This window comes from Bombus vancouverensis, chromosome 10 (genome assembly GCF_051014615.1).
Source record: "Bombus vancouverensis nearcticus chromosome 10, iyBomVanc1_principal, whole genome shotgun sequence".
NCBI lineage: Eukaryota > Metazoa > Arthropoda > Insecta > Hymenoptera > Apidae > Bombus > Bombus vancouverensis.
In genome coordinates, this window is record NC_134920.1 from 10,948,562 (window position 1) to 12,075,703 (window position 1,127,142).

The following is a 1,127,142-nucleotide window of genomic DNA, read 5'->3' on the forward strand; positions in this document are numbered from 1 at the left end:
CTGCATCTTTCGTTCGTTTAGACAGACGACATAGATACAAGTCAAAAAACAATCAACCAACGTTTATTGGAACCTACATTTTTTTTCTATAGAGGCGATGTTACCATTTTCTGGCATTGTTAATAACTATTTATAAAGGGAAGTGGCATGTTAGTATTATTCCACGATATTATCATCAGTATGTACGATAGAACATTTAGCAATAAAAAAAATCGACGTTTTTCGATTTTGCCATTTGCAGCGTATCCTACAAATACCCTTCGAACGTGTTACTGAAAATTCTCAATGCGAGAATTGATTGTAAATTTTAATAAATAAAAAATAAATAAAAACAAAAACGTGTATAGCGACTTTATTGAAATTTCGGGCACCGTACGGTAACAACGAAATTTTGTATTTTGAGCCAACTGTAATCGACTAATAAACAAACGATATACGTCTTTTCAAAGATTTTACCACATGGAATCTTTGCTTTTACGACGATCGCGCGACCGAAAGAATTTTCAGCGAACAGTCGTTAGAATGTTAGTCGAACGAGTCTTAATAACCGAACACTACGAGCCCTTAGTTAACCTTCGTTGTCGATCGGAATCGCGTTCTTTCCTCGAGCCTAAGTGTCGCATTCTCTCTGGAATGTTTTACTAAATCGAGTAGAACGCCCGACAATTATTCGTACGTCGTTCGTTTCGTCTTTGTTCTCGCGTAATTGCTTTTCTACGATACTGCGAACGCCGTAAATTTTCTCACGATTAAATTCATGGGAAAAAATTAAATCGGATATCCGACAGGCGCGCCGTCTGGTGGGAAAAACATTTCGTGATATTTGTTGGTAATTTAGTGGGAAAAATTCGAAAGAGATTAATCGCGTGGCAAAAGAAAATGGCGGTAAGGAAAGCGCGATTCGCAAACTTCGCGAACTGCAGATGGCGCCACTGAATGGGACGTGGAAATACGAACAACGAAATTCGCAATTGCACGTTTCGCACGAATACTTGACAAATATATCGATATATATCAGCTTTCATGGCGCGTATTTAATTTTACGTCGTATACGCACGAAAAAACCGATGCTATTCGATCGATGCAATTTTTCGTACGACGATATACAATTTTAATTATATAAAGTTTACTTCTAGCTGCTGTTTGTCGATCTTATTTTTGTAAATTGTCCTTTAGGTTTCTAACCATATTATATTTACGTTGCTATACGTTAAACTCGTTTATCGTATTATAAATTTTTGCGCGACTAGTCTGCAACGAAGGAAAGATTCATCGACAATTTTGCTCGATAGATCCAGTTAGAATTTCGTTCGAGATAAAGCAAGATTATAACGTTACCGATAAGAAAACACTGTAAAAGTGGGTGATAATAGTAAATCGAATCTTCGTATTACGTAAGCGACCTGCTACAAAATATTCGTATAATAGCGAAGAATAGTTAGATAAGCGTGTCTGAAAATAGGAAGATAAGTATTTCGTCAGAAACCGGATCGTTTATTTCGTGATTTCGCTAAAAATCATATTCTTTCCATTTCTACTCGTAATTCCTTAAAAAAAGGTGGCAATTTTCTTTTTCTTTAATACTAGAAACAGGCTAAGGCGACGATCTGTAACGACCAACGCATATATTTCGAAAGTACCACAAATTTCGTATCCACTGGTGTTTCGTTTCATGGAAGACCGAGAGACGTTGAATACGTCGATGGTTGAGTCAAAATTCGAACAGATACGATCGTAAAGCTATGCGCGAAAAGTTGTAAAATAATATAAGCGAGGAGCGCGAAAAACGAGAGAGAAGACGACGATGAAACTTTGAATTTCTTCCTAACCGATGGAAATCTATTTACCAAAGTTTTATCGTACGCCTCGGCTAAAGATTCTGCCAAACAGGGTGACGTATCGTTAAACGAAATATTACGACTTGTAAGGATGATTTGCAAACGTAGAAAACGATTGACTGGCGACGCAGGCGCGACGATCGTAGTTTGGACTTGGAATCGGCGTTAAACACAGTTTCGCCGCTCTCGCAAATTTTGATTACGAATAGAATTAATCGAACGTTACGAAAGATATGGTGGAAAATATTCTGGAAAGCCGAGAATTTTCATCGTGTCCCTTTGGTCCTTTGATTTACAAAATGGCGCGGCTTTGCCTGGGCGGCATTATGGTTTCCCCATCCTATAGGGTGAAACTCCATTCCACAAAGCTACCCTTCACGTGGGGTGAACTCTCGATCCCTCGCATACTGAATTCGAAACTAACGTAAGGGAGGGGATAAAGGGAGAAAGGGTGTCCAAAAGACACTCCCGGGAAATTCCCGGAAAATGGTGTCGGTGCAGCTGGGTTCGCTGGTACCGCCATCTCAGAATCCTTGTTCATAGTCGTTTAATGAAAATGAACATTGATCGTTGGTAATGTAGGTTTCCTATTTCGAGAACGCGAATCCCGTATTTGGTCAATAGCCGAACACCGCGTCCTGGTTCACGAGATTACAATCGTGATCATCGAAATTATTTTTTTTTTTATTTGGATGAATTTTAAGATCGATTCTCATTGAGAATTATAAGTAAATTTTTCTAGCGTGGTACTATGTCGTGTTTAATAAGTGTTTATCGTTATTCGATTCTAGTAGAATCTAGTGCTTAAATCTAAAGGGTAATGTCTTTTTAGCCCGCGGATCTGATTCGATGTGTCAAAAAATTGAGTAACCAGTGAGTTGTGGCGATTGTTAACTCTTACGTTATATCTATTACTGAATTTGGATATTTCTTCTTTGATCGTTGGTATCTTGAGGTCGCGATGTATTCGTTGGTAACATATCAAGGTGCATCTATTAAGGATCTTGGAGTTTTCGATTGGAATCGTTGAAGAATTTCTATGTTGGAATTAATTGCTGTTCCCCATGGATGACGGTCGAAATGGAAACTAAATTTGACCAGAAAATTAGGAAGAAAACATGGCTACGAAATACGAACGAAATAATCTCCTTTACATTTTTCCATTGAAACAACGATTTTCTTTTGCGAATGAACGTCCATTCTTAATCGTTTATACGTACACGAGTCTACTTTTACGTTAGAATTTTGCTTCAGCAAGTACGATAACAATTCTACTTGCAGCCAAGCGAGTTTCTTTGTTTCGACGTTGTATCGACGGACGATACCTCGCCTTCTTTCGAATCCTCCGATTCTTCTTCCGGCGCTATCAACTTGCCCATCATAGCGGCCGAGTAATTTCCCCTTCCTGGATCGTCGAAGACGATTCGATCGTCGAGAATCCATAAACTGTAACGGATCTCGGAAAGAAGTTGGAAGCCCACGCTGCGCGCCCATGCTTGACTGGCACCGCACGTGAAAAGGCCACCGATCGCCCGTATTCTCAAAGACACCGCAACTTGCACGCAAGCGTTCAGCAACGCGATCTCCACGCCTTTCTCTCGATAAGACGGATGTACACAGAGAACGTATACGCAGTAATACTCCTGCTGACCGAACGTTTTGTGCGCGTTCGTTTGCTTGATCAACGTATTCAGCAGATGCATGATCTTGCGCAGACTCTCTCCTTGCAGGATCTACGCGATAGAAACGCATCCCCGTTAGAATCCTTAGACTAAAATTTCTTCTTGCAATATAAAAAAAATCGCGTGGAATCTTTGACAGGAATTTTCGAGTTTTGCAAAATTTCTTTCGCTCTTTCCACAATTTCCGCAGCTACCGCGTTGCGTTTCGTCGTTGATCGCGGCGTGGCACTCGTTAAAAACGCGTTAAGTAAGAGGATTCGTTCTCGAGGTTTTTGCCCCGTCGAAGCTTCGCTGGAAGGCTATCGCCAACGCGTTCGCCTTTCGCGGCGCAAATCGCGATCGTACCTGCACACGATGGTAAGTGTCGGTTTTCTCAGGGTCGCTGTTAATTCGCGCGACAACCGCTCCAACCACACGCCCAGATTTCATACTGGTAGCGATCAGGCTTGTCGTGTCCTTCATCCACGTTCTTACGAGCTCCAGGTAACCGTTCACCGACGTTTCATCTCGGAGCAACGAGGACGCCTTGCACATAGGCTCGTCGCGAAAGAAGTGGCGCTGTGGAAATCGGACGACGCTACAACCTCTCAGACCAGACACTTACGACCGGATACGAAGGTGGTAAAAAAGGTTGCGCGACAAATCTGCACGGCTTCGTACGCTGCATGATTTCGTTTCGTAGCTAAACTTTGATCAGACGCAGAGCTTCGTCGTACTGCGACTCCCTCAAGTCCGATATTCTACATTCGGCCGACGAGTGCCATTCGAGAGGAGCTTTCATCCGAGTCTCCACTGCCAACGCGAATTCGTCTTTTTCCTCGATCGCGTCCATTTCCATAGGTAGCCGATATCCTGCAGATTCGGTACACGACGAGCGTACTACGGTTAACTTAAACTCGCATTTCGCAGAGAAAAGAAACGAAGATCGCGTAACCCGTTAATATAGAAATTCCGAATGTGTCTACGAACGAATGCGTCGAGCCGAGGATTCGATAAGGGAACAACTTCAAAGTCGAGAATCGTCGGGAAGTTTGAAAGCAGCGTTAGGTGAAATTCGTGCGTGCGAAACGGTTGAAAATTTCCAATTGAAATTCCTTTATCAGAGATATCCTTCGGACAGTTTCTTTCAGTTTCATCGTAATATGTTTGCCAAGAGACAAAGCGCGAGAGACAATTCGATCGAGTCTCGCAGGCGCAGCTCGATCAAGGAAAGCGATTTCTTTTCGCTGAATCTTCGTATCCTGGCGATCAGAAAGTTACAGGAGAAGGACGATCCGTACACGGCGGACGCGTCTATGGTGTGGCAGAGACTGTCGGCGGGCTATCGGATCGTCGACCTTCGGTTAAACAGATTCATGCAAACGCTCCACTTTGTACTAGTACATCGCCGCCCGAAGTACAGTTTATTACGCTTAAAAGATCACCCTATGCTATGTCGTACGCTCGTTATTCCAAATGGAAATAATTTCCTTTGCTCTTGTGCACCTTAAAACACCGATATTTCAAAGAAATTGCACGAATATGACGAATGCTTCGGATTAGAGCGAATCAGATTAGAATTACGCGTGTTTCAGGCCTATTTCTGTCGAGCGGAACCGCTGCTTAAGGCCGTCGGTTTGTTCGACGACGCCGTCTCCATGAAAATGTTCATGACCGGGGTGTTCAAGCATATGGAAAGTATGATTAGCTTCTGTGCAATTAAAGAGGGAACCAACGATCTCGTAGGTGTACTCGTCGCCTCGATGTTCGAAAAATCTCAATGGTACATCAAGAAGGAACTGTACAGCATCGTGAAACATGTCTTAGTAAGCATAGAAATCGTCGATGAACGATTAACCGTAATTAACGTCGCGTTTCAGCAAACCTACGAATATCGTCGTTCGAGCTTACCAAAGAACCGATGGGTTCGATCTCGGTTTAAACAGAGATTTAACATTTACCAATTTATCGTTTAGCTGTTAGATTTACCATGTTCTTTTTTTTTTTTTTTTTTTTTTTGTAGAAAACGTAGCGATAAATAGTTTTCCGTTTGTAGCTAGGAGAGACGTTGCGTCAGGTAATGACGTTGAAAGGCTACGTCACTACCAAGGCTCGGACGCACGAAATAATGAACGTGGACGGACTCGTATGGATCGACATCCTCTGTGTAAAACCCGAGCATCAGAATAATGGCATCGGTACCGCGTTGGTACGTTCTTGCATGGCTCGAGCGAGTTACCTCGCGACCGCTTGCGCCGGACAATTCACTTCCGGAGCTGCCCAGACCATCGGTACGTTTCGTTTCGTCGGCCGTTTCGCGACGACGACCAAGCGGTTCGCGTCGTCTTTCAGATAACGCGTCAACGCGATCCGATACTTTCAGCCAGGAGGTTAAATTTCCAAACGCTCTATGAAATACCGTACGAACATTTACACAAGGAGAAGAGCAAATTCAAAGTTTTCGGACACTGTCATCCGGAAAATTATTCTATAGCTTGTATGGCTGTTCGAGTGTCACGACCAAAGTTGCAATTACCAATGGCGCTTAGTCCCACGTACGAGGAGAAACGAGCAAACGATCGAGCCAAGGCCAACAAGAAGCGAAAGAAAGCGAAAAAGAAAGAGTAGGACATATACCGCTACGCGTCCAGTGTATTTTCCTTCCAACGAGCCACGTTTCTAACGTTGACTCTCGCCGTTTGCTTTTCTCGTTGTTTCACTCCGCTGAAAATCTTCCAACTCGAACGCGATTATATTTATTTTCTAAAATGGAAAACACTGGTCCGCAGATAGAACGTCGACGGACGAAACGTCGTAGCGGAGATGCAACGTAGCTGCGGAGTTACGTATTAAAAAAGTGTATAGCGATAGCAATCACGAATGTTTCTACGATCATGTACGTATACTTTTTTGTACAACCATGAATATTAAAAGCATATATTGTACGTAAAATCGTTGGTTGTATGCTGAAGCAAGATCGTTCCCGATGGTAGAGTATCGACCATCGACAATTTTGCGTGACTCCGATGCAAATACGATCGTGCGATACGATCGCGCCCGTGATTTTTAAAAGTACCTGAGAACAGAAATACAATTTACGTCGTACTGCATCCGGTGGGGCGTTCAACTTTACGATTCTTCGCGACACGTACTTTTTTCTTTTACAATTCGTCTTTCCATTGACGTTGGGTGTCAAAATCCGCTCGTACCGGTAAAGTTTGCCAGAAGTCTATTCTCTCCCGCAGAAGATTCTCCGACATCCGAATGTCGTCTTGTCCTATGTGAAGATACTCGAGATTCTGCGTTCTAACCGGCTTCCATTTGATCGGTATCTGCTCCGACACTTCCGGCGTAGGATTGCTGCAATATTAATTAGTCTCTCAGCGCTCGATATCGCATCTTCCAAACAACGATCTAACGGATAGCCGACAAATTATTTCTATCGCGCGATCGTATCGGAAATACTTACCCGGAGTTCGCAAAGTTGTACCAAAGGCTCGTGAGAACGTCCACCATCTCGAGGTCCTTCTCGCTCAGCGGTATATCCTTGAATAATTGTTCTCCGACTGGAAACAGGTACTGAAGTTCGTCCGCGTGAGATACTCCGTAATTATTGTTAGCATCGCCAAATATCCTGCTGAAGGACGCGCTTCCTCTGTACGACAGATAGTAATAATACACGGGAGAAGACTGCTTCTCCAGATAGTTGCGCACCGAAGTGCGAGCCGCGTGAGTGAACCAAGCGTCGCTGAACATCTGTTAAAAATATTCGAACGATTACGACGAGCAGGAACGACTTATCGCTTGCCCCGAAATTAATCGCAGGACGTTACAAACGTATCGGTCGAAAGATTTGCTAAATCTACTTTGACTCGAACAAAGATCGTAGCTGGCACGATATCTGCATCTTCGTACCACGACGTATCCAGCGGTCTTCGTTGCGGCAGTAAAAAATTCGCTGCAACGTAGCTGTATACGTCGATGATTTCGGAGCAGCGAATATATCAAAAGACGAGTTAATTGCCAGAACCGATGGAAAAATAGCAACTTCGATAGAGTTGGCGAATAACGTCGAATAACATCGGTCGCCGAATTCTGAACAACTTTTTCTACTTTATACAAAGTCGAAGATTAAATGTTGCGATTCGTCTGCGTGCGCGCGTGTGTGCGTCAAAATTGTAGGTACGTCGATGTAGTCGTATCGTCATCGACGAGTATTTACGCGAGTCACTACCTACTTCTTCGTATTTGAAATTCAATGACTGAACTTTTTATCGCCTTTTTTCATAATTTATACAGATGCAAATATTTAAAAGAACGTTGTCAAAATTCACGAGTACACAACACGTTGACAGCTGCGCACGGCCGCTATGATATCCAACACGTTCGTTCTCGTGTAACTTTGAAAGTAAAATCGACCACTCGTTATACGTCTAGGAAAAACTTGTTCAGAACGACGACGCGTTTGTTCGACGACCTTCGTCGCAAATTCTACTTTATTCGAACGCGTAAGCTTCGCGGCGAACTCACGTTGATCAGCTGGAATCGCGTGGAATTGTCAATGGCAGCCTGATCGAAATAGAACTTGCGGATTTCGGCGGCCACGCGTTTCTCTTCGCCTTTACGACACGTTTCGTCGAACACCAACGTCATCGGAGCGAGATCCAAGAAATTCTCGTCCAGCTTCTTAACCAATTCTCCGTTGTCTCGTCCGTACAATCCTAATGAAAAAAGAAAAAGAAAAGAGAAAGAGCAATTATATCGGTCGTAAAGTTTCACGAAGAGAGATAACGTTAAAGATCTAACGTGGAACGAGAGAAAACGAGTCGTGCGCTTAGCCCGAAAGTACCTGGTACTATGAGCGATCCCTCCTCGGACATAATTCCTGTCATCCACGGAATGTCTGATAAGCGGCCGTTCCTCGACGTAACTGCGGGATCTTCCGTTAAGAATGCACCAGGGTGAACAGGTTCGATCGCAGGTTTGAAGTATATCACCGGACAGTAAGAAAATTCCTAACAGAGAAATAGAAACAGTCGACTTTTACAATGTCCGTATATCGATTCCCGAAATTCGGTTCCCAAAATTCTCTTACAACGTTATTCTAGATTTCGTGACACGGATGCTATACATAGATTTTGTTGGATCCTCGCTTTCACCGTTCTCCGTATAACTCGATATCGCCGCGATAACTCGAGCGGAGCTGTAGAAACGCCGCCTATCCCTTGATTTCCATGATTTTTGGGTAATCGTAGAATATCTTGAACTTTCTCGTCTACGTTTTCTTGTACGCAACCGGTGGATTCGTTTGGTTTGCGAGATACGCGCGAGAACCTCGCCGCACTATACATTGAATTCCACTTATATCGAGTTGGCAACTAAGCGATCGCGGATTTTGTCATTAGGTGGTATTGACAAAATCTGCAATCGCTTAGTCGCCAACTCGATAGAAGCGGGCATGCGTCGATATTGGCTGCCGGTCGTTTATCTTCTGTTTACGAGCAACGTTTGCGTGAAATAGTAACGAATTAATCAGAAATATAATGGAACGACTGACCGATACTATTTTACGAAATAGAGCGATCGCTGTTATTTCGCACAAGACGCCTCGCAGCGTCCGCATCGAAAAATCTGAAAAATCGATGATATTCGTTCGTGTTACAAGTTACGACACGCGTTTTTTTGCAACCTCGCGTACACACGCTGTGCATAGAGTCTTTAAACTCGCCCGCGGCTCTCGTTTACAAACAGAGAAGACAAGCGGCCGGCTATCAAACCTGACGCATCCGCTGTCGTAAAAGTACGCTGTGTGATATCCCCAGTTTTTTCATCGATATCTTGAAAATTAAACGAAATCTGCTGTTATACGTCGTGGAGTGATTTGAAATGTTAATTTCTAGAATGTATGCAAAAGTCAGGGAGAACGGAATGTTCGTACGAGTTCATCGAAGTTTCAAGCGAAGCTCGAGCGTTGTTCGAATCCCCGAGAAACCCGTTTAGACGTTTCCTCAAGATAGAAACTTTCTTCTGCTCTTCCGAGAAGGTAAAACAACGCAGTCGATTTGTCGCTTCGTTCCGAATCGCCTTTCTCTTCCTGTCGTGTCATAGCGCGTATTTTCCGACTTATATTTGATATTCTCAGATGTTTTCGATCCAAGTTTTCCTGCTACCTTTCGTATTTACTCAACGCGAGTAAACATATCGACCAAGAATTTACACGGGATATTGATTTTCGTTGCTATTCTGAAATGTTGCCGCGAGTGGTTACGTTAGCAAACGCAGGAACTGGTTTTCCAGAAGTTAAAACTGTCACGTTCAATATGTAATACGACGTACGTTTCTTTTCTATCTCGCAGCATATTTCTCAATTTCCCGACGTAACCAGTTCTCGTCGTGTTGCTCGATTTCGTAACCGATTTACATCGATAACGACGAAAACAAATTTCAAATGGAAGAATTCGTTCGAGATTTGCAAACATAAACGCGATTGTATTCAGAAGATTGATTTGCGGCGCATAAACATCTAGCTGGAAGCACGGTAGCGCGATGTATCGTATCGCAAAGGTACCGGTACACGCTATGAAATCACGCGGTTGCCTTTTTACCTTGTTTCGCTTAGCTAGCTGCAAATATTAATTGCGCGAATAACGTAAACTTATATAATGGAAGTCAATCTACGAACATGTTTCTCTTTGTATAGAATTTTAAACGCTCGATGTTAAATTCCAGCGTTAAGACTTCGTTTCTCGTGCGATGGTCTCGTTAATCGTAGAAAAAAAGTGATTGGTCACGAAACGTAATCTATAATTTACGAAATTATATATCAGACGTATTTCCCTTTGTTGCTTTCTTCGTCTTATGACTCGACATTCCTACTGAATCGTCCTACGTTGCTACTTCGTCGAAAACCTCAACTCGAAACGATCGTCCAAACGATCTCCACTATATTAACCCCTTAACCTACAACTACGGGCACAGCCCGTAGTACGATGATCGGACCAAACGTAGATCGGCCGAAAATTCTCGAATTTAAATCGTATGTTAAGTGGTTAAATGACCTGCAGTTTTACTATTTTCTCGAAAGTCGATAGCGAACCGTAATCGTCTCCAATATTTCAGCTTCGCGTAATCTCGTTTCTAGAATTTTATTATTCTACGCAATCTATGGCTTTACCGGTTATACGCGTCTGATATTAACGAACATCGTCGTATAGTCCTTCTTTCTCTCCTCCTAGAAAGACGGAATGTCCCAAAGTAGCGGGGAACAAGATAATATTACTTACTTGAAAAGATCGATCGGTTGCAATAAGCTCAGTGGCTTCTTTCGTACGCAGGCAATCGACGAGCTGCTTCGAATCTTTCGAAGGACAAGCCAGAAGTTTGGCCAGCTTCGTGGCCTTCTTTCTCGCCGAACCGGGTTTTGCCACGGCCCAGCGACAGTCGGCGGTACCACTTTGCGAGATAGCACGATGGAAAAGTCCTGTTTTACGAATAAATCAAATTACACAATCTTCATCGTTAACCGAGAACGTGACGTTGAATGAATAATAGGATTACTTTACAGCGTGTAAATAATCCGATACCTTTTTCTATCGATTCTCTGTCCTTGAGCATTGTTCCTAGGATATCTGTTCTTCTTTATAAAGTAATGTGATATTCAAGATGACATTTGACTTTTAATTATTAAGGTTTAAAGAATTTTGACTTTTAATTATGCGCGACGGCCGCTACTTTTTTTTATGAAACTTCGTATTCGCTACTTGTTCGAACGAGAGAATTACATACGACGAACAACGCATCAGAGATCAGAACGCTTTGCACGCGTTACTTCTTTTCAGCTTGTCGTGCATCATTCGTTGCGCAATTTCGGAACTTGTCGTGAGTTTTACTACTGTCGCGTGGTAATGGTATGTTTCAATCGTTCGTCACCTTTACGCAGCCTAACTCGCGACTTGCAATAGGTCACGGTAGTACCCCGTACGTACACTTCTTCCTTTCCTACCAGTTTCATCCGTATATTTTACAATTTATCGAAGGACGATATAATCTCTCTGAGGACTAAAACGTACGTAACCGCTAAATTGGCGAAAGGGCGAATGTATCGAATTCGAAATGTACCTATACCGAGCAAGGCAGAATGAAGGATATAGGCTCACCTTTCGACAAATCGCTCATCATGTGGTAATGGGCACTTGCACCACCCGCGCTTTCCCCGAAAATGGTCACGCGATTTGGATCACCACCGAAGACGGCTATATTCTCGTGTACCCAACGAATGGACATTGCCTGATCCTTTAATCCGTTATTTCCAGGACATACTAGATCCTCCGTGCTCAGGAATCCTATTGGCCCGAGCCTATAGCAGATTTTCATAAGTTTAACGAACGTTGACAAACACGTTGGCATCGTTCAACACCGACGAATCGATTCACCTGTAATTTACGGCGACGAGAATCACGTCGTGATCCAATAAGAATTTAGGATGATAATAGTCGGAATGACCGGCGCCACAGACCCATCCGCCACCATGCAGCCAAATCATAACCGGATATCCTCCCTTTAATTTGTCATCCGCAGTGGGCACTTTCGGTGTGTAGACATTCAGATAAAGACAATCCTCGTCACCGACGATCGCATCGTCGTAGGTGAAGATATTTCTTTGAACACATATGTTGGCATCGTCTTTAGCCGATCGTACTCCATCCCAGGCAGCTGCCGGTTTCGGAGCCTACAGACCAAACAAACAAACGCACGTTGTTGTTACAGTACGCTACCCCTAGCTGTTATAGTTATCCTTCTTTACTACAAGAGATGAAAAAATTCTCAACTTGTCGAGCTTTATTATCGTTGATAACGTCTATTGATAGTTTAACGGTAGCGTATCTACGTGTATAACAATAGAAGTTGTTTTCTAAATAAATTACGACGTAAACCTTAACCGTTTCAGGCGTGATGTAAATCCGTGAATTTGATTTGCATAAATAAATATTGAACTTAGGTGCCGAAAGTTCGTAAAAACTAGCGGAAATGTTTTATTTAAATTAAATTGCCTATTTAAATATATAATTACAAGGTTGGATATATAAATAGAAATAGATTTGTAGTTTATGGATAACGAAAAAAAAAGAAACTATATCTTTGCTCGACACGTTACAGTCGAATGTCGAGAATTCTTTGAATTTCCGCTCCAACGCTTGGCTCTGACGAGCAGAATTCTCGTATTATTATTTATCGCAGACACATTTCATCGAATTATGCTATCAAGGAAAATATCGCGGTATTAGGAAATCCTTTATATAATTCGATGGTACGTGCGGCTACACGTACCGGGAAAATCTTTTCAAGTTCATGACTAATTTGTGGATTCGCGTTTGAGAGGTAAAGCATAAGATACTAAAATGTATAGCACGATTTTCTACAATACGTGGTTCTTCTAATTGAAAAACCGTAATAATCGTCGAACTAAATTCGCTAACAAGACTCTCAAATAAGATTCAAGATCATCGTGAGAAGATCTGACGGAAAGTTTCGCCTTTAGAGATATAGCAACTTACCTCGAATCTGAGTTCTCGAACAGGTGGAAGCGCATACGGTATGCCCCGAAATCCGGCGAATTCCCTGCCCTTCCTTGTTCTCATAAACAGACCCGACAACGTTCCATTCTTTACTTTTACCAGCGGTGCGTTGGCTGCGATAAACTCGAACAAGCAAACGCACACCAAACAGAATTTCAACAGGTTTCTCAGATGTCTCGTCATCTCAAAACTGACCGAAAGAATCGCGCGAACACCGTGTGTGCCACCGCTTTTGTATCAAACTCTTCCTATCGGTGTGCTGTAAAAAAAAAAAAAGAAAAAAAAGGAGAAGGGGAAAGTAGAAGCAATTACGAATCAGCGATTATACGTATAGATGATAATAACCGTGATGAATATAATGACTTCTGTAATAGTCGGCAATTTTTACTTCTAATTATACCCTGGAAAATACTGGATCAAACGTAGCGAAAGCAACTGTCCCATGGATATAGTCGCTGCGAGAAGGCTACTCGATTAATCTAATTAATAATTAACGATACGACGGACGGCTAATGACTCGAGCGAAGCAATGACACACGATAATTGGCGCGAAGCGAATATGCCGAACGAATCGCTCTATCATTAGTCGAACAGATTTCTTATTAACGAGTCGCGTTGTTCTTTTATTTCGAAAATGCTTCTAAATACTGGACAAAAAATTGTATACGTACGATCGTAAATAGGTGATTTTTCGTTCGTTGTGTAAGCAACGGAATAAATTTTAACGTTACATACGATCGGAGTGAAACGCGTGTACGATTCACGGAGGCAAAATTACGACTGTTTCAGGTGAGAGTCGTTCCTCTGCTCGTTAGTTCGATCATGTTGGGACGCACTCTTCAACACTCACACGGTCACACGTATCTTAGTCATTATAGGTATTTCCGGTTGTTTCGCTGGAATCGGTAATAGTTGTTTCTTGAACAGTTACAGTTACTGCGCGGTACGACCTTTTCGTTAAGATACGGTACTAACATCGGAGGTAATATATACGGACTATCTACAAAACCATAACGTGAAAATGATAAACGGGATGGCACAGAGGCAAGAGGACGCCTCCCCTCCTTTACGCCTTGCATAACACTTTCAGACGATATCTGCGTTTATTTGCACGATTGCATTGGGTCTATCGAAAAGTAACAATAAGTATATTCAAATTGTTCAGTATTTTACTTTTTAATTACTAGTTGTATCTTTCTCAAAGTTAATTATCCTCTTTCGTTAAGGTTTGTACGTAACTGTGCGTACAAGGAAAGAACGGACGAAAAAAATCCTAAAGAAACAAGAAGCTATAAATTATAGCTTGGTATTAACGACGATAAATATAACGCAGCTAAAGAAGCGTTGCATATTAACATCGAATAAAAATCGTAAGGACGTTATTTAGAGAATCGTTTTATAATTGTATGTACAAAGTATTACATAGAAACAGGGATTTAACAATAGTCCCATTTTGTAACATATTTGTTTATAGCTTTGTATTTGTAATATTAAAAATAAAAAGTTTCTAATACAGAACATCGGCTTTTATGGGATTAATCTATCGATACGTAACACGCGTATAATCGATCTAGTGGGAATAGCTTATCCTACAGAAGAAATAATTAACTCGGCAACGTCTGCATCTTGACACAATACGGTAAGTTGCATTGTTACTTGACTGTCCGATATCGCTAATCTTGCTCGAGCAAGGACTTCTTTCCCTCCTCTGAAAATGCCATTCAGTAGTAAATTATGCGTGGCAGCACCAGATTGTACTCGATTGGTTCGCTCTACGGCATCCAAGCCCAAAAATCCCGTGAGACTTTGAATCGCTCCTTCCAAACTGTTCACCGATGAGCCTAAAGCAAACGTTTCTTCCAACTTGGTGAATCCTCCCGCAGCCGCTGCTTCCCACGCAGCACCGAAATCTAATCCTCTGTTTCCGATTCCTCGAATTTGATCAGCCAACGTCACCTCCAAATCCTCTAACTAGAAATCGCAATTGTTTTTCTTTAATAAATAAGTATAAGCCAGACTTATCGTATAAAGAGCAAATAGAATTTAATACAACGTTAATAAGAATGCCCTTGGTTTTGCCGTATTAATTGTAATTATAGATAAAGAGAAACTATGCACCATGTATTCATCGTTGTATCCTTGATCGGCATCTGGAACACCCGTCGCAGGGTCGCAATCACGAGCTACGAATCGCAGGGTTGTTGGAATAGTAGCAACAGTGGCGTAAATGTCTTCTGGATATTTTAATACTGTATATGTTGTACCAAGCTCGTTGTAAGGTAGACGAGGGCATGGAACTTCGCTCACGATCGTATAGCTAAAAGCAGAGAAAATATCGTCCTTCGGAAAATGAGATATCTCAAAAAAGAATATACTCCGATATAATTACCCTTCGGGTGCTTCGACAGCTACTCTTACATCCTCGAGTAATTGATCGGAAAGAGTATTTACGCAATCGAATTGCAAAATAAGGAATTCCGTGAACGTGTGCTTAATGCACTTAACGTTATATTCCGTTTCCGACTCTGTTAATTCAGAGACAGGCGAAGACTTAAGCAACGAAGAGTCGCGAATAATGTTAGCCAAATGTGGTATTTGTGACAATTTTTCCATGAAGCTCTCCTCACGCGTTAATCGAGATTGTTGTTTCACAGTAGTATGTAGTTCTACTTGTGCTGGTTCTTCGACAGTTTGCGCTGGTGGAATCTGTAACGCAAATATCGACCGATTAGACTAGAAAGCTTCTGAATTTCGGAAATTTCAAAGTTTGGATTAATTACCTGCGAGATGTCGAATGGTTCGTCCATCGATGTTTGCATATAATTTCGCAAAGCTCTCTCCAAACTGGGTACGGAGAGAAGAGGAGGCTGTATCAAAGGCAAAATAGTTGGTTCGTTTTGTTCCTGTAGAATAGCGCAATAATAAGCTGCACGATCGCGAACTTCGTCGTCCGAATCCAATTGACAGCGGGACAGAAGAACTAGCACGTTTGGTAGTAACGGAGGACATGCTGCTGCAAAACGTGCCAACGCGGTAACTGCGGCTGCGCGAACGCTGGCACTTTCCAGAATCACACGATTGTAAATGAAGCGAATATATCGGGATGGTTGTTTCGAAGTTGGCCCTTCCTGACCAAGTAAGTGAAGAATGCGAACGGCGAGCGAGTTATGCTCGCAATCTTCGATAAATTCGCAGAGATGAGCTAAACCGGCTTCCTTCGCCTCGGCATTTACTTCCATAACAGCTATTATCGTATCTGCAATTGCTGCTTTGTATTCCAGTCCTCCCTCGTCTCTTAGCATAGCAGAGAGAAAGTTCATCAAAACTGTGTGTTTCCTAGGGAATTTTTGACATAGAGCTCTATCGAAAGAATGAAACAACTATGTAATATAATATTTGTCTATACAGGTGAAACTAATGGAAACCTATAACGTTACCTTATTGCTTGTACAACTACAACCTTAAATTCATCTGAAATTTCAGATACGAAGGTAGCAATTTGTTTCATCAATCGATCAACCGAACTTTCCGCCCCAGTTTTTAATAAGGTGGTGATTGCCAACGTAGCGATAGATCTGTTCGAATCGGTAATTAAGTTCTCTAAATCTAAGTTGCACGCGGTAACTGCCGTTGGATGAGACATGGCAACTTTATTCAAGGTTCTAACAGCGGCGAATCTCAATGCTGGTTTCTGAGATCCGCAGAATAATTGGAGGACGCTAATAGCAGGCGCTATCTCTTTCGTGCAACTTCTTCCAAGATTGATCAAGGCATGCGCCGCTTCGTATACCACCATCTCTGACTTATGACGTAAACAAGATTCTATAAATCCCAATAGTTCTTCTCCTTTGTCGACTTCGTCCAATAATTTACACGCCATTCTAATCAACATACAGGCTGCGTAAGGGCTTTTTGGACTTGTTCTCATAAGCTTGGCGACAAGCTTAATCACAGCATGTTTATCTGCTTTACGTGCTTGATACAAGACACCAAGGGCATGGTACTGAACCATCACGTTATTAGAATTTAATGCTTCCTGAGCTTCGTTCGCCCATCTACGTGCTACGTCTCCAGAGACGTTGGTCAAGTGTAAAGAGGAAACTAAAGCCGCGCTGGAAACAGCAGGAGAACGATCTACTATAGCTTGTTTCATATAACGTTCGATAGCTGCTATCATTCCACTGTCAGTGATGGTACATAACGCTCTTATAGCGGCAGCTCTGTACAAATCTTCTTTCCCGGTCATATCCTTGGTTAAACTCGAAGTAACTATAATTACATCTTCTGCCAGAGAACTCAGTTCCTTGATACCTAGATAGACCAATCTTCTCAGGACAACGTCCCTGGACTGAAATAACTTGGTCATGGCAAAAAATGCTTCTGTCGCTTCCATCGTACCCAACTGTTCTCCTTGATTCAGTAGGTATAAGATTTTGGTTAGAATGTGCGCGCATTTTCTTGGGTTAACTGGAGTGTCGTTGAAGGTACGAGCCTCTTGAAGAACGGTTGTCTTTTCTAGGTTTTGGAAAGGATTTCCCCCACCTATTAACACAAGAATCGCATAAGCAGGTATACAGACACGTTTATCGTACATGCATTACTCGTTCGAAAAGTACGTATAAACGTCTATTTCAAAAGAATAAAAATCACGTTACGTGAAACAAAAGGATTCATCGAAGGAAAATTATCTTCCACGACGAGCGGTAGTCTAAATCTGTTTACAAGGAAATGTCACAAGAATGAGACCGATCCGTTTAATTTCGCATAGAAACTTAAACTTATAATAGTACGAAGGGAACGATGTTTATTTATGATTACCATCTTCTTCCTCCTTCTTATCGCGTTTAAAAGCGTTCATTTTGTAAAGCCACTGTCAGGAAATTGGAAAATAGAAGACACGTCAGCTCGGTTCTTTCACATGGGAGCCATAAGAATGACCTCCGCCATATTGCAACGTCGAAAAGTCGAAGCTAGACGTGTAATTTAGACGTCGCAGTTACACGGTAAGTAATATCTACCGTCGATAAGATCGTACTCCCTCAAGATAAAACAGGCGGAAATCGCTGTACAAAATCAAGAACCAAGCGAATTATACGACGCGTTCAAAAATGTAAAACGAATCTGTTACCATAAGATTCGATTTGCAAAAAATAAAGTTAAGAAGATAAATTGAAACAAAAGCTCTCGAAGGAGGTCAAGAAGCAGCGATCGAATCGATTTTAAAGGAAAGAAATAAAATAACTCAAAACGCAAATAGTATTTCACTCTGTTTTTTAACACAATTTCATAGAGCGGTATACAAATAACGATTTCGTATATAAAATCTTATTCTCTATGCAACAACCACAACTTAAAATTTCGTCGAATCGGCGCAAGACCGAACGCATAGAAGGCGTTACCCGTAGCCATATTCTTATTTGTACAGCAAAGTCGCGTCCCGTCGGTATTTCTATATTACCACATCATTCGTCGGAAGAACAAAAACTTCTACGGTTTAACACGCTTTCCCTACAACTGATAATAGCAAGTCCAATGTTCTTTGGCACGTTAAAAACCATATTCTTCAATTTAGTCCTCTTCCCCGCATCATTACTTTCACCGTATATATATATATATATATATAGCTAACGAACGATCTATCTACAAAATCCACGACGAACGTACCTTACTAACGATTAACGTATTACGATTAGGTAATTCTCTTCTCTATCTCCGTATCACTCTGCGATTTGTACAATTCTTTCAAGTCGGAAATCGTATTTCTCTTGTCATTCGATTGCGAACTTTGTCTTATCCTTTGTACGGTTTGAATTTTCGCGGGCGTCGACACGTTCTTCTCAACCGAAACGTCTCCCGTAGACGATCGATCCTCTGACGACTTGCCCATATCCTTGCTCCACTTGGTCAGCCATTCGCTGGCGACAGTCTGATAGAAACGAAAAAAAAAAAAAAAACGGTCGTTACATTTTATTTTCATATTTCTGCGAAAGATAACGACCGAGTTGCATCGCGGTCGACAAGAACAAGCAATTAGCTAAAATTACGTTTTTGTCGTCGTTTGCTGGCGTAGCCACTGCATTCGACTTCTTCTCCGTCTTCTTCAATCTATCCAATTCCTTCTGTAATTTGCGCTCCAACTGGTACTTGGCCACTGCCTGAGCCAGCGATCCGAGCTCTCCTCTCATCGCCGCGCTGAACATCGCCTGTTTAGAACGCATCAACATCATCGCGACGCACGTTCGGCAAAGAAAACGCCGACTACGCGATTAGAAGATCGTTTCTACCAAGATACTCACGTCTCGACGTCTCTTCGAGTCGGCATTGCTAATGGGCTCGGTTTCCGTTTGCGGTCCCAACTCAAACAGCATCTGGAAGTCCGCGTGTTCGCCAAGCCGGAAACCAACGCCTATCCTCGAGTCGGTACCTGTCGCGAGAATCGACACAAGAAGAACAATTCCGGTTAATCGGGCGTACGATTCGGTTCGAACCGGTCGCGCACAGGCGCGTCTCGAAAAGGCGAGACACGCGCGACCAGTGAAAGTACCTCGCGCGTTCGCGTCACGCGACAAAACTTTTATTTTTTCATGCGTATCGAAGCATTGGATTTTGCCGTGGTATTTCGGTAAACTCTGACACGGACAATTACACGTTTACCGTTTTTACGCAATCACCGGTTGATTACCTTTCTTTATCGGTGGGATGTTGGAGTAGATGAGCGAAAGTATGGTGGGCAATTCCTCCGGAATAACGAGGCACGTTGCGTCTGAAAAGCAGTAACAACCGCGTTATCGCACAATTTCTTCCTTTACCCCAGCCTCGCAATCCAATTATTCTATAAGAATCCTTTCATAGCCGACCGTCTCGCTCGTAAAGACGTTTTTGCGCCAGTCAAGCGGACTATGATCGAGGATGTTTGCGACATTCGGGGCAATTGGACGTAAGTAGGCGAAGGACGCGGTACGTACGACACGCGTATACGTAGGAATCGACACTTACGTTCGCAAAGAAACAGCAGGATGCACAGCTTCGCTAGGATGTCCTTCGTACTCCACATCGTTTACATCAAAAAACAGATCTTCCTCTCGTATACTCGCAGTGCGCGCGTAATCCTTGTTCGAGGGTGCGGATATCGATCGACTTTGCTGCCGCCGATCTTCTGTAATTAAAATCGTCGATCACGAACCATCCTGCCGATCTTCTTCGTCGCGCTTTGTATTCTTTAGGCGACGAGACAAAACGCCAACAGCGCGCGAACAAACGTTAAACGTCGAGCGACGACGTTGCACGGATCTTCCCAGGCAAATCGAACGAGTTCGATATTCTTGTCGGAATCGAAGCAGCGGGGAAGAACGCGAAGACGTTGGCCGATTCAACGGTTCTCGAAGACCGCGAAAACGTTGTCCGACTAGACGCGCGATCGATGGTACTTACATGAAAGTGAAATCTAAACGTCGGTCTGGCAGGTAACACGACGTCGAGCCTGCGTACTCCAGCGAACGCGATAGAATGCAATCGCGTTCCTTGGCAGCGCCGGTGCGAGAAAGAGCTCTCGAAAGAAGTGCTCGAGTGAAAGGAGACGTCGGATCGAGGATCGAGGTCACCGTGTCCGAACGACCGTCGATCGATCGGGGATGAACTCTCTCTCCGTTTCCTCGTTGTTTGCCCCTTCCTCCACGGGAGCGCGCCCGTTTGACTTTTCGGCGCGACGCGTCTCGTTTATACCGAATTTTCTTACTCTTTTCGAGCACCGACCGATTCAACGAACGCCATTTTCCCAACTCGAACTTCGCTTTACGGAAATACGATGGATTTTTCAAGTTCGTTCGAACGGAAGGTAAAGTATGGAGTTCTCGAAACGGGTGCCTTTTTATTCAAATACCACGTTGCTCGGCCTTTTGCGCTACTCGCACGAGCTTCGTTACCGAGTAGCGACTATTCGCTTCTCCGATTCGCGAAACCTCCACCGACTCCGCGTGGCGTTAAGCAAAATTATGTGAAAGATTCTCGCGAAATTGTCGTATCGCGTTAAACGGTAATTTTCGACGCGAAACGACGACGCGATAGATTCTCCAGAGGCAGGCGAAAGCCCGCAGCGACTCGAGATTCCCCATCGTTCGAGAATTTAGCCGGAAAAGCATGGAAATTATATATTCGCTGGAAAGTGAAACTACCTGGTGGATCGGTGTCATTTTCAATGGCAGCTATAGAAACGACCATCCTGTTCCTCGTATTCGCTCGACCACCTTTTCGTCGAATACCATCCGAAATAGCGAACCACCGTCCCCCTACCTTTTTCACCTTATCCGTCGTGTCACACGGTCCGGCATTCTCTCGTCGAGCGAGATATCGATGAATTTTACGCAATCCGATTGCGCAATGCACCAGCGGTACGTTTCATCGAAGAACAGCGACATTGAGACTGGCGCGCAATAATCTCGTAATATCGATCCGTACGTACGATTATCGTACGTTTTTGGTTTTCTCGAAATCGACAGCGTATAGACGAAAGACTTGGACAAAGGCAGACCGTAAACAGCAGACAGGCGACGTTGGCTTCGGGGTTTTCAGTTATAGGGTAACACTGCTAGCGCGCGGATCTGCACCAGCTCGAACTATATTCCTACTCGTACTTACACTTCTGTATTAAAATATATTTTCTACCTTACGATTTATCCACGCGTTTCTCTCTTTATACATCCAATAACCTCGACAATACGAATATCCGTGTGCGCGGGAAAAAGCATCGCTTCGGTGTAGCGACGCAACCGGTTGAATTTTACTCGACGATCGTATACACGGAACAAGAGTAAAGAATCGTTTGGAAAAACTTTGAGAAAAGAAGAATCTTCGTCTCTTCGGGCGACGTTGCTCTCGACGATTTGTCGTATTTCGATGGTCGGCGAGGTAAACGAGCGATCGTTGCGCAGCCCGTAACGATCGAGCGACGTACCTGTGAAACTTTCTGTTCCACTATATACAGGTGTTTTAAGTCGCTCGTACCATTACCACGAGCCACTCGTTATCACGGAGAACAGTTTGTCAAACAGCGGATAATTTGTTGTCAGAAGGGAACGCGCGTGCGAGAACGATCTATCAACGTTCCTTCCGTCGCAATTTACGTGGCGCGTAAATCGATTTATTCGACGCGGCGTTCGAATCAGTGGATCGAGTTCTAATTTTTCAGGAGACCGTGAACGCTCGTTCGAGCTTACCGTACAATGCAAACGCGTACGTACGACGTAATACGTACGTAACGGACGACGTTCTGTTGAAAAATATGCACGATGGCATTGTCTATGGGCGCGCTCTATCATCGGTCCTGTTGATAGGCAAGGCGAACACAGGCGCGATAGCGCGCGCGTTATCAGTCGTAACCCACAGTTTCCTCGTTGAGCGTTCAGGTTTGCCCGCGCATAACGGCGTGTTACGGTAAAATGCCAACCAAGAATCGAATTCTTTCCGTGCTTTTCGCACGATCGAGTCTTATTTAGAAAACTGTGGCGAGAAAATCTGGACAGGACGGTTCGTATAGTGTTCGTAAATTCATTGGTTCCGAGCGATTCGTAAGGACACGTAACGATTACGTAAATCGTGTATTTAAACGAAAAATTAGCCGGTGAGTCCGTGAAATCGTCTTGGTGACTCGGACGTTGGCGCGTTTAAAATCGTTCGACTTGGAGGAACTCGCACGAGGATCGCGTACAGCGCCGAGAGTCGACCAGCGATCGACTGGTCGATCGAATCGAGATCGAATCGATCGTTTTCCCATTGCTCGTACATTTTGTATGCGTTAACGTAAGTCGCGCACCGGCGGCTACCGGCCGCGGTCGCGGCGGAGGTAGGTAGAGTAGAGTCGTCGAAGCTGGGGAGAGGGGCGCGTAGATAGCGCGTTACTCGTTCTTCCTTCTATGCAGCCGCGTACTTACGTTCGTCGTTCACCGGTAGTTGACGATCGCGCACCAAGTCACCGCGATCGATCCGTTCTTTCGGTCTGTTTCGTCGTCGTTTCGTCGACGACTCGCGAATGCCGTCCGATCGCGCGAAACCGCGAAACATCCTCTCGTCGTGGCACGCTGTCTTGGCCGAGTGAGTATCGTCTCGAGGAATTTGTCGAGAAACTCGGCGATTTTAACTTTTATCGCGATGACGCGCGAACGTTCGGCTTCGCTTCGATCGAGCGTCTTACGTTCGACGGGAAGGATACGTAATATCCGGGAGGAAGGAGAACATGGAACCGCCGATAACGTTCCTCGCGACGTTGCTCGGCTGAAACGTCGACTCGAGACAAACGCTCAATTCGCCCGGTATACGCCATGTACCTGTACGCGGTTTTCTCGCACGGTGCGCTCGATGTGCGTGAGTTTCCTCCGACCGGCGCTTTATCCCGGCACGCGAGTGCAACTCGAATAAAGAGGAAAAAGATCGAAGCGACGGTGGCTGCATTCGGCTCGACGTGCTCCTCCACGTCGGAAGCTTCCTCTCGTTTTTCTGCAGCGGTTAGAAACGAGCGCGAAAAGCACAAGTGTTCTCTGCGCGCATTTAACGCGACTTCTTTCTCCTCTTTCCACCGACGCGAGAATTGCGCGACAGATGTACGCAACGTGACGCGACACGCGAGTAATTTTCCTGCTCTCCGCGTCCACCGCCAGAAACACACCGTCTCGGATAAACGTTTGGGAATAATTTCGGTAACGTAGTGAACCGCATCGGGACCAAGTAAACCGTAAAACGGTGAAACTAGAAAGCCGACCAACCGGCGTTTCCGATCGATCGTCGATCGTTTCCTTTTGACATCGATCCGTAGTAATCTTGCAACGTTTCTAGTGAATGGTGCACGGTGACCTTTTTGGCCCATGGGGCCGAATTCTTATCGTCGTAGTGGCAGCGCTGGCCATCGTCCTTCTCTTGCTCGTGATCGCCTGTTTTCTCACGCCAGGATGCCTTGGATACGAATGCGTGAAAAGAAGTAAGCCCTGCCGTTTACGGCCACACACGTATCGCGTTATCATCACAAGCATTGCCATTCGTACGAGCTTTTGAGAACGTTCGCTCGATCCATACGCTCGAGTATCGCGTTCCCGATTAAAGCGACGAGTCGCAAAGTTTCTTAAATTCCACTTAAGGGCTGCTCGTTTGGAAGTTGCGACGAAAAGTTTGCGTCGACGATTGCTCGCTTCGTCGCTGCGGTGGAGCTACTCGAATACCGACCACTATACCGAATATTCGTTCGTCGAAATTTATCAGTTTATTAGAGCGTATTTTATTTTCGCCACGCGTTCCATCTGCGATCGGAACGTCGATCTACGGAAGCGACGTGGCCGTCCGTGGCCGGCTGATCGTTTACTTTGTCGCACGAATACGCCGAGTTTACGAAACGAGGATGTAGCGCGACACAGCGCGTCGTTTCGTCGGCTGTCCGAACTCGCGGCCAGGCAATTGGTGTCGGTGCTTAGCGTTGATTAAACGTCTGGCGACTAAGCCAAGCCACCGGTATTTCATTTTCTCGGCACGTCCGCGAGCTCTGCTTCCGCGCACACGTGCTTGTACATGAAACGCGTGCCGGGAAAAATAATCGCGCGTACGCCTCGCTTTTGATACCTTTCGAGCCAAAGGGCCTTCGAGCCTCGGCTCGACGATACGCCGACGATCGCTCGGTTTACCGGATGCTCGCGTTTGTCCACTCGCGGAACGCTGCTCGACGCGTTTCAATTGCTATGTGGAACGGAGATTCTTCGCACGCGTTTACGTAAAAACTAAAATGACAAGAACGCACGGATCGGTCGCGAAACTTGTCGTAGATCGTTTCTCCTGCGTTCGTTTATTTATTATAGCGTTCGCTTCAGCTCGTACGTGTCGCCACGCCGATTATAAAATTATTCGTCTGTATGCGGAGCGCGATTCCTTTATTCCAAGCGACATTTGTCCAACGAAGAACAGGCTATTTGGCTGAAAGGAAGGAAGCTTAAATTCCTGCATGGTGAATCGCGAATCTTGTGTGTACGCGGCGGTTGATACATTACGCCATTGTTCGCACAGTTATATTTATACACACATGCAAACGACGACGTTTCCTTCGTTTCCTCCGCGACGTTACGTAATTAGGTATGTCATCCTGCAAACTAACTGCACACGGGTCTTCGATAGCGCCGCTACGAAAACGCCCATCCGCCAGGCAACGCAAGAATTCGATAAATTCCGTTATCGGACGTGTATCTTTTTTTCCTCCGACAAAGAGTGTCGCGTCACCTAAATCGTGGTTACAAGTTCGATGAACTTGCCAATTAAAAATGTCGATTACTCCGCTTTTTAATCGCAAAATTAACCAGCTTTTACCTTTCACACGCGTTTATTCACCATGTTAAACGTTTCGAATCCTAGAATGCCGGTTGTTCAAACGTTTTAGAAATCGGCACTCGGCTCGCTACGTGTACCAAAGCGCAATTAGCGGCGAGCAATCGCGGCTGTTTACAAATTGCATAATCAAAGCCGAGAATAATTCTTTTCAGAGAGAGAAGCAAAAAGTGTGCCGTTGCGTGTCAAGAGCAAACAGAATGAAAACGTCAAGTTGAACGACGTCAGCTACAGGTCATGGAGATTGGGTAGCCTGTACGAAGGCAGCAGCAACGGTACCTTTCGATCGCTTTTCTTATCCGTTTCCTCCATCAGTCTGTTGTGTCCGATTCTTGCCTCCTCTTCGTCTTCTTTTTCCTTCAAACTGGCTAACAACGAGTTGATCGATTTTCGCGCAGGTACGATCGACGAGAACGCCAGCCCGATCGAGGGCAATTCCTGGAATTCCAACAACGCTCAATTCGGTTGCACCGATACCTCGTCCACCCTGGTGAGCTCCGTTAACCGTGCCGATTTTCATTTTAATTGGCCGAGATCGTGCTGCCTTGTTGATCCATTGGCGCGTGTTACGTTGCAGAATTTGGTGCAAAAGGACAAGCAGAAAGCCGAGAGGAAGCAAAAGGAATTCCCGACGGAACTGACGATAAGCCTGCAGTACTTGCCGCCCTGCGACGAAACTATCACCGGGAAACTCGTTATTGGTATCGAGGTATTAAACGCTTTCCTTTCATCCGATCCTCCTTTGTGCCTACTTTCTCGTCAGAATGGAAATCGAGTTATGAATCTCTAAGGACTCGCGACGTTCAACGGCCTCGGGTTCGTTTCGTTTCACTTCGCCAACGTTGCTCGATATTTCGTCAGCTGTGCCTATACGTACAGTTCTCAAGGCCGTGTTAACAACGAACCACGTAACGAATTTCTAGCGCGACAGACAAAACGCACGGTAGCTCGATTCGTATGGAAAGAAAGGCGGGTAATCGCGAGATCGATCGACTCGCAACATCTTCTCGAACGAAAGAAGAAATTATTTAAGCGTTGCACTGCGTGCAGGCGTTATCCGGCCTTCCTCCGAAGCAATACAACTGCACCTTGGAACCGTACGTGGCTCTGAACATAACGAAACAATCGTGGAATCACAGGAACCGACAGAAATTACACAGTTTCCGCACGAGGGGTGTCAGGCACACGGCGAGCCCCGTTTTCAAGGAAACGTTCGTCGTGGCGAACGTAAAGCCTCACGAAGTTAAGGTACGTACGTTTTTATCGCGCCAATCCTATCGTTGTTTTAACTCAAGGTTAAAAAACACGTCACTCGTCAAACGCATCTACCGTGAAACTCGCTCGAACAAAGTATATTTTACATAACGAACGAACGTTTAAACAAACGTATCGACGTCGAATACGTAATTTTGCGCGAAGAAAACGGACTACGAAGATCGAACGCGTTTCTCTATTTCTCTGGAAGTGTTCGCTGAGTTCGCCGCGTAACACGATCGTTTTTTCCTTTTTAGGAATGGATTCTCGATTTTGCGGCGTACGATCGCGACAGATACGCCAACGACACGGAGCTGAGCACGCTGAGGGTGTCGCTGAAGGAGGCGAAGCACGTTCTACAGAGTCCAGAGATTCACATGTTCAACTTCAGAATGAAGCAGTCCAATTTGGTACTGGCGTAAAATATATCAAACGTTACGATTCTACCTCCTTCGATTCCTCTTCGCTTACACCACGTTCTTTGTTACATGTTGCAGGCGCTTGGGAACATTTTATTAGCTATTAGTTATTTACCCACAGCGCAGAGACTGACTATAAACGTAATGAAAGTACGCGACGTGAAGTTTACGCCACCGGTGTCGTGTTTAAACGACTTTAGTAAGCGCCGCACGTAAACTTACTCGCATCTTCGTTTTTCTTCGTGCTTTGTTATCGCTGCTCGTTGTTTCCAGGTTTTTACGTCAGGATATTGATGCTCAATGGAAGGACAGGCCAACGAATGAAAAAGAAGAAGACCCGATTCGTCGTTGCGAATTCGCACTCGGAGTTCAACGAAACACTGACGTTCGACGTATCGTACAATCAATTGGACATAGTGCAGTTTCTCGTGGTATTGCGCGGCAAAGTGCGTATCAATTTTGATACATTTTACGAATGAAATGTCGCGTGACTGGGAAATATTTTAGGCTGCGCCTGCCGAACCTGTTGCCAGCACCGTAGAGCATCCGAGCGACAGCGAGGATTCGATAACGTCGGTTCAAAAGTCGAAGGACACTTCCATCGGTAAAGTTGCGCTTGGAAAGGGAGTCAGAGGGTCGACAGAAAGGCTACACTGGTTCTCCGTGCTTCAAAATCCTAGAAAGCTAGTTACCGTATGGCACGTATTGAAATAACGACCGAGGGACAACAACGGTAATACGGAAAGTGGATAATCCAACGTTATTGCTCAAACTGTCTATAAACGTGCATACTGCTGTTACTATTTCAAGAAATTTGATAACGCGATACGAAAGTATATTTGCACGACCGTTCTATGCGTTTACCTTCAAGTGACGCAAAGGGACGATGTTCTGATATCGTATCTTCCCCCAAGTCAGAGACAAAGACGCTTGCGTTAAATAGTTAAACGGTTAAGCAGTGCCATAGTCGGTAGACGACTAAAGTTTGCAGATTTATGTCGAAAACAAGAATCACGTAGAGATACTTTGTTCAATCAGTTTATTCGAAACTACCTGAATTTTCGATCTTTTATTATCTCCTTTTTGTTTTTCGGAGATGTAAATTCTTAGCGCTCGAGTAATATTCATCGGTTTCCGTAGATATAGTATATTTTGGGCAATAACGTTATATCGTACGTTATACGTATACACGTAAACGCGTAAAACATACTTCTATATTTATTTTGCAATTTCTTAATATATACGATAAATACATATACGTTTTAAAAGTGCAACCAAAGATCGCGAAAATTGTAAATGTTATAAATATTTGTTAATATATCGAATCTTATTTAAAATGTAACGAAATAAATAGTACTAGATATGTTCATAACCGTTACACGTTTTCCGTGATTATCGGTTAAACCGTCTTTTTCGATTTCCACTTAATCGCGTAAGAAAATAGAAAAAGAAAAGAACGCGTTTGAAATATGGCGGGTTTGGAGAGCGAGCGTTGCAAAGTTCCGGTGTCGCCGACAGAGGGCGGTAGCGTCGCTTCGGTCTCGTAGCAACGTCGAAGAGAGGGGTGCCCGGCCAGTCAGCTTCAGTCTGTTTCGTGACTTGTGAGTGTGTTGTGTTCGTCCTCGTCGTATTCACATTATTCGGTTATCCCTTTATACGTCGCGAGTTTAGTTACATTACCTGAGAGAAGTGTGTCGTGTACGAGGAGACGGACGTTCGCCGAACGGTGAGTAACCGATTTGTTCTATCGACATCCTGCTCGATTTCCTGCGAGTCAGAGAGCGTTACGTTGGAAATGTAACCTCCAAAGGCGCTCCCGGGGTCCTTCCACGTAGAACGATATTTAACGCGGCTATCTTTCTCGGATCGTATTGTACGCGTCGCTATCGTACGAAATACGGTATCGACGATTTAACGCCGCGATTGGAAAACGAACAGCCGGCTTCGCCAGTCGCGAAATCCATGTTTGAAAAGAACGAAGTATCGAAACCGCTTCTCGCGGTAATGTCAACCGTTTTTGAATATCGTCCAATAGCAACGCTCGGATTCTCCGTTCGAGATGCTTGAAAACTCCTCGAAGGCCACCGATTTCCCGAAAGCCGAAGCCTCTCGCGATCGAGTCGTCGACGCAACATTTTGATAACATCGTTTGCGAGTAAATTGCGCAAAGATTTCCATAGTTCCGTTGAAATCATCCGGTGTTGGAATTCTCCGTTCACGTGCTCTGCTGTCAAGCTACACAGAAAAAACGAACATGTCGACTACCTGTGCACTTCGATCCCCAACGAATCGAGTTTGTTCCGAGCGTCCGTTGGCCACGTCGCCACCCCTCTCTGTCCGTTTCGCTCCGACCAAAATGATTTTAACGACTCGCCCCGAGCTTAAGGTATCTCCGTTCAGTTCTCTTCGAAATCTGTCCTCTCTTACCTACCTGCTGCTCGCCATTACGTTAGGTTAAGTCGCGATTCTCCCTTCTTTTGAAAAGAGGTTTCATGGCGCAGCCTTTCGCATCGCGATATCCCGTATACTTTCGCGGTAATCTCGATCAAGCATCTAAGATCGCTGTCGGTAATGAGACAATACAGTGGCAAGGAAAGTTACAAAATAATCGGATGCCGTTATCGAGAATGCGTGGGCAATTAACGCGTTCCCGAACGGTTAGTACGTAACGTGCGCCAGGTTGTCGCAACGGTTCACGCGTATGGTGTCGCAGATGCGTTATACGTTCGATTACGCGGGAGGTCCGTCAGCCGATCACCGCTTCCAAATTATGCGTCTACGCACATACGTGTATATCTGTAAGTAAATAGCCACGAGCGTTCTCTCATATATCCTGTCATCGGCGAATAGAACATCGTACGTTGTTTTTTCGAGCGCACCACGATACGGCTGAAAGTATTATCGATCATCGAGAGGAAAATTCAGTTGAAAAACAAAAGACGCGCACGCACCCGTGCCTTGATTGCTCGTAAATTTCGATCGCCGGTATAGCGAGATTGGAATTTAATTCGATTCCGTTTCTTTCTGTATTTTTTTCCCCCTCCGAGACGAACAGAACGTTGGTTTTTGCGTTCTGCTCTTGTTTATTTACCTCGGGACGCTATCTGCCGCCGGCTTCGGTTCGTTTCTTCGGAAGCAAATTCGAGACGACGGCGATCGCGTGCGATCGGTCATTTCGTATCGTGCCTTTCGGTTACGTTACGCGAAAACGACGTAAACGCGTCGCATGGCAACGGTACGCGGGACACTTTTGACAGGTTAGCGGTTCTTCCATCTCCTCGAAAGACCGTCGTTGGCTTTGTTGACGTATCACGCGAAGGACGTCCCGCGGCTGTAGCAAAAAAAGAGCAGAAGGAAAAAAAGGTAGCGTGTAGCTTCCCGTGCATCCTGCAAATACGTACGTATCGGTAGGAGTCGCGGTGTCCGACGAGGATCGTCTATGATTCGATTTAACGACGCGACGCTGGTGTACCGGCTATTATCGGCGCCGAGGAATGTCGACTAGGTAACTCGATCTTGCGCTTATTATCGATATCCCAACGTGGTACATGTTCGAACGACTATACCTACATCGTGCACCGTTTGACGACACCGCGGCAAATTTGTACTCGTCGCGGGTGCCACACATGCAACCTGTAAATTGCAGGAAGCAAGTATGTACATTTAGCGCGGCGAGTAAGCGCGAAGAAATATCGTATCAACGCGCGTTTCGCTAACGTTGCCGTCGGTATACCGGTTTACCCGTCGCATTTAGAAGCTCCTGCGGAACAATATATTTATCATCGTGCTTTCGTCAACGCGCGTCTCCTAATCAATTCTCGCACCTAACGACATTGTATAACAAGTAAACGAATGCGCAGCTGTTAGCGTTAATAACGAAGCTGTTCTCGTCAAATTTATTCGAAACACTCGCCACCCGCAATAAGCACGCTTCGCGGTTAAACGTACGTACGATATATGTAGAGATATCGTTCCTGTACTTCGTTTGCCGCGCTTGCCATGTTTTTATCATCGAACCGTCCATTTCTAAGTCGGATTTCCGTCCATTTTCTGTACAGTTTAAAACACGAAACCAGTTCGTTAGCAAGCTTTTTTTTTACGCAACCATCGACGAATTAACGGTAACGAACTTTCTAAGAAATTGCCGAGCTGACTGCAGCTTGTTCCAGAAACAAAACCAAACGAAACGAAACTTTGTTACTGGAAGAAGGGGGTCGGGAAAAAACTGGTCGGCGGGCAGTTTGATAGAGCGAACCGTAGCGAGAGACGCGCGTTGCCCGGCGGTGCGCGCTGCTCGATTTCCCACAGGTTTTTTTTAGAGTCGATGCGCATTTTTTTTTCGACCGACGAGCTACGCCATGCGACACGCGGCCCTGGCTCATTGTCATGCAAATGATTTTTGCGCAACGACGAAAGAGGCTAGCGACGTGGACGTGCTCGATCTACGTACACGTGCATGGGAAAAAGATTCCGGAACGTCCACGCGTCTCTCCCAACCCTTTCTCCGCGTATTTGGGTTCTTGTCTTCTCGCCTGTTCCTCGCCGCTTTCCTTTTCCTATCGCCGCTCGTATCCCGACTCTTCCTCGTCTCTTCTCTCGCGTCGCTGTCTCGATATTTTAGTTGGTATTTTTTAGTAATTTCCACGAGTCAAACGTCCTCGTCTTTTACAATAGTATCACGGAAAACTGCGATATAAAGAAAACTCTCTTTCCACGCGAAAAGCTTTCGCAGGATATTTCAAGCGGCATCGGGTAATTGTCGCGTTTACTCGATCGATGGTGTATTTTCGATCAGTCGCGGAGGGGACGCGATCGCGAGGAAGCTCGTCAACGGGAGTCGTAAATTTCAGTTACGATTATAACAATCGACACCACGAACAGATCGATCCCCTTATTTCTTTTGGGATAATTGGGGTGATTGATGTGGTAGAACACTGCGATTAACAGGTTGTAAATTCTACAGGGGGGTTGATACAAGCGGAAAGGGAAGTGGAAAATATAGAATAAAAATTTGTCGTTCGAGGCTTTGTTTTCGAGAAAATCGACTTTGAATTTTCGCTCGGTACGCGTGCACTTGATCGCGTCTCGTTATAACGGATCTCACTGTAGATCGTTTTTATTCTATATTTTCGACTTCTTTTTTCGCGTAGAATCACCCCCTTTCCGCTTGTACCACCAGTTACCGACCACCCTGTATATTTCCAACAACTTAATACAACGATGAGTTTCGCCGTTACGTGTGATACAAATATCGCAGACGATTGTTTGACGGACGAAGACCCGATAGAATACGTTGACTGATCTGTAGGCGAGATCAAGCACGAGTAGATACGTCGATGACTTGGCAGTTGTCGACTCGATGCCAGAGTATTGACTGAACTAATCTCGTAGAAACAGTCGAGTAAACTCTCCTTGTGTCGTAGAAGAAGAAGTTGACTTTCCTAGCGTAGTAGAAGAAGAAGTTGGCTCTCCTGGTGTAATAGAAGAAGCGAAGTCCGTTATTACGGAGGAAAACTCGGTGTGGCTGTGCCTTTTCAACTAAGAACGCGTCAGGAAAGTGAGGGTAACGATCCGCGATGGCCATTGGTTATGACCCACGCTATCGACGTGGCTCGTGGATGACCTTGTTCATGGGAAAAACCTGCTTTTCCTTTAGACAAATATCCGCTTTCTCCGTAATTTCTAAGAACGTGCGATAAACCCAAGGGCTATTTTAAGGACCATCCGAAAATACTCGCAGGATTGGAGTTTAAGTTAAAAGGATTCTGTTTATGGTGGTTCCTTAGGTTTATCGAGGGTCTGCGTAACGACACGCGGACCCTTGACGGCCAAGGACGTCGCATGGATCGTCTCACGCGACGTAACAGATGGTGTTACGATCTATCGGCTTGGCAACTAAGTGATTGCGAATTTTGTCATTAGGTGGTATTGGCAAAATCCGCAATCACTTAGTTGCCAACGCGATATTTTACCATTCGATTATAGTCACGCGTTATCGAAATATCGCGAGTCTCGTTTATACCTGCGACCGTGGAAACGCGTATCTTAAACTCGTAGCCAATTGCGCGGCAATTACTCGCGACGAATAAATCGATGCAAAGTGCAACGACGCTTATAGCGGAGCTCGAAGGAAGAGAAGAGAAAGACGAGAAACGAAATCGAGTCGCCTCGCTACTACGATTCCTTGATTCGACAGACGAGGTGGAAGTTGGAAAATCGGGAAGGAAAAGTTTCCAACGTGGACGAAAATCCGTCGAATCGAAAAGTTCGACTCGAAGCGAAGCGTAACTTTTCAATTTCTATGTGAAAGTTGCCGGATCCTCCGCCGCTGCCGCAACAAAGTCGCAGCTTGTTGAATTAAAAAAGTTGTCGCTTGCCATTATCCTACGCGTTGTCTCGAACGTTTATCGAACGCGTGCCACGAAGAAACTCGAACGCAGAGAACGCAGCTTCCACGAGGATATCGTTCGTTTCCTCTTTTCGTACGCGAACGTCGTCGGATTGCTCGCGATTTTTCGATCGACCTCGCTTACGTTCGAGTCTGATCGTATCGTAGATCCGTCGCCATGTTTCGGAATAGCTCGAGAACCGCGTACACGTTTTTAAACAATAGTAACCGGCGCGATACCGTTGTTCGCACGCACGGCCATACCCGAAAACCCGTAAACAAATAAGCGTACGAGCCGTGTCCGTAAACTCGGCAATTATTCGTAATTTCTAGTGGAGAATGCAGCAGCTGGTCCGTGCTCGTTAATTAAACGCAGATTCCATAGAAAATCGAACTCGTTGCCGGGCCGACCCTGACGCTGATCGATCTAGCCCTTGCCAGCTGCGAGTATCTCTGCGATATCTGGATACGGCGACGCGCAGAACCGAAACGGCGCTGGAAAATTAATAACTGCGAGCTTTCGAACGATAAATGGAATAATGGGTCGTTTGATCGTACGTACACATATACGTGTATGGTTTAGAATGGCGTCCCGATTAGGAAAGCGGATAGTAAGGTGCTAGAGTCGCGTGACTGTTCGGTGATGCATCGGGATTCGCGTGTGCCTGCGGTTGGCAGAGGTTTGCAAACGTCGCGAAAGCCATTTAAAACAAAAATAGTGGTCTGAAAATAGGCGGTCTCCTAAATACCATCGAACAATGATTGGCGCGATCGTCGTTCACGGATCAAGAGCGTCATCGTTACTATTTCGGTGGACGTTCGGTGGCACGAAAAAAATAATGTTTATTTGGGTTACTTAAAGGAAGAACAAAAAGCGGGGCTCTGGTCCACGGTCCGGCTCGATCGTCGGTGTGTCAACCGCATCCGGTACATCGATGTAATTCGTTTCTCCGGTTAAACGCTGCTTGCCCGGGGAAAAAGTAACGCGAGTCCGGTGCAAGCGGTTTCATCGCGGCTACAAAATCCAGCGGGACTGCGTCTATTATGCTACAAATATTCGATGCGAGAAATACGCCAGTTTTTCTTCTCGCGATCGTTTCGATTCGATTCGCTCGCCAACGAAAAAAGCCGGGTAAACTCGCGATCGTTACGTTCGTATACAGGTTTTCTCCCATTTAAATTCGAATTCCAAGCACAGACGTATTTTATGTCGCTTAGTTACCGATCGTCGTTTACGCGTTACAAGAACAAAGATACGTTGGACGCAACGGGACGGTCGCTACCGCGCGTTCGTCTTTCGAGTGGCACGTCCGTTCGAGCAACGACGATGACGCGTTGGCGATCGTAACAGCCAACGGTCAACGTGTTACGTACGCTGTTCCCTCGTAAAAGCCCCGTAAAATTACGAAGCAGCTGTGTCGTTTCGTTCCGCCAAAAAACGGTGCATCGGAACGCGGTGGTTGGTCGCTTGGCTCGCGCGGGGGGTGAAACTTTGGAAAGGCTGGCTGGAAGCCCACGAGGTTCTTTGCATTCGCGGCGTCTGATGACGGTTCCCGTTGCACGAGCAGCAACGCGCACGAACACGCGCGTTGACCATTTTACCGTACTTTCCGCTCGAGGATAATTCTCGCGCCCGGTTCCCAGGCCATTAAGCTAAATCCACGCTCGTCTCGCGTCTCTCGTCCCTGGAATCGTAACGAACGCTGGCTCGTCGCGAGGAACAGGGCACCTCGCGTTTACCAGGGCATCGGCGGAACGAGAATCCACTCGAAGAAAAAATTTGGGTCGCGGAAGTTGAACGTCGCGAGTCTCGTAATCTCCGATTTAAAGCGATTTAAGTTTTCCAGACCGAGCGTATCGAATTTCAGCACGTAAAAACGCTTTCACGCATTGCTTGGTTTACGCGATTCCAATCGTTTCGCACGCGATACGCGACACTCGAGAGGAGAAGCACGCGCATAGGGGGTCGCTTGTGTCTGGAATACCGAGAAATCGTTCCAACCGACGATCCGTCGCGTTTACGAGCGTTTCGGAGTTCGTCGTTTCATCGATACGCGGACAGCGTACGACGACGGACGTCTCGAAGTGGAAATTCGAGAACGCCGATGCATAACTGGGTCGCCGTCGGCGGGCAGGTTGGCTAGAATGCAGTTTTCGATGTAGGCAGTCATTCCGCATTCTGTGCATCTATAAATATACACGTTCGATGGTATTACCCCGTAACAACGGTTTCATCGAACAACCGTCTTGCGTTTTGCCGCGCTGACAAAAAATCCGTCTTGCGAAATTATTTCCAGCGGACGAGACGTTGCGTCGTTTCCAACGCGGCCTTTGTCTCTCGTTCGGAGAACGACGAAGTTTCGGTTTCGTTTGGGAATCGCGCGTGTTCCTTCGATACGTGGTATCTTTGTTGTGTTTTCGTTCGTTACGCGTAAGCGGCGAAGACATTAATTAAGTCGCGATTGACGTTGACGTCGGTAAGGTGACGTACGTCGTCGCCGAGAACTTGCGTTCTTGCGCGTAATCGATTCGATGGGAACGTAAGACCAACGAGAAAACTCGTTTCCTCCGAAGAGTTACTCGAGCGCGGCTAACTTTTCGATCCCACGAGACCTGCCGCGGCCGCGAAGTCCTTGAATTTTCTTCGCGTTGTTAAAACACTCTCGATGGAAGGAGCCAGTAATAGTAGAGCGGTTGAAAGTTGGGAGAACGGTCGGGAAATATCTGGCCGCGGTAATTCCGTATCTACTGGCTCGGGGCTAAAGTCGATAGCGAGACTTCTTTCTCCTTCTTCCTTTCTTTCTGTTCGAATTTCACGGCAGTTCCCACTTCGTACGCGGCTCGTTCCGTTTTAACGAGAAAACGCGTTCGCTGTATCGGCGCGGGTCTATCGGTAGACGCTCGCCTGGAAATTTCTGTACGCGCCCGCTGTTTCGCTTTTTACGCAAATGCGCCGACGTCTCCGCGAGGTTGGTTCGGTTTAAGAATAGCGGACAATCGATACAAAGATGGAAGACGCAAAGTCCACGCGTTTAACTCGTTTCGTATCTGTAGAGAATTGGATCGCGCGTAGATAAACAGTGATTTCCCGAGACAATTAGTCGATCGATGGCTCAATGTCGCGCGATAACGATAAGTTAACGAGCTGGACGCAACGATGAATCACGCGACGCTTCTTGGTTCGTCAGAGCGGAGAGAAGCGCGGTGTTCTCGAGTTGTGCACGCGTGCTAAAATTCCAGTTACTTCGTTTCCATCGAGTATAAACGCGCGTCCGTGTTACCGGCGGAGATAACGCGAGTCGGTGTCTTCAAAGCGGTCCGATCCAACGGCAACAATTGCCTCTGTTTAAATTTGCCTAGCGATTATCGGCGCCCGTTGTCGATCGTCGAACGCGCGCGCCTTCTTACCTAACCCGTATTGCGGATTTATCAATCGTATCGCGATTCCAGACGATCGCGAAGTAGCCAAAGTACACGCGCGTATCTCGACGCGAGTGTGTACGCGCGTTACCTCGCGTTAGAAAGAGCGCTCCCTAAGAGAAGCTAACGATCGGAACGTCGGCTAACGTAAGTGAAAGGAGAGCAAACAGAGACGATTCGTCGCTGCTGGCAAATAAATCTCAGCTGTGATATCGACGTGGATTCCGGGACAAAGGAGACCGAATTCTAGGGCAGAAGAAACGGCTGGCTTTCTTCTCGGACGCCAGTCGATCGATCGTCTTTTCTGCAATTAGAAATCCCGTGCTAATCCTTATAGAGCGAACCGCGCGAGCGTGATCGCGTTCGCGTTTCTCGGTGCATTTGTGCAGACGCGCAGCCATATGCGACAATGCGGGAAACCGCGCGCATCCACGCGGCTCTCGCGGTGTTAATGAAAAAGCCGAGGAAAAAGACACGAAGACCAGTTAGTTCCTTATATCGAGATCGAGCGACCGCGCGGTCGATTCGCGTCCAACTCTTTTACGAATACTCGCTTTATCGCCGTAAAAGGCGAATCTCTAGCCGGCCATGTTTCAGCCTTTTTCTCCGACTCGTCTTCGTCTTTTGCGTTTATTCGGTCGATCCTCGTTCTTAGCGCGAATCTTCGCTCCGTAGCGCGATTCGTTGGCGCGGCCCGCAGACTTACGGAACCGCGGTACGCTCCATCGGTCGCGGATCGATCCGATTAAACTGCACGCGGTATATTCCGACAACGTAACAATCCTGTGGAGTAACGTTACGTTCGTCGGTAGAACGCGACGAAAGTCGTTTACGTCGATTTCACAGTCGTAAGAAACGTTTTGTTCGCGAGCGGGGCGCTGCAAAGGAATAAAAGAGCGAGGTAAATCTTGGCAAAGCGCGTTTCGCCGAAGAAACAACGAGCGACCGTCAACCGGAAGAAACGGGAAAGCCCGAGAATTCTTTTATTGCGCGATGACTCGTCCATGCGTGAAGCGACATGCAAAAATTTCTGCGCCGATCGTTCGCTCCGCCGCTCTTCCCGTGCATCAACTCGCGGTTTCTTCGCACCACGAACACTCGTCTTCTCGCGAACGAGACTGACGCCAGAGTACTTTTCTCGTTTCAGCGAAATTAATCGTAACATCGAAGCGGAGCAACTCGAAGGACGTTCCAGACCGGCGGCCGATCGTAGATCGTTTCGATTTCTCGCGATATATCGTCGGGAAGCTGCAAAGTCGACGCGGTTAAAATCCGTTGTTCGTTTTCGTTAGAATCGTGCACGCTTCGCCGATAGATCTTCGCTGGCGAAATTATTTCATTTCTCCGTGAAAGTTTTCGTCGTCCCTTTTTCCTCGACGTCCTTGCTATTTGTTCGTACGTCTCGTCTCCGCTCCGCGCGACAGCAGCACCGAAATCGCTCGAGTAGTCGTCGAGGCGATAAATCCGCTGCGTCCTTGTTCGTTCTTCGTTTTTGCGCCAATAAATCGCTCTTCGTCGTACGCACTGTGCACAGCGGACAGCGCGAGTATTTCGATTTTGAGTTACGATTTGATCCTTTCCCCGGTGGAATCGAACTCCACCTCCGACGCTTCGAAATACTCGTACGCAATCTTTTCTCTTTGCTTTGCCAGCGACGAACGAATCGCTCCCCTCTACTGACAGCTTTTCTAGCGGCGTGCACATTCCGCTGACTCGCGGATCGTCCCATCGGCATCGTCGACGGGCGAGCGAAACGGCCAGACGATTTTTCACGCAGCTCGTACGTTTTCCGCGGGACGTTTAAAGCTTGGGGTGCATTATTTTTAATCCGGCGACTGGCAGAAAGCGGCGTATAGCGCGTCGCCGAGAAGCGTCGCGCGAAGAAACAGCAGGTTGCGTTCGATATTTCGCGAAACTCGGTGATCCGCGACGGCCGCGAGGCGAAGCTATCGGTTCGTCGAGGTGAATAACCGTGAACACACGCGTGCTCGTCGTAAAACGTTCGCCGCTGCGTCGCAGCGTGCCGGCCGTAAAAACGCAGCGGGTTGACGCGTAACGTTAACGCGCGTTTCTCCGTGCGACCTGCAACGAAAGGGATGGGAGACGAAACGCGACGAGAGGCACAGGACGAGGAAAACAGAAAACGGGGAATCGCGGAATCGTGAAACGACCCGCGTTGCAGCAGCGCTTCCAGGTTCACCGTGCGTGCGCCGCATAGGTGTGTACACACGCTCCCGTATAAACAGGCCGCGTATTTTTAGCGTGGGTCCGTGTCAGATTTCTCGACACTCGCGATACGCTGTAAACTGGATGGCTCGAGCGTACGCTCGCCAGGGGGATGGATGGATGGATGGATGGATGGTTGGCTGGTTGGTTGGTGATGTGGTTGCCATGCCTACGTCTCCCTCGACCCTCGTTTCTTCTCTCTCGATCCATTCACCCTTTCTATTCGCCCGTCTGTCCGTCGATACCGTCCGTCCACGTCGTTCGATATCCGGTCACCTCTTCGCTTCCTTCGCGCGCGCTCTTATCGTCATTTATGGTTTCTCGGTTATGCTGAGTCGGTGAACCCGACGATCTTGTCAAAGTCGAGTCGATCCCCCTCCTCCTCGAGCCGCTCGATGGGATTCAGCGTTTAAGACGCCAGCGGGCCGAAACGGTGACACGACCGCCTCGCTTTGTACCGTCGCTCGAAGCGCTGAATTTTTTTACGTTTAGCGATTCGTCCTCCGGGACCAACGAGCGAAACCTTTCGCGTTTCCTACTCTCGCTGCTAAACGCCTCGTCCGCTGTACGACACGTGACACTACTACACAGTCGCTCCAACACGGTGCGAGACGTGGCGTCGCAAGACCTCGGCCTGTCGTTGTTTCGTCTAAAGTCTAAAGTTACGCGTCAGCGTCCAGAAAACGGAAACTTTAGTCGGCCGATACGTTTCGTTTGGGCAGTCGGCCCATAAAAATCGTGTTTCACGCGCCGCAGAACTTACTTAGCGAGGGGTCGCGCGATTACGCGCGTCGAAAGAATACGAAAGCTTTTTAACGGTTTTCGACCTATCGAGCGCGACGTATCGACGAACGACGAGGAACGCTCGACACGCACGTCTCGATTTTCTGCGTACTCTTCGGCGACGCGTCCTGGCTAAGCAATGCTGGCCCTAACGCACACTTTTTACGCGCGTCCAGCAACAACCGCGCGACGTACGCAGCGCAGGAAAACGTAAATCGGGACGAAACGATCGACACGAAAGAGGACGTCCGAAATATCCGCGCTTCCATCGATAGGTCGTACGTTTCTCGATAAATGGGCGCATTTTACGGATACGAGCATCTTCGTACGTATCTTCGCGCGAGAGACGAGTACCTCGTTACTCTGGCAGCGGTAAATGTTATTGGTCAGATTTTTGCGGAATGGTTAGTTTCGAACCGCGTAAACCGTCCCGTCGACTCGTTTATACGTTCAAAGTCTGGCGTAATCCCGCTCCTTGCTCCCCACTGTTTGTAGATTTATTCCGTAAGACGCGGGTTCGCGTGGACTCTGATCGAAAATAGCTGGCATCGCGCGTCGAGGAAAAACTCGCGCTCGTTTCCACTCCGTTTTTCTTTCGTTTCGATAATTGGAACGCGATCGAGCGCGACTAATCGCTGTTTCGTCGCGTATGCGCGTGTCTCGTTCCGACACCTTCGTCCTGAATGCACGCGAGCCACGTTTCCACGAGCGATTTCACTCCGATATTTCTTTGTCGTTGCGATAACTCTTTGTTGTTCGTAATAGGAAAGACGCACGGTCGCAGCGAGATCGTCCGCTGAGATACACGCGTGCATTTACGTTTACGCGGAAACGATCGTCGATCAAGGATTTCCGAACCATTTCCAACGTTTCTACGTTTGCGTTGCACGTTCGATGGTTGGAGGCACGCGATTTACGCGACCAACGTTAATTAACGCAGATGCAGGCGATAAAGCTGTAAGTCGTAACTTAGACGTTGGACGAAACGTCGATGGAATCGAAAACAGAGATGGAAATTCGTAAACAAATTTGGTCGGTTTAACCGGGGCTGTCGTCCCCCGGGGAACACAGACGGCCCAGGTTGCTGTGCTATTTCGAGGAAACAGCAACGGGTTGATGGCGTGTAAAAAAAAAGGGTGACGTTAATTAAAGGCTCGACGTAAATCACGGCGAACGTTTAAACGTCTTTCTCCCTTTACGCCTGTCGTCGTTTCGACGCTGCGTTTTCGGTTCCGATGCAAGCCAGGACACCTTTTCGAGACGACCAGGACCTTCGTTTGCGTACGAACGAATACGACCCGCTTATCGATTAACGGACGAACGAATAACAAACGTATAATCTTGTATGGATGTCGGCATTCGTTCGAGCGAGAATCTCGGACAAAGCGGCATTTTCGAATCTGTCAGCGACGCGATACCGAGCGGCAATATCGCATAACGTTGAAGGAATTTTGTATCTCGCGAGCGAAACAAAGGATTGCATTCTATATTTGGCGAGATTTGCACAACGAACCAGACGCTTCGAATCGTCGAGATCCGAGCGCGACCGGTCTTGGGCACAACGGAATCGTCTTCGGTCGCTGGAAACGGGTCAGCTAATTCCACTACTATGCACTATTTATGTACTATGTAGTTGTATCTTACCGTCGTACTGTTTTCTTCTGTCTCGCGAGAAAGAACGAAAGGACGTACGAAGAGGAGAGAGGCGGCTGGAAAATAGACGACGAACCTGTCGAAGCGAAAAGATCGTATCGGAAATAAAATGGAAAGAAAAGGAGAAGCGGCCGAGATCGGATGGTTGGGTCAGGACGTTGGAGACAACGTGTGCGTACGGGCACGTGTAGCGAGCAAACGGTGTTATTTAACGCTGCAGCTATTTCCAGGTGCGTACGTCGCCGGTGTCGAGTGCTACTCACCGCCACGAACTACGACGGCACTCGTGCCAGCCTTTATACCGCTTAATCTCCTTTCACCCAGCCCGTCGAAACGAGTCATTTTTAGTGGCACTCCTTTTACTGCCATTTTCGACGTCCGTTTAGCGCAGTCACGCAGAATTTTCAGTTTAATCCCGGTGCTGCATCTAGAGCGAAACCGGTTCACGACGCGCCGATAGTCAAACGTTTCGCAATATCAAAGGATGCGAGCGAGGTTTTGCTTTTCCCCTGGCGACCTCGGCCTCGCCGTAACGCAAACTCCCGGCACACGTATCGTGATCGTCGACCGTTGGCGCTGTCGCGGAGTTTAGTAGCATTTACCGTGAAACGAAGGATACCGGAGCAGAGTCGACGCAGACCAGCTCGAGACGGTTCTCGGGATTTACCTTCGTCGAATCCTCTACCGTGTTACGCTAGACGCGGTAGTAGCAGCAGCGTGGCCGCGTCGGAGATTCCATTAGAAGCTAAAAACTTCGTTTGCAAGGGACGGGGCGCTAACTCGACGCGCGAGACGAGCAAAACGAAGAAACGAAGGGCAAAAAAGGGAACACGGCCAAGATCGTAATCTCGCGCGGCAAGAAATCGCGAGCGAGTTAATGGCAGTGGGAACACGACAGTGGCCGTTAAACGGCGCGTGCAATCTCTTCGGGCGAATCGTTGCTTGTTTTCTTAGCGTTCGGCTTACCGTAAGCGACGTTGTCGGAAAGAAAAAATCCCGACGAGATCGCGCGATTCGATAAAAACCGTCTCATCATCGCGTAACGCGCCATCCTTCCTCTATAATCCTTCGTGAACTTGGCTCGGCCGTTTAGTCGCGTAATTCGCTCGGATACCTAGTTCTCTTCGCCGCTTTTTTAATAGCCGATTCTCCGGTCGTCGATCCATCCACCGCCGGAGTTTCCGTTTCATTCACGTTTCTCACGCACGCTCGAACCAGTACACGCACGAGCGAACGAAAAAGGAACGTAACGAGATAATTCAGCGTATCGTCGATCTCCGGTTACCTAACAGGACGAACACTTGCAGCAAAGTTGCGGATCGAACGTCGATCGGTCGTACGATACGCCGCCCGTTACATCGCGCAGATCGCTACCAGCGAGACGCGTCGTTGTATTTACAAATTGCCGGCCAACGATCGCGTCGAACTTTCCTTAGCCGCGGCACGAAACGTGACCGAACGTTACGCGATAATTGCGCGACGTTCGTTCGGCCTGAAACCGGTATATCCGTTCTTTATCTAAAGTAGAGCGAACGTTTACGTCGATAAGTCCGCTCTTTTGTTCCATTTCGAGCCGCGCGTGTTCCTTCTGGTCGTTTCTTGCCGCAGGTAAAAGGATAGAGAGCGTCGTGTAGAATGGCTCCGACGCGTAGAGAAAGACGAAACGACCGCGATCGGAAGAAAAAGTCACGTTTTTTCGTCCCGTGGAAGATTTTGCAACGCCAACGCGACGCGGCTCGTAGGCTCGCGTCCGATACGCCAAGAGGAAACAGCACAACGAAACCATTCTCTGGACGAGCAAGGTCGACCGAATACGCGCGTTTCACCGTATACGTTTCTTCGCGATTCCCTGAAAGGCTTGCCGCGCGCGATATCTCGATAAAACTTTGATAACTCGTCCCGCGGTCTCCTGCCGTGCAACTCGATAGCAGATTTCTATATCCGCAAGTTTCTCCTACCTCGCGGCTCGTCCGTTAAAATCCAAAGCTTTATCAACGTTGAGATTCCGCTTTAGGCCAGTCCTGACCTGCTTCTCTAACGGATTAATTCAACGCCGCTTGGATTTTAAACCGTGTGTGGCTTACGACTATATATACGTTTGGCTGGATAACCTTTGCGTTCTCGTTGGTCTGTCACGCGAATTACAGCTGCATCAACTCGTATTCACGACGTACGAACGACCTCGTAAACTGCTCGGAAGTTGGGCTGCGACAAGACGGTGTTCCCGATGACGTTTAACCGCTAGAGGCGCGAACGATTCATCGATGTGGTCACTCGTTTCTCGCTCGTTTTCGAGTCATCGATTCCGAAAATCTCGATCGTCGAGCGATTAATACGAATTCGGATTCGTAATCGGTGGTACGCGAGAGATTTCGTCTGTCGCGAGTCCTTCCTTCCGAGAAGCTCGCCGTCAGTTTTCAAGAATGCGCCGCTGCTCTAAGTATTTCTTGCAAGGTGAACAGGAAATCCGAATCCGCGACACGTTACGCGCGTCGATCTCGATACACCGGGTTCCTCGCGGATTCGCGACTTCTCGCCAACGATTGTCCCGTCGTCTCGAAGTTTTCTCCTTCGACCAGTTAAATGGAGCGTGCCCGCGAGGCAATCGAAAGAGCTCATTTCGCGATAATAATTTTTCTTTGTAACTAACTGCAGGGAGAATTCTTCTGTACGCGTGATGGACACGTATTACGAGAGAGTACCGTAAAAGCCGGAGTTGGAAAAGAAAACGGAAATTACGATATTAGATAACAAGTGGTATTAGATAGTTGGGAAAGGAGAAAGAGAAAATCGTAAGATGATATTTACGACTGGCGTTTAACGCTTTGACTGTCACGCCAAAATTACATGTTTCGCTCGGCACGCCACAGGAGTATTTTTATCATTCAAAGCGTATAATTTTTTCTTTTTATTTGGAAGTAGTTTACAATCGATTCTCATTGAGAATTACAAGTAAATTTATCGAGAATTTTGGATCTCAATAGCCGAAATAACGGTATAGGAAGGCTAAATTTACGCTTGGGATTTATATTAGAATGGTTATATATTTATTTGATAAACGATTTCAAAGATATTCATCGATACACACTTGCACGCGTCTCGGCACTTTCTTCCATAGCCGACTGTTAACCGACCGAACAGTTTACGTTCGTTCGTTTTCGAGACACCGCGCACACGCATACTTCCACACACTGACCTGGTCTAGCACATAAAATTATACATATCTCAATAAAATTATTCTGGCGTGGTACTATACCGTGAATAATAAATGATCATCGTATGTTTGGTGCTAGCTGAATCTAATGTTTAAATCTACAGGATAATGTCTTTTTAGCCTGCGGATCTGATCCGTCGTGTCAAGTAATCGAGTAACTGGTCGTTTTGGTGGTTGTTAATTCTTATGTCGTATCTACTGCTGAATTTGAATATTTTTTCTTTAACTGTAGGTATCTTGAGGTCGCGATTTATCGTTTCGTTGGTAACATACCAAGGTGCATCTATTAAGGATCTTGGAGTTTTCGATTGGAATCGTTGAAGAATTTCTATGTTGGAATTACTCGCTGTTCCCCATAGTTGGATCCCGTAGCAGGTTTTAATATGGCTTTATGTAGCATCATTTTACTCTGCACGCTCAAGTTGAAACGTCTGCCAATGAGCAAAATAATAATAAATCGACGATGTAAGACGACATTTTTCTCCAATGGACCGTTTATTTTATTGATGGTCACGGGTGACCACCGTGGCGCCTTGGTAGCAGTTGATAGCGACATATTATAACAAGGCGTCGTTTATTTCAACAAACCATACGCATTCGGTATTTTGTCGCAAGCAAAACGTGCACAATATATTGCTGTAACGTGTAGAAGATATTAGCGAACGGTATTTGCTCGTTCTATATATAACAGTAAGGTATGTGCACACTTCTAACTTCAATTATACAGGGTGGTTGGTAACAGGTGGTACAAGCGGAAAGGGGGTGATTCTACGCGAAAAAAGAAGTCGAAAATATAGAATAAAAATTTGTCGTTCGAGGCTTTGTTTGCGAGAAAATCGACTTTGAATTTTCGGTCGGTACGCGTGCACTTTATCGCGTCTCGTTGTAACGGATCTCACTGTAGATCGTTGTCTCGATTGACGTTATTTTTAAAATTTTTAAAATTTTTTAAATTTTTAAATTTTTAAATTTTTAAATTTTTAAAGTTTCAAATTTTTATTCCATATTTTCGACTTCTTCTTTCGCGTAGAATCACCCCCTTTACGCTTGTACCACCAGTTACCAACCACCCTGTATAACAGCAAGGTATGTGCACATTTCTAACTTCAATTATATGATTATAAAGCGGCATTCACGATTATTTTCTAAGCTGTGTTTATAATAATATTCGTAGATTATTCCTCAAAGGTAGCTGCAAGATTTGTTCTCATTTCTTTTTTTTTGTCGATGTTCTAATAAAAATATTTAATTGCTCAATGGAGCACTTTTTGTTTCAAAGTATCTTTTATTTATCGGTTATATTCGAAATCCCCTAATCGTTAATTTTCATAAAATTTTTGCAATTGCAAGAAGTTCAAGCGCTCCGGTCACCAATGACCAAACCTGGCAGTCAAAGTTTGGATAAACGAGAAAGGAGAAAAAGAATATCGCAAGATGACTGACGTTTAACGATTGCGGATCGTGTTGCAAGTCGATAGTTTGAACGAAGCTAAACATTTAGAGAAGAAGTCGGTTGATAGTACGAAACTGCTTATCAGTTGTTAACATTACAACCTACAAAGACAATTGGTTGGATGATAGTCGGGTTTAAAGAGAGTAGAATTTCTAGGAAGACGAGTAACGATGTAAAAATCGAATTTGCGTAGGATATTAAACGAGTCTGTCAGCCGATCGATAGCCTTACATTTAAGAGATAGATGATAGATTCGTTATACCGGGACGATGTTCAGGAGTCGATAATTATATTTGCAAGGGAATCGCGTTTTCGTGTCGACCGCGCGAAGGTCTATCGAATTAATCGAAAAACCGATGTTATCGTTCGACGTGTCTCGTTGGAACGAAAGTCTGGCAAGGTTCGTGCGTCTCGTTTCTCTCGAGATGAATTTTCTAAAACGATGCCCCGAGCTACAGATCGGTATCGACGATTCTATCTGTTCGTGCTTATCTCACTATCTTTAAGATCGATTAAGATTATCGCGATTCCTTATCTCGCGACTCGTGACTCATTGCATCCCTTATCTAAATTTCGTAACGACCTGTTGTTTTGCATGGGATTTGTCATCCCCGGATTTGTCATCCCCGGATTTGTTTGACGAGAGCGAGTCATACGGAATAGGAGGATCGATATCTGGGCATTTTATGCGCGTCGCGTTAACGAGACCTTTTAAAACGCCCATTAAAAACGTATTTCTACGCGCGCATTGACGATAAGGTTGAACGAAAGACCAGGAGGAGGCCGTTAAGTAAAGGTCGCGCGCGAAGTTAATAGGCGAGAAAACGTAAAGTTTAAAGATCGGACTGTCGCCTGTAAACGTTGTTCCGGTGCGGTTTAATTAAAAAAAGAAAATACGATCGATCCGCGAACGACCTCGCTTCGGAGACAACGTAACGGATGGCGTAAGGAGATGGGACGGTTGAAAGGCCGAGCCGGGGCGGCGGAAAGAGGAGAGAGAGGGGTACGAGGAAGCGAGGAAAATGCAGGAAGGAAAGATGGAAGGGTCGGAGAAAACTGGTCGATAATTCGTTGGTTTATATTCCTCCGCAGTGGCTGGTCGCGTCCGCTCGTGAAAAATTTATTTGTCTGCTCAGGCTCGTAACATTTTTACAGCAGGACCAAATAATTCGTCTCGCGTTTAAATAATATATCGCGATTCCAGCTTCGCCCTTTCGTTGCTGCGCGCCTATCTTTTCGCAGACGGCAACCCCCAGACATCGTAAAGTGCCAATTTTCTTATGGTTTTCCCCAGACGATCGAGTACTCCCGGAGATCATTTTTTTATGAACGAATATACGCGCGTACATCTTCTCCTGGATATTCAACTTGTATTACGAACTATTTACTTATCTATTTATTTGTTAGTTTCACGGGAAAAGAGAAATTCTTTTAGAGACGAATAAAAGATAGAACGTAAGGGAAAGATGGTAAAAATAGAAAAAGAAATAACAGTAGCAACTTGGGAAAGGAAGCCAAGGTATGAAATTATGAGTCAGAATAGAAAAGTTATGAAAATCTGCTTTTAAAGAGAATCCGTGGATGTTCCGTAAGTTGACTAAATGTATCAGCTTGCGATGGGCGGAGTTGGCGAAATTTATCGCCCTATTAAAACAGCTGTGATAGCCATAAGCCGTTTGCTTATGTTGCTCGGCGTTTAACAGCAAGTAATTTCGCATTCTTCTCGAGGGCACGATTTATGGGGACTAAATGCACGATCGACGTGCAAGTTACGAAAGCTCTAAGAATTTTATGTACCAACGCGATGTCGCGCGTGATTCGTCCATGCAGTATGATATCCTAATGATATCGTCGTAAGCGCGGGAATTAAACCTAACTACGATATCTACCGTGGCTGCCACTATTAGAAATTCCTGCCGAATATCCTCGACGTCTGTAACGAGAGATTTACAGAAATAGAACCAGCTAATATCACCATAATTATCTTACTCGTTGTCTGCCGAAAATTTATCGCACCTCGTCCCTTCCTCTTATTATCCTTCGTCCTTCGCGCGAATACAAATTAGGCGATTCTCGCGTCGCGTATCGATAGGATCGTTGGAACGTTTGTTCAGGCCGTGCCGCCCTCTAATTTACTTATCGTCGTCAGCGACGAGGCAGAGCGCTATCGCGTTTAACTCGTTAGCCGAGAACTGAAAAGAAGCGCGCTGGTTCGGTGCAACGGGGCAACGTCAACATTTTACCGAGTTGCTTCAACTCCGTCGGCTTTATCGTAATCTTTGCTCAGCAAACACTTCTCGGCGAGATACGAAAGATCGCGTCTCCGCTCGATGAAAAGGAAGACCGAGTTTGGTCGGCAAGCACAGTTTTTTTGAAAGCTGTCTTTAGACGGACTCGCGCGATTCACCGGCACTGGCTCGGAGATCCGACCCAGGTTCCCCCTACTCTGTTTGGTTTTCCATCAACGGGAAGTTTGAACGCGCCTCGTGAAAATTAACTCTTTCTCCCCCTATATATATATATATGTTGGCGTTTCCGACTGGTTTATTTGAACGGTAGAATTTTAAGCGGTTCCCAAGCAGATGGTAAAATTCCAATTTCTCGTTCGGTCAAAGCGTGGCAGAGGTTCGACGCTGACCTCGTTCGAGACGAAGCGATCGTGGAAATTCGGCCGATCGGGAATATCCGTGGCGTGTGTGTAATCGTAGTTTGGATCAGAAGCAGCGTAGGAACAGCTACGTGGACGCGCTGCGCTGAAGCGTTAAGCATTTCTACGTGACTTTTGTTCTAGATGGAAGCACGTTTTCTTGTATTCTCTTGTTTCTCTCCTTATTAGGTCTTAGAGGTTGTGCCTTATCTTTCCAACTACGTTATTGCAGCCGTGTACGTCCTTGATTCTTTAACGACACGCGTCATTATTATTAGTCAGAATTATCGATATCGCGATGAAAAATATCTTGGTGGAATCTGCTCGCGGAACGGTCGTCGAGCGATTCGTCGAACGTCGTTGAAACGCCAGGCTAGTCGAGAAAAAAAGAAAAAAAGAAGACAGAAAATATAGCAAACACCCTGGAAGAGGAATCGAAAGGAAGGTGATCGTTTCGGAACGAAGCAAAAGCCGTCTATCATTTTCCTATTAATCAGAGCGTTAACCGATTGTACGCGCCAAGGTAAAGGAAGTATGCTAATGAGCGCGAATCGTTGAAAAGCATATTTTCACTGAAAGCTACGTTACATTCTAGGAATATACATACGTATGTACTTACACGTACATGTACGTACGTACTGGTGTAATTGATGCAGACCATAGAAATTAATCGTTTCTTTAAAAGACGGCACGCAGAGGAGATTGCTACGGTAATGCGTCTTCAATTAGAAATTTAATTTACTTTTTAATCTAATTTAATTTATTCGAAAAAACGGGGAAATCCGTTTAACGCTGAGAATATACGAAAACATAAGCAGACAAATAGCCTCGCGGAAATGTTTTAAAACGCGATACGAGATAATACAAAAAAAAAAAAAAAAGAAACGCTAAGAAGATCCAACAGTCGAGATCGCGATTTTTCCATGCGTAAAGTACAGCTTTTTAGGTCAAAGACCTAAATCCTTGGATAGCAGAGGACCAAAGAAAAAAGTCTCTACCTCATTGTCATTGCTTACTTCGCCTATCCTATTTATTATATCGATGTGGTCGAAACTGAAAAGGAGAGTGTTTCGTAAAAGAGTTTCGATGATCTGTAAAAAAAAGAAAAAAAAAGCGGTGAAATACGGAATATAAAAATTCACGGGATTCGAGAGCTTAGTGCAGTTCAAGTAACTATTTAAAACTTCGTATGAAAATTTGATGAAATTTTATAATCCTGACCTTTTACATTTAACGGTCGCCCAATCGTGTAAGTTAATTATCGTAGAAATCGATGTGTTGGAGTTGACCGCGATGCTTGACCAAACGAGATTGCCAACGATTATCGTCGATTATCGTCGTATTTATCAAGCTTTAGCCGAACAACGTACAACGAAGCAATTGGTTCTTAAAATATCCGAGCGAGATCAAATCGATATAGATCGTCGTAATAGCGAGCAATAAAGCCGATCGAAAGGTCGTTGCGTCTCGAGGATAGGACGCAGAGAGCGTAGTCTGGAGTGACGGCTGCCTGCGAATGCCTACTCGTCGCTCGCATAATGATCGAAACGCGACCTCTCGATCGTCGAGCTGTTCGCTCGTATCTCTGGCGCACTCGTCGATGAAACCGCGGTGCGAACCGCTTAGCGTACGGATCGCCGTTTTCTTCAAGATTCCTCCTCCGTGTAAACGTATTCGCTGTTTCTCGACCGTCGTCGTCCTCCGTGACTCAACCGGTCGAGTCTGTCACGGTACGCGGAACGATAACAGAGAGCTCGGTCGAGGTCGCAGCAGCCGCGCGATGAAATCGCGCGTAGGATTCTATCGGTGGACGATCCGTACTCGTCGAAGCTGTTCGCTACTTTTCACCTCGCGGTTATTTTAACCGCGAGATGGTCGAGACGAAGAGGTAGGCGCAGAGTGGCACAGCGGATGGTTGGCTCGCGGGTCACGTTCCTCGTCTCGTCCCGCCTCTGACAATGCGGCCGCTCGGCGCAACACCGACCGGTCATCGTCGAGGCAGCGACGAGCGGGTGCGCTTGGTCGGCTAACCGGATAGCTTGTGCTACCGTCGCTACCGCCACCGCTTCGCTCGCCGTGCATCCTGCGGGACCTTGGCAGTGACAAACTGTGCGACCGTCGTACGCATCTACGTCTCGTTTTTCCGAAGCTCGAGCCATCGCGCCCGCCACTCTCCCGCGATTCTTTGTTCCGCGTTCACTCGCATTCACTCGCGTCCGCGCGCGCTCCTCTCGTCGCACGGGTCAACGAACCGGCCGAGCAAAACCGTCCGTGTTTGCTCGCAGATAGTGGTATCGATCATCGTCGACGGTAGCGGAACGCGCGATTACCTTCGCACCTTTGCTGCCGCGTTATCGCCGCGTTTATTCTTCGAACGATACCACCGAGGCGTCCAAGTATACTCGATGCATCTCGAACGTTCGGAATCTTTTTGAAAGACCACGACGACGACGACGCAAGTAGGTAGATCCGTTTCGACGATTCTCTTCCGATTAGTTTACTTCTATTTCTCGAGGTACAAATTACGCGGCTGCGTAGGAACGCTGGAATTTTCACTAGCGAATAAACGCACGGACGTCGTACAAATTAGAGCAGAGTAGAGTGGCGGATCAAAGGCCCGAGTTAACCGAGTAGTTTAGCCACTGGACTGGCAATCGGTCTCCCCTATGAGACCTTGGCAGTGACAGTCAGCCATGCGAATGACTACCTTTTTGTAGCACGGTAGTTTCTTCGCCAATGCCGCGTTCGCTAATTTGTTACGTATTACGCGGCGGACCTTTAAACAAACCCAGTTTCCGAATCGACGGCAAAAACGTTACTCCAACGCGTAAAATTGGTAGCAAAGAAAGAAGAAGAAAAAAGACGACCGTGGAAGCGTGGAAAATGTCGCGTCAGGCGATTAGTCCGCGGGAGCAAAGAACGCAGTGAAACGCAGAAAAGGGAGAGGACGTTGGATATCGCACGTGCGCGATCACGCGTGTATTTAATATTTATCGCCGGTGACAATGCGTGACAGAAAGATACATCGACTTGGCCGGATAAACGGACAGCCGAGAAATACCTCGAATCTTTTTCTCGTGCCAGTTTTTCGCCAATTTCGATCCTCTTCTTCGCTTCGAGCGGAAAACCGCGTGGCCCGCCGGGCCGTCTGACCGAAAATAAAACGTCGCGAAACGACTTCTCGTCGACGAACGGAATCGTCCGGGTGTTCCGTAGTTCAGCCCAAGCGCAAAATCGCTATCGTTTTCCCCTAAATGTTCTCCGTTGCGAAACCGTAGTCCGTAAAAGGTCGCTGGAAACGGCTTATCGATTATGGAATCGGCCCAGGATACGATGCTTGATCGATGGGAAACATTATCCAATTAATTATACGATGGATCAACGGGCAACAAATTAATTCAACGCGCGACGTAATTTATTTCGCATTGTCCCGTAATTGGTGGGCTGAATGAAAGTGAAAGCTTTCCGTGAATCGCTGCTCGGCGAAAAGGGAATGCAGATTATTCTCGGATCCTTCGCCTTATTCGTCACGTTGCCGATAGATTCGGCCTCGGACACGGATCTAAATATTCCGAATAACAACCATCGGCAACGCCGATCGTACGACCATCGAATGTTACGTTACGCGCGTTCCTCTACGTGTTTCTCGTGGGAAATAGAAAAGCGGTCGTTTCTCGGGCAATGGCTGGCTCGCGTTTCGGGCAAATGTCGTGGAACGAAGTGGAATCGGGCGAGTAGACGCGCCGCTCGGCCGTTCAAGAGCACCGACGATTAAAGTTTAACCAAACGTGGGTGTTCACTGGGTTGCAGTCGCGTCGTAAATTGCCACGACGGATTACCAGCTCGTAAAATTTCCAGTTCAAGGCCGGACGAAGGATGCTCGCTCGACGCAACGTGGTAGCGAGATCGAATCACGATTTTCTCACGAATCGCGCTAAACCAGCGCGCGTCTTCGGTGTCGTACGACGTTTTTCTCTTTCTCTGTTCTCCATCGACGCGCGACTTCCTCTATGGGAAAAGCATACTCGCGTAAAAGTACACGGAAACGGTTGTCGCGAACGAGCAAGAGCCCTACTTGGACTCTCCGCTCCGTCGTACGTGACACGAGCTCGTAAAGTGACTCGAACAGGTTGTCGACGGATTAAAACGTTTCTTATCTTATTGTCAGGTACAACGAACGAAAGATAGACGGCACGTTATCTCAGACGTGCCAGCGGTGATAGCGCGTCGCTCGATATCTCGGAATTGTTATGTAAAGCACGTTTTTCGTGCTTCTGTCGGCAGGGCGCGGGCGAGACGCGCTCGATTTCAGCGCGATATCTTCAACGCGCGTAATAAAACGCGGTTAAATCGTTGAAAAGTCGCTGGATTCCGTTTCGTCCGGATTCTTTGGCGGCGCGGCTAAGTCGATTTCCGATTCGTTTACCCGTTTTTCGTTTACTCTTTTCTCCTGGTGCTTCGCGAAGTCTTTTCCAGCCAACGCCGAAAAGATACACCGCGATCGAACGACGGTGGACCTACCTTCCGGCTGTGACCTATTTCCCGTGAACTCTTCATTTCCTCGAATTTTTCCCCCGGACGAAAGATAGACCGGTAAATGGGCAGCCCATTCCGATTGCCCCGTTCCTTCTCTCGAGTTCGAAAAGCAACTGGAAACTTCTCGAAGAGATCTGGAAGCCGACCTCCACGGCAAACACTTCGATTATATCGAGAGTCGCGTAGGTTGGGTAATTTTCCTAGTCATCGACGACTCGACTCGATACCACGCACGTACGCGAGACGACCTGGCATTCCGTAATTCATCGTACCTTCCCTGGCTCTAGGTCATTACGATTCCCACGCTTGCATCGCGACGTTCAACCGTACGTACGTACCGCTGACAGCAGAAGAGCTGGATAGTGAGTTTAGTGAGTTTGCGACGTTGCACGAAATCCACGATGCGATGGTAAATCGCGCTCGACCGAGATTCACGCTTCGTTTCTCTACGGTTTATCCGCTCGAAAACCATCCACAGAGATATCGTAAATCGAACCGAAACGAGAGGGAGGTCGCTCGAAATACGACGTTACTGCCGCGCGATACCAAAGTGGTTGGACGCGTGACATCGAAAACGATCCGCGGGGGAGACACGGACGTCGGTTTGAACGCTAGACGAGACTCGGAGACGAGCCAGGTTCGTTCTACTCGGATTGACCGCGTTTAGACGATGTTTCGTCGCTCACGCAACCGATAAGAAGAAGACCCGCGCGCGGGCGAATTAGGTTAGCTGCTTCCGGTTCCGGAGAACGGTGAAAGCCTCCACGAGTGATCTCCCGCACCCATGCACCGCAGCATTCGCAGCAGTTCCTCTGCCGCCAGTACCTCGGCGTTCTTCGAAACTCGTTCCGTGAAAATACGCTCGTCGCCGGGACGCGGAAGATCGGAGCCGAGACGAAGCTGGCTCGTCGTCGATCGTTAACCATTCAGCGGGAGCGAAGGCGACGAGATACCACGGTTACCGCACGCTGCCCCTTCGCCGTCTCGTTCGTGTGCCGTCTTTCTTACGTAAATGCACGCAAGAAATACTCCGTGCGCTCGCCGCGTTACCTCTATATTTAGCTAAAGTTATGTCACGTTATCGTACGCGCGACGAGTAACTTTCTTTTTCGATAAAACTCATTCAAAGTGCGTGCTCGCGTCGGCTATTTTTGCACCCGTGGAATCTCGCGCGGCTTCTGCTTATCCGCAGCGAGAATCTTTTAAAGCAGATCCCTTTGAATACGCGCGTAGGGGTTTGGAAATAGGCGGACGGACCTCGGCCGGTTGCGCGAAATATCTGGCCGAGGGTGAAGAACGTTTCGAGCGACGAAACTTTTCTCCCTCGGGTCGCAGCTTTTCTCCGCGGACACGATTTTTCCGGTTTTACGTCTCCATCGAAGCAACTTCTCGTCGACGTTCCCGTTTCTCGAAAGAGTCTCCTCTTGTTCCCGAGGAGCGATGCTCCAGCGACGAAATCTTTCCCCAAGTTGCTGTTCGTTGGGCATATCTTTTCGCGAACACGCAGCAACCGGAGGTGACGAAAAGAACGGAGCCTCGAAGAGCGTGGAGTACGTCGATCTACCGACGACGCGTACGACGTCCTCTTCGGGAAAAGCGACTCGAGGCAATCTCGCGACGCTATGAATGGGATTAACGGGCCGGAAAAATGTATCTCGTGTTGCCTACGTTCGTTTCTTCGCGTACAATGGCGAACATCATTGTACGCAACGTTTAACGCGAAATTAATGCGTGCAGCGGTTAATTACCATTTGACGTTCCGATATCTTTACATGGCATCGCGTTTCGAGTTTCGCTCGCGATTCGATTTACATCTCGATGCAACGGAAATCGGCAAGCGATTGCCAGACAATTTCGCCGGATCGAGAGTTCGATTCCGCGTAAGACGAATGTTTCTTCGTCGTTGGTCGTGTAACGGTGCTGGTTCGAAAGGCTTCGCAAAGCGGTCGACCGACTAGCCGTAGCGCTAATGGAAACTTGCCAAAACCCGTGCTAATGCGGGACCGATTGGCGAATTAGGCCGACGAACATTGTCTTTGGTAATTAAAATCGCCGCAATACTACGCTCTTCTCGTCCTACGTTTCGAAGAGGTCGACGATCAAGTCGAGTCGCGGTACAAATTTTTACCGCTTTATTTCGCGCAAAACGAGAAAAATCGTTAATCACCTCCGTGAAAAAGAAAAATCTCTTCGATCCGCGACGACGTCGTTGGATTTGCTTGGTCCTATGCCGGCGGAGGAACGCGATTTCTCGCCGGTGAAAACGCAAACGAAACGTAACCACTTTCCTGAGATATCTACGGTTCCGGATCGTGAAGTAATCTTACCAGTTGTGCGTCTGCCGCGTTAACTAAGCGTCGTGGGACTCGTAACGAGGAGTCGCGCGGACTCCTTCATTGCGAAATAATCTCTGGGCTCGTGGAACCGGGGCGCGTCCGTTTCTCGTTTCGAATCTGTTGGTCGTTCCACGCTGTTGCGCGCGTCTGTTCGCCACGGTCGCCTACTATTTTACATAATTCGCCACGTACGAACGGCTAGAAACGGGTTTCGCCGATCTTTTTCGTTATCGATGATAGCGCGTAATCGATAGAAGAAGGCGGATGGATGACGGTGAAACGGAAGTGGCATCGTCCTTCTCGCGCGCTAAACGTTATGCGTGCCGCTACCATCGAAATTAATAGACCGCCATTACTTGAGCTAGTGAATCGAGTAAGTATTAGGTTCGTTCGTATCTAGTACAAGAGCCTGTCTTGCGAACGAAAAGAATAGATACTCGGGTGATGCACCATTTACCACGTGGAACGCATTTCAATGACGGCGGATTTCGATGACGTTAGAAGACGAGGGTCGCGTCGGTGCTTCCTCGTTAGCTGCTCCACCCTGAATTCGTGGACAACAAGGGCAACCGGAAGCCATCCGTTTACGTTATTGCTTATGATTGGAACGTTGGCATTTTAAGAGGCAATGAGAAACGAAGCGTGAAACGTTTCAGCGACTCGCCGTATCTTCCCTATTACGTTCTAGTTTCGTAACGCGCGTTTCGTGCTGCTTTGCAGCATACGGGGCGTGCAATTTGTATACCGTGAGACGAGCGCGTGTCTCGTATATCCTCGCGCGGGTCGCGATAGAAGCCGCCCAGTCTCCTCTCGGCTTTTCGCTCGTCCGGCAAACGGAGATTTTTTGACTCGCTGCCAAACGTACGAATAAAATAGCGGGTTCGTAACTCGTTATCTCTGGGATATACAGCCGCGCCAAGTCTTACCCTTGGACCGTGGACTCGCGAGAAAGAGAGAGAGAAAAAAAGATCGTGCGATGGGGCATCGAGGGGAAAAAGGGAACACAGCTAGGACGATCGAATGGGGAAAAATCGGCGATTCTTGGAGGAAGCGGTGGTTTCGTGGAGTGTGCGCGCGAGTAACGGAGTGGAGAGTTTGACGGGGCGTGACTTTCATCGAACCGACGATACCCGATCCCGGCGAAATACCGCAGGCTCCTCGTCTCCTCGATTTTCGAATATTTGGCCGCGGGCCAAGTCCTTCTCATCGGTCGAGCAGCATCCCCAGTCACGACATCGGATACGTATTAATGGACAAACCTCATCAGCGGTCTGTTAAAGACGCGTTTAACGATGCCCGGACCCGACATCGGCTCCCGTCTTCTCGCAGCCTGCCTTTGCAGCTCATAAATCCTTGCGACAACGAAGCCGGCTACGCGTACCTCGGGACACCGCCGGTAATTGCCTCGGTACGAGCCGACACGTTATCACGCGCTTTTTATTACCTTCTTCTACTCTTTCCATCTCGTATTTCGGCCATCGTACGTCTCCCATCTTATATTCGCTCCGCCAACCTTCTTTTCGCTGATTCGTCCAGTTCTACTTAATTTTTTCCGATCGCGTTACCGCACGTTCAAACGAAATTTAAGCGACCCGCTTTGCGAATCCACGCGAACGGACGATTCGCGTTCGGAGAATTCTCGGTCGGTCGGTGATCGCCGGGTAAACCTGGCGACGCTGCTCCGAGAAAAGGCGGATTAGTATCGCGCTTTATCGATTTCGTGTCACGATAAACTGCTTTCTGTCGTCGGTGGAAGCCATACTCGCGTGCCTTCTGCCAATCTCTGTACGCTGGAACGTTCCTTGCGGTTCACGGTCGACGCTATCGCGCCGGAAAAATCGATCGATCGGATCGACGGGCCTGGAGATCGGAAGGCCGTGTCGTCGTCGTCGTCGTCGTAGACGAACGTCGGAGAGCCGTGCGTGGCAAGGCGATCGCCGACTCGGCGGAGGCGTTACCGAGGGAAATGGAGAGAGGCGAGGTCGATATTCGAGGAATCCCTCCGACTAGCTAGCTCCTTATACCTGCTTGTGCATTATCTTCCGTTAACTGCGGCGCATACCGTTATCCATTCCTCGCGTTTGCAACCACCAGCTGTACCGGTCGAGCTGGAATTCGCGTAGGTCTCGATCTGCCACGATCGAGAGACGCGAGCGCGCGTCGTCCACCTTTACTCTTACTTTCGCCCAACGACCGGCCGTTTATCGCCGATCGACTAGCAGATGGTGACACCGATTTTTCACGCGACGCAAATTCCTATCTTTGCATCGGCGTTTGGCAATCTTCCATCGCGTGTCTCTCTCTCTTGCTTGCAGAACATGGAATGAGAGAATCGAGCTTCCTTCAGGGATGAACTCCTGACGAGAGAGCAACGCCTGCCACCATGATGGAACCACCAGTTACGAGCAAGGTCCTGCGGGCTCCTAACCTGAAGAGAGGTCAGGAAAACGTCAGGATTCAGGACAGGGTGAGTAGAAGGAAAATTCGTTCGTCCCACTCGTGTTGGGTTGGCAACCAAATGATCGCGGATTTTGTCGTTAGGCGTGATATTGACAAAAACCGCGATCGCTTAGTTGCCAACCCAATAGAATACGCGCATGTTGCGAACAACTTCCGGCGTTCGTCAGAGTTAGCGCGAACTAGCTTTTACTCTCTTGTCGCCTACTTTGACTTGCATCAGATCGTCCGAAAAGTGTCTTTCGTTTACAGACGCGTCTTTTACAACGATGCATCTTTATACGAAACCTAATCTGTCGAACGTTGTGATCTGTATTTTGATAGAACAAAATGGATCGTACGTAATTCGATGAAACGGAAAATGTGCGTCCATTATTTCCTTATGAAACGAAAGAAACTTTTCGGACGACCTACTAACATCTTCTCCAGGTAACCCTGCAAAGACGATCGCCTTTTCTCTGTTCGTTTCTGCGCGAATCTACTAGCAAGCTACTCGCAACGCATTTACGAAAACGCTGCTCCGTAATCGCACGATCTGGAAAATTAGAACCGCGTTGCGTTAAAGAGGAAAGCGTGCTTTGATTAATCGGCGTATCTAACGCCTGTACAGAGCAGTAAGCGGTTAAACGAGCGATGGCTCAGTCGATGTCACCGGTTTTTGCCGCGCTTTGCACGTTCGCGCAGCTTAACAAGCTTCCCCCTGCTTCGATCGTCCGTCGGTAGCGTTCGTCGGATTTCGCGTGGCATATTTAGAAATTTGGGAAAAATTCGCCACCCTTGCAGCGCGGATTTTTATCGGAAATTCGAAAGTGCAAAAATCCATGGAACGCGTATGTCGTTCTATTTTCTACGAACGTTGTCCCGATAGCGATGCAACGCTATTTCGAACGTAAAGTTCGAGCAGCCCTCGTTCAACGTTTCATCCGTCGAGATGGAAAACGCGAACGATTGGCGCGACGAACTTACCGCGACGAACTTGCCGCGATAGAAGCGGCTTCCACACAAAGCGGCGTGACGTACGACTGACACCGGCCAAGACAATAGTCGCAGTCCAACCGTGTGGATTTCTCGATACGCGCCGGATGCGCATTATTATTATGCATCCCTGTCCATGCAGCAGCCCCGGATTGACGTCACCGCGATTCTCCATTTTTCGAGAGCTCGCCTCGCCTCGTCTCGGAGCCGCGGCTGCGGCCACGCCGCGCCGGTGTGTCAAGTATGCGCGAACGTGGGCGACGCGCTGCCGTGCACAACGCGCGTTGCACTTGCAGCTCGCATTCCGTGGCCGGTCGTTCCTCGAGGCCTCGGAGTCTTCCGCGACGAGTCGCCGCTCTCTGCGGAAAATCTCAGCGCTCGTTTCCATGCCACTTTCCCTCTCGAACGAGTGGATCGGATTACACGACTCTCGAGACGCGACGCGACGCGTGCGCCTGCACACGCTGCCTTCGTTACATCAACCGTCGCGTAACACTCTGTTATTTTGTTGTCTCGCCACCGAGCGTCGCGTTATCGCGATCAACGTGGATGTCTTCGTCTTGCGGCTGTAGCATCGTACGAATCGAACAGAGGCTATCGGTAGTCCTCTATCGACGTGTCGAACGACAAACGATACGACCCTGTTCGGGAAGAAAAATCTTTGGCAATGGAATTGAAAGCTCGAGGCGTCTCGAAGCGGCGTGAGTCGCTGGCTCGGCGCTCGTTCGAACAAGTGGTCGTCGATAACCGGATAATCTTCTTTACCCTGTGAACCGTGCTTCGAAGCGATTACGACGATAGGCGCCTCCTGTCACTAGAGTCGCGTACTAGAAGATGTACGAACGTTCGATCGACGTTCGCGTCGTGGTCGAAACGACCGAACTTTTAAACCATTTTCACGTTTGTTCTTAACTTTGGAAGTTAAACTTACTGCTGTAGAGAGAGCGATCGATGGTTTGAAGAAAAAACGTGTCCGTTCGTTCGCTCGGCTGTTTAACGCGATCTTTCGACGTTTGCTCTGCGACTCAGCGAAACCGATCGTCGACGTTTCCAGATCGCAGAATGTTTAGATTATCGACGCTCGGTTCGCCGCGAACGCCGATGACTGACGCGGTTTCCACGTTTCATCGCCCACGTTTCTCTCACTTCGCCCGCTTGGTCCCTTTTTCCGACCAGTCGAACTTTCGCCGATCGCGCACATTGCGTTTGCGATTTTTCCGTTAAAAGGGACGTGTAGATTTCTCTTTGAAATTTCAACTTCGAAGCTTTGCTCGCGAACGAAAAACGTCGTACGCCCGCGCGAGCTCCGAAATCGCGATTGTATGTAAACGAACGCGTGGGTGGGCGGCGGAGAATCGGTTCTACGCTCTGCCCTCGCCAGTTTTTCGCAGCGACAGCGCTGCTTCGTCGCTGCCGCCTGTCCCAGCGATCGAGCTTAAAATTTTAATTGCTCGCGTTTGGCAAAGACCTTCGGAATCTTCAATCGGTTTTCTCCGACGATTTTGCAAATATCGCGATTTCGTCGTTGCCATTGACTTCCAAATGATCGCGGTCCAGAAGTGCGAATCTGGTCTTGAATTCGGAACTCGTTTCCGTCTGACCAAGACCTCGACAAATTCGTCGGGGATGCAGTCGCGAAACAGGTGTATGCCGTTCGCAGCTGGTGCGGATCGTTGACCTAGTCGACACACTTTACCCGGCGAACCGCCTGCTTTTACTTTTTCTTCGAAGGACCAATGTCGTGCGTTTCGTCATTCGTAAATCCGTGTGCCCCTCCACTAATCGCCAACAACTCGGTCCACGGTTGTACCACGCGACGTAAACTTCCAAAATTTCCGATCCGGCGAATTCCGTTGAAAGTTACGTCAACTTTGGCGTCGAAGAAATTTCAAACGTAATTCCCCATCGATTCTTCTCCCTCTTCTTCTCTCGAAACACCGATCAGACAGGTGTGACAGGTGGAAAGTCACATGCCCGTGGCTGGATGCGATTTCCTGTTTCGTCTAACGGTGCGACACAACGCCGGTTCTTCCTCTGCGTTCTCAGCGACCGATCTTTTCATTTACACGCCGACTTTGAATCGATCGATCCGATATCTCTGAATTTCCAAGGAATTTTCTCCGTTTCCTCTCGCTCTTTCGACTTTCGTCGACGATGCGCCAGCTAAAAGAATACAGGAATTAATATACGAGGTGAAGATGAAACGCGCGTTCTGCGACCTGGGTGTCTAACGCTTTGACCGCCACGTTGGTCGTATATGACCCACCACCGTTTCTCCTGCCACGCCACGGTGGTCATTGTCGATGACTCCAACTTCTTACAATTGTAAAAATTGAACGAAAAATCGACAGTTAGGGAATTTTGAATGTAACCGATAAATAGAAGATACTTTGAAGTAAAAATTGCCCCATTGAGCAATTAAACATTTTTACTAGAAAATCGATAAAAAAAAACGAGGACAAATCTTGCACTGTGTTAACACTAGAATTACCACACCAGTCAAATTGACCGGGTTTACAATTTATTTTAAAATTCCTACTTCGTGTTATATTTTGCATCTAAGGGTGCACCGTGTTAAAACAGTGTGGCTTCCTGAGCGAAACATGTGGTCTCGTGCCAACGACCTGGGAAAACCTTTTACACTTTATTATATCGGATGTTAATGTCCAATAAGGGACACACCTTTGTCTGCCATCACAGCCCTTTCGCCACCATTTTCATCCTCTCGCGTGTCACGGGCTTTTATCACTCGCTTGTAGTCGGCTTTTAATAAAATTGCTTCTTATCACGCGACCAGCTCCTCCTCCTTTCTTTGCTTTTTACCTACGGACTTTACTTTTCGGACGTTACCCGAACGCTTATAATTCTCGATTCCAAGCAAAAGCGAATTCGTGTACTACGCGAATGGTTAAAAGTGGCACGGTCGAACTTGCACGAACCGGGACAAAGCGAGCTGGAACATTTCCGAGCGAGAAATGCGACCAAGCGATCTTCTTTAATTGTACCGTTTCAGGTTTTTGCTCTTCGCGTTTAGCAAACAAAACAGTTTACGGCAACCTGGGTTCTTCGTCAACGTCCGGCTTTTTATTACGAAGCGCGTAAAAGGAAGAAACGTGGTCGACTGCGCAAGAATCCCGGCGAACTGCCATTACGTTCTCTTTTTTTTTTTTTTTTGCCGAGTCTTAATCAACGAGCTTTCGCGTCGCATTAACACGTGGCATTGGTCGTTAAAGCGTGCCATTAGATAATTCGCGCCGGCCGTTCGATCGTTTCGATAGAAACTTCCATTGGGAAAGGGGAGAAACGTATCGAGCGAATTTCGACCGATAGCGAATCTCCGAGGAATGAATTTCTCATGGCGGAAGCGGAAGGGACGTTGCCTCCGCACGACGGATACGGAGATCAGCGTTTGAATTAATTATTCGGTCGTTCCATTCTAGTCGCGCGAGTTCCATCCTCGATTTGCACGAGTTCGTCCCCTTTCGCGTTTCAAGTTCGTTGCCCGGCCGAATACGCGTTCACGCGAACGAAAATAGATGGCCGATTCTTCCGTTCTCCGTAAAAGAAATAGCGTAACGTATCGAGATTTTTATCTTCGAATAACTTCGTTCCGAAAGCTAAGAGACCGCGTTCGGTTGCTTCCTTTCCAACGACGAGACGCGCGATTCCCTTGCAAAACGTCGACCGTATGACGCGCGCTAATACGACGTTCTCGTGTCGCCGATTAATAACGTACGTCGATCGACCGTCGATTCTCTGGCGGCTTACCGAGTTCCTATGTAAATTTCGACGAACGTACGAAGTACACGGTTTTGGCGGTTCATCGAATCGACGAGCAGCTCGATTACATCATCGGGCTAAATAACTCGACGTCGTTTCTCTGCGATTACGTGTGTGCATATGCGTATTTGCGTTGCTCGATGTCCGACTGTTCGCCGATTGAATTTATCAACGATACCGGCAACTCCCACATTTCCCTACGACCTCGATGGAGCTTGGTCCGAATTACTTGGCGCAACTTTCCTAAAGTAGCGTTTATTCCGTCGATCGTATAACAGGTACTTGCGAAGTTAAATTGCAACGGTGGTTCCCGTTTGGCTTTCTCTTCCACTTCCGAAAGAAGTTTTCCACTTCTCTTTTCCATTGCTTAAACTTTACTTAAATGGTTCTCGAGTAACAAACCACGTCCGTTTCACGCGTACAAGCTATGGCCGGGTAACGCATATCCAGTAGCACACAGCATGCGATTCCCTGTGGAAGAATAAGAGGCGAACACGGCAATGATATTTTCTCTACGCTTCGTTTTCGAGTAAATCGAGTTTCGAAGATTTATCAAGTATGCTGGAACGTGGCTACACGTGCCACGTATATCGAACGTATAGGATACGTTTGCACGATACCACTGGGACTACCACACCAGTCGAATTCGCTGGTTTTACAATTTTATTTTACAATTCCTACTTCGTGTTATATTTTTCCCCGCAATGATGTAATGACTTTCGCAACGATAACTGAAAGACTAATATAATGAATTTTATTTTCTTCTTTATGTATTCAAGCTGAAAATAATTTTATATCGAGGCTACTTATATCAATACCAGTGAAAATGACCGACACCTTTCAAAGTGTAAAAGGATCCTGCAATCTGTTTATCGAATCCTAATTAACCAGTTTCCTCGTTTTCTACGACTTCCCACACGGTTTTCAAACTTTTACCGAGTATCGTTCGATATGACGATATCAGTTATCAGGAAAATTCCTAGATGCCAACACTAGAAACACCACAGCAGTCAAAATGACTGGCTCTACAATTTCATAAACGTGTCAACCCTCGTTTAGGGATCCCAGATGGATTAATGATACAAAGAATCTGCTATGTAACATGGAATTGCTTCTGTAAGAAAGTAATAAATCGATAAATATACAAATATTCTATTATTAGGTGCTTTTTAAAGACCAGTGATTTTCACTGGTTTTGGTAGAAATAGCTTCGTGTTTTGTCTATCGGTAGTCGTAGCGATAACGCGCGCTGTGGCTGTGTCCCGTGTAGTCGAAAGTAAACGCTACGCGACCAGCTCGTGGCGCACGTAGCCGCCTACTTTCGGCGCCAGAAATCCAGAAATTGCAGATTCGCTTTCGTCCGGCGGGAGAAGATTTTTCGGGCATACATATTCAGCGTTCCGGTTTTCGTTCGCGATCCGCTGGTTGCATAGACCGTTTCAATCTAAAGCCGCGATCTCGCTTTCGGAGTTTTACTTTCTTCCTTTGAATCGATAGCCTACAATTGCACGGCAATAACCAGGCCAAATTCGAGTTACGCGGTCGGTCAATTCCAGCCGACGTTTCCACGCCGCGATTTTAGTCCGCGACTCGTCAACGCCGGTTCAATACCGATCGAACTTTCCCTTTCGATGCTTGGTCGCGTTACAAAACGCCAGACGCGGAGGTGGAGGTGTGAGAGCAGAATTACGCTTCGCAGCGACTGTGGGAGGCCGAAAATCGTTTCACTAACGTGGGTGGAAATTTCGTATTCGCCGTCCTTAACGAGCGAGGACAGACAAGCCAAGTGCCCACGTAGGATCCTAGAGTAAACACGATTTCAGAAACACGATTTCGTTACGTGGACCGTCTCGAAAGCCTGAAAGGACGCGAGAAAGCACGTTTCGATAAGAGCGAGCATGCACTTGCGTACTTCGGTCTGGTTCCTCACTCGCGAGAATGGTTGACCGAAGATCGTCGCATGTCGCGATGAAACATCGTCGTTGAATTGCAAGCAGCAAGGACGAAGAAGAAGAAAGCACGATCGAGTAGCGAAGCTCTTCGTCGAGGATTGTCGTCTAGGCGCGAATTTCAAGACGCACGAAACGCGCAACTCGATCTTTGACTCTGCTATTCTCATCTTCCGTGGAAGCGTCCTCGTCGGTTTTTCGCATCGGTCGACTATCGGAAACGACCATGTACGTCAAAATAGGAGAAAAATGTGGCGAGAGGGAAAAGTAGGGAGAGAGAGAGAGGGAGGGAGGGAGGGAAAATCGAACGGACATCGTCGGGTAAAGGCTTGGCAAGTGGCAGATATACGTTACAGTCGCGGTCTCGGGAGTGGGGTTACACGATCGTCGGTCGGAGCGGTAGCCTGGAGAACACCTCAGTTCGGAGTCGGACGTCCTCCGTCGCTCTTCTTCCTCCTGCTTTTCCTTCCATCTCCGGTCGCCCCGTTCGTTTTCCTCTTTCTCTGTGCGACCGGCTCGTTAGCGGTCACGCGATCGCCGCTGCGAGCAATTACCAGCGATTATAAATCGACTCGTTGCGCAACTAACCCGGTCCTCTGAAACGCCACGTCGCGTTCGATTTTTCGTTCGGCCGGTGTTTTCCTCTGTTCGATGCGACCAGTGATCGTGGAAGTCTGGCGCAGGCCAGTGTCGTGAATTCGTGAAACGATTTCCTTGGCCAGTGAGAAGGTCGCTGAAACCGAAGAAGGTGGAGATGCGCGAGCGGAAGGAAACGGCTCTCCCGACACCTCTAGCATCGAAGATGCTTTGAGCGACGTTCGTGCTGTTTACGGCGACGCTGCGAGTCTCGGAAGCACGCCAGTGCGTCGACACGTCTCGGTTAATTTACACGCGTGCGAAGCACCGCGCCGACGCTTCCAAGCTACGATCGTTCGCCGTGTCTGGCAAACGCACGCGATCTACACGCTGATAAACGTACAGACGAACATAGAGGGAGTAGCAAATTGAATGGGAGGAAGATGGAATGAGATTTAAGATGCGTGCGCTGGCAAGCCACCGGAGGATCGTTGCCCGAACCTCTCGATCCGAAACGAAGGTCAAAGTCGCGTCGTAGCGACGATTCGCGGCGAAACGAGAGAAACGACTTCGCGTGCCACTTCGCCAGCAAGGATACGGATAATTTTGATGTTCCATCGCGGTGCCGCGACTCGACGGGGAAAGCCAGGCTCGTCGAGGGAAAACGGCGAGAGATGCGAGAAACCGGGGACACGCGGTGACCGAGAAACACGACACGCGAACACACCCTGCACGGACCCGTGGAGGAAAATTGCACGGGAGAAATGGCTCTGATAGCTCCGAGGAACAGCTCGCCCGTGGTACGGGACAAGGAGAGCATACCAGCCTACGACGTACGTACGCACGCACTCGCGATTATCTTCTTTTAACGCCTGCCGATCTCCTGCTACGTCTGCTCGGTGTTCTGCGATCGTTCGTTCTTTCCCGGTGCCTTGCGTCCTTCTCGGACGTCGAGGAGCTCGTCGCGTTGTTCGACAGACGCGCGAGGACAGCGTATGCGCATAACGATAATTTCTCGTCATTCCAGCGATCGTTCATCGAGTAAAGTTTACTCGAATGTCGACGATTCCGCCGTAATTGCACTTCCGTGGTAGATGCCGTTAGTCGGATGGATGTCGCGTGGAAGGATAAATACGGGACGAATAGAACGATAGTTTGGGAAATTTTGGAGAAGCAGCTGCGATGTAACTCGCAGCAGAAGTCGAGAAAGATCAGAAAATTCATCGCGGCGATGTTATCGATTCGCTGAAATATCAACGACCGTGATATTGAAAAATAATACGGTTGCAACACGGTGTTGCGATCTCGTTATATCACGAACGCGTATCGAAATAGCCGCATTTTCACGTGGAAACATCGCGGCATTACGTAAACGCGTTAACTTCCGATATCGTTCCGGCCTCGTGTCCATTCATACGTCTGAAAGAACGCGCTTTCCTCGCGTTAACCGACTCTCGGAGGAAACGATTCGCTTTGCTTTTCCTCGCGGACGTCGTCTAGTCTGTGTCAGCTGGCGGTCGTAACGTATAGTCGACGGTGGAAAGTGGTATCGTCGATTAGCGAAATCGAATCGCGGTTAACGCTCTGCAAGCGAATTAATCGATCTTTTTCTCCTTCCATAATTCGTATATATTTACATACTTGGCGCCACGCGTTATTACCTTATTTCGTCCAACGTGAATGGAGTTATTACGCGGTCGTTGATCTCCGATGTACGTTTTCGTATTACGTTTCGATAAATTACCGTTGCTTCTACCTCGATGTCGTAATGTTGGCGGAACAGTCCGGCTGGCTGGATGCAAAACTGACTTGGTCGACGAGTTTGTTCAAGAGAGTGTCGAAAGTACCATAATATCGTCGTTAAATCTTATTTCCGTGATTCGACCCGTCGCATCTCGGATTCTTTTACCGCAAGCCGGTTCTTCCTTTTTTCGAGATATCGACGAGTTACCGAATCCGGCGAGAATTACCGGCGACAACTTGCAGTCGCCCGAAATATCGAAGCAAGTAAAACGAAAATAAACGCCCGCCACTGTGCAGAAAGATGAGTTCGTTTTACGACGTTGCAGTTTACTACCGCGCAATAATCCACGGGTTTAATTATTCCGCGAGATTGATAAGAAAAGACCGGTTTCGAAGCGTAAAGGCGAACCGTGTACCTGCGCGTACGTTGCCTTCTGCGTTAACTGCTACATTGTTACCGCGAACAATCGCGTTACAGCGCTCGCTCGAGCAACGCGATTTCGTTTGTACGCGGATGTTTTTTTTTCCACAAATTTTCGTTATATAATTTTCTTTGTCACGGCGAATAAAAAGGACGAGGCGAAGTTAACCGCACGAGCTACAGTTAGTCGACGGTTTGAATTCCACGCTGCTGCTCGATGCGCGCACGACACAGTGATTTCACAGAGACAGTTCGCATCGAATCGTCTTCTAGCGAAGAATCTAACGAGTGAATATAACAAGCGTAAATTCTGAATAGAAAATGTTACGATGCACGTGCACTGGAAAAATATAAATGCGTGTACGTATGCATATGTACGAGTACGTTCTTCAATTTCTGTGGGAGAAAGGGGGCTTCGCAATTACGCCGATTTCACTGAACACGGTCAATCGGTATCCTTAGGGATATCCTCAGGTTACTAATATATCGTCGATATTTCAAGGTGCTCAAAGGGATCAATCAAGGGATTGTATCGTCGGTACGATATCGTCCACATTTATCGACAGACCGCATTTTCGTTGAGAAAGTATTGACGATATTATTGATAGACCTCGTTGTACGAAATTCTCGATTTTGAACAGCCGTATTTTACCGTTTTTGTCCCCTAACTTTAATCGACCCACCGTCGAACCATCGAGTTGTTTCGTTCGAAGACCGATGGCAAAAGTTTCGCCGTAAAAGCTGGCGAGGAAAATCGTCGCCGCGATAAACGTTGCCCTCTGTGCACGCCGAAGCGATATTGCCGTTTGATCTAACGTTAAAAGCGCGCCCATTGAAAAGCCTGGCGATAGCGCGTTAATAACAGCCAAGCTTCGATGATTCGCATTCATTCGCACGCGGTGAAAAATACCAAATCGCGCCAACCGATTCACCGATGCGATCGTTGCTTCCACCTTGGGAAAACAGAGCCATTCACGCGTCTCTCCCGCGGCCAGTTTATCGAAACCGAATTGAAATCGACGTGGAATAAGTACAAAGCCGCGTCGGTTCGTTGCACATCGGTGTTCGCGTCGATTCGTCGATCGATCGTTCAACGTCGGATCTCTTTTCGCGATTTCCTTGCAACTTTCGAGCGCGAATCGCGAGTCTAATTCTGCACATGATTTTCACCCGACCGGTAGAGAGCAGGCAGCCAGCCCGTCAAAAATGCACGGAAAGGCAGCGCGTGGCACACTTTCCGCGATAGTCCTTTTCCCCGGCATGCGAGAACGCTGCATCAGACTCGGCAACCACCTGCCTTCTTTCTACTCGCAGTTTATCTTCGGTACCGTTGCCACGCACCAGCATCGTTTCCAACTTTATCTCTGTCCTAGCTCGCCCGGTGCTACCGACCAATCGAGCGTTGCTCGGCCCGACGAATTACGCTTTTAATATGCCACCGTTTGCAAATCGAAAGAAGATACGCGACGTAACTCCTGTTTCTTCTCATTTTTCTTTTTTTGTTTGATCTTAACAATTTACCGACCGCTAGCGGTTCGACAGCATCGACAGCGTCCGACCGCCAGCTCAGGCACAGATTCTCCCTGGCGCCGGCTCTGTTTCGGTTTAAACTCTCCAATAGCGTTCTTTCGTTCGTTGAAAATGGTAAGTTTTTCAAACTGTGGGAGCTTACGAAGCAACGCAACTGAGCAAGGTACCTTGGTACTAAGTAACAAATTACTGCTCAACAAATGAGAAAGATTCTTGGCGACAAAGATCGATTAACTGGCTATTGGTCGGTAAGCGTCGGCGACAGAAAACCGAATATTAGGCTATCGGTCGATAGTGTCGAGCTGTGATTGACTGCCCTGTCCGTTGCTCGACGCGATCAATTTCCACGTACCTTTTAAGAACACGAGGAGAAATAATATGTTTTACGTCGATGTATCTGAAAGGTAGGCTGTCGTTAACTGTACTGCGTTGCTAATGTCCTCCGCTGTCGGAGCAACGTTAAACATATTTATATACAGGGTGGTTGGTAACTGGTGGTACAAGCGGAAAGGGGATGATTCTACGCGAAAAAAGAAGTCGAAAATATAGAATAAAAATTTGTCGTTCGAGGCTTTGTTCGCGAGAAAATCGACTTTGAATTTTCGGTCGGTACGCGTGCACTTTATCGCGTCTCGTTGTAACGGATCTCACTGTAGATCGTTGTTAAATTTTTAAATTTTTATTCCATATTTTCGACTTCTTCTTTCGCGTAGAATCACCCCCTTTCCGCTTGTACCACCAGTTACCAACCACCCTGTATATATAAATGTACGTTTAAGGTACGGTTGTTGGACTCGTCGTACCGTATCTTTAATTGTGCCAATCGCTACGCCGACCGCCTCGACCTTTTTGCTGCGAATACCGCTTCGTTGAAACGCAAGCCTTGTATAGGCTTGTGGATGACGATTCGATATTGCGTATGTCTTTTTCGTCTGTCTGATATTCGTGTGTCTCTGTACCGCGAGATATTTACCTTTTGGATTGAACATTTCCCCCGCTATTTTTCAGAGAATACTTGCGAACATTCTTAGAAGGAACGGACTGGCAGAGTCTTGCGTAAACTACATTGACGACGTTTTAGTTTTCTCCGAAACATTCGATCAACGTATCAGGCATACAGAGATGTTGACGAGAGCTGTTAAGAAAGAAGGCTTCCGATTGAAACTGGCCGAATGTAATTTTGCAAAAAGTTCAGTAAAATATCTTGGTCACATCATGGAAAAAAACGGAAGAAATAATCTCAGAGCAATACGCGAATTTGAAAGCTCAAAGAACAAAAAAAAAAATGTAAGACAATTACCGGGGAAAATGAATTTTTATTATAAATTTATAGAAGATGTCTGCAAACTCCTGCAACCACTTCGTAACTTATTGAAAAAAAAATGTCCTATGGCCAAATACGTTCCTTTAATAAATGGTACGGTACGATACGATTGAGCGAACCTGAAACAAGTTCCTTCGAACCACTTTCAGCGAAGAACGTTCGGAGTCCCTTCGATAGGGCGCGTGTCGCGTTCAGTTATCATCGCCTCGTAAAATGCGTCGTTTCCACCTAAACCATTAGCGTTAACATTTAGCCTTCTAACCCGGCTCATAAACATACATTTCCAACGCGAAATGGCTAGCTCGACCTCGCTGTAAACAATGCACGATTACAGATTACAACTACGATATCCATTGGAGGGTCTTTAACGGAGTTATTTAGCGAATAAGAAGCGCGCGAGTGGCGTGGTGGCCGAGCGAACGAATTCGGGAAGTGAAAGAAAATACGTGTTTGCCAGGCAACCGACTTTTTGTCGCGGTCGGCGAGACTACCGCGTCGTATAGGGTTCCTTAGCGTAAATTAAAGCCATTGCTGCACCAACGCGGCCATTATCCTCAGCCGGGGCATGCGTTTCACAGCAAAGTAGATGTACGTTCCCTTTTTTACCGCTGAATTTCGTTGTTTCGCGAGACGCTTTTCCCCGAGGTCGGAACGAAGCTTCGAGCCATGGCGAAACGAAGGAGAGTAGTGATACGCGTCCATTTGATGGTGGAAGTTTCGCGAGCTACCCTCGAGAGTATTTCTCGCGAGTGGACACCGCATCGAGAGTGGCTGTCTTGTTTGATCGATTGAGTCGCATAGTCGCTATGAACGCCCACCTGCGAGAAATACTCGGCAGAATGAGTCAGGAATAGCTTTATTCTCGGGTGGACACGCGGCTTAAATCACGAGGTCCATGGCGCTGATCGGCAAACCGGTCGATAAATAGACGAATAAATAGGTACGTAGAATACATGGCGGAAGCGAGCTAGTCGATGGGTCCCGATTAGATCTGTTCTCACGACTGCGTCGATGCATAATACGTAAACGTATAGGAACACGTCGTGGAAAGTTCATCGAAGGAGTTTCGACTCTCGAATGCTAATTATAGTTCAAATGGCACACGACTTTTCCCTACGCGAACAGAATCGTACGCGCTCTATCGGTCAACCGGTTGATAACCGATCCAACGCGTTCTCCTCGACTCTGTTTTCTCCGCGAGGATGATGCGGGCTGTACGGGCGATTAATCGCCTGGCGGTGGTCGGGAAACGTCGCGGACATTAACGCGGTAATCAGCGAGATCGAAAGATGGGAAGAATCGCCGGTGCACGTGCCCGAGTTCCATTCGATCGGCCCGGTTAGCGGTCGAATAAATCGATCGATACGGCGCGATAAGCCGCGTTTATCGTCGAAGCACGCGTAAATTTCCGTGTCTGGCGTTCGCTTAACAACCGTTGTACGCGCTTGTCGGCCGTGTCTGCCGTAGTAGCCTTCTCACTCGCGTACGAGCTTATTCTTATTCTTCGCCGATGCGGTATAACTGTACCAGGGTGTGGCTTACACGCCGCGACTCGACGCGCCGCACGCGGGGAAAAACGGTCTTGCACGAAACTCCTAATGGCCCGTTAGATCGATCTGCTATGGTAACGCGAATACGTATACGTGCATGCGACTTTCCTCCAGCCCTCGTGCGAGTCGCACCCTCCGCCATCCGGTTCGCTTTCACCCACGTCGTTTTTGTCGTACTTTTTAGAAGGAGAGAAATCTCGCTCGATGATTTTGTACGCGATCGATCGTAGCACGTGGCAACGAACGGAAGCCCATCTTGTTGCAAACAAATTTCTTCGGTCGATTCTATTCCACGACACGAAGTTATCGTACTTGGCTTGTTAGCGACGATCGTTCACGGCCGAGATTCGTTCCATCGCGAGAAAACGACACGATGAAAAAGGCGGAAAAAATGCGGTGAACAGGCACGGCACATTCGCGGAAAGAACGCGATGCGATAGATGCGACGGCGAGGTAAAATATCCGACGGCGATCGGTTCCCTCAGTTTTCCAGACGCTTTGGTGTGAACTTAGCTTTATCCGTCGACGATCTTCCCGCGTTTGCCGATTCCTCTCCAAGTTTTACCTCTTTCATCCGACAGATATCGCGTTCATCGCACGCGTTCGACGGATCTGTCGGCTGGGATATTCCTGACGAAGGCTGGAGAAAAATTCCGCTCGATACCGATCAAGCACGCGTTTCAGCGAGTACCGTTTTACACGCTCCCGTTGGCAAAGGGCGTGCGAACGTTGCTCAGTTTTTCCTACAAGAACAGCGACTGCCGGTCGGACCTCGCAGACGCTACGAAAGAAGAAATGGACGCGTCATTGACCCGTGAAGCAATCGCGTTAAGCTCGAAGGCATCGTTTTCTTCCTTTTGTGTTCGCTAAAATATGCTACTCGAACGTCGTGGAACGCATCGCGCAATTTCGAAGCGCCAAGGAGATGAATTATTTGAAGCGCTGTCTCGTGGAGTTGGCTACGCACGTAGCAGTTTAATTAGCCTTCTCTGCCTCGGCCGTTGCAAACGAGTTTAGCGATAAATATTTATCGCGAATAAAGCTACGCTCTTGAAACCGTTCTTCGTCGCGTATTCCTCCGCGAGAACACGCTGCACGCCCCCTGTACTTTTCACACCTCGCGACACCCGCTTCGAAGATTTACGAATTTCTCGCCAAAGTTGAACTTTGCGCGCATTTCCTCGGTTTTGGTCGAAACAACGGAGTTTGTATCTTTTTTCGCGAACTATCCGTTCAATCGTACTTCTCACCTTCGTCTTTCCCTTTCTGCTCGATGAAGTAAGATGCGGCGCGATTCCGCTCGCAGCTAAATATTTATCGTCGGCTGCGATTAGCTACGTCCTTCGAAAGATTCATCGTCGCGAGTTGTGTTTTGCGTATGCACAGGCATTATCCCTTCCACGATGCTGCGTGTTCCGTGCAAAATTACGCATGCCGAGTCACGCGTCGTCGTGGAAAACGTTCCTCGAATACTCGACTGGAATATCGTGGAATCGTTAAATATGTTTTTCTATTAAAACGTCTTCTGGCTGGACGGCGTTCTCGCTGGCAGAAGAAAACAAAAAATAGGATTTCCGTTAGCGGAGAATTCTTTCCGAATGCCCCGTTGCAATCTCCGTCGAAGTCGGCCAGCCGACCGGTGCAATTTGCATTACGAGCGACTATTCCGGCGCACCGTAGATGGAAATTGCGATCGTCGAGACCGAAATTTGCATTATGCCACGGCGAAACTGTTTCCGTATCTCGAGTACCGGCACAACTAGAAGCAGTTTGCAAAGTAAACTGTACCATTAACGAACTTTGCGCAAACGAAATCGCAACCGTTGAGAAGCTCGGGGCGTTCGTTTCTCGGAGCCGCGGCTCGTCGTCGACCATCGACTTGGAGAGGAGAGTGCACGACGCGTGCACGGCATCGTTGATCGAGGCGCGAATTTGTCGGCTCTTTTCATTGAGTCGCGTCGAACCCTGGCTCGTGTTGCGTAATGTTTCGTATTATACGAAGGAGACCTTGTCTTCCGTCGGTCGTAGATTACGTCACCGTACGGTGTATCGCGATGCAGCGACTATAGCCGCTTTCAGCGCATTAGTCTCGCAGATTACGTCTTGTCCGTACGTGCGTTCTTTTCTTCTCAGTCAGTTGGTCCCTCGGTGCTTCTGCGATTGGTCGCGTCTCCCGATGGAACCTCCCGTGAACTGAGGACGCTTCGTCGATTCGAAGAAAGTTTCGTGGGAACGCGAATCATGCTGAGTCGTGTAAGAGACGTTTTTCTTTTTTTGGCTATTGATTGCGTCACGTAGAATTAAGACCGGGGAGCGCAGCAGAGAAAATTACGGTGATTGGGTGTTAATCGGGCGGCGGCGATCGGACGAAAGTACGTGATTTGGCGTTGATAACGACCGCCTTCGTCGACCATGCTGCTTAGTGGATCGATCTCCGGCACTGGCGATACCGGCGTTTCACATCGGAAGCAACAGAGCGAAAGACGAAGAAGAGGCTACTAGAACACGTCGCGTAACGCGTAGCAACGTGCACGGTGATTCGCGATAACGTCGGAATCGGTCACACGATCGCAGCAGATTTTTCATTGGAAACGGATCTGGGTCGGTCTCGTTATCTCGATCGGTGTACGCCGGAACAGACTTCCCCTACAACTTTTCCATTCGAATCGACGATTCCTGCGAATTTTCGGCTATCGATCGCGTAAAGCCAATTTTCTTGCCAACCATACGATTTCCGGATCAACGAGCTGGCATCCGGCCTCGACTCTTTCCTGGACGAACTTCAAAAGAAATTTAAGAGAGAAATGAACGCGGTTTCTCGATCGTTTCGGCATCGACGGCCAACGAACGCCGTCTCCACGCTGTTCGACGTTTTCGCGGATGGAACGAAGCCCGATTAAGCAAAAAGAAAATTAAACGAAGACTGTCGTCGTCCGCTTAGCGACGAAAACCTTTCGTCGACGATTTCGTTGGTACTTGGTGTCGACGAAAGGAGCACACGAATTTACGACGAGTTTGCGAAACGAGTGGAATCGGTACGGTTCTCGAGCTTGGAACGCGATCGCGCCGATATCGGTCGCGTCAAGTGGGCGACACCTTTACGCAGCAACGACGCTCATTTGCATACACAGCCGCGGTCCGCGAACCAGTCGTTTATTCGTCGTCCTTGCGTGGAGCGTGCACAAATACCGCGTTTTGCAACGGACTTTAACGCAACCTACATACGAACAAAGCCGCGCGCTTAACCAAACAGGAAATCTCCAACTCGCTTATTTACTTTGCGGGACGCGCTCGCTCGTTCGTTCGGAGGATCGAGCCTTTCGGCTAATCGCGATCCGCCGCCATGAAAAAATTAACGACGCGGATCTCCTGCGCGAGTTTCCCTTTCGTTTGGACGTTACGAGGCGTTACAAGCGTGCAGTCGCGACCCCGAGAAGTGGAGGCACGCGACGAAAGACGACTGTACGAGGAAACGCGCAAAAAAAGTCGGCTAATGTGTACGTTAACGTGTCGGTAGCTCTCGCGCAAGGACGCCGACTGGATCATCGCTAAAAGCGTCGCAACCGGTTCCACCAGAAGCGCGCGTTATTCGATCGTTAATCGACCGGTCGAGATAACGAGCCTCATGCATCGAACCCGTCGCGATATCGTCGACCTCGATATCCGGTCAGCGAGCGATCAATCACCGGCGGACGCTGTTTTTGCGTGTTTTTCGTTCGCAGCGGGAAACTGGTTCTGGTTTCGCGACAAGTTACGCGTTCGCGCCGATGATACCGCGCTTCTGAAACGACTTTCGTCGTTCGAGGAAATTGCCCGAACGATCGCTTCGATCGGCCGACGAGGATCCATCGCGCGCTGATGCGAAGTCGTCGCGACTCCGGAAATCAGATAACCGTCTCGCGACGGCCGATGACAAACGACGAAGGTGAAATTTATAGCCAGTGCCTGGCGGCTGTTTCATGGCATTCGTATGCACAGCCGGTCTCTCGCGCACCTTGCGACTTACGACACCGGTACATTTTCCAACGCGTGTTCCGCGAAACAACGACGACCACGGCAACTGCTACGGTGGTCGTTGCGAAACCTTCCGTCCAACGACCATAGATGTACATAGACAGAAGTCCGTGGCACGCGCGTTCTCGTGCCCACATCCGCCGCGTTACGATTTCCATGGTCCCGTGCTGGTGCTGAACGCAATCGGTGTACGTCGCCAGCGAACCTCTCGATCGACGAGCGTAGGTCGACACCACTAGCGCGTTCGTTTCCGAACGAAACCACCGTATTTCTATCCCAATAAGCCAACTCTCGGCCTTGTTCGCCGACTTTTCGTTCAAGGTCTCCCTCCGAGCTGCCCAACGGAGATTTCGTCGTCTCGTCTTCGTAGGTTGGTCGCGGATTGTCGAAGAATTTAGTGTAGCTTCGATACGCCGCTACCGATCGAACGCGTTCGACCGAGAGAAAGTTGGGACTCGTGGTAGATGGACGAGGACCAAATAGACGTTGTACGGTGTAGGTTGGCGATCGGTCTCGAAATCGACGATTCAAGCTCGAGTTTTCTAGCCGTGAAAAAATCCATCGAGAGAATCTCTACGTTCGAGAGAGATGCTATCGTCCGAGTCGAGCTATCCGTGAACGCGACCGTTAAAATCGTTAGACTGGCAGTAACGATTGGAGAGTTTGTTAAATTACGGAGAACACGCGGCCAGATATTCGTACGCCACGCGCGACACAGTTCTTCGTTTAATCGCACACAACGATGCTCCGATCTTCCCTTTCTACCTGTCGTGGTTTTCTCTGGTCATTGCGGCGATCGATCAGCTGCTCGCTCATAGATGGAAGGTTTCACCCCGCGAGAAATTACTTATACTTTCTCCGAAGCTCGAATCGTTTCGCGTGTCGCGCTCCCCTCCTCCGACACTCGTTTCCTTTAACGAGGCGAATTAATTCCTCGAGATTCTCGGATCACTCTACTTACCCGCGACGCGAACGAGTCTACTCGCCGGGACACGAACGAATACCGAACGAGAAACTTTGGTCGCATTCGAATCGGATTACTGCCAGCTGTAAGAATTCATTTTTCCTCATTTTTACGTAGTCCGTCGGAAAGAACTTTTCTCTGCGTTTGTTGTTGTTATTAACCCATGTTTGCATCCAAGCGCGGATTATTACGCAATCGGACGACTGTGTTCTATCACGAAGCGCGGATTATTACGCGCGCTGCCACTGCTTTTTATTTCAGTCGGTAAGTATTCTTCAGATGTGAGAGATCACGTTTGACCCGTTTGTCAGCATCTCGTTTATATCAATTTATTATTTTCCAAACGAGTCTTACTTTTGTTGTGAAATTCTTTTTAACTGCCACTATGAGTAAGTGTACCGTCGATCTTGATTAAATTTGACAAATTCAAATTGAAAAAATATTCCAATTTTATAATGTAAACTACAATTTAGTTGCCCCAATGGATCTTGATGATTCGGATCAAAGTATACAAATAGGACATACTCGAAAACGTATCCGTAGGATCTCATCGAGCGAAGTTGATCAGTGCGGCAGTTTTAAATTCTAAATAATTTATTTTTTAATCGTTTTGAGCAGTAAATTTTCGGTAAACTCTGTGAACAAGTGATGGGACCAGTCGTCAGTTGAACGCCGCTGATGCCTTCAACTGTCCTCTTAACGGGATAGACCCTTTCGTACAAAGATACGACGCGAGAAGAAGTAAATTACACGCGCAAATATACGCAAAAGAGGGAAAAGAGTAGGAGAAAGGCGTACGAACGGAGGTTTGAAAATCGCGATGAATATAACAACTACAGTGTACGTTGCAAAAAGCTTCTCGAGGACGATGCGATTGTCGAAAAAGATGGGCGTCACGGTATACAGAGTCAACGAGATGGACAGTTCCATTAATACTAGAACTATAGTTAACACGAAGCTATTTCTACCAAAACCAGTGAAAATGACTGGTCTTTAAAAAACACCTAATAAAAGAATATTTGTATATTTATCGATTTATTACTTTCTTACAGAAGTAACACCATGTTACGTAGTAGATTTTTGCTATTATTAATCCATCTGGGATCCCTAAACGAGGGTTGACACGTTTATAAAATTGTAGATCCAGTCATTTTGACTGCTGTGGTATTTCTAGTGTTGGCATCTAGGAATTTTCCTGATAACTGATATCGTCATATCGAACGATACGCGGTAAAAATTTGAAAAACGTGTGGGAAGTTGTAGAAAACGAGGAAGCTGGTTAATCAGGGTTCGATAAACAGATTACAGCACTTTTACACTTTGAAAAGTACCAGTCATTTTGGCTGAACAAAATAAAATTCATTATATTATTCTTTTAGTTATCGTTGCGAAAGTCATTACATCATTACGGAAAAAATATAACACGAGGTAGGAATTTAAAAATAAAATTGTAAAACCAATCAATTTGACTGGCGTGATAGTTCTAGTGTTAGTACGGTGAAAATGGTTATGGGTAGTGCAGGTTATCCTTTATCATTGCATCCGCGATTTTTTCCACCGAACATTTGCGAATAATATCGTTCGGCCTCCCACGCGAACCGAGCTAGTCATTCGCGTGACGAACCAATGTCGCGGTAGCGTTCTCCTCTCTGCCTACGCCGATCTCGATCGTCCACGGAGCGGAGTATGAGACAAACGTAAGTGTCCCTGGGTATCGCGTAACCTGCGCCGACTTCGTTCGATGGAATTCTTCGACGAACCTGCGGATATCGCGCGGAGATCGCATCGAACCGCTATAACGCGATCGCCGCTTCTAGAACGTCGATTTGCTCGTTCAGCCGTTCGATTTACGATCGTTGGACGCGCTGGTCGTTCATCGTGAAAGTCGACGGAAAAGGGAGCAGGTTTTTGCCTGCAAAGAAACATAAAACGCGGACGGAGCGTTCTCGAATCGCGGAAGTTGTTACGCGTAACCACCCTTAATTATACCGTTACGAGTCATCTTCGACGAGGACTTTGCGATTACGCAACGATCGCGCAACCGCGACGAATCGCCCTGTCGTTTGGCGCGTATCCCGACGGCTCGGGCGATCTCTGCGTTGGCAATTTTATTCTCTTCGATAGATCGTCGATGATTCGTTAAGTGGTAAGCGGTAAGACGTTTGTCGGTTTCTCGAGTTCCGATTCGCGCCAGTCGCCCGACTTTACGTAGAACGTGAACAACAACGACCAATTGAGAATCGTTCGAGTATCGACTGTTAGTCCCAGATACTTTTCGCGAGATTAGAACACTCGTTAGGACGAACTCGTCGCTAGGTTTCCTAAGTTAACGACGACACGGTACGATGGTTGGCGAAAAATTTGACTCGATGGAACTTAATTGCGACGATCGATCGACAGATGGATGGCCGTTAGAGAGAGAAGGCGCGAGTAGCTTTTCGTCGGAGCCCGAAGGAAAGTCGCGAACCATCTACCAAGTTGTTGCGGCTAAGACGCGCTGCTGCTTTCTAAAACCTCGATTACTATGTTCAGCCACTTTTCGTCCATCGATTTTAAATTGTTCGAATTTGCCCGTGTAGACACCCGGGGTCGGTCGAGTTGAAACGACTCGTAGTCGTTCGACCAGAAATAGCCCGTTCTTCTATCTTTGAACTGATCGCTTCGACCGAGACCTAGTCGCTTCGAGTATAGTTGCGCGATGCAAATGGGACTTAATCGATGAATATTTTCGCTGAAACAGCGGACCTTTTCGGAGTCGAAGATACGATCGAGTCCGTCGACGTAGCTGGTTAAACGCCGCGATGATTCGCCAGAGTCGGCACGCGCTGGCAACCGAAAGTCACGAAACGAGTCTTACGACGAAACAATTTCATGGTCTAAAGTTCCAGTGTGCTTCTCCTTTCAAACGTCGTTTCGCGCGATGCGTTCGTTCGTCGCCGACGAAATCGCGCGATGCTAAGAAGCCAACCATGACAGGCTGGCGTTTTCCTAGCGAAAAAAGACCAGCGGCCTGACGAATGAAACGCGCCACGTATTCGTTAAGACGATGAAAGGGGGCGGCGTTTGTCTCCCGGGGACGACTTGGACGGCGCTAGTCCGAAGTGTAGAAGTCTAGAGAAACCGGCCACACGCGGTGAATCTCGGCTTCGAACGAGATTCCCGATGGGGAACGTGGAACGTAAGATTCTCGTTACGCCGCGGTACAGCGGGTTGCTGATATCGATCGGACGAGTTTCTCTGAACTTTTGCCGACAGCCGTGAAAAAAACGGAAGTACGCTGTATTAACAAACTCCGCCTTCGCGAGCCATTCCAGATCAATGCCCCAGTGGCGTATCGAGCGAATTTTCCACGCTGGCGTCGCGTATCCACTTGCCCTGGCTTTTCTCTTCCCCTGCCATTCTCTGTCTTCCGGATAACTTCCTCCATAAATAACACGGTGTCTGTCTCTTTGTCGCAGTATCTTCGCGCAACTCGATGATCAGCCGCTCGAAAGGCTCGACGAGAGAGCCTCGAGGCCGGTCAGAGGCAATGACAGAGTCCTCGGTTATCGATTATGCAGCCGGTCGAAAATAGCAGCTGCCGTTTACGATTCTCGGATCGCGGATCATAGAGAAACAATTAGACGACACTGAGACGACGTGGAAAATCGCCGACGGTGATTTATTATCGCAGTGATGGCAGAGTCACGATCGCGATAGCGACGTAACCTTATTCGCGACCGTGACACTTTTTTTATTCGCGAGTGAATTCGCTCGCTGTGATCGTAATTCTTTTATTTTGCTCTGAATTATTTCGCCTGCAATATTTCGAGATACAGCGTGCAGAAAGGCATCCGCGTATAACCTTAGTTTACCTTATTTAATGTTAAAAATGAAGAACAGTTGAATTTTCTTTTCCTTGTCTTATATCGGTATCTTAACACCTTACCGACCGCTACAGATTCAACAGAATACGCACGTCCGACCGGCAGCTCAGGCGCAGATTCTCCCTGGCCACGGCTCTGTTTCGGTTTAGACTCTCCAATACCCCATTCTCTTCGTCCATCGCGAACGGTACGTTTTTCAAACTGGTGTAAAATTGTGGGGGCTTACAAAGCGACGCAACTGACGCAACTGAACGAGGTACCTTACTACTAAATAACAAATTACTGCTCAAATAACGAGAAAGATTGTCGGTGGCGAAAAGCCGATTAATAGGCTATCGATCGGCGAAGTGTTAAAAATGAAAAACAGTTGAATTTCCTTTTCTTTATCTTACATCGGCATCTTAAAGACATTCCGTCTCGAAGATATTCGTTGTTCCTGTCGATTTCAAGACCGTAATGTATTAATTTGATATCGTCGATGTAAAGGTGATAAGGTTACGCGATGTACAGTTATATCTTTTCTCCGGTCAGAAGCGATCAGGAAAAATCGCAAATCATCGCGAGGTATCACCGTGATTGAGAACGAACGTGATCGTAATTCACAAATAGCAGTTTGCGCTGTCTCTAATTAGATACATCGTACGTCATTCGCGCAGATGCATGCGAACGAACACACTCGCGTAAGTAAATAAGTGGTAAATTCGTTACGTATGACGTTAATCCTTTGCTGCAAGGTACTTACGCGTTAACCAGCAGCACACAGAGAGTTTAATCGTCGCGCATCGAGCGATTCATCGGTGACGTAACGCGCCTTTCGAGATTAAAATTAATTCCTTTAGAAAGACGAGCAGCAGGAGGCGAGGAGAATCTACGATTTTGCAGTTTCGTCATGAAAGCTTGTTATTACTTTCACGGGCGAAAGAAAAATCCATTCGGCGGGAAAGACGGTAAAACGCGAGACGATAGAAATAGAAAAGAAATAATAAGCGAGAATTTGGAAAAAGTAGCTGAGGTATAGAATAAAAAATCATTGAAAAATCTGTCTTAAAACGTTGACTGCTGCGACAACTTATTGTCCAAATTGTCCCGACCAACCTCAGCTTTGTATACAATGCTTTAAAGTTTTACATCCTAAATGATTTTCTTAATAAACCATTTTCCTATTATTTTTGTAACCATACAATAGTTCTATTACTTACTGTGGAATATCTTTTCAAATGCCTACGACGATTCTTCGCAAATAGTCAAATAAGCGTCTCCCGAATACCGATCAGAAACTTTGCTGTCGCCCGAATATGGGTGACGCGGCAGTAAACGCGTTAAGGGGGAGAATCTCAGAGATTCCATAGGTTCACCGAGTATATCAACCTTGTGATAGACGCTGTTAGCGAAATTCATCGTCCTATTGAGACAGTTACGGTAGTCGTGCTTACGTTATGCATAAACGCTGCGACGTCGTGTAATTTCGCGTTATTCCGGATAGGCATATTACATGAAATGCACGAGTGACGTACGAGTTACGAGACCTCTAAGAACGTGCAGGATTCAAACTCCTAACAACACCGTCGCAATTGTGGGAATTAAACTACACTTAAACTGTATAGGGGCACTGTACAGCTGCTGTCCAAGTAATTCTTAAAAATTAGCGTCGAACGTCCCCGATATCCTCGATGTGAGATTTATATAATAAAGAGTCCGGATAACGTTGTCATGTTCTGAGATAGGTTTGATCGATCGACTGTAGCGGCGTAAGCGTCTTAGGACGTTTCGATACGAAGATTCCTCACATAGTTGTTTTGCCACAGATGATTGACACTGTACGACGCGCATAACGTAGTAAACTAACTCTGGAGAAAGCAATTTCGCTGCTACGTGCAACCTACAACCTGCGACAAGTTCAAACCTTTCGGTACCTCCCCTTGACAAGTATAAATAGACGACCATGTTCTTCAGAAGTCAGTCAGTCGAGCGAATAAGTATAACGAATCGGTTTAGCGAATCAGCGTAACAATTAGTATCAGCACCGCAGTATCGCGCAGTCTTATAACGAATATCATCGATTGCGATTAACTTTGTATTCTACATTTCAAAATATCTGTGGCGGCACTCGACAACAAATACCGCCACTCGACACTAACTTCTACCGGACGACGGTAGCGCAGTGGTTAGCACCTTGGGTTACGAACGTTCGGGACCCGGTGCCCGTAGTCCTATTTTTCTTCCACGCATCTAAGTTAGAAGAAAAATAGCAGTACCCCAGCAGCCGATATCTACAGCCAGCATCTCAAGTATCACGGACAACACTCACACCTCATATCTGTAAATATAGCTAATTAAATTAACTCGTCCCATAATTAATTTAAACGACTACACGTCACACCGTGCATCACACGACAATAGGAAATGTCCGAGGGCGAATCGCGTCTCTTACGAGTTTAGATACCCTACGAATTTGACGTGCAGATTTATAGCGACGAGAAATAATATTTCTGTAGTATGTCGCAAAGTGGCAGGAAAAGGTAACGTCAACATCTTTAACGCAAAGGTAACCTGGTATTTAATTTGTTTCAGATCAAGCTAGAACGCGTTCTCGGAGTAACCGTATCGAGCAATGCAGCCCTGGATTGCGACGCGACCAGCGAGTTGGTCGCTTATCCTGCCGGGTAAGTTCGAGTCCGGTCTCTTGCTTTTCTTCCATCGATTCCTCTTCCATTGTATGGTACGTCGATGCAACTCTGTTACGCGTACCATCCGCACCCGTGTCCTCTTTCCGAACCCTATTCTAATCTCGCGATTCCTCCTACGACCCTATTTATCGCCGATTTTCAGCCTGGTTTCCTATATCGGTAGAGAAAGTGGCGATTCGGGCCCGACCTTTTCAATCTTGTAGCCACTCGTAGCGTTTACTCGGTTTGGCGATTAGAATTCCGGACGCCGCGGTACTTTGGAGGCTACGTGGTTGCGCTGATACTCTCGTTGGAGACGCGACGCTTGGAAACATCGTGGTCGATCGGCTCGGTCGCGACGTTAGTAGTCTGGTCGTTGCAGCCTCGAAATTATTGCCATCGTCCGTCGAGCTCTAAATCGTTCGCCGATAATAGCCGGTATCGATTGCGGAATTAAAGTAATTGGTGGGTTAAGGGGCCGCAAGAACCGGGCAAAAGGGAGAGTGGCGCTCGTCGACGATCGCGCTCGCATCGCGTATCGCCTTGAACGAGATCGAAACTTTTGCTACGGTTTATTTCTACGCGAAGGAAATTGCTCGCGTGAACGGGAGCGGTGAACTCCGTGGCTATTTAACCGTAATCGGAAAGTAGAAGTAGCAAGGTCGACTTTTAAAAATCGTTTCGCTTTTCGCAACTTTCGACAGACCCAATGAACGACGATCGACGGAGAACTTGGTCGACTCCGGGTCGTGATCGGAATGAAAGAGGAAGGAGGTCGTATTACAAATCCGACAAGTTGTTAGAAGTCGGTCGATATTCGTGGGAACGAGCATGCAGAAGAAAGAAGAGATCCTTTGCACAACGCGCGGCACACGGAAGCGCGGCTTTATCTCGATCGGCGATATCGGATCGCGATATTTCGATAAAGATGCTCGCTGGTCGGTGGAAGCTTGCGAAACGTCGATAGGCTTGGTCGCGCGCGTGTCCCAGATCCGTTGTTTCTCGCCGTTCGACTTTTCGCTTTTTCGACCGCGATATCCTTCGCCTCAACATCCTCTCAACGATCGATCGAGTCGTCGGGCTAAAAGTCGAAGACGAACCGCTGCTGGTTGGCTACGTCGTTCCGATTCGCCGATCGAGGCGACTCTTTCTCCCTGAAACTCGCACGGAACACGTTTTGAACATCGTCGCACTCGCCTGTGCGATATTTCGAACTCGCGTTCCGAACTTTTGTCAGACGCCGGCCGTGAAGGAAGAAGGCGACCGTGAAAGAAAGTTCATCTTCGTTAGCGCTTTGTTCGGCGCTGTAAAAAAGTGCACGTGCGATTCTACCGGTCACGGATAAACGCGGACGGTAGAAAAGAAGGCTCGCGCCATGAATGGAAGAATGGCGAAAGTGCGATCGGAAGATTGTGGACTAAGACACTGAGGTATCGCGTGTCAAGAAACAAGCATTTCGACCGCGCTACGTGGTGCCGCTCCTCTGCGGTTCTCCCAGGCTTTTTCCTCGAAATTCGCTTCGTAGCTGGATCTCGCCTGCGATGGACGTTCGCTTCTTCGCTTTTCCATTTGTTTCGCGTTTTCTCCGCGATCGATCGACGATCGGGACTGAGTTATCGCGTGCAGTACGCGACTGTACGTAACGGATACGCAACTCGTCGTCTCGCGGAACTTGGGAAAAGACAGTTGACTCGACGAAAAGAAACGTTTCGGTTCGACGACGTTAATGCAACAACGGAACTTTTTTATTCTCAATGCTCGTTGAATAAAAGTTTCGGCAAAGTAATTCCTCTATCGAATATACGCGTGAAAGTGCGCGTCAATTAAATCGCGTTTGGTCTCGTTTAAAGAAGGCTAATTAAAAAGATATCAGAACTAAAAAAGTTTCGTTCGTTTCATTCTCGTGGACAATTTAGCGTCGCTTCGTGGACACATTTGGCTTCCGATCGGGTTACGCTAGTCAGCCGTCGAACTTCGCGGTGTGTCATAAGGAATATTAGGGTGTCCTTGGGGGAGACTCCCTTCTGTAGCGCGGGGATGACGACCGATCAATTAGAAGGAACACGATGGAACAAGATGGCCTGCTCGCTTAGAGAGAAAAACCGTATTCGCCGAGCGACGCGCGCTCGTTAGCCCATTGTATCGCTAATTACGATCGCGATAGAGAAAAACGGCGGAGTAGGATGACGCGTTAACTCGGCGCGTAATCAAGCGTCGCTTGACAGAAAGCACGGCGACGAGCGAGAACTCGTGATTTTCGCACGTGCTACTTGAGTCGCCTAAATCCGCGGCGCCATCGAGCCGGACGTCGAGAACGTACATGTCGCGGATACGTCGGGTGCAAGCGAACGAGCAAACAGCTATGTACGGTACTCGGAAATCGGGTCAAGAGAGCGGTGAATGGACCAAAAGATTCTGTGTCGGAGATCCGCCTCGAACGATAAGCGTCGGCGACAATTAAATCGTTCGATCGACCTGGCAACCTCTGCACCCGTTGGCTGTTGTGTACGCGTTTTTTGCCGCGTCAAGCCACGCCGATTCTTTCCTCTCGTTTCGTCGACGACTCGATCGGCCTGGTTTACAGGCCGATACGAGACGTTCGTTAGCATCGATGCCGCGATGTTACCAGCTCGAGCGGAATTATGATTCTTCGGTCACGTAATGTAGCGTAATTACGAGCACGAGCATGGTAACGAGCTCGGCGAGATTCCTCGCGCATACGCGTGTTTACGCGTGCGTGAACAAAGCTTCCCCGAGTCGAAAGTAGCTGTTAGCATGCGAGTACTTGCCAGCACCGCGCTCGATTTTCCTCGATGCATCTGGCTACCGTTCGAGTCGCTGCTCCGGCCGATCTCGTTATGTCATCGCGGTTAGTAGCAGTTAGAATTCGCCGCTTCCTCGTCAAATTCTCCTTCTGGTAATAAATCCAGCGTTGGAGATATCAAAGCGCGTTAACGTATCTCGCCAACCATCGATTTTCGTCCTGTTTTAATCGCGTAGGAAACGCCAGATCGGTTACGCGATGATACCGGTTGTACGCGCTAAAGACAACCGTAATAGCGGCTACTCGATACGTTATCCGATAGCGTGCCGCTACTTTCACGAACACGTTGATACAAAGTCGATGGCGTTACACCAATTACGACCAGCAGCTGTCCGGCGATCGTAGCTCGGCTCGCTGTTGCTTGCGATTTAACAAACCGCCTCGAACGATCACGCGAAACCTTTTAAATTTGACGACGTTTGCCGCTTGTCGATTTTTCGCGTTCGATCGAACGGAACGGCCACGCGTCCTTGAACGTATCGAGGTCTGTTCGTCGGTGACGAGAGACGACGGTTGGACGTATTGGAGCGGTGGATCGCGTATCTGGCAACGACATCGTCGAGAGCTCGACTTCAAGGTTAGAAAGTGCTTGACATTGCGTGTATCGTGTTACGAAGGAAAGTTCCGCTTTCCCGGTTTCTCGATCTACTCTGTTTCCCAGTTTCGAGGTTCCAGATGCGCTGCGAGTTTAATCGACAGAGCCGATAGAGGAATAAACGCGCTAGTCCATTAATTGCCGGAGAAAATCGTGCGCAAAGAAAAGTAATTGCTCCTCTCGTAAATTTCACCTACGGAGAACGCAAGACACGAACTGCGGTTTGCTTAGCGTCGGCTATAGACAACGCGAGACCCATATTCCTCGCGCGATCGTGATCGCCTCGGGACTTTCCAAATTCGATAGCATCGAGAGCCGTTCCGTTCCTAGAAAACGAAAACTCGACCGGACTGTGTTTTCCAACGTCGACATCGGCGAGGCAAAGATAGCGCGCCACCGGTATTTCGAGACGCGATCGCGTACAAGGTAAGTAGATCTTCGAGGTGAGGAAAGTTGGTTCGCATGCCTGGAGAAGGCTGGAAACGAAGAAAGTCCCTTATTAATAATTAGGCGGAGCAGCCGAGCGCTGCCGTCTTGTGTTCCGACGACACACTGCCGGAATTAGTCACTGTGGGACAATCTTTTCCGGCTAGCGAGCAAACGTGTTACGCGTTCGAACGGCACGAGCAAGAAAACGAGAGTTTCTTTCTTTCTACGAATACGGTTGCGTACGAAACGCGAAACACGGTCCTTAAAATCGTACCGCGTTTCCTACCTCTGCACTGAGTCGTCGATTACGTTTCGTGCTCGTTCCCTTTTCATATCGTCTCCTACGATCGCTCTTATCCGATACGAAAAAGTCCTGTGCCGATTAAATAAATAAATAAATAAGTAAATCCGTTCCAGAATATAAAGAAAGTAAGTCGTTCGACGAAGCGATTTCGAAAATCTCTAAAGCGGTAAAGAGCGGTAAAGCAAAGAGCGTAATCGCTCGCCGAATCGGATTTACCATCCCGACGTCGTAAACGAGTTTCGGTTCGTCACGGGACTCGTATCGTGACCTGTCGTTCCGTCATCGAGATGCAAAGGAACGTCGCGATCGGTCGTTTTAAATCAGCCAGTTCCATCGACTAAGTTATTAGAACGCCGTCGACCGGTTTCCATGCTCGATAATCGACCTAGTGACCTTTATACCAGCGACCTTACGTGTTTCTCCGCACGCAACCCGTGGCTAGAAATTACAGTTACAGGCTTCCTGGTGCATCGCACGGGCTCTCGCGAGACTTTCGTGCGAAGCTTTTGCCATGACGGTAACGTTGCCTTAACGGTACGCTTCTGCACTCGCAGCGCTCGACCACGCGACAGGCGACGAGACTTTTTTCCTTCCGATGGAGTAGCTTGTTCGAAGAAGACTCGAACGTTCGCGGCGGATGTCGCTTTGCTGGCATATGAACTAGAAAAATAACGGTGGAGCAGATAGAAAGGTGGTTAGAAAAAGTTGCAACGGGCAAACGCACGGCATTCGATTACGAGGCAAGCAATATCGCTGGAACATCCAGCTACGTTTCTTTCGATTTGAGGCATCTTCTGACTTTAGCTGTCGAGGTGCGGCAATCGTTGATATCCTACATCGCCCAGCGTGTGTCAGCTTTTGGTAGGTCGTAGATACAGCGATCTTGTTGCGTCGTCAGGGAAATCTTGGATCGTTGTCAGGGAAATTTCGCGCGCACAGGAGACGCAAGAAAAGTCCATGACACGTTTACAGTCTCGTCCGAAGTTTATTTGGTCGCGATCTCACCCCTTCTCGTTCGACCCTAATCTTCTTGATCGATTCGCCTCTGATTTGGAAACGGTCGAGCGCTCTAGAAACGCGCGTCAACGATTCTTCTCTGGAATCGAGTAAAAAGAGTGCGACGCAACCGTTGGAATTTCCTTCTCGAAACAATCTTCGAAAACGAAGGTCCGAGGAAGGTAGACGGTTTGCGCGGGAAAAGTAGATTTTCAGGTTAATCAAATGAGAAGTTCGTATCGGCCCCGAGCCCGGCTTTACGCGCCGCTTGTTTCTCTCTCGCGTCCGACGAGGAAGAAGAACTAGCATCCAGCTACGATTTCTCTACGGTTTCCACGTGTTCCTTTCAGACGCGTCTGACGCGATTCCAGTGCGACTCGAATACAGCTGGAGTCGCGTTCCCACGCCAACCTTTCAGCAACGTTAAAGTAGACCACGCGGCGATTCGATCGACCTACGATCAACGAGGAACGTAGCGGTCGCGAGATTTTCATTTCGATGAAAACCATCCAGACGATACGGGTCAAGCCCGAGCCGAGCCGCTTCCTCCTCGTAAATGGCCCTTCTTCCTGTCCCACGCTCGTCGTTTCACAGTCGCTGTATCGATCGCCACGCGCGATTTTCCCCGCATTCCACCACGTTATAGCCAGCTTCGTAGTTAGCCAATTCCTTCTGCGCTAAAATTCTGCAAGGAAAAATGCTCGACCATTCCGACAGACGTTTATCCGGCCGTCGATTTGGAAGATCACGTTCATTCGTTACGGTAACGAACTCAGCGAGCGGAAAGTGTTTTAATCGGAGGCTAGCAGCCGTATACTCGTTTTGGCGAACCGAAAGCGAAGCGACCGGAAACGCGGCGGACGTGCATGGCGGCTAGCTCGACGAACGCCGTTCGCAAACGGAAACGAACCGTATGCTCGAACGAAAGAGACACGCTTAGTCGATCCGCGATGCAAACTGCTCGCGATTATCGACCGGAGAGAACCGCGCAACTATCTATCCTTGCTTCCACCTTGCCATCCTGCGATCTTCTCTCTCCTCTGACGGAGAATCCTTGGCGCAGTTGCTTCTCGGCGCCGATCTTCTCGTCCTGAGAAGATATCTCGTATGGACGAGCAGCGATAAACGTGAAAATAAGTCAACCCTTTGCGCTGGAGAACCTTTTCGTAGCAGCTACTTTGGATGATTTAGCGTATACCTGACGCGCGTCTTACAGCTAGTAAAATGTTTCATATACAAATGAACATTATATTCTAATAATTTCTCTATATTTGCATCTTCGAAAATATGATTTTGTAATATTAATTTCTGTATTCTTTCGTATGATAATTTATAAAGCATTAGACGTAGCGTCGATGAAAAGTATAAGAAGCATAAGATGAAGGTGAGAACCTGGAGGAACGTAACCTTGACCTCGCTTGAGAATGTGTTACTAAAACGGAATATTTGCTTTCTGTCGGATAGAAAGTTGGTTAACCACGAGAGCACACACCGCCGTTCGTTTCAAGAGACTTCAACTCGCCGATCAAAACAGAACGACCGATAGTATCGAAAGCTTTACGAAAATCCGTATATATATATATATATATAGCTTCAGCCTGAAACCCATTTTCGATACAATCGGAAAGATAGAGACGGAATTTCATAAGATCAGTTGCAGCAGAGCGTCCAGCGGATAAAACCGTGTCGTTCCAACGACGATGTTAGTAAAAAGAAAGGATCTTCGCGTATCTAAAGAGCACGAAACGTAATTGCGATATAACCGCGTCCCGGTTAGATCTTCCGACGATCGGTTCGCCAAACGATCGGATCACGATCCACCTGGTTGTCCGGACCAATTTCGACGAGAAACACCGTTCGTGTTCGTTCCATAGAGCGTCGCCGTCGGTCTAAACGCGTTCGTCAACCAGACCGAGTCCGATCGACGGCGTCGAGAGTCTGTTCGCTTCTGCCGCGTCTCGACTTGACCGGTCCAACCCTCTCGCCTTCCGTCGGTGTCGAGCGATCAAGAACGACGATCGTTAACCAATGGAGAGCGCACAGAGACATCGGCGCTAGAACGCGCCGGTATAGACGGTGACTTTTTGCAAGACTGTAAACAGTTATAGACGACGGACGACGAGAAAGTAGCACATATTTTTAGCAGCGTAATCGTAGCTTAGGTCAGCAGCGGTGCAACGACCTGCGACAACTTGACTTTTCACCGTTGGTGCTGCGCGCTTTGCTAATTTGTCGCTTCGCCGTCGGGAAATTATTCGGCAAGCTTTTTCGTCTAACGTCACCACGTGCAATCGCCACGCGTCCACGACGACAACGAACACTACGTCAGCGAAGAAGTTTTCCAGTGCGGTCGGTTTGGCGAAAGAGAGTGGACGGAGCAGAGTTGCGGCGAGATTACGTTACGTCGGTGCTTTGCTAACGTAATGTCGGGACAAACGGTAGCGCGTAAAAGAAACGGCCGGTTGACATCGAGTTTATTGACACGTTGCGGTTTAGGTTGGTAGGCGAAATAAATCGCCTCGGTGGACGACGAGATTCAACGAGTCGCACGAGTCGCGTTTCGTGTTACCGCGAACGACCGCGTGCCTCGCAGCTTTACACTTGCCCAGTGGTGCTCGTTGACGCTTTCGGAGACCGCGGTCACGCGATCCGTTTTTGGTTCGTCGTTCGCACTTTCCGGGTTGTTTTTCGTCTCGCCTCTGGTCGTTTGGCGCCGGCCTCTGGAATCCGGAAGTGGAACGTCAACCGCAGCTGCTTTAAGAGCACTCGTATCCTTTTACTCGCTTTAAATTCTTCTCTTTCCATCTCTTTTATCCTCCGATCGATCGACCATCTCACGATGTACATTCAAATTTCCTTCGCTTCCAGTTTTGGTCCAGTAAATCGATATCAACTTGACTAAACGTTACACCAGCAGGTTCGCTCGTGCTAGAAACCGTGTGTACTGCAAGTATTCTAATGTTGCCGCGGTTAGCAGGGTGAGAGACCTCCGTGTGATCGTAATTATCGACTTCAACTCCTAATTTATAGACCACTTGGCACGCGTCGCCTCTGCTTCTTCTAGAATACCAGATTTTATTAAGCGTAGCCGTGACCATTTCAACAGCCCTTGTACCTTAATCGGACTTTACTGCTTCCTTATACTCCTTTGTCTCGATTATGGGTCGATCGTACGGCAACCTCGTGTTCAACCTGATAAAAAAGTCAGCAATTTTTTCCAAGGTTTCTCGGTTGTAAATCTGGCCGGCCGATGAATGTGCCCGTGACCATGATTACGCTTCTATCTTGATAGAATATATATTCTGTTCGCTGGTAACCAGGCCACTGGCTGATGAGAGGCTATTTTTCTTTTAAAAGCCTTAAATAGGTTTAATCTGTTCATAACAATTCAGCCTTATCAATTTTCACACACGAACCTATCTTTTCAGGTCTCCCTTCTTATTCTACCCTCCGTCCTTTTCATCCTGACTTGCTCGCATAAACGCTATTGCCCGCATATGTGAGTGACGCAACGCTTTAAGCGATAGTATCAATTCTTCTTCCACGTCAACCAAGAATTTCAGACAGAAGGTCTTACACAGTCTATGTTTCTCTTATTTTCTCTCACGTCGGCGATAGCACTTTCGACGTTCGTCCTTCTCTTATCGCGTAGCACCTTTTCGTAAACGGCATAGTTTCCCGTTTAACGCGTTTAGAATAAAACAGTAGGAATAATATTCAGACTAAGTAACAATATTCGAAGAGTCGTTTATGGAATTCTTGCAAACGTATGAGAATAGCTGACAAAACTGAGTGTCACTGAGTCGAAACTGCCGCGCCCATGCGTCTGCAGCGCGTTATCAAATGGACCAAGAAACGCGTAACACGTGCCGCAGCATTTGCAAGCGAGCGTGACTAACTGTCGCGATATGCACATTCATCCGTGTAACCCGTGCGAGTAAACCCGTTACGAATCATCGATCGAGTCCGCGGAGAGTCATCGAATCGTATCGATTTCGCAGGAAACGACGACCCGGACAAAGTGGCAAAAATTCGGTGCAATCGCAGGCGTCGTATCGCTGCGGCGAATTTGCCAGCAACCTCTTGCTCGTAATCGTTCGCGTCGCTTTCTCCGGCTGCCGGCCAGCGGCAGATCGAAGACGAAGTTATCGTTCGTTCACCCGACAATTCTCCAATTTCGCGTGTCACGGAGCTTGCCTTCGCTGCTCGTAATGAACGTGTTTCGCGCGAATCGCTCGGTTGTTCGTCTGTTTTTCGCTAATTACGATGGCAGATACATATGTATGTTGCGGTCACGATTCAGGCAACGTTTCGTGAGACGCGTTACGACCACGGAATCGACATAAAGGTAGAAGCAACGGACCTAACGGTCGAATTTCTGTCGAATGCCAAGGCAGTTGCGCTTACAGAGAATAACGATTCGAAGCTTCGGATGTCGTTCCGTGGTCCGTCGAAGTCGATTGCCTCTGGCATTCGTGAAAATACTCCGTCGATAAACATTTACAGTACAATGCATTAGCGTTAGACGACTACGGTTGAAACGACGAGAAAGAATAGCCAAAAATAGAAGAAAAAATAGGGCTGTTTCTGGTCGGAACGACTCCCAAGTCGTTTCAACTTGATCGACACTGTGTTTACAGCGACGAATTGGAGCAACCAGTGCCGGTGGTCGACTCGATCGTTCGATCTGGAAGTTGCCTAACGCGAGCTAGGTTCAAATATTTGTTCCGTCTTCTCGTTTCCTCGACCCGATTCGTCGGAACGACAAAGTACCCGTTACAAAACGGTGTCGCAGCTCGCGTCTGGTATATCGAGCTCGAGCAACCGTGACGAAAGCCCGTGGTCCAATCGCGGTTTATCTTATCGCGAACGATTTTGAAAAAAGAAACTTCTTTTTCTACGGTGTTTGCACAAGAACCGCTACTTGAAATCGATCTTCGATGGAGCGGAGGATAGCGAAATTCAACGATCGATCCTTCCTTTGTGTTTCAGCTGTACCGTCGTTTTGTTCAACCCACGAAAGAACACGCAGGCCCACGTGTTGAACGCTTGTCGCAAAACGGTAACTTCTTTGGCCCTCGCTGGCGATGGAAGGTTCCTGGCCACCGGAGAATGCGGCCACATGCCGAACGTTCGAGTTTGGGACATCTCCGATCCGTACAATGCCGTGCAGTTCGCCGAATTTTCCGGGCACAAGTACGGCATCAACTGCGTGGTGAGTAGCAAGCGGGGAAAATCTGCAACCTGTTCGCAAAAATCGATCGCAATCGATTACGCCCGAATCGTGAAAACGAAACCGGAGAAGCTTCGGAGTGGCGAATACAGCGAACGCATCGACGAGTCGTTTTTCCTTTTAATAGATCGTTTAATTAACCATATCTGCATTAGCTTCGCGATATCACTGACGGTATCCGCCAGCGCGTATTCGATTGTCAATCAGATTCTCTCTCTCTCTCTTTCTGCCACGACAATTCTACGGCAGAAATTACGCCGAACATCGTTGGAAACTTTTGTTTCTCTGATCGATACGTCGGGTCTGGCAGTGCAAGCTGCCTGTCGGTCACTCGAATCTGCATCACGCGCCAAGGAAATAAAGCGCTTAATTCGAGGGTACGTTTTGTTTCGCCGAGAGGAATTTAATTTCGAGGGTCTTTGTCGCGCCGCTTTTGTTCGCGTTTACCTCGGCGCGAACCGCCGCTTTCCACGTGAAATTACTTTCCGCAAGCAGAGAAACCAGCTTTTCGAGTCCTATTACGACGAACACCGAAAGTACCGCGATGAATGCTCGCGACGAAGAAAGGGTCGCCGCCGCGTCGAACGCGCCTTTACGAACTCACGACTTTACCTCTGTTACGTCACCGCTCGCATGTTAATTAAGATCCACGGCTTTTATCTCGGCACCCGCTTACCAAAGACTCCGTTTCAAGCTGCTTCCGCGGCCGTGCGGTCGCCCCTAACACAACTACGTGTCGTTGCAGATATATAGAGTTGTAATCATCAAGATCGCGCGCTATCTCTTTCTTCGTTTCGTCGCTCTGCGGATGAAACGCCGTCGTGTAAAAGTATAATTTCCATGATCGTTCGACCTCGAATAAATATAATTGAAATATTCTCGGGTCAACGACGATTCCGTCTCGCTGGAGACAATTTTCGCGATAGACTGCTAACGAGAAACAAGCAAGCGGTTGCAGGAGCGACGCGCGTCTCATCGAAGAACGTTGCATTCGCGCCACATACACGCGAGACGCGTCGACGTCGGACAAAGTGCGTGAATACGAGATCGCATTCTCAGCGAATGGACAACGGTATCCTTTCCTTTTTTCTCTTTTTCCTCTTTTTTCTTTTTTTTTTTTTTTTTTTGTTATCGCTAGCCGTTGCATTCTCTCGACATCCGCCGAGTACGATGATCTTTGGTCGAAAACGTGCAAGGCTCGGATTCTCTCGTTTCTTTTCCTGCTTCGGTCGATCGTAATCGAGACGACAAACTAGAGAACGTTTTTACACGCGTGTTCGTACGATGGTTTTTTTCTCAAGGCATTTTCACCGAGCAACAAGTACGTGGTATCCGTGGGCTCTCAACACGATATGATCGTCAACGTCTGGGACTGGAGGAACAATGTTAAAGTGGCGTCGAACAAAGTGTCGAGCAAAGTGAAGGCCGTCTGCTTCGCGGAAAACGGCAATTACTTCGTTACCGTCGGCAACAGACACGTCAAGTTTTGGTATCTCGAATACTCGCGCAGTGCCAAGGTAAGTCAGACGTTAACGTGCCGTCTTTGTCCGAAACGAACGCGGTCTCTCTTTTCTACCGTACCCTGATCGATCGAAAAGTAATTTTGCACGGACGAGTCGTAAGGGAAGTAGAAAAGAAAGAAAAGAGGATGATCGGAGGAGGAGGAGGCAGGTGGTGAGGTAGAAGAACGGTAACGCGAAGGTGGTGATAGTGGGAACTTTGTTGCGCAGTATAAGGAACCTGTGCCTTTGATGGGTCGGTCTGCCATATTAGGAGAACAGAGAAACAACGATTTCGTGGACGTAGCCTGCGGCCGAGGGGATATGGCGGATTCGACGTACGCGATCACCAAAACGGGGCTTCTATGCGAATTTAATAACAGGAGGCTGTTGGACAAATGGGTGGAGCTTCGTGTAAGTAACGACTTTGCTCGTAATGGCTTTGCCGGATGCTGTGTTTTTAAGGATATTACGTGACCATGAACCGACGAGGCTCGTCACGACACGCTGCTCTCGTCGAGGAATTTGTTTTAACGCGATTTGCATGGAAACGCGGTGCCAACTTGTCTCTTGGAATCGTCGAGCGTATACGCGGCACCGTGCAACGCACGATGTACCTTGTCCGTAGCTCGTTTCAAGGAGCGGCTGTTTTCAGACGAGCAGTGCCAATTGCATGGCCGTTGGAGACAAATACATCTTCATCGGCTGCGCGGAGGGAATCGTGAGGTGTTTCAGTCCCAACACGCTTCAGTTCATCACCACGTTACCGAGAACCCATTACTTAGGCGTGGACGTCGCTCAGGGATTGTCCATTAGGTGCGAGAATCTAAACGTCTCCTTAGATAAATTTAATCCGACGACGATCCATCGGTGTGTCCCTTCGTCAAGCCTATCGTCTGTCAATTGCAGTCACATGTCTCAGCATCCGACGAACGCGAGGTATCCGGACGCGATCGCGCTGGCGTTCGACGAACGGAACAACAAGCTGACCTGCGTCTACAACGACCACAGCATCTACGTGTGGGACGTGCGGGACATCAGGCGGGTCGGCAAGTCCCATTCGTTTCTCTACCACTCGGCGTGTATCTGGGGCGTCGAGATGTATCCCACAGGATCGGATTCCATGACCAGTATGCCGGCTGGCAGTTTCATCACCTGTTCCAGCGACGACACCATCCGCGTGTGGAACCTCGAGAAGGACATCTCTCCGGACGACACGCTCTACAAGCGAAACATCTATAGCAACGAGTTGCTCAAAGTGCTCTACATAGATCCGGAGCTGACTTACTTGAAAGATCTGGATCTGGCCGCTGCCGGGTCGAGCGAAAAGAGCGACGCATCGTACGACGGACGAAACGGAGTCAGATCGATTCGAGTGAGCCCGGACGGGAAACATTTGGCGTCCGGTGATCGATCTGGCAATATTCGAATTCACGATCTCTCCTCGTTGGAGGAACTGTGCTTGATCGAGGCGCACGACGCCGAAGTACTCTGCCTGGAGTATTCCAAGTTCTCCCGATACTCGGCGGAGCCACCGAGGCTGCTTGCCAGTGCCTCCAGGGATAGGCTGATCCACGTGTTCAGCGTCGATCAAGGATACAACTTTTTGCAAACGCTCGACGATCATAGTTCGTCCATCACTGCCGTTAGGTTCTTCAATCAGAGTAATCAGAGCAATCAGATACAAATGGTCTCCTGCGGTGCCGACAAGAGTATTATCTTCAGGCAGCTGCAATCGGTAAGTCGGTCACCGTTGCCTCGTAGCGTCGTTTCGCGAGCGTAGTCGAAGATTTCGATCGTTTCAGACACCGGGAGGAATGCCGCAATTCGCCAGGGGTCACAACGCCCAGGGCAAGACCACTCTGTACGATATGGAGGTCGATTCTGGACAGAAACACGTCTTGACCGCCTGCCAGGACAGGAACATAAGGGTTTACAACGTAGCCACGGGTAAACACAGTAAAACGTTCAAGGGGTCTGTCGGCGAAGACGGATCGCTCATCAAAGTGGTTCTAGGTAAGGCAAAGTATAACGGCAATGCAAACATTTACGCTTGGTCGGAGCTACTCTGGTGGAACGATCGATAGACGGTGGTAAACCGTGTAACTTGCACGTTTCAGACGCATCGGGAATCTACGTAGCTACCTCGTGTACGGATAAGACGTTGTGCGTGTACGATTACTATAGCGGCGAATGCATGGCCACTATGCTCGGTCACTCGGAGTTGGTGACAGGGCTGCGCTTCAGTCCCGACTGTCGCAACCTCGTGTCCGCTAGCGGAGACGGTTGTATATTCGTGTGGCGCGTTCCACGCGACATGGTCGTCACTATGCAGGCGCGTCTCGCTCAGCAAGCGATGCGAGCTGGAAAGTAAGAGAACCTTACGTTGTTTGCCTCTTATAGTTTCGAACGAAGGAAAAACGCGATCGATGGCACGATATGGATGGAAATGCGATGTTACAGAAGGCCGTCACAAGTGAACGGCACGGGGATCGACATACAGCTGGACAACGAAACTTTCGGCTCGCCACCGCCGGAATTCCTCGATCCGAACGCGAACCCAACGTCGCAGAACGTAGGCGTGGACTACAGATTCAGCGTGGGCCAGCTACCCCTCTGGGCGAAGAAGCAGATAAACACGACGAACGCGGACGAAGGTGCTGTCCTCGGTTCGAACGTGAGACCCCTCGGCGTGGACCTGCCGAAGGGCAGATGGGCGCAAAGGGTTCAGCAAGGAGACGGTATAACGGTCAAGTCCGTGTACGACAGCGACGAAGTTATACCGTTTCCTCCGCCTCGTGGCGCTATCGATTCCGATGGCGGTGGCGGAGGCGGCGGTTCGAAAGATAGTTCGATCGACAGCGGAACCGAGACCAAGTGCAGCAGCGATTATCGCAGGGAAACGATCGTCATCAAAAGGGTAAGGTCGCTTTCTGAAACGCGTTACCCGTGGGCAAAGATCGCGCGCTAATCTCTTATCGTTTCCGAGATCATCCTCGGCATCGATCCGCGCTAAAACGAACCTCCTAATGGGATCAATGAATCGTTCCTTTTCTTTTCTTTTTCTTCGAATGGTGCTCACGATACGCTAACGATCGATAACTGGTTCTAGGAAGAGGACGAAACTGTATTTCAACCTTGCCCAGATAGTTACAGAGAATTAGCAGATGAAACGAAACAGGTACTAACTGATTCCCAGTAACACAATAATTGTAATAATTTCTCCGTATCCAGTGAGTGTTATCAGTGTGCATTTGCGAATCGCGGGCAGCTCGCGAGAGAAACGGACCAACCATACTTGCGTTTGTCGTTTACTTTGTCCAGTCAGCTTTCACACTGCTCGATTTCTTTTATTTTATTTTGTTTCTTCCATCGTAACGTCAAATTATCTGTTCGCGATTGTTTTGTGTTCATTCTATTTTGTTTCAACCGATGACATATAGGTGATCGGTGGTAACGTGACTGTAACTAGAGGTAGCAATATCACGGAATTGACACGACAATCAAGGAGTCGTCATCATACCGACGATAGCAGTCTTGGCAGCTTTAAATTTGAGGTATAATCTCACTAACGCCTCCGACACACTTATAGCAAAGTATCGTCAATCAGTAACGCAGTCAAACAAAAAAAAAAAAACATCCAAAATACGTATATCGAGTTTAAGAACGATCATTGTACATGTCTTCCTATACTTGTAGCTTTTCAGTTACTCGTGTTGGTTGCTTTAATTTCTCGTAATAAGTACATATATATATATATACCTAACCTTAGAGTCTCGAAACAGCCGAAACTCACGCTTCATCAAGTAACAATAGCTCGTAGGTGAAACGACGTTTGGAAAGAGGAACGTTCGCGTCTAAAATATTTTAATTATGTATCGTATAGGATCACGAGAGTACCGAGCACGACGGAGACGTGGAAGATTATTCAGAGGGAGAGAATGGTACAACCGGTTCGGAGAAATCTCATCACAGGTTGATGTATTATCCTGCTCCGGAAGATACGGTGTCGAATCAATTCACCGTAAACGCGATGGACGTCGAAGAACTTCGAAGGTTGGAGACGTCGCCTTCTCGCGTTTATCGTTCTACGAATTTTCTACAGCCAAGTTATCCGAAAAAGTAATTACCGAAAATGTTTCACAGGTCTCAGAGGAGACAGAAGAAGCCTAGAAACGGAGAGAGCGGTCGAACGAGCGAATTAACCGCTTCTGGTAGTCAAGACGACTCGGACTCCGAGGGCGGCGCTTCAACGCCCAGTGCCGAGCGAAATCCTCTGTCTATGTTGTCGGAAGCTAGTTCAGAGGGATTCGACCAACTAGCCAAGCAGAGTCACCGTGAAAAGTTCCTTAAGAACGCTTTTGAATCTCTCAGCGGTGCCGAAGAGCCTACGAATAGAAGCGTTAAAACGACTAGCATCAGTTCCCAGTTTCACGGAAGGTAATTGCCTATCGTTTATCGTTGCGAATAGATTTCTTCGAGAGTCGACGAAATGAACGCGCGCGATTGCAGACTCAGCGGTAACGGCGATAACGGCGGCAACAACAAGATTCGCAACGCAGCGGTAGTGAACGCAACGAAGCAAGCGAGAGGTGACTCGGACGTCGTGAAGAAGCGCGAAGAGTTGCAAAGGAGAATAGAGGAAACTAGAAGAAAATTGCAAAGCGTAAGTACCGCGAAACGAAACGTTATCGGCACCGCGTGATTCATAGGCGATATTGCAGTTTGATCGTTGGTTTTTCAGGTTGGCTATAAATCGTCGTTAAAAACCAGTCAAAGCATATCCGACTTAAGCAGCCATATACCGGAGAAACATCATCGTTCGAATAGATTAAGCACAGGTAACAAATCCGGTCAGCAAACCCAATACTCGAAACCGATCAATCCCTGCAAACCTATACCGAATCCAAAGCCCCCGTTAAAACCTCAACAACTCGTTAACAAAATATCGGTTGTGGGTAATGCGCCACTTAAGCTAGATATTCCGAACGATAACTGCTTATCCAAAAGTCCGACTACGTCGTGCGTAAATGACAAGACAAAACCGTCTCTTAGTCGACCGTTAACGTTAACCTTAAAGAAAACTGAAAAGTATAAGCTATCGCTGAATAAACCGAATCAATCTTTGCCGGAATCGCCCGTCTGTGAAGAGCTAAAGCTCTTAAAGGAACAGTGTAAAAAGAACGTTAGCCGATTCGCGAGATTCGCTCAGAAAAGGAGATCGTGTAGTTACTTTATCGGACTCGATGACAACGAGGAAGACATGGAAAATATAGCCAAGTCTTTCGAGAGTTTGCCCGCGATGAACGAGCGCAATATAGAAAACTTGAACGACCCGATGGACGACGGGGACGAAGGGAACGGAAACTTCAGCGACGACTCCCTGGAAGGTGACTTTAAGAATCCACCTCGACGATGCGTCAGCGATTATCAGATAAACATGCATATCGACCATCAACAAGGCACTCAGAGAAACTATTCCACGTATCAGACTTTCTCGAAACGAATTCTAACCGGCTCTCAAGAAAGCATCCTTTCGGACGCCTCGGTCGAGTCTTTCTCGAAAGGAAGCGCTGAAATTCTGGATTATAGCCACTACGACAACGACAGGCATTCGAGCGCGAGCTTCTTCTTGTCCCGCCGAAAGATGCAAGCTGGTCGAAGTCACGAAAGCATTCTCACGGATGAATCCGATTATCAGATGTTTCCGTTGCACGAGAACATCGATCACCGAAGCACCGAAAGCGTGTTGACCGACGACTCGGACTCTTTAGTGAAATCCGCGCCGTTGGAGATGCTGTTCGATTCCCACTATAAACGAAAAAGGCAAAATTCGGAAACGTACAGCGGTAATCCCAACAACGCCGTGATACCATCGAGTAATACCGAAAATTCTGCTAACGATCCAACGTCTTGTCGGGCTGTATTCAGATCGAAATCGCTGCAGGACACGCGAATAAGCCAAGCCAGGAACGAGAATAGCTATTCGGAGGATAACGCGCAGCCGGCAACCTGCATCTACTACGAATTCAATTTCAACGATCAGAACGACACGAACGTCGAAATGAGAATCGGAACTAAATCGGACACGATGTCGCGAAGCAATAGCCTGAAAGTTGCAAAGGAGCCGCAATCGATGTTGATCCTGAACGATTTCGTGGCTCACAAACCACCGAAACCTAAACGCAACTCGGCTCGAACGCAGAGCATGCGGAACAGAGCACGCCCCGCCTGGAACAAGTACGTAGACTCGGCGTCTCAGTCTTCCTGCGTGAAGCCCGCCGATTCCGACAACTATCCGAACAAGTCTCACGGGGAGGAACGAGCAGCCAGAAACGGTGCCGAAGCGAAGTCCGATACGAACGAGTCTTTGCACGCTTCCAAGAGGATGGAGCAGTTGTTGCAACCCTCCAGCTATTCTTTGCAGCCAAGCGACGATAAAGATTCGAAGACCAAGTTTTACAGCCTGCAGACTCGTCGGGCCGACAAAGGTATCGCGTACGACGCGGGTGGACCGATGGACAACTTTGCCTTCGATCCAAACGATTCCTCTTGTCAAACGAAGAGCTATGGAGCCCACGACGTGGACGAGGATCAAATAGATTCTTCCCACGCGGAGAGAAATCGACATCGTTGCTTCGAGAATCAGATACCAACGAAAGACACGCAGGAGACCTACGACTCTCTGGAACCTCCCACAGCCGTCTCCTGCGACTTGCAAGCGACCGGCATGCAAAACGCTTCGAATCTGTTGACGACGAACGAACGCATCGACAATTTGGACGCTAGCGTCGATCTCAGAATCACTCGAGCCATCGAAGGGACCGTTAAGTTGCTTTCCAAGGAATTCGAAAACTTGGTGAGAAGGGAGCAATACCTTATGAAGGAGAAGTGTCTGCGAATGTCGCATTGTCAGGAGACGAGCGAGAACTTCGCCAAGCTGGAGGCGGAAAGGGACGGCAGATTTTGTTCGCTGAGGCGAGACATAAGATTCCATTCCGGGGGCGAAGATAGCGATTGCGCGGACACGTCTGCGATGGACAAGTCGATGATGGAAAGCGGTTCCTCCACGTCCGCTTCGAGCTGCACGAACTCGCCAAAGCGAATGTGGCCGCCAGCCTCGCGCTGCCAAAGTCACACGAAGTGGACTAAAACGTTGCCCACCATTAATCAAGCAATTCTACCATCCAAGCATCTGTACGCAGGTACTTCGCCTGAAAGAAAATTGTCCTATCATTCTGTTCGTTTCGTTCGCTGCAGTAGTAGTACAGTTTTTCTTATCTGGATGCCGAGAAACCGTGCCATTCTGTCGTGATCATTTTCGCTGCTCGATTATCGATCTCGATCGATGCCCACGGGGCAACGTAGCCGCCGCAACACGAGAAAACAAGGGTTTTCTCAACGAAAAACATGAGAAATCGCGGAAAGGAGAAAACCAATAGCGACGTTCTCGGATAGTCGAGCGTGTCGGGCAAGAAAATCGAGGAACGAGTCGTTAAATGTTTGCCCGAGTGTGTAACGACAACCGCAAATCGTGTAAATACCGTCGTTCGACACTCGGCACAGCACGATCACAAAAGTTTCTCATCGTTTATTGCGTCTAAGATAATTTTCTTTTCCGCATCCTAAATGTGAATGTGTTATTCTTTATAGTTTTGTTATATCTGTCGATATAGTATCACTACCATCCGACCGAAAATATATTTCGCTTCTTTCATTTTAGTTAGCGACGATAGCGATCGCGTACTTTTCAGTTTGAACTTTTCAGTACTTTTCAGTTTTCGAATTTTTCGTTTGGCATGACACGTGATCGACAGCATGTTTTGTCTTCACGATGTAGTTTAATCCCGCTTCCTTGTCCCACTATCGATCATTTTTATCTTATTTTATTAATTATACTCGTGTGCCAAAGTCGATCGCGTTGACCGCGTGCACGCACTACCAAGCGTCTACACTATTTCTCATAGTTTGCATTCGCGGAGTGCGAAGTTACGTCGATCGGCTTTGGACTGGAATTTCTCTTTTTTATTTATCTCACGCACTCCACATACATTTTGCATCTTTGTTTTCCTACGAAAGTCATGATTTTTCGAATTTTTATATTTGCTATAATTCATTAACCAGACGGTCAATCGTACGTTGATCTACCGTCTCGCGATTAATTCGTCGCTTCCGCGATGTGCATGAATGAGAGAGAAAGCAGCTTGCCTTTCAACGTTCTGAAAATTCCTAAACCGTACGTTTCGTTGTTTGAAATTTAAAAGACGTAAAGCCCAGCTAAAACAAAAAAAAGAAAAAAAAAAGAAAAGAAAGAGAAAGAACAGTCAGAGGTAAGTGTAACTCTATAGAAAAGAGACACGATCATTATAAATACACATTAAACATCTTTGAGCTAAGGGAAAAAGTAGCTTAGTGCATGTGTGTGCGTGTTGTTGTCGACAGTTGGCAGTAGTGGGGGGCGAATCTCGTCAAAAGTTTTTGACAGCGAAGAAGAGGGGGGTGGCATGCGACGTGCCTGCTCGCTGAGTGATCTTTCCGTCAGCCCGCCAAATAGGTTACTGCATGGCCCGATACAAGGTACCCTTTCATTGTGTGCCACGTCTATGAGGGTCTTTCCAACGACAATTATCTAAATTGCACCGGGAGAACGTCGACGGGCAACTTGGTCTTGCCCTTTCAAAGTTGTTCCTCGTTTTTGCCATTCTTCTTCATCATACGTTCGATACAGCCCTCTACTAGTTGTCAAAGTCACGGTACAAGGTCGTATGATTTTACTAGAAGTTACTTTGGAACGACCCCCTTTTATAATATAGAAACTTTGAATCGATGGTTCGATATTTTGTCTACGCCGATGTCGATGGCATCGTAAACCTCCGCGGTGATTAAATTTCAGATCGTTTGAATTGGAAAAGCGTTAACGTTGCCGGATATGATCATCGATATCGCAGTTTTATACAAAGTATCGAACAGTTTCGCTCTTACTTCTCTCTAAGATAGAAATTTGCTCTGTGCAGTGTTGCATTTTATCGCTAAAGATAGATAGACGATGGCTTTACGTAAGGCGAATTTGTTGCTAATTGGTGCTAATAGTTTCAGGAAAAGTAGGTAATAAGAACGCGAACGCTTCGGCGAGAAGTGGACTAGGAAGTGCAAATAGCGGGAATCAGTCGCGGCACGGTTCCACGAAGAATCATTCTTCTCACATGACAAGGAGCAGCAGCGTTGGCGTCCTAAATCAGGTATGCATCAATTTTAGTAAATTGTCAAAGCGCGTCAAATTGTAGGAAATGCGTTCTCTGTTTTAACGATATTGTTGCAGAGTGACTCGGAATCGGACGTTGGAGCTGGAAACAACAGGGGTTGGAACAATCAGACAGGCAGCAACAGAATCAGCGGCTTAATGAGGCCGACGATCAGCTCGCAAAACAAAATCAATCATCAGGCGAAGTCGAACTCCTCTTCTAACAGCAATTTGCCTTCCGTTCTCAGAAGAAGAGGGATGCAGGGAGCATATTCAAGTGGTAATTATCGTCACAGATATTAACGAAAGCTTGAGCAACCGAGTTACCTGCCGATACATTGGCTTCAACCATGTTACGCGTATTCTTTTGCAGTAAATCTAAGTCAAGTGGGTAATCAGGAAGATTCAAGTTCGGAAGATACCTCCTCTAATGGAAACGGTGGAAAACCGGCGCTTCCACCGAGACCTCGAAGCATCAGTATCGACCACTCCACGACTAGGTACGTTAAATAAAATTGAAACCTATTTTTCTGTTTTTTTATACGCGTTAATCGGAATTCCATCATCGATGTATCTCGCTTCCTTTTACAGCTTAAGTCTACCCGGTACAACGGTAAGAAGATCGGGATCGACGACGATTATAACTAACGGTCGTAACGGAAATAACACGATGGGACAGAATGCAAGTCGGATGTCGACAACAAATCGCAATCAATTAGATCCCAGCCCACAGGAACTTCCAGTTAAAGATACCGATCGTGCCATCGATGTAGCCAGTGCCGAATGTAAGTGCCGCGATTATCTTCATTTTCCTTTATTTGGTCTATGTGCGTGTCCTTTACACGCACGCGTATTTCTCACAACTCACGATCATCTTGTCGTTTTTCAAAGTGTAAGCATGCAAGATTGCAAGAAGCTGTAATACGATATACGATTATAGATAAACGTACTCGAACGTTCTATCGATTGGGATATTAAGTTTTTATTATTTAATTTTCGTCTGAGAAAATATAATCTAACAAGGATTTTACTCTTGCAGTAGGCACGGACAAAACATTAGGTAAACTAAAGACACCTATTGAGAATGCTGTCCTGTGAAAATAATAAATCTTTCAGTCTGTTAAAAATTTGTAAGTGATCATGCTATGACAAGGCGAAAACCATTCAAACAGAATCGTTTCACGCGAATCTTAGTACAGACTAGGACATAATAGTCTGTAGGTCGCTGTATATAATATATGTGCTATACATGTGACGTTCGGAGTTTTCAGAGAGAACGCGTAGCATCGTTTTCGTCGTGAAACGAAAATAATGCAGCTTTTAGTTGAGACTATAAAACGCGTCAAACTGTCATTGCATCTTCGAGTCCAAGATATCGCATTATTTTCCACGTTCCTTCTGCTTTGTATGTGTTTAATTAATCGTGGAGAAAATTCCCTTCGCCTTCGGTGATTCGATCGCTTTTCCAATTCAACTCTATCCAATTTAACTCGTCTATAAGTTCTACAAGTATGTAAATACTGCACATAAATGTTGTACATAAATATTCACGGAAGAAGTTCGGGACATTTCGCGTCATGTCAATCATAAGAAAATCACTCGAGGAAGCCAGCCACGAAGATATTGTTATTTAGCTCATTGCATAGACCTGGAAAATTTAGCTCTCATCGTTAGAATTCTACCCGAGTCTCTAGGTCTCGATCACAATAGCATGGTCTCATTACGGATTTTAGAACTGATGTAACCTGCACGCTGCACGATTTCATTCAACCTTTTTTCATGTTGCGAAGCGGGTACTACATGCTGTACATTGAAAATATAAATCATGTAACATCCGCTTGTGTCTGACGTGCATCGTTAAAAATGTAAATGTTCGGTCGAATCGAACCTCTGTTTCTTCACGCGTACCGGAACGTTTGCATTTTTAAGCACGTATTCTTAACGGTAAATCTTTGCGAGCAGCGTATTAAAGAAACTGTCGCTTTTTGCAGTGTCAACGCAACTGTGCAATACAATCGCAGACGAATTAACACGAACAGCAGACAATGTCGTGCAACTGTACAAACGTTTAACGATAGATAACGAGGATGATCCGTCTCGAGCGAGCATCGACAGGGACACGATGTTGCGCGGCCTCGAATCGTCCGTAAACGAGACGATGCGCACATTGCGACTGGTGGTTTCAGGTGGCGAGGGCCACGAAGGTTCCGCCAATCCCGAAAACGTTACAATGAACGAAGCCACCGCCAAATTCCAAGAACTGCTTGCTGGCCAAGACCAAGGAAAAGTGGTTAACATGATGCAGCAATACTCCGAGTTGCTACTAAACATGATGCAACAGAGAATGGGAGGGACGCAATCAAGCCATACGTAAAATCCGTCCATTCGCTAGTTCTCTAAGAAGAAAACGAACGATCAGGACACCAGCTACTACGCCACACGGTCCTCAGGTACCGTATACACGAGCACATAAAGCTACGCCTCTCAATCTCTGTAAACTCTTCCTAAAAGCGTATCGAGACACGGTAGATAGTATTTAAGATCCAGGTTCTGAATTCTTATCCTCGATCTCTCGTTGTTTCTGAGAGTGGTTTTACGAGTGCGCAGGATCAAAAGTTTAAGCATGAACTGTTTTTTTTTTTTTTTTAATACGCGGTACGGTTGTTTCATTGTAAACGTTGCTGTTAGAAGGTTGGCGATTCAACGAAAAGAATTGGTCGTTTGAAAGTCAATATCGGCTTCTGTTTTTTTTTTCTTCTTTTTTTTTTGAAAGTAAAGGATCTTTATGTTTTCGATTGAACGAGTTTGAATGAATTTTGTCCTTGATCGTAAGTCGTGTCGTGCACTGAATGGTGTTTCTAGCCAAAGTTAATAGAATATTTATCAACGATTTCGTGCGACCAAATATACAAGATTCGCGAAAGTTTGAACGGGCTAATTTAGAAACAACTAGAAATGTGACGCGACAATTTTCAAGTTTCTAGAAATGTTGCGTCTGGAGATCTTTCCTGTCCAATTTGGAAGGGAAAGCGGGAAATGAAAAATTACTCGTATCTTGAGGCCATACGCCGATAAATGCCAATTAACTAAAGACTCTTAGATTAGTTTTCAAACAAATATATATATATATATATATATTATATATATATATATTTATCGATCATTGCGCGATATATTATAATATTAGTCCTCTCGTTATGTAACCAAAGGTTGTTTGTACCTATGGTCTAAAAAGCAGTCTCCCTTCCTTCCCCCGATATTTGCAAAAGCTTCGAAAATCTGTAATGAACGTATGCAGTGAGCGATGTAAACTTGCCAGTTCGAGTAAAAGAAAAAAAAAAGAAAGAGTAACTAGTTTCTAATTAACGCATTTAGATGAAAGAAGAATGTGTATCGGCTTTGTAGACTTACCCGTGTGTCTGTCAGGGATAGGAGACGGATATGTGATTTTATATCTTTAAAACGAATATAATCGCCGAATAGAACGGAAGTATCGCCTACTAATTTTACTTCGCAAAGAAAAGATAAACAAGTAATTGTCGAGATAAGCGAAAACAGTAACAGCGAGAAGTTTCATTTTTCGTGGACGAATTGATTTGAACCGAGCCTACGATGGATACACGGAAACTGTGCTACGTTAGTAACTGCATATTTTGTCATAGAAATTATAAATATTTTTACACGCGAATAACGTCGAGAGACAAACAAAGCAAAAGTTCCACAAAGTACCGTAAACTTTCGTTGAAAGGTTATACTGGAATTCGAGGGCTAAACGGGCTTTACAAGTTTCAAAGGAAGGAATTGCATCGAGGAATCAAAGTATTACGAACACGTATTATTAACGATTTTAACGTTTATTACAAAATACGCGCGATTCGTTTCTCCGTTTAATAAATTGTAATTACATTTGTCCTCTGTGTAAAGTTTCCATATTGTATGTAATGTATAAAACGTGCCATTTAGGTTAACCAGTATCACTCGCTTGTACTCTCTACGAGAACGTTTTATTGCTTCTTTAGGCGTGTATCATTAATCTCTTTGTTGATAAACGTGTAACATATCTTTAGTATCATTCACGGGGACATAGGCCTAAAGTTGTTTTCATTCGATTACATAATTTATCAGATACTGGGTTAAGAAAGACGATCCTTACAACAAATTGCAATTCAGTATTGCTTTACTTTATATAATATCGCCTCTTTTTCTTTTCATCGATGACTCGATTGGGAAAATATTATTTTTCATTGTTTAATCGTGTAATTTTTGCTAGTGAAAAAAGCGACTTTTTACGGTGGTGACTATTATTCTTGAATGATACGGATCAATACCTTCGCTATTCGTTGGTTCCATATTTTCCAGCGAACGTGTCTCGACACAGGTAACGTTGGAATTAACCCGCGTATCATTTGCGGACAGAAGTCGATTCGCTGAAAATCAAAAGTACCTTTTGTCGCTTATAGCGGTTAGAATCTGAAATATCTCTACTATCATGTATCACAACTGCCTATCGTGGTAGATCTTATCGTTTTAGAAAATCGATGTAAATCACTGATTTCGGCGGTGAAGGTGTTGATTTCGTTTAAATATATCATTATGTATTATAGAAACTAGGAATATTTTATATTCAATGTCAGCATTTTTGTAATACATGAACGTTAGCGTATAAAATCATGGAAGCGGACGTGAAAGGTGGAAAATGTGTCGAATCTCGTCTCATACATCTCCTCGTATATTTACCCAGCTTTATGTGGTAATGAACCATTCCAAAATTTCACTCTCTCAGTGTAATAATCATCAAAGACATTTAAATACTTTTAATTGATCGCAAAGATGATTAACGGCTTTGTATATTGTTGTATTTGTTATATTAAGACGTATTGTTATGTAATATGTTACTACTCGTTTCTTTAATGTGTACATATTTATTTCAAAGTTTTTGCAGGAAACAAGACAGTTTGGTAATCGCGAATGCCAAATGTAATAATTTCGTCGTGAAAGAATGTAACTTTTTAGCACTTTGTTTTGTATATTATGTTGATAATTAATAATATAATAATTCTTACAAACTGGAGAAATTTTAGCACTCTTGCCAAAAAATAGAAAACCGATTAAAATATACGTCCAAAGCTTTATTTTCAGAAAACATTGTATTAACAAGAACGAACATCACAGGATGATGGAAAATATTGCTCATCCTGGCGACTCGATGACTAAAAATGTTAAAGAACTTTTATTCTTGTTCTAATTCTCATAAAAATATATAACCGTCTCTATACAATAGGAACACACTCGCTAAATATACGGATATACTTAACATTAAATATAATTTTTAAAAGATAACAATCTCATCGATAGATCAGTGGAACATTACGTGCGAATAAGATTCGTGGAAGACTTGTTTCTGATGATTTTGCATGTCGTGTAATGTAAATACTGTTGTAATATACTGTTATGTTGTCATGATCATATTTCTTATACGGTGTGAAAGGAGTAAGAGTATATGATGAGTAATTGTAAAAGTAAAAAGTATGATGAACCGTCTTATATAATTTAATAATTCTCTTCATGGGAGACTATATTAAACAAATTATTGGTACTACTATCGTAAAGTCTCCACGTATTCATCTAATATACACAATTATTCGCCACTAATTTTTCCATATCTTTTTACCATTTATGTGCCAGTTGTTTGGCGTAATTCCGCTAGCTGTAATAAAGCGTAATAGTTTCAATCAGAGGTTTTAAATTTAAAAATTCGAAGTAGGAGATTGATAGAACATTACAAACCTCCTTCTCTTCGTCTACTTCGTCTTCTTCGTCGGATCCGTGAACCGACGCAGCAGGAGTAGTGTGTCTCGAAGAGGAAGGCGACGGTGGTTCACTAATAGGTCTAGGATAACTGAAACGTCCTACTCCACTTTCAGCATATTCAGAAGCGAGTTCTGGATAAACGATTGTCAAAGCTTTGATTCTGGCCTGGCGGTAGTACTATTAAAACAATCGTGTATTTAGTCGATTTACTTAGAAAGCTGGAAACGTGAAAATAGTAAATGAAAATTTAAGTAATAAATACACTTACGATGCCAAGGTTTCTCCAGTCAAGGAGATCACTAAGACGCTCGGTGCGATTTCTTTGAATAATACGTTGTCGACGACTCAGTCGTGCAAAATCAAACATATAATGAGCAAGCTGTTGAACAGTGTTCTCCAGGCCAATGAATCGTCTGTCCACGATATAAATACCATAACTCATTGGATCAGCTATGTGTTCTTGCATGAAACATCCGAAACCAGATAGATTTGTGGTTATACTGGGAATACCCATAACTGTACATTCTGCAGGCGTGTACCCCCAAGGTTCATAATACGACGGAAAGACACCTAAGTGACATCCTCTGACAAATTCTTCGTAATCAAGCCCAAATAATGGATTCGTCGATGATAAAAATTCTGGATGAAATACTATCTAGGATATGAAATTAATACCAGTTACGTATAATTATAGTGGGGATAATAACGTTTTAATCACATTGCCGCATAATTACCACGAATCATAATCGATTACCTTCACTCGATCATTGACTGTATTGAAAAGATTGCATCTTCTGATGGCGTTTAATACCGGATCGTTCCAGTCGTCTACGACATTGTGCGTGGTAACCGGAGGCAATCCATTTCTCTGTAGGGCATATAAACACCTGAAACGATAGAAATAATTTTAACATGTTTTTTTTTAACTCTAATTGAAATCATTGTAATATTACCGTTTAATTTTGATGGTATCTTCTTTCTGTAAAAGATCTTGCGTGTCAGGCATACGACCAGAAAGACACAATTCGTACATTCGCTTTCCTATTTTCTGTTGTATGTCGTTAATTGCATCTCTTAAAGATTTGGTAACCTTCAACGAAAAAGCAAATTCTCATATTGACAATCGATATAGTTCTTCGTTGATTTAAGATTATTTCACTTACAGCATGACCACGCAACGACTCTACATTAAAATTATTAGTTCGCGCTGGAAAAATAAGGAAAGCCACGACGGTCATATCAGGTCTAGATGTTTTTAAGTAATGATTCAATCTAGCTAAAGCCTCGATAAATATATCGGCGCCCTTGTTTCCAAACTCGTAACGTCCAGCAATAAAAAAGTATAAGGTTTTATCCAGATCGAAATCATAGTGCCTGAAATGGTGATTTAATGCAGATATTTTATGACACAGAAAACGAATGTTACGTGAATCTTGTATTACAATTTACATACCCGTAAAAGTGACCCCTCACAAATTCGTGTATTTTTTCTTTACTAACGGCATGTAAATTTTGAAATTCATGAATTGCTGCAAATTTCTTCACGTTGAGCCCATTTGGTGTGATTATATCAGGTTTTCGTCTCAGTAAATGCTCCGCTTCGAAACCTGTTATGTCCGAAACAGTTGTGAATATATGCGCTAAATGCGTAGCCGCACGTTCCATACAGTATCTATGATAAATTTGACGCTTTCCTGCTTCTTCGTCCACGTTGAACTACAGATAAATTAAAGAAATTAATACGTCCAAATAATATTGACAAAAGAGATTAAATTCAAGTAGGCAGCCACGATACCTTATCTAAATTATTATAGAAATCAATCTTTCCCGCGCATAAGTATCTTCCTAGAAGAGTGGCATGAGTAGTAAAAACTGTAGCAACGTCTACGTGTCTGGTTCTTAACGCGATTATACCAACACCGGCTTGCCATTCGTGACAATGAACCACGATTCGAGGAGGAACATCGCAATACCCTTCGGCAGCTTGTCTAAGATATAAAAATTTATTTTTAAGGGAGTAATGAATCAGACAAAATTGATTTTTGTGTTATGTAAAATTCACCTGAATTCAGAAATAAATTGACACACAAGATAACCAAGAATAACTGCATCATTAGCTTCTATATCCAAATGAGGAATACCAAGATTACAAGTATTCCATAATTCCTGCTTATATTCATCCAACTTCCATGCTGCACTTCCAATATCGAACAGAATGATCTGTGGGTTTCCATCCACTAGCCAGGTCCCTGTTATCACCTCAATAAGAACTCTTTACTTTATGGCAAAGTAGATCTCATTTGCTTTTAATTTTCATAGGTTTTATTGAAAATAAGGAAAAACAGGGAGTAACCACATCATTTACTTGCAGGGGCAACTGACCTTGAATTAATTTTGGCTTTGTACCTGGACTTTAGCCAAATTGCTATTTTTAGTATATAATGAAATATTACAGTAACTGCAAGTGTATATTTGTGTCAAAACAACAAACTTTTGTCTGATTAATCTGTTCATGCTCCATTACATACTCTCTTCTAGCACTTTATCTTTACACAATTGAAGTTTTAATTAAATACAGTACTCAGAGTACTTTATAGAGAATGTTATTTAAACTTACTTTAAATCCTTGATCACGCAAAGCTTGTACAGCTAAATGCAGTGGATTATTATGTGGAAAATCAGCTTCCTCTACTTCAGTACGTGCTGAGGTTTCTTTGTATGGGCCAATAAGACAATATTGATCTCCCATTTCTTCTGTTGATACAAAAGCTTTGGAACGTATTACAGTGTATATACCACCAACTAAAAATGCAATAGTGAAGAGTAATCAATACAAATTAATAAATTAACGTTTTGCTTTAGTATATTATGCATACCCTTATTGGCAGCCTCCCATGCAACTTCAAAATTCCATCGATTTTCATGCTGTGCTGAATATCCACGATCCATAAATTCTAATAAGTCATTACTGCTGTCCATACGGTAAAATCTTCTAGATACACGTTCTCTTGACATTTTGTTGGCTCCTTTGCACCCTTAAATTTGTACAAATTTAAACCTTTAATTCAGGATGATAGAATATTATCTTTAGAGGAATTATGATGTACAAAAGGATTTGAATCATTTAATAACAATATATTAGACTTTAATAGTAAAATTATTTCAATGGTCTTTTTTTCACCTGCTTTTTGTGGAATTTTTTAAATGTATTTTACAATTTTTGTGACATTTTTAATTTAATAACAATTATACAAGTAATATTTTATATTTTATTTCTGAAAACGTATTAAAAAAAATAAGATACAAAATCGACTAAAAAACTAAGGATATAGCAATAAAGATAACTCAATATTAATGTAAAAAACGAATACTTCATTCCATTCTAAAATGAATCGAATTATTGAAATAACTTCCCGAAAATCAAGATCTACGCGAGCAAGTGGAATTTTACGAGCGTTAAGTATTTTCCTACGTATTTAACTGGCCAACGTTGTAGTTATATTATACTCGAAAGAAACACGTTGCCCCTTGAAAGAATCTATCGAAGGTCAATGACAGCACTAACGTAAGTATTGCCAGATTGCTACTACTGTAAGGGTTTGCCGGTTCCATTAAACCATGTGGAGTTTATTGTTCCTTAAGAATAGTAAACGAAAACAAGATATAAAAAGTAATGTTTAAATTCGAACAACTCACTTACTTCCGCTCGAAACGATGTACCACAACAGGAAAGGAAATAGATGAAGAACAAGTAGATTGTGGACGGACGAATAGTTCCACGGGCAACCTCCCGTGAAGGTCACCACAAACTACGAAAGGTCACAAGGACTTAACGGGGCTCGAGTCAGCCCCAGTATCTCGGTCTACTTTAAACACGACGAACCTTGCTCGATTCACTGATAACCACATTGCCTCGTGTTTCTTTCGTAACAACAGATGGCACGAGATATCTCGAAGAAACCGTCCTTGGCTTATGATCAACCTCGTCAATTCCTTTTGCCGATATATATGTACCTAAATATGCCCCATTCAAGTGCATACTCGCAAAGTGCATACATACATCCCTATGCAACTGTTGATATTATATTACTTTTGGTTACAACATATACATATATACAAATTGACAAATTCTTACATTTACAAGGAAATTTATCTGAATCACCAGACAAGATTTGTACTCTTGGATTACTCAATACTCTTGGATTACATTTATAATTTATGTTACAGATTTTTCTCTCTTTGACATTCCTTTTACATGTAAATAAAACACATTATGAACATACGTATAAATCAGAGAACGATTATTCACACTAGAAAGGAAACGTGACATATATTGTTCTTAATTTGTAATTATTTATCAAAGTTTTAATTTATTTTTTTCATGTCGAGAAATAGAACATAAAACGCAATTAAAATTTCATGTACCACGAAGATTATATTAAATAATTAGTACAATTCAATGTTTGAAAGTAATTCTCTCAATTTCAACTAGATTTATTCGAAACGACTAAAAATAATAAGCAACAAAGATTTATCGATTTACGTTTCTTTGCTTCGTTTAAATTAAATTTTTACCGTTTAGTTTCCATAACAACCGTCATTTTTACATCGAATTTATTAGTTCAAGACGTATTATACAGATGGCGGTTTTAACCACTATATCGTATGTAACTACAAGTTTCCTTCCTAGTACGTTTACATAGTTATGAAATTATAAATAGCATTATTTTTTGGAGCCACAGTCATGTAAACGGATTTGAACTGAACAATAGTATTGTTGTTATTGACGTAATATATACTCCTATGAGACATTTCTTCCTATGTCCATGAGACATTTTTACACGTGAATGCATTAAGGAAACTATCCCGTCCATTGAGTCGAAAAAGATCAAGATGGAAAGCAATGGAAGTTCTTGTTCCGCGCATGCGTTATACATATACATGTATACTATGAATGTTGAGACAGAGCAGAACATGCTATTCATCTCTGTGTACCCCGTAGAACAAGACCTTTTTTGTTCTCCATCTTAGTTCTTTTCGACTCAAAAGACGGATCATTACCCCTAGCGAATATCTAGACCTATTTATATAACCATTGCCGTCACAGATTGCACCAATTAACGCATTCTTTCGGGCTACGTCACTGGTGACGAATGCGCATACGCACGCTTTTGGGATTTTTGTGGTAGCGCCGCTATTGGCAATCCTCGCATGCAGGACTGTTTAAAAAGGTTCTGTTTTATTGTTAAGGAATAAACACGTGGAAAATCTGCAAACATGGCGGTAAATATTCATTATGAATTAATATTATAATTAGCTAATTTTTGTACTTTTTACGTTATATTCGACAAACATATTCATATTACCATGTTTTTGTCTTGTTTAGTCAATTAACCTATTTGGAATACATTTATTTTTCTAAGCGCTTGAAAATATAAAGAACGTTTTTGTTTATCGTATTATTTTTACGGTAGGATGTATCGTATCAATTTTGAATAGTATAATGCTTTATATTTCTATATTTCATCTTTAATGGAATTGAAGGAAAACAAGTTGGCATAGCAACTGTTGTTTGATCGATATGCTTTTGTAATATTTGGAGAGATATAAAGATAGAAAGATAGAAAGAGCGATATAAGAATAGAAAGAGAATGTTGCATAGAGACCCTTTATGTTTTGATCTTATAATGCGTGTACATCGATGTAATAAATATGTAAACATAAAATTCATCAAGCATCAGTGTAAACAATGGATTAAATAAGGACAGGAGAGGTCTTTATACAGCTTTCTGTTTCTATTCCCACTCTTGTATTATATCTCTCTGTCTCTATGTAGGATACTGTATGTAGGATATATTAGCACTATATTAATACAATTACTTCCTTTATTTTAGGCTGTCGCAGCTGCAAAAGTTCAAGAAGTTCGTGAAATCACAAGGATAGAGAGAATTGGTGCACATTCTCATATTAGAGGTTTAGGCTTGGATGATAGTTTAGAACCTCGCCATGTAATATATATTAGTCTTTTGTACATTGCGACTTCAATACCTACTTTTATTAACTTTGTGTATGATTATTTAGGTGTCGCAAGGCATGGTTGGTCAGCTTATGGCACGAAGAGCCGCAGGTGTTGTGCTTGAAATGATTAAGGATGGTAAAATAGCAGGCAGAGCTATACTGTTGGCAGGCCAGCCTGGAACTGGAAAAACTGCCATTGCCATGGGAATGGCGCAAGCTCTAGGAATGGATACTCCATTTACTTCAATGGCAGGTTCCGAAATATATTCTTTGGAAATGAGTAAAACAGAAGCTCTTACTCAAGCTATTAGAAAATCTATCGGTGTCAGAATCAAAGAGGAAACAGAAATTATAGAAGGTGAAGTAGTCGAAATACAAGTGGATAGACCTGCTACAGGTATAGGTGCTAAAGTTGGTAAACTAACACTGAAAACAACGGAGATGGAAACGATCTACGATCTAGGAAACAAAATGATCGACAGTTTGATGAAAGAAAAAGTTAGTAAAGACAAGCAATGAACATTTATTCTTTCGTAACATTGTTTATCGGGTTCCTTACAATTATGATTCGCTTAAGGTACAAGCTGGAGACGTGATTACAATCGACAAAGCCACAGGAAAAATAAATAGACTGGGAAGGTCATTTACTAGAGCTCGTGACTATGATGCAACTGGTTCTCAAACTCGCTTCGTACAATGTCCCGAGGGTGAATTACAAAAACGCAAAGAGGTCGTACACACAGTAACTTTACACGAAGTCGATGTTATTAACAGCAGAACCCACGGATTTTTGGCGCTGTTCTCTGGCGATACAGGAGAAATTAAATCAGAAGTACGAGACCAAATAAATGCGAAAGTCGCTGAATGGCGCGAAGAAGGAAAAGCAGAAATCGTTCCAGGCGTTTTGTTCATCGACGAGGTTCACATGCTCGACATCGAATGCTTCTCGTTTCTTAATCGAGCACTTGAAAATGAAATGGCACCGGTCGTTATTATGGCTACAAATAGAGGTGCCTTATACTCGTGCATATATGTTGTTTTAATTGATAAAAAATTAATCGTTGAATCTTACAGGTATTACTAGGATTAGAGGAACGAATTACAAAAGTCCGCATGGTATTCCAATAGATCTATTGGATCGTATGATTATCGTTCCAACGAGTCCGTATCAAGAAAAGGAATTGAAAGAAATTCTAAAGATAAGGTGCGAAGAAGAAGATTGCGAAATGGCGGATGATGCTCTAACCGTCCTTACCAGAATCGCATTAGAAACTTCATTGAGATACGCGATTCAATTGATTACTACTGCTTCTCTCGTTAGCAGGCGAAGGAAGAGTACGGAAGTAAGTATCGTATTATACGTGCTGTTAGTCGTATACGTACTTCTTATATTGTTACAAGAACATAAAGATAATATGTAAATACAGGTCAATATCGATGACGTGAAGCGTGTTTACCAGCTATTCCTCGATGAAAGTAGATCTACACAGTTTCTCAAAGAATATCAAGATGATTTTATGTTCAATGAAATGCGTAAGTAAATTCTGTAGAGAAGAATGAAAGAATTAGTAGAATCTTTACGTTTCTCAAATTTCATTCGTGTAATTGTTTCTGTTACAGCGGAAGAACCGATGGAAATATCGTAACGATAGGTAAATAAATAAATTTAAACGCGAATGTTGTTCAATAAAAGTTTATAATTTTCTACTTATTAATTCCTTTCAATATTTCATCAAAATGTTGGGCAGATATACATAAACGTAATGTATAAACATTATAATAGCAGAAACGACGTACTATAGCTCAAATTAAATATAAAAACTTAACAGATTCTCTCTTCATACTCGCTACAGTTTGGTTTTACAGCGTTTGATTTTTCTTACGATTATTAATAAATTCATAACGACAGAGTTAATTAACTCTAACATTAATCGTCGAGGTAAATTAGTTTTTGGCGTAAACTCTCTGTTAATTTTGAAATCTGTCGTACATTTCAAATAAATCTGAGATTTGCTTACAATCTATAACTTTGATATATATATATATACATCACCGTACGATGTTATTGAGTATATACCGCTTCATCGATGACAGACTACGATACGAATAAAGTCAATCTGCAACTAGTACGTATATTTTGTACCTTTACGTTTTCTTCTCTTGGCTCTTCTTAACTGTAAGAAACGATATTTATTGTTCCTTTCATCGGATATACATGTATACAAATACATACATAGTTTCGCATAAATTTTGCTTACTCGTTATCAATTTTATTCCACCCTCCGGTTTCAAGGACGACTGAGCCTTCTTATCTTTCGATATGAATCCCAAACCATATTCCATTTTGTAGACGGGGAGAGGAATCACCGTAGACGAGACTGGTATCATCACTGAAACAATCGATAGCGAAATTTCGCATTAAATATCACCAGGTTTCGTTCAAGAGTTGCGCTTTAAAGTTTACGCGCCTTAAGGATACAGAAGATAAGTTCATTACGTCTCAGAGCATCGCAATTTCTCTCGCATTTCGCTCTACGAATACTCGTAGGCAGAATCGTTTCTCATCAAGTAGGGAAAGGAACGTAGGTAACGTGGCGAGGCGCTAAACATTTATTCGCAGTATCCTTAACGAGGAATATTTGCTTATCGGTTTTAATCGAATATCGATTCGGTAAGTAGGCGACTGTCAGCGTCGACGTCGACGTCCATTCGACGAGTTGCAGCCGAGATAGCGAGCTACTCGTGCAAATCTTTGCTATTACGATTGCTGTTGTCCATCGCCGCGAAATTTTGATTAAATTCTCACTGACGAATTCGCTACTGAATTATCTTATTATTTCTTTGGAATATTTCGTTAAATCGAATCAAGGTACTTCGTCCACGTTAAAGCAAAGTGAAAGGAGAAATTTCACGGGGATCGTATTTGAAAATTAGTAGCTTTCGAGTAACGATAAATTTTCGTAGCGAAAGTAAAAGAATATTCCATTTACGTAACTCGAGAGAGATTCTTTGCGAAGCGATACTCGAGAAGCGTGAATTTTCGCTACGAATCACGTGAACGGTGAACGCATTGAAACGTTTCAAATCACGCGACTACACGGCCAATCTGCGTGCCATACTCCACTGCAGTTGACATTTACGCCGATTAATTATCATATTTAACATTCTCCCTCTCTGTTTCTCTCTAATAGTCCAACGAAGGTCGAGTCGTACAGGTTCTACTATCGTTTTGCGCGACACGCGTCTCCTTGCTGTACAGGGTGTCAGAACGAGCGCAATTAGGTGTGTTCGGACGACTCTTAGTAGCTGCGGCTGCGAGCTCTTCAGTTTCCTAACAGAATCTTAATTGCATATTAATCGTTGGCTCGTACTTTCGTATTAATAGCGATCGAACTGTTCGGTGTTATTAAGAAGCCGATAACTCGATAACGCTAATAACCCAATAAACTCGACGTTACTAATGAACCGATAACTCAATTTTCCTAACAGCCTAACTAATTCAATGGTATTAGCTTTTCCGCTCGCCCATTCCCGCTATAACTCTATCTGGTCTTTCGATCTTCGATCAATTGCCCAGTTTCTTTGCATCATGCGTTCCGAGCCAAAGTTCTCTTAGGCTGAAAGGGACGACGAGAAGCAGCTTCGACGTTGCAAACGACGACGAACAGATAAAGATCGGTACGCAACTTGGCGAGCAGAAACGGGCACGCCGGCGCACCTTTCAATCGTCACGATTCTTCCAACGAAAGGAAACGCGGATCAACAGCGGTGGTGCGCGTACTCGTCCAGCGAGTATCCTGCTATCCTAGAAACCAGCCGACAACACGAAACAGCAGACACAACGCTACTCTCCGCTCCAACAGTTGCACCGGGGATACGATCTACTCGAGATATCGCGGCCTCGCTATAATCGAAGCCTACGCTGAACGTGGACTGACGTCATCGGCCCGTTATTCCCACCTGTCAAACGTGGCCCGAAGGAAATTCGGGCTCGAAGAAATCGCTCTTTATTTGGCCAACAATCGTTCCGGACACAGACGTCGGCGGATACCGACCGATCGTCGGTTTTGTCCTCGCCTTGTTGATGCGCTCATTGACTGTAATTTATGCTACTCTCCGGTCTCTCGCGGTTAGGCAACGAGAAGACAGATAACGAGCAATAGCGACGGTGTAGCGGAGTTTGATCGAGTTGTCCGAAGTTCCATCGATACCGGCTCGGTCCTATCGAGACGTCGATAAAACGCCACGCCAAATGACGATGCATTTGTCAAGCTGTGGTTTGTCGTCGCCGTTTACCATGTACGATCAACAAGGTAAACAAGCCTCGAGAATCGATCGTCGATCCAAAGACCTGCACGAATTAGTCATCGCTAGTTAGATCACAGTTTATATCTGTTTGGCGAGGTTCGCGTAAGCGCTTACATATAAAGCAGGAAACGGGACGTCACGCGACTCGATGCTTTCCAAATTGTCGGAAGAATGAAACGAAGCGAGTAGAGGCGGCGGAGGCGCGACGCGATAGAAAAGCGAAGAAAAGAAGATTCGGTCGTAAGGAGAGAGAGGTCAAGGCGCGTCTTCGTATCGATATGGCACGAGCGGCAACAATTAAGGTGAAAGCTTTTCCGCGGTCAGACGTTCCCGCGCGACCAAGACCTCCAAGATCCAAGTTAGGATCTCCGTGCAGATCGGAGAAAGAAGCATCGAAACTTTCGATTCTTTAAGAAGCGCCACGAACGCCTCGTTACCTCGCTCATCTCGCGCTTCGATATTCATCCAGGCAAACGATAAAGACATCAGTTTCGCGAAACAAAGGAAGTCTCGTTGCGGAGTCGATCGAGGTTTCTTCGACGTGTTACGCAGCCAGCGAAGACGAGTTCGAATCGCGTAAAACTCGTTGCACGGGCAAAATCCCGAACGATTTTTCGTCCCGTTTGACTGGAAGATGTACGAGAAAGTGAAAAGAAAGCGAGTCACTTTTTCACGGCGCAGCATGGACACAGCTGAGGGAAAACGGAAAAGACACCATTCGCTTGGTCGCGCACTAGCGTTACAAATTTGTTCCTAATCGAACGTTAAGCGGCAACAGTAGCGTAGGTATTATCGCGGATTATCGTCGCTTAGATTTCAATTTCTTGTTAATTTATTTCGTGTTAATTAATCAGAGACACGTCTTACCTGGCTCGAACACGTTGTCGTGGTTCCTTTTGTAGATGGTCGGTTTCGCGTACGTCGTCGCGATCGTCACGAGGAAACAAACGAAAAGGAAGGTCGGAAGAAACGACATGGTTCGCGGGAGGAAGGATCGTATTTCCGGTGCGATCGTGGGCCGATCGAAGAGAACGAAGTCGCGAGGTTGCTACTCTTGGCGATGTTTGGGCCGGCACTACGCGGAGCAAAGACTAAAGAGGTGAAAACACTTGCCACGAGTGGGGAAAGCTGCGAATAAACAACAGAATTGCCACTCTCCGGCAACTCGCAGCTTCGGATTTCTAGCGCAGCCAAGTACCGCGACACAGTCAAATTTCTTCAACCGCGAAAGGAAAGTAGATTTTCTGTTTCGAGTCCTTCGTTCGAGTTTCGCACGAGAAAAGGTTCCCACGATCGATTCCGGTTTCGTTCCGATTCAAAAATTTCCATTTCTACGTTCCACTGGTTCGACGTTCTCTATTTCTAAATGTCACGCGTGGAACGCGACGCATATAGTTTTACATCGCCTCTTTCCCAACCGGCTGGGACATGGAAATATCCAAAGGCTAGCAGAATTTTCATATTTCTCGTCGATGCTCGGCGAAAGATATCGCACAGGCGAGAAAAAGAGTCGCAAGACGAATCGTATGAGTCGATGACGAGTCGCGTCGATGATGGAACGGCAAAGGGAAGGAGACAAGAAAGAGGAGGAAAACGTTTCAGACGAACAACGAAGGAGCGTCAAGGATTCGTATTAATCACTGACGATATTCGTCATTCGTCGATTTATCTCACGCGTTCTCGTTTAACGACTAAAGAGCACGACGAGCGGCGGCAGACTCGCGGCTCGTGTCGCGCTGGGAAACACGACGCAGAGATGGCCAACGCGGTATTTCACGCATTTAACGCGCGTTTAATCGCCTAGCATTTTCCTTTCTGGTTTGTTCGCGATCGCGCAACCGTGTTCAAGTTGCGCAACGCGTAACCACGCTGCGTAAAAAAGATGCCAGGGAAAGCGAGAGATTTCGCGAGGAAACGAATCGTCGGACGCGTTTCCGCAAAGGGATGACAGCAGCGAGGAAGAAAGCGACGGAACAGTTGAATATTGCGGTAGTTAATTATACGGTGGATCGGATCGGTCTAGTTGGGTCCGGTAGTCGAGTCGGGTGTGACAGCAACGACCTGCCGCTGGCCTAACAATGGAAACTGGGTTAAAAAGTGAAAGGATCCAGAGATCGAAGAAGGAACGACCGTGGCTCCTATTCGGCTCGCTATTCGCTATTCTGTATTCGCGTGGCGATAGAGCTAGTCGCACTGTTCCGGTCCGTATAATCGGCTTTCCGGGTTCAGTGGTTTCCAAATTGGCAGAAATTTCGCTCGGTCGGTTTCGTGTCTAAAGCAACTCCGCTTTTTATCTTTTCAAAAATCTCGAATTACCTCGAGAATAACTGTCTTTCTATACTACGAGCTATATGTATAAATAGCGAGCAACGAAGCAGAGTTTTCTGTTTTGTCCTATTTTTTTTTTCCACCTCTCCGACGGAGAAATCCCTCCTTTCTCTGCTTGTTCCCTCGCTGTTCTTTCGCGTTAATCACCCCATTAATTGCCCGCTGTTTGTTCATTCTTTCAGCCGTTCGTCGATCGGCAAACGGAAACACGCAAGTCGGCGAAAGTCGTCGCGACTCTCGTTTCATCGTTTCGCGTTCACGTGCGCGCGTTTCTCGTTCTCGAAATTTGCTCACCTCGGCCGATTAACTTTATTCGCAACGACGCAAAGCTATCTGTGTTTCTACCCTCGAAAGACCCGTTATCGCTAAAACACCGTTTACCGAACGTATAAAGCTTCTTCGTTTTGTCTCGCAGCACATTTTGCGCAGTCTAGATGTTATTCGGAAACCTTGTTAAACCTCCTATTTGCGAAAGATGCCGTTCCGACGCCTGTAGGTAGCTGTTATCGCGTAACCGGGCCAAGTACGATAGATTTACATAGTCGTTAGCGTTTAAGAATAGTCAGCCTGGTGATCTAACTTGCAGCGTAAACTACCGAAAGGATACAAAATCGCGATACAGAAATTGGAAAATACGTTGGACGTATCGAGCTCACGTTCGAAGCGCCATACGTAGGGATCATCGGTAATCGGTAGATCGGTCGGTAGATGGAAAACCAAAACGACGGCAGCTTGAATCGATTAGAAGGAGTTGCACGAAACGAGCAAAGGCATGCACGGCTGACACATCCGGGTCTTGCCGCGCATAATCTAGCCATTCTGTCGTGGCAGTCTGTTCTTGTATCGGTCGGGATACACGAGCCGAAATTATTTCATCCACCCCCGCGGCTTTATGGAGATGTCAGCGACGGATCGGAGGAGTGCGCGCGACAGGAACGTCACCAACGACCAGGCAAATGGTCTGTAAAAACGTGACGTCATGTTCTCTTTTAGATAGACACCTGCCTCGAAATAGAAAAGATACAGGCATTATGATTTTCAATCAGGGAGGCTACTTACTTTGCGCCCGATTTGACACGAGTCGTACGAGCGTTCTACGTAACGCTCGAAAACCTTGATTTCTCGGCACTCGAGGTATTTTTAAAACGAAAGTTGTTTCAAGTGTCAAGCGTAACCGGGGCGTCCTTAGACGTTGATAATTAATAGCATTAGGGATCGTCGATGCACCGACCCTTGATCGAGAAAAACGTATCGCCTCGAATAGAAATTCGATAGGGAAGCACACATAAGCGTACGGTTTGGGCAAACAGACGTTCCATTTCGGACAGCGTCGTCCCCTGAATCTCCGCTTTCCCCCATTAAGGAGAAAACGAGGGGAATCAAGCGGAATCGAGAGGAGTGACTCATTCGGTAAGTGCATCAACGTACGAACGATGCGCGCGTTAAACGACACAAATCCCCTGTTTTCGGCTGAAAATACCCGCCACTGTCGAGAAATTCGACGGAGATAAATTTTTTTGAAAAAGAAAGAAACCTCCGTTTGACGGGGGAATTTCGCGTGCCACCTCCCAATTTTGACCCGAAGATTTCCACCGGTTCCCGAGAAATATGGATCTCAAAAATTGTTTGAAAAAGCGTCATTCCTCTCGAGTAGGTTTCTTCCTTTCGCGAGTATCGTCCGACAGAGTTTGCGAATTGGAAGCCTCGTGTCGTTTATGGAAGACAGAGCGTTTCCTGTTTGCGTTATAAGCGCGGTCTCTGCTACTGGCAGTTTTCGTGCAATGTCTCTGCTATAAAGCGATCGGTCGTAAAGAGAGCACGATAGCGAACTCCGGACGAGATTTATTACTATTTTTACGATCTTGAAGGCAATCGTGCATTTTATCGCGTATCCTCGGTGCGCGCACTTGCAACGAACTGCGATAAGTCGAGGCGGAAGTAGAAACAACGTAGATAAGAGAGTCGGATCGCTTCGACTCTTATCGACGATGATCCTCCGTGGAACCTTGGAAATCGCCGTTTGCCCGCGAAACGGCCAATCGATCTGAACCGACGAAGAAAGCATCGAAGAAACGCCAGGCATCGGAAGAGCCTTCGGCAGACTCGTTCGGCTTCTCGTTTCTCCTCTTTTTCACTTTCCACGGCTGTACTCTTTTTTATTAACTCCGCAGTCCAGGCCGTGGTTGACTCGACAGATACGAGGAGAACAGGAGTAGAGAATGGAAGAAGAAGGCTCGTCCGAGTTTTTACTAATTACCAATTATAAAAACTGCTAATCGTTACTTGCATGCTTGGTATCTCCTCTTTGTTTCCCCTTGGTCTTTTTACTCCTTTTCTTTGTACGATTTTCCACGCGATCATGTTTGTCCCAGCAAAGGCTACTCACCAGCCGTTTGATAATAAATTAAATTAAACTAGGTCAAATACAACTGACATAATCGTTTCGCCAGGTGCGGTTGATCGGTCGAATAAGCGGGAAATTTCGTTACAGATATTTTTCAAGGTAAGTAGAATCGGAGTAGAATCGTAGCTATCAGTACGTTTCTACCTCTGTCAAGCAACGATCCTGATATCTCTGTATCGTCTTTTGGTCTACCGAAGTATCTTAAAGAGTCGTGAAAGAAAGAAAAGACAGTAGCGATGGAAGAGAACGATACGCGGAACGTACGCTGCGAGCCAGCCTTTCCACCGAAACTGTTAATCGATCGAAAACCACAGTCCCACCAAGCAAGCTTCGTATCGCGATTCATACAAACCGGATGTCGCACCGTATATCGCAATCGAAGATAATTCCGTTTCCTTAATTCGAAACGAGAACACGCAAACCTCGTCGTCTCGGACATAGACACCACAGCTATTCGGAATATCGAGCTTCAGGAGACAGAATTTGGCCGGAACGTCGCTCGTTCTCGAGATTTCGCCGACGTTCGTCTTTTTTCCTCCAGCGTTCCGCGAACTGACTCTTTCAGCCGACGGACTGTATCCCGAAACGTTCATCCCTTATCGATGGTTGCGCAGAAAATCGAGCCAAATAGCCCAGAGACGGCGTACATTTCGCTCGGGTTTTCAAATTTTCTGGTAACGAGCGCCGGGAATTCGCGAAACACGGCAAGCTGCCGGCTGCTGGCTAAACCCGGCAACTTGGCCGCTCGTGGGAGATATAAAACATCTCGATATTGATTTTAGGCAGTCGCGCGAGACTTCGGAGTTCGGTAGCGACGACGTCTAGCCGCGTTTGGCTAGAGTCGCGAATCACGCGACCGACTACAGAAATTCACGGTGGACCGAGCGAGCCTGATATTCGGGAAAAATCGGCTGACACCCGTCAAACCGTATTGACGGCTGTGCGGTCTCCGCCCCGATAGGAAAAGAGCAGTGGCACGCGAAGCGACCTTTCACGGGACGATGGTTCTAAACCGATGGATAAAACCGACGCACTCCGTCGTTCGCCACGAATACTAATTACGAAAAATTGCTCGATACTCGACAGACAGCAGATTCCGTCCTTCCGCAAGGAATTAACGAACGCGAATCGGCGAACTGCGGAGGGACGCCGACTCCGACCCATCGATCGCTAGATTGTCGCGCGATTACTTTCGAATCGATAATCATAGCCGCGTAACTCGTGACCGAGATAGCGCAAACAATCGCTGGTAACTGGCGCGAGATTCATTCGACGTTCAGGTTTGCTCGTAAGGTCCCTTCTTTATTAATCGCGTTCGTCCGATAGTGTCTTTCGGTTTCGTCGGTTCCGCGAGTCGTTCGACAGCGACTTTGTAAGTAAAGCGATCGTTTATCGACTATTTCGATGGATTTCACGAAGCCGGGCTATCGGTCGATATCGTTTGCACCGGACAACGGCAGATAAAATATACATAAAGCGAAACGCTTGGCACTGTCACGTTTTAAACACGGCTAAGAAGATTCGATGGCCGGTATCTTTGATCGTAAAGAATCGATGGATGGATTAGCAGAGCAACTGAAACCGCGGTTTATGACGCGGGGAGAACGCGTGTCCGTTGTGGTGCGACGTACGCGAATCAATCGAAACGACGTTTACGGGTCGTGCACCTTTGAAACCTACCTACGAATAACGACTTGGCGCGACACGTCCAGCCACGAGGTATCTAGACTCGGTACGACAGTTCCTTATGGATTTTACACGACTGTGCACTCGGCGAGGCACAATAGCCGCCCCGGTGACTAAGCCGCATTTCCGGGATACGAGAGAGATCTCTTATTTTCCCCATCGGTTCGGCTGCTACTTTCGCGTTGCCACTCCGTTTTCTCGACAACCGCGTGATTAACGAACCTCGGTAAAAATCCTCCGGGTCCTTGCAATCTACTAGTTCCAGGTAGAATGCAGCAATCGACGAGTTCTTAGCCGATATTCTTCCCCTATTCTTCGCTTCCCTGGGCTTTCTCGGTGAAGCACGTTTCGACTGGAACTTCGAAACTCGGATGTCTCGATGTGCTCGATTTAACATCCTCGGTATTACAGCGAAGTACTAAATAGAAGGAATACGATGCCTTTCGAAGCGAGCGAACCCTCGCGTCTGCAAATTACGTTACACGCGATCCTGTGACAAATGCAGAGACGACGTTGTCTTTTCATCCGTGAATATGGCAATACAGCGGGTTATACAGTAGACTATTTAGCTTTACGCTGGCACGCTGGCAACAGTCGTTTCGCGCAAATCTCTCGCATTCGGATTACGAGCGCACAATGGAGAGCCGTTATCGCGTACGCCATCGGTCTTGCATGCATGCATAATTTTCCGCAGATAAGCCTGGAAACGAGTTAAAATCGAAATCCGTGAACGAGATGCTTCGCTCGAGCGATCTCCACCCGCAGCTTGAGACTTACGAATTTGTTCTATTCTCCGCTGTAATTTCTCGCCACTCTTTTTCTTCGCGTTGCAGCCGATACGTTTCGCTACACGCGTTTGCGTTTATCAAAAAACGTACGACTTTTTCCGTCGAATTTTTTCCTCCCCAACGTCTGTCGACGCGTAAAGCAGCCGATTGCGTTAACGTTATATGCTCAGGAAGCTGTTACTCGCGTGACGCACGGTCACGCGTGGCCGTCAAACGGAAAATCAATCGCCCCAGTCCGCTGGTTTGCGTAATCATCCGGACGAAAACCTGACCGAAATCGATCGGTGATCGCCAATGGGAAAACGAAAGTCGCCAACGCGCCCGTCCGACGATTAGATCGTTCCAAATTACCCGATTTCCAGTTTATATTCGACTCGATATATGGTCGTACGTAGGGTCGATAACTCGCCTAATCGCAATCTGTTGCATCGGGAGGCGCGTGAGTCTGGAGGAAAGGTCGGAACCGTCGGAAGGGTGGTTAAAAAAGAAGGAACGCGCGTATCGTGGCGAGGCAAATTCATGAAGAGGATGAGAGAGAGAGAGAGAGTGAGAGAGAATGAGAGAGAGGGAGCAAGGCGTGGAGATTTTCACGAGGCTAGAAGCACGCGTGCGCGCGATTACGCGTATCCCTGACAAATAACCGAACACAGCCATTCTGGCGTCCCCTATGAGTACGAGCGCTCGAGAAGCTCGTAGGGAATGGTTTGACGGAGATGGACGCAGAGGAGCCGCGTACTCCACCACCGGGCGAACGAGCGAAAAAGAGAGAAAATGTATGGTGTGTGTGTGTGTGTATGTGTGTGTGTGTGGGAGAGAGAGAAAGAGAAAGAGGGGCGAAGGGCAGCATGCGATAGGTGTACAAACGAAGAGAACAGAGAATCGAGGAGAAACGAGGAGCGAACGAGCAGGGACGAAGGGTGGTTACCGGTAAGAAGGGTGTACTACCCCTCGCTAGAGCCGAGTCTTACCGCGTTAATTGCAAGTACTTCCCTCGGGGTACCGCAACGGGTATACAGTTCCACCCACCTTGCAGGTTCCACCCCATCCAGTAGGGTTTAAGGGTACGCAGGGATGATTCGTGCACCCCTTTTTCCCTTTTCATGCTCACCCGGGTCCTTTCATTCCTCGCCAGTGGTTAAAATATTAGGATTTCCTCGAGGTCTTGTGCGTTCGTGTTGGGGCTATCGCACTATCCCTCTCCTCCACCCTCTTTCCTCGCGTTTTCTCTCGCTCTCGCCGAGATTCCCTCTCTTCTCTTCCACCGCTGACTCGTCAACGGCTCGACGCGACGCTGCTCCAGCCGATTCTACTCTCGAAAACTCTTCTTACTGCTTGACACCCTCGTTCGAAGCAACGGGCCAAGATTCGAATCAAAGGCGAGCTGCCGTTTCCACCGCTGTCGGTCCCAATATGCCCTTACGCGTGTATTTCTTTCGCCGTAGCAAATTGTTTTTCGGAATATCCGATTTCCTTTGGATGCCTCGAACGATTTCGAAACGGGAACAACCGTTTCCGTGTTTCGGAATACGACGTTCGTTCTACCGTCGTATCTGGTCGAATAAGTGGTTTTCGCGGGAGAGACAGTCTCGAAAACAAATTTCCGTCCTCTTCGTCTGCGAGTATTCCTTTTCTTCTTGACAAAGCACGAGCCGATATAAAGCAGAAGAGGAAAAGAAGGGTAGTTACGCGATGGTAGATACCGGAATGTAAAACGTACTGAATCGCGTACTTTCATCTCGAGTACTCGCGGTCTTCTTCCTTGCATTCCCGCTCGCTTGTTACGCTCGCACGCCTCTAATTATCGAGTCATCGCACAACGAGCGTAATTGCCGCTGTCAAAGAGCATAGCGTTTCGCTCGTCGCCTTTGTCGTCGTTCCTTCGAGTTGCCAACACCGCCTCGCTACCACGAAATAAGACTTACGCGGACTACGCGGAGAGAGCTACAATGGTTTCTACTTCTTTTCTCGGTTTGAGGAAGCTCGGCGCTTCAGTTTGTCAAGATCGTGGAGCTTTTGTCGTTCATCGTGGAGAAATTCGCCGAGACGCGGAGAAAAAAGAGTTATCTCGCTCCTTACATTTTGAGTTAACGAGCAGATCGGAGGATTAAACGCTTCCAACTCTTTTCTCTTGCTAATTCACCGGCCCGGCTCCCTTTGACCGTCTCCTATAAAACGAGCAGCGATAAAATTTATCTGGAAAATTTAGGAACGCGTCGCGTAGGCAAAGCGTCCCGCTTTCCTTTAGATCCTTAGAGTAAAAAACGTTGCGTGGTAACTTTAGCAGAGGTTCCTGCCGTGTTTTTATTTCCGTATGCCGTAAAAACTTCTCGTTCGTCCGTGGGTTACGTGGATTTCAATTTCGGTAGACCCTGAAAAGCTGCAGGCTTACGATGAATTTCTCGAACCACGTTTTTCTTTTATCTTCTACCTCTTATTAAATCTCTCGAGCAGTCGTCGCGACCACTGAACGACTTAACGAAAGTTTTCGTACTTCTCCAAAGAAAGTTCGGAGTATTTGCGTCCGAAAACCAACTACCTCGATCGAACGAGTTGACGTAGCTGCACTTTTGTGAAAAACGATGGCGAACCAACGTCCCTTCCTTCGGCAAACTAAGGTCTTTGTCTAGAACGCTTACCAGGTGCTTTAATTCGAATAATCCTTCGTATCTCGAAGTATAAGAGAACTTTTCTCCGAGCCACGAGCCACGTAATTCGAGCCGAATAATCGCTGATCTCAGCGTTAATCCGCGGAAGAAAAAAGTTGGCTGAAGGCATCGTTTCGCAAAAGGTAGGTAGCTTTCATTGTCGCAAGCAGAATCACGGCGGTAATTTATACGTAAACTTCTGATACGGCAACGTGCCGCGTTACGAACCAGAGGTAGCACTCGAAGAAGCTTGTATCGCGCCTCGTGGGAGCAGACCACCCGACCCTCGTCGTTTACCATCCATCTTCCGAACGTCCATGTGTGGAATACATGTTTAATAGAGATCGTATTTACAGCGACGTAAATCAAACTACGGTGTGGACATCGAACGTATGCAAGCCACGCACGAATGTCACCGTCGCCTTGCCTCGCCTCGCTACGTGTCGCATCGCTTCGTGTCGCGTACCATCGTCGTTGTATCGCATTTGACCACTACGTATTATGTATATTCACGCGTCCACGTGCGACAACGCTACGTTCTGCCATTCTGTGTCGCGACTACCAATCGAGTCCCTCGGCCTTTTCTGCTTTTCGACCAATTTGCTCGGCCTCTCCGACCTCGTTTCTGTTCGTCCCGGCAAATCGGTTACTTCTCGACGTTTCAAGACGTTACGGTTGCCAAATCGTCCAATTCTTTCAACGGCGAAGAGAGACAAAGAAAGAGAAGGTAATTTTGCACAACGTTTCGGGCAAATGAACGCACCCTCGCAGATGCGCGGATCTTCGTCTTGCTTTGACGAAGATTCCTCTTAAAGGAGATGGCAGGGACGGCTGATCTTTGAGGAAGCTTCGTTTCCTCAAGAGAAAGAGATACATTAGAAAAGGTACGAAGCGACGGTTTGGGAAACGGTGGAAAAATGGATGGACAAGCAAAAACTGACGAGGACGAAGCGTCAAAGAGTTTGAAGGTAACGATGGTGGAGAGGGCGAAAGCAGGCAGGGAAAAAGGAAGACCGGCAGCAGAGGATAGGAAGAGGGGTGTTTCGAGTGTCTGCTGCTGTTCTGGCCTGTGTTAACACTTTACGCCTCCCTTTTACGTATTACCGTCTCCACTTAAACGCTTTCGTACGAACTTGGACGGTCTGACTCGTAAAATACAGCCGTAACTACTTTCATGCGATACGCCGTGCACACCGAGCGAAAACAGCTCGAGACTCTGCACCCGCTTGAAATTTCTGCATCGCGAATCGAATCGCTCTTTCGCGAAAAATTGTTTTCTACGACGATTTACCGACCGACGTAATCGACCTACCATCGAGTAATCGAGTTTCGTGATTTTACAAATAGGAAATGTACGAAAGAAACAGATTCACCGAAGCGAGTTCTCGGAACGATGTACGAAACAAATTTCCAAAGTTTGCTGGCGAAAAGTGGTCGGATATTCGGTAATCATCGCCGAGAGAAAATCGTTGCCGAGGAACGAGCGGTCTGTCGAGAGGAATTTGTCGAAACTTCGCCACTTTGATTGCCTCTATATCTTTACACGACTGATCGACGCGTCGACGGTCTTCTGCACTGCGGACGTTTCTATGGATCATTCGCGAACTTCGAAAAAGCTGGTTGGGGTCGTTGCGCAACACACGGCAATCGCGTCAACGAAAAAACTTTGAGATCGGATCTGCGTGATCCAAAAATCTACGAAAGAAAAGGACGAAGATCTTCGATTACGTCGAAATGGCTGAAAGTAGCTAGAAGCAGAGGCGTGACAGCTACCCGAAGAACGTAAATTGAAAACGTCGACGACTGGCTTAGGCAGGTAACGATCGAGCTAATTCGAACGATCGAAAGTCGTTGAAAGAATCGATTCGTGTTATTAAATCGGCAGAGACGGCAGCCTGTACATTTCACCGGGTAAACAATGTGCGTTCCGAGAAGTTGGTAGGTTGCAGAATGCTTCAGACTGCATTCGGTTTCCGGCGTCCGGGAGTGGAGCAGGGGCGAGCGCGGTATGCGAGCGACCGTGTCGTCTGCGGTGCGGTGAATAGGCGAAGTGCCAGCTTCGAACTTTGTTGACTCGTTCCACCGCGTAACTTGCATCGTGCTCGATAGAGACAAGTACACAAGTACGACCTACGAGTGGACCGGATTCTAGCTTTTCCCTCTCGGTGCAACACGTTGCATCCCGTACACTCCGATTTACATCCGAGAAAACCTCACGAAAAAAATACATTTTTCGCGTTATTTTCTTCGGTGTTGATCGATCAGATGTACAGTCCCGTGTATTCCTGTCAACTTGGCAAGATCAAGAAATAAATATATATATCGGAGGAAAGCTCTGACGGGAATTGAAAAGTGGCGATACGGATGGTCGGAGTGACGTAGGATTGTCGATGGGACGGACGAGCGTACTTATCTATCGAATGGATAGGAACGAATAACGCGGCTAGCGATTTCAATGAGCAAACCCTACCGGAATAGTGTAAACACGAACGAGAGACGGACACTATCTAGGTAGGAACGAATATGTGTGACTTGTCTGTAGAGATATGCGTAAATCAGCGGTGCATCGACCTTTAACAGGTTGACTGTCGCGCGAATTTTATATCTTTTGTCCGAAATATATTACGCCATAACGTTCAATTTTTCCAGAATAATTATATGGTATTTGATAATTAGACAGCGATTTTGTATGCATTTACAGGAGAAATTTAAAGTCGAATAATTACACAGAATGTGTACATGATATGAAAACGTATATGAAAGTATAATGCGTTCTATGATACGTCGTAGCTACAACAATTGCTGTTTTTTTACTTCTATTAAACTCTGCAGTTTAGCGATAATATTATCTCAAGTTCATTCGCATCGTTGAACATTTTTTCAACGATATTTATCTTATTTTCATCGCTCTAAAATATTTATAGCGAGGCGTGGGCCACCGATGGCCACAGCGGCAATTAACGCGTTAACGACAATCGCTCGTATTTTTTATCGGAAAGATCGTATTTTCTTCTCGCTGTAATGGATAGAAATTCGTTTCGCGATCCTCCGAGGATCGTTAATACGTCAAAAAGAAGGTCGCGCGATTTAAAAGACTATTTGCGGCAATTTCTATCGTTCGGTGATTTAGCGATTGCGCCAACGGCACCGAGAACTTTCCCGTATTTATGGCAATTACGTAGATCTATGCTGCAGAGGACAGGGCAGAGATTACCAAGAGCCAATTAATCGTATGCGGTTGAACAGTCCGAACCCGAAGGGAAGTCTCCTATTTGTTAGTCTCAAATCCCACTCCACCCACGCTCCTAACGCTGCCAAATAGGAACACGAGCGATCCTAGAACCGGACAACGTTAAAACACCGATAAGTACACCAAGAGGAGCGGAGCAGTCGCGTATCTCCATAAAGGAAACTCGGATCGCTGTTCTCTCCCTTCCTCGAGGGATTCGCGAAAAGATCAAAGGCAAAGGTCGTTAATTTACGTACGATTAATCTAACTGCCGCATATTTTAGATACACGTACGTCGACAAATTTTCTATTCCATTTTCCGAACGATCGTTGATCGTCCCGCGTGTGTTGCAAAGACCGCGGATAGCGTCGAACAAACATTGGACCGCCGTAGACGCGATTCCGTAGATTTTGACGTTGTTTTATTTAAGAACCAAGGGTTTTATCGAATTTACGACACGACAAGTGGCAGGCAGTTGGTTTGGTAAAATCGCTCGCTTTCTTTTCCTTCTATGCTAAATTCGCGCAAAATTGTCAAAAATTCCAACGGTTCGATCGGCGTTCGTCGATGACTCGCGTTTGCCTATTAGCAAAAGCTAATTTCGGATTTGATTTTACGAATCGTATACGGAACTATCCTCACTTTAGATATTTCTATCGTTACGGACTTAAACAGGTCATCATTCGAGTTGCGCTGTTGTCTACTCGTTGTCCCTAGATGCGATGTCGGCATGCGATGCGATTTACGGCGACCTGGCGTCGGTATAAAAGTTTTTACGATCGCGTGAAAGAAACGTCGTTTCGATTCATCGTTCCTCGATGGCAAATTTAGCGTCGAACGGATAAAAATAAAGCCGGAGTCGGCCAACGAGTAGGACGAAGATGGTAAAAATATGAAGAAGGGAGGCGGAGAAGGAAGAAAGACGGGAAGAAACAGTAGAAAACGGGTTGTCAGTCGGTCAGAACTAGCTCGTAAGAAGCCATCCCCCAGGAGCTTTCCGGTGTCAGACGCTTCCTGTGTTCCTATCTGCCTCTATATACCTATCGATCCTCGACCTGCACCCTCCTCTTTGTGCCATCCGACTGTCGTCCCTCTCTTTTCCACCGCCCTTTCGACCTCCTCGTCCCTCCAGGCTCGATCTATATCGTATTCGTACCCCTCTCTACACGAGGTGTCCTCGCTCGTAGCTCGCGCCATAACGCTCAGGGTAATTTACCTTGCATATTTATACGCACGTCTCATCGAGAAAAGTGCCTCCGTTAAATGCTGCTCTTCTTTTCTCTTCCATTCTTTCTTCTCCTCTCTTCTTCTCTTTTCTCCTCTTCGCCCTTCTACTTCTTCACCATTCTTCATCTCTGCTCCTTCACCCCGTGTATCTGTCGTTTTCTCTCTTTACTCGGGGTTAACAACGTTTAATAGATTCTCGCTAGCGGAGCTTCGATATTCTAGAATCGCGATTTTCTTCAACCGCGAGCGATCAAGGGTGAGTCGATGTCGTCTCGTATAGAAATCTCGCGACTCGTCTTTCCAGGTTCGCTCGTCTCTTCGTAGTCAATATCATTTTTCAATCGAAGGAAGCGTTTCGTCTCTTGCAAAGAGAATTCAAGCTGAAATGGAATCGCCTCGAGCGCCGTTTCTATTCCGCACAGGGGCGTTTTCAGAACCTTTTCTCGTTTTCTACGCCCGCGACTCGAACGAATCGATCATTTAACGCGAATACCTCGCCGAACGGTTCTCGACTCGATCGTTTAGCAGCATGTACGGCTACGATTAGCCGGATGCGATCGCCAGGCGAAAATATGTTCAGTGACGATTAGAACGCACGAACGTAGACACCGGTTGAATATGTAAGCAGACAAGGGCCGGGACGACGATACCGGCTTTCGTTAATAATTAATCCGTTAAATGATTAACCGGTGTTCGGTCGGCAAAACCGTCTGACTTAACCTGTCTAATTCCATCGTAAATCATTCATCGTGTCGATGTCACTTCGAAGTTTATTTCGATCGTAATAGTCGACACTGTCCTATAAAATAAAGTTTTCTCGCTTTTATGGAATTTACGCGTTAAAATTGGTATCCGTTACATCTAGCGAACGAGATCGAAGGCTGCCGGCAATCAATTTGCAATTACGCGACCCGATTTTCCGTGATCCCTTTCGAACAATTTCTTTTCAGAGACGATCGCTACCAAACGGCGAGTTCTTCTTCGTAAATTGATTCTCCATTTCTATCGGAAGAAAAGACGGTACGCTCTGTTCGATCTCTCGCGAGTCCAATTTATACTCGCTGTTTCGGCTCATCCGATGGAAATCTGTTTCGAGGCAAACGCTTATGTAAATAAATTCTCGACACGGTGAGAAATACTTTGAAATTCTATAAGAGCGCTTCGGTTCGCGGAAATTCAGCAAACGTCGTAATCCTACAAATAATATAGAAGAATTTCACGTTGATCGGAATTTGTGGAAGGTATACGCGATGCCCGAGGTAAAAATCATTCGACACCGATCGTGTCGGATGGTCTACGCCTATCTTTTAAACCGAAGGAAACTGGCCGAGACAACGAGAATCGCATTTGCGCGTAAAAGTTCGAAAACTAGGGATTTTCGCTGTCGCACGCTACAAATCGCACGTCTTTCAATGGAAAAACGTGGATGCAACGATTACCGGTCGAAGGACGCGAGATCGATCGAAAATCTCGCTTGTTTCTTACCTCGGACACAAACCACGAGTAGTTAGCCTGGTACCGACGAGAACACACCGAGCCATGCCCCACCGTGCACGCTAAAACGAGAGAATCAAAGTCTCCCTAGCTCCGACTCCCTCGCTTTCAGCGATGGCTCCGATCGTTCTCTGTCGCGTTCGCCCGCGCTCTGTAAGAAACAACTACGTGTCCTGAAATAATCACGAAATGACCACGTCGACTCCTCTAAGCTCACCGCAAAAACATATCTGACTGACGTGACTCGAGTTTGCCTTGGCAGATCGGCGTATCGTAGAAGCGGCGTGTGAAATCGAGGAGATAAAGCGCGAGAATTCGCTCGAAGAGTGTGGACGATGTCGACGCTCCGTGAACGTCGTCTGCTCGATTCGAATCGAAAGTGGAATCGGAGAGACGAAGTTGGAACGAGAACGTATCCGAAACGACTTGTTCATCGGACGGGACAGTTTCGAAGAGACTCGAAGCGGTCGCTACGCACCACCGATTCAGCCAGAGTGAAGGAAGGGGTGGCCGCAGGGGTGGCGACGAGTTTGGAAGTGCGCGCGCAACTTACCCCCTCTGTTGGTGCCCGTGTAACACGTAATCGAACTAGGAGCGCCGCGGTTCGTCGTCAGCTCCGTCATCCGCGAACGACAGGGGCCAAATCGTTGACCACACACGGCTGGATAAATCGACTATCCGTCGAAACGAAAAGAAAATCCAAGCCTGACGGATGTTTCGTTGGAATCGATCCGGTCCTCGGACAAGTTTCTAGCGAATCTAGTGAAATATCGGTGGCGGTGGCAGTGGCGGTGATGGTGACGGTGGTGGTGGTGGTGGTGGTGCATGAGTCCGCGTAGGGTGGAGGTACTGGGGGAGTAAAGGGACAGTCGGTGAGCTTCGTAGTCTCCTCCCGTGTTGGCTGGACGTGGATTCGAAAAGGGCGATCCGAAGGTCGAAAACGATCGGAAAAAGGAAAATCGTTTCGATTGGTGCGGAGCGAAGGTTCGGTGGTTGCGAGCGAACGGCGAAGGGCGAGAAAGCACTGTCGTAGGTAGAAGAGGGTACACCGCGAGCGTTTCGCGAACCGAAACAGCGGATCGTCGCGGTGACTCGCGAACGGTCAAACCGTAAGTCGGAGTGCGTCGGTTACGTCGCAATGGCGCCGAACGCGGCTCCGTCGAGGAGCGACTCGGTTTCCGACGGAGCCGCCGGTGATGGAGCGACCGTGAGCCGTTCACGTGAGTCCACCCCATGTTACTAGAACCGCCGCCGTGGCCCGTGCTCGTGCCACCTCGTGATCCAACCGATTCCGGACTCGTACGAGTTCCCCGTTTCCTCATTTGCCCCCGTTCGGTGAACGCGAATCGGCCAACCACCATGAAAAGGATCCGCAAGAGGCAGCCGCGCAAGATGAAAGGCCGGTCGCGCGAGTGACAGTGCGTGTGCATGTGTCAGAGCCGAGTGGTGGGCAAGTTTTCGGGTGATCGTTCGTTTCGTCGATTTTTCGATTTGTCGTGGCCGTCGCCACCCGTGTCCTCTCGCTCGTCGTCGAAAGGAACGGGGGTATCTCCCTTCGACGATCCGGCAGAACGATCTGCCAGCGGTCGTCGTCTACTGGCCGATCGCCATGCCGTGGATTATCGCGAACACGAAACACCGCTCCGTCACGGAGTGATCCTGCGAGGACGGGCAGCACGCGAAACAGAGAGGACCAATCGTAGGAAGAAAAACCGGAGGAGAGTCTAGCGGAGAAAGGAGGAACGGAGCGAAAGGAGGAAGCGAAAGAGGGAAAGAAAGGAGCGGAAGAGGCCGGTACGCTGGCTGGGTGGGTGGTAAAAGGAAGTTTGCAGGAGGTTCGTTACCGGCAAGCCAGGGTTTCTAGGATAATCTAGCCAACCTGGCGGACCAGGAGGAAGGTGGCTCGACGATGCAGGGCAAGGAGAGCCCCGTCGGGTCCAACACCCAGGAGACCCATCAGTACGTTGGTCCTTATCGACTGGAGAAGACCTTGGGAAAAGGCCAGACAGGTAAGTGCAGCGGATCCCTCGCGCATTTTCTACCTCAAAGATCTCACGACTCGTACGATACGTTGTTTGCGAAGCTTCCACGCTCGTCCGATCGAGACTCTTTTCGATCTTTGACGCCAAGAATCCGCATCGACGAGTTTACGGGAAGAACAATGTCTCGAGACGAGACGAACGACTTTTCCTCTTAAGCTACTCGTCTTGGAACGAGAGACAATCTTTGGACGAATAAATTCGAATTAACCGTTATGTCGGAATCTATAGGTTGTTACTTTAGTAAACCGCATGGCTACGGTATAAATAGAGCTCGATGCGTGTTTCGGTTTGCACATTGTTGTATCACCCCCAACGTGATGCAACGTCGGTCACGCGAGATATCATAGCACGCAGTCGCATCGAGCCTTCGACGAAATTCGTACGACCCCTCTCGTTCTATTTACGTTACGAAATATAGCTAACGCGCGCTATTAACTTTTCACGAAACGATAATTTACCGGCTGATTACGTGACTTCCATTGACGATCTCGTAGCTTTCCTTTTCGGTCGGTACATCGATCGATTCGAAGGAGAAAGGATCTTCGGGGCTGCTTGTTACGCTTCGTTCGATCGTCCACGGTCCAAGGACGTGCCTCTGGTTTTCCACAGAGTATCCAGCGGCATAATCGCGTTCCGTGGAAAATATAACCGGGTTGCATAGGAAACGAATTTCGTTACACGGTTATAGAACGATTCTGGATCGGAAAGAGAGAAGAGGATGGAGCTACCCCACCTCTTGGACGGGTTGCCGCGAGCGCTTTTAACGTGGCGTCTTTTAACGCGTTGCGTTACCCCCAAAGCGACCAGAATCGCGAAGAAACGGGTTCCCTGAGGAAGAAGAATGCGCTTTTCATTCGCCGCGTATACAGTTTTCCGTGCTACGAGCCGGCGACTGTTTCTGTGAACTCGGCCGCGTAAACAAAAGCCCGTCGAGACAATCGTTGAAACAATCGTCGTGCTACACAGTAATCAGGTTGACCGATTAACCCTCGGACGACCGCGACCAGATTATCCTGACTCAGTGCGATATTTTCCAACGTGGCATACGTAAAAATCACTGTATTCGTTTCAAGCGAGACTATGTTACAACTGTGCGATTTATTCCTATCCGTGATCTATCGAGAAATAACGTAAAACAATGTCCATCTCTATTTCTATATATTTTCTCAAGAAAGTGATTGCTAGAATTGAAAATATTGGATTACTCGGCTAGAGAATCACGTACGAAAGTGCTGCAAAAACGGGCAAACTGAATTGAGAACGAGATCCAATACGGAATTCCGCGTCGGTAGTTGGTGAGTTAAACGAAGATTCAGCTTTGAAACGGACGTCGTCTTTTCTTCTCTCGCGTAATTTTGCTTATGGAAACCTTGTATCGACCTGTACGGAACGAAGACAAAGCCAGGACTTTGAGAAAACGCGAACTCGTCATGTTTTGCCGATTAAAGCCGATTACGTTTCGTGACGAAGTTACAAAGGAGCTAAGGTAGTGGTTTCGCGAGAAACGCAACCGTTCAACGTGATTCTTTGCGGCTACGTCGTACAACGAACAGAGGAGAGGACAACCAGGAACAGGTTTCGATGGAGAAGCGTGCGTCACCCCCGCGAGAGTGAACGATAATGTTACAAAGCGCGCTTCAGACTCTGTTCTTGCTCCGACTTCGTCTCTACTCGACTCGACTTCGCGTCGAACGACGATTTCTATTGCGACCAAACGCACGAGCACGAAGTTCGTTCGAGTAGAAAATCGTGCTGTTTCGCGGGGATTTACATCACGCGACACGGCACACTCCCACGCTGCCAACTAACGCTAGAAGCTATATCTACCAAAAGCAGCGAAAACGACCGGTCTTTGAAAAATACTCTATCGAATATTTGTACATTTATTACTCTCTTACAAAAGAAATTCCACGCTGTGCAGTACATTTTTGATATTATCAACCGATCCGGGACCATAATCCCTAAACGAAGGCTTGGCACGTTTATAAAATCGTAAAACCAGTTATTTTCACTGGTGTGGTAGTTCCAGCGTCGGCATCGTGATCGATCCGGAACTTTCCTCGTAATTGACAGCGTCGTATTGAACGGTACGCGGCAGAAATTTGAAAAACGCGTGGGAAGTCGTAGGAAACGGGGCAACTGGTTAATTCGGCTTCGGTAAACAGATTGAAGGACCCTCTTACACTTTGACAAGTGCCAGTCATTTTCACTGGCATTGGTATAAGTAACCACAAAATTGCTTTGATTTTGAATAGAAGCAAAGAGAAAAAGGGAAAATAAAATTCGTTATATCGTTTCTTCGGTTATCGTTGCAAAAGTCATTACATCATGACGGGAAAAAACGTAACACGAAGTAGAAATTTTCAAATAAAATTGTAAAACCAGTCGTTCTGAACGGAGTGGTAGTTCCAGTGCTGATATCCCGGCGGATTCTGTATCCAGGAACGGAATTCCACGAGAGACGAAGTAAAGTGGAATCTAATGAAATTGCGAGTCGCGTACCGAATGGCAATTTTCGTTTGTGGTCGAAGCACAGGTACGCGTGCACGCGATACACCGCGACAATCGATGAAGACGTCCCGCGAGCGAAGGTTACCGTTGTCGTTATTGCTATAGTTAGCCCGTGTCGTGTAAGAAACTTTCGAGTCCAGAGACCGCGCTTCAAGATGAACGAGTTCGAGAGCTCGCAGGGCGTGACGCGACAAATCGATGCGATCGAACGTTATGCGGCAAAACAAATTCTTCCTCGTACTCGTGTCAACTTTCATCGTCTTCTTTTTACGATCGGGCCGGCCACTCTCGTCGATTTATTGGTCCGAATTAAACGAAATTCGAATAGCAAACGGTTGAAAATAAAAATTATTCGGCGGTTAGAACAGACGGGAAAAGCGTCCGTTTCGCGGTCGACGCAGGAGAATTAGACGAGCGAGGGCGACCGAATATCACGCGGTTAAAATTATAAAACTGTAGCAAACGGTGCTTCTTTCAAAGTTGCAAAGTGTTGGCTGCTATTAAACGAATTGCAAAGGCGAATTCGTATCGCGCAAAGAGGAAATGAGAAAGGAACGTTATTAAATCTGCCAAGCAGCCAACTGCTTCCCATAGGGACGATTTAACCTGATTTGCTTGCCAAATATCCTTGAGAGATCGCGCGTTTCGATCATCAAATAGCCACGTCACGTCGCGTTGGAACAAGGTAAACCGGAAAATTGGACTACTGCGGAATCCGCTTGTCTTTCTTCCTCGCGAAATCGTCCCACGCGATAATTTACCTACGCGTTGCACTTATACGCGCAAACCTTGAACTATTCGGACAACAACGACAAGCCGGAATGATGCCAAGGCGAAAGGAACAGAGTAGAGATTTGACGATCAGCTTCCATCGAATGCGAAATTCGTCCTCGAGCAAAGGATCGCGCGCTCTTGTTCGTCGTGTCGCGGATTCTCGTTCATCGAACGCGTTATTTCGCAGAAGGGAAGTAACGAAGAAGTCCTTTGGAATTAATATACGCCTGGATTGATAATAATTTGCCGATAAAGCCGTGACAGACGCACGGCGGACGTTCGTGCATTGGCGAACTCAAGAGAATTCGATGAAGCGTGCAATCCGTGAAACATCGAGATATAATTCGATTTGGTTGGCGAACGCGGTCCTGTCGAATACGAAAAGGGGATGCCGGTAAATACATTTGCGTGTTGCGTCGTGGGTCATCGGCCGAGCGAATCGTCGACGATAGCGTTTAAAATAAATTCTTCCGTTCTCGTTTCGAGAATCTCGCGACCATATTTGACGCTTCGTAGACGCTTTGTCTTTCGCTCGTGCATATCGTCCGCGTATCCGCCAGCTTTATTTATTTCGTTTATACCTTTGAACCATCGAAAGGAAAACTCGCCGCGCGTTTTGTTCCTCATTTTGAATCGACGTTGATTGACAACTCTGTGGATCAGATTAGAGATTTGACGCCACGCTAGATTTGCAATTTTCGTTGCATCGAAACGAGAAAAGACTCGATGATAAGCAGCGATACAAGATTACCAGACTGATAACCAGCATGGAAAGTGGACACGGATGGTCTGACACAGATTCGACGAATTAGTCGCGAACAGTACCTTGACGGATGTAGGCTCGGATCGACACGTCGTCGTCCCCGACGTATCCTCGGCACGAGCAGGGCTTCTCTGCTCTATACCATAAAACGGCCGATTATACGTACTTAGCTTCGTGTACGCGCGCATTTGCCTACGCGAGGACTATATTTAAAATATCGTAGCGCAATTACTAGCCGATATTTAAATATTCCATCAGCTACTAGACACTCGATAATGAAGCGGCTAGAAAATAGAACGACCTTGAGGTGAAAACGCGCTGGTATCGCAGCCTCCCGTTTATCGCGTTTTATCGCGAGAGCAACGTAACGATCGGAGAACGAGAGATCGACGATGCGTACATAGAACGTGTTCCCATCGTCATCGCGTTATCGAATTATCGTCGACGCAACGTACACTCGTGCACCGTAAGAATATCGAGGAAACAGCGACGCGTTATCGACAGTTGCGTGTCGTAGGTACGGCACCAATTGCGTTACAAAACGGTCGAAATGTAAATTTCGGAGAGATTGATTTCCACGAGGGAAAATGGCTGGCATCGATGTCGGTAAATCGTGCGTGATGCAAGTCGTTAGGGAAAGTGCACTTTAACGCCCTATAGCGACGCTAATGCAATTCTCGTCGATTTGTTGGCGAGCGCGACCAGTCCACGTCCCTCGCCAAATTTTCATCCGATTTACCGGCACGTGGATCGCGGTTGCGATCGCTTAAACGCGCTGTTCGAAACGTACCGGCGACCTTCTTCCGTTGTCCGTTCGCAACGAAACGCGATACGAAACGATGGTTGATTGGAGCGCGTCGATCGCCAACGATTTTTCCGTCATCCGGTTCGATACAAAATTCCGATTCGTTAGCGTCGAATGTGAGGCCGTAACGAGGATAGGTCGTGTTTAATAGGGACAAAGAAAAATCGTCTGGAGCGTTATGAAATGCTCGATAAATTGGAAGAGGAATTATAATCAGCAGGAAAATCGTAAAAGCGGACTCGCAGAAAGGCCATTCGATTAATTAATTGACGAAGGTCGTTCGATTCTTCTAAGCCGTCGCCGACGCTTCTTTGCATCGTTTTCTTTCTTTTCTTTTTTTCTTTTTTTTTTTTTGCCCTTCTACTTAAAGAACAAAAGGAGGGAGGAGCCTACAGCCGGCTGCTTTTAAACGGATAAAGACATCGCGTCGCTGTGGTCTTCGGAGACGGTTTAAGCCAATTTAGCTGGTCCTATAAATCTTCCTTTCCGCGTTATTCCCTCCTATCTGTTCCATCATATTTTCCCTTTCTCCGTCTATCTTTCATTTTCCTTGTCGTCGCAAATACCTAAGCCCTAGAGCCGTAATTCTTGGCCGTACGAACAGCTCGTTTCCACGTATTCAGCTTCCCAATAATTTCCCAATAAATCATAGCTGATTTGCAATTCGATTTCGCCAACGTCAAAGTTGCCTTCCGTTCTAAAACGTTGGAACGATTCGTTGACGTTAACGGCAGTCGAATAATCCGACGCTCTCCTTCTTACAGACTCTCCGCGTAATCGTGGAACGCTCGTAAACGCTTTTGACCAGTGGAGCGCGCGCGGATACAACGAAGAACAGAGATCAAGTTTGGAAAACGTGTGCTTCACTCCGCTGACGAGTGTCTGTATCGGTATCTTTAGGCTGAAAAGTAATTTCACGAACGAGGGTGCATTCGCGAATTAATTACGAGCCCCGTAAACCGGTCCATGGGCTGTCGTTTGATATTTGGAGTAGGGTTGCGGTGGTCGAAACGTTTCAAACGTTTAGCTACCCGGCCAGATTTCCGCTCCAAACGTCTCGTCGTCGTCCGTGTACATCTTTGGCGTAGCTTTCGCGATTACTCGATTCGAAACTGCCGTTCACCGTACAACCCTTCGCCCGCAGTCGACTACTTATCGTGGCGAAATAATTGGACGAGAGGGTCTCACGGAAACAACGAAGCAAAAGACGGCAGAATTGCAATCGTAGAAGGAAAAGTAACCGCTTCAACGACGTTATCGTTGCACGATGACAGAGCAGTGGCGCGGCACGACACGATGTTGCACGCTTGGAACGATAAGCACGAGTCGATCATCCGTTGGCGGCAGAACGGAAATATTCCAGAATTTACCCTAAATACGTCGAATCGTTTAAGTTTGCGCGTTTCCGCGCGGAGAATGCTCGCGATCCAATTTAAACTTGTCATTCGATTTACTCGAAGCACAAAATGTATGTTTTCGATTAAAGTTGACAACGACAAAAGCGTATCCTATTCCGTTCTTCTTTGTCACGATTTTAACTACTTTTTCCCCCTGCCGCTCTTAAACTCCGTAATTCAACTTCCAGCAAAGAATCACAGTCGTTGCGTTGCTCTACGATTTCCAATCTCGTGGTCGCGTTTCTCGCGTTCAAAGCGCTTGGCTGGCGTGCGTGTGAAATTAGCGAAATTACCAATCGAATTATGGCGCGTAACGTAAGCCAGGCTCGACGCAAAGTCCTCGCTGGAAAACTTTCCGTGATTTAGCAAATGGAAGCAACTGGAAACCACTCGGCTGAAACCTCTCTGTTTGCTTACCGAGGTAGAAAAGTGTGCACACATAGGATCATGCAGAAGGTTCTCGAACACTGACTCGAATCTCGAAAAAAATACGTCACGCGTCGTACATCGTATCCATTTTTCCACTGTTATTGTCGTACGGAACGTGTTTTACGAACTTGCTCGTAGCTTTAAAAGAGCAGTAGACTCAATGGCGACACAACGTCACCGGTATGAATTGCCTTTTGCCCTGGCGATACAACGCGGATCGAGAGAAAGCCGCGCTCAACGGCGACTAAAACGAACAAAGTAGATGCGACTAACGGAACAAACGGTTTTTACGGCTAACATCGAGCCGTTCGTTCTTTTCGCTTCCCAAAAGATTCGTCGAGCAAGAAAAAAAAGGCGAAACGGACAAAGAAGGACGATCGCGCTGATCCAGGCCGAATACAACGAGCCACTCTTTGCACAAGGAGCTCTACTTGCCGCGACCCTACTCAGCAGCTTTTCAGATTTTCTCTCGCGAGATTGTCCGACTAAAAACGACTGTACCACTCGAGCCGGGCTACTTCGTTCGCAGTGATACGACGTTCCGAAGCAACGACGCAACGCGACGCGGCGTCGCGCCATCCGAGACAGAATCCGAAACAGAATTCAAGTTTTAGTTTCTTCCGAAAACGATCGTCGACGAAAGCGTATCGGTCGAATTAAGGAAACAGCTAATCGCGAACACGTTTGCTTCAGGATTGGTCAAACTCGGGGTCCACTGTGTGTTGGGCAAGAAGGTGGCGATCAAGATCATCAACAGGGAAAAATTGTCAGAGTCGGTGCTGATGAAGGTGGAAAGGGAGATCGCGATTATGAAACTGATCGATCATCCGCACGTGCTCGGCCTCTCTGACGTATACGAGAACAAGAAATATCTGTGAGTACCTAGAAAGAGACTGAATTTTTCCGCGAATTTTCCCGCTTTGAGCGAGTCGAGGAAAAACCGAGACCCGCCCGAGATTCATCAAGCTGCACAAGTCGTTGAACTTTAATTCGGCCGTTTGAAAAAGAGAGTATTCGGTGACTCGGACAAACTCAGACAGCGAGAGAGAGAGAGAGAGAGAGAGAGAGAGTGAGTGAGTGGGAAAACAGGAAAATCTACGGACTAGACAAAAGTGTTTTACTCACGGGACCTATTACTCACGGTGGCAGAGAAGAGAATACACGCTCGGAAAAGTCGGAGTGTACCAGCACTGAAATTGCGCTTGTTCGTTTCAGATATCTTGTTCTGGAACACGTTTCGGGCGGGGAGCTTTTCGACTATTTAGTGAAAAAGGGTAGACTAACGCCGAAGGAAGCGAGGAGATTTTTTCGACAAATCATTTCTGCTTTAGATTTTTGTCATAGTCATAGTATTTGGTGAGTAATGTGAAATTCTCTTCTATTCGAATATATAAAAACGTTGCTTTGAAAAGAATCGGGTCGAAGAGAGATATTTCGTGGAAATACGCAAGCGAAAAACACTTGGTAAATCTGTCGCCAAAGCGTATCCAAAGAAATCTCGGTCAGTTGGTTCGACGCAAAAACCATATCGTTCGAAGGACGATGCGAAATTTCTCTCCATTAATTTCGTATGTAACGACGACTCGATAACAGAGTTTTATTCAGACTAGAAGGGTCCCCCAAGTTCTAGATAACATCGGGGATACCTACCACGATCGAATAAATCTAGAAACGGACCTAATTTCTCGCAGGAACACCGTATAACATCGGTTTCGATCGATCGGACATTTAAATTACGTGACCCTAAACCGGGCCACCATTTAGGGTAAGGGCGGCCACGGACGGCTTCATCGGCTAGAAATTCTAGTAAGTCGCTGTACGTGAACGGAAAAATTGACTCGACTAGTCGACTCGACCGACTGTAGTCGAGTTATTTGGGAAGATCCGTGTCTGTAGCCGCCCTAACGCTGTAGTATTAGCTTGTCCGAAAAGTTTCCTTCGTTTTATGAGGAAATAATAGACGCACGTTTATTGGTTTATATCATTTCGTCGAATTACATACTATACTATACTATCGAGATAAACACCGCGATATTTCACAGACTTGGTTTCACGTTTGTAAGAGGCTGCACTGTTGTAAAAAACATGTTTGAAAGAAAGACACTTTCCGGACAACCTAATAATTGGTATCGCGTGGAGCGTACCACTCGATATAACCGGGTCGCGGGTTTCTCCTTTTCAGTCACAGAGACTTGAAGCCTGAAAATTTGTTGTTGGACGAGAAGAATAATATCAAGATAGCGGATTTCGGAATGGCGTCGTTGCAACCTGCCGGCTCCATGCTGGAAACCAGCTGCGGTTCTCCTCATTACGCCTGTCCCGAAGTGATTCGAGTAAGTTTCGTCTCTAGCCTGCGCGAGTATTCGCTTCGCCTGCCTAACTTTAATAATTCTGTCGTTAGCCGTAGAAAAGGAGGAAAAGATTGATAACGAAACGGTAATCACGGTCTTTTAAAATACACATTCTGCTTTCTTGCGTTTCCCTTTTGCCGCCCGCCGACAAAACCATCGAGACGAGTTACTACTATTTTATCGTTAGCCGAGTTCCCGTTTGTCGGGAATTTAATTAAAAGGGGGGAAAAACACGGAATAATTGCGCGTTTGCAGGGTGAGAAATACGACGGAAGGAAGGCAGACGTTTGGTCGTGCGGGGTGATACTTTACGCGCTTCTGGTAGGTGCGTTGCCCTTCGACGACGACAACTTAAGAAAATTATTAGAAAAAGTGAAACGAGGCGTGTTCTACATACCGCACTTCGTGCCGCCCGAATGTCAGAATCTGCTGAAGGGGATGATCGAAGTCGATCCGGACAAGAGACTAACGGTAAGTTAGTTTCGCTTTAATATCTCGTTGTTGGTCCGTTAAACGGTTGGTCTGATTGGTCGAAAAGGATTCCAAGTGGAAAGAAGGGTCCATCGGTTGCATCGATCATGCAACTGTCACAAAACAAGCCGACTACTCGGCGCCCACGTTTAACGGGCTAAATTCGAGAGAAATGGTGCGGCAGGCAACGGATCCTAATTTCGAATTTCCTCAGCTGGCGGAGATAAACAGGCACGTGTGGGTGACGGCGGCGGGCAAAGGCGAGTTAGAATTAGAGCTGTCGATGATGGACGTGGTGCAGACGCACGTTATTCCGTCCGTGGAGGCGATCGACCCGGACGTATTGCAAGCGATCGCGAGCTTAGGTTGCTTCAAGGAACGGGACAAACTGATTCAAGAACTCCTCAGCCCGAAGTAAGCCTGGTGGCATGAACGAAAAGACAAAGTTAGCAATTTGCCTCGAGATTAGTTGTCCCCATTCGATTTCTTGGTCCCATTGCCGCGCGTTTCTCTAAAAATCAAAGGAGATATCTTCCTATTGAGCGTTGACAAATAAAAAGTTGTCAATCGCTAAAGAATTTGAATCTCAATTTTCTGTACGTATTCTCCGAACAGTTTCAGTCGTTTTTAACGTTCTACGGTTTTCTCGGTGCAGCCATAACACGGAGAAGGTGATCTATTTTCTACTGTTGGAGCGAAAACGGAGAAGACCAGCGTGCGAGGACGAGTTGGAAGTAATGAGAGGAGGCATGAGAGGATCCGCCGGACAATTGGAAGCTGATCCACCGAGAAAGCGAGTGGACACGTGTCGAGTAAACGGTAGCACGGCCCTGAATCTCGGCGAAATCAGTCACGGTTCTCCTTTAACGCCTCGAAGGCAGTCGAGGTAAGTAGAATAGAAAACGATCGTTCCTGTCGCGTATCACGAATCGGATCGACCACTGTGTGAAAAGCTGCTAGGCTAGGCGACACGCTCGATCGTTTCGCGAATTACTATCTCCGGGCTTCGTCGAAGTTCACGATCGCGTGACCACCGCGATTGGTCTCCCGACGCGAATGCATCGCGTGTACGATTTCACGTGTATTCCCTTTAGGTACATTTCTTCCGTTCTCTTTGCTTTCTCCCCTCGTGACGTGTCACGTGCGAGCTTCGTTCGCACGATTAGCTTTCGTTCGATTAGAATCGTGTCTCGAGCATCCTGCGACGAACCGATTTCGTGAACGAATCGATGGAACGCCAAACTCGCGAAACAACGCACAATCTGGTCCGAGTCGCGGCTTCCAAATATCCCGAATATCGTTCTCTAAAGTCTAGACGCTTGCGCCAGATCGTTCAAGGGCGGATCAGGACCGACGCTAATACCACTTGTCGCTATAATCCCGTCTAATGCCAACGTTGTTCGCAACAAATACCCTTTAGCGGTCGCTCGAGTCATCTGTCTATCTCTGGTCACGATCTTTGTCTCAAACGTGCTCAAACCTGTCGCGAATTAGACTGACGAAACGTTCTTTTCTTTTTTTCCAGCACTAGGCATCATGCGCGTCGTTCGCCAAGTACGGGATGCCACACACACGCGTCGCATTCGCACGCATCGACGCCAGGTAGTTCGCCGTTGCACGGCTCGAACGCTGTCGCAGGATTGCTAAGTCCTCACAGGGCACCACCGACCTCGCATCTAGGCCAGACGATGAGTCCTCATCGGCTGTCGGCGGTAACAACTGCAGCGGGCAACGGAAACACCAGCACACCGCCTGTCGTGGCCCCTGTTCCGGTTCTACCCAACGTGGGAATAGAAATAAACGACGTCCAGCAGGGTGAGCGTTCACATTATTTTCTCCCTTGTTCTCTTTCTGGTTTTACTCGGCGTTATAAAAATCGATCGGGTCGTTTTACGAGACTTTGCCTAAAGGAACCTCCTCGTTGTCATTCGCGATAGTCCAACGCGAAGAAACGGATGATCGTTTGCCTAGAAAACGCTAATAATCGAATTTCTTGTTCGGGGCAAACCCCGATTATTCTACGGGTCTTTGGTCCCGTTGCTCGACGAGGATTCGATCGAGCAAGACGCGCGGAAACAAAGGATAAGTGAAATTACCGCTTTACGGTATGTAACACCACAGCTTGACCGATTCGAGGATCTAATAGCAGTTTACGAAACACTTTGCAGAAATAACGTCGAGATTTTAATGGCGTTATCTAACCAAGCGTTAGATCGCTGAACAAGAAACTATCCGATGTCCTTCTACACAATCGATACACCTCGCCAGGTTACGTTATTTCGATGAATAATCCATTCTTCCGAAGTGCCCTGCAGATTGTGTTTCGCGAATTAATCGACTGTAAATCCTCGTAAAACTAGTTAGCTGGCTCAAAGCTCGAAGATGCATTTATACGTTACGAAGCGTACCAAAATACATTAGGTCGTCCGAAAAGCGTCTTTCTTTTACAAACGTGTCTTTTACAACGATGCATCTTTATACGAACGTGAAACCTAATCTGTCAAATGTCGTGGTCTTCGTCTTCATAGAACGAAATGGATCATACGTAATTCAATAAAATAATAGAAATGTTGCGCATCTATTGTTTCCTTATAAAACGAAAGAAACTTTTGGAGCTACCTGATGTATCTGCTAAAAAACGCGATCCACCAACGACGGTATATAGGAATTCGTTTGCTTTCTCGTAAACTTCGATCGGAGATGTGGCGGCACTCGACAACAAATACCGCCACTCCACACTAACTACCACGGGACGACGGCAGCGCAGTGGTTAGCGCGCGCCTTAGGTTACGAACGTTCGGGACCCGAGTTCAAATCCCGGCGACCGTAGACCCGAAGGAAGGGCCGTTCCGTGTTCGTCGTAGCCGTAGATCCAGATTGCCACAGTCTTAGATTCGCGATGATCGAAGTCTCGGTAGCCCTATCACGGTCACACCTCTTTTCGCTATCGATCATGTCGGGGTCACCAGTTTGAGGTGATATGTCGTGATAGGTACTGAAGATACACTCGAATATATTTAACAATAAATATTAATTAACAATATATTCTATGTGTACACGTGGCGTAAAACTCGCGGTTACTAATTTCGGTTCGCGGTTCGCGATTACAAGTTCGAACTCGGGTCGATGCGTTTCGATATGCGATACAAGTTCGGACAATGATTGCCTAAGATGTCGAGCAACTCGGATCAGCGATTGCTGCCAACTACCAACTATCAATTCGCACAGGCGTCCAACGACTAACTTTCCGTCACGATGATGCTGCATAGGAAAACTATCATGGCGTGTGTTCGGAAAGTGCAGGAAATGGACGTCGCTGTTAATTGGCTAACTTTGTGTTGGTGGTTGAAAAAGGATGCTAACCGCCCCTGAGAGAAAATTGCTAGCGGCAAGCGTCGTACGTGAGAAAAGCAGATTTCCAGCATCTTCCCGTAGTGGGTATAGGGACTGTTAAGACAAAGACTATTTGTCCCTTTGGAGGACCTCAAGTTAAATAAATCCTAAGGTCTATAGCGGGTCCTTAGGCTAGCTGAAAATATTCTGTAAGAATGTATCGACATCTGGCAATCGTCTTGTCCGAAGGATAGGGTCTTTGTGTAGCGAGCCACGGGACAGAACCGTTGGAAAGTTTACTGTCGAGTGTCGCTACAGAGAGTAGAGTCATTGGCATAAATAAACATCCAATTAGAGAAGAACGTTTGATCTGCAACCTGGTAAAACGGGTAAAAGTAGCTGAAACGAGGCGCAGGTGTCCAGAGTGTTTGTACGGGGCAAATGGCGAAAGCCTTGTCTGAGTGCGCGTGTTTTATCTTGCCAGAAAGAGCTAATAGCTGGAACGATTTTAAAAAATGCAAGTGACCGTGCTTACGCCGCATAACGAGCACACACCGCGTACGACGTATCATTGTTAAAGACTGGATACGCGTGCATTCATCGTCGACGAGCCTCTATGTGGCTCACTCGCTTCTTCTTTTTCTTTTCTCCCTCTTTTCAACACCGTGATCGGCCGAAACACGGAAGAAGCATCCTTTCTTCCAGACGATGCTACGCGTTCTTTTGCTCTTTAACCGCTTTCGCGTACAACGCAAACATCCGATTCTGCGTTTATCGCGCGCAATTAAAAATACACGTAATATTCGATTAAACCCTGTCCGACAAAATAATTTGTTATCGTCGTGGCGAAGATCATGGCCGCTCGTTGTAACTTGGCGTTCGCTTCGAAACGCAAAAGATACGCGATGGTACAGGTAAAGAATAGTCCGTTTCGCAGTAGTCGCGGTCGGCGTTACACCGCCAGGCTCGCCGCACACCGGCGCCGGATCTAGCGCTCATCACTGGCGATCGAGGTTGACGACCATCAAGAACTCGTTCCTTGGCAGTCCCCGATTTCATCGACGCAAGTTGCTCACAAGCGCCGAGGAGGTAGGCTCTCTTGATTTTTCACCTTTTTCAACGAAACGGAGAAAGCAAAGAATAGAAATTAAACGTGCTTCGCTTTGTTCCGCGAAGGTACATCTCACGCCGGATTCCTCCCCGGAACTTACGAAGAAATCATGGTTCGGTAGTCTGATGACCACGGAGAAAGACGAAACGTTCACCATTCTGGTAAAAGGGAAGGCTCTAGCCAGCGTCAAAGCCGACCTGATTCACGCCTTTTTATCGGTAAGTTTACATCGAAACGTCGTACGCTCGTGTACGCTGTTTACACGGGCCCACGTTAATGGCAAGTTTCGTTCAACAGATAGCGGAGTTGTCTCACAGCGTAAGCTCGCCGATGTCCTTCAAAGTGGAATACAAAAGGGGAAGTACGGCGCCGGCAATGTTCCAAAGACAAGTCCGTTTTCAAGTGGACATTAGCGCCATATCGAAACAGCCGAGCGAACCATTGTTCGCTATTACTTTTACTCTGCTAAGCGGTAAGTGAATTCTCTGATTTTCCATCGCAACGCCAACCTTCTTCATTTCCGATAGTAAAGAGCTTTCGCGTTTTTTCGCCTCCTGGATAATTGCAGAATTTCGCGCGCGACTTTAATTTGCGAAATATCGAGTTGGCGATACGAAAGGACGGCCGAGGGTACGAAGCACCCTCGGAAACAAACCACGGACAAGGGTAGATCGGTAAGGTGGTGGCGTTTGGCAATCGTCCAAGCGCAACTAGATCGATGTTACCTTGGCCAGTGGAATTTTGCCGTCTTGTCGACGTATGTGCGCGTGTATAATTACAAGTCACAAGTCGCAGTGCTCTCGGGTTTTTCTCTTACGGTTTGTCGCTCGTTCGCGCGCCGCTTGATTTACACCGCGCGCGTCTACTCGACGAGGTAATCCCGTTGCATCCCGATTTCGACGACTCAATTTTCCATCGATGTTTTATCTTTCAGGAAACATCCGAAGATTTCGAAGGGTCTGCGAGCACATTCAGTCGCAGGTCTGCTCGAGAAGCGTAGGAATAAATTTGGGAGGGCAAAGCCGCGCGGCACCGCCTAGTCCGCGAGCATCTCGAAAATTTACCACGGAGATGAGCGAAAGTTCCAGCTGCGGTAGCGACACCAGCGAACGGTTATTTCTCAGCCCGCACCCAGCTACCAGACAGGTAGTCTGTTTCAACAAGGTAGTGCATCGTCATCTTCCTCCTCCCTCGCATCATTGTCGCGATAATTCTTTCCTTATCTCGCAAAAATCATTCTTCGTGGAAAGCAATTACGACAGGTGATAGCCTTCCATTTAATTTTGAACGTCGAGCCAATTTTCGATGTACTCGTCGTATCGATATCGACAAATTCCTGCTCGTGCGATTCACGACCTTCGTAGTCCCTTCTCGTAGTATATGGCACGCGTAGAAAATAACGCGTCTGTTGTTCGCGCTGTGCACCGGAAACTACGTTAGATGCAAATAGCCAAGTAGCCGCTGGCACGCTAGCAAACCCATTGACGAGACAAGCCATTAGACGAAACGAAATGATTTTTCTCGTTAAAAAGTAACCGTGTTCCGCTGTCATTATCAGTCGTATAGTAGCCAATTACGCATTAGTCGTAGCTAGTCCCACGCAATAACAATATCGAGATTTGGGAAACATGGTGAATCGAGAACTACTGTTTTCAGATCGACTCGGACATCGAATCGGACACCTCCGTGTTTGACGTGAAATCGCCGACCCGCGAGAACGGTCGCAGGAGTTCCACGTCAACGAACAACAACAACCCGTTACCAGGCGACGCGACGCCGACTCCTGGAAGTCCGACAAAGGCGGTGCGTAGTAATTCGGAGAGTCAAAACACGCCGGAGAAAAAATGCGTAACAACGATGAGCGGCAATAACATAGCGTGATACTACCAGAACTTCCGTTTCGAGTTTCGATCAAGCTTGAAGAACTTGTGGGACAGTGCCCAGAGATTCTGGTGACCCTCGTACGAGCAGCTCGCTCTATCTCCGATCGAGAAACGATCCAACGCCGGGGAGGCAGCAACGATCCTGAGACGAAGCTTCGGCCGAGGACGAAATAGACTTCAAGGAGGCATTACCGATCCGAAAGGAGAGATCGACATTTAACCGAAAAACCGAATAAAAATACCTCGACACGACTTCCTTACGTCGCGAGCAAACGAACGAGAGATTGTAACGGATAAATTCGGAGCGTCGAAAGCGATCGAGGAGAGACGATCCTGAGGAAAAGTTCGACGATAGTCGTCGTTCTGAGAGACGAAGACCAGAGAAACGAGACATCCGTGTGAAAGGAGAGTAAAACAGATTCGGATGAAAAATATGAAGGAAATGCTCGACGTCCAACTCTCGGATCGTTCGGCGACGCATCTCGTGCACAAAGCATATTCGACTGGCAAAAACGACGGAGGAAATTTGTGCCGCAACGCGAATCCTTCTCTTTTGATGTTTCGTTTGCATAGTGATCGTGTGATCGTGTGATCGTTTTGTCAAATCGTAGCACGGTTTTACCTGAAAGTGAAGTGCAATAGTGACATCGTACCGGTATACGTCGGATCGTGCCGTTGTAAGAATGGTTTACCGGTACGTATATCTTGTTGTGTATCGTCAATTAGCGATTTCGTTTTACCTTTTCGTTTGTTTCGAAGAAAAAGCTGGAGAAGTTAAGCGAAAATCGACTGTCGTACGGACAGGTTTCAAGTTACACGAACTTCTCGTCGAGTCGAACTCAATGGAAATCGATTTTCTGTTAACCTCTCCGGCTTTTTCCATTTTAAACATCGTTGAGACGGTTGCGTTCATCGTAGACGCTAATTAGTTGCATCTTTAGGCGATTCTTTAAACGACTTTGTTGCATATTGCTATTGCGTCGACCATTAGATACGACGAAGCTATTCGATTTTCTTATTGTTCGACAAGTCGAAACATTATACAACGTCGATTATCCGAAAGTCGAGTTTCGAAACTTTCGCCCAAACGTTCTACGCGCTTCTCGCCATAAGTATGCGCTATTCTCTTTCTTCCTTTGTTTCCAACAGTCGTTAGTTTTTCTCGAGCAATCTAACGGATCAACTACTCGTGAATTCGCGGACACCGAGTCTTTCTTACTCGCTTCAGGCAATCGATGTTTTATCGGAAACAACAAAGAGTCGGATATATGCCTTATACGCAAAAATACCCTAATATTGATTCCAAGCCGCCTTAATCAAATATAAAGTAATGCAACTAATGTTCCACTAATGGGAGTAAATATTAAAGTTTTGTGAAACGAAACCTCTCGAGTTAAGTGGGAAAATGGAAACTCTGGAGAAGAGACGCTTGTTCGGTCGACGTTTCACATTAACGCTATTTTTACATTGCGCGATAAAGACGATACTTTCTAATTTGTTTAGTGCTTCGAAGAATCTAGTGTAAACTGATAGGCGTATTTTTGCGCGGAGATAAAGACGAAAAACAGGAAGATTCTGACGTTCGTCGGCATTTTCCATCTTCGCTCTCGTGAAATTTTCGAACAGCGGACAAGCCACGTTTTCGATCGCGCATCGTTTCGCATGCTGACAATTTCGAATCTGGAATTTTTGAATCCTCGATCGTCTTATCAGCGACTCGCCGTTACAGCCAGCTCCTATTTCTCGGTACACGATCGCGAACCAGCAAACTTTACGAACGAGTCGCTGAAATTGTCTCGCGATATTTCTATAACTTTTACGGGACGCGCGTAGTAGAGAGAAAAAGAGAAACGCAGGATCAACGGGGAAAGTAGGAAAAAGAAACGCGTTAAGGGAGAAAGAAAAGAAGAAAATCCACTCGCGACGCAACGATCGCGTCGAGAGATTTATTTTTTGCACGCACGAGAAAACATTTCAAAAAGACTAATATATAAATATATAAATACGAATATAAATATATAAATAAATGAATAAATAAATAAATATACATATATATATATATAAATATCAACAATTTATATATATATATAAATACACACACACACACACGTACATATATGTATAAGTAGATTTCACTTACGAGCGACGCGTTGCAACGCGTACGGCTTCTTGTCTGCTACTTATGCGAAAATAGACGACGAAAATGAGAAACGGAGGGAAAGAGAAGGGACGAGAGAACGCAGCAAGATGAAATCTAGTGTTTCTAATCATAGACTAATAGAGATAAGTGATTTCAAAAGAAAAGAAAAAAAATGTTATAATTAAATATCGTACACGTTTTTCTCAATACACAGAAACATATCTCGAAAATAATCCTGGCTTCTTAGTGGAACGACGAATGCATCGTGAACGTGATTATAGAAAGAAAAGATGAGCACCGTTTTTAATCGAAGGCTCGCTATAGACGTAACCAAAGTCGAATCCTGCCGAACGTAGAAGTCTCGACGAACCGAACGAAACGCCCGTGTACCCCTGGTCGACGCGACCCACGTGGTTACAAACGGATCGACTCTAGAATGTTAAACGGTCATATCGAATCGTGCAAAATCGCCTAGCGTTTATATTTTTGTTAAATATTTCGAGGAAAACAACTGCGCGTTCGCGAACCACTACGCTCCGTGCGTTAAAATCGATCGGACGGGAGATTAGCCAGAGTATGTTGTAACGTAATTTTCGACGAGAAGCAAGACACGTTCGAGACGATCGGAGTGGTAGTACTCGACAACGAAAGAAGCGTTGCAAGTGTCGTCGGAAAGGAGGGAATGGTTTTCAGTTTCCGTAATTCGATCGTCGGTCGATACACGGCGCAGCAATCGGAGATGGATCCCGTGAAAGTTTGCCATTCTAGTAGATGCTCGATCGATAAATCTTAACGGCAGACGAGTCGAGACGAGGCGTTAGTGATATTAAAGTTTTCGCGATTAGATAGACATAGGCAAGAGAATTCGAACCTTAGATGTTCGCTCGAATCAAAAATATTGCAATGTCGAAGCCCTTAACGATCCCCGATAGCTCTCTCGCTTTAGATATTTAAATTGTACATTGTACGGCGTACGACGACTCGTTCCTACATAAACAGCTACGTACGAATTATATCGAGAGAAAGGAGTATGCGGATCGTTGTTCCGACCAACGCTTCGAAAACGGAGAAATTCTTTTTGCCAAGAAAAACGACATAGTCGTAGTCTTCACTAGGTAAAAATTCGTTGCGATCCTATGGACGACGCAACGACGTTTTGTTATATCACGGGACGCGGATCAAAATTATAGGGTAACGTTTGCTCGTAAGAGATTCGAATTATTTTCTCTCCGTATCATCGCTGCGTTTTTCCCTCGTGAAAATCGACTGCAACAAAAGGAAACGTTTCGGGTTTTCTTCTCGAGGTATGACACCCGGTTTCGACGATGGCGAGATGGACGAACAAAGAGAGTCGTAACAACAGAAAAGCGAAAAATAGTCGGACGTAAGCCTGGTTTAATTGATAGGCGATTAGATTACTCGTTCTTACCGATTCCCCTATTTGTACCACAACATTCCATTAAGAAGCTTGCAGATAGAAAATAAAAAGATGCTGTAATCGTTTGACGTACGGCACCTTCTATGCTTCTGATCCAGAGGGAGAATGGAAGCAGCAAAGAAACAGAGAGGAAGAATGCGTACGAGCGTGAACGACGGATCGTTTGTTGCGTGTCGAGGAAATAAAACGGGCTTTGCAATACGCGAAATCGCAAGTAAACTAATAAAATGGTAAAGAGAGAAAGGGAGGGGAAGCAAGAGAGCGTGTATGTGTGTGAGTATGTTATGCGTGAGCGAGGTGAGATTGCTGTTGGATAGCTGAAGCGACTCGTTGATATTTTATGCGTCATACAACATAACACACACCACTAATTCGTAAATTCAACTTAGACGTAAGCTTGCGGTTATCTATTTACTAATTGCGGATTAATGTAAAACCATTCGTAAGACGTAAGTAACATAGACGTAACTAAAGAAAGGGGGAAAACTCGTAGGATGATTACGGGAATGGGAAAAAGAGACAGATGCGAGGCAGGGGGTGTGAGAGGGAGGGAGACGAGGAAACAAGGAGAAACAAATTACCGGCCATACTAAGCTAGGATTTTATATCGTGCGAATTTAAGAATGGAGAAAAATACTAAAGTACTTCGGTGAATACTCGAGTGAATGGATTAGGTGTCGAGCATGAAATAGCTCGGCATCATTTTCTGTCTGCTGCTTTTTCTTTGCAATTGGGCGTGCCGCGTGGCGCACGCGCTTGCCTCACCTGTCACGCGTATCGCACGACGGACAATTAATAATACTCGCTATCCCTCATGTGTCTCCGATTTATTTTTCGATTCGCTTTTGCCTCACGTGACTCTGTGCCGACGCGCGGCGATTCCTTTCGATCACCTGTCTCGATCCGATAAAAACGCTGCCACCGTTCTCTGATGTACGTTTCTACTCGTTTCGTTTATCGAATCTGCACACCTTTTCGATCAACTCTGTTAAAATAATACTCGAATCGTTCTAACGTGTATCTCGTAAACGATCAGGATCATCATCGATCGTCGTCGCTCTGTCTACTTTCTGTTACCGTTCTCTTACCTCTATTTTATTCGTTTCCCGAAATACACAACCGTAAATCGTTCGCGTATCTACGTTTATCACATATACTTTGAATACCAAAATCCACTTTCCGTTATGTACGTACGTATAGGATACTACTGTTCGGATGTATTTGCAAAAGTCTGGCGACTCGTTTGATGGAAGAAGAAGTCTGAATGAGATTCACCGTGCTTGTCGCTCAGCGCACAGAGGGCATGCGTGCTTTTCCTGGTATATAGAGACGAGATTGCCGAGCAGAAATAATAAATGCAACAGCGTCTCTTCGACTGGACATAAACCTGTAGGAATTATACAAATTCCCAATACCGTATCCTTAAGGCATTAAGCTAGGCAAATAGAGATTTTTATACAATTTATAAGGCGATTTGCAATCGATTGATTTATCGCACGTTTACTTGTTGACGTTTTGTTATATACACACGGGCGCACTATGCTTTCGAACCTGCATCGTGGCAGCCTTGTTTAAGGAATCCGATTAAACGGATTATAGCGTTGTATCATTGAAATACCGTTGTCAGATCGTACGGAAATCCAATCAACCAATTTGTTTTTTCATAGAAATCCGTACGAACAAGAATCATCCTCGTGTTACTTGCTTCTTTTTTGAATAAAAAAAAAAAAAAAAAAAGAAAAGGAAGAGACGACTAACTCGCGTTCGTAGCTTCTTTCAGCCTCGTGAACCGATCCGATCACTTTCGCTGTACTTTTTCGGAGATATAAAGTTCCGTAGAAATAATGGAAAATAAACGATTGATAATAAAAAAAAAAAACCATTGAAAACACTCTATCCACTGTTTGCGTTGGATTTGTCGAGCGAATGGTACGGTAGGAAGGTTGCTGCGATGCACGCATCGTAGCGCCTAGATGAACGCATTACCTATTGTAAGATATTCTCTCTCGTCGCTCGAGGTTTAAAACTAATCGATTATTATCGTGCTTCTGACACATTCGTATAATTATCGTGTGTATTTACGAATCTCTGTACGGGCGTGATGTGGTGCACAACGGATAGATGAGCAAGAGAGATAAAACGAAGAACGAAGCTCGAAGGTTGCCCACGTACGTTGACCATCAACGATTCCGTTTACGAACAATGTTCGCTTTGACGCGCAAATCAGATTCTTTCCGCTGGAACGAGGCTGATTGCCGCACGGGAACGTCGGTAACGTCGTTCCGTTACTCTCTGCACGAAACTGAAACCTCCGCCAACCTCTCGAGCTCGCCAACCGCTCCAATTAGCTTATCGACTAGAACGAAACACTTCGTTCCCCTATCATTACCAGCTTCGTCTTCGAATTCACCTTCGGATTTACTTACTCACGCGTTTCCAAGCGAAAGCGTTTATCGCGAACACGACACCGTAACTCGATTCCTCTCGCAGAACGAATGCCAAATCTTATCGAACCGTCGCCTCTTTTTTCATATACCACGAATCATGCTCTATCGTTCTCACAGATTGTCTCTTCGTTTAGGTTTCATTGATCGTAACCGGTCGCAAAAAAAAAAAGAGAATATGTTGGCAATGCGTCAAATTTTCATCGTTCAAATGCGAATGACTGGGTTCACACCGAGGAAGCCTTCAAAGATTCGTCTCAAACGGTTCCATCTATAGAGGGAGAAGCGTGAAATTTTGAAACGAACGGTAAACTCGTAAAGAGGCAGAAGCGGAAAAGAGGAAAGGGAGCATTGTCCTAAGATAGAAGCGTTGCCTGGCACGGTAGGTCGGCGCACCTTCGGCCAATTCGATCTTGCACGGTCGCGAATTAACGCCGCGACCAACGACGTCCGACTAGTTAGTAAAGTTTAGTAAAGGCGTGAATCTGTAGTTCCACTGTGTTGATCGCTGTATTGTAAGCAAAATCGACTAGAAACACACCCGGAGACGCTTCTTTTCACGCTATACTGTTCGCTGGGTTACCGACTTCTTCACCGTTTACGCGTAGACGCCACCGTGCACCGATTTTTAGTATTTCAATGCTTTTCACGTTAACACGCAACACGCGTTTAGTTTTCTTCCTATGGTTGGCAACAACTTTCTACCCTTTGCACTTGTACCGGTATTATTCTTCGTGCCGTACCGTGTTCACGAAACTTGGATACAATCGATGCTAAATAATCTGGTACTTTTATAAATATGGCTACGCCATTACGTATTTTAATTGAAAAAATGGGAAAGTATGTTTGATAGAAAGTTTGACGCGATAGCGCGTTACGTCAAAATTTACGCAAAGTGCAAAGGGACGAACGATAATTTTCTTATACAGCCGATTCGACGAAAACAACTGACGAAGATATTGTTATGTCGTAGGAACGCAAAAAAAAATGGTACGAACGCGAAATAACGTTGCTCAGGGCTGTCGGAAAATTATTGGCCAAGATTACTATGCGATCGTTGCTACTAAAAAGAAAGAAAAAATCAAAACGCCTTTTCAATAGGGAAACCCTTAGTGCTGAATTATCCATATTCATAGCCGTAGCAACGAAGATATTGCTTTCACGATTGATTTAGCAATCTCACGACACACCTTTAATACAGGCATATCTCAACGATAAAAAGTTTCAAAATCGAAATGTCGTACACGAGGGATCCACGAGTCGTATCTCGTGCAAACGAGCTTCGATTTCTATTGTGAGTATCGATTATATGTATTTCGTGTGAAGTCTTTCACTATTGTAGCAGTATACTAATCTGTTAAACGATAAAGAAAATCATATTGACGTACGAAGTGGATGGTAGTGATAAGTTACGGGCGCTTTCAAACGTTATTCAAAGTTCAAATTGTCTAGAAATTTAAAATTCTCGAATAACGGCCATCTGTAAATGATCGTTTGAATAAAAATTTTGACGTTTCGAACTAACGAATTCCTAATTTCAATTTATCGAATACCGATTGGATAACTGAGTAACTTCCGACGTTTGTTACGATAAGATTTTGTATAAAGTTCCAAAAATGAAATAGCACGTTTATTATCGATTGTTATGCGTGTATCGAAACAAAACGATTGTTACCTGAGAATTTCGTGTGAAACAGTTCATATCAAAGATACATAATCAATATTCTATTTAGAGGATCCCAGAGGTACAGCGATTCGATTTGCCAATTACGCGTTGTATGTACCGAGTATTTAGTAACGTCCATGACAACTGACAATAACGGCTGTGAGTCCGAAGATGTGTTTTCTGAAAAGTATTCCTTATTGTAAACCATTTCGCTTGACTTGCCTGCGTGAATTTAAACTTCCGTCGAAATTCTAGTGGGAACCGATCGTACAACGCTATATTCACACAATAGAAACAATTCGATAGACAGGCTTCGATTATACATTCGGTTATTCGATGTGTACCGAATAACATAAAAAGTAACTATGGTTCGTAACTTTAACAATAGCATTACCTTGCTATGCTATTATTTCAAGAAGATGAAAGCTCGAAATTTGTTCATTTCTAATAGAGCGTTAGAGCAGGTGCAAATATGTTTGAGTATTAAACTTTTGGTCGGTTTTCACAAAAGAAATTTCAAAAAACGGGACGACGATCTATCTAATCGATGCATGAGTACAACAATGATATACATACATACATACATAGGTACTCACCATATGCAGCCGATTACGACGAAGTTACAAAATACTTGTCGCTTATTTTGCAAATAAAGAGCACTCCTAACAAAAAGTGGTTACATCGATTTGAGAGTTGTTAATCTGCATCACAGAATTAATCAATGACCGCGTCACACAAACGGTCGCAGGAGATATACAAACAATGGATCTTTAGGCCGGTTTCAACGATATATGAAACACCGATGAAATATATTGACAATTTTGAGTATGTGATAAAATAAAATCGTTCGAAATTTTGAAAAAGTACAACTTTATGAAAGAAGACACAAACGTGTTCGAAGACTCGAAAACTTCCACGCCGGAAACACGAGAAAGGAATATGGCTTCGAGTTGCTTTACAAGTTGATGCAATTATCGATCGTGAAATCGATTAACCACTTTTGAAATGCCCGCGTTTAGCGGCAAACTGACTCTATAAAATTTGAACGATCGTGTTCAGAGGGATTAGGGATTTGCGCTAAATTCGATGCACTTGCAGTAAACTATTTTTTTACGAAGAGAAAAGAAACAATCCTGCCCTGAAACCCTTGTTCCGCATAACGAAGAACTAGTTTCTTTTTTTAAACGTTCAATTCCTGAAACCACGGCAACGGTGTACGCATATTGTGATTCGAGTGTCTCACGGTCCCACGAATCGATTAAATAGTTTCTTTCTTGTCGACCTTAAATGGGTATGTATATATCACCTTGTTTTGGAGAAAAAAAAACGATCATTACACCACCAGATGTAACCAACATTGATATCACAATTGTTTTATTTTATTTCACTTTATCGAATAACAATTCATTCGATTATTCAATTACTTTTTTTATAGTTTACTTGTGAAGCAAACTACAAATACAGTGTACAGTTATTGTACTAACGAATACTACTGGTACTTGTCACGCAATGACTATGAATTATTATGTATTATTATAAAATAATATCGTTAGTTTTCAAGCAAACGAATAAACACGAGAATGTGGGGAGATAAAAATTGTAACATATTTGTTGATGGCCAATATCAAATATGTATAAAAGTAATAATAATGCAACATTACTAATAAACAAATATTACTAATTCCGTTGTAAACTTAATTCCTAAATTATAATATAAATATCACCTCTATACACTTTATATATGCAACACAATATAGCAAATAGTTAAACTCTAATGGTTAAATATGTATTTATTTTTTATTGCATCCATTTATATACATATACACACACATATGCTTGTTAAGAGATCTATGTACATAGTAATCTCCTATTTATATGTATAAGAAAATTCTTTACGTTATGAAAACAATTATAAAAACAACTTAAATAATTGCAAGTAATTTCATATTAAAAACTTTATAATCTAACGACAGATGTATTTAACTTTGTTTTTGTTTTGAATTTGTAATTTAAGCATAAGGTAGAAAGGTGGAAAGAGTGCGACACTACATCAAACTACGCGACTACATATATATAAACTTCTGTATGAGCTATATGGTTGGTTGCTCTGTCGAGTCAACTTTTCCGTGGTACGATATTATGAAAATTTTAATCTGCATTTGTTTATTGAACTGCTGTTAATTAAGTTAAATTAAGTTAAAGAATGCCGAAACGTCCATGTCCTTTTGAAGATAATTTACTACCCCAATTAAAAGTACACGTAGGACAGAAGCAAATAGACAACGGCGTCTGTCAAGAGGAACGAATGAAGAATGTTTATGGTACGGAGGTTATAATATACGAATATCAACCGATATTATAATAATATACACTCTGTTTATTCTATTTCATATAGACAAAACAATGGATTTATTGAAAGAAGGTGTAAAAGTACTGTCGCGAAGATTAAATACTTCTATAGAATTGAGTTCTATCGATGTACCATCATCGAAAACTCCTTCTTCGTGCAAATCCAAAAATGAACGTATCTCAAAACAAATGGTGTTGAATAGTAAACTAGAATTATTAGGAGCGGATAAAGTTATAAAGGTAAGTTATTTACACTTATTAACAATAGTAAAATCTATCTATCATAAATTTATTGTTACTATCGATATTACAAAGATTTATCATTAATCCAATATAATCCAACCTATATGTATAGAGATTTTAAAATATGATAAAATTAACACCTTTCTCTTTTCCTTTATATCCTGTAAGGATGTTCGACCAAAGTATGATCTTTGTGAATGCAGTCGAGTGATAGATCAAAGCATGTTCAGCAAATGTTCATATTGTGATCAAATTTTATGTAATTCTTGTCTCTTTGAGTGTATTAGTTGCTCAGAACTATTTTGTCAAAACTGTTCCCTGCCTACGTAAGTTAGCTTAATCTTGGAATATATATATATATATATAAATATTTGGAGGATTTCATTTTTCTTTATTTTCTTTTTTTTTTTGCAGATATGATTACGAAGAACAAATTAAATGCCTTAATTGCTATAAATAGGGCTTAAATATATGTATATTTTTTATACTCATTTTGTAAGTTACATATTTCTACTCACATTGACTAATATAAAGGATCTTAAATTAATTAAAAAAATTAATTATAATACAATATATACAATGTAGTATTAAGTGTATTAAATGAAAGAATTACCTGTTATCCTTCCCGCATCCTATTCTTGTCATTCAAAAAAATATGTACTATTTGATGTGAACTTACTTTTGTATATGTAATAAATGTTATGTTTGTTGTTCATCACGAAAAAAATTGGGCAGAAATTCATTACAATTATGACATTGCTTCATTGGAAGTTAGAAATGTACAAATTAAAACTAATAGGGAAAAACAAAAGACTATCATTCAGATAATACCCCATAAAAAAGAGAAATTCACTAAAATACGTATGATAAAACGTTACTATAATTTCGACGAATTCAGAATGATTTAAGAAATCAGTAATCGTTGATTTATAATACATGATATATTGCAAATGATCAGTTGTATTGAATAATTTAAATTTCGTAAATGAATAAGAAAATTAACAAAACATTTCAAATAAAATAAATACTTAGAGCGGGAACGTATTTGTATTTCTGTATACATATATACGTACCGTTATCGCATATTCACGTGGGTTCTCTAAGAAATCTGAGTGACAGTAAGTAAGCCGCCTTTCAAACGAAAGATTTTAAATTTAGTCCAGCAACGGTAGGAGATATTAATATCTACATTACTTTCAGTTATTATATTGCATTTACATGTATCACAAAATTACATTTCCATATAATATGTATTTATATCGTTCATTTTAATATAAAAATTATTTTCAGAATACAATTCTAATAATTAGTGTGAGATGGATTTCTCATTTTATTTTTAAGTCGACGTGATAAAGTTAGATTAATTATTATATTATAAATTTCTTTTTATATCTTTATATAATATATATATATATTTTAGATACTGATATGATTAAAAGAAGGAAATCATCAAAGTTACCGGTACAAATCAATGAAGATGGAGATACTAATAACATATCAAAAAACAATATTTTGGTAAGATATTTACATTATCTTAAAATTTTATTACTAGCGATAGAAATTAAAACTAACAGTAGATCGTGTACTTATAGAATGTTAAAGAGAAAACAGAATACGATTTATCCCAAAAAATGAATATGAAACAAAAGGTAAAACAGAAGGGCACAAAAAAGTGTCAGAAAGTTAGTAAACAAATAAGTGTTTCAAACATGATTCTCAAATATAATGCGAAAGCATATAAATATCAAATTCAGCAGTTAAATCTATTGTTCAAAAAATCTTTAAAATATTCAATGCTTACACAAGATGAATTATATATGTTATTTGCAAAATATAAATCCGATGGACATTATAAAATTAATAAGAACTTACCACCATTTACGAGCCTTCTTGTTAATACACGTGATATGTTTAAAGAAAATCATTGTTATGATCAGTTTTCTGATACACAAAAAGCAAAGCCTGAAAACAGTGGGGAAACAATTGCAAATTCATATTCTAACACCTTTGATAAAAATCAACATGTAGAAGAAAATCCAAAGGTGTATGAAATTCTGCAATCAAATGTAAAACAGGATGTACTGAAATGTACAGAAACCCCTCAAGTAAATAATATAGACAGCAGAATACAAAATAAATATCTTTATAATGATCAGAACTTTTTACACAGTAGCAATTATAATCATTTATATATGAACCATAATATGCAATCACATAATAACTTAGATATATTAAATGATATACAACATTGTGCTCAATCCAAAGTAGATGCTAAGAAAGTTTCTGATGCAGAAAAGAAACAGTTTTCATGCAATTTAATAAAGTCACAAGATATTACCTCTGAACAACATCAAAATTGCAGATATATGAATAAGAATTTACTTTGTAACATACCTGATACACAATATGAAAATTTAACCAACAATGAAATTCCACAACAAAATGATATACACCATTCGTTGCAGTATAACAATTTTTCGTTGAATCCAAACTTTTACAATGATTGCTATTTAAATAAATGCAATAATGTGGTTCCTATCAATAATAACAATAATTATCAATCCAAAAATGTACAATCAATTTGTATTCCTCACATCAATAATTTAGAATCATGTCTTGATATGAAAAATTTGGTTGCTCCTCATCAGTTGACAAGAAATCATTTAGAAGAACAAGGTAATTTAAACTTACCTATTCGTACAGAGACATATTCTGTGTTGAGCAACAAAAATTTGCCATATGTTTCCAACGAGGATGTCAGTAATATTCAGGGAGATTCTAATGCTTACAATACAAATTCAACTGTGATCTCGGATGATATTCTGTCACAAACAAATGCATTTATTCCATTGCATACTAATATGGCCAATCAGTACAACTAAAATATTATAATATTTAAATATTACTCTTTAAATTTATACAAGATTTTATATATTTTTTTACTATAAATATTTGAAGATATATATATATATATATACATACTTAACAATATATAGTATAAATCTCGAAAATGTATTTAATATACATAGTTTAGTTTTAAATACAGAGAAAACATAATATATTAACGTACAAGTTATACTACACAATTATTTCTCGTTTCATTTTCTAGAGATATATCAATTTGAGTTTTTATAAATAAACATATTTAAAAATTTATAATAGGTAAAAAACACAACTGCGCGTGAATATAATTATATAAGTTGAGGTATTATAGTTTATTAAGCAATATTCGAGTTGAGAATTTTAATTACAATTTATATAATCTATAAGTTGTAAAAATTCATTATGTTTTTGTAACAAATAAAACATATACTATGATAAAATTTAAAGCGTTTTAAGTTTGTACTTAATTAAATTAAAACATGGTCCCAATAAACCTTTTAAGTATCACTTTCATAATACTCAGTATTGAAATATATTGATGATTTTCATACAAAACCTCTTTTGATTTCTTACAAGCAAATGATTGCATCTTTTTATATAAAAAATGTTAAGTACAAAATACATATAATGCAATACAAAAAGTTATTAATAATTTCATTTGAAATAAAAAACGTAAAAATGATGATACTATTCATGAACTTAATGTAAAAGAAGACAATGAATTTATGAAAGCACTATTAAGGTTCTTCGCATTTTGCTTGCTTTCGTTTCCTTTTGTAAAACCTATTAAAAATTTAACAGTTAATTACAAAATATATTCTGAAACTGAAAACTTCGTGATTATATTGAGAATAAGATATTATGACAAAAATTTGATTAAATGTCAGTTTATTATATTATTGGCAAAAAAATGTCCGTGCGCGCGCGCACACACACACATGCACAGAATAAGAAATAATATGAATTATATAAAAAAGATCCTTACAAGTCATAAGGGTGTTATGTTTGTATGGTCCTTTATATTTTTTCGATATCCAGAAAAATCTGTTACCAAATCAATTTCATCAATATCTTCACCTAGGAGACGACCCTCTACATTGTCCTTAGATCTCCTAAATAGCCTGCAATTGAACAAGCAATTTGTTTGAACAAGGCAAACAAATTATTAAATTTATTCCAGAAACGTTGAAATATCAATGTATAAATTAAAACTTGTATTACCTTATCTTATACTTAAAGATGAGACTGTATCTTATAACTATTTGTCACATTTTTCTATGTTAAGCTACAGATACAGTAAAATATTATACAAGCGATCTAAATGTCATATTGTTAATGAATAATTTTGCAGTAATATAAGCATTTGAAGAAAGTTAAATTTTCAAGTATTATATGAAATATAAATTCAATAACCAAATTAGTTACAACATACTTTATACGTCACTGCTATTTGCTGTAAGCAAATTAACTGGATACACAGCCAAATTAGCCCAAGAAAAAAGGTGCTATAATTTATTCCTCTTGCAATCAATCAAAAATATTGTTGCAATATTATAAACCTTCAACACAGTTTCCAATTAATATGCAGATCATAAAAAGTAATTACGGTAAAAGCGTGCAGAAGAATATATGTACAAAAATTGAAAACCAATCCTGAGGATCAAATAATATTATTATTATTATTATTATTATTATTATTTAATAGATAACATATACATGTTCAAAAGATATGAATATTTATTTACAAATATATATATATATATATATGTATTTTTTTTCTTACAATAACTGGAATCGATGTACAGTAAGAAATAGCTTATTTAGTATCAGTTATTTACGTTTAATACAATATTTACAGTTTAGTATAGCAAAATTGCTCCTGTATCAATTGTTGTTTTAGCACATTATTTACAACAGGAAGCGACATGTTTCACCAAGTTTTTGTTTGATAAAGTTCCTTTTCAGTCAGTCTTATATTGTTTTAAATGTAGTTAACAGTAAGTCTCCATTTGATTAGAAAGATAATTTCATAAGTTTAATTTAAAGTTCACAGCCTGTTTTACTCATTCACAATGCAATTAAAATGTTGAGATATCAATAGAAAATTTGCTACTTAAGTTATGAAACATATTACAACTAGGATAGTAGTTTTACTATAATCACTAGTTAGTTAAATTAAATATTTTTAATATCTTTGTTAATTTAATATATTAACAATATAAATGATAAATAACAAGCACATAAAATTTAATAGAACTACCACCTTGATATTAGTATGATACAATTAAGAAGGCAACACGAATGTATGATGTCAGTTTTGCCGTAATTCTATTAGGCAGTAGGATTATTAAAGTTCTGCACAAATTTCGAGAGCGTAGAAGGGGTTTGGGCATACCTGGACAATGTCGATGTTGATCTATGCATAATAGGCATTACAGTATCATCTAAACCACGATGAAGAGATATTGTATCTAAATCAATCATTCTTGCAGTAGAATGAGCATGCATCGCTGATAAATATTCTGATGTTTCTAAAGTGGTCTTCGTCGGTTTACGATACCTGTGAAAATAAAATAAACAACATTGAAATTTACAAATACTGTATTCCTTGAATGCAAAACTATTTCTTTTTTATGTGGTACTTACAATTTTAGTAACAAAGAACTACCAACTACAGATGCTGAGCTTAAAGCCATCGCCGCTGACGACATCCAAGGTTGAAGGAAGAATCCGAAAGAACTAAATATTCCAGCAGCAATAGGAATACCCAACAAATTATAGATACTAGCAAATAAAAAATTCAACCTTATTCGACGAACTGTTTTTCTCGATAGATCCAGACACGCGATAACATCTAGAAGATCATTCTAAAAAATTATTATTAATAGAGTATTTGTTGTATAAATATAAAATATCGAAATTTTTTCATTTAATTTTTAACTCACTCGCATGAGGACTACATCGGCAGCTTCCACAGCAACATCCGTACCAGAAGATATTGCAATGCCAACATCTGATTGTGCAAGGGCAGGACTATCATTAACACCATCTCCTACCATTGCAACTCTTAAGCCTTGATCTTGTAAACGCTGAATTTTAGCAACTTTGTGCGAAGGTAACACTTCTGCAAATACTCTAGTAATACCAACCTACATGAATAATACATATTATGAATCGATAAAAAGTCATAAGCGAACTCATCGAGTGAAAGAAAGCTTACTTGTCTAGCGATAGAAACAGCAGTCTTTCTATTATCTCCTGTTAAAAGAATGACTTCTAAACCCATCTTTTTCAAAGTATAGATTGCCAGATGGGCTTCTGGTTTAACCGTATCTGCTACGCTGATCATAGCCACCAGTACATTATTCACTGCTGCTAAAACAGCAGTATGTCCTAGATCTTCTTCAATAACCATTTTCAACTCTACTTCTTGTGGTATATTAATAGCATTTCTTCGCATCCACTCTCTGTTACCAACGCAAATTTCATATACATCGTCAGGATTAGTCTGGTCACCATGGGAATCCGGACTTAGCAACAATTCCAAATTTTGTCTCGTGCTCGAAATTGGCGTAACATCGATCGACACATTATTTAAGTTATGCGTTCCAGAAGGTAATCTTTTTACCTCGTTAATATAGTTAAGAATCTTATCAGATTTTAATGCATCGGCCAACGTAGTTGAAATATGTGATACTTTACATTTAAGTCCACAACCAGCAACTGCTTGAAAATTCATGCACTGTCCAGTTGTTTCAGAGCCTATTGTTTCCTTCACGTACCGCACAATTGCTTAAGAAAAAAAGCAGTTTATTGAAAATTGTACGCTAGACATAATATATAAAAATATAAGTATTTTCAATGTTTTACCTGATGCGATCGGATGTTCGCTATTTGTTTCAGCTGTACAGATAATGACTAAGAACTTTGCTAGTGAATAAGCTGTTTCATTTACAAAGAGATTTATCTTTGTTACCATTGGTATACCATGTGTTATTGTTCCGGTCTTATCAAATACAATACATTTAACTTTGTGCGCATTTTCCAAAGGTTCAGCACCTTTTATTAAGATACCATTTAATGCTCCGACTCCGGTACCAACCATAACAGCAGTTGGCGTAGCCAATCCTAACGCGCATGGACAAGCTATCGCTAATACGCAAAGCGCGCTTCGAAAAGCATATTGAAATATAATTTCTTCTCTATTCAATCCGTGTTTTTTGATTTGATCGTTGTGCGAGATTGGTAAACTGTTTACATTTACATATCCCACTATTATCCAAACGAATAAAGTTACTATAGAAACAACTATAACAAGAGGTATGAAATAACCAGCTATCTTATCGGCTAAATGTTGGATAGGTGCCTTATTCGTTTGTGCCTCTTCTACTAATCGTACAATTTGTGCCAATGTCGTGTGTTCTCCTGTATGCGTGGCAGTAATTAGAAGCGGACCATTTTGATTTATCGAGCCACCTATTACAACCGATCCTTTCTTTTTCGGTACCGGCATACTTTCCCCGGTAATTAGGCTCTCGTCGCAAGTAGAATTGCCTGATAAAACTCTACCATCGACGGGAACTTTGGCACCTTGCACTACTTTTAGGACATCGCCCCGTTGTACTAAATCTATACTGATCAAACGTTCAGATAGTAGTTCATTGTTAGGGCCCAAAGTAACCAGGACCGCGTCCGTTGCTTTCAAAGACAATAATTTCGATAACGCCTCCGATGTTTTACCCTGAAAAAATTAATTGCTTTTTATTAATTTTTGTGACAGTTATATCAACGTAAGCACAGTGTTTGATAAAAGATTGAAAACCTTTGCGACATGTTCTAACCATCTTCCTAAACTGATGAACACTAACAACATGGGAGGAGTATCAAAAAATGTCTGAGGACTAACGTGTTCCTGCATTATCATAGCTGCTGCAAGTACGGCGACTGAGTACAAATAAGATATCGTAGTAGTCATAGAAATTAAAACATCCATATTAGTTGTACCATGTTTCAAAGCTTTGTACGCTTGAACGTAAAAATGCCAGCCACCAAAAAACTATAAATATCAGTTTGTCAAGATTTCTACTTAATTTCTTAATTTATAAAGAAATATTCGGAATTACCTGGACTGGTGTAGAAAATATGAAAAGGATTAAATTTTCCCAGGAAAGACCAGGAACTACGCAACACATATCTTCGTGCGTTTTTTCACCAATAGACATGATTACCATGAAGTATGTCATGGCTAACATACACGGTATGCCAAAAATTAAGGACACTAAAAACGCTGTCCGCCACTTGTTTATTTCTTCCCTACATAAAAACGAAAGATATACTTATTTCTATTTATTTGGAAACTCGTGAAATAAATTTACCTCTGATCCAAGTAGTCTCTGTTCTCTTTATCTTTATTACTAAATAACATTGCGGTGAAACCTAATTTGTTAATGCATTCGATAATGTCCCTGACGCCAATTTTTTCTACATCGTATTTGAATTTGCCACGTTGAGTTGCCAACGCAACAGCGGCAGAACGGACGCCCGGTAATTTCCTCACAGTCGATTCTATCTTATTCACGCAAGATGCACATGTCATACCTGTGATCTATAAAATCAATATTCAGAACGATGTTGTGTCAACTTCGTGTCGCCGACTTGGGAAGTTAATAACCAGCTTACTTTTAATTCGATATCTCCCTCTCCAGTGCCAGGTTCCTCGATCAAAGTAGTAGGGAAGCCCAATTCCGATATGCTAGAAGCGATGTCAATCGCCCTTATCTTATTCGGATCAAAGGCAACTTCTGCCTTGGCCGCCATCAATGCTACCAAGATATTATTTACACCGTATAATTTTTTGCAATGTTTTTCTATGGCAGCGACGCAGGAAGCACAGGTCATCCCCTTTGAGGAATACACCGATTCATAACGTCAAAGCAGTAACGCGAAGACGAATCAGGATTATTTTCACGCGTAATATTTACCGTTATATGTAAAAAGCATTTTGCTGTTTCGTTTTGAGTCTTTACATCACCTCCCCCATTCATTTGCAACGGAAGTTCCTCTTGAGCAGAATTGTTTTTTAACGATAAATTCATTGGTGTTTCCTCTCCTAGAACTTTACCGTTTACTTCTTTAACAAACGAATTAAAACCCATTTCCTCGACGAACCCTGATATTTGTTCAGCCGTTAGGTCCTTGTCGTTGTAAGAAACCGTAGCTTCCTTCTTCTCTAAACTAACGTTCGCCTGTTTTATTCCTGCTTTCTGCGATAAACTGTCTGCAACAGAAATAGCAAAGAAACGCGATAACTTGACTATACGAACAAGAATCGGTTTAACAAAATTCGGTACTCACCAATGATAGTTTTAACACAAGACGCGCAAGTCATTCCATCGATATGTACGGTACAAGTACTGATAGTTAATTGTAACGAATCACTTCTTTGTATCTTTTCGGTAGAGCTACTTTCGTCGCTGCATAGGGAAGCGGTGAAACCCATATCCTCTATCGCTTCGACCAATTCGTTCGGCGTAATTTCTTCCGCTTTAAATTCGATGTAGCCGAGCTTCTCTTCTAGGATTACTTTAACGCTTAAAACCTCCGGTCGGCTTCCTATGGTTCTCTCGATGTTCTTCACACAGCTCTGGCATCTCATACCGTCGATATTAACCTTCATAGTAGAAATATTCGTGGAATCTTTCATTTTCTGCGACCGAGGAACGTACACCATCTGTACCGTGCCTTCGTAATCGGTATCGCCCTCCCCATCGCTAAACAGTCAGAAAGAATCGATCATTTCAGTTTCACCCGCCTTTGAAAGACGTCCAACTGCACGAAGATAATACGCAATACAGATTGCGTCCAGTCATTAGAATTAATTATAGCGATAAGCATTTGTAACATTAAAGTACATCAATAAATAACAAGGAACGTCATCGAAATATCGTAGCAGTTATCGTGGTCACATTAGTGTACCTACTTGCATTATGCAACCGAAGCAGTTTAGCTATCGTTCATTTTATAAACAATAAAAGAAAGTAATCGTTATCGGTCGACTTCGAAGCGAGTTATTCGTTTAAATGTTAGAATACGATCGAGGGCACGTATTTCTTTCCGATTACACTGATTTTCCTCCAAATCGAACGTTAATGATCAAAACGACGAGTAGCGTGACCTTCTCGTCATCGATTCGAATTTCAAACGAGTAATTAGCAAAATTACTCTTATTAAAAACGCGATATTATCGTTAACGACCCGAAACGTAAATAAGCTACGTTCCTCCCTCTTATCTTAAGGAAATATTTTCTGTTTTATGTAACTTGCACGTTTGTCCGTTGATGTGAGAATTGTAAAGAAAAATAACGCGCTCGATTCAGAATCTCTCGTGATACGACTGTTTCCATTGTTCGGTAATCTCTTCTTTGTTCTTTAAAGCAGATTATACCGAGATCTGAATATCGCTATCGATTAACGCGGAAGCTACGAAAGAACTTGTTGTAAGCGCGACGAAACTGGCGATCGCTATTATGTATTCGAAAGATAACGAGATACGTAACGAAAATACGATCTTGCGTTTACAGGATTCGAAAAATCTTACCAAAACGAGCTCGTTGAGTCATATCTTTTTCGAATTAACGGCTGCCTATCGTCGTCCATCTTTCTAATTGCAAGTATGATCACGTTTCCGTTTCTGCGGTTTTACAGATCTTTCAAGAACGAACGACCGTTATAGCCGTGGAATTACTCGCGTAATCACGATCCCATTGCGTCAAGATATTAGACGGAACCATTCTAACGAGCTCTTAGAAGCCGATAAGCATTGCTCGCGAGACGATAAAACTGAGCCGAGTCTCGCGACAAGTCCGCACTTTCTCGAAAAGGGGGAGAAGAATAAGAAGGAAAAAGGAAAAAAGTAGACGAAAGCTGGGATGATCGAAATTTTTGACCGCGTTAAAAATATTCATCAAAGCAAAGTGGATATTCGTAATGAAAAATGTCCTGACTTGGGTCGATTGAAATTTTGCGGAAGAGCGCGGTAACAAGAGTAGGCAGTTTAGCGAAGTTAAATATTTCAAAAGAAATTGAAAAAAAAAAAAAAAGAAAAAGAAACGTAGATTGGAAAAATTGACCGGACGACGAACACTAAAGTATCAACGAGATAATCTATCGGATCGCTCACAAAGACGCGATCATTGGCTCCTTTGTCGTGTAGCCGTGATCGTTTTATAAGATCAGCCCAAGGATTTCCGGAATTGTACGTGCAATGGATACAATTAGCCAGTGTTGTGGCCAGATCGAGATCACACATTCCTTGAAAGCGAACACGTCCCAGTAACGACGAGTGGGGCGCGAACCAAACGCGTTCGTGTGTTTGACTGGAATTGATATCACAGACCGACTGATAACTCCTCTAATCGCCATGCTACGCGATCCCGTCTTTTTGCTCACGGCACTTATTCGATCGCTCGTTACTCCTCTCTACAAGGACAGTTGCGCACGACCTTTTCTCACTTCGTTCGTACGATACTCGAGTTTAGAAATTCCCTTCTACTCGTGTTCCAACGATACTGTAACAGTAGCCGCATTGAAATTGTTCGGAATAGACGCGATACAGACGCTCGCTTTGGATGCATACCGATATATACACGCCGAAAGGAAGAAAGGAAAGAGATGAAACATCGAAAGAGAAATGTCTCGTCACACTTTCTGCGCGCGGTTTTCTAACCTTCGTCAAATATCCATAGATCAAACGAATGTTGCCAACGTCGTCTCTCAATTTAAATTAAGTTCGTACTATTACACCGTAGCAACGAATTACCTATTAAGCTATGGTTACAGCGTGCTCTCTCTCTCTCTCTCTCTCTCTCTCTCTCTCTCACTGACTAACGAAACGTGAAGACCGAAATGCATAAACATACTAATAAACTCGTAAGAATCTATTCGTCGTTTGATTCGTCGGAACACGCATCCGCTGTAAGCATAGCCTTAATTGCATTGTACGCAATATACATTTTGCAAACAAATTAGCAAAAGAAGGAGGAAAACCTTCTGTCGCTCTATCGCGTTTCAAGCGTTGAGTTTTTTGAAACAATTTACGAAACAAGTAAGAGAAAAGGTACTGACCCAAGTAGTTTCGTATTGTCATCGATCATATTGTCGTCGTAAAACTGCAAGCAAGGAAACGACTGATAGTGGAAATTTGACCGATTCGCTACTAATTTCTTGTGTACCTTGCACAAAGGTAAAGGATATTTCATCATCCTAGATGGAATTTCAGCTTCCCCAAGATCATATACATATGTGTATATATATATATCCTATAACGATCTTGTTCGTCATGTATCGAACAAATCCACTTCGTAAGAAAATGACCGTAACGGAAATGACCGTAACGAATGGAAATACCGATGATGTATTCTTCGTTATCAGTTCTTTTATATAGAGTATCGAAACAAGGAAATCAGCTGCAGTGTTTGCTTCGCTGCTCTTTATTTGAATTTAAGCTTTATTTACAAGACTCTATAGAAACTATAGAAGACTCTGGTAAAGCACGTTTCGTCTAACGTTGCCCTTTCTTCCACTTTCTCTATGCTATTTTAATTTCCTATTCGATAGTTGTACAGCAGCTGATACTGATAACGACGCACTCTTCCTACTTTCCCCGATTTATACATTAATAAACGCTTCGTTCTATCGTTCTTCGTTAATTCAGTTTCAACGCTCAAACGATTCGTTTAGTGTTGTCTAACTGTAAAAGACGTTCGTTCGTCTTTGAGCCGCAATGTGTACTTATACGAAGCAAAGCATGGTATCTAAACCGATGTCGCTTTTCCGCGTCGTTATCCTCGTCGCACAAGTAAATATATAAGTATACGCATCGGATCGTTTCTCTTCTTTTTAACTTCACGGTTCTATTACTTGTCGCTGCTGAACTATTTTTCGATGCTTGATGGCTTTACGACCGTGGTATAATTGCGGGGAACACGTAAAACCGCAAGCCTTTATCTTGTTTCCTTTTCTTCGACTGCTTCGTAAAAGCACTGTCTTTCAAAATAAAACTCGTGTCGAAAACTCGGTGACAACTAAACTGACCGGAGAATAGATCGAAGGAAGTCGAAGAACGCGTTTAATTATTTTCAGTGAATCTACGTTTGAACGATGCCACGTTCTCGATGATATTTATACGCAAACAGACGAACGACGGAGTCATGAAAAATTCGAAACTATGTTGAAAAGAGTTCGATGAAAAACGAAATTAATTCGATCGAATGAAAGAGCGAATATGGTACACTGGCCAAAGAACGGAACGCGTTGAACAGTTGGAAGCGAATGCATGATTTCGTTGTGACTAGGTGTACATATACCTGAAAATGGATCGAATAAGAATGGCATGAACAAGAGAGAAAGTGGTGTTCCAGATCCACGTAGCGAAAGATGGAATGGACAGATCTCTCGGCTGTATAATTGCCTTGTACGTCTATTTTTTTCATTTATCGAATCGTATCATATTTAATATTATATTTCGATTGTTGGTAAAAAGATAAGTCTTTATCGCTTCTTTGATAAGTGAAATACGGATTAAAAGACCAGAAATAGATATGCTATTCATAATATTGATTGATTTAACGAATGACTTACCCCAAGTATTTTGTAGAATTCAGTAATTTATACCGCCACGTTTTTGCGAACTTCCGCATTACGATACGATTGCATAAAATAAATCGAAATAGTAATCGTTAAAATGTAAAGAACGTCACGATAGCATAATGTTTTACGAATTGACTGGCGATAAAATTGGAGTTATTCGATAGGCAAAGCGAAGGAAATACGTTCGTTACACACTTATAGGTTTGAACGATCAACAGATCACGATCAAATTTCGAATCCATCTATCCCTCTGTGTCGATTAGAAAATAAAACTACTGCGAGTCACCAAGTGCTTTTTGAAATACGAGCACTCAATAACATTCTTCTGTTCTTCGCGTTTCGTCATCAAAGCATTGTCGTTTAATTTTCAAAACTATCGCGCGTTATTTTCGTCTTCGATACGACCAACTTATATGTATTACTTTTTTAACAAAGTTACGTTTCCTTTATATACGCGTTTCCTCTTACCAATTACCAATACGAGTTTAACAGAACGAAAAATAATTTGCCCTTGGACAATTGGCAATATTTAAATAATTAAAGTTAAGCGATAATACTATCAACAATAATTATCCATGCCACATATTTACTCTGTACAAAGCAACCATTTTTGTTCTATTCTTCTCTGCTAATTAACCTGTTTGATTAGCATTATAAAAGATACGCAAACGTATGTATAAAATTAAATACAAAATTAATCGTAAAATAATAAAATATTTCATAATCTTTAATATAAAAATATGTTATATTTTGTGTAAATATTCATAGTACGAACAAATCACTTACTCTTTTTTTGTTACTGTCAGCTCTGCATTTGCCGCATCTTCCCTGTCAGCCTGTTCTGTAAAGTCAATGATTAAACATTGATTTCAAATATGATACAATTATTTAATGCAAATGCATTGTGAAAATTATGTCAAGCAATAACTTGTAACAGATACATAATATTACCTGTACTGATTTTATTAAGCTGATGATTGTCATCTATTAATGTCTTTGTATTAATTTCTGATTCCATTTCTTCTGTAAAATAACATTCCAAATAAATAAATATATAAGAGTATAATTAAAATGATTGATCAATACCATTTTCAAATATATCCAAATTCAAAAACACCAAAATCAAAATAATTGATAACAATTGATAAGAATAAATAAGTAACTACGATATTTTTTAGTCGTTACGAGAAAAATCTAAGAAAAGAGTTAAAAATGAATAAATACTGTTGTTAAATGGAATAGTCGATAAAATGAATGAAATCATCAGCTAATATTTATTCGCTCTATTATTCACCACTATGCATATGTAACTGTCATATCCGATAAATAAGATTACTATATACATTTTTAACATTATTACGCATGATTAAGAAAATATGAAAAAATAGAATACATACCAATAATATCAAATTTGAAAATAAAATGTTTTCATCAAAGTGAACAGTTTAATTTATGATTCACTTTTTTCACTATCTTACACACATAATGCACCATCAGAGAGGAATACATTACTGGCAAAATCTTATTTACCGATTACAATTGTGAACATACACTTTACTTTTGATAAATTAATAAAAAAAACAAAAAAATATATATATAAACATGCGATCTAAAATAAGTTTACAAAACTTATTAGGTTAAACGGATTCTTGTTCTATACACTGTTCTAACTGGATACTATCAGAATTGCTTAATAAATGTAATCTAACCTATAAAAAATTCATAGTTAAACCGAAATTAATGGATTCGATTAGTAATAAACTATGTAAATATCAGCACAGGCAATAGATAGACAATAGGTTTCTATTCACATTTATCACACTGAATTGTTAGTACTTCGGCATCAGCAGCAGCAGCAGCAGCAACACCTTTCCTATTAGATTATAGCGCTCTATGGCTAGCGGCCGATTTGTAAAGCACACCTTACGACTTTACAACCTTATCCCCACCACGGGAGTTATCAGATCTGTGTAATTAAGTTAGTATATGACTGTGGCCGGCATACGGGTAGTATGTCGAAATTAAAATGTTTGTCAATTTTGACATTTCAAATGTTTTTAGTAAAAGGTATAGATGGTTCGATAGGTGATAGATCTCAGTTTTACAATTTGTGCCTTGAAAAATGTCATAATGATAATTGCGATAATGGTACGTATTTTCAATAATGTATCAGGGAAAAACTGAGTGACATAGTAAATTGTGACAAAAGCTTAAAAAAATTATGATTAATAATGTTATTACAAATTTAGTATTTTCCAACTAGAAAGTTAAGATAACAATAAAGAAAATATTTTTTTAGTGGTTTATCATGTATTATTATATGTACAGTATGTATATGTATATACCGATGTTAACTGATCATTTTACAGATCATAGATTTAAGGTACTACCTTCCTTATCATTAAGGTTATTATTTTGGTCTTGTAAGGAAGATTGTAGTTACAACTGTACTTGGAAGACAGTGGATCATTTTACATCTCATGGTTTAGAAGTTCCTCAATTTCATGGGAAGGTATATGACATTTAATAATAATAACATACATAAATATAGAGTAAAATATAAATTTTATAAACAACTGATTTTTATTTTAGTGGCCATTTATTCGTATTTTTGGCTGTCAAGAACCTGCTTCTGTCGTATTTTCCATATTAAATTTTTATGCTCATATTACTATGTATTGGAAATTTAAAAGAAAATATGGATGTACTTATCCTATGTTTTACATATGGACTTATTTTAGTCTGGTATATATCTGTTATTTATATAAATATAATTCCCTTATTATATAATTTATATAAATATAAATATTTCTTATGTAAATTTTAAAAAATTTAATTCCAGGTATGCATGCACGGGTGGTTTTGGTCATCTATTTTTCATGCAAGAGATACTCCATTCACAGAAGTAATGGATTATTCCTGTGCATTTATTATGGTGCTTACATTACTGTATTGTATGCTACTAAGGTAATTTATACTGTTGTTAGATAGAATAGAATATTAATAAAAACATTTTAAAGATATCTCTTTATACATTTTAGAATAACTTATAAAAATAAGAGGTTATTTACTGTGATTACATGTGGATACCTTAGCACACTATATTCACATTTATCCCATTTATGGTCTGGTTACATTAACTATGACTATAATATGAAATTTAATATAGTTATAGGTAATTTAATGAAGTATTTGTATTTCTTTCAATAATCAGACGTTTTTTAATTAAAAATTATGACTAATCATCGTAATGTTACAGGTTTTTTAACATTTGTTATAACAATGATATGGTGGCACCGTAATCGCAAGAAATTATCTTATATTTATCTAATTGGTTGGTTTAATATATTAACAGTTTTTGTTACTATATTAGAAGTAGCAGATTTTGCACCAATCTTTTGGATACTTGATGCTCATTCTTTGTGGCATGCCAGCACAGTTCCTCTTACAATTTTGTTGTATAGGTTAGTATAATTTATTTAGTACAATGTTAATACATTCTAAATATATTTTTATATAAAATTTTTAGGTTCATGATGGCAGATTGTTCTTATTTGAGTAAATGTTATAGTAAATTAATATTAAATATTAATCATCATATACATTAGTAATGTCATTACTAGTCATATATTTCTTTTGAGGTACTAAAGTGTTATTTCATTGTTACTTTACATAATAGTAAATATTATTCCGTATTTTTTTGTTAATTATAAAATACTATTTTTTATTAACATTAAATGAAATTTACAAAACAGAAATATATCTCTTTCATGTACTACTTAATATATCAGTAGTATATATATTTTATTACTTTTTTTGAAGATATTGTTTATACACACACATACATATATATATATATATATCCAAGTTATATATATACATATCCAAGTTATAATTTATAATAAAGTGAAATTTAAAATATAATGATAAATACAATGAATTTGTAATACACATTTTTTTTAAATTGATATGAATGATTATCTGTTAAAAGATCATTGAACACATTTCTTCAATCTACTTCTTGTTTTTGTAAATATTAATGTGTAACATGGCAGGATTAGCTGTCATTGGCAATGTAATTAATACTACATATTAGACATTTTAGTGTTAACATATGAATTTAGAGCAAGGTATTAGTTCTGACTTAATACAGCCAGAGCTCATTGCATTTATTACTTAATACAGGAAAACATATAAATACTTTGGGGAATGTATTGTAATATGAAGATATAATTGCATAATGTTTATATTAATTAAACCATTGACCGATTGATAGAACAATAGGTTTTAAGTACCCGGTATACATTTAAATTATTCGTATACCTTAATATGTAACAAGTAGTATACATATAATATAACAATCAATAAGATGTATACAATATTTTAAAGGCACGTTACATTAAACATTCTTTAGCTTTAATAGTACATATGCATATGTATATTGCTGACATTTAATATAAAAATGTAATAATGTACCTAATAATTTTGTACACTACTTCTAAAGAAATAAGTTCCCATTATGGGTACAAATTAAAACCTCTAAAAATTGTTATATTATTAATTAAAGATTAAAGAATTTAATCCTTCTTATGTAAATGTAATATAATTAAATATATTACTCATATATTTTAAGTCACAGTGTAAAGACAATGTGAGTCTGTTTTTTTCATTAGCATTGAACTCTAGAGTTAAGTATCTTTGTTCTAATAATCTTATGTTACAAAATTAATGGCAAGTTTGCATTTATTATGACTTTTTTAGTTTGCAATTGTCAATTTTTTAATAAAAAAGAAATTGTACAAATTTTGCAAAACAAAAAGTGCATTTTATATAAAGTCAGTCTTATTATAAAATGTATCAAATGATTCCTGTATAGCTTACAGAAATATTTAATATTAAATAAATGCATCTTTCATATCTAAAACTGAAAGTAATTTTATACCATGTTTCTATTTAGTTGTAATAGATATTGTTTCATTATATGAATGTAAAATTGTATAAAATTTAGAATTAAATTGTATAGTTTTCCTTACATATTTTTTTCTTCTATACTTCAATTGTGCGCTTGTATAAATGTGCAAATTAAATAACATTATTGTCGCAAAGTAACCTTTATATTTTTTAATGTTCTTACGATTAATATTTTGAATAATTTCATAAAGATTTTTGATAATAGTATATAGTTAAAAAAAGATTTATAAAAAGTCAATGGCCTAAATATTATTGAAAAATATAACTACTGATGTAGTTATTAAATAGATAGTAAGTACATATAAAACATTATAAATTTTTGTGCTTTTCTAAAAAAATTATATGGATAAATACGTCAATATATCACAATATGGATACCAAATGTTTTGCATTAATCTACTTTTTCTTCTCCTTCTTTTTTAAAGAATTAATTTTTGCTGTAATTTTCATTGTAAGTACTTTATATGTAAGTATATAAGATAGTATATATCAATCAATAATCTGTAATGTTTCTGTTATAAATGTTTAGCGCTTAAATAATGCCTCACTTTCTGGATTATCTTCTCTATGTTTCTCGAGATTTCCTGACAAAGTAGGATCTGGCCGCCGTCTTTTAAAGAACCCGAGTTTTCGGAGAAGCAAAGTAATTAAGACAAATAATAACAAACCTGTTGCAACCGCTATTATGATTATCCATGTTGGTACTGGTTCACCATCTTGGTGATCAAGAAGATTCGGATATACAATTATTTCAGCCTAGATATTAAAATATAATTATGAAGTTAAAAATGCCAAATACATGACATTAAAGTATAATTACAATTATACTCACAATTGCATAATCATCTTTTAAATTTTCTTGTTGTATTACAACATTTGGTGGTATAACAATTTTTGCATTAGAACCAATTTTTACTTCGTCTACTTTTGGATAATCTTCTACAAGAGTAGAATTCCACAATCTAAACATATGAAAAAGTTCATTTAGCAAATAAAGAATTCATTTAAAAAACATGTTTGTATAACTAAAAAATATTAAACATTACCTTGCTTTAACAGTAATAATTGCCTCCTGTTTTCGTTGCAAATTGTATATAAAGCATGTAATATCAAAGCATTTTGCAGTCCCAGCCTTACAATTCTATAATATTTAATGATAGTTTTTAAATGTTTATTATATTTCCAAGATAAGATATCTTTTAAATTGATAAATTACTCACCATTGAAACTACTTGACGTCTGTGACCATCTTTATCAATGATCGTTCGTGTATTAACAACTTTTTCTGTATCTCGTCTAGTCCTCATGTGGTTAGTATGATTGTGTGGCAAGGGAGGAGGAGTAGATTGGAATACATCAATATCATCGTAGCTTATACTATCTTGCAATTTTAGTGGATTAACTACTTGCCCTGATGGTAATATACATTCACCATCACCTAAAGCTACAAAGTTATAGAGTAAGTAAATATACTGCATATATTTCAATATTAAATAAGATATAAAAACACGTTAAATTAGTATAGAAAGAAATTTTACCTTGTACAGTTGGTAGCTCTTCTAAATACAAAAGCCATTTACCATGGGCTTTGTCATTCGCAACCTCATAAGGCCACGAAATGTGAACTTCTAAACTACTTACTCTCCATGGACCCTCGTTGAACACTTCGTACACATGCGATACTTTCGGTCCTACTTCATTTAAATGTTTTATGGCAGATTCACCTATAACTGGACCACCATAAAAAGCCCACTGAATTTTCGCACTCCTATAATTTTAATCATTTGTTTATAATTAATGTGTGATTTGATTTTGTATTACATTATCATTCTTTCTTGATATATAATTGTAAATAAATGTTACCCTTTAATTGATAATTCTGCTTGTTTCAATACTGTAGCTTGTAATCTTATAGGTTCTTTTTCTTTTATTTCTTTTGAAGTGGAATTTGCAAATATTACAAATTCCAATTGTGATTTATTATCTTCTAGTTCTTTTGGATCAAATCTTACTTGTATATTTACTAGTTTGTCTTTTTTAAAAGGATTTCCAATAGAACAGCCTACTATAGTCGCATTATATAAATTACAGATTGCAGAATCATTGCTTTTACTAGCGATATAATTTAAACTTTGAGAATGAACAATAAATAATTGTGCTTCATATGCAGATTCCCCAATATTAGACACGTTCACATCAACCACAACTTCGTCTCTTTCACCAAGGAGAAGTTCGTAGAAATTTGGTTTCACCGAAGAAGCTAATAATTGAGCACATTAATAATTTCCATAAATGTTTTTTAATTTAATATTTCAGTAATTTTAGTTATTCAGAAATATACCTGATAGATTTAATCGAGCCTTTACTTGCAGATCACTTTCACAAATATCATTATTACCACAATCTTTTTGAAAGGTGGCTTCAAATACACGAGCAGCTTCTTGTTGGTTTAATATAGGGTAATTCTTTATATCAGGTAAAGGTTCTCCTTCAGCTGGCATAATTGGTTCTTCTTGTATTAATGAGTAATTTAAACGGAATTTAATAGGTGATTGAATATCACGTGTATTTTCCTAAAGATTATTAATAAACATATTTATAATGAAGACATTGAGTCTCTGGTAAAAATATTATTTATAATATATAAAATATACCTTCAAATAAACTATTTCTTTTTGACAATGCTTCAATTTTGTTGTATCTAAATGAACAGTACGATTAACGTAATGTAAATGAGAATACCCAGTTCCAAACCAAACTCTAGAAAATTTTTTAACTCCAGTATAAGTTTCAGCTTCAATATAATAATTTAATTTTAGATTTTGCATATCTTCTTCTTTTACTAAAGATTTTGTCTCACAACAAGCTTCAAATGAGAAACTGTAACAAATTAATTACAATTTTATATGAAAATAATCTTACTTCTAAATTTTATTAAATTATACTTACCAGGTATGGTTTGAATCTGGATCTTCTGGACACCCAACTTTATTAGGATCTATAGGCTCAATTTTTTCTTGAAATGTACCATCTTTTTTTAAATAATGAATAGAAGTCGTAATATCAATGATTTTTTTCGAACGAAGAAGTGCTACAGCGTCGTTTTCATAAGCTCCTACTAATAAATCGAAATATCCATTTTGATCCATATCAATTCCACCACTTAGTGAATAGCCAAATGTTTGTAATGGTTCTGGCATATCTTCTGCATGTATAACCTAAAGTTAACAAATCTCCGCAATATAAAAAAGTATATTACATAAATATAGAAAATTAGTTTATTTCCATAATATTGTAGATAATAATGTAACAGTACCTGTGATGGTACTGTGATTATTCCATTCTTTGAACCAAGATATATGTATACTGTTCCTTTTTTTTCATATGGGGCTCCAATAGCAATGTCGTCATATCCATCTTTATTTAAATCTTTCAGATTTGTCAGAGCAAATCCAAATCTATAATTAAATTATATTTATTTAATGTTGTATATTCAATTCTATGGAGTGTTCCGGTCTTATCCAGTCATACGTAGTCGGCATATTTTATACATCAAAATAAAACAAAAGTGTCATATAAACATATGTTATCAAAAGTATTATGATATTTTCTGACTGCTACTAAACGTAAATATTCCTAAGCTACGAATACTTTGAGCCATAGTAATTCATGTTCGTTACCGCTCATTTCGTATACTGTTTTTCTTTTGTTATAACTATTTAACAATGCATACAATGTCATATGTTTATATGACATTCTTTCCTTATCTATTTTGAGTTATAAAATATACTGGGACATCTTATATATGCGAAGTTAAAAGGAAATAAAACCTTGATTCTTCACGCCCAACAAGTTTAATAGGTTTACTTTTTTCACGTTTCTTGTAAGTTTTCTGTAATTCAGTATACACATATACTGCACCCCCTTCTGCCTTATTGAAGTAAAAAGGTGCAGCTACAATAAGATCATCAACTCTAAGAGCAAAAAAGTGAAAAAGTGTAATTATGCAATTAAAAAAGATATATGCTTATTATGTGCTTAGAAACAATATATAAAGAATTATACTTGTCTCCATTAACATCTGCAGAAGTAATTTCGTATCCAAAACTTGAAGCAAATTGTTCACCATCCAAAATAAGAGCAACATCCATATCTGGCTTAAAATCGCGTCGCGTAAGTAGAACAACTTGACCTGTACCATTTGAACGCGGAGCTCCAGCAGCATAAGCTAATCCAGTACCAAAGAAATCACCCACAGTAACAGACATCCCTGTAAATTGATTTGTTCTGTTTTTCTTACTTGTACAATAACTTAATAAACTAACTTTATTATCATCAAATACCATACTACCATATGAAATATTTACCTAAATAACTATATTTGTTAACAGGAGAAGAATCTTGCATTGGAGCATTATAAACTGTATTATCCCTAGTTAAAAATTCATCTGAAACGGTAAAGAGATATAAAGTCCCTCTCCAAGTATGTGGGCCGGGAGTACCAATAACGACACGATTTTCCGAAGTAAGGACACCACTGGTTCCTGCTTGACAATATCCAAACTGTTCATGTGCTCTGAAATAGAATCATAACTTTTGATTGATTCCTTCAAAAACGTTAATTGTAAAAATTATTAAATGAATTTACTTGTTGGTAGGTTTTCCAGAGCAAGGTTTTTTTAAATCTTGATATTTCAAATCTTGTGTCAATATATAACATTGCCCTTGACCCCATTGAGAATCTGCTGTTTTTACAATATGTCTATGAGCACAAACCTAGAAATTTATTATACTAAATTATATTCAATTTAATAGTATTAATAGGTAAAATATGATGAAATTTATACCATTACTTTGCCACCAGAGCCTTGACTGCGTACTGTTACTCCTAACCATTGATTATCTTTAATTTCATCATTACCTGGTGGTATTAGATCATCAGATTCAAGATCTAAAATGCAGAAAACAATTTATTAAACGATTGGTAATGATAATAAATAATTGTATAATATACATGGTATTCCTTTTAGAACATAAATGTTTCCTGTCAGAAACTTCATACAGTAAAGTTATTGTCATTTATGTCTTCAAATTACCTAGTAATCTTTTCTTGTTTCATATTATATAATAACTTTGTGTCATTGTGAAAGAAGTAAAGGAAAGGAAGATGGGTAAATATTTGAATGTATTATAAAATAAAAATATTCTGCCTAATTTGGAAAGAAAATAAAATAAAAATAAAAGCTGAATAATATAAACAATTATCTATGAAATTTCATGCTATAGCAAAAAAAGAATAGATATCAGAAAGATTATTAAGAAGCAACAATAATTAAATATATTATTCGTAAAACACATGAGAACATACATAATTTTATTCTTTTGTGTTATCTATAAATTGTGTACTTCTAAAATGCAGATGTGTAGTTAGTAAGAATATAGTTGCAAATATCAGAAAATGTTAATAGTGCATTTGGTAGAAAATATTCTTTGAATCACAAAATACAAATAATGCAATAAAATAATTTTTATATCATAACTTAAAATGCCATGCTGACATAAAAATGAGCATATCAATATAAATATATATATATACAAAATCACAATAAAATAATTCATAATAATAAATTAAATGACTGCTCATTCAAATAACACCATTCAATAACTTACTTGTGTCATACAGACTCCCTTCTGCTGCTCGTTAACCAACACATAATTTAACAAAAAAATAATCTTATTATATGTATAACATAAAATAAAGCACAATAACTTAATGACTTTATGAAATAATAACATAAAAAAATGACATGCACAATGACTACACCAAAATCATATATAAACATAAGATGACACTTAGACAATACTATAGCATTGAAATAAAAAATATGTGTATAATTTTACTGATAAAATATAAATTAGCTTAGATAACAATACGTTATTTAGTTAAATTTTGACTTGTTTCAAATATAACAAGTTTTAACATACTTCTATTAATGTAACATTAGTATAGTAAATACAATATGCTTATGAAAATTAAATGTTTTAATACAATGTAGAATTAAATTTTATAACCAATAAATAAGATGTTTATATCAGTATTTCTGAAGAACTTTTTTAAATTAAAAAACATACTTAATCGTCCATCTGTAATCACTTGAGTGCAATCTGTTTTATATGTTGTTAAAGGACATTGCCACAATGCACCGGATCTATTAGTTTCTGGTTGCCTATTTTGATCTAAAGGAGCTCCAATTAACATCCTGTAACAGATATTATCCTTAAAGCTTTCTTAATGCATGCTTCTTGTTTATCTAAGCCTTATCTTACCATCATATATTATATCAGTGATGTAATTAGTAGATAAAAGTATAAATTAATAAAATATTAACAATACAATATTTTGTACATAATACATATAAGTATGTATTGTTATCTATATTATACATATATATGTATACATTCTCTTGATTATTTTAATTACAACAAAGTATTATAAGTAGCACATACCAGCTTTTTGATATTGTTCCATCGTCGGAAGTTTCTTGATGTTCGGCTACAGAGTAACCGAAATAAGATCCATTTAATCCTTTTTTGATAACAGGTATTCTTGGTTCTAAATTAAATGTGTGCACTAAGCATACGTTCAAAACGATCAGAACCAGTTGATAACATTTCATTTTGTGGTTAACTTTAATCGTTCTTGCACATATAATATGATAAAGGTAAAAAGGTATAAATAATATCTGACCTCGTACAAGCTCTTATCGTTACAACTATTTTTATATACTTTTCCTGATTTTATTACTATAACATTCATCTGCACCTTTTAAACACGCATAGGATCTAGCAGATCCACCCACGCAATCTATACACAAGCTTTTTCGATGGCAGTGACAACTATATTTTATAATTTTATAGAAGGCAATATTTAATGGAAAAATATTACCAATTATATTTTATTAAAATTTTTATTGTTTAAAATTCTATGAAATGTCTATATGTATAAATATATGCTAAAAGTTTCTTATTTATGCATAGATAATTAAGCAAGATTAGTATAAAATAGTTTACTTTCTTAAGTACATTTCTGTTGTATTTTATTTTTATCATTGTAATTAATATTAAAAAATCATTAAAAATGCTTTGAATGTACATACATTTATGTGATTTAATTAATTAATATATATATTTATGTGATTTAAAGACCGATTAATAGTAGAACGATTCAGATTAGATTCGATTATAAAATATCGATAACTAACGATATCAAATAGCAGAATTGCACTATAGTTGCGTGTTGCATTACGAGTTACGAATTGTTTGTCAAATCAAGCGTATTTACTTATATGTTAAAAGGATGAAGTAATATTTATGACAGACAGATTTTTAATATTTAGTAAAAATGTATTATTTTAGACATAAAAAATTGGTTATGACCTTCAATATAGTAAGAAATATGGGTAAAGATACATCTTTCTAAATTATAAAGCCTTCTGCATTTTTTAACCTATTTTGACATATCGGTATCATAAGCTCCTAAACATGAAAGGGAGAATAATTTTATGAATGAAATTAAATAATGTGCGTTTATAAAATATTTTAGCCACCCTTAGAAGATTTTATCGAAAAACAAATATATTATTGTGTGATGGAAAATTTGAAATTACACTTGATCAAAGGAAGCTCAAAACACCACAAGGAAAGATATTACAAGTGGAAAGCAAACCTTTAGCTTTAGCTATAGCAACAGAATGGGATATGCAGAAAAACATTATTGATAGAAGTAGTATGCATCTAGTAAGTTTATCTTCAAAATTATAAGTATAAGTATAGTACATAATTTAATAAACAAGATCTAATATATTTATACATTCGATTTTACAGACAGCCCTATGTAATACTGTAATAGATAATCCTAACAATCATACAAAGCAAGATATGGCAAATTACATTGTGAATTGTTTGGAAATGGATACAGTACTATTTCACTCATACGTAAATATGTTATATTGTGTAATGTTGTTTCTATGATGTAAGACATTTATTAAACAGAGAATAATTATAGGAAAATGAAGAATTATACAAAATACAAACTGAAAATTGGGATCCACTAGTACAATGGTTTTGTGACAAATATGGGGTGAATTTGGTTAAAACTCAGAGTATAGAAGCTCCTACTGTATCTTCAGAAACTAAAACAATATTGACAAGACACTTAATGTCCTACAATTATAGTGCAGTTTATGGTAAATGATTTTCTTATTAATATATACAAATATGCAATCAATGTTACCAAACTATTATATTTGTAGGTTTTATGTATGGAGTCGATGCTCTCAAATCTGTAATCCTTACTCTAGCTGCAGCAGAAAGAGTAATTAGTATAGAGGAAGCAGTAAGGCAATCACGCTTGGAGGAAAATTATCAAGTGTGTATAACAATTTGTATACTAAAAAGTTTACAGCCAACATATGTTTCTCTGCTGAATGCTACTTTACTTTTTATTGTAGATTTCTCATTGGGGTTCTGTAGAATGGTTCCATGATCAAAATAAATATGACTTACAAGCTCGTTTAGCTGCAGCTATCTTATTTGTGCATTTGAACTCTTATTCTGTGTCATGTCAACCAAAAATAGATAACAAGAATGTTGATTAATTTATAAAAATTAATTGAATAAATTTTGTACAAAACTCGTACATATGGCGTATTGGAATGAAATGAAACAGTAACAATATTTTCACTAGTTTGAAGTACGACAAGAAGATGGGTCAACAGAAGATAATGCCTCTACTGGTATGGAACAGTCAGATCCCATCCATTCTTTTGTACAAATACAACTGAAATAATTAATTGATATTTTATGTAGATATTAAAGATTATATACTAGCTATAAGTTAACTTACCTGTATGTAGCTCCATGATTTAAACATACTGCACCATTTTTGCATAAATGACGAATGCATTCATTTCTATGACATTCACCAACACCACGACCTGTTGCAGGACTTGAATTGGTTATTGGATAAATAGCAGTTTCTGTGCGTAATTCAATGTCAAATATACAACCAGAAAATCCAGTATGAAGGGGCAAATCGTGAGGTAAAGACTCAAAATTTTTTGATTTGTGTCCACCTGAACAGGAATAATTTTTACAAATAATGTTGCATCTATCTTCTAATATAAACTTTTTAAACAAAATTATCAAATAATAAAAAGCGAACCGATATAAAGTATTGGTGATACATCGAGTCGTGTCATGGTTCCAACCACTCGCCCAGTTATATTGCCTATACCATCCACTGCAAGCCATGCATCCCTACCCTTTCTTCCAATTCTAATCGTATATGCTATATGACTTTTACTTGCTGTTGCTGCCATTGTTGCAGCACTCAAGGGAACGTTTGTAAATATTCTACGAACGCCTAGAGAATATTTTCACGAAATTCAACAGGGCTAAAAAATCTGTAAATATCTAAGATATTAAGATGTATTACCTGCTCCTAAATCCCAGGTTAACATAATATAACCACGAACATATGTTATGGAAAGATGATCGGATAGATCTTGGCGTGATCCACTTTGTCCTAAATAAGCTATCAAAGATATTTGTTCGTAAGTACGCGGTATGACCTTCAATTTCAATTCCATTGCATCTTTTATAGAATTTGAAATGCCGTAAGCAATGTATGATGAGAATCCAGGTACAAGTACAGAAAATGATGGTCGCATTATAACAGTATCTAGAAGTGTAGGATAAAAAATAATTATATTTTATTTTCGAGATACATATGTATATTTATAACAATATTACCTTCTTCGCATAAGAGCCCATGAGTTCCAAGTGGGCAAACGCAAACGAAACCCGTACCCGGTGAACTAATACAAGTTGCACCCAAAGCACAAGGATTTTCATCGCACGTTGAACGTTCACAAAATGGGCCTGTATATCTATTCAATTAAATAATATCCTATTTGACGATATTTTTTAATACCAAATTTTGTTGAATAAATTGCAAATTATCTTACCCAGCTATGCATCTACAACGTATTGCACCATTTATTTCTTCGCACGCACCGAAATTTTGACATGGATTTGATAAGCACAGAAACGATGTGCAATCTTCAATTTGAAACGTTTCTGTGGAATCACGGATGAAATGACGTGGTATATCGTTTATCTATATTAATAAAACATGCTTTTTAATTTTCCGAATGCTTTCAAATATACATATACATATGTAAGAAAGACGAACTTTCAATGAGTTCATACAGCCAGTAAATCCCATAGAGACATGAGCGAAATAGTGAGAAAATACCAATGGTATACCACCTAAATGTAGATTGGCATGTCGTGGAAGACTTCCACGTAATGGTAAAGTTTGTTCTCCACTGACTGCCGTTGTTCCATTTACTAGCAAACGAGCCGAACATTTGTTAGTTTCATTTTTCATGAAATATTGAAACCTGCATATATGAAGTAAGCGAATACAATGCATGGATATAATAAGCAATATATTATCGTCTTTGTATTATTTTACCTCGTATCAATATCCGCTTCATACCCGTTATCGATAGGCGAATCTATTTCACCTAATAACATAGTTTCAAGTCCGCAGGAGAATTGAAACTTTAAAGAACCATATTCCAAATATACCAACGCGTATTTTTCATCGTCGAAATAAACATGTAATATAATGCCATCCTTATAACGTGTTCGAAGCCTGACAAAAATTTTTAACGTTGCGTTATTGTCGTTTGAAATTTCTACATCAACGTGTTGTCTCGCGTAAGATTTTCCATTAAACGCCGCCCGTATTATACTTGGTCCAGGTTTACAATCTTCACGACGTGAACAGTTACACTAGAAAAAGATAATGTCTCTATTGTAAACATCGTAACAAAAAATGTATTTCTAAGTAAGAAAGAAAAAAATGTAATACTCGCATCGCTATCATTGCGCGTAGGTGATATTGTGGAACTTGGACACAAAATTCCATGGCATTCAGGAATTATGGTACTTTTTGAAGTTGTTGGTGATTCAGTTTTAGTTGAAAATTGTTCATGGTCGCTATCGGTAGTATTCTCATCGTATATCGGTTTTACAGAGCTACTAGTTGTTACAGATGAAGAGATATTGTTAGCGAAGGCGGACGTAGAACTTTCCACTTCTGTACTTGAAGATTTTGTTAATTCTGTAGAGGTCCACTTATCCGTAAATGTCTGAGGTATAGTTCTTGGCACTTCTATTATTGGCGTACTCGAGTCAGAGCTTTTATTTTGCCAAAACTCTGTAAAATTGGAGGAGGATGCAACGGTAGGGAATGAACCATTATTTCTTTCACTTTCTGTCGTCGTAAATTCCTCTGTCGTTCTTCCAACAGATGCAGTTACATCTGGATAATTCCTAATTGACATAAAATAGAATAGATCGTTCATTTTAGCATACTATTATTTTTATACAATTACTCGTGATTTATGGATTATTGTTACCCTGTACTTGGAACATATCTCGTCGTGCTACTAGTTTCAGGAGTCGTATTGCCAGTGGACGTGAACAACCTGTCACCGTTCTCTTGATAAATAATTTCAGTCGTAGTCGTTTCATTGTGAATCGATTTCTGTGTCAAATATTCCGTCTCAACTTTTATCGGCGACGTTACCGAATAGACTTCACTTGAAACACTGGGAAATGTTCGAGGTTCTAACGAGACTGTTTCAGTTTGAGATATCTCCTTACTTGTAACAGAATACACAGCCGAGACATCGGTAACAAACGGAGTACTTTCTGTGGTACTATCACCAATGTTGCTACTAATGGTGGTACCGCTACTGCTACTAAGAAAGTTGAAACTGTTATCAGTCGAAGACGTTGTTTCTATAAAAGGGTACCATATTGTGTAGAGACGACTAGTGCTTTTAAGAGAAGTCGAAGACTGTACTGTCGTGGAAGCAGTAATTGACGATGATGTCTCGATTTCTGGCAGTGTCGATGATTTTGGTGTAAAAGAAGTAAGAGTAATACTCCTTTGATCGTTATCAGTCTCGAGTGTTTCTTCGATAGTAGAGAAAGTCGATGGAAGATCGTAGACATTGCAAAATGGTCCACTGTAGAACGTTGGGCAAGCACAAGTGAAGCTATTGATACCGTCGATACAAGTGCCTCCGTTCTCACAATTTGCAAATTTCGACTCACAGTCGTCGTATTTTAGTTCGCATAACGCACCATGATAATCTGGTACACAGTAACAGACTGGTCGCTCGTCTTCAAATAAGCATACTGCATCATTTTCGCAAGGATTCTCTTCGCACGGTACGATGGCTTTATCGCAATCTTTACCAGTATATCCTTGTGAAGAAGGTTTAATATTAACATTTTACAATACGACAAAGTTAACTCTTTATAAATTATGAATTCAGTTTCTACATCATCACTGATAATAAATAATTACAACTTACCAAATAAACAAGCACAAGTGTACGAAGCAGGAATGTTAATGCAAAGACCACCGTTCTTACACGGTGATGTGATGCATTCATCAATATCTTCGTCGCACAATCGACCTGTCCAACCTTCGCAATAAAAAGAATTAATCTTCGGTATATTTAAATACTCGAATTAAAATGTAAATTGCCTAGATTATTCAATAAAATATTACACCTTCCGAACAGCGACAAAAAAAAGAGAATCCAGGTCCTTCCACGCATTCACCTCCATTTTTACATATTGTATCGTTGCAAACCGAAGCATCGATTTCGCAATAGTCTCCTTAAAAAGAAACAAATTGTAAGATCGAATAGAACAACTTTTGGCGTACCAATTTTTACGCTTCTATACCTGAATATCCATCAGGACATTGACAGGTAATACCATCGTAATCTAGGCAAGTCCCGTTATTCAGGCATGGTTGATTCGAACATTCGCTATATCTTTGTTCACAATTTATACCTAAAAATGCACACCGTAATATAATGTACAATAGTAAAATATTTGATTATCTGTGTGATCATACGAACATAAAAAATTGATTTCAATTTTACAATTTTTCTGTAAGGAAATCGAAGCACGAACATCATTTAATTTCACCCTCTGTGCTAACACGTCAACGCGTCGTTTTCGAAACATGCCATGAAAAGTAAACGAAGGAATCATGAATTACCTACAAACCCTTCAGTACAGGTGCAATTATAAGCTGCAACAGCATCGTTGCATGTCCCTCCGTTGAGGCAAGGATTCGACCAACAATCATTCCAATTGATCTCGCAATTGATTCCAGTGTAACCGTCGATACAGTAGCAAGAATAAGTGCTGTATTATATGCACGGGACGAATGACTAATATATTAATTTTAAAAACTTATACAGAGTCGCCTTTTATTTATAATCTTTTTTTTTTGTTTTTTTGTTTTTTTAAATTAAATATAAAGAGTGAGAAGTATTTATTTTATTTTGAATTATTTATGTACCTGTTCGCGTCTTCTAAACAAATTCCGTACATGCAGGGATCACCACTGCAATTTATACCTCGTGAAAAACCAATCGTTAAGAGAAAAAATGTTGCCAGAAGAAGAATCTTCTCTTTCGTAAACCTTTCAGTAAGCACCCTTCTATAATGCATTCTGAATAAAAATAGCGTAACTTTCACATAGATGTTTGCTATAGGTCATTCCAAACTTTTTATGTGATACGAAAACTCGTAAAAGATTTAGATTTATGAAATTATATGTATACAATTATTTTAATATAGATGGCAAAATCAATTAATTTCTTGTATCTCAACGCTTTAATTAATTTATCAAAAGGATCAAAGAAACGTGAATCGCAAATGATGCGCCACTTCCATCGGTTTACACTTTCTCAATGATATAACTATCCGAATGCGATATAGATATGCTTTATACTTTAACTAGTATTTGTAGCAGGTAGTTGACCACTTGGTAGTCTTAGCAACGCTTAGGACTATACAAACGATAATACCTATCGGATACGCTTGCGTGAAAATTTGATTCATCAATAATAACTTTTATTCAATTTTGAAACATGTAATAACTAATTTATCTAATGATTGATCGAAAAAATCTCAGTTCATTAACGAAAGATTAATTTTATTTCTATTTCATTATACTCATATTTATATGAAATATATGGCAAACGAAAATATTATTACTTTACATCGTGACTTTTATTTCTTCCTTTCTGATTGACGATTAAACATGATACGTACGAAGTAATGGATATCGAAATACGAGCGTTACTTACAAAATTCCAACTCTATTTTGGACCGAAACTGGATACACTGGCGAGAAATGCGATAGCACTACATGCTTGCATAATAATAATACAACCAACCATGTGAAACGCCGATCTTTCATATATACATAAGCGAGTATGTTCTACAGTAACTTTTCCTTTTAGACGTAGGGAAAAATCAGAAGCTGTCTGGCGATCGAGGGGTTTAATCGAATCTCGAATTTCTGGAAATTAAATTCTGCAAATGAAATTATAATTTCGGCTCGTCGAATAACGTTCTAACCTACCGTAATGAATATCCTAGGTGTACTTCAAAAGTTCCGAGAAGATAAACAAGAAAAAATTAAATTGAAAAATGTTGTGGATATATATTTCCAATCCTTCCGCAACTTTTTGCCCAGCCTGTATGAATGCATTACATAATGAACGTATTCTTGAACGTATATATACTCTGAAGTATATGTGAAGTATATGTGAAGTATATGAAGTACTGGTTACAGTACCACCACCCTCTGGGATCAGTCGTCAGAATCTTTCAAGCGAGTCACTCTAGAGTATCATTATTTAACATGAGTTTTCAGGATATTATAGAACCAGAGAAAGTAGAGGAGGTGTTATTGTCTCATTTAAAGGAAAATAAGATCTTCCTGAAAGGACCAAAACCGTGGACTATTCGTTCTTCACTATTGGGTGGTCGTGGCGTGTTCGCCACCCGAGACATCAAACAAAATGAATTAATATTCATTGATTCGCCTCTATTAGTCGGACCTAAATACATAGGCAAATATTTTGAAATGTGCGTATCATGTTACAAGAACGAATGCGCATTATTTCCGTGCGATAGAGGTTGTGGCTTGCCAGTTTGCTCGACTCAATGTGAAAATTCGCCAAAGCATGTGAATTATGAATGTGAATATCTTAAATCATTGGTACCGACTTGCGGCACCGATTGGTCCCCAAACTTATTACTGGCTGTGGTACCCATCCGTGCGCTCTTTCTAACGGAACAACAGCGTAAATGCTTGGCAACGCTTCAGTCTGATAAAAATCTGACTTGTTATCCCGAGGTACGACTTCGTTATATTATTAGCTTTTTGAAGATTTCTCTAATGATGAGAAAGATACTTTTTTAAAGAAATTTTCTTGCGTAGGTGGGATGTATAAATATGTCTGTTTCAGTGCTTAAAGAATAAGCAATGAGCTTATGACTAAATTTAAGTACTACTAAACTTCATTATATACTTATATTTCTATAATAATGAATATTATCAGATTTAATGAAGAGTATTAGGGAAATAAAGTATGAAAAATTGCGTATCGTATTTTAAATCTTAATACGCATAAAACAGTTTCTAAAAATATTAATGTTACTAACATGATAATTATTATTGGTATTAATATTTGCTTAGTAATCAAAATTACGTAAAATATTTATGATATTTTTCATTTTTATCTCCTGTTATTATAAAAATAATTTCTGTGAAAAGATCGAACAATTGAAAAAGAATGTGACCAATTCTCCAAGCGAGGAAGATATGGAATTGATGAAGCATGTGTGCAGAATACTTAATACGAATTCGTTTGAAACGATTATGGTCCACGACAAGGAGCATTCTGTGAGTTTACGAGGACTTTATTCTATCGCCTCGTTCCAAAATCACTGTTGCGTACCGAATACAAGACATCACTTCGATGGAGAATTTCGGATGTATGTTAGCGCTGCCCTTCCGATTGCTGCTGGAGAGGAGATCACTAGCACTTATACGAGTTTATTTTGGGATACAACATTACGGCGGAAATTTTTAAGTATAACTAAACACTTCTCCTGCATGTGCAAAAGATGCAGTGATCCTACGGCAAGTTTACATCTAATGATTACTTTTAAATGTATAAACATATGCATTAAAGATTAAAATATAAAAATGTATGATTTTAAACGGTACATATTAGGAATTTAAATCTAGGCTAGGTGCACTGTTATGCGCATCTGACAAATGTTCCGGAGAGTTATTACCCCTAGATCCTCTTAATATGACTACTCCTTGGATTTGTAATAAATGTGCCATAACCCTAAATCATCGGCAGGTATTTATATAAATTATTTAAAATTTAATAATTTCAAAAATATTCCATAGATATGGTTAATAACCATATTTATTTATTTCACTTGTTGTATGATTAATAATTTGTTCTAGTCTTCCTAGATAATTTTTTAATGTATTTTCGTCTTTACGAATTTTTCTAATTTCCAGATTAGAATTAAATAACGTTAATAACAAGTTTTGTATTTGTAATTTTTTCATTTAAGCGCATTGATTTAATTTTATTATTAACTATTAATTACTAACTTTAATTAATAACTAAAATGTTTTCGACCTCGGTAACTTTCTGTCAATTCTAGGTAAATACTTCATTTTTTTCCTTTTTACTAGATATGTTCGATTCGTTCGGGTATAGCGGGAATCATAAAGGAAGTTTTATGCAAAACACCACGTGAGATCTATAAATTTTTGCAGAAGGAGCTTTCACTTTTGACTCCATGGAGTAATTACTGTATTGTAGATATGAAGTTTCGAATTGTTTCGTATTATGGCCGGAGTGATGGCGCCAAATGGGAAGGTGCGAATAATATACAAATATATTTTGTTAAAAATATATTACTTTGTATATTATATGATATTTTTTCAAACATTATGTTAGATTTAAGTGATACTGAGCTGAATCTAAAAGCGAAATTCTGCAATGATTTACTTTCTGTACTGGATGATTTAAATTGTGGTGATTGTAGGAAAAGAGGTAAATTCATTTAAAACGAGGTCTAGAATTTTGCTATCTTTCTATTAATATTAATATTATATATAAAATATTAAATGTATCCTGATTTAATATTTCAGGTCTTATTTTATATGAACTATATTGCACAAATCTTGAGAAAATAAAACGATTTAAACAACAACCAAATATTGAGGAAGTATGTCTAAATTTCGTTGTTATACTTGTATTGTTCATTTATTGATGTTGTCTTGATATGTTTTATCTTTACATTGAATATCTTTTTTAGGTTGATGAAAATCAACGTATATTAGAAAAGGCAATCACTATACTACAAAACGATATTATTTCAGCTGTTACATTTGAACATGATAAAAACTATTTTAAACAACCAATTGCTGTATAAAAGATATCGACGAATAGAACATAAAATATACTTATAACCGTGTAACAAAATAACTTACAGAACAATAAGAAAAACGTGTAATTCTTTTAAAATAAAATTGTATCGTTTAGAAAATTGTCATATTTTTTAAAAATAATGTCCAATTTTAGTAACTACAATTTCCATAAAGGAGACATAAAGATTGAATAATATACAAAAAGACATTTAGTTATGGAAAATTAAAGAACTAGATATTAAGAAAAACGTATCAATTTAATCTCTTTTTACATTGCACCCCAGATGGCTAAATTGACAGCAAGAAATAGCTAAATAGCTGTATCAGACTAGCAGGTAATAAAGTGATGCACTTGTACCCTATGCTTTATCGTATATGGTATAATAGCAAAGTGCAATTTTGTTGTTTTATACTGCCTGTTGTAATAAACATTTTGCTTCTTCATATAAAGCTGTACAAGGTCTTAAAACTTCTAAATCGTAATCCACGTCCTCATCAATATTTACATTACCATTCCTATAACATAATAATATTATGCATTGTTATTCTGTTAAAGCTATGTCATTCTACTAAAAAAATAAAATATTTACCTGTACAGAAAATCATCCACTGTAGGTAGCATATCATTGTTTAAGTCATGTAGCAAACGATTTCGTGCAAGTGCTGTATGCATAAATGCAACATTATGGAAAAACAATTCTGAATGATCTGAAAATAATCATTTAGTTAAATAAATACGATTAAAGTAACTGTTACTAAATAAAAATTAATCGGATAACAAACCGTCTTTTCCATATTTTTTTGTCAGTTTCTTCATTACATCTTCGCCTGCGTATTTCGCAGAGACGCCAACTCTATGCAGAATTGCTTTGCACTGCCAGCGATTTTCTGAATTCTGATTGCATGATATAGATTTGCGAGGTTGTGTTTCTTTAACAAGACTTTCCCAGTCAACTCCTAAAGCATCGCCTAAACCTTTACCACTCGTTTTAATGTCCTCTTCTAATTCACCGTCAGAAATTTCTTCAAAGTCCATAGTTTCCATATTTTCGTCTTCCATATTTCTGTGAACAATTTTAGTTATTAACCCACCGATTATTGTATATTACATATAGTAATAGTAAATGAACTTTAGAAATTAAAAATATTACCTAAAGGACATTGCATCGGTATTATCTTTCCCTTTTGTGTTAAAGACTGTTTCCTCTATAGTTTCTTTTGGAGATGAGAGGTCTGCTTCTTGAGTTGTTAACTGACCATCTCGTTGTATAGTATCAGGAGTTTTCTTTGTTACTCGTGTTTTATTTGCATCCATATCCTGTAGATGTTAATATTAAATAATAATGTAAGCTTACAAAGCAATAATCACCTAGCTTAGTTATACATAAATAAATGGAACATACTGTGATATCTTCCATATTTAATATGTCATCTGGATCATCACTAATATCACTGAGATCGCTTTCAGTATGAAGTATCTGCAAAGACTCATCAATGCAAGTACGTTTTGATTCAGAGGTAATAGTTTCTTTCGTTTCGGATTTTTCTTTTGATACAGCCTTCTTTTGAAAAGTATCTGTAGATTTCTCTCGAGTTGTAGATAATTTACCTTCTGCAAGCTCCATTAACTTTTTATTAATAGGTTCTTCTTTCATACTACCATATAAAGATGCTTGTTTAGAACTATGAACTGTACATTCATCTCTAGTTTCAGAACTGTTATAAGTTCGTCTTTTACTAAAAAGGGAACAAATTAACTTGTTATAAAAGTAATTAAATAAACAAGAGTTACATCTCATGGCATACTTATGTGATGTGGATTCTGCTATTTCTAATTCCTTAGATCGATCGTTTCTATAATGGCCTCGAATATGCACTGATTGATTATCCCATTTTCGAGAATCACTTGATTTCCAATCTGACACAGAATTATCATATCGAGAATTCCAATCATCATCATGCACTTCTGACCGAGGAAGGCTATCTCTGCTGTCCCATAATCCTCTTACTCGCCATTCTCTTTCTTCCCAATCAACAGGTCCGTAAGCTCGTTCTCTGCCATGTTCTACATCACGATGATGACTATCCCAATCATCGTTAGGAACATTTTCATCCCTAGTATAAACATACAAATTTAAATACTTTCGTTACTAGTCATAAGGATAAATAACTACAGCTATCAACATACCGTATGGAGGTGTTACTCCTTAACTTTTCTCCAGGATAAAGCGGATGCCTGTGATGATGATGATGATGTCGATGATCATCAAATGAAGTTCTATCAGTAGTTTGAACGACATATCTAGATTCCCGGGATCTTTCTTCACGAATTCCGCGTCTTTCATCAAACGGACTATCATATCTCCTTCCGTCAACAGTTTTTCTTCTATCATCTTCATGAATATGGTGATCACGATAATCTAAATGTGAAGACGCTTCGTCCTGTTCGTCCCAATGTTCTGATAAACGCCCGTAGTTTCTATTATAGTTTCTGTCTATTTCAATTGTTCGTCGTGGACTAGTCTCGCGTCTTTCGATTAAACGATCAACTTTGGTTGGTGTAACGCGTGATTGATCGTGTTCAGATGTATGATTTCGATCATATCTTGTACTAAATCGTCTGTGTCTTTCGCGATCATAGTGCCCGATATCTATTCTGTCAATTAAATTATCTCGCGAACTTGACAACGTAGGCGGTGCGGATGAAGACGATGAAGATGCTATAGAAGACTGAACGGCTGGTAAAGAAGGAGCTTGTGACAATGGTGGAGCATTGTGCACACCTTTATCGAGCAACGATGTTCTATCCAAAGATCTTTCTCGCGGAAAGCGATCAACACGATCCCTAGGTGAATTTACGCCAGCTTTACGAGCTGGTGTATCTTTATCTACAGTATTTCTATCGTATCTATTATCAATACGCTGAGATGTTCTATCCCTATCAGAAAGAGCTTTCGTTTCGGATCGTTCTCTTTCTCTATCGCTTCTACGTTCTCGAGTTCCATTTTTCTCAAAGGCATTATCCTTCACCACTATTCGTTCTTTATCCCGACTATAACGTGAACTTTTATCCGTTGTTAAACTTAACGACGTTGTAACTAAAGGTGGTACATCTCTATCTCTTGCTTTTATTGGTTCTTTTTCTCTGTCACGGTCTCGATCTCGATCGCGATCGCGATCCCTATCACGATCCCGATCTCTATCACGATCGCGATCTCTATCTCTATCTCTCTCTCGCTCACGATCACGTTCTCGATCTCTATCTCGATCACGATCTCTTTCCCGTGGTCGTTCACGACAACGTTCTTGTAGATCTTCTTTGTCTTTATCACGAGCATCTCGTTGATCTCGAGCAAGCCTCGAATGCCCACGTTCATCCCTCGTATGCTCTTTATCACGCCGTTCTCTGCTCTTTTGGCGGGTCTTTTCTCCTAAATAAGTTTTATCATCAAACTCTTTGCCAATCCTTCTATGGCTTTCTTCTTGATTCGATACTTGTCTAGTTTTATTATTTTGTTCATTTTTTCTTATGTCCTCCCTGTCTTTAGTTTTATCACTTTTATGTGATTCGCGATCTTTTTTTTCCGTATCTCGAGATCTGTTTGTAGAAAGCTGTCTATCTTGAGCTTTTGGCGGCGTGAGTTCTCTTTTGGATCTAGATGACTTTTCAGGTGTACGACTACGGCGAGTTTTCGTTGAAATCGTTTCTTTTGAATGTTGATGTTTCGATCTTTCGGATGTCGGAGGTGTTCTAGAACGTATATCTTTATCCTTACATTTCGTCTTTAATCTTTCGTTTGTTTTTATTTTTTCGTCTATTGCACGACTTTTTTCTTTGTCCTGTTCTTTGACTTTATCAAAAGGTTTATTCTTAGCATTATCTTTAGATAATTCATCTACATCTCTCACTTTTTTGTAATGTCTGTCTTCTTTATCCATATCTCTAGCTTTTACTGCTTTGGGGGATTCGCTTCTATTTCTCTCTCTAACTTTACTAGATGTTCCATGATGAGGCACAGATACAGAGGAACCTAATACTGCAGTTGTCGTTGATGTTACTGCTGTAGAAGCTTGTATTGCTGGTGACCTTGTACGAGGTGTGGAAGAATGTTTCTTTGATGTTGTAGATGAATTGTATTTCTTCGCAGATCTAGCACTAATCTCCTTTTTTGTGGAACTATTTTCAAACTTACGTTTTTTCTTCACTGATGGTTTTTCATTTTTTGTTCCAAGCCTTTTCAATTTTAATCTGTCAAGGTTATTAAATTATAATAGATATTAAAAGGTTGATATATTTAAATCAAATATATTAATTATTAGCTTGTCATTTTGTAACGCTTATACTATAAATAATACATTTATAAGAAAATTGACTATTGATTTATAAAAAAAACATTATCTTAATCTAGTGTTTTATTTCAAAAACGAAAAAGCATGGTAACATATATATTATGACTTACTTCCTTCTTCTTTCTTTATCTTCATCATAGTCAGTAGATCCACTATGATGCCGTTTAGATTTAATCTTTTTAATTTTTTTACGTGAATCAGATGTTGAACTAGAAGATGAATCTTCACTGCTAGAACTACTACTACTGCTAGATGTACTTGAAGTATGAGAACTAGAAGAAGAAGTCATAGCCTTTTTTTTTTGTCTCACTTTATCTTTCCCATGAACCTCTTTATCTTTCTTCATTTGTAGCTCTAGTTCACGCTGTAACAACTGTCTACGTCTTTCTAAGACTTTTTCGTCCTCGTATTCCAAATCTGTTTGATTCCACTCTTCCAAATTTAAATCAGGGCTATGAGATGGCTTTTTTATGATCTTAGAAGTAAGCCTTTTAAACGGATCCTCAATAAGCTATATATTATAAACATATATGTAAATATCCATCTTCAAATAAGATAATATGCTTGTAATTTTTCTAAATAAACTTTCTATACTAAAAGTATTATAATACAGATTATGCACTTACTCCTGCTGTACTTGCAATAGCATTATCCTTTTTGGCACGCTTGGACGGACTTATTAATGTGTGAGTATTTGCATATCTAGTTGCAATATCAAGAAAAGAAAATGGTGATCATCTTAAATAAAATGAGAGTGATAATTCTTACTGTATTATTTAAATAATAACTTTAACAATTTCACTGTTTATTACTATAAAAGATAGATGCATATTTAATTTACTATGCAAAAGTAAATCAACTTCAAAATTATACTTGCTTGCAATTCTTTCCATACGAACAGCTGCCGTTTAGTGCCCAGTTTCTACAATAATCCGACGAATTTTGGCCGGCAGTAACTGCTGGTTTGGTCCCCAACCTCTCAAATACACTTGGTCGACGAGAGTCTGTATTACATTTCGTAGGGTCAACCGTTATCTTCCTTATGTTTGATTTTGACATATTATCACCATAAAACAATTATGTTTTCACAATGGAAGCACATAACTGCAGCATGCAAATATTCATTTGCTATGGAATCACCATTAATCAATTAAGCATTCACGAATACAGTAATGGTTTTCGAAGAATTGGTAAAGCATTTATAAGCTAAGAAACATAAGCAGCTCTTTACGTTTTGTATAATAATTCTTTTTATGAACGGTAATATCTCAATATTTACATATATAATTCGTTTTTACATATTTTTAAAGGCTAACTCCAGATACGTAATCTACTGCATACGACTGAAGTACCGAACTGTACAGAAAACAATAGTGCTAACTCAATGAAGTTGTGTATAAAATGTGGTTCAATATTGCCAACCGATAGCGATAAATATTATAAGTAGATTTAAATATTTTTAATCTATAATATTTTATTAAATGTAAAAAAAAGGAGAAATTAAGAAATTGCTATGTGTATATAAAATTATTTATATACATTTTAATAGTATTTCTCGCGTTATATATAATGCATTTATTAGCACAGTAGGAAAGATATATTATTAATTGAATACATTTATTGCTATAACGGAAATAAAATTTTTAGAACATATATAAACAGTTCAAATGTATTAAAAATCAATTCAGAATGAATAACCAGAATGTGAAATGTTGAACTCCAAAAATATTTATCACGATGTTTATTTCAAAATAGAATTATTCATATAAAAATATAATAATTTTTTTAGATTATCTTGTGATACGAATCTAAAATTGAAACGAAACTATAATTCCTTACCTAATTTTATTTTTAATCTATCATTAATAATATCAATTGTAACATACAAATAATTGTAGTTATCTATAATTTATTTCCATATTTCTAATAAATAGTAATATATGTATATAAAAGCTTTGTATTTAAACTTTAAAATTTATGCGTAACTCCGACTATTACTTCCAGTACCATAAACGTTTTATGACGTTGAAGACTGAGGGAGTTAGTTTTCATTGATATATTATTTATTCCTTCTCTTTAAGGTTAAAATATCGTTATATTCTACTTTTGTTTATTGGATAACAATTTTGTTTACTGGATAACAATTTTGTTTACTTTAATTATTTATATAGTTCATATTAAATGTTAATACAAATGTTTTACAGATTGTTTTACAATGCCTCACCAATGTAATTGTGGTGTTACACACAATGATGCAGAATTAGGTGTACAATATAATTTATATCAAAAAATTGATGTAGAAAATATAGAATGTTTAAATGAATTTGAAGAAGCTACCGGAGCTACTGTATTTAAACCATGGGAAAATAGACTGGACAGAAATAAAGTAATTATTTGTTTATATATTTAAACATTTAATACAAATATTTTTCAAAATATAATTATAATTTTATATTAAAATTTACCTTTCTTTTTCAGTATGTTGAAAGTGATATGGATAATGAACTTCTATTTAACATTCCGTATGTTTTTTATTTGAACGTACTATTTGTAAGGATACATAGATATTGTCATCTTTTTTCAGGTTTACAGGAAATATAAAATTAAAAGGCCTCATTATTATTGGAGGAGAAGATGATTTGCATCCAAATAAAGTAAAATTGTAAATACCCCTGAGTTTGAATGTCTAGAAACAAAGTTTAACCTATACAAATATAAAATATGTTTTATTAATATTGAAAAAAAATATTTTATTCTTTTAGGTATAAAAATAGACCACATATGACATTTGATGATGTAGCTACAGAACCTGAACAAGAATTTGAATTATGTGTAGACACAATGGGAGTACATGAATATTCTCTTAAGTATGTATGTTTTATTATGTTACTAAGCATTATATAAAGCATTATAATAATATAAAAATATAATACAATTTTTACTGTAGGGTGGTTAAATTCTCATCTGTACATCATTTAAGTTTGTACTTTACTGGTACTGAAAGAACAGATAAAATAAAACTTTATTATATCGGATTAAAAGGTGAATGGACACCTTCACATCATCATGGTGTTACAATTTGTACCTATGAATTACGTCCTCAAATGAGTGATCACCCAAAAGGACATAACGAAGATATTAATAGAACAGTTAGTTGATTTTATAACAGAAAATTGATAGAAGATGTACTCTGCATTAATAAAGAAACCAATTTCAAAATCTAATAAATGTTTATATTCAATTCATGTTTTACTTGTTAATCTTATTTTGAAATTCAATTAAATTTTTGTATATTAAATATTATTATTTTTAATCAACAAAGAACTCTATCGCACGAAGCTGTATGTATACTTTCCCGACAAAGACTGTGATATTCGGTAAATATATTCGGAAACAAATTAAGTCAAAAATTAGTATGTACTAGTAACGTCGCAATCAGTTATTAATTAGACATTTTTTAGTATTAAATTCGTTTCTTCTAACATTTTGTAGAATAATAAAAAGAAAAATAATTTAAAAAATTCGTAACATGATTATTCGTTAAATCGCTTTCTAAATTCGTTTAATCGTTTTAAATCGCTATATTTAATGATATATTTGAGAAACAGAACAATTATACTGCGTTGTTCCGTGACAAAAATAATTCTTCGTTTCATTCATGAAATTTTCTGTACTATCAAAAGTAACGCGTTCCTCGAGGTTTGCTTTGATCACCCCTTCTCTTCTCTGTTCCCTTCCACTATATGAGCACCAACTTAAAACTTTGATACATACATACATATGTACTTGATATCGCGAGAAACAACGTTCACTAAGTTCAACAATAGCAGCTCATGGCACACGCGACTGCCAGCTCCTCCGCTGAGGCAAATAGGCAAGATAAAAAAAATGCAAGTGAAAATATCGCCTGTACCTCAATGGATTATTCAGTGCCATCAGCTACGAAGCAACCCTTACCACCGGACGGAGGATGGGGCTACATCGTAGTTCTAGCATCCTTTTTAATCCATGTAATTGGTAAGCTACCGATTTTTCCTCGTTTCATTATACTTTCTTAAAACTTCATTTTAAGTTTAGTTTAAAATTTATATCGAAGAAACATGCCAAGTTCCTTTTTTCATTTTTAATTTCAAATTTTATGTTGCCGTTAAACGTATATGTATTTAAAATATTATAAAATTAATATGAATACCGTAAAGTAGATTTTATCTTTATCTAAAATATAATTATTATACTCCTACTTATAATAAGCATTTCAATGAAAGTATACTTATTCCTCTTTTTCGAGAGATTTATCGTTTACACTGTTACCATTACGGCCACGTTTTAGATATATTAATCGAATAAATGATATCTTTATTAATTTAGAATAAAAAAAAAACATTCTGAGATAAAGCAATAAAAAGAAAAGACTTCACGGAATTGTAAAATTTTCGTTTAGATTCCGCTTCGTATTTACACTATATCAAAAACAATTTTTAATCTTTATGAGAAACTCATTTAAGTTAATTTACGATTTATACATTAACAAATCGATTTTTTTAATCTCATAAAAATGTCATAAAAAGAAGTTTTATTCTCTTTACTTTGTTAATTCTATATTATCATTCCTTTTATTCAATAGGTATTACGTTAATTGAATAAAATAACGAAGAGAAGCAAAACAAGTTAAAACCATTCTCAATTTCTTAAATCTCCTATCTCGTGTTCAAAGCATGACTTATGAAAGAGCGATACTTAAGAACGTTGACACATTTTCTCTTGTACGGGAACAGATTTGTAACATGTGTTTATTATTATGTACTTATTACAAAACAGAATATTACCAAACACAGTAAATTGAGCGTGCTCTACATTATACACAAATCATGCACATGTACCATTATGTGCGTGATGGTTCGAAAAAAGGAAAATGACCTTGCAAGCATGTTTACTGGTGCATCCTCGATTTCTTGCTGGTTTTAACTTTCCCAAGGATGCACATATCTTGACGAAATCGATAAAAGATAATCATTGTGTCCTTTCTTTTATAAGTACATATACTTATATAATTCGGAAAAAATTTATAGATATCTATATTTGCTTAATATAGCTGTTTATAATGAAACGATCAATTTTTAGATCAATCAGATTTATAACAGATTTTAATTGATAATTAGCACATTATAAGATGACACAAAATTTTCACGCATCCCAAAAATAGAAAAGACAGATTAAAAAAAGCGCTGGCCTTGGCATTATAGAAACATTAAAATGATATATTACATATATCTATGCGTCTTTTTAACTTCTTATCTTGACACATAAAAATATTTCTATTAGATGTTTTCTTACATTATTAGCTTGTTTTCTCCTCGCTGTAAGCATCGTATTGGATGTATTAAAATTTAAAGGCGATGATTGTATCTATGACGAAAAAGTTATGATGGTAACAAGGTTATCGATACCAATACATATAAGAGGAGGATTAGAACGACCTTTGAAATTATTTCCATTTGAAAAATGACAAATATCAATACGCTATGCGATGAGAGAATTTTAACGAAGATTATTTCGTTACAAAGACAATGCCAGCGATCGAACTGTATTATTGTTGAGTTATTGCACTTTGTTCGTCACTTACCATATGTATGGAAATATACTCATACAGAGAAACTTTGATTACGCATAACAGTAATTTCACGATACGTGAAATCAGAATATGATACGAAAAACATATTTTTTGTATGGTAGTGACTAAGAATTGCGTTATACCACCTTTGAGGTGATACTGAATATGCGTCTGTTGAAAAATATTAAATTCATGTTATACCATTCGTTTAATATTACGTTAAATACCATGATTGCTCTTAAATATCGTAATAGTTGATTACATTTATTGTAACTACGATTGAAAATAAAATAAAATAAAACAAGAACAGTTTCACAAGAAGGAAAGTAATAATGAAGCGATAACTTAAAGATGAATAGTATAATGCTACTTCCTATTGACGAATTAGGTTAAATAGATTACTCATTTTGTTATCAATTAATTCCTTTATTTCTCGTAACACTGACGTTAATTTCATTAACAAAAATAAAAGTTATTAGAATAACAAGTATAAGGTATCGTTCGTTTATTTCTCTTCCCAAAGAAGAGGTTACTTACTATGTATATTATTTAGTTCTTTAACCATCATCTACTAAACATTATTTTACATCAAAAACTCTATATGAAAGAACAATATATTTTTGTTGCAGCGGATGGAGTGACATATTCGTTCGGTGTTTTTTATTTAGAACTTCTGTATTATTTCGAGGAGGGAAAAGGTGCAACTGCATGGATTGCGTCGATATTAGTCGGTGTTACTTTGTGCTCAGGTAAACTTTTCATCCACGATAATTTCGATTTCTCAAAAACATAACGGAAGATTGATTAAAGGTCCGATATCAAGTTTATTCGTAAATAAATTTGGATGCCGGGCTGTAACTATAGCTGGTTCGATATTGGCCAGTGCATGTTTATTGGCGAGTATGTGGGCTCGAAATATTATAACATTATACTTTACGATCGGCATTGGAACAGGTGAAAATATTTGTATTACTTTATATAGAAACTTTTAATGCCAGCGTATAAGTTCATAAACAATTTGTTCTTATTGCAGGACTAGGTTTTGGATTGATCTATTTACCTGCGATTGTCAGCGTGACATGCTACTTTGAAAAGTATCGGTCCTTTGCAACGGGAATCGCAGTATGCGGTTCTGGTTTAGGCACATTAATTTTTGCACCTTGCTTAGATTACTTTATAGCGACATACGGATGGCGAGGAGCGATTTTAATTTGTTCTGGAATCGTTCTAAACTGCACCGTTCTTGGAGCGCTTTTTAGGCCCCTTAAAATGGATAAACGAAAAAAGAGAAGTTCTACAGAGGTACAGGATTCTTGTATGTATTATTATAAGAATTTAATAACAGCATTTACATCGCATAATAAATAGTATCAAACTATACATGAAATCGAATTATAAAAGATAAAGAAGAACGAAAGCGCAATTTATACGAACGCGTATATTATATATATGTATATTATATGTATGTGAGATCAGATGCGTTGAATAAGATATATAAACATTTCATGTTTTTAAACCAACGGTACCGTATCGTCATAGATCTAGGTTTCAATTTTCAGAAATCTTCACGGAACATGAAAAATAATCCTGAAGAATATTCGAATAATTTATCTAATGAGGAACAAAGTAAAAAGATATACAGTGTGAGTTTTCGAAAGGAAAATAATCATGCTGGTTTAAAGTCCCTGAGTCAACCTGTTTTGATCTCAAATAATGTGATACAAGACAGTTTAGAGAATATTCATAAAGAGCAGTCAGTATTTATTCTATATATATATATATATATATATATATATATATATATCTATTCGATATTAATATTTTAAGCATTAACATCTATTACCATTATTATTATTGTAAAAGTGCAGAGAGATAAACACAGACATCTTTTTCAATATATAAAATATAAAATTTTGTAATTTTCTAATACAATTATTATTAACACGTAGTTTTTATTTACAGCCCTAATTTAATGCAAGGATATAGCGAAGAAACCTTTCATATTCATAAGTCCTCTACAAGTTTACCTAATAAAATAGATTATATAAAAGCTGGTAATAAAGAATTTAAAATTAGTATTGACAGAAAGCTCAATGCCTTTCAAGAAGATGTAACCATTTCTCTGTTAAAAGATCCAGTATTTATATTATTTACTTTCTCTAATTTCTGCACCAGTATTGGATTTTATGTACCATATATCTATGTATTGGTATATATACTTGCTTTTATTAAAAATGTTCTTAATTTTTTGATAACAGAAACTATTTAATTTGTTTATAAACGACTTTTGTTTAACATATTTTTACAAAAACTGTGTATTGTAAAAGTTATAATTCTTAATATATTTATGATTATGCTATATTTCATGAAAATATTGATTATAGCCTCAAGCTGAAGAACGAGGGATTAATAAAAAGGATGCAAGTTATCTTCTTGCAATAATCGGAATTGCTAATACAGTTGGTCGTATAATCTTAGGATATGTTTCAGACAAGCCATGGGTTAATCGACTATTAATATATAATTTATGTCTTACTATATGTGGCATTTGTAAGTATTACTTTTGTTATTATTTATAAAATTTAATCAAACCTCTTAAATTATATTAAGAGATTAATATCTAATTGAAAATCGTGCATGATGTTTAATCTTTGTGTATTTTTCCAGCTACAACTCTTAGTGCATTCTGCACATCTTTTGCCTCATTCACACTTTATTCCTCTATATTTGGATTCACGTCTGGCGCTTATGTTGGTCTTACATCTGTGATTTTAGTAGATTTATTGGGTTTAAATCGTCTCACCAATGCTTTTGGACAGCTTTTACTATTTCAAGGTTTCGCATCACTTTTAGGACCACCCATTGCAGGTGTGTCTACAATGTTTTAAGTCATAAGTTTTATTTTCTTAACCTTTTTATAATTCATAATTTTAGGATGGTTATATGATGTACTTCAATCTTATGATCCTGGATTTTTCACTGCTGGTGGTATGATAACTATTAGTGGATTAATTTTATTTTTTATACCTACAATTCAACAAAAAATTCATAAAAATGTAAATACTCAAAGAACTAAAAATATAATAAATAATTAATTTGTCCAAAATAATTATTGCTTTCTTATAATTATTAATAAATGTTTTGCCATTTAATTTATCTATACTTCTAACTACAGAATGAATACTATGATGCAAATATATGATCTAATAAACTTGAAATTTATTAAATATAAAATTGCTGGGTAATTTCACATCACTTTATTTTGTTAAACTTTGAAGAACTTGCAGTACATCATCTGTTATTTGTGCATGTAAAAATTCACGTATTTTTCCTACTGTTTCAGTTTTTAAGCTAACATTGTTATCTACCAGCTGATTTATTACCTAAAAAGATAATACAACAAAATTGTAATTATTAAGTTATTACTTATGTTTTTTATTACATATATTCCACTACTGTAATTATGCAATTATAAAAAATACATTTCAAACAACATAATATATGTAACTTTTATTCTAACTTATTAAAAATAACTCAAAAAAAAAGATTTGTGACATAATAATCTGTATAAAATTTGTAATTTATAAAATTAAAATTACATACCCTTATCAACCACATTTTATGAGATGGAAAATCAATCATAAAATCATGTAACTGTTTGTCCATAGGCACAAATGTTACATTATTTGATTTGTTATTTAACATCAATATTGAATCTGAATCAGTGCTTTCTATTAGGTTCTTACTGATGTTTACAAAATTATATGTATCTCTTTTAAGTACTGCAGCTAGTCTGAGATCAGAAGCAATAATTTTATAAAAATATTCACCTTTGAAATATCGCACTATAAAAAAAATGTAAGTATTGTTAGTCTAAATATATTTATTCTATATATGTCTTAAAGTTTTGGACTTACTATATATAGCAGCTTCTATTATCTTTTTTTTCCTCAATAGTAATAATACATAAGCATTATCAATCATTGTTTCACTTATATTATGTTTTATTAATAAATTTCTTGTGTGAGATACTTTTCCAAAAGTAAATGGTAAAACGTAATCAGTAACTGTATCAATGCAAGGTAATATATTAAAGTCATTGATCATAATTTTAAGAATATCTAAAATACCTAAAAGCATATACTTATTGACACAACCAATATTAATGAAATATTGACAGTATTAATAAATTTTATTAATACTTTAAAAATTAATAAGTTATATACCTTGTAAATCATACTTAGTTGCCTGTCTCAGTAAAAGTGGCCAAAAATAATGTGGCTTTATCAGATAATGACTTTTAAATATTCTAAGCAAAGGAATAGATAAATGGTCATTTTTCATTAACGAATAATGTAATAATATTAAAAAACATTTCTTGAACACTGTTTCGTCTTCAGAAATCGTACATAGCTTAATAATATCATTAATTAACTAAAATAAATATATTAGAAGTAACTATTAAAATATAAAAAAAGTGACAACAAAAAAGGATATTGTTCTTACCATTCTGTTATTAACTACATGTTTTAAAATTAATCTCAGAATATTTTCAAATTGAGGGTGTTTATCATGTAAACCTATACATGATAGTGCCTTTATAGCTAAGTGTATGTGATCAATACTTATTAACTTCAATATAATTTCTATTTCAGTATTTAGAATGGTGTTCCTTTTTTTTAAATATTGATACATCTAAAACAAAATATTCCATTATTAACTTTCATGGTACACATTAATGGTACTTTATCAGAAAGTTTTTAGAAATTCTTACAATATGAACATCATTGATGTTATTATTCCCTATTAATATATAAATCACATTTAAAATATTTTTGTTAGAGAAGTATATGTTGTTTAAATTGCACTGCTGAATTATTTCTTTGATTTTAGCAACATTATTCAATTTAGCATAAGTATATATAAGAGCAGCATATGTTTCACTTGTTAATTTTAATTTCTGTTGTCCCATATAGTTTAGCATTCTATTTGCATTCTCTATATCTCTGAAAAATATACACTCATGTTAATTATTAAAAAATTAAATATCGTACTAATTATTAAAATATTGTAATGTTTATTAAATAAATCTTGTATATTTACCCAGATTGAGAATATCCCAGTATTAATGAATTAAAGACAGATTCCGATATAGGAAACTGTAACTTCCGTATATTTTCAACAAACATTAATGCCATGTCAATATTTCCCTTCATACAACAATATTCAATACATATCTTATACGTGATATCATTTGGATAAATTTGTTTACATTTCATGTGCATTAGTAATTCCATAATTGAAAAATCATATTCATTTCTTGTATATAATTTTAAAAGCTCATTATAATGGGCTGTGGACATCTTAAAATCTTCAAATTCAATGTAAAAAAAATACGTTAAATTATGTTGTTTTTATTACTTTTAAGTTATAGAATAAATATGTAATACTGAGAACATACTGCAGGTATCCAAAATCAACCATAAAGATCTTCCAAATTTTACTTTGTCTACTGGTAAACAGTCGATTAAATTATTACACCAGGAAAGTAACAAGAGTATCTTATCAGTATCTATAACATCTGCAATATGTATACCATCTTTTTAAAGAAAAAAGTTTTCTATAAATATATATATCTCTATATGCATATATATATATATATATATATATAATAATATTGCAATAATACGTGTTTGTTTATACTTACGCACTGAATTTATAAGATGTATAATACTTGCCATTTGTGTTCTCTGTACACATTTGTGTATTTGCATGTGTTTATGTATGCTATTAAATTTTTCATTTATTAGCTGTTTTCTATAATTCTCAGCAGTACCCAATATCGGCATTGTATCCCTATTAATATAAAACTGCTTATAAACTACATTAATAAATATATAATACATTTAAAAAACTAACCTTTCTAACATTTCGAATGTTTTATTACGTAGACGAGGTACAAAATGTATCATTTTCTTGTTTTCGTTTAGTATCGTAATTTTTAAGTGATTTTGAAAATGATTTACACATTTTAATAAAATATTTACCATGATAAGTTGATACTCGTTAATAAAATTGATGCAGCGTTTTTCACATGAAATACTTGAATTACCTAACCCTATAACCTACAATGATAAATTCTTCCCAATAAAACAATATACACAACGTATTAAAAATATAATTATTCGTTTGTTTCATTAATGAGTTGGCAATAACTAATTTAACATCAATTATTTATTAGAGACTTATAATATAAACGGATTATAAAAAACAGTACTGTCAACATTCGCCACTAATTTTATGTAGTCGTCTTAAGATTCAATAGATTAATATACTCATATCAGAGGTAAAATATTATTACATTTTATTGTATATATGTGCAATATTTCTGTATATATAACTGTTTGTATAAATTTGTATATACTAAAATATTTGAATTATTAGATATATCCAAAAATATATTTTCAAATTAGATCTTGCACTTCTAACAATTTTGTACAAGAATTATCAAAATTTTGTTACAGTTATAAGTAAAATATCCACACATTGAACAGTTTACATGTTGTTTTATATGCAAAAATGTAAAAAATAGTTTAAAAGGTATATCGGTATCAGAAAATAAATAAGATGTAATGAAAAATTAACATTATTACATAAAATAATGTATCTTACTATTATCTAGTATAAACATTAAATAAGATTACAAACTTCCATATCATGTTACATTTATGTCAAACTTTAAAGTACCTTTGAAGATATTTGTTTTCATTATACTATAGTAAGTTTATCTAAAATTATCTTGAAGTCACGAAAATGAAACAGTTTTTACATTTTGCATTACAATATTACAATACATACTTTGCTATATTAAAAATCTCATTTTTGTAATATCAACATTAAATTTTATAATTATCTTACAAAAATTCTTCACACCAGTCAGAGAGGCATTGATAACAATCGCTAGATTGTTTTGCATTAGCAGAACACAAATCTTTCATCCATTCTTGGAACAGTTCTCTGTTCTTTTTTAAAACCAAATATTGTCCAAGTACTACATATGCCTGTAAGTATATTAATAAGTATTAATATATTAATATTAAATTAAATGAATGTTTCAATCCTTTACCAAGTTATTGGTACATATAAAAAGTATTATTTACTCAATATTACTCAATATTACTTAAATTTTAACATTGTTTATATTTGCCTTAGTTATTCTTAGATACTTCTAATAATTCGCTCTTTCATTTCATTATAAAGAAATATTAATAAAATACAAATTATTAATTAGATTCAGATAAAAGTATGTTATACTTTGTCAAAACCAGCTGCTTCCAATCTACGACCTAGAACTTCTCCAACTCCAGCAAGATCTGTAACAGGTTTATCACCCATTGGTTCAGCAACAAAGTTTTTGTGTTTCTGTGATGTGCTCGACATGTTTCTGAAAATGAAAATAAATCTTTGTTCTGTACGACAAGCACAATAATTAAACACAGTACTCTTTTATTGTTATATTAAATGAAAGGTCAAGACAAAACATAACTAACATAAAATAAATATGATTTAATTATTTTATTAAAATTTACTTTTATATACCTTTAGATACAATAACTAAATAATATACCTATTTTTATAAAATACATACCTTAAATAACTTTTTATGAACTAAGTTTAAATTATTTCTATTAATTACTGTGTTTATATAGTTATTTTTTTTTTATTGCAAATTTATGGCAGTCTGAATATTAAATTTGTAACTAATTGTTCACTTTAGGATTACAATATCTTCTTCTTTAATAAAATATACGCCTTTAAAAAAATTAAACACAACACTATCAAAGCAACTTACATTTATATAAATTTATATAAAATTGTAGAACGGAAATCTATGTAAAATTTTATGCACATGATAGCTGATTTCTATGTAACTAAATAAGTGTATTTTTACTACTATATTTCACGGTATTAAACTTAATTACCATTAAACTAAAGTTATTATTAACTATAAGACGCTAAAATGTGTTTCAAAATATAATTTTTTAAGTATTTATAAATATATATACGACTTTAAGTTTAAAAACGTACATATACAATATATAAAAAAATTCTTCTAAAAAATCTTATTTCTTAGCATTAAAAGGAAAACAATAAAGTTATTAAAACATAAATCATATAAGTACATATGCACGTATATATTCCGCTATAGAAAAATTAATTAATAAATAAAGATACTACAAATAGGTTTCATACAGTGTACTTTAATAAATATTTTTAAAGTACATTCAAAAAACAATGCGATTATTTTATTATATAAAATAATATAGAATAATCTTGTAAAACGTACATAAATTAAATTCAATAAATTATGACTTCTTATATTTAATAAATTCAATGTGTCATAAAGTAAAGTGTCGACACCATCGGTGTGTTTGTAAGCAGAAAACGTTTCGTTTCTTGTCTATTCGTTTACGAAATTGGGTTATCGTCGAAAAGATGAAGCGGTCAATATGTGAAATATAAATAGAAATATATAATGTTGTTAAAACATTTTAAATTTCATTTTAATTTGTTACAGTGATGTTGTAAAGTTCGAATTTATGTGATTACTTATAAAACTGTTAAAAACACTAGAATTTCTGACATATATTGCGCTCCAATCACGGAAGAACCATTATGTTGTGTCAACGTAATCGACGGCAGCACTGACGCCTCTTCAGTAATTAACCAAACAAAATGGACACCAAGATAACGATTAAGCGAACAATCGTGCAGTAGATTTACATGGAATGTCCAGGAGAATGGGATTAACGTGTACACTACAGTGAGTCTTATTTAATTATTGCAAAATCCTGGTTTTTCATAATAATAACTCGTAAGTTTGTATAAATTGCTTATATATTTCTTAATTTTAACAATATTGAAACTTAATTTTGACACTTCAAACCAGAATAAAACTGTATAATGTTATATTACATTCATAGATGTTTAGTATGCGAAATAAAAATATAACGTTTCTATAATATTTCAATATTTTTCATTGATCTCTTATAGTTTTGCGTTATAGTTTTTCTATGCTGTGAGTACTCTGTTTTATTTCTGTTATGGAAAAATATAAATTCTCAATATTTTTAGTTTGTATCCCACTTTTCATAATAATTCATGGTTTGATTGTAGATTGCGTAGGGATGTGTAAGACCATTGTTAGTTTGACTATGTTTCACGTGATAGGTATTTAATTTTTGTCCTTTTGTGTTTTTCTTTTTTTGTCAATCGATTATAAAAATGTATTTAGCAAAATTACCCACTATTATGTAGTATAATAAAATTCATAATCACTGAATGTTACTGAAATTACATAAAGTCTATTCTTTTTAATATACTTGTATAAATCTATTGAATTATATTACGTGACGATGTTTCATTGATATAGCTGTGAAACATTTACAAATTTAAAATGAAATAAGTATTTCTTTCAAAATAGTAATCTTGAAACTACGAAAATTGATTTATTAACTATATATTTATTTTAAGGTCTATATCTTTAAGGTCTTTATTATCTATCTTAAATCTTCAATAATTGCTAATACTTTTAATTTATACATTATAGTAAAACTATTAAAGGTAGATTCTCTTCTCTCTCTCTCTCTCTCTCTCTCTCTCTCTCTCTCTCTCTCTCTCACTTCAAAACAATAAGCTTTCTGTACATTTTCCTATTAAATAAAAAATGTTTATTTTTTACTTTTTGATAGTAAATAAATCAATAATTGTAACATTTACAACTTCGTCATTTAAAATTGAAAAATAATTGATAGAATTATTAGAATTAGAATTAGAATTGATAGAATTGGTTTGTGTATAACTAGTCATAAAAAACAAAATCTTGTCACAAATTTTTTAAAATTTGTATTTCTCTAGTCATTAGCGATTCATTATTCGACGGATTATGTGATTTGATTTCTTTATTACAATAAGTATGTGTGTGCGCGCGCGCGCGTGTGTATGCATTCAATCAAATAAAATGAAATATAATGTTAAATACACTCGTGATTCATTAAAGATGTTGTATATACTTACACATTCAAGCTGATACCTAAAGGACAGGATTGGTTAATCGAATATCCTGCCCTGGTATCCTACTTTATAAGGTAAAATCTGATTGGTTCTCTTTGTGGTATAATTCGGACTCCGCCTTACTACCGCCAATTGCGTTGTGTGTTTTTACCATGATGCCAAATACTTTATGTGCTAGGAGTGTAATTCTTGGAAGGTTGCAGCGTCCAATCTCTTTTCTTCTTCCCGTTGTTTTCTGTTTTCATTCAGTGAATGTACTATATTCACGCATTAAACTTATGCATTTACACATATGTTGATACATATGCATATATATATGCATTTATATACGCAATACGCAAATTTTATTATACATCATATTTGAAAAGTATTTAAAATATACTTACTTTCTCAGATGTAAATAAAAATGTAATATTTAATTGGTTGAAATGCATATACAAACATATGATCCACAATTTTCACTGATTTTTTTGTTTTTATAGTAAATCACGTTCCTATTTTACTTTCGATCTTAAATAACTATGTTCCTATTGTACATTTTACAAATTAATTTTGTTCATTTATATATCACAATCATCGCACGTTGTGTATCATAATGTCATTTATCGAAATCTAAGTATTTATATCCATATTCATATCCAAAATATTCATATTTACATGGTGATTTGATTAATTTCTTTCTGGCAAAAGATTAAATAGATTTTCTAATAGTAATTTTCGATAGAAAATACACTGAAATATATGTATATAGGTTTATATAACTATTTAAATATTAATTCAGTTTTATATAAAATCGATTATATAAAATTATTTAAATGTAATTGATAAGTAATTCGAATTCATTCCAGTATTTCAATCGTATTTTGAGCTCTATGTTTCGTGTTTCAATTGTATGATCATGATTAAAGTAGATTCCAAGTTTTTATTCTTTTAATCGATAATATGAATTTGTTCATAGTTTTAGATGTCTACGGAACAATATACATGCAAATAAATTTATTTTTTATTTGCATTAGTTTCTATTGATTCAAGTAATGACTCTATGAAGAAATAAAAGATTTGGGAAAAAAGATACAAACATTTCGGAAATTAAAAAAAATTGTGATTTCTTATTCTTTAGAGAAAAAGATTAATCAAATTAACATTCGTTCAATTGAATATAAATATCCGATTAGTACAGGAGTTATGGAATAAATATATCTAGTCATTTAAATGCTTTATTTTCTAACATAAATATTTTTCCGTTTTTATTTCATTAATGATCTTTTTTTCAAATTACTAACAGCCATTAAAGATGTTAAGATATACAATGGCTACAAAAAGTACTTGCAAGTACATACCCTTATTTTTCGATGAAGCGTTTTTTTTGGCAGGTATCACGTTTCATTTTCATAGTATTAAATTTTTGCAGTTATATGAATATAACAGCAATATGATATGAAAATTAACAGTTGAACTTAATTAATTAGTATGTAATTGCTATAATAAACATTTCTTGTAGTCATTGTGTAAATACAATAAATTTGATAATTTCTTGATATTTCGATTTTTTCAGTTGCATATGAACCAAATAAATAGTTGTTTTTACAATGATAAATTGAAAAAATCCGTGACTAATTCAAATGCATTATTTCTTTTTTTTTTCATGTTCATTACATACGCGTGTCTATACATGCACAGAGGTTTTTAAGTGGCAAAGAGAGATGCGCGCGCCACCAGGTGGTGCAGTGAGTGAGTGTGCGCGCATGACGTGAAAGGTAGCTGTATAAGTTTCTACAGATGTTACGATTTCTAACTAGTGTGTGTAACGGCCTCCGTTGTATAGGAGGACAGGATAGGATAGGGTAGGGTAAGAGAGAAGAGTAGTCCTTCGTTGTGAACTGTACTAAAGGAGGAAAGCGGCGCGGGGAAGACAGGGGCTGGGTGAGAGAGAGAGAGAGAGAGAGGGGCGGGAGGGGGGGGGGGGTGAGAGAGGGCAGAGAGATGTGTAGAATGATTCGGGCCTATGGACACGCTTGCACCTCGACGGTTCGCGCCGCAGCCGCAGCCGCAGCCACCGTCGATGAAAATCTTGTATACGCGCGCGCAAACAAGGGTGGTTTTTCGATAAAACATTAACATATAACTACATCCATCAAGTAATATATGTTTCGAGACGCGTTTTCTACGAAATATAGAAAGAAATAGTGAATTGTGCGAAGTGAAGTGACGCTTTGGTGCTTGAATATCGAGCGTCGCGGTGGCCGCTACGAGAGTTCTCTTGGAAGCCCAAACGGAAATCTCTCACGATAATGGCGTACTTTCCGACGATCCGTGCTTTTTTTTCACCGAGTCGCTTCGATTCCCCCTGATATTATTACTATACTCGTATTTAACTCGGCGTGCGTTCAAATTCCACGAATTTGAAAGAGAAATTTTGTCGATAATAAAATTACGCTCGCAATAAAGTGTGAGAACTTTCTATACCTATCTTAACAGTTTCTTCTTGTTCACCCTTGTAATATACTTAATGTGTGCGTTTTTAGTTCGTATCCTAATAAGAGCAAGAATTTCCTTTCGTATATTATAGTGCCGCTGTCAGTGCATCAGGTTTGTAAGGTGTTTTCTCTTCTTTTTTTTTCGAGTTTCTTTTTCGCTTTGTATTCATGTGCATGTATCAATATTTGAAGATTTTTACATATCGGTTTTGCAATTTTACCAGCGTGTCAGCAATGTGCAATAATACCATATTGTTACTTAAAAAAAAAATGTTCCTTTTATTGTCTGTACTGGTTAACAGCATGCTTGAATCTTTTATTATTCGTTTTAAATGAAAAAAGTACCAGATCTATAACTTTTTAATAAACAATAATATACATTATTTTTTTGCAATTTATATCCATTTTTTATATTTTTTAAATGGTTTTAAGTAGCCCTATTATATATTTTCGATATGCTGACAGATTTCATCATTTTAACATAAAATAATTATTTTCTATTGGTTTTAGCAAATCTGTAAAATTATCTTGAAATTACTTTTAATTTTTGTATGTATAATTTATATACATTTTGTTATGCTCATATTGTAATTATCATATCTCTTTTTAGTGTTAGGTTATGTTAATTTGATCATATTAATGAATATATACAAGCATATATAAGTAGGTATGTCCAATGTGTAATATAACAATTTAAATCTAGGTTGATAAAAAGTGTACAAATGAAACTGTATATAATGTAATGCTTGTATTTTTAGAAAAAATAAATACAGTAATTATTAAATTATAGCAATTATGACTTTTATATTAATTATTATAAATAAAAATATTATTTTTGTGGTAAATTTAAATCAACAAGAGATTACAAGTTCTATAAAAATATATATTGCAAATACTAATCAATATATTGATTATTAAAATGTAATAATTATAAATGTAAAACTAGTTAAAATTATTAAATCATACTTTTATTGTGATTGACATAAAATGATATTCTATATAGTTTTGTGTTATTTTTTTGTAAGTGACTAAAATTTGTAATTAAGTATATAATATATAATATATAATATTTTAATATTACATAAGTATCAACATGAAGATGTTTATAAATAATAATTTTTATATATATCTATATTCTACAAAAATGTGGACTTTATTTGTGTTTCTATTTCCTGTATCTGGAAATCATATTAGGACATATTCCAAGGGGAAAAGGTTATAGCGATTATGAGAAATTAAGCCATAAGCGTATAGCTTTTTCCCTTTGGCATTTGTCAATGTCATCATATAATATCTAATACTGAAAATTATAAAAATAATCTAAATATTGTAGAAATGAATTATAACATTAAATTTTATATACATAAAAATAAAATAAATATTTAATGCAATTTTAATAAACATTGTTTCAGGCAAAAAAAACGTGGATTAACAATGGGCACGTTAATGTCTGAAAGAGAGACTATAAGATATTCTCTTGAGCCTGAAATAGAGGCGAAGAGTCCTGCAGCATAGACATGGACTCGTACGATTTGTTTGGTGAAGATGTTAGTGGCTCGATGCTTGATGCTCTTCCTGACCTCGGGGGGAACGATCATTTTGACCCTGCAGGCACAACTAATTCTGTGGTAGTATCTAGAGATGGTCCAAACACTGGTGTTAATGGAGGAGGGAGTTATATTAGTCAATCTTATATATCTCAAGAATCTCCACTTCAAAAATTAACTTCGTTTGGTGGATCTGATTTTGGAAGTGCTAATCAATTGCAAAATCCATCGCAACGCAACATGTTTAATCAAAATCTTGGTACGTTTGACAATGGTGCACCACAGCGTGCTATGGTGCCTGGAGCATTTCAAAATCAAGCTCGAAATATGGCACCACAACATAGAGGGCCTCATCCTGGTAGTGGAGGACAATATCCTAATTATAATGATAACATGTATTCAATGGAGCAACAGCATTCAATGACTAGAGCGAATATGTCTATAGATCCAAGTATGCAAGGTTGGCCAGGTAGTGGAGGCGCTTATCCACAAATGCAGAGACATTATAATCAGATGGCACCACAACCTGGTACTTTCCGACAACATATACCTCCACAGTATTCTCATCAACAAGATCAAAGTGGAGTGATGAATCAAAAATTACAGCAACAACAACATTTTAGTAATCAGCAAAGTATGATAGGAAATATGGGTGTGCCACATCAAGCAATGCAAGCTGGTGGAACAGGTGGTGTTTATCAACATATGGTTGGACAACAGCAGCATTACCAGCAAGGAAGTTCTGTTACAATGTATCAAACATCTCCTGGGTATCCAGGCTTTGCCTCAGCTATTCATCAGCAGCAACAACAGCAGCAGCAGCAGCAACAACAAACTCAACAACCACCACAAAGGATGCCACATCATCATCCGTCTCATCCAACTCATCAAACACATCCTTCACATCCTCAACAGTATCCTCAACATTCACAACATCCTAATACACAACAGCAACAACCAATAGACTCTCAATATTCTCATCATGCAACTTCAATGTTCAATCAGCCTCAACATTCTGGACCTACAACGCAATTTGGCACAGCCAAACATGCCACAAGTCCCCAATATCGTGCAGCTTTTCCACAGTTGTCACCTCAAATGTCACCTAGACCTCAGATGTCGCCGCGACCACCTGCAGTACAACAGCAAATGTCTCCTAGACCTATTATGTCACCAGCTAAACCTAATACATTATCTCCACATCCACATGTTCAACTTCCACATCAACAGTCAAACCAACCTGGTACAATGTCTGTGTCACCTTGTCCTCCAACTTCAATGCAGATGAATCCAACATCGCAACAAACTACTCTCCAAGCACTGGAGCAGATGGTGATTCCAGGTGCTTCTGTAACAAATTCGAACGTTTCAAGTCAAGATTATAATCAGTTTCAGACACGTCCATCAATGTCGCAAACACCAAATGTTTTATCTCAGTCTACCGCACAAAATTCTATGTCACCAATAACAGGTCCTAGAATGCCAATGCCAACTCAGTGGTCACATCCACAACAACAGCAGCAACAAATAAGGCCAAATGTGAATGAAGATAGAAGTATAGTAGAAACTCAACCTCCAGTATCTGAACAAAGCCCATCAATGTTTCCAGTAACTGGAACAGAAACTATTCATAATGTTGCAGAAACTACAGTTAGAGATCCTACGGATTCTGTTCATAACACAATAGAACCTTCAAAGTCAGAGACTGAAACATTACATCAAAATGTTCAAGAACAACAAGATGTGCTTAACCAACAAGCTGATACTTTGATGCAAAATAGTTCACAAAATAATTCGCCTTTAGAGCATACATCTGGGAAAATATCTCAGGAAACTGTACAATCATTACCAGCTTCTAGTACAAATGGAAATGTTGATTGTTCAAGTATTTCAACAATATCTCAACAACAATTGACACAAAATCAAGTTCAGACTCCTGTTTCTACTATTGAGAATCAGAATACATGTGATAAGAAACCAAATGATCAACATTTAGAGCTGACTCCAGTAAATTGTCCAACCAATAGTAATGCAACTGCACACCCTCAACAACCTGCAGTTAGCAATCAAGCAGTGCAGCAGCAGCAGCAGCAGCACAATCAACAGCAACCTATCAATTGTCCACAACAACCAGTACAACTTCATATGAATCAGCCACAAGTAGTATCAGCACAACAATCTCCAGTACAGCCTCAACAGTCACTGCAATCTTCACAACAGCCACAAATAAGCCAAGTACAACAACCTCAAACAGCTCAACAATCATCTCCCCAACAACAATTGCAACAAATAAATACTTCTCAACAGCAACCATCGATTACTCAGTCTCAACAATCTTCAATATCACAGCCACAAATTTCACAACCTCAATTGGTACAGCCACCACCACCACCTCAACCAGCTTCAAGTTGTATAAGTCAGGTTCAATCAACACAGCAACCTCAACCACATATAACTTCGCAAGTCGGTATAATTCCTCAGAATGCATCAGTAGTTTCATCTCAGTTGTCACAGGTACAGGCACCTTTACAAAATTCAGCTCCTCAAATACAAAACCAGCCTAATCAAGTTCAACCTACACACCAACAACAAATTCCTACAGTTAATCAAAGCAATAATATAGTATTACCATCTCATCAAACTGCAGTATCAGTGCCAAATTCACAAACTCCTCACCAAGTGCAACAAAATTTCACAGAATACACAAATATTCAAAAAAATAACATTTATTCAAATGAAATGCTAGTGGGTTCTGGTCAACAGTATCCCTCTGGTGGTGATATTGTTAGTGGTAGCACTATGCCAAATATGTATAACATGCCACAAAATCCAACATCAACAGCAGTTACATCTGCTGGTTTTGGTAATTCATGTGCTCCAGTTACACATCACCAAGAAAAAGCTGCACTGCAACAGCAACTGCAAGAATTATATTGTATGCCCCCAGCAAGTGAGAATCAAGAAAAAATTGTTTCTATACAAGAAAAATTGCAAGCTCTGCAACAACATGAGACTAACGATCAGTGTAATGGTGGACCACAATGCATATTGCAAACCCCAATGTTTACAGCAACAGCTGTTGTTGATAGTCCACAGGTAAATTATTATATTTTATTTTTGTTATATATAAACAATATATTATTATAAATAAGGGGAATCTTTTTAATGAATTTGCTTTAATCCTTTTATAAATAGGTTTCAAGTACTACTGGTCGTGGTCGTAGTAAAGGCACACCTAGGGCTAAAAAGAGTAGGAAAAAGGCTGATAAAGAAGCAATTACTCCAGCAGCAGTTACTCAGCAACAGCCAGAACAACCATTATCGGATAATCAAGTAACTCCTGGAGACAGTAGCAATATTGTTGATAGTGCAGCAGATTCTGAGGATATTAAACCATCTTCTGGCGATATAGAAGAAGAATGGAGTAAAGGCAGGAAGTCGCGGCCGCCTACCAGAAAACCGCGTAAGCCAAAGGAGCCAAAGGAGCCAAAAGAACCAAAAGAGCCAAAAGAGCCGAAAGTTAAGAAAGAACCAAAACCACCAAAGGAAGCAAAATCCCCAAAAGTACCAAGAAAGAGAAATAAAGACAAAGATTCAACAAAACGTAATAGAAAGTAAGTTATTTTGTAAATATTACCTCTTAATTTTCATGTGTTAGAACAGTAATTATTTCTTTGAATACTTTCTATCTTTACAGAAAAACTAATCATTCTGAATCAGCTGATGATGAAGTTATTCAAGAAAATGAAGAAACTGCAGTCTCTGATTCAAGTGCGATTAAAGAGTCAGATACAAAACCACCTGAACCATCCATCCAAAGTGATCAGGAACAAGTACACTCTTCAACTACTGAGCCATTAGTAACTGAAACAAAAGATCAAAATAAACAAAAAGGAGACTCAGAGGATAGTCCAGCAGATGAAAAGAAAGAAGAAAATTCAGATGTCGGCACAGTTACAGAAACTGCTACACCTAATAAGAAAAAGGCTGCTGCTCGTAAAAGATCGGTTGGGAAGGTTTCGTTAGGGAAATCACCTAGAAGTTCGAAGTATGTTATTTTAAAATATTGAATATTGATAAGTAATTGTATTTCTTATTTGTAATTTCTTTTTTAATACATTCTTCTTTATTTCATTAATTTGCCAAATTTTATTAGAAAACGAAAAAGTCGAATTGCGCCCGATTCTGACGGTGAAGAATTAGCTGCAACGCCTCCGCCATCACCAGAAGCTGGAGATGATAATAAAAGGCGTTCAGCAAGAAATACGCATCGTAAGAAATATGTGGACGATGTAATGCTTAGATTTTCAGATGATGATGTACCTCTTCAGGATGCTCAGCTTTCTAAAAAAGTAGAGAGTACAAATACCGCAAAACCTGTTTCTGTCAAAAAAGATAATGAAGGTGGTGAAGTTGGGCCCAATAAACCTAACTTTGTGTATATTGTATGTATTATGTTAATATCATATTCTTCATATATTAAAATTGTATTCGCAAAAATTTTAAAGTAGTAATTTTTATGCATTATAGAATACAACAGATGAAGATTCCATGGTTGTGCAACATATATTGTGTTCTCGCATAGGTAAAAGAGAAGTCAAACCTACTGTTCCAGAAGTGAAAACTGAGACATCTGCTGAAAAAAATGATAATAGTGCTCCTGATACAAAAAATAAAGAAGGGGAAAATGAGTCAAAAGAAGAAACATCTGAAAAAGAATCAGTCTCAGAAACGAGTAATAAGGATGAAGATGATACTGAGACTTCCGAAGACAAAAGTATCAATGATGTAAAAGATAAAAGTAAAAGTGAAGGAACAATTACAGAATCTAAACAAGAAAATGCAGTAGCAGATGTGAAGCCTCAAATAGTAGAAGTTGAGGAGTATTTTGTTAAATATAGAAATTTTTCTTATTTGCATTGTGAATGGAGGACTGAAGAAGAATTATACAAGGGCGATAAAAGAATTCAAGCCAAGCTGAAAAGATTCAAGCAAAAACAACAACAAAACACTAATATCTTCGAAAATGTAATTATTTTGTACCTGTATATTTTACAACAGTTTTGATATTTTATTTCTTAATATTAGATAGGTAGATATGAATAATCAAAGTTATGGTTCTTTTTTTAGACCGAGGATGATCCATTTAATCCAGATTTTGTAGAAGTAGATAGAGTGCTTGATGAAGCAACACATACTGATCCAACAACTGGAGAAACTTTAAAACACTATTTAGTCAAATGGCGATCTCTTCAATATGAAGATTCCACATGGGAATTAGAAGAAGATGTTGATCCAGAAAAAATAGCTCAATTTATAAAGTTTAATAAAGTACCTCCTAAGGATCAATGGAAGGTAATATGTTATTATATTAGTATATTATAATATTATAATTATATAATATAATGTTTAACATCAAAATAATTATTAATATCTATTTAGCCCAAAAAGAAACCAAATGCGTCAGCGTGGGTAAAATTAGAGGAATCACCAATTTATAAAAATAATAACAGTTTGCGACCGTATCAATTAGAAGGCCTTAATTGGTTGCTTTTCTCGTGGTATAATGGACATAATTGCATTCTTGCCGATGAAATGGGTTTAGGAAAAACAATTCAGTCTTTGACATTTGTGGATGCAGTATACAAATATGGTATTCGTGGACCATTTTTAATAATAGCTCCACTCTCAACCATTCCAAATTGGCAACGTGAATTTGAAAGTTGGACGGACATGAATGTTGTAGTATATCACGGATCGTAAGTACAATTTTTTTGCAGTTTCATATTTGAAAATAAAATACATTTTACTATGAAGTCTTTTACTTACAGTGCAGCAAGTCGAACTATGCTTCAAGAATATGAAGTTTATTATAAAAATGAAAAAGGACAGCAAATTAAAGATTTAATCAAATTTAATGTACTGATAACTACGTTTGAAATAATTATAACAGATTTTAACGAATTACGGGGCTATAATTGGAGACTCTGTGTTATAGACGAAGCTCATAGGCTAAAAAATAGAAATTGCAAATTACTTGAAGGTCTTAGACAATTAAATTTAGAACATAGAGTCCTTTTATCTGGTACACCTTTACAAAATAATGTCAATGAGCTTTTTTCATTATTGAATTTTCTCGAACCAGTGCAGTTTTCTAGTAGTGAAGCATTCCTTAAAGAATTTGGTAATTTGAGTAGTGAAAGTGAAGTCCATAAGCTACAACTTCTCTTGAAGCCAATGATGCTACGTCGACTTAAGGAAGATGTAGAGAAATCGTTAGCTCCAAAGGAAGAAACAGTAGTTGAGGTGACTAATATTATTAACACAAGTTTGTTTATGTATATTTGAAAATTAATAAATAATTTATAATAAATTATGCCCTTTCATCGTTCAGGTGGAATTAACAAATATACAAAAAAAATATTATCGTGGCATTCTTGAAAGGAATTTCTCTTTCCTCGCAAAAGGAACCACATCAGCTAACATTCCGAATCTCATGAATACAATGATGGAATTAAGAAAGTGCTGTATCCATCCATTCCTACTTAATGGTGCAGAAGATCAAATACAATTGGATTACAAAACTGGTGAAAAGGAAGATTCAGAAGCTTATTACCATGCACTAGTAAATAGCTCTGGAAAAATGGTATTAATCGATAAGTTACTGCCAAAACTCAAAGCCAGTGGTCATAGAGTGTTAATATTTAGTCAGATGGTGAAATGTTTAGATCTATTGGAAGATTATTTATTATATAAAAAGTAAGAATTATTGATTTTTACTTTATTGTAAATATTCTTTTACGATATTTATACCTTTATCAAAAATATTTGTTTAGGTATCCGTATGAAAGAATTGATGGTCGAATTCGGGGAAATTTAAGACAAGCTGCAATTGATCGTTATAGTAAACCTGACTCCGACAGATTCGTTTTTCTTCTTTGTACTAAAGCAGGAGGTCTTGGAATTAATCTTACAGCAGCAGATACTGTTATTATATATGATAGTGATTGGAATCCACAAAATGATTTACAGGTTTTAATTGAATTTACTCTATTTTAGTAAAACTATTGAATTTTTGTACTTATACGTGAAACAATAACTAGAATATTGTATGCGTTGTTAAATTACAAATACATATATTAAATTTGTATGCAGGCTCAAGCTCGATGTCATAGAATTGGTCAACAAAAAATGGTGAAAGTATATCGATTACTTTGCCGAAATACTTATGAAAGGGAAATGTTTGATAAAGCTTCTTTGAAACTTGGATTAGATAAAGCAATTTTGCAATCTATGAATACAAGTCAAGGGGGTAAAGATCCAAGTAATAAACAGTTGACTAAAAAGGAGATAGAAGATTTATTAAAAAAGGGTGCTTATGGTGCTATTATGGATGACGATAATGCAGGAGATAAATTTTGTGAGGAAGATATAGAACAAATACTTGAACGAAGAACACAAGTAAGTGAACTATTGTTTCGTTAGCTAAAAGTTCTTCATTTTTATGTGTGTTTACTAATTTAGAAAAATTCAATTATATAGATTATTACGATAGAAGCAGAGAAAGGATCGACATTTTCAAAAGCTAGTTTTGCATGCTCATCTAATAGATCGGATATAAATATTGATGACCCAGATTTTTGGAAGAAATGGGCAAAGAAAGCTGAGATTGATACAACAGAGAAAAAAGAAGAAGACGAATTAGTGATATCAGAACCAAGGCGAAGAACACAAATCAAACGATATGGCCATGACGAATCTGTCGTTATGTCAGATCTTGATAGTTCTGATGATAATAGCGACGATGAAACAAGTAGTGGGTTAACAGGTAGAGGTATGTTCATTCTTAGTGCATGTTAAAAGACAATACCGTTCTTAACTTCATCAAATTAACGTGATACCTGGAATGGAATTATCCTACGATAATTACAAAGGTATTGGGTCACATTTAAATATCCTGTTTCAAATATTTCATGCCTTTTATCCTTATAAAACTAGCAAAACAGTTATTCGTTTTAATATCTTTTTATTTGTAAAAGTTCCTTAATTTTTGTATAGTAGAACATATTAAAATATTGGTATAAATATTGAATTATCAAACTTTGTAGATACTAACTTCACTGTGTTGTGTTCAACATATAATTGTAAATATATAATTTATTTTTAGTAGCAGAATATATATATATATATATTTATATTCATCAAGTGATATTTTGTTGTATTAAGATCCTTTTTCTATTTACGTTCATGTTTATGAGAAACTCGGGATTTATTAAAGGATTTTAGAATAGTTTTAAAAAGTGAAATAATCTCAGTTTTTTTTAGTTTTCCAACAAAACAAATTAACAACATAACACAAAAATTTTATGGTATACATTCTCAATTAATTTCTTTGCTTTTGAAGTTTTCACAAATAAATTTCCATAAAAACGTTAAATACGCTAGATATATGTACATACTTTTCTATTATTTTTATTCAGTGAATGTCACATACACATATAAGCATAATCACGTGCATGTATGCCTACACCATTAATATTATCATAATAATGTTTAAAATATGTTATTCCTGTTCTATAAGCTGTTTTTATTGGTGTGTTTGCCAAAAATTAAAATGTTTAAATATATTTCATTCTTACATATTATAAAAAAATCCTTGTTGTAACATAAGTTTAGGACATTGTATTTGTGTAATGCATGGCAAATTGAATAGGTGTTTCTTTACATAATTTATACAACATTCATGAACATAGATTATTCACTAGATACAAGTAACATAAACTATCATGATAAGAATCTAATGCAGTTAATTTTATTATTTAATTAATGTAGATATTGTTTTATTGTTTAATAATTGTTTATTAATATTTTTAATACATCTTTTAGCATATTAATTAAGTAAAAGTTTCTTAATGTTTATTCAATATTTTATCCTCCATTTCTTAATTTACTAATTCAATTTATTTCTCATTTTTCAAAATAAGTAATTGTTTCTACATATGTATATTTGTAAATTTCGAAAGAATATCAACTTCTGTCTCGTGAACTCACAACATAAATACTATCTTCCTTCGAGCTATATTTGTAATGTTGCTTGCCATTACTACAGAATTATTTATATTTACATTATAAAGAATTGAACTTCCACACATCTATATTTTATCTTAATATTAAGTTTATAATAAGGTATGTAGTAATATGTTTTTTTATCATTATAAGGTAAAAAGCGAAGAGATAAATTTGGTAAGAAGACACGGAAATTCTGCGATGAATATGTTCCTCGGGAAGGTGAGGTGGTATATGGAAGTTGGGCACGAAGCGAATGTTTTAAGGTCGAACGAGGCTTACTAACGTTTGGATGGGGTCGATGGGAAGAGATTCTTCAACACAGTCAGTTTCGTCGAGGATGGCGTGAAGTTGATGTTGAAGATTGTGCACGAGTCATTTTACTCTATTGTCTCCGTTACTATCGCGGCGATGAAAAAATTCGTAACTTCATCTGTGATCTTATTACGCCTGTAGAAAATGGAGAAAAGATCAAGACTGTGTGTGTTAATACTAGTGGACGAAATAATAGACAAAAGAAAAAAGGGCGAGTTAGAGAAGGTAGAGAAACACGGGGATCAATGATCAATGGAGGTCCAAATGATCCTAATCATTGGAGTAACGCTGAAAAGTATGACGGAGACATATTTCTTGAAAGTAATTACAGGAAACACTTGAGTCGTCATGCAAATAAGTACGTACATCAAACACAACAATCTTTTTTATGATAAAATTTGTTAAAAAATATTTTTAGTTGAAAGTACTGCTTAATTTTATTAAAATTTTGTAAATAATTTTTGTATTGTGTACAGAGTACTGTTACGCGTGCGAATGCTTTACTATATCAAACATGAGATTATTGGAGACTTAGTCCAGCATATATCTGATGGCGTCCATGTCAGGTTAGTGATTTTATATGTATATATTATATATATGTATATATATATAAACACGCGCGCGCGCGCGTATACACATACACTTATAAACTTATATATATTTACTTACTTTTAAATCTCCATTATTCTACGCTCTACTGACTATCATAGAATATCATGCACTTACTTACACGCTTATACGGAGCTTCATAGTTGCATGCGCAATGTATTTGTTTATCCTGGGAGCTGTAATTGTATGAGGAATGCTCATAGAGCTAAACCATGTTTATTTTGTAGCTCTATAAATAGCTATTAATCGCTGATCCTATATTACTAATATAAAAATTTTCCCATCCTATTTTATAAACATGTATATGAATATATACACGATTTTTAAATTACTGTAAACACTTTGTACGGCTTACTATGGTCAAAGATGGTCAACTCAGCAACATCATGGTAAGAGACAGCTATAAAGCAGTGCACTGTATTAAAGGGGCAAACAGAATAGGAAGTTTGAAAAGTTTACTTACGTTTATACTTAATTGAGAGCGAAAGGGACGAGAAAAATAAATAACGATTCCTTAAATATTATCTAATATAATATGCCTCTTTTCTATGTTTATTTAACAACAAACATTGTAATTTACGATTCTATTAAAATTCATGAAAATATAAATCTTTTATAATCTAAACGATTGGCATACATAAATTGGCAAATTGTAAATGAAACCGCCCTACAGTGCGTTGCGGATAAACCCTCCACAGTTGACGGAACGGCCAGCGAAGTGGTGGGACTCCCAAGCAGACAAATCCTTAATAGTTGGCTGCTACAAACACGGCTACGAGAATTACGACCAGATGAGGATTGATCCCGCGCTTTCTTTCATTACAAGCTGCCCTCCCCCTTCCCAGTCTCAGACCACACAAAATAAGTAAGTAACTATTCTTTTTACGTTGTTTTATATATATATATATATATATATCTATGTGCCACTGCTGTTTCATTCTAACATATATGGCTTGCATGCTGTTTAAATTTGCTTAAGATAATGCCTCTGCTAGAATTAGTGTATAAATTTTCCTTTTCATTTTATTCATACTTTTATTCGTACCTTAACAGTGAAGGAATTTCGTATTTTTACCTGTTTTAAGATATTACTTTCTACTAGCTTTTATTTACAGTGGAGACGGATGATGCATATAATATACCAATATACAATGATTATTTAAGTGTTTCTTATAAACAGTCAATACATTATTGTTATATATACTTAATAACTTCTGTTTATAACGTAAATTTTTAGTATCCGCAGCATTTTAAAGTGGTAATCATGAAAATCTTTTTAGTTTTGATATTATACACTTTTAAATTATAGTTTCAAAATAACTGTTACATTTATAATTGGTTAAGTATATGTATGTTTTCACAATTAAATACGTACTAGAAAGATTTGTTTAGTAAAAATTAAAAAGATTAAAGATATACTATGTAAAATATGTGATGTAAAATTAAGTTTTAACTTAAAATATTTAAAAATTTCAGCAGCAGCAGCAGAGACGATACTAGTTTAGAGAATGACATTGAAGATGTTGAATCTCTTGGAATGATAAAAGATTCAAAAGATTCTGATAAATTTAATCGAGAAACACCTACTGATTCACCTGCTTTACCTAATAAGGCAGATACACCTGGACCTGAACCTAGTAGTAGCCATGAAGGAAATGATGGCTTATTAGACGACGAAAAGACTTGGCCGTCCGTGGTCGATCTTAATACTCGTTTACGTCGAGTAATTTCTTCCTATCAGCGAAGTGTGAAAAAGGAAGATGTAAAAGTATTACAAAAATCAAAGACAGGGTTGGAAAATGATACAACTGTAAATCATGCTACTTCAATGAACGAGCCACCTTTAAATATGCAAGGATGGGACTTACAACAACTTGCTATGTATCTTTTGGTAAGTTATTATATTCAAAATATTTAATGTAAAAAACAAAAGTGTTATCTAGAACATATCAACTCTTTTATTTTACATAGAAAATGGAAAGAAGAGAAAAGATGGAGGCTATGATAAAGGAAAGAGAACGAACTCGTATTGAAGAACAAAAGACAAAATGGTCCCGTCGTGAAGAAAGTGAATTTTTAAGAGTTGTATCGACATACGGTGTTAATTATGATAGAAAGAAAGCACAGTATGATTGGACAAAATTTAAAAGTATAGCTAGATTTGATAAGAAAACAGATAATGATCTCACAGATTATTATATGTCTTTTAGAGCAATGTGTAAAAAAGTATGTAACGCTAAATTGAATGACGAAGATGGTATGTTTATAATTATATTTATATACAATTAAAAACTGTAATATTATGACTCAATCATTGATATTATATATACAATATTATTCAGCATATTTTATGCTTTAATCTGAAAATATAAAATTTGTTTACGTATTTGATATTTATTATAAATATCAAAGTACTAAATACGATATATATATCTCAGATTTTTCAGACGTTCCTGTTGATCATCTCAGTCCAGCAAAAGCGAGACAAATATTAGATCGCGTAGATCTTTTGAGCAAAATACGCGAAGAAATTTTATCTCATCCTCATTTGGAGGAACGACTTTCATTATGTCAACCATCAGGTGATACACCTGATTGGTGGCAACCTGGAAAACACGATAAAGAATTATTACTTGGTGCGGCAAAACATGGTTTGGGAAGAACTGATATAACTATTTTGAATGACCCTGATTTTTCATTTCATAAACTTCTAAATAAAAATATGTATGGTAATATCCAAACGTCTAAAGTCTCAGATAAATCTGAGAAAGCAATCAAAATTGAAAACAGAGAAGACATATTAAAATTCGATAAAGATGAAATACTTGTAAAATTGGAAAAAGGTGAAGGTACTTTGAAAATTGAAAAAGTGGGTGCAAAAAAAGATAAGGATATAAATATCGTGGAAAAGCGAACAGAACATACGGATCTGGAGAAAAGCCAAGTAGAATTAACTATTATAAAGGCTGAAAATAAAACTGAAGAAAAACCTATCAGTAATGCATTAACTATTACAACTGTTGCAAGAAATATATCATCAGACAAGGAGTACGCTACGAAAATAAAAACTGAAGAAAAGAATGAAGTAGTGATAGAATCAGTAAAAAATGAAATTTTTAAAACTGATCAAATATCAGGAATTAACAAAACAGATGAAACAAAAACGAGTAATGTCACGACGAATATCGAAGAAGCGACACCTATAAAAATAGAGAAAGAAAATCAAAGCAAGGAAAAAGAAATACCAGCAGAGACTGACAAAGAAGTTCAAGAAGAAAAACCAAAAGAGTCTCAAACTCAAGAAATAAATGAAAAAAATTCATTGGAACAAAAAGAGTCTGTAGAAATAGTAGAAAAATCAACGGAAAATAATGAAAATATAACGGCGGAAAGTGATAAAGTAAGTGTGAAAATAGATGCCCCAGTTGTTAAAGAGGAGTTAGAAGTACCAGAAAGTAAACCAGGGGATACAAGCAAAGATAAAGCAAAGGTGTGCAAAATCGAGGATAAGTGTAATGTTCAAGCAGCAGAACTTAAAGCAATGTTTCCCGATTTGGAAGTTATTCAACCGTTGTCACGATTAACGCAAATTGATACATTTGTTCTCCGTGACAAAACAGTAGATTATAACGAACCAACAGTTGTGCAACTTCTATCGCACAATAGTAACAGTACTATCAAATGGCCAAAGGTAAATTGAATCCTATATTTTTATGTACATTTAGAATTGACTTGGGGAATTTTTTTAGGAACATGCAATTGAAGCTCGTTTGATGCATATCGTACATGCAATTGAACACAAAGAATGGCCTGTATCTATAAATTTTAGTGCTGGTGATGAATCAGATGTACCTTCAAATGAAAAAGAATGTTCAGAGGTGATAACTATAACTACAGATCATGGAATATCACGCAATACAACAACTGGGAACAATATCTCACTATCTAAAAAACGAAAAAGGCATATTGCTATTGATGTAGAAACTGAAAGGGGTAAAATTAATAAAAATTGAACTAATGATCTCTTTTAATTTTCTTTAAAAGGATTAATAACTATATAGTTTTTGTATTTTTAGCAAAACTTCATGCATTATTAAATAGTAGTAGCCACACGGTTACTCAGTCTCCTGCGACTTTAAGTAAACCTACTGTATTATCTGGATCTAATACATGGGAAATAAATGATGAATCACAATCGGAAGAATCGAGGCGTTCAACACCGGTTCAACCACCTCCAGCGCATCAGCAAACACGAACACAAAATATACCCTTTGATTTAAAATATACAGTTCCTGGAAAACCAACTGTAATTCCTGGGACTTCGAGTACTTTGACTCCTATAGATTTATCTGCTGGGTATAATTTTTCATAAATATAATATTTATAATTTTAATATAAAACATGTTTTTAATTAAATATTTATACAATGTTTACATTTTAGATATCCAAAAACAAGTACAGATAATAATAAAGATATTATGAACGAGGTTCAAGACTTTTCAATGCCAAATAAAAACAAACAAATTAGTAGTAATAAAGGGAAATTAGATAGTATGTTAGACAAATTGATGAAGAGAAAGAACTGTGTATGTATAAATATATGAACTATTTATTCAATTATTTATATAAACATCTAAAACATAAATATGAATAATAACCAAAAATTTATTATATTTTTATGAAGCCAACAGATGAACCTATAATTGGAAAGGAGAAAAAACGGAGAAAACTTGACGAAATAGTACTAGGATTAAGTGCAGCAAAAGAACAACAAAGTAGTCACTATCCTGAACATAGTAAAAAGAGTACAATTACACCAAATGTAACTGTTACTCCAACTTCAGCGCCGATTGGGCTTCCAAATCCTCCAACAAGTACTCAGAAACCGTTTTCCATTACTGTTACCTCGATCCCGTCTTCACGAGCATCAAATTCTACTTCTGGCTTACCGCCTCCATCATTACATTCACATAAAGATAGTTTTTCTGCCTTACTTGTTCAAGCAGAGCAACAAAATCGCGAATTTAAAAAGCAGCAGCAGCATCAACAACAAACTCAACAGCAACAACAACAGCAGCAACAGCAACAACCAAATTTCAATTCAACGCATTCGTCATCAGCAAGCGGACACAAAAAGAGTTATGAAGCGATGATTGCAGACATTAATAAAGTCGCTGAATATTCCTCTAAAATCGGATCCTATTCTCATGAGGCTAAAGTGAATAAATGGTTAGCTGAGCAAACTGCTATGTCTGAACAATTAGGTGCAGAATATTTAAACGCACCAAGACGACGGCGACCGCGTGTTGATCCTTCTTTATTAGATTGGAAAAAATTGACTGGAGAAGAGAATGTCGCTGTAATTAATAGATTAACAGGCAAAAAGGTTTGAATACAAAATTTTATTTTTTCCTATGTTATATATGTATTTATATTAATTATGTAAGTGCAATTAATTATGTATATTTTTATTTACTTATCACTGACTACATACCTTATTTTGTATATATGTTAATTTACGTACATCTATTTTAGGTTACAGGCAGTAAAGCACCACAATTAAAGCGCTTAGGTCAATGGTTGATCGAGAACCCAATGTTTGATGTTGACCCAAAATGGGCCGAACTTGTGAAAGAACGAGGAAATCTTCCACACGATTTACAAAAAAGATTGTCAGGAAATGATAGAAGTTATGTTAATAAGGGTAAAAGCCCAGGAAGACCTCCCATGATGCCAAGTCCTACTAGTCAGCAATCCGCAAATCAAGCTAATTTAGCAGCTACATCAATGGCTTCAGGTTTAAACTTTCCTTCGCTGGGTAATTTGAATAACTCTCTTCTATCAGGCCTCTCTCTTGGCAATTTTGATCCAAAGAACAATCCTCTTTTAATGCCATTTGGTGGTTTACCCAATCTGGGTGCATTGAGTGGACTGGGCAATTTGAGTAACCTGAGTAATATGAGTTTGACGAATTCTTTATTTGCGAACCTTGCTGGTCTTGGTTTACCATCTTTAGCAGGTATGGAAGCTGCTTTAGGTGCGACAGCAACTAGTACAGCAGCTGAGACCAATCCTGTTGTCAGTTCTGTCAGCAGCAAAAATACAGGTTCTGCTAATATTAGCAATGTTAATAAGTCATCTCGTAATAAATTGGAGCCTCCTACAAGTAAATCTTCGGTGCCTTCAACTTCATCAGCATCGTCTACGATATCAACAACGACACCATTCCCCTTCTTTTTCCCAAACCCCAGTCTTTTATACACACCGTTGGGTTTGGGTGGTTTGAATCCATTCTCAATGCAACCTGGTGGAGTATCGTCGGCCTACGAAAGTCTTGCCCAATGTGGGCTTCTAAATCCATCCACTTCGAGTGCCTCAGCAGTGCGTAAACCAGCGTCTTCAGCAAGTAACTCGAGGCAACGTGATACAATTACCGAATCAACGACTAAACGAAAGGATACAGAGAAGAAATCCAGATATTCTATCGATCCTACGATAACATTACAACAGTACACCGATATGACGTTACATAATGAAGAAAGACGTAGAATAGAACCAGAAAAACGAGAAACCTTGGAACAAAATGATGCGGCAGATCTTTCGGAAAGACGAACCGACAGGAAAAACAAAGAACAAGAAATGAAAGAAGCCCTGGAGCATTTAAGTAGAACTAGTGCAGAACTTTTAACAAGAAATCTAGAAGATCAACGACTGAGTGACAAAAGGAATCATAATCAAAGTTCAGAGCAACAAACTCCAAGTATGCTTGAAGTAACTCTTGAACCTGTCAATAAGAAGACAAGAATTGAAATTGAAGTTAGCACACGACCTGTGACAACTGCTGTAACAACTACTGTAACTTCAGCAGATGTAACAACAGTTGATGTAGAACAGGGAACACGACCATCAAGTACAACAACTAAACAAAGTTCCGTAGAAGAGAATAATGTATTCAGTGAAACATCTTTAAGTACTAATAATAAAAAGGAAATTGATGAAACAGCTGCTACAGTAACAACAAGTATCTCGACTACAGTTACAGTTACAGTTGCATCTACTGTTACGCCTACATCAACACCCACACGTACACCAACGCCCACACTTACGCCTACATCTACGCCTACATCTACGCCTACATCTACACCCACACCTACACCTACACCTACATCCATAACTGCACCTACATCTACAACATCAATAACAACAGCCCTGGAAGATGCAACTACATCACAACAAAGTACTACAAATACTAAGAGCGATGCGTCGAAACTTCCATCAGAAATAGAAGAAGATAACAAAGGTACTAAAGGCAAGAAAGTACGAAGTGGAAAACGATTAAGTGTAGAACCTCCTCCAGAAAGAAAAAATCTTCGTTCTAGTGCAGGAAGACAAGCGAGAGCAGCAGCAGAACGGCAAGCAAGAATGGAAGGTGAATTGCAATCAGATCAACAAGACACTCACACAACGAGCGAGTGAAGTGAATTTTTTTAAGTGGGTTTTAAATAATACTAGTGTTGTTAATGATCTTACGTTGTTGCGATTATTTTTGTTGCAAACTTCTGCAGTGTATTCGCACAACGATTCACAAAAAATCATCGATTCATAAACATTTATATACATGAATGAATCAATGAAACGACAATTCTTAATTAAACAGAGCACAAGTGCATTCAAAGAACTTGAAAGAACGAAAAGAAAATTTGATTTTTCCTTCCAATTTATATGGAAATAATGGGAGAAATACAAGTAAACCACGTACACATTACCATTGCTATCATTGTGAATGTATAACATTGAAGCTGTTAAGTACGAAGGCTGGCAATAGTATTTTATCATTCGATATATTGTGTGGTAATTAACTTTTAATTATATAACATTACAATAACAAATTATAATTTTGTTAAATTTATTATTCTTTACAATCTTTATTGGTTTTGACGAGGGACTGTTATACAATAACTGCTATCTCATTATTGCGTAAACGCGCAACGGATCATTCAAATATAAGATATAATCATACTGTAGTAAAGTAAAGTTAGTAATAACTTAATAAAAAAAAACAATGTAAATATTATATAATTATGCCTAGAGACTATAAGTGATTGTGTACTTGGAAAAATGTATATAACACAGTGTACTTTTAATTACATTAGGTGATACAATAAACAGCTTTTTTTGTTGTTTGCAAATGCCAACATTAGAATCTTTGTTTTGATAATTATGTACACCTTTAATGATGAACATATAAAAAATAAGTTATGTATTGTATTAATAGAATCAGTGAAGAATGTGCATGGATAATAATATGACCAATGAAAGCCTAAAAGTACATAAAACTTTTTTAAGTATATTTTAGCGAATTGTTTCTAATTATTTTTATCGTGAATTATTAATAAGAAATTTTAAATAAAAATTGTTCGTTTCTATTAGATTTTCTTTGGAATCATAAACTGTCATATACCGATATTATGGCACTAAAGGGATACGCTTATTTATAAACTGTATTTCAAGGAATGACATAATATTGAACAGAATTTAATATATATATTATCAAATATGTGTATTTTAATTTTTACAAACATACATTTTGATCATTTAAAAGAATACATTGTAAAATAATAGTTTCTCATCTTGCAAAGTATTATTTTTTACAGCGGTTGCGACACAACGCGCACGTAAGGTTTGCCCGATGGTAATGGTACGATTTTAATATTGTTGTACAATGTTTTCGCTTCTTCGTCGGAAACAGTAGGCTGAATCATTACTTGATCACCTGCCTAAAGATCATTATACAAAATTAATAATTTTTTTAATAGATGTAGTGATGTTTTAATTAATAAATAAGATCATAGATAAAAACCTTCCAATCAACTGGAGTTGCTACTTTATGCTTCTCAGTTAATTGTAGCGATTCGATAACTCTCAAAATTTCACTGTGTTCAAAAGTTATGTTAATGAATAATATATTAATAAAAATAAATTTTAACCATTAAAGATATAAGAATAATGTTACTCGAAATTTCTTCCAGTTGTTGCAGGGTATAAAATTGATAATCGCATGTTTTTAGCAGGATCAATAATAAATACTGCTCTAGCAGTCATCGGTATGCCACGATCATCAACTTCTGCAGGATCTAACATTCCCAATAACGTTGCGAGTTTTCGCGTTTCATCTTCTATTATTGGGTATGGGAATTCTTTATCAGTCATTTCAGCATAGGCCTTTATATCCTGAAAAATAATTGTGCTTTGTAAACTTGTAATAATTTCGTTTCCATTTTTTCTATTAACAATTACTTTTATTTCTAATGAAAAAACTATAATAAAAGCACTTACTTCTATCCATTTCCGGTGAGAATCTACCGAATTACACGATAATGCAATAACTTTAACTCCTAGCTTTTCAAATTCGGGCATCAATTTTAATACCCGAGCCAACTCTGTTGTACATACTGGTGTAAAATCATTTGGATGAGAAAACAAAATTCCCCACCTGTGTGAAACATAAATTAATTTTTCTAAGTTTAATATAATCTTAGATGTCAAGAAAATCATATTTATGCATGATTTTGTATCACTGAATGATTTGAAATTATATGAATAGTAAATAATACATTCAAATATAAATATAAAGACTAGTTATATAAATTTACAATAAAAAATATACAATAAACATTTACATATATATATACATTAAATATATACATTACAAACATATATATATATACATTACAAACATATATATATACATTAAAAAATGTAACAGAAAATATTAAAGGTTATGTTTCTTAAAGAAAATATTGTCTCACGAATCATCAAGCCATTCATGCAAGTTAATTGAGCCCATTTGAGTGTCCGCTACAAAATTTGGAAACGTTTCACCTAACAAGACCATTTTTACATGTAAAAAGTACTTTCAAAATTAACTACTATTACGATTTTGATATAGAACACAGTAAGTTGGTATCCAGGTACACAGATTTAGAAATATGACTATCTCCGATGATAAAAGCGTTGTTAAGGTGACCATACAACTATATAAATTCAAACACAATTAGAAGATACACGATATTTCAACATAATATTTTTTTTAATTAATTCATGTAATATAAAAATAAATATTTGTAATGTATAAATATTTATTATAATATCTAATATCTAATAAATATTTATTATAAAAAATAATATAATATTTAGTATAATAAAAAAATTTAAGTATTATATTTCATTCGAATCTTAAATTTAAATTTGTACTATTACGAGATTATTTATGTACATCAAATACAAGATTTATAAAATTTAAAAATTCCCGTTAAACAAATATTACGATGCATGTATTACATAAAACCGTAGAGGGCATAATGAAACCTCAGTACATACATTATAATATTTAGTTGGCGGAGGTTTTTAAATTTTAAAGTAGCGAAGAAGTGTAATAAGTTCAAATATCGATTAAACCAAATATAAAAATATATCATACCGTACTATTATATTAAGAATTAAATACAGATAGTGTATTACTATAAAATTTTACATTATGTTTACGATTATAAAATACTACTTCCTCTCTGGTATTACTAATATTGTCTACTCATATTAAATTGATATCCTAGCATGATCGTATTAGATTATATCACGATTGTAGTCGTATACTTAGGCCTGGCAATTCCCGTCGTGGTAGGCTTTATAAATTTTATAAATCAGTTTTATAAATCAGCCCCTAGCCGTACATCGCTGCGATCGCTGGATACGTGAAACAAATGTGTGTTTATATACGTACAGTAAGACATATATGTATGTACATTTCCGTAGTACGTACAGTGTGTTTTATGCAAAGTGATAATTCAGTTACACAATTTTCAAAAATGTGTCGTCGACTCCCTTCAAAGTTTATTACTATCGTAAATAAATTTTATTCCATCGTTTTTATTCAACCGAGTCATAAATTTACGGTCTTGCAACCTAAGTATCCTGTACGAACGCATGTATTAATAACACGGAGTTGTAGTACGCAAAACCCATCTGAAAAAGTAAGTCAACATTATAGAAAACTGTACGCAGAAGAATTAGACTCTCTCCTAAAAGATCCGAAATACAAAGCTTTGTATGATAAATACGAGTTAGAAATACAGTACACGAAATATGAGACAAACAGAGTACCTAAAAATTTAACCGCATATAATTGGTTATTTTTACTACGAACAACAACAAGAAATGAAAGAAGGTTGTGCTTAATATCTATTTTAATATAAAAATGATCTTAATGTTTAAAAGGTTCATTCATATATTAATTTTTGTCCTTTATCATAAATATTTAGATCATATATAGAATTTCTTTGGAAATTGGACATGAAAAACAAAAACGAAAAGGAGAAAAAGTTATTAAAGAAGAAAGAAAAAGCAAAGAATTTGAAGAAAGATAGTATATATGGATTAAATAAAAATACAATGTTTCACAGGATACGTGCACAAACAATAAATGATTTTTATAATGGCAGATTAATAAGTGCTATGTTACATGAACCAATAATGGTATTTGACATTGGATATGAACAATATATGACACCAAAAGAGATATCGCATTGTGCAAAACAACTATCATATTCATTCGCAATGAATCGATTCCACGATAGTCCCTTTAATCTATATTTTTGTAATGTTGACAAGGATAGTATTGTTATGAAGAGGTTACATTCAATAATGCCGACTTTGTACGATCTAGAATTTCCATTAAATATCACATCAAAATGCTATTTAGAAACATTTGATAAAGATAAATTAGTATATCTTACCCCTCATACTGACACAGTTTTAGAAAGCTATGATGATAACTTAATATATATAATTGGTGCAATGGTAGATAAGGTAATTAATATTATATTTTTATATAGTTTATGCTACAAATGAAATATTAGTTATAAATATTTATTGAACATTAATCCATAAAATTGACGTGAACAAAAAGATTTATTAAAAAAGTTAATAATATTTTCAGAAATGTAGTAAACCAATTTCATATCATAAAGCTAAGAAACAAGGTATTAAAATGATGAAGTTGCCTTTAAGTGAAAGATTAGAATGGGGTTCAGGATCTTCAAAAAGTCTTCCTCTCAATCAAGTTCTTTCCATCATGTTAGATTTGAAACATACTAAGGATTGGAACGTGGCAATGGAAAATATACCTAAACGAAAATTACAAAAAAATAGGGTACTTTTCCAGGAATTAAAAAAAGCAAGAATGTTGCAATGCTTTTATGGAAATGAAACTTCAAACTTAGCAGATAAAGAGTAATGTTTCCTACATGTTTGAAACCAAATAAAGTTATAAATATAAATTATTGTATATAATTATCAATTTTAACCTATACTTTAGTTTTTAATATAATTTCTTTAGTCGATCTTTAAATTGCATGTATTAGTTTTATATCAGAAGCAAATAATATTTTATGATTGAAATTTATGCTTCTGTTTCACAAAAATAAGACTTTTAAATGTAATACGAATAATGTATATGGAAATGTATATATAATTAATGATATATTACTCTATGGCATACATACATACATACAATATGTATATGGATAATACAGATGTACATATGTACGTTATCTATGTACATCCTCAATACTAATAATATAATAAAAGAAATTTGTTATTATTAATAACCATATTATTATAATGTAATATTATTTACTGGTATTAAAATTATGAGATAAACATTTTAATGTCACCTATTCTATATTGAAAGTAATATTATAAAAACATATTATTTTATATATAACAATGCACTCATAAAAAATAATTATGTTCTTGAATAATACATTTGCGTTTTTAATATTTCTAGCTTTTTAATCGATTGACTGGGATTTATTTAGTATAATTTATTTATACAGTTCATTATGTTAAATATAATTAAATATGTATAATGATCACTTTTATAAAGATCTTATAAAGATCTAAATCTAAAATTTATTGATAGTTAATCTTTATTTTGCACTTTTTGATTTCAGTGTTTACGAATAAATTTTTTTAATTCAATAATTACGAGATTAATTTATGGAAGGTATTCATATGTAGTAATTTTTTACTGTCTTTTTAATGCGAGTAATACTGACATTACTGACGCATGAATGGTTAGTGTGTTCAAAAAATGGAGATTAAAAGTAAGACATGTATCATACATTTTTTGTACTAAAACGAGGGTAAAAGACATAAAAAATTACCTTTTCTTGTATGTGATTATGTATTAAAACCTCTAATGTCTACAAGATTTGTTATGCAGATAATATGTATAAATTATAACAATAACAAACCTTAAAGCGATTAACCTATATTAATTGAACTTTGAAGTTAAAACTTTCTGATTAATTGTAAATGACATGATATCTCATGACGAGATAAAAGTTGAAGTAGTTCCGATAAATGGAGAAAAAATTGGAGGAAAAGAAGAAACTGTTGTTTTTGTTGAACAGTTTGTTAAAGACGTGTGTGATTTTAGTTCCCAGTATGGAAGTAATATTAGTATTTCCTATACAGCCTATAATATTGCTGGGAATCCAAGTAAATTTCCTGATTATGGAGATTTTCCACAAGCTTTTGTTATGGTATGTTAATTTTGTAAAAAATCAAAACTGTTAAATAAACAATTGTAAACAATGCATGAAAGTAAAAGAATCAAACAGTTTTTCGTGGACTAGAATAAGCCATTTGGATTGGTTTTGTACATTATCAAAATGTTAATGACATTTTAGTTTTAATCAATGCTTTAATATTTTATTGTATAATAGCCGGCCAAGAGTATATGGTGTCGACTTTAATAATATTGTATTTTGTGCCTGAAAATTTTGGAAACTATTAATTATATATTCTTAGAACCCTAGAGTTAAAATTCTATGAAAAAATGATTTGTAAAGTATTATTTCGGCTGTATGAAATTAATGACAAAAATGTTTTATGCCTTTTTATTCATGCTACATCATATCTAATAGATTATAATTTTAGAGAACATATGGACGTTGGTGGGATAAAGCACCTTCAAGATTAATGGATTATATGCCACAGAATAACATAGACGTTACAAGTCAGGATTATATAGGTATATAGCTCTTAATTTAAAAATTAAATACTTTCTAGCATTTAATGTTTATATTGCAATATTTCAATTATTTGTAGTAATATTTTATGTTTTTATTCTTAAAGATATTTTTAACTTATTGGAATATTATACTGATACCATTAATGCTTATGATATATGAAAAACGGAAATAAATTACAATATTTTTTATATTATCAAGATCTAGAATATTATCAAGAGGTATATCCAATTAGAGTATCAATATATGAAACTTACAATCCTGGAAGTGTAATTGGAATTTGGGCACAAAACTCTGAGGGCAAATGGTATCAATTATGGAATGGATTTCCTCAAGTCGTGCCGCACAAGCCAAGAATATTTTCTCCATACTTGCAGCTATGTAATTTTAAGACAAAAATGATAAGACTGGAATTTAATCATAGTTTATTAGACTATTATACAGAGTTAGATGCTGTATTACTTATTGGTACATCAGAATTAATTGTACCTAATAATTTGCATAATCAAAATCTGAATGACCTTTCTAAAGAATTGGGTTACCTTAAACAAAGTGATGATGATATATATAATTTAACACCAGATTATTTAAAGGCAAATCAGGATTTAACAGTTCTTAAAAAGACACTTTCTGAACACTGTAAGCTTTTTAAAAGGTATGTTGATATACAACCATTGATATTTTAAATTTATATTTATTTCTAATAAATCAATGAATATTGCCTGCACGTTATTACAGCAAAGGAATAGATAATATATCCAAGGGAAAATTAGTATCTAAGATAGGACAACATTATCAGTCTGTTCCTCCTATAGAGGAAGCATTCAAAAGTTTACAACAATTTTTACAAGAAGATTTTCCAAAACTTATTAGAGATATTCATCATTCGATACCAAATACCATAAATGAACAAGACAATTCTCTTCAAGAAAGATTTTCAGTAGCTTCAACTGATTTTGAAAATCAACCATGTGGCACTTTCTCAGCACTTCCAGTAAAATATGATATCATGATTTGTTATATCTTATTATATCTATTATTAACAATGCATTTTTACAGGATGAGACGGTACTAAAAATTTTGAAGAATTTAGATTTAAGATCATTATGCTGTTTATGCAGAGTAAATAAACACTTTAACAATATTGCAAGAGATGCTTTGTTATATACAAGTCTCAATTTAAAACCTTACTGGCATTGTTTAGACACATCTGCATTAAATAGTTTAGCACCTAGGTGTCATTATTTACAACAATTAGATCTTTCATGGTGTGGAAATTATAATATGATTAAGTATCAAGATTTTATAAATTTTCTTCACATATCTGGCAGTGTTCTGACTCATTTAAGACTAAACTGTTGTCAATTTGTAAATGATGCTATTATCTTTGAAATTTCAAAAGTATGTAAGAATTTGAAAGGTAAATATTATTGAAATATTTTTTATTAAACATTTAAAAGTTGTCTGTTGAAAATGTAATATATTATTTTTAGAACTATGTTTATGTAACTGTATGGGTGTAACAAACGAAGGATTTTCGAAACTCGAAAACTTGAAGTTCCTTGAACGTTTGGAGCTTTACAGAACAACTATCGAAACTTCTACATTATGTTCTATTTTAAAGAAGAATACTCAAATGCGACATTTAAATTTGGCAGGAATGCATGATCGTTTAAATATAGACGAAGTTGCTGTTGAATTAGGAAGTTCTTGTCCATATTTGGAAAGTGTAGACTTTTGGAAAGCACAAACTTTAACTCCATATGGAGTTAGAGCTTTGTCTCACTGTACTAAACTTCGAGAAGTGGATTTTGGATGGTGGTATGTTCTCGGAAAAATATTGTATCATTTATATAATTAACGAATTTCAATGTATTTATCATTCGTTTTATCATTTTCTTCATAGCGGTGGAATGGGCGCTCCTGGTGACTCTCTACGAGCATTATTGTTTTCCTGTCGTTATTTAGAAAAAGTATTTTTAGCAGCACTTAGAGGATTAACAGATCGCGACTTGGAGCCACTTTTATTATGTCAACGACTGCAACAACTAGACCTATTAGGGGCTCGTTCTCTTACTCCTGATATATGTTATGGAATTTTATTGTTTTGTCCAAAATTAGAAATGATTGATCTTAGTTTCTGTGAAGGTATTAATGATTTTATAGTGCAGGAATGGCGTCAGCAATATCCTCATGTTTCTATTAAAAGAAGTTTTCAAGTAACCAACTCTAATATGATATAACAAACATTCCATGATATTTATTACATCGATTGTAATTTAAAGTATCTTAAGTATAAATAGGTTTGTTAAATTTTATAACTTTGATTAATACTATAAAGGATGTAATATTGTTGTATATAATTACATAAAAAATGTTATTACTAAAGTATCTGTACATATGTATCCATTTTTTCATAAGAATATACATATGTGTACTTGTATATTTGAAATTGCAGTTTAATATATGTATAGTATAACAAAATATCCATACGTGTAAAAGCAATAGTACGATTAAAAATATCCAAGTTGCATAATATATATTATATTTAATACGAAATGAATAATTTGATATGATAAGTTGTGAATTTCTATAAAAATTTATATATAACAATTCTTATAATTAAAACTTTTATAATCTTTGCATTTGTTTAATTGATATTTTAATTTAAAATAATATTTTCATAATTTAAAATCATTTACAACACATGATGTAATGATTGATTTAAAAAGATACAGCCGTGTGTGAGATAAAATAGTGATTTGTTATAACAGGTCATAACAGGTTATGACGTAGTAATAATACTAATAATAAGTGGAGAGGGACGAATGCTTAATGTATATATACGTACGCACGTGGTTTCTTTTTGGTATAGGTTATATAAATTATTTAGTGAAAGAATCACGTTTCAGACAATGAAAAATGTAAAAAATGTGATTTTTTAAAATCAAGGTACATACATATATATATATATATATATATATATGTATTTAATTTGATATATTGAAAATAATGAATACCGATTTCCAAAGTAAGAAATCATATAATACCAGAAGTGATATCAAAGAAAAGGAGAGAGGAGGTAGGAAATGTTATTTTCTAAGTTTTTCTGTGAAATTTTATCGTGTAGTAGTATTTCTATATTTCCACATTACTATATTATGTTTATTTTTATAATATTACAATTTTTATTTAATAAATTTCATTCACAATTTGACAAAATTATTAATTGCAGAAGGCAATTATGTAGATGTTGAACATATTAATGATAATATGCAAATAGTTGATAAATACGATGATACAAATATGTTGAAAAGGAAGCTGGTTTGTGATGAAACTAAACTAGGCAAAAAACAGAAAAAGAGAAATATCATAGATTCATCTATAAATGATACGAGTTATGAAGAATATGTAGCAAAACATAAGGAAACATTCCAAGAATTTCAAGGTGATATATAGATCGAATATTTAAATATAATTAATGATTTTATATATGTTTTTCTACATTATATATATTTGTATAAACATATTTTCTTACAAATGTAGAAACTAACAACAGAAGCGAAGAAAATAAGGAAGATGAAAGAGATATAGATACAGAAACAGAATATTTGGATGGAAAATATTTTAGAAGAAGTTTCAACTCTACAAATGGTTTGGATATGCTAAAAAAATTTGTAAAAATTTGCAATGAAAACAAAGAGAGGGATTTGGCTGCAGAATATTTAAATGCAGGTGGCAATATTTTGGAAATATTAAAATTTTTAGCTGCAGAAAAGAAAGGAATTAGTAATGCTATCACCGTATTTTCTGCATTAAGGATATTATTAATAAAGTAAGTATTCTATAAGTTTAAATGTTTCTTAATAAACTGCAGTTTCTCAATTTAACTATTAATTTCTTTTATATTTAGAATATTAGCGCAGTATCCACAATATCAATCTAGTGCAGAAAGTGCATGTCGCCATTTGATTAATTCGCATTTATCAATAATTCACTCGATGTTGTCTATACAAAGTAATACAAAACAACAAAAAGTAGTTTTACAATTATTTGCTGCAATAGTCTCATTAGGTGGAAATATTCCACGTGAATTACTTACCCACTTGTCTTTACCAATGGGAGTTGTTAAATCTCTTGTGCAACATACAAAACCTACAGATAATCAAAATATAAGGAGCTGTTTTATTCATTTTATCCTGGCTTTCTTAGTAGAAGGAAATGTATCAATTATTAGAACTCTTCTAGATAAACGTGATTTGTTTTATAGTATATTTCCTGATTTAATATATGATTCTAAAGACATTGTTGCTTTGGTTTTAACTACTCTTAAAACTTATATTCTTCAAAATCCAAAAATTAGTAAAACAATGAAGTTACAGTTATTTTCAACATCAATTATTCAAAATCTTGTGTGTCTTTATAACTGGAAAGGTCCAAATAATTGCCCAAAACTAAAAAATCGGAGTTCTATTTCACATTCGCAATATTTTGAAGAAAAAGAGGTATTATTAAACAACTAAATAACAAGTTAATAATATATTGTATGTATACATATTAATAATTATAAAATATATTTTGATTTAGGTAGTTACAGGAATTATACATGATTTTTTAATTTTATTGTTAACGTCACATCGGTATGGTATTGTTTTTCATGATTATATGCTTGGTGCTTCACATATAAAACATAATCATGTGATAAATACAGTACTTCAGAGTTTAGACCGACCTTGGGAACATGAAAAACCATTAGATCTAGTAGTTAAGATACTGACAGCGTGTCCTGATTTAATTAAATCACAACTTACTCTTCTGGAACCATATATTGAACCAAGGGTTTCATTGAAGTGGATTACAGCAATAAAATTTGTAAGAGAGGTAAACAGTTTAGTTTATTCCTTATTTTAGATATTGACATTAATGAATGTTCATATTAACCATATTAAAGGTTTCTTAAATGTTCGTATTAATCAATCTTATTGCAGATAATACAGTCAGTGGATATGAGTATCTGTGTAAAGACATGTTCATTAGAATTAAATATATTACAATTAGCGAGTGCAGTAGTATCTTTAATCTTACCAGGAGTAATTTTGAAGCAAGCAATTATGCCATCCTTATCCCATTCTAATGTAATAATACGGCATGAGGCAGTACTTACACTTACATCTATGTTTCATCAGACACAGAAGTGTTTATCAATATCAAAAGCAGTTTATAAGGAAGATAATGATTACTGTACTTTTAAGGATTATATAACAGAATATATGGTGAAGGTAAACGTATATTTTGGTAAAGCACAAATTAAAGATTTAAAAATTAATCCCTGAGTAAATTATAAAATGCAACAAAATAATAACTTTCTCTTTAGAATGTACCAAATTTAAATATGATATTGAATGTGTGGAGTGGTGCTTTCACATCAAATCAAATTGAAGATAACGGTAATGACATGGAATACATTGTAGAACCAAAGAAATATGAACACCTGACAGCTGTTCTACATTTATTGCATGTGTATATTGAAGTGTGTCCGAAATTGTTAGATACATTATGTGATATGTCATCCGATACATTTTTAAATACATTGAACAAATTGGAAGATATCAGTGTCGTGGAATTTAATGTTATAAAAGTAAAAGCTATTCAATTTCTTGTTATAGTGCAGCCTTATGAATTTTCACCAGACAAGGTGTGTAAAATATTATAATTCGTGTTAAATAATTAATAACGAATATTTTGTATTTTTTGTATTGATAAATAAACGTTTCTTTTCAGAAAATATTTAACGATGCACTATCATTTCTAATATCTGCTTTAAATGAAGAAACATCTTCAGTTACATTATGTACAAAAGCAACAATAAGAACTTTATTAAATGCTACTGGAATGTTTGAGGGATGTAATGATCATTTGGATATTTGGATTAATGGTTTCATAAATTTAGATGATAGAAAGAAAGTAATAAAATGGTTTGTTCGTATTGTAAAAAAAGCTGCTGAAGATATAGAAAAATATGTAAATGAAATAATTAAAGCTGAAGAAATTATTAATCATGAAGTAATACATATTGGCAAATTACAGGACATATTTGACGGTAAACTTTAATTTTATTCTTAAACGCATTGATATAATATGCGATGTCATCTTTTTTTGCACTTTGCAGAACTGACAGAAAAATCTGCTATTCATAAAAATTTGGAAAATAATATTTTACATATGCAACATCTGACCTCAATATCACCTCTCTTATGTTGCATGTTACATAAAACAAAGGAAGATTCACATCCTTCGATTTTATCTTATTTGTCTTACGTTTTAATACATACGTTGCATTATCAAGTAATACCTCAATGTTTAATATATTTAACTAAAGATATGCCAATATTACCAGTAAAGGAGTATTTATTGAGTTGGCTAGAAGGCAATCAACTCGTTTATATTAAAAATATAATTCCCACAATGACTTTATTATGTAAATTAAATTTAGTGCTTTTGTCTGATACTAAATTACAGATGGATCAAATGTTTAATGGTAGCAATATAATTACTTTTCAGTACAATGAGGAAAGTATAACAATTCATCATTCCTTGTCTACATATGAAGTTGTATATTTGTTTAAAATGACTACATTCTATTTAGTACAACATACCAAAAAGAGTGTTTTAACAAAAGTGCAATATGACAATTATAGATGTTTATTAATGTCGCTATTGTATATTGCAAAGGATAGTGTAGATAGCGTTATTTTTTTGGAAGAATGTGCAAAATCGATCTTTACTCATCCTATTATTCTCCATTATTTTTCTCCAATTTATCAAAAGAATAAAAATATTGTAAGAAGTATGATAACTCTTACAGTTACCGACGTTTGTATTATGTTAAACAATTTGCATAAAAAATGTAATACTAGAAATTTATTTATTCATTTCAAAAATAAGTTACTTACGCAACTATGTAAAATGATAGACAAAAGACAAAAAGATGAAAAGATAAATAATCCTGATAAGATTATCACCTTGTTAGAGGTATTGCAACCAACACCAAAAGATGTTGTATATTTATTAAAGAGGCTAGTGAAATTAGAGGATACTATGTTTATTTCAAACGATAAGAAAAGTTTATCAGTACACGGGCATTTAATTTCTAAACTTTTAGAAATTATTAATGCTAATGAGATAAAATCTGAGCGAAATGTATTTTTTGAGCTTGATACAGAATTTGTTAGAGATTTGTGTTTACACTTACTTTTCTTAAAATCGAACTCAATTACCAATTTTGAAATATGGGAAACAGTTTTACATGGATATCTTTCAAATTTTTCATTCAATATTGGTGGCATTGATGCAAGTAAGTTGTTTTCACAAAATTTTACGTTAATGCGTTATTTCATAACCACATTATTACGTTTTATTATATTTGTGTAATTGCAGATATTTTTACGTCATTATTATCAACAGAAATTACGGATACGACTGTAAATTTAATTTCATTTTTAATTAGAAAAAATATAAGATTTATACCTATTTTTGTGGAATGTGTAAAAAAGTCGAAAAATATGGAAAAGGGTAACATTATATTGCCAATAGTTGCAAGTAATTTAAATTTTAATTGGGATCAGGACTTTCTGCAAGATTTGAAGAAACATTATGAAACTGAAATTACATGTTATCTATGTGATCCTAAAGATGTAAAACCTTGGATAGAAGAAAATGTTATTGCAATTTCTTATTTAATTAAAACTACATTTAATCTTAAAATATGTAATGATATATGTAATATGATTTTACAAACTGGTGATAAATTGGATATGGTATCTATACATTACATAAAAATTCTTCAAAGTATGTACAATAAATTTGCTGCCTTAGAAACAGAGAGTGAAAAGCTTATCATGAATTTGATACAAATTTTTCTTTACATCGTTACTGTAACTTTAAAGAAAGAGTCCAAGAATGTACAAAAACTTCATATCCTTTGTGAAATATTGAGCGATGCTGTTAAACATTTAAGAGAAAAAGGGAAAGTTTTTGAATTTGAGGCCTTAAGTACCAATCATTCGTGGTTACAATTTACACGATTTTCTTTAAAATTTGGTCTTAAAGGATTAAAAAGTAATAAGAAAGAATTGCCAATATTAAGAACTTTAAGCATTTTATGTGATATTGCATATAAAAATGGTAGTAACAATGAATATGTCAAAACTTTGTTTGAAATGGCAACTTCTCATTCTGAATTTATTAATATTATGCTAGGCTCATCAGAGACTAAAAGTACGTATATAATAATAATAGCGGGTAATTATAATAGCTGTAATGTATTTAATTATTTTATTTTTTAGGAGATTTAGTAGAGTTATTATGGATTCTTATGCGAAAAAATAAAGAAGTTATGGGATCAACACACATACCTGTTTATTTAGCGGCGTACAATGCTACTTTAAACGAAGCCGATCAATATATTTTATTCGTAAGAATAAATAAAATTAATACCAGCAAAATTTATACTAGTTTTTAGAAAAATATTAATGTATAGATTTATTTCAGATTTTGCAGTATTATGAAAATAATAATGTTAATATTTATGAATATCGGCCATATGTGTGGGGTAATGTGGCCACAACATATTATAGCGTGAAAGGTGAAATACACACGACTTTGTGGAGGCAACCATCTGTTACGCAAGTCCTTAACTTATTCGAAGAAGATATTGTAAACAATACTATAAAAGAATACCCTGTGGATAGATCTCTGAAGGTGGTTTACATTGACTTTCATCAAATATTAAAAAATGTATTGAACTTTATTGAACTTTAATTTAAACCATTTGTTTTTTTAAATTTTATACTTTATAGGATAGTGAATTATATAGAGCAAATAATATATACGATCCAGCATTTTATTTACCGTTATTATATTTTTTACTATCAGAAAATAATGTTGTATCATGTCATAAAGTTGCTCAAAGTGGTGCACTAGCATTAACATTTGCTGCATGTAGCAGCAAGCATTCTGACGTTCGAATGATAGCTTATACTATTATTACAAGATATTATACTCATTTGGAAGCTTCTAGGTATATTTTATAAAAAAATAATAATTTAATTATATATATTGTCATATGTGATGGTGTAATATATATATATAAATTTTTTCCTATTTATAGCTCCAAAACAAAGTTATTATGGATGCGATTAATAGATGCATTGCGTTACGGTATTATATCACAGCAATTAGAACTGAATAATATACGTATAAACTGTTTAGTTTCCACGTTTTTAGCAAGAACGTCTTTGATCGCTACACAACCATTGCACCCCCTTTATTCAGTCTTACAAATATTTCTGGTAGCTAAACCAGCATTAGATATAAACACAATACCCGAGTTGTTACAGCTTTTGCACAGTTCTGATGTGGAATATAAAGCACACAGATGTTGGATTTTGGAGAATATTCGTGATAGTATGAAAACAGAGGTTGAATTGGACATAGCCTTTAAATGTGTTTTGTTTAAAATGCTCCTAGACTTTTATATTTCTAATTTATCAGACTCAAATACGAAGGTATGATTTAAAAACATTGAATCACTAATTTCTTTCTTTAAACTGATCTAATGTATTTTTATTTCAGAAACTTATATTAGAAATCATTGATGCTACATTAAAAATAACGAAAGCTTCTATACTTTTTATAGAATGTTATGGAATACTTCCCTGGTTATTAGAAGTTGCAAGGAGTTTGCCTAAACGCGAAATACAACATTTCGAGCTCGTAGTGAAAATGACGGACAAACTTCTAAATACCGTATTGAATATGAAAGGGGACATTGTTCACTACAAATTAATGGTTTTAAGTATTGCATTATCTTTGAAATCACATTTAACTAAAGATATCAGGATTGAGATTTTTACATTATATATCAACATTTTGCAAAAATTACTACTCTCGAAGCATATGAAAATAATTGTTACTAAAGAACAGATATTAGAAATTCTTGAATTTTCGACAAAAATATTAGATAATACAGGGGAATGCGACGATATGTTACGTTTCGGTTGTGAATACGTAACCAAAATAGATTGTTTAGAAGATGACGATGAAGTTCAGATAGCGAGAAATAGTTTGAGAACATTAGTGTGGACATGGTGTATCCATGAAACAAATTGATTTTTAATTTTTGTATACTCTATAAATACTATAATTATATTATAATTGTATTAATAATAAGGAATTTTTCAGTATATCTTTATGGTATATCTATCTAGTATATTTCAAATTTGTTCTATATTGTAGCAAGTATCAACAATAATGTTTTGGATAAAATGTATGTACAAAAACGTCTGCATCGGGATCTCTATATTTTCCTATATGATGTCTCAGTACTATTATAACACAATTAGTGTTTAATTCCTCGGAATCCGCCGTACCATTGTAGAATTCCTTCATTCGAGGTAGAATAAAATGATTTGTTTGTAAATCTCTACGCGACAACTCTACCGCTATGGATGTCGCGCCAGTATTTAATTCCTCCATTGCTCGCCTCGCTTTTGCATGACTTAAGACGAGATGGGCGACATTGTTTTGATCCGTTCTACTCAAAAAACCAGATTTCCTTGAATGCGTCGTTCGAGAATAGTTCTCGACGCTATCCTCTGGGCCTGTAGCGAATCTGTCGGATGCGTGCCCTCTTGGATGACCAAGTGCTCTACAATCGTGACACAAAACATTTTGCGACCTGTCGAGAATAATACCCGCTGCTCTAGGTGATGTACCGATATATCGAGCACCGCCGATCATTAGCTGTTTTGCATTATTATTCGAAGATAAAAATTTATCGATTTGATCGATTAAACGTTTGGAATTATTTGTTAAAAAATCAATAGTATTGTTTCTTAAATCGTCAGTGCTTTCTCCACTTTGAGCAGCTATTACTGCAAATAGACACGCGTTTAAATCCAGCTCGACATTAATAGGATCTATATTATTTAATAGCGTCCAATGTCCTGTTAAATTTGACTGTTTGTGATATTCTACGTCGATGAAATCCTTGGTCGATCTTTGATTCGTTGGATCATCTATCGTTTCACATAAGCTATCTTTCGATCTCCATATTCGAATAGATTTCCCTGTTATAGTACTTAGCGCGTATACGTGAAGCAAATTACCCGGCCCGTAATTTTTTAGATCATTAACAATGTATTTAGCTAATTTGATTTTGCATAATTGTTTGTTTTTTATGTTCTGGTATTTATCGTTCGATCTTTTGCGATTTTCGCGCATTTTTCTGTCCCGCTGTATTTGATTTTGTGAATCATCGTTATCCGAAAAACTTTTGATTTTCCTAATATTAGGCATTACGTTTTGTTTCTACTATCGTTATGCTCTTTTAAATTTTTAATGCATTTTGCTTGCTTTTTACGTGTACATCCATCCCTTTTCTTATTTCACTGTATTATCTTTATTTTATAAGTTGGCACGAGTAATTTACATTTTCTAATGAAACAACGATTAATAACATTAATTACAGTGTTAAATAATCGAAGGGGAGAGAAAGATACGCGTCGTTAGAAAAATATTTGCCATTTATTGATAAGGATGATTATCGAAGGAAATTTAATGTGAAATCAAATATGTAAGAGGATTGATTATTGGAACGATAACATATGCAAAAGTACCTTAATACAAAGATAATACATCTCGAAGGTTCACATTTCCCATAATTTCGTTAATTAAATACCAAAATTTCGAATATCCTGCCAAATGTTTGTGGTTGCAGTTACATTTTAAATTTTCAGTTCAATCTTCATCTTTAACATTTTATACAGACGTTTCCGTTACGTTCATTTTTTTTTTTTTTTTTTCTTTATATTTTGCATATTTCATTCGACAAACGAAATTCATCGTCCAAGCATATCGAACAACGACGCGAAACTGATAAAAGAAAATATCACGAGTCAATATTTATCGACTTTTTGATTTTGATATCAGTTAGCGGCTAAGACAGTACAATTTCTGAAAGTTTCGTAGAGATATAACTTTCTTAAAAATAGGTGACGTATCTACGAAACCTTATAACAGACTAACAGCTAAGAATACAATTTAAGGATCGACATTTTTTAAACATTTACTAGAAATCAAAACATCCAATGATATGTATAATATGGAGTTTACGGAGCCGTATGGAACCGATCGCGAAATCCCGCAATCGCTTGCTTTCCCTCGTGTTTCTCGTTTCTATCCTAAGCGAAATTACATCAACCGTTGATCCAGCGAAATATAACACGTGCCTTTTTTTTTTTCTTACTCAATTTTTCTCCATCTGCAAGACGATCTAGCGGTCGGACGATCTCCATCGCGATGATAAACGCGAGTTTTTCAAGTCGGAAACTCGAGTGGAAGCTTGCCGTAAGCATGGCCGTAAAGCACGATGGCAGAAGCGGAAAGTACGAGAGGATCGGTTCCCGGTTTGCATTTATTGCGGCGAACGTCTCGCTCGGTAGGCGTGCTCGAGAGAGAGATCGTTCGCTGGCCGAAGAGAAAAAGAGGGTTTAAGGGCCAGGAGAAAAAGGGAAGCGTTCGTGGCGGTTGGAAATGAGCGGGGAATCGAAAGGCAGAAGGGGGTGAACCACGAAGAGACATGGTGGGGATCCTCTGGATGCTCGCTCGATCCACGGCTTTCGTTGCTCCGTGCCACGATCCATGGATCAGTCTTGGTGCAACCGTCCCTTCGAACTGGTTGCCGCCAACGCGATTTAACGCGTCGTCTTCCATCGATTTAAATGTTTCGTGCGAGTACCTGTCCGTCTCCACCTTCGAACGAAACGGTATGAGCTGGTTTTTGCTCGAGTGCTCGTGTTTTTCCGTCGCTCCGCCGGAGGAGACTGCGTTTACGCGCACAAACCTTTTGGTAACGGTTCTTGTCGTAAATAGCGCACCACACGAGAAATTTATCCGTTGCTGAAGCAACGACGAAATGCTCGATCGAGAGCGATGCGTGTTCGAGCGTCTGTTGCGCCTTATTCCGTTCGGACGTTCGGTGATTTGAACGCTCGGGCGAGCGATGTTCTTGTTCGGCCTGTAGAACCTGTAAGAGTTTCGCAGCAGTGAGACGTTTGACGTTAGTTCTGTACGAGTATCCTTTGATCTGCAGATTGGATACGACAGAAAAAGTATAAATTAATCAGGATTATTTATCAGGATTATAATCAGATAAATTAATCAGCAACAAGGATATTTTTAATAGCCCTTTGTAGCGAGTAATTGATTTTAAATTCGCGAGTTGTTCGCCACGAACGCGCCTTTGTAAGTATATCGGAGAATTTGAAGCACAAGTTCTACTCGAATTAATTTCATTACGGACCGTATACATTCCGTTTTATCATTTTAAAAGATTAGTCGGATTTTATGTTTCTTTGAAACTCAGATATCGTTAAATTCGCGAATTCCGCTCGGAAGATGAAATGAATTCTGATTTCGGTGTTCGAGTTTTGTTAGCTTCTATCGCGCAAGTATATTCGTGCCATTTCGCTTGTCGTTTCGAGCCAATATACGGCGGCATTGATGCCGCGAAGAACGTGTTCGATGGTGATATCAACGCCCGCATGAGAAAGTCGTGCGACCATCGATTCGCGATTACTTTACTTTAAACGGACTTCTGGTCTCTTCGCCTTTGTATCTCGAGCATTTTCACACGATGCGTATAATATACGTAAATCGTTGGATCGATTGACTCGAACGTAGATCGCGTGACGCGTTAAAATCCATTGGAAGATTTGTATTATCACGTGCGAAGAAAAAGGAAAAAGTGACGTGTCTGTATGTGGAGTACCTGAAACGAGCGTCGTTTTGTGAAATATTCGTTTGGAAATCGGTGTCTGTGACGACAAAGAGTGAAGAAGAGGAAGAAAAGGAAGAAGAAGAAGAGGAAAGAAGAGGCAAAGCGATCGATACAATCGTCGAGAGCAAAATAAATATTTCTCTCAGTGTGGCTAGAGTGGTTCTATCGACGAGTGATCGTGATGTGTTTTCCAATCTATATAATTGACGCAGTTTGTTAGTAATATGGTGTGAAACAGGTGATCGCGTTTGGATTACGAGTATCTGGAAACTCACTTTCGACCAATCATGTATGGCTGGTGAGTAAACATTATTACGTCTATTAACAATATTTCCCTGAAACCTTTTCAACTCGCCTTTCCTCCCACGTACTTACGATGGCTACAACAAGTATTCGACGAAGCATCTTTTGTCTGTTTCTACGTTTCATTCGCGTCGTATCGAGCTTTTCCTAGTCGTACGAAGCTAGTTTTAACGAGATTCAATATACTTGAACTTCGATCAACTAGCGTGCCAATGTCACCGATGAAAATACTTTCCTTAGCCATTGCGTGCGATGGATCCACTAGAAAAAAAAAAAAAGAAAAAGAAAAAGAAAAATGCAGAAAAAATGACGTAGACTTTAACGTTCGGTGGTTCTCCGAACCGTTCTATTCCATTTTGACTGCATAATATAATAGTCGAACAAAATTCAAGCGTTCTTTTCGTCGAAGCACCTATCAACGAAACACAGGACGTTGTTCCGAACGAAAGGCGGCGTGGTTTCGTGGAAGTCGTGAGTTTAACGTTCGCGTTCATGCTGAAAGGGACTGACGAGCCGCGAAACGTGCACGCACCGCCTAACGAACGTATGCCTTGAATGTCCAGTGGAGTCCGCGTACGCATAAACCCGGCACGTGTATATATTTATTGTGTTCTTTATTCAGTATGCATCCGGTGGGCTGCGTGGCACAGGTAATAATGCGTTCGTCGTTGGTAACGCAACAGCGACTACCTGTTAAACTTTTCCGGCGACGATCCCTAGGTTCGTGGTATCCGTGGCGTGACGCCCTCGTCACGCGTCTGACGCATCGCGTTGACAAATCCGCCCTCTTTCGCGTTACGTTACCGCGTTTCGCGTTCTAGAAACGATGAAGATCGCCTGTTATCGGTATCGTTAACGATGATCGGTGTTATCGGACCAATTAGTAAAATCTTCGCCAAAGATCGTAGAATTCGGCGGCGACCGTCGACGCCACCTCTTTCTTCTCTTGCTTGCTTCTCGTAATTCGTAAAATCTTGCGAATTTGGCTGGCAGAACGTCTGCAAAGAAGAAGCAAGAGAGACAACGTGCCGCGAAAGGTTGGCCATTGCGACGAGTATCACGTGAGAAAGGTAAACCGTCCGCGCGTATAGCAGGAAATGCAGTGGAAAGATAGCGAACGAGCACCTGCTGCGGCGAGCTGTTCGATGCATAGGTAATATAAACGCAATAATTCCGTATTGGACAGCGACGAGGCTTTAACTTGGCAGAAAATACGAATTCTACGTTGGTAAGTCGACTCCGTTCGGTTAAAAAACGTTCGAGAGCAACGAAACGTTCTTCCTCGAGGATCTAAGTTACAGCGTTTCCGAACGAGATGGCTGTATAAATATCGATAGTAAAATTAATTGAGTTCTGTTAGCACAGATGATATCGCATACCGGTTTTCCAGGAATGTAACGCGGTTCATTCATGTTTTACATCGTACGCGAATACATTATGGCGTTCTTTGCGCGTTATTTCCACCGATTCAATGGCGGATCGGCATCGCAGATAGAAGCCGACTCGAACATTTTTCCCCATTAAGCGCGAAAAATAAAAAGGATCTTCTTCCTTTGGAAATCTTCGCTCCACCGTTTTTCTTATCTTCGTTTCTTAGAAGCTTTCGTCGTTTCCTTTATTTTACATCATTCGCGTTTCCACGATTCCAATCGTACACATCCGACGTGGAGATGACGATCTTCGCGCAAACGGAGATTTATTTGCAGAAGAAGAAAAAGAAGGAGAAAGTGTGGAAGAAGATAGGAGCGACAAATCGCTGTATTAGGATCGAATTTATGACGTTCGATACGTAAATTATTCTATTCGCCCAGACTGTCTTGCAGGATAAATAAATTCTAGCAAATTCCACACGGTTAGCATCGTAAGCCGCAACGGAGCGTAACGTTCGCTACGTACAAAGATATATTAACGCGATTGTATCGGTGAATACGACGCAGGGGTCTTACAAATTTCACTGCAATTCGTCGGAAGCGGTGTGCGAGTAACTAGTTTGCGATTTTTCTTATTCCTCTCACGCTGTAGCCGATAATTCGCGTTAATTGAGTTAGCGATCAACGTTACTAAGAGGCAATTTCTTTCAGATTATCGTAATCGTAAATATTCTAAGTATACTTTATCCTTTCGACGATCAGACGTATCTCGAAAGGCGTTTGATCGAAATTTTCATCGAATACCGGATACTACGACGAGACTGCGGATTCGTTCGCAAATTCCGAGTAATTCGCCTGAATTTCACATTCGATGGAAGAAAAGGATAAATTATTATCGAAGTTAATGGTGCAGCGTTTACGGAAGGTATCGTTAACTCGTATTATCTTTGAAAACAACGTGTATTGTTAATACGAAGGTAAGGCACGTAGTTCTTTTTTAACACGGCCAAACTACCACAATCTTTGAAAGTACAGTGTGTAACAGGGTTAATTAAGCGTTGCCGATGACTCAATTTCCAAGTTGATCGGTCACTTCGATCCGGACGGGCCGTAGGACAGACCGTAAGAGATTTCAGTGAAATGTGACTCCTCCGACGAAAACCTGTCATTAACGGCACCCTTTTTACACGCGCAAGTAAAAGACCTACACCATCAAAAGTCTGTCCCAGTTGAGTTTCAGCGACCAAAATATCGTACGAGTACGATTTCACCGACACATTCTGTCGAACAGTTTCTCATTTTTATTCGACATGCCGCGTTTATTCGCTTCGTTCGAACATCCCATTTGCTGTTTCCGAGCTTTCGAAAGCTATCGATCAATTTATTTCACGAGATCTTTTTTCGCTATATTCCGAAATAGTTTTGGCTCTCCCCTGAGGAAGCAGACCGCGGTGTCTACGAATCGTCGGGTCAAAATGCAAGTGCCAAGTGCGATTGCGAAATCAAAATTCTTCGCTCGTCGTTCAAATATCGCAGACGTTCGTACGGTTGACAGAAATCTTGAGTCCGAAGATCTCGGAAGGAGTTTCAGCTTCAAAATCGAACAAGTTTCGATAAGAACGTGATTGGAGATTTTTACGCAGTTCTATGCGTATTCTCGCGCAAGTGCCAAGTGCAATTGCGAAATAAAAATTCTTCGCTCGTCGTTCAAATATCGTCGACGTTCGTACGGTTGACAGAAATCTTGAGTTTGAAGATCTCGGAAGGAGTTTCAGCTTCAAAATCGAACAAGATTCGATAAGAACGTGATTGGAGATTTTTACGCAGTTCTATGCGTATTCTCGCGCAAGTGCCAAGTGCAATTGCGAAATAAAAATTCTTCACTCGTCGTTCAAATATCGTCGATGTTTGTACGGTTGACAGAAATCTTGAGTTTGAAGATCTCGGAAGGAGTTTCAGCTTCAAAATCGAACAAGATTCGATAAGAACGTGATTGGAGATTTTTACGCAGTTCTATGCGTATTCTCGCGCAAGTGCCAAGTGCAATTGCGAAATAAAAATTCTTCACTCGTCGTTCAAATATCGCAGATGTTCGTACGGTTGACAGAAATCTTGAGTCCGAAGATCTCGGAAGGAGTTTCAGCTTCAAAACTGAACAAGATTCGATAAGAACGTGATTGGAGATTTTTACGCAGTTCTATGCGTATTCTCGCGCAAGTGCCAAGTGCAATTGCGAAATAAAAATTCTTCGCTCGTCGTTCAAATATCGTCGACGTTCGTACGGTTGACAGAAATCTTGAGTTTGAAGATCTCGGAAGGAGTTTCAGCTTCAAAATCGAACAAGTTTCGATAAGAACGTGATTGGAGATTTTTACGCAGTTCTATGCGATTTCTCGTGCAAGTGCCAAGTGCAATTGCGAAATAAAAATTCTTCGCTCGTCGTTCAAATATCGCAGACGTTCGTACGGTTGACAGAAATCTTGAGTTTGAAGATCTCGGAAGGAGTTTCAGCTTCAAAATCGAACAAGTTTCGATAAGAACGTGATTGGAGATTTTTACGCAGTTCTATGCGTATTCTCGCGCAAGTGCCAAGTGCAATTGCGAAATTCTTCGCTCGTCGTTCAAATATCGCTGATGTTCGTACGATTGACAGAAATCTTGAGTTTGAAGATCTCGGAAGGAGTTTCAGCTTCAAAATCGAACAAGATTCGATAAGAACGTGATTGGAGATTTTTACGCAGTTCTATGCGTATTCTCGCGCAAGGCAGAATATTATTAGCGTTCGGCAAAGGGACAACCGGTAATTAAACTTTGCTCTTTCATTATCTGCTTGCCTCTGGGATGAACGTGATAACGATGAAGGTTCGTGGTATCTCTGAGTTATTGCCATCGCAACGATAATTCGGTATTGCAAAACACGATGAAGGACATGCAAAGTTCGTGCGTGCGGATTGATAAACAGTTTATTACCGAGCCGCTGTGCCGTATTTTATGCGTCTGCAAATATGTTTAACGTTATCGACGGTCTGTAATCGACGTAACGTGGTACTTGGTACTTGCGTCGTTTCAAGTTCCCTTTGAAACGCGTCTGCGAAATGGACTTTGTCTGCTTCTTCCCGGTGGTTTTTCGACGGAGATTAAAGAATTAATAAATCTGGAATTAATCGACGTAAGCATAAATATTTGTCGAAATTATGTACGTATGTTGGTCTGCTTGACACGCGCGATATAATTTACGATCGCGATTCCCAGTTTCCGTATTTGGCTCTCAACGAGTTACGGACGAGATTGTGGATTCCTTTAAACCGATTCACAGAATCAAATCAACCGAACGATGGAAATACGTGAAATCCACATTGAAATTCGCTTCCTCGTACGAACCTAAGCATCGCCAAGGAACGATCATCGTCACTGTTATTCGCGAAATTGTCCGATCGAATTTCCAACGAGACAAATAGACGCGATTATTCCCTAACGACGATTGGCTCTTAATGGATTAACCATAACCATAATTCAAAGTACGATGTAACACGAGAGAGAACGTAGATCATGGCGTTGCTACCGATATCTACGATAACAAACTGCTGGTAATTACGCTGCGTCTATAAATAATAAGAACGTTAACATTATATTCGACACTTGGATCTAACTCGGAAGAACGTAGATCATATGCAGGCAAAATTTATTCCCCAGTTAATAACTGACACACGCGTCATGTTTTCTTTATTCGGAATTAATCTCACCACCATGTGCATAAATGAATTCGTCGTCGATCAAACGATATAAACTAGTCGCGATATAAAAGCCGTGTAAATTATTCCGCGCGCCGTACTAATAAATTATTTACAAGTGATAATAGGCGTTCGCTTTAACGCCACGTAGCCTCGCATCGAGGTAACAAGACTCGCTCTTACGACCACACGCTTTCTCTGTTCGACGTTTTCGAATCGACGTTTTTCCACGACCGATCTTGCTCGATCCCTCTCGATCTTTCGTATCTACGTTAGAAAATCGTGGATCGGTCGAACGCCTGGAAAGGTACTCGAGCGTAAAATTTCCTGGTAGCGGAACCCGATCCATTTATCTAATATCTCGTCACGCGTGCGTATACATTCTTGTCCTATGCATTAATTAGCCTAATCGTGGCGGCACAATCGTTCCACCGAGATGCGCTTGTTCGCAGAATCCCGGAATAGACGGTATAAGCGACGCGGTGCCGCATAATTAGACAGGATACGAGAGCCGTAGATGTAATCGTCGCAGGCTGCATCAAAAGCGAGATCGTTGTATCGCTGTTTGCTGGAATATCGTCGCTTTTGAAACGAGTTTCAAAACCTACGACGCGACTACCAAGTTCAATGAATATCGCTGTCGATTGCATCTTGTTACGTATTATGCGTTTTTAGCGGCGCAGCGAGTTGCTCGGATAAGCTTGTGGACAGGTTCGTGAAACTTGGATTCGCGCGATATTCACCGACTCCACGAGGCGAACCAAGAGAATCTGTTTCCAAGTGTTTCGTTCTCCGTGGAAGGCTGTATCGTATTTGAAAGTATTTGGTTGTTCGCGATTTTGCCGCGATTCCAGAGGATTAGGCGTTCGGTGTTTAAAATGCTGCAGCGAGTTTAGTTCGCGAGAGCGTTTAACCGTCGAAGTGACTCCCACTTCAAGGAAAACTCCACGTCTTTTCTAGAGTTTAATTTTCCTAGTGCTCGAAGCCATCGAGTATCGTTTAGCACTAAATCAATTTAAAGGACCTCTCATAGTTTTCTAGGAACATGCCTCGCACGGATGATGCAACGCGGTACAGACAGGCCAGTTTTCCGTAATTATATAAATACCCATAGACCCATGGCTTCCTCTCCGTCTATGACGAGATAAAACCTTAACATCAACCCTCGGTGCTTCTATGGCAGACTCCACCCTTACTCTGCCATATTTTGCCAATTTTATCGTAGGAGATATCGTAGTTTCGTTTGACGTAAATTCGTCGATAGTCGATAGGGAAATTATAATAATACGAATAAATTACGAAGCGCCATCGAACGAACCGAGACACTGCGCATCGATCGGTGTAAAACGCGACAAATAACGGGCGAGGTTTTCGTTTTCGAGAGCAACGTCTCGAGTTCTCGGGACTTTCAGCGGACCGGTCTGCCCACTACGATCGCAAGAGGATCAACGAACGAAAAAAAAGAGTGGAAAAAGAAAGAGCAAGGTAAGAAAAAGGAAGAATTCTACCGTAGGAAACGGCGCATTACACGTCTTGGTGAACAGCGTAGTCTTTGCGAGTCGATAGCAGGACCTTAAATCCTCGTTGCGGTCTCTCGTATCTACGATACACGGTGACATTGGACGTTTCTTTGGCGTGTTCGGTATCACCGACTTCTTAATCTCGGACGTGACAAATTACTTCGTCGTGTCGAGGAACGCGTATGCTTCTTCCCCGCCTCTTTGCCGCTGTTCCGTTTTATTTGCACCTTTATGCCAGCCGGCGCAGCCCGTGATCCGAAAAGCGTATTCGGAGAGAGAAGTTGAAAAATATGTCGGATATATCGGCCCGCAACGACAACTCTGTCCGCGTTCTCAAATACGAACGCTCTCAGTCGAGAATCGATTATTTGTTGCCTCGCTCCTTTTTCCCATCGGATCCTATCTCGTACGAGTCGAGTGATTAATTCAGGAATCGACGAATAACCGTATGGAAGCGAAAATTATAAGGCGATTAGGACCTCGTGGAAGGACCAACGAAGAAATATCTCGCGTTTTGTCATTCGCATCTCGAGAAGAATAGATAGGCGAGCGACGATAAGCGAGAAGTTATTTTTTAAATGAATTATACGTCGACACGGATACCAAGTGGAGTTCTATTTTCGTGACACGAGTTCTCTCGAAATATTTAGGCAGAATTTATTGGATTGAAATTCACGTTTGCTGGAGCTACAAAAATCGTAAAAACGTCATAACATAACATAAATTTCATAATGGAAAGGAAAAGACACGAGCTCTTATTATTTGAAAATTTATCGGTTGGTTATTATTCGCCGCAACAATTTTATCGTGGCGATTCTTCCTTTTCCTTTTGCTAGCAAAAATAATTATTACCCCACAGTTGTATCGATTTTCTTCGCCGGTTCGTAAAAATCAAAATTCAATTACCCCGTACATTACGCCAGACCGCGTTTCAAGCACGAACGATATTCGCATAAAGCCAATTAATCCAATCACGGGGAACAAGAAACTTCCTCTTATCCCGATCGAACATCGAAATCCGACGAGTCAACGAGGAGGGTGGATTATCCTTTGTCGAACTTTACGATTCGTCGTTCGTTACTTTGCTACGTTGTACGGGCAGGGTTGTAAGCGTTATATCTACGCGCATGTAGCGCGGTGAATTTCGAAGGAACGCACGAAACCGACGATAATTTATTCCGCGGCCGTAAACTTCGCGGCGGACAGCCTTCCTACGCTTGTTTCCTCTCGAGCCAAAAGTGCTAAGCAAACACGTATACAGGGGGTCTGTTCTCCCGGTGCGAGTATACGTTTTCTCCTTTTTTCCCTTTCTCTCTCTCCATCTTCGCCGCGTGATTTTTTCCTTTCCCTTTTCCCTTTCCGTTTCCCTTTCACCTACGCTTCTCTATCTCCGTATCTCCGCGTTTTACCTCAGCTTTTGCACGCGCATGTACGCGGAGTTTCCTCCTTTTCTCCACAAACTTCGTTCTCCTCGGCACACAAAGATTTTATACGACGTTTCTCGATGCAAATGTTTGATTAAGCGGTTGTAGGCGAACGTCGAACGTGCTTTGAAATACGTATGCACGTACGATCTTATTGAAAAGCGTAAGAGCACATATTTAAAGTTTTCAGGAATTTTGTCACTTTGTCGCCAAGTCATAGATCGCGTTCCGTATCTTCTTGTCATTTTTGCAAAGGGATATTCGCAGAAAAATTTGACGCAATATCTCTCGTCTCGTTCGTTTCGACGAGAAAAGTAGGAAACAGCCTGCGTATACTTTGGCCTCTCGCCCGTTGCCTTCCCGTACGCGTATTTCCGCGTGAAATCGAAATGAATATTCCTGCGCCGTGGTTTTTACGCCACAGACCCGCGGCTGTCGTGTTCCTTTGACAAGAATTCGCCGATCGTCGCTTCTCCGTTCGGGGAATTTAACACGGTGGCCATTGTGCTTTCGGTATCGCCGCTCCTTAGGACAAAAGAATTTCGAAATGTATTTTTCTTGCTTTTAACACGGTGACAAGGGACAAAAGTCGAGTTGCGAATTTCAACTTTTCAAGCGGTTCACGTGGTTTCATCGCGTACGCGCAATAAAGATCACTGGGCTGCGAACAAGTACACACTTTGCGACGCTCCTGGTGCAACAACTGCACGCACGCTTCTCCAGAACGTTCTCAAAGACGCCCCTGTTCTCCTGCGAGAGGCAGAATCGTTGTAAGGACGACCTCGAGCAACGATTATCTTCGTTGCTCGAGTTAATCAGGGGTCGCGATCTAAGCGAAAATTCAAATTACTCTAATCGCCGGCAGAGATTGTAGCGGTTGTCCCGTGTACGAAGAAACCACGATCCCGTTGCTGTAATTAATAGAACACGGAGAGTGCAGATTTATCGTGCTCGCCCTGTTGTGCCAGCCGAGGGATCGGACCTTCGAATTATCGAATTATCTAATCGCGCTTGTTAACGCCGTGTTTCCATGCTAAGAGGTAGGACAGATTTATTGGAGCGAGGATCGATGGACGCGTTCGTCGACGATCTGCAGCTTTTCCATTGGCATTCTCGATGAAATTGCTGGCAAAGGGTATGTGCTATGCCGCAGGATCGCGCGGACACGCGAGATCGTCGGCCGCGCAAAACGCCAAAGGCGCTAATCGAACCGCAGATCGTAAGGGTTTCTCCTGGTTGCTGCAACGCTTCCACGTTCTCAACGCGATAAACCGAACGATGCGTGATAACGACGCGTCTCTGCTATTTGTTCGACACGCGGATCATACGGAACACGGATGTTTTCTTTAGCGAATAACGATGAGAATGCGAGAAGCGTGAGTTCCGACTCGTAGATTTTATCGTAGGATGCTGCGGATACGTATTTTCAGGATTGGCTATTGTCTTATTTTTGCTTTATAAACCGGCGGAAAGTTACTATCCGCATGTACGTACGTTCTTTAAACGTTGTACCATCCACGCGCCATTTACTCGATTCACTTTTCTCGCCAATAAATAACAACATCCGTATAAATCAAACTGCAGATCGCGTGTACCGCGTTCTCCCATAAATAAGCTGTTGCATAACGCGATCCCGTTGTCTCGGTATCAGAACCACATTCCGCAGCGACAAAAAAAAAAAAAAAAAAAAAAAAAAGAGAAGAACGCGATCGAATCCACCATTCTGGCGCTTCGCAAACGAGTTTTACATATTGGCCGATTCGTAGGAAACGCGCATCGATTTGCATACGAGATCCTGCTTAATTCACGCGGCCACGTTAACGAGCCTGGTTAAACCAGTAGATAAATTCGAGATCGAGGCGTTTCTACACGCGTAATGGTAAATCCTGAGATCGATCTTAAACATCGCGAATCGACGAAGAGATTCTGCAAACGCGAATAATAAGGATATTGTTTTTTTTTCCTCGGTCGTTCGTGTTTTCACGAGGCTCGTTCCTTTGCCTGTTTACCGCCAGACTTGGCGTGCATCTTCGCTGAAGCTTCTTGCCATTTCTGTTTGCGAGTAAAGAACAGCATGATCCAAAAATTCCATCGTTGAAAGAAAGGTGTAATCAAGACGAAGATATCGTCCGTTATCCTGGAAAAACGAAATACGCAGCGACATTCGTATTGCCTCGAGCAATCGTTGTTACATCGCTGATTCTTGTATTCGAAGCTAATACGAGATTTTCTTGTACAACGACACGCTACTTCTGCCTTCATTCTTATCTTTGATAAAAACGCGTGCTATAGGGAAAAAGAGGATAACGACGGATGATCGAGAGCGAAGCATCGTCAGATTTAAAGCGATTATTTAAAGCGATTATTTAAGGCGATTCGCATGGTATAAATATCCAATTTAAATTATACAGGGTGGTTGGTAACTGGTGGTACGAGCGGAAAGGGGGTGATTCTACGCGAAAAAAGAAGTCGAAAGTATGGAATAAAAATGTTTCGTTCGAGGCTTTGTTTTCGAGAAAATCGACTTTGAATTACGCGTGCGGTACGTTACAACGGATCTCACTGTTGATCGTTGTCTCGATGGAAAAAAGAAAATTAAAAAAAATTTTTATTCTATATTTTCGACTTCTTTCTTCGCGTAGAATCACCCCTTTTCTGCTTGTTCCACCAGTTACCAGTAACCACCCTGTATTATATCGAACAAACACATTATTTTTCTCGGTGAACAGCTACGTCTGAATACGTTTCTTATTTGTTCGTTTATTCTCTCCGATATCTCCTTATATTCTTTCTTCGTTTACCTTCTCAGCTTGTTTACATTTCTGGCTTATTTATATTCCCCATTCGTCTGTTTACATTCTCATAAAAGCGTATACACGTCGAAGTGGGTATTAACTTGTAGTAGAATGAAATCGCTTCTTACGGTACAAGCGTAACGTTGCGTATCACGGTTGATACAGTCGTCGGGCCTGATACTTTCTTCGTTTTGATACGATCAAACGTTACATGGAGCACGATCGCAGGTATAAAACAGCGTGAGTTTCCTCGCCGCAGCTCCTGTGCCGTTAATCGTCGCGCGTTACGATAATACGAGCTCCGACGATCGGCGTACCATTAAACCTAATAACAGCTAGGTTTGTACAAATAAACAAAAGACGTGGAAACATCGCGGAATCCTGTACGCTCGTTTGCTCAACCAAATACGTTCACCTTCGTCCTAAATCGTCCCTATAATTCATACCAGTTTCGTTTATCGAGAAATCTACTGCAACGATTTCACTTCTTAATATGTCGTTTCCATCACGATAGATATTATCGCTACCGGATATAAATGAATAATATTACGTCCTATCCTTTTCAAAACTACGATTCTCTTATTTTTTTTTTACAAGAATAAAGTTCCTCCTCGCGTATTCGTTATCCGTTGGTTAATCGTAACGTAGAAGGTGCTGCTAAAGAGCAACCGGTCAGGTCAACCCGATCTGTCGATATCGCGTACCTCGAATGACTCAACGCTCAAGGTGGAGGAGGTTTAATAGATCGAGCGTTAGGGTAATCTAGCACTGAATTTGCGCTTGTTGTATGAACACGGTGGTGGTAAGATCTCGTTGGGAGTGAAGTATTCAACCCGCACGGTACGATGTCTGACGACGAAGTGTCCTAGTACGTTGCTGGTTCTCTTCTCCAGCCGTTGGGTCTCGTTCGTCCTTCCCGACCGGGGTTTCTCCCTGACCTTTGAGTCCTTAGGTTTATAGTTCGGGGAGGACAGGTAATTCGGAATTTCTCAAAGAAGGGAATGGGCTTGTCCGTGCCATAAACGGACGGCCACTGAAAATTCCGAGCAGAAGGAGAAACAAATTCTTTTTGCGAGTTGTGAATGATCGAGGAGAGGCAGGCGGTCGTAACGATCGACGGTGAATCTCGATGGTGAAGAGAGCGAAAAACAAAAGCAGACTTAAAACGTTACCAAAGATAGCAATATCCTGCCTTGTTCGCCGATGCTCATTAGGATCTGTCAGTACTTTCACGCCGATCGCATTCTCGATCGATCGGCTGGTCTGGTGTGTGAGAATCGTGTTGTTCGATTACTCGTCCGGCAACGACAATTATACAGCGCCGCGGCTGCCTTTCTATCACGACTCGCGTGTTTTCCGCGCGCTCGTAAGGGCGGATCCGATTCCTTTAACAAGAACCATCCGTCGAATCGTTTATTCCCCTTTCGAACGTACGTGATTCTCTCAGTTGGAAGAAATATCACGAGGAAATGGGAATTTAATGAAGCGGCCATAGAGGCTACTCGCGCCGGCTAAGGATTCATTAATAATTCGCCGCGGCGCGGCGGTTCAGCTAACAAATGCGAAACTGCAATTCCATTACTCGTATTTCAGTTATAGATCTGGTAAGAGATAGTCGTTATTGGCATTATTGAATTATTTCGTATCGATTATTTCAATTGCACTGGTTAAGCGAACCGGTCTCAGGGTAATCAGATCAATGGACAGTCCATGTTCTTCGCTTGTTTCTTCTCTTTGCGGAAAAATACACGCTAATAGGTCCAGCTAAAGGGCCGAGTATCAGTCGTGGCTAAGTCAGTCAATCGCTATCTTTATCTTCCAGAAGATGGTCTTCCAGCTCTGTGGCTACAAAACATTCGTCATACTTTTCCAAACGATGAGTCGCAGTAAGGAATAAAATTGTGAGACTCAAGGGACGATGTTTTCAAAAGTTGGAATGTGCGATCAAATCGAAACTCTGAAAACCAGAACTCGCGTCACTGCGGTTTTTAACTCGTCGAACGAGATGTGTCACCGAAACGCGAATGGACCCGTGGCGTCAGCTTCGGAAGTTTCGATCGCAACGAAAGCACATTTTCTGATAGAAACGGCAACGACACCGCGTCCAGATCGTCGCTGTTGCTGGCTGCGGCTAGCGGATTCTACGTACGAGACTGGCTTAGGTACGATATCGATTCAGTGCTGAGAAAAACTCGTCGAGCGTCTGGTCTTGCAGGATTTTCAAGAAAGCTACGGCTCGGTCGCGTATCTGCTCGTAGGTTGGATCTTCCAAGACGAGTCCGTTGCTTTCTCGATATTATTCCACGCTGGTGACGCACACGCTTTACGGAAACAGCGTCGTTTAATAAAACTGCAGGAGATTCTCCGTGGAATGAAGTTTGCAGGACGCGTGATCGGAATCGTATCTGGTCGAACTATTCCCGAGGCGTTTTGTTTTTGACCTTCTGGTCTGAATAGATGCGAGATGTTCGGTAACGAGCGGATCGGTAACACGAATGGCAGGGGAGTCGTGTGCGTTTTCTTGGAGATAATCCTGTAGAATACGGTTGAAAGTGTCGTATAAACGGACGGTATACGGAGACAGGAATTAGAAGCGTCGAATAAGATTGTGTCATTGAAAGATCCGCAGAAATGGAAATATTTACATTCTCGGGATTTCTTAATTTTTAAAACGACTTAATAAATAGTAGTTAACTATATAAACTATATTTACATAATCCCGACGTTTGTCCTGATATTTACGTGATATTTATAATATAATACTTTAAGATTTAAACCGAACGAATCGATAATATCCTGATTGAAAACGTAGATATTATGCTAATAGCGATTCAGAGTTCAGAGATCCGGTACCGTTACGTCCGATCGAACGGATTAAATCGCGGATCGATCGACTGCGTACTTATTACCGATTATTTATTATTAATTGAATTATAATTTATCCGAAACCAAGCGAAATTATTCGATTCTGCGACGAATACGTATCGGACCTGCTTTATGTAAAATTTCCATTCGTTTGTTGCCTTCGTCCGAACTTTTATTTTCACCATGTTGCGAGCATACTTCCACCGTGGCACATCTTCTCGTAAACAATCTCCAATTAAAATTTCTTTTCTCGCGTTCCCTCGTTTCCACCACATTTCCATATTTCGCTGGAGGATGTATACGCGCGCATAAATATCGTCGGCGACTCTGTATCGCTTTGCGGAATCGCTCGCGCGGTTCAAAGAACGAACCGGATAAGCGTGCGATTAATGGATGGGTCGTAGAATTCATAAATGTTGAGGGCTTAGAGAAATTCGCCGTGATTCACAGCTGGATACATGGTCGTGATAAATCTGCTATAATTTGCCATGTGCCGACAGCACGGTAATTGAATTAATTCTAGTTGAAATCGAACACCGTGGACGTCGATAGCTTTTTCCTGGGGCGATTAGAAGCCGAGCAACAGTAGTGTCGAGACACGTTGCGGCTCGTGACCGACGTTTACATTGGGCAACTCTCGATCCATCGGCCGATCGACTTTAAAAATTCAAAATCGACCGTGTAAATAAAATTTCAATCGCGTAGAAAGGACTTGCGATCGTTCAACTACGTGTTATCTATCTTTGCTTTGGATTAAGTCCTTCTGCACTGTAATTTGCTAACTGGTAATATCGGTAAATGATAAGTTACATAATCGTATCGATCATGCGCTCGTTTCTTTGTGATTTTCCAATTTTAATAAACGAATCGCGTAGACTCGTAATCTGTATATATTCGCTACTGGAATTTTATTTCTTCTGCTATATCCCTGGCGTATTTTCTGATTATACGTATAGTAGCCTTCACAAGCGGTAGTCAGAGAAACCTGTAGGTTTTCTTTTTTCTCGAAAGCAAACTCCGATCGTTACGATTTCGTTGTTGACAGCCGTAGGCGGACTGCACGCATTTCCTTGATAATTACACCGATACGTACTACAAGCGACGTTAACCAAGACTTTTTGCTTCGTGTTCTCCTAGCAGGAAGTACTCGCGGAACGGCAGCGATACGATCCATAATTTGCCGCAATTATGTCAATTTAGACTTTCACTGGACTCGCGCGATCTTTATTCCATTGAATTTCTGCTCGGAATTAATAAACTTGTAGTCGAGGCGATATTTGTGCCGGTACTGTAATTGTTGTGCAATTATTGGCACAGAAATGAAGATAGATAACGATATAACGTACCTGTATGCATCGTTTTGCTATCAGTAATTCGTCGAGTAATTTCCTCGAACGACAGATAAGAAATTACGTTAACAATTTCAAGCCGACTAACTTCATCCTTGAACGCGTGATATAACGCAGAGAATCTATCATGCCTGTATCCGTAGTAATATATAATTATTTAAACATCGAATCTCTGCAATTATCTTCCCCTGTTTATCGTACTTGCAGAAGTCAGCAACACGTTGTTCGCCAAAAACGGTAACATTCTTGCTACCATCTAACTGGCGCATGAAATTAACGTTTCTTCTTTCTAACTCGAACTCTAACGCGCGTCCGCGAGAATGAAATTCCTCGACTATGTTCCTCGAAAACGTTCCCTCAACCAAATTGTTGTTCCATCAATGCCAAAGTGGTAAATTCGTTAAGATAGCTCCGTGGCAGCCTTTCCAGTCGAACGATCGCGCAATCCAATTTACTCTCATTATTCGTAATTGGTCGCGAGGGAAACGATGTTACGGCCGTACTGGACAACCGGCAATTCTTGCACGGCCATTGTTGCTTGGCATCTGGTTGCATGCGGAATACGCCATAGAGGAGGAGGAAGCGTAGTTACCGTGCCTAGCTACCATGGCCCGGCATCGTTAGAATTTCAAAAATCATTGCCCTCATGACCATAACGCGTACCGTTAGAAAAACTGTTAATAACGCTCGGTTCCGACCATTACAGTGTTCAATGACTGTTGCGAGTATAATAATGACGTAACGCGGCCAACGGGTCTGGTTAACGCACCCGCAGCCGCGTCAATTTTTTACCATCGAAAGTCTCCGGCCAAAGCAAGACGATTCGCTACGTTATCGGCTACTGATCGTTCCGTGTTTTCTTTGATCACGGAATTATTCAACGGAGTTGCTCGCACGGTTTCTGCGCTTTTTCCAGATAGAGGAAGCCGAGGTTGCGTTTTTTAAAGGAAATTCATCTCGATAGCGAATCGCGGCGATTTATTTCCCGTAATTTGCGCAAACGAGGATGTCGAATCGCAGAAGCAGATAATTCGACGAACGCTTGCCATAGAGATATTCGTTCGCTGAGAAGGAAATCGAAGAAGTTGCAACGAAAAGAGATTCGAAAGGCCGGCATCTTTGATCTTCGTTCGATCGCGTACCAATTTTTCCGCGCGAAGTATTTATTTATCGTATCGTACTAATTGCTATCTCCAATCCATCAGACGCTACAACGTCTTTTTATTTATGCGAAGTAGGGGACGTCTCGTTTCCGGCACCCCTTTGCAAATGCTAATGGCGACAAGGTGGTTTGTTTTCGCGAAACTACATTAGCCCATCGCGGCGATAAAATATCTGAATGTTCGCAACTGCGAAGAACGAGATAACCGACGTTCCGTGTAATACATTACGTCTCACCTTCTAAAGTACCACGTCGTATGTACAATACGCTTATAAGTGCATGTTGCCTTTAACTATACGCTTTGTACACCTTGTACCGATCGTGATGCGTGCGTGTTATATCTTTCCCAGTACACCTTGCTGTCGATGTAGAAATTTACGCATTTCTCACTCGCGCCTACGCGAATGGATCGTGGACACCGTGTAACGAACTGTGTATTTGCGTTTGCTAGCAGATACGCTCATAGATCTAGACACTCGTCGTTCGTTCTTCGGGCAGACTTAATGGCAAATTGACCATGAGATTTTCCTTGTAATCTTCTCTCAACTTTCTTCCAGTAATTTACGTTTTTTTATCACTTTCGTTTATTTTTCAATCGTACGGTTCGTGTCTTAATTTCGCGTGTCTTCTGCGTAGCTACGTAACGAAATACGCATAAAGGTAACGAGTCAACAGAAGATTCGGATCGGAAGAGTCTCATATTGTTGTGCCTTGGAGCGTCAACGTTGTTTTGGTTTGCTAGGTTCAAAGTGAACGAACTGCGAACAAAATATTATCGCTGTTATTCGTAATCGTCAACCGGAGTTACATTCGAACACTTTTTATAACAACAACTGTAGTTGTAAACAGACGAACGTGCTCTCTAGGACAGTCGTTGTAGCGAGTCATCGAGTCGAATAGCGAGCGACGATTACGACCGGCGTACGATATCTCTGTACTTGTATTTAAAGTGATTTTAATATACACCGACTATTGCAATTTTATCGCTCGTCTCTTTGATAAACTAACACGTTTAATAAACCATCTCGGTAATTTTATAGAATAGTCCGCGATGATATTGGCGATCGTCTAAGCTTGCAGAGTGCGTTCAGCGTTTCTCCCGAGATAAAAATATTTTTATAGACGGTGTGTTTATTCCGTTCGCTACGAAGTATTGTTCACATCATTTTTTTTATTTTATGGCCTTCCTCAATGGTTTATGGTCTGTGTCGGTTTATTGTTCATTGTTAGGATACCGAAGAAGGGTGCGCGTTTGACTAAAAGATTCGAATGTTTCTTATTTTGTAAGTAAATAAAGAATTTTTTTACGAATCTACGTTTCTTCCTGTAACTTTTTATAAGAACCACGTATCCTATCGCTTACAAATATCAAAGAGGAATTAATCGAAAGGAAATGTTCGCGATATTAGGAACGCCGTGCTTTTTTACCTTTCCCTTTTTCGACGTTCAGAATCGTATTCCTTCGGGAGAGTCGTTGCCCTCGATCGGATACCTCGACCAAATAATCCAACAAAACGTGCCTGATGAGTTTTTCTAGTGGCGGTCGTAACGTAAGGTGGTCGTTTCGAGGATCGTCGTACGATTTCCATTCATCATTTTAAACGAGCACGGTTTTAACTGGCCTTGCTGCGTGTAAGCTACCCGTAACATCGCGATAAGATTGGCCGATCGAAAAGAAAAACAGTAACGCGTTCGTTATTTATTTCCAGCTTTCTTTATCGTCTTTAGGTTCCTCTCTTACCTCGTAATCTCGCGTTAGACTCAACGATATATCGTAATTCGAGTCCACGAGAATTGCCATGCTAAGACGAACTGTTCACGTTCTATGCTAATCTTGTACTAAATATATGTTGCACGGCAATTATCTTGTAACTTCTATGTACCTATGTACGCTACGTATGTATTGTAACGTCTATACAACTATAACTGCTACAGTGTCGACGAAGTTTGAAAATCTGTTGCTTGTGAAAAACTTTGAAAAGCTTTCTATTGCAAGCGTTCGAATACTTTCGTCAGCCGCTGTAGCTTACGTTGCCAGAATCGGTTCCCCAACTGGTAGTTGGAATGAAAGACGCTGCTCCATGTACGGATCGGGCTCGTCGTCTTACCCTTGGGACCGACCTCGAACGAATCATTAGCAGTACCGTGCATTAACGTGGGCGTAACCGTAGACCCGATCTTTAGATCGAGTCATCGCCATCGTCAAAACGATAACGGTCTGCGGCGAATTAATAGTATCGGAGATAAATGGCCGGTGTTGGAGCTAGGCCGAATTATTGCATGGTGAAAAAACGGAGCAGCTGTCGGAAGGCGAAACGCCACGAATACTCAACTACCGGCCTTGCGTTGGAAACAGTTTTTTTTAGGTCGATCGAGCATTTCGCTTGGAAGCAAAGCGACCGCGTGTTGCGATTAGCGGATTATAACGGCGCGGCTGCCTGAAAGCTTCGTTCGCGATAACGTGCCAGTTGGGATTAAGTTGTTCGCGTTTGTTGGAATTAAGCGTCTAGCGCTCGGTTATGAGAGAACAGTCGAAAGAAACGCGTAAACGAACGTAAATTGGATGATACGTGGATTTGTTAAGATTAACGAGATACGCTAATTAGCAGCGACCGATTTAACGAACGTTTCAAGTTCGAGGGATTTGAATTTTTCACGCCTGTTATCTCGATAACTTAGAGTTATCTCGAATTTGGCAAAATCGATGGCGCAGGTTTTATTTAGATCTACGCTGTTCACGTAGCGAGTTAGCTTAGAAATTTCTATGAATTTAGGAGAGTCGATGGAATAAATCAGTTACCAAGAGTTTCTTATGTAACGAATCTTTGAAACTAAAATTACGTTTCTTTTTCAATATTCTTTTAAAATAACTTTAACTTACTCGAAAGCTTCTCTTCAAACCAGTTCGCGTTTTTCCAATTGCGAAAAGTTTTTGCTTTCGTCCGAGCGAGCTTGACCGCGCAAAAGATCAGTAGCATTTCCCGGAATTCATGTAAAATTACGCTCGTATTCCTTCGTTATTATTGTCCCTTGAACTGAGAAAGAACTGGCGTAAATGGCACTACCGTCTGATTTATAAAGTGTTTCTGTTTAAAGGTGGAACATGTTTATTTCCATCTTCGTTTCTCTCGATACGGTTCTGCAGAAGTAACGTTCATGAATCGCAATTGAAACAATAACGAGCAGAGGCATCGGATACAAAAAACGAGAATGTGGTAACAAACCAGCGATTAGCAGCTCGGCAACTGCACTTTCCCTCTAATATGATCGCTCGGTGCAGTTTCATCGAGATCCATGATAAAAAGGGGCTCGGGGCGGGCTGTTATCGTCCCTCTGGTGAATCGTAAGAAACGCGACGAAAAAAAAAAAATACTCTTGTTCTGTCTGGTTCTTCGTAGCGTGCATATCGACGGTTGTCGGACACGATACCGGTTTTACGAAGCGACGTTGATCTCGTTCCGCCGTATCTTCGGAGAATTACGCAATGCGTTCTCGCAAGATGAGGCGAGTCTCGCGTACATCGTCGTTCGTCATAGATCTTCGATCATTTTGTCTGAAGATTTGACGGGGAATGACTGGAACTTTGATACGAATTCTCGACGAAAATAAATATTTAAGTACACTCTTAATCACGATCGGTATCTACGTGATTTTATCACCCACCGGGCGGTCTCCCTTTCTCTCTCTCTCTCTCTTTCTACCTGAAATACTTTACTGGATATTAAGGACATTTCCGAGCTATCAGCGCAAACTTAACCGGTTAAAAACAACTGGTTAGAAGAATGGAAAAACTCTTAATACGTGTACACAGGCTCGTTTCCACCTATATTTAGTTTTTTAGTTGGCGACTTAATGGTGTAGAGGATTGATCTTATTAAGTATCACGAATAACAGACTATTTGTTTGTGAGTAATTTATTAAAGATATTAATTCGACACAAAGCACAAGTCCAGGTATAATAACTTTCGCGAAATAAATACGCGCAGTCTCAAGAAACTCCGTATACACGTCTGATGCGTCTGTATGCTTATACTACGATCGCTGAACTACCTCGCTCGTCATTTCGTTTGTTTATTTATACTGGTCGGGGGATAGTCGGAAAGTTTGAACTCGACTGCGTTTGACGGTTGCAAGTAGCGGTGACATTGTTTTGCTCGGAGTTCATTACTCCTCTTCATACTCCGAAACAAAACAACAACAGGATTTGAATTTGTCCTGCTCGTTGAATTTGTTCGTTAGTGTGACTCGTACTTTATAGCGTGGAAATTCGTCTACTTTTGTTTCCTCACGACTGAAGTTAAACATAGGACATTTAGTATTCTTTACATGTTCGATAATAGTAGATAAAGTTGTATTATACAGGCTGTTATGGAATAATGACTAAATATATTAAGTCGAAGGAAGCGAAGCGAGGATAAAAGGAACGACAAAAGTCGATCTTGAACGAGAAACGACTTGTATACGACTGTACAAGAAACGAAATAAAATAGACAACACGATCGTATCGCATACGTTTCTTTCAAAGAAACCGATCCAATAGTCTTGTATATTGTACGTTCCATTCTTTCGAACTCGAGCGATCATAACAGTTTCGATAATTGGTTTCGATTATCACCGATTATTAGCAGATACCAACTCGAAGACGAATGGCCAAGAAAGAGCCATTACTATCGACCATTCTAATCGGGATATCGATGATCTTAACGAAGGTGAATCCGCTAATTACACGAGTCACGATCGTTCAACGATTTACGATCGCAACGAAAAGTAGAACTCGAGAGATCGATCGCGATGTTTCGCGCCGGTTGCCACCGGATCGCCACTCCTTTTTATTCGATCGGCATCTTTACTCAACCTTGGTAATTTGTACGCATTATCGTAACGCGATACAAAATTGTCGGCCAACTTTTGCTTATCGCTGGAACAGCTCGCGCGAACGTGGGACGATCGGTTTACGGATAACAGAGCGACACCGAAGTGCGCTTTAATCGGATTTTTTGGAAACGTTTAATCAACCAGCGTTGAACGCGTAGCAAGACTAACGATGAACTTGTACCGTAGACATTCCACAATTATCGCGTTTATATCGAACTAACGACACGATTGGTTACTCGAATATTTTAAAGTTCAAAGACGCTTGAAATTTCTCAGTATATTTCAATTTCGCTCTCGTTTTAGCAAGTTGAAAGTTCTTTCATTTGTTACTTCTTAAGAGAATGCTCGACGCGCAATGAGATCTTTTTTCATATTTCGTTGAAACCGAAGATATTATTTAACGTTAGAAAAATATGATCGAATCGAAGATGACGAAGAGAACGTGACCGGAGCGTCTCGTGTCACTCAGTGACCAGCAACGTTTCTCAATGTTCTTAATGTACTACAACGTTTTATTGAAATTCTAAACGATTGGTACTCGCCGAACCAGTAGCTGCGAAAGTTCGTGCGACGAACGAACGAAAAAGAGTCGAGGCATAACGAAGACGTGGCCGTATAAGAAATGCGTGCCAGGAATCCAATTAAACCGCTTTAATTCCCTTGCTATCTTAATCGTCGACTATTAAATTTAGCCCGCTACCTCGATAAAATGGCAAACGATGCCGCGATCATAACGAACCGGTCCAGGCTTCTAACACGGAAACCACGAGCGTCGAAAGAAGGAACGCTCGTGCGCTGGATCATCGACAACTTTCGAGTGGAACGTGTACGTCATAATGCAACTTACAATCGAAAATTAAGCAATAATCGCGTGGACGTGGCCGCCGTGAAACCAAGAGCTGATTGATGGAATTGGCGATGTCGTCTGTAATTAAGTGCCGCGAAAACGGTATAAGTGAGACGTATATCAGCGGACAGGAGTAAGTTAATGAGGCGTATGCATACATATAAGTGAAGTAAATGGGGAGAGACGCGTATTCAATCAACGTTCACGTTAAATTGCAAACGAACGCGAAATGTCCGCTTGGCCAAAGCGATCGCGGTTAATTGGTAATTACCTGGATAGAGATCTGCGAGATTATCTCGCTATTATGCCAGAAATGCTTTGGTCTGTTCTTTTTATTGAAATTTAAGATTAAGATCGGAGATGGGATTGCTGATTAGAATGGAAAGTAATTGGTATTAAAGATAAAATAAAATAAAATAAAATGAAACGAAATAAAATAAAATAAAACGAAATAAAGTAAAATGAAGAAAAAAAGAGAATGAAATATAGATAGTCGAATCGACCAAACCGTTATCAATCTGTAAGTAGTATAGTCATTTTACTACACAGACGGATAGTTTCAACGCTCGTTTTCCATCGCAAAAATAAAAATTCTTAGGGTTTCGTCGATTCCTATCGGTTGTAGGTTAAGAAAAGAAAATACGATACAAGTACATTTGCACAAAAGCAAGTACATTTATACTTCTCTGTAACCGAAGCATGAACGTTATCGCGAACAAGTATCCCTGAACGTACGGCATTCGTCAACGATCAATGACCATACACGTTACGTTAATGTTTCAGAAGAACAAAGAGTAATTAAATTCTACCAGCTCTAAGAAATTTTTCTCCGAAGAAGGGAAACGTAACGAGAACATTGAAAGCGAGAAGAGCAATTTTTCTCCGCCATAAAGACATCATCGAACACCGCGTTCCTCGAGTTGGCCTGGCGGTTTTTCCGCGTCGAAAGGGAAAATGGTTTGTTCCGCGGCCATTCTGCCGTTAATTGGGAAAATGATTTTATCCGGAGGTCTTTACGCGAGCGCATAAGAGCGGATTGAAAGCGCGCGGAATCTGCGCGGCGTTGATCTTGCCACAGCCGAAAGAAATAGCGGACAATTATCTACTCATCCCTTTTACTACCGCGGGAACGAAACACGCTGGTTCACTCTGCTACGCATTCCTTTGCACTCCTGCAGTTAGCATCGCGCCGAGAATCGCCGATTCCCATGATACCCGATTCCCCGGTGGTGAGGTTTATTCGGTGAATTAAGCGGGCAAATTACGGCCGATCCTCCTCGTAAAACATATCACGCTTTCTAATATATCGGCCGGGATATTAATATGTTTACCGAACGGTTCGAAGAATCCTTCTCGGCTTAATCGAAAGGATTTACAAGTTGGTAGAAGCCAGGAGTTACCTCTTTTTATCTACAGGTTAAGCGAAATGATCCATACGGTTAATCGAGTCCGGTGTAACCGGCACGGAACGGCGTTACTCTGGGATTTCGATCACTCGATAAGTAGAAGCAACTATATTAGTCAGACCGGCGTGTAATTTCTGTATCTAATCTGCCTTAATGTAGAAACGATTAGTTTCCTTTCGAATAGTCGATTTATTTCAGCCATAGATTCATCGAGGACAGTAAAATAACGTTGCTGAGTAACCAATACAACTTCTATCTTGCTTCTTTAAAGCGTCTTGTCTGACGTTTGTTCGTTTTTCAAGATATGTCGAGGTATATTTGAAATTGCTCGTGTTCTCGAAGCAAACTTATACCACGCAGTCTACCGTCGTTAAATGTTTCAAACGAAACGAAGAGAAAGAAATGGCAGGAAGAAACAATTTCGTTTGGAAACGACAGATAGGACGTTTCAATCTCCGCGATATAAAACGTAGACTAAAATCGAGCAACCGAATTCAAATGTAACTCGAACTATCCCAGCCACGGCGACCATTCGACGACGCTCAGTTCGAAAGTCAATTCCTCTTTCCTCTTCTTTATCCCTTACTGCGAAGCCAGACTCGTTACCACTTCGAAGTAACCTCGAACTCGTCCCCAGGTATATACGAAACTGTTTCCATTAGCACTAAACCATCGGATTTAATGCGAGCTTGGTCGTGTTCGTGTGGTGCGTTCCAGTTCTAAGAACTCCGTGTCCATTCTTACGACGCGGTGGCGAGAGAGAGAAGCAGAGATTCCGTTTGCCTTGCTTTTGTTCTCCGTTTTGTACGTATGGTACACACGTGATAACGTGGCTATCAATATATTTTACCAGCGCACGTGCGTTGCTCTAGTGTTTGCCACGTGTTCCCATATACGGTCGTCCGGAGGAACCACTCCCATAGGAGGCGCAATTAAACTATCCATCGAAGGTATCGGCGGCACAAAGACACACGGAGAAATCCGCAGTCTTCGTCGCGAGAAAAATCGTAAAATTAATCGCTAATCGGTCAACCGTGTGCATGATAATTCGAATCGAACGCTTAATAATAATTGGACGCTTATTAAAAATGACGCGAGGCGATGGAACACGATTCGAATTTGTCCGTTTTCTGGTTTCAACGGTTAATACGACGATCGGTGATTCAACGAACAGCACGATGATTAATGAACGAGTTATCAGTCGTATGGATTATCAACGTATCATAGCAGCCGCCTGATCGATGATTTTGACAGGTGAATTTATTAAATATAGGAATTTAGCGTGAAATTGGATATCAACTTCTTAGAGATTAGAATATTACGCGGGAAAATATTTGATAATTTACATTTATCAATTTCTAGGTGCGATAGTCGTCTACGACGTCGATCATTTCTGTCTTCAGAAGACTTTAAAAAAATTCTCGGTTCTAAAAAAAGACAAGATTATATCATCGCTGGAAACAAATTTTCTTACACGTTTTTGTAGAATGACAGGAGTGGAACTCACGGAACGTGGACAGCAGCGTTTAAGATCGCGTATATCCAATTTAACTGTTCAATTTCAATGTGAGCACGCGAGATTCGTCTTTCCTACGTGATATCTCTCTAAATAAATACCGTACGAGGTTTATACCGATTTTTCTTGTTGAAGCAGAGATAGCATCGCGATTTTTCATTTCGTTTTTCCTACGTCGACGACCCTGGTAGATGGTGGACATCGATCACCGTCAATTCATCGCCAGCGTACAATTTATCCTCCTGCGAGCCCAGAGATTATAGGAGTTGGGCGCCGCGTGCAGATTCTTCATCAGGATCGTTCTTTGACGTATAGTTAGGCTTGGCCGTGCGAGTTCCCTCCGCTTTTAATGACAGTCGAAAACAATATGGCTTTACGACCGATAAAATTCGCCTCGGCGAAATGTTCCGCGCGGTTTTTCCATTTCTCCCTTAACCCGCGTATTTCCGTGTACCTTTCGTCTCCGGTTATCGCAAGCCATTAATTCCGAAGAAAAGATTGTAATTTCAAGCGAAAAATAAGCGAAATAAGATAAATAAGTGAAATATCTTTTCGTTTGTGAAATAAACCTTCTTTCAAATAAATTAATTCTTTCCCATTTTTATTCTGTTAGATGTACCTTTTATGTCGATTCTCTCGTTCTATTATACCAGAAATAACGTGAATATCTATCTAGTTGTAGTTTTATAATTAGAGAAATGAAGATATTCTTAGAGAAAATTCTAGAAGAAGGAGTAGATCTAGCCTTTTACTTTGCAAAGAAGCGACACAGTAGGCAACGTTTTACGTCTAAAAGCAGCGTTTAAAATCAACTCTTCTCATGTATCATGATTCGTGCGTACGTATAGTCTATTTGCTGCATTCGCATCCTTTGCATTCAGCATCTCTGGTATTACAAACGTGGTTATACACGAATCACGACGTAAGCGCGCCTTCTTGCCAGCTGTGATGACCTGTTTTGAGGTTTCGAATGGTTAACAATGGTTCCGCGAGGGATCGATATTGCGATCTCACCGAGTCATGAAGCATACGCTGGTAAGATGACACGAAAAGATCAGCTTAAAGGATGCTTTTAGCCGGTTCGTTATTCAGTTTGTAATCAGATTTGATCGAACGTGTCCGCCTTGCTTAGCATTGAAAACGTATAACGAAGGTATCGGAAGCATCGACTGACATTCTCACAGGAGTATAAAACGTGAAAAGTCAGATCCAGTTTCTTTTACGTTCGTTTAACGGTTCCTTAACTCTTCGAGGAATATTCGTGAAATAATTGCTGTTGAATTTCATCGTACTTCTTCGTTATAGACAAGGCGGTCGTATAAAAAATAAGAAAACAATGGATACGATCGGATAAGATTTGAAATGTTACATAAATTAGAATTGCAAAACGGCGAGATAAGTGGTAGGATAAATTCGTTCGTTAATTAAATGCTTCGACGCGTTAGTCGGTGGGTGTACGTAATGCGATCAAATATTCGTGCCAGTCATCGTTCGAATACAATGGATTTTCATGGCCGATGAACTTGAACATAAAACGATTACGCGCGCTAAATTTTTCTCTTCTCCTACCTTACACGAACATACTTTTCCTATTTTTTCTACGTCGCCACATATTTATGAAGATTTTTTTCGAGACACGGAACGTTTTTCTCCATTTCTTATTTCCAAAAGAATAATTGCAAATATTGGGCAAATTGATATTAAAAATATCAATTTCACCTAATGACAAATCCGCAGTCACTTGGTTGCCAAGCCGATAGTTCCATCGATCCGGCTTTCGGAAGTCTCCAACGTTAAGAATCACGTGGAATCGATATTTTTGTAGAACCGTCGGGGACTGTCGCGCGATTTTAAAGAAAGCACAAAGACAATACCGTTCTCGAACAATAAGATCGATACTGGTTCCGCGTGTCCACCGATGCTACGCGAATCCTATGCCAGGCCCTTTCTTTTTCTTCCGTGTCTCTGGCAGCGTATCGCCACTTGTTATCTGCCTGTACACCTCTTGCAGTCTCATCGTTCTCGACGTTGTACAATTGGCATACAATAGTGCGTATAGAATTAGAATCGCCGATATGCCGCTTTGTACTCGTTAGGAATCGACTTACGAGCCCGACGATGCAGCCCGGTTCTATATTGATGTACCTTGTACAGAACGATCGCGATGTCTATCGTAACTTTCGATGTTCGATGCTTATTCTCTATCTGCTTCGACTTCCACTCACCGTCGCTTTTTTCTTAGTTCGTACCAAAATTTTTCCAATTCCCCAGATCACGATTTATCGTCTGCAGCGTAGAATTCCTATGACCATTCGTGTACGTCGCATTGTTCCGTGTTATACCGTTCCACCCTCGCACGAATCACGTTTCAAAGCTCAAGGGTAATGTTTCCAGCCAAAACATTACAGGCGGTAGAGCCTATAGCATTCAAAACGAACTTGAAGAACATAGCGAAGAAGAGATTGCATTTTACTCGGATCTAAAGATAAGCTTGATCTTCCAAATTTATTTCGTTAGCGTTTGAAAATTGTACACGGTATAAATCGCGTAATATCCCTACGAATGGCTTGGCAAGATAGAACTCGTCGAAATAATCGACGATAAGGTTAAAAACATACGACGATACAGAAATCCAGAAGCAGTGGATCGAAAATCAATTACGAATTAATATTACCCAATATGGTTCACCGTCCTGTCTTTACGTCTATCAATAGGCCATTGGAAACAAGTTTTCCAGCGATTACTCGCCGAAATACATCCATCGAGGGCTGATTTACCCGGCATTGGTCAATTACGGAGAAGAATCCGGCGAGTTGGCCGCGATCTTGCCTCCGATAACGCGTGACAGAGTTGTTCGTTTCTCCGCCGGGGTATATTATGCCGGACCGTGGCTAATAATTAATAAAGACCTTCATATGGGCCAGCGTGGCATTAAGTCGTTAGAACCGGTGAAATCGATTGGAAAATACTTACAACGGCAATTTTGTTAAGCTGGTGCCGATAACGTTTGATGGCGAGGCAAAACCTGAATGTAACCGATCATATTGCAGCTGGTATCGATCGCCAACCACTATGATCCGTTCTCCACTGTGGTTTGCGATCATCGATATCGCGGTTAAAATAAATAGACTGGAATCCTGAGCCGCGGCTCGATCCTCTACGGACAACCACGAGAACACGAAACGTGTAGGACAGTGTCGGCCCAAGGATCGTTGTTTGTTTCGTGACGTCGCGTCAAATATTGGCTCGTGTCGCTTCAACGTATCGTTGGATAGCGTCGTTTTTTATCGTCTCGGCAAATGCCTGACACACTCGTCGAACGTTACAATTAAATATCGATCTATTCGCCAACGTGCAGACGAGAAGTTGGAAATCGGAATGGTCGAGTCTTCTTTCGAACTGGAATTACCGTTGCCGAGATCTCGCGTGATCTCGAGCGATGCTGATCTATCGATGGTAACGATTCTGCGAATAACGTAATCTTCAATAACAATAATAATACTCTTGTGACTATAATATAATAAACGACGACGGTTATGGTCCGCATCGCATTCATGGTCAGCACGCACGATGGTGATCCAGACACTAATTAAGAAACCGGTAATGCCGGGTTACCACGGCTATTTAATAACTCAATATATGTAATTATCGATGGATTATTTAATTTCAGTCGCAATTGCCTGCAGATGGTACCACGTCGCCACGAGCCTCTGCATTGTTCTTGCCTCGCGATGCGTTCATGCGTGCACGCGTTTTCGCGACGTTACCTAGGCGTGGCTGCTTCCTTTTAATTGCGTTTCATGACGCGTTACTCGATCCACAAGATTAATATAGCCATCCATATAGTCGAAGATTTATAGCCGTTATAAATAGATATTCAAAATCAGTCGTTGTAAGACAGTTATCAGATGTTGTAAAATCATGCTATTGGCGTTTCTGTTAGACAGACAGCACCGCGCAACACTGGTCGTAGCGTCATTCGGTAACAGAAAAGAAACCTGCATCCAGACAAGCCGCAGTCTCGTATGGCTGGCGTATAAACGTGGACTCGATAAAGGGATGCTAGGTAACCGCGGATAATTCAGGTAGCGAGGGAGAGAGAGTCCATTGAAGCGTCTCGCTTGTATTCAAATTCGACGTTCACGAGCGTGACCGTGTCACGTAATCGATAGGTGAGCACCGACACGCCGGATGGGGTGCGTCGTCCTTTTAAAGGCAGGACGTAATCTCGCCTGGCCACGTCAGTCATTGCCTGTGCGTTATCTCGGCCGCATCTCGTTGACTCTATTTCCCATCGCCGTTTAACCCTGCGGCATCGCGATAGACGCGTGTTTTAAACGCGTGCTTCGATGCACACCTGCCTATAAATCCGCTACCCGGTTACTACAAGCACCGTGTGTTCCCTCGATTCACCTGTTGATTCCACGAACGACCATGTTTTGCGCGTTACGTGTGTATGAAGTTACACGGTGAAGCGACTGAAGTGCAACCATCGAGTTTTCATGGGATGTGGGACGATTGAGGCGTACACGTGGTCGAATATCCGTGGAATCGTGGAAGGAAAGTTTCTTTCAGGTGAAAGTCATCGCGAAGACGATCTTCTCCCGTTACACGTATAATTTGAATCGTAAATCATCTAATTACCGATCGTATTAATTTTACTTCTGAGATTCGTATCTCCAAGGTTGTAATAACGGACGTAATTAGTGCGTGTTTATAAATTTCAGCAAGTAATACAGCAAGTAATTTATTCTTTCGAGAAATCGTTCAACAATTCGTTCGACACACGTATTCGCGATGGAAGTATAATAATACTTTATCCATCTTCTTTTTGGCTATTTAATCGCATCTCTTTAATACGGAGTTCAATGCGAAACGCAAGGCCATCGTGACACGATTGAACGCTCCTACTACGGTAACCCAGTTTTATGGAACTTGCAGAAGAAATTATATCTCGTTACATATTCCTCGTTCCTTCTCAATCCCATTCCTGTCGTTCCCGTTTAATTACGATGTCTTTCTTTCTGTTTTTCGTATTTCCATTTAATGAGTATTACGTGGCAAAATTTCTCCTTCGTGTCGAACTTGATCCACTTTTTATCGAAACTAATTAAGATTTCTTTTTGCTCGCTTGAAATTTCATCTCTTTTTAAGTAACCGCTATACCGTTATAAGCTTCGTCTCTCCTATTTCTTAACTTCCCTCAGCCAACGAATAGACAGACGAACCCTGTTACTTTCAATTGACAAATTATAGTTAAAACGAACAAACGTGATAAACTTCAACGCCATCCATAGATCGAATATATCAATATGTTTAGAGGCTGAAGTTCGTTCAACTAATAACGAAGCATCTTATGCAATCACAAGGAACGCGGGAGCTGAAAGTATAAAAAATGCGAAAGCATCTACAAAGACTTCCGCGTTTCCATGAATATTCATTAATCAACGGCGATCATCAATTCTCCGCACGAAAAATTTACATACTTAGATCTTCCATCGACCTTGCAGAGAAATTACAAAACTGTGAAAAAGAAACGTATAAACCGCAACGTTTAACTAGTCGACTCGCTGTTATCGTTACTCGACAAATCATTACGCAACAGGACCAAGCTGTTGTCTTAAAACTTACGATCGTACGATGTACAACCATAGAATTTGTAGAATTTCGAAGGAATCCACGAGACGATAAGGACGAACAAATCGTTTCAATTTTCCCCGTTGAATGTCCCCTGGTTTACAAGCTCGCTCGAACGTCGAACGAATCGACATGATCGGCGACGGGTTGGCGTCGATACGCGGAAAGAACGAGACGCCTGTGCATAGTGTGCACGCGGCTGCTATGCAAATATGTTACAAATAGTACCGGGAACAGCGTATTTGAAATGCCAGCCGGTATCTGGGCTCGTGGATCGGTTTTGACTGAATACCTCATTAGAGCGGGACACCGGTTCTCGGTAAAACGTCGTTAGGCGTATCCTACGTTCGGTTCGTTGGCGAACTTCGCTTTCCCTCCGTTGAAATTCCGTCACGGCCGTTTTTGCTATGCTGCCGTTTAAGGTAAATAAATTAAGCACGGTTGTCCGATCGTGTAAAAACGCGTCGAGTTCGTTTCTTCGTATTACCCTTGCCGCTATAACGGCTGCATAATGGATTGGTCACGAATTTTTAACGCCAGAAGTAAACCATTTGTTGGACGCGATGGAAGCTTAAAGTTGTTGATTTTAGTAATTATTAGGTTACGTGAAATAATTGATGGAGTAATCGTGAAATAATTGATGGAAACTAACGAATATCGATTCGACAATGGAATATCCTTTTGCTTTAGCGAAGAAAAACAGACACAAATAAGGGTAATTTTCGTTGGAAACTCGTGTTATCTATCGTGGTGGAAGATATTTCGTTTTCATCTACACCTTTAGAACCTCGGTAGAACCGAACGTGATATTCGAGCAATCTCATCGAAGACTTTACGGCGCACCGGTAAAGCTATTCGAACCATAATGGTTTTCTGTTTCGTTCGAATAGGGAAACGATCGTAAAACCGTCCCGTTTGCATGGCATTCGTGTATATCTTCATTTTCATTCGTTTCCATTGGAAGTTCAATCGCGATTTCAGTCGTATCGCGGAGGTTTTCACGGTAATACTTAAAGGCGCCTAACGATACCGAACATGGTTGTAAATAAATATTGCGATTATAACGAACGCGACCCAGGGTATTGCTCCTTTTGGTTACAATAGCGAGCTGATAGCCCTTTTCTTGGCGATGGAGCGAGAAGAACCGGTTTGCGTACGCGTCGACAACCTTGGGAGTAGAACAATCGAAATTACTTGCAGCCTGCCATTAACGTCTCGCGAACAGATCAATTTTTTCTTAATCCAATATTTTTGCCACTCTAAAAGACTCGTTATTTCCTTATGTTCGTAGGTAATAACAATTTACGTTAGGTTTAACCTACGGCGCTGTGCACAAGGTTCTGGTCAGATAGGTCGTTCGCTTCGTAGTCAAAAAAGAATTTTCACTCGTACTGGCTACAAGGACGTGGAAGATGAACGAAAATACAATATTTAACTACGTAATATTAATAAGATTCTCTTAAATATCGTTTCTTGCCAGTTCTTCTACGTAAACTGACAAGATCCATCTGTCTATCGACACGAACGAAATCGAACAGCGTCTAAAATTAAGAAACCTAACTCCTATCGACTCCTATCAATTGCCTACGATCTAGCGATACTAATCGAACGTCGAGACTTACAAGGCTCGGCAACCGTTCGCAATTTCTACCACCCTGGCCGTCTTCTACGCGATTGAAACTAAACACGCAGCCGTAGCACGCGTTCCACCAAAAAGCGCGATTCTCCAAACAACGCTGACCGCGAGAATACACGGCGTCCCGAAGAATTCAATTTCACGAACAATTCGAAACATTCAGAAAATCACGGGTGGAACACGCTCGAAACAACTTGGCTTGTTTCTTGCCAGCGGCTTGGTTGATCCCGTGGTCGTGGATCGGCGTCAAGTTGATTTCTCAGTCGTAGCCTGGCCAGTCGAGGATGAGCATTTAATTGAACGCTTTGTTCTCGATGGTTTTTGCCGCTGTAGCCTCCGCCTGATTGGTCCACCCTGATCACGGAAGGAATGTTCTCCTCGTTCGAGTTTCTGTCTTGGTAGACGGATAACGCAGGGTAGACATTCTTATCTCGCGGGATCTCTAATTAAAAGATTTCTCATTGCCGCCTTCGCCTTCGGGTAGACAACGAGAAACGGGGCGTTCGATCGTCGGGATGCCGACGACGGATGCCGATGCCAGCCGTTAATCGACGCCGATTCCGGTTAATCGGTAATTAGCGATGCGGATGCGGTATCCAATCGCCGCTCGAATGATTGAAAACGATGGATCGTTGCTTGTTCGGTTGGAATAGACGAGGGTGCCTCGCATCCGCGATTCGACATTGTTAATTGAAATCTGATAGAGATTGACTGGTAGCTTCGTCTGCATCGGTAATTTTGTCGTTTGCGATTTCACCGCCTGGTTTAACTCTTCGCATTCGATATTTTATACTATGTAATCTGCGTCGAATTTTCTGAACGCAGATATTAAGTTCTATAGCTCGGCAGTATATAGGAGAAGAATCTGAAATAATAAGAAAAAGTCCAGTTTGAGATATTACGTAACTTTTAATAAAGAACGCTAGTCAAAGAAGAGGTGGCAAACGATGGTTAAACGTACGTCGTTAAAGACTTGCATTGAGAGAAATCGCCACTGGATTTCACTGTTTCAAAGGAACCTCTTGAAGTAAAGTCAAGATAAATTGAAGGTTCAGCTTGTAAATTTCATACTTAGCTCTTTTATTGCGATATCAGGATCCTAAAGGGCAACTCGTTTGCAACCGAAACGATCGCGCATTTCGCGCGCATTCTTCGCTTTATTCGACCACTTGGCAAATTAATTACGACCTGGTCGGGCAACAGGGCGGTATTATCTAAATCATAATTTGCCACCACCATTGATATCACGTCGATTAATAACATTACCGCGTTTAATCATTTCGCGAGTTATAACCGAAAGAAACAAGCTTCGTTCCCGTTTTGCATATTCCACGGTGTTCGGAGTATTTTAATTAGCGTAATGTATGGCTGACGATTTCTTTCGGCTACGCGGTGTTTTACCTGTGGAAACAGGGTCAGAGATGCCGCGAACGAGGGCCGAGGTCCTGTTGGATATGTACGGACACGCAGAAGGAGGGATTTCTCGTGCGTACGTGATGTAAGTCCACTGTAATTAAGAATTCCATTTTACTTGGTAAACGAGAAGAGAAATCGGCTACGTGTACGGTCGCCAGAAAACGTTCGAGTGTAGGAAACTAGTGACTTTGATACGTGGAAGATAGTCTCGTCTATCAAAAATATATTTTAATATGTATAACTTTGTCAATTTCCAGAGTTTACACGTATATTTCTATAAGATTCTGCGCGTATACTTTTGAAACTATATTTTTGAAGAAATTGCAAAGGATCAGTTTTATTAAGATCCGTAACGGAATATTTTCTCAAACGATCTGTGATCTTTGTCGCAACTCTATTCTACGATCTATCAGTTAGAATCTCGTGCACATGGCATGCAAATAAATGACGGAGAAATGTTCCACGATGAAATTAGACCATTTGGAACTTTCCTCGATGTAACAGGTGCTGCGAGGTCCCTACAGAGACGATAATTTTCTGTGCGTTCCACGACCGTTCCCCGTGTAATTATTAACCAAAGACAAGCGAGCCAAGAAAGTATGCTTTATGACCCTGTCTTTCGAGCAACTGCCGCTGATTACGGGTACATCGGTTGATCGTTTGCGGTCGTGATTCAAGGCTTCTTGCGTCGATTTCTAGCAAACCGTCGCTTTTCCGTTATTCCTCGCGTCGATCCACCGTTGATTGAATGTTTATCCGGTTTACGGCCATTGCGATTAAATTTTGTTACCTTACCTGGCGATTTTTTTCTTAACTCGGTCGATGTCTTTGCTCAAAGTTGTTCTTTAATTGCGAAATGTTCGAAATTATCAAAGTCGAATAGTAACATAGTTTCCGTAGAAAAGTTACTTTCTATCGATCATCGTAAAATATTTTTATTCGTTTAGAAGCGAATTGTTGGCATAATTTACTTAAAAAAAAAAAGAACGAAAGACGCTATTTGACTAATCTTACGATAATGGACCGTGTCAATTGTAATTTTTAGTTACGATTACAATTCATTTATTAACGCAGGTTTGCCATAAACATCCATTTTTACTTTTTACTTCAAACTCTGGAAACATTTTCCTTCCTCGATGAGTTTCTTATTTTCATTTAAGCTATGGAATGCGCACGTTAATAAAAACGTTGGTAGTTAGACAAAAGAGAATGTTCTGCGAAGGAAGATAAGCTGTAATTAGATTCTTCGAAAAGCTAATTGGAAGAAAGGATGATTTATGAGGTTGTTTTCGACGAAGTTCCTTATTGATAGCATTCTTGATTTAGATCGTTGCTCGATATTCACGTCGTTTTTCCGATGAAACGATAGCGTAATCGAATAAAGTCAGGCATAGAAGACGTCTATTTATATCGATCGTATCATCGTTTGAATTTCCTTCGTCTTAATTCCGTCTCGAATTTAGCGCCACATCGCTGTTTAGTTTACCTCGTTTCTCCTCGCTTCTTTTTCGTGTTTGTATCTCTTCGGATATCTTCTTTTTAAAATACTTTGTTCGTAAGATGTGTGAAAGGCGTGAAAAATGTTAACATCATATTGAATACCAAAACCAATGATTTAAAAATAGTATGGTTAATTTAAAGTTAAATTACAGTCTAGACAAAATTATTGCATCAGGTGTTTATATGAACAATTGGAAACAGCGTAGTGGAAATAGCACATTTGCGTTTTGGAAACACAAACACACACGTTTGGAAACACAGACACGAACACATCTTCTGTTTTGGAAAGATTACTGGACATTTCGTTTTGATTTTCGCGCCCTGTTACCTCAGATCGCAGCGCCACGCGCGGTATAACATTGCACAAGTTTACAACGCGCGTTTCGACACATGTGAGGTACAATAACGTTAAGATTAACAAATATTATATTCTCAATTCGCTTTCTAACAAGAATAGTGCTAGGATATTCGTCACGATTGTTAGTGCTGTCGGAAGTTTGGTAAGTTACTGTTTAAATGACGAGTTATTGCTTTTCCACCGTATTTTGGTACAGTTGATAACGAGCTCGAAAGGTTGTGTTATATATTACGTTCTTTTTTGTTCTCAAGTTATTAAGCTATGTTGCCGGATACGGTGGTTGGTTCGATGAAAGACGCTTCTCCTTTACTGATCACGATGACGAAGGATGGATACGCGATAATTAAATCGCCGCTGGATCGGGAGAATAAGGTGGACTCGTTGATTGCACAGGTCGCTTGATTTATATTCGATCGAAAGAAAAATTAAACGGGCGGTTTCGCGATAAGTGGAGTATGGAGGATACAAGTTACTTTATGGTAAGTGTTCAAATTCTTTCGCGAATCGCTATAAATATTTGAGTAAAGAGAACAGATTGAATGGTCATTTGAATTGTTCACTTGTTGGATATTAATATAATTCAATTTAATTTAACCGTCATTTTTCCAGCATAGTAATTTGTCCCGTGGTGTTACATTGACATAACTCTTCGTACATTGATAAATGACCCAATCAACAGGTTAATATTTAAGCTTAACTTCACGATGCCGATATAATTAAGGGAAATATTATATACTATATATTATCTTGAATTTTTTACGTACGTAGTTTTAATCGAAAGTAGCCGGAAGCAAAAAGAGCAAGATTCGTTTCGTAAGTAGAGTCTGATGTGGGAGAATTATCATCGATTTCTCAAATATCGTTTAACGAGGTGTGATTGATCGATCGTCGATATCGGGTTACGATACGTTTCGTATAAATTGCGTACAGGAAATTTAATTATTCCGATGAATGCGTGATCGTCTAAACGAATCGAGTATCCGCCTATTAATTTACTATAATTTTAGAACACAGTTGTATACACGTTCGGAGAGCAGATACTATTCTTTGCCTAGTATTGTAGATCTCCACTTAGCGTGGTCGGGTCGTCGAGAGAAACCGCGGTATCATTAATCAACGTCGCCCCTTGAAAGTTTCGTATTATATCGATGCACTTGCTCGCAACTGTATATACGTGTGTCTACGAGACGTTTCACTTCGATTCACGATGAACGGTACTGAGAATTTAATAGATTATGGCATGGATTGTCATTGCGAAATAATCTATCACGACGCAAGAAGGTTCATTGTGAATATACAGCGAGTCAAGCGAATTAAGTAAGAGTATGTTCGACGGGTTAATATACGAAAATTCTAAAGAATATTATAGCAGAGGAAAGGGTGGAATCTAAGGTTATTACCACCAAGTATCTTAAGACTAATTAAACTTCCGAAGCAAGCCTTCATCTACATCGTTAATTTTACAAAGATCGTTTACGACGTTAATGAACCGAAGCACATACATGCAAATATAACCGTATTCCCTATCCGAATTACACGACTGGTATACCGAATAAACGTGTTTGCATCGCTTTCAACGCCATTCGCCACTTTCTGATAGGCTAATGATTTTCGCTTATCGTAGGAAAACCGAATATTATATAATTTTGCGTTTTACGAGATGGCTCGCTCGATAATAAGAAAATGAGAGTAGGGGAAAAAGCGCGTAATCTGTTGTATCAATCAGTTTGTTTAATATCCTATTTTCTTTTTCTATCATTTCTTTCTCCTAGGTTCTTCGAAGGACGTGTGGTCGAGGGGCGGAGGTCTTAATAAATACCGTTCAACTCGACATCTCTTTATTAAAGAAAAACGAGAAAATTGTAACGCACTTGCGTCGAGGATACTCGCATTTAATGTTCCAGGTGGTCGTTTAATATTATATGTTAATCATCCTTTTCATTTTAATGGAATAGCGTGGCAGCGAACTATAACTTGCGCAACGAAGGTAAAGCAAACGCTTATTTCGTCAGATCATCTCATCGTACGAAGGCCGGAAGCTTAAATATTTTACAAGATAAAGCTAAATTAACGTAACAATTAAATTAATATTATTTCTTATAAAACATCGTGACTATTTCACATTGAAATACTTTCTCTTAGCTAGCACGGGACGTAGAAATTAGAAAATCAACAAAAGTGGACTGTTATGTTTTCCACAGCGATTTTTATAAATGCGTCTGATTTGAGTTTGGAAAATTAGTTGGGAAAAATTAAAAGATACGTCTACGAGCCATTTAATATCGTTATAACGAGTGACTCAGAAACACAGGGATCATTCAGCAAGTATTTTTCCTCTCGACTCACGAATCCATCGCGTCCATTGTCTCCGAAAACAATGGTGGCCTGTATCATTGTTCCCTTTATAGAGGATGCGCGTCGTTTTCTTCGTTGTCACGCCCTTTCCTTCCTTCTAATGAAGATCTGACCGCCTGGATTATGAATGCGATTCTATGTGTAATATTAATTTGATCAGAGGCGTGCATATCTTCCAACCGTGTCGAAAATAATGTGCTTGGAATGCATTAATGCAGGGCTTTTGTTATTTATTATACAATGTGTTTGTTTTATCCGAACTATATGTATGATGGAATATCTCATAATTGTTATTAATAATGGAACGTGTTGAGCTAGGGCTTTTGTTATTTAACATACAATGTGTTTATTTTATCCGAATTATATTTATGATGGAATATTTCACAAGAGGCTGAAAGTATCGATAAAATATTTATTTATACATCTTCTACTACAATTCACAATCAGTAGGTTGTTGAGAGTTTCGGTGTAGTATGTTTCATCGCGAATTATTACCTTCTCAAGATGTAAATTGCTATCATAGCTGGGTTTATAAGATTTATTTTGAGTCTGTGGATGATTCCAGACATTCGACTTCCTGTTGCTTAATTGCCGCAATGAATATGCTATGGATTTTTGCATCCGTAAATACGGAGAGCCTCGAATTCGCAGAAATTCACCTGTTGGTTTTGTTCCCTTTCTATATAGCATGTGCGTAATGTCCTTAACCGGTTGACATCCGGCGGAAACCTGAATTCCCAGCTTTATCTGTTACAAGTTTCGAATCGTGCATAGTGATAAAACCTCGTAAGGAAAAGGTTACTAAGAAATCATCCATGAATGTTACGAATGTAATGTAGCGATAATTGACTTCGGATGCCAATTCATTAACTAACAGACTACTTCATTATGTTAACGATGTTTCCAATAGCTCACGATAGTATTTGAAGAACACTCGTCACAGAAAGCTGTTACGCGTACGCCGCGTTTCGAGTAAATATCTTGTAGCTTTTGTGTACATTTTCAGATTTATTTCAAAATTCACGAATGCAACGACAACAGTGGCCAGCTTATTCCAACGCTAATAAAATTTCAAAATCTTTCGTATAACACGCATAGTATATTTATCTATGAAAGATTTCCACGAGCGTTGGAATGCCTTGGCGAGCTATTTTATAATTTCTGTCAATTTCTTTGCTCGAGAAAAATGTAAAAATCGTCGTTGAAAGGTAGTAAAAGTTGCTCTTTAAATATCTATCTCTCGTTTCCTTTTTTGTCGTATCGTCGCTGTCGTTGACTCTAGAGGAAAAGGGAATCGTTTCGAAGGAATCCGATTCGATGAAACATAGAAAAACCGAGATCGTTCGCCGATTCGATGATCTTGTTCCGAAAGAAACTCGCGATACCGGCGTATTTGACGTAATAATCTGCACTGGTTGCACGAAAAGCAGCCGTTTTAGATCGAATTCCTCTAATGACAGTCCATTTCCTTTTCTTTTGCAGATGCGTGGCTGGAATGGCAGAAAAGTTACGCGAGGCGGCCGCACGTGGCGACGTAGCGCGAGTTGCGCGACTCCTCGACGAAGATATTAAACCACTGCCGGACGAAGTGAGTCTCCTTCTCCGTTTTTTCCTTTATCACCGACCAGATCTTATTTTTTTATCGTGTTGTCGCGACGAAGCTGTTGCGGTAAATGACTTAGAAGCCACATTGATCGAACTCCATAATATGAAAGATACAGAGAATCGACCATGTTACGAACGCTGTTGCTTAAATTTATCTGAGAATTTACTATCATCTTCTTGCGATAAATGAACTTGTGGAAGTAAGCAACTTCTTTCTCGCGTGTTTCTCATTATAAAATTCAACACGAACAATCAAAATTATGTAAAGGTTGGATAACGATAGATCAAACTAACGAAATTATTTGGAATCGATAGATTTGGCATCTGAGCAGCTCGTCTCGTGCGAAAGGATCCTCAAAAGGAGAAGTTGATCGTTTGCAAGAGAGATTTCTAGAGATGCGAGTTTGGATGACCGTTCGGCCCACTTCTAATTATAGCACGCCAAGTCATAGATTGATCGAGCCTGAGTTTCATTAGAGGTATACGGGCCTGAGAATGTAGTATATTAATTACATTACATATTTACATCTGGGGTTGTGACAGTCGCCGTCGGTGGGAATGTAGATAAGCGTGTTCGGTGTGCATTTGTCAAAAGATTGTCTGGAAGCCTGCGGGGAAACGTTGCCCGATTATCCACGCATTCATTACAATTACTTCTTCCTTAATTGCGCCGATGAAATTAATCGTCGTGCGGTTTTTTTCCACTTTAGCCAGCGGCTAACTTCGAGCTAAAGTGCTTTATTATGCGAGAAGCCGACACGTTCATCGCGATTCATCGTCGTCGGCCAATGCACCGAATAATTGAAATTATATCGATCGATGTTTCAGATCGAACTCGCAGCAAAATGGCTTTCCTTCCTGATAAAATCACATTCGTTGGATTCTTCGAATCTTTTTTCCCGATAATCCATTTTATTCTTTATCGTACGTGGAGAGAACGAGGGAATTTAAAAATAAGGATATTTATCTTGAAAAATTCCTTATTTTTTTATCCAAAGAATACTCTGTTTATTTTTTTCTCCTCGATAATATACATATGCTCTCTATGTGTGTTTCGTGTTAGTAATTCTTCTTTCTCAACGATATATTCCATTTTTCAAATTCTTATTTTCTATATCAATTCTATACCGTTTTGCTCGTTTCTCTCCTTATCTATCAGAATAATTCCGTTTTCTAAATATTCCATTCATTTCTCTAATCTCTATATCATATTGGTTTTATCTACATGTAATATTTTCTACTAAACTTGTAAAGAACGCTCTAACTTCAAACTTTATGGCTTTACTTACCATCTCACACGTGGCAAGCGTTTCTCCAGTGATTCTTAGTCGAGACGAACGAATCGTACGGTTTCATAGGATCGCGATATTGGTTGAAACAGAATTTATGGTGGCTACACGTCCACCGCCGTTGATTCATATACGCAACTATTTACTATTTGATATATTACACTTTCTGCATCTAAGGTTGCATGGATAAGATATACTTCTTCATTAACACACGGAGTTAGTGCGCTCTTATTACCCGAGGCAACGAGCCACAACCTTACAGGAAATCTGAACATACATAGGTTACTCGCCGTGTCAAAATGATGTATACTCTCATTTGTTAAATTTGCGTAACCTATGTCTTTAACATCGGACAGGAAGAGGCGTATAGTAGTACTAATGTGTCTAGTATTTAAGTCTAGCATTAAACAGTATTTAGTATCTAACAGAGATTAAAATTCCAATTTCGATCTAATTCTTCTACGCCGCCTTACGTTGCATCGTCTCTGTTCAAAGAAAAATTGACTTCGCTCTGGTTTTCCAATCTTTCTCTCGTCCGACGAGTGGGAAGGCTTCGAACGTTCTAAGAAAATCTGCCATAAAATGGTAAGGAGAAATTACGCGTGTCAGTAACGTTTCCTTCATATTTTTCGCAAATTTAAGAAATCTTTCAAGGATAGAAAAGTACTATTCGATCAAATGTGAATGGAAAAATGCGAAGATTGACGAGAAATTTATGTAAATAATGAGATCAGGGGGGACTCGGCTATGTTAGTTGCAAAGATGCATCGGGTAGCGTTGCTTGAGCCCCTGTTCGGCTAATTAAGCCTGCGTCCTGTCTGATCGCAGCGGCTAATTCGACACGAGAAATGCGTGTGTTACAAACTGAAATGCGGGTACCTATTAATTACGTTGCTAATTGATCCTCTCGTGAATCACGAGCGTCGAGCAATGCTTAGGGAAACTTAATTCGCCGATAAAGTTCGCACTTTCCTTCTCCGTTCTTCTCTCGAGATAGTCTTTTAATTTTGTCTATAAATTTGAAAGCTTCGCTGATCCTCGATTTCTCAGGTCCCTTAGTTCGTTGATTTCTTCGTTTCTTCGTTCATCGACTCGTCGTTGGACGTTCGATTCTTTAAATAATTATTTTTAACTATTTTATCTTGTAATATTTATCAGAGTATCGGACTTTGTATTAACGATTAAAATCTAATTCGAGTATTTTATATTTCGAGTATGTTTATCCACGATATTCATCGAAAATATATTTTCATTTACAGAATGGCAGAAGTCCTCTTTTATTGGCTGCGGCAGGCGGCCACGTGGATGTCTGCGAAACGTTACTTCTTCGTGAAATCGACGTCAACGCTGCGGACAATGTGAGTGAATATTTATTAACTCGTTTACTTGCGCAAAGTTGTATGACAAATTTCGTTTTATGGAAGCTTCGTTCGTACTGTAGTATCGTAAATAATTATAATTAGTTTATTAATGATAAATGGATTAAACAGATGATAATTAAACAGAAAACAATGGTTATTAAACATGAAATAATTGCAACAAACAAAATAATAATTAAAACAACTAGATAATTAATTAACAATTCTCGTCAACGTAAATTTAACTCTCTCTTAACAACGCTAACAACACTATCTCGACAACGCAATCCGCGCTCTCTGACTTCTCAACTCATGCTGCTGTTAATTCGTTTATCGTCCCCTAGCAACCCCTTGTCTTTTGTCTTAGCCTCGTATCTCTTGTCTTAGCCCCACTACGCACATGCTCAGCAACCGCTTGTTTACAATCCGCGCGACACCCCCAATACGTCCACGATACTACAATACAGATAGATACAGTCTCGTAAATTCTAATAACTTTCTATTAAAGATAATTTTAAGAGACTGCTCTATTTAAGTCCGGTTCCGAGTTAAAAGTAAAATAGAAAGAGATTTTATAGAAAGAGGGTATATAATTCGCATCTCAGCAACCGCTTGTTTACAATCCGCACGACACCCCCAGGCCCCTCGTCCACGATACTACAATACAGACAGATACAGTCGTAAATTCCAATAACTTTCTATTAAAGATAATTTTAAGAGACTGTTCTATTTAAGTCCGGTTAAAAGTGAAATAGAAAGAGATAGAAAAATATTGTGAAAAATCATGGCGTGTAATTCGAGGGATAAAGGGCCTAAATTCCGAGCTGCGGGCAACTCGGGCTTCGCTAATAATTCACTAGCTTAGGTGGGTTGGTCCACGCGTCAGTCGCCCAATATATCAATACACCGTCTAATGAAGGGTGTAGGGATAATTACGCTTGTAATTGCTGGTTTACGTACTTGTCTTGCAGCTCATGCTCGTATCGCGTAAGTAGAAAGTCGTCGATGATATTTAATCGAATCCTTAATTCGATTTACAAAGAATAATTATCTATCGATTCTGTACAACCCACGGGCAACCATAAAACATTGCCGCGACACGGATATTAAACAGAAAATTACATGCGTGGACTGTAATACGCAGAAAATTGAGCGATGCTTACAGAATCGATTCCAGACACGAAGAGGATAAAAATGTAATACTAAAAGAATATTCCTAAATAAATTCCTATATATTACAAATCAAATCGACAGAAATGTACCATCCGCCTCTTAACCGTTTGAGTCGCAGAGATCGTTGAAAAAACAGAGTCGAAAAATCCTGAACAGCGCGAACAGCGACTTCATGAAATACATCTATTATTATTAGTTAATAAATATTTCAAGCTTTGTTCGATAAAAATTATTGGGAAGACAACGATGAAATACAAAATACCGTCAGTCGTCCAAATGTACTTGGACTTTTCGACACAGAAATTGAACAGCGCGATCGCGCTGCTTGGGACTCAAACAGTTAAGAAAGAAAACAAAAAGAGAAAGGAGAGAAGAAGAAAAGGATAAAAAGAAAAGAGCTTAACGAGCCGAAAAATCTTATCGCTAACATGATCGAATTCCGTTGCTCTTAAAAAAGAGCACAGCATCCCTTCTCTCGACATATTATACCACTTTCTAAGCGATCTTAAGACACTTCGTATATAGAACGCTAGGGTATCAAGCGAAGACAATGATTCATTTGAAAGAACGGAAAAAGCAATCGGGATCGTCTGGAGTCTCGGTTATCGCGCAAGAAGATCCGGCTGGCTTCCAGATCGGCCACAATGCTTCCATTGCCGCGTTGACTGACGGCCAATCTTCTCTCGCCATTGGCCGCAGAACACGTTTGGCTAGATCCTACCAGCAAGGGGTATTGCGAGGTGGCTGTATTTAGAATCGGTGTGCACACCGCTGGTGGCCACCAGATATTCGCACTAAATTCCCGTGAATATCTTCTTGCATCTCGTACTAACACGGTATTGCTCGCTTTCTCTTCGCTTTTTCATTATTTTCCGTTTATCACGAATTTCTAGTCGTACGCCGGTACAAGAGTTAATCGACAAAGCTGGAACGTGCGTGCTGAAAGATCGTATCTCGTGGGATTTAAATCGAACCGCGAACGTTCAACCCCTTAAACGATGTCGCTTTAATCAGGACGAACGCGTTGATTAATTTCGACTGCAGCGGATTCGAGGAATTTATTTTTATGGCTTTCGATTAATTTTCCAGTTGCTTCCCGCCGTTACGGTAGCTGTCTTGACGACTAAATTTTTGTAGCGTGCGCAGTAAAATGATGAGAATCGTGATACGAAATTCTATGTTTGTCATACGCGGTTAAACCTGAATGGCAAACATCTTCCGGATCCTCTTCGATATTCTTCCTTCTCAATTCTTCGCTTCTTCCATCCCAAACACATCTCCGAAGCCACGACCTTTAAAAAATATATATATAATATTTTCTAAAAAACAGAAAAAAGAAAAAAAGACTCGTAATTTCTCTGTACTCGCACCTCTTACTCCAATCTTCGCGTCTCTCCTCGCCCTTCCATTGTGCTCACGAAAATATGAAACAACGATATGCAAACGCGAATAACATCGATCGAAAGGTTAATTGGTTTCATGGTTAAACGGCTCAAAGAGGGGATCTTTCCGGCATCGAACCACGACTTTGGCCGTTTTTTCGCAACTGGCTATGGCGGATGGTAGCTACGGGGCCGTTATGTACACGTATCTTTTGTCTGCATAAGGCAATCCGGTAAGGAACGTTGCTACGGAGAGGACGTTGTCCGTGTATCTGCAAATGAAAGATCGATATTTATTGGTGTCCGATCGTAGAAATCTACAGCGGCCCCCTATCTATGCCCTTTTCCAATCGATTGCCTATCGAGGCTTATGGAAACGCGCGCGGGCAATTATGCGCGCTTTCAAAGAAGCTCGAGCAAGTTTTTCTACCGATGGATTTCCACTTGGAAAGACGAAATGCGAACTTTCTTTCGAACGGTCGATCGAGAGTCGTGGAACTGTTCTTCCAATCGAGTAAATTAGCGTATTTTCTCTGACATATAATCGATAAGTTGACATTTTTACGTTCTTTAGATATTCAATTCTCAATAAAATTCTCTTTCTATTCTCTAACTTTTTGATTGTATTTTCCTCTGCTTCCGAATAAAAATGATCAACGTTGAATAATTGAGCGAACAAATGTGAATTGTGAGAAATTCCTCGAGAAATATTACATCGTAGAATTTTTTAATATATTCACGGAGATGGAAGATTTGGCGAATATAAACATTAGAGATTCAAGAGTACGTTATGTTTCGAGAATGTTCGATTCTGTTACAATTGATCGAAGGTGGAATTATAAAACGTTTAGAAGCACATCACGATGCAGTATCGTGACGAAAGAATTCTGTAAGTTATTGACGTGCACCGCATGCAAAAGGCGCACCGAAGGAAGTATAAAAGGAGATGCTTGAATGGCATTTACAACCATGAAATTTACGACGATTTACCGACATTCTCGTGCTGCTTTTATTTGTACCGCATAGTTGCGTTGCTACCTCGCTCGGATACGACGAATCGCGTCGAGTATTCTAAATCGCACGTTAGATTTACCGCGCAACTGTAAGCGCGGCAATTTGAAGGATCACGTTCGAGTCGTGCGCCAAACTCGAAAGAATCAGAAGTTACGTAAAACAGTTGATCGAATATTCTAAAAAAAAAAAAAAAAAAAATTCACGAGGCTTTCGAAACATCCTATCGATCCACTTCGTTATTTTTACTCAAAACTTCACGGCATCTTTTTTGCAAATGTATATTTCATTTCCATTTCCAATTTCTACTTACGGTGACTGTAAAAACTACTCGACAGACAAATTGTTAGTTACCATAGAAAAGTATATGCTTGCGATGTCATTTTTTATTACAACGTTGGCGAGGCTTCAGAATGTTTTCTACGACACACATACACGAACACGCACGATATGTTCCTAAATATTTTCTAAAAACTTTTACAAGTAGCTATAAATAGCGAAATTTCCCGAGCTTCTTGCCTCTGTGTATAATATTTTTATTTATTCGTCCGTGAATCACCGAACAAGCCAACATTTTCCAATTATAAAACGATGAGTTGAACTGAGAACGAGCCTGCTTTATCGTGGCATCGAACAAGCATACCACCGTTATCGTTAAAAACATCTAATCCAACAATTTACTGTAACCTTAATAGCGTAATATAATGGTTATTGGGACAGGCAAGAAAGCTGTCGGTTGGTAACGTCGTTTAAAAACGAGTCTAAAGCCGGATTCACAGTTAACCGTGTCCTACGGGGTTGGTGTTTGCATTCGTTTAGACTCGTAACTCTTCTAAAATATCGAGGAAGGTGAATGGAAAGAAATCTCCGACACTCTCCGACGAATAAATCCGATAAATTTCGATGCTATAGCGTTCCAAAAGCTACAGCCTGTTAGATAAACTCCAGCTGCGTTCGTGTTTCAAAAGATTTCTATGGAGCTGTTCCTCCCTCTTTCCGTCATTCTTTTTCTTCTTCCGATAAGATTTATACGGCGTTGGGTTTACGGGTCGTGCGTTTTTTCCCGAGATTCTGCCGCGAGGAATTTGGCACACATTCTTCTTGCCTCGCTATGGCCGAAGATGCACAAGGTCTATAATTATGGTAGGTCTGAAAATAGCGTTTTAGAGGAACATAGGCGGTGTTGGAGCGATTGCTCCTTTTTCAAACCGGATTTCGACCATGATCCGTCTGTCGGACGTCTTTGGGCTATCTTTTGGTCTCAGACTCGATTATCATACGTCCTTGAGGGGATTTTTCTTCCTTTCGTGTTCTTCTATCTTTTCTTTTTTTCTCGTTTCTTTTTCTTCCTTTTCGACGTCGGTGCTTTGGATCGATGAATCGCCGAGACTTGCAGATCGCCGTACAGCTTCGAGGCGCAAGCGGAGCTAACCGAAGGCGGTTTCGAATAGTTCACGGGCGATTCTAATCGAGAAAGAAGTTTGGAATGTGTTACGTGCGCCAAGGTCTCAGATTGTTTCTAGGAATTTTTCCACAGACATTGACCCTTAATTGGCGATAAATTGGCGATAAATGAATAATTTATAGATCGTAATTTACGATACTGTATCCTGAATTCTAAAAGGTATTTCTGTTCGGCGTGCATTTCCTCTCACGGTGATTACATACAGTTTTTGCGCGTACCCTCGTTTTTCCATTTAATCGCGTTCCACGAATTGTATCTTTACTCAGATTTTTATAATCGCAAGAAAACTATGTACCGCTAAATGATACGAAATTCGATTTAATCGAGTCCGATCGATCGGTATATAAATAAATGCAGGCGAGCACATGGAAAGTAGAAACTACGAAAATCCTATTTCCGGTATCGTGCTCTGGCTTCCTTCGATCGTTGCCACGTTGGTTGCAATTCGAACGGGTCAAACCGTAGCACCGTTTAACGAGACTCGATTCAATTACAACGTAATTCGAGCGATTCGTCTTGGCGGTGCGTGGACGTGCTGACTAATGGATTTCCATGTTCATTCATCTAAACGGAAAAGTATATTTTACCGCATTAAGCATACACGATGTCGTGCGTTCATCCATCTAGCAGGCCATAAAATCAAGCTGCATGGTCGCGGAGTTGCGCAATACGAGGATGCGTTGCACGATGAGCCGACAGAGATCGACCGTGCGTCCTGTACTTTCTCCGTAATTATACGTAAGCAACGATCAGACGAATAATCTGGGAAACACGATGGCAGACCGGTAGCCGCCATTGCAACGTCATCCTCGTAGAACCGGTGTTGGCCAGCCGTTATCGCGAAGGTTGATTCGCGTATTTGTACTTGTAAATCTCTCTGTACCGTATCAATCATCGAACCACTGGTCTAAGGTCTAATTACCAGCCGCGTTGCCGATCATTTATAACGAATACGATGTTATTAACTAATCACGAGGCCTGGTGATGTATGATTTCGTATTACATCTGCCTGTACGTGTTTTGCAAGTGTCTACCGGTCCTTTTTCACGATTTTTTTTTTTTTTTTACGACGTCCTAATAATCTGCGAGGAACACGACACGACGCGATACTGGAGAAGTGAAAATATCGGCTGTAAGCCCGTGACTCTCTTCTGCTTTCACTTTTCCATTCTGAGAATGCTCTGGACCGTCTTCGTGGTTTTTGCGGTCTTTGAGATTTATGGAGTTATGGTTGGTCGAATTCTGAGATTGCATTCGTGTTGATGAGCGCGATCGAGTTCGAAGGTTCGCACGTTGAACGAGGATCTGTGGATTTTTCATTTACGTGCCTGCTACTGTCTATATATTTGCCGCACTTGGTGCAATTCCGTAAAAAAAAAAAAAAAAATTCTCGTGCAATCGACGTCTACGGTCGTTTAACCGTAGCGTAGCATCGATTTGCATCAAATCTCAAATATTACTTCTTCGTGCGTACCAATTAATATCTACTATCGTTCTGGTTGATATCTACCAGCTGTATCTTATTATCGTTTGACTGCTGACGATATCGTTTCGTTGAGCGAACATTACGAGTGCGTATTTATCGAGATTTATTGGTACAGTTGTATCGCAACGGTCGTACGAATGGATTTTCACGAGGGACCATTTATTCGCGGCGAATTTAAACACGTTATCGGGCTGTTTTATGGCCTCGTTATCTCTAGCTTTTTAAATTCACCGAGCTCTGGCCACTTTTGCTGCGGCAAGGGCGTCGTTTACCATTTTCCAGGTGCCATTCGTTGCGGAACGAGGCAAAATTAGTCAATCCAGTCCTAAGTGGAACGAACACTTAAGGGTAAACAGGAGTTCTTACGCCGAGATTTACGTTGCCTGGAAGCTGCTGAAGCCTCTGATTAAGATTCTATCGTTATTTAATACCGGTTGCTGTACTACGAAGTCAACATACGGTGATCTTCTCGGTTCTCTCTTTAGTGGCGAAGTAATAATCTACTAACAAATTTAAGTTCGAAAGCAACTTCGGACACACACGGATTAATTGCATCTTGAAAGAGAGAGCAGATTAATCTCTCGTTCTTATTTGCATAATAATGTATTTACAGTGGGTCTCGGAGAGCTTCCGATCAGACTGGCCTTTTAAATTATTAAAAATAGTTTTTTTGAAAATCGAATGACGTTATAATCTGCAAGACACAGCGAGTATACGTATTTTACACGCGCAACAGCTTTGTATCTTTTAAAGATTGTTTATTTTCGAGAACTTTTAGCAGCCATCGTGATCGAATATTAATTACGGACGAACATTCATCGAAAATTCCTTTTTCTTTCACGAAAGAATATATTATTTTAAATTATCGAACGAAAACGAGCAATAATTACTCCGCGCGGTCACACGGTAATAATTACTCTGTCGCTGGAATTAACAGCGATAATTACTAGAAGATGAAAAGTGGCTGTGTCGACAACAAGATATACAAAATTGTTCACTGTGGTGCGTTTGGTGCACTCGAACATGCAACCTGGAACTGTTTGACCGTTGCATCGGTTCCAGCCCTATGCGTCGTTGCGCGCCAGGAACAATGATACCAGTTTGACTGGTGTGCTTCTCCCACTCTGTGAAACCAGCATACGCTGTATGTATCGCGATCCGATGGCCCTGCTTCGTTTTATGCAACGCTCTCGAGGACGATATCGCGATCGTTCGACGTTACGACGCTGAAGAAATTGATAAGGACCTCGTGACAGCAGTGGCCTCGTGACAGCCTTCGATAGACTCCACCTTCCAAATAAACGATTCGAAAGAAAGCCAAGTGAAAGCCGAGCAACTGTGTCGATATCTCGCGTCAACAATGGCCATATCGAGGATATAGAGATGCGAGTGGTATTCGTCGATAATTGAACAGAATATCGCGCGAATCGACCACCACGCACGTACTGGCAGCTGGTTTTTCCTTTGTATTCGTTGGCTTTTACGATTCTATCGGCTCCAGCGAACCTGAAAATTAATTCACCTCGTAGCAACGAATGTGACGTTTATGCGCTGTTCGCGCTTCTATTTAATCCTTCGACGAATGAAGAAGTTACGATTCGATGGCTACGTAAAATCGAGAATACAAATTCATAGCTCTCCATTTTATTCGATTTTATGCGTTGCTATTTTTTTTTTTTTTTTTTTTTACGAAGGATTCTAGAAAAAGCGAAGTATTTTTGTTATTTTTCTGCAAGTGGGTTTTTATGGCTAACAAAGTTGCCACACTATGTCGTAAAGCTGTCACGCTTTCGATTTTCGTGGATCGAACGACGGCGTGAAGGATATGGATGTTTTAATTAGGAGAAAGTGCAAAGGCCTCGCGAAATAGGTCTCTCGGGCATCGACTTCCATTTTAACGCGCTCTAAGACACTTTGTGCAACGAAAAATCGAAGCAATAATTTCTTTAAAAGATATACACCGACTTTCTGCTTTCCCGGTAACAAGACTGAAGAAATGGAAGTCGAGTAGAGATTTTTGTCGCCTTCTAAACACTCCGATAAATAGTACCGTATCTTCGCTATTTTATATATTTTCCCATGTTTCTCTTTAAGTTTCTCATAAAAATCCCACCGTCGATACCAACGATACGACGAAACATCTCGTTGGAATCAACGTCGGGCCACACGAAACGCTCAAGACGAGCAACTTGAAATCGCCAGATATCTCGTTCGAAGAATCCCCTAAATAAATAAAAATCAGATTCGCGAGATCGTGGCCCGTAGATGCAACAGGTTTAAACAATTTCACGCTACATCAGGCGCGGCATACGCGCGTTCTGGACAAAAAACCTTGCTTTACAAACGCGTTGAATCGTCGTTGAAAATTACAGCTATCTCGAACCTCAGGCATACATTCTCCGGTATATCGCACGTAAGTAGTTGCCTAAGAACGGCACGAGAGATCGATCGTTCTTTATGTGGAGCATCGTTGCAACGATCTTCGTGCGCCATCGCGTCGGTCGCCTATTGTGCATCGAACCGATGTAATGGCGGATAAGACCACGGCCAGAGAAAACTCGCGTAAAAACGGCACGCTATGTGCGATTCGTAATTGAAGATTGGATACGGAGTAGCAGGTTAATCGCGGCTCTATATCTTCGTATTGTTGCCGTGTTCTTGCATTAATTTCTTTGACAATTCGCGTGGAAGTTCCGCGACGCGGACTCCTCGGGACTTGCCACTACGGCGTTCACTTTTTGGCCGTACTTTCTCCCCTCGACGTTATTCTTAAAGAGCCTGGAAAAGAAAAGAGAAGAAAAGAAAACGATTCGTTCGTGTCATATACTTTCCGGTCTATCGGAACGGAAAGTTCGTACTAAATTGTCGCATAAATCGAAAGGGAAACGAGCCGTTGCCCGATCATTTCTCATTAACAACGTCTTCAAGGTGTACGTAATAAATAACGCGTTATGCCGTGTTATTGGTGGTTTTTGGTGCGACGGTTGTTTGGCCCGGTTGCTTGTTACTTGTCAGTGGGGACGGTAAAAAAGTGCCACGTTGTTCGCAAAATTTATTCCTTGCCTGTTGCACCGAAGGAAGGTAGCGCGATGGTTGTCGGTGGAGAGAGGTTGGAACTCGTTATGTTTCGGCCACGTCGAGGGGATTTCAAGTCGAAAGACCGTGTACGTCTGCTAAGGGAATCAACACGGGCTGGCCGTGCGTCGAGAAAGGTAGACACCTGTACACTTTGCTGCGAAACCAAAAAAGAAAAGAGAAAAGAGGAAGAGGAAAGAGAGGAAAAAGAATACAGCGAAGACGACGTTAATTAACAACTGGCCTTTACGTCTTTCAGGCGGTCGTCTGATCATTAAATACGGAACCTCTAGTTCGCGTCCCGAACCACTGTAATAATTATAAACCGTGATTCATATCATAATAGATGGAAAAATTCAGTTTCACTCGTCGGCTGATTTCTACCGCTTTTTCTTCAAGCAGGACTTATTAGGTTTTAGCGGAGTTGGCACGAGGATGGTAGCTTGTTCGAAACTTGTATTACATATTTTTTTTACCAGTTAGTCGTATTTTACGTAGTCGCGAATCTCTATACTTTAGAATTTCTTTTCTTTAACGTGTTTCGAGATTTTTACATCGTTCGAATCGCGATCGTTCTACGAACCTGAATAAATTTTCCTACGCTATGAAAATTGTTAAGGTATAGTAAATTAATAACTTTATTTGCACACAACATCCATACATATATATTACACTCTGAAGACCTCGATAACCTTCTTACACGCACGCTTGTTGTCAAACAGACTATTCTAGAAGCTTCTAACATCTAACAACAGTCTTTTGTCTCAACTAAGACCTGCACGTCCTCTGACGCTTACACACACACTCCCATGTACAGTGTAAATGTATCATCTACATAAACAAAAATAATAACTTCGCCACGTTTTCAATTATCTTATTTCAGGCGTTGTGTCGCTTGTATCGTACGACTTGCTCGTATTATACAACATGTAAAGAACTCTCAGGATCTTAACAATAAAAACATCCCTAAAAATAATTCCTTCCTCGACCAAATGAAACGTACCGTTATATAATTACAGCCTGTCTGTTTAACGAATTTATTCGTTAAATTGGGAAGGATATGCGACGCGTAAGATCCATAAGACGAAGAAAGAAACACAAAGAGGCGGTAGAGCTTGGAAAAAAATCTCCATTCGCTTCTCGTACCGCGCAAGAATTTTCTAATCATCGTCGTTCGATGGTATTCGGCGGAACGGTGAAAGTTTCGTTGGCGATTTAACGTAAATACGCGCACGTGATTATCCGCGAATGCAACGTGTCGATATTCTCGTTATGAATTTCAAGATCTACCATTGGTACCGGTTGATGATTGGAAAAAGTAGTCGCGAGCTGGTCGATTGGCATGCTGGTTTTTACTTGGCCGGTACGCGGTGCATCCCGATCCAGGCTGTTGCTTTTCCTTTACATCGACAGCCTTGTTTTATGGTAGAAATTGTTCGGGTAATCGTGGAATCGATGGCTACTCGACTGCCGTGCAACGTAGACAAGTGGATACTTTGAAGATGGAAGTTTTTTCTTCGTCCCTTAACAACCTTCGATTTAACATAAAAAATGTAGGAAAATTGGTCGTCCGCATTGAGAAATTATCAAGGATGATGTTATTTTCGGAAAGTCGATACTTTATCAGGCAATTTGCTAACATTATCCCGGCGATGATGGAAACTGAGAAAGAAATTAATTAACAAATTGAAAATACGAAAAGGATAATATCGCGATAATAAAGGAAAATAACATTTATCATTTTATTTTAATGCCAGGTAAATTACACGCCGGTTAACGGCAGGGAGAGAATTAATCATTTCTCAAATTACGATAGAAGTGGAATAAAAACGAACGAGGCCTGGTGCTTCTCGGTCTACCAGTTGCCGGTTAATTCGCTTTCAAACTTAATTAATCTGAAATCGTTTGTCCGTTTATATACAGAAATTTGATTCCAATGGAAATTTTTATTCAAGACCAGCCTTATTCCCAATCGATCGAACCTACGCGAGAATCTACGTTGTTTCTCTCGTTTCCTTCGAAAATTCTATAGTCGAAACTATAGTCTAAACGTTGGTCGATGTAAATGGAGAAGCCCTGACTTACTTTAATCGCGACTTAACGGCGGTTTAATAATCCTGAAACAGGGAGGCCCCGTTTCTTCGCGGAGGCTTCCTCTGCATCAGCTGCCGGCATAATGCGAATACTTAACGCGCTTGCATCGAAAATAAGGATCGTTAAAGCGTCCAAGAAAATGAGCTTCGCAGGGTAATTACGTTTTCCACGGCCCGATGTGTACAAGGAAGCGACGCTTAATTATACAACGTTACGCGTATCGTTTCGTTTTATTCGGATGCGTTGTCGGGTTAAAAAAAGGATCGATATCTGTCGAGTTTCTCTGGCCGATCGAATCGTTTCGTACGATAAAACGATTATTAAACCAGATTCAAAGGGGAAAGGAGAAACGCGGAATAACAGGAAGCACGTGTAATCGACGGGCTAACGAAAAAGATAGCGATAACTGTGAAGAGGATATTTAGGTGCGTTATTAAATCGCGGACTGCATCTCAGAAAACGAATGATTTATTTTTATTACCTTGATAATACGCGTTATACTACGGTTAATTACGAGAGAAACTAAACAATCCTTGTTTGGTAATTTCAAAATCACCAGCAGTGACTTTTAAAGTCCTTTTTTCACAACTTAATGTACTTAATGTACTTAATGAGAATTGTGCATCTTAATTTGCCGAAATAAAAGTAAAGGAACACTAAGGTTACACTTAGAATTCGTATTAAAATAATTTTAGATTTTTTTAATAAACGATTTCCAGGATCATCGTCGATATACATTTGCACATGTCTCAGCACTCTCTTTGTCTCACAATCTTCCATACCACACTGCCAACGTAACAGTTACATTCGTCTGTTTTTCGAGACGTCGCGCACGCATATACTTGCACACATTCGTATTCACATACGTGTGTTACTACTACGCGGCCAATCTAGTCTAGCACAGAAAACTATACATATCTCAATAGTACTAAATATGCTTATCGTTCGAGGAAGATACCCGTTGCAAATTCATCCGTGGAAATGTCAAAGAAGTATCAACGTACGTCGGCATTTGCAATTTCGTTCTACGATTCAACCTACAAATTGTCTTATCTCCCGTCTTTTATCCTTCTTCGTTCGATCGATCGGCAAAATTCATTCGCGAAAGTTCAACGCGTTATTACTTGCTCCTCGAACGAGTTTCTTACGAAATAGAAGACGTGTTAAGGTTTCGTTTCTCCCGTATCGTCGATGTTTACCACGATGCACGACGTTCTCGATGTCCTGTAGGAATTTTTATTCTCGCAAGAAAGAAAACCGAGAAAAGACAGAAAACACGACGTTGTATCTTTTCAACTATGTTTCTAAAAGCGTCCTTATAAACACGATATTACGCACACAGAAGTAAGAACTTTTACAAATATCGTCGCACACGTAAAAGGCGTGTACGAGTGTTGCAAAGTAACGAGCAAGTAATCCACGTGATCAGAGAGCCGTTCTATCGGCCATTTACCATTCAAGAGCAAAACGAAGCGGTTCACAGCATTGACTCGTCGTAGACTTTGAAGTTCACTCGGTTCTCATTGCCCATTCTTGCTGTGCTTTAACGCGCCGCGTTTCCGGCCCGCTCCAAATGCCAGTTGAGATTTCATAACGCACGGTAACGACAGAGCTGCACGTTGACGGGTTCTCGGTTAGCTGCAGCAGTCAAATACGAGCACGTCGGTCTTTTCGCGCGTCTATTATGCGCTTGATGAGATCGCAGCGTGAGACGCAACGACGAAGATACTCGCGGCCGTAGCATCGTCGCGGTGGAAGACGCGCGAAACGGTAACTGCGTGGATGGTACGAGCTGGTTGCAGCCGTTTAAGGGAACGCCAGCACGATGCTATCGTGGTAAAAATGATAATGGTCCGTGCCGCGTTGACAAAGTGCGACTAGTTGTACGGAACGGCGGAATGTTGAAAAATCGAGAAGGGGGAAGCTTGGAATACGAGTAAATGCCACGTATTGCGCGTGTGTACTCGCGAGCTATGCTATTTCGCGACAAACCGTGTGCCTGAATTATTCTCAGACCGCATCGTTGTCTGGGAGATTGCGTTTATTTTTTGTAAATTACAGTTACTCCCCTTGTTGCGAGTGAAAAGCGCGTTGAATGATCGTTTGGAAGGTTTTGTTCGTTTTCCGTGAATTACGGTTGTTACCTCGTAACAAACGGGAGAGTTCGTCAAATCGATCGAAAGTTAATCGGATTTTGCATCGCGAAACGAAAGTGCGCTCCAGCTTCCGTCGCTGTGAACGCTCCTTTAAATTCCATGCAATTCTTCACGGAGGATGAATTTTGTTTTCGTAACGCACCAACCGTAAGCTACGTTCCATTAAGGATCCCTCGCAGATGACAGAATATTAGCGTGCATAATGCTGGAAGAAACGTATCCAGATTGTAAACCTGTTTAGTTAACGCGTACCTGTTACTCGAGAATGACTTTCCTTCCTTCGGTCTTACCATGGGCCGCGCGTCAAATTTTTCTTCTTCCTTTCTTCCCACACATCTTGGAATATTACCGAAACGTTATAAAATTATTACAGTCTTTAGAATCGTCAAATTTATTAAGGTAATTTGCAATCGATAAGCTTGACGATTAATCGTACGAACAAAATTCTACGAGCAACAAGTAGAAATCAAGCTGTTCGGATTCCCCACTGAGACACTCTTGGCTCGTAGCTCGCCGAAGCAGTCGGGTTACTCTTACCCAATATCATCCACCATCTACGTCTTAATGAAACGCGTGTTTGGATTCTAGAACGGATTTCTCCGGATAATTCACTCTAATGCTCGAAAAAAAAGAAGAAGAAGAAGAAACAAAAAAAAAAAAAGAGAAATTTACAGACAGAGTTTCGTACGACTGAGAGAATTACTCGAGAGATCGTAGATCAACATCAAATGTTTTCGTTATACAGCCACGTGTATTCACGAGTACGACGCTTCACGCTGTAGCCATTAATTTACAACAAATTCTTAATATCCGACCTTTGTGCTTCTTGGAATTTTCAGGAGACTCGTATTTCCTTCTACTTTATTTAATTATCCATCCTTAAAAATTCACTCTCCGCTTCTCGCGTTTCTCTGATATACAGCGACGCACAACGGAAAGAAGCTTAAAATTCAAACTTGCGTGCGTACGAGCGCAACTTGCGTTACAACGTTTCCAGTAACGTTGCGTTAAACGCTTTTGTTCTACCACGTTGATAACGATTTTAATCCTAAACGAAATTTAATCCTGTTAATTCGATTACCATCCAATTAGAATCTATTCTCGCAAAATGGATCTGTTTTCTGGAATCGACTTGCCTCTTCTGTCGCCCCATTCTTTAAGCTTCCTTTCGTCCACCGCTACGCAAACGTAGTTGAGTCCACCTACACGTGGTCACTGTCAGCGAGAAACTTCGATTCTCCACGGCGCCCTGGTTGCCAAACACGATTTCACGTGTTGTCGAGCGGTCGATCGAACGTGTCTTTTGTCGACAGAGGTATTCCTCGGGGCGACAGCAACTGCCGCTAACGTCCGAGTTAATCGGCCCGCCAAACGCTCCTATAACGCGTCGATGGCGGATGACTTATCGCGGAAATAAAGACTGGCCGCGCGCCGATCGAACCTCAGATTACGCGTACGGTTACCTGTCTACCTTTCGATGTTTTATTTATCTCGATTCGCGCACAGACAGCCAGCCCCGCTCTGTACGAACCGTCCTTCGATCACGATCGATTTCTTGCTTCGTCTCGCCGTGTGTACGCGATGTTGAGTTAGTCGCAGACAAAGCTGCGGAATGGAAAATTCAACGATACGTCTCGTAAGTTTATTGCCCGTGGGTCTGTTGGGAATTTTACGACCAAAGGAGTTTCTATATCCACCAGGTAGGTTTATTTGATTTTTGTCGCTTCAATCGTACGTGGAATGATACCTTTTAATTATCGCACGACGAAGGAATTTACGATAAAATCACGTAACAGCGGATAAACGTGAGTTGGCGATAAACGCGAGGGAAAGCGCTTAGTCGAGGTTCTGTAATGGCCGCTACTTGGTTTGCGGTGGTTTGATGAAAGGGCGAGAGTCCGTGGCATTATTTGCGGCTTTTCACTCGCGGCTGCGGGTTAAAGGTGCGACTTTGACTGTCGTGCAATTGCCCTGGCGTCGATTGTAGCCTCGAACGTGTAATGTTCTCGCCGGAACACTATCGTTAGCGTGTCTAGGATAACGCGTGAGAATCGTTGCAGTAGGCCTTTCGAGCGTTGGCATCGTGTCGCGCGTCGAACAGCTTTTCTCCCGATTTATTACGATTCTTAAATCGCTCGCTGAAAGGTCGCTTCTCTGATCGTAGCTCGGCTACGATTCGTGCTGCGATCATCGTGATTTTTAAGAAACTTGGGACGTAGAATGTTACGTAACGCGCGAGCAAGCGTTGAACGATTTCGGATCCAAATCATCCGAAATCACGCGAGTTCTCCGTAAATTTCTTTATCCATTTCGCGGCAACCTTCTGCTCGGATATTTTTCTTTTAGATTTTGTCAGGTATATGATACATTTACACCGTACATGGGAGTGTGTATGTAAGCGTCAGAGGACGTGCAGGTCTTAGTTGAGACAAAAGACTGTTGTTAGATGTTAGAAGCTTCTAGAATAGTCTGTTTGACAACAAGCGTGCGTGTAAGAAGGTTATCGAGGTGTTCAGAGTGTAATATATATGTATCGATGCTGTGTGCTAATAAAGTTATTCATTTATTATACCTTAACAGACTTACAGTTAGTTCGTCTATTATCTCGAGATTCTGACAAGAAAAAGTACATAGCAATACAAAAAGGGTATAAGTCGAAGTTGCGTAAATTGTGAGAGCTTGGAACTCGTAAAACCAGTCCATTAAGGGCGAAGGCTACACGTCGAAGAATCTTCCCTTGGGAAGATAGAGCATCGAATAAAGCTGCCTATCAACGGTATGTCGGTCAAGCTGGAACAAGCGTCGAAACACGGCCCTCGAAGCGACGCGTAACAGTTAAACGATAAATCAGCTCGTCTTTATCGCGAGCAGGCTGTCGGTAATATATTCCGGTTAGGAGCGGGAAAAATCGTTTTGGAGGCGGTTGCTTCGTCTAGGAAACTCTGCTAAATTTTCTATTCCACCGTCGTAAATAATAATTATTTACAGACCGATTACGCCATAGAGTACGTGGTCTGTTCGTTAAAGCAGCCTAACCCAATACTTGACAACCTACTAGGTTTTCAATAGCAACACTATTATTAATAAAATTAATAGACTAGTTTTAAATAGCGAGATTAATTATTTTCCAAGCTCCGCGACGCTAGATGATCGACGTTAGTAAATCTTCTACACGAACGTTCGTTCCTATAAATAAATTCGTAAGGTACGGAAGAACGTTTTTCACAGATCGGAGTTGATCGAGCTATTGAGATAAATGTCAGGTTGGTATGATCACTAGTGTTCCTACACGCAGATTTGGCACGACTAGTTACGATTTTCTTCTGTTTTCCCGTTCGCCGTGTGTTTTTTATCCGAGTATGCGTCGTGTTGTAAATGGCTGTGGTGAAATACAGAGCATACAAAACTGATCTGTGTGAATCAATTAAATATAAAACCCCAAACCTATTTAATAACACGAGCATCGACTCGAAGCCTGATTATCTGAAAATTAACTGAATCTTCGTGCAAATAAATAGATAAGTTGCGTTCCATTGTACGTGAAACTAATTAACCAGGAAGTCGCGCGTTTCTTCGAGCCAAGGAGAATCGTTTCGTCGAAGGATAGAACGCATTTCGAACGCGCGCCTCGCTCGCGATAGCGTCGCCTTAAACGAGAATCGCTAATCCGCTTGGTTCGCGGACGAACAGAGACTATTCTTTCATCGACGCGGTGCAATTTCGATCTACGTACTCGTACACTATGCGGCTATGCGATTTCCGTATAGTCACGAACGCGGCTTTCGTATTATCCTGATACCGCGCAACCCTCTGCTCACCTCGAAGCCTTCGTCGTCGTTCGACCCGCATCGATTCCAGGATTTCGAAGGTTTTCAAACGCGCGATCTCGAGAGTAAATTGTCCGTAATTTAGGGCTGTAGCGGCACGCGAGCAGGACAAATTCAAATCCTGTTGTTGTTTTATTTCGGAGTATCATGACCGTTAGGAGGTCACAGGTATTGCAAGGAGTAATGAATTCCGAGCAAAACAATGTCGCCGCTACTTTCAATCGTCAAACGCAGTCGAGTTCAAACTTTCCGACTGTCCCCCGACCAGTATAAATAAACAAACGAAATGACGAGCATGGAAGTTCAGCGATGGTAGTATAAGCATACAGACGCATCAGACGTGTATACGGAGTTTCTTGAGACTGCGCGTATTTATTTCGCGAAAGTTATTATATCTGGACTTGTGCTTAGTGTGTCAAATCAATTTTATAGACAATATATTTATCTCAAATAAATTGCTCACAAACAGTAATCTGTATTTCGTGATATCTGATAAGATCAATCTTCTACAGGGCTGATAAACGATTCGATGTGTCGGAGAAGGTTTTTTTTTAAGTATTTTTAATGTACCATCGATGACACTGGAAACTGTAGTTGATATGACGCGAAAAATGTCTCGTTCGAACAATCAATACCGCCATTTCGAACATCGATATCGTACGGAAGAATCCTTTTATTCTTTGACGGTTCTTCGACCCGAAGCGATTCAGAAAAATTCGGAATCATCGTTTCGACACGGCATTCGTTCGCGAGGCTGCGAACAATGGCATCTTAACTCGCCACGCTGTTTCAAGCGGCCAGCTCGACCAATTAGTTGCTATTGTAGCAGCGAATGCGAGTAAAGCTCGTAGAAGAATCGCGTGGTTGCATCGTGTATGCGTCGAGGATACTCGGCGCTCGACCACGTGCGTTCTCCGGACGCATCAGAGGCGTTAAGAATACCTCGAGTTATTCTAATGATAAATCAGCATAGGTATGAACGTCTTCGTTAACAAATGGCTGTGCTACCTACGTCGTCCTTGTTAATCGGAATCGATTATCGTAGGCTCAGGCAGCGATTACAATATCGTTGGTTCGTTAGGGTCGTTTGATGCAATCGCGGTAGGAAAAGTGACATTTTCAGGAAATCACGACGTTACGCGAAACAGAATTCGTAATTCTGATAAGATAACGTAAATTGTTTTGAAAAAAAGAAGCTACAAACGAGGTGTGTCTCGCGTTAACGCGACCTTGGTCTTTAATGGATTAACGTCGATCTTTTCGTGCAATTTGCCATTTCAATTCGAAATGGTAGAACGCTCGTGTGCATAATTGTGTATAGCTATGTGTAAATGTGCGATATAAATCCTCGTTGAGAAATACGCAAGCGACTTTTAATAAGCAACCGGTTCTAACAAAGTTCGTTTAATAAAACGTAACCGCTCGTTATCGGCTATTTAACGACTGTTTTGAACGCGCTATGCCGATTAGAAGTATCCATAAGATAAACGACATTAATTTACTAAGTACTCGAGCGAGGATAATTAAACGTTCTCGCATCAACGAGTAGAAGATAAGAAGATTGTAGCGAGACCTTGGCCGGGGTGAGAAAACGACGATGGATCGGATGTTTTTTCGTGGATTCTCGCGTTCGGCCGTGTCGAACGAAATGAGTTTCGTACACGGAAACCGCTTGGTTCGATCTTAGTACCTTATCCAATGGTGAAATACAGGCATTGGCGTAATGAAATTGCATCGTTTACGCTGGAACGCGGCGATCTCGCGCTGTGAAATGCTATAGCTTAATTAAGGTTCGTCTAGATGCCGACGCTCGGCTGAAATATCGCGATCGTTGCTTTATTTTTCTAATAACCGTCCCTAATTGCACCTTGATCCTAGTATCGCGACACGCCCCTGGCTGAATCGCGGCACGAGTAATTGTTTTCTTACAAAAACCGACTTTAAACCGCGAACCAGTAACTTTCGCAACGTCCTTCCATTCAGAAGCTTCGACGCTTAACGTTTTCCCGAATTCTTCTTGAGATCGTCGCGATCTCTGTTCTCACGATTACGGAAATTGATCCATTCGTTTTGTTATCAAACTTGCATCGAATTACTCTTTCGTAATCTACGTTCTTACCACGCTTCCTACTATTACTGGAATTTTATTTGCTTATAAGAGGGCTTTTTACTACGATTTAGAACGTAGCACTTGATTGCTGTAGAAAAAGGTAGTTTGGCCGCAGCATGGATAATGATACACTAATAAAGTACAATAAATCGGTAAGGAGTGAAATAAAATTGCAGGGACATAGATACGAGGCTACGTAATTCACAAGTCACGTGGCGCATACAGAAGATTATATTAACAGCCTTACCGTAGCGAGCTGCAAAAACTCCAAGCAATCGTTCAATTTCACGAAAGTCTTGCTGAGAAATTATACTCGAGGAATAACCCCTCTTTATTTCATACATCGCTCGACAGCGTTCTTAATCCTCGTTAGATCTGCCTACTTTCGTAGTTCCGCTCCGATACTCGTCGTTAAAACATCGGACAACCTTTTAACGTAAACTGTAGGCTTAGTACGTATTAATTTTGCGGCTAAACGGAAAAAAGTCCATCACTTTCTCTGGATTCTCGTGTTTTCAGAAACACACGGGCGTCACGCGAGGCCGCGCGTGCACTCTTCGACACGAAGGGCCTGCGAGCATAAATTGGTTGGTGAAAAATACGCGTGTCGCGCGATAAATCCCTGCTTCCTTCTGCCTTTTTTTTATTTTCCCGTGGCGCCATCGGCATGCACCCCGGACGACCGTTAATTTGCACGTAAATAAGCGTCGGACGCTAGATGGGCCGAGCTCGTAAAATTATTCATCTCTCTGTAATTTATAAATACCCTTGACCCAAGCGTTCGCGTTACTTTTCTTATAGCGGTGTAAATATCGTAAGAGTTTCTCCGGAGCTCTCCGTTTCGCTTATACGCGTAATATATTCGCATCTGCTTGTAATCCAGGTTTTACGGTCGCCCCGTGGCTCGTGAAATCAATAATTTTCAATTTAATTGCGATCAACACCGGTTCCTGCGGACAGTCGATTTTTCTGATCGTCGCGACGGGTCCAATTAACGATCCTTCGTGAATGATTATGCATTTCGGAAGTAGCTGCTTATCCCCGTATCAATTTGTATAACTTGGATGTTTATCATTTTGTGTTTTTAATTGCACGACTCGTACGCTGTCCCACGTAGATTCGTAGCATTCTCATTCTTTTTTCTCTGTTTTCTTTTTTTCTATCAAATTAAATAAATTTTCTATTTTATCCTGCTACTCACGAGGATTGACCTACTTATTGTACTTACGGTCGGCAATATTTTTCGATCTTCCATAGTGTTATTCTTCCATCTATCCAAAAGATCCCATGTTCAGATGTAAATCTACGTTAGCTGGAATACAAGGTATTTCTAGGTATCGACCTCGTTAACCGGACGCTGGGTGGTTTTAATAAGCAATTATAAGCGCGACCTGTTGACCCACGGAAACGAAATCATGAGTTCCGAGAAGAACTCGTGCCGATCCCTTGCAGGATCTCTCAGACAACATCTCCGAAGTCACGACTTGGTACATTTTGTACCGGTATCTTTCCAGGAAGGTAATCCTCGGGCGAATTGCTCTTTCTTTCGGCCGAAAGATCTATGCGAGCTACGTATACGAGGTCAGGATCAAAGATTACTTTGAAAACACCGAGCCGATTTTCAACGTTCCCTTTTCAGCCTAAGTTCTCTGCTTTTCAAAAGCGGATGCTTTTAGGCGCTAGAACCTGCAAGGTTACTCGACACGTTCCCCGTGCAATGGGTAACAAGCGGTTAAACGATGTCTGAAGAATTTTTCCGATTAGAAATCAGTCGTCCATACGACTGTACTTGATACGATGTCGATATCCACCTAAAAAGAAGAGACAACATGACGTACGAATGTGGAATGCTGTACTTAAAACGTAATAATAATAATAATACTAATAATAATAATAATAATAATAATAATAATAATAATAATAATAAATACTCGCTATTAGTTAGACAATAATAAGCTATTAGAGTAGGATGATTTTCTTAATCTCTTAACTACCAGTTGCAACAAATAACTTTAATCGGCCAACACGAGCGACGAGAAATATGCATAAGCTACTTTTGCATAAACGAACGAGAAGGATGCGTCGGACGTGCAGGTATAATTGATCCACGCGAAGAATTATGAATTACTATTGCAGACGATCGCGGAAACCGCCATCTAATAGAATAGTAATTACAAGAGTGTTAGGATCTTTTAGATCGTCACGGTAATGGATTGAAGCTCTGATTAGATGTATCAAGATGATCGTAATGAGGAATCGTGTACGTTAATTGATGCGAAACGGCAAGCAATCGTTGCGAGATTACGTTGCATGCGATGAAAATAAACGCGAAAGAGAATTTGAAAAAAGGAAAAGGGAAAAAGGTCGAGTCGCTTGGACGTTTCTGCTTCTTTTTCTCTTTCCTGCGAATTTCTTATTATTTACACGTGCACACGTGCAAGGTGAGCAGAGCCGAGGTATTAATCGCCAGGGGGACAGTGATTTATGTCGGCTGCATCAGGAACTCATTAGGCCAAGTAGCGGATGACGTGTAACGGCGCGAAATTTAATTTCATCTTTTCCGAGCTACCGCCATTTTGCCTATTTCTCGCCGCCGCGAAATTAATGGAAATTTTAGAAACGCGTACGTTGTCCATCGGCGTTTCCAATACCTGCTTTTTCACATCGATTCTTCTAATTTCGCAGGTATTCACGGAAACGCCAATAACGCGCTAGGAACTGGCGAATTCTTGAAACCTTGACACGTTAAGTTACGATATTTTGTTATATTTTATTGTATTTATATCTTTTTATTATAAAATATCGAACAGATAGTTTAATCGCCTCTTAACCTTCGTTTAATTTTTAATTCCAACGAAATCACAAAGAGGAATCGGTCTCGTTGTTTTCGAACGATCAATGGAAAAACATCGCCATTGTTAGCTAGGAAAAAGTACTTCCCAAGAACGACGATGAATTGAAAAGAAAAAGCAGCTCGTTCGGAATAATATTTCATGAATCTACTTCGCCCCTTTGAGAAACTTACATTTCTTCTCGAGGAATTTAAATTAAAGGAAACGCGCGTTCCGTTATAAACGTACGCCGGTAATTTATCGAAATTGCCATGAAACGATTCGATCATCATCACGGCAGCACGATAATCGCGTTTTCCAAAAACGTTCGTACCTCGATGGTTTACCGCGTGTTCCGCTGATGAAGATCGATGTAAATTAGAGCGTAGGACGTTTTAGTCGTGCCTTTTTTACTTTGTACTAACGACTGTGCTCTAATGGCACGTTAATCGAACAGAGGGGTCCCGCTAAATGGCCATCGTAGCACCGCGGTGCGAAATTGTCGTGCAGTGATCGACGGCGATCAAATTCGTAGATCCTTTCGGTCGTAAACTGAAACGGGACAACCAGGTGAAACGCAGGAAGCGGAGATAGTGGAGGCTGCAGGTACGCATTTTATTAGCAGCTATTAATCTTTCGCCGACAGAGTATTACTGCACACGGGTATTTAACACCGCGGGTTATGAAAATTCACTCTTCTCTGAAAAAAAAGGTACATCATCTAGTTACCGCTGATATCATCGGCACAGATATCTCACGTTTTATGCTCGTCGTTTCTTACTAGGCTCGTACTCGTTTTACGTAATTCATACTACTTTTTCCGTCTCTTTTTCATCTGGCTATACCTGCTATTTATTATTTCCAACTTCGAACACCGTACGTTCCTGCGAGAAGAGATACAGCCGAGAATCGAGTTTCGTTGAACCGAATCGTATAGCGCTTAACGTCCATTGGAAATAACGAACGTTCTTTTCTTTCGAACAAGGAAATTCTATCGGGTTGGCAACTAAATGATCGCGGGTTTTGCCATTAGGTGGTAATGACAAAGACCGCGATCGCTTAGTCGCCAACCCAATACATCTTCGTCGTCGATTCACCTAACCGACTAACAATATGAAATCTTCCTTCCAAGGCGATTACAAAATATCACGTCATTTACTTATCCGTCCAAATATAACGTAACCTGTTCCATTATCTTGCATTGCGAAACGCAACCAATTATTATACTTTGTGGAAAAAAGGATTAGAAACCCATCCGAGTGAAGAGTGGCTGCAGGCGTCTCGTTTCCTCGTTGTTATTATTATTTCTATCGCGTTATTATTCATCGCCTCCATTAATCTTCCATTAAGTCGACAAAAAGCGCGGTAATTCGAAAAGAGCCTAAGGAAATCGACGAGACTCGTAGTTTCCGTAGATTTCGTGTTCGTTGATCGTCGAATTTTCCGCAGGCGAATATTTTCACGACGCGAAATGTCTCATTTCGCGTACAAAATCGTTCGCCACGCGAATAAAGAGACATCGGCGAAAGAAACGACAGAAACTGGGCGTAATTTGTCGAGATGATCGTAATTTGTAAGAAGGACAGGCTGGATGGGTGTTCTCTAGTGTTCAACTAAATGCTCCTCATCGGGATAATGAGAGGATTTGCTCGTCCCGGCTGCATTAGAGCAAATGATCCGGTAGATGCGCTCCATCACTTCTCGCGCGTTCCTCGTTCCGACGATACACGTCCTTGTTCGTTCCTTGACTGTACAGTTACGCGGATGGGAAACTCGGCCAATGACTCCGAGGAACAGCAGCGAAATAGCAGCCGAACAGGTGACGCTAGTTTTGGATACGTTAGGCTCGTTGATTTTACCTTCGACCTACGATAAACGCGCGATTGAAAAGCTCGGTTGAAAAGTGACAGAAGCGCGATTTCTTCCACGAAGCGGATCGGCATAGAAACGACGCGCAACGTTCGTACGTATTTACCTAGAAAAATGGTACGAACGTTCTCTAACGCTAGGTTGATACAGTTATACGGAATGAAATGGGAAACTCGGCCGATGACTCCGTGAAACAGCAATGACATAGTGGCGGAAGTGTCGACCTTGGTTTTAGACGCGACACGCAAGTTTCAAGCTTAAATCGATGATTTGCTCGTTAAGCTAACGAGGTTTTATCGTAAATCTCTCGAAACTTGTACCAGCTTCTTTCATCCCACTTTCACTTACAAGCTTGTTGTACGAAACCGCGTGAAAAAACAGTCGATCCATTCATTAAATCTTACGAACGAGTTGACGTTAAACCTGTTTCGACAACCCCGATACCCGCGAACCCGTTAACGAATACGCTTCTCTACGGTTCCGTGTGTGCAATAATTGCCATTATCGGGAATTAAGCAAAGAAGAGAAAACGCGTGGTGGAAAAGCCAGTCGCGCGGAATTATTATTCGTCGCTGGCAACGCAAGAAACGTTCGAAGGATTCTTGAATTAATCTTATTGCGATTCGAATATAATTGGGTTTGCAATAAATTCACTTCTCTCCGATACTTTCTAAGTGAAATGAAATACACGTGATACGCGTCTCTATATCACAGTCATAGTTTCACAGTTTCACAGTTTTGGAATTTTATTACGGGATTTTAGCGATCGTGGAGTCTGCGCGATATTTTGATCGAAGGAGTTGACCCATTGTCCAAGATATTGACGAGATCTCTGTCGTCTTTAACGACGACGACAGGGCTCAACTTCGCTTCTAGATATTTCGCAGAGGCGGCACGGCGGTGAGAACCTGTGGGATTCTTTATCGATGCCTGTCACTTCTTACCATTCCTGATGAAACGTATTTATTAAGAGCTCGACGTGCCTGCGTATGTTTCTTCAGGCGTCGTACGGTCGCGTTACAGTTATCGAAGAACACCGTAAAAACCGCTAAGAAACCTGGCGAACTTTCAAGATAGGATCGCGCGTTCGACTATCTCTGAAAACGATTATGCGCTATATATGTACGTTGAACCACGAACGAACTTCCTTTAACGTAACGCTTTTTCTCAGTTACGAATTCATAGTAAAATTGAAAGATCCACGAGCCATAAATTATCGCGTGGATCTCGTGTGATTCTCGTGTGATGCACGATCGAAATTAAACTATGTCTAAGATCTATAGCCGTATACTTTCCAATTTTATCTTATTTCTCTACGTCATCCGTCTATCTATCCCTCGGTGCAGCTCGTTAATATTCAACCTTCCATCGAACAACCTGATCGATCTTAGTTTCTCATAAAACCGCACACTGGCCTGTCCGATGTATCTGAATATCGTAACGGGCGAAGATAAGAAAGGGGAGAAGGGAAAGATAAGAAATACTGGAAAAGATCGTAGAACCGTTGGATTCGCGATAGAAAGTGGCAGCGGCGATTTACGGAAAATCAAAAAATTGCTGGAAGGCGTGCAGCCGCAAACGAGGAAGTCCATATTCACCGGGTGAAGAAGCTCGAACGTGATCTGAAGAGGAAATGGGACCACTGGGTGGGAGTGAGCCAAAGAGACGCTCGCAGACGATGAGTTGGCGGAAAAAACTCGCGAGACTCGCCGCGACTCGTTTCGTCTCTCATCTACCAACGAGGAAATGCTTGATGATGGACGAAGCGTCTTGATTACGTCTCCGAGTCATCTGGTCGCGCGATAATTACGACGTGAAGCTATTCGCTTCTGTATATGTACGTGTCATTCTACGTATTATATATGTCTTGTACTTGGTACTTGGTATAGATGTACCTTATTTTTAATGCATAATACGTATTTCCATACGATATTACCGAAGCCGTAAGTATCGCGCGGAGATGAGACGAGGTTGTTTGGTGTTAGTGGAGCTTTTATTTTGGCGAGGAGGGGAAAATGCAATTACGCATACCCAGTGACCCGTGTCACAGGGTCCTGTGGGACTCGGCAGGTGGTACGCCACTATAAACCCCTCCTCTATCCGCGCCACCCCCGGAACCGCAAACGGTGTTAGTGGACCTAAGTCGAACAATGTCTACCTTTGCGATTAAAGTCGATTTTGTGTCCTCGAAGCGCCTCAAATACGTCACAATATACGTAAATCAATACATAACGTCAGAAAATATTACGTATATAACGAATTCGATTTATACGTGATTCTGGAAAAAAACCATCACTGACAGGATTATGAAACGAGCGTCTAATCATGTAAATAATATTCGAACACCTTAGAATCGTAATATGTGTTTGTTTGGAAGAGAAATAAAAGAGCTTCTCTAAAGATATAGAAATATACGGGTGTATAATAATGTTGTTAACGGCGAAGTTATTAATCGTTGGGGGGGGGCGAGGCTGATATATCGACTGTCATGGATGCGACAACCGATCATTCTAATCTACGACACGAAAGCGGCTGGGAAAAGCAAAAGCCTTTTACACGGTAAATCAATTCGTAATCGTGGCCTTCCAGTACGATCTTACTAACCCAACGGACACGAGGCAACACGAGGCGATCTGTACGCCGATGATTCTTCGACGTTGAATGATTTAACTCCGCGAATAGATCGGGCGATTAAACGTTAAATACATTAAAATGAGAGAAAATGTACATCAGCCATCTGCCATTCAAACCATCGGCCAGATAAACGTTTTCATATTAACCTTCGGGTAATACGACAACTGGTACACGAATTTAGTTCACTTTCGAGTTTCCTGCCTTTCCGTTTCGTTTATTCGGCCATGCACCTTTTTCTACAACATCGACACCACCGTTCTCTTTCGTCTCTTTCTTCCCTTTGTCCCTATATCTTCCTTCGTCATGCACGTGCATCGAACCGCCTACCTAACGCGAATAATTTTATTTTCTCGCCAGCCGGCGAGCGTGGCCAGTCGTGAAAGCAACAAATTAACCGACGACGCTATCGTAGGTCGATACCGGCTATGTAAGCACAGTGAGTTATAGAGTGTTCGCTGCAACCTTTGCCGTGCACGACCCGCTACCTAACGCCAGTCCCGTTTCCACGTGTAACAAACGTAATTACGCGTGGTAATTGCCTCGCTTTGTCGTTCTCGACGATCGTACATAGCGTTATTGTCGAACGTTAGAAAAATTCCGCAATTGCTTGCTTACTTTTACAGATGACTCTATTCGAACGATAGGTCCAGTGCTACTTTTCACGAAATGATATTTTGCGTACGTCGCTACATCAGATACGATACATTCTTTTAAACGGTAAAAACGTATCGAGGCAGGGAATAAGGTAGAACTTCAATTAATTTTGGAACTAACGGGATAATGCAAGGATTTTAAAAACCAAAGGTGATTGTCGTTTGCGCGAAGCTTTTCGATGATTGTTATCTTTTCAGCGGAAGATCGGAGGATACGAAGATCGGTGGATGTTTTAATTCGTAGCTGAAGCGTGTACATGATGTAATAATCACGCGGATCAGGGATAAAGTAAATGGAGATTAGAAATTTTTCCATAATTTCACGCTCTTTTTATGATTGCAATGATTTTATGATGTTAATTACATCAGTCACGATAAAACTTCTGAAAGACCGGACGGAAACGTTTCTCTTATCACCTACAACTTAATTCGTTGTAACTGAGATTAGTAGACCGAAATAAAGTCTATTTCATTAGATAAGGTAACTATCAACCTCATTCGTTGTAATGAAATAACATGCACAGAAAAATATTATCGCAAACAGTCTGCGAGTCTCTTGAAACGATTTGGTATCGATTAAAGCGTAAGAAAAATTGACGAATAAATAGGTATTAATTTATGGATAATTAACACAAATTTACGATTCGTATTGCGTTTAGAAATATTCATTAAATAAAATAAATAATTAAAGACAGAGGTGTAAGAAGAAGAAGAAGAAGAATATTTCGCGTAAATAAAATTTTGACGATCTTAGTTTATTCGAATGTTTCCTACGATGCGATAAGAGTATTTTTTTGTGGAAAAAAAAAGAAAAAGTGACGTCGACCGTGACAGGATTCGAACCTGCAATCTTCGGATCCGAAGTCCGACGCCTTATCCGTTAGGCCACACGGTCATCTAGGGGTGGTTACCCCGTTCATGAAAACCTTCATCCTATCCGACTTTGAATTTCATTAAAAACCTATAAATAAACTTCGATTTTACATATTACATATCTTACATTGATTTTCGAGATCTATTACTACCATAGAATTAATAAAATACGAAATTTATGCTAATTATATAATATGCCTACTGAGCGGTATAATTGAGTCATTTCGCCTGTTTTGGTGGAATACGATGTTCACGTGCTAACAAAAAGTATGATTAACAGACATAAATATATATATTCAATTTTATACTTGAATTTATATCTTTAAATGTCTATATTTCTTAAATTCTAGGTAACATAGTATATGTATTTTCAATACGTATTTCTAATAGAGATAAAATATCTCGATAAGATTGCTAAAAGCATAGTTCGACATTTTACTTGATTTTTATCAGTTTTCGCTCAATTGATCGTTCTAATAATAACAAAGTGGCAAACTTTATTACAAATAAAATTCAGTTGTAATATCCTTCCAATTATAACAATATGTTCCACCCTAGGACTTCTATCGGTACTTCTTTGAGCAATATAATGCTCAAAAGAATCCCCAATCTGCAAGAAAAAAAGAACGGAAGCAGAAAAAATACCAAACACGCATCTACTGTAAAATTCGCCACTAAATCTCACCCTACGCCCCAACGTCCGATTCCCACTCGTTCGACGCTGTGCACGATACTCTCAACGTTCGAAATAAAAATCGCAAAAATCAAAAATCAAAGGAAGAGCAGAAACCTATTTTATCTACAGCGAGGCCCCATTGTTCCCCTTGTTATTACATACATACATACACGTACAGACACGCAGACACGTCGAAGAGGGAACTGGGACGTGCGAGATAGGGTTTTCCGTGCTTCGCCATAAATTCTCTACCCAAACGCCATCACGCTCCGCTCGGTTCGAGGCCGAACAGGCTTAATGAAACCGACGATGAGGCGGTAGACACGCGGCAATTATCGAGCCGAGTGTTCGAGACTGTTCGGTGCTCGGGGCGACCGTACCTTCGGAAATACAATCGTGGAAAAACAATTTTGCATAAAGGGAAGATAACAGCGAGGGTTTTGATCGACGATAAACATGGAGGCCCCACGGCTCGTCGCGATTTCTTTTCGTTGCCGATCCACGCGAAACATAGAGGATCCTCTTCTTCTTCGTTTCCTTTTTATTCGTCGTCGTCTTCTTCTTCATCCTCTTCTTCATCTCCTCATTCTTTTTCTTCATCTTCATGGATGCAAGCGAGATAAATCAAGGCCGTGCAATAAATTCAAAAGACTCGGACGTTTTATCCTTCGGTAAATACGCTGATACAGAGGATGATTTAACAGTTCCCGCCTCGCGGTGTAGCTTGTTAGTTAGACAAATGTAGCGTTGTCGTTGTGACTCTCTTCCTCTCCCTCTCTCTCTCTCTCTCTTTCTCTGTTTGTCTCTGTCTCTGTCTCTCTCTCTGTTTCGCATGCGAAGCTTGGTGATGGTGTAGCGGCTCTTGGGAACTTGGCTTTATTTGGACGATAAAAGCCGAGGCCGGTTTCATTCGAACAAATGCCAGCGTGTCCTTCGAATTTCGCTTCGTATGGCTCCTCGTTGCCCATTGCAACGTGTTTCATGCTTCATGCTGTTCCATCGTGGAGACGGGTGTTAAGGTTCCATAGCTACTGCTACCTTTTACGAATAAAGGTTTGATAGTGCTAGTTTACGAAAATTGCATCTGAACATAAAGACTTGTTTAAACGTATCACTGTGAGAGTTTGAGATAGTAAGAGACAAAAGTCTCTATTTACTTGCTGATTATTCTTTTTTAAATATTCGTTGAATCTTCCACGGCGCAAGGCCTACTTGCTCCTTGTTCCATGCAAAGCTCCAGTTAAATGGTAATACCGTTTCATTGATCGCGTTGTGCGACGCGACATTGCGTCATGGTGAAATTTCGAATATTTCGCTGTCTTCGCCGTAGAAGATTCATAATTCGTTTATGTACCCCGCGCTTCGCCATTTAATACGTGATACCGTTTAATGCACAACTTTAATAAACTTTGAATAGTAAAAAAGCTTATTGCTAATTACGTTTGTGTATCTTATGAGATAAAAATATTTCTGCGGAAAATTAAACGGTAATAATAAAAAGATGAGCAGACGTGGCAATGGCGGACAGCTGAAATCGAACGAAATTATTCTTGATGTAAGGTGGAACGTGCCCAGAGAATCGCATGCCAACATGGTATCCCACTATTGTCCAAAAGGCAATTAGCATGCCTCTGCTGACTCTTCTAGAAAAGAGGGGTGAATACATTAAACACTCCTCCGGATACTCGTCGATCGTGCGTGGGAGAACGTATTTCTGTGAACGTGGTACACGTAACGTGCAACATATTTATTTCATAGACACCCGTTACCTAAAAGTTCCCGGATATACAGCAACTAGCAACCACTTTCGTCACTTACCAAAAAATTACCAAGGACTATCGTCCGAAGATTTTCATGTACGCAACCGATGAATATTTTCGAAAACTTACTTCAACGTTCTGCCTTTTACTTTCGTTACGTTAATATTAATTTGTCGTGTTTGTAGTTTAAAAGTTTCATTAGATATTAAAAAGTATTCCACTTGAAGAATTCACGTTTCAATTACGATATTGCGAGCTTCTAAGTTTAAGACGAACTTCCAACATTTAAGCATTCCAAACCACAAGCCAGCGTCTAAACGGGGGAAAATAGAAGAAAAATGAACGCGGACGTAACTGACAATGGACGGTAGACTAAAGTATATTAAGCGTTGTGGAGACGAGGGCCTGAGTAAAGCGGGCTGAATGGCCGAGTTAATTTAGATTCCTCGGTGTACCTCTTGCGGCGTAAAAGACGTCGAAACGTCCGGGCGCGTTTCAATGTTACGTGATGGAAGCCCGGAGCCCGTTCTACGGACTAAAGCGCGTAATTGACGTAACAACGTACATCATGAACTTTCGCATAGCCGCTGCCCGTTCCCATTTATGGCGTTAACTAACGACGGGTGGCCATAACGCGACCACGAAGGGCTACCATAGCGATATACCGGCACGATTGCCCCGGTGAAAGCCTGACCATTGTCTCTGTTCGCGGTCGTTTCGACCGAACAAGTGTTTCCGCGGCTCCCTGCCATGCATCCGCTCTTTTTCTGATTTATCTGCGCTTTGTACAGAAGCTACTCTCCTCTGACGTACATCTTCCAACCTGTTAGCTTGTCTATGCGAATCTATGGTACCCAGTTTTAACAGTAAAATGTCACGTTTCAAAGGTTGAAGCAGGAAGCACTATATACATCCTCGCTTAAGATTTTTTAAACGATTTTTATTTGTGCGTTAGCGCAATCCTACGCTACGTATGTTTTCCAGTTCTTGATCCGCTGAACCGTATATGTACCGCTGCGAATTCGTTCAGCACAGCTTTGGACTTTTTCGTATGCAACGCTGGTCATTTAGAGATTCCGTTGTGCAATTTCTTCGAGTTCTATAACACGCGTGTAGTATCTAAATAGTCTAGAGTAAGGACAAGAAAGGATGTGCTATTTGAAGCGAAGTTTAGTTTTATTTTAACAAGCAATACCCAATGCAAAAACTGATTACAGTATCTTCGTACGTCTTATTCTAACACTCGGCTCACGACTTCTGTCTTCCCAGGTCAAAAGATGCTGACCCTCGACCCTCGCACCCTTCTCCCACTCCTTTACTCATTTAGCTTTAACGTCACCAAGGCATGTACTCTTAATTAACACTCTTTCTCTCTCTGTCTTTCTCTCTTCCCCAGCACACTTTCGATTCTTAGTTTATACCTTAAATTTACAACTTATACTATCCCGAGAGCACTCGAACTTAAATATATGATAGACCAAGCGTATACCCCCCCTCCCCTTTTTTATATTACACGCGTTTCCTCTGCTTGCTACTGATTCTTGTAGTTTACTCGCATCCTAGTAATTATCATAGATAAACGAAACGTTTACTCGATATACGTGTAATTTATGTACATAGCTGCTGAGTAATTTATTACGCGATTTTGTAAAACTTCCTTTTGACAAAAACCATCGACACATCTTATATACGTTGATTTTTATTTTTCGTTGTTCCGCGATTCTCAGGATCTTGAGGCAATAAATATTGTCATTGGGTTTGGCATCGTTACGACCAGTTGTTTGGTCGTTTTTCGGGCCTGCAGGATTTATACGCTTCCTCGAACATCGAACAACCTTTAATCATTCATGGATAGAACAACGTGCAATGTTAATTATCGGTGGAAGCGCTGCAAGTTTCGTTCTGCTTGTCAATAGCGATTAAAGTATTATAAACACGCAGGAGAACAGCGGCTTTCAAACATGGATTACGGGATCATGGGCCGGTTTGGCCGACTAAAGGGCGTGTTACATCGCATACCAACGTGCCTCGTATTGGGCCTCTGCGCGGTGCGTGCGCAAAATTCATGGAACGGTCCAAAAAAAATCCCCGTTGCCGTTCTTGCATCTTCCCTTGCGCCTATAATTTTCCAAGACCGTTCACAGGAACAGAATTTCTCATCAAACATAGCTCCATTTCGATTTCCGAAGCATTCGTCTAACAATCTCATCAATTTCATGACCTTTCGCTGGATTTTAAAGTCTAACGATGTCTATATTTGTTGGAATATTAACTGGAAGAAAATTCGAATGAAATTTAGAAAATTGTAAGTTAATTGCAGTAATAATTTTCCGTCACAAAAACAGAAATTTAAGCGAACTATGACGCTACGAGTACATGGAAAGAGAAGGTAATAATAGGAAGTTACGACAAGATTACGATAATAATGAATCAAGTTACGCCCTTGTTACGAGATTAAACAGATCACGCTTGTACTCCATCATCTAGCTCGTATCTTTTATTTTTCAACATTAGCAAATTCATCTATTATAGAACAAATCCCTATAATGAAATAACTATCATAAGAACTGTTATACAAGCTTGAAGAAGTCCAAGCATCGCTGACATCAATTTTACGGTCGTCATACGAGACTAATCTGGCTGATTAAAATTAACACACTCGATGCGTATCGTTTAATTATGTCTCCTGCTTTACCGACGCAATAATTTACTTAGCCTTGTAAATGTTGTTCGATGCGTAAAAAAACGAGCATATTCTTCATCCGTGTACGTGGTGTTAGGTACTTAAAGATTATTCGATCGGTAATAGCTCTTCGTCGTTAAGTAACTTAATTAGCGATTAACAGGAATGGTCGACGCGCACTGTGGTTAGTCTAATCCCTGGATTATAGGTTGAACGAAGTACAGCTGACACGAGAAGACCACGAGTACTTCCGGTAAAAGGGGAGGGACAAGGTATAGCGTATCATTATCGAATATACGGTTCGTGTATTTCCTGCAGGTGGACGATGATCTTCGAAACGTTACATTCGTGTAAAAAACCAAGGTCTTTAATTTAAATTTTTTACTACGAAATTTGTCTTTATGTTGCGATACGTTCGTTAAGAATCTTCGAACGAAGTTGATTTCTAGACCAAGAAATACGACAAGAATATAAATACAATGGCAATGTATATCTCGTAAGAATGGAATAATTTCTCTCTTACAACGATCGTTTCAAAACGAATGCATATAATGCAACCGATTTCTCACTAGCACCGCGGTTTCCCTTCTCACGATAAATTCTTTACAATATAATAATATTAATTGCAATTATAGTAATTCTTCTTCAGTTAGTCATAACAGTCTAGGAATAAGTTCCCTTGTTTGTTTCCAATTTAGCCAGTCAAACGAGACGCGTTCGTATTTCAAATGCTCGATGAGATAAGAAATGTACATTAAATGTTTGCAAGGCCCCTACATGCATGAGAAAGACTATGATTAACTGCATCATGGTTGTGTACGGAATACATTGTTCTCGGTTGACGAGGCAGCGAGAAAACACAAGTTTCTGTTAACACTAAACAACGACGTTATGAAAAACTTGGCAGTAGTCAGGTAATTAAGACAGGATTGTTAGTCCGGGTTGTCTCGCGGAAGGTAAAGGGTCGCTGTAAGTGTTTCAGCAGATACATTAACACGGTTTTCATTCGACGATCGCACCTTGTTAGGCTGTTACTCGCTTTAACGTGCCGTGAAATCGACGTCCACGCGAAATTATTTTGGTTTCTTTCTGTTAACGAGATTACGTGCCGTAGGAAATGGAAAAGAATTGCCTGAAAAAGGTACCAGCGGCTCGACTATTTCGTTCTTGAAAAATTGCTAACGTTAAAAATTGCTAAGACGTTAGTTCGTTTTCCATTGGTTCGTTGAAATTTGTCGCTTTTTCCGCCTCGATAAAATTACTGCGAACATCGAGACACGGACGATGAAACTAAAAAGAGAAGAATTAGAAAGTCTTCGTTCTACGTGTCTCAACTTCTCAAGTTTCTAAAATAATCTCTGCAATTAAATCTTCGTAAAAGCACGCGTAAAGCTATAAAAGCAGAACTTCCATTCGCCCGTTTTAGTAAACGTTGACTTTTAAATAATTGAAATCCAACACCTGGTTTCGTATTAACATTAACGAAACTTGAAAGCAATAAACCTGATCCTCGAGATATTATAATATATTCCTAGCTACCCTATAAATTGAATCAAAATTACGATCGAACCGTCGATCATATAGTATCGGATAACAAAAATTAGATAACAAGCTGCTACGATAAATAAGCGAACAAGCTCGTCTGGAATGGAAGAACGATCGTATTTCATGCACGAGCCTGTTAAAATTAAGGAATGGCGCGAAAGCTGGTTGATTTCTTTGTACAGAAAAGGAAAGGGCGCGAGTTTTCTCGGTTGTCGAAGAAAGACGACCGCTCTCAAGCTGCAGTTCCATCACTCACAAGCAATTTGAATGATTCATGAGTGCACGCGTCCGTCGTCCGCATGAGAAGGGGGAAAAAATAACTAACTTTCCCGTTTACAACCGTAGGAGATTTTCATGTAGGACTCGTCGATGATCCCTAGTCGCTCGTTGAAAATCTTGCAGCCACACCGCGAAGGGGGTGAAGTTTCGCTCGGAGGGATAGCTTCATGATTTATGGAAGATGCGTCGAGTACCTACCGCGTTGGAATTATTGGCAAGATCCTGATATGTCTTCGTCGCAATTGTCATCCTGATTGTAGGACGGTAGTATCTTGCCACGTCAAATGGCCACGTTGGTCATTTGTCCATTTGCGATCTCGTCCGGACACGGTTTTCAGCGGACAATTTCAGCCTATTGATTTCCATTTGAAGAGGATACGTATTTCGTTTGGCGAGTGCGCTGAAAATTAGTAGCACGCGTGAGAACGGGTCTTTGGAGTTTCGATTTTTAAAGACTAATTTAGCAACGTTAAACGATGTTTAATCGGTCTTTATCTCACGTCTCGGGACTTTGCAATTTCCAATGTTCAAACAGTCCGTCGAATAGTCGAATTTTCAAATTGCAGGATTTTAATGTTTCCAATTACGTCGCTAATGGCAGTAATCGTTGTAATCGTAAAGTAGATGTAAAATAGGTTTAATTTCGTTAATCGCTTTAGAGGTGTCGTTCACGTTTGAGTTAAGCTACGGATAGATATAAAAATAATATTCGTGGATGTATGTGTCAAAGATCTTGACCTGGGCTAATAGATTAAGAGATGCATCTCGGAAGGCCAATATTATTCGATAAAAAGAAAACACCCAGTTTCCACACTTGTACCATACTATATAGGTATCTATGTGCGAATTTACGTTTAAATTCAAGCATTATTAACGCGCCGAGGCAGCGAACCCTAACGAGAATAGAACCTCTTTTATTATAATCGATTGACCAGCGAATAATGTGGATTCATCGATGGACACATCGATAGATTTGATAATACGTTCGCGGTATCTGTTGAGAAATCTAACAGGAGGTACTCGTGTTTCGCATCTACGAATTTTTCCAGCATGTAATTGCGTACTGAAACGATCGTGCATCACGTGTGCGATAAGTTAATCGCGATATTCGATCGTACGATAAGAGGGTTAACGCGTTTCGAGCAACAGATGCAGGAAACATGTTTTCTCTGCTGTTGGCGTTTATACGTGCTTTTTGAAATCTTAATTTCTGTACTACAATAAAACTTCTGTAGAAAATAGAACAAGTTATTGATCAGCTCTCTGCGCTTTCTTACGTATAGAAATAGATTCTCTGTACGGCAAAATACGTTCGTTCGAACTTTCGTTCATCTTTTGCGAAGGATAACGTTTATACGTGTAGAGCTGGTTCGACTAAATAAAAAGGAAAATTCCGTTGAAATAATCGTTTGCCCCAAGACAAACAATTATCGGTTTAACGCTTCACACCTTTCTAAATGTATTTAGCATAGATATCGTTTTCTACGCCCACGACAAAGTGACTTTTTCTTCCATTTTCTACTTAACGGTACCAAGTTACGTGGAACGCCTTGAGCTCGAGCCACCTTTAAAAATTTATACGTGACAGTTTCTCGGAGGTAGACAGTTGGTCTGTGAACTACTTAGGGATTTCTCTATCTTTTTAGTGAGCCATTCCCTCGTCCAGTCGTACATGTACGATCGTCCAGACCCTTTCGACTACCAGCACGAGATAAGACGATCGTTCGACCGTGGAATTTTTTAATTTATGACCACACGAAAACTCCGTGGACAACGAGTTTTTGACTCTATTAGCTTTTAACAAGATTGAAACGTTTACGTCAAACACTTTATTACTTTCTCTCCTTTTTACGTCTTCTTCTTGTTAAAGCAACGGAGTTCGGTTACGCGTCTATGAGTAGATCGATCGTCGACAAGATCGTATTCGTTCGTTGCTCTGCGTGCTTATTTATACCGAAATTCTATTCGATTTTATTCGAATAAGGAAAAATTTGAGTTTACGTTAATTTAGATTCTTTATAGTTCGTATCGTATTACAGTCTGTCACTTCCATCTGGAAAATAAATGCTCGTACAAGGCCATATTTTTGTAAACCGAAGAAACGATATACGATGGTATAGAGAGTTAAGGATCTATTTGATGTACGGACGCTTCTAAAGTCGTTTCATATTTATAGCGGAATGAATCAGAAGGCAAAAAGAATTTCTGATACAGAGAATTTTTAATGTATTTTCTAGCGGACGTTGGCAAAACACGGAATGCCATCCATCATAATCATCTTGGTAAAAGTGTATCATGGAATGAACGACGTTGCTCGATGCCAGCGAAAACTGGAATGAAACGAATCTCGAGTTTAGGCACGTTCCACCAGGGATACAAGATTTCAAAGGCAAACATAATATATTAACGTTTGCAAACGTTACAAGCGAAAGAAAACGCGCTGATAAATCTTTCATAACTTATAATGTCACTGGAACGCTTTAGAATTCCGCTACAAGACATTCGCGTGTATCAAATCTGAAATTAGTAAAAACGTTCGTTAAAACGTATCTGTTGAACGTTAATAATTTTTTATTTTCATTTGCTTTCAGACTGGTGTCACGGCACTGCAGAGGACTGCTACCGAGGGTCATTTGGAGGTAGTGGAATTATTGCTGAAACACGGCGGCGACGTTGCTCGTCAGGATAACGTGGTGAGTCAGAATTTTGTTTCATCGTATACTCTTTTCCTATTGTGTTTTTACTACGACGACAGATCGTTACATCGCGACCGGGAAACTACGTTACTTGGAAATCTACGCACTCGTTTACGAAAATTTCCTTCCATTTGCTTCTCAAAATAATTTCACCGTACATAGACTTCGGTGACTTTAACGCACGGTTAGACAAGAAGCGCTACCTTTTGCGCAATCTTCCTTCCCCTATCCTACAGTATATTACAGTATAAACGTAAGTAACTATATATACACACATATTTCCATTTTCCAAAATTCCGATGTTTTATCGGACTTTTTCGTTCGACTTTTAAACTTCATTTTATTCGCCGCTGTAAATCGTTGCAATCGGTCGAGCTATGCAAAATCTGAGTCAGCGTACGGCTAACTCCAAACCGTATATAAACCACGATTATTTCTGTCTATTTCCAAAGAAGATACAAAATACAAAGAGAAAGCGAGGGAAGATGCATTCACGAGGAAAACTCGTTTGGCGCGTCAGAAACGCATAAACGTATGTTTCTTTAGTTATTTACCAGCCCTTTGGGCGAACAAATCCAAGAGCTGTGCAGTATACTCTTACGTTGATACGCGTATGTTGGTTGGGCGAGCCTTTGGGCGCACAGCACCCGGTCCACGAGCAGAAAAACGAGAGGAAAAAGCCGGCGCGGAGAAATCGCTACCGGGAAGAGCGACACGGAGGATCGCGATAATTTCGTGTTTTTTCTTTTTCGTTCTTCTTTCTTTAGAAGAAACAATTTACGGGGATTTTTGTTGCTACGCATTGGCAGCGGTCTTTTATCACTTTCTCGAAGTCGATCCCTCGAGGCGTGGATTTTTATCGTTTTGCCACGGCAGTTTCGTAACGCCCCGGCGGAACGTGTCCCCCTTTACCGTGGTTAACGAGAACGCGACACTCGCCATGGATAATAAATCCACGGCTGTACCGTGTCCATGTCGCTTGATAGATGCGATTACAGCCGAGAGGATATGGTATATCGCCGAAGCGACTCCGTTGTAAATCGGCGAAAGTAAATTGGGAAATGGCGACGATGCGGAGATTTCTGTTTTCTGCGGAGGAACATCGCGAATTCTTGGGATCGCGAGCGTACGTACTCGGGCAGATAAATTTACGGCGAAATTGCGTACAAAGAGGAACGCAATGTACGTATCGTGGAATATCGTCGGCGAAGGTGGCATTATTTCGGGGTCACTAAAAATTTTTCGTTTGAGGCTTTGTTTTCGAGAAAATCGACTTTGAATTTTTGCTCGGTACATGTGCACTTTATCGCGTCTCGTTATAACGGATCTCACTGTTGGAAAAATCTCTCGATGGAAAAAATTAAAAAAAAAATTTCATTCTATATTTTCGACTTCTTTTTTCGCGTAGAATCACCCCCTTTCCGCTTGTACCACCAGTTACCAAACACCCTATATATTATATTTGGCCCGATCATCGTACTACGGGCTATGCTCGTAATATTTACGTTTGGTCCCGTCATACACTACAGGATATGTCCGTGACATTTACGTTCGGCCTGATCATCGTACTACGGGCCATGCTCGTAGTTGTAGGTTAAGGGGTTAAAGCAGGAAATAGTTACACCGCCGGTATTAAGAAACTCGTTGACGTTTTGCACGAATTACCCGCTGTTCCCTGGCTTGGAAAAGTACTTAAGTGATTTCTGTCATTGAGCACGATGGTAGTAATTATCGAAGGAAGAAAAACGCATCTGCGAACGTTCGATCAACATTCGGCTACCGAAAGTCTCGTTAATATCGTATGCAAATCGAATGCAGCATGTTGCTGGCGACTGTTCGCAGGTGCGAACGTAGCACGAAACTCTTGATCGATGATTATCTCGTCGGCCACGACGATACACGCTGCTGTCATCAAAGGTCAGAGTATGATAGGATCGATATCGACGCCGTCATTAAGTCGTAAACCGTTTAATGGCTGTCATTACCGATATCGTATCGCGTTTATCCTGGTTTCGCGTTAAAGAGCCGCGTTCTCGCCGACCGGGGATAGCGATTTCGACATTTTTACAAGGCAGCAATTTCGCGGATGGTACCAGAGCCGCTTCGCGAAACCAACGACAAGAAAATCACGGTAGGCGTGTATATTTTACGTCTTAATGATGGCCTCTTATTGATCCCCGAATCTTGCCACGATCGGCCACGAAACACCACGGAAGGCTCCTTAAATGATATTTATAATATCGTCAGAGAAACGTGGTGCGGTAAAGTGATGCGTTTAAACAACGTAATCGCGCGTACTTTGCTACTGAGACACGATCGCGTCTACGTTATTTTTGTTGAGAATTTTGGATCTTAATAGACAAAATAATGGTATAGGAACGCTAAATTTACACTTGGAATTTATGTTAGAATAGTTATATATTTATTTGATAAACGATTTCAAAGATATTCATCGATGCACACTTACACGCGTCTCACCTTCTTCCAGATCAGACTGTTAACTGACTGAACAGTTTACATTTCTTTATTTTCTAGACGCCGCGCACACACATGCTTCCACACACTGATATTTACACACAAGTATCGCTACTACGCAGCTAACCTGGTCTAGCACATAAAATTATACATATGTCAATAATTTTCATTTCTGATTTGAACCGTTCAGAAGCCAGATTCTTCGACTATATTATCCTTCGTCGTAAACTTATTTATTGCAAGAAGATCACGTAAATAACAATAGATTGCGAGGTAAATTTCAAAAATGCTATTTATAACATCGCCGCTCTTCTCTGAATTTTAATTTACGTAATTGCACGTTTCTTGATGTACGGCCAGGAGTTCGCGAACGTCGTTTATTTCAACGAAACTCTACCTAGCGTTCGATTAAATAAACTTCAGCCGAATGAATTCACGTAACTCGTACGCGCCCGAGATCTCTTCGTTACTCCGTACTTCCTGCACTGTTAAATTTCATAAAACGTCGAATAAAGAATTAAGCTTGCCTTACCCGTGCCGCGTTTGATCGAAGTGAAATTCGAGCGATACCTCGAAGAGAAATAGCATTACGGTTACTATAAGCGACTTAACGTTTGACGTATTACGATCTGCCCTGAGTAGAAGCGATTGGAAAACGATTAATCCGTGGCGCGGCGCGCGGCCAAACATTTTCGATTGATTATTATCGCGCCGATAATCGTGGTTGGTACCGATGGGATCGTTTAATGAGCAACAGACACGTACTTAAGTCGGGAGGAGCGGCCATGCTGGCCCCGTAATGCGTGGTATTAAGCGCGCAGAAAATATTTATCTTCTGCGTTGTTCGAGTAGTTTCGCGGAATTCCACGCTGCTCGGATGTACGGGGCTGTTCCTTAAACTCGCTTGCCGGCCAAGAAGATACGAATATATTATTTCTATGGGAGTCGGTGAGACTTCATCGACGATCGTTTGATGAAATTATGGAAATTTATGTATCAAGAAATTGTAAATTCCTGCTGCTGGCCACAATTATCGCTGGATCTACGTATGCTACCTTTTCGCCATATTTCGCGTGGAAACATCGCTATATGGATATGATGAACGTAACGCTTTTAATTAATTATTGCTTCTATACCTGTTTTTTTATGCGAATCGATATGATTCTAGCTTTCATCAGAATATGGTCAACGAGATTAGGTACATACAGCTTATCGATCTGTTGACGCTGGAGAGTCGTTTACTAGATGGTTTATACGAGGATAAATGGATAATTTGACGCAGACAAATAATATGCAGATTACGATTATTTTTATTTTATTTTACATAACCTTTCGCTCGACGATAAATTTTCCTATTGAGAAACTCGCTTCTCTCTTAACTGTGTGCCAATCTTTTACCAAGACTTTAAGCCACTTAACACTTCGACTGCCACGATGGTCATATGTGACGGGCCACGGTTTCTCCTGTGACGCCATCATCCGGGGTCATTGGCGACCGGAGCGCTTGAACTTCTTACAATTGTAAAAATTGAATGAAAATCGACAGTTAGGGCATTTTGAATACAACCGATAAATAGAAGATACTTTGAGATAAAAAGTGCCCCATTGAACAATTCAACATTTTTACTAAAAAATTGATAAAAAAAAATGGGGACAAATCTTGCACTGTGTTAACACTAGAACTAATTGCTTCTGTAAGAAAGTAATAAATCGATAAATATACAAATATTCTATTATTACGTATTTTTTAAAGACCAGTCATTTTCACTGGTTTTGGTCGAAATATCTTCGTGTTAACTATCTGTAGTTCTAGTGTTAAAACACTGTGGCGTCCTGAGCTTAACACGTGATTTCAGCGTGGCAGTTAAACTGTCAAGCTACCATTTCCTTTCTACTTCGAACGTAAAATTTCTTCGATCTTCGTTCAGACGTTACCATTCAGCTCGACGAAACAACGAACCATCTTCCACGAATTCTTCCATCGTACGATATATACAGAACAGGATTTTAACAAGGTTCGTGGTAGAATTTTGCACGGCGGGGAGTCCCCGAAGCGCATTCCCCTTTTTCAATCGGCGCGATTCGCAATTCCCGATGTTATCCGGGTTCGAGTGACAGCTCGGCGATATCTCGCCGCGTATATTCGCGGCAACCAGGATGCAAATGTCGAAAGACTCGAGATCGGCCAAGAACAAAACGGTGAACGAGTCGCGGAGGGCTATCGACGCTCGTGAATCGATTCTCGATAGGAAAGAGAAAGAAACGCGTTGGTGCGAAAGAATGCGCTACCACGGGCGTCTCTTTCTCGCGAAATTCCATTCTTTGTATCTTGCATTCTCTGGATACGCCACGTATGTTAAGTCCCTGCTTTCGTTCTTGGCTGTTAACGATTTTTAGTTGGCCGAATATTTATACAGGTACGACATAATCGACGAGTTTCGTCGATAAGATACACGTCCGAACGTTGTTTTCATCGAACTCACGATATCCTCAACTTTGGCTGATCTTCGCTCAGTATTTAGAAAATTCGAAAATTATAGCACCGCTTATCGATAATATTATTAGGTTGTCCGAAAAGTTTCTTCTGTTCTATAAGGAAATAATAGACGCACAATGTTTCTTGTTTTATATTAGTTTATCGAATTGCGCACGAACATAATGATAGAAATAGAACGAAACGGACGATACCTAATTCAATAAAATAATACAAAACAGAAATTGTTGTTCATCTATTATCGCTTTATGAAACGAAAGTAACTTTTCGGGCATGCTAATAATTTTAGACAGTCTTCTCCTCGAACTATCGCCTCCTCGCATCTCCCACGACCTTTTTACATCGCTTTTATGCGCGCGTTTCACGAAACGTCGAACGAGACGCGGAACGAAAGAGCGGATTTTTCGACGTCAATAGGAAGAAAAGAGGATCGAATACGCATTGGAAGATTCGAAGAAGCGATACATGGATCCTCGAAGCGTCGATCGACAGTTGGTTGTGCGGTGTTCGTGCTTCTTTTTCACCGATTTTCACGTCCGACATGGTTGCTCGTTTTCTACCTTTGCCGTTGTGCTGCATCGCAATCGAGAATCGCGATCTATTCCCTCGAGGCGATTCTGCTACGTCGATAATTGCTTCATTTGGATACGAGGCCGCGGATAGGTTAATTGTAAGTTTCAAGTGGATGTGATTGAAGAAGCGATTACGAGCGTTACTTTGTAACATGGCCGCACACTGATGGATATAACGTTGTTTTTCAATGAAATTAATAACAGGGTATGTTCCGATATTAAATATTAAATTACCGGGCTATTGGATACTTTCAATAAGAAAAAAGCGAACAAATAACATCAACTTTACCGTATCGTTACAGGGATTATGGGAAATAAAAAAGCTTCGTAAAAATTCGAACAGCTTCCTCGCCATACCTTTAACATGCTTTTAGCGTTTAATATTTCTTCATCGCGGTTGATTAATTGTTACGTAATTATTTCTCTTTCGCGCTGTGGACACGATCGTTTCTTATTTTTACTACTCGTTTTGCGATATAGTCGAATACAGAAGATCGACAAATCCAAAGGAATCCACGTATTTCCCCAATTTTAGTTCTGACTAGTAACAATATTAATAATATTAACCGAAAAGTAATAATAAATTTATACCTATGTTATACGTGCTGTGTACTGTAGCATCGTGGACGAGGGGCCTGGGGGTGTCGTGCGAATTATAAACAAACGATTGCGGAACATGTGCGTGGTGAGGCTAAGACAAAAGACATTAAGAATTAACAGACAAGACGAAAGACAAAGACAAAACGAATTAACAGTCATTGCGAGTTGTGACGTCAGACAGTGCGAATTGCGTTATCGAGAGTTGCAAATTAACTATCTAATTATCTTGATCATAATACGTTACCGTGATTAGTTCACGTTAAACGACCATCGTTTCCTGTTTCATCAACATCGGTTTAATCCATTTATTCTAAATAAACTAATTGTAGTAAAGATCCTACAATAATATTAACTAAAGAGTAATAATGAATTTCTACTTGTGTTATACGTGTTGTGTACGTTCCTTACGTGTATTAATTGCTCTTTTCTTTTACTCGCTAAAATCACAGGAGGATACCTTAACGTAGCGAATTCTTCGAATATTCGAATATCATAAACGTTTCGTACCGCGAATAGCATTCGAACAAATCGCATTTCCATAAGGATAAATCAGTTTCTGGAGTACAAGAGAAAGTACTCTAAGCTAATCGTTGGGTCGTGCTCGTTAGAGGCACGCTAACCGCTTCGATGCGACCCCGTGGAAGGATTCGGTAATTGCTATTAAACCGGACTAACTATAATTCCCTTTCTTATTTCGTCGAAGAATTTACGCGTACGATCGTCTCGGTGACACCGGCCTTTTGTCACGTTCTCTCGCGGCAATTTCTTTCGCCTCGCCAGAGTTTCCTGAATGCATCCGGATAGGATTCTCCTTCTAGATATTTTATTTGCCCCGGCAGCCGCATTCCACCGGTCAAAACCTGGCAGATGCTCGTTTCTCTTCGCGTAAGGCCAGAGCAAACGGAAAAATAAAAATAAAGACGAGTTCCTAGCTTCTTTCGTTATTTGAAAAAAACAAATTTTCGGTAAACTGGAAGAATACAGTGTTACGTCCGGTGACTCTTTACGTTCGAGGCGACCACCAGCTGTGCACGTAGAATTAAGCGAACCGCAATAATCCTACGGAACTGTCGTAAAACGAGGCTTTTCGATCTACCGTTAAGGCCGTCAATTGGCATAAAGCGTCTTTGAGTCAAGAGGTTCCTTATGGTTATTGCTCCATCGGATAGAAATTGGGGTTTTTCCAATGCTCCCCGGGATTCCACCCACACGCGAGCAGTGGTGGAGCGATCACCATCGAGTAAGAGTTTTCCTTTGTAACAGCATCGTCACCGGACTTCACCGGTTCATCATCTTTGCAACAGTCAACATCTCTTTATCGGGTTTCCATCCTTCAATTATTCACCTACTTAGCTTATACCTTACGCACCAGCGTAACTATATTTTCTACAAAGTTGTTGGAAATATATACTATGTGTTAATCGAGCATTCTACTCATTAAACTACCTTTATTATCCTAATCGAAATAGGGGATCGATCGGTTTCGTGGCGTCGATCGTCTAATCGTAACGGGAATTTCGACTCCCGTTGACGCGCTTCCTCGCGATCGCGTCTCTCCGCGAAAAAACATAGAGTTTTGCAACTCCGTCGACGGTGTCGCACGCCGAAGAAGACCACCCGCTCGGAAACAGTAATAGGATAGGCTAGACACCCTGCATACCACAGCCATCGAAACAATAACCAAATGGTAACGAAATAGGCACCTCTGAGATACACCAGACAACCCCTCCAGAGGGACTAAAACCTCGGTATAAAAACCCTGCAAAATAAGCGCTCGCCCCAGTCTGTTCAAACATTTTGACCCTGTCTCTTCGATTCAAGTTCAATTTCTTCAGCGTATTCGTGAAACGTTCGAAGTGCGACGCGAGCAGATCACCGGCGATCTATCGGTTTCGTGATTTCTTGTGTCTCCGACGTGACAACAACCTCGTCGAAGTTCGAATCTCGCACCATACGACGATGGGCGAGGGTTCTGCGTAGCTCGTTTCCTCTCGTCGAAATTCGTTAAACCGAGCTCCGATAAACACGCTAAAGCCAGATCGATTATCGAATGAAATTTGCAACTAGAAAGCGAGCACCAGGATGCATCTTGGTTCGTCGCGTTCCCATATCTTCGTTGCCATATACACGCGAACCGGGTGCACCGTGGACGCCGATTATGGCAAGGAAACGCCACGTCGAACAGATCGTGCCTCTTGGACTTGCACTTTCGCTACTATGTGAAAACGATCGAGCGCACGCTAGATACAACAATTTCTCCGAACCCCTATTTACAGAGGCAATTTATGAGGGTAGACCTACGATCAATAAAGAATTCACGATGCTGCGAGAGCCAGTCGCGTGTTCGCGTACAGACCTCGCGATTTATATGGTATCGGCACCGTTTCGTTTCGCATTAGTTAACGATTACACATCGTTTAGATCGTGTTTCTTATCGGTCCGTGGTTTCGTGTTCTTCAAGCCGGAACCAACCTGTTATACGCTTATTCTTCTTCGTCTTTTTATCCTCTCTTTCGTTCGCAACGAAGGAGAAGCCAGCAGTCGAATCAGGTTTTTAGTTATACACGTCCGTGTTCGTTTGTCATCTCGTACGTGCATCTTTTTGGATGTTTGTTTACAAACGAGGATCGCGAGAGAAAAAACATAATAAGTTATCTAACCAACCGTTGAGAATTTTGCATCTTAATGGCCGAAATAATGGTATAGGAACGCTAAATTTACACTTGGAATTTATATTAGAATAGTTATATATTTATTTGATGAACGATTTCAAAGATATTCATCGATACACACTTGCACGCGTCTCACCTTCTTCCATACCAGACTGTTAACTCAACAGTCTACATTTCTTTATTTTCTGGACGCCGCGCACACACACACACACTTCCACGCACTGATATTCACATACATGTATCGCTACTACGCAGCTAATCTAGTCTAGCACATAAAATCATACATATCTCAATGCTAACAAGTATCTTTCATGTTTCGCGAAGGAATCATTTCCTAATCTCATTCTGTTTCATTAATTTTCCTATTACATGTTTCTATACGCAGTCTTCGTCGGTTTCCTGAATGTTGTTTTCATTGGGAAATATTCGAACACGAAGTTGCGTATTTTAGGCCACAGAATGTCTACGAAAGATATTCTCAAGAGTTCGACGTTTTCTCAGATGGTTAAATTTAAAGAAAATTGCGTTACACAGATACGTAGCAAGGTATTCGCGGTGTTAGAAGATAAGAGCTGCAGATTTTGCAGCCACGTTCGCCATACGAACGAAGAAGAAACTTTCCATCTGCCATCGAGGTATCGGCGCAAAAAAGCGGATGGTTCGTAAGCATGCGCTTGCACGGGCACAATGTAACCGTTCGTCTAAGTGAATTTAGAGCGTCCCGGAGCTTGTAGCAAGCGTAGTGCCACATAACTTTTACGATCTAGTAATTTCAGTCCGCGGCACGGATCGCCAATTTCCCAGTTACCGTGCTACGTGTCGTGACGAACGATCGCGTGCTCCTCCGTTCTCGCTTTACATGCGTGGCTCACGTGTCGCGAGGCGTGTCGACTTCTGCACGAGATGGTCGCGGATATATTCAATCCATGGAACAGGTTTAAGGGAAAACGCGCAAGAAGAAGACGTTAAAGCCTCCCCATGCCGGAATAGAACCGCAGGATACGCGTTTTACGCGATCAACTGTTTTTTGTCATGACGGATCGTTTGCTAGGAGGCTCGATTGCCAACATCGTGCAAGCTTCTACAAGCGGACACCTCTCTGCTACTGTTCGCCTGCTTCGATAATAGTCTAACGCGGTGAGCTTGGAATTTAACGTAGCGGCGATGCGATCGTTTGATTAATCGCAGGTTGACTGTTGAAAGTGAAGCAGGTTAAAAGCGGAATATTCAGAAGTAGTCGGGAATTTCAAACGATTACGCGCGTAATTTTCGTCGTGTAATTTCAGCTGCGATCATTTCACTTTCTCTTCTGTTGAAAAAAATCTCCATTCTAATTTTTCCGACGATCTTCATCCAGCTACATAGTTGGTCGGGAATTCTTATCAACGAGAGAAAGTTAAAAGCGCCGCGCATCTCGATTCCTCCATCAAAGAAGATTATCTTTATTAGCATATTGCGTGTTTAAATTTTACCGTCGATGCATATATATTTATATACTTATACACGGTGTTTCGATCTTGAAAGTCGGAACGTATTTCGTAGAAGGTTTAGGAATCTCGATGATACAGAGTGGAAAAAAAAGTGCCGAGCCCTGTACCGTAGCCTTTCGGCTCGTTTCCACGGGCGTGTCGGAAAAACAACGACAGAGGCGATCCTTTTAATTAGACAGCGCCGCGCGAGTCCTGTGAACCGGCGTCGTTATAAGTGGCACCGAGAGAACACGGACACAGCAAGAACTAAAGTGGATCATGCGGCGTATCCTACAAAGAAAATCTCTGTCGCGAACATGGAAACCCGGCATCGACGTGGACCGCGCCGATCGACTTTCACGGTCAAGTATACGCCGCCATATGAGATTGTAAATGTGACAAATGAGTGGAACGGGACCTCTAAACGTTCCACGCGATCGAGAAATCGCGATTCACGCGGCATTCGGCTAATACAGATAAACCAAAACACTTGTATTAGGTCGTCCAAGAAGTTTCTTTCGTTTTATGAGGAAATAATGGGCGCATAATGTTTTTCGTTTTATATTATTTTATCGAATTACGTATGATCGATTTTGTTCTATCAAGATAAACGTCACAACGTTTGACAGATTAGATTTCGTGTTTGTACAAAGATGCGTCGTTGTAAAAGACGTGTCTGTAAAAGGAATACACTTTTCGGACGACCTAATAGATCGAAATACGTTAAATACGATGGCTCGTTTCTAGACAAATTTTATCGAGATTTCGTACTATCAGGATTTTACCATAACGCGTGATCGAATTGTTACGACGTAGACTATTTCGCATAATAGTGGCGATACAGCTAATGTCGTTAGTTAATAAACTTGTGTGCAGGAAGATAATATCAAACGACGATATTTCTCGAATTAAATTAATTAACTTTAGATTTTTAAGCGGCCGTTACGCGTTATTAAACCCTTTTGCGTTAAAAACATGGAATAAAAATACTAAACGTATTTTAATTCCATTCTTCCTCAAACTCGAAACAAGCGATCATCTCGAAGCGATTATTATAATTTGGGGCCCTTGTACGAGCAATTTTTCAGTATTTTTTTAATTCACCAAGGAGAAGGTATTTTCGAAGCGAGTTAATTGAGCCATCAGACAAGCGAAATGGACTTTTAATTTTGATTTCATTGTGAAGGGTGCCGAGGAAAGTCGTAAAGAACCTTTAATGTCGGTAGATTAATAAGTACGGTGGCAAAAAGGGTTATTTAATTGCGGCCCATTGGTGCGAAATTATTGGATTATTACGGTTCTAAAATTGAATGCAATACAATCACGGCAATTAATCCGTCGTTGATTGCAAAGATGTTTAAAATCTGAAGCAAATGGCTGATGGCACAAAAGCGAGTACGAAAGTTTCTTTCGTTTCCCCTTTGTTTCCTGTGATTTCCAATTACTCGACTTTATTATTAAAGAACGTTATTATAAAAAAAAAAACTCAAAGTTATCGCTGTTTAAATTGTAAAATATCTTTATTTTCGCTTAATCGCGTTTTATACGAAACCCTATCGTACAATACGAAACGTACTAAACGATATTCTAACGAGAAGGAAGTTCCTCGTAGTTCCGTGTTTTAATTACGATTTTCCAAAGATACGAGGAAGCGATCTTTTCTAAAATAATAGCTCGATCTTTCTCATGTAATTTACTGTCAGTTATCGAGCAATTATCGTTGGAATATGCAGCGCATACGTAACCTTATCTTAATCATCGATCGTACAACGATGGGATTCCGCGGATGATCGGTTTTCACGCGAAAAGAGTATTCCATTAGCATAACCTAATTAATCGATAATGCGCTGAATGGGCGAGAAAATCGAGGATAGAAGACGCACGAGTCGTTTAATTAACGCTACCATGGAAACGCGGCTACCCCATTACGCGAATTATTTCGTATCTTTATATGGAACGAATTAACTATTCTGTATTGCACGTTCACGCCGTTGTGAAAGCTTCCTTTTAACCAACGATCATCGCGAAACACGATGCAACATTCGCCAGCTGAAACGTCTTACCATAATTTATGCAATTAAAATACCATAGAATCTTTATGGTAAGTTGGGCGGTGAAATGACGCGTTTCCTGCAAAATATTCATTCGCTATCCATTTACGCGACAGCAAAGCAAGTGAGTTTCCAGTCTTTCATAATTCGGAATAAAATTGGTGAAAAATGCAGTTCTCAAGTGGGAAGAACGTTTAGATGGAAAGTGGGCACGTTAAAAAGCTATGGAAAAAAGTGGTCTTTATTCTATGACCGTTTTGACGCTTTGTTTTGGCGAACCAGTTTCCCTTAATTTCGTTTGCTCGATTTACCGCAATCTTCTGTCTACATCGGCAGCGATTTCAATTGTGGTTTCGCAGAAATCGCTCGCATTTATGGTTCGGCAAACAAACGTGTTCCTTCGAGCATTAGAAACGATTATACGTTAGTTTCCACGATAGGTATCCTGTAGTGGAAATATTATTTAAAACACAAATATTTTCTATATATTATATCAACTAAGAACATCGACTGACAACTTATAATTAATAACTTGACACGTTCGTTTATCCGTGTATAAGAAAAATTTCAATTTCCTCCGTTTAATTAACAACTCGATCGTAATATTTTCCTAAACAAAAGTGAAGAAACGAGATCGAAATAAAATGCTCGTTCAGCCTTTAAATATTACAACGAGCGAGTAGTGGAGCTTCAATTTCGCGCGCAAATCATCTCGGCCTATATAGTTATTAGCCACGGTTCTTGCGAACAAAACCTCGCCATCCCCCTTTAGCTCGTCCAGCAATTCCAATTAAGCGAGTGCTCAATTAGTCGAACGGGCGCCCATGATCTCGCACACCGTAGGACGCAACAAACGATGCTAACAGTATCAGTGTCGGGCCAGAAACTGGTCTCTAACAACGAGGTGTCGCCGAAAAGCAAAAACCGCCTGAACTCGTACGCGGTTGTAACTCTTCCCCTAATGATACGTTGTCCGTCTAATTACCAGAGCCAAGGAATTAGAAGGGAAAGGTAAATGGCACCGGGTGATGCTGGTTTCGCGAGGATAGGCCATTGCCTGTAGCTCTCTGGCTATCGTTGCTCTTTTCAGTAAACGTCGATCCGGCATCAATCAAAAGCAGCATGGTGCTCGTTAGTCGTGAACGCATGCCACGTGAAACAAAGTCCAGGAAAGTCGAGTCATAAGTCACTGGGCCGAATGACGTTTCGCTTTTAATCTAGGTCGATAACGTGACCATAAGATCGGCCTCTTTCTCTATCTTTCTGTCTGCTGTTCAAGATGTATCGATTAGGCGACTCTGTTCCGTTTCTTCTTCTCGTCCCGGTCAATGGATGATGGACGAGCTTGCTTTGACTTAGAACGTAGGAGTGGCACGGTTGATCGGCATAGTCCGTGGACGTCGATATCTGATACGAGTCGGTTAAGTTGCTTTTTTCAGACCGTCGTCGACGTAGGTAGTTTTGCAAGATTTAACGATGGTCGCTGAAACATCCGTTGATTCGGTCGAAGAAAGGTTAACGATTTTGAGTTAGCAGTCGAGGACCCAAGGAAATCTGATTAATAGCTTTGGATAATGGTATCCAGAAATAATCATTCTAGCGAACAATACCTGAACGATCGGCCCTAACGAGGTTGTATATGTGTGACTTGTGTATAAGTAATAATGAAAATTTAACGATCGACCTAGCATCGTACATTCGAAAGTCTAATAATTACTGCGTTGAATTCTTGTAGCGATTTTGAAGGATACTAAAATAGCACACATCCCACTTCCTACGTACGTGTAATTGGAAATCCAGTGTTTGCGCGTTTCACGGTTCTATCTAGAATGGGACAAGGAACGGTACATCGGCAAGGAAATCGATTGCATCGATAGTAAATTTCATTAAGTGACAGGAGACAGATAACGCGGCCCATATGCCAATTCGTTTCGCGTATTCGAAATGCCACTCTTGCCTCTGTTTAAGGGCATTATTACAGGATAACCGTATGTTCGCGAACTCATTGTGCAGGTCGTGGCTATTGTGTCACGGTGCTCGTACGTAACTACACGATGGCAATCCGGTGTGGGAAACAACGGAAAAAATAGACTCGCCTAAAATAGACTGAACGGTAAAACGACAGAGAACACACTGGATCTGCACTCGTGATGTTAATCGTTGCATTATCTTGGAAACAGGAGAGATTTCGTAAGAAAGATCGTGAATCGAGCATTACGTAACACGAACTACCTACCAAGATAGCGGTTAAATACGTGTAGTTAAGTCGTTACATAATAAAAATGTGGTTTTGATTCTTGACACGATTTAATTTAAGAAATAGAGCTCGTTCTTCGTATTGTAGTCATTTGTTCGTATAATTATACATACGTATACACTGTAATACGAGATAATATTCCAGATAATTTTAGTAATCGCAATATATTTTCGTTAACAAGAAATCGTTTAATGCTTATCAATTTACAAAGTAAAAGCGATTATACCTGGGCGTATGAGATAAAAATAGAAATTAAAAAAAAAAAAAAAAGAAAGTTTGGCAGCAGTAGGATTCGAACTCGCGACGAACTGGTCGCGCGAATATCGCCGTGTTTGAGTATAACGTAGTCTAAAATAATCGATAATTATAACGATGTAATTGCATTCGAATGTTTGTTATTGCATTTAAAAAATGCAAAAGAATTTGTCAGAAGTGGGATTCGAACCCACGCCCTCAGAGAGGACCAGAACGCCCAGAACTCAGTTTTGAACTGAGAAGGTGAGAACCTTGAGTCTGGCGCCTTAGACCGCTCGGCCATCCTGACATGTACGAGCATTCGTTCGCTTTATGGATTATACTGACTTGAAATGAATCGATCGCTATGGTTATACGAATAATTATTTTACGAAATCTACGCAATATTAATTTACTCTAAATGCAAATCTTAATTGAATAAATTTTTTAGTCGATGTAATCTTATACAGCATGAATAACCTCGGATCGTTCGATTTTCAGTGTCGACTGCGTAGTCGGTGTAGGTAGTCGCTTGTTCCACGTACTTCGTACAATTATTCGACGCATCAAAAAACGAATAAAGCAAAAGAATAATTTTTACAAATAATTACTTACAAATAAACGTTGGGATTTTACACGCTATTTTTTATTCGTTATTCGAAATAAAATTTGCCCAACTCTGGCCTAAACCCATCACTACCAGTACTGTACATATAACATAAAGCATTAATAATATTATATTGACGTATACAATACGATATGAATAACGTTAAATCATACAATCGTCAGTCTCGATCCATCGCTACCAATATCATATGATAATAGTAAAAAAGAAAATAATATATCCGTCTGTACAATATAAGTGCATTAATTCGAGACCGCTGAATCGTCAGCTTCAACCCATCGCTACCGATACCACTCGTTCTCATTCGTTCTTATCTGAGTGCAAAGACCCAAACGCGGTGCCTCTTCCGTCCCAAAAAAGAGAAGAAGCCGAACGTTACAGACGAAGCGAAACGATACAGGAGGAGGGCACACGGTGGTTACGATTCATCGTGCACGTTCCTGCGGATCTCTGGCGGCCGAACCACCCACAACTCCGACAATGGCGTGGGAGCAAAGGAGGTGTCAGTGGCCGTGGCATATCTCGAGTTTATTATACGGGCCGACCCATCTCGCTGGTTAGAATGGCCGTATCGAAGACGCGCTCGTCATTACGACCTCGCAAGAGAAGGGTTTCTCGGATGGAGCCTATTTTACGAGCCACGAAGAATCGTCGCCTGGAAGAAGTTTCGTTGGTATCCGGCCGTATTACTCAACGCCTTATGGGATCGTACGGGGGGCTCGTAAATCTCGCCGAATGATTGAGCGAACTACTAATCCGATATACCTAATCCAACGAAAAAAAAAAAAATATGGTAACTCGTAGAAAGTTAAGGAAAGATATAACGCGATAGATGATGCTGCGAGTGGAATTCAAAGGAGAGATGGATGTAGACTCTTGAGACGGTAGCTTCTGGATTTTTTAATTCTTGGGTTTTTCAAATTATGCTACTTGGAATTTCGGAAATTTTGTGATACATTCGGTCGAAATTTCTTTACGAGTATCGATGCTTCGTTTACGAATTTTAATGATTCAATCGCGGTGTTTACGATTCCTAAAGAAAACGATCGCCATACGCTCTCATACGTAAGAGGCAATTGAAAATAAATTCATATCTACAGAAGGAAATTGAGGGAATTAATCGTCGTTTGTTTTTATCACTGCGAAAAACAGGTTTTATGAAACGATCGAATCAATTGGAATTTAATTAGGGACGCTTTAGAGACAAGCGACGATAGTCTCGAGTGAAAGTGCGACGACAGAAAAGAAAAACCGTCGCCCTGGCGTACATGGAATTACAAGCGCGATAATTAATCGTGAAAGTGTACCGGTAAAAAGTGTCTCATAAGAGAGGAATGTCTTTTCGCGCAATTATTCTCGGAAGATAAGAAAGGACGAAAGAAGAAGGACGTCGGTGAATATTTCCTCGTTTATTCTTCATCATAATCATGTTATCAATCTTCTGACTGCTATACGATCGGGAGAAATCGCTGTGACATGAACGCTGGAAAAACTGTGTCTAACCGCGTCGATACTCGATACGTACCGTAAACTCGCGTCGCACTTTTATCCAATTAACTTGACGCGTATCTCACGTTGTCTCCGAGGCACCGGTGTTATTTTACACCAGCCACTGGCCCAGATTTCTCTGCGTTCTATACGGACACACTTTAAAACCCTATTCCGTAGGGTTAAAACCACCAAACCGTGCCACGTGTATTTCTATGCTCAAAACAATTCTGATCTCTGTCCATATCTGTCGTACCAAAAAAAAAAAAAAAAAAAAAAAAAGAAAAAAGAGAAAAAAGAAAAGAAACATAAATCGTGCCATGAGATTTCCATCGAAGCAGCCAGTAGTTGCCTTCTCCGTTATTTCATCGCACGGGTCCTGCTCTTCAGTTTCGACTTTTCGCCACGGTTCCCTTGAAAGCGAAAGAGGAACGCGTGGATTTATACCAGCGGGAAACACGGAAAAAAATATCTGTTCCTATAGCGTGACCGACGTGGAATGCCGAGATCTGGCTGGTTCGCGATCAAACGGATGAGAGAATCTGCAGCCTGGAGCTGCGACTAGACGCAACGTATGCAAAGATTTTATGCATCAGGCTATATCCAGCTGGCTACTTGCGCGTTGCGAGGTGAACAAACTCTCGCTGCTTTTATTCCTCTTCTTTCCATATACCTGTCTCTTTTAATATTGCAATACTTATATTCATCTGTAGCGAGCTACGCTTATTTTATCACAAATAAACGGCAAACTAATAGAGTTTGCCTTCTTCTTTCTCCCGTGTTCTCCCAGTTAGATTGTAAAAACTGAATGAGGGAATACGCTTGGAAATTGTTGTCGTGCTCCGTGTAGCTATATGAGCTGTCATTTTCATTTACGGAATTAAATTGCAGATGCTAGGTACACAGGGCTGAGAGATCGATCGTGGGAAAGGTTGCGAGGGTAATTTGGGTTTGTATATTATGCGATAGAAGGTTGATAGAAAGATTGTGAAATTAGTAAAAAAGATATAATGTAATCATTTTTTACAGCTGGAGTAGAAGTATTTTCTATATGAAATAATACAAAAGATCTTTTTTTATTTAATATGATTTTCCACGTTTATTTGTTATAATTTAATTTTCTCTCTAATAGACGGAAGCATAGAAACCCGAAGAAAGAATAAATCATAACTCTTGCGTAGACTTGCACGTAGAAGTCCACGTAAATAACAATATAACGCTATTCGTGAAAATAATCAGACACGCCAAAGTAGAATACGTATAAACCTCTCTCTCGAAAAAACAGCTTGTGCAACAAGAGCTTTGTATTCGATTTCACGGGACGACTATCTTTCGTAGAAGCTACACTAGTTAACTATTCATAGATACAATTATTAATCCAACTGGAACGTTTATTCAAGCTCTCTAAATATATCGTCGATATTATATTATGCTATAGAGGACGCGTACACGTTCGCGTACACGTAGGTATATTCAAAGCAGGATCATTTTCAAAGACGATAACCACTTATCAGGCTGGAAGTCCTGCGGGGTGGACGTGGCCATCTTACGGCGTGTACGTGAGATAATGGCGAAGCTGCTGGCAACTTCTGACGTTGATTCTCTTTTTGGCCGTAAATCGGCGGCCCCTTAGAAGCCGCGATAAATTACTTTACGCCTGAATCAGGGCTAACGCCATGGAATCCCGTGGAAATGCGCGGCGTACAGAGTTCCTGTATAGCGTTCGTTTTGTTCGCGGGTATCGTTCCAAGTGGCTTAATGACTGTGGCACAGGGATCGGTAACGAGACCCAAGTTATGGTTGATAACGCGATTCTTCGAAAATTTTACGAGCCATCTTACGTTTCTACGAGGTTTCTACAAGTGTTCGAATACATTCGTGAACAACCGTGCCTAATACGATCTAACTACCTGTCAATTACATTGTTATCAGGATAGAAATACTCGAGGGAATGATGAGAATCGAACGAATGTGCATTACGGTGTTGCTAGATCCGTCTAAACGGATACGCGTTGGAACTGGTTTCAACCTCGCACGGAACGTTTCGTACGCGGTTCCTCGAGCCCTTAATCCGACATGCAGATGCGTTATCCGGTAAAAGGGATCTTTATACCACTAGGGGTTCGTCGCATTATGCGCTGCGTATTCGCTACCGTAAATCTGCCAACAAGGCTCACCGGTTGTCAATTATTTCGTTATCAGCGTGATAAATCGACACTGTTCGCCGGGACAATTGTCGATTGGCTGGTTATCGCGCTGGCTCCATCTGCCACTTGTCAGTTGTTCGCTCGACTTCGTTATCAGGTTAACCCATATTGATAACGAGCAGCGAAGAAGAAGAAGAACGCGTCGACACGTACACTTTCGCTGCTACAGAAATTATTAGACTTTTGATTATCGATTAATTAAATTCCTCAACGAAACTTCGTTACTCATCGTCGATCATGAACACGTCATATTCGATTTGATGCTCTTCGAATCTTCGCTAGCGATGTTCCGGTAAACATGCTTCGAACATAACTTGCATTCTGATTGCAATTGTGAAACAAACGCGGACGTACGAACGTACGATCACTCGACGGAATGCTTGCCACGCGTGAAACGATTTCGCGAATTCGAAAGGACACGATGGCAGTGTGCCAGGACCCCCTCGATTCTAATCTCCGGTACCAAGCAATCGCCAATTACCTCGTTATCAGACCGAGTGTCAGCCACGTAATACGAATAATAGTAGAAGCATCGGCCGAGATAAATCTGTATCAGTTTACCCCGGCAATGCCGTGCATTCGAACGGATGCGGTGGAACTGGTTTTCTTCGCGGCGATAAAAGTTCCTCCGCGGATCCGTTGAACGGAAGAGGGACTGTTGTTTTGGTCGAGGTGCAACCGCTATGAAAAGCCTTCAACACTTTTATAAGAACGCTAAGCGTTTAAATACCGTGGAACGCTATTGAAGCCCGACACGAAACGAACAGACTTTAGAGACGACTTGCGTTTCACGGTGTCCATTTATTTCGCGATGACAGACGATTAAAGGATTTGACGAGGGGCGTGGATATGTGGAACGATCTTTCTGCGTATAACGTACGTTTTCGTTAATAACGATCAGAAAGTACAGAGTAGGAATAACAATGGAGACGCGTATGACATTCGAGACGGAGATTATCGTAAGATAATTTCAATTTATCTCGGAAATAAATCTTTCGGCTTTTATTTTTTAACTCTTCCTTCTCTCGTTCCCTCTAATAAATTATATTAACTTGAAGCGTCCTCTGTGTAATCCTGTTCCCAAGATTTTAATCGGACTTCCTCAAGTTTCCTCGTTGATGAGTCTAAACGATAGTAAAAAAAAATGAAAAAGTGAATTTTTGAATTTTTTTAGCGGTCAACTAATTACACCTTGTTCTACGAATTCTTGAAATTACTTTTCCACGAGCGTTTCAAAATGTTTAATTGATTATTGTTTGAATTAATGTTTAATCATAATGTTCAATTCAACGTGGTTGAAAAATTCATCCGATCAATGGCCAAACAAATGCTTCGTACACGATGAATTTTATTGGGCAATGGTCTGATTTAAGGGGGAACGATACGAGGAATAAACAACGTCGCGAGTAAAGGTAGTAGCTCGATAATGTCTTCACGGTGAAGCATGACGGTGCCAGGGATGTTAATGTAACCACGAAGACCAAGAACGACGAGGACGCCGACTAACTTGTGATCCCTGGTCGGGTCGTCGTGACCCGGCTTACATTAACTTCTGACTCCTTCTCTGCTTCTTCGCGTCTCTGTTCTCCTCTTAAAGTCAGTTCACACTGCTCTGATAAGATCGACGCGCCAGAATGTCACGCGTCATAAATATTCCAATAAAACGTCGCAGCTGCGAAGAGACCAAGCGAAGCAATTTGGTCGTATGCATTCGAGAAAATTGAATTTCGACGCGAGATAAATGGAACTGCATGAACGTTCAACCGTGGAATAGAAACAGTGAAATAATCGTAATGAATGTTGCTCGAGGAATATCGATTCGAGCGAATAATAGATTAAGTCGAATCGAAGAAAGATTAGAAACTTAAAAAATTAGATTAATGGGCTGATTTATCAGCATCGGGGCTTCCGGGTGTGTGCAATGTCTTTACCGGTGTTCCGCGAGCATTCCGATTGGATAAAAATATTCTTCGAGGCAATGGGGTAATTTTTCTTCCGCTGTCTTTTCAAATCGATTGCTTTGATTCTGTTAAGAAGATAATGCGCACAGATCTAGTGATTTATCCAGTAATTTCCTAGGATTTTTGAACAAGGTCGCCTAGCATGGTAGACGACTGCCATTCTCCATTCGAAATCTTTCTCCGCCTTCTCCGTGGTAAGACGGTTTCTCCGTTATTCTATCAGCGCATAAATTCTTTCCATTTAAACAAAACAAGGAAACTATCTATAAAATATATGAATAGACGAAGGAAAGGAAGGAATTGGTATTTAATATTCCTAGCAACCTGCAACTTATCTCAAAGCGTACTCGCGCGTGAGTAGATTGAATATAAACTAAACTTGTTTCTTGAACATACATATTTATATTTTGCATAATAAAAAGTCGAACCCCTCGTATGGCAAACATGGCGAATATGGAAGATTGAATTTTTCAATATGCAAAATAATAAATCTTACGACGATACGAATGTGTTTCTATTCCTTTCACGTGTGGGTAGAACTTTAGGATCTATAAAAGGGTTCTGTTGCTCCGTTGGCATGAAACGCACGCATGCATCAGCGGACACTCGACGCGAGTTCACGTGCGTGTCTTCACTTCCTTGATCTCCATCGAGTCTCTTGCTACGCTCCTTGCTTAGGGCTGACAGTTATTATACGCTTAATCATTGTTTATCATTCCATGGTGTTTACAGTGCACATAATCCTGCCGTAAGAACCGTGATACGAATCGCGTTAATGGTGTTTCTAACGGGAAGACGATCTTCATTCATATTTTTATATCTTTTATGATTAGAATGACAATGCCTCTCTTCTCTTCCATTATATTTATCGTAGTATTTTTACGGACGAAAAATCCTACTCGTTGTCCTGTTTGTCGACGCAAGTTCAAGTTCTCTATGGAAAAAGACACCTTTCGATGTTCTTTTTTATTTTTTTTTTTCATATCTTCATATTTCAGTGCTTCCTATTTTCTCGGAAAATAAACGAACACGTACTATCCATACCATCTAAAACAATCTGCGATCAAATTCTTACACCAGTCGCAAACATCCCAAATATTAAACGTCTCTGTGACTCGTTGCCAATCAGCAGATAGGATAAAGTCACTGTCGGGCATCAACGACCTGGACAAGAATCCTGTTCAAATTAAATTCCGCATAAAAAGTCTCTCCGCCAGTCCGAAACATTCCAGATCGTAATATAAACGCGTGAAACATAAAACGTCGAGGGGCGATTCTCAAATGAAATTCTCGGTTGGTTCGCGGATAAATTCCTTACGCCACGCTGCCGCACCGTACTTCGGCGTGAACACCGTCTTAATCCCCCGTGAGATTGGCCAGCCGGTGAGACGAGAGTAAATCGTTGACATCGCGATTGACCTTTGGCAATCAACCGGGTGACCATTGCGCAGCCGACGATACTCGCGGTTGTTTCATTATAAAGACACCGCTAATCAAGTACGTCCGATCGCGAGATGAGATGCAAGCTGGTCTTCTATTAGCTGTGCCAGAGCCAGGGTGGAGATACGTCGTAAATTGAATGCTCGTTCGCGAGGAAAAAATTCAATCTGGTAATCGAGGGTAATATTCTGGGTAATTGGATACAGAGTAGGTATTTAATTGACTGCCTGTTCCATACGAGGATTTGGTATCGGCGTGTTACGTGCTTCTTCCATAATTAACAATTTTTCTCTTTGTTTTTCTATCTTTTTCTTTTCTTTTTTTTTTTTTTTGAAATTACGGTGACCAGTTTCTCGTCAATTTCGACTCAACGATAATTCGAGACATCGGAGCGAATAATTTAAGCGAAAGAGTAGAATTTTCTAGGGTTAACCGGTGAACGTGGAAATTGCGTAGACTTTAAGAAAAACATGGAATTGCTGTAAAGGACTAACGACTTCATTAGTAGAGTTCTTCGAAATATTTACTCTTATTCGCTTTGTATTCCTTAAACGACGTCGTGCGAAATTTTGCTGCTCCTTTTCCACCAGAAGGTTTCCAATTTATCGCATTCGCTTACTTCGAAGACTACTCGTTAGCGTGTAAGTTACCGGGACAGAATTTTTTTATGACGATAGAGACGTTGCCCTAAAGCATTCCATAACCACATGTTGCAGTGCTTAATTTTTAATTCTTTAGCACGAGGCGAAGCGAAACGCGATCGTCTGCATCGAACAGCTAGCATCTTCTAACGGTAACGGCACCCGTTAAGCTGCGGTTACGGTTGACGGTCCCCAAGACCGGCATCGAGTTATGGTAATGCTCGCCGCGTAATCAACATGCGAAAAGGCTACTTACAGTGGCCAGACTGATGTACAGGCGGCTTCCTGCAGAATCTACGACTACTTTCAATAATTGAAGCAAAGTGAATTCAGGAATTTGGAGAATATTAAGCCGTTGCATAGGTCCTAATCGTTGTTTCGAAGAGAAACGATATTATTATTTCAAAACGAAAATTTTAATAACAATAAAAGCCGTAAAAATCAGTCCAGTGAAAGTAAGGATTCTCGTTTTTTTTTCTATGATTATTCAATTTAGATTGTAATTTTTAACGATTCGTAAATCGCTGAATCTGAGAAAGAACGGTAAATGTTAAAAAAAAGAAGACACGTGGGTGTTGTTGGAAAGATTTTCGTGACCTGACGACGAATCGAATGGAGTCCAGTGCGATATAAAATAGCCAGAGGAGATACGCGAACCAGTGAAATTGCTGTTTCATGGATTTTAGGTTCTTCTCTACGTGGGTGTTTGTTTAGAACCGCGTGGATAATAGAATTGGATGTCGGATGTGAGTCAGCAAAAGAGCACTGAGAATAGGAATGGGCTATAAAGATCCTTAGATTGTTTTTTTCTTTTTTTTACGACTTTTAGGTTTCGTAAATGTCAATAAGACGAGGGTAACCATTTGGGTGGCTACGTACAAGGTGGTCTATGAACCTGCCTGTATAATACGAGTATTTGACTTAAGTGTCAAATGCGTACCAAATGAGAAATTTCTCCATAAAAGTCTCTGATCGTCTTGCGTTTCTCAAATAAGTAGTATACCTTTCCATTTTCATATTTCTTTTACCACTTTTACGGCAACTATCTGAATACTTTTACGCGTCGCGTATTATTATTAAGTTGTCCGAAAGGCGTTTCTCTTTTATAGACTTTTACAACAACGCATCGTTATACAAACACGAAACCTAATCCGTCGAACGTTGTAATCTTTATCTCGATAGAACAAAATCCATCGTACGTAATTCGATAAAATAATATAAAACGGGAAATGTTTCCATTATTTCCTTACAAAACGAAAGAAACTTTTCGGACGACCTAATACATAGGATCTATGCGAAGAATCGGACACAATCGTAATATTTCGTATTTAATTCCACAAAATTATTTCACGAAACTGACGATTAACGAGCATTGGAAACACACAAAATCTTCTATGTATTAGATTAAATTGCCTGGGAACGTTATTGGAGCGAGATTTCAGTGAGAAGATTGTTTGCCTCGTGTATTAACGACGGGCGCAGCTGGTTGCAATTACTTCGGTTTCAGGGCAACGCGTTTCATTACCGCAAGATTGATCGAAACGAAGCTCCGTTTATTATTATAAACGTAGCTTATGTAGCTACGTAGGCATCGTGTAATTTGCATCGAGCGTACACATTTTCTTGGCCTCTGCGTGTAACAACCCGTGGATTTCGCGAAAGTGTGTCAATAATGAATGCGGCGTGAAGAATTACGAGAAGGATGAGACCGGTCCACGCTGAATAAATTAACCGGCTCGTAGCAGTTTCGATATAGTAAATGTTTTTTCATGATACCGGAATTAATTGCACCGGTTGTAAGAACATGGATCTTTGGCTTTCTTTAACGCGAGCCAGCGGCGTCGATTAAATCTCGACTTTGGTCGTTCCACCGCTCGGATTACAAAATCTTCATTGTAATCGCCTATATTTCCATGAAAATTTTCGTTCACCCCGCCTTTTCGACAGGCGATGAAACGATCATAACTTTTGCAATATTTTCAGGTCGACTTTCCACTTGATTACAATGTAACGTGCAACGGAGAATGTAAAATGCTGATAGGAAATAATAACGAATCGATCAATAACCGATAGATGCCATTAGTTTTTTTTATCTTTCGTAGTCTCTTCGAGGTGTTCCTCGGCTAATCCAATTGTAATTGCATATTTTTCAACTGCACTAGGTATTTCGTATTTGTTACATATGGCACCCACTTTAGACATACCTTGTGTCATACCTTTTTTACAGTCGATTTTTATACTTTATACAACTGTTTACCTGTACGAGAAATGCTCGAACTAGAGTCAACTTCGACCTGGATGCATGGTCGTAAAGTTTCTGAATTTTTCAAACGATTGAAAATCAGTTATACCATCGCTACTTGGGCATAATAAGAAAGAAGGATTGCTTACCATTTATCATTACAGCTTTCTCAGTGTTGAAATTCCTTCAGCTTGTACCAACTTATAGGCTGTACGTCAATTACGTTTGATGCTCGATTAGATCAAACAGATAAACGAACGAAGTTATTCGAGAGACGTAACATCTCGTATCATCTCTCGTTGTGTCATTTCAGGTGGCAGTTGTTCTTACTGATCATGCGAATGATATCTTCGACTTTTTATCGAAAAATCAAATCCTCACACCTCGTTTCATTTTATTAGGTTGACAAGTTTATTTACGTTTCACTAACGTAGACATTTCCAGGCACGTTCTAAAAGTTATTTCAAGAACAAGAAGATACGTATGTGTATCTGAATGCTTGAACGAAAGACAGCCATATATTTTACAAGTTACTTGTTAATTACATAACTTTTATACAAAAAGTAATAACACTATCAAATTTATTGCTCGATCTATGAAATATCCGTGCAAGAAGAATTTCTTCCACAAAATGAGATTCCGAATTATATGCTAATCGCATCAACCACAGAGATGATTATTATTAATACGTAAAAATTCTCGATGTATATTTATCTCGTGATATATTTCACTGGTTCTGCCGATCTAACGTGGGTAACGTGAAAAATCGTGGCTACGTTTGTCACGTTTGAAATACACCGGGTGATATTCGAGTTAATCGATTCCAAAATACACGTTAATTGCTCTGGAAACCAGTTTGGAATTTTTAATGAAACCGCTGCTAGGTACATACCGTTAGATTAATCGGTCGTTCGTTTCTCAAATAAGTTTAATTCCAACCCTTGAACATCGTCCTGCCGGTTTTTACCGCGTCGATGAGAGGCTGGTGTCCGGCGGCGAGCGACAAATTTAATTGTAAAATCGACGGAAAACTCGTGCGAAACCGTGTCCAGTTCGAAGATGATTAATCATCGTAATGGTCGCGTGAAGTAGATTGAAGTTTCTACCTCGTTTTATCTCGTTCAGCGATGTTGCACGTCGTTGGAGAAAATATAGCGCGATGGCCGTGCGTCGTCGAGCTATGGGACAGAAAACGCGTTGCTCGTTAGAAATGCAAAATGATGGATGAGAAGCTCGAGATCGGTGACGATTGATACAAAATTACTTTCGTTCCATATGCAATGTCCCTCGAGATTTATTATTTTTCTTTTTACGTACACATCCTCGAGACACTGTTCTGTAATTCCTTAAAGAATTATAGGTACGAATTAATGTGACAGTTTCGAATGTAAAAGGAAAAATAAATTAACTGGATGGGAATTGAATGTAGGGACATACGTGTTAAATTGACAGCTGTGATTACGGCGCGTCTCTTCGTTATTAATAACGTCTCGATATTTAATCAATAAGCATAATCGAATTCATCGACTTCTTGTTTCTATTCATTCCACGGTAGTTTCTCTCTTCCTTAAGACGTGTCTTAATTTTGCTTCGAAAGCCATGCGACTCGAGAAACGTTTCATTAATGAAATTTATTAGCCGTGAAAAATAATTCGTATTCGCAAGACAGAATTAAGTTTTGTCGGTTTCGATTTATAACACTAAAAACACGTTAAAGAAGTTCCTTAAAAAATGGAACTAAAGAACAGATAATAAAAAATCGCTTTCATATTCGGAATACTATGTACCGGCATAAGCAATTCATATAAATTATACTACCCTAATAATTCATTCTGAGACTATAAAATTGTCTCATAATCGTATAAAACAGCATTTTCACTAACTCTCCTCTATTCGTTCCTCGGCGTATCGTCAAACCGTGCGACTGGTCATCATCATCTCTGGAAATAAAAATCGACAAATCGAAATAGAAATCGAAATTCTTGAAATCCTATAAGAAGTACAAAATATCCTGGGACAAGTTGGCTTATTCCAGACGCAGACACGCGTGTACGATTGAAATCTTGGTGGTGATAGTTAATGATAGAAGATAGGCGTGCGAGTGCACGAGTCACGTTTATTCGCTGAGGAACCAGTGTGGAAGTCGGCATGTAATCGCGATGCTCGACGAGCTAAATACGTCGACAACGGCAGGCAAATAAAACGCGTCGACAACCAGGTGACTCGTACAGGAATGTGGATCGACCGATTAGAAAATTGAAAGGAGCGGAAGCGTCGTGGGAAGTGTCTCGTTTCAGACAGATCTTCCACCGTGACAGGAATAAATTTCATTTAAATAGATCGAAAACGACATCAACTTCGTTAATTAATAATTAAGTCTCGCTTTTTGACAGGCGTTTCACCAGCAAAATGCTGTACGTGCTTTCGCATAGGAAAGTGTATTTTAATCAGTCGACGGCCGTGAAACCGAGATTTTTACCGGCAGCCGTAAATTATTGTGTAAAAAACTGCAGTTGAATGATTTGTAGTTAGAACTGTAGTATCGATGTAACGGGAGACAGATACTTCGTGAAGTATAATTGGTATCTGTGATACAGGATGTTAGATGTAAACGATACGTACAATTAGCGTGGTAATAAGCGGTAGGTTGTATGTTGAATTAACTGACTTTTATTGTTACAAAAAGCGTTCGTTGCCTTGCAAGCGGCATAATCTTTTCACCATTATTGAAAAACTACATTAGCTGAAGCTGAAAAACAACAGCCATGCCGTTTCCGTTAAAGAATCAACTCGAAATAATTTCACTTTCGTCTATCTCGTGAAGTTGAAGAGTATCCAAGGAAATCTCAAACGTTTCTTTCAGGCTATTTCAAGAACATTTAACATTTCGTTAACATCTATTAATGTCCATTACGGCGATGAAAGTGGCCAGCCACAGTCGTAATGGCGAACGACGTCCAGAAGAGACTTTCGTGTCAGTTCTTGAAAAAGAAACGAAGGAGAGAAACCACAGCATGACTAGAAGGACGTTGTACAACGTGAACGTCCGCCGTTCAGGATGGAGTGTCGTTACGTCGTTTATTAAAATGTTTTTCCCAAAATGTTGCTGCGGGAAGGAAGGAAGGAAGGAAATGAGCGTGGAAGATTGTACTTTGGGGAATCAAAGCGGATTTTAAAAGCGTCATTTCGTAATTTATCTCGAGGTTCTCCGTGGTCACTCGTTTCGTAGCTGTTACTCACAGGAAAAGCTCGGAAGCTAATCTAAATCTTTTTCCTTAAACCTTCAAAAGTTAATCGCAAATAATAACTGTAACTCTATTCGTATTTGTTGAGATGCTAATATCTTGTCGTAATTCTATACGAGTACTAAAATTACCGTAAAAAGCCTACTATCAAATTCTTATTGCTGCTAAATTGCTATTAAAAGCGTCGCTATTAAAGTCACGTATCGATTCAAGCCAACGTCGTTAAAAGGTTAATTAAATCTCTTAGGAATTACACAATTCCGCGCAAGTACTTCCTACGAGCGAATTTTCCAACGTAACAACCACGATAGGGATCTCTTTGTACTTTCGTAATAAGGGTCGCATTATCAAGATTACAAAAGATCTTGGACGATGGGCAGTTTGAAAATCAACGGTGGGTCGACGCCATCGCTGCCCGCAGCGAGAATAGACGCTGATGGCGTTAGCCTTGATAATCTCGACTATCTCGGACAAAGTGTCTTGCATGGTGCCCCTGCGTTCATGCAGTATCATTACTATAGTAGATCAACGGAAGTGTAGTCGCCAGTCTTCTCCAAGCTGTCACGTAACAAGTATAACCCGACACTTGGCGTCGTTCTACGGTACGTCAGACTTTTTTGCCCTTCGATATTAGCATTCAGCGACCGGACGTCGAAGCGCCAACCGCGTTCAGAATTTCATTTATTTACGTCCGATGAATCGTTACCATGTTCATTCAGTGGGAAACATTTAAAAGCTGGAATTTGTATCTTTCTTTCGTTAATCCGCTATCGTGCGATGTCGCGTGCCCTTCCATTCTCACTGAATTTTTCTTCTTCCTTTCTTAAACCCTGCCATCTCTTCGCCACTACCGAGCCAATCAACTATTTTATCTACTCGATTTAATTTCCACTATTCGCCGAACGGGATTTCTTTGCTGGCGAAGCTTTTTCGGAGAATGTTTGCAGCTGCGCGATGATTCGTTCGACCAGTTTAAAACTACACTTTCTTGCGTGTACTCGTTTACTCGGCTGATGCAAGTGGGCGGGCGTATTCTGAAACGCGTGTAACAACAAGAAACCAGCTACAACATAATGCAACTATTTTCCATCATTACGGAATCGCAGCGCGTACGCTGTGCCCGAGCTGCGTGGCCGTTTTATGCCATTTTTAGAACGTATCGTCTGCCACGTCTCGAAAGAGAGAGTATACCATCCGATAGCTTCTTGTCTACGTCGCGCGGCGTGCCTCAACTCGCGCTTCGATTCTTCTTCGCGGAATACAACCTCTCGTTATCCGAAGCTTTTACGACCTCTACACGCCTGCATTGAGTTATTTCTTCTTTATATGGCGTCGTTTTAAGATTTATCGAAACTTGCACGAATTAACGGAGTAATTGATACGGAGTATCAACGAATAGAGAAATCACTATGTTTCCGATGCTATCGAGCTTGATTATTGTTTCAGATTCTCCAACGAGCCCTGACAGCATAAATATTAGTCGCGATGAAAGGTCAGGCGACTTCGAGTCAGCACAGTCAACGCGTTTAAAGTTCAACTGTTCTGTTCTTTATAGTTTCCTCGCATTAAACGTCTTCTCGTTTATAGCAGCTTGAAATTAAAATTAGACTGGCAGATGCGGTCTTAATTAACTCCTCCGCAGAGGCAACGATTGGAAACATCGAAGACCGAATGAAACTACATCGATTTCAATTTCGATGAATCGAACCGTGTAAACGGCTCTTACAAGAAGCGTAACGAACCGGATACTCGATGTTACTGCTAACAGCAGACGGTCAATTCCCTCGTGCAACGCGCCATGCAAACGTTTCTTGTACAATTCTCGATAACTTGCAATAATTGTCGCGGTAAATTGTTGCATCCACGGTATCGGTTTTCTTTAACTCGCACCAGGCCACGAGGCAAACATAGTCGGACAAATTTACATTTCTTGCCGGGTCGTTGGAAGGTTCTACGACGGTGCGTGTCGTACGCGTATTTCGCTCGTAATAGTGGCGTGAAAGAGCGACGAAAGAGGAGGGAAAAGGCTGCTCCAAATAAAATGGCAACGCTAAGGGAAAATAACACGTAAGTTGCACGCAACGAACGTATCGCGCACGATGTCCCGGAGGAGCACGGGCATAGCCGTGGAATCGAAGCTGGAAAATCGTGCGTGAAATTTATAACTAGCGAACACCTTTTTCTTTTACGTGGTCGGTTCGTTGCGTACGGTCCACAGGTGTTCGTTAAGGGAGGAAGCGAAGGCAGCGTGTAACTGATTCTTGATTTCAGACCGGTCGTTTCATTCCCCGCGTTCGCCTCTCTTTCCAAGGGGAATTCTAATTCGTGACTAGATTCAAGATAGAGCAAATGATCTTTCATGGGAAACTGTCACGTCGATACGTGTCATTCTTTCTCTTATACGAACGAGTCGGTAACATTTGCTATTTGAGGGAAGATTTCGTTCGGAAATAGTAACTCTTAACTTGTTCTACGTTCGAAACGTATCTTTGGAGAGCAACCGACCGCTCCATATTATTTCTGCATAAACGTAATTAGTTAGAAATGACACTTTGGTACTTCGTGTTTCTTATCCGTAAATCTTTTTACTAACCCTAGGCCAACCATAATTTCACCACTGGTAAGCAATACGCTCGATCGCCAATTAACCCAAGCACAATCTCGGCAAACCCGTTCGTCCTCGAAAACCCTCATCAAGAGAAGCGAACCCCCAAACCCAGGAACCTAACCACTTAGATCTCTCACGAAGTCCATAAAAGCCTCAAAAATCGAGCTCGTAATCGCAAATCGGTTGGTCGATCGCACGGTCGCCGGTCGGTTTCATGTTTCATAATCAAACCGTAAAACGGAGAGCGAGTATATACCGGCGGATCACGCCGGCTGAAAAGGCTCTGGCGGCGTGCAACCATGTTCCCGAATACAATAAAGCATCCGCTTTACGACGATGCTACATAGGATTTTATTATAATGCCAGATCTCCCATGCTCATGGCATGTAAAGATCAAATCCTCCATTAATACTCGTAGCAGTTAACTAATTCTTTGATCGTCTTCTTTTTCATACGATACTTCTCTCTCGTCGATAGCCGCTACTCTTCTGATATTTGTACATTTTTCCGTACACGTACAGGGTGTTACAGATTTCTGTCGACAAATTTGTCCAACACGTTTGGCAGGCTACTTGGAGCGAAAGATGTAGCAAAAACCATGGGCCTATTCGTCTTCGTTCTCGAGATACGATAGGGAAAGTAGTATAAACAAGCTGCTTAACTTCCAACGCGACTGACTATTTTTACTGCCTGTTTCCCTCTTGTAATGTTCTAACTCGACAACGATCGTACCTCGGAAACGAGGACAGACCAAACCACGACGCGTGTAACGTTTCTTGTCCGAAACGACCTCCCGAGCCAACACGTTGGCAAAAATCTCGTGGATTGAGATCTAGAACACCCTGTAGACGTTACTAGGATATTTCACCGTTTCGAAGTTGCCGACGGCGAGTCGGTATCGTGATACTCGATTCGCCTCGCGCGAGACCCGGACTGTGCAGACACTCTTCGAGATAGGTCTCGTCGTGTAGCTGCCGTTTAACGTACGAGACGAGCGGCAACGAAAGCAGAGAACCCTTCGATCCTTCGCTTCCTGCATCTGGCTATGCCAGATAACCGGCCACAATTGACTCGTAATTCATTTGCGTTGCCGCGTATCCTGTGTAATCGATGCAGCGCAGCCAGCCTCTCGTCGTTCAACCTCCACCGACAATGAGTCGCGCTGTGTCGAACGAGGAAGAAGGGCGAAGCATTTGCATGGCGGGACGATTATATCGTGCGTAGCCGGGGAACAGGGATAGAAGAACAGGGAAGAAAAAAGAACACGGACGAACGAGGACGCGAAATCGATTAAGACCCTCTTAATGCTCCCTTCCACCTCGATCCGGCGCGGTCATTTTTCATCCAGGCCGTCCTTCCAGCTTCTTCCTCTCTTCTTCCAGCCTCTGTTTACCTTGCACTCCGCCGGGATGGATCGATCTCGGCGAGTTCGACGTGCGCACGATCAAATGAGTTGAAAATCACCGCCCCGGACCGTTATAGTTCCACATGCGCTGGACAACGTGCTTGGTACCGCGCGATCCGAGTGCAAGGCGTTCTCCGCGTACATAGTTGCGCGCAATTGCATTCGCAGAAGGCTCACGGATTAGTAGGAAGTTCGTTACGAGGATTATCATTTAGTGTTTCGCGTTTGTGAGTGTTGATAGCAACGAAGGAACGTTCGGCGAGTGATGTGTTGAAGTTTGTGGTGTTGGACAGGTTTCAGTATCGCGGAACAGGTAATTAATCCATTAAGGATCGAGATGGTCTATGGTAAAGTTTCATAAAGTTGTGGAATTTGAATGGAGGGAACAGCGACGAACAAGATATTAAACGAATTCTTGCAATTTCTTCTAATTCCTTTTCATAGCCACGGCGTTGAAAAGCGGAATTGGAGAACGTAAATTGAACGATAAAATTAGGAACGTTGACGCAACTTAATAGGAAATTCATAACCATCGAATCGATAATTGTGGAAAAATGTAGAGAAAATAAAATGAAGATTTAAGAGGAAAGATCTGCATCAGCCTGGCACGGCTTCCGTACAGAACGGTGCTTGGGATAAAAAGGGCGATAGAATAAAGTAAGGAATGCGCTTGACCTTGAACCTTTAGGTCTTGGGGTTATAACCGAGTCCCTCGCGTCCTGTTTACACGGTAAAACGTTTCCTTCAGGAAGATATCTTCTTTGATAATAACGTAACAACATCCCCTGCTTTCCATACTAAACTCTCATTGCGCAACCATTATATCGCTAATTAATAGTCGCTCGTGTTTTTCCATAACATCAATTTCCAATTTCTTCGTAATTGATCTCAAATTTAAATTTGTTCTACCCTATTGTGAAATCAATGAATATTCCTCATTAAGGGAATATGGGATACAGACGAAAATAATTTACCACGTGAAATCTCACTCATAATTAAAACCGAGAGAAATTTCACAAAATCGTACAGTGCCAAGAAACGAACCGACGATTCTATCGAGCCACAAATTTTTTTCCATTCGTCGTATTACACGTTTGAAATAACAATAAAATTATTTTATCCCGCAACGATAGAACTAATTCTGCGAGAAAAACAAATTGCTGGATCAAGGAACACTCGGTCAGAAATGGACCGAACCTTTAACCAAAAGCTTTGATCGAAAACTTGACGATTCTTGGGGAAAAAAGAATGCGAGGATGTGGCTGCAGCAAGCGGTTGATCTCATCCGAGGAAGCAGATCGCGGCAGCTGCGTCTGGCCCGCTGAGCGCGTATATGGAAATATAGCGTGTACCAGCCATACCGAGCAGGTGATCCGGCTCTTCTTGCCGGCCACGATTAATGCGGGGCATTTTTCCCTCGGCTCCTGTGAATAATACCGGCGAATTCTCCGCGGTATTTCGCATTCTTTCCGCCGGACAAACACCGATTTCTGTGCGCGTCCGCCTCACAGAGGAAAAGAAACGGCCGAGCGGATGCCTGGCGCGTGTAATGTATCTTCCTGAGAGAAAGGAACATCTACATACCGCGAATTCAACGAATGTGCCAGAGACTACTTCCAGGGAGTAGCTAATGGTCGCCGGTTGTTTCGACCGATCGTTCGAAATCGAAGAAAATTCTTTCTTCGAAGAAGTTTCTTTCTTCGTCTAAAACGAATGGAAAACAAAGCACGCGTAATTGGAATATCTTAGTTTTCAGAGAAAATAGGAGACGCGTGACGGTTGGAACAATACTCCTCACTGAGAAGTTGATCGCATTTCTTCCTCTTTCTGGTTAAACGTAACGAGCGTTTTATATTTGGAAGAAAAGCGGAAGATGAAAGACGAAAGTCTGCCTTAAGCGGATAATGACCACGCGTTTCCAACGATCATCGAGCATTCAGACAAACTCAGGATCTGTTCGTTTGTTCGGTGAAAATTACAGGTTACCTTACGAAAGTAACAGCCTATATTTATATATAGAGTGATCATTAAAAAAGTCGAAAGCTCTCCTAGTATATTCTTTGCTTCGTCAAATACGAATAACTGAATTCTTTGATTGCAAAAGGAGGAGGGAAACTCTATTAAATATACGTTCTATTAAACTGCATGAACAATCTTATTTCTTAGTAAAGCGAGTATATTATTACGTAGAGATAAGAAGCAGTTTCGTCGCGTTTCCTTCATCTCGCTCGTTATTCCTACGAAATAAACGTTCAACGGTCATAATAAAAATGAACCGATTGCCACGGAACGATGGTTACAAGCAGAAACGCGAGATTTAGAGCGTCATTTCGATTTCTACGATCGAAAGATCGAACGCTCCGATCTAGCTGACTGTCCACGCGATCGTCATCGTTATACCGGTGACTGGAACGACGTGTAGGTCGTGTAGCGAGTGTCGCGGCGACGCGACACCGAGGCAAAGCACACGGTTTCCGCGAACAGATCTGGATGCCGATTAAAGCCTCGGTCTTTGATATAGACTGCGCTGTCCGTTGTCGTCCTCCGCCTCGTCTCGCGAGAGATCGTCGGCCGCGCACCTCTCCCGTCTTACTTTTCTTTTCACCTCGTTAGAAGCTTTCTCGCGAAATCGTTAGGCCTGGAGAGTCGTACAGCGCCGTTTCCGGATCAGAATTTATAGTTTAATTAGCGTGGCGGCTGCAACGCGTATTTCAGACGTTTAACGCGGCGACAGGGGTAAGGTACCGAACAACGGTACACCAAAGCCTCGTCTGGAAACGCGAAACGCGAAGGAAGAAGATGGCTTCCGTGAAACTTCCGTCAGGATTATCTGCCTGTCCTTTACCAAACTCTCTCGCACGATAATTTGCTTACCAATAACGTTAATAAGCGCGTAAGTAGACCGCGGATCTTTTTGCGTTCATGGAGAATTTCAGAATATAAAGATCCTCGTATAGATCACAGAAATATGAAAAATATTTCAAGCAAAGTACTAGCGAATTTAAATGAAATTCGCGGGGAAAGAGAAAGTTGGGGGAAATAAAATTTCGTGGAGCAATCTGACTGGCAGAATGAGAAACGTTTAAAATAATTAGTAGAAGGTGTACTGTGACTCGAGGGTACGAACATAGACGTTCGTACGATTTAACGGTTCGCATAATTAACGGCGATTGAATGGCGAGACTGGCGGAGAAAGTTGCAGTATCGAGAGTAATAATAATTAATAACGGTGATCTTACGGAAGGTGAAAGTTTGCTACTTGTTTCTAGGAAGTAGTTTAAATAAATTGTAGAATACTCGAACGAGAGTCAATACGAAAATGGATATCGTAATTTTACGATATGCTTGAACGTTAAGTAATATGTGTATCTAGTATTACGTTACGCTTTTATTTTGTTATTATCGACGAAACGATAATATTATAATTCGAGAGTCGTACAGGAATCGACCGATGGGAAACATCGGTTCGGAGGTGCGGATTAGTCGTGCCTAACCGCATCATAGCGTAACGCGAGTCTAATTTACGTACAATAGGAAGGAAAAACCGGGACAATGGTTTATCAAGATGTCTATCTATCGACACGCAACGGGTGGAACCGGTATTTCTGCGATTATTGTCCTGACGTGAATGAATGAATCTAATTGCGATGCAGCAGGTTGAAAAAAGGATGTTGCGAAGTTTTCTGTGGTCGCACTACTGTGTTCGAGTAGTAACAATGAATTAGCGGAGATCGTAGATAGCCGATAAATTATTCCTTTTAATTCCCTGAAAATATTCATTTTTCTACTTTGCATGACAAACTGTTCCGTCTTTACGTATCGAATATTGTTGAAGTAATCGCTTCGAGAAAAACTCTACATCTTTTCCTTTGTAAAGGAAAGAAAAGAATGAAATTTAGTGAACAAAATGCAAAATAAGGAGAGGTCCATAATGTTATGCTCTTGAATATAAATTTTGCTTTGGATTACAAGGTGTAAAAACAAAAGAGTATAAGTAGATTTCTATCGCTGTTTCTTGCAGCCTTCGGCTAGGGCTACACACCAAGGTTAACTTTTTGGTAACGTCCTTTGCTATAAATATATAAACATGCTCCCTATCATATTCTTATCGTATCGTAACACTGAAAGAGCGAGGATCTGCATCGGCATACACTACCTGTACTTATTTCGATATATTTTTCTATTACGAATTCATCCACTCGTCCCTCTATCGGTCATCCTCGACAAATATCAAAGAGTTTCTATCGGATTGGAATTCCATGCACGAAGGTAATTAAAGTAAATGAAATACCTTCATCGCTTCAACGTTTTCGATTGAAATAAAACCCTAACCTGCATCCGACCGCATTGTTGTCAGCTACGATGATGAAGAGTAACGCACAAAGATACCAATGTGTGTGATCAAAGTAATTAAAACAACGTTCGATAAATAGCTCGTAGCGTCATTGGTTTTAAAACGAAGCGATCGGATCTCGATAAACGACGTGGCCCGATCTCGACGTAATTATACGAACGAGAGATTTGATTTCAACGGTTGGAGGTTTTCTTTGTCGATAGAGGTTCGAATGGTGGCGCGTTTTCAGCCTTCGATCCTGGCATATCTCTCTTTTTCCCCTCTGATTTGACTTACGCAAGAAGAGAAAAAGGAAGAAGGCGGAGGCAGCGATGTGAGAACGTAATGATCCTTCGCAGAGGAGAGACGATCGCGGCCGCCTCGACTCCTCTAATGACTCGGGACTGATAGATAGCCTCTGCGACGATCGACAACTTCGACTCGGTACCGTGGACCTTGAATAATAAGTTACATAAATTACTCGCTTACCCTGCCCAGGTCTCGACGACACGAGAGAGGGATAATGGCGGACCTCTCGGGGTAAGAACGTTACGAGTATCGAGAATCCAGGGTGATCTTATTAATTCTAAACAACCCAGAGAATCTTGGAATCCTGACAATTTCGAATTTTCGATGTCTCGAAGAATTTCAAACATTACAATTTTGAAACTTTCAAGCCTAATGTCCGCGTTTCTAAGGAATTTCTGCGAATCTTCTCACAGCATCCACTATTCTCATCACTACCACCACCACCTTCGCATTTCCAATCCTCTTCCTGCCACTATTTCCACGCAAACTCCGGTAACCACAGTTCCCGAGAACGGTGTACAAAAACCACAAAACAATGCTTCGTAAAGTTCCATCTTTCCCCAATGGCCATCATGTTCATCTGAGAAACTCGTTCTTCGATAATCATTCCGAAGTAGTTTCGTCTCTCCTCTCTTCTCTCTCTCTCTCTCTCTCTCTCTCTCTCTTACTCTCGGCTCTCATTTCGAAACACCTTGCAGTACTAGCAGCTGTCGCCTGGTAGTAGCCGACGCAACGTTTCCACGGCTAAACGGCCAGAAAACGGCGTTCGTGCATTTTGCGTAAACAGATAACTCGTGTCGGCTGATGCATTGCGACCAGTGGAAATGTCAGAAGTTAACAATGCCAGCTTTTACTGGTGATTTAGAACCGCGTGGCTGCCGCTTCGTGGGCGTGCGCGCATTTGTCCTTACTCGCGTGCACGTCTCTTCCAAGCTGATACAAAGCAGCCACGTACAGATGGAGAACAAGACCGTCACAGATTTTTCTCTTCGGGCAACTCTCTTGCTTCCTTTTATTTTCCTTTCTTCTTTCTCTGGTTAAAGAATTCCACCGAACATCCTCTTTCTTCTCTGTTTCGAAACGCATGTCGCTTGAATGATAATGCACGAGCTTCGTTACGCTTCGAGTTTCGTTGCGTGCACAGAAACGTTATGGCGCTACGTATGTGTATTTCCGAGCAGATGGGAGTCCTCGAAGGAAATATTATTTATATATATTTATATATCAGCGCGTAAAAGTCACAGGGCAGCTACTGTAATTATTTGGAATTAACAATTCATCGGGCTTACTGGTTTAGTTAGTTTCGCTATTGGCAAAAAGAATCTTCGAAAATAATCTTCCATTTACCGTCGCTTTTTAAACCACCCAAGTGATTTTGTTTCTATTTAATAAGTCGACGATACTTTCCACTTAATTGTATCCATTTATATGATAAATAACGTTACGTCAACCAACGACGTAACTATCAATTAGGTAAAAAGAAAGGAACATAAGGGAGGTCTGGTAAACCTTGGTAATTTTGTACTTAGTGTTTTGCGCGCAGTATCCTTTTACAGACGGACAAACAAAAAGAAGAAGAAAAGAGAAGAAACGGAGACGAAGAAAAAGAAGAGTACAGCTATGATCTCGGTAGGAGAACGGCGTGCTCGGTTTTTCGCGATTCTTGCCGCGGAGAAGATACGAGATGCGCGCTTAGAAACCGGAATCGGTTTCCGTAATTTTCAGCGTGCCTGGACGGACAGCGATGATCAATCTTACGGTGATTCGACGCAGCTGCCTCGGAAAGAAGCGGTCTCGGACGTCCTTCGAAAGGAAATGCAAGTAAAAGGGAATCGATTATGTCCGATCGGCCACTAAATCAAACTCTTTCGTTGAGAAACGTCTCAAAAATGTCTTAAATGTGTTATAGATCTGTTGCAGCAATAACAATTTTCTTCCACAGACTTTTAACGTCTTTTCTCTAATACGAGAACGCAATTACAATTCTGTTGTTTTTAATTCAATTTTCAATCTTCCGGATAAGATAATTCTTCGTATTTCCATGTGTCAACGTCGCATCGATCAAATCTTCTTCCGTGTGTTCGTCGATTTGATCAATTTCACGAGGTTTTCTCCACTTTCTTCCGAACTAAATACTCCCTTGAGTTCCCTAGGGATTTGGAACGCGTCGCGAGGTTCGTCCAATTTTCTGCAAAAGTAGGACGCTTTTTCCACCAAAAATTACCTCTTGCAAAAAGTTATGTAAGTTCTTAAAATAGCTGTTTACCAGTACAGTTACAAGCAATAACCGTCCTTCTGTCGTTGTGGTCACATCGAGGACCATTGTTCCAGTTTAGCTCGAACAAACAGAGGCGAAGCGTCTTGTAGTAAAGCTTGTCAGATCGGCGAGGCGTTGTTCTTGGATCATTGAAGGAGAACCAAACGACGAATAAACATCGACGTTGAAAACGATCTCTGAATTCCCTCGGTGGATGTAAAACCGCGAACGAGTTGCGGTTGCGAAAACACAGCGTGTACTTTAAATCTTGCCACCGATCAGATATCGCACCTACTGGATTCAGCGACTTCGCATTCTTCATTATTCTTTCTGCTCCTTTAAATTCTTTCTTTTTCTCTTCTTTTAAGTGGTGTTGAATCTCCACACGTTCATCTATAAACCAATAACACAGTCACGATATTGTACGTAATATGTACAGTGGTGGTGCATCTAAGAATCACTTTGCTCTTTTCTGTTCTTTCTTTTCTTCGACGTTGCTGAAATTTTGGAAGAAGCAAGAGCAAAGGTAAATTTATATCGATTACGTTATGATATATTTTAGAATCGTTTCTTTCCTCCCTTTTCTTCCTTCTGTTCCCTTATAATTCTTCTCCATCCCCTTTTCCTGTTCGCTTCTTGCCTATTCTTTGTCTTTCCAAAACAACTAAACAACAGAATGAGAGAAATTTTGACGAGAATCTCCGATCGAAATTTATGACTGTAAGAGGGAAGTTTTCAATTCGCGACGGAAATTTTTGATCAAAAATGACACTTTGTGTCTGAAGAAAATGATTCGCGAACAGGTGGCGCACAAAATTTTAGGTACAGCTCTTTAAACTTCAACTTCTTCGATACCAACGCGGTGCCAAAGTATCCTTAAACAACTAACGAATCAACGATCAACGTAACACGGATGATTCGTCGAAGTTTCGCTTAGTTGCAATATTTTTGGTTACTTTCGTTCGAACTGCTTTATAAAAAGCCGCGTGACTTGTATAACAGAAAATATTTAAAAAAGAAAACTATTATTAATAATACATTTCACAAAGCCACGCAAAAGTTGAATTCAATTTATACTCAAAGGACTCATATATGCACATATATGTACAAATAGCGTAAAATACTACTTGTATAAAAAATAACATTATTACGGAAATACAAATCGTAAACGCGATACAGACGGTTATTAAGCAACCGTGGCTCTCCAATAATAATCGAAGAAAAATGCTTTGGTACGCGAAGCGAAAAGAAATGCGACTTGCGGCGCGAGTTGGTATAATGGCCGACGTATATTATGCACATGCAACAATGCCTGGAGCAAGCATCTTCTTTACAAAGCCACCGATCGGCTTTCCAAGTGGTACGTGTCAGGGACGCATCAAGAAATCTGCCCTTTGCATTCGTCAGATCCTGTTCCTGCGTCTCAATGTCGATGAACGGAAACCACCGGTCATTGTGACATCCTATTGATCTCGCTGCACTTACGCTTACAATTTCTACTTAATCCTTTCGACATTATATACCAGATTCAGCTTTTCACTTTGTATAATAAGACGTGTTCGCTTCGGAGTGGTTTAATGGAATAGTTCGATCTGCGAGAGAAACGAAGCCAGAGGAAAGGAGATGAAGCGATAGGTGCGTGGATTTGTCGCGAAGGGACGATATTTTGCTTTTCTCCGCGTTTTCGATAAACGTGGATGTTAAACGTAAACGTAGACTTGTATGGTGAAATGTGGAACGTAAATTAAATCACATGTAGGTGTGAAAATATGAAAGTTGAAATAGAATCTCTTTGGTGGAACACGGAGGACCATTATTAAGCAAGCATAAATTAAGCAACAATTTTCACCGGCTCGATCTGATCACGAAACGCAGGATTTCCAGGTGACTGTTTATACATGTCAGATGCTTATCGGACAGCGTCCGTTAGCCACCTATTCTTACGATGAATTAAACCTACAACCTGCTCGTTTGCTCCTATAAATTTTCCACCCGTATCTTCCCTTGACACAGCTGCCATTTCTTCCAACTTACTGATCGGATTCTTCTTTTCTTCGCTGAAACAAGTTATATTACAACTTTATATCGCGACGACTACACGATATCGTTGATACATACGTGAGTCGAAAATATAGAACAAAATTTTGTCGCGTCGTACAATTTGAGAGGCTGAAATTACCGAACTAAGGTGTGAAAAACGAGATATGGCAGGTAGAAAACGAAGCGTGTCGAACGAGCGAAGGAAGAAAGCAGCGATACGAGGCGAGGAGTCGGCTCAACGCGCGTTTCTTTAATTCGCTTCTTTAAAATATCTATCCTCGACATCGGAGGCTACATTCACAGCAACTTGCAAACGATTCGAGTAAATATCGTTTAGGAAGACAAACAGATGTAACGGTACCGCTAAACTTCGGAAGCTATAAAAAGTGACGTCGACAGCTTCGACTTTCAAGCGTCTGAAACAACCGAAGCAACCAACCTGTAACCGGTTCGCTGCGAGCCAAAAGATCCTGCACTTCCTTCGTTTGACGAAAGAGGACGACGAAAGGGGTGCGCGTTAAAATTAGAAGAATGTCAGCTCTGCGGAGCGATGATTTCGCGCCTTGTCCGCCCCTGGCCCGCTACATTGTGGTTTATTCTGTCGGGCAAACCGCACACACGCTCGTTTTACCTGAGAAAGACTCCTGCTTACCCGAGAGTGTGTTCCCTCGGTTGCGCGCGCAACAAAGGGGAAAAAAGCTGGAACCGTGGTGGAAGGAAGAAGAAGAAGAAGAAGAAGAAGAAGAAGAAGAAGAAGAAGAAGACGAAGAAGAAGAAGCCGGCATTCGATGCGAGCTCAGAGCTAGGGAGAAGAGGAACCTGGCCGTAGGAACCTTCGCCGTAGCTGGCGAACGCCTCGATGGTCAATGAACCATGGCACACGCGACTCTCGCGCGCGCAACACGCTCGTCGTAGCGCGAACACACGCGTCCTCCGCTGCTATCTCGTCTCGTTATTACGCACGATACGACCCACTGATGGATCGATCGAATCGATGCGCGGCCGGAATAAAGGCGTGATCGCCGGACTTCTTTTTCTTCGCCTTGATTTTCCTTGACCAACCATGGGTAGACGGTTTGTGCGCCGTTTCTTCTCGTCCGCGCGTGAACCGCAAAGCATATAGGTAGAGAAAGACGAACAGGAAATGGGACCAGAAGAGCGTTTCAGAGATGGGATGGGCATCTGCCTCGTGGCGATTGCTCGCAACTTGTTTTTCTTTTGCCGGCCAACCATGGGATTAGAATGTGTGAACGGTGGTAGTCGGACGAGGATGATGTCGGTGATCGAAGTTGATGACGCCGGCCGTGAATGGGCAGGATGCAGGTTCGTTTCGATTTCGAGAAACGAGAAGAAACGGGAGAATCTGATTGTGAGAAAATTTGGGAAACGGGGAAAGTCTCGCAGCGGCTGTAAATTCGCGTGCCATTGTATTCGCTGTAATATACTTATACGCTGGTTAATTTGATCGACAGATACGTATGTATATATAGTTTTTGTTTAATGGTACTCTCGCACGACTACGAGTATTTGATGCGAATGAAACGTGCAAGTGTGACGACCACGCGCGAGACAAATTGCATCTAAGATTTTAATTACGTTAAGTCGTTATCACGCGCAGTGAGTTCTACCGAATAGATGGAATCGACGTAGCATAACGCGCAACACGGAGTCTCATGGCAATTTATACGTTCTTTTAAATAGATACTTTTACCTCGAAGGTCGAACCAGTGATTAGTCTTCTTTGAGTTTCATTCAAGCGTGGTATAAATGAAACGCGATTCCTTACGGTAATCTGTTAACTTTTTTAAACGAGTACGCTTCTAGTTTTATAATATAAACGGCGATTACTTTTCATACTGCCGAAAGCTATCAAACCAACTTATCGATTAACTTGATTAATCTACGAATATTTATCAAATTCTGAACAACCGAGATTAAAAGAAATCTGATAAGTATCATTTATAAAAATGACTAAAGTTATTAAAATTCTCTCTCTCTCCCTCTACTTGTTGGTGCTTAGCAATGAAAATTGGTTCGCCACTTCTCCCTAAAGCAAAAAAAGGCATTACATAATTGGTCCACTTTCTCTTGCCATCTTATACGTACAATTCCCTGTTGTTAGTGATCGATAATTTCGAGGATAAAATATAAAATTTAGCATTTGAAACATATTCTCTGACCGATACGCCTAACACGATCGATAGAATCGATAAAATCGACGAGCCTCCTGATCGACGCCATAACGTCCCAACAAGAACACCGACGATCTAACAAGCAGGAAACGAGAACTGGCTTGAAACTGTTTAGTCGATGGCACTGAAGGCCTCGTGGCGATTGTTAAGGATTTTCCAGGCGGACATGCACGCTTCGAGGACCTCACTTTGGCGATTAGTCTTCTTGAAGTTTCTTAATCGTTCGGCGGGGAAGCCTGCAGCGAGTCGATCAGAGATTTTGATGAAGTTCGCTGGTTGTTACGCATAACATGTCCTGATAGATGGATGGTCTTGACGGAATAAAGGTGTAATGTTCTAAGGAACATAGGAACTGACGAGCAGGTAATAGGATACTGCTCGAGACCGTTGATGACACCAGCCCGGTAATAGATGCCGATGCCTTTTGAATTCATCTTCTTTCTAAAAAAAAATGCGCGCCAATCTCGAAGAAAAATGAAACGTAATCAATGATCACGACGTCGATTAATTACGCCGACCGTTGAAAAATACTTTCTATTCCGGTCTTTGAGAAAGATACCAAATCCTATTCCACGAATCTCTCATATACAGGTATGTTCCTGATGGAAAAGATACCGAAGAGTCGCGTGAAAGAGTCTGCTTGGAAGAATCATAGATAAATGTACGAGATAATTCTATGAACGATGTCCTAGTATTCAGACGATATGGATACGCTTTCGAGGGTGCAGCATAAAATTCGAGAGAAACTCGAGCGAGATTCGTTGTTACGTAGGTGTTGGCGAAATTCTCTTCGCTTACATCAACGTGAACACGCTCCTCGATAATCATCGCCAACGGTACAGGAAATTCTTACAGGTTACATTCCGACACGATCTGGATGCTCTGGATGCAGTCACCATGACAATACATTATGCATGTGTTCCTCGGAGCTGTTCCACTCGTATGACGCGAAAATGACAATGGTCTTACAAACTGCTCTACGCAACGTCTATCAGCTTGTCGTATTGCAAACAATTTTTCGTCGGACGACTCGACGCTTTACGGAGAATCGTTCAAATTCCAAAGGACGCGTCGTTGCAGATCCACGAAATTTCTCTAAAAAAAAAAAAAAAAAACTGTTTCTGAAGAAACAGTTGCGGTAATCTAATTAGTCCGAATCTACAAGAGCCGCCCAACTAACAAAATCCACCTACTTCTCTCTCTGACGAGAAACTCGCCGATCCACCCCGAACTAACGAACCCTCGATTCTCCCGGAGAACCACCCTGACGCGAAGAGAAGACAATGCACGAGGTAGGATCCGCGAGAGGAAAAAATAGGATGATGCATGGCGGTTCTGGCGGCGACTTCCGAGTCCTCCGGAGGTCCGTGAGCGTGCACGTACGTCCACGCGCTTCGACGAACAACGTTCTCTTCCTCCGGTTGAGCGATAGCATCGTGATGACCCTTGGAGCAGTCGCCTCGAAAGGCCACGCTTGACCCATCCTACTCGCGTCGTTGTCCACCAGGTATATAGCTATCGACGTTGGCTTGGCCGACGAGACGCGTCGTGATCGCGCCTTTCAGGGTCAACGAAGGCCTAGAACAGCGAAAGCAAGAAGAAGACACCGGGCTAGCTAGGGAGCGCGGAGAAATCGTCTGCGAGAGGGTTCAACAGCCTGGATAAATATATAATAAATCATACGAAGCTATGGAGCCAACCATCGGCTATTATTATCACGTAGCTCGGTGCTGTTTCTTCCGATGAAAACAGGAGGAAATTCATTTTCTTCGAGTATCGTTCGCTGTGTACGATTGAATACGATTGTGAGATGACGTGAATGAGGAAGCCGCGCTAAGTGTACATATCCATCGGTGAACAGAGACGTTCGCTTACGCGCTGTCTTCTGTCGTAGTGATTTAGAACCTGATGCGTTTAACGAACTCCTGTCCGTAGTTGGAATTAGCTGTACGGTTATTGGCGGATTCTCGTCGGTGTTTCACGGTAGCGAGCTGTCTCGCTACCGTGTTTTAGCTTCGTGTTTCGTACGAGTAGCGTTGCTTTTCTTTCTTTTTCGTAATTGTATTTTTCCAACTCGTTTCCAATCGGCTGTACGATTCAATTTGTTTGGAAGAAAGAGCAACGCGTATTTGTGTTTAAATTCCGATGGCTGAAATCTCGAAATTACCAAGTGCTATTTATATTTGCCAATCGCTACGTCTGTACCTGTCGTGGGAGTATCCCTTAATCATTTAACAAGTTAATTCCAATATTTTTACGATAATAGCCGCGTACAGTTACCTGTCGATTAACGCGCCATCGTTCTCTTTGCGACTTTTACCCGCAGCCTGCTGCATTTCTCTAAATCGTTTACCGCGCAGTACACGCGAACGCATCGCGTGTGAGCCAGTCATCGGTAAATATGGTATCAGAAGGTTCAACTTTAACCCAGCGAGGGGCGAACAAGCACGAGAAACGGTCGTTGGTCGACGCGTGAGATTCATCCTCGAAGACCTCGCGGAAATTTCTTTCTCTTGTATTCGTGGAAACGCGGAGAAAAACGCGATGGCGAGACGGCGGTGTTACGATCATTGACGTCACTGCGTGAAACCGATACGTGGGCTGGGTGTTTCGCCGCGGGACACCAGCGGCAAATTGTCCGTGCAAAAGCAGAAAATCGAGGCCGGCGATACCGCGAGGTGTGCACGCCGCACGAGTTTCGCGCAAAGAATTTAACAACGTAGTTATAGGCCATTTCGTTTCTACATACGTACGTACATGATAATTAGAAGCAAATTACATATACATAGGTTTTCTGATAAAAAACACCGTCCACAGCAAGATTATTTACGTTAATGTTTTCCTCGAAACGGTAAAGATATTTTTATTTCGCGGGATAACCGTTAAGGTTGCGTAGTTTTTGCAGATTTTTCCTCTTTTCGCGTGGAAGAAAAAGAACGACTGGAGTTTTTTCTACGTCGATCCGATGTACGTATCTTCAACCCTGCCTAACAAGATTTTGCTTGGCTAATGAGAAAAAAAGTTACGATAGATTGCAGTTTTTCATTCTAATGAAGGTACCAAGGGCTAATGACTGCTATAAATTGATCGCACGATGGCGAAGCAACGGAACAATGATAAAACGAGAAGTAGTGGGAAACGGGTACGGTAACTGGCGAGTCGCGTGCTATCGCAAAGGGTCGCAAGAGAGACATTTAGCGTTTATATCAAAATTATCCAGCGTAAATGATTAAATATACAGCGACGAGAGAGTATCTCGATAAAAAACGATATAATTTTCGCATCGCGCCGATGAAATTAAATTCGTTATCTCGTTTTAACGAACCAGAAGGACAGACAACAAATCTAGATCCTCAGATTCGTACGAATTAATGTTCCTTGCGGAGAAAAGAAAGCCCTTGAAAGTTCCAATTTTTTCGCTCTTACTCTTCGTCCAGACCATCCTGTTTGTTTTATAGATTTCAATCTTCTCGTTTCAGATGAAAGTAGAATTAAAGCCGAGCTATAACGTCTACCATTAAATCGAGGAAGACAGCCGCGTTTAACTTTCTCATCAACCACTAACGGTATTCGTTCGCGTCTTTGCCATAATATCGAGCCACTCGTAACACGGATTATGACACTCGATTCGACGAAATCTAATTTGAACTCGAATTCCAATCTCGATCCCTCGGTCCAAAGATTACCAAATATAAAATACGCTCGAGGATTACCAAAAACGTATGGAAAGTAAGTACATCTCGTTCTTCATGCAACGATTTTAACAGCGGTAAATGCCTAATCTCGGCCGAAACTGCTACTAAAAAGATTGTAAAACGCAGGATCAAAAGACTGTAAAATACGATTACGCGATTAAAATACGATTACGTGACCTTCTTGTCGCGAGATAATTCTTTTTTTTTTTACAATATTCTTCGTTATAGATTTTAATACATCGTTTAAGAACGGGGGAAACGATGCGACACGGCGTCGTTTCGATACGCGAATTCGCAAAATGGCATATCTTGGACGTTTATCCGAACGAGTGGCGAACGGAACGTAGCGCGTACAGAGCTGATCTAAATTGAATAGGCATTTTGTGACGCAGCGCGCGACACTACCCACCCTGAAGGGAACCGCCCACGATAAACTTGGCCGGATTGCTCGAGCCACGCTCGAGATTTCACGTCTCCATTTAGCTGGTTTTCCCTTCTGCGCGTTTACGTGTTCCTACGCGCTTTAACTCGGCGATTGACATGTTTACCAGCTTGCAAATATAGTTTTATCGCGCAGAATAGAGTGAAACGGCGAAGGGAAATGACCAGGTTGTAAAGTATGTGCCGATCCTTCGAAGCTTGTAAGGAAATAACTGGACCTGTAAATCGAGTCGTTAGTTTAAAGCATTCACAGTCAACGCGATATTTTATACGCGATCTTTTCCATTCAATTGCGTTATCGAATTCTGTCTCGTCTAAAAACGAAACAGTTTCCATCGATACTGGTTTTCCTACGCTTTCGTGTAATTGATCGTTAAGATTCGATGGAGCATCGCGTTAAGGCAAATCGATCGGTTCGTAAATTCATCGTTGTCCGTAAACTTCTGTTCGCGATACTCCTAAAAATCGACGCGCTTAAATCGCTGGCAGATGCTGATTCACCGAACCAGTCGCGCATTATCGATACGTCGAAAACAGAGCTAAACGACTGCGAATAAATTATGCCGGGATATATCTCTGTAGAATAAATAAGAAGAAGATACGATGTACGCGTTGCACCCGAGCTTCGTCAAGCTCTCTGACCGTCGGTTCCAGCGTTTCTCGGCAAAGTAAATCAATTAATCGTCATTACCAGTGGTCGGACAGATAGCTACGAATCGCTGAGGAACACAGTTGGAACGGTGATTAACGATCTGTCGTCGTTTTGCCCGATTTCGTATCCGATACGACGAAGAGACCGCCGCGCCTGTCTATATCAACAGTAAGTAATCCTTTGCTTCTTTTTTCCCCTTTTCCCGGCTCGTATCCCCTCGTCCTGTTGATCCAGTCCGACCGACAAGCGCGGACAAGCTTTGATCGATCGGTATCATCTTCGAGCCACGTTTGTACTTCGTTCGACTTCGTCAATCGATCGGCGCGTGTTTCAGCATGGAAATTCAGCGTTGCACGAGGCGTCGTGGCGCGGATACAGCAGGACGGTTGCCGCCCTGGCGAAGGCCCTTGGCACCCAACGAGCGCCTCTACACGCGAGAAATCTGGCTGGATTCGCGCCGCTCCACCTCGCCTGCCAAAATGGCCACAACCAAAGCTGCCGCGAACTCCTGCTGGCCGGATGCAATCCCGACCTTCAAAACAACGTGAGTAACAGCTTCGATCTCTTCCCTTTGTCTCCTCTTCGTCGCTTTCTTCCGTACGTACCTCCTCCTTTCGGCCTTTCGAAGTTTGCTAACTTTAACGCGCCTTCAAATACGCTCGATGCGCTTTCGTCGTGCTTCGTTTCGCGCGTGTACGGAAATTAATTGGTGAGGTGGTTGATTCAAAAAGGGTTCGAATTGAATTGAATATGAGATAGTTAGGTTTTTAGCCGGTTGAGGCTTGTCTGAAAAACGCGTGCCTAAAACGTGTCGCGGAGAGTAAGCTACGACGAGTGTACTCGTGGGAACCAGCTAAAACCACACCGTACGTGTTTGTTGAAAACGTTGCTCGATTCTGGAATTCTGTTAGAGCGAGTGTAGCGAAACTTGCAGGTGATTTTAACAGGCTTGCGATTTTTCAGTACGGAGACACACCGTTGCATACGTCTGCCAGGTACGGACACGCCGGAGTGACGAGGATTTTGATCTCTGCGCTTTGTCGAGTATCGGATCAGAATAAAGTAAGTAACAATTTGAAACACTTGCCACGTCGTCGTAAGTTCCTCTTTTCTCGCGTAGCCTAAAGCGAGGAGGTTGTACGTGTGGTCGTACTTTCCTCCCGTACTCCTCCATTGTTCCCAGAATTTTCTTTAATTTTATAAATACCCAAGGTCAAGCTTTCGCGCAATACCCTTCTTATCCCATAGATTTCTATCTGCCCCTTCCCACTTGGATATTCCGCGATCAAAGTCCATCCAAGAAACATGAACAAGAAAAGTCTGTGTCGAACGATCATCCTCGTATCTGCGCGCATCGATCGTGCGAGTCTCTGGTATCTGAGAGAACCGTCCGCCGATAAAGCGGCTAGAACACGAGTAAAAACCCCATGCTCGTGGTAAAGGACGGCTTGTGCGAGGACTAACGATCGTTTCTAAACGCAGAACGGCGACACGGCGCTGCACATCGCGGCGGCCATGGGACGTCGGAAGCTGACGAGGATCCTGCTGGAGGCTGGCTGCGACCGTAGCCTGCGGAACAAGCAGGGGGAGACCGCGAAGGACATCGCCAGGCGCAAGAACCTGCAAGAGATATTGGAGATAATCGGTAAAGCGCGAAGCAAGAGCAGAACGCGGAGCAAGAGTCGCGAGGAGGAGAGTACGCCGGCGACTCTGGACAAGGTCGACGGGAAGAGCAGCAGCAAGAACGAGAAGAAGCGAGAGAAGACCGGTAGTGGGACCAGCGGCAGCAGGGATAGTTGCACGAAGAAGGAGAAAAAGAAGCACAAATCGTCCGCCAAGCAGAACAAGGTGCACTTCGAGAAGGCCGTGATGGGCAGACAGTGGTCACCGTACGGTTGCCACTACTATCCCGATCCGGAAGCGTTTCCTCAGCCGCGTTTGGATTCCCTGCCACCGGATCCACTAGGCCGTGGCGAACAGTACTATTTGGACCTGGCTGGAAACATCAGGAAGGGTCCGGTGGGAGTGGGATACACGTGCTACTGTGCCCCGTTCTTCAGGCACATGGAGGCCAAGTTGGAGAGGGACAAGGCTGAGTTGAAGGCTCACATAGATCAAGCGCACGAGAGATTGGACTTGAAAGTGGCCAATCTGGAGAGGAGGACCAGAGGGCAAATCTCGGAATTGACGAGATGCGTGGCGGCGGAAAGGTCTAGGTGCGACGAGAGGCACATGCATCTTCAGCAACGTCTTTCCAGAGGTGGGAAGGGAAGACACAGCGAAAGACCGGCTAAAGCCACGTTCAACAACGATCAACAGTTCCCACCTGCTCGTGCCAGGTCTCTGGAGGATCTGCTGGACGACAGACCTCACGATAGAAGCTTCGAGATCCCCGGAGAGACACCGATTCATCGAGGTAGCCTCGACGATCTTGATATTCCTGCTATACCGCGACTCAGCAAGTCCATGAGGGACCTACCGTCCGGTTCTGGTGTCTCGAGGTCAACGCTGAGGGTACTCGACGTGCCTGCCAGATTGAACGAAACCTTCGACGGCGTAATCAAACAGGATCGTAGCTCGCCGCTAGGCGCCGCCTCTTCGCCGTCGATCGGATCCAGGCAACAGGTCCATCAGCAACGCGTGAGTGTGTAACCGGTGGTTCTTTTTATTAACTACGTTAAGCGTTCACGAAGGTGTTGATTAAGCTGCAAGACACTAATGACACGTTGCGGATGGTACATGGGTCCCGTTTACGATCAGAAGATAGGATCGAACCCTCTGGTGTTTAGATTCCTTCTGAGAGTTTTAACGGCGCGATGTATGTATTACAGGCAGAGCTAATTGTTTTATCTACCTTCTTTTTTCATCGAGTCGTTCAGATTACGAACGTGGTAAGATGGAAGATAAAATGGTAATAAAGCGGATTGGTGATGTAACGTAACCAATGCCTTTATGTAACGTTTGATCGAGGGCTGCGAAAAATATTGGCACACGCGCGCTTATTTCCCAACCAAGTGGTTTTTATCAGATTCTACGCTTCGTCTTCGTGGTATGAAATGTTTGTATTCGATACGGAAGTGCTGTTACGTACAAATATTGTGCAAATATTTTTTGTAATCTCTGTAAGCGATATCTTCGTATTTATACGCTTGTTTTAAACTAAGAAACTGTCAGCAGGATCTTTCGTCTCGAGATCATGGCATAAATTCGTGCCAGGACGAAAGTAGCGCGACGCGAAAGAACGAGGACACGTCGAACGAGTGGAAATCTTCAGGGCGACGCAGCGTGCACGAGATGATTAAGCGATTTCAACAAGTACCTGGCATGCATAACGGTTGGAGGGGCCCGCGTTCCGGAAGCAGCGAACCCACCAGTCCAGAGCACAGTCAGTGTTCTCAAAATCAAAGAGTCCAACCACAAGGTGGTGTAGGAAACAGCTGGCGTGGCGAAGGTAAAGCTACTTTACATGCACTTTGAATCGATAGCAGACACTTCAACGAATTTTTTGTAAGGTCCTTAAGAAACTAGTTAAACTCAATTTTTGTTACCTTTGTCTATAACATTTCTATGTATGTGACCGATTTGACGAATAAACTTGTCGACAAGAAGTTAGTCGACGATAGAGGTAAATTGTTTTTACAGTAATTTACCATGTTAAAATGTAGGCAATGACAGCGAGAGTAGCGAGGGAGACGAGGACGAGCAACCGGAAGCATTAAGCGGCGGAATTTCTGGAAAAGGAGTGATATCAGAGCACGTGCATTACGACAGTATCGCCAGAATGCCATATAGGTCCCGTAATGCGGTTTATAGCCCAACACCGCCTTTGCATGACGCACATAATGATTCTGGATATAGCACTCGCATGTACGGTTCTAGCAAAGGTGCTTCACCTTCGTTATCAGGTAAAGATATATTAACCATCGTGTGATTTTAACATATTACATATCTTGTTATACTTTTTTACATTTTATTTTGTACTCCATTTCTTAGAACTTCTTCCGTTATTTGCTCTTTTAGGTCAATTAGAGTGCGATGTAATTCTTCCGACAACACCAAACGCATTCTCCAGTGGTGAACAACTGGCTGCACTGTTAGAACAACCGAGGAACCATGATCTTACGGTCTACGAGCGCGGTGCCGATAATTGCGTTATTAATATCGGAACAGCCAGTCTTGTTTAACATGTATCATTTCGGTCAACGTATTATTTGGAAACGAATTCTGTACTTCCAAAGACATCGATATTTTGTATAAGTTGATGATACCTACTCAGGTGTTAATATAATTTTTTTTTTTTTAAAGATACGTGTAAATTTAAATTGGTTATTTTGTTAATAGATTCTTTTGTACAAAATGATTCTTGTTTCAAAGAATAGAATATTGTCGTTATGTAAATAATTTATAAACCTACTTTGAACGGTAACGCGTTGAAACTTACCGAATCTCCGTCTAGATTTATTGTCGCAAATCGAACGTATTTATTGTCGCGAAAAGTTTTATCAAGTGCTGTTGAAATTATGAAAAGATGAGAGAAAATAAAGTATTAAAGAATTCTCTACAAACGGAGTAGAATAAGCATAGATAAATCTTTTTTAATCAGTATGTAACGTTCTGTTAAAAATTATTAATATCATCCTCGTAAGAGGAAAGATTACGTACCTATAAACCGCCATGTGTGTACCATAATAATAGATTGAACTATATCTATTTATTATGTAAATGCTTTTTTCTTCATTCACAATACTGTTATATCACTAGTAAATACGTCGATTTAATTTTGTACGATTGTAATTAAAGACTACGTGTCTCGTTCAAAAATTGAATGTATTATGGAACAATAAGCGTGATTAAATAACAAATGAAATCTCCGAATATTATATTCTACATTTATTTATAACACAGACGGAAATGCATATTCTGTTATCGACGAATGATACAGAGGCGTGCCTGTTAATGAATGCGAATTAGCAGTCTCAATTTTTACAACAACGTAATCGCCAATTTTTATTGATCTCGTGTCATTTGAATATTTTCCAGTAGGTATAGTCATGGAGGGAATTATTACTCGCGTGTTACCATCGTTCCTTGCTTGAAAATTTTCATCTGACCGCTTACTGGGCTAAAATTAATTATTACATATTTTACTGATATATCATCATTCTACAACATAGTTGAATTACAATAAATTGTAAAATCTTACTTGCTCTACAAGCACAAGCTGTAATTGTCCGATCTGTAATTTATTTACATTTACTATCTCCGTTCTATATGTTGAAATCATTCTTTCGAGCCTGCTTTGTTTAACACTCGGTGGTACGTCATCCTTGTAACGACGATGTGCAGTCGTTTTCTACGATTAATAATAAAAGGTTTCCATTTTTCAAATATAATATACTATATGAATTTTATAAAATGTGTATTACCTCCCGCATGCTGTAAGAGAAAAGAAAGGCTTTATTATATTTCACTAGTTCTATCAATGATAATGTATCTTGAAATTCCTCTTCCGTTTCTCCACAAAATCCGGTAATAAAGTCACTAGAAAAACACATGTTCGGAATAGTCTCACGTATATGATGCACCAAATCTATATATGCTTCGCGCGTGTATCCTCTTCTCATTCTTTCCAAAACCGCGGAATTACCGCTTTGAGCAGGTAAATGAATTTGTTTACAAATATTCGGCCTTTCCGCTATCAATTGTAAAACTTCATCTGGGAAATCTTTCGGATGAGGCGATGTGAATCTGAAAATGATTTATAATGATATTCAATAATAATAGCTATTTTCAAACGTGAAAATATTTTTAGTACCTGATCCTCATTTCTGGATTGATACGAGACACTTCATCTAGTAACTCAACGAAACGACGTCCTCCTTTTTTGTTTTTATATACTGTTTTGAAACCTTTTGCTAAATGTGTTTCTATATTATTATTAACATAGAATTCCGATTGAGATGTATCTCTATAACTATTTACATTCTGCCCAAGAAGTATCACTTCCTTTACACCTTCATCAGATAAAGATTGAACCTCTTTCACTATGCTGTCGATTGGTCTTGATCTTTCCCTTCCTCTTGTGAACGGTACGATACAGTATGTGCACATATTATCGCATCCACGCATTATTGTGCTAACAAAATATGAAGAAAACACATATAAAGATAGTTATAATAATTATAAATTATACAACAATGACAAGGATAACAGATTACACATATGCACTGGTGGAACTTGGATCTAATCGCACTGGTGTAACATCTGCATATGTTTCATCAAATGACAAAACAACATTAATAGCAGTTTCATTGTCTGGTACAGACAATAGCCTCGGTAAATCCTTGTAACTGTCTGGTCCAGCTATGACGTCAACAAGTTTGCCCTTTTCTAATATTTTATCCTTTAATCGTTCTGCCATACATCCTATTACAATAAGATAGTATATATAGTATCGTAATATTAATATATTATAAATCTATTACCTATGCATATGAAATTATAGTTATACCTAACAAACCGATTTTCACAGGAAATCTTTTATTCTTTTTCCTTACATTATTTAAATCAGTTAACTTGTTCCATACTTTCTGTTCTGCATTATCTCTAATAGAACATGTGATTAGTAGAATTATATTAGCTTCTATTATATCATTCACTTTTCTGTAACCATGAGATTTTAGAATAGACCAGATTACCTCTGTGTCATTTACATTCATTTGACAGCCATAAACTTCAAAGTAAACTAAAAGGAATATAATTTGTTGAATACAAAAATTAACGCCATACGTGAGATTTACAGTTTCTTTTAATATTACTAACTTAAAACATTTTGTCTTTATTTACCCTTTTGATCAGAGCCATCAATATTTTGTATATAAGGAATATTTGGTACGCTAATAGTTTCACTAGAAACTTCAATTTTTGGTGTCAAGAAATCTTTGAGCGATGGTCCAGTTTTTGACAAATCTCTAAAGTGTTTCAAATCAGAAGATTTTCTTTCAATTTCTTTATTTCTTTCAATTTCCAATCGAGTAAAAGTCGTATACACTGTTTGACATTGTTGAAGATTATAAATTGCTACATTGTTATATCGTGCGAATTTTTGAATAAACCTCTTCATTGTTAGTATACAATTTGTTTCAGAAGCTTTAATTTGTTTTAATGAACTTAACATAACTGTACCAATCATTTTTAATATGGGATGACACTGAACTAATAACGTAAATACTGTACATATATAACCTACTTAGAAATAGGTTATGTAACATAAAACTCTTATGGAATCATCATGGAAAATAATTATTTTATAGTTTGTTAAGTTTTTTGAACATTAATTACAAAAGCAACGTTAACTAGATACTTTTCACATCACTTTGATTTCTCTGAATTATTATAGTAACTACATTTGAATCATATTGACAATAAGACACCCTAAACATGTCTGAATATCAGTGGCTCCCAACTTAAATTGTTACGCTTTTATTTAACTTACAACATTAAATTAGTCTAGTAAATTTAAGAATGTAGAGGGAATATGAAATATAAAGTAATAATTTTTCATATACATATATTTTTATGGATTTATTATACAAATTTAATGCATTATTTAATGATGTGCAGCTGCTTTCCTCATCTGGACAAGTATGTTTCCAAGTTCTTCGCGCTTCCTCTTAGCTCTGATGTGTGTGCCCAACTATAAAATATAAGAATAGAATATAATATTCATTTGGAATATATAACACTTCAAGTGACAAAATTTATTGACATCCTTACCCTCCTCTTCAAGAATTTTAAGGCACGCTTATCCTTAGAAACTTTCAACAATTCCATAGCACGTTTCTCATATGGTGCATGTCCAGTTACCTCACGGATTAAATCTCTAACAAACTTACTGTGTTTAGTTTGTCTCTAGAATTAAAAGATTTATGAGCACATAATACTAATCTTTATAATTAATGAATTATTTTTACTTTGTATTGTTCTTTGTTTTATAAATGGTTTAATTATGAAATGTAAACAGAAATAATATAGTACAGAAGTATCATCATAAAACAGGAATGTTTATCACTGTTGCGTACTAACCCCTTTTAGTCTTGCGGGCAAAATGCATACTGTCTTTTTCCGTTCATTTTTATTCTTTGCCACACGAATCTTAGTCGTTTTATGGCCCCTGTTAAGACCAACTGCCAATTCGTATTTCAGAGCCATCCTACAATATTAAAACGCCGTGACTTTTATAGGTTAGATCATCAAACGTAACAATACAACATTACTTAATAATATTATACTTATTACACTGCAATTACTTATGAAAGTACTTATTATTATACAAACGTAATTGATTTCACAAGATTATATAGATATTTTGAGATTCAATTTAACACAAACCTTCACGTCAGAAATACAATGGTAAAAAGGAATACAATCTTGTTTTCAATGAAAGATATTTTATGATTTTTTGTGCGCATGCGCTATGAAATCATCTTGTCTGATTTTCAAGTATGCGACAGAATTTTTTATACTTCAAAAATTTCATATATCTAGATAAATTTTTAAATGTGTTAATTATATGTGTGTTCAATTCAACTGCAAATACATAATAAAATTTTAAATTTTGTAATATACATTTATTATGTAATTGATATAAATTCCCTATGAAATATTTTGTTCTTTTTGAAATACTATCTTTTTTAAAATGATATAATAAGAATATTTATGTTTTGTATGTTTTAGTCTATAATAATAATTTAATAACACATATGTATATATATATATGTCTGTTTTAAAACTTTTGATCCTGTAATATAGATTTTAATATTTCATACAGTGGACATCTTGCGCCATAGTCGATAAATCTTTATCAACTTCACGATTGTGATTCGTGATTGCTGCGGTGTCAGATTTTTGAAGGGAATTTTTTAATTTATATTACAGAACGGTATGAGCGTCATATACGCGACCATACCGCTTTTCTTAAAAACGTCTACCTCGTAACATTTATTTTCACTGACAAGAAACCATGTCGAAGATGAAAAACATTCCAAATAACTTAACCAAGTGGGATCTGTCAGAGGATTCTCTGGCACCGTTAACCGATTACCAAAAAGAATGTTTATTGAATTTAGAAGAAGAATTGTTCCCTGACAGCAATTTGAAAACTGAGGAGACAGGTGATACCGTATGCGCAAGCGAAGAAACTAAGAAATCAGTACAAATAGAACGATGCCAAGATCTATTAGAACATTATGCCAAGTTAGAGAAAGAGTGTATGGACAGGAAAGATATGAAATATGTGTTGTACCTTAATGAACTACAATCTCGACGACAAGAGTGTCATGAACTTTGTCTCCAAATAGAAGAAGCATTAGAAGATTTTACTCTGTTATATAAACAATTTTCAGAGGTTTCTGATAAAACGATATCACTTTATGATGCTAGCGAACAGCTTGATTCAGATCAAAGAAAATTAAATTCTACCATAGAAAACATCACAGAATATGTGAAATATTTTAAAGATATTGATATGATGATGGAAAAACTAGAAGCACCTACGTTATCAGTGAATAGTGAAATGTTTTTTAATATTCTAGATAAAATTGATACTAACATAGACTTTGTGCAGAATAATCTTTCGTTTAAGGAAAGCAATACTTATTTAATCAAATATAAACACTGTCAATCTAAGGCAATATCGATGATGCAAAATTATATTTTTAATCTATTTAGCAAGACCACGGAAAGTATATTGAATTTAAAAGATAATGATGATTCCCAAGATAATGCAGACGCAGCTTTAGCTCTTTTCTATGGAAGATTTCAAACTATTTTGTCAAAAGCTAGACCAGTTATAGAACAAATTGAAGCAAAATCTTATAAGAGACAAGAATATGACAGCTTATTGTCGGAGTGCCATCAATGTTATTGGAGTCAAAGAGGATTAGTATTAGGCAGTAGTGTACAAAAGTCTCTAATGTCTGTAAAGGAGAAATACAATGGTGATCATTGTAGCCTGGTACGAAATTCATGCGCATTACTGTTACATGCATCGATGGATGAGTATAAATTATTTTATGAATTTTTTTCTAAACCATCCAGTGGATTAACAGCATATCTTGAAAGCTTATGTACATCTTTGTATGATACACTTAGACCATTCATAATTCATATTAATCATTTGGAGACATTAGCTGAAATTTGTTGCATTTTGAGGATTGAAATGTTAGATGAACATGTTCAAAACAATTTTGAACCATTAGAAGGTTTTGGTAACATTTGTCTGCAATTATTGCATGATGTACAGGAGAGACTGGTTTTCCGTGCACATCTCTACTTGCAGTCTGATGTTTTGAATTATAACCCATCACCAGGTGATTTGGCATATCCAGAAAAGTTAAAGATGATGGAAGATATAGCAGAATCAATAAGAGAAGAATCCAGACAGACAAAAATGAAAAAAATATCTATTTCATCTAATGATGATAATAATCTAGAACCAATATCTAGGAATCATATAGAAATAGATTCTATCTACCAAAAGACACATATGGGGAATTCACCAGCAGATCTTCATGGAATGTGGTATCCTACTGTTCGTAGGACATTGGTATGTTTATCAAGATTATATAGATGCGTGGACAGATCTGTATTCCAATCTTTGAGTCAGGAAGCAATATCTCTTTGTGTACAGAGTATAGAAAATGCAAGGCATGAAATAGAGAAAAGAGCATCATCCTTAGATGCAGAACTTTTTCAAATAAAACATTTGCTTATTTTAAGAGAACAAATTGCACCATTTCAAGTAGACTTCACCATAAAAGAATATAGCCTGGATTTTTCTAAAGTTAAGACAGCAGCATTTGGTTTATTAGAAAAGAGTTCAAGATTTTTTACTTTGTCAAATAATGCATTACTAGAATTTTTATTGGAGGGAGCACCTCAAATGAAGGAGCAACTAATAGACTCAAGGAAGCATGTGGATAATAAATTGAAATACACTTGTCAATGTCTCATACAGCATGCAACATTTTTATTGATACATCCAATTTTGAAACTGTTAGAAAGGGAGAAGTTATATACCAATACTCCAGATGCATCTCCAGAACATGCTCTTGGAAGTCCTCAAGATGTTGCGGCAGCAATTAGCGAGGTATTACGGATAATTAAGTTTAAATGTCCTGAAATTCAACAACTGATGCAACTATATCTCTCTAATAAGGAAACAGAGTTTATTTTGTTTAGACCGGTAAAAAATAATGTCTGTGCTGCATTTACACAACTATATCAAATACTGAGTAAATATTATAATTCAGAAGAACTTTTATTAATTGCATGTCCATTACCAGAACAAATCTCTGTTATGCTAAGCTCATCCAGTCTTACTCATGGAAAAAATACACAAAGCACTGCAAAAAAAACGTAGCAAAAATGAATTAGCAAGCTTTTATAATTAGATACTGTATATTAACGCTATCTGCGATCCGTAATCAAATTACGAATTTATTTTAATATTTCTTTTGAAAAAATAAATATTAATATATAATGAATATTTTATATTTTTAAGTAAATTATGTAAAATCTGTATAAATAATTCATAATTCCATATACAATAGCTCAGATATTCAAGTAAAATTACAAAAGCTATTGCAATTTATAACGCCCTGTATTAAAGAATATTACACGATATTTTAATTCTTTGTAATGTACTTTAAGAACACGTAATTTTTATATTACGAACATGTACATATTTAAAATCTTAAATTAAATTAACACACCACGAAATTTGTACATCCCCTTAAGTGGGATTTATGGTCTTAAATAAATTTTTACAGAAATTGTTATGAGTTTAAAACAAGAAAAGGTGTATATTTTTGTAGCAAACAGTACTATAGTGTGTCATATTGCGATGATACTAGGGATTTAATTTTTCCAATTGTACTTGAAAACATGATTAATTGCTAATATATATAAGTGATAATGATATACATTACATATTGTCTATTTATTTTGATCTTACAAAACTACTTTCCTATACCCTTTTCTCTTACAGAAAAGAACACAATAATCAATAAGCAATTAATTGCATTGGATAAACACCAGAACAAAATAACTTACTTGCTTACGATTTTAATTTATAAATTTATTTATTATTCTTAATACGTGGATTTCCATATATTTAAATAAGTACTAGTATCAAAACTTTGTGCTACAGCTTGTTGTAAAGTATATAAAATTATGGCGTTATTATAACTTATATCTTTCAGACAATTCACACACGCTGTACCACAGGATGTAATATATTAGAAATTGGACTATATTCCTCTTCAGATTTACTTTCGTGTGATTTCAGGGGAAAATGTTTAATGAATTCTTCAATAATATTCGTTGTTGGTGGATGTAAATAATCTTGTACAGAGACGTATTTCGGGCCGCCAAATGTATCTAATACTACCACTGAAATTATTTTCAATTTTGCGAAATAGAAATGATGATCTGTAACAATTAACACAATATTTTTAAACGTATATTTCATAGTAATATTTTTGATTAATTGACTTCATTTATTAAAAAAATTCTTACCTGCTGGCATATTAATTAGACCTGGATGACGCGTGAAAACTGCTTTTTTAGCTACTTCGATTTCCGCACTTTCATTTTTTAACTGTAAAAGATATAATAATACTTGTTAATTATGCCATTAATTTAAATATTCTGTAAATAAAAAATCTACTAACTGGTTTGATCTTGCCGGTTAGAAGAACCCTGGCACAACGTGGATCCATAGGATCCCACCGCTTGTTTCTACAGTATTCCCCTTGGGCTAATGACATCATCATCGAGGCCCGATTATCTTTCTGTAATTAAATCGAAATTGATTTTCAATAAAATAGGTAATAAAGATAAGAAAATAAAAAAAAGTTATAGTGATTAGGGTTTTAATAAAAATAATCGAATATTTAATATAATACGTATTGATATTGCTCACTATCTTATCAGACGATGGTAATATTAAACATACGACGTATTTTTGCGACTGCGATACATATTAATAATAGTGTTACGAAAATGCTTACTGCAAGATCTTTAGCTGGAAAATCCAGGGTAGTAAGGTAAAGATATGGAATCCCTGATCCATTCCCTAAAAGCCCATCGCTGTAGGAAACTAAATTTACAGCCGGAAACGATTCGATATCCTTTCTTGCGCTGATTGTCGCCACGGATACCCAATCTGTATATGTACATAAAATTATTGGTAATTACATTTACATTATAATTAGTTGTTATTATATGATAAAAAAGCTAATTAACATAGTGAAGAATACTACTTACATATTTACTTGTTAACATAGTTACCATTAACAACGATATTAATAATAAATAAGATATTTAAGCAACTAAAGTTATATACGCGATTACAGCGTATACAATGAAAATGATGTCATACATATGTATACAATATACATATATATTCCCAGATTATTAAAAAACAATAAATTTACATAATGAAACAAATAAACAAATAATTTTACTTCGAAGGTAATTGAATTTAATAAGAGTAAGTACGTAAATAATTCGTATGTTAAATATGTTATTTGTTTGAATAAACAACTTTTCAATGGCTAGATTAGACAAAATATCTTCCGTGATAATAATTATTTGACTAGTCACGACTTGACTCATCGTGACTTCTTCGATATTGAATTTTGAATGATTTCGTATTACCAAAAGTAATATTTATTCAACTTAGGCAATATTCATCTATAATATTCATTTATAATAGTTCATCGAAAAACTGGAAAGCCGCCAAGACAAAGCGTTGAAAGTCCTAATATTAACTTTTACCTAACTCGGTACGGATAACCGCATATCTACATTATGTATGCAGATATTCATTCTACTCGTTTTATTAATTTCCGAATGATTCGTAATTTTGCACTGAAATGTGACGCTTTTGTTTGAGAAGTAGCTATTTACGCAATTTGAATGTCAAAATAAAGAAGAACCGTAATAACGTTTTATTAGCTTTAAAAACGTTGTTACTATGAAAAAAAAATGTATCTTTTTACCAGCTTGATTGACAATGTATCTTGCCATTAAAGCTGCCTGATCGATAGGTGGTGGATTATTGACAGGAAGTTGTCGATCTCTTTCAGACGATTTGTACATATTATGATGATCTTCGTGATGATGTTTTTCATATTTAATTTCTCCCGGACCATTCTCACTCATTTCCTTCGCTTTCTTCCATTTCAAAAACTCCTCGAATTCTTGCCAATGTTCAGCCTCCGAAAAATGTGAATACTTCTTCGCTTCGATCGTGAAGATCAAAAAAGATAAGAAGACTGCGAATCGAAAAATCATGGTTTATGTCCACGACTGTTTCACTCTGATGGTAAACGTTTACTAAAACGGAACAAAAGTACACTATCGTTTTGCAATCCTCTTTTAGATTTCTCACTTATATAGCTTGCTACAAGTATGAGAGCGATGAGCATGAGCTCCAATGACTGTTTAGCACATTCGTACTGACACTGCTGACTCAAGGTCAATATATTAAATGTTAAAGTTGTACATCATGCTATGTGAGAATTAGTGAAACTGATAAACATAACCTAAAGTTTGGAAAACTTCAAGTGTTTCGTTTGCATCTGTTTTATTAATTAATTGACAGGCAAAGTTTTAAATTAGTGAATCATTATTACATCGATGATAAATAGTGGTGTTCTAGATTTAAATGGAGCTCCGAAAATTTTTTAATTTTAATTTTTGGAGATAACGAATTGATTATTTTTCATAAAGGTGATTTTATAGCTAATTTCAGTTTATATCTTAAATGAGCGTTTTAAAAAGCATCGACAATTAGTATAGTGAAGTATAAGGAAAGTAATTTCATGAGAAAGAGGTTATTATTAACCTTACTATTAACCTCTTTATTAACCTTATAAGGTAGCCACTGAACATTGTCGAGTAACGTAATTTATCATTTTATTTTCTTTATTTCTAGGTTCTGCGACCTTTCTCTTATAATGAAAAGTATGATTATTATAATATAAAACGACAAAAATATGTAATTGTTATTCAATATAGTATGTCGGTTGCTCCATTTTTGGTAAAAGTAATTTTTAAAATTTTATGTTTTAAAATATCATTCTTTTCAGCATAATAAGTAACATTTGATTTGGGCATTAAAGACAGGAAGCTAAAATTTATTAGAATTTGAATGAAAACTGATAGCTTTCATAATAATTTATGTCAATCCGCTGTAACTTTATCTTTAAATTATATCATGAATTTCTAAATGAGGAATAATATAAATACCTAGAGATATTTATATCAATTTAATTCGAAGCTAACCATTATCTCAACAATAAAATAGAACAAGTAAATTTACTATTAGTCTTGTAATTCTTATGTATGATTTTAGTTTCTTATACATTTTTGAAGAATAATTTAACTTAAGGGATGTTTTTGTATGTACTGCATTTGTGTATTCATAGACTTTGGCAATTAATGTAAGTATTTTCTCTATACAAAATGCTTTCGCACATATTTAATTTTTTGGCATTTACATGTGCAACATCGGTATTTGGTGGAAGCTGATTTACATCCAATTTTAAGTAGTTCTTATCTCTCTGGTAGATGGATGTTAATAGATATTATGCCTTATTTAAGTATTAGAATTTGTTGATAAGATTTCAAACATACGTAGATTAATCTGAATTAGTCAGGTAAATATTAATTATAAAGGATAAAATGAAATTTACAAATAATACAATAATAATAAAATAATATAACTTATATGTATTTCAAACTTAAATTGTGAATAAAAATAGAAACAAGAAATGTTTATAATTTGTTGTGTATTGTATTCCGATGAAAGATGTGGAGTGATAAATTTGTTTAATTTTGTAAAGCATTAAAAAGCACAATATTGTAAATTTGCTAATCGTGAGTGGAGATATTATTTTTTGAAGAATATTGTAGAATTATGACGAAAAGAAAATTCAATCTTTCATCATTTTAAAATTATATTATAATTTTTTAATCCCAAGGGTGAAAGCTGTACTGAATCACAAGTTTTTGTTTTACCAAGATGGAGACGTTATGCATATATTTTAATGCTTAAGTCACTGCCTTACAATTTTCTTTCAACGAAAATAAATTCCGTAGAAATATTCCGAAAAATTATGAATAGAAATATTCAACAGGTGGATCTTACAGCACATAAAATTGTATTTACATGTGTACTCGTCAAAAAACAATTCATCAATTTACAACAAAACATAATAATCTCTTTGAAAGAATTCGCTACCTCTAGCAACATGTATGTCCATGCTTAGTAACTTTTACTTCGACAAAAAAGATTCGTTGCACATTCGCATAGCTTTTTTTTTAAAGGTAAGCGCCTTTTACATTTATATATCCATATGCAATTGGTAAGGCAGTGATTTATCGTTATCGGACAAATCGATATGTATTAACGTTTACGTTGTCAAGATTCGAACAATCAAATTTAATACGTGACTTTTGTTGACAACGATTAATAAATGTAACTGATAGATTGATAAAATTGATAGAACGTTAAAATAATTTTCTATATTAATAGAGATAGCGATTTCCTTCGTAGTGTTACATACTCTCTTTCTTTCTTTCTATCACACTCACACTCTCTCCTTTCTCTCGCACAGAAACAACGCTTCTTTTCATTTATAAGCAAAAAGGTAAACATTATTCTTCTCTATCCGATCCTCTTAAATTAACGCTAAAAAACGTGTAACGATTGCACTGTTGACTTTACTAAAGTCATCGTATTTACGCAACAAAATGTTACAAGTATAAAAAATTTACGACAAGTACGGCTTCTCGAGTAAATTTATCGCTAACAACCACGCCAGCGTTTCTTCTTTTTCTCTCTTTTTCTTTTTTTTACAGCAATAACGCTGGTAAATCTCTGTCTTCGTTCCTCCGTTGTTCCTTCTTTCATGCGTTATTCTCGTGTTCACGTGGGACTATATTAAATTAATTGGTCACCGCGTTTCGAGATTCACCGTTTTGCCCCTTGAGCGTCGCATCAAAACATATTCTTCTCCTCTGTGTTTCAAATTTATTCCTTCCCTTTTTTGTGTTTCTCTTTCTTTTTCTTTTTTTTTTTTTTTAAGAAACTCCTATCCTCCGTTTTGCTTTCGCGAATATCTCCGAAAATGTCAACATACATAATAATTTATTTCTATTATATTACAATAAGTCGTTCTACATAGTCAAGAATAGAGAGCAGCGATTTTTTACAGTTCAATTGGCACATTGTATGCGCGCGTATGATCGCTTGGGTGATGGGAAAAGACGCGGGGATAAAAAATGAAAACTAGCTTAGGGGAAGACAGAAACGATGAGCTTGTGGCGAAAGTGAATAATAGATAAAGCGAAAATAGGAGACAACCGAAAGGGAAAGATGAACAAATGTATGGAAGGAGAGAGGGGAAACGAGAGGGAAATCGGTGTACAGAGATGCCGAGGTGAATATGATATCACTGATATGCATGTGGGGACTTTGGGCTCAGAATTTTCAGTTACTTAAGTACACGTCTCTCGCGTGCCGGCGCACGCCACTAGGATGTCGAACTGTACCAACCGTTCGTCGTCGACTTGTTCGTCGGATGGTAAATGTGGAAACCAGCTCCGGCAGCCGGGTGATGATAAAATTGCGCTTGCTCGCTTAAACCGGCCGAGGCATACGCTGCAGCAGCGTCCAACGCGCTCGGATGAACAGCAGCCGAATACACTTGTGGTTTTAAAGGCAATGGTTGCGCTGGCTCGTATTGGTGTCGTAACACGGGATCGCTATAAGCCGACGAGCCTTCGTAGCTGCTTATCACGTTTACCGGATGCAGCTGTTGCTGTTGTTGTTGTTGTTGCTTGTCTCTCGGTGAAACGGATGACGGCGGAGTCATCGCCGAGTGATAATCGACCGTGTAACCGCTGGCGGTAGAATACGAGGAAACCAGGCTGGTAAACGCATCGGCGCAACTTGTTCCGGTGGAATTTTTCTGATTGTGTGTTGCCAACACAAATTGATGTTCGCCGTAGGTGCTGGATCCTTCGGAGCCAGGTGGAGTGGGTAGAGGACCACTGGGTGTCGTGTCCCCGGCGTAATAGGTTCCACCGGAAGAAGAGGTTCTTGTAGTACTACTGGACGTGATTCCGTGAACGTTAGCTCGTATCACGCTCTCTCTGTTGGCGTATAATTGTCGTAGAAGAGCGGACGCTGGCAATGGCGCGGTAGTCGACTGTTGCGGACTTAGGTGTCCCAGATGATGATGAGCTCCGATCCATTGTATCGTACTCCTTTGCTGTTGCTGCTTGAGCAACGCGTCCGTGCTGAAATCCGTAGGCTGATGCAGCGTCGGTGAATGAGATTTATTGAGATTCTGAACTGGCAGATGCTTGGACATCGCCTGCTCTAGATCTTTCACGGAGGTGCCGGTACTGTCGGCGTTGCTCGTTCTATCTTCCACGCGTCTCGATTTAGGACTGGCCGAGCACAGTACTTGCTCACCTCCTGAAATGGAATGGTTTGATGGAGCTGGACTTAGAGCGTGGCTTCTCTCGTTATTCGTGACTTTCACCGTTGAGTCGTCCTCCTCGTCCTCCTCCTCGATCGAGCTGCTATCGTCCTCGTGCAGCTTTCGCTTGTGTCCACGTAATTTCACTACGAGCGTGTTAATGTTTCCTACCGCTGTCTGCGGCTCTTGCTGTAACTGAGCTATGTTGTCGTGATGCCGGCTGCCTCGTTTCTCGCTCTCCGACCCGCGAGTATCTTCGCGATCTTCAGGCGGCGACCTGTGAGGATGTTCTTGATGCTGGTTCGGTGGTCCACCGTGATTTCTTCCTTCTGAAACGCGTTACGATGCTATCTTAGCGATTAGAAAGTTTCGGACTATCGACGAAGATCAAGTAGCTATATTCGGTCATTTTTTTGGGAAGAATAGCGGAAAGAAAGAAGTCGCAATTTATACCTCCTCTATCGATTTATACCTCCTCTATCGGCATCCGGTGATCCATTTTCTGGATCGTTTCCAGCTGCGTCCTCGCGTTTAACGCCCATCACGCCTTCTTCCAGTTGACAACAGTCCATGATTAAATTTTCGAACTCTCGACCACTGAAACAATTTGTTCGATCCGAGAAATTTCAACGTAATGTTATGCTTGATCTCAGACGAATATCTTACACCATGAAATTTACCTTATAACATAATTGACACAGATGATATTTTGCTCTTCCGCGTTTTTTGAATTGCACACTACCGTGGCGCACGTCTGTAACCATGTGTATCCTCCGCTTTTATTCATTAATCTATAATAATGTGTTAGCACTTGCCCCTTGTGAATCACTGAAACAAACGAGATCATTCTGATGTAACTAACCGGCTAAAATAACGAGCAAAGAGTCAAGTGAAGTAGCTGATTCAATTTGTATTCCATAATGATTCGACAAAGCACGGATTAAGTGGATAAACGAGGTAAACGAAGATCTATGGAAATACTTACAGTCGATGTGAGATTTTCGAAGACGATTCGCATCTTCCCCATGGCACAACGTATAAAGATTCTTCCCCGTTAATTCGTCGGCTGTATAATCTAATAATTCGGACACCCTATAGATCAACATAAAAACGGGACATTACGTTGTTCGTAATCACAGAAGCTAATTATCTAATTATAGCTAATTAGCTAATTATTATAATAAAATGAGATAAACTTATCGAGAATTAATTACAACGAGATACGTGGAAAATAGAGAAAGACAGAGGAATGGAATTTTCCAGAAAATTTCCTATAACGCTCACCTTGGTTCACAATGCGCTATCCGAAAGTCGAAACTGATCCGCGTGACGAACATGTCGGCTTCCAGGCGAATTTCGTGCACACTTGGCGGAGGAAGTGCGATCGCCAGGCCAACCATGCCTATCAATGGTGGTGCAGACTTTCTTGAATGGCCAAACGTATACTGCGGTCTCAAACGGCACAGTAATAACACGACCTGAATTCGTAATTGCTTATTAACATCCATGGTTTCGTTAACTAAACGCAATTGATTCGCGATTCGTTAAATCGATTAAATCAGGAATTCACAGAATCCGATCGATGGTAAATTACGATAGATCGACGATAGATAAGTAAATCATGATTGCTATCAATTAGAATATTTTATTTCGTCATGTTTAGTGGAAAGTTACGGTTCGAAGAATCCTTGGAACACAGAATGAAAATGTTTAAGCATCGGAACGAAAGAAGATGGGAGGGTGATCTTTGAAAATATAGGATTTCTGAGGAAACAGTGTACTCACCCTATAACCAGACGACTTAAAATGGCACCCCCTTTTCGTCAAAGTGGATTTCATCCTCACGCAGAACGCACGATCGTATCCCTTGTAAAGATTATTTGCCGATAACGACATCACCGACGACACTATAATTAGATTAAAAACAACGCATAAATATTCGTTACTTACATGTGCGTGTACAGAAGAATACCGATTTTCTTCTTCGAATTATACTTCAAACCATCAATATTCAATTGGAAACTTCAAAAATTCAGAAGGAAACAAGATCTTGGTTCATAAATTACGACAAAGTCCCACAAGCAATGAATAAAAAATGAGACATTTTTCGACATGGATAAAAAGCGAAACAAAAATCGGATCAAACGAACGAATATTTCTTAGATGGAACGATAAAACTACGTTCAAGCAAAGAGAAAAAGTTAGTCGCTGCTTCGTCGAGATTTATCAACGACGCATCTATTCACGATCCTTTAGCGGCTACTGAAAGTTTATCAACTTCGTAATCTCGACGCGAATGATGTCATCACGGCTCGTTCAGTCGACGAGAGACGAGTCGTTCAAAAAAAATACACGTCACGGCAGAAACTTACCGTCGGGATTCGCGGTGGAAGATGAACCGTGTTCTTCGGACGCCGCGCTACTCGGCGACGCTAAACCGGAGCTCGACGAGTGTGGACCGGAAGAGGTGCTCGATGTCAGTCCCAGGCCTAATTGTTCCGCGACTTCCGCGTGGTCTTGCTGATGAACGTAATCGAAAACGCTTGATCCCGTCATCTCTACCTAAAATTCACAAAAATGTCGTCCTCTCTCGTGTCTTTCGATATTTTCTCAGTTTTGGAATTTTGAAATTTTATCGTAAGTCCTAATAAGTAAATTAGTCCAATAAGAACTTTCGATCAGAGACAAGCTATTATGTTGACTTTTCCTTCAAGAATTCGAAGTATGAGACAAATGCGAGTCTAGTGGAAGAACACGTGTTTAAACATCGTAATTTCCTTGACAAGTCGCAGAAAGGTGACTTAATTAGAGGAAAAACTGCAGTCGAGGACAGCTTTCTCGAGGTGGTCTGATTACAGGGAAACTCTGCGGGCCTTAATACGATAGTTTCCACGAAAAACTGCTTCGACGTGACCGACGGCTTCCTCTCGTTCGATGGCAATGGCTATCTGTTTTTGCGTAAAAGAATTTACGAAAACCCGTGTTTCGGAGGGCGAAATATTTTTTAAAGGATCCCTTCCACCAACAAATGCGAGTAATTCCATTGTTCGTCAAAGTGGTATTTTTCAAGCGAATCCTAAAACGTAGTAAAAACACGGGACACGTTTGAAACCGAAATTTTATTATTAAAACTTTGCGGAACGGCGTGAGGGTGGAATATCGATAAATACCGACAACAACGGAAAGCAAAACAATTTGTATTTTTCGCTGGAATAACACGCCCGTTATTTAATTACAAGTATCTCTACCAATAAAAGGACTTCGTTCGATAGATATCCGAAGGAAAAACGATTCGGTATCGTCTATCTATGGATAAAGTCGGTGTTTTAATTATTCAATGGTTAATAAATTCTCTGAATATTCTCAGCCACGTAATTATTATCATTTTTAATATACCTTTAATATACCTTCTTGATCTGGCGCAATTACTTAAACACTCAGGCAACCCTAACACGTCGATTTACCCTTCGATCCGAAGATTCCGGGAACTTGCTCAAAGACAAAGCACGTAAGAGTATGTAAATCCCGCGAAGTAGATTACTAGCTCAGAGGGGTACGGTTTCCCATCGGGGGAGGCTTCGACGATCGACGGAGGAAGAGACCGAGAAAGAGAGAGAGAGAGAGAGAGAGAGAGAGAGAGAGCGGGAGGCAGTCAATTTCATCGGGCACGGAAACTTTAATTTCAATCGAACTTGCCGACAGAATAATAATAATACTAAAACCAGTACCCTCGTAACCCACCAAACAGCGAAGGGAGAACCATTAAAAATCAACCACGCCAACGAGACTTGGAAATCGTTAACGTACCGGAACGCCATGGAACTATATCGCGTTCCTCGCTAGAGGGTGCAGACTCCGAATGGAGGAAAGAAGTAGGAGCCTTGAGGAACGATACGATTGCAATACGGGGCGAGCGAAAGAACAGCTTCCACTCGACTCGATTTCCATGTCTGCGCTGGAACATCTACCTACGGCCACGCATTCCGTTGGCCGGTTCACTCTCGCAAAGAAGAAATACCTCCGGAACACAGGGGCTGCCGGCGGCCATGTTTGTGGCAACGTCGGCGCCGGTTTCCCGAATCCCCGAAACACCCTATTGATTGCTCCACGAGTCTCGCAGAACCGAGCTGGTACACCGGTCACCTCCCGTTCACCTCCTGTTCCTCCCGCTATAGCGCTCTATCCGTCTCTGTTCCTCCGTTTCTCCGTTCCACGCTCCCTTCCCAGTCTAGCTGTTCCTCTCTGTCTGTCTGTCTGTCTGTCTCTCTCTGTCTCTCTCTCTCTTTTCTCCATCTACCTTCACGGGCGGCATTAGGAATGGCGAACACGCCGCCGTGCAGAGGCTACGTGAGCCGCATGCGACCACCCCCGCCCCCAACCACCACCCATCCTTCCCTCGTCTATGTCATGCTTGGTGCCAGCCAGTATGGCCGCCAACTCGTACAACCTTCTCCTCTTTTCCTCCCTTGACCTCTCTCTCTCTCTCTTCTTCCCTCTCTTTCGTCCTTATCCACCTCCTCTTTTTCCCGAGCCATGCTACCTCGCGTCGTTGCTTCTTTTCCCTCTTCTCCTCGTCTCTTCCCTTCTTTTTCATCGTTCGCCGTGGCCACCTCCGCCACCGCCTTCGTCTCTTACCCTTCGTTCCTCTTCATCGAGCTTCTCCTTTTTCCACGGGCCGTGTTCCCTCGGTGTGCTGCTATCTTTGCCCTTCCGGCTCGCGCATACGTGCCAGCCTCACGTGCATGCCTGTGTCTTATATGTCTTCCGCTTCATTTCACCCACCCCGCCGCCACCACCTATCTCTTCTACGCCCTGGCTTCGTTCGTTCGTTCGTTCGTCTTTTACTTCCTCCCCCCTTCGTGCTCAAACCCTCTCTTTCTCTCTCTCTCTCTCTCTCTCTCTCTCTTTCTTTCTCTGTTTAGCTTCATCCCTATACTATACTCGTTTAGTCTAGGTTCCATCAACATCCCCGCGAACAAGTCACGCTTACAACGACGATTCGTAAGGGAATGGACAAGCTAGCTACACACTCACCTGTGAGAGTCCAAGGTAAATTGAGACGGTCTCGGATATGTACAGGAACCGTCCATCAGCGGCGACCGCCATCGCGAACCCGTCCAACGACTGAAACGGAAAATATGAGTGCAATCGCTCTTCAGCCTCTTTCTATCTCCTTTTTCTTTCGTTTGCCCTTTCACTTATTTTCTTTTTTCTACCGGTACCAACGTGGCATCCCGGTTATCTCGCGATCACTCCCAGCCCCCTTCTGTCAGCTCCTGGGATACCGGCGTCCGAATCTTTGTCGCAATTTTCGCTTACGATTATTTCGTTAGTATCTCTTTTCCATTTTAATTTTGTCACGTTACTCGTTACTCCAGACCGCGGATTTTTACGCGATCATAAGAATTTCCAGGGTGCAGAAATACACATAACGATTCACATAACGTACCAAGATACGTGAAATATTCAGAGGCAAGAAAAAATATTTATATACAAGCGAAACAAATCTTCGATTCGATGAAAATCTATGAAAATACGAACTCGTATGAAAATCCGCAGTTGATTAAGTCGAGTAAATAATTTACGGTAACTTTATTATTCACAGGATATTGAAAGGGGTTGGAAGTAATTTTCCGAGCTTCGTTTTCACTATTTTTTCTATACTGAAACGGTGAACAAATTTCTTTCGAACAAACGATTTCTTCAAAGTCGTTTCGAAACCGATTGCTTTGCATCGATGTAAGATTCGTTGTTATTAGAGGTATTTTTTAACTTCGATGCGTGCTTCGAATGCAAGGAAAAATGCAGAATTACGCTTACTTGAAGTATGTGGGTACCCTGATGTACATCGAAGTGCTCCATCGTAGCGGATGCTGATGACCTCACACGATTCGCACCTGGAATCAGAAACATTCGCGGCGTGTACGTGGATTCTGCGTTATTGAACGCGATGATGAATGTCCGAGTTTCCATTTGAATCGGCACGGTTCAAAGCAATTTAGCATTCCTCTGTTTTTCCTACAGTCAAGTTTAGACGCTTCCGTAAAGAATATGACGGATCCATAGTGATCGTGTAACGATATGTATGTTAAAGATAAATTTGTATTCGACAGCTAGCATCAAATTGCATATTGCCGTGCATATAGCCAACGATGAATAATAATGAACAAACGGAACTCGATAAATCAACATTCCGCGGTTGTTTCTCTCGATCATCAATTTCTGACATAAATCTCGTTTAAAAAAGAAGATCACGGTTTATAATAAACAATTGTCTCACTCGGAACATTCTACGAAGATTCTATTATTCTACAGCTTCTTTAACGACTCTAGAATATCACGAATCCCGCCAATGCAATTAACTTCCACGATCTTTTCTACAGTTTTTTACAGTTCAGTTTGACAAACTCTCCGTCACTGATTATTTTCCTTCGTATAGATTAGAGATTTGTTCCTTTCGGGATTAAGAAATTCTCCGAGCAAACGAAAAGCTCAACCCTAGAACTAACAGCAACTAAACCTATTAAATTTCCCGTATAATAAATTACGAGTTATTTGTTTTCCAATACCATTCCGGTATTTCCACCGTTAAACACGGCGGAGCATGGAAATTTCCATATTATGTTAATCTCGTGCCCAAAGCACTGTGATTCTAACCACCCAAAATCTCTTTCAACATCCCCAACGTAGAGTCCCAGTGGACGGGTCAGCAAAGAGTTAATAAAGACGTTTGCTCGATCGAATTGATTGACGTCTACCGAACCTACGCTACCTCCACTTTATTCCGACCATTGTGACTCACTGCCGAGTTCAACCCCCGAAGATAGCATCCTAACCACGCGGTGACCCCTTTGCGTCTTCTTCTCTCCCCTCGTTTAACAAACAAGACGTTCCTGCTTCTTGCCCGTAATAATAAACTCCACCCACGCTCTCGGGGACGTCGTAATGAAAGACTTAGAAGACTCGATCAAACTCGACGCGAACCGCTTAATCTGTTAAGCTCCACGGAGCAGGAACGAGTCGAAGTGGCTGGCTAACTGGTCGAATTGATCAGCGTCTGGCTTTCGCTATCCGGTCGACAAGTTCGTTCTGATATTTCGGACCCGGATCCCCGAATAATCCAACCGGACTTTCGCCCATCCGACCAACGCGTTTCCTACAGCCACGACAACCGTTCGTTTCGTTTCGTTTCGTTTCGACGACGATTCGTGAATACCGATTAAACTTTTACCGATCGAGGTCTCTTTCGCGCAGGATCGTTCATTGTACGTTCGTTTACACGGAATAGTGGAGCTGGTAATTCTTTGAGAGGTTCGATCGCTTGATGAGAAGCGAATGGATCGTTGCAGCGAAACGTTGTTGTGCGATCGATAGTTGGTTCGTCGATGAAAGAAATAGAGCGGATTTTTATCGTAGTTCTAAGTAAATGTAGAGTGTAATTAAACAGAGAATTTTAATTCTTGACCGATTGATGCTTTTGGAGTTTTGTTATTTCAATTTGAATTATATGTTATATATTGTGTTGTAACAATACACGTAAAAATTACTTTTCGAATTAAACTGTATGTAGAATATGTAAAATACAAAATAAAATTACGTAATGTAATCTTCAAACAGGTTGCGATTATTTATGATTCGTCGAGACGAAGCGAAAGAATATTTTCCAATTGTGAAGTTACCTATTAAAGTAGATTATTATTTTGGTTAAAAGGAGCTGTATAAAATATAGAAGCTGTAAATAATAATCGTACCATAAATACGACGTTAGATGGAGAAAACTTAATTTAGACCTGTAGTGGAAGCTACCTGGCCGTCATAATATTTTGACAAGTATCTAAGGGAACGTTTTGCTCGTCTGTCCGGTGGCTCGCAGATATTTCCTTGGGGATGATGGAAAAATATCCGTGCTGCCGGCGTGATCAATTTAGCAAAGATCGAGCTTGGTAATAGGTTATTTTTTCGCGACGAGTGTTGAAGGAATAATGTGCAGATCGACGTTTGTTATTACAGAAATTCTGTTCCTTCGGTACAAGGTCTGACGAAGTGGAGGATAAGAGAATTTCCATGTAATACGGTTTATGAGAACAAAAAAACACGGGAAAGCTGAACAGGATTGAAAGATAAGGAACGTAAAAGAATCAATTTAAAACTGCATCAGACACTCTGTACTATCTGAACACCGTAAAACGCACGCTGTTTGGAATGCACTCCGCCAATTTAGATTGCTTTGCCAACTTCTGGGTGCTTTTACGGGAAACGATGGACTCGTTTCAAGTTTGTTAAGTGAAATTACCATCCACAGGTTTTCTCTTGTTTCCGTATTATCGCTCAAAATTGCCGGAGACATCGAATTTTGAAGTAAAGTACGAAAAAGCAGTTTCACATTATCCCGAGCAACTTTGCATCGAGGCAATGAAAGAAATCCTACAATTGTCCAGACATTTTCATAAAATTACCATTAATTTCTACAAAAACAGATTTCCCATCGTCGCAGTTCAACGACGAATCTTCGACAACGAACGTCCAATCTCTAAAACTAAACGCTCTTCGATTTTCTGAATCAATCTCGCGTTTCAAGCTCGCGTTTGCTGGAAAACGTAGCTGCGCGCATCGAAACCAGCCTTTTCACCTTCGAGCGATACACGAAAAGGAAAAAGAGGGACTAACCTGACGATAAAAAGATAAAAAAACAACCGAAGCAAAAATAAAACCAAGACTACACCCACGGAAGAGGAAGACGCGGTAGGCAGAGAAGAAAGAAAATAAATCAACCGACGTGTCTGGAAATCTTTAACGCATTTTACTTCGTTAAGTCGAGAGGTCTCTTGTTCCAGTTGTGGCAGTGACATGCGGCGAGGGTGAACCGGCCGCGGTGGATTTAGTTTGACGAGGAGCTGTGGCTGCGATGTGCGGACGGTGCCTAACTCAATTTCGTTAGTTTAGTTACATTGGCGGTTGGTAACGCGAGGCCCATGCAGGGGTTGCCGTGATTAGATTTCCATGTAGGTAGTGGTGCAGCTACCTAAGCCTTTATACGTACCGCTTTACATGTACGCGCAGACAGCCTCTGTCCCACCCTCTCTCCTTCCTTTCGTCTCTGTCTTTCCACGACCACACGACAAATATTAACTCAACTCAAAGCCATCAGCCCTTCGATTCACGAAAGTAACGCCGATGAATAAGCGAATTCTCTCGACGACCTTATTTCCTGTGTTCTGCCTCGTTGCAGCGTGGATTCTTTCGAGTAGGTGGAACCTTCCGGAGAACCGAGGGCGCGCGTAACGAGTAGACGACAGGGTTGATAGAAAGGGGATGCATGTTTTTGTGGAAGATCGTGGATTACGATCGACGACCAGGTTTTTTGGGGGAGAATTGTGGAATTGGACGATTGTTGGGCCGATCGAAAGGGAAAAGGGGTGAATTGATGGAATATTAGGCTAGTTGTTATCGTTGGTTATTGTTTCTTTCAAAAACGTATCCTTTGAAGAAATTGGAAAGGATTAAATAAGATATACGTTTATATAATTGTCTAGATGTTTCATTAACCTGCTGATTTATAATATTTGTATGAGTCACGCTTGTGGTAAGTTACGTTCGTAACAGGGCTCAGGTTGATCTCTAACTTCAATCTCTATTCGTCTTAGATCGAAAATGAAATTCCAATTACATATAATATATATCGGATAAATGATCGAACTTCATCCCTTGTTCCTACTACGTTCTTTACGTAAAACACACAATAAATTTCTCGAATCTATCAAGTATCAGAAAACGATCGTGATAAATTTCTTTGTGTTTGAAGCCTGCTTGACCCATGCAACTTCACTGACAGGGATGAACAACGGTCCTTTGGCATTTCAATGTTTCTCGAACCAAGGCGAAGAGATGTCCACGGCTTTCCTATTTCCGTTAAATGAACCACGAAAATGAAGAAGGCCAATGGCGATGGTATCGCTCGATTATACCCGACAATTCTCTATTACTATGTATCTGCGAATCTTGTGCCGGTTGCTTGGTCACTCTCCAGTTATAAACGATATCGCGAGGTTCGATCTATTGCCGGTTCGCTTGCGCGAATTCTTAAGAAGACCTTTGTCCGGTTAATTCGATACCGGTGTACCGTGAATTTCCATCGAAATTCAACGCTCTAACCCTCACCCCTTTATCGCGATCGACCAACGATACCGCTCGATTCGAGCAACGCGATACCATTGCAATTAATTTGCGACGATGCGAAGCCAAGATTCCCCCATTTCTCTGATTAGACGCGTAAATTTTGGGAAAATTGTTCTATTCGTTTGTTCGCGATCTTATTTTACAGACGAACAATTGCGCGACGTTCACTCTTTAGGTAAAAATTCTGCCTCGATTCTCTGAGAAGATAATTCTTTTATCCATCGAACGATCGATCTTTAAGATAACGTATCTGCATTTTCGATTCGTCGTCTTAACGATTGCCTGATTTTGCAACGAGTTTCACTTTCTCCCGTGCTTTCACCCTGAAAGACACGTTTTGCCGCGCGACTACACGCTCGTCGATCTTCAACAGCGAAACGACTCCCCTACCGGGGTTAAATACTGATCCATCAACAGATATCACCAGCAGATACACTTTCTAATAAGCGGGGGTTCCAATCATCTGTGTTGTTTCCACTTCGAAGCTACGATAGCTCTTTCACCAAAGAGGGTTGAGAGAATATCTCTTTTCTCGGACAGAACGACCGCGTTCTTCCTGTTCGTTGAACAGTCGATAATATTTAATCAAACGTTGGTTTCGTGACGTGAATTTTCAACTATTTATCATATGATATCATAAATATAATTTATCATGTATGGCCAATAAAATACTCAAATTATAATATCTACTGGTTATTTAACGAGTTTAGTTTTCATCTCTTTAGTAGCGTCGATGTAAGTACGAATCTGCATGAACGTCCGCAGTCCAACAATAGCATTTAGCGTAACAATTCGTTAGCAAGTTACATCCACTGGATTTGTCTTTCTCGCGTTGATATTTTTCTAATATCGACGATTATGAACAATAGGTGCAGTATCAATAGGTTTAATAACGAGGTCCTTACCTTTGCCAGATTTATTTGGCGGTGGCCCATCCCGATTCCATGGCGGGTCTCCGTGACCCGAGAACTCCCGAAGTTTGAGGTACGAGATGGTTAGCCTTATTATAGAGGCTTTGTCCAACTGGGAGGTAATAGCCGCCGGTAATGGCAGCATTTTCGCTAACTCGTAGAACTCGAAGTTCTCCTTCCCCCTTCGAGACCTGGCAGCGTCTCTGCTTTTTTCCTTGCGCAGCTCGAGGATGCTGTAACAGACAGAAAAGAGAAACGGGAGAAGGTTAGACGAGCAGGAATATCGTGGCACGGATAAATCAAATTCTTTTTGCTTCCTTCGTCTTTTTTCTCTCGCAACTTCGATCATGTCAAAATGTTCCCTTTCATACGACGTAGAACGGAAGGGATCTATTTTAATTTCGTAACGAGATATTCGTGACAGTCGCCGAGCATGGTTCATCGTTAGATGAATTTTATTTTCCAGATATTTCGATGTTTAACGAAGTATATTTGCGTTGTTCGGAATATTTAATTAATTGTTTGAAAAAATATAGGAAATGTATCGCACAATATGTAAAGCTTCTAAAATAATTTATCAATTTCATTCGACATTAATAAGTTACACTTTTATAAATTTGATACCAAAGTGTCGGCGACAGGTTCGTATTTAGGTAACTATTTTATATTTTACTCTCATGGTGGTTTTACTCTCTTGTTTAATAAAACATCTTTCCGTTTATTCAGCTTTCGTTTTCTTTTATAGCTGATCAACGATGCCATAAGATTCGCTATATTCCAGACAATGTTGGCGCGGATGTTTTTACAAGTTTACGACAAATCGAAGCGCGTGTAACCGTTCACGCATCCAGAATAGAAAGAATGTCCGATTCCTGTCCGAAATTCAATTACATATTTGCTGATATCATAAGGTATTCGTTTCGCGTAGTCCTTCCGCAAGGACTCTCGTACTTGATATGCTGACAACGAATTAACCATCTCTATTGGAATCGCGTTACAGCTATTGACCTAGAGTGCGTAGTACCCCAGGGTGACTGTTTCTTTAACGATCCATTACGGTCATACGTTGGAAATCTGGACTTAGTTCCAAAGATAATTAATTATATTCTAATAAATTATAGTACGATCGTCTAAGAATCATAATGGTTTAAGTCACTTCACACACGTTGATCATAAAATAACGTTAATCTCTACGTCCATTACGTAGTAGCAGGTTTAAAACGTACCATGAAAAGGGGCAAAGTTACGACTGAATTAACGATGAAGCTAAAGCAACCATAGAAAGATCGAAATACGAGATCGTGAATTTAAACACTTCAAAGTTTCGATTCACGCCACTACCACGTTCTGCTCGATTTTAATCGAACTCGCGAAATAACGTTCGTCAACCCTTTCGCAAAACTACCCCATTCTTCCTCCGCTAGAATTAAAAGGCATGCACACGTCGATTTATCGAATCGTGCGGACGAAACGTCCTATATTAGCTAATTTTAAACGAAACAACCGATCGAACTAATACCGTGGACGATGTATCGACAATTTGCAGACGGATAGGAGAGTATAGGCGTGGCGGCGCGAGCGGCTACGATCGTAGAGCAAACGCGCGGCAAAGGCGGCCACCCGCTCGGCCAGCATACATTATTCAAACGCTATCATGCCTGTGTTTGCTGACATGCCAGCCGAATGTATCTGGGTGAATGTCGACGTAACATTAACCACGCCCCGTGGACGGCCCCTCGATTCCGGTTTTGCATTTAAACATTAAACGCTGACCAATGGGAACGTAATCCGCATTATTCGAAACCCGTTCCTCCCTCTACTCGTCACGGTCATTAACCTTTTGTTAACCAGGGAGCAATCGGTCCCCATGTTCCCGGACGATCCACTCGTTCTATCCAAATGTTCGATTATCGTGGGCCTACGCCTATGATGACCAGCGACGTATATTTTCGCGCGGTAGTGAAAAAGGGTGAAAATAAGTTCCGGTCCAACGGGCGTGAAATTATGGCCGAAACGAGAAATTATTGCTCGGGTTCATCCATTTGATCGCGGCTTTTGGAATTTTTATAGCGTTTTAACCTGTTCAGGGATGGATCTTCTACAGGCAAGATAGTGACATCTTTTTTTTCTTTTTTGCTATAGTTTTATTTTATATTATACGTTCGACGAACAATTGATACCGATGATTAGAATCGTGGTTAATAACGTGGTAGAAATTACATGAAAGACTTGTATCGTATATTTTGATATTGAAGAGTTGTCGCAGCTAAATTATAGATTCATAATTTTATGAGGTGCTGGGGCGGTTAAATGAATTAAACATGGGGCGTTAATCCAGTTCCAGCCTTGAATGATCCTTAACAAACACCTTGACACACATAAAACTGAATATTTTCACGCGTATTATCAATTTCTATTACGTAATCGATCGGGTCTATACAAACTCCCGGAATTCCATGTGCATTGATACAAGAAACGTCTCAAAAATTTGGAACAACCTAAAGCCGTGTCGTGTACGTTTCCATGAAATTTTTGACGAGACGTAAGACGATTTCTCTCCAAATTGAACGGCCCTTAATTGCAAATATTCTCAACTCGCGAAAGAAACGAATATCACCAAGATTTATCCCTGGCGATTAACGAAGAACGCGGCATCGACAGTTTGAAAAAAAAAAAAGAAAAAAAAGAAGAAAACTCGCAGCAATTAAACGCGCCATTTAGCCAGGGCGGAAGGGTTACGAACAAGATGGGATTTTTATTAGGCTGCTATCGCGCTTAACGGCTGTAAAACGAGGATCCCATGGTCGCCCCTTTTCGTTGATCGCGCGAACGCCATCCGGAACACGACGTTGCCTCATTACAATGGTCTCTCCGCGTCGCTGAAAAGTCGTAAAGACTGAAAGAAGGGGGTGGAAAGACCAGGCCGCCATTCGGTCACCGTCTTGTTTCCGCATTTTACAAGCGTCCCGCTACTTTCCATCGTCTCTCCGCACCCCCGAGACAAACGCGGCAAGAAGCTCCTTCTATTCTTGCTCCCACAGGGACAATCACCGGCACCATCCCCATTTCCTTTTCTCTGTCTTAGCGTTCGGTCGTAGCACGCGACGGATGAGAACACGAATTCGAAAACACGGTCGCGGTAGAAATTTCATTTGCCAACGATGCCACCGACGCAATTCTTTCTGCCCGTTAAAGGAACCTCCATTGGTAATTTAAAGTTTCACCGGGGGGTGGAAGTTTCTTTTCGACGTTCTTTCGAGAATGCGGCTGTAATTTGTAGTTGGAGCATCGAAGGATTGGGCTCGGTAAAGTACGGCGAAATGACAGTTAAAGAGCGTTAAAGTGGTTCTTTATGCGAGAACCGATTGGATTTGTTTGGATTGGCTGAAAGGAGGTGGTTGATTTTTACCGGTGGTTTGCGGTCGCGTAGAGAAGAATTGTGAAAGCTCGTGGAGGCTGGGATCGAGTTACGCAATTTGCGATCGTTGGCGTCGAGAGGAAGATAGAGAAAACGGAGAAGATGCGTGCTTTTCAATTTCGTGCAGTTGATTATTGAGTTATCAGTTGAATGTGGTTCCGGATGCTTGTTCGATTATTGTTCGCGTCTATGTAGCGGAATAATATAGCGAAATGACATAATACAATTTTAGGACTTCGATGAATTTTTAACGAGATCGACGTTTGGCCAGCATTTTAACGCGAATACGTGGGCGAGTGGTGCACCGTATCATTCGTTAATGCGGAATCCCATCGTTTTACCGTTGAACCAGCCTGTCGGACGAGCAATAAGCGAACGCAAAATTTTTTTACCGCTCGTATCGGTTCAAGGGTTCCGTTGGAATTTGGGATAGGAACACGGTCGCGCGCACTGACTTTTTACGACGGCGAATGCAGAAACGAGCGTGCTACGTGCATCGCATACGGGACCGTATGCAACGATGCTTACTAAAATGCGGGCACTCTGTCGTGAGTTACGTCAAACAGTCGCTCCTCCACGGGTCTGATCGCTTTCTTCTTGAATTTCGACCTGAGAAAAAAATCGTTCACCTATGTTTTCCACGTGTAAATTTCGACGAATGTCGAATAAATGCTTCCGATTTTTACTCTTATTTTCGACGAAATTTTAGTTACGCTTAGAGACGTTGAATTGCGCGAGTATCTATTTATCGAGAGAATTTTGGTGTCTTCTCGTTCGTAAAACGATAATTCTAGATCAATGAAAGGATCGTGAACGTTTCTGAAATACTAGACACGTTAATGACAAACACGAAGAAATTACATTAACGATATCGTGTCTTAATCTACGACACAAAATTCTTGAATGGAAGAGATGAATTGTCGTGGGTCTATAAATAAAAATATAGGGTACTTTTCCATCGTTTCTAGGTGAAACCGCTATAATATATCATCGGACGTTTGTATCGTAGACAGCTGCACGCGTTGCATAGCAATCGTGTAGTAGTCGCATAGTAATTGTACGCCTAATTGCGTATAGAGGAGAAATTCCGTATAATTTTAATAAGCAATTGGAAAGTGGAAATGAGAAAGGCTGGTAGTCCTATGCGGGCTATTTCTTTTTTCTTCGTTGTCGAATCTGTAACGGTTTTAGGGAACAAAAAAACGGTCGAACTGAAACGATAGCGTTAAAAGTACCATAATATTCGTACGATATAACGATAAAATAAATTGGCAAGTGAAATTTGTTAAAAAACTTTCACGGTACGTCTATTGGATCTTCGAGCAGTCTCTTAATGCTTTCGATAAAACATTATTTTTGATAAATGTTTTCAACGATTCTATTCGTCATGCAAATCGCGATATCAATTGCGATGCGTTTGTTGTTGTTCGTGAGAATGCCGCGTCAGTGTTAACCGTGAATCATCTTTGAAAACTGCGTACTTATTTTATTTGAAACTCATCTTAAACGTAGTTTATTTCTAACACCTTGCAAGGCAAGACTGTTGCCTGCATTCGAATTGCAAAAAAATCTGCAGCCTTAATCGCTGCTCGTTGTATGTTAATGCAACGAAATGAACGATACCTTTTCAGAACGAGACGCCTCAGGCTTTGATCGATACCTACATACCGAGAAAACATAAACGGAAAAATATTTTTCTCCTCCCATCTAGGATCTTACATTCCTTCGTGTTGCAATCGACATTGAAATTTAACGCGGAACATATTAGAATCGAAGATTAAACTAAATTCAAGTAATAACCTGTTATTTATCTTATCGACTTGTAAAACATCTTCGCGATCTTATATCAAAGTGTGTGATCAACTCTGGAAAAAATCAAACGCTACGCGACAAGTTTAAATTATCAACTAGCTTAGATCTAACTCTTGGAAAAACTATATTATTTGTAGAATGTTCCGATATAACACTTTCCCTAAAACAATGTGACTGTTATAAAAGATCAATAACCTTTGAAAATCCAAGAGATCAAATCCCACTGCTCGCTATCGCGCATTTTTATCCTATCCCATTCTAAGTTAGCCCGGGATCAAGAATTAACTTCGATATTATCAGGAAGAATTCCGCTGAAATTCCGAGAATCAAAGAGGTCGAAGAACACGAATAACGCTGCCAACGTGGAAGAGGAATTCCGACGCGATCGTCGAAGAGCTTGGTCACGGAACGCGGGCCAAAGTGCGATTAGAGGCGGCTTCCGCTGCTGATTGTGCAAAGATAAAGGAAAGGGAGGCGCGAAGGATGGGTGGCTAAGGTTGCTGCGTCCGTTTTTCCCCAGAGGTATTCCCTAGAAGCTGGCCAGCCTCGAACGAGAAGCACCGACGTGTCTGCAGAAGTGCGAAAATAAAATTACGCGGAACTTTCGGTCAAATTTGTTGAAATTGGGCGGCAGACTGGTCGAACGGGCCAAGGCAAGGGCTCCTCGCGGTTCCCATGGGACACGGGATAGAACGCTGGCGTGTTTCACCCCCGTGAGCCACGGCATAGCTATATCCGTAGCCATATCGTTGAAGGGTGGCAAACGCGCCTTGGACACATAAGGATCCTCGTGTTCTCGGCCGTGCTAAGTGCCGGCCATCAATAATTCAGCAGAGGATCCTGACGAGGTTATCGAGACGATCCTTTCGATCGAGGTGCCGCGCCGTTGGATTTTTCATCCGCCGATTTCTAGTTGCCCCAGAATTATTGATGATAGCCTCGAGAAGGTGGGGGCTAATTCTTCTTAATCCCGACGTTCTCCCTCGGTCTGCATAAACCGAAATGGATGTCGCATCTCGATAGATATTATTTAAACAACGTTTGAAACGTTCGAGTATTTTGCGTTTGGAACGGTTAAAAATATTCGCTATATAACGAGATTAAACATAAACGGGTGCTTGCATATGCATTTCACAGCTAACGCAGGCGACAGTTGCGAGTACGCTTGCTTTAAGTAGAATAGGACATCTTTGGTCAGACGCCAAATATGCGAAAACTGAATGGCTTATGGAAGTTTGACGCACCGAAGAATCATTCGTTTGATCGAATGTCGATAGTATGTTAAACCATTGTACGTTTCTGTAGTACGTCGATGATCGTTCTATCTAATAAAATTTCAAGAATCAACGAAGCTTGTTCTAGCAGAAACGCTATCATCATTTGTGAAGATTGTTCGATCTCGAATCTAGAAAATTTATAGATTCGTCGATATCACTCCGAGTGATCGTTTTGCCTAACGAAATTTTCAGAATCTACGAAACTACGACGTGTCCTATTACAGGTGAATCTGTTGTCCGTGAAAAGCGTTTCGCCTCAAATCTAACAAATTTATACATCCACCAAACTCACTCTCGACGGTTTTTCTTCTCGATAGAGTTTCAAAAACCAATAAAACTAAAGCGCAGAATGATTCCATACGTAATAATTTTAATTTTATTTTATTCACGGGTTTGTGCCCTTTACGTGTTCAAAAAGCTACAGTACAAAATAACACTGATGTTGAGAATAATACTAAATACCGCTATACAAAGTTTAGACAAGTGTACGCACAAACATATTATACATATAGTCTATTCGTTATAATTAAATCATATTCAATGAGATTTTCGTACATAGCAGCAGAGAATCGAAGAATAAGTCTACTTGGATCGCGTATTTCTTCGCAGCACTACAAATTCTGGCATCCGTATCGGTGTGACCGAATCTCGACCTAGAAGCCGGCGTATAAAACAAGGGCACGTGCTTGGTGAAATGGAAATGCACATTCGAAGTTAACCGAGCCTAACAAACGAAGGCTATTGGTTTTATTATTTATAGTATCGTGCAGCAAGAAAACGGGGAAAAGAGCGGGCAATTAGCAAGCATCGAGGGAATTATGATGGCCGGGCGCGGTAGGCCGACTACTCGGGCTAATTCAATTAAACAATTCATTTGCCGGTCCGAAGCACCACCTGAGGGCACGTCCCATTCCCGTCGACGCTTCTCTCCGCGTCCGCGTCCGTGTGTTCCGGTCCAAGTGTGCGCCGATATGGAGGAGCGAACGTGAGCTGGAGAAGGACCAAACCTCCCTACCCGTTCCCGTGGGAGTCGTAGCCTCGCGCTACAATACAATGCTCCTAATGTTACGGCTCCAGTTTCGACATAATTTTCTTTCGCGGCCCTTTTGGCTATCGGATGCCCGGCCTTTTGTACCACTTCGACAAAGAAAATGTCATTTCCGGTGGCCGGCTCGATAACGAGGGAAAATTCGCAGGTCTCCAACGTTGCTGTGAACGTTAGCCGTTTCTTACGCTCCCAGGAACCTTTGATACATCGTCTTGTTGATAGACGAAATCTTTTTAATCGAAAGATTCCCGCGTTGTTTCCGAACAGAGAACTGTATAATCGTATTTGCTCTAAATTAACGTTTGAATATTTAGCAGCAAATGGTGGGAAATAATCCAATCGTATCGCTACGTGCGATGCAGACTGCATCCAGAGTTCTCGAATCTTATCAAACTCAAAGAGAAACCATTCTAGAACGCAGTCTAAAGCACGCAAAACCATGCGCAACGTTTGCAAAGCATCCTTTAGCCGCTTCTAACGTATCTACCTGGCAAAATCAGCGACGAGCCGAATTCGAGCCTATTCGAGTGAAACGTGGACGCAAAAGGGCCCGCTGTTGGAAAAATATTTCGTCCACGGCTTGGCGGTGTCTCAATGAAATCCCATCCAGCATGGACACGAAGAAAACGAGCGAGTCGCGGCGAGTGGTGGAAAAAGAGATGGTGGAAGCAAGGAGGAGGGAAAAAGAGACAATACGATAACCACTAAATTATCCCAGCACATCCGGCGATGTAAATCACGAGGTAGTCGCGCGCATCAGCGTACGCTGCACCGACTAGGGGAAAGGAGGAGAAGAAATGAAAAAAAAGAAGAAAAAGAAAAGAAAAAAGAATTAGGAAAAGGAGAAACAAACGGAGATGAAGAAAGAAATCGGGAAGACGGTATGAAAGACAGAAAAAGCGTGGACCTCCGAGGTATACGCGTATAAAGGCACGTATATAGAGAGGTACACGCGTATATATAGACACAGGGAAGAGGGAAACGGAGGGAAAAAGAGACAGAGAGAGGCCGGATAGAGAGACAGAGGGAAGTTGGTTCTTGATGACGCGCAGATAAGGGAGGGCTTAAAGTCTACGTGATGTGGTTCCCGATGCGTCCGGGCGGAGGTCGAGCCTGAGAACTTTCGGTAAACGTACTCGGAGACTCGGACGAAACGTAGCTTCTCCCTCTGCCGGAAGAACCCCTTTTGCATTTTCGATAGTGGCCACGTTACGACCCGACACACGCTCGATATACTTGATCGTGCTCCCCGGTACTGACCTCCGAAAACTAGACGCCGAGGTGACGCGCTTGATTCATCCCCTTTCACTCGGGACATCTATCGGTCTTTGGGGTTGTTACTTGGGGGTTTTTGCTACATGCGTTGATTCCACCGATGGTGGTGTCTTGAATTTTCGAACGAGACACGACAGTGAATGAGCAAGAGGGAAACTCTGAATCGCGGTTCAGCTGTAATTTTAGGGATCTTTTTAAATGTTCAAAGTCTTTCTTTAAAGACGTTTTTCGTCCCGAATTTCGCAGCTAGGGATAAGAGTAAATGATCGTAAGAAAATTTTAATATGCAGTCGAGTTGTAAGAATCGTAAGAATTCTTGTTTCGAGTAATTTTATGTTACGTCAACGATTTCAACGCGTGAAATCTGGCGTAAATTTAGAAACGATTCAAAGTGTCGTACTGCATACGAAAAAAAATCCTGTTTGACTTCCTGTCTCGAATAATCATCGACAGTTTGACGCATGAGGAAAGCTGGAGTCTAGTCTCCTAGGGGTCTCACGTTCACAACTTGCATCCGGACATTCTCATGTCCCTACTTCCGGGAACGTGAGGCCCGTAACGGCAACACCCTCGCCAAACTCAGGCAGAACTTGCGGTCACTGCTCTTTGTCCTAGTATGCTTTTATTTGATAACGATAAGCATGTCGGTAAGATGTTACCTTGAGATCGAGCAATATTTGAAAAATAGCAGAACGAAATATTAGATAGCTGCGTTTAACGAAAAAGCACAAGGAAACATACTATACAGTGATTAATCGTAATTATACACCGAGCATTCTGGAAACGTCGAGTATGAAAGTGAAACGTGACTGTACGTAGTCAGACGAAATATTAAGCTTGATATTATCAATCTAGTCATTAACTCGCTGAGCTATAATTATAGCAACATATTACTCGAAAATTTCTGTCATCCACTTACTCCATTAGTCGAATAACAACTTTTAACTTATCGTTTCTACCTATCTTTAATTTAGTCGGACAATTTCAATCCTATTCTACTTTCAATATACCTACCACGTGTCAGAGTAAATTTTCCCACGATATTTTCCATAAATTATTCAATTATTCTCGTTAGACGAACGCAGTGGAATTCTTATAAAACACAACTAAGGAAGATTGGATCAAACACTACAACCGGTCAAATTTGTAAAACAAATCAATTACTCTGCGAACAATCATAAAATTCAGTCAATGAAGCCAACTGATACAGTTATTAATAAGCTGTTACAGTGGTTGACATGACTGTAAACGATCAACCGAACGATCAAGCAAAGAGTTGAAATAAACCGATCTTCTAGATTCCAAACAGATCTTCAAGAATTCTGCCTATGTAGAACTGAAATTGTCAACAACTTCTCCAAACGTGACTGATGCTACCTTCCAAACGAACAGTTTGAAAGAAATTCGACCGTATGTATCTGCGTCAAGCACAAAAATCAAAAATCAAAAGAAAGCTCGTCGGAGCTGCAACCTCGGTTCCAATCAACCACCGTCGGTTTCTCGGCATCTCAAGGACCGATCCTGCGATTCGTCCTGCATTAAGGCACTTTCATCCCTCCTATGGCTACCACGGTATGTCTAACTATGAGCGCAATAACGGGGCTGAAGTCGAGAGTGGTGATCGGATCCGTAGAACGAACAGCGAGGAATAATGGAAAGAGGGCGGGGTTGAAAATACGAAGGTAGTGTTGACGGCTCCCCGGGATGCCCCGTCAGCATCAGCGTTCCTCTCTAATCGTATCGGGTTTACTGCCGTGGCGTGACGTACTCATCTGTACCATCGGTTTACCAGCCTTCAGCCCTCTGTACCCACCAACGCCACCCATCACAATTCCCATTATCCACTCGCTGTGACAGAGCTCTCTTGGGACCAGCTACCGGCGACGCTATTTCACCGAGGGATCCGACGAATTCTTCTACGGCAGCGTAGATACCTGACCGACCACCCTGTCCACTTTGACGAGGATGCGTCAAAATAGAGACTCCTCGTCTGCTTTCGACGTCCAAGTGATTCAACGGTTTACGGAGTAAAACTAATCCGAATCGAAGCGGTAGAATCGTAAAAACTCGAGCGAGAAGCGAGATACAGAGATTTTCGTTTGAAAGATGATTGTTTAAGGGACGGTTTTTGCAAGATTGGAAGTTTCGTCGTAGAAAGTATCCGATCGCCTCTAATGTAGGTAGAATTTTGCCAAGCGTTGTTTCTCAGCAACAACGCTGTTTTACTACGATCATTATCGACAGTGTGTCCTCCATGGATATTATAGTGGTCTTGATATATCGTTCGCTATACGGTTTGGTATAAGATTCGATAGTCATATATTCAATAGAACAGATGTTCGCATTTTATGGACGAAGAACGAGTTCGTGTCTTTTGTGTTTTATCGATGCGGATGAAGAAAGAATCCAGACAAACGAAGAACGTAATTTTTCCAAATTCCAGACCAGGAAGAAACGGATGAATAACGGGACGAATGGAAATACCGTATCAATCATTATTCAGTCTTAAATGGATTCGAGCTGAGAAAAACAATTAAACGCATATACAGCGAGCGAGGTTTGTAGTTCGTTAAAATTCTACAAATGAACGAGCCTTTCGGGAAACTAGGCGCAAACGGAAACGGCTTTTTTCCGCTTGTCAGAGGTTGAATTATTAGGTTGATAATAGCAGCGCGGAAAGAACACAAGGGGAACGATATTACCCTATAAAATCATATCTCGACCGGCAAAAAACTCGGGTGGATGATATTTTCGGCCACTTTACAGGCTCGTAAAGCTTCATTACAATCGTTCGTACGCACGAAACATAATCGAGATCTTCTCTTTTGCCAAGCTGAAATTCGCGCTATTCGCTATATGAAAGAGAAAAAGGAATAAAAGAAATAAACAGGAGCAGAGGATTCTCTCTACCGTTTGATTTTAATTAATCATCGCCATTCCTTTAATAGCTCGTGACCTGTAATTTACGGATATTTGAACATCGTGTTTCACAGTGCAAAAGAATGTCGAGGAAGCAAGAAACACGTTATTTCCACGCGTAAAAGATATCATTACGCCATTTATACGGAGATCGTGCCAATTATCAGGGAAAAAGAATGGCTGGTCCTGCTCCTAATAACTGGCCAATTACGTAACTGCGTTTGTATCGGTAATCGTGCGCCACTTTTATATATTGCCGAAATTGTTAACTCTCGTAACACGACCACTTTCCTTCCGGATCCTCGTTGAATTTTATTTTTGTCTTCTTTTTTTTGGGGGGGGGGGATCACGCGGTTGAATTTGACAATTTGAAAATTGGACGAATTCACAGACAACGTTAGTACAACGTTACGGAAAATGAGGATTACTCGCGTGGCAAATAAAATGAAAATTACACTAGAATAATAAGTAACAGAATCAGTGCTATTCTGTGTAAGGAGGATGCGTGTTCTGAAGAACTGGACCGACAAACGAAACACGTGAAAACCGAAATACATACTGTCATAAGAATCTACGTATATACGAAACTACCTACATATTTAATCGTTTTGATGTTCGAATCCGTCAGAACACGTATCCGCTATAACTATAAATTTTCGAATCAAAATGATCTGCGATTGTCGTTTCATCGATTTCAACCGAATCTACACGAAATTAGTTTCACATCAGGGAACGAAGATCAAGCTCTCGCGGATCGATGATCCACGGGAAGATCGAATCCATGGGATACATCGTGGACGTCCAGAACCATTTGGACGCAGTCGTTCGTTTGCGGCGCGACGAACGAATGGCAGAGCCGCGTTATACTATTTCGTTTATAAATCGAAGTGAAAACTGGATTTACTGGTACTCCTTTGTTCCGTGGGTTTCGCGCGACCGCCATTAAAAACTCGTGGTTCACGTATGTCAGTGAAAAAAAGAGGAAGCAGAGGATACGTATGCAAATTGATGGATGAAGCAACGAAACCGCGGATATTCGATTCTCGTTGCAAAATTCACCTTCGTTACCATTTTTTTTTCCCTCCGCAGTTCTACGTCGTTTCATTATTCAATCAGTGTTCGACTGATTTCTTTTCTCGATTTCTCCTTCGACGAGAATAAAGAATAGAAGAAAGATAGATGGAAGGTTCGATCGAAGTAGGAAAAAAATAAAGGAATATTCGAACGCTATCACACCGTTGGTGCGAGCTCTCCAACGAAGACGGTGATTGATAGCCTGATAAAAATTCGACATCCTGCGCGCGAGGAATGATTTACAGTTAGAACATCAACTTTATAGCGCACTATTTACAGCATAGCCTCAAGTGACGTCATTGTCGCTCTACGTATGTCACATATTAATGTCTATCGTTGTCTGAATCGTAACGTCGAGACGACGGACGAAGACGACGTTGGTTGAATCGACGGGGAAATCGATTGCTCGAAGAAGACATTACTCGCGCGCTGGCTGGACACCAGTGGAAATTTGTTCGACCTGATTCTTGATGCACACAGTGTTTCTAGCTTGGATATTTAGAATGCTTAAAAATGTACGAGAACGAAGAAAATCAAAAGAAAGAAACAGAGAAGGATGAAGCATAGGAGGAAATATAAATTATACAGTTATTAGACAGTTTTTCCAACGAATCGATACGATGGATATTATTAATTCAGGTTTTCAGAAGTCGCATATAAACTGGCAATTTCATTGCTTGGATACACGATTCGAATCCAATTTCTCAAGAAATAAATTATTTACATACGTAAGATTACTTGTTACAGAGAAACGGCATAAATGATCGTTTCAAGGTTGATCGGTATAGGTTTTGAGCGATTGGATTATCAGACGATTGAGAAAAATTTCCAGTTTGAACGAAATACTCAGAAATACTCTGTGCATCGATTGAAGTTTGATACTTTTTAATAAGAAAGTTCTGTATATGTAAAAATGTATCGATTGGGAACTATCGTGTCTTTCCTTAACAGATAAAAGTCGTGTTGAAGTATTTTATGGTTTATGGTTAAGTGATCGAGTAAATCGTCGCGATCTACCTCGAGAGAGCAGTTTGCTACGCATCTCTAGCCCTTTCGCTGCTAGAAACCGATAAGTGGCACAATTTATTGATGAATTAATGAAATGTCATCTTAGTCCAACCTGTTTTCTCATACGAGCGTAAAATGCGATAAAATATGACCTTGTATAATGTACGCTGTACCCGATCATCCGTCATACGACTTTCACGAAATCATTTGTTAAACGCATCGTTATAGAAAGCTCTAGAAACTTTGTTTCATGTGACATACTGCACTTGATTTCACGATACCAACATCCTTGAAAAATATCCAATAATATAATAATTTATCGCATACTTCCACAATGATTGCTATATTACGAACCAATGCTACTTTAGATTTGACAAATATCTTGGTAATCGTGTATTAACTACACAAAGAATCGAAGAATCCCGATTGGCAGTTCTATTAAAAAATTAACTATCAAACCATACACGGCAACCATTTATCCTTCTCTTAAATAAAAGTAATTAGACAAAGATATATAGGCGTATGTGATAATCGAAGTTTCCTTGATTATTTCTATGAAATCTTGACAAAATCCTCTCGCAACCCTTTACGAAATTCAAGGACCAGTATTCATAAGACGAGTGACAAATTACCGCGAACATCTTCGTCGACGGCGGGAAAGGGTTGGACCTGTGTGAAAAGGGTCGCGCCTCCTCCACGAACGCAGACACGCGTTTCACCCCTCTCGCGATTAACGCTCTCGTCAGTTGCGAGGCGACAAATCGAAAACAACGTTTCCCCTCTTGTTCGCCAAAGCTACCAACCGTTCGTCGATGGATCCTGTCGTCGCGACCCTTTCGTTTGCCCGGAAAACAATGGCGATTACGGGATCTAAACGACGACCCCGTCACCCGTTTGAAGTATCGTTTTCCAAAGGGTCGTCAACCGGCAGGAATTCAACCCCTGTTGGTTTGTTCGATCCCACCCCTACCGTCGCATCGAAAGGGCTAGGTAGATCGTAACGTCGGAATAAGATTATTAACGTTAACTACCAATAATTGTAAGACGTCTATTAAAATATACGATAGTAAGAAAAATAAGTATAAGAGAAACAACATGCCCTGGCTCGAGGAGAGGACCCTGACTCTGTTTGTACGGGACACAGAGGTCCGCCGGTACGAACCAGGAGTGCGTGAACGCGGGGTTGATGTTGAGCGCCCCAGCGGCCCCTTGATGGGGTCCGCCGACATCGACGCCGACACCGACACCGACCCCGACCGGGCTTTGTCGTTGAAAGCCCCCATAATCCATGGCCATCTGATACGGCAACATTTTTCTTTCTTTTTCTATCCTCTCTTTTTCCTTGGTGCGTTTCTCTTTTCCTTCCTATCCCTCTTTCTTTCCTTCTCTTTCCCTCTTCCTTCTTTCGTTTCTTCCTTCTTCTCTTCTCTTCGAGATTATCGTAGGTCACTGTTTGTCACACTGCCGCGCGTCGTCTGTCGAGTACACCACCAGGCAGACAACAACAAGTTCGCGTTTCAAACGCAACAACACCAAACAACAAGCGGTCACACCAAACGAAACGATAGTCACATTCTATCGCGCATCATCGTCCATCGCGTGTCCCGTCCTCTTCCCGCGTCATCGTCGTCGAACCACCGGAACGTCGTCGGCATCGAGGGTTGTTGGCACGCGGTTGTTCGAGCCCCGAAAACCGATATACCGTATAGAAGAGAAACGAAAGGAACACCACCGGGTCGAATACGCGAGTACGTGTATCGTTGTCCGTGTCTATATGTGATACGACGTGAGAGCTCACGCGCGCGCACGTGCGTGTCAACAACTCTAAGCTCTCGGACTCTCGCGTCGTGGACCAGCTGTTACGGGTCCTCGTCGACGGGACGGTCCCTTCGATCGCTCGAATCACGCGCCCGATGTACGCCACGGACGTGGGGGTCGCAGACAGCTAAACGGCTGCTTCGTGACCGAACGACAGACTAGACCGGACTGTACCGGCTGTGTAACGTGAGCCGTGTCGCGAGCCCTGTCGGGGCAAGCGAGACAGACCTCGTTGGCGAGAAAAAGAGCGAGAAAGAGGGCGCGAGAGCGTGCGCCGAGTGGCGGGCGGTTCGACTCCGCCCACGACAGGGTGGTTCGACAAATCGCGTGCCGCGGTCACGCTCTGTTACCACGCCTACCACCGCCGCCGCCGCCGCGACACCGACACGGCGCACTCTCTCTCGACCTGCTTGCGTCACTGCACCCTTTGTTGACAGACAGAGCGGCCGTGCGGCGAGCGCCGCACACAGTCGCGGTCGCGGTTACCTCGGTCGCCGCGTAGGCCCCGCCCACCGCCACTAATGACATTTGCCGGATGGTTAAGAGGTCGGCTCGTATACCTACGAACCTGGGAGAGACTACCTTGTCGCGAGCCAAGGGCGACGTTCCCCGGAAGTGGCCCGTAAGCGAGCCACGTGCGCGCCTGCCGATTCTTAACCCTTGCCGTGTCATGCAGTTTTCACCGCTTTCGCCGACGAGCTATCGTCCGTTGCTGCCCGGTTTTTCCGTTTTTTCCTCTTTTTCTCCTCTCCGTCCTGCTTTAGTTCAGAAAGTGCTTCGAATCGACGAGAATAATCGAATTCGCGTTATTCGGCAGCGGCATAGTGCGCTTCGTATCGATCTTCCGAGGAATGAATGGACGCGTTACGATACCTGTTTTCGTTCTTTTCTCTCCTTTTTTCAGCCGCTTGTTGTGACGCTGTCTTTCTTTTTTGCCTTTTACCAAAATCACGTGTTTTTTAGAGCACGCTAGTTCCTTCTCCCTTTTTCTTTTTTCGTCGCAGTCTTTAGCTGCCATTGCTAAAACGGTCACGTGGGAGTTGTTCGACGCTCAAATTGCATCACGGACGGGCTTTCTTTTTGTTTTCGAAGCGTCCGCCGATATTGATGCGTCGAATTCCTTCTATCACAGAGATCGTGGATCTAGTTATATCGCGTTGATTTTTAAGAAAATAAGCGAGATCATTTTCTTCCATATCTGCGATCGAAGCTGATCATAATGTAAATTACGTTTAAAACGTAAATCGTGATTTTAGTACATGCAACAGTTTAAAGTCACTTCGCTCTCTATAAATAGCATTTCTATAACATCGTATTGGATAAATTTTCAAACACCATACACGCTCGTTCCACTGAATAGAAATCGCAAGGTTGCGCTAATAGAAAATAGGAAGCGTATTCGATACGGCAGAAATAACGTGCGTTGTTATTTCCGTTTAACTTGGGAGCAACGGCGAAACGACACAAGACACGGCGAATCGGCCCTGTCTCATGGTTATTCATAAACCGCGACTTTTTCTGTTACTCAATCGCCGATTCGATCGTCGATTTATCTCACGCAACGTCTTTATGCAATTATGCCGGAGAATGCACGACACGTAATAAAATAGCCGAGAAATCGATACGAAATGCGACACGAACGGCGAGCAAAATCGCCTCGTCAGACACCGGTGAAAATAACCACTACGCTGCGTTATTTCGCGTTTCTGCCCGCAAGGTGGGAGTCTCGCTACACGTGTAATTGACTGCGGCACCCACACCCTTCCTTGACGCCATCCTTCATTTTCATTAGTTGCGTAGTGCTATATGCTGTTCGATACGCTTCTTCCGTAACTTAATGGTAGAATTATACTATAAATACGTAGTATAGTATACGTAGTACAGTAGTTCACGAGAAAATATATTTATCTAAAGTGTTAAAAATTATTCAAGTGCCTAGCAGAGTTTAGGTGATCGAGGAACAAAGCAGAACAGTAAAACAGACTAGGGGTGTTTATGCAGACACGATTAAAAAGATTAAATCAATTGAATACACTATAACGTGTGCATACACCGATCACATCCGCAGTCTAATCATAATGCTTACAGACGACATTTACATACCGTGATTGGCCTTTGTCCATCACTAAGGCTACGATGACTAAGACAAATTTTAAACCGTTGATAAATAATACACTTGGTAGATTTTTCTAGTTCTACACTGCGGAATGCCAACTTCTCCATACACGTTCATTAGTGCCTTACAATTATCTATCCTCAAACTTTCGAACGGATTTTTCTACCACCCTGCACGTATCTACCTATAATCTCCCAAGAAACACAAATTCGTATCTACGATCCTCGACAGCCGCTTCCCCTTCGCGATATCCAAGATACGGGCGAGTTAATCCGACAAGGGTCAACGTTGCGTTAACAGCAATATTTGCTTTTAACATCGTGACTATGAGTTGCACGAAAATTCGCTCGATATTCTTCTGGTCGCAATCCTTTCTACCTAGATTGCTGTAATTTTATGAAATTTCAAAATCTCGAAGCACCTGTAACACCTCGATAAATGATCGCTTGACTCGTAACGGGTTAACGATCAGGCAAACAACGAAATACCTTTCAGCTGTAGTTTTTCCCTGAAAGTGGAATTCGTGGACAAGAAGATTCGCGACGTGTCGAAGTTAATTCGTCGAATATCTAGTCAGGTTTCTGTCGATCCTACACCCGAAGCTAAGCGACAAAAGATTTCTCAACTGCTATTTTTCTCTCGAAGCGGAATTCAATCGTGAGCAACAAGCGTCGCGTCGTTAAGGGACTCGAGCCGGCCGGGAATTAATTCATCGAACATCCAATCAGGCTTTTCCCGGGAACGCGAGGCGCGACGATCGCGGCCTGTGCACGAGAAAGAATCGTGCGGCTGAGGATCCGTCCGTGGCTGGGTGCAACGAGCGACCGGTACTTAGCATGCATCCCCCGATACGAAGGATTCCTTATTGTATCGTTGCACGTGAGCGTAATGCACAAATATGAACTTAGCTGCGGGCTCGTTCCTCGTTCGAGTCTCTCTCCTCCGCGTTCGGTGATAACTCCCGTCCTCATAATCATACATATGGATGTCCCGTGTACGTTGGCTGTTCGTCTCTCTCGTCTGACCAACGCGCCGTGTGTCTGTTTACGCGACGAACAATACGAACGAGGCATTGTTCCTGGCCGGTCGAGTCTAGGCGATCGGTAACGAGGCAAAACGGGGCGATTTCTAAGCATCGTAGACGCGATCGTTAATCGGTATGCGAGAAAGAAAGAGATAAGCGGGAGCTGTTCCGACGAAGTTCGGGAAGAACGGCTTCCAGGAAAACGTTTTCTAAATTGTCTATCGTCTACGTGGCTTATTGTGTTTCAGAGGTAGCGTTCATCGTTATGGACGAGACAATGGTGTTTTCTCTAGCTTTTCCTATTCTTTGCGCAGGTATGAGTAAGTATGATTCGAAGTTGAGGTTCGTAAGCGTAGTTCGATGGCTGATTGATTTCACGATTTTACTATGCATTTACTGTAATTCCACGTATTTTATAACGACTTGCTTGCAGAAGTATCGAGACGGATCCTTATCTTCCAACGAACCGCTTTTCTATCGAACTCCACGTTTCGCGTTTTCCGCTCTGCTAAAAATCTAAAGATCTATACGAAATAAACTAGCTCTAAAAATCGATAGGAAGCGCGAAAGCGAAGCGAAACGACGAAATAACTAACGCGACGCGTAACTCGAACCACCCACGTACCGTACGTCTATTCGTCTAACTTGGATCCGTTTTACGGGAACGATGGCTAGCCGCGACCTGGAACAGTCGCTTCTTGAATCTCGGATAATATCACTTTTATGCGCGTAGCGATCGGTATCTAACCCTTTCGAGGGCCATGCATCAGCGCGAGCATAAACGTCGGCCGGGGGGTAAAGAAGGGCCCATAAAATCCGCCCTCGCGGACGCGATAAGAGTTATCTCCGTCCTCTAATTGAAAGTTAATTGGTCCGGCGGTTTAGTCGGCCGCGATGGAAGCCGACCGTTTGCCAACTAGAGACGCTCGAACCCCAAAGCCTAGGGGCGGCAATTTAGCGAATTGCGCCGCAGCTACAATAATGAGACCCTATCTTATGGTGTTCCACGGCCACACAGCAGCCCGGGACCATACACCACGCGTTCAACCACGCCATACACACCGCCGACGAGCAACTCCGGGGCGGCACTCTCCAGCCACGAGTAACACGTATTACCTACCGCGTTACGTGCCGCGCCGAGTCCTCCCACGTGCTCGTAATAAACCGGCCCTCTTCCTTCGCGTAATCGAGAATTTCCGACAAACACGTACCGCGAACCTGGCCTGGTACGCCGCCACGGTAGGTAGGTACATCGCATCATCGCTGAGATTGCGATCGGCCCATCGGAGCAAATGCTCCGCTTCCTCGCACGTGTCCTCCGGGTTCGATATGAAAATTCGGCTTTCGCTAGCTGGCGAAGAGGTTCCAGGTGAACGTGCTTTTGTATCTTTTCTTCTTTATTCGGAGAGTTTCGGCGTGTTTGTTGTTTTGGGTTTTGGGATTGGCTAAACGAAGATGGGAGCTCATGTAGTTTTGCAACGAAGGCATTAGGTTTGAGTGAAATTTTCGTGTGTCTTTTTTTGTTTTGCGAGAATGTTAGTAGGGCTTGCGTTTGGAGATTTGGAATTGGTTAAAAAGAGGCGAAAGTTTTTGTAGCTTTGTGGCGGAAGGCTTTGGTTCGAGTTAGACGACGTCGAAGAATGAGGTGAGTGGGAGTATTTGGTCTTTGCTGTTCATCCATTTGGTGGATATTTGATAATATTCGAGTAATGGTAGAATCGCAAGCAGAAACAAGCAGAGAGCGTTTTGTATAAAAAACCTCGCTTTCAGTGGTTTCGTTGGTTGTAATAGAAATTCGTCCTGTTCTTCCTTATAAAAGGAGGAACGAGATTAATCGTTTCAGTAAAGATCCACCTGTTTAGCATTAAATTTACGTTAAACGAAACGTTTTATTACACGTAAGAGAATTATGATCGAGAAATGATAGAAAATAGAAGTATCTGGTTGAAAGAAATATTATATTTGTTGGTAGAGAAAGATTTTATCGGAATATTTCGAATCGGTATAAATTAAACTGATTAATCGACGATGTTTCCTAACACGAGTTCCAGAAACCAGTTTTTCACGATTCTTTTAGGAAAGTTGCTTCTGTACGGAAAACCGCACAAATTTATGGCGTGTTTCCATGAAGACTGGAGTAAAAGTTTCGTGGTAGAGTATGATATAGTCTTGTTGCTCGGGCAAGATCGGACAGAAGATAATAATTGCTACGAAATGTCAAGTGTATCAACGAGAATCTTGCTTGTATCTACCTTAGGCTAACAGATGAAAAGATCCTTTCGAATCTTTTTAACGAGAATCAGTAAATTTATTAACGTATAGAAAATTTCATCGAAGTATAAATTTTGACGTTCGTATTTGGATAGTTAAATAAATCTCATCTATTCGGAAATAATATTTCTGGCTATTTTCTAAAAAGAGTATTCATCTTTTTATCGTTAACACGAATAATCTTAAAGTTTCGTTAAACAAAAATTCGGTATTTAAAAATTTACGTTTCGGTAATGGAAAAATGTATTTATTTCGTATGCAGAAATTTCATACGTCGTCTGGAATGTCGATTTTCAAATGATGAAAGTATAATGTAGGCGTACGTAAGCCAAACGCATTAAGAAATGTATCCGTAGACATTTTACGAGGGTCGCCAGGGATATTCAAATAAAGTTATCGACAAAACAAACAAGAATCAGAGACAAGCGATCTCGGGAAAATAACCGGATCGTCGCGTCTTATTCGACTAACAAATTAATCCGATTAAACGGATTGATTATACGAGGGTTGCGTGGCGTGTTGAGTTGATCGGGGATTGCCCGTAAAATTACGGTTGGGGTACAACGCTCGACACGGTTCCGTCACTGGAGAATACCATCGACACCTGTAGTAAAATAAGCAACACGCGATCGAATGAATTAATTTAACTAATTTCATTGCAGCAGTCACCGGATTTTATCTTTTCTGGTCGATCTTTCACGCTCCATAAAAGAAACACAAATAATCGTACGTTTTAAAATATACATGTTCGTAACGTTTTTCTTTTACTCTATTTTGTACGGTTTACGTAGTTGATCACTAAACTGCGAATATTTATACATTCAGATCTAACGCTTCAAAAGTGCACATAACGAGAAAAAATATATAGAACGTCAGAAGCGTAGTACTCGTCGTACATATTTAACGCGTCAATAAAAATATCAATTTGCGTAAACGTTCGCAGTCTGTTAATTCCCGTGACTTCTAACCTTATGACTAAATTCTAAAAACTTGGACCAACTTGCACGATTCGCACGAACCTGTGAATCATCATAGATCGTCAGATTAGCTTTCATTTTTCGCAACGTTCGCCTGCAGGCGACGAAAAATGCAAAAGATCGGGGAATGTGTGGGCGAGTTGGCAGGGTGGTGGTTGGTCGGTGGCTGTAATTTTTCAAATTGCAACGCAGTCGTTCACCCCCGACTTCTGCCCCGCGGACGGAAACGGCGATCCCCCACTTCACCCTCGCCACCCCCTTCCCGCCCACGGATCCTCCCTACGTTTCCACTGGTACAAGGGGTGGCAGCCGGCTACTAACGAGAAACGAAGTTATTTGAGGGTTCTGCAGAAAGGAGTCGAACAATCATAATAATCAAGTGCGATTCGCGTTTATTGTCGGCGATTATTGCTTGCCACCCTCTTGGAAATTAAGCGCGTCGCTCTTCTTTAGCCGGAGGGTAGCTGGCGCTCGCGGATCCGTAGATAAATAATAACAACGAAGCGAAAGGAACAGAGTTAAAGAGATACGAGGTGGTGAGAGAGTTTGGAGGAGGAATTTTTAATTGGGCTGAGTACTTGTTCTCGACGAGGTCTAAATTTCCAGAGATGGTTGGTTCAACTCATTAAGAATCGACGTTGCATTAATGTAACATTCTGTTCGCAATTGTTTCAATTCTCAGACTCGGCGAGTCTTCCGGATTTGCTTAATATTTTTTCCACTTACGATGATATTACTTTTTCCCCAATTATTTATGAATTACAAAATCTTCCTATATTTTCGATCGAACGAATATTTAAGGGATGTTTAAATAAAGGAGAAACAATGGCGTGAACGAGGCAGGAAGCTAGAAATACAAGAATAGATATGCCTTTACGTAGGGGAATGTAAGGTAGATTTAATGCTGGACTATCGCGCAGATAGGTCACGTTATTAGCATACTTGCCCCCGCATCCCTTTCGCATTTACATTTTCCAGGCATCATTTGATGTAATTGTACAAAGTAAATTCGCAGCGGCAAAGGAGTACCCGCCTGTTTCCGAGTTTACGCTAAACGAAATCAAGCTACAGTCTTGACAGCCTTTCCTTTACACTCGGCTAATTCGGAAAACTAATTTGTCAAGCCAGACTCGTCGAACTTTACTCACAGAAAGAATTTACGTTACAACTATCCCCTCAAAATTGTCACCAATTGAGACTATTCAACGATAAAAGTTACAATTTTTACCATTTCAAAGTTGTCTAGTGGCGAAGATTAACGACGAAGATAGATCGATTCAAACGAGAAAATAATAAAAAAGATTATCTTATCTACATAAATGTACGCGTACTTGCTCTCTCCTCTCTCATACAGTCTTTTTCTCCCACAAAAACACACGAATCACGTGACAAATCACGCGTCGATATTACATCATCTAACAAATTATAATGTCGAAACTTGTACAAGAAGATCCATCGGTGCATGCGGATGTGACACGATCTTCGATCACCGCAACGATCTTCCTCCGACCGCAACAACCATACTTTGTCCCTCGTGCTCTCTTTCCAATTACGCTTGTCGCCGAAACAGATTAGCAAGATGAATTCTTCGTCCCCTTCCGTTCTCGCCGCGATATACATATCGTGTAATATTTTTTCCGCGTCGTCGGTGGAAAGAGAAGAAAGAAAAAAGCTTGGAGAAGACGGGGGCGTCTCGTGGTCGCGTCTCTACGAGAGCTACCCCCCAACGAGCCACCCTTCTGCGTTACTTAATTATCCTTCGCCGGGTCTGTTCACCCCGCAAGAAGCCGATCGGTCTAACTTCGTTTCGCGACGACCCCAACGTCGAAATTATCGTCGGCCCGGTATTTGTCTAGGACCCTGGATTTTGTTAACGTCGTCGACGACTCTAGAAAAAGCTGACGGCCGAATTTTGGTCGATATTGTTGTAGCTTTTTTCGTTTTTACTCCGCTGCATTTTTCTCTAATCGTTTCATTGAACGTGCATCGTTTTAAGATTAGAAAATTACTTTAGACAGTTTTCTATTGTTTTCGACTTGCTTGGAAATTATTTTGAAAAATCGCCTCGAAGGATACACGTACTTTGCGAATTGTTCTTTACAAAGTGCTTTCTTTTTAACAAATATTAAACCTACCCAATTCTTACTTTTTCATACTCGTCTCTTTCTTCGTTTCTTTCTCTTAGCTTGTCTTTCGTGATCGGCTATTCTCTAAGTATTTCCAAAAGGATTATTAATCTCACGCTATATCGATCCCTCGTCTCGAGAAGTATGCAAACTATCCTTAACTTCTCGTTCAATTGACTCGGCAATTAATAGCTTTTAATAACAAGATACGAACTGTTAATGCTCGATATATTTGCACCCATTTCTTCTTTTTTCGTCTTTGAAACGTGCCCGATAAGAAGTGGCAAGTTCTAGAGGAAAGAGAAAGTTGCGCAGTGCCGTTATTTAACAAAGTAGGCGAAGCAGTGGAAATAGGAGCGCGTGGAGTGTACGAATGCGGTACAATGGGGCCATTTTAGGTTGAAATCTGGTCGATCGGCCAAGGCCCGCAGTTGATTAGACTCTATTTACAGGAGGCGAGTTTAGCGGCTCAACCCCTCTTCCCTTTAGTCTATTTCGTCCCCTTTGCGGCAAATCAACCGGCATACAGAAGCACGGCCTTCTTCCAGCGGATTTTCCTAGCACAACGCTAATTTCGACCGAAATACGGCTACGTTCGATCGACCGAAATACCCTTTGATGAGAAAAAGGAAACGAAAGGGGAAAGACTAACGAGTCACGAAACAAACAACTGTTTTCTACAGATTCTTTCCGAGATAAATAATATAAATTCTGTTTTTGCGACACGAATAAAATATAGAAAAACGTACAAAGATTTGATACTCGTCCTTTGTAAAGTTTCAAAGATATTTCAGACACTTGTGAAAAATGTCAAGGGACACGAGTTCTTTCGTTACAGCTAAGATCAAATAGATTTACAGCAGTCATCATCAGACGTATGGTCACTTTAGGGTTGACAACTTTTAGATTTTGGAAAGCAGGTAAAATACGTATTGTAACATTGCAACGGAAAATATATAACTAAAGGAATATATAATATATTATCGTAATATGTAAGCAAATGTGTGTACGAAAAATCTTGATGATTTTTAAGTTGTGCAATTAAAAACGAGTTCATATTCGCTTCTACTCTTTCCCACGCTAAATTTTGTCTAGAAGTTATATAATTCTCGGTATTGAGTTTTCATAGTAGACTCTGTCACGTAATATCTGATAGGTTTGTCTCCTTTCTTTGACGAGTTCAGCGTCTCTAATTAGTTTACCTGAATGTTTCTTTTCCCTATACTTTTTCCTTTTAAATACCACGCTTTGACAATGAAATGTTTCCGCGAAACGATAAAGTCATCTTCAAACAGAATTTGGTTCTCTTTCTTCCAACGAACGAATTACTTGTTTTAGTTTCTCCTAAGAAATTAATAAAAATTGAAAGTGATCGGTTTGGCTTCTCGGGAGATCGAACTAATCAAACATACGAATCTGATATCTGATCGTATTCTGACAACGGCGCACTTCCAAACAGAATTCCATCGCACTTTCCATCCACATGAACTAATTTCAATTTCACAGCCGACAATTTATTTTTCACTTTGAAAGCCGAACGAAACGCACGAAGCTAGGTCGCTTCGTAAGGAACGATTCGGACGAAAGTCCCTCCTCGATGGAGAGGCATCGACGTTCCTTCCGGCGGGATAAAAGAAAAGTAGCCGTTTCAGAATGTGCGAACGCGTCGTCCGTACGAGGCCCCGTCGCTGTCACGAAATAGGGATTGGAGAACGAAAATAATAGGGTTCGACCCTTATCGGCGAAGCAATCAAATCCCCCTTCAGCAACACACTGGCATTCACTGAACTTTAAAATCAAATAATGCCTATTAAAATAACAATACGCATCCTACGTCGACCAGGTTAAACATTCTCTCGCCTACGTTAACCCGGTTTTCGTAGCGCGCCGAATACGCATTACCATACGGGATCGGGTTACGAAAATCGAGTTACGAATGCCGACGCGACTTTCATGCGTATCCAGCGCCGTTCCCGAGCTCGAAACCCTTTAATACACGAATCCGAGACGGCCGCTAATACAATTATTTGCGTTGCCAGAGTAATGTCTCGTCGGTTCTCGTTCGCGGCCAATTCCAACATTTGCAGCTTGGATTTTTCGACGATCCGATCGGAAAATGTTCTTTAGCCCTCTGCGATCACGACATTTTTTATTTATTTAGAAATATCCTGCTATTCGCATTTATGAAATTTCTCTAACAATCCTGAACAGCTTGATCGCACTCTTTTCCTAATTAGGAAAGAACGAGACAGATCGTGGAGATTTTTAGAAACGTTGTCAACGCAGATATCGCGAACTTGCGTTTATCGAATTTCTATAAAAATTCTACGAGTTAAACGTTTCGGTTCAATTTCATTTTCTTTTCTCTTTTGCTATCAAATTTTTGCCGCGACGAGATTCGATCGCCTTTTTTTTCAAAAAGCCTCGAAAATTACGAACGCTTACCAGATTTCCGTAATACGCTTCGAACGGTGGAGATTCAATTCTTTTTTCTTCTTTCGATTAAATCTCCGAAGCATAGAAATTTTCCGAAGGGGCGAGCTTCGCACGTTCTGCTCGCGCAATAAATCGGATAAAAAGGCGCGAGGATGATCGCAGAAAATTACAGATTGCGTTGGAGAAGTGCGGATTGACATACGGCGGTATGGCAGTTTTCCGCTTTATTTAAACGTTTGCAATATTTAGAAGAGAACGAGCCTCGTAGAATGTTCCCTTGAGACGGGGGAGGCCTGGTTTATCTGTGCCGTTCGCTCGGGGAGGATTCACAACGGCTATTAGGACAACAGCTGATCGTACCGATCGATGCTTATTACCATATACATTCTTTATTGGCACGTTAACCATTCTCACGATTTCTGTAATTTCTAAACGTGCGTTACATTTATGTTTTCCACGAAGCAACTCCTTCAAATCCACTTAATTCCAGTTAATTACAAGATTTTTCCAATTTCTTTGTTTAGGTATGGATCCTTTTCGCCTGTCGCATTTCTGATAACAATAGACAAAATGAGGGACGATCACGTTAATTCATTCACCGTCACTGACGTATACGTTGCATCGATTCGATTATTTAACACATTCGAGGTCGACGACTTTTGAACAGAACTCTCGCAGATGACCAGAAACCTTATTGCATTTATAATAAAAAATAGGTGAAATTACTCGATGTAGGAACAGAAAAAACACGACATCCAACATCATAATTACACAATACATTCCTAATCAAAATTTTAAGAAGATAAACAAGCAAAAAGTAATGATATTTATTTCAAGAGCGAGAAAATGATATAATATGTATATAATAGGTATAGTAAATGTTATTTATACTTGTAATTGTCTGAGAATTGCCTGAAAATACTGACGACATACACGCGTTGTTTGTCATTGCGGCGAGATACCGCTCGGTATATACGCTATGCTATCGGTCTCGAATATGTTAAGTAACGTCAACGACACAATTCTGGTATTTTACTTTCCTTGCGTTTGGACGAAATAGAGCAACGGCCTGTGTATTCGAATAAGCATTATTACTTAACCAGTTAGCTGTTTCGACGAGTATACTCGTCACGAAGAAACGGCAATATCTTGCGTTACGACGAGCCCTGTCAGTAATAAAATTAAAAAATAAAACAGTCGTTTCGTTACAACTCAATTCCATATTATAACAGCCACGCGTACTCTATGTTCGACGAGTATACTCGTCGTCGCTTTTGCGACACATTCTAGGTACACGCTTTCCGAAGCTTTCAAAGATATCGCAACAGCTAACTGGTTAATATAAAGACGTCTTCACCGAAAATAGCATGCAACTATGGCAATCGTTAGTCGTATAATGTTAGCAACAACAAACGTGTTCACAGATTATACGATACCCATCACCCACCAATAATGATCAAAAAAAAAAAAAAAATATTCTGTAATCAGACTTTGAAACGTATCCGGAGTAGAATAGAAAATGTCGATCTAATCATGTTACATATAAAACAACATCGAAATATACGTATACACATACGTCTGTCTGACTCTCTCGAAGCGGACGCTTACTTTCACCCCTTCCCCCGTCTTTCCACGTTTCCCACGAGGTCCGACGGTACTTTTCCACGCGACGTTCGTCGGTCGAAACGCGGGAGATTTTCGAAATCGACACGGTTTCGATCGGAAGTGGGTCGGTCGCGTTCGGTACCGTCCGATTTCCGTCGCCCTCAGCTCGTTGCCAATCACGGAAAAGGGAAGGTCCGCGAAGCCGAAGGCAAAGAGCTAAACATAGAATGGAAAGGTGATGTTCGTATCGAGTCGCCGCGCCGGTGGCGCCGGTGATCTAACGACCGGTGCTGACAACCGGATGCGAGAACAGAGACCGATACACGGCCTAGCCGGCCTCCCCGCCCTCCGGCCATTAACATGCAGCCCGCGACCGTACATATTTTGGGGAGTCCCCGCGAAGAATACCAATATTCCTGCTTTGACATTCCAATAAAACGCGGCCGTTTTGTTTATGAGCTTGTACGGCCGCGTCGGTGTGCGCGACGTGCGCTACGCTTATTTGCATGTGGCGCGAGTGCGCGCGCGCACAGACGCGTACCAACCCTTTTCACCCTTCCTCTGCTCGCCATCCCTTTCGAATTTTCCATTTTTCCCTGGATTTTTTCTTTAGCTCTGTAATTGCTTCATTTGCAATCGCGTCGATCGACGCACGAGTACGATGCCTCGTTATTTGTCGATTTTTCGAATTTTTTTTCCCGATCTGGGAGATTCCGACGCGTTATTTTGTAGCGGCGATTCCGTTGGTTCTATTTTGGATTATTCTTTATTCGTCCGGTAGATTTTAGTTTCGATTTCAACAATTTTCGACGAGTCTTTTTCGATAATCTAGGAGATTTTGATTAATTTTCAGGCGTTATTTCGTAGTTGCGTTTTCGCGGGATATATCGAAAGTACGCGACTCCGGATCTTTACGATCCCGTTTTATCGTAGATTTTAAACGATCGTTTTGTTTATTCGGTGGGTTTTAGTTTCGGTTCGGATGCTTGTTTAACGAAGCTTTCCTTCTTCGAGTTGTTGTTCCTTTTTTATGCCCGATGCTCGTCACGTCTTTCTCCGTTCTTCTTCCTCCTCCACGTATCCCCCTCTCTTCTGTTTCTCCTCGTCGCTTTTTTATATTCTCCGATTCGTTGATCCCGCTCGTAGAAATTATCTTCGGGCACCGGGAGCGAATTCAGACGTGGCTAAACGAATGACAATCCACGCTGACGGTACAAACGAAGACAAATGGATCTATGCGCGGTAAAAAGAGGAAATTCATAGAACTCATCGGGGGAATCAGAACGAATCGTGTAAAGGGTATCTAGTTATCGCGGAAAATCCAATTTTTGTTCGTTCTTTGTACGCGTTGATGTGCTATTTGCCATGGCGTCGTTTGTTCATTCACCGATTCGATGAAAAAATGGCAGAAAATATAAGTTACTGTTACAACTGTTATTAAACGAAAGTTATGCAGTTCTCTTTCACTGTTTAATCGTATTTGCCGGTACCTAATGTTAACCGCTGCACATCGAATATTTTACATATTTTGATATGTTACACCGTCCGAAGAACTTATCGTTGCTTGTGGAATACGTGCGCTAAATTCAATACGTCAAGGATTTAGTCACTCGCACCTACCACTTTCCCTTCAGACCTTTCATTCGTGATTTCATTTGCATTCATCGATTATTACGATTACGCTGGAGAAGAAAGAAGAGCTAAATAGAAACACGTGCAAATGGAAATGTCAGAGAGCGTAATTAACGTGCCGACGATCGAAATTCATTTCGTGTCGGCCCCCTGCGCCACCCTCGAACAGTTTACCGCCTAATGGCGAACCGCGATACTTTCAGCGTTCTTAAATTACGACGTTTTATCGTTCGTGTACAAGGAAGTTATCTGCGAGACCCGGTGCATATTTCTTTCGCTTGAAAATAACGGAATGCCAGGGAAACGGCGGAGAGATCGCAGATAATCGTTAAATTATTATTTTCGCGGAGTTGGCGGGGATGAGACTGGTCGTGACTAATCTGCCGACGGAAGAAAACCGCCCTGGAACGTGGTCGAAGAGCCAGCAACGGATTCGTGCGATTTTACGATCTGTATTCTTGCTCTTCGCTAAGTTTCTTCGTCGTGCGACAGAATACGGTTTACTATCGACGATAAAGATCTTTCTAATTTACTCAACGATCGGTTCTATCAACGAGAACGTCGTATTTGGTGTTCGTGGCAACTTTTATGCAAAGACGTTGACGCGACTTTAGAGATTCGATGACTTTTTTCGAGGAGAAGAGAGTCGATAACGAAGAAATAGTTATGGGAGAACTTTTAGCGGTGACGGTAGCTCGAGAGATTTATGGACGTTGATTTTTTTTATGGAAATTCTATCGTGCATCGGTGTTGTACGTTAAATAATTCGCGGCAGCAGACGCGTTTTAATATATTATTTAAATTTATGATAGTTATCGTAATTGCTTGTTGTATTTGTTACTAATCTGAATTACTGGTTTCGTTTTATATGAAAATTATTTCATCGGTTTCCTCCTGAAATAAAAATTGCCGATTTATTAGCTGTAATATGTATTCATCTCGAAAATAGAAGGGATATACGTTACGATCTAGTAAAGCTGTATTTTTTCTTTCAAAAAATAATAATAATAAATAATAAAAAAGATTAATTCACTGCCAATGGACGGTACAATGTACAAGAATCTAAGCAATAACGTTATATCTTTTTAACATCATCTTTGCGTTTTTCAACCCTTCGTTACCTTCGTCTTTTCATGCTGTAGATATATACTACGACATACAAAAAAAAAAAAAGGAAAAAAAAAGAAAAGCGAAGAGAAAAATATCTTTTCTATGCACCATAGAATACCAAAATCAAGGAACAATAAATCCTAGAAGAAACATTATCGCGTACTATCAAATCCATCTCTCTCCCTCCCTCCCATGTTCCTGCACTTTAACGTAACACGTCTCAACCACTGAAACCCACTCAAAGGCCACACAACGAATCGCGTGACACGAGCGACAAACAACGTTCGAGAAATTTTCAATCGCGGTATGAAAAAAGGTTTGGTGGAAAAAAAGTGACAAGGGGATCGTATCGGCGGCGAAGACGGCGATAATAGGTCGAAGAGGGTCGATTCCAGGAGCGCGAGCATTCAACGGCAGGAAATGGAGAATTACAAAGCACACTAGAATATACATGGCCTCGCATCGGTGTCCGGCTCGCGGTCGCCGCTACTCGCGCGTTATTCTCGTTGGTATGTGGCTTCAAATTACGGCCGCTCCCTCGTTACATCGCTCATCGGACCATCCAGCCGCAAACCGCACAGTGGTGCTTTGCGCCACGGCCTCGCATCTATATATTAAGATTATTGCTGACCGCCTCTATTTACCACTCGTATTCATTCTTTATCCATCGCTTGTCTCCATCAAATATCAACTATCAAGTGACAAGGGTAACCTTTGCGTGAAATCTCTCGAAACCCGGAGAAATCCTGCTGATTATTCCTTTTTTTTTTTTTTTTACATTATCGGTGAAACTATCTGTCGTCCTCGGTTCCTCGAGCTTACCATCTCGTCGCGCTCGTAAGAGTGCCGAGATCCTACTATTCCTCGCATATATTGGGTTGTTAGAGAAGTAGTATTTTTATTACGAAGTAGAAGCACCGAATCGAGTTTCAAAGTTTTATATATGAAACGAATGGTAAAAACTGGAGCGCAGATGTTTCTCGGTGATATTTTTATCGATACGATTAAAAAAATGAAAGCCAAATAGAGATTCGTGGCATCTACTGAAAATATTATAAGTTGTGCTTTTGATATATTTCACATATTCTTACGTATTGTCCTAAATTTTCCCATAAATGCAATCTGATAACAAACGCCGAAAATACTCCTCAACCCCCGACGATAAACCGACCTATGCAGCGATTACGATCGAGTCGAATCGATCGACGCGTGGACGAGTGTTCGAAATGAAACGATTCAACTTCTGGTTGGCATTCGAGTCGTGGGACAAGTTTCTTCTGCACAGATTTCCGGTATGCAAATCGAGCCGTGGGTCTTGGAAAAATGTCGCGGAATCTAAGATGCACGACGGGTTCTTGTGGGTGGTGCGCGATTGTCGTTCTTTCGTTCGCGCCTCTGCGTATTGTAAATAACGACGTTAGCGGTTCGATTCGTCTTGCCGAGTTTTTCGATTCACCGCTGCCAGTATCGTCGTGGTTAATTGAAACGGTGGTCGAGGGAACGACTGCGTGTAATTGCAGCTTCCGAGAAACCAAAGTTCTCCCTTGTTTTTGCGGACGATGACGGGAACCGTGGTTTTCGGTCACTTCGATCGCCAACGTTTTTTTTTTTTATTCCCAATCGTTTCTTAGTTCGTTGCACCGATGTTTGACGTCGATTGTGTTTATCGAAATTTGATGACGGTCTCTTTTTCTGCAATACGTGGATGATTGATCGAGAGTACTTTTTGTCGTGTGATAATCTTTCTATGATAGAATAAAGCGGTTTTATAAGAAGAAGAGGGAGATTTATTTCAAACATTCTATCATTCTCATTGTCCCAGTTATTGGCTGACTACGGATTTTTATTTTTTTAGGCAAATTTATATTTTTACAATTTATACCTACATATTATATAGATATATATATAAACGAAGTAAATTACACGTGGTAAATAAACTTCTTCGAATGAAGAGATCCACGAAAGCGTCGCCACTGAACGACTGTAAACACGAATTGGCGGATGAAGACGCACCTGTGACGCTTCCGTGATCGTGCGTCGAAACGTGCACATGCTCGGTGTTGTTGGAAGGATAAGGGCTTTCCGAAGGAGTTGCCATCGAAGGATAGGAAGAATCAGAGAATTCAGGAAGCTGCCGCCGGGGTAACAGGTTGAAGTGGCAGAGGGTACCGTTATGCGGACATAGAAGGGGTGGGAGGGTGAATCTCTGTCCCGATCTTCGGTCGCGCCTAACAGAGACGTTAGGTTCATCGCGCGGAGTCACCGGTGTAATATATTGCCGGACACGGGTTACCGTTAGTTCGCCCTGCACCGGCTGCCCGAAAAATCCAGATCGAGCCATAGATTTCGCTGGAACCGTCCGACCAGGCGACGCTCGATTTCCAAGATATCCTCTCTCCCACCTTCGACTGCACGAGTCAAGAAAAAGACATACAGTGTCCGGTGTTGCTGTCGTGGCTCTCTTTACACGGTTAGCTCGATGAAAGATAGGGGGCGAGAAATGGTGAATCGCTTATCGAAGGCAGTCCCGAGAATTTGCGACGCGTGACGACAGCGCTTTTAACGGGACTCGAGCTGGTGCCGTTCCTGTTTCGGGGCTTGTCGTGCGGAGAATATTTTTCGATCACGAGTCTCGTTTAGGGGTGTTGAATGGGGATGAGACAGGTAGACGGGCGCACCAGCTGTAGCGTGGATGGTTTATAGTCGAAAGATCCGATGTCTGGTTCTAGCGATATACCGTTTTCTGCTTGATTTTGAAATCTTTTATTTGTACAGGGTATTGCGGTGGCTGTTGGTTTCTTGTTTGATTTTTAAATCGTTGATTTATCTCGGTGTGTCTCTTGTCGCGGGCTACTTCTTACGGTAGCAAGAAGATGCAATTTGCTTGATTTTTAGCGCGCAAACAGCCTATTGCGGGGTTGTTTGTTCTTTATGATTGGAAAACCGATCGATTTATTGGCTGCGATATCGAAACGGTTGATTCTATTTGATTTTATTGGATGACGTTATGTAATATACCTTTGACTTGGAAGGAGAAGAAAATATTCAAGGACTCTCCATTTGACCTTCTTACGATCCACCTCTGATAGATCGTGTGCTCGATGCGAAGATATTTGGTCGGAGTTGCCACTGGCAGGGCAGCGGTCCCCGTTTAGAAGGAAGCTACAGACCGGCGGCAACATACGTATCTCGCGCCAGCAATATGCACGCGGACCAACAGAATATTTATCATGTAAGCAAGCAATTTAGGGGCGATCATTTTTCACGGGTCGCCGTCGACTTTGGATCCCGGGGGTTCCGGCTACCGAGAAGCAGAGGGGGGAAAAACGACGCTGGCGTTATTGGCCGGCGGCCGAAGACCAAACGGACATCACCCTCCCGAAGACCTTCGACCTGACTAATGGTTCTTGCTTTTTGCTCCATACGAACTCTTCTCTATCTTTCTTTTGCTAGATGTATGCTGATGAACCGTCGATACGATAGCTATTCTTCCTCCCTGACGCGTTATTTCGATAGGTAAACGCATCTAAATACATAGTGGGTTGGCTGTCAATTCGACACGGATCCGATGTGTGTCGTTCGGTTTTGAAATTTGGACCAATAAATAAGCTAGAGAAAAGTGGAAGCGATCGAATTCGCGATCAAACGACACAGATAATATAACTTTCTTCCCACAAAGTTTTCATTTCTCTCGCAAGAATATTGGATTTTTCGTTAGCTACCTTTCATATCCTTACGCACCTTCGCTAATTATAATCTTCTACTTTCTAGCTGTACGCATAGTATAGAAACAAGCAATTTTGAAATATAATTTTAGGGAGGAATAGATGGGATGAATAATTTAGTAGGATATCGCGGGTGATCCCGTTTGAAGTTGCTAGAACGACAATCTAGATTGCGCGAAGCTTCGAACGTCGAACGCCGGGCAACTAATTTCACCTCTATGCGATTTCGCCTTGCTTATAATCCTATATTTCACGTTCCGTAATCAAACTTCGCTTCTTCCAAGAAGGAAATCGTGATAAAACTTCGAACGAAACATTGTTCTACCGGGGTATTAGTGAAAATTCACTACCACCACATTTTAATCGCTTTAATTCCAGAAACTCGTTTCCTCGCTATTACAGCGCTAATTCGCAACTCCAATCGTATCGGAACTATAAATCTACGTTAACGAATGGTTTGTTCGAAAAATTATCCCATACGACGTACGACATTTGCGTTTCGTTCTTTGCAAAAATATTTCTCCTCCGACGTCTCTTGCCTGAATGAAAGAGATCGGTCTCTCGTACAGTAGAAAACATAGAGAAGAATTCTTCGGCGATAACAAGCACACCTTGCATACGTCCATCTCTGCGAATATCCCAAAATGATTTTCCATTTCTCTTAACCTCCATGAAATTGAAAATTATCTAGAAATTACCCGTGGCTCGTGAGATAATATTCTTCCGTGGAAAAAGTAACGGGTTTCCAGCTCTACTCTGACAGATGAAAAAAAAAGAAAAAAAAAAGAGGAAAGAGTATCGAGAAGCAAGGCACGGAACTGTAACGGCCTGTTAAAGATAAGGAAATGAGGTGTCGCAGGCAGCGATCTCGGAGAAGAAGCCGGAAGGGTCCTTTCGCGTTTTCGTCGAGCACCCCTTGGGGGATTTTTCGTGCGCCGTTTCCAGCCGTGGAGCGTTCCGCTTGCGTTTCGAATACCTTTACACTCGGACGCCCTGCTGGCCAGCCCTTTCTCCCCCGGCGCGAATCGACCCCAACAGTTTCCTCCCTTTTTCGAATAACTAAGGACCAACCGTCCGTCCAATCGTAATTCCACTCGATCGATCGATCGTGTTTCGATTTCGTTGGAATTCGAAAGAAATAGATATCGTTCTGCTTGGAAATTTTGTTAATATCTTGGGATAAATCTGTCGATTAATCTACGAACGATGGATGATATTTCATTTGGAATTGTTTACGGCCAGATATTGGCAAATTATTCATCGCCGTGTAGGCGCGCGTCTTAAATTCGTGAAATTTGTCCTCGGGAAGGGTTACAGCGAGGCGAAATTCTGCGAGTTAGTCGTGGTCACCACGGACGAGGGACAATCGCGATAAATCAGATAAAACGGCGTTATGTACAATAATATTCGCTCTTTCATCTTCTCTTTTTCATTCTCTATTTGTGGAATATTCATGGGGCTTTTAGAACCTATTTTTCTTTTTCTGTTTTTAATTATACTTTGGTGATGGAACCGCGTCTAAATGTATTATGCGTTATCAATATGCAAAATGTACGCGATATGTATATAACGCGTTAAATCTGAAAGAAAGTAAACTCAGATTTTCAATGAGACGTCAATTGTTTACTTTGTTTGTTGCAAAGAAAAATACATACTTCGTGAATTTTCTATAATCCATTTCATATGTTTATTACTTTAACGATCGCTTAACATCGAATTTAATTCGATCTCGTATAAATAAATATGCTTAGATAATACGTAAGATAAAGAATCGTACATGTTTATCGGAAAGCCATGAAAACTTGCCCGTAATTTACGTATTTACCCCTGTATTTCTCCCTTAGTTGTGTCTTGCCGGTGCACTTGTAAGTCAGTTGCAAATTCGATGTTAGCCAGAGAATTCTTATCTTAATGTAGCAAATAACTGGAGGGACCGACGGAGAGTGCGGTAGATAACAGTACCTACCGATCTAATCTCACAGTTGATTTAACTCGCTTCATAATTCTTCAAGCTAATCTCAATCCACGTAGGTATAAGCATTACTTCTCCCTTATATGCTCCACGAACATCTACATACGCATTTAATTAAGTGAACTAGGGAGATCACCGTAACGCCATTCTTTGCCTCGTTGTTTTTTCAATTACCTTTTTCGCCAACTCCGTCCACTGTGTCTGCCACCCATTTTTTTTTCTCTTCTAAAGACATATTCCTTTGGAAAATTTGGACTTTCCACTGTATATTTCTTCCATTTATTTATTTCTGCATATTCGATGGAAATACCCTCCTCTAAGAGATAATTAATGAAAGTGCTGAAACTGGAGGCAGTCTCAAACTCCGGCATTCGTCGATAAAAATATCCAAACTAAAAATACTCGCGTTCAACGTTTATTCAACAACTAATTCGTTCTAAAAAAAAAAAAAAAAAAGGAAAAGAAAAGAAGAAGGAAACAGTATAATTCCTGAAACCAAGGAACTTTAACACTAGAACTACCGATAGTTAACACGAAGCTATTTCTATTTCTACCAAAGTCAGTGAAAATGACCGGTCTTTAAAAAATACGTAATAATAGAATATTTTAATATTTATTGATTTATTACTTTCTTACAGAAGCAATTCCATGTTATGTAGTAGATTTTTGGTATTATTAATCCATCGGGGACCATGATCCCTAAAAGAGGGTTGACACATTTATAAAATTGTAGAGCCAGTCATTTTGACTGCTGCGGCATTTCTAGCGTTAGTATCTAGCGATCTAGCGGAATTTTCCTGATATCTGATATCATCATATCGAATGACACGCGGTAAAAATGTTCAAAACGCGTGGGAAGTTGTCGAAAACGAGGAAACTCGTTGATTGGGGATCGATAAACAGATTACAGCAGCCTTTTACGCTTTGACAAGTACCAATCATTTTTACCGGTATTGGTATAAATAGCCTTGATACGAAATTATTTTCACTTTGAATACATAAAAAACAAAACGAAGTTCATTATATTATTCTTTTAGTTATCGTTGCGAAAGTCATTACATCACCGCGGAAAAAAAAGATAACACGAAGTAGGAATTTTAAAATAAAATTGTAAAACCAATCAATTTGACTGGTGCGGTAGTTCTAGTGTTAACGCAAGCTCGTTCTCGAGTCCAAGTTCAACAGTCACGAACCCTCGATACCCACTCCCACGTCGATATAAGCTGTCCAGATATAAATAACTAAAAATTAGTAGTACGTAAATGTACGACACGTACGGTTGGCTTCGATTGACCGGAAAGGGGGAGCGATAGCAGACGACGGACAGGCGAAAGAAGAAGAAGAAGAAGAGGCAGAAGAAGAAGAAGAAGAAGAAGAAGAAGAAGAAGGGGGTCGTGAACGAAGGAGTGAACTCGGGGGAGCGGGAAACGAAGAGAGACAACGAATGGATCGTAACAATCGCGCACCCACACCGTTGCAGCTCGTCGAGTCGGTGAATGAGACTTGCCCAATAAAGTGTGCACACTGTTGGAAGCGTAACGAGGAGAATGCATACCAGGATTGTGCAACGTGTTACGCAGTCAGCGATTTGTCTTGGTTATTAATGACGGGGTGGGACAGGGCGTATGCATTATTTAGTATACCATTACCCCTTTATTTGGCGACCGATCGATCAAGTAGATTCGACCGATCACGACGAGCGTAAGTGGAAAAAGATTTACCGATACGTCACGGTGCAGCGATGTCGTGGGCAGCGAAGAGTCTAACCTTTGTTTTGAAAGTTGCAAAGAACAATGGGAATTCGAAGGTCTACGAAGTTTCTATGAATCGATAGAAGGTTAGGTGGAAATTATTTATTGGAGAGCTTGACGTATGAATATTCGATGAATCGGTAGAAGGTTGGCCGAAGATCGCTGCTCATCCGAGAGTTTCGTGTAGTTTGCTTTGGTTTGATTCAGTCGAAGATTGGTATGGATAGCAGGTTTAGCGTAGCTTTAGGCGACGAGGATCAGCGCGATTACGTATTCTAATCTAAACTCGAATCGACATTTCCTATTGATCTTTGCGTAAAAATATGTCGATCGAAGGTCTAAATATAAGACGAAGGATATGTGCGTCCTTGGAGAATTTTTCTCTTTAGCCTGCCTGCTCGTCTTCTCTGCCCACTTAATTACCCCATAATGGATACATGATTCTTACACGACGTCGAGTCCACCCCAGCGTCGTTTTAAAGCCAGCAATCACGCCGCATAATACTGCCATTAGATAACATAATCGAAAGTGGATTTATGGTAGGCAACGGATGAAGCGGGATAGAAAGTTTCGAAGAACAGAGAGTGTAACGACCCGATGAATTTTAAGGGTGAGCCGGATGCTTTCGTCACGGATGGTTCTCGACGGTGAACGACTTTGAAAACTTTCTTCCAACGACTTCCGCAAACAAATGAAATTTTACCAATTTTACGAAACAAATTTTACGCTTATCAGTTGCTCGATTTCGCTATATTTGACGTAAAATTGTAAATAAAAGATTGCAACCTGTGAATTCGTTGATATTATCAATTGGTAAATTATCCCGCACGACAGCCCTGAAATTCCACATCGACTTCGTCGGAGATTCAGGATTTCAAAAGAATTTTCCACCGGATTTACACCACGCGATTTCTCACCCCGTCCGAAAGATCCCCCTTCGATTCCCCTGAATTTTAGACTTCTGCCTCAATTATCCTGGATTCGAGCGTGGAAAGACGATTGTCGCGTGCAACGAGAGCTTGTCTCTGGCATTTCGTATCTCCGCGTACACGCAAACACAAGCACGCGCCTATCCATGCTCATTGTAAAACCAATGATCTTCAGGGTGAAGCTGAGGGTTACGCGAGCCCTTAAACGACTGACAAGTCCTCCCCCGAGGCCTGTCCCGTGTCTCTTTAAAATCGTGAGATTTTCAAAACAGATGCACCCCGACCGCCGTGAAATGGCTTTTTAAACTGCTCGACCAATGTAACGCGCCAGGGGATACCCTCCTCGCTCTGATCCTGCCAGTAACAATCTTGAAACGACCGTCTCGTGTTTTCCAACCGATATCTTCCCGCGGGGAGCATCGTGATTTCATGTACTTCCGCTTAGAATTGCCGAATATTTATGAACGCATAAATACACGTTCGAACGGGTGTAAAATTTTGTCTGCCGGTGCTTTAGCGAATGTTATCTGGAGAAGTTGCAGGGGTGGTTTTGTTAAAGGGGAAATTATCGCGAGAATTTCTGTGTTATCTGCGTTTATTTAAGATGTTTGTATTTTAAATGCAAAAGATTTTCAGGCGACTTTGTGTCAATGGTGGATTATTTCAAAACTATGCACTTTAAATGAAAAAAAGTGTCGTAGTAAATTTTGTCACGGTTGCTTATAGTACAAAATTTACTGAAGCTACGTGTACAAATTTCTTAGCGTATCGCGAGGAAATTAAATGTCAAAGTTTCTTTCTTACCTCTATCTTTTTTTTTTACTCCAACTTAGGAAAAATGGAAATGAGATAATATTCAATATTATTCGATATATTAATATCGATATAACGTATTTCACGTGCAGTATTTCCTGTCACAGTTACACGACATTTACCAAGAGAGATCATGCTACTGGGAAAGATAATAAAGCCTGCCAAATAGAGATCTACGCGAGCGTGTCGTCCCGCAAATTATCCACAATCATTTATTACATTGTTCCGCTAATTCCAGAATCATATGCCGGACCTTACCGAGCAAATACAGCTTATATTGCGCGTCTGTCAGCTCCTAACGGGATTTACGAAGATCTTAATGAAGCGTGGGGTGCTAGGTAAGAAATAGTCATAAATACGTCGCTACCCCTGCGTATCGGGCTCTGGCGTTAATATCAGAAACGTGTGTCGTTGAATTAATGACTTCTGTGACACCAAATCGAAACTTTTCGCAATCCTGTTATTTTACATTTACGTTCCCTTCTCTACTATTCTGTACATTTTTCCTCGCACCTCCAAACGATGCAAATGCAACAAGATCAAAGATATTACTTTTTCAAATGGAAAATGACGCGAGTGTTATGTCGAATATTATTATAAATACAGTAGACGATAAAATAATTTAAAAAAGTTTAGAAGAGATGTGAAGTTGCAAGCGTAAAAGCTATATATATGTCGAGTTCTCATTGGGCTTAGGGGCGTGTAACGAATCTTCGTTTGGATTAGCCATTGGTGTTATACGATATAGACGATATTTACTGGTACCAATATGATTATTACAGAGTTTGACAAGTAAAAGTAAGGCGATTAGATACGCGAGATGCTAATGACGATGATCTTAGGTTCAATAACGAATCCACGGTCAACGGGATAGCAAATGCGTTTTTCTTCCAAAGGCTAAGTCGAACTGAACTTACTGGTCCACAATTCAAGCGTAATTCAACTTACTTGTCCACAGTACAAGTAGAACTCAACTTACTTGTCCACAGTACAAGGAGAACTCAACTTACTTGCCCACAGTACAAGTAGAACTGAACTTACTTGTCCATAGTACAAGTAGAATTCAATTTACTTGTCCACAGTACAAGTAGAACTCAACTTACTTGTCCACAGTACAAGTAGAACTGAACTTACTTGTCCATAGTACAAGTAGAATTCAATTTACTTGTCCACAGTACAAGTAGAACTCAACTTACTTGTCCACAGTACAAGTAGAATTCAACTTACTTGCCCACAGTACAAGTAGAACTGAACTTACTTGTCCATAGTACAAGTAGAATTCAATTTACTTGTCCACAGTACAAGTAGAACTCAACTTACTTGTCCACAATTCAAGCGTAATTCAACTTACTTGTCCACAGTACAAGTAGAACTCAACTTACTTGTCCACAGTACAAGGAGAACTCAACTTACTTGCTCACAGTACAAGTAGAACTGAACTTACTTGTCCATAGTACAAGTAGAATTCAATTTACTTGTCCACAGTACAAGGAGAACTCAACTTACTTGCCCTCAGTACAAGTAGAACTCAACTTACTTGCCCACAGTACAAGTAGAACTCAACTTACTTGTCCACAGTACAAGTAGAACTGAACTTACTTGTCCATAGTACAAGTAGAATTCAATTTACTTGTCCACAGTACAAGTAGAACTCAACTTACTTGTCCACAATTCAAGCGTAATTCAACTTACTTGTCCACAGTACAAGTAGAACTCAATTTACTTGTCCACAGTACAAGGAGAACTCAACTTACTTGCCCACAGTACAAGTAGAACTGAACTTACTTGTCCATAGTACAAGTAGAATTCAATTTACTTGTCCACAGTACAAGTAGGACTCAACTAATTCCCTCAGTCCGAGTGGAACTGCACTTATATACACTTTTCCTCCCTGTACCCCTCGGGTCAACTATATTTTTAAGGAGAGCACATACAATCACCTCAAACCTCTGTTAGGTAAAAACGTCCATCCCGTAACCGTGGCTACGTTTAGCGACCCGTTGTGTCACTTCGAGCCCAAGCCTATTGTCATAAATCTCGTGCACACATAATCGGATTAAATCATAAACAATTACTTCTAAGTTTTATTATTTAAGTACAGCTATAATGAAAAGTCTAGACTAAAGTATTGGGGTCTTCCCAAAAATTCCAAAAGTAAAGCCCCGATGTCCTTTCATCTCCGACATATATATATACATATTTATATGTAACTTTTGTTTATATTAAAAATCTTCAATCCCGACATTTACATCATTTACCAATCCAACTCTTCGACTGAAGAAGATTTAATCTCTTGAATAGCCGGGAATCAGAATGAACTGAATCACGCGTGATCCTTATATCGTACAAATTAATAAAACAGCAGGTATTCCAGAGGAAGCTTAGCTCGCTGGTAAACATCGTTACGCCGGTAATCATCTTGGCGTAAAGATACTAATTTTCATGTTTTTTCAATTACGCGAATTTATTTACGCGATCTTGAGAATCATGGCAATGGAAAATATAAATTCGACTGTAACTCGGTTGTAAACGTGGCACGTCGACAAGTTACAACAAAAGAAAGAAGATGAAGAGAAGAGAACCTCGTGCCCAGGTAGCGTGACACTTTGATAGCGATTCATCACGGTTTACTACTTTTTCATGCGCATTCCGCAGGTAACTTCGTCACTCGACAGCCTGGACATCGGATCATCGATTTATCGCTTCGGTTGCTGGCTTCGCACGCACCGTTTATGGTTTGGGAATCGATCGATTTTTTCCACAGTTTTTAAGGAAATTAAGCGTCTAGAACCGCGGCGTCACGTTTCGCACGATTCTGCCAGATCACGTGAAACTTTGCCGGAATTCGATTCCAGTTCATTCCTCGTCGAAATACAAATATATCGTAGTAATATTATTTTTTAATTGTTTCTTTCTGCATAGTTTTGTCTTTTTTTTTTTAGCAATTCGTTGGCTTAATTTTTCGCGAATCTGTTCTCGTCTGTATGTATTTTTTATTCAAAGTAGCGATTTGTTAGTTTTTGAAAAATACTAAGTGTATACCGTTTCTTTCGATCGATGTTTGTTGGGTTTAGCAAGCTCGTAGTAAACTTTTTGATAAAATCTAAGCAACGTAAGCGAAGATCAGTGAATTAATCGTTAAATAAATCCGTTGTTCGAATAAATTATCAACGAAAATATTCGTTTTCGTTTTACGAAAAGTTACGTTTCCTTTCACTTCGACGAAAAATTTTCTTTATTAAAATCTCAAGTTATTCTGTGAGTGGGGCACCGAACAGTCTCTAGGGATCTGTAATACCGACAGAACCGTGACTCTCAGGCTCATTAGTACCGATTCCCTCCGTGCGATGGCACACGGTTCTACGGTCCAATCGCTCCGCACCTTTTTCAAATGCGCTTATGCAATTTGATATTTTAAATTAACAAAACAACACCAGTTTTGCTAATCGTCGAGTACAAATGATAAAACTTACATACAGTTTTCATTCTTCATGAAATATAACGATAATAATCTCAACCAAACAAAAACACTTATCCCATATTAATATCTACACAAACCTTGCTATCTTTCCATCTCATAGGTACATACCTTCATCGTCAAAAGATTCCTAAAAAGTAACTTCTATTTCTATCTCAATTTTTCTTATAATTTGCCGATCCTCGACTTTCATCCCGAAATTCCACCACTGATATATCCACCGAAACGGAATAATACGATAAAAGTACGATCAATCGTCCCCCCCCCTCCAAAAGAATTACAAATTCATTTCGCCAAAATTATACCAAATTGTCCACAACTTCCTTTCCCTTTAATTGCACTCCGATCGAAAATACGCAAACGTATTCGCTTTCGCCAATACTCAAATAAGAAAATCTGTCCCAATCGCACGGGCGCGTCTCGGAAATGACGCCCGTGTCGTTCATTGAACGCGTTCTCCCCTGAATATCGTCTTTTGACGCGTATATCTCGTGCAACTGGAGTGAAACATCCAGCAAGAAGCATCTCGGAACGTTTCAACGAACGGTAACTTTTATAAAAGCCGAATCTCGGAAGTGTCGCGCAATTACACCCCTGGCGGGCCGTGGTGGTTGATGTCGCGACGGGATATTCCCGACGATGAAAGGAGGGAACATGTAATCACGTTAATTGAGTGCAGATAGGCCTCGTTGACGACTCCTTCATTACGCCGCAAGAGGGTTCCTAACCGCACAATTACCCGCTAACTTCGCCACTGTCGTTTCTCACCGCTCTGAGCCTTTCGATGCCCACGATAACGTTCAAACGTCGCGTGACACTTTTGCAACCTCGTTTACCCGTTCTGTATCTGGTCCCATAGTCTGCATGGTGTTTCCATCGCTCGGTACGACTATGGTGAACCGAATAAACGAATAAACCCGATAAACGTAACGTGGCATTTCAGCTATCTTCCATTTGGTAGATTTTCCTAGTTCGTTGTCATGGTGCGCGATTAGTTGGTTCTGCTAGTTTGGTAATGGGATGGTGGAACGGAAGGAGTTGTTGGGAGCAACGTTTCGACGCTTTTCGATCGCATCGTCTAGTTTTTTGAGATAACGTCGATGAAAGAATCGAGCGTCGTACCCATACGTTTACGTGGAAGCAGCGACTGGATTGCAAAACGATATAAGACCATAGAAACTGTTGAGCCTATTCGATGTGTAAACAGACAAAACACGTGGTTAAATTGCAAGGCAGAAAATATATTTAAATAGAAGCGTAATTATAAGTAAGAATACAATTTGAGCTGGTCCAGATCCGCACGCTAACTGTGTTACCCGATAACTGAAAACCGCGAAGCCAACGTCGCCTGTCTACCGTTTATGGTCTGACTTTGTCGCAGTCTTTTGTCTACGCGCTGTCGATGGCTTCGGTGCTTGAGAAAACTAAAAAGACCAGATGTAGAGTTTTCTTATAAGTGGCGACCACTTCAACAGAAACTAAAATTCATTCGCAACGATCAACGTAAATACACTGGCAATAATTTTCTCGCGAATCGCAAACGTTCGTTTCGTGCTTTCTCAAACAGCGTGAAAGTGCCGATTACCAGAATATTCTCTTAGCTCGTTAATCTCGTCGCAGTAGCGGAAATCCTTCGTCCGCAAACTTGAGAACCTCGCGTTAACGAAAATCGATCTCCCTTCGATATGGAAAAATAGCAAGAAATCCCTAGGATCCATCCTTGGACCCCCGCAGGCGTAAGAAAGATCCTGATGGCTGTCGCAACGAAGCTTCGTGAAAGAGGGCCGGGGCAGGTCGGCGGAGCACAGCGAAAGCCATCCGGCTTTTCTTATTAACTTCGAATTTTTTCGCAAAGTGCCGCGAGACCACGATCTTCCTGGAATACCAATGAGGAGGTGGCATTATGCTCCGCGGTAAACGAGAAAGGTACGAATCGAGTAACTCAAGGGTGACCAATGGAGGGTGAGTGTCGGTGGCGCTTAAGAGTTTAGGGGATGGCGAGGAACAAGATGACGAGAAGGTTGGGACCAAACGACAAACCGTGTCCCTTCCTCGGTGATCGATCGGAAAGAGAGTGACAGAAAGAGAGAGAAAGTCTCGTCATTCCTGTCAATTAAGCTTTCAGTGGTGTCAGTCGGTGTTCGGGAACGGGACAAAATCTAATTCACCTGTGCCTTGCGATTCTCGATCGATCGATGCTTGATCGACGTGCAGGGATTACCGTTTAGGTTGTACGTGGTTGTACGAAGTAGTACGACAGGCGTAAATCGAGAATGAAATTGGTCAACGTTGTAGGTAACCAGATGCGATAAAAGTTTGGCGAAGGTAAGTGCTAGTTGCGGAGGGTAAAATTGCGTAACCAACAGGAGTAAAGAAAATGAAGCAAAGAACATGAAACGCGTACGTACAATGTATAAGAAACAAATCATAGCGCGATTAGACTAGCAACGTAATTTTAACAACAGCCAAAAATCAATCATCGAACCTCTGCATTTATCATCAAAGTCTGTCAAATTCCCAAATACTCGGCTCTAGTCAATAAACGAGAAGAACGTTCTAATGGAGATTGGTCGTGCAATAGGTCGAATAGGAGGAGGAAGATCGTAAGGTTTAGCGACGGGGTAAAGGTTGGACAACGGTTGTACGATAGGAAAGACGATAGTGTAAGAGTCCGAGAGCCGATAGGGGTGACGCAGTGGGTGGGTGGCCCCGCCAATATGCCGTCGTCCATACATCACGCGAGGGCGACCCGACAAACTGGGGAAACCTGACCAGAAATATGATGTCATTTATATGGTAATACATCGGAATCCCGTCATTTAGATACTTCGATGATTAATGCCCCCGACAAGACAGCGCCAGCTGCTTCCTTCGCTTCCCGGTTTCGGGCCACCTTCTTTTCAGGACTGCGCCCGATTTTTCGGGCAAATCTCGACGCTTGGATAAAATGTAGCGGGTACTGGGACGCGTGTGAACATTTGGTCACGCCATTGTTGAGGGGACGAGGGAGAAAGAGTTTGGCGGATAAATTTACTACCGTGACTCTTGCCTTCTTCTTCTAGTTAGAGTTTGCAACAGTTGCGAAGGAATTTTCAGAGGTTTGCTTCGACGTTTCTTCGAGGGTTAATCGAAGTTGCTTTCGATCGAAAATGCAAAGATTCTGTTGTATCGTAGTACCATTTTATGGCGTTAGCGAGTTAGCGAGGTGTTAGAAATTAGTTGACCGACATGTTGATACGATGTTTTCACCAGCGGTGTCAATCGAAGGATTTCTCGTAGTAAGTAAGAAAGTGACTCTTGTTTGAGAAAAGGAAAAACAGCGAACCATTCTTCGTAAATTTACAATTTTCGAAAAGTCTGCCGAGATATCCTCCTCTTCTACTCGAAAACAAAAGAGTAGAAGAAGCAAGGGACAGGAAGGCGAATCTCGAGAGGTGTCCAAGTCGCTCTCTTCTCGCAGGTTTTGAAGTCGGCAGAGGAGCAAAAGCGAGGACGGAAACGGCGAAGGCGGAGCGCGGTGCTTACATCCTCTGCTCTTTTTGCACGGGGGACGAAATCGAAATTGGTTTTGGACTTGATAGTGCGCGCAATTATGTATCAACCCATACGCATACACCGCAAACTGGACCCGGGCAAGCGGTCTGGCGGGCACATTTCAATTATTAGAGGGAATTACTCGCAGAGAGCGTCCATCATCTTCTATACTTATTTTCTGCTCGCAACCACCACACATACGCACACGCTCGTGCATACACGTCTATACCATGCCCCGTTACAAACACTAAACTCGTCTCTCCACTCTACTACTCCCGTCTCTCCGTCTTTTTCTTTCTCTATGCTCAGCCATGGAGATGATCCTATGAGGTTATATGCGAGAGGTAGGCATCATCAGAGTGCATCATCAGAGCGGTGAGAAAATAGCCTTCAATTGTGATTACAGGGGCGGCTCGGGTTCGCCTTGGCATGGCATCGCTCGCTCACTGAATCTGTCTACTTGTACGTTCGTCCTGTCCATTGGTTCGCCTCGCCGCCGACCAGGAACCGCGTGTGTGTGCGAAGGCATCGTGATTTAAGTAATACGAACGAGCTAGTATTGTCACTGATAGCGACTCGTAACCACCGGTTCTATGGTTATCCCTTTGGCGTACCGCCAGATTTCATATTCGTTCGATCGGGGGTTGTTTCGAGATTGTTAAGAAGCTTCGAGGTGTTTCGCGGCGTTTTCGCTCGCACGACGCAACGTCTCTCCGAATTCTTCGCCTTTTCACAAATTGTCAGTCGTTAATCGTTAGTTTGTCTACTAGTCGCGAGCATGCACCGATCCCAGAAGACGTAACCGTGGAATGACTTACCAAACTGGTGGAATGATACGCTAACGAAGGGAAGTGGATCCGAGAGACTTACCTAAAAATTAAAAACACAAGAATATTATCTATCTCGTGGCATACGTTTCGTAAACGATGAAAATTGAAATTTAAATTAGATACAATTCCTCTAGCTTTCTCAACATGGTCAAAGATTAAAAAACGAATCCCTTCGAAACCTATTTATCGACTCCTGCACACTGCCCTCTTCTCTAAAAAATCTCTTCGACCAGTCGCGAGAATCTCAACTATCCAAAGACGATATACCGGAAGCGGCTGATGTCCAAGCGCGATTCACGGTGCTCGAGTTACGTAGATGATGGAACTTACGAGGAGCTTATAAGTGAAACGAAGAGCGTGCGTGCTGTGTGTGCAGGTTCCTTTGGGACGAAGGTGCAGAACAATAAAACAAGAAAGTTATAAGTATGACTAAGCAAGAAGGTGGAAAGACGCGACGCGATGATTCCCATTGGAGTGATTCCACGATGAAGGCCCCCTTTTCCGGGATGCCTGGACACGCTTTCTTGTCCCTAGGCGTGTCGCATTACTAGATTAGATGGAGAGCGACCCTTAGATAGTGCAACGTTCCCTTCGTCCCAATGATACCTTCGAAATTACGCGACATATCCAGAAACCCTGCTTGCCTTTCCTCTAAAACCACCTTTTCTCAACCTTCCTCTTCGAAATACACGTTTGCCTCGCTTTCTACGGCTACGCGTTCTATGTCATGCGGACGGCACGTGGTGAACCATGCCGAAGAAAATACATTTTTTTCTTTTTACTTATTCGTTACGATAGTCGATTTTCAATAGCTTTTTAACTTTTCAACTTTTAATTCCGTGTTTCTTTTTATTCTATATTTCTATATCTTCCTCGGCAATTTTTTATTCTGCAATACGCGTGATAAAGCAACCACGTTGCTCCACTTTTCGCATATTTTTTTCGCTGAAATTTGCTCGAACGTTTGTCAGATGTTAAAGCTTCGAACTGATTTATGTACGCACTGGCTTGGTGGCTTAACAAAGATCAACCCTGCTGTTCTCCTTTCCGCTCTTTATGACTCGAGATAAAGATACATATTCAACGACAAGTTTCTAGAACTGTTTGAACAACAAGGCTGGCACGCGAGTTTTAGAGAGCGCAACAGAAGCCACGAAACGAAGCAGGGCACGAGAGAGGTAGAGCCGCGTTAAATGGCAAGTTTTCACTAATGTTTCTTGTTTCTGGAACTTTAATACGCTCTTTAAGCCGGCCGAGACTTTCATGCTTAACGCTTGGATTTGGTTAACGAGCGGCGCGGACGCCTCGTCTGCAACTTCGTAATATAAGAATGGCTTGTAATGCGGTCATTTAGCTTACAAGCCGGATACTTCGTTAATAGCTCGTGACTAATCGTCGCTTGACTCTGTTTCGCGTTACGTGCGACCCGCGCCCGTGAAATTTCGCTTCGATATGGAAAACAAGGAGCGGCGAATGGAAAAGAGAAATCGTGGGAACGCTGGAAAATTGGAGACTAGAGAAAATACATCCAGAATCCAGTCGATACCCGATACGAACGTTTTATCGTCGTATTTCAATCAATTTATATTTTTATCACGATTCGAAAAGGCTTCTCTCTTTTTTTTTTTTTTTTAATAAAAGTATATGTGTACCGTTTCGAAGAATTTTTATGGAGATTATTTTTCAACAATTTCATCGATTGTGTTCATCGCAAGTAAAATTTTGTTGATAGAAAATTTGCAGCATTACGTAGAGCGTACAACGATATTGTACAATGTACGATCCACGTTATACGTATTTTACGTGGCTACCAACGATCCGACGAGAGAGGAAAGGCAGAATATCCAGAAAGAAGAGAAAAAAGTATAGAGGGAAAACGGTGAAAAAGAAGAGGACGAGGAGAAAGAAAGAGGAAAGTAGGTTCTTGCCTAATTGCGGACTTCATCAACGGGCAGCACAGTGGGCGCTCTTGATTAAGAATTTAATTGCGGCTGATTTACATCCGCCTCTCAAAACGAACATCTATTTTCGGGGCGCAAACTATGCTTGGCCGCTAATTGGCTTTCTGATTTTTCCTCGAAAGGGTTCGCTCTCGAGCCGAGCTCACCCGGTTGGGTTGCGCGCGTGTTCATACTTCACCTGTCGGACGCTGATAGTCCCCGTTAATAGTTTCTTTCTTGGTAAGGAGCGAAAGGGCAGATAAATTCGCGTAAGAGGCAGTGCATCATCGTAAGTCAGATACGAGAGAGAGTTGATCAACGGTTTGCATCTCGCGCGAAATTCTCTACGCGCGCGCTCCATCTCCCTTCGCTCGCTCGTTTCGTCCGTTGAAGAGAGCAATAGACAGAAATGCGCTGGTTAAATTAATTACAGAGGCAAGATCGCGAGCAAACCACGGCCATAAACAAAGCGGGACGATCGGCTGATCATTACCTCGATAGACTTGATAATAACATGCAACGCGCTGCTCTTTCGCGGTGAACACGTGCACACACGCCGACGCTTTTTCGATGCAACGCGGCTCGATCATCGTTCCGGCTGCGGGAGACCTTAAATTTCACGCTCAAACGTTTATTCTATTTCTGGAGTTAATGACCAAGGTGGCTGAGGGTGGAAAGGAGTGTTAAGCACCGTGTAAGTGTTTTGTAACGTGGTCTCGAGAAGCGGTTGGAAAAGAAAATTAGTGCTTGCCAGTATTTTTGTGGATTTTAGGTTTGATGAATGGTTCGAAGCTCGGTTTTAGAACAATCGGGAAAGGAAGAGGAAAAATAAGAAGATTTGCGTGTACGAAAGCTTTGATAACGAGATCTTTTCTCTGTATCTCGAGGGTCGAAGGCAAGAACAATTTTCTTTTTTTTTTTTTTTCAAAAAGGAAATAAACGAAATTTGTGTCAAAGTAGATTAAAAATTGAAAGTATCAGGGATTCGAATTGAAATTTATATCGAAACACGAATTTTCTAATTTAAATTCGTCAATTCTGATCGTCGAAGTTCGTATCCTTCCCAGGAATTTTCGAATCTCTTCAGAGTTGAACACCGCAGAGCAGATTGCCGTGTCGCTACAATGTGTCATTCGAAGTATACGCCTCGACGGCTGTGCCAACTCGTAAAACTCATCTGCGGTCATCGTTCGATGTGTAATATTAAGCTCTAAATCACGTACAACTGGCTCCGCCCTTTATACGGCACACGCACACACGGTTACAAAGATACGTTAATTGGCATATACGAAGCAAAGTTTAAATCATCTCTTGCATATTCTTCATTTTATACAGAATAATGGTAATACAGTGTAACAGAACTTTCAATAAATTCCATGCTTTTGTCTAGAGCGTGGTACTTGGTACATTTAACGGGCCAACACTCTCCAATTGCAAATCCAATAATTTCGACATCACGACAATATCGATGAACGTGCATACCCTTTTCAAAAAACGCGACTCTTTTCATCGCTGTTGAACGAAAGTAACCGTCGAAACGTCGTGCGAGTTTTCGATCGATCATTCGTGAGGCTCATTAACAGCGAGTTCGATTCGTATCAATGACATCACAGGAGCCGTGAAAACGCTGCGGAAGTCGTATCACGTTCCGGCCAGTTCATTCTTCACTCGTAGGTAGGTAGACTGGCCGATGTGGTGACGCCCCTTTTACAAAGCTTGTCCCACTGCTACCTGTGTGTACCTGTACAGTTGGTAAGAAGAGAGCCGCTGCCATAACAGGGTCTCCTGGTACCTCGGCCACAACTATTCCGATGGTCATTCACCAATCTCGTCTCTCATCTTCATCTTTTTATATCATCTCCTCCACGCTGACTAGGTTTCTTCCTAGCTCCCCCTTTACCTCTTTGGCTTCACATCGGATTATCCTCTTTTTCTTCGCCTCTTTTTCTTTCCACGATCTTCCCGATCTTGCCCCATGTCCTTCCCGATAGATCGTCTCGTTTCTCTTTTGCTTCCTGTTTCGAGATCTCGAGTGGAGGTCTGTATTTAACGAGTACGTGCGTCGATGCTTTCCAAGGGTTGTTACGAGTAGATTTATGCAAACTTGTACTTTTATCGAAATGCAAGTACAACGATTGAATCGAAATTTTCTATCGCACGTTGAATGCTTCGATGAACGATTCGGTGATTTTTCATGAATTCTTCACTCGGTGTCTTCTGCATAGCTGTTAAAACGCGTCATTTGTTCGAGCTTCCAATGACCGTATGCGATTATCACTCGCGCAACTTTGCTATATTCGCGGTAGGAACGGATTTCAATGGAAAGACAAGCGAGTATCGCGCGGATCGGAAGACGAATTAGTTGGATAAAAATTCGTGTGACGCCGCAGGGAGGAAAGTAAAAGTACAGGGGTCTGGTTTGTGACGAAACACGGCCCCAATGACCCGGCAACATGCGGTGCAGAGGTAACCTGAGACTTTAACGCACGGCAGATGATATCGTCGCTGACATCTACGTTAGCACGGCGAAGAAATACCGGTTCGTCTGAGGCTTTCGTCTGCACCGACTCTTATCACGACCTCGTCAAGTGTCCTTATGAAAGGGACAGCACGTGCGAGCAAATGGAGCAAAGTCACATTTCAGGGTTGTTTCCAATGTCATCTTAATCGCGTCCGAGCTTCGAACTATCGGAACATCGAACGAACATGAAAATGGGCTAGACGCGATCAAACGCTCTTATTTCTATTTATCAGAATGTTAATTTCGAAAGACCGAGGGATGGAAAGTACAAAACGGAGAGAGACAAAGGATCGTTTACACGTAATACGACATATTGAGAATTTACGAGCAACGCGCAAATCAAAAGAAGACAGACGCGCGTAATATAACGCGTGATGCATGATCGCGGTGGGATAGAAACACGATGTTCGTAATAAAAGAATAAACTCGTTGGTATATGGGATCGTAAAGTCGGAAGCGATTTACGCGCAGAGGGATGCATGGTGGAACGCGACAGGATGAGCAGGGTGAGAATGTGGAATATGCAATATCGTTCTACTTTTTTCCTACGTTCGTCTTTCCCCTTCCCATTTTTATCCAAAGTCATACGTTTCTAGATCAAGAATCGGACATATTTAAAAAAGAAAACGAGAACGAAGCGTCGAAATCGTTGATTTCGCTCAAGGTTTCGGTAATAAATAAAGATACTAAAAAATAAGATCATCCGGCGAATTAGACGATCTAATTTATCTTTTCTACTAAAAGTTAACATTAAATCGCAATTATGCAAATGTAATTAACCCTAATAAACGCGTACCTTGTTTCAAGAAATTGCTAATTAAAACTGACAAACTGGAAAATCTAGACGAATTACGTAAGATCGACCGTGCATTTAAATCTTAATTACTTTTGCCGCGGGCTTTCGATCGATCAATCGTAAGAAACGCCGCGAACGTAATATTTAAGTTCTCTCGTTTTACTCTTCTTATAAATAAATGCTTTCTTCAAATATATGGACGACAGACGTAAAATGGCGAAACTACCTTGAACGATAACTTATTGAAAGGCTCGATATGAGCCATCATGGTTCGTTAAATTTTCCATTGCACTCGGAGACGAGGCTGCATTTCACTTTATGCCAAGTCTCCAGGCAGCGATGTCGCCTGAAGGTAAACATAGGTTGAAATGCTCCCTCAGGGACAAATGAAGTAGGCAAAATACGTGCGTGACAAAGGAAAGAAAGCAAGCAAATAGAATTGAAATTCTTATTGTCATCGTGCCGATCTACGTACACATTTTAACCTTGAAATTCGACCACGCTGTTAAATATATTTGTTAGCTGAATGTTAACTCTTCAATGGCGGAGCACGCTAATTGACGCCTTGTGTGAAATAATCACACAGGAAGGTATAATCACGAGGATGAGCCGTATAATATATAATTTGAATAATGTTAAATAAATATCGTGCAGTGTGTGCTATCTTTAAATTTTCATATTAATAGGTTGATCAACCTAAATTATACAATCCGAAGGAAATTACTGTTCACAGCAGAAGCACTCCGTAGATCAAATATTATACATTAACACCTTCTTATGCTAATTTCATCGCGGGCATCGAACAATTAAAAATTTTTTACTACGCCATAATTGAAAGTATCGTAAAATATAATAGAAACGTTAATTCGCGTAATGTTCTTGTTAGTGTGTTATTAGACTTCCTTATGTGGCGATGTCAAATATAGATTTTTAGTTTCCAACGAAACGAGTCAGGATTCGTGTTTTACTTACGATTACCGAAGTACAGCGGATTCTCAGGTACTCTAACGCCACCAAGACACGTAATACCCTCACCCATTTTCGCGACATGTGTGCGAAGCGCTCTGGAGCAATACAAATATTGAACTTGTCGGCGCAGTGTTCGACGAACGACTCCCGGCTGGAACGAACGATCACGCATGATCGAAAATTAAAACACGAACTGCTCGATCCCATTGCGCAATTTCCTCGTCTATTAATCGTCTATCAAGACGAATCTTCTCCCTCTTGCGAACGATACGATAGCAATTTGATTGGGATATTTCGTTAACTTTTATCCGGCTATTCTATAGCGCAGAAAGTTTTATTTCAATTTCTTGAATATTATTTTACTTCAACTTATCACTTAAGATTTGATCGCATTAGAGATACTCTGTAATTTTTATCCGATCCGAACGTAATTGTTAAATAGAAGAGTATAGAACGTGAAATTTAAATGGACTGAAAGGTATATTTAGCGTCTGAAGGATTACCTCGTAGGAGAACTTGATTCTATTCCGATATTTTGTACGCGATTTATCAAATATAAGAGTATAGATCGCGCATGAAATTCGTGAGTTATGGTACGGTAATTATGATTATAAGAGAAAATTGATCGAGTTGAGGTTGAACTGACGAGACGGAGTCATTAACGTCCATAGCTGGCAGCTAATGAACTAGCCATTTCTCGAGAGCGAACTACTCTTTCTTTATAGTTATAATGTTGTCTAAAGGCAGGGTATTAAAAGTGAATGAATTAACACCAGCATAGCAGAACTACTACTAATTTAAGTGAGTCTTTGATTAACGCAGTTACAAGGTTGCATTCGTGATACAAGTTATTATAATATAAATTAAAGCACATCCTCGGGGCGTGATCCACCACGTACAGATTTAACGTTAATAATTACATGCTTGATTTTAATTATTCGCGATTACAAAATTACACGATCCAGTTTACGAATTGTATGTGCAACGTGCGACGCCTATCTAATATTTTAATTAAAACTTTCAATTGCTTCGATGAGTTCCATCTAATCTACATACGTTACACCATATTTAATAATAATTGAAATATATTCCTTTCTGAATTCGTTGCTGAAAATTGATGATTTTAATAAATTATCAATTATTTTAATTAGTATGTTCCATTTTACAGCACTGAATGTCGAACGTCTGCGAATTCAATGTAACGTTACGTGTCCGTGCAAAATTCACTCGTGTAATTTGGTTTGCGTAATAAGAAATTAACGAAAATCTCGCGTGTCTTGGTCTGGTCCGATGTCATCTCTATTTTCACGGGCAGGTTCGCGTCTCTTTTTGTCCCTGACCGAGGACAGTGCGCTTACCGGACCGACAGCGTTTCTTAGAACGTGGCAGAAGTGTCCATCACTGGCTCTGGAAACTTTGCTCGGAGAAGAAAGTGGCGAGCCCGTTGTCTTTGTCGCTACCGCTTCTCAGAAACCATCGAGCGAAATTCAGAAATCATATTTCATAGAAGACGCATGCTCGCTTCACTGTGGATTACATTTTTTGGGCTCATCCTCGTCCGTGATCTTTCTAACATCGTTCGCAAAATGGTATTTGCTTCGTTTTGTCTTTCAAAGATCTAAAAACGCGTATCCATGTCGTACTACGACTTACACAATCTGTGCCATCAAACTACTTTTGATTTAAGCTTCGCTCTAAATTATTCGCGACTTTGCGTTTCGCGATATCAAAAATTCGTCCGAACGAACTTCAAGAAAACGTTGAGGAAAAGCTTCAAAGAATCTCGTCGTGTTTCTTGTCACGGAAGCTTCGCAAAAACCGTCTCATAAAACGTATCCAAGAAATTCACCCCATCCGGTAGACACTTAACGGATGATTTTTCCTCGCGTCACTACCACGGCCAATTTGTCACGAATAATTTGCATAGGTATGGACAAACTCGTGGTACATCGACAGGAACGATTCGCTCACGGGGGTAATGGCTCGAAGCTTGGCCGATCGGGCAAACACATTGGCGTATCGTGGTCGAGAACGCATGACCTCTGAACACCGCTAAATCAACACCACCGATCTGACTCTCGCGGAACGAACCCAGGCAATTATTTGCACCGAGATTTATGAGTTTGTACGGAACGGACAGCATCGGCTTCTTCTTCTTCTTCTTCTTCTTCTTCTCCTTCTTCTCCTTCTTCTCCTTTTCTTCTTTCTCCTCTTCGTGTGCACGTAAACGCACACGATCTATCTTTCTTCGTTGAACCGTGTGTCTCGAAGGGAACACTCAGCTCTCGCACGGTTTTCTTTTCCCCGCGCTCTTTGACTTCATTTATCTCGGACGCACTTGTTCACCCGGCCAGGAATCACTTTTCGCATCGTAATTACACGTGGCCGCGCAATCTCTCAATAATTCAATCGCGCGGATGATCGCGCGCGCGCGTGCGCTCCGTAGGAAGAAGAAGAAGAGAGAGAACGAACGCGTTCGAGTTGCATTTTTAATTCGGTACAGCTTGTAAACTTGGTCTTTTTCTATTCGCTAGAACCACGATATCGTAGAGTAGTAATTGCGAGAGTGAATTTTTCCCGACGTTTCCGCGAAACGCGATAGTTTGATGAACGATTTCTTGGCTCGACCGGTGGGAAAATGGAGTAATTGTTCGAAATCGTTGGTGAGACGTGTGCGTGCAGAAAGACAGGCTTCCTTCCTGTCCTTTTATTTCTTTTCGTACGTGTTCATGGACAATGCTTTTTGTTTCTTGACCTTCCGATGATTCTTTTTAATGTCACTTTAATTTTTACGATTGTTCAGGGCAACTTGATAGTAGCGATATTCTGATCGTTTTGAACGGTATATATTGAAGATTGGTCTCGATGTCGCTACGATATTCGTAAAGATAAATTTCTTATTCTCAAATTAGCTGTCAAGATTTTTAATAAAAATCGTTTGGCATGAATTCAATATGGCCAAAGTGAAGAAAGTTTCGCACGGTCTGTTCAGATATGAGGATCGGAACAGTGGAAGCGGAGGAGGAATGAATATAAGCTCGAGTTACGAGCAAGGAAGTTTTTTATCGCGCTTTTACGTCGCATATGCTTGGCCCTGGGGCGCCAAACGATACTTCTAAGGGACGACCAGGATCAACCCCCTCGCCCATCGACTTACTTGCAGTGTAAACAAATTAAGGAATCGTCCACGGTCCCGGTTTACGACCACCTTCACCTACAATACATGCAGTGAATCTTTTATGACGCAGCTACGAACAAGCAGGCAAACGCTTTCTGCCATTATGAGCTACTTCGTCGGTGTAGATCAATTTTCATTAAAAAGGAAAGAAAAAAAAGGAGACAAATTCTAGAGAACGTTCTTTAAAATAGCAGAGAAAGTATTAAACTATAGAAGTCACTTTGAAAAGTTTCTGGCATTTTTTCAACAGAGAGGTCTCTTCGTATATAAAGTTTGTCAATTTCGAAACTGATTCCATCTGATCCCAAGATATATCTTGAAACTTTTTTCACTGAACGTTATTTGTTTGGAAGAAACTGGGTTTTGCTTACTTCAGAAGTTTCTCCATCGAATTTTATTAATTTCTAAACTTCTCCTGCTATATTTTATTTTGTTTGGAATATTCTTTCGATGTTTCGTTTTCTTTCTTAATATGCTCTCTGTGTAGTTTCACCAGATTCCAAATATATCATACAGATATTTTATGAACCCTTTGTTCCGTCTCTCTTTTACCGATACTTAAAAAACAATACGATTCTTCGCTAAATGCAAATTCAATAATAATTTCTAAATTCTTTATTCAACCCTAGTTCTGAAATTATCAATTTGATCCGCTAACAATTTCGAACTGCCACTGAATCAAAATTCTCTCACAAGTAAAACAACGTTCCTAGAACATCCTTCGATCCTGCGCAGCCCGAGTTTCTACGTTTCCTACTGGAAGCCAAAGACTAATACAAGAGGATAAAAACCGCAAATCATCGTCGAGTCAACTAATTCCCACTCCATTTCCTATTTTTAACCCAGAACAACTCGCCTTCTCAACTTATCCACGAAACCCTCTTCAGGAACCCCTTCGAAGCCCTCGAAACAACTTTGCAAAAGACTTCCCCTAGTTCTAAACGATCTCGACCTGTTGGCCTTCGAGCAGAAGCCTCGATCCATGGTCGTCGAAGTGAAACGAGGGCGTTCGAGTAATTATGACGCGATCGTGGCGGATGGGTCCGTCGTTTCGCGGTAGAAATGGGATTCAAAGGGAGACAGGGCTGAGTCGTCGCCGGTCGGAAGGTACGAGACCTTCGGGGCCAGAGTTTTAGGGGCGAGCCGGCCTCTTATTGCTCCCCGAGTGGCCGCAAAACGAACTTTGATCAAATTCTACTGCGGTCGCATAAAACTGACCGGTTCGCCGGCCGTCCCGGGTTATGGTCCCGATAAATGATTCATCCATACGTTAGATACGACTCGATACCGGCATGTGTCTTTCCGGAGATGTGCTTTCGATCCTGTTCAACGTCCAATGGTTCCTTCGATGCGCGAACGTCGATCATCGTCCAGATCTTTTACGACTTGCGCTAAGTCCACGCTGGCGTTTCTCTATCGGTACTTTGGCTAAGCCGCTAAATCCGATCGATGGAGGCTTCGACAGTGGACGAAGATGTTCGTTCGACGCGTTTGTGCACAGTGAGATATTTAATGGCGTTGTTCGAGATGGTTTCTTTACGTTTCGTGGACCGATACCGACATTACGTTGGGGTTTAGATGCTTGGTTTATTGCGTTTACACGAGATAATGCGATTTGCTTTACAATACACGAATACATACAGTATGGTATACTAATAAAATGTCGAGTTTCAGATTTTTGCGTTGTGATATGCGTTATTGATCGATTATTCCAAGTCGTAGAATAATTGAACGAGATCTTCTTCCATTTTCTTAATACGAGGTTACCAGATCTGGTATACGCGTACTATCGATAGATTTCTTAAAAATATCTAACCAATTTAGCACTTGATTCAATTTCGTCAAAACCAAACGCAATCGAAGATCTCTAAATGCAATCTACATTTTTAAAAACCACGATCCAAGGAACGCAAAACAAATTTCGAAGTCATATACTATCAACCCAAAATTAAGAAACTACCCTCTTACGAACAATCCACACGGAAATACCTTGGAAAAATCTTCGTGTCCCTTCTCACGCTACATTGTCCCCTGAAACATATCAATCCCACCGAAACCCCGTACGTTTCACCCTGTACAGACACGGATACGAGGAAGAACCATGGTCCGTGAGGCAGAAGTGGAGCCCATTACGGGCAGCTAGATAGTTCACGTGACATATTTCTTTCAATATAGCGGAACATCCGTCAGACTTTGGCCATGGACGATCCTAGCGGTTCTGTTGCGGACAATCTTGCAGAAACAATTCCGCAGGATGTCTGGAATGCGACGACCTTTGGCCATCGGGATCCTCGGATCACCGATACTGACCATCTCCTTTGCATAACGACGCCGTGCTCCATCCCCGAGCTAAGTCGCCAGGCCACGTTTCGACCCTGCGTCGAAAAGCACGCGTCCACCCAACGAAAAGGCCACCCTACCAGCACACACCGCTCTTACACGCTGCAATAACAATAATATCCATATACGATGGTGGGCAACGTCGCGTCGCATCATCCCCGAAGCTTCTTCGTCTACGGTGCACGTGGATTTCATACATAGGAATGGGCCACTATGATGTGGATCAGCATTCAATTGTATCGAAATTTCGCCAGGAGAAATCCAACTTCAATTCGATGCGGCATGTTTTTCTCAAACGAGTGTGGGTGCATGCGTGTGGGTTGGCTCGGTTCGGGTTTGGTTGGTTTTTTGGATTTTTGCGAACATGCGGGTCTTCCGGGGTGAAGCCGATCGTAACGCGCGAATAGGAATCTATTTGGGTAAAACGATGTTGTACATGGGAAATTGTGGGATTAATTTATACGTAGAGTAGAATTTTATTTATGCAAATTCATGGAGGGACGAGTGGTTCGTATTTCGTAATGTGAATTTTTTAACGGAAGCTCGTTAACTCAGCCAATTACCTATGGTTTTTCATTTATGCGATGGGAGGTGACGTTCGGACAAGCGGATGCAGCTGTTAGTATTAGATCGAAGTTCGCTCGATCTACAGCGATGAACGTTTAATTCAAGTAGACAGAATTTTTATTCGCTTCTGTGTGACGCTTCGATTTGACCAGCGTCTTAGTAGCCAACGAAACGAAAGGGAATAAAATGCAAATGAGAAATTACGTTCGGTTAGTTGGCGTGTTTGAAAATTAGAGAGAGGCCCGGCGACATTTCGCGTACACCCGCCGCTTTTCTTTTCGCTAATTTAAATGTCAAAGCAAATTATTTGATTATTTGCTATGCAAATGAAATTGTTTAAGGCGGAGAAGCGGAGGTGAATCCTGTTGGCGAAACTGTACCTGGGCCGACATCTACGAAACCCAGGGATAATTCGGTCGCGTTAATTGGATCAAGGAGCCGGATTGAGGAGCGATCCTCCTTAGCCGTATAGAGGGAGACTCGACCCTAGTTTAATTATGCTTCTCGAGTTTCGAGCATGTCGCAATAATAGCGATACAATCCGCGAGACCCCGCTCCAATTATTATCCATTTTGCTTTCGGGAAAGCCGGAGATCGAACCGCTGTGATAAGGAATTTTATTTCAATGATTAACGTAATTTCGAATGTATTACGACTAGCTCGATGGTTGACGTAAATGAACGAAACTTTCCAATTTCTCCCCGTCTTCTCTTTAATCTTCCCCATGTTAAATTTAATAATTCTTTCCTAAAGTACGTAAAATTTGTATTGCGTTGATACTTCGATTCCATATCTTTTTTTATTCTGACGATGTCTCGTATACACTTGCATTTATTCATCAAATTTTTCAGAAATCAAATGGTCCTTTTTCATTTTTCCTCTCCGTTGGATTACTAGTCTTGTGATTAATACGCATTAAAATTCGCGTTTTCCGTTATTTCCAATTTAACCGCCCTGCCTCTATCCGGCGACATACTCATAATAATGTTAATCATAGCGGCAAATAACCATGTTTCCACCGTGAAGATTGAATGAGCTTTCCTAAGGAAAAAAAAAAAAGAAAAAAAGACACGATCGTCGCATTAACGAAATTGGCGTTTTTAACATTGTACGCCGCTCGTCGCATCCCGATTTGCATAATTATCGTGCGTGGCCTAAAACGGTCAAGATATTTTCCCTTTCCACTCGTTCTCTTTTCCTTTTTTCCCTTTTTCCCCCCGCCCCTTATTAATTTTATTCGTCTTAATGGTCGTCTATCTTTTCCCGGGATAAGAGAAACGACCACGCTGTGCTGGTCGGAAAAATCGTATACCGCCAACGAGTATTATAATAAATTTCACGGATAAGAATCGGGCGTAAACTTCGCAACGACAATTTTAGGAGGCTATGATCGCCGCATGAATATTCATGCCAAGGAGAGCGACCTCGTGCTTCCCCCACGCCTTTGTAATTAGTAATCGAAACCGACGTAAACGAGAGAAAAGATTGCCATAAAATTATCGGTACGATATCGGCAAGTCTTCGATCAATGACGATTCGGGATCATCGATCTTATACTTTACTTTGTCGCATCTTTCAGGTAAAACTTAATTATTCTCGGAGAAAATCCTAACGTGATACGTATATGTTGCATTCTGCGTAGTGAAATTCAGTGGAATAAATAAAAATGTTAAAAAAATAACGAAGAATCCGTCGAAGTTTCCAACTCGATTTTATCGAAAACCAGTCCTCGAATGAAAAAATTGTATTCCTGAATTCTAGCGCCTAATCCTGAACGATTGGCGACTAGTGTTCAGAGTATTCTGCAAAGTTCATTCGTCATAGTGCTTCTGGTGTTTGCAACAGATAGTTACGTGTGTGTTACAATTGTGACACAATATGTCGCGAGAATCTGGTACGTAATAAAAATTCGAAACTTTGTATCGTGTAATTTGTTATACGACATTTTTCAAAGATAAAAAACAGCGTGTGTAATTTATCGAAGGCTAATTAATCATAGCTAAAAGCTTTCTTATCTCGAATGATTTATTGCTTCCTACTATTCACGCTTGCAGTCCGAGTCAATGAATGCTGATAGCTACGCGACAAATGTAAACTTTGCATTATTAACAGGATCTCCGGTTCGTTCATTAAAACGGGAGATACGGTGTGAATATCTTAGAAAACGCGCTCGAAATTTACATATCTTTCGTGGATCATTATTCAACGTCACGCGGTATTAACGTTAATGTTACGAACATGTCCAGTGCTTCGTTATTCCTTTCATCATTTTACTTCGATATTATCTCTGTACGACGTTGGCCAGTTTTTGCAATAATTAATTCTGAATCCTATTCATCGACTAGAAAATATTATTTCGTGAAATTCCAAACGATACTTCTTGCCAAGCGAACGTTCGATACGAGATTAGTTGAAATAAAAAGATTCAAGTACTTAAAATAAGAAAATGGGTTGTTCAACGTGATATCTGTTACGTAGCAAATCCAGACAAGAAGATCAGATATTAGTCAGCAAAAATTTGTTCGTGAAATTGAAGGCTCAGTTTGAAACGGAATGCAAGGACTTAGAAGGGCTAGCGGAGCTCGTCATTGGAAACTGGAGAAGTAGTGGTGAGAAGGGCGACGGGAGTCACCCTTTCGACCGCTTTCCACGGCCACTAGCTATTTCTCTCACTCGAGAGAGCACTCCGCGCAATCTGCCGCCCCGCATTTGCATACATAAGCTATTAAGCAGCTCTTTTCATTTCCTCCCGTTTATGACAGTTTAGTTAGAATAATGTTTTACAAGATTGCCGCGCGAACACTGCTTCGCCTAATGACATTTCTCCATCTGATTAATGCCCCTCCGCGTTATCGTTCACCATGCCATGCCACCGTTTAAACGACCTTTCGAAATCGATCGAGTCCAGCCGAACTGAACCACTTCGTACTCAGCGATCGAAAAGAAATGCCTTCTGTCGTTGAATTAGAATTTTAGAAAATATTACAGTCGCCTATCTTCTTATCGTTATTCCCACAGACTTTATCGTACGAAACTTGATTTCCTTACAAACATTGATCGAACGAAATCTTTAAAGGTCTGTACAAATTTCCATTCTTCTGTTTTAACTTTGCGCAAGGAATTCTCGCAAGCAAGTTTGATGATAATCTGTTTGAAGTTAATAAAAACCACGGGAGAAATTTTTAATGAAAATTCTTGCTCCGTACATAAGTTTTTACGAGGCACTTGTATTACGATGGTTTTGCAGAAGATATTAAATAATCGGTGAAACAATACATCTGGTAATATGTCGGTCTGTGATGCGCGAGAGACTGGCTGCTCGTTTTTATTGTCCTCTTTATGGACACGGGACGAGCCGTTTTGAAGGCGCGTGTCATTATTTACGACGTTGCCTCTATTTTAAGATGATACCGCGGCTTAAGACACGAAATTTATAACCGCGAACGCGCCATATGCGTTCCTTTGTGAACCAACAGCAATGTTTCGAGATATCCGTAACGAATACGCGGCACTTGTAATTCATGAGTCCCCGTAACATTATGTGCTAAATATCCCTCGTTACTCTTGTCCGCCGTAACCAAGGAAAGTTACACCATTTTCGATGTAATATCGCGATTACGCAACACGTGTAGAAAAATCGAGAAATGTGAAATCGAGATTAACGGAAAGATACGAAGATGCGAACAAGGCGTATAAGATAAATTAAAACGAATTGCTATGGCTCGTGTGACTATACGAAATGGAAATATTTGGATCCTCTTCTTCCACTTAGAAAAGAGAAAATGTAATGGAATTTTCGACAATGAAAGTACGAGAGGAGATAGCCGCAGAAGGCAGATAACAAGTATGCAGATTCCCCCTTCAACCGATACAATATTTACAAGACTTTCAATGTTTCAGAGGCGCAGTAGCCTACTGTATTATTTATACTCCATTGCTTATGAATAACTGCTTCTATCCGAAACGCATACGTATCTGCGCTTAAAGTGGAATTTATATCGCGGCCGTTTCTCTTTTTCCGCCAACGTTTTCGATTATTTGTATTCATAGCCCAGGAATCGGGCAAATGTGGGAATTTCTGTCATTCGGAAGAATATTAGCAGACAAAACTGAATACTCGTTATCGTTCCGTAAAAATTAGTTAAACTTTCAGAAGTTCAACTAACTGTTCTAAATAATTTCAATCGAAAATAAAATCAGAATCACTTTTCGAAACGTGTTGTAAATTCATAATCAACTGATATTCGCGGTAGTAAACTCTCTCTCTCTCTCTCAATAAATATATTTTAAACTGAAATATCGCAGCTGCCTTCTTATCGCTGCATATCGAAACCATCGATTCGTTCGATCCACGTATAGAGACAGTGTTTTCATTTATGAGTTAACAACGTTGCGAAAGCAGGATCAAGCTCTCTTGTCCGTGGCGTGGCCTCGCCGGCGAGATTTCATTAGAGGGCCGGTGATATCGCGGCAGAAGAAGAATAATAAGTTGAAGCGCAATTAATAAACGCTCTCGATCGGCGTCGTATATCAGGATGGGTAATTAAGCGCGTAACTATAGAATCTCGAGGCGTGGCCATCCCTGGCTAACCTGTTGTACGCCGCGACGAGGGAGGGCGGTATTATTAGTCGCAAGACGCTATAAATATAAGCCGTTACGAATTAAAAGAACCTTCCCTGCCTTTATTACAACATTTTTAATTACTGTGAAATGGCCTGAAATTTTTTTCATCCCTCCTCTACTTCATCTACTTCGTCTACTTGCTCCGTTTACGAGCTGCGAGAAAACGCACTGCTGCTAATTAAACGGAACGCTTCAAATGCCGAACACCGAGCGCGTTAGATCGGCCCCCTTTCGCAAGCCTCCATATCCGCCCCCTTCACCAGTTCTTCTTTCTTTCTTTTCTTCGATTCCAATTCGAGGGGTGTATCTCGTGAACTATGTCCTATGTTGGAAATAATCGATTTTAAGCAAATAGCAATTCTATCGAATCGCTCTGCGTTGTGGAGTACGAGGATCGACCTAAGCGTCAGAAACAAGAATTCTAACCAGCCTGCGAATTTTTACGTAATTTCATACATTTACGGAGATAATTATAGAAATGAAATTTAAACAGAGATTTATTCGACTTGTCAAACATCGCTATACTGTAACCTTTTGTAGCTTTAAATTTACATCACGCAACAGCCATAACCGAAGTTGAGAAAGTTACAGCGTAAGAATGTACGCTTTCGACTGATCGCTACTTCCATTTTCCAACTGAAAGATTTTCTGTACGGTGGAACTTTTCAGCAATTCGTATATCCACGAAGCAACATTTTTCGAAAGAAAAATTTTCCGTGACAAAGTAGCTTTTCAACGATGCAAACGCGGATTCTGGTCGAAAGGAAGCCACGTTAGCGTTCGCATCGTTTGCATATCCTTTTGAAGCTGGCCTCCACGGAGGAAGAGTGTAATCCGTTTCAGTCGCTCAGTTTATTCTGCATTGTGTTAATACACATACAATGGCCGGTCGCATAAGATACGGTGTGTGCATGTAGACCAGACGCGCGACCTATTCAAAAGGTGAGTATGCAATTGAAGAAAAATGCATGTCCTCTCGTCGGACCGTTCAAAAGCTCGGGAAAGCATTTCCATACATTTACAATTCTATTATGCATTTCTTTATGACGCCGTCGTTATAATAAGCGCGGCCCGAACGCAGAGGCTTATTAGCAGTTATCGGTCAACGTTCTGCTAACAATGCTTCTTCTTCTCCTTTTTCTTCCTTTTTGGTTTTCCTCTTCTTCTTCTTCTTCTTCTTTTGTTATTTTCACCATTGACGACATTGTTTGTTAAACGTAGATTCTGTACAATGAAATTTCAAATTCTGTTAAATTCTTTTATTACTGTTTGTTTCATACTCTTCCAGATCTTATTTTTGCTTGCGTTATTTACGAGACTATGTCGTCTGAAGAAACATAAGCACAATTTTGTTCATTTTCTAATCTTTAGGATTCCTTTCCATTTGATACAAATCATTCGAAGGATTCCTTTCCACTTTATACTTGAAATAATATCGTATTTTTATCCAATCGCCAACGCGACGCAAAACCATTCCATTTTCAAAATTCCACGCATCGAATCATCGAAAAACACGACGATCTTGCTTGCCAATCTTCCATTTAATTCCGAAAACAAACTGAACCACCCATCCCAAATCGTACATCAACAATTTCCTTGGAACCAACCTACCCGGCACATTGTCATGCAAACTGGCGTTGGAGAAAGAAAGAAATAAAGAGGGGACAGAGGAAGAAATTTCAGCAGGCATGAAAACGTTCAATTTCGACTGGGTCGATTCGCTGATTCCTAAATAGAAGGTAGAGCGTCGTCGTCGAGCACCACAGGTCTTCGATGTTTAATCGTCTGTCAAATTCACGGTACGCAAGCTCGCTATCAATTCGCTTCAGGGGGTAGAAGAACGCGTAAGAAGGGGGGAAAACGACTTGTATCGGAAGACTAGTACGTGAAAAGTTACAATCGGCACGGAAGGTACGATTTTAATAACCATTCGTTTCGAATCGCAGTTAGGTCGCAGTCCAAGCACGAGAAAACGAGTTTCGTCCTTCTGTCCCTCTTCTTTTCCCAATTTTCTTTCATTTTGAGGCTCCTTTTACCATCTTCTTTCGCCATTCGTGTATTTTTAAATAATTATTCACGTTCCTTTTTTATTCGCGAATCTTCGTTATCTCTTCCCTCGCTCCTTTATTTCACATTTTCCTTACCTTCTATTTCTATCCTCTCTTTTATCGTTTATTCTTCCTTTCGTTCCAGACTTCGCGTCTTTCCCATAACACACATAGTCGGTTTGATTAGAACGACACGAGCGATAGAACGCGCCTCGCGAGGAGGAATACGATCGTCCTATGTATTCATTTGCTGAACACGTTCACCGCGTGTAAACTAATTTACTCGAGAGAATCGGCTAGCTACCGTTACGTACATTATAATGTATACACGCATGTTCGATACTCGCTGCTTATTTCTTCCTCTCCTTTTCTCTCCCAATTTTTCTTTTTTTCTAAGATCACTATGCTATCTATAATTGATATCTATGAAGAATCGATGTATCTTTGGTAATATAGTGTGATTACGGAGTAAGGAAATTAAAAACAACGTATCGCCGATGAACTTGATTCTCCGATACGTATAGCGCTTCAGACGCGTTTATTCTATAGGTTAGTTTGTTTGTTTTGGTAGCAATGCGTTAATTACATTTCCCGTGAATAGCTGCACGTTCTTTTTTGGTTTCTATGCAATTATAGCACTGTCACTGCGTGATATATGTATGCTCCGTTTCTATGTCAAGTACTTGGTTTATTTTACTCAGCTCGTTTCTTTGCCGTTAAGAACATATCGTCGATTCGCTGGATGTCCTAGTCTCGGCAGCGCTGTATTCTTCAGTTTTGCGATTAACTAACTATCTGGCCTCGTGAGGTTTAAATTAAAAAAAGAGAGAGAGAAAAAGAGATAGATATGCTTAAGATTAAGAGTTAAGGATATAATCGTACGCGATATTGCTTATACAGAATATCGAGCGTGAAAGATTTAACGGTCGAATGACATTTATTGCCACGAAGCTCGTCACAGTATAAATTTTCCTCAAGTTTGATGGCAAGATCGCGGCAAGTTGACGCCTTAAATGTCGTCCCTCGACGAAGAAGATTCAACGTGATCGTTATTATCAACGTAGCGGCTCTCGTCCAGGGAACTCTTCTCAATTAAAACCGCCTTAATGTATGCATCGAGTTCTATGCTCTGTAGCGGAAGCCGCGAGAGGGACTCTAAGGTGTTTGGCCGTGAGAGACGGTTTGATTTAAGATGAGACGTCAAGTGTAGCCAACTTCGAAGGGCGAGGCAAAATCCTCCGTGTCAATTCTCAGAGCAATCTGCCGATGCAGATTAGGATAGTCTCTGTTCGTCCTTTGCTCGCGCACGATTCAACCGCCGACTCTTCTCTTCTCGTGGTCTCGCGTGTCGAGATTAATTGGGTCGAATTGTCCTGACGGAATTAATGTCGCGAGTTCGATTCGCCGCGAACGTTTTGCAAACTAACGAGCTACCGCGATCTCGTTCCCCGCCCGTTTCCATTAATTGTACCGCGTTCATCGCTGATTTACGAGTTACTCTCTTAATATACGAGTTTCTTGCTTCTTCGTTTACGGACGAGAACCGTCTAATGAGATTTTAATGAAATGAATGGAGTTGGAAGCTGATTTTGTTGAATTTGTTAAAGATCAGTGGCTAAAGCGATAGACGCAACGGCAACTTTTTAAACTTTCACAGAAAGATAAACGAAGGAAAATGGAAGACGTCGAGCAGTTTGCACATCCTATTACATACACATATTTCCTCTTTATAAGCCGACGAAAATTAATGCGTGCTTTTTACGAGGAATCGTTTAGACGTTAGCGTAATAGCCGCGTAACAGGTATACGCAAAGAGCCTGCTATAAACGCCATGACAACGTGTATGTATGAAAATGAGGTACAAATTCAAAGTTCCATATCTGTCGTCTTCGCTGCTACGTATAATCATTTTCAAACCGAACTAGCGCTATTCTTCCACGATATCCTCGTAAAAAAAAAAAGTGAAACAAAAAATCAGGCGTATCGGTAAAGATTACTTTGTCTCTGCTTGAAATTTAAGAAATTTCACGAGGATAGAAAAGTACGATTGGGGTGAAAAGGATGGAAAGAACGAAGCTGAATTAAAGACTAACGACAGTCGTGGATGCACAAGGTGCATTACGACGAGTAGGTCCAGAAGTTACGTAACGAGCAGCTATTTGACATGGGACGTGTGTTAGCCAAGGGCTGTGAGCTTTCTCTCCTCCCGTTGCTTGCACTTAGCTGAGGGGTGAGTGTCCTGGGGATGCGAGCCTCCAACTGTTATGGTCAGGATTACCCCCGGGGTCGATGCGTTGGGGTCTCTCCATTCCCCCCGCTGACCGACACACTTAGAACAACAATAACTCAGTAATCCACGCGGACCTGCGTCTGGGCGCCGATGAAAAATGTAAAAATCCGGAAAACCGCTGCCCCGTGACAGTTCAATACATTTTAAATGCGTTCCGGCGCATTTGTGGGATACGATAAGCATCCACGGTATCCAACACCCCCAATATGTCCGTTATTTATTGTCAGATTTATGGAATAAACGAGTAGCGTGTCACAGCAGGCTTAAACCATGTGGTTTCTTCGATTATGTGCGTGTATGTGTAGTTTTGTTCTATTATTAATGCTTCTGGATACGGATGATGCAGTGTGTGTATGAATATTTTTGTAGCAAGTTTAAACAGGCTAAGGGTGATTTTATAAATATTCTATCGATCGCTAAGAGAAGAAATTAATCTGCATGGTATCGAGAACTTAATTTTGTATTACGTTTCTGTATATTTTTTAAATTACTTTCTTCATATCGTTCGCTTCGTTTCGATCCTATTATCGAATTAATTTATTAAGATTTTCAAGGCATTCGCTCGATTTGGAATATTCGCGGCTCTCTCTTCAGCCACGTACAATTCGCAACATGGAAATATAGTTAGAGGGATACCTTTTGAAAAGAGTGGCCTAACAGGGTGCGGAGTTTACGCTGGCGGCGTTGAGTGGATCCTAATAAAAGACTATAGTCGGCTTATCGAATCTCGGATTTGCGGTGGCGGAGAGTGTTCATAGCCTGTAGCCATATTCACCCCTCTGTCAACCTTCAACCTCCGGCTCCATTATCCTAGCTTTCCGTCGCGATATCATTTACCGACACTTCCAGTATCTTGAGGAACGTTTGGTCTTATGGCGCGCGAAATCTCCGCGCTGGAGATTTGAATGTCTCGGAACCGAGACGCGAGGTGTTATAAACCAAGGAAGGACCTGCGACAGTACGCGTCGATAATCGTTAAATTTTCTATGCATAGTAGCTACTCGATAAATTTTTAAACGTTTTAAAATATCAATAGTACGACGTACGACGTTTGTCTGTTTTACATTTTTCTCGAAACTAAACAAATAAGGGCGATATCTTCGAGTGACTTGTAACGAATTAGAAAATACTTGGTCATAACAACGAAGAAAGAATGGAGCGAAGGAAGCTCTCTCGATGATGATCGAAACGATGAACGGTTAAAGGAGACAAAAGAAAAGAAAAAGAAAAAAGAAAAAGATGAGAAAGAAGAGAGGAAAGAATAGGAGGGTTGGTGGAATGCCTTTATACGGCGCATCTCTATGAGATTCTTTCACGACACGCCGATTTAAAATGCCTTTTAAGAAGCTAGGTAGGGATTGGTGGAATTGTGCCGGGCTGAATCGAACGTTCAACGTCTGTACCCTCTGATGCTCCGTAAGTTGCATTCCTACTTTCTACCTTAATAAGAACGTCGACGTGTTCGTGTCTATACTTATGCAACGAACCGTGCTCGATTAGACGCCGTGGAAAGGAGCAATATTCGATTTGCCCCTTCGATGAAACGTTCGATCTTCTTGCACCGTTCTTAATTCGGCGCAACGCTTGTTATTAGAATTATAGCTAGAGGATGAGTTGTTTCTTTTCATATTTCCTAATGTTAATGTTATTTCGTAATATTATTATTGGGATACTATTAGTGGGAAGCGTAACGTTGGAGAATCTTTATAGTTTTACGAAATATACAGATTCTAAGCTAAGAGGCGATATCAAATTAAACACATAATGCTCTTCTGTAATTTCGTGCCAAACTTTCGATAGACAAAACTTACGAAACGATCTGATATCACGGTTTTTTATGATCTTCGTATATTATAGAAATTACATTGATTTCTAACCAGTCTTCTAATATGTAGCGATAAATGAAAAAATCAAGAATTAAGAAGTGGAGAAGATTCGAAAGGAGGATTTAGAGGGAGCGGGAGGGGATGAAGCATCGCGCGAGCATAGAAGACGAACAAGGGAGTCCAAGCGGTCCTTCGGGAAACAAAAGCGCTCGTTTGGCCGCATTATAATACAACGACAGTGAACATATCCCGCAACTTAAAATCGCGCTGCTTTGCAATTCCGCTCTCCATCTCGAATTTTTACATAATCGCGTTTCAAAGCCGGATAATATTTATACGATAATTGAGCTGGCCACGTCGGCGCACGATAATGCACGCACATTATGGAAATGTGTAAACGCGGTGCTTTGATCATTTTCTCCATTCGTCGGATTACATTGCCTCTACTCTTTCTTCTTCTTCTTCATCTTCTTCTTTTCTTCTCGTTCTTTACTTCTTAAAGTTCCTTCTCCGAGACGATTTTTTCTTATAAAGCAACGATCATATTATTTGCTTCTTTTTAAGTTTTACGCTTGATGTTTTTAATAACGAGATCGCGTAATTAGAGGTCTCTGCGTTATAACAGTTACTTGTAGATTGGAAGCTATTGTTCCCAAAGTTGTAATATTCTTCGATCGTATATTGAAATTAGTTTTTTTTTTATATATTGTCCAATACAATGATGACAATCGCATCTCGTTACGGTGCTAATGAGATTCCAAGATGTTTTGTACGAAACATACAATCTATGTATATATAAAAGATTTGTATGCAAAGTGTTGAAATAATTTCGTGAGGCTATGCGACACTCAACCTAATAAAACACACGTGGACGACGCAATCACCGATGATCGACGTCGTCGACATCGTCGATGTGGACGAGGGCCATGGTGTTCGTTGCGTAAGCTTATATATATATAGAGGATCGCAGGCCCGCGAGACGACTTTGAACCGGCCATTATGGAGATTCATAGGAAGCATATTATGCGTTATATTATGCGTATGCAAACGGAATTACGTGTTCGAGGTCGCGGCTGAGGGGATAAAACGCGAGCAAGGCGAAAACTTTTGGTAATGGGGATTATTACCTACGGGTACGAGGCGCGATTACGGTTCGACTCGCGTCCCGCCGCAGTTTAGTCCCATTTACATTGTTAATAGAATCATTATTAGGTTATCGTGGCGATTTATTCGACTAATTGGGACCCGGACCATTCGTGGACCCAAAGGAAAAATGCTCGGCTCGATCAGAACGCTCGGCTGTGGCGGCTTCGAGTGCCGGTTAACGCCGATCCGACGTTCCGTTCTTGCCACGAATATTCGAACGTTATTATCCTGCTGATACAGGCTGCGAAATCATAGAGCAGCGAGCGGGCGCGCGAGGGCCTGGCTCTGAAAAAAAGTTAATCGTCGAGTAGCGCAATAATTACTTTCGCCCGGCTCTGCCCTACCAGCTTCACCGCGAATACGCTTGCTCCTCGTCTCGCGCGTTTCCATCCTTCACCTGCGTATTCGCCAATCATTACGTTTTTAATGGAAATTTATCGTTTTCTTTTTTGCCTCGTTGGTTCGCTGTTTGGCTTCGCGTTTTTGTGATGTTGATTTTTGCTTGAAAGGAATACAAGGATGCGATGTGTGACAAATGAGTTTCTTGGAATACGACGGGCTTGTGAATTGAACGAATTTGAGAAGTCGAAATCGCAAGAAGTAAGAGAGGATTATATTTTAACGGGAATAAGGAAGAACTATGGTATTGAAAGAAGAGCCAGATAACGATTTAACATGACAATGTCTGGCAATTCGAGAAAATTCGTCAGATTCGCGATTCCGCGATCTTCTAACACCGTAGAAAGGTAACTATCACCTTGCGGAGAATCGCGTATACGTTCGGCTGCCAGGTAATTTACATCACAAGAAAAAAAGTCCTCGATACCTTAAAAATTCTCAACGTCGTTTACTCCTCATTTTCGAGCTATCCAACCACATCGATTCACACGGCAGCTGCCTCGAAATTTCGTCGGACCCCTTGAATCGCGCGATTTGCATCCTTCGGCCTTTAGCGAGTCGCTCAATTGCTAGCAAATATCATTTGTAAATAGAAATAAATTCTTTTTGAATAATAGCAAACAGAGCATTAGTACCGGCGCTTACAACTACAATCAAGTATAAAGAAACGTTGAATCCCAAATAAATATTTTTATTTTTGGACAAAAGTGATTTCCTCAATAAAAAAAAAAAAGAAAACACATCAATCTCTTCCCTAAATTCAAGTAAATAGCTATACTCAAAAAACGATCTACTTCCAATAAGAAACATTCTGCCTGTAGAAGAAGTAGAATAAAAAGAGCCAAAGCAAAGGAAAGAAAGGATTAGAAGAAAGACTCCAATATCAAAGGAAACAAACCAACAGATAAAAAGGAAATGAACGCACATAAAAAAGAAACGAAGGCAAATAGAAGAATCGAACTCGGCATGCATTCTGACTAAGTGCTAGCATACCTTTCGAAAGCGTAGTGTCTCTCGTCAAATCTGTAACACATAAACAAGCATACGTCACTACAACAGCATTGGTAGAGGATCCGGCGCTGGGGTCATTGGATCAGAATAAAAGCCAGTGTGTGCTAGCCCGACCCGTTTTATAAACTAGTTTCGTGCAGCCTTTTCAGAGCGAGGGAGAACGAGAGAAGAAACCGCGTGGATAGAGGGAAGGGAAAAACGAAGGAAGAAAGAAGGCAGGGGATGGAGGATAAAAGTGAAGGGTGGCTGGACGAAGATTCAGGTGGGTAAAAAGTGAAAGAGAAAGAAAGAAAATGGGGAGAAGAACCGCGAATATTATTTGAGCCGGTAGACGGGTAGTTTGGTGCACATAAGTAGTTATACCTATAAGTAGACATAATCATCACCAGCGTAGGTAGGCAGACGGACGGGTAAGGTTAATTTCCAAACCCCGTATTATGGTCCCCGAATCAAGTTTTCCATAGTATAATAAGCAATTTTATGACGTGCACTCGTAATTATATTGAGATTAGATAAGACCGGACCCGTTTAGTTTTTGCAGCCCCTAACCTGCACGGGCATTGTCCAAGTGGAAAAATTTGGACCCGCGACAATGTTTGTGTGCGTCCGTGTGTGCGATTCGATACGTCTTCGTAGAACGTCTATACGTTCACGTGACTTTGATGATACGTCTGTGCCTTTCGGGAACATCGTTAAGGATGAAATCGATCAGCTTCATTTTGATAATGAAAGCTGCAACATGTCGATGACTATCCAGTTGGTAATCATTTGAAATAATATTTAAATAGGTGAAGTGTGCGTTTCGTGGATTCGTTCCAGAGTCTTTAAACTATTTACTGTCGGCGAATTTAGAAAAGTTACGAGAAGAACTGACTTAACTTCCGAATATTAAAATCGCACCGTGGTTATTCAAATTCTCTGTTTTCAGTAACGATTCCATTTTCTGAGATCTGTAAATCCAAAAACCACGGTCGTATGCTCCTGAACGATCCGAAATCGATTTGCAAAGAAGAATGGAGAAGAAGCAAGCGTACCGGGAGCGATGGTTTTTGTTTGGTGCGAAACTCGAACCGACAACAAACAAGCCCCGCGACACGTTGCATTTACAATGCTATTTTTCTCCTAAATGGAACTTCTTCTGATATCGCGATCGAGAAGATCGGCAGAGGCCGGCGTTTTTCCGATAGGCCGTGATCGAGGGTGCGCGGGCCCGCGGCTCGGAATGTCGGACGAACCGATAAAAACCGAATCAAATATCCTACCGTTCGGTCTTCGTGGGCCTCGGCCCCGACTAATGAAAATACCCATTGTTAACCGGCCGGTTTTGCGCCGAGAAATTTTCGGCCCCAGTATCTCGATCTCGTGCGGCATTTCACTGCCGGACGTATTAGGCTGAACACGTAATTACTGCGAGTTTCTTTCCGCCCTTCCTCTCCAACGACGTACACGTTCTCCTATTTTGGACGCGCCGATCGTTTGAATTGACTCGATGGATAGGAAAAAGTCGCGAGAAGATGCTCTTGGTTGCTCTTGGAAATCGGCGAGAATGTTCTTTCGGTTAGTGGCGATGGGAGGAATTTTTTATTCGATGGAGTCACAGGGAAAACGATGGTTGAAAGCGTTGCTTATATGAGAATCCTTTTGATTCAGACGTTATTTCTTTCAGTTTCGATCTTTTACTGTAAGAGATCTGTTTTATTCGTTAAACGTGATAATTCACGTCTTTCTTTGGGTATATATTTTCGTATGCTACGTATATACGTAACACGCGGTCTGTACATTTTTTCGTTCTTAAATTGAAATCTAATTCATTCTTAACAAAGAGCGAGTGCAATTTCGTTTGACGAACAAATTTTCGAGACGTCTTGGGTTCGAAGAAAACACGAAGTCTCAATGCGGAAGACGAGTCGTGGCCTCCGTTGGGAACGTCGATGGCCACACGACAATCGCAGTCAATTGCCATTACGGGAAATTAAATCAGTCGTGCTTCTATTTACGCGGACCCCAGCGTCGTGTAAATTGACCGACCACCGAGAGATAACACCGAGACACTCGATGGTGGAACTGAAAGACGGAATCGAAATCGAAACTTTCCAACGATCTACGAGATCGAACCTCCGACGAGGTTTCACATTATAATATAAATGTATATTCGCAAATGCGATGGAAATTCAAAGAAAGAATCAATCTACTTGACTTCGTAAGAAGAACTTAAATTCACAATAAAAGAAGATCGAACTGACAAGGAGAAAAGATTTTATCGTAAAATCATATAAGTATACGCTATCGTCGCTGCAACGTTAAAAATTCTCTACTACTAAACAAACGAAACGTGATCAGAAATTTTCTAGCAAAATACACTGTCGACAGCACCGTCGAATTAAACGCCACGTTAACATTTTTTCTTAGTACACGTACAACCAAGTCAGCGAAGTACTTCTAGACACGATCGAAGATACTATTTATCGAAAACGCTCTACCAAAATACGCTATCAGCGAATCGAACACTACGATACGAGTTGCCTGGTACTAAGCAAAGTCTGTAAAGCCGCGGTAACGTAATGGTATCTCTCGTTTGGTCCGCGACGTCGACTCAAGACTCGAGGCATCGAGAAGATGTCGAAGCGGTGTATCGAGCTATTGACCTCGAAAAAGGAGGAGAAGAAGCCTCGGAGCTTCATTGAACGAGTCGAGAGGGTCGATACCGCGGGCGAACGGAAGAACGTGAAAACAATTTGAATCGCGGCCGGTTGCATTCATTTGGGGATCGGTTTTGGAACGGTTTCTCCCTGATCCGCATTTAAGTTAGCCTCACGTTCGGCCGCAGCACGTGATCCAGCTGCTCGAGAGGAATCCCACGTATCCGTGACGTCACTCCTATCTCGGCCCTCTTGGTCGAACACCAAGCTGCACGAGCCGATACCGGGCGCGAGCGCGAGACTTCTGTCTAGTCGCCTGACTTATTAGGAATTCCGCTCGTCCCACGTGCAGAAATTCGGCTGCGCCACGTGCATTCGCCGGACGCACGTTCTTATAATTTGCGAGACGTCGCTGGACTGCTTAAACCGACGCACAGCCCTCTTTCTACACCCGGTTCTCCGATCCTTGTCGACCGAATCGGTTCACCGTTCACGGCTCTTGTTAGCCCTGTCGATGCACGTACACAGACTCGCGGAAGTATTCAGAAGCTTGTAAACAAATACCTTTTACGAGCGTATTACGCGTTACATTTTCATTAGCGCTGTTAGCGACATCCCGATGTCTTCGTCCTTAGAAAATATTCGTGCGATTGCTACGTTGTATCGATACTTACTGACTTTTGGTAGTGGTTTGAAGCTAGCTAGGAGCTAGGTTACAAACTAGGATTCGAAATAAGAAGAATTAGGTTATATTTTTGAGAAAATTTATGCGACGAGTATTTGAATTTTCTAAACGTCTCTGGTATCTCTTCCTACCTCATCGATATCTTGTCGGTATTTATCAAAAGTTGCTCTTACTTCGTGTGTTTATATCGGCGATTTTTAACGTTTCACACGTACTGTAAATTTATGCAAATACTTCTACGTATTAATCTTTTTAATCAACGTCAAAAATAATCGAGCCTCGCCGAAATTTCTCTCGATTCAAGCTCGCTCTTTGAATCGCTAACAAACTCGTCTGTTTATTTATAATGGAAACAGGAGATATCGTAACAATCGTGTTTCAACTAAAAATGACGAATGTTCTCCGAAATCTACCGACTACCCTCCGATTTGATTTTTTCGCCGAGATATCATCGATCTCGTAAACGTTAGTTTCGTGGCAGAGGTGCCTTTTTGCGAAACGAACGATCAGCAGCCCGCATCATTCCTATTAATCACCACATTATCATTTAATTGATACTCTCGCGGCATGGCGTATAATGCCAGAAAAATATGCGGAGGCAGCGTATTCTTTCGGCCGTGCAGGAACTTTTTTAGCTCCCCTAAATCATGTCAGATAATAAGTCTCCGCGAATGTCCTAACGTACGGCGTGATAATTCACGATGATAGATATCGTAGCCGAATATTCGCATAATCCTTTCTTTATATTGGTCGATCAAGGGAATAAGATTTGTGGTGAAGCATCGGCGCCCCGTGGATACGCGCATGCCCCCTTCGTAGCTCTCTAAATCTTGCGCCATTTTGGACCATATTCGGTCACGCGACTTTTCCTTTCTTCTTTTCTTTTCTAAGAAGAACGCAGACCTTGACAATTTTAGACGCTCCTAACGTTAAATAAAATAATCGAAGATCACAGGAGAAAAACCTGGCAAGTATACTTTCGATTCTGCGATACTTAGCAGAAAAACAGACGAAAGGAAAAGAGGACGATGAGAAATTCTACGCGAAGGATATTCCACAGAAAAGGAAGAAAAATCTTTACGATTATGTGTTTCTTATGTACGTGATACAAAAGAAAGTCTGTAAATCTGACAGGCAGGCTGTAAACAAGTATGTAGTACTTGGAAGAAACATCAAAGAACCACGCTAAGGCGGTCGTCGGAAGAAAAGAAGAACACTCGTATATCGTAAACTTCTTGTATGAATTAAACAAACTGAGTATCCGATATAAGCAAAACATTAACAAACTGACCGAACATCGAACAACACATCCATCGTCCACCATAGCCTCCAAATCATTCACTCCCTTCTCAAACCTCTCCGCACTTCCATAGAACTTTAGAAGCCTCTACAGAACCTTTCGTCATTTGAACAAAAAAAAAAAAAAAAAAAAGAAAGAAAAAAAGAAAAAGATAGAGAGAAAGGGAGAAAAAGAAAGAAACGGTAAAAAAGTTGGAAAACAAAGGGGGAGGAAAAAAAAGGAGTAGAGGCACGGAGTCGCGGTTCAAGCCGGTAACACGGGACACGGTGAAGAGAGAAGAATGCTCGGTATAGATCACCGGTCCAGAGCGTAACGCGGGGCATTGGTTACGGTAGGCGAGAGCGTGTAGAAACGCGCATTGTCGAGCTCTCATAAGACCAGGAGGAAATCGCGCGCGACAATAGAAGGAGAGTCGGGGCACTCTTCGTGGCAATAGAGGCCGAACGAGTCGGCTGGAAGAAGAGGTGTTGCGCGCGTTCGTCGCATAAGAAAAGTACCAAGCCGATGTCTCGACGCGGCCGTCCCAACCAACTCGGGGAAAAATCTTCCTTCGTCATTGTTTCGCTCGTTTCTCTTCCTTTCAACGTTATTTATCGGCCGGTTGAATATTCAGCCAGCACCGGGCACAAAACCGTCGGGACACAATCAGAGGAGCCATTTGGACCTGTGAGAGACCAAGAAAGTTGGGAACACACGAGCTGCCACACGGTGTTCTGTGAGACGCGAGTACCCGACGACGACGACGACGACGACGACGACGCGAACGCGTATAAACGTAAGAGTCTCGGTCGTGCTCGCACACGCGCGTTCCGCGTGGATATTGTTGGGGAACGAGGTTGGACGTTGGACGAGCAGCACCGTCAACGCGAGTACAATGCCGCAAGAACGGCGGAATGCATTAATATTAATAGTGGCACCGAAGGAGTCTCCCGTAACGGTGGCTGGAGTCAGGTGAGGCCGTTCCTGCATGAGACCTTTCTGATGTTCACCGGCGAAATCTCTGAATGTCGTCTCTCGCGAGAAGATTCTTCTTTTTCTTTGTCTTTTTCACGTTGTTTTTGCTCCTTCTTTTTCGGGTTTGTTCAGTTGTTACGTTTTTTAAGGTAGTTTTAACGAGGTTGGACGAGTTGATTCAGTTTGTCGGAGTTGATGCCGGTTGATGTATCTTATTTGGCGAGATTTTGATACGCTCGATCTAATAGATTTTCCGGAGACGCAACTTTTTCTACGATCGGAGGTATTTTATCTTGGAGAGGTCGACTTGTTTGATAATTAATAAATTTCCTTCAAATTAATTCCCAATGCAATATTCTCAACGACAGAATCTTCTTGTAGACGAACTTCATCGATCGTTAATCAATCATAATCTATCTTTAAAGTTAAGAGATCTTCGAATATCGGAGTCCATCGACTTGGCTTTTTACCGGCTCGAATAACCGAGTGAACGTTCGATCGCTAGAATCTTTTTACCAGTAGCGCAATTTTTTCTCGAATGGTCGTGTTTCCACGCGTACAAAGGATTCGGCCGACCGCTTGTTAGGTTGGCAGCCCAAGCAGAGGCATACTTGCCATTCGATAAGGTTGTCGCCTGGAGCATTGGTTACGCCTCCGAGGTCGCCACCCGTTTACGCCCACGTAGGTACCTTTTCTTTATCATCACACCTTCACGGTTACTCGCCGTTCCGCCGTGTTACACGAACCTCTGCAGTTTAACTGTTAAACCGTACCTGCCCCGCCATTAGTACGTGCGAACGTTCAATTATATCATCGAGATATTTTAATCTTTGTCCGAACGGACAGCGAAATGCGATCAAATAGTCTTCTAGACGAAGAACGACGAAGAACTACTGCTTGCGGCGGTTATTGCTCTATGTAGATTTTGTATTTTTTAAATAGATTTTGATTTACTGGGTCGAAAAAATATTTAGGAAACTTCCTGGTCTTTTGTAGAAAGGGAAGTATTTTGCATGGATCAACGACTCTCTCCAAATTTAATCTTCAGCATTAATGCCATTAACCGAGATTCCGGTTAACGCTACACACTAGAGACAATGATCTACAAGCGAAAAACAGAGGTCGGAAATTTTGACGAAATCTCTGTGAAGATAAGAGAAACCGCGTCGTCCCTCTGGTCTCACCAGCCGTACAACAATACGGGCTGATGAATTATTGTCAACATCAGAATGGGTTAGGACCTTCTGCAGAAATTTCATACATACATGTATATGTATATATATATATACATATATATATATCTGCAAGGCGGCATCTTCATAACGCGAGCAAAGGATTTTGATAGTCTTGTAGGTTCAGTCCTAAAGAACGTGGCGAGATGGAGAACGAGATACACCGTGGCAGATGCTTTGTTACGCACTGTGGTGCATAGGTGTATGAGTCATCGTTGTATTAATTAAACAAATCCCGAGGGCGCATAATTCCTTCAAGTACAAGATGCATGATTTTTTTTTAAATTCAGTTCCTCTTACTCGCGAAATGCATAATTTTTACATTCGACTTACATTCGACATTTGCAACTCTAAGAGTAACATCTTCTTTTAATTTTACCTCGCCTCTCGACCTCTTTTTTATTCTTTCATTTATTCTCGACGGATTATTAAAATTAATATCATCATTAACGAAAGAAATATAGAAAATATTCTTTACTAATAAGTGACAGATTTGGAACAACAGGAATTTGAACGATAGGTTATCAGCGTTTGAGCTTAAGAGGGTACGCGTACGAGGGTATGCTAATTTCGTGAGTTAAACGCGCATAGGGTAGATTAGGCTTACAATGATACTTGCAGGGGTTATAACGTAATTTAAATTAATGAGAGAACGAAACACGAGCATCTCATTACGTATCGTTAAGTTAAACCTACCGGACAAATCTTTCCCTTTTACTTTCACACTCATATTCTACTAAACTTAATGTTTCGATATTTCATATTTAATGTCAACTACATATACATATATATATATATATATATATATATACACACACACACACATATATATATATATATATATATATACACATATATATATATATATATATATATATATATATACATATATAAAATTACTAAGCTGAAAGTATATTGGAAGTTCAATCCACAAATGAACTCTAACCATCTCAGTTACGTTCAAACACACTCCAGCGTGTTCAAAGAAAACAGTAAAGACGACACAATTTGACGAAGTAAGAAAGGGAAGTAGAAGGATTCGACTGCAGGACCGAACAAAGAGCGGTGACGGGGAACGTGTGTGCGTGGACGCCGGGGGAGAAATAACACAGCTCGTGAAATGGCTTAGGAGAAGAGCTGATCCGACTTCGGATCGGGCCAAGGCGTTTCGTTGGTCGCTTGACCTCGTCGGGTAATAAGAATAAATGTGATTCTATTACGGGTTCAATTGTTACTGCGGCAGATAGGCCGTCCTCGAAGCCTCCGACGAAAGAGGGTAGATGATCGCGACCGATAGCACGGTCCAGGATGATTTTACCTGTACCGACGCCGCTTTTTCGCTCCCGATTGCCACCGATATCGATATTTCGATGGTCCGAACGATTGTTCGTGGCTACTGAATTAGAATTGCGTATTGGAAATAGTTCGCCCTAATCAAATTTGTCCGTCAAAGTGTTGATTGCTATTTTGCAATTGCAAACGATTGTAGATGCGTCGACGACTAAGTCGACAATTGATCGAGTTGGTTTGTGGTTTATCTGATCGTAGGAACTTGAAATGCGATTTTTACAGACAAATTGTAGTTTCATTCGTAGATGTTAACGGTAAGTATCTTACACCGTTAGAAAATTTCGCTTGTAGTTCATAAAAAAAGAAAAGAATGCTGTTATATATTTTTGAAAAAGTTTTATAGGGTGCTGCTTCATACGTTGGATTATTAAAAGCTAGAAGCACATGTTTATACAATAAGTTGGCATTTTCTATACTTTTGAAACACGATTGATATTTACAATGTCCAATCATCGAAGAAAAATCACAGAAATATCAGGGATTCGAAGCAACACCGAAAACTCAAGCACTCGCGAGAAATTACTCAACAGGATAAAACGTACTCACCGTGCGTTGACAGAGGTAGGATTTCCAACGTCGTCCATGGACGGTTTCCTAGAATGAAACCACGAATGAAATTCGTTATTGTTCGCCTGCAGCTGCATTAGAGCGGGGTATTTATACGTGCTGTACAGATTAGGCGTTTGCCACATTCTGCTGTACATTTCCGCGTCCATCGTTCTTTTACTGTCTCTCTGTTCAATCCCGAAGAGACCAACCCTCAGAATCCCACCCCATTGTGTCTATTCATAACCCACTATTTCAAAGTACCCTTCCGATCACTTCAAATAACCCAAATATCCATCGAACAAATCAGATCCTCTCAAGTTGACAAATCACCAAACAATTTCTCTCTAACAACGTTTCTTTGCCCAAATGACACCAGCAAGAAAAAAACATTCATCCCGTCAGTGTTCACCAAAAGATCACCGAAAGTCAGTGAAATCGAATGGAAAATCAAAGTTATAGTACGATAACGAAAATTTGTCCTCCTCTTCGCGATACAACTTCGTTCAGAAGTCTGTTTTGTCAAATTTTCACGATCACAAAGCGTCACTGAAACCGTGTCCGACAAGAAAGTTCCATCGTTAAATCCTCCTCTTCTTTCCAAATTCGTATCCAAGCGAGTAACACGTGGTTGAGCAACGACTCGACGCGAGTGGACGTTGCGAAGTACAACCCCCGATGACGAAGAGGAACAGAAAGGGAGGAAGAAGAGGACGAGCGCGCGAGTACCGCGACCGAGGACAAGACTTTTGACAGGCGCAACACGCACGCGGTCTGAGGGCGTGTGCATAAGTGTCATCGAGTAGAGGCGCGTGTCGGTCTCATGCTCGGCCTTGCCCGAGCCACCCCCGTCAAACGTCACCCCCACCAGTTGGTTGTCGCTCACTGCGCGCGCCCCTAGCACGACTTCCTCGCGCCACACGCGCTCTTACCCCTCGATCAGGGATGTTTAACCCCTGGGCGAGTCTGCACGGTTGCTCGAGAACTCGTTACGTCGCTGTTAATTGCGAACGACGTGGATCTCACTGGTGGTTTTCAGGTAAGCGATGGTTTTTTGGAACAGTTTAGTATCGTAGTTCGCTGAAAAATGCTCGATACCCGTACGTTATAGTATAATGATACTGATCGTTATAAGAATGCCCGATACCGATACTTTTAACGATCATTTTCGTTTATTTATACTGGTGCTCTATTTATACGCAAGGGCGACATTGTTTTGCCCGGAGTTTGTTTATCGTTATGTTTTGTACGTCCAGACGGTGTCAATATCCCGAGGCAAAACAACAACATAAGTCGCTCTCTATTCGCATCGTCCTCTGACTCATGTACCGCTACATATTGTTTCGAGTATCATATTTCCAAGAATATATCGAAAAAACAAAATTTCAGATCACAATTGCTACGTCTTCCGGGGCAAAGTTACGCGATCATGTTTTTTTGATCACGACACGCAAGAAGTCGGTGCTCCATCTTCATTTGCCTGAGATCAGAAGGGCTACGATGCCAATAAAACGGGCTATCTCGATGGTGGATTGCGTATCTGTGTCTATGCCACAACGTCACCCCTCTTTCGATCCGAAAGTTTCTCTCGAAGGGAAGATCACCTATTAAAACCCAATGGGATTATATTCTTAGAATGTATTAATGTTGCCAGGATACAAACTGATATCACACCGATATATGTATATATTTTTCCCCTTTTCCAATAGATAAAAGAGATAAAAATTGAACTCTGACTTTCTTTAAACAATATCTTTATTCGTTGGAATTTTAAAACGCGTCATAAATCGAAATACTGAATTATTTTCTTGCAGAAAGAGCCACAAACATCTATATTTTTATCGATACGTATTACGAGAAAGACTTCCGATTGTTATGTTAAGGGATTTTGTCAGGAAATATGGGAAACTTTCACCGGCTTAATTATGAAGCACAACCAAGCAACCTCTCATTAGCAAACGCACGATACTTTTCCTACGAAAGAAAAAGTGAAGCGTAGCCTGGTTACGCTAGATTTTATAACGCCTTAACCGGTAACTAGTCCGGCTGGTGCACGTCTACAGAGAAGCTCGGAGCCTAACCGCTGGACGTTCCTTTTACGAAGACGTTTCCTATGCTGAACTGTTACGACACGATGATGCTCATTGCCACCGACGATGTAGACGCTACATAAGTGCTAATGAGCGCTTCTTCTACCAGATTTCCATCCTTCTCTACCTTTCTCATCGATTACCGATCCAATCGTACGCGTAGAATGTTAACGAAGAATTTTTTATCAATTTCAACGAGTGCTAATAATATTTCTGATATGGTCAGAAGAAAGAGCTGTTAATACGAAGCTTAAAAATATGTAATTAGAAGAAACGAATTCAACAGCGAATTAGTTTCGCGCATGAGTAAAAAATAAAGTTGATTGGAAATTTATGATGACTAATAATTACCAGAAATAGATTATTATCGAGTTATAAATATGTATAGGGTTATAGATTTGCAAGCGTAGATATTAAATACCAATAAATATAGAAGGGTAGAAATATCTCTGGGTATTAAATTCATCTTTGACACGATGCGGTATTAATCATCTGTAATTGAATTACATGCACGTGGAAATTGTTCTGATCAACGTGTAGCCACGATAGATATGTTGGAATAAATTCTGGAATGTAGACACAGTGTTCCGTGTTTTGTCTCGAATCGATTAAAGCATGTGTGTAATATGTAATTACCGGTTACACGTTTTATGGCAGGCTAAATGGTTTCCTGGTTTCTTTTAATACTCGATAATCGATTCACGAGGTGATAAATAAGGTGATACCTTCAAATGGGAATATTAGAAGACTCAAGTTATCGACATCTTTAATACAGCTCTCTGTAAGCTCTCTGCCAACTTTACAAAGAATTCTCTTATTTATCAAAACCTTTTTAAAAAAGACGGTCGAAAGATATTCGCAAATTCTTCGCAAATATATCTTCCTACCGTATAAGAGGAATCTCATGGATTTTTTATATTTTTTACATCAAACATACATAGCAACAGAATTAACAACATCGATATCTTTAAACGTCTTCTACGCGGAAGTATCAAAGATCTCTGCACTGCCTCGAACAACCCCTCTCGCACGAATCACGCACGAAAGAACCAAGTAACATTCTCTCTAAGCTCGGCACGGAGTAAAAATGGATTTGGAGCTGGTCGGTGTGTCCGTGGCAAAAAGCACCTCTCGCGGGGTTCACGAAGGTTGGTCGAGCGCGGCGTGTGTGTGCACGGAATGGAAGGGAGGACGCAAAGAAAAGGCTTAAGCCGAGGGTTTCAACGGAGGGCAGAAGTAAGTATCCGATACCAAATTAAATGATAGGACGGCGTGCGCGCCGCTACCGGAGACCTGTCCTCATTCCAGCGCCATTTTCGGAAAACAGCATTTCATTGCCGCTGCAGCCCGACCAGGGTATAAGGAGGGTGGTATAAGGAAAAAAACTGAAAAAATCGAAAGAAATAGAAAGAGAGAGACAGAGAGAAGAAAAGCTCTCTCACGCGCGCAGAGACGTACATAATCGCGGACAATGCGACCCGTATACGGGTCCAGCGATCGCGGTAAAAAGTTATTTGTCAATTAATACACGCGTACCGCGTAGTTAGTCGCCATGAATACGCATGGAGGATACACGAAGACGAGGAAGCAACGGTGGCCACCGGTTAATGTTGTCGCATTACGCTGATGAGAAGAAGCCAATCATAGGGGGATCTTTACCACGGCGGCGGCAGATGGCGAAAAACACCACGAATCCGAGCGGATCGGTGGAATCGTTTCTAGAAGAGCACGGCCACTACAATGGAATGCTTTGACCGGATCCGATGCCCGTTCAAGATCCTACGGGACAGGATGGATCTTGAAGCTGCCCCGTCAGCCTGTGATCCTCGCTGTCGATTCGCCACGCATTTTTAGCAGCGTGCCGCACAAAGCGCTCTCGAAATTGGCTTCACCGCGATACGCGTGTCCCCCCAACGGCCGTGCTCCCGATCCTCCTTCTTCCTCTTACGTCAGCTCTCTGTTTTCTGCCTTTCATTCGCGCGTCTTCCATTCTAACCTGTTAACTCGAGAAAGACGAGTGCGAACTCGCGAGTTGAAACGAAATCGTTACAGCTATCTTTTTAATAATCCGTGGATAAGAAAATTATTCAGCTGGATTACTATGTTTCGATGTGTTCGTCACGAAGCTTCTTAATACCGTAGATGCGTGGTTTACGTCAAATCCCCTTCTCCTTGATATACTTGTTAATTGAAGATAAAATTTAACAGATGCCATTGATGCACCTCGATAGAGAACATTTCATACGAACCAACCTAACGTTTATCCATCTCGCATCATCGACACATCGTTACAGTCATATTCGTAATACGAAATACAAGATTTATATCCGTAGAATCTAAAATCATCTGGAATAAGATTAACTCGCGTTCCATACCAAAACCGACAGATGCGTTGATATCTGTGAACGTGAGTAATTTCCAAGTTGTAGAGCGTTACAGAGGATTAACGTAGAAGACCTGGTTTCGCTATTGGCATCGAGAAGATGAAAACGATGTCCTCGAGTGGTTGCGCGCCACACATTTTCCATTAAAGGCGGACGAGCAAGAAGAGCAACGAGCGGCGCGCGATTATATTAATTAGCGAATACCGTGAAACCCGCGTAGGCCGAAAAGAAAATCCGCCACGTAGCAAATATATATCGATGACGGGGCGAAAAAAGCCGGAATGCAAAAGGCCGAGGGTGAGGGAAGCGGTTTGGCACATTTTTTGAATCGCAGGAATGCCGATACAAGCTATTAGAGGGAGAGTCTGGGGCTTCTTACGTGGAATCGTTAACCTCGGACGGTAGCCACCCGATAAAAGACATCGCGGACGAGCTCTGAATTAATGAATCGAACGGATGTAAAACTGTCGCCCCGGCTAACTGTCAGAAGAAACGGAAACTGTACCGGGACGATCCTTGTAACGATAGTTTCGCGGCCAGCTGGACACGACCGCTCTTACGCCCGTTAAGGATTTTTTCGTTTACGCGTAAACGTAAGTACGTCTACGTGAATAGACTATGTGGTTACACGTTCAAATCATTTTCGAGTTTAACTAGGGAAGTACACGCTGTGTACAATGTTTTGCGAGCATTAAGAAGTTGTACTTGATTTACGCAGAATGCTAAATTTCCGAGTTTTTGGCGCGCGTCGTTGGAGTCTGCCTTCTTTGAAATACAATTTGTTTCCCTTCCTTTTCTTGTAACATCGACGATCTATCGCATAGATATTAGATCGCGTGTAAAAGGAGAACTCAGCTGATTAATCGATACATCGAAATATCTTATAGTTTTAAAATACCATCAAGTCGGAGCTATCTGTAAGTTTTCCAAAAGGATCACATTCTCATTTATCGATCGCATCAAAGAAGAAAATTATAAATCACGTTAGTCGATGTTAAGAAGATGTATAATGCGAATGACCATTCGCTTATCTCATATCGATTGCAACAGGGAGACGAATCGAAGAAGACACCGCGACACACCGTGAAAGCTCCAAGGTGGATGGCGTCGAACGATTTCATCGGATTCTCGCCGCAAGGGTCAAGTATACGAAGAGAACCGTACGATAGAGAGAAAAGGAAGGCGCGGCGGCGAAACGTACGGAGAAACAGAGACGGAGAGACGGAGAGCGTGCAAAAGAACGAAAGAAAGAAAGAGAGATGTTTGTACGCGCGCGTGTGCCTTGTGGTCACCCGTGGGCCTTCCATTCAACCGGTGGCTCGACTCGCCCACTCATTCCTTCATTCATACACGCTGCACGCGATTTGAATCGATAAGCAAACCACGGAAGCGAATCTTTCCTATTGGCTTGGCCACTGCCTCGTTATCCGCGTTTCTACACGGAGTTCTCCCTGTTCCCTTCTTTCTCGTCAATCTTTCAGTCCAGCATATTGCATCGAACGAAGTTACTACATTGTTTTCTCGAGAAAACAATTTTTCTTATATCTTTGTGAATTCTCGCGCTTTTTCAAAATTCTATTATTACGTAGCATTGAAATCGAAGAAGAAGCTGGTGTTCTTTGATGTCGTTAGAAATTGATTATTTAATAATTTCCTGGTAATTTTCAAGAGCGAGAGAATTATTCATCCTTCATTTGGGATCGTATTACCGATAAGAAAAAAAAGGGAGATTCGTATTTAGGTTCTCGGATATTAGCGCGATTCGATGAAAATCGCTATCGAGATTCGACTCGATATCGCTTATAATTCCTTCGAGATCAGTCGGGAACTCGAACTATTAACGACTACCTTCGTATTATACTATACCGTATAACTATTCCGATATCAACGTGTGCCACGCATAGTACGTACATTACATGGTGTGGAAATTTCTGAAATAAAACACCAATATCTCGAATGATATTGCAATAATTCCGAGCGAATCTAACCCCGGATTCTCTTAGCGAACAGGGGCAGGCCAACGAACGCGTTTCCCGTAAAGCTGCGATGATCGTCGATCCCCGATGCTCGAGGAGGATCCAGAAGCCACCGATCCGGAGTAGCAACCAGCAGCAGCAGCAACAACACGCGGAGAAGAAGAGGCAGAAGCAAAAGTAGAAGAATAAGGAGAAGAGAACGTGAGAAAGAAGAAGAGCTACGATCTTGAAAGGCGGAGGAGTTCGAGCGAGAAAGACGAAGAAGCCGAAGAGGGCGAGGAACGTGGAGGCGGAGGAGGCCAAGGTGGAGGTGGAGGCGGTGGAAGGGTGAAAGGGTGAGCGAGGGGGGCTACGACCGGTCGGCTGGACAGACGCATGGACGGACGGGATGGAAAGACAGACAGGACTGGAGACCGCTCATTACGGGCGGCGCATGCGCGAGGAATGCGGCGGCTCTGGTCTTCTCGATACAATAAATATAGGATCGGATCGGATCGGCAGGCCAGGCCGAACGAAGACCAACTTATCGGCCATGGTAATGGAGGAAAAGAGATAGAACGATGGATAAAGAGGAGGTACGGAGCAGAGGATGGACAGACACACGTAGAAGCAACGTTCAGCGGGAAAGTAAGGATGAATCGATGAACGAATCGGCGGACAACAATGCCGAGCGTAGTAACGACATCCAGTTAAATCGAACGCCAGCAAAAAAATACGCGGTTGTTTAAGAGACCAGGCTTATACCAGGCCGGGACGCGTATCCTTGGCTCGAGCCGATCACGGCTTCCGGCAAACGACCCGTCGTTCCTCTGTTATTACGATAGCGGGCCGACCTTATCGCGATCGGTGCGCGATCGATCACCGATGAATTAGTTTTTTTTTTATGTAAGGTCGAGTTGTGTTTGGTTAATGGAGATAGTCCTTTGGATCCGAGAGTACAGTTGCCAGAACTCCATTTATTCGAATTTGTCAGAGGACAAAGAGTTACGAATGGATATAATTGGTATCCATTGAATGAAAATATTTTCCTGGATAAATAATAATCGACGTTGTATCGCAAGGAAACAGATATTAGAGGATTAGAAAGAGGATAAGAGATAAGAAAGAAGATAACGAATGACATCGCATCACGATGGTTTATGACATAAATATATCTAAATAACACCGCGGTTAAATGGAACGTAATTTAATTCAACGGTCGTAAAACCGAGTAATTGCACAATTAGAAAATTGAGATAAAAAAGCAACGGCGGCATTTATCCGTCCTTAGTTCGTAAAAATTTGATTATCGGTATCGCTTAAGAGTCGACGAGAGTAACATTAATTAAAATCATTAGAGGGACAAGATGAATGAAAGAGGAAAAGCACAAACAGCCTGTAATCCGGACACGTTTTTCATTCATTATCGATAATTTCTGGCGAACAACGCCATTAAGCTCGGTAGAAGAAGCGACTCACACGCGAACGCGATCGGCAGTACGCGCTCGTTCAAAGTTAGAGGGTCGCGATGCACTTGAAAGATGAGCACCCGGTTTAAAATTGTAGGGAGCAGACGTGGCCGATGTATTCGCGATATAAACGCTGATCAATCAGCTCGCCGGTGCATTTAATCGATAGTTCAATAATTATTAACCTGGCTGAGGGAACAGGGCCTCCGCAAGATTGCCCGCTTTACGAATTCCCATCCTGATAGTTTTGTTTCGCGACTTATAAATTGCCTGTCTCTAACGATCTCTTCCAGATGAACAGCTCATTAACGACGCGTATAAATTATTCCAACGATATTTCAACGATATCGTCCAATCGCCGATGTATTCACCTATATCGATCGATGCATCCACCTCGTAAACGAACCATTTTCGTCGAGCTTCGATTTATCGACGATACGTTCCATTCTATATCACAGAAGATCGTTGTTCGCCTATAATAATGTATCAATTTCCACTGTTTCTATGTAAATCCAGCTAGTTTCTTACATGGTGTTAACCTTCGTGCAGATGTATTTTATTTGATCGTTTTATGTTCGATTTTTTCATATAGACCGTAGTATAATTACGAAAGAAACTCCATGATTCGTGATATTTTTTTATTTGAAACAAAGCGTGTTTTGAAAGAATTCGAACTTGAAGGGAAACTTTCCATTGAAATATTTCAAGAAAAGTAATATACCAAATCGTAGAGCGATATTTCAAGAAACACGTCAAATGAATTATATTGCGAAAGATTCGATTCGAGTCTTGTCGATGATCTTTTTTCGCTTCGCTGTATATTTCGGTGACAAAAAATGCAATTGGATGAACGATAAATTAAATAAAAGCTGGCCGATCGACTGGTAATATGTGTTCTTCTTACCGATGAGACCTGGTGGACCAATTACGCCATATTCCTTGCACGTGGTCCCCAGGCGTCTTATAAAAAGACAAAAAAGATGGAAAGACGTCGTATGCCGGTCGTATGCCGATAACGTCGTGCGAGCGTTATTAATTATCGTGGTTCGGCTGTTCGCAATTAGCGCTGGATCAGTTTCGGCTAATTACATCGAACCAAGTGTCGTCATTAATTACTTCCCATCGTCCGTTGAATTCATTTACAATAGCTTTCCCTGAAAAGCTGTCCCGGATCCTTCTACGATCTTGCAAATTACGCTCACGACCCTGCCTAGTTCGTTAAAATACTCTTTGCGACGATGCGTCCAGCTTCGTCTTTGTGACTCTGCTGCATTTATTAGAACAATTTGTCAGAACACGCATTCGCTATAACTGTAGCTTATGTGCACTGGAACAGCTGCGTCGAAATTGCTACAAAGAGAGATGATTATAGAATCTAATGAAAGATTAGATCTTGGATCGCACATACTTAAACGCTTGTCACGGAAAACTTCTACGCACGTATTACGTGTGTTATATTATACGAAGTTTGAAATTTCGTTAACGCTATAAATAAAACACAACTATCACGATTATGCGTAATACATTCGCATGATACATTCGTATGAGATTTCTACGCATAATATTCAGATACTTTCTTGCGCATCGTTCAAGATCGAGTTGCCCGTAATAGTACACATTACGATACCAGCAAATAGTTTTCCTATTTGAAACCTCATCACACGCAAATAAGCGGAACGGCGCAGAACGTGGACCATCCGCTGGAAAAAGTGGATTTGAAGCGGCGTGCGAATAGTCAGAGCGGAGAGAAAGTATTCGTGGAAGGGCAAAAAGCCGGCATCGACATGTCGATCGAAAGAAGTGTCGCTAATTTGATGTAGCCGGTGTATACGGCGGATCGTATGGCGGAGTGGTTTGGTCACTCGCGAGTTGATTTATACCAGTGGGCAAGAACCTCGTGGCAAAGCTCGTTGCCTTGCTCATTGCTTCCACCGCTTGTCTCCGTTCTCTCTCTCTTTCCGTGCTCACTTTAAACAATGGAATTGCGTAGCGACGTCAATCTCTCTGTATTATTCACCTCGCCCCTTCGCTCCTCTATATCCCTAGTTGTTCCCTGTTTTCGCTACCTTTTCTGTCTTTCTCCGTCACGTTTTTTTCCTTTTTCGATCTTTGTTCCTTCGTTTTTCTCCTTCCTCTCGTTTTTTCCAAGAGTTTCTCTTTTTCTGCATCTGTCGGTCCTCGCGGGAGGGAATACATCGAGAGTCGAAGGATCGTTTAAAACGGTGTTACCAACGCCTAACGCCTCACCGGGTGTGTCTTTCGACTCTCGAGTCTTCGTCACGGATCTTTTCTAATTTCACGGATATCAGTTCAAGGTTTGCATGGAATACGCGTGATCGATAGATAGGTACGTGTTTTTCGCGGTAATTCGAATAATATTTTCTGATGGTATTTGTGGCTTTGTTGGAAGCGATTTGAGACAGGAAATCGTAAAGTTGGTTGGACAGTTTCGGAGAAAGTGAAAGAAAGCAGGAACGAGTGGCGAATAACTCGAGTTGAGAAAGAGTAGATTGAGTTTGATAATATTTGAGGAACGTGTTCTGTGTAACACGTTTGAAACGTGTTCGTCTGGGTTAATATTATGTTTGTAGCACCTGTCACGAATGAAAAATAGAAAAACAAAGATGTCCTAACGAGCAATTCCTACCGGAAATATTACATATACGTATGGAAAAATATTTGCCAATCATAGCATTTTATAAATACAGATAATCCTAGAAAGAAGAATTGTTCTTCTACTAATTCTTGTACTAACTGCAAGTCATCTTACCTGTCTGTCCAACAGAGAGCGTCATCTCGATACCTAGAACAAGCGAACACAAAAACTTTGTTAATCTCGTATATTATCAAAAATCCTAATAATAATACATTTAATGATAACAGACAATAAAGTGCTTGGATTATTTCCATAAAGATTGAGACAATTGCGATTGATTATAAGCTGCGGGACATTTAAATAGCTCAGGATCTTAATAAATCAATGTTATACGTGTGAGATAAAAATATAATAAAAAAAACTATACTAAGTCGTATCAGAAATCTATCTTGAAGAATATTTCATTCAAGATAAACGAGTGTCCCGTATGAATTACGGGTAAGATGTTACGTACGTAATTATAAGTTACCTATAAGTCATCCGACATGATTTCTGTAATTACGAGCATACTGTATAATATCTCATAAATATCTGATCTGCATATAGCAATTCAAGAAGCTTCAAAATAAAATCCATATAAATAGCGATTTAAAATCGTACTTTCCTCGACGAATGCAACAATATCGATTATATTAATTTGTTATGGTGTACGATCTTTGCCCGGTCCCCTATACGCCAGTCTCAAGACCCGAGAGAACGTATCACAGCTTACAGGAAAAAGCTTTTATATGAAAGCCTAGCTGTGAATAAGATCGCCGTCGTAAATTGTGCGCGAGGCTAATCTCACGGTTGAGCGCGGCCATAGACTTCACTTCGTTTGACTTCGACGAGTAGCGAGACCCTCGAAAAAACTCTCTGTCGAACGAATTCGCAAGCTTTTCAATTCGTTCGTTCCTTGCAGTTTGCTTTTATTGGAAGCTAATGCTTTGGTTTAGGAAACAGCTAACAATAACCGAGACGTTTCGTAAAATACGTTTTCAACCCCAACTTTGTAGCTATTTTCACCTATTTCAGTAGCGAGATAGGTTTATGCCACGATACGCCATTAATCTCGAAGTCGCATAGAATCAATTTTAATAACTTTACGTTAACAAAAATATCTATATCGCAATTTTCTCTACCATCGATTCCACTCGCCCAACGTAACTCCTACAACAACGCTAAAATTCACCCCAAAAGTAAAAAAAAAGACACCTAAAAGACGTCCTCTTTCTCCATTCTTATCGCCGTGAAACTGAAACTGGAAAATCGTGAAACTATGTTAAAGAGAGAAAACCCTGGCAAAGTGAGAGAGAGAGAAAGAGAGAGAACGAGACAAGGAACGAAATAAATGAGAGAATCGAGATCAGAAGTTGGTGCGCGTGGTGTCGCGGATGAATCAGAAGGTGCGAAGAAAGTGGGGCCTGTCAGCGGGACATGATTTAAAGCCAAATATTACGACAGAGAGCACATTTCTCGAGCGTCCCGGCCCGGTTTCACCCTAGCGCGGCGTCGCGGCACGGGGGTGGCTGCGACGCGAAGGGATGAACCGTAAGTCGTGCAGATATGTTCGCCACGGTTTATTACCGGGATGCCGGAATGGCCCAAGCCCGTAGGAACATTGATTTAATGCGGGAGTAATTGGGCGACCGGACGTCTCTATGAGCACGCCACCTTCCACCGCTAATGTGTTCCCGCCCTTCTAACCTTTCGGTTAACCACCATGCAAGCGAGCCACGCTTCAACCCCCTCTTTTTACTTTCTCTGTCTGACGTTGTACAACCTCCACCCACGGGACGTGAGAAAGGCGAACGCTTTATTGCCGCTTTTATTGCTCGACGAGTTTTAGCCGCAGTTCGGATCGGCTTATGGCGCTTATTAAACTTTGATGTCACCAAATCGCTCTCGCGCGCCTCTATCTATACCATCCGCCTCGCTCGTGGCGTGCATGCTTATCTGTTGGGAATAATATGGGAGAAGGAGAAGAGTTGGCAGGTCGGAACAAGAGGAAATTTAGAGTTGGTATCTGTTCTTTTTTTTATCCTGATTTTGAGAAACGATACGACATCGTAGAGGGTGGTTCGGAGTTTCGACGTTGGTTAAGGTTTCAGTCAATGGTTTTGTTAGAATTGGTCGAATAGCAAAGCTGTATAGTAAAATATTGGAGATCTGATCTTTCTATCAGATACGCTGGAGAAATATATACTTCGTAATCGTAATATTTTTACAACCGAAAGGCGTAATATATTTATCCGTATCTTCTGAATTTTTCTATCTTTTAGATAGCTTTAGATGATTCGTCTAAGTAACGATTTTCGAAATTTTGTTCCATAATAGTTTTTCGAAAACTCGCGAGTATCGAATCGCAACTTTTCCTCTTACGAATTATTCTTTCGCTCGTTCTATCAAAAGTACAGACGCTGTTACGCTTTATTTTTATTACTTTTATTATCTGCAGAACCAATCTTCGGCAAGTGAATGTTAACTTCAGAAGCACGATCGTCGTTAATGTTAGGACGTTACCGCTTGCAGTTTGGCAGATCGGACACCCCTAAAACATCATACGATACGCATAACAGCCCATGATTCTCACCTTGGACGATATCGTCGTATATTCAGACACTTGACGACAATGTGTCTTTACGAGTCCATAGAAGGGTAAAGTTTCTTACTTTCCCGTAAAATTTTGTTGCCTCGACGGAGAGATTCCCGTTAAACGGGCAAACGGTATTACCGGAATTCACACTGATGATCGGCATCGCGTGCAGCAAATTGAAGGTTGCGTGTAGATTTGCGTGCGATATCGATGATGAAGTCTTCGAGCTGCTCAAATTTTATTAGCCACGAACTCCGTAATCGCCGTGAAGTAAATGCAAATGATTTCAGGCTGAAATAGGCGGTTGAGTCTTATTTTTCCCGCTTCACGTAACACGAATTAACCAGTTGGGGTAATGCCCGAAAATTACCGAGCATTTAGTCCCCCGAAGAATGCGCGAACCTGGACACAGGCCTCTTCTCTCGTCATATGCCATCTATCGAACGTGTTTACGCAGTTATAGTATACTGAAAAGTATTTCAAAATTCATATGGTTGATTCTGTAAACATCCATATAAACGATTCTATATATACGACGATTTTAACGCCAATCTATAAATTTATACAAAAAGTCCTCTTCCTTCTTTCTAAACTAATCGCTGCGCTTCTATTCGAACTAACAGTTCTATTAATTTGATCGATTTCGTTAATTCTATTATACTACTGCGAATCGACTTTTCAACAAAATTGCTCCCCTCGCCCGAAAAAACAGAAACCGACAGAGTCGACTCTGAAAATTACCATTGTCGTATCAACGGTAGAAAATCACCATTTCGCGACACGTGTCGATAAGACGAAACAGATCAGAAGACGTAGGCGTACCGCAAACGTGCCTTACGAGCAGTCATAATACGGGGGGCAGAGGTTTGCATCCACACATGGTGCGACCACGTGTTCCAAGCCGAGCCGGCAGCCGAACGGTGTAAACTTTAACTTTGCCTAACACCGGCTGCGCGGAATGTCCGTCCCGAGGACGAGCTGCCTTTCGATCCCGGCGTTGCTCTACAGAGGGTGAGAGTTCGCGCGGGGATAAACGCAGAAACACGGCGAGCTGAAACAGAACGCTCAAACGCGGCGGGGGAAACGCGACATGTATGTAATAACTAAGTGATGTGTCGGCATAGTAAGTGGCATTTTCGTTTGCCACACCTTGTGTAAAGAGGAACGTCGGAGGGTAGGAGAGTTTTAGGGTCGTTTCCCTTTCTTTTCAGTCGTTGACGATCGTGTTTGGTTTCCAGTTGTCTGATGTGAATTTATAAAATTTGACAAAACATTTGTGGAAAATCACCGGATACAAGAACACTATGGAAACGCGTGATATACGAAGATACACTTTTCGCGATATTAATCGTGTTCTCGTGTTTAAACTCTAAACTTCCTTAAACGCATCTCAAATCCCTTTTCCAAAGCCTCCCCTATCGAAGAACCAATTGCCAGAACTCCACTTAAATCTCCTATCACTAACGTCGCTATCGATTCTTCCTGTCGAACTAGGTTCAACCTTCAACGCGCGTCACATCTTTTTCAACCCGTTTCCCACACTCATCCCCTTCAAAATTACTTCATAGAAATGCAATCTGAAAAATCACTTCCATACTGGCAAACCATTACTCGAAATCGCTTGGCGTTAGCGTCCAACGAGACCGATTCCCTGAAATCTTTTTCCATCCGTAATCCGTATGGTATTGTACCGGCGTTAATTGTAAGTTGAGAGAGAGGGAGAGAGAGAGACAGACAGCCAGAAAGAGAGAGACACTCACGAACGATCGGGTGGCCGGATAAGAAACGCATTCCGGTTTTCGTCCGAAGAGACATCGGCGGAACTGGGCCTGGGTCTCTGACGGTATTGGAAGAGAGGGTTTTTCAGTGGTGCCGCCTCGTGTCTCTTCTCCCGACATCCGTGCGAATGTAGGAGCGTCGGGTGTGGTGTTCCAGAAGAGAGGCAAGCCTGCTACTGGTTCTCGAGGCTGTATATGCGGCCGCAAGAATGTTCGCCGTGTTGGTTCGATTAATCAGTCGTTTTTCGTGGCCTCGCTCTGGGCCAATAGAGGTAGAAAAACTTAACGTATGTGATAATGCGCCAGCTATGCCTCTGCCCTCTGTTCTTTCACTACTTCTCTCTTCTTCCCTTCTCCTTTCGTTCTTCCATTCTCTCCCTCTCCCGTTTTACCGTTGCTCTTGCTCTCTTTCTACTCGATACGCGTTTCGTCACAAGCTGGAACGTGGACCGCGCGCCCATGCTGAATATATACCTACAGCGAAACGACCACGGCCGAGCCGACGCCAGGATCACTGACCGGCAGGATGCTGTCTTGCAAGGGACTCAAACTTTTTTCACGGCGACAGCCACGAGGACACGTAACCAGAGGTCCGGCTCAAATATACTCGAACGCACCGGGGATGCGATATTTCAGCTGTGATCTTTAACGAGCGCGTCGCGGTTCGCTCGCGCGACCCACACCGCTACGGCGGATCAACAAGAGAGAGATAGAGAATTTGCTCCTCGACCGGCTCCGTGATCATTTTCCGATCGGATAAATTGATATGGATCGTTTCTTTCCTGGTCTCCTGGTTTTTGCCCTCGTTGTCGTTATCGTTGTTCACCGGTGATACCAGTGCCGTGTTTTCTTCCGTCGTTTCTTCGCTGCCTTCTAGTTTCATTGCCTGGGGTAATGGATGAGATACAAAGGATGCTGTTCGTAGCATGTTTAGAAACGTTTAATTTCTTGTTAGTAGTTGCCTGTAGTTTGTTGGTTGTTCGACGGCTTGATATTAATTTTAACGCTGGTAAGTTCTCTTTCTTCACGATACATACAGGTAAACTTCAAACGTATTTGGCCTTCAAGTTGAGCGCGTTATATATTTTCGACCAACAAGTCGGAATAAGAAGAATTATCCATACATCTTTAAAAAAAGAATCGATGATCGAGGAACGCGTGAGAAACAAAGCCTCGTCTGCTGCGTCTTCTAATTCGATTGCAACCTCAAACACAATCCTATTATACTTTCATCATACGTTCGTCGCTTCTCGTTAAAACCGCAAGAACGCAAACACAACATGCAAAACGATGCACAAGATCGCAGATATCTACGTTAGAAACAAGGAATCGTTCGTGCAACGATACTCGGCTCTTCCAGACGATACAATTTCGCGTAGGGAGCGTAATGGCACGCTTCTATCACGTTTTCCCTGTACGAACGTAGCGTTGCTGGAGAAAACATTTTGCTGTTAATCCAATACCGCAAAATCATCCAATTCCACGGCGAATTGTCACGGTTGCGTGTTTTTCCGCCGCGGAAAAACGTCCGTAGTTCGGTGATTAGTCTTTTTACGTTAACCTGGTTAAGATTACGCTTGGCTGGCTACGTACAAAAAGCATCGGTCTCGCTCGAACGCAGCTTTCGTGACGAAGAAAACGTCCGATTGACACGCGTTATGACATTCTGGTCTCGTGGCGTTGCGAAACACGCGTCTACCGATCGAAATCGACGTATAGAAAAATGGATGGAATCGAGATCGACGGTTCGACGGAGATCGAGGGAATAGGTTGACGTCGAGTTCCGTTCGACAATGCTCGCTTTCCCCTTCCGACTTGCGTCACGTCGCACCTTCACGCTCTGATCGAACACGCTTTTTTACTTTGCAACGTTCCTCGGAAAAATGGATACGCGTATGATTCCTTTGGTTTCGTTCGATCGAGCGCCGTGTATGGGGCAAAGATTCGGGCGATTGGATATTTGTTGCAATAAGCGAGGTAATTAGTGGAACGAGGTGAGATTGGGTCTTAATTGGGTTTGGTGAAGTGTTTCGTGCTTTTCGAGCTAAAAAGTCGGCTAAAAATAGTCCTCTTTGTACCTTCATAGAAGAAGATTCTTTGTTATATCTACGATAAGAAGTAACTGGTTAAAAATACGTAATACGATGTATACGAATCACTCGCGATCTCGTTAAACGTTTTATCATGACGCGCGAATTGTCATTTATAGACCTCCCGATCAGAAATCCATTAACATCGACCACTTTCCAAAGTTAATAAATGCATGTACTATTTCTGCGATACCCGTTAAAGTTTCGCAATATCATTAACTCTGTCGACTCACACTTCTGCGAATCGCAAGCACAAAACCGAGAACGTTTCTTCTATAAGGACAATTTCTTAAAGGCGTAGACAATTCCAGGACATTCCCACGCCACGAACGAGTCCGTTCCACGACCATTGTCGATCGCCAGCTATCGGCAAGAAATCCATCCACCTTTGATACTCTCGTCCACGCTAACCTCGGTAGAACATTCGATGTCTCAGTCTTAGGTTTTATTGAAAAACGCGAGGCCAGGACGTGACGAAGCGATTAGGCGGAGCGGCGATGAAACGGATCACGGAACGTACGCGGATCGAACGAGACGCATAAATCCTTTCTGGATACCGGCAGCAGACGACAAGAGGAGGAACAAGACCACTAGGAACGAAGAAACGGCGAAGGACGGTTCTCTGGATCTCGGTAGTGGAACGGGTGAGAAGATATCGTTGGCCGCGAGGTGTCTCCTCGCTTTCACAGTTTTATAATAAAATCGCCGTGTGCGAAGGGTAGAGAGTGAGAGAAAAAAGGAGAGAGAAGTTCTCGCGGAGATCGACAAAAAGGAGGCGTGCGTTTGGAAAAACACGAGATTTCAATTAAAGAGACAAGCTTAGTAATGAGGCAGCGTGGATTTATTGGCTCTCGATTCACGGCGTGGCGCCAAAACGTCTGCGTGTGTTGCTCTGCGGCCTGTGTGCCGATCCGCTTCGGGTCTCCCTCTGGTCCGCTCGAGCGCTCCGTCAGCAGCCAGCACGCGCGTGTTAATGTATGCGTGCGTGCACGTGCCCTACGGGCCACTCGGACCCTTGCAACCGGCCCTTTATTCGCCCCGACGCACACACCACAACCGTACGTTCTCCACCAGCCCGTATAAAACGGCCACCTTCTCGATCGACCGCGTTACTTCGACCTACCTACCATATTCCCCTGGAATTAGCTCATTTGCATCCGATCGAGATTCATTACCGTATTGCCGGGTAATAGGACAGTCTCATTCGACCAAGATCTTTTTCTCCCCGTCTCCTTCTATCTTTGCTCCTGCAACTGTCTCTCCTTGCTCCCTTATCTATCCTGGCCCCGATATTTCCACTACCGACGGCCTTCCACGGACACGACCGCTCTTAATGCGTTTCTCGTCGGTCTCTTGAGGCGGATCGGTAAGAGGCGGTGGGGTATTTTATGTATGCGAGAGAACGCACGTGAAATTCAGGTGAAAAATTGACATTTAATCGTGATTGTTGAAAACATTCGAACGATATCTTTTATTATTTGAATTCGAAAATAAAAGTAAGTAATATACCTGACAGATACATCGTGGTAGCTTAGCGAGAGACGTTTCAATAGCAAATAAACAAATTTTCCTCCAAGTGAAATAGCTATTTTAGCAGTAACGTGAGTTTGCAGTAACGTGAGCAGTAACGAGATTGATCGTACAGATAGCGTCGACATCGCGTTACTTGCAAGTTTTTCTATGGAATGGGAAGTGGACTTTTGAGTCTTTTTTAAACAAACTGTTAAATATATATCAAATGGCTACGATGGTTATATTGGAAGATGTTTGAGCAATAGGTGCGCTCGTATTTTACTCCAAGTGAAATGCATATGTATCAAGCAGTAGGATGCGAGATGTTTGAGAAATTGAAAATCGAGGTTGGTGATAGCGAGGCAGCATCGATATTCCTTTTTGTAAAATAAAGAAGCAGATTGTTGAGCTTTGTTTGGTCGGAAATTGCTTACTAAAGCGTGAAAGGTGAAAGATATATAAAATACTCGATAAAAATGATATCGCTGATAAACGTAACTTTGCTCGCGAGTAAAGTGGTATAAATTTCTTAAATAAACATCGTAATCTTTGTATCGTAACACAGCTTTCCTCGATGAAGCGTTACGAGTTAAACGAGTAAAAACGAAATTAACTTTGAGCAAACAAAATCGCCGAAGGTTTAAACGCGAGGAAGATAAGCGCCGAGAAGGCTGGCTGTTTTAAGTATCTTGTAACAGCGACAATCGATGTCGTTAAGTTATCAGACCGGACAGTGGTCTCGACACTTTGCATAATTGCCGAAGCCTAATTAACTTCTTTCGGCTCGAGGTGGAACTTAACGCACAGATAACATTATTTTCGCAGTAATAAACGAGCTACGCTCGTGACTGCTTCTGATAAGAAACTATTTCCTTTCTGCTTTCACTATACCTTTCGAATACTTTTTCTTCTTTCTTCCTCCACCTTTTTTTATAGATTTTTAGTATCCACACTTCCACAGATTTAATTAACGTCGATAATCTTACTTGTTGCAAAAATAGATTTCGAATAATCACAGATAAACATTCCGTGATCATTTTGTAAGTTTTATATCAATTCGCTATTTAATAAAAGAGAGATAATATCTGAAATATCCCGTTTCGTATCTTTTATTTTTCTATCCGCGAATCATCGTTCTATTTGTTGTATACGTTTACGTAGTTTTATCGAGTAAATTCCTTATGTACTTCTTGCTAGGCTCATTTGCTACGAGCAACGAGATTGCGTAAACTGTTTGCAGTTTAAAGGAAACTCCGGCTGAAAAATACTTAACAAGCGTGTACATATAATAAAATTACTCTCTCAATATATTTTCTGACATCGAACCAAAACGCATTCGTCATTAACGCAAAAAGAACGCGAGATCCGATCTTTTCCGCCGTTAAGACATTTTCTGCCGATAATTTTCAATCAATGGCGTAACTAAATGCAAGAATGTTCCTACAGATTGTTCGGGATCGTATAAAATGCTTCGCGCGGTAATCTCAGTACGCTAACAACACTGACGAAAACATAATTATAGTTTGTGTACTCTACATCCATTACTTTCTTGTCGATATCGAACAAGCTACGCGAACTCGTAATTTTATGAGAAAAGACTTGTATAAGCGTATAAAATATCGTTAATTAAAATTCAAAAACATATAAAACAATTTTTATACGATATTTAGAAATACAAGGTTCTTATTTTAGATTAAATCCTATAACCTGGAAAACTATTTCATCTTGATTGCTTCCATTATAGTACATCAAGAATGTACGATTCGATTTGCAATTCGTATTTTTTCAACGATAAAGAATATAGAATGGTTAATACCCATCGCAATGGCTATAATTTGAAGCAAGTACAAATTAAAGCCAATTGCCCAGGCGAATCGGTGAACTGTGTTTCATATTGTATCTATTTCAGCTTTTTGTTACCTAACTTTGCTAAAACATTTTATCAAGTACGCATCTACCGTGATACTCAATCGTATTTTCTACCAGCGAAATCAATTTTTCAAAAGAAAATACTTTATTCTCCCAGCAAATCCTCGTTCACGCTACTGTATTGTCAAATTGCGAGAGAGCCGCGTGGCAAGAAACGGCCGGACAATTCTGTCGCGGCCTCGCGGTTCTTGGCGTTCGTTTGGTGCGGTCACAATCGAACTGGCCTTTTCCATTCGGAGCTGCGTATAGATCGTTCGTTCACGGTGTATCGATTAACAAGGCTCTTATCTCGTTTAAGGATTTTTATGGAGAACGTTATAGGCCTGGGCAAGGAGCGCGGTCGTCGTGTCCACGGGGGAGAAAACATCGTCGGCACCGCGACTTAAAGACATGATCCGGCGCGTAATCGTGTTTCGTGGCCGGAGCCCCGATAAAAACGCCACGATACGAATCGACGGCCGATTAGCCGTGGGCTACGAATCGCCCAACGTCCTACATTATATCATGTAATTTTTATCGGATCTCAAGTACGATCTCTCGGTACTGAACGGCGGAAATTATGCATAAGACTGATCATCATTTGCCCGGGATAGTTTATATCGGAACGAAGAACAGCCCTTTAAGCTCGGTCTCTCGGACATCGGTGCCTGACGAAATTGCTAATTCCTTCGTCTTCCCTATTACGCTTGGGACGTTTCGAGGGGAGGCACGCTTTAAGAGGCAACCTGGTGGCCAAGTTGCCCATCCAGACGATCGCTTAACGATCGCTGACAAAACCTTTTAACGTCACGAGGTGTGTACAGGGCCGTTTCGACGTGAATTCATCCCTGCAACCGGATGCAAAGTGTCGGTAGCATCATTTGTTCCGGAGCAGCTTATGGCCATATGCGTACATACTCGTATCGAGGCAAGCCGCCGCTGGTGGTACGCGAAAAGATTTCAATATAACCAACCGCGAGGCCACGCCATGATACATTTTTCAACGCTGTAATCCCCCGTTTCGGATGTTAAACCGGTGTTCCGCGTGTGTTATTAGGGACGATTATCATACAGCCGAATCGCGGCGCGCGAACCGTCCGTATTTCGGAATCGTTATCCACGATATACGAGGCCGCGGTTGTTATTAATAACTATTGCACCGCGTGGCATCCCGATGCTTTTTCCAGAGTCTCGCTCGTAAAATCACGCCCTTTCTGGGTTGTGAAGCCTGCCTTTCGATACAGGTGGACGCCGATGGTCCGGGGCCACGAAACATGCCGCAGATGCAGATAGAGCAGTATCATTTCCCAAAGAGCATGGATTGTGAATACAATTATTGGTTGGAATCTAAAAAAGATTATACGGAACGGAACGTACTTTAACAAATTCGCTATTAAAATCTACAGAACTACATTACCAGTGAATTTATCTTAACGAATGTACGCAGACGCTTGTGGAAAAATTGAAATACGTTTTCAACTCAGACAGAAATTGTACTTATAAATTAATAAAATAATATTAATAAAATAATATTAATAAAATAAATGTAAATTGTACTTATATTATGTATACGTATTTGCTTTCGTCATACTGTTCCATATTCCTATACGTTTTCGTCGTATTACTTGTATCACTTAACTAACGACTACCGATTGAAACTTCAGTTTCTTCGATGCAAGTGACCAAAAATATAAAATTTCTTCATCGAAAACGCCCAGTCCTGAAAAACCATTTATTCCATCCAACTGCCTATTTATCCGCGAGAAACAAAAAGCGTGCTGCATTATATTCCTCGATACCCCCCATGTCTGTCGATTCAACAAATTTCCGACGGGATTAAGGGAAACCCCACAGATAGAGTAGCAAAAACAAAAACAATTACAGCGGAGCCGAAAACGTTGACTCGCGGTAAGAACGCGGCAGCAGAAGGAAAGCCGGCCTTTTTCTCGGACAAGCGCCGTATTCGGCGTCTGTTCCGCGCTGGATAAAAACCGCGGGACCGCGTACGGTACTCGAGTACGGTACTCGATCCGCAACACGAGGTGTACCGAAGCTGTGGCCCCGCCGGATCCAATGAATAATACAGCCGCGGCACAATTAGCCCCGCCGTTTTCAATTTAATCGGCGAATTATCAACCCTTCAGGGAACGGGCGACTGGTTCGCCGCAAGAAAGGATCGACGCGCACCACCACGGCATCCGGTACACATCGTGATACCAAGGCATCACGGTGGAAGTCGGCTTTCGCACAGCGGGTAGCGAGACGCGCAAAGAAGCTGCGCGGTTACCACGCGTTACCGAGCTCCCGTTCGACGTTTGTTAACATCTCTTAAGTAACATGGTGCAACGTACGTAGTTTGTATGCGAAATTGCTGAAAGAGATGGAACAGTGTTCGCTTAGTTGCTGTAAGTCGGCTCTTTGTCGGTGAATCTATTCAGGAAAATATATATTGTAGGAATTTCTTTTCTGGCTTAATCAATTGAAAGTTAGTGGTGTGTTTATGCAGTGGAATAACGTTGACGAATAGTGGTATGCTTTTGTAGCAAAGCGATGTTGATGGTAAAACGTGCGTGTTCGGATAGTAGAGTAGAATATAGTAAGAGTAGAGCATTGAAAATGGTAGAAAAATGTTTATGTATTATAGTACAGAGTGATGTGTTTATGTGGCAAAACAGCGATGATGGCAAGAGCAGAGTTATAGCGATGATATGTTTGAGTAGTAGAATATAGTGCAATAATAGCGGAATGATGAAAGTGGTAGAAAATAATATGCTCTATGTGGTAAAATAGTAACGAGGCTGAACGAAATGTGTGCAGAGTAAAGTGGTATGTTGTTAAAGGATCGTGAAGGTAGAAAGTAGTGTGTTCTTACGTGATAGAGTATGGGTGGTAGATTCTGATAAACGAATCGCATAAATGTTGAAAGAATCTGTGTAAATCTCTTTTCATATCTTTCAAGTGTATACTTTGTATATATATATCTTTCCTATAATTTAATTTTCATAGCTGTTTGTAAAATCGAAGCTGAATATCTGTAGTTCGAATCGAATATTGGGACATTCAGGTGTACAATTTTTCCTACTATGAAACTGATATGTATCGTGAAATACAGATGATTTATGAAAGGAGGAAAGAGGTAAATTTCGAATTCTGTAGCTTGAATTAAGCATCGCGAGCAAGAAAAACAGATTGAATAAAGATGGACGAAGAGAAAAAAAGATTGATCGCTGTAGTTCGATTATCGGAATGAAAACAAGTTCTTCCACGTTACGATTCACTGACTTACTACGACTAGTCGTAGGATGAAGAAACGTTCCACTACCGGAGAGAATCATCGATAAATCGGAACATCCACGAGTCGATTCTCTTCCTTTCTCATTCAATCGTTCTTTAAAAACGAGAAAAAAGCGGAACGGTAACTTAATAGAACGATGGTCTGTGCCACGAAAAATATTACGATGCAATACCTCGTGCCTCAATGGCTACATAAACGATCTATAAACGATGTACGAACTCTTGAAACGCTTAGTATTCATTGAACACGATATTTACCAGACTACTGTCGTTAATCAACCTAAGTACAATAGGTATTCTGATTACTTAATGGCTTCATATACGAATACTACTGACCTACTGATTGTATAGTAGCGTCGACGTTCGACGAGACAAGCATTTCCGATTTACGATCGAGGGATACGGATCGTAAAGATATTCGTTCGATATCTTCTCGGGTAAACACAATGAACGTTTGGTTAAATAAGGAAATGTCATTTTTGAACGGAGAATTGCCAAGTGGATATGCTGAGAACCCTTGTTCAACTCGGTCACAGTCATCCTTTCAATTGGCGCTGCTTGTTTGAGATTGTTCGCGATTAAGTCGCGTTCACACCAAAACGCACGTCGTGTTCAGAATATAAGCGGCAGATGATGATGATTCATTTTTAATATCTCTGGAGAATATTGCGTTAACGAGAAATATATAAAATATCGAAAAAGATCTAAACAATATACATTATACTACTTGGATTTAAAGGGACAGCATATCTATATATAGACCAAGATGCCTAGTAGGGTAATTATGCATCCGATGATCGCATCTATGCATTCCTGACCTCTTGCCTGACGATATTAACCCTCGTTAATGATATCGGATTTACGATTATCAGCAAATTACGATTTTTTCGTTCAAATTGAATAAATCAAACGTTATAAAAAATTCACGTGTACAGTCTATGCATGGAATATCAGCGAAATAAATTGTACCTAAAAATACGTTCAATACACAGCCGAATCTAGCATCAAAAATTACAATTAATAATTCTAACTTTAAAGCATATCTCTGCACCTAAATTGCGTTTTAAGTCTTTCATATGTTAACAATAATCAAACACGTGATCTATCAATTTTTTACATCGCAAACAACACAAACTAATCTAATTTTAAGAATGAAAGTTCTACATTACGAACGAAGAACGTTCAAACGTTCACCTCTTACGGTCCAATTCTCAAAAATATACGGCATAGGTGCAACAAGACTAAGGAAGAGTGTAAATGCGTTCTCGGGACAGTTTAATCAGAAGTTCAGTCTAATCAGAGGTTCGCGCTCCCGCCGAAAGGCGCGTTTACACGGACGCACGTATACGGGCGTACACGACGTTAATCGCGGCGGTATGTGGCGACGACGAACAGTACCGCCTACACAATCACTTGACCTCCCTACGCCCCCGTATCTCTCAGTTAACCTTATCAACTCGATTCAACTCGACCTAACCGGTGTCGGACCGATGCGGCTCGAAAGCAGACGCGCCGCTTACCTACATTCACGTTCCTCCGTTTCGCCACGGGGCACCGTAATATCTTGCTTTACGCGCTCTGAATAAATATCGAACGACTATCGATCCGGTCTCTAGCCCACCTCTAGCCGGGTCAATCGTAAAGAGCTGCCTCGAAACGTTCAATTTGCAACTATTGTTTCACGCGTTTATGGTTCTGAATTATCGTTTTATTAGTACACTGCAAATGCTTATGCATACACGAGAAATTAAAAAATACTTATCTTTGTGTAAATTAACGTAGTTGCTAATGACCGCAATAGATAGATGCAAGAGATAGATTTAAATAAAGAAAGAAGTACACAGAGTGCATAGGATGCGTAAAAATGTAATATTACGCTAATTTAATGCATTTTGTTTCAAAACAGATTTGATTGAAATCTTTCGTAAAATTTATCGAGGAAAACGGGAAATAAAAATGGAGCCAACTGATAGGAAACGAGAAATTGGCAACGAAGGAATATTTCAGGTTTAAATCGCGTTTTAACGAAGAAATTCGCGCCCCCTTGTTTGTACGTCACGTGAAATATCGCGATAACTCCTGCAGGGAGCTGCTACTCGGATTTGTATGCGTTCGAGGCAACGTCGAACGGGGCCCGACTGTCTCATTATTATCTCGTTTCGCGCGAGTAATTCATTTTTATGTATGTCGAAGTTCTGTTCGGTGATTCACGGGCGTCTCACGCGGTGCACCCGAGCATATTTGAAATTCCCAACTCGTCTAATTGTGCCGATTCTACCTGCACGACTGTATCTTTTGATCGAGCCAGGAGAACTTTTCATATTTTGTTGATTATTCGTTTTTGATTTCTTTTCCTTTTGCTTCTCCTATCGAATCATGAAAATGTTATCCCATGAAAATTTCCATTTAATAGAAGCTAGAAATTTCTTCTCAATATATTATATAACGATAAATTATTTACGATGTTATTATCTATTTATCATAATTAAGCGATCGTCGTAATCCTTGATCGACTATTTCACTTTATCTAAATTTATTCATCTTGATTACGTTATTAGCGACTGACACATTTTAGTCAATACTGCTTAAGATTCCTAACCTATACGAATGTTATCGACGAAGTAATCGATCCATAATTACCGACTCTGGCTTAACAAATAGAATCATTGGCTGAATACGTAAGAAGAACAAGTGTCATAGTACGTGAGTAAAGTAACAGTTTGAAAGATCGCAGAAGTATCGTTATTATGTGTTACAATTAATTTCAACGTGTAATTATAGAAATCAGACGAATTAAGAAAAAAGGGAAAACCTTACCAAAAAAGTTGAAGTTCATTCGATAGATGCAATAAAGGTGGACTGCAAATTCGATGGTATATACAACTTAAAAATACCAAAAGAACTAAACTTTCGGAACATATCACTAATATATCACTCATAACACTTTCACGATTGAAAATTCAAACGATATTTGATAGATTAACTGCATAATTCGACGATCGGATTCTGACACAAACTGTACGGGTTTATTACCGACGGCCATTTTTGTTTACTAGTTACTTCGAAGTCAAAACAATGTTAAATATTTAGACGCATATAGATAAATTGTTTTAAATTTCATTTATACTGTTAAATACTTGTGAAAGAAAAATATGGTTATACATTTCACGGGAAGTATTTCAATTTACTTAACAAATATTTTGATATAGTATGAAATATGGAAAGAAAATGTGAGACGAGAAATGTCGCGAAGAAAATGTTCTTGAATAATCAATGAAAACAAAAAAAGAAAAAAAAACGCAATAACCTCAAAACATGAGAGTCTCGGTGTTACTCGCAGCTATTAACTTTTTTATGCTTAAAGTTGTTAGAGCAAAGTGTTTTAGATATTATGATATTCAATCAGTTCAAGCAATTTCTTGCACGTTTGCAATGGTTAGTTTACAGTATTTTTATATGTATTCTACGTACGTAGTCATCCGGATTAACTTCCTCTTCTCAAATGAAATATCTTACTACATTTAAAAAAAATTATCTGATCACAAACATTTATCATCACAAGCTGAACCATGTCGTCACGAATCATCTATTTAAAAATTATACACAAACACAAATTATACAAAAACAAAGACACGCTTCAAAGATTATATGGAAGGTTCGGGCCAAACAGAAACGAGGGTGTATAGAGGAACCATAAGGATGGGGATGGCGAGTATCAATCTAATAGTAATGAGCAGTGATGCCGAGCGGAAGACTTTGAAATATACATTATGCGGGGATTATGTTTATGCATGCGGGAAAGGCGGCGAGAGCATTTTTCTTTTGATATGCCTTCCGCGACTCCCGCGAGGAGCATCTCTGCGCGGTGGCTGTGAGATTTGAATAAAAGTATCTGGCCGAGTCACTCTGCCGGGGAGCAATTCGCCAGCTGCTTTTTACAACTGCGTGCTCTCATTAAATATGTATAGATTCGCGCCCCGAGCATGTTCCCCCGGATTCGGCCGCCCCCCTTCGCCCCTCACCAGCTCCTTATATCCCTGGCCCGATAATAGAACCGCGCGAACGATTACCAAAAACATATGTTTTAAAGATTGCACGCCGCGGGACAGATATATCGTGGCCGCTATCATTTTTTCCAGAGAGCCTAACCGCGATTCCGCGCGTACGACGCACGGTAAATCACTCGAAAATAGAAGGATTGGAAGGGAGTAATTTTTTATCTCAAGTGATCGATACGACAAACTTGAACATCTTATCCTATGTAACGAGGTTATTTGATTTGTCAAAGCTTCGACATCAAGAAATTGACGGAAGGTGAAGTTGATCACCTTGGCTTCTAGGAGGCTGAATAGTAGTAGGTATAATGTTATGCTACATGGTAGCAATAATTTTAATATAACAAAGATGGAATTTAATCATACCAATTTTCTACCAATAATAATTTGTATAAACAATACTATTAAGAGTATATAAAGTTAACCGTGGTAATTCGAAGACTTTTTCAGAGAATAAAGAAGATGACAACAAGAGAATGCGCGTAGAATTGGGAGGCTGAGAAAAGAACTTCTTCGTCCCAGGAGCGATTTATTCATAAACTCTAACAACCATGATAATGCGTATCCTGTATTCAGAAATTACCTGTCGAATAAAAGTAGAAGAGAAAGAAGATAAAGAGGCGGAAGAAGCACAATGAAATTCACCGGTCACTCTGTCTACGTACAGGTAATCCTGGCGATATCCACTTGAATTGCGAATAATTACGATGAATGTACCGTATGATTTAACTTTTTAACGCGGTCTCCCGACATTTCCAGGTCGATTAACTTCGGCTCGCTGGCAGTCAGTCAGTCAATCATTAGGTAATGAGGCCGTGTTTGGAGGCCGGTGTAACTGGACGTCGATAGTCCGTATAAACGTATCGCCGTCCGCATAGAATAGGTCTCGTGATCTTATCGTCACGGTTTCATGTAATGCTAATGGACACATGGTAGCCCAATATGTACCTTAAACGAAAGGGTTAATATGATAGCGGGATAATGCGCGGACATTAAGGAGCCGGACGAGGCACGCCGGACAAATTATGAAGAGAACCATCCGGACGAAACGAGATCTCGTTTGTTGCTGCCTCCTTGAAGGTAAGCAAAGAAAACGGATCGCGAAGCAAATTGTCATTCGTCGGACTTCGAACGGAATCACCTGTTTCCTTCTTAAGGATCAGCAACTTGTTACCAAAGACTTAGCTTCTTGTTACAATTTTTTCAGGGTGATTATTAGATACAAGGATCGTGATTATGTTGCGAGCTTGTTATTGTTTGAAGAAAAAATTTTGCTACAATTTCTCGTGCAATTATTAAGAAGATGGATCGCGGTCGTGTTGCTAGTTGCGAGTAAATTCGTTGCGAGCTTGTTACGCTAAGTATATACTTAACAGACGAGATACTTTCTGAGTAGTTAATGAGGATTAAAAACGAAGTATTGGAAAATAATGAAACTATCCTGACATTCAAGGCCACGATCATTTTTCATCCAGATCTCGAATGAAAAAGCACGTTGTAAGTCTTGCAATTTAGCAAGCAAAGTCGCGTTACATTCTTTATTAAGATGCAACGTCGCCGGCGGTTTCATTTCTCCTAGGAACAAATGGGCCGCAAGTTATCACCCCGAGAGAGCGCGACCCTTCCATTTAAAAAATGTAAATTTGTTAATGCAACAGTAGTGGGAGAGCGTGAAAATTCGCTCGACAACCCTGCCATTTCTCCGGCTTGGTTCGCAGCCACCCTATTACCTGAGACTATTATCCAATACAAAAAATCAAATAAAGTATGCTAAGTTACGCTTCGAAGACTTAGGGAGTCAGCGAGAACTGTCGAGGGGTTGTAGGAACATTTTTTCTTACGCCCTTCCCCACCCTTTAGCAGCGTGCCCAGCTACGTCTGGCAACACCCATCGGCCACTTACACGCTTTCTTCGTCGCTTCCTATTAACTTTCAACAGGGTGTAAGAATTAAACGAGTCTTAAAGCCCGCGCGCGATTTATAGGCGAACAAACGCGAAAATTACATCGACGATGCTGATAAAATTTTACTCCAAATTATCTGTAAATATCGAAGACGAGACAATTGTAGATACATACAAAGTAATTCCATTGTTTTATATCGTTCGTGGATATTATCTCGAATATATCGTTTGCAACTAAGAACTAAGATTTTTGAATCACTGGAAGAATCAAATCTTGTCAAGGCTATCGTCTCGGCAAAGATGAAATTTTATGGACTGGAAAGTCATCGAACGAAATATTTGTTAAAATAAGACACGCAAGATAAGATGGTCGTATTCTGTCTAATAGATAAATATAGAAGTCGCGTCTGATACCGTTGGAAGAAGCAGACGAGCATCGATTGTATCACGGAAATCACCGTTCTTAACCGTACAAAATGTTCATGGCTATGACTCGTGATTCTCGAAGCTATTCTCATATCACGTAAATGGATATAACTTTCTACTAACGACCAGCTACGCACCGCGATATCGAGCTACGATTTTCTATCGTTGCATAAGCTGTAATAAGGTTGACGTAATGTGATCAGAAAAAGGTATTGGTCCAAACACCGCGCCGCGAAGCACAGCGCGAAAGTTTCATAAAAACTTACATTTTACGCTTCGATAGGTTTCATTACTCGGTTGATACATATCATTCGATGTTCTTCTACGCTATAAAAAGTAGGAAAAAACCGCGGAATTCTACGATCAGGGTGATGTTGTCATCGCGATGTTTACCGTAGAAAAGCGAAATGATAAGCGTCTACTACGCCACAATACCGACAGGTTATAATTTGCGAAAATAGATAAATTTCGAAATTAAGATGCGATTTTAATATTACTGCAAAAACTGTCGAGTGACGTACGTCAAATGTGCTCGACAACGTTTAACGCAGATTACAAAAACGACGACTCGATAAACCTTAAATAGTATTCCAAGAGCAGAGACACTGAGCCATTAAAATACGCACTTGTTCTCCGAACAAGCACACGGCCACTTTTACTGCTTTCCAGAAAATAATGACAAATATGGTACTTTGTGGCTCAAACTTAATACCCGGTCGTTTGCGAAATACGCGGCGCTTTACTGCATTCCACGTCGTCGGACCTTGACTTCGTCCAAGATATAGTTCCCGATTTATGAGAAATATCAGGCGCCGTGGCAACGATCGCCACTGAACACTGTTGGAATTCTACCGAGAATTTAGTTGCCATTAAAAAAAAAAGTCTATGCAGTTACATGTCCGCTTTCTTGTCCGCGTTACGTATAAACAGCCGTGGAATACCAGTAGGCTCGATTCAAACAATCCAGTTTCTTGGAAGTTCTTTCAGGAACGTTTCAGGGGTGGAACGATTGCCTCGAATCGATGAAGAACCAGATGGGAGATCTTTCCTTTGAAATAAAACGAAGAATGACGTCTAGCAATATTTAGAGAAAAACGACGTTCATAGCTAAGCTACAACTATCGAAAAATATTTTTGTGATTGCACGAAAGTGTGAAGATTAACAAATGAATTAACAAATCGAATATTTTATGAGAAATTTGTGATGATCAAAGTAGAATTGTTCGTAGGAATATCCATTCTTGAAACAACAGGTTGAACGGTGAACTTTAAACCGCACGCGGCCTTGATAGCCAAGTGCATCGAAATAAAACGTAGCAAAGTAGCGTGCAAGGCGTAGGGCTCTCTTTTTCTCAATGGGCGTTTTTCAAACTAATTAAAGCGGATATTAAATCACTTCTGCGGTACACACCCTTCGGTTTCACTGATGTACGACCTATTAATTAACGTTTCCGATGCTGCAGAATATTACTTGCCTCCGTACCATCCTGAAGATTGCCGAGATATTTGTCTGATTGGATACCGAGTAAACGAAACTTTGCAAGAAGCTTGCAGAGCTGACACTTTATGGCTTTCGTATAAAATACAGTTTTGTATATTATAAAAGTTGCCAGTCGCAATAACGTATACGTAACTCTAACCAGGCGCATATTTTTGCACAAAACTATCGCAAATTGCGATCCAACTATTACGTTCTGGCGTACATTGCAACATCAGAGACATAAGTCAACATCGCACAAAGTCACCACTGCAAAATTACCAACTAACTACACGTTTCTACGTATATTCTTTTTGTAGCAAAATTATCACTCAACGAGAAAATACTCGAATTCTCATCCTTCGCATATGGTTACAAAGTATCTATATTGATTCTAATTGCGATATTAAAGTTTAGTACTTTTTCATACACTCGTTGGATTAAACTTCTTCTCCAAAATCATCACTTAACTTCCAGACACACAGCCTTTATCGGCATTTTCCTCGCAAAGCGCCGTTTTCAGGACTGTATGGAGCGACATGGTCTCGAAATTCGGGAAAAAGGAAGCGCAGGGGTAGCCGGCCGGTCCGACAAAGGACGAGAGAATCCCTCGGGAGGCACGGCACGAGTGGGTCAGTGACGTCGGGCACGGGACAGCGTGCATATCGAAGGAGGGACGACGGGAGGGAAGAAGCCAGCGGCCCTCCTCGAATGATCTTGACTCGAGGGGGAGACGGCGTGCGAGCGAGCGAGAGACGCGGCTGAGCCGCGGGCGAGTTGTATAATATGAACGCGCCGGACCGCGGCGCAGTTTCGGCAGGCTATAATCAATTCTGATTGCAGTCCAGCATCGCAGCGCGATCCACCGGGCCGATAGCTGAGAAAAAAGTTCGCGCTTCCAACTACCGGGCTGCCCATGGTACTACGGCCCGTTCAAGGGACCGAGGGGAACCAGCTACCAGGGTGTACTAGCGACTGCGACTTTGGCTGAGGATACAAAGTGGAAAAAGGAAAATATTGGAAGAAAGATTAGAAAAGGGTACGAAGGAGAAAAGTTCAGGAGCGAAGAAGATGGCAAAAAGGTGGCGAAGAATGGGAATATTTTATAGAATCCTATATAGCCATAAAAACATCAGCGACCTTTCGACAAATATAACTGGCAAAGATAAAAAGACTTTCTTCCAATAAGGGGGGTGTTATACCAGAGTAGGCCATTCGCCAAATTCACGTGTTCTAACGTTTAGAACCTCGAAACAGAAATTGCGTACTCGAAAGAGTAAAAGAGGGACGATGCAGCATCGACTGGATAAAAACGGAATCGAGTTATTTTATTTATCGGTTGGTCAGCAGCCAGCCTGGCTACGCCTTCGAAGTCTCGCGAGCTATCGTTGGACACGCGGGAGGGAAAGAGAGAAGCGAGGAGAAGTCGGGTCCAGGCGAGGCCAGACTGCAGTCTCTCGGTTCTTCGGTTCTCCTCTGCCATCGAATGGTTCGGGGAACGACGGAAGAATGCATCCATCGGTTGTGCATCGGTGCAACAGCAACAAGAGAGCGCGCGCGCGAGCGCACTCTTCTTAGGAGACAACCCTTTTTTCCTCGCCCCTTCTTCCTTCCTCTCTCGCGACGTACGTTCGGTTCGTACGTTCTTTTCCATCCCATTCGAAGAGACAGATTCTTCTTCTCTTTCTCTGCGATGTGTCGCGCGAGCGTCCGGCCCCATTAGCAGTTGGACGAGCCATCATTCAATAACGCTCTCAATGCCTGTGCGACCGTGTCTCCCGCGTGCACACTGTCCGTGTGCAGCCGACACGCGTGTCGTCGTACGACTGATCATCGTGCACCAGTTTCTCTCAACTGGCTGCCTCGCGATCGAATTCGACTACCGTGAAGAACGACTGCAATACTCGTCGAAACTTAGGGTTCACTCGTTTTATATGACCCAGTCAAAAGCCAAATTCACCAACTCTACTTTCTATAAGCTTCGTAATTTAGCGATAGATTTAGTAACATCGACGAGATAACATTTAATTTTAGACTCGGTCAATGTGCTCTATTAACAGAATTCTAGATACTGTTACGAAATAACAATGAAAGAGATGTAGCAGAAACTTGATCGAAGATCGTAAAACGAACGCGTCGTCGCTTGGTTAATTAGCAGCACGTTGTCATCAATTTTGTTCCGTCACGAGAGAGCTTAAAGCTCGATGATGCATCGCGGAGATATTAAACGCAGCCATCTCTGGTTTGTCCGTCAATCTCCAGACAAACTGTCAGCAGATCCGTATGTACACATCGAAGGCCTGCAATTTAAGTCGGCCAGACTCGACTGACAATGCTGGTGCGCGATCGACACCGGTATTATGTGCGTCAGATTACAATTTACATTTCGTATCTTAATTTCAAGCGGATCAAGATTAAACATATGGTATGATCGTGATTTCGTTATTTACTCGACGATGCGCAAAATAATTTTAATTGAATGTTTATAGTCTGACCAACGGAATTAATAGCTATACTCCTTTTACATTTGTTTTGGTAGTACATGTAGCATTTGTAAATTATTTATTTCTTTTTTTATAGAAAAAAATCATGTACATAACGGAATGTTGAAGTTTATTGACATTATCGGTCTCTTAGTTATCATTATTTATAGTGTTACATTCGAGATTATTATACTTGCAAATGGCGAGCAAAGCGATTAATTTTCGTTCGAACAAAGCGACGATGGTTTTGCGGTCATTCCCTCTTATTGCGGATTCAATATCGCGCGTGCACACGTATGATTTATAATACTGATTAAATCCTTCGTATTTATCATTTTGCCACTGTCGGCACGTGTGTAACCGGTTCTCGCTCACGTAGCTTTTCGACAAATTTCGCGAAATCAACTACGTCCGATTTCGCTGAATCACAATGCGCTAATTAAGTATATTATTAGACGCGGTTTTTACCTATCTCTGCCAATTATATCGACTACGAAATTTCTACAGTAATCCATTAAGGCTATCACAATTTTAATCTACTAAAATTGATTTACAAAATATTCACCTGTCGATGTTTTTTTTATAACATTCTGTTTATTATTAAATTTAAGCAAAAAGTAGCGACTCTACATCGGAAATGTGCTCTTCTGAATTGTATTTCATATAACCAATTATTACCGTAATTATTTTCCTAGAAAAACATTTTTTTCGATTACTTGTTATATCAATTACGAAAATGTAACGCGAAGCACGAGTCACGGTCGTTTTTCTCGTTGCTTAATCGAATTTATTTAAAATGGTCGGCTTACATTACAGTCGCGGCACATTTCGACATCCGGCCACGCTTCTGAGTAACATCATTATCGATAAGATCAAAGAAACCCGGTCTACTCGAGTTTTCAGTGGAAAGTAACCTGTCAAGTCGGTCAGTAGCTCTACACGTTTCTACGACAATGAGGTGTCAGACGTGTGTAACTTTAGAGGTACTCTTAAACCTCCGATGAACGTAGAAAACAGGTGAGTATGCTTAATGTCAATAATTTTCGAGTAAAGACACGTATAAGTTTCATAGAACTGTGTAATTTTAAAATAAATATAAGTATTCCGCTCTGGGCTGTTTAAATATCATCTTAAACGTTAGAAAAATTTTAAACCTGTTTTTAAGGAAAATTCGTTTCAACGAGTAACGTAGCAACAATATAGCTTTTAATACATTGACAATAAAATTGAAGAGATTTAGACAATTTTCCAAATATATTTTAATATCGTTTGCAGATTATGTCTATATATATATATATTTTTTTGACATTTCTACGAATACGTGTCGGAGCTAGATCCCCTGAGATTATAACAGCGTGTTAAAGGGCTGTACATTAGGATATTACAATTAGCTTTAACGAACTTCATCATATGTTGACCTACTTACATCTTACCAGCAGCACAAGTAAAACGATGATTAACGATCTCGAATGGAGTATAATAATACTCCTTCTGATACTTAATCGCACTATTTCTCACTTGCAACGTGTTAAATAACCCGAGGTCTAAACGAGGTGTCTGCCTAAAGTACCGTCTGTCAGTCTAGTTACTAATTCCACTGATCGTGTTCATCTTCAGTTAAAATACAACTTCATATCGCACTACAAGTGCCCCGTAATCTCTTTACCAAATTAAGCTACTCAAATAACATTTTAAGCCTGCATTTTAATCTCGAAAAATTCAAATATTGAAATTTTCAAATATTTAAACATTCGAAGAATCAAATACTCAAAGATTTGAATACGTACATTCAAACGTTCAAATATTTAAATATTTCAAACTTTCCAAGTCTCAGGCAACCAGAAATTCAAATACCACGCTTCTCAAACTTCTAGATATTCAGACGTTTCAAAATTTCAAATACACCAAGGTTTTGAAGCTATTCCTTCAATTCCATATGTTCGGGGTATTTCCTAAACGCGATTAATCGAAAAAGTCGAATATTTTTCGCAATTCTCGAACAATTGATCTCAGTTTGATAAAGCTTTTATTATTAACAAATACGGCGATACAGCGATCGTTGGTCCAGCTGTGCGCGAAACATCGGTACGCGCACGTACACAACGGGACACGATAAATCCAATTAGGACGAGCACGAGCAGCAACGATTATCGGAACTGTTTAATCTAATGCAAATACCGGACGATTGCATCTGTCAATAGAGGTTCGAGGCCGTCTTGAGTAGCGGCAGCTTCGAGTATACTGACAGAAGTACCCGAGGCACGACACGGCAACAAGTGGTGCTCGACGCACCGCTAGGTCAACACGTCGTCCGCGTACTCTCGTTCTCGTACGTCGAAGACGGAGTTCTTTTCACCGGACAACTTCTGTGACATTATACTTCGAGCACCACTTCAATCTATCCGTCAAACATCGCCGCGGAGCACACAACGAGAAAGGCAAATGTTGTCCGAGTTCTCCTCTGGGAACGTTTTACCTCGAATCAGGTGAAATAGATGAGTTTTAGGGATTGAGATTTAAACATCTAGGATTCGTGATTCACGGTTGTGTTATTTCTCAAAAAGATGTAATATGCGCGATGTTCGTTCACGCTCATCGCCATAATGCAAACTCCTCTTCGTCTAAAAGTACAGCTGTTCTTCACAATAACGTTTCAGTGGAATGATAAAAGGTGAAATAAATTTTGTAATCGATTAATATCAGCGAAGCGTTTCGAGCGATTAAACAGCACGATTATTCCGGCGATGAAAAGAAAGGAGACGCATGATGGGCAGAGAATGGAAGAGAACGGAGCAACGCTCGTTATTTCGAGCGCCTGGGCTGCCGGATAATTGATAGCGGAATGCTAATAACCTGGACGAGCCACGGATTATAATAAGTTTCTTGCGTGCCGCTTCTTGCGTTCGATCGCTGTTCTCGCTAACGCTGTCACAGCCGGCTCTGTCAGCTTATCACGCCGATGCTAATTAATCGGCCGGGGGAATCTGGCTGAACGGAGACAAATCGGGAATAGTTTTTCATGATGTCGTCAAAACATAAGTAGGATAGGATTAAGGAATGATTAAAACAGGAATTAATCTCGCGAGTCAATATTTTTCTGGCTGCAAAGATGTGTTGTGGTTTAAGAGAATTTAATATGAAAGATGAATAGCTTCAGAATTATTTCAGTATGTAATTTTGCGAGTGAATTAAAACGAGGTCAAATGAGATCAAAGGAAAGGTGGGGTTAATCCGAGAAAACTGTAGGAAAATTTAATCGACGAAATGTTTCGAAAGGAATTCTATAAAATTATACGATTTGAATTTCATTTCACTTAAAAATTCAGATTTATATTCGAAACTTAAACATGACATGCAGTTTAACCAATCAAGCGAATTCTCTTGCAACGTTTCAAAAATAATTCTGGAGGTCGGCTATTTTCAAAGTTATTCGATTTAAGATTTTTCCAAGCTCGACGTGGATATGGTATATTAAGTGCATATTAGAGAGATTCGATGGCGAGATAAGACGATGGAAAAGGCAAACGTGTACAAATACTAGTTAGCTATCCTATAATTGAATGGCGAAATATATTTTTTGAACTAACAAATTACGAGCTGCACTGTATATCTTAGAGAATGTCAATCAGAAATTAATATCGGTCTTTGTTGTTTAGAGGCTGCAATTAACCGCGTGTTTGTCTAATGAACAAGCATACATTAAAATCCGTAAAAAGACTAACCTAAATTTCACAATCTATAAATAGATTGCAACTTTTCATAGAAATTTTCATTGTTCGCGCGCAAATTTATTTCGATTTTTAAAGAGATGAACTTAAATCTCCCAATGAAAGCAAATTGCTTACTTCACAGAAATTTCATATAATTCATAGTTTGTTACGTCTCTGTAAATCTATTTACTATATCACTCCTACTACATTCTCCGACTGTAACTATGTACACGATATCATCCAACTCCGAAATTGTCGCGACAATCGCAAGTTACACAAGCAACAGCTCCCTTCGTTCCAAAAGAATCAATCGACAGCGACGAAGGAGAAAAACGGGAATGAAAACGCGAGAAGGGGAATGATACATAGAAACGATTAATCGAAGCCTATTGAAAATGGGCGATGCCCATTTACCGTACACGTATCCTATTCGGCCGGCGAATAGATTTACGACACAACGTGCGAAAATTCGTAAAAAATCTTAATACAATTTGCTAGAAGATTAAACTACGGCGAGTGTATAATTACACGAATGGTTCGTACACTTCCTTTTCAGACCCTGGCCGAGATTACGTATCGCCGTGTACTGCATTATGGAGTGTGAATAATTATAGTACACGAGTGGAACCGATGAACGAGTGTGTGCTCGCGCGCGCGCGCGCGCCCGCGACCACATCCATGCCATCGCGACGATTAACAAAGAACAACCGTGGCAGCTTTTCGAAAGGCTTCCTCGAAACCCTGAAGGGGGCAGAAACCGGGTGGAGAACCAGAAGAAGAAGAAGAAGGAGGAGGAGGAGGAGGAGGAGGACACAAAAAAGTCGTATCGAAGCGGCTATCTCGATTAGATCTCTGTATCGGATCCATCGATCGTCTTGTCAATTACACGGAATCGTATATCGAGCCGCGTAAATTACGGAACACGCGTCTCACGTGAAATAATATTGTACGTTACGCGACGTTCGGTCGCCGTAAATGTGTGTGCGCGGGCGCACGTTCGCAAGGGAAAAATGTAATTGCCATCGGTGGGATGAGAATCGGCAAAGCCCGATATCGTTCGCGTGCTTCGCTCCTAGAGCAATTTAGGAAATTGATAACGAACACCAAAGTGGCGCCGCTGCAACTGTGCATTAAGGACGGGAAAATTGAAACCCGCGTTTCAATGCTAGACATTGTTTCGCTGTCGGGGTCAACGTTTTTGCTGGAGTGATTCTTGAAATTGTTGCCGTGTGGTAATTATCAGAGTTGGTTTTTCTCGACGTTTTCCTGAGGGACATTAATTAGGAAGTTTATGCCGTTGAAGAAGCAGCGAACGAGGTTCTGTTAGAATTTTACGTCTGGATATTCTGTTTTTGATTTACTGTAAATAAGTAAATATTGTTATTGGAAAAGAAATTAGAAGAAGCTACGCTAGATCGTATAGTAACGTGCGAATATTTCTCTGCTTTTGGAAAGTAGTGATTTATTGTACGTCTGAATCGCTTCTTTCTGTCTGACTATGAATAAGTAGATTCTACTGCAGCAAAGTTATTGCATCAGATCATCAGATATGTAACGCGAGTGTTCTTCTTTGTCGAGAGGAATATAACAATAATTTATTAGCAATGAAATAAAGCTTAATCTATGTTTGTACATCTTCTTTCGTTATGTTAAATAAATAAATGTTGCAGTTGGAAAAGAAATTGTTCAGTCCAAATATAGATACAAATGACTTATTCGCAATCATCGCTCACAAACTACTTAAATATTCATGCGCGTATCTTCTCCGTATTGGCAGAAACAGTTTCGACCTCTATACCAAAGACTCTTTCATCTGCCAGTATAGCGTAGAGGAAAGAGTTAAAGGGTTAAACGAAACACACTGCCATCAAAGACTCGATCAGAAAAAAACACGAGACGATCTCTAACTTAGTTTCTTATTTCCACGCACGTCCACGGTTCGAATTCACGTTCGAATCCAGAGTTGTCATAACTAATTGAATCTTCACGCGTGTACGTACACCGCGCGAGGCAGGATAAACGCTCGAGCCGATAGAATCGCTCAGCACGAGATAAACTCGTCCGTGGCTGAAGTTTATTAACGCGCGCACACGGCCCGGTTACATGTCGAGGAAAAGAAATCGACTTTATAAATATTATACGAGAGACACGCGTGTGCAACGGCGAACTGGTTTTCGCTGTGAGCGTTGCGTTATCAGCGAACCAGTTACAGCACTTCCACAACCCGCCTCTCGCCGATCCCGAAAATTTCAAAACTTCACGCACGTCTCACCGATGAAACCGACGTTTCTACTTCCTTGAAATATCTTGTCACCACGTGTCGAGAACACTACCGCGCGAGTTACGTGTAAATTACCGCTTCGAGCCTGTTTTTCGGCAAGGAAAACGTTTCTGTATATAACGTGGTTCACTTACTTCTTACGGATATCTAACAGTTAGAAATTTTACGAGCGCTGTAACGAAACGCGGCAATCAAGATCATATAGAAACCTGAAGATGTGTAAAGAACTTACAAGATATCTGTCGTTAGCAGACACTTCGCAGAGATCGTCAGAACAGTTGATCAGTCAAAGTATCGTTAACGACCAACTTCTCTCGCGCCATAATTGCAAACCATCTGCCTAATCGTTTTCCAGCCAGTTATAAACTCGATACACCAAAAAAAAAAAAAAAAAAAGAAAAACAAGTCAAGAACGAAGAAGAAATAAATAATAGAACGTTCGATGGATTCTCGACGTTTCAGTCATTTCTGGTAGCAAGTTCGTTCGTGCAGGCCACGTTCGTCCACCGCGTGCCAAATTACATTAAAACCCTGTACGTGTCGAGCATGCTCGGCTAGATACGAACAACGAGATGTGTACAGTGTATTCGCGAAATAAAACCCTTAGACAGAAAGTTAGCTCGCATGTCCCTCGTAATTTACGCATGAACAAGCGACATATTATTTCGCGTAATCACGCTCCAACCATATGAAAAGTTACTTTATGCGGTTTATGTGGCGTTATACCGCTACCAAGAGCAAAAGCGAATAGGGGATGAAGAGGGAAAAAGAGGAAAATAGATAGAAGCATGGTTACACATCGAACTACATAACCAGCTATTGGTCATTTAATTATTATATCCTGTCTCATAAATTATTCAGTTCTGTAACGTTTGCCGATCTTCGGGAATTATTTATTGCGCGCACGTGAAGGGGGTAACAAACGCGTCTAATTATTCGCGAGGAATGCCGATATTTTTGCGCGATTTACAACCAGTGATCATCGATAGTTGCGGCATCGTTCGCGGATCTTCGGATTTTTCGTGTCGTCTACCGTGTAACCATGTGTGTTCTAACAGTGCGTTTACGGTACTGATAACAGAATTCGTAATGTTTGGAAGTGATTTTAGTTAAGTTGCGGAACTTTGGAGGAGTATCTATGTGTGGAAGGAAATTTAGGAAAAAGTGGGCAAATATTAGCCAGATTAATGATAATCTCATACATTATATAACTTTAATTTCGAATTTCGAATAAACTATTTGTTTTTGGTTGAAGAGGATCAAGAGAATCACGAAGTGGAAGGCTGAAGACTGGTATGAGAAAAACGTCAACGAACTTGATTGTCTAATAGGAACTAAGGTAAAGAGAGTATTTAAGCAAGGTGTTTGCTCGAAATGGGTAAACACGAGAGTATTCGTTTAGCAGAGAAATATTTACAAGGTAAATTTCGAAGGCTGACATTGCCTACCTATACGCTCGACGGTGCATCGAATCTGATATGGAAAAAAGTAACTCGATCGTAAAGGCAATAATATCGGTAAGAAAAGAAGGAACCAACCATACAGATTTACGTAAAAGTATATACGTTAAAGATTCACATCAGACTAGCGAACTAACCGAACGCTGAACAATTTGTAATCGGATCGAAAGCAAAATATTGTACATTAAAACGAATAACTCGATACCAATTGGTATTCAAATATTTGTATCTTGATACGTATAATTTCCAAGGCATCTGTACGATACTTAATATAATAGCTGTGGCTACAGCAAATTTTTATTATGTATTACAGGGAACAAAAATCAGAGAATCTTTATCCTAGATATTCCCTTAAACAATATTTACTTGGAACTTCTATTGGTAAATTGCCAATGCATCAATCATAAACCTCATGCTCAATCATGCTAAATAAGATACATGTACCTGTATCCTAAGAAACTTTAAACCACGTTATTCGACAAAGCTAGTGCTATTCTCGATGGATCCTAAACAACAACTAAAGTTATCTTAGATACTCTCTGAAACAAAACCTTTGTGATGAAATCACCAATGGTGCGACCAATCGTAATCTTTTCTAAATAAGCCATATATATATATATATATATATATATATATATATATATATATACCCTAGGAAGAGTTTAACTACCATGATAACCAACACGGTACCTGGCTACCACTGCTTTCAACGAAAGGAATCCTAACGAAAGGTTTAAAGGCAAAAAGGCAACCCCCAAGTGGAATCGATATAGAACACGAATCGGTCGATGGACTAACCTGTAGTAAGGGAATCCCTGGTGAACGTGAAGGTCCATAGGCATGGCAGGATGAGTAGGGCCATGGTGTGCCGGTGCGGGGGTGTACTCACCGGCCGCGGACAGGGGTGGCTGCATCATGCTCGCCGCGGCAGCCGCATGGTGGCCGGCGAGCATCGCCCCCCAATGAAAACCCGGGGCACCGGGCATCGCCGACGGATGTTCCAGTTCGAGGCCGCGGTGACTCGTCGAGGGTAACGCACCACTTCCGGCAGATCCTCCGGCGATACCGGCGGCTCCACCAGCACCGCTTCCGGCGACACCGCCGCCGCGGTGCATTAGCCAGCCCTCCACCACGAACGTCAATCTTGTCCGTCCGTTGAAACACCGTGAATCACACCCAACAATAATGTTACCTCGTACGAAAAAAAAACCACACACCCACCGATCAAAACAACGGACACTTCCGTGTCTTTTTTTCCACGCGAAACCTCTCTATATCTCTTCTACTCTACTAGCAACAAGCTTCCCCCTTTACGTACATATACCTCCACCAAGAACGAGAAAACAAACCCCCGACCAATAATAGCAATCACTTGACACACTGTCGACACATGATCGGTCCCATGCACGACGCGAGCCGGCGGCCTATCCGCGAGCCTGCCACCGGCTCCGGAACACGGCTCACCGGACACTCTCGCGATCCACTATCGAGGAGGATGCGGACGTTGAAGCGCGTAGTAGCACTTGGCGGCGGTCGCGGTGATAGCGCGGTGGTCTCCCTGGTGCCGATCGGCGTCGTCGTCGTCGGCGGCGCGGTCCTCGCCGGATGTTCACGGTTACGCGGGGGAGACAGGTGTTCCCGTAAGTTCCTCTCGCGAGCCGCTGCAGCTGGACGGACCCGGAGAGTGGCGCAGCCTTTAGCTCGGCCATGAATGACGCGCCGTACCTCGAGCTACTTCGCGGAGGCGGGGCCTACTCGCGCCCACGTGACACCTACCGCCTCCATCCTCTCCCCCAACACCGTGTCGCTGCCCAACCCTCCCCAACCTAACCGCGACCCGCGTTCTCTCCCTCCCGACACCGTTCCGGCCCCGCTCTCTCCACGCCAGCTGTGCCACTACCACCACCATCACCACCACCAAAGTCGATACCGCGTCCTCCGCCGTCCACCGACGAACCTTGCACCCGGACGGTACCATCGACGATTCCAACGCAAATCTACCACCACCGTGGATCATCCTCTCGACGAAGACTCTGCTTCAATAGCTTCCCCGCGGAGAGTTCCTGTCGTACGGTTTCCTGCGTTTTTGGGACAGGATTCAGGCTATTGTTGCAGCGGATACGTATTTCGACGAATTCAGATTCTTGTCATTTGTTTGAAAAAATTTGTTTCAAATTTGTTTGAATGTGATGAATGAAAATCATGTAAAAAGAATTGTAAAAATCATTGTATCTAAGTAACGTTCGTTTTTGCGAATTTTATTACTCGCTTCGGAAAGTTTGCAAGCAGTAACTAGTTTAACTATAGCTCTTTCAAAGTTCGTAGAGAACCATAAACTCTAACTACACGTTAATTAGGGCATAACGAGTAAACGTAAAAGATAATAACGTTAATTGTTTTTTATGGTTCGGATTATCGATACTGTATAATAGTATACGAAGTCTGTTTTATATAAGGAGCGATAAATAAAATAAAGTTGACAAAAACTTCCACGCATAAACGAGGTGAAACTTCTTACGGAAATTCGCCCTTTCACTCGGCGCGTACGGTGTTTTATTGCATTCCAACGGTAATGATCTATCAGCGGATAACATTTTGCGCCATTATTGTATTCATTATCAAATTATCTTCCATATTGTTTGACCATATGGAGTGCTCGTTCTCTGTCTTGTCTCGACTTCTTGACACGAATTTTCTTCCGTTCTTTTCTTTTTCTCTTTTTTCTATTCTTTGTAACGAGCTACTAAAAATTTTAGTGAAAGCGCGGTCGATCGATTCAGTTTCTGGTAATATTTTATGTAAGTCGCGCTCGAACGAAAACAAATGCATCGCACGGGTCGAAACAACAAAACCTGCGAGGTACCGCCTCCGATTATGAGACGTGGAACGAGAGAGCACGTCGACACCCCCGCGAATCGACCGAACCGTAGACGCAAGCTCGTTCTGACGTAACACTTGTTGAGCCGATTCACCCCCGCGGCCATCCCTCGATGGACATTTAGTAAACGACCGAGGGATGTGCGATGGAATTTCTGTTATCAGCGGCTGGACCTGATCGCGGACGAGACAAGTTCACCACGAACGATTTTCATCCTCTCAATTGTAATTTCTCGTGACAAAGATCGAACAGAGGATCGTGGTCGACGACCCAACGAGGACAGAAAATGAATCTTTTAACTCGAAATTAATCGGAAACGTCTATACGTAATCAGGAAGTTTGAATAGCTAATTTGACAAATAGCAAACGTGATTGCTTCTCTCTCAATTTTTTCAAAGATTAACGTTTCTGGGAAAAGATTCGTAATTTTGCTGGAAGCTCGTAGCTCGTCCGTTTGCAATGATTTCTTGGAGGCGAATAAAGAAATTTGACTCTCTTAGATGCATATTAAGATGTGACGAGGAGTATGGTATATTTGTAATTGATATTTATTAGGATTATAGTTTTATTTATAGGATAACAGATATTCCGATGTTTGTTCTACTTTAACGCTTTGATAACACATAGGAGACCGAACAGGGCACGATAAATATTACAGCACGCAGTCGGAATTATTGGGAACAATATATAAAATATGTGAGGCCAGGCACGTCCTCATAATTCTATCCTACTACCCCAAAGTGTCGGAAATATATCGTTTCTTCGACAGTCTTGACAATTCGTTTGATCCTTAACAGAATCGTGAGTAGAATCGGTCGAGAGCGTACGAGAATTATCCAAAACCATTCCCGATCGTATTCTGTCACGCAAGTATGTAAAATTACCAAATTTTCTACCCTGTCTAATTTCTCCATCCAATACCATTTCTTTAGAATCTACGATAACTTATAACAAAATATAAAATAAGGTATAACAAAAATAAAAGAAAATAGGGACCAAAGAGAAAATATCGAATTGAAACAACGCGAACACACTCTGACACAACGCTCTTCTCCCGTTGCTTTTCATTTTCGCGAACCACGCTCGCCAGCGTCGAATTATTACTTCTAATCAGAGATTCAGGTACGCGAATGGAAAATAAAAGCACCGGAGTCGCGCGGACAGGGTTAAATCAGCCGACCGTCGGCATCAGGGCCCTCCGGTTGTAACCGGGCTGCCACAATAAAAAATTTAATCAAAATGCCCTCTTGGTAATTTACAGCTCGACCAGTCTCAACCCTTTGGCCGGCGAGGGTGGAAAGAAGCCAGGAAGAATGGGTGGAAGAAGAAGGGTTGGTCGGACGATAGAGAGAAGAAGAACCCCGTAGGAGTCATAGACGAGCACGACACAGGCCATTTCATCGCGAAGGGGCTCGTCCCTGTAAAAAATAATACTTGTCTTCGCTCATTTGCTCCTGTTAAGCCCGCGACTCTCTCTCTTACCTCGATCCCCGCTGTCATCTCGTAAATTACAAATTAGAAACGTCAACGTGCTGTTGTAAACGCTTGGAGCAAGGGGTGTGTACGTCTTTTACGTGATACGGGAAGCATCTGTGGCGAATTCGTACGTTCTAGAACTTTCTTTAGCAACGATTAACAAATAAATAGAATTTGTCTTATTCGTCTTCCGAAAAATTATTCAATTACGATCGTGTCGTTGTTCTCCGCAAATTACAACGACTCTGCGATATTTGAACGAATCACGTTTCACAATACTAGCCTCAAATGGAGTAAAAGAAACGAATAAAGAAAACGAAATTATAATCGACAGTTCCTCGGAAGATCGTTCTATCGTAGTTGTTGGATATTTCGCGAGAAATCGTATTAGAATGGTACGAACGGCTTAATGGCGTAATCCCGTTCCGAAAATTGCAACGCGTTACTCGTCGCATGATTAAAGGGCATATCTATGCACGTCCGATTAAAGACCGCCGCGGTCGCAGCAATAATTTATTTACAGCTCCAACTTACGATATCCTGGAACCATTAAAGTAGATTCCCGGAGAAAAGTTTCGGCCGTGGTTGCCTACCTGGTGGGTACAGGTGTGAGTCGTAATAACATAGCGGCCGCGCCCTTTAACCTCTAATATCCCTACCTTCGTACTGACTTCACTAACGCCGCCAACAATCGGCCCCGGGTACACCGCAATCATCCTCTACCTCTGTATCAATCGCCAGCGGATCATTATTGCGAATACACTTAGCATTGCGCTTTCTCCACCGTTACTTTTGGCACTGTACACGTGTACGCGCCGCTCGCAAATGTTCTATCGTGCTATTCCCTTTTTCAGCCGGCGCTTATCCAATTTTTCGCCTCTTTGAAGATTCCGTCTTTCCAATCGTCGTATTTCTGAAGATTCGTTGTGGTTTTGGAAATATTGTCGACGGATCAGAGCAATTGAGGAATTACAAATGTATTAAGAATTTAGGTTTACGAAAAGTTCGGAAGGTTTGGAAAGTTTAAAAATCATATCGATCTTTTTGTCGGATGTGTCTCTTTATTTTCTTATACTTTTGATCGAGCATTCTTCTCTTAAGGTTATTTAACGCTAATGTCGACAACCGAGTAGGTATGTGGCAAGTATGTAGGTATCTGGGTAACAAATTCGTTCTCGTCGTTTTGTACGATCCTTCGAGTAGCGTAACTTCATTCTTGCAAAGTATTTGATGCAATGACAAACGACGAAGATACTAAATGCCCTGTTTCTCGTGATTCATCCTCTATATCTCTTTAACAAGATCTCTTTTTCTCTTTTCTCTGTGTCGGCAGTGGAAGGTGGAGAGGTTGGAGATACGACGGAATGAAGAGACGTAAAATGTTGTCCAAAACTGTAATTTATTTCTCCATGGTGCCAAAATACACTAGAATACTCCGTAATCGTAGAAAATATTATTGATATTGTTCGGGTATAAGTATATAACACGTTAAACGCAATGACATGTGAATGATGATTGAAATGGCATGAAATTTTCATACGAATGGGGTGTACACTTGAGATGGGATATATGATATGAATGGCAAAGTCGCACAAGTCTGAGCAAATAAAATTAACGATACGTATATGTAGCGAAAGAAGTAAGAAACCGTAAGAACACTAAAAAAAAAAACACGTTCGTTCGATAAAATTTCATACGTAAATCGTATTCAGAGTATGTTCGATCAAAATACAATTTCGATAGAGACAAATTTGTTCGACGCATTTTAAAAATCGATAAAAATACTGTTCGATTAAAAAATAAAATAAAATAAAAGAAATACTGACAACGAACGTGTTTCCTTATAATTAAAAGATCGATCTATTCGGCGCTGTAATCGGCAAAATTGACAGAAATTAATCTACAGAACGAATAAAGGAATTTTTCGACAAAAAGAACATTCAAGAAATAAATCAAAAGGTTGATCAAAGGCCATGCAGTAGGTTCATGCCTGACATTACGGCGCCAAACTACAGAGCGTTGTAAGAAGTACGCGATACTTGAATTCGATCGCGTTCTCGAGGAATTCAAATGAAATCTTACTGATACGATCAAATTCAATCCTCCATGAACCAAGTCGTTCTCATTAAACGCGATATTCAGGAAGAAAAAGTAGAGAAAAGTATACCCAACAATCGATAGAAGATAAAAATTATACCGATCCATAATACTATAAAGGAATAAAAGAGATCAAGGTTCGTGGAGGGTTAATGTCGCATGTATTCTGAAGATGCGATACAAACAGGCATCGTACTCTCGAAAGTACACATTCGATAGCTTTGTCGCAAAATAGTCCGCGGTTTCCTTTTTACAAAATTTTGCATCGCGTCTAGAAGTATTCAGAAAAAGTACAAAGTAAAATTTGTCGAATTTCGCATAAAAAATTTCGATCACAGTAATAACAATGACCTTGATAGAAATAGAAACCGCAGGCCGCCGTTAAAAATATCGATTATCGTAATACAATTTGCAAACGAATCACTTTCGATTCTGCAATTAAACGCGTAATTAATTCCTTTCTTTCCTGCTTCCTTTTTTTTTTTTTTTTTTTTTTTAGATTTTTCCCCAATATACAGCAACACGTTCGAGCGTTGCCCTATATCATAATTTTCGTTTAAAAGTAAAACCGCATGCAATTTATAATCTAAGTAGCCGCTACAGCAACGCAAAGGTGAATACATTTTCGCGACAAATCAAAGCTGTACAAAGCACGACACGATTCGTTTTTTCCATCAATTCTTTTCCTTTTATTTTTTCACTTTGCGAGCAGACGCTCGCCTGATGCGGTGATGATACGAATGAAACGGAGGAAAAACAAGATGCTTCTCGTTAATCCTATATATTTATATATAAGTAATATTTTGATTTCTCAGGTACTTTATACACGTTGTGATAGGTAGAGTAGGCAGGTGAGGCAGACCTCGCGCTCGTCGACTTCAGGTTTTCCGTTCAAAAGTTTCCGCCATCGACGTGCTTTCAGACGACGTCGATGTTGAACGTAAAACACGAATTCGATGACCAAGGACTTGTAACCGTGGAACTTGTCTCCTAATGTACTGTTTAAAGGATCGAATTAAGTTGTTCGATCAGAAGAATCGTTGTTTCTTTAAGTAGTACAGTCTAAGACAGTTTCCCTAGGGTGCAGGATAACGCTCTAGCATTATGATTGCGTTAACAGAGCAATTTTCATCCTCAGATGGCTGAATCATGAAACAGAAACTTGTAAATAAATTTGAAAGTTGACGAAATTCGTTTAAGCAATACTTTATATTATATTACCAACTCGAACGATAAATTTTCCTCTATCGTAACTTTTTGCGTATATTTTTAACGAAGGGAATGTTTAACGAAGGATAGAGTCAAAGTATAGCAGGAGCAATGATGCTTACAATTTTCTAAAGCAATTAATTCTCAAAAATTATGACGAATTACATCTCGTTGGGTGAAAATCGCTCTGCCCTCGCGTTAAGCTTTTCTCTTCGACATCGAACGACCCCTGAGGGTGTCGTCATCTTGCAGATCTCAATGAAAAGTTCTACTCGATCCCGTAGGACAATCTGTTTAATAAAAAATCAAGTATTCAGAGAATACAAGAGGCTCTTTTTAAGCTCTGTGCCCTGTGTATGGATACTAATTGCGTGCGTGTGTATATGTGTGTGTGTATGTGTACACGTATGATGTCACCATTTGTCGTCGCCGTCGTGAACACGTAAGTACAGCATTTCAAACTTTGGATCGTCAATGGTATATTCTTTGAAACATTGGAAGAATTATACATCGATCCATCGGTTACTGTTACCTTTTCCCCTTTTTTCTCTTCTCGCTCATTTATTTTTTTTTTTCCTCTTTTCTCTTCTGTATCTTACTAAGTTATCTCTCACGTTCCTTTATCTTATTATAACGTAGCATGCTTATGAATATACAGTTTTACTTCGATCAATGCTTGATCCGCCTGATTCCAAACTCTATTCTCCTGTGTCACATTCTCTGACACAAACACAACGCACAAACAGTGCTCAAACTCAATCACGCTGGATAACGCTCAAAGACGTCATAATCTTAGTCTGCTATGTGCAGTGAAAAAATATAAGTCTGCGAGACATTTTGCAAACTTCTTCTTTCTCGGGGACCCTTGTTATCTTTCGTTTCGCATGTTTCTTTCGCGATAACGACTGGTCCTGCGCGAAAAGTTAGCGTCTCGACAGAAGTGTATCATCCATCTACCGTTAGATGCGAACACATTCGTTCAATCTCTTTTACACGCATGCACGCTTACACGGTAAGCATCGTGCACAAACTGTTCAAACCTATCAAATCGATCTAATCATCCTCTTAACGATAAGTTCGATCTGTTCTGTAAAAGAAGCTCTAATACGATCGCTCTAATTTCCAACGAGTAACGCGTTTTACTTTGACGTATACAAATTTATACATATTCTTTACGTATATTGATTATATTTGATTATAGTTGATTATATTTGATTTTTTGTTGCCTCACTCGTTGGAAAATTGAGCGATCCTAACGATTCACGTCGAAGCACAATATTAATCGCATTACGCCCTAACGAAGCTGAAATTGAAACATCCTATCGCCTACGGACCCCTTTCCCCTCACAAAATATTTCACAAAATATACCACTTTAATTTTCGTTCGCCTCTACGAAAAATCAATAGTTATACGTGTATGTTTTCTTTTTTAAAAATTTTTTAATACAAAAAATATCGTTTGATCTTAAAGTGCGATCGATTCTTTTTACAGGCGCGCTATTTACATTAATTCTACTCCTTTATTTTCATTTTGTTTAATCTACCAATTTTGATCAATCTAAAATATGTAAGATCGCGTTTCGCGTAAATTGGCCAAAGTATCGTACGAAATGTAGAACTGTGCTTGTGCAAATGAAAAATGTAGCACGAAAGATAAAACGCAAAAAATGTTTGAGCTCGAAAAGATTCAGTCGATTGAACGAAACGTCGTGAACGTTCGTTACTGTAAATTTGTGTCCTACAAAACTGTCCTCTATATTTTACCGCGTAGAAAACTGTGACGAAATATTTTCTATCCATATTATCAAATAATAATTATCCCTACGATGTACAAAAATAAAATTCGAAACTTTTTTTTTTTTGTTTTAGATGCTTTTATTTTCGCTATCTATTACTCCGTGTCACGCAAGTTTTCGAGCGATCGTGCTGAAATAAATTGATCGAATTAAAGGTTGCGTGACGGAACTGTAATCTTATTACTCCCTATCGAAGATCAGTTCGCTTGGAAAACCATGTGGATAATCACAGCGTTTAATATTCAGCATGTATCAATGATTATAATATGAAAACCTTTGGTAAAGGTTTTATAGAAGCTCGCGTACAGGGTGTTTCATTTCAAGCGAGCCATGCGCATTTCAACGTCGAATAAGTTTTTGAACGAAAATCGAAACGTGGAAAATTTCCAAGCAAGTATTGCCAGATATTTATTGTATTCGTATACATTGTCTTCCAATTGAGTCTTATCGCGTCTAAGTATTTGTACTTTTAAGGATTAACAAATATAGTTGAATCCTTCGACAAAAATATTTTTATTTTTAATTTCCGATAATTGGACGTGTTTCGATATTTTGTAATCTATAGGAGTATATTTTGGAAGATAAAACTTATTTCTACTTGTAATGCAACTTCTTTTATAGAATCTCCTAATTTTCATCCGACATATTTTATATCGCTAACACATGATTCAGTTAAAATGAAACACCGTATACAAGAAACGTTACTAAACACCCTAACATTAGTACCGTTGCAAGTTATCGAAACGATCTACTCGATACAAGTAAAGTGACCCTTCATGCGACAACTACAAGCGATGAGGATATGTGTATAAAAACCCAGGCATTCGTAATGTACCCTAATGTACCATGTTAACATTTCGTTAGTTCGACAAATAAATGTCAATGTAAATCGACAGAACTGTCAGATTTCAATTAGTTCCGTTGTTCGTATGGCAAGAACGAATAAAGTTCCCAATAAACAACAGACAGATTCCTAAAGTCCCTTTTCTCATATTCACCTTTGAATTCTCGCTGAAGTCACTCCCCAACTCAAAGACCATTTACTTTCATTATACCATAATATACCTTCACACGTTTCTATCATCATCGTCTTCGTAATCGTTGTCCTCTTACGATCAAACGACGAACAGTTTCATCGTCTAATATATATACATATATATATATTTTCAAACATTTTTATCATCTATTTTATCATCGTCTTTTATGATTTTTTTTCTTTTCTTTACCTTTTCTCAGTCGTCAAGCAACGAGCAGCAAACACGGCTGTCGATTCAACCACATGATCGCAATATCAGCGAATCGTATCACTTGAGGGTGTGTTTTCGATCAACATTTACCCTTTTATTTATTTATTTATTTATTTATTTGTTACGTATTTTCTTTCATCCTTGTCATTGGATAAATGTTTACCAAACTCGTTCACCACGAGAATTATTGTTCCCCGATATTCGCAAGATCCTTCGTACGAAGTATATCGATTGGTTAAGTGATGACAAAAAATGCGGACAGAACCGCGAAGTTCGATGGAACTTCAGAAAATAGTGCGTCTCGCGATTCTTCGATATTAGATGTTCCCCGAAGAAGCAAGATGACTTTACTTCACGTAGCACGATCTCGTGACTACGTATGCGGTTTTCAAACACGATATCGCTGGTATTTTAATGAAATTATCACGGAGACGGGTCACGTGAGAGTGTGTGCGTCAGTCAGATGTTAGTTTCATTAAAATTCCAGAAACCTGTGTCTGCAATTCAGATCTCTTTTCGGCGTCGCCGTTTTCCTCCGCTAGACTCAAAGGCAACTTTGGTCCCTTTCTTTCTTTTTATTATCTTTTTTCCTTTTTCTTTATCGGAGCGGTCGAAAAGAGAGTCTGAAAATTTCTACGCGAGAGAAGTTCGTCTATTGAAATTCTGATTTCCAGAATCCTTTCGTTCGTTGGTCGTTTACTTACCGACATAGATTTCTTAAAGAGGAAGATATGGAAATCTTCGTTCTTTTTCTATTTTTTTCTTTATGCGTCTTGTAAACGTCAATTTATTTCGATCGACTGATTCAGAATTTCAGCAAAAGAAGTTCACCCGCATTCTCTACTCTACGGTAGCAGTCGACCATCGGCCAATGCTACCAACTGCTGTAAACAACCATCGTCCACATAAAAAACAGAAACAAAAACAAAATCGTTGAAAACAATCAAACGATACTACCGTCGTTTAACATCGCATGCATCATACTCGTCGAACATCAGCGTTCGCGCATAGAACATCGTTCCCTTTGTTTCCCAATCATTCGGAGAACGCTATAAAATATCTCCTCTCCCGATTCACATTAAATTACAAACAATAATACGTATATGTATATATATATAATTTGCAACATATATATATATAAATAAATATTTATACTATATAACAAAAAGCGCGCCACTGATTTATCGATCAGTTTCGAAAACCTCGAACTCGATATTATGCGAGAAAAGATTTCATTCATTCGTTAATCGTTATCGTTACTTGTCCTTGCAAATTCTCTGAAATGAAGATAAAGTTATTCTCTTTATAAATATCTGTCAACCTTATCTTTTTTCTTTGTTATTTCTTTCTTTTTTTTTTAATTGTTTTGTTATTCATCTGTACCTCTACGTCGTTCCTATATTTCGTTGAATCTTTCGTTCTTCAAGAATTTGCAGAATTATGCTACGAGGTTTCGATTCGTCGTTATATTCGAAGGCTCGAAGATTGTCTACGTAGATCTCGACCCTCTCATTCATTCTCGATTTCGCACGTGGCTAGAGCAGGTATACGAAGTTATACTTACCTCTCGTTTCATACTCGATTCGCACAGTTAAATATCTGATTTTGTAAAAACGTATAAAAAAGTTCTTCCTCATTCGTCGTTCTTTTTTTTTTTTTCTTTTTCCTGTTTTGACCTAGTGCTCATAGTCTCTACGTCGCGCCTCAGTCACTTTTACATTATTAATCTATACCGTTCTTCACCTTCTTCTATCTTTTTTTTTTTTTTTTAATTTTCTATCGTATCACAATCTCAAACGAGCGCAGATCTTCTCTCTATCGTACGTGAAATAAAACAGGGAACCATCACGTTCAACTGAAAAGTATTTTTGTCTTGTGGACGAAGTTGCAGTCTCGTCGTAAGATCGAGCTTTGTGCTTTAAATTGACTCGATTACTGAACACTCGGAATTCTTTATGGCAGTGCAAGCGTAAAGTAAACAAAGTTGAAAGAATTTTCGTAGTGAGATCGAGAATCGAACGTGTCAAGAAAAAAAAAAAACAAATTACAGTTTACGTATTTAAGTCTCAGTGGAAAAAAAATAACTGCTAAGCGATATTGTATTTTTTCACATTTGTGTAGAGTACTTTTAGTATAAATATAGTTGAAATATAAAAAGTTTAGAGATAAATATAAAACTTCGGTATTTCAGAAACGACGACTGAACGTCAAAAATCTGGACAAAACAATGATAACTCTCACTTTTTATATTGTTCCCAACTTAATTGACGACGTATTGATAATCGATACTACGAATTTGCCGAAAATCGTGCGCTCTTCGTACTATTCTTGGCTGGAAAGTTGTCTGGCGATGAAACGTCGCGAGTCTAATTTTGTCTACGTTAGAACAAAAACCGCCTTTAATGATACAATTTTCGAAATAAATCGCGCGTATCATTATTGGAGCGAGACGTTGGCATCCGCGAATCGACCGTTTATTTCTACAGATGGAGAGAACTTCTGCGAAGAAACAAACAGAATAGCTCTTGCTTCTCTATCATTCTGCTGGCTAAACTCTCCAGCCATGCATAGTATTATTTATCAATCTATTCACCTACTAATTTTATCGTGCATCGCACGACCAACAGAATGGAGCAGATTATGCTCGGTGACTGAGGGTTCGACTGATCTCTCTCATACGAGCGATGTCTTCCGTGGAGATTCCATGGAGTACGACGCCGCGTCAGGCTTTTCCAACAGACGATTGGCGCCGTGAAGCTCACACAGGTGGAGGACCCCTAACGTAGCGTAGCTGAGGGGTCAGCGAGAAGTTCAACGTGTTCGTCGCCTCGCAGCAATGCGGCTCGAGGAGACAGGCGGCGCAGAAGAGGGCGACCAGGGCCAACTGGAATGGCAGAGCTGCTCTGAGGATGCGCCAGACCCAACTGTGGGGAAGACCAGGCTCGTTGTCAGGGTCTCCTCCATCCGTGGCGCCGCTTTTCACTGCGTTCGTCGCGATTAGCTCCGCACCTTCCTTCAACATCTCCGTAACACCAGCCTTCTTGCGCTTGCTGCACAGTGGACAGAAGGAACATCCAATTTTTTCTCATTATTCCATGAATTTGAATCATTTTTTAATTCGTGTTCTTGCTTTGTCGAGGAGTCGGGGAGTTTCAAGGAGTTGAGTGTTGGTTTGATAATGACGCTGTGGATGACGTGAATGATAGAAGATACGTTGGCTGCGAGGAGAATGTTATATAACCGGCTGCAAGTATTATCGAAGGAATCTCGTGGATTTTCACGAAGAAAGTAGGAAGGGAACGTTAGTCTTCGGTTTAGTTATACGAATACGCCAAGAACAGCGCATATGAATTCGTTCGAGCAGATATTACTCGATTCTGTATTAGATTCATATTGGAGAAATTGCGGAACACTTTATCAAACACTTTCGTAAGAAACGAAGAAACAGAACGAAACAAGTACCGCTGGTTAACTGAATGCACGATGATCAGATTAGTTTCTATGCTGGAGATTAAATTAATTACAAAGTCGACTAACCGCGAACTTCGGTTAGCCGTGAGACTTTAAGGTGTCCGTTTAATCAAGCAAATTAATTTACAGCGTCTCGTGGGAGAAAGTCAGGTCAGGAAATGAGTAAAAGGTAGGTTCTTGGGGAAATCAAATACGATGTACATTTCCGTATTTTGGGACGTTGGTAAGTGACTTTCAGTGTACTCTCATATTTACAACAACCATACAATAACAATTTAAAAAATTCACACTACTCTGTTTGAACGAAAAGTGTCCTAAATTTTTATGCACACCGAGGGTACATTTTTCGTTCTTCCTTTTTATCGGCTTGCTCCACTTTTTGTTTGCTCGAAAGCGAATAAAACGCTATTAACGTTAGAAGGAATAAAAAATAATGGAAGCAGAGACGTTCCTAGAATCGAAACGAGAAAAAAAGGAAGGAAAAAATACGAGTAGACACGAGGGAGGGAGCTTTTACAACTTTTTTTATGATGCAATATGCCCGGCATTCTATGCTCACGAAAACTAAACCTATTACCGTTGCCACTGTGCAGTGATTAAATGCGACTATAAAAAAAGCATCCTTCAAACAAAGTTAAATAAGGTACCGCGGTGATAATGGGAATTCGGAGTAATTGCGATTGAAAGAGCGGATCACGAAGCCGGTTCGCCAGGGAAACCAAGTAAAACAAGGAAAACACACGTTTTAATGCACTTCGTGTCCCTAAACTTTCTTTTTTCTGACAGCCTAGATATTACTGCCATAACAATAAAATTCAAATATCACTAACTAAATCTTTGATCCTGATAAAAAAAAAATATAGCAAACGTAACGTAAAATTTTATTCGCGTTTATCGATACGACAGTATCGTACAACTTCGAAACCAAGAGTGGTGATTTTCAGTCAGGTATTTCAGAAATTATCGAAGGTTAATTAAAAGAATCTAAAAGAAAGATATTTCACAATTGCGCGGTAGAGAAAATAAGCGTCGAATATTATTAATTCGTTCCGAGCCTTAAAGGTGGTTACCACGAGAAATGTTCATTCACAGCTAACTTCTTATATTCAAATGAGTGGACGCGTTATGGAAACGCCTTTATGAACGAGCAAGTTCTTGTCCCCGCGTCTAAATAGACGCCTTCATTCTTTGCTGCTCATTTTGACGTTATGTAAATGGAATGTGCGTCGAGGAAGTCGTTCTTTATCCCCTCGAAGGTGTTGAAACGCCTGAATAAATTAAAAAAAAAAAAGAAAAGAAAAGAATACACGCGTCCGTGCATTTACCTCGACGGAACTTTCGTTTTAGTACATTAAGACTCATCTTGCAAGAAAATTTTCTAATCAACTTCCTTGCAACTGTATTAACGTAATTAAAGAAGATAAGAATAGATAAGAGACAAAGCGTGAAGATACAAGCGCGCGTAAATAGAGAGAATTTGTTCAAAGATGAATGGAGAAATTTCGTTACATCGAATTTCGAAAACAGGCTACGAAAGGTTTCGTGACAGATGTCGATTATTAATAATTGCAATTTTATCAAAAACTTCCTAACAGTTCCATTTAATTGGAGCAACGTCACTCGATATCGCTCGATTATAAAATAAAAAGAAACCAGATAAAAACGAAACATAGCCCGAAAGCCAAAGTCTGCTTCGTAAAACGTAGTACAAGATATATCGCAAAATATACGACAAAATTATACGAAAATGAAAAACAAAACGGTACTCACTCTATAAAATGATGGACTTGACCGTTCGTCCTTTTCGCAGCTCGCGCCTCGACACTGGCAGCAGTGCGTACGATTAATTCGCGACACTGTTTCTGAAGATCTCGTAGCTCCGTTTCCGCGTCCTCGACACGTTGCAGGAGTTCGACGAGGGCCTCGCTTCCAGGCGCCAGTTGACTCTCCAAACTGCGGGTCAGACGACGAAGGGCGGCCAATCTTCGCTCCCGTTCGCTCAACTCTTGCTCGCTGCCGCTGTCAGAGATGCCACTGTCGGACAACGAGCCACCTTCCTGCGTCAGACTGATCGGTGGCGAGTCACCGAATTTCGCTAACACCCCACTGCCCACTTCCTCCGTGGTCGAGTCTTTTAGCACCGTCCCGTTCTGCAACACGAACCAGTCGAGTATTCGACTTTCATTCCAACGACAGAAGCTTGTCTTTGTCTTTGCTTGCTGCTCTTGTTGGATTCTTTCGAGAGGTGGATAACTGATGGTTTTGCAGGTTTCGTTGCTTTTCGTTTGGGATTATATAACAGGGTTATATCACAGTCTTTTCAGGAAATAACGCGTGCATCGAAGATTTGAGTTACAGAGAGAATAGGAACAAATGAGAAGCTGTATACGAGCTGAAGCATGTAAATTGTTACGATCAAACGATCGTTGTAGCTTTCGAGTGATAGCTCGGAATAGCACGATGTTTACGATGAAACGCGACACTTCGAAATCTCCGTCGATCGATTACAGGGAAAATCACGAAAGGATGTACCACTTAAACCTTGCCACTGATTAGATCACGGGATGCTGATAGGTATAAATACACCCCGAGAGAATACGATATCGAATATTGCATAATCCAGTGTTGGTTATTGCCGGCGGCTAATCGGAAGGCATATAAGACGATTATATGAAGGAAGAAGGGGATACAAAGATGGGGTGAACGAAAGAAAGGAAGCAAACGGAATCCGCAGGGGCGTATAGTGTCATCTGGAACGTCTGTTCCCAAAATTTTTAGATGTTTAGAAAAATGGAACGTCGTGTATTCGACACAATCGCAACTATAAAAGGAACGCTAGATATTCTTGTCAATAGGAGAAATGACAGGTTATGACGGTATTCCTGATATATAGGGGCCGAAGTGAAGAATTTATTGGGGTTGTTATACGTGTTTCTGACCTAGGATCGATAAATCTTAGGAGGGACACGGTTTGCAACCGTTCGTTCGAATTATTCTCTTAACGCTAAGACTGATAGATCGACGAGGACCTACCGATAAAAAGGCTATAAATCGAAGTAGATCAATTTTCTTCTTAGAAAGAACGAATTTGGCAACTATTAGCGATAGTCATAGAAAATTCTCAAATTATCGCACCAGCTATCGAAAAAGATGTCTAAAGGAAACTCGCCTGTAGATCGAGACGAACCTAGTTTTCAATTCTCTCTTCGCCTCGCTCGGCATCTGTAACGTCTTTCAAAGAACACCACTGACAACCCTGCTAGTCTCGACGTGTCACCATCACATGTCCGTCCCTATTTCGATACAAACGTATCATCTCCGGAAAAAACTCTGCCACGAAGCAAACCAAAAATAAAATACCAAAGATAGAAAATAGAAAGAAAATATAACCAGTCACGAAACCTTAATATCAAACAGTAATAATAGTAGTAGTAGTAGTAGTAGTAGTAGTAGTAGTAGTAGTAGTAGTAGTAGTAATAATAATAATACAAAAAAGAATATGAGAGTGCGGAGGATCGCGAGACAAGGACGAAGAGACGAGAGCGAAAAGGGTGGAGAGGAAGGGGTGGAAAAGGCGAACGCGGGAGAGAAGAGGGTTGGAAGAAAGAGAGGGTTGGTTTAGGCTGTTGCAGCAACGGGGCAGAGGGGGAGGGGTGGGAGAGCCTCCGGTAATGAAAAGCGCGATCCGCATACCAAGTAGCAACCTTCAACCTAACCTATATATAAGTCGGTATACTCTTGTATAACGGATAGTAGGTACGAAGTGAGTCTCGAGTCAGAATCCACGTTGCCCGAAGGACCAATCACGTAGAAGAAAACTGCGAGAATTCCTTATTTCCGGTCTAGTAAGGCGTCCTGGTAACAGCAATACTCTCTCTCTCTCTCTCTCACCCTTTCTTTCTCTTTTTTTATTTTCTTTCTTTGATGTTGGAAAGACTAACCTTGGAATAATATATCGCGTGTCATCGTAGCGGATAGAGGGTTTAGATCGAACGTTTTTGGAGTACGAGCTATCGTATCGACGAAACGAGTCGACTTCGTTTGCGAATGTCGATGGAGCTTTTTCCGAGTTTGGAAATAGATGGTGAGCGAAGATCAGCGGAGTCCTTTCGAGGGACTTCTCTATGGCTTCTGAGTTCTTTACAAGATGGAGTTCGTGTTCTTTGAAGTTTAGTCGCGAATGTGACCGTCTTCCAGTTCAATTTGAAGCGAAAATGAAAGCTCGTTAATTCTTCTCCCGTGGATATCTTCTTAACGTTTTCGGATTCTGTCGCAAATACGAATAGAACGCTCGCGATCTCACCAATTCCCTTGATCCTTCGTGAGTTTGTCTATGAATACCAGAAAAAAATGAAAAAAAAAAAGAATAAGATATTTCCGAATTAGAGTATTTAAAACATCGATACAGTTTCGAATTTCCTTACAAACATCGATAAATTATCTTCGATCGCGAAAAATAATATTCAAGCTCGGATCGCAACGATGTAACGAGCGATCGGTCGAAGCTTACGAACTGTTTCCATCGGATCTTATAATTAGATCCATCTAATTCGATCGGCGAGTATAATTAGGACTTGGCGACGAGAATGAAACTAATGTAACGGTCTAAAAGGGCAGGCAGATAGATGAACGATAAAATCGTTGTCGAAGCATCGATGTCCTGGACGAGGCAACGTTACAGCTGAACCTACGTGGAAGGTTCACGCGGTTAAAAGCGAGTCTGAGTTATTGCACGTGAAAAGTAAAACTGGGTATTACGGAGATAATTGGCCGAGGCAACGAGTCCAGCAATTTTTCCTGTCTCCTGTTAATTCGAGATATCGCGTTACATAAATTTGCGGTTACCCTCGGTTTCTCAAGGCAACTTCTCTTTCAATGCTCTCCGTTGCCTTTTTAGACGCTCCGAGTTTTACGACAGACTTTAACGTTAACACACTGGTAATTTGTTTTTGAATACAATTTTTAATCTTCTTTAATCAAAAGCCAAACCGATTGATTACCTGTGTACACGGCCAATATTCGATCTTCCACGACAAATCACTTCCTTAAGTTTATTTAGTCGCAGAAGATGCGCGAATAACGATGAAACACAAAGACCACGTTTTCAAAATAACACGTTAGACATGCCGGAAGATCTGATCGAAAGGCAATGAAAAAGAAAGAAGGAAAATATAATTTCCAAAAAGCAGCTAAGGAAACAATAGGTTGAAATGTCTATGTCGAACGAGCTGCTCGGCCGGAAGTGCTAATCAAGCAGCTCAGCCTCTTAATCTCTAACCCACGTAGAAAGTGGTGCTCGTCGACACCGGTATATCCGGCGGCTACAACTGGTCAGTCGACCGTTCCGGCAGCGATATTAAATTTGTATTTTTACGCTGATTCCACGGGCCATTCTCGTACGTGAGTCGAAAGGGAATCGTTCGGACGATTAACGATCCCAGCTCCCTAGGGAGTCGCTGGTTCTGAGGTAGCCAACTCCAACGTTTCCCAATGGCGATTCTCCTATGTGAACCTAAAACTCGTCCTCGTACCCGTCTCCTGCCACCGTTTTTCCTATTCGCTAATATTTTATTTAACGCCTATCAAAATTTATGGATTTTTCTCGCTCAGCCAACAGTTACTCTAGAATTTAACGCTACCTCCGCGTAGAAGCAACGTTTAGTCTGGTTTGCGGTTAAAAATGCGAAACAATAAGGTCTTGTCTCCGGAGGAAGATTAACTTTTTACATAAAATCAAATGGAAACGAATTACAAAGCAAAAGTATATTCTTCACGTTTTGCAATTTGACTTTCTTATGTCAATTTCTCGTTTCATCGATTTCTCGATTATCTTCTTTCAATTTTATATTCTTCGATTTCCCAGCGATTTCACAAAGAATTAATCGAAACGTAACTGAAAATCAGAGAAATTCTACGTGTAAGAAAAGAAAGATTCTTGGTACATGGAACGTGGTACGTGGAACATGTTCGAAAAATTATAAAAGCGAAGAAGACCAAGGAAAATCTAGAAACAAGAAACAACTATAAAACGTACGATTAATTGTTGCACGCCATTTACCCTCCGAGATAAACACAAGTAAAATCGGTAGTCGCGGTGGAACTATTACCGTTCCATATCTCTAACAGCCTCCGTTGGTTTTATCGCTTCAATCGGAATTCCTTCTTCCATTATCCGTTCTCTCGTCCCATCCTCGCGTCCACGACCAGCTTCTTCTTCTTCTTCTAAGATTCGAAGAAGATGGAACTCTTAACGCGAAGCACTTTGTCGAGCGGTGAAACGCGTCTGCCTGGTTCGGGCAAAGTATCGTATCGAAAAAAAGGAGCAAAGAAAGATGTAACGTCGCGTGCATGAAATTATCCCCACGAGTGTCGTAGATCGACGAAGCCGAGCGGATTGCTCCGTCTTGACGCGACTTTGAATATTCGCCCGGAAACGGAGTTCATTGGCGGAACAACGACTGCAAGAGTACCGTTAAAACGTTTGCTATAGAGAAACTTGGGGGTTGCTGCCTGGAACGAGGCTCCTTCTCGCTTTTCTTGGGGTAAAAATATCGCGTCGCGAGCCATACGTCTTCCGGACAGGCGAAATAAGCGCGGGGACAATTGCAAGTTGAAAAGGTAACAGCTCGTTTCGCCTTGCTTTTTTCTCGCAGTGGCTGTTGTAGTATTCTTTTATTATTTTTTTTTTTTTTTTTTTTTTAAGAGGGTGGTTGCTGTTTTGTTTCTTTTTCTTCAAGATTTAGTAACGTAAAGATGGAAAAATGCCAATCGGATGGTTTGGAATTTATCGGATGATAAATAATCGTCGTTCCAATTTGTTGAAGAGAAGGGTGAAAAATTGATGGAGATCTTAAAGTGCAGGGACAGAACCAAAATCTAATTGCGGCACTGTATCGAACACAGTATATTTGCCATCTCATTTGCCATCGTAGTACATTTGAATGTCGAAAACAAGTTCACAACGACTTGGTTAATAAACCCAAATTGTCGAAGAAGAAGTGGGATACGGTCTATAAATAGTGGTGGTTTCCGAAAGGTGGCGCGAGAAGGGGAAAGACGGGGGTGAGATTAGAAGGGTACGTTTGACAGATGACACTTGTCGATATCGTGTTTCGGTTAAACGCCATCGCATCCCCCTATTTCCACCATATCCGTCTTACATTTGCATATAGAGTAAATCTCTTGGCAAGGTCTTGGCCTCGCGTTTGCCTCCATGCTTTTATGGACTTAAGGAGAAAAGTAGCTCGAGGTGAAGCAGGTGGCAGGTTTGTTATCACGGTTTCCGATTGGCCTGGCCCCGTGTTCCGCTTGTCAGAGAAACGTGCCGCCCGCCACGCGATATTTCCACGTCGACGTTCCTCATTTTTTTCCCTCGCCGCTACGCGATTAGAATAACTGGTTTCGCACGATTGCTCGACTTACTGTGCGGCGCCTAACGTTCGATTCTCGTTCTGTTTCCTCGTTTCTGCTGCTAATTACTCGGTCGAACGGAAAATGTAGAGATTCGAGTAATTGGAACTCGTAATCGAAAGATAATGTTTAGCCAGTTAATCGTATCATTCTTTGACCATAAAATAAACGAAGAAAATAGAATTCACGATGGAAAAAAAATGTTGCGCATACAAAAAAAAAAATCGCAGCCTGAAACGGGTAGTTTTTCGATCCCTTTGAGAGAAGACCCTTCATCGTGAGATTTTACTTGGAGGAAAAACAGAGAGTCGAGGAAAAGGTTTCTTCTTTTTGCGGAGCAGAAGACGAACCAATAAACATGATTCGCCTTATAATCTCGCCTTCCTTAGGAGAGCCATATCCCCAAAGTTCTTCCGCTCAGGCAATCTACGCGGGGAAATGGTTTTATGCACACAAGTGATACCCACGGGAACCGTTACCCCGTCCAACGACGTTGAATAATTGCTACCAGCTATCCAACCGATTGAAAATCAAGGATACCGTGGGAATATCGTCCAAACGATTTATCAATGATTTCGTTGTTTCCGCAATCGTCGATAAATGGCAATCGCAATATCCATAGTCAAACATTAAAAACAGAAAAGAGAATTGGAACAATACTTAAGACAACTCGGCGTTCTTTTGGTCACTTTCGATTCAATCGTGTTTCTCTGTCGCTAACGAATCCTCCAAGCGTTTTAAATTCTTCAATTTCTTGAAGTCTAGGCAATTCTCGTCCATAAATTTTCTTCGGATGGGAGGAGAGGCAGAGAGAGGTCGAAAGAGTAATAGCCGTCATAAGCAGCGAAACAAAGAAGAAGAGACACGATAGAAATAGGAAAAGGATAAAGGACCGAGGCTGTACTGGCAGATGGCCATTATATCCAAGCGCGGATCGGTCGCTGCAAATCGGTCGACGCGCACTTAGTATCGTCCGCCTTTTCTTCTCTTCTTTAGCCGTTTCAATGCCTCTAATCGTCACACGTACAGGCGTACACGTACGTACGGCAATAGAATCCGAACGATATTCGATCCGATCGCGCATCGATGTATCGTACAATAAGACACGATTTTCCAGTCGAATGGAGGATGACTTTCGTCGACACACGCGTTGCGGATGAACGCGCCTTATCGCGTTCTTTGCGTGTAACGTTTCCCAGTTTTTCTATCGTAGCAGCAAAATTTGCGTGAACGTTATCTTTTAAAAATCTACCTTACATTATTATTCACGCGTGGAACATAGAGAAATGATATAAAGCGCGTGGAACTTCTAACAAGAACGCGTTAGCGTAGGACGTAGCATAGACCCAGATGTTCGTGAAATAAAAACGTTACGATAAACGGGCATTGCCCGTTTTAGCGAAATCACTTCCGACACTCTTCACGCGGCACTGAAAAACTTTATTGTCCAACCATTTTCCACCATTACTAGCCTCGCTCGTTTCGCTAACCTTCACAACGCTCCATCGAACGATACGAATGGTATTTTAAAAATGGGCATTCACTTTCTTGAGAACGTAAAACGATTCTCCGTATTCGTAAAAATCAAGGATACGTGTAACACCTGATCTTACCTGACAATTCATGTCTTGCTTCTCGGACAGCAATCTGGCGACGTGACGAACAGACGAAGCAACCTCTGAAGTAGCTCCTGCTTGTAGGGCCACGTCCAAAACTGCCAGGGTATCCTTATCCCTCCGTAACACGCACTGAAGCTCCGTCAAACGTATGCTGAACTGCTGGACGGCTTGCAGGGCGCACAATTGTTGATTACCTCTGCAAAATACCGTTTAGAGAAGATTATCATCGATGGGCATATTGGAGGTAACAGATTTGATAAAGCAACCTACTTGGGCTCCGGACTCTGAATTCTTATATTGGGTTGGCAACTAACCCAATATAAGAATTCGCGGATTTTGTCAATACCACCTAATGATAAAATCCGCGATCATTTAATTGCTAACGCAATGCATCTGCGATTTCTAACGGGGACGAACGTAACGGGAATCTGGCGAAATTCGAAGAGGGAAATTGTAAAGGGAACGGTGCGCTGATCGTTTGAGGTTTGCTTGAATATTTCTAAGATTTATAGTTGAATTTGAAGGATTTATATGGCGAATATCGTATCGAGTTTCGAGCTGTCGCGTTTCATTAGACATTTAAAGCTAATACTATGCAGCTTAATGAACCATATCCGACGAAATTAACGGAGTCACTGGGGAAGGGAAGGAGCGGCAGAGGTGAGGCAAAAGTAAGGGGAGAGACACAGAGACAATTGGTTCGAATTAAGGTAATCAATGCGTGCTAATTTACCAAACTAATATTTCACGAAATATAACTCGCAAATATTAATAAACGCGTAAACAAATATTCCATGGAAAAGTATCACGAGAAAAGAGAACGTTCATTTTTTCGTTCCAATCGCTTTCTAAGCATGAAAGAATTGTAAATATCTTCCAGTTCTCCTAGATCTACCGAACCAACTGAAAATCCGAATCTATTCCCGGACGTGTTCCTTTTCTGGATGCGATCGATCCGCGACGTTCGATAAACAGACGGCTGTTCCAGGTTCTCGGAATCGGTGAAAGCGAGCTACGAAATTGAATGGAAAAATCGCGAGTCGGGTCAACACAATAAAAAGTGGAACGAGGGCAAAGCCTCTTGGCAAACAGTAAGACGTCAAATTATTAGCGGATCTCCCCGATGGCGGTATCGGCAAATAGAAACACTTTAGGTCAATCCTAGCGCCCTAGGCTCGCACGAATGAAACCAGGAAGACTGGTTTTTCGTCTGCTTCCCGCATTGGCGTGTGATTGAAAAAATTCCTTCCACTTCTCGGAAGGATAGCCGCACTGAATAGAAACGAGACCGAAATTCGTAAGTATTCGATCAGTCTGCGATAACTTACGATTTTAACTTGCGTTTGGCGAAATTACTTGACCTACCTATAGAGTAATACACTCGGCTCTACAGGATCCCAACAAAATATCGATTTTACTAGATTTTTAGCGAGTCGCAAAACGAAAAGACGCCTCAACATTTTTCCAACGTTTCGAATTTTATAATCTTGAACTTGTTTTAAACTGCATACGTATTTGCAAGAGTTTCGGTGCTTCATTTGCAGAATTTGTTGCAGAATATTCAAAATGTTGAAAAACGACGACGGATACAACGTGAAAGATGGCACGGCTATGTTCGAAAAATGAAGCGTCGAGTAGCACTGGTCGTTTTGTACGTTGCAGAGAGTGGCGTGCGCTCGTGCAAAGAATAGAAATTCCTGGGGAGCTTGCGAGGGATAGAATTGACCTCTGTAAAAGCCCAGTGGGTCACTGGTAAACCCTTTTGCATGGGTCAGACCCCTATCAGACGGGGGAATCAAGTGCTCATACGGCAATTAAAACGCGAGTTGAGCGGCCGCGACGTGCCTTTCGCTTGGAACACGTATCAATTTCAAGGTCCGTGATTTGCTTGACCTGCCCGAGAAACGCCCCTACGTTTACAGCCGTACCATCATTTTCGTCTAATCTAATATTTGCTTGTACAGGAATTTCACGATAGTTACGTGTATGATTCTGCGATAAATTTCAACAACGCGAAAAAGAAAAACGTTTAAACCGCAGCAACAAATTTCTAGAGAAAAGAGATAGTGCATATATCGTAATATATTTTACGAGATAAATAAGCAAGTTAAAATATTTCTCCCACCAAGCTTCAACGGATTTTTAAATTCTACAGCTTTATATATCCGAAACGTTAAAAATCGCCGAGACAACTATAAAGTTGTTGGCGTTAAACACGTCTATTTTCCTAAAATTGTTCGTAATAGTATATTATAGAAGACTTTAAACGGATGGTTTAGGAACGACGGTTTAGAAACGTCGAAGATTAAACTGACGATCCCAGCTAAAACTAGTAATCCTTTGACACGGGTCAAAATCCCAAAGATTCGAGCCCTCGTTGCCGGTACCTATGGTGTCTATGGTTCCCGCTGTGTTTGCTTTCGAGGCTTCATTGCCTCTCATAATATTTGCCCAACGTCACACGCCGGCCAGCGAACGGTCAGTCAATGATCCTAAACCAGCTATTCCACGCGCTTCGAAACTCGATAACCTCGTACCCTCTCCGAGGGAAAAGCAAGTCTCCTCGACAAGCAGGAAGACGTCGAGCAATTGTAAATGTCGTTAAACGCCTAATCGGCCGTTTCATGCCACCACCTAGTTCGTCTTGTCGGAGGATTCTTCTTTTACGATACGAAAATGAATAGCAGAGAAACTATCCATCGAATTTTTCAGACTCTAACTTTCACGCTTCCCTGAAATTACTTTTCGATTATTCCCAATTTTGTCGCAAGTTTCTCTAATTTTTGAAACCCGTTCAATGATTTTCCCCACTAACGTTCGTGCGTAACTCTCGCTCGAATAAATAACTATTATCCGATACTCACTTTTGAAAGATTTCATCCCAAACGCGATACAAATCGGCCACGCCATCCTTCAGCGCCGTGAAGATCAACGAGCTGGAATTACCAACATCGGTGATCAGTCTGTGACTCTGGACGTTCAACGCCAGCATCGCCGCCTTACGATCCCTCAATGCAGTCAGTTCAGCCTGCAACATTAAATATACATTTTTAGTGGTTGCCTTCTTCCACTAACTCGAACGAATTGCTCCGTTCTTCGCGATTACGACGTAGGGGTTGGCTTTGGGGTTGCGGGTGATGTATAAACTGGTCACAGTAGCAGACCAAAGAAAACTAACTGTACATCTCGCAGCGAGAACAAAGGGTCCATTCTCATTCCCATAGAGAATCATTGCAAGTATTTCTATTACGATACACGTGGGCATCGCTACATGCGATATATTACATATATTCGTAATTTTACATTTACTCAAATATTTATATTTTTCTCTCTTTCTCCCTTAAACTTTAAAAGGGATGTCAGCCAAATAAACTAAGTCCAGCTTCGTGTACGTAACTCGTCCGGAACTCTACTTCGCGAAGGTTATTCGTTCGATACCGAGGACGCGAGATCGGACATTAAGAGCGAAATAAGCAAAGATACGTTTATCAGGAAGAACATAACCGAACTATAAGGGTTGTAAGAGCGCAAGGTAGACACGATGGAGTAACCACGTCACGTTGTCACGTCTCCGTCGTCCTACTGCAGGAGGCGACCGACGAGGGCCGCATAAATAAACCCAGCTTTACGACGGCGACGCAGCCCGTAACAGAACGAAAACGAGAGCCCCTCCGCTTTCTCCGCTTCGTCCACCCACCCTCTCTCTCTCTCTCTCTCTCTCTCGCTCTCTTTGCCAACCCACAGCGTGTCATTTCTCTCGCGTGACGAGCGGCAGAGTTCGGCAGAGACGCTCGTAAAACCTGCTCTTCTTGCGGTCATCCAGCGTCTCGCGTCTCCTTCTCCGCGTTTCCTTTCCACCTTCGTGTACCATCGAGTAATTTCTGTCCTCGAAACGACGGAGTTTACTACTGTTTCCTACTTGCATTCGTATCGTACGCCGATCTCCTTCGGAATTCCCTGGAATCAGAGAGCTCAGACTCCTCTGCTTCTTTCGGGTTGCCTGGCGGAAATTGAAAGTTTGCCACTTGGACGAGGGGGGAGAGAGAAATTGATTCTCAAAGCTGATTTTTAGAAATTGCTTCTGGGTAACGCTATCGCCGCGATGGACTCGCGTTGCGGAGAATTATCGTTTTGGTAAATTCAATGCGTCGAAGGAATCAAGTCTGAGCTCGTTAAGTCCACTGTGACCATAGCCTAAGTTTCAAGCCTGGAAAAATGTTCGTGTCGAGGGAATAAAATAAAGCAGATAGGAACAGTATCCGTCAGACACAAATAGATACATAGGTATACGTAAAGACGCGCGGTCTGCGTGTGGACGTCTGGATCTACTTGCACTGCCGGCTACACGTATTAGGACATCTACCGACCATTTACTTTCGGCCATTTGATTCTTTTATACCAAAAGTATATTTTCAGTAAAATACACAGCGGTACGAGCGACAAATGGGGCGGTAGATACGAATGTATGGCTGGAACTTTGGTTTCGTTCAAGATTCTCCATCGCCGTCCATCGATCAAAGGATCCCCTTGCTCAACTGCAACGTGTAAGGACCGTAGAACGACATGGTGTCACCGATAGCCTCTGACGTGGAGATTAGCTTCGTATCACGCGTTCGATTTGTTACGGTCAGCGTCGTTTATTGTTGCTATTCGTTTCGTGCTTATAAACTTCCGACTTTATAGTCTAATACATATTGCATGTACGGCACCTTTTATCTGCATTCTTTTAAAAAAGATGCGGAGGAACGAATCGATATTCTCGAGAGCTGCGCGGCTAATCGATGCAAATCCGTGCACGAGCAAACGTCGTCTACGTAGCAGCGATTCCAGGCACGCTATCGAAGAGGTCAGACGCGTGAAAAGCGGCGGTTCACGCTTGGCGTGCGTGAGTCCGTGCTGCCTTTCCGCAGAAACCCGCCAGACAGAGGAAAAGAGGCATAGGAGAAGAAAGGAGAAAGAAGAGGCGCGGTAGCACGCTGTCCGACAGCGGTCGCGACGAAAAGTGGCTGGCATTGATATTCCGAGCACATCGCGAACGCAGAAGCAGCAGCTTCGCGGCCGTTCCCCTCCGCGCGGTAACCACCCACCGCATTCGCCTGTTTCCCTCTGGGGCCCAGGTCCAGCCTCCGACAACCCTCTCCGATCCCTCGTTACAAGCTTTCCCTCCAGCCAACGTCCCTTTCCACCGTCGCCAACACGCAGACACGCACATTCCGATCTAATTCAATTTCCAATCAACAGCCAATCAATTGATTCGAATTTGGTATACAGAGCGGTCGACTGGCTGTCGCTGCGGCCTCTGCATGCCTATGAGGCTACCAGATTTCTCTGTCTCGTTCTCGCTCCCCTGTCTTTCTCTGTCTCGCGTTCTTTGGCACGAGGTGTCGTCTCTGTTTAAAGCCACGCGTGCCCCGTCCAACCGGGCAATTAGCTTTTTACCTGGCCTCGTAACGGCGCACTCTGACCGCGATACCGATGATCCAGCAGTAGCGACAGAAGAAAGAGGGGATTCAGAGGACTCTTGGTACTTCGGATTGAAGAAGGGGATCGAGAAAGAGTTTTAGAGAATGCTATAATCAGGATGGCGAGAAATCACGTTTCATGCGTATCGAGTTAACGAAATTCGTGCCGTTCGATATTGTGTACTTCGGAGCTGATCGAGGATGCGAGTCAATCCTCTCGACGCTGCGACGAGATCGGTTCTCGCGTTAAAAGCGAGAAATACGTAGATTATTGTACGTTATGTTTATAGAAAAATCGAATACACCTTCCATCGCGATATGATATCTGGAAGCAACGAACGATTAAAGAGACGCGTAAATAGACAACTGGATAAAACTCGAATTTTCTACGGTCTCGAGATACGAGATAGGACTCGCTAAGCAACGCGATTGATCGCAAGTAGCGACGTTAAACGTACGAAGCGACGTGCTCGAATGCTCGTCGACGAACCCGGTTCCATCGGTGACCGCTGCTTTTTCCCGCCGCCGCTACAGTATTTTAATTGCAGCGTGTCACGAGAGAAGGCGGGATTTTTAAAAAAAGGAGGCCGCCACCGGTCGACGCGACGCAAGAAAAAGCAGCGCGCGGCGTTCGAACGCGATCGAACCGAATAAAGGCACGGCAAAAGCCACTCGAAATAGCTCGTATCGACTTTGCGGCTGGCTAACGAGCTTCCACGTCGTGAAAGCCTTTCGCGATTAACCTCGCGGTCCTCACGGACTCGTCGAATCTGTATACGTTGCTCGTTTACGATCTTAAGCTGCTTGAAAGTTCGTTACCCGTGCACGCGCGCGGAATTCCAACCGAAGATTGCGAACGATCGAACCAAGTCGTTGTCGAAGTTTTTAGTATGTCTGGGGCGTGGCTTTTATAGACACTTCATCGAATCGAATTGATTTTCTCGCGCGATGTGGTGGGACGACGATGGGTTAGGTCAAGGAAGAGCGAGCCTCTCGCAAGCCAAACCGATCAACTCCAATTTTTCTCGATTTCTCAGAATATGTCCATCCCGATACAAACTGAGTAACTGAAAATTTAGATTTCAAATGACAGATCCACCAAAATCCTACAAAATCCCCCAAACCTGCGCCTGGAACGATTGCTCGATCGTTTGTTTCGTCGTAACTGGCCTACGAACGTCGATACATACGCGAAAGGAGAAAACGCATGGAACGCACACGACGCGCAAATGTAACGAAAAATATTCACGGTATGGAGCACTCGTACTAAGCTTGGAACGAACGTCTCCTTATCTGTCTCTACGAAGATACGATTTAATCGTGAAATTGCAAAGGAACAGGGAAGAGAAATAGCGACTCTCGACCGAGACACACTGAACTATCGTACCAAGAACTCCGTCTGTCCGCGTTAAAAATGCCAGACGATTTGTAAGAGTCGAGACTTTTCTCACGGGGTAGACGAGATCGTCCACAGGCGGATCACGCAGTGGAAAGTGCGAACGATCGCTAATGAGCGGAATATCGAGACACGAGACGCGAGCCGTCGTGGAATTACGCAATAACGTTAATCAGCGGTCCGGCGTGTCGCGTACGATCCACAATAGCGTGGCACACAGGCTCGATTCAAGCCTGTTTACGAATGCGTAATACACGAGGAACATTCCATTCGGATTCGCGCGCCACGCCGCCGCTGCACACTCGCTCATTCCATCGCGCTTTCCGCCGTACGTCGTGCATGCGAAATATTCTGCTCGGCTCGGAGAGTCGTATCCGCGAACCAACGCGGCTAATCGATTCCTCGACTGGTTAACGTCGATTCGATTCCCGTCTCAACGAGAATCTGTCTGGCGAACGTGTCGATGCTTCCAACGTTTCCTTCCCCGCCCCCTTTTTATTTTTCAGTCCGTGTATCGTGCGACGTTTCGCGCTGAGAATGTTGCTTACACCGTATAAGTGCACCGAGCAGCGCGTTTACGCAAATTCATATTTTCACGAGCAAGAAATTTACCAAAGAGACGAGAAAGCTAGTCTACGAGTTGCTATGGAAAACATTTCCAAACGAGAATCAACCGATATAAAACCTTTAAAACCTTCTCACGCCGTTTTAACTCCGCTCAAAATCCAGCCAAAAAAAAAAAAGTACTCTCGCCCGCAAAACCAGTATGTAACGCGAAGCCCCGCTTTCCACAGCGAGCTAATCCTCGAAGCGCGTGCTTCTCGAACCCCAGTGCACGGCTTACCTCAACGGCGCGTCAACCCTCTCTCGCTAGCCCTAAACCATCGACAGGCTTCGTCGCGTGCGAAACCTCGTGCACACGCTCGACCCTGTCGTACATCGTCCGTCAGCTCGGTCTGCCACGTTCTAGCACGTGGGACGAAGCAGGCTCTCGAACTTGGACCCAGCGTTTCGTCGTAGCTGGTCGATCGAACCGTTGGATGAGGACCGGTTACGTGGAACGTGGCACGCGAAAACATGTAAAACAAGAAGCACGTGGGGAGAGGAGGGGAGGCGAGGTGAATGTCGGCGGCTAGACAGCCTCGCGCCTGCTGCATAATGCAGCACAGCGACGAGTTCACCCGGCAAATGTTGGACGCTAATACATCTTGATGATAGATAGGGAGCATGTGTTTGGTCTTCGCAATGAGGTTGGTAGGGATGTTAGGGATATTACGAGGAACAGGGGGACGAGGGGCGTGCAGCAGGCTACGAAGAGAGAGCAGGACGGTTTGCGAGCGAGAAAGGGAGAGGAGAAAAAGGGGTGAAGAAGAAAAAGACGGGAAAAAGCGTAAGACCGGGGGAGGATCGAAGAAAGTTGAGGCGAAAATGAGAAGAAGAGCCCCTGGTGTAGCGGAGAATCGTGGAAAGTAAGCGAGACGAAGAGAGAAACAGGAAGGAGGAGGTGGAGACCAGGGTGTTCCAGAGGTTTCCAGAGAGGGGTTCACGGAGGGTAGAGGCAGGCTGGGGATGACTCTCGGGGGGTGGAACTCAGAGGGTTGGCCAGGTTCGTCGGCGTTCGCTCTGGCGAGTTGCGATGCCGGGCACGTCGCCGTCAGACGAGCGTACGTGCGACACGACTACGCTTTTACGCCACTCTCTGCCTCTATCCTTGCCTCCTGACTGGTCTCTCCCTCTCTTTATACTCCTCTTCCTCCGCGACCGCCATCCCCGGTTGTTCCGCGCTCCACCGTGCCCTACACCATCCCCCTTTTCCTCTTTTTCTTACTTCTATTTCGCCTACTTTCATCTCGAGCCCCTCCCCGTCACGGCTCTCGCCAACTTCTCGAGGATGTTTTTAATAATGCCCGAGCTTGTTCCGCTCTGGCGAACGCTCGCGAATACTTTCCCAAATCGAATGTCGCGCGTTAAAACGAGGATCAACGAGATCCGATTTAAGAGACTTAGAAGAACTTCGAAGAAAACGCTTGGTACTGTTCGAAAGATGGCATATTTATTCAAACGTTGTCGAAAAATTGCTTTACGAACCGAACAACGTCTTTTGCTTGTATCTCTGGCTAGTTTTTGACTATATCGAAGCGGGAGAGGATTACGGAATATTCTTATCGTCGGTGTGTAATTTTATTTCAACGATATAGCGGAAAAATCGTGATTCTCGATATTTAACTTAACTTATGGGAAAGAATGATTTTGCGCCATCTATAGTCGGCGTTTATTCAGAGAAGATACTATATCAGTCGGTATACGATTCATCTGTAAGATACCGACGAAGGGATTCGATTACCGACCAAGGCAATCTTATCGACGCTTGGTACATCTGTATTAGACACGAACCGGGAGGAACAGTGTCACCGGATCTCGCGATTTAAAAGCATAATTTATATCGAGATCTTTCAAACACTGTTATTACGCATCTCACAGCAAAAGTGATACCGTGAGAAATATAGTTAGAAATACCTCGCGTATAATATCCCATAACGTTACTGCCGATATTATTATACGGTTGCAGCAATAAAAATGCAAAGTTCTTACCGTGATTCGATTAATTCGCTCGTCCAGTACGTGAGGTTGCTCCAGAGTGATCTCGTACGAGAAGAGTCTATCGTGTGCTGCTTTGAATTCCGTACGTAGAGCTATTAACTCACGATGAAGCGCACCGGCCATTTGCGTTTCCTCCATTCTAGCTGTCAGGGACTCCCACTTTTCCAATACACCTGAAATATAAGAAATATTTGTAAAAATCACAATCGAAAAAATGTTAAAAAATTAAAGTAAAAAAAAAAAAAAGAAAAGAATAGTCTCAATAAAAGAACCTGTATCGCAAGGGAAATGTAAAAAGTACATAAGTTTGAAAAACCTAAGAATAACTGTAGAACGAAAAGTTATATTTTAGAGTATCAAGCAAGGTTTTATTATACTTCTTTTTCCATAAGAAACAGAGAGTTCTCAACGGAAACAGCTTAGGTAATTACACACAATAACTTCCTTTTGCGTGACGATCCTAACGTTACTCTATTATGTACGTCACTCGTTCCCAGGCATCGTCAACGTTATGTCAGAGAAGATAAGTCACATATTTAAGGTCAAGCAGCTTATATGTGCATGCATGAATATGCAGCAGCTCGCATGGCTTCGATGACCTGTTTCTTCGATACTTTCCTTCGATACTTTCTTCCTCGGGACAACGCTGCGCCCTTAAAAATATGTAGAAACGACTCCGATGGATGATTCAACCGGCCGATACCGTTTTGAACGGTGCGATCCGATTTAAGAACTTTCACTTTTGCGAGCCCACGAACCTTCCACTTATATTTCCATAAATCTCTGTCTAGAAGAGGGGAGAGCGTCGCTCTATATTTACGATATTTCGAATTTGCAATCCGAAGTTTGAAAATTTCAAGTTTCGAGGTGCGGAATTGTAAGATTTCGAGATCTGCAACGGTAAGTTTCAAGTCGAAACTCTCGATGGATACTATACGGCGTTGAAACGATACGAGGTAGAGTTAGAAAAATTAAAAAAAAAAAAAAAAACAAGTTCTCGTGTTCGTTTTCTCCGGTAAGAATGGATTGAAAAATCGTAAAAATGTCCCGGCATTTATGCTTTCCCCGACATAACGGTAATCAGGGCATTTTCCACTCTCTATAACATCCGGAATGTTTTCCAGTCTAACGCGTGCCATTCGAGCGATTTCGAATGAAATAACAGCCAAGATAGATAATTATCGAACTAATTGCATACTTTCTTCTAGATAATTGCGTAGGTACGATTTTTGTATCGCCTCCGTGTGACACCACAGCAAGTAAAAAAAAAAACGAATTCTTGGATTGTACCATTTCGACACTGTATCGCAATCGCTTAGTTGCCAAGCCAATATCTACAGTTAAGAGACTTCGCTTGTGTCGAGATGAAAGCCAGATCGAGGAAGCCAGCAACTCGTCTAAGAAAATGTTATCGGATTAACATAAATAATAAGTAAATTCGATCGATAAAATAATTTATGGAATTAATTTCCAAAATGGACCGACTGAGTTCCAAAGCCACGCGCTGCAATAAATTCACATCAACGTGTAACGTAAGGATATTCCACAGGGGGAACAAAACAACGTTACGAATGAAAGTCAGTGGGAAATAAAAGACGAGTGAAAAAGAAGCGTAAGACGTGGAAGATCGAGGTCGTGGAAATCGTAAGTTATTAACAACTTAACATCCAGATACGATTCCTTAATTACCGAGTTCTAATCAATTTTTGATGTCACTACGCACGACCTATCATAGCTCAGGTCATGCTTCGTTACACCGTGATCCTTGCTTTCGTTCGATTAAATACGAGTGTCTGTTGTCCGCGAAGTGTCTTTCTATAATACAAAAGTAATAAATTATTCGGTGAAAGCCGATCGAATTCCCCTTTCTGTTCAGCGTGGTAACCGTGACCGAGACACTCGAGTAATTACTGTCCCATAAAAAGAAGCAAGAATTGGAAGAAAGTGAATAGTAAAGGGGAAAGGAGCACGGTGTTAGGAATTACCGTAGACAATTCGCACAACAGGTGTGATCAACGATGATCGATGGCCTAACGACGGTTAACGAGCGACCGAACGAACGTTTTACGGACCACGGCCACCTAAACGTTAAGACAAGATTCAACGAGAAACAAAGTGTTTCGTAGTAACGAGGATTTCTCGAAACGAAAAGAAACCGAGCCGACATTAGAAGAAACAGCGAAGACCGATCGATTCGTCGAAAGTTAACGATTTTCGAAAGATTAATTGCCTGTTTCGCGAACAAAGTTGCGAACGCGTAAAACTATTCTGCGTGCGAACGTGCGAATAAAACGCGTTACAACGCGCTAATCAGACTGTGGATATACAAAATATCTACGGTGCTCGAACGAGAAGTTTCTCTCTATGACCTCGATACCGTTGATTTTTCTAGATACAATAATAACTGTTAGAAATAAAAATTTCAACGGTTATCCTGTGACGTAGCAACAGACTGCGATAGTATAGCGATAAGCGAATGAAAGAAGATTTAAAATCTATAGATAAGATATCTAAACACACATATATGATTATGATAATGGACAAATAGCATATAATTTCGAAGTCACGCTACACGTTACAGAAAGTTGGACATTTAAGAAAACACGAATCTACGTAAGTAGGATAAAAAAATTCAGCCAGAAGAAACCTAACAATTAGTCGGCAAAGTTCCAAGAGCGGAGCGTCTAATTCGCATAATCATCAACAATCCATGACGATGCCAATAAAAATAGCTCGAAGGCCTTTAGGTTTTTCAATGTACGTTCGCGGTATCGTACTACGATCCGCGTACACCACGGGTTCCTACCACGCCCGATAAAAACGTAATGCGATTTCTAGGCTACGAAGGAAAATCTCGAGCCGGCTTTTTCACGGTTTTCTCGGAAAAAACAACTTTCACTTTGTCACGGCTGGTTTACAAAAACAGCTACGCGGTGGACTACAGTTATCAAGTGAAATCTCGAATTCCGAGCCGTCGTCAAAACGGGTCGAGAACTGCTATGTAACCTTTGAAAACGAAGAGAAAAAGTTTCCACTTTTTCAGCGTTTTATGGAATCGTCGCAATTAGTCCGTGAATTTTACGCGACAAATAGAAGAATATGCTACCCCCGAACATAAAGCATAGAATCTAAATTCACAAAAGAAAATGACACTGTCGTTGAAGCGACTTTCGTAGCCGCGATTCCTAGCTACGCGAGGCAAACCATCGATCATGTTCAGCCAGTAAATCAATCCATTGCATCGAACGACTAAACCGCTTAAAAATTCGAACGAAACGTAATTATTATTTTCATATTGCGCGATGTTCGCGGAACTATGGCATCGATCTCCATTAAATTTCTCATTCCCACGAGTGCGCTATAAAAAGGTTCGGATCTCGTTATAAAGAAATTTCGCGTGACCGGCAATCAGCAGGATCCGTGTATCCTGTGTCACGGATATTATTATGGCAACAAGCTCGTTGACAAATGCTGAAAATGGCAGGAAGAGCGTGTCGGTGCGCGTGTGCGCGCTCGCACGAGGAGCAACGGGGGCGAGACGCTCGGGAAAACATTGTCGATGGAAAGCAATGAATTTCACACTGACCTACAGGAAATGACGGCGAATGTGCGGAATAATTGTGGCCTGCGTGGTATCGCGTATTACACGTAATATACGTGCCGCGTTATCACGGTCGAACGATTGCGTTCAGTAGAGCAGAAATCGGTGGACGAGCGTACGGTACGTCTTTCTTCCTGCGACCGTCTCCTCTCTTTTTTCTTTTCTTTTTTTCGATCGCCTTCGGACCGTCTTTGACAAAGTGGAACGTCAAATTTCGAAGAATCATCGACCAGAGTGCAATCTGCGTAATTTTCTGGCCGTTAGCTGGAATTAGCCTGAAGGAACGATCAGGATGGTCGAACGGATAGCCTTCGGCCAACGTTTCTAAAGGAAGCAATTAATCTTGAGAATCGAACGCTTGCCACATTAGTCCGACATTATTATTATTTCAGAGCCGTACGGCTGATAAGAGCGAACGAATTATCGTGGTAAATGTTCTGCCGCGGGTAAATCTTTCGACGCAGATGTAAATCTAAATGAAAAGTTGGATTTCTTAACTACGTGAATATGTAGCGACAGGTGAAACGCGACGAGTCACGTTTTCTGTTCTTTGCGTAGCTATTTTAACATTCGTAACGCTCTCCACTAGTTCCGTATTATTAAGACCGTGTTTTTATCGAGTTTTAGAATCAAACGCTTTTTTCATCCCTCTTGGAAATTGCGAAGCGAGATACGTTAATTATTTCCGTCGGATTTTTCTTACGACGCTTCGTGGATCGATCGCTCTTTTCCGGTTAACGTTTTTTCTTTTTTCTCCGAGTAATCGCTTTTTTACTTGAAATACGACTATAAGTTCTCATGACTGATGATCGAACTAAAGAAAAAAAGGATATACCTATAAATTATAAACACTTTAACGTATGTTTATCGTTGAATTTATTGTCCATCGTCTTTCGTAGATAAATAACAAATAAAACGATTCGCTACAGAGTAGCCTACTCATCGAACTATATACCTCACAGGTAAACCATAAGTGATTTTCTCTCAACTACGCAAAACTACGTACTGTAACTAACGTAAAGCCCGTAAAACTACGCCACTGTAACTCGCTGTAAGCAGTACCTGTGCTCATAATCGTTCGCTAAAACCATAAAACGATCGAGCTTATCCATCGAAAATAGCGCAACATAGATCCTTAGCTGTTACATCGGTTTCATGGTCAGCGAGAACGACCATCGCGGAACCTGGTGAATACTAAACGTTCAGACGATTTGTAAGATAGTTTCCAACGAAACACGACCAAGAAAGATACGTATTATTACTACTTTCTCTGATCGTGTTGGCCAATTTATCACGTTAGTTACTGTCGGCATCGCGAATACTTACTCGCGTACGTCTTAATGATTAATTAACGCCCTCTGCCACGAACGATTTCGAAACTCACATAATCCCGACCACACGTCTCAATCTATAGCTCGAGAATAATTTATTCGTAGACCGCTCCTGTAATCTACCGCGAACGCTTTCATTCGAATCTATCGCGCGCACGCTCCGTTTGTAATTTACATAATTCGATCCTTTTAATTGGCTGACAATCGTCTTCCGTGGAAGGTCAAAGTATCGTCAATTCAGCGTAAAAGTTACCTTTTCCCTTCGACAAACGTTGCAAGGTAATTTAAAAAATGTAACGCGACAGTTCTACCGATCATCGTGTTCCTTTCCTTCGGTACAAAATATATTGATAACGCGATCAAGTCGAGCATCGCGCGTACGTCGAGTAACATCCGCGGATACACCCACGTGTGCTCGTGCGAACAGCGTGTTATGAAAGCGACCACGTCGAAACAGGTCAACGTTAACGCGAGAATGAATGCAAGCTCGTTAATCAACTACCTTCTAAAGTTTCTATCGGAATGGGATCTTGGACAACGGAGAAACGGTTGCCGGACGATTGTGTTCCCGGGCTTTCTACTGTAATTCCTCGCTGAGCAACCGTTGCTCCGTGGCTACGTTCCAATAAAATTGAACGTTGCTCCATTAGCTTCCGCGGTTTGGAGCCGAAGATGAAAAAAAAAAAGAAGAGAAACAGAAGAGAACGAAATTATAAAAGAAGCGAACGATAAATTCAGGAACAGAGAGGAATTCCAGATGGAGTATTTGCCGGTCGCTTGGGTGTAATGAAAATACAGATCGATTAAGTTAAGCTATTAATAAGCTTGGCATCAGACGATGACTTTGAATTAGAGACAGATCGCACGACGTACTTCGCTTCTCATCGATTCCGTTCAATTTTCGATGGATCGAAATTATTTTCTCGCCTTTTCAAATTTAGTTCGACGATGCACTCGTAAGAAATTATCTTCGTTCTTTCGTGTTTATCTTATTTAAATTTCTGCGCGTCGAATTCTTGCGAGTTTTAGATCTGGTTAGCGACGAAAATTCAAGGTTGAAATCTTGTTTTGCAGAGGTAGGATTATGTCAGAAGCCCGCGGTAAAATTAACCGTGAATTCAACATCTTCTGGCACGTCTATACGCATCACGAATTGCGAACTACGTAACGAGTAGAAAATAATCGATACTCACGGGAGAGACGTACGTATGTATCAATACGCCACTCCCGACTTTGGCTTTTCATTTTAATTAATTCGCTGAAGTTTTATTTGGCGAAAATTACTCGAACTTTTGTTGCGAACCTACAAAATGAAAATAAAAAAAAATACAAACTGACCATTTCGACTACTCTGGCAATGTTAGCGTTAAGAAAACGTTCCATACAATTTACATACATAAGAAAAATATATAAAATATATATATTATTATATATATTATTATATATATTATATTATAGATATTATATATATAAGATATATATATAAGATAAGAAATATATGTAAGAAATATTAAAGTTCTTTGTAAATTTCTCTTTGTGCAGAAATAAGAACACGGAAATGTGAAGACGAAAGGATCAGGCGTTAATAACAAAAACCATGCATGAACATTGAACATAGATACAGATCGATAAATATTCAGAGAGCTCGCGTCTTACGATTCTCGTTTCACGTCATCTCAGCCCGACGTCCGTCCTGACCCGCTTTTACACGTCGATAAAATCGTTGTTAGCGAGGAAGAACCAGATCCAATGAAATTCGTCGTTGGATCACAAAATCGAATAACAGAGTTCGGTTGGTTCTGGCGAGACGACGAAAGGTATACGAGCAACCGATTTGACAGGTAACGGAACGCTGATGAAGAAGAATACCAGGTTATCTTCCGGGATGATGTCAGAGATCGAACGTTTCTACACCGAAACGTGAAAGAGTAGATATGTTTACACGAGAGGACGAAAGGAGACAGACGTTGAAATATACGGTAAAAATTCGGATTAACGGTATATCGGGAAGATTTGAGAGAAGAAACGCGATCAGAGATCGAGTAATGTTTCGTAACGTTCACTGGATAGCGTCTTAAAATTTTGATAAGTAAATTAAGAAGACAGCGCAATACGAATTCTTGCAAGTCGATTTTTGCTACTTTGCGAGACGAAATGATACAACGTTAAAAAAAGATTTACTGATGGAGGCTTCTAAATATACGGGAGATTACGTACAGGTATCATCCGGCTGATCCTCCGCGATAATCTGCTGGTGTGCGTAACAGGTATCCGGTGCGTCTTTCCTGACACTGGTCTCCTCTTTTACAAACACCATGATTTATTTTCCGAACGCGAGTCACGATTTATTTTTCTCGAGAATCTCAGTTTTCTAATTCACCGTGCCAATTATGCTTGAACTGCTAGAATAATCCAGCGTGTCCACGATTTCACTTAAAATTCCGAGACTCTTCTCCTTTTTACAGAGAAACGATCGCTGAAACCTCTAGCTTTTTACTGTTATAGTAAACCGGTACTTGGACTCTCGCAACTTCGTTCCAGCGAATCTGAAAGTAGCAAAGTTATACGCCGAAAATATGCTTCTCTTATTCTCTATCCTAATCTTCAAACTTCCGATCTCTGACTTTCGAGTTGCAATGAAAATTATCGAACGAGCGTACGTATGTATCGATTCTTCGCGATACTAGGAATTTCCAAAGTAGCACAGGAGATGTCGAAACAGTTCGAAAAGCGCGCTGCTTTGCGAAACGTCAAACGCGGCGCGTGGTGGATCAGCTGTTGAGTGGAAGAGAAGGCGAGCCACGAGAAGCGGAACAGACGTCGCGACTCGCGCCAGGAAAACCGAGCTACTGACCGGGTACACGCTGCCGACGATTCTTCGACAACACGAGCACGAGCACGAGCACGAGCAGGGCCGAGTACCGGTTCGTGAAGTTCCGTCGGCTATACAGTGCTTCTTATAAGGTGAGACCCGAAGGTGTACCGATGCACTCGCGTCTTGCAACACTCCTACGCGAGAGCACCCACACGCGGATTATCGCGACCAAACAATCGACCGCGACCGGTCTAATCGTATTTCCCTTCAGGGTCGGTTTGATTCGCCGGTCGCGATAATCGTTTGTTAGCTCGATAGAAGAAGACTCGGCAGAGTTCAACGTTTGTTTAATGGACGGTGAACGGGATGAAGTCGGAGCTCTTCGCACACGTTTCTGGGGTAATACGCTTGGAAAGATCGGTGTCGGTTGAATACATTTTGATTTCAGGTGAACCGGCTTTAGAACTGATCTTTAAGGTAAAATGGATGAAGTTGTTCCATTTGCGGAGCAAGTTGCGACAGACTTATCGCAACTGTGACGCTGATACGTACGTTTTCGAGTCAATAGGATGTTCCTATCGATAAAACGTTTCTTGAAAAATTGCCAATTGTATTTCATTATATTTAATAAAGCTATTCTCGGAAAATAATACACAAATGAAATTTTATCCATCTATAATAACAAAGAAGATAGATAAAGAAGGTATAGAAGATTGTGTAGAATTGGATGTTTATCGATCCGATTGTAATCTGTATTTATAGATCGAGCATGTTATCACAGATTCAATATTACAAAGCTAGTGCAATCTCAGCGAGATGTTCGCCATTCTAAACGGAAATCGTGTTAAGGCTGTATGCAACGTAATCGAAGTTACTACTTTGCCCCCCCCCTCTCCCCCGTTTAAAAGCTACTTGTTCTAGCAATTAAGAAAATTGGTTCCGCTGCTACACGGAATACGTTTTTAGAGGTTTCATGCTGCAAGCAGATACATAAGTGCTGTAAAGACTACTTATTCGTCGATTTAATAGCATTCGATTGTTTGATAATGTAGAGGCTTACTGTAATTAAGAGAAATGTATATATAATCGAGATGATTAAATTCCATAAGATTATTTTATTCGAAATCGTTCATAAATAATAAATGTATTAACGAGGAGGCACCATTTGGCAAATTCATCCTACATATATTTCACGATCTATTAAATCTATTTAATATGCATAAAAAGCTCTATATCTTCGAGGCATTCTATCGTACGAATTAAAGGAACATTATTCAAACTATACAAATACCACCAAACTAGAGATAAGGGCTGATAATCCAAATAATATTTACTGTAGGTGATAAAAGAAACAAAAGGATAATTAGTAGTAGGAAGCCACAACAAAGCAGTGTTTATTACATAATGGTTACAATATGAACGGTATACAAAAGTGAACTAAAAATCAAAATACTCTAAAGGTTTGTTACACTCGTACTTGCGTTCGTTGCAACAAATAAAAAGATAATAAGGAAGGTATTGATTAAAAATTAAATTATATAAACAAGCGAGAAAATTCAATATTCGTGTTGTAAAAAAATAGATACGTACAGTTTGCGTTTCCTCCAGCAATATTCCCCCTCCCCCCTCCTTTTTTTTGTTACCGATTCATTTTTAAGTTAAGTAGTAATTGTGACGTAATCCTTTCTTAAAAAAAGATTTCACATTATCGAAAGTTAACTAGTATTAGTATTAACTAATGTATTACTAGTAATATTATCTCGCATCTTTCTATTATTTCAAAGGTGAAATTTAAAAATACATTTTACATTACGTAAAATGATATTTAAATTATTGTTAATTACTGGGGACACGATCCTCGGTCAAATCGAACATTAATGTGCAAATATAATTCGCTCTTTAGCATGCAGATGATCAACTTATAGTTCAAAAAAATTTACACATGCATTTGTATCTTGATGCCATATAAGGATCGTTGTATCATACATTGCTTCTGTGCGCAAGTCATCGTTTAAATATAATTAATTAATGATCTTTAAAGATCTTAATCTTTTCTATATATACATTTGAGCAAACGTATCACAAGAATTCAAATATTAATTACATTATATTACGAACAGTTTGATTCACTCGTTATTCTTTACAATTTTTATTCCAAAATTAAGTACAAGATTTATCGATCAATTATAGTTACGGTTAGTATCAATAACACTATTTCAAATGCATACACTTCTCAGAAATACGGTTTCGAAGTATGTACATCGAAAGCAAAAATGCACATTTGTAACGTACTATAATACTTGCGTATCAGTCTTTGCAGTTGCTTTACAATAATATTTACACAAGCTGCTTTATGAAACAACGCTTAAATCGAGTCGATTTAAAATTCCAATCGTTAAATCCATTCGGATTTTTCTCTTAATTATCACTCTTACGTCGAAAATAAATTTCCTTCGACTATGTTTGAATACTATAAAGATTTGAAAGAACGTATTTTCAAACGTATTCATCAAAAGATTCATCGCATGACATAAGTAAAAATATTTTATATCTTTTCTGCTTCTGTATGTTCCCTCTATGTCTTCGCGTTAGAGAATAAAATAATAAAATTACGAAAGAAGCAAAAATACAAGTCCGCTCAGAGCAGTAACTAATACAGCGGCCATGTACGACAGTGAAATAGAAAATGATCGACGGTGAATTTGATTGTACTCACCACGAATTTGTTTCACGTATTTTTCGCTTCGGAACGAATTGCTGACGGACTCCAATAACGCGTGCAGACACCGCAGATTTTCGCTACACGCACATTCCACTTCGGACTACAACATAAAAACTTACGTCAGTCTACGTATTCCATTGTCTTTAATTGGAAGTAAAAAGAATTACTCTAGCAACATTCCGTGAAATCAAATTCAGCTTTCGTTAACATTTCTACGTATAATCGGATAGTAGCAAAAAAGAAGTGAGAAAGAATCCAAGCACAATGTTTTTACTATGTTCATGCTAAAAATATTGCTTATTGCTCAAAATAATTAAAAACCAGTATGTAAAAGATAATTCAACAGAGTTTCATGCATAGATAATTTATTAAAGGAATTAAGTATAGTATGAAACAACTCTTCTTTCTTTTAATTATTTTAAGAATTCCTTTGATTATGTTAAGCAATCTACATTGTTTATTCCCATCGCCATAGAAAATTTTATTCTAAATAAATCCACTTTTCCGATCTTTAAATTACTCAATACTATTACCCGCTCGATATAGCAAATCATTTAGAAGTAGTAAAAATGCGACAATATACTTACGGCAAAATTAAAGTAGAAAAAATCTCAAGTACACCTTGCAAATCACCGATCAAAAGCAATTATTCATTCGCAATAACTCTCAGGGAATATACTCTTGCAAAAGACAACGTGAAATCGCTCATGAAGCAATTCAGGGACATGTACAATAACTTGGATATTTGTCAACATGATTTGTGAGTACGGGTTACACAAGCAGGATAAGGATAGAATAGTAAACATGCAAGTGAATAGTATTAGTACAATCTCCTTTTCCTATTTTCCATCATTATTTGAATGATATTTATTATTGTCCGCTTTACTAATTTCATTCATGAGTAAGAATTTCTTATTTACATACTGTATTATTTATTGTTAAATGGTAATAGATCAGATGGACGATCAGAAACACATAAAAAGAAAATTTTTATATTACAATTTTATTTATATTTATACAATGATTGGCAATTTGTCCTTGTATGTCACTGTTTCAAAGCATGTATGTGTCAAGCAATCCTATACAATATGCTAGATATACATATATTTTAACTTTCCTTTAAAAAAATACATATACATTATCTATATGTCATAAATAATAAGAAAAATCAAGTCTATCGAGGGACCTTCGTCAAGTAATAAATTCAAGCAGTAGCGTTTAGAAGTAAAAATAAAACTGTAAAAGAAATACTTAGAAAGCAAAAAGCATCACACAGTATTATCCAAATACACGACATTCCTCATACGCATTAACTAAATTAAACGATTGAAAGATTATCAAAAATACAAGAAAACGAGACGATATAATCTTTTTTCTTGTAACGATTACAAGATGAGGAAGCACACAAAGCACACAAAAAGAGAAATTAATTGTCCTTCTTTTAATTGTGCCATACAGTCATTAAGAAAAAGTATCTTATATGGGCCCATAGGCGTAATAAATTGCAATAAAGCCACGAAAAGAAACTTTGTACGCTTCTTTGCAAATATTCCAAAAATTTAGGCCGGGATTGTACTATAAAGTACAAGCTGAATGGGCTACGTACGTTATCTTGCGGTATCGTGCCGTTGCACGACCTCGAGAATAAACTTTCAGCAAGTGATAACTGAGACTGCGACTTCTCGATTACGTTCCGTATATCCTCCACGTCACTGTCGCTGTCTTCCGTGGTATCGGTTATTTCCTGTAACAAATTTCCAATTTTTCTTAATTTTCTTCTATTACTCCTTTATGTGGTGTAATATTGATTTTACTTTAAGATCAATCCATGTTAATTTATTAACGAAAAGAAGTTTATTATTATTACTTTGTAAATAATGGCTGTTATATTAACGAGTTTGGAAATTTTAAGAGCAATGGTAGCGTACTACTGGTCAATATGTATTGAAGTCAAGCATGCTAAGCTAAACATTCTCTTTGTCTGTTCTTGCCAGTGGCACACAAAACCCGTTTGAAGTCAAGGGCAAATTTTTGAAACATAGCTATCGTAGTTATCCGATTTATTGGTCGAGATAACAAACTGATTCTACTGTACACAGAAATGATTTTAACAACGCGATACGTATATCATATATGAAAATTAATTTCAATAGATATCTAATTTGATTTTATTTGCAACTGTTAGTAAATTTTTTTTATCGATTATACAACAGTAGATGTTAATTACTTATTTGTATTAAACTGTAATATACTTTGAGCAATTATTACTGCACATGAGAAATATTTTCAACGTATATAAAAATTCAATAAACGATATATATATAAAATTTCATTCAGAGAAAGTGTAATTCGTAGAAATTCTTACTCGATATTTATCATTAAAATTCTGATCCAGATACCGCCTGCGAGACATTTCTAGCAGTGACTGTATGTGTAATTACATCGTTTATCCTCGTTAAGATATCATCACCGTGAAGACGCGTTCGTCTCAAAGAAGACTTGATAAGACACGGAGAGATTCAACGGAGAAATGTGTTGTGCGAAAGAAAATTTCTTTTCGAGATAATGTTATACGTACATTGAATAGAAAGTACTATCCAATGATCATTATGTTTGAATTACCCTCGAGATGAAAAGAAAGATAACTCATGAATAATTTATGCGTCTAGATGGAGTATATGCAAAAATTGAGTAAAGTATGCTCGAGCATATCTGGTGCAAGGTAATAATTCGGCGTAAGGTCAAGGCAAATATTAAAGTGATTTTGTGGTTGGACAGATAAAATTAAATATTTATTTGCTGCAGAAGAATTACATTCATTCTACGGCAATATACAAATAGTGATTCTTTATTCTTCCTTAAAACGAAACGCTACAACACAGAGGAAGAGCTATGACTAAACTACGACACCGGTATACTTTCTGTTAAACAAAATTCCAGACACGATTTCATTGAGAAATAAAACAATAAATCGTTGTGCATTAAGGCAATTAATTAATCACACTAGGGATATGTAAACTATATTTGGCGACATTTGGCGTGGATAACAGAAATTATTGTTCTATTCTTAATGTAATGATACCAATGTCGATTTTCATTGTACAAATATTGACTCATATGCGATTCCATATACTGGCCCATGTTATATACAAGATAATGGAAATCCGTATGCAAAGATATAGCAGATGTATTGTCACAGAAAGAATATGGACACTTGATCAAGAAAGAGTAATAGAATGGAACGTACATGATCCATACGACTTCTAGGCAGTGGAGAACTAGCGGGCATTGCGCTCATACTGGAGGCACAGTCGGATTGACTATCAAGGAAGTTTCGGTAATCATCTCCAAAGTCCAATAATCTTCGTGCCGTTTCTACGTCTGGCGCTTCACTGTATGGCTCGCTCATATATTTCTCCTATTGAAAAGAGATCAGTTTAAAAATAAGTATTTGCTTATTGAATCCATTAATATGAACATCGACATAATGCTTCTAATTAAATAAATCGTTTCAAAAGAATTCAACGTTAGGAACTTGTCAGGAACTTATTTGTTTGATAAGAGTGTTCATTTCCACCTAATTGTTAGTCTCAATTGCATAAGGCAATTTCTCTAGTCCACTCTTTAATACTATCATTATGGTAACAATAATATCAAGTGAAATTTCCAAGAGATAAAAGTTAGATTTCCTAAAACGATCTTACCTATGAACGTACTCCATCCATATCCTCACAATCGATTTCAAAGAATTGCATAAAATTGTTATTTATTCGCTTCTGATCCTAATTATTGCCTGTTACATAACACAACCTAACTTTGTTAAAAGCGATACCAGGAAAAAGAAACACCAAAAAATTAATATCAAAACGAAAACAAAAAGTGAAACAAAAAAAGGAGAAGAACAGGAATTTTGTTTCGTAGGATTCCAGTTGAAACCAGTTACCTGATAATTATCCCAAGCTTGATCGGAGATCGAGTTGTTTCCGAGGCTATTCATTTCGATGTCGCTATCGACGTTCAGTTGCTGATTGCACAGCTCCTTGTTGCTTGGAACGGTATCGTAGTAGGCGAAGCAGCCTCGCGTATAGTTACGTTGTTCCTCACCCTCGGTCTCGGATGTGGAAGCCACCGAAGTACAGCAAGGTAACCTGAACGGCGGTGTCGGGTCGCTGACGATCGTCCTCTCCGCCGAGAGTTGCTGATGAGCGGTGCACCCCGAGAAAGAGCCGGATTTTACCAGGGTAGTCAAACGACCGTGACAGTCTCTCGAAATGGTGCGCATCGCGCGATTTCCGCTTACTTTACGCGGTGAACGTTGTTGATTCGACGAGCTGCCATCGCTTCCCGCCGAATGATTCGCGGTCACACCTTCCGAACTGGAGTCACTTTTACGACCCTATGTAAACGGAAAAGCGAGAAAGAATGGAAACACGTGAAAACAATTTTAATAGCTTTGGCGCGCTCTTTTCTAGCTACGAGCAAGCAGCATCGTCTTACCAGGTTCTTCTTGCGCAACCTGCTCTTTTTCCTGCGCAACGAACTGTTTCGAACCACACGGCCGTCGTGGCAAATGATCGACTCCTCCAATAACGTGGACGTTGAGTTGTTGAACGATTTCCGTGATCCTCTGTAATTCAAATGAGGTGAAATTAAAATGTCTGCCAGTTCGATGAGGCAATAGGGTATCGAGGCAACGCGACGTCGCGGTTGTCGACACGCGATGGATTTGAATAATGCGCTCCCATGCGCATCGATTACACTATAAATCGATGTGTATACCTCGATGGTTCTAATTACACGCGCCGTCTCGAAAGCGAAAGATACTGTAACTTATTCATCGAAGTAAATTGGAAACTTGAAAATTTGGAACGTTCAGATTGAAAAAGATCTAAAAGTGAAAGTCTCGATTCAAAAATTTACATTTCCAATCTATCCAATTCTACGATCTATTCGTTCTAATTATAACCGATATTATTTCTACGATACAAATTCGCTTCTAAAACGAGCAAACAAAGATATGTAGAATTATCTACTTACGTTGCATCGAGGGATACGGATTTAGTGGGCGGAGTAGCGATTAACTGGTGGAGCGCAGTTTCGCTTATGGAGAACTGCGAAATCGGGTCATTGGTTTGGTTCAAATTCGAGTTGTTCCCGATCTGTGAGATACAAGATACGCTCCATGGTCTGGGCCCGTTGTGCTTCTGCTTGCAGCGCATCACGACTTTTGGCGTACTCGTGTCCAGCATCGGATGCGCCTCGTTGATCGGCGTTTTCTCAGCGTCGTCGAATATCTCTTGCGACACCGATTGAGACGTGCAACCCAGTGCACCTTCGAATCTGCGATACGTCGCAACGCTACTCTGTAGATCCTCCGATGAAACCGACTGCCTCTCCCCATCGGATTCTTCCGTCGTATACTCGCCACTGGCATCGCAGCTATCCAACGGCTGTAATTCACGCTGATTACAATTGTTACGAAACGTTATAATTCCCCCTTAGACCTCGTTACAACTGGCGCGCATGATCAGACTGACGATTCGGTTCCTTGACCGTTTTATATTCCTTTTATAATTCTTCTTTTCTTTTGCTCTTTACGTACTTTACTTTTCTTTTCGAAATATTATTCTAGCTTTTTATTTAATTATCGCGTTTGCAATGCTTGTTTAACGAACGAACGATAGCGGAGTAAGATATTTCGAAAGCGGATATTATACTTGCGCGTTTTCTTTCCAATCGTTAATGTAACTTGATCGAATCCAAACAAGCATTTTAAACATCGATTAAGTAACTCATCGACGACAAAGGATCGAGATATCACGTGTCCATTCTTTCACATTGTTACGAAATATTCAATTTGCAAAGCGGAGGAAGCTTGGACATTGTGCATGAATCGACAATTCCCAACGAAAAACCAATTACGTTAAATTCAATTACATTAAATTCCAAAGAACGACCTTGTTGCCTTCCGATTAGCACGAAATAATCTTCTTCGCGTTAAATAAACGAACAAAAGAAAAGATCGTAAAAGGCAAACGTCGAGCTATTCACCCCATGACAATAGCAATAATTACAACCTACCTGCGACGTGGATCGTCCGTCGTGGCTTCGTACAGAGTTCAGTTTCAGCCATTCCTTGATCCTCGCGTATTTGGCGCGATGATTATTCGTTATACCCTCCTTATCATCGAGAATGAGCTGAGGGAAAGTCTTCGTTGCACCGTTGCGCCTTTCCTCTCCGACTAATTTCTCTACTTCCTTAATGAGCCTTTGGATGCTCGTCTTGTCGTTTCTCGTTTCGTCGTCACTGTCTTTCTCGCAGCGAGAAGACGCGTCGGTTTCGTTTGAAGTCTCGTTCACACCCTCCATGTTGGAAGTCTCTTTTACGGGCTTCATTTCGCTCGTTTTAGCGTTTCCCTCGCTAGCTCGTGGTTGACTCTGCCCCTCGCCGAAGTCCAGACGCACCAGAACGTTGGTCTTGCGTTGCTCCGTCGTAACGTTATTCACCCGCGATGACGTGTACGTCCACTCTTCCTCCGACGAGTCCTCCGCTACGATCGCCGCCTCCTCGTTCTGCTCAGAGTCGGTGTCCAAGTGGCGGAAGTAGAAGGTCGCGCAATTCTTCGATTTCCTGTCGGACCTAATGCGAAACGACACGGATCAGTGGTGTGAAATTCTGATTATCTCTCGTGGACTCTCATCGTCTAAAAAGCTTAATAAAAGCCTTAACTTTTTACGTATTCTTTATTTCGGTTGCTTCCGAGTACTCCGAACTTTGAGTACTTCGATTATTCCGAATATTTTCAGTATTTTGAAATTTGTATGATTTTACTCGAACATCGTGATTAATTAGAGATAGTAAGTGGTATCTAGGTAAATTTTGATAACGTAGATCTGTGTTTTTTGAAAATACCGTATTTCGTAACTACCGAGTGTTTCATAGAGATACATTGGATTAACCCTCTGCAACCCGTTATTTTCCTTGCAACGAAACTTTTCATTATCGTCGCAGTTTCTTACGGAACTTCGGGAACATTTACTTTCGCATCATCTCTATAAAACACCTTCTTCGAAAAGTTTTCTCCAATTACCATACCGATTACAAAACATCAGCAAGTGTGAACGACGAAGATGAATAAAAATACCAACGTGTTGATCGAACGAAACATTAACACGAACTCTCTGAATACAGCACTAACGTATTCGTGCACGTCAATTAGGCGTACACGCCCACGCGATAAAATCCTGATAAGGTGATCTTACGTGTTAAAAGAGGCGACCTCCTCAGTCGTTCTGCGACGTTTCACTGGCTCGTTAGCGGCTAAATTGCCGCTCGATTGTTCAGAATTCCCTGGCTGGCCGTCGATCTGGTCGCAGCTCTCCTCGATGGCCGTCGAATTTGTCATCGGTACGGTGTCAGGTGTCGGTGGCATGTCGTATTCTTCGTCTTCGCTTACCGCACCTTCCTCGATGTCAGCTTCTTCGCCCTGATCGCCTAACGTGCTCGCGATTCGATTAACTTCTTGGAGATTTTCCACTCCGTCGGACTTTGTGTCCATCACATAAACCGGACATAATTCATCCTGAAATCAGACGTTACGAAGCGTTTCTTCTTTTTTCTGTTTTTCACTATTTCAGTTGAGAAATTCCGTGGTCATTTTAAGATTCAAAACTTTTCAAGATCGCACTATGATAATCGGTGAGATTGCGCTAATCCGGACCATGCCGCGTTGTCGCAAAGACACTTTTTTTTTTAGTAAAATAGGTTGTGTTTGAAATGTTCGATATCGAAGGAAACATAATCGACAGTGAGAACTGTACGTTCACATCACACCGCTGCGACTGACCGAGCGCGAGGCGCGTGCAGATTATCACGATAATTTTCTACGATAAGGAGTTAATTATCGATCAAGCCGCTAACTGGCGCGCAACAACGCAAACAATTGTCCGATCTCATCAAAATATCACGGCAATAAACGAACAGAATGTTTCTACCTATGCTTGAGAGAAGGGCGACTTTCGAGAGTAATCGTACGGATAGATATATATCGAACGATTAATTTTTCCTTTCTTTCTGAGACATAAAGAAAATAATAAATATCACGCAACCTACATAATTAAACCTACATTTTTTCATTTGTACATCAATCTAATAAATTTTATAATTATCCAGCACAGATCTACCTTTCTTTCGTAATAAGTATACCGTAATAAATTACTGCGAATCGATAAAAGCTTTAAAATATTTGGAACAGAAGATAAACCTTCCGACGCCTCGATCACGTTTCCTACAACAAGTTTTCGAAAAATGTCTTCCGCGTATCAGCATATCGAAACATAATAAAGCGCATACGTGTCGAATACGCGTGTGTACGGCCCGCTGTATAATGGCGGCACATATATACGTGCTCGTTTCGCGGCAGATTTCTTTCCACTTAACACACTCAGTGACGGTATGCGAACGCCATTCCGGTCATTATTATTTGTTGCTCGACAAAACGGATTCTCTCTCGTGCTCCATAAAATCGAACGTGATGCAACCGTGAAAATTTCACGCTTCGAAGTGTTTCTCGCGTTACCTCGGCCGATCGTATGCGCGCTTTCGTTCGTCGGTCGATTCCATTCGTATTTGACGAAATGGCAAAAACGTTTCGATCGATCAAAGAAAAACGAGAAACACGCCGACGCCATTAAGATTTCAGGTTACAGCTATTTTCACTACGGCGAGGTTCTTGCTGTGACTATGAAAATAAGATAGGTAATTCGCTTCGTTAACTGATTTGCCTCTTCGTACTTGTCTTTTCCTCTATGCGAGTTGTTTCAGATGCAAACATATGGGGTAAGTACAAGTCGTTTTTGATACATGTCCGGTAACAGGGAAATGGTGGACTAGTTTGAACGAGCAAAAAATATTTTCAAGATCAACTGCATTGGTTCGAGCGAAGAAAATAAAGACAGGCACGGTAACGTGACAAAATAATGGAATGTAATAACGTTCAATGTAACGACCAGGTAAGAAACTGGTTTCTTCTGTGTAGGAAACGCAGATGTTCGAAACGAACGAAAGAAAATAAATATATATGTACATTCGTTCCTGATTAGTCGAGAAGAGGGTTGATGCAATGGAAGCACGTTCCTCGGCGTCACGTACGCGTAATTACTCGTCAATTTCAATTTTATTTTATTTTGCCTCGTGAATATTTCAAAAGGTAAAAGGCCCCGCGTGCACTTTCTCTCGTCGAGTTCTCATTCCGCTCGCGGAGTAACGCGTTTGGAACAAGAAACGCTTTTCGAGCTTCCTCGAGAGAAAAAAATGAAGAAGAGAAAAAAAGAAACGTAAGAGAAAAAAAAGAAATACCGTTCTCTCTTCTTACCGTCCACAAACTTCTCACTGAACAGTTTCTTCGAATTATTCGGAGGACTTTAACGATACCTGTGCCAGTTTCGTGTCACGAGACTCTGTCAATCAATGGAGGAAGGTCTAGTTAAAGAAGCGATGCGAGGCGATAAATCGTCGTGAGTTTGACGCGCTTCGATTTGATTCAGGTGTTAATTAATGTACACGAAAACGAAAAGTTCGGCGTCGTAAATCAATTTCACCGTGCAACAAAGAGATGGAACGCCGCCGAACGCGTTCCACTCTGCGAGCTATAGTGTTGCCAGGCGTACAAAAAGAGCTTGTTTCAACTGCTATCAAAAAAATGGAACGATATAATTAGCAGAGCAGCAAAAAAAAAAAAGAGAGAATGTTGAACTTATATACACGAAACTTTACTAATTCATTTAATTTTGTTATATCACTTCAACAAAGAGATATAGTCTCAGTTAAAAAACTACAAAGTTATCTACCTCTAGGGAACAATTAATTCACTCGAAACATCCAGATAAATCTTACAAATTGATTTCATCGACTAACAAAGAGACGCAACGAAAGGAACGCGGTGGAACCGCGCTTGAACCCGTGCCACGCACTATAATCACGTTGTGTCGTAGCTCGCGAACGATAGATCATTCACACTGGTAACGCACGTGTGACGAGTAACGTTACACTGTGTACGCTTGATGCACTCGTGATGCCATCCACACACCAGAAAAACATCATCCATTTGTTTTTACACCAACTTTCCCCGATAAACCTGAAAGATACGAGTACAAAAATTGAAATTACGAGAACGTTCAAAATAGAATGTTCGAAATAGACAAGGGGTAGATTGAGACAGAAGTTGCACACAGAGTGCAAGTTGAGGTATACGAGGGACATCGACCACTTTTATTCTGGGAACCAGACAATAGCTGCTAATAAGGATCAGGCTCATCTCCATATTCAGGTATCCGCCGTCTCGTAGATCTAAGCTATTCGATGGTCTTAGAGAGATGTTTCATAGTTCCAGACAACGGATTATAAGACAGAGAGTGTTAGAAAATGACTGGGAAGGAGGATAATGATTCGTAGAAAAGGAAAGTCGAGTGCTACGTTGTAAAGTGGAAATGAAGTTAATACGTTTCCGAGTATGAGACAATTGGAATTATTCTTCGAGATCTGCCGATTTTAATTCTGGAACCGACTGAGGTGACGTTCGAATAATAATTAACGCGAAAGCTGGAGTTTTCTCTTTTGAGGATAATTCAACTTTCTTGTATGGAAGAGATCGTTTGATTGGAAATAAATAAAGAATAACGATTCTATTAATTCGGATATACTCCAGTCCTATCTTACGATGTTTTTCAGAATATCATATTCGAAGCACTATAGAGAAACACGTGTGCATTCAAATCGTTTAAAATCGTTGAATATAGTTTCAGCGCGAAAATGAGTTGAGAGTTCCAAGTAAGAAACGGGATGGAACGTGCCCCGGATTTTATTCGATTCGATCATACGCGGACGTAACGCATGCACCAAGTATGCAAGATAGTTTTTTGTACTCGAAACGAAACAATAGCCGTTAGCTAATAAGGATCAAGTTCACTTCCACAGTCAGGTGTCCATCCTCGAATAACCACGCAGTAACGTCTTCCAAGCCGATGCAATATCGAAGCACAGGAAACCTAGCTCGACAAATATTTCCAATTTTTTAAATTCTCGAGCATCTGCGAAATACTCGAACTGCTTCGTTTTTAAATCTTAGCCGCTAAGCTTCGCATCGATATTCCCTAGTACGAAAAATTACACTGAGAACCGTTTCGTTAATGCTTGAAATATTCTTCTCGATTCGTCGCACGAATCAATTCGAGTTTCACTGAAACACCACAAAGACACCACTAAGTATATCGCCCACGGATCAAAGACTTTCTCGAGCGTAAATCAAAGGCTAATCAACTCGCGACGAACGAGCCGGATCCACCGCTAATCCGCGGGTTCATCTTCGTTAACGAATCCACGAACACATAGGCACACGTGCGATACACCATGGATCGTCAACCGAACAGTCACCTCGCTCTAATCAAGCAAACTTCCTCCCGAAGGCTCGTGCTCCATTGTTCTTCGGCAACAGTTTGGGAAACGTTGCCATACCGGTTTCACGACTCCTCTATACAGTGTATGTTCTCGACCAGCGAATATCCCGCTAAATATTCTTGCTGCAAGAAGAAAATAATTACAAATATATAGATTTTGTGTACGCACCTCGAAATAGGATCCGTCGCTGATCGATCGATTCTCGGAAGACGCGTCGGTATCGGACAGGTCCGCTCTGCTAGTGGCTGGATCCTCGTAGTATCGCGATCTCGTGGCTCTGTGGCGTTTCGAACGCGTCGAACGAGCCGACTGACCCGGGGATTCCCTTCCAGAACCTCGCGAGTGTCTACGGCTGAGTCGAGGCTGCTTCGTGACTGGCTCCTCGTCGCTGTCGCTACTGCAGTGGTAAACCACCAAGTTCTGAAACACGCCGAACAGCCGAATCACTTCATCTGATAATCTTCGTTCGTCCGCCACGCCTGTTACGTACCAGTCTCTGATTCTATCAAAATGTCTAGGTAAATCGGTCTGTCTACCACGCACGTGTTTATGAATCCTTTGTCGGACTCGAGGATGGACTCTTCGAGGGAATTATTGGGTAGTTTAAATCTCTGTCTCGTGATTTTAGTTTTTAGCCTCCTTTTGGTTTCGCGAGTTTGTGTTTTTGTCGGATCAAAGTACAGAGACTACGGATACGTAGATTGTATTATACGATTGCGCGACAAAATTGAATCTTAGAATAGCGATTGAATTTTGATTGACGTACTTTTTGTTACAAATATAGTTCGATGGTACAATCGTGGAGAATAGATCCTGATATAACGTTACCTTTTTATTGTCACTGTATTTACCTAGAATGAAAAGAAAAAAGAAATAGAGAGTCACTGGAACGTCGAATATAAAAGAGAGGAGGCTAAAGGAACAATATGTCCATTTCTATAGCAGTAATTTCTTGTCGACGAGTATCGTGAAAGAGAGCCACGACAACGAGAAACTGGGCGCGGCAAAAATTAGACGAGAAACGTGTATCCACAAAGCTTGGAATAATTTTTCCACGGTTTTATCCTATCCTCGATTCAAACTAATTTTACGCTGGCGCCGATCCAACTCGAGTTTTCTGTGAATTCATATAAAACATCGTTTCCTCCTTCTTTGCTCTCCAAAATTTCCATCAGCCTTCGAATCTCGCCCGTGCCGAAAGAAATTTCCGCCGATGTCTCGCGTTGTGTGACAATACGAATTAACACGTTTCCTGTCAGGGTGACACACTCGCACACCATAGTGTATTTAGCATTTTTCGCATCAATAATCTTTTTTTGCACTTTGAATATGAAATCTGCACGGCTTTCTTTCTCTTCTTCTGCATACATTTCAAATGTAAATGTTAGATCGAAATTAATTCCAAATGAAAAATTCTAGCATGTGTTCCCGTTTTCCACGATATTAAGCCATAATATATTCCCAAGAATCTCTAGAAATCCATACGCTGTTATTAAACGAAAAACGAAAGTGAAAATCGCGAATCATAATGCGTAGTCGTAGCGAGGCTCGATTATTAGTTTCTTTTCAACAATACAGAAAGGCTGGAAACGATTACGAGTACGCGAAGCCCCTTTAATTACAGATCGAAATCACATCGAAATCAATGATTATCCCGACCGTTGAAGGCATTCACTGGCAAGAGCTGTGCCATTGGCAGCGTGGCCAAGCGACACAACGTGACTAACGAAAGACGTTCGATGGACGCGACTGATACAGTCTAGAGAACGTGTGTGTATCAGCCGACGAATAAATGCAAAATTAATGGTCGATTTCACCGTGGTTCGAGTAAATTTAGACACCGGTGATTTATAGGATTAACCGTACACCTCGGGAACCGAGATATTATTCTCGTATCAATTAAACGCACGCGTTAATCGGACCCAAGGCGTTTCAACTTGATTTCCAATTTCGCGTGTGCCATGGCTTACTTAGCGTTAATTATCCATCGAGGGTTTAAAGGACCATTCTTCTTTGCCTACTCTTATCATCTCCAACGTGAAAGTTGTAATTTATTTCTTATTAACGATGAAACGGAATTTATTGGAAAATAAAGAAATTGCAAGAATATCGCGAGTTTTTTCTTGTGGTTCAGTGTACATTACACATGGAAGGATAAAGTGTCTTCTAATGTAAGTTAGTAGTATAAATATCGGGAAACGTGGTAAGTAGATAATCTCCGGTATACGATTGATAAGAGAAAGAAATAAATGCAAGTGCCCGATAAGATCTGTTATGTCTTCGATATACGATTCGAAATACGTCCAATTCAGTGGAACTTTATTCTTTAATAATCTTGAATAATCGTGACATCATAGCCTATAATAGTATGTAAAATTTCAAGATTCTTTTTATCGAAGAAATATTAAAGAAATAGAATGTTTAGAAATAGAAAGATTTTAGACCAATGGTACTTTTATGTGAACGCTGTAACAAGACGTTTCGCCAACGAGTAAATAATCGCGTTTTACGACTTGATCTTCTTAATGGATTGATTTAATTGTTGGTCAAAGCCGGGTGAAAGGCGTGTCAGTGAAACATCCTGATAATAATCGTTACATCTTAGTTAGATCGTTTCTAAGCAGAGCGATGCTCACAAAAGACCACGCAATTTTCATCTAATTTATTAACTTTCTACGGTCTAGATAAAGGAATTCTTTTCAACAAACGAACTTAATACCAAACACAAAATGACATTAAACAGTCGAAAGCATTTCTAACGTTAATGAAAGGAAATTATGTTATAGAAATATCCAAATTTCAATTTACAATTAGCCACTTGTAAGTAAAATTTAGCAAATGTAGCAACAATGAAATTTTTAATGTACATGCACGGTTAATTAAATTTCAAACGCTGGCTATTAATTACATATACATATTTTTAATGATAAAAACTTGTTAGATTCCATTTCTCTCAACAGATAAGCTGCTAGCAAATCTAATCTCCGACAAGAATAAATATACAAAATAATCGGAATTTTTCTCGGTTCTTTTTCGTTCTGGCGCAGGAGCCTCTGATAGTTTAGAAAACAAACTATCTAGCGATAGTTTTAATTGAACTAAACGATAACGAATAGCACATCTTTGACAATAAACAATGATTTTTACAATGTTTTAACTACATATAAAATAAGTATAGCAGGAATATCGATTTAATAAATAACTTCTTAAATATTATTCCCACTGCACGAAAAATTCTGCGATAAAGAAACTCACCGCAAGATCGAACAGGCGCAGATCGAATTAGATTTGTAATAAAATTATCGGGTTTTGTATTTCCGATTCTTTCAATTGAAAAATAACCTAATACAGTAAAATATCGGTACTAAGAGGAAAGCGGATAACTAGGGAAGTTTTCCACGGGTACTGGTAATCGAGGAAAACAAAAAACGGGTAGAGAAGCAGATTCACAACTGTCGGCTAGGAACTCGCTCCGCGTTACTTGGAACTTACTAGAAACCGCAATGAAAAAATAAACGAAAAAGCTGTCCTGGGCAGAAGAGAAAGCCGAGAATGCACGCATCTTCTTACTCGTACAATTCTTCCGTAACAAAGGCCGAGAAAAGCCACAACCGTTAATCAACGACCGCCAGAGCTTGTCTGATTTTTGGGCAACCGACAGTTATGCTTGAATCACAGTGACCCCTTTTGAGTCTTTATATTATCCTTACTTTCTTTCCAAACACAACTTGCGAGAGTAGCGCGTGATTTAAAAAAAAATAAACAAATATTTACCATGAAATGTTGAGAATTTAGTTAGCTGAACGGCAGGAAAAAGAATGTGATCAGACATTTAAGCAATTTGCAATTTCTAGAATCTTTGAGAATCCTTCAAAACTCTTCGTTACTTTCACTTCTATTCTAACTATTTACGAAAGGAATGTGCACCGTATAAGAAATCTTATAATTAGAAATTTAGTGTTACCAAGGAGAAATATATACACTTATAGTTAATTTGCTAAACGCGGAGAAGAAATCTGCGATTGCAGCAGAATCTTTTCGACTTCAAAGCCTTGAAAACGCTACGTTGCTTTCACTTCAACTATTCGAAACAGGAACACACACTGTACGAAATTTCACAAAATCTTTACCTAACGCAATACGATATCCTTGAGATCCGGGGTATACAATTAAAATCGAATTTCTTAGTCGCTCGATCAATCCTCTGCAACCTTTTAGATTTACTTCGAGACTCTTCGATCATTCGCCAAAGAATTCCACACATTCCAAGAAATATCAGAAATTTATCACTGACACTTGGCAAGCAAACCTTACCAGATCCAAAGTAAACAAGTAAAAATCGACTCGTTAATAATCCACGCACTTACGCAATTCTTTCGCCTTCGTGTTTCTCAGAATCGTTCGCAATCGACTAGCTAGCTGCGCCCGTAAATACGTAATAAAGTTCAGCAGGATCAACGGGCCAGAACGGCCGATTCAAAGGTGTTGAGCACGAGGAAAAGTAAATCATTCGCTCTTATTTCGACTGGCTAGTCACGGTTTTGCACCGGGTGACGGGCGCCAAATGTCAGAGGGTCTTTGATCCGCGTATCGAACTTGACTGAATATCTAACTAATATCCAAACTAATTACCTGCGATGGACAGAGGGCCATCTTCGCTGTAGCGTGCTTCGTAGAAGACTGACAGGAATGTCGAGTCGATCAACGATCGTTACCGGGGCGACCTGTTGATACGAGCTACCCGAAGGCGTTTCGAGACTGGGATACCTGACCGTAACTTGGATGTAATGAACATCCCCCCTCTCCGGTTCCACGTGTATTAACTGAGGGATAACGCAGGAAAAGCGAGATGCTAAGAGGAATTGAAACGTGTCTTAGTGACGTTTCTCTGTAATAAAAGCGATGGTCCCTCTGGCTTATTAGGAGTACAGTGTATACTGTCTAGGAGTAGGGTACACTCGTAAGTCTCAGGCATATCCCATTCTTAATAATTATCTGCAAAATTTCATGTTTCTAAACAATATGCTTGGAATCGATAACAGCGAAACTACGGATGTTTATGGAAAAATACGCAGGACGTACACGATATGTAAAAGTACATCAAATATTCAAAGTATGGTACTCGCTGAAATATTTAATGAGTACAACAAGTTTTTGCTTGTTAAAAATATGGATTTGCATAAACATCCGCGGCCTAGTGTTGTCTATTTCAAGTGACACTCGACGAATCTTAGGGAAACGAATTGCAAAATATTGCGCGTCTGACCGCTTCGTTCTCTATCTACAGTAAAGATTATAGGAAATTACAAAGGTTTAAGAATGGAAAGTTCCATGTTGTTAACCTTCGAAAGAATGGAAAATATTATTAGGAATAATTGGGTGTTTATATACCCAAGTATAATTCAGATATAAGTGTTGAAGGAAACTTGTCGAATAGACAGGTCTTCAAATGTCTCAAAGTTAAGGACAGAATAGATAGAATAAAAGATTTTAGGAGACATTACAAACTGTTGAAATATAATACGCTTTTTAGTAGAAAGGTATATGCGTTGGTATATATACAAAGAAGATGAATATGAATAAGACAATAAATTTTACGTTAGAAAGTATACAGTTATTCTACTATCCTTTTATGGTCAACTCTCGTGGATGACTTGATTAATCAATACTTCCGGTTGGTAGGGACCGATAGCCTTTTTCTTCTTTTCCAGCAACGTTATATTCTACGCGAAATCTACTCTGTGTCCGATGACGATTAATATCCTACATCAAGCCTAATATCCAACATCTATCATTGAACGTTTCGTTTAAGTTTGAGTTTATGAACGTTTCCGAGGGAAACATTAAGAGAACCGAGACACGAGCGTTTCGCAAAGTTTCGTCTCGCAGCGTGCGACGCGTCATTGCTTGAATAAATTTGCGTCGAATGGCCACGGTACGGTCCGGCCATGAACTACACCTTGTTCGTCGCTATTTAGAACCACCACTTTCGCCTTTTCAAGCCAGCGTTTCCCCGAGAAAGGGACACGGCACCATGCGTGTCAAAAGATCAACCAACAGAGATAAACGGTAACTCGCTTGGGCACTTTGCACATCAGCGAAACCTCCACCGAGAAAAATGGCTGCGTTCTTTTTAGAAACTGTTCTTCCTTGTATTCGCGGCACGGTGTTTTCTCAACAGGCAGATGGAAGTAAAAAATTCTCGATGATTACGAAACGGACGCAAACGAACGTCAATTTATCTATCCATATTCGTTCGTAAGAATATTTGGATTTTTACCGTGTATAGATATAATATGAAATAGTCGTAGAGAGAAACAGAGTTGTAAAGAGAAATTTCTGAAGCGAGATATTGGAGTAATCTAATAAGTAAGAAACAAGGAACAATATATGACTTTCTAAAAGTTGTAATCGATAGAAATTTCACTTTCCATTGGTCGATTTTAATTAAAACTATGGATTCTGTTCAAAAATGTAATTGCCCCGTAATCCTTTCGATTTTTGTTCCATTTACTTCGAGTTAAATGGCATTAACCCGAGAAATACGACTTTTTCACCGACAAAGATGTTCTTCTAGCCGGTTGATTCGACTGTGCCGCTTATTTATAGCCGCTATAAACGTATGAGAACGAGACACGCGAAACGATGTCGTTAGACACGGGCAAACTCGAGCTGTCATTAATCGAACATGTTAGAATACTTCTTCTCTTTACCCGTCACGATTACCTACTGAATCAGACGTGAACCAAACCGTTGAAAAACGATCGTTCACCCTAGGAAGTCTCATAATGCACGGTGCGGTCATTGAGAAAAATTCGCAGGTTACACCTGCGTTACTACCTGACGTATAAACATTTGCGCCAGGTATACCCATTACGATATAAGACGAGGCCAACTTTCGGTATTTTAATTCATCGACGACTGGTGAGAAATTGTTGTACGCCAAAGATATAACGAAACGTCCACCTGCCCCTTTCCTTTTCTACGAAATTCTCGAGCTTTACGCGAAGACGTTAGCTTCGTAATAAAAATGTCCCTTTGAAGAGTCGTAAAAGAGTTGACGACTGACAATGAATGAAAAATTCTTTACTGCTTACTAGATATTTTAAGGATTTCGATAGTTTCACATTGGAACTATAGAATCGAATGTTTTAGTAAAAAACAAAACGGTTAATTTTTTAATGCTCAAAGTATCGACCTGAGATAATTATTTTATGACTAAATCGATGTAATAAAAATAGACGTATGTGTATGTATATTAACAAAAGTAGCGTCAACTGAATTGATTTTGTAAAAGGTACTTCCAATTTTTGATACTCGCAGAAAGAAAGCTTTGCTGGTGCTTTTATCTATTAAAAAGCGCGACTAAGTAGCACGAAACAGATGAAAAGTAATTTTAAGAAATCGTATCTAACGATAGGCGCGTTATTAGAAAAATAATTATCCGCTCCAATAAAACAGGTTTCGGATAAAAACACGGAGCAAAATATAGTCTCTCCAAGTAAGTTACAGTTTGCTGTAATCCACGTATAGTAACGTTTAATTATCTTTACTACTCTACGTTTACGGGTTAGCAAGTGGTCGTAAACAATTTCGAGTGCGTGAGTGCATTTTCTACCGAGTGTATGCGAGAACGTAGAGAAAAACAGAAGCGGGAAAGAGGTAGAAAGTTAATCCAAAAATACGGAACAGGACTGCGAGATCCGTACAGGCGGTATAAAATACGCAACACAGTTCTCGCAGAATCAGGACTCGAATATCCTCGCGTACACAAACATTTGTATAAAGGAAAGAAAGGGGAAAAAAATAGAAACGATGTCCGTTGGCGATTATGGCGCATAAACGATAATACAGAAATGGCCATAGTAGCGATCGTTAGACTTGCAAATAAGTAACCACGCGATGCTTAAACGCTGCAATTTAATATCCCCGTATTTCCCTTGGAAAGGTGAAATATATGCGGACACACATGAGTAGATATGCTCCATTATGCGACCCTCGCATGGACTTTCCATTCGTCTTGGGAAGAACGAAAAGTCCGACACGAGATACACTCGAAATCGAAACATGGATCGAATTTCATGTCGGATGAATTTTATTGCTCGGTGCGTGCTACGTCTAAACTCGTAAATTGTGCTATTAAAATCTACGAAACTTGTACGAAAACTCGTTGCCAAAAAACGAACGTTCAAAGTGCGATAGAGTAAAAATAGCTAATTAATTAGAATACGATCCGGTAAGATAATTATCAAGAGACAACGGATCGAAGACTTTCGACGATGTCACGCAAGTGAGCCGCTAGCATCCGACCGAAGAGAAGATGTCCTGCCGTCTGTTCGCACGCTTTCCTCTTCGACCGAGCGAACGAGTTACGCGGTTGACATCAACGTTAAATAAACGCAAGCAGGTAAGGATTTATGGGTGTCCTGTAAATTACTTGATCAACTGGCGTGCAAATCATTCGGGAACACGAAAACACGTTCATTCAAATCGACCGGTCGAGGCTGAGTTATCGCGGCCTAGCCCGGTTCCTTGGGAATATCAGTCCTGGTCACGCGACAAGCAATCAAAAATGTATGCAAAACGAGAAACGAGAAACGGAACTCGACCCCGCGTGTCACGTGATATTGCTACATTCATAGCGAGCACGTGGCTCTATCACTTTCACGGAACCGAGTTGTACTTCCGCGAATTGTTATGGCGAACCAAGAAAATAACAAAAGACGATGGAATATTAATTAATTCGCGAAGATGTTTAGTATAGTATCCGGCAGTATTTTTCTTCTCAATGTATCTTTCCGCGTGTATTTTGGGTCGCTGAAGCCGAGAAAGAGGGTCACTTTCACGGAAATGAACAGTTCTAACAATTCGTTCTTACGAACATTTGGCCGACAAGGGTCATAACTTTAGAAATCCGCGCAAGACCGTGATCGTACAAAGAGCGATAAGCGGTAAGCGGCAAAACAAGCGATGACACAACCAATGCCAATGCTCCAAATGCTAATTTTGCAGCCTACCGTTCACTGTATGATCGCGGTCTAACCGGCCGCAACATAAAAAATGACCCAAATTCGACTCAATCCTCGCGATTCAAATGCGTACAGAGCAAGCCGCACAGTAGTTTAAGAGTTCGAAATTTAAGAAAAAAAGGTGTCGTCAACGTCCATGGAGACGTCATACGTTAACGGTTGACCGAAATTTGTCACGCCTTATTTGCATATGAAACGAACCTCATTTTCGGCTTCGAAGACCTCAAAAACCCCTAAAAACTGTCATGCTAGCGGAATATTTCGCAGTCCGGATACTATACTAGAACCGAAAATAAATGTAATATCTTAAATCTCTTACAAGATCTAAATTGAGACCTACATTCGAAAGATTGTTTATGTTTCATTTACTCCGTTAATTCTCTACACGAGTGGTTCGCTACATGTTAACACCAAGTTCGACATCGATTTCCGTAAGTGAAAATTGTCCTACGGAGAAAACGACGATTTATGGTCACTTGGAGCGCCAACATCGATTAATAGGAATATTTTACGCGATTATGGCGCGTGGGACAAGTTCGACCAGTTATATCGCTTCTCTCCGCTCTTCTCGAGAGACGAAACAACTCCGAAAAGGATAAATGTTTCCAAAGAGTACGTGATGTTAGCCATATCGGCGAGACTCGCGTTTTTTCAATGATATCGTAACGTTGAGTCGATATTTCGAACGGTGAGTCACCAAGTTCAGCGATGAAATCGTGGCGATACCATTTCTAAAAAGATCCCTAGCAGCGCACGCTGTCTGGGAAGACTTATGTTCCAGGAAATGCGATCTTTCCGCAATTCAAAGTATTTCATTTCACTTTTACCGCTTTTACCGGGCTTAAATATTACTTATTACTTTAGTCGTCGAGTTTCCTTGAAACAAGAGCGAGTCTACCGTGCGAGCAGTTAATCAAATGAAAATTACGGCTTTCCATCTTTTGAAATATTTCGTTTCCTATCGTGTTTCTTATTTTAACGGTATTCATCAACGACAACAGTATCCATGAGAAACGATGGGATAATGAAAATTGGAAATGAATGAGGGGAAAAATACTCTGCAGATAATAATAACTCAATTTTCCGCACCACGATCTGCTTCCGAACATAATTCGACCGATCTATCACAGTCTCTGTCACTCGTTCCTACTACGACATTTACTATAATATCCGATTTTTCGTTTGCGATCGAATTTCACACTCTTCCGTAAATTCGCGCGTACAAGTTTCACGTGCTTCGTGGTAATCGCCACGCGGATATATATCACCGTGGCATCTCGTGCTCCACAGTGAAACTTGCCGCTAAATATTCCACTTTCATGCGCACCCCGCGAGTATCATCGCACGAGTCGTTAAGCATCCCACGAAATGAGGTAATTTTCTACGCGATCGCCGTCAGCCACGAAATCTGCCGCCTCGGCCCGATGAAACAGAAAAAGAAAACCACCGTGGAGGCTCGGAGAAATCTCTTGATTAAAAATGAATCAACAAATCGTTGGATAGCTTGGCTAATTCCTTGCAGTGGATCAACCATTAACTCTTTGAGCATGGCCAATTACCTAACGATTAAACTTGGATCGACTACTCGAGCGGCACCGAGGCGCGTGCAAATTACGTTGCTTCGCTCTTACGTGCAACGTACTATCAACACGCCATAGCATTCAACGTAGCCTTCGTGTTCATCAATGAAAACGGAGGCTGATGTCACGTTTCACTCGAAGGCAGACGAAAGTAAAAATCATCCAACGCGAGGTTTCCTTTTACCAAGCGTATAACGTTGTGCTGCTTCGCGTATAGAAAAAAAAATCGTGGCCAACCCCCTTCTTCCTCGCAGCCACGGTTTCTCTTCGGGAACTTGACGCGTGTGATCCTTCGACATGCTGGCAAACGTGTTTTTCTTGTCTCCTTCACCGAAGAAGGCACTTAGTGGCACTTACCGCGACCCTCTTGGCTACTACGATCTGACAACGAGCTTTTCATCGAGATACAAAAGGAGAAGCACATTTCCGAAGTGTTTCCGGCTAATGAAAACATAGCGATATTATTCGAATCGATCGAACTCCGTCATCTTCGAATTCGATCTTGACAAGACGAATTAATCGAGCAACCCTGCGTTAGCCTACACTGTGCTTGTTCTTTCTGAAAGCGAACGAAGCGACACCGCGCGAAACGAGCAGAATCAGCGCGGAGGAAGGCGTGAAAAATCCAAATTCAGGACAGACCGGAAAGCCTTGCCGCGTCGGTACGCCTCGCGTGAAAGTTTTAGGCGGACACACGTTGCATCTAGCACGGTCTATGAGCGCGAGTGAAACCGGGCCTTTGTATACACGCGCCAGGCTGATTGCTCGCGTTAATCGAACTTTATGCGCGGGATCGCTTTACCGTGCAAACACGTTCGGCCGATATGAATGGCCGGTTGCTTCGAGCGTTCGTTCGACACGGATAAATTTGCCCGAAAAAGAAAAAGTAAAAAAGGCAGAGAAAAATAGGAAAAGGACGGGAACAGAGAGTAAGAACGTAGTCGCAATCGGTCGATTTATCGTATGTGCTCTCCCCGGATGCAATTCGTCCTAATAATTAACGATTTCCCTGGTTAAGCTGACACTTTTTATTCGATTATAAATTTAGTGCGGACTAGCTCTATCTCGGAGGATGTAGGTTTCGTGGAGGCCGTAAAAACAGGGACACAACGTTCTCGTGCTTCCTGCTTGCTTACGAGGCTGTGTACGATCGGCCCGATTCTCGATACAGGTCGATGATACGCTTTGCCTGTCCTGTGCTGCGATTCAGATAAACTGGCGTTTCTTATAAACGACGTAATTATAGAATAATGGTATTCTAGCGTCGATCGTGTAATTACATATTTAGTATCATAAAATAAAATTTGATCTCGTTTCTTAATGATTCGTGAAAGTATTAAGAGAATGCGAATTATTCGTTACACATACATACAAGTATTAATAGAATATTCGATAGAAAATACATTGGCGTGCAATCTGAAAAATTGTTGTATAATAGGAGAGGCAAAAACCAACTGTAATTTCTCGCTGCCTGTTAATCACGTTGAACAAGACACGCTTCAAGCCGCACAAATCTCATCTCATTCGCAAACACCCACTAGTAAGACTGTTCGGCGAACACTCGAGGTATTATCATATTCACTTACAAGCCTCCTACATAGAGGCAAGCAGACTTCCTCGTTGCACTAAAATTACGGAACCTTCGCGAGAGCCAATCATCTCGTTAACATACAAAGCGATCTAAGAAACTCGTCGAAGATTTCAACCGTACACTCGATAATCGTAAAAATAAATACGAAATACTCGCTTAACGAGGATCATCCGAGATACCTAAACTCGTGATAATAGTCGCAAAGTATCCATTGAAACAAGCCTCTTTGGTATAAATTGAAGATCGTTCGACGTTTAAAACGAAAAGAAGCAAAAACAAGGGGGGAGGGGAAATATGAGGGACGGACGGTAGAGAAATAAAAGCATCCGATTCTTCGCATCGTACTGTAGAATTAATAAATTTTTACGGTCAACGCTGGCTGGACGAACTTTCACGTGGTTTCGAGAGAATGAACGAGCATGAAGAGGAACGCATTCGCTACGCGATCGCGAGTTAATGGCCAAACCGACAACACCGAACATCGTGAAATCTTTTTAACGGCGTGCATTCATTTGTTCTTTCACGTGGACACTCGTTCCACTGGGTGGCACGGGTTTTACGCTGCTACTAAAAGGCTAATAACAAAAGTAGAGAAATTCCTGGCTGAGAAATCCTTGATAGCACTACGAGAAACTAGTAATATAGTTCCGTACAATTAGCGTGTCTTCTTTTATTGCTTACTTTTTACACGTCTGTGTTTGTAGAATATGAATATAGAGGTAGAAAAAATGTTTACGGAAATGTGAGAATTTTATAGCTGAAAAAAAATCACGTCAATGTCGAGATAATTCGCAACTCGATAATTCGGTTAACAGTGCAAAAATCACTTCCATCTGTACAGTTGTTGAAAGTTTCCGGTTATATAGCGTGGTTTTATTAAACTGCTAAGATAACCTGTCTCTGAAAAGACAGGTTTGTTGCATAATTATATACCCTAACTATAACACAATATCATTAAATTTCTTGTAAGAAGAATTTTGTTAATATATAACTTTTACTCAAAATGGAGATACGGTTGGCAGCTGAAAAAATTGTAGTTTTATGTTTTCGAATCTCTAAATTAAAGAGAAGAAGTTAATAAACTAAAAGCACCGTACGCTTAATAATCACATCAAAGACGTCATCCTCTTAACCCATAAATCCCTGTCAATAATTAAGTTACCCAGAGCGCATGTAAACGTGCGCGTAATGAAAACGTGCAACATTCCATTAACCCGGCACACGCACAAAAGTCGAACAGGATAACGTTTAACTAAAACGTTCTCAATCGCGTGCACCGTGAATACGCAAATTCCTCGATAAATACGGTGAAAAGATCGAAGATCATGAAGCATACTGATCTTTGGAGAAACTTTGATGATACGTTCTGATATTGAGCCAGTGATAAAATTCGCTTGAATGACGATTAATTCGAATCAAGTTCTTGCAGTCGCGTGAAAGTACTACTAAATGCTACAAAATTTAATACACCGACTTAATTAAAAGCTAATTAATAAATAATTAGAATACTTTTTAGAAACCGTATCTCAGATAAAATTTCATTATCGATGATATCCTTGTCCGATTTAACGTTAAATTAATACGAAATTAATACGTTAAATTAATACGAAAAGTGTGATCTGGCAAAGAACTCTTGGAAAAATCATCCATCATCCCACTTTGGTATACTAAGGATTAATACAAACATGTCCGAACTATGTATTTCTTTTTCAGTTCCCAAGCTAAGAATTCTCCTTTAACATGGAGGTAAATGAGTGTAGTTACACTTAATGCAAATTATCTCCTTTTGTGCTAGAGTTTCTAATTTGAAGCTTGCTCTTCTAGCAGATCGTTTCACGAGACCGTTTCCCCTGACATCTGTTTTTGTAATTCTAATCAGTTGCCATTGTGAATGGACTTATCAGGAATGTTGGTAACGTTAGTTAGCTCACTTCAGCGAGTATGGAAAACAAATTGCCGTTTCGTACAATAATTCCGAGTGATAAATCTCGAACAGGTGTACTGTTCGTTGTATTTGATTTGAATAGAAGTAGCGCGGTTAATAGTCGGCATCGGTGAATCTTTATTTGTGATTTAGATGAATTTAGTAGTCGTTATTCGCTTAGTTTATTTTGTGACAATTATTCGCGAAAGTATAAAATTTAGCAAAAACAAGAATGTACTCACCTTACTGCTTATACGAGACACAAGAGTTTCGATGTGACACTGCCATTCCAAAGCTCGTAGAAACAGCAAATGCCATCGGCGTTCCAAAGATCTCGCTGTTCGTAAAGCTTGTGGCGGTTCCCGTTGTTCCCGTTGCTCCTCTTGATCTTGTTCTTGCTCCTTTTGCTGTGCTTGCTGCTGACTGACAACTTTATCTCCTAATTTAACGACCGAACTGACGATTCGACCATGCGCTTCTATGTCTCGTTGGAGTACCTGTAATCATAAAGGATTCATCCTACGGTTACCAAATGTAGAAGTTTATCGTTCAGAAATACCGTGATTGTTATAAACGATGGGGTAAATTTTGCACGAATAGAATGCAAGTGTTTCGTGTATGATACAGTAAAAATACCATAGAAGGTGTCAGTGGCTGTAATATGATTCAAATGCTATCGTTCCACGTTAAATTTCAAGCTACTAATGACAACCACCAACGAGTACATAAATCAGCTAATGTTAAGTATCGAAATTAGTATCATCTTCAGGATTGGAAAGCGTGTTAAGTGAACAGCGAAATGTATGGTTATTAAGTATACGAATATTCGAAAGTACCCGGAAGCCCACGCGAAGATCGATTTATGGGCTTTAAATTGCGTTTCGACCAAGTACCGTTATCAGAGGCGATCTCCCGAAAGTTTTCTTTCACGCCGACCACTGGTAGATTAAGTCATGCATTTACAAGCATGCGCTGCATAATAACACTATTAAAGCAGTACATTAAAATTCCGGTCAGATAAATCGCCGACAAAAAAAAAAGGAAGAAGAAATTAACGACTTTGAATAATTATTTTGCCGACCCAGAATCACCGAACGTATCACGAGCCACCCTGAGGTCATGAAACCTTGATAGCTTGATCCTCAAGGTCTCGTACAGAGTACGTCAAAGCCAGCTGTAGGAAACGTGGATATCGCTAGTTGACACCATCGATGTCAGATTTCAAGTCATCTGACCCAGAAGTTGTGGATCTAGCCACGAACCACCACAGAGTCATCGGACACTGCGCAAACCCTGTAGTCGTGACACTCGCTACGGATCACATCGGGGTCGTGACACTTCCAGCTGCCTGACCCCTGGATCATGAGATCCGCCTTGTATCATTGGAATCCACGTCTTACACCATCTCAAGAAATCCCTAGCAAGTTCCACGACCTCAAGGTCCTTCGCGGTTAGGTGGTGCTCGAGTGATTCAAGGATGGCTCAACGACTCGCGGCTCTGTGGTGATCTTTGCTGGGTTTCACAAGTTCGAACCATAAAACTCAAGATTCGTGAAACCGAAGAATATTTACAGCTAATTGAGCGATCTATAGTCCGTGATAGATCTCACAATCTAGATCTAATTGACCTGTCGTGGATTACGCTATGGACTAGATCACAGTCCGATACTGAACAACTCGAAATCAGCCATATTAACGTGTCCAACTGATTCGTAGATCATACGATGGTAAATATAGAGCAACGCTTAGTACTAGAATTCGTTTTACGATTCGAGTCTAATGTATCGATATCGAATGCCCGCAGATAGATCAGTAAACGTCAAAATTTCAACTATCCTAAAGTCGCTAGAATCGTGACAAGATATAGTTCTGCGTCCTAAAGCTATAATTATCTCATTTACAATTTGTCTAATCTGAAGATTACGAGTATGAAACTTAACGGACCATTTCCTTTAACATTGCATTCCACGACAACAGCTGTTGACGTTTTTGTTGGCAAAATGATTAAGTACGTGTTGAGTGACAGCGACTATTCGCAACTTTCTCGTCTAAATTTAATCGAGCATCAAATTCAAACAGGTATTTCATCTGTCAATTATACCGTAATAAGCGTAAGTACAAATATAGCACTTCCGATATGCAGCTGAAGTGATACGAAGCTCGTCGCGGCCCAATGCAGACAGCCACACTTTCTCGCTTTTCAGTCCTGTCTTCGGTTTCCTCCTTTCTACGAACGCCTGACCAGGTGAAATTCATCAATTCGAGGCTCGCAGCGAAAAAAAGGAACGAATCACGCCGAATAGGCGGTGCAGCACGAGAAGGAAAGCGATACGATGCCCGCAGAAATACAACGCGGCGAGTTTCCTGCGCGCGGATCATCGTTCGACCATGATATTCCCACTGCGAAGGAAGTATAAAGTAGGATTATGATTTTCCTGCCCACGGCGGGATTTAAATTAGCGATAAGAGCAGCCGCGCACGGTCCTCGTTTCCTTTTTGCCTTCCACTCTACTTTCTTATTCCGTGAATAATCGTCCTTTGCACATAATTAACCCGGTGTTTTTCTTCAAATTAGCCGTGTGTCTGCTTTACATCGTCGAGTATGCCGTTATCCCGTACGCGATATTTTACGGAATACGATCCCTCTGTTTCGAGTTTTACGCGCGGGATCACACCTCGCGAGTCGATCGATTAAAACAACTAGTTTGCATCGTCTTACACATGCGCATCTGTCAATAAATTTCGATATTTCATACTTACGCGCTCGAAATGGTTATTCAGACTGTATACTAATTTTTTGCCAAATATATTTTTACGGTAAATATCCTAGAAGAATATTAATCACGACAATCGTCGTGTCTCGTTGCAGCGCCAATAAAATTGAAAAATGTTTTATATAACACGCGCCATATGTATCTACGTGGAAGCTTTCTATCGACCTTCGACAGAGCAGCGCGTATCACGATAATCCGTTGCAATGAAATTTCACGTTACCCTGTCGTTGCATCTAGTTTCTTGTTACGTGTAATCAAATACATTGGGCTGGTTATACAGCGTAGAGAGAACGAACGGAGATTTTCACAGAGGAACGAGAGACGTTCTCTCGCAAGCCACCAGTGGAAGCGTAATGAGCACTGCGTCGAAATGCTTGACTTGCTTCGCGGAAGCAATAAAGGCATTTAACTGCTTTCTTTTGTACGCGTGTGCTTAACCTTTGCACCCAAGCGTAGAGTGTCCGCGCTCGCTGTGCGCCGCGATGACCCGAACAGTGATTTATTTCCAACCACAGCAAAATAGAGAAATATAGAGATCCGCCAGGATAACGATCTAATCTGCCCCTTTGTGAAAAAGGAAAATCGCGCGGCATGAATCATCAACGAACAGAATCCGGTAGAACGGTCGGTTGATTGCGATGCGAATCGCAAATTTCGTGCTTTTCCTTGTCACGTGTATCGCCGCCAAATCGATTATACGCGTTTTTCCAACAGCCAACGCAACGTACAGTGGTTTGGAAAGTCGTTTCATCGCCATTTCGTCCGAATCAATGCCAGACACCATTGAAAATCCACGTGTACTAATTCTTCTAACAAAATATTCGCAACAAAGCTAATAACTATAAAATTTAACGACCTGCCACAAGTTCGTGCTAGCCGAAACTATAAAAAAAAAACATCATCGAGTCTGACGAAGCTATCCACTTTCCCATCTAACACGAATACTTACTGAAAGTTTACGCAATCTTCAACAGCAACGATCGACGCAGCTTCTTCATTTATCCTGACACGTGTACATCACGAAACTCGCAATAAGCAAAGTATTTCAAAGTCGTATCTTTTAAGCCATCCTTTCCAGTACTTTGATCGAACGAGTCATCTTGAACGAAATGTATCGACTCGTTCCACGTACTCGTTACGAACGTATTTAGGCTATACGCACGCTGACGACAATTTGTCGCTTTCGCTCGCATTAATCAAGAGTTCAGTTTCTTCCTCTTTTAAGAACAAGAAAGTCGTACTTAAGTCGCGTCGTCGAATACCCACACAGCTTTAAGCTCGGATCGGCAAAGAAAATGTTAGACCAGCAAACGGGTATTAGAATCATCGAATCAATGAAATTTTAGAGTTCAAGCGCACAGATAACGCTGCTACTACTACCAGTTCGATCGAACTTCGTTCACACCTACTGTATCTGTTCCAGCGACTATACGATCTTTGTCTCCTGCGAAGCGAAGTAGCTGGAATCAGCAGAGAACAAAGACGTTGCGGGTCCCGAGTCTATCCGCAGCTCGCATTAGCCCACTTTCTCCCATAGATTGCGTACGATTACGCGCGATTGTTCCACTTTATCTGTCCGCGGTGCGGACCGTGTTGCTTTCGACTGGCTCGTCGGCTCGTCGGTGAGTTTTTCCCGGCGACTCAGTCTCGTCCGCGCGAGAACAATGCCTGCGGAAGAGGCTCGGTCTTATCTGATATTGAAGATCGACGTTTAGATAAAACATAATTGGCGTTTCGCGGTTAAGACGGTGTTCGGGTATTGAACTGCGGAGAAAGACCACGGCAGGAAATTCGAATCGAGGCGTTCACGGAGAGACACACCTGCCTCGTCTCTTCGAGTGAAAATTGCGTGAAAGCCAAAAGAGAAAAAGACCACTAATTTGTTTCGATCGCTGGATTCGATTTTCTAGCCGGTGTCGGTTAACTTCGATTTCTATAGCCGGGAAAGTACACACCCATCAACCGTGGAAAAGCTAGTGGTTTCGAACGAGATCATCGAAGACGCGCGGCTCTTCATACGATCTCCAACAGATTGACGTATTATAGAAGTTTAGTTTATTCGAGACGCGTCTATTGGAAATTTAGAAATTTCAGATGGCTCATTTAGATTAATTCGGATTTGTTGGAATAAACGACGTTGCCTTACCTTTATTCGAATATCTAAATCGAATCTAATGATTTGATAGATAATTGGTGCCATGAGTCACGGTCAGTTAGACTTTTAACATTTCATATCGCGTATCGCGCTGTTATGAGATTCTTGTAAGCAAATAATAGGGATATATTTAGGACGATACCACGGAGATAAGCGATTACGAACGATAAAGGTATTTGATAGATTTCCTCAAATGCTACACGATACTTCGTACGTGACCGCCCCGACTACTTTTAAAGATAAAGACTTTAAATAATAAAGAATGATTTCTCTGAAAAATGAACGTTATCTTCCAATAGAAGAATAGAACATATATTGCTTTACTCTCAGAGACGTGTAAATATTTACAGGAAGAACTTGAATTTCTGTTTGTTAGCTGTTACCGTAGAAGTCGACATCTACGTTTCTACGCGTACAATTAGCTGACACTTGCGTTCTTTTTCAATTTGTCTACGAGCTTAATTTGTAACCAAAGTCCTACCTTTTCCTTCTAAAATATTACAAGCATTCGAATAAATTAGATATTTATAGAGAAATGAAAAAATTCAGTCGAAAGAAATGCATTTAAAGTACGTTTTACATAACTTATCCTTAAAAGTTACGCTACAAAGTACTACGTTATGCAGCTTGTGCATACTTGGACTCTCTTTACATTCCCGTGAAGTTTACTTTTTCCTGTACACACGACTCTCCCATGGTCACAAACATTCTTCACTGGCCTTCGACTTGACTAGCTGGATATCGTTCTACAGACATTTTCTTTCCTAGATACATACACAGCGCGAAATATTCGTAAAATAGTCTGCTAGTGCAAACTCGATCTGTGTCGTATATTTTTGATCTTCTAATCAGAGAACCAATTTCTTTTCCAAGTATTCGCGGAATAATCTTCCTGCGTTCTATATTCATATCAAAATAGCTACGAAAAAAGAAAAAAGAGAATACGATAACGGTAGAAAGTCCAAGGGAGCACGCCCCATAAAAATGCTATCGAAAGTATCAAGCGTGACGGAATAAATACATATTAGAAAAGTTATCTAAATCTTCAGGCACGAAGTCACATTTCACTAAATTGAAGTCGGCGGGCTGTGCGGAAAACAGGATCGACCACGGAGAAATCGTAAACATTTAACAATTCTGTTAGAACGGATCGATATGTCGGCGAATATTCTTAAAACAAATCGGTAAAATTATTATCGAGATCGATCGTCTAGCGGAAATCGAAAGTTCTCGAAGCGGTAAAATTGAGTGGTTGTCGGTCGGTGATCGAAGCTGTTAAAAAACAACGAGGAAACGCGGCTTATGTTCAACGTCCGTTAACTTCGTAGAAAATGTAACGGTGTTGAGTTTCCGATCTGTTGAACTATCGAGCCACGCATCGAAAAAGATTTTCGAGACGACGTCCGATCGCTCCATCTCGGAGCAGCGCGGCGCGCGGCGTTACGCTGCTTTTATAGTAGAAAGTTTCAAACACGTGCCGATACATCATAGAACAATACGCCACATGCTCTGTTCCTTGTTCCGACTTTACATCGAGTTAGTCGAGTACTTATTTCCTACCCTGCAATCGCGATTCGGTTTTACCGATCGATGGATTTTTGTCCTGGCAAGAATTCTTATATGAAACCGTGGTTATCAGATCGGTGATTCGATTGTAAGCAACTTTGGGACAAATGGACCATTAATCTTGCAAATTATCAATCGCCGTTGATTCTATTTGCGAATCGATAACGTAGCTCGAACGACCGATATTTTAGCGATTCTCGTAAAAACCGAAAGCTAGGATCGCTGTTGGTTTATTGCGAGATTTTACACAACTGGATCGTATTTCCTTTCCATAAAGGCGTTCAATTTTTGCGTACGAGAAATTAATAAAACATTCGTTCTTAATTTCCTGTTGGTCGACTCTTCTTGCAGGAGATTCTGGTAACTGTCTACAGAAAATAAAAACTAATTCTTGGAAACAGGTCAACACCGTTAGTTTGTACAAGTTGTCGGAACTTGTTAAAGGATCCGTGCAATCATCCTCGGTGGTTTTTTTCTTCGAACCGCGTAATCATTCGGCTTACGTAAACGTTTAACTAAGCGTGTGGCGATGGATAAGCAGTACCAACTGCGAGATACGTGCGGAAGCTTGGTCAGATTTGAGGTTAGAGTAACAGTTTTCGCAGAATTTACGGAATGCCTTTACTATCTTGAGTGAGCGAACCTCTGCGCTACAACGGGCTACCGACCAAAGAAGATGCTGCGATGGTGGAAATGTAGCGTGCAGAGAGAAGCTATCGTAATGATGCGTTCGATGACGTATCGAGGATGTTTCGCAACGGTATCGGATGATCGATTAGGGATGTAATCGTATGATTATTTCGTGGTACCGTATTTTCAATTATAAAACAGAGTCTGCGAGAAGAAATAAAACCCACGTCCTCTTATTGCGCTTACGTGTTACTTGCTAGTGGAAAATTGTTCGTGGGATGGACGATATTGGTTAAGATGCATTTTGTATTTAAATATGAAAATTATGAGGAAAAGATGTAAGTACGATTTTTTTGATCGTTTAAAAATAAGTAGCAAACTGACAATATTCCGAAAGAGACAAACGATATTAAATCTAGTTGTTGCGTTAGTTTAACTTCGTATACTTAAAATCTTCGATATAAAAATTCTCAATATTTAAGATTAACGCGGTGTTAAATACACACGGAGAAAATCATATTCTCTCTATATACGTGAAATAATAATGTTGTTCCGGCGATGACTGTGAAGTAGGTCATAGTGGCAGTAAAGCTCGACTCTGGTGCTATCGCTAATCGCGATCGTTTATGTTCTTCGAGTAAAAGTGATGGATATACTTGACCGATGACGAACATTCCGACAGCTCGTTCAATTTACATGACATTTCTCCAGACTCGATTTATGGTACGCGACAGTATATCGAGTGTCGCGTTATGCAAAGCACGATACTTAACGTCACTCCGTATCCGTGAGACAGTCGACCAATTGCTCTTTTATTGCTACTTTATCATTTCCAGTTACTACCGTTTCAAAATCTACCGCTTGAAATTCTGACGAGTCGCTGTGGCCTCGTGCAAATCGCACGTGAAAATTTCCACGTACGATCTCTGCGCGTCGGTCCATTCGGTACAAAGAATCGTGTCACCACGCCGAAAAACGAAACCACGCCATACTTACCAACGCCATAAATATACCCCTAAATAAGAGCAAAAGTCAGTGGAGAATCAAACAATCGAATTATCGACAATTTCGCGCGAAGAAGTTAGCCACGATTAGCGTGATTCGAGCGTCCCGTAATGCACGTTTATTTATCCCATAACACGTTCAGAACCACTTGAATTATTTCGCTTGGTCCTTAATGGATTAAAATTTATCTCACTTTAGTCCGAAAAATCTTAGTACAAGGCAAGCATCGGGTATATCTCCGATGCATCGATCGTTAACTTTCTCGTGGACAAGCATCTCGCTGTTCACGGAGATTCGGTGCAGCGTGTCAGCAGCTTTTTAGCCGTGGGCACGACCTATTTAGTGGAATACGTCGGTTTATCGCGGGCAAACCGCGTACCCCTCGGCTCGTCAATCGTCTCCATTTTTCGTGTTCGTTCGTGCTGGCGTGCACGCGCGCAAAAGTCCTACCAGCGTTAAGTATCGCGCGACGATATCGTTTTATCTGGCGAATTGATGAAAAATCCGACTCTTAATCTGGCGAACAACCGTGCGTGCTGTCGTGACAGATGGCAGTCGTGGTAAAGGCAACAGTCACGATTCCGTTTTCCTTTTGCACGTTACGCAATGCTTGTTTTATCGGTTCGCGTGGAAATTTCGTTGTGACGCCTGTTATGGCGGCTCTTATGGCCTTCCAGTAATTGCACAGCTACCCACCGGAATTATACATTGATTACGTCGCTGCATGGAATCTTATCGTAGGTCTGCGACTTCTCGTATGCAATTTTTTCAAACGGCGTAGGAACACGTCGGATAATCTCGCCAGTTGACGTTACACGCTTCTGTTGGGCGCGGGAAAACTCGTATGGAAATTTTATTGGCCTCGGGATCGATAACCGTGACCGGAAATGCATTGTTTCTCGTTACGTTAATCGATGGAATTTTATTGTAGGAGCTGGAACTTTCGAAGCGACTCTTGCATGGAAATTCTTTTTATCGGTGCTGGAACAGGTTAACGAATACCGCGAATGGAAACTCCAAACGAAGCATGGCCAAACTATTCGTTCTCCTTGTATATCGTACTTTTATTTTAACGTTTCGAAAAGAAACGTACTATCTAATCTAATATCTATAACGAATCTCGAAGAAATCTCGCCACTAACTTATTTTCATTTAACGAAGAAACTTCCAACTCGCTCTCGTCCAAGCAATTATCTACCATCGATAGGATACACGCTTACCTACTTCCCACAAAAATGTCTTGAACCCGTCCCACAATTTTCCACGCGATTTCCTATCCTCTCCGCTGCTCGTTAAGCCTGCATCGTTTAATTCCGTGTCGAGTTCGAGTCTAAAAACCGCTAGAACGCGGCAACGAGCACATCTATCCATGGGAAAGTTGGAGGATAGGTGTTAGAATGTGACGGAGTAGCGTGTGCTCGGAAGAACCGAGGACAGGGGCGTTCTTGTCCGTGCAACCGGCATAAAGTAGTCCATAATTCACGGTTGAATCCACGCTGAGATTACGGTTACGCTGAAACCGCTGGCAGCTCGCTGTCTCGGTAGCCGTGCGCCAGGTATCGACCGACAGTTATTGACTTTCATGCCAGTCCGCGGATTCCCTGTATCCTCAATGGAAAACAAATCGCGCGATCTACGTGATCTCGATACGATTCTCGCTAGATAGTCGATAGCCATGGATCTCAATGAAATTATCGGATGGAGTCTCGGAGAACTGGATCGGTGAAAGGTTGATGATTCGTTGCGCCGCAGATTGCAAAAGACGATTGCGACGAAGCCCAAAAAATATCGCAATTATAAATACTAAGTGGAAATGAGTTAACGATGTTTTAAATTAATCTCTCGCAGACCGAAAATTGAATTCGTTGGGTCTATCGGCTGTTCTTCTAAAAGCTGTCGGAATATCCGACAAAGTGGAGAAATAAAAAGGAAAGACGAATGGATTAAATTATCGTTGGCTTCTGACAGGATGTGTGTTGCGGATAATGGTAAAAGATAGCGAATAATAACGATAAGATAAAGGCAGGGGGAATTAGAATATTGTTCAATCCGGAGAGAGTTTAAACGAGGAAAGTTCGTGATGTCGTAATAATAGAGCGGTAATGTTACGATGTTGTAGAGCTATGTTAAGTTTATGGTGATTAGTTTAATGATGCTATGAGATAAAATAACAACGTCTAGCGATTGAATCATCTACCGCAGCGTAGAATTAATAATGTATTTTATAAAACTCGTGTGGTCGGCTTCCTCTTCACGAGCAAGAGGGTGTACATGAAACTGCGAATACATTAAATTCTAATTTTTCTTACGAGATTACTGCGGATATAGGCTATGCGTTAATATACCGTACGATCGTTTCTTTTTTTTTTCTTTTTTCATTCTTCTCTTCTTATCTCCGTCGACGAGAATCTTTTTACTTTAAACGAAAAGAATACCCTCGGATGGTTGGAAATGCAAAATTATAGTTTACACGTAAGTCTGCACTCCGTAAATTATCTTCCAATCGCTTGGAACAAATTGTAACGGAGAAACAGCGTAGAAATTCTAAAGTTAGAAAACTCTAGTTACAAGAAGAATTCAGCAAGAACAGTTCCTACCATCGAAAGGAAGAAGAAACGTTAAAAGAAGTCTTCTAAAATTTTCAAACATTCTATCGAACCAATTTTACAGCAAGAGGTTGGAACGAACCGTTCGGAAAGAAGAAGAAAGGTCTCGCGAGGTGATTCCTCGTGGGTGTACGGAGTCACCATCGTCGACTATAAGAACCTGAAGACACGATTCGCGTTGATGTTCGCCGGCGCGCGTTCGCGAGGCGAATTGAACGGATTCATAGCGTAGGCGTGCAAACACATCCACGCACAGTCAGTCTCTATAATCGTGGCCCGTACCGATTTGAATAGGAAGTCGAGGCCGATTACCTTGGCAGCGTGCTTCAACCGTGTTATCAAGAAAAGTCGGCGTGTTCCTGAAAATCTAAGCAACGGCGTACAACGCATTAGCCTACACGCAGTCAAGAATTATGGACGCGATTACGTTTCTCCGTTTTGCACGATCACTCGAATACGCGGTTCCGAAAGCATTTACCTCCGACGATATATCCGTGATTATTCTCTGCGCGTATACACTGTACGCGCGCCGCTTGTTATTCCTATTAGCAATGCGCTTGGAAGCTTAGGAGAATCATAATGGAGGCTGTTTAATGGAGAAAAATTTTCCAGGCGAGGCGTTCTCTTTTTTTAACTATTTTTCTTCGATCTTTTTCTTTCCTTCCCATTTTTTCTTTTTTAATAGATTTTAACGTCGAATCGTGCACGTACACCGTCAGACACAAGCAGCGGAACAACTAGATACCGTTTGCTTATACTTACTCTAACAAATTCTACTTTATCTAATATTCTGCGTTATAGGAAACGTAAGATACGATTGAAATAATAGATTTGTAGTAAAATAATTTTAAAAAAGAATCAAATCGGCCAGAGGTTGCTTTGAACGAAACGGTGTTGCGTTCGCGAAGAAACACAAAAAATAAAAAGCAACAGTGTAGAACACAAATTCCCAGAACGGTGTTTGCCGCACGAACATAGAACAGCGTTCATAGACGGTGCTAATGAAGCTAGTAACCCCTGTGCTAATATTAAAGAACCGTTTCCGCCGTTTGAAAACGGTTCTTCGTTAAATGCCCCGTCAACCGCAATTAAACCGCGCTCGCGTTTACACGCGTAGAGCTTAGTTTAAAACGTTGTTAAAGCCGCGTTTAGAAAACGCTGAAATTAATTCACCGAGCATTTCGCTGGCTTCTAAACTTCTGTATAGCGGGATAGGTGTTGCGTAATAGGTATGCATTTTGCAGAAATTATGTAACGCGAGCGTGATGCAAAATCGATAAAGCTGCCATTGGAAACTAGAACATCGATTGCAAAATAAGATTGTAATATGAAAAAGTACAGAGTGGCATACTGATGATTAACGATAGCGATTGCGATGAAGAAACTGAATTTTTTAATGCTTATAATCATCGAAAGTTCTGTTCGAAAGTAACACGAAGATAATAAGAGACGTCCGAAACTACCGAACGATATGACAGAAAATTGCTATAAGTATCAGGTATATGTCGTACATCATCTATACCGATATTTAGATAACTGCAACACCTCTAATAAGTCAGAGTGCATAGGTAGCATTTATTTAAAGTTAGTGTTGTTTGGGATTTGGAGTGGCCGTCGGTTACGTCCCGTCCAAACTAGATGTCTAAAGACCTTTGTTGCGGACACATAAATCTTAGCATTTCTATAGCTAAGGTCCTTAAGACCGCACAAGTATCTTTCGAGTCGAGGCATTCCGTAGAGTTATTGTTCATTTCGAGAAAACACGGGAAAGCGGATTTTTCCCATGCAATGCCACCCACGAGCGTCTTTCGATCGAGGGCGGCTAGCACCCATCCTTACCCGCCAGTTTTGTCTTATCCAATTAGCAGTGTTACGCCGCGCGACTCTATGCCTGGCCCAGGTCACACAACGCGGGCCAGAAGGACACCAGAGGTCCGCTCGTCCGCACGGCGTACCCTCATTATCCTTAAGCACCGTCCATAAATCATAGATTTACGAGAAAAGGTCCTTTAAACAAAACAAACATCTGGTCCCGAGGAGTTTCTAAACACTATTGTCTACCACGGCAGGACAAGGGAAAGTTGGTTTTTCTCACGCACGCTGCAACTTTCCTCCCACTAACCACTTTCTCTCGAGGGCAGTTAAGTCCCTTCGTTTAACCAATTAAAAACGAAGCCTATTCCCTCACTCTCCTAAATAACATCGGCTCCAACAAATCCGATGGTCCCGTGCGCTAGACACACCGATCCTTAGCCTTCCTCCGAGACAGCATCGTCTCCCAAGAGGCACTGATTTCACATCCTTCGAATGGTCAACATCCTTCGAGCGGGTATACACACCCGCAGATCAGTCACTCACTCATCTCGTACATACGCACCAGTGTAACTATCCTCGTTATAAGTTGTGGAATAAACGGTGACCTAACTTACTACTGTGTAATATTCAATCAACCACCTCTGTTATCCTACCCGAAACAGGGGAACGACTACTTCGCGGCGTCGATTCACCGAATCGTAGCGAGAATTTACGCCTCTCGCTGATGCGTTTTCCTAGCGACCGCGTCTCTCCGCGATCGGTCGTAACAAGCAGCGATGGCCGTTGTCGTCACTTTCCTAACGAAACTTGAGCGTTGATAGCGTTCACAATTCGCCGTATCAATCGATCAGTCGGAACCTGACTGATCGCCAATTAGTTGAGAATTCGCATCACGTGTCGTGCCCCAGCAACATCGATGACATTCGTTAATAATAGTTTGTACTTCAGGGCATTAACCAGCAGACGCTGGTTACCACGCAATGTTACCGGTTTTCATTGATTTATCGATCCATTGAAAGGGTGAGATAGCCAGGGTTTGGTGGCACCGATAAAAGGCGTTACTCATCGGCTAATGGGAAGGATCGATGAAAATAGAACACGGCATACGAAAGGAAAGGTATCCTGAAATCATTGTAGTCGGTTCCTAGACTTTGACTGATTTAGTATCTTTTTAACTGCCATCGATAAATCTTGCTCCATTAAGAAAATTGACTTCCACCTTTTTAGACCCGGTTGTCAAACCCGATCGCATAAAACGTTCAGACGCGATTATTACTGGAAATTCGAAACAGCGCTAACGTTTCTAACACTGGGTCGCTTATAATATTCGTTAAATACGAATTCGTTAAATACAAAAGAAAGAAAAGAAAAGGAAGCTGTGACATACAGAAAAATTACTTTAACGTAAAATATGAATATCTACAGAGAACATAATAGTGGAAAATCACAGGTGAAAAATGTAATAAGAGCGTCTTTATCGATTTTCTGACTTTGACGTACGTACTTTTTACACTGACTGAAAAGAAGCGCATGACCTTCGATCGGCCTATCGTATTCACCATCCATCCACTTCAATATCTCATTTCTACTTAAATACTCATTCTAACTCAACAGTTACTCAACATCGTTATACAACCTAGAAGCAGAACGATCAGCTCCGATTTCCCATCACGAACAGACCAAAACGAGGATACCGATCGATGGATCGACAAGGCAGAAACACGTCGAAGCGATCTCTAACTCACGACAGCTTTCCATTTCCGCGAAAAACGCGGATCACTGGAACGAACGGAAGGGGCAGACCGATCCCCGGGCAATTCCGTCAAAATAGGCCGTGACGATTTTGATTAAGTTTCACCTATTCACCGTATCCGACTCGGTGGACCGTGACTACGAGCGTTTATCCAGAGACCGTGCGCTTTCTAAGAGCTTATCGGTACACGAATTGCGGAGAGACGAGCCCGGTGAGTCCGTCGTGACCGGTTCACGCGAATATCTCAACCAGATCCACGGAAAATCGACACGAACGCGAAACGGTAGGCCGATATAAGCGTAGGCGTGGCACTGTTCCTGCCCTCCGAACCTTTTCGGTGAATCCCAAGTCGCTTCTCGTTGAAATCGTTTCGGGGAACGAGCTGGGCTTGGCCAATTTACTTACTTTGTTCCTTCCTACTTCTTTATAGATCATTCGCGGAGATTCGAACGTTTATCGTGAGAATCTCCTCTTCCTTTCTTCGTGTTTCGCGGGTTCGATCGCTTCCGAGCTATCGAGAGATCGATTTGTAATGTCTGGCTGAGTTAAGTTATAGCGGAGGAGTTCGATGATAAATGGAAGTCGAGGTGGAAGGTCCGTATGAGGTTTTAAAGCACGTTCGATGGGTCGCTGTCTAGTTGAATAGAAGGATATATCGAGTGAGTAGGAACGAACAGACTTTCGAGTCTCGCGTCTTTTTTATTTGTCGTAGTTTGGTCGAGAAATATTTAGAAAAATACCAACGGAGAATCGAAACTACGCCTCTTAAATTAGCCATCCGACACCTTAATCGCTTCACTAAGAGCCCTCGCGTATAACTCATACGTTGAAATCCTATCCTGCAAGTAAACTGACAATGAGTTGTAAAATCGTTAAGTTTAAAACAGCAATCTCGCGACTTTATACGAGAATGAGTTATAGAGTGAAGAAAAAGCAGATATTTTGTCTTAACCAAGATATTACGGAATGGTCGTGAAGTACTAACGCGATGCTAAAGTTTCTTGGTATTTCAATTTCTCTGCTAAAATATTACCTTGCAGAAGATTCTTGCTCAGACATTAAACTCTGCCTATGATCATACCGTGCGGTCTTCAAAAGACTATTAAACTATTCAACTATTAAAAACCTGTTAAAAATGATTTAACCTATTTCCGAATCTGAATAACTATATTTACGTTGAATACGCTTATTACGATCCAAACACGGGCAAAAAGAGTTAGTTATGATTTTGATAGTTCGATTCTATCTTTGCTGCCGATCTTTGCGACGTGCGATTAAATTTGCCACGGCCAATCGCTAATTTGCGCGAAAATGGGCCTCGCTGCTTTGCCATCGGATCGATTCTACGATCTCGATACGAGACACCGTGCGATTCACGGTTTTAGTCGGTATATTCAAATGTCTAATCACCGATTTTCCTCGTTCACGTTCCTTTTTCCTTTCCCTTCTCTCTTGAGATGAAAATAAATGGAACGGTGGATGCGTGCATAATTTTCTCCGAGAGTTTCACGACGAATTTGCTATTAAACCGCGATGATTATGCTCGTTGGTTGACTGCAGGCGATCGTAAACCATCCGAAGTAGCCAAGATCGTTTATTGTAAAATACAGCAAGAAGATCGACGAGTTTCGCCTCTTTATCTCACCATGGGATTCTCCAACGGAGAGATAGAGGAGCGAAACGATATCTAAGCACAGGCATCGACCGCGATACGCAACGATTTATGCCTCGCTATTAACAGATGCTTCGTTTTCTGACGATCCAGATATTTTTGCAAATTTAACGCGTTCTACATCGATCTAGCGTAGAAACATACCTACTTAACTATCACTTATATCTGGTTTAATTGAAACGACGATATTGGTAAAAAAAAAAAAAAAAAAAACAGAAAAGAAGAAAAGAAATTGTCGAGATCAAATCAAAAACTTATTTTCAATCTTCAATTATAAAATATAATTTCAATTATAAATTTCACCGCGATGGACTCCTTTTTTCCTTCTTCTTCTTCTGTGTTCTAGAGTTCTCCTAGTGTCTAGACAAATAGCAATTAAATCGTTAGATTAAGATTCCAGTCCCGATCTTTGAATTTACTTAAGTTCTCTTCAACCTTGTAAATCCCGGTTATCAGTTACAGAATCGATATCGAATTAGAACACAGAATATACTATCTAATCAAGCACTTTCGAAGATGTTAATTTATAAACGTCAGAAAAGTTATTATCGCTTATCCATACTATAACGAGCATTGATTTCAGGGGAAAAATTCTTCGGCTAAAAACAGACAGTAACATTGCTCGATACGACTTCTGATAATTTCTGACGAACAGCAAGCTGAATTTTTGCGTGAGAAGGGAGAACATATTGTTTCGAAAAGAGCATATTGTCTGTTTTCCCTGCCAACGTGTTTCATAGGAGTTCGATACTTCCTGGTGGCGATCATATCGGGCAACATTTTACCGTACTACTTTCGATAACATCTGAAACACAATACGTTCTAATTCCGGGCCACGACGTTCGTTTATGGGCTGTAAAACTAGGCACGTTCTTCTAGGGGTACCATTAACGGCACAGTTTTTGCGGCGCAGCCGGACAAAGTCACGAAACTCTCGTAGCGGTCTCTTTCCATATTTGGCGACTCGAAAAGAAGTATCGCCGATGTCTTTTACGTCGTGTTGATTACCAGCTGAAATACAATTTGCGCCTCCTCGACAGCGTTACCTTCCTCTAGGAGGTTAATCATCTCGAAAGAAGAAACGGTCGAGGACTCGAGACAGCTCCGAGCGCAATTTCATTTAGACTCGATCACGCGATATCATCATAACACTTTCACGTGTTAAATTTAATTTCCATGTATCGATCGTTCTACGCTGGTCGAACGATCTTTCAAATTATTTTGGCGACTCTTGAGAATCGAAGTAACGGATATCTTTCGTTTCGATCTAGATAGCATTTAAATTGTTACGTGATAATTAATTAGGTCACAGAACGATAAATTTCGTGTTATTTGTTGAAAACGACAACGCGAGTTGGCGCTCGCCATTCATACGCAGATGCGCTAGTTACAATAAATAGTAGCTAGAAGATAGTTCTAGATACAATCGATAGATTTAATCGATAGGTTTAAGATGTTCTTTTCTTTCTATCCCTAGTCCATGTAAGAAAGGTTTTTCGGCTCAGGAACGGTGTGATAGATTTATCCAAAGAATAAAATAATAGCTATTGTGGTGCTATCTCTGAATACAGAAATAATAATATTATTCTTGCCGTAATATATTTTTTCAGAGAATTAAACACTCCGAAAATCTATAAAATCGAGATCTCGCGACGACGTCTAATATTTTGTAAACTAGAAAATCTTTAGAACAGAGAACAGAGAACTTCGAAGCTGATTCAAACAGCTCGTAAATCACAGTTATACGGAGAAACATTATCGACTGTTGCATCGGAAATTCGGTTGCAATTAAAATTACATAATTTCCCGTGTTGTTAGCGACGCGAGGTTAAACACCGAGGCTATGTGCGAGCGAGCGCTCATGGAAGGCAATAATTTAGCAAAACGAGCTCGTGCAGTGGGAAACCGAGTAACGCGGACGTAACCGCTCATAAATACGCGAATGATGCCGTCGCATGACTCATTGACTCGTTTTCTAAAGCGGTTCGCGCATTGACACAGCCGTTCGTCGAGACTGAAAGTCCTCAAAATCACTTTCCATCGGATCCTATTCGGCCACGAAGCTCGGTCTTTATGGGCGTACGGTCGCAGCTAAACGGGAGTGCTGGAGGATTAATCCCGGATAATAAACGAGACGAGTCCCGAATAAAGCAACGATCGTAAATCATCGATTTCTAGGAAAAGTTTCTCGCGATATTGTCGTTTCGAAAGGTTGAACGACCGAGCTATGAAACTCGCCTGATTTAAACGCGATTTTCTTTTATTTAAATTATCCCTTTTAAAATGCGGAATAGCGGAATTCGATCTCGAAATACACGTAACGATTTTATAATATCGTCTGTTAAACTATTCGCTGAAATGCATAATACTTAAGAACGTAAAGTTACTCGTAAAACTTTTATGCAAAAGTCGTACTATGCTAAATATCGATATATCTATAAAAAAGAGAATGCGATTTTTATTCAAATAAAATTTCATCGTACTAAAGGGATTAAAATTTTGTCTCGGTGACGAAAGAAAGTACATTTCTCGTAACACATAAGCCGCTAATCTTAGCGTGTATCGGTTTTAAGAGCACTTCCGTGTCATCGGAGTTACAGATCGAGTACAGTAGAGTGATAGGAGCGTAGTCAGACACTATGGAGGGTCTGTTTCCTGCGTACAGTGAGGACATCGAATGGATGGATGTACGCAAGTGTTAAGAGGCTGCAGGAATCAAAGTGGCTCTTAAAAATATAAATAGAAACAGCGGTCGTGTGATACTACTATGGATCTTTGATGATCGACGTTTCTTCTTCTTTATACGTTTTGCTTTTCTTCCATAACGGAGGTTCCGCTTAAAGATGACAGCCATTTGGCTGTGAAAATTCTTCCTTTCCTAGAAGCCATATTTCGAATGTCATAATTTCATGGTATTTAAAAGACGAGGTATGGCCTGCCCTTTAGGGTTTCGATGTTTTCCATTACACACATAGTTCACACCCAATGAGCATAAAATGATTTCTTAATGCTTATAAACCGTGAATGGAATTTCAGACATGCAAATTCGCACGCGTATTACGGCGGGTTTAAAATGCACCTGGCTTCGCTACTTTCATCCATTACGCAATCTTCGAGCCTATTAAAAATGAACAATAAAGAGAAAAAAGACTGGAGTTCCTAGAGGTAGCAAGATTTCACCGCTTGCAAAGTTCCTACGATATTAGATAAAATTAAAAAATACAATCGTCAAGATTTTAATCGTCTTAATACACAAGTTCAAGTAAATTGATAAGAGAGGAAATGCGGCAGCTAGATAAACAAAGAATCTTAATTACTACAACGGAAATAATTGCGCGTACTCGCTCTTTGTTACAGTGGAGTGCACCAGGCTTCTACCAACGCGTACCTTAATGCCTCTATCTTTAAAAACCTGTATATCTGGTCTTTAACCTTATCTGATCGTCTAAACTTTTTTGCCATTGGCAAAAGATTCCATCGATGTAACCGACACGAATACCACCAGTACTACCGCGATCAAACATAATTATAAATCACGTTCGAAATATAATTTACGACTCGTGTTCCGATCTCTGGAACGACTGAAAAAAGTAATCGAAATCTTCGACACTGCGCGTTTTAAATTTTAAGAACCATCGTCGAGCAATTACGAACGAATTATCTCCAACGATACAAAGAATAGCTTCTCTCGTAAAGTAAGGACCGAGCAGATCATTCACGAACGAATAAATTACAAAACTTCAGCCATCAGCTTCGTAGCGTTTCTTTTTCCCAGCCACTAAGTACAAATATCAGGGAATAACGAAGTAATCAGAGAAGCCCTAAAGCCAAGGAGGGGACTTGTCGCAGTGCAAACCGGCACGAAGGTTTAAAACATCAACTGCCTCTTTCGAAGGCTTCCCTTCACTTTAAAAGGATCAACGGTGGCGACATTGAATCGCTGTTTTTTATCAACCTAGAGGAGAAACTTCCAGCGGGATTCTAGCTAGCCAGTGTGCCCGTGGGAAACGAAACACGCATACAACCTTGTGCGTATTCACCTTGTGCCAGCGTTGCATTAAATCCCGCTGCAAAGCACACGAAGTCGCGATCTGCAAAAACTAGCAGAACAGTCTGTCTTCTCTTTGCGTTTACCCGTTCAAAAGACTAATATTAAATCGATCGTGCACTTTATACGTTGGAACTGACATCACGCTGATACAATTTCTTTATCGTTGGAGCGAGTCTTGGAATTTTCTTGGTTCAACTGGGATTCGTCGTTTCTTTTCCGAGAATTTCCCAGTATAACGAGTCATTTCCGTTCTTTGTCACACGTTTGGAGAAACGTCGCGTTCGATGATCCATCTTATAAACGATATAATAGAAATTCCTCGAACGTAATTAAAAATAAATGTATACTTCTCGTATGGATGTAATTTATCGAGCAACGTAATTAGTTTTCTAAAACTATATAGCTCGTCAAATTGCAAGCAACCTATCACCTCCTTTCCAACTATTAATTCCACAAAACGAAACGCGTCAGTGCCGCCCAACGTTCCATCGATTTTCTATCGCGTATTTACTTCAAACAACGAATAATGTTTATACCTATGTCTGTGTTTATCGGAGAACAAGTAATGGAACAGGAAATACGTGCATAGTAAATTTTACTACATTGAAAATTATCCAAGGTACACTCCATTCTGTTGAATTCACAGACGTTTCACATCGAGTTTGTTAATTTCCATTAAATTAAATATTCTTTACTACGAGTAATAAAATTTATTCCGCCGTATTCTGTTCTGCTCTCAATTATCCGACATACTAAAGAAACACAAAAGTAGTAATATAGTATCCAGTCTTACAAACATACTTAACGCATTATGCGAAACTTTCCAAAAGTTTCATTAACGCTGTTAATAAGATATTTCATTGAAACGCATTAATACGCTCGCAGTAAATATCTTGCAATTTCTAATATCTTCAAATCTCTAATTTTTTCAACATAACCGCCGTGTCTCGTTACGTTAGTAGTGAAATTTTAAATTTCGTGCAACGCACGCTCCACGTATTCGTAACAGTTTCCTGTGATAACCGTTCGAATATTTTCGTAAGTCGCGAGCGCTGCGCGCACCACTCCGTACAATTAGTCGTGAAATGAACGTTCTTCTGGAATTCCATCGGCGAATCGCGACGTGGGGATACGATACTTTTCGCCGTGCAAGACCTTGCACTCCGCGGCATGTGGCACGATCGCCGCGGGCGCACGCGCTATTCTAAATGCGGCGAGATAGAAAGAGGAGAAAAAAATCAGGGCCCCGGAAAAAATGTTCGATTCCCTTTCACTTACACGCCGCGGCTTGAAAATGACGCAACGGCCACAATGTATCGACGTACCAACAACGGCATTATACACGTATCCTCTCGCGGTTCGTGCACCTAGAGGCGCGAGTTTCTGGAAAACGTGCAGAACCGCGACCTTCTCCAGGGTTCCAGTCACTCTACGCCACTATCCATAAATATTTCTCCGTATTCGATGTAATCGCGATACCTGCAACTCAATTTTCCCTTAGTTTCTATCGTGCACCTGTGCAGCCTGTCCCGCCGCGAGAATCGTGCGTGATCGGCGAATCGTGTCGTGAATTCGACATCAGAATTGTCCAACGATCAACGATCTTCCAGAGATCTTTACGAACGTGAGCAATATCCGAAGGATTTGTGCTAAATCGGAGATAAAATATAAGGAATTGGGTCGGTTCGAAGCTTTCCATGCTTTTGTATTAGTTTGTCCGAATTAAGTATTAGGTTGTCCGAAAAGTGTCTTTCTTTTACAATGACCCATCTTTATACAAACATGAAACCTAATCTGTCGAACGTCGTAATCTTTATCTTGATAGAACAAAATGGATCATAGGTATTCGATAAAATAATATAAAACGGAAAAGTACATTCATTATTTCCTTATAAAACGAAAGAAACTTTTCTGACGACCTAATAAAATTCGGAGAAGCGAGCGAATCTTAATCGATACGCCAACGAAATCGATAAAGATGACGTTGTACGTCGTAAACAGGAAACAAGGGAAAAAGACAGAGAAAAAGTAACGAACGCATTACTTATTAGTTGCCACATCACCCTGTAAAATACACCTTTCCCTCAAACTATTTCAAGCAACGTATAATGCATACCGGTCATCTATATCGCGACTACTTTTTCACACGTCTTCCCGTTCTTTAAACGAATCGAATCAGTTCATTTATCGAAGGTTCGCGCAAAGGAAATTGTCTAAAATAAACGCAACAGGGGCGTTGATATTTTTCTGCGTTCGTGACGTAGCGAGAATCGAACGGGCAAATGCTAGGTAAAAAGTCAAAGTAAACTTTTACTGCGCTGTAATTACAGCGCTCGGAAAATTGCACGACTTTTACACGATTTCCTTGAACACAATGTCCATTATTAAGCTGTTCGAGTTAGTTGAAACAAACAGACACGAAACTAGATAACCAGGGAGAAATCCTTATCGCGAAAAAGTTTCTCAGAAACTTTATTGGCAAGTTAGAAGATTTAATTAAATTATTACCTGTCGAAAAGGAAGCCGACGGTGATACGAGTTTTCCTCCCCGAACGTGTGTTTTCATAATGACGCGGGTTACACGTTACGAGTTAAGAAAGTGCAATAAAACTGAAACGCGATACAAAGATCGCTGTTAACTCGATCCTTACATGAAATTACGATATTCGTTGAAATTACCATCGCTCGTAGTTTCGGTTCCTTTAATTATGACATTTACGCGATCGATTTATGTCGTAGTATAAAGGAAATCGACGTTGGTTCGATAAATGAAACCGAAGTTGCGTTCGTAGCAGATTAGTGTCGATTCTGACATACACAAATTCGCGAAAGTATTTCATAAAGATCATACAAATATTCAACGACTGGATTATCCATCGTTCTAGTAAGCCTCGATATTCAGTACCATCTTTGATGTAACTACGATGGTTGTTCAGGATATATTGCACATTAACTTTTTATCATTAAATATGTAGAAACAAGCCTACTACGTTGGTGGCGGAACGTTAAAGATAGTGGGCCAAGTTTAGTTTATGCCCGCGGCTTCGATCGCGGAAGAGAGTAGCATTACGCGCATAAATAGTATACGTAGTATTCGTAAGTGGTTGAAATTATTGGGTGCCGCGCGTCCTCTTATTATTAGAAACTGAAGTGCATCAAATGATACACTTGATCGGTTTCATCGGAGCCCCGGTTTCGTTCGCACTTTGAACAGTAAATGATTGGTTCCGTTACAAAATTCACCACGTGGCAACTGTTCGACCAAGTAATGGAAACAGCGGACTCTGGAAGAACATCGCTCGAGTAGCGGATAAAGCAGCTCAAGAGGAATTCCAGTTTACTGATTTTATTCGAATTACATTAATAGAAATTTCTTCTCCTTTTCTCCCTTACATTACACGCGTAAATTTATTAATAACTAGAATTTAATACGTTTCTGTAATATATTATACGATCGATTTGTTTCACTCTTTTTTTCTCTCGAATATCTAAGTAAATCTAACGTATCGTAGTAACTGCTTAGCCAACATTCCACGGCAAAGGCTATCTAAATTCGTTGCTCCGAGAAACGCATTTCCAATAACGCTCTCCGTCGTTCGTTGCTCACAACTTCGCCTCGCAATTCCCCTTCGCTCGATTATATCGTTTATCGTCTCTACGGAGCAATATTTGTGCAACTTTCACTGTATTTAATGAAGTATTGCTTCAATTGAACCGTTGTTCGGCTGTGCAACCTTACAGCCTCCAAGATCGCCTCAGCCGAGTGCAATAGATTCTCTTTGTTATTGTGTGCGATTAAATTCTATGGCAGAACGAACGATTTACGAATATTGCGTGGATGAAGACTAAATCACGATCGATTCCGAAGACGTCGAATATTTATACTGAAATGTCGCTGTGATGAAGAATACACGAGGAGATTTTCTTCTCGCGATATACGAATTGACGATATACGCGTGAACGAGTTAAACTATCCCTTTAATCGCCGACATGTACGTGTAACACGACATAAGAATCAGAAAATCTTTATCGTATATTTCTCGCATAACATTCGTAAGTCAACTCGAAATACCTAGCATTCACCGCGTTAAATAACCGAGCGATCGGAAAAGCCGCTTCGCGAGCGACCCGCTTCTGAAGATTAAACGCTGGAATCGCGTAAAATCGCGTAAAATCGAATAACTCGGTTGCCCGACAAACAACCGAAACCCTATCGCGTCTATACTGCACTTAACCTACGTTCATTGAACATCGACGAGCCAACGTTATCGTGGAAAATCTAGCGCAAGAATCTAGTACAACGTCAAACCACTCAACGTACATAGATCACTTCTTCGGCCGCAAAAGGCGCAGCTCTTGCTTTCTGTACGCGATCTTAATAACCGATGATTACGCCCAGCAGAAGAGTAATATTCACAGTGGATTGGAAATGAAACCACATTTAATACGTAGATTAACGGTACCCGAGATGCGGAGGCAGGTGTTCAGAAAGTTCCCTCCCGGAGACGAGAACGGAAAAAACGTACCTTAGCCGTAATCAGACACCATTAGGCAGGTCTGTTCTACTCGCTCACTTTCTGCACGTTGTTTCGTTATTTTCTATCTTCTCTTGTAATTCGAACGGAAGAAACGGAAAAATAAAAACAGGATAAATTACAGACGTACAGTAGCTACATGTATTTCGTCGTATGTCGTACAAAACATTTCATTCGCAATAATTTCAAACTTCATTAGCATCGATCAGACAGAGTTAACCTGATTACGACTATATTGAACGACTAGTGACATTTCGAAATCTTTTATACGGCGCATACAATGTACACGTCGTAGTAAGTTTTCTGTCCTAAGTGTCCAAATACTTTCGTGAGCCATCGTAGAAGAGCAAAGAGAAACACCGATATCACCAACAAAGGGAAATCCTGCCTCCAATCGAAAGAAAACCAGATTTCCAATGTTGCGTGACCGTTTCGAAGGAGCATAAAGCACAGGCAGAATTTTTCCATTGGCAAAGCTGCCCGTTAAATGACAGTGAAATTAATCGGATTATTAGTCGATGTCGGATTAGACTCGTTAATCGATCGATCAAGGATCGATCTTAGATCGAGTTGGACGGGGTTCAATGCGTAAGTAGAGGAACGGAATGATTTGCGTGGTTTCATCCGGGTCTAACGATCGTCTCACTCGAACGACCGCGTATGATGTCATTGCGAGAGACACGCATTTCTAATTCGAGAAACTCGCAAACCTGCTACGAATGTTTGTCCTAGCGCGTCTCTGCATTTGTTCCGGCACGCGTCACTGAATTCGTCATTTAGTCATTTCGTTCTCGAAAGCAGATGCACGAGCATCGCGTGAACCGTGTCCATCTGTTGCTATCGAGAACCGGTATTAAGACTGCTGGCGATTGTTCGCGTGTTTCTATTTGTGTATTTCGTTACACTTCGTTTCGTTCGAACAAATATCGCGGTGGCAGGTAGCGAAACTCGATGGCATTTTACGTACAGGAAAATTAATAGAATCATTTTATGGAAATTATCCGAGCTTTCGCTATTATGAATTTCCGTTATGACGCAGGGAAAATGAATTACGGATTATCCGTGTGATGTGCGTTTGACAGATTCATTCGAGTTCAAATCAAGCACTAAAAATAATTCTCTAGCAACGTGTCGCCCACTTTCTGCAAAATTTACGATCGTGCCAATTCGAAAATTCCTTTCGTTCCTTTTTATTTCGTACGCTTTCGAACGTTTTGTATCTTTCGTTGGTATTTGTAAAAACTGTCGCCCGATATTTACCAGGAACGCCAGTACTCTATTTATAAATAAACAGGTAAACGCATAAATAGCGTAGCGGTTCTCTTAGCAAAATAAGCATTTCGACACGATCTCGATTGTATTCAAATACGCGAAGAGAAGAAACTGGTCGCCATGTAAGCGTTATATTGTACGAGTTGTTTTATAGAAAGTTTCGTCTTGTTTACACGTTTTTAAGGGGCCGTATAATTACTGGCACCCAATCCGGAAATACTTTCGAACGTTAAGTCGATCAAAATATATGCCGGGAAAGGAACGAGCGCGTACAACGAGACAAAAAAAGAAAAAAAGAGAGAATACGTCGCTTTTCGAAGGAAAGCAAAACGCGGTTCAGTTAAATCAAGCTGGCGAAATGCAGGAAGAATTCATTATCTAAACCCGTCTCACGCTCGTTTTCGATTATCGAGAGCTCGATTAATTACGTCAGCGCAACACATCGTGATTAAATAACGAGTCAGAGCAAATGCTGTAATAGAATATATTTCGATCGTTTGACGCTACTCGAAGATAGAATGCTCCAGGTACCCAAAAATTTGAATATTTCTAATTGGCGAGAGAAATTGTGGTTTTTAATATTTACGCAATCTCTCTTCCTTCTGCAATTTTATTTCGTGTTCTTCTTTTTCTGGTAAATTAAAGATTTAGGACATAGAACGTACTAAAAATTTCTTCAGATTCTTTTATAAGCCTAGGGCAGTCTAAAAGCGAAAAGTACGACGGACAAAAGTTTACCTACCGAAAGTTAATTAAAGATCGACGATATTATTGCTCGACACATCGATCTGATAATTACGTTCATCGAATGTTATCGATTGACAGGCGCTTTCGTTTTATCGTACTCGACGCTGTTAGCTGAAAACACGTAAAAGTCGACCGACGTTTCAGCTATTCTTCTATCGTCCATTTTTCTTCCGTCTGACAAGCAGGAATTGCTTTTTTCGATGCTTTCGTAATACGCATTATGTATAAAGAGTGGAGCAAAAATACGTTACGAATTTTATGATATAAATAAAATAGCGTTACAGCACGTTTGTAGACATAAAAGCTGCCATTGCACGCGAGTTTTCTTGGAGAAATTTTCGTTAAAAAGACTATAAGGAACTATATAACATCTGACAGTGAAATATTTAATGAAAATTAACGCTAACGCGAATCATTTTATCTTATTACTTTATTTACCAACTTTCTACGCTTGAATCGTCCGCCGCCTGTAATATTCTTAGCATCGAATCGAAACGAATCAAGCTCATCAATTAACGTTTCCCTTCCATAGTATTGAGCGCGAGGACATAAGGATCAATCAAGCAAATTATACAAAGACAGACTTTCATCGCGACAGGCAACGATAAATCGAAACGGTAGGTTCGTCGGACCAGCTTTCAACAGCTTCAACGCGAAAGACAGCCAGAAAATCGAGAAGCAAAAGCGGCATTGAACAAACTAGCCTCGCTTCTATCTCTCATCTTATTCGAACACGTTGTAAGTGTGTAATGCTTTGAGCTATAGTACCGACCAACGATGCGATTTCGCATTGCTGCATCGGTGGCGTTGTGTAATTCGGCAGACTTCGTATTTTCCAATAGACAGATGGCACACCGGTGTGCACCGCACCGTCGGAATTCCCTCTTTAGAAATCGTTAAATAAAAATTCTTCCTGTGGAATCTCTGAATTAAAAAACTTCTCTCGAAAATTTTAGACCAAACAAATAATCCGCTAGAAATTGTTCGATTATAGAATATATTTTACAAAAACATTGCGCTGCTCGCCTGCGTGGAATCTTGAACGCCTCGACGCGGCCTACGGGATGAACAAAAGTTTTTAGCTAGCGAGAGAACGAAAGTTTTTAGCTCGCGACGACAGATTCACGGTCTTTTACGAAGAAGCAAGCGTGGTTGCAGCGCGTCGGTGGACACGCTCGTGAGAGATCTCTGTCGCTGGAAGAGGTCACAAAAAACCGAACAGACATCGGCGATCAAGGTTTCCCGCCGTTTTAACCAACATGTGAAACACAGCCTTCCGGCATACGGAAGAATGGCTCGACCGAGCGAGAGGGATATACGCGTGGCCGGCCACCAGACGTTCAACTCACCGACCATAGAAAAGTATTTTTGGAATCGCACGGTCGCTCGTCACTCCACGGAACTCCATCCCTGCGCGGACGTCAGAATTATTGACCCCTTTCCGTTGCGTCGTAACAAACCGATCCTCCGCTACGAGAATCTCAACCGTACGACTTTTGCCTCCACACACTTTTGTCAAAGACCTTTGTTCGCTTTGAAATATATTTTTCAATGGTTAGCTTGAGAGGGAATATTATGAAAATTAGTCTGATAATATTATTAATTTAATATACATATTTTAATAACTACCATCGTAAAGATCGCCTGTAATTCAAAGTTTGGAAAAGCAAGCTATTTTTGCGTAGTTCGTTAGCGACACGGTTCAAACAAATTAAAATTGCTCCCGTTTACTTTCATCGCACCCTGTACATGGTATACCGAGATACAAGAGCGCGTCGTAACACTCACAAGTATGTTCGAGGCTGTGAAAAAAAAAGAAAAAGAAGTGGTTTGATAGCGCAAGAACGATAAACGAAGCTCAACAAGTAGCCGATCTTCGAGAGCTACGATATAACGCGCGAACCGAGCAAAACCGAAGCGAATATAAAAGAAATATTGTCACGGCTTGAGGCTGACATCCATTCGAAAATAGCAGGTGTCGTTAATTCTGGATCGCCACGCAATATTCGGAGCAGCGAACTGTTAAGTCACGTAACTTAATATGCGTACGCGAAGCATCGTACACATCGACCACGAATTCCCGAGTTGGCTCTACTTTTTGGCACCTGCCGATGACGCACCTTGATTCACCGAAACTCGTACCCATTACGTAATTATCCTACGAATTTAGTTCATGAATTTTCTTCATCTTCGATCGATTTTAATCCAATTCCAATCAAACTTGAACAAAACGATCTTCCTCCGTGTTACTATTTTATTACACAAAATAATTGCAATCTAATTTGAACGTATCGCAATCTGTAAAATGTAGTACGTAAATATTTTGAAATGCAGTCTGTACAATGTTTGCAAACATTTGTTCGTCGTTTTTCAAAAGGGTTTCAATCTTGTAACATTCGGAAGGGCAAAAATCGATGGTTCGGACAACGATGAACGATCGGGGGTAATTTCTACGAAAATTATTATGCAGCGTACATCTGTCCACTTTAAATAATGGTAAAGATATGGACGCACAGTTATAACTATACAGCGGAAGAATGAAACGACAATGGAAAGAGGGGTCGCAGTAATTATTCATGCTACGCTGAATTTTGAATGGACGCAGTAAGTACGCTCGCGTCTGCGTTTGTACGATCCTTCTGGCGTTTTAAATCAGATGAAAGTATCTTGAACGAAAATCTTGTTCTTGCGTTACTTTCCCTTGTAAACGAAGGCCTATTAATTTTACAACATGCAGCTGTACTATTTGTTCCGCGATACGAAGGCCAATGTTTATCCTACAAGAGCTAGAAACTTTACAAACAAAGCCTTATCTGATGATTTCTACGATTTACTTAAACAATCTTTACGATCCACTGAAAAAAATGTTTCTAGAGTCATAAACTTCCTATCTTTAAGTAGCCCGCACGAGTAAAACGTACAGCTCGCTACGTCGCTCGGTTCAACGAGGATACAACAAGCGGAGAACTAATAAATCAGCTCGTCATTCTACGAAAGACACGCTCTCGTAATTAACCCGTTCAATGCCACGTGACTCAATCACGATTACATCAATTACCGAACGCTGAACCCAAGAAGACAACTTTCTCGATTCAACACCGAAGGCAAACCAACTAAAAAGGCATCGGTATAATCGATCCGATACTATTCTCGACTAATTGCCTACAATTAAATAATCCGATATAACTCGCAGCGAACTATCAATTTCATAGAAACGCGTTTCATCGGACAAAGTACGGTGGTTGTTCGCAATTGCTCCAGAAGGATGACAAGTCGAGGGAACAGCGGGGCCAGAACGAAAAAAGGGAACGGACGAGCGTAACGACGAAATCCGGTCGACGATAACAATAAATAACCGAGGAAACGGCTAGTACGGATAACTGCATTCTTCCGTAATTCTAAACGCGGCCGGCTTAATTACACAGCTCGCCAGGAACGTCGTCGCGTTGCCATTATCGTCTGCCTGCCGCTGGCGATCCCATAAAAATTCGCTAAGATCTACTTTCTCTTTATATGGACAATTCAACGTGAACTCGCCCGACCTCAAACGACCGACTTCAACGACCGCGAATGTCGTTCATCCGACCGGAGCCTCCACGTGGTTACACAAGGTGTCAGTCGAACGCACCAAGCGTGCCGCGCAGCCTACCGTCCCCTCGACGTTGCATCTTCGTCACACCTGGTCTCACCCTTCCGTAGCTCGCTAAAGAATGCATACAAAAATGTGCAGTTTAATGGTGGAAAACGTACAAATAGTTGTAGTATTCTTTCTTACAGTGCCACTTTTTTAAGTTTGTAGTATCTATCGTAAAAAACGGAATAGAAGAGCATTAAAATATTACACGATACAGAAGCCTGGATAAGATTTGACATAGTAAGACAGGCGTTTTATAAATTTTACAGCTAATATAAGAATTATTAAAAATTTGAATCAGCTATAGGGACGAAATTTCTTCTGTTTCCTTTGACAATGAGCTTTCTTCCTTCATTTTTATCCACGATTTTAAAAACTCCGACGATCTAATAATTAAAAATATTATCGGAATCGTACTAAACCGGCGTGTTTTACGGCGGTCACCTTCAAAAGCATACTCAGCGAGTCAAGCAGCTATCGGTCATCTCGAAATCATCGCCATAAATAATATTTCAAAGGGGACTGCACTTTGACGAGCTCGTATACCACCCGAAGCAACTCAGTCATCGGATCGATCTTCGTTAGTGTGTTATAGCAACGTCGATAGATACCGGCTTATCAGCCGAAGATACGTATTGGTAAACACGATGTATTCCAGCGGCGGTATACTAACATTTCTACCTTTGTTATTCTACGAGAAAAATCAATCGACCACCGGATAAGAAGTTAAAATCTATATCGATGCGAACATACATCCTGCGGCGATTCGACCAACGAACTACTCTTCTTCCGTCTCTTTATCCATATTCTCCATCGTACGAAAGGAATAAATCGATCATGGCAGACGAGGAACGTCCTCGTCTGGCTGCATAGCAGCGGATTACCTGAAGCGGAGCGTCCCTGACGACGAGCAACAAACCGGAGCGGTGCCACGATAAACGGATAGAGGACTCGCGCCATAGCTCGTAGGAAGTCGCTGGCCGCTATTTGCCTCTAGAAATCGATACATCCGCGACGTAACGAGCCGATCCTTCGTGACGATTGCGCGAAACTCGTCGTATCCTGGAGTCCCGAGAAACACGATACAGATAGGTTGGAGCGTGTCTCTTTGGTATCCGCTGGTATCCCAGAACGAACACGAGCGTTGCCGGACGGCCGCGAGTAGCAAGAGAGTAAATACGAGTAGTTGGGAATCGCGAGGCAAGTTACGAGGCGAGTTACGACTCGAGTTTCGAGTAGAGTTTCGAGCGGTAAAGCGCCGCGTCGCACCGGCTATCGAGGATTCCAGGAAAACGTACTAACCGACGCGGAACGCACAGCCTGATAATCGCTGCTACGGAAATCGTTTGTTTCCATAGGGCTGTGGAAAACAGGAAACAGAGGGGTACCTAAACAGTTTTACGATTGTTTCACCTGAAATCAGCATCGCATCGACCGCGGCTGGATTTTTATTTTAAGACCACGTCGTGACTAGCCACGAACCACCATTTTCGTTTTGTCTTTGTCTTTCTTTATGTTTCGCTATACTCTGCTTCTGTCGTTCTCGATGTTTCTTATTCCGTTTCTGTTAGACTATAGGTTATTTTCTGTCTGATCACCTCGTCGCAGGCACGCGAAAATCGCGGTTCGTGACGTACGCAACGTGTCAAGCGTCCCGAACCTCTCGATCACAACACTATCTAGTCTCTTTGTACGCAAATATAACAATGGAACGGCGATACGTGGAACGAGGCTAACGCGAACGTAGCAGCGGCAACGCTGCCTCGAGGACGAGCAGACGTAATCCTTTCTCACACTCACAGGACAATCGCGTACATAAGACGCTCTGTATCACGTATATTACGTATATTCGAGCAAAGCCTACAAAAGCTGAACTAGCTAAAGAAAATGCAAGAACGAAAATGTTGTCGAGAATACGTTACCGAAATGTATATCCACTCCAACGTCGGTTAAACGACGGTCAGACCAGGGCACACGTGACTCGTAGACGGTCGATCCGGAGAACTGGTCGAGAGAACTGGTCTCGAGGAAGGATCGTGCGATCGATGCACGTCTAGAGGACGGAAAGAGAACAGGAACCGTGCTTTGAAGAATACACGAGGAAACCACCAACCGGCATCGCGAGGCCGCACTACCAGAGCCGTGCTCTGCGAACACTGCAACTGCTTCTTCGTCTTCGGCTTGCCGCTGCTCGCCGGCACATTTCGCGTGGCCGCGTGCGCTCTCTGCTTACTCGCGTGTCACCACGCACCGGTCGGACGGCTGCGCGAACGGTGCGTCCCTCTTCTTCGCTCGTGGCACGCTGGACGGACCACGTTCTTCGGCACCGCGAGCACGACGCACCATTCGGACCCGAACCCTCGATACACAACGACGCTCGCGAAGGTTCAGTATATTCCTTTCTTCTCTTCTTGCGCAGTTTTGTTTCTAAGTCGGTCTGTATCTCGCGGCCACGAGGAAACCGCGTCGGATGAAGCGGACAACTACGATGCAGAGATAGGGAAACAGGGAGAACTCAGGTAGGTAGATAGGTGGGCAGGTAGGTGGCAAGAGGAAGAGGCGTCGATGTACAGGATTTAAGATAAAAGAAGAGCGAGAGAGACTGAACGAGGGAGGTGGAAAAAAGAAAGAGCGCGGGAGAGGGGAAAGGAAGGTAGGGGGAATGAATAAAGAAACGGTTGGAACGGCTATGGACCAACCGGCCGGAGGATGGCACGAGCGTGCCAGAAGGGAAGAAAAGATCGAGAAGAAGAGAAGTCGCCCGGCTGACCCACAGTTCTACACCGGGTGTGCGTGAATGATATCGAGGGCTTGGGACGTGCCAGACGAGGACAAGGAACGGAGACGAGATACGTGACACACGCGCACGCAAGATGTACAGGGAGAAAAAGAGAGGCGACACCTCTCTTCTCTCCTCGGTGAAGAGGTCGACTGGAGATCGAGAAGAAAACGAACGATCCAGGCGAACCAACAACGGAGTGAGAAAAAAAGAAGGCTAAAAGAGAGAAGAGAAGGAGGAACGGGAATCTTGGAACAAGGTGCGCGCCACTGCGTCCGTCTACCGACGGCGACCGTGGAACGGCGAACTCTGTCGGTTCGTGCAGCCGGCGGCCAGCTGGTGCGCTCCAACACGCTACGAAGCCTGTCGTTCGCGGCCGAGCGCTCGCCTTCGGCAAACATCGGCTCCAAACAAAACTACAAACTTTGTCCGACGCCCCTTGCGCCGCGAGTCCCCTCGGAACACCGTAGGTACGCCGCGCCTGTTGCCGCGCTTGATCCCGCGTGCACAACATCACGCACCCGGACCGCCAGGGCCCAGCGTTTCCCTTGATCCAGCACTGTTCTCTCGTCTTCGTAACGTACCGGAGGAGAATGATACGCGGATTCTCTTTCTTAAGAGGTTGATACTTGACTTTGTAGCACGTAGGATGTACGGTCTATAGCTTATTTGATGTGGTTTAATCGTTCCATACTTCGAGAAGTTTGGCTGTAATTGGAAGCTCAACCTTTGCGAGTTTCTGGAACGATCCATGCGATTTCCGAAGCGGACGAACGGAAAGTTCCGCTGTCCCGAATCTTTGCGTTTAAAGCTTCCAAATTAAGATACACAATTCGATAGGTGACGAATTTTTTTGCCTCTTCGTATCGGATCGTCGATTGGTCCGGCGAAGGACACTGTTTTAAAAATTCGTTGCTCCTCCGATCCTAAAGCGTCAGGTTAGCAACACGACTAGAAACACGGTTACGTAAGCTTTTCTAAAAATCTCAGCGGATGATAGATTCGATTATTTTCGATTCGTTTAGTACACGCGGATTGAAAATAGCAGGCGATAACGAGGTTAACGCGACGAGCAAATAAAGTGGTTACTCTCGAAACCTTGATTGCCAACGTTGAAAAGTATTATAGAACGAGATGGACGACGCGTGCGGTATCTTTGCAAAGAGAGGATATACGATCGAAAGTCAGACCGATAGAGAACGGCCGTTGGTTTCTTCTTTTTCTTCCTCTTTTTCGATCGTTTAATGACGTGATATCATGACTGTTATATCACGAACACCCTGCCGTAATAAGGTGTACGTTTCTACAGGCTGCTTGCAATTACGTTCGAGTTATTCGTGTTAACGCGTGCTCGCTCTGGTGAAATTATTTAAATGCTTGTACCTGTTTGTTACCAGTTTACAATGTAGCGTTATTACAGCGTTATTTCTGGCTGCTACCTTCCAATGTCATACGTCTAGCGTGTCTCGATTATTCGACCAAAGAAATACTACTTATAGGTTTCGTCCGATCGAATCGGAGCAGTGAGTTGCAATTTGTCTAGCTCGCAAATTAATCCGAAAGGAACATTAAAGGAAAAGCTTGTGCACGTGATAAGATAAAGATAATCTAGTTAATTCTATATGACAATATGGCTATAGAATATTTAAAATTCTACTCTTATCATTTATCGTCATCCATTAAACTAGCATCAAACGATGTTACTTTACTATCTATCGCGATTATAAATTCTTAGATGTTAGATCGTTGAAATTGGTCAACCAAGCTCTTATCGCAATGTATTAATATGAATCATAGTAAATAAACATCGATAGAGCTAACACGTGTTTACTTGAAACTAGATTCTTATTCGGGTTTCTGTGTCAAATAATGCGCGCATTTAACTTGCATTTAAACAAATACAATAGCGAAGTTTCTCTCTAAGTTTCCTCGGAACTTGCCGATAGGAGGACCTCCCTCAACGCTTAATCTCCGAGCCTCTCTTTTTTTAGATCATCGTACCCGCAACGTGGCACACGAACAAAGACACCAATAGAATACTCCGTTTCTATTTCATGAATATTAAAACACTTTCCAATTAAATCGAATCGCCTGTTGATTCATCGGTGAACCATCGCAACACCGGGTAGCTGGCTCGATTAGCAAACAATGCGTTACAGTTACCATTCTCGTCCGGCTTGTGGTAGAAACGTTGTTACGGCTCCACTTTCAGGACTAATCAGTCCACCGATTATCCCTGCGAATCGTGTTATTCCGATTCCTTTGGCGAAAGGTTTCGCGAAAACGAATTCGTCCCAAGCTATGCGATTTTACAATGAAGCATTAATCACGTGGCGATAATCTATTTGTCGGGCAAAAGAAGAACTGTCCGATACCGCCGAAAGGAATCCATGGTAAAATCATAAGAATCGAGTGACAAATTGACTGGCTGTGCACGTACGTTCGATAGAGGGAACGTCGGCTGACTTTTGACATTTCACTCGTTAACAACCGCGTGGCTTCCGCGGCATCGTCGGCGATCAATCACTTTGCGGGAGACGCGAAACTTTCGCGGAAAATATTTTTCGCAGATTTTTACTTTTCTTCGCCTTGCGGGAGAAAATTATATCGATTACGCGTGCAACGTAGACGAGTTACAAAAACGAAGTTTCGAAAACGAAATTATAAACGAAATTAGTCCATATTTCTATAGAAGACACATTTCTCGTTGTTGTTTTCTTTTATAGAAGAGCAACGAGTTATCGATCAATTGCGCGTCAAAACTCATCTCTGCGATAAGTTGCAAAACCGTACTGCAAGGATATTACGATGATACTAAAATAATAAAAAAAATCAACATAAGAAGAGCTCGAAGGCACAATCAACGACTGGCGAAAATGAAACCTAAAGACTATTACGCATGACTAAATTGAAAAATAGTTTCATAAATAAATCGAACACCGTGCATATTCTGGTCTCGATATATTATCCAACGATGATCTTTTGACGAAAGAAAATTTTTCAGCGAAACGTTCGAGTCAGTGAAGAGTAGGCGCGCTGAAAAGACTCACGGCGGATACTAATTAAGGAAGTAGACACGCTATGTTGAATGTAGCACGTCTGCGACGATAAAAGGATAGCGGTGCATAAACGCCTCGGCTAATTACTCAAAAAAGATCCATTGTTATAGATTTGATTAGCCGCGCGTTTCTGTAAAACTGTAATACCACGTTGTTCGCTCGAGTAATCCAATTACCGATGCTCACGCCACTCCTGCAACTCATTCCGATTGATTTTTAATACGCGATAAGGATATTCGTAAATCAGGACCGAGACCGCCGATAGAATTAATGGAAGTCGTTTAGAAGAATAAAAAAGATCGTAACCAAAATTTCTCGTATGAAATTCAGATCTTTTTCTATTTGCATGTTCAGCCTTTTGTTTATCGTAACAGCGCACCATTGTTATTTTTGTGTGGGCTTTTACATGGACCCTCGACAAATTTCGTATGCACTCGAAAATGCGTGAAACACCTTTTGCATTATGCATGCACCTTTGTCTTGGTTAAATATTTTGAGCCGGAACGTGCATACGATTTTTAGTATTTTGTACTAACAGAAGGTATTATAATAGAAGCAGATAAAAATAACGTTGTAATAATGCAAATGGGGCGCTATCAAATCGTAAATTTATTGACGTCTTACTCGAGTATAAATTATTCAAACGATAATCTAATTGATCTTTCGAGAGACGTTACGTTGAATTTAACGAACAACCACGAACTTCAGTTCGAGTCCAACTAAATGAATTCTAAACTAATTTTCACTGCTGCATATGTACTGTTTTTCTTAACACCTTAATCCGTAATGCTTCTCTGCAAAATACCTTTTTTACCTTATACGAATTTTTGTCATTTCAGGCGTTTCGTCTTTTTATCACATTCTGTTTTGTACGTAATTAGTATCGTTAGCAAAAAAAAGAAAACAAATAGGAAGCTATGAAAAAACACTTTTTTAGAATTCGTAGAAAATTCCACGCTTACGTAAACTATTATTAAATTTACTTGCTCGAGTCTTCTAAGATAAAAAATATGAAAAAATAGGGAAGAAAAAAAAGAAAAACGAGCAAATAAACGTATTAAAAGGTATGAATGGTGAGAATCGATATTTTATGGCTCGCCTTTGACCAGATAACCAGGAAGCACGAATAGCCAGCTTGCAGCGTGGAAGTGTTATCTTCGAACGAATCCCAAGTTTTTCGCAAAGGAGACCACTTGTTTCCAGACAAAAGCTGGCTTCGTGTGAACGTTCGGCACAATGCAATCGACTGGCTGTCGTAAGTCGGAAACAGAATCCCGTAACGCAGAGGAGCGCAGCGAGTCGATGCGAGGTGACTTGGCGCAAAAGCACCTCGTGAACGAACGTGGGAAGTAGCACCCGGAAATGATTAGGGAACAATAATCTGACGTAGCGAATATGACGAAACGACCGTAATTTCGATGATAAAACGCATCGGCTGAAACATATTGCGCTCCATATTAACGCATCAGAGACAAATACCACGAGAATACTGATAATCGAGCCTGCAACAAATTACCCGCGCTAATGAGCGTTCCTTAAGAAGAGTTAAAGAGAAAAAGTTATGGCTTTTCATCGTGGAAACCGCATTAACCCTGGCAAGTAATACAACAGTCGCATGCATTCGCGAAAGAAACTGTGTCAACATTTATTTTCTAAGAAACGAAAAGCGAACAAGATTAATATTCTTCGCCATGTCTGCCGAATAAATTTGCGAAATAGTAATATTCAACTAGGAACAACGTTCATACGTTTAGTCGCGTTGCTCGATACAAGTTCCTAATGAGAACACTACGAATTTTCCAAACGACCTAATATGATTATTACAATTTTCGAGAAGTAAAGGGAAAAAAGAAGGATCGAAGTTCGTCGCACATCGATTCGTACCATTGAGCTATTAGCGAACTACGTAACTCGCTCTAATCTCGGTCACGTGTACTCGCTATTTCCAGAACGAAACGTTCGCAGAACCAACAAGCTTCCCTTACCAGGCCGTGTAAGCAGTGATAACGATAAACAAACTCTCTTTGGCTACTTGCTTCGCCAACAAAAAAAAAAAAGAATACGCGTACCGCGTTTCATCGCCGTGTCCGCGGCAGAAAGCACCGCGAATTTAACGAGAGCAGAGGAACGAAATCAATTGCGATCAATCTGACGTGCCAGGTGTGAAATTGCGAGAGCTCGGCTTCGGGAGCGGTGGCATTCTGACGCGGCTCGAACAGGAGCAAAACGAGAATGATACGGGAACAAGTTGTGTATTCAATACGCGGTCTTGTTGTACACACCGTTCCATGAGATGCCGCGTGTTGTCGTTAAGCTGGGTTGCGGTGATAAATCAAGCCGCGATAGCAGGCCAGAAACGAACGATAGTCAAATAGTTAACGTGTTAACATAATCTGTGCATATACGTACCAGGCTAGGAAAAGTGTAACGAGAAAGCAGTCCGTTTACCTTAATCGTGGAACGAAATTGATGCTACGAAACGGGCAATTAATTATCGAAGGCTGGTTGGTCCGCATCGTTCGAGATAATTACGTCTACTAATAATTCGCTGTCGATGATAATTTCGTAAGACAAAGTCGTGAGCAACAGACGTTAATAGAAGCTGATTGCTCGCTGGAATAATTACGGAACGTAATTGGATAGAGTTCGAGAATAAAATCATGCGATTTTCTTGATAATCGACTGGTAATCCGTTCGCAATGGCATTACGTGATTTACCGGCTGTTAGCGTGTAACTTATTACGTATCGCCGCAACGGTCGACCAGGGAAGTTTTCCTTGTACGTAAGCTTTACCACGAGTAATTACCCGCACAGCTTCTAGGAAAGGTGCGCGGTGTTTTCGATGCAAAATTTACACGTACATTACGAACACGCCTATCGTTTGTAACGTGGTTGAGAAAAGTGACAAAGTCATTTTCATTATGGCGGGCCAACGTTGAATTCCAGCTTTGGTCTGTAATTTATAACGACAATCCCGACGTGTGATATCGGTGAGAGGGGCAGGCTTGGTACAGGGACGCCGATTAAGCTTTAACGTCAAAATACATGCAAATAGACGCGACATAAATACATATAAACGCGTATTAAGATGTTTTATTGGACAAACAATTTTTTATCGCGCGGATGACAGCGCAAAGACAAGAGTAAAGTGTTAGAATTTCCAGTCGAATAATTACAAGAGGTACTATAAATGTCCAAGCGTACCGAACGAACGACCGTCCACGCGTCTTACCGGTCATTTAGAAACTCTTAAGACGTCTCTTATCGCCTACAACATCCTACATAAATCACCAGGCAAACCGCGGACCTATTTAGATACAGCTAATCGCTGATCCTGAAAAATTCATGGGATACGTCTTCGTACGTACACATCCAAACGATATAGGATAACGTACCTTCCTCGAATACGCGTTTCTTTGTCAACTTTGTTTGCTACAGTCGGAGATACAACTTATTCGCCACGATCAACCAGGAAACCAGAAACGATTCGTTAAGCCATACGCGTAATACTAGTGCATCCAGTCGAAAAATCGTTCTCTGTATACCTGTTATCTTCGGTCACGGAACGAACGTGGGAGAGTTATATGACGATAACGATATCCACCGTACGCTTAGGTACCCTTTACAACGTTCAATACCACAATATATAACGGGTAAATGACAACCCGTCTGGCGGCTTATCGAGCCGCGCAACGATAGTAAACGATATTTGAAGTCGACGCTGATAGTTACTCATTTTCTATTACCTGAGAAATTCTAAGGGATCGATAAGTTTTAGTTCGTTTCGTTCGGTGAAAGTACGATAACGACTTCTTTCGAAGATTCTTTTAAGAGTATTATCTTGATTACATATCTATACATCTCAGATGGCTTCGGAAAGAAATAGAATTCCCTTTGGAGCATTTGCACATTTTGTCAACATCGATTCTCAATATCTGAATATCTGACGGATACGAATTTCAAATAATTGCATTCTCATCGCTCGTAGATTTAGAAATTGAACCGACATGCAACTAGATCCGTAACTGTAAGCACCGAGTAACAGCGACGAACATCCAATATTATAATGAGATTTCACTGGTTGTTCTAACTAGATCAGTGTGCCGATTATTTTTACGATCCAAACAACCGACAATTTACGACAGACGACTGCGCAATGACTATTAGAATCTCAGTCGAAAGCACTTGCGATTAAAGGAACATTTTACTGCATTAATGTCAACAAAAACCAACTAATGCCTAAAATTACAAAACCATCGGATCGTTAAATTAGACACCCGAAGAAGTCACTTTAACTCTATTATATTACCTTGATATTACCATATCATCTATTAATTCGTATTCTTTATCACGAAAAAACATAATACGCTTCCTTCTAATAAGAAACTCATCGAGGGGAAAAAAGAACAAAAAAGAACTGAAGCCCGTTCGTTCGAAGCCTACGTGTTAATTCAGTTTACTAGCCAAAGTTGCTCTTCGGTGTTTCCCCCGTCGTAAAAAAATGCTCTAATTAAATAAGACAGTTATAATCAGAAGAGGAGGTGAGAAGCAAGGTATATCCGGTCATGGGCGCGTTTAAAACGTAATTACTGACATTACAGGTGCTGTAATAGCGCCTCTTTTTTCACCTTCCGCTTCTACTATTTTATATTTCTATCAGAAAAAGCACACATATACGCGTAATAAACGACCAATTATATTCGGGAGGCGTTACGTAGCAAAGCAATGAAAAAGAAAAGTCGATTAAAACGGCACCTTTCAATTTTACTTCTAAGTTAGTACATATTTGCTCGCTTCGATACTTCCTCGTGAAAATCGAGTTTCAATTTTTTGCTGACGAAAAGAGCCACATAGATACGTAGAAAAATTAAAATAGAGAAAAGCTCGTTTACGTAAAATCGCACCGCGTCCGATTATAGTAATCTCGGTCCTTTCCCTCGCGCTTCCTGTAGTCGCCAGAAAATACCTTTCTCTTCCGCGAGCCTCGAAAAACAACAAAATCAGTCGCAGGAGCCACGTGTCGTGGCGCGATCTTCCTCTTATGACGATAGTTTCAAACGATTCTTCTAACTCCATCGACCTTCGGCTTATACCATCAACTACCGGTTCGAGCGAGTACAAGAAGAAGAAATAAAAGCATAAGACGAAGGCGAAGACGAAGATGAAGACGAAAACGAAGATGAAGAAGAAGAAGAAGAAGAAGAAGACGAAGAAAAAGAAGACGAAGACGAAGACGAAGATGAAGACGAAGATGAAGACGAAGATGAAGACGAAGACGAAGACGAAGACGAAGACGAAGACGAAGACGAAGAAGAAGACGAAGAAGAAGGAGCAGGGGAAGAAGGCGTTGTTTAACGCTTTCTCGTCTAGAACTTTTATGTGTGTTCGACACTGTCGGTCATCTGACTACGAAGTTGTAACGTTTAGGTACAAAACGGTGACTAGGAAACAAGGAAACGCGGAAGAGGCGTTTGAAATGGCCGTTCTAGGAACTCGCGAAGGGATACGTTGAACGATAACCAGTCGACACGGTCGGTTCGATCGAAAAACGATCTCTATGGTAAATCAGGATGATTGATCGAACGTATACCAGACTTCCATGTAAACCGTGCATAATGATGTTCGCATAGGAAACTCGGCGTGTAGTCCTTTGCTGTCTAGTCACTTTCACGCGAGCCACGGATGCGACCTAACTAAAGCTCGCAGGGATTCTCCACTCCCCCATTTCTTTCTCTCTTACTTGCTCGACCGGCGATCACGTTCTAAAAAATTCCTGTCTGTGTGGTTCGTGTGTGGTAGGTAGTTGCGCGGGTGGTGTGGTCGAGCGTCCTTTCGGCGGTGCTTTGTTTCGTCCGGACCGAGGTCGACCAAGACCAGACCCACTTTATTTGTTCGTCGAATCGAAGGACGGGGCATCGGGTTTCTTTAGAACTGCGTTCCACTCGATTGAAAAGAAATTGGAATTTCTTGAATATTTTATACAGCGATTTTCTGTTGTTTCGTAATGGATGAAAGTTATAAACAAATATTTCGAGTAGATTTCGAAAGAAGACATTCGAGTTTTATTTTCCTATAATGTATTTTATCGCCGTCATTGTGTTAACGGAGAACTTTTAAAACAGTTGTTATTTAATTTTAAATCGAATAAACAGTTCAAAATAAAAAGCTCGTTTACATCCACGCTCCATTTGATCGTTAAATTTCACTCTTCCTATCTTATTGATATAGTTCTCCGACGTGAACATGTTCATTCGCGAAAAGATATTTCCTTCTTCGAGACAGGAAACCAATTAGCAAGCGAACGTGTATCTATCATTTTATCTTCTTTTTCTCTTCATTTCAATAGAATCGCGATTAACAGTAACTTTATTGACGTAATAAAAAATGTATCGGGCGATAAACGCTACTCGACATCTGCCAATAAATTTAATCATCCAATTTACATTCCTTTATCTCCATTTTCTAAAAGATGAAAAAAGCCATCTAACGAACAATCATTGTCCGTACTTCCATTTTCCAGTCGTGCTTCGAACGAACACAGTGAAAGGTACAATATTCCGGTAGACGCGTTTTTCGTTCGATTTGCTACGATTCCAGCTGTGCTTGATTACGCTCGGGAAACAACGTACGAACGGCGTGCTCCTACGAAATTAATTTCTGCGGTACAATTAACGCGTCTCTGTCGTTGGTTAATTAAGGTGCACTAAGGAAACGAGACCGCGAAAACATTCTCACGCGATGAGCAATCTCTTGGAACGTACATAATATTTAAACGAGAAGTCACGAAAACGAACAAATGTTTTCTAAATGTTCCAACGAGTTGTGTTCAGCCAGGATTTCTAACCAACGTTAACGTTTAAAGAATGACAACTAGTTTCATCGGAAAAACGATGATCATCAGCGTGATTAAAGCACCATATCAAGTAGAAAGCGTTCCCTGTCGGTCCGCATCCCACATTTCATTTTTCACAGAGGTCCCTATTCTTTCAGTGGCGACGTAACTCTCTATGACCTACTGTAACATTCAAATAACATTTCACGGTGTGCCGTTGCGAGCACAGAACATCGTGGTTCCGTACGTCGAGTATCTTTTTTTTCCGAACGGGATGCATACAATCGAGACGAGGAAATTTACGACACCGTGTACCATTCGTCGACGACGTTAGTTTCGTTCCTTTTCGATCCTTTTCGATGATCTCTTCTTCCCTATTGTCACCCACGTAGAGAAACCATTCGCCATCCCAGCTACCTGTTTCTCTCTCTCTCCCTCTCTCTCTCTCCCTCTCTCTCTCTCTCTCTCTCTGATTCTTCTGTTAGAATTTCTTCGCAACGGGCTCAGGGAAGCGCTTATACTCTCGCGAGCAGAGTTAACGCTGGCATTATAATAATGTGCTGGTACAGGAAGCCGGCACAGTGTCTCTGAACCAACGCCGGTACACTGTTCGCAGCACGGTTTATTATAGCCTCAAATTGTTTCAATTGGTCTTACATGCGGGACTGACTCTTCAACAAATTCCTCTCCGCGGCCATTGTTCCCCTCGTGAGTCACTCTTATCTCTCAACTGTCTCCGTCTGAGTTACCTGATTGAACTTTCACTCGATCATAAGACAGACATCGTTGATAAATTCGCGGGTGCTGTCGTCGTATCGAGGAACCCTTTGTCACACGAATCGACGTATTGTCTAGATCGAGAACGATTCACGTGGTGATAAACAGCGACGATGCGACGGGCAGATTCATCGAGTCATGTTCGAGGGAAACGCGTCTCTTACGATTCTTACGGTTCTTACGGTTCTGCTCTACCGTACAGAGGGATATACAGGCTTTCTTCCAGCTGGGATTCTAGATGGTCGCGCGTTCAGATCTGAATCGTGGATTGTCACGGAGTGATAAGCGAAAAATTGACGAAACCACGAACGTAATTTTACGGTACGTTTCCGTGTCGCAAGCACCGTGTTGGGAGATCGGAGGACGTCGTTCGACTCGAATCACGCGATTGCGTCGATTTACGTCGAACGATGGTACATCTTACTAAATGTATGTTTAGCAGGCAAAAAAGGATTATTGAAACGTCGAAGAAATATCGACTCTTCGAACGCTCACTTAGGTACGGTAACGCTTACTTAAGTAGCTATTAAAAAATCCTAAGGCGAGAGGTTAAATCGCCGATGTCTATCCAATCGAGAATCAGCATCTAAGAAACTTTCATCAAAATTACGTTCGAACAAGATATCAACGTAATATACATATAGAAGAGTACTCGGACGAGTACGAAATAGAGTAGAAGGCGCGCGAAGACCCTCCAACAGTCCTTACGCAATCACCAGACGAGACCGGTCGTCAATCGAGACGAGCCCTAAAACTGCAGTCCCATAGCCAAACATCACCAGCCTATTAACTGCATTTGTACGACTGTCAGTTACTAAAGCTAGCGAAATGGAAGGGGAGGAGCAAGGTTCGTGGACCCAATTGAAGATCCTCCGACCCATTGGAAGACCCCACGATCTTGCATCGTGCCACCTTACAAAACGTTGATTCTAATCGCCTACACACGAGTCACGCCCGAATATGTCTAACAATAAATTCCATTGTCGGCAAACGTTGCCTAACCGAGTATCGCCTATACGCTATGTTTGCGTAAACATTAACCTGCGCATCGGCTGCCGATTATGGCAATGATCGAACGAGAGACCGGCCATAATTTAAACAAGAAAGAAACATCCCCTGAACGTTCACGGTGAGCTCGTCCAAACACGTGGGCGTTGCAGTTGCATCGATAGGACAACAAGAACATTGCAAGAAGACCTATGTACGTAAACGTGCGGTCAGCTACGGTGAGCATTATACTTCATTAGATACCAGTTTCGTCACGCTTTCACTCGAACTTGTCCAACAATGAGACGCTGAATTCAAAATGCATTTCGCCTGGATGGCGAGAGACATACGAATATACGGCAGGGGGAAAGTTGCAGTCGTGACTCGGTGACTTTCCACGATCTACATTGTCATTCGCTGGTCCAACGTGATAGGGACCGGTGATTCCTGGTGACCCTCTTGATTAGCAAAAGCAACAATTCTTGTCGTGCTTCGTTCTGGACATCGAGTTCGAGCCACTCGAACATGTTACCTCGAGAGAGAGAGAGAGAGAGAGAGAGAGGGAGAAGGAGGGAATTGAAAATCTTTAAAGGTCGATCGCACTTGGAACTTTTCCTCGCCCCGTTGCAACACAATAGTCGATCGAACAATGCCATGGAGCACGCGACCGTTGTTTCTGCATCGAACGAAGACGGCGAGAAAAGATCGTTGGAAGTAGCTCCCGACTACCGTTATTATCGATACTCGTCGATTATTTTAATGCCAGCGTTATGTAACGTGCCCGTGATTCCTGCCAGCTTCACGTGTTTGCAGACAATGCCATACCGTGACGAATCCAATTAAACTCTGACCCCGGTTGTCTAGCTCGATCGAACGAATGACAAACTTCCCGCGAACGTGAGTAACCCGTTCGATTCGTCGAACCGCGGATGATCGAGCGTTTGAAAACGTTTCAGATCGTTTGATACCGTTTAACATCGTTTGACGGAAGGATCCAAGGATCTGCGATCACGACTTGTCAATCTGCACGGTGATTCTAACCGACGTAGTAGCAGCATTACGGAACGAACAAATTTCCTGAAACATCTCTACGCTTCATCGGTGTTCGCTTTCCGTTTCATCCTCGTTACGCGCTACTGTAAGAAAGTTGTATCAAACGGTGACATTCGTCGACTAGGAGGTCAGTCGGTACGATGGACAGGCTGACGCGCGACTTATGTGGCTGTTAACCAGTAATATTAATGACGCACGCTTCTCCACAACTTGGACGATACGTAGTCCAACGATGTTTCACAACTTCCAGGCTAATTAGAACAGATATCGCACTTTGTCATGGTCGGATCTCGTTTCGAATTAACGAGTACCGTTGTAAATGTTACTTGTTCCGCTAATATCGTAATAATAAAGTAAAGCAGAGCGGATACTTTCTTATTCCCAGCTAGTAGTACACTTTCGAGCAGGATGACCAATAAAGGATCGTACAATTAACTAAATTGTATTCGTTGTCTAACTTCATCTGTCTGTCTCTTATCTAGGTCGTGAGAAACTTATCTAACCGTAGCGTTTCTAAAAAAAATGCTTTGTATATATTGGATCATCGTGCATATTGTAGATAAACAAGCGAAATTTATGGGAAAAGGCTTAGTCTCGCCATAAACGTTGCGAGAATCAACGTATTTTTGCCTGCTTTCTTACAGGCGTCTTGGCTAATTAAAAGCACAAGAAACGCTTATCCCGCGTTATAAGTTCCCATCGTGAATTTCACTGGATAAGATACGACGAAAAATCTGCGCAATAACGTTTATGAAAACACTGATCGTCGATTAGATTTTGCAATGCAAACGCGTCTATTTATTAAGGTACGCGGATGATTCCACGGAGAAACCGCTACGTGGCACGAAAATCATAGCAGTTACATTTCTGAACGAGCGTAACCTAAATCAAAAAGTCCGTACTCTCATGTTCCATCAGAGAAATCGCGCGAACGAAAAAAGATTCCGTGTGTTCCTTTTAAATACAGCAGTGAAAGCAAAACAGTCATAGACAAATGGAATTTATTGTTAGAGGCAGATTTTAATAACCGCTTTAACATAACGGTGCTACCATGAACACGATGAGAGATTGAAAATAAAATGAGAAGATGAAACGAGGAAAATATAATGAGATTTAGAGCAATATAAACTTTCTATCGGTAACATTCTTTTATACTCAATTTGCGAGTTTTGTAGTGCCTATACTCTTCTGATTCGTACGAAGAATGGTAAGTCACGTTTCTAGTATTTTATGGAAGAGCAAAGTCATAGAATCAACAAAAATGCTATTCTTCTATTTTTCTTCGTCATTTTTATATATAAAAAGAAACCATCATCGATCGAATAGCATTCCTTGTTAGTCAGGAACGTTATAGCGTACTAACTTGAAATAAATCCAGTAGTTCTTCTGTACTTCCCGCGTCATTAAAAACGTCGTGATATTCCACTGAAATCTGTATAAAATCCACGAACTCTCCTCGGTAGTTCAAGCTTGGAACAACATTTGGTGCGATCGCGATAAGGTGGAAGAAACATTCGGTTGGCGGGACTTTGAAAGTCGATGTAGATTAGAGCCGGTGAACAGTGAGGGAGCAGGAAGAATAAATTGAACCGCAAAGGGTTAATTAAACGCATACGTGCATGACGCGCGCGAGCTCAAACTGGTTGATATCGAGCGAACTGGCTACGTTTCGGTGATAGTGACCCAGTAGCTCGGAGCGACGCGACGCGACATAACAATTCTGCTTCCAAAGTAGCGGTACTTATCGATGCTCGATGCTTCACCCTGCGGACACTTCACCGCTTCCCAGTAAACAATTAAACGTGACTTGCTCCAGATCCGTAGCAACTACCGTTGCTCGTCTCTCGATCATCCTTCACGATGCACAAAAATTCCCAGTGACTCGTGCCACCGGTCACCACATTACACGTGGTCGAGAGGTTCACTTGCTCGTTGATTTATCGATACAGAGAAAGAGAAGCTATAACGATTTCAAAAGTAGAAACTAACGAGTCGTTGATAGATGCATAAGTTGTCTTGTCTCGTCTGACTATTGTGGTTTGGAATAAATGCGGGGTGGGGCAGTGTTCGACGTGTGGAAATGATCGATTGGAAAGAATATGGAGATAGTTGAAAGCTTCAAGAACGATAAGCATTGAGATCGATGTTCGATTCTTCGGTATGTAAAATTGCTGATTTTTAAACGTTAATGAGATATATAACGAATCGAATGGAAGAAAAATAAGAAAACGCTAGCTTCGGTTTCTCGTTGCAAAATGCTTATATTCGATCTTTTCTCCATGCATACATGGTACAATGAATCACAGTTCGATGTTACAATTCGTAGATCTTTTTATTTCATTCAAAGTTTCGTATCAATTTCAGGGTGTAAGAAATAACTGGAAGACAAGTATCGCGCGATTCTATGTCGTGGAATGAATATCGCATGGAAATTCAATCCTTCAGATTGCAGTACAAACTCAGCGAAGCATCAATGCTATCTAGGCATTCTAGTTGCATAGCAAAGTAAATAATCCGATCGACTTGCAACATGGTAATTTTTCGTCCAACGTCCCTCTATTGTCAAACCGAAAGCGAACAGAACGACGCTTAATCAGATTACAATTACCATCAATTCATATGCTCTTTCTATATATACTACATCGATGTACGTTACGTTATAATGGCTGGAATCGTGAAAAACTTATGAATTTATATCGAAATAATGATGTTAAATTGTAAATTGGGAAATATTTATTTCTTTGCAAATGTTTCTCAATACAGAGTTTTGCACGTTTAAATTTCGCACAAGTGCATAAAAATCCGTCGATTAATCGTCGTCTGATAAAATCTACGTTTCCTTTTGGCCAAGTGTTATTTTAAAAAGGAATTTTTTACCGAGATACAGAAACGAGAAAATATAGTAAAGACTGAGAACATCAGCGAAAGCAAATATTACGTTATATTTTCCTTCGTTGAAGTTCACGTTTATTTAAAAAATGCTGAACAATATTCCGCGGGTTTCGATGATATATCAGTGTGAAATACTTCTGATAACCAATTAATATCCTGGCAAATTAAATTGAGAGAAACGCAAACTTGAAGAAACATATTTCTTAAAGGTAACTCGGCGTAAACGTAAAAGATTAAATACACGGCGTACCCATTGATTTAACGAACTGACGAGCGTATCGTTTCGAGGGAATCGTAGAATGAAGAAATAACGATTTACGATACGTAATTTCAACGGATACAATAATAACGACACTTTCACGTCGTTTAGGCAAGTTACAGGCAAACGAACGTGTAACTTGAAGTTCAATAAAACAAGAATCCTCATTGCGCGTTGCATAAACCTTTCAGCGACGCGTGTAAATAATAATGTAATATTGGTTCTTCCAACCGATACACGCTGTAATTTATGCCAGGCGCGAAAAGGTTAAAAGATCACAGGAGATTTCATTTCGCGCGAGGTCAGCGATCGATTCCGCGGAATCGGAAGAAAGTAAAAGCATTTCTTGTCCTTCCATATGCGGACGAAGAGGAAATAGTATTACAATCTAGTAACTAACAATTTTGAGGATTTTTAATAATAAAGACGTAGTTTTTTAAACAGACGAAGAAAGAAAAATCAAACTTTGTATTCCTTCAATTAGTAAGAAAAGAGTTCCGTTCAAAATATGTATATTCGGATAATAAACCATACAGTTGTTAAAGAAACGGAAGTTTGTCTATGGGATTCTAATTATAAAGGAAGTGGAGTTAAAGCGACATAATAATTATAATCTGAATAAGCCTATGAAAATTTATGCGAACATTATTCAACGGTGTATGTAGGTGCAGAATAATATTAGCAATCGTGTGAACGGATATAGACAATGAATGAAATCGTATGATTAATTACCGGATAATCATTACAATTTGCTGTAAAATTTACATTTGCAGACTTTCTACAACACACAATTCGACAATTAAAAGAAACATATTATTAAACGTATCTACTAAATTTCAATGTACAATATAATTATTACGATATAATTATTCAAATAAGCTACCGCCATCTTAACCCACTTTAATTTTTAAACCTAATAAAAATTCGGTCGCTTCCATCGATTTCTACAGACTGTAGATCCCTCCATGATGAAATTAAATACATACATTCGTTAAATACTTCAACATCCATCAACGTGATAGATATGCTAAAATACACTTTATGTAGACTTCTACTCGTCTTTCAGTCGCTAATATCAATTCGATATCGATCTTCAATTTTACACGATTCACGAGCATCAATGAGCATTCGTAACATATGTCCCCTAGGAGACACTCGAACGAAGAAGACTGGTCGAATAACGTTTACTTGCATCGAGAGGCACAAGTACCGCCGCCATCAATCTTCATCAGCATTCTGAAATTCTATCGATCGAACAATCCGAACGATACACAACGTAAAATAAATTATGCGTTCCCCTTACGTCAGATCCCCCCTTAGATCGTTCCCCTTAGATCATTATCGTACTTGTGGCACGTATTTCTCTTTTCCCTTTTTCCTTCTTTTCGTTCCGTCAATAGTACCTGCTCACGGCCTTAATACCGACTTTCATTTTATTTTCTCCATCGAATCGGAAAATCACGCGTATGATAGATTAATTGCTTTATCTGGAGATTCAATATCCATGTATCGCACCCGTACTACGATAGCCTCAGTGCGTTTAATGAATGACGTATATGAAAGATTGTGAGTCGCGCGATAATTCTCGAAAAAGTCAGCCCCTTCGTCGAGCGTGCACTTGAACAATAAGTTTCTAGAAATTAATTAACCATGAAGGCGCGAGTACTTTCACGATGATAAATGTTCCAGCACTGATTGGTGTTTGCACTCCGAACGAATGTTCGGTGCTTTTATTTGCTAACGTAACGTTTTATTTGCAATTGTAAGGCAAACTAGATACGTGGCAAACTTGAATCCTTTTTCTTTTTTACTCTGATTTTATAAAATTCAATTTAGCTCTATTTAACTTTCGATCGGTACCTAGATAATTCAGAAGGATTTGAAACAAGTTGCTTAATTGCAAAGTACTTCGTTTTAATTTATATTTTGTACGTAATAAGGATCATACATATCATTTATCGCGTAAAATATTGAATATGGATAAAAGTTGAGACTTCACGGTTTACAGAGTTAAAAATTGATCTGGATCTTTGTACCGAACGTAATAGCAGCTTTCACTGTAACACTACGGCCAGAGGATTGCGTAACGCAGAAGCTAGTCAACGTTTGTGAAGCACGTTTCAACCTTGACTATTTTTTACACGCGTGACTCGGAAATAATTTATAGAACGATCGTAAGATACACGATGTTCGAAACAACGAATTTTCTATTTCGTAGCTGAGATTGAAGATTCTATGGAATTTGCTTAAAGTTAACATGGCATGTGGCTTTGATAGGGAGCAACGAACCGGGGCATAAACAAATTTATTCGCGCCAGCTTACAGAGCTAAATTTAAAGTTATTCGATGGACGCTTTCGTTCGATTATATCGATCGAAAGAGTAAAACGAGACAAGATAATCGTGTTAAAATTTCAAAAGCATGATATGCAATCGCTATTATCTACAAATCTAATTAATTATCTTCTAATTTGAAGAAATTCAATTAGAAAGATAATAATTTTAACGATGAAGAAATTCTTGTACTTTTTGCGCAAAACAAATTGCAACATAAAAAATATACTTGGTCCTCATAAATTAAATTCTTTCGAAACAATTTTAAACATTTTTAAGGATACATAAAAGTACGTGTTTTGAAACAGGAAAAAATGCAATTAAACAGAAGTAACTTTTACTGTTCGTGTTATCAAGATTCTCTTGCATCTGAGAACGAAAGCTACTTCCACGTTGAATTAAGGATTAGTTAGTTAAAAATTCATATCTTATTTTAATTCCGACATTTACAGTATCTTATTATTACAATATCGTAATAAGGTTTCGCATACAATTTCTTGCACTACTCTACAACTTACGTTTAGAATGAAGTAATCTTATTTTGCATCGAATAATATTTAATACTAATCTTGCCTGATTCAAAATATTGCTAATAATTACAACTCATTCTGGAAATAACATAGGTGATTAAACTGAAAAATCGAAAACAGAAAATCATAAATATGTTTGCAATCATGATTGTGAAATACAGCGGGATGAGAATGAAATAAGGCAGATTCGACTATCTTTCTACACAATATGTAGCCAGTAAAAAAATTCAAAAACTCACACACTCGCAGCATCATCACGTTACAGTACATAATACTGCAGTTATGCATACATTCACGAAGTCCAGTACGTATCATGTTTTGTGTTGGGATGCAATTAAGGGGGGAGGAAAGGAACGAAAGAAGAAGATAGAAAACACGGTAGAAAGATACGGAACTAACACGAGTCGAGTTCTCGACGCCCACCTGATCATACAGTACAGAGTCGACAGAGAATCGTGCTGAAACTAAACGTGCGTCGACTATCGTCTCGCCATGACAAAAGTAAAACTTGCTCCATTATTTCTGGCTGAAATTACACAATTACTGACAAGAAATTACAACGAAAATTCCAGGTATTAACCATCGATTAATTTCGTTGTGATCGCTTCAAAAATGGGCTTCGATCGCTTTTTTAAGTTGCTTTTGATATATTCATGCCTGTTACGTATATTTCAAGCATGCCGAGCGTAATTATTTACTATTACCAACGTTTATCCCATACGCCTCTTTAAGTGTGCGTTGTCGACTATTTCCGTTAACAATAAAGAGATATATCCGGCTCACAAACGGAAACGGCATACATATTTGTAATATTGATTTAGCACGTTAATGACTCGTATAATATCTAAACGCGTCGCTCGTATTCGCTTGTCCGGTTATACTAGTATCTCTAATTCAACGGTTTCATCACGGTTTAATAAACTCTATATTTATTCAATTTAGTATACAAAATTTTTATCGACGTTTTCAACGAATATGTATATATTTCATTAAAGATATGTTACTCGTTGCAATGTAACTGCTTTATATGCTATAAAAAATTACTATTTTTATGTCACTCACCATATGCTCCACTGCTTTTTCCTCGAGCTCTGCTAACGTCCAATCTACATGAAAGCTCAAAGGCTGAAGGCGGGATTCCATTTCACGGAGCCATTTCCTTAAACACTTTACTTCATGCTCGAAATCTATAATGCAAATTTTCATTTAAATATTTTGAATTCACAGATGAAAATATAATTAATGAACTTCCTATTTCAATGAGAAAATTACCTGCCGATATATCCTGTTGATTAGATACAGGCCGCTCAACGGGTGCCATAATTTGTTCAACTAATTCCCATTTTGCATTTAAGTGGTCAACACGCCACGCCACTTCATCTTTCAAAGCAGGGGCACGTGACACTAGTTTTCCAGCCTGATCATTAAATAACTTTCTTCTATATGCCCTACGTCGCAGCTCCTCCATGTGAGCCTTAAATTTATATTTTACAATAATTTAATTTTTTAAAAAATAAAAAATTTAGCACAGCATGCTATGCTGAAATGATACATACCGCACGCAGACTTTTATCTAATAAATTTTCTTCTTTGCAATAAACCAATTCTTGAAGAACCCTTAGCCATGAATATAACTCTGAAAATTGACTACTAACTTCTTTCAAACTCCATGACTGCGTAGATACATCAGTCTCGTCCCATGTTAATTCACCATTAGCTTCCTATTAATGACAAATTAAAACATAATATAGCGTAAGTCATATATGGTTTATATCTAATTACATTATAAATATCTAAATCAAGTACATACTCTACAACTATCTATCAAATTAGTATCCATAATATAGTCATAGTTAGAACGTATTGCTGCCCAAAACTCATCTTTGCTATCTTCACGATTTGTCCACAAGCGTTGATTGTGAAGTTGCTTTGGATCTTTCCTGTAATACAAATAAATTATTAAATGTAATATAAAAAAATATAAACTGTATAAAATATTAACTATAGTAAATATGAAAGATTATACAAACCTCTTTTTTGTGAGACTGTTGTATGGCCTTTCTATCGCTACCCCAGCTTGGCCATGTTTTTCTAAGCCATGGCCCAGCGGTTGTAGCGAAGATAAGGAAAAACTTATCTTCATGGCTTTGCAGTGGTCTGTAATTTTCAAACAGAAAGAGCATGTATTCACATTTATTATGCATAAACTATGAGAATTAAAGAATAATAACCATCAAACATAAAATTCTAGAATTACATTTCATTTATGGACACTTTACTATTAAATTGATGCATCTTTAACCTTAAAAATATAAGAAATAAGGTGCATAAAACAAGTTATAACGCATATATTTACAATGTATATTTTATATACATCATAAACATAAGACAAAATCAAGAATACTAAACTTAATAATATATTTCAAATGTCAATAAACATCTACAGTTGTACTTACATGCCTACTTTACTGACACTATTCTAAATCATTATGATACTGGGGAAAGTTTAATGAATGTAATATATCAAATATTTTCATATATTCTCCTTTATTTGTAAATATGAAAATAGTTATGCCCAGTTATAACTAAATTTACAAAGAAACAACGAAAGAATAAAAAATATAACCTTTAGACTATTATTTATAAAGATACTTTTCTCTATTTCAAAACTGTCAAATGTCTTTCACATAATTTACCTGCCACGTATAAGATACTACATCTCACATACGCGGAAATATAAAAAATATCTACGTGACCGAATGTTTCATATCATTCTTTGAATTCTCACGTCACAGAAAAGAATTAATCGTACTGAATGCATTAGACGCAACACAACGTAGAGTCTTTCTACCTGAATTATCTTCAACATTGAACACATTAGTCGAACACACGTGTAGATACAACATTTAGAGGTGTTAACGTATACACACCATACATAAGCAATTTGTACAGGTAGAGCGTCCAAGTGTGTACATTTTATCAGAAATACAAGAGTCTCGTATCATATACGCTCCGGCTTACGTTTTACAAGATAAGCACACAAGAATATACAAAGTTGTTGAAACGTTCGCGTATTCCATCGGAATACTCACTCATTCTTATCGTAAGTAGTCATGAAATAAAGTTAGCATTCTTTGAAATGGTTTCTGTTTAAATGTATTATTCAGCACAGTAGAAAAAAAAACGTGATTGAGGAAACCGGAGAACGTTGCAACGAGAACTCGAGTTGGAGGGGCTGCACTCCACTGCATACATTCAAGGCACAGCTTCTTGCCTTGCAAGTAGGTATGCAAACAATATATCGATACACCTGACCCGAGGCATCGGTCCAAATAGATTTCAAATAAAGTTTATTCAACGTTTATTGTAGTCACCGTCAATTCGGTTTCGATGCATCGATCGTAGTATCGTATCGATATTCCCAACCATGGGTTTTTTACATTCTTTCCCAAGGGAAACGTTACTGAAAACTTTTAGTAATATTGCATTCACTCACTCATATTACTCGTCGCAACGCTGAATAGACAAGCGATCCATTTGGGCGAACGTTAATTACTTGTCGATAACATTTGCACAATTTTTATCCCAACGAAACCGCCAATTTTTTTTTAACAAAATACCGCCTTACACACCACTGTGCACACCGACATGCAGCAACGTGCACTGTCGTACTGCGCATGCGTGTTCGCGATAAGTCTAAGGAGCTCGACTCATGGCGGATTCTTAGTAAGATATCTATTCTTGTTATTGGAATAAAGTGAGATGAACCGATGCGTAAGAAACTAAGATGGGATAGAATTAGGAGAGATATTCTCGTATATGCAATAAGAAAGTCTAAATAGACGCGATAAATTATTAGGCAAACTACCATGCGGCATACGTGTCATACTTGCGTATAGGTATTTTTAATATATATTTTAGAACGATTGAACTATCATAGATGACACGTTTAAACTATCCGGATGAAACAGGTTTTGTATAAACAAAATGTAGAAAAAAGGTTTAATGTAAAATTTATTAGTCACTAGACTATAATAGTTAACGATATGAAATAAAAGTAATATTTTCATGACGTTAATTTTCTTATCTTTATCACCTTTAAAGTTTCCATATTGCATACTATTATTGCAAATAATATCATTATTGTCTTATAAATTAAATTGAAATGTTAAAGAGAATCTTCGTGCATCTATTTATTCATTAATAAGTATTGACAATGCGTAGAAACCACAAATTTCCGTGTTCTTATATTTCAACATATCATCCTTTCCTGACATCAATAGTCATATAATCTTTCGACATAAACATATAAATTCATATCACAACACATCTTTAACATAAATAACTTCGTAATCTTTTTTTCTTTACAATTCTTTGCTATTGAAACAATAAAATATCTTATTGAATGCATAAAAATGTCAAATATTCTTTACTACTACATATTCGAATTAGTTTTACTGGTTTTAAATCTTGCAAGAACATGCTTGATTTATTTTTTAACGTAACTTGTAACTTAAATGAACTACTCAACTTCAATTGTTCACGAAAGTTATTGAATAGGTCAGGAAAATACATAAAGGACAGGTAAAATATATGAACAATCACAGCTGCAAATCAATTCGTTTATTTCGAATTGTACGTTATTCAAAAATCTCAACGAGAGTCAGTTTAGTATTCTTCGGCTCCCTCTCCCTCACCCTCCGCGGAATCCATACCAACCTCCTCATAGTCCTTCTCCAAAGCGGCAAGATCTTCACGTGCTTCGGAGAATTCACCTTCCTCCATACCTTCGCCGACGTACCAATGTACAAATGCTCTCTTGGCGTACATTAAATCGAATTTATGATCAAGTCGGGCCCAAGCTTCTGCGATAGCAGTAGTATTCGACAACATGCAGACAGCTCGTTGCACTTTAGCAAGATCACCACCCGGTACGACGGTAGGTGGTTGATAGTTAATGCCAACTTTGAATCCAGTTGGACACCAGTCGACAAATTGAATAGTGCGCTTAGTCTTGATAGTTGCGATGGCTGCATTAACATCCTTGGGTACAACGTCTCCTCTGTACAGCATACAACACGCCATATACTTTCCGTGTCGAGGATCGCATTTTACCATCTGGTTAGCCGGTTCGAAGCAAGCATTCGTAATTTCCGCTACGGAAAGTTGTTCGTGATAAGCCTTTTCAGCGGAGATGACCGGGGCGTAAGTAACCAGAGGGAAGTGAATCCTTGGGTAAGGTACTAAATTAGTTTGGAATTCCGTCAGATCAACGTTAAGAGCGCCATCGAAACGAAGCGAGGCAGTGATCGAAGAAACGATTTGACCAATCAATCGGTTTAGATTCGTGTACGTAGGTCTTTCGATGTCCAAATTACGGCGACAGATATCATAAATAGCCTCATTGTCGACCATAAATGCACAATCGGAATGTTCTAAAGTGGTATGGGTGGTGAGAATTGAGTTATAGGGTTCGACCACAGCAGTGGAAACTTGTGGGGCTGGGTAAATAGCGAATTCCAGCTTCGACTTCTTTCCATAATCCACGGACAAGCGTTCCATCAACAAAGATGTGAAACCAGAGCCAGTGCCACCTCCAAAGGAGTGGAAGATGAGGAAACCTTGGAGTCCAGTACATTGATCTGCGAGTTTACGAATACGATCTAGAACAAGGTCAACAATTTCCTTGCCAATGGTGTAATGCCCACGAGCATAATTGTTCGCTGCATCTTCTTTGCCTGTGATCAGTTGTTCTGGATGGAAGAGCTGACGATAGGTGCCTGTGCGAACCTCGTCTACAACAAAAATTGATATAATGAAGAACTTATCTAATTTATTCTAAAAAATATACAAAAATTATTAATATGGAAATAATAATTACATACCGACTACTGTTGGCTCTAAGTCAATGAAAACCGCTCTGGGAACGTGTTTTCCAGCACCTGTTTCACTGAAGAAAGTATTGAAACTGTCATCACCTCCTCCAATGGTTTTATCTGATGGCATCTGACCATCAGGCTGAATGCCATGTTCCAGACAGTATAACTCCCAACAGGCATTTCCAATTTGAACTCCAGCCTGGCCAACGTGGATTGAGATACATTCACGCTGAAAAAATTTAAATAAATTTAAATTGTGCAGTCTGGATTTATAAAATAATACTAGTATATATTTTTATCATCTTTTTATTGAAGATAATTCCGAATATTTTTTGTTACATCGTGGAGCGTATTGCTTTTAATTTCAATAACATTTAAACCGGTTTCTGTATAAAAGATATTTGACAGACATCATTCACGAAGTATCGATCGCGTCGCTCAAAACGACGCGACGCGCATTTCCCCCGCCGCTCGATAACGTGAAACAAAGAAATGCCTAGTTTTCATTTTTTTTTGTCCTACATACATTCTACAACCAATTTTACAAATTATGTTTTATGTAAGCATAACTGTTATCCGAGATATAAATGTTTTAACTATTTTAACAGTATTTAGATATTAAATGAGTCGCAACGAAAAGGGCGGAGCCGGCCGGTGCATCAAGTCACTTTTCATGAATAACACCGCTGATACAATTAATCGTTCCCGCGAGCAGAATTTCTCAAAAAATGTTTACTCACCATTTTGAAGTCTAGGGATTTGCTTTACGCTCTTGTAGAAAGTGAATAGTCGATAGTTGGAGCAAGTAATGGAGCTTCTGCTATCAACCACACACAATGCACGGTCGAAAACCAAACGATTAATGCGCGAGGGACGCTTGCCACCGGATCTTATACCCCTGACCCTCTACTCCTTTGGCGCATAATCATTGGTCGCTAGTGACCTCACCCATGTTTCTGATTGGTTGACAGAAGACCGCAGAACGCCACAACGCCTTCACGCATGTTTTCTACGTGCAAAATATAGTACCTAGCCTCCTGTCATGCGACATTTATTTTATTGATTTTACAAATTTCGACGGGCACAGCAAGGAAATTGGTATGTAACGCTCTGTTCATTGACTCGATAACGATTGATTAGCAAGGAAATATTCGTTACGCAGAAAGCTGTTTTATTCAGGTATGGACCGGGTTTATCATGCAATGGAACAAAGTCCAAGCATCTCAACGGTTAGTTTTGAATATTCTAACAAATGTTTGTTAAGTTTCTTAAAAGATTACTAGATCGTATCGAAATTTATTTTTAAGAATGACAATCTCTTGTATTAACTAGTTGTGATAGGAGACATTTTAAATTGCTCAGATGTACGACCTTTGCATTTATTATACATGCATATGAACTAACATACATACGTGCATACATACATACAATGTATGCATAATGTAGTCTTGTCCTCGTTAATAAAAAGTGTCACAGATAGCAGGACGACACGCTGTAACACTATAGGCTGTAATTAATATAAGTCTAGTATTAATTATTAAGTTTTAAAATAGGACAGTTTTTTAGAGTTTCTGTTACAACATTAAGAGATTGAACCTTGTTTGCATATTAATTAATAAAGAATGCATTTCACAAAGTCCTTCGCGCACGGTTGCAGTTGTTGTTTAGAATTTTATTGAGAATTACTTTCTATAAAGATTGATCGGAGGACAATTTCTATTACACGTTGCAAATATTATATAGTTATAAATGGATTTTCTCGATCAGAGTGTGTCACAGAGAGATTGTCATCAGAATTTCGCGATGCACTTGCGGAAAGATACGCGAGAGAAAGTTGCTTCAAAGTAGTACATACTTGTATTACTATTCTGCTAACACAAAATTGCAAATTCTTTTCTTCTACATATTTCATTAAAAAAATATCCAGTATCATAGAAGTTAGTGTTTAAAAATGTTGTTATCGCTATGTATTTCATTTTGTTATCTTTAAATTTGCATTGTCTCGTGAAAAACGGATGTTCTGCAGAGCAATGCAAAAAAACACGACACTTATTCTTAGTTGCAAAACCACTGCGGTTGGATATGGGCGTTGAACTTGTCCATTGGTTAATAATAGACATTGCGTCGCAGAATTTCTATTCAGAAGTTACCTGTATGTGCAAACCTTAGGAAGTTGCGGAATCAACCAAATGAAAATGTTTCATTCTTTGCCAAAATAATTTCTTATTTAAAAATGTATAACATTCATTTTCTCTTTACATATTAGAACAAGCTTTTTATCAATAATTTAAAATGTAAATAAACAAATAATCTCTTCCAATCATACACTTATATCCTTTTTCGTTACATAGACTCAGAAACAAGCAGAAATATTGACCGACTGTGTAATTACGTAAGTGGTCATATTTCGTCAGATTGTATCCATTTCTGAGAATGAATCGATAACCTCGTAAAAGCCAATCTATAAAACCAAAAATCCTCAGAACAAAATAGTAATACAACATATTGGTCGTCACTTTTGTATCTTTTCTGTATTTATTAATATTAGATCATACATATATGTAGATGTTCTTTGATATGCAGAAGTGACAAAGAAGGACGGGACTCGCCGTGAGAGAACGCTTCTGCTACTCGACCGTTCACTTTTTCTAAAATTGGTCACAGACGGTCGGTTCTCGCGTAAGGAAAGCGGTAAATCGTGACGATCCTCTTCTCTAGAGAACTTACAGGGTGGGGCACAGAGTATTCCCTCTGGGAATAACTCCTTTGTATGACGTGCACGCAAAAATTACGTTGTTCCCTGAGAGAACTCTGAACTGATTTTGTTGATGTTTTTAGAGCATAATAGCAATTTTTAAAGCATTATATAAGCATAAAATTTCAAATAACAACGTATAACTCGTGTTGTTTGTAATCAGGGAAATTTTATGCGACTGAAATGTTTGAACAATTAGCGTCTTCATAAATTAATACTCGATGTTATTGATTATTATATGGTATATAAAATGAATCTGTATCTTATAGTAATATTGTTTTTTTTATATATGATCTTCTACATTAACATAATCGATACCGGTACAACTGCACAATGATGTAACATATCGACCACGCGCTTATTGTCCTTGTATTTGCAGAGATCTTGTTCTCCAAATATAGTAAGCCAGTGATCCAAGGCTTTTTATCTTATACCTCATTTCTATTCACGCAAATAACTGCTTGATCGATTAGTTTTTTAAGATTTCATTTTTTCAAATTTTATATGTTTTTAATATGAAACAATGAAAAAAATAAGTAGAATTATCAAAATTAAGATTTTCACTTGGAATAAAATTATTAAAGAACACTTACCTGAAATCATTTTGACAGTCAGTATTCTCCATTAATGACCAGAGTTACCATATTTATCGGTGACTAATCCTGAACTTGTGACATTTAATAATAGTCAATTATTGATCATTAAAGTGACATTAGGTTACGAATCAAAATACTTTGGTCGTTAGTCGGGATCGAATAATACCTGATAATCAATAGTTTTTGCGATAGATTCTTTTTTTATTTTCTGACTCGTCAGAATATGTAATACGACAGCAATGCCATTAGCTATCAAATGCTAGCAAAATGAACAAGCGTGATAGAAGGATAGAGGAATTCGTGTAGGTAGAGGATTATTTTTCAATAGAAGAAACGCATATATTAGTTGTATATACTTGCTTAGTAATATATAGAGTGCCTATAACGTGTATTTCTGAGAACAAATAAATCACATATAATTTACAAAAAGGAACTTGACGCGGCGCTTAATATTGCTCTTATCGTCAGATAATAGATAAAGGTATTATTATCTATACTGTGTGTTTTTAGGCATACGAATTGTTCTTTCTCTCTTTTTTGAAAGATCAACATTATGCGCGTACTCGCTCGTACATCATGTACACTTGCAAAAGAAATTCAAAGTTTGTCGTATATCTTGTTGCTTGCATTCACGTACAAGGTATTGCTCGAAATAATATAAGCCATATTCATCGTACGATACATTTAAAAAATAATATCAAAGTAAAAATATATCGTCTTTTTTCTTTTAAATCTCTGTGCACCATCGTGAAAATTGTACACCGGGCAGTGAATCATGTAGAAAAATGACCAAAAGTTTGGAAATTTCAGAATATCGTTACTCGAACAACGTTTTCTTTTTGACAATTACAGAATAATCTTTTGCACAATATCATTTTCCTTAAACAATACACAGTGTACAAAGGATAACGTTTCGTTCTGTCAAAAACACGAGTACTTCGATGAGTTCGATAGGATACGTGCCCGATCTTAAAATACGTTTTCTCGCCATTCAGCTGTAAGTTTAATATGAAGTGTTCAATACTCGTATCGCAACTCCAGTATCGATATCTACGAAAAAATGATTAAAGATATCTAGTTGTTCTAGCTGTACTTTCTTGGGGTACCAATGACATTTGTATCAGATACTATTGTCTAGTTCATTAATTTAACGTACGTCTATAGATCTGTCGATTGGTATCGTCGGAATAATTTCATTCCTCAACAAATTACTGCGTGCATTATTACAATTATTTTTAAATATCTCGTTATGAAACGCAGACGAAAGTACAGAGCCTGAGAACCGTCAGAAATCTATCAATTCACACGATAGCGAGACATTTTATTTCTTGTCGTCGATCCTATGACTACGATATAAAACGGCACGACGTCTACATCTAAACTTTTATCTATGTACAATAAACGCTCGGCGAAATCCTCGCGGAAACGTCGATCAGTTTCAATCGAAACCGGCCGCTCGAGAGATTCGCCGTAAAATTTCTATCGCTGATTTTTCAAGATTGATCAGCGCTATGTCTAAATTTATATCTAGATTATTCCAAGTATTTGCACGAGTTGTATGGAAGGTTTCCATCGAACAGATTCGAGCGAAAAACTTCTCGTCATATTTTCTTCCTTTCGTTCGATTCGAAACACGCTCGGTTTCGTTCGATATTCTTGCGTAGCGACATTAGAACCGTTTATCCGCGTACATTTGAACAAAACGCTTCGAAAAGTATATTTTTTATTTAAAAATAGGGAAACAGTGAAAATGGAAAGAAGAAAATTCGAAAGAATCGTACATAGTCGAGAAAAAAGTGATCTTTCAACGTGATCGAATCGTTTGGTATAGGGCAGTGCTTGAAAGAACAACGTCGACTATAATTCTGGATTACGTTTGTTCCTCTCGTAGACTTTTCCTTTATGCCTCCTTATTGTATTCATATCGATTACTTAGAATAATTCCGAACACCGATAAAGATACTGTTCGATTAAATATTAGAAAATCACTTTGGCAACACTAAATCGCGTGTTGTTTCGCCTTCCTTCTTGAACCTGCTGTTTCTCACTGGGTTTGACAATTCATAGTAGTTAACAGTATAATGCGCTCTACCTAAACATACAATGGCACGATTGGCCTTGACCCTAGGCCGAATTTCAGGGTCGTTACATCGCTACTCCAAATGGTTAAGCCGTTAACTAACGCCATCGCTGACGGAATAAATTATCCTTGATGCGAGACACTTGGGATTAACTCCGGGCAATGTTTTCTTCGTTCACCCGTTAATCGTTAAATACAAATCTTTAAGTCCAAAAGGATCGATACTGTCGGTCGATATTCGATCGATTCGCCTCCTTCGAACGTATAATTCGTCAGAAGAATAAGATTCACGGCCTCGACGATCGAGCAAGATTCACGTTTGACAAGGACTACGTGGACTCCATCGAAACGTTTGAAACGTTTACGCACGAGTAATTAGACATTACTCGCCTTCACCTTGTTCGTTATTCTGCAAGAGCGAACCAATGTGGAATCCGTAGCCCAGTCGATTGGCGAGGCCTGTCACGGATCAGAGATTCTCCTCGTCCGCATCTTCGTCCTCCGAACCTCCGTAATTTTCTCCGCTGTCTTGACGATCAACCGCAACGAATAGCGCCATAAAACCTTTGTTCGATATCGTGTCGTCCGTTCTGAACCTTACCAGCAATGCCTCGTTTATCGATATGAAGTCGGTGGTATTCTGAAATAAATGAATTGCATATTAAAATTCAATGTCGATACAAATGGCTGGACTGTGTTCAAGCATCGATACGTAAAAGCGAACTTTACTTTTCATTCGAACCAGAAGATAAGACTTACGCTGTTTCCACAATATCGCCCATACAGAAGACCAGACGTATCTAAACCGGAATAAACTTCGACGAAATCGTAATTGCAGTCGCTCTCTGATTCCAATTGGAACGTGACAAACGTGAGATGTACGTTTTTGCCAGGTGGTGCCTCGATTGCCCAATCGCAATCGGTCCTGTGATCGTAATTGTGGGTGCCGTACTTCGCATGAGAGTACAAATGCTTTACTTCAGTCGTGGCAATCAAGTGGCCACCGCAAGCTGTAGAACGAAATTAGGTGAACGAAATTGTACCTAACATCTTAAATTACTCGATACTATCGCAGACGTAAAATGAATCGCTTCAGATACTTCAGAAAGCACAGTACACCTCGATACTTTCATTTATTGACTTTGATCGATTATTAACACTGACATCTGTCTTTTTCGGAATTTTTAATATAATTCTGTAGATTTGGATTGTTTCTTAATGGAAATATATATCACGCACGCTTGTACATTTTTTTCATTGAAACAGAAAATTCACTCAAGCACAACATTTTTCTGATATTTCTCGTGCGATTCTGATAGTCGTACGAGATTTTATGAAAAATCGCGCGAAGCACGAAAGAGGTCGTGCTTTTAAAGGCAAGATTGATGTTATGGCGGAAATCTTACAGAAGTAAGTCACATTCTTAATAACGAAAGTGCGATTACTTCGTTTAAATTGATGGCACTCTTACCTGTACTGTGAGTCGCAAGGAAACCTTTCCTTTGGACGGAAGCATCGCTCTTAAATACCATATACATTTGATTCCCAGTTGCGAGGATTGGATGCGGCTCTTTGGTACCGCAAAATTTCCCCAGAACGTGACTATCCGGTGAATCGCCGTCGTAAATAGCGATATGATCGTAATTGCATTCTTGATGGGATTCCATCTCGAAGACTTTGAAAACCTGGATGATTTCGAAATCGCATCAAATTTATAAATTTTCGCGCAATTAAATAAAATTCTAGTTAGTAAAATTATAAAACGATTCTTAGATACTAACTAATTTAATACGATGCCCTGGTTTGGTAACAAAGTGCCAGACGCAATCCTTAAGGCCGGGATAATAGTCTGGATAGTTTGGCGATGTTATAGTACCCATGGGTGCGACAATTTCATACTTGCAACCGCCCTCCTTGCAGTCATGGCCATTTTCGTGAAGCGTAAAACCATTGTGACACGAACATTGATAAGATCCTATCGTGTTCCTGCACTCGTGTTGACAACCACCGTTGTTGTTCGCGCATTCGTCCATGTCCGTGAAGAAGACGGCGGCGAAACCAGTTTTTTGAATACTGTAATCGCAGAGAGAGAAAGAGAGAGAGAGAGAGAGAGAGAATATCAGAAAAGAATATATTTTGCTAAGTTAGAGTTCCCTTAAAATTTATAAACCAGCTAATAACAAAATTTAAGTGATTTACCTATTATCAGACGTGAATGTCACTCTTAAAGAGTTTCCCTCCGAGGTAATCAACGACGGTAGTCTGGAACCGCAAAAAATACCATGTTTTCTCAAAAGATCGTCTCCGAGCTTGCTGCTTACTTCCACAGAATCGTATTCGCAATCCTGTTGACGAGCATTATTGCCTTCTAGATCGAAGTGCGTGAAATTCAGCGTGATACGATATTGAGGCGGAGCTATGATTTCCCAGACACAATCCTTGTTTCCCGGGTAAGTTACCGGAAACGAGGGGCTCGTGATAGTTCCGTTACTGTCCTCGAATACTCCGCCACAGGCATCTGACGGACATAAGTGTACATCAACTGGCGTAAAGAGATACACCGGAATTCTAATCTGCTGGCACTCAAATAATTCTAAAGAGAGTAAATAAAAGGAAGAAGAATTTTTCAATATTTTCTACCATATACCTTCACAGTGTTTTCCATCGGAATGTAATTCGTAGCCAGGTTTACAGGAACATTCGAATCCACCCAAAGTATTGATGCAATTATGTTCGCAGCCGTGTTCGATCAAAACACACTCGTCGAATTCTAAAAAAAAAAAAAAAAAAATGTACCGAAAGCATCAATTAAACTCTCTTCGATCGATTTGGAAAAATTCGCTCTATTCTATATTCTCTTTAATTCACGCTTCGATGAATCTCTGCCAAAATTCATCTACTACCACGAAGATACCTTAGCCAAAGATTACTGGTATAAGATAAAAGGATAAAGCAAATCCAATCGACAGCCATTGAAACTCGATGGAACGTAAAACTGGAGCGTACCTTTCATGAACGTGGCCGAGAACCCAGCCTTCTGTACGGACCCGTCGCTAACGAACTTCACCAGAAGTTTGTTACCGGTGGACTTAATGTCCGGCGGTATCTTGTAACCGCAGTAAACCCCGATCAATGGCGAGTCCGCGTTATGACCGTCCCGCACCTCCACGTAGTCGTACACGCAGTTGTCGTGGTTTTCGATCTCGAACGATTGAAACTTCAGCGCCACTTGGAAGTTCTGCGGAACGGACAACTTCCAGACGCACTCCTTGCTCGACTGATAGCCCTCCGGGTAGTTAGGCGATTCCAAATGGCCTGTGTCTTCCACCTCGATTTCACCGCCACACACAGCCTCGTAGCTCGCAGTAAACCCACGATGTCCCGTCTGATGGCTCGACGTCACATATGTAACCAGCATTCGACTTCCGGTCGAAACCACCGGTTCGTGGATCTTTCCGCTTCCGCAGTATCGACCTGTGTTGCGATTAAATTGTTGTTACGAGAGTCTCGATGAATATACTCGAGGCATCGACTTGTATTCTGATATTGCGTTCGAATGATTTTTCGATTTTTCGAAATGGAGGGCTGAGAATTACGATGGTTAATCCAGTGCTCTATATTTGTTGTTAGATCTTCGTCAATTTCGTAGAATTCATTGAACTCGATAATAACCACGAGAATAATCGTGTACGATAATATTGAAACATCGGTTATTCCATAAACCTAGTTCTACGATGTGTCTCTCCCTCTGCGAATAGCGGCATATCGGGATCACCTTAAAACCCGAAATCCAATCAAGTAAAATACGATATTCGTATTGACCGTGTGCAGGACCATAAAGGATTATACAAATCTTATATAACGTTGACAAACTAAATCCTTCGATAAATTACTATTTCGAACGAAACCTGCTATCGTATTCTTTGTTCTAAAAACATCATTTTCTGCCCGTTAATCATTGCCATGCAAAAAAGAGAAATAGTGAATATATTCGTAAACAGGATTTTCTATAGAAACGTCGAAATAAGGCCAGCAGGAATTTCCTTAGCCGTGGTGAATGCAATATTCGTGATATATACCCGCGATACAGTCGGACCGGGGATAAGTATAAATTTTGTGTTTTGGCTTCGTTATCACGCGTTCTACTTACCCAGCACGTTGCTTTTGAACCAGTATCCGTCTCTGATCTCCAAGTAGTCGCTGCGACAAAAATTGCTCTTAAATATATCGAGCGACGTGATGTTCAAGACTATTCGTTCGCCGTGGGTCGCCGTGATTCTCCATTCGCATCGTTCGCCCTCCACTGGCGGTGACCTGTTCGGATGATCCAAGATCGGTGATCCGAAACTCCCACTGTTTTCTTGAAACGTCCTGCCACATTCTGTGAAAATACAAATTAGAAGATATTTACTCAAAAGCTCATAGCTAATGGTAAATTGTTTCGCTGAAAATACTGGTCTCTGTAATATACTAAAAAAAAAAAAAAAAATATGCTATATCGATAATTACAATCAATGCTGTGGTAAAAGCATCCTGATACGTTTCCAGTAATTGCAAAAATGACTAGTATCTTTATTAACTTACTGTAGCATCTGTAAAGAAGGTTCGTCTGAGCGATATCCCCCTCGCTGAGTCGAAGTCTCTGACCAATCTCAGGCCGCTTCTTGCCATGAATTTCCATTGGTAAAATCGTGTCTAAGTACGTCCCTCTCGAGAACGTGTTCTTCGCGTAGTGCATAATGGAATCGTAATCGTACGGCAAACCAAGTGAATTCACTTCCTCCTCTGTCAGTTTATTGAAGTTGTACTCCTGACCTACAAAGAATTTTTTAAAATTCCATTAAACGATGGTTAATGCAATATACGCACGCAAATCGATACAGACTAATCTCTAACGTTCGTACGCTCTCGCATGTCTGACGTATAATCGCGCATTATATCGTACGTGCACGCAAACATTCGAAATACGAGGTCAGGATCGTCAACCGAGATCCAAATTGACCACTTCGAATCGACAAACATCTGACGCTTACAGCATCGGGAACTAGCGTCAGATAACTGTCTCTGTGTAACTGTAGTTGGTAACTCGACGTGCCATCGAAGAAACAAAGCCGGTCGATTTCATCGACTATCCAGTTGCTTCCAGAGCGGCATTCGACATTGTCAATCGTTTTCGGTATACACAAAGTCTGGCAACGTCGCGCCGACGATATTCCACGTTTCGACGGAGTCTCGAGTGTTATTCGATCGTATAGGCTGCAGCCGGTGTTTCGATCTTTGTTTGATCATCGAAAACGGATCAGTAACCTTAACGAAACCACAACAACGGCACGCGCGTTCCTCGCGCGATTTTGTCGAGCCGAGGCGAGCTTGCGTGACCGAAGGTGTAATTTCACCGCCTAAACAGATGGTGCTGGGTCTCGCTAATTAAACAGCTCGTTACCATTCCTGTTATGAGTATCCATTAATCGGGATGCGATCACCCGTTCAGGGACTGTCACATCGTGTGTAAATATTAGAATACCGGCCCTCGATTAGTTGTCATCGCTAATGATTGGTGAGATTTGCCAGGCACCCCGTTGCCAAATTGGTCCATTAATCTAAAACGGATATCTATTCGCCTATTCGCGAAGGTAAAGCCGCGCCACGGCCATTTCCTAGCTGAAACGGAATCGAGAGTCAAGCACGTACCAAAAAGCCATGCCCCTCGTGCGGGATCCTTCTCACGTTCACCAAACATCGGAGGCTGGTAACGACATCAGAGTGTTCGCGAAACGACGCTGCTGTGATTCGATATCGTTAAAGTACGTTTATACGTTCCTTTAATGGTTAGAATGAAACATCCTTAGCGTGTATGGGATCTTAGGTAGGTATGAAAATAGAATAGTTTGTTTTTGTAACTTGGCTTTATTTGAACTATACTTTGTTGGAATATATGGAGGAAGAGAGGTGACGGCGGTGGAAAAATTTCACTTACCAGACATGATATTGTCACGGATAATCTGTACATGACGATCGCGATCGGGTCTCGTGTGCTCGTGCCAAAAGCCAACCACGTGGCCCAACTCGTGAACCACTATTCCGAACTTGTCGCAATTCTTCCCGATACTTATCGCCTGCGGACCGTTTCCTCGTTTCCCGACGAACGAGCAACATCTGTGAAGTTATTTCAAAAGCGAAATGAAAGAGATTCTGCAAATGAATCGTAGATCGATATACATCGAAAGATACTATCTTCTCCATCACATTCTCTTGCTACGCAAGAAACTATAGAAAAATATGTAATTTTCTGACGAACCGAAACTATTACAACGATAGAATATCAAAGTTGCTACGTGCTATGGAAAATGAGTTTCTTCGGAAAACCAGTATTTAAATATTCTTTCTTTTCTTATCTATGAATGAATAAACTCACCCACACGGCCTTTCCGTGAACAGTATGTAATTAGGATGCTCTTGAGGAAGCCTTTCGACGAATTTGACGCAAGTGAAATTCTCCCAATGCCTCATGGCTTGCTTGAACAGGGCTTTGTGAGCACCGGAAAAATTTCCATCGATCTCGTACGGGATCACTCCGTGATCCCATACACGTTCCTTGCGTGCTGTCGCGGCTCTTCGTGTCCTACTGGAAAATCTATGTCTTGTGGTGCCGCGTTTGTTTGCCGAATACTTTGGTTTATGCTCCATGTCGTAAAATTCTATCGAACGTAGCTGTCGATCGTGCAACGACACTACCTCGTCTGAAGAGTCATCGAAATCTCGCCTGACTAGGGGAATTTTGCGACCACGATGCCTCCTTTTCGTTGCTCTGCAAACGAATATGTTCATTGATTTAGTTTTCCCTGACTTTTGCTGTATTTCTTCTTTTGCTGTATTGCTTCCTTTTTCTTTTTTAAACAATTTGGATATTATTCATTGTGCAATCCTCTAGAGAAATATCGTAAAGATACTTTCCAAAAATTATTTCGATATTTTATTTTTATTATGCGATTTTTCGCTGGAATAATATAACTCTGAGGCAAAGTTCGTTAAATGTTGCTATTGTGACTATACCGTAATACTTTTTGAAGCTCTTATGAAAATTTCTACGCGTGATTGCCAGATTTGTTGAAAATCCACGGCCTATAATCTTCAGAACCAAATACCGCGAAATGAGAATCGCTTAATTTAATCGGATACGCACGGTCGTAAGAGGTTTATATCACTTACTTCCTCCTTGAAACCGCTTAAAGAGAACCACCTAAAACGGTCGTAAAGGGGCCCGTCTAAATTTTCATTCTCGACTCAATTTTCGTCGAATCGCATTCTTTCCCCGCTATTCCATATTCGCCGAAACATCGTTCCCGTCAAGGGTAAGAGATTCCCCAGTTAATCTTCCCGTGTCGTGTTTTTACGATCTCTAGCGTTATTTACGTGACGCGAAGCTGGTCGAGTTTCCCCTACTTTTTTCCTCTTTTTCTCTTGGCGAAAGAAAAAAGCCAGGTTTCGGGGTTGAGGGGCAAAAAGAAACTCGTAAAAAAGAGAAGAAAAAATGGCGAAAGAAAGAGAGAAAAAGGAAACACGAAACACCGGAAAATTTACTCACAAGAGCGGCATCGAAACGTTCAACGCTGGGGTCGTTAAAAAACTGTAAGACCGGAAAATTTACGGCGCAAAGTAGCAGCCATCAAATGTTTAATGCAACCGGAATACCGGGATCGTTAATGTTGAAAGCCTGCTTGCCATTTATTAATATCCTATTAGCGTAATATCGAATATTATTGTCGAAGTTTCGCGAGGTTCGCCCGCGACCTACTCCATTATCGTCTTGTAAATAGCAATTTCCATCGTACGCTCGATCGTGTGCCGCGTCGTAAAACGGTCACACGTGTTTCAAAGGATAATCAACATCGGTCACCGGATGTTTACTGAGTAAATAACCGGACGGATAACGGGGTTGAAGTTGACCGGCTGGTGCAATCCTCTTCTGACTTCGATAACGACCAAATAGTTTATGGACTCGCAGCGAATTGTTATGATTGTATCGCGTCTCGTGAAAGTTAAAAGAACGCACGTTCGTTTATAACGAAACGGTGGAGAGCGACAAGGAGACGAAAAACGAGACGAAACGACGAGAAACGAGGCAAAGCTGCCGCGAAAACAGGTGTTCGCGGTTATAAAAATGGCCGCGAAACACGGCATTAAAGCGGACCGTTGCTTCGCGAATTGAATGTACCGGCAGTTGAGCTTTTTTACGATATCGGATGAAATTGCCACCGGCCTGGAACAAACGCGCTTTTTAGAGGCCCTTCGGCCGCGCGGCCTCCGCGGACACCCCTTTATCGGTCGGAAAAAAGCAATCGTGGCTAACGAACTGACCGGCCAAGTGTCCAATTCCAACTTTGATGAAACGTGTATTTATGTGTTGCGCCGTGTTGGACTTTCGCTCGGGGAAAAGGTACACCGTTTTACACCAAAAATTTCGCTATTTGTAAATGCGGATAATTGTGCTGATATGAGATTGATCGACGACGTGCTGAAACCTAAAAGTGTTTCTTCGTCACGAACAGCGAGTGCGTATTCTCCTCCCTGTAATATTTATTTTATCTCGTTCGTTTGCTTCAGAGTGAGAAACACGAAGCGTGTTCGCGACGTACGAAAATATGTACGTGATGCGAAAAGATCACGCGTGATACAGATTCTATTAAGTTTTGTGGGTCGCTGGAATAACTTCACGACGCAACGGATAAAAAATGGATAGCAGAAGACATTCGGTTCTATAAACACGATAAGCCTGGTACGGAGGAACTGGATGCCAAGGATTTTGTGTTACGAAACTCAATACAAAACTTGTCCGTCGTAAGGTTCGATACTGATGACTGTAGGTCGCGAGGATTCTATAAGAACGACATCCAGAATCTCGAGGCCGGCAGGTCTTCGATATCGGCGATTCCGCACTTACGAGGCACGATATCAGCAAGAATTTCAGCTTTAAAGATATGGAACTAGATAGAGGAAAAAATCTTTCCTGCATCGAGGTATACGATATCGGCAACCCTCGAATTCTAGAACTCGGTCAAAACGATTCTCGAATCTGGAACAGTTTCTTGAACGAAGAACGTTTTTTAACCGCGTATTCCTATTGAGATATTTTATGCCTCTTGGTCCTAAGGAAATGTTGTGAGAAGACTGGGTCGCTATCTTTCGCTGAATTTTAATGAAACATGCAAAATGAGTTCGCAATTAAATGTAAAAGATTTAAGAGATATCTTTCGTTTTAATGGAAAGGAAAATTAAAACTTTGGCGTAGATTTCTTTTCATACTCTTGGTTACTTTATAACGAAGCGGCAACGTACACTATGTACACTGAAAACGCAAGTGGTGTTTTACACTTTGTCGTACATATTGGAATAACGTAGCCTCTTCAACGGAGTTAAAAAAAAGAATTTTTACGTCTGTACTAGCCGCATTTCTGTTTGCATAATACGAGGAAACGCAATAAAATCTTTCGGCAAATATCTCACGGGCACACGGCGGTGTGCCGCATGCATATTCATTCGTAGAGACGAGGCAAAATCGCGAAAGAACTTTAAGCCACCGATTTGAGATACTTCTCGTATGAGCGGATTAGCACAGGTTTTATCGATAGAAAGCTTGTCTAAAGACCACTGGATAGTTAATCCTCGTTACAGAGTTTCTTATAAAAAATCTTATAGAAAATGTTGCCCCGACAAATGCTTGGTAGAAATTTCAATCTAACGCTTTTTCGTCATTTATCCCGTAACAAACGTTTTCGTACGAAGAGCGATAAGCGAGATTCATTAACGAGATAAATGTTATCATCGAAAGAACAGATTTTAATTCGATCTAGTGAAATGTACGATTATGCCGTTTGAAATATCCAAAGCATCACTCGCGCAACTCACCATCCCAGTCAGAAATTATCAACCGAATTAACAATTAACAAAACAATCTCCGACAAAAATCAAATCATCTCGCTTGCCGGGCTCCAACCCTCGGTTATGTCCAAACTAGTGAATCACCTCATCCCGAAAATTCAATCGCCCTCCCCTCGTAATCCTGTATCAGAGAATCCGCCAAAAAATAAACTCGCTCGCAAAAAGCAGGGACACAATTTATCCTGTCCCCTGCTCGGTTCGAATCCGCGAAAACGAATGGTATCGGGTTAGGGGGTATGAAAACGGAAAGAAGGGGAGAAAAGGTGGAGCACGGGGGTGAGGCTTGCGAGGGGAGTGACACTTTGAAAAATAATTTGCCCCCTTCGCGTAAACATCGGAGCTTGCCGCGGAACGAGGCTCGCACGCGTGTGCCACGGCTCTGCCCCTCGTTTATTAGTACTAATTACCGCGGGGCGTAATTCTCCCCGGATTTCCTATCTCCCCACCCTAGGTTGGTCGCGAGGGGTGAACCACCCTTGCAGCGGCGACTCTCGACCGACAGCAGTCAAGCTATGCGCTTCTGAATCGGCGCGGCATTACAATTAATTAACGGGGCCTCGAGCGAGCGAGCGAGCGAGCGAGCAGCCTCCATTAAGGGTGCGCTAGCGAGCTTCGTGAACGAACTACCAGAGAAAAAGGGAGAGGAAGAGAGAGGCAGAGAGAGAGGAAGAAGAACGGTGTGGTTCGTGTACGTGTAAATCGTAGAAATTCACGGCTGCTGGTGGAAAACCGACAGAGCGCTTTTCTTTAACAACGTTTACTCGAAGTCTTCGCCGAGGATCTTTCTCTCCCTTTCGTTTTGTTTCTTTGACTTTTACGATCGCAGCCATCGTTATAGAGCAGCGGCATGGTACGAGTTTTACGATTCAGATCCTCGCGACTTGTCCTATGAAATAAATATCTCTTCGGTCTCGATTCGCGCTGAAACACGAAATCCCATTATTACGCTCCCTTACGATCGTGACTCTTTTGTTAACACGACACGAATCGCCAGAGATTGATACGTTATATCGCAGGACAGAGTTGTTCGGAACTTACGACAGTTGATAATGAAACGTTTTATTTTATGGAAAAACGAGGGTTGTTCCAGGAAATTGAGAAATTGAGAAACAGGGGTTTGAAGCAGGTGTTGATTAATGGTGAGGTTACTCGAACTGATTCCAGGAAACTGTTTTAGCCAGTTGTTCGGTTCGACACTGGCGCCGCTTGTAATACTTGTCAGTGTCAGTCAACGTTAGCCGTATTAACGAAGGCAAAAGAACGATTATTTGTGTTAAAGCGATTTCCGCTTGACGCGTTTCCAGCGTGAAAATGAAAGATGTACGCGGCCTGTCCTATGAACAAATTGAACAAGGCTTGAGAAACCTTCGGAAACTCCCGGATAATTGCGAAATAATATAGTTTAGAAGGCGAGTTCTTGCCGAATATCTTTCGCTTTTACATATTAAACAAATAAAATATTAACGATAACAAATAATTAACGAATAGAATATATTACACCATTCGTCGGATACAAAATACATACGATGACTCGCAAATATTCGGACATCTTGCACTGTGTTTTTTAAGATTCTTCCTTGCTCTCTGTCTCTGCGTTTATGTATGTTGCTGTCAAGGAAGATATGTTTCGACAAATTAGACGTCGCGTCTGTTTCGTAATTCAGGTCAACTGCTATAGCTTCGAAGATATCCGGGGCTGGAAACAATACGTCTCGCTTAATACCGTGTCTAGCAATACTCGCGCTGCGAGCAACAAAACCTGCAATCCGTTGTTTTCATTGCGGCGATCTTGTCGAGGTTGCGGCAAATGCAGTCCTGGATCTAAAACGTAACGATAATCGCGCGATTCGCTCCAATCTCGGTATCCATTAAATCCCAATGTCGAAACTTCCAACCCTTAGCGGTTTCTAGGGTTGAGTAGGTTTTACCGGCGGTAGCAAACTCAGTGGCTGATACTTTCACGGTAAAAGGAACACGCCACTAAAAGGGAATACATTTCGATGATCTTGGCCGCGATAGCGTTCCTCTTATCTTAGTAAAACAAATATTTTTAAATTGAAACTAAAAATAGGAGAATATTCTTTTTCAGATAAAAGTTAAAAAAAATTAAATCATCGGAATTGGCGCTTACAAAAGTGGTAAGTTATGAGAAAGGAAATTTACTTTTCACAATTTGGACGAACGTTCCACGATCACGTTCCCGAACGAGCATATATTCCGGAAGTCTCGTCAGGTTCGATCGAGCCGGCGCTAAATTCATTGAAAAGTCACGCGACTCGGCCGTATGTCATCCTTTTCTCTTTCACGCTGCATTCAGAGAACCATTCGATTCTATCGGAGGAACACCATCGGTTGACCCGACGTGGATTTCAATCAAACGATCGCGAGACGCATAGATCATTCTATTAGCTTTGACGTGTGCTAGTTACCACCCCTTCGAATGTCGATCCATCTCTCTACACTGGCGGTCGAACCCTCCCCTAACCAGCAAGCAATAAACCACAATATAATATATCAGTGTCCCGGCCATACTGAAATAATCCAGCCCGACCCAGCTTAGAATTTAACGAATCACGATTTTTCATCAATCAGCGGAACGACAATGAAAACGCGATTCGCGGTTTTCCCCGTTTCTCGCGTCCCTGATATTTTTCACCCCCCAAGGGTCTGTTTTGTTCGGTCCGTTTTACTGTCATCGTCCTCCGCGTAACTTATCACAACTGAATAAAGCCCGCGTCTAATATATATCAATATTAACGCCGAGCCTGCAACCCTTGTGATTTGTTATGTCGCCTCGAGCGAGTGCTTCGTTGGCAATTAATTAATGAACCGGGTGTTAAATTAATCGTGATTTGTTTCAGCGCGACTTGTTGTACGTTAATGAGAAAAATTAATTTCATCGGTGCAGCTTCTCCGTTCTTCTTAAACAACACGAAACAAATTATTCTTTTAGACATATTATTCATTCGGATTTGATCGAGATTTGTTTTAAGCAATCGATATAAACGAAGCTTTACGTATACAGGAAATTTCAACTTTGTAGAAAATTTAACGAACAGATACTTTAAAACGTAGTATTTAATCTTCTCGTTTGCTTCTTGCGAGCAACGCGAACTATTTAACTATTCGTATTTCCGTTAAATCGATTCCGTGTATCCAATTTTTATATCGTCGTATCAACCTGACACCAAAGAGGAAATTAAATTTCGAAACATCTAAAATGATTAACAAACAAGAGTTAATGAAATTAATATCAGTAACCGTTATATTACCGGTTTGTTAAATTGCTTATTATCAATCCTGTCAAACAAAATGTAGAAATATTTGAAGCGAAGCCAGTTCATCGAGCTTGCGTATTTATCCCAGGAAATCGAATTCACTCGAACGAACTATCCCGTGACGCGTATACGAGAGCGCGGTTTTAATCGAATTCATCGAAACGCGCCTTAAATTCATCCCCTTTCACCCGTCCATTCCACTGTCCATAGTTCAATAGACAACAAGCGCACGATAATCTCGCGGTACTGATAACGCGCAACGAAAAGAGTCAAACGCAGCCGGAGGCGCTAGGACGGAAGTCACGGAGGACAGAGGGAAATGATGAGTTACGGCGACCGATTCACCACCGACGGACCGACGTATTCGCTGAATACGAAATTTTCTCCGACTGATCTCGATAAATCACTCGAATCCCATCTTTCTCCTTTCCAACCATTTTTTTTCCTTTTTTTTTCCATCGGTTTCTATCTACCTCTCCCTCCTTTCTGCTCACCTTTTTGCGTCTTCATTTGCTCGATGGTCGAAATTGGAGCGAAAGAAAAGGGGAGAAGAAATAGAGAGAGCACGATAAGAAGAAGTTATCCCCGTGGCATGATCGTCTTCACGGATCCTTCAATGAAAAACGTTTAAGACCAGATCAGATTGAACCGATGGAGAAATTAATGCGTCTTGAGCTTCGCTCGTTTTTAATCGATACTCGAAGCTGACTGAAATTTACAGCTCGACTCGATCCTCCGCTGGCCGACAAGGGGAAAAAGCGGATTTCAAAACTTCCTTATCGCCCTGTAATTAATGCGTTCGCGCTCGCTTTCTTAATTGGAATTCCTGCGTTCAATAATTACGTGGCAATTCGACGGCCGCTGCGCCTCAATGTAATTGATCGTTTTACGATTCTATCAGGGGATCGGAGAAGGTTATTCGTTCGTTCGTTTATTACGGACATATTTTCATTCATGCGACTTTACTTATACGTATAATAATAAATACGAGCGATTGTTACTCGGTAATTCGTCGAGTATGATTCGCCACAAATTTCCTATGCTTTTAAGAACACGTTTTAAATGATTAGTCGTTAAATCTCTGATCTTTCATCTATCTCAGCTGTTGTCGTCATACGTTCTGTTCAGAGTTTAAACGTTCGAAGGTGCATTTTGTAACACGAGTACCTTTCAGAAGAAAATACGTCTAAGGTTTCTTGAATATCGTGGAAATTTTTTGAGTAACAGAAAGTTTCGATATCGAATTTCGAAGAAGAGTTTTTAACGTGCTTTTTAATCGCTTCGCTTAAGAGGTACTCGGTAGAAGAGAGCCACACGGAAATGAAGGTAGAAATTTCTGCGGATACAGGGCTTGACCACGTCAAAGGTATCAGGTTCTTGCTTGATCCTCTCCAGAATTCTCCGTAGCTTCATTGGGAGATCACAGTGAGATCGTGTTTCATGATGTCGAACTCAGGTCGTAAATAAACGCTTTCGTAAGCCTGCTGAGTATCACTGTAAGCGTGAAAAAGGTACGAGGAGAAGCTATAACCGAGAAGTGCTGATTTGCGAGCACAAGAGAGAACGCGCAGGAAATCGAGAAATCAATGTTTGCGGTTCAAAATTTAATATATGTCGGTAGTAAATTTCATCGGAATATTTTAACGGTAATATTAAATATCGTTTAATAATTTTAATACCGGTAGATGTTGTATTCATTACTGGCATCTCCTGTATCCATTACCGGATTTATTTAAGTACGCTTGAAATTCAAATTTTTCGCATGTTCTGTTTTAAATAACGATAAAAAATACGTCGAAAGCGAATGTTATTACGCAACCAACTCGATTTAGAAAATTTTATTCATCGACGTTAATATAAAAGATGCAGTTTTACGGAAGCTACCGGTGAAACTAAAAAACCCGGATTTTCTCGAGTGCATTTTACCGATATCGTCCTTTCTACTCCTTTTTTCGTCTTCATCCCCCGTAGGTTTTCAGAGAGGAGCGCATAATCTATAGACGAACACATCCGCAACCGGTCAGAGACACTAGTGTGCCGATGTTGACAGGTTATTGGCAGTTCAAGGGCTGAAAATGCCCGACCGGCACTATCGGTCCCCATTTTCCAGCTTTACGATGACGACCATTGTTATTGGCATAGTAGCCCTACCAGCGGAAAATTGTTGGTGATAGGGAGGGTGCGAGTTAAAAGAGCGAACTCTATTATCGAACACGGCAATACACTTAATCACTTCTCTATCGGAAATAGAGTATGGTTCTTTTTTTAACTTCCCAATGGGTACTTCAGCTTGGAGGTCTTTTGTTAAAACGTTTCCCACTGGTTTTATTCCAAAAAGTAAAATCCAGTTCTTCCGCTTAATCATTAGATTTTATAGGTCAGTACGTTAGAAATGTCATTATCGAATTCCTAAAATGAAATCGGAAAAATATTAACCAGGAACATGAGCAAGTTGGGTATCTCATATAACATTTTCGTGGCCAAGCAGCGTGGTCAATAAAATACGAGATAGGATTTAATTCGAAAGATATCAATTTATAAATTTCTGACTTGTTTCATATTTCCTGGTACATCGATCGAATATTAACATCTTGTGGGTAATCTAAACGCTATAAATTTCTGTCAGACTCTAAAACCTTTCCAATCGATCCGACGATAACTTTCCTTGACAAATGTGCTTTACACGAATTAAGATGATTTCCTTGTTTTTTTTTTATAAAATTATTTCGCATGCATATCTATTTCTAGAAGCGAATAATATTTTTCTAAACGCGTAAAATCGGAATACGCTGACTTCATCGTATTCTTAAAATTTAAACTACTATTTCTTCGATCAAAGTTATATTTAAAAAGAAAAGTTTTCGAATACAAACGTACGATAAGCGTGAATCATTAAGGGGAAGTAAAGAAATTCTCGTACCTTCTACGGTGATGACGACGATGACGCCGTTTCGATGCGTTCCGTGTGCTGCTTTCCGGTTGAATGGTGAACACTTCCTCGACGTTTTCCACGTTCGTGGTTTTTATTTGATTCACGTTCTCAGTAGTCGTGGGAAACGCGTTCAACTCTTGAGACGTTCTCAAAAATGCTTCCATCGATTTTGTAGCGTTCACGTTCGACGCCGTTTGCGAGGCTTCACGCCCTTGTTTTCGAGCGGAATGTCTTTTCTTGGTTGGTGGGGTGGTTGATTCTAGCCTAAACATTTGATATTTTTGACGAAACCGCTTTAAAATCATCGAAACCTTGGGAATTAAAAACTATAAATTCAATATTTAACTTAGAAATTCAGAAATTCAGTGTTCAAAATTGAAGTTTGTCTGTCGTGAAATTTGTGTTTACTATAAAATTACAATAGAATGCGGAGGAAGATAGTTAAAACCTGTACCATAAACGAGACTCGTGTCATTTATAGAATATTTCCAGCAAAACAGTAAATTAATATACGCGCAACATAATATTGACAAGCATGTAAAGCGGGCACAAGACACATTCTATATCATCCGCTTTTAATTAATACTACTGATACTAAAGGTATCTAAATACTTTTAATTGGCACTCAAACTACAAAAATGTATCGCTTCGTTTCGTAGGTTTTCAGATAAATGTACATATCACCACCCTGTTGTTTATTTTAAATACCCGACCAATTCTCCAACAAAATATTCTACGAATTCGTATACGTAATATCGTCTATTAAAATAATTCGTTCTCTCGAAAACAGAAATCACGAGTACCATTAAAAAAGTTAAATCTGCTCTTACACAACAAAATATACGTTTAAAAATTCATTACGAAAAAGAGTTTAAAAATTACACGAGGATAAAAACAGGTGCAATAATGTAGAAGCATTTCGCATTAAAAAATTCTCTGTGAAGCGAAACTCGCTATTCCTGGCGTTTGAATTAACTTGTCCGAGTCCCATACTCAAAAAAAAAAAAAAAAAAGAAAAAGAAATAGGAGAAAATGAGAAAGAAAGGTTACCACCTAAGTGGTGTGACATGGCACGTATTTTGAGTTGAAAATCTCAGATCATCGTCACGCTGGAAGCGTTCGCGTAACTTTCGCGTGAAATTTTCGTGCCGCTCTACCTGAATTCAACGCCTTCGTCCCTCACCCCAGGCCTAGCATCTTCGTTCCTCGCGTTAAAACTGAATCCACCCTCGAGCTCGCCGTCCATGCTGTATTGATTCCGGTCCACCATAATTGGTTCGGATTTCTCTTGAGAAGCCACGATCTCCTCGTTCTCCTGATGCGCCTCGTTAGCGTCATGCTCATTTTTAAATTGAAGAATCTCTGGAACGACACCTGTCGCTAGCATACATCGACCAACCGGCTACCTTAACGGATATACCATCCGAATGATGGAAAAGTTTGCCCGCAGAAAACTTTTTTACCTGTAAGACCCTCTTCTTCGACTTGGAGACCCTCTTTCAGCACCTCGTCCCGATACTTCTCCAGCTCTTCCAGGTAACTCTTGTTGAGTTTTTGCTGTCGCCATTCGGTCTCGTATTTGATATTCGGCAGCGCGATATCGCCCAGAAACCCACCTGGAACGTAAACATATCGACGCACACATTCATGAATCTATCTTGATACGAAGCTTATGACTAGACTACGGATAATTGATTACGCTCGTTTTATCTTATCTCCCGTTTCTCTGCTGTATTTTTCAACTCTTTCTAATCCTAATATCTTCGATTCTTCCCTCTGCGCATCTACCCAGTACTATTACTCTTGCTACAATTATAATTATAATTATCCGTATAACCTTTCGTTACGACAAAACGTCTTTCTAACCAAGTTGTGTTTGTACGTTCGAAATATTTACCCTTCCCTCTCGTGCGTGTAACGATACGCCCTCTGACATCGAGTTAATGCCATTTAATCGCGAGCAGGCATACTTGGCTGGTGAATCCGACTCGTATTCGGGAATTTCGTTATTTCGTATTTGAGGAGCAGGACGGAAGGAGCTGACGCTTTCGCGATCCACCGTCTCCAACGAATCTCGTGTGTGCGCGTGCTGACAAAGATTGAACATTACCCTCCGGTGGCCACGTAATTCTCGAATTTACATTCCCCCGTCTGCACGTGCTTCGGACTTTCGACGTTCACCGTCCATATGTCTTGTTAGCGATACCAGCTGTGGGATAGCGAGTTTCCAAGACACTCGGCTGCTATAGCATGGCGCATTGCCTTATTATCAACGTTCATAAATCATGGAACGTGGTGTTATCGGTGAAGAGAGAGAGAGTTTGTTCGACTGCAGTTGTTTCGACCGATGTAAACAGCCTCGGTCGCGTTATCAGCTATCAGGAGCGGGTCGAAGATTCGTGACGAGAAAAGGAACGAACCGTTCGAATAGATCGCGCGAGAACAGGAAAGAAGTAAAATAGTTACCGAAGATTCTGAAAAATCACGTAAGGTACCCTTGTAAGGAATGATCGACCACCGTCTTTTATCGTTCTTCCACTCGGTTTTAACGACACGTACCGAGAAAAGATACGTTTACAGAGGACGAAGACCGCTTTGCTGGAAAGAAGGATTATTCAATTCCGTGTCAACCACCTGGTCGATTTCCTATTATTAGTTAGAGAGTCAGATGCTCGATGGAGAAATAATTAAATGATCGAAACGAAAGGGATTGTCATCGTTGCTGTTCCCAATGTTGATTCGATCAAATGGATTCGACTATTCCTGTTTTGGAACGAGGAAATCGCTCGGAAAAGAAAGTGGAATTAAACGAAACGGTTTTATGGAAATCTGTCTAAAATATTGGAAGCTTTGCACGAGTTGCTAGCCTATTATAGGGCATCGATCTTTCTATCGACCTCGTCTCGTCTCGTTCGGATTATAAGTGGCGTAAAGAACCCAACCAGCGGGGTGAACGTGAATGAATCGAATATAAGAAACGAGGAGGACGTTGAACGGAGGATAGTTATCTTTATTGGGAAAGTTAAAGCACCGTTCAAGAAATAGCTGTTAATGTACGATATTTGAATATCAGAAATTCGTGTCAACTATTCATTGATTATTGGCGTTGCAATATCCGCGTAACTGGCCAATATTAGTAAAAGCTGCGTTAGTCATTTCTGTAACTGTTATAGAGAAACAATGCCTATTATAATAAAAATAAATTAGCGAAATCTTGATTATTCGAATTAATCGTGGCACATAGTTGGATAATCGAATTTTTATGTTTACTAACACTTCTTACTGCTCGTAATCAGTTCTGATTACCACATTAATGACGGTACACGCCAAGAGTCGTCTTAATTAACGATAAACACTTGTAATTCACGTGCCGATGTAGCCAATTGAACAATTTTTATGAGAAATAGTTATATTACGATGCATAAATGCCTACCGAACCTGTTTTAGCTCGTAAAACACTTTGGGAAAACCATCGATCTTTCTCCTTATTTTCTGAGAATGCCTCCGGTAACAGGTTGCTCATAGTTGTCGATATAGTTTTAAATACAAATTTCAAACGATCTGCTATCAACTTGCTAAAAATAACACGCTTCTTGACCTCTCGATTCCTTTTCTTCTAAACGTGCGAACGAGCAACAATGAACATCATCGTGGTACATCAACGTTATATCATGTTAAGTGGTAGATCCGTATAATTCGCACGAAACCAGTCGACGCTGCATTTTGGTGAAATGGAAGCGTATAAACGTCTAATTGAGTGGAGTCGGCGCGCGTGATTCCACGATCGTTGTGAGATTGCAGCATTCCACATGTCGTACGCTTCGTTTTTGGCCTTTGACCCCCGGTGGCAGGCGGTTTTGCTCGGTATCGTTGACGAAATACCCTCGCGGTCATGCTTATCGGTGTTTTCATAGCGGAAGGCTATTGTGAAAAATTCAGAATTTTACGCGCAGCCGCACTGACCTGTGCTCATCTGAGTAATAATTTTCTTCCTTACTACGCGGAGCACGAGTGACGTATCTCACTTCCCTTTTTCTATTTACTTTTTCTTTTTTTTCCTTTTTTTTCTTTTTTAACCAAATCACGAAGTTATTTGTTTCAGTAAAAATTCATAAACTGTTTTTTTACGAGTTCTTTTAAAAAATCGTACATACTGTTGCTCGCAAAAATAATTGAACGTTTATAGATATTCTTTTAAATATATTACGCGTATCGTACAAAGGATTTTGTATGATACACGTGATTCATGTTCACTTTCGTCAACTACTGCATACTTATCTAATAAAGATTTTCCAAATCTTTTATAGCGTTCTAAAAATGAAACTTTGTTTCGACTCGTTCAGAGGAAACAATTTCGTTATGTATAATTTTTACGGGCAGTCGTTCGTATATTTTCCACCTACAGAAAATTGTTCTCTCGACGATGGCACCTTCCGATCGACCGTCATCGCGAACGTAGAAATGCTTTGAAATATACTGTGTTTTTTCTCTTGTCGATTGTAATTTCGCAAAACGGCGTTAATTGTTTGAAAAATATCGTGCGTTCGAGTTTCGAGAGTCGTGATAAATTTCATGTTCGAAAATTTCCTGCAATTATTCGCGAAGTTCTTTTTCACGCGGCTTCGCATTGAACGGCTCAGGTATTGGCGGAACTTGGCGAGTCGCGAGTATTCGATGACACTCGTCGGCGATTCGTGTCAACGACGCCGTTGTTACTTCGATTCGAGAGCGTTCGTTCTCATTCACAAATTCGGTGAGCCGCGGTAACGATCGTCACGGATAGAACTTGTGCCACCAGAACCATCGAAACCAACAGCGGAGACAATGCTTTCTCTTAAACTTTTCTTCGTACTATGCTCGATATTTCGATAACTTCCTAAATATGAGAAATTAATATTTTTTATAATATCGCGCGTTTTTATCTCTATTTCTATAGATGTTCTTATCGAAATAGACTGATTTGGCTGACCGAGGGTCAATGTCGTATCACTGCAATTTACAGCCTAGTGATTCCACGAAAAGGTAATAAGTGTTGCTTCTAATTACCAGTTCGTCGTTAAATCCTACACTTTGATAAAATGCACATACTGTTACTGCAAAGTCGTCAAGGTATCTGTGTACTTAGAAGTTGTAATGCAAGTAAAGAGGAATATTTAAAGATATCAAAATTTCATTATTCGAAACTTACTCTTTGGAGAATGTCTTCGAAGAAGTGGTATAACGAGCAAATTATAATTTATTATCAAGTTTAACTTATTTTCTCTAACGCTTAATTACTACCTAATTACTTCGTTTTTACTTCAAGAGGTTATCCTTATCGGAGTTCACCTATTGACCGTAGTCGAAATTAATCTATTTACAGCGACTGGAATGTGAATTTTAAAGCATTCGTTTCTATATAGTACGTCTTATTGTTACATTGCCTATTTCTTAATGTGAAAGTGCTTATTGAAGAGAGTTGAAAAAGCAAAGATAAGCGTACAACGTCATTATCTACGTGCAGCGACCAACATCTAACGTATGGTTAACAAAACACGTATTATGTAGCCATGTTGTAATATATTCAACGTAGACTGTGTATCTCAAACAAAGTACATGTTTGATCAGCTGTAGTTCTGTACGACATAATATGACGCGGAATCGCCTACAGCGGGGCAACGAAACATCATTTCGAGGATAAAGATCGATCCCGTTAAACACGAGAAACACTGGGAGATTGTTAGACAGAGAACGAATGTGCAATATACGAAAAACTAATGAAAACCAGGAAAAAAATGTAATGGAAATTGAAAAATCGACTTACATTTATCTTTTATGAAAATACATTCCAATTGAATAGTTAATTCTTAATAAAAATGTTTCCACCTTGGTTCTGGGCAAATTTTCAAGTTTCTCAGCGATGAAGCACTATTTATCAGAGAAAATAAAGCATTGGGAGAAAATAGGCTATTCAAGTATTCTTTCGTTCATTAATCAGTCGAACCGCGTTTACCATTCTCCGCCACAGATGCAAACACGAGTTTAAAAGCGAATCGAGTAAATGTTGACCTGAGATCGCATAAATATTGGTCAAACATCGATGTACCACGCGAGATCAACATTAAATGCGAATGTTTGTCGCGTGTCAATATTAATTGTTCGATAGAAGTTTATACTTCGCTTTTCAGGGCTTCCTTCTTCCTCCTTTTTATTTGTAATCACGGATTGAACAAGTGTTTACCATGTATTCATTGTATAAAAGTAAACATGACACAGATTTATCGTTGAAGCTGATCGCCAGATATAAACCGAATTATCAATTAAAAGTTACGCAAATGTTATTGAAAGGTTTTCGTATAAAGTCAAGGCTTTTACAGCGAGACTAGCACAGTGTGTGCCGCGCAACGTAAGATTTATGTAGCTCGGTAAATACATTGATCTCGCGTAATATCTAGGTCAATACGAAATCCCGTACATCGCGCAATTGAACGTAAGCCAACAACGAAACAGGCCGACTAAAAAATTATTCCACTGCATAGAAAGGACTGTCATGAATGTCTAATATAATACATCTAGAACCAGTATCGTCCGAATAAAATGGTTATTGTTTAAATATACGAACATATACGTTTCCCCTATAGAATTCTATGTTGTAGAATTTCACTGAAATTTTTCAAACGAACAAAAACATTAAAATTTGCCCAATTTTGAAAGAAATATTCCAGCGTTTCGCTTTGTCAAACTTTTTGTACTTTCCAGATACGTTTCTAGATTTGTTTCAAACTCTACCGATAGATATAATCGTGATAGCCGAGTCTCCTAGCAATGCGAATAAAATTTCACGATATTTCGCGTAATACGCATAGTACATTCATAAATGGCGTACTCATAAAAACCTGTGTACATCGATTTCGTCACTTGTACCACGTTTTGTGCTCCGAGCTCTCCGTATCTACTACAAAGCCAATACCACTTACAATAAGAACGCTATCTTTTCTTTCTTCGCGTCAGTTCAATACGAAGGGCATCCTGCGAGGAAGAAAAACTGAACGGAACACGAGAGATCGCCATTGTTACCCGGCTATATCTTATCGATAGACCCGATCGATTTCCTTTAATTAATCCAGTCATGGACCGCGTACATCGAACTCATCCCTACGTTGAACGTAATGTTGGCGTGTGTCCTATTAATGGCGGTGAATAATTTGTCTATCTAGAAATTAGCGAACACGATCCTGCCCACCGGGCCGAGTCGACGTCGATATCTCACCCTTCTGTTAACGAGGTCGCAATCGTCGAATTCGCCACCGATGAATTTACCCCGAGTCGTAAATACCGACTGCAATGTCGCCGCGACCGGTAACTCGTGGACAACGCCGGCTCGATTTATTCGATCCAATTAATTCTTTCGCGTTACGAGATACCCACTATGACGCGACTTTTTCTATGCGACATTATCGCGATCGAAAGCGTACATTCGTGAAAGTTAATTGGCAATTTTCGATACCGTAATTCTCGAATTCCCGATACCATAGAGTCGATTTAGGATTTTCAACGGTATGATTCATATTTCAAGCGTATTCAATGCAGTAAGTTTATAGTTTCCGAAGGAGTAACTCACGAAGTGATTATAATTCCATCGAATTGATTCACCGCCTTCCGAGGACTAATTCACGCGCCTGTTACTTTATGGGGTTAATTTAAATTTTTATTGCACCGTCGGTGGTGATGGTTTATACGTCGCTTTTAATCGTCCAGGTGAAAATAATGCGCCGAATATTACGTGATAACGGTGTACTTTATATCCTATGTTTTATGCTGGCATAATTTTCTACAATACATAAAGTTGTCGATTTTTTCAAGATTTCGTCGTTGCTCGAAGCGCGTAGTAACGTTAAATTTGTTCGACGTCGATTTGAAAGTAAGCGGAACGTGATTAATAATTCGCGATATACGGACGTATCTATGGACGTTAGGGTTTTCGTATATTTTTGATGAAGTTGACTGCAATGCTGATGAAACGGGTTGGCAGGGGTCGGGGGTGGAGGGGAGGGGAGAGGAGGTTCGTTCCAAAAGGACATGGTTTAGAGTTGGAAGGCTGACAATGTCAACTATGCGGATAATTACGTATGATGTGGTTCATAAAGTTCGTCTCGTGTTCCAAAATTCACTTGCCGCGTTCTAATTTACAATCTATAGAATATAATCACACGCGGAAACTAAATTTAATTTCTTAGCACATTAACTTCATATACATACAAATTACGCCACAATAAATTACAATATTCCATCAAAATTCATAATTTGTCAATTGAACGATATTGTTAATTACTAAATTACGATGCAAAGGGACGACGAATGAACTCATCTACGATACAATTTAAAAGGCAAAACACGAAATACATGCGGCGATCCCTTTCCTATTAAATCATGGAAGGATTAAAAGTCACCCCATTGATTCATACGCAACCCGCGAGCATTTAAACGTATCCGCGACAAAATCAGGATAAATAAATAAAATCGGCGAAACCTTTCCGATGGCCGGGATTAAACGCTGCCGCCAGCATTCAGATGTCCGATCCGGTTAATTAATTAGGCGCGTTCACGTACACACCGGGTATTGCCAGTAGTCCCTTGAGGGCTAGGGACGGGGGTCGAAATCGGCAGATTCACGGCGATACAATCGTAAATACGTCGTGGCTGGCAACGAGTATTAGGAACGTACGTATTAGTCAACGGACCGTGCACGCATATCCTTCCCTCCGTTGTGTTGTCCACGATTCATTAATTTATGGTGTTTCACGATCGTTTCGGTAAATCTGCAAGCGTAACGTCCATTTCCCTCGCAGCCCCTATTCACGTGACACCGATATTTTAATTATATCGTTCGCGGGACCGCACACGGCAGAACCAGCGTATTACGACGTCGTGTCGCATTATGCGTACGTCCTATGCATTTGTCCCTAGGCTACTATTCCGTCGCATCGTATACCATCGTTCGTTTAACATTTAAATGAACCTTTTTTCCCTTAGTTTGCCTCGAGCAAGTTCCAGTTCTGTCGGATCTCGCGGTGTGTTTACCTTCTTGCACCTATCTCGTGCAGCTCTCCTTAATTCAGTCTCCTGCAGATATTGCGAAAACTTTCTTCCCAGAGTTTATAGGAGTTTTCTTGCTCGGCTGTTCGTCGTGTCTCACTGTTTACGCAAGTAATTCCCTCGTGAGTAAAGTCACATTCTTTATAGCATATTTTATATATTATTCGAGAGTTATTGGTCGCTATTATTATTTACGAGCTAACTGTGTAATTTGCATAAACACGCTGTAAACGTCGAAACCAGTGACAAGTACACAATGGATGAGAAAAGCACTTCCTAAAGACGCGACGGGAATTTTGTCACTTCCAAAGATTCTTGAAGATTTCCAAGTTTTGAAAATCTCTCGAGAGTCTGATGGCCTGATATACGAAAATATCGAAGTTCCTGAAGTTGAACAATATTTTCGACGCCGTGTAATCAATTCGTGCGCTCTTGAAAGGAATATCAAGTATATATTTTGAATCGCGAACAATAGAGTCGATTCCGAGCAACTACTCGAAACGTTACATGTATAAAAAAGTAAAAAACGAAAGAGAGGGGGAGAGAGAGAGGGAGAGAGAGAGAGGGAGAGAGAGAGAAACATAAACGACAAAAAATAATCTGTAGGATGATTGATCCACTCGAAATAAGTCAAGCGACATTGTCGCTTCTTTTCAATGGCCATCGAGAAGGGTTACGGAATATCGATAGACATTCGAGGGAAAACAAAACGAGAATCGTCAAATTCAATTTTCCATCGCGTCACGTACAGTACACCGTCGCTCTATGAATTTTGTTGCAGAAGCGTACGCACACCGGCGCAATCGGTTACAAACCGCATAATGCCAAACCCCTGTTCGCTTCGAGCCGGTGATTTCGTGCCATTCAGCCCGTGGATTCGCCGGAATATTTGATGCTTGGTTAAAATCGCATTCTAGACCTGCCAGTAATGAACCGGAACGATTAACTCTACTTATCGTCGAACAATTCTCAGTCGAAGCGATCGCAATTTTCGCGCGTACTCCCTTTCCTACGTCGATCCTGCGTAATATCATTCTTTTTACAGACATTCTTTTTTTCTTTGTAGAAAGCACGTATAAATAATTTATCAGGTATGTAATTTCGTTCGAGTTTAATTAATTCAGTTAGCGGAGAAACGCTGAGAAATAATCGCGCGAACGTTCTGCAATTTGAAAACGTTGATTTCAACGTGCAGAAGACGAGATTAGTACGACGCTTTTATTTTTTCGTTGAAATAAAGAGGTGCTTTTTGTGGAATTAGAGAATCGGAATGATTCTTTGGAAGCTATTATCAGGAGTGGCTGCAATTCGCCGGATGATACGGAGAGATTATTTTCGAGCCCCATTTCCTCGATGAAAGCCCCGCGACAACAGAATCGTACCCCTTATCTAACCAAGAAATTTTATCCTATCGTTAACTTTTAACCGCGTTCGAAAGTAGAAGCATAATTTTATCAATTTCTTTCGTCGGAGGCGTGGAACGGAGTCCGGACTGGAAAATCAGTAGAGAGCGTGTAACGAGCAAGATAACGTTCTTTGTGTACCATTCAAGCATTTGCTTCTGAATAACTCTGAAAGAAAATAAATTACAGTTACGCAATTCAATCTGCGTTTTCCATCGAGTCCTCGACTTTGCGAAACCTTCTTCTTACATTCTTTTTGAATTGGAAAAAGTACCGTGGAACTTCTGACTTTAATTTAAAAGAATTCCCTTTGTCTCGCGAAGAAATGGATATTCTTTGTCAATCAATTTCAAGCGAGTCGTACAGCTCAATGAAAATAAGCAGATTTAGCTCGTCAATCTAAATTCTATTATTATTCCGACATCGATGGAACCATTCATCGGTAAGAAAACTAACTTTTCTAAAGTTCTTGGTACGTGCGTCTACGCTATCGTTTCCAGGAAACTCGGATTCACGCGGAGAGCATAATCTGTTCGAATTACGTCGCGATTAATGCTGAAACGTGTAAGGAGGTTAAATAACATTGAAACTGCGATCGGTGCAACCACAGGATTGTGGCTGACAGCCAAACGGAAGGTCGGAAGTGGTTCAATCTCCGAATCGATCTCAGAAGCCTCCTTTTCCATTTCCAGGACATTTGCAAGAGCATTGATGTTATGAGAAGGAGAGGGACAGACGGAACGCTTTACAGACCGGGCCAGACAAGAGCTACTTCCGGTTAGCTGGATAGAACGGGCTTTCCTATCGAACAACTTTCGATAGTTCGTCGAGCAATCGTATCGTCGATTCAATCTCCGTTAAATTTTCTGGGGATCTGCTTGTCTAATCTGTTACGTTTCTTCCTCCTTTTCTCTTTGCTCTTTCTACTTCATCGACGTTACTTTACCGATATTCATAACGCGCATGTTATTTCATTTCTCGATCACTGATCGAGAATAGACAGCGTTTTAAATCGATAAATATTTTGGCGAGTACGAGTGAAAGAATATTTTTGCAATATCGACCGTTTGTTTAAACATAGTTGTTTACCCGCAATGCGAGAACACAGAAGCAAAGATTACATTTCGCGCGCAGGAAAATCACGCGAAAACGAGTTCCACTCATAAACTATGCTACTTCGCGTTGAAACAGTCACTTTTGTCTTCCTAATTCCCTTTGTTTCATCCCCTGCAAGCGTAAAACAACAAGACGAATATGTGGTATATAAATCATAAGATGAGTTATGATGGCATTCCACGGGAAGCTTTCAGCTCTACTAAAATAAATTTCAAGTGTATTTCGGTCCTCGGCCAGGAAGTGACGTAGTATCATCTAATTAATATAATACTCGCCATTTTTTATCATTATTCGATTTGTCTGTCCATTCTTTTTCTTATTATTACACGTAATACACGTAATAAATAAAACCTGCCTATCCGAATCAGAATCTAAAGGAAAATTATTCAAATTGATTCTAACGTCGAAATGTATAATTTCAAAAATTCAAAGTAGAAGTTGCGATCTATTAAACTCTGAAAAAATCTGTAGATTATCTATATTATTCGGCTGTTCACAACTATAATAGCCCATCCATGTAATCTCTCGTTAGATCGCTCTGAATCGAGCGAATAGCAAGTAGCCCGTGTCTCTGGACGTTACTTTCGGGCGCGATGTCTCGGATTTTCAGCGACGAAATCATACGTTTCTTGTACGCGAGAAGAGCGAGAAAGAGAGACAGGCAGAGGAAAAGGGGCACAGCTCACCGACAACTTTTCGTAGCTGGGATTCGACGATAATGCGTCGTGCCGCGTTTCATACAGATATAGAAGCCCGGTGTACGTGTGTCGTATTGATTCGAATGGAGAAGCCTCTCGCATCGCAGCGAACCTCTATCGCGTCGGATTAAACGCTTGCGTATGCTACTGACGTCAACTTTCCGTCCCTTTTTTTCTCCCTCTTGTCCACTTCGCTCTCCCGTCGAACGATCCAGTGCAACTTGCGTCGATACGGAGATCTCTTTCTCTATTTTCTTCCCTTTATTTTCCCCTTCCTCTTCTTTCCTTTGCTTTTGCCTCTTTGTGCACCAAAGCTTTTTGCCATTTTTTGGATCTGTTGTTTCCGCACTTGATCTGAGAGCGAAAGGCTCCTCCGAATCGACTAGCAAATGCAAGCGCGACGACTTTACACGTTGATTGTTTGCGTGTAACTCCAGATGAAAACTTCTCACACTTGACACTTTCTTAGTACATCGAGCGATTTTGCGAATTTTTTTCGAGCGTCTGAAGTTATTGCACGTGCGCAAGAAAACGGACCATGCAATACGATGCGAAACTGAATCCTCTATAAACTCTCTAAACACACAGTCCTAAACATTCTATACACATTCGCATGATCTTCTTGCGAGAATCGTTCGCATCGAGAACCATCGTAAACGTACAAGCAACACCTTTGTTCCCATCCATCGCTCTTGCTTTATTCCATCTCGCAGCTCATCCAACCGAATGAAAACGACACCGAAGATGGAAACACTTTTCCTCTTCCTTTTTCGGGCGGATACGATGTACCGGATATCGTCCAAAGAGCATATGTCCGAGGATCAATCGAAGTCGATGCAACTTGCGAAGGCGGCACATCCGCCTTTCTCTCTATCCTCCGATCAACCATCCAAGAGATGGCCTATCAACCCGTGACACGCTCATGGCGATCCGTATGGCTTTACCTTTGGCTGCACCCTATACAAAGGAAATGGCAAACCTACGTTTCTTCCTATTTATTCGCCGCGAACTGACAAAGAAGTTTTCGCCTGTACCGTCACCCGAGTCAAGAGTTTCGCTCTCTGGCCGTGAATCTGTTTTCGTGTCTCGCGGAATATGAGATTGACGTTGAATAATGCATCTCTGGCCCCTTCGACGAGCACAACGATCTTCGTTTTACGCTCTCGCGACCGAATCAACCTTTAATTGTATTCCGTTCTTCGTTCTGCGTTCATATTCGCACGCTGCTCGAAATAATTAGAGCTTTGTCCGCTCGCACGATTTTGCTGCTGCTTGGTAGATCGCGTCAGACGTTTGTAGTGACTTTCCTGTTGGGTAAACTATTCAGCTGGGCGATTTGGTCAAAACCGGTAGAACATTAAATACTTCGACGTATCGCGAGAGATAAAAGGAGCTAGATAGGACATTTTAACTAAGCAGGGCAGCGTACAACGTTGATCGTTCATCGAATAATAAATTAGAGGAAACCACTATGTCGGTCGTTTGTAAGTGTATCGTACGATTATCAAGAAACGAACGAAATTTATAGAAATTCCGTATGGATATTATTTCGAATTTGAGTGGAAAAGTGGCCGATGGTCATTTCGGTCGAACGTGGAAGACGAGCATTCTGCAGAATCAAAGTCAGGAAGCGCGCTGCTACGCAGAAGCTAGCCGGACGTGATGAAAACTTATCCCTCAGGATTAGGTTGACTTCTCACCTGGGATGAGAGTCGACTCGCGGAAAAGGAAGACCCGAGTAAAAAGGAACGTCTGATGACCTCTGACATCGACCGAATGTTTTTCTTTCTCTTTTCGTTTCCATCTTCAGACTCTTCGCACGATCGGAGGACATCCTTTGTCGCGCCATTTTCCATGCAATCTATTACAAAACGAATTTTCTACCTTTTCCTTTTTACATATCGATAGACAAAAGCAGGAGATTTATGAAAAATTACTTCGAAAATCGCGATTCGTTACTTTCAGAAGTGGACGAAGGATCGAAATAATATAAGGAGCCAAATACCGAAAAAATTACACGCGTTCTTTTCAATTTTTGTTGTTTTCCTTTTCCGATACTACACTGGGAAACTTTATCTTTTCAGTTCCACTTTAACGCGGCAAAGCTGGGATGAACTTTGGATAATACGAAATTGAAATGCGTCGAAAAGAAACAACGTTCGAGAAATGCTTTTTAGATTCGTCGTAAGACTACCCATCCACAGGGCAGAACTGAACGGATAACAATTCGAAAGTTACCAATTTCTAAAGTCTCGATTGTGTCCGAACGATTGAAAAGTTTCTGAAGTTTATATATATTTCGGAGAAGTTTAACTTTCGCTTAAATCCACCTCAAAATTAATCCGCCGATATTCCCGATCTAAACTTTTATCTCAATATCGAACTTTGTTGTTGGAAAATTTTCTTTGAATGATAATATTATCCTTAATCGAGCGACTCGGAAGTTTTAAGTTTTGTTAGTTAAGCCCGATACGAATTAACGTTTAATATTTCGAAAAACGAAGGACCTGTTTTCACAAACTAATTTATTGCAGGCAGATAATCGCCAACTTTAATCCATCGTGGTCAACGTAGCGTTAACGTAACGATTCATTTGCAACTTTTTTAATCAGCGTGCATTACGAAATTCTAGTTTTTAACACGGCGAGTATAAAAGAGCGTAATTCTTCGTCAAAAGAAGCCAACAAACATTGTTCTTCTTTACACCACACGCTTTTCCCAAAAACTTGTCGTTTTTGCCGCTCCGTTAGAAACAGACGCGCGTTAATTCTACCGTCGAATCATGTGTCCGCGCGTTATTATCGTGCAAACGTAAAACGTAGAACTGGTAAAAATTTTCCGGTCGTTTAGACGGGAAAATTATCCGCCTATTCGCGTCGAAGATAAAACGCGAAGAAACTTGGTCGTCACGGTACGGTAAACAGAATCGGATCGGATGTTTGCTCGCGACATCGCGTCGTGGTCGTTCTCGATTCATACGCGTTCACGGTTGCCACATTCCACCGCGGAATTCCAAGTGAAATTTTGAACCTGCTCGATCGTAGGCGGTGCACACGGACGACCGACACGCTGCTACAGTTACCATAGTATACGCGGTGTCTCTGACCCACATAGTGGGCGAGGTGGGCGTTCAAGCCGGAAACAGGCCGGGGATAACGGTTGGAAGACGAGGATGGAAGAGGGACGTGGTGGACAGTGGTGGGATAGAAAAGTCGGGGAGAACAAAACCCGTACGCGAAGGAAACGGGCCGAGGACAAGACTAAATGAAACGAGGTTGACTGTCGGTCCTCTTGCACCCCCTCACCTTCTTCTCTCGCATCTCTCTTACCCTCTGTTTCTCTCTTGCCAACGTTCTTCCTTGCTCTTTCCCCGGTGAACAAAGCGGAGACACGGTCACGTTACCGAGTAACGTTCGGACGTTCTTGGATACGACGGCGATTCGCGCTGCACAACCTAGCGAGAATTATTTCGACGTTCCGGCGTGCTGCTTCCGCTGCTGAAATTTGAACAAACGACACGGTTGCTTGTTAGCCGCGCATAATGCACGTGGAAATCCGAGTTTATGGCACCCCTTGACGTATGCGTGTAAGTACGTGAGCGGGTCGCGGACCTTGGTTCAGCTCGGAAATTTGGGGACGTTTGATTCGCGTCGAACGATCGATCTTGACGGAATCTTTGCGATAGTAGAATGCTACCAAGGATATACTTTGCAGTTAGAAATTCGAGAAGTTCTATCGTCAAAACATCCTGATATTCGAATATTCTGCAACTACAAACAATTACGAACAACTGCAAATAAAGTGTGATCTCGTAATGTTAAGAATGCTATGAACTTATCCGATAAAACTCGCGATATAATCACCGCAACTTTTATTATCGTTTGTTCGCTAGATCGACAGTGTTAAAGCAGATACTATCAACGACAAATCATTCTGTATCGTCGAATCCATTTATCCGTTTCGTTCACAATTTGCTTTCAAAGGTTTTCAATTACTTTGACGCGTGTCCGTCAATGATACGCGTCTATTGTCAACTGCGCGACACACCGGGCAATTTGTTGGCGGCAAAGTCGCAAAAGAATCGAATGCTCGAGGATTCGTTTTTACCTCGTGTCAACCGATGCCTGTTAAACCGATGATCACCGGTATTCTTCGCGTTCGATACGGAGAAAAATTCTCGCAATAAATTGTTGCGGAGATTGATGGGCCGCTATACTATGCTATTACCCGAACTACAATATGGCTTGTGCCCGTTTCCTTCGGTGAAAAATAGCGCTAGCCGCTACTTGGCCGCGTATTTATATTATACGAGACCACCGAATTCCATTGAAAAATGAATATCCGCGTTTATCTCTTTCTACTTCTTAGGATCGCATAACTGAATCAGGTTTCAAGACCTGCGTTTCGTTAACGCAACATTTTATTTATAAACTGTTTTTAGTTAATTCGGTCGATTCGGAAAAAGAAGTGGGAATTTTCTATCGTGGCAACGCGAAGGAAATTTTTGAAGTAGGAAATCTGTCGAGAAACGCATATAATAGTTTAACAAAGAAGTCGCATAGAGCTCGATTAGCGTAATTATGCGTTAATTGTGAACTATTAGGACGCAGGAAGCAGCGGCACGCGTAGAAAGGCGCACCTAATTTCATATCGAGAACGAAAAAAAGAATTGCAGCTACACTTTCGCGGGACGTTAATGAAGTGAGAGTGAATTAAATTTTCTTTGATCTCGTCGTAAAGTACGTTTCACGGAAGGGGTAACTTTCTCGTGAAACGCGTACCAGTTATAGCTTAAAACCGTGAACGATATCCCTTTATCGTAATGCGACGACGTCTTCCTCGAAATAATAATTCCTATTTTAATAACGCGAATTTCATAACGTTAAAAGCTAAAACTTCTCGTGCTGAATAAAATCATCCATGAAACAGCGTATCTTTTAGAGATAAAAATTGCAAAAAATGCAAACAAGAAGTAGACCAAGGAAAATATGCAAAAATCTTCGTCAAGGATGGCCTTAATTTCCCCGTAATTAAACCATCTACGTAGCTATCTCTTCTTCCCGCTCGTGCTACATATGCGCGAGACTAAAAACATCTTGAAGATCGGCCGCGTTCGATAACACGGAATTCTTTTCTCCCGCGAGAATTCGTTTAAAAGAGCTTACGGCGTAGGTCTTACTATACTTACGCGTAGAAACGCCAAGCGTCTTGTATCGAGTCGCAAGTGATTTTTCTTCGGGCATTTAATAACATTTCTGTTGCTTGCATAAGGGTTAGAGTAGAAGGGGGTAAAAATGTAAGAAAGAAACACGCGCAAAAAGGAAACAGTCGTGTACGAGGAGGGCAGACAAGCTGACCAACTGCTCGGCGAAATGAGGAGGAAAACGGTTATCGCGCAACCGGAAAGGGACCGAACGCGATCGTGGACCGTGCTGTTAAGTAGAATGGAATAATTAAAGCGGTATTTGCGGCTGGATTATTTCAACGGCGACGGAAACAGCGGCGCAAAAACTGACTGGCCACCGGTGGAGAAAAATCGTTGGAAAGTGAAGGAGAAGAGAGGAAGAAAGAGAAATGACTGGACAGCTGCCAAGTGCAGTGCAGGGAGAATGCCATCCGCAGAGATCGCCGATGAGGGTCGGACCAACCCTTAATTTCTGTTTACTTCGTATAATGCCTTTCTACCGGGGCAAGGGATTAGAGGGAAGGGGCCGTTTCTCGATGCGTTATTGTAGGTTACTGGATTTCCAAGCGATTATGCTTCTGTTACCATTCCACCAACGAATCAATTTGTTATTTGACCTCTGCCCACTTCCTAGGTTAAGTATTATCGTTTATCGAAGAGATATATCGTGGCTCGCGAAAGTATTTTGACGTTTACCATAGAAAACTTTGATGTATACATTGGATATGATGTACATATACGTACGTGTTATATAAATTGTTTCGAAATTTCATTAGTATTATTACGAGACACAGTGCAACTAACATGATTATACCGATTTTTAAAATCAATCTGAAGATGTATATAGACGTCGCAAGATATTTGTTGCTTCAGCGAAGGTTTGTTTTATCATGTGGAAACTTTTATTTGACTTTAATTCAAAAATATGATAACGCAAGATCTTGGATAGGAATTTTACATCGTTGTGTCTACGATAGTAGATTGAATAATAAGATATCTTGTACTTAAAAATTTCAGCTGTTTCGACGCGTGCGTTAGACGCTATCGTCTTTCGATCCTCTTCTTTTTTTTTTTTTTGCTACGAAATTAGTGCCAGACGAATCGATAGACCCCTCACTTTTCATGTCCCACACTTTTCGAGCCACTTTAGTCGCTTTGAACTTGCTTCCATTAATGGCGTGAAATGGATCTAATTTCGATACTTAGCTTACTCTAAAACCTTTCAAAAAATTATTGACCGATTTTATATTAACTATCTGCTGGTAATTTCATATCTCGTCAAATGGTAATAATCAGTAGCAATTTTTCGCGCGATGCTCAAAGCTGGGCGTTTCCCCTCGAAATATTTTTTTTTATCGATTTATTTGAATATCATTAACCGGAGCTAATTGAATCGACGCAATTTAATCTCTTGGTATTTTTTCTCTGGCAAAATACTTCGTAAAATATGCTCGAGAACGTTGCAGGCTGGAAATTTCAAAACATAACTGGAAATTTTCATCGAACACCGAAATAATTAATTAATCGCAGTTTTACGCCCGAGCGCGCAACACACTACGAGATCGATGGATTTTGTTCGAAACTGTCAAAAATAATAATTCCCTGGCGCAGACTCTCGAGTTCATTAATTTTCTCCTCACTTAATTATGTTGTTAAGAAACTCGACAACAACTGACCTTAGCGTCGTAGCAAACCCTCGACATTCTGTTACTATTGTCAACGACAGCCAGTGCACAAGTGTATATCTCATTATAACAAGACGTTGAAGGGTTAAAGAGAAAAGAAGAGGAAGCGCGAAGGAAAGAAAAATGGTAACGAGTGGGTAGACAGGAGAAGAACGCGGCGAAACTATGGAAAGGAAGAAAGAAAAAAGAAAGGAAAATCGGGGCGAGGGACGCGTGTGTTGCGTCTCTTCGGAATTAAAGCGGCGGAAGGTAATTCGAGTTGTCGCGTGTCAACGGTGAATGCCGGTGAAAAATATAATATCCGCCGAAGAACAAGGTTCGTTTAATTTCGTGTAATTAATATCTCGATATGGTAAATCGTATATACGATAATTCACGAAAGCATTCGATTTATCACGGAAAATTTCTACGAATATACCTATCATGCACGTTATACGAAACTCTGTAAAATTTCGTTGATGCTGTCGCGAAACACGACTATCGTCGGATAATTGGGCGGATGGAATAAGCATTGTTATTGAAAATCATATCGACGAGTGTACGCGTGGGTGGTTTATAAATCGCGAAGTTACACGAGAGAAAAACATTCAGGAACTAGACGACAGCGTTAATCGAATTACTTGATTACACTCCCGCGGGCGCGGCTTCGTTTATGCCAATTAGCGCGCTCGTTAGCGGTAAACGCCACATCGTGTCACGAGAGAATCGTCCTCGTTGTTATTTCTCTCTATATCTCGTTATCCCGTTTCGTTCGTGGCGTACACGCCGCAGGAACGTTTGATCTGCTTTTTCCATCGATGCGCTCGTTCCCCGTCGCTTGTTTAACAGACTTCATTAAAAGATATGTACATCGAAAACAAACAGGGGAAGGAGGGAAAAGTGGAAGTACAGGGGAGAGCGTTTCCTTCCGGTGAATTTCAATAAATTATTCGTTTAAACGTTGCTCCATTGTGTGCTCTCGCGCGTACATGTTCGTTTGTTCGCTTTTTCCCGCGATTTTAGTCCGGGACCTTTCGCTAATGCAATTACGCGGGGAAAAAACACCCCCTCTATAATATTATCGAGAAACGATTTTAAAGGAACGCTCGCGCCGGTATAGTTTCTTCGTGCAAACAGAGATAGATATCGTACACCGGACGAAATTATATTTTCAATTGCAGAAAGTCAAGAGTTTCTCAGTTTGATCACCGAGCGCCTTTTTTTACGCTTTCTAGGATTAGAATAATTACAATAAGATCTATTGTCGGAGAGGATCACCCTGTATGTTTTCTCCTTACGCGGCACGACGAATCAAATTTCCTGCAAGAAGTACAAAGAAAATTCTAATATCCAATAAAGTCATGTTCCTTTGCGGTCGCTTTATAAATGGCATTCCATATATTCCGCGATATCACGCAGAATGTACGAATGCGCGCTGCATTACAACGCGCGATAGGATTTAATCAAACACAACACTGCTGCGAAATAGCGCGAATAAATTCCACCACCACGAACCTCTATAAATCTTATATCGCGAACATAAGCTATCCGAAATAATATTAGAAAGACGATAAAATTCTTTAACTCGATAACGCCGTAAGACGAGCCCGCAAATACGATGCCATTTTATAGATACGATCCAATTGCCCAACATTTTCGCGAAATGTGGAATGTCTCGAAGAGGCCATCGCATTTGCCCAACTCTCCTAAATACCAATGAAACGTTGCGGCGTACACCATCACCAGTGTAAATCGAGACATACGATGTTCGATTCGAAGAGCGGTCACCCCGTTCCGCGAACGAACTCGAGGCGTTCTCACGTGATGCTTGGAATTCCTGGCGGAGTTGCTCCGAAGGAATATCTATTTCCGGAGCAAAGGCGTGTTCCCAGCGCGTAACCGCGTGATTGCGCGGACGTATCGGAATACTGGGCGACACGTAACTACTACGAGAGGTGTGATATTACATCTGTATTATATCGATGTGCACCATTCAGCCCGGTGGGACTCGTTCGCCCCTCGGAGGATTAAGGTCGTGCGCGGGCCACGCCACGTTACTATGTACAATATGCGAACAGCCTGGTGCTACCTGGACGTTGTCTCGACGAGACCGTCTCAGCTATCTACTGCTCGAATTCGGTATTTAGAACACCGTTAGACAAAGTCAGTTAATTGCCAAATGGACGATCCTAAGGGATTGCTCCCTGATGAGATTTAACTTTATAACGTTGGGTTACGCTGGCTGGATAAATTATGCTCGGTGACAAACGAGCTCTAGATTTGTAACGCCGATTCCACGCGTTATATGCGCGTACAGGCTGCTCTGTAATATTATATGGAACTGGTTTTAGGAATCGGTGACAATGAAAAATATTCGTACGAATATTTACGAGAAACGAGTATCGTATCCTGTCATTTTTCCCCGATTGCTTTTACACGAGATGCTCGAACCATTGTGACGTATTTGAAGATACGCTGGTTCAAGAAAGTTTTCCAACATCCTTTCGTTAATTTGATAAAAGATAGAGTCGATCAGTTTGGCTATCGAGGGGTTTAATTCTTGAAGTGGGATCCTACATATTACGGGACACCCTGTGTATATAACTACGCGGTTAAATATAACGTATTACCGAGACGTTATACCGTGTTTGGATTCGTCGGTGTGTGGGAGAAGTTGGCCAGCGACAAGGGCGAAGAGAAGAAGAGTAATTGAGAAAGTTGCAACGTAACGGAATAAGATGATAAGAATTTAGCGGGATCATATTCCGACGACCGAATGAAAAGCGGTCTTCTATGGTTCCTCTTTAGGGGACCAAGTGTAACTTCCAGCTCTTTGAAAGTGAAGCTGAATCGGGCTTCATTGATTTCATGGACAAGTTCCTCAGGGAATCGCAACCAACTCCACGCGAACTCTCAATTACGATCGAGAAGTGAGCTCTGATTTTCGACGACTGATTTATCGGCGTTTACCTTGTTCGAGTTCTTCGACCAAACTGTCTCGCACAGAGTTACGGCACAATAAAGTAGACGTTATAATAGACGTTACAAAATGAAGACGAAGACGTTCCAAAGGAATAAAATGTTAAGGAATTAAAAGGATACGTAGTGACTAGAAAAAGTATTGGCGCACCATAGTAATTTATTATAGCGTTCGCGTATATACCAGACAAATGTGGTCCGACATTCTTTAAATACTTATGTCGATATCGTGCGACTATCATCAGCAGTTTGAAACATTTTTCGCGAGAATAACGAGGGTCGTTCTGTTCTCTTGCTACGTTCATTTCGCGTCCATTTTCGATCGAGTCAGCAATGCATATTGGAATGTTACTCCGTTTCTTCCGTTGCTGTCGTTCCTCGGATAGACCCGAAACGTTAGAACATATAGCGATACGGTAGAAAATTATTCCAGCTATCCGACTGTTCAAGAATTGGATGGAATGCGCGCCACTCGAATAATCTTATGATTCATCCACGTGTTCAGTGTTTTAAACGTCCTAAAATTCTCAGCGAATTTGTTACAATAGAATAGTTAGCATTCTCGCGTAGAAGATTTATGCTCGTGAGATGTTGAGAAAAATAACGAATTTCAACGATTCCGCGAAATATTTAAGTCGTTCGTAACGAATAATCGTTAATGGTCGAGATTAAAGTCAGAAATGTCCATAAATATATTTAACATCTTTTGCTCCTCATTTTCACTCCTTTCTTACTCCGTTATACATCACTTAGAAGGAAACTTTCGTAACGTTAACATTCTCCGGAGTTAAAAACGAGGCAGAGAAAATTAAATTTTTACATTGTCTCCGACTGGAATTATTCGTAGGTAGCAAAAGTATGAAGCATTTTTAATCAAAATTACGCAAAAGCAGAGAGGAGTTGAAAAGTCTGCATGGAATGTACAAAATTTATTCGAACGTCGAATCCCTTTAAAAAATCCAATAGCGTAGAAACGAAAATACTTTCCTTGATTTTTTACACTCCGAAGTGCCTACGAATTATGCACTAGCCAGTCGATATACGAGAAAACAATGCAACGGGGGTGTAAGAGTGAAACGTCGGGCAAATGGAAAAGAGTGGGAAACTCGGAAAACCTGACCGCATGTTTCGTGGAGATAAAAGTTTAACGAAAAACAAAGTGAGAACGTTGAATGGGACGCGAGAAGAGGAAACGAGAGTGGAGGAAAGAGAGAGAGACGGAGAGAAAAAAAAGAGAGAGAGTACGTACGTACGTACGTCCATCCGTTAGGGGCAGTTCGCGGAACTTTCAAGCTGCCATAGGAAATGTCGAGAATGCTAAAATGCATTAAAATTCATCGCGTAATGACCGTCATAACCGACTCGGCTCCGTTGAAAACCTTCCCCCTGAAGGAGGAATTCTTTTCACCGAGAAGAAACGAGACTCGTGTAAAAATCAGAAAGGACTCGCTGCTTCGTGCTTCGTTAGAATTAACGGGTAGTATTTTACGCAACATCCAAAAGAATAACGTTGACATCTGACCGTAATAATTTTGACGGATTGGAAATCGCGCGAGTGTTTTGTTAACGAATTTTAACTTTCTCTTCTTACACTTGTATATAATACACTTTGATATCCAACCAGAGATTTCTCATAACATCTCATTATTCCATGGTAGTTTACGATAGAATCGCCACGAACTTTTCGAAGAATTCGTCAACGCTGTTAATAAATTACTTTGCTCGGTTCGAACAACTCTATCTTACCTTACCTATTTACAGGACAAGAGTATATTCCGAAGAATATACGTAAACGCGTAAGCACTCGTGAGACGTATTCGCGCGCTTTCCACGCGCTATCGACGATAGATCAATTTTCGCGCGGAAGCAAAGCGACGGTGGCTGCTAAAACCACGTCGCAATCGCGTGTAATCCACAATAAACAGCTGATAGACCGACGTACCGTGAAATCCTCTGAAACACGCGAAACCTTCGAAGTACACCTTTCGATTCTACCTTTTCCGCCGTGGCCAACGAGAAGCCGCGGTTCTCCCCATACGCGTGCGGATTCTATAAAATCGATATTTATACATCTCGTATCGGGTGCATTCGCGCATCGAGTTTCGCGTTCTGTTGGAGGGAACTTTTTGAACTTTGCCTTCTGCTTCGTTTCCCCTTTTTCACGCTCTTATCGACGATCACGGTGGTCAAGAGGGGATCGGCAAACGTGGAAAGAAACGTAGAAATAAAAAAAAAAGAAAAAGAAACAAAGTAAAGAGAGGAAAGGGAACGAAGAGAAGGTAAAGAAGGCAAGATCGATCTGGAAAATCCTCGTTCACGTAAGATCCAGCGCGCGGTCACGACGAAGATCGTCCCGAGCTAACGAGCAAAAAGCACGAGGTACCGTTCTGCGTGCTTTAGACTCGGCCCGATGAAAAGACTGACCGCTCGAGTATCGTGCAGCTCGCGTGCGCTATAATGCATCTCGCTGCACGCGACCGATGCACGCTCGACGAACCTGCTTTTCATGTCCCAATTGCGGCTAGACCCGCCTACGTCAACTACGCTCCACGGAACATTTCGTGGCCGTGGCTCGCATCTTCCCGATACCTTTCCTCCTCTCTCTTTCCAATTTTTCCGATATCCCTCTTTCTCTCTTTCTCCAAGCGTAAAAAGTAAGATCTTACGGAGTTTATTGTTGCTTCGTTTCAAGTATCTACAGATATAATTGCCTGACTTAAATATCGCCGTTTGGAAAGTTTTATTTCTACGTTTTGGAACAAGCACGATGCTAACAGAAAGTGTTTCCCTGTCGTTTGCATAAGTGTTTTTTTCCGGGCAATGAGCTCACGTGGACCTCTTAAGAGTCACGCTGTATATTTCGTAATAAGCGCGCTACGCAAGCGGCCGACAAAGATTTTAATTGTAAAGCAGCGTGAGAGGAAAAACTGCAGAAAATTTCCTGGCTAATTAACAGTAGCGTGGATATGATTTAGAGCGGCTGTTTTAATTGATCATCGCTCTACAATTACGTTCCGCTAACACGCACCTTCTTCGGTTAGGTGTATTAAACAATAACAATTATTCTGATCGTATCCGACACGATATATCGGTGCAATTTTCCAAAGAATCGAAGATTTACACGAAATTTCTCTGGGAATAGGCGGGATTTATCGTTCCCAATTATTCTTCCATATATGCAAAACGCCCATTAGTATCGTAACGCGTGTACATCCTTTCGTGTAGAAACTTCTTTGTTAATAAGAATCTTCGAAGTCGACGCTTTCTAGGATGTGTTTCTTTTTCTTCTTTGACGCAAACATCGGGTATTTTATTTCTTCTCTCTTAATCCTATTGTCTTGAATCAGTTGCGAGGAAGCAACGGGAGAAAATGAAAAGAAACGACGAAGAAAGCTTCATGGACGCAAGGAAGCGGAGTTGGAAAAACCTTAGCGGAGATCGATATGGGGAAATAAAATCTTCCATTTCTCGTCGGGCTGGTAATTTCATGGAAGTTCCACCGAGCCGAGATAGGAAAAAGTCAGTCGCGCCGATAATTGCCTCCATAATGGCCCGTGCAGTTTGACGAGAAGAAAAAATTCACCGCACCGGTGAAAAATCCTACGGCGGAAAGGTCATCTCCGCAAACAAGCGCCTAAATTCCTAGATTTTCGTTCATTTTCGCGCGAAATCTATCTATCTTGATACACATGTTTTATTCCATCGATAATTGGGTAAGTGTAAGGAACGTTCGAATGGCTGAGAATCATAGTGATGAAACTTGCTAACATAAAGAATTTAATTTAGCGAAGTAAGAGTTGATCGATCGTCAATTTAATTTTTTTTTTTTTTTTTTGAATAAGATAAATCGTATAAAATGGGAAAAATCGCATTTTAAGAACTAGGTACGAAATAAGTAGTCAGCAGGCGATAAATTTGAATTAGTACAATGCGTTCCTTGATAAATTGACACGATCTTTTAACTCAATGAATATCGCGTTGTTACAATAACATAGAGGTAACAGATTGTATCGAAAAATGAAAATCTTTGGATATGCCGCGACAACTAGCTTACAAGTAGCAATTTGTAATACAACGAGTATCTTTATTTTTGTTGGAATACGTATGCGGCAGATGAAAGATTAATTTGGCGTTGCACAAAATCGCATATTACGGCATCTTTATCATTACCGCGTATTGTGGCGGCTAAACAAATGTTTTTCTGTGTCAGAAAATCAATATGGGTAGTACACTAAAGTAATAAAGTGCCAAGCACTAAGTACTAAAGCACTAAAGCACCAAGCTCTAAAGCACTAAAGTGAAGTTGAAGTTGAAGTTGAAGTTGAAGTTGAAGTACTTCAACTTCACTTCAGTACTTCACAACAGCACTTCAGCACTTCAGCACCTCAGTGCTTCAGAACCTCAGCACCTCAGTGCTTCAGCACTTCAGTACTTCAGTACTTCAGCACTTCAGCACTTCAGCACCTCAGTACTTCAGAACTTCAGTACTCCAGTACTTCAGCACTTCAGCACTTCGGTGCTTCAGCATTTCAACTTCAACTACAACTTCAACTTCAGCACTTTAGTACTTAGTGCTTTAGTACTTGGTACTTCAGTGCTCAGTGCTTTAGTGCTTTAGTACATGGTACTTTAGTACTTGGTACTTAGTGTTTAGTGTTAGTGTTAGTGTTAGTGTTAGTGTTAGTGTTAGTGTTAGTGTTAGTGTTAGTGTTAATAGCACGAGACTTAAAGGACAGTGTTGTCCTTTAAGTGCCACTGAATGAACGTTCTATTACTGGAGCCGTTCAACAGTGAGCCACGTCGTTTTTTATTCAAATCAGACGGGGATAAATTGTTTCACTCACGGAATATTTATTAGTAAGTTCTCGCAGTTGCCGACTTAATAAGTTCGCTTCTATCTTCTGCCGCGCGGCTTTCAGTATTATCGTTGTTCTTATTTACATTAAGTACGTTCAACTTATGGCTGATTACACTCTTGAAAATCAATGGGCACTATCGTCCTAACGTGCACGTTATAATTTCCTATATTGTCCACGGTTTCTTCGACAAACGTTTAATCAATCGTCGACGCTTATTACTTATTCAACGTCTCGACTATTCAATCGTAAGCAGCGTGAAAAAGCGGATAAGAGAAGCGGAACGAAAAAGTATATCTTAACGGTTAAGCGTTATGCGTACAAAGAACTTTAAAAATCATGTACACGACCGAGCGTCGAGGAGTTAATAGCGGGCGAGAGAAATTTTTTAAAGAAAGAGAAAATCTTCTAGACGGTTTATGATAAGATTATACCACGTTGTAACGTAACGCACAGTAATAAAGGAAAATCGTCGACTCTCTATCGCTCTCTCGTTTTCAACCAGTCTTTAACAAAATCTCCATTCTCGTGAAGTTAACACATTGTTGGCTACAGCTGATAGGTCGACGAGATTTCCTTGAAATCAAACATATATAATTACCAAACGACCGATATCCTAATATTACGACGAACAAGTAAATAAATTGGGTAAATGAAATCCAACGCGCAATGTACACGAAGAGAAAATTACATGGAGCCTATAAACCATCGGCGGCCACTCGAGCAAACAATCGAGCCGTGAACCACGACGGAAGCGAAAAGGCTTGTTACTCGTCGGAACGAGCGACGCATTTTCCTCCCTTTTCCGTGGGAATCCGTACAATCGAATCGAAAGGCCGTTTCCCAGTGACGCTTAAGAAAGGTAAGTGTAAGCTAGACATAACAAGTTGTTGTTCGGAACAGAGTGCCATCGGCGGTAGGTATTCGAGACATTACCCGGTTGGCTTTTGATCTTAATCTTAATTGCTGAAACTTCTCCGTGAAAGAGGATAATTCAAAGCCGAACCTCGCCCCCTTCGCCCTTTCTGTCCGCCCTTATTCTTCCATATCTCTTTCGCGGGTTCGTCGAGCAAATTTGCAAACGATAAAAACGAATCGGTCCGTTTGTTCGTTGTCGAGCCGCAATTAGCAATAGCTCGAACGATTATAATCGATGACGATTCGTACACAGTACTTTATTATCAACCTTTTCCCATCCCCCTTTTCATCCTTAACGTCTCGTACACCGATGAAGTCGTACATCGATCGGTTATATAATATTTGCGGTTCCGTCGGAAGCAACGGAAGCGAGAAAACTGGAAAATTAATGTTTTCTCGGTAGAATACCGGGTAGCTGGAAGAAACTTCGTTCCACTTCGATCGAAGTTGCCATGTTTTTGCGGTACATAGTTTGAAAGTCCAAGTCTCCGTCGCGTTTTTCCCGCCGAATCGACTTCGTACGATGTTTGTCGGTGTTTACTTTGGCTCGACGCGATACCGATTCGCGTTATTCGCCGGTTTCGCCTCGCGGTTTATTTGGATTAATCGTTAAACGCTCGTAAACCGGTTTTAGTTAAACGGTCCGACAAAGAGGGGTTGAAGGAAAAGAAAAAAAAGATGCTTTCGAAGAAAACTTGGAAAGTTTCCGATAGAAGGGAGCGCTTCTTGCACACTCGGAGGAGCTCTTGCCGAGGAAGAAATTTTCCAAAGCGAAGAACAGGGAAAAGGAAACCGAGTTGCTGTCAACGGGTATCGATCAAGCTGCTTGTAAAACTCAAAACTTCCCTTGCATATCGCTTACAAACTCGATTAAGAATTACTAAAACTTCCTATTAAATTGAAAAAAGCGTCACGAGAGCGTGTAATCCAATTTGATGTGGAAAAAAGAAGAGAAAGAGCAACACCAATAACGCGCTACCATTAGGAGCGCAAACAGAAGCGCGTTATTGGTGAGCGTAATTATTCATAAAACAAATTGTAATTCGATATCGAGTTATGCCGATGGCCCCACGAAAATACAAGTGTTGGTCATCGACGTAACGATAACCGAACGTTCAACAAGCACGGCTGACAATACGATAATGCCAGTATAGTAGCATCATCCACTGCTTCTCGTTCTTCTTCGTAAACAGAGATTAGATACCGAGCGAAACGGTGGACGGAGCTCTCTGTTGTACGTTCTATTCGTCCTCGGCCTTCTCTCTTTTTTCCAAACCAACAACCTTCCCAAAGGATCATCGCGTCGGTTTTCATTGTCGTTCACGGTCGTGCCAGTTTTAGAGATCTCGTGTATATACGCGGTTCTTTCTAGAGGCAGGTCCAGGACGATCACTCGAGAAATATAAAAGGCTCCTTGCGGCAGTCCCTATCCAACGATTCTGGACCCTTCGAGTGTCGAATGCTCGTCTTAGCTATTACAACGAGTATGCTAGACCCTGAGAGAAAGAAAGATTATCGGACCAGGTTCTTCGGCAAGGGTTACTGCCTCTTTTCGTATTATGTTCCCCCTCCATCGAGCAATTTCGCCCTGTCCTCGCGTCTCTGTGGCTTCGCTTCGTTAATTCGGAAAGCATAAGCCTCGATTTATGTCTCGAGACTCGAAGGATCGTCTCTCGTTCGATTTTCGCTCGATCTTGCCCACAAGCTTTATGACACGCCGGGGAAATGGGATCTATGCGCGACAATATAAACGGTAGCTTGGCTTTGATTCAGTTGGCCAAACTCGATCGAACTGCCGACGTTATGGCTGCGAAGGACCAAGAAACGATCGAGACTTTTCCAATGGATGCGCGTTCTTGATTCCAACGTCTTACCTAGGTCTCCGAGTAATAACCTTTCGACGATTATTTGCTTCACACACAAGAATATTCTTCCACTCGATATTCGCACTTAGAGGTGGATAGTTTCAACGCCGAGCTCAGCTGTGCTCTCATCACGTACGTCACGTTACGAGTTATTTAGCGTTTTCGAGCGATCCGAAGATTTAAATGTTCGTACAATTTGGACAGATCTTTTTATAATAATGGAAACATCACGACCAACTACTAGCAAAGATACACAGAGAATATTCGAGCAATGCGCTTGCTTGTGATCGCCGATATGTTGCAATACCATACGGATTCGGTATCAAGCGTAACGATGCTTCTTCGTAATTATATCTCCTACAGTTAACTATTTCGTAACACGTATTACGAAATTAGCGGAAAAAGAGGAAAATTTCTTTCCTATCTATACCACCGTGCTGATAACGTACACATTTTTATCATTTTCATAGCGAATCGAAGATATATGTTTTATATAATTGCATTTACATAGCATCGGAACACTCGTGCTTAATTGAATCTAAATATTTATCGAGCATGTAATTAGAAGTACATTAATTGCACAATTTCTCTCGGTCAACTGCCGGGGGAGGGGATTCCATATTCGACGTAGTGACATTTCCATTAAATTTCTTTATTTACGATTTATATATTTCGTTAATTGCAAATAATAGTCATTTATACGCGAAATATTTTCAGTTTCCCTTTAGGGAACTGAAATTCCCTTTAGGTAGGAAGAGAATCTCGTTGCAGCGATCGGAATCGTTCTAAATATTTTCCGCTCCGCGAAATCCTTCGTTCCTAATCTATATTTCGTTTTATGGCAATGATTTCTATATATAGAAAGAAACACCGCGACACGCCATGTTTCCGATGTTCGCAGCTATCCGCGAGATATCTTTTCTTCGCTTACCCGCCTTACAGATGTCCACATCGACGTCGTCGCTGATGCCACGAGGGAACTTGGTATTCAACAGCTCTTCCACGGTGAATTTATGCCTGTGCCTTCCGACGGTGTTCTCGTTCTCCCCGGGATCGGCGTCGACCGCCCGGCAATCGGCGCATCGACTCGCCAAACAGAGGATGGAAAGCAACGGCAGCAATCTCATCTCGATATCGTCGATATCGGGTCCAAACGACACGAGTGCCTTCTTCCCTCTATGTACCCAGCTAGGCCATAAAAGACCAGTCGTACTACCGCCTACACCAACGCATTTGCCACTACTTCTCTTTCACCCTCTTCTCGTTTCCACCTTTCGACGTGCTCGTCCTCCACCGACGACTCGAGACCACCACTCGAAACGCGGGAGAAATTTTCTCGAGTGGGATGCCACCGATCACATGTCCGAACTCAGTCACGCTCGATGGATGCGATCGATACACGTCGTCCTTGCCCTCGCCTCGGTCAGTCGACCAAAAAAGGAGAGAGAAAAAAAAAAGAACAAAGAGGATCTATCGGAATGACGTGAAGACCAAAAGCGAAGGAAGAACTACCCTTTGTCGCAGATGCACAACGAAGCACGAACAAACCGGAGAAGACACGTGAGACGAGACGCGATGAAAAACGGTAAAATCGACGATTCGGCCGATACGCGGTCACAGAAGGTAGAAGGAAGACGAAGCAAACGAGTGATACGCGTGTTCACGCGATGAAAACGTAATCGCTACTGAAGAGTTGGGTCGGACGCCGATCGAGGAACATGACGAGCGTACGTCATCGGACAAACGAAGCGATAAGAGACGATCGCGAGGAAGGCGAGCGGGAGCGCGGGTCAAAGTTCGTGTCACAGATTAGAGGGACGGATTGCCAGCGGCGATCGTCCTTGCGTGGAGAACGTGGAGAACAGACTGATCGTCCCTCGCGGCCGACACGACGCGTCGTTCGAAAGCGCGCGCTCGTACTGGCATTAAGTCGAGAGAGGGATAGAGGAGGAGGGGGATATGTATGTATATCTAGAGGGGATGCCGGGAACAAGCAGTCTCCTCCCTCGCAAACCTGCACGGCACGAGGGTGGCCGAGACACTGACCGAGCTTCCGTCGTTCGGCCACCAGCGAACCCTAAAGAATCCTCGGCCCTCCGAAAAACACTTGTACCGCTCGCTCGTACATAGATTCCCGTCGATTCTCGTCGCGTTTGATCGTCCGTCGTTCGATAAAGATACGACGACCACGTACGAGCAAATATCTTGTAACCACATTTATCTTACTAATTTCGAATATATTTTAGATACGCATAATTAAGAAGAATAAAGAAATAATTATCTGCTTCCGGATTTAATAAATATATCCCTGAAAAAAATGTCAGCATTTATTCCGCGCTTTCGAAAAACGAATAGGTCTGGTACACATCAACGCGTAAAAATTTGCAGAAAGATCGCGAACGCGGCATGTGCTCGATCCCTTCGATTCTATATCGAGAAAGATTGTCGATTTTCAAAAAATGATCAGAATACGCATGAGATTATTGAAAGATAAAAAACAAAAAACAAAAAATTGTATCGATGGACGTATCGACGTTGTCATTCAGTTTCCTCCTCGTGCTCGATACGTGTAACGATTTCTCACTGAACGTGTCGATGTTTGTGCGACGATAAAAAATAACAGAAGAATCCAAGGGAATCTCGAAACGTATATTTTTCGCTGGTTGGGCAATCAGCATTAATCCAAACAAATACGAATCAAATACCTGGAATATTCGTAGCATAGCGAATCCCATCTATAATTCATCGAACGTCCATGACGATCCTCGTCACGAATTTACATACACCGTCACCGCGACGATTTTCGACGCGCTTTCGTTCGCTAAAAGATCGGACAACCGCCGAATTTCACGGTGGAACGTGTCCCTGGCAAACTATCGCCCGTTGCATTTAAAAATTAACGGTACCGCTTGTGCATAGCAGTGGCGCGAGGCTACTTAAAAGGCGCTATTTCTAGAAGAACGGTGGCGGTGCTGGGGCGTCGCTTTCGGCCACACATATTGATAAATATTCCAAAAGTGGCGGGGCCTGTCGCCCACGGAAACACGTGTTTCATATCCCACGCAACGACCTGTATCGGTCAAGTATCGGATTACTGTCATGGGATCACCCTTTAGGAACCCTGCCTGTCTATCCGAGGGTAAGTGCATGTCGACGCTGCACAGAAACCCTCCACGAGAATAATCTCTGAAGGTACGAGGGAAAAACCGAATTCTCTGTTAACATCACGCACGAACGAACGAAACAGGACTGACGACAGTACGGCGACGAATCAGAGATCAGCCTGAGATACTAGTCAATGTCCTGCGATCATTCCGATACTTCGAATGTGATCCTAACCCGTAGGTTTAGCTTTAGTTTCGTACAAATCCGTTCGTAGGTATCACGACACTTGCGGAAAGCGAGATCCACATCGAGGAAGATTAGGAAATTATTCAAATCTTGAAGAATATCGTCGAGGTGGGTATAGAAAAAAATACGAGATAAATCAAAAATTTGTATATTCGATATTACGATAGAACTCTTTTCTTCGCGTATGATATCATTGTGATTGAGAATCAGCGGAAAACGGTTGACTCGTGCGATTTAAACGGACCGTTAGATTCACGAGTGGCGTTTAATTAAAATCATTAGGGGAAGGAATATTAGGAGCAATAAGTTAGGTGTTCGTGGCCACAGCTGCACGTGAAACGTTACATATAAAGGTAATAATATATTCAGCGGTACAGTAATCGTGGAAGCCTTTGTAGAAGCTTCGGCGATGCTCGATAAAAATTTCATCGCTTCATATCGCACGCTCGACTTCCTACGGTTGAAATTCTTCGCGTAACAACAGTTTTTCCTTCAATTATGTTATCCGTCACGTACGATGCGTCGATGTATCCATCGAAGACAAAAACGCACACGTTACAACGATTAATCGCTCGTAAATTGTCCCACGCAGAATCTCGAAATATCAAACCTGCGAATCATATTGAATCGCAGTGGTTAAACGAACGAAAAAGCGGTGGCAATCCACAACGGAATATCTCTTACGTAACGATACTCTGTGCGAGTGGAAAGTTTGCTACGATTAGCGTGAAATACGTTAAACACCCTTGTTCTTCTGTTCGCTCGGTTTCGTTAGATTCCCAGCCCGTTCGCGAAGAAACGAAAGGAGAAACGGAAACGGCGGTGCAATTAAAGCGGAACCGTTTAAATTTATTCCTGCAGGACGTTTCGGTTGAACGAAACGACGGCCTTTTTGTCGGTGGTTGCAGACTTTCCGAAAATTCGAGCAGTCGGAAGCGATATCCCCTTGCGAACCAGATCCGAAACTTTTCCGCTCGCGCGTGCTTTTCTTCGCTTCGTTTCGTTTCGCGTTCGCTGTCTAATATTCCTGCGCTTCGTTGCGTAACATGGAAAACTCGAAAGTCCACCACCTCCACCAGTTCGGTATGCCGCTGCGCCACCGTGTTCGATGGCGAAATAATTAACGTGGAAACTTTCCACGCGATTGAAAGATCTCGCGTTTACGACAGAGGGGCGCCGCTGTAAAATGGATCGTCGCCGAGCAAGCGACATTAATTAAAATCGTAGAGTTTAAGCCCAACCCGCTTAAACCCGCTTCTCCACTCGTGTGTCGTTCTCTGTCGCTTGGTTCGGCTACCGAGAATCGCGTAAGAATTTTTCGCGCGCGAACAGTGAAATTCGTGGAAATCGAACCCGAGAAGGTTTTTTCCCCACACCTTCGAAGATAGGGATCCGAGCATCGCTGCTCGAGCGACGCGTTTTCGATGTAATTCCCGCAGTAAATTAGCCATAAGCGCATCCGGTCGATTGGTTCTTACGTGGAAGTTGGTCGTTTAATGGCTGTTTGGCTGATAGTTTGGTTAGGAGCCGGAGAATTGATAATTGAATCGTTAATTCAGCCAGAATACGTAATTGCTTCTGTTACTTTGACAAAATTATTTATCTTTGATGGGAGCATGTTTTTGTTCGCAGTAGTTTTAGTTTTAGACGGTGCTTGAATTGATCCTAGTTAAACGGGATTAGATTTTGGTAATAGACTTTCCACTCCACTGAACTAACGATTATCAGTGTTCGTTAGCGATGATAGAACTTTAGTCAGCGAATTAAACGAGACACAGAGGAAAAAGAGCGACAAGATTTCTGATTTAAAAAGATTATGGACAAAGTTGGAAAGATTGATAGAGAAACCTGTAATGCCTTCGAACGTTAAAATACTTGGCTACGCGTAGTCATAAAGCCTACCTATGAAACCTACTTACGAACTGTACGTATCGTTTCCTGTACTTATCTCGTTATTAGAAAGACTGTGCACTTGTTCCACTTTTTCGCTGGTCTTCAAATATTCATGAATGATATCATACTATGATATATGAAAATCACACATATACATAAAGCGTAAGAAATTTCACGAGGGAAGGAATTATAAAAATAAATATACCGCTCTCGAACACTTTTTCTCTCTGCTCGGCTGTAGAACGATCACTTCATTTAGAGACCGGTGGTAGCCGGTGAATCGCTCGCCGGGCAAATACACTCGCCAGCGAAGTCTTACGGGGAAATTGTTCCATTGTGATTTTAATTCATTCGCGGTTGAACGACGCGTCGTAGCGCGGCGAAGTTGTCGACGGTGGCCGAAGAGAAACGGAAGAAAAGGTAAAAACGGTGAAAGAAAAAGGGCGCCATTCGGCAGAGGCAACGAGGAAAGAAGCGAGAAACCTTCTCCGATACGGAGGACGAAAAAGCAGCGCGCGAGCTCGTTTAAACAAGCTGTCAACGAGCAATTAATCAGCGTTAACATGCGCTCTTTACTGCGCGCATAATGAAGCCGATTAGATGCGCGTCGAAGCTTTCATCTCTCCAGACTGCGTCTCTCGTTAGACAGTCTCGTTTCGCCGATATCGCGGAAGAAGAAAGAATCGAGGGACGAGAGGCAGGGGAATCTCGAACGGGGCTAAACATCATTTCTGAGGCCTAACGATATCGTCGTTCGAGATAAGCTTAATATTCGAAACGCGACGTCTGCCGCGACGAGATACTACACGAGGACCTTTCTCGTACGACAGTGTTCTTCAATTTTTAATCGACGGAAATAGGAAACTACATCGACGTTTATCGAACATTTCGGTGAATTTTAAAAGGAAAAACGATTCATTGGGTTTCTCGTGATTTATCGACGAGCCGTGGAAAATAGAATATAGATCGCGATAGTTTTCGGTGATTTTCGAATTGAAAACGAGGTTGAAGAACACTGACACTGGAAGCAGATTATCTTACCAGCGAGGCGGAAGTATACCGTCGGTATTACCGGTAGCTTCGCGAACTTACGAGGGGATATTCAGATCGATCATTCCGGTTGAATATTTTCTGGTAATGGAACGTGGAGCCAGCGTAACGATGTGCTTCGATGGAATCGTGTATCGCGAATGACTGCTTCTTCTACGATCGTTCGGAATAAAGGAAGGACTTTTCCAACTTTTAATGATCGCGAGAATGAAGGAATTAAATTTTGCTGCAAAGTGTTTTAGTATTCAGAAGGTTAAAATAGCAAAAAAGAAAAGAAAAAAAGCTAAGATCCATTACTATGACCACATTTTTTCTTATTTTTTCTTTATTCTCTAAATAAAAATATATGTATACTTTTTTACGTACGTACGACGTCTTAGAATCGCGAATGATAAAATATATCTGTAATTCCAATTGATATCATAACTTAGTTGGTAACTTATGCACTTTATTTTGGGACACCTTGTACATTCGATTTCGTGCAACTCGATATCGGAACGATTGTTTTTAGCCGTTCGTTACAACGAGCCTTTACATACAGCTGCGTAAACGATACTGAACTCCTCCCAAAAAAATAACAAAACAGAAGGCTAACTTTTTTACGTTGAAATTTTACCCGCAGGCGCACCTTGTCTGATTTCGCAGAAGTACTATGCTCTGCGCGCAAAAAGGGGGAGAGCATCGAGCGTGTTGCATATATGGCCCTATTCATTGACTAACTCATTGCTCGTCGGACCAACGATAAATAGCTTTGTACAGCTTTAATTCCTTGGGTACAAAGAATGCTTGTGCTGCGTTTCGCGAACTACGTATGCTCGAAACAAGGTCATAACGAAAGTACTGGTACTTCTATCTGTGAGTTATCGTGACTACTTTCATCGTCGATGCCATTTCGGCGTAGAAAAGTGAAGAATAAATATGAATTTTAAATGTGTACTCACCTAAGATGCATTTTCGAATTCGTTTTATAACTGATCTTAGTTGAAGTATAGCATTAATAATAGCGTGATCAATGAGACGAACGCGTTTTTTTAGATAGACACTAACGTTCGTTACATTTTTCCGTTACATTTTCATCGACTAAATACAGGATAGATCTGACATTATACGGGACTCCGAGTCTCACGTTTCGAAATTACCGACCTCGAAAAAGATCAATCTTCCTTACGCCCTCTTCGATTTGTTACGGCGAATATAGGAAGTACATATATTTAACTCGGTCGACAAACGCGAAAAGAATGAACCTGGCACCACTGGTCAATGCTGGAATTTTACGGCATATCGCGCCACCACCGAGCACTATGTGGCGTCAAATGTTCTATAATACCGACCATTCAGAGGTTTTATTACGCCCTCTACAATTTATTACATGTCATGGAGTTATTGATATTTCTATCTTTTTATGTCCATTCGTAATTACATTTTCCCTACTTGAGATTAGAAACTATTTGTACTCTTAGATTGCAGTCATACAATCAAATTTACTCTGAACAGAGTCATTGATGAAGGATAGGCATGACATTAAATGGGACCTCCATGGGAATTCTTATCTTACGTTCTGAAATACCGACTTCGAAAGAAGTAAAATGTTTCTCACGCCCTCTGCAATTTATAGCATTTTTATTCTCGACTTTTTGATTCTCGAGCGCATATACATTATTGTAGATAGAATCATATTAAAATCATAAAAAAGAGAGTCAGTATAATATCAATTAAAATATTGGAAATCTATTACTATTTGTAAAGCGATACACATATTAATATTCCGAGTATATTTGAAAAACAATATCAGGTTAAAAATTACTTTAATACAGTCCAGTCTAGATCAGATAGATCCCGAAAAGAATATCGAATCATCCAGACTGGGTTGAACTACCTCCCCGCAGAAAACATAGATACTCATGTTAAAAACCATTACGAGTTCTTTCTATACGACGATGCTTATCTGATTTGAAACGAACTCGGTGTTTGCGGAATCCAGTCGAGGATATGCGGCCCTGACCGATCAGTACTGCGGTACTCGGACGGAGTTTAGACCTGTAATTTGATGTCCTTCATAATTCTGTCCAGTGGGTTCCTCCCACCGACAGTGGACCCCACTAGTTCAGTTGGGGCATACCTTGGTAATCCTGTTCAATGGTCCCTCCCACCGGGTGCCCCATTTGTTCAGTTGAAGCGTGCCAGATTACAGGCCTGTATGCTCGACCCTTGCCTGGACCACCGCGGCATCGTCGGTCGGTGGTTTCGACCGTAGCGCGTGTAAGTTCCGAACGGCGAGACAGAAATCGAGCGATGGTCAATCGCTCGACCTCCCGCTGAAACTTAGGGTTATCTTGTACACGGGAATGCGTCGCGTATGTTTGATGTTTCTTCCGAGAGATCGCGAGCTCGTTCATTTCAGGCGCGCATATTTTATTTTGTAACTGATCGCGATTTTTTTTTGTCCTGGCATTTTCGAAGGATGTTCCGTTAAGAAATGTTAGGTCGATCAGATAAGTGTTTGATATTTTAAAAGATATTAGTGTCGCGAAGGTAGACTTTAGCGTTAGACTTTAACAAAACGTCCCGAATTTCCCTGTTGCCAGACACGAAAGTATAAGTAAAGGGTCAGTAGCTTCGTTTTTTTTTCCTCCGTTGCAAGTTAGGCGAATGTACTGAGTGTATTTGATACTGAATGATGCCAGCAGGCTTGCGAATTATTATACGATGTTTGTAAAAGTCGATGTAATCGGTGTGCGGGAAGTGGATGTTGCGTGATTAATTTTAAGCTGGTAAATATCCGTGTAATCGTTCTGTGAAAGATAGATGGCATGTGCACGCTTACTTTTAACGTTTAGGTTTAAGTATTAATTTTAACTCTCAACTTAGACAACTAACATGGCATGCGTTCGTCTTAACTTTAATTAACAGATATACCTTGGTAAATTATTAGTACCTGACGTGGATCGTTTTAATTAATTTTAAGATAGATATGTTCAGGCAAAATCCATTTTGCGCGTCTTTTGTAGAAAAATACATTGTCTAACATAGAGCGAAAAGTTTAAAACTCTTTCATTCTAATCTTTTTAAAAATTAAATTATTAAATAGTATAATGGATTTAACAAATTGTTTATAGTTACATCTCTTTTTATTTCGTTTCAAGTTAAAGTTTTTGATGAGAAAGATTGTTAGTAGTATCTATTTAGTATCTATTTTTAATATCTATCTTTAGCTTCACTTTTAAGTAGATTTTAGTTTTAGATTAAGTTGAATTAGTTAATTGACTACGAAAGGCCACAAACAACGAGGGATTTATTCTTGAGTTTAAATCTTTGTTTTAAACGTTACTTTTTAACTTTACTTCTAAATCTTAAATAAAGTTTCGAAGTTAGTTTTAAGCCTTAGTTTTAGTATAATTGTAAAAATCGATAAACTCGATTGATATATTTATCTTTATCGATCTTTGCATCGATCTTTTTATTTCTTTCGTTGTTCTTTTACTTTTTCCATAAGGCGCAATCTGTATGTTTGAATTATCAATAAATTGTATTGTGCATTTTTGAGTCAGTCTTTTTATACTTGATAATATTATTCCGTTAATTTTCAATAATTATGCTATTAATTTATAACTATAGTCTCCCATTAAATAAAAATAATTATGCTCTTAGCATATAACAGTTGCACCTTTTGACTATGATACTACGGTTATTTTCATCATAAACTGGCATTTGATATAAACTAACACAGTTCTAAGAAAAACTAGGTCCACAGAAGTGTAAGTTTAATTTTAGCTTATCAAAAATATCAAAATTATAAAAATGATTATTATAATAAATTAGTGGAGGTGCCAATTTACAATAAAAATAAAAAGATTAATAAGTTTGATTCTATTATATCGGAAAAACATTGTTGATGTCAGCAAACCGTTACCGTTCGATTGAACTTCCGGCACCTTGACAACAATTTGCGAAAATCTATATAAGGAACATACAACTCGCACGCGATTTCACTTGTGTTTGAACTCCCGTGCCGCGAAGATCGAGAAACAATTTCTACGATTTAAATTATCGACTTATAACATATAAACTATTACTTTACATTTAAACCGTTAATTTACAACATTTAAACTATTAATGTACAACATTTAAACTACTAATTTATAATATTTGAGCCATTAATTTATAACATTTAAACCATTAATTTACAACATTTAAACTATTATTTTATAACATTTAAGCTATTAATTTACAACATTCGAACTATTACATTATAACATTTATGTCATTAATCTTCTGATGTTATTCCTTCATTAAAATAAAATATGTATTAAAGTCTTAATACCGAATTATGAAACAAATGACTAACATATTTTAGAAATCATTGGATTCTTAATTTTTAGATTTTAAACTTTCACATTAGAGTTTCAGTTTTTATACTTATCAAAGTTTATTACAAATTCAATCTTTATTATTACTAAAGTTACTTAGGTTAATAAACCTCCATTTTTCAAATAGTCAGTAATCACTCACCGTGTTTTGCTTTGTTACACATTTATCGCAACCTCCATTTCTACCATTGACCTTTCAACGGTTCCTGCCTGATGTTAGTCTTCTTGGTGATATTCGCTGGGGTAGCACACCATCCATGGGTCTCCGCTTCGAACGGTGAGTCGCATGCATTTTTGTTCCTCCGGTCACTCAATCATGTCGTAGGATGAAAGGTCCGAATCGGCACGGGTGACCGGTTGTATTACGTAGAATTTTTTGCGAGCATAGTGACCGCGGGTATTTTTTATACCCGTGAGTAGTAACACTTATTATTTCAAATTTATTAGTTTAGGATAGGTCTTCTTGCACATCGCGATTATAATAACTAGTTTTTTAATAATTAGGTTAAACATATACACTTGAGAATATATTCGTGTTATTTATAAATATGCATGTTAACATTCCGTATGAATATTTGCAAATGGCAAAAATATCTACACGAATATATCTGTATGACATACATATACTTGATCTTAAGCAATGAATTAATCGTGACAATATTAAGTCACGTTCGTTTATTTCACTTCGGCTAGATTTTAAAATATGAGTTAAAATTCATTTTTTTCCGTACAAGAATGTGTGAAATTTTACGTGCAAGAAGACACTTCGCGACAGGCAGATTTTTGAATCAAAGCAATAATTTTGAACACTGCTTCTGCATTTTCGAGTATGTGCTTTGATAAAAAGATCGCCTGAGATTATTTCTTTCTTAGTAATATATTTAAAGTCAATTATTCCATTTGATCGAGTCTCAGTCTTTTATAATTAACGCTACCTTTTTTGCAATATTAAAGTTTTGTTTTGATTTATTAAATTAATATAGTAGAGTTACTTTGTTACTATTAAATTAATAAAGTAGAGTTAATCAGAAACGAAGTAGTAAAATATAAAATCAAAGAACGTTAGTCCGTTAAATAAAAATTACACAAACTAATCATCTTTTTAGTTCAGGATTTTCAGGTTTAACCCTTTCCGTGCCCATTGTCAGGACCTCATTCACGTGCCCAGGTGCTACTTGAATGGGAGAAAGACATTGGGCACGATGATCTAGAATTAAGTAATGTAATAATTTGCCAGCGACTGACGATGTGTTAGTGTATCGTACACGACGTATTTTCCACGTTCTGTGTGTGTGTTGTTAGGCCGTGGAACTGCGTCGCTTTTTTTCATTCGTTAAAACATCAAATATTAAAAATGTCGAAACATATATCGATTCACTTTACGTCTCGATACAATCACAATTTGTGATAATAACGTCCACGCGATTAAGTGTAACCACGCTTTTAATATTGCCGTATAAATTACAATTATAATTCCAAGTTTACTTACATTTATTTTAACGATATCATTTCCTCAGACGTGTTTTATCACGTTTTACGCAATGGTCACTAGCCTTCGTCAGTCGATTTCAGGAACACGGTACGTACCTTAGAGTGTGCATGATATGTTAAGCTCGGGTGTCGGAGGCGTCCCGGGACGTCCTCTCTAGTGTAGGACCTTTGCGCCCGAGCGTTTGTGTGAGAACCGTGGAGCGAGTGTGTTGGTGTGCCTGTTTTGCTATTTTTTAAATATAGCGCTAGGTAGGATAGGTAGTATACTTTCTGGTGTGTCTGTTAATTATAAGTAGGTAGGGCCGGGCAGGTTGGCACAGTCTCTGGTCGGGTAGGTGCGTTTTCGTGTGACCAACCTGTTTCTGGAAATTTATTTGAATAATCGACGGTGAAACTGGCACGAGTAGAGCATGCTCTCGTCTCTGGTTTTGCCTATCGATTCTTCGAATTTCGCGGTCGCGGTCGCGAATAGGCTCGAAACGAACGTTTATCGCTCGAGCACGCACATGCGAGTGGGCAACGATAACTGTTGTGATCGTTGGTCAGTCCATGTGCACTTCAATTAGCTTCCGCGGTTTATATTTTTATTTTACCTTTATAAGTTTTTTTTTTTTTGTTTGCGATTTAGAAGTCTCGAGCTTAGATTTAAGTTTCAGCGGGCATTGCGCCCGAAGAAAGAAGAGGCTATAAGCCGAAGAGGCCCGGCAAACTGCCACTCAAGAGGGCAACTACTAATGGCTCCCCATCCTCTGGGTCATCCAGAGCATGGGAAGTCATTATTGTTACTACTTTGTCACTATGCTCGCTTTTAGTATTTTTAGTAGTAGTAGTAGTAGTTTTTGTTTTTTTGGCCGATGTATATATCGGTCCATCGTCCCATTGGGCAAATCGCGATTTTTCTTATTAGTGTCGCGACAAATTAATTACGGGTTGTATTAGAGTTGCGAAATAACATCGCGGCATTTCGTTAGTGTTGCGAAAAAATGAATACGGTTTGAATTAGAGTTGCGATAAAATGATAATCGTGTTTGCTTTCGGAATTTATTCTGTTTTCTATTGTTTAAAATGTGATTATAAAAATGTTAGCTTCTAATTAATTTTATAGTATTGCAAGTAGCAATACCAGAATATTTAAAGTAACTTTTTCATATAGTAAATAGCAATCTTCATTGAATTCACTTTAAGAGTTAGCGTTGCGATAATGAATGATCGCGTTTTGTTAAGTAGAGTTGCGTTTACGAAATGCCCAAATGCCCTCCGACTGCATTTGTCGGGCACTGTTCCTGGATCACACGTACAGCTATAAGAGCTGTACAAGTGTGATAGTCCATCGGCAACCTCCTAAATGGTTGCACTGCGATATGTCGACCCTCCACTCGCGACTTTTCCTATTAGTGTCGCGAGAAATTGGTTACGGGTTGAATTAGAGTTGCGAAATAACATCGCGGCTTTTTATTAGTGTGGCGAGAGAATGATTACGGTTTGAATTAGAGTTGCGATAGAATGATAATCGCGTTTGCTTTAAAGTTGCGAATTACGATATCGCGATTGTCTTTTGCAATTTTTATTATGAATTTTTAGAACATTTAGGAAATTATACGTATCATAATTTTTTGCTGTTTTCTTTTGCTTAAAATTAGATTATAAAAATGTTAGTTTTCAATTAATTTTTATAGTATTGCAAGTAGCAATACCAGAATATTTGAAATAGTTTTTTCATATAGTAAACAGTAATTTTCATTGAATTCACTGTAAAAATTAGAGTTGCGATATTATCCCATCGCGAGTTCTACTAATTTTTCCCTTCAGCGTTGCGATAATAAACGATCGCGTTTTGTTAGGTAGAGTTGCGTTTACAAAATGCCCAAATGCCCTCCGACTGCATTTGTCGGACATTGTCCCTGGATCACACGTACAGCTATAAGAGCTGTACAAGTGTGATTGTTCAACCGCCTAAATGGTTACACTGTGATCTCTGGCTATCAGTGTTGCGTATTTTTTTTAAATATGAGTGCATAGATTTATATTTGTTAGCGCTGCGTATCAAATTTCGGGTATTTTCAAACTTTTCTTCTTTTTTTTTAATGGTAGGTTAATTGACATTGCAGATATAACGAAGCACTCTTCGCGTTTGATTTTGAAAATTTTCTGTCTCATAAACACTAATAGTAAGTTAGCGTTGCGAAACAAGAACATATCATTTAAGCTATTAATTTATGATATTTAAACTGTTTCTCAACAGCATTTAATCTATCACTTTATAACGTTTGTCATTAATTTATAACATTTAAACTATTACTTTATAATATTTAAACTGTTACTTTAAAAGATTTAAACTATTAGTTAACAACATTTGATATATTAATTCCTCACAATTAAATTATTAATTTGTAACAATTAAGCTAATAATTTATAGTAATTGCGATATTCATTTATAACATTTTATCATTAACCTAATACTATTACTCGATTAATTTTTAACAATTATGATTTTAATTTATAACAATATTATAGAATCATCGGAATTACTATAAATTAGAATTTCCAGTGATTTCTATTCTGTATGATAAATTTATTGATAGATGGATTTATTTATAGTGGTTTAAACAGGAAACGATGGTTATTTAATATGTAACTAAGACAACTAAATTGATAATTCGCAACTCACACCTAAAACAATTAACAACTCATAACTACTCGGTAACTAATGATTAAATTTCAATACACGCTACTTCTTTGCTTTAAAATAATTTTACATCGTCTGCTTCCGATGCTTAAAAACTCTTTACGTAAATGGCGCCCGAGCGTAGTTCGCTCTTTGTTGTGGGGCGCGGTAATTGATATCGTTTACCAAATAATAATACACAAAGTACTATTCTGAATGTTAGAAAATTAATGTAACGTTGCATAATGTTAAGTAACTCATGGTCGGGTCTCGTGCGTAGTCACCTCCTCGCGGTGAGACCTGGTAATTGACATCGTTTTCCAAGAATTAATCAGTTGATTAATCTTTGGAAAACGATACCAAGCCAAGAACTACACAACAGTCCAGTTTGGATCACCAAAAACCTCTAAGAGAATTTTGTTCAAATTAATTGATAGTCGAAAACTAGTATTAAAGAAGTGTGAATTTAGTCTTAGTTTGCAGAAACTATTAAAATGATAAAACTGGATATCGTATTAAATCGTTGAAGTCGCCAATTTACGACAAAAATTAAGAAATCGTTCAATTTGATTTTGTTATAATGGAAAAACCGTTTCCTGCTATGTCAAAAAATCGTTACCGTTTGATTAACAAACCGACACCTTGTCAAGTTATATAAGGAACACGGAAGTCGCGCGCGAGCTCTTTTGTGCCTGAAATTCCGGAGAGTGAACATCGAAGAACAATTTAAATATAAGGTAAATAAAAAAAAATATCAAATAACAACATTGCAACCAGTAATTTATAACGTCTAAACCATTAATTTACAACACTTAAGCTATTAATTTATAACATTTAAGCCATTAATTTATAACATTTAAGCAATTAATTTATAACGTCTAAACTATTAATTTATAACATTTATGCTATTAATTTATAACATTTAAGCTATTAATTTACAACATCTAAGCCACTAATTTACAGCATCTAAGCCATTAATTTACAACATTTGAACTGTTATTTTATACATTTAAGCCATTAATTTCTAACATTTGAGCCATTAATTTATAACATTTAAGCCATTAATTTATAACATTTAAGCTATTAATTTATAACATTTAAGCTATTAATTTACAACATCTAAGCCACTAATTTACAGCATCTAAGCCATTAATTTACAACATTTGAACTGTTATTTTATACATTTAAGCCATTAATTTCTAACATTTGAGTCATTAATTTATAACATTTAAGCCATTAATTTATAACATTTAAGCTATTAATTTATAACATTTAAGCTATTAATTTACAACATCTAAGCCACTAATTTACAGCATCTAAGCCATTAATTTACAACATTTGAACTGTTATTTTATACATTTAAGCCATTAATTTCTAACATTTGAGCCATTAATTTATAACATTTAAGCCATTAATTTATAACATTTAAGCTATTAATTTATAACATTTAAGCTATTAATTTACAACATCTAAGCCACTAATTTACAGCATCTAAGCCATTAATTTACAACATTTGAACTGTTATTTTATACATTTAAGCTATTAATTTATAGCATTTAAGGTATTAATTTATACATTCAGTGATTTAAATCAATACCATCAATTCATAGTGAGTGAATTAATGATTTATTTTGTTTTATTTTATTAACGAAATCTTTCAAGTCCCTAAAGTGCTATTTTATTTCTATATAGCATTATTTTTTAATTTTAAATACAGTATTTAATTTCTCATTTCACTATTTCGTATAAAACCAATGGTAACACAGAGTGTAATTTTAAGATGTAATTTTCCATGTCTGCTCAAAACCAAGGAAACAACACCATATTCATGGAATCAAGGAAGCAAGTGCAATTTAACCGCAAGTGCAATTTAAAGGCAACCACATCTTATCTGTAGCTGCACATGAGTCAGAGGACATTTCAAATCACGTTGTTGCTTTGCTTCGGAGTATCAAGACCGTTAGATTATAAGTAATCTAAGAACAAATAAACTCCGGGCAAAGTAATGTCGCCGCTATAATGTCGCTTTATTATAAAATAATTTTACATCTCTGCTTCCAATGCTTAAAAACTGTTTATGTAAATGGGACCCGAGCGTAGTTACCTCCTCGTGGTGGGTCCCGGTAATTGGTATCGTTTCCCAAATAATAATACACCAAGTACTATTTTGAATATTAGTATTATTATTTGAGAAACGATATCAAGCTAAAAACTACTTCAATATAGTCTGGTCTTGATCATCCAAAATAGTTTTGGTGATCTAGACCGGACTAAGACCCCCCCGCGGGGGCGCCGTGGGACATCGTGGGACACCGTGGGACATCGCGGGACACCGTGGGATGCGAGCGTTTTAGCCTTAATTAATCTTAAGATAGATACCTATGTTATGTGCATTGTAAGCTCATTCTGTACAAAGATACTTATCTATCTTGGAACGAAAAATAAACATCTCGTCTCTCGTGATGCCCTCGCTTACCACATTGGAAAAATTGTTCCCACGATTTATCGGTTCACGGTCGCTCAGTTCTTTCAAACCGTAGCGTGACGTACTCGCTCGCGCGTATTCCGGGTACGTGCGGGTCAACGTGCACTGGGCAACTCTTTGGATTCGTAAGTCGTCCCAAGCACACCTCTGTCTTAATGACTACTCGACGACTGCTCGTCGTTTGCCTCGAATCACGGGAGTTGTCATCGTACTGGTGATGCCTGCGATTCGCAATACTGTCCGATTGGTACTTTGGTACTCGGGCAGAGACCTGCTTTTCACGTCCTCCGTAATTCTGTTCAAGTGGCGAACCCGCGGGGGTGGACCCCACTGTTCAGTTGGGGCCTTGCCTTTGTAATCCTGTTCAGCGGTCCCTCCCCGGGCCCTCACTTGCTCAGTTGGAGTGTGTTAAATTGCAGGCCTATTTGCTAGATCGCTAGTATCATCGGTAGGTGCCATCGACCGTGATAAGATCCAGACGACGTGACAGGAATCGGGCGAAGGTCAATGCTTGGGCTTTCCGCTGAACCTTAGGGTTATCCGGTGCACGGGGGTACGTCACGTAGGTTTGTTAGTTCTTTCGAGAGATCGTGATTTCGTTCGTTCCGGGCTCGCCGCGGTTTTTCTTTCACCTTCTGATTGGTGGGGCTCCTTTTCCATACTAGCCCCATTTTTTTTCTTTCGTTCCAAGTTAGACAAATGTGTCTTTGATACCGAATGCGGCCAGTAGGGTTGCGAATTATTGTACTGATCGATGTAATCGTTGTGTGGGAGATAGATGGTGTGTTATGTATGTTGGTTTACGTTTGTAAGGATTTATGTAAGCGCTGCGTTCGAGATATGTGTTTCGCGGTTATGCTACGAAATAACTATCTCTTTACGCAGGCCCATGATGTAGAGTCAGAACTCGACATTCTTACCAATAGGTTGAATGTCGAGACCGATGCATAATGTTGAATCACTCATGGGCGGGTCTCGTGCGTAGTCACCTCCTCGTGGTGAGACCTGGTAATTGGCATCGTTTTCCAAAAATTAATCAGTTGATTAATCTTTGGAAAACGATACCAAGCTAAGAACTACGCAACAGTCCAGTTTGGATCACCAAAAGCCTCTAAGAGAATTTTGGATGATCTAGACTGGACTGCACCGTGGGACATCGTTGGACACCGTGGGACATCGTCGGTCCAGTGTGGGTCACCAAATGCCGCCAAAAGAATTTTGGATGATCTACACTGGACTGCAACGTGGGACATCGTCGGTCCAGTGTGGGTCACCAAATGCCGCCAAAAGAATTTTGGATGATCTATACTGGACTGCAACGTGGGACATCGTCGGTCCAGTGTGGGTCACCAAATGCCGCCAAAAGAATTTTGGATGATCTACACTGGACTGCAACGTGGGACATCGTCGGTCCAGTGTGGGTCACCAAATGCCGCGAAAAGAATTTTGGATGATCTATACTGGACTGCAACGTGGGACATCGTCGGTCCAGTGTGGGTCACCAAATGCCGCGAAAAGAATTTTGGATGATCTAGACTGGACTGCACCGTGGGACACCGTGGGATACCGTCGGTCTAGTTTGGGTCTCCAAAAGCCACCAACAGAATTTTGGATGATCTAGACTGGACTGCAACGTGGGACATCGTTGGACACCGTTGGACGTCGTTGGACATCGTTGGACATCGTTGGACATCGTTGGACGTCGTTGGACGTCGTTGGACAACGGTGGACACCGTTGGACAACGTTGGACATCGTTGGACGTCGTTGGACGTCGTTGGACGTCGTTGGACGCCGTTGGACATCGTTGGACATCGTTGGACACCGTTGGACATCGTTGGACATCGTTGGACATCGTTGGACATCGTTGGACATCGTTGGACATCGTTGGACATCGTTGGACATCGTTGGACATCGTTGGACATCGTTGGACATCGTTGGACATCGTTGGACATCGTTGGACATCGTTGGACGTCGTTGGACAACGTTGGACACCGTTGGACAACGTTGGACATCGTTGGACGCCGTGGGACATCGTTGGACAACGTTGGACACCGTTGGACGCCGTGGGACACCGTGGGATGCGTACGTTTTAGTCTTAATTAATCGTAAGGTAGATACCTATGTTAAGTGCATTGTGAGCTCATTCTGTACAACGATATTTATCCACCTTAGAACGAAAAAAAGAAAAATCTCGTCTCCCTTCACTCGCTTACCATACAGTACTTATTGTACTCGCGATTTATCGGTTCGCGATCACTCAGTTCTTTCAAACCGTAGCGTGACGTACTCGCTCGCGCGTATCCCGCGTACGTGCGGGTCAACGTGCACTGGACAACTCTTTGGATTCGTAAGTCGCCCCAAGGACACCTCTGTCTTTGTGACTGCTCGACGACTGCTCGACGTTCGCATCGGATCGCGGGAGTTGTCGTCGCGCCGGTGATGCTAGCGAATCTGTTGGGGATTCAGTCGTGGATCTGCAGTCCTGTCCGATTGGTACTTTGGTACTCGGTCAGGGACCTGCAATTTCACGTCCTCCGTAATTCTGTTCGGGCCCGCGGGTGTGGACCCCACTGTTCAGTTGAGGTCAATGCCTTCGTAATCCTGTTCAGCGGTCCCTCCCCGTGAGTGGACCCCACTGTTCAGTTGAGGCCTCTTGCCTTCGTAATCCTGTTCAGCGGTCCATCCCCGGGTTCCACATGTTCAGTTGGAGTGTGTTAAGTTGCTGGCCTATGTGCTGGATCCACGGCTGAATTACCCGTGGATCACTAGCATCACCGGTCGGCGCCATCGACCGCGACTCGTGTAAGTTTCGAACGGCGAAACAGGAATCGAGTTACGGTCAATTCTTGGGCTTTCCGCTGAACCTCGGGGTTATCTCGTGTACGGGGGTACGTCGAGTAGGTTTGTTAGTTCTTTCGAGAGATCGCGATCTCGTTCGTTACGGGCGCGCCGCGACTTTTTCCTTTATCATCTGATTCATCGGGCATTTTCTTGTTTTCCCATTTTTAAGGGAAACCTATTGAGATCACGTTAGAGTTTATAACTTTTCAGTATCTTCAATATCTTATAGTGTCGCAAAAGTAGAACGTTAAGCAGTTTAGTACAGCGACTCGTATGTCCCTTCTGCAAGACACGAAATGGTATATACAGTGTCAGTAGCTACATTTTCTTCTTTTCATTCCAAGTTAGATAAATGAGTGTTTGATACCGAATGATGCCAGTAGGGATGCGAATTATTGTATGATATTTGTACTGATCGAGGTAATCGTTGTGTGGGAGATAGATTGTGTGTTATGTATGTTGTTTCACGTTTGTAAGGATTTATGTAAGCGCTGCGTTCGAGATATGTGTTTCGCAGTTAGGCTACGAAACAACTATCTCTTTACGCAGGCCCATGCAGTAGAGTCAGAACTCGACATTCTTGCCAGTAGGTTGAATGTCGAGACCGATGCGTAATGTTAAAAAACTCATGGGCGGGTCTCGTGCGTAGTCACCTCCTCGTGGTGAGACCTGGTAATTGGCATCCTTTTCCAAAAATTAATCAGTTGATTAATCTTTGGAAAACGATGCCAAGCTAAGAACTACGCAACAGTCCAGTTTGGATCACCAAAAGCCTCTAAGAGAATTTTGGATGATCTAGACTGGACTGCACCGTGGGACATCGTTGGACACCGTGGGACATCGTCGGTCCAGTGTGGGTCACCAAATGCCGCGAAAAGAATTTTGGATGATCTACACTGGACTGCAACGTGGGACATCGTCGGTCCAGTGTGGGTCACCAAATGCCGCCAAAAGAATTTTGGATGATCTATACTGGACTGCAACGTGGGACATCGTCGGTCCAGTGTGGGTCACCAAATGCCGCCAAAAGAATTTTGGATGATCTATACTGGACTGCAACGTGGGACATCGTCGGTCCAGTGTGGGTCACCAAATGCCGCCAAAAGAATTTTGGATGATCTATACTGGACTGCAACGTGGGACATCGTCGGTCCAGTGTGGGTCACCAAATGCCGCCAAAAGAATTTTGGATGATCTATACTGGACTGCAACGTGGGACATCGTCGGTCCAGTGTGGGTCACCAAATGCCGCCAAAAGAATTTTGGATGATCTACACTGGACTGCAACGTGGGACATCGTCGGTCCAGTGTGGGTCACCAAATGCCGCGAAAAGAATTTTGGATGATCTATACTGGACTGCAACGTGGGACATCGTCGGTCCAGTGTGGGTCACCAAATGCCGCGAAAAGAATTTTGGATGATCTAGACTGGACTGCACCGTGGGACACCGTGGGATACCGTCGGTCTAGTTTGGGTCTCCAAAAGCCACCAACAGAATTTTGGATGATCTAGACTGGACTGCAACGTGGGACATCGTTGGACACCGTTGGACATCGTTGGACGTCGTTGGACATCGTTGGACATCGTTGGACATCGTTGGACGTCGTTGGACAACGTTGGACGTCGTTGGACGTCGTTGGACGTCGTTGGACGCCGTGGGACATCGTTGGACAACGTTGGACACCGTTGGACGTCGTTGGACGTCGTTGGACGTCGTTGGACGTCGTTGGACGTCGTTGGACGTCGTTGGACGTCGTTGGACATCGTTGGACACCGTTGGACACCGTTGGACATCGTTGGACATCGTTGGACATCGTTGGACATCGTTGGACATCGTTGGACATCGTTGGACATCGTTGGACGTCGTTGGACAACGTTGGACACCGTTGGACAACGTTGGACATCGTTGGACGCCGTGGGACATCGTTGGACAACGTTGGACACCGTTGGACGCCGTGGGACACCGTGGGATGCGTACGTTTTAGTCTTAATTAATCGTAAGGTAGATACCTATGTTAAGTGCATTGTGAGCTCATTCTGTACAACGATATTTATCCACCTTAGAACGAAAAAAAGAAAAATCTCGTCTCCCTTCACTCGCTTACCATACAGTACTTATTGTACTCGCGATTTATCGGTTCGCGATCACTCAGTTCTTTCAAACCGTAGCGTGACGTACTCGCTCGCGCGTATCCCGCGTACGTGCGGGTCAACGTGCACTGGACAACTCTTTGGATTCGTAAGTCGCCCCAAGGACACCTCTGTCTTTGTGACTGCTCGACGACTGCTCGACGTTCGCATCGGATCGCGGGAGTTGTCGTCGCGCCGGTGATGCTAGCGAATCTGTTGGGGATTCAGTCGTGGATCTGCAGTCCTGTCCGATTGGTACTTTGGTACTCGGTCAGGGACCTGCAATTTCACGTCCTCCGTAATTCTGTTCGGGCCCGCGGGTGTGGACCCCACTGTTCAGTTGAGGTCAATGCCTTCGTAATCCTGTTCAGCGGTCCCTCCCCGTGAGTGGACCCCACTGTTCAGTTGAGGCCTCTTGCCTTCGTAATCCTGTTCAGCGGTCCATCCCCGGGTTCCACATGTTCAGTTGGAGTGTGTTAAGTTGCTGGCCTATGTGCTGGATCCACGGCTGAATTACCCGTGGATCACTAGCATCACCGGTCGGCGCCATCGACCGCGACTCGTGTAAGTTTCGAACGGCGAAACAGGAATCGAGTTACGGTCAATTCTTGGGCTTTCCGCTGAACCTCGGGGTTATCTCGTGTACGGGGGTACGTCGCGTAGGTTTGTTAGTTCTTTCGAGAGATCGCGATCTCGTTCGTTACGGGCGCGCCGCGACTTTTTCCTTTATCATCTGATTCATCGGGCATTTTCTTGTTTTCCCATTTTTAAGGGAAACCTATTGAGATCACGTTAGAGTTTATAACTTTTCAGTATCTTCAATATCTTATAGTGTCGCAAAAGTAGAACGTTAAGCAGTTTAGTACAGCGACTCGTATGTCCCTTCTGCAAGACACGAAATGGTATATACAGTGTCAGTAGCTACATTTTCTTCTTTTCATTCCAAGTTAGATAAATGAGTGTTTGATACCGAATGATGCCAGTAGGGATGCGAATTATTGTATGATATTTGTACTGATCGAGGTAATCGTTGTGTGGGAGATAGATTGTGTGTTATGTATGTTGTTTCACGTTTGTAAGGATTTATGTAAGCGCTGCGTTCGAGATATGTGTTTCGCAGTTAGGCTACGAAACAACTATCTCTTTACGCAGGCCCATGCAGTAGAGTCAGAACTCGACATTCTTGCCAGTAGGTTGAATGTCGAGACCGATGCGTAATGTTAAAAAACTCATGGGCGGGTCTCGTGCGTAGTCACCTCCTCGTGGTGAGACCTGGTAATTGGCATCCTTTTCCAAAAATTAATCAGTTGATTAATCTTTGGAAAACGATGCCAAGCTAAGAACTACGCAACAGTCCAGTTTGGATCACCAAAAGCCTCTAAGAGAATTTTGGATGATCTAGACTGGACTGCACCGTGGGACATCGTTGGACACCGTGGGACATCGTCGGTCCAGTGTGGGTCACCAAATGCCGCGAAAAGAATTTTGGATGATCTACACTGGACTGCAACGTGGGACATCGTCGGTCCAGTGTGGGTCACCAAATGCCGCCAAAAGAATTTTGGATGATCTATACTGGACTGCAACGTGGGACATCGTCGGTCCAGTGTGGGTCACCAAATGCCGCCAAAAGAATTTTGGATGATCTATACTGGACTGCAACGTGGGACATCGTCGGTCCAGTGTGGGTCACCAAATGCCGCCAAAAGAATTTTGGATGATCTATACTGGACTGCAACGTTGGACATCGTCGGTCCAGTGTGGGTCACCAAATGCCGCCAAAAGAATTTTGGATGATCTATACTGGACTGCAACGTGGGACATCGTCGGTCCAGTGTGGGTCACCAAATGCCGCCAAAAGAATTTTGGATGATCTACACTGGACTGCAACGTGGGACATCGTCGGTCCAGTGTGGGTCACCAAATGCCGCGAAAAGAATTTTGGATGATCTATACTGGACTGCAACGTGGGACATCGTCGGTCCAGTGTGGGTCACCAAATGCCGCGAAAAGAATTTTGGATGATCTAGACTGGACTGCACCGTGGGACACCGTGGGATACCGTCGGTCTAGTTTGGGTCTCCAAAAGCCACCAACAGAATTTTGGATGATCTAGACTGGACTGCAACGTGGGACATCGTTGGACACCGTTGGACATCGTTGGACGTCGTTGGACATCGTTGGACATCGTTGGACATCGTTGGACGTCGTTGGACAACGTTGGACGTCGTTGGACGTCGTTGGACGTCGTTGGACGCCGTGGGACATCGTTGGACAACGTTGGACACCGTTGGACGTCGTTGGACGTCGTTGGACGTCGTTGGACGTCGTTGGACGTCGTTGGACATCGTTGGACACCGTTGGACACCGTTGGACATCGTTGGACATCGTTGGACATCGTTGGACATCGTTGGACATCGTTGGACATCGTTGGACATCGTTGGACGTCGTTGGACAACGTTGGACACCGTTGGACAACGTTGGACATCGTTGGACGCCGTGGGACATCGTTGGACAACGTTGGACACCGTTGGACGCCGTGGGACACCGTGGGATGCGTACGTTTTAGTCTTAATTAATCGTAAGGTAGATACCTATGTTAAGTGCATTGTGAGCTCATTCTGTACAACGATATTTATCCACCTTAGAACGAAAAAAAGAAAAATCTCGTCTCCCTTCACTCGCTTACCATACAGTACTTATTGTACTCGCGATTTATCGGTTCGCGGTCGCTCAGTTCTTTCAAACCGTAGCGTGACGTACTCGCTCGCGCGTATCCCGCGTACGTGCGGGTCAACGTGCACTGGACAACTCTTTGGATTCGTAAGTCGCCCCAAGGACACCTCTGTCTTTGTGACTGCTCGACGACTGCTCGACGTTCGCATCGGATCGCGGGAGTTGTCGTCGCGCCGGTGATGCTAGCGAATCTGTTGGGGATTCAGTCGTGGATCTGCAGTCCTGTCCGATTGGTACTTTGGTACTCGGTCAGGGACCTGCAATTTCACGTCCTCCGTAATTCTGTTCGGGCCCGCGGGTGTGGACCCCACTGTTCAGTTGAGGTCAATGCCTTCGTAATCCTGTTCAGCGGTCCCTCCCCGTGAGTGGACCCCACTGTTCAGTTGAGGCCTCTTGCCTTCGTAATCCTGTTCAGCGGTCCATCCCCGGGTTCCACATGTTCAGTTGGAGTGTGTTAAGTTGCTGGCCTATGTGCTGGATCCACGGCTGAATTACCCGTGGATCACTAGCATCACCGGTCGGCGCCATCGACCGCGACTCGTGTAAGTTTCGAACGGCGAAACAGGAATCGAGTTACGGTCAATTCTTGGGCTTTCCGCTGAACCTCGGGGTTATCTCGTGTACGGGGGTACGTCGCGTAGGTTTGTTAGTTCTTTCGAGAGATCGCGATCTCGTTCGTTACGGGCGCGCCGCGACTTTTTCCTTTATCATCTGATTCATCGGGCATTTTCTTGTTTTCCCATTTTTAAGGGAAACCTATTGAGATCACGTTAGAGTTTATAACTTTTCAGTATCTTCAATATCTTATAGTGTCGCAAAAGTAGAACGTTAAGCAGTTTAGTACAGCGACTCGTATGTCCCTTCTGCAAGACACGAAATGGTATATACAGTGTCAGTAGCTACATTTTCTTCTTTTCGTTCCAAGTTAGATAAATGTGTGTTTGGTACCGAATGCTGCCAGTAGGGTTGCGAATTAATGTACGATATTTGTACTGATCGGTGTAGTCGTTGTGTAGGAGGTAGATATTGCATTTATGCGTGTTTTGTTTGATGTTTAGAAAGATTTGTGTAAGCGTTACGTAGAAAATGAATGTTTTTGTAGTTGTATACGTTGTTTGTGTGTAGATCGTTAATTTTGTAACTGCATGTAATCGTTAACTGTGTACCTGTTTGTACCGCCGGCTGGTTCGTCCCCTCTCCCTTCCTCCATTACTTTGTACGTTGCACAGAGAAACTAAGGTGCAATTCAGTCGTTTCATATCGTAGCAATAACATGGATTCTAACGTATTGGTGGCGTTGGTTCTTCATTACTATCATTACTATATTTTTCGTAATATCCATTGCTATATTTTTTACTATCGTTTATATTTCGTTATTAATATCATTCAATTAATACACATTGATTTAGGATTCATTGTACATTAAGATAATGAAATTAAGTGGTTTTCTGAAACCTTTTGTTTTAATTCTTCTTCAGTTGTCTATTTACTAAATGATACTGTTACTATATTAGATTCTAATATTAGCTTCTTTCGTAAACTTCTATAATAAAATTTGAGATTGACTGTGATTTCATTCAATTATTTTATACATCTGTTTTAATTTTTAGTTATTTTTTGTGCAGGTTATTTATCGATAGCAGAGACAATATAAAAATAACAGGAATATTAATATATGAAAGCAAAGAGATTAATGATCAATCCGATGAATATTTATGGTCAATTTAATGATCAATCCAATGAATTTATTTTAATTACGACAGGTTTGCATGAACTATTTTGTTGTCTTTTTATTCGAGCATGGATAACGTTTGATATAGAATTTATATTTATTTTCATTTATTATATTTTATTTCATACATATTTAAAAATAGATTATTTCTTAATTATTTGAAATACTAAGATGAAAGTAAAGACGATTAAATAAATTATTGTTCTATTTCTGATGTATGAAGTCATTCTCTTATTTCAAAAGAATTCCTAACGAATTATCTTTATTGTCTCAAATTGAGTTATATCACTTTAATTCATTTATCGGATTCAATTTTTTTTGCTATATTATGTGAATTTGCTACAGTTAACGCCATAAACTTGCAACTTTGTAACAGTTAGATTCAAACACCTCGAAACAAGGTTTCGCGCGCGTTTGTATTCTTGCAAATATTTTCTAACATTTATAATACGCGACTATAGTGTATTAGTGGAACGTATATTTCGTATTCTAATAACGAAAATTCACAGCATATATTCTAATTGCGAACAGTATAATTTTTGCAAACGATTGCATTGCATTCACGGTATTCGTAAGCATTTGTTCTCTATCGAGAAATATCTCACTATTTTCAACTAAATAATATCTTTCATACTTATTTCAATTTCTTAATAATAATTTTTAAGTATAAAAAATAGCAGTATTTTCTAAATAAACGTTCGATATGAAAAAGAAGATAATTGTCGAAACGACGTTTCGCTTCTTCCTCTCACCCCGCCCCCCCCCGCCCTTAAACAACCACCATTTCCACCACTGGACTTTACACGGTTCCTGCCTGATGTTAGTCTTCTTGGTGATATTCGCTGGGGTAGCACACCATCCATGGGTCTCCGCTTCGAACGGTGAGTCGCATGCATTTCTGTTCCTCCGGTCACTCAATCATGTCGTAGGATGAAAGGTCCGAATCGGCACGGGTGACCGGTTGTATTACGTAGAATTTTGTTGCGAGCATAGTGACCGCGGGTATTTTTTATACCCGTGAGTAGTAACACTTATTATTTCAAATTTATTAGTTTAGGATAGGTCTTCTTGCACATCGCGATTATAATAACTAGTTTTTTAATAATTAGGTTAAACATATACACTTGAGAATATATTCGTGTTATTTATAAATATGCATGTTAACATTCCGTATGAATATTTGCAAATGGCAAAAATATCTACACGAATATATCTGTATGACATACATATACTTGATCTTAAGCAATGAATTAATCGTGACAATATTAAGTCACGTTCGTTTATTTCACTTCGGCTAGATTTTAAAATATGAGTTAAAATTCATTTTTTTCCGTACAAGAATGTGTGAAATTTTACGTGCAAGAAGACACTTCGCGACAGGCAGATTTTTGAATCAAAGCAATAATTTTGAACACTGCTTCTGCATTTTCGAGTATGTGCTTTGATAAAAAGATCGCCTGAGATTATTTCTTTCTTAGTAATATATTTAAAGTCAATTATTCCATTTGATCGAGTCTCAGTCTTTTAGAATTAACGCTACCTTTTTTGCAATATTAAAGTTTTGTTTCGATTTATTAAATTAATATAGTAGAGTTACTTTGTTACTATTAAATTAATAAAGTAGAGTTAATCAGAAACGAAGTAGTAAAATATAAAATCAAAGAACGTTAGTTCGTTAAATAAAAATTACACAAACTAATCATCTTTTTAGTTCAGGATTTTCAGGTTTAACCCTTTCCGTGCCCATTGTCAGGACCTCATTCACGTGCCCAGGTGCTACTTGAATGGGAGAAAGACACTGGGCACGATGATCTAGAATTAAGTAATGTAATAATTTGTCAGCGACTGACGATGTGTTAGTGTATCGTGCACGACGTATTTTCCACGTTATGTGTGTGTGTTGTTAGGCCGTGGAACTGCGTCGCTTCTTTTCATTCGTTAAAACATCAAATATTAAAAATGTCGAAACATATATCGATTCACTTTACGTCTCGATACAATCACAATTTGTGATAATATCGCCCACGCGATTAAGTGTAACCACGCTTTAAATATTGCCGTAAATTACAATTATAATTCCAAGTTTACTTACATTTATTTTAACGATATCGTTTCCTCAGACGTGTTTTATCACGTTTTACGCAATGGTCACTAGCCTTCGTCAGTCGATTTCAGGAAAACGGTACGTACCTTAGAGTGTGCATGATATGTTAAGCTCGGGTGTCGGAGGCGTCCCGGGACGTCCTCTCTAGTGTAGGACCTTTGCGCCCGAGCGTTTGTGTGAGAACCGTGGAGCGAGTGTGTTGGTGTGCCTGTTTTGCTATTTTTTAAATATAGCGCTAGGTAGGATAGGTAGTATACTTTCTGGTGTGTCTGTTAATTATAAGTAGGTAGGGCCGGGCAGGTTGGCACAGTCTCTGGTCGGGTAGGCGCGTTTTCGCGTGACCAACCTGTTTCTGGAAATCTGATTTGAAAAATCGACGGTGAAACTGGCACGAGTAGAGCATGCACTCGTCTCTGGTTTTGCCTTTCGATTTTTCGAATTTCGCGGTCGCGGTCGCGAATGGGTCGAAACGAACGTTTATTGCTCGAGCACGCACGTGCGAGTGGGCAACGATCACTACTGTGATCGTTGGTCAGTCCATGTGCACTTCAATTAGCTTCCGCGGTTTATATTTTTATTTTACCTTTATATGTTTTTTTTTTGTTTGCGATTTAGAAGTCTCGAGCTTAGATTTAAGTTTCAGCGGGCATTGCGCCCGAAGAAAGAAGAGGCTATAAGCCGAAGAGGCCCGGCAAACTGCCACTCAAGAGGGCAACTACTAATGGCTCCCCATCCTCTGGGTCATCCAGAGCATGGGAAGTCATTATTGTTACTACTTTGTCACTATGCTCGCTTTTAGTATTTTTAGTAGTAGTAGTCTTTGCTCCTGTGGCCGATATATATGTCGGTCCATTATCCCATTGGGCAAATCGCGATTTTTCTTATTAGTGTTGCGACAAATTAATTACGGGTTGTATTAGAGTTGCGAAATAACATCGTGGCTTTTCATTAGTGTGGCGAGAAAATGATTACGGTTTGAATTAGAGTTGCGATAAAATGATAATCGCGTTTGCTTTAGAGTTGCGAATTACGATATCGCGATTGTTTTTTGCAATTTTTATTATGAATTTTTGGAATTTATCCTGTTTTTTATTATCCAAAATTAGATTATAAAAGTCTTAGTTTTCAATTAATTTATAGTATTGCAAGTAGCAATACTAGAATATTTAAAGTAGCTTTTTTATACAGTAAATAGTAATTTTTGTTAAGTTCACTTTAAGAGTTAGCGTTGCGATAATGAATGATCGCGTTTTGTTAAGTAGAGTTGCGTTTATAAAATGCCCAAATCCTCCGACTACATTTGTCGGACACTGTTCCTGGATCACACGATACAGCTACAAGAGCTGTACATGTGTGATCGTTCATCGGCAACCTTCTAAATGGTTGCACTGCGATCTTTCGCTATTAGTGTTGCGTATTGTTTAAATACGAGTGCGTAGATTTATATTTATTAGAGTTGCGTATCAAATTTCGGGAATTTTCAAAATTTTTTTTTTTAATGGTAGATTAATTGATATTGCAGATATAACGAAGCACTCATCGCGTTTTATTTTGAGAATTTTCTACTCCATAAATAATAGTAGCAAATTAGCGTTGCGAAACAATAATATTCCGTTCCACTCACGGTTTGTTGTTCGGGTTTATATAGAGTGGAACACGATCGAATTTTAATAGCCCTTCTGGCTACTGCTTTGTTTCTTTTTCAGCGCCCCTTCTTAATGCGCCCCTTATTACTACGTTTATTACTGAAAATACTGCTATAAGACATATTTATCTGTCAGTGTTAACGTTACCATGACTGCTAAAATATAGAATTTTATTACGAATGTATAGTATATATACATATACATGTATGAAATTGTGAGCGATTTCATGCGTAACGAAGTATTATAATGAAATATCTTAATGTTGCTATGAAGGCTTGAAATATTTTTCAAAATTTAATTCATTGCTATTAGAATTAATGCTGGTGATTGTTCGTTCTTAGAACCATAACTTTTAGAATCTTTTCGACCGCGATATTTTCAATCTTTTAACAGTAATGTAGAATTTTTTAAATATTCGAATTTCATTTGCACGAAACAAAAGTTCATTCGCGATCATCGTTCGTTTGTAACAAAAATTCTGCACAAAATGTTTTATGTGCATATCTTTCGGTTCACTATGTTGCAAGTCACCATGTTGTTGCAGGAAATAACAGATATTGTTAAAAGTTAAAAGACGAAGCAAGTGATTTTATAATAATCGGGTTTTCTCTCATCTTAGTTATTTCAAATGAAATTTTCAATTTTCAATTCAGTTTAAATTTAATTACATAAAATTTTTATTTTCAACGTAACCGTAGTTTTGTTAAAAAAATATAGATGATTCTTTATTTTTGCTAAAATTTAATCAATAGTAATTTGATCTATAATTGACCATTATTAGTAGTTTATTTTTCACGTATAAAACGTTCTCGTTTTAGAGATGCCTGTTTCTTCTATATACCAAATCCAGTAAATGAATTAGCATCTTAAATATGTATGCTTAAGGTTCAAAAGAATTACCCATCAGGGACTAATTATATATATTTTATAGAATTTTACTAAGCTTTCTTCGATTGAATTTGTTTCTTCGATTGAATTTATTTCCTTCGTTTGAATTTCTTTCTTCGATTGAATTTCCCTTTTCTTTCCCTTTATTACATTTAGATTATTACGTACATAGTGTAAGTAGATATTTAGATTTTTACGTAAGTGTGATTTATGATTAGGCAGGCTACTTTGAGGTTGTAATCTAAGTAACTAAGTATATAAAGTGCAGGTAGTAAATAGTTAGCATCGTAGTAAAAGCATGGTATGGTAGTAAAAGCGTGGGCATTGTAGAATGAATGTTATGTAGTAGTTAATTCTATGTGGTACATATTTCATCTTATTCTCTTGTCCTTTTGTCGGTTTTTCTTATTAAAGTTCCTTTTGCTGTTTGTTTTGAACATTATGTAAACGAACACCAAAAGGAGTATTTATTTGATGATGAATTATTAAGATTTTTTTGCGTAAACGGAGGGTGGATGGGTCGCGGATAGGGTGGGTCTCCATTCGCAGCACCTCCTCGTGGTGAGACCTGGGCAATCATATTATTTGATATATAATTACTAATTATGCCACTATATAGCAAAGTAATTAACTGTATAACTGGTATAATTATCAATTATATGGCAAGTAATATGAGCTAATTGGCTGCGATCCTAACTAGGTGTTCATATCAATGCATCTATGGATTATTACATTAGTGAAATATAATTGAGATATAATTTAGAAGAGTAACTAATAACAAGTATTTTTCGTACTGAGTAAAGTATAAATAAGAACGGAGTATTCTAGAATTAAATAACTCTATCCAAACCTCTTATGGATGTTCAAGAGTAAGCAGGTTTAATGTTCAATCTACCATTCTCTTTTTTTACAAAAACGTCGCGTGGGTTCGTTTACGTCTCTGAATATCATGGTCTTCTTCCATACGACTTGCCGAGATAAGTTTCCCTTCATGTGTCGTTCGGTTTAATTAAGGATCACTGTGTGCCCCGCTGTCTAGGCAGACATCCTTTCATTCGTATAAAAGGGTTTGCTCGCGTGCAGGGATATTGTGACCGATTTTTAATTGTCAGTAACTGAAAAACAAAATCGAAAGCGCAATTTTTCATTTTTGATTTTCGTCTTAGTTCGGTTTTAAGAATCATCCCTTAAATTTCTTGATGCCTGTAGCCGAACTCCCAGTATCCGTGTATCTAATAATCGATTTGAGAATGCAAGAGTAAAAATAGATTCAAAAGATTCAAAAATTTATATTTTTATGTTCAGATATATTAAATTTCAATTTTATTTGAAAATAATTAAACGAATCCTTTAATTAGTATCGTACAGTAATGTCACGTCCATTCTGTACTCCATCTGCGATGGAATGTCGGGTTGTAGGTTTCCTACCTATACAACAGGAGATTCAATGTAACTTGCGAGATCCACCGAAAGATAGCGCTGGCAGCAAGCTCCCGGCATTCCACGGGTCGTTCGAAACGGGAGATGCGCGCGCGTTCGATGAAGACATGCGCGAGACAAGCGGCCGCAGTCTCGACAGTCAGTGCATGGCGGCCCGAGGCCCATCGATATCGTATCGCGTAGCACTCGAGATACGCGTTCGAATACACGAGTGCGTCCGTGGTGCACCGGGAAACGTCTCTCGTCCTTCGACCGATCGGTCGTAAGAGTACCGTCGTGGTTGACACAGTGCGTGACGCTTGTGCGACAGGATTTTTCGTCCTCGCGGGATCTCGTGGAGTAGCCGGAATCGTTAGGCGACAGCTAGAGCACCCGGGCCATCGTTCCGGTGAGTATTCACATGGAATAATATTTTAAACCGCGTCTCCAATCGGTCCCGAGGCTATGCGTTACACGTTTCATCCTTTCTACCATAACTGTACAGCTGCCAAATGGAGTGACAAGATACTTCGATTCTTTAAACTGACGTTTCACTATTTCAAATCTGCGTATCCCTTTTTCGTTAATGTCATGATATAACATATAGCCTGTAATATATATACGTTGTCTGAATGGAAAGACAGCTACAAATATGTAGTAAGGACAATCGTATATCCCTCTCGTTGCCGTATTAGCGCGGATATCCTCGTAACACGAGGGCGGCGTGTTCGCTGGACGCGAACAAAGTAGTATACATATATACCATCATAGGATGACGTATCCGGCAACGGTGCTCAATGATCTGGAAAATATCGAAGGGACAGACGCAGAGATTCGGTGTCATTGGCACGGATTTCTCGTTGATATCTTTATTTCTTGTATCTTGAATCTGCGTCTAACTCTCCAGTCTCTTCCATTTTCCTTCTTTTTTCTCGTCTTCACGTACGGATGTCCGTGTGAAGTCCACACCCGCAGCGTTGCCAAACGCTACAGGTGTGGTCATTGACTTTGATCGAAAGATTTGTTGTTATTTATCGACTATGAAAAATATGCGTGCGCCACTTCGGAATTTTTGTTTTCTTCTTTTTCGATGGAAGTGGAATTTAGCTCGCGGGCACGAGCGTCGCTTATGCCTACCTATAACATCACTTTCACGATTCCTGGCGGCTACGTGGGCGAGCGGGCATGCTCGATTCGAGTAAACTGAACAAGGTTAACAAGACGGACAAGGTTAACGTTAATTCGTTCGGCATTTATGTTTGGGAGTACCGTAAGGTATCTCAAGATTATCGCGAGCAGTTTCAAATCCATATTTTTGTCAATGTCACATCTATTGTAATTTCGTTACGATCCTTCGGAAAAATAGAAAATTGTTTAAGTTTTGGTATCTAAAATATTATATAGCGGCGATAAGTATTTGAAACCCGTATTGTTTTGAAGGTATATACACTGTACAGTAGATAATCCTAATCTCGTTACGATTCTTTTGAAAAATAATAGATGTTTTAATTTTTCGTTAACTCAATTGTATAATATATGGTAAATTAGATATCTGCATAATCTTCCGAGTCTGACTACATGACCTAGCTCTTTTTAGAAGAAAAAAAATAAAGAAAATGATCGTTTACCTTTGAGAACATTTTCTAAAAAATAACTATTACAATTTCATTCCTAAAACTCAATAGCAACTCCAGTCACGTAATATTCACACGTTGCTGTAACTGTTTGCTAAATTCTTATCTCTAACATTCGTAAAGTTATCGGTAATTTGCATTTTTATACGTTCCAATCTCGTGTACTTAACAGTATTCGACGTAAAATCGTCGAAATCAACGTCGCTCGTAATCGTTACTTGGTACGCGCAATTTCCCCGTAATAAGATTTGCTCGATACGGCGACGGTCAATTCGAGGATGTACACTATCGCAGAGCCACGCGGCCTCCGTGAAACGAACGAGGTTAACGCGGAAGAACAAGGTTAACGTAGACGACGCCAGATGCTCGTGCGTCCAAGTCGTAATCTAGTCTTATCAGTCGAAGGGAACATTCAGGCTAACATTGCTTATCAATTCACGGTTGGAGACAGAGGTTCTCCCAGCGTGCGATGGTAAGTTTGAATCGTCTTCGCGTTTACCGGAAGCGGAAGCAATATCGCGCGTGACACCGGGTCTCGCGCGTTTGCGCTTAATTGCGACTATAAAAACGATCGCCGTAATGATTATAGATAGGTGCGAGCTTTAAACGAAGTTTCTTCGAAGCTTTTCTTTCTTCGCGCTTTTAATCCTGTGTCGTACGAGATTCGTCGTACATTTTTACGATCGTATCCTCGCAACTGTACATTGTCGATATTTTTGCTCCGAAACAAGGTGATAGAAAGGGAAACGAGGAGATACGTTAGAATTACAAGCGCTCGTTAAATTTTACATGGCGAAGAACGCGTCGAAGGCGAGTACAATAGGTTAGTGGTGACCGGTTAGACGAGAAGGAGAACGAATTCATCTCCCTGTTCGTTTTTTCGTTCGGTTGTTCCGCTTTTCTTTCGCACGAGCTAAGAGCTATTCTCTGGAACAGAGAGCCAACAGAGATATATTTATGTAGGTACACCAACCGAGAACACTCTTGTCCCGAGAATGGTCACTCGAGTAGCGAATTAGCGGAATTAGCGACACAGTTTCTATCCGTCCCTTCTGATCTTTTTGCTGTCTGATCGCGATTATTACGTATTCGCTAACGTTGTTTCAATAAGATAGCAAGGAGTAGGTATTGTTTTGTTGTTATACCGGGAATACGATCGTTCCGTTTTATATCGGTTTAGAGTCGTTAAATTCAAAGAACGTTGCGTTATCTCCGATAATTTTGATCGAGCTTTTATCGAACTCGTTTAAAATTTCTTTTTCAATCGGTAATTAATATTTTCTTCTTTTATCTTCGTTAGTCGAACCCTTTCATATTCCGCAAGACGATTTATAATTTCAACGAAATGAAAGCCGAACAGCCGAAGTTTTCCGACAGCGGAATTTTCAATGTCATCGTTCTCCAGTGCGATTCTGTAGAACGTTTGCAACTCTTCGATAACCGATCGATCGACAGCGGCGGCGCGACGCCCCGTTGAAATTCAGCCGCCAGTCCATGACTCTCGCAGCTTCCACATTCGATAGAAAGTATTTCAGCGGGGATTGTACGTGGTTATTGACCTTGTTCATGACCTCCATCGCAATTACGCTGGCGCGTTGCGCTTTTCAAGGATATTGAGCCGGCGGCGAGTCGATCGATGAGGTCTTCAACCGGGGTCCGCTTTTTCCCTGTCTTCTCTCTTCTTTTTTCATTCTTTCCTTTCCCTTCGTTTTCTTCGCGTTCTTTTTTTCGATCCCTGTTGCTCCGCTTTTCTTCGTCCTCTCTCCCCTCTTTGCTCATGCTATGGAACGGAACTCTGATATTCGCCAAGCTTCGATGAAGCCGCACCGCTTTCGAAGTATAAGTGCGTCGTCTATTAATAGAGCTCTCTCTCTCTCTTTTTCTCTATTTCTTTCTTTTCTCTCTGTGCACACCGGTATTCTCCAGAAAGGGAATACTTGGGACGAGAAGGCGAAGAAGGGGGTGGTAAGAGACGCACAGCCTTTTTGCCGTACGCAGACCCGTGTGCCTCGCGCGTGTGGGATGCGTACACCCATTTTCCGCGGTACTCGACGAGCCAAGCGGCCAGACAGAAAAAAGATAGAAATGTCCAATAAAGATAAAGTCCTGAAACGGTTCCTGCATGCGTGTTGCGTTATTCTACCACGTTTCTTGCTCGGAATTCGTACGGTTACGCGGTGCCCTCCTGTCTGTCTATCTGTCTGTCTATATCACTTTCGCCTGTTTCCCTTTCGCTCGTGTACGGTCTCCAGCGTACATTGTCCACGTCCAAGCATTGTGGCCGGATAAAAATCCGGCTTCCACTGTCTTTCCGGAAGTCTATGGGGTTTTCTTGCTCGAAACGATATGTTTTTTTCTTTTTTTTTTTTTTTAGAAAAGAAGATACTGTAATGTGTGCTATTTGAGGTAACGAGTTGTGTTAGTAAATTCTTGCGGAGATGTGTGCGTGTGTAACATATATCTTGTATGCTATCTCTGTCACGAATTCATGTTACGACGGATCCTTTGAATTTCGAATGAGATGGGAATCGTTGTGATTTTTGGATGATAATAATTCTAGAGATACCCTTTGGTCTCTTTTAAATTTAACGGAGGGCAGAAGTAGCCCGAATATTTGAATACTTAACAGCACCCAAGTCACCTGTTATCTGCTGTTCTTATCTCGCGTAAACGCAGACTTATCGTTGCGAAGAAGAGAGCGATGCGCAAATATTTAGCCACGCCAAAGCGTGGCTTTTTATCGCGATAAAGGCGCGAACAGCTGATGCATTATCTCCGATAGCGATCACGTTCTCCAATTTGCTGATCTCATTTATAGTACCAGAGAATACGGCCCATTATCTACGCCGGTCTCCGTAAACTTTGCTTTCCTAGCAACGATCGTATCTCTGTCGCGTTCCCGCTATCTTGTCTTCGCACACGGAAATCAATTCCGTGGAAATGAAGTTCTTCCATGAATCCGGGTTTAATCAAACGCACCCCAACCGTGGCTGATGTGCTCCGTTCCGTATATTCTCTTCGCACATTGTTCTCTTCTCGACTTTGTTTAGCCGCGACTCTCCACCCCCCTTTTTCACCGCCAATGCATCGCGAAGAAATTTTCATTTTGTCGCACAGTGGGAAGTTTCGACGATCTAACAAGACAAAATCCAATTTCGGTAGTGATTTAAACGTATAAAAATTTATTGTCGGGTAGGATTATCTGGGCTTAAGGGTGGATCGCTCGCGTCAAAAGGGTATTAGAACGAAGCGAAGTATAACTCGCCTTGTAATTCGTCAAACTCAGCTATGAACAATTTTTAGGGGATCTTAATTGTTTCATTTTCTCGAGAAAATAATATCCGAATTAAATATCCTGAAGGATTTGCAAAGTTAAAGAATGGTTATAAGTAATGGAATATAACAGAAATACGAAAGAACTACAACTTTCTTCGCTTTGGGCGGTCGTTTTAACACATTGTACGCCGCAATTCAATCTCTCCTCTGCATTTTCTTCTTTCCACGGCCTTTAATCGTCGAACAGTGGCTGCACGGGACGGGGCGTGCTCGTCTTTTCTTGAATCTCTTCTCTCGTCTCCCCGGGGACCCGCTTTATCCCGAATGTTTACAGGGTTTATCTTCGCACCCTCCGGAGTGGTCCGTAGTCACTTACGTCCGTGTCCCCGCTTATACACCGCTCGCGACCTCACACTACGCGGCTAGGGATTCCCCGAAGGGGTTGCGAGGATCGCAAGACGCCAGCATTCGTGTCCTCGCGTGTATGCGCGAATCGCGTGTTACCAATTGTTTCCTTTCTTTCTCTCCTCCTTCTGGCCTCGCGTAAATAAATAACGGAATTACACAGTTTCACGGAGGCTAGAAGATTTGTTCGTTCCCCGAAGCGACGGCTTTGCGGCTTTGCTTATGAATTTTCTTCCGCGTATTGTGCGGCGTTCAGAAGCACGCTCTGTCTGTGTCGTTTGAACGCTATTGAGCGGAATTGGCGAAAAGCCGATGAGTTTAAAAGATTGTTTGTTTGAGATCGTAATTGGACGTTTATACGTCGTACCGTATGAAAAATTCCTCTGTAACAGGATAGCACGCTCGTGGAAGAGTATTTTCGGAGAAACGGTAGCAAAATGTGGGCTTTTCGAGAATTCGCAAACATGGTAAGACGCGTGTAAGGATGGGATTTGCATTTGTATATAAGAAAGGAATTTGTACGCTCTGTTTTTATTTAGTATCTTATTTAGCATTGAGCGAAGCCTGCATACTACAGTCTCCTTCGTCGTTAATCAGACTCCCATTAAAGCAAAACGTTTAACGTAAATTAAAACGTCGAGAATTTTGTTCGTGTAGTTATTCGTAACAGGATCGTAAATCTCGCAAAGCATCTACGGTGCTGGTTATACCTAATTATTTTAACGACACGAGTTTTAACTTTAGATGCAAGCGAGTATCCATATATTTTTGTAATTAATATTTTGTTAATTTTCAGTACTACTATTTCCTGTGTAATACAATTTCATTATTTAATTAATAATTTCCTACACAGAGGTTAATTTTCTTCCTAGAGATATGTAGTAACTTAAGAGATCATTCGAAAATTCTCTGCTACTTATCAATTTTTAGTCGCAATTATTTCTCTCGCACCTTGTTAAAGTAAAATTATCCTTGAACACGGTCTTGTTTTCTCGCAGAAGAAAACCAAATACAAATCTTGCATAGTTATATGTTCGAACAAACTTCTGGACTTCGAACGACGCGTCAACTCTTCATCGTACTATCAATTCGTGTAACAGATTCTCTAAATGATATCCGAGTCTTCGCATCGCTTCATATTAAATCGCTGCTCGTAAATACATCGTCGTATCGTAACGTTACCGCGAGAAAATCTGCACAGTCATTTAAGAAGATGTAAATCGCATATCCCTAAACACCGCGAGTTAACGAACACGATTCCGAGTGACACGACGTTTATTCGTAGCTTGGACTAATTAGAAACGTCACCAGTTTTCGTGAGGGCTGTATGGATCCGGTAAACACTTTGTAAATCATGCACCGACGTCGGGCAACCCCCTGCAGGAACATGCGTGCACCTATGCAGTCGGTGCACGCAGGCGTGCTGCAGGTAGACGACGCGTGCCTTCACTGTTTTCCAAAGGTGGTGCACTCGAGCTGCACCCTTCCGACGTTCGAGAAGTCACACACGCGATTCCGTCATTAATTGTACGAACGTTGCACGCACGCACGCACGCACGCACGCACGCACGCACGCACGCACGCACGCATGCACGCACTTTGCTCACGATATATAGCCGCTTCCCTTTTCGTCGAGCGCTTCTGTTGTAAGTTTCTGTCGTTCGTTTCGCCCATCGTCGCGTCTTTTTCCGTTTCGTTTTACGCTTCCTATGCTTTTTTTTCTATATCGTTTTCCATTTACTGCCCTTCTTTATATGGTTTTCTATTTGGTACGTTTGGTGGATCCTTTTGTATTCGATGCCCTACTTCCTACGCCATTTTATTTATCGCGTTGCCCTTTTATCTCGTTCTTTTTTCTCGCGCTTTGTTTCTTTCTTTCGTTTTGTCGTTCATATCTCTTCTTTATATACGTTTCGCATCTAGTCCTGTTTATTTGTATATCGGTTTGCGTTTAATGTGCTATTTTCCTCTGGTTTTTGTTCATCGTGTCCTGCTTTCTCTCAACGCGTTTCCCTCTCGTCTTGTTTCATCCATAGAGATTTCCTTCGTTTCATTTTGCATTGGATAGTTTTTTATACGTTTTGCACTTGATATCTTCGTTTTATATCGCGGTTTTGGCGTTCGTTTTACTTAGCGGTGCCCTATTTTCCCGAAAGTTTCGTCCATCGTGTCTCGTTTCTCTTCTTTTCGTTTTATCTCTCGTACCTTTCGCCTATCGTGCTTCCTTTTGCTTGATTTCGTTCGTCGTCTCTCTTTCCCATACAATGCCTTTTTAAATTGGCCGTATCGTGTCCCATGGATCGATCGGGCAACAGTTCAACCATAATCAATAGCCTCTTACAAATATAGTACGCTTCCGCGCGAAGGGTGTGAAAATTTCACGCTCCGATAACTGATTTCGAAGCACGTGAACGCGAAACGAGCTCGCTCGCTGGAATTCTTAATGGTTCGTCACGAATGACCGTGGAGAATTCGTAAGATCGTCGAGGTACCGGCTTTGTCGAGATACGATCAGATTGTTTCGTCTGAATCTCGCCGCGCGTTGCTTTGCCTTTTACGCGCCACCTCTCGCGACTGAATATTTCACGTAGCTCGAAAAGCTTCCCACAGTCTGACTTCTCTATCGTGATAAGAAGAAACACAATTGAATTAGTACGGCTTCCATGATTCGATTAATCTTGTGTATTTGTATCTTTTCATAAATTTCACAAGTAGAAATAAGCGATATAAAATCGAGCAGCGAGTGTATAACAAATAATTTTGTAACTTTACGAACCGAGCTTCGGCAGACTAGCATATATCAATATCCTAAGTATATTTTTATAAATATTATTTGTATCTTTCAAGAACTAGTCGTGAATTTATTCCTAAGGAAATCGCAGTCGTAAAATGTTCGTCTCAGTCACCGTTAGCGAACATATTCGGCAGCGAGTGCGCGGCTTAAGGGTAAACGGTGTATCTGTTTCTCGTGTAAACTTCATCTGGAAACCTCTTTGTCGCGCAATGCCGTGGAAATAGAGAAAAACGAGATACGTAGACGAAATTGCTCGTTCGATTCTGTTCATCGTACAGCAACTCGTTGTTCCTTGTGAACTCTGTATGCTTTTCGTGGTGGCGTGAGTCGCAGTCGCGCCTAAATTACAATCCTCAGCACGTGTTTCAAATGTTCTCTCGTGTGCCACTTCCCTCACTTTGTCTCACTGTCTCTGTCTCGCGTATAACCCGCAGGCTTAAAGGACAATATTAGCGTTTGACGGTTTACACGAAGTTGTAGCCGAGCTTGTTCCTGTCTGGACGCTGGTAATGGCGAACATTAGGCGAAATTACTGTTAGAACATGATTGCTCGGAATTGAAGCTTCAAATTGACGCGTGATACCGCGTGAAATTACGTATCGGCTGCGCTCGATTATCTGCCGTGAGAAACGACTCCGGTTATTCCGTTTGCGAGCTCATTGCTCGTGTTTTATTTAATGTTCCTTAAATAGACGTATCTCGGCTGTCGAGGTAAGTGGTTTCAACTGAAAATACCGTGTTATTCTACGCATTACGAAGTACTCGTAATTCAGTTCCTTTCTCTACAGTTGTTACATAATTTTATATATACATACGTCTTCTAAATAAGTGGATACCATAAAACTCTTCAGGATGGTATAATAATTTAGATGGAATATCTTTACACGAATAATCACAATCCTATCGAATCGATAAAAGTGTATTTATCATCGTATGTATCTTTTCACTGATCTTGGAATGATAAATTGAAATATCCACTTGCGAGACCGATTTAAAATTTATAAAAATTTCTGCTAAAACCGAGTTAGACGATCGATTGAAAATTTATCAATGGGAATCTTGTCGAACTGCGTAGCTCGACTACTTCGCGTCGAAGTCCGCCGAGTTTTCACAGCTGTCCCGGCCAGAAGGCAGCCGTCTATATTTACTCCGCACTTTCGGCTTTCCGGTTTCCTCGTTTCCTTTAACGGCGAGTTCACGGAAGTTCGTTAATGTACAAACTCGGATCTATTATTAGACGAACGCGCGTACACGTATATAACGTTCGTGGCAGTCTATCGCGGTCCTGACCGTTCTAGAAAGCTTCCTTCGGCGAGTCAGATCGATGTATCGCCTCTCGAAAGGATCGATTTCGATGGTTGGAAGGAGTCACGAATTCGAGTCGTGGCTTCGTACTCGGCAAAGTCGAGGCTCTCTCGAGGCCTGTTCCTGTGCCTCAGGAACGTGAAAACGATCGATAACTCAGTGGAACGCCCCCATTGTCGAGAAGAGAAAGGAAGAAGGACAGCCGGCCCTCCCTTTCTCTCTTTCTGCCCCTTTGGCCGTTCTTTTCAAACGGGAGAATGCGCGGCCAAGAAGCTCCTTTAACCTTTTCGAAGTATATACTAGCGAGCTCGAGAAGTCGGCCAGACTCGTCGATAAGATGACAAAAGAAGAAATAATCCTCTGTTGGCGGTCTATTCTTATTGACGGTGCGTGGGAATGAAATGAGATATGAAACAGTTGAACGAGTTTCTATTCTCCCTTTTCTTTTACCGACTCTTCGGTATCGTCGATCGATGGTAAATTAGAGACGCGTTTCGAGAGAAGAACATAACCGACAGGCTTAAATTCAGCGTTAATTACCTTTAATTTCTGAAGCTTCTATCACTCGCTCCCATCGTTAAGCACGCGTTTGCACCTACCAATTTACGTTAACCAATTTACGTCCCATCATACACAATGCGAGGCTCATAATGGAGCAATTCATCGATTGGAGTAATCGGTCAGATTAAACCAATTGTCGGAGCACGATCGAAAATCTCGCGTTCGATTCGTTCAACGACCGATCTCTTTTCTCCACCAAGGAGAGGAAAACGTTTAAACATCCGTGGTATCGTCGGTCCACCGTTTCTGACCGATTACATCGAACGCGCGTAATTGCTGTCTGAGCCGATCCTCGAGCGCACGCCGTGTTCCATCTTTTGAAACGGAGCAAGGTGCACTCGAAACAAAGCTGCACAGCCTGTTCGTTTGCCTGTGATTGCTGCACCGGCGTTTTTGTCCCGGCGCCGTTTGCCGGTTGCACGCAGTGCGTCCAACGGCGTGGAAATGCTGCCGCGTTTCCACCATCGTTGCGGAAACGGAGAAGCTTCGTCGACAGAGACGGATGCGGTGCTTCCACCACCAGAACAATGAGACCTAAGGAAATTACCCAGCGTGTTTTCGTGGATCTTCTCGTGCGCGAGAACGATTTAGTATCCGAAATTTGTTCCTCTTTCCTTTGCATTCTTTCTTCTTTCTTTCACTTTTTATCGTCGTCTTTTCAGTGGCTGTAAAACGTGTCGGTACACCGTTCTACTTATCGTAGTAGTTACATACCAGATAATTACATCGAATCAAGTAGGTCGTATTCAAGAAGAACAACGTTTCATTATGTTATCACGAAATTCGTGAAAAATGACTGGAAAATTGTTTCATTGCGAGAATATATGAAGCATTATAGTTTCAACTGGAATAGCGTCGTTCTATCGATAGGTTCGTGGTTGAATGTTTGCTTTCAGTCTGATCCTTACAATGTAATGGATGCTCGTACACGAAGATTATTATATAGCTTTGTAACCAATATCGTACATTTCCTACAGTGAACGTTCTCTTCCTGGTCCGAACGACTTCAGGCTGGTTAGGTGGGCGTTTACGAAGCACCAGTTTACTTAAATTGATACAGTTGTATCCGTTAGGAAAGATAAAGAAGATGGTAGGAAATGTGCACACGTTCACGGATAGTGACAGGTTGCTTACTTTGCTTTACTGCGGAATCGTGCTGGAAATGATAGTCTTTGAATTCCGATTGTAACAATAGAAATTTCAGAATTTACAGAACGCGTTTCATTTTCTAAAAATATGTTATTATGAATTTCCTGCTTAGCCGAACGCGTATCTTATATTTTTTTCAATTGCTAAGTATTTAAAATTATTACTCTTGAATATTACGTTAAGTTCAGCGGGATTAAATTAGATGCAAGCAATAAACTATACGTTTTAACCAGATCATACATCTCCAAACACGTGCAAACTTGTCACACACACTGTGTTCAACGCTTCAACAAAAGATCCCATCGCGAATAAATATTTCCATCAGTTTGTTTGGCCACGTGTCTTCCGTTTACAAGCGTTTTGGTTGGCCGGAAGCGTCCAACACCTCCAAGACACCCACGTATACGTTAGCTCACTCGGCAGAAGAGGTTATTACGCGCAGCTTATTAAAGATTCGCAATGGTGGGTGGTCAAAGGAGTGTTCAGTTATTTGTTCCCGAACGTCTTCGTCGTATTGGACGCCTTCCTCACTTCCGTTCTGCTTTTCATTTTTTTCCACCGAAGAATTATTATCATTGTTATATAACGCAATAATTTGTCAAATGTCCGGTCAGACAAATTTCAGAGAAGTACATGGAAAATAAAAGAAAATCTTTTCAAAGAACCAGCAAGTCGCTAAAAAAAGTTGGCAAATTCATTCGTTTCGCGCGGTCGCTTTCCTTATCTGTGGCTGTGCGCCTTGGAAATACGAATTACCCAGGTAGATTTGGCACCATTTTCCCCACGCCGTTCCCTTATCGGGAACCTGGACGTTCCGGAGGCGCGGAACTCGTGTGCCTACACTTTGCGTAGGTGCAACCTGCAGTTACATTCGAGAGTCGTAACGTGCCGCAATGTTACGCTAATGCGGTTTAGAAACGATCGTGTGTGCGGGGTTCAAGGTTCCAGGACTGTTTGTTTCGCAGGCTCCGTAATATGAAGTTCTTGCTTTTTTTTATCTCAGTCTTAAGATGAAAGATTATGCGCATGTACGTAGAAGTTGATTTACTTGAGAACTAGGCTCGGATTAATGGCGTTTCGTGGTTATCTGTACGAATGGATTGGCAAATTTCTAATGAATTTTATAAATAGCGAGGCCATTATGTTTGGTATGCAGATGTACGTAGTTGATCGAAATTCAGGCGTGGTTTAGGAATGCTACATAACATACGTTAGGAATGTTCGTAATGTACGTAAGTAGAACGCCAAGTTTTGTAATAACTATGCAAGTTAACTGCAATTAAGTAACGTATCTCTGCAACATCGATGATGATGTAACTTAACGATCGAATATGTTTCCAAAGCGCGCGATTGCTTGACGTTGTTAGAAGAAACACGAAATTAAGAAAAGTAAAGCGAACGAATAAAATAATATTTCATTAAAGCAAACTGAATAGCAAACACTTGGTAGCTTCGATGTCCTGTGTTCGGATATCAAAGGTCGGAAAGTTAAGGCGTTATTTCCGTAACAGGCCGTTGAAGAGCCATTAATAGTTTGATAATCGTTATTATCGGTGTCTCGGTTTCCGGTCCAAAAATCATATTCCGTCCGCGTCTTTGTCGCGCGATGAGGAATACGGAGTAGCATTCGACTGGTTCGGGTGCAGAGGGATCAGGAATATTTCGGCCAACAAAGGAAGCCTTTTGATTTCCTTTGGCCCGTCGCGCACGGGGAAGCAGATAATCAAGCTTAATTAAAACGATTATATCCACAAATCGAGCGGCAACGAGAATGCGGGCTTTCGAGCGCTTTCTTCCCTTTCAACCAATTACCTTCAGCGAGCTTTCAAATCGAAGGGAGCACCGTCGAAGAAGAGAAAGAGAGAATGAAAGAGTAATACAGAAGCCCCGGTATACGCGATTGAAGTTTCATTCTCTTCGAAGGGTACGTTTTAACGGAGTGCTTTCAGATGCTTCGCCGTGAATTACTTACGACCCAAAGTGATCCCGAATGTTGTCCGTAGAAAGACTTTAATCTCGCTTCTTTCGTCGTTTTTTTCTTCCAAGTATTACTTTCTCTTTCGTTTGCTGTTTTCCGGTTCGTTCCGAACAGGTGTATATAGGGTGAACCCGCATGGGTGGATACACTCGTGCAGCAAGACGTTCTGCAAAAGTAAGTCGAGAAGGAAAAATGAAGATTCCTCGTTGCAGACGCCGTTCCTTTCTTTTTTTTTTTTTTTTTTTTTTTGGAAAATTGAGTTCGAAGGTTCGTTGAATACAAGCACGCTTGTGATATGGAAGAGCAAAAGAAGAAGTAATAAAAAATATTGCTACAGGTGTTGGAATATTTTCGCGAGCCAGTGTATTTCATATCTGAAACGACTTCCTGTGCTAATGTACCACCTGTCGTGGTTCACCCTGTACATCGTTGCTTGCTTTCTTATTTCGTCCGTTTCTCTCGCACGCCATTCTTCGTGCGATGATCTCGTCCGGAACGATCCCGCTCATAATCTTAATACGATGCTACGTAAGCGCGAAAGCATCCGCGACAGATGTAAATAGCCGGGTTACGTGGCGACATGGTTTTCCGACCGGGTGTTCGAGCGTTACCAAAGGCGAAGAGGAAAAAGTGGAAACGACAATTTTTCCGCGGTGAAAAAGTCGTGGCCGCGTTGATGGTTAGCTGCGAAACAGCGCCGGAGTTTCGCCAGGTCGGCAATTAACGGAATTAGCGCGAGTCAAAGGGATTTCGTTGGTTCATAGGGACACGCCAGAGGCTGTGGAAACCGCAGTTACCAGGCCGACATTTTATCAACGGAAAAGGTGTCGAGGATGTTCTCTCTGTCTCGAGGCGACGAGAACATTATGCTCGAGCTTTTTTCGTTCACGCCTTTTTCCATCGTTATCAAAGAGCCCCGCGATGTAAGCACGTTACCTTTTGAAACGATACACCCTGAGGATGAGCCCTAAGACACTAGCAGGTCTCTCTTAAAGCGGACGACTCGACGAACCGTTTAGAACCGCGTTGCTGTTACCCGAATCAGTGCTAATAAGTCGTTGAAAGAGCGATTAACTCTCTTACGCGTGCTTCTTTTTCGATATTCTTGTTAGATCCGCTTCATCCTTTTTAATTTCGTCCATATGAACGACGAGGTCTTTAAGGTGTGACTTTGAATAACTGCGGATGCTAATCAGATGGGAATCTTTTTAGAGGGACGAGCTTCATTCGTTTGCTTTTCTTTTGCATCGAAAGAGACACTTGTGGTATATAGCTGGATCTCTTGTTGAAACGATTCCTCCGTCATTAGAGTATTACTTGAATTTAAGGAAGAATAGAAAATACTTGGCACGTCGAGCGCCATTTTATGTTGTTTTATGATGTTTCAGAGTTCAACGTCAATAACGATTTCCAGTCTACACGCGGACAGAAATACTTTCCACGAATAAAATTCCTCTCCGGTGAAAAGTGCCACTCCGTGTAACGATTTTCGTTCGTGCAAAGTTGTAAGTTGAAGTTGGGGCGTATAAACGCCAAGTCAGGTTGCCAGCAACGACCGAACTGCCGGGGAAAAATGCGGTGGACGGTAAATTACCGCGGGGTGGATCGTGCTCGTTAACTTATCTCGAATGTCTCCATTACGTTTCTCTTGTGTACGGTTGTCGGATTGTTAAAAAGACTTTCGCTATGCACAGCGGGAAACTGTGTAGTAGGTAACCATTTTCAATGGTTCACCTCGGTACGAAGTTTCGGCTCGATCGTCTTTGAATTTCCAACGATTTTTGTTCGCAACCGCAGAGAACCTGCTGCGAAAAACGACCTGAATTTTACGACCCTTCACATCCGTCTGTTTCCTTTTTGATACTTTGACAGAAGGGCGATTAGAAGTGATTATGGTGGAGCATATTCGCGGAAGACGTCTCTACGGTGGTAGTTTGGTAACCGAGTCTGTTTTAATGTGGACGATTGCGGAAGAGCAATGCTGCTATTTTACTCAAAATGGTGTTGTTCGATGATTATTTGACTTTGGTAAAAAAGTCCTGAGGCACAGTCTCGAAATTTCGAACAGAGTTGTTTTAACTTGTTTGTTGTTGATAAATTGTCTGCTCGATTTGTTCATGGTAATTGCTTGGCAATTTGATTGCGTAATGTCTTTTGGAAAATAATTCGCAGAAATGTGTTTTCGAGGAGATACGGACTCGTTAATTGGTAAAGCAACGTACAAAAATTTCTGACGCGATTATAAAAATGAAGATTAAGCAACGAAACAAGTTACAATAGTTCCCGAACAAATAGACTGGCAAAATATACATTTACGTCAAGTTGTTATTTATTACAGATGACTAAGACCCTATTACGCTGTTAATATCTTGCCATGGTATGCAAAAATGGTTGCGTCATTAGAAAAAATTGATTTAATCGCAACCGACTGCGAAATTCTGTTTGCCCGTTTACTGTTTATCGCTCGATACGTCCCACGGTTGTAACACAACGATTTCATGTTTGCCCACGTATGTCTGTTAGTTTAATACGACCAACCTACCTCTTGAACGTGTTTGTAATTGCAGAAAGTAGGATTCAGCTGTTCTGCTATCGAGCTTGAAAAAAAGAGTTTGTAAAAGTTTGTTCTTCCGAAGAAGATAATTTTATTCCTACTTCTAAAATCTCGGACATTATATTTGGTATGTAATGCAACAATATATAAAACAAAATATAATAATATTTTTTTCTTGTTGCCTTTCTATCATAGAATACTATTTACACGATGAGCAAAGAGAGCAACGAGGAGAATTGCGCTCGTCGGAAATTTCTACCACGTTTTACGATTTTCCGCGAAGCTTCAACGTTTTATATGTGTAACATGTTGCTTAGATCTCATGAACCTCAAAATTTTTATCGACCAAGTAAAAGTTAAATTTCTCTCGAATAGTTATTCCGACAACGTACGTAAGCGCGCTATTACATAATGCAGTAACCGTGCGAACGAGAAGATCGTACTCATAAAATTTGTACACACACACATTTCTAAAAATAGCAGGAAATTGAGACAACTCGTACAGTCGGTCTTAATTTGCAATCGATATCGTTCTAATATTTAGCTACCGTAGTAGAGTCTCGTTTATCTGAACAAGTCAGAGGACACGAAATATTAAGAACAAACCTTCTCTGATATATTTTCTAACTATATTCAACTTTTTAAAGTCAACTATCAAGTATGGAACCTATACTATATTTTATTCTTTCGTATCGCAGGTAATACCTGTATAGGTGTACGTATGTAAAGGTACTATATACATATTCTGCTCGTTGATTTACCATCAATATCGTCACAAAATTCCATCAGACGATCCATCGTATCCTCCCTCGCGGGATACCTTATTGAAACATTAAATTTCCAATAACACGACGACGACGACGATGACGACACCGAAGCATCATCCACGGGACGTGCCCCGTTAAATATTCGTGGTCGTCGCATACACGTTATACGCGCGTGTATCTACATGTCAAAGGGATTGGAAAGAGAGCGTAGTAGCGCGGACTTGGGCTTTAAAGAGTTTGTTGACTGTACGCACGTGATTTGCGCGTCTACATTACAAAGTGACTCTCCTGCTTTTGAGACCGCGCGCGTATTTCTCCGTCTGTCCGTTCAGCGTCGTCCATTTTCCCCTTCACGGATCCGAAGAGGATCGAGTACGGAGAGAGCAGAGAGAACGGAGCTTTCGGAGTCGAGAGGAGCGCTCGTTGACGGAAAGGCCGTGGGGGTTGGTATCGTCGTGGAACGGGGATGGACGGGGCCACAAGCAGCTTTGCAGTCCTCGAGTACTCCCGAAACGCTTAGAAATCGTGTTTAAGGGAAAGCAGTTTCACCATTCAAATTCGAGCGGTCCTGATAGGCCAGAGAATGTGTGCCTGGGGGACGATTATCGTTCTCCAAGGGCCTTCGCGACCTCTTCGCGGATCAGCCACGCGGAAATTCGAGTTTCGTGGATGGATTAATTTGCTAACGTTGCTCGGATCTTTCTCTCTCTCTCTCTCTCTCTCTTTTACCGTAATATTGTTTGAACGCTGACTATGCACGTTTTTCGAGTGTTGTTGGATCTTGTAGGAAGTTTAAGCGGTCGGATCGAAGTCGTTTTGAGCTTCGAGAAGATAGCTGAAGAATATAGATTTATTTTTTGACGAATTAGAATACTTTCTTTTGTCGACAGCGTGCTTGTTCTTGGCAACTTAAATTCGAACATTCCTTCGCCATCAACTTATTCAGATCATAAATCTATTCGATCTTCTCTGTTGAAACGCATTTTCCACCAACTACGGGACTCTTAGATTTCAGTTTGTCAACCTTTGGAGAATCCTTTCGATACCGTAAGAAAGATTTGGGTTAGGTTTAGAAAAGGGAAACAGGGTTAAATGGCAGTCTCTCGAGGGAGCCGATGAATTCGACTGATAGCCAGGATGGCGCACCTTGCACGATGGAATTCCGAGAGTATCGGAAATGGAGCGTGTTTCCTGTGAAACGGAACCAAACGTTGGTTTATTCCTCGCGGTGTCAGCGTTGAACGAGCCGATGCATCGCTGAAATAACCCCTTTCACCCCTCGACCGTTGCCCCTTAGCCTCGTGTAATTAATGAAGTTACGCTAATGCAATAATGTAGCGTCGCCGTACTCTATCCCCATCCTCTTGCTCGGTGATTCCTGTCGTTAACGCCGGTTCGTCGGAGGCGATTGTCATCCCAGGGAATTCAAAGGGTCGTCATTAACGCGTAGCCAGGCTGGTTTTATATTTGCAAGGATGCTGCGGTGACGAGCGTGGAAACAAGCGTATCTGCCTCGTCAGTGCGTCCGTTCCTTTCGGATGGAGACGCGAAAGGCGCGTTTCATCGAGTTGGCTTGCCTCGATAGCGAAGCATCTTCGTGTTTTGCAATGTGCATACAAAGTTCGTGGTCGTTGAAGTTTGAAGATCAAATTGAAAAGTTGTATTGTCACGGTGATCGATTCTTACAAACTTTTGTGTTTCGTGTCACGAAGAAGAATGGCTACTCTTGTACTTCGAAGAACTTTTAAGGAGTTGTTGTAAAGGGAAAGTTTCCTGCTTCCAATTCGTAGTAATTCTTTCAAGTTTGCTGGAGTTATTTAATTTTCTAAAGCTGATATTCAACCAAGTACGAGCATATTGCGTATGTTACAGCTCGATATAAAGTTAAACAATCGAGACAGCCGGATGACGTCACATCTATAAAGTGGACGAGTCGGCACGGTCGAGTTTCCTCGTGCAGAGCATGGCGTTAAATTAAAATACTGCAGGTCAGACACGTAGACACTTTTGGGTTACAACGATGTTCTCGCTTTGACGATAGCTCGTGCCAAACGATAGACCGCTCGTGGGAAAGCAGCTGTTTCGGCGGATCGAATAAACGTTCAGATCGCGTCGAACTCGTGGTCGGAGAATTCGAATCGTGATCCCTGTGGCACGTTTGACGAAAAGCATTTACATTTTACGGTCGGGCTCGCCATCGTACCGGTATAGTGCCGTTGGAAACGTTGAACGCTCAAAGAAACATTACGTAGCTACTCTCGCTTAATTAATCCAATTAAGCCCGTGGCGAGCGAAATATTCCTGGCCGCGACTACTCCTGCTGCAACACGCTTAACAAACGTCGTATAGACGCCGTACACGCTCTGTTTCAGAGATCCGTGTATGTGTTTAAACCCGTAACGTTTGATATCGTCGAGTAACATTGCTGTTACCGAGCATTCCGCGTAATGAGAGGTAGAATGCGTATAAAGAGGTTTGCAGGCGATCGAATTCTATCCGTTTATTCGCGCTAATCACCAGTGATGGAGTTATTCGAATAAGTAGATATTCGATAGGATGGAATGAGATTTCGTTGGATTTTATCGAAATTCTGGAAATTTTACCTTCTAATGAACGATTTGCAACGCGGAAAAGATTTCATGTTCGAATAATCGATTCGTACAGTGCAGATCGTTTCGTCTCTGCGACTCAATCACGCGGAAGCGCTGCGAATAATGGAGCAATAAAGCATTTGCGCGAATTTATTCGTCGAGCAAACGGCTTGAAACGAGTTATGGAACATACTCGAACGACGAACCTCTGACTTTCCATAAGATAACACGGACTGCACCTCGACTGTCCCGATGGCAGCTTCCTCGCGGTTTGTTTGCTTTTTTCTGTATGCACGTAGGCACCGAGAGATACGGTAGGAGGTGCGGCTAACCGAGTCAACCACAGTTAATAATCCTGTTCCCGCGATCGTGGTCGTCGCCACTGTTAAACACACGTTCTTGTCTTAATAAGCGAACGAAATCGTAAGCCGGTTAACACCGATCCGTATTACTTTGATTATCGAACAGATCGATGGACTTTTAGATGGAATTAATTCTGGTACGTCCTTTTGCTTATTTTTTTATTAATTTTAAGTTAGCGTTAGTTTATTAAAGCTAATTTCTATTTTATGTTAACTTACACATCTCATAAGATTTTTGATCAAATCCACCAAAGAGTTTTCGAGCGAAGAGACAACGTAACTCGTCCAGCTGACAGCGCGTGCAAGCAAAAATCAATTTATCAATCACTCGTTGATTTTGATCGTAGCTAAAAGGTTAATAGCAACGGCCGAACGATTTCTTGCCAGATTAGCCTCATCTGGCCTAGCCATTGTCTTCTATTACACTTTCTGCCAGCCGATTCACGACGAATGATTGATCTTTCGAACGTACAAGGGACGCGATACACTCTCTCTACGAGCTAGTTTTACAATTGGTAGTTCGCATACCGTCCCACGATAATCAGCGGTTCGTTATCGGCTGAATTGCTGGCCGACTGACGACGATTCGCCTGCTCGTTTCGTACGCTTCACCGTCCTCGAACCATGCCGTTTCATTCCGTTTCGATTCGCGAAAGGTCAATGGTACAACGCCTCGTGCACATTGTTGCACGGCCGCTTGTCACGCCGAAGCGAGGCTATTGATTTTCAGATATGCGTCCAATTCGCCTGGGAGATTGTCTTTTGCGATCATGCAACCCAAGTATTCTCACCGTAATACGCCGATGCTCGATGTTTGATGAAAATAGGAATATTTCATATTTTTCTGATAGTTTGATCGTTTCTTGAAACATAGTTGGATCAATGGGAGTTTTAAAGAATTATTTTGGTTATTCCAATATTCGTGTATCGCAAAATAAAGTTCAATTTAATTGATATAATTCATTGGTAAGGTTAGCGTAGTTGGAACTGAATGTTGATTCGGATCATACTGCTAATTTATAGCGTAAACTGAATTAAATCTTTTCGTTATTTGCACAAATCGTCCGCTTTAAATATTTCCATCTCATATATGCGCCTACTTGTAAACCGACGTTATGTAATTTGATCGTACGATCTTATAAAGTACGCTGAAACGCTAAATGAAAAAATATATTTTATCTCGTGATATTTGGCCACTTTGCCTTCCGAGGCAATTAGGAAGAGGGTCTAACTTTGCCAACATTCTGCCATCTTCCGCTTCGCGTTAAAGTGTGAAATCAAAAATATTCTTTTAGTTTCGGCCACCCAACGCATCTCCCTTAATCTCTTTTTTTTATGAAAAAGAAGGATTGTAGAATGAAAAACATAAACGATACCTTTTTCTCGCTCGAAATACGAATTTTACGAAGCCAGGGCCTGACGAAAAATAAAATTAAGCTAGGTTCGTACACTTAATTCCTAACAAACTTCTTAACAATGTTCTCGATAATTCGCTTGAACGAAATAATTGACGTTAGCTCAGGGTTAATCGGCGTTTATCGGATACTTGGCGTGGAAGCGAGTCCAAACATAACTTTCTCAATGACTTTAATTTTCGCGTTCCCGCTTACCCTACTGCCGTTATTTTCTACCATGCTCTTCCTTGTACCCGTAATACACGCGCGGATGCATCTGACGAGAACGTTTTCCGGTTTTCGAGTGGCGTGCTCGTTTCAACCGGTATACGAAATTGGTTTCGTACGCCTCGGCAAAGTACCTCATTTTCCTGGACTCTCTGCTCGAGCGTGCATCCCTATTTATGTTTTCGCGATGCAACAAAACTGCATTGTCGATAGAGGAAACCGGATTGCCTTCGTGTCGAAAACTTACCGTACGTTCGCAGGATATCTCGTTTTGTCAAAATTGACTATTTTAAGGAACGCGTCGAGACCGGATTAAACGTACTTTGGCTAAATTTTCCTACTACAGTCTACGCGATCAATTTTTACGCGATACTGTTTCAAAGAAATAGACGCAGAATGTAGCGCGGAAGTTGGGAAGAGAGATCGATGCGGCACCATCGTAAATGTAAATTGCGTACGAAATAATGTACACCATAACCGCGTTATTGGACATTACGTATACCTACGCCTCTAATGGCTCCCTTTGGCTAGCAAACGTATGCCAGGTATTTGCCCCTCATTACCATCTACGTTGCGTCACTCGGTTCGCGTTCACCCGCTGTCTATTCAAAACAAATTGACTAATTATAATTGCATAACGCACGGATATCACGGATTCGCGATTCACGCCTGATTGCTTTTAATTATCGCCGACAAACGTGATTTTCTTTCTTCTGTCTCGTCGTAGCGCGTTTTGTTTTTTCCATTTGCGCAAAACCATTCGTTACGTCAAGTGAAATCGGCCGGTGATCGATTTTAGATTGCGATTCGTCTTGCGATTTGTAGCTGGTTCGTGTTGATAAGAACACGATCGTAACGAGCGATGCTACCATGTCAACGACTTAATTTGCGGATTCGGGAAAAACGTGATGTAACGACACCCTAACACGTGATTTCTACGTTCGAGTGACCCCTACGAGTCGAACAATCGCACGCGACCCTCTTTGAATTGCCTGCCATTTTGATTCGGCACTGATACGTGGGTTACAATACGACGTTAATAAAGTGTCTTTAACGTATGTTAGAAATGTTAGCAATCAAAACTGGCGAACTTAGGAACGTTCCTTATTTCTAAAGCATTCACGGAACAGAAATAAATTGTACGCGATAAAATTACTGTACGTTGATCCAAATCCATGTTTATTGCGTTGAACGCGTTAATTTCGTCGATTCGCGGCTGGTAAAGCGTTAAATGTAAAATAAGTGCTGGAATTTTCCTGAGATTTCCAGAACTGATACGCCAAGGGTGTTTATTAGCACATCATCTCCGTAATATTTTACAACGTTCAAATACACGTGGAATTAAATAGCGTTGCGTGCGGAAATTGATAGGAAGCTAAGAGTAGGTCACGTGCGCGGAGCATGCTTCGTAACTCGTTAATTATTCGCATCGATAAATTTGAAACGAACATTGTATCAACCTCCTTTTAATGTACAAAGATAGTTTTGCTTATCTAGAATGGAGGACATAAAATTCCAAAAGTAGAACACGTAAAAGTAGGCCTGCTTCATCCTCCGATACGTTTTATTTCATCGAAACTCGCGTTATTTCTTCCAATTATCCAGCAATATGATCTCTCAGCAGTTCGGAAACACGTGCTTCTCCGGCCATAAATCTACCTGTTTCGTCTATACCTCTCGAAAAACGACGACCTCTTCGTCGTAAAACCTACACACCAAATCTACGTGATACTACGACGTGTCGTGCCTTCTCGAACCTGTACGACGCGTCGAAAGTGACACCAGGCCCCATAAATCGAACCGCCGCTCGTAAAATCGAAATTCGTTGCCAGCGGATGTGACTTTTCCACACGATCCCGTTGTCGATGACAGTTAACACTTCTACTTTGTCCTTCGACCGATGGTAATTCGCTTGGATCCCCGGCTCGTGCATTCGTATGCATAATGCGCGCGAGTTGGCCGGCAGCTCTCTCGCTGATCGAATCTCAGATACGTGGATGCAGGTCCTCCCGATGTGTGCACGCACGCTTCTCCACGGTAAATCGTAGGTGTGCATTAGACGTGCATTGTGCCCGGTTAACAAGCCATCCGGTCGCCCGAGGCTTCCGTTTATTCCGCCATTAGCCGAGCTCGTGTTTCATCGGCGCAAAACCTGGTAATTTGCCGGTTGGCTCGTGCCAGATATATTCGCCGAACAATTCTGCGGAGGCATAGGCGTTGGTGAAAGGACTACGTGGACACAGGCGTTCGACTGACGCGTTTTTCTTTTCCAGTGTTTTATAGAGTGGTGTTTGCATCGTGGAGAGCGCAAGTTGAGAGATATTTTGAATAGGTTGGCTGCCTAATTATTAGTGAAAGTCGCTGTTGCAGTTGCGACTCGGTTAGTGTACGACGATTAGGTGCACAGGTTGCAATGCCTCTTCGGCACAATGACCCCGTCTCGATGCTTTGGCTTAACGAGACTCTGTGTTTCTCTTTGTATCGCGATGCATTCGGTTCTGCGACGATGACTTTGCCGTACAACGCAGATCCATAATCCTCTTAAACCAGCAATTGGATCGGACAAACCGGATAAATAAACCGAATAACGAAACTCGTCTCTTGCTTTCCTGCTTTTCTTCTGTTTCGTCACGACAGGAAACGAGTGATGTCTTTTTTGGACTGAAACATCGGTAAACGTTAAATTGTCTGAAACATACAGTGATACAAATGTCGAATAAAGAGTTCTCGGGTCTTCGGATTTTGATTTTGAAGAATGGAACGAGTTTGATTAAAGAATCGAAAGAACTGAATTTTCAAACGTAATTTATTCGGTAGAATATAATTTGGAGCCGAAATTGGTCCCGGCCATTTTAGGTCTCTAGAAACACCGGCGGTCTTGAATCTTTTCGCGTGGGTGTGACTACAGCGCGGTTATTTATGATACCTGCAGAGAAGCTAGAAACTCGTTTCGAATTTTCGAGCACGGGGTGGTCCTGTTCCGTGGATTCTTTCTCACAGTGACCAGGTTGCTTGTACCACGAATATGTCTCGCGTGTTCTCTGATTTGTAGATTCGTGACGAAGTTTCGTAAAAAGCAAACCAATCTTTTTATTCGTTCGTATTTCATGATGAATCAATGGCGATAATAAATATATCGGTAGATAATGGTAATTTTTACGATTTATATGTTAGATCCTTGATACTCAATGAAATATCGGTGTTACGCGTGAGCGTTGAAACTTATTCCGATAAATAATGTATTATTATTGCAAGTTTTTTACCACTTAGTTTAAATTCGAATGTAGAGTTTGATGGTTCACTTTATGTTCTCTCTGCCGGTTTTTCTCTTCTCGGGTCAAAGTGTCCATTTTTCAAGTTCTTAAAGTTCTGCGGCTGAACAGCCGTTCGCTTACGACGTCAAGTGCATAAATTCTTGAGATGTTTCTTGCACGTTCACTGTCGCTCTTGCCTTCTTTTTCTTTTTTTTTTTTGCATGATAAATGCGTTTCTCGAATAGTCTCCAAAATGTTTCATTAATTCCCCAGTGCCTGGGATTAAGAAAGTATTCGGAATTACTGTTTTATGCTTGTAAAATATCGCTACAAAACAGCTCGTTTTTCATTACTTCCAAGATACTATGTTTCCGTATCAACTTAATACGCGTGTATAAATATCCTGTTTTCCTTGACGCGCTATACGGTATAACTTATTTGTTTTCTAGAATAGGCTTTCGTATCTGTTTCAGTATATCAGTAAGCATCAGAGTAGCAAAACACTATATAGACAACAATTTTTCGCTAATTTCGTAGAAGTAAAATTGTGCAAGGAGTCCTCGGTCCTCGATCCGCGCAGAGTCAACGAATCGAAGTAGAATTAGTTCGAACAGTCAGACACGAACCAGGTTACCATTTGATTTCGTTGTAGGTAAATTCGTTAGATATCGTACTGTATCGTTTGAAAATTTGAAATTATTTTTGCTATGCGTACGTATACTAAAGTAACTTTATTACTTCTGATTAATTAACTTAATTTTAACCAATGTAATCCTAATAAAGTTAATGCCATAGGTACCAAAAATAATTTCCTCTATTTCCATATCCTTGATCCTTGTCTAGAAAAATTTCTAAAATAACCAAATTCTATCTTATCTTCTATTAAAATTCATAGAATCTATAGTGCAGATACTGTTCAAACTTTTGGTCGGTAGTAGTGTTTCTAGCTATAAGTCGGTTAAGTACCGGTTTTATTCGCACCTGGTAAATCGTGCTCGTCTATTTCCGACGTATGAACCGGCAGTTGATAAAATCCGACGATTATTTGACCAGAGTTGCGTTTGTAAACTATGTTATCTGTACTACACTTGCAGTTTACAGAGCTGTGATCGCGTTTCTCGCCGGACGACCGCGGTTACCGAGGATTATGCGCTTGTCTCGCGATAGCGCCGCATTGTTCCCGATTTGTTTGCAGCGATTTGACGTCAACGGCAAACAGTCCTCAGGCACGCGAGAATACTTGTTCTTGAATTGGTATTGAACTATTCGCTGTAGAAACGTCGATCACTCTGGGACGTTCTTCGTCAGAGTCTGGACACTGTTTACGTGGAATTTCTTCGGACGGTAGCGTTCAAACGATAAACTATCTTCTGTAGTTAATGAAAAAAAGTAAGATTAATTAATTAGGTTAATGGAAAGAGATTTGGATATAGAATGAATTTCTTCTTAATAAAAAATTATACGAGAGTATCTTTTGTAAATGATAACCTCTAAGTGATCAATGATTAATAACATGAGTAGCGAAACATTTCACAGTCGTGATTAAAATTTATGTAAAATAAAGTAATTTCTGAAACGTTAAAAAGCTTGTGGAAACAAAATTGACATTGAAATGTACAAGTTTGAGGGTTGAATTTTCCGCTGTAATTAATTCATTTTTATTCATTTTATACGCTGAACACGAGGACGAAGGAAAAATTACGCGTGGAAGCGGAGCAGAGGTTAAATTCAAGCTAAATGCAACGCGAATGGACCATTTGCAAGTCGAATTTTTCGATGGCGCGCTCTCATCCGTGGAGTTAAACGATCCAGAGCGAGGCAACGTATTGACCCGGTACTGCGCGCCAGAAACTTTTCTCTCCTTCGTTTCTTATCTCTCACGTGGCGTCGTAAAGTACGAGAACGAGCTCTAATTATCACGTTCACGGTGTTTCGAAAGCGATTTCCATTTTCGTGATCCAGCGTGGCGCGCAATTTTGCCCGCGCGCGGTATCATCTCGAGTGCCCGAGAAGAAATTACGTTCCCGGCCGAGAATTCCTTCTCGTTAGCTCGTGCTTACGTTCTCGCAAGGTTTTGACGGCGAGCATACTTGAAACCCTTCGAAAGAATTGATTCTAACGAGATAAAGGACACGGAGATTGAGAACGTGCCTATACTCTCGCCCAATAAGATCCCATTAGACATTGGATTACAAACTTTGAGATTAATCTTAAAATGTATACAACGTGCTGGAAATTATTAGTTTAATTCGGTAAGGTCCTATATTATGCTATGTTACGAGATGGAAAATATAGAATTTATTAGATCGTATCAAATAATTCTGGAAAATGTGAAATTGTCCACATTCGTACGAACCAGACGAGCCACAGATATTTGTCAGACATTTCCGACGAGGAACAGCAAGTTGCTCGTTTCGACTTAATTAAAAGGCTCAAGATCAAAATTCCGACTGTCTTCGAGTCGTAATATGCGAAATAAGAGCGGTCTACGTGAATATACGATTACCGTACACACTCAACGTACGATGGATGCGCTTCGAGTGCAGTTACATACGACATAACGGTCCATCTTCCTCGTTCTCTGTTCCTTCTTATTCACCTTCTATTTTCTTCCTTCATTCTGTTGCCTGGTCGCAGGTTGTCCGAGATCGTTCTCCACTGTTATATAGACTCGTCTGTACATACGTGAACGCCCGGAGATATCGTCGATCCTTCTCAATCTTCTGTGCGACCCTGACTCCTCTCGTTGTATATTTCTTAGCCCCTTGCACGCCACAACAATGACCCACTTCGTGCTTGTTCGTGTTTCTGTGAGAGTTTCTACCGGGGAAAACCTTCGCCGACTCGTGACAAGATATTTCCCACCTTGAAACCTTGTTTAGTGTTTAGCTTCTCTGGGAATATTAGGGGAATTTCAGTGGAGAATGCGAGGTGTGATAAAAAGGTGTGAAACCTGGGTCGTAAACGTGGTATAAAAGAAGAAAAGTATATATTTCTTGTATACACGTTGTACCTATATACGAACGAAATAAAGGATTGGACAGGAGAATACTATCTACTTATTTTTCTTCTTTAATCGTATTCATCGAAATGCATATGAATTTGCATACGTGAACATTCGCAATGCACTTCAAAAACATTCGTGATTTATTTAGCCGTTGGAATATCTTTCTGAAAAAAATTAAAATGCACAGACGACCTCTGTTCTTGGTCTTTTTAAAGTGCATGTGGTTCCATAAAACCATAAAATATACAAATTTCATCCAAACATGAATTTTATCGCGAAGACAAGGTTATAAATTCAAGAGAGGCGATCGACGAAATCACTGAATTTCCTTTACGAGTGGAACCGTTCGAAACGTTGATTGAGACAAGAAAGAGAGTCCAGTGGATGCCGAGTCTTATCAGGAGGGCCGTTTCGCCATTGTAATTCATTGAATCGATATCGTTGGCCGTTCGGTGTACGCTTCGAGATTCCTCGTCGCGTATGGGAATAATCTGACGCGATATATCTTTGGGAAAAAAGCTGGTCACGGGGTCGTCTACGAGAATACGCTCGGAGGCGCGGGTTTCTTGCGCCATGGGACCCCATAAACGGGCCACGATGGTAGCCAAATATGGTCAGGAATGTTACCAAACATTGATTGAGATTAAAAGAAGGCATCTCGCGTTTCCAAGTTGGAACACAAAGATTCGAAGAATGACTCGACGATTCGATTCTGCGAACGCGCCTCTTTCCTCCATTTATATCTCGTGTCTTGCGTTTTTAACCGTTTACTATCAACTTTACGATTCGATTAGTCAAAATGGTTAACTCGTGATTTTTCATAGAAATTTTGCGGATTTATAGGGATCATTATTAACGTAGCGTCTTCTAAGTTTTCTACATATTTAGCTAAAGAAATCTATATATTTAAGTTTATAATACAAGATGTAATACCGTTGGAGGATAGTATAAATTATGGAGTATTTACAATCGGAATTAGAATTAACAGTTCACACTTACAAAGTTGTACGATGCTGTAAGTACATGATTCGTGTCTGCATACATCGTAAAGCTACGCGTTAATGGGTTAAATTATGCGATAAGTTACAGCTCGAATAATCTCTCTTGCATCGCTAATGTTTCATACGAACAGGCAGTGCGGTTTAAGATAACGCAGACGTACAAATTTAATATTTTGTCTGCTACATTGTTTGTCGCTTTTTTCGTTTTTTTTTTCTTTCTTCTTTATCGTAACAGAAGCAATTTGCGTACGAAAAATTGCTATACCATACAGCGATACTGCATAGCTGTAGAATGATCTATATTTTGTAGGAATTTAAATCGAAAGATTAAGATAAAGTTAATTGCATGTTTGCTTCGACGTAATATGATTTTTCTTGGATTTGCTTTAACGATAATGCTATAGCGATAACGACTCGAGCACGTTACAAACGGTGCTCCGTTTAGTGTTGCCTAAATGGACTACATCATCGTTCTGTCACGTTTCAGAGCACTCAATAATGCTTGAAAGTATCGTGATTGTTTCCTGAGCGTGTCGTGACTGGACTGTCATTAGAAACCAAATCTTACAATCACGATACTTATGTATGTATATAACATGGAACTATAGCGAATACGTGTGGCCCATAACTTTAATAAATTTTGTATAAATTCAAATAATCGTTCTCGTTCTCTTTCGCAAGAGATATTATCAAACCATTAAATCTTGCAAAGAAGATAACACACCTGAAAAACGTCTTTTAACAAAGTCATAAAATCTTCGTTGAAGCGAGTTTCGTACGATGTTCGAGAAACAGTCCTCGAATTAGGTTATCGTCGTTATTCTGAATGGCTAAATCTGGGAAGATTAGATTTCAGATTATTTTGTTGACTGAAACAGCGGTATATACGTACCGACACGGTTCGTTAGGTGTCGCAACGCTTGAAAGGGATACTTATCGAATAAAATGGTCGCGTCGTCTCGTAGATCGAACCGGAAGCAAAGTTCACTCTTCCGTTTCACTCGTGCTTCTCCATTCCTTTCACATCCATACATCGAGCCTCTTCGGGTCCGTTTTCTGCGCTTTGTAAGCAGGCAGCTAGCTCGCGATGCCAACGGGGGAGAGTTCGCGCCGCACGTTCGAATCGACTTCCTGCTCGCAGAAAGCACGTGTACCGTCTTTCCGCTTCGTTTTGCTGATCCATCATTACCTTCACGCTATATCGTGTACCGTGTCATTAATGCTTGCTGTTAACAGAATCGATTAATCACTTTGACTCGTTGAATTTGATTTTCTCTGATCGATGTATATTTGACCCAAGAGCACGATTCATCGTCCAACTTTCACGATCGACGATAAAGCTTTCGTCTCTTGCGATTAACGCGTTTGCTAACGTTTGAACATCAGGGTGTTCGAGTTCGTATACCGAAGGCTCTAACGCACAACGTACAAGTACAAACTCGGAGGAAGTCGTGAATTAGAAATTACAAAGTTGTAGTATTACAATTTCAAGAAACTCGTTTTATAACCCGGCCTTAAAGATCGCGTTCGAATTTGATCGTTGCGGGACACGGAAGCGGCGCGGTGCCTAGTAAAGCGAGTGAGAAGCCAGGGGCAAGATTCATGATTACGTGCATGGTAGAACGCGGTGAATCCTGTTTCAACCCGTCCATATCGGTCGAAGTTACAAGCAGACCGGCGATGCACACAGACTGACTTATATACACGCGTAATACACGAAGTGTGTGCAGGATACATCTCGCGTTGTATGCGTCGGTGCAGTGTAGAGGTATACGGGAAATGTGGATATATAGGTATGCATATCGCGGAAATAGTGTGACGTAGTCGATGGGATTACCCCGGGGCACCGATATCTCTCCTGCACTTTGCGTATCTGTGTGTACACGTGCACAGTACGGCAATGGTACACAGTTTCGAGCACACGGCGCGTTGTTGCGTTCTCGACGAAGCGAGAAGGATCATCGAGGCGAGTCGAGTCTGTTTCACGGCCGATCACAGGGCTACGTTCACAGTGCTCGTGTTTGAATAACGCGATCGAGAAATCGATCGGTTTGTACACGCGTAAAGCATACGCGCATTGTTTTGAATCTTCGATTGGAAAGATTACGCGAATTGAATCGAACCTCGCGTGTCTCCTCATTGCGAAACTGCGGAGGCGCGATTTCTCGAATCGACTGATTTTTGTTCTCGTTGTTCAATTTCTAGAGATATGTCGATAGTGAAAGTGGACAGGTCGGTTTGTTTCGTACGGTGCTTTATTTATGGTAGATTTCGCTGAAAATTTCGAGACTACACAGTAATCGAAGACCATGCGCGATAAATGCGACGAGCCTATTTTTGTCGATTTTTTAACTGTTACGTTATTTGGGGCTGAAAAGACGTAGAAAGAGAGTAACCCGATGATCACAGAAAACGACGATATGTGACCTACATTCGGTGAATAGACCTTCAATTGCAACGTATTTGCTTGGAACTATTACGCGTAATTGTAGATTATCTTGAATCAATTGCCAGCCAGAGGACTCAAGGCAATAATCCCCCATGAAATTTCTTGGCTATCGTATCGCTTGATCTCTACCCTTTCCATTTTACGTTTACTTCGTTCTATTTTCTCGTCTCGACAACACAATACTTTACGATTTAGCGGATAGAACAAGTTTCTAAATTTATACCGTCGATCTTGTAAATTCTATACGCTTTAAATATTTTCTCCCTCTTCTTTTTCTTTTGCAAAAGGACTGCTCGCGATTCGTTCAACTTCAAGGAAACCATAGAAAACCGTAGAGTCAACGCAATTGCTTGTTCTTCGACCACCGATTCAGACTAGGAAGTTCTTGCTTCGGTAACTGGAATAAACTTCGGTTCTATTAATCCTACCGAGAAACTTCAGCCTCCAAACTTTCACATTTAACCGAGAGGAAGTCTTACGCCGATCAAGAAAGAATTTCTAATTCTCCGTAAATCGAAGTATGTATTTCGTTCTATAACAACTCTTAGTCGTTTCCTGTGTAAATCGATATTCTACGATAGTTCGGTCGACTAACGCTTTGCCGTCTGACGGAAAAGTTAGGCTGTTTCGTTTAATACTTCGATATAAGGCGTAATAAAATGGCCAAGAATTCAAAGTGAACGATTTGGAAAATAATGATTAGCAGTTAGGAGCGAAATAACCTGTTAGATCGAAAGTTTTGTAATTAACAAAGTTCTGTACAAGCCAAAGGTATGACTATCTAGATCGGTTCGTTAAACGTTCGATATACGTAATATCGTTCCGTTTGCGTGCGTGCTCGGGGAAGGGGTCAACGGTCTAGCCTGACGAAGAATTTTCTCTCGCAACCATGACTTTGTGGCCGCGTTCAGAGCCCGACGGTAACTCTCGTCACGCAACGAGCATTCGTGCGAACGCAACGCGGTCCAAAGCGAAAACCAAGGTGTGAAACACCGCCGATCGGGGTGTGTATCGGCGAGCGGAGAGGCGGCAGAAACAAGGACTTCGAACGCGCGTCCGCAAGCAGACGTTGATACAGTGCCTAATAGAAATATTGATTTCAGGGTCGATGCACCTTGCGGCGTTACCATGTTCGATGCGTGTTTCCATATCTTAAGAAACACCGGTACGAATCTTTAATCACACGATACAAACGATAGGATTAATCGGAACGATATGCGCTGTACGAGTAGTTGAATCATTTTCTGAAATTGGATATAAATCGTATAACAATGATCGTAATGGATGTTAGAGCTATGGAAAGAACGGCCGGATATCGAACGGACGCATGGCGTCAAGTCGGTGGTAAGTCGATCGAAATCCTATATTTAGAAGTGGAAACTGTCGGTACTCGAGTACGATAGTCCACGTATGACGCATCTATTCCCGTGTTCCGGTCTTCTCGCTTGCTCGGCTCTTTCGTTTTTCGTCTGGCGTGCTGTCCTCGCTTCATTGACGAATTCTCGTTCCTCCTTCTACGCAAGTCCGTTCGGGGAAACGGAAACGCAGAACTCTGGCCGGAAAGATTGAGCGAAATACGAAGCAAATTATCTTTATCGCGTTAAGTTTCTTTTCTCATGAAATCGAGATTGTTCCTCGTCGTAAAATATTTTCTGTCGCAACTTTTAGTTTCTTGCCGATAATGTCCTGTGCGTGTGTGTGTGTGTGTGTGTGTGCGTGTTTATCTGTGTGTGTGTGTGTGTTTGCGGGTGGGTGGGTGAGTATAAGACAATCGATACTCGCTCGTTTCACGGTGCAATTTATCGTCGGCGAGATTATAAAGGCGTGGAGTTTTATCCGTTCGCGCTATTCCATCGCAACTTCTCTAAGAAATTCTTCATTAACCAGAACGAACACATGGACAAAGAATTCAGTCATTCAGCTAGAAGATACCGATGAGCTACCTCGATTGTATGCAAGGTTAGACCACGTACCATCGTAATCGTTCATTCACAAGCTGCTCGGGTTGCGTACGTTAGTTTAAATTCGCGAACGCGTTGCTATTCGTAACTGTGTTCTATTTTAATCGACTACATTTAGTATTCGAATAAAGTAATGTCGCGAGCCGATCGTCGGGATAAAAAGATTACGAAAGGTGTTGTATATTTTACGTTCGTAAAGTGGTGAATCCACAATATGAATTTCGTTTGTACGGAGTGGTGCTCGAATATGCTTTCATACTTCAAAATTTTTTCCACGAAGCAGTTAACTGGAAATGTTTGTGAACGACCATTATCTGTAAGTATTACTTTAAAACATCAGGCCGATACGCGCCAGTGACGCTCGTTTTTCATTATCGAACGTTAACAGCTTTCGAGCGATATGCTGAAATAAACGAAGTTTCGTTATACCATCTGTCAGTACAATTTGCAATTATTTCGGAACAATATCTCGTCAATAAAAAAGATTTATCACTAGAATAAATTCTCGAATACAATACGTTTTCGTTTTAATTTCCGTAATAATGTCCTTTTCCCTCCTTAATCCTCTAGTCCGCGGTCCATGCAGAAGAATTTCCTTGGTATTTTTCTTTTTTTTATACGTTGATTTTACGTCAAACACCGTTATCCCGAAGAAAAATGGTCGAAATATCAACTCATTTGAACCAAAAAGATACGCCGTCGTAAGTCTCATTACTCTTAACAACTGACATTTATTAACAATTCTGAGCTACCGTAATCTTTATTAAGTTTAATTAAGTTCATGCAGCAACATGGTAGGCACCGACCATCTCCCCTTCGTGGCAAGCTACGTTGATTGATTCGCCTGCGAATCCATTGTGTTATTGCACGACCGTGAAGAAAATATCGCGCGCCAAGAACGCCGCGAATTACTCGGAACGCGTTCTCGATTGATCGCGTTTCGCGGTTGTCGCTATCTTCGAATCTCCCGAGAATCGTTTCAGCCAGACACACAGATCAATGTCGTATGACTCACGTGAAAATCAACCGACTCCCACGCGTCTTCTCCGCGAAGTACTTCCGATCTTCCCTGAGCTCTTACAGCGACCGTGAGTCGGTCATGCTTCCGTGACGTTTCTTAATTAACCCTGATAAATACATTCGCATAATACGCTTTATCGTATCGTACGCATATTGACCATACAATTACGTAACTTTGTCAAATCGTTCTTTCGAAATGACAAGAATTGCGTGTTTAATGGCGAGATCGATAGTTAAAGCAGGATACGAGGATTGCGTAGAGCTTTTCAAGTGCACTCGCGACAAGAATGCGACACAACGACGTACCCAACGATATTTGACGTCATCTCGAGTTGGTACGCGTTATATGGAACAGTCAAGGCATTCATCGAAGAATTCGTACTAGATCCGCCAGCTTATCAATAAAGCAAAGCTGAATGAGATTGTACACGAAACTGCCGATGGTTCTTGCAGCCGAAAAACACGTGGACCATTGACTGGTTGATCTTGTCGAGCAGTGAACGAATTTCACGAGCACGTGACCGAAACGAGAACTTGAAAGAGTTCAACGATGCGTCAAAATAATGAGGCGCGATGAATGAAAATTTTCATCGAGTTTACCGACGATTTTTCCACGCTGTTTCAAACAGCTTTTGAAGAGAACGATCTCCGTGCTTCTCTTCCTTATCTTCCTTTTGTCTTTTGTTCGTTAACTACGACTCGTTAGTACACACGGAAAATAATATTATTTCAAGAACGAAGGTAACTGATAGATATATAGCGTATATGGTTATTGATTTTAATATTAACGAATAAATATACGTAATATTACATTGTTCGTATATAATATTTTTTATAGCATTTTTTCTGTTTATACGAACCTGTCTTAGAGAACAATTGGTTCGTATTATTGGAATTTATATTGTAATAGGAATTTACTCGACTCAAACAAGTGAATTCGGCTATACATGATCAGCCAAGTGGATTCATTTCACTACGCACTAAATTTTGTTCGTATAAAGACGTTCTACGTACGGTGTTTTACTATTCTATACAGCATCGCGTAAATTACAATGTAAATTATAAAATGCTAATTTTAAATACCGATACAATTTCGAATCTTTATACGACACGCATAGTACACTCATAAAGATCGTCTACACTTGTACCAATACGTTTTCGAGCCTGTGTACATCCTCGAGCAGATACTAATTGTCGCAATTAGTCTTTGAGAATAGCTGACGATCCAGGAAACTCGTTTCCGTGGAAAACAATTTCGCCGATCAATTCGATTCGCCGAGAGAGCAGCGACGATTGGAGCGGCGTATGAACGCGGTTGAAACCGAGGTAGCTGGAACGCGTAAGCTGAAAGCTCCCCTATCCGTTTCCTTTCGTTCGTTCGTTGGTTCGTTTTCTCCTGCTGCGAGTCGTCGCGCTCGTCTCGTTTCACCGCAGCCACCAGCTGCCTGTTCTTCCTTTTGTGGCGCCTCGAAACGCCATATTACGCACTTTCGAGATGCGCGCCACGTTCTCGCTCTACGGAGGATGATCTCGAGAGAGAAAGCAGGCGAACGAATAGGCGGCGATACACGATAACCGAGATCGACGGGGGAGAAACATGGAAAGGAACGGGAAACGAACGGGAGGGGAACACGGGAATGCAAAATATACGAGAATAAAGAGAACGATAAGGTACACGCGGCTGAAACAAGGATGAAAGATAACGGGACTTGTGGAAGCGAGAAAGGGAAGGATCGTAGAGATTGGAAAACGTAGCGTCGAGCTATTTGTTTAAAGAATTCGCGAAGTTTAAATAATCGTTTAATCGAATGATTCTTTGGTAAGTTTAATCGCTGTGTAATTAAGTAGTTTGGTAATTATTTCAAATGGCGAGCTTGAAGAGTATCGATTTATTCGAGATTCGGAAATATTTACTTGGAAAAGAAAAATCGACGCTGTCCCTTTGTCGTAATCGATTTGCATTTTGGATTGTACGCCGGTATAGCAATTAAGGTGTGATAATTGAATAATATGTTTCACGCAAATTCGTTCGCAAAAGGTAATACGTATCATCGGATAAACTCGACACGATTAAACGTGTTTGATTTATTCAAATTACTCGTTTCCCTTTGTAATGACTAACTCGGTAAAAGCGGCTACTGTGAACGAGATAAAGAGCGAACGAGATAGAGGTTCTCTCTTGCTTGAAAGAGCAGACGGAGCGGCGATGCCAAGTTTGGAACCGTTAACATATTTCCATTCATAACCCGGCTGCTCTTCGCTCTTTTTTCTACGTAAAAGTCAGCGACCGGCGTGCGTAAGGGAGGATCCGCATGGAGCGACACCGAAGTTGGATACTCGGTTCTCGTAAAAAACGAAGACGAAACAAGACACAGGCGCATCCGGTTCGTAATTGACGGATCGACGGGACTATTTCTGTTGAAAACAAGTAACGAGAAGAGCCGCAGAACGTTGTAGCTTAATCTCACTGAAAATATCTAAAAAATAACAATTTTTCTATTACGTCTCTCTTCTTGCGAGACGGCGATCTTTTCTCATGAATTCTCCCTTTGCCGTCCGTCGATCTGTCTTCTTCTCAAAGGGCCCATTCAATCGTTGCGAAATGACCGTGTAAAAGGGCTACGCCGCTTCTTAGATCGATGGTCGGTCGTGTTTGTAGCGACTTGGCTTTCGCGACGTGTTGACAGATGCTCGTGTATCGTGCGACAATCGTACGACGCTAACGCGGATATTATGGATGCTAGAAGATTCTGAATTGACACTAACGGATGAGTGGAAGAAAGTCGATACCGTATGTTGGTCGTTGGTAAAAACTCGACACCGTGGCTCGTGTGCATAAATATTTTAGCTAGTCGATGGCAAAGAATTTCACGTAACAATGCCAGCTCACGTGCTACGAATTGCATGTGCACGAGTTGGTGCTTGGGTTTTTTGAAACCATTAAATTAATTAATTATACCATCAATTAAAACAATTATAGCTCTCCAAATCAATGTACTCCGATCCATACTTATTTTATTGAAGAATCCATTATAAAAATCGAAGGATTAGCAATCGGTAGAATAGTCCATTAAAATAGTCTATTAAAATAAAAATCGAAGTACCTGCTTATACAACAAATAATATAGACAAAAGTAATATGGACAAAATTAGCCGGATCGTTTATAATCTCGTTACAAGACCTGCTCCCTTTGAGTGGGATTTTCAATCTTTGGAAATTCGGTTATAGCGCTCTCCTCGAGTATTCAAATATTGGCGCGTGTAAAAGGGCAACGTCGTCTCGAGTAAATTCGTTGGTAATCATTCGATCGGTCGTACGGTAGCTGCTCGAAGGTGGTGCCAAGTCGCAGGCGTATTATTATTTAGTATTGCCACGGGCAACGACAGTGTACGCGGTTTATTGAGCGGCCAACTCGTCCGAGTACCGTTCTTGCGCGCCGCATCGTCGCATCTCGGTCAGAAATGGCTCTATGAAATGGCCCCGGTTGCTTTTCATCGTTTACTTTTAGCGAGACTCGTCCGACGAGCTACGAATCAAGTCGTCGTTGCTACTTGTCGAGACATTGACATTCGCCACGTGGGCAGATCCGAAATCACGATACAGAGAGATGGTATTTCAAGCTGTAGAGATATCAAAGACCGGAATCGTTTTTATTAACGCGTTCGTATTTATGGCGAGGTAGTGGGATCTACCGCGCGTGTCGATATGGAGAAATTGTGTGATATCGGGTAGAGGATGAATAGGAATGGTTGTAACGTATGAAATTGAAATAACGGAATATTTTATTCGGAATACGAAATGACAATGATCTGTTTGTAGAGCCGTTTGTATTGAATAACTGCGCCAGAGTTTATTAAATGGATTCTGTTTTTGTGCTCGAATCCTATGGGATAGTCATAATCCTTCTTCGCTATTGTACGATAGTATCCATTCTGGAATAATATAAATTCATGTTTTAATTCTCCCGTTCAAAATATCGCGTAATCTTTCACTCACGCGTAAACTATAAATTGAAAGATTCTTACGTGTTCGCTCGAACTTCAGAAAAATCACATAATCCTTTCCCGTTCTTCCTGACTTTACTTTGAACTTTTGTTTCGCTGGAAATTCTCTTACGGCGCCCGCGTGGTGATGCTCGCCGCGCGTCGGAAGAGATTACGAAAAATAAATTAATTCGAGGCGGAGTCTCGTAAAATCGAAGCTTACCGAACAGCGTACCGTTATAACCACCTACCAAGAACATCGGTTCTCGTTCTCGTCGTGTTACACGGGGCAGAACTTTCACCCGGAACCTTTACGATAAGTCGTGGACCGCGGGTTAGTCTTCTCTCCCCGAGAAAGTTGTCACACGCGTGACTCATCGAACACCCTCCGACAGAGAAAGATCATGGAATCGAGTTCGATACATTTTTCGTCTCTTTCTTCGCTATGTTTCTGTCTTTCCTCCGCAACTCGCCTTGTTGGTCTTCCACCAGGGGAGGTAAAGTAAATTGCACCGTACTAAGGTGAGGATCGATCGATTCAGGGCGTTGCACGAGACGAAGAAACTACGTGAGACGAGGAAACAGCTCGTCGGTGTTGTTGCATCCCCTCGAGTACGTATCGAGATTAGTTCAGAACCCTGCAGTTCTTTCTCCACTTCTCCTAAGGATTTTTCTCCAGATTTCTGCTCTGGATTCTGCTTTCTCTGTTTTCCTATTTCCCGTGTTGTTCTTGTATTTTTCTAGCTTATCTTCTTCGTCATAAAATTGTCAAATACTCGTTATTTTATACTGACATCTTGCTAGTTGTATTTTTTAATAATTGAGAATTCAATATAAATGGCATTGGCGAATTAAAATTAGAATAAGACGAAATTAAAACGATCTTGAACGAGTATTTCATTTTACTGAATTTTATTCTCTTATGGCGATAAATTCAGTCGGTATAGGAATTAATTGAAGATTCTTTGATGCGGTGAAATATATCCGTCCTCTAAGAGGAGCTTGCAGAAATTTTTACTTGATACTCATCCTTAAAACGAAATTGAATACCGTGAAAGAGGGATGCCCGGGGTGGCTCGATAACTGTGCACAGGGTTAAGAGGGTTAAGGGATAATGCAGCAACACCATCGGAGAGTTAAAAGCGGCGATAACCTGATCGTAATCGAGCTGTAAATCTAATCTGTCGTTCTTAAACTTCGTGATTTAAATTGAATCACAGCACATTCGGAATAAATACCTTTTAATTTACGCAATCAATATTTAATGAAATTATATTTGCGATAGATCGTTTGTTTCCGAAAGAAAACACAAAAATAGCTTCATTGAAATATTCAAATTTATTCGTGCAAATTTTCTATTCTTTGTAATTTTACAATCGTCGAAGCGTTGTAGTAAATGTATTGTATATTTATAGTATTTATACAACGCTCTTACAAAGTACAATAATTTCATTCCCTCGTTCACCGGATGATAACTCTATGTTACGATCTATATCGCATTATGCCATAATTATTAAACTTTTCATCTTCCGCCGTTCCTCCGTCCATATTTCACGAGTCTGTAATCCTCGAAGAAGTCTAAGCTCTTGTATCACTTTCATCCCTCGCCTTGAACGTTCTCGCGAAGGGACGCCTCTCGTAATTCACCCATTCCCTTTCCAAGGTAGGGTACCGTTAAACCGAGGACAAACAGCCTCGAAATCCTCCTATTGGACGCGATTCAGACAGCTTGTTTGCACGGTATCTCGTTCGATGCTCCTCGATAACGTTGTCCAGCTGTGGCGAAGCTCTGAATAGCCAGGTTATCGTTGTAACCCAGATTGATTTAATGCAGCAACGATCGCTCGATAAAACGGTATTCTTCGTAAAGTGGGTTTGGTCGAAGATTCACAGATCTTGACTTCCGGTATGAGAAGAATGCCGTAATTGTGTGGTAAACTAGATTTTCCAAAAAATATATCTCATAATCAAAATAAAAGATCAAGTATTTAATAAAAGGACATTTTTGTAAATTCACGAAAACAACTTGAATATCGTATGTGAAAATTAGACTGTGTGGATTCTCCATCTTTTTTTCCAATAGATGCAAAGTGTTTCTGCTAAAATTTCAAAATCTTTTAGTAAGATAAAGTGTTAAAAAATATTACCGCGTTTAAAAGAATTCGGTATCCGAGAATATCGATGCCAGCACAGCGTGCGTGCAATTCAATCTACATGGTTCGTAAATGCACGCGTGGTGTACATACGCGAATGCTAAGATCGATAGGAATCGATACCAGCTGACTGTATTTGTCGGGCGAACGCAAGCGTCGGTGCACGTACACGCGCCGACGTATGCATTCTTCGATCGATTTCGCGTCAATTCGTTGGCATCAGAGTCGGATTACCTCGCTAGGATTGCGGAACGTATCGCAAATATGGCGATTTAAGGAAGTGGAGTTGTTGTAAACATCGTTGTCGAGGAGGAACGCTTCGACGAGGTTCGATTCTGCATCAGACATCCAAGGAATTATACAGTATCCTTTTTTCTACTTTCGATCTCTTCCAGATTTTCCAACTTCTTACATCTCCGAGATTCTATCTTCAGTTTCCAATGCGATTTTAAATGTACAGTTTGCACATTTTCGGCTAATCTTTAACGCAAGATACTTGTCTTCTTGGAACACCACCAACTGCACCCGGTTTACCACGGCAAACTTGAGGACGTTGTCCGGTCTAATCTTCGGATTGCAGCTCCGCTTAAGTATCTCTCGATCTCGTGTCCATCACAGGCAAGTACTCGTCAAAGCGAGCTCGACGTTAATAGCAATCCACGCTGTCGGTCTCGTTGATCCGGCATCGATGGATTTCGAGTTTGCGGTCTGCACTACACGTTAGAAACGCGGCCGGAAGATCGAAACCGATCTGTTTGCTACTCTCTGCTCGGAGACTCGGTCACGGGAGAAATCATTGGTTTTTGATTTTCTATGGTATTTATTAGATCAACCGTATCCTCGATTCATCCGCGCGAACCGTTCTCCTTTTCTATTCTGTGCAATCGCTTTTGCAGTTTATTAAAGTGGCGGTTAAAAGTTTCTTTTTCTTTCTTCGCTGGCAGAGGTTCGATACCGCGAAGCGTTACGATGGCCATTTTCTCGATGAAAGCGTCGAAAATGACGGAATCTCGTGGAATTTTACCTGATAATCTCGACTCGACCACGATCGTGGTGTCTCGAGCGTTTTTCCCTCGACAGATCGATTTCTCGCGAGCAACTCTTCGCTGAAACGGGACACGTGCCACTGAATACCTGCAAATTGGCGGCTTCACGCACGATCAGGTTTCGCGAACAGCGATAAAACACATGTCTAACAAACGATCCCGCGCTACTGGGGTTCGTTAATGTACAAATTACAGTTGCCGGTGTAATTGTTCGTTATAACATCGGTGTTGTTTGGAAAGTTAATTTTCCACGATGGAGATGCGTCGATCTATCGAGTGCATTTTAAAGCATCTAATTTCAACTCTGTTTCTTTGAATGGTAAAAGTTTGATCGACTGGCAATATTAAGGAATCGATATGTATATTGATATTCGGAGTAATGGCGAAGATAATATTGCTGAAACGATTTAGAATCGAGCGTGGTTCATACTCGACTTTCAAATAAAATCTGTCTTTTGTCTCTCATGGAATAAAAGAAACATTAAATACATTGTATATGTTGTAAACGACGTATTCATCGAAAACCATGGGATTAATGTTTTGAGACTGGGAACGGAAGAACAAATATTATGCGTCGTTGTGTAGTATACGTTTTGAAGAAAAAACGCTGAACTAAATTAAAATGAAACTTTACTCGATATTGTCGCGTTGAACGAGAGCAAAAGTTTCGCGTGTTTTATTTGCAATTTTACGTCGCGAGGACGTATGTTTTATTAAAAAAGGGAACGACCAGGTAGAATTTTCCTGCGGATCGCTTTTATAATAAAACGCGTGTTTGAACATTTGAAGAACCACTTGAAGCGTTTTATTTCGGCATGAACCGTGGCAAAAATAGCTGTGGAAAATCTCATTTTGGTGCAAATACCATTCATTACGTTGAAATATATTCGAAATACGCGGGGAGGATGGGACAGAAAACTCGATAACGCGTCTGTGTTTTTATGCTACGTAAAATGAAACGATGCGTAGTTTTGTCTTCGAATAAACGAGCTACACGCTGTTTTATTTCATCGTAAAGATATCTTTGTTCAGCTGGCTAAAAAGTGATCGTATGAAATCTTGCAACCATCGTTCGAATCTATAGATCCATTTTTTTTTTTTAAAACACGAAATAAATTATCTTGATCGATCGGTAAAGTTTAGTCGTTATTGTTATTTTATGTTTCTCATCATCCTCGTTATTACCATAATGAATAAACGATAGATTATGCGAAATTTAGTTGTTGGAGAATTATTGTAATCGAAAGATGTATTTCATTTCCATTAGCGAAACCATAGACTATAGCGTTACATAGAACAACAGAGGGAACCATTAAACTGTATTTCAACACTGTTATGCCTAGGAGGCATGTTTCAACCAGAAAGCTGTTCATAACATGTACCTGAAAGGCGCATCGACCACAAAACGCTTCTACCCCTCGCATTAAATTAATCCCCCGCGTATGATATTTTTCTTCTTTGAAGCGTCACTACTTCGTTCGATGGACAACGTTACGTATAACTTTGATAAGCTATCAAAAAACATCATCTCTATCCTGTTCGTCGGTATATGTTTCATTTTTACTGCTTTACACGTTTTCCGCGATATTCTTCAAAAATAAATACATTCACGAGACTCGCGTTTCCAATGGTTTTACACGTTGACGAATTCTAGTAAATCATTCACAATGTTGTTCGCAATATTTGAAAAATATCTAAAAATATTTCTAAAAACGTTGTAGTGCAAATTGTTATAGGTAATTTTTGTACGATAACACGTTTGACTCTCGAAACGACTCTCAAATACAGCAATTTTCTGATTTATCGAATCTCTCATATATGTACACGCTAATCTGAATAATTATTCTTTAACGTTCGATGTTCAGAATTTTCTTGGATATCGATATCCTTCGACAGTTTCAAAGAATTCTATTTATTGCAGTTAGTTCGAAAGACGAGTGCGCGTTACGTAATGAAACGTGTGCTACGTACATAGTCGGCGCGAGAAGCAAACCACCCCTGCTAGGTCGTTACATTATTAATCGAGCAATCGATATCTCGGTCTATGTTCCGTGCATCTATGTTTCGCACACTTCATCGAATGGTTCCACGACAAAACCTTGCAAGGACGCGCAAACCGGCTGTACCGTGAGCGCATTCTTTCCTTTCTCTGCTCTCCGATCGCTTCCTGTTTTCATGGCGAGCGGTACAACCGACTCAATGCCATCCATCGAAACGACTTTTTGTGAAAATTCCTTGCGCATAACTGGGTTAATTCCGGAACAAGGGCAGCGACTCTAATATAGTACTCGTCGTTTAATTAATTCTAGAACAGGTATGCCGTCATTGCGGAATCGAAGCAAGCTTCGTATTCCATCTGAACGCGAGCATATAATTCAATGACATAGATCTATCGAAGCCAAACTATTTTATTACAAGATTAGAATCCACATTAGGTGAAACGATTATCATCGGACAATAAATTTGATATAAAGCTAACGCAACAGCAAGTACATTTTTTAAATTCCGTCCAAATCGATAATAAAAAGAGTACGCAGGATTCTAAGCGCACGTATCGTCAATTTTAACGTACAAAAAGTAAGCTACCTGAATTATTCTGCTTTGGTTTTATTATTCAAGACTCGAGGCAACTGTCTCTATATATTCTGTGACCACAAACTAAAAGATAAAAGAAAAAAAAAAAAAAGAAAACAGCCACTGGTAAAAAAGAGACGATTCGACAAGCATTACCTATTCAGTGTCGTAAAGTTTGCATGTTTGGTTGGTGCACGCGTTAATTATTCCGTCGCGTCGATAAAATTACCGATGATCCCGTGCATCCGTTCTATGACATCGGGTCGCGATAAACCCTTGCAAGGACACCTACGATAACTTGAAATAAACTCGTTCCTCTTACTCCACTAGTCGTCGATGGTAATTATCATCGTCCTGCGATGTACTTCTACTCCCGTGGAACGCAACAGCATTCATTTGACGAGAAGGTGCGCGAAGTTGCGTTTAGAAATTGATTGATAATCGATTGATAATCCACCATTCGCATTTGTCACTTTCCTATACCTTCGAATGGAATATCATATCAATATCTGTCATAATTAGAAAATAAATTTTCTTCGTATACACACGCGTATTAAGTTCATTGAGAAATTTGATCAGTAGATTTCGCTTGTTTCTTTCTTTTTTCGATATATCGATAATTCGTTTAGATTTGTTTAGAAATTGCGTATTCCGTATTTTTCCGTCTACCTTTGCTACAAACATAGTCACTTAGTCGTCGATATTTCTAGCGTAAAAATAACTTCTTAATAGCGTCTTAAAACGAGAATGATACCATTTTACACGAGCCTTACCTACCACATTCTCGACAGGATCGATGACAAATACTCGAAGCGTGTAAAAAATTCATACACTAGCAGAGGCAGTTAACTCATCGATCGACAACCCTGAACCAGTTTCTGATTCAACTACTGAACCAAACCATACTGTTGCAACGTACCACGATGATGGTAGACTGGAACGAAAGGGACCGCTTCATTGTTTTCCCATGATGGTATCGAGATGGTAATTGGCGTACACGCGTGCGTGGCGTTGGTCGAACTGTGTGACGCGAGTCGAATTAATGGGACCGACAGGATCCAGCTGCAGTCGGCGATCGTGCAGAATCTAAACGGCCGGTTTCTGACCGCGTACGTGCGCGAAATAGAGTTGCCTTCGTCGAGAGAGCGCCGTCCGTGGAATTAGTAACAAGTTCATTTTTCTCGAGACGCTGAGACGTGGTGTTACTTCGCGTGTGCAGAACCCGTGCCTAATTGTGCCGATTACGCGTTTCCATTAATTGAAACGTGCCGAGTAAATTTGATATTCCGCCGATTTCGCTGGCTTCCGTGGCAAACGTCGTGCAATTGTAGCGTTCGAGTCGTTCAACGTTATGGATATCGTGCGAATTCGCTCGAACCATCGAAATACCGATATAAAAATTAAATGAAATATAAAAGGACTTTTTATCCTCCGCATTTCCACCAACGATGAAGCTCGTCCTTTAATCAACGATCACGGACGAAATTTATTAAAAGTTTAAACGATGGTACATAGCCGTACGTTGCACGCGTATTCGTTATGTTTAAATTATTAATCGAATTAGATGTTCCTTGGCAATTTATCGTGTAATCGTCGTGTAATTTTTCCATTTTGTTCTTTTTGATAAAGAAAAGAAAGCTAACAAGCTTGTATCTGTAGCTCGTTGGTGATATATAACCTGTAAATTAAATTTTGCTACAACTTGCAATTTGCTTCAGGATGGTCGTACTTCGGTTATTTATGGCTCTCATGTAGACTCGCTTGAAATACGACGATGTTATCACGGATACCATCGAATATTCAACGACGCAACGTTGCACAGAATATTTGATAGCATAAAGTCACGAGGACTTTTTTTTCGTCCACTTTGATACGAATTTTATCGATTGAATAGATTCGTTTTAGCAATAACGACCGTTTCGATCTTTTTTTTTTTTTCTTTTTTATTTCATCCGACTAACGTTTTACGCTTGGATTGTACTTTTTATTATGCATTGTTATCATCGTTATGTTTAAACGTTGCGCAATAAAATATTCAGTGAACAGATCGAAAGGGAAAAGTCGGCCGCACGAAGGCTTTCATGCCTGGTGAACATTGTCGGTTGATGTCGATCACTATGAACGATCATTGACGCGCTAAATTGAATTTTCCGTCGGTTTATAAATTGTCTCGCTCTGATCGAGCTGTTATTACACTTTGTCGTCGATATTCTTCGTAACGTAATAACACGGAAAATATTCGTACGAAATGATCGTAGATATGGCTACAAAATGTTAAAATGGAATTTGACTAATTAACATGGATTTACTGGTAATAGCTATTTTCTTAATCAAACGATTTATAGAAAATTCTGACCAGCAATTTTCAATCGCAATTTTCAATCGCAATTGATAAAACGCAACGCATCTGTAACCGATATCGTGGCTGTCGTCCAAACGCGTTGAAAGAGACTGCAGTTTCATCGTTTATTCGCTAATCAACGCTTCTATCGGTACAAAACATAAAAAACACTGCGAGGACAGTTTCGCTTTAAAAGCGTCGATGCACGTATATTTACCGATGACATACTCGCAGATATGCGTAAGAAAACGAGTCATCTCTGGTTTTCTTTCTAAGCGGTATTACATAAAACTGTTCGTTGCAAGGCCTCGTTGACTTCTCGATGATTTAATGTTACCGTCACTTCGAGCGTTCATTATGCCGTATGTAGACATACGTAGACTATTTACATTGCTCAATCGCATGATTCATTCAACGGATTCAACAGAAACACAAAAGAGAAATGTGACCACGAATTTATATCTTTCTAGCGGCGTTTAATTCGATTCGATTTGTCTTGCGACAAATTTTTATATAAACCGAGTGTTACCGTAATATATCGATGTTTTTATCTCGTAACTCGTAAAATCGTAAAATCGTTTACGCGACAAAGCTTTATTCGCAACTCGAAAGTTATCGACTTGCTAATATTGTCAGATATCCAGTAACTGTCGTATACGAAAGCGCGGATGATCGATATCCGAGTTAAAGAGCTCGATAAATGAAAACGTATAACAGGCGTATAACAGACAACAATTATGCTGAATATCGACGACCAATTGAAATTCGCAGACGATTGTCCTCTTAACAGTTTTGTTTACGTAACGCGGAAAATTTCAGAGACAAAAGCAACCGCTTGCTGGCAGTGGAGAAGGCAACGAGGCCGGAATCCCAATGACCGCGAATCGTCTTCGTGAATTGCGTCAGATCCATTTATCATTCGCGTCGCAAGCGAATTCCATAGACGTGGATCGTCCGTGGTATTCGAAGTAATTGCGGAACGGCGCAGTGAAATCCAATAAATTCCGGCTCGGTCGAACAGTTTTTCGTGAATCTGACCCATTGAAACGTTCGCGCCACAGCTCCAGCCGAGTTTTCGGCCCGACGAAAAGGAATTGGCGCGTGCAAAATTGTTTCTGCCGTTGGGGTGTGTAGCGAATAGAATATTCAGTAACGAGACGGCTTGGATTTTAGTCAGGCAAAAGGGAATTTAATGTCCGTAAACTGCCTCTCGCTGCTTTCTCTTTTGTCCGTTCGGTATTCGCGAAATCTTGACGAAATTGAAAACGCAATGGAACCGAACGATTCGCGAAACGAAGAATTAATCGGATCATCGTGCAAGTAGAGGATCAAACCATTTGCCAAACAAAACGTTCTTATTTCAAACTCGATCTTTCCATCCACAAACCTTTCTCTGCCTACGTAGCAAAATTGCCATTTCGATGTATGTAAAACCGCATCGTGTGTAACTTTCACACGACGATACAGACTACCGCCATATGTGTACGCCTGAACGTATGCAAACGAGAGAGCAAACGCGTATTAACGGCCTGGCGTCGATTACCAAAGGAGCTGTGCAGATCTGAATTCAAAGACAGTTCGATGTATGTGTCAATGGATAGAGCGGCGAGGCGCGTCCTCCGCAAAAATAAGAATTTATATCACGACACTGTTAATCGCTCATTAGTTATAGGTCGAGTGTTCGTGTGGCCGCTGGCTGGTGTGTAGGCTTTCTTCGGCTTGATTTACAGCCGAGGTATACGCAGCCCGCTTCGATCCTCGTACGCGGCTACATAAAATGTTACTTAACCCCGCCCGAAGTAAATCGATTTCTGCGGTTAATTCGCCGCTATTCCGCGCAAACTTTGCATACTCTCCGCTACACGCACACGGGAACCGCGTTGTTCCTTTTCACTGTCGCGTCGGTTGGTTTGGTCGAGATTTATGCCTCGTCGAACGAAAAATATCGATGGTCAGCTCTGACCTCACCGGTGGTGGGTGAACGTTGATTGTTGAAATTTATGGGGAGAGATGGTGAGGTTTCCGCTGGAACTTACGTGTCGTTACTTGGCTATATATTTATTGTAAATTTGGAATTGTGGGATAACAATGATCGATATTCGACGTGGATAAATATCATTGACGAACCCGTCGCAATAATGTTGCGTAGTCTGTCAATTGGGTGGCAAATTGACTCTTCTTAGTGATAAAAATGGTTAAAATTATTGAAAACCACGACAATCCGGCAAACACGTACGTCCATTCGGAATATAACACGCGTCACCAATTAAAGATTAAACAGGGTTGCGGCAGTTTCGAGTAGCGAGTTGCTCGTCACACGGTGTCACTTTGTGGCTAACGACGTGTGCCGGCGTTTCGATCGATGTCTGAAGTGGTCGTTTAGAGGCGCAAGAACGGCGAAAAACAAACCCTCGCCTCGTCGCTTTCCACGCAACACGTGCAACGAAAAGGTGATTGCTGTCGCTGCTTTGCGATCGTCGTTCCAATTTACAACAATGGTCAAAGATAATATCATTGCATTTTATCGACAGCGTCTCTCGACAGTTCGAATGGCGCACATCGTTTTAAAACGACTATCTGACCGAGAAAATGTCGTCCAGGAATCTATTTTTACGAGACGTTCTATTATATCTGACACGTATTTTCGTTTCTTTTTCAATTCCGGCGAATCTCGTCCCACGCTTTCGCTTGAAAAACATGTTTTTAAAATAACTCTGCCATTTATACGCAGTTGAGGATATGACGGTCGAAACGAGGAACAAAACAGTCTGCATTTTGTATATATATCTTTTTGTATGTATATTTTTCGGGGAAATGGGTAACGTCAGTATGCAGTTTCCCGTACGTACGAACACGTCGACGACTGCCGCTTTGAGTTTTCCCCCCGAGATTGCACGTTCGTTCGCAACGAGCTGCACTTTGATCCTCCACAGAAGAAAGTTTTTTTCGCTGCTGGCATTTTTCCTCGCCGCTTCCGGTGTTTATTATCACGCGCGAACCGCGAAGTCACGAGACACCAACACCGGCTCGTGTTGCCTTTCGTTCGTCCCGGTAAAACGCGTTATTTGCAACGGCGTTGCCGGGAAATTCGTTGAAAACCCGTCCGACGAAAGCGTTCAACCCTTTCGCGTGTGTTTCTGGCTAGCAACCACCGCCGTTTCAATTTCTCTTGCCTCGTTCTATTCTTTCTTTTTTCTTTTTCTTTTAAGAACAGCTTGATATTGTTTAGGAAAATCGCAGACGGACTCTTTGAATTTTCGTACACAACTTTCCGTTTTCTTGGTCGTGAATTCATAGATCGTGAGTCGCCTCTGTAATTTCTCTATGTTTTGTACAAACTCTATGGGCGATTTGCATGTTTTTTCTTCGTAAAATATACGGATAAAAGCTCGTTTCTCTCTTTGAATTATGTATTTTTCAGCGTTATGTTCTGCGACATAGAGAAATAAAAACGTGGAGTTGTATTCCTTGAACTCTTTGTATTCCTTGAGTTTCTCGTATTCCTTGAATAAGCAATTTTTGATCGAGAGATATTGCGTTTCTAGAAGATTGAAGCTCGGTTTAAGCAGCAAAATAGCAGGCGCAGCCTACGCCAGAACAAACCATTGTGGAAATTAATGCGATGTTAAGTCGTGCTTTGGTATTTTTGTAGAATGTAACGAAAGATTCATCCGCGTGCGAAGGCGACACTGCAGAGAAGATTACACCGAAAAACCATTGTGTATCATACTTTTGAAAACATGTTGCGAATCACAGCCTCTTAAACGCGACATAGTACGAGATTATTCTACATAGATTGTGATCACTTATGGCTTCATATACCATGACGCAACGATACACGTATATTTTCTCTGCAGAAGCTGATTTACATATTTTTGACGTCAGTCGTTTTTCACGTGTGTCACAGTGATCCATCGTTGCCCGTTCCATAATAAAAAGTCTCGTTATAACATCACAGTCGTCGCAAGTTTAACCGTTCCATTTATAACTTCCAACGATATTTTATTGTACGGTTTCTTTTCGACGGTGTCTAACGATATTTCTTACGAAAGACAATTTTAATATCGACCTATTTCTTTTCTCTTTCGTCCGAAAGGCTGCCGGATTTTCTACTCTTCTTTGGAACTTGCGACTGTTTCCCACAGAGAGGTCTCTCTCTAAAATTTTCCATTCTCGATCAAGTAGGTCGATCTCTGCAGCTACGAAGTTCACATTTTCAACAACATTCTGCCTCGTGATTTTGCCAGTGAAAGCAAGCAAAATGGAGAAGCACGATCCACGGTGGCTGGTTCGTTCAACAACGTCCGTTCACAACGAGCTAAGTTTGGCAATGAACCACTTGGCCGGAGTTCAAAAACTTTTTAGTGAAGTTCTTTGGACGATCGTGCCCCAGGAAGACGGTGACTAACGAGCGACGAGTGCGTCACACTCCTCTTCTGGGCGCCACAACCTGTTTTTTCAATGTTTGCGCTCGCCTTGGTAGGCGTATGTCGGCGTCACGCGTTCGTGCCTTCACTACCGGCTTTTCTGGTCAGTCGTTCGTATTTCATTTTTCATACTCGGCTCGTCCTAAAGTGGGACACGAGTTCTCGTCACTGCGCGCGTATCACGCCGACGACGTCTTCGACGCTCTTTCCTCCGGCCTTTGCTCCGCGTTTCGCGTCTATCGGTTTCCTTCGCTGTTTACGAACGAGAAAATATTTGACACAAACTTTAGCACGGTATCGACATATCGCAATTTATTCGTAGAACGTTCGTAAATTATTTGCGAAATAGTCGAACCGAGATGTCGATCGTAGAAATTTCACTTTTGCAAATCGCCAAAGGATCGCTTTCTCAGTCGTTAGAGTACATTTTTCGAAAAATTATTTCTATTTCGAAATTACTTCGCAGGAAACCGCTATCTGTACCAAATCACGCATACAATCGCATCTATAAATTCGATAGCCGGCAAGAACTCGAGCTCAGTCTCCTCCCGATCGTTTCTAACGCAATTACGAGGCTCGCAAAAGTCGGAAGCAGTCGCGCCAACTGGCAGGCATAATTATCATCGATTAATCGTGCCCTGGAACAGGTCGAGCTCGCTGTCGCAACAACGTCGCGGGTAAATCGTGCGTGGAAGACGTGAACTCCGCCTGTGGGATGTCAGTGTCAAGCCTGTTGGTTTCTTTCGTGCGTTTCATAATGCATCCAGCGGGTCGACGCGCGTCGTAGAAAGGCGCGACGCTATTTCGACGCGAGTCGCACGCGAACTCGTCGGACGGCTGTCACTCATCGGCGCAATTTGTGTCGATGAGACTGCGAGTCCGAGAAGGGAAGGCTTCTGAAACGTTTACCGGTGCCCATTAGCAGGGATTTCCAAGGGGTGTGCGAATCAGGGGTTCGAATTCCATTTCGAGTGTCGCGTCGCGTCTCCCCGACGCCACGGCAAATTCGTTTCGTCTATTGTCCACGCCGTTTCAAGTTTATTGTGCAAGTGTAGGCTGTTTTTTAAGAGACCGAAGTTGGCAAAGAGTTGGTTTGGTAGAAAGGGTTAGTGGGCTCTCGCATACAGCCAAGTTAAGTAGAAATCGGTTAAAACGTGCGATTTATTTTCTGTCGCTTTGGAGTTTGGAAACGTGCCTTTACGATACGATTATTTGCGATTGAAAATTCTACTTTGATTAAAAATTACGCCACGATGAAATTATCTGCTATTGTAAGACGAACGTTTATAATAACGGTAATAACTCCCTCGAGGTCTTTAATGCATCTATCATACTATTTAGTAAAATTCGTCATTCGAGAGATTTAAAATTTGCCACCGCATCGAAGGTCGTACGTTTGCCATCGTATCTTTCGTATAATTATGCCAATGGATGTTGCGTATTTAATGAGGTGAATCAACGTGTCGCGTTCGTGTATTTACAGAGGATAAGGAGAATCGCGTAGACTACGGTTGTAAGCTGGATTAAGGACGGCGTACATCATGGAGCGCTACGAGGAGGAAGGCGAGGACAGCGACAACGAGACAGACCCGGAACAACTCTTGAACGAATGGCTCGGCGAGTTGGACAGCCTGACTGCCGTAAGTTTTTAAGCGAACTTTGCCTTTTATCATTTCGCTTTATCATAGCTGACTACGTTAATTGCCATCCAATTATTAAATTACCTTTATCGGACCAGTAACGATATTCGGCTTTAACTGTTTACGACTAACGAAGAAGCTTCCTCTAAAAAATAGTTCTTATCCTATAATTAATTTATAGCAAGAATAACAAACTATGTATTTGTTCGTAATTGATTTATTCGTAAGATAGTTTACGTTCAGCTGGAACGGTTCCAGTTGTAGTACCACGTCGCTCGATCGGCGTCGATTCACGCGTAATCTGAATTCTAAATAATTCGTCGGTAGGCGCTCGTCCGCACGAAAAGCAAGATATCGTTGTTGGTGTTTCGAGTTCTGCGGAAGGCTCGGTTTTCGAGCGATGCAATTTCACTGGTCCTTTCATTCGTCCGGTTTCGTCGTTGAATCGCACGAATTTTCGTCGATTCGAATCGAAGTTTACGGGTCGGATTGTCCGTGTGCGTATAAATCTTACGTACAATGAAAACGAGATTTCAATCTGCTCGTTCAGCGTAACGAATCGATTTTCATCGCGTTGCTCGATAGCATGGCCGGGCATAGCGAGCCTACAATAGCAGCCGCAAAGCGACAAATTGTCGACAATTGACGCGGCTGAACGATTGCGATTCGAACTTTGTCCGTTCGACCACGGAATTTCCAGCGGCTTTCCGTCTCCAGGTTCCGGTCCCGCGACGATCGTTTGCACCGTTAATTGGACAGGAGTGGTCTGCAGTTTGTTGAACATTATTTTCTACGAAACCTCGATGAAGTTTCTCTATTGCTTTTTGATAAAATCAGAGAGGTTGTTCTCCGTTTCACCGAGAAGACAATTAATCCGTTGAAAAGTTCGCTTCTCGTTCCTCTTGCTATCTTCGAATTGTTACACTTCGATAATGAAATAGTGTAATATCTGTACGAGTGGATGCGAGTCAGGCGATTAGCTGGAAAATAGTAATGGGAAGCTCGGAAAGTGGAAATCGAGGTTGTTGGTTCATAAACGACGCGTGAAAATTGCGTTGCTCGTTAGAATAGCAACGGTTTTCGAGTGAGGTTGCTCGAGCGTATCTTAGCGACGACGAGCGATAGATACGAGAGCACGAAGAGCAGTTCACTCGTGCAGCAGAAGATAGATTAAACGTGTTGAAGTCGCGGCCAACGACCGAAAGAGTTCTTGCACTTGCACTTGCACTTGCACTTGGTGCCGCTGTTTCAAACCGCGCCACGGAAAATCGATAGCTACGTGTTAAGTATCGCTTATCCACACTTCCTATTCGATTATATCGAAATGGAGTTCATCGGTCTATCGCCTAGCGTCGGCTAATTGGAATTTTCTTTATTTTCAAACAGGTTATTCGATTCTCTTTATTATTTCTATTGTCGTAAGTTCCAGTGTCATTATCGAGTGGTTTCATAAGTCTCGTTGCTGTTTATCAAAACCGGACGCTGGAATGGTTCAGGTGTTTGTACGTAGCAGTAAACGAACAGTCGTTTTGAGTAGCTTCTGATAGAATGGGATTAGCTCGATGGATAAAACGACAATGAAACGTAATAGAACGATATAACGTGGCATACATATAGGTACAATTAACCGTTTAGATTCGATATTAGCAGGTTCGATGCTTTCCTAATTACATCAACATGTGTGTTAACCTCTCAGGCTATCATTAGGATATTAGCAAGATTAGAATTCTATACACGTACGATCATAAGTTTTCTACGAATAATCGAAGCGTTAATAATTAATCGTTTTGCTTTTACTCCTACGCTTATTAGAATGCTATTCTAGAAGGCATAATTCATATCCGTATAATTATGAAACAATAGACAGCAATAGTATTATGGTTAATCGTGAGCGACGACCGAATATCGGTGAAAGTTTAGACAATAGAAGCAACGTTATCGAAAGACGTCGTAACGAAAGAAATAATCAAATCGGAAGCATAGGAAAGTATGTGAAAAAACGTCAATTTAATCGATTCTGTCCAGTTTGTTTGACTTCGTATTATTTCTACGCTTCGATGGTCGACATGATCGAGACTTTCCACTTCAACCTTTGTCCCAGAAAATCCTGTGATCCTGTGTCCGTAGAAATATTTCCTTTGAAATTCCACGTAGAACGTAGAACTTTCTGACTCGACATTGACAAAGAATGCAACGAAAGGAGAATGCAACATATTTATTTCTAGAATATTTCAGAAATCTGACAGGCGACGTACGTAGGTCGAGCTTGCCAAGATTAGGTATTCCTACGAAATAACAAATTTGATGGCAAAGGATAACGTTTGGAATCTTTCGTTTCGATAAGTTTGATCAACTGTAGCGTTAACCATGACAAAAGTATAGCGTTGCGTGTGCAACAATGATTCGCGTGCTTGTACGAGTACGGGAAGGTGTTCGATTATCTGTCTAGCGCGATGCGCGCGCCGGATCCTTCCTGTCCGAGAGCGGAAAGGTGAGAGAGCTTTTGCACTTGCACTTGGCGGTGCATCGGAGGTCGGTCAAGGCGCCTCTGCACAGATCGATAACCTGGCAACGCGGAATGGATAACGTTGCAGCGTGGTCGGTGACCCCGGCACAAGCTACTCGCAAATATTCGAGTACGTTTGCCGGTTCGATCGTTGAAAACCAGGCAGGCAAGACCTTTTGTCCGATATTTTTTCAAATTGCCTGAATACCGGTTTCATCGATTAATGAATCGAGTGACTCGATATCGTGTTTCGATTCGTTTGCCACTTGTTTGCCACTTTTGTCGCAATCCATTTCTATACGTACCTTTTTTTTTAGATATCTGTACATTTTTTTAATGTTTATGTTAAAAGCGATCTTTATCATTATCATATAAAACTGCTAACTGTATAGCGATCCTCATTTTGGTTAATTATTCTTTCTCGACTGTTTTGAATAAATTATCATGTATTTGATACATCGTTAGTCTTTCGAATAGATAACGATCTTTCTAGTTTTTTTTTTAATTTATTTGGAAATTTTTGTGGAGACATATCTCTGAGAGTATCACGTATCTCGAGACCACGTACATATTTTTGCTCGGTAAATTGGAACAGCAAAGATTGTTAAACCGAGTGTACAGTAGACAATCGTCAATGCACGCGTGCGTGTACGTTGTATCTCTCGTTTTATGATTCTGTTGCACGTCACGTATAAGATTTCCCTCTAGAGCGGCGAATTGCACAATTGGATTCCGAGAATGCAGATGAAACTACAACGATGTTAATTTGTCCTCTCCATAGTGAACACAATGCTTAATTGTAATGTGCCACATATCATTGTTGTTGCTTCTCTTGTCGAGAGACGACTAATCTTCTGTCGTTATTACTCATTTTTATCGTGTCGCTTTATTAAATGAACTTTACAAATTAAAATACTGCGAGCATCTTACATTCCCTCGAATATATCACGATAAAACGACGTATTTATTTTGATCGATTAATTGTTAAACTACGACCGTTCATTGTTTTATACGACGTTAATTATTTTATACGACGTTAATTATTTTATTTCATATCTATCTTTTATTAGCTCGCTCTAGCGCGATCTGATATTTCAAACTCGAATTTTCCTGGTTCGTGTATACCGAATTATCTTCCTCCAGTATGTTACCGGCTCGATGCAGTTCTCTGTTTTATCCATCGCCAGTAAAGTTTCCACGAGCGCCACTTCAGCGCGCTCGAAACTTTCGCAATTCAAATACGTGTGGCGCGAATGCAGCTTCGAACATTTCTATAACAATATAAGAATTAAATTATTCTTAAAATAATATTTTCCTATGAAATCTAAATGATTCGTTTTTACGAGTCGCGAATTTACAATTTCTCTTGCGATCTAATTCAATTTTTTATTATGTATCCTGTAATTTTCACTTAAAAATAATTCATTCCTGGTAAAATAAAATTGAATCGTCGATCGAAATTATCATATTTCCTAGACTTCGTATTGTCTTCGCCGTTCTTTTATTAACATACGCAATTATTTCCCGTAATCGTATTCGAATAAAATTGTACTGCTCATAATGGATCATTAGTAAAGTTAGCTGCCACCGTATTCACAACATCGCTCAGTCCTTGACATAATAAAGGTAGAAACGTGTTATACCAAATGACGAGGTACATCCACCATAAAATAGACAAATGTCTGAGGACTTCCGGCGTCTATTAGTATGCGGGCTTCGTTGTATCCACATCCGTGCGACTGTTCTTAGCATTGTTAAGCGACCAGAGCTTCTGTACCTCGATATTGCTATATCCGGTTCTAATTCCCTGCGATTTCGTTGATAGAACGAAAAAAATTTCTTAGAACCAACGTGCGCTTTCCGGCAATCTCTCTATGAAAAAATTAATCGAATTGAATCCTACCAATGGAACATCAGGCTAAATGAAGATAAAATTTGCTTTAGCGTGTCGCTAAAAGTCGGACCAAGATGCTCGACGAATGTTAGCATCCGCATAAGGATCTTCAAGGATAAAGAAAATGTTCCTAAGTTTTCCTAAAACGACCCTAAATTTTCATATTAAATTAAGAACTTTGATTTATGTTACCTACTACTTTCGGTCCAGTCGAAGAAAGTTTAGAGCGTCACTGTCGAATAGAAGTTTCAAAAGAATAATTTGGTCTGTCATCGGCGGAGTTGGAGCATCTGGTTTCGAAATCTAGACCTCTTTGTTGGTTTTTGGCCACGGCTACAGTCGTTGTGCGTGAAAAGAAAGAAACACAAAGAGAAAAGCGTGGAAAGGAAGACCGAGAGTGTATAGAATAGTCCAGGTAGCGGTTCGACCCACGTGCCTAGAGGCAGCTGCAATTTGACAGGTCTCCGTCTGCTTTAAACACTCCCTCGTATCCTCGTAAGGCGATCCTTTCTTCCGCGTCTCGATGAGGCTTCTGTTTTCGTCAGCCTCGGGGTCAGGCGAACCGTTATCACTGCGCCTCGCTGCAGGTGACCGCATCACGCGAAACCGATGCCGCGATACTTGGTTTCATTCAGTTTGTAGCCCAGAGAAACGAAATCACCCTTTGCACGAGTGTTTCCAACTGCTAATAATAAAAATCTTACTCTCGTCGAAAGACGATCCGGGTATACCTAGATTTTTCCACTTCGTGTAAAATTCCGTTTACCGTAAGTTAGGGTAAGTGGCGGAATGGAAAAGATGGATGGTAGTTGCCCAAGTTTTCCGACCACCAGACTCTTCTCTCGAGTATCAACACAAACGAACTTCCATTTTCATGACGAGGGTAGGTAGCAGAGAAAATCGAAGGAATAGAAAACTCGTATCTCGCATCAGACACGCGACCCGTCTGCCATCTGTTGCTGTCCTCTCCTAATCTTTTTCGAGATCTGTGCAACAAACTGGAAATACTACTACCACTGCACAACTCTCGAGGATCTCTTTAGCTCTGCTTAAAATTCACGAAGCTTTTCCATTACGCGATCATTCTACATTGAAGATTCTCTCGAAGATTCAAGATTAGGACCAATGTGTTGTCCGTTATAGCTGGGAATTCTAGCATTTAAATGCTAAGTTTGTCGTTTTGATTTGACATCTCCTTGTTTGGTCCGTAATATGTATTTATGCGTCAGTTAATAAGAAACGTATATAAAACGTTCAAAACATACTACTTCTAAAATTGAGGACGTAAACTAGATCTCTGGTTAGGTTCTATTTCCTTCTTTCTTCTGGTTAATTCAATAAATTTGCATAAAAATTCGTAATCCGCCGACCACCTCTATAATTCACTAGAATAGCAATCAGGGATTAGGAAACTTTGGAGCTATTTTCAGTAATCGCTTTAATCGGAGTACTCCGCAGAACATCGTAAGCCCAGAAATCCAACCAAATCCCCGTTGCATTTTCTCTACTTTTCCATCCACGATACGATCTCTCGTCAAAGAAGTGCTACTAATAACGAAACAAGCAACGAATTCGTGGAACTGTCTGAGGAGGGGAGAGGACTCTCGAGACGGATCGAAGGTTCGAGAAACGAGCAATGACGCGCGGTTTTAAGTGCGCTCATCCTCGTAGCTCGGCGTCTGTACTGTATTGCCGAGGCTCAACACTCTCAACCTCGACACCTCCGGAACAGGGGAAGCCTGTCCCGTCGCGTATGTGTACGAGTCTCGTCCTTTCGGTTGCAGCTGCCTCGTAGCTGCAGCACGTGTTCTTCTTCACCGGGGCAGGTGGTTGGCGTCGTTAAGCAATCGCCTCCCCCTCGACGAAGGCCGTGATTTGAACGTGGCACGGTCGACCAACAGGAACGAGATCTTTTACGACAAAGAGGAAACGTAGCTTGTTGGACGAAGAAAGGAAGCGGTTGAGCACGAGGCAAAGAAGAAAAGAGGGTAGGTGTTCGGGATCCGACAGGATGAGAAAGGTAGCTGAACATCATCGAAGATATAATATACACGAAGGCAGATTATACGGCAAAGTTGGAGCGAAAATCCGATCATCCGTGGATCAGCGAAATTGTTTCCATAAGAGAGGAGCCTGATACTTTCAAAGATACCGGGTTGGTTTACGAATGGAATTTTTGTCGTCCAGAACCGTGGTTTTCTTAAAAATAATTAATCTGTTTTTATTTGGAGAGTTGAATCGTTTCGTGGTTGACAACGTTATCTTACAGTTACGACCTTGTATCATCTTAGCTTCTTGACATAATATCTGTTCATCTTTTGAATTCTTTCGATATCTTTTTCCTTTCACGAAAGGAATGTAATTGTGAATTATAAGAACCTTGGCGATTGGGTTTTCATCCCTCTGACGTGTCAGCATAGCGCGTAACTTAGCTCGGTGGCTCGTAGTCTCTGGGGAAGTTACGCCACCACGAATCGCCGCGAAAAAAAGAAACCGCGTCTAAAGAAGTGAAAAAAGGATGGTAGGAAGGAATAGCACGAAGGGAAGAAGGACGGAACGAGAGGCAGGTGATGAGATCTTGCTTCTCGCTCGTGACCGGTTCCTGGATCATGGATATGCAGTTTACTGCCTCTTAATAAGCTGTAATAAGGACTGCCAGTACCCTCGCCTCTCGATATTCCGTATGCGATAAATCTCACCGACGCGGCCGTAACGCGAATTGCGCAGGGGCGAGTCCACGAGACGAGCAGGTGAATCGTGACTCGTTTCGATACCGGTGACGACGCTGTCTGCCAACGTGGCCCCTTCTAACGAGCTTCTTCCAAAGCTATCCTCCCGGCATCCGTTCCGTTTGACTTTGATTTGCCCGTTGCTCGATCGTCGTCGACAGGATAATGGAACTCGACGATTCCTCGACGAGTTCTCCGATCATTGCACGATGAATCGACGGTGATCTCTCGTGACCGAAATCCCATTTTTCAGCTGCAATTTTTACATAGAACACCATGGATTTTCCCGGTTATTCGATAAATGTATAAGATGAAAGTTTCGATATCCGTTCGACCGTTTGCGAAGAGATGCCCTAACGGGAGTCGTAAATTCTGTGTTTAAATTCGTTACGATTTGATAATCTATTTCTGCGAAGTGCAAGTAGCAAGTTAAACTGATGACTGATCAATGAAAACCAGTCGAGAGACGATGACTGATCTAAGTCTGAAAGACCAGTCGAGATATTGCCTGGTCAACGTATGAAAAACCAGCGAAGTTTGGTGACGATGCTGGAAAACTGTTGATGGGTATTGGTCGTCCCACCAACGGTCGTTTGCTTCTAAAACTGGCCGTTGAACATGAGACAAACCTGCTTTTCCCAAATTTTACCTGATTGAACAATAACCCTAAGGAACGTCTCGACTTGAAAGATGAGTTACAACAATTAAGGACCTTGATGGTAAAGTAAAATTGCTTAGTTCGATGGTCGTTCCTTAGAATCATTGCGGTCTGACTAATTATATTTGTACAGCTGGTACCTGTCTTGAACGAGGGATGGATTCTGGTTTATGCAGAAAGTCATAAGACGTAACAATATCGAAATATCTCGAATAAATTTTCATCTAGAAATATCCAGAGGTTCGGAATTAGATCTTTATGATATTTCGCTGGAAGGTGAGCAAATTGCTAGAAGAAAATATAGACGAAATTGTTAAGAAAATATGGAAGAGAGAAAATCCACGCGAGAGTTAAACGATCGTCGGTATCTCCGTTCCAGGAAACTTCGTTAAATAACTTGGTCCGTGCATTTTACGTCCCGACACCTTCAATCTCTCGACACACAGGTATGCGAGTATACGACATCGCGGAATATTTAGCTGCCTGGTTCAACTGCTGCCACGAGAAATTATGGACAATAAACAGACAATAAAGGCATCAGGAGCCTAAGCGAAGGGAATTGGAGCTATAATAAATCTCACTTTTTGGTTGGCGGCATTGGGTTAGGTCGTCTCGTCTACCACGCGAACTTATCGTTAGGATCGATCAGGGTCTTAACGACATAAGGGTTACGTTCTTGCCCTTGTGAATAGGGGTGGTCCACCCCCTCGTGCGGGCTTCTCTGGGTTTCCTTTCGATGGCGATTCGACAAAGAAACGTTCTTCCTCTCGTTTCTCTCTCTTGTTCCAAGGACTCCGCTCATCCGACTGGATGTCGTGGGGCGAGAGGAGAACAGGAAAGATGGAAAGATTTTTCTTCCTTTCTTCTCTCGTCTTCTTTCTTTCTTTGGTAAATCAGATGCAGAATCGTCTCTCGTCGCAGCAGCGTGCAACAGTTGGCGAGGAGGAAACATCTGTCGGTCGCGGCGCATGCGTATCCCTCAGGTAAAACCTGCACCAATCCAGGGATTCTCAAATTTTCCATGAGATTCGTGAGACTTACTTGCGAAGATCGTTTTGATCTTGTTGTACAGCAAGCAAGCAAATGATCGATTGGTAGATCGAAGTTATGGTACGTCAGAGTTTTTTGGAAACTTTGAATATTTTATTCTCGTTGCTTTATAGAGTTTAGTACTGAAATTAATTGACGATATTTCATTTTTCCTGTCTCGTAGAAGATATTTCAATTGATTCTTCCGAATTTTATAAACATTAAGAATAAATTGCAAACGAGACTGAACGACAAACGTAATATTTCCCTGTATCACAATGAGCAATTGGTTCTTTTCAGAGCTCGCGTAATTACTCAAGCGTATTTATGCGACTTGTAGTAGGTACTCGCGATTACGAATCCTAACGATCGTTGGCGTAACAACGGCCACGATAACGCAACAACTGGGCGATTGTCGGGACAAGAGAAATTGCAGTTACCGGTACAATTAAAGAGCGTACAATCGCGTTCCAGTTTTAAGAGCCGAACGACTCGTTCGGAAGGAACACCGCGTGTTTTGACGATCGCGTAATTGCTCGGAGCTTTTCCGCTCGCTTTTCCGCTCGCTTTTCCCACATGATATTTTCATCCGACGGAAGTAGGTAACTAGTTCTACCGCATGGTAGCTCCTACTAGATTTTCCTCTCGTCGAACCAACAAATTTTAGCAACGATCATCGTTTAGAACCGGATGCTTTGTCTTTGCTCAGGCCATTTCCAGTTTGATTTTTACGACTTCGTTGAATGTATATTCCTCGAGCAGAGAGTTTCGACCACGTTGCACGGTTATTCCAAAAAGAATAAGTTTAGTGTCGTTAATTAGACGAGGAAACATAATTTTCCTTTGGGAAACGTTTTTATGCTACACGCATATATATGAGTACACTACACGACCGTTTCAAAAGATGCCTTGCAATCGCCGCGCAAAGGTTAAGTTTCTTATCCTTCCCCCATACATTATCTGTCAAATGAAATACGAAATCTCATTAAAGAAAGTGCAACGGCCGTTCCGTTGCAGAGAAAATGCTGCTTAGACGCTTCCAGTGGTCGTTTGGCCGGCTGTTTAAGGCCACCGGGATTAATGGATTAATTACAGGCCGCTCGTTTGTCCTGTCGTTTCCTTGGTGGAAAGGAGCGAGACAGACGTCCGATAATCCGGCTGTAATTAAAATTTAACGTCTCTTCGGTTTCCAATAGCTCGCCGAGTGAAATTCAATTAGCCCTAACGACGAATTACGCCGATCGCGTTCGATCGGATCTGCAACGAGAATTCAAGATGGTCGTGGAGTTTCTTTCGATAGGGTCGCGCTGACTCATACGAAAATTGCGTATCCGCTTCCTGACGCGAGGGTTGAAACGCCCTCCGTGCTGTGTCCCACGCTGGCTATCGTTTGTTATTATTCCGATTCTGATGCAAATTCATCGGTCACTCGAAAGTTTTATTAGTCACTGAGTGCAATATGGTGGCGGCCGTGACGATGGTGGTCAACTCGATGCAACATTATCCTTTAATTCTCGCTGCAACCTAATCGACGGATCTATGTAAACTGCTATAAACGAAAAAAAAAAGAAGAAAAGAAAACAGCACGACCGTGGTAATTGGTAATTTTCGACGTGAAACGAAACAAACGCGATCGCGTTGCATTTGGTATCGTTCGTTTAAATTTCTGCAGTGATCCGTGGCGTCCGAACGGTTATCGTGCAAACTGCACGATACGATTGGAAAAAGCGGAAAAGCAAAAAATAGAAAATGGCAAATAACGGTGAAATACGTTCACAGAGGGAATGAATAATCGAATCGTTGGGTGTTATTCGGTACAAAGGTACGGTGCTCGTTGCCAGGTACCGAGTTACACGCAACGTCTACGAACGAACGGAAGGGACGTGCTTTCGTTAATTTACGACACCTTTGGATTCTCGAATTTCGTTTGATCGCTCTCGTTGCGAAAGTTAGGAAGCGAACGTTTGCTTCCCGCTACTTTTTCCGCGTAATTGAAGCGATATCGAATCTGGAATGACGTAGAATATTAGTCTCGCAGCACGAGGTTCACCCGGTAGTTACCATTTCTAAATGTATCTTTTTGTTAGTTAGCGTGAGGAGTCGATACGAGAGTAGAAATCCACGCGATTCGTTTAATCTGGAGAAACTAACAGTTTACGTAAAAGTAAGACAAGAGAATGATACAACTGGTAATTATCATTACGTTACATTGGACCTGTATCGTCGACACATTACGCTCCATAAATGTCTGGATACTTACAACACAAATTTTATTGACGATTATTCTTTGTGCTTGACACACGATAATAAATAATATTATTCTTGATCGAAGTACTTGGCACGGTAGTTTCTTCGACACGGCTCGTGCCACAAAAAAGATTCCAGGCTAAAGAGAATCTTCGTCCTTGCGGTGGTTCGTGACAGGAAGCACTCGATGCTTTTGATCAATGAGCAGTGATCACCGGTAGGAAGCAGAAAAATAATATGTTTCCATGGACGCGAGAAACGAGCGGAGAAAACCACAGATATTCCTGCTTGAAAAAGGTCTGCGAACGTGAAATTAATAGCAATATTCAGCGGAGTTACGCAAGTTGACAGATGCCCCCGGTATAGTTTGAATCAGTTGACCTACATCCATTCGGACGCGATCTTCGCCCATGCAGATTTCAAGGAAGACATTTTTCTGCAATATTCTGTTCAATCGTAACCAAGAACGAAGAGATGTAAAGGAGAAGATACAGGGAATTCGGTTTTGTATTTCGCATTGGTTTTCTCGTTTTCAGCAAAGTTTGCAAAACTAGCGCCTATTAGAATATGAATCTCCGTGTAGTTATGGAAGATGTAAAAATGTACAAAGTAAGAGTACCTGTGTCTTGGAATTTCCTACGAACACATCAAATTCAAGAACCTAGCAGCATCCCTGGTAAAGATGAATCGACGAAGATCAGGTTCGCGATGAAAAATTTGAGCTGCGCGATCGTTACGGTGTAAGCTGCGGAGAAGCTGAAAGATTGGCGAATTAGATGGTATCGTTGACGACGCCGCCACAATGCAACCTTGAAATACGAAAGAACGTCTATTCTGAAATTCAAGAGCGCAAACTGGGTCACCCGGATTGCGATACTTCCTCTTTTTTTTTCTTCTGTATCGTAGAACTAGTCCTTGGAGGCTATCTGGTCTATAGGTGTGCCTGCTACGAACCGTTTCGTTGTGTAACGAGGAGTTTCTCAGAGGAAATGGAACGAGCTGTATTGTCTACATCGGTGGAAGAAGGATCTTCGAACTTGGTTAAGATTCGCGATATCGATGCCTCGTGATCTTTCGCGACGACGTTTATTGATCGATCATCTTCAAAGGTGACACGATAAAATTCTTGATTGTCGCGAATTAAGAATAAAGAAGAAAGAAGAGGGAGAGTAGAGCAACTCGGAATTAAACGAAAGATATCAGCAAATCTACGTTAACGCGTTACAGAAGTAAAAGAAGAGGCGAAAGAGACAAAAATTTTACGAAGAATGTCACAAACCTTGTGTTTTGATCGAGAAATTTCTAAAAATATACTCGAAAGTGGATAACGACAATTTTACGAGCTCGTAAACTGTCGTCTAGAAAAGATAGCCGAGACAAAGACGTTGAACCGAGATTTGTTGGAAAAGTGTGGAGGTTTGGATCGGTTCGCAAGAACGAAAAGGAGAGGATTTTGAGAAACACTGCGTATCTGTGCCGAGCGCCACGCGACCAGGTCGTCCGGTCGGGCTGGGTGCCGGGTGTTGTTGAAATCAACGTGGTGGGGTTCCTTCGACGACCACAACCGGAGCCTTATGCCTTCAGTCGACTCTCGGCTCTCACTGCGACTCGAGCTGGCTGAGATTCCGTTAATTAAGCATCGAGCGATCCGCCAAGGGTGGCTGGTACACAACAGGTGAACGCATCACCGCGTGTACGCGATCGAGATCTGATTACCCGTGGAGAAAATCGGTCGTCCGAAAAAGATCTCGTCTGAGATTGCGTACGACCCACAGACGCCACAAAGGACTCGTGTTCGACTCTCGACGAAAGCTAATTATTGCGAGTCAATCGTTGAAACCGTAAGAGACCATTGACGAAGAAAGATCAGAGGATGAATTAATTTAATCGACGAATAAAGAGAAACGGCTCGTACGAGGAAGAACATCGAATATCAAAAGCATCAAAGACCTGTTGAAGAGGATTCGAAGTCGGAGAAGGATCCAGTGTCTGCAGGGTCGCCGTGACAAAAGGCTACTATTTTAAAGCCGTGTACCCATTTGTGAATCCCGCGGAGGTAGACTCGAGCGATCGTCACGGTCGATCCGAAGATCGATCCGACCAGTTCCTTTTACCGGTCGATCACCCCGTACCCGCGTCAGACTCGCTCGTGGAGCGGGACGTGCACGTCGCGTACGCGTCGTCGGCTGTTAATTAGTACGTGGGTGCCGTGATAGAGCGAAGGAGGTCGGTCGACTGTCGGGGAAGAGGGGAGGGTGTGCACAGAGCGAGAAGCAGACCGAGAGGAGAGAAAAGAGAAAGAAGGAAGGAGCCGAGAGAGTGGCACGGTGGACGCAAAGAGATGCCGAAAGCGGAGGGAGCACGATTTAGAGGAGCAGAAGAGAGCATCGAGAAATAAAAGAGGCGAGAAGAGGGTTGGTTAAGCGAGTGAAGCCGGAGGAGACAGTTAAATAGATGCAGGAATCTGTACGCGGCGCCATGCTGCTGTAGCAGTGAGAAAAAATATTCGGTTTCCTCGGTGCCTCTGTGTGTATGTTCGTGTCCGTGTGGATGTACATAGGAATCTCAGGAGCGTATCAGTCAGCACGTTTGCAACCGGTTAAAGGGACGTGAATTCGCTCGAGGACCAGTTTGCGACAGTGGCATTAACCTGTCCGGACAGTTAGAGGAAACGGTGAACGACGTACGTTTCGTGAACATTCTCGTGGCTAAAGAACACGAGCGAAAGGAAAGTCGTGGCGACAGACGATCGCCCAAATATCTACCAAGAGGCTTCGATCGATCGTTTTCTTTTTTTTTTTCTCATCCGAAGGGCAGATTCGATCGATGATCCTCGAACAGAGTGACTATTTTGTTTTTTAAACGACGAGCGAATATCGATCGAAAATGTTGTGCGGCTCGTTCAGGAAGAAGAGGAGGCATCCCGGAGAGGAATATCGATTGGTCAGATCCAATACGATGCCTAGAATCTTGTCGATGAAGGAGGGCAGTTTGGTCACGGTCCGGAGAACAAAGTCCTCGAGGGTGGCGGCTCGATCCTCGCATCTCAGGGATCTTCTGCACACGGTAAGCCATAAACGCGCGCGATCTTGTGTCGCGATTCGTTACTCGGCGCTGCTACGTGGCGGCATGAGTCGCGCTATTTTCTATCGCAATAAAGTCGATCTCGATACAGCGAAGGATTTGGTTCGCGATTTGTTGCTCTTTACGGTGTCCTGGTTCATCGATATTTATCATCGAAATATTAATCGATACTCTCGATTTATCCGTCATAGATCGATTTTTCGGTTAATAAATTTTTGTTAATTCTTTGGAGAAAGGATTCGAAGGATCATCTCTTAATTTACAAATTTTATACGACGAAAATTCTACCGTATAGAATTGGTTTTATTTGTTTGACAAGATCGAAACTGCGCTTTTCGAATGTCGCAGCAATTTAGGATCAGGTGCGCTTTATAGTTCTGCATCAATCCTCGAAACATCGGTGACTCTCTCGTGTTTCCATCGTTCGAAAGCAGCTGTTTGAACTTGGATAAACGACTTCGACCATGTAACAGCAGCTACCCGCGAGACGATTAGATAAATTTAGTAAAATCACCACTCAAAGACATCGTGTTCCACTCAGAAGCATACATCAATTTACGAGAGCAATCTTTCTAAACGCAAGTACACGATAACGTTTTATCTACTTTTCTGGTGTATTCCCTATGCAAAATTCCTTTTCTTTTTTTTATAAATAGAGCATTTATAGAAAATGCAATGTTACACGAATACGTAGAATGTACATAATGTACAAAAATGTACAAAATATCCAAATCGTAGTACTCGTTAGGATAATTAATCGCTGAAATCAATCTCTGGTTAGATTCGATTTTTTTAATTTAAGAAAACAGAAATTTGCATAAATATTCGCAGTCTGGTCGTAATCTAAAATTCATACACGCTCAAAATTTCACACAACAAAATTACGGTACTTACAAGATTGCTTCAGTCGAAAACTATCAATTTAAGTTAGGTCAGCTCCTCTAAATTTACATAACCTACATAAGATATTCATCGAAGACGCGTCGATCGATTCCCGGAATTGTAATTCTCAATGATCCACCCCGTTTCACCGATTGGTGAAAATTCCAAGGAACACTATATTCCAGGTCTACCTGCATTTTGCTCCGTATTCATATCTATCCGACAATAAGAAGCTTCGAGCCGGCCAATCGATTGTCCCTCAAAGGTCTGGAATCGTCTTTTCCAATTTACATACGTGAATTCGAACGCTTTACGTCGTTTACATATGTATGCACGCGACGACGTAGTCCGACTGGCGTGTACATGTGCGTTTCATTGCATAATTTACGACGCCGTGCCCGGACACGATTGCAAGAGCGATCGAAGCGTGTTTAAACGGTCGAGGTGGTATCGATTTGTTTGGAAGCGAGAGACGAGAGCAATCGACGAACGATTCGAGTCGATTTGCCGATTCAGATTCCGGCTAATCCTAATCGTGCGATTTACGCGGCTAACACCCTCCTGATGGCCTTTGCCAATCCAGCTACTTGTTTCCAGTCGAACCAACTTGCACGCATTTAGGGGAGTCGGCTGATTTGCAGCTGATTCATGGGCCATTGTCTACACTTTGCTGAATTTCTGACGTTGGGAACTGTAGCTATTTCAACGTTCTGTTAGATTAATTTGTTCGTCGGACACGATCGATAGGACGATCCAACTATAAATATTCAGAGCAATAATATAAATCAAACTGAAACAACTCTTACGAACGTGTAAATATTCTAACCCTTGTTTCTTTTAGAAACATATTGCAAAACTAATAAAGAAACTAATAAAGAAATACGAAGCTCGTGCTCGAGGAACCAGCATACCTCCAACAACCTTCCAATGTAACATACTTAACCACGAAAAAGGCGTCCGAGAAATGTGAAAAGAGTAAAACAGGTAAAGCGAACGAGGCAACGAGGCTAGCTACACGTTGCATCGTGCAGAAATTCGGCACGTCTTCCAAGAAGCTCGGCGGATTCCTGGTTACACGATCGTTTCGGGGCAAAATACGGAGTAAGCAGAGGGAGGGGGGCTGGGATGGTATCGATCGGTGGATCAGGGGATCCGGTCACGATGAGCTTGGTGGCTCGGTGCCGGTTCCATCGTGTTCATCGTCTTTGTCGTCGTCTTCCCGAAACTCCCGGTGTTCCTTTTTCGGTCTAAATCCGGCCACCGAGAGGCGCCTGCGACCACTCGCAGAAGTCGCCACGAGATACTCGTGAGAGAAAGAAGGAAAGGGAGAAGAAAGACCAAAAGGAGGCTGTGCAAGCCACCTTCTCGAGATGTTCGCCTTATAAGGCGTCCTCTGGGTGCTCGGCCGTCCATTAGAAATCCTTTGTCGTCCCGACCTCTTTTTCCGGACGGATTCTCGAGGGCTTTTCGTCGCCGGGATAGAATTCGCGGTCCAACCTGATGGATAGCGAACAGATCGCTAGGAGCACGTTGGTGTTGGAATACCGCAGAAAGGGTTTTTAAGATAATGAGAAAGCGAGCTGTTCTTTGTCCACTTGAGAGAATTACCTGACGAGAAGACGAGCGATGAAGGATACCGTTGAAACAACGCGATCCGAATGAGCTTTCTAACGCTGTAAAACCAGGATTCTTCGCGAGATGAGTCTTTTTACGAAAAGAAATTTACTCGGCGTCTCCGGAGACCGGCCAGCTCTGATTCCTTTACCGCAGCCTCCGGTATTGTCCCGGATTAAGCTCTTTGCTCGTTGCTCCTCGTTTGTTTGCAGCATTAATGAGAGGGTCGTATAGTGTCTGAACGCTTTCCATTCGAGCACGGGTCATTGGCGAGTTGCAATTATTACGAAGCTGAAACTTCTTCTAATAGAACTCACGGAAAAATTAGAAGAAAAGAAAATTTCCTCTTTCCCTTTCAAGATCTTCCATGACTGTATCGTTTTACTTATTTTCAGCTTCATCATCGTAATATATGTAATTTATTTACGATAGATCAAAACTAAGGTACTCGGAATGGTATTTTGGAGATGAAACAATTTACGTTCTATTTGTTTAATCGCGTGCTTAAAATTACGAATTCGCATAAACGATATTGTCTGCGTACAATTATATGATCAAAATTCGATTGCCTGCTAAGATTATAAATATCCTCTTGTCTTCTGAGTGGCAAGAAAATCGATTACGAACAAGAAACAGATTCCATTTCGACAAAACAAGATTCTAACAGCGTGAAAATTTGTTGCTCGGCTTGGTTAACGTAATTCCGTTAAGGTTTTTCGACCGACACCTTTGTGGTACGTGTTTCACCTCGCTCCACCTCTCTTCTTCCACAGAAGTGCAGGGAAACGGTCTCGACTCGATTTCTATAATTGCCGTAGCACTTTTTCAACGGCCTTCATTGCCAAGTAATCGCCACTGCCTTTCACTATTCAACGTCCAACGAGAAGTTTTCAATAGTTCGTTCGACTCGCATAGTCGAAGAGCATAGAACCAGGAAACCCAGTTGAAATATATCGTGAACAACGATCGAATTCGCTCCACGGAGGACAGTTTTTTCACCCCTTCGGGGTAAAACGCGCCGGAGAACAAGCGATTTCATCTCGCTGGTAATTTGTGTACCCGGTCAGCCCGGTTCGTTCCCTGTCTGTCCGCTTTTGTTCGCTCTTTTTGTTCGTCCCATTCTTCCTCCCTTCTTCTTCGTCTTCTTCTTCTTCGTCTTCTTCGTCTTCTTCTCCTTCTTCTTCTTCATCTTCGTTTTCTTCTTCGACGCGGTCTTCTCTCGTTGGAATTCCACCTCCCACTCCAGTACCCGCGAAATATCTCGACGCATTCTTGCGCATCGTGCCGGTCCGATTTGTGCCTCCTGACGGTCTTAAGGACCTGTTACGACTCTTTTCAACCATACAAGGATGGTATATGGCGCTATGGAATTAAGGAAATAACTTATAAAATTATGGAAACAAGTTTTCGATGATCCGAGGAAGATGATGTCGTTTCGTTGCGTTTTAAGAAGTCCGAATTGCAGGTGAATGAACATTTTTAGAGGAATGGAAATGAATATGCGCGGTAGAAAATAATTGAATAACTTTTTTGTTACCTGGTTTCGCTTGAAAACGGTACTACCTGTCCTAGTTCTGTGACTTATCGCAGTTATCCTATTGTATTCTATAGAAACGTTTTACTTATTTTTATTCGATATACCGCAATAATAATACATTGACTTATACAATTCGTAACAGGACGTTAATAATAATAGGAACGCTTCTGGCAACTATTCTCGCCTAAGGGGAAGCGAAGCTTGCCAATCTCCGTAACCGCCAGCAGATATCATCGATCCCGTTCCCAGATCTTTCTCGTAGATTTACACGAGACGCCTCTAAATGCGTTTCTTCCCGCTTTTCTTCCGGTAACCTTCTATTAACGTCTCGACGATGCCGCGCGGCGTTCCCTTGAAAATTGCGCAATCGCCGCAAGATCTAGCACGCGGATCGTTCTATTAGCGCTGACGAACACCAGTAACTACAAACCACGGTTCGACGAACTTCCATCGTAGCGACGCGCCCTATATTTCGTTATCACGCCGTCGTTAAACCAGTCGACTCGGCTTTTTCCTTTCGCCGATAACGCGATTCTGCAGTTCAATTGTCGCCAAGGGTTGCGCAACAACGCGTTCTTAAACCGTTGCTTTTTACGCCGGAGAACAACGAAAGAAAGGCCGCTCTCCTTTTTTTTTTCTTCAGAACATAATCACATCGTGTTCTGTGTCGATATTTTATAGAGAAAATAGACGTACGATACCGGCAATATCGAATATACGTAGAATTTAATTTAAAAAAAGTTCAAAAAATACGGAATTAGAGCAAAGCGGAAAGTCTAGTCTGAAACGAAGCATCGCACAAAATGCAATTTTATTACTGGCCGGCGATTCGTTTGACTCGATTCGTTGGAGCGTTCTTTACCTCGCACGGCATCCTCTAGATTGGTTTACGCCGGTTTCAATTTGTGGCGCCGTCCGCGAAGCTTCTTCTAATTACCGCTAATTAGAGCCGATGCTGTAAGTGCCGGCTGTTCTCTGTTGGCTCGTTGAAAGGAATTCCCTCGACTATTGGCGTCGCCTAGTTTCCAGGAACGTTACTTTATCCGGGAACGGGACAGAGACTCTGAAAACGATACCGGCGCTTCTTCTTGCGTTACATTCTCGTTAGTCTCGACATTTTGCATATCAAAAATTTGGATCTTGGCGTTCGCAGAGGGTAACTCGTGGCCGAGCGTTTAAGCTTTAATGTATACTTAAATTACTCGAGTTTATATAATTCAAGTTTAAATTTCAAACTTTAGAATTAAAACTTTCAAATGAAATTTCACAGTTGAAAATTTTGTAACTCAACGGTTTGTATTTCGTTTCAATCTCAAAGCCTATTTACGAAATTTCAAATTACAAATTTTCTGATTTGAACACTACATAGATCAAATTTATTTATAAAACCGTAAGCATACGACTTCCTACGTTAGATTTCAGGCTCCAATTCAAATGTTACGACTTTCAAACGCGACTGTTTTCCGCCGTCTATTCTTCGTTCTCCAACGAAAGAGGAAACGAAACGCGTTCTCTGTTTAACTTACATTATTCACCCTGTTTCAACAGGCTCCGTTTCACGTATGTAGTTTCCCGGCGTGGAGAACGAGAGGAAAAATTCGAGCACAGTTGAAAGAAACATTAAAAAGCGTCCAACAGCGTTCGTACGTGTTACAGGGCAACTCTCTGGTAAACTTGGCCGCGGGAACAATCGCGTAAGTCTGTTACAACTGCACAAAGGTTGGCGAACGTGTATGACGATTCTAGGAGAGGTTAAATCGGGCCCACATGCGCATTTCATTGGGCGTGGTCGGTGCAGGTATTCCATTTAATCCCAGCGACACCAGCGACGAGGCACGATCTACGTTGCTGCAGAATTCTCAGCCGCAGTAAACTATCGAGTTCATGCTTCCATATTTCGTTAAACTCGCCTCTAAACTCGGACAACAAAAAACGATGAACGCGGTTGTCTAGCGTTCTTTGCAGAAGCTACACGATCTTGCTGGTATTTTCTAGAAAAATTGTTCGCACAATGAACTGTAATGAATTGTTACGCTCGATTCGTGCTAGTTGATACGACCATCTGCACGCTAGCAAATTCTTGGGATCGAGATCTATAGTTTCATTGATGTGCAAAATGGTACAACTCTCGTTCAGGTTATTTATTATGAAATCGATTATAATCGGTGGCTTTGGTGACTTGGAAAAACTTCTATGATACGTTATCATTGCATGTAATTTCGATAAATTCTAAGAGAATAATTTTCCAATTTCTTCTTTTCTGATATCTTACGTCGAACGCGATGAATCTCGTTGGTTTTCTTGACTGGCCAGTGCAGCGGCGAGGGACTCCTGAAAGGACGCTAAGGTCCTGTCGTGGGATAGCCTCCGCTTCCCAGGGACCCTTTTGGCCTCGGTAAGCTCGTGCGGCGTTTATTTCTTTACCCTCTTCTCTCTTACCTCTCTTTCTCTCTCGTAGTCGTTGCTTCATACCTTGCCTGTTCCCGCTCTGCGAGATGTAAATCTTTCGAGATGAACTTTTGCCTCTTGCGTCAGCCGACGACTTCAAAGGTCCGAAACTCAGACCATGAGCTGGCCAGCTCCATGGAACAGTCACAGTGGTTACAGCACCGGCACCACCGGTTAAAAATTAACGACGTACTTCTTCGTTCTCCCGGAGAACACTTTTACACGATTCTCGACAACCCGACGAATTCGTGGGATTTGTTAACGTCGTGTCTCCGAAGTTTTGTGATTTTTTTTTTCTCCTGACTGGGAGTGGTTATAGGTTGAATTTAAATTTGTCGGTTGTTTGACGTTGACGTTGATTAAATATGTCGGCTTGAGGTTAAGACAAAGAAAAAAGCTGTTGTAGAAAATGTTGCGAATTCGAAACTTTAGCTGAAAAATACCCGTTAATGTTTTACTAACACAAAGATGTATGAGTCTTTCATCAAGCTTTTTCTCTAATTTCACTCAGTTATAAATTATATTACATAATTCTAAACATAAATTCGCAAGAACAAGCAAAATATAAGTGAAACAGGTAGGTGTAGCAGCTCAAAGCTTCGCATTGAACGTCATCGAATCTTGTCCATTTTTCGTTTATACCTGTAAATGCCGATCATTATACCGTAAAGTACCTTTGCTACGAGCGGCAGCTACCCGCCATATTGTCGATATCGGGGGACACACGAGCGTGGACCGTTCGCGAGAACGGTACCGTCGGCATCGAAAGCGAGAAGAACCTAGGAAGCGCATTAGCTCGCCTGAAAAGTGGCACACGCGAACCAACCTGGCAACTTGTCGCGACGGAACGAGCACACCGAGAGAAAGATACAAGTGTGAAGCTGCTCCGTGAGAAGAGTTCGGAGATTTCGACACATTGTTTCCATTCGCGCCTATCTCGTCCGGGCCACGAATTTCTTGTAAACTCCCACGCGTATGGTCGCTGAGATCGTTCGAGAAACGTGAGGTCGGGCTTCTCTAGGTGCATTCAACTCGTCCCGGGCAGCGTTGGTGGGGTTTAATGGGCAGCATGTCGTTCCATGAACACCGGCAATCATGACTTACGCGTATCGACGCGCGAGTGCGCGCGAGAGCAACCCTCGGATACGCGCGAAACGCATAGGACGCCAGAGCATAATGCCACGGGAACGCTTTGCTCGTGGCCTGTTTCAATTTAATGCACAATTGCTCGCTCCGTGTCCCGCTTTGCGTTTCCTTTCTTCGCCGATCGGTTGTTTCGTTTATGTGCAGATCCTCGTTGCTTTGTATGTGTGCTCTTGTATATGTGTTCGCGGCCGTTCGTGTGGCCTGGTTGAGTTTTCAGGATAATGCAACGACGAGAAATGGGCTCGTTGTTCCTTGTAGGTGTCAAGCGGACATGATAATCATTCGCGATATGACCATTTTTAATAGCGAGCCGTGAGAAATGGATCAGATCAAATGGTTTGTAGCTCGATAATTGATTTTATATTAACGGTTCTTATTTCTCGATAATTTATATCGAGAATTTGAATCGTTTAACAGCTATTTTAAACACGCGAATTTCCTTTGAAGAGACGGGATATGAGTCTTTTGAAAGGTTTATTTCTATATTTAATGCTATTTTTCAGTCCTTTAATTAACGGTAGTCGTGGTTTGACTTGACCCTAGAGGCTGACTTATTCAAGTAGTGTAAAATAAAAAAGTACATTATTCATGGAATAAAATGAGATAAAATGTGAAATCGAACATTGGCTTTCCCTTTATCCCCGGACAAGACGATATTGATAAGCGCATTACGTAATCAGGAGAACAGTTCCCGTTTTCTCGAAGCGATCGCAGTAAGCTAAATTATCAAGAGCCTTCTTCCTGACGCGGTTCCTGGAAAGCCGCTATTACCAACGACCGATAATCAAGCGATAACGATCGTCCGTGTCCAGCAGCGGCGAGAGTGTGCGGCTGGTAGAATGCATTTTGCATGCACCACGGTATCCCAGATTACGGCGCCGAGCGCTGTTAATTGGTGCACACAGCACGATTGCGCCAGGATGCAACTGCCGGTGTGACTGCATTCTCCTCGCTGCAGCGCTTGCTAGTCCAAATTCTTCGCGTGTTAAAATGAAACGCGAGCTCGATTCTCCACCCGCGGATAATTACTCCTATCTCGGCACGTGATTACACACACGATGCGAAAGCTAACGAACAAAGGACGAATGGACATTTATACGAATTTTGATTGGGTGCGGCGGAGAATCTTATTTGCTTTCAAATCAATAAAAAAATTGGATGTCTGTTCAAAAAGCAGGGAATAGTAATCGAATGGCAGCCATGATATTTCAATATCGATAACATCCGAATGCCATACCGTCATCACGGTCGAGAAGTTCGAAAAAAGCGAATGCAAATACACATACATACGTATACAATGTATATACAGGAAGCAGGAGAACGCGAGAGTATCGTTTTCCAGTTCAATGCCAGGCTCGATATCGTACACTATGTTTCATCTACCAATGTCTGTATGTATCATGTATGATTCTACCTTCTACCCGAAAGGCTCCATTCGGTGGTCAGGATGTCGCTACGTGGTGCACGTAGACGACGATAACGCGGTTTCATTGCGTGCTCCGATCGAATGGCAACATCGTGGCAACGAACGAGGAGGCGAAATCAATTAACTCGGCCACGTGTGTGGACGCACACGAACCTGACCTCCCGTTTTCCATTGTACACGCGCGTAGTAGTACGCGTAGTACAACCTACAGGGTTACGTATGCCGTATACTATACGTACGTTCCCTCAGTACGTATATAGGCAGCGTTGTCCTGAACGAGCGCGGCCTGTGCTCGCGTACATTAGCCGCGTGGGTTGCCATGGGCAACCCATGACTAACACACGTTCCAGCATCACGTGTCTCTCCCTGTGTCTGTCCCTTTCTCTCGTGGTTCGGCCCAGTGCCGTCTTAACTGGAGGCGCTGCGCGTCTGTCCTTTCGTTTCGTCTATTTTATCACCATTTTGTGTTATTTCTATGTTGTATTCTTATCTTTTGTACAAGAGCGATATTTTATACAAGAAAACTTTTACAAGAGAATTGTCTTATTCGATTAGATGAAAGTTCTTCCGAAAGTTTGGATAACCGAAGCTAATCGAGAATTTGTTCGTGCTTCGAGTGATTGAAGATACATAAAATTTGGAACTAAAACGAAGTAGAGGTTAGTAAATGTTTTGTTCAACGTAATTGGAAAATTTGTAGTTGATTTTATTCATTTTTTGACAATATCGCATAAAGAGATCGTATAATGATATACATAAAGTCGGTGGTTATTTGTTAACTATGTAACAAATCTGTATTTATCGAGTAATAGATAAAAACTACATAGTAGTATTATACATTAATCAATAATAAATGTGCGAAAATATGGCTACCTTTTTTCGTATGCATTTCCTAGTTACGATACTGAGGGTCAATCTTCGTCCTGTGAATTATGTCCATCTTTTTCTAGGGTATTTCGCTTCTTCAAGTGCCCTAGCATCGGGTTTGTTCTTCTCCTCGTTCCTACCGTGGCATACTTGCCATTTTCATCGTCCCTCTTTCTTTCTCGATGGTACCTAGTTCAGGGATGTACCGCGGTCCATTGCGATTCAGCGATGCGTGATTTACATGGCTTACGTAATATTTCGCGAATTCATGGGGTGGTCCGGAATATCGATTATTCTAATCGCTGTTGATTACTCTATTTTATTACTCTAGAGTGGTTTTCCTGTAGAATTGCTATTTATTTACGCTTCTCGAATGGTAATTTCATATTTTCCAAACGCTTTAATGTAATACCATATATAATAAATTTTTACTGGGATTTATTACAATTTGAAATATCGTACATTCTATGCCAAATCGTTAATTTTATATACAGACAGATTTTTTATGTAAAATTTCAATCGGTGATCACGTTAATAAACATTACATAGAATTTTTATCCAAATTAATAATTTCGTTACCAATCCTGCTCTTCGTTACTGAGCTAAGGAATGCTTTCGTTCACTAAACAAAAGCTTCATTTACATCAACCTAGGAGCTAATAACCTGGACGAATTCCAACATCCGATCTTACCTCTTCCATAAGATTGTTGCTATATCTGTATCTTATAAATAATGTCACCCATATCGAGCTAGAGTGGTGGTTTCTCGCGAACAATTCTTCCTTATCGGCAATTTGTTTCTCTGTACGAATCTATATCGTGGATCCCGTGCGACCAAAGCATAAAAAAATGAAATCCCCGGCGCTAGAAGAAAGTCGCTATTTCTGGTATCCCTCGGGGCGTTAGATCCAGGGTCTCGACTGAAAACGGATCGTCCCTGAACTCGTAGCTCGTAGCGACTCCACACGAAATGGAAGGGGTCATGGAACTGCGGAGAGGGAGGAAAGGACCGAGTTGAAGAGAGACAGACAGTTCCTGGTGGGGGAGGATGAAGGACATGAGCAAGAGGAAGAGAAACGGAACAGGGATGCTGCTCTTGAACAGAGACGGTGTGCACAGGCTAAGAAACGAAAGAGAAAGAGAAAAAATTATTCCTGGCCACCCTCGTTACGCCTTCTTCTTTCCTCCTTTCTTCGCCTCTGTCCAGCTACGGAATATAGTTGACGTTTTTCGTGCAGCCACGGGAAAGGAAAAGCCACGGTGAAAGAGGATGGAAAACGTAGTGACGGAAAGGGAGGTCAAACAGAAACGCGGGAGTATAGCGGTAGAAGAAAAGAGGAAGTCGGGATAGACGGGGGAAATAGAGTGGTGCTGGAGCGAGGAGGGAAGCTGTACGAAATATAGAGGACAGCGTGGTCGCCGTATAATATATACGACGAGGCTGGTAAACGAAGGACAGAGGGAGAGAGACGAAGGGGTCGAGAGTTACCAAAGAAACAGAAACGAACGAAACGGAGAAGGAAAACGCGAGGCCAACAAAGAGTGGGAGGAAGATGGCGCAAAAGCAGCGGCATAGAACGTATAGAGAGCAGAGAGGGCGCTAGAGGTGCACGGAACGCTCTAGAGTGGAACCGAGACGGGATGACGAAACTACGAGGAGGAGAAAGAAGAAATTAAACGGAGAAAGAGGCTCGAACGAGAGAGAAAGAGAGAGAGAGATAGACGTTAGGTCTGACGAATCATCGGAGAGGGACGGAAAATATGATGTGACTATGAGCGACCGGGAAAGAAGGACGAGTGGTAGAGGGAACGAAAAGGTGAAAAGTATAAGAGAGACGGATGATTCACCGAAAAGAGCGAGAGTGAACGACGCATGGGGCTTTCACGGATACGAGAGAGAAAGTTTAGTAGCAGTCGAAAAGAGAGGGAGAGAACAGACAAGGCACGTCTAGGTAAAACAGAGCGAGAAAAGGCTGGCAGCAGCAGAGACGAGACAGAGTGCGCCCACCAAGCCGCCTCCATACCACCTCCAGCATTCCCGGCCTGCACACACAGTTGCAGCTGCACCGCCGCCGTGGCTCGCTCGTGTGCACATGCGAGACTGCGCGCGCGTCCGTCTCTCGCTCGCAATCATCTCTTGGTTCGCCGGTACGCTCTGTGTATTAACGACGCGTTCTCTTCTGGATATCGAGCCGTATAGCGTGTGAGTTTTTCCTCTCGATAAGAGAGCCTCATGTTGAAAGATCTAGTCGATCAGTTTGACTCGTGACTATCGTACGAGAAGGATCGTTTTCTCTCAATCGGATTATCGTGTCAACGTTTTTTTCGCAACTTCGGAAAACTTCCTTACGAAGATTCTTTTTTTTTCTAAATCGTTTTTATACTCTTCTGACAAAATCATTTTACCGCATCGTACAGTGAAACGTACAGTGAATAAGTTTTTTGGAGTTCATCTTTATCGGGGCATACACGATTGGTGCACGTGTGCATCCGTGGTCCCGGTGCGCACGGTATATCGGAGCTTCGATCAACGAGAGAAGCCCGACACCTCGTTAGCGTCACGGATATATTACATAGTCGGCACGAAAAGCTTTGACATTTGGCAAATGTCAGTGACAGTCGCTGGCGGAGCGGCTTCCGCGTAATCGGAGCGTGGTTCGTGATAAACGATAAGGAAAACGGTCGTTGTAGTTCGTTTCAGTGTTTCCCATTTCGACATACGAATCCGGCCGGTTGTTTTCATTAATCTCGTGCTACAAGATCGAATTCGAGAAGAGACATGTGATCTTGTGTTGGATACGAGTAAGGAATAGAATCGAGAAGAAGCATCAACTGGTCTGGTCTCCGAAGGCTCAAAAGTCTTGAAGATGGACTGGATGAGGAGACAGGACATTAAGGAGGAGTCACCGGAAACTCCTACCGCTCTGACACCGGATGAACCTGACGAGTGCTACTTCGAGGAAGACACCTCGATAGACGAGGGCATGGTACGTGATTCGCGTGGCAATTGCCACTCACACTGTTCGTTTATCGAGATACAAACTCCTTTATTTGTAAATTTAAGCCTTGAGAAATTGATTCGTCGAATATATTTTAGCTAAATTTCGTTTTCACGCGCCCCTATATTTTATACACTATTTCGTATTTTCTCATAGTATTCGACACAGAGAACAGAGACAAAATATAGCAGTTTTGAATCTAGGAATAATTAAAAGCTCGTGTGTTGGAGTGGACTAGCGCGATGAAAACCGGTCCACGGCGTTCGTCGTAAAAATCGTCAATTTTCGATTACGTAACCGCGTATGGTTTGTCACGTTCGAGACGCGTGTCACCATACACGCGGTCTCTTTTATTAATGGAAAAGTCTGCGTGTTAATTTAACGCGTCGCCACGCACGAGGAACGTTTCGAAAGTTCGCTCCGATCTTCACGCCGATCTCGTTCCTGTCGAGCAACGTGTGAGGGCAACACCGACGTTACTCATCGATCTCAATGGAACTTTGCAGGAACGTGAAAAAGCAGCACACTTTCTAGTATTTCAATATTAGACGTCGATAGTCAGAAATTCTGTGCACTTTATGTTCGTATAGCTAGCTCGATCATATTTCATGCAACGATCGTCGCCAATCTCCTAAAAATTATCGGGAATTTTCGACAGGTAGTAATTGAAATCAACGTTGAGCGCGTTACATTGGCTCACAGCCACGTAAATTCAGCGAGCTTCTTTCTTGCAGCCGTGAGGCAAACTCGCGGAGATCCACCGGGCAGGGATTTAGGTCTGCCATTAATTTTGCTTTATCTCACCTTGACCCTTCCCTCCGCGCCCCTTTTTAATCTTTACGAGGCTGCGCGAAGTAAGAAGTTATTACGACGCTTCCTTCCGGCGAGCAGCGCCGTAATTGTTATGATTTTAGCGGTGAAGTTGGAGCGGAGGAAGGTCTTCTCTCTCGTTGCTTTTAAACGCTTGATGGATCTATCTGGAAGTTCTGGAATGGCACGAAGTACTACTGTTAGAATGTAATATTTCAATGGAAGCAAAATGTTGATTCGTTCGTTACGCGTTATCTTATTTCATACTATCTTCTCTTCTTTCGAGGAGAATATTTCGTACCAAGGATGGTTTTTCTTTGGAAAGTTGAATTTACGTTGTCCATTCTAGAATGAAATTTCAAATTTAGAAATTACGGTTACGTGCTAAGAAGAAATTTTAAATTTGATGTTTATTAAATCGAGTGATTCGATCTTCTTCGTGCTTTTATCGTGCAACTCCAGAACTCGTTTAAAATTCCATCTTCAACATTCGTGCAGACTCTTCATCACCTATATTCTCATACCAGTTTGTACTCCATATTTACGATCATTTACTATCAGAAGACTGTGGATGGTTTATTTTAAACTTTCGTAGCGAGACTATCGTGTGTCACCATCGGATCTTCAACCGAATCTGCACCAACAATCACGTGCAACCGTGTTTCGTTTGCGTGCAAAGTCCCTGTTAGATTCCTCGATTTCCCTAACGATACCCTCACGGAGGAGCGTCGCGATTTCGTTGCATCGATGGAGTAATGGTATCTCGAGTTACCTCCGGGTAATTGGTACGCGGGGTGGTCGAACAGCATAAGCGTGCAATGGCCGTTAAGGGAAATTCGAACACGTGTCACGAACCCTTTCCTACGACCGACAGGGCGCGAACGTTGCAACGAGCTTAAGTGGGCAACGAGAAAATGGACTCGAGTGTAAAGTTACCTCGAATCTACAGTTACGGGCATTGTTGCGGCCGTTCTGTTGCCTCTGAAGTGGCTGCTTGAATTACGGTGCTGAAGCCCCGGGCTCGATGGAGCACGGGGCCAGGCGACTGTTGTACGCACGGCTTAATAATGCGTGGTCGCGATATAAACATTTAACGCGCTCACGAAAGATCGATAGTTTGATCGTAATGTGCTTGAAACGTTGCGATCAATAAGGTCTGTCGTGTGTTGCGCAAAGGGAGAGGGGAAATTGGAGAGTCGAGCGGTATCTGCATAAAGCGTGGGAGGTAATGTAGCGATTTCGCGTTTGCAGCTGTGTTTCTGGTTTAAGGCGCTGTGCTTCGCTGTTTCGTGAAATATTTTTCATGATGTAATCGCCGTTTTCTGATTCTGATACATCGTTCTTAATTTGTCAATTGTAATACTCGTTGTCGTATGTGGAAAGCTTCCTTTGTGGTTAGAAAATATGTGGTAATTAAGCGAGGTTGAGCTCGATTGATAGAGAGGATGATTCGGAGTAACGTAAGCAGTGTAATGAAAATATAAATAGATGAATATGTAGATTTGTTTTGTTGGAAACGAGATGAGTAACGAATAAAACAGCAATGAGCGGAACATATTACGATGGACTCGATCTAACCCATTATTAAATCGCAACATTCAACCATCCAATCTCCTTCACCGAAACATTCTTCACGCTTCCGTTCCTCGTACTTAACGATCGAGCTCGCTGCAAACCAGCAGTGAAAAAAAATCGTGTTACAGATTAGGCTAATTACCCATGTAACCCGTGTTCGTTATCTGTTTCGTGTTTTGGTGAACGCTCGTGGCCACGCGGCGAATACATCGAACGAGGATCAGCGACGTCGCGGTTATCACAGCAGCGTACCGGCGAAAGACGGAAGTCACGTGAGCTCTGGTAGCCTCTGTTCAGTATCAGAGACGGGCACGGGCTCGTTTTTTCTTCCTAGACCCGAGCTCGATAAGAGGAAACGATAAAAGTCGCTGGAAGCCGCTTCGAAACCTTGGCAACGTCGTGCTTCCAGACCATAGGGCCAAGGATGATTCAGCGCCAGCTGCACGGCCGAGGGCCGCCTAAACTCGCCCTCGAAAATTTGTTAGTCAAAATCGAAGGAAAAGGTGGACACACACGATCGATCCTCTTCGTGATGCGCTTCGAGAGACACGCGTTCCTCTCGAACACTCTTCCGTCCGCAAATTACACCACGAGATTTATAGCTCGCCACGTCGTTTTTTCCCCGTCGATCGTGAACGATCGCTCCGCGGAATTGGTATAATTTATGAATTGCGCCGCCTTGCCGCACTCCTTGTCTCGGTAAATCATGCGGTGTCGCGTGATTACCCGCTATCTCGTGTTTCCCTTTTTTCCTACTCGTTACACGGACAATGCCGCACGAAGACGACTTTTTGACGGTCTATCGTGGGCGGTTTCCCGAGGATGTCTACTCGTTGGGATATATTACCGTAGAAAAAGGAAAAACGTGTATATAGAAAATAAACGAGGCTATTAACATGCCAGAGTGGAAATCTATCGCTACTCCCGGCAAGCACTATGTTCTATTATAATTAATTTTCTGTTCGAACATCGAGGAACTTTAATAATCTGACCGAAACATCAAACGCTGAGTATGATCATAATCGGCGTACAGTTGTGTATCGAACATCTGTTACTATTGCTGAGAAACATCATATTCCACGTATTTACGATATTTTTCCAATTGTATCAACTCCAACAGACTTCAACAAACCCAAAAATCTGCTCGTCGAAACATCAAACGTCGAGTACGATTACAATCCGTACTCAGACCGGGGAGTTGGTAGTTAAAGCGATTTCCACGAAAGCGAAACGAGGTAGTATGACAGCATCGAACGCGAATGCCCGGAGATGGAGGGAAATATAATTTCAATCGCAAAGAGGGAACTCATAGGCAGTGCGGCGCTGCAGGCAGAATACCGGGGGGATGTTGGCGACCAGTCACCGTGGCTGCTCACCCTCTCATCCTGCGCTTCCACGTTGTGGGGGATGAAGCATGACTCACCGGGTGCCACCAACCCTGTTTTTCGGCTGTCTCGTGCCGGGAATCCACCCTAGAACGTTCTCTCTCCCTCGCCGATCAAACGGAACGAGGAGAGAACGAGCATTATCATAATCCGTGTCGACAGGCTGTAAAAAAAAATACAGAGTCAGCCACGCTCAGGTGTCATTCGTTCGTCGTTGTTTGCTACGCTGGTCGAAAGAATCCGAGTCACGATGACTTGGGGTGGGTCGTCACGGACGACTGGATTGCTTTGGAAGTTAACGCGATGGCTCTAATTCCTGTTTGCGGAGATGAGAACTGATCTGTCACGTACCACGACGAAACCGTTCTTCTTTCCTTTATTAACAGCTTTGAATCAGGAGAGTTAGCTCTCTTGGACAGCTCTCGTGAGTAGCTCGGATTTATCGATTGATTTTGGTGGAGGAGCTTTCGATTCTGGATTGAATGGATATGTATACTTTACCGCAATGTTACGAATACTTGAGTTTCTTTTTCAGTTTTATAAAATTATCTACAAATAATCTACAATGGAAAAATATTTGGAAATTCTGTTTTTATAAGTAGGTCTACGTAGGATCTTACAAAAAAGGCCATCAACACACCGGAAACTCTTTTCTTTGTTACTCAAACAAAAACTCCGTGACCCAAAAGAATTTCACATCGTTACACAATAAAAAGCTCTCACTCTCGTATTACCATACTGAACTAATATATCTTAAAGCACTCGTGTCTACATTTAAAGAAGAAAAACTTGTAGATCCATTTCTTTTTCATCGTCCAGCTGTATTTCGAATCGTAGGCTCAGAAACAACTAATGGAATAAAATAGAAAAAAGAACGTTGCCGTCCACACGTGGCTGAGGGAGGCGAATGGTGTCGTCAACGCGTTTGCTTAACGAATTAATCTCATTATTTTCGTTCGTCTTGCCCTCCATGCCCTAGATAGCATGGTAAGATGGAGGGCGGGAGGTGTACGTGAAATGGCATCTGGAAAAGCTCGCATCTGCTATGCAATACGAAGAAACGAGTTTCGATGTCGAAAAGAGATTACGAACCTTTCGAAGGAGGAGGAATACTCTGGATTTATGCGTTTCCTTTGGCCGTGCTCGAGGCCGATATGCGCTTTCCGACGATCATTATTGCACGAAGACGACTGGACTGTGGGGCGAACGAGCTCCGCGCACCCTCCATACTTCAAGGACGGAGGTTATCTTTTATCATCCCTCGATTCAATCGATCGAGGAGAAATTATTATCTGTTTTGGTAGACAGCTGGAACAGAGAATTACTTTTTTATCTCGTTTCCAGTCTACTCAATTGGCACGAGCTTCTTGAAAGCTCGTAATATACTCGCTTATCGAATCACTTTTTGTTTGTCACGAATTGATTTCGTTTCTCTACGTGATTTATTTTATTATTGTTAAGTTTTCTTTTGAAATCCTCCCATTTCGTATAGTTATACACTTACTTAGAATTAAGCGATTCAGCAGACATATCGATCGACTTGACGAAATTGAGAAGTACAGAAAACCGATGAAAAGATTTATTTAATTAAGTATAGAACGCATATAGAACGTGCAAAGTATGATATTCGTTGGAATACGTAGTAGGTGAAACAAATCTCTATTTAGATCCTATTTCTTTAGTTATTCAGATCACAATCACGAATATCTACCTTAACTTCGAAAAAGTACACCATCGTTCACAACGAAGCAAATTTTTACAATCCAAGTCGGTCAAATGCAACTGTAAAATAATGTTTCCCTCGATGTCGCAGCGTAGTATGTCACGCAGCCATAGTTTTCCGATAGCGTGACTCGGATTTGGATTTTCAGTCGTGAAGGCTGTAATTTGAAATTCATACAAGAACATCCGATGAATCGAAGTGGACATAACGCGACGAGCAGATACGTTGCTTCGAACGATTTGCTAAACGCGAGCCGACGTGATATCGATTCACCAGGCCCGATGGACCTTTTTGCTTAGCGTTGCAAGGGGATTCTGCGACTGGTCGGCCATTCGGTGCAAAAACCTCGCCAAAGAGAGAGAGAGAGAGAGAAAGATCTCGGCGTGGGCGAATGGTTATTATTGCTTGGCGCCAGACTGGAGGGGTCTCCATACTAAGAACGTGTTTCAACTTCGCTATTCTCTCGCGAACGAAAGAATCGCAGGCGAAAGCGATGGAATCATCGACAGCCTCGGGGATATCGTGCACTTTCGACCCCTTCGTTCTTCTAACCGATCACACTCGTTCGATATCGTAGGTCTATTGTTTATTCGAAATTACTGTAATCGCCTAGGTGAGAGAGCTTAAAAAGAAATTGGAAGTATTTGTTGCTTTTCTTGTTCCATTGTAAAATGGATACGCGTGTCGTTATTAACCTTGTAACGATCTTTGAATTTCTGTGTTTCAATTACGCTTTCGCTTTTTAGGTGAGATTATTTCGCTTTAGGAATGTTTAGGGCTTGATTATTCAGATTCTTCTATAGACAAGTTGAAACGATCGTCGTGGTGATGGTCGTAAATTTAACGAGAAGTGGTCGTTGCCACCATTAGGAATTTCTGGTTGTTCGGACTGGTTTGAAGCTCTAGTTAGACCTGATTAGATTCTTTATGGAATGTCATTTATCACAAAGTCAAGGTTCTCGTGGTTTCAACGATATCGGTCAAACTTAAAGCGAGGACGACACTTCGATAAAAGTAGGAAGAAGTATCCCTCGTAAGCCAATTAAACACCTCGTTACGATCCACACGATGTTGGACATTTTTGTTCCTTTCTTTCTATTCTAAAAGGGAAGGCAAATTGATCCGTTTACAACATACAGTATCAGGTTGATGTTTTCTCTTCGAAGCTAAGGTTTCCTGAGTTAAACTGTGCTGAGCTTCAGCTGTCAAACGAAGCAAATATTTCTAAGCTTAGGATAATGTAGTTTGGCTTAGCTTTCCGGTAGATCGCTGGCTTCAGAAACTTGCGCGTTCCTTGGGATATCCTGCTGGATTCCGGGGCTGACGCGCTATATTTTCTAAGTGGATTCGCCTGATAATACGGAACGCTGGTAATGTAGTTAACCGAGGCATCGAGTAAATTCTCTTGATTTTCCCGACGATTCCGTGTTAGATTCTCTATCTAACGAGCGCGATTCCGCGTCCCGGAGAACTGGACAATCGCGAAACGTCGCGCAGATAACCTCGACCGCGAGGGTATCGGCTTTCTTATTGTCACCCCAGCTGCAGGAGGAACGTAACGCGAGACGTAGCCACAGAATGTCGCGGCCAGATTACGACAGCCATTTCTATGTGCATTCTCGCCCCGTGCGGCGTAACGGTTATGGACGGACGTAAGATGTTGCACACCGCGCTCGGCTACATTATACGCGCTGTAAGAGAAATTGGAGAGCAGTTGGATGAACTCTGCCAGGTATTGTATCTGTATGCTGGTTTCGGTTTTGATGAAATTGTCTTTTACTGTAAGCTACGGAGACTAGGGAAATCTCTAAATATTAGCAGGTGAATGTAAACCCAAAAAATGTAACAGGATTTTTCTGAAATTGAAGAAACTACCTGTTCGGGATTTAGTTTATCAGTTTATAGCTATATTTCAACTTGTACTGTATCGCAGAAAAGTATCGTGAAACGTCACCATAGCTACCACGATCGCTCAAAAAATCTCGAATCTAATGCCTCTCTTCAAACGTTTCGACATCTCCGTATATAGGAAGGAACGGTTAGAAACGGTGTGGATTTCCCGATTCCGGGCGATACACCGGTAACATTGAGAGAAGATCGAGAAGCAATCCGAATCTTGCGCGGCCCTTAACAAAGGCACGGATTTCCCAGGGTATCGTTGTGTAGGTGGATCGGGCAGAGAACGAAGAGACGAAGATGCGATGAAGAGACAATGCGAGGATTACAGACTCGTCGCGTCAAGACCCATCATCGTGTTCTCCCTGCGAGTGCTCCCGGGTGCTCCGGTTCGCTCTCGTGGCTTACAAAAGGGTGCTTTTTCACACGGAAATGCCAGCACGACACTCGGGGCCGGATTAATCGAGCGGAACGAGTAGCGCGCGCTATGGAACACTCGGCGAACAGCGGCCACGATCCGCGATCGTTTCTCATTGTTCCATGTCCGCCTCGTGATTCTCAGCCGAACGCGATTCCCTGGCGTGCTCCTGATTAAACACGTGATTACGAAACTCGGGAACCTGTTACCGTTTCGCGATCGAAAGCCGATCGGTTGTCGATTGCTTTTTCGTCCGCGAATGGGAGATCTTTCGACATAAGAGATTGACCTTTTCGTGGTTGCCCGATTTAGAATGAACGTGTATAGAGATTCGGGAAGAGAGAGGGGGGGGGGTAAAAATGGTTAGGAAGTTGTAAATTTTGTTTTGATATGTTTCATGATGTTTATTCGAGTGGGTTCTACAGTGTAGGATATTATTTTTTAATTTGTTTGTGGGAATTATTGGTGCTACAAAATAAGTCTTTTTCCTTTTTATGGATGGATTGCATGTTAGTAGGTAAGAACAGATATTTTGTAGAGGTCAAAGGTCTTGCGCAATTGTTTGGTTTCTTTTTAACGTTATTAGCCGATAATAATCGACGTTCTGGCTAATTATTATGGATAATACGTTTGTCGTGTCGTGACTCAGTGCTGATAGTGAATCATTGGTCGTAAATAGTTGGTCATCATTTTGTTAATGATTCTATTTACTAATGTGAACGCGAAGTCAACTATGTCTAAAGCAAATACTAAAACTCGAAACAAGAATGAAGTGCGAAATGTCTCGTAACGACCAAATATTTGAGACAAGTCAAAGTACTTAACTTAACTAGCCCTATAGAATTATCCAAATATTAGAAACAAAACATCTACGAGCAGTAGCCGAATTCCTGTCGTAAGGAATGATCGTGCATATTACGAGCATATTAGGCATAAGCTGGCACGTGGAAACTACAAATCCGTCGACGAAAAGTTTTACGTGACTAAGCACGTTCACGCCAGTCGCTTGACCGTGACCGTACATAACCTTTGCTCCTTTCAGTTCCTGCGTCGTGCTTCCTTCCTCTGTTTCTTCCTCGCGAATGTGATTTCACCGGTTCGGAAACTTCTCGACGCTGGACTTTGAAACTCGGTAACTTTGAAACACGCTACTTCGTAAGAGCGTCGAGGGAGCTTTTCGAAAGATCGAACATTACGACAATGCCCCTTCGATGTTAGCCGAACTTGGATGTTTGGAGAGCATGTCACTGCTGGCATTCCTGTAGAGGCCCGACCATATTCTATACTTAAAGAACATCGTAACGGTACTGGAGGACGAAGTTCCGACGAAGGTAGCTTGTTACCACGAAGATTATCTCGATCTAACGTCCAGTCGACAGTTTGAGGAATTTTACGCGATCATTAGGTTGCGGACACGGGGCATTCTTACGTATTTTCTTTTTTTATCTCAACAGGAATCTGACCAGAACATGCCTTTAAAACGCCTTTAAATCGTTATATTGCCGGTTCCCACAATTTTTTTCTTTTTTTCTTTTTTGTTTTGGACGCAGCATTAGTCCAGAAAGAATATGAAATAGTTTCGAAGATCATGGTTTTTCTCCAAGATGTTGAAATTTAGATAGAAGCGAATGCGAGATAGAATAGGTATGATTCAGCTGCTTTCGCTTTTCATTCTGCCCGCGTGAAGACTGCTGCGAGTGAAACACGTTCTTCGTATCATTATTCAACGCCAATGAATAGGCTCTTTCCTTGGAACATCTTACATACGATGATCTCATTTGGTGTGGATTATACTAGGATTTTCTACCGTTCCAGTTTTTCAGAATATCGAAGATTTAGAACATCTATACATTTCTCTACACATCTATATCGATACATTTTTAAAAGTATTTCAACGCTGTTATAACAAATCTTTGTTATTTAATCATTTAATCACACGGTCAAATTTAATACTAGGACTATCACACCGGTCAAAATAACTGATTTTAGAATTTTATTTTAAAATTCTTACTACGTGTTACATTTTCTCCCGCAATGATGTAACGACTTTTGCAGCGATGACTAAAGGAATAATATAATGAATTTTCTTTTTTTCTCTTTTTAGGTATTCAAAATAAATATAATTTTGTATCGTGGCTACTTACACCAATACCAGTTAAAATAACTGGCTCTTGTCGAAGTGTAAAAGGGTCCTATAATCTGTTTACCGAACTCGATTGTAACCAGTTTCCTCGTTTTGTACACTTCTTTTCACTATGCATGTCATTCAATATGATAGTGTCAATTATCAGGAAAATTCCGGATCGATCACCAGATCGGAAATTCCGGAGCATCATGCAACGAAATGCGGTTGATTTAAGTTTTCTTCCCAAGTAAGTTGCACCGCAGAGTGTTAGCAAGTTTAGTACTTAATCTGTTATCGCTGGTGGGAATTCCGAGACCCTCCGAGTGCACTTATTTTTATCGTCGACGTCCCAAATCGTGAGCAGCCGCTTTTATTTTCGACGGCGAGACAGTTTCATTGACATACACGGCGCCCCATTTCTTTCGCTTTCCGAGGGTGAACCGTGTTCCCTTTATGGAGTGATTACTCGCGCTTCAAGATGAAGTCGAGGTTTTCGGATGACTTGTCACGAGCCTCTGACACTTCGAAATTGTTTCGTTCTCTCTTTGCTTCTTTTTCTACATCTGGGTCATTTTATATCTTCATGCGGAAACCTCATCCCCCCGAAGAATAATTTGAGAAGTTAAAGAAAAATAACGGTGAAATAAGGTTGCAATTCAATGTTAAAATTCGGTCCAGTTAAAAAATTCAATGGCTTGTTTTCCTGGGAAATATTCGTTCTAAAATGCTTTATATTCCTCTGAACATTCTCGGCTTAATCTCTAAGTTTCCACACGCATTTGAACTTCCTCTTCACGCGCCATTAGAACATTCCGACGTGAGTTCGTAATAGCATTCCGATATGTGCGAACAACTCTTGTTACAACATCGTTTTCTGAGTTTCCAATGTTACTAAATATTTCTATCACTACTACTACTAATAATTATATTACTAAATCACTTCGTTTCCTCGCTCCTTTTCTAAGATCTGAATCCAAATCCTTTTTTAGAATCTATAATCCAAAAAAAAGATACACAAAAAAATTTTCCAGTTCACCAATTGTCATCTTTATTATCATGCAAAGATAATTCTAATATTCTTTCGTTTGAAACTACAGGGTAGTTTCCATCGCTTGATATTTCTTCGTGACATAAAGGATTTTATAAACTTCATCCGAGTCTCCTTCGATCCTACTCTTCTCTTAGAAATTTCCAATCGAACCAATTTATTTCTCTAACAAACTGAAACTACCGGTTCCACCCCGATCGCTCGAAATCTCCCGAAATTTCTTCCGATTCAAGATCGACGAAGTCCATTGTCCAGCTTCGTGCGTTAAAAATCTCGTCCGTTTTCAGCTGGACCATCACGTCCCTCCTATTTCGAGGATCGTTTCCGTGCTGGGATTTCTATTTACAGGTAAACCTAGTGGACGGAATCGTCCGTGTAATCTGCGCGAACGTGATCGGGGAGGTAGGAACTCGAGTCGGAACCCGGCTCGTCCGTACTAGAACTATTCGAGCTTAGATCGCGAAGGTTGCGAGCAGAATGCAATCCGCAGATGTCGAGCAGCTGCCGCGGCAAATTGCTTTCGTGTCTTGCATTTAATCCCGCATTGGTAGCTTCTCTAGGCAAGCGTCGACGACGACCGGGCCGCCACAGCTGGCAGGGACTTTCAAATTCGACAATGCTCGTAGCCGTGTGCCCTGGCATAATATTTCCCAGCCGAGAGCTTGACACCCCAGGGGGAAACTAGCTTCCTGTTTCACGACCTTCGTTCCGTTTGACGATGCTGCATCGGTACAAAATTCTTTTTTCGTTTGCGACCGAAGTGGAGAAATTTCGAGATATTTCTGGAGACTTGGAAGGCTACAGTCTGTTACAAGAGTTCACGTTACGCCTACCGAATTCTACGTTCCTGACTTACCCAAGAAACAAAAAACGCGTTTTGCTGTAAAAACTATTTTTTCCAATTAAGAAACTTAATTTCAAGACACTTAATTCACAGTGATCTTGGAGAAAACTTTATTTATTTTATTTTATTATTATTTTATTTTTCGATAATTCTAACCATATCCTAATATCGTCAGGATTCGGCTCTTTTTCTTTTTTTTTTCCAAACGAGCAAACCCGAACGAACAGCAGGGGAAGCAGGCTATCACAGAAACAAAGTAGTTTCGGGGTATTCGTGGAAACTTTCGAATTTCGGCTCGTTACACGAAGCACGTTTTCAGTCCGGTTTCGACGATGGAGTTCGTTTCGCACTCGAATCCGTCGAGCAACTTCGTTTAATCGCTCGCACCCTCGCGGCCTCGTCGCGATTTTATCGGACGATATTTTATCGAAGGGGAGAGAAGTTGGGTTTAACGATGGACAAGCGGAAAAAGTTTCGTAATAATTTCACGAATTTCGTTCGTCGTCGGGATTTTTGTCGAAGAGGATGAGGAAGGGGGCAGATTGAAAATCAACCGGCCGTCGTCGGTAATTATTTCGACGAAAGGAAGAAAAAGAAAAAGGACGAGGTAGATGCCGAAGAAAGATCGTGAGGCATCGTGCTTTCCGGTGTTTCTATCTTGAAGATGCCTTCGTGCCGCCGCTTGTATAATATGGCTCGATGTTGCGTTAGGTTCGTGCCGCTATTGTCCAGCGGATTGCCTCGTAAAATCTAATACTTTGTATTCGGATTAGACGGGTTTAAGGGCTCGTAACAAAAGCAGCAACCCTGGGGCGCGGCAGAAATCATTTCCTAGGCGAGTCAAAGGGAGATTGGAAAGAGAGATGGTGTCTGATTACGGCCTTCTTTATTGGCGTCCTTATCGTTTGGACAAATAATTATTGCCCTTGAAGTCGTGAAAAAAGTTATCTGACATGAGCTTTTTATTCGTAGTTGTTTCTTACACCGTGAATATTTTCATTTGTCGATAGAATATCGAAATGGTCACCGAAACGAAATATTCATCGATAAAGCGACGATAGGGGTTTGGTAAACATTTTTGTAATTTCAGCAAAATTACCATTTTACTGTGAAAATCTGTTTGTTTGCCCCCATCTGTTTGTTTGATACTATCTGAATGTCCATAACAATAGGGTATATTTAAAAATAGCATTCGGAGCGAAATAATGGTTACTGACCTGTACAAAGGTAATGGCACGAGAGATAGTGTTCAAATCTTGTTTTCAGATGTTACTATCGAAACATTCTATTGTTGCTACCTGGACCGCAAAAATTTAAGGAGAGCTAAAGTGATCTCATACGTGCTTTGATACTGGGTTTCTTATACACACAACGTGGACACTGTATATCTACAAAGATACAAAATTTATTTTTTCTTTCTGGTAACGAAAGAATATCGATATCGAAAGTCGATGACAGCTTTCGCGAAGCATTTCGCGCTTGACGACTAGAATCATCAGGCTTGTAGAAAGTTTTTTATTTGTTATATGGAAAGGAGTTAAAAATCGTTATTCACGCGCACCTGAAGGTGCCTCCCAATTAAGAGTTACCATCGGTTTGCGAGAAAATCGCAAAGGGTTGCCAGTTTATCAAGCCACGACGATCTTCTTTTCGCAGCTGGACATCTTCCGGAAGTTCGGAGGCGGAACGAATCGGAGGTTGCGGCGTGTCGATCGCGAAGATCGTCGTTCCAATGGACGAACTCGACGATATGCTAGGCTTGTCCGCAAGGTTAACAGCCGCTTCCGGAAATTTAGTAAATTGTATGCGCGCCGGCGTGGCGCGTGCCTCCGCATAAATTGCCTCTGCATGCAACCCCTTTCGAGCTACCCTTCCTTCCCTTCTCGCCTTCGGTCGTTGTTTTCCTGCGTGCAGCCAACGCCGAAAATAAATTCGCGCCGCTGCCCTGGGCCAGATAATGAGCGTTATCGCTGCCACGTCTCCGCATCGAGATTAATCGCGAATTTAAATGCGTTCACAGGGCCGATCCAAGGGGTAGATTCGACTGACCCGTCATCCTGCCGGGGCTCGGTTAGGCTTTCGACTTTGTCGATGAGCTGGCTGAACAGATAAGGGCTAATTGAATATCTCGTTATACTTTCGGATGATTTCTGAAAATGGATCGTTTGGTAGGTGGAGATAGTGTCACGGATTACGGTTTTGGGATCTATCTTAAAGGAGGAGGAGCATTTATCAGCAACAAGTTTCACTTTTCTCGTTAGGTGGTCCAACAGCGAGACGCAGGTTCAAGGAAAAGAATGTTAAGTGCCCGGTTCTATTTAGTCTAAAGCCTCTTTAATCTAGTATATACGGCACGTAGTTTAAAATAACGTTGGAGAATTTATTTGGTTGCATGGGAAAACGTGTACACGTTTGTGTACACTTCATAGGAGAACGTAGTTGATAAAGAGCTCGGTCTGGAGTGACTTAGGGGGGGGGGGGAAGAAACACGCGAAGAATGAATTGGTTATGAATAGAGCGAAAGATTTCAAACGATCTCGCCTCGATTTTAATATTACCGATATCTTATTACTAGACCATGTATTTTCGTTTTCCCTTTGTTTCGAAATAAGAGACAGGGCTTGAACGAAAGCAAATTCCAATCAAGCTCCATTATTACCTTCAACAATCGCACGAGCTCGTATAAAGTAGCCACGAAACCCTAACGAACGCCCTAACTAATTCACGTACATTATTTTATTCCTCCCCTTGGCACAGTGAAAGCACGCAATTAAAGGGCTATTGTACGCCCATCGCATCGAAAACCGAAATATCATCCCTCGCGGGCACGAAAAATATTGACACAACCGGAGTGGTTGTCCGTATTGGAACACAATATGTAACGAGGAAGAAAAAGACGAAGCAAAGAAAGCGAGAACGACTAGGGAAGAGCGAGAAGTAACGGTGAAAGGGAAAAGGAAGGGAAGCACGGTGGTTGCGTGGGCGTAGGCCAACGCAAACAGAGGAACGCATATCAGTACAATAAGTTATAACAAATGGTTACCGCGGTCGTTCTCTTTTCCTCGTTTCCCTCCTTTTCACTCGTATAAGAGAGTTTTAGAGGTATGGTAAAGGTGTAACAGGGACAGGGAGAAAAAGGGAGGAAGGCACGGAGAGGACGCGTAAGAGGGCGCAAAGAAGAGAACGGTGCCACGCCTCGGTATATAAAAATATCGGGCGGCAGTAGGCGTTTAAATAAGCTTCCAGCCACGTCTACGCGAGTCCTCGAAAACGAGACGAGAAAAAGGAGCGTCGCTTGTCTCCACGTAGAATGAGAAATGACTCGCGAGAGGATATATCGGGTTTTATGGGATCCGTAAGAACCGCCGCCACCCGCTACCAAAATGAACGACGAGCAATAATATTATTAGTGCGCTCCTACGGAAGCTCGTAAATCAATCGCATTATCCATACGATTATTAATAATTGTGTAGCGTTTATATAAATATGCAAGAGTGCATTTTTTATTTCCCGTTAATTATATCGTTAATTACATCGTTAATTATATTCGCGAGGATATTAGCAACCGTTAGTTCATACGTTGCAGTGTACCAAGAGTAGATTATTAATTTTTTGTAGACGGGCAAAATTATTGGCGACGTTAAACGCAAGACGTAAAACAGCCGGACCAATAATTCAAGAGCGACACGATGGATCGTCAGTGAAGCAGCTCGAGAAATAATTGCGCGACGATGGACGTCGTGAGATACGATAATGGCGACGTAATTTTTGTAAACAAAAGAGCACGACGGGACTCTGTCTCAAGTCATTTCCGCTCGGCGAGACGGCGAGTCGTCGTTTCCTTCGGCGGGCGCGTTCATTGTCGCGCGATCAGAATGAGAATTTCGGTCGCGATCGCACCGAGAGCCACGCAGAGAAAGTTGCCAAGCCGGTGGATGCTAATAATCGCACGCGTTGCAATCGAATCGCTTCGATTAAGAACGCGTCGCTTCTCGTGCGATTATTTTAACATCTTTACCACACCAAGCGACGACCACTTTCTCTCAATTTTTCCATCGACCGTAGAGAAACGGCGTTCCGCCACGCGTTTACGAAACCTGTTTGCCCTTTTCTCGTATCTGATTCGCCGCAAGGTCGACGTGTGACGCGATAACGAACGTCAATCGATACTTATCGATCGATGCTTCCATGAGCAATCGACACGAATGGCTATAATAGCCGATCGATATCCAGCGTCACTATCGCTTTTTGGTGTGAAACGCGTGAACATGGACACCTTGCTTCGAAAGCTTGGACACGCTTCGTCTCGTACAGATGTTTCAGTTTTCTGTGTCGTTATACTCGCTCGCTTGAAACGAGTATGAAACGTGGTTTCACCTTTGTTGCACGGAGTCGCGTGTAAAAATGTCGTGAGCCGGTGGTTAAATATCACGGCGCTCTGATATTACACGTCTGGCTGGGCTGAGTAAAGCGATTCGAATGTTTCGGTAGATTGTTAAGTTTGATGTGACTGGTTTTTCTGCTTAAGGCGTTTAACATTTTACGACCACTAAAAAATTAATTTTTAAATGGTCAGACTTATCTGACAAATTCGACGAATGCACAAATTTAATTGTTCTCTTCGTTAGTTTCTTTGTTTAGTTAATTTGTCGAATTATTGATTATAATTTGATCATTGCAATTATAAAATTGGTTGAATTGTATCGTTACGTCATTTAGTCAGTATTTATGGGCAAAGAACACGTGTAAAAATTGGTCGAGAATATGAGGAAAAGGCCACTGTAGTTTATGCTAACGTAACGTCAGAACCTTCGTCTTTCAAACGGTTCATTTTCGTCTGGTTTAGTTATTTCTCTATGTTCACGCCTGGTAGTGTGAACAGGTCCATCTATATTTACGTATGGAAACGTCATTCCAAAGGCAAGAGCTGCTTTTTCGATTGCCAACGACTCGACACCATGGGCGGAACGTTTACGCCACGATCCTTCTTGGCCACATGAAATACAGCAAGGGTTTCGTCCTTGAAACCCCAATAAAAACTGTCTTGTGCCCAAATGCATCGGTGGCTGGAGAATATCCCGTGTCCTATTTACACTATGTTTCTCACATGTTGTTCTCAATGTTCCGGTTTCAGAAACTTAGGTTCGGCAGAAATTAGCCTGAGTTTCTGTAATTTCATACGGTTCTGTTCGTTGGCCTAAATACATTATATCAAATTTCATTTCCCGGGTTGTTCAAGTTTATTAGTCGAAACATTTAGATGAAAAATTATAACAATTTCTGGAATGTTATTTATTCGAGTAATTTAGAAGTTTGACCAATGAGGCGATGATGTTGGAAGCATTAGATATTTCTTTTTTAATTTTCCTAGAAATTTACGATTGTTTATGCCACTTCTTAACAACGAATCGACAAGGTTCGTGATTTACTTAGATTCATTGAAGTAAAAAAAACTCCTTTTGTCTTTAGAAAAACCCAAATCGTCTTTGGAAAAAGATAAAATTGATACAAATAATTTATCCACTCTTATCCTTAAAAATGTAATCTCTGCTATAAACTTCTCTTTCTTCCACGCGTCCCTCCCTCGACCATGAAAGTATGCAAAAGACCGAAGACTTCGATAAAGATTCCTTTTATAGAAGCCAGTCGAAGAGTATTATCAGACACCGAACGATTTCCGTCCAAAGGAAAAAGATCTTCTTCGTTGCCTTGTCGAATACTCTTTGTTCCAGCAGTTTGTTCTCGAATCACCGGACAAATCCTTCTCGCGATCCTTGCAAAGTTCGTGATCCTTTGACCAATACAGTCCCGCTCCATGGCCATCTTTTGTTCGTCTCGCTTTGTCAGAGTGTATCGGCTTTTCTGCCATCTTGCTCCCTGGGCTTTCAACCTGGGTCTCTCGTTGTTTTATTCCAGATCAACCAACGGTCAACCGCCGATTGAAATTGCTCGATCTGGAACTCCATCTTTTTGTCCAACTCCGTCACACTTTCGCGTCCTTTGAGCCGGGATTTCCTGCCTTCTGGATCGCCGCAAATAGGATTTCGTGCCACGTGTAGATTCGAAAGTTTCTTCGTGGTAGCTTCCACCTCGCTGACGACAGCCTTTTTCGCGCGCTTACCGGAAATAGTTCGTGGAAATTCCCTGGGGAGAGGAACGGTGACACGGAACGAGGATCATCAAAGGTTCGTCGATTTATTTGACCGTGGGTCTCCGGGACGAGAAGAAACAAACGTTCTTTGAAGAGGTTCCCTTTTCGCGGCCGTGTCCTTGGCGGCCACCACTGGTGGCAATTCATCGACTTGAATTTTAATAACTTTTTGAACTCATTGACAGACATTACGAAGAGGCAATGAATTTGGTTCTTCATGTATCTTCTTCAATAGTTTCGTTCGCTACAAGTTGAACCCTCGAAACCTTGTCCTAATACGATTAGAATCTTTATTCGCTCGATATAATAGTATACTACAACGCATCAAATGCATAAAATTTCGAATCTCAGCAATAGTATATGTAACCAAATTATCTGACAATGAACCAGTACCAGCCTGTCTGGCCCCAGAATGGCGAATTCCGTTATACTTGAATCATTCTCGGCCGAGAATACCTTGCGTTGGAAAGGTGACGCGGTGTCGAGACGGTCGTCGTCGTCTTTGAAGAATGCAGGCAGGTCCGAGGGCACCGACTGCTACCTATAAATAGTGGCCGGTGTTAACCGCGTTCGACTATTATTGGAAACGTTGCGGTTTTTCCTTTTGATTTTCTCTTTTCGCGAATTTCGCGAAAATCCTGTCACGTCCAGAGGCATCGACCATGTAGACGACGATTTTCTTTGGCGGTCAGGGCCTGGTGGGCGTGCAAAGACATGCAGCCGACCAAAATAGACGATGATACTTGAACCTCGAGAAGTTCTCTACCGAATCGTTCGATCTATTAATAATCGACCATCGAAGTGATATTTTGTCTCGCGTGGCTGATCGAGACGACGACGATCCGATCTCTCTGAGGAAATTTCAGTTCGGCCGAAACGAGAAAGACGGATGCTTACAAGTTTGCAAGGATACTGAGAACCAAAGGTCCTGTGAATGTTTGATTATTCCATAGTTGTTTCATGGTTGGGTAGACCCATCGATATTTATCTGCTCACAGTCTGACGCGTACTTAAGCGTGGGAAACGACCACGTGATGTACACGTGGGTTCTAGTTCAGGACCGGTCTATCGATAATTTTTGTATCCACATTTTGTTCGATGTTCACCATAAAAGGGAGGATTCGCTGTATCGATGGATTTCGTTTATTTCGAATTATTCGCTCGGTAAAAAAAGCGATCGATTTGCACGAGTCACGAATGACTCGACGTTGTATAGCTTTAATCCTCCCGGATCTTTATTCGACATCGGGAATCAAGTTTATCTGCTCTTAAATCTAAAGCCTTAGCCTCGGATATTATATTTTTATCCTCTATGTATTTTAGCAGCGGTTGATAGTATATTTTTGATGAAAATGAAACGAAAATCATGGAGCCTGTGTATAAAAAGTTGGAGAGTTCTCAGAATTTACGATAAAATGTGTGATCTTTAAATTTAAACTTTGAACTTTGAACTATGAAAAACTGATATCACCGAATTGAAATTCGAAATTTCTCTAAAATTAAAGCTTTCCAATTTAATTCTCAGAGTTCGAAACCGTATTATTTTAATCTTAAACCGTTGAACTCGTGTGTTTTATTTTAGATTTTTCTCTATTCTTATCCTCCCTTTTCTCTATTTTTAACCTAATCTTAGTAGAAAGTCAGCGATCTCGAAAATTCTACGCATCTCTTGAAGAATGCCTTTTGTTCTTCCGTCACCGTGCCTCTGATCTCTCATTCTTCGCTGTCGAAACCATTAAGGGAAATTCTAATCGACAAAACTCGAAGTAAGGCTGGAGGAGGAAGGCTCCGTCTATATTTAAACTGGCGGGCCACGATGTACGATTGGGATGCGTGGAAATGCCACGGGACGTGCTTAACGAGCGGAAGTATGTACGTTGCAGCTGCAGTTGCGACGAAAAGGAAACGCCCGACGATGTTGTACCTCGTCTTCTACCTTGAAACATTTTGCCAAGTACCTTCGTTAAAAATGTTGAACAATTTTCTTCTCTTTACTTTCATTGAATATTTGTCACTTGGATTGCTATATTCTGTTCAAACAAATTGTACTTCAACGTGCAACGCGCGACATCTTTTGCACATTTTTACAAAAATTCTGAATAAAAGACACCAACGTTTTGCGGACGATGGTTCGTCACTGAAATAATCGAAAAGGAATAAAATAAACATTACAACTGCTTTTTCGAAAGTTGAAACAACGTAGATACGTAGAAATTTATACGCAGTTTCGTCTGGCGTAGTGGAAACGAATGGAAATGCGGTTGAATGCGTCCGAAACGTTGACCGAAAGCCGGTCGATGAGTTCGCTTAGCGAGAGGACAGGAAGTTCTATCGTGCGCTTTCCACGGGATTAGAATTTGTTGAATCGCGTGCCTGTGTCCACGGTCCTTTGTTTAACTTTCGGCTTGTGCCACTCTCTGATGCTCTGTGATTTTTTTAAGTCAACCAGAACACGTCCGTTTGCGGTGATTCGCACGGACGCTCTGCAAACGATGCACGTTCGATTGGAAAATTTAAAGGTTCTTCAAACAGGCTGTAAAAATCTGAAACGGCGTTTCCGCTGATTGGATAATGAATTCCACTAGCAGAGAATCTAGTAAAAAATAAAAGTATCGAATGTTTCGTAATTTGATACATAATGTGTGAAGATTTGATTTGCTGTTGGAGTTGAACGTTCGCAATGGCATCGTAAATCTCGATAAATCTCGAGATTTCCATTGGTTTGCCAAGACCCGTTGTATGCGAGTCTTTTGACACGGAAGCCACGCAGAGTGTGCGCGAGCTGGGGAAGACGATTTGCCTCTCGTCGGTCAATTACCGGCGAATTGGAGCGTTGCTGAAGTGTCCACTTCCTTGAAACGATCCAATTTTGCTCCGTGGCAAACCAATATCGTCCAATTGCCGTGGCTGTTGGCGAGAAATTGCGGCGAACCATTTGCCGCACGCACGTAGCCACGCTCGTTTCGCAATTAACGTTTTCATTTTGCCAGTAACCGTCGATGCTTTGTAACTGTCTTTACACTACATCGTTTTCGTCCATTGAATCGACGTAAAATAATTTAACGGGATTCTATTACATCATAAAGGCACGCGAGTGACGCACAAAGTGACGATTGGTAATTACTTTTTAATTTTGTTTGTTGTTACTAAAAAATCAATTTTCGTTACAGTCATTTTGTTTTCATTTTCAGCAGAATGGTAAATTGCTTGGTAAAATGAGCGATCGCCAGTGTTCTCTATAATAAGCCCAGCTCTGCGCTAATAATGCTTACATCGATCGCACGAAAGTTTAATTATATAGAATCATCGCAGTTAATCTCGTTACTCACGTAACGAGAGATTAATTGCGTGGTTTCTGATGTCTGTAATTAAGCACTGTGCGAAGTGTGTTTGAAATAAGAAGTAACTGAGTGATCGTTTTGTCGTGATAACTGCTGTAATCACGTTCTAACGATATTTTCCACTGTTTCCTTTTATCGAAAAAGGAATTATTCGCAATTAATTGAACGTAGAAAATCATAAATGCTTATGGGCCAATACAGTGGAATAAGAACGTAGACGAAACGATGTAAACGTAATAGAAAAATTATTCATCTATCGATAACTAGTACTCGAACTTTGTTACCATATCAATTTAATATAATCTCAACTATTGCTAATTGTAACCATTAATTGAAAATACGTGTCATTGATTCGAAACATTCAAACACTAGTATCGATTTGATTCGAAGTGCTCGATCTTGTTCTTCAAACCGATACCACGAATCGATGACTTCGCAGTCAGGTACGGTATAAGCACATCGAGAGGAGCGATCGATTCGACTCGAAATCCTCAACGTTCTCTGCCCGCTGTTGGCAATAACGCGAACAAACAGCACGGTTTCCAATTACTGGGTCGCACAATGAGACTGGGGCGTGGTCGATTAAAAGTCTATCGAACATAACCGTGGCGAGCGAGTTTTGTCCGGAAAAACCGAAACGTCCAAAGCTTCGAACATAATCGTCCCCCGTTGCTATTTTCACCGTTGTTCGGCCACCGTATCTCGTTGCAGTGACGTATCGGAAAAGATACGGCTGGTCCGTTGATTTTCTCGTCACTTTCCAACGATACTGTGCCAACTGGAACGAGATGATGAACGAGAAGATGAACGAGAAAAATTGGAGAAAAAAGAGCGTGGAATGTTTTTCTTGCTTCGTCTCGCTTTTTAGTAGGTAGTCGTTGGAAATTGCGGATGCAGCTCCTCGTGGTTACTGCCAGAGATATAATGAATAGTCTGTGTGTATCAAGTTGTTCCAAGTAGAATTTTGTTTTCTTATGAGAGGGAAGAACGACGATACAGGTTCAAGCGCGTATGGTTGGCACTAAAAGAAAAAATAGTCTGGAAAGAACATTAAATGACACATAGGAGGAATATGTTAGGTTCTAAGATATACGACGTTGTAGGAAGTTAATTAAGCTAACGGGTTTTAACGTACGAAAATGTACCGATGCACGTTGACGTAAAACACGTGTTTCGCTTTGAACGATACCAACAAACGGGGGAGTAATTGCGACCCGTGGCAACGTTAACCGGTTTTGCGAACTTTATAAAATAATTAACGAACCTAATTACCACGGTAATGGAGCTTTTGTTGAACATCTAACCAAGCAACTGCGACTACGTTCTTCCCTTGTCGTTGCGGAAAAACGGTCCCTGTAGGCGTGTGCTGTTTTCGATGGATACATGCTGTCAGTGAAATTAAATTATTATATATTATATATTAATTATGATAACGTGTAATATCACGAAGTATCGATGATATAACGATATAATTATTCTTTGATGTACATTTTTTTTGTTAATATATTATATTACTTCTTAAAATCTACTGTTAAATGTAAATATATCTCTTTAAGCAATGTAAGCAGTACGAGCAGCATGTTACTTACCGTTTATAATTATCGTAAGAAAAACATCGATTTTATAGGAAATCTGTGACGCGTAAGAGGTAGTCCGCAATTAAGAACACCTGGGTCTATGAGCGAGACCCGAAGGAATCTTTTCCCCGTTTCTGCTTAAGAGGCTAATGCTTTTCTTCCAAGAGGCGTTTAATTTTCTTTTTTTTTTAATTTTACATAAGAACATTATTAAAATATGCAAATAAATACAATTGCTACAGAAACTGCATAATTTTTAAATATATGTAGTAATTGAAGGTTGTTGGTAGCAGGATGGTTTCATAGCATAAAAGATACCAGAATTCGAAGAAAACGATCAATCTTCCACCTAGTCTTCTGAAAATTGCCCGGTTTATAACGATTCCCTGTTCACGATAAAAATATGTAACAGATAAAATGTTAAGCACAAAGTCCTATAGTTGTCACCTATCGGTTGAATCAGCAATAAAAGGAAGTAGCAGGGAAACATCATCGGTTATCTTCGCATCGTGCGATCGCTCGTTTCGAAAAAAGCGCGTACGACGCAGCTTGTATGTGCATCGCGTTTATCGAGACGATGCAGATAAGCAGCATCCTGTTTGCTCGTCGCTACGTCAAAATTTGTCATCGACTATGAAAAAATACGATGAACGAGGTCTTCTCATCCCCTACACCTTTCCACCTTTTTCTTCCTTTTCTCGCAACCGATTCCAACGCAACCGATTTTACAATCCGTCTTGATTTACTCGTTTTCTGTACTACGGACTATCGCCAGAAAAATGTTCAAACCGGTCTTTTATAACATTCTGTTAGACACAGAATGCCAGGAACCTTCACGCCCTCCTTTACTCTTGTCGTCGTTAGTCAATTTTTTCATCGTTTCGCGCGTTCGATCGACACGTTCGATTGGCGAAACGACAAAGGCCCGTGGCGCGATCGTTACAGCACTCGGCTAGAGAACCACGTCAATCTCGCGTACCGCGGCCTGCGTTGTTGTTCGTTAATTGAATCGTGCTAGGAGAAATTGTCGAGACAATGGATCGAGCGCTATTGCGTTGCGTTTTCAAGCGTGATCGGGGCCCGCGGTTTTTAGAACGGTTATTTTTAACCGAGAAAAGCGCGTGCACGCGTGCTCATTGTTGTTATACAAGCGACCGGTTGTTGCGTAAGCCCCGTGTTCACCGATATGATGTGCTTTACACCAGCATGGAGCGGAGAAATGCGCTCCTCGCGCTCTGTTGGATGCTGGCTCGTCGTTGTGCTCTGTGGAGCAGCCAATTGTGAAACTTGGAGATAATATCGTCGGATTAATAAGGATCAGAGGTGCGAAATTTGACTGGATAAAGTTTAGCAACGTGCGAAATTCATAGGAATAGAGGGAATACTCTAACGAGCGTGAGTGAGAAATTCTGTCCTATATACGTGAAAATGTATAAATATACTTGGATCTAAATCTGTGAGTCCAAATTTTTAATTGTTAATATTTTTGAATTAACAATCGTAAAGGATAACACTGTCCGTTCGAAAACTTACGTTCGTTTCAACTTATGTGTAACTCTTATTACATCGCATTTTATAAACTTGTCAATCTGCACGTTCGTTCTCTAGAAACTTTTCACTCGCAGCTTGAAACTGGTTGCAGTAAATCTCGTCGTAGGAAAGAGAAATTTATTTCGCGCCATCGAGCTCAGCCTCTGTACTTGGAGTACTATTTTCTCTTTCCAGGGCTATTCGATAACGCCAGCCACTCGAGAAATATCATAAAACGGTATCCTATTGATAAGACGCGAAGTAGGAAAAGAATACGTGCTGGAAGGAGGTAAAGAGATACGAAGAGGTAAAAGCTTCGTCGGTATTGTTGCGATGTTCTTCGATAACTTTCGATTCTCACCAGTGAAACTTCCTCTACCAGCCACGCTATTTATCGCAATCCGTATCGATAGGCGTATAGGCTCTGCGATAAATCTACTACTCGTAGATCGCGACTTGGTATCAGATTTAATTTCGATAAGTGACGAAGTCGCGACTTCGATACTTTTAGCTTTTCAGCTAGATACTTTACCATAAAATACGCCTCGTGGATGGTCGAACCACCCTTAATAATGCTAATGGACGGACGAGCGAGCCTGCCAAGACGGTAAAAAAGAAAATTAACGTTGAAAAAACAAGAAGACGAAATCGAGACACGAAAAAGAAGGAAATGGCAAAGGCAGGATTGCCTTTTAGTTCATTCCCTTTGAACTACTCGTGGCAAACGCGAAACGCGGGGGTGCACGTAATCGATTATATACACGCGTGCATGCCTTTCGCGATTTAATTGGTTCGTTGAAACGATTTTATGCCCCGGTGAATGAAATTTCGGCGATTCTCTGTTCGTTCGTGAAGATCAATTAGGCTTTTACGAGATTCGCGTTTACTTCCATCTTTTTTACGATTGAGACTCGCATGCTGGTTAAAAAGGTCAACTCGCATCCAAGAGGAACGTCAATCGTATATTTGCGTAATGGGGTTGAGAAATGGAGAAAAAGTGGTGTTGATCGATATCGCTTCTGTAAAGATCATCCGTGATAAAAATTTATAGTTTCAGCGTTTAAGAAATTCATACATTCTCCGCCCATGTGAATCAACAATTGACAAGTCGCGTGTTTCCGAACCTACCTACCGCTTCTCAAACATCGATTTATCAAAGTGTACATCATGAATGGACATCCGTGAACGAACGATAGCTTACGTAGAACCCTGAAAGAGCAGCTTGCGTTTTATCGAACGGAGCCCGATGCCATAAAATCAGAAACAAACGTGCCGTTGTTTCCGTAAGAAAACACAGATAGTCTTATGCAAACAGGATCGATAATTTATTGGGAAAAAACGATGAACACTCTCGACTAAGCAAACTGTAAATATATCGTCGAATCTTTGCGAAATTTTCTGATCCGCCACTTGCACGCACACGTGACTTTGCAAATATGCAACATCGTTCCTCCATTCACGATACTTTCAAGCCGGTTGCATGAGATCACGAGTTTCTCGTACGCCTTGATACGTCGCTGTCGAAGGGTGGCGACAATTAATCATCAGCACCCTCGTGAATAAGAGAGGTCGATTCCAGGGTGGATATTAGGGTAGCAGTTTTAGCGACTAGATGGGAGATCCAATCTAATTCGTCAGACGACTGACGGGGCTATTCTCTGTGAACAATCGGCCGACAGACGGTCTATTTCGTTGTCTGGTTCAATTTGAGACTGACTTTTTCAACTTCCTCTTTGGCCAGTGAACTGGTCGCTCTTAACTCTGTATCAGTGCGCTGAGAAGATGTAACACGAGCTGTGTAATTTTTAAAGAAACCAATCTTTCGGGGCGTTTAAACTCTTGTACTATATAACATTTTAGTTGGATGTCTTCCTGTTAACTTTTTAGCTATATAACATTTTAGCTGGATGTCTTCTTGTTGACTTTTCTTAAAAAAAAAAACTTCGTTGTTATAGTTACGAACTTTTTGCAAGGTCAGACGAAAGCGCAGTAGGAAACAAATTATCCATTTTCATCTCGAAATTTAATTAATGTCACTGGTCTCGATCAAGCAACGTTCGAGCGAACGTATATCGCGACGGCAAATCGTTTTAATTTAGATGCCGTTAAAATTTCTGCGGGTGCCCTCTGAATAGGGAGACAAATCGGCCGACATTAGGGCGATGGTTTTAGGGACTAGGCACCGGGACTAATTTACCATTTTACTCGGCAGGATGTTCCTCGTTCCCTCGAAGAATCGCACGATACGCGGTGATAAGCGGCGAACTTTAAAGGAACGTCGCTTCCTGGCTGAACGGTCTCGTGAATGTCGCGTGATACTTCTGCCCTATCGTGCTTAGAATCTAGACTTAGACACTGTACGGTTGGCCATCCGCTCACATCTGCGTGCAAAATTTCTGGAAACAAGCTTGCGCAGACACTATGGGAAACGTCGAAGAAACAGAGAACGAGTCGTGAAGATACCATCGGCGAATTTTAAATTTCAAACGAGCAATTGGAGAGTTATATTTTGAAGATGCAAAGTCCAGATCACGTGTGATGTGTTATTAGGCTGTTATTTGCAAGTCAATCAGGTGAATATCTTCGTTCATTCATCGTTCAGTGAGATGGCCGGATATAAAGGCAAAATACTTTTCAAAATATTATACAATTGCTATATCTCGGTAATTAAATATTTTGAAGCCTTTCTAAGATTAAAAGCGTGTTTAACATTCTATCATAATTGCGCTATAATTACGAGTCAAATTATGCAGCTAAAATTATAAGCAATTATATAGCAGGTAATTGTCATTCAACAGAACTATTTAGTCATTTATCATCATATATCGTAGCAAACATTTATTTTCTCACATTTTCCCGCGGATAAAATGTAAAGGAAAGAATATTCCAACCTTTCTCCGTCATTCTCGTAAACATCATTCAGCCTTCCGTCGTTTCACGTCCAATTAATTTCTGGCGGGGCTTTCATTCTCCGAAAGCAAAGAGACAGAGGAGAGACGAGTCGATATCTCGTCATCGACGACAAAAAGGAGCGATGACATCGCGCGGACATACGCAAGTCTCTAGTGCTGCGTGCATTGTGGCTCGAGAGCTGCACTCTCGAATGCATTTTCGTGCACCGGATATGCAAGCACGCGACGGCTTAGCCAACGACGCATGTTTATTCCTCGTGGATACCGAATATTTTTCTTCGTCGTCGTCGAATTGACAGGTAACACGTACGTGACGTTTAAAACCCTGCATTTTCGAGATGGATGTTCGCATAGAAAAATTTCGATGGAAATTTTTCGTTGGAACTCCGACGATTTTTCCGTGATTGACGGTAGATGCTGGATAAGTCTATGGAATGAAAAATTGAACGTTTCACCTTGGTGACTTTGTCATGTTCGTTCGATGAATAGCAATGCTAGCGTGAAAGTGTATTAGTCCTTTCTTCTTAAATGATCAACGATACTATTTTCTTTTTACAAAGTATTTTCAATTTTTGTTTTAACTCTTTGGCGGTCGATATTTTTGCAAGCAAAGTTTCATTTTATCGACTATTATTAATAAATCTTTAATTCGTTAATTCGTTAAAACGTCCAGAATACATGGGAGTACACTGTGAATGAATATGGAACTCTCAGCAAGATATAAAACCATATTTAATTAAGCCGTTTCCTGCTTCTTGTTTCCTACTTCCTCTTTGTTCCTTGCTTTTTATCGTTTGTTTATTCAACACAGATATAACGTAGCTGCAACGATATACCTTTTGTGCAAACGGCTGAACCTTAGGATGCAAAACCGCTATGAAACGCGCGAGAACATCAAACGTGTCCTCGTGTACTTATTTTCAAGTCAGAATTAAACTTATGTTTCTCGTTAGAAAACCAAGAGAACGGTTCCTCGGGCGATTTCTGCTGCCTCGGCAACGAGTCTATAATTATATTTGCCTCCGTATCTCGCTTTGCGTTTCTCAGAGTTCTGCTGGACGTTTTGGAACGCAGCCTTAGCTGCATACGCAGACGCTTCGAAATAAACGATCGAACAGCACGGAATTCGAATTTCACGCGATCGAACTATGAACTTGAATTTTCAGATGATCGAGCTTGTAAAAGAAAATCGTGTACGTGAAATATGAAACAGGCGATAAAGAAAAGTTTCAAACGGATTGGAATAGCATGGAGTAATTTGTACGATGAAAGGAAAAATGGAATAAAACGTTTGAAATTCATCTGAAATCAAATTCCTTTGACTAGAATAGAAAATGAAAATTACCATCTGAAACGATACGGCCAGGCCAATCTTCTGCTTTGTTTGTTTCGAGAAACGACTGATCGACGTTCGCCCGTACATTTTCATGGCTACGGCCGACTGTCTCTCCATTACCAAAACTCTAATTGGGGTTGAGCCGCAGCCGGTGCGGTGGCGAGATTATACAGCGCGAGGCAAGTGTACACATGGTAATAGGCACCTTTAGATCGTGTTTCTGCGTTGCGACGATAATGGAAGCCAAAGAGACGCTTGTTAGAGCCAAGTTGGAGCATAGTGCGTGGTCCCCGAGTATGTTTGAGCGTGTTCCAACAATCGATTCATTTGCCATGCCCTTAGATTTCCTGCAAACGTGGCTACGGGTCAAGGCTACGGAATATTAACGAAGAAACAAGCGTGCTTTCTCTGCTTTCTTGAAAATTATGAAACACATATAGAGATAAAACAGTATCTGTTTATACTTTCACGATTATCTTCAATTTTTCAAGTAAGTAACCTTAGTCAATAAGATCGATAAACTCGATAAAGGAAAGGAGAAAATTCTGCGATAGTTTGATATAATTTATAACATTAACGGTATCACGATTATATGACAGTTGCAATATTTAATAGTAAATGCTTATATCGTCGATTCTCAGAGACTTTACGGCAATTTATCAAATAAATTCCCTGACACGAACCGTATCAGAAACAATTTTGCACATGTCACGTTAACTTCGTTTCTTTCGAACGTCATCAATAATGCAATTTCTTATGCTTTCCTTTCTTATTTCGTTGTATCTAACCTTTGCGAGAAATATAGCCGCTGTAGAGACAGTCACGTAGCGAATTTATTTTTGTATCTCCTTCGGAACAAAATAAATATCGAACGATGTTCCCCCAGAGACTTGCAAAGCTGCAAAGCGCTTTGAATCGAACTTTCGCTCTGATAGACGGTTCACAAGCTTTCTCTATTTTTCTTGGTCAATTGTCAGTTTCGAGAAGACGCTTTATCTTACTACCTGACTCCCAACTTTATTCCCTCGAATTCGCTTGCCTTTTCTCATCTCCGTCCGTGTAAAAGGCGCAATATGTTCGAACGCAAAGTTCATTTAACCGATTGAATGTATAGATTTGTATCCGATCTGCCGTTTCGTCTCAAGATTTTCGTTTGCAAGATTCGATATTTCCAGTTCATTGAATTTCTGTTTACGAATCCGTATGATTTTTCGAGGAATTCATTGTTACTTTGTCTGCTGAATATTATTTTCCCAGATATACCGTACTTGTTTATTTACTCGAAATTAAATAAATATTATTTTGTCAGTTAAACATCGCTTCCGCAAATATTCTCAGCAATGCTCGATTTCATATAAATTTTCTATTACCTCCGAGAAAATTGAATGTCAAAGTTACACGGCTATTTATATAACCACGAAAAAGTAGGGAATTATAAAACGATCTATCAGTTGTCCATTCAGGAATTAAACATTCTTCAGACAAAATTTTATTCTTACATAATCCTTCCATATCAGAGACTAATATCAGAGACTATAAAACGAGCCCCCGTAAGAATTCACCAGCATCAAAAATCACTTAAAAATAAATATCCCTCACCTACGCGTGAATTTCTTCCAAAAATCGCAAAAGAGCCCATCGTAAAGAGAAAAACGGTCAGAAAAACGATAACAGAATAGCAATTGCTCGATGAAAGTAGCCCTCGAATGAGCGCGAGTCGCAGACAAACAAACGTCGATATTAAAAGGTGCCATCGGGAATGTCGCGGTGGTTCGTTGTGCCAAGTGTTTTCGGGGGAAGCGGAATTTTCCATCGCGAAACGGGGGCTGGACACGGGCAATCGTCGACGGAGGGTTGCGTCGTATTCACCTCCACGATTACTCAGGTTCGTGTAGGTGCGTGAATGCACGACCGAGCTCGAATACAACACCTGAGCGAATGCATCTGCTGGTCCAACGAATCTTGTCTCTCTCTGACTCTCCCCCTGCCTGTTTTCTAGTCCGTGGGGGGTAATTCGACTCCCGTGAGTTGTTATGGCGGCGTTGCATCGAGTGCAGTTGGGGTGGTGCGAACAAGTCAACGCGACGAACCAAAAACTATGAAAAGAAAGTTCCGAAGAAAAGAAAAACCGATGAGATTTGTATAGTGGGCAATTCTGAAATTTCTGAAGGATGTTTCGTTCTTACGCGTACGTACGCGTGCGTACGGTCGAATGAAACGAGCTGTGTTGTAACGCATGAAGCGTCTGGTTTTTAATGATTGGTATTTCGTAAAATATAAGATACGATCGTATTATAAATTGTAAATTATGTAATAATTATATGACATCGTATTATCGTTAATTATACAAGTAAATTATTATACACGTAAAACATTAAAATCGTGTACATAAGAAAATAGAATGGTAAAGAAATTCTAATGGATGGATCACGTGGAATTTTCGTAAGCTCGCTGTTATTTTAACGTAGCGTTCACGTCGTAAGATTTATATCATGACTTTGTGGAGAGAAAATTGTGAAAATCGTACGAGAGATTACAGGAGGTAGGATGCATCGGTGCATCGATGCGGTTCCGTCTTTAATTAAATTCGCCCAAAGCCGGGGCGGCGTTCGTTAAATCCTTTTAATTAAGCTCGTTTCATCAGCAGGCGCAGGCCGTGCTCGTGGTGAACTGAAAACACACTAACAATCCTGCGATTATATTCATTTTCACCGTAACAATAAATTGCAGAAGTTTCACCCCCCAAACTGAATTATAAATGATACTTTGGTAAACTAAAGTACTATCGGATCAAAGCCATAAATTCATAACCGAAACTATTATGTATACAAGCTATTTTTTAACCTTAATTAAAGTTTCCACGGTTTATTATACGAAATTAGCACAAGAAATTGTATCGTTAATGCTAATCGACATACTGTCTACGAATATAATTATATAAAACTAATCGTGTAATCATACAATTATTTGTAATTAGTCACTTAAGACAAATAACATTTTAATACCTTGATGTTATATCGTTACGACAAACAACATTACAAAAATATATATAAAAACAAGATGTTGGTAAGATGAAATCGATTGACAACGTGGTGGATCTTAAACCTGCTTTCCCGTAAAGAATTGGAATACTGTCATTGCTCTGTACTCTTCGTACGGAGGAAATGTTCCAAGAAACACATTAGGTAGAATGGAATCCGCTCAGTTGAAATTTGCCCTTTGCGAGTGCAACCCATTTGGCCGCGCGTGTCTTTATCGTATCTCCGGCAGGGGGTGTTCGCAGGACGATTTCCTCGCAGCATTGCGCAGGAAAAAGTATCGCCGTAGTCCTGTGTTCCTGCGGGAACAGGCGGAATCGATAGCCGCACATGCGCGTGTTGGACGCAGAGGGAAGCAAAGGGGAAGGAGGAAGAGAACGAGAGAGAGATAGGAAGTTTCTCCTCTCGTTCGTTCACGTCGTGGAGGGAATCGAGAGGGCGAGGGACGAAGAACCGACCGGCTCCACGTTGAATCCCTCGCGGATCAGCATCCAGTGCCTGCAATACCACGCCAGTACGCGATCACGCCGGTCGTCCGTGTCCACTTCGAACCGTCCACCTCGAATCTCGATCGTAATCCGACCGATCGTTCCAAATCTCTCCGATTTTTTCACAGGATGTTCCTTCGCACTCCTCGAAGCTCTGTGACGATAAAGATTTCTGCGACCTTCTGCGTGTCGCATCGATGATTTACACGTTATCGTTACTTGACATGTTCTTGTTTCTCAGTGAAAAAGTATCGACGTCGAAACGTAAATATAGATTTTTGTGAATTGAACTATGCAAGCCAATCGAATAGATCTTGCTGGTCGATGCTTATAAATATTAGGACAGGTTCAGTGTCTTACAGATTTTAGATGCGTCGTTAACGTTAGAAAGATTTCTTCGAAGACTTGTTCGGGGATCGTAAGCGAAGTCGAGTCAATCGCAGGATGTGATCGATTCCTCTACGGGCTGTCCCATCGCCGGAAATCGCGTACTCTATACGTTCGGCGCGGGAGGAAATCCGAGTGACCGATGATTTCATTAGCCTGGTCACGCGAGAGGAGCTTGGACGTTGTTGTGAAACGGAGGCCCACGACGGCCGACCGTTCCCCGCGATGACTATCGTTAAACGATCGCTCGGCCAGGTTCAAGGACTGTTATTGGCCACGACACCGTGTTATCCTCCCCCTTGTAGCGTAGTCTCTGATTCTTAGTGTCGATCGAGGATCGTGGTGGAACGCAGAAAGTCTAGACGTATAAAACCAACTTCCTCCGAAGTAAACGATTCGTTCTTAATCTACGAACTGGCTTCGTCTAACTTCATTTACGAGATTCCATCCGGTCTACCGGTTTGTGCTGAATGTTTTTCATAGTCACGTGAATTATGCCGGAAATAATTATCAGTTTATTCGTCCATACAAATAATCGCAAACAAAAATTACGAAAGAAAGAAGACACGATATTCTTGAAGAAGATGCTGTAGACGAGAGTTTGTGAGCAGAAGCGAGGCTATCAGGAAGCAGGAGCTTTCCAGGCTGCCAAATGGATAGGTTTTTCCGATGGAAAAGCCACAAGGCACAGGAGGACGTGAGTAGTATGCAGCAAAGAAGCAGAGAAATTTACATTTGATTGGGTAGATCGCTGAGTCGGCTTCTTATGGTTTGGTATGGTTTGGTATGGCTTGGTCGAAAACGGTCCCATGACATGGGATAAAAGACCGTAGGATAACACGCGAAGAATAAGAGAGGAAACGAGCAAAGAGGGAGTCGTAGAAAGTTTGAAGATGAAATTATGCATGTATTAGGAGACTATGGTTAAGCGGGTTCTCTCAGGTGGAACGGGTTCCTGGAAATTGTAACTCGCCAGCGATTTCCTCTATACTCTCTGTGAACGCGTAGGATTATGCTTTCCGAACCGGTTTCCGCATTTAAAACATCAGGTTACGTGTAATGCGCGATCATCTCGCGGAAAGTTGGCCTGAATGAACGAAACACCGACAGAAGATACGGATTCCTGTTCGTAAAACGTGCAACTTTGTATCCAATAGATCGATTAACTCTTTCGTTGGACTTCGTGTTAAAAGTGCTTATTTAAGAAATATGTAACTTCGAGTCGGTTTGAAACATTCGGTTTATAGGTACGGAAATCAAACCTGTACGATTTGCTCTTCTCAGATTGTATCGGTAATAGAGAGCACGAATAAAATTGTACATGACGATTTCAATATCGCTAAAGCTTCGTTAGACCAATTCGAATATTTTATCGTCAGATTTTCATATCATTACCCTCTCAAACGCCACTAGTACCTTAATATTCTCATAAATATCCCAAACGGGAATAACGCCACGAAATTGGATACAACGACCTTTATATCGTTGCGGTAAATTTCGGGGTTCGAGGAAATGTTGGGAAACATCGTATTGGCACGAGATGCTGTTCCAACAGAGACAGCCAAAAAGGGAGAAGTTTCTTCGGGGATTCTTCCAGACGGGGACAAATCACGTATTTTCCTCGCGTAACCCAGTGTCTCTGTGTCCTGAGCCAAGAAGAGGATTAAATACACTCATGGTATTTTTTCCCCTTCGTGGCAACGAATTCTAACGTCGTTCGTCAGACTTTCTCCGTAATGTGACTCCTATACCTCCTTATTTCAACCCCTTAATCCGACCTTAAGCCGGCTGAATGCGATAATTTAGAATTCTTCGATCTCCCAGATACGACTTCGACCTCCTACGAACTTTCTTATGTTGTCGGCCAAAGTAAGGATAAAAGATTCTTCCAAAGGGTAGATAACCCACTTCTTCTCAATAAGGGTGGTTGAAGATGTTTAATATTAAGTTGGCACGTCAGGCGCGTACAGACGACACCTGCATTTCCTCGAGGGTTGTTTCGCTCTCGCACACGGGTGACAGACTTATTTCCGGACAATTTTACGGCTGTCCTCGTGGAACATGTTTCTTACTTAAGCTTGACAGTCGATGCGCCGAAATATTCTACGGTCGTGATGAATGCGGCATCTGCAATATCCGCGATAGCTTCCATCGACTGCGTGCATGTCGATTAATCATACCAGCGAATCGAATGGCTATGGACATTCGTCTTTGCGTTAATGCTCGCCGAGGCAGATGGTAATTAAAAGCGACTGACAGAGTGGTATCTTCATTTTTCGTAAATTAGGCTTGTGATGAGAGGTATTAGGATGTGGATTGTTTTTTCCGTCTTACATCTTCGAACGTAAAAATTTCTCGTAAGTTCATAAATATTCGCGATCGCTGATCACGCTAATTGAAAGCAAAAACATTTGCTTGCGACGAGAAAAATGATAGATTCGGCGCCAACGCAAGTTTGAAACAGCAATCACAACGCAATAAAAAAAGAAAAGGAATCTGCACGATCCGAAGCAAGTTGCGCGAACCATCGTCGGAAGCGTGTTCTCGAAACTTTTTTAACCGTTCTTTCCAGTCGTTTGCTCGCGTTGTTTGCACGATGTTACAGCTGTTTCTTTGAGAGATCGTTTCAGCGTGAAAAGTTTCTCGCTCGAGTCGAGAGAAACAACCCGCGTGATATCGTTCGTCGGTTGAATCGAGGAAAGTTCGATCCTCGGCTGTTGAGTTTTTATCGCCGAGCGATAAAGCTCGGGCGAAGAAAGGTTCTCAGTGAGAATAAATTGGCGGCAAGCGGCCTTTCTCTGCTTTGGCTTTTTCATCGGGAAAAAGCACGAGTCCTCGAGAGGGTAGTGTTGTAAAAGGCCAAGAAAGCGTAGTCGACTCGAGTCGAGAGTAAACTCGTACTTTGCGCGGGTAAACCGACACTCGGCCGAGTGCGAGCTTTCTGCTCTTTTCAACTCGCGTTCCGTCGCCCGAAAGAGACCCCGTGGCCATGAAAAATGTAAGGTCGCGCGCACCCCGTGCCGCGTACAAATTATTTCATCATCGGCGGAGAACGTCTCGAGGGGATATTTCGTGGCCTCTAGAGAACGCTTCCTGCGTCTTCCGTTTGTCGTTTATAGGCTTTCGCCTCGTAAACCTGTTCGTTTCGGCTAGAGACATTTTCATTATTTGCAACTACGAAAGATAGATTTGTTTAACGTTGATCGCGGTGGTGTTAAGGTCGAGATGCTCGACATTTTTTTTTTTGCCTAAAAAGAAAAAGTAGGAATTGAAATGGATCGTCGATGTTCTTTAACCTGTTAAGCGTTGTACACGTTGTTTCATTTCTGTCGAAACAAGATACTAAACCATCTCGTCTACGAATAAACCGATAATCCAGAAAGGAACACGATACTTCAAAACCAGCATAAATTAGGCGAACAAGTATCACCGCAAACGTTATCGTTTGAAATATACGGTATCATTCTGGTTGTGATAGTTCAGAAACTTGATTCCTTGGCTGTTTCGAGGACGTTAACCGGCGGATAAGATCCCAATCGAGCGATTTCCTTGCTCTCCCGTTGTTTCACTCCCACGCGCGCTCGCCTCATCGCTCGCTGATCGATTAACTTCTCAGCGAGGGAATCGACGTAGGAATCCTGGGAGAAATTCGTTCTCCGCTATCGCAGCGTGGTATCTGACCCCGTGAACGTCAATAACACGGCTAAATATCCGTGACAATGCTCCACGCGAGATACGACCAACGTAACCGTCCACGAGTTTCGCGTTACAGGAAGAGTCGACTTATCCGGTCGAATCTAATTGTTGTGCCTGATGGCCGAATGGTGGTTACCGGGTCGTTCACCACGTTTACACCCACATTGCGTTTACCAGCTCGACGGGAGAAGCCATCGCTGTAACACGCGTCCCTCTATATTCTCGAGAACGTAAGCCCTAGCGATTTATTGGGTTTGATGCACCTCGCTGAACTCGAAAACGAACAGTTCTCTCTTTTAACGGTTAGTTTGTGTGTCTCGTATTTTCTCTGTGATAAACATTTTTTGGTGTTCGATATAGCTTCTTCGATTAATCGCCGTTGGAAATAATTCCCTGGCATTCGTGCAAAGAACGATGTAAAAGCGTACGAAACGGAAAGCTCGTAATTCGCTAATGACACGTAGGATGAAAGATGTAATTTGATTTGCAAGCAGATTCGAAAGATCTCTTTCGCCAATCACGATCCACTTGGTAAAGTGTCATCAAGCATTCTAAGCAATGCCACGCCAGTTTCACCCTGTCGTTTACAAGTCACCCCGTGTTTCCAGTCGCTTCAGCTATTCAGCCATCGAAGAATCGCCGATACAGCGTCCCATGAGATCCTATGTGCCCTCCGGTCACACAGCTAGAGAGAGCCAGGTCGTGGAGAGAGGAGAGGGATGGAGAGAGGCGATCTATCAGGCGTAGCGAAACGTGTACACGAGGTACACACGACGAGCCCAGTTTTCTCCTATCCGCTGGAACGTTTTACGTTCCTGTGTTTGCGTGTATGTGTTTACGTTGTGTATGTGTACGTGGCGAAGCCGAAGGCATTGTGTGTTCACCGTGTGGAGCTGTTGCTTGATTAACCGCCGTAGAACGCCGCATGTACATACACGGCCGAGCGGGCAACTCGGTTCTCGCATTATTTACGGTTAATGGTTCAAAACGCGGAAGTCCGCTGGCTGTGCGCCACCGCGAGAGAAGCGCTGGCTGGACCTCTTCCTCGGAAAACGCCACTTTTTCAAAATCTCCTCCCAGTCGCGATGTTGTAGATCGCATGGAAATTGTCCAGAATTGCTAAGATGTTCCTTATTACCGAACAATGGGATATTCTGCGCTCTAAGTGGCGGAATATCAATTATTCGCAATCCAATTGTTATTTCCATTATAGAAACTGCAAACCACCATACAATTTTCAAATAGAATGGCATTCCAAAGTAAATTTCTGGTTGCTCGACGTCGACGGCCGCTGGAAACGGAAGCACAAACTTCTCCTGCGCAAACATCCCTTTAAGAGGCAAGTTTCGCCACCTTCGGGCTACGATACACAGAAACAGCACCGTCTCGTCGTTATCATTGCATGCACGCGTCTGCAAAACAATCGAATATCTGGAAGTCTTCCAGTTCTCCCTTTTCCACCCTTCTCGGCAACTTCGACAGTACTTCGCTGCTAACAATTCCTATTTCGCCCCAAAGCGTCGAATTAGACCTACGGAAACGTCCTTGGAGCGCGCGTTGAAATTTCGCCGCGTTCACCGATCTCGCGAAATTGATCGCGAAACAATGTGAGATTATCCGTAGGAAATTGGGTGAGCGACTCCGCGGTTTCACGTAAATCGTATTTCCAGCCGAGTTAGGAACGTAAAAGGATCTCGAGCGGATTATCGATCGATCGTGTTGCAGCAAGAAGCGTCGGTAGACCGCGAGGAACTACGGATTCAGCTCGCGTTTGCGCCTCTATTTCTGTTACAGAGGACTCATCGTGTTGTTTCCTTTGTCGGACGTGCTTGCGTTATCGACACCGTTTCTAGGGTGGTAAATGATTTATTTCTGTATGTTCAGCCAACGGCTGTGACTTGGACATAGCTGGAAAAGAACTTTCCACGCTCTTTTTGTGAAATTAATTACGCTTGGGAAAGTTTGGTGGGGAATTTTTCGATGATGTCTCTTTGATTAGAATTGCTGGTGTTTTACTGTTTCAACGATACCTATACTTGTAATGTATCATGTCGTTTGATCGATCGATCGTTTAACAATTTGTTTGGCGTTATTTAACGTTAATATCTCGTACATTACGAAATATTATATATTACGAAATATCGAATACAAAGTATTTTTTCTCAAACCAGAAAATCTTTAAAACTTCTTTATTCAACAGTGCCTATAAATAACAACACTAAAATAAATAAATAACTAATGTTAGAATAAATTGCTGTTGCAGGGTCTGGACAATGTGAGCTCAGCGACCCTCAGGCCTTTCAACTCGGACATCAACACGCCGAGAATCGATAGCTATAGGTTCTCCATGGCAAATCTGGAAGGTGAGCTATCTTTTTTGTATCCAAAATTCTCAATAGACATCGATCGTTCCGTCTCCGTGTAATTTCCGCGGCTGTGACATTGCGCCGCTCTAAAAAACGTTTCCTTCGGGACAAAAAATCCGACTTCCTGCTTTGTTCAATACCGTGAACGTCCGTCCATGTTCATACACGACCTGTGTCTCGTATCTAGGACAGTTTTTCTAACGTTCTACCCTCCTCTATTTCGTGCTTCGTGAATAAACGGACGGGACATCGCGCACAAAAGAGACGTTTCATCCCGCGAGATTGTGGCGTAGCTTTTTTTTTACCCTCGGAAACGCGCTCGTGGAACCCAAAGAAAACGACGATGTTTTCGTTGATCTTACTCTCTGATTAAATCGGCTGTTGGTGGCGTGCAAATATTCCTCCACTAATGTTCGTGAAACCGAGTCGACGGCAAATGAGTTTTTCTGTGGACAAAGAGGGGACGCATCGGTAAAGAGCAATTTCCGGTGTTTTATTGCACCTTGTGCTGCGATTTCGTGGCGGTGCGGCGATGCGACGAAGAATCTGATCGGACACGATGATCTTATCGTCGATAAAAGCGTTTCGAGATCATAAATTACGTGGTTATTGGAAAACTTGAACGTTAAATGACCGTTTAGGTTAGAGGATTTAATAATTTGCTAGGAACGATGAGCAAGACGTCGTTTAATGTTATCGAAAGTTTTTGACTGTTGGTTACTTTGAAAGTAAAAGTGGTGAAATTAGTTTCAGTCCTGGGTACGAAGTTTTTGACTAAAGAAATCGTATTGAAGTTACACATAGTCGTTTAATCGTAATAATGTATCGTAAAATTGTAAAAATTACTATATTTTGAACTTTATATATATACTTTTTTCTTTTTACACCTTACGAGTCTTCCGTGCATTTTTATGTCTTTACATTTTCCATAAACGAATAAAAATGCGCAGTCCATTGATTACTAATTCCTTTCACTCGACTCTTTTTACTATTCCTCTCGACAGAGTCGTAAAAACGTAGGAGGAATTGAAAAGCGAAGAAATATTCCTATTTCCCCAGTGTGTTTCTTCGAGTGCCACAAACGTCTAGTAAGCAGGCTGAAGCGTAGAAAATTCGACGCTGGTCGAACGTGATGCCTGGTTCGGTGGTGGCTCGAATCGCCGGTCACGTCGTCTCCTGCGGCGATTCTGCGGCAACGGCAGCTGCAACTGCAACGGCATCGAGCCTCGCACCTACACCACGCGCGCTTTATCTTAAATCTTTTGAACTAGCTCCAACCTCTCCGTCGCGCCACGAGAAAAATCCCTGCCTCGTCGTATCAGCGAATTTATGCTCGATAGTGCCGCATAGCAGCCTCTAACCGCACGGTGTACGCGCCCGATAGTCTGAAAAATCCTGTACCATGCTTGTATCTCAGCTTCGCACCCTCTTCCTCGCCTCTGGCTTTGAAAAACTCTGCCCTCTTTTCGGTCGTTCCATTAATTTGCTTCCTTTTGGTTGTTAAATTTAACTTTATTGCTTGGTGGTTCTGTTTTGTTACGGGTATTTCCGATTTTTCATTTTTTGAAGATACTGTTCAGGATAAATAAGAATTATTTCATATTTTATTTGAACTTGAGGTACGTGATTGATTTTAAAGAGCAATATTATTCAAGGTTTTAGTGCGTTTTTCTATCTTCAACGTTCTTTAGTTACAATTTTGTATACTCTCTCGTTCAAAACTACCTGTAATACCTCGTTAAAAATCGTTTTACATTACCCAAGTACTTGTTTGAAAAGCGTAATAACGATAGTACTTCACGGAAGTACGATAATTCACGTTAAAACCTTTAATTATAGAAAAGAGGTGAGAGCGACACGAAGAGGATGAGTACTGCAAAAGTTGAAATACGCGCGTTAAAAATACGTTAAAAATGTACGCGTTGAAAGACGAAGCAATTTATAAAGTGACAGTAGAATCTGCTCCTGGGAATTGATACGAGCGTGTGTGTTTTAATTAATGTACACTCGGATTGAAATCGGAATTACCACGGCAGTTTCATTACCGCGATGCAATAATCTCCACTTTTAATCCGTTCTTTCTATCTTTTCCGTTTTCCGAGCTTTCGCTTTCCTTCGGTCTTTTTACTCTTCGCTCTTTAATTATTCCTTGAACTTTCATTCGCACCTCACTCAAAGGGCAAGACACGGTTCTATGGCGATCGTGAAACGTTCTCAAACCAATTTGATAAACGTCGTTGAAATCACGTTTAAACGAATAAAATTATAGCAATTTCATTAATTTATCTCGTTAATGTAAAATGCCGATTAAAACGTCGTTGTTGTATCTGAAACTGTTTACGTGTACATAAATTTTAATTACCAATTAACACCGTCGAAACGTATAATTACGCGTGACTAAGTTTTATTCGACATGTAAATTATTCAACGTGTCGCTGGATCGTGTTCGAATTAATTTATGTTCAAATTTATTCGATCTACTCTTAAACTATTTCGCTGTATCTTACATGCGTAATTTGAAAACACGCTTCATTCGTGGTTGAACTTTGGTTACCCGCAGCTATGCTCTTTATTAAGGATCCTTGCTTCTTCCCTCGCAAAGTAAACGCGCAGTGAAAAGAACCGACACAAAAGAGGCTCGAAAGAAGCCAAACGTGTGCTCAAAGGACTAACGACTGTTGCGTTCGGCTCGAGACAGGACAGTAGGGGGTAAAATTGGTAACTTGACGAAACTCAAGGAAGGCAAGTCATGAAAAATTAATCCCTATTTTTTATTCATTCAAACTTCCTTCTACTTCGCAGCAGGGACATACCACTATGGCTTGTATTTTATCGTTTACCTCTTTTCTATTTATATTTATGAGTGAAGTAAATCGATTTTTTAAACTTTAATTTTGTTGGTACGAGTAAGAAGTAATTTTACGATCGTCTCATTCTCGTTTCTACAACTAAATTTTGTACCTTGGTCCCGCTTCTTTAGTCGCTCGTTCGTAAACACGTAAATTTGCATAAACATCGGCGGTTTAATCACGATCGAAGAAAAGTATGAAACGCAAACGTGTAGCAGGAAAATTGCACGCTCAGTTGTTCGTTGCGATCCGGTATCTTCGCAGAGGATTGTCGTGGCATCTCTAGAGGGGTAGGCTACGATCGAGTTGTAAAAATCCCGAACAGCTCGGGACTTGCATTCAATTACAGCGACGTAGCCTCGCAGAAATTTAATCAATCATCTCGCGACGCATTAAAATAGCCCAAGCGCATACTACGCTGGCGTCGTTTCATATCTTCCGTCCGTTTTCCTCCCCCGGACATTCTGCATACGTCTACAACGAAATTCTAAGTTAATGATGTTAAGTTTGCAACGGTTGTACTGCGACGAAACCCGCGCAATTTGCATCGTTTCGGAATATTCGTCGTAGCCCTATCGCTTCGAAGAGTCGATAAATGTTGTGGTACCGAATTTAATCTCGTTGATGGACGCTTAAAGAGCTTTCAGTCGGGAGGTAGAAGTTTCGATGGCAAAGAAATCGGAAGCTTTTAAAGTAATCTAAATTTTGCAAATTTAATAAAAAAGTTAGATGAAACGTTCTATGTCATGATCGTGGCAGTGCATCGATTTAATAATTTAAAATATTGTATTTCATACGTATGAGATATTTGAATAGTTGGAGAAGTAGCATAAAACATTTGCGAAGCGAGTTAATTAATTTCAAGAAGACAACCGTCATAATTTAAATTGAAGATAATCGTGCTCGTCACGTGATCGCGTATCGCACTTATGCACGCGTTTCTTATCTCTGTATTACCCGATATACTTCAACGGATGGTTTTACGATATCGCGGCGATCATAAAATCTCTTTATCAACGCGCTTTTACGGAGCTCTCACGGAACGACCATCGGCACTTTCGATCGTCGCGATCTCTGCCCGCTTATCATCTCGTAAAAGCATTCTCATCGAATAGAAAATAAAACCTTGCAGGGAATTTCGTCTTCCTTTGAGTCATCGGGTATTTTATCTGTAGCGCGAGGGTAATGTGATGCTCGTGCGAGATTTGGTAGGTGCGATAAATACAACAGTCTGTTATGTTTCAAAGATGAAATGATTTTTGGACAATTTAACTGGCTGAAAAATAAATGGATGTATCGTAAGATCTCCCAAATTTGATAGTAATTAACATAAAGACGTGTTTAAATTTTTAAAACCTTCCAAGTGTATAAATAAAATTTTGTCATTATTTATCGGAATTTAAAAAGTTCAGCAGAAACTGTACTATAACAGAGCTGCCAAAATATTGACACTAAACTTCTCTGCAATGTGCAAATATCGCAAAAATGTCCGAGTAAAATTCATTTCTGCGCTTTGTATTTTTCTCGGATAAGTTTTATTTGAAGAACAGAGGAGAACGGACGCATACGAGCTAATATTGATGCAAATTTTAAATAGTCTAGCCGGGCGCATTCGTTGAAGAGCAACGAGCGATAATAAAACAGATAAAATTCATTTTCTATAAAGCACGCGAAACCAAGCGAAAAGGTTTAATGCAACCAGTCAGGTATCCTTCTTTGTGCCGATCTACCTAATAATTTTGTTGTCCACTATATTAGATACAATATGTTTGCGCGTTTCCTCTTATCGTACGTAGCCAGGAACAAGCGTAACTAATACCGGAAACAATTAAGTTTTTAATGACTTCTCTATGTTACGAGCGATGAAAACGATCAATCGATGCTGAAAAATTCAATATATGTTCGAACGAATCGGTAAAAGCGTAGGTTGAACACATTTGGTAATATTTCAGACTTTTACAGGCTTTAGGTGAATAAAATTTATACTGTATTTGGAAGCGAAATGTATTTTCAATAGAGTTTTCGTGACTCTTTTACGATTGAAATTCTAAATTAAAAATTAAATCGTTAGTTGAATTTTAAAGCATTTTGATAAAATTTCACGACGTATATTTTACGGCATTATGGAACAACGTGTGTAAATATTGGACCTTCGACATTTTTTTATTTTAACGTGAAATTAATGGATAATATAATTTCCAAATTTTGTTTTCATATTATTTATTTTACTCTTATTAGTATTTCTTTATTATTCTTGTAGGTAAATAGAACATAACGCCTTCGGCACTTCGTGAAATAATTTTCATGAGATTACAAAGAATATGTATAAAATGATAAAATCGATTAGTCGACGTTTATTTGTTTGGAGCTACGGAAATGAATGAAATGTTGCGACCTCAGAGAAAGACTCGAGAATACGGATTTTTACGCAATTCAAAATATCTCCATTGCGCGTTCTAAAGGAAATCCCTGCTCTCCTAGCTCGTTAATTTATTCTCTTTGACAAATTGTTTCTTCTTAGTCGAGAACGAGTATCCTGTGGGAAAGGTTGCGGCAGAAATTGCCAGAGGCCGTGAGGCTGAACCGGTCGTATTAGGTTCCAGCCTCTTCTGACGAATAATGTCGCGAGTTTATTTCACTGTCACCCCCCGTGCCGCGGCATAATTCACCCCGCGGATTTTATTACGATTCCGAGACACGGTTTTCTTACCTTCGCGAGGGTGAATTTATTCTTTGAACCCTAGCAAGAGGGTTGGGGCCGTGGCACGCGATCAACGTCGTGTGCGTGAAATTGAGAAATGAAAAAGGAACGTCGGCGAATGTTTCTGAGCGTATTAATTGTAAAGAAACCAAATTCAGAGAAATAATGTGTGTCACGTGTTATTAGAAGCCTGTGCGGAATTTCAAAAAAAAAAAAAAAAAAAAAAGAAAGGAAGATAATTATACCTCGCTATTTTTCTAGCGTTATTAAAATCTATTTACCAAAGTAATTACGGTAAATATCACGGTGATGGCGATGCATTAATCGTGACGCGCGTCCTCGTGATCCGAGGGTTACTCGATCGCCAGGAAGATAACACTCGTACGGTATCGTCGGTGAAAAAAATTACATGCCGCCCAAACGTGCGAGAGAAACTCGCCTGAGAGAAAAATTATTACTGCAGATTAGTCCAGCCTGCCTTCTTACGACAGACCTAAAGTGACTGTCATTATATTTCACGGCAATGCTGCAGCCTGATTAACGAGTGCTCGTGCGCTCGAGCCACCGCAGCTGTTTTATCGCACGACACAGCCTTAAGGTTCTTACTCTGTCGCGTTTAACCTAATTACATACTTTCCTCGGGAGGTACGATCTTCGTGCTAGCGCGACGATCTGTTTAATTGTAGGAAAAAATTCATCGTTTCCCGTTAGACCATTCGTCGTCGCATACTCCGTGTCCACGCTCACAGCTTGTCTAGTGTGAAATTATACATAATTTTCCCCTGGTAATTTTTGCATTGTGATATAAATTCGTATATAATTAAAACAGTATGATATACGACGGGAAATAAAATGTATATCTATCATCGTATTTTGGTTTCAATTAAAGTTAACGTTAAATATCTACCTACATGTTTTTCGTTATTGCAAGAAAAGAAAAAAGAACACGTTAACGTTAAAAAATCCCATTTACTGTTAACATCGATTGTTTAAGGTTTCTTTAAAATTGCAAAGGAACATTTTAACGACTCCTCGAGTTACATACCAGACACGCAGCCTCAATTTATTTATCCTTGCTAGAAGTCACGGTTAGCTTCACGATCGTCAAGTCAAGTTTCCCGACGTCTTCAAACGTCGTTCGTGCACGCTCTTTCGTGCGTGCACACGCAACACCAAAGGTTGCACTTGTGTGTACAGTGCATAAGCCGGACTTAACAAAACGTGGGGCCGTTCGTGACACAGGGCGGGGCTCATTAGTTAATTAAACAAACGTGTGGGTCACGTGTGCACGATCGAAGGTTACAGGCCCCTTTTGTTAATTTGCTGCCTTTGCTCGCTTGCACGCTTACACGCGGTTCATTTTTGGCAATGATTTCTAGCGCGAACGTATGCGTAAGCGTTTTCCGTGAAATTTGCTCGATGCTTCTTCTTTAAATAATAATTCGCGCGAAGAACTATTCCGAGAAGGTTAAGAACGAAAAATATAAAGAATCGTGGCAACGTGATTGATTTGGATGTTGAAGTTATTTAGTACTCGTACATGGTATAAGGATATTTTGATGATATTTTTAAAAAATGTTTTAAGAGCATTGCGATGCAAATATCGAAAGGGAATAATAAAAAAAAGTTCGTGTTAAAAAAGGAGATTCTTTTGGAAAGACGGATTCTTGAAGCACAAGTTACTGGTAAAATTTACGTTATTTTATAGCGAGAGATTTACTACAATACTTTCACTATCGGAAGTTAAAATACTTACGACAGAACACAAGAGTCAATTGGAATATTCATTTCCTCATAGTGTTGCGTTAAATTTTACAACGATAAAGCGAAATTTATGTTTGAGTCTTATGATTCGCTCTTGGAAAAAGCCTCTTCGTCTCTAGAAACGCAATTATCATTCTTCTCTTGGCACAACTCATTGTCGGTTTTCGCGGTGACGGAGCAATCATCGTCGATGACACCACGAATCAATCCATAGGCTGCGAATTGTCGCGATAATTGCAACACGAGGCGTATACGCGAACGGCTCCGCTTTCATCGCGACGGTCGTTCGCCTCGTGCGACGTATCGGCTGCCAATTAAGCCCGATAGGAAATTGTTGTTGGTGTTTTGCAAAAAATATCGCCGTGTCAGCGTGTACTTTGTCACGCGTGACCGCCATGCGAAGCGCTTCTATTCGTTTACACGCGACAATAATTCCGACGGCTTCGTTTTCCTTTGTCATTTCTCTGCCATTTCTCATCAAACGCGTAGCGATAATAAAATTGAAAGTAAATAGAAACATTCGTTATGCTAGGAAAACGATTGGTTAAAGTAGCTAGAGTTTAACGCTGTTTTCTGCCGAGATTTGCAATTTTTGTCTGGTTAAGTACAGTTACTTTTTTTTTTTTTTATAAGATAGAGATTTTCAATAATCTACGATAACCTGCACTTTTGTACGTTCTATTCAAATACTCGGCAAAGATTTGACGGTAAAAAATATCCACAATTTTCCTAGCTCGTAGGGAAATCGTAAAAGAAAACCCACGTCGGTTCGCTTCAAGCGAACTTGGCTAACAGCGCGACGAAATCACCCGATAGCATTATCAAAACGTTAATTACTTGCGAGCCGTGGCTCGTTGCTGCTGCTATCTATGCAGAACGATCGACCTGTCCGAATTATCGCGTGGTTCGTCTGCGTTCCGTGCGCGGTTTCAATGGTAATAAGCTCGACGTTCGAAGAGCGAACGCCGTGCTATAGAAAAGCGATGAAATAGATGCGAAATAAATGACCGGTGCAAATTTCCCTCGATAGAAAGCTGGATGAACGTTGAAGCGTGACGATGTGAAATAATTAATCAACGAGAAAGAAGAAAAAAGAAAAGAAGAGAGAGAAAAAGTGTCCCTTTGTTCGATTTCCAACGTCGAATTCGTCGCCTGAAGCACGCTCGACTCGGGCGCTCGATTATTCGCCCGGTATTGTTCGATTTGCGTCGCTCGAATCTCGATGAAAATACGTTTTAACGCATTTCGAGCGTTAAACGCACTCTCGGCCTCTTTCCGAGCGGTTTGCGCTTATAAATATCGCGAATTATTGAAATACACGAGAATCGACGATTGTTGCGAAGTTCGAGTTATAGTCGATCGCCGAACGATTGAAATTCTTTTATGTACGTATGTGTATGTGTTACGTAAAACATTCTGAAATTTCATTAGCAACTGTAATGAGACACGACTGTCACGATCGTATTGGTGCAATTAACACACGTAACATGGACGTGAAACTTCCAAATTGATAAAAAATTGTACACCTTGTCATAAAAATACGCAACACAGACGGAGTCGCAAAAAGCTTCGTAATTTTATCGCAATTCGTCACATATCGAATTTTTTCGCTCGATCTGCCAGTTGCAAGCGAATTAATCGTTCCCGAACCATGATGAGATAACACGGGAATACCGGTTTTCTCCGTACAATTGGTTAAATATGACGCAGCTGCGACGTCAGATTCAGCGTCAATAAAAAGGTACGGCAAAGGTTATCCACGTTCTCATTAACACCCGTCGAATAGCGCTTAGGAATCGCAGTTCCATTTTCTTCCATCTATTTCTTTCTTTCGCCTCCCTCAGAAAGGTCAGTTGGAGCCCCATAGGTCGAAACGATCTGTTATATTCGCCGTCTTAGCTAATTAATTTGTTAATTATCAACGTTTAATCGTTGATGCGTGCTCTCTCTCTCTCTCTCTCTCTCTCTCTCTCTCTCTAACACTTTAGAAAAGATATTGCGTAGACGTAATAAAGAATAAAAAAGAAATAATATTTTTTAAGTAGGAAAACCTTTTGTTCGTTTCCGTCATTTGTACAAACCTCCTCGATGTCACTTGGTTCAGTATAATTCCTAATTAACGATGTACTGTATGTGAAAATTACAATTGAAACGATTCGAATTCCTTTTCATTGATGGAACACTGATTCACTTGATTTTCTTGAAATCGAAGCTATTAACGAAACGAAGTTCAAACAGATGAATCGCGCCAGCTTGAACTACTTAGATGCGAACGCAAAACTGAACGGCGGCGTATTCAGATAAGCGTAACAGATTTATAGAAAGTATTGCGGTATCGTTCGATAAAATTAACGAGTCTCTCGCGGGTGGATCAAGGGGTCAGACACTGATTGTTAGCCGACGCCACTATGGAAAATGCGATTTTCGTCGATGAAAGATAGTCACAAAGAAAGTTGCGAGGAAATATTAGTCGTCAGAGGAGACGTGCAAGTCGAATGATTTATGCGGTTCGATTAATCTGGGTTACGCGTTTATCGTTCGCTTTGCGTATTCGCATAATCGACAGGGGTGAACGAACCTCAGGCTCGATCGCAATCGTATTGCTCGTCCGTACGTTGTCGAGGAAAGAACGAAAAGTGCTGAAAGAACTAGGTTGGTCAAAGTATGATAAGAGTATCGATGAATTTACTGTGATAACTCGACTGTCGATATTTATGCAATTTTATATTTTTATGAACTCGACTGAAGAAATGGAACCCAAGTATACACTAAATATCACAATAAATATTTTATTTTCAATATTTTCTATCTTTACGCATATCATGCGCTTTCTGTAGATTCGTTTAACTCTTCGATATTCAACAAATCCGTGTATCTCTACGGTCTAACTAATAGAATTATTCTAAGAATTTGCGATCCGGGAGAATTTAATTGTTCGATATCGGTTTGCGAGCAGCTCTATAAAGTAGTAAGTGTTCGAGTAAATAATAGGAAGATACCAGAATCAACAATGACTATGATTTTGTTACTGGGACGAGAAAGTCGGCATTGTTTAATATTTTCGTAGCGATTGAAATATATTTGCAGAATCTTTAATTACACGTATTCCCTAAACATTTAAATCGTTAAATTCGTAACTTATTCGAAGTATATCAGATTTACAAATTAATTGAAAATATAATACGTCTGTACGAAACGTCTCGCACGGTAGCTAGGCAGTTTCGTCGAAGAAAACCACGCGGAACAGACGAATGTTACGTAAAGCGCATAGAAAATGTCGATACCGCTGTTCGAGGCTCGTTCGAACGAGAAAGGGAAGAAGAAGCTCTGACACGGTCGCAAGACGGCGATAACCGTATCGAACCGCATTAATCACCGTCCACCCTTTGTTTCCTCCGTTGTTCCCGACGCGTTTGACACGCTCGAACTCGGTCCTGGCGACACGAATTACAACACGAATTAGTTGTAAATCCAACGGACAAACGATCCACGCGAGCGTTGCGTTGGATGGCGTCGATTGTAATTTATCAAATCGCCTGTTGGCGCCCACACTTCAATCAATACGAATCTTCTGCCCGGTCCGTGAACTCTCTCGTTCTCCGTGTCGGCTGTGTCTGCTTCTACATACGCGGCAACGAACGAAGCTCACCCATGCACACCGCCTGAAGAGCGCAATTTAATCGGCTTGAACGACGTTTCCCTATTTCCGAGTAATTCTCATCGTATAATCGTCTGATCATTGCGTTGAGAAAACTGGAACGATTAGATCTGACGATTCTCGAAGATCGACGGACGCCGATTATCGATAATATTGATTGTGATATTAAAATAATATCGAAAGGCGAATGAACTTGTTATACAACCTAATAGTACTGTCAGCGAAACTCTTGTTTGGTATAGAAACTTGTCGAGGCGTATTCTTGCGTTTGAGGGAATTTGTCGGTTGCTGGAGAAGCGGCAGGGCGTGGGTGGAGTTTAAAGTAATTAGGAAATTGAGTTTCCGCGTGCTTATAGAGTATGGGTGCGAATATTAAAGGAACAGAAGTACTTAATGCAGAAAGTTTTTGTTAATTAGGAAAGCAGAAGTAGACATTCCGGTTATGGCACCAAAGGGTGTTTGTTTCGAGGTAGGTTTGACTTTAAAAGCACTTTCCATTGGAGAAGGTAGTTGAGAATTTATAAATGCAGTACGTTTGCTTGTAATTTTCGAAGGAAATATATGGGTATGTTCACTTCCTCCTTTAAACATAAATACAGTGAAAATATCGATTTTATTCGATCAGATCGCAGTTGAGATTACAACTATAAATTGATCCGCTTAATAAAGTGGTTATCGTACAACAGCTTTCACGGGCTGTTACATTTTATGCCGTGCTATAAAACGTATTAGCACTTTCACGTTCGCTGATTCTTAGTTACATTTGATCAACGAATACAATACGAATCACGACTCATTGAAACGCAGAGAATATTAAATCAAAAGACTGTAATCCTTAAACGAAAGATTGACATCGCTTAAGTAACGATCCGAAGAAGCAGATTCGGCACGGCGATATTAAATTCGATTCGAAAGAATCGGAACGTGCGACCATTTTTAATTCTTAATCTCTGTTTCAAAATTCGCTAATTCGTCATTTATACCACGCTCCTCCTCTTTTCTCTTTCCTCCTTGGTGCTTTCGTTCAAGCCAATGATCGCGTGAAATAATTTTTAACGCTAATAGGCAGCCTAATGGACGTTTGCGTAATTCTCTGTGCACGTCCAACCCTCTTTACCGCGGCGGAGACATACCACGTACGAGCTGCGGGGCTACACCTACACGCAAGCGTGGAGCGCGTCCGCGCGGAAAACTCTCGAGGCAAGAGGCAAGTGTGTTCACCTTAAGGCCTTTAGTCGAGCGCCGTCGCACGCGCCGTAAACATCATGCGTTTGTGTCGCAAACCTCGCGCTCTGTTGCCCCTTCCGTACCTCGATTATCTCGCGTAATCCTCTCGGTATCGATCGTTGATACACTTGGACGCGAAGCTTCGTCGATTTCTAATCTTCGCGTTTAATCCCGCCCGATAATAAATCACGTTTTTACCTAGTTAATCGAATTAACAGCGCGTTCTGTCGTTCGACAAAAGTTTTCTTTCGCGAGTTTATATCGAGTACTTGATAAATCGATCGATTTGTGAACCATAAGATACTACAAAGATCGCTGGCTGTTTATAAACAGCGATCAGTAACCTGGAGTGTTGACAACATTACGACCCTGTACATACGTAGTACGAGAAATTTGTTGCTTGTTTTGCGCCATGGATTTCATGGATCTTAGCCGCTGATCGACTTTGACAAGAGGATATCGTTCCTTGTCGATGAAAACATGCTCGCGAATTTCGGAAGCAACGAGAGTATACTGGGTTATCTGGCCAGCAAAGGTACGTTGGCTCACGTTGCGTCCAATCAAGGATCTTTAGATTAGAGATGATCGCAGACGAACGCTGAAATTACACACTTGGCTTTGTCCGCGTGATAATACGCGAGAAAGCAGATAGAAAGTAGGTTTGCCGGTGCTTCAGGGACGAATTCTATTTGAATTTCGAGATCGCTTTCATTGTGATAAGGATACACTTTTCGATGTTTGTTTCAGGCCATTTTGTCGATCGCTTTCAACGAGTCGCTGGCCTTAGTAGCTGGGTCTTTCCTCGAGATAGATATCGCGATATTTTGTAGAATTGTTATGCATGCCAATTGTTACGATCGTTTCATTTGTTTCAGCTTTGAAACGGAAGATCCTAATCACGATCAAAAAGATATGTTTTTCAAGATATTGTAATCTATGTTTCAAGCGTATCGATCCAATCGCTTTACAAATGTTTAACGTGTTATTTAACTCGAACGAAGTAAGTAAATTTGTTCATTTGCAAAGGAAGGTAAACGCAGTTCTCTACCATAAACGAAAACCAGCAAGAATCGTCTGTTATTCAGGTGCACAGAAAGTGTGCACAGACTGTAAAGTCAGCTCGGTGCGTTCACACGTTGAATGGATGACGCGTTTCGCCCCCGGACTCCCTAAAAATTTTATAGTTTCCTCGTCCCTGTACGAGGAGAGAGGCTATGAGAGATACGTGATACGTGTCGTATCGTCGAGGAGGATCGCGCGCGAACGTGGTTGGGCATTAACGCGACTCGAAAACTCCACCGACTCACGTGCATCACCTCTGTGTCGACCGTGAATCCTTCTGGGAATACAAATTGGACGTTTCTCGTGTTCCATCGGACGCCATGAAACGGTGGTAGACGCGTGACTAACGGTAATCCATGGCATATTCGCGAGTTACGAGGCTCGCTCGTTTTCCCGGGTTATTTCATCGTTTGTAAACGTGGAAAGTGCTATCGCGAACCGTGCGCGCTCGTCACGGTTTCGTTTTCGTTCGAAACATGCCGTTGAATCGAGTTTGGTCGTGTTTCGGTCACCATTAGCCTTTGAATAGGTTAGCCTCTTTGTTATAGATTTTAGATTTAACGTTTCATCGTACGTGAATGAATCGATGATTCTATACAATAATGTAATAAAAGAAAAGAATTTGTCTATTAGTTGTCTTTAGGTACTGTTCACAAATTGTTTGCAAGGTAAAATTGCAATCACGAATAGTAAATACCGTCTGTTCTTTTTACGCATAGTATTCATAAAGATCAATAATCATCGAAAGGAAAATTATGCACCCCCGTTTTGCTGATGGCTTCCAGGCACGCAATTTGATATATCATCGACTAAGATTTCGTATATTTAGCTTCACGAGTCTAAACTTACCAGTAACCTGACGATCAATGTGGTCTAACGTTTCTAAAAATATTTGCTTAATTCCATCAATTTAATATTTTGTTACTGTACGCTCTGATCGAAGATTGAAGCAGATTTATTTTACACTTATGTGGGTTATTTATTCATTTAAAAGCGTTGCATTAAAATCATTGTACTCGTCTGTATAAAAAAAATTTAATTGGTTCCATCGTAGAAATTTAGAACTTAATCCTCAAGATTTATGAAACCTATTCGAAGAGATCGTAGTAGCGTTCCAGTCTTTCGTCATTTTTATTTGTAATATTTCTTTTTTCAGTTATATCTTATTTGAATAATTTCAAACTATATTAATATTCGATACACGTGCGTCCTCGATGACCATGAAACACGTAATAAAGCAGTGGGTAAAATTGCTGATTTATACGTAACAGCTTTCTTGTGTAAATGGATATGAAGAACAGTTTAACGACACTCATTTGTGGAAACATTAATGAGAATTCTTCGAGGAAAAATGTATACACATATCTGTTCTCATATATTTTCTTAAGTAGCGTCGTAAAACAAAATAAGATTAAGCATGAACGAAGGGAATTGTATATTAACAGAGCAACGAATAACATGATAATTATCAAAGTTTCAAAATGTATCGTACGACTTACTCGGCTCGATTTTCCTTCGTACAAGTTCCATTTCCACCTAGAACACTACTGAAACTTCTACCTTAGGGACAATTGTACTTTACTCGCTTTCAACGCTCGTTTAAACTAGTTCGAGGAGGATTATCAATGAAACGTTATCATAGATAACGTAAGAAGCTTTCTGCACACCATTTTCCACCGAGTTTCCCCCAGCTCGCATAAAGTACCTTCCGTGGAACTTCCGTTCCCATTGTTATCGTTCGTTGGTCAGAACCTGCCGTGCAGAAGCATTGGTTCTTGGCTGATCGACGATGTTAAGTCTGCCAACAATTGGACCTCATTGTTAAGCAGATGAGTATTCGGAAACTGTGAATGGTTAGTTTTCGGCTAACAATCGGTGATTAGCGACCCATCGTCTGAACTACAGCCAGCGCCAAAGATTTAACCTTCCAAGGTAGTTTTCCCTCTCATTAGGAGTTCTATCAAATGCACTGTGTAATGGGAAGGTTTTCGCGTCATTTGTTTCGTCGTATTTTATATTCGTGTTATTTAATTCAAATGTATCAAACGTTTGCACGATACTGTAGAAAAGAAGACACGAAAGAAGGGGTTAAATATTATTTTTGTAATTATATTTGTATAGAATAAAATGAAGCAACATAGTCATTTCGGGTAGGTAGAAAATTATGAACAATTTAAGATAATCGCAATTTTTCTATAATTCACTTCCGATGAGATAACAAAAATTGCAGAATAAAAAGTATATTGTTTTGTAAAATGCATTGTACGTTTACGTGATGTAGAAGCACATCGGGTTCTTTTCACTACCAAGAAGTTGAACGTCAGCACGTTAGAAATTCGATGCGAGCCACGAATGAGAATCCGATTGATAAAGTTAGTCCGAGTTTCTTGGGTTTCCTATTCGTGGTAGCCGACGCGCAGATTCGCGTTCATTCGCGTAGCTCGACAATCCCGAACAAGATACCGTCACATTCCATATCGACTCTGTCATTCGTTCTGTCAACCTTTGATGGAGTTTCTGAATGCTGCTGATATGTATACTCTGTGTTCAGCAAATGGGTTTGCCTTTTGTTCGAAGAAAAAAAGCAAACGACCTGAGTGATCTAGATACTGTCTGTAAAATAATATCTTTAGATCGTAGCTAATGACTTGATTGCATGTATATAAAGTACAAGTAGTATAAGCTACATATATATTAAAAACGTCTAAAAAGGAAATTAATATCTTCTGTATATATCTTCATACAAAACTCCTTACTCGTTTAAACAACTATTTAATGTTTGTTGCAATAGCATTGGGACATAAATTAATGGGAAAAATAGATCTCGCAATAATAGCAAGTAACAATGTCTATTGCCTGGCTTATTTATTTTTCTGCTCCATTAGCTCGACACCGTATGATCCGAATTAGAAGCGATCTTGACACTAATTCGCAAGTAACTGATCACCTCGATAATCCGTGTTCGTCGGATCTTTTACGCCGATATACGTAGCTTGTTTAAGATACAACGCGTATCGCGTATTCGTTTCAGGTAAAACGCTGGAAAGGGTTTTCAGTATTTAGAGTGCCTGCACACGTGCCCTTAGTTGCACTCGTGATGCTCGCAGTGGAATGTCTGTCGTCTTCGGACGATTCGCAAGAATTTCATTCTCAGTTGCTATTCGCTAATTGCGAGTCGTATTATGAAAGGAGAACACTCGACGAATGTGATCTTTTTCCATGGTGAAATAATCGTGGCAAATTTTTAAAACGTTTCTTTTGAATTTTTTGTTCCACAATTACACGCTTTGTTGTATATTAAATAGGATTGAATATAGATAAAAGAATGAATTTCAAATGGCAAATGAAAACGAAATAAGAAATTGAAAGTTATGTTTCGAAGAACCACTCTAGAAATGATAGACGATAAGGATTTTGTGGCTAGTTACGAATGTCGGTTGCATAATCCGTTTAAATAATTTCCATCGAGCAAAGAAATCGACTCTTGCCTTTACCGACTATGAGCTAATTTCGTTAATTATCTTAACGAAGTCGATATTATCACGCGCGGCTAACGATCCACGATAATTATCGCGTTATACGAAGGAGGATATTCGAGTCTCGAGGACTGTACCTTCTACGTTTCGTATGCGATATTTCCTGGAGGATCGTTACAGCAAAAATCGTTGAAAAATAAACGACGAAGGAAGTACAAATGGCAACACGGAAACGTTCGCTAGCTGAGACGAACTTATTACCGTTGGAACTTATGACCGTCGCGTCGTATCGTAGAAATGTAAAGAACACGATACTCGATATTCTTTTCTCCGTTTCTTAGTAGAGGTACTGTTCAGTGTAACGAAGATTGAAATATATTAATCGACCGAAACGATTAAAAGTATTGGCCCACGAAACGAGACGAGAAGGTAATTAGATTTCTAATAGATAGAGCAAGAAAATTTAACGCGAAAAATCGGTGATTAACGAAATAAGTATAGCCTAGTCGGAAATTTGATTTTTCGTAAATTTGATCGTATCTCGGTATCGTAATATTTTATCTCAAAGAATAATCAATTTTCTACTTACATACGCGAGGGAAATGTTAAAATACAACTTTCCCGAAACCACTAATTACAGCCTATAAAATACCAAAACACTCGCCTTAATGTTATTTTTCTCGATTGCCAGCAAATTGGTTAAAAAAGAAAAAAAGAAAAGAAATCATTTACTGACGCGCACGAACGGCGTGAACAAATTCCAAAAACAGGCATCGACCGGTTTACAGGCAAACGATCTACGGATGCAATTAAAACCGTTCGTTTCTTCGTCAGCCAAGGACTTTCGCCTCTGTGTTGCACGAGGTCAGGTACACGAGTCTCGCGGGTCCGAGGCCTCGTTTCACATTCGAGGAACACGAGCGAACGTGCGGTTACCAGATGACCGTACAATCGTGCGGGTAATTAGCGCGGAACTGGTTTCATCGTCGGATCGCTCATAATTCGTGTCCCGACCATTAGCAGTTTCCCTGCGATCGTAATCGTTGAACACGATCCTTCTTTTAGCGTACCAACGTGGGATATTCACTTTTACTCTCTTTATCTGCTATCTATCCTTTATTCTTCTTTGTCCTTTCCTTTTCTTTGCATCCGTTGCCCGGCTGCTTTGTTCTATATGGTTTTAAGTCGATCAATCGAGTTTATTTGTTGTTCCTTTGTCGCAGATTCTCAGGATGTCGATCTGGATGCTATCCTCGGAGAGCTGTGCGCTCTGGAGCGCCGCTGCGACGGCGATATCGCTTCTACACCTGCACCCGATTCGCAGAGACAGGGCCGACCTAACAGCACCAGAATCACTGCTGGGGACAATACCGATATCGGGAAAAATGAAGGAGGTTTGTTTATTAAGAATTTAATTTATCGGACGAGCTTTCTTCTTTGTCTTCCTTCTTTTAATGACTCGTGTATTTTCGACCAATCGCGGGGAGACGCAATCGCGAGGAGAGACGTCAACGGGAGTCGCAAATTCCCGTTGCGATTATAGTAATCGACACCACGAGTTGATCGATCCCCTGATTTCCGTTAAGATAATAGGGGTGATTCAGTTAGTATAACACCTAAGTTACACCGTAGAGTAGATATAATTCCTAGATGAGACTTTGCCGCACGAAGATAAGGAGGTAGATATGCACAGTAGAGCAAGGCTCTTGGAGTTGAACTTAGTACGTTAGTGGACGTAGCACTGGAGGATACTTAATAGAGGAAGTGAGTGTTCGTGCTTAGACTTAGACGTTTGGCGTTAGATTTGTACCTAGTTGTTGACTTTTCTAGCGGTGTAGAAGAAGTAGTTGACTTTTTTAGCGGTGTAGAAGAAGTAGTTGACTTTTTTAGCGGTGTAGAAGAAGTAGTTGACTTTTCTAGCGATGTAGAAGAAATAGTTGACTTTTCCAACGGTGTAGAAGAAGTAAAGTTGAGTGACGATGCTGTGTCGGAGGAAAGCTAGCGATAGGTGTTTCTAGAGCACGGGACCATCGGATTTGTTCATGACATTTTTGGTCAGGAAAAGTGAGGGCAGTATACATTGCTTCTGATTGGATAGACGAAGGTTGGTGGACTAGGAAGGTCTTAGCCGCCCTCGATAGGAAGTTGCTAGTAGGAAGCATTATACGTGAGAAAAACTAACTTTCCCTTGTCAAGCCGTGGTATACCATAGTCTTTTAGAAATGATTCGGAAAAAAGATATTTGTTGGGTCTGAAGGACCTTAGCTGACAAATTACTAGGCTTTATGATGGGTCCGTAAGACTATTGAGGATACGCAGCAAGGATGAGGGGACATCTGGTTCCCGTCTGGTCCACGGTGTATGGCCTGGTCTAGGTAGAAGGTCGCCCGATGTAACAACTCGAGTGTAATTATTGAATTATTTCGCGAAGATTCGTTGCTCGAAATAATAGATAGATCGATAGAGTAGCCTTCTTTTCTAACAAAAACGCAATGTGGAATAGAAATTTCGACTTTTTACATTCTTCGAGAAGATTCGAGAGTGATTAGATTATCTGGCTAAATAATTTTATCGATAAGTAGTAGCATTATTGACGATATGGTATTTCTGAATTTTTATATGCTACGAGAAATATCCAAGATAAAATTGTTATCGTATAGCGATATCAACTTTCTAGAATGAAGACATTTAAATAGAATTATTGAATCAGTAAAATTTACTTTCTATGGCTAGAGCCATTCAAACATTCCTATCCGACGTTATCTAATTTGCAGAACACTCGAGTACGGCTAGGTGAAACAGTTACTCGAAACTTGTAATTGCAAAGCTGTTTGCAGTTGTACCTCATGCATTGTTTAACAGCTGTCAAATATTTGTTCCAGCTATGCGCACCGATAGTCCTGACAATGACAGCGCGTTCTCGGACACGGTGTCGATGCTGTCCAGCGAGAGTTCCGCGAGCAGCAGCGGTTCCGGACACAAACCACCTCAGACCGCCATGCACACAGGTCCTCAGCAACAATCTCATCAACTCATGGGTGAGTTTCGATGCTTACTCCAATCTTTGAACCGCTAAAATCCAATGTTCTTCTCAGATAATAAATGTTATCTAATAAATATTAAATAAATTATTTATGTATTAACACTGATGTATTATTTCTTCTTCTCCTTTTTAAGACGCTGCAAGCCGAGTCAAGGCAGAAAAAATCCGCTTGGCGTTGGAAAAGATGCGCGAAGCCAGCGTTCAAAAGCTCTTCATCAAAGCGTTCACCTTGGACGGCAGTGGTAAAAGTTTGCTTGTAGACGAAGGAATGAGCGTAGCGCACGTGTGCAGGCTTCTAGCTGACAAAAATCACGTGCCAATGGATCCAAAGTGGACGGTGGTCGAGCATTTGCCTGATCTTTTCATGGGTAAAGATATCTTCATATCGTTTATTATTAAATAACGTAAAAAAAGTCGCAGACGTTTATGTTGTAATTATGATTTCATTTTTCAGAGAGGGTATACGAAGATCACGAGTTGCTGGTAGAAAATCTTTTACTGTGGACCAGAGACTCGAAAAATAAGCTGCTTTTCGTCGAGAGGCCAGAGAAAACTCAATTGTTTCTTACTCCAGAGAAATTCCTTTTAGGTCCATCCGATAGGAGTAGCGGCGAATATGACGATCATTCGCGTAATATTCTTTTAGAAGAATTCTTTTCTAGCAGCAATGTTGGCGTACCAGAGGTAATTAGTCGTTAATATTGCACTCTCGATTTATTACATGCTAGTTTACGCTATCTTATCGGATCACTGTTTTTTTTTTTTATCAAAAATTATGAAAGAAGAAAGATAATGTCTTAATAGGATTTATTTATACGTCTCATCACCCTATATATGAAATATAAATAAAACCTTTCGTCGATTGTTAAATTTATTATTGTATTAATTATGCAGGTTGAAGGGCCATTGTATCTGAAATCTGACAGCAAAAAGGGATGGAAAAGGTACCACTTTATTCTACGAGCATCCGGCCTCTATTATTGGCCAAAGGAAAAAGCTCGCACCGCTCGTGACCTGATTTGTCTGGCTACTTTCGACGTGAATCAAATTTACTACGGCATTGGTTGGAAGAAGAAATACAAAGCCCCAACAGACTTCTGTTTCGCTGTCAAACATCCCAGATTGCAGCAGCCAAAATCGACAAAGTACATCAAATTCCTCTGCGCTGAGGATAATGCGTCGTTGGAACGATGGATGGTTGGAATCAGGGTGGCCAAATATGGAAGACAGTTGATGGAAAATTACAGAACCCTGGTTGATGAACTTGCCCAGGAGGATCTCGACATGCTGGCCCACGCAAGATCCTGTTCCGTTAGCTCGATCGCTGTACCGGCACAGAATCAAACTCAGTACAACACGACCAACGATAACGCTCGTCAGTTCACGGAGAATTCAAGGCACAACGCGGAAGTAGCTAATACTAGACAGTATGACAGCCAGAGACAAAGTTACAATTCTGAACAACGACAAAGTTATAATAACGATGGTAGACTGAGCAGAGCCAGCAGCTCGAGTTCCAGTGGATGCCTTTCTGATGGAGCACCCAGTAGTTGCGAGGTAATTAGACAGATTAACACATCCAAGATCGGTGATGTGGATGTCGAAAAATCGTAACTGTGCTCAATCTTGTCAAGATAGATCAGTCTCCATAGCGTTTAGCATTGGACGACAGCATATTTTTCCCTTATGTACTAAATGGTTACATTACAAGTATATTTTATTTTATATTGTAGGTAGCTTTCGAGTGTGGCGAGTTTCCAACAGGTACGATAAAAAGGAAGCCCTCGATGAATCCGAAATTGCCCTTAACATCGATCACGAGACAATTGAAGGAAGTAGGTGAAACAGTTCGCGATGAGCCGGATTCTTGTCCGAGTCCAACGAGCTCGGGTTCTGGAACATTGACCAGAAGGCATAGTCGAAGGAGAAGCGGCACTGATTCGGATGGATCTGGAACTTTGAAGAGACATCACCGATCTGGCAATGCGACTCCAGTAAGTCCTGTACCGCCTGGCACACCGGTTAGGGAACGAGCAAGTCCAATGGGATACAACAGATCAGAGAATCAGGAACCGAAGACACCAACGAGTCCGATACCATCGTGTATGGTGAGTATCAGACGTTTTCATACATCTCATTTTTAATTACCAAGTTGATAAAAGAAGATATTAGAATGCTGTGCTGAGTACAAAAGATTGAAATTCACAAATATGCCGTTTAACACTTTTAGAACAATCGTTAACGAAAAATGTCACTTTTGCAGATGGATTCGATTACTTCGTTACCACCACCACCATCACCCTCAAGAGTGGCGGAGGAAGGAGAATCCGACAATGAGCCACTTCCTCCACCTCCACCAGAAATGTTCCGATCGAATCTCTCCCTGGATTCTCTACCACCGCCTCCAGCACCTGGTGAACTGCCAATGTGCAACACTCCAGAGCTCACGGGTTCTTCGTTAAGTCTGGCATCTCTCCCGCCACCTCCAAGTCCTTTAGTCGGTGAAACAGGAACTATCCGACGCGCTAGGCCCAAACAATCCACACCTACAAACTCAGTAACTCCAGAGAGCACGCCAACTCACACGTCATCTAGACCGTCGACCAATCAGCAGATGTATTCGAATCCAAGCAACTCGACGATACAGAATAACCAGAGCTATAGTTCAAATACACAAAACGCTCTTCACGCGAACAACGCGACAAATTCGGTACCCTCTCCGCATAGTTCCTATCCAGGGTCCAGCGCCAGCACACCAACGTACGTTCCAAGTTCGCCAAACTTTGCCTCGCCTCCCCCATTCGTTCCTCCGCCAGCTTATGGATCCCAGCAACAGCACGGCAACAGTTCAAGCCTGACGAGACAAAACTCAAAGGTAGAATCGATATACGGAACCCATCCGACGGTTCACCAACACAACACGGTTCAACCAATCAGGCCAAATCCGAACATGGACACTGTGCGACGAAGTGCCATGAAGCAAGGTTCCGGACATTACGCGGCTCCTCCTTATCTAGCAGAGTTGAAAGCTGCCTCGAGTCCCCAGCCTCAGCGTAGAGTAACTATTCAAGAACCACCAACGTCGCCCAAATCGAAGACGGGTACTGGCAAGAAGATCACGTTCAATCTTCCGCCTCAGCAGGAACCAGGGAGTCCAGCTTTGCCACAGAGAAAACCGATGCCACCGAGAAGGTCGGATAGCACGAGGCTCACATCTCCCAAGAAGCTTGCCGCATCTGATCAGGCACCTCCAGGTGATTTCTTAAAGGATCTTCAGAGAGTAATGAGGAAAAAGTGGCAGGTTGCGCAGAAATGTAAACTGGATTCGACCACCACTCCTCACGAAGTTCTTGGTTTTCGCGATCCACCGCCTGCTGTGGCTGATTACAGAGAGACCAACGTGTCGAACTGGGTTCAGGAACACTATGGAGCTGATAATTTATATGAGAATGTCTACGCGACGGATCCACACGCTCCAGTGGAGTACGCATCCAGTCCAGCCCGGCAATCAACTGTCAGGTTCGCAGATGAGAATCGCAGCATTAATATCGTGAACGCGATCGCCAGTAAAAGAAGGCCACCTCCGCCACCACCGAAAAGGGCAGAAACTACCCATCTGACCACCACCAGGGCGATGCACTGACAATAGCAGATACTTCAGCCCCATCCCGAAAGGCGATGGTTTTGCTGTTTGTGCAGCTGGTGGAAGGGCTAACAGAGGGCGAGTGTACGAGGTCCTAATAATCGAGTCTACACGTTGATCGTTCTCTGTGTCTATCGTATGCCTTCGAACGAGGCGACGAATAGAAAAGCGGAAGATCGACGATTATCCTTGAAGAGAAGTTGAGCTTTATGTTGTTCGTCGTACGTCGCCAGTGTTTTGCATTGAATCACACGGCTTGCCTGGAAAATCCTTTGGTGTCTACCCAGAAATTCAAACAGCTGCGGCCCGTTTTCTAGGATAATCGATGTACAATCGTAGGGTCTCGAGGACAAACAGTCCGATCGATACTGCCAATCGAAACTGATCACGACGTACCGAGTTGACGGGTCACAGGCTCGAGCTCGGCCGGTCGAATATAGGAGAATTTTCTTTAGCAACAAGTTTTTTGGTATACCGCGAATCGGAGCTGCGGATTAACTTATCAACGAGTATCGATGTCAAACATCAATCTCAGCGCCGATATGTCGACGGCCGATCAAGTTTAGGGCGTAAAAGAAACAAATACTGCCGTATATATTGAGGATGTGATATAATAAGTCTTAAGCTGCTAATTTTCGTTGTCCCTTCGGGAGCTTGGGACGATTGTCGATTTCCAAGCGATTTCGATGTCAATTTTCATTTCGATACCGCCACCAACTTGCGATCTTTTCGGTTGGTGATGAACCGATTTAAAAATGATAAAAAAGAAAAATGAAAAAAAAAAGAAAGAAAGATGAGAAAATAAACGCACGAGAATCGCGATCGCATTTCTCTGTGCAAATTAAATAATCCAGAGTTCACTAGGCTTAGCTAAGTATCTCTGATATTCGCTGACGCGCGTTAAATAAGATGAAAGGACGGTTGTTTTTTACATTATTCCAAAGGACAACAATTGTATCGTGACGCGAATAAAATGAATATGAACGATGAATACAAACGAGATGGAAATTTTGTTACTTTGTGGAGGAGGAGATGTTCCTCGTACACATGAAATGAAAAAAACGAAAACAAGAGGAAAAAGACACCGTTCACAGAACCATACGCAAGACGAACACGTACTGCGTTTTTTAAAAGCCTCGTACATAGGTGTGTATGTATATAAATGAAACACGTATGAGCGTTTATATCAATATATCGACTTTTTGATGCTGTATGTTTAGATGGTATCGTACGATATTGAAATATCCTCTGCGACGTGTACGCGATAACGCATAATCTATTTCGATGGACCTCGATCGTGAATTCTACGCGCGACGCTATTTGCTCTTCGTCGCCGAGGCTATTACACACACAATACACATACACACAAGAATACATCCAATTTTTACGACCAACGCGATTGTTACGCCGACTCTTTAACGTATCGCGCGACCTACAACTCGAGATCTTGTTCATGAAATTTTCATCTCTTCTTTCCGTTTTCATTACGCTGCCTCAACTTCCTACTAAATTATCGATGACATGGGAACGTGACTCGTTAAACGAGACTTCGAAGCGATTGAACAATTTCGTTTTCGATCGATCGCAGGAAATACGTGGACTTTGAAATTTATTCGTACCGAGCTTATTACGTTAATGTAATTTTACCTTTTACTGACTGTACACTGTTAATCCGTATTTCAACGAGTGAAATAAGAAATAAAATAAGGATTCGATATTGTCAATGTTATATGATTTGGTGCACGATCGAACAAGACTTCTTCTTTTACTTTTCTTTCTTTTTTTTTTTTTTTTAATCGACATAGGAAAACAATTTCTCATGGATTATATCGATTTGTACCAAATCAAGTATACTTACATACTTTTAAGAATCGCTGTTTTTTAACATATTGTCCGTTAATTACGTATACATTACGTGCATTAATATCGATTTAATTCACTCGAACGTTTCTAACGCTTCATAGCTCGGTTTCGCTATTCTCGCAAGTCCGCGATGTATCGACACGTTGAAAATTCATAAAGTCGATAGCGTCGAGTGATCAAGAACGATCTCGGAGAGTATCCATCAACTTTTCTACGCTACTTCACCCATATCTGTCTCAATCTTTCTAACGAATGAACTTAGGGCAACTACGCTCTACCGTACCGTTTTATACAACCATATCGATTAAGAGCAATACGAGAAGGGGCATTTTCTGCCATTAGAACTCGTGTGATCGCCAATGAAACTAGCAGCAACGGCCATCTAACAACCAAACTGTCTAATTTTTCATATCGGAGCTATCTAGCAAGGAGGGCTGTTAGATTTTTTGTTCAATTTTTCCAACGAGAACACGATTTTGTGTTCTTATCGAATCGTTCTAATTTGGTCAAGAAAATTAAATAAAAAATGGAGTCTCGTCGAGTCGTGAGCTTTTTACGACGTCATATACCGGAAGAAGCGACGAAGATGCGATATTTTCTACTAGCCGATTTTGATAAAGAGCTAGGTGTCAAAGGGAGACTATTTTACGCGTATCCAGTGCCTCTCCTGGTGAGCATTTTTTCTAATTACCCAAACACTGACACACGAGACTCCTGCAACCGTTTCTTCAAAATAATTCATAAGGTATGAAAGAATAGGAGAGGGTTGATGTCGATTTAGAATGATAATGTCTGCCGTGTCCGCGGTCCAATTAAAATGAACCAATAATAGTAATGGTAACGATATTGATAACAATATCCGTTTTTTTTTTTTTTTTTTTTTTTGGGACTAATCGTATTATCGATCTTAACAATATTGACTGTCGTATGTGTCTGTCTTTTACGATAGACTGGCGTTTCTACGATTATCCTGTGACCGGCTTTTCCGCGTTCAGGATGGTCTGCTTGATCATTGACTAGTACCACGTGGAGCTCCTTTAACGCGGTTGCTCGAGATTGAAGAGGAAAAATATATGGATACGACTTAGAGAAGAATGTTAGGATGATAGATTTAAAGAAGAGAATTTTGATATCGTTTAATATCGTTTTATTTGCGATTGGAAACAGCGAAGGATTGTTTCCGGATGTAGCTTGTTTCGAATTAAAGGGAAAACTAGCTTTTCATTTTCAAGCTATCTTTTCGATCAAGCGTAAAGGATAAAAAGTAAATAAGCGTATAATTTTAAAAAGGAATATTTTATGTTTAAGATGAGAAACTGAAAATTGTTCTTCTCTTGTTCTTATTAGTTTTTGATATCTTAGAAGTGGAAAGTATAATATAGTTTTGAGTAAATGTCGGAGTAATTTCTATTAATATCGAACATCCTGTAACTGACACGATTTAAGCGATGTTTTTACACATATTTGTATTATTTTGTAAGGTTCGATTTATTTATTTTAATTTTGTACATAATTGTGATTCTAAAGTTAGTACAAATATTTAATAAAAGTATGTAGAAATGAATAGGATGTTTTAAGTTCATATCTTAATTTAATATATAGAGATTTGTTTTTCTTTTAGCGATATCTTCCTTTTAAGGTTAACCCTGATATTAAATAAAGAACAGTGGTTAACGTTTGGGTTACCGAAGGAAACTTATACGTTTGTTTAATTCGTGTCTATGTCTAACATCGATAAAATTATTCACAGAAATCGTAACACAAGAGGACGTAGAAAAATATGTAAAACAAAATATAATAGAAAAATAATTCCATTATTACAGTAACTAGACATTTAAATATTTGTTCACCCTAATATAAGAAAAAAAAAAAAGAAAGGAGAGCATAGAAAAATACCTAAAGTATTTTCATAAAATATAACGCACGATTAACTGTACTATCGCGACAACTAATAAAGCAATAAAACATTTTCTAATACTAAGAGAAAGAAAAGAAAAGAAACACTTTTTCATATGGAAGTTTTTCCACACATTTTACCAATATTAATTGCGTTTCTTGCTAGACGACACTTTACGAAGTTGCCTTTTCTTGAGCAACCCCGCAAAAAAAAAAAACTCGCGCCACGTGGTTCCAGTTTCTCGGAAATTTTGTAAGAACGGCCGGCGCGAAGCGAACAACTCCTTTTTATACCCGTACAGTTTAAGGAAACATTAATCGTGCTAAACGACAAGAAAGAAAGAAATTCATAGAACGAGAGAGAGAGAGAGAGAGAGAGAGAAAGAGAGAGAAAGCATGTCGAAAAACAGCAGGTAGCTTTAGCGGTAGATTGCTTGATCGTTTCCGTAGCGCTGATGAACGCTGATTTGATTGAGTGCCGCACACTTTGGAGCGCCAGCAAGAACGATCACGACCAACGATATATGGACGATCGACGATTTATGTCATGTATCTATGTTCATTCTACGATTAAAATGGTCGCTGATCTTCGAAAAAAATAATTTCACGTCAAAAAAAGAAAAAAAGAAAAGAAAGAGATCATTCGTCGATGGAACACCGTGTCGATCGAGACTCGCGTTTATTGATCGAGTGGTTCGACTGGAAAATTGAATTCCCTTGCTTTTTAGTAAAAGGGTCGAGTGCAATTGGAGGCAATTTGTAAACGTCGTAAGATCGTGTATTGTACGATCGTGAATGAGAGAGGAAGACGAAATGGATAAACGTTAACGATGATTGTAAAGGAATCGATGGTGTGTTCTTGAAGACGACAAGATGAAAGGGAGAGAGAGAGAGAGGGGGGGAAAAAAGATAACACGTTTATCGTTGTGTATCTCGTACCTAACTACACTTTCTTTTCTTCTTTCTCTGATACCGAGTATACCCTGTGTTGTACGTACGTTTTTTGTAAATATTGTAACGAACAGACGAGGCAGAGCGCAGAAAGATGAGACAAAAATGAACGATCGTCGAAGGGGTTGTGAGAGACGCCCGCGACCGATTTTAATAATAATAAACGCACTATTTATGACGATGAGGAGAAGGTGATTTTTCGTTTTTGTCGCGCACTACACGCGTACACGCACGTACGAATCGTATGGAAGGGATGAAGCTGAGCGAAATATAACGGGAGGGCGTGAAAAAAAGGAAGGGAAAAATATAGAATGGAAAAATCCAGTCTTGCGAACGGGGCTCCACTGCGTTTCGTTTGATTTATCCGGTTTCGACACACTGTTTTTGCAAATCTTATCGATTTACGTTTCTCTTACGCATACTTTTAGAAGTTAGACCCGTTTAATAGTTGTTTCTCGCTATTTTCTGTTTTTCTTTTTCTTTTCTTTCCGTTCTTTTTCTCTTTTAGACTATCGCGACGTTAAAAAAGAAAACAAAGAAAAAAAAGCGACAATATCGATTAGTTTGAAAGGATGTATCTCGACGCCGATTGTTTTTTCGATATATTGACACCGAATGAAAATGACAAAAAAATGCAAGCAGCAGTTGAAATATTATAGGTATTATATTCATGTTTTTATGTAAATAAATTTTTGGTATATTTCAATGATCGTGGATTTGTTTCTTTCTTACCCCTTTATATAATCTAAATTGTCATTCACGACGTGTGGCTTAGATTAATCTATTTACATGCGTTAAATTTCACACGTTTTTTTTTTGTTGTTATTATTATCTATAAATATCAGTCTTGTAATCTATTTAATACTCTTCTTAATTAATACATATATCACGAACGGTATCTTACTCAACGCAGATATGATTATCACTTTTTCAATAGGATTGAAATATTTTTTCGTAAACGAAGCGAAGGAAATTCCAAAGAAAGAAAAAACGAAGCATGTGGATAAATCAAGTCCGATATACTCTTGCGTATGTAGCGATTTTCATTCTCCATTTTCATCCTTAGAATACCTTCGGAAGAAGATCTCGGATCTTGGAGGTCGAAGACTTTCCATTCCAGCGAGCGCAAGTGATAAAACTGTGCTCGTTGCTGTTCATAAAGCGCTCCAATAAAAAAGCTTCGCTTTTTAATATTCCCGTGGTGCAGCAGAGGCCGTGTCGTGCAAGTACGCATAAACTGTTCGGCTATTGAATTTCCTTTGCATAAAGCCGGTGCTCGTATATGCTCGTATAACGTAATATCATCTCTGATATACGATAAAAAAATTAAACGTCCATTTTCGGTGTTTCGATGCTTCGTCGAGCGATTTTTCAATCTCGTCCCGTAAAACCAGTTTATCTTACAACGAAGTAAATTTCGTAAAAAAAGGAAGATTCCATCACCCGTGTAATCGAACGTGTCTATTAGGTTTGTGAAGATTATTAGTAAAGAGAGAGAGAGAGAGATTTTCTTATTTTTTTCTGTTCTTCTATCCTTTCTAATGTTTCTTATCGATGTTCGCAGGACTGTAAACGATTTATTTTATATTTTTGTGCACTTTATAGTTTATAGAAATGCTTCAAGATCGATGAAGAAATAGAAAGCATTTGATCGACTAATATACGCGTGATATACGACGCGTGATAACGTAATTGTCATAATTTCAAGATCATGACAATCACAACGATGCGGATAAGTAAGTAATTTTCTTTTCGGTGGTACTGCTTTCGTAACCATGGCCCATACATTACCTTCACCTATGTTGTTTCATAACTCGAGAAGATTGACGTAAATATATGAAATTGCCGGCTGGCTGGCCGCCGCCCGTGGGCGCGGAGCACAATTTTATAGGTTCCTTTTACGACTTATGGGAGTCGTGTGTTCTACTTTGCGTTTACGTTATACGCGACCCTCGAGCGTTTACGTCCTCCTCCGTCAGGAATCCTACTCTTTTTCTTCTTCTTCTTCTTTTCTTCTTCTCTATCAGAAGCCATCCGAAAATTCCTATCTTGCTTCCCTTTCGAATTCTTCGAGGGTATACTACTCCCCTTTAGATCTTTCTCTTACACGCACGAGAATATGAAACCGTCGCTGCCACAAAACTTTTACGCGTAACGCGTCCCGTTTCACGACTCAAATTGATGCACGTGCTTCGCCGCGAAATTCTGCTCCTCGGGGCTTCGAATGTTATCAAACTTTCGTTTTCAGGTTTTCCCTTTTCTTTAATTTATTAGTTTCCCTTCTGCGGACATAGGTTTGATCGAATTGCTCGGAACATCCGAGACATTTGTAAACGTAAAATTTGAAACTACGATGCTTCGGTTACAGAAGGGATCCCGATCGGAAATGATTAGATTCGAATAGACTGGAGTAGCTCTCGAGATACGTTATATCCGTTAATTGGCTACTGTCGATCATAATTTTAGTTTCTAAAGTCACTGCGCTTCGTCCGCTTATCCTTCCAATTGTCTTTTCTCCGTTAGCGTATTTAACGAAGCCGCGAGCGTGTCTAGACAGTGAGATTCGACAAGAATTCGAAAGAAGGTTCGAACACTCGAGGCACCTCGAGCGATATGGCACGAGATTTCGCAAAAACGTCGCTGTAGATTGAGTTCCACCTTAGGTAGTTCTTTTTTCATGGCTCGCCTCGTTTTTCTAATTCGCTAACGATTTCGCGGCCGTGGGCATCACGGGACGCTCGATTACGAGTTTAAGGTAGCCGACACTGGAACAGCGTCGGCGGCGGCGAGCTCGACTCCTCGTAAAATTATCCGTAATAAAATCGTGATTTACGCGCGTGTTCCTGGAAAGCAGACCGCTCGAAACGTTCCACTATCCTCTACTCCACGGTTGCCCACTTGTGTCTGTTTTATCTGTCCGTTCGTTCCATGGTTCGGGATGGTTGTACGAGGTCGACGCAATTCCGCGAGAATCACCGCGTTCCTCTCCGTTCTCTTAAAACACTTTGACCTTTCCGTGCTTCGCGTTATTTTCCAGCATGCCGAAAGGTTCCATCGACAGAGATTCGAAACAGACTTTCTGCATCTTCTGCTTTACCACATATCTTCGCTAAAGAGATCTATCGTCGCGTCTTTTACATTTTTAACGCATTTTTATCGTTTCAACGGCCCACTCGCAAACGAAAGTTTTAGAAGAAACGTTCACGAAGAAAATCTTCCTTCGATTCATTTCTCATTCACGGCCAAAATTAGTCGGCCATAAAATTTCTAATAATCCTCCAATTGCCACCCGATCTACCCAGGTAATTTCCAGCAATTCAGCCTGAAACGGTGTCCCATTAAAGCAGGCCACAAGTATCGTGGAAATCTTGAATCCGCCGCGGGACACAGTATAAAAAAGCCACCGCAACGACTTCTTCGTTTCCAACCATTTTATTGACTTCACAGACGAGTTTGTCTATCCGACGGCCAGTCAATTAAGTTTGATCGTCGAAAGTTCCGTGGACCGGGGATCGGCATAAGCTCGCGCGTACGCAAACCCCGATATTCCTGGCGGGCCAATCGGACGTTGCGCGCTCGTGGGATCGGCATCGGTTTTACGATCGCTCGATGCCAGACGTTCCATCGAAATTAAGATTCAGAGGCAGAAACTTCGTAAGTACTAAAGGGATGTTCGAGACGGGTTATTTTATGCGTTTGCGCGCCCCGCGTTTTATGCGCACCTCGCGAATAATCGTCGAACGACACGTTTCTCTTCCGTAGACGGAAAATCTTTCGTGGAATTTTTTCATTTTATGGAATCGTTGAAATTTCTCAGGGTGTCTGTGAAGTTTCCCCGTATTTCGGTATTTGTCGCTTTGGAAATGAAATTACGAGTAAGACGAATTGGAAATCTTAAAATTCAAACTGCCACGATTTCTCCGCCAGTTGAACGAGGAACAAGGAGAAAAGAGCCAAGCAGAAGCTTCGTTTTCATGGCCGTGAGACTACCAACGGTTCACTGTACGCACACTGACCGACATTCCTGCGGTGCTTGGGAATGTGGACGCTCCACAACCGTGTCGCAAGATTAAAAATCGCTCGTGTGAATCATCCGCGAACGAGGCGCCATGCCTTCGGGGTGGGCATTGGCGAACGATGAGTCAAGGTTAGGTGGATGATTCAAGAGGAAGTTGAAGGGACAAGGAACTTTCTAAGAACGAAGCACAACTATTACGTTTGAAAACTGGAATTCTACAAATGCATGTAACATCAGGAGAGACGAGCACGTCGATCTAGCGTTGAGAACCGAGGATATTCATTGCGGCTAGTTCGTTTCACCGTTTGCGGTAAAGTAAATTCGAGCGTCACGTAGAAGCGAAATCCTTTGCGCATGATAACGCGCTTGTATAATAACGTAAGTGTCTAGTTTCCACGTACACGAGAATTTCACGCAGTGGTCGGAAATAGAATTTATCGTGCAACAAGCTCGCACGAATTAAATCGTATCTTGAAAATATAGCAACAATTCCTATGCTAAGCTAGTAGGAATATTATAGCTAGCTGAAAATAAACAATGAACAGATTTCGTAGATCATGTGTTTCGGTATGTAGCAAACGATAGGTGTGAATAATTCCTCGATGAGAATTACAGAGTATTGGTACAGCAGGAACGATAAAACCTCGTATAGCATAATTTCCCTCGGTTAAGAATCACAGTTTGCTATACAATCGAATGAATTTCACTTATTGGATTTCTGAGTAATTGAAAGGTAATCGAACGTTACGGACCGGTTCCCACGGAGTTTCGGCATCTTTACTTTGTTGTTCGACAACTCGAAATTATGCTAATTTAATTTATGCCAGTGGCTCACGCGTCTGACGTATGTATACGTTTGCCTTCTCAGTATGTGACCAATAATTTTCGTTCGTCTCCTTCTCGTTAAACAGCCGGAATATTTGCGCTCTTCGTCGCGTTCGATCGGCGTCTTCCATCGTACCTTTTCAGCGCTTTCTCTCCCAGATCTTCGATCGTCTGCCACTGGAAACATTGTATTAATTGGGCGATCGAGCATCTCTAATTTATGAGAGTTCGTAGCACGTGCGCCCACCCAGGATTAAGAATATTTTTCAAGTAGGACGGCTAGCCGGCAACACGATCTCTGTTGCCGCGTTGTTTCGACGATAAAATCATCGCGGTATTCTTACTTGTCGAAAACCCAACTCCGGCCCAATTTCCTACGTTTTATGTTAATAGGATTTCTACATCGAGTTATGCCTTGTCCTGTTCCTCTTCGCATTTTCTACGCGTTTTTCTCTTCTTTTTCTTTTCAGGAGAATTGTGACTTTATTTTGGAGGCAATGACGACGCTTGCCGGATATCTTCTATCGAAGTTTCAAGAAGTTTATTCGAGAAGTGGCATAGTCAAACGTTGCGTAATCGTCGTCGAATGCGTGTAAACTTAATGAGAGGCTCGTAGCTACCACGATCGGAAAGATCGAAATCATCGTAACTGAATTGATCGACTTTCTGGACGAAAACGAGCGAGAGATTGAATATCTTTGAATCGTATTCTATATTTACCTCTCGATCCACAAAACACTCGACCAAGATGCAAATTCTCTACATAAACGAGAAGAGATTCGCCGAACGCTCATCGCTGACAAAAGACTGATGGTTTTGATCGATGAACCAAAAGGAAACGCTAACGTTAATCCCGAAAAGAGAAGGCAACGGTGTTCACCGAGAAGCACGGAAGTAGCCGGTGTGGCTTCACTCGAGCGAAACGCCTCTTAAAGAGGATGTATGGGATTAAGATAATAGTCCCGAGAGGGAAGGAACTCGGAAGGTGAAGGAGGCGAAGGCAAAAACGAGCGATATGATGTGGGTCAAAGTCTTTGGGACTGGGTCGCCGGCGTTCGGCTCCTTCCTCGAGAACAGGCCGTCCCTCGCGAGCTTCTTCGGGATCGTCGCTGTGAGACGAGAGGTGGAGAAGGTCGGGGTTGATTTCAATTCCCGTAACGTCAGCCACCCGATACATCTACGTGTACAGAGGAAGACGTACCTTAGCCTTCGTACGTATTACAACGCTTAAGTACAAAGAAATAGAATAAATCTATTAAATCGTTGAGAAATTTCTTACGAGTTTTAAATATTAACCGGTTTAGAAATTCTTGAAAATTTTAAGTTAATCTTAAACTTTGTATAAAAGCGTAAAAGTTATTATAATGTTCTGTCGCTGATATAAAAAGATACGACGATATACGTAAGTAATTTTATCGAATGAAAAAATTTGGAATTTTAATAATGCACGTAAAAAGAAAATAAAGAAGGAAAGGCGCGCGTGAGGAAATCATTGGTATTATTTTTCTACCAAATTTTCTCATATCTCAAGATATTTATCTCAATACACATTAAGAATCCACACCGTAATAAAATGTCCCACCCTAATCGTTTAATTCCAGCATGAATTGTTCCAACGGACACGGAGTCGGCCTAAATCGTTCCAAAATCATAAAAATCACTTCAAGCTGGACCCGTTGGCCTGCAGGAAGGAAATGAAATCCCGTGGCTATGTGACAGATTCATTACAGGTTGATATCACGAACCAGAGAAGAAAGAGAGGCGAAGGAGAACCGAGAGGTTTTGGGCGATGACCGATGATGCGTGGGGTAGGTTCTCGTCTCTTCTTCATTTTTCACCCTCACGTGCTACTAACCATCTCTCCCATACATCCCGCCGGCGCACCCTTAATAATATAACGCCATAAGAACGATAAAGTTACCGCCCCACGGTGAGTGTTATTTTATCGCAATACTTGGATCTTAATCTTTCTGTGTATCTTCAAGCCCAAGAAAGATATTAACATCGTAAGACGTGCTAAAGGGGGCTTGAAATTTTGTTAGAAGCTTTCCACCGATGCTGGTAATCTTTAAATGGTCGCGTGTACGTTTTTTTAATTGCTAAAGTTGAGAATTTCACAGGAGGATAGATCGAAATTCGAAACTTAACTGATAAAAAAGTGTGACGCAAAACACTGCATTATCGACTTATATTACTTTTCCACGTTAAATACGCATAAACTAAATAATCATAAAACACTTGTTATTCGCTGAAACTCCGTTATATTCTAGCAATAAAATTTCAAATCCTCGGACTATAGATCTGACGATCTTCGCATCTTTTCGAAACGAGTTATCCCCTTCCGCCATCTCTACCAATAACATCATCTAACGAAACGGAGGCTGCCAAGCGAATTCTCCCCAATAACAATCGAGCAAATCGTTATTGCCGCGATCAGGCCGAGCAACGAATATAACAAAAATCGTAACAACGGTCGTAAAAGCGACGGTAGGACGGTCGCCTCATTAGCCCATCCCCTCGTGAGATCAGAATAGATAGGAACAACGCGAATTTACATACTGACGAAAGTTGCCCAGCCGGTTTCCAATTATCAGCGTGGAAAATGGAAATGGCATAGCAGCCACGTTCCCGTAGCCACGAAATTTCACTTTCCACCCTCCCACGTCCACCGGCCACCACCATCACCACCACGTAGCTACCAGGCCACACCGTGCTCTGTTCTATCCTATCTTCCAACGCTATAAATTAATACTAATCTCGGAGCCCGTTGTGCAGGCCTCCTCCTGCCCCTTCCATGAACTAGTATGCGTGGGGCTGGGTTTTCGTGGACGGGGGCGTTTGGATTTATTGGGATTCGAGTAACTCCGTACGACGTTATCGTGCCGCCGTTCTCCTCCATGCCGTGCTTCGCCACTGACCTCTTCAAGTTCCACTGAAACACACTCCGGTCAGATACCGGTTAGAGTTCTCCATACACACAGAAACTGTTTTCAGATTATGGCGAAAATCGTGGTGGCATCGTGTCCACTCGAATGAAACTATCGTTGGTAGAAGCGCTTGTTGAGTTGATAAACGGCCGCCGTTTTAGTTTAAAAGTGTTTCGCTTAAAAGCCACGTTTTCGTAGATTTTTACAGTCGGTTAAGATAATTGACGAAGAAGATATGGAAGGTTAGAGGGGTATTGATTTAGAGCAGAGTTGCGACGACGATGACAGAATCTATATTATTGATTGATTTTCTTACGTATTACGGGTATATTTCAGAGTTTAACAGATTCTGTGTTTGACCTACATAGGCAACTATAGAGTATTCTTCGTACACTCTAGGAATGTTTTTAAATCTTGTAGGTAATACGCGTAATAATTCGTTAATTTATAACGTTACGTGATAGAAGTTACATAGTTTGTGTATTCCTTTGTACTAGAAAATTGAACAAACGAATAATCGATCTTTCGTTTAAGTAGCATACGTGTAAATATACGAGTTTCTTCTTAAGTTCGATCCTTTTAATTTTCTTCGTAAAAATATAAGTTTGCGTAAAAGTCCACATTCTACGCACAAGGTATTCGCCAGAGGTGCCTCATAAGCGTTCAAAGATCTCGATGAGTCACTGTACGAGTATCGTGTTGATAGCAGAACGTGGATAGTTGGTCGAAAAGTCGTCGGAAATAGAACAGTAAGGAAAGAGACGCGATAAAGTGGGCGAAAGCGGTTTGCAGACGGCAACACTTTCGTCCGCCCGTTTATATTCACGTTTTACGAGCACCACTTCAGACCACTTGCAAGCACTTGACACCTAGTCTGGCTTCTGAAACTGATCCGCCACTAATAAACCTTGGCCTTGATACGCTCGAAACGCGTCTCCTTTTCGAGTGGCGGCTTCCGGATTCAACGGGCCGCGAGCAATCGGCCGGCGTGCCGCGATTTTTCTTTGTTCTTTCTTCACCAGGGCGTGGCTGCCTTCGATTTTCACCCCTTTCCACCCATCCGCCAAGGAAACTCGCCATTTATTCATTAAAGGCACGAACGGCCATGAGAATCGACGAAGAACCTCGATTTTCAATTCTCCGCTCGTGATGACCCGTTTTCCATCCCTTCTACATCTTCCTTTTCTCTTCCTCTCCCTCCCTCTCGCTGTTCCTTAAATTAAATTCCTTTACCATCTTGAGAAATGACGAATTTTATTGTAAATTTCAATGGAACTAGATTTTCACTGTGGTTGGACGTTATCGTACGATAAAACCGATATACATACGAAGGTGGAAAAGCTCTATCGAAGTTGATTTGGATAATTTTTATACGTATAATTGGTAACGTATATTTGCAATTATTTGATATTTATTTGTGTTAAAGTATGCGACGTACGAAATTAGTTATGCGAACATTTTGAAACATTTCAGATTATTTTCAATTCTTCGGAATGTAATAATCATAATTTCCTTACTCTTTTTAAATCAGTTACTAATTTATCAAGCTATTATCAGTCTTTTAATAAATATAGAATTCTTTTTCTTTTAGTCTCCTATATCAAGCTCATCATATGTATCTTATATTGCGAAAAGTTATTCCATACAAAGCTCTACAAATGTGCATAACAATACATTATGATGTAGTACGAGGATATGCCTGTGTACAGTTGTTCGTGGAAATCTACTACACCATATTTCAAATCCCATTTTTCATTCCGTTTACACATATTCCTTTTATTCCTCTCTTCTATTGTTTCAGCACTTTTACCTATCCTCAACGTATGTAAAACATATCACATATTTCTCCTCGCAACTCGAAGGTCTACCTTCGATAAACATAGGTAAGTATAACCGACTCGAAGTTCCAAAAACCACTGTTACTTTCGTTTCATTAAAAATTCAGAAAACGCGAAGCCTGCAACCCTACGTCATAAAAAATTCCCAACAACTTACCTACTAATTCTATTTCTTATGCCTAGTATACGAAACCTACGGCTCTCCGACAGACGAAATTCCAGAAACCTGCGTGCCCAAAATCTTATCCGTACGCCGGTGTCCGAAAACTGAGAACCACTGCAGCGTGTCTAATGTAAGAGGAAGAGATCGGAGTTGGAGGAGGTGAGAGTGAACGTGCGTAGCTGAAGGGGCAGCTCGGCAAGCCGGACTTCGAGGTCCTCCTTCGAGCCTCCGGCCCCCGTCGCCATCCTCCTCCACCTCTGTCCTTCACCCTTCTCCGGCCTGTTCAGACTTCACCCCGCGCTTCCATCCCTTTTTCTCTCAGCGACGACCCCCAGGAACGGAGCAGGGCTGGCTTCACGACGAGCTCGGAGATGGTGGAGGCGAAGGAGGCGGCTGGAGGTGGCCGAGGAGGGTGGAAATGCTGGAGGAGGATGGGTTAGGTCTGAGCCTAGATCAATACTCGCATCTCTGCCGGCTGGACCAGGCCGGACATTGCGTTCCGAAGCTCACCTTCTAGCCGATATCAACCCTCCTACGGCATCCCTTTCCCTCGTGTTGCCACCCTCGCTCTCTCCTCTGCTCCACCTCTTTTCTCCTCCTTTCAACCCCTCTTTCACGACCTCTTGGCCGGCCAACTCTGCCAGCTCTAGCATCGCCACCCTTCCTCCTCACCCTCTTCCACCACCTCCTCCACTTTCTTCCCCCCGTTCCATTTGCATCCGCTTGTCTGGAGGCAAAGGTTTTTTGGTGGAAGGATTTTTTTTTCACCCTCCGTCGACGTGCCGGACGTGTCTCCGTCGCTGTTTATTCTTCGGGGATAGTCGCGTTGGTCGATTGGTGTCGAGCCGCCGTTTCCTTTTCTGATATATTTTGATCATGGATATTTGTTGGTAGTTTGGCCAAATCGTCAGGTTGATTTTGGTACGTGCAATATCAAGGGCCGAAATGGGCCGTAATACGAATATCCATAGATTGGCCTTTACGTTTAACGTCTTTGAACTGACAGAACAGTATACGATATGCAAAATAACAATACCGAAAATAAGTTACAATGACAATAGAGATTAAGGAATCGTCTTAGCTTCCCAAAATATCGAAAGATAAGAGAAAGCTATAAGTCTGAATTAATAAAAAATTCTTTTAATTTAAGAACCATACTTTTTAAATAAAACAATGAAAATTCCAAATTATGCGAATCCGATCGAATGAGAAGGACTCGCTAGTCATCCTGTCTGTTTCGTAACATCTTTATACCATCTCACGACAGACGAACAAAAGGAAATGAAGAATTCACGAAGGAATCTCTTTAACCTGATCCACAATGAGGATGTAAAGGGTTCATCGTTCATTCTATGCGTAGAAAGGCGCGAAGAAAGAAGAAAGAAGGAAGCCGTGTATTCCGGTCGGTTGGCCGCAACAAACCCACGAGAATAACGATTATGACTTCCGTGCAGCAAACACTGTGTAAACGGGACGGCGAACAATTCAATCCTACTCCGACCACCTTTTCCACCCATCCTCTTATGCTTAACCACCCCTTTGGTCGATGCGGCACGCGTGTGGAAATGCCTGCGTGCACGCACGACAATAAAAGTATCGCGGGATCCATTACCTTAATTGGAAGGTGGCTAAGGGATGGTTTTATGGTATTTCCTTCTCCAGGCAATTTCGCATTCCAATGCATCTTTCTTCCGGCTTGCGAAAGATAGATTTGAATTTTCCTAAATTCATGGAATTTTACATGGATATGAATAAATCGATAATATATTCAAACAGAGTTGAGTAGAAATACTAAAATATCAAATAATAATGAAATAGAATGAGCAAGTGGTTTGGTATAAATATAATCGGAAAAACGATATTAAATCTTTGAACGGTAAGCTGAAAAAAGAATGTAATTCTATCGTTTAAAATTGATGAGATTTTTATCACGACGTAAATTATACAGATTCTTCGTATACTGTGTGTCGATGTTTCGATGAAACGATAATCCCACGTTCGTGAAATCTTTCTGAACGCGTGAATGGCTTTAATCGGTGTTCATCAAGTGGTAAAGTGGCCATGTTGCGGAAAAATATTTTCATTCGATTAATTTAAATACACGTGCGAAAACATAGGAAACGACCGGCAGCGTGTGCTAATTTACAATTCATCCTTTGTTTCGAAGAACAATAAAGGCAGTGATGACAAGGGTAACGAGGGGGTTACGATTCGAGCAGTGAAAATATGAGGCACTCGTGCGGCTCTCTTAATTTCTATTTTCTCAAAATTGAAAAACAACGCGATGATTAACGGCTTTTAAGGGGCAGAAGGTAGTGGGCGTTGTAGATAAAAATACAATGAACGAAATATATTTGATATGCTAATAACTTTTATTAAACACGTAACTCAAATATATTCATTTTTCATCTAAGTTCATATAACTGATTATAACACGGTGAGCTAACTCACAGCACTTTGAATAATCCAAAAGTATAAATAATAGCGAAATTATTATTATTACTATTATATCCGCCAGTTTGAAAGCTGTTATTTTACTGAATACCATGGTCCTTGTGAGTAAAAACTTATGGCAATTTTTAGGGAATATATAGCACACTAGCTCGCATCTAAATGCCAATCGTCAATTAATTTTTGGAATGTAAAGATTGAAAAATATCGAAGAAATATAAAATAATCTTACGCCGCGATGTACGCTTCTTCGCTATGATTTAATAGTTTTTGTCCAGGAATCCAAAAAACGAATATGCGTATAAATTGAACAAATTTAAATGTTACAAATCGCATCGCCTCTCCTGTGTTAGTTAAATTCGAGACAATCTAAAAAATGAATGAAATATTCATGCGTCGCAATTGAAGGGAAATCTTCTAATTTAATTATATGCGCAAATACTTACTTCGACTCCTTCTATACTAAGGTTGATAACGTTAAAATAAATCTCTGCTAATATGGACAATTATAGCAATTTCAGCAGTTCACGAGGAGCCACGAACATTGCTATGTACGTGTCCACGCCAAAATCGAAATCAACCAGAAAGTTCTTAACTTTAGAACGATTCGAGCGTACAATCACATGAATTACCAGTGGCATTGTTAGTACCAGCAGGAAAACCGACATTGTTGTATAAATGTAGACTAGAATGGAAATAAACTACATAAAAGGTCGACGAAAAGAATTTCTTTTCATTTTGATGTCTAACATATCTACAAATATAATAAAATATAATTGTGCTTCCTTGAATGGCATAATATCGAATAATCTTATTTTCTGGCCGGTTCATGTGATATTTGTAAGCATTTTTAACGAATAAAAGTACATTTTTGGTCTGTAATGAGAAAAACAGAAGAAAGGCTGGCAAGGTTAGTGTGAAGGATTGTAATAGAGCGAGAATTAAATTAATTAATCAACTCTGAATATTCATGGATTAAACGAGGTAAGAAAAGGTATCTTATCTTCTCCAGAAGATAAAAATCGGGTTGAAATACGACAACTGGCACGAGAGGTTTGTTAAGATCGGGCGTATGGACTCGACGATCGAATCTTGGTTGCGAATTCGCACGTTGGATAATCCTTTAATCCGGAGAAAGGTATAATAAAATATAAAATTACAAAAGTAAAGAAGTAAATGAAAATCGTTCTAACGTGGCGAGTTATTCTTTCTGTAGCCTGTTTTAGTAGGACATTTGATAACGATCAGTTATTTCGCTTATTAAGTAGAACGTTCTCTGTGAAATGGTGAAAAAGAAAAGAGAGAAAAAAAAGCAGTAATTTTCTTTAATTAGATATCATTTCACGAATGTATCTACCATTAAAGGAATAGGTAGAATTTCGAGACCTTTTTAAAGAACGTAAAAATATTGTCTCTTGGATTCAATGAATGTAGAAAGACCGACTACTGCCATTGTTTAAATAATTAACTAAATCCTTAATGCTTTTCGAAGAATTACGATAAAATTACGAAAAAAAAGAATAAAAATGAAGTTACGAAAAATATTGAACAAAAATCAATTATATTTCACATAAAATGTAACGCAGACCTTCCCTTGTTCAAAGACAATTATTGTACTCATAATATTGATCGGTGTTGCATTAATTCGAAAAAAGAAATTGTTAAAAGGATATCATCGTTCACGTGATATTCAAGCCATACACCAAGATATCTATAAGGCTAGATCTTATCCTTGCACGTCCTTCCATCCCATCTTCCACGAAATCATAGCTTTGACTCTATTGCAGATATATGTTAACTTTCTCGATTAATCCTATTCGGTATGTATATATGTACTTTTCTTAGAAAGATCATTGAATAGCACTCGTATTTCTATCACCAGTAGAGGTACTATTTATCCGATAAAAAGCAATTTTTCTCACAAATCGGGGAAAAATTCGTCGATTGGTTAAAACCACCTGGTACCTTTCCAAAATATCTAAATTTAAACTTTCTTTTGTTCGAACCATTGGAAAACCAAATTCCAATTTTTGCACCGTTCGCGGCGCAGAAGTAGAAACGCAACTTTCCTCGGAAAACGAATTTCAACCTCCAATTTCACTTCCACCGTGTTCCATGCATCCTGTACAAAAAATTGTAATCCAGCGCTCGGTCTAGCAACAGGAACTTTTAAAACGCTTCCGAATGATGAAAGAATGCTTGGCGGAAAAGAGAGCGAAAGGGAGAACCACTGTGCACTGGTCAATTTCCCCTTAGTTTCGTCTCGCGCGGGAAGGATGGACGCGTGCGGTCTTTCTCTCTCTCTCTCTCTTTCTTTCTCTTTCTCTCTACACCCCGAATACGCCACGCTATACGTAGCCGTAAACGACCAAGCCGAGAAAGAGAAACGTGCCCGCACACCCTGTATTTACAAATACACGTAGGAAAGCACACGCACTCGGGGGAGGCCACCAGCACGTACCGGCCGCCGAGAAAATTCAACCGGTCGGTTCATTTGCATGCTCGTCTTTTTCCGATCCCTCGAACGCTCCCTCCTTTCGGATTCAACCAACGACGCGTTACTATGATAACCGGGGAGGAATTTTCTTTGTTCACCCCTTCCAAACCTCGTGGCCATCAGCGGCTGAAACGCCAGCGAGGAACAGCTTGTCCAGCATCCTCTTACGAGTTGGTCGTTGCACAGGCAGAATCGTTCGAATCCGCGGAATCATCTGGCTTTTCGGTATAATGGAAACATTTGTATTTAAAGAATATTTATAGAAGGGCTTGGAAAAATAAAAAGTACGGCGGTAAATGTTAAAATTTAGCGGAGGTTTGGAATACGTGCTATCTTAATTGATCGGAAGTATAAGAAAGCAATTCCACGAACACGTCGAAACATTAGCTTTAAAAGTTTCTTAGAGATTCGAGAAACTGGTCACAGGTCTCTTGTGGGAACGTGTAATTTCAATTTCATCTCAACGAATCACTGAAATCCAATCCAATATTAGCGTTACGAAATTCTTAAAATTTCAGGCCAAGAAAGTTCACAGATATTTTACGAGTTTGTAATTTCATTTCGCAACTCGAAGATTTCATATGTATATATATACATAGTTTAATCATAGAGTTATGGAAGAAAATTTTTTACTGATAAAATCATAACGATTCGAGACTCATCTCGGCAAAGTTCAAAGATCGAACTCTCGACTTCAATTTAAGATTCATCGCAACACGGAGCGAGTGAAGCCACCACGGTTTTCGATCTCCATTGAATTTGATCCGACCACGAGCTTAATTATCATTCCAGTTCGATCCGTTTTACCTCACGTAGACGATACTCTACAGGGGCGAGTTTCTGCGTAGTTTCTTAAAGAAGACCCACTCTGCTGTTCACTTTGTTTTTCTTGGAACTCTAATAGGGTCGCCTTTCTCCGCAACCTCTATCCATCGTTTCGTCCTGTTTCTCTCTCGCGCTGCCACTATTCCGGAATTTCAACCGGCCGCTTTCGCGATAGAACGTCCTCTCGCTGTTGTATCATCCCCTGTCCCTTTTAACCCAAGCTTTTCGCCAGCCTATTTTCTGTATAATTTTCCGAACGAAACGAAAATACTTCTGTTGCTTTTTTAAGCAGAAACGTGCTCGGCCGTTTTGTTAATTTCACCGATTTCTGTCGTAAGTATTTCCAAAGTTGGAAAATGGAGCAAGAAAGATACGATTTATTTTCCGAATATGTTTCATGAATGACTTCTAGAGGAAGGTTTAGAGAGAAAGAAATGTTGCGTGAATTGTTTTCTTAATCTTCTTCCTATTCCTTTTCTGAATCTTTCCCCGCCGGATTTAAGATAAATTATTTTGTTCATTTGTTATTAGAGACTAATAGTGTCTCGTAATATATCGAACAAATAGTACGAACCAATGAAAGTTGTTACAAAAAATACTTTCTTAAGAAATTTCTTTCTTTCGTCGATACGACATGTTCACACTCTTTTTCTTGATTCTTATTGCTCGAGGATTTAAACCGGTTTTTCGTGAATTATCCATGGACGACTTCGGTTATGGTCTACCATATAGTTAATTGGATAACTCGTCTCGTAATCAGACGATAATACAAGGGTATCTGGCCCGGTAGTTTGCAATACAAGTTTTACAATGTGTACACGTTGTCAGTCGTGCTGTGCCGCGACGATAATTAGACCAGCGTTAAATTATTACTTTTCCGAACGCCGCCGCGTGGAAACACACGACTCGATGATTGGCCCACTTCCATTCTTCTCTTGATCTCCTTTTCGTTCGAACGCTGCGAAGGGGAGGATTAATAATGCCATGATTTTACGGTTGCCTGACAAAAGCACCGTAATTCGGATCCAACCGTGATGGCCGGAATCGATGAACGTTTTTCTCTATAATTCAAGGAATTTTTATTCTCTCGATGTATTTCTGTACTTGTCATTTAATGAGAACATTTAACGTTCGAACATTACAGGATAGAAATATAATCAGTGAATTTTGGTTGATTTTCTGACTTTGATATCATCATAGGATTAAACAGGAGGCTCTTCGTATGACATAATCGAGAACCAGCCTGTTATGCTTCAAGCTGAGAGTCTTTTAAAAATACCTGACAAGTCGACAAATTTGTATGAAAATCAAAGATGCAATTATTGTTACTTATATTTAACATTGTTACGTTATAATAATTTGGAAATTTCGAAGTGGATGGAAGAACACATGTTCATCTCCAAAGTAAAAAAAAAAAATGACAACTTTTTATCGATAGCGGATTGCATTTTAAAACGTCCTCTATGCAAAATAAGAAATACGAATTATCGTGTTCTTTTAGTCTGCAGTCTTTATTTAATAAGAAAGCATGCCTCATTTAATAAGGAGTAATTTTCTGCTGTAATTTTCTCCAGTAATTTTCTCCAGTAATTTGCTTATCGTAATATCAAGTACGAACATAGATGCACCATCGTCTTTTAAACAGACACGTTTTTCTATTAATACACGTAAATCGTGTGCTTCGGCAGATCAAACAAGAAGCAGATCGTACGAAGATCCAGTTTTTCGACACAAAACACCATTACAGATACAGAAAAGGATGGAGAATGCAAAGGGCCGCGATTACAACGATGGGACGTTCGCAAGTTCGACGTGGTCATGGTAATTGCGTATTCTCCGGTCCGTGGAATTTTTAAAACACGAACGAGAACGCGGACCGGAAACCCGGTGGACGAAGAAGTCGTGATTTCCATACGCGAGCGCTCGATCGAGCCGGAATGGCTGACGTGTTGGAAATAATTAAACGTGACACGGGAAACCGAGAGAAAAAACGAAGGAAATATCGACACGGTTAATGATAGTATGTATTTTGCTTGTAACCGGAGCCGAGATCTCGCACAAAATTAACGCTGAGACGCTGCGGAACCCTTAACGCATGCAAACTTAATTACATGCGATCTCTCGCGATTCCATACCCGTTCGTGATACGTACAAATTTAATTAACCGCTTGTTCCGCAATATTTAACCTTCCTCTGTGTCAGCGAAGAGTGTATAACGAAGATTAATGGTGGATTAACGCGCCACCACTGTTACGCGATAAAATGACCGATTTATGGTTAATCGTAACAAAAGTTTTCGTCTTGTTTCCACATTTTTTGGATGCTTCAATAATTTGAAACCTTCGGAAATTTTTATTTTACTTGAAAATTTGTTAAACGATACTGAGATATGAAAGTTCGTGTCTTGCTCGAAAATTTGTTAGATAATTTTCATGATGAAACGTTTAAAAAATAGGAGTAATTAATTTTAATACGATACGATCGAATACGACAGCATCCAACCAGAAACTTCCACGGTCGAAAGACACGGATTTTTTCAGCTGAAAGCTTGTAAACCTATGTAAGATCATCGGGAACCAAGTCTGACACCATGAGACACCAAGCCTACCAGCTAATTACAAAAAGTATTTGAAACTTTGTGTCGTAAAATTCGTCTCGGTTACCGCATCCAGCATTTTCTATCGCACTTCAACGTTCAGTACGAAACTTCTTAAAGAGTTCAGGTATTTATGTAACTATCACCTTAAGAAGCTTACGGCAAGAATTTCGTCTTAGCACTACAGAACGATAACTTAGCCGTTTAAACCCACGGACGATAAACTTGGTGGCATCCAGTTCGCGAAACAATTAAATTCTCTCGATAACTCGTAACCCGCTCAGATATGACAGCTCTAGGAAAGACAGCCCGAAACTAAATAAACTGGGTCAGTTGTCACGTTGCCAAAGCACAATTCATTCCAAGAATATCTGCCAATACTCCTTTACCAATCGATCAATAACAAACCAATATCGCTATCAGATCGTAAAGAAAACCATTTGTCATCAGCATCTCCAACACGTTACATCCAAAGAAACTATTATACACAAATTTCTCACGTTTCTCGCTTCTATTTTATCCGGAGAACCACCGGTTGGCCACCACTGTTCACTTTCTCCGTGTAGGAGAGCGCGAGCTAAGCAACAGAGAAACCATGGAAGGGTGGTGGAAAGAACGACAGAGACGGAGAACCCTTTGGCGTCTCACCCCTTCGGCTACCCGTCAAGCCAGTCTCACTCTCGCTCTCGATTCGCTCTCACTCGTGTCCTCCGCAGCCCTCTTCATCTCTCACACTCTTCAACCGGCCCCACCCCCGCCGCGTATCCGCGTCTTCTCCCTCCTGACAAGTGAGAGTGGACCTTGGTCCAGCGCTGAATCGACCCTCTTTGCGTCCACCCTCTCCTCCCCTCAAACACCCCTGAACCCCTCAACAACCCCCGGCAACCCTCCGCGATTCCAATGATCCAACCTTCCTTCTTCCACCTTCTTCCACTCTCCCCCTTCCTCCTTCGTCACCACGTTCCTCGGGCTTTTCTCTGGCCTCTGCACGTCGCCGCACCCTAATCCCCCATCTCGAAGATACGTCTACCCTCGAACTCCCGTATCGATTGGCGAGAGCCACGCCAGAGAGCGCCACTGAGCTTGCCTTAAAATTTTAAGAAAAATTCCGGCGGAATTTTGGTAATCTTTGGTGAAGGGGTTGGTTCGAATTTTGACTGGTAGCGTGGATACCAGAGGGTTTGGTTGGAAAGGAATATACGAGACGTAGTGTCTGAATGACGAGTTTAGCTGTTAGGAGAAGACGAGTTAAGTCGACACGTGGATGATAACTTGATCGTTGTTCGTTATTGTTAATTTTAGAGGAGGATTTTCAAAAGTTTCTTACGTGTTTTCTCTGGTCTTTTCTTTTCGTTTTCGATAGAATAGTTTGAATGAACGATTTATAGAAAGTTTAAGACTGTTGTACCATGAATAGCTGCGGGTGGAAAGACTTTGCGTTGCATCGTCGACATCCCTTTCCGAGAAAGTTTCCCCGAGGGCGGAAGTTAAAGACACCGGGGACATTGTCCTGCCTTGAGTCGTTGTTACGCCTCGAGAAGCTGCAACTTTCGCAGAAGCGATTCTTTCGACGAAACAACACTGTCGAAAATCGTATTTCCAGAGTAGATTACGATTTAAAGAAAAAATTCTCAAACACTCTGCTACTATGATACTTCGAACTTGTTCTGTTGCTACGATTTTTAGTTATTTTGTCCTGTCTTAGAAATAAATCGAGCAGTCAGTCCGTTGCTTTGTTCCACTTGCTTTAGAGATAAACGACGAATTAAAAGAAACGAAGTGACAATGTTGGGGCTGTATAAAAGGTTTCGTTTCTCAATAGTCTTAAACCGGTCGATTGACTTTACACAAAGAGCAGTATCTCTGGTTAAGAAGCCGAACGAAAGGTCGATTTCCAATTATATCCCCGCGCGAGGATAAACCTTGCTAAGCCTAAACGAAAGAATAACACCTAATGATATTTCGGCGTGCCGATCGTAAAAGCGTACAATGTAATCTGGATACCGGTGATTTCCTACTTTCGTCGATCCTAATGAAAAACGACTAACGACGTCCCTAACGGACGCATAAAACCGATCGTGAACCGAGTAGTTGTCGAACGAGCCGTTACACTACACACGATCATCCGTTCGTGATCGAACGCTAGCCACATAGTAACCGATTGCCTCTTAATTGGTCGAGAAAGCCCTGCCCGTTTCTCTATTTTAACTATTTTAATAAAATGGAACGTGTCGTGACTCACAAAAGTATTCGAATACTCATAGAAATCCTTTACGCGATATATACATGAAAGTTTTCTGTTGTTAGTGTTGGAGGATTTTTGTAGTCTAACTAGATATCGTAGAACGACTTTGCGTTTGATGCAAAACCTTCTTTTACGATCGATTTGACGTGACACGTCCACGCGCTCGAAATCCGACCAAGTCACCGCGATCTACCCAGACGATCATAAAAAAAGCAATTAGCGGTCGACGCGTTTAATCGCCTCGTAAAATCCATCGTACGCGCTCTTTACATTTAGCTTCGCCCTCCTTCTCTCACCCGTCGTTGCTTTCATCTTTGTTACACGAAGGTGCCTGTTTCTATCCTTAGCTGCTTTTCAGCCGAAGGAAACGACTGTTTAACAACCGATAAAGCCCTTCGTTCGTAGCCGGATAACAAGGCTCGCCGCGTGCTGGGATACAAAAAACGTTATGACGAATTAGGGCCACCCTTAGGTCTTTCGTTCTTGAAGGAGAAACCTGCGGAAGAAGACCTACCCCAAGGATAAATGTGTTTCCGGAGCAGCTAATGCGCGAGGGTACTGAGGATTCTCGGAACGTTTGCTCTGTTCTGATTCACTGACTAGCACGGATTACGTTTAACGAGGTTAGTGCATTTCTGGCAACTGTTGATTGTATTTCGTGGTCTTCGGAGAGGAAATGCGGGGTTAGAGGGGTAGAATGGGATAGAGGAAAAGCGGTTTAAATATTTTTGGACAAATGTATATTAAGAAAATGAAAATGTAACGTTGAAAGCAGATATTAATTGATGTTTTATTGGTACACGCTGTTGAAACGATTTGTTTAATGAATAATTTTTTATGCAAATGAAGCGTTATTCTTTGAACAGTCTTTCGCAAAAAACCTACTCCAAGGCTTCTCTGATTTCAGGGCAGTCTGATTCCACTGAAGGACTTTTCTGCCTGAATGATATTTGGTTACAAGTTATTGATTTTGACAATGCTAATCATTAATAGAGTATTTATTACAATGTATATTTTATAATAGCCTTCATACACTTGTATAAGTATTTCGTTTATTTAACATAACATGGACGTGTTTAAAGAGATCGATACTAATTTAAAAGACAATAAATGCAGTCAAGGTAATTTTTTAAATTGTGATTCAGTTCTTTATTTATGCATCACAGATTGATAAACTAAACATGACATGGCCAATGAATAATTTATAAGAAATTTAATTGAGAATATAAATAGAGATAAACCTTGAGCTATTAAGTTGTCTGACCTTTAGCGCCTGTTTCTACTACGTCCTTCCTATACGTGGAACTATATCATAGATGTATACTGCCTGTTCCACTGGCAATCTCGGAATAATCAATAACCGAATCTACTACTAATCGATACAAATTACATATAGATAAATGTCACACCCTAATTTAGGTTAATACAATTATTTATAGGAACAGAATGAATCAAACGGGCATCTTATAATTTCTATAAAAGGAGAAATTACGTCAAAATGAGTGAATCTCTTTCTTCCTTCGTCTTCTTTAGACATTATACTTCCCTTTAATGAAAATATATTAATCTTAATGCAATAATAATGTTAGATCAATGCGTATTAAATTTCGTTTCTACGAAGTTCGAATTTAGTGGAATCACTTATTGTACACTTTTTATATCTATAAAAATATATCTAATAAGAATCGTTCTACCGCTCTAATACTTGCACACAGGTGCAATAACAGTTTATCAAAGGAAATACGAAAGGAGATAAATTGCAAAGCCCGTTGCTCGGCCCACGTAGCAGCTTGCTCGTTATGCAGCTGGTTCGCAATCTCATCGGGGAAATTTTCTTCTTAACCACCGATAAGACGGTGAGCAAACTTAGGATCGGAAAACTTACCCCTTCTATGCGTGCTATCCCCGTGGAAAAAGGGTCGCGAGATTATCCGGGTCGTATCTCCATAAAGGCGACTCCGCAACCGTCGACTTTTCGCCACAGTTTGTAGTTCTTAAAGGGGATCCGGTAAACGTGGTCGTCGTCTTAAAAACGATCGGCCGAAAGAAGAGAATCGCGAATTAAATTCCATCGTCCGATTAAAATTGTCTATCGTAAATGATAAAACCCACTCTTCCAAGAAACAACATTCAACACTATAAAAATAGTGACGATCTTGCGATAAATTTGATTCAATCTTTATGAAATCTGCAATTTCAACGTTTCTCGTTAGTAAAATATATAAAATCGAAAATATCTCGAAAGCAAGCTATCAAGGCCAAAGATTCGACGAGTGTTGGTTTTCAAACGGTTTATCATTCGCCTACAATTCATAGCACTTTTATCGCTCAAATCGTAGGATCCACCGTAGCCAGTCTTTTCATCCTCGATCGAGCCTAACGCTCAAAATCAAGCGTCGTTCAGGGCTACCATCGTTCCGATCAGTTCAGTCCAGGAAGATCCACGGGATGACCTAATAATATCCGAACGGAATCGCGTGTACGCGATTTTATCGGGCCGCCGGTTAATCGATAAAGCGGCACAAACGAGTCCGTACGAACGCGGAAATTACGTCGCCCTACCTAATATCGTCGCCGGTCGACCGTTTAAATTAATTAACCGGTACTTTTGAAAAAGTAGGTACGCTATGCCTGGCAGGAGCATTATACACGGGTCGGCTGGTTGCGCGAAAACGAACATTAACAAACACCCGCGGACCAAACGGAGCGTCCTCCTCGTCGTATCAGTCTCGTATGGGCGTAATTTGTGCGAATATCACACGAAAGAGGACACCGAGCAAAGAAGAAAAAAAAGGTTGGAAATACGTGGAGAGAGGAGTTTTTATATAGAAGGTACTTTTGGCTCTAACTCTCGCGACTCGTTCCGGAATTTCCGTGCTCAAAGGACGAAAAAACGAGTGGTCCGTGGGCGAGGACGAGCTAAAAGCGGTTCGTCTCTCGAAGCAGCCGCCTCCGATAGAAGTACCGTTGCGGCGCGGCGGTAGCGGTGGCCCGTCGTCTCACTCGTCTCTGATGTCTGCGTTAACTCTATTTGAAATTTTAAAATTCAATGAGCCAATCCGATCGAGTATATTGCCGGCTCGTGCTTCTGCTCTTTTCTCTTTTTGCGGATGGTTCGCGGAGCCACTACCGCGAAAGAAAAAGGGGGGACTGGCGAGGGCCTTTGTGATACGTTTTAACGGGGTTCCCTTCGGCCTTTTCGAATTCTCGATAGATCAAAAGCGTCGACCAACCTCGTCGACCAGCTTCGTCAACACCGACGAACCACATCTATACACCCATCTCTCTTCTGCGTTTGTTTCTCACCCTCTCTGTTCTTTCTCGTCCTCTTTCGGTTCCTCGTCCTCCTCGTCTGCCTCCCTCTTGGACGTCGTCAACGTCGTGGTTCGACTGGTTCGGGACGGGCGTTTTCTGTCGCGCGCGCGAAAACTTTTGCGAGCCGAGCCTCTCGTTCGCTGGCACGTGAAATTCCTGTGCGAGGGTTTAATAATCACGCGGCGAGCGTCCGCTTTGTGGCGCGCGACAAAGCGAATTGATTTGTTTTATAAATTGGGGTAGGTCTGTTTGCTTGGCTAACTTTCGGAGGATAGCCGTGTAGGGACCATTCTATGCGCCCCCGTGTCTCTCTCCATCGAAGAGAGGTAAATTAAAGGGAGACGCCGAGTCTGGAATCACGTTGCTTTCTCCCTTTCTCTCTCTTTCTCTCTCTTTCTTTCTCTTTCTCTTTGTAGTCGATACTGAATTATTCTTTTGTTTTCTGTTTTCTTTAACTCAGGGGACTGCTTGTCTAACGACAAGGGGGTTGATTGTGTTTTTGTAGAACTTTCCGAGACACGGCGTAAAAACGGAATTTATCGTATAAAATATTACGAGAATATTTGACGGACTAGATATGGTGTAATGGTGTAACAATTGCTTTGAGATCTGCATCGTTGCAACAAAAATTCCACGTAACAACATCCTCCGACGCAACCACGTATTAACATCCAATATAAGATAACCGAACCTGTATTTAATTCCCTTGCAACGTGTTTACAGCGCAAGAAGAAAAAGGAACAGCAGAAAAGAAAATTGCTTAATTACAAATCCGTCGACAACGATCGTTAGGGAATGTATCACCTAGGCGCACTTTCTTCTTTCATCCCCAAAAGAGCCACGTATCTGTGTACGAAATTATCCCGAGTAATCGTTACACGAGCATCATCCCCTTCGGCACGTAATAAATTCTTAAGAACCGTCCAAGGTGTCGGCCGATAACGACCGGTCGTTTACTGGCGTATAAATGAAAAAGCGAGACGTTCTGTTCGCCACGGCCGGAAGCCCGTAATTCTGCACCACCCTCCGCGCCTTCTAATAAATGCCTCGTGCCGTTCGCCCGGACATAGATATAATTCACTGTTGATTATATATAATATATCCAGTCGTACGTGTTTCTCTACGCCATTGTTCTGACTTTATTAAGCGATTCCATTCAAAATAGCTTTCCCCACCGTTGTCGCCGGACGACCGTGTTGATTCGTTTAAACGCCGCGTCTCGCGAGTTTATTTAATCTGATCGTCGCAATTAAGTGGCTCCTTTTTACAGAATTTTTTACACAAAGTATTCGAGAACTTTTTAAGAGTAATTTTACGCGTTAATCGACTATGGTAATCTTATTGCTACTGTAGTAATTTTAGGAAGTTGCGATCGTAGAAAAATTTCGAAAGATTCGTCTCTCTCTATCTATCTATCTATCTATCGATCTATCTCTATTTCTCCCTTTTTCGCAACAGAAATTTAAGAGAAAGAAAATGATACTTTAAAAATATTTTATTAAGAATTTCTAATTTGAAGCGTAAAGGCGAAGATAATTGTTTCCCGAAGGGTCCAAAATCATCCCCTACATTATTCAGCCTTGGCACACGCACCGAACTGTATGCGAATGTGTGTACAAGGTCAGGGGGTTGGCAGGCTGCGTTATTGGAAGAGGAATATCGTGGGAAAGGGAAAAGGGGAGTGGTTCGCTGATAACAAGACTGTTCACCACGTGACTTCAATACAGAGCTGCAAAAGGGGCTGGCATCGATACACGAAACGCGAGCACGCTTCTCAATTGCGGGGAAATAGTCGTACGCGGCTTGAATTGTTTTTACGTTTCTGTTTTCCAGGAAATTCATTCTTTTCCATTTTTATTCCTTCCGAAGGAAATTTTCCCCTTTCCATACAGTTTCCTCGGTAACCTTCCAAACGGGCTTGATAATTACAAATATAGAAGCAAGACGAACTGTTTATAGTAAGCATAAAAATTATTTATCTTAATGATATGTACAAAAACAGACATTATATAAAGTTATTTAATTGATTTCCCTATAAATTCTGTGCGGCATCTTTTAATTAATTTCGAGCTGAGTGAAGTCTGAGTATATATGCACGTATGCGTATATTAAAGTTTGACTTCACAACGAAATTTCCATGCGTAATTACAAATTTGTATATCATTACAAATATTTCGCAACGGCATAAACAATTTAATTTATACCATCGAATATCAGCTGAATTAACCGATTCTGAATCTACATCTGCATAATCTCTTTCTATTTTTAATGACTGCGTGCCATTTCGAAAACCAGTCCCGCGAAACAAACCACATCGGACGTCGTTATCGTCATAGTTAATAACCATATTTCTTTCAACTGGCTGCACGTTGACAAGCGCAGGATAACATATAAAACGAGAAATTACATTTGCTGAACATAAGCGCGCGATCACTCGACGTCTTAATGCCAGTTTCTTTCTCATAACCGCATAGAGAACGATCGAGAGGAATGGTTATTTATTTTATTCGAAATGTTCCGAAAAGGAAAGGAAAGGAAGATTACGGAGAAGAAAAGAAGAGGAAAAAAAGAGATATAGTAAGGTAAGGTTATTCGAGCTGATCAGAAGTCAAACTCGGCTTTTTATCAGTTTCTCAATTTCATTATATAATTACACGATTAATGTTCAACTATCGAGATAACAATTATTTATAATTTCTATAAGTCCGTCCTCATGAATTTAATAAAAAACAAATAATAAATACCTAGTTCTGTTGATTGAAATAACCTTACGGAAAATAAGAAAGAAATGTTACGTTCCGGCGAATAATTCAGTCGGTTAAGGTTAAGGGAACGTTCTCTTTCGGCTCGGTTATCCGCGTCGACCGTTTCTCTCGTACGCGATAATTGCCGGCGTTATTAAAAACAGTTTATGCCAGCCAGATCAGTCCGGCGTTCGTTAGTAGAACGCGTTCTGAGAATCCGATTTTAATAGGCGCGTAGTTTCCCGTGAAACGCTCCGAGTCGACCAGAACGATTTTACGACTGCTCGTTCCACGGCCTTTCGGTGGCGTACCGGGGCAAACAAGAGGAATGGTTCCGCGCTGCTTAAGAGACTTGGCCGAATAATTAAAATTGATGTGACAGCAAATGTTGCCGCGTACATGTAAATCAGTTGGCATCCCGACGCAGATGACGCAATCCACCCCCTACCACGATCCACGTTTCTTTTTCCTCTTCCTTTAGTCGAACGTTTTCGATCGTGAGTTTAAAAATCGTTCGGATTTTAGAGCGATATAAAGTTTATATCGAGGATGCGGTGCCATCGTTTCGGAAAACGAAACGTTTTGTACGACTCGTGTGGCATTCTTTTCTCGTTTATTTTCGAGATTCGCGAACATCAGCCGGTGCATACGAATTAGTCGCATTAGTCCTCAGGCAGTTAAATGTTTTCGACGAGGTTTCATCTTTCCAGGTTTTGTTACACACGTATACACATATTTTCAGACTTTCGACGTATTACACATTCTTCGGGGTGTATGGTTACGTTCGATTACGGTGATCGTGCAAGACGAATGGAACGAGATTTGATTTGGCTCGCTTTAAGTTCGTGCCTCTCACAGATATAATTAGTATTTGAATTAGCATAGTGATAGAGTCGTGTCTTTAGAAATCTTTTCATCGATCGGTCGACCATTCCTTTACGTTGTACTAATTCGTATCGAAGATACATACTTCGTACAATACGAACGATTTCCAGAAATATAATCAACGATTCGATTAATTTATTTAATTGAATTAATTTTAATTATTAGCTATCCCCTTACTTTTCCGACTAACTGTAGTACAACGCAATAACGTTGTTCCAAACTAACTCGCTGATGGTTCCACGTGTCGTTTAACATTTCCATTGTACGTCGAATACGAGAAACGTGTAAGTACGTGGACGCGTGTAAAGTCGAGTGCAACGGGACACTCGACATCCGTGACACTTTAACGACTCTCTGAGCGATCGAGGAAGGTTCTCGGTTCTCTGCGAAGTTCGGTCATGAGTTCGCGTCGCGATCGAATTTTTCGCTCTTTCGTTACGGTCGACGGGCACGCGATTCGAGCCCGGCGAGTTCGAGTTCGACCAACGCTGAATTTGTTGGCAACGACACTCACCGTAATCGCGAGACGCCGTTTCCGCGAGATTTACGACCAATTCCGTCGATGTTTCTTGGATAAGCGAGTGACGTTCTAATGACGCTGTTCCGACTGACACTGGGAACCAGGATTATTATTAATCACACAAACAAAACCGATCGTAAACTCTGCAGACTTAATTTACGATTTTTCCTCGCGATGCTGACGTTCGTTTATTTACCCGGCAATTGTTAGTAGCTGATTTGTCGTGTTTCTTCTTCTGATTCTCTCTCTTTCTCTCTCTTTCTCTCTCTCTCTCTCTCTCTCTCGCTCTGACTCTTGAGAAGAATAAAATGATGCTATAAAATTCGAATATATTTATTAGGTAGTATTTTTCCAATTTGGTTATATCCAATGCCAGTAGTAAATAAAGAATTGTGACATCATGAAAAAATATTTATGATCATCTTTTGAGAATGGTTTTAAATAGAGAATGCACATGTAAAGAATTTCATTTACATTTACGTTTGTTTATAATAACTGTGATTTGGAATAATATTCTTCGTCATATTACTGTTACATTGACATTTATATAAATTTTTAAGATCCAATCGATCTTCGTTCGTATTTCAGCAATTATGAATCGTTAGGAGTTAACAAATACTGTGTCTTTCGTTTAAACTGAAGATCATTACTTCTGACTTTTACATCATTTACCGTCTCAATTGGTCAATTGTTCGAGCCTCAGTTTTCAAAGAAACGCTAAAATTGTAACCATGCCCCTCCTCTGTAAAAAATACCTTTCGAAGCAATATAATTCGGGTTATAGAGCTTCTCGTGCCAGGCTCTAGTTTTTGAGGCCTGTTATTGTCAGTAGAATGAGCAGTCATGAACGGGCACGTGAGTGATGGACGAGGAAAGAGCTCGCGAGCCAGCCTGAGAGAAACCGCGTGTATCCACCAAACGTGGAAGAGCGAGCCGACGAGAAATAGGCGAGGAAGTGAGATGAAGAGAAGAGGATAGTATTTGCCAGTTCGCAAGCAATTATCGCGCGCGAATCGCGCCACTTGCTGCTACGTAAATTGGCTCGCGTTGGTTATATCGATCTTGTTCAGTAATTTAAGCCGAGTTAAACTTCGTGCCACGATCGATGATAACGCGGTCTACGGTATATTCGAACCTTTTCCTCCTCTCTGCCTTTTAACTCGCGACGAATTTAATAGCCGCGAGAAATCCAGTTGATTGACGGCACGTAGAAACCGAGGTTGTGAGAAAATCGTGTTATTTGGTTACTTTTTCAGTTGACCCTGAAGAGAAATATTTCCAAGTCTATCGATTATTTCCATGGTCGAGGAACGATATTCTTATACGTCGTTATATATACTTCTCGAATTTCTAAATTTTTCTTCTCGATGAAAACGAGACAAAAGTTTCGAGTCTCGAGTTTCAAAAAACGACAGCAAATAATTTCTACGAAAATTCGTACGAAAGCTCCGTAACCTTACCGATCCTGAATTTATTTCAATTCGTCACATCCCTAGGAAGGAAGTTCTATCACGAGGGCAACCAATTGATGATCCAGCACGACATCCGTAGGAACAATGGGTTCCTTTTGGAGTGGGTCCTTGCCGTTGCGCAGTGTCCCAACGAGTATCCTTAAAATTTCGCGAATACGAAGGCTCCGCGTAGCACGTCATAATCATAATTAACCCCGTCGTCCTTTCTAACGAATAAGCTTCAAGGTAAAAACGTACTTTACCGTAACGTGACTCTCGTTTCACCCGGCGCTGCCGGTTCATCTTAACTTTACAAACAGACGGTACGGGACAATAGTTACCCTCCAGTTTCGGAATTACAACGTCTACCGGGTCGGGGTATCATAATATCGTACATACATACATATATAATACCCTGCCCGACAGCCGTACAAGGACCTTCACTCGGCGAACACGAAACACATCCCCGACCCAACTCCCGTTCGCGCAATACCCCTCCGTATACTTGGCCAACTCGCCGGATGAAATCTTAACGAGAGGCGCGGCCCGCTTCGAAAACCAACCCCACCGACAATGATGGACCGGTTTTTTTTACTTCTTCTTGCGGTTTCGTCCTTATCCCGGAAAAATACCTTGCAATTAAGCCGCATTTCGGGAGACAGGTGGCACGTTGGTGTGGTGTGCAGCCACTGGTTCTGGTTTCATCAGCGACTTTCCGGCAAATTTGGTAAATTGTGTAAAGACGCAACAGCGGCTGGGTTAATTTCGCTATTTTTACCCTGACATATTCTAAATTTATCTCTTCTTCTCTGCTTCCATAGAAACCACCTCCTCCATCGTGAAATGTCATCTGTTCTAATTTCAATCTTCGCCTACTTCTATACCACACTCTAAATGAATTATCTCGTTCGATCCTTTCTACCATCTTGCATAATCGATAATATATCTAATAAAACGCTGCCAGAGTGTTCCATTTCCGATGGTTAAAGATTCCCCATCCGGTAGCGTGCCAAGAGATACCTACAGCGATATCGCAGGCTGTTCAGGAATTCCGTTCCACGCGAGTCGATTTTTACGCATTTAACAATATGAATAATGCAGAAACGAGGTAATTCGTGCACCGTACAGCTCTCGCGATGTCGTCGTCGTCGTAGAACGAAGTCGAACAATTTTCCGAGGTAATTAACGATTCCTGCCGGCAATTTCGCGAGATCTTCGGCACGTTGTAACGACCAACCGAGATACGGCCGGCTCCTTTCGTTAGATCACTTGCTGAAAACTCTGTAAATTATCGCTGCAAGTTTATACGGTGACACGGGAGTGCGCAGACGCGGTTGCTACACCCATAATTGCACTAATTATTATTGTTTCGGCAGAGGGTTGGGGACGACCGGACGGAAAAGTCTCTCTCTTAACTTCCGCGACGTCTCCCGAACGGTTTACGGCCGACGACACGGTAAAGTTCTCGTGTAAGACCGGTTCAACGCCATGCGACGATTTCTTCGTCTAGAAAGTATGATGGGGGAGAGGTGGTCACGCGTTCCTGGCGATCGATGTGCTTCAACGTTTCTTCTGTTTTGCTTTGAATATCGTTGAAATGATCTAGGTATTTCTTACCAAGTAATCTTCCTTACTTACTTTATTAATGAATTAAAAAGTTGTAAGTCATTGATTTTTCTTCTATGATTCTACGATATTACGATATTAAAAAGAACAACGAGATGATTTGTAATTATTAAATTTATTCTTGTCGTATATGGTACAGGTAAATCTATAAATTAATGTCGTTATATCTAGATAAGCTACTGTTATAAAAATATATATGATTGTACGATTACGATTACTATTCTTCGTCTCAATATCAGAAAATAAAATGTTCGAGAATAAAAATATCTGAGCACAGTTTATGCGGACAAAATATTCCCACAACCAGTTGGAACGCTTAACCTCGTTTCGCACCATCTATTTTTCATGTACGATATGTATATTACAAGTATAGAATCAACGCGTTGTAGTGTGTAGTTGTGCACGCGAAAATGTACGGATATGTCGAAATGCTTACAGGTGTGCACACACGGAACATTCTATGATACCAACCCCCGCGAGGGTTTGTCGAGCGCCAAAGGTGGAACACGCCAGTTCGTGCTCAGACGTGACTCGAGACGCAACCCCATTTTTTATCTACCTCACAGATTGTTTCTTATCACGTTTTAGTAAACTCCTGAACTGCGTACAGCTGAAAGTCAGGTACGTAACTTTCTCTGCTATATTTTCGAAATCTTGTTAGCTACTTTTCTGTCGACTGTGTTTAAGTAATTTTGTTTGCGGTAACTTTCTTTCTCTGGAATTTTCTGAATAATACTTGTGTACGTTGGTAACGTAGAAAGGCGAAGAATTTGTTAATATTTGCAAGCGTGTTTGTTGCTTTTTGATCGCTTCAGATCGCCACTATCGTTGTATTTTGCTCCAAAATTATAACGAAAGACGATTTGCCTTAATTCTATGGACAAACCACGCGAGCAAGAGATTGCTCTTTTTCTCTGTAACTAAAATTCGAAATTGATTTCCCTTTTCATTCCTGTTATCCAAAACTCGTAGCTTTTTACCGATATGCGTATATATACAGAATCCCACGGAATTGTAACCGAGCAGAGAAGAAAAGTCGAAGTAAAATACCATCGGTGATCCATCGGCAACAATTTGATCCGACATAGACTCGGTAAGAGCTATAATCGTGGCTGACCGCGTAAAATTTCGACCGTTCGCCCCCGGCGGTGGGGCGATCGCGGCGATTTATCATTTCAACGTGTCTGGATCCTGGTAAATTGCGACGTCTCACAATCCGATTCGATTCGATTTCACCGCGAAATTTCGCCGCGGACTGAGAAACAAGAACGAAGAAGGAGGCGTCTTGGTCTCTCAAATAAATTAAACGTCGACGAAACCGCTCCTTTTCTCTCTTTTCTATCATGTGTGTATGCATGTATGTATACGTGTACGCGTGCGTGCGTGCGTTCTCTCGCGCACGATGGTCAGAACAAAGAGCGGGCCGACCCGGAGCGACGTAGAAATATCGGGACAAATCGCGTTGCGTAAGCTGGCTGGCGTCCACATCGTCCGCCTCCTTTTTATTTCCCGGAAATTTCGCCGGCAAATTTATTCGTCGCGCTGAGCTACGGTCGAAAGGACAGAAGACGACGGGGCCAGGAACGTTCGCCGCCATTTTGACGGAGTTTCAGCGCGGTTACCGTCGCCTTGGACGAGGTACCGAGGTTGTTGCAGAAAAAGATAATTAACATTATGGGATCGTAATTGATATTTGTATTTTGAAGAGTGTTAATAGCTCGAACGAATTTTTTCAGAGTACGTAGTTTTCTATTTATTTTTCAATTTTCTGTATTTAGGTAATCGAATTAAAATTGCTAATTAAAAGACTAAGTAACAATTTACAATTTTTTTTTTACAATTTTTTCACTGATATTTTTAATTCTATCTTCTAAATCCAAACAAATTTAGATAATTTAAACAAGTTCAGTAACGAGATTAACTACGAAAGTTGTCTCGTGCAATTGGCAAGCGCAACCAATCTTTATTTCTTCATATGTATTTCCTTGTTATCATTAAGAAATTCTCTAGAAATGAAACAATCAAATAGCAACCTTAAGTATATTCTACAAAAATGATCAGTTTTCATTAAACGATGGTCGACGACGACAAAGAATTCAGAGCTATTGCGCACACGTATAGGTGGTCTTACTTTACGATACACAACGAAATATCGTTCATATTGTTGGTCCCCTGCATTTTACCGAAATTTAATAGCACGCGAGCGCTGGCGCCGCCAGCTATGATTTCAAAGCGTCCATAAAATGTCGGAGACAACACTGTTTTAGAGGAAAAACGGAAGTTTATTTGGGTATCTCTGCGTCGTTCTCTCCTGACTTGTTCCTTTTCTCTTCCGAATTTCGTTTAATTCACGTGTGTTTCTGCAAGCTGACTCATACATAACGTATCACAAACTATTTTCTCCGAAACTATTAAAGATATAACTTTGTCTTCTTATATGAGCGTCTAAAGATCAGAGTGCTACGTAAGGAAGCAAATCAGAGAATGTTGCATTTGTTTGCGTTTACACAGATACGCCGAAAATATTCCGGTATAAGTCGCCGAAATGGAAACGGGACTGAATTTTGGACAACTAGAAGTTTATTAAACGTCACGCTCAGTCCGGCTTACTCAAAATTTTGTGGTAAACTTATATGCGTTGAATTTACACGACTTCGTAAATATTGAAATTATATAAAATATTTCAATTGTTTTCTATCTCTCATGGTCGAAAAATATTCTCGAACAATTAAAAAATATAATTTTTATCAAATCTCATCCGATATTAAATATTCATTTATCGCGTGTTTTCTTTTTTTTTGTTTGTTCGAGATCATTTGCATATTAAAAACATCAAAATTACAATGACGCTAAATTATAACGCATCGCATAACCTGTCACGAGCATTGGCTTGCGACCAGAGCAATAAAGAGGTCTTTCTAAAAACCGATGCATTTAAATAAACCAGAGCAGCTGTCCTTCCATCATCATATATCGTGCATTTGCCAAATTACTCGCTGTATGACAAAAAGCATCGACCCACGACATCGATCATTCTTTTTTATCTCGTAGAAACACCAGCGGCCGAAAGCTACAGGACCATCAAACAGACAACTTCTGCATCCGTTGCACTGTTCTGATATTCTCCGTCTCTTTTATCACCTGTCGCGTAATCCGTTCCACGAAATTAGCAGCTGTCGCAAAGCCGATTTACCATGTCGTTTATAACATGCAAAACAAGTTTATCCCAATTTCGTTATAGACGCATGCATGTCTTCGTACATTTGTGCCAACTTAGAATGGCAAGCGTATAAATAGAAAAACTATATCAAATCCAATTTAGGAATTTAGTTTGTAATTATAGCTCGGAACAAAAATTTGGAAACGATATAGACCGATATTATTTGCAATACTATTTGATTTTTATGTTGTTAAATTGTCATACGAAAGGAAATATTTTAATATAAAGTAGAGACAATTTGTTCTATAAGTCCATGGTGCGAACGTTAATAATATAATCAATTTTGTAACAGTTAATATTTTTGAAGTGTTCAGAATAATGCCGAGATATATATCATGTTCTCAACAATTTTTAATAATAAAGGATTGAACTTTAATTATTTTTTTTATCAACTTATCGATTTATCATGTTTTTCCGTTACGATCTTCATATTATGTTACAATACAAATTCAAAGAGATACGAGGCACAAAGCAGTGTCAGAAAACGCGGATCAGACGCCATGAGAGCGAGGCCAGGTTATCCTTGATATTTAACGATTGATTGGCAGGATTGGCAATTTGGCCAATTACCCTCGAGTTCCTCGAGTTTCGCGGAATAACGAATCAAAATTACATAGTCGGACCCCGAAAGTATCCTGGATCGGGAATAAAATCTCGATTCGAGGCCGAAGGGCGTTGATCAGAATAGACGGTGTTCGCCGTTTAATCCAGAGAAACGTGAATCGACCAGATTTATCACAAAATAAATTGATGAGTTACGTTCGATAATTGGAAACCGCTAATTTCCTGTGAATTCGAGGGATTTTGGTCGAGAGAAACTTTGTAGGTTTGATAGTTACATGGAGATAATTAGTGAAACCACGGTGATTGATAAAGAAATTGAAGGTATAATCGAAGAACGAAATAACAATTCCGGGATATGTATATAAGCGGTTTAAGTAGCTCTTTTGCTTCAAATTCCGTGAAAGTAATTTTTATGAAAATCGTTCGATTGCTCTTGCAATCATTGAAAATTTGTTCGAATCGTGCCTCTTGAATTTTCTTTTTTCTTTCTCTTTTGCTCGTAAATTTTAGTTTCAATCTGATATCGAACTAGGTACTTTCGCATGTTTTGCGGAACGATTTTACACAACATTTCGCGCTTCACTGTAATAAAGTAGCTCTTCGATCTCATAAACGTTATCCCACGTTGTCTCGATTACGTTTAATGCCTTAGAATTTGCCATTTAATAGCGTTAAAAAAGAAGAGAAAAAATATTTAATGCCTTGAAATTAATTTTTTTCGCGGTTTCTCTTCTCTGTCAGCGTGCTTCAAAATATATAGAGGGCGATTGGTAAGATTAAACTGTTTATAAGATAAGATAACTTTATACTGTAATTCATAAACTTTACCAAACTGCCCACTATATGAATCTTCAGGCTATACAAAAATATGCAATTTAATTTTTTTCACCACATTTATGCTTTTTATAGGCAGGTTAATCACGACGATCTTTATTTATTTGGCGATAAAAAATATCCAATATAGTATTTCGTAACTTCTACTCAACTACTTGTACACATGCTTCGGCGTATGAATTAAAATTGTCCATAAAAAGTTGTCTTCACACGGATTTGAATTTACATTTCATGCAAACCTACACATTCGAACGGAACACACTGGCTGGCCAATATATTTGTTTCCCCAAATTTTCCTCCACGTTCACCGCGACCATTACCACAGTTACACGGCCATTCGACTCGGCCCGATAAAATCGAAGAGCCCACGACAACGGCGTCTACGAAAGTTTCAAGGAAGCCCATTTCGACTTAGCAATTTCGCCGGGACTATTTCCACTTTTCCAATTCTTTCACCCCCTCGTCTGCCGCGGTGTTTCCCCGCGTGGTCGTGACTTTTCCACGCAGCTCTCCGAGAGAGTCGTAAAGTCCCGGGCGCGCTCGAACCCGGAGCGGCTATCGATTTCACGTGTTTCCTTTCGGAAATTGCCTTGTTTTTTTTTTCTCTCCCCCGCAGCAGCGTGTGTGTTTCGGGCCACGGGGGAAAGATCGATACGATATCGCGATACCTTCGACCACCGCGCTGGGTGGTCTCTCCGAGGAGTGACCACGCTCTCTCTGCAAATCCGCCTTAATTCGCGCCCCCACCAGACGGTACAACGTCTTGTTTAATTATACGTGTATAATAAATAATAAATTAATCGTAGTCTGAAATGATTCACCGATCGAAAAAATTTTGAATTTGAGATTCTCTTGTAAGAATTTTATTTCACGAATTTTATCTTCGATTAATGTGAAACGTGAAAATGAAAACATATAGGCACACATTATCCCATTCGTTGTAGTAAGTTCATGCGTAACAAGCAATAAAACAACATCTAACATCCGCATAACTCTTTCTATGTATATACCCTCTCTCTGCTAAAATTAGCCAATTATTCTCGTAATAACCAATTTCGAATTTACTTTAACAACAATTGTTATCTCTGACTGGAGGAACGACAAAAATTCTCCATTTACGTAAACACGAAATTCACCCGCTAAAAGTCCCACACACAATGTTAAAAACACCACGTATTCGTCCTTATTCGTAACAAATCTCCTGCAACAATAAGAAGAAAAGAATCGACGATAGCAATGTAGATCCTTCAATCGTTGCGCCATTTCACAGCAGCTTCCGAGATCACGCGGATGGGAATGAAAAAAAGAGGAAAAGATTCACGAACCCCGAAAGAACGAGGAAGGAAACGAGGAGAGCAACGACGAGAGAGAGAATAACGCTTTAAATCGCTCGGCGGGGTCGAGAGGACGCGGAACGGAGCTCGGCCGAGCTCGCCTCGTAATCCAGACAGATGGGACTCGTTAATGGGACGCGCGAGTAATTTGCAAGAAATCTAATAACACCGTGGATGTCTCTCTCCCTTGCTCTCTCTCTCTCTCTCTCTCTGCTCCTCTCCCGTCCCCTTTCACGGCCCATAATTCGTGGCCTGACTTTTCCCCCTTGCTGGCCGTCGTTGGCCTCTCTCTAATGACAATACACAGGGAGGGCATCCCGCTCGTGAAAATTAAAATTCGCCCCGAAGCGCTAGTGAATCGCGCGGCCGCGCGCTCGCTCTCGTCCACACACGCTGGACACATTGCGCGTTAAATTCGTCGGCGACGCGAAAAAGGAAAGAAAAGAGCACAGTGAATTGTGTGCATGAACCAGCCACGACGATGTGTGCTCGGTCTTTTAAGTCGCGAGCTTTTTAAGCAATTTTCGAGAGAGAAATTCTTCACGATGAGAATTAGAAATTTCGTAGGCTTGCAAGAGGGTGGAAAATTGGCAAGCGTATAATCTTGATGAGTAGACTATGAATTTTTATGCGAGTTTATAGTTGTAGGAATGGGATTAAAAATTAGAATTAAAGATCTAGAATCTGAATAAATTCGTTTCATCGTCTAAACATCAGAACGAGAAGTTTCCTCTGGAAATTTCACATATTTCCGTATTATCTACACTCTGTGTATTTTTGCACGTTTAAATTTCCAGATATAAATGGAACGAAGATTGTCATAATTTTCAACAATTCGCCGCCACTCGAGTCCATCGCTATCTACTCGCGATCTCGGTGTGTGGGTGCACACGCGATGCAACTTCGTGGCAGTATAGTATAGAGAGAAAAGGCTGAAGAAGGGTCGGGGGTGGAAGGAGCAGGACTCGTTAAGCAGTTTGCGGTTCGTCCCGGCCTTTTTTTCAAGGCGCGCCTTTAATGTAAACATATTCCGCGAAGAGATTGGCATCTTCCTCTGTTTCGCTAACTTTCTCTGTTTCCTGTCCTGTTCCTTCGCTTGTGCCTCTGCTTTCCGCCGGTAGAGCTATTCTATTTGTGCCTTGGCATTCTCGTTCCCCACCCGAGTTTCCGCTCCTCCGTTCGCCGAGCCTAAGCGCGTTTTGTTTCGCGCGTCTTCGTTCTTTTGCGAATCAGGCTTACCTTCGTTGGTCCACCCACGAAGATCGATCTGGGAATCGGCCGGACGGTGATCTTTTGATGATGGAGCTGGATGAAAGTCCGATTCCCCTTTATAAATTGATTCTTGCTTTCTCAGTGTGGTACATCGGTTCGATGAAATTGCTCGTGGCGCTCGTTGGACAACGTTTCCGTCCGCTGTATTCGATTTATTTATTGTTCCCCCAGAGAGCATCGTATGAGTAACGTTGCAAGAATACACGATGGAAGAGCTTATTCCGTGGTAATCGATGAATAGGACGGAGTATATTTTCTTCCAAATTAAGAACAGCTTGCTTGTCTCGTGTAATGGTTGTTCGGTTGGTTTGTTCGGGTTTTTCGCGAATTTAAAAAGATTTCTGGTTCTTTACGGTAATCTTACGTCGTGGAATCTTCGCTATCAGAATGTTAATTAATAAATTCGAGAATGTGCTTTGTGAGAAAAAATGAAGAATGCGAGCGAAAACTAAAAGAAATTGCAAAATTTTTATTGCAATATTGTCATTTCGTCCAACGTCAATAGCAAACTTTAAAATCTTCAAAATAATTCTACTCCCTGCGTATCTCTTTTGCCACATTTCAGACCAAATTCTTTGGTCTCGTGTAACGTCACTCCAGCTAACGTTCGTGAAATGAAACGAAATCGCTTCTTTCGTGTGGGACAGGAATCACGACTCTCGTCGTCCACTGTTCGTTTCACCGGAATAGAATCTTCGTTTTAACGTGAACCAAGTAGCTTCGGACGCTTTCAACCGCTCTCGACAGTGGTTCGCGTCGACGTGAACCGATCATCTTGCATTATCATCGTGAGGCGCGTCCTTGGTCCAAGGAAACGATCAGATGCCGCGTAATACGATCCAAGCGGAATCCGTAAGTCGCGCTGTCCTCACGCTCGGTTAGCGTGACGAATCGATAATGAGCCACGTTTCAATTTTAATAGACGTCACAGGGATTTGTCTCTCCCGCGAGTAGAGTCCTCGACGTGGTCCCATGCCATCGGCTGTTTCGCGTTTCTGCTCGAAAAAAGAAATCGGCCGTAGAAGTCGGGTAACTCGATCTGCACGAACACCTACGAAATCGAATTATACCGGCTGACACGCCATGAATTTTAATCGGCTCTTAATCTCCATCGGCTCCGTCCCGGACCGTTACGTTTCTCGATCGCCGCGTGCTCCTTTCGCTTTTCGCAATACATTGTTTTACCACGAAACGAATGGTCGAGAGTATCCAGATATACAGGCGCACAGACCGCCTCGGGATGTTTGGAGATCATTTGTTCGGGATCGTGGAAAATGTCATTGTGTTATGTAATTATTAGAATTATCTTGAGAAGGGAATAAGGAGAGAGAAGAAAGAAGAAAAGTTTACAGAAAAATGTACAAAATTACGTAGAATATCCAAAGTTAACGAGACAATTTACGTTACGTTAGATTTCATTGCTTTAGTTACGTAAAGATATAAATTTACCAGCAAATCGCATTCAATTAACATTGCAACCCTAACTGAATACATTTACATTTGCAAAAGTAACGTTTGTTTCTTAAATTCCCCTGTGTACGTAACTCTTCTCTATACGGAAAAGAGAAAAGAAAAGGACATACTTTAGGCGCAATAAATCTTCCAATTGATCCAGGATCATTCAAATTCCCTTGTACGAATACAATTCTAGCGGGAGATCGGCAAACGACCAAATAAACATAGTACACGCGATAATCTCGCGTTCAGCTTGGCGAATGCGACTGTAATTAAAAGCTGAACGCCGTTCTGATATCGTCGGCTACCGAACAACGAAATTCCCTCTGGGACCCATTAACATAGCTCGCGGCGCTCCCGTTAATCACCAATTTTATCGCCATTAACGTTCCTTCGCCGATTAACTCGAGGCCGGAACGCACGCGCGAAACATCGTTACGAATTAATGGCCGTTTCGTTGGAACGGTACCGGTGGTCCGGTGTGAAACACGAGCGAGAACAGAATGAAAGAGAAGGAATTCCTTCAAAAAATCGAGACCGGTCAGTCAGTCAGTCGGACAGATCCCCGGCGGCAAGTAGCTCTGACACTAGAGCTTATAGTCGAGAGAGAGAGAGACAGAGAGAGAGAGAGAGTTAATCTATCCCACGCGCGTTGGCCAGCAGCCAAGAACAGGAGGAACAACATTCGAAATAGCCTGCTAAACAACGCTTTTAATGCGTTGCCACGGTCTCGAAAGCCGGTCCTCGCGCGACCGCCACCTCTGTCTACCGAAATCGGACCACCTGCTGATCGGGAATTACCAGAAACCGACGTACCGTTTGATACGCCCGCCGCGATGATTCTCGATCGACCTGTATACCCTCGCGTTGATGAATCGCGGGAAACAGGATATTCGGAGTGTCAAAGGAATGTCGGATGAGCTATATTGGAAGACGCCACCGTGACTGGTGCGTCAAAGTTGCGGTATTGGGACAGTGTTAACCTCTTAACCTTTAACTTTGCTAGCGAACATCGTCTCTTTGATAAAATAGTTTTGGATTTGACAATTGGTACGACTATTGGAATACTAGGATAAATTTTGTTTAATCTATTTAAATACACTGAAATTTTCTTAATCGAATAGAAACTTCCAACTGTGTAGAATATATAGATAATTCGCAAATTAATTATCGCGAAAATGTAATAAATTATTTAGCTGCTTGTTTAAAGAACACAAATAGATATCGCAGCACGTGGAAATTAGAGAATAGAAAATAGGTGTTAAGTCTATTCGTGGACGATCGTCTTATCATCTTACTAACCTGTAATGGTTGTGTTTAAACTCGACGACAGTACAGTTCCTCCCTCATTCAATAAACTAGCGTTAATAATTCCTCTCGGTTGATATCATGGATCTCGTTAATGATCGTTACAATCTCGGCACAAAAGCAGCGATCGCTGTAGAAACAAGCTCGCACGATCTCCATGGACCGGTTAGCCTCACGTTTCGCAACCTAGTAGGACAATTTAATCGAACCGCATGCAATTACCCGTAGGTTCTCTTCGTCGATCGACCCGGCACCGCTTGAATTTCCAAACGATGTTGCCATGCTGCTAAAACACGCTACTCGATGATCCACAACGGATGATCTACCCGGATCTTGCGAAGAAAAACCGAACGAACGATCTGGCTATCTGATCATCGTCGACCATTAACGTTTCGTTGCAACAACCGTTGCCGGCTGTCGGAAACTCTTCAACTTTCTCCAACGAAAAGTCTCCTCCGCGATTGCATTGGCCGTCTCAAGATCACGGTTCAAGGTCATTTCGTTCGAGTTCAACCTCACTGTTTCTCTGTGAAGATAAAAAGAAGCAGAGGGAGGAAAAAGAAGTATAAAAAAGAGAAGAGCGTGGTAAAAGAAAGAGGAGAACGACGTGCGGATGATCGATGGTGAGAATCGGTTGGACCAGTCACTGTGGCTTCGTACAGGAGAAGACATCAGCTTGCGGAGGAGGTGCCAGGACTCTACATTCGGCGCCTCACGCTTGAGGACCCCAGGAGCGCGAGGGAACCCTCGAGTTCAAGGTCACAGTCTCCGGCACGCCATATCTGTCATCCTACCACCGGTTACGTGCCCTCCTCCAGGAGATCCTCGAGGTATTCTCTCTTGTAGCAACCGAGACCGCACGTGCACTGTCACTGATCTGCGGTGAACTTCGGAATTCCCTCGGTGCATCGGCGATCGATGCGAGTCACTCGGGACGCGATAGTCGCTCTGCGCTATCGATGTTTCATGTAGTGTATATTCGGACATGTATTTCCTGTAGATCGAGATATTTCCTCTGAAAACTGCTTTGTACTCGTAAAACCAGTAGTTGACAGAGCGATCATTTTGAAAGAAGGAAATTTCTATATAGGAAAGGTTGTCCACGAGCTAACTTATTCCTCCAATATGATTTGATCGATTATCCATATCATTTAATTATATTAATTTATTAGATTAGACAGTTCTAGCAAAGCAGCGCGTTTTCATTACATACATTTTGTTACAAAAATTCTGTACGACGTATGTTAACGAACAATATTTTGTAGTTGCAAAATTTACTCATTTACACTTAACCGATTCGTCGTTCTAAAGGGAAGAAGCATGATATTACAATTTCCTCCGCCTATAATCGCCAAACAACAATTTTGAGAGACGGATGAATCCCCAGAGACAGGATTTCCTAGGCGATTAACCGAAACTTCGACCTAGTCAACGTTGTTCGCTACCCGAGGATCCGCTTGGCCCGTTAATGTGACGTAGGAACCCGTAATTAAACGCACTAAAATTTAACTGTCGGGACAGAAGGAACGATCGGTGCCGCGCGACTTAATAAAGCCTCGAAGGCGATCGTGCCCTCGCAGCCGGCATTATAACGTTATTAAAGCAGCTATCGCATCGAAAGCACGAACGTCTATCTGAACGTCATTATCGTCGACGTTCTTCTCTCTTTTATCTTCGTCTATCCAGAGTCTCTAGAGTGCCGTCTCATTGTTCCAAATGCTTGCGCTCCGGGAATTCGTCTTTTTCTTCAGTTCGAAACGGGACGTTCCGGTGAACACGAGCACGGTATTATATTTCGAGGCTGACCCCGGGACAGCTCGAGATCCGGGCAAGGTTACCGAGTTTATTGCGAGTTTAGGACGTGCTCTCGTTTCTCGTGAATCCACCACCAGCGTGGATCAGCCGTCTCTCAGAAAGAATTCCTTCTTCTTCGTCGCCTCCCGTTGCTTTCGTTATCGTGGCCCATTTATCGACCGCTTTCGGACGCGTTCCTATCCCACGTTTTCTGTCCTGTACCGAGTTTGCTTTGCTACGAGCCGATTGTTTTCAATTCACTCGAGGCGATAAAATCTTCTAGATAATCCAATAAAGCGAGAAATTTCTAATTTGAAAGTTTTCATCGTTGAAAGATTTTTGTTAGCTGTATAGAGTCACGATCTACCATTGAGTTCATTTTAGTTTTCTTTGTTTCATTGTTACTTAACGCTACAACTACCAGATAAAGAAAATATATTAAAAAATTCACAGCATAATAATAATTATATGTTGATCTTAATAAAAGTGAACATTAATTTTATCAATGTTGATCTTAATAAAAGTGAACATTAATTTTAGCATCTGTGTGTTTTTAGTAATTTGCAGAAGCAACAGATCCGAATTTTTTATAGTTCGTCCTTAAGTTCTCTATTTTGCGTAACTTGGTATAAAATGGACGAATTGGACATTTAAATATACATTGTGTATATTATTAAGATATTCCTGTGTGTATTATAACAGAAACGATATTTAGTATTTCACAATAGTCGAACGCTTGTACGATCTCGAAGATAAAGTGTATCATTTCGTTAGGCTGGTTCTTTTCAAACGACGAGAAGTCATCGTGAAGGAAGATCGTTAGGAAGTGAATTTGAAAAGCGTCGGTAACTTCATCATGATGAAGCTCTTCTCGTTGTCGAAGTGCTACTGCTTCATCTTTTCACACAATTTCGTTTCTCTTTTTACTCTGTTACTTCGCTTCCCTTGCAACTTCCTCGTAGTACTTCCCACTTGAAATCACGACTGACATTTGAAAAGCTCTTGGAAACCAATTATTGTTTACTCGAAAACACGAGAAATTGAAAAAAAGATTAGAAAATGGTAGATCAATCGATTCCTTCTATCTTTCCTGATATTCGATAAAAAGTAATTTTAACGTATTTTATGCTATATAGTAATTGCAACAAAACTTTCAATTTTTAGACGTTCTAAATATACAAATCTAAAAAATAAATACATTAATTACTAATCAAAGACGTTCTAAATAAATTAATTAATCTACCCTAAAGTAATACTCTCTCCATATCTTTTAAAAATCAGAAAAGTAAAGAGTGAAAATCAAATCACAGCAAACAGAGCTACCAAGACTTACACTGATTGATTCAAATAAGACGAGCAGCGTGGTATCAATGATGATGGTATCAATTCCATGCTTAAAACGAAACTCAATTTCCCAAGCAGAAAATCGAGTCTAATTCAGTCAGCTCCTGATCCACGCTGTAATCGTGATCGTGAAAATGAAACAGTTATAGGTCGTGGCTGGAGAGGATCCGGAAGGAGAGGCCACCTTTCCTGACGATCGTCTCTCTGGAGCTTCCAGAGTCATCGATTCCTTTGATCGAATCACAGGCAAGTGCACGGACCAAGGTCGTCGAAACCAAGGACGACGTTCTGGACGAACTCCTGGATAAGGTCACGCCGAACGACGCAGGGACGAAGTCGGAGCTCGAAAGAAGGAAGAGATCGTCGAGGAAGTCTCGACGCAGAAGAGGCAAAGAGTTCCTGGAATGCACGAAAGGAGCTCCAACCCTCGAAGAATGCACGAAGAACATCGTCCAAGGTCAATTCAAAGTCTGCAGTTCTGGCGAACGTTTACTCAGTGGCATTCCTGGTATTCGCGAGCGCGTAAGGGAATCTGTTTTATGCACAGACCTTTAGAAGTTCGTTCGATTCGCGAGAAACGAAGATTAGCGAGCATCGACAACCTGTTCGCCTCTTTACGGGCTTTGGAAGACTTGGAACATGCTTCGAGATGCTGGTTGATTGGTGTTCGAGATGGTTAAAAGTATCGATTAGCGATTTGCGAGAAACCTTGGACGAGTTATAACCGTATGATTAAATATACAGATGATGTAAAATTTGCAAAATGATTTTGGTCATTTTTTAGATAAATGTTGTGTAAATTTGTATAGTCAGAAATTGGTTGATCAACTTTCGACTAACAGCGAGAAATAATTTACACGTCTAACTTTATATTTTATATGGTAGAATATTTCTTACGGCCATATATTTAAAACACTGTACGGTAGAAAAGTTCATCTGCTAATTTACTTAATTATTGAAAAGTAATAAAATTGCCGATAATCCTCTGATATAGCACCAATATCGTCTAGAAAAATTAATATTCAAAATTATTCAATTATAAAAAATTATCAGTCGGTAACTAAGCTCCACTTCCTACATTGACGTTAAACAGGTTGCAGTCTCTAGGTGCACGGGCGCTACGCCTAACATACCGCACTCCATTAATTTCTTACCATCTTCCACGCCAAAGTATAAATTTCCCCATTGTGACCATAAATCATTCTCTACGCTAACTGAACCAGAAGAAGAACGAAAAGAAAAATTAATATTAATTAAATACCATAAAATTGGATCATCGCTCATTCGATTTTCGTTTCCAGGTCCGAGTCGTGCACGATTATCGAACCTCGATCTCCAAGACGTCACCAAGTGCATCTGTGCCGAGATATCCGGAAACGTTCGCGTCGATATCGACTCGGAGGTAGAGGCTGATCACGAATCGCGATCCTCCAGCCCGGAAATGACTCACACCATACGGATCGCGATGAGGCAGCACGATCGTACGGGCTGCAGGATCGACGACGGCGTAGAAACGGAAGGAAACGGAAGATCGAGGCCGGAAACGGGCCGGAGAAACGTCCAGGCGAGGAAGGAGACAACCAAGGAGGACGAAGCTTGCAACGGTGTGAACGACGCCTTAGATTTCACGTTGAATTGCAGCAGCGTGCGACTGACGTGCCGTGACACGAGCCTCAGGACGGGGACACCCTGTGAAAAGCAACAGAGACCGGAAACGCGGAATTAATCTGCGCTGGTTTTGTCCGCGAATCGTTCAAATTTCATGCCCAGACAATGGAAGGTCGTTAATTGTTCCGCTGATTCAGAGAAAAATATTTCTGTTTCAAGCAATGAAACAATGTTGAAAAACTGTCGCTCCGATGGAAAGTTAATTGAGAAGCATCTGATGTAACGATAGTTTTCATCTTATATTTAGACGAATAGTTTCCAATCGGTGTGAACATTATTTGAGTAGTAGGTAATTCTTACTTTTGTATTTTTAATTATTTGTTCTCCTTAGTCCAAGACAAGAATGTTTCTGCTACACGAGGACCTTGTAATGAAGCCGCGTGAAAAAAGCTATTATGGGGATGGAAAGTTTTATTTTAGAAAGTTTTACATCGGGAAAAGTCTCCAAGGTTCTCCGAGTTTTAACGGTGTTTTCCTTTTAGACGATGGTTGTAATCTTTGGAGAATGGAAAATTTTAAATTTTGGATTTTAAACAGGTTTCTAAATTTTCATACTATCGCTTGATGAAGTTGAATAATGCGCTGTTTATTGGAAATCCATATATCACATAGGATGTGCTTAATTCGTAATAATCTCGAGGTCGGAAGTTCATGAATGCTATTTATCACGTAATTTAAATGTTGCAAATAAATCTTCGATCGGTACAAATATTTAAAAGCAAGAAAATCCGCACATTTGGCGTTTCTTGGAATTGAAGATATATTAAGACGATGCAATTGTTCGTATAGTATCATAAAAGACGTATGTAAATTCTTGGATACTACAGAAATCAGAGAAAACGTGGATAGAAGTATAATTTTTTGTGGTAGACAACCGATCAAAGATTTTCCTCGATATTACTGTTTAATAATATTTCGTTAATACTATACTATGATACTATAATAAAAAATAATTAATAAAAATTTACATAATTCAAACTTTGCTGCTTAAAAAAAAGTCTAAAGAAGAACACGCGCTATTTGTTTCATTATGTACCAATCTGCGGCACCCAGAGTAAACAGAGAATTGTAGCCGCGTGAATTCCAGCAGCGGCATAGTTTTTACCAAAGCGTGATCGTGATGGTTCGGTCTCGAGGCGGTGCTATCGAAACGTCGAATTACAGTGGCAGCACGGCGGCCGAGCTGAAAGGAATTTGGCTGCGAAGGATCGATCCCTCATCGCGGGAACATCCGAATTAAAGGAATTCCAGTGCTACGATCGCGTCGATGCCATTAGACCTTCTATTCCTCTCGGTGAAAAAAGGCTTTTGGAGATCGCTGCGAAGGAAAGCTCGGCCGGCCCGAAGCCATGAATCTTTCGCGCGGCAATAAATCGCGAATCGTTGCCTCGATTTCCACGAAACTCGCACCGACGCGACGTGCACGCATACTCGCATACCCGTGTCCAGTTAGCCTATTAATTAGCTCGACTAATAAATCGCGACTGGCCCGAGGAACAAGACAGAGAGAACGCGTTAGTTGTCGTCCTTTTACGTGGAAGGAAGAAGATACTAAAAGGGATGTCGAGAAGAAGACGAAGATGAAGAAGAAGAAGAAGAAGACGGAGAAGACGAGGAAGAAGAAGAAGAAGAAGCAACGTACGAATTTCGTCTCGCGGTGGACCAGCACAAGAGATGAGAATCGTGAGTCTAGGCTGGCCCCTTGGAAGGCCAAGCCAGCCCAAACCGGGTGAGAGAAGTTGGCCGGCTTCTCTTCTCTTCGTCTCTCCTTTTCTCTTCTCTCCCGTGTCCTCTCTAGTATCCCCTTTCCCTCGCTTTGAGCGCCTGGTCGCTGTTCCTCCTCGCATTTTTATTTTGTCTGTGCTGTGTGCGCTGCTCCTTCGTAGGGCGAAAATGGTTCATGGCCGTTTCTAACCGCCGATTTCGCCGCGAATCCTGCCAGGAGGATCGACCTCTGTTCTCCTTGCTTCTCCTTCCCCTGTTGTCTCTTCTTCTTTCGCTAGTAATTTGTTTTTCCCAGCTTTCCTTCGGTAGTCATGCTCTTTATCAAGTTAATCGCGTCTTTTTCATTTTTTTTTCTATTTCAACTAATAGAATGGTGCGTGACGTTATAAGAATTGGAAATAATCAAACGATAAAGTATAGATTGTCAATGCGTTTGTTCGAATGGTCGAAGTTTCTATCGAGGTTGTAGCTATCAGAGTTTACTTTTCGAGAATGAAGACTTCATGCGAAGGGATTCATTGTGTAATTGGAAGAATAGGTTTGACGATGGACTGAGAGCGAATAGAACAATGTTCGAAGACGAGCGATCAAGTTAAGTAGGTATTTCAGCAAGTACTTTCGTCGGTCCATAACCACGAGCGAGTAAAGAAGTAATGACAGCGATTCGATGAAGTAACCGGACACGAGGATGAACGAAAAGGAGGGACTTTAAAGGGAAAATAATGACGCGGGGGAACATTCGCTTATGACGTAGTAATTACGCGAATACAATGATTAAGCGAATTCTGGTTCTCGACGACTTTTTTACTTCCGTAATTTGACTACACAGAGGACGTACAACGAGCATAAAAGTGTTCATTATTCTTCCCTGCGATTCGATGAGGCATGAAACTATCTTCTATTAAGTCCGTATTTGGAGATTATGCAATTTTTCATATTTTCATATTTTTAAATCCAATGATTGTTCTCATAATTCAAGAGGAAAATTTCTTTCTGGTTTCTTTCGCTCAGTAATTCAGCTACGTAATTAGCGAAAGTTCTATACAGTGTCACAAGCTGGGAATTGCCAGAGCTAATTTTTCTTGCGTTGACGCAATTGTATGTCAAATTACAATCGTCGAATTCAACATGGAGCTACAAAGTGATAAAATCTCTAGAAGAAGATCGAAATAAATATTCCCTTTCTTGCCAGGATTCGTCCCTTTCTTCCTCGATTTACGTTTCTTCGTCGTCCTATCTCGCCGCCGTGTCCATTCCTTTTGCCTCATCCTTGAAATCGATTAGCGTGTTTACTCGATCGAGACGCGGCTGAGTAACGCGCGAACAGCGCGCTGGCCAAATACAATCGCGGACTTGCAAGACAAAGAGGACTTTGTTGCTCGCTGATGAGATCGCGACGCCTCCCCCTTTCTTCGCTTTTTTTTCTCTTCTCTTCGCTCGTCGAGAATACGATTAGAAGAGTAGGAGAGATAGAACGAATACACGAGCAACATCGAGATAGAAAATTGATATGTTGATTGCCATTGAGAGTGGAGAAGAAAGAAAAATCGAAGATGTTCTGCTCGTTGTGTGTTCAACGATCGTTTCGAGCAACCATATGGATTTCCTCGATTCCTTCAATTTCTTCGATTCCTTGGAAATTATCGAACCCATCCGTTTTTATCCGACTAATGTTTTGGAGCACGAGCAACGTTGTAGATAACCCGGAGCATGTTGCTGATCGTAAAAGTCGATGATACTTGCTTGTTCAACGATTGGAGAGAAAATGTGAATAGGATTACGGAGTAGAGATTCGATAATAATGATAAACGATAATGAAACTTTGAGTACAAACGTCTTCTGGCATAAATCTATTTTATGAATCGAAGTCGTAATCTATTAGATTGATTGGACAAGAATATTTTAATTCATACAGGAAGTTACGAGAGCAAATTAAGTATCAATGACAGACAACGAAAGCGGTTATATAGCATGACTTGTCGAAGAATCGAAGAATAACAAAGGGCACTGTTAACCAAGATAACGGTCCAATTAAAAAATTCAAGCGATATCTGGCGATTGAAACGCTGACACTTTTATCAGTATGGTTTCCTTCCATCATTTTGCTTTCTTGGATCCGATGTAGCTCTCTCCGTATCACGGGTCACGAATACTTCCAAGAAACCTAAGAACATCGTAACGATAGAAAGAATGCTCCATTTATCATGTTAAACTGTTGCATTGAAGCAATTTAGTACGTGCTGAATAGTCTTCTGAAAGATCTTTCAGTTGCACTGCAAATCCACTTTTAGAATTTTAAATCCCTCGTGTACCTTTCAATTACTCTTAAACCTTTCAATTCCTTGTTTTTTACCTTCGTATCTTTATATTTTCCACTCGATAAAATAATCTTCCGAACTTCTAAGCCTCGCAGATCTGCGATTTAAATTCCAATCGCGAGCGAAACCAAAATGGTCAAGATTTATTCGAAGAATTAAGACAAACTACGTAATCTTCGAACGTTCACTTTCCACGAATAATCCAAGTCACGTTTCACCGAACGCATCCCTAAATAAAAAGAGAGGTCCGGATTTTATCTGTCTCGTTATTAGAAACTAACGACGTTTCCTCGATCGGTTTTAATTCGACCGCAACGATCGCGATTCTACCGATCGAATAAAGTAGCTCCGTAGATTCCGGCCATAGCTTCAGCTCTCTCGAAACTTCTCTCTCTCTTTAGATCCGCGCCTCGTATCGAACTCTTTTCCTTTACGGGCCATTAGAATCGCCCGAAGCTCCAATAAAACCCGGCGAGATTGCGTTCACGGTTCCGCAGACGATCGAGAAAACGGCGAGTTCCGCGGGCCGACGTTCATTACCTCGATACGAAATTAAAGATCCGTTTGCAGCGTGTCGCGTTAACCGGTTCCAGGGTGCATTTCGCCTGACTGAAACGCTCCACGCAACGACACCGTCCGAAATTAAGATATCGAGCATATTCCGTCCCTTAAGTGGCATCTCTCGCTCGAACCAGCATTCGATTAGCCTCGACAGACCGATTAATTCCGCCGATTCGTTGAAACGTCCGTTTTTAACTGTGCCTCGTTCGATGTGAACAACCTTTTGCTCGGCAACATGTCCGATACTGTGTTCGTAACTACCGCGACTCGTTTTCCCGGATTGTAATTGCGAGATTTATTGCCCCCATGGAGTGTGACTCATTTAAGATGTGTAATACAGATTGTGGCATTAATAATAATCGGTATAATGCGAGTAGCTGTTTCGAACGACACGTGCGAGCTTATAGTCTTTATAGGTTGCAACTATTAGTGTATTTACAGTCGTTGGTATAATACGAGCCATTGGGTAGTAGAACCGATCAATTCCATTTTTTTTTTTTAAACCACCCCATTAACTTCGATGGAGTTGGTCAGTTTAGTGTCTGTGATTTATACACCTATTAGCAAGTTAGTGTGTTGAATGTTATTTATTAAACGTTCAGGACCGGGTATCGTCTTAAACGATTATTCATCGAGCAATTCTTCAAACACAGATTCACTAACCCAGTCTTTCTTCTCGTTCATCATCCAGCAAAGGAGACAGAAATCGGCGAGGAGAGTAACTATCGCGTTTAGCGTAATCGCGTACAAAATGAACGTTCGCGCGCGTTCGCGTTTGGCAACGTTTAATTATCGGTCCGATACAATGGCCGGCCCGGCAACAGACGGGCCACCGCGGCAGTCGACCAAAAAGTCTATCATTAAAAACGAGCCCCGTTCTGGGTGAGAATAAAAGTACAAAGTATTTCGAACGAAAAAAAAGAAAAAGAAAACATCGCTAGGAAAAACAAGGAACAAGAAGAACAAGCTAGTAGAAGAAGCAGAAGAAGTGGACGTGGACGAAGAAGAAAAGAAAAGATGGACCATGCCGCGATACCTTAAAATGATCATCGCTTTAAAAGATCGGAGAACTGGTGGAGGGAGTAGAATAGAGGAGATAAAAGAAGTAGTAGGTATATCCTTGATGAGCGATCGTTATCACGATGAAAATGCAGTCTCGGATCGATCCACTGCAGTCGATTCCTCCCTGGCTTCTTTTATTAGACTGCCAATTTCATAGCGTCTTCTCGCTTCCTCTCTCATCTTTTACGTTACTATCGTCTCTATCGCGCTTTCACGTTTCCTCCCTTTGTCGTTCTATCCCTTTCCACTCTGTGTCTGTTGTTCGTCGTCTACAGTTTGCCCGTTTCTTTCTTCCCGGTCTTCGTCTCGTTCATCTTTCACGTTCTCTCGCTTCTCCTACGCTTCCTTTTCCTTCGCTCGCACGAAATCTCGCCGATTCCACAGTGAAACGTGTATATACACTCGGGGACAGATTCTAATTTCAAGCAGAAGCTGTAACGAAATCTTCGAAACGGTAGTATCGGATTGTTAAAAAATTTCGTGGCGTTTTTAGTACGAACGTCGATCAAATAATGGGATGTCTGAACGGATACTGCTTTTGCTTGGATATTAAAAAGAATCAAGTAGAAACGCGAGAAATTCGTTAATAAAATTTGTACCTTCTGTCGGTGAGACAATAGGTACGAGATTTATTTATGGCTAATCGTAAATGTATTAGGTTGTCCGAAAAGTTGTCTTTTGTTTCATCAGGAAATAGCACAACGTTTTTTGTTTTATATTATTTTGTCAAAATACGTACGATCCATTTCGTTCTGTCGAGATAAACACCGCGACATTTCACAGAGTTGGTTTCACGTTTCTACGAAAGTGCACTGTTGTGAAAATCACGTTTGCGAAAGAAAGACACTTTTCGGACAACCTAATACTAACCGTCTTGTCTTTCTCTTTCATTCCTTGGCCAGAAATTCGGTTCTCCTGCATAACCATCCGCTTTCCAACGTTTATCTCGGCCGTGACGTCACACGGCGTAGCGCACATGTTCCGACATCGTCGGAAGAATCATTCGATTATGCAGAGTCGCGAGGGAATCGTGAATTTCACAGGGAGCTCCTTTGTCGCGTGCTCCAAAGCTCCGTTTTCTTCGCGATTGCCTCTCTTTTATTGGGGACCTTGATGGCTCGCAGCCGCGTTACATCGAACGGACACGTTCACCGGAAAAACAGCTTGAACGGAAGATAGCTGTTGAATGTGGAGAAGGAGATTGACAAAAAGGAGGAAAGTTGTAGTTTCTTTCACAAAGGGTGGAAAAGTTGTAGACTTTTTCAGTTTCTTCGCATAGTACGGCGGTTTTTCGAGTTTCGTTAAGAAACTGCGAATTTTACTTGATATTCCAAACAAAACGACTTAACAATTTCACTATATATTTATTGTAAATAAAGAGATTTTTTTATATCTGACAGAATTATATTTCTCGAGTGATCATTACGTTAATTTAAATTCGTACGTAAAACTTTTGAAATAAGTGTAAATTTTGCAACTGTGTTCCAAATTTCCAGAAATAAATTACAAATATAGAGAAACCGTATCTTCGTTAGAACTCAATTATGTGTAACGTGCAAGGCTTCGGCGAATTGCATCCTTGACAATTTGTTCGCTTCCGAGTTGCTTCTTTTCAGTGTAATTTATTTTAACCAGATCCGACCGCTCGGGAGAATTTCTGCAACTCAGACATCGTTTTTATATACAATATTCTTTTAAGGCGAAGAAGAAGGCGGGGGATTTCAATTTTCCTGTCACCGAGCCCCGTTCCATCAATCTCGAGAACCGTGGCATCGAAGTGGAAAACGAACTCGATGACTTCCCGGTAAGAAGGCGTCTCTCCGAGTTACGGACTCCTTTGTGCACCTATATTGATGCCTTGAAACAAAAAAAAAGAAAACCTACCACTTAACAAATTCTACTTGGAACTCGATGTTCCAAGTTTAAACAATTCTACCTTTCTTCTGCTATATTACTTTCGTGCAAGAAGATTAAATTAGCTGTAACGATCCATTTTATACTCATAAAAATACTTCCATATTCTGGAGAGTCGTCATCTCCAACATTTTATATCGACGAAGCATAATTACGCAATTAAAACCAAAACGATTTGTTTAACCCGTCAAGAATCAACGTTGCTTTAATCCAACCTTTCGTCTTCACCTTTTTCTTTCTCCTTCCATGCGGACGCTACAACTGTATGAATCTTGAAGAAATTGAAGTATCCTATAGCATCACGATGAAATATTTCTCGCTAGATCATAGTTTGTATATTCCTTTTCGTGTATCGGATGTGTGACGGCCCTCTTGCGACGTATCTGTTATTTTAATACGTTTGTCGTGTCTTATCGCCCTCATTTTATTTGGTAAATACGTTTATGCAATCTCTGGAAATGATTTCACTGCTTGGACCCTGACGAGTTAATTAAAATTTCTTCGTTTGCAACATTATTTTCATAATTACCCAACGGCGTTCTGATGAACTCGGTGCAACAAAATATTATTCTCGAACGTCGAGTAAAAAATGATTGCCAGCTTTCATAACCAGTTCCCAAGGAGAAAAAACAGTCTCATCCGTCTTATTCGAGGAAATTGAGAGGATCGACATCCGAGCGGAATATCCAAGATCCTTCTGCTTGTTCGGGCTCGATCCGAAAGAAGACCGTCGAATATTCAATCCCGCGAGCAATTTCCATTCGTCCCGATGATTTCCCCGCCGAGATCGAGTTAATGAGAATATAATCTTAGTTGTGCGTGGTCTCGTTCGTTCCGTGCAGCCAATACTCTTGCCATTTTACATTCCGTGTCCTCGTTCGTTCCATCCGTTCTTCCCTCTGCGCTGCATCCGGTCCTTCCTTCCGCCAATTACTCTCGTCCCGACGTCGTCGACCGGAATTATCGTCGTCCCTAGAACGGATCCACCGACAGGACTTTTCCTGCCTTTTCCACCTCGCTCCTGGGCTTTGCCGATCTTGCCATTTTTCACGGATCTTCTCGCTATGTAGGAGAAGATGGTTCTCGTTTCAACCAGCTGCATAGGGTTTCGTCAGATTCAGAACAGGAAGAGTACGATGCCGCGATGGAACTTCGTACGTAATAAATCTGTTACCATAAGAGTGTGGATGTTTATGCAAATTTATATCCTTATGAACACGACTGAAGAAACGGAGCCTAGATAGAGATTTGTTTCATCTACAAAATGTTATAACGAGCGCTGTACCTACTTTGCATATTTCATGCATGTTTGCGTATTATGTGAATTCACGCGTACCTTTGCGCCTTGCACAATTTTTCATCATTGCAATCTAATTATTGTTTGCCATGCTAGGCATAATAAGTCTACGAAAGGAATCACGATATGTTTCGGTGGTTATTCGAAATTTCCTCGACTGTCCAAATCCACTTTACGCGGTACGACGAGCTGATAGTCGCGCGAGGTCTTTAATTAAGAGACAAACTAATCGACTTTCGCGCAGACGAACGCACACACCGTGGCAAACGACGTCTCGACGCCATCGTCGAATTTTATTATTGTCGCCAATTGACATACAATTCGAAAGACGTTGCCGATTATTAAACGGTGCATCATGGTCGTACAATGGCCCACCGACGACCGCACAGGAAGGCTTCTATCACCGTTGATTTAGCTTCATTACGATTTTTATTAATAATTTCACTAATTGCCCGGTTTGCCGAATTAATTGGCCGCGTCTGGGAACCGTGCAACGTACGTTTCCGTCTTTTAAAGTATGCTGCACTTACGCGATCATTAAAATCTAATAACATTTCTTCGTGATCGAGTCTGGTATCTGAAATTTTCCATTTACATAGATCGGCCTTGTTTAAGTTTAGAGAATAATCGAATTGTGACTCTCGACATTAAACGAGATGTTGCATAAGCTGTGTCAAGTTCTTGTTGCTTGTAAAGCACCAGTCATCGTTTCTAAGAAACTCTGTTACGAATATTATCTCTAAGATGTAGAGTTACTTAGGCTCCAGCTGGCAGCTGTATAATTTAATCTTGATTGTGAGATGTTTTTGAGAATTAATTTTCTTATAACGAAGAGACGACTGTGTCACGCATTTTGGAACCAAATACCGTAATTCTTTTTTCTGTAAAAAAAAAAAATAAATAGAAAAATTCATTTTTATCTTGTATAATATCTGCTGCACATCGAGCTTTATTTATTCATTGATGTAGCGTTTAGTCCTGCTCTATCATTTAATAATCTATTTAATAAATTACGGTTCCTTCCATACTGTAAATAGATTACTTCAAAATGATTATAAATAGTTAACATTAATTTTAGCTTCACTGCTATAAGAATATCTCCTCAGCAGTGACTAACAATTAAAAATAATGTAAACTTCATACGGCTAAATTGTTTAAAATAATATAAATTTACGTAATAACAGTAACAGTAAGGTAACAACTTTGGAGAAAAATTTGTTGACAAATCCATCTATCGTTGGTTATACACTTTAGGGAACACTCACGATCAAGCAGCTGCAACGAAATCGATGGAATGCCGTTCTCCAGGTTGCACCAGAACTTGGCTGGTAACCCGGCTCGATCAACGCACCGATAAAGCACGTCGCTGCGGTGGCTAAAATAAACCTTTGTCATTTTTTTTATTCGCACTAAATTAATCACCGCCGACCGGGAAATATTTCACCGCAATGCGAGATGTTTTATTATAAGATAACGACGAACGGTCGAAACGCGGCCCCCTCGGGAATATTCCAAATTAACTGATTTGATAAACGAGTCGCGTCCATTGATATACTGTTATTCGTTAAAACGCTCGAAACCAGAAAGCTGGAGAAAATTTATGCACAGAAATAAGAAGGTAAATGTTCCAAGACAAACATTCGCACATGGTATAAATAGTACCGATTTTTTAAGACCTTACGTTTTCAGCAATTACGGCCATATTTTTACTTTTATTATAAAACACAAAATTATTGTCGGATTAAACATGGTATAAATTATCAAGAATCTCTCGAAAGAAAAATAATTGCACTGTCAAACGACGAAGCCTCGAAACTTAGTTTTTCAGACAATACGATTCATCGTTGTGAATCTTGCAGATGAGTAGACATTTTTAAGTTTCGTTTCACTTTCGCTAGATAAGAAAAGAAAACATCTGTCGTGATGCTTGAACTAAACGCTTCGATCTGCTCAGTTCACACTACGAATCATCGATAAGACTCATCTTTCCGAACTCTAGAATCAATGAACCATTAACAACTCGTCAATTCACCAAACAGAGCTCAACACAAACGAAGTATCTTGAAAAAAAAAAAACCATGAATAACCCTCTTTCACTTCAAATCGGCGAGAAGAAACCACTTCTATCGTCCAAACTCTTTTTTTTCTCTCTTTTTCTCTCTCTCAAAACTACCCCCCACTCAAAGCCTGAGAAACTAAGAACAGAAACTCGATTATAACGATGAGGCGAATCGATCGACTCGAGCCTTCCTCGATTCCAGCGTCTGATTACGATCCCTCGATGTCAGCGGCGCGCGAAACAACGCTCAGGGATCGCAGGAATGTCGCTTAATCGCGACGGAAGGAATGATCGAAGTAAGACGTCGAAGGGGTGGCGACGGGTCGTAATTCGATTTGCGAATTGCTCGTTCGACGACGAGGTTCCCTCGGCCACGGTTGATGCCTCAACAAGTTGTATACATGTAATCTGACCCAGATCCTGGGGTCTAAGTGAGGTCTAACACGAGGGAGAAAAGGGAAAGAGGAGGCGGAGGAGGAGAAGAAGGAGGATGAGACGGAGGAGGAGGACGAAAGAGACGAAGGAAGGAGGACCGGAGGGTTCTTCGGAAGCAGACAAACAAAATATAACAGCGCGAGTTACAAGGAAGGATCCCGAGGAGATGAAGGGTCTCTGACTATCTCTCGCTCTCTCGTTCCAGCGATCTCCTTGAAGAGGGAGAAGGAGAAAGGGTGTACCCTCTTGAAGCATGAATGGATTACGAAGAGCCGTGTTCATTCATTCGCTCCTTAGCGGCCTAGAAACCCACAAAAAGTGTATCTCTCGAAGCAACGGTGGCGTACCAGTGGCGTAGACCATGATCGCGGCCCTCTGGCTACCAGGCTGTCTTTTTGCTCGTAGCTGTGACTTTGCCCTGTTTGCGGAACGCTCACCCCGCCCCGGGGATAGTAATTGGGATGTTGTTAAATCGTTACGTGGGAAACGGTGGATGCGCTTCCCTTTTCGACGACCGGCAGCCTTGTAGCGGCTCTCTGTTTGACGAACCGGCTCGAATTGTCGTTTTCGTGGTTTGCACCGGATCGGGAACTCGTTCGTTGACGGTCAGCTGACAGGAAATGAGGATAGTTCTTGCAGCTTCTTAGTTTAGCGTGGAGCGGTGTTTATGGCTGTTGCGTTGCTCTCGTTTTTCTTTCCTTCTCTAAATATTTTCTATTCTTATAAACTTCCTTTAAATTACGAATATTTTCAAGATAAAATGTTAGAAGAATCGAGAAGTAACCTGTTTCACGATTGCATATATCGTAATTAATAGAGATCAGATTAAACGTGAGCATATATTTCGCTCGATAAAGATAAAAGAGAGAATGAAAAGATAAAGATTAAATCAGCAAGGGGATATTACGATACCTGAGTACCGGGCCTCTCGAATCCGTTACACGCGCGAGAACAGAAAGGATGATAAAGATTCGACTGCAAGGCCGAGATACTATTGAAGCCCGTTGACCCAGGTCGGTTTCCACCGGAGGCTGAAGTCGTGGGATTATATTCATGGCGCTTCGTCAATCTTAACCCGGCCTTGATTCGTCCATCAATCCATTTCTTTCGAAAGGAGCAACTCGTGAATTACTCAAAGTAGATTGTGAAATATTTGCATGCAATGGTAAAGTAGATCATTTATTTATTAACTTGTACACTGACACGTTTCAACTTTCGTATAAATATGTCAAACATTATTAATATTATCTTGTTGCATTGTAAAATGCATGTAACTATCAAGCAACGAGTTTCTTTTTTAATGTTATACATGAAATATGATTTTAAAATCGTAATTAGACTAAAAGTCGAAGAGGAAACTGAAAATTATTAACGAAGAGTAAGAATTTTAATCGTATAGAATCGTGATATTCGAACTGATTTTGGCAAATCCCATATATCAGGTTTTCACATATTCTTTGTAGATAAAGAGACATTTTGACATATTACGTGAACGAGATTGAATTTTCTTTTCATAGGAGAATAGAAATACGTCTGAAGATTGGGGTCTACCCAGAGGAAATCATTCTTGAACCGTTAAATCATTTCCGGTTGGCGCCGATTTCTTGAAAATCTACAAGTAGGCTTCGCCATTTCCATTCACAATACGAACACACAACTTTCTTAAATCTTATTACCGAGAAATTTCTACTACATCGAATATTCCGAATTATGTCTATTCACTGTTTGTCAAATATATATTAATTTTCTTTCTATAATTATAATAACCTTCCGTCTATCTTTTAAACTTTCTTTTGTCCATTACCGTGTAAGAGTTGAAAAGATATCGATCTATAATAGAACGCGAAACGAAATCAAAGCGAACAGAGAAGCAAATATCGATCGTCGAATAAGTAGGAAGGTTTAACGAGATATCGTTAGGTTAGAAGGGAAGTGGAAGCCACGAGTTTGACCGACCTTTCTCAAACTTAGAGACCCATTGAGGAAGGAGGGCAAAGGTCTTTTAATGGAGACGGGAACAGAGAAAGACGGAAGGAAGAGATGGAAGTAAGAGACAAGATTTTGCGAAGGGTCGTTTGCTTTTTGCTCGTCTGAGATGTCGCCGGCAAATGTGCGAAGAAGCCATCTCTTCTCGCGCCGTTTTGCGCCTAATTGAAAGCGACAGTGACCCACTTATACCACCTATGCCACAGATTCTTTTTCTTCCTGCGACGGCGGACGTGCCGATCGTAAAAACTCGGCAACGACGACCTAACGGCTATTATTCGTTGTGTTCGGCGACAGACCGCCTCACGAACCGTTTCACGATTTCTCCAACGATTAGAAGAAACTACGAATTTCAGCCTACAGCCAGTTACAGAAGTCGATATATACCCTTCGAACTTGAAATATAAAAAAGTATAAAAAAATATAAAAAATAAAATATTTTCGATTTTCTTTGGTAATTCGAACGCAAAAAATCGCTGCACGTAGACTTTTTAAACTGATTATATATGTAATTTAACAATTCGAAGAATTATAGAACGAAGGATGTACCATTGAATTAAAAAAAATAGCGAGGTAGAAAAATGGACGCTGATTGATCAGCTGCTTGAACTTTAGAACTTTCATTTATTGCATTTATAAAAAAAAGAATTCATAATTGCTGTAATGATATCCAAGCTACTATGATGTCATAGAATTGCTAAATGTTAAATGTAAAATCTTTTATGCTGAACAAAATTAGCGATGATGCAATATCGTGATTAATTGCAATTGTTTGCAGCTTTCTACCATCGAAAGATATACGTGGTCGTTTTTTCTCTGGCAAAACGCGAAAGAAAGATTTACAAACACGAAACGCAGTTTCGGATAAAACCTCGGATGAAATACAACTGTGAGTAGTAGTAGATACTCTGTGAAACGTCTAGCCTTTGGTCAGCAAAGCCGCAAATGGAGTCGATTTCTCTGAAACCGCAGTAAGAACGACTGCTATTGACATTACACCTATCCTAACACTTCAATTATTAGCGCTTCAAACGTTTATCTGCTCATATCCCCTTGAATGAAGGTATTACAATTGGACTAACGGACCGAACATAGCATTATTAAACGTAAAAAGGAATCTAACGATCCTTCGCATTAGCTTCATTTAAGGCGATTATGCGATACACGATTAATTCGTCTCCTCCTCTTCGCTTACGTAACCACGTACATATACGAGTTGTCTATAACGTATAATGTTGCAAGCTTCGATCTGTTTGATCTGGATTCGGAAATTTATCTTAAAACTTATATTTAGAGCTCCTCTTCTACGATATATTCTAGATAGATTTACATATATAGATTCGACAGTTTGTTTCCATAATTATCAGAACTATTTCGTATATTCGACTTTTAGAATTTATTGCTTCTCTAAGGAAGAAATTCTTTACGTTTCTCCGAGCTTAGAATTTCACAAACTTTTCGATCAGAAGACCACCTATGCACTCCGTGTCACCTATTTTCGATTCTTGTTACACACAAAATCATCTGCCCTGAATACTCGCGTTTATCGTAATCTGATGGAAGAACGTTGGTTTCTAGTTTCCGGGAAAGAAGATGCCCGGTCCTGTTCCGCAACGTGGCAAGGGATGGAATCGTCTCGTGATCCAATGGACGATGTATCCGCGTACACGTCCCGGGGTAATTACTATCGGCCGGATAGGAAGAACGCTCGGTGGCCGTACAAGCCAGGATCCGCGCTGACTTATTATTTCTTAGTGATTTTCTGAATTGCGCCGGCCACGAACGCGAGCAATGTCTTCGTGACGTAAACGAGATAATGGCGAGCTCTGCTCGCATACCCACGATGTAGACATAATGACGACGCCGGCTATGGGATTATAGTTCGGCCAGCAACTCTCAACCGCTCGTTCGACATCGTCTCTTTTAAAAGAACGACGATAGCGAAGTCGCGCTGAACGCGCATGGTCTCGTTTCCCCTTGGGGCAATTTCGCGCGTTTGCCAGAGATACACGAATTCAGATACGCGCCGTCGGCAATTAGTCCGTCTAGCGAGATTACAACTGCGATCAAATTGAATCGGGACCTCGGCAATTATGGCAAATATAATAAGCGCGCTCGCGGCCGCCACGACCGGCCGTAATTACACCAAGAGAACGGGCCACTCCGTTCTTTTGTTATCTCAATTTTCAGTTACGCGCCGCTTCGATTCCGCTGCGAACTCCTCTTGTCTGTTGCTGTCTAAACGATTTCGCGGGCCACGGAACTCGTGACCACGGTAAAATGGCGTTAGGTTCTCGTTACGGTGGGCATGCGTTTTCTGACCAACTAACGTTCTCACGAATAGACCGATTATTAGAAATTTTAATAAAAAATAAAAATTGTTGACGCCACGTTTGGTGACTCGTGGCACCCTCGATACATTGGCACACAACTTGAGCCTCGAAGTTCGTAAACTAAATATCGCTTCTTGTATAGTAAACGATCGATCGTCTAAAATAAATAAGAAAAATTCTCGCAATTGCCACGTTCTTCGTATACGACCCTTCGATATAACTTCCTTTGTGTACGGTCCAGGAAGCAGTAAACACAGTTCCCCCGAAAGGAAACGTATCTTTAAAAGATCACGAATGCTCGACGATTCCATCGATAAGCCGTGGTCGTTTCGTGAGCAGAGCTAACACGAGACCGTGGAAGCAAAAGGTGGTAACGGGGAGGGTTGGCACCGAAAGACACACGAACTTGGGAAAAAGATAAGTACCTGTCGGGCATAACTTTCCTCTTTGGTCCGCCATTAGAGCAATTTGAACGTCTCTTCGGAGCCGCAGCGGCAAAAAAAGCCGATGAGTCGTTGCGCTAGACTGAAGAATGATCGGAGAGGCGCCGAACCGCTTTTCCCTCTTCCTCTCTGACTTTCAATCTTACACTCTTTCGACTATCTTCCTTCCTCTTGCTCGTCCTGCAGTCACGTATCCTTACTCGTCTCTCACACCTGAAAAACTTTCTTCTTCTCTGTCTAGCCAAGAACAAACTCCTTGACTCTATCTCTATTTTCTACCATCTTCTTCGTCCCTCGTTGGTCCAGCTCGCTCTTACAGGACTCGTTAGATTCACCCGGGGATTATGTTTCGTGCTATTATAGCTCTCTCCGGCGAGGAACACCCGCGCTTCTTCTCTCCGTTCTCTTCTCGCTTCTGTTCACCGTCTTTCTTCTTCCTTTCTCTTCTGGTTGTTTCTCCTCCTTCGATCCCCACTGGTACGCAAGACATCGTCGTTTCTTCTGCCCACGAGGAGGCCCGGCGGCGCTGATTGATAAAATAGTTGGCTCGTCAGTGCTGAGTGCCGAATAATTGGTTTGTCAGTCAAAGGTGATCGCGTGAAAGGATAATGCTTGTCAACGGGAACGGTCGCGACACGCGTAGTGCGCCGCTTTTTCGTCCTCACCACGCCAAAGGTGATCTTCAACCATGGAAAACGTACAGCCAAAAACGATGCCTTGCTCGGTATACCAATTGATCGTTCAAGGTCCTCTCTCCTATCGTCGCATACGAGTGATTCATTCTTTCGTCGCCGTGATTCAGTTTTACATACTATGCTGCACCTTTTGCAAAACGTGTAGTCGTTGGTTCGTGTTCTGCATCTTTCAAGAAAATAACGAGGCAGAGTAGACATTTGTCAAATTGCACGGTGGAACATGTTCTTTAACTATATTCAACTGTTAATTACGAACGTGCTACCGATACAGTTTGATCGGGAAAATTCTGCTGTCGGATTTTGTTTGAACTAAAGAAACTTACGCAGGTAACTAGTTCGTTCCTCGAAAATCGAACACTAATCGTAGCAAAATTAGAATTTTCACGGAGAATAGAGCTGGTCGAACTTCTGTGAAACTAATACACGGAATTGTCTGCCCTTCGACGAGTTCGGATAGATAAAGTTTCAGCGTATAAACTGTCCTTAACGCGGTTTAGCGATCGATGACTCATTGGATTCGATAAAAAGAACAGCGACAAATTAAAAGTCGAAGAAGTCAATAAACGAACAGTTCAGAGCTATATCGACCGACAAAGTAACCGGAGGGTGTACATCATCGTTCAGCCAGGTCCGAGCGGCGTCATACTTTCTCACGAAATCATTTTTAACATTCTCGAAGCGGTGACACCGCGTAGAGGAGAAGAGAGAACAGAGAGAGAGAGAGAGAGAGGAAAATGGAATGGGGTATCTCGGCGATTTTGAGCAGTACAAACATCAATTTCGGTCCTGGGGGCGTGCAACACGGGACGCAAAAAGAAAATCTCGAAACGGACGTAGATCTCTACGTGGGATCAGGTATATCCTGGAACAGGCCAGCAGCTATCCGTCTCGGTCCCTCTGCAGAATGTTAGAAGATATATTATACTCGAAGAGGGTGGTAACACTTGTTTGATTCAATTCCAGGAACAAGCTCCGAGGCGCCCGTTCAATTTTTCTTCCGCCAAGGGAACTCCCGCCTCTTCTACTTGCGTACGCGTATATATGTATGATGTCTATGCATGTGTGTATACGCGCGTACACACCGCCATCCCCATAGCTCACGACACGGATTCGAGGTCATTACAGAAATGTGATAAGAATATGATGTCCGCTATATAAATCTCTTGGCAATTGATCGACCTTGATTGCAGGGAATAACCATTTTTCTTCGTTGCGTCCGAGGCGCTTCTGGGTGAGTAGTATGGTTTATTGAAGGGTTTCGCTTCGTGTTTGGACTGTTTAATACGTTTACTGTGTAGGATGTGGATCCAAGATCGTATTACGTAGTACTTTTAGATACATATGTGTACAATATTGACTCGAATACAGGATTTTCGTTAGTTATTAATTCATCGGTTAACTCCTATGTAATTCTTCTTCCATCGACGTACAATTATAACTAAACTAAAAATCTATTATAGCTTTGATTCAATTAACGGTTAATTATTATATCTAATTAAACGTTGCTTATAATTTCGAGCGGAATTCTTCGTGACCAAATATCGGAAACAATGGGACAAAGCTTCGGAGATAAGCGAGTCCCGCGTTATTGCACTCGAACCGATTGGAGTTTGAATTACCAGGGTCAATAGACGGTCGATGCAACCTGTTGCGATAAAGTTGTTCCGGCGTTCAAATCGAGTCGAACGAGGACGCCAGTTGAACGAGGTCACAAGGAATAAAGTTGTCGAGACACAACCTCAGGAACACGATTCCTTCATATGATCTCGCACGACTCGGGACATCTTGCACAAAAAAAGACCAAGGAAAAAAAAAGGAAGGAAAAAGAAAAAAGAAGAAAAAAGGACAAAATAAAGAAAAAAAGCAATCCAAATAAAAGAATGAAAAGGAACGGCCATAGAAGCAGATCAATGGGTCAACCTGTCGCAATAAAAATCTCGTGGCTACCTGAGTAAAGCGAAGTAACGGGGTAGGTGGCAGTTTAACCATCGTGTTCAGGATCGTCGGTGGCATAATCAGGATGCTAGAGTAGCGCTACCTGGATGTCGGTGATGGCGGGGGCTGAAAGGAGCGCCATCGAGGAAGGAAGGAAGAGAAGGAACGCGCGTGATGTCCGCAAGAAAGCGAGGTAAAAGGTGTCGCGGTGGGCCTGCCGCATGCGGGCACGCGTTAGAATCCGATTGTGTCCCGGAAGGGAAGAAGAAGAAGAAGAAGAAGAAGAAGAAGAAGAAGGGCAGGAAAAAAAAGGAGGCAAGTGGAAGAACTGCGGCCTCGGAGACGGAGATGGAAAAAAGGGCAGTGGGTAGGAAAGGAGAAGAAAACGGAACGGGTGGCCGGCTAAACGAACCCTTCCTCCCAACTCGACCAGCCCCGCTGGACTTTAATTCCTGCTATTATTGAAATACGTGGCCGCCACGTGCCACGGGGCGACTGCTCTTTCCTTCCTACCGTTTCAGCCCACAGCGTCAAGGGAGAGTTCTGCACGCGAAAATCGGAACGCGCACACACGGTTGGAATGTGACTTGCCGCTCGAGGTATACGTATACCTGAGACCCCCTGGATGCTCTTCCTCGAGGATAAACTTTCTTCGTTGCTACTCGTCTTACCGGATACCGTCTTATAGGCACCATTAAATTACATGTAAATGTTTCCGTGTGTAGTTGTAAAGATATAGATACAGACTTACGAAATATAATATATTTTACTAATATATTATACGAATATATTATACGCGAAACATTTTGAAATTTCTGATTTTGAAAATAACTTTTATCAAATAAATTAGTCTATGGTATTCTAAACAGTCTGAGCGTTCGATATTACGCGTATAATTATTATCGTGAAATCCGTTAAAATTATGTAATAACTGAGTGGAACGGTTGCTGCACGGTTGATAGCGTTCCTGTTGCAATTCATTTTTGTGTCATTGACGCGATAAATTTCTATAGTGGACGGTTCTAATGTACGCTAGTATATTAGTTGATTTTTATACTGACCTATAAAATTTGTATAATACAGGTAATTGGAGCTTGATGGTATTTTAAACAGTCTCTGTGTTTGGTATTAAGTACAATTATGACCGTGAAATCAGCTAAAATTATGTAATTATCCTGTTAAACCGTTGCAACGTTGATACAAAAAACAGGGCAAGTAGAAGAAAACACAGTAAAGTAGAATGTAATTGCACAGCTCTGCCGGAACTCGACAAGATAATCCAGTTGGTAAACGGCCGAGGTGCATTAAAGTTTCAACCGCGCTTTCGGCCTATCCGTCGATAACGATAATGACAAACATTATCACGGAAGTTTATCAATGCAAACACGCGTCGCCGCAAACACTAGATTAGATTCCCTTCACAAGCAAATTTAACGTTCCTACTGATAAAAAAAAAAGGGAGAGAAACAAGTCGAGAAAAAAAAAAGGGAAAAAGGGAGGAAAGAAAAAAGAAAATACGATAAAAAAATCCAGATAATCACTCGTTCAGCGAGCACAAAAAATTCTATCGTCACGACGAACCTGCTGATTACTTTAATCACCGAGAGAAAAAATGCTCTAAATGCTTTACAGTATGTACGATATAATCGCAATTTATAGTGTGATCGCACACACGATCGTTTGCTTGGTTGTGTGCGCCCATTTAGCGAGTGCAACTGCAGATCACTGATAAACACGAACCTGCCATAGCTCGGTGTCATAATATTACAGTCATTATGGTAACAACGTTTTCCTCGCAGCATCGTATGCCAGGATACTTATGCATCGTGATCTGCCATCTCGTCTGGTATATAAACGGTCGTGAAGATCATTGTGCAAGCCAGACAACAGATTTGCACTGTAACGTTAACTCGCGGCAATCGATAGTTCCTTAATGCCGGTGTCGTACTTACGGCGTGTCATTCACGAATAACCACGTTTGTTGTTATTAATCAACGTTTAACGCTGCTCTTCGAGTAGATAAAAAAAAAATAGATATTTTTATAATTGATTTAATTTAATACATGATGTAGATTTATTATTCGATGCATTATTCGCATCGTTAACCATTTCCTATCTTTCATTCGCCACTTGTTAGATGGATTATGTGCAATGAATAAAAATGCAACATCATTGTTAGTATTATTATCTAACGTTCTTTAGATTCTCACGTTTGTCATCGTAAATATCACAACGAAGGATTCATTAAAGGAATTCATTACACCTGTTAAGTATCGCGCCATTGTCTTGCCGAGCTGGCTCGTGAATAATACACCGATGACGCCATAAACGACAGTTTATGATGTATCAGTTAATAGTCTTCTCCTAGAAGGGCACTTAGCCAGGGTACTTGTAGTCGAGTGGCCGGCGCCCATATATTTTATTCATGAATCACGAGGAACACCCCACGATTAGGCAGGATACTCGTGGAATCGGTTCCTCCTTGTAATCCGTAACGACGTGTTTATGCCGTCGTCGTAGGCGAAACTTTCGCACGATTTCTCGGGAAAGATCTCCTCCTGTCTTTCTTCTTCCATCATGTCCCCCTCTTGCCCCTCTCTTTCTCTTTCTTTCATCGATTTTTCGCTTTTTTCTTCCGTGAACCTCGATCCACGATGAACGATAAGGTTGAATTTACAACAAGGATATCAAGACTCATCCTCGCGAGCAGTATTTTTTGAGACGTTGCCCCATCAGCTCATTCCTACCACGAGAGTTTTTATATTCACCATAAAATTCAACGCATTCGTTGGTTAAAGTAATTCTACAATTATAGGACTGCCTCGATAGTCAGCAATTTTATAGATAATTTGTGCACCGTCCTTGACTTTCGTGTGTCAGAATTATACCGATATTATATTGTTACATCAAGACCATTTTGCACGATAATTTACTGATTAACGATATCAACGATGATGTTAAATAAAATTTAAATAAAACGTTATTAACTTCTTGTGAAAACTGTTCCTCGTTTCTCGACTGCTTCTGAAATTTATAATAATAATTGCTGCAGCATCTGTCCGTTTAGACGAAAAATCAAGAAACTTCTAATCAAAGGTTACGGTTCCCAAGCGAAAGGAGGTTCGATGAAACGCACGACAGCTAAATACGCGAATGGAAATTTGCAAGTTCACGTCGATACATGATCACGTTTCGGTCCCGTCTCGATCTGCTACGAAGTCTCTTTCTAATGACTATCTGGCCGCCGATGCATCTGTTGAACGGTAAATTACACGTGTCAGCCAATATTTCGTTATTATCGTGACAGGCGAACTGACGTACACGGCTTTACAAAGTAAGTGAGAATAACAATGATTAATATTCGTAACAACCTAACGACAAGGGTTACACGCGTGTGTACGTACGGTGCACGTGGTATTAATTGTTGCATGAAGCAAATGGTATAGCTGCAGAGCCAGTTACACCGTTCGAAGGATAAGGTAAACATCCTGACGTCCTGCTATTGCTATTACCCGACCCTGGTACTATTATTATCTTCACGATAACATGTAATGAATGAGAGAAAACGAGCGCGCCATTATCGATAATTTTCCCTCAGGTGCATCGTATCCTTAATGTCCCTGCTTAGGCGGTTTTCTAATATCCACGTAAACCACCAGGCCCTCGGAGCGTCTCGAAAATGAAATTATCGCATGGCCAGCCATCATGGCGATCCTTAAATATTCCTTCGTTCGCTGGTAAATCGTAGGTGGCTTGACGAGGGTTTTCTTGATCACGCGACAACGTTGTCACGATCATTGATGGATCTCCATCGATGGAATAATCACGATACTTTGAATCTATTTGAATTTCGTTTCGAGTCTCCTCGCGTGTTTAAAATATTACTGATGGAAGGAGGCTCCTTTGACGTGCAGTTTAACATTTTCGACTTTCTTGACCCTTTTTAATGAAAGGTAGTTGAGGCTGATTCGCGTTTATACGTGGAACACATATCAATATATTTATTAATTTCACCGTGTGAATCAATTTTGATAACGAGAGCCAGCCGCGTGTTAGAAAGCAACACGATATCTACTTCGATGTAATTTCAATAGCGATTAAAGCCACAATCTGAAATCTAAAACTGGTTCTCCTTTCAATTAGTCGCAATCCCATTAACGAGACCGCGACATTATTCCAACTGCAGGTTTGTCATAATAGCCGTGTATAAGCTTTTAAAACGATCCCGCGCTTAATTTTATAGGCGCTTCAGTCGCCAACTCTGCTCGAAACGTGCATTTACAATTGTGAAATTAATACATAAACAGAGACCCTTTATATTATCCTGATTTATAGTCACGTTACTGGCTGCGCCTTCGAAGGAAACATTAAACGGATTAAGTGGAGTCTTTTTAACAGCGAACGAAGACATTTTATCACATTAACAAAGTTGCTTATAGCAATAAATTTATACGAGAAAAAATTGTTTCCAAGAATCGTAATAATTTCTCGCGCTATTCATAAATTTTTCAATCTGTATCGTAAATGACATTCTTTATGGACCAATACCGGTCAGTAAGCACAGAAAGTCAGCGATCTGTCAGGTAAAACGACATCGATGAAGCACGAAATATTTGTTAAGTCAATCGTTAAATCGATATTCCACGATCGTTCGGCTTTCGTCCCGATAATACCAAAATTCGCTGTAATCGTTTCACGATTCGTTCGCGTCCATGCAAACATCGAACGTTCCGACCAAAACTTTCGAAAGTACTCCATAAACACTAGAAGAGAAGGGTTAATCGTACGAAAGAGATGGAAAAAAGGGTTAGGAAGGCTAACGGGATCTTCGGCCACGGGACTCGGTTTCGGCTCACTCCCACGATGTGGGACCGTGATCCACGTTGCAAGCACCATAACGGGCGCCATTCAAGAAAATAGTGAACGCAGTATAAAAGAAAAGTCGACGGATAGAGCAGTTGAACGCGCGCGGCCAATAGACATGAAACTCGAACTGGTTTCGTTCGAAAGATCGGGAGCGCGCCTCCATTCGACGAGTCGCTCATTTCCCAGAGTAATTCGAACGAGTTTCGTCCGGTATCCAGTTACCGGTGCTCTGACATCGGGATGATTCACCGTTATCCCCTTCCCCTCCTTCTTCGAAACGAATATTCAAGCCGAATAGAAATTTCTGGCGGCAATTTCCCCGTTCGACTAATCTTCCAAGAGATTCGTAGCGCAACTACGAACCGTAGTTGGGATACACTGCCTGTCGAAGCCGCTTGATTGTCCTTCAGAAATTGAAGAGGAATTTGTTGAATAAATGTTAGGGTGCGCTGAGAGGACTGTGCAGTTTTGTTTGGAGTTCATATTGCATTGGAAGGATAAGACCTACATTTAGGTACGATTTGCGAGCAAGAATAGGAAAAAGGGTAACAGAGATTTCTTCGGAGAAATATAAAATTGTCGAGCAATTCGTGCATTTTGTAAAAAGCATGCAAACGTGAACAAATGATACAAGAGATACGAGAATAAATGAACAGCTTTGGCACTTGTTTGAATTTTCGAAAAACTTTACTGCTACCATTTTTCCTCCTTATCTGTCTATATAATTCTCGAGAAAATACTACAATATCATATCAATTTCATAGCTTTATATCATGACACGATCGTTAGTTTTCAAGAACTATTCCTTTCCTTGGATCAACTCGCACGTTGCGATAGGAAAAAGCAAACAGGAGAAACAATATCGCGGTATCCTTCGTTCCAAGATATTCATCCAACGTTTTGAGTCCTGTCGATATTATAGGAAAGATAGAATTATCCGAATCGACGGAGATCGTTCTGATATTGAAATTATAATCGCATCGAGACACGTACTCGGATCTGTCGGCCAGACTGACAAGCTTCGACACTTTAACGACCGGAAACGTGGCCGCAATATTAGCCGTGTTTCCTCGTGTTCATCCGTGCTCTCCCACCTACAGTCACCGGCCCTTCTAATCCACTACGAAAACTTTTCGACCAACGAGTGAATCTCCAACGCGTTCCAGGCGGCCCGTCATTATAGACGGTGACTCAGAGAGCGAAACCAGTTTTCGTGCCTTTGCGCTTCCTTTTTTGCGCCACGCGGTATATGACGTTATACAGGGAGTTACCGATCGTAGCCAGGACCCGATGGAATTCGACGGACGCCACCTACTCTTTCCTCCGTGTGAAAATTTCTTTCCATGTGTTTTTCGCGGGCTACCGTTTTGTAAGACAGTTTTCGAAGCTTAGAGGGCGAGATTTATAGATATATCGATCGATGTAATCAATTTTCGTTATGCTTTACTTGTAACGAGATTCGAAATTTCTTGATAAGCGGTATTACGTAAATAGCATTACACGCATTCATGTAACGCACATTGCGATGTGTACGCATGTAATAAAAAGATTTCTCTTACCGATATCCTATCATTACAAATCTTTTACAACTATGTCAGCGATCTACGCAATCGCATTGATTGATGTGAGAATATGTTCGAGAAAATAAACTCGTGTCTAGAATTTCTAAATAGAAGTTTAATTACCAGCTGTTGGAAACGAACTTCGAGAAGAGGAAAACGTTCTGTAATTAAACATCAAAACTTAATTTTATGTTGCATCGAGTTAAATGTTAAGTATCTTCCATCTTCGATATACCGACACTGCAACCTAATTTAACCTGCTATTACCTACCACATTTAGCTAATCCTACCTCTTATTACAAATAATACCTATAATCACGAGTATGACACTTTTGCGGACTCCATTTCTTAAAACTTCCTTCTCTATCCTCCTGTGTCCAATATAAACGTTCTAATTCGCAGACTACTTTCACATTCCTCGCCTTGTACGAAAAACTAACATCACGAATAAATCCATATTTTGCATCCATCGTCTATAATCGTTTGCTATACTTTCCTCGATGAAAGTCGATTTTGTCCCGATCGAACTGCTTTCACTCAAATCGCCCATGTCACAGCTTGTATAATTAAAATACTGTTTCGCTCTCGCTATTGAAAACTTCGAATAAAAAGGACGGTTCAGAAGAGGGGAAGATTTTCATGAGTCGGCTTAAACCGTGTCGATGTCTTTATTAATGAACCGACCGCGTAGAAATAACCGGGCTGGAAAAGCAACGAGGGCGCGCCGCCTGGAACTGGAAATCTGAATCGGCGCTGATTGGGGGGATTCGCGTTCTTGTTTGCTTTTGGACTGTTGAAAAATTCGGCACGATGAATAGGCGTTCCGAGAACGTGTTTCGACTCGCGACGTGGCCCGCAGAAGAAGAAAAAGTGCAAGGTGAACGGAACGAGTCGGACCAAGAGATAATCGAAATCTAATGCAGCCGCGGGATTTCTTTCTCTCCGCCGCGAGACTTGTTGATCGTGTTGAACGCGTCGCTTCAGTGCCCATAGAAGCGTTTAATTGTACCGGTGAATGTAAATCAGATGATAAATGAGATATTTTTGCAATAAGGTCAGTTTATTTCTTTTTCATTTATTTCAATTAATTCATGCAAGGTACGATAACGTATTCTATTTACATGGAATAGAAAATGAGCGATAAAGAAAGGAATTTAAGATTTTAGAGGACGGCTTAGCTTCTAGCTGTCAAATCAACGAAATACAAATACTTTATGCAAATCAATTTTTATTCGTCTGATAATGAACATATTTCGTCGTATTAATTATAAAACGAACAGATATCCGCTCGACTATTAAAGGATCAGGATTAACCTATATTTCTACATTTTTAAATTATTCCATTGTATTCTTCAAATCTCGTAAAGGTTCATTTAGATAGTTCGTGATACATAGTAGTTTAGACTGAGAATAAATGGATATCCTCGAACCTGGTTTTACAAATGTCAATTTCTATCGTTCGAACAAGAAGTTATAGGTGGAACAGAGGATCAGCGAACCTCAACTATAAATTTGGATAAATGGAGTTTTACTACGTCGTTAATCATACTGTTACATGCAGCGTACCTAGGTTTTAAATTAACCCGCACTTTGCATATTTATTGACTGCAGCAGGATGACTGGCACTCCTTGCCGATAGGGGATTATCGATTTAATGCTGTGATTACGATGTTATCTTGGAAATGTACCCATTGTAGCTGCGTTGATAAGCTACTATGTCTAATAGGGAATTAATTTTTTTCTTTCTTTTTTCTTTAAACGCTTCTTATTCTAATCTCGGTGTTTGCAACAGATGTTGACAATAGATGTCTTTTTTCTTCTTTTTTTTTTTTTTTTATTTGGTAAACTATTTACAATCAATTATCATTGAGAATTATAAGTAAATTAAACAATAGATGTTTGCGATAAATATTGACAATGACCGAAGAAGAGCTTAGCCTGTTAATAATGTAACAAAGAGCATAAATTATCCTTACCAGCTATGAAATAAATATCGGTTGCTTGGCTAGATTAGAATTGAAATTAAATTCCCATCTTTTTGTAATAAGGCAAGCGCAATTTTTTACAACATGGAACTTTAAACTTAGGTAAAAATTCCTCGAGCCACATATTATGTAAGATTGAGAAACGGCAAGAATGTTTCGGAGAAGCGTTTCAATTTACGGCGTGTACCCCACCTGCCGGTTGCACGAAAGATAGAAATACACGAAAAGAAGCGAAGAAAGGAAACGGAGAAAAAATCGAATTTCGTGGTAGAGCTTCGGTACGAGAAACTGGCAAATCTTTGGGATTCCACTAAACCGGAATGAAGGAATAGGGGAATACGGGAATTATGCCTCTCGGGGGGTGGAGTTCATTTTCCATGCTGAATGCAGTTGACTGTACTTTTTTTCAATGCGAACGACGTTTTCAAGCGAAACCGCTCCTCCTTCGTAATGTGTATCACTCGATCGTCCAATGATTTTTCCGTAGGTTGCTCGAAATTCTTGCCACATTGTGTACTGATATTTTTGGAAACGCGTAGTCTATTCTAAAAGCTAAACAATGCAAAATGTTGATAATTAAATAAAACGCATTAATAATCATTATCGAACATTTTAAGCGAAAAATCGAATAAACTTCTAATACAAAATTTAAAAAATATTAAAAAATAACAATCATTATTATCGACAAGGGAAGAGTAAAACGAAACTATTCTATCTCCTCTATTCAATCTACCTGCCCTGGAAAAATTATCTTTGCATCTCGTAACCTCTAATTTTCCGTATCAGATGCCGAATCTCCATGCACGAACTACCATCGGTGACCCACGTTTCTCGCTATCGCATCGAACTTCATCGTTCTCTCCAAGGGACGTCGTGATCCCGGTCGATGCTGCCCGTTCTACCGGAAACGGAGATGCAAGCTCCGCGAATCGCCACGAAATCGACTCGACGCGACGCCTCCGGGAATCTTTGCTTCCTCTCGCCGTGGACTCGTTCGATTTCTACGGCTGACCGGATCTACCCGCGAACGCCTCGAGTCTCCGTGTGTGTAGAAGACACGATTAAGGGGATGGTGGATCAGAGTGGATCAGCAGGGTGACCGAAAAGAGACGCGCAGGGAGGGAGGATGAGCCAAAGAACAAGGGAAGGGTCGACGGAGCGCGCGGCGGAACAAGAAGAAGACGAGGCCAACGTTAAAAAAGAGAAGTCGATGCACGAATCGAGATGCAATTTGATCCGTGGCCAGGTTCTTCTTCTGCCACTACGGAACGACGGGGCTGAAGTTGGTAGTCCTCGAGCTCACTTGACGTGAATGAGGTGACAGGCATTGTCCCACATGTTCTCGTGTACTCGCGTCTCTTGCCCTCTTTGATCGCATATATAATGTGTTCTCCGCGTGCACGCGGCACCCTTTTGAGATTTTTCTACTCCTTCCTCTTTCTTTCTTTCTTTTCCATCTTCCTCGTCCTCTTCTTCTTCTTCTTCTTCTTCTTCTTCTTCTTCTTCTTCTTCTTCCTCGTCCTCGTCTGCTTCTTCTTCAGTTTCTTTCTCCCTTTGGTGCTCTCCTCTCTCTGTCCTCTTCTTCTTCCCCCAACTTTTTATCTTTAAAATCTTCTTCTGCCTCGTTTGTTTCGTTTTCTTCTTCAACGTCCTGCTCTTCCTCCGCGTCTATTCACGTCGACAAAATTGACAACAATTCGTGCATTTATCACCGCCTCGATGAACTTCCACGAGTGGGTTTCGGTTGCATCGCTGGCCGAGACTCTGGATTATTCTTAGCAGACGTTTTATTGGAGCTTTAAATTTTACTTTATGACTCGTGGAAGAAGGAAAGAAGTAGAATTGGCGTGCCTTACGTGTATATCGGAGACGCTTTCACGGACACGGTTAATTTTAAAACGTTGTCTCGATCTTGCTTTCAAAATGGAGAAGCATGTTTTGTCGGAATTTTAAGGATTCCGGAGAATGTGCTAATTCCCCGCAGCAGTAATTAAGCATTCCATCCTGAATGAATTCTGTATTCGTTATGAGAACATTATACGTACTCTAGATTAAACGTGATTATTTTCTTAAAGTAAAGCTGATCGGATTAGCTTCCGAGAGATTCATATATATAATTCATATATAATTTCAAATAAATTTTATGCCTTTTGGAAAATTATCTATTCGTCTATTTTATCTTTTGTTATTAAACGAGGTGATGAAGGTGATAGTTATCGGTCACAGGTAGAGGTATGATATGCGGAATGCTATATGTTACTCGTAATTGTTAGACGAATCGTGGGTCCTTGTGGGAGCGTATCGCGATGAATTTTCGGAACGCGAGCGTGCACGATGCGTTTCACGGGATCTCACGTTCCACGAGGCCGAGTTCCATCTTACTGAGTCAGTCGTAGCCAACGGCGATTAAAATCTTTAGTGTGACTACACGAATTTCTAAACAGATCGTTCAAACCGCTTCACTACCAGCTAGCCAAAAACGTTTTATCAAATTGTAACTGCAAAATTCACTGAAATTCGTCGAAACGTTTGATTAGTCGAGTAATACTTGCGTACTATGTCGTAAAAGAAAAAGAAAGAGGCACGGAGCGAAAAGGAAGTGTGTGTTGTGAGTTCAATTGTAAACCTATTACTGAAAAGTCTCAATGCGAGAATTGATTGTAAATTATATTGTGACGAGATGTTGTAAGTGCCGTTGTACAGTTTAGCCAACTTAATTACTTTCGTTCGAGCAACGTCCTAACGTATTCAATATTTTATCTCTTTGTTTCTGGACGAAGCGTGAATTTCCTTTAACTGTGACCGTTATTATTTTTGTTTACCCAAAATACTTTTTCTCTATTTGTTTGAAAATAGAAGAGCAATAAAAATTCCACCCCCGATATACACATAGACTCGCAACAGCAGACGACAAATTTCGAATCCGATTTATGTATCTTGAGTGCCTTGCGGACTATGATACAAGTTATGCTAATTAATCGTCTTAATTTTTCGCCTTTAACCCATTTCCTCATCTCCGTCGCAATACCTTTTCTATCTTCTTTGCACTTGGACAGTAATATCTTCATCGAGCGCGAGATTCGCGGCAATTCGTAGTGTAATCGACGAACAGACAAGTTCAAACAAACGTCGTCGGTAAAAGATACAATAAAAATGACGATAGCCGGGGCTGGTGCACGAGGCGTCCCGCTAGCATGCTTGAAACTGCTAACGACACTCCACCACGCGTATTTCGCGTTATTACCGCGCATTTACGACATCTTTACACCGTGTGCCGGCAACAGGTTGCACCGGCACCCCCGGTGCATTTACTACGCATGCAGTAAACCGAATAAGTCCTGCTTTGTTAAACGAGCTGGCTCCCTATGGGAACAGAATCATTTCGGCAAGTTAGTCTCCGCTTTGCTACGCGCCGCTATTCTCCACCGTTTTATTTAATTAACAGCTGCCGGGAAATTAGCGAAGCAGCTCGTGCTACACGTTTCCGCGATACCACGGAATTACTCGCTTTTCCTCCACTTCTTTGCAGAGACATCGCGTTACGGTGTTAACAACGTGTTGAGATAAGAGATTTATATTCCCTTTGCGTGTTTGTTCGTTTTTTCCTTCTTGCCAGCGGTTGGACTTGCGTTGATAATTTTATATGTATATTTAATTTTTATACGCGCAACTACATTTAACTCGATAGAATTTCATCGAAGGAATTATGTTCAATTTGCTTGTTGAAATGGTATTTCCGATTGTTTTGCTTGATTATTATATCTTTCTTGCGAAGCTTTTGGAGCGTAGTTGTTAGATTATCTTCTATTGTTTTATTTAATTAAGAAGTAGACGCAACTTGTTAGGAAAGCTTCTTGAGTACCTTGTATAATGTTGACAGTAAATTGTGCCGTTAGAAGTTGATGTAAGAAACGTCCTCGGTTCTGAACTATTTCTAGTCGTTATATTTAATTAGTATATATATTGTGAAATTTCTTTAAGGTATTCATCTATCGTATCGTAGGGAAATTCTTTTTAAAAACCAATATCAAACGATATTATTTGGAATAATAATCAATAAAAAAATTCATAAAGAAAATTCATACAGGATAGTCTCGATCAAAGGGTATTGTATGTATAAAACGATTGTTAAAAATGCAGCACGAAACAAAGGGTAACATCCATATTTATGAAAAGAATTTTACAAACCCATCGGAACATTGCAGAAACCTTTTATGGATCGTTTGGAAATGCGTGTTACGAAACGGTGCAGCTTTAATCGTTGTCGAACCATCGGCCAAATTAATTAAGCCTACGGAGGCCAGTAATTAAATCGCCTTCAAATCAGTTGCTCCTTCTAATGAATATTCCAAACCTGTTCGTACTAGGTGCATTCCTTCGTCGATTAGGCTTTATCCAGCTTTTGTCATCTTTTACATTTCTCTAGAAACTGCGGCACGAAATTCTTCGTCGGGCTGTACGTTTTAAATTTCCATTTTTACAACTTGTTTTCCTGCATGAGAAACACGTAATGCTTGGAGTTTCGCGGAGACTATTAAGATCAGATATTAGAGTATCGTAAAATTTTAGAAAATCTAGATAGAGTATCGTTTTATGTATTCTTTTTCGTTCTGTATTGGATCATAAATGTTAAGATGTTGGAAAATTTTAGAAAATTCACGGAGAGAATTATTTTACGTTTTACGCTTCTTTGAATTTTTAAATAAAATTCTTAATATATTTCGTACTAAAAAAAAAATTACATTTTTATATTGAGATATTTTTAGAAGTAGTACAAAAAAAAATGATTGAAAAATCAAGAAAATTTAAAAAAGGCGCAAGCATATTTTCTTGGCGAATTCCTAAAGAAAGCTCGTTTCTAGGTGCTTTATCAAGAAAAAGTTCTACCCAGGGAACTCGATCAATGGTGCAGAAGAAATTTATCGTTTTTAGTTGCTACCTGAAAGGTGCAATTTTCCAAGAAAAGCCGTTTAATGGTTGAACTGAATTTTGGTACCGGAAGATGAAAAAGAAGGTGGGTGACAATGTTAGACCTATTGTTACATGTTGCAAGTACTATGACAGTTCTCCATTGCCGTAGTTTGGACAATAATAATGGAAGAACGTCCAGGTTTTCGTTGTATCGACCAGAATGATCAAACACGTTCAAGCACAAAGGAAGAAAACGACCGACAACGATTTTGAACGTTGAGCTACCTTTAGTACACTTCCACTTTCGGAAAACATGATGTATCTGGTATATTATATTGGAATATAAAAAAGAGCAAATATCATAAAAAGTATTTATTTTTTCTTATTTAATGCAAAATTTAAAAAAAAAAAGGGAATGAAAATGTTTAAGAAAACGATATGTCTCAAGATAAAAACGTAAATTACAGTTTGAAGAAAGAAGTGTTTTTCTTTTTATTTAATTCTTTACATTCACAATTCGGCCAGTTTGGGCATTTGGTAGAAGAAATTTACTTCTTTCAGCGAATGCTTCGATTTCTTAAAACTATTAGATGTTTTGTCACATTATTTATTTTTAGTCAGGTATTAGTCACATTGTTTTGGTCACTATTTTAGTCGGATGAAACAATGTTTAAGACAGATCGTGTTTACCAGTCACAGTCATTTCTCTCACTCAAGTTCTTATTGTTATTACCATTAGCAGTGTTTAAAAGGAACGAAACGCGAAAAAGCTCATTTCCTGTGCACTCTAATCGACCTGGAACGCTGCACTTCCAGGGACCCCATTAATGTTGTGAATTCTTGCATCACAACAAAATATTTGCTTTTCAGCAGGGCCTGTTTGTATAGGTGCACGCGGGCCTTCCAAGGTCTTTCTTTCAATTCTTTTGCCCTCTCGTTTCTTTCCAGAAGATCTTTCGTCTCCTTTTCTTCGCCTCGACTGACTGTACTAACCGGCCCAAAAACGTTCGTCCACAAATAACACGTGGTATCTACAATTTATGTTCGCTTCAGGTCCCATGCTATTGTTATATCCTGAGCTTCCTCAAAGCCTCGCATTTTCCTGGCTGCCGAAATTTCCAAGAATTCTCGAAAAATGATGGCTACCATCTGTAGGAAATACTACATCGTTTTACAATTTGTTCTTTTTCTACTTTTCTACGTGCTATTCTTTATAATATTTTAAGTTACCTCGTTAAAGTTTCGAGAATTATGAATACTCGAGACTAGTAGATATTTCTTTAGTAAAATTTATTTTCGTAATTTGGATTTAATTGAAAGTCGTAAGATTAGAAAACAATCCTCGGTATCTACAACTATCTTCGTCTATTCTCCGAGAATAGTACATCGCTTTTGCATCTATTTTACTAATATTAGGTTGTCCGAAATGTTTCTTTCGTTTTATAAGGAAATAATAGACGCACAATGTTTTTTATTTTATATTAGTTTGTTACGCTGTCCTTTAGACCTAAGCACTAGATTCAGCTAGAAATAAATTTATTATAAATAATTAGTCATGTCACTGCGCCACACCAGAGAAACTTACTCAAAATTCTCAATGTGAGAATTGATTGTAAAGCACTTGTAAATAAAAAAAAAAAAATGTTTATTAAGTTATGGAGGAACATAATAATGGATATAAAACAAAATGGTCATACCTAATTCAATAAAATAATTTTTTTTTATATGTGGAAGTATTTTACAATCAATTCTCATTGAGAATTATAAGTAATTTATTCTAGCATGGTACTATAACGTGAATAATAAGTGATTATCGTACGTTTGATTCTAGCTGAATCTAATGTTTAAATCTAATACAATAATATAAAACAGAAATTGTTGTTCGTCCATTATCACCTTATCAAACGAGAGAAACTTTTCGGTCAACCTAATAACAAGGACCAAAACGTTCCAACCTGCAACAGAACGTGAAGAATCTCTGGCGACTCTTTTCTTTTTAAATAAATGCCAGTCTAGCAACGTACTCGTTATTTATCGAGGAAAACGTTCAATAGTCACGCTTCCCGCTTGTTTCCTCGTTGAAATTCCCGGGCACAGAGTCGCGTCGATTCGAAATATTGTTCCGTGCGGTCCTCTGTTCGCGGGTCCGCATTACGACGAACAATAATTATGAATTACCGTCCGATAATCGCTAATTTCGCGTAATGGCCGGGGTCTTATCTCGCAACGGCGAGGCTCACGCTCGAAATCAAGTCATTCGCGTTGCATTACGATCGCATTATGATTACCCCGCGTAGTAATTTGCGAGCGAGCTGTAATGCCTCTTCATGCACCGCAACGTTTTGCAACTCGGATTGCACTTATCTGTTGCTCTCTATCATTGCTCTTTGTGCCTCGAGGGATCATCAATGCTTTTTGCAACAGGCCAACAGTAAATGAGCCTTACTGGTACCTACCTTTCTTCGTTTCTCGTATTTACCTCCGTCGTTTTTTTTCCTCCCTCCCTCCAACCCTCCCCCGATCCGTCTTCTTCGCGATCCTTGCTTTACCCCGTTCGATCAAGGTCGCCTAATTATCGTGTCGTTGCGAAATCGTTGCGCCGATACGGTGGAAACCTTCGTTTTTGAGCGTTTCGCGTATTCCGAGTTCCGTGAAACGATTACTTTCGTCGAACGTTGAATCTCCCTGGCAATGATCTGTTTGAACGAGTTAATTTCTGTTTCAACGCGAAATTAAATACCGTGTTATCAACGTTACAATTCGTGAATAAATATTTTGGAATCGGGATAAATTACAACTTGCAAACTTTGTAACGACTATTTCTTTTAATGTAGTATTTCTATTTCTAACTGCTTTTAATCAACTGTAAAACTCTCCTTCTTACAACGTTCAAACATTTATTCCACGACTCGATTGGAATCGAAGAAACGCACAGTGTTTCGTTGCCTGCACCATCGTTCAAGTCTCCTCGACGCGATTAAGTTTCAAACACGCCCCGAATTACGTAGCACCGAATCGATTCGCGTTTTCCTGAACAAAACGCGTCCAAACGTCGGACCATAAAAAGCAAATTCAACAGTTGCAGACCGTGAACCAAGCACGGGTTCGAGGGAAAGGGTTCGACCCCTGTGGAATAAAAAATCGAAGTCATCGTCGCGTCACGTAATTTGTGGCACATGTCGTTACCCTCTCAAATTCGATTAAACGCGTAACGTGTAATTTCCTCCCTTACTCTGCTCTTTGTGGTAACCTCGTCAATGGAAAGTAACAATTTTTTTCTTTATTCTCTCCTTTACCTCCCCCTCAAGGGATACCCCGTCGCGAAACGGTCCATCGAGGCAAGAAAAACTGCGTTGCTGGTCGTCACCGTTTCGTGTTACACACTGAAGGAACGTTGCGAGAGGCCAGACCGGATGTCTGTCGACCGGAAGTAAATATTATTCCCGTAGGTGCATCGAGCTCTCCCAGGAACGCCACAATGCGTCGATTGTGTGCGTTCCATTCACCGGCAGGAGGCTTCGCGTTTGAAAATGGCGATGCTGTCGAAGATGAAACGACACACCGGCCACAAAACTATCCGAGACGAAGATGGAGGAGGATACGAAGAAGGGAGCAGGCCATTTTTCGAATTTTCCGGTACACAGAGGAGGAAGAGGAAAAGTTGCTAGAGCTTTTGTCCAGACGTCCACTCAGATTCTTTTCGCGGAACGGTTCACTGGAGAACCACGATTACCGATGCTTTTCTTCGTCCTCGTATCGCTCGTTCATCTCCTCTCCGGCTCTTTTAAAACGTGGATTTGCTCGGTCTTCTCCTTCGTGACTCGCAATCGTGACGGGACGTCTTTGATGACAGCTACGCAGCCGGATCCGAATTGTTTCCCTCGCCTTTCTTTCCGTCTTTTTCGTCTGGCTCGTGTTTCTTCTAACATTGTTTCTTCGTATTATCCGGTTGGCCTTCCTGCTTCTGTTTCAAATGAACGATCTGAGCGGGCGGCCAACTTTGTAAATTTTGGAATATCGGTAGCTTGAAAAAAAAGGTTTCCGGCGTATGTACATATTCACAGTATGTATGTACGTATGTACATATTACAAAGATCTTTATAGGTATCCTTCTAAAAATGTGTAAACTATTATGTATATTTTTATTTACACGTATAAACTATTTACATCTTCGCTTGCAAAAATTTCAGGATATTTTTAACAAAAATTTTAATTTTTAACAAAATTGTATTATTTGTGGATTATAAATTTAGCGATGTAGTGGTATATATCTGAAATTTTAAATTAAAGCATTCAAAATTCGCTCAAGAGCAACGCACTCGAATTCGGTTCGAATTTTCGAATTCGTCCATCGAGAAAACGTTGGCAACACGATCGACGGTTGATCGGCATTTCAAACGCGTTCGAACCGCTTGTGGAATGGAAGCGGAGCGGAGGCGAGCACAAACGAAAAACGGAGGGAAACGTGGAAGGGAAGAGAGTGGTGGCTCGTAGTGACCACCCTTGTTGGACGAGTCCATTTTCCTCGACACGGGGGTGTCGACTCGTTATGCGTATTCGAGACTAGGTTCCCGATGTCTATGTGGAATTCCTGGAAGAGAAGATTTATTTTTCTAAAGAGGATGCCTAATGGCGTGCCATGGACCGAGAAACTCTAAAGTGGCTAAGTTACGATCTTGTAACCAAGGCTTCCATAATGTCGGCATCGGTTCACTCTTCGCCATCTTTGTTTCTCACGCTTCATTTTCAATTTTTCTGTCATTTTCTCGTCGGTTTTCCGAAAATTCACTTCAAAGAGGTGCATACCGCTGGCTGCAAAAAAAAGAAAGAAGAAAAAAGGCGGGACGGATACTCTTCGCACTCCACGAGAATATCTTGAACGGCAAAAAAATTATCTCTATTGCTGTTGACGCTTTTTTTCAATTAAACGAATACACACTTCTCCCCATTTTCTGAGATTTAACGATGGAACGGTGTATTGGTGTTTCCCACGATATTTTGGAGATAATTATAGGATTAGATGGATGGATTTAATTTTAATTTTTTTTTTTTTTTTAACAAATTGTAATTTCAAGGCACGACGATACATTTATTTTCTAACTTTTCATATACGTCGATGCTATATTTAAAACGATCTAAATACCAGTGATTGTAAAATTGTCTCTATATTTAATATTATCCTAATACGTTCGATAATCGACGAAGTGAAATCCATCAAATGAATTCTAAACGATGCAACGTCACTCTGACCCTTCGAAACGCTACATTCCTTGTTCGTGGGCCGTGAAATCCTGCAGCGGCCACGGCGAATTATCCACCGAAATGGGAAATAAAAAGAATCTCGCTCTCTCTTTTACTCGCGTGAATGACCACTGACGAAGAGGTGGTGAGAAATAAGACAATTACATTTCAAGAAAGTCGAAGCGATATTAAAAGTCGCGCGTGTTTACGATCCTGTTTCCACGGCGACTTTCGATTTCGAAGTAACCCGGCTACAATGTAAATAAAACGTTGCCTCCTATAAACTTCGGAAGGAGGAGAAATAACGAGCCTGGGGGAAGAAAAGTTGAAGAGCCGTCTTGTAATTTAACGTAGGAAAGAAACCGGTTTCCCGCAAAACGCAGAAACGGGTCCTCTTCTCGTTCATCCACCGTTGCGGAGCCACAGTAAGACAAAGAAGGAATACAAAGGAGAAAAAGAAACGGGTACGAGAAAAAGACAGCTAAAACGCGTGGACAGCAGGAGGAAAAGAAAGAAGAATGGTAGGGGTACGAGAAAAAGATCCAGACCTGCCATCCTTCTTCTCCGCTGTTGGAAAAACGGTCGTTTTTCGAAAAGCTCGTACGAACGGAAACATGGCGGCTTTCCACGGGGATGAAACCTGTTGCCAAAGCTTCCAGACCCCTCACTCCGAACGGTTCTAAGCTTCTACGACGCCTTATCCACTCTCCACCCTCCCTTCCTCCTACAGTGAATGCTTTTGAAATTCTCCTCCGTCACTGCTCGAATGGACTGCAGCACAAAACCCTGATCTTCCGTATGGTTTTCGGAATAAAATCGTTCCCGTGGAACGTAAATTGACTGTTCCACCCCTTTCGTTTCTGTTCTCGCCCTTTCCTCTCTCGTGAATTGGTAAACGCGAGAATGTCTTTGTAATCGACCATCGTGATAGTGTAAGTAGGTGTGTGAAGGTATGATTGTGCCTTTATTTCGATTCGTGGAAACTAAGCTATAGTATATACTGTTCGGTTACTAAAAACTTTGATATAGTTGGCTATTAAGTAAAGTTTATAGGAGTTATTCTTTTTTTTTTATTATTAAATATAAAATATTAAGTTCTATATAATAATCGGATGTTTGAGTATTTTGGCAGCGAATCCTCTGTAACGCCATATGGTTTGAAACGTATATCTCGTCTCCATCTGTTCATACATTTCAAGAATTATTTCATTTCCATGTGACTATATCGTTTTCTTTTGTCATTATACATTATACTTTATCATCGAGTAACTCGAGTAAAAAATTGTAATGAATAATAACAACACCTAATGAAAGGATAATATTGCCAATAAATTAAAATAAAATAAAATTTCATTTTGCCCATCTCCGACAAACACTTTTATCAAAATCTACTTTCATGCCACCCGTAATATTTTCAAACACTGCGATCTAAATAGAACAAAATCGTCGAAACTTCTATCTCTAACCCCCTTCCCCCAAAGGAATCTGGTAGATTAGAAGCTAAATGGTACGATAAATTTTTGTACGCGTGAGTTTCGAGAAGAAGACAAGAATTTCGTGGCATTAAAAAAAAAAAAAAAATAAAAAGGCGGAAACAAAAGCGGAAGAACAGAAAGCGAAAAAAAAAATGAACTCGGATAGAGAACGCGCAAAGAGGGAAGCAATTAAGCTTTCCCTTGATTTATTTCAGGCATAAATAATTTTGTAGAAGTACTAATTATCGCCTCCGCTTTGAATCTATATCTCTTCCCTCTTTCGTTCGGCCTGCTCACACGCTCTCTTTCTCTTTCCCACCCTTCGTCGTTAGCTCAAGATGAAAGCACCCGCTTCTGCGTGGCCAAACTTTCCGTGAAGCGATAAATTTCTAGAAACAATAGGAAACTCCGGGGCTAGACAATAGAAGAAATATATGTACCGCCTAGAGAGTCCTGTTCCAACGTAGACGGAAGCGGGGCCACGAGTTTATTTTGAGGAAAAAAGAGGATGCCACTGTCGGTACAGGGGGCGAAGGGGTGAAAAAGAAGCAGGCCAATTCTCTTCTGTTTTTTCTTTCCTGAACACGGGATATGAGAGAGCAGGCTAACACCGTGTCCTGTAGATTCACTCTGGAGATTGCGAACTGCTGGTCAAACACTACTGAAAAATAAATGGTAGGCCTTGATTTTCTTTGACGCTGAGTTCTTGGCCTCAAAGAAATTCGGCTGTCGTTAAGGAGCTGGATTTTAAGCATGTAACCTCGAAACCGGCTACGTGATGCTCGAATAGTTTTGAATCTTTTCTTGGCAAGTTTCTACCATTTCTATGTAAGAATGTTTTTTTTCCTTTTTTTTTTTTATTTAGTTGTTTACATTCACAATTTGTCCGATTTGGACATTTGGTAGAATTTTTTGGCTGTTTGATTATCATGTGGGTGGCTACCCCCAGCGGGGTACCATCTTCGTGTATGTTAAGTTATATCCCTTGTGAGAATGTGAGCGGTCAATTTTTACAACTTAACATATTGATAATTTAACTTGATCGAAAAATATAGAGTATGAGAGGATACGAATTAATAGCAAAAATTATAATTTAGTTTATATGTAAGCCAATATTGTACGGAGCTGATTTTTGTATAACGTATAGTCACTTTCCATTCTCGCTGTGTATTATCAATTAACAAAGGGTTTTAATAAAATGAAATTCTGTCACGATTGAAAGTGAAATGTTTGGGAACTGTGTTACGTTTGATGCGTCGAGAGCAAATCACCCTCAAAAGCCACTTCAATCAGCTTATGAATTTCCGAGAAAATATTAGCGTACAACGACGAGAGTCTTACGTTTTACAAACTGAAAACGTTTCGTGGAAACGGCGGTGTATTCAGCGGCGACGTATGGCTCTGAAGATTCGTCGATTTTCTACTATTCAAAATAATGGGAAACGTCTGTTGAACGTCAGTCAACGTCAGTCCACGTTGCTCCACCCCCGTGTTCCATGGACGGCTGAAAAAAGGCACAACAAAACACGGAAATTATCTATCTTTGGCCGACGCTGCTCCGTTCCGACAATGGGTGCCGAATTAGTCTGGAACGTTAATTACACCGTGCTGTCGGATGACATGTTGCCCATCGATAAATAACAAAAGACACAAGCCTTCGCCTAGTCCGTTTCATTCGGACTATAATTATATTAAAAAATCATTCCAAGTTGTTTTGCGATTTGACGTACGAACACAGTTGGCAGAAAAATTATTCCCTTTAATAATCGATCTGTTCGAAATTCTTGCTATTTCTCACCATCCAGACGCGTAATCGTACCGAGTTGAAAATTTATGAACTTTTTAGGTTCTTCCAATTGGAGATTTAAATTTCGAACTTTGTAAATTCCGAGGATCTATAAATTTTGTAACTTTTAACGAAATTTTGTCGGACGCGTTAACAGTTTTAATTTATTCTCTTAGCGTAAGTGACGACGACGATTAAATATTTCGCTTTGCTTCCTTTACCACTTTTAATATTTCTTCTAATTATTTCCATATTTGGTATATTTGTAGCACATGTGTAATCTACACTGCAAACTTTGTCAGTGCAAAATTCTGACGTGTATTCGTAACGCGATAAAGTTCAATGAACGATTATCAACAAAAAGTTAGTTAAATATTCATGAGTTAACTATGTACGTTGTTTACTATTACGAATATTTTTTTATTTACTTAGTTTAACTGGTATGAGTCATCGTATGACTTATGGTATGACACGAAATAGAAGAACAGTAATCGCTCATAAATACATCGTCAAGTTAGTTCAAGCAATGGAGCCATAACAAACTATCTTTCGATTTTACCTCAGAAAATCTGGTATAATAAACGATTTCACAAATAAGAAGCATAACAGTTACAACGAAAGGTCTGCGATGTTCGTCTGTAACCAAAAGAATCGCCGCGAAGTAGAAAGCTGTTTTTCCAGGAAACCTAACGACTGCGACAGAAGACAAATGGAAGAAGACGTTAATTACACGAGGTCTCTGAAAATGAATTTAACCAGGTCGGGGTATCTACGAGTAAGATCTGTTAAGGAGAGAAAGAGACGTGTTCGCTTCTTACGTTACTCGCGCATTTCCAAGTGAGACAGGAAGAGAAAGGATCTCCCGCTGGGAACATTGCCACGCCGGGTTTCGCCAAATAGATTTTCGAAAAATGCCGCTGATGCACTTGCTTGGTGAACGCGTAGGGCCAGGTAGAAACGACGAGGACAAAGCAAAACTCCAGGAAACTCTCACCTGTCCTCGATTTTCCCCCCTCTCTCTTTTTCTCTTCGGCTGCATAGACGGATGATCGATCACTGAAAAACAACGAGGGGAGAACAACAGCGAGTTGCTTGAACGCTAACGAATGATCTCTAAATTTCTGCTTCGAGAACAACAAACGCGTTTCCGCGTGTAGCCTGGGAACTTTGCTGGCGAAGCGGAAATCGAGCTATGCTCAAGCGATTTTTGATATCCAAGGAAGGATACAGAGAAAGTACGACGTTTGATCGGTAACAAACAACGAGAGGGGTAGAACTTTCGAAGTTTCAGCCCGTGAGCTGTTTTCCAGGACTTTTGATGGTTTATTGGCGTTGAAATCGAGTTGGGGAATTGATTTTTGTTCTTGTTCTTTCGCCGTGGTAGAGAGCCGCGAGCAAATGGGAAAATAAGCGAAAGTGAAGCGATTTTAAATTTTCATCGTAACTTTCAGTCTCTGAATCTGTTATTTTTCTACCTACGATATATCAATCAAATATCTCATATATGCATACACGAGCCAGAAAACAACACGAAATGAATTCTCTTATTCTTAGAAGAATTCTTAGACGATCATTTTTAAAACACGTCTATCAAGAATATTTTCCAAGTTTCTAATGAACATAATTTAAATAAACGAAATTCAATTACATTTCGCGAACAAGTAAGAGTTCGATAAAAAGAAGAGTCCAAATAAATGTACGGAGAGGAATGAAGAAGAATGGAAAATAAACGAAATAAATACGAGTATAATGGCGATCGTTGAAATAATCGAATCGGTTCGATTTACCGTCGTTTCCCTGACGTGGTTCCTTCCGTTCTTCCGTTGTACGCGATCCACGCCGCTAACTAATGAGTGATCAGGGCAGAAAACACGTGCAACGCTCGAATCTCGCGTCTTTGCCTTCGCTTTCGATAGCCCCTCATTACTCGAGCGCGTTCGAGTAACGACCTCGACGAGATCTCGGAACGGTTTTTTGTATCGCGGGGTCGAAGTCTCTCGCCGCTGATCAGAATCGCGCGATAACGTTCCGGCTGGTACGTCGACGTCGTAAATTATGGCCGATCGAGTTCGGCACGGCCACTCGTTTCTTCAGGATTCGAAGGTGAATATCTGCGGAGGATCCTTCCATCCTTGAGACGGGCCGGATCGAGGAACGAGGCACTTCCCGCTGCTAGCTCCGGATACCGAGAGTAAATCCGCGTTGATATCTCTTTATCCGTCCTCTCCTTCTCGTCCTACCCCCCTTTTTTCGCACCGTTCGCGCGCGCCTTCGCCACAAACAGAATATTCCTCCGGCGCGCCCTATTAAACCCGTCGATTATCGACGCGCTAAGAATCGCGAATTAGCTGGAAAACAGCTGCTGCTAATTGATGATCTACCCACCAGGCTCCTACGATGGAATTTGGAATTTTTGGAAGAAGTTTGGAGGAATAACGATCGATGTTCTTCTCTTCTTGAGCTTTTAGATCTTCGCGATTGAAAAGTAGACGTTAGTTGTTTGTGCACGTACGGGAAATTTAAATGAAAAGAAATGTAGAGATTGGATGTAATCTTGGAGTCGTTTAACGCGACTTTAACGCGTATTGTGTATTTTTAGATAAAATTGTGCAATTGCATATTGTTAGGTGCAATGCCCTTTCAATGTTTTCGCGCTTTTATCGTTGAAAAGAATGGACGAAGAAATTATCTAATAGAGGATTTTGAGAAAATGTAGAAAGGGCTCTCTTGTTCCTACAAAGGTGTTCCTACATAATGCATATTTATGCAATATTCTATATATCTTGTCTTGAAATCACGGCAGAATTTCATTTAATTAGTATGGAGGCATTCCTGTTTTCATCTGACGGATTAGCTCAAAGAGGTCGAATGAGAAGTAGAAGATAAAGAACTAAAAGAAGAGAGGGAAGAAGACGAAGACAAAGAAGTTCACTCCTAATGGCGTTTTCTTAATGAACGTTTCCTTTGTCTTGACCAAACAACGGAGTGCCGAGCCTGCCTTTCGAGCTCAGTCGTGAGATAAATAAATTCAAAATTTTCACAGCTACTAAAGCAGAGAGGAGAACGTGTTAATTGTGGTTCTATTCTAATATAAACATCATTCGCCACGGGTATACAATGATAAAAGATTATACGTTCCAACAATTGTATGTATGTACCTAAACGACTGAGTGCTCTTCCTTGATAAATTTTTAAACTCTTAATGCATCTCTGAATAATTCCTCGATGTCTCGTAATTTACGTAGCGTAATTAAAAATTCCATTTCTTTGCGGCAATCTCTACTTTCCAGTCCCAGCTCAATAAAAAATGTCGCGATTAAAGTAAACCCTTGTTCCGTCTATTTTACTGTTGTCCAAATAAATATTACAAGACTATCCTCTGACAGTGACGCTCGAGCAAGTTTTCTTTATTTTATTTAATACGAAACTACGGAATTACACCGAAACTTTACGTTGTACTGTTCCACGATTCCTCCGCAGCTTACTACAAGTTCTAAGACGTACGTACGTCGCGAAGCAATTAAAGCTCGCGAATGTCGGCGCGATAAAGTAGAATGTAGGAGTAGTAGCCCAAAGTCACCTTAGGAATAATTCACGGGGTGGCGAGGCCCCCGAATGATCCCGCCTCCACCGAAGCGCTCGCATTCCGAGATGAACTCGTTTCGTCGGTGAAAATGAGTAACGGCCAAGCAGGCGGAATATGGTCCGGCACCTTCAATAAAGGTTCCAAAGCGGAAAGGCTGCTGTTGCAGCGACTTGTCAGTTGTCACGAATACCCGAGCGAGGATTGGCACACTGACACAGTGGCGTGTTGCATTATTAAACCGGCAACAGCGCGCCCAAGGACGCGGCCGGAATTGGCCCCGAGCAAAAATTAGCCGGCTGTCGCTCAACCGTGGAATTAGCCCGCGAGCAGAAGCGTCCTTCGAACGACTGGCCATTCCTCTCCAGAGCGGCTCTCCTTTCGTTCACAGGATCGAGACGCTGCTGTAATTGACGGAAGATCAACCGATTCTCTGATTGTAGCGTTCCGCCTATAGTCATCGATACCGTACTCGCTTAGATATTTTCTTTCCTTTTATTATATTAATCTCCTTATCTTTCATTCTTATATATTATTTCGTATATCGTTTCCAAGTCGAGAATTTTCTCTTCTACGCGTAAAGCTATGATTTTTTAATTCTTTAACTTGTCCATGTGTGAACGCATCTATTTCAGAATTCATCGGTGGAACAAGAATCGTTAAAAATCGTACATTTCGCACGTTTCGACCTCGTACATACATTATATATACTATACGCTCTAAGAAAAAAACACTTTTCGTTTCTTCTACCACGACCAATATTTTGTTTCCGTAAATTATTTAGCGAACACGAAAAATCTCTTGTAGTATCGACGTATTTTGAATGCCGGGAGTGCGAGAAAGAGAAGAGACGAGAAAAGAGAGGCAAGTAGGAAAAGGAGAGGTTGAAAGGATGGTCCAGAGAAGCATCTTCCAAGTCCACGTTTTCTCGACCCTACCTAATCCCATCTCTTTTCTCCCTTTCGCTGTCCTTACCTTCACTCTCACTCTTTGCTTTTACCTTCCCTGACTCTGATCCTTTCCTACTTCCTCCTTGTTCGACCCTCTCTCCTTCTCCCCTTGCTTCTCGTTTATCCGCATCGTCTTCCGTCCTCGCATCTCTTCCGTCCTCCTTCACCACCGTATCCATCCACCTGCTTTCACCCTTCTCTCTGGCACAGTACCACCCTTCAGTGGCACCCTCGCAAACCATTCGAGCTATCCAACCCCCTTCGGATATCTCCATACGCCACTTACCGGGCTCAGGATGTTCTCCGTGCGTACGTGTGTGGAATCTGCAAGCACCGATAAGGTCACGCGATTATATTCTTAGTTTATTTGCATTAAGATTGTAATTTCGTGGATCTTTTATTTTCGACGGCGAATAAATGGATGGAAACGAGAATTGAAGATTATATAGGGTAAACGAAACTTTCAATAAAGTATATTCTTCTTCGACATTGTGAGATAACATTACATCGCTGTGTCAAAATTTAAGAAATCTGGAAATTTACAGAGACATCTAAAATGTACGATTGCCTCGCGCGAAACCACATGGCTATATTATTATTTTATTTGAGAAGTTGTCGCTTCAAGATTATTATTATTAAAATCTTATTATCAGAAAGTTTCTTAAATGCAGAGAACTTAATTTTTCAAGAAGAGATCTTAAACCGCGAGTTTTCTAAAATTTCGTCTTAAAGATTATCACTTTCTATCGAATTTTAAATGAATATTCCTCTATCTGAAGCCATCAACGTGTATAAATGCCGCCCTCGACCAAGCAAAAAATGTATAACAACGTCACTCAAGGAACGTATCGTCTCGGAAACATCGAAGAAGATACTCGCGTAACACTTTGAGTTCCCCATAAAAGCCATCATCCCTCGACAATTTCTTCGACCTGCATCAACCGCCTGGTGGCTTCTCCTGCGCGCGTCAGGTGATTAAAAGCAATAAAGCCGAAGTAATGTCGCGTGCAGGGATCCGGTAACGCGGCAAAAAGAGACTCGACGATAAAAAAAGAAACGTTCCTTATCGTCGTGGTGATCAGTTACTCGAGCTTGAGCGTCACTGTCCTCGGTCCGTTCTGCTCTCGGTGAAGGGGTGGCCACCCTTCGTCCGACTGCAGAATGTTGTCGCTGGAGGCGGCAGCGACGGTGGTCAGAGAAAGCTGCGCGTCCACCAGAGACAGGGAGGCCGATGGAGGAAAAAGAGCGAGAGATATGGGGTGGTAGCCAGCTAAGGGGGTGGACTTTAGAGTCCACCCAAGGGGAGCCAAAGCGACTAGATGGCAGGGGCGACCGGGAGAAAGGTAGAGAATTTACGCCCGCCAGTGAATTCCTACAAGACCTCATATCGTACGCGCGCACGCACCAACATACCTACGCACACATGAACGCGGATACGTACTCAAACGTATACGTACGTTCACATACGTACGCGTATATACATACACGTGGATATACCGTAGATATAAAAATTATTAGCGTACCATCGTATTTACTATAGTATATTTACATAATGATTGCTTAGATACAGATATATTAAATTTCGTATCGTACAGTAGTATTCCCATATCGCTACAAAAATTCGATACTACGAAAATGAAATGTATAGAGCCCGATAAAACAGCGATTCATTGGAAAATAAGGGTGTGCACCAATACTTTTTTATAGTCGCTGTATATATACTCGTATATACAATAAACCTATGTATACATATGAGTGTATATGTACATAGATGAACGCACATGTGGGAGATAGCGTATAGGAAAATTCTCGCACGTTTGTGAATTGTTCCAGCCCTAGCGAAGGGAATCCATAAATTTTGCAACACATGGACCGGGGGAATTCGTCAAGGTTCCTGATGATTTGCTCGCTGTTCTAACCGTTCTACTGTTTCTATCGCGAGTCGCCACGTGTTCTACGTATGGCGTTTATTCGTCGATGAGCGTAAAGATATTGCGTATGATAATAGTATACGAGGATAGTGTGATGGGAATTTTGTATTGGTCCTGAGACTAGTAAATCTTTCAATGCAATAGCGATAATCGAAGGTAATTAATAAAAACGTTGTACATGTTACTTTTCTTAAAACGTTTCCGATTTACATTTACTCAGTGAACTGGGAGTAAATTGTTTCGATGAAATGAACGAAACACGTATAAGCGTGTTTATCTCCGTGAACCAGTGTTGCACGAGTAATCCTGCAACGATGTCAGCTCTACGTACGCTCGTTACCGAAGTTAAATGTCAATAAACAGTCGCGTAGACCGGAATGCCGAGGCACCTTAACGTTGAACCAAACAGAAGCGGCAAAGCAAGGCGCCAATCACGCGCGAAGACAAACACCGACGTCGGACCATCGCTGATTGCCGAGCAAGTCCTTCCAGAACCTTGCTATTCCTGCTGGTAGGCAATGCTCCGCGCCATGGAGGACAACGTACCCTGAATACGAAATCAAAAGGCGTCCGTGGACGTACAAGTTCTTGGCCCACGAAGTTCAAATATTCGGCTTGAACGCGGCTCAGGTGCACATGGACGCTTAATGGTGACCTTGCAATTATTAAACAAGCTCTTTAAGTTTCGCGGAAATTCAATTGGACATTCGTTGATATTCCAACAGCTACGGAAGAACTCTGGCAGCTACATTTTCGCATGATCAAATTTTTCTAAAGAAAATTTCTAGAAGGAAGGATTTAGATAGTTTGTAATTCCGTAGGAATTTTTAGTTTGACGAACCGCAAGTAGTTTCGGAAGTTTTCGAAGGAACGACACGAAAGACAAAACGGTGAAACGTTTAAATTACGTTGGAACTGTTGGAAACAATAGTTCGTCGCTTTCGATAGATCGACGTCTATCATCGGTTTGCATGATACGCGGCCAGCGCGCAACGAAAACGATTCGAAAGTCAGGGATCAACTTAGCCGTGTCTTCGGTTCAACCGATTTGATTTCAGGGCGTGACGTCAAAAGAAGGAGCAGATATCGAGGGATGTGTTTCGCTTGTCCAAGCCACGGCCTCGTGAATATTCCAAGCTCTAAAAGCTTCTCTTCCCCCTTTCTGCCCGGTCTACTTGCCCAGATGTACGACGAACGAAGGGTCCATCACGTCCATAACAAGCTTTCTCTCTCCCTCTCTCCCGCCCCTCTTCGCTCCTCTCTGTCTACGTTTGGTCTCCTCTTTTTGCTCTCTCGGTTCGAGATCTCTCCCTCGCGCTAGCCTCTCTAGGCCTCCTCGAGGAAAGCTCTCAAAGGGTCCAGGGCTACGGAGACGTTGGCACCAGGGGAGCGAACCAGAGAAGGCCAGAGAACGGAAGAGACGAGCTCCGAGGCGAGACGGATAGAGGAACAAGAGGAAGAGAACCGACCTACCGCGCCTACGTTAGGTAAATTCGGTGTAACTCGAGGGGATGAGGATAAGAGAGAGGAGCTGGCTCTGCCAAGGGGAGAGCGAGAGGAAGATCGACGAAGACCAACAGCGAAAGACGAAGAGAGAATTTGCTAGGAGGAGACCATCGCCCACAGGGGTGGACCAGTGATCGATAGCCACACACTACGTCCGCCACCACCTTCGAAGCCTGGACTCTTCCTATGTTGGATAACTCGGCGAGCTTCCAATCTACCAAAGCGTTTTGCCTGTCGTTCCACGGAATTTACATTCGGAAAGTAGGATTATGGTTACAGTGGATGCGTATTCGAAAGAGCTGACGTTTTCAGGAATGAAACATCCGAATATAGCAATGCATACTCCGATAAGAAGCTATATGTATATATATTTGATTATCTTTGATTAAAAACTTCCAATTTTTATTCCTCGTCCTATCCTAGTTTTAACAAGCAATGCTTTAAAAGAAAACATTGCCATGCGTCGAAAACAAGAAGCGACGTATCAAGTACAATTTATTCGTACCTCCTTTTACACATCCTGGAACTCGAGGAATTTTCTAAGGATAAAAAAAAAGCACGACTGAATGTAAAATGTTCGAAAGAACGCAGCAGGGTTAAAGATCGCAGCACCCAAAACGATTCGATTTATGGGATAAGATATGGCGAAAGAAAGGTTTGTCTGAGAAGATCGATTAATGCCGAGGAATTTAGTACAGCTGTGAAGTAACCGGTTTGATGGAGTATATAAAACTTGCACGAGTTGGTGGTTTCACGAATACTTCCCTTGGCTTCGAGCTTCTTCAGAATTTCCCCGAACTAGTTTTACGCGACGACCGAGAAATTCCATCGAATCATTAGTCTTCTTTGACAAGAGAACCACGGTGACCGGTGTTTGTTCAGGTGGTAGCAGGGATTAGACCTCAGTTCAGCGAGTTCCGATCCAGATTTTCTCTCCACCGCTACGACCTTTCCAAAATCGCCCGACATTAGCATCGACTGTCGTTCAACCGGTCTAATTGGGATTTTCCCAGCGTTGCGTTCGAACGAATTCAGCAGTTCCAACCAATCTACCCAATTTACGCAACATCGCCATTTCTCTTATAGAGCGAGCAGGATCGCAAGATTCTCACCTTTCTAACATTCGAAATGATGATTCTCGTTCTACACTGATTAAAATATCACGAATGAAAACATCATTTAATCAAATTTTTTCAACGCGTCCAATTATAAGGGTAACACATAATTCACGTTTAAGCAATGTTCACCATGAAGCACAAAAGCGGAGGCATGCTACGATTTATCTCGAAGCTGATACGGGCCAAAATTTTTTGCATGGCTGTGGCCTGCTGCAAGTAAGTGCACTTTTCCCGCGAAGAGAGGCGTTACTTCCCGCCATTACGACCCGCAAAGATTAACAGCGGCTTCCTGCGTCCGTCCGTCGGCCATTCGACGTTCTCCTTTTTCGTGGCGCGCAACTAATTGCGACGATGCAGGCATATTTCTGCTCTCACACACCGCCCGAGAAAAATGGTGCCTGCCACCTTTAGCCACCCCCTGACCAACCCTCGATGCTTTTTTCAGCCGCGTACAGACCCACCAACTGTGTATTGTGAGCCTTTTTCTGGTACTGTTCGTTCTTCTCTCCGTTGGTTCCGTCTGCAACGAGAACGCGTTTCGAACACGTGCACTCACCGTGTGCCCACTACTTTTCATCGTATACCTGTCTTCGTTGCTCCTTGACTTTAGTTCTTGGTCGCTTCTCTCGTTTTTCTCCCTTGTGCCACCGATACTCTCCCCGGTAGAGGCCTCTTGTCTCTTTATTCTCCGTACCATCGTCCTCTCCCTTCACCTTTTCCCTTTCCCGCTGGTTCTCTCTCGTTTGGCTTTTATTGCGGCGAGTTTTCCCCGAATTTGCGGTGGCTGGGCTTTCCCGAAATCGCGATTAGCACCACGACTCTCCGCAACCACGTGGTGCTCGGTCTGCACGTGATTTACTTTTATTACCACGCCGCGAGAGCAGCTCTTCCTTTCTCATTTTCGTTACTGCGTTATTATGAAGCCGTTACGCGTTATTCCAGCTACTTATGGCTACCGATGACTGGTACTGCTGCCTGGAATTTCCATGTATCGGTAGAACGTAAATTTTCCATTCGATAGAAGAAATAATTTATTTGCCCCTATGTCATCGTCGAAAACGTTCTACATTATTTTATATTTTGTTGTATTATTATACTTCCATTTAACTAAATAAAACGAGAATCGAAAAGAAACGAATTTTCTCTTTGTCGTATTCCAATGAACGAGACTCTGTACGATTTGCTTGGAAATATCGAGTTTGCTTCGTAGTTGTCGCGACAATCCGACGAAATTCCTTTGAAGGTGATTCATTGGGATCTTGTTCGAGGAATTATTTATACCGTGTCCAGGATCAACGAGCCTTATATTCCAGAAAAAAAGGAGTATAAAATCAAGGGGACCGGAATCGCCGCGTATACGGATGAGAATAAGGGACGTTGTCCCAAGAGTGCCACGATCCCGGGATTTGTTTGCCACCACCTACCCCCGCAAACGTGCTTTCATGTAACGGAGTCAATTCCAATGGGGAAACGCGAATCCTGCGCGTTTTGTGTATCACCGAATACGGTCAGGATTCGAATTAATATTTACGAACGACGCAGAACGCTCTCTGTTCTCTCTGCGTTTGTTGTCACGATTTTTAAGACAAGAATTATGTCGGTGTAATAGGTGTGCGTTACGTCACGGAAATGTATCAAACACACGAGAAATAGTTGATGGCTGTTCGTTTAAATTTAGCGAAAGAGATTAAACAGTTTTTCAAAATTCGATATGAAACCCGATTGAAAGTTCGGAGAATTCCTCTCTTCTCGCAAATACATTTTCGCGATACTTGGAATGTTATTTAAAAAAGAAACAAACGAGTAAAAATATAACAAATAAACATAGAAAGAAGTCGTATTAGCTATAAATCGTATTGTATTAATATTCCTTCTCATCTTATCCATAGAAAAATAGATGCTTCTCCAGATATTTTCAATTTCACCAGACTAGTACATTAACTACAGAAAAAAATGCTTTTATCACCGTTCTGCGACTTTATTCTGATCATTTAACGACAACAAAAATTCCCTCAAATTCCCTAGTCCATTAAAGATTGTCTTATAACATCAATTGGACATGGAATAGAACCAACAAGATTTTACATTTTTACATTTTTGCAAAGAGCACCCTCTGGCCGTCGGTGCAGCGTCGTGACGCGGCTCTGAAGAACGCTCGGTGTAGAGGAACGAGAGATGCGGAAAGGCAGATAGAGGAAAACGTAGCCGGATGAATGCAGCCGGTAGATTCGGCATGGATTTCCAGCGACGGTAAAACCATCACGATTTCCGTGCGATTGTCGCTGTGAACGGTCGGACAAGCATTGTCCGTGGAGCAAAAAAAGACGCAGCGGGTGGCAAACGTTAGGAAATTCGCCGAGGAGGGGCTGCACGGAGGTCAGAAGGGGGTGGCAAAAGGCTAAGCCGAAACCTTTTTCAACGATGAAGGCTTCTCTCTCACTCTTTCCCTTCGTCCCGCGCATTGTACACGCTGTCGTTTCTCTTTCTTCGCACTTTTTACCTTTTCTTCTTCCCGTTTCACTCCTTGTCTTTCTTCCTCTTTCGTTTCCTCTCCGTCTTGTACTTGAAAGAACGCAAAGGTGGTATGCGATCTCTGTCTGTCTTTCGGCACAAGCCAAAGAGATTATACACGTTTCCGTAGCCAGCATCTTCTTTGTCCATCTTCTGTCGCTTTGTACTGCATCGAAGGAGGCAGGCGGGTACGCGCGAGCCTTCCTCTTTGTCTCGGGCCATTCCACTTTTCCGTTGTTTACTTTGCCGGGCGTTTTTCTCGTCGGCCGATCGCGCGAGCCTCACTTTCGCCTTCCGCGAGACCTGTTCCCTAACTCGTTCTCCTGCTTAATTGGCTTCTCCGTCGCGATTTATGGCGCTTCCAGGGGTGACAGGGTAATTTCTTTTGGATTCGAGAATGTCCGCGATCTGGACGTAGCGGCATAGTGTGGCAAATTTTTGCGAGCCAGCGGATGCGAGTGATAGGGATGGATGGAGGCATTGATCGTACGGAGAAACATCGGGAAAATTGAATGAAACCAGGAGAAATTGTCGATACAAGGAAAGATGGTTCTTTTTAGATATAAATATAACGTGTGATATTAAAACGAGAAATATATTGGATAAATATCGGTCATAGTATTATTCCCAAGTGTCCATGTAGCGAATAAATCTGGCTAGCAATTAAAAATAATTTACGTTACTTTCGACCTACTTTATTCTCCTGTCCGACGTTGCAATAATGATTAACGATAATTACAGCCTAAAAACAACCTATCTAAGATCAATTGACCTTCGTAAATCTATATTTCTCTGCCCAAAGCAGCTTCTAATTAAGAAACAATACAACCAACAGGTTGATAGAGTTTAACAGAGTATAAATGCAACGAGAGAGTTTCCTTTCTTGCCACGTATTTTCCGCTGGGTTTACGACGTTCGCGTTGAAGAATCGCTGCGGTGCAGAGAATGTCTCGAAGACAAACGGCGAGTGGCCGAGTGCGTGTCAATGGCCCCGCGCCAAAATTGCAGAAACAGCGTCGAAGCACAGTGATGGCTTTTCGGTCCTTTTGCTTGATTTTTGGTAATTACGCCGCGCGGAAGGCTAGCAATCTCGTAGCCTGGGCCCTTGCCTCCGCGAAACTTCTCCCGATGATAGCTCGGCAAATAACAGAGAGACGGTTGGCGAGGCGGATGGCAAGAGTTGCCAGTAGACTCTCCTCCTCGTTGGACGTTCCATCCTGGTCGCCGATTGTTCCACGTCGATCGTCGTGGATCGTGTAATTGGATCCGTGGCTACGTAGCGAACGCGGGACCCACAGCTCCACGAAATTCGTCTTTCGTACCTCGCTACGAAAGCGGACCAACAACACGTCCACGGGAATAATAATCCCTCGAGTTTACACGAAGTTCCGCTCTGGCCTCGTAACGATCGATTAAACGCCGTCTGTCGAACCGCCCGGAATTTCACGACGTATGAACTGATTCTTAATTAGAGTGGAAAGGGACGAAGAGATATTGTTTAGCTAAGGGTGTGATTCAATTACGCGAAAATGGGTTGAGTAACTCAAGCATTAATCATAATTGCATTAAATGTAACGATATTTAAAGCGTGTAATTTATAGCGTATTTGACGAGTCTCTCTCATGCTACATTGCGCAAGGGTTAACCTTAAGAATCCCTTTGGTACCTCGTCTTACATCATAATTCATAAATAGCCGCTGCAGTATAAAAACGGTCAGTTTAGGAATATAAACATTCTCGTAATTCGCAAACCTTCTACCAGAACGAAACAGTGTACGAAATAATTAATACCGTCTTCGAGTTCCTTCGTTCCTTCCGTTCATTGAACGGCTGGGCGCACGGTACGTCATGACTTAATTAGGGTTCAGATTATTTCGTTAAGAAGAGAAGAAACGTCGCTATGGGAACCACAGATTTCCCTGGTTAAATCGTGACAAGTGATAATTGCCGGACAGAGTACGTCGTAAATCTATCGACGCGTGCTTTGGTATGCAAAAAGATGCAAGGGAGGTTCTTAGAGGAATTCGACGACAACGATATTCCCGGATTGTGGCTGTTCTCAAAGCGACACTGTCCGACCAAGAAAAGACCGTAGAGAAAGTCCTAGCGGGAGTAAGATAATCTTCGTTTGTGGAAGAGTTCCTGGTGCGAGAGTATCCATCAGCGTTATCTTGAAATCTTCAAGGGCCCAGTATGGATTCATTAAGGGCTAGCTTCATTAGTATCCCAGGAGAGACTCTTTGTACATAAGCGTTTCTTTCACGGTCTTTTCCCTTATCCTTTTGCTGCGTTCATTTTCCCTTTGTAATCCTGACAGTGTTTCGTTCTCCTTAACGACTCCTTACTTCCACCAATTTTTAGATTCGTTCAACGCCCGGAAAATCTGCCCCGTTAACCACGGTTAAATATGTACTGCGATCGGATTTTATTCGTCGTAGTAAGAGGAAAATGAATACCTGTATAATAGTTATGCGAAATTGTAGAGTGTAGCTGTTCCTGATTTCGTGTCTTTTGAAACAATTCTTTTCAAAGCAGATGTAAACTTTGCTCTAGCATCCTTTTAACGAGATGTCTCCTAAGAAAATAAACGCTCGATTCGAAAATTTTTCCAGGAAAAATTCTTTTGACTCTTCGAGTGCTGAATGCTCCCTGCGGAAGCAACCCGCGTGAATGGCACGCGCCAAGCGGTTGCTACCGTTCGAAACAGAATACTTTTTTTGCTAATGTCAACTAAATTCTACCAAATATCCAAATCGGACAAATTGTGAATGTAAACAACTAAATAAAAAAAAAAAAAAATAACTACGTTGATCGAATATGCAAAGCTCGACTAATTTATAATTCTAATACCTGTATACCTGTATGTTTATAAAAATTTTCGTTCCTTCTCTTTTCTGTACTCGAAGCTAGAAGTGGTTCGATTTTAATTAGCCTTATATTGAAATTTATATCAATTATCAAAATTCTGAAACGCGCCGTCTCGTTCAAGAAACACGAATATCCGCTATTTCGTATGAAATGAGTGTCTGCTCATTCTCTCAGTTGCATACGCCAACATGCATACATATTCAAGTGGGCACGTCATATTGGTAACAGAATTTCGTGGAAGCATGTGATTCCAACTGGAGACATTTTAAAAATTCTGTGCACGAGGTCGAGGTCTTCCATGAACGCGAACGGAGAACACAAGGGACGTTGGCTTATAGTCGACAGAGAAAACGATCTAGGATAAACTAGCGAAAAAGGAAGGACCTCCCGTGGTGCGTAGAACAATGGCACAGAGAATGCTCGACCATCGAAGATCTTGAAGTATTTACGATGTCGGGCTGGACTTGAACACGACATGAGGTTATCGATGCTTCCAACTGAAGTTAAGATCCAGCGAAAATCAGGGAGAAGCGAGAAATTACAGAGAAAATTTTTTTTTTTTTTTTTTTGGAAGTAGTTTACAATCAATTTTCGTTGAGAATTATATGTCGGGTAATTATTAGGATTTAAGGCGCGTAATGATTCTTCATTTGAATTAGCCATTGTTTTACGAAACAGAGAATATATTTACGCGAATAAACAAGATTTTACAAAAATATTATGAATAATGAGTTTAATAAATGATAAGATTAACAAACGATAAGTTTAACGAATAATTAGATTAAAGAATAATAAGTTTAACGAACAATAAGAGGAACGAATAATATGTCTTGCGAATAATAAATTTAACGAATAATGAGATTAACGATTGATAGGTTTTACGAATAATGAATTTAATTAACACTATTAACAATGTTTCCGGGGTTCAAACGAATCCACGGTCAACGGGATAACTCTTTACTATGTGTAGAATAATTTTAAACACAAAAATACGATTGCTGAGACACTCGGTTAATTGCTCGATGTATCACTTTCCAAGGCGATCGCACGAATGAATATCTGATGAAAATCTTTTTTCGCTATACGACTGCATTTGTTTGTTATATGCTCGCTGGAGACATCGAGAAGGTTCCAATCGTCGTTGCTAGGCAGTTTCTGTCAAAAGTTTGTTGTATACTCTTTGGAAACATCGAGAAAGATCCAAACGCCGTTGCTAGGCAGTTTCTGTCTGGAGATTGATTCCTAATACAACGTGTGTCCCATTATATCGGCATCTCTAAAGTACAATTCTATGTGATTTCTAGGGAGAACGATACAACCGATCCACACCTTCGTCAGGCAAAACGTTTATCCCGTAACAGTGGCTACGTTCGGCGACCAGTTGTCACCTCGAACCCACTTTCGCTTTCACAAATATCAAACAATTACAAATGACAATTGCTTAATTACAGTTATGATAAAATGTAGGCTAAAGCATTAGAAGGCTTCCTCAAAATTGCAAAGGGAAGGCTCCGGTTTTCCTTTCATCTCCGACATATAAGTAAATTATTCTGGCGTGGTACTATAACGTGAATAATAAATGATTATCGTATGTTTGGTTCCAGCAGAATCTAATTTCTCTTTCTTTTTAATATTTATTAAAATTTACAATCAATTCTCGCGTTGAGAATTTTCAGTAATTTTTCTGGCGTGACGCAGTAACATGGCTAATTATTTATAATAAGTTAATACTTATTATAGATAAGTATAATTTGTAAGTAAGTATTATAAATAAGTAAATATTACTTAATTTAAATAACTAATTTTCTTTTTTCTTTTTTTTTTTATTTATTTATTTAAATTTTACAATTTGTCCAGTAGGACATAAATAACTAATTGAATCTAGCGTTTAGGTCTAGTGGGTAGTGTCACAGCTGAATCGAATGTTTAAATCTAACGAGGGTAATGTCTTTTTAGTCTACGGATCTGATCCATCGTGTAAAGTAATTGAGTAACTAGTGAGTTTTAATGGTTGTTAATTCTTATGTTATATCTATTACTGAATTTGGATATTTCTTCTTTAACCGTAGGCATCTTCCCTAATAGATGCACCCTGGTATGTTACCAACGAAGCAATACATCACGATCTCAAGATACCGATAGTCAAAGAAAAAATAACAAAATGTAGTAACAGATACATCAAAAGACTTAACAAACATCGAAACCCCCTAATTACTAAATTACTTAATACGTCGGACCAGATGCGCAGGCTAAAAAAACACTATCCGTTAGACCTAAGCACCAGATTCAGCTAGATTCTAATAAGTAATATTTACCTATTTATAATATTATTATTTATAAATTACACTTATTTATAAATTATACTTATAATAAGTTCATAAGTTTATTAACTTATTATAAATAATTAGCCATATCACTGCGCCACGCCAGAGAAACTTACTCAAAATTCTCAATGCGAGAATTGATTGTAAATTTTAATAAACATAAAAAAAAAAATATAGCGCACCTTATTGACAGTTTGCAAATCCAGAGAAATAGTTTATTTGCAAATGTTCGGTCGATCGGCTCAGCCTTAATCCGCAAATAATATTAATACTACAACTGTAAAACAATGCAATTGCTGAAAGCGCATCCCCAACCGAACAAATAACATTCGTAGGGAATTAACAGTTATGTCGAAGAACAAACGGTGCCCGCACGTACCTTACTTTACACCCCGCGACTAATCGCATTACCGTTTCCCTGAAAGCTCGTCTCTCGTTTCGGACACTAGAAATCCTCACGAAAATTCCGCAGGTAGACGGCCAAGTCCATTGTTCGTGCGTCCCTTCGAAATCTTTATTGTTTTAGCCGAAATATTATTTCAGGCACCGTTCGAAGGTACATACCCCGAAGCTACCCAAGGTTCTCCTAAAACTCTGTTTTTTCATCCTTTATGGATTTCTCCGTTTATTCTATTCTGTTTATGCATGTTTCGCAGACCAAGTAATTTCTTACTCGTGCGTTTGAGCTATTGACTGGATTAACAAGACGAATGTTTTCAATAGATTTTAAACAAAAGGAATTTAGGAGAAGGTTGTATCGGTGTGAAGACTTGAAAGATGTTTTATTGATTATTATTTATTATAATTCCAAAATTACCCTCTACGGAATCCAACTATGGGGAACAGCAAGTAACTCCAACATCGAAATACTACAACGCTTCCAATCGAAAACGCTAAGATCCTTAATAGACGCACCTTGGTATGTTACCAACGAAACCATCCATCGCGACCTCAAGATACCCACAGTCAAAGAGGAAATAGAAAAATATAGCGACAGATATAGCAAAAGAGTCAACAAACTCCGAAACCCCCTAATCACTGGACTACTTGATACGACGGACCAGATTCGCAGGCTGAAGAGGCACTACCTAAACGCTAGATTCATTTAGTTATCCAAATTAAGCATATGCACTTACTTATAATACTTATAAATTATACCTATCTATAATAAGTATTAATTTATTGTAAATAAACAGCCATGTCACTGCGCCACGCCAGAAAAATTACTGAAAATTCTCAACGCGAGAATTGATCGTAATTTCAACAAATAAATAAAAAAAAAAATTTATTATAATTCCGAATAATTCTAGGAGACATGTATTAAGAAAAGAAAATTTATTACTTTCCTCGATTTTCTAATCTTATGTTAATAACAAAGAGCTTGGGTAATCGATCTTTTCCAAACATTGTCGGTGGTTTTTCTATTGATTCCATTTTTCTGTCAGTGATTATCCTATTGAATATCCTTATACAACTTGTGATTAGAACTATTTCTTTATTCGATAATTAGTCATTGTTCAATTTGTTTTTTAATTTTTCAATTACACTCATTTTCGTTCAGTTACACTCGCTTTCTTCTATACCACGTACGAAAGCTATTTAAATTACAGTGAATACATGTACTTTCAAAGAACATCTTCGTTCTATTCTCTTCGATCTTTTCGCAACTTTTTACCCGTGGCTTATAATATCGTAAGAAGCTACTCGATGTCATAACTATAAATACGAAGACGTTCCATCAACGATTCTAAAAATTGTCCCGTAAAGTCAATATGTATAAAATATGTCCACGAAGAACATCAAGAATTTATCAATTGCGCAGCTTTCTCTTTTCTCCAACATCCTTTAAAATACGGAACAAGAAACGCCCTAAGTTTAACTCCTAGCGATCGCACGACGCGAAGCTGTTCCTGTTTTTGAATGGATAGCGCGACTCATCGTGCGTTCGATGAGAAATCGCGTATACTGTCCTCAGCGCTGAAAAAATGGAGCAGGGATAATCCCATCGGTGACACAATATTCGCGTAACCGACGATCGTAAGGACTCGAGGTGTAAAGAAGGAAAGGAAGAAGAAGAAGAAGCAGCAGAAGAAGAAAAAGAAGAAGAAGAAGAAGAAGGTGGAGGACAAGGACGGTCCTCGAAGAACTCGTCACACTCGCACCCCATAATCCTCCAGCGGCATTCACGATCAGACTTACCACGCACACACATGCAAAGAGTTACGGACACGGACAGATTGAAATACAGAGAAGAGAGCAACGTACACGTACGCGTGCGATGGAGAAATCGGCGCGCGCGAACCAGGAGAAAACGAGTCGCACGACCTGAATAACTCCGCCTGGATGTTTCTAATGCGTGGCTTAGCAGGCTCACGAGTTCGTGAAGAGGACCGATGAACTTCGGATAATCATCCGACCCCTTCTATCTCTTTCTTCTCGTCGCTTGATTCCTTTTCTCGCGCAGACTTCTTTTCCATTCTTCCGGGGGGAACAATCTAACTTTTCCCCGGTGGCGACGAGGCAGACGCTTCCGTGACTAATTTCGGGGGTTGCAGACATTCCGTGCGTGGTTTCGGAAATATCGGATAATGCTTTTGCCAGGATCCTGTGCGAATTCGACGAATATGTTTCGTGTCGTAGAATTTTTCATTTTGATCTTTTCACGTGCTCGAGGATACCTTGGGATACCTTAAGTAACAAGGATATATTAATGTAAAATTTTTTTTTTTATTTAATTCTTTTCATTAACAGTTTGTCCAATTTGAACATTTGGTAGAATTTTTTAACTGCTTGATTATCGCGTGGGTGGCTACCCCCAGCGGGATACCATCTTCGTGTTTTAATGTAAAATGGGAAAGTCCAAAAAGTTTCTTTTGTTTCATTAGTGAAATAATAGATGCAAAACATTTTTTATTTTATATTATTTTCTGGATTTATGATCCACTACAAAATGATCCATTTTATAGTAATAGAATAAAATGTATCAAACATAATTGAATAAAATAATATAAAACAAAAAATGTTGTGCATCTACTACTTGCTTATAAAACGAAAAGAACTTTTTGGACAACCTAACAGAAGAGTTACGATCGACTTATTCGATTCACTCGCGTGTATCGACTTTAATAATACGAAATATGATCGCACAAATTTCTAATTAAGAAACAAGCAGTTGATAGCGTTAATAAAGTTGAACACGTTAATAAAGATAGCTTGTAAATTTATATTCCATGAATTTCTAAGTGCCTGGTCTCTTCAAACGGAGAGATTTCGACAGTACCATTCGAAAATCCTGAAGAGCACCGTAGTATACGATCAAATTACAAAACCAACGCAACGCTCCGAAGTCCATATTCCTCCCCATCGCTTTCACCGTCTGTCGGTCTGATAGCACGATTACCGTGCTGTCAAATTCCGTATCAAACACGAGGATCCCTGGAGCCGTTACGTCCCATCACGAAGAAACGATTTCTCCCGCGAAGAAATGAAAAAGCTTGTTGTCTCGTCACGAGTAACGCTCGAGGGTCTCGCAAGTCGATCAAATTCCGTCCGTTGGAACGAGAACGACGACAAAGTACGATAAATGGGACTACGTATGCGAACAAAAAAGACGAAAAGATAAAAGGAGAAAGAAAGAGATTGAAACGTGAAAAACGTAAGACGGTATGAATAAAAGTAGGAGAGGGGAGGGGGGTGAAAGTAACGAAAGGAGAGGACGATATCGTGAGCGTTTACGACGTCGTTTTGCCTCGATAAATATGCTTGGAACCCTTTTTCAAGGGATGCAAAACACCCCTCTTGGTAGGCGGGGTGCAACGAAACCTGTGTAATCTGCCATACGTTTCCCATGAATATGCATCTGCGAGGCTAATGCGATTTGATTCACGATTGGCCTAAGTGTACGGGGGAAACGGGAAGGGAAGATCTCTTGAAAGCTACAATAATTCGATACGTCGACCGTGAGGGCACAAATTAACGTTTGTTAGCGTAACATAACGTTTCTCTGCCGTTCGATCGCGGAGACGATGCGATTCCCTGATGAAAATAAATCGCTCGCCAAGCCGAGGATTAAAGATTCCCTTTTTGTGCTTCGAAAATTGGTAACGACCGGTTATTTCGTTCGCATGAAAAATATATAGCTGTTCATCTGGGATTACCGCACAGTTCTCGTTCAATTCCGTCTGGTATGAGCTTGACAAGGCGCGTTGCATCACATTTTATACGTCGATGGACAATTTCTGAAAAATTCTTGATGTTAGTGGCAGAATATATATCACCGTCTATAATTATTTAAACTTGAAAATGAGCATTGCCGATGTAATTTTTCGGAAAGTAAATGATTTTCCCTGAAAGTAGAACCTTGCTTCGTACATCGCGTAATTTTGGAAAACGTAAGTACTTCTTTTATCTGTAAAAGACATCGTTATCTCGTGTTTCTAAAATACCTCTTATTTTAAACTTACGACCTCCCCCATTAAGATCTAAATCTTGATATTGCGCGCACGAATCTCGACTTTCCAGTAATAAAAATGTCAACGGAAAATTCAGTTTCCCTGCGAAATATCTGCTGGAAAGAGGAACAGCTATCTCTATAACCACGCAAATTAAGTAATTCTAATTTACGCACGTTTTACGACTGGACAGTAAATCGCAAGCTATCGCTCACTCTCATTTTATCTTCGTTTCCTGGGCAAATTTACTGCGCAAATTTGTCGGAGCGTTGCTTTACACCGACACGTCTACAAGAGGATTTAATAAATCACCAGTACAATTAGCAAGTTGTCAAGGTTCATGAAGTTCTGTTAGATAGGCTGAGCAAGGTATACTCGTCGATTTTCGATTCACACGCCTTTACGATCCTTCTATACTTCTTTATCTTCCGATCTCTCGGAAAATCCTAAGCCGCATTCGAACTATCTACTTTCGTCGGCTTTGCAGTACTTAAGGTGCAGGGTGAAGAGGGGTAAGGTTTTAATTGTTTTACTGTCAAGGGGATTTCCAAAGGGCCAACTGCACACCAATAAAACCGATTTTGCCAGACCCTCGTAAACTTTATGTCAACACGGTACACCGAACAGCGTTAAGTTTTCACTATCCAGGGAAATTCCAACGATCTGTGCTTCCTGGTTGTAAGAAAATGCGATAACGGAAGCGCTAGACGAGGCTAAAGAAAATAAAGCGTTTAAGAACTCACCTGTTTACACAAAGATCGTCGACCATCCCATTTTCAACCCTCTCTTTTCCTCTTCTTCTTTAATAATCCGACGAATATTCGCAAAGGATACGAACGAAGTACACCAAAGGTTGAAAGTTTTCTTAGCATGCAGTGGTTTACGCTGCAAGTAAAGAGGATTAGTATGAACAATTACTAAGAGTGATTAACGAGATGACTTCGTAGCCTCACAGATCGTTGTTTCTCTCAGGAATTACGCTTGTAATTTAGATACTGTCGATGGCCGAGCGTACTGCTGGTAGCCTCAGGATACTGTTATTCTTGGAATTAAATAGAATAGCTGGAGTCCTTGCACCTGGAAATCCTTCCTTGCAATTGTGCGACACCTGCAAGGGTGCACGCAGTTGATCTCGGTCGGATAGCACAATGGCGCATGATCGATTCCCTGATCTTATCTTCTTCCGCTTTCTTAACGATTCTCTTCCGTAAACCGATAAACGTAGACAGGAAACGTGCGTGAAAGGTTTTTATAGAAAGTTGAAGATTTCGTATTTACGATGTACGTATATTACGGAAAATCTTTGCTAAAACATAACATTTTAATCATAACATTTTAATATTCGACAAACGTGAACCATGAATTTGTAAAAATATTTGCAATCTATCAGTGATCGAGTAAAAAGAAATAAAAAAACGAATTAAGAAACAAACACCCACCCGCTTGACAGGGCGTCAACATCGTTAGCTTCTCGTTTTCACTAAAACCCGCAAGGCACCTGTATCATTTCCCATATGATCCCTCTGTGGTAAACAGGTTAATCCTCGATTGACCCTTCTTTGCACACAGGTTTGATCTGACCATCTTATTGTAGGAAAAAAGGGGAACGTCCGTGAGCGGAAGAGAGACGGATTACAGTTCGGCACGCGACCAGAGAACCGCAAAGGTACGGTGACAAAAAGGTCGGCGGATGCGACGTGGCCGTCGCACACGCCTGCATGGTGTGCGCTTCTCGTTTGGGTCGGTGAGGTTGAACGAGGTCGGTGGTTCGCCTCCTTAACATAAACCTCGGACCTTCCGTTAACGTTGATCAATTGGACGAAGGCGCTTCCTTGCCCGTGGCCGTCGTGTCGGGTAGACAGCTTGTCGATAAGCTTCGTGGCAACCGGACGAGGCAACGACGACGTCCCGGCGATCTCGCGGATCACGGCTTGTAACGAGAACAGCTCGGTTAATCGACGTAAACGAGCCTTCGAAAGCTGTCGCGACTACCCTTCCGGCAGTAAGGGTAGAAGCGAGGGGTATTGTGCCGCGCAGTTCCTTGCAGGAAAGATCTTTTGTGCATGAACGGATAAAGAGCAACCAAAGAAGGCCGTTGTGCGCTCTATTAGAGACGTACACGCTCGCGTAACTTTCTTCTTTCAAATTTCATTTCCTTATATATATATTTCTTTTTTAACATAATTGTAAATTATTTAATCAACGACTAATTTGCTGGCATAGAATGTTGAATATTTTGGCGTCTCGCGTGGAATGATTCAAAATTAGAGTTTTTATCAAAGAACGGAGAATATTAGAAAAGAAGTACCACTTAAGAAGCTATATTCTATGCGATATACAGGGTGGTTGGTAACCGGTGGTACAAGCGGAAAGGGGGTGATTCTACGCGAAAAAAGAAGTCGAAAATATAGAATAAAAATGTTTCGTCTGAAGCTTTGTTTTCGAGAAAATCGATGGAAAAATTTAAGAAAAAAAAAATTAAAAAAATTTTTATTCTATATTTTCGACTTCTTTTTTTGCGTAGAATCACCCCCTTTCCGCTTGTACCACCAGTTACCAAACCGCCCTGTATATAAATACATTTATTAGAGTTCGAAGGTATTCCAATACTTTGATTGATTTATTACGTTAAAAATATTTGTTACAAATTCGCCTTATTGATAGCGTAAACTAAAAATGTGTGGATACTCCGCGAACCGTAAACTTAGTAAATGTAAATTTTGCAGGCGACTGAAAACACGGAGAAGCATGGCACACGATTTCACGCGAAATGGCTGGTAAACGATTTCCGATACATTTCTGCTCGAGAATATTTGTACATCTCGGCTAGTTAAAACGAGTAACAATAAATACTTGTTCATGTTTGTGGACATGTACGGTTTGTGCGTACAGTTCGATCTATGTCAGTTCGTTCTACCGTATTTTCGAAAAAATATATAATTCGTGGTAGAAAACTGGTTGCCGTGAGCATGGTAAACAAACTCGTGTATGTTTGCGTTCTGTTTACCATTTCATATGTTTATCTCCGCTTCGTGGGTATAAGGATTCGAGTAAACAACTATTTTGCATTTTATTTGGTTGCCACCGAGATCAAATTTTGTTTGCAACAAGGTAGTTGGTTTGAACGTTCCGTTTGAATAGAGTCGATCAGTGTAAAATTAATTTAACGAAAACGTACTATTGAATTTGTCATTTTCTTTTGGTATACCTTTATAGCCAAGCAAACAGAAACCTTGTTTTTTTTAAACCTTACACAAAACAATTAGCTTATCGTTTAAAATATATATACAAAAGTAAATCATAATCTTTAACAGAATTTGAAAAACTTTCTCAAACACGTCTCAACAATTCATTTCCTAATTAATTGTCTAAATAACGATACTCAAACGATATATTTTCTAGATAACTAAAATGTTGAAACCATAACATTAGGTCGTCCGAAAGGTTCCTTTCGTTTTACAAGGAAATAATGGATGCACAATATTTCCCGTTTTATATTATTTTATCGAATTACTTATGATCCATTTTGTTCTATCAAGATAAAAATCACAACGTTCGACAGATTAGGTTTCATCTTTGCATAAAGATGCATCGTTGTATAAGACGTGTCTGTAAAAGAAAGACACTTTCCGGACAATATCTATAAAAACATCGAATCTCAATTATCGAAACTATATCATGCGTGCCTTGTAATTGACAAAACTGTTAACCATCTTTTGCAATTAGGGACGTACGAGACTATCGCACATTATATAACAAGATTGTTAGATTCCATCGCTAATCTATTATCTCACGTCAGATAAATGGTGCGCGTACATGATGCGATACCAAACCATCGAACGATGTTATCGAAGTCGACGTGCAAACTTGAACAAAACTTCTACTCGCCCGTATTACCGCGTAGAACAACTTCGTCAGGTCGCGTAGAACAGAAAGGGTTCTGCACTTTCGACGTTGTCTCGAGGTCGGGACGACAGGTTGTCGATAAACCACGGCCACTGCACTAGTCATGTCGATGGACACTTTGTATCGCGATGCGTTCGGCATAAACGCTGTTCTCGATGCCACCACGCCAACTGCGTCCTCTTAAATAACGTGACTTATTATTGCCGTGATTGTTACGGAAAGAAAAACGTCTTGTTGACATCGTTGAACTGTAACGAAATTGTTTTGTTTACGTTCGAAGTTCCCTCTAGGACTGAACGTAATAGGACGAACAATGTGTATACATACGAAATCGTTTGTTCAAATCGAATTTTCGACACATGCGTGTATCTAGTTTCGTAAAAATAATTTATTTATAAACTAATTTATACGTAGCTTTATGCATTTGTATCGACCACGTTCCTTTTTGGAAATTCTACATACATTCCACAAACTTGTTTATCAATGCATAAATAAGTGATAAGAATAAGGTAACCGTTATAGACTTCGAAATATTCAACGTAAAATCAATACTGTTCAGGATTGTTTGCATCCGATATCTTTCCTCCCTATGTCAACATATTCTCCCTAAGAAGTCACAAATGACTGAAACATTAGGGATTCTTATTGTAAATGACGAACAACGAGAAGGTAAGAAAATACGTAAGTGAAATCTTCCGGAACAATTTGTAGATAATGAAGAGAGGAATTTCTAAGAAGACCTTTATTGATTGAAGCAGATAAGAATTATCAATTTTTGGAAGAGTGTAAATTGTAACTTGTTTTGAGTATTCGATTCATATCGAATTTCCGTTCAACTTATTAAAAATGTAATCTACCTTGTAAGAAACTTCTTTCATTAATATTAATAAATACCAATGAGAACAAAAATAGAAGTCGCTAACAAATATATAACAATTTGAATTTAAAACAAACGGTTGCATAAAATTTGATCCGTATATTATTTTGGAAATTATAAAGTATGAACTTTCGTTTCGCAAAGTAACACACCCCTTTACAACAAATATATTTTAATTATATAAAAGCCAATTTATAAACCTATTAAGCGACATAATAGAAATATCGATGGAAAAGAAATTTTGATTGCACTCTTCCTCGTTCCCATGAGCAGCTAAAGAGAAGCAAGAAAAATAGAAGAGGGCATTTTCATGGGATGTAGGTCATCGATTCAAGACTATGGAGGATATCCTGCCCATAGATCGGTAAAAGGGACAGAAGAGAAGAGGAAGGAGCGTGAAGTGCGTTTATGAATGAGTAATCCCGAGGACCTGACCTTCGGATCTTGTACACTTGCGTCATGCCTCCACCCTTGGAGACACCCCCTTCCGGTTCGATGATTTCAGGGGTTGCGAGCGCCGTATGCCGCAACAACTGTCATCTTAAATTTTCGGGGGCGGTGAGATTTACCTTCGCCGGTATTCTCGTAGCTACGACGAATAAATTCGTGACGGAATTTAATGAGCTAAGAATGCCCAGCATAAGTATTTTACCGTAGAAAAATGTGAAATATGATCGTGTTGGCGAAAAAAGTAGAAAACTTGAAGTCTCAGGGACAATAGTACAGTTACGTGTTAATTACGCGTTATATAGAAACTGTGCAGGGATCTTGAGAACGAACTGTATGAATAGGAAAGGAAAATATTAAATTTCCGGGTAAACAAGAAAGGAAAATTGCAGGCTATTAAAAATAATAAATAATAAAATAACCTAATGAATAGAATAGAAAATTCTTTAATGGGTTTGAAGGAATACAATTTAGTATGTCATCGTAATTTATGTAGGATTTCAATGAACAAATGGCTTGAGAATAACATACGTTCTTCTTATGAATAGAATTATTTGCAACAAATACACGAGCTAATGGCTGTGACAGAAGTCCCGTAAGTAAATTAAGAAGAATACAGAAATGGCAGATGAAGGAAATAAATTTTATAAGGCAATTAAGAGTACAAGTAATACTTCTTTTCTTTTTTTCTTATTTATTTATTAAAATTACAATCAATTCTCGCGTTGAGAATTTTCAGTAATCAAGTAATACTTGGAAAACAAACGATGCTTTATTACAAGGGTCTGTGCTGATCGTATCTTATCTAATATTTTTTTTTATTATTTATTTATTTACATATTACAATTTGTCCAGTAAGACATTTGGTAAAATATTATAGCTTAGTGATATAGAAATATAACATGTGGATGGCTACCCCCAGTGGGATACCATCTCTCATCTAATATGAGATTGTAACAAAACTATTAAAATGAAAAGAAGAATTACTTATTCCCTTTACAATTTAAATTTTACAATCATTAAAACCGTTGAAATATGTGCTAAGAAATATTTTAAAAATAATTTCTATTATATCTCTCGTTATATGTTGCCACATCTACTCCAGGTTGCCACATTTACTCCAGGTTGCCACATTTACTCCAGGTTGCCACATTTACTACAGGTTGCCACATTTACTACAGGTTGCCACATTTACTACAGGTTGCCACATTTACTACAGGTTGCCACATTTACTACAGGTTGCCACATTTACTCCATGTTGCCACATCTACTCCAGGTTGCCACATCTACTCCAGGTTGCCACATCTATTCTCGTTGGGGGTGGCTACACACATGATAGTCAAACAGCCAAAAAATTCTACCAAATGTCCAAATCGGACAAATTGTGAATGTAAACAATTAAATAAAAAAAAAAAACATCTACTCTCAATAGTTCTGGGACATACGGAAAATGAAAAGGCAACGTATCCCATATTTTTCCAGAAACCCCCTAAAACCAGCGTGGAAACAGCGATCGTCAAACACGAACCCGTCGTTTCCACGTTTTTTTTTTTGTTTTATTTATTTATTTATTTACATATTACAATTTGTCCAGTAAGACATTTGGTAAAATATTATAGCTTAGTGATATAGCAATATAGCATGTGGATGGCTACCCCCAGTGGGATACCATCTCTCATCTAATATGAGATCGTAACAAAACTATTAAAATGAAAAGAAGAATTACGTATTCCCTTTACAATTTAAATTTTACAACCATTAGTTAGAACCTCTGAAATATGTGCTAAGAAATATTTTAAAAATAATTTCTATTATATCTCTCGTTATATGTTGCCACATCTACTCCAGGTTGCCACATTTACTCCAGGTTGCCACATTTAGTCCAGGTTGCCACATTTACTACAGGTTGCCACATTTACTACAGGTTGCCACATTTACTACAGGTTGCCACATTTACTACAGGTTGCCACATTTACTCCATGTTGCCACATCTACTCCAGGTTGCCACATCTACTCCAGGTTGCCACATCTATTCTCGTTGGGGGTGGCTACACACATGATAGTCAAACAGCCAAAAAATTCTACCAAATGTCCAAATCGGACAAATTGTGAATGTAAACAATTAAATAAAAAAAAAAAACATCTACTCTCAATAGTTCTGGGACATACGGAAAATGAAAAGGCAACGTATCCCATATTTTTCCAGAAACCCCCTAAAACCAGCGTGGAAACAGCGATCGTCAAACACGAACCCGTCGTTTCCACGTTTTTTTTTTGTTTTATTTATTTATTTATTTACATATTACAATTTGTCCAGTAAGACATTTGGTAAAATATTATAGCTTAGTGATATAGCAATATAGCATGTGGATGGCTACCCCCAGTGGGATACCATCTCTCATCTAACATGAGATCGTAACAAAACTATTAAAATGAAAAGAAGAATTACGTATTCCCTTTACAATTTAAATTTTACAACCATTAGTTAGAACCTCTGAAATATGTGCTAAGAAATATTTTAAAAATAATTTCTATTATATCTCTCGTTATATGTTGCCACATCTACTCCAGGTTGCCACATTTACTCCAGGTTGCCACATTTACTCCAGGTTGCCACATTTACTACAGGTTGCCACATTTACTACAGGTTGCCACATCTACTCCAGGTTGCCACATCTACTCCAGGTTGCCACATCTATTCTCGTTGGGGGTGGCTACACACATGATAGTCAAACAGCCAAAAAATTCTACCAAATGTCCAAATCGGACAAATTGTGAATGTAAACAATTAAATAAAAAAAAAAAACATCTACTCCCAATAGTTCTGGGACATACGGAAAATGAAAAGGCAACGTATCCCATATTTTTCCAGAAACCCCCTAAAACCAGCGTGGAAACAGCGATCGTCAAACACGAACCCGTCGTTTCCACGTTTTTTTTTTATTTTATTTATTTATTTATTTACATATTACAATTTATCCAGTAAGACATTTGGTAAAATATTATAGCTTAGTGATATAGCAATATAGCATGTGGATGGCTACCCCCAGTGGGATACCATCTCTCATCTAATATGAGATTGTAACAAGACTATTAAAATGAAAAGAAGAATTACGTATTCCCTTTACAATTTAAATTTTACAATAATTAGTTAAAACCTCTGAAATATGTGCTAAGAAATATTTTAAAAATAATTTCTATTATATCTCTCGTTATATGTTGCCACATCTACTCCAGGTTGCCACATTTACTCCAGGTTGCCACATTTACTCCAGGTTGCCACATTTACTACAGGTTGCCACATTTACTACAGGTTGCCACATTTACTACAGGTTGCCACATTTACTCCATGTTGCCACATCTACTCCAGGTTGCCACAACTATTCTCGTTGGGGGTGGCTACACACATGATAGTCAAACAGCCAAAAAATTCTATCAAATGTCCAAATCGGACAAATTGTGAATGTAAACAATTAAATAAAAAAAAAAAAACATCTACTCCCAATAGTTCTGGGACATACGGAAAATGAAAAGGCAACGTATCCCATATTTTTCCAGAAACCCCCTAAAACCAGCGTGGAAACAGCGATCGTCAAACACGAACCCGTCGTTTCCACGTCCGTCAAGATTTGCCCGCAAAATGGATCTCCTCTCGTCCAACCCCTATCGTCACAATGCGTGCAAGCCTTTTTTCCGTAGCTTCCTGTCGAAACGGATTCCTTTAACCGGGCGAAACCAAGCCCCTGCAACAGGCATATGTGTGCGCACGACACATCACCGTCGAAACTTATTTTAACGTGAAAACGCTAGAAAGAATTCCGTGGGAACTGACTAGGAGAGGTAAGCAAGAGTTGGATTTCCTAAAGAAAAGGAAAAACGCTCCTCCTGTTTCTCTGTGTGTTCAGGCATTTATATCGAAGGGATCGACGAGAGGGGTAAGATCGTTATTAAGGAAGAAACGCATGATTTTTTTATCTTTCGTGGAAGAATCGGTGGTAGGTATTATTTATATTGGAGATCGATGAATTCTTTAATATTAGACCGTTAATCATATATTCGGATGAACTCTATTACAGAAATAAATTGAATTTGCATTAAACTATGGTATAAAGAGAGTTCATCCGAACACACGATCGTCTTTAATAAAAATCTTTTTTTTTTATTTATTTATTTATTAATATTTACAATCAATTCTCGCACTGAGAATTTTCAGTAAATAAAAATCTTTGATAACAAATTTTTCAAACAATTCATCGAATATTTATCTTTCATCTTCTGAAAAAATACCCATCGTTGGTCTACGAAAAGAATGCTATACTAAATCTCTTCTAGAGTCTTCTACAGTTCCAGCAACGACTTCTCATAAATCATAATCGTACTGTCATTCACCCTTCATTCTTTCACGAAAACCATGTCACGACCTTTGGACTTAGAGAAGGACGTTAGAGAAAGTTTCGAGAAATTTGCTTGGAAGGCGAATTATTGTCGAAGGACAGGTAAAATATTGTCACGAAAAGGATTTCGACCGTTTCTGCCGATCATACTAGGAAAGGGTTGAAACCCTCCGCAGCGAATAGGCCAAAGGTTCGTCATATCAAGGTTAAATCGACGAGGGTCGCGAGAATTGACGATCGATGGGGCAAATTTCGTAGAAAAGAAGGCAATTTTTGCGGTAAATGGCCCTCTTTCTCGCGCGATTTGTGCTCTCGAGGAAGGGGCGAGACTAGTTGCCTTTTTAACGCGCAATCTTGCAGATTTTACAAAAAAGGGTTACGCGAAAGGCTTTCCTGTAGGGTCGTTTTCTATTTTTGAAGTAAACTCTTCTTGAAAAATAAATTGTACCGATCTTGGGCAGAAAGATTTGCCATGTGGGAAAATATTTTTTTAGGATGGATTTCAATTACGGAGGAGAATCGAACATTTTTGTGTCGAAGAAAGTCGTCAAATTTCACGAATTACGCAGGTATTTTTGGAAGTTTCAACAAGTAGGAAAAAAACCGTTGTTGCTGCAGAAGAAATTTATGAGGTTAGGATTGTAACGGATCTAAAAAAACGTATAGCGAAGCATTCTTAGGATCGTCGTTTTTGCCACTATGAAAATATGCAGGAAAAATATGAAAAAAGTTATACCACGTTCTAATTGTTTCGGGAGTCATCAGAAATATATTGTTTCGTTGTAAACAGAGGAATGTTTGAATACACGGCATTAATGTGTTTTGTCAGAAACAATATTTGCACTTTCGAAACCAACAATTTCATTTCGAAGCATAAAACAACTACGCTACGTGTACGGAATCAAGTTGCATAAATAAGATGCATACATAACCGGTGCTCAAATATTTTTCTTCTTCTTTCCACAAATCATACGACAAAATATGCTTCGCGAAGGATCGGATCGTTGATGCTACGAAAATTATCCAAAATTCGTGCCTTCTAAAACTGAATAAAATTAAGCGAAAATCTTTTTATTCGAAAAATTCGCTACTAGATGTCGTATTAATTCTATAATAAATAATTTTAGGGCAAAATTATTGACGAAACCAGAGAAGAAAAGAGAAATTCGAGGAAATGGACAAACGCGCCCGTATGTGTACCATACGAGCAAAATACACGTGTGTCGCATTATGATGTACAACGTGCACACGCACGACCGACACACAATTCCATTGTCGAAGGTATCCCTTGTTTGCTCGAGGATCTGGCGAGCAGCTGATTGGGATTTTCGCTCTCGTCAAGTCTTGTGGATTACACATGGCACGTCGCTTTCGTAACGACGCTGATGCCGTATTTGCGCGCGGAGGAAATAAGAAAAAAGTATTATTTGAGGGCGGTTCAAGCTCGTTCAAGAAGACATCACTGACGTGGAAAGGAAATCTGCGAAAAAATTGTTGGTGAAATTCGTTTGGACATAAAACGATGTTTTAATTCAATACTTAAGTAGGTTATATTTTGTATAAACGATTATAAATAAAGTGACACGTTTATGACATAAAATAATTATGTTTCAACTTCAATAAAAAATCAACGTTAACTTTACCGAAAACATTTGCACGTATACGATAATTGTGAAAAATAGAAACGAAATCCGAAATTCGTCATTTCAATGGACCTGGTAGCTCCAGTGTTAATCCCTTAATCCCTTAATCCCTTAATATTTACGTTTGGCCCGATCATCGTGCCACGGGCTATGTCCGTAGCTGTAGGTGAAGGGGTTAAATCAATCATTTTGCAATTTAAAGTAAACTACAAGTAATTACAAAATAAAACGATATAATTATCGAACCTACATACGATCCTCGAGTATCTATTTCGACGAATCGAACAATCGCATGTTGCAGAAAGTGCAAGAATTTACCAGAGTCTTCGAGGGTTAATAATCTCGAGCTCGATAATAACGATCTCGTTCAAAGGTTCCCGTGCGGAACGGCAAAAATGTAGCCACCCCCTGGAATCCCCGAGTCGGGACGGCGATGTGGCATTAGTAAAAACGCGATATTGTCTGACTCAACAGGTTGCAGCCATCCCAAGCCCCACCTCCCAACACTTGCACCGCTGTGCCACCCCACACGCCACCTTCGCTCGGCGCTGTATTAAATAAATCTGGCGATGGGGTGATTTCTCTCCCTTTTGTTGAATTCTTGGGGTAACTGAGTGACACGTAAAACTCATCGAGGATTTAATCAATCTTTGTCAACGTTTAAAATAGTTGCACTCCTGATTGTTTCCTTTCAAATTATCGTGATACGATATTGTTGTATACATATATAAGATTTTTTTAATAAAATAGTAACATTTCGTGCGTGAAAATAGGCACAAGTATTTTTACGAAAATATAGAGATTCATCGATGTAGCAATAATTGATTATAATTTCTAATCGAGCTTCTGTTGATAGGAAAAATGTTGACGTAAGACACAAGTAGGTCTTTTGAACTATAAAATTGAACAGGAATTACGTCATTGTAAAATTTCGACATCGCCGTGTTTTGTCGGCTTCCGTTCTTGCCAAAAGGACGCTCATTAAAGCCAGAATTCAAAGAATCTGCGACGCTAACATTTTTCGACCATGTGTTGACCAGCCGCGAGTACTCAAACAATATCTCGCATTTCCTCTTCGAAACCTTAAACTGCACAGCTACTAAAAGTCGGAACGAAAATGCCTGTACACGATTCTAAGCCGACACAAGCATAAGCGTAGGCCCTTGTTTCCTAGTACCAATTCTTCGATAGATTTTACATCCGCTTCGCCTTCGTATGCGAAGAATCGCGTCGCGCTTGAAGCTAAATATACTTCGCGTTGCATCCCGTGCGATTTCATCCTTGGCAAACTTCTGCCAAACCTAACACGAAGAAGCATCATCGTTCGCCAGTTGGAAAAGCATCGGACGAAAACTCGGTGCCAGTGGTGGAAATTCCATCGATCACCGGAATCCCCAATCGAGCAGAACTTCGAAGAATCGTCCGCTTCGAATCGTCGATTCTCGGTTTGCGAATACGAAAAGCATCCCCCTTGGACCGTTCCACATCGAGCAGCGTCGACAACTTCTCCAAGTATTCGCCGGTGGTTCACGAACGAGCAGATAAATCTCGAGAACGATGAGCAGAGCCTGTAGAACGAACCGCGCCGGCATTGAGCCGACCAACAGGGTCGTACCATCGCGCTATTCAGGTTCGCAAGAGCATGTCTCTGTTCGGCTAGAGCCGCGAGAAGTGGGGAGAAGGCAAATGCACCGGCACCAGGGAGAAGACCAGGTGCATCCCGTGGAGCCTGGGAAGCGCAAACTACAGCGCAACGAGAAAACGCGGACAGACAGATGCTACCTACCATCGTACCGTCTGGTCCCTTCGTATTCGGCGTCTATGTGCACAGACGCCGACGTCGCCGACGGAGACTCTGTTTGCTCTCGAGAACGCGACCATCGTCGCACTCTCCGAATTTGGGACCGTGGATGCACCAGCGGACTCGCATTGTCCAAGGACCTTGAGAAAGTCGTTGGGATCTCCCGCGATTCTTTTGTAAAGCGCTACTGCTGCATGGAGTGAGAGTTGCCGATGAACTTGACACAATTAAACAATATATTAACTCGTCAAGCTTGTAATTCTTTTTAAATAGAAATTTCTATAACAATGGTATGGAATATTAATGGAAGCAAATAAACAGCAATTGAATTAAATTTTGATACTTGGCGATTTAAGATGATATTTAACAATAGCGAAAATGTACATTGGAATTGTGTAAGGAGCGATTTCCAATGGTGTTCATAATCAAGAGAAAGTTCTGTAAATATATGTATCAGTTATGTCGAAGAAAGTATAAGTTATTGGACATGGCGTAACCACTAGACCAGACAAATATTACATATTAACCATGACTGACGTACTGTTTCCTAAAATTATCTGATTGAACGTTCGTATCGTTTATTGACGATCTTTTGTAATCGTTTGGCAATTTCGCATTGACTAACCTATAATTATGTATTTAAACAGATGCAGTTATATTTCATCCTTTCGTAAACCTAAATACAAAGTTACGCAATTAATGTTTCATCCTATAAGACGAAACACAAATTCATTATAATTAACGTATCACAACATTTGCGTAATTTTATGATTGTGAAGTATCGACGCAAGATTAACTCTTCGTGTCACGATCTTCAACTTTTCGTTACTTCATTCCTATCTACTTACATAATTGAACTATTTCATAAATCAAATTTAATATCAAACAATCCGTTGAAATTAAATTTTATCAAACTTCATTAAATTTCATTAAACTCAATTTATTCTATAAAACCAGTAAATATTCTACATATAGGTAGGTGATTTTAATTAAAATACTTTTAACGAATCTACATATTTACATGATGCGAATTGAAGTTACAATTTATATTTGAATAAAAGTCAATAATAATTTTATCAAAAATATCCAAATGCCTTTCTGTAAAAAAATGAAACGCAATAACATCAATGTTTGCGGATTTGATAATTCTAGCGTTCAATCAAAATTAACTTTCACCGATACAAAACTTTCCTCAAAACTATACACGAATTAAATCAAATCGATGATTTTCAACAAATTGATAACAAATATCAAAAATAAATCCCAAACGTCAGTTCCTGCGCGTATTACGCGGTGACCTTGTAAACTCGGCGGTCCTCTCACCCCGAAAGAATAAAGAAACGGTCGAAGAAACACGTTACAAACGTTCAGATCTCTTATCCCCGACTTTCTCCATCGCTTTCACCAGCCACCTCTCGCCGAACAATCGAACGATTATCACCGTATTATTTGTACTATGTAAGCGTTACGCAAGTGGCCACTAAAATCCTTTCACGGGTCTGCCATCGGACTCGGACCTCGGGTGTCGAAGATGTCTCTAAACTGGGAAACGCGTGGAAAACCGAGCGACATGTGCATAATAACCGCGTGGGATCCGTTCCACAGACTGGCCGTGGCACGATGACGAATCACAAGCCAGGATGATTTACGAGCGATCAACCTAGCCCCGCCTCGAGATAAGATTAAGTAACGGTGATAATACGTGGCGCGATAACGTCGATTCATTCGCGGCTTTTACCTCACGGGAGAGTTTCTAGACCTTGGCCGCGGTAGATAAATTTTGCACAGAATGTGGGAATTGCGTTTTTCGAGTGGAAAAATTCATGGTCTTGGTTTCATCCTTCATTTGTTCGTCGACGCTTCGAGATCGTGCCTTCGGAGGAATTTTTTTCCATCATCTCGCGTTTACTCGAGACTGATTGATTGTTGACCGAGAGTTTTTGGTGTATTCCATTGACACTGGATCTCCTTTTGACCCTGATTTTTGCGCGCAAGCGAGCGACGATTTTAGATTGTTTTTCTCTTTCTCTTTTTTGAGAGTCTCATTTTGGTGGATTTGTGTTCGATTCGATCGACATTGGTGAATCTATGTCCGATGTAACAGGTTGCATTGATTTTACGATTTAATTAGGTGATCAGCTTGTATGGTATCTGGTGGCCTGTGCGACATTGATCGATCTGGGTCTATCTAGTTGTAAATGAGGTGATAACAAGTTTGCGTTGACGTGACTGCAAGAAGAATCGAACTATATTACAACATTCGAAGATTTGTTTGTTATTTTCAATAAAGAAAACAGAATTTAGACGAAGTATGAAATTTTGTTTAATAAATAACTCAAATCACGATAGCGCATGCCTGATTGTAAATAGTTTGATGAATAATTTGAGTTGAAATACATTTCTGATAGTTTGAAGGTAACAGGGAAAACTTTTCTCCGTCTGTTGTTTTTAATAAATGAAGTAAAATCCAAATTTTTGTCGAGTATACATACGATTCGAAGCGTGATAACTTAGTAACGTGAAATTACTTTCATAGATAACTGAAACGCGTTTGGAACAGAAATTTTATTGTGTTTGAACAGTAATAAATTTCCGTGTAAATAGCAAGAAAACGATATAAAAAGCCTTTTATCTGGATTTAAATCGTAATAAATCTAAATATAAAGCGTATTCGAACTTTAAAATACCTTTCGTCGAGGCGGCGTTTTTTCAACTCGCTTATTTAGTAGGAAAAAAGAATTCTACCCGTAAAAGGGACGCGTGGCAGATTTATTGATCGAATTTTAGGAAAGAACCGTGGACAAACGGAGTTTCCCTGCCCTGATCATAATTCTCTCGAGATGAAGTGGTATAAGACGATCAAACCGAACACACGTATGATACAATAATACGACAGGGACACCGTAAGTCGATCTCTGCCCGGAAGTATCACTATATAGAGAACTCCACGAAGATTTTCCGTGTCGGAACTTCCATCGCACAGGATCTACCTCAATCTTCAGGTAGCCTATAATCGTTCCTGACCTATGGTTAATCGAAAGATAACTCGCTGTTTGACGTTTAAAAAGGAAATTTGTTACTTGACAGAAATGTTCGTGAGAACATTGAAACAGCGATTACAACATTTACACGTCAACGTTTATTGAAATCTTTTCTACAATGGCATAACTAAATGTCTGTAATTAAATTCAATGTTTCAGTTTTCAAACTTTAAGATATCCGATTTTTCAATAGAAATTTTATCGGAAATATAGCAACACGTTAAATCTTCGATAAATAAAATCTATAATTCGATTACGTACATTAATCGCGTACAATTTTCACGGTATTCCAGCAGCATTTCAAACCATTTAATTTCTATAAAGCTTGCAGATAGCTCGAACCTTTCGAGAACTCGTTTCCAAGCTCGCAGGCCCTTCGATATCTCCATATCCATTCGCGATCTGTTCAAACATTTTTAAATTCGAATATTAAAAAAAAAAAAAAGAAAAATTGAAGCGTTTGCACGGCGAAATTGCTCGAGAAAGCATCGGGAATAGTCGGTCGAGCGGCCATTACCAGGAATACCTATTCTTCCACAGACAAAAGAACTGCGAGCCCATCCGAATAAGAACGAAAAAGAAAGAACTCGCGGCGAAGCGAGCGATTCGAACGTTGGAAATCGCGAGTACCGATCGAGCTACCTGTTATCTGCGTTATCGGGACGATTTATGCCCTCGTACGGCTCGTTTCTCAAATTTCGTCGGGGTCTCTCGTGTCTTTTCGACGAGCACCACGATAAAGAAAGAAGGGAAGCTGCATTGTCATGTAGGGTATGCATCGCCTTCTGAAAAAATGTGGCGGCCGCGCCGAGGAAGCCAAACGGATAGATAAAGCGGCGAGGAAGAGAAACGTGAGGATGCAACTCATTACGACAGCTGTCTTCGCTGTGGGAAAAATTTTAGGATACGCATCAACCCGATCGAATCGAACACCCAAAGCTGCGGGGGTTTTTGATTTTAAGGGAATCGCGAACGGAACGTTTACTGATCCCCAAAACAAATTTTTACCATTCTCTGTCGCGGAGTATTAGGATTTACGTAATACTTGTATATATGTAGTTGATGACAGTTGATCGAGGAACTAACGATACATATGCAAATTAATAAAACGCTACGTTTTTATTTTAGCTCTTTTCATTAGCGAACGAAAAAGAGTCTAAAACTTGCTATCCGATAAAAAAAATTTACTATATTAGCTTGGAACCACGAATCTCTTCGGAACGCACGAAATCCAACATGGAAGAAATATTACATTCCATTACCGAAAAACTTCTCTCACAAAATCGTATCTCTTCATTAATCCATCCGACGAAGATTTTATCCCCCGTTAGGTGGCATACACCTGAAACGTTGGTTTCAGCAGTAACTTTTAAAAGACCCTACCCATGATACACGGAGTCTCGGTGAATTCTTCTTTCAGCACCCCAGTCGCGAGTTGGCAAAGGGCGAATCGCGAGCGCGAAATCGCGTAATAAAATTACGCTGGGCGGCACAGTGCTCGTATTCTTTCATAATCGTTGCCCCGTTTCCCCTCACTGGACCTGGCGACTGGTCGCGCGGTCTTGAACCGGTGCCGCGCCGGTTCGCGGGTTAATAAACACAAATGTATGCAACGTTCCCGTCCACGTGAGTGATACTGAAATATGAACGGCAATCTTTCGCCGTTCCACCCTTTAATCTCGTTCCGCGTGAAAAATGTGTTTTATATATTTCACCGGATAATCACCCGAATTGTTAAAGGCTGAGTCGGGGCTGTGCGCGGCGCGTAAGCGTGGCCCAAGTTCAGCCGAGGGTCTCACAGCCTTGGAGGAACATATGGTCCACGGGCCGAGGGCATCGTTCATTGGCCGACACGTAGACTCGTAATCTTGCTATTTATCACAGGATGTGAGAGGGGAGGCGGAGAATAAGAAGGGGGAACTTATTCCTTCTTTTTCCTCGCCTCCATTTTTTTTTATTCTTCTTCTTCTTCTTCTTTTCCATCGGGAGTTACGCGCATCGGGAAAACGAGTTTAAACGATACGGACAAGACTCGCGTATCGTCCCGCAGGATCGTGTATGATTATGTGTGATTATGCAATTTCAGCGATAATAATCCGGCCTGGAAACGCGATTTTCCATGCGCCGAGGGAAAAGAATTTCGAACCGGCGGAATCGGCGAACTATATACAGGTAAAAACAGGTATATTCTCGACTTCGCTCGTGTAAATTACTTACCGTTGCCGTTTTCCATCCTTCCATGCGAACAATCAAGCCATCCGTGTGTAGCGAGCCGGGCAACATATTCTACCACACAATGAGTAAAGTTTCTGTATTAAATCTCGGAGATTGCCGTTTCCCGTAATTTGTCGAAGGAAATAATTTTCTCGCGTAGCAAGATTTAAAGTGGATATCTTTACTCAAACTTACCGTTTTATATTTAACCTCGGGTTAGTCTTCTATTTACCTTGATAATATATTTCGATAGACATCGATTTTCCGCAAAGTACGAACTTGAGAAGAGGTTGATTTATTATTATTTTTTGTATTTTTTAACTCATTTATTTCATTTATTTTATTAAGGGTATTTTACGATGAGAGAAGATAGAGCGAGGATAGAATAATAAGATGGGATGGATTCATAGTAAATAAATACAGAATCTTAGTCTGGATATTAATTATTTATTAATTAGCTAATATTCTGAAAACGTATGAACATTTGTACATGTGTTTTGTATGAGGTACTTGTTATGGCATTCGTCGAATACGTAATTAACACAGTATTAGACACGTACACAGGCAAGCGAAGTTGATCGTGCGTCTGTATACGAATCTTTACGTGCGCCTACATAAGTCGATCATCTTCATTTCTTTTCCTTACTATCGTTTTCTCTGCTGCATTGTTATTTTTCTCCTATTCGTGGCGGCAGTGTACTCCTTACGGAAGGACAATTGCAAGTTTTTTTTTATTCTTTTATATATATATATAAATAAACCGACGATAGAATCGAGTTAAGCGCTTCGTTTCGTCTATTTTTCATCTTTCTTACTCTTTTTCATTTTTCTATGCGCACGGATTGATTTCATTTGAACGATTGGATGGCTTTAGGTGACGTTCTCAAGTAACGAGCTATTATATTTATGTATATGATCGTGTATATCGCAGCGTCGCATCGCTTCCTACGTTTGTTGATTTTCTTCGACACAGAACTCGATGATCGTGCGCGCAAAGATCTCAAATCGAACTTTTGAATCGTTTTTTGTAAATTACGTATACATGTCGTTGTTCAATTACGACTAAATTTTCTTTAAGTTAACGATACTTCTAGCCTTTTTGTTAAAAACAAACACCTCGACTGCTCCTATAGGTAGTCTATTTATCATAAAAAACGCAATGTTGGAAAATATATTTTATGCGCTTGAAAACGTTTACCAATTGTCTGTATTGAAAAAGAAAGAACTTTTTTAAAGATAGAGTGTATATTTTGAAGAGAATCTTTTCATCGAGTGATTTCTTTTACGCACCGATGATCGAAGTACCGCGGTAGAAGTTAAAAAATGGGCTCTGAATACGTACATAGACCTCGATTGTCTGAACGATTGCGCGCCAATGTTCAAAAGGTCACCGAGTGAATTTCGTGAATACGCGGAACGTGAGACAACGATTCGCGTCCGCTACGTATATAACTTCTTAATTAGCTTATATTAATGTCCTAAAATTTAAATATATATATATATATATATTCATTTATTTATATATTTATACTAAAAAACATTCGTCCACAACGAATTAGAAAACATAAAATTTTAGCTAAAAACGCATAATACAATATAGTGGATTACATCTAACATGTTTATTTTCGATTTACCATCCTTCCTTTCTTCGAAATACATTCCCTTTACTCTTTCTTTTCCTTTCTTTCTTCCATTCCGTTCCTTTCGACAAACTTCCTCACCCTTATCCCCGCCATATAAACGGTAGATAAATAGCACTCAATCTATTGCTTCATCATCAGGTATATATTACCTAAGCCTAACAATGATGGGACTCGCCGTGTCTACGCGGAACAAACTTTCGCGAACAACACTTTTAAAAATTCGCTCGAATTCAATCGATGATCGTACACCACCACGCCACCACCCACTGTTTCTACGAACATCGAATAGGAACACGCCTATGAAATCGGCTCGTTGTATAAACGCGCGATTATCGATCGTTGATTCCGCGTAACTTTCGATTCGCGATCGACTCGCCTTTTCTCTTTTACATTTTCATTCCGTTCCGAATGCCAGATCACGCGAAGCTGTCAGACACGCGTGCGATTCTCGATGAATGCGTTGAACTCGCATTGAAAGATTTCTCGGACGCGTCCGTTACGATCCTCGACTTACGATTCCTCGAAATGCCGCGAGGGATTAAGAAATTTCGTAAAAGCGATCGCTGCTCAACGTGATCGAGCAACGTGAAATCGACGCAGCTCGCCGCTGTCCCGAGCTGTTTCCAGAAGAGGCGTTCGCGAATCAAGCGTTTCCTTGCGCCGAGTCCGCAACAATTTACTAAATTACAGAATGCCCAAGGTTACGAGTGCGCGACGAGAGACTGGCGTCGAGGGAGGAATATTACACGAGGGGTTTAGGAGACTCGACGGGGGCGTGGACACGAACGAAACACCGTGCGGACAGGGTGATGATGCGTGAACGGTTCGCCGCGGTCAGGATATTTCGCGGAGTCACGCACGCCCCTGCACTCCGATATTAACGAAAATTGATCAACAAAATCGCGGAACATTGTATCCAGTACAGCGACCACGCGAATGTAAAATTTGACGGAATTATTCTTGACGCGAGCGCGAGTTCGGACACGAGAGTCAAAGGTCCGTGCGTAGTTGGATCGTTCGATCGGTTCGCGAGACGAGAATGCCGGCTTTTATTCTGTAACTAATATTTGGATCGTCCGTACGCGTAAAGAATTCACGAACGTTGAGAAGAGTTTACGAGCGAGCTGATCATTCGTATCGTTCAAGGTTTGTACTTGTATCTGCGTTGAGACGTAAAATCAAAATCAAGGTACAAAAGTGGAGATGATCGAGTCGTGAAATAAGGAAATCTTTTGTGTGTATTCTGACATAAAATATATTTATAAAATCAAAATTAAACTTGCATAAAATAATACAATTCTTAAAATTACGTTCCTCTCCGTACATTATAGGTTATGTGTTCTTTTCCCCACAATTTTCTATCTTATTTTCTAATCAAGTAGGAAAAAGAAAGACATATGGAGAGGAGAAAAAAAAGAAAGGGAAGAAACAGACTGCATGTCGCGAGACTGAGCGTTACATCTAAGTATTTTCACTTTCACGTCGTATTCTTTCGCTAGCATTTCTCAAATGGACATGCATCGGTGCACGATTACTTCATTCTTGGTTTTTCCTCTATCTTTTTCATTTACCATACGTTGTTGTCGTAATGTTTGTGTACATATATAATATATAAACTTCGTGCTTCACTCACAAGCATACATACATACAGGTGGCCGCGCACACGCATACGAGGAAACGTATACACGCGCTCCTCCTTTCCTCCTTTTTCATGCTTTAACCGTTTACAATTTTTATCGACGCACAGTTATTATGGCACATAACAAGGAATGGATAAGAATTTCTTCTACTTTCCCTTCCTTTCCGTATCTCTCTCACACTAATCTCACCCTCTCTCACGCACGCACATGCGTTCTCTTATTCCTTTCCTGCATCATTACTTACACGCATTCCTATTTTCGCATACATAACTCATTTTAGTTTATAATTTTTACTCTATTTTTTATTTTCATAGAACTCGTCTCTTTGTCTATTTCTCTGTTGAATGCCCAAAAAATTAGAATTATACGAGAGGAAGCACCCAAGGATCTATTAAGATTCGTCTTTCCCTTTTTCTTTCTTTTTTTTGTTCGGCACAACCATTACAGTTTGGTACCGTACGTATATATATATGTCGATATAATTTAGTATTCTCATACTGAAACAACTATATTACATTGTAACTGTTAAAAATTAACAAAGTACGAATTTGTTAAAATGATCTTCATAGTTTTTCATTATATTAATTTTAATAATAATACAATAATAAAATAATTATAGGACTATTATAGTAATTATAATAATCAGAAGAACAAATCGAACGCATTGCCAATCTAAAACAAATGAATATTAGTCAGCGGCGCGCTGTTGCTTTGGAAATCTTACTATGCTTACTATGGTGTATTTTATAATGCGATTTGTCCTGAACTTTGATTCTTATCTTCTCTCTCAGAAAGAAACCGTAAAACCGGAAATTTCTTTTTTTGCATTATTTCATTTCTCTTTACTTAATCATTTCTTTATATCACTTTTATAGAATGCATTTCTATTCTCCTTTCCGGTACTAATATTTGATAATGATATGATACTAGAAATATGCATTGTAACTCATGATTATTCATGATCTCGATTTTCATTAACGCGTTCGTCTCACCTTTTCTCTCCTTCGTTCTCTTTTTTTTTCTCTTTTCTTTGTAACTTTATACGATTATTTATAAGAAAACAGAGTATACAGTAATACTGTTGATATGTATCTAAAAAGTACATTGAATCTCTACAAATTCTCCCTTTCGTTATCGTTTCTCTCTTACCAATCTTATTTTCTGTTTCTCTTTTTCGTTTATATTAGTATCTATGTGTATAACGTTCTACTACACGCTCATACCGGCCGGCGGGCGACTCGAGGAACTTCTTTGACAAAAGCAAAGCGTGCTCTACAATTTATCACCTTCTATTTTACTTTTTATTGGCCAATTTGAGAAACAAATGAAGAAACTATGGATACTATATCATTTAATACAAAGCAATAAATAGAAATTTCGCGGATAATTTTAAATTTCGTGGAATAATTTGTACCCTTGAGGTGAATCCAAGAGGTTACTATTTTTCTGAATTTATTTGCTGGGTGAAAATACGAGAAGAGAAGCGAAGTACATCGTTCCGCCCGCACGGGTGCGCGCTCAGCTACATTTCTTTAATAACATTATTATTATTGCATTGGCTCTCATCTTTTCTTTCTTCCTTTCATTCATCGTTAAATTCCTGAACTCTGAGGTAGTCTGTTCTGGGTGTCATATTACGTAGTAAAAATGGCAAGAATGCTATATAATTTATCGTCTTTTTCTCTCGTTTCCGCCTTAATATTTCGACGTCAATTTTTTTTTTCTTTTTCTTTAAATACGCAACAACTAAAAAAGAAAACTTGCGAAAGGACGTCATATGTGTGTGTATACACGGTATTTGTATATGTATTTGTGTTTACTTATGTGTCATAGTGATTGAAACAAACACGAATGAGATTAAATATGTATATTTATAATTATGTCGCGCCATTTAAAATAATGATAAAACAGAATCAATAATTTATTTTTAATTCATTCATATTAAATTAGAAGATGCGTTCCAATAATTATTTAAAACAATATTATATTATCAAAATTTCTTATACCGAAAATCGCGACGATCATTGTGAAATAAATTAGAAGCAGTAAAAAATTTGATTACAACAAAAGAAAGATATCTTTCTCACAATAACAATCGGAAAGAACAGCAAAATTATGTATCACCTTCAAACAGCTGTTAAACGCCGAAGGTCAATCCGGCCGATTCAACGATGATCAACAGAAATAATTACGCGTAAACGCGGTGTAAATTTCGTTACAGCGAGATCAACGTTTATTTAGCATATCTGTGTGTAAGTATGTATTCATGTGTGTTTAAGTGTATGTTGGATGTAAGAGTATGTGTAACGTGTAACGAGCTGTGCGTAGCTCGAAGGGAAATTCGCTCGTGTCGCGAGAGAGGAGGAACTCGATGCTATCCTCGGTGATTGGCTCGTTTTGCGCTCCACGGGCAATTAATCGAGCATTAATTGATCGTATGCAACGGCTGCCGCGCAATTAGAGGCAGCACGCTCGACGAAATTCCCCAACGATTTAATAATCGATCGAAGGAATGCCGTGGCTAAGTCATTCGCTATCTATATGTCGGAGATGAAAGGACACCGGAGCCTTCCCTCTGGAACTTCGGGAAAATCCGTAAAATTGTAATTAAACAATTTGCCGTCATTATGCCCAATTTTAATTGTTTGACCACGGCTGATGGTCGCCTTGAGTCCAAGTTTATTATCACAAATCGTAAACAAGTACAATTGGGCAGAATGACGGCAAATTGTTTAATTACAACAGTAAGCTTTAATTACAATTTTACGGATTTTCCCGAAGTTCCAGAGGGAAGGCTTCGGTGTCCTTTCATCTCTGACATATATTTAAATTTCACGGGTAAAAAATGTTTGATTGTTCTTAATCAAAAATTTGGTTTTATTTCGTTTATTTTTCTTTTTTTTTTGTTATTACAATAACTATCGAATACGAAGGATTAAAATTTGATGCGTAATGGTGCGTTGAACCGTTTCAAAAGCGAGGAGAAACATCTTGCGTCTTGCTAGGAAACGACACGAGCGAGATTCGTTCCAGGCAACGTACAATTCGAAACTTAGGCTATTATTAAGCTTAAGGTTTAGAAGAAAAGGAAAAGACGCGTCGCTGTCGCGAAAACCGATTCCCGGCGACGGATATTCACTTGGCGATACTGGAATGTACAAAAAAATGGAATGTTTTAAAAATGAGGGCATCTAGAGGCTCGTTGTAAAACTAAAATATAAAATCATAGGTAATAAAGAACTTTTGTTTTTCACCTCTTGATCGTCTCCGGTAAATAATGAAAAAAAGAAGAAACTAAGCGATATACAACAAAGTTGTCACAAAACTATATACGATCCATCGCTGGTGTAACGATTTTCACGGTATCTCTCATTTATCGCTTTATCATCGCCGCGTCTTTTCGTAATTATCTATTAATCATTTTCTTTTTCTTTCTGTTCTCTCTCGATAAAGTATACTATATATACTATAAAATATGAGTATTATTAATAAATTTATCAATATCCAATATCCAATTGAATTTATTTACTATGATAGTGATAATTGCATTAATTACGTGACTATACATTTAACATATTTTGTACAATTAGTAAGCTTCGAAGTCATAGCTTGCGCATTATCTTTCTTCTTTTCCTTTCCGGAATAATTATTTTCTGATAACGCGTAAATTTGCAACTGTTTCCGAGGGGATCGTGGATTCAAGATCGCGTTACCTGACTGCATTTTATCAGAACAGAATTCGCGATTCATCGAGTCGAGCTATCGTACGATCGGCTCTACGCATCGCGACATTTGATGTTCAAATGCTTTATTATAATTTTCATTCAAATCTGTGTTGCAAGGTGAATAAAAATCGCAAGTAATTTTGTAAGGTCTGTCATACGCGTTGTGAGCTCCACGATATGGAACCTCCTCGTCGGAACGTAGTGAATTTCACTCTCGATTCCAAATTAAATAAAAACAACATTTTTATTCGCTAAATACTAGTTCGCGAGATTATCTATTACCGAACTACGATAATTTCGATCGACAGATCACTCTAAAGATAAAATAAGAAAAGCAAAATAACATTACAAGTTATTTCTGATTACCCAAATTATGAATGAAAAATATAATTTTTGGGCGTGATATTTCGTTACGTTCTATAGTGTAGGAATCATATAATCGTAAATCTTAATGCGAACTATTATAATCGAAAAACTATTAATAAATTAAAATATTATTCGATTAAAGTATTAAAATTTATAGGATCAGATGGGTGTCCGCTTGACTCCCAGTATCTGATCGAATCTAATAAGAAAAACTCGATTCGAGAAGTCGCGATTATCCCCATCATGATTTTCGGTCGATGAACAACAAGTCTTACCGTTCGATTGATAATCACGAATACATCGTGAGGACGAAGATCACCAGATAACGACCGTTATTGTTTCTTCATCTACGATACTAGTCCTCGATGTTGAGTCTCCTCTCAAATCACGTCCTTAGATGGACGTTATGGTTTTTCTTTCTGTGCGTCTCGAGGTGCTTCATCATATGGTCCTTTCTGATGAATCCCTTGCCGCAAGTATCACAGGCGTACGGCTTTTCGCCAGTATGGAGGCACATGTGCCTCCTAAGGTCAGTTTTATGGTTGAACTGCTTCGGGCATATTTCGCACTTGTACGGCTTGTCACCGGCGTGCTTCAGCAGGTGCTCCGCGTGCAGGTATTCGAGGGTGAATCTCTTACCACATTGATTGCATTTGTATGGTTTGTCACCAGAGTGAAAACTTTTATTGTGCTGTGTCAAATAGCAAGCCTTGTTGAAAATCTTGTCGCATTCGATGCACTTATGAAAGCCGTCCTGGGAAATATAATGTGAGCCAGTGAACGTGCTGATTACTTGATGTTCCCTAGTAATTACAAAACTGCCTTTCAGTCTCACATTCTTTACTATTTGCCTACCGACATTCGGATTTAATTCTTCTTTCGCTTGTATCATTCGTGATAAATTATTGTTCGATTCTAAATTGTTTCGGGTCAGCTGAAGCGATTGCGGCAGAAAATGCGTTTGAACTTCATACCGCTTGATGATCATGCCGTCAGTGTTCACTCCCACGTTTGTAAGGGATTGGTATCGAGGCGGTGAACTTCTGTACAGATCGTAACCCGATTCAGACGATTCGAACGATACATCTTGAGGAGATACGTTCTCCTCTGGACTTAGCCCCCCCACGTTAATGGCATCTGATTGATTTGGGTCAGCCATAAACCCGGTTACGTTGAATTCCGTGAAACTTGGTAGGGACCTTTGATGATTGCTAAAGGTCCCAAAACCGGGTAAAACATCCTGAGATTGTTGTAGCTGTTCTTGTTGCTGCTGCGGTTGCTGGTGTTCATGATGCTGCTGCTGGTGTTGAGATTGATCGGAGAGCGGCAAAGACGTCTCATTACCAGTAGTAGTTAGTTGGATGGTGAAAGACTCCAGCAGGCCCGGGATGTTGGTAATAGGTGTAACGTGGGGGGGCGAGGCGTTTGGGTACGGCTGATGAGGCATCGTAGTACCCCCCATCGCCGTGGGCGAAGCCATTGCTGGGTGGACCGAGCCCGGCGTTATGGGAGATGGCGAATTCATGTGGTGGTGCGGGTGGGAGCCCATTGGTGAAGGGGAACTCAGGTGGGGCGGTAGCGGTGGGTGCATGGGTGACATGGGCGAATTCATGGGATGAACCGGAAGTTGGCCCGACGGCGAACCCATTGGAAGGTGATGCAGCTGCTGCTGTTGTTGCTGCTGCTGCTGTTGGTGGCCCAGTTGAGAGGACGGCGAACCCATTTGTTGCTGATGATGGGCCGCCAGTGGAGATTCCACCGGAGAAATGTGTGCCGGTACCATTGTGGAGCCCAAGTGCACCGCTGTAGGCGATTGTTGCGTTAGCCCCCCTATTGTCGCCGAAGATTCGCTGCTGCTGCTGCTGTTCGAATTGTTGTTGTTGTGGTTGTTGTAGAGATTGGTGGGCGTGTGGAGCAGGCCCCTCGCCGCCTCGCCCGAGGGACCTGCCATCAAGTTTGGGGGACTTCCGGAAGAAGATAACTCTGGCGATCTAGATGATCCTCCGCCCCTGCCACTAGAATGGCTATCTCTACCAGGATGATGATGAGCACTGATCGGCAAGTTCGCTGGGTCTGGCTGATTACTCTGTTTAACAGCGTTCTTGTGCAGCGTCGTGTTGTAGTGCCTCTTCAGATGGCCCGAGCTGGTGAACCACTTGTTGCACGCAGTGCAGTTGTAGGTCTTTGGCCGCCGCGCCTCGTTACTTTTCCACGATTGATTAGCTAAAGGCGGAGGTTTAGGTGGTTGTTGCAGCAGACCCCCGGGTATCTGGTGACCGGGCATCGGTTGCGTGCTTGTAATAATGGGAGAATTTGGATGTCGCGGTACTTCGACAGGCATGTGTTGCCCTCGTATAAATTGGCTTTGATCGGAAAGTGGTGAAATACTATCCATTGGAATCATAGGCGATAACCCGGGATGATAATCATGAGGTTGTGCGGCCGGTGGCCAAGCCAACATAGAACTCACCGAATGCGCACCAGACCTCTGTTGCTGCTGATGTTGTTGTTGCATTATCTGCTGTTGATGCATTTGTATCTGCAACTCCTGCTGTTGCTGCTGATGCATTCTCATTAGTTCATCCTCGTACCTGTGAGTCTGCACCTTGTGTGAATCCAAATCGAGAATTTCCGCCTGTTCGTCCGGTTCCTTAGTTATATCCAGTTTTACCGGTTGCCTACCATTATAATCATAGCCAGATTGTTGTTGCTGCTGCTGCTGCTGACTAGATTGCGGCGGCGACGCGTGCATCTGTTGTTGAGGACTGTTACCCAGTTGTTGATACTGATGTTGTCCAGGATAACCTCCGGGTGAATTCGAGTGACTTGTTCTTACGTGTTCACCCAGCTGATTCGCATCCTCGTACACAGCACCGCACTTCTCACATTGTAGTGGCGGACTTCTCGGACTGGTAGAACTCACTGAATTCGCACGTTCCGGCGGGAAGTGTTGTTGATGTTGGTATGGGTGGTAACGCGAATAACTTCCACCCCCACCACCCACACCACCCACACCATTGTCTTCACGTGGCGGTGAGTAATGATGGGACAACATGTAGGCCTGATCGTTCTGCATGAAATAATTATCACCGTACATCGACGTCTGAAAATGATTATAGCTCTGGCTAGCAGCTTGCTGCTGGTGCTGCTGCTGCTGGTGGTGCTGCTGCTGCTGCTGCTGAACTTGCTGCTGCTGCTGAACTTGCTGCTGCTGTTCAACTTGCTGCTGCTGTTCAACTTGCTGCTGCTGTTCAACTTGCTGCTGCTGTTGTACTTGCTGCTGCTGCTGAACTTGCTGCTGCTGCTGGTGAACTGACTGTTGTTGTTGTGTCGATGAATGTTGAGACGATGACGTAGGATCCTGAGAGGGCGGTCTCGAAGAAAATTCGCTCGAGTCTGCCGGAGCGGTCACGCTATCGCGTTTGACGCCCACGTGACTGATGTGATTACCGGCCTTATTGTTATTGTTATTACTCTCCTCCTGTTGGGCCTGGCTCGCCCACTGACTGAGAAGATTCTCCTGGTGATACCTCAGGTGCACTTCGAGACTTTTATCGCTTTCGAAGTAAAGACCACAATCCTTGCAATGATGCTCCGAATTTGAGCTACCACCTACGTACTGCTGTTCTTGCTGTTGTTGCTGCTGCTGTTGTTGTTGTTGTTGTTGCTGTTCAACATTCGTCATTTCACTCATATTGTTCCTTGTTCTCTACTCCACTTTCGTCTTGTTTTAAGACGCACCTTTCTCCATGGAAAGAAAATTGCACGCACTTATTCACGTTTCTTTCCTCTTAGTAACAGCGTACTGTCTGTGACACGAAGAATAAAAAAAAGACCCGGCACACACTTCACACTGAAACGATGCTGTTGTACAGACACGTGCGCGCTTACACGCGCTCGCGCGCGCGCGAAATTCCGATAACAGTCTGTCCTATTATCACGATATGTAGTTTGTCTCACTTTCTGGATTTTCAAAGGGTTCGAACACTAGACAATTCTTGTTGCGAGGCGTTTGAACGATAACGTGACTTGGAAACGCTCGTCAAGTCGGGACGTCTCGCGTCTCACTACTTTCAACCGTCGACGAACGTCGATACAGGTTTCCTCGCGTACCGCACATGGACGATGACTCAAGACGCGCGAAAACGAGAATCTACGAGCATTTGCCAGGAAGACGGGTTTTTTGACATTAAATGGCCAAAAGAAAACAAATGAAAGGAAAGAAACAAAAAAAGGGTACAACGTGTTCTACATTTATCATATGATCGCACATATGCCAGGAGCGAAAGTAAGGATTAACCTCGATCGCTCCAGCTGGTGCGATATCGACTGTAGCCCTATGTGCAGCATGGTCGCGCTCGCCTCGACGAAACGCCGATGACAATCCACTGACGCGCCACTGACGCGGTGTCTCAACGTTAACGAATTTTGTATTTCGAGCTTAGCGAAGGAACTCACAAAGCAATATGTTCGAAAAAAGATAAAGAAACGAACAAAAAATACAAACGATAACGATACGCGTACGATTTACATCACGATACGGTTGGCGATTACTCGATTTTCGATCACTAGTCCGCACTCCTCCGATTATCAGTAACTTCTCAATAAACGAATTCAGGCAATGCAATAATAACCAGAACTTCTTTTCGAATCATTGGCCATATCACAACCCATTACTTTTCACTGTGCACTGTTCACTGTAACGAATATGTCCGTCTTGTTTGCATCAATGTCTACGCAAACAATAAGCTTGCGTTCACCACCGTAAGGATCGACTGATTTATTTTATGCTGCACTGCCGATATTCACGATCAATCAAAGCGAAGGATCGAAAATTTCGTACGATCGGAATTTCACTTGTAACCAGTAAAACCGTGGAACGTATAACCATGTGCAAGACACGAGATACGTGGTATATCCTTCCAACTACGATTGTAAATAACTAGTGATCGTCCACAACCTCGTGTTCTCCCTCTCCACTGCTATTACTCCCTTCCCATCAGCATCCCCTCTCCGAGTCAGTTTGTCCGTTCAGTGGTAGTGCCTTCTCTCTCTTTCTTACTCAAGCTTATTCACACACTCTACAGACCCGCGTCGTACGAGCGCCGGCACAACTCTGGCGGTTGAAATTCCGGAGTTTCGAGTCCTCGGGCTCGCGCCAAGGCACTGCTCTCCCCCTACCTTCCAAGCCTTTTCCACTACCCTCTCTGTACCGTCACTTGCTAGCTCACGTACTGGCTCTTTCCAACCATCTCAGCAGCTCTCTTTCTCTCTTCCGCACCAACTTCTTCCCCTCCCCTCTTCTCCGCTATCGTCGACGAAATGCTGCCCTCTCTTTTCTATCTCCAATCAACTCTCTTTCTTCCTCTCGTTGTATTTCCTTCTTTCTTCGTTCTTAATGTTACTCAGCCGATAGTGCTTTCTCCTTTCAATCTTCCTTTTACCCCATCCTTCCCTCTCTGTCCCAATCGTTTCTCACCCTTCCCTTCTTCGGTTTACTAGAATAACTTCTTTCTCTGTTCAATCCACCAACATTCGTCGACTTTCTCGCTTCCGACTCATCCTTTCCTTTTCCCTTGAACGTTTCTCGAAGCAATCCTTCCTCCTTTCTCTAATGGTATCCTCCCTTTCCCACCTAGCACCTTCGACCAAAGCTCCCTCTTCCCGCAGCCATGTAGCTCATAGGCGAGCGACAGAGAAAGAAAGCGAAAAGGATAGGCTTGACGGAGAGGCAAACAACTCGAGACAGCCAACCAAATTTGAGACGTCGAGCGCTCCTTGCCCCCACCAGTTCTTCCTTGCCCCTCCGCACTTCTGTTATAGTCCACAGTTTCTCGGGTTCTCTTCTCTCTCTCTCTTTCACTGCTCTGGTTATCTTCGTCGCCCTCTCTTCTAAAAGGACGACGAATCCTGTGGGACGCCGAATGTTTCCCTTCTTTGTTCATCGTTTCTCTTATTCGATTCTTCTCCTTGTTTAACGAACGGACGATTCGTTCTTCTTCTTCTTCTTCTTCTTCTTCCGCGCCCTCTTTTCCTCTCAACCCTCGTCTTTATTCGTGTTTCTTCTTCTGCGTCCTCCCGCTCTTCGGCTGGTCAACGAAGGAGAGACGAAGACGAGCAGAGTCGCGCATGGCACAGGAATCCTTGTGCGTTCGTATCCTCAACGTTGTCCTTACACACGAAACTTTATCCGATGAGATTTTTCGGAACTCTAAAATTCAGACTCCCTCATGCTCTTTTCGCTGCAATTTTCGTGGATGATCGCCCTCTCGCGCGTTGTTTCCTCTCTTGCCATGGCTATTTCTTACGTTTCGGTTTTCTTACGTTTCGATTTTCGTAATTTTCTTCCCGAAGGACACGACGTATCCTGCGCGTCGACGAGATCGAACGTTTCGGTCGTTCGCCGGCACGAATTTCGCCAAAAGAAATCGGTGACTGTACCGAAATGTGCCGCGTCATCATTGAAAATCTTTTGCGCCGACGTGTCCCTTTACGATGACCGCAGGAAACTTGAGACGAACGCTCTAAATATACAAATATCTCATCAATCTCGTTCCGAAATTTTGGAGTTACAAGTTTTACTTGAAATATAATTTTTCTGTAGAAAGATTTTCCTGTAAAATTTTAATTCTTTTACTAGTTTACTTAGATTAGATACTGTAACTGTTTGTAGCATCGTGTGTTTAAATTGTTTTTATTTAATATTGTCCACTTTCATTTTCAATAAAATACGTAGAGCGAACATAAAATTTTCTGATGTATAGATTTTCAATATAAATTTTAAATATTTAAATATAAATATGTTAGACAATATCTACGGGAAATTGAAATTGTTCGATTGAATTTTTATTTCAAGCATGTGACACTTAACACCAAGCGTAATCTTTTTTGCAAGTTTTATCGATGTTAATCTTTAATCGTCCTTCTTATCCCTGTTTTATATCCTAATACGACTCCTTCATCCACCAAAAGGAAAAAATTCATTCCCCTCGAGAAAGGTCAACTGATATCCTGCCCCAGTAAACGCAATTCGCCTAACTTCCTATTAACCTGTTAAGCGGAGAAGGCAAGTTATCTCGACGTTTGAAAACATTCTTGTAATGAGTTTAACGAGTATAACGAGTAATCAAAGTTTAATAATTATCGTTAAAATTAGCGTATTAATTTAAAAAGTCTCAAGTTTCTCCATTATCTTCTAAAACTGCAAATTATTTTCAAAATATTTAATAATTCTAATATCGACTATGATAACCTGATACTCTATTATCTGGTAGTTTCATTCTCACAATATATATAAATGAAGCGACGTTGGACGTTTGTAAATGATCAAGCGATATAGATTTTCAAAATTCTCCTTTACGTAAAAAATACTCAGGATACCATAAAATCACACGAACGAGCGATCACTCTACAATTACCGGTGACATATACACAAATTTCTATTTACAAAGCGTCGTTCATTTAGGCAGCAAGGCGTCTCATTTATTTATTTATTCTCTCAAAGACATCCAGCTAGGCGGATGAATCACGGACGATTCCCTCGGTGTTAAAATCGCAGAGCATACGCGTCGTAGCTCACGTCGAATTGCCGGCATGGGGGACGTTTTGTCTCAAGGAATTACCCGCTTAACAGGTTCAAAGCGAGCCACGAGCCCGAACAGGGCCGTAGGTGTCTGCGTAAAGAGTGCGTCTCGGTATTACTCACCGATAACCCAACTCTCTGCTTCCTCCTCCGCCCCGGACAGCTCACCCGAAGCTTCCCCTGTTCCCTGAATCGGCTGCACTCCGCTGGAGCCACCAAGCTGTTCAGGGGGAATAAAAAAAAATGTGGGTAACCTTGCATTTTTTTATGATACCTTTTTTTCCACGCGACGAAGCGGGTCCCCGTGGCCCGTGCACTTTGCATACCGAATGCGACAAGCTCCTCTCCCCCGATACCCTTCGCTAGTCGCCATCCTACACGCAGCCACGACCATCCACCACGTGCTCTCTATCTTGCTTTCTCGCTTTTTCTCTTTTTCAACCTTTTCCATTCCCCTCTCGCCACTTTATACCACCTATGAATATGTTTATTACGTTGCACCGCGACCACCTGATGCAAAAAAAGAACAAATTCGGCCCGCGTGTGGCCCACTAGGCACCGGCACGTGCTGTCACGATGGATAAACGTCAGTCGTGTTCGCGCTGTCGCGCATCCTTTGATCTCGATTCAATTAGACCGGCGAACACTGTTCGGCCTGTTTGATAATGTTACTTGCTTAGCCACGCGTTTCTCGTGGTCCGCGCAGTGTAGTGGAGAGGTAGGAGAGTGATTGGGTGAAGTGGAGAGGATCGAGATCGATGGTTTTCTTTTCTTATAACGAAGTGAAAACTGGCGAAGAATGTGAAATGGGTAAACTGACGGCAGAAGGAAATGTATTTCGAAAATTCTGCGTGTCTGAGTTTATTTGCGCGTATAGATCTGGTTTGTAAAATTAAAAAAAAAAAAAAAAAAAAGGAACTAGGTATTTTATGATTCTTGCAATTTATCTATATATAAATTACGATACTTGGATATGAACTGAGAAGCTTGGAGTAATTTATGATAGCAAGAAATAATTGTACGCCGAAACCTATCGAAAATATTAATATTTGCTTCGACTTGACAAAGCTTAAAACTCGGAGAATACAGCTTATTGCAGTTTATCTGCTTTTGTCAAGCGTAGAACTGTAAAGTGTTTTGTTTTACTGCCTCTTCTAAAAATAAAATGTATGAATATAGCGAGAATAGAATAGATATTCGTGCTCTACGGTACTGCAATTGTTGTCGAAATACAGCATGAGTTTAGCGAAAGATAAATTGGCTGTCTATTTTGGCGCATTAGGGAAATCGTTTTCGGGCCAGGTAAGTAAACAGCGTGTACAGACGTCCACCGTAATTTAACGTACGCGCAATGAGGGGTAATAAAAGTCGGCGCTCGTTAAGAAAGTGCACGAAAAACTGTACAAGGAAAATCTCGAATTCTAAATGTTTTATGACAGAATGAACGAACGTCTAACGGTGAAATTTATATTGACGGCAATCGGCCTCGATTATTACCGAGACACATAATCGAGTTCGTCCAACAGGAGAACCGAACGTAAGTAGTTTCCGCGCAATTCGAAATAATCCCGAAAGACATGCCGGAAAGTGTTACCTGGAACAGAGTCTAAAACTACGTTGGTGAGGGTGCAGGGTTCCGAGTTGCGGCGCACGAGAAGGGTAAAAGCCGTGAGACGGAGTGAGGAGGGCGACGCAAGCGGAAGGTGGAAATTGTTCACAAATCTAATTGTACGACGCGCCTTTGTACTTCGTCCTTATTGTTCTACTTTGTACTTGGATGTTTTATTGCGGCCCATTGTGGCCGCCTTAACCGTGCAACGTAATTAATTCTGGGTTTCAATTTTCTTTTCTAAGGAAATCATTTATGAGTGCGCGGACGAGCAGCGCTGCGATACCGGAATATTCGGATCAATCGTCCGCTCGAGGTCTCCGCAGGATTTCGTTTTGAAATCACACCGAGAATTTCGTGAATTTTCTACAGTAATTTTTAGTATATTTTATTTATGCTAAGAAGACTGTCACATGATTTTTGCAATTAAATCTGTTAATGCATATTTTAATTTGTTATTATTTTAATATTCTTAAATTTGTTTTTGTTTTGTAATTAAATCTGTTAATGCATATTTTAATTTGTTATTATTTTAATATTGTTAATTGATATCTTTTAACATAATCATATTGCAACGCGTAAATATGAGATTTAAGTGTAAATGATTTTCAAATAATATGCAATTTCGATAATATGTTAAATGAAAATTATGGAGACAATAACTGACTAATTATTCATCGCTTTTCTCGTTTAAAACTCGGCATACTCTATCTAGTCGTATATTTCGCATCGAGTTTATGTTATCGTGTTTATACATAATAGGGTGAGGCATACAAGATGTGAATAATACATCCCTCGATCGCTTGCGACACGAGGATCCGGCGAAAGAAAAGTAAATATTGTCGAGCCTCGGCAAACATAGTCGTTCCGGAACGAGGAGTCAGTTGAATCATCTTTCTTTTACTAAAGATCGACTTCTTGCCTCTGCTTCGATAAGAAAAAAATTTATCTTCTTACTGACCTGAAGTAATTTATTACAATCTTCACGTATCATTTTCCTTTGAGTTAAGCAATATTTTTATAACATAGAGCTTTAAAATGCGAAATGAAATATTTATGGAAATAAAAGTTTCTTTACAAAAAATTATAAATTTAGATGAATATTTATTGTAATTTCGATTTGGCCATTGTACTCTTTCAGCATTTCGCGCACGTTCGATCGACAAAAAGAACAGCAAGTCGGAGATTCTGGAAGATAGACTTCGGCAAAAATAACGCGATCTACGTGGCTGGAAACAGCCAAAAAGCACACTGGCACCTTCAAGATTGTGTCCCAGAACGAGCAACGATGTCAATCTTGAAACGAACTTATTGTCAATTTTTCCTTTTTGAAGTTCAAACATAAAACTTTATGTTTACATAGGAGTAGTACGACATAAATAAAAAAATATTGAAATATTACAAATTCTAAGTCTGTTGTTATTTAATTGGACTATCGGATAATCGTAAAATTCAACTTTAAACCGATCGATTTTACGAAGAAAGTTTGAAATACTTTCTGAATGTAAGTTTTAAATTATATTCTAAAAGTAAATGCTCTCGCAAAGATTACTTCAACAACTTGTAGAATATTATAACGATCTAAGGCTAACATGCGTTTTCAGAGAGCTTGCGATATCGACTCGAAGCATTCTCACCCTCCGACGCTTGCAGGCACACAAACACACGACCGTACATCTACGCGTGGAACCACGAACAATAATTTCCATACTAACGTTATCACGAACGCCCCTGCATCTCTGGTCTACGTGTTAGATTTGGATAACGCTAACTTGACAGAAGGGGATGGTCACCCTCGTGGAAATCTTCTCGCCTTTCTGCCAGGAAAACCGCATCTCCTCGACCCTTGAAATTCGACTTTTCTGCATGTTTGCCGTGTCCTTTAACTAAAGACACTGAGCTAAATTCAGCCCGTGATATTTTTAGTTTCCATACCTGTCTGTATTTTTACAGAAAATTAAAAATTATTGGAACCACTTCATCAAAGATACAAACATTTTACTCATTCTCCTTAAAACCATCACCTAGATACTACTTTATAATTATTATCGGTCACATTATGCCTACGTCTTCGAATATCGAAGTTGGCCCATGAACAATATGTTTCGTAAAAAAAAAAAAAAAACAAACTAAAGACATCGTTTTATTCTATAAACAGTAATATCGATCACTGGTAACGATCCAAAATCCCCATGATCAACATGTTTCCTCAAAAAAAAAAAAAAAAAAAAAAGAAAAAAGAAAAAAGAAAAGAGAAAAGAAGGAAGAAAAATGAAAAACAACTAGAAATATCGTTTTATTCGGTAAACAGTGATATCGATCACCGGTAACGATCCAAGATAAATCCAGCTGTTCATAACCAAGCGAGAAAGCGATAGATTGAATCGGCCCAAGCAACACCAACCCTCCCATGGATTTCATCCTAGCAACCCCCTCTTGCTTTACGCTTCTGCCCGGAATTTTCGAGGTGGACGCCGAGCTGACCGAATCACTATCAGCTAGATATTCGCTGGCGTGGCGTTTGCGCCCCATTTTATTAAGGAAATCCTACCCTGTCTGCCCCGTCCCGCGCCCCCTGCCGTTGGATCCTCCGGGACGAGGCAGGAGATTTCCTCGTCGTAACACGTGCGACGACGTGCATTTCCAGCGATCCTGGCTTTCCACCTTCAGACGCGCTCCCTTCCGAACCATACGACAACTATGGAATTGTTTTTCTCTAGATGGAGCACTTTTCTCGCAAGTATGCTCTTTCGTGCACGAAGGAAGAAAGGAAGGCTGAGAAAAAAGTACAGCAACGTCGGTTTTGGTTCGTTGTCATGCATATCGATGAGACGAGTTTTGTATAACAGTCGGTAAGTTAGCTTCAATGACATTGGTCAGGAATGATTGCCTACTAATGATACAAAATATTTTTGTAAGAAATAGGAATAATATCCTCAAATTTTTTCTTCTAACATTTAACCAACCGAATAGGGATGTCTCCCCTCTGTAAAGTACATCGCTGCATGACCGAACGGAGAGATCTCCCTTTTTGACTTTCGCAACCCGTTTTCTTTTTTTTTTGTTATTATCAGTTATCGTTTACCTGGAATTGTTTCAAATTAATTACACTACCTTTTCTGCTTTTATAAAGTACAGTATATAATAAAATACGGCAATCTAGTGGTGTTAAAATTAATTATAAAGTAGCACTATCAGTTATGACAAAATAAAGTTGTAATCGAACGATACCACATAGTAAAAAAATATTAAAATGCATTATGAATTTTTAATGTCACGTTCAAGTAGTGTTATTTATTTTTAGTCACCTTTAGTGTCCGTAATTTCACCTATATTTTTTTATACTTTTAATATATACTTTCAATTTGTTGTTTCGTATAAACAATGTGTGAAATCGTTAAATAAAATCACTACAGCAATATATAATAGATCACTTAAATAATTTCTAGACTTCTTTGTATTTTAAGTAGTGAATATTAGTCCTCGATACTTGGAAAAATGCGCGGTGGAAACGTGTAACTCGCTGTGGCGCGCGTGTTTGGCAACGCGTTAAAAACGACACGAAAATTTCCGTAAATTAGGATATCAATTTCATTCGTATACTTCGGAAGTGTTTTAAGAAAGAGGTTAGCCATATCCTCCTCTCAAACCCTTTTCCACAGCGACAAGTCACAATAAAGCATTTAAACTGGCTAGAGTCATCCAGCAATTTGACCTTAGGCAAGATTTTCCAGTCTCCGCACCCTCAATCTTGCGAAACGGCTCTGAACTCCATCGCGTCGCGGCCGCTAGACGGGGGCAAAGCAATAAAAATATTCCGCACCGCCGGCAGCAGGGACGTGCGGGGATGGACAAGGGAAGTAGACAGAGGGAAGGGTGGCAGGACCGCGTCATTAAAGGAAATTATAACAAAGTGGGTCCTCTGCAGTCCCGTGAGCCTCCGTTGGCCCGTGGATGAAGCTTTATAGGAGGAGAAGACGGACGCGAGATGGAAGAAGGGTGAGGGAAGGGCTGACTCAGTTCGCGCGGAAAACGAATTGAAATTTTAATCGCCCACCCCCGCGGACAGAATGCGTCCACCTTTCTCGTCCTTCCACCGTAACAATCCCTTCTTCCTGCCACCCTCTCCGTCGCGTACCCTCCATCCTATTTTTTCCCTTGCTACCTCTTTTCCTCGCCGCGCACCTCTTCCCTAGTTCCTTTATATTTCTTTCTCTCTTTTCTTCCTTTTTTTTTTTTTTAGAACGGATTAAATGCTTTTACGCGCGTCGTTATTATGTCCTGTCGCCGATATCATCCTCCGCTCGTCGCTCGTTTTTAAACTTCGTGTTTATTCTACGATCATTTTCGATGCTCTTGTCCCTCATCCCTGTTAACGTCATTGAACTCGACGAATTCTAATTCTCTACACGCAGCAGGTAACCGAAGATAAAAGTTACGTTCTTGTTAGTCGAACATCGTTTCACGTGTATTCGCGTTTCCATCGGTTTTCTTTGTGTTCATTGGTTCGTTCGTCTGGACCACTTCAGCCACTGCTGACAATGAGAGATCCGTTTTTTAAGGCTGGCCCTGGTACGTTTAGTTTCTTCGTCGAGTATTGGGTTACCCTGTTCTACCCAGTAAAGCACAAACTCGTAGTCGTCACAAATAATAAAATATGATAAAACGAAGATAAGGGGGCAAGTTGCGCCGACCCGAAATATAAGAATTGTCTTGAAACGCACCTGACGAAAAATGGATCGTTTCTGATTCAAAGATGAGCCACGATGCTCCAAGGACTCCTTCATTGGTCTTCCCGCGCCCTACCGTGTCCGTATCAAATTTTTCTCGTTCACGGAACACGACTCGTGCTGAGGGGACGATCCTCCTGGCTATTGAAAACTTATTGAGAAATCGTGAAAGTCGATCGGCGCTCGACCCTTGGGTGCCATTGTCGACCACGTGCAACTTGCCCGGCATCCACAAGGAGCTAACGTGGCCCGCGGACAGAGAGAACGGCTCTGGGGAAAAAAAGGGGGTATTGTGTGAAATTAGAGCCCTTCTTATGGTAATTGGACCACCGTATGATTGCTGGGTTACATTCAACGATCGCGCGGACCTTATAGTTTCCTACTGCATTAGAAGGCCAACGACTCCAACTGGGACTTTCGAGGCACGTGTCTTCCAAACGATTCCAATCTTTTTTCTTTCTCATTGCTTTTTTTCCCTGTCGAAGAATGCGTTAAGCTTGAAAATTATGTTGGAAATGTTTCCATGAATTGGTTCACAGGGGATTCTTTCATGGGGCGATATCAACGTCGTGGAAATTTGTCTTGCGATTTTCTTCTATTCTCTTTTTTTGGTCGAGGATTGAGTTGAAAATTTGTCCGTGGTATACATTAAAATCAATTGCTGTTCAAATTAAACCTTTCAATTTATTTACCATATACATAAACATTAATCCCTGTTCAAATCAGATCTTTTATAGAGCTCAATATCGATCGCATGCTAAATTCCTCTGTACAAAGGATTTCCTTAATTCCAATTCGAATACACACGTTAAAGTGATTCTCAATCGCTTTGATCAAACTTAAATTCCGTTTAATCCTCATCCTTATACACCTTTCTCCTAGTGTTTCAAAGAAAGTTCCTTTTAACCGTACCGAGGCAACGCAATCTGTTAGCCGCGATTCTGTTACGCCACGTCTTTTTCCTTTCGAAGCGTTTAAACGCGTCCCGATTTTTACCTCGTCTTATTTCTCTATTTGCGGCAAAATAACGACCGGCGAAATCGAGAAACCTTCCACGGTTTCCCTTTTTTCGCGAGCCGGCGAAACGAACTATCGCATTGGGGCTCTTGTTACGTCACGCGCGGTCCGCGAGCGCATAAAATATTTCACCGCGGCTTATACCACCACGGTTAATAACGAACGCGCCAGTTAATCAAAGCCGTCTCTGACAGCTCAAGGTCACCGCGGTGCCGTTTTTTCGTCGTCTCGAACAACGATCGAGAGTTAATTAAGAGAAACAAGCCGACCAAATCGAAAAACGCTTCGCCGGAAAAAAAATTCATCGCGTCGCGGATTCTCTCTCCTTTCCTCTTGCTCCTCGATCACGCACGTTATGTTTTTTCCCTGATTTTTCCTCCCTCCCACTTCTCTTCTTCGTTGCCTTCGTTCATCCTTTTTCGCCAGTTGCTCGCGAGATGCGGCTCGCGAGAGACTCACCGGCACCACGGTTCCCACAACATCCTTTGTCCAGTCCAGCTTAGCAGAACGATAGAGAGAGAACGAGACTCGAAGAGGCAGTGCAACAGGGATAGGTAGAGAAACGGAGAAAGACAGGCTGGACCCCGAACTAAAACTAAAACTAGTCTAACTGCATCGTGACGTCATCCCGCGGCGTGATTTGCCTTAACCTTGGACGCTCTTTCGCTCTCTCCGTTCGTTTCTGTCTCTCTTCCTCCTTCTCACGGCTCTCACCCTCCTCGTTTTCGTCGAGCAGCGAGAGAAAAGGAGCAGGATAACGCGAACAGCGATGGCGAAGCGGGGGCGGGAACAGGTGGGGAGCGTTGGTCCTTTTGTTTGGACCAACTCCGGCACAATTAAAGTTCGTTCACACGTTTTCCTCGAATTTCAGGCACGGGGTGAACCGGCACGGTGCCGCGCGAACGCGATACCGAATTATCGTCGCGCCGCCATCGCGCAGCGGGAGTATCGATTATGAAAATTGCATTTTGATCGACACGACCGGGGGAATTAGTGACCTTGATTTTGGTTGTATCCACGGTCAAAGAGGAGTATGGCGAATGTGGTTCATTCGCAACAGCGTACTGTGCATCGTATTTAATGGTTAGGTTCTGGTTTCTGGTTCGATTAACGAGATCCAGTGAATCGAAGTTGAAGTTCAGTTAAGTATAGCACGATCCGCGTGAGAACGGTATAACATGATAAATTATGTTTCAAACGAGTTTCCCTGGTAGTTTTGCATGATAATGCTTGAGCGTGTGTATAAACAGCCGCAGAGTTGTCACGATAATTTGCCAAGGTTATCTAGATTGTTTTTTGTGGAATTGCGTAATTAACGGTATAGTTTATGAATATTTTCTTGTTTGCGTTATAGGCATTGGTCATAATGCGTCCGAGATACGTATTTCTGTAAACTACATACTGTCACCTTCGTTGCAATATCATACAAGATATGTACAAACCTTTGCTTTTATTACTAATGTTAAAACGATTAAGATAATTCTTACGTGTCTACCCCTTCAATATCACTAAATCACTTTAACTGTTTCAAGAAAGGGTAGATCATCATTTATTACATTTATTTCCTTGTAATCCAGCATTTCCTTCGACAATTAACGACTGTGTTCCTCGAAACGAACGTCCGGCTCTTCCACAAACACGAAAATTCCTAGCCATTCTTCTTGTCGGGCCGTCACAACATCGAGAAATAATTCAAACCGCGAAAACCTATAATTTTCGTTCGTCGTGTTCCGCTGAAGATCTTATCGATCTCAAAAGAAGGGAACGGGGAAGACAGAAGGAGGGAGAAGGAGAGAGGAAGAGCGAAAAAAAAAAACGAAGAAATATCATCGATACTATTGGTAAATACAGAAATACCGTTCCCGCGGGCGAATGCCGCGGGGACCAGTTTCGTGGTATTCACATTAATTTTCGATGCGTCGTCGATCCACCATGGCGGAGCGCAGTTCGATTTCTTCTTCTACGTCGCGCTCCTTCCTCCTTTCTCTGGTTAGCCTAATCGGCGATTCTCTTCCATCCTTTTCCACGAGGTTTCGGCCCTCGGAAACACGAAATGCCGCGAGAAACGAGGCGCAAAAATCCTTTGTTCGCGCCCATATGACGCGGTCATGAAGTCTGTTCCTTTTTGTTCGACGATTTTGCGACCCCGCGAACGTTCATGCTGTCATACGTCGATGGTAATTACAAGCGGGGAATCTGCTCTAGATATCAAATTTTTACGTGTCAAAAATCTTATTATCGCTATATTTTCTTTCCAAAATTCGAAAACCTTTGGAATCGCGATCGTTCGTCGTTTAAGCGATTGCCATTTTTTCATCTTTGGCTCCGTCCTCTTGCAGCGTATTAAAGATTAATTATTAAGAAAGAAGAGCGACAATTACGAAGAAATGTGACGTTGACAGGTAGAGAGGAATATTTCATTGAAAATCGATAATGACGAAGCAACAATACAGTAAAGATGAGGAAAAGTTCTATTTATAGAGCGCAGCTTACCTTTTACGGGGGATCGTGTAGGAAATTAACAATTACATTTTGTGATTAACTCTAACCCGGTTAAATGATCGGTTTCAAAATTTTATATAAAATCGTACATTCGTTGTTACTTTTTTTATTCATCTAACGTTACGTAAATTCTTATATTAAGAAAAATTGAGAAATCGATTAATCAGATGATACAAGAATTTACATAAAGTTGGATGAACAAAAGAAATAACGATGAACGTACAAATTTAAATTAAATTTTGAAACCAGGCAATTAACCGGGCCTTGTAAGCTTAGTGTTAAGATGTTTGGAATTATACGATTATTATATGGAGTTATATGTTTACAAATATACATGAGAGAAGATATATAAAAAATATTTGTATATTTTGAATTTATAATACGTTTATCATAAGTTCAAATACACTTCTATTTTCATGTTTTTTTGTATTCCATGGGACGATAACAAAAAAGATTTTACGACTCTTTAAACTTGTGATAGATAATCTTGGTATAATACGGGGTGTTCTCAGTTTTAAGATAAGAAGATTTTATTATTTTCTGCATGAATGGCTGCTTTTAAGTCAACATTCCAGAATCCGTTAAGCTACAAATCCGTAATGTTTATATAATAATTAAATTACATTCTGTATAATATAAATTCGATATTATTTCGCATAGCAAACACACGTACATTGTACAACTACCTTAATAAGTTTTTAATTATGACGATAGCGATGTTGTAATTTCGTTCACATATACACGGTATTTCGATTAACCAACAAGACCCACAATTCACCCCTTCGTCATTTACAGCCATCCTTCTCTAAGAGGCTGTTAAAACGTATGCACACACTATTCATATCCAAATCCCGATCACTCAGCCCCACTTTCGATTGTTATCGCGTCACTGATACCAATTACCGGAAACAAATTCCACCGAGGTTTATCTCCCGAAAGCATCCTCTGCGGCACCCTCTCGCGCTTCAAGAGTGCCGCGTATCGCAGCCAAGGACGTGGCAACCGTGAGTCAAAAGAAATTAGGGCAATCATAATTTGCCGTGGTGCAGCAACGATAAGAAAGGACAAGTGCACTTGTTTGCGTACTAGAGAGGGGTAGTCGAACACTGTGGACGAAAGGGGAAAGGGTGAGTTCAAGGCGGGCCAGCGGCAGGGAAACGTAAAGTTCCATTGTTTCCCCGAACAATATTGTATACCGGGTGTTTCCAGTGGCACTGAACGAACACCTCTATACAGCGAAGAGATCGAAGAAGTGCAGGCTGCATCGTCGAGGCGTCGTCGTCGTCGTCGTCGTCCTAAGCACATTGTGCTGAAAACCAGGTACACGACTATCGTCGTTTCGCTATTTGGATGTTGTTCGAACGCTGTTCCGGCCACGGCATCGATTGCTTTATTACCGCAATTTCGAGATTAATTCGCCGAACGGTATTCACGGGTCCACGCTTTCCAGGAATCCTCCAATATTCGTCGTGCCGTCGGTCCGACTAATTGCGCGCGCGTTTAGAGGATTAATTAATTTACACCGACGATACCCATGACCACCGTCGATTCTCATCTTCACCGTCTGCACCTACCGTCTTTTCGGTAGTTACTAGTACACATACATCCACGTACTGATTTTAATGATACAACCGTCCAGTTATCAGATACAGTACTATAAATTTCGTATTTTAAACGCCATCATACATAACGCAACTATTAATATTTTACCATGGCGATTATCTGCATACGTTTCGAATATACGCGAGCAATGATTTCACCGATTTCGTCTTGTCGCGAATAATTACAGCGAGAAAAACTAGCGAGCAGAGTGAACGAAAACGAGAAAACGAATGTAGGGAACGGAGAGACGGAGGAAAAAAAGAGAAACGATCGTGGTGTCGGCGACAATCGGTAATTTCATCGGTCATCGATCATCGTGCAACGCGACGGGATTGGCCAGAGTTTCGGGGTTGCCGACGGAATGCCGGTCTCCGATTGGCTCGCGGCAAGTGTGAGAAAATCTTCTGCGAGAATGTTCAATGCCTGTCGAGCGAGATGATTTATCGCAATGACGCTCTTTTTTTCTATTTTTCTTTTTTGCGCCGCTGCCAACGTGACCAATGATGCGACGCTATTTGCCTGCGCGTCGCGCCGACGATTTTTAAACGTGCATCTTGGTGCAACGATGCACCAATGATTTTTCCATGGTGTTAGATACCTTTTTCATATTTTGGTATCGATCGCATCTCCAGTATCAGATACAAAAAAAAAACATACTCCCAACTTTTTATGGGAAACAAGTATCTCTATTAATAATTTCGTTACGTATAATGACATTTAAAGTGTGAAATTTATAATATTATATCGCATGGCTTACTGGAATCTCTCTGGCGTTAACACTGTAACGTATTACAATGAATTTTTATCGTATTTCAATGTCTCCATTTTTATTCGCAGGATAATATCTGTTCTGGATGAAATTATCTCATTCAGGTTATTCCGCTTTGTGAAGTTGTTAGAATGCAAACATAAACGTGCAGGACAAAAACTGAAATCTAATCGAATGGAACGACAGGAAAGTGAGCCGTGATGAAAATTCCAATTTCTATCTTGACACGACTTCAATTACAGCTTCTCTTTCTAGTTCTCTCTCTTTTCTTTTTTTCGATTCATCGTGGTCGATGACGTGCATCAATGCGGCACGATACGCTGCGTCGCTGTTGTATCCGTGGCATGTAAATAATGCATCCGCTGCACCGCATCGCTGAACGCCCCGGCGACGAAATTTTCATAGGAGGGTGCGCTCTCAACAATGGGCGATGATCGAGCTATTTTTGCAGGTGAACCGATCCTACGGGGTGAAACGATTTTTCGCCGTTTCAAAACTTTTCCGAATTGTTATCGGGGACAGAAAGGACGTATATTTAACGGGCCGACGATGTTATTACGAAAAAAAAAAAAAAAAAAAAAATGGGAGCAAACGTCCAATTACCACTATGATCGAAAATATCTCCTTAATTCCTTCGCGATGAAAAATCTGTCACGTCATTATGTTTATGGAAAAAATTATGTAATCTGAGAGATCGTTCTTTTTTCTTGTTATCTTACAGTTGAGAAATGAACGAGCGTTTTGAAGATGAATATATTATACGTGACATTTACTAAGTGATAACATAACCATTCATAACCAGTCATTAGCGCGAAAAAAAGAAGGAACTGCGAGAAGTGATTTTTCAAAAATAAATAAAGTCGCTTTGGAAGTTTGAAAAGCATAGTAGGACAAGTGTCTAGTAGAACAAATCTCTCTCGACATAAGGATCTGAAAGGTTCGGATAGAGACGACGATAGAATTTATCGGTTCGTTACTTTGCCAATCATCACGGTACGAGTTAATGTACACGCTGAAGAGTTAATTTAAAGAAGGGACCTGTTCCGATTTAGGAATAATGCAAACGTTTCGTCGGTATCCGCTTACGAGGACGCGGTTTCTGCAGTCTCTTTGCGAGGGTGCATGTCAATGACCTAAACAAGCCTTCGTCAAGGGCTGACACACGAGGGTGGCCCCAGATTCGGGGGATGAACACAACAGGGGGGACCGGTGTGTTTCGGCATTTTTCTGACTGGCTTCCTCGCGGAAGGGGGTGATGAGCTGCTGTCGTTGCTACTTTGGGGTAGGTCGGCGCACGAACCGCCGCCTTGTGATTTAAGATACGCCAGAAAAAGGAGAAAGAAACCCGTAAGAGAGGGTTATTTACCGGTAAAACTCGAGCAGCTTATGTTCTACTTTTTTCCTTTGTCGCTGGGCCAAAAGATCTTTTTCAATTGCCAAGCAACTACCTTTCTATGTAGCTTCATCCTCCGCTGCTGTAAAATCATACTTATCAACATACAAAAACGTTGCATTAAATGACGATGCTTCAACATGGTAATAAAAGGCGAAACTCGAATGAATCTTAAAATATTATTTCGTAAAATTTCGTGGAAAAAACCGACGAAGAATTTCCATCCCTTTTTTTCGCTGTGATGTTACCCTGGGAAATGGAAGAATCGACGATGGTCTTTCGTATATTAACAGGAACGTAGCGAGTCGAGTGGAGAAGAGCTGTCCGGGGACTCTTTAGGCGTCGTCCACAACGAGATTAGATATTGCAAATGGACGTGGCTTATCTTGGACGAAACGACCGGCTGGACTTCAGCCCTGTTTGCGATAAGACCGACTCCGGCTGGATTTTGCGCCCTCTTTTACGCTTCGACAACGGACCGCATTTGCATTTTTCCCAAATTTTCTCTCCTGTCCCCGTGTCCTCGGTTCTCTGCGGTTTTTGACACCCCGCTCGATGAAGCGATTACGACCCTCTTCATGCTTATTATATAAACATTTTGCGGATCATCTTTCGTAAATACGAAATGGCAAGGGTGTTCTCATTTTTTCTTCTTTGCGATTGTAAATTATACAACGAGTAACTCAAAGCCGTTTGGACATTAAATCTTCCTTTTCTATGTTTCTATCTATATACTCGCCGCTGTATATTTTATATTTTATTTCATCCATGCTTTATACTGTTTTTTATTTTCGAAACGTAACGCTTCTTATGAGCATTTTAATCTTAATCGTTTCCGAATAAAACGGAAGAATATGTTTCGTAAACTAGGTATCAGAATATATGCTATCTACTTTAAATAGATCCGAATAAAGTTTATACCTAGATACTAACGCTATTATTTTTACAAAGGTAAAGTATCGCATAATACACAATAAAGTTAACACGTTTATGGTTTTGTTACTATAAAGAATCTCAATTGCGGTTACAAACCCTTGCGAGAACTACGAAGTGGCTAGCATTCTTATTTGTATTCCGTGCGGGTCCACGATGGACCGTACCACATTTGACAACCTTCTGAACCGAATCAAAATGGACCGCAAAGTACGTCTACGGTAATAGTTTGTCTGAAAATTCTAGAAACAATCTCTCTTTTATAAATAGTATTTAAATTTTCTTTCCAAATTAATATCGGTAATAACGATTATATATTTTAGAGTTTTGATAATTATATTGTACGCCTTCTAAGAACAAAATCGTGAAGTACTATTGTCGATCGAATGAGAGTGAATCAGTTCTTTACAGGGTGTGAAAATAACTTCGAGGAGAATCTTTTTCTCACGCCGAAGATAACAGTTCCATCCCTCAGACGGACCAAGATAAAGCGAGTCTTTAACGAGCACTTAACTGTCCCCCGTCAATAGGAGAAAATTTCGTTCAACGCGTTCAGGCTAGTGACACGCTCACATTCACAACCTGATAAACTGAACGCATTTAGGCAATGAATTGCTTCGTTATCTTCGAGTTTTACAATTTCCGTAGATCTTATTAATATTCACTAAATTATGTTCCATGTATAATCAATAACGAGTTTAGTGACATTCACGATAATCGTATTCAAACCTTGTGTTCGAAATAGAATAGATATCATAAAATATTCTTTTTCAACATATTTTCAATCAACACCGGCAGTCAGTCGTTAGCAATAAATCATTGATCAATAAATGAGCCTGTCAAAAGCCAAATACATCGATTTCGTTTATAGTTTTCTCAATCTCATTATCCAGGTGTATATATAATTAGGGTTCCACTTCTTCCCAAAAATAAATGTATTTATCACAAGGAACTGACGTAAATAATCGTAAAAACCAAAGTAGATTTTATAGAACGATGCTTACAACATTCGTAATTTTTATAAATAATGATTCTTCACCGTTCAATTTATGATTAATGCGACTACCAAGCCAAATGTCTCTCTGCAACCAATTTGTAGAAAGCAAAATTTTGTTTTTCACCGAAGAAAGACGACGCTGGTAATGAAACCTTTGTGTGTGCATTTGACGTCGCGTCGGCTGGTCCATTTGATGGCCAGAAACGTAATACATATATAGACTTGGCACAACGTAAATCCACAAACCAAGGTCGGACTAATAGTGCTACGGCCGTACAATGTTATTAATCACGCGAACGGGTTGCCGAGGGTCTTGCGAACTTAATTAATTAAATAATATAATAGCCGGAGAAACTAGGGAACAACTGCTTTCTCGTTCTCTCGGCGAGGTTCCTTCGTCTGGTACTATTCCTATCTGCACGCCGTTTCTCGCTCCTTCATTCTCCCGTCGTCTCTGTCTCGTATCGGAAACGTCCATCAGCAGCAGCATCCCCGAGGCGTTGTTCCTTCTCCGCTGTCCAAACCTCATGGCGAACGCACTAGATACCGCCGGTATGCAGCTGGTAATTGCGTAATTTCTCCTCGTACATTTGCTTGTATGCGAGTGTTTACGTTTCTGGGCTTGCTTCTGAGGATGGTTTTCCAGAAATTTTGGTCGGCGGCAATGAAACCACGCGATATCATCGATTTCTCGAGTTTTTACCAAGGTGGATAGAACAAGAAAGTTATGTGATTTATGATACAATTTATAGTTTGCGTTGAAAAATTTAGAGATTGACGGCGCACAGATTAAAAAGTTGCTTGTCATCGTTGGTTCTGATGAGAATATTTGTCTACCTGTGTGATACATAGTTGCATCGACGTGAGACGCGAATGGCGAGCCGGTGTTTTTTTTTAGAATTCTTGTGGATCTTCTTTTTAAGATATTTTCTGCGTAAGTAAGATTTTAGGCTATGTTTAAATATGAATAATTTAATATTTCTTAAAAGTGGTAGAGGCGATTAGACGTACGAACGTCAGCTTAATTCTTCATGCGGAACTTCTAATACATATGTAATGTATTTAGAGTTCGTTTATTAAATTCGTCTGATTTCCATACACGGATGTTTTATGATATATATCCATTGGAACTCACGGTTTCCAGGAATTTTTAATTCTCCTCATTCGATTCCAAAGATATGAAAGCAAGGAATAAAACTCCGGTTCACGAAACATGAAATCTTCGTACAACACGATCGTTCATAATCGCAAACAGGGCAAGTCTCGTGTACTGTCGTAATAAGGGACGACTTAGGCGTCATAATTTACGGAGTCGCGTAAGCTTCGACTTATCGGCAAAACATGCAACTGGCCGGATGCAACCGATCGATAGCCCGCCCGATAACCTTGGTCCGGGCTTACGGAAAGAGTTTCGTGTCCCTTCTTCTCGCCCCCTGGTCATCGCTTTATCAGTGGATGCTCGTTTGGCGCCGGCGGCATGCATCATTAAGCTTCCAGCGTGCCGTAACGCCGACGAAGCTTACTTGCGCGAACCACGCGCACACACAAAGAAACACACGCGTGTACACATTACGTGCACACAACTACGCTTCCACATAGATACACGTACACACTTCTCCGGATAGTTTCCTCTCGCCACTCGCCCTCTTTATTCCACCCTCCTCGCTTCCACCTGTCTCCTCGTCGCCGTTCACGCGGCCAGGCAAACGAGAAGGCGAACAAATACATATAGACGTACTTCGTTCACGTACTTCGTGTACTACACACGTATAAGCTACTTTGTGTTCTAGCCGTTTTCTATGTATAAGTAGACACACGTACGTGGACTTTCGCGTGACTCACACTAACTTGAACGCGTTTCGTCCACCCTTTCAGCCTCCTCCACCCTCGAGCTTCAGCCCAATTCCCCTTAACGCTAATTTATCTTAATTACATTCTACGCGCGTCGGGTGGTAAGCGCGTGTGTAGATGTCCATGTGGCCATACAAGCACCAGTGTGGATGGACGAATCTTGTATGGGTGATTCGTATGCGTGCAAGAGAGTTGTCGGTCTGGACTCACGTTGATGGCCGCGCGAGCGCAACCGTGCACGCGTGTGTAATTGCATGTCGACGTTATATGGGTTTTCTGGATTTTACGCCGCTTCTCTATGGTGCGCAGCTAGATATTAGCCGTGCGTCTAGTTTAAGGGCAATTTCGACTATGGTTGGCTGCTTGGCTGCGCTTTCAGTGAAGAGAGAACGAGTGGGAGGAGATTCGGCGTGAAGGTGATTGATAAGCGTGGGCATGATTTTCTTCCATTCGATAATTATGTATTTCGTTGGATGAGTTTTAACTTGGATTGTATCGTCATTTTGAATTTTTGGAGCGTGGTTAATTTTTTCTCTATATTTTTCGTACATATCTGGTCTCTGATAGATGTATCAAATATAGGGTATACATTGTTATTTGCACAAAGAATTTTTACAATTTTATAGTGTACATTTTATCTATTTTAAAATTCGCGTGACAGTCAACCCGTTAAACTCTAACTGTCTGTGGCTATTTATTCAACAAAGATCTTCGTCCTAGCGCAGCGTCGCGTTCAAAATGAAAGTTAACCGCGCGCAATAAAGCGAACGCAATTGTTATCGCAGGTTCCTAGCGTCTGTCGTTCGCGCGTCGCACGAAATTTCGTCGCGTACACATGCATACGCCAGTAAGTTGGCGAATGTAGGTTGAGCTTTAATCTTAGAGCCGCGGAATATATAACCGGTGTCCGTTCCAGGACCAAATTTCCAGGGGATGGTTCCTCACTCCTGCATCGATCGGCGATTCTCCGAAATTTCCGGGTGACGGCAACGATCCCTTCTCTGCTCTGTCTTTATCGTCTTCCATGCTTTGTCGTGTTTAGAAACGAAGTCTGGTTTAGCCTTGTCTTCACAGAAAATTCGAAACCATGAAATTGTACGTAAAGCTAAGAAAATTTTAATTAAATCCTATTGTCTTGTATCGAATAATAAATATTACATCACCGAATTCTTCATCGATTAATACGTATATTAAGATTTGTTACGTTTATGAAATATTACGGTTTCACAAATAATTTTCCGAATGATTTATCAAACTTATCGGATTAGATATCTTGATTTATAACGTCACGATAGCTTTCCTTTGTAGCAAAGTGTTATAAGATGAATGGCTATGATAGTCACTAATGAGTGATGTTTTTTTAATACCTTGATATGTCAATGATATGTTTATTCTTGCTTAAGAGATTAACATTCTTAAATATTAATAATTATTTATTATCGTAGAAGCGATTTAAGCTTGATCGTGCAAGAGATTCACTGTATTATACGTTAATACATTCTTATCTTCTTCAATACAATTTACTTCGTTTTTCTCAATAACATTGAATTAAGATTAAATGTTAAAAATACTGTACGCGATAGAAGTGTAACATCATTTGCAATATTTTGTACTATAGTTATATAAATGGATTAGTATTATGATTATACACAAACTGAAATTATGTTCGATTTCTAAAAATATCATCCATAATTATAGCTTACATAACATTAAAAAGACGATTGAAATGTAAATAACAAATGTATTTGTACGATAATTTATAGATGCATGAGTGGATAAGGAGCGAATATAGCATATTAATTGTTGTATTAGTAATTAATATATAGATCTCCTCTAAACTCGGATTTTAATTGAATATGTAATACGCTTCGTACCCTTTGCTAATTTTGCACAACTTGATTGACTGTAATAATAAAATTATAATTCTGGGATAATATTGTTATACTGATTATTCGATGAATAATTTAATAGAAGCGTTAGCATATACCGTGTATACATCGTAACTGTTATTACTGCGTATATTACAGGCTTGACGTACTTATGATGTAATAATTCAGAGCATAATATTACATTCGCGTAATTGCACTATCATCTCCGTAATGTATTATACTCGAACATCGTCCACCATTATCGCGCTCGGCGTGTCTATCAGTACGTTCCAATTTAATATTCTACGTTCTACGTAATTCGTGTTATCAATTTCTACTTCGATTGTTTCCGTACTGTTCGTCCAAATCACGTTGATTCCGGTTATCAAGCGCGATTCAAAGCGAATTCTAACATCCTAATCAAGGTAATGCTATATACCTACGAAAACGATATTACCGATTCTGCGACACACAAACTGCTTAGGGACGAAATTTTATAACAGAATTGTCGAATAATCATCTCTTGATTACGATAATATCTATATTTGAAAAAATCAACGTAGCAAAGTATAGTAGGTATTCGTACCAGTTATTTGATTATTTTTACTATCATGAGTATCATAGTTTTGTAAATAATTATTTTGGTATATAACTACTCGAAATACATATCGTAATTGATGTCGTACATTTCGTTCATTAGCCATTTTCGTGTCTCTTTTTCACTTTGCAAACAACCCAATTAAATATTTATTTATAAATAAAAAACCATATTTAAGTCTACATGTACCAACGTCGACGAACAGGATTTTCTACAAACACATATACTATATATTCTACAAACGATCGTTTCACAAAACGTGACACTATCACCGCAAACAATAATCACAGAATTAAGACATCACGTACAACTCGTATCTCCTACGACCGGAGCAAGAAACCAACATAGACACGACATAAATATCTGCCCTCGGCGAAGAAATTAATTCAACTTCTCGCGTACCAAGCAACCGGATTATCAATTTCCAGTTTGATTGCCAACTACGTCGAGCAGTTATCAAATAAGAGAAGGCAACGTGAAACTATCTGCCCCATTCTGCTATCGAGGGGTGCTTGCAACGGGAGTAGGCGGAGGTGGTTTGGCCCCGTTTATCTTGAGATTGAGCATTAGGATTCAGTATATGGTGCCGGCCTTGCCGGTGGGAGATAAGGGGGTAATTTCTGTTCACCGAGGGGGTCAGAACTGCCCGTAGCTCATCTCTACGGCGGCGTATACCTACCACCCCCTTGGCCACTTGGCTCACCAACCCCCATGGTCGAAAGTCGTTTCCACGATCTTAGGGGCCACGAGCTCGGCTTAAACCCCATGCAAATTAGATGCGGGATCTTATGGATGTAGATATAGTCGTAAGACCGTTGATATAGATACGCGCCGTGTCATAGAAACGGGATAAATGACTGTTGCTTGGTCACTGGACCAGCACGTTAATCATTTATACCGTAGATAACTAGACGCCCTGTTGCTCTTATTAATTTTATCCAACCGCTTGGAGTGATAACACTGTTACATTTCTTATTAGGTTGGATACGATTTAAGTGATATACAATGAGCCACAAAAGTATTTGGATATTTGGTGTGAAAATCATTTTACGAATGTATTATCCCCCTCCCCTCTCTCTCTACAATAATTTCGTATAATCTTCCTCAGAATTTACACGAGACCATTAGCTAAAAGAATAATCGACTGTACTATATAATTCGTAAAAAAACAAACAATTAATTTTTGCGGAGATGATCAATTTAGCTTCTACACGCAACGAAGTCTCCTATTATTAACACGCATTTGATCTTCATCGCGATTATTCGTAGAAACGGACCAGCGACCGACATACAGGAAATGCACGATCCTTCGATCCCGACTTTTGTATCATTTCCGCTGCAAATGACGTCTTTTTACAATCTACGTTCGATGCGTCACGCAACTTTCAATACGGTAGATCGACACGCATCGTATTTCTCGGTAAAACAGCGCATCGGCTTGAAAACTTTCCATGAATCGTGCAACCTGGTTGCTCGACATGACACGCGATTATGCAAAGTATTATACTAAGTGCCATTAAGCGACATTACAACGCGCTTTTGCATCCTCTACACGAACTGAAACATTATACATATGTATTGTTTTACGAGATGAAGAATAAAATACAACTTGTTTTTTTTTTACAGGCAGTTTTTCAAAATTCTGGTCTTTTGACGTGCTATGTTTTTTTTAGCGAATTGTCAGCTTTTTGCTTCCTCCCTTTCGTACTTTTATAATGCTCTTTGTAAAACTCTGTATTATTTCTGATTCCACATACCATTTTGAATCAATAGAACGAATCAGTGTTTCTTTTCTTTCCTTTTTTTTCTTTTTTGTTCATTTTAATAAAAAGTAAATCAAACGTTTTTTCCTAAGTTACGTATTAAAATTTTGCGTAGGCTTATAATTCGCGATAGTCAACCTTCAACATTTTCTCATACCTATTTGTTTTCCTTTCTTTTTCAAATAACGAAATAGAAGAAACCTATTTCATCTACACCCCCCTTTCTAGTTCCAGAATCGATTTTCCAGGATCGCAAGGAGTTCTTTACGGCGGGGATGTTCGCCTTCCAGATTATTTACGAAGTTCTCAGAGGGTGTGTGTCCGTTTTTTCGGGGCCGCTGCGAGCCTCCGTAAAGCTTTCGCGTGCGCCACGGTCCACGTAAAGGACTGACCACCCCTTTAGCTTCTACATCCGGTCGACACCCTTAGATTCATTCGTCGTTCTCATTGGCGTAAAATGACAATTTTTTCATGATTTTCACCTCCCACTTGACGCCTCCGGTACATACTACACATCCGCATCCGAACGAATTACTCTATTCAATTACAGAAAACAACCTAATCGATCACTTGTTACTTTGATTCGTTTCATTTCCTAGCTTCTACTCCAAACTACAAACCAAACATGATCTCGTATGATATATGTCTCGAGCATGCCGGTGTGTTTCAGAAAGAAGCTCGAGTTAAGACAAATTTTTTGGGCAAACGAAAAAACAGCCACCCTCGAATCGACAAGCTACGCCAATGTCCCGTCCATCCCTTGGTCAAGGGTGGTTTAGGGTGTGTAAGCCACGAGAGCGAGAGGAGAAAAGACGAAACGCGGGGGTGTGACGGAAGGCGAGTCAAGGGTGTGCGTGCGCCCTTACGCACTCCCTTACGTGTAACCAGGTAACGTACACTTTTGCATAAACCAACTGTCGACCACAGTCGCACACCCACGAAACACATACAGGGTGCTCCTTCGTGCACGAGTCGCCGTATATCCACACATAAATTTCACAGGAACGTTCGTGTATCTGTGATGTGTATCTGTGACGGAGTATATGTGAATGTGTGTGTGCGCGCGCGTGGGTCACGGAGAGCACGGAGTAGCCGCGTCCAGGCGAAGTATACCCCGGTGAAACGAGAAAGGAGGATAGGGAATGCGTAGCGGGAATCGGAGGAACAAGGTACGAGGAGACGTAGATCGGTGGACGAAAGAGAGAAAGCGGGACAGAGGGAACGCTAGGTAAGACAAAGAGGGATGCAAAGACGGACAAGGGTCGGAGGGTGGTGGGCGGGGGTGGCTCTATCTCCTGCACTCCTAACTAACATGTATTTTGCATAAAGCTTACATTACTTGAATTACAATGCTCCAGTGCCGTCTCATACTACTCCCGTGCCCTTCGCACCCCCGATACCCCCTTATATCCCAACCAGGCCACCCTTCGTCCTTCTGGAGGAGAGATGCTGCCATGTAAATTGCTTCCAGAGCCAAGTTTGCGCGCAAGTGCTCGACACACTACGCGTTCATCTGGCTATGTGTGCGTGCGTGCGCGCGCGTCATACATCAACAGGACGTCTGTGTTACGATCATGTGTGTACGTGTACTATGGGCTAGTGTGCTAGCAGCCGAATACGCGAATCACGCGTCGCTGGGTCAGTGTTCGTTCGTGAGGGTGATTCTGGACAACGCGCCCTCCACTCTATGCTATTAGGTACACAGACTGCGGTATAGAAGATCAGGGATACTAGGGGGTGGAAAGGTGCAGGGAATGCGCGGGGAAAATTCATTATCTCCGTCATTCCACTGAAAGCGTTATGGGCGCGATATAATTGATCGTTAGGCGACCGTTGGTTGTGTACAGAAATTGATGTTTTGCATGAAATGGTATAATCACCGATTAAAATTCGTATCATTAGACGTCGATTATTTGATTTGTGGCTACGTACACGTGGCTAGTGCCATTTGTGGTCGATGAATCGCTTGCCTGGGAATTTAACCGGATTCGGTTTAACGCGAGAGACCGCGGAGGAAGTTTCTCGATCGTTGCCTGACCCCGGATAAGGAGAAGTTGTGAGATGTTTAATTAAAGTAATTTAAAGGACGTAGTTGCACGAACCGCGGAAAGCCACCGGCGCAGAATAGCACTTTAATTATTTAATATCCAGTCATCCAACAAGTAATATCGTTTGTTTCGACAACTTTGCGTACTTTGTTTCGCCGTGGTACTGAGGGCATCTTATTTGAATTTTTGCACACCTTCATCTCTGTACGCCATATTTGAATGGTATTTTTTCGAAAATGAATGATATTTTAGATAAACAGATATTGCGATGCACGCAATTTGCTAGTGGAACGAAACAGCAAACAGTATGTTAAAATAAACAGTATTGCTTAGGGAAAAATCTTATTAATACAAGCAAAATATAGATGAGAAATGTTTCGATGAAAGCGAATGGATTAAATAGTTAAAAATATTTCGAAAACACCTATAACAGCACTTTATATGAAAGTACTTTTGAAGTTAGAAATCGTAAAACATAATTTTCTCTTCAGAAGTAATTGTAGGTCGGGGAAAGGAAGTGCACTTTTCTGTACCAGTAACAATACACGTTCCTTTTTCTTCATCCAAAGGAAAAAATGATTCCTTTGCTTCCTTATTTAAGATTTTTTAATTTGCTCGCATCCAAATTGCACGTTAGTAGGAACGTTGTGTTGAAAGGTGACGATTCCACGAGGTGTCACGCCGTGCCGAACTTCCTGGCCGCGTCTATTTCCAGCCGACGCGGAAGATGGAAACGAAACTTCTTTCAGAGTGAAGAATAATTTTCTCTGGAACGTGGGGATAGTGTGCACGGGATCGTCCCCTAGCTGGGCAAAGTCCTCCATTGGCTTTTCCTTTCTCGCGGCCAGCCTTTTAACCGATCTTTCTTTCCTTGAATTACTCATGCTCGCGTACACGTCCGACGCGTAGATAGCTATAACCAAGCTGCCGAAGAGAGTATAAAGAGAAAGAGACTTTTCACGTACTAAAAAAGATGCTGCTTCTTCGCACGCAGAAACAACCCACAAAGAACTTACCCGCGTGAAGCCCTTATCGGTTTTTCACCTCGCATCATCCCTTTGCATGGCACCTCTCTCCTTTCCATTACTCACGCTCGCGTGCCTCTCCACGCGTTTGCCCACTGCTGTATTAAAAAAAAAATATATATATATATAAAGTAATAAAAAGAAGCGTGACACGAAGAAAATAAAGACTTTTCAGCAGATACTAAAAAATAATTTTTTCCTTGGGAACGGCTCCCCTTCCGGCCGGGGGTGGGCACACGGTAAGGTAGAGGGGCAGCATCTTCTGCACTCGAGCCACCCCGTTGGACAAAGCCCTTATTGGCTTTTTTCTCCCCCGACGTATCCCTTTTGCCCGGCTTTCCTTACATTATTCACGCTTGTGTGGCACGCGTGTGTACGTGCGTTGGCGCATGAGCGTAACGAGGAAAACTTGCGCCCCGTGTCACGACTAATGGACATTGCGCGCGCGCGCGCGCGTGCCTTTGCACGAGATAATTACGAGGCCGTGTCCTTGATGCCTGCCTTTGTCCTTTCTTCGTAACCAACGTCAGCTCGGCCAACGTTTTACAGAACACGTACGAACGCGTGGTTCTCCACCTGTATGTACCAGCACGTGCTTGTATAAGCTCGTTCACGGGTGATCGTACTAGTTCAGAGGAAACCGAGCCAACGGTATCCTGGTTACACAATGGAAGACGATACCGGTGACTCGGCGACAAGATGTAAATCATCGCGTAACGCTCGATGTATCGCTTTCTGCGGACGAAACGATAAGTTGATGATCAGCGAGCCGCACGAGAATGACAAACGTTTCTCGGTTCAGCGGCTGATGATGTCCTGGGCCATTGGACTGCGGGCGATCGCGGCCGAGGAGAAATTAATGGCAGAGAGGAGCCACGATTGCGGGCGATTATTGTCACGGCGCATTGTATAAAGGTGGTCTGACGCGGAGGACGTTATCTATGCATCTGAAATTGACTTTGTAAACCTTCTTGAAGTATGTTATTCGACGCGAATACCTATGCGACATCGGAGATTATCATCTAAGGATTAATAACTTTACGCTCCAATTATTTCAAGTTGTTATAAATGGTATCTCGTACAAATACCTATTCCAACTAGAAATTGTTAATAATTTCAAATGAACAAATTTATGTAACTACCTAAGTAGGTTCTCTCCGATCCTTTCCTATCTTCAATCCCGCCACACGTACCGCATTAATATCTATTTCCCATAAAAAGTGGAAAGTATATATTTTCCATATCTGATGCCATAAATACAGAAAATCTTGAAATTCTCGAAACTGAAATTCTTTGTCACTTTATCGCGCCGTCAAGGGGTTAAGCATAACGTGTCTTCATTAAACGTGTTATACGATTCCTTTTAAACAAATTTCTTCACTCTTCATCGTTAAAACATCACACAACCACCTTACAAATAACATTCAATTTCGATCATTATTTCGAATTTATTGCCTAATGTGTGGCAATCCGCCGAAAGCAAAAGACGTGAAGACTCTTTTTCAAGAGGACGATGCTTTTTATACCTGGAAGGTCATAATAAGCAGCGAGAGCACCGAGCAGGTGGACTCATCAGCCGACATACGCGAGCGTATAAATTCGAGGATTACAAACTCCTACATTTAAATGACCCGGGGCTCTATACATTGCCGGGGACCGTGCACCGGGTATACGGCAGGACAGCGTTACCTTCAGCGGGATAACTTATTTAAGGCAGACAACGTACAAGACACTGCGTACACGGCCGGCGAGTAGGATGAGCGTTGGGCTACTTTGTATGTACGCATGCTGACATCTTACCCACCCTTTCAACCGCCTCCGCCTTCCTTCAACGGTGGTCGAAGGGGAGGAGTGGGCTGTGAGATCAATACTGGCGCCCCCTGGACCAGAGCCGCTACCGGCTCTCCCCCTTTTTCACCCCCCTTCCTCAACCCTCATAGCCAAGAGAACGAGAAGGAGACATAGAGAGAGAGAGAGAGAGAGAGAGAGAGTGGGAGGGAGGGAGGGAGAGAGAGAGAGAAAGGGAGAGAAAGATAGAAGGCGAAACGAGGCCCACGCGTGTGAGAGCCGGACCTCTTAGAATCACCAACCCCCAAAAACCCAGCCGCCTACGCTGCTGCCTCACGGCCACCGCCGTGGCAACCACCCTCCGAACATTCACTCTCACCCTTCGCCGCTTTAAAGCGATGTATCCGTATTAGGCTTTCCTACAAGGAGCCAAGGTTAGGTGTGGAATATAGAGAAATTTGGTTGGTTGGTTTTATTTGAAATTGAGATTTTTGACGGTTTATGAATTGCAGTATGTAATATGAAATTTAATTAATTAGTATCGGCATGTAAATGTTATGATAGATACAATGATGTGCGAATACTTCTCATAGCTACCGTATTTTGATACAGGGATCAAAAATATATTCCTTATATTTAAAATCATAAACATACATAGAAGGTTGTCAAATTTTTATTTCAGGTAATAATTGGAAATTAAATTAGGTTAATTTCTGTATAAGAAGCATCCCTGGTAAATAGGAATAATATATTATTATTATACGTCACTGTAAGGAAGAAAATAACAATGATGTGTTTTTCTTCCGTTTAAAAAGTTAATATCTCCTTTTCAACGCCATCTCTAACAAAGGAGTTATTACAACAACGTCACCCTATTCCGCGTCAAATTGTCTATTCCGCTTTAACCTAAGGGGAGACAAGTATCTCACGAAGAATATTTTCTACTACCAAATCTTCCTTACCTTAAAACAACCTAGCAACATCCCGAATCCTGCACCCCTTTTCCGTGGACCAATATACGTGTCCCCTCTGAGTCTCGCGACGCATCACAGTGATCCCCTGTTTAATCATCCTGATAACTTATGCTGGTCTTCCTGGCAGCGGACAAAAAGCCTGCCCGGTGACCTGGACGCGTACGAACCGTTGAAGACGGACACTCCTATCATTCCGTTAGCCATCGTGAGTTTTTGCATGGCAATTAATCCACGAAGGTAATGGTCCTGATCCTAGCCACCTGGTGCCCACCGTCCTGCAAGGACAATGGCTCGTGGTCCTGCGTGTGGTGTCCGTCTCTTTTCTTCTCTCGCGCGTTACACGTCCCCGCTGCCTCCTGGTCCAGCGTTTCATTAAGGGGAAACCCGTGAGATGATGACCTGCATCATCTCGCGTCGTGGCGGACTCGTGTGAATGCAACCACCGACATGCACCCCAGTGTCTGCATTGTTAAACAGGACGTCTCTCTGGCCGACAACACTTTTCGTAATAAACCACGGGGCCGAGCGTCTCGAGGCGCGAAAATTTATAAAGCAGATTACGCTTTAATCTTGCACCGGGATTCTTTTCCGTCGTGTCGTCGCGCAGAGTCGAAGGGAAAAGCCTGGCGCGCTGGTCTTCACTCCGCTGGGAACAAAGCTGAGGACAAGAAGGGAAGGAGCAAGTCGAAACTGGAGATATCGTGGCTCGCGATGAGATCGCGCCGGACGAGACGCTCGAATCAATTTATTAGAATCGATTCGCTCGAATCGAACTATGTAAAAGTCTGATTATACATGGTTGGGATAATAATTCCAGTTTTTTCTTCTATTATTATTATTATTATACATTTATGTTTATTAAATTCTATTAGATTCTATTACACTTAAATGACACAAGATTTAACCTTATTTACATCTCAGTTAAGCGCGAGTTTTTGACGAATATCAAAATGATACTCACCGTCGAATCAATCCGTTTATCCAGCCGAGCGACTGGTAAGGTTACTGGTTACTTGGTAAGGGACGTCGGCGTGATAGCAAAACTTGAAGCGTCGCTGGCGTTACTTCGGTTGACTTTGGAACTTTCCTAAGCAAACGCCTCTCGATCCTTCAGGGTAGGTCAATTAATTTCTAAGGACTTGGATCAAGCAGAGGTCGGTCCACGTGGTACCGTGACCTTACCGACGTGACCTCAGCTTGGCCAGAGAGGTACCTTGTTCGCCCCCTGACCTGTGGCCCGTCACGATTACACGGTCGTCAAAGTTAATGACACAGTAATGATCGTCCGGCTTATAGGTCCTCGCGAGGTGACCGTGCAGCTACAGAAGAAGGGATGTCCGAGAATCGTGTACAGGCTAAAGGGAAACGGATGACTGATGGTCATCACGCGAACAGTGGACAGTGCGAGGTTAAGGGTCGGTTCTTTGGCTAATCCTGATTAATCGTGAAACGTTCCTCCTGTGCTTGTACTTTTCCTTCCCGGTCGACTAACGTTGAACAAGGGTCGTGGTCGAACAACTCGAACTTGGTGGTTTTCAGCACGCGATCGTGATGTGTCAAGTGGGATTCACTTTTGGAAATTTTTTACCGGGCTGGTGCGCTTCAATTTCCTTTCTTCGGATTACACTTTGACCATAGACATTACATATTTAATCGAAATAATTTCTACTTTCTCAACGATTAATTAGTTTTATCGTTCTAAATTTATAAACGTTACGATGCAGATTTTTGACAAAGAAAAGCCCGTTCAAATAATGATTTTGTCGGAAGCTCTTATTGAAAATACTGGAACGGGGGAAACGTGCAACGTGTGCCGCTCGGCTAACAGAGACGGAATTGAAGCTCGGAGAAAGGAGTTCGGAAGTTCGTTCGACTATGGTTGAAGTTACCGCGAAACGATCCTATAACCGAAGGAATCAGAGAATTCAGGAGGATGGAAACGAATGGCAAACGTAGCCTCGTATTCGTCGAAGATGAAACCGAGCTGCGCTCCTTCCTTACATTATTAATTTTATTAATTGCAAACGAGTATCGATCGTATGTAAAATTACTTAATATATCGATGAATATAAAATTACCTCAAATTCGATTATTCGACGCTCGATATTTCTTACTCCTAACCATTCGCAAAATCCGCCTCGGTCTAAAAATCCTCTTTTCTCTCAAACGAACGAACAACTTATTTTTCTTCTTTCTCTTACCAATACCATGTCGCGCACTTAAAAACGTTCAAGCCTCTGTTCATCATCGATTAATTCACAATGCTCGTCAAACATCACACAACTATCGAACATTTCGCGCACACAACAATCAACTGGACAGAATGCGTAGCATAAGGGACGTGATAGACGTGAATCGACGTTAGGGGTGGTAATTCGGGAGGAAGGATCCGAAATATCGTCGTAAAGGAGCACGTGCAGCGGAAGATCGGCCGATATAGACGGCTGAAAGAAGGCGAACGCTCGCATCCGGCGGCGATGTCGTCCAGGATGGAATTGAATTCGGTGCTACCCTTTCCCCTTGGACAGTCGTACGCCGTCCGGGAAGGTGTTTTACGTGGAGGACCACAGGTCAAAATCTGGGCGTTGCCCAATCCTATCCGATTTCAGTTGGCATGTCGACGGTGGCACACGGGCCGCTGGCCAAAATTTTTTCTATTGTTTGCAGGTAAAACGCGCGTACGCTTGTTACAGGTCGGCGATTCGTACGTGGATGTGCGTGCACGTACGTTCTTTGGTTCGTTAGTGTGCGCGTGATTCCAGCACGTGCTTGTCAGAGAAAACGCTCGCGGTCAAACGACAGGGATGACGGGGGTACGTTGGACGCCCTTTGAGAATATGTAGCGAATCGCGGCCAGCCAACGTACCAAGGCCCGACTCTGATGACCAGGCAAACAGAGAAAAAAGCAGCCTTCAAAGCTGCTGCGAGAGGAAAAAGCGAGCAACTGTCGTAACGGATAATATGCAAATTATAGGAATTTCCAGGCGCTCGCGGCCAACGAATTTCTCTCGTCGCTCGAAGCTTTGAGGCAACGAATGGACTTTTGGCCTGTCGTACGAATGCGTTCGTTCGAAATGATTTCGTTTGAAACCTCGACGGTTTGTCGTTACAGTTGATCAGCGTACGGGAACGGCGGAACTTTTGTTCCTACGTGGGTTTGCAATGGAATGGATTTTTTTGTATGCTTTTGGCGATTGTACGGTCGCTTGAATTAGGGGAAAGTGTCGTGCGTGACATCCTGAGAAATTGAAGATCGAAGTATGCTTTTTACGGTAGTAGAAAAATCTGTTCACAGCTTCGCTATTTTTGTACTGTGGCATTTTGCTAATTCGACAAAAATTGTTGAGCAACTACATTAAAATTGGTTTTATATAGGGAACGTTTCAAGATAAAATCGAACCATTGAATTTTGTATGAACGTCTTCTCATCGAATAAACATTTTCTTTTGTTTTCATTACGATAAAGAATTTTCAAACGTGCTTTGCTTGAAAATATAGAAAGAAAGGGAAAAAATATAGTGGCTAAAAAAATATATAAAAAATACTATCCGAGTTGCAGTAATTTTTTTTCTCTCCCATCCCACTCTTTCTTTTACTTCCTCTTCACTGACCAATGACATAGACTTGATCCTTCTAAATGAACAGGTGCTACTCGATATTACCACGGTGTTATTCAGGATCAGCTCGTTTAAAACAATCTCTGGACCATGCTTGGCAGCACGTGCCGCGGTTCTTCTTGGCAGGAGGCAACCGGTTCTCTTCCTTTTGTGTTCCCTCCTGCGACAATGACCAATGGTCACTCTTGTTCCAACGGCAGCGGTATTCAGGAGATCTAGCACGTGCCTCGTCAGCTCGTCTTAATCCGAAGATTCGCAACGGAGACACGTCGGGCGAACTTTCAATCGTTTCCTTTTTCTTTCCCCTTCGTTCTTGCGCGTGGTCAGTGCGATAATCCTGTTCACGTGTCTCGCGAAACGGCCATCTCCCTGCCTCTTCATAACGTGGAATTTACGAGAAGTTACCAGGTGTTGCGGAATAACTTATTGTATAGTGACGGTAATGGTGAATTATAGCGGGTAATACCGAATCATATTTCTCTTCTACGATAGAAATTAGATTGAAATTTAACCTATTATAATGTAATCGAACCAATTCACAACAAAATTACATTAATCTAATATTCGAAACACAATATGATGGATGACAGAAATACAAATTACAGAAAAAAGTTTCGTTTAAGAAGCTCGATTAAAGATCGATCTAAAATCCATTGACCACGCTGGAAAGTTTCTTTTAATCCAAAAGAAAGCAAACCTGTTCGCTTCTCTCCTAAAGTGAACAAAGATTAATCATCAACACGTGTGACGATATATATTCCGTTGTTACTCTGGCTGTCGTTATACCTCTCTTCATCTTCTTGCTCGGTGTTCGACACGTGGTCAAGAGTTGTATTTTTGCAGCTAGTAAAATAAATCGCGCGGCACACCGCAAGCGTTGTACCTCGACGCTTTCACACGTTTCGCCAACCCTCGACGAGACACTCCGTGTCGGACAGAAGTCCGTCAAGCGGTACATTAATCACGAATCTTTTTGCGGTCGATGCTCCACCCTTTAAGGATTCTCCTGTACGTGTTCGTGAGGCCATGTAATATTTACACGAAACGAATGCGAAATCAACGGAAACGTTGTGCGCCATCTTCGGTCACCGAACTTCCACAACAGGCCCGTGTAACGTTGAAAAATTAAACGTGTTCTCGATTCGAGTTCGCGGTATAATCAGTTTATCGAAGTCCTTTGGAAGTCGACAAGGTTTAAGTTCGGCCACGGCGAGGTGCTCGTGAACCAACCGAAGTTCAAGCTGCAGTTTACATCAAAGTTTCGTGTGATTTAGGAATATCCATTGGACAAACTCTAGCGAAGTTTGTTGCTTTTCAACGATAAGTTAAGAAGAATCGTTATTAGATAGAATGACGGCGATGGACAAGATCATTGGTAAAGATCAGCCAATTTTGTAAATTTTTGCGAGAGTTTGTAAAAGATCACGCGTCACATAGTTGGTAAGTTTGTCTTTCTTTTATATTGTTACGAAAGTATTTCGATGAACGATTGGCTAACGACATGTAAAGATATTTTAGTAATGTTTGCATTTCTCGTAATATAATTTTATTCATGGAATTCAAAGTAAGAAAGAAAATTAAGTTGAAACTTCTTCTTCTTCTTCTAAAAGTTTCTCGGCCGAATAATTTTAGAACCAAGATCTTTTCATTCTTCTCATCGGAAACTTGCGTTTCAATCTAAATTGAAATTGAAAGTGAAATTAAACTTGACTACGGTTATTCTCGGATAGTTTGGATCGAAATTTAAATTCAATTACATCGAAAGAACATCATTTATATTAACGTATCTCTTTCCTGATACAATTTTCATTCCCTTATTAAATAAGTCAGCTGTACCATAATGAACACTGTCAACATGAAATCAAATTGATACAACGATAGCGTGCTACGATTACTATTTATAGAGGAATTCTACGAATGTATGTTCTCCTGCTTCTTTAACCCCATCGTGCTTTTTCTATATTTCCACAAGCACACTCTAAGCCCTTTATAAAATATACAAGCACTCGCTTCACCATTTCTCTTTACATCCAACTACTTCTTTCGTCCGCTATCCTTCAAAAGCAACGCAACACATCGCGTTTACGTACAATGCGACGATGGACGCGACGCAATGCGACATCGGTACGAAATCTACCTAACACGCACACTGTAACCGGATAATATTTTTAACCGTCACGACGGTTCCAGCTTTAGAAATACGGCCGTGGATGGTATCGATACGAGGATTCTGTCGGCTTTTGAAAGAGTAGAAAGATTTCCGTTGCGTGGCACAAAAGGAAAGCGTATTGTGCGGCGCGCGCGATTGTGAACACCTTACCGTGAGGTGTATGCAAAATCCTCGCGAATAATTCCATCGGTTTAATCCAATTTCCGTCCTGGCGTCCGTTAATGTATGCCGGCCCTCGTTCGGCACACATTCGCGCACGAGACTCAGGCAGACTCTTTCCTCCGATCGATACGAAATCCCCAGGTATTCGATAATCCTGACCGAATGCGCCTGAGGAACGTTCCATCGTTTCCAACGGTTCCCCACGAGCGACTACGACGCGCCAGCTTTTCCGGGAATTTCACTGTCCCGATGCAACCACGGTTTCGTGACTTCCGGGGCTACTCTTCCATCTCGCGCGATAATGCATCGGTTGTAGGAATACGAACGGATTGATAATTATTAGGTTGTCCGAAAAGTTTCTTTCGTTTCATAAGGTGATAATGGATGAACAACAATTTCTGTTTTATACTATCTTATCGAATTAAACATGATCCATTTCGTTATATTTCTGTTATTGTCTTCGTGCATAATTCAGTAAATTAATATAAAACTAAAAACATCGTGCGTCTATTGTTGTTTTATAAAACGAAAGAAACTTCTCTTTCTCTCTCCTTTTGATCGAATAATATCTTTTAGAAAACTTTTAGAAAATGATTTAAAAAATGAGTTTAACGCTTTTACTTAGAACACAGTATTTCACTATATTATACAACTGTGGAGATATAAGAATTAAAATTGTCATAGATTTTTTATGTTAAGAATTAACAATTTTAGATATCTGTTCGAATTTGCATTGAATCATACAGATTGGTGGAGTGACGTTTCTATTTAATATTGGAAAAATCAAGAATTAAAATATTTCTTATCTCATCATCCTATCGCATCATAATTTCCTTAGGTTATCCGAAATATAATTCAACAGCTTCTCCTTTTAAAAATATTGATGCTTCAAATCCTCGTTATATCATCCTTTTATTAAAAAAAAATTGCCCAGAATACAAAAAAGGTACCACCAGGGATGAAAGCCGTAGCTGTTTCCCAACGAGGAAAATTCGTGCGCACGGGAAGACACCAATTTCGTCGTTCGGGGGTTAGAAATATGCGCGTTACGTAACGCTTAGCACGGACCAGTTACTTTCGTTGTTAATTTAATCTAGGTTAAACGGTTGCCCCGGAAAGGGCCGGAAATTGAGTAAACGCGGCCGTTCCACGTCCACGAGGATCGTTTCCAACGGTTCCGCATCGATTCCAGGTCGGTGGCATAACATTTCCTTAGAATTCGCTTGCTAACCCATAAATCGGTACGTTACACCATAACGAAGGGGTGGAAAAGCTCGTAAGAAAGAGAGATACCGACGTTCGTAGAGAAAGATGCCAGCAGAGAGGGAACATTATAATGTTAAAGGGATGCCACCTAGTCGAAGAAGGGAACGAACGGAGAGATAGAGACGCGGAGGAAGAGAAAGAGAGAGGACAGAAGGCTTTGAAAGGCCGACGCGAAAGGGGAGAAATTAAAATGTAAAAGGGATGATGTGCGTGGAAAAGCGGAGGCTGCTTCTGCCCTCTCTTCGTTCCCTCTCTCCCTTCGTCTTTCTTCTTCCTTTTCCCTCTTCCGTCCTTGTCTACGCATTTTTCTCCGCTCGTCTGACAGTCATTGACTGGCCCCGGCCTGTGCGCTTATAAGGAAGGGATTTCGGTAGGAAATTAAAATTAAAAGGGATACAACCTCGCACGGAGGGGTGCCTCCATGCTCTTTGGCCCGAGAGAAAATACGGCAGGTCGGTTATCTCGTCTCGAAGATAGGTTTCGCGCGGTTTCCCCGTGCTGGGGAATGGAACTTTTATACATTAACGTACCCGCCACCAGTCAGGAACACGAAAAATGTGACTGACGTTGAAAGTGTGAAACAACGTGATAAAGGTGTTACGCGTAATTTTATTTCATGTTAAAATAACAAATTTTGTCTTACTTGCTTATCTGTCGAACCCTTTAATCCTTTTTTGCATCTTCGTGTTTACCATTCCAACTCCACGTTTTGGAAAGTTCTAATCAATTATAATAAATTTAAACGATTCTAGCCCAAAGAGATGTAAATTCGTAAGCGTAAAAATTCTATTATCCGTTGCAGTGAATGCAAATTCAAATTATTTGTAAAGCAACGACACGAATACGAAAGATTCTCCAACCAACGTTTCCGTACACGATACGCGAAAGTGTCATCAAATCCACAAACCTCGGAATCTCGCACTCCTCGTCTCCAGCATCCTCGAGTCGGAAACGATCGATTCCGAGATCGATCGATTGCGTGCGGCAGATGACACCGATCGCTGGGGGTAAGAGATGCCCGTTTTCGAGTACAGGATACTGTCCCGAATGGCTACAGGTGATCTCTTCTATTCTGTGAGAACATTCCCACAGCATCCGTGCAACGTGTCACCCCTTCTGTGCCAAATACCGCAGCCTACTTCTCGTTCAACCCCTCTTGTCTATGTTTCCCGGTGTTTCGTCAAGCACCTTTCAATTCTCTCTCCTTTCTCTTTTTCCTTCTCTTGATCCAGCGGAGGTGCCACGCTACTGCTCTACTGCACCCCTTTCTCCCGGCCAAAGAAGTTCGTTCGACGATCGGCAAATCGTCGCGGACGAGGTAAGTTGAACCTAACCCCTCGGCGAACTGGCTGGCTCGCAGAATAGGAAACGGTTAGAGGCATATTTCTTCCGGAACCATCACGAGATATTTTCTTGCTTGTATATCTGCTCAGCGTATCTGCCTGTCTCTTTCTTTCCTACGTTTTATTCACGTTCGTTGGCTCTTTTCATCGTTCGACCCCTTCTCCCGTTCGTTCGTCGCGTTACGCTGCCGGGTTCCGAGAGAAATATTAGGCCGAAGAATACGAGACGACGACGGGACGCCATTGTCCCGGAGATAGGAGGACTGACAACAGAAACGATTCGCCGGCTCATCTTTACCTGAACGATTCCCGGCGTGTTTTCCTCGTCGAACAGGGAGATTCGTGAAAACTCGTGGCCCTACGGGATCAGATCCTTAAACGAACGCATGAATAGCACCTTTTTTCTTTCTATCGGTATTCTTCCCTTTCTATCGCAAGATAAAGGATTTCAGTCGGTGAATCGATGGATCGATTACTTTCCCTTGTTCGCTTTTTGTTCTTGCGTTTTCATAAGATGCACGATTTTCATAGAACGCAAGGTTGTTATCCTAGATTTCTATTAATTGCGGCATTAGAATGAAAGTTCCATTTGATCGATGTGAAGTATACAAAGACTTCATTTTTTCATAAGTTTAGAAATTAACGTTTTCAATTTATACAGGAAGGACATAGAATGTATATTTTATATAGTAGACTGTTCTTGTAACGTAACAATAATAATTCACAAAATGTTCTTAACTAAAAAGTAGGCGAAGGAAACGTGTCAAGGAATAATCTATAAGCTGTAAAGTTTTAAATTAAAATAAAGATAGAGAGAATCAAAAGTGCATACTTCGTTTTAAATAAAAGACGAAACAATTTGACAGATGCTACGATTTGTAGATCTGAATAATAAAATTTTTCAATCTTGCCGATATTTCCTTAAAAATATATCCGTCTCGTAGAATATCGACAGAGAATAAATTTCGTTACAAGATCTGTTGAACGAGAATACAGGTATTCACGTCGAAACAGGTGGAGGTAACATTTCCTTTCCATTCGTCGCGAAGAATCGATCTTTTATATCCTGGGAGCAAAGGTCGAACGTCGAGGAGAATTGAGTCGTTTCAGAACCAGATTCGCAGCGACGTCCGGTGACTCGCATTCTGACCCCTGTGACCCGATTTCCGGTTCGTCATCTGGACCTCTGACCACTGGACAGGTCCCTGTCACGGTCCCATTAGGATATCGTTTCACGGGATTCCAACCCCCTGGAAAAGAAAGGGAAATCAGAACGTGTCTCTCCGCCCCTGACAGCATGGAACCCTTTACGCGGAATTCAAACGGCCTACCGATTCGCAAGAAGATTATTTTCAGCCGGTTCTTCGGTAAAATCATAAACCGATTGCTCGAATGTACTACGAATACGTTTGAGAATATTATTTGAAAGAAGTTTGAGCAAAGGAGAAATGAAACCGGTTGTTGGAAATTTAATATTTGATTAATTGGACATTTTTTTCTTCGCTCTTCGTTTAATTATTTTAACTGAAATTTTATCGATTAATCTTCGATATCTGTGTTTATCTTTCATCTATTGGACAAGTAATTTATCCTCCCTCGCAAACTCTTGTATCCGTAACTTGTACGAAATACAAAACTGGAACTTTCTAATCGAATATCGCTATTTTATATAAATCTTGGAATTATAAGATCCGCGATATCGCTGCCTCTTAGAATTCGTTGCCATTAATAACCTTAAGATCTCGAAGTATATAATATCCAGTCGATGAATTAATATCAATTATTAACATCGATTTATCGCTGTATTTAGTTTCATAAATCGAGGATTTGAACGAAGTTGGAGGGTTTTAGCGTAACTCTTAAAATTATTTGACGCGGATTAGAATGATCATTAAAATAACAAATAGAGAGCAGAGTATAGAAGAGGGACGAGGAAAAAAATTCTCCTAAGTAAAAATCGAGGATTCGTCTCTCATAAGTCCTCGTGTATCTGAGGATCTACACGAAGGACGAGGGTCCTATCTGAGGATCCTGTTCATGTGTCACCGGCTTAAGGAGCCTTCTTAATTCAGACTGGTATCCACGCACGGGACCCCATGCCAACGTGACGATCATGATCTCAGGTGGTTTCTGGAATCGCCGCTTGTCAAATCGAATCCTTCCGGGCCGAAAGGACGATTTACTTTTTCACAGGATGTCTGTCCAGGCGCCAGGACCTATGCAAATAATGGTAACGTATACCTATGGGAAAATCTCTAGGAATCGAAAGATTTTATCGATTTAATAACGACGGTTTTTTCGAGATCTATAGCGAAAGAATATCTTTAGTGGCGATATAAAATCAGCAACGAGCGATTTAAAAATTACTCGATCTTCGTAACGAATGGGAACGAAATATTTCGTTAATAAAGTAAATAATGCAAACGGTAAAACTAACGTATCAAAAGTTATTTACGTTGCGAGCATCTAGAACTCTAGAAATTCGTCAATTACAAGTAAAACGTTCTCACGATAATTCGAACAACTTCACAGATCTACGTTAACCGAGTATCCCATCCTTCCCTTTAATGAAGTCTAAGAACCTTCTACCTTCGTACCTTCGTACCTTCTCCTCCATTCACCTTTGCTTATTATTAGCACCTCTTCTTTAATCGACTCATACTTACCTCTATAAACAGCCGGTAACCGTGAAGAAACAAAGAACTCTCGCTTATAAATTCAACAGACACGCTGGAAAACCGACATTCGACCACGTTGATTACTCGCGCGAATTCTCCGATCAAGAACCTCGATCGTTACCACGTTACAAGATACATAGAACGATAAAAGCGGTTACAAGGAGGAGTTAAAAGCGATGACCGCTCGTCAACGGCGTTGGGGTCATCCCCGTGGGAGCCACGGGTCAACGAAGTCGAGGAACACGAATAATCGGCTGAATTCACGAACTGGTCGTTCACTGTGTCGTTCAACGAACCGGAAACGAACAAACCAGCAACGATCTCGTTTCGAGAGGCGATTCACGATATCGCGGCGTGGTCAGCACGCGTGCTACTCGCAGGTTGCTGTCGAATTGAGACCAACAGGAACAACGACGACGTCCATTCCTGAATCACCGGTTCTCTAGACTGGTACAACGTCAAGATGAAGTGGACGACGGGTGGAAAGGTGGAAACTTTGTCAACGGTCGTTCTTCACGGGTCAGAGTGACTAAGGGTCATCCACGTTCGCGTGGACAACTCGTTAGGAGGGTGAAAGGTTTCCAGGATCGGGAGCAGGTCGACGTCGAAACTAGATCGGCACGAACCCACATGCTTTTCACATTTAGAATGGTCAGTCTTGTTTCCACCGACAGGGTCGCATGTCAAAGGATTACTAGACGATCAGCGTGGCTAATGACTACTGGTCTATTCCGCTCCAAGATAGATACAGGAAACGATTGCTGACTGGTTCTCAAATTTTGATCGATGAGATAGTATTTAAGCTGGGAACGCTCCTTTGCTTCCTGTCGTGTAATTCGCAGGCCATTTACAATACAGATAAAGGATTACCGGACAACTCTTTCGAATACTATGGAATATATTAGGTTGTCCGAAAAATATCTGTCTTTTATAGACACGTCTTTTACAAACATGAAACCTAATCTGTCGAACGTTGTGATCTTTATCTTGATAGAACAAAATGGATCATACGTAATTAAATAATATAAAATGTTGTACATCTATTGTTTCCTTATAAAACGAAAGAAACTTTTCGGGCGACCTAATGCATATGTTTGTATTACTATCTAAAAAATATATTTGAATATATATCATTAAAAATTCAAAAAATATCCATCCTTCAGAAATTATTACATGTAGTGTATCATTTATTAAAATGCTGACAAAGATAAACAAGTACAATGAAAAGAGAAAATGTTATATTGTAGCGAGTAATAAATTTGTACGAATAATCCATATACAAACGTAATTAGTCTGTCATGAGGTAGTAGAACAGGAATTTGACGGCGTGTTCCTTCCTGATAGAAGTCTGGTAGGTCTCCTTCCGGTCAGTCAGGGTCATGTGTCGACGGATTATGAGGTGACGAGCGCGGCTAATGGTCGTACGATGATCTTGACCCGTGAGACGCGTGTAATCCGTCGCTGGCCACACGGGTCCTTCGGGGCACCGTGATAGGGGTTCTGGCTTTCCAAACAAGTAATAAAAGCGAACTTACGACTACAAATAGCGTGTATATTACGCCTTGACTACGAGTTCGCAAACACTTCTATGCTCGAGCAACACGCTGTCCGGCTGTGTTTCATTTTGAAGAAATTTATTGGAAGCCCATAATCCAGAAGGATTAGAAAATTCGAAGGAAAGTTTGCACGTTGTAATTAGGTTGACATATAATATCTGGGAGGTCTCAGCGTTTATTAAAAAGTTCAAGTTTATTCAAAAGTTTATTACAAAACGATCATCGTCTAAAATGATTCAAATATTTATCTATTTAAGTCAGAAGAATTTAGATTCTAATTCGTTGGTTTTGAGTTTCCATCTCGTTCATTAACTAAAATTTAATTACGCATTGAAAATCTCGAAATATTTCACATAACATGAAAATTCAAACAAAAACACGGAACAACCCTTCGACCGGTTAAAACCATGTTGATATTTATTCGTTTATGATTGAATAACATTCAGCCATAATTAAAGGATAAACATACAGTATGACCTAGAATCTGTCGAATTCGGAAACAGTGACTTTTAGGATACTAGGCAACACCAAACAGATTCGATAACAGCGAGGAAACGATTAAATGCAAGCAGCTGTGAGAAACTGACAAAGTGGTGCATTCAAGGGTGGGAAAATCGTGGCTGCATAGTCGTTTACTTCGAATAGGATGCTGCAAGGGAGTGATCTTTCTTTTTCAGTGACGTCACCGAGCAGCTCACGAAAGCAGCTGTTGGCTTTTGACTATGCCTACCCCAAGATTGATTGCCAGATTAGTCCAAGTATTTCCAACACGGAAAGGGTTCGTTTTCGGTATCTGTTCCGGCGAAGAAAGTTGATTTCATCCTTTCGATCGAGATCATCTCTTTGAAGTAGCATTAACCACGAGTCTTTCCTCTTTAACGATCCGTATGACTATCGAACGTAGCTCTAATCGAACATTCCACGTTTTCAATACCGCCAAGCCATGTACCAAAAACATCTCCAAAAAATTATCATTTCAATAGGAAATATGAAAAGATTTATGCGCTTTACACATCATTATGCAGATCGGTCTTCTTTTTCAAATTTAAAAAAACTTCAATCACGTTGAATTTGTCCGCGAATCGCTCGCATCGTGCATAATTCACGCGTTTCAAAAAAAAAAAAAAAAGAAATTCAAAAGGCGAAGGAGAGAAACAGAAAATCAGAGTTCGACCTCACGGTGCCAGAGGTTATTGCTCGTTAACAAAACGAATCCGCATTGGCCACATGCGAAAGCTGGCCCCCGTCAGATTTTTCAGGTGTCCAGGTGACAAATGATCGTCGTACGTGCGGATGCATTTCTTCGTGGATTTTCGCAGCCGCGCGGCTTGGCTCGCGCGCCTCAGAGAAATGAACCTGTTGCAGAGGTTTATGAGAGGCATTAGCATACCTCGTCGTTGGCCTCGTCTCCTGGCCAAGGGGCCCGGGGATCGGCGGCACGATGCATCGTCGATGCACCGGCGAAACAGCTGCGAGATAAAAAGAACCGACCGGCCGTGGGGAGTGCACTTGTTGCGTCGGTACTTTCGATACATGCCGCTATTTCGTCCAACACCCGCTGGATAAGGGATGAATTTTTTATTCCGCCACGATACTATGATAGAGCATGACCTCGATAACATGATGAAGCTGTGGAATGCCGACAGATTTTCGAGCGCAGATTTCTAGTTATTCTTGAGTGAAATTTTGTACTAATAAAAAAAAAAAAAAAAAAAGAAACTGTATTTCAGTTTGAATGAATTTGTTGAACACTCAGGAGCGAGCGAAGGGCAAATTTACACTTTTGCAATTCAGTCTGAAAAGTATTTTATACGTTTGCTCCTTGACAATTTTATTTTATCATCACGTTATTACATCACAATTAAACATTCTGCTTCTACAACTTGCTAGTTGCTATATCTGCTATCAAAATAGGAAATTAATATCAATTATCAAATTTTCTTTTTTGAACGAACAAAAGTCTATTCAAGGATGATTAACTAAAAATTAGTTGCACTTAGCGAAATCTTTTTATCACGAAAATTGATCGTTATGACGTTTCTCATTTGATAACGTTTCACGCGTTTCAACCGTAGCCGAAAGTTCGCGACAGCTGTGAACTTCTAGTTGGCACGTTTTCCTCTTCCGTTGGATGCTGACAGTGCATTGTCTTCTGATTCGTGTAAGAGGACGCCAAGCTGCGAAAATAATTGCTCGACGAAAGACAGAGCGGCGTCGAAACGAGTCGGTGGAAGAAAGCAAGGAAGGAAGGAAGGAAGAAAAGGTGAAAATAAATAAAGAAAGAAGGAAAAAAAGCGGTTCCCAGGATTCGAATGGCCTCGTATGTCTCCTATAAAGGGAAGATTGTTCTGCTTCCATTCTGCTTGGAGGGATGCCTGAAAACGAAGGGTCTTCTCGCTTCTTGTAGCTCCGCGAGGGGTGGTTAAGAGGGATGCTGCTGTTTCTGTTCTCGCTACCGCTGCATCTGCCCCTTTAGTGTAATGATATCTGAAAAAAAGACAGACCCATTCATTGGTACGCATCTCGACCATCAATTTACCTCTTAAACAGATTCTCGACGGTGCATCGAGCTCCTTTCACCCGAATTATCGAGATTTTGTCTTCTGATCAATTGATAACGACGCTCTTAGCGTATATAGTTCTACTTTTTGCAATTTTACAACGTCTCGTAATCTGACTAATATCTATGCTAAAATCCCTTTAATAACGAAATGGTTATTACACATGTTCCGTGATATATCAATATTCGCTTGGATAACTCAACGACTTTCACATTTTCGCTGTTACGAAAATGTTCTATCGTAGCGTTATACCTTATTACAATACATCTCCTTCGTTCCATATCGAATCGAGAAATGATAGAATACAAGGTACGAGAGGCTGGTCCCAGGAAAAGGTTTCGATCTCGTTTATACCAACCGGGGAATCGCGGAGGAAGATCTCGCAGGACATTCAAGAGGGACGTGATGCGATTCGCCTCGGTGCTACGTCGGTGAAACGCCACTTCACGCCAGGAATACAGAAATCAAAATCACGAGGCCGCACGCGAAGCAGGTTAGAAACAGGGCTACGAGAACCAACTCACCAAGACACGTATTCTGGTAAACGTATTGTAAACTCAGAGCTGGACAGACCAGACGTTGCAATAGGGAGAAATAGAGACGAAAGCTCGATCGCGATCACGAATCGAGACGATCGTTTTTCCTTCGTATTACGGTGGATTTCCAGAAAAGGCGAATCGGCATGGTCATTTCACGGGCTGTTCCGCATTGTCCTGCAGGAGCAGAGTGGAAACACGGTAACAGGAACAAGAGCGCGAGCGAGGGGCGAGAGACAGACGGGCCCGACACCCTATATTTTGGTCTCATTTTACTAAAAGCCGATCGTATTTCACGATTCCACTCGTCGCGGGGACAATACGTCTGCGTGCCGTTTTCTATTCGCCACTGCGCTCCACGACGTTTCACCGTCTATCCGTGAGCCCGTTTTCACGAAACTCGTAACCTGACTTGGGGAACGACAGCTTTTTTATTTCTTTTTACTCTCTTTCGATATCTGCTTTTCTTTCTTTTCTTCGACTTTCTAAAATCGGCACGGTATATAGAGACGCGGTCATTTGTCCGCAATTTGACCATAAATAGAGCCAACGACGGGGATATTTACTCGCGTAAAGAAGCTTTTTATATCAGTTTTTTTTTTTCATTACTACGAGAAAATTCTTTTTTCGTTTTGGTTTTTCGTGCTCCTTTTTCAGCTGCTTTTTTTTTTTTTACAGCCAGGATCGTGTCCTTTTAGATGAGATATATCGTCGTGGGTTCAAATGGCAGCAACCGCGACCGAGCAGCGTGGAAATTTCGGGGATTCCAAGGAGATCACGTGACGGATTTGCGAATAATATGGACCATGTGGAACGTCAATAAAGGAACTCGCATAAGTCGAGCAGTTTATGAGCGTCAACGATGTTTGACTTGTCGGAGACGCTTATAGGGATGACAGTTTTAGAATATAATTGCTTCGAGTCACAAAAGACTTTAAAATGCGTAATTGCAGTTAGTCGATATTGTCCATAGTAGTTTCATAGTAGAGAACTCTGTAACAGCAATTTAGTTATAGTACAATAAATTCCTTTGAAATTTTCGATACGATCAAACCGTTTGAACAACCGACAAAGGAGAAGAAAGTTTAAGTGCCCGTTAGAACGCTCGTTAAATAATATCTGATCTACAAATCAAGCAAAGGTGATGGCTCTTTATTAACAGAATGCAACGGATACCGAAGGCGATCCTTCTTTCGTACCTGCAGCTGACCGGGGACAGTATTCTTACTCGTCCCGTGGACGATCCTAAATTAATATTCAAATCTGTATCAACGGGCCTCTGTGAATCTGGCCAACGGCCTAGAACCATTGTCATGTCGAATTTCGTAGTATCCCGGTGTTCTGAAGTGTCCTCCTAGATCGTCCAAGGATTCGACTCCGATTCAATACCCCCACTTTGCCGGCACTTTCGTTCCCTTCTTGCGATTCACTGGACGAGGACTTCTGCCTGCATGGTTTTTTTTCTCCGAAGAACGAACGCCATTGGTCCAACTATCGCTGTATGACTGACCTAATTATTCCGACCTACTGGGAGCAGGTGGTCGAAGGTATGATTCCTTTTAACGCGATCCTACTTCGTGGGTTACACGCATAAACGTTTGTCAAGAAACTATACCGCAACGTGTATCTTTCTTGAAACTTGTCGATACTTCATTGAACATACATCAGTTTATAAACCGCTTTTAGAATTCGCAGTTGATCAGATAAATAGAGCAGAAAAGTTACATAACTCGATCCGACAGTTTCTCTTGTTGCTAAATTATTTCCAGAACATTTGAAGCTATACCAGACGCCGCTGGTATCGAACGACGATATTAACGCGAACACATGTGAACGTTTCGTCAGTTCTCAAGGAAAGATTCCCTAGACTGGCGAATTCTTGGAAAGACAGATTAACGATTCCGCTTTCGAGTTTGTCTGGCAACGAGTTATTACGTCGTAATTACAATGTACGGATTCGCGAACGACAGTGGGAAATAAACATTTTTAAGAATTAATCGGTCTACGTCCAGATTCCTCTTTCATTTCTTCTGTGTATCTCTTTTGCCTCTACTTTTTTCTTTTTTTTTTTCTTTTTGGCTGTTGTCATTATTATTGCCTTTTAATAGGTGCCGACGGTCTTTTCGTCCGTCTGAAATCCACCGATCGCCGACGTGGAAATCGTGGGAGCGGGTGTCTCTCGAATAAAACGAATTATCATATTAATACCGGCGTGTCATCGTCGCATTATTCATGCCTGCTCGCGACGAATATCCTCCGGCTCTGCTTATAAATCACACGCGTTCGTGGAAGTCGGTCTTTTCCTGTGATTTTGAAAATTCGGAGCCCATCATTTACCAAGAATTTCATGCTCTTCTTTCCTGATAATTATCCAACGACTCATCGTTCTGTTGTTTCGTATTATTAGGATAATATTTCATTTCGTTTATGGTGTTCGACCGTGTACCCTGGAAATTCTGTTTCTCTCGTTGTACTTAGATTCTCGGGTATCGTATAATTTTGTAAATCGTCCGCATCGATTGGAGCAATTGTTCGACCGAGACGCACGCATTTCGAATCCTTAAAGCCTACAGTACTTTATTTCTTTGATATTTTAATTTCTCTCGACTAAAATAAATTTGGAAATATTGAAAATTTTATGAAAATCAGCTTTTTTCATTCAATCTGAGAGTTTAACAATATTCTCCTCGAGATTTATTAATTTGATATCTCATCATTAAATAAATCAATTGTGTTTCACGTTTATATCGAAACAGCGGATTATAAATTATTACAAAAATCGTCGAAAAAATGGCTGGCAATTATCATTCACGTTGCGTCGGCTCTATAAAAAGATTTGAGATTTGTTCGATCTAAAAAAAAAAAAAACTCTTGAAAGCTTGACTTTATAAACCTTTCGACTTGTAAAACCAGTCCACTTGTATCCATGATTTTCGAAAAGGCTAATAACCTGTGTAGCTCTCGAAATGCTGAATAATTTATTTGAACTTTGCACAATCTCGAAATATTATTCTTTTCATTTTATATAACTTCTTCCAATTATAATATATCCACTTCACAAAACTATCTCGAAAATAAACAAAAACTCATTAGTTCTTCTGTATAACCACAAATTAACGAAACAGCTTTGCTTCTCGTTCTCACCGTATATTCATCACGAAAGAAATTCTCGAAAATCTTTCGATATGCTTGTAAAAAGATCGTATACGTAAGACTGAAAAAACAAGGTTATTCCCAGTGGATGATTGGACGGAAAGAAAATAAAAGGCATAAAAATACGTAGGATTTTTTCTTTACCTTTTCCTTTTTTTTTCCTCTTCGAAGACCGAGCACCGTATTGCCGAGATTCGAGCAATAATTCAATTAGCCTCGAAGATTTAGTGGCGCGGACTCCATAATTCACGGTGCACCGTACGAGTGAAATAGAAATGGAAACGGACGCGACGGGGGACACGGGAAGGAGAAGGCGAACAGAGATGGAATACCGGCGGCTAGACCCACCTTGGCATAAATTAGAAGAACAATGCACGAGGACCAAGGTGGACGAGCGTAATGGCACCGGCCAGGGGTACACGGAGGACACTAATAATATAAGCCGTGTGCGTTGCACCCGCTGGCCAGCCGGAAGAACGGCCAAAATTCGCGCGCGACACATGCGACTCCGCATCCTTCATTCTTGAATCTAACTTAAAAACGTATTATCTTGCAGTTTCCTCAGTTTCATGGTTACGATCGTTATTCGTACGATATTCGTCGTTTCTTTTTCACGAAACTTTTTCATCGTTTGTTTCTTACAGATAGATAGAACGATACATTAATTCTTCGTCAGGTTGTGTGATTTTGTGATTTTTATTCAGTAGGCCAATTCACTATACGATTAACGGTCAACCATTCAATCTCGCTGAAAACAAACCTATGATCGTCTTCTTGTAGAGAATCTTCCGTTAGAACATGTAAATGTTATTTGACCGTTGAAGAAATCGTATAACGTGCTATCTTCGGAATAGACCAAAGTATCGTTTCCTTCTGTAACCCCCTCTGTAACTTTGATCTTGCCATTTTCTAACCTACGAAACCGACATTTTCCGCTTTCGTAACGACGTCCATCTCTTCAAAAATAAAAGAAAATCCCCAAAGGATGAGAAAAAGGAAGAAACCGATCGAATAAATTACGAAGAGAGGGCAGGCCGAATTCGACGAAGTAGAAGTCGAGGAAGCGGACGGCTATAGTAGCGAAGGGTGTTCGCAGAGGGGATGCTAATAACTCGGGGTCTGACACGGCCGATGTCCCGCAGAAGGAGGAACGGACAGAGGCGAAATTCATGCGTAATGTATGCGATACGCGAGAGGCATGGCAGCGGCGCGGCGTCGTTGGCCTCCCAAACAATTAGAAAGGGTCCGTCGTGGCGTGTACGAGAGGCGAAGGCCGAGAACGGCCAGCGGCGAGGGCTGGCGACGTAGGGGTTGCGTTTCAATTTCGCTAGGAACCGTTATATTGCAACGTCTTCCGAAATTAAAACGCTTGGACTGTTTCCAACGCGTGCGAATGCCCGGGACGAAGATAGGAGGAGTACGAAGAGCAGGGCAGAACCTCGTGGCACGAATACATTTCTCATGAAACATTTTCTACGACCGTACTTCCAGCCAGCGGCCTTAAATGTCCCGTAAAAACGTTCGTTAGAGAATGTCCTAGTCGACGTTCGTTTCTGACGTTCGGACGTAGACTTCGCGTCCATGAAATTCGAGACGTTTCGTCTGTGGTTTCGAGGGATGATATTCCTGTGACGTTCAGTGTCTACGTGTCGTATTCACCTGCCGTTTTGGCTGAACCATGTCAGGATGTGTAGTAATTTGGAAATGCGATCATCGATATGGTAATGGATGGTACAGTGGAAATAACTGTGGAACGCTGGCTGGAAAGGAGTGAGATTCAAACGTGTTGCGTTGCTTCGAATGGAAATCCGAGAAGAGCCAAAATAGGTCTTTTGTAAAAAGGAGATATTCGTTAAAACGAAAACGTGATTGTACGTAATTGTTTGTTGTCGTTATATCGCTTTTGTTCTAAATAACTATGTATAACATATTTCGATACGTATCGAAGCTCGATGATATTAATATTCCTTATACGTCGCTTCATTACTCGAGAGATCTTTTCCTCCTATGAGATTCGAAATAATCGACGAATATTCGCATTTATCCATTTACTTGCCAAACTACGGTAACATTTTTCTAACTTACACGCGCTCCCACTAAAAGTAGTCTGAGTCAAATAAATCTTTAAAGAAAAAAAGAAAGTACGTTTCACGTAAACGTCGAAAGGAAAAAGTTCATCATCGACGCCGGTCATGCAGAATAATCCCTAATAACACGAGAACGCCGGTGTCGGTCCGTTTGACACGTTTCCCGATGACCACCCCGAAGAAGCAGCCCCTTGGCCCGGCGTCTCCGCAAGGAGGGGCAGAAACCGAGAAACCGGTAAGGCCCGTGCCCTAAATTTCGCTCGATCGACTCGGTAGTTTCCAAGTGAAGTGATCGAGGTCCCCCCCGTTGCTCCAAAAAAGGAAAAAAAAATGGATACAAGACGCGGTGGACGATGACCCTTCTGGAGGTCATCCGGAAGGGTCACTGATGTCCGACCAATGACCCGGCCCCGCCCTAACACTCCCGTGTACAATTATAAATGTATTAAACCCATCCCCTTTACAAGATAATATTTAAATCGTGGCGATGGGTTAAAGGACGAGCAGGCACTGTTCCAAAAACAGGGTTACGGAAGTACTTACGCCATCGGGTCAGTTTTATTGCGTGAGTATTGGTGTTCCTCGAGGTCGGTAGCCTCGATTTTATTGCGTGTATTTTACGTTATAAATTCACCGACCGTCTTTACGCGACCCTTACCTGCGGAGGAGCGCGATAGAAGGAAGAAAAGGAAAGGATCCACGCGCGGACCTGAATCGATGGCGATTTGCATGGGACGAATTTTCGCGCGACCGGTGATGATTCACCACGTGGTGGGCCTTCGGTTGGTTGCGTATTCGAGCGAAAGAGATATTTATTTCGTAGGAAACGTGGTCGTGAATGGTGGATTTCGTGAGACTTTGCAGTAAGCAATTAAGATTAGAAATGATTTCGCTACGATAATTTTCCATCTTCCTCGAAGGACACTACACGATACGATGTACGGAATACACATTGATTATGCACTGTGTAAACATCGCAGAGATTTAAGGTATTTGAAGAAGAAAAGAGAAGATAGAAACTATTTAAACGTTGAGACACGCCATTTAATTCGAACGATGGCCGGTGGCCGGTCTCATTTTCCGTATAATTTCTGAACGGTCGTATTTTTGCCACTGTGTTATAGCACCGTTTTATCGCTTGTATTTTCTGTCATAAATCCATCGGAGGACCCTCGACTTCGAAAGGGTCTCGGGGAACCAGGGCTTCGCGAACCCCTTCGTACAATGACCAACACAGTTTGAAGAGAGATACGGGGTGATAAAAAGAATTTGGCCGAGAAGGGAAGGAGAAAAAGAAAGAGAAGAGGAGAGAAGGAGGCAACGGGCCAGGTCGCAGTCGGACAATGAGAAATTGCGTACATGTTGCGTGCCATCGTGCGTTTCGCGCGCAATAGAAACGCGCACTAAATCGTGCCAGGCGGCCTGTCGCGGTTTCTCGAGACTTAGACCTCGTGTACTTTCCCAACGGTCGCTCGGCACATTGATATTTTTCGTCCTGTTCAATTTCGTTACACTCGGTTCGAAAACAATTCTGTCGTGGTGCAGCTTTTCATTTTTTGATCGATGTAAAGTTACGTGGGAATTTTAGAGATGGACTATCGAAGAATGTTTAATATTTTTGACATTAGTTTATGATAGATTTTGCACCATAGTGGAATTTAAAGAGTTATTCGTTTTTGTCGACAGCGTGAAACGATGGAGTTTACTCGGTTGCTGTGACACTGGTTGATCGAAAGTTCTACTTCCAGTAGATAATATGGGTCAATGGTGATCCACGTGGCACTTATTGTTAGTGTTTCAAAGGATAAAGGTCAGTGTTAGATGGTATCAAAGAAAAACTGTAGGTTTCTATTAAAGGAATATAAGGTCACCCTTAAAATCTAAAATCGATCGGTAGTTTATGTACTTGACTGCATATACTGTATACACCATATTTAGATATTTGTGAAATGTTAAAATTTCAAGCCAGAACGCTCAGTTCAAAGTGTCTCGATGGATGGAATTTGTCTTCTATTTTATACGAAGTAACTCGATGCGAGGAAACGTCGTAAGAAACCGTGCAAAGCAACGTGTCCAAATTTGTTTTGACGCATTAACGACAAGGAAAGCGACCCAAAGGGAGGAAACGTTGTATAATTTTGGTAAATCTTTACGACTGGAAATTGGGCACGATCTTCGCGTTTCTTTCCACTCGGCCTTGAAAAACGAGCAAACTTCCTAGCGGAAATTCCGTCTGGCGTGCAGACGAGTGAGCTAGCGGCAATTTCGAGCGGATTCCGCATTCGCAGCTCACCGCTTCCGGTTTCGTCTTTCCTGGTGCCGTTTCCTGCGAAATGGCCCGGCCAATCCGCGTGGCCGCCCTCGTCTACAGGAAAATCTAGTTGCCGTGGAAACTTCGTGCCTCTACCTGATACATCACAGACGTTCTTTCCGTGACCGCACGAACAAACGAACCTCGTCTCGAATTTAGCTCGATAACAATGCTCCCTTTTCACTTGTAAGTTAACGGATATTTTTCGAACATTCTGTGTTCCCTGCGACAAAATCAGAGATTACGATGTTATTAATGGCGTTGTTATTTAAAGCGAGATACAAAAGATCTGTGAGTAAAGATATACAATGTGATTTAAAAGGGAAGGAACGTTTCATTGATATTGGGACGCTCCACAAGTCTCGTCGAATTTTTATTAAAAATCTCACACGGAATGATATTTCCTGTACGAATTGACCTTTTACGAGACGAACGTCCGAAAACCGAGTAAATCCGATCGATCGAACGAATCGTTCGTTTCTATCCAATGCAATGGACCACCGTCGTGTCCAGATAGAAGATAAGTGAACTTTCTGAGCTCCTGTCGCGTATCGATCCGAATTCCGATTCAATTTTCTACGCCCTCGACGCACACGACGGAACATTATGCATTAAACATGACGCATAACGCATACGCTGTGCTAATCCACAGACAGTATAAGCATATCAGCTTTGATACAAAAGTGCTTGATCGTGGACGTATCTTCGACGAAAAGAGACATTTCGAAGAGTTCATGGACGATAGAGAAATTGTACGCGCGACGAAATTGTTTATTGCTAATTTTATCGAGGTGCTTACTGATCGTAACAGCAGTGTTTGTCTCTCTATCTTTGGCTGGATTTATAGAATTACATGTTAAATATTTGCTCGAACAACTTAAATTTCGCGCGCGACATTCAATTTATAGAACGCGACCCGCATAACAATTTCAACTAACACGGTGTATCATTTTCCTCCCTCGACATTCGACAAACTATCAATCACTTTCTCGCTCGCGGACCCATTTTTCCAATGGCACGTCGGACGACGCGTGTGTCGAGATGGCACGTTTCGTGTTCTCCGCAACGCAGCAGAGGAGACTGCGCGAAAACAATTTCACGAACGAGCGCGGCCATCAATTCCGATCACACGCGTGGTCGCGCGAATTTGCAAAACGATCGTCTGCTTGTACCGGTATACGTGTCCACCGATGCAAAAATTACGCTGTTGGATCGTCGTTTCCACAGTGATAGTTATTTATGCCGGAATCATGCAAATTTTAGTAGAGCGAGGAACCGACGAGCGCGATACCAGTCGCACATACACCGTTGTTCACAAGTAGAGATATTTGGACACGTCTGTCGAAAATACATAAAACATACTTCAAACGAAACTCTTTACTCCAACTTTGACTTCCCTGATCTTCGTCGGGATAACCATACACGGTTAATGTTAATTGGTATAAATAAAAAAGCGATATAATTGAAACTGGATGAAAGCTGATCCTGCGCGAACGCTAGAATAAGTGGCTTTTAAATGGATCTGTTCAGTATCGATGTGTTTAGAGCAATGAAAATATCTGACTCTATACAGACGCATCGCATGCACGAGCCACTGTATAATAAACTTTCTTCTCAGAATTCTGTCGCGCCTTTCGATCTTGCTAGAACAATGAAAAATATCGAAAATCTAAAGTGGCCTTAATTCGACGATTAAAAACTGTATAACAAAAGTATGCAGGATGTCCATATATTTACGAGCCGGTAGTGTATCTACGATGTGACGCGTAACCGGACGAGAAAGCGCGAAAGCGAGGCGCGATAGGCCGATCGCCAGCGGTAAAGTTTACCATAATAATTACACACATCGGTCGCGCCTATTACACGCGCGCGTAATAGGGCCAGACGCGAAATAACTATAATTTACGTGTATCACCTTATTCCGTATGCCGAGTACGGTCGTAAAGTATTTGTGCTGAGGCCCGAGCACCGTCGAAAATTATAATCAACCGCGAGTTATTTAAGTTAGCAATTTTATTTCGCTCCGTCTCTGTTCATCGCCGTGCGCGTCTTGTGGATATACGCGCACGCGGTTTCGGGGCTTCCATCGTCGGCTCCGAAGAAGACAGCGGCGGTCTGCTCTATTATTAGGCGTAATGGCCCGGGAAAACTTTCATTAACTTGTCCGATGCCTAATTCATGAGACGACCGGACTGCGATACCGTGTAATCCGCGCCTCCTACTTCGGGCCCGCTCCACAGGGAAAAAAGGATTCGAGAAACGCTTATTCGGGAAACGGTTTCGGCTAGGATGAAAAGATAAAGAAATGGTTTCTGCGTTCACTTTCTATTCGAACGGTTTGAACGAAAAGTTGTGCAAGTTTTGGGAATTTTTCATTTAGGGAAGCTTTTGATGAAAGGATAAACTTTGTTAACGTTGATTAACAATATTTAAAAATTTGATATTAACGTTTGATATTAACGATAATAGAAGACGTAGTAGGTAATGCTGATAGTTGATATTAAAATCTTTATCTTAATAATATATTTATATATAGTTCCGTGTATTTAAAAAATGTACATTTATAACACGATATAAAGATATTACAGTGTGCCTTGCTGAAGCTATCAGGGAATATCAAATATAGAAGCTATTAGATTAGAATAATTTTATAATTGTCATAGTTAGAACTGAGAATAATATTTCGCATGTATATTTATACAGTAAGTCCAATCGTATTGTCGATTTTACTTCGAAGTAAAATAGATACTTACATAAGAGTACGTTCTAATGTATTTTTAATTTAAAATCGTTTCGCTGCACTGTTACTTATATTTCAATTGTTCACGATTGACGGAAATCACGATTTTTTATAGCAATGGTGATATAAGTATAAAAAGTATCATAAAATTAAACAAATTTTTGATAATAACGCTTCCTTCTCTTCCTCCTCCTCGTTCATAATAAATATCATATAAATAATCATTAGTATCGAATTAGCAGTTGTTTAAGATTTTTTTAATAATAGAAACAAATTAATAACAAATTTAAATTAATTCGTCTCGATAATAAAAAATCTAAAAAGAAAAGGTATTGCGCGATAGCGATTTGAAAAATTCTTGAACTATTCTTTTCCGCCACCTATGGGTTGTCAAAAGAACCATTCAACCTGGAGAAGCAGGAAACGAATTCCGCAGAGTCTTACCTACTGAAAACATATCTCGTTACCGACACCATTTTCGTACCTGTCGTTCCCTTCCTTTTCCTATACCGGTGCACAACAATTTTTATCTATCGGTATCGTAGAAAAAAATCCAGAAATTCCCTAATACATTTTCCTAGTCGTTAAAGTAGTTAAGTATAAAGTATCCTTATCTCAACGCTCTTCTATCCATACTTGAAATCCATGGTTCGATTCAGTCAGCGTTTCGCTTTACAAACTTTCGTCCAATTGACCAATCGAAGATGGAAAACAAGCGTCGATTACAAGGATCATTGTCGCTGGATAATAATGTCTAGAAAATTGGCCGGACGATCGTCTACAATCTCGAGGACGACGTTTTCTCACTGTAGAAAATGCTTACACGTAACCATGCACATTCACGTACAATGTATACACTTGTGGAGCTTATTATAGCGAAGAGTTGCAGAGCCTGGAGCGTTCGCCGGTGATTCGCGTGTAGGTATGCCAATTTCTGCTCGGAACAGGTCGCGTGAACACACTTGGCGGAAGGAAATGGACGAACGAAATGCAACGTGCAAAAAAAGTCTGAACACGTGTAAAAGTGTAAATACTTTCTTTATTTTTAATTCGTCGTTTTATAGTGAATCGCATTGCTGCTCGACAAATCCTCAATTTACGAGAACTTTGTACGTAACTTACTTTAATTGCGTCTTCCAGCGATGTTACGTCTATCCAACTTGTACTGTTATTTCACTATTTAATGAGTTAACCCGCCTTGCAATTTCTCTTAAAAACTTTAGCAGATCGATTTTAAATCAATCGGAAGGAAAATTGTCCACGGCGATCGTTTGGTTCCACGCATCGTTAATCCATAGTAATTTTATCTGTCATCTGATCGTCATCGTCTACTCTCGCGACTTTCCAAACCCATGCTTTTCATCTCTGTTATCGTGCACGTAGCCCTTGCGAACATTGTTTACTATGTTGCTAGTGAGGTCGTTTCCCACGTCAAAGGCTGAAACTGTACGATACCCTCGTTTTTACTCCAACGACCAAGCAGATATGCGTGCTAAGATTTTCCCTGTACGATGCACGCCACGCCACACACGGGGTAGCGTAATGAGAGGTTTGGCCGTCGAACAGAAATCGCGAGCGTGTCGTACAGAGATTGTTGCACGCGTGTATATACATGCCGATTTTCAAACGTATCACGAACAGTAATTTCCGAGTCACGACGAGTCACGGCTGGCAAACGATATACGCAGTTTGTCGAGAAATTGTAAGACGATGGTAGAGGATGGAAACTTCGTTCGAGGAACGAAGTCGCCATCGAAGAACGCCGTAATTATTTTCTACCATGCGCGTGTCAACTTGCCGTGGTTTCAGGCGTTTTGCACCAATTTCTCCCTCGAGTCGAACGGTCGATCGTGGAAACGATCGAGGTTCTTAGCGAGTTGAGAAAATCTTGTATAATTTCTGGCTCGAGACTCTTTTATCGTTGATTAAAACGATCACGTACCGTAGTAACTACGCTGCAAAACCTCAAACGAAACAAAGTAATTGTTAAAATTTTGGCTAATTTGCGATCTTACGTTTAGAATAATTTCGTAATTGAGGTATCGACGATGAATCGACGAAATCAACATTAAGATCTCGACGAACGTTCAATTTTTAGACTTCAAATAATTTTCTAACGAAGATATTAAAGATAGAGTCTGACTTCAAATGAAACAAAACATGAATCTTCTTTTCTTTTTAGACATGTTATCAAAGACATTTGGTAATATTTCGTCGAAATCTTTCGTATCATATGAAATTAGTTTTAAAGACCATTCTAAGATAAGCAATTAACAGATCTATTAACCTCTTAACCTACGATTTACGTTCGGTCCGATCATCTACTACCGGCTATGCCCGTAATATTTACGTTTAGCCTGATCATCGTACTACGGGCTATGCCCGTAATATTTCCGTTTGACCCGATCATCGTACTACAGGCTATGCCCCTATTCTTCGCACTGAACTACAGTTTTCTGTCGAACAAGCATTTGGTCGTGGAAACGTTCTGAGTTTTAACAGGTAATGAAACTTGCTAGTCAAAGACGAGTTAATTAACAAGTTGGTATTTATGTTCTTAGCGTGCTGTGTAATTTTCTGTTGGATGAACAGCCGATCGTAGAAACGCCTGAAATTTCCGGTAACTCCTAAGTTAGGTTTTTAATTAAGTTTTAAGTATGTTTGTATATTTAGCCAGAAAATTGTCATTGCAGATTTTACGAATACTTTTAAGTATTGTACGACAGACATGTAGTATGTATTATTCGAGATTGGTAATACGGATTTTATTTATTAAAAATTCTTTAAAAATTATAATCCTGATTGTTATTTTACTCTGCTAATTAATCAGAGATGGCTCTTGATCACGTTTGTCTAATTATTATGATGCATATTGTTTGGATCCATCTTCTCAGATAATTGGCTGACTTTATCTTCATTGAAGAGCCAAATCTTTCGAATAAAATTATTAAAATGTCTTTCATTTTCCATTCTCCTTTCCAAATTTTTTGAAAATAACTCTCTAAAAATGATCTCCAAATTTTCCATTAATCGATATTTTGGTAATCGTTCGATCTATCAATCAGTGTTCCGACAATCGAGCTTCCACTGTATTAAATTTTGTTTTGATTGATAATAATCTTACATAACAAGATTACAAAATTTAATTGATAACACATATAAATTAAGTAGACGTCATAACTTTTAAGAAGTAGAACATTTGAAAATATAACTTTGCATAAACATTTGTAGTTTAATCGTGACTACGAATTAAATGAAGTAAATGAAATTTCATGATAGTTTTTATCTATTATTTTCTTTTATTATTAATATATACATTATATCAATCCTAATTACGATATTACGATGATATTACGATAAACACGTGTACGTCCAAGTGACCTCTAAATTTACACACGAAAACTTAATTTATACTTTTACAATTTCAAGTACAAGAAACGTAACTAGTCATTATTCAAATGAACATGACATGTACATAATAATTTTGCTAACGTCGACATCCGTTAATGAATAAAACAGTCGCAAAAGTCACAATATTAAGCTCTATGCATATGTGAAATTAAACATAGTTTTCCATTTATATATTCATTAATTTGTTATATAACGTGATAAATAGACTTTGTGATTATATAAACTTGCTTCTCTTTTTTCTTCCGTAAGACATTGTATAATATTAAGCAAAACAGATTTTACGTTAGAAGTTGAGCAAGAAGATATAGCTTTAATATTGAACAAAGGAGACTCTGATATTTATCAACGTATTTTTTTAAAAATAACTCTATCGCTAATGTATCTCTTTAATCGGTATTTGTCATCCGTTCTTCATTCTATCAACAAATAAAAAACAGAATTAATTAAACTCTTTAATTCAAGGGAAGGAAAATAATCTAACCTTGAATTATGCCGCGACAGTATGATCTAGTAGTTAATTTTCTTTTTCCCGCTATACAACTTAGTTTCTACTCGTTCATCATAAATCCAATAAATCTTCGATTATTTCACAAAGCTCTAAAACACGTCATGACATAAAATGATATAAAATAACATAAGAGGTCATAAGACAACAGGTCATTACGAGATTATCGCTTCGTCTATCGTTTCATAAGTTTTATATTAGTTATTTTACTATACTTTATAGTTGATTATATATTTTTATATTATTATTATTTTTATTATTTGTATATTATTATTATATCATATTATATATTATATACTCTAATCCATTTAAAATGAATATCCAAGATCTGATACTATTAAAATACTGTTTGCATTACCCTCAACCACGATGTACGTGCATCATCAGTGTATATAGCTTTATATGTACTAGTATAATAAGGCCAAACAGCCATTGTTTGAGGATTCGCGAAGAAAAATGTCGTGGGGTCTCGTAGTGTTTTGACAGATTTACAATCACGCAGAATATTTCAATCCGTTTACAAGCTCTCGGCTCGAACTTTCCGCTTAGCTATTAAAGTTCTTACTTTTATCTAAAGATCTTACTACGGAAATTAAAGTGTTTGTTAATTGCATTATGTCAGCAATAGATGATTCAACAATAAATTTCTTAGGAAGGGGAGCATGCAGATTTTGCATATATACTGTGACAGCCGACTATACAAAGATCATTTTATCAACATAGATTGCAAACTGCGGACAGATTTTCTCCTTTCGCGGCAATGTGAATTGGATACCTGCTATTACATTATAGTGCTTGTGACAACTGAAGTATTCGTTTGAGAGTGGTACGTACTGTATACTTCACTGTAAAATATACGGCAGAATTAAACTATTTGTTCTAATTTTCTATTATTTACTGACAATTTTCGTTCTTTTTTTTTTTGTAAATTAAATTCAAATGTAACGCAACTCTGATTCATGATGTTATGTATACTGTAATTTCTTACCTTTTCCTTTCTTTCCTGAATAATTTACTCAGTTTAATCGAACAATATTTTCTTAATTACACTGAAATTTGATTGTTTAGTAATAGGCATATACGTGGAAAAGAAAGCAGATTGCACCAAATCCGAACGATCATACAGATCAATCGAGGATACAATCATTAGACTTACACTGAAATGATTCTTCTTGAAAAAATAATTTACATTTACCATGTAAATATGCCTCCATTTGAATAAATTATGTCTTTTCTAACGCTGTGTTTATTCAACATCCCAAGAAGTTATTAACTGATCGAATAAATAGATAATTGCGTTCAGGGAAATAGCAGGATTATACCAGTGTATTATGTCTCTTTGATAAAAACATCAGAAAAAACGTGACCATAATACATTAATAGTTGATAAAATAAATTTTGTCGTAACTCCAATAATTTTCAAAATTCCTAAATAAAAGAGCGGAAGATTTCAAAAGGATTTCCATCAATGATCTTATTAAACCAGAGACTAACAACATATTAGATTAATCATATACTAACAGACCTGCAGATATGTATACAATTTCCTATCTGTAAGAACGAAATTAAACGTAAACAAAGATTTCTTTCGCACATATTAAATAGAATATTACAGCGAGTGCTATACTTGAGATATTTATATATTCTGTGCATTTCATACACTTTCATGCTTTTCAACTTCCCATGAATGCATGAAAATCTGTAGTTCATAAACGATTAATAAATACGAGTATTATTTTTTGACACTAACAACATGTCTTTTATCTGTCGGATTCATAGAAGATGGCTTTGTTAACGCCATACTGGGGACTGGATGGCATCCTCATCCTATCGTCCCTAATGGTTTGCGCTTATCTGTTCGTGACTCGGAAATTCAACTACTGGTCGAAACGAGGCGTGAAAGAGCTTGCACCCACGCCCTTCGTAGGCAACTTCATGGACTGTATTCTGTCAAGAACATCAGCCTCAGAATTTGTCAGAGACCTATACAATTACGGCGAAGGTTTACCTTTCTTGGGATTCTACATCTTCGACAAACCTTACCTCTTAGTTCGCGATCCAGAACTCGTGAAGCACGTCCTAGTGAGGGACTTCAACTATTTCGCTGATAGATACGCGACTGCAGATGAGAAAAATGATCGTCTTGGATATGCAAATGTGTTCATGATGAAAAATCCAGAATGGAAATCTCTCAGAACAAAATTAACACCGATTTTTACCTCGGGCAAGTTGAAGAAAATGTTCGAGTTAATGTTGGTAGTCGCTGACGATCTTGGAAAGCATCTCGATTCGTTGCATTTGGAGGGTAAGCCGCATTTCATGAGAAACTGTTGTTAGTTCAATATATATTTTTAAAACAATAATTCTTGTTTAATAGAAATGTTTAACAAAATTAAAAGTCAATGCTCTATGGTGCGGTGGACTTCAAATTTTACAATTATTGTGTATTGATTAAAAACACAATAGCGCCAGACACACGATAAGAAATCTGATATCTGTTTCAGGCGAAGGAAAAATAATCGAGTTCAAGGATATTTGCGCGAATTTCACCACCGATATGATCGGTAGCACTGCGTTTGGCTTAAAAGTAGATTCGTTGGAGAACCCAAAAGCACCGTTTCGTGAATATGGCAGGAAGATCTTCGATTATGATTTGTATCGTAACATGGAATTCCTTACTATATTCTTTTTTCCTGGATTAGTCAAGTACCTTAAACCGAAGTTCTTTGGAAAAAAAGCGACTAACTTCCTCCGATCTCTTTTCTGGGATGTGATTGAACAACGAGTCAGTTCGGGTCAAAAGAGGAATGATCTCATCGATTTGCTGATCGAGATGAGGGAGAAATACAGGAACGACGAAAGTCTGAAGGATTACAGTATGTATTTGCTGCAATATTTTACTAATTTCTATTAATGAAATTATTTATTTATCATCAAAAATCAGAAATTTCGAACAACATGCTCTATGAATCACGATTTCATTCATATCCTTATTTCGTGAATCCCCAAGTGAAACAGACGAAAAATAACGCGACTACTTCTTCCAATTATAATTATATTCATGTTACAAATTGAGAATTACGCCCAGATATCTATATTTGCTAATTTCCTTTCAAGTTAATTTCCAATTGTACTAAATATATTAGATCGTTTTGCTGAATTTTTGCGTATGATTAATTTGCATGTTTCAGAATTCGAGGGTGACGATTTAGTATCACAAGCAGCCATATTTTTTACTGGTGGCTTCGAAACATCTTCTACTACCATGTCTTTCACACTGCACGAACTTGCAATGAACCCAGATGTACAGAAGACACTTAGGGCAGAGATTCGCGATGCTCTGGCGAAAACTGATGGCAAAATCACATACGATATGGTACGGCAACTACAAAGATATTAACTTAGAAACACGTGAGAGAAAAATGAATAGCATGTGAGGAATGTTATAACGTAATTGTAATCATAATGGTAAATATCATTTTTTCACAGGTTATGACGTTACCATATCTCGATATGGTTATTTCGGAAACTCTTCGTAAATATCCACCTCTAGCATTCTTGGATCGAGTCACTCTTGCCGATTACAAGATGCCTAATTCCGATCTGGTGGTAGAGAAAGGTACCCCGATATTCATTTCGATGATGGGTTCGCACTACGATCCGCGGTATTTTCCAAATCCGGAAAAATACGATCCACTCCGATTTACCGAGGAAGCCAAAAATGCCAGGCCAAATTTCGTCTACTTTCCCTTTGGTGAGGGGCCCCACATCTGCATTGGTTAGTAAAATTTTCCGCAATATTTTCCAATATCATTAACGTTAGAACTATCGATGGCATAAGTATGAAAATAGTGTTAAATGAATCGAAATGAAATACATATATATGTAGAAACTTATACATTTAGGACATAGGTACATAAATGTGATCAGCATTCGTTTTTTTTAAACAGTTCCCATATTATTAACGATAAGGTATTTATTCTTTTACGTAGTACGTAAAAACGTAAACGCAATGTGTAGAGATCTTATTTACAACTAGCACATTTTACGGTAGTCACGTGACTTTATGACTTTTATCAGTAGATAATTATATAGTTATAAATATCTTTCATTCCACTTGTGAACGATCTTTACACGTACACTTCGCACGTGCAATCTTTACACTTTCAAACATTAGAATGTTTGAATGACTTGTTGGTTCATTGCCTATTGAATGAAAGATGATATTCTAGGAAACAAGGCTGGATTTGACGTCTACATTATGCATATCTTTTAGTACACATATGTATCTCTTTTGTGTAATAGTTGTTTATCATGTAGAATATACTTATTGGCATATGATATTTTTGCACAGATAAGATAGAAGTTTTTGCGCCGAAGACATTTTCGCATATGCAGTTGTTGGAAATTAGCATATTGAATGTTAAATTTCGAATATCATATCTATGAATGCAATTTGTGAATATGTATTTGTGATATATTCATATATGTTGGAAAACATTGTAATTGGATATTTCCATAATTTTTGATACAAATTAAGATTCCTGACTTTTTAATGATTTTAATGATTTAATCTTACTAATGTCAGGTACTTTAATTATAATTGATTACAAAATTATCTGTTGACTTGTACCTTGTAAAATTTATTCGTAAAATATGACTGCTTTTATTACTACACTTTTTATCATTATGCAAGGGAATAATACCGATATATTGCAGTTTGTAATTATTCAGTTATGCAAAAGGTCGAGGTTTGTAATATTTGATAGTAGATGGATGATGAAATTACTTTAGACACGTATACTCGATGACATGCGAGAATATACTAGATAATTTCTTTGTGCGTAATTTGGGATAATAAACCAAATACTCATCAGAAAAAATAACTTTCTGTTTTGATACCACGATATGAAAAGACTCGTTCGTATCATACTTAATTAAAAATTCATTCTCTTACAAATAATGTAGAAAATTTGCACGTACATATAGAAAACATGTATTAAACAATTATAAAAGGTGCATTATTATATACGAACCTATGTATTAAGGAATCTGCACCTCTTTGCTTTCAAATCTCTTTTGACTCGAGAACGTGCATACGGTAAAATTAAACATCACCGGTTATATGCTGAGGTGAGTTGCAATTATAGAGGATGACTAGAAAATTTGAAAACGGGAGAATACAATGTAAGGGAAGTTTATCTCCTTTGCTTACAACTACTTGAGAAGGAACTGACTGAACGTGAATAAATATTTAATAACACATTATACTGCATTATCCACTAGACATAATAATTGGATACAGTTTACCACATTCTGCGATCAGATAAATTGATACAGTTTATGATTATTAGACAAATGGAATTCTACTGTGGCATACACTCCCAAATAGATGACTGTTACTATGTTTCTACTCGTGTTACAGGCATTATAAGAAAGATACGAGTACCAACTTGCATCTTTGAACATTCTGCTGGCTGTCACTTTTAATCTTACTCTTAATAATTTCTCTCTTTCACTCCTCGTTTCAGGTATGCGATTGGGACTCATGCAATCCAAACTTGGAGTCATACAAGTATTGAAGGACTACGAAGTTTCGCCTTGTGAAAAAACCAAAACTCCGGTGGTTCTAGATCCTAAAGCACTCACCACGACAGCTTCAGGAGGATTATATCTCAACATTACAAAGAGTACCACTGCTGCTGGTTAAACGAAGCTAAAGCTTCATGAATCGCGTTATGCATTCCAATCTTCTGCTTTGCTTGTGATAATTTATATATATTTTACTATTGGCGAAGCTCAACGAATGTCATAGCGATTTCATTCTCGGGAGAAATGAATATTTAGATGTCAAACATAATTTAAAATCGTAATCCTAAATACTTGAAAATTGTGATTTCAAATATGTGAAAATAACGAAACTGATTTAGTATTAAATAATATTAAATAATCCGAAATCCTGTTTCTGTAGATTTTTTGTATTGTGATGGGAAGGAAGCATATTGCATGCAGAGCAAATAGAGTTCTCTTTCACTTACGTTGTCACGTACATGTATTTGATTAATTCAGTTATTTTCACTTACAAACCAAAATAATCGGCCCATAGGCCGCCACATGACCAGTGCATAACCACTAATTAATTTACGAAAGACATCGGATAACGTTGTAATTAAAAATTTCCACAATTTCTATTACAATTACTGATCATAGTTGATTATACAATTATCAATTGACCTATAATTTTAAAATTTATTCGCAAAATATGACTGATTTGATTATTACACTTTATATCATGATGCAGCAGAATAATACTGAATCATTGCAGATTGCGCTTTATAATATTTTAGTGACAACGTTTCTTCAATTGTCCATAAAGTCGTTGATTATAATAGAGGGTATAGTGTATGTTTAGGATACGCACTTTAGATAGCTTTGCCCTAGGTTATGCTGCGAAATGATAAAAAATATCTGCGTGTAATTATAGCTTACTGACACTTTCACAATCCAAACTTTTGTCACAAAAGAAAGCTTTCTGCTTTAGCGCGACGGTGTGAAAAGACCGATATGTACCATCCGTAATTAAATACATATGGCAAAATTAAACATTATCGGTCACACGCTGAGATAAGTTAGAATTACAGAGGATGACTGGTAAATTTGAAAACGGAATACAATCTAACAGAAGTCCATCTACTTTGTTCACAACTAGTTGAGAAGAAATTGATCGAATGTGAAAAAATATTTAATCATACACTGCACGGCGTTATCTACTAGACATATTAATTAGGTACAGTTCAATATAATCTATTATCAGACAAATTGATGCAATTTATGATTATTAGTCAAATGGAGTTCTACTGTGGCATATATTACCGAATGGATGACTGTTACCAAGTTAATATTCTCGTTACTCGCATTATAAGAAATGTATATATCCAATAAAATAAACAGATTGAATCTTTGCAGGATAAACCAACATAGTGCAGTGAAAAATCCTACGCGATCCAGAAATGTGACGATTTTATGTACGGAGTCTATATGTCCCGTATCGCAAAAAAGGAACAATGCTCCTCGTGATCAACAGACAACTAGTATATATTATACTAATAACTGAATTGAAATAAAGGCAATTTAAGACATGAATCATATAAGTCATAATTTCCTGTACCGCCAAGGAGGGAAGTCCATTACGGGGCTTATTTGCCCTGCACCGTCTGGAAATAGGAGAGTGATGGAAAGAAATTTCCTAATATCTATACTGTTTTGCTTGTGAAAATTCGATTCGACTGAGAAAATTGAGCTTTCTATGCAATTTTTTCATTATACTATTTTATAGAAGTCACTGATCGAAATAGTCCTTTACGATAATAATGTATTAATCAAAATGTTGATAGTGTAGATAGTGTAGTTTTATGTAACAATGAATTGATTATAGTCGAGTTGTTAATTATACGTTAACTATACGTAAAACAAAGTGATAACTTCGAAAAAAATATTTTAGCAGCCAAGATGGAAATTTTTATCATCTTCTCATTGCCAAATTTAATCAATAACTAATCGCATATTGCCAGTCAGTATGACACAGCGGTAAATTTCTCAAGGGAGGGGAAATTGCAGAAGAAACATATAAGATGTGATATAAAGCTCCACGATATAAAGCTTATTCTCATACCAAGTGGTGCAAGTTTCGGAGACGTTTTCTCATTTTGCGCAAATCTGAATTTGATATCTGTTACATTATAGTACTTGTGACGATTGAAGTAATCGCTTCATAGTGGTACGTACCGTATATTTCACTGTAAAGCATACGATAGAATTAAGCTATTTGTTCTAATTCTCCATTATTTACAAATAATTTTCATCCCTCATTTTGTAACTTAAATATCGTAACCACTGTTATACTTGAGGCATTTATGTATTATGCGCATTCTACTCTAGGCATTTTTAAATATATATAGCGGTCGCGATCCCCAAGATACGAACAAGGGCCTGGCCGAGGTACAAGGCTTGCGATGAAAACGTGACGTCGAATTTTGAGACGTTCAGAGGGAAATTATTTACAAAATTAATTAGTCGCCGAAATGAATACCCCAATCGACATATCGTAAACCTTGCCACCGAGGTCTAAGCCTCCAAGTAGTCGCTGAGTGATCGTGATGCGTACGCCCCCTAAGCATTCACCTGTTTTCACTTTGCCAACTCCGGGTGATATCGGTTGTTAGAAAAGAGGACATTCGAGTTGAGTAAGAGGTATATCTACTTTCCACACAATTTAATAGGAATGCTGAGCCCCGAGAGAGATTGTATTTCCACTTGCCGTACTGCGAAGTATTGTGTTATTGCAAATGTTTCATTCAGAAAAACATTTATATGAGAAGAGTTGGACGTTCTGTAAACAACGATGAATCTTCCTGTTCCGCGATACATTGCTCATTTTACCAAATTATTATTTTCGCTATTAAACCGAACATCACACATTTTCCATATTCTACACCATCTTTCTACTACACTTTATATGCATTTACATTTTCCTCAAATGCATAAAACTCCGTAAACTAAAAGTTGTTGATAAATATTGTCTTTCGGGACTAACGAAAGCATTTTTCCTTATCAGACTGATCCAAAATGGCCTTGTTAACGCCATACTGGGGTCTGGATTGTATCCTGATTCTGTCATCACTGATAGTTGCCGCTTATTTGTATGTGACTCGGAAATTCAACTACTGGTCGAAACGGGGCGTGAAAGAGGGGCTTCCACCTACGCCCTTCGTAGGCAACTTCATGGATTGTCTTCTGTCAAGAAAATCAGCCTCAGAATTTGTCAGGGACCTATACAATTACGGCGAAGGTTTACCTTTCTTGGGATTTTACATCTTCGACAAACCGTTCCTCTTAGTTCGCGATCCAGAACTCGTGAAGCAAGTCCTAGTGAAGGACTTCAACTATTTCGCTGATAGACACGCGGCTGCAGATCAGAAAAATGATCGTCTTGGATATGCAAATATGTTCATAATGAAAAATCCAGGATGGAAATCTCTCAGAACAAAATTAACACCGTTTTTTACCTCGGGCAAGTTGAAGAAAATGTTCGAGTTAATGTTGGTAGTAGCTGACGATCTTGCAAAGCATCTCGATTCGTTGCATTTGGAGGGTAAGCCGCATTTCTAGTGCATTTACATAATAACAGATTGACCATGAGAAACTATTGTTAGTTCAATATATATTTTCAAAAAAATAATTCTTATTTAATAGAAATGTTTAACAAAATTAAAAGTCAATGCTCTATGGTGCGATGGACTTCAAATTTTACAATTATTGTGTATTGATTAAAAACACAATAGCGCCAGACACACGATAAGAAATCTAATATCTGTTTCAGGCGAAGGAAAAGTAGTCGAGTTCAAAGATATTTGCGCGAATTTCACTACCGATATGATCGGCAGCACTGCGTTTGGCTTAAGAGTAGGTTCGTTGGAGAATCCAAAAGCACCGTTCCGTGAATATGGCAGAAAGATCTTCGATTATGATTTCCATCGTAGCATGGAATTCCTTAGTATATTCTTCTGCCCTGGATTAGTCAAGTATTTGAAATCGAAGTTCTTTGGAAAAGCAGCGACTAATTTCCTCCGATCTCTTTTCTGGGATGTGATTGAACAACGAATCAGTACGGGTGAAAAGAGGAATGATCTCATCGATTCGCTGATCGACCTGAAGGAGATACACAGGAACGACGAAAGTCTGAAGGATTACAGTATGTATTTGCTGCAATATTTTACTAATTTTTCTTAGTGAAGTAAGTTATTAATGACTCGTCAGAGATCGGAAATTTCGAATAACATGCTCTTTGAATTACGATTTCATCCACATCCTTATTTCGTGCACTGCCAGCAAAACAGACGAAGAATAACGTGACGACTCCTTCAGACACAATTGTTTTCACGTTACAAATTGATAATTGAGCCAAAATATCTATATTTGCTAATTTGCTTTCAAGCTAGTATCTAAATATATTGAATATATTAGATCATTTTCCTGAACTTCTGCTATGAACATTAATTTGCATGTTTCAGAATTCGACGGTGACGATTTAGTGGCACAAGCGGCGGTGTTTTTTATTGCTGGCTTCGAAACATCTGCCACCGTCATTTCTTTCACACTACACGAACTTGCATTGAACCCAGATGTACAAGAGACACTTAGGACAGAGATTGACGATGCTTTGGCGAAAACTGATGGCAAAATCACGTACGATATGGTACTGCAACTACAAAGATATTAACTTAGAAACACGCGAGAGAAAAATGAATAGCATACGAGGAATGTTATAACGTAATTGTAAACATAATGGTAAAAATAATTTTTTCACAGGTTATGACGTTACCATATCTCGATATGGTTATTTCGGAAACTCTTCGTAAATATCCACCTTTAGCATTCTTGGATCGAGTCACTCTTGCCGATTACAAAATGCCTAATTCCGATCTGGTGTTAGAGAAAGGTACCCCAATATTCATTTCGTTGATGGGTTTGCACAAGGATCCGCGGTATTTTCCAAATCCGGAGAAATACGATCCACTCCGATTTACCGAGGAAGCCAAACGTGCCAGGCCAAGTTTCGTCTACTTGCCCTTTGGTGAGGGTCCCCGCGTCTGCATTGGTTAGTAAAATGTTCCGAAATATTTTCCAACATCTCTAACCTGAGAGCTATTAATGGGAAAATTATGAAAGTACTGTTAAAAGAATCTAAATGAAATACATATATGTGCAGAAATTTATATTTCTAGTTATACTAGCAGTTACAAAACACGATTGGATTTGACTTTTAGATCATGCCTTCTGATATTATTATTGTATACGAACATTTTTATTAAGGGATCGACACCTTTTTGTTTTGAAATCTCTTTTGTCTTGGGAATGTGCATACGGTAAAATTAAACATTACCGGTTATATTCTGAGATAAGTTACAATTATAGAGAATGACTAGAGAATTTGAAAACGGTAAAATACTCTCTCTTTTTTTTTTTGTGGAGGAAAACTTTGTCGGAGTCCCGCGCCCTCCGGGAAGTTGGCGCCGCGTAGTGCTACATTCGTACCGGCTAAAATCTCCACGGTGACGATACCTCGCGCATGGTGGAAGGGGCCCTGGAACCGCTCATAAGCATGACGGAACGATACAATCTAACAGAAATTTATTTCCTATTTTTCACCACTAGTTGAAAAGAAACTGGTTGAATATGAATAAATGTTTAACAACGCGTTGCATGGTATTATCTATTAGACATATTATTTTGGAAGAGTGTACTACACTCTATTATCGGACAAATAGATACAGTTTATGATTATTAAATAAATAGAGTTCTACTGTAGTATACACTCCCGAATAGATGACTGTTACTAAGTTTCTACTCATGTTACTAACATTATACGAAAGGCACAAGTATAAACTTGCATCTTTAATCTTTCTGTTGGCTGTCACTTTTAATTCTTTTACTCACGATAATTTCTCTCTGTCACTCTTCGATTCAGGTCTGCGGTTGGGACTCATGCAATCCAAACTTGGACTCGTACAAGTATTGAAGGACTACGAAGTTTCGCCTTGTGAAAAAACCAAAACTCCAGTGGTTCTAGATCCCAAAGGACTCACCACGATATCGTTGGGAGGATTATATCTCAACATTCGAAAGATTACCACTGCTGCTGGTTAAACGAAGCTAAAGTTTTACGAATCGCGTTGTGCATTTCAATTTTCTGCTTTGCGTGTGATAATTTTGATACAATTTACTACTGATTCGGCGAAATGCAACAAAGGACATCTATTTTTTTCTTGGCAGAAATGAATCCTTAGGTGTTAAATATATTTTAGAATCGTAATTCTAAATGCTTGAAACTTGTAAATACAAATATCTGAAACTAACGAAACTTATAGATCCTGAACAATATTAAATAATACGAAATCTTGTTTCTGTAGATTTTCTGTATCGTAATATATTGCGTGCAGAGGAAATAGAGTTCTCTATCACTTACGTTGTCACGTACATGTATTTGATTAATTCAGTTATTTTCACTTACAAACCAAAATAATCCACGTGTCCAGTGCATCACGGCCAATTAATTTACAATAAGATCTCTCAAACCCAAACCCAATATATCAATGCTATTCATTTTAGATTCAATTGTATCAGAATTTTCTTGCAGCCTCGCATATGCAATTGTGCAACGACGCTTTAAGTTTATCCAACTCTTGTTTTAAGCAAAAAATAAAAAAATCAGCAAGCAATTCTGGCGCATACGTACAACTGTAAGTAGATTTCACCTAAGTGATGACATTTTATTGTAAACGTCCTGATAACTAACCGAGACCGCCAATTATATATACAGAAAAAAGTTGTTCGAAATGTTGACATCAATAACATATTTAAAAATCGCCGAAGGCGGAGATGAGACCCTTTTTTTGCTATTTCGCTCTGGTTGTTCTATTAGAAAATTTTATGTAATAAAAAATAATTTTGTAACGATTCCTTCAGGATGAAAGACCTGATTGACTAAGGAGAGAAACAAGTTTCGCCCATGTGACTTTTGTATTATACAATTTTATGTAGATTATTAACAGTTACGTTCAAAATATTCATACGTTAGAAAAAAACTTAATAGTACGTATATATTTTCTAGCCTATTACAAAACTTTAGTTTCCTATGCAATTTTTACATCGTACCATTTTATGTAGGACTTTACAAAAATTGTATAATATTCAGAATTTTGGTGCCGTGGAAGGGAATTGTGTAACGTGTCTTGTAATGTGTGAAAACTAATCAGTGAATTGGTTATATCTGAGTTGTTAATAGAACACATTAAACACGACTGATATCATTGAAAATATATGAAAGATGTATACGTGGAAAGTTTAATCTCTATTTGCAACATCATATAAAAGTCACGTGGCGACATCACTTTTATGACAAAATAATCCTAGGCGTCATAGATATCGTTGATTCTGCTTATAACCAATCTTCACACAGTTCTAAATATCACAATGTTTGCGTAACCTGTTTGTTCATAGTCTAATAAATGTAAAATTATACCTAATGTAATTGAGAATATTGTCAACATTAGCAGTTACTTAATATGATTGGGTTTGATATTTATATATCCTTACGTATGTATCTCTTATCTTCTCAATAATTTATCACGTGATAATGCCATTTCACTGATAACTTACGAGTTGTAGGATAAAGATATTTTAGCATATATATATGGATTTTGCAATTTTATAATTTATATGTTAAATTTTTTATTTTATGTGTTAATATATTTTACGAATGTTTATTTGTGAAATTTTATATATCTTAGAGAACTTTGCAATTGAAAGTTTCCGTAATTCTTGTTACACCACAAAATTAATGATTATTGGTGATTCCAGAAGTATAAGTTGACTTGCAACTTGTAAAATTTGTTCAAGAAACACGACTAACTTTATTACTACATTTCCTATCCATTATGCAGGAGAATAATTCTGTATCATTGCAACTAGCAATTTTCAAAATTCACTAACAACACTTTTTCAATCATCCAAAATATCATTGGGTATAATAGACGATATAGTATATATCCATTAGGATAACCACGTCAAACGTTAGATATATTCTACGTTAAGTTGGTGAATGGTAAACACTATCTTTATACGCAACTTTGTACATTATTGACCCATTTATTATAACCCATGACATTATCATAACCGAATTCTTATCATGAAAGATAGTTTCGTATACTGTGAAAAGATTTGTACGTATCATCCGTAATTAAATAGATAAAGCAAAATTAGACATACCCGGTTACACGCTGAGATATGCTACAAATATCACGGATGTTTAGACAATTTGAAAACGGAATACAATTTAGCAGAATTTTATATTCTCTGTTCACCGCAGGTTAAGAAGAAACAGATTGAATGTGAATACGTATTCAACAACGCATTGCATTGCATTAACTTCTAGACAAAATAACCGGGTACTGTTTATTACATTCTGCTAGCAGACATATTGACACAGTTTATGATTGCTAAACAAATGGAATTCGTCTGTGGCATACCTTACTCAAATTATAAGAAATGCATATATCCACAAAAATAAACAGTAATTGAGTGTTTGCAGGGTAAACCAATATAATACAGTAAAAAATCCTACAGAATCCATTTACAGAAATGTAAAGACTTTAATGTACAGTGCCTATACGTCCCGTATCGCAAAAAGATGGAACAATGCTCCTCGTGATCCATAGACGACCACTATATACTATATTAATAACTGAATTGAGATGAATTTGAGTCAGATATCGTATAAGTCATTATTTTCTGTACCGCCAAGGAGGAAAGTCTAATACGGGGCTTACTCGTTCCACACCTTTTGGAAATAGGAGAGTGATGGAAGGAAACTTCCTAATATCTATACTGTTTTCCTTGTGAAAATTCGTTTCGACTGAGAAAATTGAGCTTTCTATGTTATTTTTTCATTGTATTATTTTATAGAAGCGACGCATCGAAATATTCCTTTACAATAATTGTGCAATATTCAAAACGTTGTTACGGTAAATAAAAATTTTTTGTTTAGCAGTTTGTTTGTTGTTGTTAACTATACGTAAAACAAAGCGATAATTTTGAAAAAAATATCTTAACTGATAAGATGGCAATTTTTATCTTCTCGATGCTTAAGTCTGGTATGAAATTCAATCGAGCTCTAATTGTACTTTGTCCATCAGCGATAATACGGTAAATTTCTCAAGAGAGGGAAAATTACAAATGAGACGTATATACAATCACTGCCGACGATACAAAGCTCATTCGAATAATGTGCGTTGAGAGATTCAGAAATGTTCTCTCATTTAGCGCAATTCTGAATTTGGCATCTGTTACATTATAGTGCTTGTGAGTGTTTCGTCCAAGATCTGCTAGTGTGGACTCTTCAGTAAGGCTCTCACCTAACAGACCTATACCTTAAACACAATGACAGAAGAGAGAAAGTGAGCATTATAGTGCTTGTGACGCCTGAAGTATTCGTTTCATAGTGGTACGTACCGCATATTTCACTGTAAAACATACGGCAGAATTAAGCTATTTGTTCTAATTCTTCATTATTTACAAATAATTTTCATCCCTCATTTTGTAACTTAAATATCGTAACCACTGTTATACTTGAGGCATTTATGTATTATGCGCACTCTACTCTAGGCATTTTTAATTATATATAGCGGTCGCGATCCCCAAGATACGAACAAGGGCCTGGCCGAGGTACAAGGCTTGCGATGAAAACGTGACGTCGAATTTTGAGACGTACAGAGGGAAATTATTTACAAAATTAATTAGTCGCCGAAATGAATACTCCAATCGACATATCGTAAACCTTGCCACCGAGGTCTAAGCCTCCAAGTAGTCGCTGAGTGATCGTGATGCGTACGCCCCCTAAGCATTCACCTGTTTTCACTTTGCCAACTCCGGGTGATATCGGTTGTTAAAAAAGAGGACATCCGAGTTGAGTAAGAGGGATATCTACTTTCCACACAATTTAATAGGAATGCTGAGCCCCGAGAGAGATTGTATTTCCACTTGCCGTACTGCGAAGTATTGTGTTATTGCAAATGTTTCATTCAGAAAAACATTTATATGAGAAGAGTTGGACGTTCTGTAAACAACGATGAATCTTCCTGTTCCGCGATACATTGCTCATTTTACCAAATTATTATTTTCGCTATTAAACCGAACATCACACATTTTCCATATTCTACACCATCTTTCTACTACACTTTATATGCATTTACATTTTCCTCAAATGCATAAAACTCCGTAAATTAAAAGTTGTTGATAAATATTGTCTTTCAGGAACAACGAAAGCATTTTTCCTTATCAGACTGATCCAAAATGGCCTTGTTAACGCCATACTGGGGACTGGATGGTATCCTGATCCTGTCGTCACTGATAGTTGCCGCTTATTTGTATGTGACTCGGAAATTCAACTACTGGTCGAAACGGGGCGTGAAAGAGCTTCCACCTACGCCCTTCGTAGGCAACTTCTTGGATTGTCTTCTGTCAAGAAAATCAGCCTCAGAATTTGTCAGGGACCTATACAATTACGGCGAAGGTTTACCTTTCTTGGGATTCTACATCTTCGACAAACCTTACCTCTTAGTTCGCGATCCAGAACTCGTGAAGCACGTCCTAGTGAAGGACTTCGATTATTTCGCTGATAGAAACGCGGCTGCAGATGAGAAAAATGATCGTCTTGGATATGCAAATGTGTTCATGATGAAAAATCCAGGATGGAAATCTCTCAGAACAAAATTAACACCGTTTTTTACCTCGGGCAAGTTGAAGAAAATGTTCGAGTTAATGTTGGTAATCGCTGACGATCTTGCAAAGCATCTCGATTCGTTGCATTTGGAGGGTAAGCCGCATTTCTAGTGCATTTACATAATAACAGATTGACCACGAGAAACTGTTGTTAGTTCAATATATATTTTCAAAACAATAATTCTTATTTAATAGAAATGTTTAACAAAATTAAAAGTTAATTCTCTTGATGAGAGAGACTTTCTAAATTTTGCAACTAATTTTTCTTGATTAAAAATGCAACAATGCTAGACACATCATAGGAAATCAAATATCTGTTTCAGGCGAAGGAAAAGTAATCGAGTGCAAAGATATTAGCGCGAATTTCACTACCGATATGATCGGCAGCACTGCGTTTGGCTTAAGAGTAGGTTCGTTGGAGAATCCAAAAGCACCGTTCCGTGAATATGGCAGAAAGATCTTCGATTATGATTTCCATCGTAGCATGGAATTCCTTAGTATATTCTTTTTTCCTGGAGTAGTCAAGTACCTTAAACCGAAGTTCTTTGGAAAAACAGCGACTAACTTCTTCCGATCTGTTTTCTGGGATGTAATTGAACAACGAGTCGATTCGAAACAAAAGAGGAATGATCTCATCGATTTGCTGATCGAGATGAGGGAGAAATACAAGGACGATGAAAGTCTTAAGGATTACAGTATGTATTTTCTGGAACATTTTACTAATTTTTATTAATGAAATTATTTATTTATCATCAAAAATCAGAAATTTCGAACAACATGCTCTATGAATTACGATTTCATTCATATCCTTATTTCGTGAACCCCCAAGTGAAACAGACGAAAAATAACGCGACTACTTCTTCCAATTATAATTATATTCATGTTACAAATTGAGAATTACGTCCAGATATCTATATTTGCTAATTTCCTTTCAAGTTAATTTCCAATTATACTAAATATATTAGATCGTTTTGCTAAATTTTTGCGTATGATTAATTTGCATTTTTCAGAATTCGAGGGTGACGATTTAGTATCACAAGCAGCCATATTTTTTACTGGTGGTTTCGAAACATCTTCTAGTACCATGTCTTTCACGCTGCACGAACTTGCATTGAACCCAGATGTACAAGAGACACTTAGGGCAGAGATTCGCGATGCTCTGGCGAAAACTGATGGCAAAATCACATACGATATGGTACGGTAACTACAAAGATATTAATTTAGAAAATGAATAGCATGTGAGGAATGTTATAACGTAATTGTAATCATAATGGTAAATATCATTTTTTCACAGGTTATGACGTTACCATATCTCGATATGGTTATTTCGGAAACTCTTCGTAAATATCCACCTCTAGCATTCTTGGATCGAGTCACTCTTGCCGATTACAAAATGCCTAATTCCGATCTGGTGCTAGAGAAAGGTACCCCAATATTCCTTTCGATGATGGGTTCGCACTACGATCCGCGGTATTTCCCAAATCCGGAAAAATACGATCCACTCAGATTCTCCGAGGAAGCCAAACGTTCCAGGCCAAATTTCGTCTACTTTCCCTTTGGCGAGGGGCCCCACATCTGCATTGGTTAGTAAAATTTTTCAAAATTGCGTGCACTTTATCACGTCTTGTTATAACGGATCTCATTGCAGATCGTTGTCTCGATGGAAAAATTAAAAAAGAAAATAAAAAAAAATTTTTATTCTATATTTTCGACTTCTTTTTTCGCGCAGAGTCACCCCCTTTCCGCTTGTACCACCAGTTACCAACCACCCTGTATAAAATGTTATAAGTAGAAATTTTAATCTCAACTTTCACCAATCTCGAGGTTGTCACTTGGCGACAACATTTACTTTTATCAACAGATAATCATATCGTCATAGATATCGTTCGTTCCACTTGTCAACTATCTTTACGCGGATCTAAATCTCATTGTGTTCAAGACTTACTTGTCTATAATCTAATAAATATAAAATTATAACTAACATAATTTAAAAAATAAAAAATTACAATAGCAGTTAGACTACTGGAAAAACTAGTTCGTATTATACGTAATTAAAAATTCTTCCACTCATGAATGTGGTGGGTAATTTACGCGTTCCAGTACCAATTCGTATCTTTCAACTTTCTGTTGGCCGTCACTTTTAATTTTACTCACGATAATTTCTCTCTGTCACTCTTCGATTCAGGTCTGCGGTTGGGACTCATGCAATCCAAACTTGGAGTCGTACAAGTATTGAAGGACTACGAAGTTTCGCCTTGTGAAAAAACCAAAACTCCAGTGGTTCTAGATCCCAAAGGACTCACCACGACATCGTTGGGAGGATTATATCTCAACATTCGAAAGATTACCACTGCTGCTGGTTAAACGAAGCTAAAGTTTTACGAATCGCGTTGTGCATTTCAATTTTCTGCTTTGCGTGTGATAATTTTGATATAATTTACTACTGATTCGGCGAAATGCAACAAAGGACATCTATTTCTTTCTTGGCAGAAATGAATCCTTAGGTGTTAAATATATTTTGGAATCGTAATTCTAAATGCTTGAAACTTGTAAACACAAATATCTGAAACTAACGAAACTTATAAATCTTAAATAACATTAAATAATACGAAATCTTGTTTCTGTAGATTTTCTGTATCGTAATGGGAAGGAAATATATTGCGTACAGGGGAAATAGAGTTCTCTTTCACTTACATTGTCACGTTCAGATATTTATTTAATGGAGTCATTCACACTTACGTGTATGTGTAAAAATATGTACTACAAGTGTAAACTAGTCAATATTGTGCTTTCTTTAAAAAATAACTGTTTTTTAACCATACGGTACATATGTTTCACGTAGATCAATTTGTAATCAGATTAATAAACATATACAAATATATATGTCACATGGGTACATCACTTTGGCAGAAGGCAATCATATAGACATGGGTAACATTCATTCCACCTGTAAATGATTTATACATGGTCCTGGATATCAGAATGTTGACATGATTTTCCTGTTTATTCCTTGTTAAATGAAAAATCACATTCCACCATAAAAAAAGGACTCCTTCAACTTTAGATTATACATATATTCCAATATACATGTGTATCGCATTTGCTCAATAATAATTTAGCATGTAACAATACTAGCATATGGATAAGGAACAGGCTTTGAGCCAAGGATATTTTTAAATAGACGGGTTAAAAATTTAACAAATTGCAGATTACGTTATTATTTATCAATACATTCTACAAATATTTATTGCACGATGAACGGGGCAATAAGTCGCAGAAATTTTTCTGTGAAATCCGACTCTAAATCTCCTGGATAACTTTGTAATTGAAAACCTCCATAATATTTGTTACCAGTTGAGATTATTCACTTGTCAATAATTTGTACATTTTTATTAATTTTAATAATTTCACTTGACACTTCACAACAAGAATGACGGTTCAATATGAAATTATCACGTATGTTACTTCTAAAATATTACTGCCTACATTACTGCACTTTTTGCTATTAAGCAGGTAAATAACGCTGATACATTGTAACCTCCAACTTCATTGATAACACTTTTTCAATTATGCGAAAGATTATTCGTTATAATAGATGATATGATGTATGTTCTAAAATATGTACTTAAGCAAATATACTAGGTCATGTTGGAAAAATGGTAAAAAATACCTTTGTGCGAAATTAGAGAATATTGTCATTTATATGACCCAATTCCGTATAATTTGTACCGCTTATTTGTCCGGATCTGGGAAGAGGAAAGTGATTGAAAGCAACTTTTCAATATCTATACCTCCTTACGTGTGAAAATACAATTCGATTGAGAAAATTGAGCTTCCAATGCAGAAATTTTATAACACGTCTCTTAATGTGTGAAAATTAAGCAGTAGATTACCGCCGAGATGATTATTATACATTAAAAACAATTGATAACGTCGAACAAAATATCTTACCTGATAAAATGCCAATTCTTACCATTTTCTCAATGCTAAAATCTGCTACGAGAATTTTTCGCAAATGGCACTTTGTCAGCAAGTAATGATTCAGCGGTAAATTTCACAAGAGAGGGGAGATTACGGGATGAGACGTATATACTATCACAGCCGGCAATGCAAAGCTCACTCTTGCAATGTACATTACAAGCTTCGGAAATATTTTCTTATTTTATTTGGCATCTGTGACTAGTGAAGAAATCGTTTCATAGCGGTACGTACGGTATTTTTCACTGCAACAAACACCGCAGAATTAGATTATCTGTTCTATTCTTCTATCATTTTCTGATAATTCTCCTCTTTTATTTTGCAAATTAGATTCAAATGTGTTCCTACTCTGTTTCACGAACTTATGTACCATTTCTTCCTTTTCTGAATCATTTACTCAGTTTTAATCGAACAGTATTTTCCTAATTACCCCCAAAGTTTACTGTTTGTCTTTAATTAATAGACAACTGATATTAGTGATTTTTTTAAACCAGAGACTGATAACTTATTTCATTTATTATACATGAACAGACCTCCAGATATTTGTGCAATTTTGTATTTTTATGAATGAAATTAAACACAAATAATGATTTATTTCACTCTCATTAAATAGAACATCATAACGACTGTTTTACATGTATTATGTGCATCCTACTTAGCACTCGCCCACGCACGTACGGCAGTATCAGAGTGTCGTCGACTTTGAGAAAAAGAATATCCGACCAAAGGGAGCGTAGACGCCTACATTTCCCTTAACATAAGAAGCAAGCGTAACGAGTCTCGGGGACGATCGTATTACAATGAAGCATTCCGCGAAATATTTTCCAGCTTTTGCATTTCTCTAAATCCATGATAATTCGCAATCCAAGTGGTGTTGATAAATATTATATACTGAGATCAACAAAAACAATTTTACCTTTTCAGACTCATTTAAAATGGTCTTATTATCGCTACACTGGAGTCTGAATGGCATCCTCATCCTTTCGTCCCTGATGGTTGTCGCTTATCTGTTTGTGACTCGGAAATTTAATTACTGGTCGAAACGGGGCGTGAAAGAGCTTGCACCTACGCCTTTCGTAGGCAACTTCATGGACTGTCTCCTGTCAAAAAAATCGGCCCCGCAATTTCTCAAGGACCTATATAATTATGGCAGAGATTTGCCTTTGTTGGGTTTCTACGTCTTTGATAAACCTTACCTGTTAATTCGCGATCCAGAACTCGCGAAGCACGTCCTAATGAAGGACTTCGACTATTTCGCTGATAGGTACTCGACTGCAGATGAGAAAAATGATCGTCTTGGATACGCAAATTTATTCATGATGAAAAATCCAGGATGGAAATCTCTCAGACCAAAATTGACGCCATTTTTTACTCCGGGCAAGCTGAAGAAAATGTTCGATATAATGCTGCCAATCGCTGACGACTTTGCAAAGCATCTCGATTCGTTGCATTTGGAGGGTAAGCCGCATTTCATGAGAAACTGTTGTTAGTTCAATATATATTTTTAAAACAATAATTCTTATTTAATAGAAATGTTTAACAAAATTAAAAGTCAATTCTCTTGATGAGAGAGACTTTTTAAATTTTGCAACTATATTTTTTTGATTAAAAATGCAACAATGCTAGACACATCATAGGAAATCAAATATCTGTTTCAGGCGAAGGAAAAGTAATCGAGTTCAAAGATATTTGCGCGAATTTCACTACCGATATCATTGGTAGAACTGCGTTTGGCTTAAAAGTAGGTTCGTTGGAGAATCCAAAAGCACCGTTCCGTGAATGTGGCAGGAAGATCTTCGATTATGATTTCCATCGTAGCATGGAATTCCTTGCTATATTCTTCTTCCCTGGATTAGTCAAGTATCTCAAACCGAAGTTCCTTGGGAAAGAAGCGACTAAATTCTTCCGATCTATTTTCTGGGATGTGATTGAACAACGAGTCGGTTCGGGACAAAAGAGGAATGATCTCATCGATATGCTGATCGAAATGAGGGAGACATACAAGAACGACGAAAGTCTGAAGGATTACAGTATGCATTGGCTGCAATATTTTACTAATTTCTCTTAACGAAGTTATTTATGAATCGTTGAAAAATCAGAAATTTTGAATAACATGCTCTGTGAATTACAATTTTATCCATATCCTTATTCCGTCAACTCCCAGTGAAACAGAGGAAAAATAACGCGACTAACTTCTTCCAATATAATTATATTCATGTTAGAAATTGAAAATACTGCACAAATATCTATATTAGCTCATTTTCTTTCAAGTTATTTTCCAATTGTACTAGATATACTAGATCGATTTGAACTTTTGCGATATTGTTTAATTTGAGTGTTTCAGAATTCGATGGTGACGATTTAGTATCACAAGCTGCCATATTTTATATCGGTGGTTCTGAAACATCTGCTAGCACCATGTCTTTCACTCTGCACGAACTTGCATTGAACCCAGATGTACAGAAGACGCTTAGGACAGAGATTCAGGATGCTCTAGAGAAAACTGGTGGCAAAATCACATATGATATGGTACGGCAACTACAAAAATGTTAAATTAGAAACACGGGATAGGCATATGAATAGTATGTGTAAAAGGTTGTAATATAATTGTAAACATACTAAGAAATATAATGTTTCACAGATTACGACGTTACCATACCTCGATATGGTAATTTCAGAAACGCTTCGTAAATATCCATCTGTAGCATATCTGGATCGAGTTACCCTTGCCGATTACAAAGTACCTAATTACGATTTGGTGCTAGAGAAAGATACCCCAATATTCATTTCGACGATGGGTTCGCACTACGATCCGCGGTACTTCCCAAATCCGGAAAAATACGATCCACTCCGATTTACCGAGGAAGCCAAACGTGCCAGGCCAAGTTTCGCCTACTTGCCCTTTGGTGAGGGTCCCCGCGTCTGCATTGGTTAGTAAAATGTTCCGAAATATTTTCCAACATCTCTAACCTGAGAGCTATCGATGGGAAAATTATGAAAGTACTGTTAAAAGAATCTAAGTGAAATACATATATGTGCTGACATTTATACTTCTAGTTATACTAGCAGTTACAAAACACCATTGGATTGGACCTTTAGATCATACCTTCTTATATTAGTATCATATACGAATTTTTTTATTAAGGGATCGACATCTTTTTGTTTTGAAATCTCTTTTGCCTCGGGAATATGCATACGGTAAAATTAAACATTACCGGTGTCTCGGTGACGTAAGTTACAATCATAAAGAATGAAGAGAAACATCTGAAAACGGAATACAATCTAACAGAAGTTTATCTCCTTTTTGCACCACTTGTTGAGAAGAAACTGCCAGAATGTGAATAAATATTTAATAACGCGTTGCACGGCATTATTTATTAAACATATCAATTTGGTACAGTTTACTATATTCTGCGATCAGACATATTGATACAGTTTATGATTATTAAACAAATAAATTTCTGCCATAACACATTCCCGATTAGATAATTGATTAAGTTTCTATTGTTGTCATTAGCATTATACGAAAGATGCAAGTAGCAACCTGTATCTTTAAACATTCTATTGGCTGTCACTTTCAATCTTAATCTTTCAATCTTTGTTTCAGGTATGCGATTGGGACTCATGCAATCCAAACTTGGAGTCGTACAGGTATTGAAGGACTACGAAGTTTCACCTTGTGAAAAAACAAAAACTCCAGTAGTTCTAGATCCCAAAGCACTCACCACGACAGCTTTAGGAGGAATACATCTCAACATTAGAAAGACTACCACTGCTGCTGGTTAAACGAAGCTAAGAAGTTTTGCGAATCGCGTTATGCATACTAATTTTCTACTTTGTTTGTGATAACTTAGATATATTTTACTATCGGCAAAGTTCAACAAATGTCATATCTATTTCTTCCCCAGGAGAAATGAATATTTAGATGTTAAATATACTTTAGAATCGTAATCCTAAATGTCCGAAAATTGTGATTTCAAATACCTGAAAATAACTAAACTTATTCAGTGTTAAATAATATTAAGTAATACGAAATCTTATATAATGATTTTATTTATTTGATGAATTTATTTACAGTGATTGAACTAAGAAAACGATGATTATTTAATTAAAGCTTAATGTTCCCCTACCGGACTGCCTGGCGGCCCCGAGGCGCTGAGCCGGCAGCACCCTAGCCCGAACCCCACCGGGGGGCGCAACGAGTCCAGCGCGCTTCGCCAACGCCACACGGAGTTCCCAGGCGATCACCCATTCAAGTACTATCCGTGCCCGGCGCTGCTTAACTTTCGTGATCTGACGGGAACGAGTGCACTCAGCGCGGCTAGGGCGTTGGCATATCCAAAGGTCTGACCCCATGTATGCTCACTGTCACTAATTTCACTCGCACCATTGTCTTCATCAATGACCCGTACGATTCGTACGATTAGCCCCCGTGGAAGTCACTTGCGACCCTTCGTTTTCACCCTCTCGCTGCACCATGTAGCGGTCATTGCGTAAAACCGCGCCATACGGTTCGAAGTACTTCGAGTGGAACTTTAATCCAATATCGGCTTGCGTCCTTTTAATCGCTACCAAATCTCTCGTCTTGTATACTACCGCCTTTTTACGCTTTGTATTAAACTACCTCCTACCTTTCTCTTATTACAAGAATATCGTCTAACGTGTCACCTAGCTCTTTATCGAAAGCGAAAGTCGGTTCCCTGGCTACCTAAAATTCAACGGTTCCCAAACATAATTTTAACATGCTTCTAACTTCGACGATCGACACACCGCGCACTCTACGTCCACAAATTTGAATAATATCGGAACAGCAGCGATTTGGCTGTCACTTCATTTACATCCACCTTCTAAATCACGTAGAAAGGTTTGTAGCAGCACATGAATCATAGGGTAACTCGAATCGAGAGTGACTCATATTGTTGCTTTGCTTCGGAGTATAAGCATCGTTTATATGTCTAAGATTTAAAAATAAACAAGATAGATATGATCGGTAGCACTGCGTTTGGCTTAAAAGTAGGTTCGTTAGAGAATCCAAAAGCACCGTTCCGTGAATGTGGCAGGAAGATCTTCGATTATGATTACCATCGTAGCATGGAAGTCCCTGCTATATTCTTCTTCCCTGGATTAGTCAAGTATCTCAAACCGAAGTTCTTGAATTTTCGCTCGGTACGCGTGCACTTTATCACGTCTCGTTATAACGGAACTCGCTGTAGATTTTTAAAAAAATTAAAAAAAGAATTAAAGAAAAAAATTTTTATTCTATATTTTCGACTTCTTTTTCCCCGTAGAATTACCCCCTTTCCGCTTGTACCATCAGTTACCAACCACCCTGTATATTAGGTAGTCCGAAAAGATTCTTTCATTTTATAAGGAAATGGATGCACAACATTTTCCGTTTTATATTATTTTATCGAATTACGTATGATCCATTTTGTTCTATCAAACTAAAGATTACAATGTTCGACAGATTAGGTTTCATGTTTGTACAAAGATGCATCGTTGTAAAAGACAGGTCTGTAAAAGAAAGACAATTTTCGGACAACCTAATATCTAATTATCATAATTATTTACTCGTCTTATTATTAAATAAATCAACACGTTTAATATCTATCGCAGATTTGACAACTTCTTTCTTCTCCACGGAAATGCCAAGGTTCTCGGATCCCCCCCCCCCCCCGACCAATTTCACAGTCTTTAATTCTCGATGGACCAAGGTCTTCGATGGTGTTTGTGATTGATACAGGAAAGCATGATTTATTTAACTACAGCTTAATAGAGTAATGTAATGCAACGAATCGAGAACTAACTCACAACTCATGATTCGTGACTAACTCCAGCTAGCTCAACTAACTATCGACTAACTTTCTCCAGCAAAACATCTTTTCGTTACAGTTTTCGTTCTCCCAAACACTCGCACGTGTTCCGCTGCCGCCCATGACCGAATATGCTTACGTAATCCTTTTCGAAGCACCTAGTTTTATGAAAGGCGACAGTTATATCCATGTGCTACACAGTCCATTAGAATTTCCCATCCCATCTGGTTTGTTCCATTTTCTATTTACATTGTTGTTCGCATTCCTAGCGAGTTCTTTTTATGATTATTCTACGATACTACAATAAGATATATATGGTTTATATAGAACAATTTGTAATCAGATTAATAAACATATACAAAGATATATGCCACATGGTTACATCATTCTTGTCAGAAGGCAATCATATAGACACGAGTAACATTCATACCACCTGTAAATAATTTATACATGGCCCTGGATATCAGAATGTTGACATGATTTTCCTGTTTATTCCTTGTTAAATGAAAAATCACATTCCACCATAAAAAAAAGGACTCCTTAAACTTTAGATTATACATATATTCCAATATATACGTGTATTGCACTTGCTCAATAACAATTTAGCATGTAAGAATAGTAGCATATGGATAAGGAACAGGCTTTGAGCCAAGGATATTTTTCCATAGACGGGTTAAAAATTTAACAAATTGCAGATTACGTTATTATTTATCAATACATTCTACAAATATTTATTGCACGATGAACGGGGCAATAAGTCGCAGAAATTTTTCTGTGAAATCCGACTCTAAATCTCCTGGATAACTTTGTAATCGAAAACCTCCATAATATTTGTTACCAGTTGAGATTATTCACTTGTCAATAATTTGTACATTTTTATTAATTTTAGTAATTTCACTTGACATTTCGCAACAAGAATGACGGTTCAATATGAAATTATCACGTATGTTCTTCTAAAATATTACTGCCTATATTACTGCACTTTTTGCTATTAAGCAGGTAAATAACGCTGATACATTGTAACCTCCAACTTCATTGATAACAACTTTTCAATTATGCGAAAGATTATTCGTTATAATAGATGATATGATGTATGTTC

The 1,127,142-nt window shown here is 40.9% G+C and overlaps 44 protein-coding genes, 2 long non-coding RNA genes, 2 other non-coding genes and 1 pseudogene across 108 annotated transcripts; 24 read left to right on the forward strand and 25 right to left on the reverse strand.

Annotated features, from left to right (window-relative positions):
* Window positions 1–2,968: 2,968 nt before the first annotated feature.
* LOC117158268 (uncharacterized) lies at window positions 2,969–6,243 on the reverse strand. The gene is made up of 3 exons (XM_033336968.2): window positions 4,209–6,243; window positions 3,866–4,078; window positions 2,969–3,571 (listed from the first exon to the last, which is right to left on the reverse strand). Exons 1-3 carry the CDS (start codon window positions 4,356–4,358, stop codon window positions 3,110–3,112), a joined length of 825 nt encoding a protein of 274 aa, XP_033192859.1. The 5' UTR covers window positions 4,359–6,243; the 3' UTR covers window positions 2,969–3,109.
* A 139-nt stretch (window positions 6,244–6,382) lies between these two features.
* LOC117158266 (carboxylic ester hydrolase) lies at window positions 6,383–13,257 on the reverse strand. The gene is made up of 9 exons (XM_033336966.2): window positions 13,054–13,257; window positions 11,932–12,227; window positions 11,656–11,855; window positions 10,783–10,979; window positions 8,349–8,514; window positions 8,030–8,220; window positions 6,969–7,255; window positions 6,652–6,859; window positions 6,383–6,575 (listed from the first exon to the last, which is right to left on the reverse strand). The coding sequence occupies exons 1-8, from the start codon at window positions 13,255–13,257 to the stop codon at window positions 6,661–6,663; spliced, it is 1,740 nt and encodes a 579-aa protein (XP_033192857.1). The 3' UTR covers window positions 6,383–6,575; window positions 6,652–6,660.
* Window positions 13,258–14,449: 1,192 nt separating this feature from the next.
* gammaCOP (coat protein (coatomer) gamma) lies at window positions 14,450–18,046 on the reverse strand. Of its 3 annotated transcripts, none has more exons than XM_076622449.1 (6): window positions 17,893–18,046; window positions 16,512–17,616; window positions 15,855–16,410; window positions 15,464–15,780; window positions 15,193–15,391; window positions 14,450–15,045 (listed from the first exon to the last, which is right to left on the reverse strand). In XM_076622449.1, exons 1-6 carry the CDS (start codon window positions 17,930–17,932, stop codon window positions 14,659–14,661), a joined length of 2,604 nt encoding a protein of 867 aa, XP_076478564.1. In that variant the 5' UTR covers window positions 17,933–18,046; the 3' UTR covers window positions 14,450–14,658. The 3 variants fall into 3 exon arrangements, with proteins under 3 accessions (XP_076478564.1, XP_033192856.1, XP_076478563.1); XM_033336965.2 differs by having other exon boundaries at window positions 15,855–16,434; XM_076622448.1 differs by lacking the exon at window positions 17,893–18,046 and adding an exon at window positions 17,730–17,830 and having other exon boundaries at window positions 15,855–16,434.
* Window positions 18,047–18,328: 282 nt separating this feature from the next.
* Window positions 18,329–20,663, reverse strand: snsl (snustorr snarlik). Its single transcript, XM_033337092.2, has 6 exons — window positions 20,506–20,663; window positions 20,071–20,230; window positions 19,757–19,837; window positions 19,371–19,498; window positions 19,119–19,277; window positions 18,329–19,000 (listed from the first exon to the last, which is right to left on the reverse strand). Exons 2-6 carry the CDS (start codon window positions 20,126–20,128, stop codon window positions 18,764–18,766), a joined length of 663 nt encoding a protein of 220 aa, XP_033192983.2. The 5' UTR covers window positions 20,129–20,230; window positions 20,506–20,663; the 3' UTR covers window positions 18,329–18,763.
* Window positions 20,664–22,438: 1,775 nt separating this feature from the next.
* Window positions 22,439–28,476, forward strand: Syt20 (synaptotagmin 20). Of its 4 annotated transcripts, none has more exons than XM_033337088.2 (10): window positions 22,439–22,596; window positions 23,899–24,040; window positions 25,581–25,700; window positions 25,824–25,915; window positions 26,003–26,134; window positions 26,476–26,673; window positions 26,937–27,089; window positions 27,177–27,297; window positions 27,372–27,544; window positions 27,606–28,476. In XM_033337088.2, the coding sequence occupies exons 2-10, from the start codon at window positions 23,902–23,904 to the stop codon at window positions 27,810–27,812; spliced, it is 1,335 nt and encodes a 444-aa protein (XP_033192979.2). In that variant the 5' UTR covers window positions 22,439–22,596; window positions 23,899–23,901; the 3' UTR covers window positions 27,813–28,476. The 4 variants fall into 4 exon arrangements, with proteins under 4 accessions (XP_033192979.2, XP_033192976.2, XP_033192977.2 ...); XM_033337086.2 differs by lacking the exon at window positions 22,439–22,596 and adding an exon at window positions 23,019–23,160; XM_033337089.2 differs by lacking the exon at window positions 22,439–22,596 and adding an exon at window positions 23,184–23,762.
* A 193-nt stretch (window positions 28,477–28,669) lies between these two features.
* Window positions 28,670–110,427, forward strand: Wdr62 (WD repeat domain 62). 8 transcript variants are annotated; one of them, XM_033337170.2, is made up of 23 exons: window positions 28,671–28,824; window positions 58,070–58,221; window positions 83,475–83,566; window positions 93,710–93,932; window positions 95,252–95,467; window positions 95,681–95,863; window positions 96,105–96,265; window positions 96,359–97,187; window positions 97,255–97,465; window positions 97,570–97,819; window positions 97,913–98,369; window positions 98,562–98,630; window positions 98,893–99,006; window positions 99,336–99,505; window positions 99,596–99,889; window positions 99,962–100,115; window positions 100,194–100,290; window positions 103,892–104,026; window positions 104,540–104,688; window positions 104,769–104,970; window positions 105,064–105,190; window positions 105,282–105,475; window positions 106,682–109,602. In XM_033337170.2, exons 2-23 carry the CDS (start codon window positions 58,138–58,140, stop codon window positions 107,062–107,064), a joined length of 4,794 nt encoding a protein of 1,597 aa, XP_033193061.1. In that variant the 5' UTR covers window positions 28,671–28,824; window positions 58,070–58,137; the 3' UTR covers window positions 107,065–109,602. The 8 variants fall into 8 exon arrangements, with proteins under 8 accessions (XP_076478056.1, XP_076478057.1, XP_033193061.1 ...); XM_076621941.1 differs by lacking the exon at window positions 103,892–104,026 and having other exon boundaries at window positions 28,670–28,824; window positions 100,194–102,654; window positions 106,682–110,427; XM_076621942.1 differs by lacking the exons at window positions 103,892–104,026; window positions 106,682–109,602 and adding an exon at window positions 105,730–106,616 and having other exon boundaries at window positions 28,670–28,824; window positions 100,194–102,654.
* GlyS (glycogen [starch] synthase) lies at window positions 109,799–114,776 on the reverse strand. 4 transcript variants are annotated; one of them, XM_076621950.1, is made up of 13 exons: window positions 114,637–114,776; window positions 114,202–114,573; window positions 113,378–113,536; window positions 113,119–113,303; window positions 112,564–112,760; window positions 112,297–112,489; window positions 111,955–112,217; window positions 111,665–111,875; window positions 111,455–111,591; window positions 111,256–111,388; window positions 110,770–111,156; window positions 110,478–110,678; window positions 109,799–110,397 (listed from the first exon to the last, which is right to left on the reverse strand). In XM_076621950.1, exons 3-13 carry the CDS (start codon window positions 113,514–113,516, stop codon window positions 110,365–110,367), a joined length of 2,079 nt encoding a protein of 692 aa, XP_076478065.1. In that variant the 5' UTR covers window positions 113,517–113,536; window positions 114,202–114,573; window positions 114,637–114,776; the 3' UTR covers window positions 109,799–110,364. The 4 variants fall into 4 exon arrangements, with proteins under 4 accessions (XP_076478065.1, XP_033193062.1, XP_033193065.1 ...); XM_033337171.2 differs by having other exon boundaries at window positions 113,378–113,559; XM_033337174.2 differs by having other exon boundaries at window positions 114,198–114,573.
* Window positions 114,777–115,511: 735 nt separating this feature from the next.
* Window positions 115,512–118,230, forward strand: rept (RuvB-like helicase 2 rept). Its single transcript, XM_033337133.2, has 7 exons — window positions 115,512–115,784; window positions 116,396–116,509; window positions 116,583–117,017; window positions 117,097–117,529; window positions 117,594–117,862; window positions 117,947–118,052; window positions 118,140–118,230. The coding sequence occupies exons 1-7, from the start codon at window positions 115,779–115,781 to the stop codon at window positions 118,163–118,165; spliced, it is 1,389 nt and encodes a 462-aa protein (XP_033193024.1). The 5' UTR covers window positions 115,512–115,778; the 3' UTR covers window positions 118,166–118,230.
* On the reverse strand, window positions 118,197–122,217 carry LOC117158338 (uncharacterized). Its single transcript, XM_033337139.2, has 3 exons — window positions 121,695–122,217; window positions 118,778–118,909; window positions 118,197–118,693 (listed from the first exon to the last, which is right to left on the reverse strand). Exons 1-3 carry the CDS (start codon window positions 121,801–121,803, stop codon window positions 118,665–118,667), a joined length of 270 nt encoding a protein of 89 aa, XP_033193030.1. The 5' UTR covers window positions 121,804–122,217; the 3' UTR covers window positions 118,197–118,664.
* Window positions 122,218–137,456: 15,239 nt separating this feature from the next.
* Window positions 137,457–161,608, forward strand: sff (BRSK family serine/threonine-protein kinase sugar-free frosting). 5 transcript variants are annotated; one of them, XR_004464394.2, is made up of 14 exons: window positions 137,457–138,638; window positions 146,044–146,224; window positions 146,566–146,706; window positions 147,533–147,683; window positions 147,957–148,172; window positions 148,387–148,586; window positions 148,828–149,058; window positions 149,698–149,987; window positions 152,443–152,594; window positions 152,682–152,834; window positions 152,914–153,088; window positions 153,551–153,780; window positions 154,273–155,193; window positions 160,659–161,608. XR_004464394.2 is itself a non-coding variant. In XM_076621949.1 (13 exons), exons 1-13 carry the CDS (start codon window positions 138,539–138,541, stop codon window positions 154,495–154,497), a joined length of 2,445 nt encoding a protein of 814 aa, XP_076478064.1. In that variant the 5' UTR covers window positions 137,457–138,538; the 3' UTR covers window positions 154,498–161,608. The 5 variants fall into 5 exon arrangements, 4 of the variants coding, with proteins under 4 accessions (XP_076478064.1, XP_033193022.1, XP_033193021.1 ...); XM_076621949.1 differs by having other exon boundaries at window positions 154,273–161,608; XM_033337131.2 differs by having other exon boundaries at window positions 153,551–153,762; window positions 154,273–161,608.
* Window positions 161,609–164,269: 2,661 nt separating this feature from the next.
* On the forward strand, window positions 164,270–165,370 carry LOC117158336 (uncharacterized). Its single transcript, XM_033337135.2, has 4 exons — window positions 164,270–164,508; window positions 164,583–164,776; window positions 164,948–165,105; window positions 165,194–165,370. The coding sequence occupies exons 1-4, from the start codon at window positions 164,391–164,393 to the stop codon at window positions 165,237–165,239; spliced, it is 516 nt and encodes a 171-aa protein (XP_033193026.1). The 5' UTR covers window positions 164,270–164,390; the 3' UTR covers window positions 165,240–165,370.
* Window positions 164,805–190,165, reverse strand: ATP7 (copper-transporting ATPase 1). Of its 11 annotated transcripts, XR_013059298.1 has the most exons (34): window positions 189,788–190,165; window positions 189,413–189,540; window positions 188,951–188,974; window positions 188,128–188,231; window positions 187,929–188,056; window positions 187,648–187,856; window positions 187,346–187,550; window positions 187,111–187,254; window positions 186,597–186,738; window positions 186,230–186,498; window positions 185,935–186,160; window positions 185,622–185,853; window positions 185,144–185,540; window positions 184,819–185,048; window positions 184,501–184,724; window positions 184,327–184,421; window positions 184,113–184,242; window positions 183,949–184,036; window positions 179,261–179,332; window positions 179,096–179,150; window positions 174,017–174,432; window positions 173,644–173,939; window positions 173,342–173,563; window positions 173,038–173,267; window positions 172,786–172,975; window positions 172,485–172,718; window positions 171,533–172,403; window positions 170,883–171,454; window positions 170,608–170,811; window positions 170,309–170,529; window positions 170,058–170,222; window positions 168,648–168,783; window positions 167,471–168,445; window positions 164,805–167,314 (listed from the first exon to the last, which is right to left on the reverse strand). XR_013059298.1 is itself a non-coding variant. In XM_076621937.1 (33 exons), the coding sequence occupies exons 1-32, from the start codon at window positions 189,955–189,957 to the stop codon at window positions 168,651–168,653; spliced, it is 7,023 nt and encodes a 2,340-aa protein (XP_076478052.1). In that variant the 5' UTR covers window positions 189,958–190,165; the 3' UTR covers window positions 164,805–168,445; window positions 168,648–168,650. The 11 variants fall into 11 exon arrangements, 10 of the variants coding, with proteins under 10 accessions (XP_076478052.1, XP_076478051.1, XP_076478053.1 ...); XM_076621937.1 differs by having other exon boundaries at window positions 164,805–168,445; window positions 179,261–179,329; XM_076621936.1 differs by having other exon boundaries at window positions 164,805–168,445.
* LOC143302378 (uncharacterized) lies at window positions 166,207–167,661 on the forward strand. The gene is made up of 2 exons (XM_076621953.1): window positions 166,207–166,294; window positions 166,372–167,661. The coding sequence occupies exons 1-2, from the start codon at window positions 166,208–166,210 to the stop codon at window positions 167,659–167,661; spliced, it is 1,377 nt and encodes a 458-aa protein (XP_076478068.1). The 5' UTR covers window position 166,207.
* On the forward strand, window positions 180,298–183,019 carry PGAP3 (Per1-like protein PGAP3). Its single transcript, XM_033337137.2, has 7 exons — window positions 180,298–180,457; window positions 180,679–180,821; window positions 180,902–181,054; window positions 181,152–181,276; window positions 181,351–181,484; window positions 181,569–181,773; window positions 181,839–183,019. Exons 1-7 carry the CDS (start codon window positions 180,322–180,324, stop codon window positions 181,915–181,917), a joined length of 975 nt encoding a protein of 324 aa, XP_033193028.1. The 5' UTR covers window positions 180,298–180,321; the 3' UTR covers window positions 181,918–183,019.
* A 384-nt stretch (window positions 190,166–190,549) lies between the features above and the next one.
* l(2)k14505 (ATP synthase mitochondrial F1 complex assembly factor 2 homolog l(2)k14505) lies at window positions 190,550–195,629 on the forward strand. Its single transcript, XM_033337154.2, has 7 exons — window positions 190,550–190,740; window positions 190,884–191,077; window positions 191,165–191,275; window positions 191,346–191,526; window positions 191,593–191,708; window positions 191,791–192,075; window positions 192,286–195,629. Exons 1-6 carry the CDS (start codon window positions 190,683–190,685, stop codon window positions 191,935–191,937), a joined length of 807 nt encoding a protein of 268 aa, XP_033193045.1. The 5' UTR covers window positions 190,550–190,682; the 3' UTR covers window positions 191,938–192,075; window positions 192,286–195,629.
* Window positions 191,989–197,003, reverse strand: eys (eyes shut). Its single transcript, XM_033337145.2, has 15 exons — window positions 196,746–197,003; window positions 196,440–196,588; window positions 196,118–196,228; window positions 195,941–196,048; window positions 195,739–195,852; window positions 194,773–195,628; window positions 194,227–194,686; window positions 193,821–194,143; window positions 193,536–193,746; window positions 193,309–193,460; window positions 193,094–193,230; window positions 192,777–193,022; window positions 192,504–192,704; window positions 192,186–192,414; window positions 191,989–192,119 (listed from the first exon to the last, which is right to left on the reverse strand). Exons 1-15 carry the CDS (start codon window positions 196,895–196,897, stop codon window positions 192,023–192,025), a joined length of 3,546 nt encoding a protein of 1,181 aa, XP_033193036.1. The 5' UTR covers window positions 196,898–197,003; the 3' UTR covers window positions 191,989–192,022.
* Window positions 197,004–197,710: 707 nt separating this feature from the next.
* On the forward strand, window positions 197,711–200,925 carry LOC117158346 (SET domain-containing protein SmydA-8). 2 transcript variants are annotated; one of them, XM_033337153.2, is made up of 7 exons: window positions 197,711–198,596; window positions 199,017–199,385; window positions 199,480–199,614; window positions 199,962–200,148; window positions 200,230–200,325; window positions 200,424–200,500; window positions 200,591–200,925. In XM_033337153.2, the coding sequence occupies exons 1-7, from the start codon at window positions 198,012–198,014 to the stop codon at window positions 200,705–200,707; spliced, it is 1,566 nt and encodes a 521-aa protein (XP_033193044.1). In that variant the 5' UTR covers window positions 197,711–198,011; the 3' UTR covers window positions 200,708–200,925. The 2 variants fall into 2 exon arrangements, with proteins under 2 accessions (XP_033193044.1, XP_076478067.1); XM_076621952.1 differs by having other exon boundaries at window positions 200,046–200,148.
* Window positions 200,926–200,940: 15 nt separating this feature from the next.
* On the reverse strand, window positions 200,941–206,421 carry LOC117158340 (uncharacterized). Its single transcript, XM_033337142.2, has 10 exons — window positions 205,930–206,421; window positions 205,679–205,754; window positions 205,163–205,563; window positions 202,891–204,951; window positions 202,509–202,817; window positions 202,106–202,439; window positions 201,854–202,020; window positions 201,486–201,766; window positions 201,293–201,410; window positions 200,941–201,218 (listed from the first exon to the last, which is right to left on the reverse strand). Exons 1-10 carry the CDS (start codon window positions 206,109–206,111, stop codon window positions 201,110–201,112), a joined length of 4,038 nt encoding a protein of 1,345 aa, XP_033193033.1. The 5' UTR covers window positions 206,112–206,421; the 3' UTR covers window positions 200,941–201,109.
* A 520-nt stretch (window positions 206,422–206,941) lies between these two features.
* On the forward strand, window positions 206,942–208,280 carry LOC117158348 (PITH domain-containing protein GA19395). Of its 2 annotated transcripts, none has more exons than XM_033337158.2 (6): window positions 206,942–207,092; window positions 207,257–207,438; window positions 207,531–207,574; window positions 207,637–207,714; window positions 207,815–207,919; window positions 208,000–208,280. In XM_033337158.2, exons 2-6 carry the CDS (start codon window positions 207,268–207,270, stop codon window positions 208,208–208,210), a joined length of 609 nt encoding a protein of 202 aa, XP_033193049.1. In that variant the 5' UTR covers window positions 206,942–207,092; window positions 207,257–207,267; the 3' UTR covers window positions 208,211–208,280. The 2 variants fall into 2 exon arrangements, with proteins under 2 accessions (XP_033193049.1, XP_033193047.1); XM_033337156.2 differs by having other exon boundaries at window positions 206,976–207,133.
* Window positions 208,281–208,833: 553 nt separating this feature from the next.
* Window positions 208,834–213,772, forward strand: LOC117158345 (monocarboxylate transporter 5-like). Its single transcript, XM_033337150.2, has 9 exons — window positions 208,834–209,069; window positions 211,293–211,412; window positions 211,474–211,617; window positions 211,697–211,965; window positions 212,223–212,416; window positions 212,626–212,872; window positions 213,048–213,213; window positions 213,331–213,531; window positions 213,598–213,772. Exons 1-9 carry the CDS (start codon window positions 208,886–208,888, stop codon window positions 213,756–213,758), a joined length of 1,686 nt encoding a protein of 561 aa, XP_033193041.1. The 5' UTR covers window positions 208,834–208,885; the 3' UTR covers window positions 213,759–213,772.
* bsf (bicoid stability factor) lies at window positions 213,302–216,826 on the reverse strand. Of its 9 annotated transcripts, XM_076622115.1 has the most exons (11): window positions 216,583–216,826; window positions 216,371–216,519; window positions 216,125–216,262; window positions 215,767–216,034; window positions 215,438–215,669; window positions 215,170–215,358; window positions 214,890–215,097; window positions 214,581–214,793; window positions 214,267–214,508; window positions 213,920–214,046; window positions 213,302–213,690 (listed from the first exon to the last, which is right to left on the reverse strand). In XM_076622115.1, the coding sequence occupies exons 1-10, from the start codon at window positions 216,711–216,713 to the stop codon at window positions 213,921–213,923; spliced, it is 1,896 nt and encodes a 631-aa protein (XP_076478230.1). In that variant the 5' UTR covers window positions 216,714–216,826; the 3' UTR covers window positions 213,302–213,690; window position 213,920. The 9 variants fall into 9 exon arrangements, with proteins under 9 accessions (XP_076478230.1, XP_033193038.1, XP_033193037.1 ...); XM_033337147.2 differs by lacking the exon at window positions 213,302–213,690 and having other exon boundaries at window positions 213,906–214,046; window positions 216,125–216,244; XM_033337146.2 differs by lacking the exon at window positions 213,302–213,690 and having other exon boundaries at window positions 213,906–214,046.
* Window positions 216,827–217,003: 177 nt separating this feature from the next.
* On the reverse strand, window positions 217,004–218,507 carry baf (barrier to autointegration factor). Its single transcript, XM_033337159.2, has 3 exons — window positions 218,312–218,507; window positions 217,978–218,107; window positions 217,004–217,724 (listed from the first exon to the last, which is right to left on the reverse strand). Exons 2-3 carry the CDS (start codon window positions 218,101–218,103, stop codon window positions 217,578–217,580), a joined length of 273 nt encoding a protein of 90 aa, XP_033193050.1. The 5' UTR covers window positions 218,104–218,107; window positions 218,312–218,507; the 3' UTR covers window positions 217,004–217,577.
* Window positions 218,508–219,171: 664 nt separating this feature from the next.
* Window positions 219,172–242,954, forward strand: kis (chromodomain helicase DNA binding protein kismet). 7 transcript variants are annotated; one of them, XM_033337102.2, is made up of 24 exons: window positions 219,172–219,487; window positions 224,627–227,857; window positions 227,957–228,375; window positions 228,459–228,809; window positions 228,918–229,206; window positions 229,292–229,789; window positions 229,892–230,116; window positions 230,204–230,520; window positions 230,593–231,067; window positions 231,156–231,520; window positions 231,598–231,793; window positions 231,917–232,222; window positions 232,304–232,595; window positions 233,981–234,500; window positions 234,619–234,708; window positions 235,425–235,616; window positions 236,228–236,642; window positions 236,723–237,008; window positions 237,190–238,442; window positions 238,501–238,744; window positions 238,828–239,107; window positions 239,193–239,337; window positions 239,436–240,137; window positions 240,287–242,954. In XM_033337102.2, exons 2-24 carry the CDS (start codon window positions 224,732–224,734, stop codon window positions 242,225–242,227), a joined length of 12,927 nt encoding a protein of 4,308 aa, XP_033192993.1. In that variant the 5' UTR covers window positions 219,172–219,487; window positions 224,627–224,731; the 3' UTR covers window positions 242,228–242,954. The 7 variants fall into 7 exon arrangements, with proteins under 7 accessions (XP_033192993.1, XP_076478544.1, XP_076478543.1 ...); XM_076622429.1 differs by having other exon boundaries at window positions 237,199–238,442; XM_076622428.1 differs by having other exon boundaries at window positions 232,304–232,589.
* Window positions 242,955–243,285: 331 nt separating this feature from the next.
* On the reverse strand, window positions 243,286–244,751 carry Prx6a (Peroxiredoxin 6a). The gene is made up of 5 exons (XM_033337117.2): window positions 244,561–244,751; window positions 244,088–244,244; window positions 243,765–243,982; window positions 243,612–243,684; window positions 243,286–243,528 (listed from the first exon to the last, which is right to left on the reverse strand). Exons 1-5 carry the CDS (start codon window positions 244,644–244,646, stop codon window positions 243,400–243,402), a joined length of 663 nt encoding a protein of 220 aa, XP_033193008.1. The 5' UTR covers window positions 244,647–244,751; the 3' UTR covers window positions 243,286–243,399.
* A 651-nt stretch (window positions 244,752–245,402) lies between these two features.
* Window positions 245,403–247,086, forward strand: rswl (tRNA methyltransferase roswell). The gene is made up of 3 exons (XM_033337115.2): window positions 245,403–245,975; window positions 246,070–246,616; window positions 246,747–247,086. Exons 1-3 carry the CDS (start codon window positions 245,512–245,514, stop codon window positions 247,041–247,043), a joined length of 1,308 nt encoding a protein of 435 aa, XP_033193006.1. The 5' UTR covers window positions 245,403–245,511; the 3' UTR covers window positions 247,044–247,086.
* Window positions 247,087–247,689: 603 nt separating this feature from the next.
* On the forward strand, window positions 247,690–251,235 carry Fbxl4 (F box and leucine-rich-repeat gene 4). 2 transcript variants are annotated; one of them, XM_033337112.2, is made up of 7 exons: window positions 247,690–248,355; window positions 248,753–248,846; window positions 249,046–249,499; window positions 249,583–249,838; window positions 249,904–250,264; window positions 250,338–250,665; window positions 250,751–251,235. In XM_033337112.2, the coding sequence occupies exons 1-7, from the start codon at window positions 248,131–248,133 to the stop codon at window positions 251,085–251,087; spliced, it is 2,055 nt and encodes a 684-aa protein (XP_033193003.1). In that variant the 5' UTR covers window positions 247,690–248,130; the 3' UTR covers window positions 251,088–251,235. The 2 variants fall into 2 exon arrangements, with proteins under 2 accessions (XP_033193003.1, XP_033193004.1); XM_033337113.2 differs by lacking the exon at window positions 247,690–248,355 and having other exon boundaries at window positions 248,754–248,846; window positions 248,951–249,499.
* A 409-nt stretch (window positions 251,236–251,644) lies between these two features.
* On the forward strand, window positions 251,645–259,324 carry LOC117158323 (nucleolar pre-ribosomal-associated protein 1). The gene is made up of 15 exons (XM_033337110.2): window positions 251,645–251,926; window positions 252,080–252,292; window positions 252,391–252,679; window positions 252,758–253,349; window positions 253,432–253,725; window positions 253,833–254,123; window positions 254,219–254,539; window positions 254,626–254,944; window positions 255,014–256,198; window positions 256,282–257,121; window positions 257,190–257,317; window positions 257,395–257,604; window positions 257,703–257,923; window positions 258,014–258,410; window positions 258,478–259,324. Exons 1-15 carry the CDS (start codon window positions 251,857–251,859, stop codon window positions 259,012–259,014), a joined length of 5,907 nt encoding a protein of 1,968 aa, XP_033193001.1. The 5' UTR covers window positions 251,645–251,856; the 3' UTR covers window positions 259,015–259,324.
* Window positions 259,147–260,610, reverse strand: LOC117158327 (uncharacterized). The gene has a single exon (XM_033337116.2). It carries the CDS (start codon window positions 260,200–260,202, stop codon window positions 259,147–259,149), a length of 1,056 nt encoding a protein of 351 aa, XP_033193007.1. The 5' UTR covers window positions 260,203–260,610.
* Window positions 260,611–261,575: 965 nt separating this feature from the next.
* Window positions 261,576–397,111, forward strand: dgo (ankyrin repeat domain containing protein 6 diego). 3 transcript variants are annotated; one of them, XM_033337078.2, is made up of 11 exons: window positions 298,410–298,536; window positions 298,646–298,873; window positions 302,232–302,337; window positions 304,903–305,001; window positions 343,175–343,276; window positions 392,219–392,428; window positions 392,848–392,946; window positions 393,367–394,524; window positions 395,059–395,335; window positions 395,550–395,789; window positions 395,905–397,111. In XM_033337078.2, the coding sequence occupies exons 3-11, from the start codon at window positions 302,245–302,247 to the stop codon at window positions 396,066–396,068; spliced, it is 2,442 nt and encodes an 813-aa protein (XP_033192969.1). In that variant the 5' UTR covers window positions 298,410–298,536; window positions 298,646–298,873; window positions 302,232–302,244; the 3' UTR covers window positions 396,069–397,111. The 3 variants fall into 3 exon arrangements, with proteins under 3 accessions (XP_033192970.1, XP_033192969.1, XP_033192971.1); XM_033337080.2 differs by having other exon boundaries at window positions 395,062–395,335; XM_033337079.2 differs by lacking the exons at window positions 298,410–298,536; window positions 298,646–298,873 and adding an exon at window positions 261,576–262,982.
* On the reverse strand, window positions 333,590–333,662 carry TRNAR-UCG (transfer RNA arginine (anticodon UCG)). The gene has a single exon. It is a non-coding gene; the product is annotated as a tRNA-Arg (tRNA).
* On the reverse strand, window positions 358,294–358,413 carry TRNAL-CAA (transfer RNA leucine (anticodon CAA)). Its single transcript has 2 exons — window positions 358,376–358,413; window positions 358,294–358,338 (listed from the first exon to the last, which is right to left on the reverse strand). It is a non-coding gene; the product is annotated as a tRNA-Leu (tRNA).
* LOC117158313 (CDK5RAP1-like protein) lies at window positions 396,752–399,345 on the reverse strand. The gene is made up of 7 exons (XM_033337081.2): window positions 398,731–399,345; window positions 398,396–398,629; window positions 398,103–398,310; window positions 397,700–398,020; window positions 397,311–397,632; window positions 397,088–397,237; window positions 396,752–397,006 (listed from the first exon to the last, which is right to left on the reverse strand). Exons 1-7 carry the CDS (start codon window positions 399,074–399,076, stop codon window positions 396,779–396,781), a joined length of 1,809 nt encoding a protein of 602 aa, XP_033192972.1. The 5' UTR covers window positions 399,077–399,345; the 3' UTR covers window positions 396,752–396,778.
* Window positions 399,346–399,437: 92 nt separating this feature from the next.
* Window positions 399,438–400,407, reverse strand: RpL36 (ribosomal protein L36). The gene is made up of 4 exons (XM_033337082.2): window positions 400,276–400,407; window positions 399,970–400,096; window positions 399,661–399,795; window positions 399,438–399,580 (listed from the first exon to the last, which is right to left on the reverse strand). The coding sequence occupies exons 2-4, from the start codon at window positions 400,093–400,095 to the stop codon at window positions 399,494–399,496; spliced, it is 348 nt and encodes a 115-aa protein (XP_033192973.1). The 5' UTR covers window position 400,096; window positions 400,276–400,407; the 3' UTR covers window positions 399,438–399,493.
* A 325-nt stretch (window positions 400,408–400,732) lies between these two features.
* Cog3 (conserved oligomeric Golgi complex subunit 3) lies at window positions 400,733–403,873 on the forward strand. Its single transcript, XM_033337003.2, has one exon. The coding sequence runs from the start codon at window positions 400,907–400,909 to the stop codon at window positions 403,304–403,306; it is 2,400 nt and encodes a 799-aa protein (XP_033192894.1). The 5' UTR covers window positions 400,733–400,906; the 3' UTR covers window positions 403,307–403,873.
* Window positions 403,874–404,008: 135 nt separating this feature from the next.
* Window positions 404,009–406,396, reverse strand: CREG (Cellular Repressor of E1A-stimulated Genes). Its single transcript, XM_033337005.2, has 5 exons — window positions 405,951–406,396; window positions 404,958–405,112; window positions 404,619–404,738; window positions 404,464–404,545; window positions 404,009–404,376 (listed from the first exon to the last, which is right to left on the reverse strand). The coding sequence occupies exons 1-5, from the start codon at window positions 406,243–406,245 to the stop codon at window positions 404,153–404,155; spliced, it is 876 nt and encodes a 291-aa protein (XP_033192896.2). The 5' UTR covers window positions 406,246–406,396; the 3' UTR covers window positions 404,009–404,152.
* A 1,269-nt stretch (window positions 406,397–407,665) lies between these two features.
* LOC117158276 (protein trachealess) lies at window positions 407,666–547,069 on the reverse strand. Of its 5 annotated transcripts, XM_033336990.2 has the most exons (14): window positions 546,176–547,069; window positions 514,540–514,572; window positions 503,872–503,919; window positions 495,148–495,177; window positions 421,526–421,764; window positions 416,265–416,341; window positions 415,479–415,568; window positions 412,817–413,006; window positions 412,230–412,351; window positions 411,729–411,922; window positions 411,430–411,536; window positions 411,125–411,272; window positions 410,917–411,041; window positions 407,666–410,773 (listed from the first exon to the last, which is right to left on the reverse strand). In XM_033336990.2, exons 1-14 carry the CDS (start codon window positions 546,490–546,492, stop codon window positions 409,491–409,493), a joined length of 3,003 nt encoding a protein of 1,000 aa, XP_033192881.1. In that variant the 5' UTR covers window positions 546,493–547,069; the 3' UTR covers window positions 407,666–409,490. The 5 variants fall into 5 exon arrangements, with proteins under 5 accessions (XP_033192881.1, XP_033192884.1, XP_033192882.1 ...); XM_033336993.2 differs by lacking the exon at window positions 503,872–503,919; XM_033336991.2 differs by lacking the exon at window positions 495,148–495,177.
* A 4,042-nt stretch (window positions 547,070–551,111) lies between these two features.
* LOC117158274 (uncharacterized) lies at window positions 551,112–670,262 on the reverse strand. Of its 5 annotated transcripts, none has more exons than XM_033336984.2 (21): window positions 669,301–670,262; window positions 667,835–667,961; window positions 667,615–667,744; window positions 667,361–667,525; window positions 667,077–667,278; window positions 666,867–666,991; window positions 614,330–614,584; window positions 600,132–600,383; window positions 595,772–596,091; window positions 594,590–595,148; window positions 593,546–593,970; window positions 593,006–593,135; window positions 592,452–592,904; window positions 591,756–591,926; window positions 590,115–590,252; window positions 588,503–588,608; window positions 578,031–578,212; window positions 571,445–571,608; window positions 568,575–568,776; window positions 561,322–561,701; window positions 551,112–559,130 (listed from the first exon to the last, which is right to left on the reverse strand). In XM_033336984.2, the coding sequence occupies exons 1-21, from the start codon at window positions 669,302–669,304 to the stop codon at window positions 558,839–558,841; spliced, it is 4,782 nt and encodes a 1,593-aa protein (XP_033192875.1). In that variant the 5' UTR covers window positions 669,305–670,262; the 3' UTR covers window positions 551,112–558,838. The 5 variants fall into 5 exon arrangements, with proteins under 5 accessions (XP_033192875.1, XP_033192876.1, XP_076478409.1 ...); XM_033336985.2 differs by lacking the exon at window positions 669,301–670,262 and adding an exon at window positions 668,897–668,985; XM_076622294.1 differs by lacking the exon at window positions 669,301–670,262 and adding an exon at window positions 668,735–668,873 and having other exon boundaries at window positions 593,546–593,958.
* LOC117158280 (uncharacterized) lies at window positions 668,785–669,876 on the forward strand. Its single transcript, XR_013059405.1, has 2 exons — window positions 668,785–668,907; window positions 668,972–669,876. It is a non-coding gene; the product is annotated as an uncharacterized LOC117158280 (long non-coding RNA).
* Window positions 670,263–670,412: 150 nt separating the features above from the next.
* On the reverse strand, window positions 670,413–672,575 carry LOC117158278 (tubulin alpha-1 chain). Its single transcript, XM_033337004.2, has 3 exons — window positions 672,424–672,575; window positions 671,690–671,912; window positions 670,413–671,599 (listed from the first exon to the last, which is right to left on the reverse strand). Exons 1-3 carry the CDS (start codon window positions 672,424–672,426, stop codon window positions 670,473–670,475), a joined length of 1,353 nt encoding a protein of 450 aa, XP_033192895.1. The 5' UTR covers window positions 672,427–672,575; the 3' UTR covers window positions 670,413–670,472.
* Window positions 672,576–675,376: 2,801 nt separating this feature from the next.
* Window positions 675,377–724,959, reverse strand: tok (tolloid-like protein 1 tolkin). 2 transcript variants are annotated; one of them, XM_033336987.2, is made up of 15 exons: window positions 723,954–724,959; window positions 694,727–694,879; window positions 694,421–694,625; window positions 693,252–693,527; window positions 683,530–683,922; window positions 683,092–683,270; window positions 681,699–681,929; window positions 681,265–681,495; window positions 680,121–680,588; window positions 679,762–679,884; window positions 679,314–679,632; window positions 678,896–679,187; window positions 678,586–678,799; window positions 677,874–678,124; window positions 675,377–677,754 (listed from the first exon to the last, which is right to left on the reverse strand). In XM_033336987.2, the coding sequence occupies exons 1-15, from the start codon at window positions 724,147–724,149 to the stop codon at window positions 677,584–677,586; spliced, it is 3,702 nt and encodes a 1,233-aa protein (XP_033192878.1). In that variant the 5' UTR covers window positions 724,150–724,959; the 3' UTR covers window positions 675,377–677,583. The 2 variants fall into 2 exon arrangements, with proteins under 2 accessions (XP_033192878.1, XP_076478410.1); XM_076622295.1 differs by lacking the exon at window positions 723,954–724,959 and adding an exon at window positions 723,032–723,141.
* Window positions 724,960–755,959: 31,000 nt separating this feature from the next.
* LOC117163360 (uncharacterized) lies at window positions 755,960–902,228 on the forward strand. 4 transcript variants are annotated; one of them, XM_033345568.2, is made up of 10 exons: window positions 755,960–756,231; window positions 807,521–807,677; window positions 873,287–873,386; window positions 891,350–891,520; window positions 893,009–893,164; window positions 893,304–893,537; window positions 893,624–893,853; window positions 894,064–894,726; window positions 894,903–895,277; window positions 895,433–902,228. In XM_033345568.2, the coding sequence occupies exons 2-10, from the start codon at window positions 807,579–807,581 to the stop codon at window positions 896,810–896,812; spliced, it is 3,408 nt and encodes a 1,135-aa protein (XP_033201459.1). In that variant the 5' UTR covers window positions 755,960–756,231; window positions 807,521–807,578; the 3' UTR covers window positions 896,813–902,228. The 4 variants fall into 4 exon arrangements, with proteins under 4 accessions (XP_033201459.1, XP_076478048.1, XP_033201458.1 ...); XM_076621933.1 differs by lacking the exon at window positions 755,960–756,231 and adding an exon at window positions 800,752–800,776; XM_033345567.2 differs by lacking the exons at window positions 755,960–756,231; window positions 807,521–807,677 and adding an exon at window positions 834,187–834,731.
* Window positions 902,229–941,630: 39,402 nt separating this feature from the next.
* LOC117163490 (uncharacterized) lies at window positions 941,631–948,371 on the forward strand. Its single transcript, XM_033345815.2, has 4 exons — window positions 941,631–941,667; window positions 943,064–943,265; window positions 945,717–946,030; window positions 946,875–948,371. The coding sequence occupies exons 1-4, from the start codon at window positions 941,631–941,633 to the stop codon at window positions 947,297–947,299; spliced, it is 978 nt and encodes a 325-aa protein (XP_033201706.2). The 3' UTR covers window positions 947,300–948,371.
* A 61,462-nt stretch (window positions 948,372–1,009,833) lies between these two features.
* Window positions 1,009,834–1,011,469, reverse strand: LOC143303282 (uncharacterized). Its single transcript, XR_013059419.1, has 3 exons — window positions 1,010,512–1,011,469; window positions 1,010,026–1,010,378; window positions 1,009,834–1,009,957 (listed from the first exon to the last, which is right to left on the reverse strand). It is a non-coding gene; the product is annotated as an uncharacterized LOC143303282 (long non-coding RNA).
* Window positions 1,011,470–1,030,277: 18,808 nt separating this feature from the next.
* Window positions 1,030,278–1,039,871, reverse strand: LOC117163594 (uncharacterized). Its single transcript, XM_033346001.2, has one exon. The coding sequence runs from the start codon at window positions 1,038,461–1,038,463 to the stop codon at window positions 1,035,155–1,035,157; it is 3,309 nt and encodes a 1,102-aa protein (XP_033201892.2). The 5' UTR covers window positions 1,038,464–1,039,871; the 3' UTR covers window positions 1,030,278–1,035,154.
* A 60,709-nt stretch (window positions 1,039,872–1,100,580) lies between these two features.
* LOC117163753 (cytochrome P450 6k1-like) lies at window positions 1,100,581–1,105,871 on the forward strand. The gene is made up of 6 exons (XM_033346396.2): window positions 1,100,581–1,100,740; window positions 1,101,694–1,102,219; window positions 1,102,419–1,102,790; window positions 1,103,106–1,103,290; window positions 1,103,404–1,103,692; window positions 1,105,446–1,105,871. Exons 2-6 carry the CDS (start codon window positions 1,101,697–1,101,699, stop codon window positions 1,105,622–1,105,624), a joined length of 1,548 nt encoding a protein of 515 aa, XP_033202287.1. The 5' UTR covers window positions 1,100,581–1,100,740; window positions 1,101,694–1,101,696; the 3' UTR covers window positions 1,105,625–1,105,871.
* Window positions 1,105,872–1,107,166: 1,295 nt separating this feature from the next.
* Window positions 1,107,167–1,114,519, forward strand: LOC117163758 (cytochrome P450 6k1-like). The gene is made up of 6 exons (XM_033346405.2): window positions 1,107,167–1,107,691; window positions 1,108,529–1,109,065; window positions 1,109,294–1,109,665; window positions 1,109,985–1,110,169; window positions 1,110,283–1,110,571; window positions 1,111,442–1,114,519. The coding sequence occupies exons 2-6, from the start codon at window positions 1,108,540–1,108,542 to the stop codon at window positions 1,111,618–1,111,620; spliced, it is 1,551 nt and encodes a 516-aa protein (XP_033202296.1). The 5' UTR covers window positions 1,107,167–1,107,691; window positions 1,108,529–1,108,539; the 3' UTR covers window positions 1,111,621–1,114,519.
* A 164-nt stretch (window positions 1,114,520–1,114,683) lies between these two features.
* LOC117163754 (cytochrome P450 6k1-like) lies at window positions 1,114,684–1,119,133 on the forward strand. Its single transcript, XM_033346398.2, has 6 exons — window positions 1,114,684–1,114,975; window positions 1,115,785–1,116,346; window positions 1,116,576–1,116,947; window positions 1,117,263–1,117,447; window positions 1,117,547–1,117,835; window positions 1,118,438–1,119,133. The coding sequence occupies exons 2-6, from the start codon at window positions 1,115,824–1,115,826 to the stop codon at window positions 1,118,614–1,118,616; spliced, it is 1,548 nt and encodes a 515-aa protein (XP_033202289.1). The 5' UTR covers window positions 1,114,684–1,114,975; window positions 1,115,785–1,115,823; the 3' UTR covers window positions 1,118,617–1,119,133.
* A 1,219-nt stretch (window positions 1,119,134–1,120,352) lies between these two features.
* Window positions 1,120,353–1,124,275, forward strand: LOC117163755 (cytochrome P450 6k1-like). Its single transcript, XM_033346399.2, has 6 exons — window positions 1,120,353–1,120,456; window positions 1,121,155–1,121,688; window positions 1,121,889–1,122,260; window positions 1,122,575–1,122,759; window positions 1,122,872–1,123,160; window positions 1,123,838–1,124,275. Exons 2-6 carry the CDS (start codon window positions 1,121,166–1,121,168, stop codon window positions 1,124,014–1,124,016), a joined length of 1,548 nt encoding a protein of 515 aa, XP_033202290.2. The 5' UTR covers window positions 1,120,353–1,120,456; window positions 1,121,155–1,121,165; the 3' UTR covers window positions 1,124,017–1,124,275.
* A 170-nt stretch (window positions 1,124,276–1,124,445) lies between these two features.
* Window positions 1,124,446–1,124,564, reverse strand: LOC117163820 (5S ribosomal RNA; annotated as a pseudogene).
* Window positions 1,124,565–1,127,142: the final 2,578 nt, after the last annotated feature.

Bases quoted from the DNA above. Each gene is read 5' to 3' on its own strand.
- LOC117158268 (XM_033336968.2), bottom strand. From the start codon at position 4,358: ATGGAAATGGACGCGATCGAGGAAAAAGACGAATTCGCGTTGGCAGTG. The intron at 4,079-4,208 runs GTTTAGCTACGA...CGATTTCCACAG, and splicing joins AAGCTCTGCGTCTGATCAAA to CGCCACTTCTTTCGCGACGA. The intron at 3,572-3,865 runs GTACGATCGCGA...TCTATCGCGTAG, and splicing joins ACACTTACCATCGTGTGCAG to ATCCTGCAAGGAGAGAGTCT.
- LOC117158266 (XM_033336966.2), bottom strand. From the start codon at position 13,257: ATGACGAGACATCTGAGAAACCTGTTGAAATTCTGTTTGGTGTGCGTT. The intron at 12,228-13,053 runs GTAAGTTGCTAT...TTTGGTCTGTAG, and splicing joins TTCGAGAACTCAGATTCGAG to GCTCCGAAACCGGCAGCTGC. The intron at 8,221-8,348 runs GTACTTTCGGGC...TTTTTTCATTAG, and splicing joins GGGATCGCTCATAGTACCAG to GATTGTACGGACGAGACAAC.
- gammaCOP (XM_033336965.2), bottom strand. From the start codon at position 17,932: ATGAACGCTTTTAAACGCGATAAGAAGGAGGAAGAAGATG. The intron at 15,392-15,463 runs GTAATTATATCG...CTCTGCTTTTAG, and splicing joins GCTGTCGAAGCACCCGAAGG to CTATACGATCGTGAGCGAAG. The intron at 15,046-15,192 runs GTGCATAGTTTC...TGCGATTTCTAG, and splicing joins GATACAACGATGAATACATG to TTAGAGGATTTGGAGGTGAC.
- snsl (XM_033337092.2), bottom strand. From the start codon at position 20,128: ATGTGGAGTACGAAGGACATCCTAGCGAAGCTGTGCATCCTGCTGTTT. The intron at 19,278-19,370 runs GTGAGTATCTTG...CGTTCTAAACAG, and splicing joins ACTCGAAGAGACGTCGAGAC to GCGATGTTCAGCGCGGCGAT. The intron at 19,001-19,118 runs GTAATTTTAGCT...CGTTTCTATCAG, and splicing joins CAGCAAACGACGACAAAAAC to ACTGTCGCCAGCGAATGGCT.
- Syt20 (XM_033337085.2), top strand. From the start codon at position 22,983: ATGCAGCCGCGTACTTACGTTCGTCGTTCACCGGTAGTTGACGATCGC. The intron at 25,701-25,823 runs GTACCTTTCGAT...ATTTTCGCGCAG, and splicing joins GTACGAAGGCAGCAGCAACG to GTACGATCGACGAGAACGCC. The intron at 27,090-27,176 runs GTACTGGCGTAA...TACATGTTGCAG, and splicing joins GAATGAAGCAGTCCAATTTG to GCGCTTGGGAACATTTTATT.
- Wdr62 (XM_076621941.1), top strand. From the start codon at position 58,138: ATGATGGAACCACCAGTTACGAGCAAGGTCCTGCGGGCTCCTAACCTG. The intron at 93,933-95,251 runs GTGAGTAGCAAG...TTTTTTCTCAAG, and splicing joins AGTACGGCATCAACTGCGTG to GCATTTTCACCGAGCAACAA. The intron at 105,191-105,281 runs GTACGTTAAATA...TTCCTTTTACAG, and splicing joins ATCGACCACTCCACGACTAG to CTTAAGTCTACCCGGTACAA.
- GlyS (XM_076621950.1), bottom strand. From the start codon at position 113,516: ATGTCAAGAGAACGTGTATCTAGAAGATTTTACCGTATGGACAGCAGT. The intron at 112,761-113,118 runs GTAAGTTTAAAT...GTTCTTATTGAG, and splicing joins TGCGTGATCAAGGATTTAAA to GTGATAACAGGGACCTGGCT. The intron at 111,157-111,255 runs GTAATCGATTAT...TTCATATCCTAG, and splicing joins CAGTCAATGATCGAGTGAAG to ATAGTATTTCATCCAGAATT.
- rept (XM_033337133.2), top strand. The intron at 117,018-117,096 runs GTTAGTAAAGAC...GATTCGCTTAAG, and splicing joins ACAGTTTGATGAAAGAAAAA to GTACAAGCTGGAGACGTGAT. The intron at 118,053-118,139 runs GTAAGTAAATTC...TTTCTGTTACAG, and splicing joins TTTTATGTTCAATGAAATGC to CGGAAGAACCGATGGAAATA.
- LOC117158338 (XM_033337139.2), bottom strand. From the start codon at position 121,803: ATGTCGTTTCTTCCGACCTTCCTTTTCGTTTGTTTCCTCGTGACGATC. The intron at 118,910-121,694 runs GTAAGACGTGTC...CGATTGTTTCAG, and splicing joins CGACAACGTGTTCGAGCCAG to TGATGATACCAGTCTCGTCT. The intron at 118,694-118,777 runs GTAAGCAAAATT...CGTTTCTTACAG, and splicing joins TGGAATAAAATTGATAACGA to TTAAGAAGAGCCAAGAGAAG.
- sff (XM_076621949.1), top strand. From the start codon at position 138,539: ATGCAGGGCAAGGAGAGCCCCGTCGGGTCCAACACCCAGGAGACCCAT. The intron at 147,684-147,956 runs GTAAGTTTCGTC...GCGCGTTTGCAG, and splicing joins CCTGTCCCGAAGTGATTCGA to GGTGAGAAATACGACGGAAG. The intron at 153,089-153,550 runs GTAAGTGAATTC...TTTATCTTTCAG, and splicing joins TACTTTTACTCTGCTAAGCG to GAAACATCCGAAGATTTCGA.
- LOC117158336 (XM_033337135.2), top strand. From the start codon at position 164,391: ATGCCGAAACGTCCATGTCCTTTTGAAGATAATTTACTACCCCAATTA. The intron at 164,509-164,582 runs GTACGGAGGTTA...TATTTCATATAG, and splicing joins ACGAATGAAGAATGTTTATG to ACAAAACAATGGATTTATTG. The intron at 165,106-165,193 runs GTAAGTTAGCTT...TTTTTTTTGCAG, and splicing joins CAAAACTGTTCCCTGCCTAC to ATATGATTACGAAGAACAAA.
- LOC143302378 (XM_076621953.1), top strand. From the start codon at position 166,208: ATGATTAAAAGAAGGAAATCATCAAAGTTACCGGTACAAATCAATGAA. The intron at 166,295-166,371 runs GTAAGATATTTA...GTGTACTTATAG, and splicing joins TATCAAAAAACAATATTTTG to AATGTTAAAGAGAAAACAGA.
- PGAP3 (XM_033337137.2), top strand. From the start codon at position 180,322: ATGTCGAAATTAAAATGTTTGTCAATTTTGACATTTCAAATGTTTTTA. The intron at 181,277-181,350 runs GTAATTTATACT...TATACATTTTAG, and splicing joins CTGTATTGTATGCTACTAAG to AATAACTTATAAAAATAAGA. The intron at 181,485-181,568 runs GTAATTTAATGA...GTAATGTTACAG, and splicing joins GAAATTTAATATAGTTATAG to GTTTTTTAACATTTGTTATA.
- ATP7 (XM_076621936.1), bottom strand. From the start codon at position 189,957: ATGAAATGTTATCAACTGGTTCTGATCGTTTTGAACGTATGCTTAGTG. The intron at 173,564-173,643 runs GTAAATATTACG...TATTCCTCAAAG, and splicing joins AATGCTTTTTACATATAACG to GGGATGACCTGTGCTTCCTG. The intron at 171,455-171,532 runs GTAAAACATTGA...TTTTTTCTTAAG, and splicing joins CGAACATCCGATCGCATCAG to CAATTGTGCGGTACGTGAAG.
- eys (XM_033337145.2), bottom strand. From the start codon at position 196,897: ATGCATTATAGAAGGGTGCTTACTGAAAGGTTTACGAAAGAGAAGATT. The intron at 195,629-195,738 runs GTAAGTTGTAAT...CTTCTTCACAAG, and splicing joins CACTTGTGCTTGTTTATTTG to GATATACTGGTAAAGATTGC. The intron at 192,705-192,776 runs GTAATACATCTT...AATATTCTCTAG, and splicing joins AACCTGGGATTTAGGAGCAG to GCGTTCGTAGAATATTTACA.
- LOC117158346 (XM_033337153.2), top strand. From the start codon at position 198,012: ATGAAGTACTGGTTACAGTACCACCACCCTCTGGGATCAGTCGTCAGA. The intron at 199,615-199,961 runs GTATTTATATAA...CCTTTTTACTAG, and splicing joins TAACCCTAAATCATCGGCAG to ATATGTTCGATTCGTTCGGG. The intron at 200,149-200,229 runs GTGCGAATAATA...ACATTATGTTAG, and splicing joins TGATGGCGCCAAATGGGAAG to ATTTAAGTGATACTGAGCTG.
- LOC117158340 (XM_033337142.2), bottom strand. From the start codon at position 206,111: ATGTCAAAATCAAACATAAGGAAGATAACGGTTGACCCTACGAAATGT. The intron at 202,021-202,105 runs GTATGTTCCATT...TAACATCTACAG, and splicing joins TAAATATGGAAGATATCACA to GATATGGATGCAAATAAAAC. The intron at 201,411-201,485 runs GTTTGTTATCCG...GATTATTTTCAG, and splicing joins AAAAAAATATGGAAAAGACG to ATCATTCAGAATTGTTTTTC.
- LOC117158348 (XM_033337158.2), top strand. From the start codon at position 207,268: ATGCCTCACCAATGTAATTGTGGTGTTACACACAATGATGCAGAATTA. The intron at 207,715-207,814 runs GTAAATACCCCT...TTATTCTTTTAG, and splicing joins CATCCAAATAAAGTAAAATT to GTATAAAAATAGACCACATA. The intron at 207,920-207,999 runs GTATGTATGTTT...TTTTTACTGTAG, and splicing joins GTACATGAATATTCTCTTAA to GGTGGTTAAATTCTCATCTG.
- LOC117158345 (XM_033337150.2), top strand. From the start codon at position 208,886: ATGGCACACGCGACTGCCAGCTCCTCCGCTGAGGCAAATAGGCAAGAT. The intron at 211,413-211,473 runs GTAAACTTTTCA...GATTGATTAAAG, and splicing joins CGGTGTTACTTTGTGCTCAG to GTCCGATATCAAGTTTATTC. The intron at 212,873-213,047 runs GTATATATACTT...TATTGATTATAG, and splicing joins TACCATATATCTATGTATTG to CCTCAAGCTGAAGAACGAGG.
- bsf (XM_076622115.1), bottom strand. From the start codon at position 216,713: ATGGTAAATATTTTATTAAAATGTGTAAATCATTTTCAAAATCACTTA. The intron at 215,670-215,766 runs GTAAATATACAA...TATATTTTTCAG, and splicing joins CTGGGATATTCTCAATCTGG to AGATATAGAGAATGCAAATA. The intron at 214,509-214,580 runs GTAAGTCCAAAA...TTTTTTTTATAG, and splicing joins AATAGAAGCTGCTATATATA to TGCGATATTTCAAAGGTGAA.
- baf (XM_033337159.2), bottom strand. From the start codon at position 218,103: ATGTCGAGCACATCACAGAAACACAAAAACTTTGTTGCTGAACCAATG. The intron at 217,725-217,977 runs GTATAACATACT...ATATACTTACAG, and splicing joins AAGCAGCTGGTTTTGACAAA to GCATATGTAGTACTTGGACA.
- kis (XM_033337102.2), top strand. From the start codon at position 224,732: ATGGACTCGTACGATTTGTTTGGTGAAGATGTTAGTGGCTCGATGCTT. The intron at 228,376-228,458 runs GTAAGTTATTTT...CTATCTTTACAG, and splicing joins TCAACAAAACGTAATAGAAA to AAAAACTAATCATTCTGAAT. The intron at 236,643-236,722 runs GTAAGTTATTAT...TATTTTACATAG, and splicing joins AACTTGCTATGTATCTTTTG to AAAATGGAAAGAAGAGAAAA.
- Prx6a (XM_033337117.2), bottom strand. From the start codon at position 244,646: ATGGTCTTGTTAGGTGAAACGTTTCCAAATTTTGTAGCGGACACTCAA. The intron at 244,245-244,560 runs GTGAGACAATAT...TGTTTCACACAG, and splicing joins CATGAATGGCTTGATGATTC to GTGGGGAATTTTGTTTTCTC. The intron at 243,983-244,087 runs GTAAGTGCTTTT...ATTATTTTTCAG, and splicing joins CTCACCGGAAATGGATAGAA to GATATAAAGGCCTATGCTGA.
- rswl (XM_033337115.2), top strand. From the start codon at position 245,512: ATGTGTGTTTATATACGTACAGTAAGACATATATGTATGTACATTTCC. The intron at 245,976-246,069 runs GTTGTGCTTAAT...ATAAATATTTAG, and splicing joins ACAACAAGAAATGAAAGAAG to ATCATATATAGAATTTCTTT. The intron at 246,617-246,746 runs GTAATTAATATT...TAATATTTTCAG, and splicing joins TTGGTGCAATGGTAGATAAG to AAATGTAGTAAACCAATTTC.
- Fbxl4 (XM_033337112.2), top strand. From the start codon at position 248,131: ATGATATCTCATGACGAGATAAAAGTTGAAGTAGTTCCGATAAATGGA. The intron at 248,356-248,752 runs GTATGTTAATTT...TTATAATTTTAG, and splicing joins TTCCACAAGCTTTTGTTATG to AGAACATATGGACGTTGGTG. The intron at 248,847-249,045 runs GTATATAGCTCT...TATATTATCAAG, and splicing joins TACAAGTCAGGATTATATAG to ATCTAGAATATTATCAAGAG.
- LOC117158323 (XM_033337110.2), top strand. From the start codon at position 251,857: ATGAATACCGATTTCCAAAGTAAGAAATCATATAATACCAGAAGTGAT. The intron at 253,350-253,431 runs GTATTATTAAAC...ATTTTGATTTAG, and splicing joins AATATTTTGAAGAAAAAGAG to GTAGTTACAGGAATTATACA. The intron at 257,605-257,702 runs GTGGTTTACATT...TATACTTTATAG, and splicing joins CTGTGGATAGATCTCTGAAG to GATAGTGAATTATATAGAGC.
- LOC117158327 (XM_033337116.2), bottom strand. From the start codon at position 260,202: ATGCCTAATATTAGGAAAATCAAAAGTTTTTCGGATAACGATGATTCA.
- dgo (XM_033337079.2), top strand. From the start codon at position 302,245: ATGGCAGAAAAGTTACGCGAGGCGGCCGCACGTGGCGACGTAGCGCGA. The intron at 302,338-304,902 runs GTGAGTCTCCTT...TTTCATTTACAG, and splicing joins TTAAACCACTGCCGGACGAA to AATGGCAGAAGTCCTCTTTT. The intron at 305,002-343,174 runs GTGAGTGAATAT...ATTTGCTTTCAG, and splicing joins ACGTCAACGCTGCGGACAAT to ACTGGTGTCACGGCACTGCA.
- LOC117158313 (XM_033337081.2), bottom strand. From the start codon at position 399,076: ATGATTGGTACAGTTATGTTAAGTTCATTAAAACAAATTAAAGCTTCT. The intron at 397,633-397,699 runs GTACTAAAAATA...AATCATTTTCAG, and splicing joins AATCCAGAAATGAGGATCAG to ATTCACATCGCCTCATCCGA. The intron at 397,007-397,087 runs GTAAGATTTTAC...AATTAATTTTAG, and splicing joins AGCTTGTGCTTGTAGAGCAA to CCCAGTAAGCGGTCAGATGA.
- RpL36 (XM_033337082.2), bottom strand. From the start codon at position 400,095: ATGGCTCTGAAATACGAATTGGCAGTTGGTCTTAACAGGGGCCATAAA. The intron at 399,796-399,969 runs GTTAGTACGCAA...TTTTAATTCTAG, and splicing joins TGCCCGCAAGACTAAAAGGG to AGACAAACTAAACACAGTAA. The intron at 399,581-399,660 runs GTAAGGATGTCA...TATATTTTATAG, and splicing joins TAAAATTCTTGAAGAGGAGG to TTGGGCACACACATCAGAGC.
- Cog3 (XM_033337003.2), top strand. From the start codon at position 400,907: ATGTCGAAGATGAAAAACATTCCAAATAACTTAACCAAGTGGGATCTG.
- CREG (XM_033337005.2), bottom strand. From the start codon at position 406,245: ATGATTTTTCGATTCGCAGTCTTCTTATCTTTTTTGATCTTCACGATC. The intron at 404,546-404,618 runs GTTAGTAGATTT...TATCTTTTACAG, and splicing joins TAACCGGCAAGATCAAACCA to TTAAAAAATGAAAGTGCGGA. The intron at 404,377-404,463 runs GTAAGAATTTTT...TAATTGTTACAG, and splicing joins TCTAATTAATATGCCAGCAG to ATCATCATTTCTATTTCGCA.
- LOC117158276 (XM_033336990.2), bottom strand. From the start codon at position 546,492: ATGCACCGCGGCGGCGGTGTCGCCGGAAGCGGTGCTGGTGGAGCCGCC. The intron at 495,178-503,871 runs GTGAGTACGTTT...TATGTGTTACAG, and splicing joins CCTACCTCTGTCAACGCACG to ATTTGACGAGAGACACTACG. The intron at 410,774-410,916 runs GTATAAATCGAT...AACGCGTTTCAG, and splicing joins ACCGGATGCCGATAGAGGAG to AAGGAAGAAATCACGGTGGA.
- LOC117158274 (XM_076622293.1), bottom strand. The intron at 667,526-667,614 runs GTATGTACTTGA...TGTCATTAATAG, and splicing joins ATTTGATAGATAGTTGTAGA to GAAGCTAATGGTGAATTAAC. The intron at 590,253-591,755 runs GTACGTTCCATT...AATTTGTTACAG, and splicing joins CTAGAAGTCGTATGGATCAT to GAAATAACCGATACCACGGA.
- LOC117158278 (XM_033337004.2), bottom strand. The intron at 671,600-671,689 runs GTATGTAATTAT...TTTTTGTTGTAG, and splicing joins CTTAGAGCCAACAGTAGTCG to ACGAGGTTCGCACAGGCACC.
- tok (XM_033336987.2), bottom strand. From the start codon at position 724,149: ATGAGATTGCTGCCGTTGCTTTCCATCCTCTGTTTGGCGAGTCGATGC. The intron at 693,528-694,420 runs GTAGAGCGGCAC...TCAAATGTTTAG, and splicing joins GACGAAGGCGTTGAATTCAG to GCTAGAATCAACCACCCCAC. The intron at 678,800-678,895 runs GTTAGTATCTAA...GAAATCATCCAG, and splicing joins CAGGGCATCGTATTAAATTA to GTTTTCAAAGTCTTCGAGAT.
- LOC117163360 (XM_033345567.2), top strand. From the start codon at position 834,612: ATGGACTGGATGAGGAGACAGGACATTAAGGAGGAGTCACCGGAAACT. The intron at 873,387-891,349 runs GTGAGCTATCTT...CCTTTGTCGCAG, and splicing joins CTCCATGGCAAATCTGGAAG to ATTCTCAGGATGTCGATCTG. The intron at 894,727-894,902 runs GTAATTAGACAG...TTTATATTGTAG, and splicing joins GAGCACCCAGTAGTTGCGAG to GTAGCTTTCGAGTGTGGCGA.
- LOC117163490 (XM_033345815.2), top strand. From the start codon at position 941,631: ATGAAAGAGAAGGAATTCCTTCAAAAAATCGAGACCG. The intron at 941,668-943,063 runs GTCAGTCAGTCA...ATCGATGGTGAG, and splicing joins CCTTCAAAAAATCGAGACCG to AATCGGTTGGACCAGTCACT. The intron at 946,031-946,874 runs GTCAATTCAAAG...TTTCGTTTCCAG, and splicing joins CACGAAGAACATCGTCCAAG to GTCCGAGTCGTGCACGATTA.
- LOC117163594 (XM_033346001.2), bottom strand. From the start codon at position 1,038,463: ATGAGTGAAATGACGAATGTTGAACAGCAACAACAACAACAACAACAG.
- LOC117163753 (XM_033346396.2), top strand. From the start codon at position 1,101,697: ATGGCTTTGTTAACGCCATACTGGGGACTGGATGGCATCCTCATCCTA. The intron at 1,102,791-1,103,105 runs GTATGTATTTGC...TGCATGTTTCAG, and splicing joins CGAAAGTCTGAAGGATTACA to AATTCGAGGGTGACGATTTA. The intron at 1,103,693-1,105,445 runs GTTAGTAAAATT...TCCTCGTTTCAG, and splicing joins GGGGCCCCACATCTGCATTG to GTATGCGATTGGGACTCATG.
- LOC117163758 (XM_033346405.2), top strand. From the start codon at position 1,108,540: ATGGCCTTGTTAACGCCATACTGGGGTCTGGATTGTATCCTGATTCTG. The intron at 1,109,066-1,109,293 runs GTAAGCCGCATT...TATCTGTTTCAG, and splicing joins CGATTCGTTGCATTTGGAGG to GCGAAGGAAAAGTAGTCGAG. The intron at 1,110,170-1,110,282 runs GTACTGCAACTA...ATTTTTTCACAG, and splicing joins GCAAAATCACGTACGATATG to GTTATGACGTTACCATATCT.
- LOC117163754 (XM_033346398.2), top strand. From the start codon at position 1,115,824: ATGGCCTTGTTAACGCCATACTGGGGACTGGATGGTATCCTGATCCTG. The intron at 1,116,948-1,117,262 runs GTATGTATTTTC...TGCATTTTTCAG, and splicing joins TGAAAGTCTTAAGGATTACA to AATTCGAGGGTGACGATTTA. The intron at 1,117,836-1,118,437 runs GTTAGTAAAATT...TCTTCGATTCAG, and splicing joins GGGGCCCCACATCTGCATTG to GTCTGCGGTTGGGACTCATG.
- LOC117163755 (XM_033346399.2), top strand. From the start codon at position 1,121,166: ATGGTCTTATTATCGCTACACTGGAGTCTGAATGGCATCCTCATCCTT. The intron at 1,122,261-1,122,574 runs GTATGCATTGGC...TGAGTGTTTCAG, and splicing joins CGAAAGTCTGAAGGATTACA to AATTCGATGGTGACGATTTA. The intron at 1,122,760-1,122,871 runs GTACGGCAACTA...AATGTTTCACAG, and splicing joins GCAAAATCACATATGATATG to ATTACGACGTTACCATACCT.